Raw genomic sequence first — 1,003,882 nt, 5'->3', positions numbered from 1 at the left:
TATTAGCAGTGTCTGGTGCATGGTTGTCAGCATTCATCTGAAATTCCCAGATAATACTTGTTGCCTATGTGTAAGGTCAATGGAAGGGAAAATATACCCCTCTGCTTGTATCCACATTAATTTCAATTACAAGTGTATCTGCTTCCTGTGGATGATAAATGGGTCAAACCCATTCTTTACTGTTTTGTGGAGAACTGATTCTGTTTCTTTGAACCCTAATCAGACTCCCAACAAAAAGTTAATATATATAAGACTGGCAGTTTGACAATCTGCTCTTTTAATGAAAGACAACCTTGCTCCTCTCCCTTATCCTCTGTTGGCCAACCATATCAAAAAACTTAAGATTGCCTTCATCCTGCTGCATGCATATTTTCCATGGAATGAAAAGAACTTCCCCAAACTTCAAACCTATCAAATGTTTAGCATCTGAAGGATATTCATCTTTAGGAGCCAGGCCAAAAAGTCAATAAAAATTTAATTATTTCTGTAGCATATGGGAGCACTTACAGGACCAAAAATGTGATACTGTGTATTGGTATTGGGAATAAACTCAAAAATGTACTTTCATATTTGCTGGTCAACACAGTGTCCCCACCAAGAGGCAACATAAGCCCCTGACACTGCAACTAATCCTGACAGAGTTTCTAAAACTAGTATATAACAGGTCAGTGATCAAGGAAGTGATTACCTGCACCCCACTTAATGATAGAGTGGTGCTGAACATCTATATACAGGAAAAACATGTGTTTATCATTTCTTGGTATGGTCAACAGGAAAAAGAATATTTGTATTGATAAGATTCTTGCCTGTCTGAAATGACTTATCTTCCTTGTGTATGTGGGTATGGGAAGAGAGCAAAAAAATCCCAAATATTTTCCTGAAGAAACAGAGGGGAAATCCCCAATTCTAAAGTTAAAAATAGCTTCAATATATCAATCATTACCAATGTCAGGCAGAGGAAGGCTCCTTGTAGGGCCTGATCTAACGGGATGAACTCTGTGGGAGACTTTCAATTCAATTCTTGGGGAAATGGAGCAGGCTACTACTGAGTTGTTTTAAGCATATCCCAAACTAGATGTTAGATAAAGGGAAATTCAAACTGACAGAGGTAGGGGACTGACATGGATCAGCCTGAGAAGGCCTTTTTGTTATTGTCACATGTGACTCCTTTAGCAAGACTTGTCGTCAATCCTGATCTAGGCAGTGACAGTTTTAAACATAAGAACCACTATTTCAGATGACGCATACCAGAATCTACTGAAATAAAACCACACATCCATGAGATCACTTTCATTATTTTAATTAAGAAGAATAACTATATAAGGTAGCTAAATCATTATACATTTAAGTTATAGCCTACTTGTCTATCTAACCTGAAAACATTAATATATTCAAGCACTCAGCCTTTGTTCATTTCCTTTGTTGGCCTTGGCAAATCTTTCGTCACCAATCTGTTTCCTCTAGGATGCCTTCATATGTGAAATAAATTTCTTCTCCTGCCTTCCCTTTGTCTTCTATCTCAACACAGAACAGGACATGAAGCAAAGTTCTAAAAAAATAATTCTGCAACAGAGCTAGGTTTAGGTCAGATGAGAGTAAAAAATATAGTTTTCCATTTTTTGTCCAAATGCACCACCTGCTTCTAGTATTCACAGGTCCTGAATAGCAGGTGTTTGAACAGTGATATCTATCTGGAAAGGACATTGGCTACTGTCTGGTTACTAACTGGTCATCAACTTTCCATTCCATGGATACTTGTGTAATTGGAGGTAGGGCAACTAGAACATTCTGGCTTTATACGGGCTTTGTTAGTCTCTTAGGTTTAAAAAATAAATTCAGCCCCCTGCACTGTTAATCCCTTCCTTTCCTCCACCTCAAATTTGGTTGGTGGTAGAATGTAGTTTAAAGGATTTATTGGTATTAATCTATGACCTTTTACCTTATTAATACACAACTTCACCATTGCTGAGTAATGCAGACATCCCAGATGAATGCCAGTACCATCACTATACCATAAGTTTATGTGTGTTTTATGCCCTATAATGGCAGAGAAAACAATTAACATCAGCCGTGAAAATGAGGCAGCCCAACCTCTTTCAAAGTTGTGTCCTATACTTCCTGCAGAATAAAGCAAGTTCTTACACATTAATAATACTTGCCCGCTTTACAGGATTGTAGGAGGCTCACTTCATTAACTTCTAAATATTTTGAGTATATTAAATGGAAGGTGTTACCTACGTACAATGTATTTAATTCTTTATTTCAATGTATAGCATTATATGTACCATATAGTTTAACTGCATGTAATTACATCTCTATAGAATACATGTACAACTACACTATTGGCTATATTCCCACTGGTGTAATATATGAAGATGACTTAAACGAGGCAGTTTTAATAGATGGTCATAGCAGACCATGGACAAGAGTATGACTGCCATTCTGAATATTTGCTTCTAATTCCCCATCGTTATAGAATTTGGGTAAACCAGACACCTCTATATTAATGTTACATTAGCAACAGTAAACATGTTGCCCACTTAAAATCTGTAATATTTAATTCTTTCTTTTCTCTCAAAACAAAATGAAAGCTAGTTCAGTCTGAACCAAGTGGACTCTGTTAAGGTTACCCTTATCTATATTGCTTATAAACTAAATATAACTTAATGCTCCCAAGAACGTATGGACTATTATGACTAGATTTTTATGGGAACAGTCAAGCTGCATGCTACACTTACTGGGTCAAGCACTGACCCTTTTACTCACATCAAGTAGCATTTCACTCTATAAACAGTCCACCAAAGCCAATGGAGCCATTAATGAAGTAAGAAGTGAGCTGGGATCCCAGAACTGCCCATAGTAATTCTTGTTCTAAAAAAAGGTATTAATATTCACAAGTAATGGTAGGCTTCAGACAAGGAAGAATGGAATTCCAATGTCACTGAGGAAAAAGGATTCACAAAGTAGAATGTGGTTTGTTGAATGAATTTTGTACCACATGCTGTCAGTAATAATCTGTCTTCCAGTCATAGCATGAAGTGAATAATTTTTGCAAACCATGATGTAGCAAGGGAGACTGTGACCTTTTTAACTTATTTCCAGCAAAAGAAGAATATGGTCAGTCAGTTAGCAACATTGGAGCTATTTGTCCACGAAATGAATTTTAAATTAACTGTTAATTTTTAATGAATTTAGTAATTTCCCTTGGGAAATCTTCAATAATTCATTGAAGTAACATTTATGTAACTTTCTAGACTGGACATTTTGCAGTCTCATCAAATATAGTGAGTTTGCCTTTTCCAATGCAGATTATAGATCTCATAGCTGTTTAACAGAAGAACATCCCTCTCAAAAGCTGTAGCTGAGAGATATAAGCTGGTGTTTATTTGAGACTCCATTCACATTTTTTCTATTTTAAACCTCTTCTTCCCATCACTACTGTCAGGGCCAAGAATAGTTGTATTTTGAAGAGAAGGATCACAATCTCAAGGCACTGTGCAGTTTTCTTATCTTTTTATACAGAGCACATCTTTATTTTGTTCAGCTCCAGCAGAATGCCTGGGAGAACAGCACAATCTCTTCCTCCATTCTTACCTCTCCTTTAATTTATAGTAACATTTCTAGAATGAGTAGCCTACAGAGTTGCTCCTGAAGATGTCATTGAACTAGTAGCATTCCCTCCTGTACTATCCCAGGAGATACCTTGAAGATGTTATAAGAAAACCAAGCAAATTAATTTTCAGTCCTGCAGTTTAATGCTGGTGCACTTGGTCCCTCTGGGCATCAGACAAGGTAAATCATGCCAACAGAAAGCCTCTCTTTCCCAAGATAGAAGCAAACAATTTCTTCTGGAAATCTGCTCTGTGAGTGATGCAACCAGAGCTTTAAAATGGTGCTGAGAACAAACCTCGTATGAACAAACCTCAATATGTCTGTCGGTACTGTCAAAAGATCTTGCCTTCCAAAAAAAGTCTTGTTTTCTCAACACATACTCTTTTTACCCAAATGTTCACAAGTAAGGAAACAGAGACTTTGCTATTCCCAGCAAAATATGCTCTTCCCTGGCACTGTGATGAACAAATGATAATTTCTTTTCATTGCACAAGCCTAGCTTAGAGACATGGGCAGGAGGTGTGCCAAGGCCACCTGCCCCAAGTCAGCTAGCCAAGCTTTGGGGACCTGCAGAGGAATGACCTGCTGTCTTTGTGTGGGGCACACACTAGGCATCAGTGGGCACACTGCTGCTGTAGGAGGGACTCTACAGGTCCAGTAGTCCTAATGCCCGTGTGGTCATCTGTCCCACAAGGGCTGTAACTGGTGCTTTCAAGCCATGTAGACAAAACAGTTACTTGAGGAGACTGGTCTGGGATAACGAAGCTAGCTATTGTCCATCCACACAGACTGTGACTTCCTAAGCTTTATGGATTTTATCGCCTGACAGTATCAGTCAGCTCTTCACAACCACTCTCCGCTCAACTGTAGTAACAATTCTACTGCAATTTCAGGCATCAGCTCACCTCTCTTTCCACTTCATGGGAAAGACTAAGTAAGAATAATAATTCACTAGTGGAAACAAACCATTCTTTGATGCAACATTTTCTTCATTGCTTGCCAGTTTGGGATCTCTCCTCACAAGTTGGGATACATTTATTAGTCAGCAGCTCATTTTTATGGGATGCATATAAGGGAGCAGGGGCATTGTTTCAAAGTGTTTGCTCATGCAGCAGACAAAAAGCTTTTTGTACTGATACACAGAGATGATGGACACAGGTTGCATTTATTTGCTACTATGCTTTGTAAAGGTATTAATCATCAGTCTTGTACTGAACTTTCTTTTCTGCATGTACATCAAAAGGGAGGTTTAAAGCTCTATAACCTTTTCTCAAGAACCCTACTCTTGAGTATTTCTGTTTCTTGTTTTGCTTTGTGGTCACTAACCACAGGAGAAATTTGTCTTTTTTACATATGCTGGAAATAATTTACTGCCCTTAGAAATATTAAACCACAAGAAACCCCCTACATTAAAGTAACATTAAGGGTCTGCCTAAAACCCACAAAAAGCCAGGAAATTGAGAGTTAAAGCTGAAACTCTGATCTGATACTCCAGCCTTAATTTACCTCATAGGGTATAGGTACAGCTGGTGTCTCCACTAAGGGAGTGAATGTCACTGGGTGGAGTATTAAACATTTTCTGTAGCACCTAGATGCAATAGCCTAAGTGAAATACAAATGTGCTAAGGGTGAATTTGCTATGGGTGACCCCTTTTTATACTCCAGTTAATTTAGTAGGATGAATGTTCACATGGACCCTCTCTACTGATAACTTTGCCTCCATAGTTTGTTGGCTAAATTTGCTCCTTTAGCCTGCCCCAGACAGCTTTTGGTCAGGGCATTCTCCTAACTTTAAACATGTTTTGCTGGGCAAATGACGAGCTACTCCTCAGGTTTGCTTTGTTGCTTGCAAGAAGATCTCAGCAATCACTCAGTTAGGTTTGCTTGTACCCTTCTCTCCTGTATTGGTTCCACTGTACTTTGTGTGTTCCACAAGACTTTACCTGCCTGAAACACTGTTCCATCAACAAATGCAACAGAATCTTCTGGATCAACAACAAAAGATTGAAAGAAAAGAATGCTGAAAACACCTAGAACACCTATCCACACTGGCATATGCAGAATTAATAGCAATAATCAAAGCATAGAGCTGTAAACCATAAGATTAGGGTCTAGGGAACTGTTGGAGTAACACATGGTGAAACCATGGAAGTTAATGCAGGGCAGTGAGAGACAAATCTTGGTTGTCTGGGTGCTCATGGATATTGCCTTTGTCTTTTCTCACCAGCTGAACACTACTATCAGTCAACAGGAGCTACCTGACCAGGTGGTACTTTTAGGCACATCCTTAACTTTCTAACAGGACAGATGATTATTTTTAAAAAGGATGGAAAAAGCTCAAGGTCATTTCTCACTTGAGAAATTTTCAGCCTCATAAAGGGTTTTTTGTCATTACAGCCTAACTTGGCTTCTGGAGTTTCCTGGCAACAGGAGGCTCTGGAAGCAGACAGTATCAGTAAGTTCAAAAGGATTAGACAAATTCATGGACAATATGTCGTTAAACCTCTATGATCTCTAATAACAGCTGTGGATGCCGAAGATGTACAAGGCATATGTGTACCAGATTCATAGTTCTGTTGTCTCTGACATCAAAAGTGGGCTGAATGGACCACTGCTCTGACACAACAGGGCTTAACTCGTGTTCTTATTATTTAACTGTCCAAAATGGTAACAAATGACAGTTTCATCCTTAACTCTCATTTATTCTTCTAATTTCCCTTGTGAAAGACTTTTTCTTTTTGATAGATCAAACCTCAGGCAAAAGTATTGAGTAAGAGCTGTCATAGCATTGCTCTGCCTCAGCAGCTGTGCCACGAGGAAAAGAGAAAATGGTCTGTGCTTCTCTTATTCTGCTGAAGAAACACTACTCTGCTCAATCTACTTTGTATTTAGATCTAGGTATAATACAGTCCTGTCCTGCTACCTACACCAGCTTTTCTTCTCTACCAGAAAGTAGATAAGGAGAGGGGAGAGGCAGAGATAAAGTGGAGCTTTGCTTCTTCTCTTTCTTTGACAGTCAGCCAGAGGAAAACTGAACCAATCTGGGAACCACTGTGGACTACATGAGACAGCTGTTTTAGAAAAACAGCTTGTCTGGACCTGATAATAAGATAATGCTGCTCATATTCCTTTTTTTCAAGATTAAAACCACCAGTTCACTGGATGGTTCAAATGAGTTGAGTAGGTTCATCTAAAGATGATGAGATGGTTAAGGGTGTCTTGAATGGGTACTGAACTGTAGCCACCTTTCCTTTTCCGTGTTGCTGAGAGTAAAGTTTCAACTATATAGAAAGCTTCTTCTAAGAAATATGGATATATGAAAGGAAATGTCACTGTGAAGTCAACTGGGACTCACTGACTACCTTTTTTAGTATCAACAAAAGCTGTTAAATGACATATGTATCTATTTAGGCCTATAATCTATTAAGTCAGGTACAAAAGTTATGCTGTGAACATAGCCTGTACCCATGGAATATTATAACTGTAATATTCTACCCGTGGCCCAATTTGCAGTGAAGGATGATTTTATTAGTGAAGTGAGAAGTGTGGGAGAATTAGTAGAGAGCTGAAAATTACTAACAAAAATTCCAGTATTTTACAGCATTTATCTTCTATAATACATTTGTCATTATGCTTCAGCAGCTTATCTGTGCAAATCGACTTGCATGAAGCTTTTTCACCATAATAGTGTAAATTTGCCAGATGTTTGACAATAATTCCTAGGCTTGTTCTTGAAGACTGCAAATCTTCATGGAAGTCACCAGGGCTGAGAGGATTTAGGTGCTGAGATCATATGAGATTGGTGCATAGTATGTAACCAGGTTGGAAGAATTTGTAATATCTTATGCTATCAATGACATAACCTCTGTGCTCTCTCAGACTAGCAGGCTACTCATTGTTAGGGTAAAGGTATTCACATCATTAATTTGAGGCTTACACATTTTGCCACACACTGATAATGGAGAATATGGTCATACCGGTGCTTTAACTCTTCCTCTTGGCATTATCTTCAGCTGTTTTTTTTTTTTTAAGGCTTTCAAGAGGCAATAATCCTAAATACCATGCATGGAAATGATAAACTGCTTGTTGTGACTTTACTTTGAACAAGTTCTCCTGCAGAGTATCATATTTAAGTAAATTGCCATCAAGTACAACGAGCAACAAAATCATTCACATTCAAACAGAGCCTTTTGATCATATTCTACAATGCAATCAAGAATCACATGAGAATTCAAATACGCACCGACCTCATTCAATGTTAACTAGGTGAGAGAGAAAAGAGGATTAATTGTGGATGTCAACTAATTGGCTGATGCATTAACATATAGAAACTTGCACTAGTTATATGTAATAACTGTATATAATTGTAAAAGGCTCATGTTCACAGTGTTCTGCAAATGTATGGTTGCTCACAGCTGAAAGATTATTAGCATTGTTTCATGTGGATACATGCCCCCCCCCCCCCCCCCCCATTTTTCTTAGATCAGAAAAAGATTTGGAGCTTTTTATCCACAAGGCACATTAGGGTCACCAACTGGGAATTGCTAACTGATGGGTTAGTTGGGGAAACTTATAGACTCTGTTGAACCTCAGCCAATAATTTAGCTGATAGATTTAAGCAGGATAACAGACATGGAGGTGGAACCTCTGAAGGAACGCACGGCACTGGCAGAGCACTATCTCTGCCCCTATTTAAATTACAAGTGGAAGAGCAATATGACAAGGAGGTGAGAACTGACACTGTCTGAAAACATCTCTTGGTTGAAAAAAAGGTGCACATTGGAAAATAAATGTTTCTCAGAGAGAATATTCATCCTGAATTCACACAGACACAGGAACAACCTGCATTGTTAGGGCCACTCATTAGCTAATAGCTTTGTACACTCCTCCACGAAGTCCTTTCCTCAAGTCTTTTCTCTGAACTCTCCTGGAAGGTAATTCTGTCCTTTCTTCCAAACCCAATATCTAGCTTGTCCTTTTCAAGTTTGGTTGCTGGAAATTAGCCACTTAATTCTGATTTGTTAAAGTGCATTTTGAAAAAACAGTTGTGTCTAATGCTTAAAGTAAATTCTTTGTGACTATGTGGTTTTATTTTCCTCACTTTTTACTTGACATCTCAATTTCTACAGACTATGGATAAAATTCTGAACTAATGAGAGTCACTACTAGGACGCCCATCAACTCCCACAGCTGGTAGAGTTTGGACAGAATGAAGCATTAATGAATATTCTAGTGCAAGGAAATATTATTGCTGGGTTCTTTTCTCCCATCTTTTTCTTACTCTTGGATATTGTTTGTGCCAGTTTGGGAACATGTGTTTTGAGCTCCATCCTTCAAGGGAGAGGAAGACAGTTTCTACCATCCTGAATCCTAACTGAAAATGAACAGAAGTGAGGAATATATTACAAAGTACTCTCCTTCTACTGGGAAGTGAAATAAAGTTTGTAAAGGAAACTGTCCATCTAAGAAGCCTGGGCTGAACTGCATCATCCTCTGAAATCTGCTGGAACAGCCAGTTACTATGATTTAGTGAGTTACCTGAAAGAGACACATATCCACCATTGCTCTCCTCACTAGTTCTTTGCTTGTTGGTGTACTAGTTCTGTTTAAAAATCCTTACAGTGGAATATGCCTAGAGGGACAAATAATCATTGCCTGAAAACACCACAAACTTCATTTGCTACTTCCCACTCTTGCTGAGAGAAGGAGAAATTGAGGTGGAGTGAACCTCCCCTGCTAGCCTGGCTCTTGTTTTCCATCCCTAAATGAGATTGGCCACAGTGAGTCTGGGCATAAAGGGGGTGGCTTCTTAAAAGTGATTCCAGGACTCCCTCCCAGCAATGCATAATTAGCTCTAGCTGTGGGGACAGCAATGTCTCCGCTTTTGCAGAACCCGTATATAATAACTTTTTAGGATGAGCATACGTCCCTTTACCATTTAAGGATGAGAAGCATGGTGTGGAAAGATTTTCCAGTTTTCCAGTAGTTTAAATCTCTAGCTCAGCTTGGAGTTCTTCTTGGCTTTACTTTATTATGTTTGATACAGGCATTTTTGGGCAGGCAAGGAATGAAGGGGCCTGTATTCAGGCTGCAGTCAGATAGGCAGTTCTAACTGCAGCTGAGCTCGGTCACAGACTACCTCTTTGTGTTCATCTTTGTCCACTTCCCTCAATCCTTATGCTATTCTCATTTGTTTCTTTACTCTCACTGTGATTGGAGGAGGCAAAAAATGTCTGGGGTTAAAAAAATCAATGGATCAAAAGTGTCTAAGTGACTAAATATTTTTTTATAGCTACATCAGAAAGACTATATACATAGTTGTGCAGGTAGATTTTAGGGATCAGTAACCTCTGGGGAAGGGGAGGAAGAGAAGCTGGGCATAAGGTCAGGAACAGTTGTAGTAGCACACTTGACTACAGCTTCACTTCCAGCCTCTGGTTCCATGGGTCATAGAAGGCACATCACATCTACACACTGGCATTTCATATTAAACCCTGTTCTTGAAAGCTAGGGCAAACCATCTGTTTTCTTGGAAATAAATGCAAATGTGAATTTGTCTGAGATTTCAAGACTGATCAGTGATGAGAACTTGTGAACCAACAAAATGGCATGTTTCACATCAGAACTGAAGTGTATGAGTGTATATAACAGCTTAAGGAAAAGGAGACATAATTGTGTTTCCTATTGAATGTTGCAGAAGGAGAAAAAGATCTTGATTGTTCTGTTATTTTTTGGCAATTTTAAATGTTGACACTCCTGATGTGTCCTTGGCTCCCACTCTTCACACTTACATTTGATTTTGAGATTAGATACATTTGAAATTTTATTCACCTTTCCTTGGTTGTGCTTTAACAATTTTAAAACATTTTGTTCCTTCTTTCCAGGAGGAACACCATTTTCTTTTTAACTGCTACTTAATTTTTAAAATTTGAACTCTATCCTTAACTTTCTGTTCTGATGGAAAAGTTTATTTATTTATTCTGAACTGAATGTCACTTAAAGCAGATCAATTATGAATAGTCTATGTATCCTGCTCCTGTTATTGGTGAGAATCCCAAATCCTTTCTGGTTTTGATGCCTGCTTTTCCTTAGGAGGAAATTGTATCAGAAAAGCTGTTAGGCATCAAAAGAGATACCTAGAAAGATCTGTAAAACACCTGAGCTGAGTACATGTCTAGCACATCCGGAGTTTGTCATCTGCAGGTAAGAGCAGTGACCTGGCTTTAAAGATTTAACCATAAGATACCTGTCTAAAGACAGTAGCAAATCTGTGGCAGAGAAAGAAGTGAAACACAGCTCAATGCAGTGCTTGAGACACTCACTGTCTGGAGGCAAGATGGCGTAACTTTGACTCCACTTTGCAAATAGTGGTTTGGATGCAACCTCTTGTATGCAGATGCTCTTTAGGTACGCAACAGGTATCCTTTGTATTGGTGGCCAATCTGTGGCACCATCATTGGCTTTTCACTGCCTATAGAAGGGGGATAAATTCTGGGTATGCTAGAGCCAGGGTAGAGGACTGGGTATATTTTAAAGTGGTAGAATGAGCTGCTGAAAATACTAGAAATATCTGTTACCTGTCTTTCTCCAGCCTGCCTGGAAAAGGGTTCAACATCCCAGATATCAAGTATTAGACTTCTGTCTTTCTTAGAACTTACTTTTTCAAAAATCCCAGGTTCAGTGGTGTTTCCCCAAAGGGTAGCACTAGCTACGGTAAAGCCTTGGATTCTCTGCAGAGCCAGCATTTAGTTGCCTGGATCTATACAAAAGAAACTTCAAGAAATGAATGAGATTTCTTGACTTCCCTTGGTTTTGATTGGTTTGGTTTCATTTGGTTTTGGGAATGTTTTCCTGAAGAGTTGTATTTGCATTACTGTGGCTTAAATGCTGCCACATTTTGATCATTAACCCTATTCTGAACCCCTGTAAGCATCTTGGATATCAAAGAAACCTGCCCAAAATATACTTAATTTAGAACATATAGAAGAGTCACACTTTCAATAAAAAAGTCAAGTTACACAGACATGAAAGAGACTATTCATTCTAGTGTGTGTTTGAATTCCTTGGTACTAGCACCAGTACTTTAGAGTGTCTACCATGCACTGAGGATGCTTTTCCTCAATTTCTTTCATAGAAGGAATATGTTAAAACCTAGCTCTAGTGAGTGGTTAAAGACTATGAATAGTTTCTCCCTGCAATCGCTTTCTCTGTGTCGCCTCAGTCCTAGCTTCAGAGGCAGATGGAGGCATAGAAAGAATGATTAAACTCCTCTTCAGGTCTAAGAAACTACATGAGATGGCAGAAACAAAGAGTACTTTGCTGAGCAGGGCCCTAGAACTCATATGAGATGCAGTACATAGAGCATCCTAAATAGCCACTGGAACAGGGGCCTTCCCTTCCCTTCCCTTCCCTTCCCTTCCCTTCCCTTCCCTTCCCTTCCCTTCCCTTCCCTTCCCTTCCCTTCCCTTCCCTTCCCTTCCCTTCCCTTCCCTTCCCTTCCCTTCCCTTCCCTTCCCTTCCCTTCCCTTCCCTTCCCTTCCCTTCCCTTCCCTTCCCTTCCCTTCCCTTCCCTTCCCTTCCCTTCCCTTCCCTTCCCTTCCCTTCCCTTCCCTTCCCTTCCCTTCCCTTCCCTTCCCTTCCCTTCCCTTCCCCACATAAAGAGGAGAGGAGCAAGAAGTGGAGCATGGACCTTTCACACTTTCCATAACCAGATGGAGCAGAGCATGAAAGAGATTAAGTGCCCTTAGAAAGGGAAGAATGTAGGGCTGACAGCTATCAGCCCTCATAAATCCCCTCTTCATTGACTGTTGAACCCTGACATCCTCCAAGTTTTCTCTCACATGCCCTTCATCCTTAATCCTCTCTTCCATGCCCTGGGTTGTCACAGGTCCTCTTCATGTCCCATTTATCCTGATCGCTCTGTGTTGCAAGTCCGTCTCCTTTCAACTTTTAACTTGCTGAAGAGCAGTCACGTGCATCATTTATTTTCCTTTCATTCTCTGAGTTTTTGTTGGGTTTAGATTATTTTACTATTGTAACTAACGCCTTCTTTAGTTCAGATTTCTCCCAATACTCAAACAGACCCTGAATAGGTATCAACTGTAAGCACTGTGTATTAGCTACCCCTCTGAGATGCACAGGACCCATGGATGCAAACAGACAACAGCTTGTTGCTTACTCAGTTTATACAGACACAAAGTAAGCCTCCCAACTCACTCCATAGTAAGACCCATTTTTTCTGGAATACCATTTTCTATTTCTTTCCCCAAGTAAGCTGCAAGACCATGGCACTAAATGACATAAGCAGTGGCTGACCCCAGATGTTTTCAGGGTAGTTTGTGTGACTCTTTTCTCTCACTCACCTTAGCCCAAGAAATTGAGAGGTGATTTGGTGTAAGAGTTTCCTGTTACTAATTCTTTTCTTTAAATGTCTGCAGACGCCACCTAAGAACTCTTTGGGTTCACACTGGATGTCACAGTGATCAGAGATGGATGTAAAAACTGTAAGGGAAACAGAAATAATTTCCTAACTCTGGAGCACTTTTGTAATATCCCTAGTCAATGATCTGCATTGTTTTCTTTGTGGTATGGAAAATTTCTTGGAGAGGAAAAAGCCAAGCATGCGCTGAAGAGTTCACTTGAAATATTTATGTTCCAAATCCGGGATATCACTGGTGGTCAGCTGTGATATTATACATAAATCTACTGCAGATGAAACTGAGAAAAGCATTTTCAATATTATTTTCAGCTAAAGCAGTGACAAAAAACATGATGAATGCAATAAACAGAAAGAGAGGAAAATGCAAGCTTATACAGAAAGGCAGATTTACATTTTCCCCAGCTCTTCACCAGCAAACAAAAGTATATCTCTGACTCTGGGGTCCATCTTTATTGGAGGTTGCTGCAGCAACCTCACTCATACATCTGGCTAAATTTGGAGGTTGCAATAATCTTCCTTTCCCCCTTGATATTAGAGATGCTAGAAACATTCTGGAGACTTACTTTAAGCAAAGGAATCCTTCAAATGAAACAGGTGTTGAAGATGAATCATTTTACTTGACAGCTTGTATCCCTGTAGCTCTGACTGGAAAAGCTGTATTTAACTGAAGAATAATAAAATTTTACATTCTTTTTATCATATTATTTTATTGATCACTGTCTTGTAGGATTATTAGTTAGTAAATCTTAGTGTTTCCCTATCAAATGAGGATGCTGTGAGAAAACATTTTCTGTTTATTTTTAGACAGTGGAAATCCTGATTCAAACTCTGTTCCTTTCTTTAAAGTTCTCATCTCTTCACTCCATCTCTGACCTTTCTCAAGTACCCATCTCCTTGGTCTGCTCAGAGCTGCTGCCAATGCTTTAATCTCCTCTCACTACTGCAAATACATACCCAGAGTAGAAGGTTGCAATTTCCTTTGACTTTAAGGTCACATTCTAGCATTTTACCAAAAGCAGCTTAGTGACTTTAAGGCAGACCAGCCAAGGAAAGATCATGGTCTTATCCTGTGAGGGCATCCAGCAATGAAGGACAAGTGTACTTCTGAACAACTGAACAGCTCTCACCACAGCATGTGAGTAGTCCAGGCACTGAGCTGGGAATAAAGGGAAAGCCAAGATGGGTTCTGATGAAGTTAGATAGGAGCATCATTACTACTGCTGATCCCTCTCCATCTCTGCATCATGTAACTGATGTGAGGGAGTATAGACTGAAGCACAAAAATATGATACAGGCAAGCTGTGTTCAGTCATAGGGACCAGCGTGATGAAGCAGACACCAGGATCTAACTCCTAAATGTGAGCTAGGCATATGTGTGTTTAACAGGGATGCAAACTTCTCACAGGATTTCTTTCCAGAGTTCTGCTGAAGACGCCAATGCTTTTCTAACTAGCCAGGGGGTGTGACCTTCTATGAGATCCCGCCCAAAATTGCTTTCATTTGGCCTGTGTCATGAGCCTGATGACTCTGTGTAGTGCGGCAGAGCAGCAAAAGCTTTGATCCACTGCTTGCATGGGAAAGAATTTGAATGCATTGAACTCTTTGTAGAAATGAAGTTTTCTTGGACCAGCCTGAAGGTTTGCTGGGCATAGCTCCTTCCCAGGGGGTTTTCTCTGATGTGAACCAGAACCATCCCAGCTCTAGCGCTAATAACCTAGTATATTTTACTTCCTTCTGCACTTTGACTTTTAACACAATCACCTTTTTAGGTCCCAAAGCTGCAGATGTACCGCTGCTTACTAACCCATGGAGCATCTTCAGTAGATGAGGTACCCTTGAGGAAGAGCAGATCATACTATTGTCCCCTGGGGTATTTCTAATCTGGAAAAACTTTAAATAGCAGTTCTGAAGTTCTTTTGCTGGGTTAGCTTTGTAGGGTGCTGAGACCATCTCACAGATAACCGCTGCTACAAGTATTCATGCTAATTTTGACCTATTGTCATCTACAGTGTCCTAGCAAAAAAAAAGTACTTTTCATACAAGAAAACAAAGAAGAAATATATAAAACAGATTTGTGTAAGTGGGATAGATATAGTATTGAAACTACAGACTTTATCAACTGTTCATTGTGTTTTTAGGTGTCTTATATAACAAATATAACTCATGAAATGGACTCAAGACATTATGGCTGATTTTAAAACTTTAATTTATTTTTTAAATTTAATGTTAATCTTTTTAAAGATTAAAGGCTACTTTCAGTTTGTTCTTTCTTTCTTTTGAAGGGTGTGAGGGGTCTCCAGGGATTCTTCTAAAAGTACAGAGAACATCAGAATGACTAAATTAAGGCTACTTCTGCTACAGTGAAGTATAAGGAGGAAAGATTGTTCCAGCTTCTGCAATAAGTAAGGGTTTTTCTGGTGAGATGTAGGATAGAGTTTCTCTAAAGTTCTTGCATTTGGAACTAAACTTTGACTGGAGAAGAAATCAAAGAATTAATCAACATTTTTTTCCTGTACCAAAGGTAGGCCAAAAATTTGAGATGTCTGTGTCAATGTTTAACCTCACAATAACAATATTTTAGTATTTTCAGAGGGGCCGGGGATGGCTGGAGGCAGATGGGGAAAGAAGTGGTTTTGGCTCTTAGGTTTCCACGTGATTCAGATGAAGAAGAACCTGAACCATTTCTCTGTGTGAAGTAAAATCTATTTCTTCCTTTTACTGTGTTGCGCACATCCCGAGCTGCTTAGAAGGCACATGAAGGAAGGGCAGATAGTGAAGAGAGGTCAGGAGAGGCATCTAAAGGGATGGAAACTGTTGAATGAACAAATGGCATGTATTTTCCTCTATGCAGTATGTGCATAGGGTAGGAAACCAAGAAAAGAAAGAAAATCTTCTAGCATTGCTTTGTTTCTCATATCTGGCTTCAAAGTCAGATTCAAATGTTGGCCAAAGAAAGTACATAAATTCTGGGGCTTGTTCAACGGGAGGTAGTGATCCTTTTCAAATTCATAACTTCATAACAGAAAACCATCACTCATGGAATGCAATCCATTTGGTGAAAAACATTCTTTCCAGCTCTATTGAAAAAAAGAAGACTCGAAGAGAGCGAGCAAAGCCACATTGCACTAACATGCAGATGAAGCCATACCAGAAGTGAAACTAACAGGAGCTTCATAGCTAAGGGGTAACATAGTAACTAAGGTTATCTTGATTTGGGTTATCGCTTGGCTAGTATGCCCTGATGGATTCATGTAAGTAAATTTAAAATATTGTGTTATATTTATTTTGGAAACCAATGTTGAAGAGAATTAATTTCTCTAAAAGGAGTGCATTTTGGGAACTATTGTTTTCATCAGATAAGATTTTTCTTGGCTAAACCAATGTAACACAATAAGTCACAATGGTCACAATGGTCACAATGACTACGATTACCTAACCAGGTTAGCACCACTGTCTCTGTATTTATTTAATTATTATTGCTACATTATGGACTTTTCATTAATGTTAACAGTAAGAAAAATCACCACCCTGTTGCCAGGGTCAACAGTCATTTATGAGAAATTGATCAGCTTCTGTGAGTTAGTGTTTTGCACACATTTAAGAGTGTTTTCCCCCTTTAGTTTTCTCATTTTTTGACAATTCTATTGCGATTTTCTTCTAAAAAAAACCCTGTTCTCACTGGGTATCACTTATATCAGAAAGTAGCCTGAAATTGAAAGTTTTAAAGAGCTGTATGAAATGCAGGTTAGTCGACTGTGCTGTGAAGATGGAGCAAAAGTTAGCTATAGGAAAAGGCATGAAAAATCAACAAGTCTTTCGAGCCAGTTCACACATGTTCAAGAAACATAAATCCCTTTGTAATTTTGGAATGTTTCACTTCATAGAATAAGTGGATTAGAGACTGAATTAAAAAATGAAATGCTGAAGTGTGAAGTCACAGCCTCTGTGCTGATGCCTATTTGCTGAAAAGTCTCTAGGGACCATAAGACTGCCATTCTTCCCACCTGCCTGCCTCTGGATGGCCTCACGTGTACTTGGTGACATACTAAACTGCTGGGAGCACTTGAGCAAAGACATTTCTCCATGGTCTAGACACGTCACGGTCACCCTTCAGCTGAAGCTTGTTGCATCTAGCTGCACACCCAAAGAGGGCAGCTAGACTCTCCTAGGGCTGGTGCATGCAATTACTGAAGTCTAATTTCAGGGAGGCCAGGATTTTCCCTGGAGGAAAATCATCATCAGACTTTACATTCAGTGGGGCTAAAATACTATATACAGCTAAGAATCAACTCCCCTATTGTTTCAATTCCATGATGGTACATATATTCATAGCTGTGGTATGTGCAGAGCTAGAGATAGACATATATGGTGCATTATAGTACTCTACGCTCATATAATTTGGCATTTGGATGGGTAGCTAACCTAAATACAGCCATGGTAGTTTGGCAGATATCCATCTAATCTAATTTATCTTAAAATGCAATTCTGCTTTTTAAAATTACTTCATTAAAGTATCATCCTCTGACTCAACAAGATCATCTTCTGTGGGTATTCTGTTGCTTAGCTGTTTAACAACTGAAGTTCATTTTTGTCAATCAGCTCTTGACAGTCCTGCACCCAGAGGAAGAAATGGCTTTGAAGAAGTAGCATTCTGGGAAGATCTCTGCAGCTCAGTAATTTCCAGGTTAATTCACAAGTGATTGGAAACCCCTCCACCTTATTACCCTTGCAGGTTCAGCTTTTTAATGTGAAAACTAAAGCTGCTGTTTCTTGTGCATGGATCATATGTAGGAGAAAAGTCAATTCAGAACAAAAAATGTTGCAATAAATTACTCACACAAGTAGATTACTCACACTCTTACTCTCTTCAATAACATCTTTCATTTGAGAAACTACTCCCTGGCAGGAATGGTGTGATCACAGTCTAGCCTTTGGCTAAAACACCTATAGGGCTGCATTTTGCTCTGCTCTGAGCACCATGAACAACATTTTAAACAACGCTCAAAGGAGTGGAGAATGCTGCTCTGTAAGTCATAGTTGTGCTTGTCACAAGTGATGGTAAATAACTTATTAAAACTCTGCTTCAAACCCAATTACCAATCACCACATGCCTGCAGAACAGTATAAATTGGTTCAATAATTAGAAAGGACAAAGACAATAATCTGTCTTCTTTTAAAGCACGGGACATTTTCCAGAACATCTCTGTGAGTTACCATTCTATTATACCTGAACTCTCCCCTGACCTGAGAGTATGCTTTTCATTCCTGCCTTTTTTTTACATTTTCAAAACAATTTCAAAGCAATTTCAATTGAAAAATAACATTTTACTAAAATTTAAAGTGGCTGAAGTCTACTCTTCACATTTACTGCAATAAAATGCTGAAGCCATCCTAAATACATTTTGGGGCAAAATGATGTACAGAGGTATAAACAAGCAAAACCACAAATCTAGCTTATATTGGAATATTTTTTTCATGAAGGGCACACTCTAATTAGATCAGATGAAGAAAGCAGACAGAAAAGTGGGCCAATAATGATCCTAATAATGCAACTGAATGTATAGTTCAAGTGATAGCATGACAGAAATGGACTGAGACAGATAACATATATAGAAATACAAGCAGCACTGTTGTTTAGCCAGGTTTGTTACATTCCCATGGAGACTTGTGTTTCACATGCCAAGAGTCACTACTCACTCCTCTCCTACACACATTAAAAACACTTATTGCAGACACACATTCAAACTGCAAAACAAACACCTTTGGAAATAAGTCAAGCATATTAATATGTCAGTGATAGCTGTCTTCAGTAGTGCATTTTTGTTTCAATAATAAATCCCTGTGGGAGAGATAGGCATCCTCAGAGTTTGGACACTCAAAGTCTGAGTCCTCTGGAGGTCTTACAGCTGACTGTAATAACTAGGGTATTATTTCTATTTCAGTAGGTTCTGGTTAGGCTTATGATACATTGCATACATGAACAATAATTCTAACTAAAACTCATGAACATTAATTCTAACTAAAGCTTTGCTCCTTTAAAACCTGTTTTCAGGCAAGCTACACCATGGAATGTAATGGAGCTGTTTGGGTAGGAACCTCCCAAACCTTATACAAGAGCTAAGGGAATTTTGTTGATCATTGTAAAAGCACTCAAGAACTGGATGTATGCAGAGAGGATGGGATGCTGTGCTCTACCAGTACTGCAGAAAGCAGCAGTTTGAATAAGATCCTTTTTCAGATGCTTTCATTCTGCTCTGCTTGATTGACTTATCTTGTCTGTGTGTTGCCACACACCATTTTGAAGATGAGTTTGCATAGCTGCTTTCTTCCTGTTCCCTATTATTGCTCACACTATTTTTCACCAGCTTTGAGGTAACTGTCTTTCCTCCTTGGCATTAATTGATTAAATAGAGTTCTTTAAGGATCTATTTTCCTATCCAAACTTGGAACAAACTGTGAGTTGGGAGATAGAATAAATAGTACCTTCTGCAATTACAGAAACAGTAGCAATGGACAATGGTAGCATGGTATCTGCCCTGATAGAAATAAGAGATTTTGGACTCAGGTTCTTTTAACTGCTATTTCACTGTCTAAGCAAATGTTTGATTCTCTCCTTTTCTGGTGTATATCAAAACAGAATAGAAGTAAGAAAAAATAATTTGTTCCAGGACTGTTTAAGTTGACAGAGGATCTTTCTACAAGCAAGTTGTTTTTGTAGGTAAAATATGCACAGATGAGCTCTTCAACTTATATTCACAAGATCTGCTTATTGCTTTAAGCTTCAATTTGCATTAGCTACCATTGGTGCCAGGTGTCTAGAGAGAAAATGCAACTTTTCCCTCATGATTCTTATAGAGGCAGGATGACAGACTAGGAACTAACCACTCCACCTCTGTTCCCACAGAAATTCTGGGTTTTTTGAGGAATAACTTTGGAGCAGCTAACATAGTCATCTACAGTGGAAAAAGAAACATACTCATAAACCCAAAAAAACAGGGCAGCTCTCCTAGTCTCAACGGGTGGTAGCAAGAGGTGGCTCTAAAAGGAAGTCAAATGCTTTAGTTTATTGCAAGAAGTCTTTTTAACTTCACGCTAAACTGGGATGGAGGCATATACCTAACTGAAGCTGCAGGGCTCTACATTTAGAACAATCTTTGATGAAAGGAAACCAAATCCCAAGCTCATTGAAATCAATGGCAACATTCCCACTGACTTCAATGGGAACAGGACGTAGCTCATGGTCATTACAAAATTGCTAAGAATCTAAGTTTATTTTAATACAGATATGACAAACTTCTGTTTGTGATGGCTTCTCATAGAAGAGATTCTGGTAATAGTAAGAGCTGACTTTGGTATTTCCATTCTAGCAAAAGTATTAGACTAGTCTATTTAGCTTAAAATGTGCTTAAGTCATTAAAAAAACCAGGATACCACACCCAGTTTATGAAGCATAGATTCTTAATGAAGCCACTCTTGAAAGAACTTGAACAGATTTTCGCAGAGAGTACTGGTTGCTAGAAAGCACAGGCGTAAATCTAGAGAGGTTTTTGTTGCAAAATGTATAATATTTAAGAACGTCAACACAGTAGTTTGTTGTTGCTATTTTCACACAACTTTGTGGCTGCTCTGTCGTTGCTGCTGGCTTTGAAAAGGCATGTAAACAATGGGAAAAGATTCACAACTTCTAATTAAGAGACTTGTGTTAAAATTAAAGGCAGCAAAAGTTCAGCACTCAATGTGCCTGAAAGGATGGACACCCTAGTCCCCCTTACTTTGCACAGGCAGTAAAAGGCACAGTATGTGATGTAGCTTGCCTAGAGCGCCCATTTCTAGTTTGACACATAAGCAGCCTAGTGGCAAACTACCCTCAGTGATGATATGATAAAGAGTCCATAAAAAGCTCAAAAGATAAGCTCTTGAAAAATTGTGACTCCTTTCTGAAAAGATGTCATGAGGACTTCTGTGAAACCCATAGAAACAGCTCCTTTCTGGGTTTCCGGGTTTTTTTGTGAGCTTTTAAATTTCTTGTACATTTCCCCAGCCAAAGTATAGATTAAAGTAATTTCAGTACTGCAATTTGAGGGATGCCATAACATTAAATTACACCCACTTAAATAATTACATCTCTTTAGGTACAAATGATAAAATAAACGTATCATGTTTAGTGTGTGTACTTTACATGCAGTCATATAGCAGTTTACATGCAGAGCCTTTCCCAAAGCAACAGAGGGAAAAGGTCCTTCTGGAAATCTTTACCATTACACTAACATATTTGATTGTGGGAAACAACAATTCAAATGAGGCAAAGGTTATGGTAGAAAAATATATGAAATAAATGAAAACAAATGGGAATAAAAGCTATAGCTAGAAGGACAAGTTTCAATCAGTGTACTTTATTCTCATTCTTAACCTCGATTAATTGTTAGAGGAACATGATTGTTAAAATATATCTTCTCTTGGCTTGTTGAACTTCTCTTTGCATGCTTGCCCTCAGAGCATATACAGCTAATGGAGCTTTATTTTTAGTATCTTTATTTGAGTAGGCTATGACATACACAGAAAATGTGTGAGATAAGGGGGAAGAAGATGCTGTAGCAGGGGATAAGGAAGGGAATAATTCTGCAGACACAAACCCCCAATCCTACAACAGGCAGTGAGGACTTTTCCTCACATTTTATTATTTGGCCCAGGGAAAGGAAAGAATGTCTTTAGTCTTTTAAGAGCTAACCAAAACACCATCAGGAACCCCACCTGTTTTAATCCACAGCACAGGATATATTTGTCCCTGGCCTTCCAGGGTGTCCAGTTCATGGGAGATACCAGCTGTAGTTGCCTTTACCTCAGAAGCCAGGGCTCTTCTGTCCAGCTTGCTGTTGCTCATGCTTTGTGAGTTGCAGCCTGCCCAGAAGGTGGTTATGCACATCTTCACAAATAACTCTCCTGTTCCTCTCTGGATGTTCCATGCCTGGTTGTTTTGTAAAATATATTTGAAGATGTATTGAAAAAGAAAAGAAAGAGAACACTGGAATGGTGGTAATTCTTTGGTCCTTGGGGGCAGTTCACTCCCCTTGCATATAACAATGTTAGAGATACATTATAGTCTAAAAGCAGCTCTCAATTTGGATATGAATTCTAATAAGGCCAAAATCTAGTTTACATAAATATTCATGCTTGGCTCATTTCAGAGATAGACCTTGCTGCTGAAACCTAGGAAGAAAATGAGTCTATTTCCTCAAAACTGCCTTTGGCTTTTGCCATTTCAGTCTGGGACAACACCCTGTTTTAGGAACCACAGCCCAGGCAGCTGACCCAAATCTATGTCATCCACAGGGCCCATTCTGTCAGATTTTCTCCAAGCACACCTCCAGGATTAGGCCATGCACAAAACCAGATGGGACGACGTGCTTCTGCCTCTTCTCCCATGTTTAGATCAGCAAGGCTTTGAGAAAGACACAGCTTTGGTCCTTGCCCGGAGGGGGATGACAACTCAAAGCAGCCACAAGGGAACTGAAACTGGGGGCACTGAAGGCAGCTTCAACTTACGTGTTAGTTAAATGCATGCTAGTTAAATATCCATTGGGAGAATGAGAGAGAGAGCAGGCATGACTATGTAGCTCGACGGTTAGAAACTGCCCTGGGAGGTTGGGATGCAGTCCCACAGCAAGAGGGTATGGCTATTAACAGCATCTGTGAAGCTGACAGGACTATCGGACGCAGTCAGCAGCTGACAGGGTACTGGGGAACATATTTCATCCTGGAAATAACCACATGGTCATGTTTCCAAAACTGACTGAAAAATCAATAACAACAAAAAAAGGCTGAATATTTCCCTTTGTTCCCCTTCCCCAAGGTTTTGATCTCATGAGATTGTAAAAGAAAAGATAAAGTGATTTGTTCTGAAGACAAATGAAAACATCATTTGAAAAGCTGGCTTCTCCTGTCTCATGAAGTCTTCCCAGCTCTGCTCAATGTCCCAGACACTAGGTTTCTCTGCAGGAATGGGAGTGACTGGGCAGGAGAAGAATGGACACGTCTACCAAATCAGGCAGACTTGGGATGAACATCTCTAAAATTGCCAGTGGCATGTCTTCCCAGGAAAATGATGGAATGCTTAAACTGTGGGTGCAGAGGGGAGGGAAGGTGCCTCAACCCAAGAGCGTCCCTGCGTGGGGCATGAGCAAGGTGACATCCTCTGATAATACCTATCCTGAGGATCATAACGGAGCTTGGACAGGAAAGGACCCCAGGAGCTGGCAGCCAGCAGGTCTCAGGCAATGCCGGTGCTCACAGCACTGGCAAGCAGTCCAGCAGCAGCTCTGGGAATGCCAGTGGACACTGCCCTCTGGATTGAAGAAGTCAGGCATTTGAAAGCCTAGCACTGATGTTTTGTGACCAATGAAAACATCAACTAAAAGCATGATCTTAAAGAAAATGTTGTAAATATCTATAGTATAGTTAATTTAGGATTTTAAAGAAGGCAGTGTTGTGGATATAAAAACCTATATTTTTTCACAGAATTCAGTGTCTGGTGTCCTCAGTGCACTTCACAGAGTCATCCTCTGCTTCATAGTATATCTACATACAGGGTAATGATTACTATATTTTTTGACTGGTGAACTAAGGAGCAGAGAAATGTTCATCACAAATTTTTTGCAGCTCAGCACCAGCATCAGGACATACTGATCCCTTATTTTAACAATAGTCTGACTTTGTTTCTACAGGTAGCATTCCTCAATAATCATCATTAGTAACATTTTTAGGATTGTGACTTCAGTCAGCTTCATACCATTATATTTACTGTAAAAAAGTATCTTGGATTTGTATGATTATATAGGCACACACCAGACCTCACACTGGTTTGTTCCTGCTATAAGCAGGATATAGATACTAGATGCTGATACTATAGGCATGGACACAAATAAAAGCAGAAGCCTGGGGAAATATATCACAACATCAGAAAACATACTGCATGTGTCTCAAATCTCATCTTTCTTGGGCAGTCAGTTCAGTATCCCTCATGTACACATTAAATTTGGTCTAAAAACCTGCAAAGCAAACAGATGTGCTGTTGCCAGCACTCCTGCCAGGGTCCCAGCCATGTCAGGATTGCCTGACTCCACCACGTAAAATAACTCTCCCAGGTTGCTGCCAGGAAGCTCAGCATTAGCATACCGCTATGGAGAATTTATATGGTTTTTACTCTGTGGAGAAGAAATTGGAGATCCAATGTGATCAATGTGTCTGTTCCCCTCTGACATGTTGTGTGACCTAGCACACTCCCTTTAGCAAAGCTTGTGCTACTTGTGAGTTTAATCATGGAATTACATAACATAGAGTGTAGTCTCTCCCTGGAGTATATTTTCCTTTCAATTTCTAGACATAGTTCACCCTCTCCTTAAAATTTCTTTCATAAAGACACGTAGATAACATGAGGAGGTGATAAACGTTACATAGTTGGGATAATTCCTCCTATATCAGGCCTTGCTTCTTCACTCTTTTTGAACCAAAGATAGGTACATGAGATTGGAACTCAGCAGACACTTTTTGCTGTGATCTCATTGTAACTTCCCTCTGAGCTGCTTAGATACCAGTTGGTGTCCATATCACAGTTAATGATTTGTTTTCAGGTGCAACTGTGGAGGTTTCTCATCCTTTCCCACTCACCTCTGAGATTCACAGTGTGTGAGGCTGGGTTTAGACCTTCTGTGGGCTCTCACTGGGGTCTCTCCAGAAGCTTATTCCAATTCTGCAATGGGATGAAGGATGTCCCAGACCTTTTGAATCATGTTCTAGTGCTCTACACTGTGAAAGTCCCATCACCATTTTGTACATGGTGCACAGTACCCACACAGGTCTCACTCATTATGCTTGAAATATGCACATACTTGTCTCCAGCTTCTTGGTTGCCTATAGTTAAGAGCATGTATTTTGAGTGGAACACCTCAAACTTCCTAGGAGAGTCTTACAAGAAGATGCACTCCAAAGGTACAGATTAACAAGTGTTTTCCCACTACGTGTACCACCTTGCTTCCTTCATTCAAGAAGATGCTTAGACAACTGTATATAGGAGGATCTGAAAAATTGTGTCTTGAAAAGTCATTAACACTGTTTAAAGGAAGTCTAAATAGGCAGAAAATAGAAGCAGATTTAAGAAATCACCTGTTCAGCAAGAAGCAGATTTTTCCAAAATTTCTGACTCAACTTGCAATGTGAGTTAGGGTTTGCTTTACATTCATTTGTGAGGGCTTGGTGCATGCAGCCTATGACTGTTCTGTCCTGTCCATTCATTGAACCCCTAAGGTTAATATGGGGCATAAGGACTGGGCTGATGTTTCTTTGCTTGGTAATAAGAACCACAACCTTATTCTTATAAGCAGTGAGAGTCTTGAGATAACTTCCTTCCAAATCCCCTAAAGCCTCATTTGAAATGGTTCAGTTGTTATCCCTTACACAAGTGCAGAATTTATTGATATTTTTGTGTTCTTTTCAACCTATATTCAAATCACAGCAGCCAACACATCTAGCAGGGTAAAGGAAGGGACTAGTTCCTGTGCATGGATTTTTACACAAGCCAAACAGTTCTTTGTTTTGTGAAGGTCATTGAAAAACAGGGAGCGAGTAAGAAAAAAGAAACACAAGGAAACTACAGGATATGATTCATAAAAATCCCACGTCTCCTCTATATGCTCATACAGTCCTCTTTGAAAAAATAAATAAAAGTTTTTGTTCTTTAGCAATGTTCCAGTAAGTAATACACATGCCAGAGAACAAGCAAGCCCAAAACAATGAGCTAAAATTAGAAGAGGCAGATTCATCATCTAAAGTCACAAACACACATACACTTACTTTATAGTGTGAAGGCATCTGGAAGAAATATAGTCACATGGACTGTCTGGGTGCTGGCATTAGGACTGTAGCTCAGGAGATTCTTCTGTCAGCTACAAGCTCTTTGGATCCTAGAACAACTTTTTAATCCTATCTGTGAAAAGAGGCAACAACTGGCCTGCTTTTGGGGCTGTTGTGAGGTTGAAACCCTGGGTGTTTACAAGGATCTTGGATTTTCATGTTGAGTGCCATTGAAACAAAATTATTTTCTCAATTCATTCAGTTTTTAGAAGTGCTAAAAAAGTAATTCAGTTTGAGCCATTTTGCTATTCAGACTAAATCTACTTCTTACTGAAATAGAAGAGAAGGAAAGACATGGTGTGCACTAGTACTGATCGTTAGTCAGCACTTCAGTATTAATACCAATAAAATTTTTTCTGGCATATTTTTCTCCTAACCTTAAAAAAAAGTTCTGTGCAGCCAGATACTTGTGCCCATGATCAATTCTCAATAGACCTTATCAGCTCAATCAATAAACCACTTACATTCCCATGGGAGACATGTTCAGCAACAGCAAGAAGCAGCAAGATCTACATAAGGGCCTGGGGAATCATGACTTGTGACCAGGACCACTCCTTCCATATTGTGCCATCAACCAGTAATCAAAGAAAAAGTTACTTACACCTACAGAGGAGGAAAGGACAGCAATCATGAGTACACGCCAACTTTGACATTACAAAGAGGATTCAGGAGGACCTATCTGATACCAGTCTAGTTTTACATCCCCAGTGCAGATACAGGCTCTAAAGGAGACAACATGAGCTATTGTAAGTCAGTGAAGATGAAGAGATTTTTCAGCATTCAGTATTCCTAAAAATACCAAAGATTTCATTGCAAGACAACACTACACTGTGATGATGCTTCTCATGAAACAATTTTCTGGACATTTTGAAGGATAACTGGAGTCTACATATTAATTTTTAAAGTTTTTCTGTGCTTTTTGATGTTTACAGATGTTGTTGCAGCTGCTCTTAAACTACATACACAACTTTCAGTATGAGCCCAAACACCCACTGCAGGCAGTAGCTCAGGGGAGGGGATGGGTTCCTTCTGGCTAAGGTGGCAGAGACAGAACAGCTACACATCAGATCTAGTGACAGATAATACACAATTGTATGTTGGCTAACATCATACATATTTATATAAGATGATTTTGAAGGGAGGAGGAGAGGTGGCTGAGAATGAGAGAAATAAATCACAGAATTAATTTTGGTTTTGTTTCCTAAGAATCAGTTGTTATTTTTCCTGCTGCATTTGGTAGCTAGAACAAGGAATCATCTAATTGATCCCTGCTCATAGACAAAATTAAGTATAACAAGACTAGATTAATTATAGAGTCTATACTAGATTAACTATAGATGTTCCAATAAGATTCTCAAGAGTAGATTATCTAAGATACTGAGAAAAATGTCAGACATTTACTGGTTGTGTTTCCTGACATAGCCAAAGTTAAAGAGCAGAACTTAGACAATGAAAGGCAACAAAAGCTAAGAAGAAATTATTAACCCCAGTTCTGTTCATACCCTTTGTTACTGTGTAGAGTCTGGTAGAATTGTATGTAGTTAGGCTGGGCCTCTGTCACAACTAAGATCAGGTACTGTGAATATAGAAAATAAGCCTGTACTGATTTGGGGGAACATAAATAATTGTAATGCATGTTTTTACTTTGATGGATTGATTGATGGATATTTTGCTGTCATAACACAATAACTTTAGTACAGATTAATATTTAATTACATTAGACAGTTAAGGAGCAATGCATTCAAATGCTATAATTATACGAATGCTGTAAAATGATGTTGTTTGTACGTAAAATATACCACAAAAGAGGTAATTTGGGATCTTACCAGCAATGCTCTATTTAGTTATTAATAATCTATGAGGACATTAGTGTGGCAGTCATAACAGGCTGGGTATTTTTCAGTGATATGTGGACAGAGAAGTTCAGCCTAAAGCAGCATACAAGCTAAGAGTAGTAAATAAGCTAAAGTTTGCACAAAATCCTCAGTTTCTAGTAAAGTACAGAACTTCATTTTGGGCTTTCACTGAACCTGCTCCCTTTTACAGGCAAGCCCAGAAAAGGATGTAACAAGAATCCTGAAACTCTATCTTCCAAGTCTCCAGGAGGCCTTTATGAATGAAGTACTGTACCTGGGCCACTGTGATAACAAAGGGAAAAATAAACCCCTTCCCTTAAAAAAAAAAAAAAAAAAAGAAAAAATGTATCTTAATAACATGCTGGAATGGTAGTTTTAACATCATCTTCCTCTCATTTGGCAGGGAAAAGAGGCAGAAATGAGGAAGAAGAGCAATGGTTCAACACATATTTGTTCAGCTTTTATCTTGTTATTTACTCTTTCTGGGGTAAACTTTTGCTACTCCTTCCAAAGCTGTCAGTGGAAAGAAACATTTTTCCTGGAGAGGAGGATCTCCAAGGGAAGCAGTGAAAAAACATGAGAGAAAGAGTCTGGAAGAATTCACTCCCACCCACCTACAGGGAGATTCCTAGAAGCATTGTTAGCCTGAAGGTTTCCAAAACCCCATTCCACTTCTCAAAGGCAGGGTCATTTCTCTGGCAGGTTGATTTTAAAGCAGCAACAGTGTCTAGCTGGAACCTCTCACAAGGTTGGAATGATAGAAGTAGTCCCAGGAGAGAGGGTTTTATGTACAAAATGCAGGTGAGGCAGCCAGAAAGACATGATGAATGCAATTTATCACAAGGCTCTGCAATTTATCACAATGGAATCACAGGAAACAAGCAAAGCAGAGAAGCAGATAGATAGACTGGATAGATTAAGCTCCTCTGGGCATGGAACTTCTTTGAAATATGCCAAGGAAATTGCATGTTACACATCCAAATTTTCAAACAATATTTTATTGATTGGAATGGAGCTCTGTGTTTCTGGGGCTGGGGTCCTTTTCCCCAGAAAGGAAGAAGATGTGTTATTCTGAAGAATGAAATAAAGCTAAAATTATAGGATGCTGTTCTGCTTCATTTTGGTTTTAATCCAGCTCTGGAGACACTCTGGATACATGCCAAGAGGTAAGGATTTGCATGTGCAAATCAAGTGCCTGTACCTCCCAGCTACCCTTTTGCCCCCACAGTTTTCAAGTTTAGGTGCGTGAAGCTCCACACGCAGGAGCAATTTCAATCTGTGAGCTACTTTTGACGATGTGCAAGTGATCAAAGTCTGTTCATAGCAAACACACTCCTTCCTCATACCACTGTTTTTGTGGGGTGCCATTCTCAAGACAGGTCTGTTGTATCAGCGTAACAACTCCCGAGTTTTACAGCAGCAGGGCTGGCGTGATACTGTGGTCCAGAGTATTGCTGCAGCATGCTGGATATTCCCCACCTCCCACCAAGCAGGGGTCTTACAGCTTTCAAAACAGCGCATGCACTATTTAAATTGTTTCACTGGGAGGAGAATTATGTGTTCTGCAATGCCTCAGGACAATGAGCCAAAGGAACTATAGAATATGAGCTTGGTGTTAAAGCCGGAGCTCTGCAATCTCTGCTTTGTGTGCGTTTTAGCCTGCTATGTAACATTACTTTTACAGTAACATTTGTGGTTCCTTTTTTATGCACTCCAGCTTCACCATGCTCCACCCTTTATATTTTAACAGTCAGATTCCTATGATCCAACCAGGGTGGCATGTTCAAAGCTCCACTTCTTTTTAGCACCAATTAAAAAAAAAAAAAAATCAAAAAAAGCTCAGAGTATCGAACCAGCTTACTTCAAATAGCTTTTATTCACACTAGGACAAGACTATAGCCAAAGAATTATACAAAACACAAAACAAAAGGGATTTTAACAACTCGGCTGAAGACTATTTCACGCCAATCCAATGCTTGTATACCTATAATCAATAAAGTTTTGGAGCACAATATTACTTAACATCACTCATTGGATGCTTTCAGATACAAAAATGTATCAGGAATAATAACAATAATCCACAGGTTCCTTTTACTCTTATGGAAATATTACTATCGACCTTTAAAAATGTTGCCCTTTGGGTCGGTCCCACTGATGCTTTATCCCTTAGAATCTGATCTGCCTGGAAAGACAAATTACAGATAAACTTTTAGTGTTCTGAGCAAAAGGACTGTTTTTTATCATAGAAACAGATAGCAACATCAATTTCCCAAGAAAAAAATAGACATTTCAGCTGTGCATCCCTAGACCAAAAAGTCAGTGTTGTAAAAACCCACGGCAATAAGTTTGCTTTGAAAGCTTTAGTTATGACTTCAACAGGTATTGCTTTATGCTTTCCTACTGCATCCTAGCTTGGAATATTAAGCCAATCAAGAAATTTTAAACAGCAGTAAACTAAGCAGCAAGAGACATGAATATGAACCTGTTCCTGTAACACATGACATATACACCCTCCTGAAGCCAATAGGATATATCCACTACTGTCAATGCTCTTTCAGACAGACTTTTCTAGAAGCAGAACTGGCACTTCATATCAGAAACAGGAATGTGTGGCCAAGTTCAGATCTGTATCTGAGCTTTTTTTAGTTGTATGTGGCTGAGTGCAAAGTTAAGGTTTCTTCTCTAGCTGCATCACAGATCTTACCCAAAGCCTGTTGTAGGAGGGATTTCAGTGGTCTTTGAATCAGGGCATCCTACGGCTCCGCTATTGCAAATGTGTCTCTGGCTATGCAGGAGTACCATTGGGAAGGGAATAATGTGTGGAGATCTTAGCACAGAATCACTCTTACTGTACAGTACCAGTGCCACTGCTTTCATGTGTCACTTGCCTTGAGACCATCCACACAGGAGCATGTCTTCCTTATAATTTACAGCCTAACTCATGGTGTGATAATTAACATCCAAGTGGTAGTATCTTTGATGGCAGAGAACAATTTATATTTTGCTATAAACTATTCTAATATGCTGAATCACCAAGCATGGCATTAGAGCAGGATGAAGGACTGTGCAGAAGAGTTATAATTAATAGCTGCTGGAACGTCCTTTTTCGTCTTCACTCTCTGTGGTGTGTTATTTGCTAGAGACTAAAACTGAGTTAGTAACAAGATGTCATGGGACAAAAACCTTTTGGATCAAGTGAAAATATTACATTGTTAAAATCAAAATGGGTCCCTTTTGAGGTTAGAGAGGAATGTGAGTTTCACAATTTCTTTTTTTAACAACCAGCAGACAGCCAGCTAAATCGTACTCATAAAATACCACTCCAGTTTGGATCTGTCACAAAAATGAAGCATTTAATTGGTGCTAGAAGTGGCAAAGATAAGCTATTCTCATTCCCACACCAAGGGCAGAGGCATCTGTCAGAAAAGCAACTTTTTTGATGGTTTTCTATGTGCTACGAGGGTGAATTCAATTATAGGTAAAAAGACAAAGCAAATGACATGACAAAGTAAAAGCTTAAATGATAATTAAGAACCCAAACTCCTCCAAATCCAGCATGAAAAGCAGGTAGCAGAAGCTTGATCTAAGAGAAATTCTTTCCCATCAGGTTTCCCCCCATGTATATATTCTATTTTACTTCCATACGGAGTCTGTAAAAAAAAAATAAAATAGTACAATTCTTCACAAAGCTCTATTGTGACCTTTTAAAATAAACCAACCATGCACTGCTACACTTCTGGAAAGGCAACCATTGGAAAAAAAATATATTAGAAAAATCTCCCCTATCAGTCATGTTATAAAGTGTCTGATGGGGACTGATAGTTTCTTGGGTAAATGCACAGCATACACGTCAGGGTAGCACACCTGGGTGCTGCTGCTTAGGACACAAAATTGTACATCAAGGTTCATGTCTGCATGCTTGTGGGCATGCTTGTGGGACAGAGGGGACATTTCCCAAAGAATAAATGCTCTTTGCCCCTGCAAACTAATAGGAGTTAGCTGCCTCACAGCCATCAGTGCCTTTGGAAAAGTTCCCTCTCATTCTTCGTCCCAGACACATTGCCCTAAAAGTGTCCTGCTGTCTGTCTACACAAATTAGTCAGTCTCTACATTCTTGTTCTCTACAGGACCTCTGGTGTTGGCTGCAGCAAAATCTTTCTAATATTTCATCCCCGGTTATGACTCTCAGCTTTTTAGGGAGGCTGCATTTAGATAAGACACCAACTCAAATACCACATATGCTAGAGAGGGATCCATTTTGCTACTTTCTTTCAGCTGGCAGCATGTTGTTGACTTTTTTGCAAAGTAAAGAAATAGCCATCTTTGTTTGCATAATAGCTGCTTATATTTTCTTTTGCGATGTTTATTTAAGACAGCTTAATGATTTTATTTTCCTCAGATTCACTTGCCTGGAATTAGTTACTTCATTTTTACTGAAAGTAAAATTAGGAAGGTACATAATTAAAAAAGGGACTAATTCTGTCATCTTTACACTGGCAAAATTCCCATGAACTTTGATTACTCGCTAGGAATTTTGCCTGAAAAAACATCATATAATCAATCACTTCATTGCTGCAGATTACATTAAAGCAAAATGAGCACATACAGAATTCCTGCACACAGAGTCCAAAAATGAAGTGTAAGACACTTTTAGGTTTTAGCAGTTCTGAGATTTAATGTTCATAATTTTTCCCACTCCAGCCCAGGTAAAAGCATTAAGCTGGATAAAAATCATTATTTTCTTGATATCCTGAGTCATATCCCTTTTTAGTTTTCATTTTCTACTATGAATTTAAGGACCTAAGAATATGAGAAAAGTATTTAATGACCCAAGAATACAAGAAAAATACAAGAAAAGCCCCACTGAGCTTTTATTTAGTCCCTAAGACTAGGGCAGAGTATGAACTGGAGCAAGCATTTTACTGGCACTTGATACTGAGGCATCTCTCATTCTGGAGGTTGGTGGCTTAGGGACATATGGATCCAGAGGCAGAGTGCAAATTCCTGCACACTTCCCTTGCAAGACAAAGATTTACTGCCAATGGCAATGGCAGCCTGGGGTGGCGGTGCTGTGGGATGCCCTCCCGCCTGCATGCAGAGCCTGTGCCACCAGCACCAGGCAGAGGGTCACCCTGGCTTCAAGGGCTCTCTGCCACATCCTCAGCTTCACCTTCTTCATGGAATCACGCAGAGAAACCACAACTTACTCCATTGCATTTATGCATTTCAGCTCATTTTTAGAAGTAATCTAAGCTCGATGTAGATATTTTGGCAGCCAGCTTGAAATATCTGGGACTTAATTTTCAGAAGTGTCAATCTCCCTAGCCTAAGCTGAGGTCCATGAGAGATATTAGACTGTGACATCTCTTCAAAAACAGCTCCTAAGCCTCTGAATTTGGACATTAGAAATGGAGAAACATAAATTCATGCATCTTTCTGAAATTCTTGGAATTTGTTGTTGAATCCAGCTAAAACCGGGCATTTTTAAGAGCGTCTATGTGAATATTTCCCTGGAAGTATGTCTAAAATTGCTGGGAGATATTTTAACTATAACCCATGGGGAGCTATTGATGGTAATAAAAAATACTGTGAGAAGAAAACAGCAGCAAGTGAAACTGCCCTCTCAGAAAGCCCAGGTCTGCTTTGAAGGAAGTGTTGATATTCACCATAAGCCTCAATCATTTCCCAGAGGGCTGTACGGTGCCTTGTAATGACATAATCAAAAAGTAATGGTGTTTTGGACTTAAAGGGGAAAAAAAAGCAGGGCCCGATCCATCTCTCATTGAAATCAAAGCGGATTTTGCTCTTGACTTCAGTGAGAACAGAGTTCTGGACATAATCTGTGTGCATTTTATTTGCACATTTACTTATCCAGATGATCCTAACTCAACCAATAGAATGTCTAGATGTCTGTCTGGGAGTATGCCTGTAGAAATGCATAAGTGTGAGATTATAATGTGGTTTAATTCAAATTATTCTGGCATTTTAAAAACATTTCCAGCTACAAAGGACAGCTTTAGCTGATTTCCACCCCAGAACATAGACTTAATTGGTAAAGTTTGTAACTCACATTTCAGACTGCAATTCATATTCAATTTCATGCAAGCTAAGGACACAGCAGATTTTGCATTTGTGGGGTTAATTTTAAAATGATCTTACTATGCACTCAATTAAAATTTTGCAGCCTTTATTTCAAAATGTGAGAAGCTCTACAAATTACCCAACTCACCAGCTATGGTCCTTGGTTTCCTTGAAGGGAAATTTCTTTGATGACCACAAGAAAATTGCAGTAAATGGCAGGTAAGATTGCCACCACAAGTCTGCTGAAAATACAGGATGAACTCCTGATTGCTTTCGTCATGTGAACAAGCCCTTCAGAACAGCCCAAAGTCAGGCAAGGTGGCTTACACCAGGAGTTAATTTAGCCTGCTGGGACTCTTTGCATTACTAAAATGAGCATGATTTTGGCTTGTAAATGGGGGGTAGAATTTTATTTCACTTTCTGAGGGGCATACATCCATTTTAGAGTAAGCCTTTCAGAATAAAAGTTTTCTTCACATTATAGGAAATGACATTCCTCTTTTAGATTTCCCTTTTCAAAGCATGCCTCAGATTTCTAACTTGTAGCAGAGAGCTTTTGTATAAGTAATAAAAGTCTTTAAAATTAAAATGCTAATCGTAAACAAACCCAAATGCATGAAAGATATAGTCTGACTGCATAACAAAAGAGAATTATATAATTCTATTTGAGTGAAATCTTTCATCTTTGATTTACAGGTTTGAGTCTGCCTATAACTGAAACCATATTGTTCCATATCTTTCATATCATAGCCTTCCCCAAAATCTTGTTTTAATTAAGGTTCCTTTCAGATTTCAGAATAAAAAGCATGACAGTCTTCACTTATGGCTTTAATATATCTTTTGAGTTTGGAAAATATATAAAAATGAACATCACTCACTTTTAAAAGCTGAGCGAGCTATCAAATACTGTAAGTTGAATACTTCAAGGTATCTCCCAGGGTTCATTAGGTGAGAAAGTTGTAAACAAAATAAAAGTTGCTGTAGCAGAGTTTTGTTCATTTGAAGTAGTCTTACATACATGCCCTATCTCTTTCTCTGATGGTAAGGCAACACGTGTAACAGTTTAAGCGTTCATTATCAGCTAAAGGCACAACTCTATGTTACGTTCTCAAACATGGAATTAAACAGCTAAAGTCACATTGCAGGGAGATCTTGCTGCACTTTGGGGATCTAAAATAAAGCCTAAACCCTTTGAAGCTTCTTAAGCAACATCAGTTCTCTTGGTGCAGGACTACATAAAAGAATCAGTTCATATTCACATGACGACCTGTAAAAAACACCTCCAACACAACCTCCACAGAAACACCTGAGCTTCAAATGAGCTGCACGCAGTTACTGAAGATCGCTGCTCTTAGAGTCAGGACGCAGAAACATTTCAGAACAAACTAAAAACACATTTGAAAAGCCATCCATTTTTCAGAGACTACTTGATCTCTGCTGCACATATGGTGAGAGCTACTGTCAGCTACGGAGGGTACAGCACTTTTTTTTAAAGGCAGAGGATCGCTCGTTTTAGAGAATCGTGAATGTCTTTTTATGATAGAAAAGATTACATGAAATGGGGAGGGATGGCCAGGAAAAGGGAAAAGAAAATAAAGCACCACCAAGCACAGTACTTCAGGGATTTATAGTACAAGAAGAAGTGCTTTCCCTTTAGCTAAAATCCCTCATCATAATTTACACACCTTTCACTTATTCAGCTAAGAACTCATTACAGGGGGTTAAAAAATGGCATGTAAAATAAAGGTGGTGGTTTGGTTTTTTTCATTACACAGAGCAAAGAAAACAAATTCTGTTAACAATTTAACACAGTATGAAAAAAAATTACCCAGTAAAAAGTGTCAGAAAGTGATTCATGGAGTTTACCGAGTATTCTGCTGGCTGTTGCAATTCTCATATCTATAATCTATCATGTAGAATTTTGTAATACTCTACTTCACAATTTATGTTGGTGAGTGGGTCAAACAGCATATAAAAAGCATGCTCTAGGCTCTTTCTCCCAAGCCCGTTTTACTGTAACTCTAGAATTGTAGTGGTTACATTTAAGAAATCTTTAGGGCCCTTTCAAGTCCATCCAAAGAACAAGTGAAGCTGCTATTCAGAGTTTCGTGCCCAGTGTTTATGTTCCATCTGATCTGTGCCACCCAAGCAGCAGACAAGACATGTCTGAGGGTGCTTTGGGGGGATACACAATGATGTCACCCACAGGAAATATCAGGGAGGACTTGGCACTTCACAAGGCTGGCTCTTCTTCCATGGGCTCGCCAGCAGCTCTGTAAAAATAAACAGGCAATCAGAATACAGCACAAGAGTACACAATGACATTGTAGATTTTCATGCATAATCAAAGCTGATTTTTCAGCTCTCTGATGTTTATTTGTGTTATTCAGTTATCCATAAATAGAGTTTCTTTCCTAGGAAGTATAAACAAATGTCAAGTGGAAAAACATTTTAGATCCAAGCAATCACTGAAAATGTTCCTGTTTATATTAAAATATGTCAGAATATTTTATAACTTTTTGTCCAGAAATGTACATGCTTTGTGTCAACAGTCAAATAATTTCATGAAAAAAATAGCTGTGATACTTTTATTTTACAAGCTTTTGCAACAAAAAAATACATGCATTTATTTTTTCAAGTGGGCCCATACCATTAAAACAAAATAGTTCACCAGTAGCCAAGTAGTTAGCAGTGTTTCTTCTGGGGTTCTTCAGTCCTCTGATTTTTGATTCTGTGCTTTCACAAATGCATTGCCTGCCTGGAAATTCTCAGAACAAATTCTGAACTTGATCAGCAGATCACCATCATAGAGAAGGTATCAATAATACAAAAACAGATTATACATATATTTTTTATTTGAAAGCCTCTGGAAAATATGCAGCTTAGGCAGGATGAGCTCTTTAAAACAACCAATAAGAAAATAATCAGGACATACGCTGAGCTGGTGTAAAGTGTCATAATTTCTTGTATCTGACAAGCTACTGCACCTGAGAATTATGCTGGCAATTATAAAATGGGAAGCTTCTGAGATCATGGTGAGACCTCAATATTGAAGGGCATAAAAATTTGGACATAAACCGTTTTTCACCTCAGTCTGTCAGAATACCATATGGCAAATGAGCTTAAGACCTCCTTAAAAATAGTCACTTCAAGCAATTTTGAAATGAGGGGAGAATAAAAAGTAAATGCAAATTAATAAATAAAAGAGACATTTACCAGCTAAATCTTGTAAGCCAGTATAATAACTGGCTTCAGTAAAACATCCCTCAGAAAGTACAAACTCATGAGATCCCATGGAAAAAAAACGTAATTAATGGGGGCTTGCATGGGCTTTAGTAGTTTATTCAGCAAGGAAGCCAGAGAATTTTAAATGAATCTGGAGTTTATTAAAGTCTTTCCCAATGAAAAATTCAGCAGTGTATCTTTAAATGATTTTATACAGGTTATTCCTTTATGATTTGGAATGATCACAGATAGTATGTTGAAAAATATGTCAGATGAATGATATATGAAAAAGAAGATGCTTTTCAGACTAATCACTTCTCAAAGAGTTATCGACCCTAAAAGATTATTAATCTATAAACCTCAAATCTTTTGTTCCTCACCACATGGTGGAGAATGTTTCCCATGTACAGTAACCACTGCAGCTCCCTTGTTCCTGAGAGACGAGGTGAAGCCATTTACACTCCCTCTTTTTCCCCTCTTGCATTGTTCTGGCTTGCAGCAGAGACTGCACAGTGGCAGTCAGGGTGGGATGGAGCCCAGTCTGCTGCTGAGATCCTCAAGTGTGATAAAGGATCATGTACCATGTGAGGAATTCATACTGATGGTGTATGTTGCTGATGAGCCGACCACAAGCTTCAACTTTCTCCAGCCACTTTTGGAAGACCTGCATGTCCTCTGGCATAACACAAAAGTGCAATAAACCATTGTTAAACATCCAGGACCTCATGGGGCTGTCTGAAAAGAGGATAATTTGGAAGCAGATAACAGTTCAGTCTTTAGGTTCTGCTCTGAGTAAGCGAATGAGAAGAGATAGTTGTCAATAGATTTCAAATGGATATTGGCAGAGCAGGAAGGAGTGGAGCCCTGGAAGACCTCTGGAAGTTGGGGTCTGGGTTATTTATAAGAATCTAGGGAAGCAGTAGGCGCAACAGTCTGTTCACATGTATTTGGCTTCTGGCACTGACTTTCTCATGACCATAGCACAACTGAGAGACGATTTTATTCAGGGTTTTAGTACTGGGCAACTTTTCACTGACAAGGATGCTTTTGAGTGCCAGGACTGACCTTGAGTGCTATATTCTAACATATTCCAATATATTGTAACAATACGCCATTACTGTGCATCAGCCAGAGCCTAAGCACCAATAGAATTTTTTGTATGCAAGTGACAAAGGAGAGGAGGTTAGGGTGTCCTGGCGAACCCAGCTGTTGTCTCTCAGTGTGGGTACTCTCACAGCCTTCTCGTCTCCTTTGGAAGACTTATGTGTATGCTTTAACTTCATTTTTTTATTGTCAGAGAAGTCACTGGATCTATCCAATGGCTTATCATTAAAAACATATACTTTTAAGGGATAATGGCTTAGGCCAGAGTTTTGTGTGAGAGCTAGTAAAGTTTTAGGGCCCTCAGTACATAGAGAAAAATGCTATAGTCCCATAACACTGAGAGGTGAATCAATATATACCCATTCTGCTGAAATCAAAAGTTCTCCAACAAAAATCAAGGGGGCAGAGTCTGACAAGCCACATTTATGTTCCTTCAGTTATGTCACTGTTAGTTACATCAGCTCAGTCATTCTTCCTGTAGCTAAAAAGAAGCTGGCATAAAAACATAAAACAGGCAAAAAAACCTTTCCTGCATTGTATGCACTGACTGGTTCCTCAGAGATGCAGCTGTGAGCTTGGGTCTGATCCGGACTGATTCCATGCAGTCAGCAGATTCAGAAAGACACCAGTTGGGACTGTAACGATTGTAGAACTACAACTGTGATTTTTCATTAAGGCTTCAATGTGGCTTATTTAAACTGCAAGTTCCTAGGAGCAGAGCCCTCGTGCCTTCACTCTGTTTTGGTGTGCTGGGAAGAGTGCTCACCTATAGCTCTCTATATGTGGACTTCACACTATGGCAGAATGAAATAGTCTCTCTGCAGTTAATGCTAAACAAAATTATTCCCTTTAAGCCTTAAAACAAAAGAAATAGATGAGGCAAAAATCCTACCATATGGATAAAATCTGGCAAAATGTGTGACATCTTAAGTATTTTTCTGTGTCAGTTGAGAATCAATAGCAACCATATTATTTATGGGAATATTATTTAAAATAGTTCATATCTACAGTTTAAAAAAAGTTAATATTTAAGAATATAGATAAACCCTGTGCATCATTCAAAAAATTAAATGTTTTTCTTACCTTATTTTTTAAATTAGAATTACAGAGATTCTTCATAGCTACATCATCACACACATAAAAATAAAAATTCAAGGTATGTTTCCAAGTCACAGAAACTGCTGAACAAAAGATAGATTTTCTGGCATGGTATGGCTGTTTTATGCCATAATCTGTTCCTAATTTAACTCAGCTGTCTCAGAGAAGATCATTGTAATTGAAAAGTGATCCTCTGGTAGCAGAGAGCTGGGGAAAAAGAGGTACATTTCTATACCATGGAGATGATTCAAAGAGTGTCTAAAGACATTATATAAGAGATCCTGAGTAAGTATATATCCTAGTAAAAATGGACTTTGTATGGATTAAAGAAAAAGGAACTAAAAGTAAGAACCATCATAGTTTAAGAGCGGAATAACTAACTATGTGTATACTTTCAAAAGAGGAAGTAATGTCCAAATAAGGCAAATTAAATAAAGTATTAACTCTGGAAAGTTAAATATAAACCCTCAATGAGACAGGTCAAAGGAAAGTCTAAAGAGCAACAAGTTAAAGGCATGAAAACTAATAATAGAAAGATCTTTCAAAATACATCAGAAGAAATGATCAAAGCATAAAAGGAGCATCAAGGAAGGTAGACCACAAAAGCAAAATTAACTATTTATAACTGTGTTCACTAGAGAAGTGTCAGGGAGATTTTATTATTTGCAGATGAACTATCTTAAACTGAATCAGCCATAGAACAAACTGATATATTAAACACTGTCAAATTGCTAAAAGCAGATGATATTTGTCCACTGAGTTCTAGGGGAATGCAATTATGATGGTGTTAAAGAAGTAATTATTAAGCATATTCTACTGCTTAATTCAGCATCCACGCAAGAGGTAGAGATAATAAGAAATGCAATTACCCTTTTGGAAACTACAGGAGATACAGTAAGCCTGCATGGGGAAATGGAAAGCAGCTATAATTACTGATAGAATTAGTAGGCATTTAGGTAATAGTAATTTGGGTAGGAGTTATGTTTTAACACTTACAGAGAAAGCAAGCCTTACAAATTTATTAGAAGTTTCTGGAGGAAATGAAGGAAGAGGGATCAAGAGAGATCCCTGTGCAAAGAAAGTCTTCCAACAATTTTATCCATCAAAAGTAGGAAACGGATAATAATATTGGTGAATTTTCACCATGGAGGGATTCTCCAGAGCATCTCAAAAAGACTTGACAGGCTACCAGTAGATTTAGGTGATAATATTTGTTGATGATGTCAAATTATCCATGCTAGTCAGTTCTAAAGCCCATACCACCATTTCCGAGTGAAAAAGAAGGTAAACAAACACAAATTAACACACAGTACACAACAGAGGGAGGATGACAGATTTAACTGTTTATACATACTGATGGCTATGACTGAGAACCTGGAGTTAATGGTAGAAGAGCAGAGAGCAACAGAAACAAGAAAAAATCCCCGTCATTAAGCTACTGTGCAAATCCACAGTGTACCCAACACCTGGAGTTCTGCATGCTGTTCTTATTCCATCTTAAAGAAAACTATAAAAGGCACAGAGAGGGGCAAGAATCATCAGAGGCAAGAAATTATTTTCATACCAGAAGGAATACAGAGTCTTGAGACAGCTGAAGCCTTTAAAGCCAGAAACAGGGCAGGGACTATGAGTAAGAAAAGAGCTGCTTTTATTTCTCACAATGCAAGAACTAGGGGTTCCCTGGTGAATTTACCAGTTTATTAACTTATTAGAGCAAAAATAAAGATGTACAATGCCTGATGAGGCTGTGGGATTCACCACCTAAGTGCCAAAGGTGTAAGGTGGTTCAAAAAAAGCTTTGAAAAGTTTATGCCTGGGTTGGTATCCTGGAGGCTTTTACCCAGGATGGGTCAGATACATACATCTGTTGAGATCTACTGACTCACCAGGGCAAGGCTGGCTCTCAAACTCCTCTGCTCCTCATTCTTTTCCTTATGTGGCCCACCACTGGGGGATGAGAGGAAGGTGGGCAAGATAAGGCTGCAGCCTGACCTGGGAAAGCTGTTCTTCAGCTCATGAGCCTGGCTGTGACTGCAGATTCTGTGGAGTATGGCCAGGTAGGTTCAGGTTACTCATCAAAGCTGAGGTGGATACCCAAATAGTGAAGCTTTATGAGTTGATACACAAACACAGCAAGTCACCCTAGATGGTGGCTAGCTGTACTCTATGATCTAACCAGTTGCTCTAGTATATAATATAATGTAAGTAATATAATGCAACATGACTAAAACTGCAACTGGTAGTGCTGTAACGCTAAGAGTAATATCTAAAAATTGCACTTTGTTTTCATTTCCATTTGAGTAAAATCTATGCTCAGCTGAGAGCCATAAAGTCAAATTCTGATAAATGTCATTCTCAAGATTTGCTGTTTATTGTAAAAATAGTAAGTGCAAGAGATCTCCCTCCACACCCTTTTATTTTTCCATTTTAAGAAGAAACATACAGAAGCTCCAATGTATCAGGGACAGCACTGTACTGAATATTTTCATAGCACAATTTCTGAAACAGATGTCTGGCCAAAGCAAAATTCTAATCAGCTAAATGTGTATCTCACATAGGGAATAAGTGGTTATCAACACACAAAGGTTACGGTAGTTAGAACTGTTTTATGGGGCATGCCTGTTCCTTTAATTGCATCTGTATTTAAATCTGTGTTAGAGTCATGCATGTTTTCTTTCCTATCCACAAACTCTTTTTCTATATCTGTTCTCTTCTGAAGTCTATAATCAAGTTTCAATTGGATCTTAAAATGCAGAGTTGTGCTTTGGTAAAATAAAACACCAAAAGCGTAGCAGCTTTTCACGGTTTTTTCATTTAGACTGCCAGAGAAAATCAAATAAAAAAATAATCAGCACTGTCATTTGAAGAAAAGAAAGAAAGAGAGAAGAAAGAAAGAGAAATACTTAAGATGGGCCTTAGCCAGGAGCATTTTATCCTTTATTCATCAGTGGTAAATGAGTCAGATATGAGTTGGCCAGGAAAAGAGCTGCTTTACCCAAAATCTGAGTTTAAAGTGAGTCATCTCGCTCCAAACACCAATATATCCTCCAACATAACTGGCAAGAATTTCCTGCAAAGAGACTCTTGCTGCTGCTCTCTTAATCTGGAGGCCTGACCATCCAAAGCTGAAGTCAACAGGACCTCTACCATCAATTCAGTGAAAGAGGCTGAGACATGCAGGCCAGAATGTGGGAACTAAGAGAAAGTAAATTGGCTCCTGGCATAAATGAAGACACTTTCCAGGCTGCCCTGTCAGCCATGGCACTTTCTGCTCTGATCCCACCCTACCTGTCACAACTAACTTTCCCAAACACTCAATGAAAAGGCTTGCAACAGGTCTTCAGAAGGTGGCTCCTATCTACAATGCAGGGAGGAGGGATACATCTACAGTGGCCTTATCAAGAGAGCTTGAGAGCCCAAATGATTCCTCATGTCCCTGCAGCTCTGTCAAGTGCCATAGAAAGGGTCTGGAGAAGGAGCATTGAATATTTGGTCCTTGATTACAACAAACGTAACAAATGTGAAAAAGCAAAGTTGGACTCCTCACTACATTACTGCAGTTTGTGTTGGCATGTGTCTGTGAAATGAACGGCATGTTTTCATGAAATAAATGAAATGATACTGGCATGAAACCAGAGTGTGCAATGTCTAATCAGTCCCTGGATTTATGATCCTGTGCTGGACTTTCATTCATGCTCAGAATGCAGCCAGCTCCTCTCAGGTCTCCCTTGCAGCTCAGAGGACCCTCAATATCAGACCTTTGGGGTGACCATTTTTGATTCCATATTCCTCCTTATATTCTGCAGGAAGAAAACAAAGCGAATGATGTCCCAAAGCCTCAGAAAACCTAACTATCAATTTTGGCCCGGTGGGACAGCACTTATGTTGTCCTGTCACTCTTTGATGGCAATCTGGTTTCTGATGACTTCTTTGTGGGTTATGAATGTGGAAACAGACTTAGGAGCGCATGCGTGCATATGGGTTTTTTCTGTGCTGCTGAAAAATCTCTGCAGCACCACAGAAGATATTTCAAACGAAGCCATTTTTTCCACAGAACAATTCATCACAATGGATTTGTCCCTATAAGAGTCCAGAACTGATGAAGTGTAATGAATCTGGCAGCCACATGAATTCCACTTGTGTACATTTCAGCACATCCATTTTTTTCCAATTCTCTCAGCTCCGCCCTGAAATTCTGTTTTTAGAATGGGTAGAAACTGTCACAGGTTATCAGTAAGTAGGTAATAAATACAATAATTGAGTGCAGTGTTAGTCAAAGGGTTATTTTGTACAAATCACGTAGGATCAGCAGTTGCTCTCAATGGTTGTAGTTTTAAGTGAGTGGAGGAGCATAGCAAACACAATTCTTGGTTATTCTGAGCAATGTAAAAATACACAAAATTAACCACACCCTTTTTCAGACAATTTAAAGCTTTGCTTTGTTTGACTGCATTAGTTCCAACATTTTAGCTACAATTCTTTATATTTCAGAGCTATGCACACACGAGCAGGCATGTTTCTGTCCCTGGATAGCAGAAGTGTGTCATAACTGTCACAAATTTATATGACAAACCTTACATTATTCCTTAGCTGAGCACTGATTAGCACTCTCACAAATCTCAAATATGTCTCCTGTACATCATGGATTCTTCCCTAAGCTCTTATGGATTTGTTTGCAATAATACTAGCACAAGAATACCCATAGCATATTAAAATATAATTACAATCAGAAAGGTAATTATGTAAATACTGTGAACTTTACTAGCTAGCTCTGCTCCCCGCGTGTCTCTCTGAGCCATGTCTGTTAACTCATTGACAGATGAGCACTCCCACTGTTGTGAGAGACGTTCACTCCCAAATGCATCCACAACTTTTATCACTGTGCTATTCCCCCACACGGCTATCAGTTTAGTTCTGATTAAAAGAGCCAATGCAGGAGGCAAGAACCAAATCAAGCAAGTAGCTGTCATGACATAGGAGCCATGGATCCTTCTGGCTTGACTCCCACCACCGCTCTGCCTACCCACAGCTCCCTCCTTTCTCTCCTGTTGTTACACAGCTCTACTCCACAGCCTGCAGGCAGCTGATGAGTCTCCTTATAAGGCGTTTTTCTCCTTTCCCCCTTCCTCCCCTGTTTTCTCTGTGTGATGGAAACTGAATGGTTCCACTGCATTTTGGGTCTTCCTCTACTGGTGAAGGCCAGGAAAATTTGTCCTTAAAATGAGTAAATAGGAAACTCCAAGAACTTTTGCAGTGGCTTTTCTGATTCCGAACAACTCTTTGAAGAAATACTGTTTTGTAGATGACAGGGTATTCGGTGACTATCAATCGTTTTCATCTCTAATTGGCAAAACACAACAGCAGTTACTGTATCTGTTTCTCAATTTGTGAAATTGAAAGCAATCTTTATTAATGTAAAAAGTAGCTGACAAGCTGGAAAAAACAGTGTTCTCATTCTTTGCTGGTATACCTTCATCCTGGTACACAGAAAATGTTGGCCCTAATCCTGGTCAGGATTTCTTTAAGTTTTGTACTGGCACCGTTCCATTGCTTCCAGGGAAGTAACTTTTAATGCCTGTCTAATATCATTTAATAATGATCTAAGTCCATCCTTATTAAATTTCTCTGACTGTGTGTTAAATGCCTTCTAAACTAAAACTAAAACAGGTTTGAATAGCTTCCAATGAGAAGAATATGGTTGATTACACTCGATCACGTCTATTTTCCTCATATGGATATTGCACTTTTTGTGTAGTAGAGAGAATTAGACATGGAGAAAAAACAAGGTTCTTGTACTAATCGTGAACTTACATACACCAAAAAAATACCTGCTAGCATAGAATACCTCTGCTTCCAGTGGCCAAGTGAGAGAATTCACATCCAGGTATGAAAAATTCCAGGTACCTCAATTAGCAGATAATTTTGAAGCAACCCTCAGTCTAGCTGTCTTCTTCATCTCACTTGACTGGAGCAAAAGCCTTGTTCTCTATAATAATTGAATACACTTACCTGCTGCCTTCCTGAGGGATACACTGCTCAACATCCACTGAAAGAGAGGCCATAGCAGATACTGTTTCTGTCTCCTCCCTCTCTTGTTTCTGAGACTCGGCCAGAGCACAATCCACTGGCACAGAATATGGCTCCACTGACTTCCAGTACTTGCCTAAGGAAAACACACATAATAATTTATGGGAATTTTAGCTAGCATGGTGGTACAAGCATAGTAATCACTTAGTTCAACATTGAGTGATTATAATTTAAAATCACTGTGGTGTAAGCAGTACAGTTGAAATTTCAGACTGCAGTGAAGAGGTATACTTCTGAACCTAAGAATGTCAAGTTGGAAAGTGCTTTCATTCCAAGGGCTGTGACACACCCTTCCCCAGAAGGTAATAAACTGGAGGAGTAACACACAGACTAATGAATGCATACTGTCAGACAGGCTGTTGGTTTTATCTATGCAAGGTGTAGGGAGTTCAGGGCAGAGTTAATACCTAGAAGCTCCGATATGGTGGACTGTTGATGCATATACAGCAAATAAGGACTAGAAAAATGAACATTGTTGTACGAAGTGCTCACACAGCACTGTCTTGAAAAGGAAAAAAGTCAGAAATGCCAGCTCGGACTGAAGTGATGTTGCCAGAACAATCAGGTTTGTTAGTCCTGGATGTTCTTTCCCCTCCAACCTCAGGGCGTATACTAGAACAATAATTTATTTAAAACTTTCATATATGAACTGGCTGTTGCTGGAAAGCTGCCAGATATCATAAGGAATAGAGCTTTCTGGTTTGCTGTATATAAAAAAAGCAGTGGATTAAAAGCATGAGTATTCTCAGCTTTCTGCCTGCAACAGAAGAGACAATAAGAAGCTTCTCAAGCAATGCACGCAATAATGGCAGGTGGCTCATTGTCAACATATAAAATGGTCTGCTACTGCAGTGCTATTGAGAAACAGAGGTTGCTTAGTGGTAACCAGGTGAACAAGTAAGAATTTACATATGTATTTCTTACAGTCCAGTAATCCACTGAGCACTCACTAATTGCCAGGTGGATGACACCTGGAAATTAGGAGCTTTGGGAAGGCTGGGAGTTCTGGACCAGAGCTTATTCAGTGTTTAGCAAGAAGCTTCCAGCAGCTGCTGCAGAGGTTGGATCAGGGTACTTATATGGGAATTAGATGGAGGGTTTCAACAGCTGTGAAAGAGAAGGGATCAAGTAGGGGACTTTTCCAAGGGCTAAAAGGAGGATTTTGGCAGCTGGGCAGTGGGTTGAGCTGAGGTGCTTATCCGGAGGGTAGCTGGAGGCTTTGACAGCTGGGAGGCCAGGCCAGCGGTGGTAATGCCTGTGCTGCACAAAGGCTGCTGAAACCTCCCTCTTTGGTAACACAGCTTTCAACATAGTTTCAGGCTTTTCGAAAGATGAACTTTTTCCTCCAGTGAGAAAGCAGCTGTCAATAAAGCCTGAAAATGTCTTTATTCAAAAACATCATTGCAAGATGAAAGCCCAAGTCAATCTGCAAGAACAACCAGCGAGCATGGCCAGCGTGTTTCTTTGAACTCTAATAGTGTGCACGTTTGAGTAGTTAGCAGAATCTTTAAATAACGGGGACCTTCTGGGGATAAAATGTAAAGTGTATTAAGTATCCTACAAAGTTGAGATTAAGTGTTAGGAGGCTGGCTTTGCTCCAAAAGCATGAAAGACACAGCTAAAAAGTTATGTACATAGCAGTAGGCTCAATGATTGGAGCCTGGCAAATTTTATAAAAACAAGACAAAAATATTCTCTATTATTACTGTGCTCAGAGACCATATTCTCTATTCATTAAAAAATACACTAAAAACAAACAAAAAAGTTATATGAGCATTCCACAATGTTCTCACAGATCATATGTGCAAAAGTCAGTCTTTGCAATATACACCCAATTCAAACCCTATAATTTATGAGCTAAATGTTCACAGAGTGGGTGGGGTTTTTTTTGCAGTAACAGATGTGCAAGAAAATCAAATCTGTTGGCATGGGAATAATACCCCCTCTTGCCTATAAAAGAAATGAACCCATGTTCACTGCTGGAGTTTTCAAGGGCTCTTATTCATAAAATAAAATATTAGTACCCAGCTACCACTGTGTTGCTCTCCTGCAGCAACAATAAAACAGCATCAGTGAGGATTGCTACATCGCATTCGTTCATTCACACACAGGCTCACACACCAGCTGCTCCCTGAATTCTGACTTTCTTGTAACACTAAAACTCAGGGCCAATTCAAGCATATTAGTGGGCTCTCTGTGCCCATTTAACTGCCCTTCACTCCCAAGCGATCCGTGATTTTTCTTGTTTCTCTGCATTGAGAATTGTATTATAAGAGGGGCTTCAGTGATAAGGAGGGAGAGCAGAGTCAGGCCAGGAAGCAGGTGGCAGCACCTATGCTGCAGTGGAGGGTCCTGGAGAAGGGGAGTGCATGGCAGGGTGTTTGTGATTTGTGGGAGGAAATTTTAAGGCAGTTCCAATTAGGAACAGCATCCAGGCAGCAGTGGGTACATCATGCAAAGAGGGCTTTCTGATGCTTGTGAAAAAGCAATGGTAGTTTTTTCTTTCAAATCAGAAAGCTGTACCTTACAAACACCTGTGGTAAGCAGAAAATCTTTGCAAGCTTCTTTTTATAAAGAACAACATTTCTATGTTGTGCAGAAAACATACAGGGCTTGCATATATTCTCAACCAAAAGATTTGTAGGCAAGGTCTTGTGGAATGGAGAGGCAATCACAGCATGCAGCTGCAAAGGAGCTTTGTTAGAAACCCTAGGTATGCTGTGGATTGACAATTAAATGAGCTCAAAAAGCATCTGTCTCAAACTGCTCACATCTCTGAAAATGTCATTTCTCTGTGCTATACTGGAATGCGAAATTCTACCAGTCCTGTTACATTCATTGAGAAGAACTTGGTGAAGCTCAGGGGAAAGAATGAAGCATACTGCTGGTTTCATTCATACAAAACTTGAAGAGCAGTTGCGGCTTGCAAGAACAAACACTGAAACCAAATCAGTCTTCTAGGTATGCTTTGGCTTTCAGCATGAAAATATGCTTAAGTCTCCCTTAAAGATTTGTGGGAGCACTGATTATTACCAGGAAATAATAAAAATAAATGTTTTTGTCACTGTTACAAGCCTTTCACAAAGAGATTTGGACATGCTGTACCATGGCTTGCTTGAAAAAAACATTTTGGGGGTGGTATTCCAGCTAGTGAACAGGATTGTTTAGAAATTGCATATTACATGGGTGTGGGAACTACTACTTCCAAATGTATTACATTTCCAAAGGAGCTTTGGATCACTGTCACAAACAAAACATTTATACAAATTCCATTCTAGTTAGAAAAAAGTTGTTTCCTCTTATTGTCTAACTAATTATTGTATCTTCAATTTTCTGCAGCAAACAGAGAGGAGGGACTTTTTTTGTCTAAAATGTTGCTAATATTCATTATCAAAGCTGGATCGCAGAAACACAGACTCAATATACATGCAAGCAATCATCCAAACTTTCAGCAATCAGGCTTTCTCAGTATCTCTTGAGGTGCTACCCCACAGCCTAATGCTTTTCAGCCTATGTAACTCCCTATAATATTCAACATGTACTTGCTTCTTTTAATGCCATTTAAATATGCATTCTCTGTAAAGCTGCACTAAACTTCCTCAATGCTCCTTTCTGTCATCCAAGCATATTCCTCTCTAATACTTGGTCTCTCTCCAGACAAAATGATGTATGCATAACCTTTCAGGTAATAGCTGCAAGAAAAGACAGAATATTGTGCATAAAAAACTCCACACCCTAAGCAGCCTGACTTAGGTTTCAGAACAGCCCACTGCTGTGACTACCAGCTCAGCTCAAACCTAAGCTTGTTCTGAACAACCAAAGTCAAGTCACACTACAGAGCTCTGAACTATGCTTTTAGACACACACTATATATTTGTTCTAAATCCATTCCTTCTTTCTGAACTGCCATCACTTGTGTTTATTTCTAGTAAGACACTATGCCTTTCTCGAGCCGGTATTATTTTTTTCTAATTCACCCTTTTTTTGTTTCAGATCCATTTTCATTAAATACGTGTCTTATTTCAAATAGAATTGTGTATTCTTTCTTCATGTCTGTGACCTGTGTGCAACTTTCTGTCCTTATTATAATTTACAAATCTGCTCTATCTTGCACAGTACATGAATCTCCTTAATTTGATTCCTTCTAGATTATTAACAAGGAATTTTAAGGAAGATACTAACTCATGAGCTACCCTAGGACATACCACCCAGCAAAAATGACTTGCTGGAATTTATCATATACAGCTGATCTACTTAGAGCATTTGCATATCTGGGTGACTACTGGACATGAAGGATGAATTATATACCTACAATGAATTTTGATTGTCACTTTAAAACTAAAATCAGATTGATAATTACTGGATGATCAATACATAATGCATGGTGTCCCTTTTAAAAACTGCATTTATTTTATGCAGATGGATCCCAATTATTTGTGATTCATCTAACATGAAGCAAACATTTGTTATCCATTTGTTATTGTTAAAGAGCCAGCAAACAGTACAAGTCAGGAAGCTCTCACTGCCTTGGTAAAATGGCAGAGAGCAGAAGATTAAAGAATTTAGGGGTAGTCTGCTCAGTTAGATTAAGGCAACTGATGTCAAAGAGAAAATTTTTCAGTGAGACCAGAGCAAATGCCCTAAAGTGTCTGGGTAATAAAGGATTGGGATCAGGGCACGCAAGTGAAACAATCAAGTACCCTCTACACCAGAAACAGATTAAAATCATGTATTTGTTAGCATTTTTCCATGGACCAATGTCCATTTTGAGCTTTTAAACTTTATCTCAAACTCCTATATATCTCAAAGTGAGTAACTTGTAAAGGGCTGCACAAACAGAATCTGAAGAAACTATTTGTTAGAGCTCTAATTTAGGTGTCTGTTCCTGTCCCTCACTGACAACCATCTATTCCACCCAAACTGCTATGGAATAGAAAGATTTGGGAATATTCAGGAATCAGTAAGCTCTAACTAATTTCAATGGGTTAGTTTTTCAGGGCTAAATACATAGCAGAAACAAAGAAATGTCAAAAAACCAAAAAATAAAAACATATATATATATTAGACACAGCATGTTGGTTTATACATAAAACATTTGTGTGTTCTTTTCTCTGAAACAATATTTTAATGCCTATGACATTAATTAATAATAAAAAAATACCCCAAACCCACGATCCCAAACTGAGAAACATACTTTGAATTTCAGTGGTCTTTTTTAAAGAAGCTATTGCATTCATATTGGGGATTTGGTGCACAATATCTTCTGGGAGAGGCTCCAGCTGCAAGAACAGAATAGAATAATATAAATTTTCAATAAGCCACAGGGAAGTAAAACAAACTGAAACAATCTAATCCTCAGGAAAAGCTCTGCCCAAGAACTGGTTAACATTTTGCTGGTATCAGTTCTAAAAGTATAGCCATGATTTTGTTTTCTGTTTTCCAGCCATGTAATTGAATTCCAAGGGGCTTTTCTATTGGCTGCAAGACTAATCTATGGACTATCTGAAGCAGGTGCATGTCTGTGTATTATTCATTAAAAAAATGCTAGTTATTTGTGTAATTTTTGTAGGTTCCTCACAAACCAAATTCCACTGCGTCTGTATACGCAGCTGGACACTCCAAACAAAACCTTGCTGAAGCCACACTGGAACTGAAGTGTGCACTCTATTATCTTTATTTTTCTGGTGTTATTGAATCTAACCATCTTACACATTTTAAGATTTATGGGGGAAAACCAGAAAACATAGATGTTTTTACTAGCTTTGCATTAATTTCAAATAAAATAGTAGATAAAAAATAGTTATGCAGATCAGCAGTAAGAATTCTCTAAGTAAGTTTTTTATAGTCAGCTGTATTTTAGTTAGCCAGTTTTAACTGTATATTCTTTGAGTAGGGCTGCATCCTAGTAAATTAGCAGACAGAAACATTCAGTTACTGGACAGTTACTTTTGCCCCGATATAGATACATATACCAAGCAAACTGTATTTTGAAATTCATCCACATGTGCTTTTTTGTCCACCTTCCATACATTTTCTCCTATAAAACGGGTAAAAGATTGTTTGGGCTAAATGTGTCTTCTTGTACTGTAATAACTATAGTCTTCTTGAACTATGCTTAGAGTCCAGCCAGTTTTTCCGCTTCCCCACGTAGGCTGCTAAGGCTGGGTGTGGAGGCGTGCTTCCTGCAGAGCCAGGAGCTGCAACCCTGTCAAGGTGGACGAGGAAGAGCGATATCAATACCAGTCTTCCCTCTCTAAAGCTAAAGAAGTTCGACCACCGTTGACAGGAGACATCTGTACTGCAGACAAAACTCTTTCTTAACCATGTCTGGGTCTACTTTAAACTAGGTCAAGTGAAGCCCACCCAAGGAGCTTCCTCTGTGAAGTTAATAGTTCAGTAGCCATCATATATTGTCCTCTGGGTTGCTACTGCTGCATTGCTACCCACGAACTAGATAAAATCAGCTTTGATCCAAGTGCACAAAGTGGGAAGTAACTGCAGTGTAGATACTCCCTTAGCAGTGCTATTTTAAGCAAGCTCAGCTACAAATCCCAGAACTTCTAGGAACCTACCATTACAATCAGCAATGAATGTCTGTCAGTGATAAAGACATTGCAAATATCACCAGTCCTTCGGAGTCTTGGTAACTAAAATGAATAGGGCTGTTCATGTCATTATTTCCTTAGAATCCCATATGGGATCGCATCTGGAATATTTCCTTGTGCCTAGAAACAATAGCACTATGTTTTGTTTTGAAATCGCTCTATTCTGCGGTGAGCAAGTGTGCAAGGAAGTGCTGGCAGGACCTGACTGGGTCCCAACTCTACTTGGTTACTGAGGAAACCAAACTGCAAAAGAAGATTGTAGCTATCTAATACGTATCATGGTTTAGAACAAAGAGAGCAATTACAATAAAAATAATATTTACAGATACATTTGCAATTCTTAAACCACATTTACTTCATGATCTTCACAGGTTATTCTATTTGGTAAGTCTTGCAGGTACCTGGGGGAAAACTGTGTGTTTATGAAAATGCCCACCAATAGATCAAGCTTCACAGATTTTAGAACAATAGTCCACATAATAATCTTAATTATTTGTGTTATGTAGATAAATAGCACTTGCTCTTATCACTTGTTATTTTCCATTTAAAGTAATCTATCATTTGGCTAGGAAGAGGACAAATCCTGAAGTTCTGTTTGGTCATACTGGATGCAGGAACACAGAAGGGGAAGCAAACAGCAGTTTCAGGATTCTGTTTTGACAATTTCCTAATTCCTAAGGTTTGGACCATCAATTCACTCCCTGAAGTAGGACAAAATAGCTCCAGGATATGACAGTAGGAGTAATATTATCAGGTATGGAATTGCCAGACTGTAAGATGTGAGAGCTGTGTCTTGTTTTGTCCTTTGATTACCTTGAGATTCTTTCTGCAGACCTCTTGTACTAATTATTAAGATGGAAACAGCTAATGTAGAGATAGATAGAGGAGATTTCCTATTAAAAGGCGAATATTTTGTTGCCTTCTTCAGAGCTGAATTTTTGCAAGAGCCAAAAAACTGTCTTGATTTTTCCTAATGACACCTCTATATTTATCAGTACAGAAATATTTCTTTTTAAGTAGGCTGCATTTAAATATCTAGACAGATTAATATTTAGAAATGGTAGATGTGTTCTTAGAAATCAGGATAAGCTGAAGAATCATTAAAGAAAAGATGAAAGAGGGTCAAACATCCAACAATTATTCCAATCATTACTCCATCTGTTAGCTCTACTAACAGATCTGTAGGTGATGTGAGTATATGTGATCATTTCCTTAACTCTTTTTTCCACAAAACTTGCATTTCATATCCCAAGCTTAGCTTCTGCTCTGGAGCTATTTTGCCTCCTCACCCTTCAGGATAGCCAGACAGACCTTGGATCCTCTTCCATATCAGGGAAACCTTATCAGGCTCCAGAAGTCATTACATCATATACCCTGCTCAGCTTAAAATGCAGTACCATTACAAAAACACTGTAGAAATAGTCAGAGGGTTACAGCAGCTATTTCTATACACTTTGAAATGAGACTGTCTGCCTTTGAAAGAATGATTTCTATTGGCAGCTATCCACTGGTTGGATACAACTATACAGATGTAGGGGTGTCCCTGGAAAATATCAGCAGTTAGACCCAACAGTGAACAAAAGAAATTACTCTACACCTGGCATATATGGCATCATCACCTTCCCTCCTACATTATTGGCATTCAGATCATGATGTCTATTAAATCTAGAGGCTAACAGAAAGGAAGCTGAAAAGAGCACTGGAAATACACTGTCAGGAAAGAAATCTTGCAGCGAAGAACAGCTCAAGTTTGCAGAAATAACCAAACCACTGGAGAGACAGTTTGGACCAGACACAAAGGGTCACATTTTCAAAGTTTTTACATGGCTGAATTGGACTTTTGTGCCCAGAGTAGAAGATGAAAGTAGAAACTGTGTCCACTAATCATTTTCAAAGTAGGAAAACCAATGTAAATGGGCAAAAATCACTTGGGCTGCCAAAGTCTGCCAAAGGCATATCAACAAATGTTTGAAGAAGGAATTAATGATGGAAATTTCATGTGCCCAGAAAGTGATCTGAATTGATCCTTGAGAATGTGGAGAGAATCTGAAACTACAGGAGTCTTTACTGAGCTGGGAATTCTAGCAATATTTTGCATTGTCCTTAGCAATGTCATGTTTTAAAACACCAAGTTTAGCTTCAGTGAAGATTATTGTGGAGTGCAGCTAGAGATAACTGACAACTGAAACTATTGCTAGCATAAGGTAAGGAGCATGAAGTGTCCTGACAGAAGCAGAGGAAAGGGAGAAGGCAGGCAGGCTCCTCAGGGATGCCTAGGCTGTAGGGGGAAGTATTACAAACTCCCTTTCTTGGATACACAGTGCAAGAAGCGTATTAGCACCAAGACTGGGCTTTGTTGCTCTTAGGGTTGCCTATGGTTACAGAGGACTAAGTTTGAATATCTCACAGGTCATCTGCGTCCGTATATTAACAATCTCAAAGTTTCTGCAGTTTCTGTTTATATATAAGCACTTTAGGCAGGTATTTTTATGATCCACTGTCACAATGACATAAATAAGTCATTTTTCAGTAAGGAATAGGTTCAAAGGCACAAAGGGTCATTAGCACCTACCAGTCCCCGAAAAACAAGGGATGCCTTGGAATTATGTAACAATTATGTAATATTCTCTGTTTCCTTCTTCAAACCACTTCCTGACTAGCATTGCCTACTTTGGGGACTTTGATGTCACCATGCTGACCTCTGGCACATACTTGTTCCAGTTTCCTAGCCTATCTAATTCTCTATTTCTGGGCCAATTTCTGGACTCTGGGTTTATGCAAGGAGCAGTTGACAGGTGGTTTAGACTCAGTGTTAATAATTTTCTAGTATTAGACTCAGTTTAACAAAGAGGATGTGAGATTGTGACCAAGTTTACCATGCAATTTAAAATTGATCTCATGCCATATTCACTTCCATGAGTATTTCCATTTTGGAGAGAGAAATGCTTACCTGTTCTGGTAAATAACCCCTTTTAACGCAGTCCAGGCCTTCTTGGCAGAGCTCATTGCCTAGCTGGCAAGCAGCCCCAGATTCACACTGAATTCCACAAAGGAGAAAATGCCAACTTTTCATCATCAGCAGGAAAGCTGCAGAGTATGAGCTTTCCACTTAAATTACCATCCCCTCCTAAATGCCAGCTCAACAGATTGCAAGAAAGAAGCACATACTTCACACGCTGGAAGAAAATCGACCAGTATAAGTTTTCAAGCATGCTTGGGAGCCAACCAATCACAATGTTTTGTCAAATTCTGCTTCAGACTGAAATTCAAGCCAGAAGAATATTTACTAGAAGATGTTAAATTTAGTCACTTGAAAATGTTTTTGCACTTAGGGCCAAACTCAGCCTTGGCTGCCACAGTCAATGAGAGCAGGCATGCATTCTCTCTGTGCCTTTGTTGCAGGGTCCCGCTGGGCAGAGCACACTGTGGACTGCACTACTCTGTTTCCTCTACGCAAAGAAGAGCATGACCCCGTCTGTGACTAATTATCACTTGTTATAGACCATGGCAAACTGCTGTACCACGTAGAACTAAGAGACATTGCCCTAACCTGTAAACAGATCAAAGGGACCATGATGTTAGACCGATTTCTATGTCCCATGGAAATATCCCACCTGGCTGCTTGAAAAGGGATGGGATGAAGGAAGAACTAAATCCTTAGTTTTTCACTCAAAGAGTTTTGTGCTTGACGGAATCCTTCCTTACTCTCTCTGGCTGCAGAAGAACCCCTAACTGAATGCAGTTATGCTGGAAATAAGCTGCAGGATTTAGGATACTGAAGTCAAGGAAAGCTTATCCCTGAGGGCTTTTTAAATCCAGGTAGTGTTTCTTCAGCATTAATGTGGAGGAAAGAAACCAGAACCTATCCTTGCATGTATAGATCAGCCTTACTCACTACCACCTGGCACCGAAAGGCACAGCATAGGTCTTTATAGCACTGAAGCTAGGACAGACAAAATAGTGTGGAATTTCCATCCTGCATGACAAAGATTCAGTGGAAAAATCTCAATATTCAACCCAGTTTTCACACACTTCTTGAAATAACATAAAAATCTTACCATTTAATGCTTTCTTAATTGACGTATTATGTATATCTAGATATGCTTTAAAAATAAGTATTTGAAACTATACAACCAATCTGTGAAAATCTGTGGAATCATTTAAAGGGTATCACAATAAATGAAAGAATTGAATTTTAAGCAAAAAAGTATATCATTATCTCAGAAATGCTTAGGTTGAAATGCAAAGTCTCTTTTCTAATTATCTGAATCCATCATTTCCTTTGTTTTTACAGATGCTCTTTTAATGGACAAGTTCTCAAATCATGTTGAGAAAATTCAGAGATATTTTAAATCAACTGATGTTCATCCTGCCTTTTTGTCTTCCTGAAGGATTTCCATGTTTTCATTTTGGATTTCAAGGGAATCCAGCTGCTTAATCTCTTCTCACCTCTTAGGAAGATTTCCTTCCAAAGAGATAACCTACAGGGTTCCTAATTAGCTCTGCAAATGGTCAAATGGATTCTTCTCAAAGTGACATGGAAAATTTCTGCTTGTACACAGAAGCATGAACAAGAAAACCTAAGACCCTGAAATATTTTTTTAAAGTATTTTTACACGTAAACTTCCTAATTAATGATTTTATCTTTATAACATTTATCCTTACCTTTATTTCTATAATTTCAGTTTTAGTTTTCTCATCATTTAAGGAGGGATTCACACAACCAAACCAGAATGAGCCATTTCAGATACTATAGGGTGTCTTGCCTGATTTCCAGTTGCCTCTCAGAAAGGATGTGGATCTCCTCTAAGTTCTGTGTTAGGTCTGCCAACCCTGTACTGATGTCCTGGATATCTAAGGTATCTAAAAAGGCACAGGGCACCTCTGTTTAGGGAATTGGGTCTTGGAAAGAAACAATTAATGATATAAGTACCTCCAATCAGAGAAAACCAACAATTATTATGCCCTTTGTGTTTCTGTCAAAATGTGAAATTATTGTTCAAAAGTAATTCTGCCGAGAATTTCAGAAGTATCAACCACATGTAGGTGGGGCTGATAGCTCATTTAAATTCTGAGCTCTTCTAAGAAAAATCCACAACTGTATGCAGGAATTTCCTGTGCCATGCTCAAATTATTTAAAGATTAACTTGATAGTGTATTCTTTTCCTAGTAGCTCCACTTGCATTTATTAAGAGAAGAGTAAAAAGTTATCTTGCTAAACAGATCGCTGTGCTACAAGTCATATATAACTAAGCGCAAAACATATCTATTCTGGATAGCAACTTGTTTTCCTTCTTGGTGTTCAGAGAGAAATTAAGAAAAGCATTTTTCACTTGTAAATTTGATGTTACCTCTACATATCAGACCAGCTCTCCATGAAAGTTGGAAGTTGTGGCTAGTTTTACAATTCCTCTTTTTTTAAAATGTTATTCTGCTGGTAATAGAACATATGAAACAGTGAATTTCTGTCTTGACAAGTCCTGGCCAAAAACAACAAAAGAAAAGAAAAAGTTTTCAAAAAACCCTGCAAAATGTTTATGAATTCTAATCCTCAGCACATGAATAAATACATCTGACAAACTGCAGAGTATCTTACAAAGGCCTTTCCCAACCTTTCTAATTTGAGTTCAATTACATGTGTAGTGTTTAGAAACTGAAGTTCACCTTGCCAATATTTTTAAACTAGGGTTGCACTGCATACGGTTATTTGTAAAAGTGAAGGGCAGATAATAAGTTATAATTATCCTATTAATCACCTGTAAAGAATTGCATTCAAGGAAGAATGCATCCTCAAATTACAATAATTCGTTGTTTGAAGAGAAACATTTTTTTTCTGTGCCTGGCAGGAACACACTTGGAGTTTGCTGTGCAAGTTCATGAATATTATGATGAAATCAAGCGATGTATATGCTATGGGCCATGTGGTGTAGATTGCCATAAATCTATAGATGTCAACAAATGTGATGATTTCTAACTGCTAACTAGGTATCAGACTTCCTCATTAGTGTCTACTCCTCGGCAACACCTTTACTTATTCTTTTAAGGAAACATCAGTTTCTTATGGTAGTGTTGGTAACAACATGCTCTCTGGAGTATTTTTCTCTTCTTAGCAAGCACAGCGTATTTTCTCTTTGAAATTCTGCTGCACCAGACCATTTAATGCACGTCCCTGAAGACAAAGCTGTGAGTAAGAGCATGTGAAAATAATGCTTATTGCATGAGATGTTTCAGGTTATCACTGATCATATTTGTTTACAAGTGAATTAAAAATGGCTGCATGGTTATGTTTTTCTTCATTCTCAGTTACTGAATTTTTGTCTCTCCTGAAATTTGCTTTGCGGTATTTTGCAAACAGATAGACTCACAATTTATCTAATTTCCTGGCTTCTAGTTATGCTAAGATAAAATGGAAGAAAAATCTCTATTCCAGTACACTTATTCAATTCCTTTTTCTCACAATTGGTATTTTTTCTCAGATAATGGCTAGTCAGTGACAGCAGAAATAGTAGTTGGGTGTGATATAGTGTTAAAACAAAACAAGACTGTTTTCATAAATGGGTAGCACCACCAAATGGTCATAACTGGATAGAGGGACCCAGGCGCCTACACAGAGGAAGACACATCATATCACCAGCATTGTACAGTTTGCATTAGTCCCACAAGGGTGCAAATTTCAGAGAATGGGTTTAGAAGGGCAATGAAAAGCCACTGATGCCATAAGACACTGCCACAGGGAAGATGATATCAGAGAATATCAATGAAGTGGCCTGGAACGGCAGTTGATCAGGAAGGCAATGCTGCACTCACTAAGATTGTCAAATGCCTTAAGCTAGGTTTTGTAATCTATATTTCAGCACATAAATAAAAGGACCAACACTGAGCTGAGCATCTTTTTCAATACTGCATGCCACCATGCTGGAAAACTCTCCTTATGGGACTTGTCAAAGGTGATAGTAGATAAAACCCAGTGATAGCTTTTTGTGGACATGTCTACTTCTTTACATTTCTGAGCATATTTTTGAAAGAGCTATCACTTTATTTATTGCATGTATAATGTAAAAAAATAAGCATAAAAATATGTTTCTTGATGGGTCATAAAGATGAAAAACAAAGGTTTAAAAGAACATTTGGAAAATTCTTCTATCCAGTATCCATCAGAAGACACATAGCTTCACATTATTCACATAGGTATGAAGTCTTGAAGTGTAAGGAAACTGGCGGACTACTTTGCAGTTTGGCACTAATACATTTGATTGGAGAGATTATATAGCGGTTGCCACTTTCCCTGGGGAAAAAAAAGTAACACACTGCACTTTATAACAAGATCTTGCAAAATTCACAATTTATGGTAAAGGCTTTTGTGCTTTCATAAATTATTTTGGCTGCACCTTCAGCAAGCTTATTTTCCTTCTCACCATATTTATAGGAGAAAAAGATATTTTCTTGTGGACAAACAGAAAAATTTTCACTAATATGAATGCTTATCTTGTGTTTGTGTACATAAATAGCACATACTCATATTTACTTAGTCTGATAGCCCACTCTCAAAAGTTTTTAAATTATATATACAGCATTTGATAAATCTTGGACAGTCTATTTAAATTACATACAGATCAACCTGAATCTTCATTTATTCATTTAAAAAAAACCATTTTTGAAGTCTTGGACACATTTTTATTAATGTTCAATTTCAAAAGCCTCTGAAATATGTTCTTTCACATGACAGATGAAGTGTCAAAATACTGCAAAAAATGTGTCTTTGCAATACCCACATCCTAAGATTGCTAGATACCTTGTAAAAGCCATTTTTTTTCCATGATAGTTGTCTTGGAAGGTCTGATCCTGATAGATGATATGCACACCAATGACTAACAATGATGTCAAGTCTGGTATTCCACAAAACATCACCAAAAGCAATTTTGAGGTATTAAACCTTACTCAGAACTGGGAAACACTAAAGGATTTATATAGTCATCTAATTTAGATGTATTTATCCAAACCATCTCATCCAAGGTCTGATAATTTCTAAGACATATTCAAATTGCATGGTTTTTATACCAAATGAAAAAAGGACTGATGCCATTGTTACTGAAAGAAAATCAAAGATAGGATTTTCATCAAACTTGGACCATTCTCTCCACCTACTATGATTTATGTTTTACCTCATTTCCTAAAAGGGCGTTTATACAGGCTTCAGATGCATCACAGATGGCAGTAAGGTCATGTCCTCCCTCCAGTGCCAGCACAACACGGCCATCCGCTAGCTTCAGCAATTGCTTGGTTAGGTGACCAAAACCTAGTATTCAAATACAGTAGTGCAAATAATTAAAGCAGAACAGATATTACTAGCATATTTCACATCTGCTGCATGAGAATGTAGAAAGCTCATGGATATTGCACAGGGAGCATGGGATATATTTAGTCCAGTGTCCTGTTTCTGACTATGGCCCACACCAGATGCTTTGGAGTTAGGTCTATGGAATTTTGTATGAGACAGATGTGAGATAATGTCCCTCATGCTGATCCCTAATAGCTGGAGATTAGTTGAAACATGAGGTTGTCTCTCTTCTTACCGCTGTTAACCATTATCACCCTGGATTCTCTTCCTATTTGCACATCAATGTAACATATATCCATGTTATTTAGAGAGATCTTAGATAAACCTGGTCACTTATGGCATTGATACAACAAATAATATTTGTAGTTAAACTATGATACTATAATTAAAAATATTTGTATTTTTCAAATGAGATGATGAAATTTTTATTTACAAATTGCTTCTTCTTTTGTATTTGGTGTTTGAGTATAATATACAACCATGGACTGAAAAATAGTAGAAACATATGTTACCTCTTAGTTACATTTTGAAGTGTTTTTGGAAGCAGCACTAGCAACTAGACCACTTATTTTGATTCAATGTTTTGGTATAAGTTGAAACTGTCCAGAACTTCATAGGGATCTCTACTAGTATTGCTCACTCCTGACCAACAATGTTCTAAGAAATTCTGCACCACAGCCAAAAATGATGGTACTTCATTTTGTGTAGTGATCTATAACTACATAAACACTACAACAAAGATTTCATCTGTGATTCAAGTAAAATTAATTTATTTCTTTTTTAACAACAAGAAAAATTGCATGAAAAAATGTTAATTTGGAGAGAAGATATTGGAGAGAAATTTTGTGGTAGTTTCCTAGGACAGCTATTGTTTTTGATGAATCTCCTTTAAGTGAGTAATGATAAGTAAAGCTTTGAAACTATTGAAGTTAAATACCCATCACATCTTGTTCTTAACTTTTCCAGTTGGTCTGTTCTAGTTGCTCTACTGATGGTCATCACTACTCATTCCAGTGCATTTCATAGCCTTAAATAAAGCATTTAGAAGGTACCTGCTAAAGCCTGGGGCTCTATAAAGACAGGAAAATAGTTTTATTATGTGAAGAAGGTCATCAAAAATTAAAAACTACAAAAATGACAAGCATATTTTCTGGAGAAATTTTCCAACACAGAGACTCAAGGCTTGATCTGGCAAACAAGCAATCTCACAATTAGTTCCATTTACATCTTAGGACTTTTTAAAGCACATGCCCAACTGTTTTTAGAACAGGGACTTTAATGATACCGGATTTGGTTTAGCTGTGCAGACAAAAAAAAAAAAACCCAACAAAAAAAAGACCCTCTACTTCCCACTTAATCTATAGATGATCACAGAACACTTGAAGTGAAATATTGTTTCCTTAAGCCACTCCACAATCTTCTGTACCCTCTGAGAACTGCAGTTTTGATTCTAGCAAATTAACTACATTGTGGTTCAAATTACATAGAGGGTTGAAAAACAAATAAAACCTTAAACTCTCATTTAAGCACAACCTTTCCTCATGAAAAAAAACACCCACCCAATCCTCTCTACAAAAGTTCAAATTTAGACAGGATAATAAAAATGAAGGAAGGAGTGGAATGAGGATAACCTTTGATCTTTAGCCAATTTCTACTTTCTTTTACCTACAGGATTTATTTCTGTCTGCATGTTACACGTGCAATCTTCGGATTCATAAGAGAGTGCCAACAGCGTAAACTGAGTCGTACATATAGCATTTAAAGGAAATGAAGAGGAATGAACAGGCGCAGACTCCCCACATCTACAACTCACCCTTTGGGTCTGCGAGAAATTCAAGAGCACTTTTAAGACAACATTATCCTTCGTGTTATACAGCTTCTGTGAAGAAGGGAAAGCTCTATCATGTTTCCCCTGCACATTTTGAAAATTTTGTATGACCACAAATATTGTTACTGCCACATCATAATTTTCTGAGGTGTGCGTGGCAATAAATGTAAAGACTCTGGCAATGTCTTTCTCTTCTTTTAGGCAACCATACATAATATAACTCGTAGACATTGTTACAATGTTAGTTTGCCTGCTCGGTTTCCTAATGATTTTCCTAGTATCAATGTTATAATAATCATCCCTGTCTGAGTCAGGATGCAATGAGCCATACAGAAAGCATCTTTCCCAACAGAGATCACGGTAACAAGATAAAGTGTTGCCAAACAAAATCAACATGATGGGGACTTTTCTTCAGAGTAATTACCCTGAGAAAGTAAAGGTGACTTGCTAGAAAGGGAGGAAATAACTTTAGCCAACAATACCAACATTGCCAGTGACTGAATGAGTTATGGAAATTCTTAACAAAGAAACTTGGATCCTGTGTCACTGCAGCAACCTAGGAAAGATATTAGCTTCCTCAAGGAAATCCCCTGGAGTGCAGAAGTAACAAAATGGAAAGAAAGGAATCCCAGTCAAGTAATGGTTTTAAGATGGGCTATAGTTCATGCCAAATAATTAAGAAAAACAAGAAGAAAATAGTAACAAGCACAATTAAAAGATTCAGTCATCTCCCCTGATATAAGGAGATCAAGCACATATTTAATGTCCCACTGACCAATTCTAAAGTGAGAAAGGAGTCAGACAAGCATTTTGAATCCTGGATCTTCCAACTCATATGAATTTGTAGAAATCAGCAGCAGTTCTTGGCCCTTCTACTGTGCCTGCTGAATAAGGTGCCAGCTGTCATACAGTGATTCTAAAACTGTGTGCTTTCACAGTGGTATATAACAGTTATAGATTAGTGGCATTTCATAGAAACAGAAAAATTTCAGTTATAAAACAGAAAGTCATGTCAAAACATCAGTGCTGGATTTGCAGTCCAGCCTTAAATGGGCATTGCTTCTTTGAGGGTGCAGGTGTCTTCAGGCCATTTAGAGTTTGAGTACCTGACTCAATGACAGGCACTATTAATCAGGGCTTGAAATAGTCTTGGCAGTATCCACAATTATTTGTGTCCATAAACATAAGCAAAAATGTCACATATTAATAATAATAATAAAGAAATATTATGTCAAAATCCAATCATTTTAGTCAATAAGTGAGAAAAGACTATACATACAGGGGTATTTCTCAGATCTTGTAAATGTGCTCAGTGAATTTGTACTTCAGAGAAGTAGCAGCATTTTTAAAAATTAGGTTCACGCAGTGTGCTAGGAAAATCTGAGTGTGGTTTTGTGCCAACTATTATTTTCATAATTTCTGTAATTTAAATGGTAAAAGTACCTCTTTCCTTCACAGATCCAATATTTAGACATCCAAGGTAGAATTTACAAAAGCACTAAATATTCATTTGCTATGAACCTATTACAGACAATGATAAACCGTTGATTTACACAAGAAACATTAAAACACTGCTAAGTAGTTCTGAAAATCCTGCTCACCAATTGGTTTACATTGTCCTGACAAAAAAACCTGTGGGTGATCAATTGTACATCTAAGCACAAAAGACTAGATTAAAACTGAAACCATAATAAACCATGTTATGTATTGGAGAAATATGTAGTATATGAGTTGTTATTTGCCAACCTTTGAAGTAAAAATAACTTCCAAAATTAAAACATAACACGTACTTTTTAATTATACCCTTTCCCCTCCTACAGTGCTAGTAGTGGAGGAGATACAATATTCAGCCTTATGTAAGAAAATATTCTATTGTGGGAAGGCAGAAAGAGAGAAAGTTAATACTGTATTATACTAATGAGCAAGCTGCCAGGCTGTTATTGAAGGATGTAGTGTGCTGATCACTTGAATTACCATCTAAGCAATTAATTCACCTTTTAGTAGACTGATGTCCCAGTAAGGGCACTGTATTTTTTTTTTTTTTCTTTTGTAACAGACAAGCTCCCCATGCACTTCTCTTAGTTCTGCCAAACATCAAGGAATGACATACGTGAGGCTTCTGCCTCATTTGACCAAAGTTGCTGGAGCAACTATACTCTACCTGGACTTACTGAAAATCAAGAAAAAATGTTAAACCCTATAAAAAAGAGAATCCAGAGTTATTTCAGTTTTCTGTTTTTGTTTTTGAGGTATCCTTACTCTGACAACCTGAAATGGAAAGTGGCAAACAGAGAGCTGGTAAAACACCTCTTAACCAGGCCAGTTCCCCTACCAATGGACTCATCACACAACTGTGTTGTGTATTATGGCTAGACAAAGTAAAAATAACAAGTCAATTTGTGTGTACAGCCTCCCATTTTGAGAAAGAAACATTTGAGAATGAAGACAATTTGTGGATGTTATTCTTTTCACATCCTTTCCTCAGCAGACAGGGAAGGGAACCTCATGGATGGGGTACACTCCCAGTCAGCACCGCAGCACTCCTTATTTGCATAAACAGTCATATATGCAACCCAATTTCCTTGCCAGCAAATGTGCAAAGACCCAGTTAGTGGGGACTAAACCTGCCTCAGAAGAAGACAGACTCCTTCCCTCTCCCCCACTGTGCATAAGGAGAGCAGATGTCTCCTGCACAGTCAATTTTTGGGTTGACAGCTGGCCGAACAGAGCTGTGGCGCTGGCCCTTGCTCAGGGAAGGCAGCTGGTGGAGGAACAAGGACACATGAACAACTGAAAGGTTGGCAAAACTTTGGAGTTATGGAGGAAGCCTCCACTTTCTCAGCTTCAGCAGTGGGGCCCCAACAGCTCTTTCGGCTTCAGCGTCTTAAAAGCTACAATCCTACCCTAAATTAAAGGCAGAGTTCTGGTGAGCTCCTCTGGCTACTCAGAGCAGTCTGGAGAGGAATACACGCAAAACAGAAAATCTCCACAGTCTCTGTCCTGGACCTCCAAGCATGTATTTAACTATTATTTACCATTTAATCATGTCATTACTCTCTAATTTACTTGAGAATGTGTTTTCCTCTCATTAAAACTGTTGCAATGATTGCTGCCAAAAGTCTACCCACCAGTGTTCTGTACTCCTTCCCTGTGGTTCCTTCGTGACTATTTGATTAATTTTCATTGATATTCTTCCAACAATAGCATCTAAAATTAACTGGGTCAGTTTTTACATAACTTCCTGAGTCACCAGGCTATGTGTCCTAAATAAATATGTCCATACAGGAGTCAAATGATAATTTACCCTTCCAGCACTGACAGGAGCTAGAACATTTTGTAAAGCTTGTGCTCTATGATAAGAGAACACATTTTCTTGGGTCTTAATTCAGGACCTTTCATTCAAGCAAAACTTCATTTGGATTAAGTCAGAAGTTTGACTCAGTTGGCAGGATGTGGCCCTGAGTGAGGGGGAGAGGGAGATCTTAATGCCAAATACATTCTTATGAAAAACATTTTCCAAATGGCTGAAATTATGAAAGTTAGTGTTGAGGTACCTGAATTTAAATGGTAGAGAGCTGGCCTCCAGGCATTAGCTGCTGATTTCTTGCTTTTAATACCGGAGAAGGAAGCTCAATAACACTTCAAATTACATGTCTCAAGTAGGCATTTAATTTAGATTAAATTAGACAGTAATTGTATGTTAAATAAATACCAACCGTCTCAGGAACACATTTTTTATGGATTAACAATTTATGTAATAGATGTTTTTATTACATGCCTGTTAGTTCTACAGTAATATGTTTTTCATAATTAGCTGCTCTTTAGCTGCTACACTGAACATAACTTATTAAATCTCTATCAAATACATATTCAACAATACATAGGATACCTCTTCGAAAGCCAAATAATACAAACATATCTCACTACAGGAAAAGGCCACCTTGACAGTGCTCAGTAAGATGGTCTGGGCATCTTCACCTCTCTTGAGATATGTAAGTATGCAAGCGGGCCATACAGTCCATTGCATTTGCTTAGTCATGTGGGAAGGAGGAACTTGTACACCTCCACCACACAACAGCACCATTGACCACCTGATGAAATGTTCCTCAGAGAAAACACGTGGAGGAAGAAGACTCCCCCAAACTCTCTTCCCAACTAATTCATACTAAAAAAAAAGGAAGGGACTTCTTTTGTACCCTGTATTATCAAGCAGTAGAGATTTTGCATCATCCATGAAAGGTCATAGAGATGTACAAAATAACGTTGATGTTTTTAGAGCTCTTATAGTGCTGTCACGTGGATTCAGAGGGAAAATATTCAACCACAGATTTCAGCTGCCAGAGTCAAAGCAGGAACTTTTGGATATTTCCAAAACAGGCTGGATGGTTTTAGCCCTGTTCTTACTAGCTATTTGCTCTGTGCCCTCCTTTCTTCTCGGCTTCCTCACATTCTCTTCATCTCTACCTCATCTCACACCTCGCCCAAATAATAGTTTCTCCACTGTCCTGCCATCCTCCCCCTCTTTTTTATTTTGTTTCCTATTTAGTAAATCTGCTACCAAGTAAAGCTGGCCAGGAAGAAAGATTATCCATCCCACAGAGTTCTTCAATGTTTTTTTCAGAAACGTAGCTGTTCTGCATCAGATAGCAGAAGCTAAGAGAGGAAATGTAGAACTGTAAACAGTAAGGTGGCATTTCAGAATCTCGGATTCAGATCTCTCTGAAAAAGGCTGTTGCTTCATCTGGGTGGTGAGGAGATTCTCCATGGAGTTTGAGGGGCTTTCTTTTTTTTTTATTTTCTTTCTTTCTTTTCCCCCCATCCCCCTGGAGATTAAAAATCCCTCTAAAGGGATTCTTTGGGGATAGTCTAATCAGACTGATAATTATCTACTGAAAATCTGTCCCATGTATTGTGAAATCTGCCAACCTGATAGTGCAAGTGGTAGTACTGTTATGATAACTTCTTCCAAATACGATCAAGTTGCCTGTTTTAAACTGATATGCAATATATGCATCTGATGTTACAAATTACAGATGATTATATCTCCAGATCTGAGTCTAGACTCAGTAAGGGGTTGGCTAGAAAACACGACATCTGATAAAAAAAAATAATTCAAAGTATGAGGAATTTGTTTCTAATCCACGCTGGAATGAAAATCAGATACTACTATTGACTATCCAAATAAATCAGTAAGCTTGATTAAGTTTGGAGAAGTTTATTATAATGCTACTGCCTATAAAATCAACTTGACACATTTTTAAAATATGTGGGGCAAAGTTTCTGCTGTTATAAATGAGTATAGCTGAAATGTGGGCACTGAGTTATGACTGAAAACAATCTGATGGGAAGATCAAGACTTATTTCTTTTTTTAACTGATGAAAAGCCAAGTCAGTTAATTTTGAATTGACCCAAGAGACTAACACAAAGGATCTGATTTAAAGCCCATCACTCAGAAGCTGAGAACTGACTGCCATTTTCTGAAGATGGTCCACAAAATTCTGCCAAGAAAAGCAGCACGGACTAAATGATCTTTCCAACATATACAGTTTCTCAGTCTACAAATTAAGGCTCTCACTTTATTTGCAGTCATTTATTGACCCTGCCACATCAACATATCACATTAAATTAAGGGCTAGTTCCTTAGCCAGTGTTAATCAGCATGTACCATTATCTAAAGACCTGGCCTCCAGATGTGGATCATTCATCATTCCAAGACTAGAGACGTAGATACAATAAGCATATCAGGGATGGGTTCTTGTAGGTGGATAGACTTGAGGTAAATACTCTATTTCCTGACCAATTTGGCATCAAGTCTCCTGGTGAACTCAGTATTAGTATCAGAGGTCTAGTGTCCCTTAGGATTTGGATCACGTTGTTTAATAAACATAATTTTATAATATCAGGAGGGAATAAGGCAGTGCATTTCTAAGGGATTACTGTACATCTCAAGTAGTTACTCACTTTCCCTCTGGCCTTGTGCCCGTTAACCCCACCTGACATATGCTATAATCACCCAGAAATGCACTGGCTGTCACCACTTATTGAAAAGGTAATGTGTAAAACTCACTAAAGGAAATGGTATTGAAACTAGGTTTGGGATCTGACTCCTTACAGTCTTCTGATTAATTGCAATTTCCAAGTAAAATACATTGAGCAACCTTCTATTATGCTGTTCTATTACAAAAATGTGTAAGAATTAAGGATATGATTTCAAGCCATACAACAGCCCCTTTGTCCCTTTTCATACTATTAAAAGGACACACAGATGTCTTGGAATGGCAGGTAAAACCCCACGGAGTAAAAGAAACTGTAGCTACCATTTGAATGACATAGGTGGCTCTGTGCAACCTTCTTCTCAAATAGAGAAGTCATGTCAGAACCTTGTCACTCATGTTATTACACAGCAGAGTTTGCAAGAGCCTTAACCTGCTGGGAGCACAAGAAAAGGTGGCGGGGATTTTCATGGGCCTCAGGTGAAGGCAGGACCGATGCCACTTTGTTCTCATGCACAAGAGGTGGAAATATGTAGAACATTTTTATTTGCCGTTTCCCAGAATGAAATATATGACTCATCCTCATCACAGATATGTAAAATTTTTAAAGAATGAGAATAGAGATGTTCCATCTTTGTTTTCATTTTGTAGACATTAGGGTCAGGTTTGGCTGCTGGGTGATTGTGAGGGCTTCATGTGCAACACAACTTGTGATCTGGAACAAGTTAACTGGAATAGGAGTGACCTCTTTGCTTTCCCAGAAATTCTTTCCCCCGGAAACATGTATGAGAATAAAATGTTTTCTTAGAATATCGAATATCTCATGCTTGTCTTTCCAGTCTTCTGACATACAGTTCTCAGAAAGAGCCCTTCTGTGAGCATCTGCAGTCAACTGGCAACCCACTAACTACCACTTGAGAACTAGTGCTCCAAAAACCCTCATGGAGTCCTTCACCCACTGTTTTTCTACCTTTTCTTAGAGAAACTTAAAACAATTATGATAACAAGGCCTTTGTGAAAAATGCCTTCAGGTGGCTGAGCCGCCATGGAGTACTGCTTTCTGGATTTTCTGAGAGTGAGGAGCAGAGTCACTCAGGAATGACCTGATTCTGCAGGATCCATAAGTAAGCAAATGACTGCTATCTGCTATCTCTACTGTTACCATAGCATGACCGCAGTATTCAGGGAAGCTGGCAGATCTAAAATAATTGGTAATCTTCATTGAATAATAGAAACATCAAGACAAACAATGACATTTCTGTGCTACGTTCAGACCTAAATCCAGCTAACTAGTGTCAAGGTAATTTGAGGACTCCAGATGTTGTTGCAGCTGCATTACCACAGTCATCTTAGTCATTCTCCTTAAAAGTGGAAAGTTCATAACAGGGCAAAAATCATTCATTCATTGTTAAGATACTGTTTCTTGAGCAACATCAGTAATTTCTTCTTCAAGGGAAAACAGTACATTGACTTTTCTAAATGGATACACTGAAAATCTACTACCAGAATAGCTACTGTTTCTCCCTCCAGAGCTTTAACAGCTAAAAGTAAAATAACCTGCTGCCAGAGCTCAAAGGTCCCTAGCCACTCCAGAAACTTAGCAAACAACATATACCAAACTGCAACATCAGGATTGCATTTATTCTTCCTTCTGACAAAGCTAAAGAGCCACAGCAGCTGAAAGCTTGGGCAAAAATTATCCAAACTGCATAGCAAAGCCACTTAGAAACCCTTGAAAACAGAGGTGTTTGACTGTCTCACTACAGATAAGTAGAGAAGATCAACAAGGAAAAACATCAAATTCAGAACAGCTCCACTCATCAGAGCATGCAGCGGTCACTCCAGCCGAGAAGGATGCACTTTTTAGTCATTCTCAGTTTTGGACAAAATGTTGATTTAATTTCATAAAATAAATGGTCATTGACCAAAATTCTAGCATCTTCCCACTGTTTTTGCCTAAATTTTGCAGTTGGACACTATGTTAGAGGGAATTAATTAATGAATTAATATTAATTACACATGAGAGAGAAAGATGAAGGAAAACAAAAATGAGACATGACAGAATGTGGAAAAGGATAAAAGTGTATGTTGGGTTAATAAAAGAGACTGCTATTAATAAGATGACAAATACACTTGTGACTAAAAGACAATAAAGGCATGTAAGTGAAATTACTGGATGACTGAGTGGATGAGCAAGAACAAAAATGAATGTGAATATGAAACAATATTTTCAAGGAATTAAGATTTTCTTATAACCATCAGGAATGGTCAGAAAGTAAAGAGAGCAGTGAAGTCTTATGATCTTATTTCTGCAAAGGGATGCAGAGCATTTCTGAATTCTTCACCAGGGATATACTTTTGTATCCTTTACATACAGAGAAAGGTGAGGCAGTCCCACAGCTATACTGACATGAAAATGATTCAGATTTTGTCTGCAGTGAACTCTGGTTTCCTCAGTGACCAGTTACTAACTCAAACAAGGTCTAAACATAGACAGTTGGCACTGAATTGAAAATACATTGTGTTTCAGGTGACAGGTTTGTATGTGTGGGCAAAAATGTTAGGGATAACACTCACAGCAAATAAGGTATTTAAATAAGTAGGTACTTGACAATAAGCCTATCTCCCTGGGAGCAACCACATCACTTGCCATTTATTCAGAATTACTACCATACTGTCACAGAGACAAAATCTGAAGTAATCCCACAGTTGCAGTGGGTTTATACCTCTGGAACTGTGAGCGAAATTTGGCCAAGTGCAAACATTTCTCTTATTTTAACCATAGTAAAATAACTTCAGAAACTGTGAATGAAATTCACATTAAAGTTCAAATGCATATTTGGAGATCCACATTTTATCAACCAGAACAGAAATTTTACAGTGAATGCACAAGTTTCTTGAACTCATCTGGACCTAGGTTGCCAACAGCAGTTGCTCCTTCTAACCTTTTAGCTACTCATATGTCTTACCAGACCATGCCTTATTCTAATGGGTCATCACAAATAAACTCAAACTACATTTCCATATATACAAATTCTTAGTGGCAGTGGAAAAGGCAGCTTCTGTCTCCCTCCCAGGTGATATGTGACTCTATCTCAAGCTGATGAGCCCTGGCATACACCTAGCCCAACCTGGAACAGCTCAAAGAGTGCCTGGAAGTCTTTTTAACAAAGACCACAAACCAAAAGCTTTCATTTTCTTTTCCTCATACCCATTGTGAACTCAAACAGTAGATCTATGTATTTACTATAACAATTGCAAGGACAGAGTGCTCATATCTGAGCAGAAAACATGTCTGAGGGCAAGGCCTTGCAGGTAGCTAAAGAAAAAAGTAATTTCCAAACTGAAGATTATTTTTGGTGGTGGTGGCTATTAATAAAATGCATTTCTTTAGTGCTAAAATCTATACAAATCAGAGTAAGATGTGGATGTTGTTGCCTATTCAAGAGGTGTGAAATCCAGCATGTGCAGCTGGCAGTGCTGATATAGGTATGAGTGGGTAGGTTACAGGCAGAGGGGGTGGTAAAAAACCAGGTTTTTTTCCTCCTATCCTGTTTCTTTTACTCCTGCCCAAGAAACAGGCAGGAGTAGTCCTTGTGACCCCTTCAGACTATGATATTTTTACTTCTTGTACATGCTGCCCTGGGTCTTCCTGCATCCTCACTGTGTCTGAAAATGCTCAAGAGAAAATTGTTTCAACATGATTACTATCTGTTCTATGGGACTGCCATACAGGGCATGCAATTTAATGTTTGGATCAGAGGTCTGTCTGAATTTCTGGCTGTGGCTTTTCATGGCCAGTTGTAATGCATAAGTGATCTGCTGTTTGATGTTACAAATTGGACAATTAGAAAAATAAAACATTTTTATTTTATCTGAATTTAAGATTAAAGAAACAAGAAATCTAGGGCTCCACGGTGCCATTTTTCTATCACCCACTTTTACCAACAGAGCTTGTGGTGTTTAAGCTTGCTTTTCATTAGGGAAAAGAGGATAACAGAAAAAACTGATATACAGAAGAAAGGTAGAGGATAATTTATTTCCTCTATTTTTTAGATTTAGGCAGAAACTTTGAAGTTAGCATTTACTGATGGTCTGCAGTTGCAGTCTGAACCTGGCACTCTCTATACTGAGAAAAGCAAAGGTCCAGAATAGTAGATGTTCATTTAATTAACAACTCTATCTTAAAGCATATGCAAAAGGGGTTCATTGTGCAAGCAAGCATAAATCTCTCTTGGCCTAACTTCAGAGCAATTGACCTTACAACCCAAGTAATGTTCCTTTGTGCACAGTTTTTATATGCAATTTCTAGATTTACTGTTTCAAAGAAAGAGCATGTAAACAATTTCAGCTGAGCCTCAAGTGATCAACTCATTCATCCTACAGCTGGATGAAAGTTTGTGCCAAACTGGAAAAATTGTTCTGGAAAGAGTCTCTACTGATGCTACTTTCAGTGGATCCAGATTCAAATTTTTCATTGATTTATTTTCACATGCTGCTGATATCTTAATTAGGAATGAAATTAGAAGAAGAGAAATGACAAGTTTTAGCAGTTCGTTGGACATCAGAGAATATAATAGGAAAAGGTAATGACATTTTGCCAGCCCAAGAGTGTTCCCTTGTCAGTCATTAAAGGACAGCTACAAATAAAAAATTATGAGGCCTTCTCCAAGAAAAAGCCAGAAGAGAAAACATAGGTAACATAAATGTAACTTCTACTTGCTCCCAGTCTAACTATCCAGCATCTTAAAGTCTTGATGTTTCTTTCTTCTATAAACAAAATTTCAGGCCACATTTTAAAAGGTTCAATATGCAAAGCACACATATCACTTCCATACGTGTGTTCTAGGTGACAACTATATGGAAACAGTGACAAACCCTTTCCTTGATTAAACACTGAAAAGCCTTTATTAGAAAATCTACCAAAAATGAAAATGTCAGTAGTGCGCATTAAAAATCTCAAAGTAACTGGCTCCAAGATGAATCTTGGCAGACTAAAGTCCATATGTGGGAGAAGCAATTTTAGCACTTAGCAAATATCCAAAAATCTGCAATTAACCCCAAGAGATTCTTCAAATCTCTTGTAGTCTGACAGGCTTTTTTGGTTGGCCACTTCCAGAAAGCTCTGGGTCAGCCTCTGGAGGCTCCACTGGCCATCGAAAGGGTCAGACACCAAGGTTGGGTGGTTAAGCTGGGGCAGACCAGAATATCTCAAGCTCACTAGGAGGTTATCCTTATCCTTATATTATATGTAAGTATGACCAATCTTTTATACATTATTAGAACTGATTGAAATATTAATTACAAATAAATAATTCAGATAGTATAGTCCTTCTTCATGTTCATAATATTTGTAAACATATGTTAGTATTTGCCAAATGTTATGTTCAGCTTAGAGGCTCCCTGCACACTGTTTTCTTTGACTTCCTAACCTTAATTATCCATTTATTATTAGTACTCATAAAATGACATCCGATAGTATCTGCTCTCTTACTGTGTAATTGAAACTTTACATAGAACAGAATAAGGATTAATTAAGATAAAGTGATAACTAGTAAATAACCAGTTCGCTTGATCACACAAATATCCAAGAATATTTGCAAAGAAATACCACTCCTCAGACTTAAATGAGAACATAAATTAGAGCTTGTGACTATTTCATAATAGGAAATGAAAAAGGAACACAAGCAGGGATAGGATGAATGAGTTTTAAAAGTCAAAGAAATGTTTACTAAAAAGAACAGCATGCATATGCATTCCTATTTGAATGGGCCACTTGTCCCTTTTGCAACCTGATAAAACAAATGAGGCAATACAAATCAAGACGAGTTAGCAGAAGAACAGCAAATGGCCATTGTAAAAGTAAAGGCCAGAGGAAAATGGATGCCACAAAGGCCCCAGTACTGCAAGTTTTTTTGCAAGCAGATTTAACTGGTGTCCTGTGGCCAGACACCTTTAGTCAGACATGCCATTTCACTTAAGGAGAGAAAACAGCAAGATCATGTCCAAAGACAGTAAAGTAAAATGGAATAATAACTTGACCCTTACAAAGTTCATATTTTGGAAAGAAAATAGTAGAAATCTTGCACAAACAATTTTTCATAAGAATCTGTCCATTCTTCAACCATTTTTATGTGATCAACCAGGAATGTTATTCTTTCCTTCAAAGACATACTGCCTTGTTTTCACCGATTTACCCTGACTGTCAAGGAGCCTTCCAGAAAACAGTGGATAAGCTGAGAATTTATGCAGTCCATATCCACCATCAGACAAATCACTGCAAAGTTTCATTTTCCCCCTTGCCTGTCTGACAAAACTGCAAGACAGCCAAATACAGGTGTTCAGATATATTCAGACAACACTCTTTTTTCTTTCTCTCTTTTTAATATAATATTTTGTCATTTACTCTGGTGAAAACATTATGGTTGGTAAAGTAAGATCAAGCAATAATTCTAATTTTTTAAAGCCTTTAAAGCAATTTTTTGAGAAATATGGGAGTTTAGACAGCACATTTATTTAGTTTTAATTTTTGTGCTGTCATACATCAGCGCTGAAGTCCTGATTTAGAACACATGCAGCTTGCCTTTGAAGTTTTGGCTGTTTTTTAACAATGGCAAAAAAAGATATAAAGAAATTAAACAGCACTAAAAAATCATAAAAGAGGGCTTTTGTGCTCTTGATTTATATATTGTTTTTATGTTTGTTTAAAAAAAAGCTTTATTCTCAATAATCTTTCATGGGAAGCTTTGCTCTGACATACCTTTATTCATCTAAGCCTTTTCTTCTGCGTTGACCTTTCTTTTCTCCTTCCTATCCACCCAAGTCTCTGAACAGTGCTTTCTAATATCGTTCCCATTCAGTAGCAAGGTGAGTTTATTGGAATTCTTCTGAAAATTGAGAGTGGAAAATGCGCAGTGATATGTTAAACTGAAATTTTTTAGATAAAAGCAATAAATATTCCAAGTAAACAGGACCTCCACATGAAACTGCTTTTTTCTCATAGTGCTTGCCGGAGTCCTGGGTTGCACATGTGCAGTGGCATACGTGGTCCTTTTGGTCAAGTTACACAACACTGGCATTTTCCAAGGAAGTTCGTGATAGTTGCCATTCATTTTTGTCTAATGTGTTGTAATGAATACAAGCCAATGTCATACTTATTTGTTCTGTGGCCAGCTTTTTCCTCTTATTCTCTCCCCCTTTCAGCTCAAGGACTAAACTGTTGAAACAAAAACAAAAACACCACAACTGGCTTTATAGTTTTTCTCCTCCTTAGAGTCTTCCATTCCCCAGAAAATTTTAGTGCATACTAGTGTAATCTAAAGGTACCAACACCATGTGTTGCTAAGACCGGTTTTAATTGCAGTCTACCTTCAAAACATATTGAAAGTAATTTCTAGACAGACCAAGTCCTGAAAGTGTCCAGATGTTTGAAGCGGAACATTAAAAAAACCCATAATTCTTAATTGTCAGCCCAAATATATATGTATACAGTACCACTGTGTATGTGTAGGAGGATATGTGCAGGGCATTTATGATAGCTGAGGGAGCTGGAGAAGCAGGAGCTGACAAGGGAGCTGGACTTTGAGGCATTGCAGGAAGGTTAACAGCTGTGTATCGGGAATTTACTGGGGACCTCCTCCTCACTGTATCTCTTCCCTTGCCTTCATCATCTCATATCCATATGATTCTATGCACCCCTTCTAAAATACTGCTTACTCTTAACAGTGAAATAATGACAGCTGCATCTGAGGAGAAAGTTCTTTTTGTATTCCAGCTCATGCATGGGTTAGTGCAAATTAACAGAACCAATAGAATCTCCTACCACCAACACTGACACCTGGATTTATGTCAAAATAGGCTTTCCCAGTGAAGCATAGTGGTAAGCTTGTTGCAAAGGTACCTCTGAGTTCCACAATATGTCTCTTAAAATCCATATGAAGAACTTGTGTAACATTTTGACTCAACATAGAAGGTTCTGCAGTTTATTTTATTTTTATGGAATTTAACGATCGGTTTTAGCAACTCAGTCTGTGTTAACAGAAAACTTTCTTATGAGTTAATTTAATTTCATGTTTAATCCATGATCTTTCTACATCTTGAAGCAAATACTGCTGGATGGAAAAAAACGCTTTGATTTTAGCATTCATCAGGATTCTTCTCCCCTATCTTTACCCAATGAAAAGTTAGCTGTCTTGCCTCTGCTACTCCAGGAGGAATCTACCCAGGAAGATCTCTTGCACCAATTTTTGGAATTAAACACCTCTTTATATTGACTGACTGTCATGGACAAATCTGAACTGGTTAAGATGTACAATGTTCAGAAAGCCAGACTTAGAGAGGGGAAGCATATCTATGGCTCTGAAGACTATTTACATCAAGGCAGGTAAAATTTGCTTTCATCTACCAAGGTCATGCTTTGGTATTGTAAGCACAGCATGCTCAGTGAGAAGCTTCTCAGGTAAACATGAAATTAGAGATGAATGCATTTAGATTAAGTAGCCTATGTCTCTGATAATACCACAATAAAAATTACTCTTGCTAGAGATTTTGTAGGTTACAGAGCCCTGCTTTCAAATTCCTATTTGAGAATTTTCAAATTTTTATTTAAGCAAGTTATAATACTAATATAATCGTACAATATTAGCATATTAATTATACAGTTACTAGGAAACTATTTATAAAAATAGTTTCTATATAATAATACTATCCAGTGTATTTATAATAATCATTCAAATCTCAAGTTAGCAGGGGTATTTTTGTACAGAAATCACAGAAATGATGTAGAAATTATGGTTCTACTTGTAACACAGAAGAAGTCATATTAGCATGTCATAATAATAATCTTTTTAGCATTAAAGTTTATTCATCTATGAATATCTTGTAGAATATTTCCAGATTCATAAACTTTGAAAATAATTATATGCAGACAGAGGACTTCTATGCCAAATTTGTTCCGTTAGTCCTAGTAATAATTCTTCAGACTGCACTTCTGACTCAAAATATTTTTTATCCTATCAACCCAATTTGCACCTTGCTTTCTTTGGCTAAGACATACATCATCAGCTCTTTTAAGCTCTGCTCAGTACTTAGCTCAATCTCTCTTAACACATTTTTATTCCACTGTTCTTTTCCCTTGAATATACTGGCACTTCTCTGCTAATAACATCATAAAAACTTGGTAAGTGGTATGCATTTACCAGGGGGGATTTTAGATATCCCAGAAAAAAGGGAATTGGCTATTTGTTGTGGTGTTCTGGAAGTTAAGCAACCCAGTCAAAAGAATGCTTCCAGCTTGGATGTCTGATGTCCAGCCTTGCCACCCTCACACCTGGGATTTCCCAGGCTGAAACACAGGAAAATGTCCATCATTAATTAATTTGCTGCTCTCAAGCCCTTTCTTTCAGATTAGCAGTTGATGTATCTCTAAACAGTGCCACCATAAATAGCTATTTCACTTCAAAAAGGAGACATTTGAAAGAGGGGAATGATTGCTTACTTTAGAAAGATAAAGTGAAGGGAATGAAAACTGAATCTCTAGGGACATGCTCCAAGAGTGAAATCTACACAGATCAATCTCCCAAAGGTAGTAAGTAGTACAAGTAATTGATCTGAAACTAACACAGAAGATATAGTTCAGTAACATAGTGATTTAATAATAATAATAAAACAGACTAGGCAATATTCCTGTAGTAGTGAGAGGCCTTTTCTCTGAACTTTTTTGATTGTATGCTTATTTTTGATGCCTTTCTGAAGCAGAGTCTACTAACTGTGCATTAGTTTTCTTAAAAGTTAAGGAAACATTCAGAGCAAACCAATGCATTTCCCAGACGCACCATCTTTCACTAGAGTTTTAATAAAATAAAAATAAAAACCGTGTTATCCAATGGACTCTCTTAGGTAGTTGAGTCACAATGACAAGAAGGATGGGCGGATTTTGAAGAAAAAAGCAGGTTACTCAAGACATAGTGTTTGACATCTGGTTTACGATACTCTAATTGTCAGTAGTCAGCCAAAGCCAAAAGACCGCTATTGTCTTTCAGATGAAATGCATCTAGAACAGTACTATTTACTCAATTAAATATATCCTCTCAGTTTCTGTTTGGAGTATATGTACTACCTTGGAATAGAAGATATTTTCCACTTTCTCTCTTAAAAACACTGGGTTTAGGTGTGACAAGTTCTGATGGTCAGTGTACACTGCGCTAGAGGCGGCTGTGTGAGTAAAGTGGTTATACCATAGGTACCCTTGTTATAAGATGGTCAGTTCCATTAAAATAAATTACAAAATTTTCTTTGAATGTAATGAAACATAATAAAAAATTCAGACCAATCATCTATAAGTCTGTTTGAAAATCTGATGCAAAAAATGAAAATTAGCAGTAGCTTTCTTACTTTACCTTTCTGTTTTAACCATGAAATTCAGATCACAATAAGGAAACTTAGTTGGTCTGAATGGAAAACAGTCGTCTTATATTCTAAATTTTTTCCTTTTCTTTCTCTTTTCCTTTCCTTTCCTTTTCTTTTCTTTCTTTTTCTCTTTTCTTTTCTTTTCTTTTCTTTTCTTTTCTTTTCTTTTCTTTTCTTTTCTTTTCTTTTCTTTTCTTTTCTTTTCTTTTCTTTTCTTTTCTTTTCTTTTCTTTTCTTTTCTTTTCTTTTCTTTTCTTTTCTTTTTTCTCTTTTCTTCTCTTTTCTTCTCTTTTCTTCTCTTTTATCTTTTCTTTCTCTTCTCTTTTTCTTTTCTTCTAATTTTTATTTTTAATTTTCTCTTTTCCTTTTTCATTTTATCTTTTTCCTTTTCTTTTCCTTTTCTCTCCATTTCCCAACTTTATTATGTCTGTGACAAAATGCTAAATTTGGTCAGGCAGGTTCAATTTCCCATTCTTTTTTGAAAGCACTGTGTAAACACTTAGTTTCATTAAGTGCCACTGGGAGTCCAGCACCACATAACTAATCAGAGAATTCAGTAGCTTCATGTCCATGTGATGCCTCAAGTTCAAAGGGGACAAAGACATCCTGTTTGGTGCTTTGTTTCACTCAAGCTATTAAAACTGCACAGACCCCTTTAAGTGTTTTTTAAACTAATCTTCTTTATTCCCTATCAGTAACCTAAAGCTTTATAAAAAACAGTGCCAGTTTAGATATTTTTCAAATTTGTAATGTGGTTTGGAAAAAAAACCCGGTGATTCTCAATGAAGTGGAAGGACTGGAACTCGTGGTGGATGTAAACATTTCAGATCTACTACTTTTTTCCATATCCCTTAAAGATCTTGGCTTAGTAATTCTGTTCAACTTTTGTGACCTTAATGTTTTTCCTCAAAATGCATGCTGGGAAATTCCCAGAGGTGTGCACTGTGTGTGGGAATGTATACACCCAAAACGGGTCAAAAGAAAAAAATTACATGGTTCAGAACATATGCACTGTCTTCATGTATATTCTACAAAGCTACAGTTGATGCAGTTGGCACCACTAGAAAAATAAAGTTTTGTTCACAAGGTCATATAAACATCACAATTTTTTGGATAACTCCTTTGATGTAGCATATTTGTTAATTAAATTACAAGTTTTGAAATAACATCTTATCACTTGATCAGTAGATTTTTCTTACTGTTTTTCCCAGGGCTTGATGAAGGTTTAAGAAGTTTTCTTACTTGAATGTTTGGGTGAATGAAAAATTACTTTTAACCTGTTTAGGCTGGCTTCTTAAGTTTCAACAATCCTAGGTTCCACTTTACCACTTTTACTTGTGTACTGATTCTTGGAAGCATTGGACATAAATAAGCAACTATTTTAAAGCTGATTGCACAAAAATTATTTAAAATCCTGGTAAATTTGTTAGTACACAAAGCAGTCATACTCAAACATGATTTTACTGCAAAGCTGTTCCTCCAATGCAGGAACCATAAAAGATGCTTTCTGTACTTGGAAGCAACTTTCTGCTGAAAATAAAGGATTTATTTGCAATAGTCATATCTGATACTACAGATACTGGCTTTTTTAAGAGAAATAAAATAGATACAAATAATAACAATTGGATTTAATTTGTTACTAGTCAACATCTCTTTTTCTACAAAAAAAATTTTAAAATATTCTTGTTCAGTTTTTTCCATGTTTTTTGTAGAATTGACGCATTTTTAAGAGAAAGAAACAATGATGACTTTTGGTTTTAATTTAAAAAATAAACTAATATGAAAGTTTTCAAAATAAAATATATTTGTGAAAATGTATCAATTTTTAGAGAGAGATATATAAAATATATTATTTTTAGTATATATATAAAATAATATATATATAATTGATATATATCAATTTTAAAATTTTCTTTCAGCAGCATAAAAATGTTATGCAAGAAAATTGTAAGTTATTCTTTGCAAATCTTGAACATTGCTTAATAATAAGAAAAAGATGCAGAAGAACATAAACAATATGCCCAAACTGCAATCATAAATGAAAACATAAATTATGTGGCAAAACATGTGAGTGATCATCTTTCCATACAACACAATCACTGAGGAAAATAATTTTGAGGCTAGCACATTTAAAACCCAGACATTGAAGGATACATTCCACTATTAAATGGAACAGCTTTATTTTGTTTTGCTTTTAGGGATTGCTAACCCATTTTAAGTAAGTAAAAAACAGATTTAGAAATCAGCCCAAAAACCACACTGCACCTAAATGGATGCAATGCCAGACACCAAAAAGGTTTTCGTCACCATATAGCTAGAGAACCAGTCTTTTTTTACAGAGAGGAATCTAAGGAAAAGGGTTAAGACTATGGATCAAAGGAAAAAATTTAATTCATGCTAACATTTACTGTCATAAACAGAAACCAGGCAGTAACTGAATTTTGATTAACTAGCAATGTTTTGTTGTTCTAGATAGATACTTATTTTTAGTTTCTTCTTCCAAAGAAGATCTTCCAAGATCTGTCCCTTAGTCCATTTTAGTGTATATGAATCATAATCAATGATGAGGAGAAAAGGAGGAATCCGAAGTAAATAAATTACTACAAAATGCATTTCGAATGGATTTATTTTACAGCAGAAGTACTCCATTTTCCTTCCAAGTTAATTCTATAAACCTTCAGGAAATATTTAAATAACAGCTTTCTCATGTGAATATGCTTTTGAAGAGTTTTTAGCATGTGTTTTTGTACCATATTAATACTTACAATGCAAGGTCTGTCCCTGAAAACTTTACTTAGTTTAGTAAATCTTAATCAGGTTGGTGGAGTGGTCTCAATCAACAGGACTGCTCAAAGTGAGTAAAAGCTGGTGGGATTAGGTCCTACATTCTTGCATTTCCAGCAATTTTATGGCAATTAGTTGGTGTAAGCAAGAACAATTTCCTTAGAAAAACCCACCACCACCCCGAAAACAACAAACAAAGGTAATTAAAATGCTGAAAAAAAAAAGTAGGATTTTTTTTTTTTAAATGTGTTGGTAACTTGCACCATTTTATTGCAGATTTCATGGTATTCAGTGTTTGCATTAAATCTATTATAGTCAGGAGACTGCAATGAAATCTCACTGTTCAGTTGATAAAGAAATGGCTGCAGGGAAAAGCTTAAAATATGAAGGAGTTGTATCCAAAACCAAATCTGAGTAGTATTTTAATAACTCTTACAATATATTTGAGGTCTGAAGCAGTGGTTTTTAACTTCTAGAATTGGAGGTACTGATATTCTATTTAAGGTGCAAACATCCTGCATGGTGCTGCATATGTGACTTTTTGAAACTACTGCCATGAATTGATGTTTTGAGTTTAATCATATGAGTAAGCACTAATTTGCCTTTACCCACAAATATCTGACATCCCTGTTATAAGTCCTATTTTAGTAATTTATTTTCTTTGAGCCAATAGTACACCTTGAACTTAATTTTTTAAATTTTGTATGTTTGCTTGGGTGAAAAAAACCCCACAACAGTAACTAAGATAATTGCCTGGGATCAAAGCTAAAAATACCAAGAAAATCTCTTCAGATCAGTGAAGAATTGCTGGTGCTGATACCAGTCAGACCTAAAGTGTACTTGATACTGGGATAGTGTGAAAAAGATGAGTTTGCAGACCAAAAAACCAGATGGCCTCTTATCACCCCATGGGGCTAAACACACAAGAACAAACTTCAGAGACGCCTTACCTTTACCTTGTCTGTCCCTATCAGGACAGACTGTTATATTAGGGGTTATTGCCTCTCTAGACCTCCCTGTGATCAGCTTTTGAAGTCCATGGCCAAGAGGCCAGTGTGAGAATATCACCACAGATAAGAGGTGTTTGCTCTGTGAAATATTCAGGACAGGAATCCATGGACCCTGTGATAGTTCAGCAGGGAACCACAAACTCCAGCTAATATCTTCTAATCCCCTGTTGGTTAGAAAACTACCCACCATAAAAAGCATAACTGGCTGTTTATTTGCGCAGGCAAGAGATAACATCTTAAAGTTACAGTCTGCCTTAAGTAGTAGGGATGTGAAGCCCAAAGAAATGAACCATCCAAGCTCATAATCAAAATTGTGTGTGCTCCCTTCTTCTCTGCCTAATGAGATGTAAACATTTTGGCTGGTGTCTCTTTTGAAAGATATTAATCAAATATATTGGTTAGAAATCACAAAGGATAGTCCGGTCTGCAAATTACATGTCTTCTTTTATAGCATTCTAAAGCTGTGAACAATATGTTAAAAATTTTCCCATGGCGCAACCAAGTAAATACTTGTGGCACATTTCTATTTATTACAGAGAATAGTTAAATTCTAAGACATAAATCATGTTCTTCTACTAAAGGCTTTACAAATTCCCAAAGACAAGCCTAATTCCCAATGCAACGATGCTATAAAAGATCAGACACTTTGTTATGGAGAAATCCAGATTTGGAGATGTCTTTCAACAATTTTCTCTCAGGACCCAATCCTGTGAAAGGCACATGCAAGTTACTGAACACTGTGTCAAGCTCCATTAGTTTCAAAATGTCCCTAAAAATTTATATTTAATTTGCTGTATTTAAATTGTAATCTGACAAGTTTAATACTGTCTAAGCAAAAAAAAATCATTTTCTTTTTCTTTCTTCTACTAAATTACAGTCTTTTGGTTTCAGTAAAGAAAAAGATTTCATAAGTTTAAATTTCAAAACTGAGAGAAGTTGTCACCAATTTTACCTTTTTTGCATGCCTTACATCAGTTATTGTCATTAGCCAATGTCACTACTGTAGCATGAAAGAAAAAATAACAAGACATAGGTGAAGAGATAAGGGAAGATGACTGAAAAGGGAAAATCATTCTTAATAGTTCTGTAGACCCTTTTTTTTTCCCAATTGTAATCTATCCTCTGCCCTGTCCCCAGCAACTGCCCTAAATCAAGGAACTGGCACCTGATGCATTCTGCAGATGGATCAGCACTGTGTATCTGGAACATAGTACACAGGTGGTTTTTCACTTGTACGGGTTAGTTAACTAGCCAGCAGACAGATCTTCTGTTTGTGGGGCAGAAGCGGGAGTGGAAAATGAAAATCTCTCCTGGCTGATTTACAGAAAGAAAGGCTAAGTGAAAGAGCAGGTCAAATCTGTGCTTATTTATTAATATTTCTAATTGTTCTTACTTCCTGCTTAAGTAGACCCTTTCTGGAAAGCACACCAGTTAACCAGACAGTCATTGAAAACACTGGGCAATAACAAAATCAGTGCTAAGATTTCTGAATCCTTCAGATGTGTTTTAAATACATATCCAGTTAGACACAAGTGCCCCAAAGTCTGAAGACAAAGATTTCCCTGGCCTCAGTAAATGAGGTGAATTGTTAACCAATCTGTTTCTCTTGGTTCAAAACCATAGTCCAAGACATTGACACATGTTTACTTGACAGCATGTGAAGGCAGATTCCTTGACCCAGCATTAGAATTGTCCATTCATATTTTTTTCTGTATTTCTGCAAACAAGCATTAATCTCTTCTTTAAATGGAAATCTAAAAAAAACCCAAACCAACCATTTATCCTCTTCACCTTTGCCTTTTACTACGCTATGTTCTAGAGAGGACACTGATTTTAGACAGTGAATTCCAATCTTTGTTCAATTTCCACAGCAGCCAACACACTACTCTTCCTCACAGAACAGGATTTCTGGACTTTCATATTCATAAACATAAATGTAGTGTAAATGTCAATAATGTGCCGGATCCTGGAACCACTGGCAAATAATTCACTGATATTTGCAGTGCAAGAGCAAGTTTAAGGAATACCAATGCAGGAGTAAATGCAGCATAATCTGAGTTGGAAGGCTGGGCAATACAGTGGCCATGCCCAAGCCATAGGAAATGCTATGGCAACCATTCCTGTAGCCTAGTAGGAAAAAGGAATCAAAATGCTTTCCTTCTCCCAATAAATCCTACGAAAATACTCATGTCTGAGGTGGGTCACCAACGAACTTGTCATCTATTATGATGCTTTTTGTATTTTACTAAGCAACCATTCAATTAGTACTCAAGAAATCACCCTAGAGAAAACCCAAACTTTGCTTTCCAAAATGGACAACTGGAAGCAAAGTCTTAATGTTATGTTTTCTTGCTGCCAGTCACTGGGTACCCTATAGTTTACAAGAAAGAAAAGGAACAAAAGAAAAATTTCTGATACGAATCAGGAGACTCCCCCATGAAAAACTACATGAATGATCATTGCTCCACCCCACCTTCAGTGCTTTTAGTTCTGAGTCAAAAACTCAAGATCTATCCTGCTTGATAGCCATCTTATCACCTCCAGTACTGCAAAGATAACCAAATTATGTTAACCAAAATCAAATCTCTGAACTCAGAAGAATTCAGACAAGAAGGCAGCTGTGGGACCTGAGTTAATTTTACAGCCTTCTGCTACCAAAAGGTATCCTACTCAATCCCTCTCTTTCTCTACTGCTCCTGCCCCATTTCCACTAGCTGTGGCACACATTGGTTCCTCCATAACCTGATTCATCTTCATAGCCCAACAGAAATTTCTCAATTTTTTTTGGTTGATTAACTTTTCTGATGTGTTGATGAGTTAATGCTGCATGTGTTTACAGAGAGATCTGACAAGAACCAGAGCCAGTAAGTAATGGACAATTCAGAAGGGGAAGGGGCATGCAACAACCCCTTTCTATGGCAATGAACTGTTAGAGCTGCTCTTACTGTCTACTGGAACTGCACTCCGAAGCAGTTAGTGTCAGACTTTCCAAGATCATAGCTTTTTGTGCTGATAGTTGAGTGACAAAGATTTTCTTGCTTGTGAAGAGAATAAATTTGACATGGCATCATAAAAGCTTGCAATGCCATTTTTAGACACTTGAATTGTGTTTAAACAGCTATCAAGTCAAAACTACTATTCTGTTCAGTTAACTGTCAGTTTGCATGGACCCTTTTTGCCTGCCTTCCTTTAACATTTACCTACTATATTAGCCCCAGTAGTCCCAGTCAGAACTCTTTTTCAGAGTCAAGTGTCAGGGAAGTCTTACAGACAATCACAAGAAAGTGTAGTCCCTCCCCAAAGACATTTCAATCACTGTACCCTAAACAACTCACAGTCAGTCCAAGGTACTGTCCAGTCGATAGTTATATTATCTGGGGACTCCTTTAGAAATTAAGTGTTTCCAGGAAAAAAAGCAACAAACATGTATGTAATTTGCAGTACTTGAAATACTCAGACTAGTAACACAGAATAAGAAATAGTGAGGCTGGCACATAGGAAACCTTTCTCTGAAATATACCTGAAGTACCAGGCTTAGACCCAGATCAATTCTACATTCAAATTCAGTCATCTACAGTTCTAGCATTTTCTTTTGGTCTTACATGACATGTAGTGGGAAACTGGAAAGAATTCCAAGATACAGTAGGAGAAGATACAATTGTGAAGACTCAAGAAAACACTGGTCATTGAAGTGAAATTTCATTAAGTGATTTTTGCATGAAGCCTCTAATGTCACACAATGAGTGTGCCATAACCTTTGTAAGGATGCTGTAAGCCATCTATTTATAATTCTCATTTAAAGTCTTCCAGTGATGGCAAATACACCATGCTAGATCATTTGTTTCAGTGATCAGTAATCTCATTATTAAAACCATGCGCATTACTTCTGAATTTGCTTGTCCTCAGATGCTAGGCATTTTATTTTTCTATAGCATAGTATGCTACATTCAGGGACCTTGTTATCAAAAATCATTACTCTCTGTGGAAAGTAGAAACTGAAATGTGAAGAGCAAAGCAGAAACCAACAGGGCAGGCACCCAAGTTCAACCTGGTTGCTCTTACTTGTATTCTGAGAAGAACCAATTTGAGCCATGAGAAGTGATTCCTTGACAGAAGACTTGTAGGCTACATACAAGTCAGCAGCCGTTTTTACATATTAATTTCTACCGCTTAGGCTGACATATCCTTTGGAAATAAACTGTTTAGAGCATTAATTATTTCCTCTGCTGTGATTAATCAGACAAATTGTGCACTGCTACAGTGAAGTCCTCTAAGCCCTACCTGTCGAGGGCTCATGAGGAGGGAAAATGTTCATAGCTTTAACACTTTTTTTCACTGGTCCCACTTGAATGGAATGCATCACAGCATAATGCAGTTTTTGATAAGTTAAGGGAGTTATTGCAATTTTCACTAAAAACTTTAAAAGTTGCAAATCAGCTTAGTTAGAGTCAGTTATATTCTAGACACTTGATCAACCTTACATCACAAATTGGCATAACAGTAGACAGGTATCCAAACTGACAAAATATAATTTACTCTTTAAATCCCTGCAGGGGTATGTTTTCCCACTGTTAATTGCTCATCTTATTTTGCACTCTGGTGGCAAATAGCATTTTTGGAATAAGAGTGTAAAACAACAGGAAAGCTTCAGTAAATCACCATAGCCCTTAACAAATGTAGTGCTTCAGGAAGATAAGTATCCTGAAAAAAATCTTCATTCTTGCTTGACACTTCTCTATTTATTTTATTCTTTTTATGGAATGATCACCACTTAATGAGCAAATATATACAATATTTACTTGAACGGTAAAGTGATCTCAGTGACATTAATGCAAGCATTATTCTAAGGGATGCTCTATAAAACAAAGCACTTCACCTCAGGATAATGTTACTGGGAGAACTTCAGTCAGCAGAGCTAAATTCAAAAATAGTGCTCTTACAAGATTTAACAGCTTGAAAATTTATGATCAGATCTGGCAGCTCTTTTTCAGACCTGTTCACTGTACAGAATTCAAATGGTATGATAACACAATACATTTTAGCAGAGGTTGTAAAAATTAACTATAAAATAAAGTGCAGAATATGTCAGCTCTATCTTCAGTAGTTCCACCTAAGCATCATCAGGATAGGATGGAAGAGTAGATTCATACTCTCTAGGCATTTCCTTACTATTCTAAATAGGAAACTCCTTTATCCCCTTTATTTCTTGCTTTGATCTATCTTCTATTTGATCTATCTTCTATTTGATACAACTATGTCTTTATAATATATAATATATTGTGCTGATATTTTATCTGTTACTTTATTGAAAAAATAATACAGTACTAGTAACAAAAAGGAAATATTAAGCTAGTCAGGAACTGAGGACTGTTTTCCTCTTATCTTATTATAGTTTACAGTAAAATTAAAGCACTTTTATAGCCCCTGATCTAAACAAAGGGATCCCAATGACATCAATAGCTAGTCTGCATAAGAGAGTTGTGCATGAGAGAGCCCTGCTGCTGCATCCACCTTCACCACACAGCTTGGAGAACCAGTTTAACCAAGCAACGTTGACAGAGCTATGCTAATACTAAAGATGGACTTGATAATACAAAAGATACTTCACTATTTCAGCTAATGAAGTTAAGTTTGACTCATAAGAGGGGTCAAGGAAAGTAAAATCTGAGATAAATTGCTTCAATATCCCTGACAATCTGAGCCAGACCCCACCAGAAGTTAGAGAAGCTCTTGAAGAGAAGCTGGCAACTGTAACTGATGGACCTTGGGCTAAGGGGACTACCAGAAAGGTTTAACACGCCATGTTACTCGCTTTCTTTTCTTTGCTTTTTGATGTTAAACTTGCTGCAGTCATCACAGCATAAGGACACAGGCAGGGCAGAGTTTGTGAGTGGAGATAATATCTTTATCAGAAAAAAAAGGTATATTTGGAAAAAGAAACTCCTTTTTTTTGGGGAAGACCTTCAGGACAAAGTGGTTTTGCATTCAAAAGTATACCTACTGTTTCTAATGATGTTAGGTGGTCTTATAAAGGGTGTTGTCGATAAAGCTTGCCTTTTCTTACTAAGATACTATGTTTTTTCTTACCAAGATATTAGGAAAATATCTGGTACCAAACGCCTGAGAACTTCCCGGCAGCAGAAAGTTCTGTCATATGCCACCAGTCATCTCAAGTCTTTGAAGCTCTTTTTTTTTCTTAACAGAATATCAAATCCATCACAAAGTTTATGCACATGGGCTGAATATATGTTTCAAGATGTGTATGTGTACCTAGGTATATACAAGCACCTTTTGAAATGGTAGCACTTCATTGAGAGAGAGGATCAGAACAAAGGATAGAAAGAGCCAACACAAAGAAAAATGTGAAATCCTCAAAGTTGGCTTGAAACATGTTTTAGTTAATGCTCATTCTCAATTCTACATTGCACCAAGCAAAATCTGTTTTGGGGCCAGGTAAAAGTTAGCTAAATATTCATTAGTTTAATGAAAACTTTTCTCCTTAAAAAGTCAGCAGACAAGGACTAATCGCAAAGGCAGTTGGAGAAAAAGATATACTTAAGGAAAGTGATTTGAAAAGTGCAATATGAAAGTAAAGATTCAAATTTCCCTTCCAAAATGTACACTATCTCTTTGTTTCAGTGGAAAAAGACTGTTAATGATTTCATTACTTAACGGGACTGGAGATAAAGTAGGCAAGTGAGATATCTCGTAGCTCTGCTACCATCACTGATCTCAGTTGTCCTTCCTCCATCCTACACCTTTTAGAGGCTTGACACACACACCAGACCCATGCATTTAAAATCATCTGCAGAAATATATATGTCTATTTTGTTGCTGATGTGTTTGTTTACTAGTCAGAAATGGCACCTTCTCAGTAAATCAGGTTGTATGTCGCTATAGCAAAAAAATAAAATACTGGGTTAAAGCAGGTTATAATTTACACCTCTCAAGCTGTGTAGATTTAGTAAATTCTTTCTGTATGTAATTGCCTGCTATATGGTTACTCCAAGGCTGTAATTAGTCCGATCTGTTATCTTCATCCTATGCTTTTTATTTTACGACCTGGGAATGCTGATTGGTTAATATATTTTAATTTTTATTCTTTGACTGTACTCTGAAGGAAAGACATAAGTAATTCCTCATCAAGGATCTAGTGTCTCCCTAACTCTCCTTAACAGCCAAGTCAGTAGCTAAGGACCTATCTTCCCTCCTTTGATGTCAATCTCTTTCTAATTTATATGTGTAAAGTTTGTATTGGGTCATAGTAACCAGAAAATTCAATGTATTAAGTGTACACAAAGTGCTAAAGATTTATAAAGAAAAAATATCTACAGGTTAAACTTTCCATTTACTTGTTTTGGGCATAATTGTTAATTATTACAAATCAATTATATTAAAAATTTGCATGGATATCTATTTTTAGTCTTTAATATGAATGTTTCTCTTTGGACTTTATTTTTTTTTAATAGGCTGTTCATTTTTCTACATACCACATATAGTATGCTATGTTCTAAAATGGTATGGTGGAATGTAGAGAATTTTGTTTTGGGGAAATAATAAATTCCTTTGGCTCTGTACAGAAGGCTTTATTCATCCCTCAGGTGCATGATCATTATCTGGGTCTATCTTGGCCTTTCCCTTAATTTAAACAAGAACCACCTACTGTAAATCACTTTTTTTTTCTTACAGACACATGTGCAACTTGTAGATGTGCAGCCTCTTATATTAAAAAACATACTAAGATTTCAGTTTCTAAAAAAAGTTGTGAAAAAAGTTATGAAGTGTTAAGTAATTAATTCATGAATTAAAATTAACACCCATTCCAATATCAAACAGTTTTTCTTTGCTGCCAGGGTGAAATGCAGTCTAATCTGAGAGAAAAATATGAATCTCATTGCAATTTCTAGTTAAGTTGAAGCTGCTATGCCAGAACATGATGTATGCCAAAGCATCTTACTGAAGCATCATGCATGCTTAAGGGCCATGTAGCATGCATTCTCAGCAGCTAAAGACAGATAATTATACAATGCTTCTAAAAAAAAATATCTATTTTGTGCAGGTTGGAAGCTCATCTCCCTTCCACATAAGCTCATGGAATGGTGCCTCTGACCAGGAACCATACTTATGGAAAAAACCAGTAATTAAACCTCTTACAAAGGGCTTTTTCATGTACAGTGTTTTACTAAAAATCATAATACACAGATAAGTGATACTCAAACATGCATACAGGCTGCTGTGTGTCTTTCCTCTGTAGTTCAATCAGTGCATTAACCTGAAAAGCTGTGCTAAAACTCAATACACCTTACTTGCAGCCACAGGGATGTTCCTTTTCCAATCCACTTGTGCATTAGCACCTGTGAGTGTCTTTGGGTAGGCCCTTGCACTGCTCTCTGCATTTTTGCTTTCCACAGCACACCACTATGGACAGTCACTCTAGCTCTCCATCTATCCTTTTGTTCTTGGTATTCAGGGGAGCCTATGCAGCATGCAGTTAAAGTGAAAATAAAAAATGTGTCTCTTCCCTGTTCCTCCTGAGGTGTAAACACCAACTTTTTTCTACTGACTTGTGACAAAAGGTAGAGGTCAGAAGGACAAAATTCTCTGAGCTGAAGTCCATTTGTGCAGTGTGTTAAATACAATTACGTCTCATTGACTTCTCCACACTTTTCTCAAGGCATTTGTCATTAGCAGCATAGATCCATATTTAATAACTATTTCTTGAGATATACTGAAGAAAAGTAGATGTACTGAAGAAAATTATTCACAGCATTGCATTAGGAAATCATTTTGTGTTGTCTCATGTAAAGCAATTTATATATAGCGATGTTACAGTGCACATTACTGTACAGAGCATTACTACATTATCCAGCCTTGCTTAACATCCCAGGCTCAGAATCAGTTTGGCCACAATATCCTGTAAGAGCTAGTGACTTTGAAATGCTACATATGAGACACATCAGACAGACCTGTCTTTCAGAAAGGTTAAATCTCTGCCATGAGCACACATTTTAGAGGACTGAAATGGACATCCAAACGTTGAGACCCAACAGAGTAGCCTTTTAGAAAACTTTGGCCTTCATGAACACTGATGTAACTCAGGATTAATGCCATCGAATTGAAAAGATTACAATAACAAAAGAGCAATATGAGATTGGATTTAGGTCTCCGTAGTCTAAAATCTTCAATATATATTTAAAGAGAAATAACTTACTCCAGCATTTGGAAAATGGGACCTATTGAAAAGCATGAAACCTCTAAAATGTTATTTGAATGCCAGAAAAGTAATACTTTAAAAAACCAAGACAAAAATGCCAAGAGGAACAGAAAGGAGTGAGCCAGAAACACTAACATGTTCATTTCCACCCTGTCCACAAGCTGGGCAAGACCTGCAGCTCCACAGGCATCTCTGGGTATTAACTGAGGACAGTCCCTGCCCTCAGTGACACAGCTGTCATCTCACAAAATAGAAATATGGATGTAAACTGGACTTAAAATATGGTTCCTAACTAGAAAAAATACCAACTCAGAAACATGTGCCTTATGACAATACCTACATTTAGCTGTGACTTTGTACCCGCCCAGCGGAGGGTCGTGGCCTTCCACAGCATCAAATCCCGCTGACACCAGGACAATCTCTGGATCAAACTCATTGGCAGCTGGCATAATCACAGTCCTGTACAGTGGAAAAAAACAACCTGTTAAAAATTAAAAGATCTATCTTCATGATCTAAATTGCCACAACCTCAAATATCCGCAAGACAAGATACTTTCTTTTAATTAAACCAGTCTTCATGGTACCTGTGCAAAACCAAACAAAGTCCAAGGCTTCAATTCATTTATTTCTATAGTGACTCTTTTTTCTTTTCTATGATTGAAGGAAAAAAAAAAAGCAGGTACATGTGAAAGACTCTAATATTACACACACATCTGTGCCTGTTTTATCCTGCTGCCTATAAAAAGCTGCCTCTTCCAGGGAAGTGACTAATGGTTTACAGAGAGCACTCAAAGCCTGAGTGGAAACCCGGACTGCTCCAGTTAGTGCGAACTTGGTGTAAATTTGAACTATAAATTTCTTTTGGGAAAATGTTTGCTTTCCAAACTTTTTTTTTCTTCTTAACATTTTTAAATGTTTGTCGAGGTGGGGGGTGACTCTAGCAAAGGAAAAACATGAAATTCCCTTAATCAAATCCAGACTATGTTGTCAAGCCTTTCCAAGGTCAAGCATAACAGGAATGTGACAACCACAAACCAGTGACAGCAACCCCTGCTGGTGTCAGGAAGATAATTCAGTCCTTCACATTCACAAAGTTTCCACTTTTTTAACCCCTTCCTTGACAAACTTCCATTGGGATATTTTGTCTCTTTGTTTTTGCTCTTCTCCAAACTCAAAGCATTAAAGATGTGTGGAAGGAGAAGATAAAACCCTGCATTCTGCACTCACAAATTCCTTCCTTCAGGCTGATTTTCCAAAGTGAAGGCATCAGGATGGATTTTACACTAGTGTGACAAACACTGAGCCTGTAATGACTGTGCTAATTCAGGGGGACATCACTAACATTAAAAGACAAATACACAAATGAATGTTCTATTCCAAATATATTGACTCAAGGAAATCCCAATTGGTCTATGCTGGTCAGAATCTGAAGATCAGTTTTGCACATGTGTAATACTATTTGTCTTAGTTCAATATTTATTTATTTATTATTTTATCAACTTAGGCCAAAGAGCTCATGTTTTTGATGAAAGATTTAAGTTTTCTGTAGGGAAAAAAGCATATTAATAATATTTTAAGAGTTTTTTAGGTTTTTCTTTAGTTTTTGATCTGTGTTTTATAAACTTTAGTTTGTTCTGATTTCCTCAAAGGTCATTTTAATATTAGGAAAGCGTTCCTTTTACTTGTTAGTTAGAGAAAAGGAGAATTCAGACTAAGTAAAAAGTTCATGTCATGGCATACAGCATTTCAATGAATATCATTTTACACCAGAAAAAAAGGATAGAGGAAACTTCATATTTCTGATGATTTCACTGAAATTGAACCATGAATGTCTGCAGGTAAGTGATATAATTTGTGAAATACTCCTTTTTTCACATGTCATTAGTAGGCCTCCGCTGAAGTATGGATTTCAGAATTGAACACTGCACTTCAAGAAGGACCAACTTGAGAGAACAAAAGGAAAGAAAAAAATTCTAAAAAGTGTGATCCGAGTGGATAAACTTATAGAAATATAATTATTTGATTCATATAACATGAGAGTAAACATGATAAAAGTCCACAAATATGTAAGTGGTTGTTGCAAGAGGAAATAAATAACCTGTTCTGCATTTTCACTGTGGATAGGACATGAAGTTGTTGGCAGCAGGAAAGCTATAGTTCAGACACTGAAAAAAGCTTTCTAATAGCAAGGATAGAAAATCATTTAAACAAAATATATTAAAAAATTGAAGAGTCTCCATCTCTTTGAGTTTTTTATAATAGGTAAAACAAATATCCATCAAGCTTGCTACAGGTTCAAGAGGACATGACCTTGAGGCAGAAGGTCACATAACGTCTCTTCTAGGTCTTTTTCCTATAGTTCCATGATGTATAACTATGTAACACACAAAGTATACATACGAATAATTATATTAGATACTACAGTGACTGAACATTTTTGCAGGCTAATCTCCACAAAGTTAGGGAACAACATCAGGAATAAAGATCTCCTATGCAACCACATCTTATCTTTCTTATGTACATACCTTCTGATACTCTAATTATATGTTCATTGTCTGAAGCAACACATACTTCCCAAACTTCCCCACGTCTGCAACACATGTGGCACGGATCCTGATTACTGATGAGGACTGTGGCTGATATGCAATCTTGATCTGTCCCCATAGCACCATATATCTTACACTGAAAGAAGGAGGGATCCTATGGAGAACCCTCCCTATCTACAGCCACTTTGAGCTTTTGCCCTCCTCCTCTCCATTCACATTTCCTCAAATTCAAGTCAGGCTCTGTTTTTTATTTCTTCATGTCAAATAAAGTGGCAGCACCATGAAGTACAGCATAGACAATACTCAGGAGTCAGAGGATGGAGTGTGTTCGGTGCAGACAGAAACTCTGGAAACCCAAGTTGCTGAGCACTAATAAACCTAACCAGGCTAACACAGAATGAGATTTTTGAGAGTCTTATAGTTTGGAACATTGGGAAAAACTACCACACTTCTACCACATTTCAAGACCTTGCTCAAAAGCGTAAAGATGTCAGCACATTTTTTTATAACTTGAGCAAAACAATGCATTTGACCCTTAATCTCATTCTTAGAAGCAGCAAAAATTGTTTAGTCACAGTTTATTCAAATTTTTTGTCAGATAAATATGTCTGACATGAAAACTGACAGCCACACTGGGTAACATTAGTAAAATTATTAAATAGTGAAAGTAAGGTCTTTCAACACAAAACACCAGGAATAGCTATTAACACCATCTTTAATAGTACTGAACAGGAAATAGTATCATATTCATAAATCTCTACAGAAATGATATATAGGAATCTCAGCATGTCCATGGTCCTTGTTACAGCAGCCAAGACTATTTGGTCTTTCAAAAACTATTTTGTCTTTCAAAAAGATGACAGCCGTAAGTCTCTCAGTTGCAAAGAGGACCATATAGACATCTAGTTCCTACATCTCTAATCCAGTCTTCCTTTACATTGACCAACAGGCATTTAAGGTTGCTACACTTCTGAATAACTACTATGAGATCTCTGCTGAGAGAAGAGCAGCTTAATGTCTGAAAAACATCATAGCATTTTGTGTAGGTAGAACCTCTTTAACCTTTGTCTTGCCTTGGCAGGAACTCCTTTGTGGCACAAAATGCATGTGTAAATTCCTTCACAAAACTGATAGATACTTTCCTATCTTATAAGTGTTATAAGGAATCATATACATACATTTTTAAATATGGACTAAATTTCACCAGGACATAAATAAAACCCTTTGGCATTTGCCACCTCTCAGGCTTCAGCGCCTTCATTATCCCTGAATAACTGTCTTTGGAAAAATGTTTTGAGGTTGGCAGCTGTAAAGAAAGCCTACACAAAGCACTAGATTTCATCCCTTTTTTTACCCAAAAGCAACAAAAAGCACTTCTCCCTCATAAACAGTCTTCTCCTATCTCAAGAGACTGAGGACGGTTGGACAGGTAGAGACAGCTCCTGACTCTTCACTGTCTCTTGGGAGTAGAGAATCATCAGATCTTCCATCTTGCTCCTTTCCCATCTCAGACATTCTGGAGAGCATAGCAAGGTGTAAGAAAGGGAAATCATCCATTGACTGTCTCTTCAGGAGCTCCATAACCATAGCACTTCCCTTCTCAATTGCCTAAAAACTGAATCTTCTGAATTAGATCATAACAGAAAATATGCTTTTTTTTTTTTTTTTTAAGCGTACAGCTAGCATTGGTCATACACTAATAGATATTCATGTTAACTTTCCCAAATTCCTCAGACCAACCCTATACTCAGAAGTCAGGCTGCAGCTGGCAGAATTTGTTACGCTGCAAAGGGTCAAAACTCTGCTCATCAGAAATCCCTTGCAAGGGTGCATGGGCAGCCTGCACTCAGACCTAGGTAGGAACAGTTATTATCTTACCAAGAGCAGGAGTCAGAAATATGATTTGGCTTCTGGCCACAGGTCACCAGACAGGTAGGGACTGGGGACTGGCAGGCTGACAGCTTCCTGCTTGAAGCCAACTGGGCTGCAGGGTTTATCAGCAATCAGCAGTTACTGCTACGATCCTTCTCCAGCGAAATGAGTAGTGTTTGTCAGAAGAGAAGTGAATTTTATTCTTCCACTATGACTCACACTCTCCTCTACTCCCTTCTCCAAAAAAAATAAAACACATAAAAGAGATATTTATTTTCTGTGATCCTGAATCATATAGAAGCATAAATATTTGGTATACCATATTCACCTAATGATGACAGCAGAGTTACAGGGGCATATTGCCTGTCTGACTGTTTCTTTCTTTTCTCTCCCATTTTCATTAATAAACATGTCAAAGCCTGAAAGCTTGAGCAGCTGGATCACAGGAGTTATTTATCCATGCTAAACCTTGCAGTTACAATGAAACTGTGTCCTCCAGCTCAAGGTAGTGCAGATTCTCCTTTAAGTCTGATGGTACTGGGAACAGAGCATGTGCCTGGGAAGCTGAAAAGATTCGTTTTTGTCCCACTAAGGAGATTTCCCCAAAGTATTAATATGTTCCATTTGGGTATGCTGCTGTTTGCAGAGAAGCCAAGGGATGGCTTCCAGTTGGGTGTAGTCCTAGAGAAAACATCAGGCATGTGATCCTCCCCTCCCCACCAATCTGAACATCAGATGCAAGACATTAAAGAGATTCTACCAAGGGACTCTGTTCCTTTTATTCTCCCATTCTATTTTTGTACATTTAAAGCACATGGTCAGGATGCTCCCAAACATTTGTTCTCCCAGAAGAGATTGCAGAGAAGCACCCAACTCAGAAATGACTCTGCAAGTACCATGACACAGAGCTGGAAATCTCTGAAGGAAGTTAAGCTGATGCAAATAGCTACAATTCTTTTGCTGTGTTGGTAATTTGAAAAGGAAACGAGCAGGAATACCAGCCCAGGACAGTAATTTATGTAACCAAGAAAAGAAATCTACACTGTTCTAAAACTGCAGATTGGAATGGCTTAGAAACATAAATTATTTGCTCTTTCCCTAAAATCCTCCAGTGTTTTCATCCAGTGATCTCAAAGTACTTTCAGAACATCAATAAATGGGAAGGCTCATATCTTCAGCTGTTATAAATCAGTATGGCTGTTTCTGATTGCATAGTCCTCTAAAGCAAGCATTTCTTGTACCCACTTCACCTATGAATCAGCTAAAACTAAAAGCTGGTAAAAGACTTGAATATATTACTTAGTTGTCCTTGGAAAAAACTCAAAACAAAATGCAGAAGTCTCTAAGTCCACTACTTGAACTAGAGAAAACCCTGTAAAAGCACTGTTATTTATTCAGTTATACCAGACCTGTATTTTGCAAGAAATATGCACACAATGCATTAGTGCTATTTGAGTGGGGGTTTTGCCACCAAATGGAGACCCAGTCTGTTGCTTGTAAGAATGTAGGTCTGCCTACAGTTTCTCAGTTTCACATCCTGCAGATAGAACATTGTTCCAAACAATCACTATGCTGTTCTACCTTAAAATTACACAAGTTTAAGTATGTTGTCGAATGCACCCTAATAAGAGTAGATCAAAAAGTATTTAAAAGATTGCCCTGATAGGTATGTGGAACTTATGGTATCTATTATTTTTATGTGTTGTTTGCACATATGTTTTAATGTAACACAATATCAAGTAATGTCTATCCTCACAGAAAGCTACATAACATTTCTGTACAGCTACTGGATAAATTTTTTCTCTCCGAATTAATTGAGTTTATACTAGTGTCTTTCACTACAATTTTGGTTTACCTTCATGGCATTTCTTTATGGCAGTTCTACAGTCAGCCCAAGTTCACTAAGGCCAAACCTGAGTACTTTCCTCCAAAACTCCTTGCTGTCTGTCATCTGATCATCATCTTTGTCCTGGACTTATGCCCCAAGATCTGCCTAAATTCTGCAGATTTTGCCTGTAATAGTTTCTAATTTATATCTTTTATATAAGTTTTATCTTTATAGCCTCTATTTTTGTATCTTTTATTTTATCCTTATAGGTTTTCTTTTTATATCTTTTTAATAATTTTATTTCTTCTCTACTTTTTATAAGCACAGTCAATATTCTTCTCCTTACTTTTATTTTATAGTTACCTTATTTGCTTTCTGGAGATACAAAATATATATTTTTCTTTTATTCTTCAAGGGACAAAAGGTATCACATCAATACAAAATCCTCACTACTGTAAATCATGGTAATTTCACTGGGGTTTACACATAGTATTAAATTTAAGCACATGCCAAAGTGTTTAAGGGGTCACGGTCTTCCATGGATGCACCCAAGTTAGTAATTTCAAATGTTATAATTGTAGGAGTATCTAAGTGCCACTGAATGAAAAGTTTTAGAAGCACTAACAGCTTTGCGTTTTGTTTTGGCTTTTGAAGACATTTTCAGAGCCTAAGGCTATTATTTGTGGGTTCCTTTGTAAATGAATAATTATTTTGGCATTCTGCATTCAAGTTTCCTGAATTCTATTACAGCTGGAATTGCAACATCTTAAGCGCTCAAAAAGCATAAGAAATATTGACTACAATATCTGCTGATCCTTCCATTTTTATTATTATTTAGAAAGGTGGTTTCAATGTAATTATAAGGACTGTTCTACATTTGATCTACAGTATGCCTCAAAGTCTCTGAACTAGTACAAAAAGAACAAAAAATATGAAAAAGTTAACAGACAGGAAAAGTATGAGAAAAATATTACTTTGTGGTTTTCAGAATTCACTTAAAAATTAATAGCATATCAAATAAAATCATCCAACTTCTAGATACATGGGCAAATGCATATACACACATACAATACACATTCACATCCATACTCAGAACTGAGTAAAATTCAAAACTCAGTGGTATTAGGTAAATGTATTGGCTAAAAATTATGGTAAGTAAGCTTGCTCAAAGCCTATGGGTCTAAGTATCTCTCAAATGATTATATGCTGAAAGAAGAGGTTACCTTGGAAGGATCAAAGACTTCCAGCTGTCCATATGCAAATATAAAGCCTTCTATGGAAATATAGGCCGAGATAGGACATGCAATAGCAGGATATCTCCTTACAGAACACTTCTACACTGAAAAGGACTGAGTAAAAAATTCTCCACTTTCTATTAAATGTTCCTCTGTCTTTTTAGTGCTTTGTGGAAGGACTGGCATGATGAAAGAAAAATTTGCTATGTTTTTACCTTTTGTTTATTTCTCAGATCTCAAATAAAGCTGGTTGGTACCATGACATCTTGAGCATCATAAATGAAATGTATTTACTAAGTCCCAGCTGGTAGCTAAAGGACTGATGTGGCTTCCAAGAGCTATACAACTGAAGATGATACATGAAGAGGAAACAGAGGTTTAATTTGCAAAGATGAGGCTTAAAATAAAACACAGCATGCCTTAAAATAGCATCACCCACATTGAGAAAGTAAAATGCAATAAATATGGAATCCCACCATTTTAAGTCAATTATTTGTCAATTATTTTTCTATCAAAGCCATTCTAACATGTATGGGAAATGGTACTGACACATGCATGTACACTGCCAAACTTTATCCTCAAGTATTATTTAGCTTTCATGGTGTAAAATGTTCCTATCAGAAAAATTAATTTGGTACTCATTCCTTGATATTACTTTATTTTATGGAAAAAAAAAAGAGAAAATCTTTAGAAGGTTTTCTGCCATAAATATAATAATCACATTTGGGGGTATTTTAATTTTTCTGTTTTAAAATTTGCATGACGTCTTACAAAACATATTACTATCAAGCCTGAATACACTATAGTATTTTCTCTAACAAAATGACTATCATTTTGCCTTTCTACTAAGTAATTGCTTTCAACAGCATTTTATCATAACTCAGTGGATTTGGCCTAAAATGTTAACATAATAAACTAATACTACTAAAATAGTCCACTGCTCCCAGTAAATCTTATTACATAGTAGTAAGATTGCTCCTAAGAAGACAAAAGTGAGTGTTATAATATCAGAAATAGTTAAATACAGTGGTAAAAACTTTCCACAATGTGTTGTATTTATAGAGTTCAGAAAATGAATGATAGCATGGTATCCTCTCTGAGGACCTTCATATGTCTATGAAAAAGCATATTATTTTGAGAATATTCTACATTTCAGTGTATTTTTAGAGTACTTGACACTTTTAAAATAACATAGCAATCTACAAACGGTATAAGAGAAAGGAGAGCATAGTACCTATTTTACTTACACTCCACAGGAATGGTGGAATTGGGGAAAAGAAGGAAATGGTAGTGTTCTGAATAAATTAAAAAGAGAAGAGTTCTCTGGAGTATGATGTTCATCTCTAGGTCCAAAATCTACCCTCCTCCTTTACAAAAAATCTTTAGAAAAGCTTTCCAGTTTGGGCATATAGCACACAGTTTGACAAAGAGCAGGAATGAGAAAAATATGCTACCTAAAATTTACTGCTATTGATTGTATGACAACTCAGTTTGCAATGTTAACAATCTGATTATGTCACCAAGGAAGTGATTACTAGAGAAGTTTAAAGTAGTTTTCAAGTCTTTCAAAAGTGAGATGTGGGGAAGAATGGAGGGTAAATCTTATTAAGAAATGCCTGGGGAGATGAACTGGAGGGGTTGCATTTTTCATGGGAGCAATAGGTTGAGTGGATAAAAGATACAGAAATCCTTTGGAAAAAATACTTTTACCACAAAATTTGCTAAATTTCTGAAAAGTGCATTTGCCCAGAAGGGTTTTTTTTTCTTTTCTTTTAAATGAAAAGAAAACAAACATTTTCTAGAAATTAAATTATTCATCAAGGTCACGGCCATTTGCAAAAGCATAATTTTTCACATGCTGTATTCATCAACATGGTTGTGAATACAAAGTACATGAAGTTGTCTAATTTTTTTTCTCAGAGGTCTCTACATATTCTCTCTTGCAAATGCTTTCTTGCTTTGTCTTATATTTCCTTTCATATACTCAGAACTAGTTTTAAAGGTATTTTCTGTGTGTGTGGTTTTCTGGCTTATCATTAAACAGAAATTTCACAAGTTTCTGGATAGCCACTATTATTTTCTTATATATTAGGTTGTCACTATTCCTTTGAAGTAATGCTATTCAAAAATTGCTCATATGGCTAATCTTATTTTTCAGCTCTTACAAGGTATTCTTTCAGGGGAAAGATACAGACATATGCCACTTCCTCTTGTTTTATTGCTGAGGAACAACATACACCAGTAGAAAAAGAACATATGGGCATTTTACACCCAAACCAAATTAACCAAGAGGAAGTGTCTCTGATCTCAAGCAGGAAGATATTGATGCTACAGGCAGCAACAGTATCCAACACTTCTGTATTAGTAAATACAGACCTATTTGTTTGATGCTTGGCAGAACTTTGTCATTGGAATTGGGGCCACTTTAGACCACCCCATTACTCTAGCGTGTAGTTCAACAGATCAGCTGTGCTTCATTCTGATAGCCAAAAGTACAGCCTCCTTCATATAACAAGGTTTTATACAGTACAGAAACATCAAGTCTTCTCACTTTACCTAAACTGAATGCCACTTAATGAACCCCATACTGATATCATTTCAGTGGGGGTTTAGAGGAAATTTTTGCAGATAATGTAAGGTAACCCAGAAAAACACTTTTCAATTCCTGCCCTTGCCAACCCCCTGGCAAAATTCTCAGAGAGAAAGAGAGAAGATATCTGTGGGACTAAAGAACACTAAAGCACTAATCCCTAGGTACCACATAGTGCTAGAAACTACAACTTTTTCTGGTGCAGTTTCAGCTACTGTTTGGTTAGAAATGTGATTCAGTGTTGTCTCTGGGTAGTTTGGAGGAATCCTGTCTCTTTTATATTATCCTACCACCTCTCTTCTCTTTGACTCATTTTGCTCAACAAAATAGAGGAAATATGATAGACTCCAAAGACAGAGAAAATTGGATGTCAACGCTTACAAATTAACTGAATTGAATGTGACTAGAAGGACTCAACTCACAAGGAAAAGTACTATACTTGTTCAAGGAGTAACATCAGGTAGGCTAATGTTCTAAAATACGGAACACTCTCCTGCAACAGAGTTACATCTACAACTCAAAGAGTGAAGTCAAGGAAAGGATTGGAGGGAACTAAGGCTTAGGGAAATATGAAGACAAATATGACATGTTGAGGACAATTGGAATTTTGTTTCTGATTTTAGGAGTATGAAAAATATAGGGTTGTATACCTGAAATTCAAAGAGAAGCATTTTCATATAGGAAAGAACTTTAAATATTAAGGAACCAGTGTCACAAATAGGAAGTTTAATAAAATATGGAAGTAGTAAAGGAATCTGCATTAACACAATATCTGAAACAAAACCCAAGGTGGTCAGGAGATACTGTATCAGCTTCAGAGAAACTTAAATAATAGAAAAAAGGATATATATTCCCATTCACAGACACAATGAGGGAAACAAAAGTTTTTTCTTAAACACATCTGGAAGGAGAAGAAAAGGAAAAAAACAAAGAGCTCTGAAAAGTAAGGATTGAAGACAACACTGCAGAATTCAGGAATAACATGACTCCTGCATAAAAAAAACTTTTTTTTTTTTTTTTTACAAGGAAGGGTGAACAGCAAACACTTGAAATCTCAGCCCAAGAAACAAAACATGAAAATGCAGATATACTGCAATGTGATTTAACATTTTACTTAAGCTTCCACTGGCTTCATGGAGCCAACATTTCTCCTAATAGATTTTATGTGACGTCTGCAAAAGAAATGTAGAAAGTCTTGTGGTCCTAGATCAATCATAACTCTTTCAGTGGTGCACATGGAAGAAGCCTTTTATTTGTGCCAGGCATTTTACAGCAGAAAGGCAATTCCAGTCACCCCAAGAGAGTCATACTGATACAATGCTAATCCATTTGCCAATACAATCACTTGCACCAACTCTTCATGTTGCCAGGACCCCTGAAGGAGGTCAGAGGAAAAATGAAGGTGAAGTTTGGGATTTAGCTGAAGAGCATCTAAAAATTACATTTTGATGTTTCTGAATTTGCCTTTCCCCCATGAACTTATGTCTCTGCACTTCTGTTATAAAACTGAACTACTCACACTTCTTTTAATCATTTTTGGATCCTATTTGGAGTGATAAATTGGATAGTCTCTGCAACAGCATGAAACAAAAAAGACTTTTTCTACCATATGTTACAGTAATAAAAGAGAAAGCTGTTTCCCATTATTGGCTGGTCCATCCTCATGTAGTCAGTTGCCTTGGAAACTGAGATTGATTATAATTTCAAGAAAATGTAAGAATGAACTGAATCACACAGTTCCTTTTTCAAAGTCTGTCTCAATTTACAATGTTAAAGCTAGCAACAAAAACATCCCTAAGCATGATTTCCACTTCTAGCTTTATTTTTGTTGCACTTATCTATCAGACTGACAGTCAAAATAATATAATGAATTAGATCGGAAAGATCAGTAAAATAATTGCAAAGTTTCAGAAAACATTGTAATAAATGTAAGTCAAATGTACATTCAAATTGACTTAATTAAAAAAAAAAAATAGTTGTTCTTCCAGATTTGATATCTGGATGATACAATATCTAGGTATCATGTAATTCAAATTCTTCACTCTGTCCAAAAACACGAACTTTTACTGAAGCCAAAATATATTTGATAAAACTTTCATTTTCCAAGTATTTCACAGACCCCTTCAGGAGTTCACAATCATTTCTCTCCTAAGGATTTGACTTTAATCATCTTTAGTAGGCTTACTGAAAATAAGTTACCATTTGTTTATTAAATCCTTTTGTCATTTTAAATTCCTTACTTAAAATTGACAACAGAGCCTGTAAACTGTACAAAGGACTAGTTCAAAAGCAACACTTTTCATGCTGCTATCTTTGGATTACAAACAGTCCCAAAAACTCTGCAAAGATCTTTTTTCTGTGAGTTCTTCAATTCCAGTTGACAACTTACATTTAAAACCAAGGAATTTTACACCAGCTGAGAAATTTGGCACATCTTTCCATCTACTCTTCGTTAAAATTACTCTTCCAACATAAAATTGCCAAACCTGTCATAGGGAGTTGTTCAATTACAGTGAACAGGAGGAAGATTTTATCATTGCTAATACATGGGAGGTGAGCCAATAGATTTTTAAGTTGTGGTCCCTTCAAGAAAGGTTAGAAGACTCTTGGCACCTAAGCAAAAAGAATTTGTCAGCCTTTCAGCATGAACAGCTAAGGAAAAAATTACTTATTAAAATCTGTAATCTTTGTATTGTTTTTCTGTAAAATAGTTCAGTCTGTGGAAGAAAAACCAGAACCCTAAGTTAGTATAATGTTAAGGATAAATATAGAAGGGCTATATACATAATCATCTAAGATGATTTTGATTTTGCAGTCCTAATTTCAACACCTTCTGAATTTTGTGAATTCATAACATTAATCAAATAATATCTAAATTATTTATTTTTTCTTCTCACTTATTGGACAATTCATGTCTTTCTCTTTTTTATCCAGCTCTGCACACTTGACAGACACTGTTAATCCAGTAGTTTGCAATGAATTTTCTTATCTAGTGCCAAATAAATGATTTGTATTTTTTATATTATTTACCCTGTATAGCTTTAAAAAGACATTGCAGTAGCAGGAATATAATTTTAAATTTCATGTCATAACCTTTAAATAGTTAATAGATTCTTTATTTTATTTTATACCTTGAATTCTAGTAAAAATCTAAACTTTTAATCTTGACATTTAATTCCAGTCTCAAATAGCAACTGGTGCCCTGACACTGGGAATCCTGGCAACTCATCAGTCCAAGTGGAAACCCACAGTCAGGAAGGAAATAGTTATCTCTGAATAGACTTGACGGTGGAACGAGAACTGGTAAAGTCTTGCTTGCTATGACACAAAGCAAGCCAGCTTTCCCACTACCTCGTTGCACTGCTTTCTTCACCAAAAAAGCAATGATAGAGATGAGGAGTATCAGAGCAAAGAGTACTTAAAAATAAGCTGATCCTGCCAAGGCTGATATTTTCATCTTCCCTCTGGCTCTGCTCCATTCTTTTTAAATTCCATTGAATCACCAAAGGAGAACACTGGCCTGATCATGGAAAAAAATAATAACAAGAAAAAATAAATCAGTGACTAAACCAACAAATGAGAAGTACTCTAGCTTGTAATCTAGGAAGAACTCCTTTTAACAGGATTGCTAACTATTGGTGAATACTGCTCAAAAATGGCTTAAAGAACCTGCTGCAGTTCTAGAATACTAAGTATTTCTATAATTCATGCCGATACCATACAGATAGAAAACGTTTAAAATTGAAAAAGGCATATGTTGTTTCAACAGCTACAGGGTACATATGCATCTTATAATTTGGCTCTATTTCTAATTGCAAGTGAAGCCAAATCCTGATACACAGTTCCTGCAGACTTGTGCTCTCTTTAACAGTTCTTATATTCTCCTTCCATAAGTTAAAAAATTAAATTAGATTTTTTTTTAAAAAATTCACAATGCCATATAAATGTAAATAATGATTTATTATTAAGGGTATGAAGATTATTATTAGACCAGGCTAATGTGAGGAAAAATGGTGTTCTAGGATATATGTAAAAAAACATGGGTTTTGCTTTATTTTGTTATCCATGCATTCAATTTTAGATTCTGTACAGCTTTAAAAGGAAGTATATATTAGCAAAAAATAGACCTCAAGGGGTTTGAAGTTTGGTTCATATAAACATGTAAATTTTCTGATGTTTATTTCAATCTTATCTATGCAAGGTCACCAATACTATCAGAATATCCTGTTGTAGAATCTCTGTTTCTAATTCCAGGATGAAAAGATTCGCAATGTTTTGCCTTAAACTTTTAAAAATCCTGTTAAAGATTTGTGTTATTCTGAAGTTGGACTGAGGGTATAAGTTCCTTTTTTTATTTTATCCAGACTAGTTCTACCATGTCTTGTGTAAATCATTATAGTCTTGTCTCTCTCACTTCATTGGCTTTTCGTCTTCCATCTGTTTTCTCTCATCTTTTCCTCTACTCTGTCTCATCTACATTTTCCTTATACTCTGTTTTCTCTCATCTGCTTGCTCATTACTATTAGTCCAGACCTCTGTTTTCCCCTTTACTTCCCAATTATCTCACAGAGGTGGGGAATGCATGAGACCTGAGAGCTCCATCCTGAGAGATGCTGACCACTTTGACTTTTTTTTTTTGACCTGTAAACTTTAACTTCTTTTATTTATTTTTTAAGACAGTCCTGGATGTCTTCACTGACCTAAGCATGCTATTTTTATGACTGTTGTCTAAGGCACATTGTGTTCTTATTCCTGTAAGCACTAACTTCTACATGATCCATTTGTACTTTTCATAGAGAAGTGTAACTCCCTAGTGTGCTACCTGCAGACAGGTTAGCACAATATCATGGTATGTACTTTATTAATCTCTGAAGGGAAGTTGTAAATATTTTATTGTTGCAGGTTATTGTACCTGTTGAAGAACATTCAGGAATGTGTTCATTTTATTGTCAATGCAATTAATTTAATGATGATGCTGTGATACAATCAAAAATTTCAGTATCTCAATTTTTTTTTTTTTTTAAAAAAGAAATATATGCATTTAAAGCCTGTTAGGATCAGTTGGAAATTGCCAATGCTAGGTTAAAGGTTGGACTAGATGATCTTCAAGGTCCTTTCCAACCTAGATGATTCTGTGATTCTGTGATCAGGACTCAAACATATACATTATTCTATCACTGAAAATGGCTTAACATGCAGGCTTAGAGCTCTACAGATACCTTCACATGACACCACGCATGTCACAACTCCCTATTCTATAGCCGTAACCCAGCCATTGATGATCGGTGTGATCATTAATCCTTATATTGAATTCAGTCAGAAACTTCCAGCTTGAAACTATTTTTTTTCTTTCTTAATAAAGAAAAACTCTTCACAAATGTCCAAAACTGTACAGTAAAGCACTGACCTTCCAGAATTGTGCATATGGTCTCACTCCCGTGGCCTTCACTCGTTTCTCATGTTTGTGCACTTCACCTTGTGATCTTTCTAGTGCAGTCCCCTGCGACAGAAGTCCGGAGATGCAATGCCAAAGGCACTTAGAAAAGGTCATCACCTCAGCATCAGGTCCATCATTTAAAGGGTGAACTGATGCATAATTCACAGAATTACCCATACATTTCTGTGTCTCAGGCTTGGGAACACTGGCTGGACACTTAACTGAACTATATCAGCTTCAGTGAAGCCCAGCTGTGCTATGTGTCCCTTTTCCTTGGGACAGTTCCCATTTACAGTAAAAGGCACCTCCTCCAAGTAAACACCCCTGAAGTGGGAAAGCCTTATCTATCTTCTGGGACTTATCACCTCTGCCCTTGTGCCAGCAGAGTTCTGGATCAGTCAAAGCTTTCATTCCTCAAACTCCACCCTTCTCCTCATGCTGTTCAAGGGAGTATTTTCAAGCACTCCCTCAAAGAGGGACAAATAGTAAGGGTCTTGCTCTTCCTCGTGTCAGTAGAGGAGGAAAATCACTACAAGTTAGTGCCCTGCTGGAGGAAATGTCTGGAAACTCCAGAGACTTCTACAACTTTCCAGAGGTTACAAATGAGGTTTAGAGAGGCAGATTTGCATGTTGCCTTAATTACAGAGTCCCTATATCTTTTCCATGATTGTGAGAACTGAAAATTTTGAAATAAAGACTGGAGAAAGGATCGTCTCTCTGTTGACAGCACTGTCCTCCACTGAATGGCAAAAGGCAAGTGACAGAATTTGGCCAATTTGAATTTTATCAAATAAAAGTATCAGTGTTACTCCATGTCATTCCACACTCCATGACATATCATACTCTTTTTTAAAGGCTAAGAAAATTTTTAAAGCTGAGGTGCTAACGTGGAGCCTTGTCAGAGTAAGGGTTGCTACTGAAAGAGGTAACCAGTCTTTCACACTTTCAGAGAGGCTCTATTCTGAAAGCTGGCATCTGTGCCAGAAGCAAACAAGTATTTATCTTTCAATGAAATGCTGGAGTCATGAACCTGAGTGATTTGAAGCTGCTCTATTTATAAGCAGATATTTGAGACAGCATTTTTGGAAGGCAGCCACTGGAGTGTACTGTATTACAGAATAAATCACACTGAAAAGATGCTCCCTGTCAAGTTGGAGATACTTTTAGAAAACATCAGTTACAGAAACCATCACATTTATGTGACTATATCTACCTTTGTTAGTGGCACAAGCTTATTTCATACACACTGTAAGATCCCAGATGAGTTCCCCTTAGATTTCACACAGATCGCAATACCACAGGCTCTTAAATCTAGTGGAGAGGTCTTGTTTTTTATAGTACAGTGAAGTACAATTAAGGCATGATCTTCCTCTTGACAGGTCTGAAATGATCTCCACCTCAGCTCCTTAGGGAGTGTGTTGAAATTTAGCCATTTTAAAGATCTCTAACCAATGTTTCAGCTGCTCTGAACTCCTATAAATATTATCAGCTGAAAATTTCTGGAAAGGGTCACTGTTGAGAGGTAGTCCCTTCAGGAGTATACAGTACAACCTGACTAAAATACAACCTCATCCCAGGTTATTGTTCTCATGTATTTTGGTCTAAGTGCAGCCAACAATATTGGCTATGGAAGGTGCAGTACAAGGATATAACAAAAAGTGTACAACCAAAGTGGCAAACCTCCCTCTTTCTTCATCAATAAACTGAAGTGGATAACTTGCCTAGGGATATGACTACAATACTCACCGCAGCAAGACGTAAAGCTTTAAAATGAGTCAGTGGATACTGAAAACCTTTTGCCAGGCGGCCTTGGTTTTGTACAGGCTATTTCATATTGCTAAGAAAAGGTAATATGTCTCAGCACAGTATATTAGCACCTTTAAAGTTTCTTCCAGCCTGAAAGATTAGTTTGGAGACAGACACAAACTACTTACAGAGTGTGTGTTTATGCTTTGACACTGTGCAGTAAAGACAAAATCAATTATCATGGGTGGTTCATAAGAATTCTTCAGACATTTCACAGGTATCTTAAAGCTGGATTGAACATGTCTACACTTTCTTTACAGGTACAGAAGTATAATCATACTCTGAGACACTGGCTTAGAACAATATCCCTAACCATATATGGATGTAATCACAGTTAACTGAATTTTCGCAGAAGTATGTAAATAACCACTTAGAACAGAGATGAATTTAACCAGGAACGGCATCCAAATCCAGATGCAGGCACCCAACTGCATAGTGTATGAGTCTATATGGCAGCTGAGGGTCTAAACTCTCATTATATTTCATGGAGACAGAAGATTCAGCTCAGTTACCTACATGAAGATATCCAGTGGCTTTTGGGATGCAGGGGGACCAGTCCTGGCCATCTGATGACTTTCCAAAAGGGCACAATCTCCCAGAGATCCTGTGTTACAGCTGTCAGCCACAGCACTAAACCTCAGCTCCTCCAGTGAATCTCATGTGGCACTGGACTTTTATGTTTTTGAGAAATGAATCAAGGTCCTAGCAGTGAAATCTAGAAAGTTATTCAAGCAACCAATGTATATCCCTGCTTGAGGGTGAGTCACACAGCTCTCTTGATTCAGCTGACTGTATCACCCAGAGCTCCACAATGGGAAAGTAAACACCTTGCTCAACATGCAGATGCCTGCATTGCAGGGACACGGCTGGATTTCTGAATTTGACCCTGAATTCATCTCTGTTTTTATGCTACTATTAACCATAACCTAGTGTGCAATAGGAAGCCAAAAATCACAACTTCTTCAATATTATTGAATCAATGAAGCTAAAAGTTCTAGCAGAGAAACCATTCTAGGAAGCCTTCCATTAATGCTATTCTCCATCTAGTCTTAAGGTACTGGGGCAAAGAAGGTCTCCTGGGTAGAGAGCAGAGGAACTCAAGCTTCTTTTTCCAAGTATAAAGTCATCTCTCTTCATGTTCAAAGCAGAAAGGACATAAGGAAGTGAATCACATCTGTATAATCACATTTTTCAACTCAGATCTGAAAACATATGGCTGCTTTCCACATTTTCCTTTAGGGTACTAATACAAATTGTTTCTACTCAGCAGGCTGAACCTTCTGCTTCCTCTCAACGACTTGTACATCGCTGCTTTTTCAGGGAAAAAAATCATAGTCTGATCTGGGCAGCTAATACTGTTATATTAACTTCTAACAATAATTACCTAGATTTTACTAAGAATAATAGTATTCATAAGCAGCATGCGCAATACAGGACTTAGCACTTTGTTAATTCCACAATCCTTCCACAATCTAATATGCCACAAATAGTATGGAGCTGCAGCTACACAATAGTTTCCATTAAATAAAAAATTACTTGTTTTTTAACTTAAAATATGTCACAACTTAGTTCATTCTTTGAAGACATCTAGGACAGGATTGACCGCAAATTCAAAGTAATGCTTCGTGTTACTGGTAGAATAGATTTTCACTTCTGCTAAAAACTTTTTAAGCACAATAATAAATAGAATACAATGGGAAGTCTTTTAAATTTTTAAAGAAACATTGAATTTGTATGTATTTTCCTGTGTTTTATTACACTACTATCAATCACTGTAGTTATTTTGGAATACTGTACATATGAATTAAATTAAAGAAACAGAGCTATTAGGAGAAAATATGCAACTAAAAGCACTCCCTGTTTTTTCTTAATCCTAAATTTGACCTTGTTAACAAGCAGGTGCAAGACTTCACACTACAACCAAGAACAATAAAGAAGCATGCTGTCCCCATTTTTCCTCTAATTGTTCTTTTCTCCAAATTGTATTAGCTCCCATTTGTTTTATGCGATATTCATCATTATTCCCTTTTATTCTTTTCAAGTTTATTGTAGTCATGGAAATAAGAGTACAGTCCTTTGATCTCCCACATCACACAAAAGTAATCTATGAGAATATAGCATATACTGTGACATGAGAAATGTATCACAGTTGAATTCCTCAGTCAAAAGAATTACATACCTATGGCATCCTCTGTGAAAGTTCTCTGCAGTGAATTATTCCCACTGTTGTTCCTGAGTACAGCAATGAAAAGTCACAGCCAAAAAGCCACATGTATATACCTTAGGTACGTAATGTCCTTATTAACTCTTTCTCTATTCTTTACCAGGGTAAAGGATGCCTGAAAGCAATCTGTAATTATATAAACAGGTAAAGCATCCAGCATCCAATTAAATGTTCTTTATGGCATTTATCTTCCAGTTACCCTCTTGTTATCAAAGAGTGTAAGAAAACATATAATGAACAACAGAATGCAGTACTGCCAAAACATATGTTGTAGTCGTTGCATCTAAAAGTGACTTACTGAACCCAAGTGGTTCAATTTACCTCTTCTTTACACCTTCTAAAATGATACAAAGCAATAATAATGAAAAGCAGAATCAAAATCTACAGTCAAATTTTAACAGGAAGGCAGATGGATTTTCTACCTGAAAATTTTAACAGGAGAGCAGACAGATACATAGAAAGATGACACCTAATGGTCTTTTTTTTTAGATCTGTCATTTTAAAGATGCAGGAATTTCACAGAATTAGTGAAAGTAATGAAGCCCAACATTTATTCTTGGCTCAGCCAGTGATTTGCTGTGTGGTCTCTACAGTGTTTTGAAAATACACAACACAACACCATTACATCAGATAATGGCTACTTTATGGATATTTTTGTTAGACTTCCTTTTATAAAATTGCAGATTTACAAGCAACTCTAAGTAAGGTGGAAATTATGAAACTGTGTAGCCCTCAGCTTCCCACTTTTTAGTAATAAGCTTTGTTCTATCTTAAAAACATTGTTGGAAACCTTGGAAATAAGCGATTTAAGCATCCAGGGAATTTTTTCCTGCAATAAAATGCTTCTTCAGTCACTATCCCCTGCTTGACTTACACCACCCACCTAAGCTTAACTTTACTCTATAAAGTTTGTAGACAGATATGCAAAGGTCAAATTAAATCACCAGTAGATTTTATAATCCTATTCCTTCTGTTGAAGAGATAATTAGGCATATGTGCAAGGTACGAATTAATCACTAATAGATTATATAATCTCTTTTCTCCTAGTCAATAAATCTTTTCCAATATGCTATAATATTATTATATCATCATATATGCTCCTCTAAATCACATTAGCCTCTACAAAATGTGTATGTAGCTGAAAGTGCAGTCAGACAAGGATTATGATTTACAACATTAATAGCCCAAACTACTTCTTAGGAAACATGGTATCAAAAAGGAAGTTTGTATTGTGTTATTTAGTTATAAAAAAAGGAGAGCAAACAAAATCTTCTGTTTAATAAAGAGCAGAACATCTGTCCATCTGGAAATACTGCTTATAGGAACTCTCACTCTCACGCTATGACACCTACACTGCTATTTTCTCACAAAACAACCTTTTGTATTAGAAGGGAAATTACTGTTTTCTGATAATTATTATGAATTATGATGATTTGAAACGAGATTTCTCGGATCAGGGACAGATTCATTAGTGTTAATAAAATACACGTCAAGATATAGCCAGCTCCCTGTGATGCTGGCTATGAGTTTAACAGGTTAAAATTTCACAAAATGTTGATAATGATATTAAAACCTGCTGCCTCTCTTTCAAGCATATAACCAATTTGCCATTCTACTAACATAAAACATGACAGGCCATATGAAAGGGAAGAAAACCAAGAAGCCTTCAGGTTTCTTAAATAGGAGTCCTGTGTGTTAAAAAATCTTCAGCTATACATACATAAAATTTGCATTATAGCATATATATTATTTATAAAATAACATAAGGTAGAGCTATCTCAAATTACAGAAGCCTTCTTTGTGAAACAGTGTTGCCTTAAGGAAAGGGCTGAATACTCTGCAGAATGTATCTTTGTGACATTTCTAATTTTTATGAAGGAATCCAAGACATTTTCAACCTTTTAAGAAAAACAGAAATATTAGCTCCATGAAAAAAACACACAAAGGAAATAAAAAATAAATTAAAATGCTCACAGAATAGACAGCAACTGAACTGATTTTTCAGTCCTTTCTAATTTGCCTCTCAACTCATGGAAAAAATGTTTGTGTATCTTGATCTAAACTTCACAGTTTCGGTCCCACTAGAAAGTAATATTCATCAATATTTCTTTTATTATGTGCTAGTGTTGGTAATATGGGATCTGGCCCAAACTGGCCAATATTATACGCTTTCATTAGTCTCGGGAGGCCCAATCCTGCGAACTTAAATGCACATGTGTAACTTCACTCAGGCTAGTAGCCTGATTGACTTAATAATGAGTTAACATGTAAATATATTCAGCCACATGTCTAAGCATTTCCAGGATCTGTCCCAGGTTTCCTGACAGCAGTCTTCCCAGGGACCTCGGTGGCCCCAGTCACTGGATCCTGAAGCCTGAGAGACGTCTCTCCTGCTATAGAGTGTCTAGAACTGAAAACCCATTCATGCACACAAGTTCAGCTTCTTTTTTTTCCAGCAGCACCACCAGCTGGAGCAGCTAGAGAGATTAGGACCAAACTCTGAAAGTAATTATCCTGCAGAGAATAACTTACAACTAACATTTCGAAAATACCTCAATTGTTGCTTGCCCTTACAGTATTTCACAGGAGCCTTTCTGTTTTTGGAGAGCACATTACAAGTTACCCTCAAGATATCAGGCTAGCTGTAAGGAGTCAGTTCTGTAGGGTGTCAGGTCTGCAAACACACCATAGGGGTTTCCTCACTTATTCCCACTTCAAAGAGGCATTAAGAACAATTTCTCTTTATTACAGATTTTAACTAGATTTCTTTCCCCTGTGATGATTAATTAGGCGTTTGTTACAATTTGCCTTCTTTCCACCTCTAAGAATAAATGTCCCCTTCTGCTAATCAGACACAAACAAAATGTTTTGAAAAGTAATCACTTGCTAAAAAAAAAAATGGAAATTGGGCTTCTGTGTTGTGAGGAATGTACACACATAGCACAGTGAAATTTAACACGGGTAAATGATCTGACTACCTCAAAGTGAAGTTTTTGCCTTCCTACAGTGGCCTTTCACCCTGCCCTTTCCTCCAATCTGAGGAGAGCTGATGTTGATGGAACATATAATGGCTCCTTTCCTGTGTAGTAAAGTCAGCAATAAAGCTCAGTAATTAAGGTGACCGGGGAGGCCCAGCCCAGCAGGCTAGTGGTGTGGCGAACACTTTCAGAACTTCAAACAATATCAAAGTCACTGAAAAACGGGCCTAGTTCAGGACTGGTTTGAATTAAGCCTCACTTCCACACGCACTTTTCAAATCCAAGCTCAAACAAGAAAGCCAAGGCCTTCTGGATTTCATTAGAGCCAATTATCTTATCTGTTTCATCTCAGGCCTGACCCTAAGGCTGGCAAACAGCTATTCAGTGTGTTTGTGTGGTTGTTTGAGAAAGCCTCCAGCCAGCCAATGGCCTGAGGAACTGCTAATTAAAACACAGTTGCCCCCTGCCTCTAGTGATTAAATATTTTCAAGCTTTTGTAAATAATTTTTCCATTCTTTGCCCCAAGCCTCAGAGGTCCAATACATGCAGTAATTTATTTAGTTTGTCAAAGAATACTGCTGGAAATAAAACTATAATAGAAACTTAGGAAACTCTTATATCTTGCTTAACTTCTGCAAGTGACATTCTACAAGCTTGCAAAACATGTATACTGTTTCTTATGTAATTAAGCCTTAATAACCTTGTGTTTGAAGTGATACAGTGTATAACAGGCCCTACATTTTGTTGATAATCATCACGTTTCCTCAGATGTCAACAAGATAGGTATGCTCATCGGTTTAATGAGATCATAGACACTGTGGAAGTGATGCTGAGCAGTATTCACGCTCCTGAGATGGCTGGACAGAGGGTGGATCACACTTCCAAAGGCTGTTTGGGGAAGGACTGAACCCTACCAGATTCTCCTGAATCTCTGTCACCTACAAGAACTCCATGTCTTTCATCTGGGCAAGAGGACTCAATCCCTTCATCTCCCTCTTTGAAGCCCTGGGAAGACAACCTCTTTTGCATCAGATCAGAGGACCTGATTCTAGCCTGGTTCGAGCCTTGATCCCACTCAGTGCACCAGCTCGTGTGACCCCATGTCTTGCATGCAGCCACTGTCACCAGTGAGTTGGGGGTATGTACCTCTCATGCAACATGATGGGGAGAGGAACAATTGACAGCTTCTCCCAAATTAACCTTTTAACTCCTTACATCTTACTATTATCCTTAATAATAACAAACACATTTATATTAGTACAATGCATTGGAGGTACCGTCATGAACCAAAACCTCATTGCATAAGTTACTGCAAAGAAGGAATAGAAAGATGTCTCCTGTCTATATATTCTATGGGGACTTGGGGAATGACAGTCAGAAGACAAACAAGCTAGAAAATTAGAAGACATCTTAGCAGCATAGGAATTTAACTACAGTCCAGTTTTGTGGGAGGCAATTCTGAGAATGACATTGCAATAATAAACAAAATGGGAGAAGCTTAGAAATCACTTTAGCTGGTTGGAATGGTAGTATATTCTGTATTTCACAGACATGCTACAAAAAAGAATTCAGTTATTGCTGGGTTGTGACTTCCAACAGAGAAGGTCAAAGGTAACACAAGAACTTGTCTGACTGACAGATAGAAAGATGCTTTTACCTATAGAGAGTGGCAGTAGGAATGGCTCGGGGGTAAAAGTTTGGTAAGGTTGAGCTTGAACTAAAGGCAGGTTTCCTCAATTAGTATATCATAGTTACTATAAATTTTCATGATGCACAGAGGAGGCATACTTAGAACAGCGAAGTAATTGGCTGACAAACAATAATTGGATTTGCATCGTGGATGAACTGTCCTCTAGATAGACACAACAAAGTAGGAGAAGGGAACAAGAACAAAAGCAGAATGCCATGGAATCACTGAAGAAAGATCAAGGAGAAAAATATTGATTCTTCCAAAACAGAAGTTAAAGGAGCTATTTGAAATGTTGGGTGGAGACCAGGGACCACCAAGCATGGAAGCCAGGAAAGGATGAATTTTCAAGAAAAGATCATCAGGATCAGTAAAAGTGGATGACACACATGCTAAGGAAAATGTGGCTGAAATATAGACTCTGAACTATGGGCTAGGAGGCATTTGTGCTAAGAATGGTTTCAGAGGAAAGGAAGGCTGAGATGCTAATTTGGAGAAGGTCGAGAACTGAACTGGAGGACAGACATCAATCTGTACACTGAATGGTCTTGAGGATAGAGAGGGAGAAAGAAGAGAGCATAATATATAGAGAGCTTTACAGCACTTTTTCTTTTCAATGAAACATGACTATCACAAGAGCCTCTTGTGAGGGGAATGAGAGGTTAAATAGATGAAGAAGGGAAGAGACCTTATGTCGCAGGTAGATCAGAAGATGAAAAAGTATAAGGCCCTGGTGCCAAGCAAAGAAGTGTGACAAGAAGAACAGATGAAGAGCAACTTTGTGATCAGAGGCATAGGAGATATCTGTGGGAGAAAAAGGGGAGTTAGGGTTGCTGTGAAGAATTTGGTGAGTGTTCAAACTATGACTCTAAGAGAGAAATGTGAAAGGAAAAGAGGGGGGTAGTATTTTCAATATTGGAAAATTATTTCTATTGTTTGGTACTATTGGACAAGTATTTCCCATATTCTGAAGTTCTTAAATTTGTTTTTCAAGGCCACAAAAGACAACATAAAAATTTCTGGGTTTGTTCAGTGATTTTTTACATAGGGGTCAATGATGGAACTTGACACAGAGCGTCAAAATTAACTCAAGAACGCTCATCCACTGCATGTTTTCACTTTCAGGGGCAGCTACTGACTCTTAGCAGTGGCCCATCTGATGACACAGAGTGAGAATGAAATCACTACCTTCTTGATCAGTTGGAAAGCACAGGGTCTTTAAGCTGTTATAAACTCTGCATTTTTTTTGCTGGCTTTGTTTGCAGTTCCTAACAAGAATTATATTGAACATGATGGACAACCTTTTGAAATACTTTTCTCTGTAGAACAACATGAGGTAAATAAGCATATAATAAATGGCCATTTTCAGATCCAAATGGAATCAATTTCAATAGGGAGTTCATCACATAGTCAGCGAAGCAGATGTTAATAAAGCATGAGGAGAAGTCCCTGTGACACAGGAATTGAAGCATTTGCAGAGGTTTAACAACAATACTTTCTTAATCTGTAAACATCTTCATTGGAGAGATAGGAAGGTTGGATTGGATAGGGAGTTAATTATCCCCACTCTCCCATCAGCCTAATAATGTAGGATTAGAACTGTAACTTTTTTGAGAAAAGTACTCTTTTACTAAAACAATCTTTTTGTAGATGTACATCACTGGTATTTTTCAGAGGGAGACAACTTTTAAGAGTGAGGGGGAAAAAAAACCCATTCCAAATAGTCTGACAGTAAAGCCATCAAGTTCAGATGTGATGAGGTCAGGTTCAAGTTCCTGATTTGTCAGAATGGGGGACAAGAAATGGTTTTCAATCATCCAGGGATAAGATTCTTCACTTAAGGTTTTTCTGCTTCCTAGAGTGATGTCCTTGCCATGAGGCTAGAAATTAACATTGTCATGAAAGGGTTTGAAACACACACTTAGTTGTTTTCTTGGAAACTTTCAAATAGTTTTGGGTTTGTTCCAGTGTAGAAGAAAATCACATGTCAAAACCACGGACAGTTGCTACTTACTGGAACTGCTGTCTTTAGTCATCTCTACTTAGTAATGTACACCCTGCACAGGAGGAAGAAAGCAGCAGAGACCAGTCAATTTAGTGACAGGGAGAAAAGAATCAAATAAGATGCATCTTCCCTTCAGCCCTCCACCTTATATCATCTGATATGTATACTCCTATGCATGTCATCGGAGAAATGCCTCCCAGACATAGCTATTCTGAACCTGGTTTATACTGTGCTGTAATTTGTTTGGTTTAATTTTTTATTAATTTTTATAAATTAATAATTTTGGTAACTTTAACACCTGATACAAATATGACTAGAACACTTGTGGTAGTTAAACGTGAATCAACTAATGAAATACTTCAAAAGCTTATTTTGTTTCAAGGCATAACAACTCATGAGAGTGCTTGCATACAATCTTAAAGATTTGCTTACTTAATTAGGTTAAATGTAGTCACAATATCTAAGATAAGATCCTGCCACATTTACTTGGTGAAGAGCCTCTGCTTTCACAAACTCTTTTAACAATGACTTGCAAGAAGCTACTATTTCATGTAAGTAACAACACTGTATCTTAAGACATGAATTATGTTGGTGTGCAGAATTGAGACCTTCATTAGCTAATGATACACATGATCTAAATCCTGACCTGAGTGTATGTGATCACAGGACAAAGACCCCACTTTGCATGAAAAAATATACAAATACGCCAAACATGGTAAGTCACTCTACGACTGAGCATTTTTCTTATACTGCCTGTAAGAAACAATTAATGTCTAGGAGTCTGAAGTCTCATGGATTCCCTCACACTGGGTAACAACTTATTTTTCAAGAAGCTGCACTGATTTAATGGGATTACTGGTGGCCCAAGCAGTACTGCTAATACCACATAATCATGAGTCATAGACCTCCCTGAACTTTTTAATTAGATATCTATTTTTGAGACATTTATGTTTTCATAGTTTCAAACACTTCTCCACAAGACTAAAAGCTGACTTTAAAAAGTAATAAAATACTCAGAGTTGGGGCTCCAACAACATCCAGTAACAAGAAACCTCATAAGATCTTGCAGCATTGAGCACAGTGCTATTCAGCATAATTCAAGATTTCAAAATCTGACTCTTGCCAGATTTTTCTATTTTCCTTCAGAATTACTGGAGCTTTATTTGCTAGAATATATTTTCTATGAAAAATACATATTCCTTTCATCCAATTACTTTATGGACAAGGTGTAGCACAGGTACACAAAATCATTAGGATTAAAAAATATCTCCAAGGAGTTAATGCTGTAAAAGCATGAGAACATCTATAAGCACAGGCATGCCCTGGAGGTACCCACACAAACTTACACTGAGACACAGGTGTGTGAGCACACAGAGAACCTCATAATACTTCTTTGCAATCCTGCTTATGTTTGAAAGGAGCAAAATAAAAACTCCCATTTCTTTCTCTTCTTTAAGTATTAAAAGAAGAATAGTGGAGGTCTCACTAGCTAAGTTGGCTAAAGAAAGCATGAATAAGAACTGTGTGGCTGAAAGGCCTCTGTTTCTGCTGTTCTTGAAACAACACTTCTGTCTGATTCTGGATAATGGGCTTTTAATAAAAATATCCACCAAAGGAAAACAATTAAACAATACATAAAGCACCAGGGTGCAATCTAGTGGTTCTGTTACAGTCTGGAGCTGTTCCAGTAGAGAACATGTGGGTATTTTTTACAGGCTACAGTGTACTTCTCAAAAGTTATTATAAAGCAACAAAATTTAAATTGGGGCTGGACATCTATACAATCACTCAGTGTTGCTGTAGGACTTTTAATTCAGACCTGAAATTTATCTCCATCTAAATGCCGCACATATTTTGACTTTTAGGATAAAAATATCTTCTGTACTCTTGCTGCTGTTTAATTTCTTCCAGGATGTTTCTGGTGATATTTCTCACCTTTCCATCAAAGTATTTGACAATATGGCAATTCTTCATCCATACACCTTTATTCTTTCATCTTTCTGGCTTGACAAAAATTGCAAAACAGTTATATTGGAAAAGAGCTCAGGTACTTTTCAGTACTTTGAAAGTACAGACTATGTATGGCTTGGGGTTTTAATCAAATAGTTTTTAACCTGAACCACATAAACCTGACACATGCCATATTTTATTATCCTTTCTCCTCCACCCCCTACTCTGCCATGTCAATAAAAGAAACTGTGCATCTGTAGAAAAGTAAGCCGACACTAATTAATTTCTTTAATGAAAGGTTTCATTTCTGTAATTCCAGTGAATGAAAGGAGCGTCATATACAGTTTTAGAAATCCTGGTACAGTAAAGGTGAAAATTTAGCACACTTTGGTGAGCAGGAGTTAGATTTTCCAAATAAAAATAAACAAGTAGGAAGAACAAGAGGTCGCGGGTTATAAACAGTGTTGCCAGTTTTAGTTTTATGGTGAACTTTGAAGTATAACAAAATGTTGAAAAGCTGTTTATACCAGTGTTTCAAATGCTTTTAACTCTGCTTCTCCATTTCCTAAGGACTCTGTCCTTATCCCCACGATACTAATCGTCTGAATGCTCAGAACATTTGTCAAGAAATAAGAAAAAAGCATGCAAATTTACCATTACTATAAAACCTCTCCCACCACACTCAAAAAAACCCAATTAAAAAGTCACAAATCCTCAGGACTATTGAATATTTACATATGAAACTCATACTCTAAGCAGATTTAAAGAATATTATTCCAAAAAAACTTCTGCCTTCTTCAAACCTGTTCAAAAGGAACTGCTCAGGCACTATTTAAGTCATTTTTTTATAGCTGTTTGGTGTACCTTTCTTTGAATTCTCCTAAGACTTTTTCTACGCGGAGGAAAAAGAAACATCTCTGGTTGAAATGCTCATGATTTAAAGACACTTGGAAGAAGTGGACAAAATCAGAAATGAAAAACTGATTGAAACTGTAACTTATGACTCTGCAGAATGCTGTGGGTGACTAAAAGCATATATATCAATACAGAAACCGTTGCATAGATTTTCTAGAGTTTCCACAACTGTGATCTGTTCAGTTATATTTTTCTTCATAAAAGCAGTACTATGTCCATGACAATGCAGAAGGATTGCAGATAATAGCACTCTCAATAATGTCCATACACATTTGCGTAACTCATTATCTGCCTGTCATACATACGATCAGAGATTCTGCCTTCCTCTTCCCACGGTGAAATCCTGAACATATTGCTGTCAGCAGATAGACAAGAGAGATAACAATAGCTGGGATAATCTTGACCAGTTATTGTAAAGCAAAATATTGAGAAACAAATAATTTATTTCCATTAGTAAACAGAAACATGGAATTTTGCTGCTCTGAGGCTATTGCCAGTGGAGTTCACCAATAATGCAATAAATTAAAGTTCTGAAGATGTTAGTTCTGTCTACATCTACTTCTTTTATTGACTCATGAGGCTGAGCAGCTAACTTGGCTTTTTTATTTCCTCTCTCACACTTTTGTCTTTTTATCTCTTCACATTTGAATCAGGCACTGAGTCTTATCATATTATTTAGACCCAGTCTAGCATAATATACCCTCAGCAGCAACCTCTGAACATTGCAGCCATAAAAAATAATAGCATTAAGTTATGGGTATTTAGGTTTATTGTTTAAAAGAACTTTTTTCTCAAAAGCTATTCTTGGTGGAATTCCTTAAACATTATCACAGTACACCATTGTTCTATGACTCACTGTAAATAGTTAGGTACAGCTAAGAAAAATGTTGATTTTTGTCTCCTACATTCTTTTGCTATGTTTATCAGAAACCAAGGTTTCTACTCAAGTCAGAGAGTTATACAATATAGCAGAACAATGATGTCAAAGAAAGCCATAATAATATTCAAAATAATATAAATCGATGGTTCGCCCTCATGTGGTGTATTTAGCTCATTTCTAGAAAATAGCAAAGCTTCAGAGATGAGCATGTAAAATGATTTGGCAACTTGATACTAAATGAAGAGAGATTGAGAAGACTAGAAATACTGTATTTTGGGAGAAGAAAAATAAGAAAGGACATGACACAGACAATGCAAATGTATTTAAAATTATGAATAGGCAAGAATGTGCACTTCATCTACACCTGTAGTACATGAATAAATGGACATTTAACAAAAGTGGAAGACTAGTGATTTGAGCTAAAACAAAGAATTTTTGTTTTTCAGACACACATTCTCAAGACCATGAAACTCAATACCAACAGGATACACAAACCTTATTAAAGTTGTTATCTCCAATTTCTTAGTGAACAAAAAGTTATAAAATTAAAATTTACAGGAAAATTAAATTAATATATACGAATCTCTACTATCTACGTGTACTTATATGAGAAAGCATAAGGAAAACACGGCAATATTTTCTCTGAGTGTTCTTTTTAGGGTTTATGTATGAAATTGTAACTTAAAAAGTCAAAAACATTCATAGTCAGTATCTATGCTGAAACAGAGTTAACAAGGAGAATATATCTGAAAAATAACAAAAATACATTTCCAAAGTTTTCCACTTAAAATGTCAAATTTAAATGTCATCAGATCAGGAAATAAAAAAATAAGAAAAAAAAAAGGGTTGGTATACAACAATGCAATCTCTCAAATAACCTTAACTATTCACTGCAACGCCACAAGACTACAAATATTTCTTAATATTTTTCATCAGAGATTAGAATACAGAGAGTTTTAAACATATTTATTTTCTCCCAAAACAAGCACTGAGAACTGTAAGACAGTGAAGATTTTCTGCACACCTTCATTTTCTTTCATTTTACTCTTTAACATATCTGGTTTCAAATATGATTTTAATTTTGAATTATCTTTGTTTAAAATTATTATTTTAGGGCAATTATAAATTTTGTGCTGTATTTTCAATTAAATCCTGAATATAGTTCGTCCTTCACTCTGCCTTAATGTCACCTATGTCTTTTGAATTTGCTCACCTTCTTAAATTAAAATCATACATGTCACTGCTAAAAACTGAACTCAAAGATAATATTATCATGAGCTATTTCTAATCATTCCAAGAAACACATACACGCACGTTTCATTTTATGTAAGCTTTTATGGGCAGGTCCATTGATATGCTGTGGCTGTTTTATGCTGCTCTGGAGTAGAGCAAAGCAGCCAGAGCATACTGGCTGTTTAAGCTAAATTTACAGCTCCTTTGTTGAATAAAAGCAGTGCAAAGCAGTTGGAAGGCACACCCCAGTTTCCTTCTGTCTCTTGCTTCTCCCTCCCTCTTCTGAACACTCATATTTGTTTCCACCGCCTCCTGCATTTTTTATATTCTGCTCTACAGAAACATACCTCTCCTGTCCTTTGTAAACTCCAAGTATATACATATACATGTGTGCATGTACAACACAGATCTGAGCCTCCTTTACTGAGCACATCTAGTATAACGTGGAGCTTATGAAAATAATTATTTGAACATTAGTAGTTGACCATTGTTCTTATTTTTTCTATAACTGTTGGCAGAAGAGAGTGGACTACATCCTCATAAACTCCATTGTAGGATCATCCTCTTAGAAAACAGCCACCATCCACTATTTCTTTCGAAGAGACTAAAGCAAATTTAACCTGAAAAGGTGGAAGTAAATGATGAAACAAAAATCTCTAGATGGAAAGATACATCAGGTCTTGAAAATAATGGAAAAGAACTGTGGTTTTTAATTGTCATAGGGGAAAAGGAAAGGTGCCTGCCCTTTAGAAAAAGGACATTATTTCAAGGATTTTTGTAGCTAGACCAGGTGCTTAGCTATGGTTAACATCAAACAAAACTTTTCTGGCAAAATTAAAAGATACAGTGATTTGATTACTGCACTTCTTTTCCATTCTACAGAAACTTCTCTCTTCCACATTTTCTACTACCTCCTTGTAGTTAATATGAGCAACATATTTTCTTAGTAGAAATGAGAAATAAATGGAAAGGAAAACATATTATTTTATATATGTCTTCATCTTCAAACTGGTTACAGCCATTTAAATTTGATTTTGCGCTAAAAAGAGTGCAAAATGGCAGACACAAAGCAGCACCATAATTTTTCCTGTTTCCCACTACAGTCCCACTGGAGCCACTCACTCAGTATGCCTTTGAAGTGATTGTTCTGTGTTATGCCTCTAACTCATCTTCAAATTTTCTGCATTTTTGCAGATGAAAGTTGCTCTTTCCTGAAGAAACAGAAATATTTTCTCAGACAGTTTGGAGGAAGAATGAGGTGGAATCTCATTCAGTCCCAACAAGATTTACTTAAAATACATTTACCTAGTGATTTATACAGTGGAAAATAACTAATAATCAGCTACCTGCATGTATATATATCTGTGTGTGTAAATCCTTATACTGTTCTACAAATAGATTCTGATATCAAATACACCATCATATATAATACCTGATTATGGGCAAAACTCTAGAGGCAGAAAAAAGCCTTGGTCTCTATTCCAGTGGACATTATCATTCAGAAAGATCTCTGCTGTGAAATTTGACAATCAATCAAGCAGTAATGAGCTTCCTAGTGTCATGGCCACTGACACTTCAAATATGTGCTTGGTGCAATTCTAGGAAGAAACTAGGGTTCTGCTGGTGAGGACGTGAAGCTTATGTTTACCCCCTAGGGAGCTTTAGATGATTTTAATGCAAATTTCTCAGTTCCTAAGAACTCAAAGGATTAGAATCTTGAGGCAGCCAGAAAGCAGGAGGCCTCGGCTTCTCTCCAAACAGGCTCCATCTGTCTGCAAACTTATTCACACCTTGGTTATTTTGGAGAGGGCCTTCACCAACAACCTCTCCTGTCTTTGCTAGGGATTGAATAGTGCATAACCTCTCTGTCTACTGGGGAGCAGGTATGAAGAGAAAATCTCTCAATTGAGGATGTCCAGTGTTTCCCCCCACCCCTTAGTTAGGATCTTCTCTGTAACTCTGTCTCTAAAATCAATTTATTTGAAAAAAGAAATAAAGCCTATTTTCCTATCTATAAATCGTACTGTTTATTTTCTTAAAAACTGGTCTATTGCAGGTCAAAACTCCAGAACAACAGCTGACTTGCTGGGTGTTTTTAGCAAGTCTTCTATTGATTTTTCTCCAAGACTGTACCTTCCTTTCTATCTATGGCTAAAGGACTGAACTCTGGATCTCTCTTTCCTGACTACTGTCTCACAATTCTGTCCTAGCCAAACTGAGAACACATGCTACATCATGTGTGACATTTTGGATAATAGCAGGGATAGATTCTGGTCCACAGATTAAGTGTCTTTTTACTAGGAGTTGTAAATCTACCTACTGTTCAGACCGGATCCATAGAAAATAGTTACCTGGTCTATCCTATGTAATTTACAGATTTTTGTATTTGCCCCTCAAAGTTCCCTGCTGTTTGCTTCATTGATCCCCACTCAAAACTGTCATGCCAGTCATACCAAATCCATATCAATAAGTCCTACAGAGGGCACAAAGACTGTGCCCAGGCAAAAGGGGCTTAGGGTGAAGGGAAACATTTCCTGTCATTCTTACTCTTTTGGAGAAAAACAAAACAGCAATATCTATCATAATCAGTCAACAGCATTATATTTTTTTTTTTAAAAAAAGCAAATATTTAATACAATGCATAACCTTCACATTAATTACAACATTAATTGCAAGGTTAAATGGATGCATTTAAAATAGCATCATTAAATTTTGCACCATCAGCAATTCTTTTAAGGGAAATCCAAAACTTTACTTTGAATTTATCTGCACTTAAAAAAAAAAAAAAATTATATATATTTAAGCATTTATTTTAGTGGTATGTCTGCAAATGATTAGTCAGTGTGTAGCAGCTTACATGAATTGTGCTTTCCTGAATAGCGTTGCTTTGCTGAGGCACAGAGATTGAAATTCCCTCTAACTCTGAAGCAGAGTAATAGGTACAGCAGCAATAGGAGCGGCTCTAAAATATTTACTAGTGTGCCTTAAACTAGAACTGCAAAGTACATGTTTGAAAAGGTATATTAAGCTGAGGTATTTGTTGTCAGGATAACAAGAGTACTGATTATGGCTGCAGTCTCAGTTACATGAGAGTAAACTGTTCAATAAGCTGGGACCACCATTCCCTGTAGTGTTAGATGGCCACATTACCTATATCATTAATGGGACAGGTTGGATCCAAACCAAGAATTTTGGTGTCATCATACCAGATATATTAATATCAGACACAAATACCAGTGATTTAAACCATCCAGTCCCCTAACTTCTGTAAAATCCCATCAAAGAATAAGACAGAACTTGGAAAGAGCTTGAGGCAATACTGAGTTGTAGAAAATTTGGAGCCTGCCACTGACTATTTGTTTAGACCTTTTTAAATACAGGCAAATGTAAATAAAATTAAAGCCTTTTCCATAATAACAGTGTGATATTGTGAATATGTGTCTAGGGCTTAGACTTTGAATTCAGGTGTGTTTATCAGATCCTCTGCATATTATTTCACGGACTGCAGAGGAGTGCTTCAGAGAAAAAAAAAAAAAGTAGATTAGTTTTATAATTTTTGTGATGTATTTTCAATAGAATATAGTAAAAGGCCATATAAGGTAAATGCAGTACTTCAAACTAAAAGGCTTGAAAGCGATTAGAGATACATGTTAGTTGTCTCATTGCCTTTCTTGCATATCAGTTTCCACTAAATGAAACCTCTTTTCAAACATGTAGCGTTTGCCCAATCTTGAGAGGTGAGTGCCCACTAAACCCTTCCACTGGACTTTCCTTACAATGGAAGGAAAAGGTGTATGAAAGACAGGACTACTGTAAGTCTAAAAGAATGTGTTTTAAACTGGTTTATCTCCTTTGGTCCCATGAAAATAAGATTAAAGATTGTGACGCATCACCTATGAAAGAATAAAATTTCATTTAGAATGAGCTGTTGAAAGCAAAGAGAAATACAGTATGCAACATTTCCTATCATTCTTACTGAGACATTTCACAATTATTTGCTTTTAAGTAAATAACACTTTACTAATTCATAGAAAAAGCCAATTGGTCAAATCTGTGAACATGATGATGAGGCTTCTAAGTGAATGAGGAACGCTGGCTTTGGACCATGCTTCATATTGCTTTCTATCTGCTCAACTTGCATGTAATTGCAATCAAAGTGAACGTGAACAGTAATTTTCTTCTGCCTGGTATAAATGCTTACAATTAAATTTTGTAGGTAGAGAAGTGAGCAAGCTCAAAGTCATTTTACTGGCGATATAATGACGATAAAATGAGTGACCTATTAAATCATTAGAATTTTTTTTTTGTAAATTCTGAGTGGATGATCACAACAATTAAATTATTCATTTTTATTATTTACTAAACTTTTGTATACTGGGATACCAGGATTAAGTTATTTTCACCATGGGTCATTCTCCTGTCTTTCAAGATTACATTAGCTCTTATTCATGTGCTTATGTTTACAACCAGTCTTCATAACTTTAAAAGAAAAAGGTACCAACCTGAATGCTGTGAGATACTCAACATCGCCCATAGGAGGATTCAAGCCACCTGTCCAAGCAATATTTATGTTATACCCTTCACCAGGGCCACTTCCAACCTGAAAAATAAGAATAAAATGCCAAAAGGAGTGAAGAGGAGGAAAAAGGAGGAGGAAAAGAAAGAGAGAAAGGGGAAAAAAAATTCTCAAGTGGGCTTTAGAAACAAACATCAAACAACATGTCAGATCAACCCAGCCTTGTTTGACAAGGACCGCTCTGGGTTATGCACTTGTTCTCCACTGGTCCCCTGCTCCCAGTGGACAATTTGGTAATCTGGTGTAATTTAGAGAACCAGAGAAGGACAAGAAAATTAGGGGTAATCATGCAACGCAATTACCTGAAAGATACAAATAAAAATGGGACTCTAAAGAAATAAACCTAACCTCATTTGGGGCTCCACTGCCGGGGAAGAAGTTGCCTTCATCATAGCGATGGAGGGAAACATACAGGATGCTGGGGTCAGCATAAAAAGCTTGCTGTGTACCGTTGCCATGGTGAACATCCTAAAGGAGAAAGAAAACAGATGACAAATGTAATAATGTCCAACTCAGTGTAGAGAGCTCAGTTCTGCTTTCTTTTACCCCCCCCTCACTTTTTCTCTCCCTCTCCCTTGCCCTCCTTTTGTCTTTCCCTTTCCCCCTCCCTTCACCACCCCATACTTCCTGAACTTTCAGGCAAATTACTCTTTAATGCACTCATTTTTTAAACTGGCTTCTAAAAATCAGGAAACCATAGCGAGCGTGCCCTGGAGACTCCAGATGAGCAGTCATTGAGAAATCCCAGTCCTTTTGTACAATTAGATATTTATACACCGGCTCTTTGTACTCCTTGCCTCAGTGATGGAATCTAGCATCCTGTTTTATGGAGGAATTTTATGACTTATTAACTGCCAACAGTTCATAACCCCTCAGGCTTAATTAACTAGCCTCATTGGCCTCTGAAGAAAGACTAATGTTTAAACTACAAACTAGTATTTTGCAGAAGGATCTATGGTTTACAGAGCTTTTTCACAATTCTTGACAGAACACTAAACATAAGTGTATTCATTGATTTGCCAAGTTCCACTATTGAGGTCAAAGGCTCTGCGACCAGCTGAGTAAATTGGCTTTCTTGAAACATTCAGTTCAGTTAGCAGTCCCTCAGCAGTTAGATCCACATCAAAAGAGATGCCAGATGCGGAAAGGACTTCATACTTCATTTTTGCAAAATCATGACGGCAACAGTTGAAGACATAGGAATATGATCTCATTAGCTATTAAATCATCTGGCAGATAGGATGGTGCCTTCCACAATCAAGGAGTGACCTTGGCCAGTCTCCATATTTCAAACATTATATAACGCCAGTGAAAAGAAATTCTGTCATTAAATAAAATACTGAAAAAGAAATGCTGGCAGTATATCTATATAACAAAGGCTGATGATGTGGACTTTTCCTCCTTTTTAGCTTCGTTTTCACAGTTCTACTATTGTAGTGTGTGGTTAGACACACAAATTTTACAAGTGAAAATGGAAAATCCACTTGCCTTTCAGTAAAAGAAAACAGTCTTTTCTGTAAGTGTCTCCACTGGCATTTGTAAGAAGCTGAAAAATTACACACAGTATTGATTCTCCTCCTTTAATCCATCCCTTTGAAATTTCTTATTTAAAGAGAGAATTTAGAAGGAGGACAAAGTACTATGAATGGCAACACTATCACCCAGACTGTATTTATTTTACAAACGCTATGAGGTCTGAACCAAATTTAGTATCAGAGAAGCAATGGTCACATTTGCCTCAGGATGCCTAGACTCCAGGAAGGTTCAAGTTAGGTGTGCATTGCCAACAGCACAGCAAGCACTGCTCATTGCTTGCGCTCTCTGCTAGCTGATGTAGCCCATGACTTTCACCCACATTGTTCAGGACTCTACATTGATTGAGTCTTACTTGTACTGCATTGTGCTTGACTTGGACCTCCTCTGGGACCTCTGTGGGGTAATATTATAATGGTTAATTTTCTTTTCTCAGTTGAAAGTACTTGAAACAACATGAGGATGAAGTTACAGCCCAACTGTGACTTAATGCCAAGGTTAAATGTAACACAAGTTGGAGGTGCAAGGGAGCACACACTGGTGTGAGGGTGTTGGAGATTTGAAGGCAGCCAGCATAGTGTTAGAGGGCTCTGACTGGCAAATGAAGTAAAATCTGGCATGCAGACTAACCCCAGAATCCCAGTCTTCAACTGTGACAGAATTGATTAGTTTACTCCAAAACAGACTCAGATCATGCTAACATACATGCAAGTATGGATGATCTTGAACAACCATTGCAAGAACAACCTGAGAAGCTATGTTGGAGATATAGATAGATCTGAAAAGACTACGACTAAAAGCATAATAAGACTTCATTTTGTGATTTTAATTAGTCTTTCTTTTCCATGCATATTTTGGGCTTTAAATATATTCTTGCTGTAACAGTTTTCAAATAAGAAGAAAAAATATTAAATGGGCAGAGACCTCTTTTTTTTTTTTTTTTAATATTCAAATCTCAAAGCTAGCTTTCTTGTCTAAACTTTAATTCCACCAAGGATTACTCTGTTTTGAAGAGCAGTAATTTATCTGGTTAGACAAAGGAATGTGTTGTTTAAGACTGCGGATGTTACCATGTGGGAAATGTGTTCATATTCTGCCCTTAGTAGATCAAATGTATTCAGGGTATATAAGTCAGTTCAAAAATGGAGATTTATTCAAATGGTGGAATGAGGAAAGAAAAGCTGACAGAGAGGCCTTTTATTTTAGTGTAAAAATAAATGAAGGAAAAGTTAAAAATGAAAAAGTTAAGAAATTGTGTATGAACACATGTAGCAACTATGAAGACTACACATAATTTGTAACTAGAGTACAGTTTAATGTGTGGGATTGAATATTACCTTTTAGTATTTACATTGTAGTAACATGTATAGCTGCCAACCTGCATGGGGTCCTGCTGTGCTAGTAACTATCAAAATATAGTCTTAAAGGGTAATTTCAAATCTAACATCTGTAATTCCATTCTTTCCTTCAGATGCCCAAAACTCTGTTGGTGGGCATAAAGACATCACTATTAACTTGTTCATTCATTCAGTTTGGATTGTGATTTATCCATAGTTCACATACATAAGAAATTTTCCATATGATTTTTTGTATATCATTGCACTGACCATGGAGCAGACTAGGGACTGGACTCCAACTGCTCCGGGAATTAAGTAATCTGTGTCAGCCATGTATTTCTCCCTTTTCACCAGCTGAGTTATTCTGGCCAATGGGATAGAGTTAGAGAGAGGCTGAGCCTTCCCCATCTATTTTCCTAGGTAAGGATAGGCAGCTTCACAGGTAATCATTTGCACAGGTAATGATGTACACATTTAACCTTGCCTCGAAAAACTGAAGCTGAATTCCTAAATGCTTATTGGCTAAGTAGGTCAAATGGAAGTGATTTCTTTTCCCAACAAAGTGAATGTAACACTTACAGTCAAAAAGACTTAAAAACATTCACAAAACTCTGAATAGTCTTTTCTTATTAAAAAACAAGAATAAACTTAAAGTTCACTTTTGGCCAGCACTTACAGCAGTAAAACTCAATGAACTGTAAGATTCAAGTCAGCAAACAGATATAACATATAGTGAAAGTGAATTTTTCAAAAATACTGGTTTCTTGCAGTTTATGTTATGTTTCTAAGTGATAGTAGAACACTCCGAGAAATATTTGAAAAACATTCTAAGAATATTTAACCTACCCATATACTTATTCTACCACTCATTTTTCACTTGCCATTCCTTCTGCCACACTCCCCTTTTCTGCTTCTCTTCAACAGCCAGTAAGCATGTTTAACTGAACAAAAGTGCTAGATGGTAAGGCCATGACTTCACAATAAGATTTAATTATGAGTGCAGATATGAACAAGATTTAGACTATTAAGCCCTGCACTTCAAAAACCCTTTAACATATTTTGTCCTTAAATCTTTTATCACCTGCAAAAATTAATTAAGTGCAGATGTAACAGGTTAGGTTTTGATGCCAGGGTTCATTTCCTGTCTATGCTTTGTCAGACACCCTATTACACCTCCTCATGAACTGTAGGAAAACAAAAATGGTGCTCATAAATCAGCATTCAACTTTCCTTGGGCTGTGCACTGGGCTGATCCTTTAAGTGCAAGGTAGAGCTCCAATTCATTATTCATGAAAATAATATAGACAACATGCCAAATGTCACCTGCATTTAAATAATCCATTTGTTAAACATATTAAGTATTGTGTAAGAATGCCTTCTATTAAAATACAAGACTAATCCAATGAAGTGGATTTTTAATCACGTAGCTTTCCTTCAGGGAACCATCAAAAGCTGGCATACATGACTTGAAAACTTCTTAGAGGGAATGACCTGTTGATTTGTTTAATAATATCGAAGTTACACAACAAGTTGAATCATTGCTAGCTGGGGGAAGTAGCCAATTTGGTTACCAAAGCAAAAACATTCTTTAAAGCACATCTGACTATTTAAAGTTTGTATTCTGTAGGGAAAAGTAAACTTGGGTTCTGTAGGGTTATTTTAACGGTGGAAGTATCAATTCATTTAAGGACCATAAAAGTTGCCCTGATCTGTGCCTTCTTCTCATTAAATTGCAGTTAACACCATTAAAGTGAAACATAGATGTTTATGGCTTCAGTACTGCCATCCTGGCTTTAATGAGTTCCCAAAATCAGAGGAAATGCACACCTTTATTACTTGTAGGTATTAAAAGCAGGAAAGTCTGACATATAAATACAAATTCATTATCTTTTATCTAGATGCACTGAAAGTGTGATGCTTGCCAAGAATACATACCAGATCTACAATCAATATCTTGCCTATATTTAGCTTGTCTCTCAAGTATTTGGCAGTAATTGCAATCGAATTAAAAAAGCAGAACCCCCTGCAGAATAGAGAAGAACAGAAACAAGAAAGCAAATCAGTCAGGAAAACAGCTATAAATAATGTTCAGAGCATTTTAAAAAATGCTATATGATCTCTGAGGCCATAAATCTGCTTCTGGGAGTACCTAGAAAGCCTTTTCAGTCATCTGCTAACAATTACAGTTCTTCAGAGACATGCACAACACAGGTGATTGCCAGTAACCTTAGTGCTCCAAGATGGGCAATATTCCCTGGTACTTACATGGCTGTTGATTCTTCAGCATGATGGCCTGGGGGCCTTACAACAGCAAAGCCATTCTGTAAGAACAAGATAGGTTTTCAATTATCAGCTTAAAAAAATACTTGACTCAGTGCAAAACAGAGCAGCAGGCAGACTGGATTGAAATCTATTAGAGGCTCTTGAGCACTTTTTCTGTCCAATCACCCTTTCATAGTACTGCCAGAAATAATATATTTGAGAACAGTGGCATATAAACTTACATAAATAGACACATGCACATGCATACATACACACACAACGACCTAAAGAGAAGGGAAAAAGCAAGATAAGAAAGCTGTTGTTATCAATTCTGCTGTCTAGAATTCACATTTAAAAGGAAGCAGAGACCACTGATCCATTCTTGATCTAAATTCATGTAATCTTACATTGCTCCAGCTTGAGATGCTTCAAAATAAAAGTAGCTTGAGATATATATTTTATATGATTAATCAGTGTTGACCCTACCTTCTATATGGACTAAATGATAAATTCTCACACACACACACACACACACACACACACACACACACACGTAACTCCTAACAGTAGAAAAAGGACGACAATGAATATCCCATATTTCTGCAAATCATAAATTAAACTTGAGAATCTGCCATGCTCGCAAGTTTAATAGATTCCCTAAAGTCAATTTCTAACACACTTTCTGGAATTGTTTATAAATTTCATAAAGTACAGCACTAGAATCAGTGGCAATCAAGGAATTTCTTGCCTCTAGAGTCACTGAAGATAAAAGAAAAATGAAATTTCCCTACTTCCAGTGTCAGTAAGGTAAAGGGAAAATGTAGTACTGGCAAGGTAGCTCTGTTCAGAAAGTCAGATTACATATTCAAGAAGCAGTGTCTCATAATATCAAATTTCTCTTACAACAGTCAGATTCAGGAGTAACTCCATTACTTCATCAAATTTACTCTTTATTTCAACGGCTCAAGACAGTCTCTTCTATTCAGCTATATATTTGACATCAAGTTAATGACAACATATACATAAAAATAAGAAATTATAATCAGTGCATAAGTATATGAGCCAAACTTGTGTTTTCAAGCAGCCTCACACAAATACTGTGTGTATATGTATGGCTGCAAGACCAATCAAGCATTGTATTTTCAGAGAAGGGGATAGGAAGAAAAAGAATGGGATATTTCTCTATTTTAATAATCAGTATTAAAGTAGTCCAGTTTGGTATACTTAAGCAAATTAAATGTCAATGTTTCAGCCTTTACTCATCTGAAACAAACATGATAGTCACTAGAGTTTCAGTCACACAGGTGTAAACAAGGAGGAACTACATGGCAGTTTAAATAGAGTTACATTGGTGCCTATGAAATCTGATTATTTACAGTCCTATGAATGTGTGTTTGTGTCTACCTATGCAATTGTCTACCTATGTTGTTTCATCGGCATTAATTTATAAACAAATACCACCAGGCTATCTCATATAATTTGCTGCTAAATGTAATCCAAGCAGCCAGCTGCAAAGTTTTGTAGAGCATGGCCAAAGTTCTATCAGAGTACAGCAAACTATAGTGCAAATGGCGTACATCTGTAAGAGTGGTTCCTCTGGCCACCATTTAAAGAATCTGGGGGATTTGACATCATGCCTTATTTTGCATTAAATGTCCACATTGAAAAAAAAAACCACAACAAAACAAACCCAAAAAACCTAAAGACATAACAAATATATGTGTTCGTATTTAGGCAGGCATTCCTGGGGGTGGAATATAAATTGCCTATAGATCAAGCACACCATCAAAAAAAAAAAAAAAAGCCTTCTGGACTGCACTAATCTTCAGAACCAAACCAGCTTCACACTTTTAGCTAAAACCGTATTCCTTATCCTTCTGAGGAATTTTTAAACATTTTGTCTTCACACAAAACATGACTTAGAGAAGAATTCTGTGAAGAATTCTTCTGTAGTATTTATGAAAAAAACAAAGTATGTGTATGCTGAGGAATGTACAGATAATGAAGTGAAAAAAGACTTAGAGAAGAGGGTATTACTAGAGAGAGAGCATCATGCTACCTGCATTTGATTGTCTTGATATTTCTAACAATTTGGAAAAAGTCCATGCAAGGCTTACAGCTGCCCCTGCTCAGCTCACAGCTCATTATCATCTAACTTTATCAGCATTCCCCAAAGATCAATATAATTAAGATGATTATCTCTAGGAGGATTTCATGGGGCAATACAGACAGAAAAAATCAACACTGCTGTTTTTGACAACATGACAGTTACAGTATAGGCTTTTCTTTTCTGTTCCCTTACATTGAGGAGGCAGTTTGGAAGCCCTGTTTTGTTACAGCTAGCTAAGTTAATTCTTACAGGTCCCCATGAGCATGCAAGACATTCACATCAGTGCTGTGACCATTTTTAATGTGTTTTTACATTACAAGGAGTTCAGTATTCACATGGGAATTTTTTTTTAAATAGCATGCATATATTGATGATAAAGCATATAATATAATCAAATTTTACCAAACACTGAAAACTAGTTACCATACAGTATGAACAGCAACTTTTGTGTAATTGATAAAACACTTCATTTCTCCTACTTTCAAACTTTGCATGAACACAGTGTACATTAGCACAATGGAACATGAATTCATTTATTTAGGCAATATTTAAATACCAGACAGTGAGCTCAGAACAGTAGACAGAAAGGCAAAAATCTGCTTTAAAGATAGAAAGACTAACACAGAGCAATATGTTAAAAATGAAGCCAACACACATAAATTCAAAGCATTTTTTTTATAGAGCCTTATTTATACTAGGATACAGGCACCTTTGTATGTAGACAGAACATTAAACTGACTGACAGACACGGACATTAGAAAATGGATTCATGTCTGTGCCATTATATGATCACCTTTAGTTAAATTTGAGGATAAAGAGTAAAGCCTGTATAGAGATATTTTAAAATCTGTGCATATTTGAACAACAAACAAAGAGAAGTCTGACCAAACTCAGTTTATAAAGAAGTTTCATTGTAGACAGACCCATGTAGTTGGATCTTTACTGAAAGCTAGGGAAAAATGTTAGTCTTTAGTAAGCTAAGCATTTTCTTCTTTCATGACTCCAAATAGGTAGTTGGATGCTTGATTTCCAAAGAACAGAGGTGTACATCCTACTGTGACCTTCTTGTCTTATTTTTTTCAGTGTGCTGGGTTAAAGTGTTGGGCTACATCACACTTGGGCATCTACTATACCTCTCCCTGAACCTTTCCAAGACAAGCATGCAAGACAATGCCATAATACAGGTGGTCACTCCAGGGCTTGGGACTGACCATCTATAGCAGAGTTCCACTGGTGTTTCTATTATGCAAGGAGGTAAAAGTAGACAACTAGACATAGACATTTTTTCCCTAGGGCAATACGTGGTGATTGTGGCAAGGCGTGGATCACTCTTCCCTTCTCTTTACAGTGAGGAGCTTACTCTGTCTAGACTACAAGTGGACCAAAAGCGACCCAGCCAATCTGGCTCTCCAGGTACGCCGAGAAGCCTGTCTGAGAAGCAGTGCATACCAACTTCAGCCTGGTACTACTCTAGTAAAATCATCTGGCTTTTTGTTGACTCCAAGAAAAGCCAATGCCATGAAAGAAATAGCAATGAACCCCAGCAGGCACTCCAAGAACACTTACTGAAGCCGTAGAAGACTCAGGTTCAACTCCTTGAACATGGGGATGAATTTGAAAATATTCTTCCCATACCTGTTTGTGTATTTAGATTGTGTGGTCAGTAAAGTAGATATTGAGACACATCTTTTCAGTCTAAGTGAGTTTTCTAACAGTAAGTCTAGAAACATGCTCTTCCTCAGCTCTTAATCGAATTTATGATCTTTAATTATTTCCTGCAGAGTAGCAGTCCTCCTATAGAGGACAAAACACCACCACTGAATCTCAAATTTAAGAGAAGACAGCTTTATATGGAGTTTAAATATTGATTCCTTCCAGCTGAAAAGATAAGAAATTGACATTCTTCTTGTATTTTAAACTGTAAACCCCTTTATGAAAGTGCAATGCCATCTATCCCAACTACTCAAGAGGCAATGGGCACAACTTGAAACAGCAGAGGCTCCATCTGAACATAGGAAGATGCTTTTTTACTGTGAGGGTGACCGAGCAATAGAACAGGTTGCCCAAAGAGGTTGTGGCGTCTCCACCCCTGGAGACATACAAAAACCATCTGGACATAGTCCTGGGCAACAAGCTCTAGGTCGCCCTGCCTGAGCAGGGAGGGTGGACCCCACGACCTCCTGAGGTCACTTTCAACCTCAACTGTTCTGTGATTCTATTCAGAAGTTCATAATCTTTGAAAAAAGGCTTTCAGGAAAATGGGTGTAATCCCTAAGGATCAGCAACTTTCTTGGCAGAACTTGTGCAGTAGCTAATTGCAGCTGCACACATTGTTAAGGACAGCTTTCTCAGGAACCTCTGTGTATTTCATAGGGCAACCAGGTACTAACTCAGGGTCTGGATTCCACACTTGAAGCTCAACATCTTCCTAAAGTTAGGTGTTAAAGTTTCTATTTTCTACATGTCTGAATCCCTTAACCTATCTAGCCCTTAGCTCTTAAAATTAGCAGTGCTTAAACATGACATTCTTGGACATCCACTTGTTTTTAATGGAAAGGTTTTATTTTTGCTTCAATGTGGACAGGCTTCAGAATAAGAAGCAAATCACTGAAGCTAATACTTCAGTTCTTTGTAGAAACTTCTTTAGTTATTATACAGAAATGTATCCATTCCTCCTGTCAGAATTGATATTCCTTATGTTTTATATATATACAACTTTGTATCTTTATAAAGTTATATAAAACCCTATTTCTCTAAATTTAAAAGGTGCTCCATACAGTGTATCTGACAGGGTATAACCCCTCAAGTGGCCTTAGTGCCACCTTTAACCCTGCTATCTCTGGCTTAGTTAACTCCTGCAATAACAAACATCAGGGCTGCTTTAAGTCTTGGCTTCTACAACAATCCCTTTGCAACTGGTACCCTGAGGAAGATAACCATATTCTTACCAGTGTCACTTATGCTGTAACATGATCCCAAGCCATTCCATCCAGCAGGGAGGGTAAGCATGAGGGTGAGTGGTGTAAGGCCAAGGTAATCCTCAGGTACCTGTTTAGGACAATTTTACAAGCTATTCATACTGCCAGAGCAGGAGCCAGTATCTGGCCCTGGGGGTCTACGAATCCAGTGAACAAGAACCCATGATTTAACAGAGCAGTATTAGCAGCATGTAGATTTGCCAAGAAAACAATAATGGACATGAGGGAATACCATTTTGTCTTGCAGAGGAAGCTAGTAGAGGCCAAAAACACAGAAATGGACAATAAACATTTAACTCTGTGATGGAAACAAAGAGTTCCCTGTCTGCTTTCCTGAAGGTTTAAAGAGGATAGCATCAGAAAATACACATGAAAAGTTGGTGCTTGCAGGCTAACTTATATACAACCATGATGGCCTGTTTAGCCACAACTAGTGTTAACTATATTGGGAAAGAAAGCAGACAAAGAGCTTGAAGAACGGAGTGATCATAAAGATAAGCTACGTACCACACATATAATTAAAGCTGTACTACTGTATGAAATAATAACAGTCATCCAGCTGTAAATATAATCATAATTGTTGGGATAAAGTATCTAAGGGATGGTTCCATATGAAATTTTGTAATTTTGTAACTTTGTAACTTTGTAGAAGCAAAGAATACAAACTACTATCTAAAAGAAATCCCTGGTAACTTTGACTGATGGCTTTTATCAGTCCTATCTTTAAGACTAGTAAAATAAGCATTCATTTGTTACTGTTTCTTACACAGTATGCATTGTTAAAAATGCTGTGCCTGGGTGTGGAAAAAATGCCTCTTTTTGTGGCTGCCACACATTGCTCAGAAAGGCAGAGGAAGAGTGTTATAGGGCAGAGGGTGAGACAGGGAGGTAGAAACAAGGGTAGGGCAGAGCCTGCAGGAGCAGTACTGTCCAGGAGGCATCTGAGCACAGAGCACTTCCCAGGAAGGGAGGTTTTTGTACATAACCAGAGTAGCTGTGTGGGGTTTTGTGTTGTTCAGGCAGGCATGAAAATTTGCTGGCCTGAAGCTTTACTGGAGAGAGGACACTGTGGGACTAGGGAAACATTTGGTTTCAGCTTTTTATTTATTATGTCTTTAGAAAGATACTTCATTTTAGTTTTTGTTCTAAGAAAACATAGCAGTAGAGCTGTGAAAGATGGCTGAGTGATTTTTATATTGAATACTTTTAAGACTAAAAAACTAAGAGCTTGGGGAGTGAGGTGGCTGATTAAGCTAATTCTGCTTATTCACTAGATTAGTACAATTTACCGTATGATGATTCCTCCATAGCTGTGTGTGACAAAGGCGTTAAGAACAGTAATAACCAAGCTCAGTTGGAATGAGAGTTTCAAGTTCAATTTAAGTTATCTGCAGATTATACAAAGACACCAGAGTAGCAATGACCAAACGCAGGAGGTTTATTTTGGTATTGATTCAACCTGACATATCAGAAAGAACCATCCCAGGAACGTATCAGATTCTGGTTTGGAGGAAACTAATTTCAATTGCTTTCATTCTGTTAAGTGACCCCTAACTACCAGCAGGACAACTTTACACATGTGTGTGTGTGTGCACACACATACATATGATAAGGCAGAGAAAGGGCTTATGCTTCACTCGATTCAGCTGAAGTGGATGTTCAAGACAGTCTCAGACCACACTTCTAACTGATGTGCCTTTTTTCTTCAGTGTTCTTTTTCAAAATTGCTTCTTAATTCATTTCAACATTTTTAAAAGTAGGGAATAACCACACAAATCCTACTAGCTCTTAATAGTTTACTGTGCAGGTTTCTTCTGTTTCAGATTTGTCAAATTAAAAATATATGGCACATATGTGTTTCTATCACAGAAAAGAGTGCTGTCATTGCCAATGTTGACATATTTAAAGGATATGCAAAGTAAACTAGACAGTAATCCTTATCATGGGTACTGTACTTAATTAATTCCAACTTACAACAGAACTGAGTGGGGTATCTGAGGCTGAAGAAAACCATTTCAGAAATGTCCCTTTGGGTTTTCCATAGTTTCATGGTGTGCTCTATCACTGAGTTGCCCACAACATAAAGTCATCTCCCATTGCAAATAAAGGTTCTTATTAGGTATGCTCTCTTTAAATTATATTTTTCTTTCCTGTCAGTCAATTGTACGATATTAAGGGACAACCAGAGAAATGTACAAATTGTCATCAGCAAATAAGTTAAGACACATTTAATGTTCACAAAGCAGCACACAATAAAACAACCATTACAAGAACAAATAATATTTTGAAGGACATTATTCAACAAAGTATAATTAAAAATTATCATGCTAACATAATCAACTATCTGAATTCCAACTTCTAAAGTAGTATTAATAATTTAATAAACACCTAATATATGGCAGCCAAAGAGGTGGCAGCATCAGCATGAATAATTTGGTTGACAAAATGTAAATATCAGCAACCTAAACTCTTTCAGAAAAAACACTGATTTGGTAAACTGGGTCCTAAAGGTGAAATTCTCTGCAAGCTCTAAGAGTTACAAATGAAATCTGAAACTCAGGAGAGACCACAGATGCAGAAACCCTCCTTATTTTCCTCTGATACTTGACTGATGTGGGGTTTGGACAACCTCTGTACTCGTCCAGTTGAGCAGCAGGAGGGAAGTGCCCGCTGCGCAGGATAGCCGGGTGCAGGCAAGGGGAGAGTGGCTTTGTGCCTAGCTGCCTGGGAGTGAAGTAGCTCACAGCAGGGAGGGGAGGTGAACTGAGCTGAGCATCAGAGTGGATGTAAGGGAAGCAGCCAGGCCGAGCTGGGAAATAAATGGGAAGGCAGGGCAAGACAGCACCTCCCAGTGCCACCAAGCCATTAGAACACACAAGGTGATCCTTAGGAGACACTTCCAGCACAGAAATCTCTCTCTGCAGATGCAGATCTTTTAGGGCCCTCTTTCTGAAGGTGTGGTCATTAAGTAGAGGCTAGTGACAATGATCTCCAAGTTCACGAGATATACTGCATGTAAGAAATCATATGCAAGGCACTACCTGTATTTCTTCCCCAAGCCCCAAGGAATATATCATAAAACTGCTCTTATCTGTTAAAATTATTTATTGGATATAGCTAATGACTGCGGTGGAATGATATTCACCCACTTCCGCATACTCCACTCTTCTAAAGATCTGTGGTCGGCCAGCAGATTATTAAAAACCATCTACATAAATCTGCTGGGGAAATGAGAAAGGAGCAAAGGTAGATACAGAAAAACAGCTAGACAGGAGAGCAGTGGCACCAATTCCATATAACATAAATACCTCATCATTCATCAGCAGGTTTCCTAAATTATAAAAAGCTCAATAAAGTGTGACCTTCATGCAATATTTAGACTCATCTCCTACTGTAATAGTGCCAAGATGACTTTCATCATACATGTAAATAAATTCATGAAAAAAGGAAAAGCATAGCATTCAACTCAGTATAACACCACATTTATCATACTATTTATTTCAGTGGTGCGATTCTTTATTCTCTATTCAATATTATCTCAAAAGTGTATCAAATGGATCTAAATGAGTGCTTATTATATTATTAAACAAACCATAAAAATCCTGAATTCTGATTGTTTAATATGATCACATAATAAACATCCAGATTAAGACTCCCCAGAGAAGGGACAATTTGTCCTGATTTTAAAAAAACCACCACCACAGTAATTTACTATTCTACACAGTAGAATTTCAGTAAACCCTATTGTTTTACATCCTTAGCACTGTCATATTGATGCTTTCCCCATTAGTCAAGGAGATCAAAGAAATCTGATGTCTCACAAGGGGTTTGAACTACAGTGAAGAGAACTCTTAACTCCTGGTCAGTTTTTGAACACTGTCCAAATCAGATGAACAAAATGTTGCTGTTCTCAGACGAGACCTGTGTGGAATGGGACTGAAAGTCTCAGGAAATTCAGAATAAAGTAAAGAACTTTTCTTCTTGCATACAAGTTTGACTCATGCCCAGCTCTGTAGTGAATCTCTCAATTGTTCTGCAGACTTTCATAATTTATTCTGTAATCTCAACCCTTTTTTTAGCAGCATGTACCTATAGTTCCAACCTATAACTATCAGTCTATGCAATAGCAAGAGATAACAGTAGAGACCATGGACTAAGCATAGAAACTGAAGTGTCTTGTCCTTCCTGAAATGGACTTTAAATGTCAGATGCCAGTCAATACAGGGCAGTTTATGTCTGTTAGTTTCTACACTCTAGCTAGGCAGTGAAGACATTTATCTGTAGTACTGTAAATATTTTTTTTTAAATTAATTGAATACATGTCCATAAAATAAACTATTATATTAATTTTGATTTTAGGAAAACCATGTTAGACTTTTTAAAAACATATATTGATTCATCAAGCTGTAAGAAATATTGGGCTGCTCATACCCAACTACACTGACAAATTTGATAATTCTCATGCCAGAAAAGCACTTGTTAAATGAATTACTTCAGTTTCTCATTCCTGAGGCTTCTCATCTCAGACTGTGTCTATGCTAGATAGTTTTACTCTGAGGTTATCCTAATGTTGCCATGGCTGTTTCAGAAAAAGGCATCTGTGATTCTCTAGTGCAGTGGGTAGATAATCCACTGTCTCCTCTGCTGCAACCTGCAACACTGCTCTGTGAGAAGTCCTTGCTGTGTATTGTGAGTCTACCCCTGTGAACTTCAGGACATGCAGCTCTTCTCAGAAAACTATGGGATTTCAGAACAAATCAATATGTCCTGTCTCATAATTTACTTTTTTCTCTTAAAATGACACCAAACTGACAGTGTACCATCTGATAGCAATCCATGGTGGTAAACTTCCAGGGAAAAACTACAGCATGTTTCTCTACTGCTCTCATCTTTCTGTTTACATGTTGCAGAGCTGTTTCAGCTTACACACAATTCTTGGAAGGCACTTTTTTGTTGTCCAAAGATTCTGAAGCTGCAGCAGATCATTCCAGATTCCTATCAGAGTTTAATCCTCCCACTCAGTGCTCACAGAAGAGGCCCCAAATGGTTGCTTCACAGGCATATTTGTTCGGGGAATGTACATGGACACAGTCAGCTTCACTTACTTCCCCTCAGATCTTCACAAGTACACTACAGAATTGGCATTTTTCCTATACTAGAAACAGCTGATCAGCCTAACATGTATGTTTGGAAAAGCAACATGTAAAGTCATAAAGGTTGTAACATACAGATCTGTGGGATTAAACTCTTACAGTTACCTACAATTTCATCCTGAACACCATGTAGAAAACCCCAGAATACACTGCAAAAATCCCCCTAATGTCATTTACCATATGAGGGTATTGGGAGCAATCTGACAGCAGAGCCCAGATTTGTATGGATGCAGTGACAAAGCAAGCACAGGAGGACTCTGCCAAAATAGCTTAATGTCAGGATCAGTGCATTTCCAGAACTTCTGCTAGTATGCTTTTCTTCTGCCAGTCAGGCCTTAATAACCTTTCCATAACCTTAAATTATAAATACAACATGCAGATTGCTAGTTCATACAGTTGGCACAGTGGCAAGTCATTAGGCTCCATGCTGGAAGTATAGGAGCACGTTAGATAAACGCCTATCAGGAATGGCGTGAGTAGTCCCGATCCTCTTTCACAGCAAATCCTTTCCATTCTTATTTTCTTGATGATTTGGTATAAACCAACTACTTTGCATGTCTATTGAACAATTACGTTTCCTATGTCTCAACTGCAGGTTGCATGAGGCTGCTTCAATTCTTTGCACTGTAGACAAAGATTCTATTTAGGATCAACAATAATTTTACAGTAAACTACAAACTAGTACTTAATTTAAAATATTTGTTTACAGACTGTTGCAATGCCAGCAGCAACCAAGGTCTCACAGTGGCTGATGTTTGATTCTTTTCAGCTGTCCATCACACACACATAAACAACCAAGAGCATTCACACTGTGGAATGACACCACAAATGTACAGAGGTAAGCAATAGATTCTGCAGTGGATCCTGCTCATGTCAACTGCACACAGGACATTTGTCATTTTCTTATCAAAACTTGCTTTTAGATTGCCTTAGAGACCAACATATGTCCTATAGTTGCCAATGGTTAAAACCAGATAAAAAATCCTTCTTCACTTTCATTAGTCCTGTTAGGTGGGAGCAATGCAGTGTGAGTTGTGCATTGAATCCTACTGTGCCAAAAAGGCTTAATGGGGATGAAGCACCCATCAGAAAGGATGCACAACAGGATCCCATATGATGTGCTCTGTCCTTGATCTGAGATTTCAAAATACGTACATTTTGCGTAGTACCTGTCTAATGATTTTTTGTCTGAATATGTAAGTTTAGTAACTGCATTTGATTGGGTCAGCGCTCTAGTACTCCGTTTCACCTGAGCGTGCTGTCATTTATGGACGTATGTATTCTATATCTATGTATATATACCCATAAACATGTGTGTCCTTCCCTATATATGTAGCTAATGCATTTTGACTGAAATAAGACAGACATACAGCAATAAAATTCTCAAGGTCAAATACAATTTGGAATTTTAAACATCATTGTACAATGCTAATTCTAAAATATTTATTTCTATCTTGATTTTGGAAACAGGACTGAATCCGTTAGTATTTGGACGGGAAAGTGAATAAACAGTTTCCTTAAGGAGACATGTTAGCTCCAACAGTGTTTATTGGGGCAAGCCTGCACTCTGACTGCATATGGTGTACCTTTAAATAGGGCTGTTAAAATACCAAATAAAATGTCAAAGTCCGTCAGGTCTGGAGCTTTTATAAATTGTTTAGACTGGGGATCATTTGGGTTTTGTACATCATGCCTTGCAGATCGCGCGGCATGGAGATAGGAAAAGAAAAGGGGCCATGGAGCAGAACGCGGGGCAGTCAGCCCGGCGGAAGGCACCTCCTGGGTCATCATCATCGCTCTCCTCACCAGCCGCCTCCCTCCTCCCCCGGCCTGCGTGCCCGCGGTTTGCCTCCCCTCTCTCTGGGTGCTCTCCTGAGGTTACGCACGTGACTAAACAACCTTACCAAGAAAAAAACAATTAAAAAAATTCACTTCGAAAGGCAGTGGCACAGCCGCTTGCCAGAGGTGCGCACGCCACGAGTAAGTGCACCTCGGGCTGGGGCAACCCTGCGCCGTAAGCGCCCACCGCTGCTTCAGCAGATCGACGGCCAGACCGTCCCCGGGCAGGCCTGGAAGAGCCGCCCGCGCCGCCACACCTTCGTGGCCGTCCTCCCGGCCCTCCTCCCACCGCCCTCCCCGGGGCAGCGCGGCCGAACAACGCCTGCCTTCAGCCCCTCCCGCGCCGCCGCCCCGGCTCTCCCACCCACGGCGCGGCCCGGACCTCACCTTCAGCTCCCGGGAGGCCACGCGGGCCGCCAGCTCGATGACACAGCCCACCGCCATGCGTGCCGCCCCGGCCGAGTGCAGCTCGTTCCAAACGGTGTCACTGTCCACCTGAGCAAACAGCCGGCCCCGGGGGGAAGGCAGGGGAGAGGGGAGAGGGAGAGGGAGAGGGAGAGCAGGAGAGAAAACAAACCCGTGAGGGAGGGCTGGCAGCGTGACAGCCCGTGTACAATAACATCAGTCTTCCGCCCTGGCCAGCTGAAAGGCCTTCTGGACATGGCTCTGCTTATGCTTTTTCTCTGCACGGGCTTCTCCAATGGAAACACATTCCTGTCATGCCTCGCTGCCATTCCCTGTTTAGATTTCTCATTACAAACAGTGTTACATGGGCCAGGCCGGGCCTGCTCGCCAGCCGCCAGCTGCCCTGCGCCGGGCCCTCACGCCGACGGGAGCACGGGGACCTGACAGCGCCGGGACGAAGTGTCCGGCGGGGACGGCCACCGCTGGCAACCCGTGCCACTAAAACTCACCAGCGGCTCAGGTCATTACCCCTTTTTTTAAAAAAAAAAGAGCAGTAGGCACACATCCTTCCTACCCGGGCAGGAGTCGTTCTTAAGTGACTGGAATCAGAACGATTAAATGTTTGGATTAATTTCAGTAGTCACTGTTGACATAGACAGAAAATAAATAACATAAAATGCGACCCTTGCTGCATCTTCAGTTTTGACAAACTAATAAGTTTTGGCTGAAAGGCTTTAGGTCCCACTTCATAACAGAAGAATGTGGTTATTTAAAGCAGAGAAAATTATCTTTTGCGCCTTCTAAATGAACAAGTGTGACATGTAAAACATTACATCAATATTATATAATATAGAATGTTAAAATATTATAAAATGTTATAAAGGACATATAAAGATGGCTAAGCAGCACTGCTCTACAGCTTCAATTGGTATGCTTTTACTTTTAAAATCTATTTTTAGTAACTAGTTATTTGCAGAAACATACCAAAAAATGTAGGTGAAACGTTGTATATCCCTTATATGACATTATGCCAAGCAGACATGATGGTGTGAAATAGTCTGAAAAAGTCTTCCAGAGAGACAGCCAGACTTCCTTGATGCTCCATGGGAAGTGCATTTAATTGTATCATACCGTACAAATTTATCATGAAAAGAAAAACGTTTAGGGATAGACAAAATACTGTGGCAGATGCTATTTGGATAACTTCCAAGCACACTGAGACATGTTTTCAGTTTGAACCAGAAGCTTCTGTTCCTAATTTCTTTTTTTAAAAAAAAAATAAGGGAAAGAAAAAAAGAAAGAAATCAAGTAATTGAAAATGGATGCAACTGCTACTCGACTCTGGAGGTTCTGAGGAATTTCTCTGATTAGTCATTTGAAACAGAAAGAAGCTTGATCTTCTCTACACCTGTCAAATGTCTTCACCATTACTGTTACAATAATATTATATTTCAAGCTACTAAAGTGATCTTATTTTTCAGTGTACTGGACCTGAATTTTCTATCATTTTGATTAGTTTTGTGTGCATGCAGCAGAACTAATGAAAATAGTTCATATTCACAGTAGACCTGAATAAGAAAACTGGATTTAGCTTGCAAAGTTTAAAATTACAGTAATAACAGCACACTGCATTTTCATCTGAGAAACTCAAAATGTTGTACAAACACAATTAAGCATCATCAGCTTGATATGGGATGATTTATTACATTTGTTTTGCAGATTGGTAGCTTGAGATTTAAAGAAATTAAGTAGCTTTTCCAAAGATGCACACAAATCAGAAGGTAACTAAGAAAATTACAGCAAGAAATAAAGAAACCAAGTAGTAAAAGAAGTAATGACATATTTAACATTAGGCAGACCTTCGGGTTGTCTCTCTATTGCTTTAAAGCAACTGTGAATCAATTTTCATTTTTAAAACAAATAAGGAGATAAATAAGTAGAGGTCATTGGTTAAATCAATTTAATCAAACCATAATAAAGTTTGAAAAATACTGTGCAGTACTTTAAATAAGTATCAACAAGAGAGCTGGGAGGGAGCACTTTCTTACCATTTTTATGGCTAGCAAATTAAGGTTAACATGAAGGAGTGGCTGATGAAAATGATTCAATGGCAGCTGCTCAGTACACCAGGGCACGAGCAGGAGCCTGCATCCTCAAAGGGACTATGATTCATTTTCAGGAAGGCCGATTAAGTCAAAATTGTAACCACAGCTTGAGAGTACCCACCCTTCAAGACAGTTGTCTGCTCTGACACATGAGACAGCAGTCTCTCCAACCACCAAACGCCGAGTATTGGCCAGGATACGGCATTTATCATTTTATGCTTTCAACTGAGTGTGAGGAGACTAAACTGGAACAACAAGACCAAATATCTTCCACTGAAAAATTTCCCTCAGACCGCTTGAATGACTGCTACTTAATTTTACCTGGACTGGACATAAAAATGCACAATCAGGAAATAAAACAGCTTTCCGTGAGGAATTTTCAAAAATGACCACCTAAATGTACGCAGGAAATTCAGGATATTTTAGCTGATGTCTTGAGCGTGGTACATGTAACAAATGGTAAACTCTCAAAGACAGGGGTAACCAACTGAAGCTGCATACCTTAATGCACAGTTATAATACAAGAAAACTAATATAAATGTATGAATGATTACCCTGAAAAAGCACAGTATTACAAACTTAGATGTCAAATTCTATTTCATATTCATGAAAAATTAAGAGTGAATTTCTGAGGAACATCTCATGAAGAACGACCTAGAAAAACTTTCATCACACAGCCAATGCTTTAGCTGTAGCAACTGGAAAATGCCATCTCACTCTGTGTTATATCTCTATTAATTCTATGTATTGCCTTAAATGTTTCAGGTGTTTAAACAGAGATTTTCTTTTAGTGTTACTCAATGTTTACTTTGTAAATTGCTGTTGAAATACCGTGATATAAATGGCAAGCCCATTAAAATTAGAGCTACTAGCTGGCCCAGTTGTCAAGCTGTATATGAAATGCAGCTATGTAAAATCATACTGGATATGCCTTTCTTTATTCCTGTGAGATGAAATGGTTGGATTTTATACGAGTAGAGGGATTAGGATTAAACACTGTGGTTTCTGGTTCTAGTTCAGGTGTATATCACATATATCTGACAGTCAATCTAGATGCTCAATATGCATGAATTTCTGACAAATGCAATGCTTTCTGAATCACAGACCATGAAAAAGTCAGATGGAATTTTATAAGAGGTTATTTTAGTTCTGCAAGTGCTTTGGAGCAGCCAGAGAATTCAGTACAAACCCTATCTTGGTTAGGAATTGTTTTGGAAAATATTAAACAAAATTTACAGAAAATATGGCATTTGTAGCTTAATTCTATTTTTTTCCTGCTTAATTATGATATTATTATTGTCATTTAAGAGTCCTTTAAGAGAATTGTCAGGGTTGGAAAATGTTCTAAATGTCTAACCAAACGAAAAAGAACATTTTTCTAAAAGTAACAAAATGTCAGTGTTAAACTATGAGCCTACTACACATTTTGTTATCAAAAATTCTATCACTGCTGCAACTCTTCAAAGAAGGATTGTGCATGATAGCGCCAAGAGGCAGAAAACACGAGCCCTATCTGAACACTGACTTTCTAACACACATATGGATTTACTTCACTCCGAGTTTCCTGAATGAGCACTGTAAGTTGTAGGCTTTTTCAAGCATATCTAGTATAGCTCAATCATTGGCATGTGTAGCAAAGCTAATACTCTGTAAAGCTACAGATGATAGAAATTAAGCTACCTGTCCCCGAAGTGGATGTGGAGGCATTAAAGAGGAAGGGAATGACTTAAGTGAAAAGAAATGTAGGTAACTTTTCCTGACTAAATGCAACTAATGTTTCAAGCCCTGTGTGCAGAAATTCCCTGCTTTGCACTACAAAAAGAACTTGATATGAATGCTTCCTGCAAGAAATATCTATGTGATAACTTGACTTCCACAACAAAGACTTTAAGCATACTGAAAACAAGCTAAGAAACAAGAAGCCTTGCAGCAGAGATGTTTCAGCAGATAGAAAGCTTGTACTGTAACCCATCATGGCTGGAATATATTTCGTATATAGGAAGACTGACTGTAAAGTTTGAAAGGTACCAGCTTGTACCATGCTCAGGTTGTGGCACGTGTATGTGAAGGTGGAGAGGAAGGATATGGAAATATGTCTGAGAAGGAGATTGTTTACTTAAAGGCCTTTTTGAAATCACGGCAGTCGCTGAAACTGGAAATGTTACTTATCCTCCTATTTACATTTATCTGGAACCTACCTCAGAGAGGCAAAAACCAGCATAAATAATAATTCTAAAGTATTTTGAAAAGATATTTATAACTGCCTTTTGCTTTACCTGTCCCTTCCCCTACTAGAGAACCTCTTCACTCCTCATCCTCTGTTTCAGTCCTTCTTCTTCTGGAAACCTCCTGGGATCTGCCTAATGGTCACTGGGTCACAGTTCTGCTGACCAGAGATGCTGCTCATGGTCTGATGCACCCTTCCATTTTTTACATCCTGCATGGTGTATTCATCTTTGTAAGTTACTTCTCTTCCTTAAACTCTGAAGTTGCCTTAAATACACATCCACTGATAACTGTATGGCAATATAAAAGAGAGCCCAAGCTACTGCTTTGGGATGGATTCTGACAAATCATCCAAGAGCTTGCCCTCTCTTGCTCTCCCTCTCTTTCGCACACACACACACACACAATTTGTGATTTAACATAAATCCAGCTTCCACAGTGGAATTCTGATTTCACTCCTAAAAAGAATTAAAAATACACTGAATTGCTCATCCTGCTCTGGATTCTCTGCACAACTGTTGCCATCAAAAAAATCAAGACCAGTCCTCTTAGAGTTACCACATGTCCCTAGCAGAGATTCTCTACTTATTCTCTGAGAATAGTTCAAAAATATAGTGTCATCATTCATGGAAATGTTGACATGTGATGATCCTTTGATAGCAGTGATTGTATTCTATGTGTCCAATATCCTGGAGAACAAGCTAAAAAGTTCTTTACACTAATTTAAAAGGATTCTTTGCCCTTTCTTTAAAGAGCAGAGATTGGGCTTAAGTGTTCTTGGATGGAAGTTAATCCAGTATATATTTTAGATGGATACATTTCAACATAAATGTGGAAAAACTACTACATTAAAAAAAAAAAACAAAAACAAGCTGTCCTTTGATATAAGTGGTTATTAAACTGAGAAGTAAATAAAATCTAGTCAGTTAACAACAGTGTAGCTGTATGCAGTAACCAAACTGATTAAGAAATCTGTGAGAAATAATATAGGAGAGTACAAACCTCCTCAGTGATAATAGTTTGCAATTTAATAAAACTTGTGTATTGCAGAGCGAATGCCTCTGCTCTAGCTTTAAAAGTGTTCAGAGTCTCACCCTCTTCCACTTATGCCAGAGCAAACATGTTTCCATCACTGGGTTTTTAGTTCACTGGCATGAAAATAGAAATTATATATTTTCCTGAAGTTTTGCAACCTCTAAAAATTGTGTGTGGCATTTTGATATCACTTCCAGCAAGGAGTCTGTCATTCTTGGATACAGTCGGTGCCAGCAAATGTTAGTGCATAAGTTTGTAATACTTTGCTCCGCACCATGAGCATTGCATCTTCCCAGGTGCCATGCTCATAGCTCTCACCTCCGACTCCTGCAGATGTCCTGGTGATCATTCATCACCTCCGTGATTTCCACTAAGAAGCAAAAAGTCTTCAACGTGCTTCTCAGCTGCTGTTTCATCTCACCATGACTAAAGAAGGGAAGGTGTGCACATCATCTCCAAGGAACAACCTCTAATGAATGACCTGTCAGCCGTGTCTCTCGTTAAGGAACAAAGGTGAAAAAGTTTGCATGGCTGACGTCTCTTCCATAAATCCCACATACAGGAAGTGTGTAAAATTTACACAGGGTTACTTCAGGAAAAATATGTACGGTGAGCTTCCTTTATTTTTACTGCAATTTTACAGCTGTATCAGAGATTTGTTCTGTCAAAGGCATTTCCAGCTGCTTTAATCTAAAATGCCTGCCATAGAGAGTACCCAGAATATCAGCTTTTCATATTTTCTTGCCTGCCAGTGTGGTTTACAAATAAATTGTGAAGGGGATGTGATCTTTAGGCTCCAGTGGGATGAATAGTTCAAAGGATGATCACAAATCATTGCTTAAACAAAAAACGTGGTATTCACTTGGGTTTGCATTGGCGTCTCTGGTGTGTTTGAATAATTCCAGTAGGAGAATTTATCAGCAATAATATTCATGGAAATGGACTTCTAAAAAGAATTTTAGAGTCTATTAATTCTGACCTCAAAAGCCTCTTTGCAGGCAAGAACACAAAATCTGGACAGTATGTATACCCACCATATGTGGAATATTTAATGTCTTTCAAATTTTACCTGCCAATAGTGATCTAACTTGTAAAGCTATTATAAATCAAAGCAAATTTTCAGAAAACACTTAGTAAAAAAATTCCAAGTAAAAATTAATAATTGAATACCTAACAGAGTTATTGATGGTGGTAGTCAGCCACTGATAAAAATGCAGCACCCCTACTTTAGTATAAAGAGAATTCACCTTAAGGTTTGTAAAAAAAAAAGTAAATATGTGAAGGTTTTGTTAAAAAATAAATAGCTTTGCATTCAAAATGGGAGTTAGAAAAGCATCAGGCTAAGTCAAGCTGAAGCATGAATAGAATAATATCTTCAGAAGAAAGAGTTTGATTCGGTTACTCTCTTTAACTTTTATGACAGGCATTCAGAATCTCTGGGTCTTGTAAAGCATACATTAGACACCCTAATGAGTCTCAAAACCTTAGTGAAACAGTGATGTGTGGATCATTGGTAGGGGGAATGGAGGGAGGATAGCATGGATTAGATGTGGATTAGAACTTGTTTTTAGAAAAAACTCATAAATAAAACACTTAGGCCCAGATTCAAGTCTCAGATATGTGGCATGTATCACCAGATGCTTGTAAAAAAATGTTACTGCACTTTCAGTCCTAGCCCTGAGTACTCTATTAATTTAACTTGACATTTGTTTTAGTATTTAATGGATTACTGTGTGAAAATGCTTGTGCAACTGCCTTCTTATGTTTGATCATGCAGTTTCCAGGAGTTCAGGGGCAGATAGAACAATGTGTAGTTGGTTGTAATGCATACACAGTTACAGAAAATACAACTTTTAAGTGCAGAATTCAAGCCTTATTTTTTAAAAGTTTTATCATTTGTTGCTGAACACATTTTAGCAATACATATAAATTCAGCTTTCTCCTTGGATGTAGATGATCTTTATGTTAGAGGCCACCATGAAGCTATGCTAGAACCTGGTGTTTATTCAGACAAGCAACACATGAACAATTCTTCTTCAGAGAGCTTTTCTGTCCATCTTGGGGGCTAAATTCTATCAACAAACACATGACGTGTTTTTAAAGTGCAAACGTGAATTCTGCCCTAGTTACAGAATTACCATCGAATCCATATGTGTGTGTGTGGCTAAGTCTGGGGAGAGTGAATAGTATTAGTAAATTGTATATGATACTATTCCACTATTTACATTTAACATATGTGTGTATATACATATATATGTTTCATATTCTGGCAAATAAGAAGGCTTGCTTGCATAGTGCTGGCCTTTGGCAACACAATAGTTTTTAGGAAGTGCACAGAATGAGGTAAAACCATTAAAGATTTGGCTTTATGGTAGTTGATTAACTTTACAATAATTTTCTATGTTCCATGTGTTGTGTCTTTGTTTACAATTTTAATCTGGTCCAGTACCAAGGAAAAAGGTCGTCTATTAAAAAGGGCAAAAAATATTATCTGAGGGACAAAATTCTGTATTTGGTGACTTGGTGGATTACCACTCCTGAGCTTTCTATCCTTGCCTGCTGCAAGTAAAAGCAGTCTGGGACTATTCTAAAATATTCTGTTGTGCCTGCAGTGATGTCAAGGAACTATGTCTCTCAGTTGAACAGTTTTGCTTCTTACTGGTCTAAACATCAGGCTCTGTGGTGGATGGCACAGGGCCATGTCAGCGCCATGAAAAGGCAAGAATGGGACAAAATATCTGCCCTTTAGTGTGAAGAGATTTTTTTCCTTTATTTTGTGGCCATGTTACTGATATGCTAAATGCAGCGTCCCCTCCCTGCCCAGAGATGAGACACCATTGCACTTTCCAGATCCAGAGATGAAGTCTCTGTACCTCAGTAAAAGGAAGAGTATCTTTTTCCTGGTCTGATCATCCAGATTCATGTTACCACACTTGTTAACTTTTTTCCTAAAATGAATGTACCTAAAATTAGGAACTTTGTTCCTTCAATTCCCTGTCAGTGAAGGGAATCAAGCACCTCCAATCAGTCCTTCTGATCTTAGTCCTGGTCTAGTGATGCACATGACTCTCTAATGGTTATATAGGCAAGCAAGGGTGGTCAGGGTCCTGCTTTGGCTGTTGCAGTAATTTGTCTAAAAGTAGGTACATGAAGCTGAACAAGTGAGTCTTCAGAGAACTGTTGTTGTTCTGAACTGAAAGTAAGTAAACGTGCAGTTTTTATCTTATTTCCCTATTTCTTCTTTAGTTTACCCGCTCAGGGAGGCTGTGAGCTTGTCTGCTAGAAAGCCTACAATTCTCTATGCATAAGAGAGCTCGACTAAAGTGTAATGTCAATTGAAACAGCTGGTTCTCATGAATCGATGGGGTATACCACCTAAAAAAGTATGCTCACCAGTGCAGATGAGAGTACATTACACCCTCATTCCCTCACCCTGTGGATAGCCTAAATAGGTTTATCTGGAACTGCACTAAGTGGCTGAACATGTAGAACTTTGAATGCTCTGGAATGACAAACCCCCAGCCCTCATGCAAGTCCTGTCCCCACTGGCCTTAAATTGACTTGGGGTGGTACCAGGATGGCCTGTTCGATCACATATTTTGATGACCTCTGCAGAAAATATGACACAGTCAATGCCGTGTAACTGTGAGTCCTAAATAGTCATGCAAAATATATCAATTAAAGTATAATGTGCCTATGAGGTTGTTTTGATTAAATCTTGGAATTTCCTTAGGAATGGTGTAGCTGCCAGAGAGGTTTAGGAGGTAAACAAGTCCTTCGTTCCCCAAAGTCCCCCACAATCTGCTTCAAAACGTTATAACCGGCAAATTTCAGTAGGTTAATAAGGTGAGTCAGGTAAGTAGTTTAAATTAATAGGTGAATATATTGGCAGCATGGTATATTAATGATTTCACAAGGTAATACATCATATTGAGTAGGTGAGCTTCTAGGAAGAAGAGATTGCTTTCCCCAAGCAGGAAACAGACATATTTTTGGTTGATATTATGAAAGGACTATACCCATTTTGGTACAGCCTGGGATATAGGGGAAGGACACAAGTTAATCCTAACATCTGTGTGAAGGTGGTGTTTAATTTGAGTGCCCAAACCGAAGGCAGTCTGATTTCTCTACAGCCAGATTTGCATGAAGATATAAGGAGAGACCCCTAAGTAGCCTGGAGCCTAAAATCTGCTACAGGGAGACAATGCTATTGCCAATACTTTAATTTTTGCACCTTTGTACCATGGTAATGGAACCAGGTTGGTACCATTAGTTCTTACACAAATAAGAGGAATGAAGAGTCATAATGTGTAAAAGCAGAAAATTCTTCCTGGGCCCAGATTGAGAAGACCAAGGGAAGAATGAGAAGCAGCAGAAAAAAAATAGTTGCCTGGATAACTTACCAAAGTTGTATACTAGTGAAATCTTGCCTTTCTTACTGCTTTTCTTCCTGTGTGGTCAGGACAAAAAGTAGTACTGTCCAGCTACCACAGCCAGGGATGCCAGGAAAAAATTCAACATTCAGAAACTATGAATATTTTGTAAGTTTTGTAAAAATGTAGATATCTTATAGCTGTACATTTCTTTTTTGATAGTTACAAGCCAAATCCTCTTCTGATATGAAAGATCTAAGTTACACTTCAGTTAATGAAACAAGGCCAGCAGTTAATGAAACAAGATCATCTTATCCCAGCAGAAAATCTTATCTCTGTTTTACAGCAAAACTAGAGGAAATGCAGCAAACTTTCCATAATATGTACAAGCCATTCTTAGCCATTCAGATGGCTCAATATTTACCCTATGAGCCACTCTCTTCAGCTCACTAAACATTTATTCTGCTAAAGTCTGTTTTCTTGCAGTGTGATGTTCTCCCACAGCTCCTCCTCTTGCAATTTAAAGATCTGACTTTACACATTACAGGTTTGGAGCAGTGTCTTTTGAGGGTGGGGGAGAGCAGGGGGGATTGGATAACTGCCCAATTTCATATGATAAAAGTGAAATTCTCTTCTGTCTGCAGAACAATCCCCAGAGAACAACGTATGAAACCCAAACTTAAATAAAATCATATCCTGTTTGCAAACATCATATTCCCTTTGCTTCTCAGTAATCTGGACCCATAAACCCCAGCACAGCTTGAGAGCCCATTCCTCATCTAAACAAATGCCATAAGCCCCTTTATACTTTTACAACCATGTCAGAAAATAATATTGACTGCCAATAGTGATGTGATTGGAGTTGCCTCCTCTGAGCCATAAAAGAAGCAGTCTGTTATCAATTTCTCTAAATGCATCAAGGGAATTATGGGTCGGTTCAGTTCCAAGTTATAAATGACAATTCAAAAGCCGCAGAAGTGTTTGAAGCTGGGAGCCGATGATGACATTATCATAAAAGCCTGCTCTTCTTTGCTTTTGTGGGTTTTTTTGCCTATCAACTAGACAAAAAAATATGGCTGAGAAATGACTTCAAGATTTCTTCACACAGCAGCAGGTCAAACAGGCAGGAAAACAATCACTATTTTTAGTGACAGACTGAAGTAAGGAGATGAAACTTGCTCCCATTAAAAGTAGATTTCTGCTTCTCTTATTGTCATTTTCACAGGACAACAGAAGGGGAGGAATTGAAATAGATGGATGCATTGACCAAATGGTCAGTTATAGCTCTTGTGGCTGTTTACAGATGAAAAATTGTGGAATGGTCTGATAATCTACAGAACCAAAAAGTAATTTGTGATTATTCTCCCCATTTGGCCACTTCACCTGCAATCTACCCACCTCTCCTGGAAAACTTTTCACATTCCAAACCTCTGACCAGCTGCAAGAAACCATCTCTTGTTATTAAAACTGCTGGCCGTAGAGCTGCTAGTCTCTCTCCAACATAAGGAATTTCATCCCCCTGGTATTAGAATTCTTTAACAACAGTTGGTTCTGGAACAATGTTAAGCTTGAAAAAAGAATAAAAAGCATTATTGCAAGATGGAGGTCCCATACTTCAGTGGATGTTACACTGCTGACCCTGGATAAAAAATTAACCATCACTGAAAAAAAAACCTGTTATGGCCAAATTTAGGAGGTTAGATTTAGACAACTTTTTTTTTCTCTCTGTGAGATCTGTTCAGTTTGGCTGTTGATATGAAACAGCTTTATGCTCTTAAATAAGAGCTAATTATTACTTATATAATTTCTGATAAAACTGTAAAGTTTATTGTTTGATTTCTTCTGAAAGCCTAACATACACCAAATGCAATTCACCAGTGACCCTGACATAATCAGTCCCTATCACTACTTGAAATAAAATTTAAATGGATGAAAAATGTTTACAAAATCAGTAAGTGACAGCTTTACATGCATTTTGCACTAGTATTAAAGATTTAGAGCCATGATGGAACAGGATCAGCAAATATTAGTTATGGACACTGTCTCTTGTTTGCTTTTCAAAATTCTTGAAAAAAACTTTATACATTTAAGTAATGTCCAAAGAAGAGAATCCCTGATCTTGACTGCAGTTTATTGGTGCTGTTAGAACAGAGATAACAATAAAATAAATAATATAGTAGAATTCAGGGTTACGGAGGTTAGTTGGACTTTTGTTTGTGAGCAATGTAAGCCCCACCAAACTCGTGCCAATATAGTCTGTATAGCCCATCAACTGATCATGTCTTCAATGTCTGTGAAGTTCTAGGTTCCAGTCCTTGCTCCAAGAGCAGTTTCCATTTTGTCCAGTGATTCTTTCAGGTGAAATACATAAGCTGTTTGTGGAGCAGGGGCTCAGAGCTAGGACTTCACATTATTTATAGACATATGATAGGGAGATAGTAGCCAACATGGGCTTCATCCTACTTATGCTCTTACTAGTCCAGTGCTCTTTCCAGCAGTGGCACAGCTTCAATGTGTGGTGTGAGGGTCCCCAACCAGAAACAATCTATGTTCTTCTCAGTGGTAACAACATCTGCTAAGAGATGGAGGCTCTGGTATTAAATCCAGCCTGGCACTGGAGAGAAACGAGCCTAGGTTTCCCATCCCCTGTGAGTAGTCTAACCACTAATCTATTTAATAATAGAAGAGCTGCATAATAACAGCCAGCAAGGTCCCCATATGGTTAGAAGACAATAGGATCAAAGAGCTCTGAAAACCATCATTCAATAGGCAGCCATAATGTCTCCTGCAAGAAAGGAGTTCTTTTTTTCTTAATACTTTCTCACTGTATTCTTTAGCAAACAAGTAATCAAGCAAGCAAGCAAGAAAATAAATGAAAACAAAAATTTTTAAAAATTAAGTCTTCTATCCCTCCCTAAAACCTTTGTATTAATTACTTGCTACTTTACATTGATTACTGCTTTGTAACCCTCAATTAAGTTGAAAGCTACTAAGTAGCAATGCTTCTTCTTTCTTTCCACCATTGTTTTTGAAAAGTAAACTTAAGAATTGCTTTCCACACAGTTTGAAGCAACTCCATTTCCCAGAGCTCATCTTAACCAACAGACAGCTAAATATCACTGAAAGAGAGCTCCTAATCTGATTATTTACCTTGAAAAAGGTCATAACCCATTCCTTTAAAAGAGCCCCACAGCAAGCCTGACAATAATAATATGTAGAAAGGCAAACCAACTAGAAAAAAAATAAATAAAAGATCCATTTCTACAACATGTTCTTTAATCCAATTTCCATGATTTTAAATAAGAAATAAACAGGCTCAAAAAAAGTGTAGATAAACTTAAATGCTTAAAAAAATGAAGTTATACTGAGCATTTTTGACTTGCATTAACTTTAGAATGGACAATATACTTTCATTAGTAGAAGGATTTCAAAGCACATCTCTATTCACGATTTTTTAATACCACAATAACTTGCTTCATAGAAAAATCTTGTATTTTAATTTTCAAAGCATACCACAGTCCTATTTACTTTCCAAAGCCCTCAAAAAATTTGTTCAAGAAATTTTATATCACCTCCTCTTTACTTAGAAGCCTGAAAAACATCCTTTCTCAACTTTATTCATCTCTTGTTCAACTTTTTCTAAACTTCATAATAACTTCAACAACAGTGTGAAATATTATCTTTTTTTTTATACAGAAATGTGGGCATATACGTGTGTGTGTGCATATGTGCACACAGTAGTGAACAGAGGTGCATGTGGATGTGCATGTCTATGTGTCAATGTGTAATGTTAGTTGATTCACATACAGATATGACCCCCAGGTTTCAAAATTAGCAAGTTGCTAGTCACCAAGTTCCGAATTTTAGGCAGAATCCTCAGCAAGCTAAGTCCACAGTGGAGGAGCTGGAATGATTACCACTTCCTGATTCTTTGTTCCTTAACTCATAGTTCAGGAATCCTCAAAAATTATTAAATACTGAAGGCTAAAATGGATTTTTTCTTTTTCCTGTGTTAAAACCTTACAGAATAAGTATTTCTTGTCAAGTATCTAATAATAAGAAACCCCACTATAAATGAGACTAATATGGTGTGGAACTTATCCTTTGTGAAGGATAAAAGTAAAAACTTCAGAAGGTTGAATTGGAAGTTGACCTCCAGAGATTGTGACTTTATTCCTGCATACTCAGAAACAGTGAAAGGGAACTAAAATATATATGCATCATCCAGCCAGTCCATCAATATCTAGTGATATCATCAATTTACTTTGATATTGCTGACATCAGGAAATAATAGGCCCAGATGGATCAAAATTGTAGAGTACTTTTGTGTGAAAGACCCCTGTATGTGAAAAATTATTTCTCCCTGGTATTATCTTCAGTAGAATTTAATAGGAGCATGATACCAACATCAGTAGAAATTCTCCATTCTACATGTTTTTCAATAATTTAGATTAATTCTTTTATCTAGTATTGCAACTGATTTTTGTCTACTGTGCCTTAATACTTGCAAGCTTGTATTTCAGAATGAATCCATTTCAGAACAGGACATAAAAATGCTCAAAAAATTTGCTAGTTGAACAACACCCAAGTTATTAGCTAGAAGCTAGTGAGCACTTCTCATGCTAAATGTTAGCTTTGGTAGCTTTTTTGTCTTTTCTGAGAAATGTGAAGCTATATTTACTTTTCAACAGTACACAAAACAGCTTCTCCAATGCTCATTCTGCTATAACGATTGCACCTATGTTACTTTCCTCAAAAATAGAGCTCATGTGAAAAACCCAAAGTGGGACAACTAAGAAATGTGCACATTATCACGAAATATGTTCCTATCTAACTGTTCCATATGCTTATTGTAATGTAATGTCTTCTGTGTCTTTGAAACACAGTATGATAATGGCTCAGGTTTCATCTCTACATTTTTTATCAGCTTCTGAGGACTTTGAACTGACAATGCAATAGTGCTAAAGAATTCATGAATGAATATATATGTTGCATATTGTCCCGCTTGTGAAAAAACAAGCATCTACTTACCCCAAGTCCCCCACAAGGCAACAAGGAAAAGAGTTTTTGAGACACGTTTCCTATATATTAAAGAAAAAAAGAAACAATAAGCATCATTTATCAAAAAGACATTTAAATACTGGAACAGTGATCACTCTTTTCTGTAATTCAGATTTTGGTATCACACAATGAAAGTGTCGTGTATTAGAATAAAAAATATTAATAGTACTTAGAAAGGAAATCAGCCATGGGACATCTAAGGTACTCTTTTGCAACAGTGATAAATCTTAAGATTGGTAAGCAGTAGTTTCAAAGGAGTATAATGATCAAATATCCACAGAAATTCTCTCTGAACTAGGGTGACTAATCATCCTGATATCTGTAGCTGATAAGCAGCTTGTCTAAGCTGGTCATCTCAGCTTCTTCTACAGCCAGTGGAGTGAGGTAGGCACCTCTACCCAGCCTAGATGACTGATAGGATGAATTATACTTGAGAAGTGCCTGTTTCTTTTCACTGACAACAGAGGGAACTTCATTAAACTTACATGAAACTGATAACTAATTTTTTAACTTCATCTCTCCAGAAAAGTTTCTCCTTTGAAAATCACAGTCTTAGTCTTCCTATCTATGCAGAAATGCTGTTCTTTTCATTTACATACCACCAATGAATACATTAATATTTTAAAAACATAAAATGAAATACTCCTTGTTTCAGTATTACTCAGTCAATACATTCTACTAAAAGGAACAGAAACTTGATAGGCTTTAGAATCTAATTTCTTACTCTGCTCTATACATTAGATAATGTGATAGGGTTTATCTTAATATTTATACTCACTTTATTCATTCATGTTTTCTTTTTTTGTACCACTAAACTCACTGCTTGTCTTGATAAGGACAATATGAAAACTGTGTAAGGATCTCAGGATTTGATGCAGTTCGTATCCCAGTATGTAATCTGATCCTAAGGCAGCTGTGGAAGAGAACATAAGCTTTTCCCCTGCCGTATCACAGAACTGGCTTTGTAACTTTGCCATCTGGAGGAAATGTTAGATAGTGAATCACTCAAGTTACCTAGAGGAGCCACCCATTGTTATGGAAGGGGCGAATGCTGCAGTTACTCATGTTTAGCAGGTGCCAATGAAATGCATAAAGACAATTATAAGCCATCATCTTTGAAGTACAAGAGACCAGACTGCAAGGTCTGAGATGAAGAAAGTGCTTTACACTTCGAGTAAAATCCAAGATGCATTTTTAACCGACTAGAGGCCTTTGATCAGTTTGCACAGTGTGCGAGAAAAGCCAAACAAAACCTCCTGTGGAGCTACCAGGGGAAATGCAGGTGCAGCAGCTATGCAGAGTATCCTCATACTGTGAGTCCTAACGGCACCAGACGTGCAAGGAAATGTGGGCTGCAGGAGACTGTCAGAGTAGAGACACAGGAGGAGTTTCCAGATCTCTTGCTAAGCAGATCCAGGGACCAATGCGAACAGCAATTTTTCACTTTTCACTATGGGGAAGATCAAAAAGTCCTGAGCAGATAACTAGAAAATTAGTGCTGTTAAAGTACCAGGAGACATTAATGGAAATGTAAGCTGTAATTTGAGATAAACGAAGGCATTTTTAGAATATTGAATGAATAGATCTTTTTTTCTTAAATTCCATTGCAGAGTTGGGACATAAGAGAGAACAGATGAAATCTCATTTATCTCCCTGAAGCTGGGCACATTGTGCATGGTAAACACTATTAAAACCAACAAACACAAAGTAAAAACAGAAAAGCAGATGGTGAGGAAGGACACTAAAATCAATCAACAGCTAATACTAAAATGGGGGGAAACAAGCAATGAAGCCTTTTCAGTGTATCAAGAAACTTGCCAGGTTACTCACTTCTTATTGCATGATAATCAAAAAAAGCAGGTAACAGACTTTGCAGAACAAGAAAAACATTGAGATTTCATTAAAAGAACAGTGGGGAAAATTTCTACTAAGAGAGAGTGAGACCATCACTTAGATGGTCTCACAAAAAGAAAAGAGGTCACAACACTCTTTGCCGTAAATGTAAATCAGTAGCAAAAAGTAAACCCTGAAAATGAATCGAAGTGAGAATTTGCCGTGATGTTTGGCGTTGATTTCACAGCAGGACTTGGTAAATAGCAGTCATTTCCCAGTAACAACCTTCCACACCCCAGGATACCTCCAGAATAATAATAATAAAGATACTGGGATAATTCAAGTAAGATAGAAGACAAATTTTAAATAGTCATACATTTTTTGGCTTTGCATTCATGACAGAGTTTGCAGTCACCAGCAAATCATTTGAGAAAAATCTTTTAGTTAATAGTACAAGTCAGTACAACAATTTACTGGTAGAGCTAGAAAAATTATCCAGATTTCTATTGTGAAATTTCAACTGGTTAGTCAAATCAAGTGCTGAGGCCCCCATCACTGACTAGGTCAGGGCCCCTACAGAAGTCAAGGAAGCTGCTTAGGAGATAGACAGTTGGGGACTGAGAGTCTGATGACCAGGAAAAGTGATGGGCAAAAACTGTCTTTCACAAAATAAACAAACAAAAAAGTGTGTTCACTTGTGAAAAGGCACAGTTTGAGAAACCTGATTGTTTTCAGTATCATCCCTCAAGAATGAAGCCATTTCTGCTAAGCGGTCATTTTTTCACTAACTTGAAATTGCAATTGTGCAGATGCTCTGAGAATGCATCTTTTAGTTGTACTCTGAATACTGCCTCACTGTCAGGGATGTATCAACAGTATATTTCACACTTTTTACAAACTTGTAATCATTGGAAACTTGATTTTTAGAAACACTTTATTATGGTTGGAGGGGGAAAAAGCAAACAAATTTGTAAGATCTGTTTGATAACTGTTCTGCCCTTGACGTTACTCAAAGAGATTTGAAAGGTGGTATTCTGTCACATTCTGTCACACCATAATGTGATATGACACATAGTCTGCATATTAGTTTCCTTCATGTCAAGACAATGTAGTGCAACATAACGCGTTGCTTAACACACCAAACTGAAATAAAATCAGTCAAAAGCTTAACTACACAATAGTGTAGAAGTTGAAGTAATCATTTGCAAGAGCTGCATTTGTAGGCCCTGATGCGGGAAAAATAAAGCCAAGAGTTCAAGCCAGTTTATACTCTGAAACCATTAAGAATATGTGAACGATAACTGTGTGCATAAGTCTCACTGATTTCAGTAGTTTCAGTAGTTTTTACAGCCATTTTGCTTTGCAGTCTTCCAGAACAGAGTTTTTTTCCCCAAACAGGGACACTGAAATAAGCATTTATTCACAAGTAGCACATTTCTAATCCTAGTTGTACTTATATTTAATTCCTTCAAGTGTTTCCTTTCTGTTTGAAAGATACAGAAGCTGCTGCTTGTTAGCAAAAAAAAAAAAAAAAAAAAAAAAAAGAAAAGAAAAAGAGCTTCAGACAAAGCAGATGTACTTTTCTAAACAGGAATAGGGAACAAATGCTTTTCTGGAGCACAAGTGAACAAACAGTGCATCTGTCTTTTTGGGTGGGCAGAGTAGTAAGGAAAGGAATGGTTAGGTCCTCCTTTTCATTAGGATGCAAACCCATAATTTGATGGAACAATTTCTGTAGAAAAAAAATGCACTTTCATTGAAATAGAAATATTTTATGAGACGATGTTGTTACTGATGACATTTTTGATGAGAAACATTTCCTTTAGATATTTTCCTTTGCTACACATCATTTTGAATTTCTATAATATACCAAGATGTTAATTTTAATTTTGGGGTTGGTTAGGTTCAACCTCACTGAACTGGGAATCATGAAAGGTGGAACAGTCACACTGCATTTTGGAAAAGTGTAAGAGACACTTAAGTTCCTTTATACAAGAGTCTGGAAGCCCAAATCATTAGAGCTCTGAGCCAAAAAAAAGGCACATGCTAAAGCATGTGGGAAGAGTGTTTCATTGACTGTTGTCTTGGTAAAAGGCCATGTCAGATGTGGCAAGAAAACATCCTAGAAACAGAGACAGAAAAGGGAATTTAGCCAAGGATAAACTCAGAATATATGCTAGAAGTGTGATCTTGATATAAATTTAGAGAATAAGTATTTTGGACTAAATGTCAAATAAAAAAGCCAAAGAGCATCGAGTAAAGACCTGTGGGCAAAGAAATGGTTTTCTGAGATTGGATAAACAAAGCCTTCTGCATTCTCTACACATAGACAGAAACACAGCGAGGATAGCAGGGTCCATTCCTTTTTTTCACCTCATAGCTGCAACTACACACTGTTGGTCAACCACTGAGATCCAAACTGGGAGCAATATTTTGTATTAATGCATGTTGTACTAAATATTGTGAAAATTAAAATGAAATGAATCAAACCCAACAAAATTTAAATGAAATGCTTGACTTTATCAAAATGGAACATTTTGACAATGTTGAACTCAAATCAAAATGTTTCCAAATTTTCATTTTGCAGGAATTTATTTTTTTTTTTTAAAGGGGGACTTCCTATCTTGGAAATTCAAGCTCCTGAGAATCTATCATACTGTAAGTATTTTTCAGTTTTGATGTTGCCTTAGCCAAGAAGATATATATACTTAGATAATATTGTGATCAAGACTTTTTTTAATCTACTCTTATGACTCACTGAAGCAACAGTCTGCCTTACAGAAGAAACTCTTTGCATTAGTTTCCAAAGAAAAATAATTGTTATGTATTACTAGAACTGTGGCAGCAATTTCTTTTGATGGCAAGTATTGTTTCTGTTTGGGTTGGGTTTCATTACATTTAGGAAAAGCTCCACATGTTAGAATAAGTGTTTTAAAAATAGCTGAGAATTAGAGTGTTGCATCCAATCTGCTGGGACATAAAGGGCAGTATTTCACTCACAGATTATTTCCAAAATGCACTACTTTATTGTGTGTTTCCTTTCACATTTTCTGTATCAGGTCTGACAAGTAGATCTGCTTCATGCTCCCCTCATGGAGAGCTCAATTTAACACTACTTTTCTATTCTAAAAAGCATACACTGATCATTGTCTGTGCATGGATATTTGATGTGAAAATCCTGTCAGTTTTCTGTGATTCTGTACATCTGTGGATCCATTTAATATTTTAATGTGTTGTTTCCCCCTGTTATTCAGAAAGGTATCATATTTTGCATAATGGGAAATCATTAGAATAAAGTTCACTTATTATTAAGACTTAGGCATGGTATCTGCACTCAGCATGGCTGAAATAATTGAAATAAAGCAAATGAGAACAGCAAACAAGCAATTCTGACAAGCAAGTGTATCTTAAACTCTCGTTTTCAAATCAAAGAACACAAGGAGATAGAAGACCAACCATGTTCAAAATTGCCATTGACCTCTGATGGAGAACAAATTACAGTAAAGGGTTAACACTTCAATGATTTTTGAAGCAAATGAGGAGAAACTTCTATTGCTGCTTTCCAGCCTGTGCATTTTGCTAATCTATATTTGGCTTCCATTGTAACATTCTCCTTCCACATAGCAATGCATTTGGAAAAAGTGAATTTTTGTCACACTGCTTGCCAAGTATTTTAAACTGACACCAGCTATGACTAATGACAGTGCTGGAATGTGCTGTTCTCAGTAGAATAGAGGCCTGTACAGACCTAGGAGTTTCCTGGGGTCCAGCTTCTGTCTGTTCAGGGGGCTGGTGCCATACAGCAGTGAATGATGTTCAGAGTGAACCAGCTGTATTTCCTCCAGACTGGCTTTTCGACCTCGAATTCGCTGAAAGAAAACAGCAGAGGCCTACAATATTCCACTGACAATATTTAGGGAGGAAAAAAAAAAAAGTAAAGGTCCGAAATAACATTTAGTATGATTAATAATGGGTTGAAATTGCGTCATGCAGGAATGTGACACTGATTTGTTTATTAAAGTAATGCTATATGAAAAACAAATGTGTGCGTGGTTTATCACAAATGCTTCACTTAAGTCTTAGCAGAGTTAACAATACAAGGTTTCACATACAAGAAAAATAAAAGATTCTGCCTCTTTTCTACATTATATTAAGAGATACAAGCCAAAAGGTGAAATATTTAAGTAAGAAATCTGCCTAGAAAAATTCTAGTTTAAAGACCAAAAAATTACTCACACCTGTAAGCTGCAGATGTGTTCTGAATGAGGATTAATGTTTTTTGCATCACTACTAGTACTTGTGATTTATGCTGCTAGGAAGAACATGATCACAGTGAGGAGAGCCAGGGAGAAGAAGAAAATTAAAGGTTAAATGCTTTAATAAAATATTACTATATATTTTTATTTTTTTAATATATGTTCTGTATCCCAGGATCATTTTTGCTGTTACACATGCCAACTCGCTTGCTTGCTTACATTTCTGTAGGTGGAGTTTGTCTCTTTAACTGTTTCTCCAGCCTGTAGTCTCCCCACTTAAATCAGTGTTAAAAAATCTGGGATGTCTTTCTATAAATCTATTGAAATTTAAACAGTTTAGGAAGGAAGGAAGATAGAAAAGAAGGAAGAAAAGACAAAACTAACATCTCCTTATTCAGCAGATCTGTTCCCTGTAAGTATCTGGAGTTACAGCTTGTCATAAAAAATATTTACTCTCTGCTTGTCCTAGTGCTGCACAGCCTTTGCAGACACAGCAACATGAAGCAGATTTTGTTCAGGTTTGGGCATAATAAACAGCACTGTCAACAAAGTTCTGGTCCCAAGCTCATCTTTCCTGTTGATATTAGATAACATGGAGAGAAAACAGCCTATTTTTAAGGTCTTGGACTCTGTTTGCAGATCTGGTCCTTATGAACACTTGGGAAAAACCTCTCACAACTTAGACTGTATCTGTCCAACTGTCAACATCTACAGATAAAAAAGGTACAGAAGTTATCCAAATAGATCATCCTATTTTTAATAGACTGATTAACCTGTTACAGAAATGCCACTCAGTTCTAGTTTTCTTAGAGGTTGTTGTAGTTTTTACTATATCCATCACCTACTCATGCACATCAGAAAGCACCAACCTCTTCACCAGCAGAAGGAAGCAATATTATAAATATTAAAGAGAATTTGCACTGTGGAAGAAAGGAGCTGCCTAGGGGGCGTCAGAAGAACCATGCACAATTTATATTGAGTTAAGCAGTGGCAATTTTTTCTGACTAATCAGGAAAAATATACTGAGAGTTAGATCTAGATGCCTGTGGAACAAGCTTCCCCTCAGGGATATGGTGGAAGCCCTATTTCTTGCAGTGTTTAAAACTTGACTGGACACAGCAGTGGAAAAATCATTTTAGGGAGTGATCCAAGAACTAAATGACTTAATAAACCCTTTTTCATCTCTAATTTCTTCAAGCCTCTCCCAGTCTCACATGAGAATTTGTAGCAGTGCACTCACATCCTTTTAACACACAGTTGCACAATCAAAATCAGCACATTATGTTACTTCATGGAGTCAGTAAACTCTGTAATGGTTCTTCTGGGTCAGATAAAATGTTTTTCTTCACAAGTGAGGTGACTGGTAACATTTATTCGTTCATCCATTCTCATTAAGGTCTATGTTTCTAATAAGCTGCTTTAAAATCTATATATCAAATTCTCCATAGCAAAACCGAGACTTTTAGGACAGCTAAACCAAATGTATAAGAAAAGTAAAGTGGTATTTTATGAAGGTCACATCAAAGAACCTTGAATAAAATACTCACTTTCTGGTCATATATTTTCTACAAGTTATACAAAAACTCTTTAAGAGATGTTTAAGAGAGTTAATTGTTTAGCTCTTTTTAAAGTGCTGTTAAATGCCATATCCCTTTAACTATAAAAAGACCCACAGCTAGCCATTATTCCTACAATGGGGAGCTCTGTGATATGTGTTCTGGAAGTGGCCTCCCCAAAACATTTTGCCGATGAGCTACCTACTACCCAGTATTGCCGGACAGATTCTCTAGGGCAGAAATGGATTGTGCAGAAACAGGTTTGGTGCAGAAATCAAGTAGCACTGAACAGGATGCCCCACTCCAGGCTGCTCCCAGCAGTGAGGTCCTCAGAGTGCAGCCAACAGCTGAGCTGCCAGGACAGGCACAGCCCAGAGCTGCTTTTTCTCCACAGTTTTTCCAGCTCTAACCTTGAGTATCAGCAAGCACATTTACACAGTAAATGGCAGGAGGAAAGGGAAGGGTAAACAGTGCACATGTCTGTGCTGTTTCTGCATTCCCATCTCCTCATTTACTGTTCCTTTCATCCTACCCTTGCAGTGTCTCTGCCTGTCAAGCCATTTTCTATAACATTAAAATTCCAAATACCTAAGGCTCAACACAGAGGAAAAAATAATTGATATTAAAAATTACCTGTAATAATTGCTAAGAACGGTTCTTCTTACAGAATAATGGCAAGATTTAGCAGTTCTACAAAAGCACACATCATGTGTGTTGCCAGAATCTGGAACCATGTAACTTCAGTTATACAAAGTAATAGTTTCTGGCTGTCATTGGCATGAGTTATCAGACAACATAACATTTGCATTTGTATAACTGTACACATATACTTTTATCTATATCTTCTCTATTTTAAAGTGTCTTTCTTAATTTTCATTGGCCATGGTAGTATTAAAAGCCTAAAACGTAGTAGAAAGCAGAAAATTGGCATAAAGCCAATGAAAAAAGAAATAGCATCAGAGAACTTATGAAAAGTATTTATTTCATTCATGGGTATTTGAATACTATGTCCATTCATCTACTACAACCTTATTAGAAAGCAAGTCATCTCTTTCTAATGTGCATGACAATTTGTGCATTGGCTTTCTCCTCTGACATATTAATTTTCCTCATCAACAGAGACATTTATACATCTCAGGAGAGCAAAACACTGCACGAATGTTTCAAAAAATCAGTCTAGAACTAGAAAGTTATTCTCTCCACAATGGGAAAATGCTTTCACCTTTCACAGAGTTTAAGGTCAAAGAGGACTGTCTAGTCTCGTCTTCTGTTTAAAATAGAGCATTAAAGTTCCACACAGATAACGTCTATTAACCTGAAGATTTTGGTTAGACTTTCAGCAGACTAAACTCTTGCACAGTAAGAGATTCAAAAAGATGAAGGTGACACTGCCTGTTTCTTTCTACTAAACCAACAGGAATTGTTGACATAGCTTAACGAATATTTCTCACTCAGGTGCCTCAGTGTAAGGTATCCATTGCCTTTACTGCAGTTATTTATATGGAGATAGTGTCTCTGAAATTCCCTTAGCCTATCTAGTTTGTAAACAAGGTCTTCAGAGTTTTTCCTGCTTATCTGAGATTTCTCAAAGTTGTTAAATTTGCTCTTGTTTTTAAAAATACACCCAGATAACATTGATCTTTTTCCAGACAGTACACCCACATCGCTTGTTCTCTCTCCATTATGTGGGAATTGCAAGCAAACATACCTCTGACACTCATGCACCCATGTAGAGATGCATTTACTCTCTTCATGTGTTTTGGTGATCCAGTGCCTAACCTGAATATGTTAAACACTACAAAGATTGTTGCTCTTAAAGACTAACTTTTCCTGTATTATTTCTTCTTTAGTGGTAAACTAAGGTTCAGAGGATGGAATTTTTTCATGTATTTCTATCTGTGTGATCTGGCAAAGTTTTTTAAATCTTTAAATTCTTTCCTTCTCTCCCCTTTACTCCATGAGATGCGGACAGCAGGAGGTGTAAGATGTCTCCTTACTCCAGAAAACTACCAAACTTCAGATCAAATTCCAGGCCGAAAAGAAAAATGTTGCTGGACCATAGTCCCTACATGAAGTAGAGGTGGGGGCACAAAGTGGGACTGTGTCTACATCTTCTTTTCTTTTCTAAAACTGTGCTGATCAGTGTAGCCTAATGTCAGTCATTGTGCATAAATTATGTCCTGAAAGGAGTTATGTAAATACTTCCTCTCCCTAGAACAAGTAGAAAGCAGACACCACTACCAAAATATAATTCAGTTCATTTTTTTGTCTCAAAGGTAGGTCAGCTATGCATTGCTTTTTACCAAGAAAAAATTGCAAAAAAAGATAATGGATGACAATCGTGGCATCTTTTAGCTTCTCTCTTCTGGTGCTGCATTTGATAACTCTGTTCTATGTCTGTCAGCCTTTAATGAACACAGAATAGGCATTTCAGTAAACATACACAAAACTTTTAAACTAATGCAAAAATATTGTGTCTGAATTGTATTTTTCCAATACATATATACTAAGACTATCCAAAAATCCCCTATGGGTGGAAATTACTCCACTCTCTTGGCCTGGACTCAGTCAGCGACTGGTCTCTCAAATCTGGCTCTCCAGGGCTGGCCATGGTCTGAATGTGCTTCTCCTTTGTCTTAGGAAAGCTGATGGGGAAGTAATCTATCTATTTGGAAGAGTGATATGATTAAAAAAAATTCTGAAAGCTATCACTAGTTTCTCAATTTAGCAAAAAATCCTCTAAACTGTTGTTTGAATAACTGTAGAACTCAAATATCTATGGCTAAAAAGACAAAATTCAGTCTGGAGAAGAAAGTCCTTTTGGCTGTGTCTGCAGCAGTAAACTAAGCAGTGCCAGGAAACATTCCCAGGCAGAGGAACACAATCATCTATTAAATTGCTAAAGTGGTCCATCACACCGTTTTGGCTGAGCAACAACTAGCACTCTCCCAAACAACTCCCAGACATGGTTTGGTCACTGGCAGGGGCCAGGAAGCATTCCTGGTAGTAAGAACATGGGCTTTTCCATGCCAGTTGGCCGCAGTGATGGAGAACAGTCCCAGGTACATTTTATTTTGTAGTGAAGATACAGCTTTGAGTACCCCAGTCAAACCTTGTTATGATTTTACCAAGTTATATTTTTAAAATGCTCTATATGGGGGCAATATGAGCAATATTTACAGGTAATAGATTAAGTCTAGATTAATCTACTTAGATTAATCTATTAACTGCATTAGCCATGGTGTCAACCCAGTATATATAACTTCCATCATCCCATGCCTAGTTAGAAATGACGGTTCTCTGTGCACTTGGCCAGTCGTCTCTCCAGGGCCATAGACCTGAGCTGCATGATAGGGGTTAATCCACACCACATGATTTAGGAACCACATTTTGGTCACTGCTATAGATAACAAAGATCGTATAGATACAGATTGTCCATTTTCATAAGGGTTTCTTGTTAGATTAAGAAAATAGGGAGGGTTCCCTGGCACAAGCCTGTGACTAAGGATACACGCATTGCAAGGTAACAAGATCTGAGCTACCTCTAACTGAACTAGCTTTGATCCTGATACACTCGTTAGACAAAGAGTGGGACTGCAGCCTTCTTGTGGGACTATTGTTTTAGTAAAAGAGGAAAAAAAGAAGGTTCACAGTTACTGCAGAGGATTTCCTAAGTGGCTGCTGCGGGTTGCTGTTCCTAAGCCGCCCTTCAGACTTGGTACCTAAGGCAGTGCATGCGGCAAAACCTGGCCAAAGATGTCCCCACTCCTTCTGACAGAAACTGTGGGAAATTATATTGAGAAATTACATTAAGAAATACTAATGTCTATGAGGGAGCATTCAGAAGTCAGTAAAAGAGATGGTGCAGTTGCCCGTGATGCTTTGACTCTGCATCTTCAGTGTGGTATATTCCAGAATGCAGCTTAATGGTGGCCTATTATTTCTTGAATAATGCAATAACCACTCCTTTAGTGACACGAGTCATATATTCAGCTGAATAACTTTTCTAAAGAATCAGAGTACCAATTAAGTGGATCACCACAGCCTTTCTTATTTGGAAAAGTGAGCAGATTTAAGGACGTGTTTGATGTCAAGCAAGTGCTAGAGAATTCAGTGAAGCAAAGGACAGATTGCATCATCAAATATAATCCTACATAAGAGGATCAAGATAAACACCAGATCTACACACCAGCTTCACACTGAAGTTTTATCATCAGAGTTTACATTTTGACAGCTTGTTTCACATTCCAGCCTCATTTCAAAGCATGCAATGGGAGCCAAAATTAACTGAATGCCATTCAACATGAAGTGACTTATTTCCTCTGCCCACTCACTGGATTTTTCAAGACCTAATAGGCTATATTTCAGTTTTTGAAATTGCAGAGTTGTAAGAGGAAACTTTAAATCTTCCAGGAAACTATTGGACTGCATGCACCTCAGACTAACCTATACCACTTTTCCTATTTATACCTTTTGCAGATCCACACAATTTACTGTTCAGCAATATCTGTTTATTACTGAAGAAAGCAATACATAGTAGCACACTGCGTTTTACTTATTTTGTTTCTTTTTGTTTTTTCTTTATAATACGGATCCTGAATCAAGAAGGTAACTAGGCCTTATTTTAGTAAAGTACTCAGCTACTTGTTTAACTTATTCCTTAAGTATGTGATTCCACCAGTGAAACCACTCATGTGATATGTGGCCTTAAGGACCTTGCTGAAAGAAAGTCTTCTTGAAAATCAAAAAAATTATCTAAGCTAAAAAAATGAATTAGCCTGTTAGAGGGCTGCCATCTAGTTAGGTGAGTGTATACAACATGCCTATTTATAGTGCTTGCAATGTCTCAATGCGCAGTACACTAGACTACCTGCAAAAATGTTTGTGGACAATCACTAATAGCTAATCAAAGGAACCTATTGTACCAGTTCCTTTGGGTTTGTAAAAGCCTAAGTATATAAAGAAAAGTAATTAAAGAAAACAGAGCATAAGAGCCCTGTCAATTTTGGGATCCTACAAAACATAAGCAAATTTGTGTTGAACTTTGTTAACTTGTGCTGCAATACAGTAAGCCCCCTCAATTGCCACGGCTTTTGTGACAGTGCTGCACAACTCATGGGAAGCAGTGAATGGTAGAAAAAGGCTGTTTTTCAGTAACTCAAGTCATATATGAACCTCGGAACCCATATCTGATTTAAGCATGATGTTTTAATATGCAATTTTGTGAGGGAGATCAAAACAGAAGAAAGTTCCACATTTGCTTTGATATTGTCTAAAAGATTGCACTTGAATGTCTCAGGATTTGACATAGTACCTATTGTACACCACACAAATGAAAATGCTATGAAAACAGACTTTAAAGTCTGAAATAAAACAAGATGCAATGTACTTATGGAGTAATACAAACTACATTTAAAAAAAAAGAAAGTGGTGTTCTGTGCTACTACAGATGTAAAATCCTTAGCTGCTTGAACTGTGCTACTAAAAGGACTGCACTTGCCATTTGACTACTGCTTGTCTATCTTCCTATATCAAGGTGAGGAACACAGTCATGTCTGGATTTTATTTTCTGATGAATGTGGATAAATTACTTTGATTGTGTAGATTCTTTGTCTTCTGATTGGGAAGTTTGCTTTCCTAAAATGCATTATTTTAATATTGTCAGTTAAGTCCAAATAATTCCTAATGCAAATTACTTTCTTATTGCAGAAGTAAGACAGATTTAGGATTTAACAAATTGCCATTTTCTTTAACAAGTCAAGTATCTGGTCTTTATTTTCCATTACCTCGCACTTGTTTAGCAACCCAGTTTCTTGCAGCCTTGACCAGATGCTTTGGATCCTTCCAGCATGTTCAGGGTGATTAGCATAGTTGCCACACATACACTGGTGCTTCAGCATCAGACTGTCATACACAACACCTTCAGCACAAAGACAACACAATAAGAGGCAGTAAGTGAAACAAATGCAAGTTATACACTCCGTGTTGTGCATACTATAGCACAACTGGATTTTATTTGACAGTTAGAGCAAGATGAAAATTCTGGATCTTAATTCTCCTTTCTTCTAGGAGACTCTGAATTTTGACTTACAAGGTACATCTTGCGATAAGGCAAAAATGAAATCTCAAGAAATTATACTAATAAATACAATTAACTGTAAAGAACAAAGGAAATTGGGTGGTGACTTGTTAAAGCTTTTATGGGTAGAAATAATTCAGTCCCATTACTGAGTCCCTTGTTTTCTCTTTCTCTAGTGTGTAAGATCAGTGAAGGCTGTTAACCTGTATATAACAAGAAAAGGTTATATATTTATAGCAGTGTAAGGAAAATAATCCAGAATAACCTTTTAAAATAAAGTTTGAAATGGCAGTGTCACTCTGTATTTGTACTGCTTAACTAATACTATATTAATTCCAGATCTCAAAGCGTATCAGATGAAAGTTTCAGATAGTTGCAGCAGTGGCAGCCAGAGTCCTCTTTCATTAAAAAGAAAAGTTCCACCCACTACTCAATTAGGACCAAATCCTGTTGTTAGACTGCAATGCAAGGTTCCTTTTAAATTTTCTACGCTCATTTATTCAAGGACAGAACAACTTTATATGGAACAGCTATCAATATCACATTGCTCTGTAACTGTGTATTGGGAGAAAAAGAGAAATTTTAGCAAGGAGACTCAAGCTAAACTCAATTTTCAAGGCTTTCAAACCAAGTCTGAAACACTGAAAAATTATTTTATTTATTTACTTGTTGTTTGTATTTCCACAGAAATGTCTGGAACAAAAAATATTTTCCTTACCCCTGTGAACCATGTTCATTTGGGAAACATTTTGATTTTTCTTCCCTTTACAGTTGAAAGGGACTCAAATTAACAGTTTCTTCAAGCTGCAAAACTTGGCATTCAAAATCTCTTTCTTTATGTGCCACCACTACTGGGGATGCCAACACAGTTCTGGGAAAATTGTGCTAGCCTGCTACTGAAAAGACAGCCAGTGAAGAAAATACAAAATTAAAGTCCAGATTCAACAACATGTTCAATACCACCCTTATTTAGTAAGTTCTTGAATGGATATTGAACTTTAAGAAAGTGTTTAAAAACTCTACTGAATAAGAGTCTGTATACATTGTGGGCAATGCAAAGTTAAGGTTGAGATAATTCAGTTAGAAGCCAGCCAGAAATTATGCTGCTCTAGAAATATTTATGCTGCCATATTTCTTAGCTCATGCACTTTAGAACTGATCCTTTGGGATTTTGCTATTTAAGCCAAAATGATAATAGAACAATTATGTTTAGCATAAAGAGAACACAAACATAATACCTATGTGCAGCATGACTAAGTTTATGCTAAATGATTATCTAACAAACAAAATAGTTCATTAGCAATAAATTCTTGTATTTACTTTCTTGGTTTGTTTTCTTTTAAAAGAAGAGGGAAAAAAAAAAGAACCAGTGAAAATCTGGAGCTAATAAACTAATGCAGCTTAAAATCTCTGCTGGCATTGTCAAAGCAGTTAATGATTTCCTTTCTCTGCACTATTTTGTACTGTACTGTCTATAAGCTTTGCTGCTCTATTGTCAGGTTTTATAAGATATTCGAAATAGCAAGTATGCGCACAAATATGTGTGTGCTCACATACCTTCCTTTCTTTTTCTTGGCACCCAAAGTTTTAATTTCTACTCTGTTACATACCCAGATTGTACAGTTAGTTTGCCAGTGGTCATACCGTTAGATAAGAAAACTCTTCCTCTCATCCCCTTGTTTAACAGAGAAGGTGTTTAGATGCTAAATGTATGTACATCAGGACTTTCAGAAGCTCTTAGGTAAGCAGTTATATCCAATGGATTTGAATGGAAACACTTGTTAAATGTTAACAAAATAAGATGAAATTTGGAAGTATCTCCTGCCTGCCACTCTTTCAATGAAGGTTTTATTGCAATTATCAAATCAATGCTACCTAAAGGTTTAGGTTTGCATAGTCCAAACTGCAGTTAATAGAAACAAAATATATATAATGTACTATGTTGCTATTATACAGAATCAAGATGGTATGTAATAATGACACTTTTTGATGACCTATATCAGGGTTGCAACTAAACAGTGATTTTGAAGTGAAATGCTGAAGCTGAGGGTTTAGGATGCCTCCTCTGTTTGACATAGATATAAACATCCTTTTCTTAGTCCATTAGTGTTATTTCTACAATAGAATATAACTAAAAACATAATTTTATTGTATGTGAATTATTTTGTCTGAATCAAAAATCAGTTTAATTGGATCAGGTCAGTATTGCATGGCAGAAGCATCTGCCTCAAAATTTTAAATGCTAAGATATTCACAGCACTGAGTGTAAAAATTATTTCTAAGCAGGATTAATTGACTTAAGAAAAGACTGAAATATATCCTTTCATTTATTCAAGCATCTAAATTGGTTTAGGATGTGCAAGTAATTCAGATGTGTGGCTGCTGGTCATACAGCACATGTGCTTGGTACAATATCACAATGCAGCAGTAGATCTTACTGCTAAAAATAGCCTGTAGGATTTCCCTAACAGGATTCAGCCAATAGTCTCCCCACCCCCACAAAAAAAAAAAAAAAAAAAGAGAGAGAGGGAGACAACTGTTTTCAATTGCAGACTGCTGTGAAATATTAATAAAAGATGGTTATTCTGTCTCTCCAGAACAAATGCCTACAGCCAGATTCTGCTCTCAGATTCCTTGTGTAAATCTGAGCAGCTCCACTGAGACTGGTGGATTTATTCTGGATTTACACCAATATTACTGAGGTCAGAATGTGGCCCTGGTGACAGACTGGAATGGTGACACCACTGAACCATATAATGATAGAGGACACAGGACAAAAAAACCTGAATTTGCATTAAGTCAAAAAAACCAAGGTCTTCCTGGTGGGGACTCCCTAAGACTCATTCTTTTCAAAATAATTTATTTGGGTCAGCTTCTTTTAATATTTTAAACAGAGGGGAGAGCAAGAGACCTAAAAATTATTGGCTAACAGCATGCTTTGAAGAAGGTGAAATGCCCTGGACAACAACAGTACCAATAAGAAAACCCAAGGGAAGAAAATCTAATAAATTATTCAGAAGAAAAATCTGAACAAAATAATGTCAAATGTTCTGTAAATCGTCTAAATGAACATCAAGTAGACTTTATATTTTTTTCCATCTTTAATTCAGATATTGTGCATATACTGTGTCTATATTACATAGCGCTCTCATAACCATCACCATTCTGATTCCCTTCAGATATTTGGCTAAGACCATTTTATCACATGACACACAAAAATATAAGCTCATTTTGATCCCCATCTGCTGCAACAGTTTTCCTTCTACCTTTTTTGTCTTCCAGGAATATATTGTCTTTAAATAGGAGAAAAACCCCACAACAGTAAGAAATAATTTAAGGCAGATAGGTGTTCTTACATTAATTTCTACAGTCTGAATTAGATCTCACTTCATGTTGTACTAGAATTTTCTCCCTTTCCACCCACCCATTCCCTCCTTCCATGCTTTTAAAATGGTAGTGTTGCAACTGCCCGTGAACAATGGCTAGTTGCATCTTGTGCTCTCTTAAGGGAGAAAATCACTGAACCACAGGATATCACAGGTTGGCAGGGGCCTCCAGAGGTCTGTAGCCCAATCCTCTGCTCAGAGCAAGTCAGGACTGTGATAAGACCAAGCTGTTCAGTGCTTCCATCCCAAAGGATTTTAGAAAGGCTGTATAAGAATAGGTAAAAGCTGGGTCCGGGTTTCTTTCCACTGACCAATGAATAGGGCACCATCCAGACCCAGGAAATACTATACGCAAATAAAGCCATTCTGTACTGTACCGTACCATACCATACCATACCATACCATACCATACCATACCATACCATACCATACCATACCATACCATACCATACCATACCATACCATACCATACCATATGTTAATAATACATATATTGATCTAGTTATTCACAGAAACTGTGTTAGAACTGTTGATGTTGCCAAGTCTCTGTTCATTGTCACTCCAAAGGTGTAAATCTCAGAATATAGAAAATAGCTCTATTTTCAATGTACTCACAAAATGCAATGGTAAAGATTATATATGTAAGATTATAAGTCTAGAGGCATGTCAGGGAAAGGGATTTCTTCAAGCAGAAAGGAAAGGCTTCATTGTGAATGCAGAGGTGTGTGCTCTGTTGGACCTGCAAACTGGTCAATTGGCCAGGGGGTACTAGCTGTTAGCATAGATACAGCTTTGAGGCAGCTACAGCACTGCACTACGTCTTCAGCCAGTACCTAGAGGATATGAAAGAGATGTAGGTACACAGCAGAAGTGGAGAGCCAGAAGCATAAAGTTGTAGAGAAAGTGGAAATAGGATTTATTTCTTTAATGAGTAGAGATGCTTATCTTGAGAGCTGTAGAAGGGAAAAAAAATTAAAAAGATTCAACAAAGAAAGAAACAAGGATTCAAGAAAAAGATGGTTTGGGTTTGAAGAAAGGAGTTCAGTAAGGGATTGAGAATCTCAGTTGGAATAAGACTCATATTTTCTCTCTTTCCATTGCTGTTGTTCATGTAGCAGTGCTTTACTAAAGGGGTAAGGTTAAACTGTCTGCCCATCTTAATACACCCTGAATCTGTATATGTACCATATGCATTTCCATTGCAGAACCTATCAGGCTTCCTTGAGTCAGCTCTCAAGCCCTTTATGCCTGGTATGTCCCATTTCCCGGCAGCATCTCTGTTCAGTGTTTGTCCTACATCATTTAATTCCTTCTCTTACTCTTCCATCTCAACTTCATAATTTCTTCTTTCTTGATCAGTTCCACTGATGCCACAAGTCCCCAGATACATGTAACCCCCTTGACCCTAGTCTCCTTTCTGGGGACTTATAAAGGGAGGTGGCAGCAAACCTTAGCAATCAGACTGAAATAACAGTCTTTCTTTACTTTTGTAAATCATTCAGCTTTTCCAGTGGAACTGCAGAATTTTGAACAGGACATGGAGGCCTACACACAGTGATCTCACTTTTGGTGTGCTCTGTGAATCTTTCAGAATGAGTTTACAATGTTTTGGGGACTCTATGAACCACAAGTAGAAAAACAGTGGCCTGGTTTAATAATCCTGTCTATACACAGCTGGTCTTTTTGCAGAAACTTATGGAAAGCAAATTAGTGTGTTTCTTTCTGTACAATCCAAACGTTTCTTACCCAGCAAGTGAAATTCTTAAGTTTAAAGAAGAAGAAATTATGTCTTTCACTTTGAATGTCATCTTGCATCCGTTTACCCACTTACTTGGAGTGTTCTAAAGATATCTCTTTTGCAGTTTTTTTCTTTAAAATAAGAAATTTTTGCTTTCCAAGTTCACATTCTAATTAAAAAGATAGGAGAGCATGTTGTCTCACAAAGTCACATACAGCGCCCATTAAGGACTCCATCCTACATCAATCCATGGTCGCAGCTTGAAAAGCTGTAAACTTTCAGGGGCATAGCAAGTTCTGCCAACTGATGTGAAGGAATTAATACATCTGGCAGAAACTTGAATAAACAGTATCTCCAAGTTCTGGAGGTCCAAGTTTTGGGTGTTCTAGTCATTCTGCTTTGGACAGCCCAGGCCTTACCAATAGGAGATGCTCCCTGAGTGACTGGACTGCCCAGGGCCTGACCGTAAAGCCTCTCTCTGTACACTCCACACAAGAGGAGTGAAAGACACCAAATTTGTAGCCAAAATCATCTTTCAGTCATGGCTACAGTTTTGCTCCTTCTGTAACGAACGTAATCTTGTAGCATAGACTGACTTGTCAAATGAAGATGTTGAGAATTATATTGCAGCTTTCCTACTTACTGGTTGTCTTTCTTCAACTTATTGGTGGTCTCTTCACTAAACAGGCAACAAGAAACAGAGAAAAGAACCAAAGGATACAGAAATGAAAGAAAAAGCTATAAATGACTTAAAGGCACCAAAAATGCACCTGTTGCTATATTGCCAGAGCCAGTGAATGATAATAATTTATGACTGTGTGAATATTAACCCTGTGATTTATCAGCTGCACTGGTTGACTTGATGCCAGTACAGCATCATAAAGCTGAGGAACAGTAAGGCTAAAACTGAATGCATTGCTGCAGGAGGTATTTGAGGCATTTAAATCTGTTGATCCTACATGAACAAACGCATTTGCCCTGCCTATTAAAAGCAGTCTTTAGGGAGTCCTACCAGTTGTGTAGACATGCTGGCTGGGCTGGTCCACGTCTGGGAGAGGTAATGTGGAATCAGCGGGGGAAGACGGGGTCCTGGACACCGACCGATGTTTATCTAATCCCGCCATGCCAACTGTAGCCATCTGAGCCTGGTAGATTTGCAACTGGTGGACACGCCGATGTGCCAGGAACTCCTGTTTCCAAGAAAACAGCACAGTAGAAAGAAATGTGAGACGGGATCAAGTAAGACACTGAGGGAAACATGTCAACAAATTAAGTTCATTAGGTCAGGGCTGTAATAAACAGTGTGGAAAAAAACCCCAACTCGCACCTAAGACCTAGTCAATAAATCCATTCAACAGATGTTTTCACACTGACAGTGTGGGCTGCTGACTTTGCTGGAGAATAGGTGATGGCAGGCAACCTGTCAGTTCTCCCTGACAGAGGAATAGACAGCTACACATGCAGAGGCTTATAAAAGACAAAAGTTTTTCTAATACATACAATACACAATATGATGTTAGAATATGCATTTTATGAATCTACACAAATAAAAATAAAATGTTCCTACAGCACTGAAAGTGAAAAGCAGTGTCCTTAGTACTAAATTTGCTGAGCAACCATGAGTCAAGTTTCTACAGAGGACTGAGTTCCCAGAGTGCCCTGGAAAACAGGAACAATTTGCACATAGGTTTTCACCTATTTTTCATCATTTAGAAATTTAGGAATCGTTACATGAGATCCCACTTAGGGACCATCTTTTTTGTCATAACTGCTGCCAACTGTAGGCAGTGCCAAACACTTCAGGAAAGGTAGACAGGTTTGGAAAGACTGAGACAGAGCAGAAAGGAAGATTTCCTCCTCTGTTTTGTTTGTCAACAGATGGTGACTTTTGCTGACATGACAAAGGCTGAAACCCTGCTGAAGTTGGAAACCCTGATGAAGTCAGTCGAAACCTTGGCATTCACTCACTTCATACAGTAGGATTGCTTCGCAAGCTTTTTTCTTTCTGTTGGTTGCTTTTCTTTTTTGTGTGTGTGCATATAGTCCTAGGACCTCAACAGAAAGTTAATGCAAGAAAGAGATTTCCAAACCACATTGCAATATAAATTCAGTTGAAATTCACACTTCTGTCTTAGAACTGCAGACTCTGTTTATCCTCACCTGGGCTCCATATACATATATGCAGGTATATGTATGGTGTATATATGGCCTTTTTTTATGTTGTTTAAACCCCATAACAATTAACGGTGCTGTATGCTGTTGCCTGGGACAGCAGCAGAGAGGCCTGGCCTGGCCAAGGAGGGATTGCTGGGTGCTCAGAGGTGAAACTGAGTTCAGGCTGTGTGGGAAGGCAGGTGGGAGTAGCCGAGAGTACCCCAGCCCCTCACGTGCTGCAAAATGAATCCACAGCTCATGGGAAGCGAGAATGTCTACCCTGCATGTAAAAAAAGAGGCCTTTACCAGAACAAGTGCTCATCAATAACAACTAAAATGAGAACAAATGCCTTTAAAAGGCAGCCTCAAAACCCACATTAATATCTAGGGTCACCACTTCAGTGAAAAGACATAAGGTCATGGGAAGGGTAAATCACTTGGGACCCTGTCTTAAGTGACTAAATAAAGAAAGAAAATATGAGTAAGCAAAAAAGAGGTTTTACAAGAAGTGTCTTGGTTTGGGGTCATTGAACTATTTCTCTTTCTTTAAATACAATCCCCAACTTTTCCTATTGCTTTTTTAATGTATGATGACAGGATGGGGTTATATATTCCAGGAAATATCTTGAGGCATCTGAAGAAGTCTACGTATTCCATTTCCTTATGAACATAACATAACATTCAGGAATCCTTTCCTGAAATGCTTAAATGCCTTGGTTTTACTTCACTAATTATTTTAATTGTGATAAATTTTCAGAGGAGATATTTTTTGTGCTTCTAGGCATACACATCTTTTGTAACCTTTGCTGGAAGCGTGTGTGATTGGAGAGAAGTGAAGAATGCATGGATGCAATTGTGTTTCCATATTTTTCTTATGGAGGACAGAAGTAGATAAATTACTTTGTGGGGATTTAGCATTCACTTTCCTCAGTGCTGGCTTAGTGCTCAATAAAGAAGGCACAGGAGGTATTTTGCTGTCTGTGGCACAATTACTCCCTGCATGCTAGGGTCAAGTGGTGACAGCAGCACTGTCTGTCTGATGCTAGTGTATTCACCATCTCCTGCCTACTCTTCCAAAGCATGAGAGCTAGCTGAGCAGTTTGGAAGAAGCCAAACTCCTACCTTCAGGAGCCCTTCCTCACACAGAGCTTTACTGCCATACATGAAATCAGCAGAATGGCTGTTATTTCTGCTGCTCTCCTCAACCTTATAGCTTGCATTCATTGTGTTAATTAAATAGCTGGTATCTGTGTAGTTCTTCACTCAAGGGGATTTTTGATACTAACTAATGATAATTCATTAATTGAGATCACTTTTCTGATAATTTGGGTTTGTTCCCTATTGGAATGCTCTTCAACCTAGTAAGGGTACATCAGTGTACTCTGGCAGCCTGCATTAAACAGTATTACTCAAATATACTTCTTAAGGAAATCTTGGAAATTCAGCTATCAGTGAGGGGGAATTCATGCTGTACACAAATGTTTCTGCTTCCTCAGTACCAGCCGACTCCGAGGTCTTATCCTTTACAGCTGCCTTGTCTGCCTTTCTTTTACTTTCAGACCCGAACTTCACTTGTGCAATACCTGCACAACCTTTTTCAGTGAAGCTGTAAGTTTACCATTCAATCAATATCTAAAGTCTAATCTATTCAGGTCTCTGACCTGAAAAAGTCAATTTAAGTGGGTTTGGGGGTTTTTTTAATGGTGTTTTGAAGAAGAAAAAAAGCAAAGTCTGGAATACTACACAACATAGATATCTTGGGAAGATGTTCCTACCTTTGCTTATAAAAAGATTAGGTGTTTGTGTCTATGTAAGCAATAGAAAAAGTACTTTTTTCAGGCATATGAACAAATCAAGGTAAATTTTTTAATGCTAATCAACCTGTGTGAACATCATCTAAGAGCCAGCCAGCCACATATTTCAGCAATTTGTCAAAGACCAAGAAGAGAGCCTGTTCTTGCTCTCCTATATTTTACTGCTAAACTGTGTTTTGCTTATATCATTCTTCCCTCCTCAAATGAAACCAGACACATACTTAGAATTTGACACATGTTTATCAGCATAATCAGTCCAGGGAAGGAGAAGAAATTTGTGGATGGTTAGATGGAAAGCTGCACGACACCTGTTTTAATTTCTGAGGTCACGGAAAAATGTCTGCCTGTGAAAACCTTTTAAAATTTGTTAAAAGTGCAGTAGTTTGTCTCACAAGGATTACACTAAGGTTTGCTTACATGCTCTGGTGACTTCCAGATCCTTTAACTGTAATTTTAAAAACTCTAGGCATCAGCAAAGTTTGGACTTGTTTAGGTTTTAGTCGAAGTCTTAGTCTAACTTCCTGATGAGGTTTCATTTTACAGACAACAGGCACTCATGAAATACATATATTTTTTTCCAGCCACCTACATATTTATGCTGTGAGCATTTGAGATACTCTGTGTCACACAGACAAGTGGATTAATGCAATGAGTAATGTGGATAATCAACACATTTATCTGGCTCCCCAAATGCCCACCTGGCCTCTGGAAGGGATTAAAGAAACACAATGAATTCATCTTCAGGTTTTATGTGCTACAGCACTGCAAACACATGTCCATCTCTCCAGCAATATGACAAAAGCAGTATTTGCACATCTGCAGGGTTAGTGATTTGTGTGAATATATTTGGAGCATTTCTTAGGTAACCCGAGCCCTGCCTGCCCGGCATGGAGCCTGCTAGTTCCAGGTGCCTGAGATTAGTTCATTAGTAGAGGCAAGCAATTAGGGCCTCTGCCAGAAGGAGTGGAGGATCATTCATCGTCTTCTCCAGAAACCGTCTTAGGCCCTCAGTAATTATTTTGAGGATGATTTTTAGAATCAGTATCTAAAGAGAAGATGACCCTTTTAGAGGCACAGGAGGTAAATATTTGTTATTCTCCTAGTATTACTGTAAGGTTTGTTGTTTAGAAGGAGCTGGAATTAATTTGGATTCTGAGGATTTTAGTGAGAACTACTTCCTTATTTCTACTGGCTGTGAGAACTGGTCATCCACAAGTGTATTCAGTTGGATTGTTAGATGGTCTGTATTGGATGACAAAGCATAGGTGAATTGTCTATGAATTAATGCTCCTTCAAGCTGTTAAGTTTTGCACAGAGAAAAAATATGTGGGGTTCACTCATAAAAACTTTTCTTGCCTCTCAGCAGTCTGCTTCTTAATTTTGTTTGATATGTTTACATTTAGTTTAATCACAGCTAAATAAATCCTAAAACTGGTATGTCTGCACCATAATCCTAAGTGTGTATGGGCATATGCGCACCTCTCTTCATGGTTTATGCTTTGGCTTTCTTTTCCTTGTCATAGAAGACTTTTTTTCTCCTAATAAATTCAAAATTTGCTATTCCTAATAGTGAGATTGCTGCTTATAGTCTCTCATACATCTGTGGCCCTCTGTTGTTGTGCCTCTACTGCATTCTGCTAAAGTATGAAATGTGTGCTATGTCTATTAACTGTTAAAAATCATTCATGTATCATCCATTCTCCCCCAAAGACCTTTAGTGCTACTAACCTTCCAAGGTTTTTCCACTCAAAGCATTTTTTTGTGATCTGTTCACTAGTTATTTTTTTCTTATAACGTCCACATTGTTTTCTGAAAACTATCCAAAGAACCAGTTATTACCAAGGAGGAAAAATGCATACATGCTGCACATGTATTTTTCTTCACTTTTGGCCTAAGTGAGGATGAAAACAAGACCTGCCCAGTAGGAAGACCTGATCCTTCCAAGTATTACCTCTGAAGTGCATTGCTGCCTTATCTCACCCCATGGCTGCTGTTGGACGCCCTACTCCTTAGCCTCTTCCAGACCCTCCCCCCCCCCCCCCCCCCCCCCCCATAGCAACATGGGAACAGAGTAACTTCAGGTCCTGCCATTTGCCTTCCCTACCACCCTCCTTGACTTCCTACCTTCCCACTGTAGTTGTAGCTGAATGCATCCAAGGGGTGTCCAGGCCAGCCAGTGGCTGCATCTAGCAAAATGGCCTCTGCTTGCAGCAAACAGAGCTCAGTCCTGCTTTTAAGGTCCCCACAATGGCAGCCTTGGCCCAAACCAAGACAGCATCATCCAAAGTCTCATTCAGAAATCCTAGGCACCCAGAAACTTCTCCTACAGATCAGATGTAGCTAGTTAACAGTGCTTCAGAAATCATGGACCTCATGGAAAATAAGATTGACCGTGGTTATCCCCAGAAGTGACAGGACAAAAAACAGAGAGCAATGAATTTCTAAACAAGGAGTATTGGTACAAAAAGAGCTGTAGGTAAGCAGAAGTTGTAGCACTTTTGACCCAGGAGTTTTGTGAACTACTGTTCTGCCTGCTGTCCTCAAATAAAACCATAACTAGTTGCCCTCAAGAACTGAGCAAAAATTGTCATGAGGTCTTCTCAAAATACTTGTGTGAACAAATGTGAAAGTGTAGGAATGGCTTATCTCTGTCAATCTATACAACCTAAAATAGAAATTAGTCTGAGATATCCCTGAAAATGAATATGTTGAGAGATCTTTTAAACTGCTCTGTCACTTGGAGAAAACACGTGCTCAGGAAACCCTACCAATACTATTTTTGACAAAACCACATGTAAAGCCACAAACTTCCATGGTCATCACTTTCAGAAAAATCACTATCACCATCTGAAATATAGTCAGCCACAAATTCAGAATCAGCATTTTTATGAAAAGTAAATAAATAGCAAGTATGGATACAGACACATAGATTGAATAGGTAGAAATGGGTTTAGAGCAAGCAAAAGCATAGACAGGAAGAAACAGGGCAGCTAGCCTTGAGGTATCTGGGTATATTAGGTCACATATTATCAGGATGTTTATAGAATTTGGTTTTCTCTTGCAGTAATCTGAGGAACACAATGTTGACTAGAAAATGGGTAAACAGAAGTGAAGTCTTATCAACTGAATGTTGGGTGCAGATGCAGAACGGTGGGATGAAAGCCATACCCCCAGAACTGCCTAGAGTCTTGGGCAGAGAAAACTTGCCTTGGGCAGCAACCTGTTGGTCACAGCAAAACAATCCTGTGCCCTCTGCCCTCCCCTTGTCTTCTGGAAGTCTGTGTAGAGGCTTATTTCAGCTACTGCCAAGGTAGATCATAGTACTTGGGGTGGCCCTGCTGCAGTGACTGCCCAGAGCATGGTCACCACCCTCAACGTGCTTTGTTTTTCCCCTCTGCAGAGGTCTCTGCCCCTCTTCTGCCACCCTTCCTAGGGTCATTCTAGGGCAGGAGCACCTTTGGGATGGCAAAACATGTTATTAAAATGACAACATTTTTGTTCAGTGGGCCAAGAAATAGGGGAAGAGCAAAGACTCTTAATGGGGTGACAAGACTGTTCTCTTTTGTCATGTAGGGGAGGATGCATTCTCTGCCTTGGGTTGCATGACCAAATGTGTGGGTCAGGGCTGGGGTCATACCCCTTGCCTCTGGTTGTAGGACATAACAGCAGGGTCAGGACCCTACCTTTTACCCCTACTGTTGCACAGGGAGGTGGGTGGGTTGCTGACCTGCAGTTTCAAAGGGAGAGATGGTAAAAGTTACCTCCCTTGGATGGAGAATTTCCAAAACCCTGAGCATCTAAACATGAGCCATCCTGGTCCAGTGTGGGTGAGAAATCAAGATGGCCACATGGGTCGAGAATTTTTCAACTATCTTTGTGAAGAAATATGAGCCAGGCAGTCATTAAGTTGAAGGCTGGCATGTTTAATAAGAAAGGAGTGATGGGAAATGGTGTCTGGGAGTGACAGCAAGGAGGGCCGTAAATACAGAGCACTTTCTACTGCAGTGAAATTCCAGGAGTTCAGCTGAGCTGCTGGTTTCACTCCCCATTCCTGCTCCTGAGAGGCCTGCCTTCTCTGCTCCTGACATTGGCAGGTAGTCGACTTCTGTCACTTCTGCTAAAGTGCTGACTCCGCAGTGTGTGAAGCACGCATCCAAAGAAAATGCAGCACCTCCTCAAAAGCTTGCACTCCCAGCTGAATCTTTTCCTCACTTTCTGACTCTCTTGGAGATTTAATATAAATATGTAAACAATTGGGAGTACAAGGAAGGGGAGAAGGGACCATCAGAACAACTTGTGCATTGTTTTGTCAGGTTTTTTTTAATAAAAAAACCTCTTTAGATGATTCTTGTTACTTTATGGCTCCTACTAGAAATACCACAAGACTTTCCTGAAGTCATTTGGTGCTTTCCAAAACGAGAATACAGAGAAGTACAGAAATGAATACCAATGGTAAAATACAGTTGTCCGCATGTCTTGCTCTAACTTTCAGTATTAACAAGTGTTTGCTTCTTTTACTTTGATGTGAAGAATAAATAGGCTTTATAATAGCATTTAATGGTTACAACCATCTAATTCTAGCAGCTTTCCAGCAGTCATTCAGCTAAACTGTTAGTCGGACAAAGCTAATTAATGAAAAAAATCACCTGTCCCACCTGTTTCATTGTTCTGGGAAATATCACCCAACTGTCTTCAACAGTATTGGCAAATCGGTTTGGTGTTACTTTATGCAGATCATTTCAACCACTTCCATTTTTCTCCTGTTCATTGGAACTATTTGTCTTAGCAGACTTGTATGGGTTTTTTTTAAGAGAAGAATCATGAGTTTGGCCTTCACACAGAGAAGTAATAGTCTCCAGGCTAAATTCAGCAGCAGCCCGCCTAAGTTCTGTGTTTTCTGCGTACTTCAACAAATTCTGCTTTAGTTTTATAGGCAACTCTGCCAAGTTCAGGATTCATTGTAGAATTAATGGAAATTACTTGTGTCTGACATAAAAAGAGAAAACCTTGGAAAGCCCCGGTCTTCAATATAGAGTCCACACACACTAACGCATCAGTGTCTAAGTATAAAATCATAAGGGTGTATAGAAGCCCTCTGCAGACGCCTTCTCTCTCATATGGAGGTCAGAACGGGGAGCATCAATGGACCATATGGTCAGCAAGTATGAGAGCCATAACCAAGATGTTTCACCAACTCTGTTCTCTATAGATGACCTCCATAGAACACTGTATCTAATGCACAAACTCCAACAGGTGTGAGTACTGCTATTGCCCACACCAGAGCTCTTCTTGCACAAACCATCCATTTCTGTTGATGCCTGTGTGACAGCAGAGTTGTAACCTGATGGATACCAGGTTCCAGTCTTTTGCTGGAGGACTTCTGCCCATCTGAAGGTTTCAGAGAGATATGTTACCAAATCTCACATCTTACATCATTGTGGTTAAAATATCCACACACTTCCTTTCTGTGGATGGAAAAAAGGAGAAAGTATCATGAAATAAATCTTTTCAGATCTGTTCTATGTACCTATAAAGTATTTTGTATATTTGCAGAATGCTGTATATATTTATAAAATAAATATATTTCTGCAACAAACAAGTACAGATTGTTGTACTTATTTTTAATTTTATTTGGAATAAGATCAAATTATTTGTAATTTGAACAAAATTTAGCTGACCACCTGAACATTACTTTTAAATATTTCTTGAAACCAGGAACGCTCCTAGTATATGCTTCTCAGCATAGGGTTTGCTGCTTTTAACAAGTGGGAGAACTGCAAGAATGGGCAAATTGAAAATGGCAGGGAGAACCCTTACGTTTGCTGACTTAAGAATGACTAGAGGGTTAAAAAGAAACATGGAAAATAGTACATGCTATGTTAGCACTAATTATATAATGCAGACTGCAAAATAAATTCTCCAATTTCTCCTTCCTTGAGCAAATCTTGGCCCTCAAAATGCAGACTACAGTTCAGAAGAGACCATAGTACTTGTTATATTTCATGGGAAGGATGAATGAATTTATTTGAACTTATTTCATCGCAATGTACTTCAAATACCCCCTCTAAAAAGTAAAAAAGGGACGAGATGGCTGCCACAAGGAGGGATGTGGATGATTAAATGGGACCAAAATGGAAAAAAGAGAGGGAGCAGTATTACAAAATCCAAACAACTGAATATTGTAAGCTCTAACCTCTTCCCTTCTCACCCTCTCTCTTCTTTATGATAATGCTCTCAATTTTTTTTTCTGTTTTTAAAATTTAAAAGCTATTTTGCTTGTATGTTCAACTATCTTCCAGTTATTTCTTCCCTTTATTCTTTTTCCAACAAAAGCCGAGTCTTCCATGTATTCATATCTCCAGAATCCTCAAATATCATAAGATATTACATCAATTACAACAAACGGAAACAATAAGAAGTAAAAAGAATACTAGCTGGGGACGAGAAGTGGGGGCAATAAGAACACTTGTTCCAGTGTAGCTTCTGGAAGGTGGTTCATTGATTTGATCACGCTACATTAGCCAACATGAAGTTTTTCTCTATCATCTAGAAGACATCTCTAGCTGAAGTATACAGGACTAACTTACAGGAAAAGAAGTCTGGATTACAGGAAAAGAAGTCTGAGACCAAAGGACACAAAATTAGAGACCAAACCCTAGTCTATATTCCTCATCTGGGTTCTGTTACTCCTTAATGTGATCACTGTCCTTCCTGAAACAAAAGGAAACACAATCTTAGGTATATTAATTAAAGTTTTGAAAGCTGCCTAAATATAGGACAAAGATAACTTTCTACTTTAGAAAATGGCTATTTTTTCAGAGGATGGCTGCTTAGTACTCAGTCTCTTTGTTTTAAAGGCCAGCTGAGATAGTGGTGTCTCAATTTGTATATTGGGGAAGGCAGCCCTGAAGATCAGCTCCATTGCTGGTGCAGTCCCTTAAAGCACCTCCCTGAGTGTAGACTGATGGCACCCTGGGAGAGCATCCACATGCTGGAGGTTGTTTCGGAGTCAGTGACTGAGCAGGAAGACCACAAGTGGTTAGGAAGGGGCAGATGAGCCACCTGGGAAGCACAAATCCAGCATCCCAAGAGCTGTGCGGGTGCAGCCAAAGAGCAGAGGACTTCCAGTAATTCTCAGAAGAAAGGACCTGATAGTCAGTGGAGAAGGTAATCTCCTCCAATAATAAGTTATAATTTATAACACATTGTAGCTCTGCTTTGAGGCCAGACTGGATTATTTACACAGATCTAAATCTAGATAGACTAGAGGGGAACAAGAGATTTATTCTGGATTTTCACTGGGATATTTAACGGTTTAACAGTTGGACTAGATGATCTTCAAGGTCCTTTCCAACCTAGATGATTCTGTGATTCTGTGATATCTGAAAGGAGGGTCTGGCACTTCAGTAGCTGTTTTTTAAAGCAATGCCCACAAAGAAGAGAGATGGTCTTCTTGCAGCCACTCAACACTTGGAAAAATATATATACTGGAAAATATTGCACCAAATCAATACCCACAACTTTAACTACATCTAGTGAAGCTAGGGAGGAGGGAGAGAGGGAATCCTGGGAACAGGTCAAAGCAAAATGTTAAATCTAATTGTTGTATTTAGTTGGCCTTGTCTTGTGACAAGTTTGTTATTATGCAGATTTCCTACCTGCCACCTTCCATGGGAGGATTTTACAAAGTGAAGTTATGCAGGCAATTCCCCTTGCTTCTTACCTCTTTATTCCTAATTATGTTGGCCCTGTGTTCACTCAAGATAACATTATAGCTGTCCCCAAATGCTCTAGATTTGGGGCCTGTGACAAATGAAATCTTTTACTACTTGGAATTTTTTTTTTTCCAATGTTTCAGAAGTGTAGCTACTAACATGCTGAAAACAAGGCTGTGCTTGCTTATTGCCTAACAACAGATTATTAGTTTTTAAATCTTTTTATGGGCATAATTTCTTAGATGTCCTTTTTGTCTTCACATAGATATATAAAGTAATGTCACACAGGATGGTTTGGGGTTTGGCCTTTTTTTAAAAATATGTATGTACATTTACATATAGTAATCCACTTATTGCTTTTTTTTTCTTGGAATGTCTTCTTTCTTCCTCTGTAATAACTTTTATGTATATGATGCATATATATACCCCTTGCATATATATATATATTCCTTGCATGATGCCATCCTATTAAAGGTTATCATGAAAATAATCTCTAATTCATCTGCTACATAGAGAGTATTTTTGTGTGGAGAAACTGAGATGTAGAAATTATGAATCCAAAGTGAACAGGGATTAGAAAGCCTGATTTCTAAATCCTTCCTTTAAGCATTGAATCAGTAATATATCTGTTGCATCAATAATATTCTCCACTTCCGGCTTTTTAATTACAAAATAATGCAGCACTGTGACTTTCAGTATTTCTTATTACAACAGATAGTAGTAGAAGTACAGTCTGAAGTTGGTTTGGTTTGGTTGTGTTGGATTTGGAAAAGGGTAGGAGAAAGAAGTTAGAGCAACAGGCACTATAAACTATCACAGCTTTTAGGCATTGCACAGACAAATTAAAGCATCCCCACTCTAGAGCTTTAAGCTGGATGCAAAAGGGCTCTGGACAGACTGGCTGAGTAGAGGAAGGCTGATCATCCCTGTGACCCACACAGAGCCATTGTGGTGAAATGGCCCCAGAAACTTTGCAGCTGTTGTGTCTTTGGGGTCATTGTTGTCCTCAGTCTTGTTGGGTATATCTAGTCTGTTTTCTTTCCAGCCTCTGAAAGGATTAAACCTACTCAGAGAAACCAGGAGGAAAGGTGGTCCCATAACACGGTATGTAGTGTACACATGGTGCCACAGCCGACCCTCAGGGCCACTGTGAGTCCCAAGAGCGTGCCAACAGCTCTCCAAGCCAGACAGTGCCAAAGCACTCCCAATAACTGGCACCCTGCATCCATGCCACCACCATCGGGTGTGGCCTGCAAACCCTGTCAGCCACAAGGGACCCTCTGAAAAAGAATCAATGTTGTTAAACATACCTCAGACCCTTGGCAGAGCTGCAAAGGTGAGCTGAAAGCTTGGGGCTGTGTTCAAAGCATTGGGTCCTGCCAGCCCAGCAAAGTGCATTCCTGTCAGAACTCCATGAGACAGGACAGATTTGAAGGTTTCTTCCTGCGAACCACAGGTGATTAAACCTGATCTGATTGCAATATCAATAGATATGCTAAAACACTGCAGATTTAGCCCTGAGCCCAACCAGAGAGCTAACACTATCAGGAGGCCTAACCTCAGGCAATGGCTCCTTCACTCTCCTTTTCCAAATCCTCCTCTGACTATGTGTATTGGGGTTTCTCTTTGCTACTTTGCTCTTACTTTCAGTAAGCAAACCTAATTAAAGCATTTAAACACTTAATAGTGACATTCCAAAAAGGGAAAAATATGTGAGATTGTGGCTGAGCTTCTGACTTTTACGGACAATTTTAGAAATATCCACGGTTTTCATCATAAAAGTTCAGATTCACACATCCAGGTGCCTCTTTGGACATTGAAATGTGCTATACACATGGATATAATTTATTTCAAAAGAAACTAATTGTTGCTACCTGGCATTTTTTACTTATTTTTTAGTCAGTCTATAGAGAATTTAGAAGCCTTTTACCACACAGTTGGAAGTAAGAGACAGGATTGTTTTTCAGTTTTCTTCATGTGTGTTGTGATGGCATCAATCTAAGCTATGACTAGGCTTTTTTTTTTTCTTTTTTTAAACCTGGATTTAAGCCCTGATCATTGTTGCTGTCATACAGCAATATTCTTCAATGTTGTAATACAGTACATCCTAAAGAATTTCTGGGGTTTTATTCTTTTTTTGCGGGGGGGGGGGGATCATGAAGTTGCAAGACTGCTAGTAAATTTTATATAAACTTGTTAATTAGCTGGAGAATTCACCTGATTTTAGGTATATCCAGGAATTTGTCCTGTTACAAAACCCTAGATAATGCTTTGAAATTGGGGTTCAGTATAGCTTCAGGTGGAAGCAACTGCTACCTCATCTAATCTGTAGTATATTTGTGTGTGTGACAGTAAACAGTTACTGGAGCTCCCTTTTAAAACTGTCTGTATTTCTGGGGCAATATCTGTAATACATGGAGATTCAACATATTATTTCAGTACAAAAAGTATTACATGAAGTTACCCAAGGTGATAAGGCCAACCTCTTTTTAAAACCAAGTTTTGCTAAGAACAAAATTCATCTTGTTATAATGGAAATAACACACTCCAACTTTACATGGCAGGAGGAAAAACACTGTGCTAATTTATAAGTAGGTGCCATCTGAAGGCATTGAAATTTTAGATCTATTGAATCTTAACCAAAAAGACCTGGGGAATATCTGAGACAGAAGCTAGTTGGTAAATTAATCTCTGCTGTTATTAAGCATTCACATCACAGGCATTTATTTGTGCCTATATAACCCCAGCCAAGAGAGGGAATACAGGCTGTGAGTGCTGTTGTAGGCAATGCATTCCCATGGAGGAAGCTTGGGGTGCCCAGTGCACATACTTGCTGCCTAACCAGACGTGTGAGTCTTCTCACCCAATCTTTGTATTTTAATGAGAAAGGAGAGAGCAAGAAGCCCTGAGCAGGGGGCCATGGCTGGCTCCCTCTGGCTGTGAAATGTTTGCATCCCTGGTGTCTGTCTTCTCCTCAGGGGCAGAGTGGGTGTAAGAGCTTCTCCTTTTCATTTAAGAAAGGGTTACAGGGCCATGCTGCCGAAAGAGCTACACTAGAGGCTGAAAGCCCCAAGAGAGTTTTGGGTCAAGTTAGGTTGCTTTGGGAGGATTTGGATCTCTGAAGATGTTTTGTTTTCATTCTGTGAATTAAAATTTAATTTAAGTCATTGAAATACATAATCCGTCTCTGAGGAATGATGTCTTAATCTTGTCTCTTAGAAGAAAAAGCAGGATTTTCAAATTTTATCTGTTACTGATCAGCTATATGAGCTTATACCAGTCTCCTAACCCCTCTGAGCCTTTGTGTCACCTTATCTCATCCTGGCTTTATCTATCCTAACTATGGATATTTCAAGCAGTTTGTCCTTTGCAACGTGACAGTTTAGTGCTCAGCACTAAGGGTGCTTGACTGCGGTTATGGAGCTAAGGCAGTAATACACTTAAAATAATTAAAAACTATCTTGAAAATCCTCTTCCTTACTACCTGCTTTCCCTCCAAAAAAATAAAAAGGAAAAAGCTATGAGTTTCATTTAGTTTGTTTCAGCATAGTAATTATCCAGAGGTCCAATTACATTTCATATTAAAAAAAAAAAAAAAAGGCAAATATAAGGAACTAGAGCAAAAGGTTAAAAAGTGAGAGAAGAGAAATTAGATGGGAGCGGAGTGGAAAGAACAAGGATCCAGTTTTAATAGAGACAAATCATAAATAACTGAGACTCTAGATCCAGGCACAAACTTTCTCATTGCCTGGAAATGGTCAGAGCATCACAACTGTGATTTTTGGACATTCATACAGTATGAGGTTCTGTTGAGTGAACCCTGATCCCCTAAGTCCTCCTGCAATGATTACTTTAAAAGCTTTTAAACTTAGGACTTCACCTTTGATCTAATATGAAGGCTTTTGAAATCTGTGGTTATTTGGAAGGGTTTTCATTTACTTCTCTCTTCTACTATAAAACAGTATATACCCTATTTATTTGATGCCTTCCAAAACCCCACAGTAATTAATTGCTGTCACGTATGGTTGTGGTAGCCTAATGGTCGGACAAAATCAGCTGAGAAAGCAGGGCTGGTTACGCACCAACTGCAGCACCCGCCCACTGCTGACCACAATAACCTTTTTGGGAAAAGTCACTTCCATCAGTCAGGCCACTACAGGGCAGTGGCCGCAAGGCAGCAAAACACTGCTTAGAATAATTCTTTGCAGATGCCAGGAACCGGAAGTTTCAGGGAGAAAAATGAAAGCCATTCACTCTTCCAATGACACAAGCCTTTGATACTGCAAAGTCATTTGGACAGAGAGCTCCAAGGTCAGGAAGGCACGTAAAGATTGGTGATTAGAGAAATACTATATCAGCAAAGTGTGGCAAGCTATTAAAAGAAACTGTAGCTTTTATGATTGTGTTGCTGGAGCTTCCCCAGGGCTATTTGTATTAGATATTGAGTTAAGCATAACTTACTTAGTCCCAGCATTCCAGAAAACATTTTGATGTCAGCTACTGAAGGAAAGTAAACACAAGGAGGAGGAAACAGTACTGATCCCAAACAGATAAAAATATTGTAATTTAATTTTGTGAACGCATGCATGTTAGAAAATTAAGAAAGAGGAATTTTTAAAAGGTTGATTTGACTTAAAAGACTTGGTTGATAGAGGTATTTAGTCACTGTGCAGCTGTGGGAGGGAGGGTGGAGAAACGGAGATGATTTATCACCTTGAATATATGCTACACCCTGACAAAGCATGAATGCAGTTTTCTGTAGACAACATTTTCGTCTAGAGCAGATTTTATGCACATGTGTGATTCTCATCTAATGCTGTCGGCTTGTGTGTATGTTGGGCCAAACTATTTGCTTAGCTGGGCTGTTTGCCCAGTGGATGTTCTGATGGCTGGTGACAGGGATTTTTCTGCCTTGTAGTGAGCAAGAGTCTTTGGGACTATAATTTAGGAATAGCTCCATGGGTCTGGATTTTTGGTCACTAAGTGAAGAGTTCAAAATCTGATCTAGAGGCTGATAGTATCTGCACAGATATCTCACAACTCAGCAGTTCCAGTGCAGGAGTCATGCTTGTTTATTTCTATAAGAAGCAGCCGATAAATCCATTGGGGAATTCTGCTCACAGGTTCTCTATTCTCTCAGAATAACACTGAGGACCTGAGGAAATCACAGGTATAAATGTAAGGTCAGGTGTGCTTTTCTTTGATTTGCCAGAAATTACTGTTTATTTAAGAGTGAGGAAGTAAGAGAGCTGAAACCTCAAAGTCAAGTCAACCCCCTTAACCCAGGGAGGCACCTCAACAACAGCTCCTTGCAGAGAGTTTTTTCATGCCATCTTGACTGTGCTTTGATTCTTAGATTTTTTTTTTTTTTTAAAGGTGTTTTTAGGTGGGAGGTTAGCACTTATAGGTTGGTTGGTTTGTTTTAAGTACTGCAGAAAAAAGGGTCAAGGAATATAGCAGGACTAGCATAACGTTACAGATATCATTCTGGAGACATTATCTGTCTAGAGACACTGTCCAAGAAACAGTTTGTACTTTCTGCTACCTTGCTCTGACCAAGTGTATTAATGTCACTTCGTTTTGAAGCACGGTAAGAGCCAGCCCTTCTGTTTCCTTTTATCTCAATAGAAGACAAGGTATATAAGATTGTGAAGACCGTAATTTGGTGCTTCTCTTGATTAGCATAGTTACAGTTCACTGACCTCATATTGATGATAAAATAAAGTTCTTCACTCAAATTGTGAAATTCTACATTTCTGTGTTCTGAGTAGGAAAGATTTTTAGCATGAGATGAAGAGGAAGAAAACTTTCTCTCCCTTCTCTCCTTGCTGTATATTTTTTAAGTTTTCACTGCAAAGAAATTATTCATTACCACAGGAATATCCCAGCTCTGCAGGTTACATATTAATGACTAGTTCTCCCAGACAGAGGATCATATTCCATTTAGAAGTGCAAATGTTATGTCTGCTAGTTACCAAAAGTGCCATATAGGACTTAGCAACTAAAAATTTATTTGCATGTCCTCTGCCTAAAAACGTACTAGTGAATACAAAGGCTTCCCACAGATGTTTATTTTTTTTACCTTAATTAGTCAGCCTTACATACTTGTCCTAATTATTGATATATTTAATAAGATGATCCTGGACTATAAATTCTCTACCTCGTAATTTGTAAGTTACCACTTTATTTCACTTTTAGGCTGTCTTTAACAATAGTTAGTCTTTTACTCAGAAATACAACTACTGCATTTTGCATGTTGTGAAGACAGATTTGAAGCTTTTTGGGACCCATGGCTAAAAAGGAAAAAGGCTTGTGTTGCTGACTACTTGTCTTGTGGAGAATAATTCGTGCATTAAGAAATGAAAGCAGAAATGTTCTTCACCCTGAAGCTAGACAGAAAAGAATACATAAATTTATTAGAAGAATCTAAGTTTGGCTATGACTGAAGGACTAGATAAAGCCAAATTAGATTTAAGAAGATAAGAACATAAGAAATGCCTTACTGCATCAGGTCAGTCTATTGTGCCCGATACTGTCTCAGACAACAGGAGATGCTATTTAGTGAGAGCGCATGAGCACAGCTACTCTCTGCAATTCATTCTCCTCATACTCTCCCAGCATCCAGAATTTTTGCATTATAGAGATAGCATCCCTGTCTCTTTCCTTTCATATCTGCTTATGATCCTGTTGTCCATGAATTTGTCTAATCCTGTTTTGAACTGCCAGTTCTAAAATCTCCTGTGGCAACAGATTCCAGAATTTCATTACTCGTGGGTGTAAAAAAAAAGTCTTGCCTATTTTAAACTGATATCCTCATAATTTCAGCAAAAGCTTCCAAATCTAATATTGCAGAATTTGGTGAATAACAGTTCTTCATCCACTTTACCTGCTGCCCTCATGATTTGGTAAATGTCTCTCTGAGGGAAAGTATTCTGTAGCAGAATTAGAGATGTTTACCTGGGAGAGTCTATGTACTTTTTCAGCCTTCTATGGGTGATAACGTGGCCCTGCTTTTCAGTTGTACAAATTACCTTTCTGCTCAGCATTGTTGAAAATGCTGCTTTAATTGATGTTTGTGCTGCAGCTGGCCTGGTGGGTCACCCGCTGAGCAGAATGAGGATACTGCCGGCTCCCGCCAGGCTCCCTCCTGGCCCCAGCGTGCCCCGAATCTGCCCCCTGTTCTCCGGGCCAAGGAGAGCCTGGCAGCCAGCCGGGGAAATCTTATTATGTAGGTGATATTCACTAGGGGAGCATTTGAGAGGTGCATTTTAGTTTTATTTAAATGTTCTGGTTTCTACTGCCATGGATTTACATGTGTAAAAGCCCCATGTTTAATACATAGTAATGTATGAGCTTTCCAAATGTTTTCTCTACACTTCTGCTTCTACTCTCTAAATTCTTCGTTTTGTCTTTCTCTCTCTTCTTCCCTCCTCTTCCCACTTCCAGTGGGAAGAATATCTTTGCACAAGATATTAGTGTGTCTGCATTAGTCTTTGTAAGAAGTATGCAGTAAAACTTTTAACTATAATGCAATTTAGCTAAGAAAGAAGAGACAAAACCCAAAGACTGAGACCAGCACCAAAGCTAGAGGTTTGATATTAAATATATTGCAACTTTTTCTTTCTAATATTCTCAAGTAGGAAATAAATCACATTTCTGTTGAAAGATAGTTCTGCCTTTGAAGATAGAATAACGTTTACATAAATGTTAAGGTCTTCTTTAATGTAGCTTTCATTATCTCCTACGTTCCCCCTTTCTCTGAAAGCCCGAGTGACTGATGTCAAGATCAAGGGAGTCAATCAATGTAGATACACTCCAGGACCCAGATAGGATATAAATCACCCTTACTCCTAACCACAGTAGACACCTAACTGAAGGACAGAAGTTTACATATTCGCTGTCCTTGTGGGGGAGGCTAAATTTCCCAGCCACTTACCTCACGAGAACCCCTCATTCATTAACCAATTGGGGTGCTTAGTATCACTTATCAAATAGGCTAATCAAAGTTTGAGAGAAACCAGCTCTTGACCACTTCTTGCCCTTTGAGCACTCCAGGGCCACCTCCCGCCCCTAGACTTTTATCTAATTAAAGTTAAAGAGGGGAAAATTAATCCATGGAAGAAAATGAGATAACAGCCACCATAGCAGACCATCCCAGAGTCTGGTTTGACTTTCATCTATTGCTACCTGACAATTAACTCTTCAGTGACACAGGAACCCCATTTTATGGGAGTAGGATCTGTCCCTTCACACAATGATGGGCGTTGTATTTCCATCTTTCACTGCTCCATGTTGCAGTTCCTCTACTTGTAATGGGTGTGGGTGAATTAAAAAGGTCATCCTTTACTCTCCCTCTCTCAAGCTTGACTTAGTGCTGTTTTCACTTGCAGAATACAAAAGTGAAAACTGTAATTTATTACAGTACTAGCAATTCAAGATGTTTTGCTTGGATCCTGTGCTTGTAATTGGTTACCAACATTCCAGCCTTTCTTGCTTTTGTTGGCTACTAGTTTATAACCCTCAATTTCATTCTCTAAATCTGTGTTTAAAAAGACATTTCACAACACAGGGTTGTAGTTTTTTTACTTTGGAAAAAAAACGTGGAGCGTCCCCTTTGCAGATTCACTACAATTTTTTGTACTACTTGCATTCCTGTTTGGTGTTCTTTTGTTTTAAATTATTTCCTTCTTTTTTAAACCACCTGATTGTAATATTTCTGAAGCCCAAAGGATCCTCCTTTACGATTGCTTGAATTTTTCAACAGCTGAAACTTTGGCACTGTGAATATCAGAAATAAGTTAACTCTGGTAACACAGCAGTTGTTAGCTGCACTACGAATGAAGAAATTTGCATTTTATGGGGTACTTGGGAGTCCTGGGCTGTGGCTGTGCAGCAGCAGCAAGCTCTGTTCCTCCAGCAGCACCTGCCAGCAGCGAGTAGGGGTGCATGGGGCAGCTCCGACACAACACCCTCACTGGCATTTCAGGTTTTAGTGCACTGAGAGAGCAACAGCAACAAAGTTCAGTTTTCTTTCTAAAAATACTCTGATATTTTGAAGGCTGCATTTATACTTCTAGCATTTTTAGCAGGAAGCGTTGGATTATAAAGTCTGTGGGACAGGCACATATGGCCAAAATTAGAAGTGCTGAGGAAATCCCACTTATATTCTACACTGTCCCAGTGTTGTAACTTGCACCTTGAGGCACTCAAAGGTGGGTAAGTTAAAGTAGCCCCACTTGGACTCCTTTGTAGAGAATGAGAACAGTTTTAATTATTACATGTTTATATTACTTTGGAATGGGCCACTGTTACTGGTTTGGTGTTTGGTGGTGTGGGTTTTTTTGTTATATTCTTCTTAAGCCTACAAAGCCCATGTGTATCTATAGCACTATAGCCAGCAGTAGTCATTAAATACCTTACAAAACTAACCTTAATATTGTCAGTATGCAGTTCCTAGCACTTAATAATGGGCATTCTGCAACATAGTTAATTACTTGCAAATGGAAGTTGTAAAAGATAATAGGGTTCAAACCTTTCCATTTAAATCAAAAAGAAGCCCTAAGCAAGCTTCCAAATCTCTTCCAAGCTTTGGGAAAATTTTAGTCCATATCAATGTCTGAACTAATATCTGGCCTTCCCTTTAGCTACCCGAACTAATCCATCAGACCTACAATTTAGAACTATGACCTGCAGCTGTTTGGTTATGGAAGGGACATTGGTAGGACTTTAAAGGGGGATAAGTGAGGCAGTGAAAATAAGATTCACTAATCCCGCTGTATTATAAGGTATTTTGCACAGGGTGGGAAGGAGCCAGGACTTTTGCTTGTTCCCCCATCCCAGGCAGCAGTGGGGGGCTGTGGGCGCTTCCTGGGCTGCTGCCCACTCAGTGCCCGCCTCAGAGGCAAGAAGCAGAGAGGTATCTGCCGAGCCCCCCTACAGCTCCGGTGCCAGCACAGGGAATTCACCAGGACCCAGTTAAACTCAGATATCAATTAATACCAGCTGCTTTGCTCTGCAGGGTGGACAGGACCTGCTAGGAACTGGAAACCTGTAATTGGGAAATACACTAGAGAGAACAATTCTGTACTGGTAGGGGGATAGGCTGCAAGCTGTAACAGGTCTTTTCCATCTCTAATTTCTACATATTTAATTTATATAGGGCACTGCAAACTTAAATTGTAGCAAACTTTGGTCACTATCCACAAGAGACAGATATGATCCAGTGACCCAAAGGCGAAAGGCTCTGTATTCCATTAGCAACCCCCTACAAACGAAGTCCCTCACCGAGGTTTTTATATCAATAACTAAATACCACTAACCTTTACAAGCTACATGGTAACATTTTTCAGTCTCCTAATTCTGACTCATTTCACAAGCAAAGGGAACCTCAAGTTTGTCTTAGAGATAAAAATGGAACTTCTTCAACATTTTGTTGTTAGATATTTAGGAATACAATTATTTTTGAAAGAGGAGGAGAAGAGAAGCAGATTGGATTATGTCTCGGTGTGTTTAGCAGTGTCTAAAAGGCATTGCCCTAGGACAACATACTAGACACCACTCCTACACTGCTTTTCCCACCCTCTCCTGTGACTGCAAGAGAAAATTCTTCTCTCCCCCTTACTGGCAATTTTACATCTTCTACTCTATTACCCACTGGAATGTCCCTTGGAATTCCACCCAGGATCCAGAAGTTAAGAGTCTTGATCTTGATACTGGTGAAACTTGTAAGCGAGATAAAAGTATTTCTGCACATATTTTTTGAGCATTCACAAAAATATATACAGGCTAAGAAGATTTAATGTTATTTAATTTCTATTAAAGGTAAAAATATGGAAATAACCAAAAATAAGTTACATAAAATAGCAGTTGGAGGTCAGTATTTATGTCAGAGGTGGTCTTGTTCTATTTTTTTATTCTTTTTTCCTTTACCTACAAGCCAAACACCACTAAGCCAGAAACCACCAACTAGTACAGTCTCACAGTAACAAGATATTAATAGCCCATGGAAAAATCAACATATAATTTTATATTATGGTACTTACTACAGTCCCTGTATTTTTTTTTAGTTCTGACCTAACTGTAATATGAGAAAAGGCAGTGGAGTGACATGCAAAAATGTGTGCACATTTTAATTCATAATATATTCAAAATATTGTTGGTAATTTTTCATATGATATTTTTAAGGAACCTTCAAACTTTTATTACAGAAAGCTAGGAATTTTGCATACAAATTTTAGTGTTGGTTTGTTGTTTTTTTTTTAAACAAACCTATCATCCTTTAATACACAGAAAAGTATATAATACTCCTGAGAGTCTGTAAAGTGACTTTGAGATTGTGACACATCTCCTACCTCCTGAGGGGCCTGTCTATGGGCCTGCTGTCTCCACCATTAGTTATATAGGCTTCTCTCACACATGAGCTCTTTGTGTTGTTGTTTTTGCATCTATAAGTAAATACACAAATGTTTGCATTAGATAGCAGAGAACACATTTGCATTACTTGCATGGACCTTTGAGGAAGTCATCCACATACTTACAGGCAAGTAGGCATCTTCAAAATAGGTGCCTAAGCACTTTATTGGTTTTACTTAAAATGACTTCACAGAAGTTCCTGTAAGTTGTAGTGGTCAATGACCCAAACTGGGTTGAAGCATGCCTGATACCTAACTTGTCCTTCTTCATTTCTACACGTGCTTTATTGTTCCCTGTCACATCTTTTACCATTGTCCCTTGTGCAGATTCCCTTTGACATCAGTGACTTGGAATCACTTATTGCTACATTTCATGATTCTTTTTATATCTCTTAATCCTCATACATGGGCCACAGATTTTATTTTTTAATTATATTGATCAATCTCTTGATGTCAAAGTGCCAAATCCACTAAAAATAAAGAAATTTTCTGCTTAACAACTTGAAAAGGCCCTTAATCTGTATTTGACTAGCTCAGTCTCCTTGTAGAGGTATGCAAAGAGTTTAGCAAACTTTCAATCGGTGTCTCTCAGCCATTGCCTCTTGGAAGGACTGAAGCTGGTTCAAAAGTGCAAAGCTCTTCCCTGATTTCAGGAGTGTTAAAATAGCAGAAAAAACATCAAGCAAAAGAGAATGAATGCAGACACAGCTCCTCCAAAAACTTCCCTCTAGCAATAAAAAGCTAGCTTGAAAGGAAGAATCCACTCAGCAGGCAGGATTTAGAGGATAAGATGTTATATATATAACACCATTCTCAAAGGCAAGCCAAGAGCTGCACTCAGCGTGCAAAGGTAGAGCTTTAGGTCAGAGCAGAAATGTCAGAACTGTTGAAGAATTCTGGGTGCTCCAAGTGATGCTGTGGAGCCTGAGGTAACATGAATGCTGACTGGACTGAATTGCAGGCTTGCTCCTAGGACTCCTTGGGTCTTAAGGATGCTTTGCTGCTGTTTGCATTCTGATCCTAAAATGAGATTAGACACTTGGGAAAACACTGTGTTAATCTACTCCACAGTGATTCATGCTGGTCACCAGACTGGAGTGAAGTCCTGCTGAAAAGCTTTAAAACTAGGCAACAATATTGGAAGCAGAGCCAAACCAGCAGTGTTATTTCTAAGGCTGAGGGCTCTGTTCCAAAACTACTGTCTCCTCTTCTCAAGCAGCTTAGTCTTCAGAAGAGGTCCATTTAATACTAAAAATTACCATGATTTGGGGGTCAATAAATCTTTTTTTTTTTTTTTTTTTTTTTAAGTGATAAACCACAAAGTGCCCCATGAATTGATCTACTTCATGTTGGCATGGAGTTTGTCATCTTCTTTTTTTCCACATACTCAAGTATTTCATTCTGCTCTCTCCTTGAAACTTGCAGGATTTGGGTTTCTCCATCTCCCAAGGTAGTTATCATTGGCCAGTGCATCAAACAACTTCTTCTAGTGAACTCCAGCCACAGAACAAATACACCACCTACCAAACCAAAGGCGCCCTCTTCAAATCACAGTCCCTTTTGGCAGCCAGTTCCTCTCATACCATTATACCCGGAGCAAACTATAAATCTTTTGCCTTGGACACTACTCACTACCTCAAGTGCGTAAAACTAGCTATTACAATGATTTTAGTAAAATGATCAGCTGCTAGAAAGGGATTGTGCTGTAGGTGTAACACATTTGACAGATACTTTCATATAGCTCCATCTTTTATTTTTCAGAATTCAAGAGCTTCCCTCTAGCAAGCTTGAAGCCATTTCTTTTTTGTATCTGCTGATGCTTTTTTCTGTTTTTTCTGTCTCTTGTGTTTTTTCTTTTTTTGTTTTCTTTGCTTGTTGAGTTGGTTTTGGGTTTATTGGTGTGGGTTTGTGGGTTTTTTTTTTTTTTTTTTTTGCCTGTGAGGTCTCTTGCATTCCTTGTGAGCTAAGAAACATATCTTATCATTACAGGAAGCTTCACCACACATGATTCTATGTAAGGAAGAATCTCACCATTGCTGCCTTAGGTAAAAGGTAGATTTGAAAATGACAGACCAAATTCATATCTATCGAGATCAAAATCTCACTCAATTGTCATAGGACTTGTTTAACCCTGAATGGTTTTGTCTTCAGCTTAGTTTAAAAGGAATTCTTGATGCCATTGAAGGTGTGGGGAAGTAATAACTTCTCATAACAACTCCTCACTATAAACTGCCTGAAGAGCTATGCATGGAAGGGTAATTTTTTTTCTCTTTATTGAAAATAAAATTTTCTTCTATTCTACTGGTATAGGCTCATCTTAAAACATGTTTTGAACTGCATTGCCCCATACTATGTGTTGGAATTGAGAGTTTGATATAGTCTGTAACATGGTAGATTATTCTAATCCAAATCCCAGTTCAGTACAGAAGCAAAACTTTCAGCAAGGCAGTTAAAATGATAATCCAAATGCAGTGACTGGATTATATGGACAGAGCTTTCACAGCAGCTGTCAAAAGGCACTTGTGTGTCCCCAGCAGACATGAGTGCAGCTTCACCCCGAAGGCTGAATTTGGCTGTTTGTTACCTCAGTCACCATTTGCACTGCTCCAAAATGCTTGCTTGCTCCGACTGCTTCAGTAATACATGGAAGTGAGAGAGGAGGGACGACTTTGAAGTATTCACTCATAAATACTTCATTACCAGAGCTGTGCAAAGCTGCATAGGTTACTTTCCACTTTCTGAATTTGGTTCACATCCATTTGATTGCTCACACACTTCTTTGTACTTTGAGGTAGTTTTGCTACCTTTCAAGTTACTTGGGGGAAGATTTTTTTTTCCTGCTGCCATCTCAGATCCAGTTAACAAGAAGTCCTTTGCTACAGGGCAGGAGTGAAACATCATTAAGTCATAATTTCTTTTCCACAAGTGTAGCAGGTATAACCAAGCTGCTTTCTTCCTAAGGCTCCCAGCCCTGAGAAAGGGAAGAGGCTAGCCCCAAAGGACTGAATTTCTTGGGTCACTACTACTTGAAGTCCTTTCATGAGAAGGAGAGATGAGAAGTGACTTAAAACTTTTTTTTTTTTTCTTTCCTGCTTCAAAAGCAATGCAAAAGCTCACACTGTGTGCTTTTACAACCAGACTGAGCAGGGAACTTGTCCCTACACAGGTAGCGTATGCACGTACAGAGTATTTTTACTGCAGAAAGTCCCAGATTCAGGTCTGAAGATAAGATGCTTTCTTGTCTTGCCTGCTTTTGTATACTCTAGCTAACCTTCCTGGAGTTTGTGCTTAGCCACAAATAGAGTGGAGAGCTTTTTCCCTTCCTGAGGAGTCTTTGGAGGGAGGATCAAGCATGTTCACTGACAAATTTAAGAAACTGTAGGAAATCGGTGAAAAAGAAGCAATTCACGTAAATATCATTTTAGCACAAGATTTGCAGAGGAAATCAAAGTCTGAAAAAGTAATTACACTTGTTTAGATTAAATACAAGACAGCATTTCAATAAACAATCAAAATGTCTGGTAAAATGTTACTTCTCAGCCTTTCACTTATTTTATGTTTAAAATTAAATGTATTTTCTCCTCAGATCTATAATCCCCAATAAATTAACCTATCCAAATAATACATGCACAGGATAAAACTATATCTTTGATTTTGATTACATTGCTTATGGTTGCAATATAGGTAGCCTTGATTCCAGCCATTGTTCCTGAGGACTTGGGCACCCTTAAACTGCTGAGAAAATCTCAGTTCTTGCATGGATCTAGTTAAGTTGTTGGTTGCAAAAAGATAAACATATCTCTTTTTGTTGAAAAATGACTTAAAAACATAATTTTGCAAATATGGTGCTGTGTCTATGGTATATCATTGGTCTTTTACAGGGACTATAGACTATAGACACTGTTGTAAGCTGGAAGAATTTAGTTGTGAATAGGATAGGTTTTATCTGTAAATACAATTCATAAACATCCAACAGAACTACAGGAAACATTTTTAACTGAACTTTTGCATAGATACAGCAAACCCGACACTGTTAAGGCAGTGTAATTTCTTGAAGTCCTACAAATCAGCAACTGAGCTTGTATCTCTTATGATAAACTTGATATAACAAAAATAGCTTATTAGCAGAAATATTGTGCTCACTAATATAGTGCTAGATAAACACTCCATGGACTTCATATTACATGGCTGTAAAGTTTTACTACACTTTAGTAGCAGCTCTTTGCATTAAATCAGAAGAAATAATGATAAAATAATGGGTTGCAATAGAATGTGAAATGTAGACAGAGCAGAGTATCCTTTCAAGGCAAGGAGGCTCACCCTCCCTGCTTGCAGGTTCCCTTCAACGGGAGTACAGAAGTACTTGGCTAATGTGATAGGGGATAAGGATGTACCCAACCCATACTGCCACAGTCATGGGGGATCGGGATTAAAATAGGTGCAAAGTGAAGATTTTTAATATTTCAAATTTAGATTACTAAACCAAAAAGTAATTCTTACTTTTGCTTCGACTATGGGTAGTACATTGTCAAACTAGTAGATGACAGGCAGATTTTAAAGACATGTTTTAGTATGGCCATTTAAAATACGCTTTAAATTAAATCTATCTCACAATGTATGTATTACACTTATAGCACATGTAGAGCAAATGTGTTATAAATCATTGCGATGAATCTTAGCAAAGCAAGATGCTTGTTGACATAGGCAAAAATAAAAGTGTATCAGAAGGTGCTGTTACTCCACTTCCATATCCTCATGCCCTTCTGCATGCAATTTAGTAGCATAAATGTAACTTCGGAGGAGCTGTTTTTCAAGTAATCTGGAACTTCTGGATTTCTGAAAATCAGATTTTTAGAAATGTGGGGTTATTTCCACACATCCTTCTGGAAAGGTCATTCTTCCTAATTTAAAAACCACAGCAGCAGCCTCCTTATGGATATGCATGACAGTCCTTCTGTGTCCTTCTCCTTCTCAGTTTGTCATTTTTGGATTTGAACAGTGCAGCCTGCTCTTGCTTGACTCTTCAGCATGATATTTTTTTCCCTATGCCCAGTCTTTCCAGAATCACACTACAGAAGCCAATATAGTATCCCTTTTTAGGCGAGGGGTAGGGGTAGGGGACAAGAGGAATGTTCTCCACAAACTCCAGCCTATTAAGTTTTTCTTGGTTTCTTTAAAGTAGAGCTGTCATTGACACTTGCTAAGTTACAACACCCTAAAGGCTCACATAATGAGTTATAATACATGTTTTCTATAAATCATGCAAAGACACATGCCCACTGCTTGTAATGCTTGTGTACACCTTCATGCACACACCTAAATACCTGTGTGTATATACACAAACTTCATCAAAATGTATAGTGGTGAAGATAATTCCTGTATAATGTTCATTTTGAAGTTCTTTGGTCAAGAGGCATGCAAATATATGAACTGGTATATAGGAAGATGGGAACATATGCCCACACCTGTTAAGTAAGTGGGAAGTAGTGTCATCTAGTGGTTAGCTCAAAGCTAAGTAGGACGGGAGCTGTAACTCAATATACAGTAACACAATTTTTAATTCTATCATTGCTGTACTGTGCAATTTAGAAGAAATAATTTTTATTTATTGGGTCTGTTGATTCAGCTAGAAAACAGGGGGGAAAGAAAAGCCAGTTGGAGAACCATACACTGAAATATCAGAAATATGTAAGGTCTGCTCAGATGGAGACTCCTTTTTGCATCCCAGCCCATCCAATGATTCCCTCTGATGATGCAGACTTCTTGAGAGCATATTCATAGACCTTCTGCCCACCCTCTTTCATACAATATAGTTTGAAAACTAGTCTGGCAGGATACTGGCACACTACTGAATAAAGAGGTAGATTAATTTACTGTTGAAACTTAGAGTAACTGAAGCTCATTAGGTTTCCAAAAACGTAAGAATAGACAAGTCTTTCTATGTGTAGTAATTCCTTATAAGATGGAACTAATTTTATTAAAAGCTGGTTCTTATTCTTTCCTCTTCTGACAACGTGATTGTTAGAAATTATATCCTCATATAGTCTAAAGTACGCTTTAGTATCACTTCTGGATGCAGGAAAACATGGACTTGAGCCCTTGCTTACAAGTGAAGGAAGTGGTGGTGTTAAGCACATACTTAAAGCTAAGTATGTGATTAATTTCTCTGTAGAGTTGGGGTTTGTGATATGAATGGAGTACTGTAATCTGTCTGCTCTTAAATTTTTGTCAAAAGACTTGAAGATGCAATTTGTAGATATTTTTATATAAAAATAGCTGTAGAATGTTAACATAAAACTAACATACCTAGATGCAACATTACTGGTATGATTATTTGCTATGGAATCTTAATTTGTTTCACCCATTACAATTTCATTTATTAAAATGAAAGAAACAAAAATCTACTGAAACTGTTGAACGAAGGGCTAACCATATTAGAACGGAGCAGTTATAAACAGGGCTCTTCCAGCTGCCCTTGCTAACAGGCAACTCTGAAATAACAATGATGCATGTCTTAAGTTTCTGCTAACAAAGCCGATTTCTGACCAGAAGGCTAGAGTATTCTTTTTCATCTATGAAGCCCCAAAAGTGACAGTTCTTCTTCATATCCCTAATATTTCCTTTTCAGCTCACCAAGGCCAAAATGTCATCTTTTCTTGTAAAACAAAAAATCAAAGCCAAATGGTTAAAATGCAAAGTTTTGGTTAAACAAACAGTCAGTATTTCAGTGGTTTTATCTGCAGCCTGCAGAGCAACTAAACAAAGCCAAGATATTGTCCATCTCTTTGACAGACAAAGAGCCTCAGAGGTCCAGAATGACATGCCCGGGGCTGGCACGTGATTAGAGTAATTAAATTAAATAGCAGGAAACATGTTTTCCATATGCCATTGCCTGGCCACACACAAACTGTAACAGTAAATCTTTTATATTACATTGGTTCAGTGAAATGTATAACCATTTTAAAAATGCACGATGCCCACAAAAATAAAGTTAAAGGGAATATAGTTGCATACTCACCAGGCTCCCTGGCTTTGGTCATTGGCCTGAAATGCCAAACAAGTTCATTACTTATTTATTTATTTTTAAAGGTACACTGGAGGGTAGTGCTGATGCTCTGATTCAGAGGTAAAAAATAAAATCCTCCCAGTAACGTTAAGAGAAACATCTTGGGTATCTTACAAACTGAGATCCTAACATATTTCTGTCGGTCTTTTACAATAGCTGGGCCCTACAAACATGTATTAAAAAGGAATTTTTGTTTCAGTTTTGTATTCCTCAGGAATATGAATTCAAATTTCTGTTTTCATGGCCAGTTAGAAAAGACAGCACATTTATCCATGTTGTAATACAGTCAGAAGAATTGCTAGTCAGTGGGATCATCTGTCATCCTTGAATTTACTTGTCACTGCAGTATTAAGATCAACTAGAATGCTTGCTAATCTATTTCTGACTCATCTTTCAGTGGTTGATGATGCCAAATTAAATCACTGGTATTTCTGGTTTGTTCTGTTTTTTGCACAATAGGGAAAAGGCTGCAAATCACTTTAGAGGGAGCTATTAATCAGTGAGGTCACTGATTTATAAATGTCCAGTCCTTGAGGTATATTATGACATGCAGGAACATTTTCTATAAATGATAAATTCTGAAGACTACAAAATGCTCTTAAGGTAAAGAGAATTAAAAATTTTGGGAAAACCATCTCAGCACATGAAAACCTGCCTATGAAAGTAAGTTAAAAATGTATCTCACTGTTTTCTGGTGAAATATATACTGGATAATTTCATAAGCATTTTGGACATTCCATTTTCTCTTTATCTGTCTCCTTGACCCAGAATGCTCAGATAAGAAACAACAGTGCTTCCAATTTCAGGTCCAGCACTGAACTACAATATTAAGTTTAATAACTGATTCAATTCAATAAAATCAAGGTACAGGCTTCCAGCTGGAAAAATAAATGTCAATTTATCTTTAAAAGGTAGTGTAACAAAGATGATAGAACATTGATACTCTTGGCTCAATCTTTAGCAGTTATAGTATTTCTCAGGTTATTGAAGTGAGATTCAAGATGTAGTCAGCATGAGAATTAAGAATTGCCACTTTTTTACTCTACTCTTTTGAATGCTTTCTTTACTAACTAATATCCATTATTTGATCAGGAAAACTTTTGTTTAACAGTGAATCTAAAATAATTAAAGGAGACAACAATGACAGGAAAGTGAAAACCAACGACTCATGTTGGCAGTAGCTGGCAGAGCTTTTTTTTTTTTTTTTTTTTTTTTAACAACATTAACTCTCTGAACTCTTCTATTCCCTGAAAGGATTACAGCATTTCAACTTAAATTATTTAGCCTGAACTTTCTATGAAATGGGTTAAAACGATCAGTTAAAAGGCAAAGCAGTTAATCCCTCATTACCATCTTGTCTTCTGAGAACAAAGACAATAGAGAAAGTTTTTTGCAGCAGAGAAAGTTCTTTGCATCTGGAGACTCTTGCTGAAGTAATGTTGTCATCCTCAGGAGGGGATGGAGCTGCTCTGAAGCTAAGGAGGGCTCTCAAGCCTAGCTACAAGGTGTCCTGTAAGAAGCTTCATGTTATGTTCCACAGCAGTGCTGAAGGGAGGAAGACGCCTCTCCATCCGCTCCTCCTGCTCCCCGGCTGGCCTTGGCCTCCAGTCACTGTCCCTTCCCTGCCAGGAGCCAACCCCACCATGGGGTGGCCAAGTGCATGTGTGAAGCAGTGGTAACTAAAGACTCGTGGCCCTTCCCAAGAGGATCTCTTATGCCTTCTGACCATCAGAAATAAGGCAGATCTGGAGAGCTTGGCTGAGGGGCTGGTACACCAGGGGACACCTGCAGGATGCCCACAGGAGGGAGAAAGGGCTAGGGAAGTTTCTGGTGATGAGTAATAACACTGTGGTAGCTTTCAGCATAATTGTTCTGATTTTGAAAAAAATGTTCCTGGAAAGCAGATCTTTCACCTTTTGGTGCTTCTCCAGCATTACCTATTTTAGGGACACAAGCTATGTGCTGTGAGGAGCCTCCATCCCTGTGAACCACCACAGCTGCTTCAGTGGCACAGAGGAGATTTAGCCTATAGAGAGAACTTGGTAGCATGTCTTTGCTCTTATAATGCTGTCATGTACTTAGACCTATGAAGTCATGTGAAATTCAGTCCAGTGGCTTCTGCCAGTGTTAAAGAAAGTAATTCAGTTTTGCCCTCAGTGATGCTCTTGGTGAATTACTCAGACCAAAGGACTTGGACAGTTTTGTTTTTCCTGTCCTGGTTCCTATTGTTTGTTCCAAAGACCTGCTATAAGCTCTGAGGACCTCCTCCAGCACAGCACTTCTCAGAAGCTATGCAACACAGGGATTGAGTACAGTGGCAGTAGTGACCGGTAGTTGTTCATTGCTGGTGCAACAGCACTGTAAGAGTAATTTGTGGAGAAGGCAATAGCTGAGGAGTGGGTCTGGTTTTTGGTAAGGGTCAAGTTGTGAGACAATATTTTCCAGCTTCTCATTTTGCATAGAATATCTCAGCTGTGTAGTCAGCTGCAGGGCTTGAATCTCCTTGTTTTGTTAGGCCCAAGTTTGTCACAAAATGGATGAACTTTGTAACACAGAAGAGAAAAATATGTATTGGTTCTTCTTGACATAAATTACAGGATTCTGCAGGTTGAATGCAACCAGTGTCAGTGGGATTGTGTCCCTCCTTTCCAACCTCCTCCACTTCTAAACGCCTCACTTGAAAATTACTTTTTTTTCAATACTTAGCATCCATATTAAAGCAGAAGAATGAAAAAATGGGAAATAGCAGCACTACATAAATAATACCTTGCTATGCATCAAGCATTAATTGCCCCGTCTTGTGATTTCCTTAATTACTAGCTGAACTAATCATGCAGAAGAGCACGTAGACACTGTAGAGCTCATCCTGGTAGGAAGATGTAAAGAGCCTTCAAAACTTTTCTTCTCTACTGCACCTAACCCACTTTGAGTTATCTGTCTATAACTTAACATTCATCCTTTTGCAATGACGCTCAATGTGCAGGTGGCCATGGCTAAAGAAAGAGAACCAAACACTGACTTTTTCTATCATTGACCAGCTAAGTTCACAGTATCCTTTCAGGCTTAAATGATCCACTTTGTCATGGCCTCTAGGACTGGGTACTGAAAACCAAATCTGTGAAGGAAACTTATGAAGCTATCTCTCTGTGGTGACCACCTGCAGCTCACCTTTATGACAGCATCTTCCCAAACACTGTGCTCCTGTTGGTCTGGCATCCCACCAGACTGAACCCGCTGCCTTTTCTCTGACTGAATGTGTTTTATGCCGAGAAATTTCACAGCCTGAAAGCATCTTGGTCATCAATGGCTGTGGGAACCACTTGCAAATGAAACAGTGCAAGGCTTGAGAGTGCAGCTACTGGATCGCTCACAGAGCTGGAACCAGGTGGAGCTGGGAATGAGCATCAGCCTCAGTGTGCCAACTGCAAAACTCCCCCTGGTCAGCTCATCCCTGATGTAGCTTCTTAGCAAATTACATTCTTGCATGAAAGCAGAACTTGAAAATGAAACTGAGTTAATGTGCTTTGAGTCTTTTTCTTTCATTAAAAGCTGGAGGGAAAGGGCCAGATAGATGAAAGAAAGGATTACTTCTTTTACAGGAGGGTCCAAGCTACTATAATAGTGACATATAATAGTACCTAACATGAACACAGTCAATTGACTTGGGAAAATGAGCGTCCTACTCAGTTAGTGCATTATCCATCCACACAGATAAGTAACAGCGCCCATGCTCATTCTCAGTCTCTTTCTGCGGGAATGAATCTTGTTCCTGTTCCTTTTTTATTGCTGATCCTGTGCTGCCTGTGTTTCTGTTCTCAGAGCCTGCCTGAGGAGGGATGGAGATTCTTATGAAGAAACTTGCCCACACAGCACAAAGGGTAATGCTGCATGTATTTTAATTGAAACTATTAGCATCCTTAGTGAGACCTAATTACCTGCAGGAATGGCCAAATCAGAGCTATTGAAGTCAGGTGTCCCTGGGCTGAGCCTGTTGTGATGGCACCCGTATTCAGCACTGCCATTTTTATTTTTCTGTCTGAAACACTAACAGAGGAGCTTTGAAGCTCTCTGTATAAAGTTAGTAGCTTCAGAAAACTGAAATCTGTGTAGAAACTAATGGAAAACTATGACAAAAGACCTGTACAAATTTACGTGAATAGTGAGAACAAAAAAGAAAGGAAGATGTCAAGGGATGTGCTGTTGGTCTTGAGAGCCTTTGATGCCCTAAGACAAGTTATCAAAATGGATCAAAATGGGCAAGAAATACAGGAAATCTGATCACCATCTGTCCCTGTGTGCAGCCAGGTAGCCGAGTGATGGAGCCATGCTCTCTGATGTGTAGTACTCTTCAGCTTGTATTTTCAGTGAGGAAGATCTAGGAGAGCAAGCCTTAGAAGCAGATTGTCTCAGTAGCTATCCCTCTGTGCACAGGGGGAGATCATTTCCCGACAACACTTCTGCCCTGTGCTCCTTCTGGGTCTGTTGAATAACAGAGATCTGCTTTAAAAATTTGCAAGCTGCCACCTAGAAACTATCACGGTGCCCTTCTTGATGGGAGCAAAAGGAAAAGCCTAAGGAAAGGGTTGGAGACTGAAGCCTCCATGCTTCACTAGCTGCTTTACAGAGAACCTGAGCAAAGCCTTCTTAAGCCCTTGCCATCGCTGTGTTGCTGCATTCTCATAGCTGTAATTTTCACAAGACCCATTGTTGAGGAAATACAGGCAGTATGAACAGAAAGACCTCCTTGGTCTCCTGGGGATCCAAAGGTCACAGGCCAGAACATGAGAGGAGACAGATTATGCACTGCTTTCTGCATTAGAGCACCTATGTCTCAAGGGCATTCAGGCCAAGCTGCTCTTCCAGGACATTAAACAACAGAGCTTTATGAAGATTTAGCCAGCAGAATACCAAGGCATGCATTTATTCACTCTCATATTTTAAGAGAAGGAAGAAAATTTAAACGTGTGTGTGTGCATACATCTGACAGAGAGAAAGAGAGACATTTAGAGGTCACAACAGAATTCTTCAAAAAATGAAGCGTTTAAAGAAGCAGCTTTCCAAGAACACATAATCCTCTTCAATGACAATAATAATAAAACCCCGTGCTGTCTGATACAGGAAATGATAAATTGCCCAACGGTATGAAAGTATCATCTGACTGTCAAAATGTGAAGTGATAATTACTGGGATCTGGACTTACAGACTTTTGATTCATGCTAGTTATGTACCCCTGATTAAGTAATTTTGCCTAGTGTTGTCCCAGCGGTCTCCTTTACATGCCACTTTCTCTGACAAAAGGGAGCAGTAACAAAAGTATCAAGGTGTTTATTTTAAGTATCTGAAGGAGGAAAAGAATCATAAAAAGTCTTGGATCAAAAAATAAAAGCAGTATCAACATTATTCTGTGCAGGTACCAGTGAAATGAAGTAATTTTTTTTCTGTTGTAGTGACACATGGTCGATCAGTTCTTGATTTAATTATGTGATAAAATGGCTTATTGCCTTCTGTAACTGAAGGTTTACAATAGGAGACACAAACAAAAATAATAAACTACTCAGTGATCATTAAGAAAGTAGATTTGATACTTTCTGAAAAAATGGATCATTTTCAACTGGGAAATAATAATTACTTGCAATTATTCTCATTACTATGCATTATTCACATAGAATTAGCATTAAAAAAAAAAAAAAAGAATTCTTCTTCTTGTAGCATAATTTTTAAAGACCACAGTTAGAAACTTGATAGAGATGGACAGGACCTTAACAGTAAAGATGACAGAAGTCCAGCTAAATATTTAGATGAGGCTTCCCCTCATATAGATGAATGAAAAATTTTCACAAAACAAATCCAACTGCACAGCCCTCTGCCCCCTCACTCCATTCAGACAGTCTATGGCTCAAGTCTGATCCCAGAAATCATAGTGCTATGTAGAGGTTGTACTGGGACTGTGCACTCACAGACTTGAGGAAGGGCAGAAATGTACAAGGTTAGTGCCTCTCTTACTGGTTGCACAGTTAAAGGAGACAACTAAAGTAGCCTACAAAAAAAAAAAACCAAAACCCAAACAGTGAATTGAGCTACTATCTATAAGACTGCAGTTGCAACCTCATCTAGAAGGGAGGCCAGGAGATGGAAGTTCTATTTGAAAGTCTGACATTGTTCAAAACTTACATTTCCATTTATCCTGCCCTTCACAGCACTTCTCAAGGTCAAAAATGTTGTGACATGCTACCACCTTGGAAGGACCAAGTGTGCAGAGGGGTACTTCTAACAGGGTAGCCTCCAGCCAACCTCCCTTATATTTCTGACTGTGTACTGTTGTCAATACAGTTATTTCAAGACAACTATAGAAAGTAAAATAAAACAAATGCAACAAAGGCTCCACAGCCCGATTCAAAACATCTCGCTTAGCTAATTAAAGCCCTGAATCATTTACAAATAAGTATCTGGTCTAAGTGACTAAGGCCCCCATCAGACATTGCTGAATGATTTCGAGTCACTAAGCTAGTACCCTTTTAACTCTCAGCTGCTGATGAAATCACCCTTGGGGAGGCTCCAGTAGCTGTGTGTGTCCACAGGTAGCCAGAGAAGTTATGGGGCCAGAATTCAAAATAAGCAAAGGAGTGTGACACTTGAGCTCAGCAAACGGGGACCAGAAACCAGAACACACCTAAAGGATGCCCCTCCCCAGTCCTGTCTGTGTGTGTGTGAGTGAGCGAGCATGGCCGTGAAACCCAGCTTTTCTGCTGGCTATGCAGTTTGAGCTAATTGTATTTTTTGCCTTTAAATCTAATTCCAAATTTGGCTGAATTAGAAGAGGGAAAAAAAAAAAAAAAAAAGCAAATCACAAAGTCTACCAAATAGAGTGGTAAAATTCCACCAAAATCACTGGGATTATTGCTCTAGCTCAGAGAAGATAATTTTATCCAGGATGCTCTTCTGTTTGCCTGGACAGCAGTTCAACATATGGTGTTCTAAGCTATATTCCTCCGCTGAGAAAGGAGGTACAGAAGGCCCACTACCACCCAGATGATGGGAACCGCGTAAGGAAATCAGAAACTAAACAAATAAATGAAAAGCAAACAAACATTTCTTAAGTGGATAAGTAGGACATGCTGCTAGTGGGACAGAATACAATAAGGAAATTAACTTGGCTTAGCTAATTTTGGCTGCAAATTGTGAAGTGTTCATAAGGGGGAGAAATAAGTAAACATTTTTAGATTGGTGCTTGGGACTAATGTTTATAGATTTTTACCTCAGAATGCCAGTGAAGATAAAAACAGGGTAGAGTTGGCTTAAGTAACATGGAGTGTCTTAGTGATCCTGATGAAAATGAAGATGGAATGAAGATAGTGCATGAATGAATTGCTGAATAGAAAGGATGAGTGGTGGTAGTGTCTGGAGTGCTCCTGCTTTGCTGAAGTGTTCAGCTTTTAATCCTACTTTGTTAATGCCACAAAATGAAAAAAAGGCTAATGTTGCAGTATCTGCATTCCAGTAATGCGTGTCTGTCTTGAGTATTTAAATATTATGAAGAATTTTCCCTCATTTAGTAGTAATTAGTTCTAAACTGGCAGCTATACTGCCTTTATTTTTTGGACAACAGGACAGAATAAACATCTGTTATTAAAAAAAAAATATATGCACATAATTCCTGGAAAAAGATAAGGCTGGTGTATTAAATTATGATTATTTTCTTCATTATGGGTGCTTTGATGCATGGTAAACATAATTTAGAAAAAAAAAATAGGTGTAGACTCCAAAACAGGAATGCTGTAAATTGAATACATTTATGGTTGCTCTTTTAATTCTGTCATGAGTATTTAAACAAAAGGCAACTCAATAAAATCCCCATTGAAAGCATGATTTACATATAGACACGAGAGTCTAAATACATAACAAACAATAGGGCAAGCAGTATAATGCTATACTGTTAATGCTAGTTTTAAGCTTTCCTAAGCTAAAACTTGACTTTTTATCTCATTTTCTGGGTTGTATTACTGATGAAGTATTACTTTGCTGTTACATCAGTGAAAATAATTGAATTTGATTTACGTAAATATTTATTCTTACAAACTTCTGTTGAAAGCATTTTATTTCAGTCAAAACTATACCAGAATCAAAGCTGTTAACAGCCTCTGCAATTTAAATGAACAGTTAGAAGAGCTAGAATGAAACAATTTTATTAACTCTTTTGGTAGTAATAATTCATGTCCTGTATCAACAGGGATCATTATGCAGTACAAACTATTTCTCTCTGTAATCTGAAGCAAAGTTCAGGAAAGGTCACAAAGCATTTAACATCTTCCTGGAAGTGCTTAGGTGTTTCTCTAAAGTCAGACTTCACTGTCTCATACAATTGCTTTAATGTCTGCAAAGTTCGTGGATTCCCTCCTCCCCAACATATTTACAGGTGGACTCTAGTTTTGCAAAGGTCTCGAGGAATATCAAAGAGGTCAGTAAAGCTCAGTTTCAGATCAGCATTTTTGGGGTTCTAGGCAGGTTTTAGAAATGTCATGGAAATCATTTCAGTTCATCTGAATTTTGGATAATTAGGAGCCAAGAAACTGGGATTCACTTTTACTTTTCCTGTATGGTACAATACATGATCACATGTTCAAGACAGATGCCATGATGGGAAAATGAGCATGCATCAATACTACTCCACATTCACTAAAACTTATAATGACTGATGTAGGATAAAACAAGAGACCAAAAAAAGACTTTGTGTAATTATTGTAAGAATAGTGTAATAAAAACCTTGCTCCTGAAAGCTTGAATTGTTTCAACAATGTGTAGCGAACATATTTGATTATACAAAGCAAAAGCACAACTAAGTTATCAAATTTACACAAAGTCAGATATCTGAAAGGGGATCTTTTAAAAAAAAACTTTATTTGAGAAAGGAAGAGACTTATATCAGAAGGCAAAAAAAGGGAACATACAAACAGAATATATTTACAACACAAAACAAGAGATCACCTCTAAGGGTGTAAATTATAATAAATACAGTAGATTTAAAATGTAAGAGACAATAATCAATTAGAAATGTGGTTGTTTAAACCCAGTTTTCCTTTTCACTGGTTCCAGGTAGTTTCTCTATTTTAATTTTATCCAAATTTGGAAGATAGTGAAATTAAAGTCCACTAATGTATTGGGGTTTCTCACCTGAATGACATTATAAAAATATCTTTTGTCTTTTGTGAATACATCATTGAAGTGATATTGTACAAAAGTCTTCTCATTTGCAAGTTTCTCCCCAAATAAAATGTATTTTAAAAGATGCACTATCCCTTTTTGATGAGGCTGAAGTTAGGTTTCAAAGAAAATTAAAATTATACAGAATGGGAAAAACATGTAATTTCATTTTTCTATGCTTCACTTTTTGAATGTGAATGTATTTTTTTCATCCAAGATGGAGCAAGATTTCTGTTCAAATATGAAACACACATAAAAATCACCTGTGTTTTTCTCAATTAATAAATCTTTCCTATCTAAGGAGGCCTTTCGTATTAACAGCAGCTAGTTAGTCATTTGTTTGGAGACCTTCTAGGAAAAAGGATAATGTATCTTTAGAAGTCGCAACATTTTATAAGAGATTTAATAGTATTAGAGCATAATGTAAACAACACATGCTAATAACATTTTAGAACAATTTCTATATTTGGCAAAACAGCTATCTCTTTTGAAACAGGATACTGCCCCTTAAAATACCTCAGCTTTAGAAATATAAATATTTTTAATAGAAAAAAAACCTGACAAGGATTCCAGGTCAGTTTGGGATTATCCATATTAAAGGGGATCTTAATACAATGAATCTTTAACTAGCTTAACAAAAGTAAACCTATAAAACAAGGTAAACATATCAAAAGGGAATATGAAGGAAATGTTTCACTGGAAAGCTTCCTTAACAATTTCCCTACTTGCTTTGTTATTTTCTTTGACAATAAATCAATTCATAGAGTGGCCTTTAAAAACAGAGGGAGCGCTGCCCCGTCCCCCCCCTGCCCTGCATTCCTCAGCACATGAATCACTTGGGCTTCCTGTTTCCATAAGGCATTTCCTGCACCCCCTCCCAAAATCACTTTTCTGCAGGAGAACAGCGGGGACCTGACAAAGTATCGACTTAAATAAACAGGGCCTTCCACTGCATCCAGCCTTGCTCTGCCTGATCTTACAGCAACAGAAAAGGACGCCAGCTCGCTGGCTGCACGCGTGCACTGCACTTTTCAGCTCTGGTGAAACACTCGCCGACAATCTGAAGTTTCCTTTTGCCAAGTTGGCATTTTATGCACAGTCGTTATTTTAGTATTTGTCCATGAGACCTAACAGTAAAAGTTATGCGATATCGTATGATTAGTCTTTATTTTAAAAAAATAAACAGGTGATTGGATATCAGATGGTAACGATAACAGTTCTGTGCTTTTCCTGCAATATCCTAATAACTAATTGGAACCTAATGCTGCATTTTGCTTCTCACCAGTACTTGCATCTGTTACATTTAAAGACGTCTCTGCAGACAGTATCATCAAATAAGACAGAATGAAAAATTAACTAAGCAGTGCAAAAAAGAAAACAATGCAATTTTTAAACAGTGCCTTGCCTCTTTACATCCACCTTGTATTCTTCTCTAAATTATACTTTATACATCAGCCTGGGACCACTGATATAGCAGTCAGTACCTGTCTACTGGGGAAAAAATACCCTAACGTTAACAGTGTTCAAGACTACAGTATGATACAGTATATACAGATAGCTGAAAGCAAAAGTCAGAGGATTCAAAATCAGAGAAGAAGAATGTTTCATCAATCAGGTCTGGAAGCTAATTCCAGCAAGTGCTGATCTCAACAAGCTAGGCGATATGGGTTCTCTTTCACTAGAACTAAGCGGTGTAATGTAATCCTGGGCTAATACAAAGTCTATCAGCTATTACGCAAAGATGTATGTAGAGTAATTGACTGCAACAGGTATTTTCTCAATTAGTGGCCATAAGGATGAGCTTCACTATGTTTTCAAGTGTGCATACAACACTTCTGCCTTTGTTAGATTCTTTGAATGGTAAATCAGGATTTGCTAGATCAGTGAATCAAAACACAATTGCTTATCAAAGCCTAGAAAATGCACGTGATGTTCAGATAATAACCTTAATTACAAATCCTGGAGCTAAATCTTTGCCTATTACCTGTTGCATAAAAGCAGCTTGCTCCCCAGATTCCATTTGCTGGGTTTGAACATCCTCATCACTGTCCGGTGGCTCCTCTTTGACTTTCACAGCCCCCACCTGCTGTCCTATTCTGTCATCCGCACCAGCACTGCTGCTCTCAGCCCTAACGCTGGCACCGCTGGTGGGAGCTCGCTCTTCCGGCATGGAGGGATCTCCGTGAAGCTCTTCTTCAGCCTCCTCTAGGTGACTGCCAGGCTGCTTGAGCTGCTCAATGGACTTAGATAGCATCTGGAAAGAGAAGGGGGGGAACAGTTATTGACTCCTTTCACTGATGCCAAACACCGAGAAGCACTAGATTTGCACTGACAAAATTAAAGCTTCCGCAGCAAAACCGGGTAGCTATTCATTGCTAAAATATTAATATACAGGGAAAAAAGAACCAAAGTTTCTGAGGTGGCTTGTTTTCCTGCAGTAGAAAATACCACGTATGTAGAGAGTGCTACACAGTAACACCAAACTAAAAATAAGGCAGAATGATGAAAACATTACATACACATCTGTTACACTGTTACAGCTGGTGGTCAAGAGAAATTAGTCTCCCTTCATACTCTCCAAACATAAATGAAGAAATTTATTTAATTACATTAGAGTTTGTTTTCCACAACACAAAATAATAAAAGAACTCTAAGAAGTAAGAAAATTATTAATCCAGTTAATATTTTACTACAAGCATATTAGGGAATATTCACACAAGCTTCTCTATTATGTACCTACTACGAAGGCACTAAAAGCTGACAAAGGAGCAGTGACAAAGACCTGCTGTCAGTCACCTCTTCTGTGGCACAAAGAGACTACAAACATGTCTGTCTGTGACTGGAAAGACTATAACTTTTGTCATGCACGTACAGGTATCCCTGTTTCAGAGGTGATGATATAACACAGTTACCCAGACAACACTGGTTTTACACCATTAGCTGCTATTGTAAAGCTCTGCTGAGGTGCCAGATGCCTGTGTGTTGCAATGAAGTACAGTTTATGTTTTACTACTTAAGATGCAGCAAATATATTCCAAAATAGTTCAAATGTGATCCAAAAAGCCAAACCTGAAAAAAATCCCCACTTTGTCGAAAGAGGCACAAATATACATGTAAGTAAGCATCTGCAGGGTCAAATGAGTAATTATCATTTATTCAACTGGCTCACTTGATTTCAAGCAAATACTGATTTGTATCACCAAGGTCAAATACACTGAAAGGGGAAAAAAAACCCCCACCTTTTACTATTACTCTTATATACTTTCCTCTTCCCAGCTGCCTACCCTAACACCTGCCAAGTCTTTCGAACTGAGTTTTAGCTAGTGCTATATGCCTAGTTACTGGATGGCTTCACTATAGCTATTTTTGTCCCAATCCATGGACCATCTAGTTTCACTCTGCTTGCTAATGCATATAGAAAAATGCCACCCTGGTGAAGGGCAGGGTTGTCATGTTAACTATGACCAAGAAGCTACAGCTGGATTCAGGAACTCCCACAAAGTCAACAAGAAGAGTTGAAAGAGCTGTTTGTGCAGTTCCAGTTGATGCTCTGATGCATATGCCTCACATCAGTGGAGAAACAAATTCCACAGTGGAAGTCTACAGGCTTCAGTCACAGCAAAACTTCATTTTTGGAGTGTAATGGGAGTTTAATGGCTTACTAAAAAGAAACAAACAAAAAATCCCTTTTCATTACTGTAGTAACTGGCAAATCACAACACATGTGTCTTGCATGCTGCAGGTGGCATGCTCTAAGCTGGGGAATCCTTACTACTGCAACTAATGCAGTGTCTCCTTTTATTAAGCATCTGGAAAATTTCTCAGATCAAACCCATAAATCTTTTCCAGTTGCTTCTCAGGGGATGACGCTGATCAAGAAGGCACTAAAGCTAACTACGTGTATTCAGCTCGGGTACACTCCTCTTTGCCACTTAGTTAAACCTCTGTGGGTGAGCCCTCTCCACTCCTCAAGCAAGAAAAGAAAGGCAGGGCTGGCTGCTTGGCTGGCTGCTAGCAAGCAAATACAAGCTGAAACATCTGTGTGACAGATAATCATATACAGCTACAAGAGTCACTGATGCTGATCCATCTGTAAACCATTCCATGTGCCAGTTACTTGCCATCAGGTGGGTTATTCTGGAGGGGAAGCCAAGAGAAAATGAGTGCTTGTCCACAGCAAAGTTAAGACGCATATTTAGCTCATTAATGCTCTCCTTTATTTTATACTTTTTCACTTTTATGTCAGGCTCTTTCTTCTTCATGCTGCTGTATGGCACAGATCTGCTGCTGAGCTTTCTGAGGCAATACATGATGGCCTGCAGTATATAACCTATACGTGAAACACCTTCAAATGCTTTTTGCATGCCATCAGTGGAGCGATACAAGCACATGTAAGAAGGCTGTGGAGACTAGAGTGATATTTGTGTGCACTTCAGTTTGCAGTGTTCCTGTTTTGGGGCCTGCTCCCACGCCATGGAAGTCAGAAGGCAATTTGCTCCAGACTTTGGCAACAGGAGGAGCTAAACAAATAAAATATTCTAAAACTCTGAAATGAAAGTCTTTATATAGTTACACAGTAGGTTTTACAAAGTGCATTCATATTATCATCTTTACTGCAAATCTTATTAAAAAACATCCTTTAACTAAGCCTGAGGCACTATAGTCATGTCCTCTCATATGATGGAGCATGATAAAAAGAAGTGGATGGCATTTGTGGGGACAGGGACAGGACACTCAACACCTGAAAACAACTCCTGCTGCTCAGTCTGCTAAGCCACAGCTGACTGCTTTATATCACCACCATGCTTTCGTATTTGTTAAAGTGATTTTTAAAGGCAGTTTGGCCCCATCTTATTCCAGTAATTACATTAGTAGCATTACCAGGAGACTGTTCAGTTCTCCTAAGTCAGAAACATCTTATTTTATATTATATCTCCTGGTATTACCATGGAAAATTAAGTATCTGGAGACATACAAAGATACCAGTTTAGAGTCAATATTTCTATCTTATCTCTCTATCTAAAGCTGGATTATGTAGCAGAAAATGAGTCCTGAATGAAACACTCCTAAAGTCCTTTCACTGTGCCGCTGGATACTTCTGCTTACACTTAATGTTTAAATCTTTCACTTTAAATCCCCACTTACCATTTTTTTCTGAATTTATCTGTGGGTACATGCAGAACTTTTTCCTCATTTTAATGCATATTTTTGATTTTGAAAAAATGATTGCTTCATCTGAGTTTTAATAAGACTACATTCAAAAATAATAATAAAACCATGGTCTATTTCACTAATAAATTAGAGTTGTACGGATTGGTCTTCTTTAACCAGTATACTTTACTGTTATCACTATTCCAACAAAAGGAGTCACTAAAAAAAATGGTTTCATGCTAATGTAACCTATAATTTTTTTCCTTTTATTCTCAGGAAATTAAACTGTAAGGGATATGCATGAGCCGAAGTAAATAGTGGCAGCAGGAGAGGAAGTATTTACAGACGACAACTCCGTTGCAGAACTGCAAGAGTCCAACCCAAAAAGGCATCAAACACAATCTAATCTGCTGGCTTGTACAGAAAAATGGAAGACTAAGTATAAAGAATCTGGACATTGCAACAAACCATTTTATAGGTCCCTCAGCCACAGCCCCTGCCTTTGTTTCTCCTTTGTAATAATAAGGTCTTGTAAAATACCATATTTTAAATAAAATGTCATTACAAACAGACAAAGCACAAAATCCTGCAACAGCCACACCACAGATTTCTTTCCTTAATTAATTGTTCGTTTTAAATACATGGCAGTCATTTCTAAGAACTCATGTATATACTTATGGAACACACCTTTTCTCCTTCTCTCCTATGGATATCAGATTACTTTGACCAGCTATGTTTGTTGCTAGCTGTACTGAAACAACTCGGCACCTGCTTACTGTTGTCTCTGTTACTTACGTAGTACAATGTTTCTAAGGGATGTATTTATCTTTCAAAATCATTCCTCTGCATTATGGCTTAAACATTAGTTATCAATAAAGGAGGAGATGGGCATTTTTCAGTTCCAAACTCAGTCAACTGTTGCTATAGTTTTGTTCAAATAATCCCCTGCTATAAGGAATATTTGAAAGAAGAAATGTGCTACCTCTCACCTTCAGAAGGTGCTAGTCAGATGTAAGCTGGAAAGCAAAACTTCAGTTGTAATATGTTTAATGACACTAGATTCATTTACTCCAGCTGAACCTGATCCATATTTCATTAAATATCATTCAGAGAAATGAATGATTAATCTGGGGTTAATGGTATTTTTTCAATATTCCTATTGACAGCAAATAATATTCCTGCTTTTTCCACCAATAAATCAACAGAAACTTCCATATTACTTTTCATTTTTAATGATATTTTAAAGATATTGGTCAGTTATGATCACCATCCAAAGCACTAACAAATCTTCACTTCCTATATATTTTTTGTCATGAATATTTTTACCTCACAGTCTTGCCCAGTCACTGGTTCCCTATTCAAAGATGCTTTAAACCAATTAACATCCTGGAATGAAAACTGAAATTCAGGTACTCCTTATCTAAGCTTTAACATTATCCATACTGCTCCCATACTTTAGTGCCTACTGCCAACTGCCCCATTATTTTAAGCTTTACTACTCCAATGCAGAGGAGGATTTTACCACTGAAAACAAATTGTTAAATTGCTCTAAATACATTAAGAACACATGTAGGGTTCCCACACTGATCAAATAATATCTTGGTGCCAGTGAAGACAGTGATAGCTTAGCTTCAGCAGAGGCAGGACTTTATTCATCACAAGTGACAAAAAATAACCTTTAAAGACAGAGGGCTTTGTTCACGTACTCTTCACATTATGATTTCTGAGATTTTCTTGAATGAAGACTTCTGTAAGAGCTTTGCACTTACATTAGTTACATCAAAGTCACCCTTTTTTCTGCAAGTGGCAGGGTCAAGGCTTTTTAGATACAGAGATACACAAATAACATCAAGATTTTAAGGTTTTTATTGTAGTAGCGGTCTTTTGGTACCCAATTGCAATAATTTTAACTGGGGGTTTCAGACTCTGGACTCCCTTTATTGAGCAGAATGAAGATCTGCAATGGTGATCAAAGGGCCTTATGAGGAAATAAGCTGTCATTTGGACAGAAGTATATTAAAGCTGACAACGGTAAAGCCGATCTTCCCTAAGACAAGCAGAGTTCAGGTTACTTCACATTCATTATTATTTTTTCCCCAGAAAGCTGGGACGAGAGTTTCTACCTACTTTTGGATGGGATGTCAACATTTGCAGAATGTTTTCACAAGGTCAGCATACTAGATCCCGCAGGTATAAATGTCAGATTTCAGTGGAGACATATACCGTTTCCCACATCAAAAGCCTGGCATCTGACAGCTGACCAGAAATAATCCATAGGGGATCTTCTCTTTGTTATTAAGGACAGAGGCACACCTCTTGGCAATGATTTGTTTCTTTTCAGAATGGAAATGATCCAGGGGAATTCTTTACCTCTGACCTATGTTAGATTTTGCTTGTTATCACCCTCACAGCAGCACTGGCTTGCTGCTGATGTATATTCTTTTCTCAAATAAAAGAAATGGCTGTTAATACAAGATAAATACAAGATCAATGGTGTGGGGATAAACTTGCTCTCTTCCTCTTTGTGTTGTTACAGCAAGATTTGCCTATATGTCCGCCAAAAAGATCTGACCCAAAACAGTTTTCAGGAAGGGCTGACACATGCCATATCATCTTAGTTTAGGGCAAACATTCAAATAATGGGTTCAACTGAAATATATTAATGCCTTAAGTACTTGAAGTCCTAAACATAAGGAAAAAAGGAAAGAGAAATGGAAAACAAAAAGAAATTAACATGTTCTAAGCTCTTGATCAACTGGCATTTCATAGTCTTGTCATCTTAAAATGGTTTTGGTCTTTCTCACCAAAACTTTTAAGAGAATGTTTGAGTATTCCTTATTAAAAAAACCTCTACATTTTTCATGACTGAAGAGGAGGGAATTATACCTCTGTGCAGATTTCATTATACAGCCTATGAACAAAAGAGTAAGGGACAGAACAATGGAAAATAACAAGTGTATGTATTCACTTGCTACATGCCCAAACTTGTCCTAAGAAATGAGAAGATATTGGATATGCTACACGGTCTAGAACAGTGGTTCTCAACCTGTGGTCCGCAGACCCCTGGGGAGCCACAATATGATCACAGGGGGTCTGTGAAAGCTTAAAGCAGGGGTGAGAAATGTCCAGCCCAGAAACATTTGGTCTGGTCCACAGCAAGCACTGCACCTCCTTATCCCAGAGCCCCCTCCCCTCAATGCTCTTCTCCTACTCAACCCCCACCCCCGCCTGCCCTGACGCACTAGTATATTTGGTGCTAGTATGGTTGGTGGGACGCACTTTAACTAGACATGTTTTCTCATAAAGACATTTTCTTAACCCAACAGCTCTCTTTAGGGTCACAACAGGGTTGAAGTCTGTTGTTCCAAGTGGTGGCCCTGGACCCGTAAACAAAAATATATGGTGACTGAACACAGAGAAACAAGGGGGGAAGTGAGAAGAACTGTAAAAACCTTTTCATCAAATTTTAATGTAAAAATTGGCATCAAATTTGGAATTAGCATGTTAAAATACCATAAAATGGGCCATTTGAGCAAGAAGAGTGTTGATGCTATTATTTTAAATTCATATGGAATCATTGCAATAAAGATATTATAATAGGAGCATGTGCATTAACAGATTATTTCCCCTTCTCTCCAAATCTGAAGGCCCTTCATGACAAAATTGAACTAAATATTTGATGCAGTCTAGTGATTTAAATCTTGAATTAAGTCTTCATGGTCTGTGGCCACAAAAGGTATTTAAAGGGAGTCCATGGTGAAGGAAAGGTTGAGAACCCCTGGTCTAGAATATCTACTGTTTCAAGGTTCAAATAACTCTGCTTTGTAGAGTTTAAGTTTATAAAGCCACTCAAATTATATAATGAACAAATAACTAAGTGCAAATAGAGGCAAGTTTTAAGATTGAACAAAGTATATTCCACCATGCTAGCAGAGTTCAAAAACCTTTTGTAGGCACGGTTATTCAATTTGAACCTTTAAGTTAAAGGTTAAAGAATACAGTTTTAAATTCAGTACTTAAAAGCCACTCCATGATTTGATCTTTTCTCACACTCTTGCGTATGGGCTACCTTTAAATTCCAGTTTTTAAAAATCAGCTTTCTTCTTTTAAGAATGGAAGAAAGCCCCCTGGCTTTGTGTATACTTGCAGAGGACAGATACATGATTAGAGCACTGACATTTTTCAATACTATTCATCAGAACGGTTCTTCTGAGAATGGTGCTGTAGAACCTAGATGCTGCAAACTGTAAAGTCTGATAAACCACCTGTATCCTCAGATAACCCACTGCTTTTGTGACTGCAGCATGATCCTATTCCTTAGGTGTTTGGTGCTCTGATGAGTTACTGTGCTTCTGATGAAGGCTAGTTGCTCTGGGAGTGGGGATAAAGGAGACTGAGAAGCTATTGGGGCAAAAGAGGTAGGTTATGGAGGTTCAAGGCAGTGAAAAACCTTAGGTTAAACTTTAATTTCTACTATCTGCATATGTGTATGGCCTATGATGTAGAGAATAAAAGCTAGGTTCACTAGGTTTTAAAAGAAGGAATTGTTTTATCTCTTTATTACAAATATCCATGTGAGAATGACAGCGTATTTCAAGTATGAGAGGGAATTATTCTCCTTAACATATATTTTCATTGCAGTTTAACTCAGAAAAAAATGTTACTGAAACAAACATTATCCAAACCAACAGGAATCTTTTTACTTCCTTATCCACCCTAGCTCTTGTGAGGTGCAATCCATTCCTAGTTCTATGTGACTAGGAATATGTGTGTGCAACTTAAATTTAATTTTCATATTCAGGACAAATGTACCTATATGCCACAGCACATATCCCCAAATGCTATGGTAGAATTTATGTCAATAAGCATATGATCTAACAAAAACATGTCAGTGGCGTTCTTTGCTTTGTGAGGAATGCATGAACTGATTGGTTTGTAGTGAATACTCACAAACAGCACTAAGACTCAGTACTTAACTGGTAAAAATTCTTTTCTCCTCGGACAATTGAGGGCAGGTGAAATATTTTCAAAACCTGAGGCTACGAGATATACATATGCCATCTTGATTAAACATATGGAATGCATACTCAAAGAAAAGCCAACTGGAGTCCTAGTTGAGTAATCAAAACACCCAAGCTGAGAGGGGTTAACATGCAAGGATCAGCTCTGAACTTTGAAGTTTTCTGGTCTTCATTTTTCCTAATTAAGACAAGATTTAATAACCAAACCACTGTACAAACTATGTACTTAAACTCTAGGTTTGTTTCTAATTTTGTTGGGAATTCTTCGTAGATTCCAAAGAATCAGTACCCCCTGGGAAGTCCACCCAGTAAGGTGGATTGATTTTTTTTTCTTTTCTCTTACGTACAAGGGCTGCATGCCCACTTTTAATCTTTTTTTCCTTGCCATTGCCTCTTATATATAGTTATTAAGTAACCCTCAAACAAAGGAAGACAACTAAAGGTGTATGATTAACATCTCTGAATTACTAGAAGAGCTCTGGCAAACAGCTTTTGGAAAGCTATGTAGTAAGTACAGAAAAACATTCTCCAGATAAAAGCATTTAATTACTTGCATATCTTCATTTTAGAGCAGGGAACAGCATCAAATTAATTGTAGAAGCATTAGCTCCTGATAAATCTATTTAGATTCTGCTACTCTTTGTTTATTAATGGATGGGTCCTTTTCTTCTTCTTCCCCTTCAGAATAAGGTGTTACTCTACAGGGAAAGAGGGGCACAATTCAACTCTGTATCTGATGTTATCAATAGCACATTCATCTCTTTCTCCTTATATGGTAATTTTTTATCACCATATAAATAAACTTTCATGTTACTAATTGACTTACAGAGAAAAAGTTGGTTTCATAAACTGATTAAAAATTTCTCCAGATGTTTAATAAGTTCCTTAGACAAAAAAGATAAATTTAATCAGCTGATTGAGTTTAAATGAGTTATATATCTACTCCACATAGTAGTCCACAATAGGAAAGCTTAAAAACAATTCAAGGGCAGCTGAATGCAATGGTTGGTGAAGCTCAGAAGTACACATTAAAAAGCTGGATGGAAATCTAGCAATATTTAAGGCATCATTTACCGTTCAACAGGAAACCACCTGTAATTTAAACCTGTAAGATGCTTTGAACCCTATTTTGTTGAACTGTATTCTTACTGATGTCAAGAAGGACAAATTACCTTTGTAGAGTATTTCAGAAGCTGAAAATGAAGATCTATATAAATGTATACACCAGCTATGCATAAACAAGATGCTCGTGCAAGGACCTGTCTACTGTCCATGACCACATGGCACCAATACCTAAACTTCCTTATTAGTTTTCAACCTTTATGTTTATTGGAAATTCCTTACTTTGGGAACTCACCTTATTCATGTGGATCTGCTGCTGGTACTGTTTCTGCTTCTCCAAAAATTGTTGATGTTGCTGCTGAATGACCAGCTGAGCCAAAGTACTCTGAGGAAGAGGAGCTGACTGGGTTCGATTCAGTGGCCTGTGACGAGGCAGTTTGTGGGCAGCTCTTATGCCAGGTGAGACTCTCTCCTTTGCTGCTAAAGGAGACTGTGGATGAAGAGGAACCGCTCCTGCAAAACAGGGACATTTCACTCCCATGTGAAGAACGGCAAACTAATAGTTCTAATAGGAGAGAAGGCTTTCAGCGAGAAGAGGTGTGTATATTGCAGAACTTTGCATCAGCGCTGATGCAGTGGGACATGTACCACGTGCCTCACCACGCTGGGAAGTTCAGCAGCTGCAAAAGAATGTGATGAAGTAATCATTTTCCCTTTTCTGTAATCACTGAATTCTTTCAGGCTAACAGACTGGAGCAGAATCACTAAAAGGGGAAAACAAAGATGCTGTCCTTTTTTATCCCACCCTTCCACTTTTCCCAACTGTTAGGATGTATAGTTTCTGTATTACCACATTTAATTTATTGTGAATATGAATGTCATTAAAAACATCTTAAATTATTATTGTGTTGAAGCCTTGATCATTACCAGTCACAAGAAGTTTTTGCTGTCTCATTTGTTCTTTCAGTAACAGATGCTGCAAGAGAGCTTGGTGGCTGCTATTTGGCTTTCCCTCCAAAGCAATGTGAGGATGAGTTGAGGACGGAGGAATGTTTCCCCCATACTGTCCAGCCAAGGCCACTCCTTGTCTGAGCGACTGGTTGTCCCCCTTCTGCTTTTCTTTGAATGACGATGAAGCCTGTCAAAGAACAATGGCACTGGTAACTGCTTTTCATAGACCTGTCTGTTTATATCTCCGCTTGATTAGATGGTCTTATGTCATACTTTATGAATATATACAGAAGAAAAGGTTAACATCCCCATCTTACACTTTGACCATGAGATGAAAAGGGAGGAAGAACATGCCAGTTAAATGTAACACTGTGAGAAACTGAGTAATGAAACCGCTTGAAAAAAATCAGTAATAAAAGCCAAAGCATAAGGAACTACTAGTTAGAACATTATTAATGAAAAGACAGGACCTATCCTTAAAATTCCTAAAGACCTTCCCACAGCCTCCTGCACAAGAAAATAGGGGATCAGAGGAAATAGTTTCCATTGAGTTTGGAAGAGGCAAGGCTTGGTTTTTCACATAACTTTCCATCAGACAGCAAGCCAATCAGCAAAACAAAATAATTACCTGTAGTAGTGGGAAGCTATTACTTTTCCTGGAGCACTCCCTTACTCCCTGAAGGACAGTACAAATGTAAGTTTTACCCTTTGCAAAGTAAATTTGTATAGTTAAACTCTCATCTACAGAATCATCAAGAGCTGTTGTATGTATGTGGCATTTTAAAGTGCCCTTATAAATTGCACAGTTACTGATTTAAAGCTTTTGGAAGTTTTGGCCCTTCAGCATTGCAAATGTACTTTATATTTCTTTGTTTTCTGTCTAGTTAGAAAAAAAAAATTCTTAAAAGAGCAGTTAAAGCAGAATAACATTTTCTACAGCAAGAATAATAACCTAACAGAAATAAGCATATTGAGGCTTGCAGATAACCAGTTATGGTATGTCATGGTATAAAAACAGTATCCGTTATAATCTGAATTCCATGAATTCTAATGAGGCAAACCAAGGTTTTCACTAATATTTCTTGAGTGTACACTTACTTCACACCCTGCTATCACCCTTCCCTGAAAAACAAACACCAAAGTAAACTTCACATTGAATTTGCAACTGCTTATTCTGGTAACAGAAATAAACATTACTTGCACAAATCAACCCCTTTGTTTTTTCTAATGCCAAAAGTAATATTTGGTGTTAGCTAGCCACATCAAAAGCTCGTATGATTTGAGTGAGAAAACTAAACATATTTTCATTTCCATTTTAATGTTATAAAATTACTTTGAAGCTAGTTATATTTTTTTGTGAATTAGCTAAGAAATTTTTGATTATATCGTCTGGAAAAGTAAGCACTACTTTTCATGCTCAGTTCAATTTTTCCATCCCTTAAAAACAACAATTTTCTTATAAATATCTCATGAAAGGCTTCTAGAGGACTGATTTAAAGCTTACACAATTTTCTTTGCAAAGTTCCATATCTGATGTTCAAATGTTGGATTGCAGCAATGTATTATTGGTGAGAACAATACATGTACTGAAAAAGCCATAAAATAACATGAAACTTTAACTTGAATCTATGTTTAGCACTGGAATTAAGTAGCACTTCTTACAAACCATAGTGGATTGTATACATTTACTTTTTTTTTTACACCATGGAAAGCTGTATTCCACACCTAGTATTTTTATAGAAGTTACTGATTCACATTCTAAGAAACTTAAATTACTAAAATGTCTTCAGATTTATTCACTGTTGTACAGAACTACCATATAACCTGTATCAGTATTTTTACTTTTTTTTCCCTGGAAATCAGAAAAGGTAAGTTTTGACCAGTAGCAAAATTTTCAGATATTTTACTGAGGCTCAGATTTCACGCCTACATTACTGTAACTTGCTCTGGATCTAAAGATTTTTATCCATCAGCATGGATTTCCATACATACCATGTCTGTGTTTACATACATTTCACATATGAATTTAACATTTAGCTCTAAATAAAGGTGATTGCTGCAGACTGAACAAAGGGCATATAAATATAACTTGTCATTAAAATATTAAGCGTTGATCACATATCACCAATTTTATTTCTCTGACTGATAGCATACCTCTCAAATAACAAACCTCACTCCAGGAATACTAGATTCTTCCCCTACTATGCTCCAGCCCAGCTTAGGTTGCTACTAGAATCTCATAAAAGTTACAGGTGCAGTACTTTACCAGGTAGGGGTGATCCTATAGTTTGAACTTTTGTATTAAATGATCTCCTCATATACTTTTCACCATGTCCAAAATCTGTTATGTGATTTGTAGACATAGATACAATGCATGTGGCCCATACTTAGCTAAGCTCCACACTGGCACTTGTTTATTTGTGATTAAGACTGATTATTGCTTTCAAGTTGTGCCCTTAAATGTTCAGATGTTGCCCACTGCAAAGAAAGGTCTGGTTCCTACTCTGAATTGCTTACGTTCCAAAATGCTATAAAAAGAGAATAGTCAGAAAGTAGGTTTTCTGGAAGCAAAAGTAGACAGGAAGGCTTGAGATTGCTCACTTACACTGATTTGAGGTTGTACTGCTGGAAGTCCCAAGGTAATGTTGGGCAGAGAAGGGGATGTGTACAGACTCAACAAGTTCACTGATTCATCCTGTATCAAAAGGCGTTGCTGTGAAACCAGATGCTGGAATAAAGGGGAAGAACAACATAAGTATAATCTCCAAGCTTTTTATCTTGGTTACTTTATCCTCATTGTCCTGCTACATTAAAAGCCAGTTATGTATCATGTATTGGTTTGTATCCCAGTGGGGTTCCAGATAAGGAAAAGTACTGTCCCTGTGAAAAAGCTGTTGATATTTTCTTAAGAAAACAACTGATATATGTCTGGGACTATTCCTTGGTTAGTAAATCAAATTTCCACGCAAAACCAAAATCTTGAGGATTCCTAGACCATCTCTTCTCATCAGCTCAACATCAGTTCTTCTCATCAGCTGCACCTTCACTACTAGAAACTCAGTGGGAATTAAGGCATATATCTAGCTGAATCAAAGGTGTCATGAATGTGGATGTACTAGACCTTTACCGTGGTTATTATAGTTTTTGTTTTAAGGTATGAAATGTGTTTTCTACATAGTCCATATATTTTCTTACCCAGATTGTGATATGGGGATGTTTTAGGCACATCATTTGCTTCCACTGACATGGAAATTTTGGGTAGAAAGTGAGGCAGATTGCCGCATCTGCCATTTAAAAAAATATACTGTCTCCCTCTAATGCATATATACAAAACCAGCATCCGATCATTCTCTGATGGTGGGATACTCCTCACAGCCTTCCTAATTCCCTTCCAGTTAAAATCTTTAACACTTCTTTTGAAGCCTTGTGATATAATTTTCAAGGACATGAAACTGCTAATATATTTTTAATTACTGTCAAGTAAATCCAGACATTCTACAAAGATCACCCTCTGTCTTTCCATTCTAGATCCATTGGGAAGAAATGTAAAAAGTTACATTACCACAACAGGAATCTTTTTGAAGCCTTTGCCTTTCTGCTTTAACAGTCATGTTTTTCAACATGTGGTCTAGTATAGTTGCTTGAATTACATTTTCTGTTTAACTCTTGCTTCCCTCCCAGAACTTTAACACAATAAGAGCTACAAAGGTCTTATTAGACTTAGGAACTCTGGCATGATATGGTCCCCAAGGGAACAACATCCTTGAAAAAGAATACCCTGTGTAACAGTATGACACAGTGACTGCTTTCTTCCCAAACAAAAAGCATATGGGACTCCAATAATAGACCACCTCCAAGAGGGATACTGCACACTCGGGCTTTGACTAAAGTAAATATAATAACTTGTCAAGCATGTTGTGGGGAGCTGTAGATTTTCCCCTGGACAAACCTGGAATATCAATTAACTCTGTAAAATACTTTGTGCTAATACAATGCAACTTCAGACCATCAATGAAAAGTGGTTAAGCACAAAAACACAGGATGTTATTCCAAAACATAACCTTCCTCATACAGTTTGTTTGGAGATACGACCTATCACTGAGACAATAACAGTAAAGTCTATCTCTGTAATTTTCTTTTGGTACCTAGGGAATGTCAACAGATAGCATACGAAACAAAGAAACTTCACTTGTATATTACATTAATTCTTGGCTAACAGTGTCTTGCCTTGGTAACATCCACCTTTGACCATGAATAAAACCAAGCATGTCAAGACTATGGAGATATTATTGAGGGAGACTACAAAGATTTAACTGAAAAAGGACACTGCAGCAGCTTTAACGTGCCTCGTAGAATACAATCAAATTTGTAGCAACTGCAGCATCTATACAAAGCCACTACAAAAATGCACATTTCCTTTCTGGTTTTCACTATGATACTATTACTTTCTAAAATTTGAATTAACAAATCTAACAGTGACAGGGTGTATAGAAGTAAAACATGTTCCCACATTAAGGTCAGACATGATTGTTTCATGAGGCAGAATCAATCACATTATGTACCATGGGAATTTAATGTTGAAAACAGGAGTTTTTAGTAAGAGCATTTCAACCTGATTTCTAATACTGCTAATAATCAGTCATTTTCATTTTGGTAAGTAACTGATTTTTAAAAATGTTTTCAGGTAGTATTAGCCTAAACATCAGTTAAACCTCATCTCCCAAAATAAGTTTAGTAGCCCACCTGCATAGATTAGGGTCCTGTCCTTGCTGAAGCAGAACTGCCATGACCCCAGCTGCAGCTTCTCTTTTTACACAGTTGACAGTACCTTGAAATGGTGGCACAAGCTGGAGTTGCCAGCAGTGTAATTTGGCAGCACAATGGCTAAGCCATGATCCTCGTCCTACATGCAGGCGTGATGGTTTGGACTGACACCTCCATCACCCTGAAGAGCAACTTGCCCTACTTGCTCCTCTATATACTTACTCACTGGGTCCATGGATCCTGCTTCCTGATGCTTAAAATAGCCTATCAACAGAGCTACCCTCTTTCTTAAAATAGAGTACAATAACTAAATGTAACACTGCACAATGATCAGCAGGTAACCATCATTAGTTATTGTACTTCTGTTGTGCTGCTGGGACCTTTTGAGAAGCAGGAACAACTATTTCATGTGTGCATGTTTATATGCACGCTTATACATTAAGAGGGGAAGAGGAAATGGTTTGGCTTTAAAACTTCTCAATTGTGGAGCTACAGTAAGGTTGTAATAGCTTTGAATATTCACAATTACTTACACCCTTATTTAAGGCTTTTGGGGTGGGTTTTTTTGTAATTAGACTCACTTCACATATACTTGAAGCAAACCTCACCAGCTGGACAGAAACCTGCACATTTTTCCACTAGCCACCTGCAAAGAGCACTTCAAGGAGCTGAGTATTAGAAACACAGTACTGTGGGGTTGCACAAATCAAGTATGTGTTTATCTGCCATGCATGTCATTTATGTCTCCTGTATAATCAGGTGATATTCTAGGAAATGCTGCTCTCCAAAGTGCAAAGGAAAGAAAATGATCTGAAGCCCACTTACACCAACTGGAAACTTTCCATTGCCTTCAATGGCTTTTGACCGTGCCATGAATGCCTAAAAGTAATCATTTCACATGACTAAGGCAGGTTGTCCCTCTGAACCCAAGGGACATGCTGTGCAGGGGCTCAATCCTGCTTGCATTTCTCATGCAGGTAAGATTTAGACCCAGCACAGGATTTGACCTGAAAGTGTATAGCATGCTACAAGAGACAAATAGCTACTGCGGTGAACCTTGATGATACTGGAGACAACTGGGCCTAATAAAAACAGCATTTTATTTATAAGGTGCAATTAAAACCTTGAGTTTAACTTTCAAGTTTCCTATAATGAGAGCAGTGTTTTAACAAATGGTACTGAAAGTACCATTAAGGGAACTGTGATAGTAAAAATTATCTGCAAATATGTAGCATTTGCAGCGCACCTTTGTTCATTCAAAAAAATGTTAATGTCTATCCACCAGACTGTCTGCTCTGGAGGGTAAACCACTTAAGTCTTGTTATTCAAATGGGTATGGCAAAAATACTTTAAAAATCTGTTTCATTACTGATAATGCTCTAATTCTGTCTATGCACTAGAGTGTAATCATTTATGGTCTTGACTCATGTTTTACTGGTAAATGGCTCTCTGTCATAGCAACCTGTTTTCCCTGAGTAAAAAGTGTTTTATTTGCTGCCATGAAAACCGCGGCTATCCACCCACTCAGTTATGAGCACAACACTTACTGCAAATGTCACAACAACGATTATGAAACAACAGCAATGTGAGTCATGCGAGATTACAGCAAAACAAGTGGTATTTTGGGTGATTTTGGAACACTTATCCTATTATTAGGAACTTCTGTACTTTGTGTATCTGATGAAAAATTGATTAGATATATAGCCTTTGAGAGCTGGCAGCTAATGCTAAACTAGAAAAGAGATATGTAGGAGTTTCACTACTGTTAAACTACCAAAGAAAATCCCACTGAAATCAAAATGCACTGAAGCTGAGATTTATGGAAAAATGTTTGAGCCCACAGGACCACAGTATTAAGAGTCAAGTAACCAGAGACGTAAAGAAATCCCCAACTGGATCTAGAAATGGAAGTCTGTAGTTTCAGCTTCTTAGCATGCTTCCAGCGAGCTAAGTGACCGACTTCAGCACGCGGAGCTCAACTTCTAAAGGAACTTTTTAGGCTCATTTGAGCATCTGTCATTGTATGGTGAGGCTCTAACTTCTGATGTCTGGCACAGTAATGGCAAATGATATGCAATGCAGTATTCTGTTAATGAACAGAATATAACTCTGCTGGTTGTTGCTACAACCTTTCCAAATCTCCCCAAACAGAGACTGCCAGCCTGACCAGATGTATTTCTGATGGTGGTTCAACACTGTGGGCAAATGTCCAGAAACTATAACATGCAAAGTAACAAGCACCATGTATCAGTCTGAGACATTATTTCCTTTGCATTTTGTAGTATCCTCAAGTCAACAAAAGATCCAGTTGGACAAGATTTCCCGTTTAATACAGCACTATCACCCACATATTACATACTTCTAAAACATTCATAATATCAAAATATACCATTTAAATCCACTGAACTAGGATCTGATTTAATCTGAATGATGGATCTTACTCTGCATCATTTAAATTTCCTTGCAATCACATACAGGGGGGCTATGAGGCAAGACCACATGTTAGCCATCAATGCAATTTTTTTTTCCTTTTTGGTTACGGGCCAGAGAGAGGCTACTAATCAGTGTGCAGAGGTCACCCACCTGCCCCCTGGATCATAGTTCACACACACAATTAATTCATTATGGGGAAAAGTCACTGCTGGAGGTTGAACTGCCCATTCCAGGTTTTTTTGAGGTGAATGTCCTGCCACTGACCTGGAGAAATAGCTCCATTAGCTAAAACTCTGTTAAATCACATTTTCTTATGTAATTTTTCTAACATAAACAGTATAAACCAACAATTAATAGAAAACTTTGCCACCAAAGCAGGAATTGCTGTAAGTATAGTCACTGGATACAGGATACTGTGGAATTTGATTCTTTCTTAGTTGCATTATTTTATTGTCCCTTTACAATATTGTAAAGGGACATGCATGTCATCTATGCTAAATGAGGTTTATCACAACTGATTTACCATCTGCATTCCTGTTGTTATAGGCACATATGTATGAAGCAGAATAAGGAGTAGTTAAGACTCCTTCTGTGTACAGTCTCGCTTTACAAAACAAGTATCCAAGACTCCTGGCATGTCAGTATGGCCCTGATAAGGAAACTGAGGTACAGTAAAATAAAAGGCAGATGTGAAAAAGGATTTAGTCACCTAAATACTGGAATTAAACAAATCTACTTCATCAGCCATCTGAACCTGGGACTACCTTAATTCAGATGTGTTAGGGTCACCAATGCCTAAATCACTCTTTTGTATGTGAAAACTCTTCATCAGTGGTTCAGCACTGTGCACCTCTTCAGGTTACCCCAGAAGGTAATGGTCTGCAACACAGATGCTTCCAAGTTCCTTCAATAGCTCCCTCCCACTCTTCCAGCAGCATTACCACTGTTTTTGTTTGGCCTTTTGTTACCAAAGAGTCTCCTGAACGTGCGTCTCATATATGCCGGTTTCCTGAACATGCATCTCATATATGAAGATGGATCTCATATATAACATGCTCTGGTGTCAGCCTGCAGTGTCATGGTATCCCTGATAATTGTATCTTCTGCAATTACTCTGCTGGTGAGTATGACCCAATTGAAGTTTCAAATATCTCCAGTCTAGAACTCTGAAAATTATCTACCCAATAAAGACTCTTACCTCAGCTTGAATGTTAGATGGCAAAACTGAGGTTTCATTTTCTGTTATACTGCTGGTTGGACCGTTGCTTGGGGAACTGGGACCTGATCCAGGGGAGCTGCTACTGACTGAGGATTCTGAAAAGCAGATTAAGCACATGAATTTCACACTGGAAAAGCACACATGATCTTGATCAACTGTATACTCTCTATGGCACAGGGTTTTCTTGCTGTTGAAAAGCGTCTATCGGTTATGCTAAGTTTTTTAATTCATCCTCCATTTCTTTTGGTTTTTCTTTTACAGTGCTAATGAGGAAAAATACTCTTGGTCTTTCCCCTTCTGATCTGTCTGCTTCACAAAGGAAGAATTTAATATTTATTTTTCCCACAAAGATGGTATGATACTCAGTATCAGGCAGAGATACAGACTTAGAACTTGTAATGAGTAAAAATAAAAGGAAGTCTTGTCTTTTTAATTGCAAAGAGTCCTGTCTCTGTAAGAGATCAAAATGACAGAGATAGCAGGCTTGCAAAGGTCATGATAACATGTTGTCAATTCATGAGGCTACTGCCATCCCCCTTCTGTTTAGAAAGGGGATGAGCCCATTGTGGACTAATCGTTACATACACAAGTAATAATGGCAGAATATACACCACTTTCACTACATCCTTGGCACAAATATGAAGGAATATGTGCAGCATACAAATCGTTAAATAACATTTGAAAGGTTATATGCTATCTTGATTTAAAATTTTCCGAGTTCTGTCTAAGATAAAGGGGATGATCTTGCTGTGTATATTGAGTTACTCTAATCCTACATTGATATAAATTAAATTTATGTAATGGAAACAGTTAACAAGGTTAAAGATGGAAGAGTGCATCATGAGTAGGGGTAAGCCTATGTCATGGGATAGCTTTCAAATTAAAGTACTCCAGAAGTTAAAATAATTAATATGTGGCAGTAAATATTCTATAGCCACTTTGCTTCTTCACTCTTTCTGTCTCTGTTCATATGCAAAAATATATCCTCACTTTGACTGAAATTACTGGGAGATTTCCTAGCTGTTTCTTGGACCTCTTACTCTTTCCTACTAGAACTGACTTCAATTTACTGGAGTGAATCCACACCCAGTTATACTAACTGGTAGGATAAAGTTCCTGCATCGTAGTCTCCCTAGTTTTCATGGAAGAGCAGAAACACAAACTTATTCTTTTCCTCAGTTTTTAAAAAATTGCAATAGCACTTTTTGTATAAAAAGGCATTTAAATAAAGGGCTATTTTCAGTTAAAAGAATTTAAAAAAAAAAAGGAGAAAAAGGCTTCAGCCAGAAATGTTTGATCAAGGAAGTTTTGATTATGGCATGTAGCTGATATTAATAATTATAATGGCAATCTGTAAGGCTCCGAATTATCGTCAGAGCTAGGAAGAGAACACAATTATTTTCAGGTTTCAGCTCTCTCAATGGCTGCCGAAAAAGCTCTTGGGATAAGTATTTCACTTTATACCTTACTTATGAGTGGACAAAATATAAAGAAATCAGCTAGAACTTCAGGTAGAGATCAAGAATCTCGTAAGAGCTTCAGCAAATAGAAATAATAAATTAGCTGTAAAACATTCTAATCTGGAAAAAATTTATAGGGAAAAGACCTTATTTAGTTACTTTCACAATTAGATTCTCATCCATATGCCAGTTTTACACATGGCATAATGTGAAAAGTTGTCATGAGAATTGCATGTATGGGGCCACTGACGTGAATTTCTTCATGTTGTGTTATATTTCCATCTTAGCGTGATGTAATTCTGATATACCAAGTGAATTCAGATACATGTTTGACAGACTAGTAACAGTTGGTTGCATAAACATATGGCCTGATTGTAACATCATTTGAATAAGCCATGAAGCTACCAAGTATCGATGCAAAGTCAAAGCAAGAAATGTCTGAATCAGGCCAAACGCTGCAAATGCTCTCTTCTTTCAAATCAACAGATAAGGCCTTGGCAGCATACTAATCCTAAGGACTGAAAATGAGAGGACTTTAGGCTGTTTGGGAACTTGGGTGCAATTCTGCAAAATAATATACGTGACAAAATTTACCACTCTGCAATACCAAACACGTGAAAGAAAGTCTCAGCATTCATGGTTCATCTACTCTGTCACTTTTTAAGTTCAGGGTCAGGAAAATTATTTAAAATAAATAGTACTTGATGCCAATTTTTTACTTTGTTTTTTTCCCCTTTTAATCTCCCTCATATGCCTAATTCTGTATTTTTACATGCTAAAAGTTCCCTTTCAATTGCTAAGAATACTTACTATCTACTATGACCAACAATGTGCCACTGAATATTTAAATGTTTAAACTTTTTCTTCTCAAAAAACAGCTTAGTGAGCCCTTACATCAAAAACAACTAGTCAACATTTTCAAACAAGAGAAACCAGAGGGATAGGGCCAAACACAGGATTCCAAAATGTCCTTGATTAACCTAAGTAATACCACATAGGTGTTTTTGCACCTGCTATTAGCATTTGCATTTTTCTGTGGGAGATGCAAGACCCAAAACATTGTTCATGTACAGAAAACACAGATTAAGGGAAGAGACTATTCTTGCTTTCACCTTTGATGTCCCTTGCCACCAGGGGGGCTACCATTTCTTTGTTCTTGTACTTGCTGTTGTAAAGTACTGGTTTCCAAGCTGGTTTGAAAGTATGGCTTTCAAATTCACAATTACTTTTTGGTAAGTGGTAGAAAGCTGTAGATTACAAGCTATTTAAACACAACCATTTATTTAATACAGTTTTCTTTTCAGCAGCAGAAAAAAAAGACACATCCTTTTGTGTAGCAAACAGTTTCAATTGCAAAATATCACCACTATTCTGTGAGCAGGCACAGTGATACAGAATTTCTCCATTCTTAATTACCTGTCACCTCGAAGAGTCTCTTCTTGAATGAACTGACAGTTCCATCCTTCCTCCTGAGTAAAGGACTGCTTCTCCTTTCTGTCACCTTTTGTTTTAACCTTGAACGTACCTTCAAATTGGGCTCTGAAGCTGGAAATGAAGAGAAGAAAATAAATTATTACAAATCAAATTTACTGCTTTGTGTCAGACACCACTGACATTTCCTGTATGACCTCACCTGATCCAAGCAGGGCTTGGAGGCAGAGATTTTACAGCCCATCCTCCCCAGCCATCCTGCTGCTTCTCATACAACTCCATTTTAGGTTGGAGGTTAGGAAAGACAGGAAGAGAGCTGAAAAGCTTCGGATCCCAGTATTTTTCTCATCTCATTTCAACCCTGAAGTTACCCATCAATTATTGTTAATATATAAGTATTAATTAGAGATGAATGAAACTTTTATTCCACATCATTTTTATCTCTCTTGTAGGTGAAAACTTGAATGGAAATACAGCTTAGAAATAGGAACCTTATAATTGGATTATGGTCTGATGACAGAAATAGAGAGAGAACTCCACTGGTGCCTTTTGATTTCTCTTAGAAATATAAATTATGACAAGCCTTGCTGGCAGAACATTTCTTGGTCAGCAATTTTAGGCCCAGAACTTCAGTGTTTTCTGAGTAACACACCAAACAACTAGATTTATGACAGTCTCTTAAGAACATTTACACAGAAAAATATATGCTCTGAAAATGAAGAAGTAGGATTGATTCCCAGAAAACTTAGGATTATATTTAATGCACCTTGGGCAAGTTCCACCTTTCTTTCCTAAATGGACATGGCCTTTTCATATGAAGGCCAGAGATGAAGCTCTGCTGTGTTTTTTATTTTGTGGTATTTTTAGCATGCTAAAATGTTTCATGTACTCATTTATCTGTTCTTCTAAGTAAACCCTCTATCAAACAGACTGCTAAGAGCTAGTGAAAGACAATTGTGGAATAAAATTTGTTTCTATTTCCCTTTCCGGAACTAAGGTTTGGCTAAGCAGTATCTCAAAATAGAGAGAGCTGAAAACTGGGATCAGTTCTCTCTCCTATGCACAAATATAAGCCCAGCCCCAAAGAAGGACTAAGAGTTAGCAGAAAAACAAAATAAATTAAATCTTCATTCAGTTCAGCATTATACCATTTGTCACTTCAGGGCAGGAACTCAGTCCTACACTTGTAATATTGCTCATCTTTTTCCTGCTGTCCCACTTGTTACCTCAGAGATGGGGTTGTTAGAAATGCTCATGTGAGAGCAAAGGGGCTGCACCTCCGCTGGAGTGCTGTTGTAACCCGCAGTACCTGCAGTCGTGCACCAGCCTTTGTCACCTACCACATTGCTCGTGGCAAGCGCTCCCTTCTAAGTGGCCTGTGCCCTGAGTACATTTCAGACCAAGATACATAGGCTAGCACAACACTGGAAATCTTTAATAATAAAAATGTTAACAAGAAATTTATTTTTTATCACCATTGTCAAGACCAATGGTTCTAGAGATGGAATACAGATGACTTATTTGCTGTCTAAGATACCATTTGCTATAAAACTTAAAAGATAAAATATAACAATGGGCTAAGACTACACTATGTGCTTTCACCACAGATCTCACCAGGTATGATGACATTTGGAAGAAAAGGTGCTTACTCCTTCGGCACTTATGGTTATTTCCATTTATACTGTTCTGTACTCTTAAAATTTAGGAGAATATTTCCATACTTGTGACAGACTAATGTGATACAAATCCTCTGCAACACTCACTGGAGAAATGCTCCACTTCTGTATGAATGTTTCATGCTCAGTCACAGCGATTGCCTTTCTATTTTTACCACATTCCCATCATATTCTGCATCTGAATCAATCATATAAGCAGAGAAAGCAGACTTTGATGTCAGTGTTTAAATTTATGAGCTGTCTGAGAAGATAGCCCTTGCATGAAAGACGAAAATCATTTTTAAACAGACATAATCAATTTCAAATGAAAAGGCATGGAGAAGAGTGTTTTTTAAATTATAAAATAAACCTCGCAATAAAAAACAAAGCCAAGGTTTGAAGAGTGTTTGCTTCAGATACTGGCTTTCTTGAATGTCTCCCATGAGACACTGCCAGCTCCTAACACAGTACTAGCTAGGACTCGATGGCTGGCAACAAGAATTCAGGTTTCAGTGCACTAAACATATAAATCTAACCAATTTGCTCCAATGGACAGAATGCAGAAATGGGAAGTGTTTTCTTGATACCTGTCTGTGGCTGAGGAATTGACTTGGTGTGTGACTGTAGAGGTCACTGTACCATCCTGCCCCAACAAAGCTGAAGCAGAATTATTGTTGACTGCAACAGGTACGGATCACAACTGCAATCCTATGTGCTTCAATACACTCCTACATGAAGGCAGTAATAACACATCTATAATTGTCTACTCTCTTCTGATAGTTAAAAAGGCAAAATTAAGTAATTTAAGCTTCAAGGATAGAGCTGTGAATTAGAACTACAAATGTATATACATATATACACACACAGACTGCCCCAATGCGAGATCATTTAGAAATTATTTTAATCCTTTAAACTTTGAAATGCAAACAAGTGAGCAAAAAGAGAACATAAATTTTTCAAACTTTTTTTTTTTTTTTTTAAATTAAATTGTTCCCCTAGTATTTGCAAGGCACTTAGAAAGCCTTAGTGGAAAATGGTGAAGAATTATTATAATAAATCTGCCTTATGTTTCAAATGAGCATTTGGTTCAATACTTTAACTAGTGGTTCTTAGAAGTGGTCTATAGAGGGATAATGCTCAAAAGAATGGTTTTTCATTCGTCACCCCTGTAAGTATTTCTGCTGCACATTATTAACACCTTTGCTGAGCTTAATTAATCCACTGCCAAGGCTGACTATGTTCATCACCCAAAGACATTCTCTATGTGGAAGTGTCACATGAGGAGCCAGTGCCAAATAACGTCTGAGGCTAAAGCTTTACTCACCAACTTGTTGCAGAATAGCTTCCCCATGCAGATACAAGCCCCTAAGAGTGAACCTTTTTTTGCTCCGTTAATGCCAGAAAATCATTGAAAAGACCTTCACAGTCTATTACTTTATGCGGTGATTCAACCATAAACCAAGACACTGACTCAGCAAGATAATTAATGCACATGGCTAACTTTCTGTAGACCAAGCATCCCACTGTGGTCCAGGACTAAAAACTAGATTAATTTTACCGCATATAGGGTACGCCCTGTATCTCACTTTCCTGAGGAAACAGGGCCTCTCTAAAGTGCTACAGGTGCTGAATGAGGTGGGGTTTGTTGGGTTAGATGCCTGCAACTATAGTGGGCTGAATCATCTGACCGAGGAGCCAGAATGCCAGAGACAAGAGAAAAACAAGAGCACATGGCCAGGAGTGTGGCAGATAAAAACAGGACCACATGTTTTCATGGCATCAGGCTGGTACGGTGAGCTATTCATCTAAAATCCTGCTAAGAACCAGTATACAACTGATATTGGTCTAATTGGTCACTATTAGCCTAGCCTCTTTGCTCTGCAAATCTTTGCACTTCTACTACATTAAGCACTTTGGAACAAGTAATAATCAGTTCCTACTTGTAGAAAGGGAAAGTATATTATTTGAGAGTATTTTGTTGCAAAGAAAACAAAAAGACACAGCTATTTTCTCTGAAAGCCATCAAAGCCCATGTCATTGATCTTGATGGGAATCAGCTGATACCCATTTCAGCAATTCACTTGAGTGGATTTCAGGAAAGACTAGCCTGAAAATGACTTTGTTTCTGTAACTGCAGCATAATTTGGAATAATGAGATGTTGCAGTAATATGGCTTGTTTAGTCTTATTGCTATTACCTGTCTTATTCTCTTTTTAGTGCTGGTAATAATGAACTGGTATTACTCTTTAAATGACTGTAAGTGGGAACCAGGTATGAAAGATACAGAAGGTACTAGTTTAAACAACAGAAGATGTCACAGGCAACCCAAGGATTGGTTACCTAACTCCTTGGCATGACTTGTAATTATCTCTACAGAGAACTGAGAACTTTGGCTCTAGGTGAAGAAGAAAGACAGCGTCTCAATTATTTTTCTCATCTTTTACGGTGGCTTCATATAGCAGGAAAGAAATAAGTAACTGTACTGTTAAAAGTGGAAAATATACAGGCTTCTATGTAGGTAGGCATTAATTTCATCACAACAACCATCACTGCTCAGGTGAAAGAAAATCATTTTCTCCTGAGAAACTTGATACTGAAACACAAGCATGAGAGATAGGAAAATGATTTGGTGAAGTCATTATGTCCTATACTCCACTTTGCTTAATATTAGCAATTTGCAGATACTAGCATTAAAGAATATAGCCTGGAGCCAGATTGCTCCCAAATGAGCTGAGGTTTTTTTGACAGGGCTTTGCTTCACTGTTTCTTTTTATTAAACACACAGAGATATTTAAGAAGAAGGGATAAAAATCCTTTCTACACATGGGGAGAGGACATATATATGAAGGGAATGTAAAAGATAATAATGTACTACTTTCTGATGGTTCCTGGAACACAGTACTACTTTTGTATCAGAAGAGCGTGTGCCAACTTCAAATCAGCATTTAATGAACCCAGGCAGGAAATGGGGGATGGGAGAGGGTGCAGAGCGAGCAGGTCCTCATCTCGAGACTAAAGCCATATATAGGAAACCTGAAGAACAGAAAGTGAGCTTTTGTCCAGACTTCGAAAGGCTCTAAAGTGAAAGCATTTCCTTTTCCTCGCTGGCAGGCTGGTTTAGAAAAGCTGTAGGGCAGCTGAGGTAAATGATGCTAAATTTGGCTACAAAGATTCCAACAACAGCACGAGTGATAGCAGCAAAATTCACATCTTACTTGATAAAGATAAAATTGCTCCCTATTGCCCATCCACCAGCTTAGTTATCACTAAGATCATTTTGAAATGATAACTTGGACTTCTCTAATGTAACTAAATCAACAGAAACAATTAAGAAACAAAGACTTCATGATCCTGAAGTAAATGTTCACGGGTATCGTCTATTTTTTTAACTTTAATTTCTTTTCAGCTGTGAAGGGTCATATATTGTACTAATTTGAATATATTATATGCTGTACTCCATGCAGGAGTTATTAATTGTTTTTTCCTGCCTTATGTCTAATAAATATCAATAAAGGAATATATAGTCAAGGAATCTTTCTTTTTTCACACCACATACATAGGTTGTTATTTTTTATACTATTGTACTAGAGACCCATGCACAGATAAGCATTACGTGCTTCACAACACACAACCATGAGAGTCCATGACTGAGACAGCTTAAAGTCTTAAGTTATAGGACAAAAGGATGATGTATGGCTATAGACTGTCAGAGGTACAAGAGAAAATAATGAGATGGTACTGGTTAGCACGATGGTGGTATTGCCAGCATACCAGTGGCTTATCCTTTGTCAAGTTTCTTTCTAGCACTGTGGCAATTGAGAATTTTCAAGAAGATACTGAATGTGGATAATGAAGTAACTTTGAGATCTCTGTCGTGATTTCACTTGAAGGAGGAAGGGCAGAATGGGATAAAACATACTGTGAAGAGATCCTCATTTTGCTGGGTCCATTGCATAGCACAACAGGTTCCTGGTCCATGTTGTGGGCTCCCAGTCACTGTGGTAATATACATAAGTAAGATAAGCCTACTATACGCATAAGTACGTAATACATATATAAAGTAACATAAGTAAGATACATAAGTAATGTAAACCTGCCTGGCTATGCCATGCCAGGACCTGGAGATCAAGGAGGAAGTCAAATCCCCCCTTACTACTACATCAACGAAAATAGCCAAAAGAGGCATATGTAAGGCTCCTAAGAAGCTAGTCTGAGGGTAATGGGCTAGGGAGAAACTTCCCAGTTTCCCCCACAATGATGTAGGGAGAATGAAAGGCACAAGATAACCTTATGTGCTATCAGAAAGGATAAATAAGATAATCTGGGCTTCGTCACCAAAACTGTGAATGCAACCAAAGCTAGGCAGAAAGCTAGAGAGACAGAGAACTCAGGTCAGGGATCAAAACTGTTTCCCGCTTCCTCAGTTGCTTTGTGGAGAGCTGCGAATGAGTTTGTCCCTGAGAGACCTGATGGTCTCACAGCCTTTCCTCTGCCACACATGGTTCTGGCAGACATGTAAATAGTCTCTGCTCTGCATGGAGTTTCTGACTTCTGCTCTGGCTTCCTGTAGGCAGCCACAGACTCTTTCAGCCACCTCCACATAGCTGAATATATTAGGCATAGGAAAGATGAGCAGTGACTTTTTGTTTTCATACATGACTGACTGACATTTGCCATAGAAGGCCACATCCCAAGATGTGGCCACAAGACAATATCAGAAAATGAACATGTGGACATCCTCCCCACTGGCTGACAGACTGGGAGATACCAGCATGTAGTACAAATCTGTGGGTTCAACGATTTCTAAATTTTGGTGATTTAAAGTGCCATTTCTGGAAGGGTTTTAAATTAGATTCATGAGACTGAAAGCTATTTACAGATACCCTCTAAAGCTCTTCCAAGAACTACATAGATCTGACCGCTGGGTGGTCCCAACAAGGCGGGAGCACCACATACAGCAGTACAGGATGGAGAAACTTTGTTTTTCTGGCTTGCATCACCTAATATGTTTTCAGCATATACCAAAATCGTTTCCTGTACAACCATTTGCTTTAAGGGGAGTGCTGGTCATATGTGAAACCCTTTAGTCCTTTGCTTTGTTTTACTTTTGTAAAAGGTAGAATGCTTTATTTATTCAGACTAAGGTAAATATCCATTCCCTAAATAAAAAAACAGGTTTAGTGAAACACATGGTAAAAGAGCTAATTAGATTAGAGGGGATCTTGCAGCCCTTCAGCTCTCTTCAGGCTAAGGAAGCCAATTTAACAAGATTAGCAAATTTTTATTGATTTCCTAAAGAAAGTTCAGAAATGAAATATTCCCTGAAGCTGTTTTAAATATCTAACTTTTCCTTGTTATTCATTTCAGTCTGTATGAAACATAAAATTTCTGGTTTATTATCCATGCAAATAACTGTTATCTTTCTAGGAATGATTTCTTGAGTTAGATGTAGGAATTACTTAGTGTACTGCTTGCAATTAGCCAGAATTAGAGATCTTTATATTTTTCAGGAAAAACTGACGAGTGTGATGTATTTCTTGTTGATATTTGTTCTGCATGTAACCTGTGAGACAAAAGAACAGGTCTCTTGATAGAATTCTTAATAATTTCTATTCCTTAGCACAGAAACACCATCTCCTTGCATTTTCACCACTGGGCTATACAGCAGTTTCAATGAGGCCAGGGTTTCACTGGGCCTCTTGAATTAATTACATGTCAAGTCTGCTGAAACCATGGCATATTATTGCTATGTCAGGTCTATCTTAAATCTTCTTCCATGTAAAATAATGCTATTTTCCAATAATAAACAGGGGATCAAAAACCAAATAATACTATACTGTCTTGAAATACAGAATAAAAGAACAAGGGTATTTTAAAATTAATCCTCATCTTCCCTGCACATCTTCAAATTCTGTAACTTTTTTTTCACTTTTATAGCACTTATGGAAGCCAAACCGCACCTGAGTTCTCAGGAGGTATAGAGGAGGAAGAAGAAGGTGAAACAGGCCATTTAATAGAGGGCATCCCTCATTTGAATTGTAATAACCAAATTTAGATACGCATGGCTGGCAGTCCTTCTGGTTAGGTCTCCACTGGTTATTCTCACCCCCACTTCTGACCATATGCACCCGTTGGTTCTAGCTAGGAAGAAGCAATGGGAATATAATACCATACTTTCTGCAAATATAGCAAATCCCACTCTTCAGCCTAAATCCTCCTCCAACATCCATTGAATCACTAATTTTACACAAGAAAAAATACTTTCTTTGGCAAAGTGCAGGAGATAATCCCCTAGCCCCAAAAGTCAAGTCTTCTGCGTGGTCACAATTTGACCCCTATATACATGATTTATTTTTTATAGAATAATTATGTTCATGATTATGTTGTTCCCCAAGACCCATACAAGAAGTAGGTAGTTAATAGGATGACTAAATCTCAGATTTTAATCTAGCAAAATATCCAGCAGTGATAACTCATCGATGACAGGCAAAAAGTATAATCTAATATTTCATCAGTCTTCAGAAATTCATGATGAAACACCATCACCTTCTCCCCCAGTTTAACGGGGCATCGATGTCATCAGTAGATGAGAGCTGAGCAGGTCTAGATTTCTGAAGCATACTCTTTAGAGCTGTCCAAAGGCAACACGGAGTACAGGATGCCAAGAAAACAAAAGCAACCAAAACACAGTATATCTTGCTTTCCTAGCAGATAAAAACTATAAGCCAAATGCAGCTCAAGAGTAGGAAGGCACTTCAGCTTCACTGAAGATGAATGAAGATAAAATTGTCCCCAGAGTTGTTTGGACTTTCAAAACATGTTTGTCTAATTTCTGCAGGCAAGGTTGACTTTGTGAAAGGATCTCTCCGTGTTAAGCGAAGTAAGGAGAAAAACCCCACCTGTTTAAAATCTTAATTAGACGTTGACACTGCACCTTCCCAACAAAACTGAATTAAAACAAGTTTACTTTTAGATAGGCTCTTTATGCTCTGGGATATAATTCCAGTCCCCTACAACTTAATTAGCTAAATATACAATGTAACCTTCCATCTGGTAGAGTAATTTAACAGGAATAATTGTGCACCACCATAACTCAACGAGACACTGAGGAAAACCATTGAAATGCTATTTCCTTTCCTTTGGAAGAGAATTATGTACAATTTCAGCATGCTTTGCATTTCTAACAGTTAAAGCCAACAGGGAGGTATCACTCTCCATTTATATTACTTTCCCATGAGAAAATCAAAAGCAAAGTACAAAGCTTATGCCGTTGTTCATGAATGGCTTTGTAATGCTTACTTGGCTTTAGCCAGAACATGTTATTTGGCAGCTAAAACCCTTCATTAGAATTGTGGGCTTGAAACAGATTTTTCAGTGAAACTATGTTTTGCAGGAGTTTGGAGAAGTGCAATCTTTACTAACCAATGTGTTCTATTTTGGATGATCTGATACCATGTGATTTCCACTTTTCACTTCTCTGTTTCTCTCTTTTTGCCATCTTTTAGATGTTCTCGTTTACTTTTCTAAAAGTTTTCAACTGTCCCTGCCCTAGGTAGAGTGGAAGAAAAATCCCACTGAAATCAAACAGGACAGTTTCTACTGACTTCAAAGTCTCAGATTTTATATGCAAGGTTTTGTAACTTATTTATCTAGAGGGAATAGACATTGAAATGACCATTAAAACCATTCCACTTCATTTTCAATGGGCATTATGCTCTTAAAATGCTTTAGATTTTAGGACTGTTCCCTGATCCTTATTTAAGCTGTTTCCTTTAGGTTCAAAAGTCAAAAAGTTGTCTAGTATCTGATTACCTACTTATCAGAATGTTACACAAGCTGCTTGTTAATACTAATTTTTAAAACATTTCTGAAAACACACACAGTTTGTATAAGAAAACCTTTATGTAACCACATGAAGCAGAACTTCATAATTCAATTTTGGCTATGCATTGGGCAGTAAAAGGAGAACTAAGTATTTAAACCAAGATTGTATAATTAGTCTAGTCATCAAGAAGGTTCAGTATCTAGTACAACAGAATAATTACCGTCAAGACAGAAAGTAGTGTGATTTTTGCTAAAACAGAAATACAGTGAAAAACCTTTATCCATATCATTTTTAAACTGAGTAAGAATCACTCGTGTAACACCTTCGCTTCCTGCAATAAAAAGTAAGCGTTAAATAAAATATATTAGAAGAACGATCTTGCAGTGATGGGAAGATTATGATGGTCTTTAAGGGACTCATCCTGGTGATGACTCCTGTTGAATCCTGGTGCAGGGCCTGGCAACTTTCATGATACCAAAGCATACCTACACAAGTTCTTTTCCTTCTGGCAGTGTCAATAAGCCTACCCTAAAATTCATTTTTATTTAGTTTTAAGCTATGTCAAAAAATTCCCCTCTAACTTGAGCTAAATTAGAGTGACAGGGCATCCCTGCTCACCCCCAGCTTAGGATGCTGCAGAACCCTGATGGACCTGAGATGACTGCAGCCCAGCACAGTAGTTACAATGGTATTACATTTCCTTAGAGCTGCTGGCTCCTGGGGGCTGAACTCTGTTTTGGCCTGTTCATTACATGAATCTGGAAGAAGCTGTTAACAACAGTTTGCTTTAGATTCACTCTTCAATTGCAAGTGAAAGTTTCTTCTCTTTCTAAAACCTCTTACTACTAATTACGACCTCTTAAGTTATTGATAGTGAATTTAGGAAGGCTAAAAAAGTCTGGTGATTAATGGAAAGACAAATCAAGAAAAAGGGGCTGGGAATCAGAATACTTTTTTTTTTTCCCCCTCTCTCTGTGATAAGCACCAGTGATTTCCTTTGGGCACATCACCTAGTCCAAATTTGTCAAGACTGTTCATTAACCCAGGTAAACAGGGACTCTGAGAGGCAGGAATGCTTAGCACCCCTGAAAAATGGGATAAAATGAGGAGAATTATATTAAGTTTGCCTTGTTTCTCTGCTTCAATAAACAAAGTGCTTCTCCCATTTATTGTGCTCACTCATAAACTCAGAGAAAAATAATGCTTCTCGCTACTGAGCTTGACTTCTTCATTTTGGCAGACATGGTAATTGAGGGTTTGTGATCCTCTAAGCCTTTTTTTTTTTTACCGAAGGCCAAAAGAAATCCAGCTTTTTCATATACTGTTACTTCACAGGAGAGTGTTTTCCTAGAAAATGCAAACAGAAATGGAATTTGGTGGCATGAAAGGGAAAAAAACTTTCACACATGAAATGTTTTTCTTCTTAGTTTCAACTGCTCCAGTAAATTACTGAGTCACTAAGTGCAGAAAGAATAATGTTAAGGAAATATTCTAATTAATTTCTTTTTTAAAAAGATTTACATCTGCTGAGTTCTCATTCAGGAATCTTTCACTCTCATTACACAAGATTCTACTGCCTAATCAGGTTAACTTAATATGGTTTTTACAAAGTGATCTTCATGACTGTGCCGCACAGCCTTCTTCCTCTCTTTCATCACAATATTAAATAATCCTTCATCTCCTCTTTTTTCCTGTATGAAATTACATAACTCCCTGCTCCATGCAAGAACCTTGTATTATTTGCTATTTACAAAAACCCATGCTATATTTCCATTGAGCACGCTTCCAATTTTTGGAAAGCGAGCTACAAACATCTTCTCAAATAGTACAATTGTGAGGGATCTTCAGATCCCTAAGCAAAATGGAAGTTGTAAGCTTACAAATCCATCAGTGAGAAGAGATTCAACTGGTGTAAAACCAAAATAAATAAAAATACTGATCGACATTCCCATTCTGCCATGACTGTGCTAAACTCAGGAAAGAAAAAAGTTTATGCTTGATATAATGATGTCCTCAGGAATTTCTTCCAACAAAAGCCAAAACATGAGGCAAAATGCAGAAATTCCATCTATAGCAATATTTTTAAAAAGCATGAAGCTTTGGTTAGAAAGCTAACCTTTATTGGAATTTACTGGCTTTTGCTGGTTTGCATCAACAGTTGCACATAGAAAATGAAATGTTACAGATTGAAGAAAATGCAAATGTTATGGCCATTTGCCAGAATTTCTGCATTTATTTCAAGAAGGTAAAAAAAAAACAAAACCAAAAAACTTCATTTGAAAAGAACTACCCTATCAAACCCACGTTGTTTGCTACATTTTGTTAGTTTTACAGTAAACTCATCAAGCAGATATTTTCCCAGATAGATAGACATAGACTTATGGAGAACAACAATCAAAAGTTCCCCACATTAGATGATCAGGTCTTCAAAAGTGCACAGCTCCCGTCAGAGCTCTTACAACAGTCAGTACGAATTTCAAAATTGTTCAGTAATAGGGAGGAATTTTCAAACCTCTCTGGGTAATTTAGATGCATTAGTCTCATTGAAAGTTAATGAGCCATGTGCTGCTCAGGCTTTTGGGTGCTTTGCAGAAAACACACATTACAACTGGTATCCATGGTGAAAGTCATGGGCATTTTAAAAATTTGATCTTATACTGTTTAGGCTAAATTCTGCTCTTAGCTACAGATGTGTAGCTTCTCCGTATGGTACATTTATCTGTCCAGTGAAGCACTAGCTCCCCTTGCTCTGCTCTTTTGAAAGTCTGTCAACACAGAGCATCTGAATGCAGCTGTGCAAAGAGCTGCATATCCTGGTCTGTAGCCCCTAGGACAGTCCCAATCCTCCATGCAGCTAAGCTGTGGGAAGCCCACTGCTGACAAGTTCTGCTGCATCTTGTACAGAAAGGAATAATCCATGTGGCTAAGAGAGTTATTGAGTAACCATAGTCACTGCACTAGGATGTTAGCTCTGGTACCTAACTGTGAACATATAAACAGCGAGACTCTTAAGTCTTTCCCTAGTTATCTATGCATCTCATCATTCTAAATGCTAGAGGAGTAAAAGCTGCACAGGATATTTTCCTCTTTACCACAGACTCTCTGAATTAATTTTTAAAAGATTAATAAGGAGATGACACTACAGGACTAATGAAGCAAAGGTTAAATAGATTACTGAACAAGAAAGTGAGCAAGCAAGACTCATAATTTACAATGCCTGTGCGACACTCAGTCTTTCCTTAGCACTGAAAAACACATTAGGATGTCAGGAGAGAATGATTCAGCTTTGCTGCCCATTAAATCTGATCTTCAATCAGCATTATCTTCCAAGAGCATTATATTAAAGTTGGAGAAGAGAAAGATACCTCTGTATTTCATATTATGAATATGGAAAATAAAATTGAGAAGCAAAACAAAGCTGTGATTAAAACCCGCAACAGGTATTCCTTTCTTAAGGCTGAAAGGAATGTGAGGTCTGCTTTCATATGAATTGCTGACTTCATGCAGGTTCAGCACCACAGAGGGTTTACCAGGAGCCAGTGGCAATAAGCGTTCATAGCCTAAAGGAAAGGAAAAGAGGTTCACCCCTCATGGCAAAGGTCAGATTTCTGCAGGCTTATAGCCTGTCCATATACATGAGTGTTCGTGGGACATCTTTGTCTAGTAAGGTCCCATGAGGATGACACAGGCTCCACAATGTCCCCTCTGCCTGGAGGATGGCCCTATAACCACCCAGATCAGTTTAGGGTCATTTGACTTGTGTCGATCTAGTTCCTGTTGCTTTTACTCTCAACCTGATGAACAATCATTACAACCTTTGTGAGGATGTTGCTGAAGGCTGGAATTAAACAACTCTAGTATACAGAGAGATTGGATGTGTAAACAGGATATTTAACAGTTGCTATTTTCATGGATGTGGAAAGCTATCAAATATACTCCCTTGCTAACATACAACATGCTGTACACTTCATTTATATTTGCTTATCGGAATCACTATGTAAATGTCATAGAAACAGTTATGCTAATGATTATATTAGTATTTGTCTATTTATTCTGTGGATATCTTTTCAGAGAGTCATCATGTCCTTTGTTCAATTTTGGAACTGATGCATTGCATGCCCAAATATTTGGAATAACATATAGAAAACATCTGGATTTAATTATATTATAGTCCTCTTATGCAGACAATGGGAATTGAATTAAGGAATATTTTGAAACCCCCACTGAGATATAAAAGTATTAGCAGCTGCACGAGAACTTTACTGTTACAATGTTTGAAAATGTTTTGTTTTACAGATCAACAGTCTGACACATCATAAATATCAATCATAACATTTAAGATATATAAATAAGGAAGAAAAATTAAAACTTGCATTTGAAAAACTTGCATTTCAAAATTCACAGCATTTAGAAGATGTAGAGTGTATCCTTTTGTTTAAAAAATGAAAATGTATATTCTATTGGCACAGAAAATATGTGTTGGTATGAAGCAGAGAACCGCATAAGGGCTTATTGTGACTGAGTAGCCTGAACAAGATTTTATAGGACCTTGTTATATTGCCACCATATTGTACAAAGAGTAATTCAGCTAGAATAAATTAGCATTTTGCTTTTCATGCTTTCATTCCTTTGAAAATATTTGGGGATATAATACGAGCTCAGAGAGTCTGCCCCAAAGTATTAGATACAGACTGGATTTTCTTTCTGAATGTATCCTGGTTCCAAATGCCACTTCTTTTCAAGTCAGTACCAGTTTTGCAGTTAGTTTTCAATCTCTCAGTGGCTAAATCACATTCAAAGGCTGTTAGCACAGTAGGGGGTCAGACTTTCTCTCTGAATGTAACTATATCACTCAACAGCAGACTCATGCAATAAGCAATCTAATGTTTTCTTTTCTTTTTTTTTCCCCCTTCTCTTAGTGTCTCCCTGCATTCCTGGATACCGGTCACTGCACCAAGGACCTGAGGCAACAGTTACATGGACTCCACCACCATCCTTCTACCCTTCTTTATGGTGCAGAAAAAGTCAAGTCTACAGTTCACCTGCTGTCAGGACAAAAGGTTCAGTTGCTAAATCCTCTGAAACATTCTGAAACACTCAAATGAACATTTTCTTGTACAGTATTACACATTCCTATATGTAACAAGCACACACAAATACAAACTTTGACAACCAATGACACAGAATATAATATTAATCCAATTCCTCCTCTTTCCATGAATTTCCCTCATAATGTCCTGAAAAACATTGTCTAAAGGAAGCATACTGTCTGAAGACAGATACTGTATCTACCATGCAAAAGAGAGAGAGCTATTAAACCCAGAAGTAATAGAGACAAAGAAAATAATGCCGTAAAAGATCCGTGAAATGATGCTCTGTTTAGAAACTAGATTTATCAAGACTGAAGCTTGCACTAGCTGTTAGCATTGGGAAACACTGACTCTTGATACCATGTGACCTGGTAAAGATGCAGTCAGGATCTTTGAACTTACCCACAGCATCATCCTGAACAGGCTCTGTGGATTATGATATATGCCTTGCTGATGGACAGCCTGGTTAAAATAAAGGGTGGGAGAATTGCTGGGTAAGGGGCTCGAATAAACTATGCTAACTCACCCGTTTTACGAAGTGGAAAATCATCCTTGGCATCCTGTGCTCCTGGTAAAGTGTACTTGTACGGTGGCGAGGCCCCGCTCAGGGGTGGAGAGCTTTGATCCAGTGAGGTATGGTGGGCAGCCCTGCAGCAGACACAGAGAGGTCACAAATTAGCAGTCACTGAGGTGACCAGCAGTAACTATCTACACATGTTGTACACATGTCTCAGCTGTGTTTATGTTCTTGTTCCTCTAAGTGTGCACAAACCACAGGCTCATGTAACCATTTTCACTTTTACAGTAAGTTATGGAACTCCTCGGGATTCCCAAGAACGCGCTTTTTGCACTCATTATAAAAGTCTCATAGGATAAGAGTCATGTTGACCTACAGACAGGATCTGTCACCAGTTTGGGGAATTGACCATTTTAGATTGTTGCATTTTAATATGAACCAGCTGAGGCACAGCAAAAGCCATTTAAGTCTTGTTTATTATGTACAAATAGATGTACATTGACCCAGACTCTTCTATCAAAATGTGGGGGATTTTAAGGGCAGGGGGGCTTGTATAAAACTAACAAAAAATATTGAGTTATTATTCTCTGTCAAAAAAAAAAAAAAGCAAGCTATTTAGTGGACAAAGTAGATAAAACCTTGCATTTAAGTTCAGTTTGTAAGTTTTGTGAGCGCGCCACTCTGCAGCACATAGCATTCATGTCAGCAGAGAAGCTCTGAGCTGAAGAGTGCTTTCTGACAACTGCTGGATGAAAGAAATAGTGTGGGCAGATCTTTCTGAACACGGAAACTGCAAATTGTAAAGAAATTGCATCATTTGGCCCAGAGACAGGTTTTTTTTTGTTTGGTTGACTTTTCTATTTAGAGTGGGACAGAGGGAAGCTTTCCAACGTTGTGTTTATCTAAACATAATTTTGCTTGGCCTTTTACAGAGTCTCTTGCTATCTTTCCAGTGTAGGGTGGGTAATCAATAATATGTCTCCGTCAAAAGGGGCACTACCATGAGAGGAAGTACTACTTTCCCTAGTGTGGGAGAAGACATCCCTCTGCAGAGCTCCTCATTCCCACTTTTCTGAAGACAGAACTAAGCTTGGATTATTAGTCCAGAAATCTTACATACTCCAGAGAATTTTACACATTATTTGGAAAAAAAAAAAATCTCCACCAGAAACAATGTAACTTTATATTAAATCACGTTACTACAATGCTCTCATTAGCTCAGAATGGAAACTCCAAGGCAGGCCTTCAGTGAGTCTTTTTAAAAAGAACAAGAACTACATGAAAATCTAGTGTACCATATGCATTTCTGTTTGTCCTATTGAAGGTCAATTTGTGGATAACATTGAAATCTTTCAGAAATGCATCCAGTGTTCATTTTGTTGGATTGACTTATGTGTCTGTTTTAATAAGGAAGTGAAAAAGGAATTAATTATAACTGTAAACTCTTAAAATGTTAATATGCTCAGTACAGGACTCAACAAAATCAGTTGCTTCAATGGTCTAAGCAGATTCTCATCAAGGACAGGGAATCATCAGAACATGCAGTTTAGGATACGGAAATCCAGGAGGGTAAGAAAAGTTAAACAACCACTATCCTTCCCCAAATCCTTCAGAGTTACTTATACCATCCAAACTTGCTGAAAAACAGCATCTCTTCAAAAAGAAACAAATTTTGTGATTGATTCAAAAACCAAGTAAATCAAACACAAAGTTGTTCTAAGTGCAAAAATTGGAGACCTGGAAATATGACAGATGAAGGTGAAAAATTTGTGACAGTATCAAGAGATGAAGCAGTTGAAATCAAGGGTTTATGCAAATCGTGACACCATCTTGTTCTGTACAGCTCTCACCTCATCACTGACCACCAAGTACTCTTCAATTCAACCAGAAATACTACACTTCTGGTTTTTGCTAACTTCTTGGTTAAACTTCTATCTTATTCTGGAGGTAGACTCCCAATATCCCTGCTGGGGAAGCATTCTGGCAAATTTTAGCAGATACCTTGATGAGGCAAGGAAACAGCTTATTACTGAACATACGTGTACCAGAGCTTGGGGTGGCGGCTCATGGAATGATTCTTCCCGTTCGCTGGGGAGTCTTTTGTTGCTGATTTACTCAACAGGAACTCTTGAAGTTTCTGCTTCACTTCTGTACTGGCCACTGCCCCTAAAATACACAGAATTAAACATATCTTTACTTTAAAAAATTACATTTTAAAAGAAAATGAAAGCCAAAACACAAAAAAGAGCCCGTGTCCTGCTGCTGGAAGTGTTGCAAACTATAAAAAATATTGGTGGAAATCAGTCAAAATGAGATAACATTCAGATTAAATGTTTGTCTGTAGAAGACTGAAGTTGGCCATAACCCAGAAATCCAGTGAAGTCATAAGGAATATTTCAACAGCAGATGAGGCCATTTATCCACATCCAGATGTATCTAAAGAATTTAAATTATTTCCTAATAATTCCCAAATACAAAACAAAGGATAGAACTAAAAAGATAGTGACAAAAGGTCACTTTGAGTTTGCGGTAAAGAATTTTTTTCCTTCAGTAAAGTAATAGTAATAGCACAGCAAAACTGCCTTCTGAACACTGTCTTGGTTATGAGCAGAATGCAGCAGAAAGAGCCAGCAGTGAGCTTTTTTATTCAAGCCACTTAACAGCCTATACCTGTGATGTCTGGAAGATGGAACACAGCCTGAAATATGAGTCATAGTTGATAACTCTACTCTTATGATACAAAAACGACAGAAAGACCAAAATGCCAGGAAGACACAGTGCGTTTTGACCTCTCTGGGTGGCTAGCTCAATAGAGTACCATAAGTAAGCATGTCAGTGTCAGGTTAAACTGCCAATTCCTACTTCCACCATGGGGCATGATTTTTTACTCACAGCCATAATACTCTTCATAAAAAAAAAAAAAAGAAAAAAAAAAGAAAAAGAAAAAACATCTTCTTTCAGGTTTTGATAAACAGTGATAAAAAAGGGAAGAAAAAACATTTCCTTTAAAGTAGCAGCACTAAGGCATACTAATACTCATAAGTACCCAAGCCTGACATGGCACAGCCAGCTGGTGAGCATGTCCCCCTGTGACCAAGTTCCCACAAAATACCTCTACTACTCCTCAGCTTCAGACCCTAGTTCCCCTCCCCACACCTTCCTTCCTTCCTCTACTCATTAAGTAGATCATCACCAGCAAATGCTGGGGCCGGGCCTGGAGGGGTCACAGGTGCTGCTTGGCTGGCTGCTACATACTGAACAGCCACACAGCAAACCAAACTGAGAAGGGAACCACTGAGTTCACATGGCTGCTCTTCCTTTGGTGGGATTACTAATAGAGCCCAACTGTTTATATGGAAACTGATTTTTCATACCACTTATAGGAACCTTTTGCTCCTGTGGCTTCTGCCACACTCCCTCTGCTGGGTCAGTCGGCTGGTGATGCTTTCATGGATTCATCATTCAAGGTACCAGAAGCACCATGGACACCTTGACTTCTAAAGTCTACAATACGGTACACCTACAACTGTTTAACCGATACACTTTTCCACCAAGAAAAAAGGCAGGAGCGTATGATCCCCATGAGCATAATGTACACGTCTTTTCTGCTTCAGTCTTTGTCAGTTAATTCTTGTGCTCATTCAACAGGGCAACTGCTCATGGCAGCTTCATTTTGAATACCTTTACAATGTACTTCTACAACCTGATTTTTAAACTGACCTCACTAAAGAGAATTATTTGTATCTGTCTCCCTCTAGTGAGCACCAAATTCCAACAAGAACTTTTGTATCTGTCATTTGCCTTAGAGCTATGTATGAGCTAGAAATAACTCTTGGTTGGGTCTCATGAAATGGCATCAAGAACAAACAAAAGACAGTTTGAAAAAGTACTAGCAAAAATATACAGAAGTCTCAGTCAAGATATTCTTAAATATGTTGTTATAATTTCAATCTTGAAACAGTGCTCAAATTAGTTAATCAGCAAGTTGGCTTTTTGCTGTTTTGTAGTGCTTTCTGTATTGGCAAATAAGCTCTTCAGAAAGAAGCTCTCAAGTGAAGGTTTAGACTTTCAAATTCCCTCCCTTTTTATAAAGAGTTAGATTCTTACGAGGCAGGTACACAGGTCTGTCAAAATGTACTTTTCTACAGTCCTCCAAGTCTGCACACAAACCAGCAATGTGTTTCTGTGGGTGCAGCAGGTGGTCCTGCCTTTCTGCAAGCACATCCTCGACTTCTCTAGTTGCATATTTCACACAGTAATAGGCTTGCTTCAGGTTCCTGTTCGTTGTCTATTTCGGCTGGGAGAAGGCAAAAGGGAATAGATTAATTTCTTATTAGGATTCATGGTACATTGGCTCTTACTTTCTCGGCCTCTTTCTTTGCCTCGGAGGGGAGGAAGCTGTTGTTCCCTGCGATGCCTCTCCAGTTCCTGCTCTTGTCTCTGCTGCTCCAGTTTCTGTTCTTTTTCAAGGAGTTCTTGCTGTTGTTTAATGGCTAGGAGTTCCTGTTGTAACTTGCACAGAACAAAAAGACATGAGAAAGTGCAGTTTGCACTGTTTTCTAGGTCAGTCTTGGCTAAAACAACCCCCTTGAATAACTGAGTATCAGTGCTTTCTTTTAACCAACTTTTCCCAGTCTTTTAAGCAGGATAGTGCATTACTGGCTGTCACTAAAATGAACTCTAATGTCAGGTAGCAGCCTGCTGCTCTGGTTTCACTTCTTTCTCTTTTGGAAAAAATGGCTGGAAACTGCACAGGGTTCTTTGCCAGTGCACCACCCAACTCTGGCTGCTGTGGTCCACTTCATTTGTCAGCTCCATCGAGCGGATGCTTAGCACAGAAGCATAATAGCAAGTAGATCAGAAGGAAAAATAAAAAGATCATGAATTCCTGGTCAAAATCCATTATAACAATCCTTCCATAGTGCACGTAATCCCATAAATCATTTTCTTTTTACATTACATGAGGCAGCTCAGAGACGAATGAAAACAACACTTTCAGGGCCTGCCTCCATTTTACAAATGCAAATATTATGCACTTGCCTATCAACTTGGTTTTCGGGCATCAAACAGTAGCCCAGAAAAGCAGTCTTTTAAGATACTCAAAACCGCACATACAGAAAAGACAGCCATATTGAAGTCTAGCTGAAAATCCAGCTTTGTAAAATAGGTAGTTTGATTTTCTGTGGATGTGGTGGCTTCGTGAGCTTGACGATGCTCATAGTACTGGCTTGGTCTGCTGTGAGCAAGTCACTGGCAGGTGCTAGCAGTTTTGCTTGAAAAGGCTTTTATCACGCAAATACAGAGAAATAAGCACTCAAACACCATCTCTCAGTCACAGCAAACCTTTCAGGCATGTCCCCTTTTCATGTCTGCCTAAGCATATTCAGTTTGCAGATAAAGTGAGGGATAAATGAAAAATGTTGCTACCTTTATGTGCTCCTGGAGCTGGGCCTGATGCTGGCGGGTCAGGTTTTCATGCTGCTTCTGAAACTCTGCAATCAGCAGTTGTTTCTGAATTTGCTGCTGCTGCTGGATCAGAAGTAGTTCCTGCTGTAGTTGCTTTTCACGCATAATTGGGTCCACCATGGGAACCATCATCCTGAGATCAGTTCGCAAGTCTAATGGTGAGATAGGCTCTAATCCCACGGGAACCTCTGACTTTACATCCACTGTGGGAAGAAAACAACAAAACGTATATATATATTAAATATAACTGCAGAAGGAGAACAGAGATCATTCCTACTGGGGAAAAGACCAATTTCACTCAAAGACTTCTTCAATGTACAGACCTAACAAAACACTCATGTAATCTATGCTGTGTGCAAACTTCAGACATTCCTAGTAATAACTGGAGATTTCATAAATTATTTTATCACTTACTTTCCATTCTCTGCAGAAATACTCTCAGATTAATATTCTGCTAAATAGACTAACAACCAACCCAGTTGTAAAACCACATCATAGCCTAATGGAGCAATATTTAGGAAGAATCTCTGAGACTCTATTAATGCTTCACGATAAACACTCAGGGCACTTCAGTGTAAAATGAAGGCCTTCCAGTTCTCACTGCATTGCAAGAGATTTTCCAAAGCTAGCATGTAGATTTTCTGAGGATGGTGTTACACATGAACAGCTACCCAATGCTACATAGCTACTGCATGTAAATATACCTGACAAACACTTAGGAATAACACATACAAAATTATAGGAAAATAATTTGACACACAAAACAAGACTTTTTAATACAGTTTTTTGAAAAGTGACCACCATGCCTAGAGTGGATTAGACATAATACACTGTATATGGCATGTAAGAAAATTCAAACATCTTGAATTATTCCATTTTTTTGCAGCAATGATATATATTGTTAATCCAGCATTACAGTACTTAATGAAGAATCCTGTGGTTTTCTATCTCCTTATTTAAATTGAAGGCACCAAAAAGCAGCAGAAGAGAGAGATTTGATGATTTCCACTACAATACTTGTAAAGCTCAGATTTTCAAATTAAGTGAAGTGACAGTGTAACTTCATCTGTTTCAAAAGAACAAAAAACTAGCAAGTAACGTTTCTACAAGAGGAAAATAAATAGCAGCTGAGGGTTTCTGCTAAAGCTCAGCAGTTCTGATTACATCCACGAGAGGACAGTGGAACACAAACACATTCACTCCTGTTCCTAGTGCTCTACTATCTTCATTGGAAAATAAGATTATTAACTGAAAACAAACACGCTGTCGGAAGTGACTAGGGAACAAGATTTTAAGCGTATTTTCTCCTTTTGCTCTGCTACAGCTGTATTTGTTTTCAAGGAGAAAACCAAAATGAAACAGAAATGTTCAAGCAAGCAGGAGCAGTAAAACTGAAGCAGCAAAAGTTGAAACTGCAGCAAATGGAAATAACTGAATTCTAACTGTATGATCAAATCTATTAGTAAAAAGTTTTATAAAAAGAAGAGATGAAGCACCAAATCTCTTCTATTGATCATATTCTTTTCTTCTCAAAATTCTGGAAACATACAATTTTCCAGGCCTTTTTTTTTTCTTTAAATGCTAGTATCTGATTGTAAACCTGAGAGAATAATTTGCCTTCTTAACCCACTATCCCAACAGAATGATTGTGTCTAAGTGCTTACTTTTGTTCTGGGACTAATCACTAAATTATAAAAAATCACCTTTAACTTACAAAAACTACTCTTGATTATAAATAATTGCCACAGACCAAGAGAAACGGACAGGCAAACCTCCAGCCTTTCATCCCATTTATTCAGCAGCAATCCACATTCCATTTGTCTAGACTAAATATAGCCGCGTTTATACAAGAAATCAATAGTGCTTGCAGAGAGCAGAGCAAAAACATGAATATTTCATCAAACTCAGAGAGAAATGGCAATCAGCAAACTGACAGCAAACCGTGTAGGCTGACTGGCCCTCCAGATAAGTCTCCGGTACTTGGACAATGGCTCATTGCCTGCAAGTCACAATCTTATCATCAGCGCTCTTCTATTTTTAACATTAATTGCATTGTAGGTGACAAAGGCTTATCATGTTTAAAGTGGAGAGATGGCTTTTCTTACATCTTCAGTGACAGGATAATAAGCCTTACTAGGAGCAATAATAGTAACCGGAGCTCGGCAAACCCTGCAGGCTCTGGTTCGCAATAGTGTTTGCAAACTGAACCCCGCAGGGTTTGGTTCACAATAGTGTTTGCAAACTGAACCCTGCAGTTTATTTTGCAGATACTGGCTACAAATCAACCCCTACAGGTCTGCATGGTGATTCAGGCTGATTATACTTCCTATCTCTGTTGAGCATCCCACTTCTTCATTTTCAGAGCACTTCTCATGACGGGAGGCCTCCAGATCTTTCTAACAATGGAAATTTCCTTCCAGTATTAGTAAAATGTACAACTGAAATCAGGCTCGGTTTGGTAAAATACACATTTTCAATAATTTTCATGCATTCAAATAATGTCTAGTGCTGGAATATCTACTTCACCACGTACAACTTTAACTCGTTCCTTAACGTAGGGGAAAATAAACATCAAGGTAGTTGTAGAGACTTAAATCCATAGAAATCAATACATAATCTTTCATGTCATTTAAATGTCAGTGTTTACTGACAAATAAAGACAAGTATTTATATCCTGGCATAAATATTGCTAACACTAAGGTTACCTCCAATACTACTAATAACTGCTGACATAGCAAATACTTACTCTTTTAGGGCTAATTACTGTCTTAAAACTAATAGTTACCATATAGTTACTATATAGTTACTAATAGTTATATATAGTTATAATATTTATAATAATAATAATAATAATAGTTATAATAGTTATAGTTACTAATAGTTAGCTGGGTAATAGTCAATCACATCAACAAAATTATTCTAAACAAGTGACTACAAAATCACCAATCAAACTGAAGGATTTGCTACTGTCTATTAGGCGGTCCTAATGCCACAGGCCATTTACATTCTCCTTACTTGTTACCAGCTGACAAGAAAGAGACAAAGCAGCCCTGTGGAGAAACATCAGTGTGAAAAATGTGTAATGGAGCAGAGAATCAGAATCAGTGTCTTTAAAAGCCTTGACTTTTAGCTGAAGCATCTTCCCCTCTGCCACCCCAACACAATTTTAAGTCTCAAAAGAGCAAAGGTGATACAGGATGTTTATTCTCAGTGGGGCTTTTCATGTTTTTTCATCCCCTCTACTCAAGAATATATGTAGAAAAGGAATGTCCCAATCAGTGCCCTCAATTTCCAAACATCACAAGAAGCAGTGGGATGCAGGGCTTTAACAAGAAGATTCATCAAGATATAAGCCAAAGAAGGAAAAGGATGTCTAATGAAAGAAAGTATTAAACAGAGCTTGATAAAGGCCAACTTCACTTTAAGGAGACTTGTTTTGCAGGATTTCCAGTATCATCAATGGAGCAATGTTGTGGCAGGCATGATTCAGAGTGGGACCCTGCCCACACTCTCTCCACTGTGGTCTGGAGCAGATCCTTCCCAACAGCTCTGCTGACTACAGAGCAAGCCTGGGATTCCTCTCTAAGGTTAAATAAAGACAAACTCTCCGAGCTCATGGCAGCTGCGGTGAATACAACAGTAGGCTGCAGAATATTAACTAGAAATGTTACTGAAAGCTCGGTGATTCCAGGAAATATGCCAAAATTTGAGTGGAAAAATATTTAATTTTCAGCTACAACACACTGCAAAAGGCATATGTATTTATTTTTCCTATAAATACATGATTGCCTTTATCTTGAAATATAACAACAAAAATAATTTCGGAAGAGCATCCGTATCAATTATATTGCATACATGGCACTTCCCGCAGTGTTTTTGACATTCTGTGGAAAGAAAATAAGATACTTGCAAAACGGCATGCTTGTTGAGTAGATTCAGATGCTTGAAGCATATGTAAAAAGAGGTAAAAGAGCTTGTTTTAACCCTGAGGCTTTGCTTTTTGAAACCATTCCTTAAAATGGGAATCAATGAAAAACTCTAAGTCTTTCACTAAGACATTTCAAGCTTTGTTTCTTGTGACTAGTTTCAATTTCTGGTGTATTAGAAAACACAAATCTTCCGAATCACAAGTGATAAAGGAAAATATCAGAAAATAAACCATCACACTTTCTTACCATCATCTCCTAAGAGAAGCAATCTTCTTTTTGTGTTGGCAGTTACCTTTCTTGGCATTTAAGGCGGCATTAAAAACAGGAACTTAAACAAGGTATGCTGCCATCAGCTGAACAGTTGCTATTCTTTATTTGAGATGCAATGAAGAACAATTCTAGTAGACTTGATTACCAGAACATCTCATCTAGTACATTTATGATTCTTACATTAGAGAAACCGTGTGAATTTGCTGGGACTGCAGGGATTCAAGCTAACCCTTTCCCAAAGGAATTTCTCAGTTGTGCTGTTGGGCTGGGCCAGGATGGAAGGCTGGAGAGAACAACAGGGCATGAAGCTGATGAGGCTCTTTCTCCTGCCTTGATTATCCAAGGCAGACTTTTACTGGAGGAGCAGTTAAGGTTTATGAAGTGAGCGAGTAGGACTACAAAAGCTGGAATGCTAAATTGAAATTACATGTGACAAGAGACAGATGACAAGCTCCTCCAGCTAGCAATTTCAGTATTAGGCAATAAAAGCGTACTCTTGAAGACACACCAAAACAAGCAAAATCTAGAAGAATCATTCTGCCAATCATTCTGTCACACCTTGCCCCAGACATCAACTCAGTGAAGTATTACAAAGAGAGAATTGGAGAGCCATTTATACTAGTGATACTCTTTTGAACTCTGCCTTACAAAACAGAGCCCACGAAACTTATTATTAATTTCTACAGTACTTTTCACAGTTTCAGTATGCTTTTCATAAAATGAAAACATTTCAGTGTAAAAGAAACTGCCTCCATTTGGCCTCTTCATTCAAAGAAAGTGAAAAACCTTCCTTTTTGCAGGATTAGCCATCAGTCAAACATGACGTAGTCAGAGCACGCAGAATTTACAAAAAAGAGCTCTAAATGGTGGAAAGAGTGGAAGATATCCCCCACCCCAATAAAGATAATACTTTACATTTACTCTCCAGTTTAAACCTAGAATTCTCCAGATTTATGTGCCACCTCATTCAGGACTTGAAAAGCACCAGTACCTGAAAAGCCATGGCAGTGTCTTTGAACATAGACTGAAAAAAGTCTTTGAAAAGACTGAAAAAAAGAAATACCACAGGAAGTTGCAGGAATAAGAAACAGAGGGTAGGAGGGAAACTTTGGCAGGCAGGTGAGACACAAAGTAACTGGCAGGAGATTGGGCAGAAAACGACTGGCCAGACACAAGCAGCTGACCAGAGATGGAGCACAGGAAAAGGAGTTAAAATTCCTGAGTTTTCTGTGCTGAGAAGCAGCATTACAGGAGCATTGCTCACTTTGTAACCCAAGAGCAGCCCTGGCACACTGATAAGGTGGCAGTGAGGCCACAGTGGGAAGAAAGAGCTAACAGGGGAGCAATGTGTTTATTGTGAGGATGCTGGGAAATTAGGCAAGCAATGTGGTTTTGAATAGCCATGACTAAAGAGGGCAGAGTCTGGCATGAAAACTACTACAGCAATTGTTCAGTGTTCAATTTGCAGAAAATTGTCCTAATCTGAAGCCTGTTCCCCAGAAGAGAGGTGGCTCGCAGCTTTCTGGGGGAAGCTGTGACACTCAAGACCTGCGCAGCAGACTGCAGGAGTAAGAAGATGAAATTTTAAGAATAACTGGTGACATCTGAAGTACAAGTCAGATGATCAATGAGCTGTGAAAGGTTAGGTTATCTCCCATGGGATGTTTTTATCATCCCAGCTCTGGTGGCTAAAATCTTGTACCTCAATTCTCAGCTGGCATAATCTGTCATTCCTCCGTTAACTTCAATATAGGCAAAGCTTCTTTATGCCACCTGAGAAGCTTGATGTAGAATCTCTCTCATGAGTATAGGGGTGAAAGAAGACAGCCTTGAGAGCACCTCATTTTAATACGGGGACAAAAGCACACAGATTTACAATGACACTGATAAAACTTTTTTCCAGTATTTAAAATCAGCAGAATTTTTTTCTCCACCCTCACAATTACGCTAAAGGATGCATCCAAGCTGAAGAAAGTGTCACTTAGATTTCACTGAATGTTATTAAATATTTTTGATTAATTATATATCCTCAATCATATTCTGGATTTTTGTTGTCACAAGCAAGGAAAGCAGAAAGAAGACAGCAAAGATTTTTTTCAAAGGCAACATGATGACTTTTTATGGCAGTTAAGTACTTGACTGCAATTTGTACTTCTAAAACTTCCTTGCTTGGAAAGGAAAAGCACAAGAAATCACAACACATTTCAGATCATAAAAAATACTTTCCAGTTACTTTCTGGGATTATCCTTCAAGAGTCAGTAATTATTTTAAACAGTACTATCATCAAATTAGAAATATAAGTGAACTGTCAAACCTGATGAGGCACACAATTGAGTTTATAGTATTAAGGAGAAGTGTAATAAATTAGACCAGAAATATATTCCCCTTTGTTCTATAAAAGGGATCTTATCTTGATTATACCTTTTCCCTATTTCTTTTAAGTGTTTGCATACATGTCATAATGAGAAGTAAAATAAATGCAAACAGCGATCTGGGCTTTGATTTACCATTCTCTTATTTCCCCAGGGCCTGGAAAGGAAGCTCAAACAACCACAAACTTCTAAAATATCAGTGAGAGGCCTTGAAATACCAACACTGAAGTTACAGCTAGCTGGCTTTTGTAAAAAATCAAAGGCTTTATTATATTGATTTACTAAAATCAGATTCCTTCTCTGTAAATAGGCTTTTGAGTCAGTCATAACAAACACAAACATAAATGCCATCTAATTTGTTATAGCCAAGAAGTTCTTAAATGTTACTGTGTTTGCTGTTTCTTCTCTACTGAATACACGAGCAAAAGTCCCACATATGAGCCAGAGTTCATGCAAATATCAGGCCAACCACTTCTGTCACAGGAATAAAGGCAAATGCACCCAGTAAATCACATCAGAATGTGAAAGGCTTCTAAACTCAAACCTGGATGATCTGTTGTCAAGAAATCCAAGCTGAGCTATATTTGGGTTTCTGAGTTTATTTATATTTCAGCTAGAAGAACTCTTACATACATGTTCTCTAGACTCCTCAGCACACAGGCATATTTTCACTTTCTAGAAAATATCCTTTGGATATCAGGAATCTAAATATCCCAAATTCTAGATACTACTGCTGCAGGGAAGGTAAAAACAGGACAAAGGTAAACGCACATATAGTCAAAGATGTAGAATTTCTATGTAACTTTCTTCTCAGTTCCAAAGTCTATGACATACTGATGATAGTATTAAATAATGATAACATATCAGTGTTAATTATGCTGTTGATACATGGTATCAGGTTAGCCTATTTGACCATAATGTGCCCACCCCATGGCATGCACACACAAAAAATGACAGGGAAGAATGTAAAATAGCATCCTTTTGGCTGCGTATCTTCTGTGCACAGATAAGTACCAGCGTCAGCAAGATCGTATTGAAGATGCCAAGTAAGGTTTGATTTGGTGGCAGCACCACTTAGCGGTTGCAGAACTAAGTAGGTACAATGTCTCCGAATCAGTAGGTGCCAGCTCATCACTATGTCAGTCACTTCATTAAAGGCTTAAAATTAATTAATTAAAATGAAAGCACGTGTGATATAAATCTGTGTGCATGCACTTGCATACATACATAATTCTTGCATCATACCCTGAAATGTTATGAAAAAGCAAAGAGCAGACATGATACAACAGATTTCTCTCACCTCCCATTTTAAAACAAGTATAATGATAGATGCTACATACACATAAGAAAGGCGATATGCTTTTAATTGTGTCAGTATTATTATGCATTAAGACAGTGTACAAAGTCCCCTGGATTGCTAAGGAAGACTGAGAGGGCACCATGAGGGGTTCTAGAGATCTGCTACAGTCTTTGCCTCATTCCCCATCCAGAGAAAACATGACACTGCTACAAGTGGTACCAAATACATCCAGAACATACGATTTTCACTTTTCTTTCATCTCTGCTCCACCTGTGAATGCTGCAGGCATGTTGGTGGCAATATCGAGGTTATACCTGCTGAATAATTCCCAACAGTGGGGATACCACTATTCTAATCCCAAATGACAAAGGGGAGAGGGGAAAAACCTCTTCCTTGAAGTGCAGATATCAAAGGTAAACAGCTACCATTTGGGCATGTCAGCAGGTATATCCTCAAGTATCACAGGGCAGCATGCTCCTGGCAAATTAGATAGTGGGTGGAGGTTTGCTGAACACGTATCCCCAAATAGCTTTGCTATTTCAGGGGTGTGACAGCCAGTGCTCCAAATGAAACCCTTGGAAGGCAAGATACAGTGCAGATCTTTCACGGAACTGCTTTGTATTTTAGGGAAAAAGATGACTGACCCCAAAAATGATTTGAATAGAATATTTTCCAGTTCCTAATTTCTTTTATTTTTGTAGCTGTATGTGCTCCCCAAGATGCTACAATATTTAGGGTTTTCTTTTTTCTTCTTTTTTACTGCATAGCAAAAACTCATGTACATGCAACCTACTAAGCTCACAACTTCTCTATTATACCCAAGAAATCAAGAAAGACCTTCTATTATTCCAATGTTTTCAATAAATATTTATGGAAGGTCCTGATCTTTGACAAGCATGGGGCTAAAAATAGTTTTGATCCCAAGCACAGAAAAAGGGAGGATCAAACTGAAATCTCCCATAGAAGAGGGAAAAAATCCAACAGAAGGATAATAATTCCTTTTAAAGAATCTTTCTAATGAGAAAGTAAATGAGATGCCAGTCAGAGACTGGCAACACAATACTACTTACTATGTTAGCTCAGAAATAAAACTCCTACATATCATATGCAAAATTAACAATTGCAGATATTTATTAGAAAATATGTATTTGTTTGTATTAGATAATTTTTTCCTGTTCTGCTCCCCTTTGTACCACATTGTCTTGTACTGCAGCATACTGAGGGGAGTCTGTCTTCCTCTACTCACATAAAACACCTAGTATATTTGCATAGTGACTGAAATAAAGTTAATAAATAATACTAGATCACTGGCTTGCCATTTTTCAGAAGTCCACCTGTTGGATTACTGATATGTAGCAGCAGAAAGATTACAGCATACCTAGAGAAAACACTATGGGTAAAACAGGGAAAATGAAAGGGAAAGATATGGTCCTAATGATGATGCAAAGCAAAGGAAATAAGGTAGAGTTAATTAGAATGCAGAACTGAATTAGGAGTGGCAGAATATGAAAAGGGACAAACAATCGAAATACAGCTGATGGGAATATTATGCAGCAGTCAAGCCTCAAAGTTGGATGGATAACGACCTCAACAGGCAGAGAAGATGGGCTGCTCTAAAGAAACTAAGGAGGAATTTCTGGGGAAGATCCCTCTCAGCTTTGATGAAAGGGTTGTGAAGGTTTTAATGGCCTTGATTTAATCTATTTTCTGCTGCAGACAAAGCATGTCTTTCAGGGAACCACCTTGACTACCATGCAGATGGCCTCATTTCCATTACTAAGACATTACATAAGGCAGGCACTCCAGTAATAGAGATTACATAAAATATACAAAAAGTGATATAAACTCACAAGCCAGTCTTCCAGGATGCTTATATTTTTGTCTCATTAATGTGAAGACAGTTGTGGTTTTATAGTGTATAGATCCAAACCATAAGCATTTGCAGTAAGTGATCACAAAAAGTCCTTCTCTCATATTCTGCCATTTGGGATTTGGGGGAATTACTTGGAAAAAGGAGACAGACATCTCAGGTTCACAGATGTAATCTAAATATAACAGAACTCTTCCATTTTATAACAAAAGGGTGTCTTGGCAAAGGCAAACTTTTAGATGTTTACTTCTAAAATCAAGTAATGTTCTTGATCTGAAAAAAATCCCAAACTAGGTATATAACATCTGGTTCATGTAATTCTGTGACATACTTAGCATCATCACTATTACACTACTTATCTAAATTTCTCCTTTCCCATTTTTTCTCTTCTCGCTACAGTAAATGATTTCAATCCTATTGTGCCCATACCTGTGTTTATTTTGACTATCTACTTTGATTCCTTGAAAACATATACTGTAAAATACCTGCCATAAATTCAAAAGATTTCAGATAGCAAAAGCAACTTACCACTAGGATTGCGCTCTGTATGACAGAAAGAGAAGCTATTGCTATTTTTTTATAATGATGTAACACTAAACTTACTTAGAAAATATTATTAATGATTTGCGCTCTCTAGACTAAAGGGAACTCTGAAAGGCTCCCTCTGGAATGCGGAGACATGATTTCAACCACCAGAGGGAGTCAATCTGGTTTTTCAGGTCAACTAAAAAATTAGGCTGAACAGAAAAAGCACTGAGAAGGGAAGAAATCACTAACAAATAACGTAGTTTATATCCAGATACCAAACAGAATGAAAACAAAGTATAATTTGGATTCTGTTCATTGAGATAAGAAAATCACCTTTTTTGCTCTAAGTGTTCATTAACAAAATTTCTATTATATTCTTTTCCTGTATGATTCAGATTAGTAAGATCTTAAGGAATCAAAAATTAATAATTGACATAATCAGTATGATGTTCATATTTCTGTCGAACTTACTACTCTTTCTTTATTTGAGTTTTAAGTCACTACCATACTCATAAATCTGTTTCAAACATATTCTGGCTTAACTCAGAACTGTAGCAGGTTTTCTTCAGTTTATTTATGATTTAGTCACCTTAATCAGCAAGTAGAGTTATGGACTTATGATGATGAGTGTAGGAAAGAAACTGACATTTCTACTCATTTTGCCAAACTTGTCTTTCGAAAAGCAAACTATAGGAATTATAAAGATGATGGCAACTTTCTCAGTACATTAGCTGAAGATATTTTCCAGGAGTGTTATTCTAAATAAATACAAAAAAATGGTTCTGCATTCTGTAATATTCCAGAAACTAATGAAATGAAACATTTATAAGAAATTAATCTGTTATGTCAAAAGAAACAACAGCCATAGAAAAATTCTACACAATTCTGGTGCCACTTAGCAAGCAGAATTCAGAAAACTGGAAATCCAAAAGTTATTACCCATTTTTGCTTTTCCGCATTTCAGTAGGTCCATTTCTTACTAGATTGTTTCTCTCTTCATCTCATCTGACACGCTGAAAGTCAGTCAAGCCAGTGGGCATTTCTTCAGTCTCAAATGAGAGATTCTTTCTCAAGCAAGCTTTTCCAGAAATTTAATTTCCTATTAAGAGGTCTACAAAAATAAGTTGGAACTCTTCTCAAATTTCAAACTCAAGTTTTAGAAATCTGCAGATCAGGCCTGGAACCTGCAAACTAGACTGATTGCTTGACTGGAGTCAAGCACTCAAAATTACTCTTCAAGAAACTCTTTGGGTCCTTTGAGAATCTCAGCCTAATCATTTAAATAAACCCTAGTCATATTGAAATCCCCACCCCCACTTAACACATTCATCATTCAGAGTAGAAGTTCCCTATCATCAGACCTAAGATGAACAATTCTTAGCACACTGCAATAAGAAGCACATTTAGTCCTGTTGACTGAGCTTTTGAACCTGTCTGGAAATGTCATCACAAACTAAAATTCTGCAATACAAGAGGCAACATGAAAGAAAGTACTCAGTTTCTGCACTTTAAGCACAAATTTTGTGATAATGCTATCAAAGAGATAGCATTAACAATATGTTATGGAATTACTGCATCAGGCATTGCGTATTAAGGACTGGGAGAAGAACGCAGTGCAACTAATTTAAGGTTTACCATGGAAAGGCTGTAATATTGGTTTTAAGGTAACGCACTGAGAGAGCTTGGTACCATACAGAAATCACTGATATGTTTGCTTTAATAAGAGACAAACTAGAATATAGCCTGAAACCCCCTCATCAATGCATTGCAGAAGGCTGGATGCTAAGATTTTCAACAGATCATCTTAGTTGCAGCATCAGCATCCATTAATGGGTTCTTCTGTTCAGTATCATTTGTTTTCTTTCTCAGAAATTTAAACATTCTTCCTGACTGAAGTAATCTGACTAATTTTGAGTTTTCCTCTTTCTTACTCAAAGGATTTCAATAGCTACCAGGAAGTGATTTTCAATAGTTTTAGTTTATTGAAAATATTATAATGAAGCATATTAAAACAATTAACAAAATGCAAATGTGTCCAGAAAGTATAGCTTCCCTTTCTATGGCTTTTTATATTTATGCCATGCACATTTATATTTCTTAGAGTTATGCTGCTAAGAAACAGTAATTTATTTTGGCTAATGAGGTTATTTACACTAATTTTTAGATATGCTTACATTTGGTTTTCTTCCCTTAATTAGGATCTGATAGTGAATACCTGAACTGGAATTTCTACACTGTTATGGATTTCCCTGTAGCCAACCCTGGCCCAGCACCCTCTCAGCTGACTGTAAAGTTTAATTAATGAAATGAATGCTGAGACCATGGTAGTATATCCATAAAGCATGTATCATGGAATGTCTTAGGAACTGAAGGTGATGAATATACCACAAGAAGCTGACCTCCCCCTACTCACCAACGTAAAACACAATTTCCTAGAACTACCACAAAATCTACACAACCACTAGCTACTTATCATTGTGGACAGAAGCACTCTGTAGAAAATACAGGAGTAGTAGGGTCTGGACATAGCATAAATATGGAGAGAATGACCAAGAGTCAGTCTACCCAAACGAAAGGAGGTCTGGAACTACAGACAATAAAGATGTCATTGATTTCCCTCATTCCAAGTATGTGAATACTATTCTGTCAGTTGAGAGCTATGCACCTGATGAAACACCACAAGGAAAGCTGATATCCAATACTATTACCTTTCACTTTCTCCACAACTCAGAGTCCCAAAGTGACAAACTGACTAGCTTTTGGTTCAGAAAGAGTTTGCTTACACAACCATAAAATTCCATTTCATTTCCAATCACACCTACATCTGCCAGAGTCAAAAATAAAAATAAAATTGATAGTCAACACACATGCAAAAGGGCTTCTCAAGGATTTACCTTAAATGACTTTTGAATACCGGTAAAGTGAATGGCTCAACTTATGATCTTTCTTAAAAAATGGGAAATAACCAAATTTCCACTAACTCCTCTTAATTCATCCATTTCCAGAACTTGCACCATCTTTTATGGAGCTTGCTTCACCTCATATTAGAGGACATTCTGACAAAGAGGAGACTAGTTGCAGACTGGGATGAAGTTGCTGAGATCTACCCTCTAATTACAAGGAGGCTGACTTCAGACAGTGTCATGCTATATTTATCACCCACCTCTAAAAATGTATGGAAATCAAATGCCATAAAGCTGCATAACTCAGGGTCACAAGGCTGAACAACTGTAGATCCTGCACTCCTTGGAACAAGGAGACCAAGGATTCTTTTAGTCAACAATGACATCTATATAGCCGTATGCCATATATAATACAATTTTGTGCAAATACGTTTATACTGACAGCATGTTATTGTGGCATATTGTGAATCTTGCCAGTGCTGCTTGGTGGAATCATCCTTTCTGTTGACAAGGGCAAACTATTACAACGAATAGTTAACAGGAAAATCATTAGAAATCATTTGAAATCCCTTTTTTTGAACCATCTGCCACCCACTTGAAATATAGCTTATAGAAAAGTGTAATTTTTGACTGGAAATTATGTCTGGCAACAGGATATTCAGTACACCAGCCAAAGGACACAACATACATATCCAGGTACACAGTTTAATACCACAATAAACTAAATTAAAAAAAGACCAATAAACTTTTTTCCTTCTGCCATTCAAACCCTCAATAAAACCCACTGAAACAGCAGCTTATGACTTTGATCCAATGATGGCCATTCACAACCATCTGAAGACACACAAAAAATCTTGCCAATCACTCAGAAATCTGGCTAAAGGCCCCAAACATCCAGAACTGAGTGAAAATCCTGCAGCTCAATACAGAGTTATCTGTTACAGTCCAAATGTCCTAAGAAAGCACCTGTGTGCAAACTACACAAAAGATCTTCAGAATTCAGTCAGTTCATGAAAAATGGTTGCCCACATGGAACTACTCCAGAGCATGGCAGGTAGAGAAACTAGCGCTCACTTCAATTATTTCTGAGATCTTACAGTGACATTAATCCTCTTCAGAGCTATCTTCGGCCTTTCCAGTGTGGACCTGCTGATCATCTTTCCCTCAAATGAAAGAGGGAGACTAGATGGAAAATTACCCACTAAACTTTCCAAGCATTTAAATAAAGCCCTCTGCTGAGACCTTACAGGGCATGTTTTCCCCATGTGTGTGTTCAGTTCCACGTGTTTCCGAGTTCAAAACACGGCTACAGCAATGAGATTATCCTGATAATGCCAGGCAGGCTCACATGACACAAGCTTCAATGCAGTGCCCACCCAGGCTTAAAACGCTGCTGGCTTTTCCAGTTTTGATATCAAGCTTGTAGATACACTCAAATAGCTACCTTCTGCAACCTCCCATCTGCAGAAACTGCCATCACAAATTTCCCCATTACCATTATTACAAAGAGAGAGAAAAAGTAACTTACTTGTAAAGCAAAAGCCATTCTGACCTGAGAAGTATGTCTTTTTCTCAAATAAACGTTACTCAGTTCTAAGAATTTGCACAATTCACTTCCTTTGCTCTTCCTTGACAATGTCTATTTAGAAGAGATCTATTTATTCCTCAGCACATTTCACAGTTCCTGTTTCTAAATGAGAACCATATTAACAAAGGGTAGAAAGATACAAACATGTCTCAAGAAAGCAAGACTGCTTTCTATAATGTATGTACAGTGTTGTTTCCAGAGGGGGAAAAAAAACCCCAAAACCTTCAAAGACAGGCATCAATGCCATTAGCCTTTCAAGACCTACTGATCCTACCATGAACTTGCTGAAAAGGAGAGAAGAAAGTATAAAGGTGTTTCAGATAAAATGAGTAACTGAACATAACTGTATTACAGTATAAACAGTTTCCAATTTACCGTTCATAAATAAATGTCAAAACTGACCTTCTTCCAAGAAACAGATCTGCAACTATTTCATGATAGATGATTGCCCATTCACCTATTATTGTCACATTGGATTACAAGCACTTCTTCCTTCCTGTAATACAGTGGACTCCATGTTAAAGTAATTTCAAGATGATATATTGTACTTTTCAAAAAAATCCAGCAGAGTAAAGGGAACCCACTTCCCACAAATTCACTCCGTGCATAGTTATTACTCTCATCTCATTACTTTTCTGCTCAAACTAAACCACCTATGTCCTATTTCATACTGCAATACTTTCAGCAAAAAAAAAGTTCAAATACTTATAAACCTTCTGAAAGAATACAAGGGACCACAGCACAGACAGCAAAAAGAGCAAAGGAACTATGGCAAAACCCCTTCCAAACAACCATATTTAAGGAGATTATGTAGTGAAACTCAGCTTTTTGTGTGTGTTTTGTACAGATACTGTGTATTTCAATCCCTTCCCATGCTTTTCATAAGCTCTTTGCCACCATCTCCAGATACTACTCTTGACTATGCAACATTCACTGGTACCTCCTCCCACTGTGAAACTTTACTGGTAAGGTCATCGAACCAGTGGTATATGTTGGCATGGGCACGCAGAGCTGTTTTCATCCCTTCCCTGCGGTTTCCTTTTCCACAGTAGGCTACCCAGTATTCCAAGGCACCGTCTGAATCAGTATAAACTTTCTGCTAAATGACTGCGGTTCCAGTCCTCAGCCCGACCTTGGGCACCAGGGACTGACCACAGTCTCTTGAGTACAGAAGGATCAACATGCTACTGGAATTGCTGAGTAAAATGATTAATGCATTGAAATACCTGTATTTGCTAGCACAGTATGTTCTTAACTGTTTTCTTGGGCTTTTTGGAATGTCAAGCATCACCATAAAAGAATAGAATAAAAACACAAACTCATGAAGGTTTCTTCTCAAAACACTTTTTTAGCTGTAACATAAACTCCACCACATCTCTGTGTGCCATTTAAATTAGTAATCTACTTGAAAGTAATATTATTTGAAAAGTATCCTTAAAAGCAAAATTATTGAAATTTCATTATATTTATATTTTTATAAATCTACATATGTTTATATTCATGTTAATTTTAATATTTTTCATTTTATTTTATTATTAGAACATGCTACAAACAATCCAGTTGAAAGCTGCAGAAGCACTGGGGTCTGCTATCATAAAACAATCAAGCAAAAAAGGAAGAGCAACTAAAAAAAAAGTAACAGCAACTTTATTTGAAGTTTACATTTGAACTTTATATACATATAAAGGGAGCTGGATTAAGAAACGGACACTGTAAGGCTATGAAAAACAGAGAACCATTTGATCATACTAGAATAGAATATTTCTTCTTACATAATGTTCCAGTTAATGGTTAGTATGGAAAGTTAGAGACAAATGGCTCAAGTATAACCATTATTCTTAAATCTGAGAAGAGCTTAAAATTACACCTTGGGGAGCTAAGCTGCTTCATGCTACGCGTAAGCTGCACATCTCTCCCAGCAGTTCTCAACAAGCAGGGTGCAGACCATAACAGATCTGCTGTCATAATCCTCACCCCGGAGAAAAGGAGGAGCTCCCTGGTCTTGTTTTACAAAAGGAGGTGAGACACAGGCTGAAGACACTCTTGAGTATGTGTGTTATAAGTCTTAACGACAGTCACATGAAATACAACCAGTGATAGCCCTGATTGCCTTAAACCAATATGTATTATCAGAGCCCCTAAGAAGTGAGTGTGAGTGCTGTGAAACAAGCAGGAGATGTGTAAGCAGCAAGCGCAAGGAATTATTTCTTCAGGGATGAATATGAATCCTACATCCCACACTTAGCTAGTAGAACATAATCCTGTATTTAATACAATTAAGCCAATTAACACCATATGAACACTATTTTAAAACTCGTCAAGTTGGGTAGCCTAGTGCCTTGGGAACAGCCTTCATTCAGCAATGATAAAACCGCTCTTACATTAAGCAGAACTCTTACAGCACAGGAGCACCACTTGAGATCAAAAAATAGCCCATGATAACTGATATTGACAACTCCCAGTAGCAACCTCCCAGTCATTTCAGTGACTGTTCTTGCAGCCTGTGAAAGACAGAGCCACCAATATGAAGCTAATAGTCTTTAGCTAGTTTCAATCTAAGTAAAGAAAACCATCTGGCAAGAAATCTCAGCCAGCCAGCCACAGGGCTGTGAAACTGCTTTGATGAAGCTGGCTGCCACTGGGGTTGCATACTAGGGGCAATGGGGTGAGGAGGGGGTCTGCACTCCTAGACAAAGCTCTGCTCCCCCACCAACACACTGATTTTTCCTGTTGTACCTTCTCTTCCGCCATTCCCTGCTGGATGAGTCGGCACAGTATGGAGCAGGAACAGTCAGGTAAGGACAGAGCAGTGGAAGTCATGCTGTTGGTCTTTCTAAGACTCTGGTTGGGGTCCTCTCTCAGTACTTTCCTGCTTACAGCTAGCTTCATGGCACCAGCACACATGGTGAAACAGGAATAACAAATAATTTCTTCCTTCGTGATCCATAAGGAGCACATAGTAGAAGTGGTTCCCATAAGTGAGCTGGAGAAGAAGGGATAGAGCATGAGAACTTCCCAGAATTTATTAAGACAGGGTAATGCAAAAGGACTACAAACTGCTCGTGTAAGGCTGATGACTCTAATGAACCACTGTATTATGGTAGACTTTGAAGTCTGGGTAAACTGGACCGAAATAATCCATGTCTGCCAACTGTTTATCTATACTGATGTGCCAGTTGCCACTGTCCTTCTGATGTCATGGTTATACATCTTAACAGTGAGTTTAAAGTCTTCAGCCTAAAAATGTAAATACTGAGCACAAGTTAATACTGATTGCTTTCACTTGAAATTCCTACAGATTTTGCTCACATCTTTTGGCTAACTTCAGCTGGCTGTTAACCCTTACCAGAGTACTCACCAGTACAACACTTCTCTTAGCCCAACAGTCATTTCACACTATTTTGCTGATCTATGATTCTACTGTGAGAAGCATATTTTTATAAAGCAGATCATTTCTTCAGAGAGAAAAGCTTAAATGGGTGAAAACGGACTGAGGGAAGTCATGTGCTTAACCCCATCTCATGTAAAAATGGGGTGAGTCTTCAGTCAAACTGATGTACAAAGATCTGCAAGTTTTTATTGTATTTATGAAGATAAAAGGCGTTTGAAAGAAAATCTGTGCCTTTCATATTAGTTCCTAACCTTTCTCCTGCTCCCTTTGACCCATGCTCTCAGCATAGTCCTGCTTAGAGTCAGTTTACCAATACTTTCCAGGCTATGGCAGTCCCCTAAAAGTAATGTTACTTGGCATGTTCAGAAAAGGGGGACTGGTGCATACCACACTGCCGAGCTGGAGCTTCTTTTCCTCTCTCCTTCTCTCTGCAGGGACAGAGCAGAGCAATGACAGTGACAAATCTACTGGCAGATGCCATATTTATTCACACTGAGAATGCAACTTCCCTCACATGGACATTCTGCAAACTCTCTTATCTGGACATATATTTGTGCACATACATGCTAAAACCTGATTGATAATACTGGACATTTCCCTGCTGCTACATCTTAATATTTGGATTCATAAATAAGAATTTGAAAACAATCTTATGAAATGTCTCTCTGGGTTTCAAACTGTACCTTTCAATTACCAGTTTAACCTATTAATGTGATACCTCAGCAGTTTTTGTGACCACTGCATAACCCTTTAGTCATAAATGCTACAGTGCAAGTGTTATATATATGAAAGTCTTCTCTAATGCCAGTTTCCCTTCTGAAAACCACAGTATGATTTGCTTTTGAGATCATATTAATTAATCCCTCATTGGATTAAACTGCTATGGTTTGTCATTTGTTATGCTGTTAGCAAACAGCTGGGTCTTACTAACTTCAGTGTAGTTTGTGTGCAACTTAATATCATCTCCATTACGAAATCTCCTTTTAAAGCTTAAAAAATGGTCTGTAATCTGAACGTCCTGTTGCATGGCATGTTTAATTTATAAGCACTTTCATCTGTAGACAGAATTTTCCCACCACATTTTTGGTTGCAGTTTTGATGGCAAACTACAGATAACAGAGCAGTCAGCTCTACTGTGAAAGTAAAGATACAGAGCAGATATCATTTGCTCAGACAGGTATGCAAAAGGCTGTAGAAGCTATGTAAAATTCAGAGCACAACAGCTCTTTGTGGATAAATGATGAAAGATAATGATTTCTTCTAGTGAGTAGTAAGTATGCACAACAAATAGCTGTACCACTGTTCATTTTAAGAATATACTACAAAATGGGGTGAGCTACACGGCTGTTATCTGCACTTCTGTTACTGATCATTTCAGTGGTGTTTCTATAAATATTGCACATAAGCAGCTATAAAGACAAAGATTTAAAAACAGGTCATAGGCATTAGGAGTAGATTATACTGTACAGGTGGGAAACAACGATTTCTGGCACAAGTACAGATTATGTCTGTGTTCAACATGTGGGAAGTCTCCATCAGTACAAATCAGCTGCCACCAGCGCTGAATGAGCTCATGTCATTGCAGAGCACAGCATGAATCTTTGACACAGCTCTATTGCCTTCTGTGAGATATTTCTGTATCTCAAGGGAGTAAAAAGTCAGAAAACAGAGACATTTTTAATGTGGGTTGTGTGAATAGTCCTGTGATGTGTGCCTATAATAAAATAAGATTGCATATTCCTGATTGCTACTGGTACTGGGTGAAAGACTACAGAGAATTACACGGAAAAGAGAGACTTGCCATTCCTAGAAAACACGATCACAGCTAGGGCAATTCAGGTATACAATGCCTCTAAGGCTAATTTCCCCAGGGTAACCTTGTTTATGAACAGCAAAGAGCACAGTATGGTTGGGTGCTCTTGAGAACCCTAACTGCACATCTTTTCCTCATCTATCTGGAATCAGATGCATCCAGATAGCTTATGGCCACCTCACTATCCACCAGAGAATCCTAACTGCTTTCCTGAAAGGCACAAAATAACTTAAATAAAATCTTACTGTCTTATAAAGTTCAGTATATTTATTATCATGGAAAATATGACATATATCAAACCCTTGCTTCTCTCAGTCATATAGTTTCGAAAATAGCAGCTTTTCCTTTGCAGCTAGCAACTTACTCCTCATTCCTTCTGCTTTTGCTTTCTGTCCTGCCCATATGGCAGAAAGAAAGAGAGAAGAGTGGAAAACCTGTCCAAACAGCACTTGCCACCATTGTAGTATGTCCAGTATGAGCATCCATAGACAGATTTACAGAGGAGAAACTGAAGCTCAAATTAGGACGCAAAGTATAACATAACTGAATTCCCCTCTGTTTTTTGTCAGGAGGAAAATACAGAGAGAATATGCAGAACATAAATAAATTAGTGTTTTGTGGAAAACTAAATCTTGCACTAACTTCTAATTTACTGCCCAAATTGTTAACAAACAGTTGAAATCAGTTCAAGATTCATTGCTATACCTAAAGATTCATGCGGATTCATAGAAACGTCCCCATCAGACACACCTCTTAAAGGAGTAAAAAGATTCCCCACATGGTTTTCAGTCACTGGCCAGGATGACACAGCCATGTTCTTTGGCAGGAAACCATGCAGTGGAATGCAGAAACCATAAAGATTACCACAAATCAATTGCCAGTTGAAAACTGTTGCAGAGACAATCTATTCCTTCAAAAATGTTTGTTCATTCACACAGAATCCCACTGATGTGCTTTAAAAGCCTCTTCCTCAACAGAATTCTTAGACTTCTATAATAATTCCATTTAATGCAGTATATTGGCTTTTTTGGCTATTGCCACTAAGTACTCAACTCTGCTAATCGTCTTAAAGTTTTATTTCATAAGAAGTGAACCGGTCTACAGAATTTAAGAGAAACTGTTAATCAACTGCATAGATGTATATTTAAATAGAATACATGATCAAATTAGATTTTAAATTGTCATGAACTTCAAGTAGACACTCAAGAATAGGAAAAAGTAGTTTAACAGCTGTTAGTCTACCTCACACATTGAATCAGAAATGCTAGTTTTTTCCAAAGGGCTTTTACCTCCCAGCTCTCCACCACATTCTCTGTGCTCAGCTTTTAATTCTCGGTTCCTAGCTGTCAACACAAGCTCAGCATTCCAGTTTATCCTCTCAGGTTTTTCTCTTTCCTACTCAGGGAAAGCAGGAAGAGTAACTGAGCACAGGAATGACAGATGTCCTTTTGGTACTTGAATCCAGGTTCAGATTCAGCCTATGGCAGCCAAGAACTAAAACAGCTGAGCTTTGAAATGGAGCACATTCACTGCAGATGAAATCTTCAGGTTATTTACACAGTTCTACAACTTTTCTCGCACAGAAACTGTGGTCTTCCCAAAGGCTTTATATTGGCCCGATGTTTACAAAAATAAGTAAATAAAATGCATTTTTCTAGTATGACAGTATTTTCCCCTGCCATGACAAGTTCCAAAACTTTTGCTCCTGAATATGTACACACCACAGACTCTTAAAGATCAGCAGAAAATATAATGTGAGCCACAGCAGCAAAGCAGGTAAGGTGACTTGTGACAGGCACAAGACTTGCTGGGCATGCCTTGTTGCAAGCTTATCGTGCCTGTAGTTGAGTAGCTGTAAAGCAGTCATTCAGGATCAGGAACCCAATGCCCGTGAGACTACATGCAAAACCCCACTGACTGTCAATGACCAAGTAGGCCTGACATTAGAATTTGTGTTGCCTTTTTTTTTTTGTTTTTGTTATGTATGCCTGAAATTTATCAGAAACTCAAATAAAACTCATCATCTTTGAAAAGCTAACTCACCCTCAAAAACTTCAGCTGGAAAGAAAAATATCTGGTAAGATCTACCATTACGTCTTGTGTCTACAGGCAAAGCAGCACAGGTCACACATCTGTGAACACTGAATTTAGAAATTTGTGGGGAAATTCTGACTACACTGAAGTGATTAAATCTTACATGTACTTCAGTAAGGATGAATTTCAGACACACTTTTAAGAACTCAATAATTTTTCAGATTTATCTTGTTATCCATGGCCCCCTCTTCTGATTGAAGTCAATTACCAAACTTTCCTTAACTGCTACTTTAACAGTCAAATGGAGGAATAATTTCAAAGTTCAGGGTGGAAGGTGATTTGCTACTGAGAACTCCATGAGCTATGAGTAATTACTTCATACAATTACAAGTCTTAAAATTTCCAGTGCACTTACATGTATTGAAGCAGAATATAAATAAGACTATCTTTTTTTATCTTCTTATTTTTTTAAATACACAGGACATTTTAAATTTTTTTTTTATTTTTTTGGTTTCCTGAACTAAAAGAAAAAAAGGTAAAATGTTAAAGCCCTGGAAAACCCTTATAGGTTTGTTTATTCTCGCGTGCCAATGTAATATCACCAGCCTCTAGTAGCTGCTTATCATAATTTATTTAGCTCCATGCTCATCTTTGGTTTGTACTATTCCTGAATGGTGGGAGTGAGCTACTCTAAATAAGTCTTTAACTAAGCAGATGATCTGAAACCAAGGAACAGAGTACAAGAACTTGGAAGGCTCAGAATAACTGAGCAGAGAATGTAATTCAGATGCCACAGAGATTTCAGTTTGGCAAGAATGCAGTTTACGAAACTCACACTTCACTGAATTCAGTGAAATCCCTTCACTGGGGGAAATTAATTTCATAGTAGGATTAGATGAGAAAACCCAAGAAGTATATTTGACATTTTTTTCAGAATTTGGTAATTTTTACATGGAGGTAGATGAGCAAATCAGATGAAAATCTGATTTGCATGATTCCTGAAAGTGTCTTGAAATGTACATTAATATATTCCTTTGGGCAAGTGTTTGACATTGGTTAAAAAAAAATAATAATTCCTGTGTGATACAGAGAGACACAATCCAATATGTTTAAAATCTCAATGTATATTCTCCCTTATTATTATAATTTATTTTGGAACTGATTTAGAATGTAATTAAATCCTCCAAAGATCCTCAGCTGAAAAACTAAGATTTTTTTCCTACAGCAAACATTAACACTAAAAAAAATAGAGGAGATGGGTTCTATTATTAACACAATTGAAGCAATGCTGCTCTTAAGAAACATTTATAGGATCTCTGTGGATGTAACAGTGGATACCTGGCATTAAGTTACGAAATCTTCTCACACGCAATCTTGTTTCTAAGAATGAAATGTTTGGCAATGTATGATGCCAAAGTTCTCATTTTTCTAGTGAGAATTTAGCTGGCATGTATCTTTGGCATTAGCTTCTATGAGATGAAACTTGAAAGTTCGCAACATCAGTGCTTTTCATCACAAGATATTGATAGTAAGAGGCTGCATTTTCAGCAGATATGGGTAATCCCTTCCTCTTCCTATTGAAGGAGAAAGTCCTGCACTTTTGAAAACCAGAGATCTAGTGAAAAACAGAATTTTGGGATAAGTCCTTTACTCTTCAATCCAGTAAAATCCACTGAAGATTACTGTTTTATTTGGAATAAGTAAGTATCTTCTACAGGCAAAATTTATATGGGGGAGTTTCCCTACCAAGGAGACACACAATGTTAGTTTCCCTTTGTGATACTATGATTGGAATATACTCTCAAAATTTGTCCTGAGCAAAATTATTTTAAATGTAGTCATATTAAACTGTTTTAACAGAAATTCTAAGTGGTTTACCTTTCCTGATAGAGATTTAATTTGATCTTGGCTCATTCTTACCTGGAGTGAAACCCTACCTTACTCAGTTACTAAACACACGGAAAATTTACTGCATATTTACCATGTGTCTGAACTAATGACATCAGTGAATATCTAGCTGCCTAGAGCCAGATGATGGGGTAGCTCCACAGACTGAAATGGAAACTTGGCCAATCTGTGCCACCTTTAATTTTTTGTTAGATAAAGCAATACAAACTGGACTCCACAATCCCTCTGCTTTCCAGTGCTATTAAAAGGATTGTGAAAACACTAGTGCTGGTGCATGATTTCCTAACAGTATGAAACAAATTCAAAGCTTGAATGCTACAGTCCTCTTTTTCACTTTGACTACCTGCCATCCTTTCCTGTGCTTTCTGAATCAAGAGTTCTTCTTGTTCTTTGGACCTTCTGGGGTATAGTAACCAAGGAAAATAAATCTCTGTCTTTCATATCTACATTTACCACAAGCAAACACCTTTAAATCATGAAAAATTAGTTCTGCTGTGTTCTTAAGAAAGGTATATGAGAGTCCAATACCAATATACTTAGTATACTAAGTATTAATGCCACTTGAAGCCAAGGAATCTTGTTTCAATTTTCATATCCCTGATATGAAAAGGGATGGAGTCCCCCAGAGTCTCAAATTTGTAGATGCTTTCAAGGGGATTTTGAAAAGTCACTTCAAGACAAATCCAGCCACAGTGGGAAAGGTGGTTCCACTGGTTCTCTGTGCATATCATCTATGCTTTCTGAGTAGGATACTTCATTAAGTCTCCTCACAACTACTGCCTATGGGGAATAAATAACTGTGCACGTAGACGGGATTGCTAAAATGGAGGTTGTGTAAATAATGTGGCTGGGATGATGATGACATCCTTTCAATCTCATGGAAGCATATCCCAGCCATTTCATTCTTCAGGAACTTGGCCTTGTAAGGTACCTCATCCTGAGATGATCAAATCCAGTGCATAAAGAAATGTAGTGAAGTTTCACACTCCTGATGATTCTACATGTTCTAATAATGACAAAATATACCAGCTACTCTTTTCATTCATTTTCCTTTTTTTTTAATGGAGAGCTCAACTGTTACTTCACTCCACTGTTGCATTACAGCTTGAAAACTTATGCTAATTGAGAGAGCCAAGGAACATGATATTCCCCGTGCTCTCTGCCAGCATCCCTGTAAAGAAGTCCAGCTGAGTCAGTCTGCAGAAGGTAAGTAGTAAGTTAATCACCATGCCCATTCAATTCTTTTATGTCAATTATTTTTATGCCAAATTCTTTTGTATCAATTTTTTTAATTGCCAACTGCAGGTTCTGGATTTTCTTTCAAGGACTTGAAAAGTAATTTCACAGAGATCAATAATAAGGACAATGTATTTTGATTGGCAACAACAACCAGGTTAAATTCAAACTGGTGCTCTAGAGATAAAGATCTCAAGATTACCTACCAATTCCCTGAGCTAACCATGCATTCCTCTAAAATGAACTTGCTAATTCTGCCTAAAACTCATTTGCATTGCTCACTTTTCCACTGTTTTCAGCAGAGTGCTTTACATTATGAGCAACCTCTTCTACAGAAATCCTTCCTGGATTAAAAAGGATCTATTCTTATTGACTAGACAGCACACCTGTATAAATTCAATCCATGTCTTTACATTAGCTATGATCTTAAACTGCTGACTGGCAGAGATCCCATTGCTTTCCTTTGAAAGTGCTATATGCAGGGTACCTCTTTAAGTTCTATTTAGCCTCCTTTCTTTTAAGCTATGTAGGCTGTTCATATCCTTTGTACTACAAATAGAACAGATATAGTTAATTGAAGGCATCCCTGCTGCTGAATTTAGCCTGCTAGTCTGGTAGTCTGAAACTTCAGAGGAAGTTCCTATAACACAGAATGAAAGACTACTTTAATTTCCTCTGACCCCGTTACAGACCAAAACTTTTTGATAGAAAGGATTTTTTTGATACAATAGGAAGAAGCAGTTTTACCCTTCCAGCAATATGCTTCTAGTGCTCACATAGAGCAGAAGCTTTGTATCTTACTGGTATACAAACACCAGCATACAGGAATCTTATCAGGATACAAAAAACTAGTAGGTAAAGTTTGATTCTCCAAAGTGAGATTTTTAACTCACTCGCAGCATCATAGGGAAAATATATGAGAATTTGGGGAAGGTTTTAAAAACATTTAGTCCCTTAAGAAAGGCCTTAGATGCCCAGTGCAGGTCTCAGCAGCCATTGGCCTTCCAAGTGCTTTTGAGAATCCTAAATTCCTTCTTGCACAAATTCCTTCATGCCTAAATAATTCTGAAATGTGGATCTTAAGTAATGGAGAAACTGCAGAGTTTAAGTGCTATTTTACCTCAATAAGATCAGCTGTCCACTTGCCTATACATCTAGAGGAGGAATTACTATAACCTTCAATTTCCATAGGGACTGTTAAAAGGTGGTATAGGTAGAGTTCTTCTCTGAGTGCTCAGATTACACTGGAAACATGCAAGCACAACCCTAGTTCTGAAACTGGAAAAATGTCAGTGGTTTCTTTGCTACTGCTTCATTTCGCTGTAATCATTGTTTACCAGATTGAACTACACTATCATATACAGTTTACTTTTTCCTGAGGAAACAGGAGTTAGTGAACCTGCTAGCATACATAATGATCAAATCACTTAAACACCTGCAGAAGCAGAAGAAATTTACCTTAACAAGATTGATACTACTTTTCTTGAAAAGTGTACTTTAATACTACTTTTAAGTACTTCAACACATTTTGAAGTAGGAGGGCATTCAGAAGACTGTGATTCTGATAACACTGTTTCCATTTTAAGCTCTACCCTATTTAGAATTTCCATTGCTGTAATGTTTTGCTCTTAAATAAGACTGAGTTTGGAGGTCTTGACCCCATTTTCTCAATTGCTTTTGCTAATTTAACAGAAAAGGTTTTGAGGTTGGGACTGGAAATACCTAGCTGGTTTATGATTCTGGATTATTTTCTTTTGCTCCTATCGTTTAATATGGCTGTGCTTCTGGAAATATTTTTTTTCCAGGTCATTAAACTGTAAATTGTAGTGGTGGCTTTCAGGAATTAGGGGCACGACGGGACAAATTATAATTGATCATGCTTCATTTAGAAATACACTTTCTCTGAATGACTATTAAATACTTACCACATAAATTTCCTAAGAATTATATCTACACAACATCTGTATGGGTGGGTCTGAGCAAAGTTGATGAGTTTGGGGCAATTTATTGAAACAGACCTCAAAAAGGTTTTATGCTAAACACTGCAGGGTCTTTTCCAATGCAAGCTTGTCTCTGCAGTGGCAAGTCGTGGAAATTTTTGAGAAGAGGGGAAAACCAAACACCTGCAGCACATCAGAAGCAAACAAGATCAGAGCAGTTCCCATACACTATACTCTTTTTCTGTTGGTTCCATACAAAGCTGGGTCCCGGTTCAAGGACTTAAAAAAAAAAGTGTCTAGTTAGCTACCTCAGTCCACTCAGCAATGTGCAGAGGAGGGGGCTCTAATTAAGGGCTCTAAAGCAAAGCCCTTAATTTCAGAAGAGATACATATATATTTCTGTGAGTTCTTTCTTTACGGATAACCAGATACATGTAGATGCATAATGCCTTGAATACAAGCTGGGGGCGCATTTGTTCTCTGTTGCCCTCCAGCACTGTGGTGTGAGCCTTGGGTGTCTCAGGCTAAGGGAAGCCAGTCCCAGAAACCCACCAAAGCAAAGCCAACCAAGACACTCCAGAAAATTTCCAACTGTACCGTGACACTGGGATGGGGTGGGGGTGGATATGTTTTCTTTTAATGAGGGCTAAATATTAGTCACATCTTTGCATGTTGTTCAACACTGCAGATAATGTTGATAAAACAGGATGATTGCTGCGCTAAAAGGACATTTATAGAAAAAATAGCACAGATGGGGTGAAATTATAAATATGTTGTCTGGACATCTGTGTCATTTATACAGAAAAACCTAAAATGAGTGATAATTATCCACATTTAGTGGAGCAAATGAGGAAAGCTTATTCACTGTGTAAATAATACTGTATGCTTTTGGCCCCCCTCCAGCAAAACTATATAGGCAACAAACCTTTAGGCTCACACTGGATACACTCTGATTCTTATATAGACACAAAGTAGCACTGGCTACTCGTTCGTAAGTTCAACATGCTAAATGACAAAGCCTTTAAATACCACTAATAATTTATAAAGATTTATCAAAATTATAGCATGCAAAAAGAAACCCCAGAGAAGAGCTGAAGGACCTTTAATAACATTAGCTAACCTAAACTGTCTTAATTCCAAATTATACATTGTTTTTCAGTTCACTAGTTGTGCTCTCAAATCTGCATTTTTTATGAGGATGGCCATGTTTTCTTCTAGTGTTATTTACTTTCCTAAAGTGTTTTCTGCTTCTGTAAAGTTACGTAATACTCAGAAGATGATGGAAAAACTTCCCTAGGACTTTTAAATTACTGTCTGTCATGCATTGGTTATGAATGTACAGTCAGTCACAAGCATTTTATTTATCCTTTAGGGTGATGTGTCCTTTGAGCACAATTGTTTATTTCAGAAATGGCAATAAGAAAAATGAGAGGTGGAGTCCATTTCAAACATAGCTCTCTCCCCCAAGACATCAGCTTTCCTATGGATTCAGTGTGGCATCCATTATATTTAAAATGGCTTGTGCTCCTCTAATGGGATTCCAGATGATTATTTTTGCCAAAAACAAAGGTTTTCTCTGTTCTTAAAATAATTAGGCCTGATTGCAAATCAAATTATCCAATTTCAAAGGCTTGCTTCCCTTTCTGAAATGCCCGTTACAGACAGACTACAGATGACTAAGTCTTGTGTCATCCTGTGGCTTTATTAGGAGAATGTTCTAAGTCCTTCACTTTCCCTGTAATCAGAACTATAATTTCTTCAGGTTATTTTAAGACCAAGCTACAGCTAAAGTAGGAAACTCAATTTTATTCTGAGCTCCAGACATGTCGACACAGCAAAGCAGGGCTCCAGTTTTATAGGCTATCTTCTTACAGAAAGCCTAACACTGGTATTAAATTCAAGTTCTCTACGAGATGCACCATGCTGACTACTATCAGATAGCTCTCTATTCGTGGAATGAAGAGTGGCACAAATGTTTGTTTTGATAATCTGTTTATAAGCTACCCTTGTAGAAACAATATAGGCTCAGTATGGCCACTGCCTTCTCTCTCCTCATTCATTTTTAAATGAGTAAGAAAAACAATCCCTGTACCCAACTAAAAGAAAAGAGATAAAGTAACAGCAGAGATATGCCCTCAAACTACCTAACAGCAAGCTCAGAGCATGTGTTTCCATTTAGCTCTTCAGCTTGTTAGAGGCATTTATTTCAGTAAAATTCCAGTAAGTTATAGAATCAATTCTACAGAGGCAGACTATTTACTCTTAATTCTGCTAAGACACTTAATCATGATGTAAGCTGTTACACTAATAGTATAAAGAAGGTGCAGTCATCCTTCACATCTACCTTTAAAATGTAAAAAAGGTCTAACAAAAGCTTTGAGAAGACATACGATGAACTTTAGAAAACTAACGTGTGATGAAATGTAAAAGCAAATTAGCAGCGACACTGCAGCCATGAGGTTTTCTTGAGGCTGTGGAAAAAATAGAACATGGTTAGTACTCCACTACTTTTCAACAGCCTAAAGTGGGCCTCACAGCTAAAATGTCATCTCACATTTGACTTTCTATTGCCAGGATATAACTTAATTAACTCTTTTTTGCCAGTTTGCTGGTCGTAACTCAATAGAATATCATTCCTGCTTTTCTTTAATGTCTTCTCATCCACCTCAAAAGAGATTGAGGTTGCTCACAGTATTAACTATTTACCTCCACCTACACCACATTATTTTCTGCACTGTTCCTTTCTCTTCACTACCCTTTCCTCATTTTTCCCCACTAATGAAACCTGTCTCCCAACTTTTGTTTTATCTTTTTACCTTTAATATCTTTCAAGCTCCCTTTCCATTCTGCACTGTGTACCAAGAAGTACACAAAAAGGAACTGATGCTAACAAAAGAACTGCTTACTGCTCTGGGAATAGAATACTGCTCTTCCCAGTAAGAATCCACCCATGCTTTTCTCCTGCCTTTCTATCTAGCTTTTACACCTGTGGCTTATTACCACTGGGAGAAGCAACATAGTCCAAATTTATTATTACTTTTACTATTTTGGTTATTAATATTGTTGTTATTACTATTAAAATCAGTTGCATATTGCTAAAGCTTTATAAACTAATAACTATATTATGCCCCTAGTGGGAGTTAGATGAAGGTGAAAGGGAGGGAATGAACAAAACGGAGCTTCCTTCTCTCCCTACCACTTGCCCTTCCTTTGCAGCTCAGAAGCTGTAGGTATTGTAAGCAATCATGACTGTTGTTCACGTCATGAATTCAAATGGGTGGCAACATTTTAAATACTTCCTTTAAAACTACAAAATCAGGGACCTAAAAAATGAAAAATGTTAAATCTAATGAGATGGGGTATAAAGGTATGAATGTATTCCCCAAGTCATGAATGATTCCAACTCCAGCTTACAGAAAGGATCTATAGCAGTACGATTGCTTTACTTGCAGTACAATTGCTTTACTTTAAAAGTGTAGCATGCTCCATAAATGACACTGACCTATGTAAGGCTGCGAGATATCCTGCAAAAGACAGTCCAAGTGTCAGGAAGACACTTTAGTATATGGACTGCAAAATTGCTTATTTGTGCACTTAAGTTAGATGTAGACTTACATATTTTATGGATTCCAGGCTTGTTATCTGGAATAGTCATTCTTATGTCACTCCCATTACAAGAATCCCTGTGTCAGTGCAAACATTTTAAGGACGAGCAAGTGCAAAGAGTGAGCCAAGGCTCTTTCACATACCAGCAAATGATATACTTGGTTAATCAGAGGCGTTATTTTCACTACATTTGGTTGGTGCTTTTAGTAGGTGAGCAGAGAATTTAAGAGGGGTGAATTTACTCTGGTAACTTCACTGCATGGCTCATGTTAATTTAGAAAGCAAAGCAGCTCTGAACAGTGTCCACAACAGAGAAACTGTCGCTATAAAGCAAATGGATTTCTCATCCCTGATCCGAGCATTACCAATAAGAAACACTTCACTGAGTTTCCACTCACTCAAGCCCATTCAAATGGGTATATTCCTGGCTCTAGGTAAGCCATGTATAAGCCCAAAGCTTCAGTGTTCTGCATGAGAAGACAATTGCTGAAGGCAATAAGAAATTGGTCAGTTCTGCTTCCTAGACAGAAACTAAGGAGACAGAGCATAAGTATTTAAAAAGAAACAGCTAAGCAAAATCAGGATGCACCTCTCTTTATCCTTACCCCTCCTTAACATATTAACATTTATACATGCAAGACTAAATGTACCCAGTGTTTGGCTGTGAGAAAGCCTCATCTCGCCACAGCCCTCAGGAAGAGATGCATGGCGAGGTGTCAGCTTGGCACGTTCAGGAGGAGCACTGAAGCACTCCAAGTTCCTCCAATGAAGCACTCCAAGTTCCTCCACTCTGTCTCACTGTAAAATTGACTGCAGAGCATCAGAGGAAGATCTCAAGAGGGTCCAACTTCCATTAATTAGGGATTCTAATTAAGATGTACAAACAGAATCTACATCTTTATAATGCAGGCAACTGACAACTAATTTACTAAAGAAGAAAAAAATCCTCCTACCTGTCAGAACTGCACATATAAGAAGCACTGCTCCTCAGTTTTCTTTACTATGAGCGTTATGAACTGCATATGGTTACAAACACTGAAAACCAAGCTGATTAACTGGAGAGGGGCTGACAGTAAATAATTTCTGCATGACTATTCGGAAGTTTTTGTCAAAGACTCCCAGGAAAAGCATTAGAGCTTCCTCCTCCATCTTTCCTCCTTTCCTCAGCCATCCCACTTCAACATTACACTGTTCAATACAGCTCTGTCCAGGCGGTCATCGGAGTCAGCTGGCAAGATATTACACTTAAACTGCTGCTTTTCCTTGTTGTCCTAGCTGAAGAAGCCACCAAGAAGTGCCACTGAGAGACTGGAGTTCTGTAATTCCCAGGTTCTTGCAGAAAGATTCAGAGATACAGTGTCACCCCAAAAACAAAAGGGACAGCTTTTGTTATCCTGAGGTAGCAGGTTTGGAATAAGCCTGTGGTCATTGTAATCAATGTGCAAAGTGTTCCCCACACTGCATATCATAGTAAATGCTTTCTCTCCGTTATACAAACTCTAGGTGTTCCCTAGAACAAGTGTATGATTTATAACCACCTGCACAAGTAGCTGAATTCTGATATACCCTGAGGTCCCAATTTTGCAGTCTTCATAAGCTTGAAGAACACTTTTTTATTGCTATTGTCACTTAATTATGGATTTAAAGGTAAAACATCTATAGACTTTGATAATATATCCAAAGTTAATCTAAAACAATGGAGAACATTCTAATTAATACAGAGGGATGCTATTTGTTTCCAGTATTTTTCTGAAGTCGTAACAGTGAGTCAGCAAAATAACGGCTTGCATGTTGTAGAAAAGCCACTGGGAACAAAGAAGAACCACTAAATATAGTTCACAAGAACTGACAGCATTTCTTAGAAATATTGTATTATGCACTTATTTTGTATCAGTCACTCACTCTCAGCAATTCTTACCTAAACAGGATTTAGCAAAATCCAAATCAATGATATGTTGGCAGAAAATGTTATGACTCTGAGAAATCATATATAACACTTTCGTGAAGAAGGGCAGAAGGCTCAGTTAATTATTCCTTGCCTGTAGTGAAGCTCACTTCACCCTGGATAAAGATAAATCATCTTTTGCCTCACAAAAATGTTTCGCTTTTTAAAGATGAATAAGATGAATTAAACATTTTTTGTATTAACTATGTTAATAGAACTCTATTCAGACTGCAACATTAAGCCCCCAAACTCTGCCTTAAATAACAGTACTATATAAAGTAAGCATGCTGAAACCTCAAGCCCTTATCTGTTTAATGAGGGCACCATGAAATCATAGATATTTGGTATGTTGGTATTTTAAATGCTCTGTGTTTTAGTTCCCATCCATAACACAGCAACAACAACCTCCTACATTTCATGAAAGGTGTTGTGTGAATATATCAGTATTTAGGAAAGTTGCAAAAGGTGAGCTCATGAGGAAATTAATGAATTTGCATACCAAGCAGAGTACAAACAGGGTGAAGTTAATAATGCCAGCAGTCAAGCATGGAACAATGAAGTTATAAGAGAAACATTTTCATCTTTCATCCACTTGGACACAGATAAGGCTGAAGTCCTATAGGAAGAAAATGGAATGTGATTACATAGTTCCTATTCCTACTGGCTTCTTGCTCTTTTTCCTTCTCAGGTTCTTCATTCATTCTGTGTTGCTTCCATTCAAGCTGCTCCTGGTTCCTACCATTCACCCATTCCCATCCTTCCCACCATGTCCTAGCTTCTCAGTAGTCCTCAATCAGACCCAGTCTCCTTGGTCAACCAGTTGGTTCCCTCCCTATTCAGTTTTCTTTTTTCCCCTTCTCTCCTTTATGCTTCCAGTTTCTAACTGGCCTTTCATCAAAGTCTACTCCATACCACGCTTGGTGATGGAGGTGGACGTGTCTGCAAGACAGCTGAGGATACAACAGGCTCCTCACTTCAATTCAGGCACCTGGAATTGCACCAGGGCTGCTTTCAGCTGCCCTGCCTTGAAAAACAAGACTGCTAAAAAGGACAAGAATACAACACACTAATTGAAGATAGAATACCTTGACATTTTATCAGCCACACAATAGCAAAACTTGATCTGCAATTTAAATTTGGCCAACAAAAATAGATTTGCACAGAGAAAGTGAAAAGTCTTTCAGCCACAAATATCACATGCCAAGTTCCTGATCTAAAGCACAGAAAGCACCAGAGTTTCATGCTCTAGAATAAGGCAGACTGATGGAACTTTTCAAGGACAGAATAACTTATTTGTGTCTAGCTCCTTTCTCAAAAATGGTTGAAATGTTTAGGCCAAAAATAACAGGAAAAAAAAAAAAAAGCAGCCACATTTTAGCAGACAGCTGAATGGCACCTTCACAAGCCTCACAAATATTTAGTGTCATTTCCTTCTAAACCATAAATGTTAGTAGCACATCACACTAGTCTGAAAATCTCAAAGATAAACTTTACAAGTAAGCCTCATAATTTCTGACCACTGCTACAATGATGATTCTGTTCTGATCTGGTACAAAAATGTGGCTTTAATAGTCAAGAAAAAACAATACACTGATAAGCTGAATGAAACAGTTATTGGCAATGAAAGAAAAGACTTACTTGTTCTTTCCTGTTAACAGATGGTTAAAAGTAAAGGGGATTTGATAATCATTCCACCTTGCTATCCTAAAATGCATTTTCCCTTGCCTGTTGAAAAGCTCGAGTGATACAATTCCAGGTAACTGACAATTAGTCTATCCAGTGTAAGGCCTCATATAAACTTCTGAGTCCTGTTGTTTCCTAAACACTCAAATAATTGCACCAAGTTTTTTGTAAGCACGAAACCAGAAATTCATTTCCCCTCTTCCCCTCAAAGCATTTGCCTCTGTTTTAAGGAACAAAATTTTTAAAAAGCATTTTCAAAGGCTCAATCAAGTTTAAAATGGCAATGAACATCCAACCAAGTTAGTAATGCCACTGGAAAAAGTCCTTACTAATTTGAAGTCTTGAATACTTATGACCAGACAAAACTTTTCAATTTGCTGAGTCAAAGATCTGGTGGCATTTATTACAACAGCAGAAAGTGTAAGACTTCATTTTACCATAGCAATTGTAATCATTCTTAGAAAGTAATAATTAAAAAATGATTATACAGTCTTTTAATTTCACCTAACTCTTCAAACATAAGGAACATTTTCTTGACCTGACATTCTCAGAATTTTTCAACAGAAGTTCTTCTGTATAATAGATTTATGGAGTGAGGTCCAGGTATAATACCATTTCAGACTGATGAAAAATTTATCGGATTCTAAACATCAGAGCTTTAAACATAGGGTACTTGTCTTCTTGGATCAGAACCAGAATATTCAACAGCTTGCAGGAGAAAGTCCATACAGTGCTAAATAGGCATAACACATTATTTTATGTGTAACTTCATTTATCGAGAATTCATTTCCAGACTTAGAAAACTGAATAAACTATGGCCCTTTCCCCACAATTACCTCTGTGCATATCCCGGGGATCTTACCAATGGCATGATCACAGTGCAGTAATAAAACCAGGATAACAGCTTTCATTTACTTCTCTGCTTACTTTCAGCAAAGTAGCTTCAGCAGTAGGGAATTCAGCATAGCCTAACCGCCTATATAATTTTCTCACTTCTCAAGCAACAACGGCAGTGTAGGCACAGGTGCCAGAAGAAATGTGTAAGAATATGTAGTTTTGCAGAGGCTTCAGGCTTGGCTGTGCACAGCAGCCCTGAGGCCTCCATTCTAAAGAAAAAATATTTCCTGAAAGACTGAAGAACATCAGCACGTGATTTTGTTCTTTCTATAATAAGTAAGACTAATACTTAATTTCATGCTTCTCTTTTCAAGTTCGTAGAACTATGTAAGCCTTTACACATGCACAACATTTGCTTTTGGCCTAAGTACAAGCAAATGAAATTTCGAATCAGAGGGTAACTTTTTCTGAATATTTTTTCCATATATAAAGACAAGTGATTGAAACAAAATGGCAATTTAATCTCAGACTTTACCAGCTGGCATCAAACATAAATTAAGATCATTAATTTTGGAACAGCAATAAATTTTTAGATATTGGACAAGTTGGATATCTATTCATATCACTGTGAATAACTGATCAACATTTTGGATTATTTAGGAGACAAAGTCACAACATGAAGTGCACAGGAACTGGCACCCACCTACTAGACAGACAGTTTTTATATACGTTTTATCAAGTAAGCAAACATGCCCTAAGGAACACTGCGAGAAAGTGACTGTTACCAGTATAACTGAGAGCTGTTCCTATTTTGTGATAAATTATCCAAGTAATTTGAATGTTAAAATCTGCATAGATTAAATGCAATTTTTTTTTTAAATTATACATTATTTTCTAGTCTTTGGATTTTCTTATTTAATGATTTCTCCCCTCATAAGCACAGGTTTCACCACACCAAGGGAGAGTCCAAGAATTCCAAAGGTGTTACGATTAAATCCATAGCTTTGCATGAATTGAGAAAGAACAAGGGGAAGATGCCAGTAAATAACAAATTAAGAAAAAAATTGACTCGCTCTTCTTTAATTTTGGAAAAGGTCAATATGAAACAAGGATACTGTCAGTCAATAAGGTGAAATAAATAAAGAGATAAGAAATTTTACAGTATAAGACATGCTCTTGACAGAAAAAAGTATTAAAGTATTTATGGACAGCTCATTCAAACTATAACAAACATTAAATACCGAAATGTGGCTCTATGCATGCCAAATAACTAGACTTTTCATATTAGTGCCATTTTCACTCATTGGAAATCTGATGGGCTGTGGATTGTTTTTTTTACTCTTTGATTTAAAAAGTCATAGTACACATGCAAGTGGCATTTTAATAATCCTGAGAAATTAACATGGGTTTTTAAAAATTAAATTTAGTCAATTCTAATTTTCAACACTCCCCAAGGTTCTTTATTCTTTTAATGCATAGGGGCCTTACAACTAACATAAACAAATCTTACACATCTAAGACATCCTTCAGGCCAAAGAATCCCAAGCCAGTCAGATTATAAACACTTTCACCTTATTTTCTTCATGATGGGAGAAGCACATTTGTGTGTACAAGTACCACTGTGTAGCTACTATGATGTCCCAACACCCTTGAGGTTTTTTGCCAGTGTAAAGCAGTGCAATTCAGGGAAGTCCAAGAAGAGTCATCAGCAAACTCTGCTGTATGGGTCATCCCAAAAAGAAACCCACGAGAAACACCTTTTATGGTACATGAGATACAACCTTCCCATCTTAGAGGAAAACAGACTCACAGGTGTCAGAGGAAAAGATCATGGCAAAGATCATGTGAAGAAATAAAAATTAAGAAATACTACACTTTATACAGGCTGCAAACATATAAGCTGTATACTAAAGTTTTCATAAAATAAACCAGATCTCTCATTTCCTAGCAGTCTAATCTCTTAAAGGCTGGAGCTTTCCAAAAGTGCATTTATTTCATGAAAGTAAACTTAGCAGTACCCAGAACAGCAACATTTAAGATCTGAAGACTGTGGAGTGAAATGAAGCAAATTACTCCAGGAGGCAGCCAGTGCCTGCTCTGCAGAGAGAGACAAGAGGCAATTACCACTGATCTCCAAGGCTCCGACCAGCACTCTCTTAAAACCTCTCTTAAAAACTTATCTCAAATCCAGGGAGATATCCAGTCTACCTAACAGCACCGTATCACCAGAGCCACCTTGCATGTGGGGCACTCCCTATTTCGAAGGGTGGCCACTGAGTGAGAAGAAGTTATTCTTCCAGTGTTGCCATTTGGCCAAAGAGGAAACGTGGTTTTAAGTGCAGCCAAGAAGGGATGACAAAAAGAGGTGGTGAATATAATATCAAATTCCTGCCACTGCTGCCCTCTGCTATACAGGACTTTATTTCTTTCTCTATGTCCTGGTTTGAGTGAGTGGTGGTGGGGTTTTGTTAGCAGGGGAGGGGGCTACAGCCATGGCCCCTATGAGAAGCTTCTCGAAGCTTCCCCAGATCCAAGTCATCAAAGCCCACCTTTGCACCAAGGTCAGGCCAATTCACTGTGCCAGTGCGATAATGTATTTAAGAAGGGGAACCTGGGAGGAGGAGTAGGAGTTGTGAGAAGGGGTTGTGAGGAGAACATCTGTGCAAACACCGAGGTCAGTGGAAGAAAGGAGGAGGGAGGGGAGGCGCGCCGGAGCAGATACTCTCCTGTACCCCATGGTGAGATGGCAGGGCCACCCCTCCCTGTCACCCATGGGGGTCTACGGTGGAGCAGATACCGATTTGCAGTCTGTGGGGGGCCCCACAGTGGGACAGGTGACTGCACCTGAAGAAGGCCAGGACCCCATGGGAAGAAGTCCCCACTGTTGTTGTTCGGTACTGGGAGGACTGCAACATGCAGGGGTGACCCACACACCCATGGGAGTGACTCATGTTGGAGCCGGTTTGTGGAGGACTGTCTCCTGTGAGAGGGGGACTGTGCTAGAACAGGCCAGGAATCCAGAAGTTCCCTCTCCCCAAGGGGGAAGAAGTGGCAGGGCTGACCACACCCCCCATTCCCTGCCGTCTGCACCACTGGGGAAGAGGAGGAGGTAGAGATACTGGGAACAAAGCTGAGCCCGGGAAGAAGGGAGGGATGGGGGAAGGTGTTTTCAAGATGTGGTAATGCTTCTCACAGTCCTACTCTGTCTGTTAAGTGTTGCTGTTGTTAGTGTCTGTATTAATTATGTTATTTTTTTCTTCCCCTAATGAGTCTGTCTTTTGCCTGTGCCTTAAAGGATGAGATCATCCCTCTTTGTCCTTACCTTCCTGGGTCTTTTGATTCACTTCTTCCCAGTGCTGGGGGTGAAGGGGGAGTGAGCAGCAGCGTGGTGCTCAGTTGCCCTCTGAGCTCAAACACAACACTCTATTACCCACATAAAATAATATCATTAACTTTCTTATTAAGACAGAGATTTTTGAAAGCTGAGAAAATTAACAGCTAAGAGGTAGAAAGACAGGGCAAAGAGCTAAGTATTAACTAAATGCCTGAGAGATTAAAGGTCCATGTTCTGAGCTATTATACAGCAGATTCAATCCACTACTGGTTTAAAAATCTCAGGTTCAGGTGTGCCCAAAAGCCTCTAATTCAGCCTCTAACTCCCTGACTGATTTAACAGCAGCGGATATGTCTGATGGTGCTAACAGCTCAAGTGTATAAGGCTACTGAGCATGAAATCTTGGGCAGAAATGAGCAGAAATTATATTCTGCTCCTTGTACAAATACGCATACTTCTTGAAGCTACGCAAGACAAACACTTCTACATGATTTGATCAATGTTAACTCAAACAATTTTTACAAAGGATATTTCATGTAACAGCTAAAGCCATAAATCCCTCAAAACTGTTACTGCCTAATGGATTACATGTTAGACAAGCAAAGACAAAACCAGTTATATTAATTTAATAGCACAAGATTTGCACACTGTCATATTGCAATATTTTGTTGTATTGCTTTCATGACATATAAAAAGCCCATGAGTACTGGAGAAGTCATACACCCGCTGAATGATCAAGTAAGCGGTGAGTCATTTGTAGAGGTCCAAATATATCTGTGCAGTTTTTCACCTTTACTCAGTTGATTTCTCCCTCTCTCTCACACACTCACTCTTAAACATATTTGACACCACCTTGATAGAACTATGGTCTTTCAAACCTCCTCTGTTGTTCTTGATGGCCTGGTATGAGGTGACCTCTTGGAGCTGAGTTACAGTGAAAGCATCTTGTCTAAAAATTTTAAACTGCAAAGTAAAATTTCCAGCATTAAGAAGCCCCCCAGACATGCTGAACTAAAGGAGGGACAAAGCAAAACATGTACAAACAATGACCTAGACTAGAACCGTATTGTTTTGAGAGGTCTACAGTTGGAGGCAATGGGATTGTTACAACACTCCAATTCATTCTGGGGGTCATGCCCCTTCTCCCCCCTTTTCCTTCTGTTATGGCTGTATCAGGGTTCACTTTGAACCAGGCCAGCACACCTATGTAAGTTGTTTCATTCTAGTGAAGTCAGCAGTAACCAGCAAACGGCCAGTGTTCTGACATCACCATGCATGATTCACACAAGCTATTTCGCTTGCCAGCAACTTAAAGTTATGGTGTTCAAAAGCCACCATCTCATCTAAGGACTGATGAGAATAGAGGACTTCTTTCTCACCAGAACAAATAACAGGAGACTCCACCACTTTGAGAGACTCCACCACTATAAAATAATACAACTTTATAATCCCAATACTAAATGAGACTGTAATTAACAATTAATGTTATTTTTTTATCCTTAATCTGGTTAAAACAGCACAATAATCTTGGAAGGAATGCTGTATCCACATAGTCTTCATGGGAAACAAATGCATACCATGAAACATGGCCATTATAAAATGTAACAGGTAAGAAAATAAAAAAAATGTTTCATCACTAAGTCTAGCCCTGTGAATTTTGTAACACAACTCCATGCAATTTTAATCTTAGCCAGATAGCTGTAGTTAGTGCTTTAGGTACTGTTTCAGCTTCCTACCTTATTTATGTCTCTGCTCTCTACAGCTCTTATTGCTAGAAAAAAGTTCTAACATCTAACCTAAACTTTTCTTTTCTTTGCTTCAGGCTATTATTCTATGCTTCACCATCTTTTGAGAACAAATAATTCCCTTCCTTCATTTATATTGTTACCTTGAAGTTATTTATAGCCTGTGCCCATGTCCCTCGAGCTCTCTGTTATAGACTATAAATATGGCTCCCTTAATCCCTCTTCATATGTTTTATCCTCTAGTATTTATATCAGATTTGTAATCTTTATATTTTCTTTTCATTTTAAACTCTTTGGACCACAACTACAGACTGTATTGCAAATGAGTGGAGAAGCAAAAATACTTTGTTCATTTTAAATATGATCTGTTTATATCGCTATAATTGCAAACACACTAGTCAAGGTCAAAATGCATAAAGTACTATAATTGCTTTAATCTCCTGATATTTTTAAAACAAGTTGCTTTGAATTTAAAATTTCTAATGTTTTGTCTGAGCTTACAGATTAATCTTACAAAAGGTTTAGCAGAAATTATTTTAGCCAAATGAGAGCCATGTATGTAATTTTAAAAGAAGAAAGGGAAAGAGATATTCTTTCCCCATATGTTCTCTCAGAAACTATATCCTCCGTTAACAGCCACAACTGAGCCAATTTTTGTTTAAACTTGACTTGGTTTAATCTCACAGACAGTTAGGGAACAAATCAAGTTTGATGCAAACTGACTTTGTAGGATGCAGTTATGAGCTTTGAATTGTAATTGCATGCATATTTTGAGACACAAAAGCACAACAAATTCTTTCAATGGGTTAACAAAATGGTAACTAAAAAGGGTCTAGATTTCAGTGGGGCTGTGACGCTTGGTACCAGTTAAGGATCTGGTCCACAGACTTATCGGGACATGCAAAATGTCCTTCAGAAGGTGTCTCACTGGAGTTTGTGTTCTGCTCTGGCCCTTACGTGAAGTTACAAGAACGCTATTGCTGATCAGAAACAGTTTTAAAGATAAAAAGCAGAAGGAAAATAAATATTCTTTTCAAATTTAAGAGAAGGTTGATAGTGCAATGAGGCAACAGTAATTGCTATTTTAACAGAGGTCTGGAAAGAAGAATAATGGAAGAAAGATCGATTGGGTTAAAAACACAGATGAAACAAATCTCTTCAGGATATTTCATGGAAGGCTCTGAGGAATGCCAGAGGTCCTCGTAAAGCTTTGTGATTGGGAAACAAAATAGTTCACTCATTTTTTGTATGTGCACAGTAATTTCTATTGGGAAAAATGAGTGGAATATACCTTGCTGTGCTTCATTAACCTTAATATAACCTTAAAAACAGATGGCTGTCATTGCAGATGGGTTAGTGACAACATGTGGTCAGTGTACAGCAAGATTCAAAAATGAAAACAGGACGTACACAAAGCAGGATAAAAGTAAGTTTTCATATTCATCAATGAGGCTTTGTTATCAGGAATATTCCAGTACAGTTATCCTATCTCAAAGGGAGCCATGTCAGAAACAGGAAAAGGCTAATTGCATTTAAGATGATTAAGAGCTTGGAAAGACTTCCATAAGTAGAAAGAGTCTGATTTTCATTTGCACTACTACACTTTTTTTGCACGGAACACATACTATTTATATCCACTTAAACATCCATCCATCTACACTGGAAGAGGAAAAGCATATTATAAATGAGAATTATTTGCATAACGACAGGCCTTCTGGGGAGTGCAAGTAAGGGTTATATAACAACAAGGTAGATTTAGTGCAGAAATGTAAGATTAATCAATACAGCCTTTCTCTTTTGCAGAAAGCAACTACTGTCTTCGGGTAGGGTTTATAATTGCATTCATAAACTGAGTTTTCTTCTCTCTTCTAAGGGTTTGGACATTTAGTCAAACACCTTACAGCTAGACACAACACACTGTTTCCTACATAAATGTTACTAACTAATGCTTCTGGTTTTCCATTCTGTCTCACTGGGGACATAGTCTGTGGCTGTCCCCAGTTCAGACGTACAGATTTTCACAGCAAAGAAACAGCAATGAAAATCTCTCTTCTTTCAGATCTGGCATCTTCTACTTACTTGGGGTATAACTGTGGAGAGCACAGTCATTTTGAAGGATTCTGACCGAAAAAGCACCTGCACTTTGTGTCACTAGGCTCAGCACAGCCCAGTGCCAGACACGAGAGTCAAACCGTGCCTTCAACTTGAAACTCCTCTCAGCAAGAAATGAACAGCAACAACTGTGACAACTATATGGTCCTTTTGAGCTGTGTTTGCTAGCATGTCAGCATCAGTTAGAGTTATTTTATGGTTTTGGTTTACATAGGGAAGTATTTGATACCAGTACCTAAGTAGCAACCAGGGAACAGCATCACACAAAAGAAAATCTTCCTCGCATAACTTGAATTCCTCTGATTTCCAGGTTGTCTAGGAAGGATGAGGGCATTCCGAAGCACTCTTAGGTTACAAAAATAAAGGAGGATAAGAGGGATTACAGTGGGAGAATGTCTGGCAAAACATGTTCTCCACAAAGAAAGGTTAAAAAAAGAATGAAGCAGAAACTGAACGCAAGAGCCATGAAAGCTTTCCTGGAGCAGACTTCATGTGGCACCGCACCAGGACTGATACGGTTCAGAGCTGCAGATGGCTACTGCTTCTAGTACATTCAGTTTTGGTACAGGTTGCTGAAGCCAACACAGATACAATTTTCTACTTAATAGGAAACAACATACATTTGTAGGGTAGTTCTTTCTGTACTGACAGATGAAATGTGCCCTATGGATTACCAAAGGTAGTATTGACAGCTTCATAGGGATAGTATTAGCATAAATTCTACTTAATGGTGAAGTGCTAAGTAGTTAACTGGAGTTTAACAAGGTGCTAATTGAGTGTGAAATTTTAGGCTCTGTCCTTTAAATGTTAAGAGGAGCAAGGGGTGTATGGTGTATTCTCCTGACATAGAAGATTTCCCAGGCAGCAGTTTGACAAGTATTTGGGGCCACCATATGCCATAGCTGAAGTTGAGATAAATGGTTGTGCTTCCCTTCCCTGCTCGTGGCCCCTCCAACCCCGAGGATAATGTCCTCCTTCCCCACACCACAGCACACACTTACAGTGGCACAGGGAACCAGGGGGACACGTTTTAACTGGGGTCAGGTGTTCAACCCATCAGTCACGATGGGCACATGAATACCTGTGTCAGTACAAGGGATGTGACTGTTCAGTGAACAAATGAGAGCCCAGGACCAGGGAGAGGATGGGACCACTGCTCTTCCTTCCCAGCAACACCAGCTGCCATCTCTACAGATCTTCCTATGTACTGAGGCCTTACATCTATATAAACACATACATAGGATTCATAGATAACAAAAATTTTAAAAATTAAAAAACAAAAAACAAAAAAAAACCCCAAACAAACAAACAAAAAAAAAAACAAACAAGAAAGAGGAAAATGAAGAAAGCAATAGTCCAGATTTCTACACTCACATCTTTCTGAATATGCAGAAGAACAATAAAGCCTATTTGGCTGCTAAATGTTTTATAACCTGCCCCGCACCTGGAGCTCCCCGTCACTACCAGAACAGACTTAACAACAGTATTCCCTAGAGGGAATAACAAAAAGAGGTCTTAAGAATGAGTTCCTGAGGTCTTCAGGAATAAATGTGTGCTGCTGCAGACCTCTGGACATCTGCAGATGAAGAATGGTGGACGGACGGGGAGGTTAGTGGGATGTGCGTCTACCTCCTGTGGGCTGCCAGGCCTGCAGGAGAAAAATCACTTCGCCTTAGGCACTCATTCGAGCTTACCTGAACTAATTTGTGAAACTCAAGTTGCTAAGATTTTTGACAGGTTTTAATATAGCCATACCAAAATGTCCCCAGTGAGGGGGGACAGAGTAAGATTGGTTGTAAGCCCATGTATATACATCTTCTGTAATTGTATATGCATACTAGTGTCAAGTATATATGCATGACCAGTGACCAGAGAGAGGCACTCACTCTTGGACGAGGTTTGAGAATTTTAGCCCAAGGGTAATTTTTTCTAAATATTCCCATTTTTAACCATTTATTTTCTAAAGAAAATATCTGTGTCAGTATTAGTATCCTTAATCATCCATAGCATCACCATTACTTAATTCAGCTGCATTAGCATTCCTTCTTTATTTCTTTGCCTACAGACCTTTGATGTTGTCATTTGTAATTTCCCTCTTTCCCCAGTAAATTCTCCAGCTGCCCCATTATCATCCGGTGTGCATTGGCACAAGAGGAAAAAAAGAACCAGAAAATAAGCACAGAGCTCAGAAAACTGCCTACTAGGCCAAGGAGAAAAGGCAAGATAGGGATGGTGTAGATGACACAGTGATGGGAATTTATGGGAAAGCTCTGGTGAGATTGCTCTGCAGGTTCTCCAGGACAGCTGAGCTACATGGGCGGGGAGGGGGGGGGGGGGGGTGCTGTGTGTGAAGGGAGGAGTTCAGGATGGTGAGATGCAGCAGAATTTGTAGTGTGTGCATGAACAGACTCAGTGTCGTACACCTCTCCCTCTCCCAAACAAATTACACATCCTCAGACAAAAAAAAAAAAACAGGAAAAAAAAAGTCTGTACAATGGCAAGGGAAATCCCTGAATACTGTCTTACTCTATGATTACAAGAGTAACACTGGTGATTCTAAAATATTCCTATTTCCCCATGTATTCCTCATTATGGCTTTGCAGGTTTTTTTGACAGAAACTTCTCTCATCTCAGTTGAAGTTGATTGTTTTCATAACTGTTTTCACCTATATTTTTCCTCTGTTCATGGACAGTTAGAACTGTACTTCAAACTTCCCTGGTTTCCACCTCCCACATAGTTCTCTTGCATATTCAGTGCCTTCCCCACCTTCACTCATAACAGCATTTTAACAAAGGAAGTTCTCGTAGAGCTCATCTCTGCACTACTACTTCATTTATAAAATTCTCTTTCTTCAAACCTCTCTCCCTCCTGCCAGTCCTTCCCTCATATTTCTTGAAGAAACCTAGGCAAGACTTACTATTTCCTATGGAATTCCTTCTATGATAACTATTGCCAATTCTTAAATGAAACAATAGATTAAAACCTTTTTCTTCTTCTGAAACAGATCGTGTAGGAAAAACAGTGATGGCAAATAAAAGGATGCCAACTTTCTGACATATGAGTGGGAATGAGTGGATCTGTCTTTGGAGCCTGGAACAGTTTAGAGCATCTGCATGATACAGGCTGGTGAGCATTTACTGGACTCCCAAGGTAAAGGGCTCTCCTGAATTTAGGTCCCACTAGATTTCAGCAGCTGCTCTGCAAGGATTTTTACGGTGAGCATTTTGAGGCATCTAAGTAATTTCCATATACTCCTTTAACAGTATGTATCTATATGTAAAAGTAGATATGTTAATATAAAGACTCATACTGATCATTTCCCTGTTGCTATTTCTTACATCATTCTGGGCCTCATACTAATTCCGTCACTATTCATGTCAGCATGACATCTTAAAAAATCTAAGTGTTTTCTTTTATGTTTCTTGATGATATTGTATTATGTGTATTCTTTTATGCATTTTAAAACTTCAAGGTCAGACCCAAATTAGAATATCAAAAACTTGAACAGTCCAGGAGTTTTACTTCTTTTGTAGCCACAGGAAAAAGACTTCACAAGGCTTAGGAAAAATACAAAAATACAAGTAGATGAAGAGAACTAAGAACTTACTGCATCTGTGCAAGAAAAGGACTTGTGAACAGGTAAAGAAGAGTCCGTCACTAACATTTTACTAAATGCAAACAGGAGTAGCAAACACCAGAAAGAGCAAGATTAAGCACTAACGGTCTGTTTTCCCTACTCCCTCTCATACTGCTACTGAGCAACTCCAACAAGGTTGTGGCCTTGGGCACCAAGAAAGAAAAAGGAAACTTGGATTAAGAACAGAACAATTGGGCAAAATTATTAAATTAACATTAAGCTTCCTCATTATTCCATTCCAGACTTCACTGAAATTGAATAGCTGTGGTTCCTCCTTGTGGCATGCATACCTTCAACCACAGGGATCATGAAAGAGAACAATAGTCTTTGATTGTAAAAACATGATTTATAGATTTGGCATTTTCGAAGAATTCATTCTGTTCCTTCTCTTGTCTCTCTTTGATGATACTCAGTTTCATTACTAGAAGGAACAAGTTATCATTAGAATAAAGCACCCTGCATCTCAAGCACATTCATCCACAAAGGGCTTGAATTCTTGGAGCTCTTGTTGTGTTTGTATACTCCATAAACTGCAAGGAGTTTACAACTGGGAGACACAAAACAAATAAAACAGATGTGTTGGCTATGCTCAGATTATACTAAATGCCAAAGTACCTTTACAGTCATGCATAGAACTGCCAGCCTGACAAAAAGAAATGAGCTGCTTATAAGGAAGTTAGACCAGCACCATATCATCCAACCATGCAAAGGCTTCCACTGATTTTGCAAGCCTTTTTACATTTGTAACTGTTTAAAGTAGAACAAATCAGGTGCCCTCTGATTACACCCAGAATGTCCACAAAGATAGAAACACGCCATTTATTTAGAGGAGAAAGGTAAAAAAGAAAAGATGGAGCTAATTAGATAACTATAATCCATTAATATTTCACTATTTTGTAAATTGCCAGCCTCCTGAGCAACAACTACAGTCAGAGGCTGCACTGACACCCAGCTGAAGATCTGCCACTTTACTATTTTTGCTGCTCTTTACTAAACTGTCACTAAAAGCTTGCTCCTAGTTAAACACATGCAAGTACAAAGATCCCAGTGAACTTCCTTAGGCGAGAACGTGCCTCACTGTGTTTTTGAATGACAACTCTGCTTTAGGATTCAAGTTCTTCTAGTGAGCAGAACTATGTTTGCGAAGCAGCCATAAAGAATGGTTTGCTAAAAATGTGTCAATTTGCTGAAGCTTCCTGTTATGTCTGTGAAAAGCACCTAGAAGGCTAATTGAACAGCAGACATCACTTTTATGTAACAAAACTAGAGGGGTCCATTTTGGAGGAGCTGTGTGCATATGTGACATGTTAACACTGAACATGGAGCTTGACGGTGCCAGGCCCTAAAAATAGCACCTGGATATCCTCGTTCTCATCAGCAACCACAACCCTGTCTTCTCTGTCATTTGGTGCATCAATCTGGCACCTCTCTCCTTCCTCTAGAAGAGACAGGATCAGTGGTACCCTGAGGTACCTCATTTTAGTAGAACTGGGGGAGATAAAGAGGATATTTGCATCTGGTACAAGCACACATTTTAAACAATATCCCTGCCCCTCAGCAGGCAGTTATCATGTTGTTTTGGCAGCAGGAAGGAATCTGTGGTTTTTCTTGAATGTTGCTCTTCTTTATTTAAACTACCAGAAATAAAGCAAAAATGACAGAATGCTCTGTCTATAAATAATCATTCCGGTGTACAGTTATATTAGGAGGTAACTCAGATGGCATGATAACGCCTAACAGGCTAATCTTAGACCTGTAATGCCATAAGATGAAAATAACTGGGCTAAGAATAACTGACCCAGAGGAGTCAGCCTGTTAAAGAGATCCACAGAACTGGGCATTTTAGATTTTCATGTGTTTAACAATAACATTTGCCCATTAGTTTCTCTACAATATTTTGGATTGTACCCACCATATAAAAACCCCACCTACACCAGTAGTTGGGACATGTTAAAATGCAATGACACCTGAAACCTGCCCTGTCATCTATACCAAAACCTAAATTAATGTGCATATAGACATATGTTTGCAGGCTATCTATCTATTCTGCTTTCTCACAGCTTCTGCTTGCTCTGAAAAGACTGTGCAGAAGAAGGGGGCCAGACAGTTGGTACAGAAACAGAGGCCTGATTAAAGCTCTGCTAGTAGGGTTACAAGTGTTCCTCATATCCAACACAAACTTTAATGAACTAAATGTTTTCTATACATAGTTTCACAGGAGGGAAGACTCTGGCTGAAACTGTGTGTGTTTGAGTGCATTTGAGTGTATTTAACGGTATCAGAAAAGATGATCAAAGAGGTTTTGAAATTATGTTCTGCATTCTTTTCCAGCTTTTGTAGCTTGTTCTTCTTGTCAATCTTGTATTTTGAAATTCTTATTCCAGGCTCTTCCCACAACCTATAAATATATCTTCTAATACAAAGCAAGACTGTCCGGTAATCACATGGCTCAGAAGCTGGGACTTAAAAAAAAAAAAAGAAAGAAAAAGCAATGTTACACCATTAGAGGCCACATGAAGTTGGCAACATCTGTCTGTATTCAATGTCTTCTCAATAACGTGAAACAGAAAAAGCAGCTTCATTCCATTTTACCACATTTTTGTTCAACTGATTTGATAACCAGTGTCTTGTCCCACATACATTACTGGGCAAAGCCTCTACTCAAAATCAGTGAGATTTTAACTACATAAGACCTGCAGGTCTCTGCTGCTTGTCTCTTCTCATTGTATTAATTATTAAGGCTAAGGCTTTACTCTTCCGTGACAATTAGTTCAAATACTTCAACTACTACTATGAAGCACCTAGCCTTTATGACAGGCATTGAAAAAGCTTCTCTGGCTGTTATCCAGAACTTCCCTAAACTGAATTTTCACACTCAGTTTTTTTCTTTACTCTGAGGAGAATCACAAAGTAAAAGCTCAGCACATCTATTCTCACTCTCTGAAGAGTTATTGCCTGAGATACCACATACGCAACATTCTGTATCTGTAAGAAGTTTACATTACCTGATTCAGATATGCAAATATGTCAAGTTTTTATGAATATCAGAGCAAACCTTTAAATGAATTTGCTTTGTGCAGTCTCTCCACAGAAGCAGCTGAGCAGGTGAAAGTTTTGTTTAGCCAGAAAAAAGCAGGAGAGCAAATACCAGAGAATTTTCCCTGAAAGCAATATAAGCGCATGTGTACAAACCTGTATACATGATCATGTGGCCACACAACAGATACAATGTATGAGACAAATTCTGTACATCGGGTTTTACTGAGGGAAGATAGCTCACGAGGACTCGTCAACCCATGTACACCATGAAGCATGCAGCATTGATTCTGTCATTTATATTCAAGTGACCAGCTTGAATTTCCTGACAGATGCAGAGAATAAAATACTGCGACTACATTCACTTACTACATTTGTGAAATTGCAGGTGTTTGGCAAGCCTGTAGGTAGATGTAGTCAATCAAATTAATCATTCCAAATCATTATATTGCCTTTAGAATAGTTTTACTTTATAGATTGCTGAGCCTGACAGGTATCATTTTCCATATTTCACAGAAAGGTTAGCTGACCTTAGCAGGATTGCGTAACTTGCTCAGGTCACCTGTCAACTTGATGATGAGCCAAGGCTTTAAGCTCAAGACCTCCTTGAACTCTTGATTTTTCAACACAACAGCTTTGGGCAGGAAGCAGAGGATGCCTTATCCAATAAAAGCCAAGGTGGAACTTAGGCAGGCCAGTGCAAGGCTGTACAACAAAATACAGCCAGTGAAGCAAACACAGCAACCTTACCCTTTGGAAACACAGCACAGTATATTAAATCACCAGAAGTTAATGAACTTGGCATTATTTCTTAAAGCCCCACATCTATGGATACCACGGCTGGGTAGGTTCTTTCTTCTCCTACACACAGCTGACATCTATTTGAGCAAGGTAGCCCTGCATTAGTTATTTTACTGACTACATTTTAATGAACGCTCTTGCCATGGACTGTGCTGCACCAAATGCTTATTTTCAAGGACTTATAGTTTATTACTTGTATTGTGGTAAGATAAGAGGCCAACTGAATGCTAAGGTCAACTGTGGCATTGTACACACATGGAAGTTGAGAGTTTTTGGGTAAAATAAAAGCAACAGCATAGTTAAATAGTAATTCCTGCTAAATAAGAGGCTTTAGACTCCAGGTCTATTTTTTAAATTGTGAAACTAAAATAATTATGGTATCAAATAAGAATACATCAGCATAATTTTTTAAAATAAAGATGTACAGCACTTACTGCTGCATTTTAGAGCAACAGTACCATATGGGAGAATCTAGTTCAGTCTTCTCAAGATAGCTAAAACTGCTCTCTGCAGTAAGGTGTAGGTGTCTGCAAATTACACAGCTTCTTGAGTCAGTGCCGATCTAGATTGCTCCATTCATAATTAGACTTTTGATTGGTACCTATCCAGATCATCTCATTCATAGTATGATTTACAAGCAGGGATGGAGACAGACAGGCAAAGCAGTAATTGAGGGAACACCAGAAGAACAGAAGAACTGTTTCACATGATTGAAGCATTTCCTACGCCTGCTATTGTCAGAAATTCCTTAGACAGCTTGGTTTGCAAATACATGTCCATTGGCCATTGAGTATGTCCTCTTTGGGGATGGCTCCAGCCCAGTTTAAAATCAATGTTGCATAACACATGCCCATTGCATCTGGAAACTAGCAAACCTAAAAACCCATTGAGTTTTTAAGTTGTGCTTGCTTCAAAGACTTCAAGAATATCAAGGGTGCAGAGTGTAAATGTTCACAGATCTGCTCTTTTCTTAAATATGTGCAACTTTTTAACCTGAGCAAAAGTCACATACAGGTAAGTGAAGATAACTTTAAAGTAAGGACACTGATAAGCAAAATTCAAATGACTTGATTCTAGCTACTCCAAACACTAGATCACATCATCATACCCTGGCTATTTCTTTTTCCCCAATGTGCTGCACTGAGGGAAACAATTCCTTAAAAGTTACCAGGCCTGATCCTGCAAGACCCTGAACTCAAAGGAACTGAAGGTAATCGATAGCAGCACCAGGCTTTGTGGTTTCATGTGACATGAATTAAACTGCAGACTATGTACAATGTCAACTATTTGCAGTCTAGTGTTTTTTAAAAATACAGTGAGGAATATTTTGTGCTCTACAGAATATATACTTAAACATCTTTTACCTGGATAATTTTCTTGACTAAGGTTTGTGCGTTTTTTTTAAAGTCTAAAAACCCCCTCTATTTTACTTGGTACTACAGGGGAAATTGTATATGTTATGTGGACCTAATGTCATCAGATAAAAATCAACTGCTACATGATATTCTTGTCTCCAGTGAAGAAAAGCAGAGCTATAAGCTTACAGAAAATTACCTCAGTTTCTTGTGTTTCAAATGAGAAAAGTGCTGTTACTCAAGCAACATTAGTTGGCAGTTACAAGGTAGCATAGTGAGCTAAAAGAAGATTTTCACTTGTGTACATCTAACTTCAACTTGACATAGTATTAAAAAAAAAACCAGGAGGGAGGGCAAGCAGTCTTATCTCTTTGACCAATACAAAAGCACTGGACACCTGCTGAGCTGTTCAGGAAAACCAAAGAAAAGCAATAATTCTTGAACAAGAGATTGACACTGTAGATGGCTTTGCAGAACTGTAACACTGTCAGAGAAACTTCTGCTTTTACCCACTGTCTTTGCTAGAGCTTTGTTGTTCATATTTGTAAACAAGTCTTTCACCTGACTTCTGTCCTTGACAAAAGAACTGTAATTGGTGACGAACATCTCTTTCTAAGAAGTTAGAGAAACAGTAAATTCTTTGACAGATCCAAAAAAACCCAAACCAGCTCAGGAGCTTTATAAAGGAATAGAAAAATTGCCAGTCTTAAACATTACCAGTTGGAAGTCTCCATTCCCCTTAGGTATTCTCATTATTTTAACTTGCATATAATAGCTTTTCAATCTCTCATTCCCTCCTTCAGTCTGTAATCATTGTGAAGTAGCCTTGACTTTCTGTATTGAAAAACACTAATCATGAGGTTAAGACATATCTAAGTTTTTTCTAACAGGAAAGGTATTACCATTTGACAAGATCTCTCACAATTTATCTTCATATCTGAAACTAGAAGTCTGCTCTAAAATTGTATGTAAGAAAGAAACACAAGTAAAACTTTTAAGTTCTTTTTCTATAAAGCAGGAAAAGAAACAGTGTTGGTTTTTTTTTTTTTTTTAAAAAAAAAAGAAACAAACAATCATGGGCTCCACAGGTGTACCAAAACAGGCAATACATGAAGAGAACTGTGGTCTACACACACAATCTTAAAAACTGAGAAATATTGCCAAGTCTCGTGAAAGGAAAAGGAAAAGGAAAAGAAAAAGAAAAAGAAAAAGAAAAAGAAAAAGAAAAAGAAAAAGAAAAAGAAAAAGAAAAAGAAAAAGAAAAAGAAAAAGAAAAAGAAAAAGAAAAAGAAAAAGAAAAAAGAAAAAGAAAAAGAAAAAGAAAAAGAAAAAGAAAAAGAAAAAGAAAAAGAAAAAGAAAAAGAAAAAGAAAAAGAAAAAGAAGAAAAAGAGGAAAAAGAAAAAGAATCACCCTGCATTCTACATATAGGTCCTCTATAAAGCCAACTTTATGAAAAACAAAGTGAGAAACCTGGGATTTAGAAGATATAGAACAGATAACATTAAGGCTCAAAAGACAAGAGTTTCAGCCCCCAAAAACCAGAACTGGAATTCCCAAAGTTTCAGAGAGAATGGGCAAGAGTAACGTGAAATTTTTACTTTTTTAGCCTGTCTAAACTGATATTTTATTTGAATAGCAACAATTCTTCCAACTTCATTCATTCTCAGTACATCATTTGTAGTTCTCAAACACAGCTAACAAAGAAACTAGAAAATACAAGGATAGCTTCAAATACATGAGGAAATGTCCAGTGTTCTTTCAGAGCAACTTTGAAATACCTTAATTAAAAAACACATCCAATTTACATCTCAGTGAGTCATTACATACGACTACCATTGCCAGGTCCACAAATAGTTTTAAAGTAACAAAATAAGCCATGCATATTAAAGACATTTTAAAGTAACACTGTAATGAAAAGAGAAAGGGATTAGTATTAAGCTCCCTGTGTATGCAAACTGGAGAAAAGGAAACTCACAGAAAGACCAAATCCTGTTTACAATAGACATATGACCAGAATTGCCTATGAGGAGCTTTAACTGCAGCCTCCTGACAAGGTCTGTCTGAGGAAGCCTCTCTGTGAATAACCCTGTACCATGAGCCCCATTTTGCAACCACGCAACAAAACAAACAAGGAATCACAAACTAGATTTCGGTTGTGAGCATTTTGCTCTGGCTGGAAAGCAGCAGACTGAAGGAGACAAACTCCCTGTAAAAGCAGCAGCTGCTATCTAAAATACTACCATAATTATTTAACAACAACTTACATAAAGCCCACAAAAATAAAGTCACTTCTTTAAAGGAAGGGTGTTTCCTTGTTGTGCCAGGCTGTATTTTCCTGGCCAGCCACTGAAGTCTGAGGTACGGAGCTGTCTCTTACCTGAGCTGATCATACTGTGCATTCTTTGCTGAGCCAAGAGCTGTTCACGTCCAGAAACCCCATCTGAGGAAAAACACGATTCACTCTCGTAAATTGTCTGCAGCATATTCCACTGGTCTGCACTTCAGCTACATGAGAGATTCATCACTGCACTTGCACAGGGGCGTCAGGCACGACCCTCTGTGGTCCTACCTCCTCCAGCGAGGGTTGTAAGATAATACGCTTCGGCAATTAGCAATGTTTAAGCGTTTGCACAAGTATCTATCAGGAGAGGGGGAAAAAACCCAAATCCACTCTCGGCAGCCCCCGCCTGCTGGAAGGGAGCCGTGAGCGCGCAGGGGGCTGTGCGCCGCCGACTTTGAGCAGTTGCGTTCGGGCAGCCAACGGCAGGTGGAAGAAGAAATGAAGAAATATCTCTGCGCTTCGGGATTTCTGGTGGGGCGGGGGGGAAACAGAGCCTCTTACAAACCATCAAACCGAATAAGCCACCTTTCCAGGGGCCAGAAGCCCCTGAGGGTTTAGTCTGAATTACCCCAGCCCGGACCAGTGTTGCTGTCCCCGCGCCCCTCTCCTCTCCCTGGCCGGCTCTCCCTTGGCCGGGCGGCTGGGTGAAGTTGGCGGGAGCAGCAGCGATAACTCATTTGCATTTGAATCGACACCCGCATGGCCCAGCAGCGGCAGAAATAGAACAATGGCTGGCCTGAGCCAAAAATAGGTCAAGCATGGCCGGGTGATTGGAGCCTGCATTAATGCGTTTAAAAATACCACAGCAAACACAGCTGTCCAGTCTCTGTCTTTCAAACCGCCGGGCGTCCTCCCTCCACTGCTTGGCCTCGAGCGCGATTAACCCCTTCCCCCTGCCAAGCCCGTTGCGGTGGGGAGAAGCCAGGGAGGGAGGAAGGGAAGGCAGGGAGCGGGACAGAAATGCTCCTGGCCCGGGACTCATGCCCCTCTCCCTCCTTGCCCTCCCCTGGGGAGTATTTTGTGAAAAGTGAGCAAAACGCCACGGCCTCTGTATCGGTCCTAAAATAACGCCGGGAGGTTTTGCTGGCGATGTGGTTTCTGCCTCGCCCACGCGCAGCCATCCTGCTGTTCTATTTTTGCTGCCTGTTTCTCTGGCTACGCTGCAGTTGGCTTTGGCAGGGGAGCCAGGCTGCTGCCTGCTCCCTGCAGGACCTGCAGCCGCCTCGGGAGAGGCGATTTCTGAAGCTAATCGGGTTGGGGGGAAGCAGAAGGTGGGGGCAGTTGTTAATGAGGGACTGGATTTTGTGTGTGCAGTTACAAGCAGCCTTTCCGTATTTAGCATGCTTGATATAATTCTTATAGTAAGTCACCACTTGTGGCACAGCATGTTAGACACACTTACTGACTATGCACTGTTCGGTTGACTTGCTAAAATTTGGAGAGGGGCTGAGCAGCTTACTTATTTTTAGAAGCATTAGGCAATTTGCGCGGCGTCTTTCTCAGTTTTACACGATGATGTGGTTTCAGAAGAACAGCGTTTGACAGCGTATCAGACAAGAGCACCATGCTCCTCTGTGTCTTGGCAGGTTTCACGAATGCTATGTGAAGTTTATTTTTCATAAAGATATTTCAAAAGTTGCGTATCTTGTGTGCTGATTATATACCTACAGGTAGGTAAGTTTAATTTCACTGTTACAGACCGTACTTTACTTCTCTGAGTCCTGCTCTGCCTTATAGCACTGGTTACACAGGTGACCAAAGCCTGTCACTACCTACATATGTGATACAGCAGCCTGACCACTCACATACCAAAATTACAAGTCACCTTCCATGTCCCTGCTCTGGGGGAGCAACAATGGCCAGAGGGACACAATTCCTCACTGTAATCAAGAAGCCAACACAGAGGTTGCCTTGGAGCTTTCTAGAAATCCACTAAATTCTCCACTATCTCCAGCATTTTTTGCTCCTGAAGACACAAGAATCTGTCCAATACTTGAGGCTTGGTTCTGCCTTTCAGCAAAGGATTGTCTGTCTGCTCTTCAACTAACATGATAGACTGTAGCCAAGGGCAATATTATGGTTTTTTTAAGCTTCTCACAATTGTGTTACCGAAGAGATTCACAATAACAAAGTACTGTGACACTTCTGTGACGTTTGGATACTCAGTGGCACCTGGGAGGTCTGTGGCTCCATCATCCCACACCTTTGCTTCCTTCATATATCAAAGGACCTGGTCCTGCTGAGAGTGAGGATCTATCCCTCAGACAGACGGAGACCACAGCAGCTGACAACGGGGTTTTCCCTACAGGATCCTCAAGTTAGCACCTATTGCTGCTGAACACACCCCTCTCCTTGCCTTCTCTCTTCCCTCCCCCTGCAATTTTCCCCAGGAGCACTCCTCCTGGGGAAGTGGTGAAGCTCTGCAGATGGCATACACCCAGCTCTGCAAAGGGGCATGGACACGGGCAGTGGCTGCACAGCGACAGGTTGGGTGTTACAGTGCAAGACAGGGGATGAGCATCACACATGCCATCAAACATCTTCTCTTGAAAATAAAAATACACAAATGTTTTGTGGGAAATATATGGCACTTTCACAGTACAGGGCAGAAGATGCAATGGGAATCACCAGTAGAAACAGAAATCTTTAACACAGAAAAAGCTTTTTATAGACACAAGTAAATAAAAAAGTGGAATTGCTTATGCCCTTGAGCCAACCAGTACATGACCCTGTTTAGTCATTCAGCGCCTCAAAATAATCAAGTGTCATATTACAGGGAAACACTGGAGGAATAAGTTAAAAACAGGTCAAAACATGGGAAATTGTGGAGTGTGGGATCATGGTATTAGGTACCCATATGTGTTTATAACTTCTTATATATGCAGCTGCATTTTTAAAGATAGCATTCACAGCTCTAACTGACTTCAAATACTTCAGTAACTAAATAAAAGCAAACTATATTCAAGAGGAGAAAACGTACATTCAGATATTTAGCTGCAAGCATTCTTAATTTTGGTGTACGTATTTTAAACTGACGGACACATAAACTATCCTATGTTAGCTAATTCACAGATCATAATAACTACGGCATTGTGCTTTATATTTTAGATGACATATAAAAATTATATCAAAATATTTTACTTATGAAGTCAGTCACCCCAAAGGTAGGGACTTTTATAACCTGAATTCTTCTGACATGCTTTGACATATTATGGGCCTACTTTGGTACATGCTTAGCTTTAAAACACATGTGTAAATCCATCCCTTTTCAACATAATATTTAAGCACATGCTCAAATTCTATTGGTCGCAATAGAATTTAAGCACATAGTTAAACACTTTGCTGAGTCAGCCCAGCCTTTAACTACATGATCACATGAGTTTAAATAGTTCCTTTAGAGTCCCAAAGGGGAAGGATAAAGGGCTCATGCCTGAAGAAAATCTGGTTTTTATTTTTAAAGCAATGGATGTTATAAGGTGACATTTTCATACAGGAACATGAGGTTTTTTGTTCTGTTTTTTCAAGTGCATTTCCTAAACTTGGAGAAGTATAATGACACTGGAGGTAAGAGTAAACTGTTGAAATGATTTAGTGCCGCTGAGGTGACTCTAAATGCAATCAGCAACTTTATAGAAAGCGTAAGGCATGTTAGTAGCACTAAGATCTCATTACAGGGGTTTCACAATGTGTTTCCCTTATTTTCCTTCAGAGTTGTTAAAAACAAATAAATATAAGGAAATTAAATCTGGAAACCACATTACTGCAACATTAAGACTGAGAAATTAAGCACTCAAATTAGAAAGAGCTAAGATTTCTACTGCATTATTAACTCTGCAGCATTATAATTAAGTAGAACTTTTCTTACTTTCCTTTTTAAGTACAAATAGTATATTACTGGTTGCTTTTAGCATATCTCATTTCTCACTCACAATATTCTGGAGCATAGCCTTCATTAATATTAATAGCTTAGTTTCAACTTTTGCAGTTTTCTTACTTGTAAATGAATTCTTGCATAGATTTTTCTACCATATTGCTCAGTTGTATTATATAAATATTACATACAAAATTAAACAAAGAGATGTTCTCTAGCTTCTAGTCACATGCTTAAATGAGGATAACGCTATCTTATAAGTGCCCCATTCAATCTTCCTTCAGTCCCTTTTTCATTTGGCAAGTGAAAATGCAGCAAGTACTAACATGCAGCAATATCAAACAATGCATAAACAAGTGGGAGCTAAATTAAGGTTGCATGGATAGTATTAAATCCGGCCTATTTCAGTACTGAAGGTTTAAGTTCTAATCTTTGCATCCTAAAGAGCTCCTAACTATCTGTATATCTAATCACCAGGATTAAAAAAAAAAAAAAAAAAATTAACTATTGTATACAACAGATGTTTCTATAGCCACAGTTCATTAGATACTATTAGTACCACATGAAACCCAAACATCCAGCATAAATTACTACATCTTATACTAGAGGATTAACTAGGTTAACGAACAGAAGAAGAATATTACCACAAAGAAGCAGATGGTTTGAGAGCCGAAAGAAATCAGGGGAGATGCTCAAGTGGTCTGGTTCTGCTTCCTCCTGGAACTAAGGGACAGTATTACAAGCCCCTGGGGGAGTTAAAACAGATCACTTAATCCACATGCTCTGGTTGGGAAGATGTACTGTGGGAATGTCTCTGATCAGTTTTCTGTGTAGCAAGCCTTTGGTGTTGCCTGTGCAGGAATATGTGTTGCTTTTTCTTTGCAGTGCCGTGAAACCACGTGATGGGCATTTTTCAAGTGAGGAGAAAACTGCAATTCTAAACGTGTTTAAGCTCAATTCAAGCTTCAAAGGAATTTTCTGGGACAAAGAAAGGCGTATCTGTAGCTTTAGGGGATTTTCTGACAAACAATGGGAGAATAAAACTTTACAAATTTTTGAGGATAAGGAGTGCTATGCTAGATAAATGTATGGGTCTCTATCATCTCTCATATAACAATACAGAGAGCCTTGCATTTTTCTCATGCAAATTAGCTCAGGGGTTTTGGAACTAGCTGATGACTTATCACTTCTTTCTCCTCTTAAAATATGACTTTCTGTGCACATAAATAAGTCTACTAGAAATCAAGTCCTAGATTCAGGACAACACCTCAACAACACATACTTGATTATAAGCACGAGGCTTAAATTAAGCATATGCTTAAGTGCTTCATAAATTCAAAGGTACCTTCCTGAATCACAAAGTTCAAATAATTTAAAAAATCAGAGAGAGCTAGCAAATAAATAAATAATATTTAGGTTAGGAAATACATACACAATCCAATTATTCTGCTGACACATTTATTTATCAGGTTGGAACTAAAATCTCCATACTTTGCAGCAAGGCTGAAGTAAACTGCATACAAACCATACAAGCCATAGCGAAAAGCAAGGTCACATATTAACAAATAAATGTCTCAGACCTCGCACCTTTTATGCTGTTAATGGGGCAAGTAGAGATATGAGTAATATGAGATTTATCGGGTCTTCCATGGTTACGTCCAGCTTTCTTGGAGAGACGTTAGCGCATACGTGCACTGCGTCTGCCATGTCTAACTCCACCAGACTCACTTGGATGGACATACATAAAGGAACCCTAGAGCACATGACCTATGATAGCTTGCAATACATTATCTGTTGACAGCTTGCAATACATTCAGCGTCCTTCAGGCATTTCAAGCTTGTTGCACACCTACTGAGCAGATAATCTGTACCTCCATACAGGATTTTGCACAGAAATTCCTGATGCCGGATAGTCTGGCAGGTCAGATCAACCAACCTGGACACTGAGAATTCCTGGACAACAGACTACTAAGTGCCTGTGGCTGGAGAACCAAGAGAAACACCATATCTTGCTTGTAATATATGCCTGGGTTTAAGTGCTTTTTGGGATTTAAGTCAAGAAATGTAGGCCACGCTTGCTGTCTGGAGAACTGCACTGTGAAAACCAATGGCTATGCAAAGGATTTAAGATCACAGCAGAAGACGGCCAACTAAATATGAGCTCCTAGGATTACACCAGGACCAAAAAAGCCTAATAAAATCCTTGGATATATAAACAAGGTTATACGAAGTAACAGTAGTGAGGTGATATGCATATACCAAAGAATATTCTTGGGATACTGTACCTTGTTCCAGTACAGATACCTGAAAAAGAATGCTGAAAAACTGAGCATGGATAGACATGCCACAAGCATAAAATAGGTCTGGAAAACCATTGGAAATTAGAAACTCAAAGACCTGAGATACTAAGTAGAGTGAAGAAGTTCAGGGGTGGCTTGCTACTGTCTATATGTATACAGGGAAAGATGACTAGTAGTGTAATAAAATAGTCTTTATTTTAAGAAACAGGCTTTAAGAAAAATCCATGGATTAGAAAAATTCAAGCCAGAACTGGGCACACATTTTAAACACATTTTAACCACTGTAGCAAATGAGCTTTACATCAATAGTGGCTGTGTCTCTGGAAAGAAAGCTCTAACACTTCTATAGGGCAAAATTAAGGCAGGTTTTGTTGTAGGACTCCAAGTTAGCCAGGTCAGACCTGGTGATCATAGGAGTACCTCCAAAGCTACTAAGAGCTATGAATAATTATTGTTTAACTGATGGGAATAATATGAACTAAATATAATAATTATTTCTACATCAGAAATAGTTTTCTTCTTTTAAATCACCCTCTCCTGAAAAGCAGAGGTGTGTTTTTTGTTTGTCTGGGTTTTTTTAAATCCAAAATATGTTTATTTTCCTATGAGATTTGGTAATTTTTACAAGAGTAGCACAATGAGGTGCACTGTAAGCATCTTGGGAAAAGAGTCTTTGTGAAAAAAATAACACCACAAAGTGTTTGCTTTGTTTTGCTATTCAAAGCCGTCCTTTTAAGTCAAATAATTAGATCTCAAAAGTAGGGTCTTTCTAAATCCAGGCTTCAATTCATGGAGGGACAAGGTGGCTTTATATAACATGCTACAACCACACTATAAAGCTATAGTAGATTTATAGTAGATAGATACCCATCTAGATTGGGACAATTGCTCTGTTAAATTTTGAAGCAAGCAAGATGTCTTCTTAAATATCGAACAATATATATAGTTAGAGAACTGCCACTACAAGCCATTGAAAGCTTGGCCAAGAAGAAATATTTTACATAAAGCACTAAAAAGGGCCTTCTTTAATATGTGGGCCAAGGAATGGACCTGAGATGTTCAGGTCACGTGCTGGGCTGTGGGCACACACCAGTCTCTCCCACGGCGCTGCCTGCTGGGATCTCCTTCCCCTCCCAGTTCCTCCACCCCTCACCGCATTCAAGCACATGGAGAAACCATTACACGCACAAACATGCCTCTGAGAGCAGTAACAAATTGACTGCTACTGTGCTACGAAAAGGTCACATCTCATGCCAGTCAATAACATTGTTATGAAACCACACAGAACCCTCCTGGTTAGCTGGACCTGGATGGTAGTGAAGTTCACTTCCAGACCTCTCCTGTTTTTTTCAAAATGTTTCAGTGAACCCAGATCCAGTTTTCATCTAAATTTCTTCCTCATCTTAAACCCTGATAAGGAACAGATCCACAAACCAAAATGTTATCGATACACCAGCTTGGGAGCTGTTTTTACTGGGCTGGTAAATTTGAAGCAATGTTACAAGGATGAAACTGTGACTTCAGTGGGTGAACTGTAATCATTCTGCCTGACTTCAGTAGAAACAGGATTTCTCCTAAGGAAAATTATGATCTTAATTTTCCTTGTGGAAGCAACAAATTTACAGATCACAAAAGAGGAAAAAAATCAAAATACAACTGAAAGCAAGGTTTTGTAATTCTGAAAGGAAAATTACAACACATTACAACTAAATATAACCTCTCCCTTTAGCTAAGTAAACCACCTTGAAAGTCTTAATACAGCTACTTTCTGTAACTGAAAATACCTTTAAAATATACTATGATACTACCAAAATGTGTCATAAACTTGACTTTTGTAAGCACAGGCATCCAACTGGTACTCCTAAGGCCAGGATTAGCCCCAAGAAGGCTTTTATCTATAATTCCAAGCTCATTTAGTGAAATCATGCGACCTTCAGTTTGCTAGGCAGCCTGACCCATAGCAGGGATGAAACAAACGGATAAGGAGGCTACAGCAAGTGCCCAGCAAAGTCACACCTCAGCAAGCAGATGTGGGCAACTGCAGCTGCTGCTTCCACGCGTCCCTCATCTGCTCGGTCTCTGGCTCTCACTAGCAAGAGGCAAGTGCTCAAGCTCTCTAAGACAAAGGGGCAAGGCTGGCCCCAACTGTTCACAAAAAAACCTGTCAAATTGTTCTGAGCCTCAAGCCACTATGAAATGGCTTAAAAAATGCACAGGACAGAATTGATAATTTGTATTGAAAGCATGGGAAATCAGGAAGAACATACATTAAATCCATGTTCAGACAACACTCCCATTCTAATCAACTCTAATCAGATATATTTATACCTTGCAAAGAGTCTGGGAGGGGAAAGCTCTTATATTCACTTCAATCTGAAGAGCTGCTGGGAAAGGGCAGTCCAAAAATGAATTAATAAATGAAAAGTAACTTGCAAATGCTGGAATCGTAATGCCACAAACAGAGATGACAGACTATTTTAGATGAGCTTAAGCTTCTGAACAGTCAAAATGTAGGATCAAACTTGGGGTCAGGGCCTGTTCTAAAAATAGTATAGCTCTATGGCAGTCATCTATGCACTTCATATTCTGTCGATTGGTAGTCGAGACAACAGGAAGGCAGGATAGGTGATAATGGCAGGAAAACAAAACCCTTCAGTCAACAAATCAGAGGTTCTACACCATCACATCAGGTCTCATGTAAGTCATCAGTCATGGATGCACTGGCCTGTGTATGTTATGACTGCACCTCCCCAGTGTTTCCAGCCCCTTCCCCTGCTTGTTAAAGCAGTTGCCAATCAAATAAACAGCTAAGAGACTTTTCTTGAAGTTTGGAATACATTTTTGTCATTTTAAATCTGAAATTAATGCAATTAAAGTGTTATCATTAATCTATGTGAAACTGAGTGCATTTTCAGCAGCCCACAAAATAATGCTGTACATGTTAAGTGACAAAAGCTAGACTGTTCAAGGTAGCTGTATCACCTGTGGACTGTGTCCCCAGGAATGAATAGATAAATCACAACCTAGATTATCTTAAACTTTAATTGTATTCTCCATCTCCTTTTAGCTCTGCCAGTATTGCAGCAAAAAAAGAAAAGCTAAAAGGTGGAGACAGAAAACTTGGGACAACTAAAAAGTGCACATATGGTTTGCAAATGGTTTATCTGGCATGACTAAGGAAGCTTTCTATGTCTCAGAAGACACAGGAAGATAACTAAAGCTAGGAGTCTGGTTTTGTGTTATCTGATAAAGGGGTGGAGCAAAATTGGGCACCACCTTAACTGCAAATAGATGTACTGTAATAATAAGGCTGAAAACCCCCACATAAGTAAATTACAAGTGTGATGAAACAGGTTTAAGTTTGGTCCCTTCTCTTTTTTCTTTTTAATTGCCAGTAAGAATGCGCCAAAAATAGCATCCTCATGCTTTACAGTATTAATTTGCTTACCATTCTAAACAAACACTTGTCTCCATTTTACGATTATACACAAATGTGACAGCCTTGCATTTAAGGAGTAATTTACTTGAAGTAACAGAGCAGAGCTGGTTTTATTTAGACAACTTTGAAGAAAATGCTACTGTGAGATATCTAATCACGGTATTCTCTTTTGATCACTATTTAGAGGCATACAAAGTATATCTCTCTTAGACACCTTACACATATAAGTCTCGTGTGTGTGTGTGTACAGAAATATAAACACAACACAATTTCAGCTACCAGTATCACACACTGCAGCTGAAATACTAAAGTGCCCATACATTGACGTAAACAAAAAAGATAAAGCTGAAAGGTACATAAGCAAGTGTGTATCTTAAACATGTGATGACTGAGTATTTTATTGACTTGGGGCCTAAATCATTACATTCACTTTTGTTCACTTAGTGTCCTCTGAGATGTAGCAGAAAGCCTCCAGCACTTCAGAGAGGCATTATGCTATTCTGGGACCCATCAGAAAATGAATGAGTTGAGAAGTTGAGCAACTAACTATATTTGCAAAGGGAAATCTCCAAGGCATACCTACCAACAAGAATTTCAGGCTAGAAATACACTAGGATGGTTGCCAACAGAAATATTTCATCAGTCAGTCTTTTACAGTACTGTGGCTCCCATCTCGTTTTTTGCCAAGTTATTTAGCACTGCAGACACCAGCAACCAACAAGTTTGGTAACTGCTTTCATTTCTCACACTTTTTCTGGCACTCAGCTGTTTTGTGATACTTCATCTTCTGATCCAAAGACCATAAGGTTGTCACAGGATGCTAAGGGGGTTTATGTGTACTGTTGCAGTGCAAGGAGAGAAAGAAGGTATGGAGATGGTCAGTAGACCCTTAGTGGCTACATATCCCCCTCAGAGTGACTTGCAACTGTGGAGGGCTGGACTGAATGATCATGGTAACTCCTTCAGCCATTTCTTCTCAAGTGGCATTGGGAAATACTGTGTTTCTAGGCAGTGCATGAATCTGAGGACAGCTGTTTCTCCAGCACAAACACTCTTATTTAGGACATGTGTATAAATAAATAAGACCATGTGTACTAAACAACACCTTTATGGAACATCTAAACCAAACCACCTCCTGTAGCAGTCTTGACACTGCTGCACTGCTGATCAGTAGAATGATGCTTGCCTGGATGGGATGCAGGGTCTTCACTGGCAACATCATGTTAACGAGTTCCCTATGTGCTCCTGCTCCTCTCCTGTCCTTGTCCAGCACAGAAAGGTTTTACATCTATTTATTCATTCATTCTAAAGGAAATCAGATTAGTTTTCCAATGCAGCTCAAAAAGCACAAGCAACAAAAGCAAGACCACAAAAGCACAAGCAAGAAAAGCAAGAACTTTTTACCATAACAAGGTCCTCTGCCTCATCAAGCCACAAGCACAGTGACAGGAGTTCAAACTACTTCTGACAGTGCTATACTAACCCAGAACTATATTCACCAGTGGCATGACAGGTATTCAAGAGGACTTGCATCTTCAAGAGACTGATAAATCACAGAAAATCTATAAACCAAGCCAATATATGTAATCAACATAACTGACTACCCAAACTAGACAACATCATTTAAAGATACACACAAAGTCAACAGCAGATGTATTTTGAACACTAAGGGGAAAAAAAGTCTTAGAGCTCCATAAATGAAGTTGTTTTCAAAACTCAAGTTTCTAACAATTTGTAGTCATGATAGTATAGTTAGAAAAACAGTGAAGGTCTTTGAAAAGGAGAACAGTATTCTTCAATTAGATTCTATACAGTACAAATTCTGCATTTTCTGATGATGCAGAAAATGGAATATTGGGTTAAGTAACTTTTACAAGACTTTGGCTGATGCCTTTACTTTTCATAAAATTTCAGACTCAATTTAGGCTACCTTAAGACTTAGCTAACAGACTCTGTTTCCTCCACATCTTTCAATGCTCATATGCAAAACTCCCCCACCAGCGCATAATTTTCCTGTTCTAGAGGAGGCAACAATTGGAGTGTGCTGTTTGTGCACTGAGAGGGCAAAGGGACATTCCCAACTCTGCTGGCGTCACAGGAGAGGCTGATAAACAGTCCATATCATTTGGCCACCCCATTTGATAAGCTTTATGTTTATTTTTATCGTCTGTGCAAGAGAAAAATGATACACAGTAAAGCTATGTTACTCTGCTCAACACACAGACTTGAAGAGAACTAATTCTGCCCATCGTTACAATTAATAATACAGTTTTCAAGTTTTAATTTTGGAAACAGGATATGATAATATCCTATCCAATCTGAAAAAGGATTGAATTCTTGTCCTCTTGGAAAGTACAGCATCATTACATGATTACACACACAACAGAGCAAACCAGTCTGAGCACGTCTCGTGCCATTCACTGTCATGTGGAGCCAATAATCTATTTCTGACTCGCACGGATGGCCTGTTTCCATATTTGACAAGGTAACATTCATCCCTCTACCTGAAGCAATGTAATTCTTCTCTGGCAGAGTGTGAGACCTGCAGCAGTCTTAGTCTGGCAGTACCAAGAAGAAAATTTGCATTTCATTCACATACAGAAAGGAAATGCCCTCTACTTACGTTCAAAACCCTAGTGGACTTTTTCTGTTTGATTTTTTTTTCTTTTTGCTCATAGGTTTCTACTTTTCCTGTGGTAACACTTAAAAAGATCATGTGAAGTTTTTTACATCTACGTATTCATCATATATTTCTTAAAAGCACCTGTGAGGGATGGTTAATGAATGTTCAAAAAAAAATAAATAAAATGCTCTAGTTGGTTGTTAGGTCACTCAGGATTTAGCACTCTTGAGTCGGTCACCAATCACAGATTTCCAGTGATCAGAGACCCCATAACACTCTGTGTTCCAGGTCCCCATTTGTCAAACAGGATTAAACAGCAGTATATTTCACATTACTATTTAGAGGACAAGTGCTTTAAGGGTGCTCAAACATTGTGGAAGTGGAGAACACACACTTTCTTTAGGCCAAAATGCTTTTGCTAAACTACTTCTAGAGTGCAGTCAGTTAGGAACTGGTAATCTGCATCCTTCCACAGGGAATTAGCAATGCTCCGATTACTATCCATAACTGTCAATGCTTTTTGAAGCTTGTATTATTTCAGAAGGCTGGTTATTACCAAAATAAAATTGCTTATGATTTCCCCAAACCACAAGAGTAGCTTGTTTTTTCTCAAAAGTTAGAGACAAGCACAAAAAGCCTGTGCTTTTTTTCATATTTCAAAAGCTTTTTGTTTTTACCTGTGTTCCCTTAACCTGTCCTTCTCTTCAGAACATTTTCTCTAAACAGAACACTGCCACTTGCAAAAAGAAACAGCTAAAAAATGTTTTTTATGTCTCTCTCTAGGTTCCCAGGCTTACAACTTAGAGATATTTCCACTCACGAGGAGAAACAAGACAGCTTAGCAACAGTTGTGGCAAGCAGTGAATCTCACTCACATAGACACTAAATGTTTGATGTTAAAGAAAAAAAACTGTCTACTTTAGCTCAACATAATGTAGTAAAAAAAAACTCTGAAAAACCAAACACATGCCTTTGGGCAAACATTTCTGTCTTTGAATCTGTTGGACATTGATGAAGTAATGAGATCAAATGAAGGAGTTTTTTCCGCATTCAGCTGAAGCTGTGGTCATACACACCTGCTCCCTTTATTTCATCTCCAGCACAGACCTGGCATGATCAGTTAGTTTTCGGTCTATTTTTGGCATAAGGATATTTGAACAATGACTGACTACGATAAACTGCCTCTGCTCTAGTCAACATTAAACTAGCCAGTCCTCTTTATATCCTTTCCATGAGTCTGGAAATTGCAAATAGGGGTAAATATTTCTGTAGGATTTTCCTTTTTAAACTGACTGGAAGAACAGTCTTTGTATTGCTGTGGGGCCTGTGTTTATAAAACTCATCCCTTCCTTCTTTGTTTACTACTCTCACCAAAAAGGATGGTGCTTTGCAAGAGAAAATTAGTAACTGATGACCATTTTTCCTATCTTTCCTTTCTTGCTGTTAATCTCCAGCTATTGCAGACACACGACCGTATGTGCTGCTCTCCTCCTTTAACTCCATCTTTCATTCACTACTGAAACATTGACTCCCTCCATGTTTCACTTACTAAATCTCAGACAAAATACACTTCTGAGGTTTCTCCCATGCTAGCCTCTTGTTTGAGAAGAATTCTCCAAATACCTGGCTGTTCTTCCACCAGTTGACTTAAAACTCTTCTCCTCAGGTCAATACAAGGAATTGAGTTCCTTTGCTCAGAAAACCACTGACATCACCAGGCAATATGGTTCTTTTCTTCCATATCTGAATAGGTATGGAGATTATACATACAGACAAGATATTTCCATCCACGCCGAAAAAATTATTTGGAAGAGGTCTTGTTGTGATGATGAACTTAAAGTGCCCCCCTCCATCAGGCAGAAGAAGAGGTTGTGGCTTTGTTCTGTAATTGTACTACCATTGCCATTGTTACTTTCCTATTCTTCCAGGGGCTTGGAGACCCTCCACAGACTTGCCAACAGCCTGCTTCTGCAAGAAAAGCTCTTCCACTGACCTCTTACCAGTTAAGAAAACACTCTGAAATCATTAGAAGTTTTATTTATTCCAAACCCATTAATTCAGACTTCATTTCACAGGGTTTTAACTGGCATAATCTCTGCTGAATGTTGGATTCAAAAAGCAGATGCAAAGCACTCCTCAAAGAACAGCTCACATCAAACATTTATCAGGTCTCCCATTCTTTTAGTGCATAAATAAATGCCTCTCTCTTTTACTGTTTTTGCTCTTGTATTTGCTTTCTATAGTTTCTACAGAGTGCTCCACAATCTTTCCTCCCAGCAGCTTCTGATCATTAATTCTCTGTTTTAATCTTCTTCTGTCTATATTTATCACTATATTTCACAACTTAGTCTCTTACTCTTTGATCCTTTAATAGACATTGTACACTGCAATTTCTTTATTCTTATTAAAAACCTGAACATTCTTCATCAAATACAACCCAGAATGTGTTCCTTACCGCTTGTTTTCTTATTGTACTTGCAATACAAGCACAGAGCTCACAAAATTCATCACCTGCATCTGCAAGACTGGCACCACTCCTCCTTTATTAGTTGAATATTGATAAATATGATCAAACATTCTACCAAACAGTAGAACACTGACTCAAAAAGAAGATATAACAGCAGCATGCAAATTTTAAAAAAAGCTCATCTGAGTGACTCAGTCTGTTTTCATGATAAAACAAACTTTCTAGAAGTAACAATAACAAAATGGAGTGAGGTCTATCATTCTACCAAGACATTCAACCCTGGTGTTTACAGGTGCTTTATACCAACAAAGCAAAAAATAGCAAAGAAATTACTAGGTTATATTAAAAGAAAAGCTTAAAATAACCACTGTGAGCTAATGTTAGAGGTATGCAATGAACTCGGTTAGGTCACACCTACAACTTATTATTGCCTTCAGCTCTGAGATCTCCTTTATGAGCTCTACAAATACACCAGTAGAGCTGTTGAGAAGAGCATCATCAGTAAACCTTGCATCAAGGTTCCCTTGTTTTCCGTATTTGATAAATATTAATAAATATTGTGTCAACTTTCCTTTCCATCCTTAAGAAAATCCTGACAGTTTAGTTGCAAAACTTCCTGATTCACTTTATATTTTCTTACTTATATGAGTGAGAAGGCAGTAGCCCAGCAAAACTACGTCCTCAAGATTTCCTCATCTTGTTGCTTTTATATTAAATACATGCCTAAAGATATATGACTGTTGCTGTCATAACCCCTTCCTCACAGACATGGTCACATCATGTCACAAAAGATGGTGTCACAACCAAAATTAGAAACAAATCTCAACTGTGATGATTTTAACAATGAGCCTAACCTTGAGAAATGTTAAGTGCCTTCCAAGAGGTACAGGAAAACGGATTAGAGGTTTCTCAGCAATACATAAGATTTTGATTGCAGAATAGCAAATCAAAAGGCAATAGTAAAATGAAAGAAAAAAAAAAACAAAAAAGAAATAGAGATAGATTTGGAATAGGTACTGCAGGAAAACAGAGTAGAAAGTGGCAGGATTATTTCTATCCATTTATATTTAATAGTTGTGGAATGTTTTTATGCTCTTAATTTTTAAAGTTCAATTTAAAATCTAAGCCAGTGGTTGACAGGACTAAACTTGCTTCAAATTATATTAAACCCTGCAGGTTTGTGGGCCATTTGACCCACAGAAAAAATAATGACATTGCATATTAAAGATATGCCTTAAATGACCTTATTTACTTCAGTATACCACCTAACAGGATCAATGAGTTCACTAGCTATTTCTAAATTACTCCAGTGCACAAAAGTGTGTGGGGAAAAAAAAAAAGACATTGGAATATGAAAAAATAACAAAGCCAAGACTATGAAGCTAACAAGACACTTCCTAATTCCTGCTACTCTGCAATTTATTGAATTACACTTCACATTCTTTTCTGTTGTCTTGCCACTTCAAGTACAAACTTTCCGCACAGCTCAGTAACTAACCCCATTTGTAAATTACACAGTATGGTCCATATACCAGATTAAAAATTACTATAACCATTTATAGCAATGACGTCATGAATCAAGGAAGACTGGTATGTCACTCTAATTTAAATCATTAACACTACCCATTTTTATACAAGTTAGCTTGTCTGCAGCTATTTGGAACACAATTTGATTTATTTCCATTTAAGTTGGGAAATGTGGCAAAGATACATGGTTGCATGAAGTATGAAATTTCTTTTGGAAACATATCACATCGATGGAGCAATTATGACAGGCAATATTTCTATCATATAAGATGTGCAACGTATGCTTTACCATCTCTCTTTTATAATAGCTTGCTTTCTTCAGATTACACTGTGTCAAAACCTTTCAAATGTAATTATTATGGACTTTCTGACAAGACGCTGAACATCAGGTGACTAAAGTTCAGAATGTCTGACTTCCAAGAGGGACTGTGAAAGCTACAAATGTATATCATACTTTTCAATAAAGTGCATGGGCTGAGTTGTTTTCCGTGGTGGAGTCAATGGGATTTTCTGCCACTGGCCCAAGCAGCTCTGGAGTCCACCCCTGCATCCCATCCAAAAAAGCATGTAGAAAATACAGCCAAGTGAATTATATATGTCTGTCTCACAGCATAAGGTACAGTGAAAATATCAGTTGACCTTTTCCTTATTTTATTTTACTTTAGTGAGTCATTTAAGATAAAATTTATCATAGTGAATAGAGACAAGTGCCTGAAAGTTGGTGCAATGACCACACTTGAAAATCCACAAACTTACTTATCAGAATACATATTTCATATAGATATGTTATATGAAATATATTCTCCAAAGAATCTGGCTCCCAGCTATGGCAAGATCTGAGCTTTCTTTCAAACTATTAAGCTTCTGGTACCACAGTCAGGAAGTTCACTCCTGGTGTTCATTGCTATGGAAGAAGAACCTACAGTAGAGAAGGTTTGGCAGAGAGGTCTCTGTTCCAGCTTAGAAGCGGCACAGACAAGACTGAGTGACAAACATCAAGTATCAGAGCTCTCCCAAGGTGAAGGTGCAAATTCTTCAGAGTCTCCTCCCCTCATCTGCAATCTGCCTTGAAGGATAAAGACTTTATTTTGCATCTGTCCAATCCATTGGCAATTGCCTGCTGTCACCTACAATTGAAAAGCTCCAAAAACAGAGTAAAATTGATGTCAAAGGGGAAAATGGATTGATTGGGGGTGGGGGGAATTATTAAACAGAAAGGGAAGAAAAGTTATTTACTTCCTTTGAAAGGTTACAAATTAAAATTCCCATATCACTTAGCAATGAAATATGTGTTCAATACAAATGTTCTTTGTTTTCCCACCTGGAGATAAGAGTTGACAGTGCAATTGTTAGCAGAATTACTGCTTCAATAAAAATCTGCCACTATAAACAGTTAAGTTATAAATAAAAAAAGATGCATTGTCTATTACTGTCTCAAAAGCTTATCAAAACCACTAAAAACTAATTTAATCATACTAAATTAAGTGCTGCAGCTTGGCAACTTATTATCACAAATAATTGGGAAGCATATATGAGCCTGGTTTTACCATGCTATGACATGTCAAAATCTCACAAAGGACTCCATGGGGAAAGTATGCATCTGGGTAGAAACAGCTGTTTGTGTCAGATATAATCGCTTTCTTACTATAACACAAACATGAAGCACAATGCTTCTTTGTTATGTGAAACAAATATATTCCCAAATATATATTATTTTCTTAAAACAATATTCATAATTTTCTGCAGTATTGCCTCAAGCCATAGAGAAACATCAACATTTACATCAGTGTCTCAGAAAATAGTTTTTATTATTTGGCAGAGAATTTGTACTGAACTTATGATTTCAATCTTTATATCCCAGCTATAATCAGTTACTTATGCAATCTAAAATTAACCTAACGAGTATGATCTCATCTTCTAACCTAACAGATTTTTATTTCTTTTTCTATTTGGTATAACATGTCTTTACACTGTTTTTGTAATTGAAACTATACTGTTCCACAAGCTGTAAGTTATTTAATTTTGTATTTTTTCTTAGTGCTAATAGCAATGCAATAGCAGTCTGATTTTGCTTTAACAGAGAAAACATATGAAGGTGTCACACCCCTTGAGTGCTCGTAGTCCATCTGTGCAGCAGCGCTACCATGCAGGAGTGCCAGGCTGGCCCATGCAAGGAGCACACAGAGCTCTGTTATCAAGTGGCCAAGTGACCGTGCACCTAGTGTCACACTGCTGGGAGCTGTGATACCCGCTCAGGTAAAAAGCCCTGCAGCCTTGAATTCAAGGCCAGCTACATGGCTGGATAGACATAGGCCCAATGTGTGGTGGAAGCCAAGGGAGTCACCTACAGCCAGTGACCAAACCTTAACACCACAAGTTCAGTACCAGGTGGATCCCTGAAGTTGGGAAAAGGAGATGAAGACATACAGCACCTGCCGAACTGCAGAACTACATCTTCTTCATATTTTTACAATGCAGTCCCTAATTTCACAAAAGACTGTCATTATTTCCCAATCATGTATAAGAAAAGCACCTCTAAAGCCAAGCAGTGGATGCACAGATTGCTCGCCATTTGACCCATCTGTTGAATTTCATGCCTTCTCTTATCCCTAATGATAACAGGAATCAAATATTTATTTCTAGTATTTCTTGTATGCACTGTTTATTTTCTCAGTCCTGCGTAACAAGCAGCATAGCTGCAAATGTCAGGTAGGAGCTGGCGTTGCACCATTTTAACTGGTGTTACAAAAAACCCCCCACCTTTCACTCAAGTAATCTAAGAGGTTACCTCTCATAAAAACGTCCCACTGGAACTTACACATATGAACTGTTTCATTGCAGAGAAATCCCTTATTGAAGAACACCATGTAAGATTATTATGAACTCTTAAATATAAAAAGCTGTGGCTTTTGCAAAAACAGAAACATAAAGTCTGATACACCATAACTTCACAAAAGTGGATGTAACTACAAACAGTAATTGTCTGACCTGAGCAGCCAGGTCCTGGCTGGACCTGATCCAGTGAGACTACTGCCAAAGGCAACAAGGTAGATTTCTTTTTTTCTCACTCTTCCTTTGTTTACTTTCAAACTTGTATTTAAGTTAAAGGATGAGAACAGCTGAAACTGAAACAGGACACTAAAAAGTGCTAAATCCTCAGAGGCTGCAGAGAGATTACATGGAAAAACACCCAACTGAAAACACAGTACTAATGAATCTCACCTAGTAAGGAGAGCTTGAGAATGAGATGGCCTTCAAAAAGCTGAAGTTGTGCCCAAATGAAAATCATAGAGAGGAATAAATTAAATACAGGAACACAATACCCCCCCATCCCACCCTAAAAAGTATAAGGATCAGATAGCAAACTGAGTAATAATTCTTCAAACACATGAGGTGCAAAAAGGCTGTCAGAGAGACTCTGTAGGCCCGGTTAATGTTCAGGATGTGGTAACAGCATCCAGAGAAGACAAGGCCATTGCAGTGAGGCTAAATAAATACTGTGCATACATAGTGAACAGTGGCTCACTCAGAAATGGGTAAACAGTGAAATGGTCAATCTGCCATAGTAAAGGCAAAAGCTGACCATGCTGGACTGCAAAAGAGATTTCTGAAACTGACCGGGCAACAAAATGGCAAATGAATGCAAGGAAGGTAAAGGGAAAGCGATGTGCAGAAGTACAGCAAACATAGCTTCACATATAAAATTACATTTTACAACCACTCAGGAGTGAAATACTAGGTTTGTAAATGGTTCCACAAGAAGACATCTGCTGAGTACTCAGTAGAAGTCAGAAAAAGGATATTAAATAATTGAAAATTATATTAGGAAAGTAATTGGGAATAAAACTGAAAGCATCATCACACCACTGAATAAATCCCCAGTTTACCTTGACACCTTGTATGGTTTGGGTCCCCTCATTTGAGAAAGCATATAGTAGAATTGGGAAAGGTTCAGAAAATGGCAGCAAGGATATAAAATGACTTCTGGATGAGGAACTACTAAATAAGTTAGAATTCTTCAGTCTGGATAAAAAGGATATCATATTCTAGGAAGGATATGATAAAGGTTTGCAAATTCATGAGTAGTATAGAGATGGTGGATAGGGACTAATTGTTCAGTGTTTTTAAGTACAAGAACTGAATGTCATCAAAAAGAAACTCAGAGAAAGTCACTTGAAATGAAGCAAAACAATGCAGTTTTTCACAGGCTGGATAACAGACCTATGGAACTCCTGTAAAAGGATGTTATGGATGCCAAAATGAGTCCCCTGAGATGAAAACAGCTGGAGATTGTGAGATTACTGAAGAGAAATATCATACAAGTTCATTCCAGACATTTGTTTACAGCCAGTGTTGGAGATAGGATACCCAGTTCTTCATGGTGGTGTACCACCACGGCATAGTAAGGAAGCTATGTATGACACTAGCAGGATATTTTCCAACACCGTTCTGGAAAGTATTGTCTCAGTTAGATGGGTGCCATCACTCAGGTATGTATATTAGGCATTAAAGACCTTCAGACAAGGCCACCTTCTATCTGTTAAAAGAATCTTGTTGAAACAGAGGTGGAGTTTACTGGTTTTGTATTTAGCCAAAAATAAACAGAAATCTTACTTTCCTTATGACTCTTATTTTCAGGTGTCTGCTTCAGTGCCTCAGAAAAACCAAAGAAAGCACAGACACAAATACAATGCAGCTCAAGTCAGATGTGCTCAGCCTCCCTCCACCGCAGGGGCTATTTGCAGCATCTCTCAATAGTTAACTTACTCCATAAGAGACTGCCCACTCCCACCTGCTGCATTTTCTTATTCCCAGGTAGGCAGTGGGCTCTGGACAGGTCTAAGTGCAGCAATATCTGGTACAGCCAAGAAAATGAACCTACAGCACATGAGCGTTATAGATGAAATGCCCAATCACCACAAAAAACACTTCATGGAAGTGCCAGCCTAATGCACAGAACAAGACTGTGCAGGCACTCTTCCTCAGGCCATAGGACAGAAAGGAAGACACTGCTGCTGCTGCAAAAAAAAAAAAAAAAAGCATCTGGACTGATGACCTAATATTTACAGTGTGATAAAAAATGCAAACACTTAAATATATTGTATACCAAGAAAAAAAGAAAGGAGTATGCTTTTTTTTCTGAAATTCATCTATGTTCAACTTATTTGTAAATATTTGTAAATCTTCAAGAGATTCAAAAGCTCATGAATAAATCTAATGTAATCTGAATAAAATGCCTGAAATACAATCTTTCAGACAAGCTGTGCCTTAAGACACAGTAAGCTAATAGTTAACAAGTTTTCCTAAGGAAGCCATCTCCATTCATTTAATAGCATCTCCAGCCAGCTAAAGGAAAAATATGTCCCCATAACATTATACTAATAATTAACTGTGATGCCATTAAAGGCCTATGCTTAGGGCTCCACAGGGACAATGAATCATGTATTTACATTTTAGCCAGGAAAGTAGTTGCCTGGTAGCAAGGATGCTCACACCTGCTGCAAAATAATTACAGTGGAAATATTAAAGACTAGAGAAAAATAAAATGAGCCGCCCCCCTTTATAATCCTTTAAATGTAATTTAGGAACTTGTTGGATTTCTACAGGGTGGTAGTAAAGAATTACCTCCTTACACTGCTTTTCTTTGTTGTAAAGTATTAGTGTGCTTTCTAATATTCTGAGGTGAGATAAGGAGATATGAGTGCAGATTATGACAGAGAAACCATTTCTTTTTATTCTGCTCAGAGTTGTACTAGTGAGTTTGGAGGGCTGAATTATGCCTCATAGAAACCTGTAAATAATCAAATATAAGAAACATGGAAGTAAACAAAACTATTCTCAAAGACTGAATTCCACAAAATTGTACTTAGTGCATTACTGAATCCATAGAGGAGACAAAGATAATTTCCACAGAATGTCCCATCACAAATAATCTCCAAGCAAAATAATTACATCTGGCTATTATCTTTTGGCTGATGGAATTGTACCCATCGTGCAGTACTTAATATTTCATACAAGCTTACCACAGATCCCTTGTATACTACCTTTGTTTTTCTCTAAATATCTGAATTCAACAGCTAGGACTTTAATTAAGAATTTACCTTTTCATATGCACATACATATGTACATACAAATATATATATAAAAAAATGAAACTCTTATAAAACTTGTTTTTTATATATATACATATTTTTATCCCACAAGGTTCAAATGAGAGCTTGAGAACGTGACATGAATCTCCAGACTAAAAAAGAACCAAACAGAAGGCAAACATAAGACTCTCCAGTCCTAAAGATACTTATACAATATATAATTATTCAGTAAATAGCTTCTGAGCTTACTGGTTTTTGAAGACTGACTCATGACTTTTATTCTGGGTTGGCAATATAGCCTCACTGTCTCTCATGCATTTCCTTAATTGGACTATGAAGTCATAGTTGAGCAACATAAGATACTCTCATGCTTTTCCAGGAATGAAGGGTGAGAGCTAGCAAAACAGGCACAATTTCCTGCCATGTAGTGCAGATTTCTACCAACAGGTAAAGCTAGATGAAATTATAAATTTTAAAAAATAGAACAAAACCAAACCAAAAAAAACCTTGACAGACATAATAGCACAGAGACTCTGTTTTCTGCTCTTCAAAGAATGTGAATTATTTTGACTAAATTAAATACTTTTAAATAGCAAGTCCTTGTCCTCTAAGCAGAGTTTAGATAAAACCATATTGGCCTGCTTAATTACCTAGTAGCTGATTAAAAGGGACCGCCTGCTATCTGCAAGTAGATTTTGGGTCACATAGTGGAGCATCTGTCACCCAAGGAGAGGCTGAGAGAGCTGGGAATGTTCTGCCTGGAGAAAAAGAAGGCTTAGAGGGATCTTACGAATGTGTATAAATACCTGATAGTAAAGAAGGAGATATGGGTCTTCTCAGTGGTGCACAGTGAAAGGACAAGACGCAATGCACACAAATTGAACGCAATTCTGTCTAGAAATAAGAGAAAAAAAAATCCCTCATTTACGGTGAGGGTTATCAAACACAGGGACAGTTTGGCAAGAGAGCTTGTGGAGTCTCCCCCTGTGGAGATATTTAAAACCTGACTGCTCAGACTCCTGGGAAACCTGCTGTAGCTGACAATTTTTTTTCCAAAAATGGAAAAAACTTCTCTGAAGACGTCAGAGCTTACTGAGACCAAGCCCAGCAATGTGCCGTGCATGAATGAACCTTTGTTCTCGCAGAGAGATCCTCCATTGTTTGTGGTGCCCCACATGAATGAGAAGACCACACCTGACCACCTTTCAGTGCAAGACTTATGCCTTAGATCTACACTTACAGGTTCATGGGTTTTATACTTTATTTATTTTGTAAGCAATTTACAATGGGGAGTTAAGCATAAACAGGTTTACTTAAGCAGCCTATTTTGGTTAATTTAAACAAATAGCTAATAAATTCAAGCCATGAATAGACTATCTGCTCCAGATCTAGCCCTGCTGGTTTAATGTTAGTGTTCCCATTGCAATCCAGCAGCTGGAGTCCACTGCCTGCAAAGCTCTGCTAGCAGAAGATATTTTCACTCGAAAAGACCACTAGTCAGATGACCTATCGGGATGTCTTAGATGCTTTTGCCTTCAATAAAGAAGTTGCACAAGCCCTGTTCTGGCAAAGTTTTGGAAATATTAAGTCCCAGACGGAAAGTAACAAGCCAGTGGCACGAATAATAAGGTGTTCAACCAGCACAGCTACTCATAGAGCAGACACAGCCATCAGCTAAACCAAAACAATTTCAATTCAAACTGAACAATATCTCAGAGGTTTAAATTCAGGCTAAGCTCAGGTTTAAAGACAAGCCTAACTCTACTGATTTAAAAACAGAGCCATAGCACTTCAGTGCAAAAAGTCTCACTTTCCTTGAGTTGGGTGGAAGCATGCTTTTATAAACTACGTGTGGTTATCAGAGCTTGCTATCTTACCCGACCAGCGTACAACTGCATAAAAACTGGAGGAAAAAAGCTTGGTGTTTTTCTGAACTGATGCAGGAAATCTGCTCTCACAACTCACATACAATATTAGCCCTCATTTATAGAAGTACTACCACCAATAGTTTTCAAATGTAAAGTGGAAATTGCGTTTTGGAAAAAAAAAAACAAAACCACGAAACAAAACCCAACAAATTTCAATGAAATACTTGGGAAAATTTTAAAAATTGGTTTGGAACTTCTATACACCATCCCCTTCTGGAGAAAGAAAATTAGCTCTTTAAGAATTTACCTTTCTTGTAAATATTTACTACAGTCATCCTAAGAGCCAGAAAATGGTTTTGATTTATTTGCTTTAGAGCATTGCAACATCTAGGGATAAATTATGCACTTGCTGCCAGGACTACAAATCCATATTGAGTTATTTTAAAGGGACATAGATGAGATGAAAGTTGGGAGAAGACTGAAAACCTCAGTATTGCGGTCATGCCTCTTGGCCCTACCACCACCCCTCAGTGTCAGAATTGGATGCGTTCACTGTGTCCGAATGTGTCAGGAGCAGAGTTATGCAAGGCGCTGGCTCTGCTACACATCAGAGATCTTGACTTTGCTCCAGAGCCACCATGGCTGAAAGGCCCAGAGCTGCTCTCCATCCCCAACTGCTCTCCGTCCCCACCTGGCAGTGGATGCATCTCTTTGGATTCCACTCCCTGGGATTACAGGCTTTGGATGACACTTGGAGTCCAACACACACGCTGCAGCGCCCAAGACAGCAAAGCCGCCTTCATTACTACAGCTGACTGCGAGATACTGGCAGGGCTAGCATAACCCAAGCCCAGGCCCTTTCATGCTGCTTCGCAAACTCCACGCTGCAGCCTCCGTATTGAAGATGTGGTGGCTTCTCCAGGCCAGAGCAAACCACCCATCCTGCAGGCTGTGTGTGTGGCGGAGATCAGCAGCTGCATCAGCAAACCACTTGTTGGGGCCTCAGATGCTCCCACGTAAAAAGTTAAAGGCATCCAGCAATGAGTTCATGTTCACGTGTATGACCTCATCACATGAATGAACTCATAAGACAGCACATATATTTTTAGGACAGAATTTTTGGAAGCCTTCAGCATTGGTCTAATTCTGTTCCCACTGATTTCAGTTCTACTATTCTAAAGACTCTACAGCATACTATTATTTAAGTCAACGGGAACCTGGTAAAAACCAACATGCTCTCTTATGCTGGCCACCTTGATTTTTAAAAATTAACTACATTGTTAAAATTAAATTGGTTTATATTTTAATAAAACTTACTTTGAGAATTTTTTTTTCCTCCCTTTCCTCTTAACCTTCCTTTCCTACAAAAGCAGATATGAGTTTCACTGAATTTGGAAGGTCAGGAAGTCATGCCAGTTTACACAAATTTGAAATCAGCTTCAAAATACATCATATGATTAATCAAGATACCAGACTTTGCTCTAATGAGAGTCATAAACTTTTCAGCAGCAATATCAGTATCTGAATTAGTATCTGATCACTCCACATCAATTGTACAAATAAACTGAAGAAAAAGCACATCATCAACTCAGCTATAAATAGCTTCTGGTTCACCAAAACCTTTGTGGACAACAATAAACTATTAAGTGGAAAGTAAAGTAACTTACAGTAATTAGATCTAGACTGCTACTTAAAGAAAGTTGTGACTCAACACCAATAACTAATTTTACCTTCCGTGATTAGCGAAAGCTGATTAGAATTAAGTATGTTATCTGCTGGCTCTGACTTGATTATTGTCTTACAAAAAATGCCTTATTAGTTTTGCTGCAGCTACAAATTTCTCTTTGACAGGTATGCTCAGCAACACTGTAAGTATTCCACTACTCATATGTTATTAAGCTCTCCTACAATGTGCAAAACTCTTGTACAGAATTCAGGAGCTTTTGTCATTGTTCATTATGGACTGAATTCTGTGAGGGACTGACAAACCACTGGTTTAGGATCTATGTTCTCAGAGATAAGAGAGATGTAACCATAAAGTGAACTCAGGTTTCTCACAGTCCCAGTCACTAGTGTTACACAAAAGCAAAAAAACAAATGGAAGCTAAAACTTTCACAGGCTTCAGCTGATACTGAGACACTGTGAAAGAGGTAGGTAAATATGGTAATGGTGAAATTATCTAGCCACAATTCCCATTTAATTTCCTTTACTCATGACAAATTATTTGATTGCTCAGACTGAAACATGAATAAAGACTAGACGTAGCAGAAAGATACAGAAGAAGGGTATTTACAGCAGTTCAGGTGGTGTTGACAAGACGCCTACTGTCTAATGGATCTTGAGAAACATCTGGCATGCCACAGTAGTCAGATAGCAATTCCCTCTTCAAGAACATGTAATGAAGCGCCTCACAAATGGTCTCACTAACTGGATATGAACTATAAAGTATGCGGTAAAAGAACCACAACATGACCTGAAACATGTATTTGAATATTGTGATGTGTTAAGTAGTGCCATTGATAATGGATAAATGTTAGTGATGGGTACTATTATTTCAAGAGAAGAGGGGCAGATTTCACCCTGCATTCCAGTGCTAAAGAGGATGTTTAACAGTACTTCATTCATTTAATGGAATCAGTGCTTTGCTTGAAACTCAGAATCTAGAACTGAAGACACAAGAAGAGCTTGGGAAATAATTGTGTAGATACGCACCTCCTTCTCCACATCTTTAAACCTTCCCTGTGTCTTTAAATATGAAGGTTCAACCCCTCAGAGAAATAATAAATGAAACCTCATATAAAAATGTGAAAAATCTCTCCATCCTACCATCACAAAGGGTAGATGAAAAAAATATTTTCATATACACTTCATAAATTTAGCAAAAATCTAGTAACAGTATTTGTCCTTGCTTGTTTGACCGAGAAAAAAAGAATTAAAAGAGAAAAGACAAACTTGAAATAAACACTTTAAAACCTAAGGTGTTGTGTTCCTGATGAAGAAAGAGGCTGTAGCTGTTGTTCTTTTGACTAAATTCCTCACTTATGCATATGTTTTTTCACTGTATCGTGACCAGCAGCACATCTATTTCTTCAGATAAAAATTCCCAGTAATTATCATTAAGGTAGGGTTAGTATTAGCAACCTCTGCCTTGTTTGTGCAACATGCACCAGAAAATCATAGTCCCGTTTGTTCATTTAGAGTTAACTTATTTACAGAGGCCCTAGCAGTAACATAAAATCATAAAATTCATTTCAGTTCTTGACATAAGTGTGTGAAATTCCATTCTCTTCAGTGGAGCTTCCTATTTAACCACAATTGTTTGTGGTCTCCAAAAGAATTCAATGGACAGAGTTGCTCTGGTATCTCTTCTGGAGCGTCTGCCAGAGAAATACTGCTGCAGTCTGAGATGTTGCTTTGCAAAATGGGTCACAGGAGATCCAGAACCAGTCAGATTTAGTTTGGAGGAAGTTCAACAAGAAAGGGGAGGTACATCAGGGGATGCACTGAGGTTGTAAATTCCCACATCAGCATGTCCTAATATAGGTCCTCTTACCTCACCAACTCATGTTCATGTCCCTTCCAAAAAAATATGATGAAAGTAATTGTTGCAATATTGTTCCTTTTCCCTCTGTGTGTTCCTCTTTTTCATGTCTCCTCATGTTAAGTTTCAGTGAATTTAGACCACAGTTCACAAACTGTATGTTCACTTACGCCTGTGTTGTTCTTTGTACAGCTGAAAGGTCTGTAGTTCTCATTCAGGTGAGCAGAGAGCATATAGCAAAACCATTTTGGAAGAGGAAGAATACAGCTGTTTCAGCATGCTTTGCTGTGCTTTACCTAGGGCTGTGCATGGCTTATTAGTTTATGTGGCATTTTCTTACTTACCTAGAGATTTCTACAGCTCTTTATTGAGTGTTCTATGGGATCACACAAGTGATCTTGATCCAATCTGAGTCTCTCAGTAATGCATATGGACTATGTCAGTTTTGTTATTTGGGGTTTACTGTGATGTAAATGAGAACAGAGACAGACCTTGCCTCCTACCTACAAACATCAGAGCCCTTTATGTTTGTGCCTCTTTTATGAAATATATTTAAGTTAGAGAGCAGGACTGTCCCCATAGGTTGCTTTCCCCTCAGGCGCTGATTCTAAAATCAATGACTGAATTTACTGGAGAAAAAGACTTTTGTAAATCTTTTCAGATCCCAAATGGGCAACCTCTATTAGAACACGTTTTATTTTCATAAACTAAGGCCCAACAACCATGAAAGGCATGTGAGCCCCCATAAACCCTACACACTGGTTCCACTTCAGTGAAATCGAGTGAAGTGAAACTGGCAGGTTTGCTGAAGCTGAAATAAAACTTATTTTTTTATTAATTTAACGGAGTACCTGAAAGCTTCACCTACTCAAAGCCTGTCTCCTCTGCCATCTGCTGGAGCCCTACAATATCAACCCTGACATACCATACTATAACATTTGAAATCTACCACAAGGAAAACATTATTATTATGTAAAATAAATTAGATATATAATCAGATGATCGTGAAGAATACTGTATACTTATCAGGTTGATCTAGCACAGCAAGCAAGCTTTGATCTTGGACATAGCAGTTAGGTCAGCATCCTATATCAAATAAATAAAATTCTTCCAGACCCTTCAATATATGACCATTAAAGTAAAAGTTATTGGTCCAAACGCTAGCCTGTCTCACAATATATAGCCAGTTACTCCAGTATCATTCATAAAGTTACTCGAGATGTATCCATTTGTAATGGAGTCCAGACTGTTATGTTATTTTCCTCTGTGTTTTTAAAACAAGTGTCAAAAACAAATTTCAGAGTATGAGGGTTGCATACTACCCATATGCCTTGCAGCATCTTATAAAAAGAGTCTGTATGCACTGGCGTCATGTGAAAATGCAATTTGATCCATACATTTCAGGATCATTTTTACAGGCACGATGAAGATTGTGTTAAACCAAAACAGACCTCTCCTTTACCAAACATGCCAAGTGTCACTCCTGGTGCCCAGCCAGGCTCACTGCTGAATTGTCACTGGCAGGACTAGAAAAGGCAAAAACGGACAAAACTTATGCATGGGCAACTTGACTTCCTCAAACTCAGCACATCAGACCCTCCGGAGCAAAGTTATATGGAGGAGGCCAAGATGAGGGGAGGCAATTCTTTGTCCACAGCTGAGACTACTACTTCCACAACAACACAGGAGAAGCTTCCTAACGCTGTTGCTCTTACCTGAGAAATGGGGTGGCAGATTTTACTTTTTCCTGAAACATTTCAGAAATTATTCCATATCAACAAAGAGAGGCTTCAGCCCTTCCAGCTCCCAGTGACTTTACTGGAGACTGACTACATCTCCAATTAAACCATGATTTTCCACATTTCAGAACAGGGACAGAGGAACTAAAGAAGCAATCATTCAGATTGCACATTGGTTTCATTATATTATCCTGTACTTGGCTTCTTATAGTTGCAAAATAACCTCATTGTTTCCTTAGTTGGGCTGTTTGTCTCCCATCATTTTCAAGGTATGGGGGAGCAAAGTTGCAGATAAGACAACTGAGCCAGGTAAGACAGCTCTTTTGGAGAGAAAATCTGGGTGGAGGGAAAAATTGTTTTGCCCACACAAAATTCCTATCACTAATACCTCCCAGTATCTTAGAATCCACACTCCCACAGTCTTAGAAATAGGTTTCAAAATTTACCAGAGAAGATATTACTTGACCAGAGAGGTGCCTCTTACTGTTCCCACCTAATAAATCTTTTGCTGAGTTACAGATCTGACGAGCACCATTTAAATATTGTGCAAGAAAAACTTTTTCTGGGGACTAATACAAAAATTCTTTGTTGATCATATACTAAGGTAGACCTCCTTTAAGCAGGGTATTGGCCCAGAAGAACTCTAGAAGTCCCTTCGAACCTATATTTTTCACTGTTTGTTATCTAAAAAAGGCCACTCCAGCCCACAACTGAGACTCCCCTTCAGCTTACTATTTGGCAATGCCAGAAATTTCTGCCAGAAATGTGAACCAGACCATGAGAATGCCTACTGGTTGTCAACTGGTGGAAGTGAGCATGGGTAATGCAGTTAAGGGAATTGACCATGGCAGGGTCTAGGCAGTCTAAAGCAAGTGCATTGTGCCAGACAGTATTTTTCTTTTCCAAATTCAACATTATGCTTGCTCAGCTCAGAGACTGTCACACACAGGAATACTTCCCTGGGTTTTTACAGGGTTAGGAAGTTTTGTGTGAATGAGGAAAAAAACTAGAAGCAGAGAAAAGTCTTCCTCTTGATTACAGAAGCTGAATGCTCCCCAAGACATGAATTCTCTCCTTGGCCTGGCATATGGTTACTGTCTGTCCATGGGCCAGTCCCATGGGTCAGTTTCTTAGTGTGCTGGCCAGCAAAAAGTGACTACAAACTAAATTTGGACTGGAACTGCAGGACATCAGGATAGCAGAAGCAATAAAACAGCAATACTTAGCTACTGCTTCATTTTTCTGTGCAGCTAAAGTGATTGACCAGTGATTCCTGAAGTCTCCGGGAAGATGAGAGCTATGGGTCGCAGCCTTCACATGAGACATTTTCCCTTTGTGTCAAAGGCTAAAGGTACGTTCATACCGCTCATTTAGCCCAAGTCTACCCCAGGGGTTGGTGAGGCTCTCCTTTGCTGCATATGTGCAGCCTTTCAGCTGATAAGCAGGCTGTGACAATTTCCCTCTCTAGAGGGCAGAGGAAACCAAATTAGCCGTCAGTTCTCTTTATGCTGGCATGACACTGAGCGGAGTGAAAACCTAATGCAACCTACAATAGTCTCTAGCTAAGAGGTGACAACTAACAGCCCAGCTATCGTCCCTGTTGCCAGCTGTCTCTCAGGTGGTGGCACCACCAGCACCTCTTCTCCACCCTAACATGGAGAGGATGTTTACCCTTAGAAGAAATTACAAGTAGTTTAAGCTAGCTGTTTGCACAACCATTAACACACAGCAAGAAGGGTGTACCTAGCAGCACTACCTTTGAGCTGTTAATTGTAGTGGTTTGTGTTTGGTTTATTATCCACATTTCTTGCAGGAACGGAGCTAATGTTTCCCCAGGAAAGCTGTCACTCCATTATGTAAAACATCAGCCTTTTCCTATGGCTGTGCTTTGAAAGAATAACAGTTTCTCCTCAGTTGTGTGAAGGACAGAGTCTGGACATCTACCTCAGCACCACAGATGCCCAGTGGATGGAGGCAGGCTCTTGAAACCTGAGTTAAGGTGCTAATGCAGCAGAGAGGAACAGGATTTTGCACATACTTCTGTCCTCAGTATTTCTTACTGGGTAGCTGGGAGCAGCCCATCACAGAGGTCCCTGCTCCCCAGGAACCCGCGCTGGGACTCCTGCCTCTCCCCAGGACAGCAGAGTCCATGTGCCCAGGACGCTGCTGCAGGAGCCCAAGAGTTAGTGCAGTAATCAGCTTTAGCTTCACGGGACCTTTCCGGGATATGGCGTTTAAGCCAAATTTATCCCTAGTGGCATGTGTGTTTTTGCCGTTTTGTAACTGAATGATCTGGTATGATTGGCCTGGGGTTCAGTGTTGATTTTCTGCTGAAAGAATTATATTTGCAATTGAAGTTGAATGGATCTCACTCGATACACAGTAATACACAAGTAACTAGTTTAAGAAACAGAATTTTTGAAATTGGGTAACTATATTGCTATTTTAGATAACCTCTGAGGATATGTCTAAATAGCAGAATGCTCTGCAAGTCAGAGATATCCTGTCTTAATATAGCACAACCACAGTGCTTCACTCAGGCTAATTTGGGAAGCACAATGCAGAACATCTTATTATGCAGCTTCTGGTAGACTACCTAGCTCAAGCAGAACTAGGTAAAGTAACTCAGCAGTGCTCTGAGTTTGAGTTGTCTACTTATGAAAAAACAATATCACCATCTCATCTTTTAAGGACATTATGAGAAAAAAATAATCTGTGAAACACTTAAATAAATTAGTCAATAACCACTATCAAAAATCCTATGGGGCACAAAAAATTCTGTATCCAGTGCAGGGTTGGAGAGCAGGTGGTAAATAAAGTTAAAGCTTTACTTAAAAGATATCTTTACAGAGCAACCTACACAGCTAAACCATCTATCATTATTACCAAACAAGCCAGATTTTTTAGGTAAAAAAAGCCTGCAATACTGAAAGCGAAATGTGTATGTATAAGAGGAAAGGAGGAAAATTAAGGGTATATGGACAATCTATTTGAAATTTAACTCTTCTGTTTTAGCATTCCACTATTTTACTTCTCTCTCTCCCTTTTTTTCCCATTTCACATGGGTATCTCTCTCACACACACACACACACATACACACTTTAAATACAGAAATATATGTAATATGTTTTCTAATTAAGAATATCCCTTTCCACCTGACCAGAAAATAAAAGGTGGCCGACTTCCCTCAGATTTTACAGTGCACTCTTTTTTTAAATCTATGTTGATACACCAGGTTTCTAAAATCAAGCTAAAAACCCCATAATCCCAAATTCCTTTGTTGGGATATTACAGTCCTATTTACATATAGGAGTAGTGCTTTATTCCTCTACAACATGACATCTGGTTCTGCAATGGTTACACAAAGATGGTTATTTATAGACCAGGGAAGTACAAACGTCCCTCCCACCTCCCCCAATACGAGGGTCATATAGCCCTCACCTGGTACTAGATTTAACATGACAGGTGATAACATAGAAGTAAAAATAACTTGTCAGTATTCCCTTCAAACTCAGACAATTACAAGTTTAAACACAGGGATGATCTGTTCTTAATTACAGAAGATTTAAATACAACAGAATACAAACACACGCACAAGTACACTCCAACAGATACATGTGTGTGTACACACATACGTATGCACATGTGCCTTACTTACAAAAGATTATTTTGGTCAGATACCCACATGAAGTTCAGGCTAACATCAGCTTTAATTAAAATCAGCTCAGTAAACCTGATACTGGATTTCCAGTACTACATGGAGGTTTACAGGGCTTTAATTAGGATATAAAGGCTCTGTTCCCAGTGGAACAGATCCTCAGTAAACCCCTCTGCTAGCCCATTATCCCCAGCCCAGCATGCGTCATTAGGTGCCTCTGTCTATTTTAGCCTTATTAATGTGTTTAGGCACATACATCAGTGAATTAGCACAAACTGGTCTAAGGTTTCAGGATGAGGGAGTCAGTCAATTCCATCACATCAGCTTTACCTCTCAGCTTCCAGAAAAATAAATACTGCAAACCAACCCTGCTAGTTTTCCAAGTAAACTGCTCTACATATATAGCAGGATTCATAATAACATACTGCATTTCAACAAGTTTATACAGCAAACAGGAAGAGTTTTTTAGACATCCATAGACCAAACTCAACCACTTAGGTTTTGAATTACAAGACAGACCTACTCTCAGGACTGGGGATACCTCACCCTTGCAAACATAAAGAAGTTAAAAAAAATATTTACTTTTCACTTTCCTGTACTCTTGCTCCTATAATTTTATAGGCAAATTACAAAGATAAACACAGACAGAGGAATCCTTTAAAGAACTAATGTTTTTTAATAATTTTTCTTCCTCAGTGTCCTTCTAAACAGGCATTATTAAGTTTTATTACTGCTTTAGTTACCTCTACTGCTACCCAGAGAACCTAATTTTGACAATAACCTAAATCAGAAAATGTTTCATCACCAAATGTTGTTATTTCTATGTTTCCATGCCAGATGACTATCAAACTTCACAAAATATTTCAAAACCACTTGGAATTTGTAACAGCTCTACTCATATTAGTAATCAGGACAAAACTGACTTGAGCTGCACTCCAAGTGTTCATTTTTAAATGTGTAAAATACAGGAATGGAATAATTGTAAGGTAGATATCGATCATGTCTGAACACATTAATTTTTATATGGCCTGTCACAGTGCTACTGTCAGGGAGTTTTACACAACTCGGTCATCCCACCCAGTCATACTACATGAAAAAATCTTGACTGAGAAATTGCTTAAATCTGCTTGTAACCATAGAAAATCAAGACCTTAAAATCAAAGCCAACAGGAAGAGGAAACTGTGATAGCTTGAGCCCATTACGTGTGCCCTGCGGTTCTACAGGCGATCAGAGGCTAGGTGCCACCAATTTAGGGCATCCATATCTGGTAGGCTCTGCTGCAACCACTGTACAATACAGCATTAAAGTCACTGATTTAGGTGCTGTCAGAAACTAGCTTTAAAGCTACCTAGGTTTAAATGGTTGATTAGCCACTTAACTAATTAGCCTGAGTCCACATCTTCTTGTGCCTTTTGAGATCTCCATTATATCCAGTAACATGGAGTGATGCTCCTCACTTGCCAAAATGGAGGTCACCAGTATGGCTAGAAGTGCTGATGCATCCCACTGCTCTAAGACGCCTTTTTTTATCTTTTATACTTCCACTGTCATAATCAAGCAACCATTCTCTATATAATCGAAACACAAAGCAACCTGCCAGTATGCAATCTCTTTCTTTAATCTGGGAGAAAGGAATTTGTATTGGTGCTAATATGCCTTCCTTGAATTTGTTATTGTCAACTGATCAAACAAATCTTGACTGAATAGAACATATGGAATATTACTCAGTCTTAGTTTATCTTGGCTTAGCTTTTTAATAGAAAGACTATCTTTTTAATACAGACAGATATATATTACTTTTAATTTTTTCTCCCAAGAGCTATGATAATCATGCTGGGATGATTTGGAAAACACAGAGAAGTGCAGCCTATCAGACTACCAGTTAACCCTGAAAATGAAAACCATCTGCAGAGAAGGTTATTCCAGTGAGGCCTGCTGAACCTGGAAACAAGAAAGGGTTGTGTGTTTAGGATGATATGAAAACCTACTGTGACAAAGGTATTTGTTTGCATTTCTACTTATGGCACAAGTCATAACTTGTGGCATAAATTCTAGCACCTTATTCTGTATGATGTTACATAATGTTGAATTTATTTGGTAGATAGGAACATTTTAGCTCATGCCCATGTTTTTACACTATCCCATTAAGAGCTGGTAATAGAAATGAAAATCATTACAACTTTTTAACACATTCTGGGATGTGAAGCTATATTTTAAAAAAACACCGCATGTTGACTGTGGTCTGACTGCTGTAGCCTGTACTTCTCCTACTCATGATAGGTGATCTACCTTTCACACATAAAAGGTCAGACCCTAAATCTAATAAGAAAATATAGAAGGGTAAAGAGAAAGACTTAAAATTCTTATGGGTAGAGTCACTTTTTCAACGCCACTTAGTAAAAGAGGAGGAAATGCAAATGAAATCAGGTCACTTTTATTTCCAGTTTCCTTTTCTAATCACTAGATAATAGCATCTTCCCCAGATCCCTTTCAGAAAGCTACCCATAGAATATTCCTATGCATAATTAGGTGAAATATCAGGTAGAATCTTGAATGATCATTAAGGAATAAGCAAATAACAAAAAAGAAAATAAGCAATGTTATTTCACGTATGACTATCATATTTGCAACTTTTAAATTGCGTTGGTACTTTATATGAAGTCCATTCTTATGTTAAGAATCCAAAGTGAGTACAAATTTAAGTATTCATCAGGAGGCTGTGGGGCTTTCTGCCAGTCAAGCTTTCCAATTTTATGAATTCAGAGAATAACACTCAACAAAGTATTCAGGCAGGAAAATAGAACAACAACTAAAATGTTGCTCTAGCTACAGCTAATGCTCAGAAGCATTGTTGAAGTGTTTGATAGATCAGATGAATGTATATACTCTTTTTAGTGCTGTGAAGTAGTCAAGAAAAAATGCTGTGAACATTTAATTATTACCAAGAATCCAGAGAATCTAAGACATTAATTTTAAATATTCAATTACCTATTGAACAAAAATCTATTAGGATGCTGTCGTGAGTGTAGCGGCTGCTTGTTAACTCTCTGGCATGGCAATAAAACTTGGGCAATGAATGTAATTGTACTAGGGATCAAAGAGCTGAGCTCCTACTGAGAAGCAAGTGTATACACTGCCAATATTTCATCATTCAGAGTCACTTTCCCTCCTCTGCCTAATATGAAAGCTATAAAAACAAAACAAAAAAAACCCTCAAACTGTTATTGTTAAAGCCAAAAACTAATTAGTCATTGCTTCCCAAAGTGTTATGTGAAAAGTCTCTAGAAATAATGGGCTGCATTCTCAAATTTTATAGGTTTATTGAGTCTAGTGTTCTCTGGTATTTCCTGTTTCCCTTGCTAGGAAAGATGGAGTCGAGTTTACAAGTCATCTTGAATAACACACAAACTTTTCAATAAAGGCAATAATTTGTAGATTCATAAAGTACACGCTTGAAATAAAGACAAGGGTGGTAAACAAAGGGAATAGCAAAATTTTTTTTATTGTTTTTAGAACTAAAATTCCCAGCATCTTAATCCTTCTAGCAGAGTATGATTTGCCATTTTTCCATTTAAAATACCTGAGCTTGAAAGCAGTATCACATGAGATTCCGGGGGGGGGGGGGGGGGGGGGGGAACACCACATCCATTTAAGTCTAAAATACTCTTTCTGTATGTTAATACATACATATCATAGCAGTTATAGGCTGCTAACAATATGGGGAACAATGAACAGCTTTCTGTCTCTTCCCCTGTGAGTCATTTTAGTGGAAGATCTCAAAACATGAGGACACATATAAAGACTTGAATGCAATCCTTGAAACACCTACATATGTTACTTTTCCAAGCTATGAGCATTTGAACAGTGCTCCAAACAATTAATGACAAGGAATCACCTTCTTTCTTGGTAGCTCTACCTACTATGAAAACAGGGCTAAATGTCATGACTCTTGATCAAAGCCCTGAGATGATGATTCAGACCCCTAGCCCCATTACAACTAACAGGAGTTCTGCTATTGCCTTTATTATGTCAGGATTTCAACTCCTGAGATCATTTAATTGTCCCAAACATTTATCACCTCATTTCTGTTTTATAGCACAGCTAAAAGCATGTCCAGAAGAACTGCAGCCATAATGCTATGACCAAACACTGCTTTAGTGAGGTCTCAAAAGAGAAAAATACCATCTTCCAGAAAAACAATTCCTAAATCAGCCCCCGAATTTGTGCACAATCCCAAGCCATATTCACTTACAACATCTAAGAGCATCACAGCCCAAGTATGCACTGCTGCATTTAGTTTACTTATATTTTACACAGTCATTATGAATATACACTGGTCAAGAAAACGCTCTTCCAACATACAAGATATGTTAAAGATCTGTCTATATCCATGTGCAGGTGTATCTGCCACCTTTGCAGTATTGTTCTGTTTTTCATTACGTTAGCAAAAGGACACGGATTCTCCAAGGACTGTGTTCAAGGAGAAAATGCCTTTGAGTTACTTAATAAAGAAAGCAAGTGCACCTATATGCTTAACTACAATCCATATAGTAAAGTTGATAAAAATAATAACAATATGCACAGATTATTCTTTTTTTTTCTTAATCTTGTTGTGTATTCAACTCACATAGGCATAAATCTGAACCCAGCTCCACTGAAGTCTAGGAGACTCCACTGCCTCTTACAGCAATGTGATAGAAGTAGCAGGATTGGTACTGAAGAAAAAAAGTTAGATTAAAGAGGACAGAAAGAAGGGCCAGTTGGGCTGATCCAAAACCCAAAAGCTATTTGTTAGCAAGCCAGAAATTTAGCCTACACATGTTTTGTATCTCTGTGAGATGGTTTTGTATTTGCTGACTATTAAACAGCACAAAAAGTACTTGGAGATGTCGTAAACTTATAATGCTTTGGTTAAAAACAGGTTTTCTACAGTGAACCTCTGCATTGCAAAGATGCCTTTATCCTCAAACTTAAGTTCCCGTGACATTTTTAACAAACTAACCTTGGCCTTAAGACACCATCAGAACATTCTTAGTCTCACCATATTATATATAATGTGTTTTACATACATGACACTCTTCAGTAAGTTCATAAATGCAAGAGCTCTAAATTTGTCTCTGGCTGATGTTCATTTCTTAAGAAATGTACACATCTGCATGCAAATGAGGGACATCAGTTGAGCTCCTCACATCTTGTATGTGGTCCTGCAAAGAACAGTTCCCACAGATGAAGAAGCACTCTGTCTCTCAGCTCCTAATCAGAGCTGCCTCCATTCAGTGATCTAGCACAATACTCACAATCTTCTAATAGGTGACAAAAAGTTAGAAAGCCATAAAATGTCTATGTTTTGGTTTTAGCACACAGAGCCTCTGGGTTTTAAATGTTCATAAAAAATATCAAAATATTTTTAGAAATTAAATCCAAGATACCTGTTTTGAATAAACTGCTGAGTTCTGAGGTGAATGGATTGTAAAAACAAATAGGAGTATTAATAAAAATGTTCCAGCAGCTTAAATCTGTTGTAATTTAGTAAATTACTGTATACCCACCCAGTAGTCCCACACTATAAAGTTACTTTCGACTTTATACCAATGTATTTCTAGCAGCAAATCTCCACTGCAGACCATTTATTTGACCTCCTTCTAGCAGAGATCATGTTATAATACTGAAATTTTTCATGCTCCTAAAAATAGCAATGCAGAGATTCTGAAATGATTAATGACAGTTAGTACTGTTGAGCTTGATGTAGAAAAATAAAATAGGGTATACATCCATCCATCTACTGAAACCTGTGAGATTATTTTTCCTGTTCTGGGGTGAGGATATTAAATTTTATGAGAGCTCTCCTCTTCCAAGATTGTCAGAATGTCAATGGCTTTATCCCACTTGTTCTAACATTTAATATAATACATAACTGCCTAGAGGTACCAAAATACAGGCAGCAATTGAAGGGTGGTTTTCTAAAGATATGAACAGGAATGCTAGACATGAGTTTATTGTGAAAATCTTGAGACTCCTGAAGCTCAGGACTGTGATCTCTGTCACAGCCATGTCCTTGCAACATGTTCTTCTGTTCAAAGTGCTCCCTAACAAATATACGTACGATGCAGAGATCCTTTGCATTTCCTCAGCAGACCACAGTCCAATCTGTCAGAAAAATCTCATTAAGGACCTAGCACTGCTACAGTGAATGTGTGGAATTTATTTTCTTCATAGAAGTGCCAGTGCTTATTAATGAATTGCATAGAATTAAAACACTGATCTCTCAGAGTTGGTATCTGAGTATCTCTTGTGCTGGTGATGAAGAACCAGGTACTGTCAGAAAACTAAGGGGATGAAAACATATCACAGGACATATTACCAGAGAATTACACATACACTTTATATTTTAAAAAGGTCGCCATAAACCTGACTGCACACCTCCACAAATTAGCAGAAAGGCAGCAGAGGTGGGCACCCTCCGAGTGTGATCCAGACCACCAATTTCAACTGAGTAGTGAAGGAAAACATAGTGGACTATCTGGAGCACATGCCTAATTTTTAGATGGATAAAGTAATGTGAGATGTTTTGTGCTCCGTGTATCTTAATACCTCTTTTTTTAACTCATTCTTCTGACTCAAGAGACAAAGTTCTCACTGGCCAGGCATATTCTGCTTTCTAATGACATTAAAGCCAAAACTGACCAGTGTTAAAAACGTTACACATGATGAATGCATGTTCAATTCACTTTGAGCCTACCCCAGTGACATGAGCTGAATGTCAGCTGTGTCTTATGTGTCTGCTTATTCTAGCTTTTCTCAAAGAATAGGAGATTTGCTACCCTCCGTTTTCAACACTTAAGCAGCAGGCACTTAACACTTAAGCAGAGGGTGGTATAGCAGGCAGCATGGAGATAAGGTCTCAGCAAAAATTTTGCATATTCCTTGGATGGATCAGCAGATGTACAAGTGAGACACACACCCTGTTGTACACACAACTCTCACACATTTCAGGACAAAACAGAGGAGATAGAAAACCCTGATGACCGTCATTATCTTTTCCCTAGTCTCCCAGTATTACAGTCCACCACATAGAAATGGCACTGTTTATAATGAACAAGATGGAATAACCTGACTAAGGAGCTAGGAACTTAGTTCACAGCCTGTTTAAATTCACAGTATTGAGATGTGAAACAACAACAGTCATTTCTGTATGGGTATGAGGAAACAAGAGCGTTAAGGACTCAATGCTGAAAATTTAAACAGCAAAACAAAGCAGAGAAACAAGCCAGGATCATTGATGAGTGGTAGCACATGAAGTTCTTCATTACAAATTTACTTGGTGTTCATTGCTGGTAATGTGCAGATGTCACTGCACTTGCCTAAGAGCTTTCTTGTAACGAAGGACTGATTTTACATACTATTAAAATTATAATACTGCTGCTGCAGGGAACCTGAAGAACAACAAGCTGAAAGCTATTATTGAAAGAACAAGATACAAATGCATTCATTCTTCATATTCTATGCAGCCATTCATCATTCAAGAAGCAAATTTTACTGCTCAAATAATAGCATTTATAAGAATCCTAGGTCTTTAACTTCCATTTCAACACCAGTCATATCTGATTTTCTCAGCATTTCTTTTATGGGCCGTATAATTTCAATATATATTAAGGGAAAGTGAGCATACATGGAATACATGTTTCCTTTAGGAGATCTTGGATTTTATAAGAAATAACTAGTTATAAAGGAGAAAAAAAAACGCAAGTCTTTTAAATGAAATCTAGTGAAACTCATGCGAATAACAAAGATAACACATTCTCACTTAATACTTGTTTAATAATTACTTAAATTGTTTAAATAACATATTAATTCAAGCTCATTTAAAAGTTCTTTTATAACAAAATTACATTGATAATTATTTAATTAAGCTAAGCAGGCTTTAGGTGCATTTGCACGGCTTTTATAACAGCAATTTAAAACTGAATAAATTAAACTCTTGTAACTTTTCAAATACAGAGATAGCAAATACAATTCTTCTTGGAAACACTCTCACCCATAAGCACCTTCATGCACATAAGCAGTGCCTTTGAGTTCTATTCATGGAAGTGTTTTCTGGAATGAGGCCCTATGGAATAAATGTAAAAGTTGTACTCTATTTTCTAGTATTAAATATAGCTGAGGAGCATGCAGTTTTTGAATAGCCATTTTATTCCTTCTGTGTCTGAAAGCCAGTGCTTCGTTGGTGGCACACTTTGAAATTCTGGAACCCATTCATGTAATATTGGGAGTTGTTCCTATTTCCATGCCATGAAAAGTATAAAATTTCTTATTGAAGGAAAAACAATATACTCAAATTTCTATTTGCATGAAGAAACACGTACCTTTGGGGGCCATCCTTGCAACTAATCTCTTTGTTTCAAGATGATAATTCTGTATATTTTTATATCTTCACAGTTGTTCAGAAGCATATTATTCTGTACTGAGATGTTGCTTTTCTACCTTAAATCTTTGTATTTTTTTGTGTTCCTTGGACTTGCTTTTCTGAAGTTCTATGAAGATCACAGAGCAAGAAATAACAGGTAGCTAAGTTTTCTAGAAATTCTTTGTGCTAGTGCATGAGAACTCATTTTTTCTTCAAGTACAGTGAGAGCTCACAGATATGTTTCAAGCAATCTTTTGCTTTTTGGCTTGTGGCCATTGAATTTTAAATTAGTAAGCAACATTAAAATGATGAATGCAAAGTACTAATCTTGCATTTTAATCGTATGAGAGATAAAACCATGCTTTATAAATAAAGCTATTTGTTAAATGTAAATGATCAATCTTTTTTGTTTTCAAAGGGTATTTGAAGACATACAGTTTAAGTCCTGTTGTATTTGCAATAATAAAATGTTTGAAAAGGAGAGAAAAATCTGATCTGTCCAATAACAAAAATATCCTGATATTTCTATCAAAATATTTTTATTTCATTCTTGAATTGCTATGCTTCACATTCCAGGTTTCCAATATTCATAATTACAATTTCAGTACAGACAAGAAGGAACAGACTGAATTTCATAGCTGCCCAGTGATGTGAAAAGTCTTCCCAGTAAGAAACTTCCACTGACACCGTCTTCTAGGGTGATCAGAAAAGTGAATTAATTCATAGTAATTATGACAGGCAGAGTGATGTGTACAAAAAACAACCAGGATTTCAAGTTTTCATGTTAGGATTTTGGGTGCTTATTTCAATGTCATTAGGGAGGGAAGAAAGAAATACATGTACAAATCTCACAAATTTTTTTAAAAAAAAGGCTGTCCTGATGAGTATGTATGTATATCTATACACATATGTATGAAACACTCTTCCCGACTTTGAAGACATCTTCTCTATAAAAGGAGACAAAGCCAAACACACTTCTCTGGAATGTTTTTCTTTCAGCCATCTCAGAGAACCTGGGGTACTTCTGCAAAAAGCCCTGAAGAGGTGCCAAGAAGGCCAAAGCATCTCAGTGAAAAAGTTTAGGGAGGTCCTGCCCTGGGTTTGAGAAATTAATATAAAGTTAGATGAGCAGGGCTCAGCATAGCCCTGACCAGGCTAGATTGCTTCGAGTTTCAAAGCTCTGTGTTGTGTTTCACCTCCCGGTGCACCTTCTTCACAAGCAGAAACATCTTGTGTTCTGCAAAAGAGGATGTGTAGCCCCAGGACTAACACAACAGAACAAGAACATGCTAAAAATCCAACAACCATAAATCTCTTCAGCCTTTGCCAGTAACTACCTACATTTACTCTGAAGTCTGACTAATATTAGAAAGACCATTCTGGCCTTTGTGGACCATTCCAAACAAGCTTCCACATGTCATTCTGCTGGTTTTCATAACAGGAACAAAATGATTATTAGAAAATAATAAAAGCAAGTGTCTCAAAAAAATGTGTAGGATATTTCTCGCTGAATATCTGTGATACATAATACACAAAATATTTCTAAGGATATTTACTTAGATGAGAATGAAACCTACCACTCACATACTAGATAAGATGGAATCATCAGTGGAAAAATCCTTACATTTTTTTAAGCACTTGAATGCCTGTCTTTGTTCTATCTTAATTAAAATCAATACACCTGACTGAATGTCATTATTTTGTTACTAATAGAGTACATATTAAATGATTAAACACCATGCAACAGTCACAAAACTATTAATGGGAAACCATCATTACTAAACAGTATTAAGAGACAACATTTTATTTGGAAGAGGGTCCGGTAAGCTCATTCCAAATACTATTCAATATTTTTATTCTTGACTTAACACTGTAAAATCTGAATGACAGATCAAGTTGAATAAAGCATTAAGGCTCTGTCCTTTTCAAGCAGAACAAAATAGGTTTGAAAAGCATTAGTTGAAGAAGTAGATAAGGCCTTCTTTGGACAACTGAAGAAGCCTCAAATTCACATGCTCTGATCCTCAATGGGGAGGACTTCAACCACCTGTTATCTGCTGGAAGAACAACAGAGCAGAGCACAAGCAATCCAGGAAGTTTCTGGAGAGCATCAGTGGTCACTTCCTAACACAGGCAATTGAGGAATGGACAAAGGCAGGTGTTCCGCTGGAGCTCATACTTACAAGCAAGAAGGAACTGGTCAGGAGGGTGAAGGTCATGGGCAACCTTGGTTTCAGTGACCATGACATTGTGGAGTTCAGCATCCTGAGAGGATGGAACAAGGCAAACAAGCAGAATCACAACCTTGGACTTCAGGAGAAGAGACTCTGGTCTGTTCAGGGGGTTGCCTGGAAGAATCCCATGGGACACGGCCTTGAAGAGAAAAGGGGTCCAAAAGAGCTGGTTGATTTTCAACTACCAATGCCTCCACGCTCAGAAACAGTCCAGCTGATGGGCAGGAGGCCAAGCAAAGGCAGGAGGTGGCCTGCATGGATGAACAGGGAGCTCCTGACAAAACTCAAACATAAAAAGGAAGCATAATAGAGGTGGAAGCAGAGACAGGAGACTGTAGGAATACAGAGACAGGGTTAAGAAAGCCAAAGCCCATCTGGAGGTGAATCTGACATGGCACATGAAAGGCACAAGACCACCTACTGAGATATCAGTCACAAAAGGAAGATTTGGGAAGATGTGGGCACACAGTTGAATGGATCAGGGGACTGATATCAAAGGACATGGAAAAAGCCAAGGTACTCAATGCCTTCTTCACCTCTGTCTTCACTGGTGGGATCTGTCTGCAAGAATCCCAGGCCACAGAGACCAGTGGGAAAGTCTGGAGCACTGAAGACTGACCATCCATAGAGGAGGATCAGGTTAGGGAAAGGTTAACGATAACCGTAAGACCTGATGGAATGTACCCAGGAGTGCTGAGGGAGCTGGACAATGTTGGCAGGGGCAATCCTTTCATTCTGCTTCATGCTGGTGAGGCACATCTGGAAGACTGCGTCCAGTTCTGGGGATAAAGATCCTCAGTACAAGAGAGACATGGACATATTGGAGTAAGTCCAGCAGAAGTCTACAGAAGACAGTGAAGGGACTGGAGCCTCTCATATGAGAGGATGAGAGAGCTGGGACTGTTCAACCTGGAGATGAGATGGCTCAGGGTAATCTTATCAACGTGTACAAATGTCTGACTGGGGATGGTGTTGTAAAGAAGATGGAGACAGACTCTTCTTAGTAGTATCTAGTGAAAGGACAAGAGGCAATGGGCACGAATTGGCATACGGGAAGTTCCATTTAAACATAAGAAAATACTTTTATCACTGTTAGAGTGGCCAAACACTGGAACATTGTGCCCACAGAGGTTGTGGAGTCCCCATCTCTGGACATATTCAAAACCTGATTGGACTTGGCGCAGACCAACCTGCAGTAGCTGACCCTGCTTTGAGCAAGGAGGTGAGAGTATGTGATCTCCAGAGGTTCTTTCCAAACTCAACAATTCCATGATTTTGTGACTGTGAAACACATTGTAGTATTTTATTGTAGTTGGAGCACGCAACAATCCTATCCTTTCACTTCCTATGCTCGATCATGCCAGAATTAAGGAAAATGGCCAAATCATTGACAGAATTTTGTGCAAAAGGACAAACAAGCTCAGAACGAGTAAGCACATTTGATATCACACTGCTTTTGTTAAACCAAAGGAGGCACCACAGAGACTAATTATTTTTGTGGTTCTTATCCATAAGCATTACATTTTTCAGTGTTCACAGAGAAAAACTTCAGTTAATGAGATCCATAAAGATTCTTTAATCAGCTTATATTGTGAAAAAGTATTAAAGTCTCCACTTTCACAACAGGCACATGAAATATATAGTTTTATGATATATTACTAGCACAGGAACTCACCTCCCCCTTTCCCCTGAACCACCTGCAATTTTTAATAGTCATGTATCGCCAGGGTACCAGAAACCTATAAAAGTTTAACCTGCCAATTAACAACTAGGTAAAGTTCCAGCCTTGTATAATATTTTGATTGCTTCCAAGAGCTTTTCAGAAAAATATTTCCACAAAATTGCTAGCCAGAATTTTGATCTATCTATTACAAGTTGAGTAGTAGGAGAAAAATATAAATGTATTATGGATGAAAAAAATTAATCAATTTTTATACATGACAGTAGACCTGCCAAAGCCAACTCTGGACAAAAGCACTTATTTGTTAAGGAAAGAGGGAAAAGAAAAAAATAAAAAGGCTTTCATTCTAGTATTTCCTCTCAAAGGGGACATAGAAAGTAAGGGCAGAGTTCAGCTATTCAATATAGGTTAATGTATGAAGTACAGTGTGATAGTTTTCAATTTATTTCATGATAATGCATCAAAGAAATAATTAGGTAAAATAACATTATCTTCCTTTTGAGTAGTTCTTTAAAAACTAGGTAAGAATGTATCAGCTTTCAAATCATTTTCAGGAATACAAAAATTGAAGTGCAGAATAGTTACATTTATGTAGATCTGGACTGGGAGGTACACACCAGTATAAATTAAGTATAAGTATAAATTTTCTTGGCATTACCTTTGATAATCATGAATCCTAAGCACTGACCAATACTCCTATTAAGGCTTGAACAAAAAAAACCCACAATAAAAACATATCCACCTCTGAGACCTAAGATTTAATTATAAAGCAACAAAGTCTAATGTATATTGTCAAGAAAGAAATCATAGACAATATCGGTCACCAACTATAACAGGCACCAACTCATATCCATCAAACTAACCAGTGCTAAGTTTTTGTGGGCACCACACAGTTTTGCAGGTGAATACCAGATCTCCTAAATATGAGAAAGCATAAAGATGTCCATCTGAAAGTGTGACAAGGTGTTAAAGAAAGCTGTTGAGCAAAGTGAGAATAAATTTTCGCTACTGGATAGCAGATGCCATGAAGAAGTGGCAGAAAATAGAAGGAGAAAGTCAAAGTTAATGGGATATGGTTAGAACTGCAAGCCTGGAGCTTCATGGAATTAAAGCAAACAAATTATTTGGAGATATCCAGTCTGAAGAGGATCAGAGCAAATGAGAACAAGGGAGCTAAGAGACAGAAAAGAAGTGATAAATTGCTTAGGGTTTAAGTGGAAGGACTTGAAAAAAAAAAAAAGACAGCCTACAGGCAATGGGATGAAACTAAATGATAGATGGAAAAGAGCTGCGGCTTACATGATGTCTTTCTGCCACAGGGATGCAGGTGCTGCAGAATAACCTAATCCCTGGCACTACAGGGTTACCACTGAGCACACGGCTGCATTCACAGGGGACATTCAAGGCACAGCAGAGTTCGACTACTGCAGTTACACTTTGCCTTTGGGTCAAAAATTATTTGAATCCAGGGTGTCAAAAAATGCTGATATTATGCAAAATGAGTGTACACAATCTACAGGAGCTAATTAATAGCCCTAGACAAGTCCTGGAAACAGCCCGAATGCAGGTTCAGGTAATTTCTAATGCTCCAGTCCACTCAATTACGAGAAGGTGCACTGAATTCAGAGAGAATAGTTTTTATTTTATATAAACATTATTGATCAAAAAATACCACATTTTTAATGACAAAAGAAGAGCAAATTTATGTACCACAAAGTGCAGTATCAGGACAAGGGTAAGCAGTTTTCACAGTCTTAGCTTTGAACTGATTCTACTGTACAGGAGTCTCAACTTGTTTTGTTCTTTCCCTTTCTATCCCTTTTCCCATCTTTCTGCCTTTGAAAACTGTAATGAAAACTAAAACTTGATAAGCATTACGCAATGATGAACTATCAAGCAATTTCAAAGAATCATTATTAGCATTTTTCAAATTGCTGTGATTTTTGTCAGGCCAAGTTACAATTTGGTTTCCAGGTTTACTGTGCACTGTCTTCTAAAAGATCACTTTTCAGGAGACCACCATCCATTACCACTGAAAAGAAATATTAGCTGAAATATTGCCCAGCAACTCATTTGTGCTTCCTTACCTGATCACAAACTGACTGAAGAAACAGCTGTGGGCTTTATGGCCCACTCAAAGCATCTTCCAGCATATCTAGCTTCTGCCTAGACACTCAGTTTTCTTAGTAAATTATTTGTGTCTCTGTTTGTGAGAATTGCAATAAAATCAATATTTGTAGGAATCAAGGGACAAAGGAAGTGATTACCATACTGAAAAAAACCCACAACCCAACAACCAAAACAAACCAAAAACCCACTATGAAAACCCATAGGCCAAATGTTTTCAGACATAGGCTATAAACCCTAATTGGAAACATTCTGACTTCATGTTATTTTTATCTACTATAATGTTCATTTCATTATTATATAGGAAAAGGGATCAAAATAATTTACAAGTGCAGACTAAACAATATTTCACAACAAAAATGTAAAGATGTGACATTCTGATAATATCTAATTTATCATTCACTAGGTTCTAGATCTATACTACAACATCAACCACATACTCCATTACTATTCATCAGTCCAATTCACATTCCAAGAAAAACAATAAAAATCAGTTTGCATTCAGATTTTGTAGGAATGGCATTTTAAGAATCTCTTGGAGAGATTTCTGGCTTCTCAGGAAAGGGCTCTCAGAAGAATGGCTGAAAAGGAACAAGCAACACCATTTATTTCTGGTTCTCTAGAAGTTCAATAGGAGTTTTAATTCAGAACTATTGTGTTTATTCAAGTCATTTTAGATAACTTTTTCCAAGTTTTAAGGGCTTGGCATATAGTATTAAGTTTCATCTACAAGCACCATAACTTTACATACAAAGCATTTATTATTATCAGTATACAGTATCAGTGTACAACATATCCTTGATGCAAAAATCCTCCCAAGTTTAATTGAAACAATCGTAGTGGTTCCCAAACAAAAAATTACTTAAAATAACACTTTTTTTTTCCTCTAAATTATTGTAACTTAGATAAGACCAACATAATTGTGAAACAAAATGATGTACAGTAAAATAAAAACCTAACTTCTACTTCTCAATTTTTAATTTATGAATTACACAGGATGGGAAGATTAACAAAGCTGAAAATTCAATCATCTTTATTTCATTAGGAAGGTATCACAAATGTTAGGTTGGTTACTGGGCAAGGAAACTACCTACATGAATTCTGCTTTAATTTGTGGCAGTTCTTGATGACACTTCAATTAAGGCAGAGTATGGCCAAGAAACAGCTCTTTCCATACCACTGCAAACTAAGAAAATAAGACCGATCTATCCCTGGTCTGCGGCTCTCCTGGTGACCAATCTGCCCAGAAGGTAGCACAGGCGACATTTACCTGTTTCTTCTGTTTTGCAGAAGATGGAAATTTTCCTGGGTTTCTTATACGCATCTTAGATCATTTATTGCATTTCACGTTCATGAAGGAAAATGGATTATTTAGCTTAACCATAATGTGTTACTCACTGCCAGTTGAAGAACTGTAGAAATTAGCTCTGCCACACACCAGTGAGGTGGCTAGTCATTTTTCAGCTTCATAAACAAGTCAAAGGGAAAGGAAATCTATTTTTTATTAACCAGCTTCTAAAACTAAGTCATTTATGCTTCACTCTGACGAGACCTCTAGTCAAAGGAAAATAAAGCCAACTGCAATAAGTTTACCAGTAGGTTGCTTTATTAAAATCTATAAGGTGAAATTTTTCAACACAATCAAATCATCATAAAATATGTTATGTATTTATGATAAATTAAACTGCTATTGCAGTCCTTTTCCCTATAACACCACCCTTGGGGCCAAGGGATTTTGTAGGTTCCAAATATGTGTTATTGTAAGATGCTGTTCTACTTAAGGTTAAGTTGCATATTCCATTATAAAACCCCATTTCCAGGGGTTTATTACTCAGCCATAAAAATCTGCTTGGGGCTGAAATACGGCATGTAAAGACTCAGTTCAGCAGCAATTTTTTCAATGAATATTTAAGAAAAAAAAAGAAACAAGCCCTCAGTTTAGCTATTTTTAAATTAGTAAAGTGCCAAACTTTCAAAGAAATTCCACACCTGCAAAGATTTGAGTCTGGATATGAAGTACTGATGCCAAAAGTCAAAAACAATCTCTTCAGTGACCATCTGCCTGCCTGAGTCCATTATTTCCCCATGGCAAAGCAGAGACAGCAATACCAAAAGGGCAGCCTAAGAATTGCAGCACTTCAAAGACTGCTCTTTCCAGATCCTTTCATGAGTATTTGAATGCTTTCTTAAATCTTCCTCCTTTTAGGTGTATATTTTTCAAAAGTACAATTAAATTAAAACATAATTTTCATATTTGATTCCTGAAAAAGAAATGCAGAATGCTTCACTTAACTTTTACAAGCATAAATAATTATTTTATCGGGGCTTTTTTTTTTTTTTTTTTTTTTTAAGGTATCAGTAGTGCTGGCATTAAAATTTCAAAAATATTTCAGTGAATTTGCTTTTATTTACTTTGGACTATTAAGTTATGGTGACATAGGAATGGATGTTCTGGGTCAGAGTACAGGTTCATTTAGCTCTGTACCTGATCCAGTGATTCATGCGCAGGTACCTAGGAAAGAATAAGAACAGAACAAACATACTGTTTTCCCAGCCTCCACAACATCTTGAGCCACACTCATCTTCTGATATATTTAAACCATAGCAAGAGTAAAACTTTCATGTAAAAAATCTGCAATTTTCTCTGGAGATTTTGAGTCTGTGAATATTCTTTGTTTTTAGCACATAAAATGCTAATGATTTACAGTGATTCAATACAGATATAGTGATAGAACGACACATGCCTGAGCACCAGTATGTGACCACACATACACGGGAATTCAAACTTTAAAAGCTCTGATTAAAAAGGCAGGAAATACCAGATTGATCTCGACAGCGCAACTTTCATTTTAATACCCTCGTGCATGGGTGCTGTAACTGAATCTTTAACCACACCTCTATGTGCTGTTTTTTTTCTACAGAACTTATGATACATTTGCTCACAGCAGTCATTGCTCTATTACATCTTTTACTCTCCCCTCTTTAATCATTATGTAGTCTTCACACACACCTTATTCTTTGCATGGAATAGCAATGCAGATATAAAGACATTTATTTCAAAGCTCCTGACATGTCCTTACAGGTTTTCCTCTGATTCACATGCTCAGTTTTGAGTTTTGCAGTCTGGTAAGATGTGCAGCAGGTTACTGATCCACCAAAGCAGAAGTGCAGCGCTAGAAGACTGAAAGTAAAGAGGAGCCACTTGCAGTTGCTGATCTGGGACATTACCTGTGACGTTACCTTCGTCCTTAAGCAGTGGTTAGCATACCACAGCTCTCTCAGCGATCCAAGCACAGCTCCTCTAAGCTTCACCTGCAGTGAAGTGTTGCAGTGGATTTCTTTCCTGTCCCAGTCTCCGCATCTAGCCAGCCCCAAGCTGCAATCCTACAGCTTCCAGTCACAGTGCCAGTGTCCCTGTCTAGGAGATCACTGTGATACCTCCACCACATAGGTCCCCTCCTTCAAATGTTTTGCTACTTTCGTCTCTGGGTTTCTCCTTGTGCAATGTGAGATCTGTTAACATTCCCTGCTCCGGGCTGTTTTCCTAAGAAGTCCCAGCATGCTCAGAAACCCACCAAGTACAGGTTTCCTACCTGTAAACCTTTATTGTCAGTTTTGATCCAGATGTCCTAGAGTGGCCACAACAGGCAGCAAGAGCACAGTGGCAGGAGAGTCCTGCCCGTCCCTGGGGTTCAGAGAACAGAGCAGTGCAAAGCTGTAAGGCACAGGGGTCATGTACATCTTCTCTACACCAATGTTTGCAATGCCTTTACAAAAGTAAACTTTGTAATACAGGCAAATTGTAAAGGGACAGCTTATTCCACTTCAAACCCATATTTAACTAGTCAGCGCATCTGTTATGAGTTTCATATTAACTAAAGTGTTAGCATAGACAAAACCTTTTCCTCAATATTTTAAAATGTACATATTGCACATACTGCTGGTGGCATACAGTACACGTTGGTGATTTACCTGCAGCTGTATTTCAGTGAGCAAATCCTTTTCACTCTGCAACACCCAAGCATATATCCCCATCATACTGGGCCAAAAGGCGACAGCAATGTAAATCCTTAGAGATTACATGGCCCCTCATGAATGGTTAAGTGGAGATTATTTAAAAGACTTAATTACACAGAAACCTGACACACTCCTTTTTAATGGCCAGGCAGACTGTTGTTTATTTAGTTTTTGAAATCTAGTCTAAATTGGGACTTGAGAAAAAAAAAAGTAGTCTAGGTTTCAATTAACAGATTGTCTTCCACTAGTCAAGGGATAATTTGAGCTGTAGAGAAACACGTGTAAGAAGTAAAAATAAAGTGTAAGTACTTCCTCATTTAATCTGTAGTTCATCACTGGTATTACATATTTACCCGCATAGTCTAGTTTAAGGTATATTAACAAAAAGTAATATTGTATGTTACTATATATTAGTTATTAAATCTTTCATTACTGTCTAGTTTATCAGCAACAGTTTAGAAAAAACATCATAGAATTAGGAACAGGATAGATAGAAGCTTCCACAAGGAAACTGTGCAGCAAAAAGAGTTTGTCAGTTGACAGCAACAAAATATTTTTATAAGAGAAAGTGATACTCCTTAGTAATATCAGTACCAATTTTGGAAATGTTTTGGCTGCAACTATGCAAATCAGTGACTGGGACTGTCTGTTTAGATGTATTTGGATATATTTATGATAAAAATGTTGGATGGAATGTCTACTGTGTAAAAAAAAAATACTTTTTTTTAATAAAAAAAGCAAATTCTTAAAATCTGAGAATAATATTTCAAAACCTTTGTTTCATAGTTTTTATTCATAATGACATTAAAATTAATTTATTAACTCAGACTGAGGTACTGCACTACATCAGAAAAAGCACCTAAGCAATGCTCTTCAAGAAAAAAAGAAGTATTATGCATGAGAATGAGGAACACTTAAAATTTGAGTTATGAACTAGGCATACAATAGTGATTTGCTATTCAAATTGACTAACGCCTAGGTCAGAAGAAATGAAGCATATTATTTTCTTTTTAATGATTAGCCTGAAAGAACATCTGCACACTGCTCTTGGCAGCAGAAAGTAGCAGGAGGGAACTTATATAGGCAAGCAAGATTAATTCAGGTTGTTAACTCGTGTGAATTTCTGAGTTTGCAATGTACTTCAGAGTCAACAGAGGGCAGGATGATTCTCTACCACAGATTCAAGAAAACAAATTGACAGAATTAATACTTTCTTCATACATATGACTCCTCAAGATATTTCTTTAGCTTTTAAAATATACATACTCCAATACTGTGAGCAAACATGAACAGAGGTCCCCAGTCACAAGAAAATACACATATATAATTTTTTTTCTTTTCAAGGTTAGTTTCTATTCTAATTGTACCAAACAGTATTGGCTTGTGTGTACCTATGTACTTTAACAAAGCGCAGGGAAAATTAATTTCTGTTTGAAAAATGAACACAAATTGAAATCATACAGCAAAATTAACACTTAATAGCTTTACAAATGCTAATGCTTTCAGTAAGCAATTAGCAAGCCAAGCTATCACACAGTCACTGCCTGCGCTGCAGACTTTCTGTCATGAATTCCAGACTTGCGCTCTTCTGCTAAATCTGGCTGAAATTTCCCAATGTGTTTTAAAGCTTGAGGGGGAAAGGCAGAGCATGCTATCATTTTAGCCTCGTTGCCTCATGAATGAAGCCCAAAAGTTCAGAATTTAAAACAGTAGTTTGGTTGACCTACAAATCTTGACAATAAAGGATTACAGGTTTTTAAGCATCATGATACATTTTTGCTACCGTTTACGAAAATGGCTGTTTTAAAGAAGTTTTATACAAAATGCATGCTCGACTTACTAGTTTTCTTAATTTTTATATTTAAATTCATTAAATGCCTCACTCCTTCAGTTCTCTAAGCTGTCTTCCATCCATTTGAAATCCCCATTGTTCTTGTGAAATGACAGTATTCTATCTAAGAAGGAAAGCAAATATCTAAGAAGAAAAGCAAATAGCTATGGCTCATACGGTATTTTCACTAAATTAGTATAAGTTTCACTGATGCCAGTGGAAACCAGAATTCATCTACCCTACAGATTGCATCTGCATGTCACTAGGGTTAAACAACAAATGAAAAGGCAGTTAGATTTATCAGTTAATTAAGCCTGGGGAAAAAAAAATCATTATTCATTTAAAAAAAATAATTGTTTTGCTGTTCTTTCATTTATTTAGTGATAATAACAAATAAGCTTTGATGATGTTGTCATACTATTTTTACCACTCACCTTTCAGAAGGCTGCACTAAATATGATTTGCACTGGTAAAAATGCCATTGTCATGGTGCTGTGAAATGAATAAGCACCCAGCAACTAATACCAGAGAAGCAAATTTTTAAAAAATTGGCATGCACAGAATTGCTTCAGTAGAATTGTCCACCCCATCATGCTGCAAGTCCAAGTACCGCTACAGGGAGCAGATATAACACTACTCCCCGGTTCAAGCTCAAGAGGAACCAAACCACCTTTGGTGGCAGGAGGACAGGGAGTCTCTAGGACACCTTCAGATCCTGAAAACATGTATCTTTTGGACCAACAAAGAATCCTGAATCTACACAAGGTACCCAGTTTGATCCAGCAGACTCCTGGAGTTGACCAGGAGCCACATGAATGACAACCAGCTTAGGGAAAGAACATGCCTTCCTTCTCCATGGGAGGGTAAAGCTCATCTATCTGCTATACTTCAGCTCCTGACTTCACTTGTGCAGTTTGCCAGTCTCCTCTGGGGAAAGCCCTACCAGTGGGCAGGATTCTTTACTTGACACATCAGTCCATGCAGAGTTCAACCAAAAACCTAAATATTTTTAACTTGCTGACTTGCCCCACCTATTCAAAACTTGCTGGAAATTCCCCGGCAGGTTCTTCAGCGTGTGAGCTGCCCCAGGCAGCTGCTGTTGTTTGCAACACTGACAGCACATGCCTTCAGTGACCACTGAGGCAGACGTGGTGTCCCGCCCTGCAAGGGGCCAGCAGCAATAAACCTGCCCACCTTGTGTTGCTTCGTTGGACATGCTCAGGCCTCAGTCACCGTACCCAATCAGGTACTGGCCCATTGCTGAAGGCTTTGTCAACAACGTCAAAGTATCCAGCCTCCCAACAACACGTCTGAAGTACTTACACACAGTCACAGAGAAGACTGACATACTGGGAACAGAAACTGCACAGGCAGTAAAAAAATAAAACAAAAAATAAGCTGAATATAATATGTTGAACATATTCTATTTTCATATTGAATTTAAAACCTCCATTTTTAAAGAATATAAAACTTCTGCAACACGTGCATTGAAATACTACTGAACTGAATGAATTCACAGCAGAAAGGTCTCAGACTACATCAGGGTTATGGTTATTGCCATAAATTTTGATTAAATGTTTATGAGTCAGTTGAAATATTGCAGGCAGGATCTTTTTTTCACTATAGGGTGCACAGATACAGTGCAAAATCCTCTAGAAATATAGGGGATTGTGGGTTTAAAATATGATTATTTATTGTCAGATTGATTTATTATGGCAATGGTTAGGGGCCCCACCTGAGATGGGAATACCACCAAGCAAGGCTCTTTTTAAAGCAGAAGGGGGGAAAAAGACCAACTCTGGGCTCTGTTGGGTGGAGATAAAACAGATGTGAAAACTAAAGAAGGGGAGAAGCAGCATGTTAGCTCTGTAATAAAAATAAAGAACTGAAACACTGAGATGAGGCAACTTGTCTAAGGTTTACAGTGGGCAGAGGGGCACTTACACCAAGAGCCAGCCCAAGCTTTCAACTGATGCCAGGCAAAAAAGCTGGAAGCAGAAGTGGACTAGACTGTGCTCCTGTTTTAATTAGAATATCACACTAGACTGTGCTCCTGTTTTAATTAGAATATCACACTCAAAACCTTAAATTTAGAATCCTCTTTAACCAAATGTCGTATCACAGTGTCACAGACAGGAAGATGCTGCTTCAGTAAAAGCACCTTTTACAGCTGTGTAAAAACTTCGCTACGGGTAAAGTTTTCTGATTGTTCTGGGTACATGAAGTCCAAAATCCAGATGCAAGCTACTATGAAAACAAAAACTGCAGTAAATTTAAGGATTTTTTTCCCAGCCTCTGTTGCACACGACTATGTGCTCTTTGAATCAAAACTTCCTACAAGTATGGTTTTGATCTGATGAACTCATGACTGATTCAACTAACTAGTTATCCTTCAAATCCCATCTTGCTGAAACAAACTTTCACAGGGATATTCCTCTTTCCTTTAATTCCCAATTGTTGCACATACCATAGAGTGGTTAAATTAAATGCACATTTAGTAAGTTTGCTCTGCAATCATTTACTTGTGCAGGAACAGCTTGCACACTCTGGAAAGTTTAGCTTGTTAATTATGAGTCCATTGCTCGATATTTATGCAACTGACATTACCAGGACATGCAAAAATGCGTAACAGCTATTTACATTCCTGTGTGCCCTGAAAAGAGCAGAATTCCTTTGGAAATCTTAGTGCATATTTATGCATTTGAAGACCAATCTAATATATAAATATATATCTATAAGGTTCTGCAAGCTCCTGAAAACTTGCATAAGCTGAATTTGCATGCATGAGTTCACAATGCAAACAACACCATTTTAAAGCAGCAAAATGAAGTAATAATGTGTTTAAATAAACAAAAGAATAAATAAATCCTGTTTTATGCAGCCATACTAGCCTCACCCCGTCAAATACCACCACAGCTGAATGAAGAACCATTACTCAGCCCTTCACTGCATTGCCAAGCAGCAGCACTGCTGCTGAACAGAAAACTGGCCTGCAACCGAAAACTGTTCCTTGACAGTGCTGAGAGGATGCACCACATCTGTGACTGACTGAATTTGAAGGGACAATTAGCAGAAAGCCTATTACGGCTTTCTGTTCACATCACAGAATCAGAATTCATGCCCCAAGTGGTCCTCTCTAAGAAGAGGTAGACCTCTGATATACTCAGGTATTGAGGGTAGTCACAGAAGTGGGCTGTCCAGCTGTCCTCCTCTTTCCTCAAGCATTTCTGCTACTCTAAGCTCCCAGATATTTCCAACATTGCCTTCCTATTGCTCTTTCTGCTGCTGCTTGAGCAGTTTGGGCTTCAGCTTCTGGAAGGCTCACATGCAATTATCATTTAATCAATCACCCACAGTTTTCCCCAGCATTACAGCTGGCATAAAGCAAGTGGTAAATTTTAATACTTTATAGTTCCAATGATGCTAAAGAAAAACAAGAATCTTTGTGTCTGGCGCAGCTTAAAGCACGTTACAATCAGAGGAAGTTTATGAGCTTCTCAAAGCAAAATGTAACTGTGGAATTGTATACAACAGGAAGAGTATGGCAACCTAACAACAGAGATTACAACCAGTTCACTCCAGAATTACACATCTAAAACCATGTGTGTTTATTTAGGTATATGCAGAGAAATGTGTTATCATTATTATAATTTTTTTGATATCTACCTGTTGCCAAATTGAAAAGAAACAGTCCCTGGCAAATAAATCACCACTAATTAGCAGAGTCTCACCAGCTGAGTGCCTGTCAAATCCTTTTAAGTGACTGAAATTAATTTCAAATACTTTGTTGGGTTTTTTTAAACAGTGGGGAAAAAGAAATCATTTAGCAAATACCACCTGAATCCCATGAGCTCTTCGATAATACTATGCCTGTATTAAAAATGTTTTTGGAAATCCTTGCATACATTTCCAGTATATTGGAAATAAAGACGACTGTCAGATACTCTTATTAGTCACTTGGAAAAGCCAAAACAGCCCAGTGGGAGGGAGAAATGTTATACTGATACGATGATGAGTCATTGCAGTTTTGATTGAATCAGGGCCATTTATTTGAAAATCTATTGCCCCAAAATGTTCCCTAATTTGCAAAACTCTTCTTTTTTTCGTTTTTCTTTTTCTAACTGGATATCTTATATATAATTTTTTTTCCTTCACTTTATGCTCAGGAATTTTCTGTTGGCCCTTGTGTAGCATGATGCCTATAACATCCAAAACAGAGGGCTCCAGGATGTCTGCCATAAGAAAATATACTGGCTTGCTTTATTTTTAAACATTAATACAGTTGGCAGCCATGAGGACATGAATGACATGATTTACAAGTTTGTGGGCCAGACAAAGAAGGATCAAAAGATTATCTGCAAGCAAAGAGTAAACATTTCAAACTGAGGAAATAGGAACAGAAAAGGCTCATCTGTACGCAGACCAAATTTTTCCAGCAGCCCGAGGTAGTGGGGAAGAGCGCGGGAACTCCTCTGCACCAGCTCCCTCTGCAGGGGTCAAGCTGCAATCCTGGCGAGCAGATTTCACCCTCAGAGTTTATAATTGCATGTAATTTCTGTGTCTGAGTAGGAAACAAATGCACAAGTAGGCAGACCACTTCCAATGGCTGGAAAAGAAGCCTAAGAAAAATGTCATGGGTTTTGGGAGTTTTTTTAAACCTAGGTATAATATCTGAGCTCAGGTGCTTACACTTTTGAGTGTCTAACTGTGGCTGCAGTTTGGATCCTTGCCATAAAGAAGACACAGTATATTAAGAAGTATCTGCACTCTGAAAGAAAGATTGGTGGTTTGATTATGGCACATGGAGTTTGCAAATGAATAAGCTAAACTACCTTCAGCAGCGCCCCTGAAAATCAGTTGTTCCCTCTTCACACTCTGCAGCACAAGCCTGATGAGGTACATCTCACATGTTTAATGCTTTCCTCAGGTATTGCTCTCAGGCTTCTTCCAGACCTGCCTTTAGAGACACCAGAAGCAGCACCAGAACAGGAGCAGAACGAGAGTTTTATATTATGAGTTCAGAATACTGACATTACTTGGCCACTCCTGGTTTCTCCTGGTTTCCAGGTCTTCATAAAAGACATCAGACTCTTCTTGGTGGTGAAGATCATACGAACTCCTAGAAACTGCCAGGAACAAGCAGATGGGGACAAAACCACATAACATGTCTACTGGTAAGCTACAGACCACAGTCTGGAGAATTCAAAAAGCATCAATTACTCCTAACTTTGAAAGACTCTTTGAAAGACATTTCTGACTCCTTCCCACACCAGCCCCCAGGGAAGAAACGACTCTGTCATTCTGCTCTTAGCCCAGCATAGAAAGCAAAGGACTGCTTCAGCTGCACCGTCCAGCACAGAAAAGGAAAAGAGAAGTGCACAATCTGAACCAGGGTGGGGGCCAGGAAGGATACTGCAGCCAAATCAAACACTTTCCAAATGCTGGAACAGAATACAATCCTAAATACAAATGAACCCTGCTGGTTTTATGATCTGCACAATGAAGTGTATCAAGGTATCACTTCAAGGCTACATCCTATTTACAAATACAGCACTCAAGCCTTTCAAGAGCTGTAGCAGTACTAGGTAAATACATGCTACTAATTACTTCTTCCCAAGGATTGAGTTGTTGCAGTTTGGAGCTGAACATCAGAGAGTCTTGTTCATGCTTCTTTTTTCTCCTTTTCTGTACCCAAATGAATATTTTCTGAACACAGTAACTGGAAAAAATGGCCTTCTCGCTCAAGCATTTAAACAGTCAGTCCTCTAGTGAATAATAATAAAAAAGAAAAACAGTGTTAACCGGATGGACTGAACTCCAACCAACAGCTCCCCCTCCCAGCCAATTCAAAGAGGATCAAGAGAAGCAAAAAGTGAAGTTTAGAATTCAAAGGCACTGTGAACCAAAAGGTAAGTTTTCCAGTGATAGCAGGAAAATTTTAACATGCAGAGGCTCATGCTCAGAGTTTTGTGATGACAAGGAACCTTATACCACAATGTCTCAACAGAGTGCATCTTACATGTCACTGAAAAAACACTGTACTTAACTGTAATGCCATGTTTAAACCTAAAAGATAAAGGGTTTCTATTTTGTTTCATAAAATGAGAGGTAAATTTTACTACAGCTGTGTTGGAAGGACAGTCATCAACTTCTACAGTAGGAAACGGCATACATTTCGAGGCAGAATTTGACCAAGTTCACTGCAAGCATTGCAGACTCACAGAAGCACTCGGGTTCAAAGGGACTTTGGAACGCGTCCAGTTCAACCTCCTGCTCTGCCAGATCAACACTGAATTTGGATCACATTGTTTAGGGCTTGATCCCATTGGGCACTGAAAACCTTCAAGGGGGGAGGCTCTACAATCTCCCAGAGTAACCTGTTTGCTTAATTATCCTCTTATAGATTTTTTTTTTTTCCCTTTTATTTCCAATTTATGACAACTGTTTCTTGTTATCTTGCTGGGCATTTCCGCAACAAGTCTAGCTCCACCTTCATGGCAACGTCCTCTTAGATACATCAGAAGGCTGCTATTCCCACTTTTATTCATACCTTTGTGAAAAACATTTAACTAAAAGTAAGTCTCAAGGGCAACTTAGAATGTTTTTTTGGACACACAACACACACATTGTTTGTGTTCAGCTACACAGAGAGAATGAACTCATTCATCATGAGGCTATGTGATTCATCACATAGACATCTCCAGACATCCAAGTTCCTTATGCATGTTACACAGACCATAGATAAATCTACCTGTCTTGTGGACACATATCTAACCAGCATACCAATAGGGCATTTTGTATTTTGAAAGCATTTAAGCTGTGATTTCTGCACTGATTTTCAGTTCTGAAAACAGTTTTCAACATTCTCAGCAGCTTCAAATAGTCATTTGCTTTCCTTCCTTAAAAAAACACTCAACAATAATAAAACACAAAACAACAAAAAAAAATCGAGAAAAAGCCCACAAAACAGTCAAATGTTTAATCAAAAGGTTTTCCTCTGCTTTCCACCTACCATTTCCTGTATCCACCCACATATGTTTATATGCCCTGACTCAGAAGGATACATTAATAGTACAGTGTAACAGCAGCAGGCCTAGAACATGAATTTCACATCTGAAAATGTGAGATTCCCAAAATTCCCGGTGAAACATGTACATACATATTTTGAATACTTAAGAAGATCCACTATGTTGAACCTAAAAGTTGCGATATACTTATGAGTCAGAAATCTATTTTAGTTCATTTAGGATTATGTTTATGACACTCTCTAAGCCCTACCTTTGAACTAAGGTACTTATACCTTATATAAGCACAAAAAATAATACCTCTAATACCATTTAAAGCCCTCTAAAATGTTTATTGGTTTCCCTAATACTTGCCGAGTATATAAAATACTCAATTGTGAAACTGAGTGATTTAAAGCTTTTAATAGGTCTCTAGAAGGAAAAAACTGTATAATTTGTTTGTTGCTTTTCCTCTTGTAAAAAGCACACCTATACCTGAAACCTGTGCTCCAAAACAACTCTTGTATATACCGTGTGTAGATTCCGGATTCAGATTAACTGCCACATGAGATTTATACAACATAGACTGATGCATAGTTATAGTCCCAGTTCAGTTCCCACGTATGCACAAGGCACCACTGCCTTCACAAGCACATCACAGCAAAAGCACAAGCACAGTGTTCAATGTTGCAATCTCAGAGAAAATGGAATAGATCTCATTTTTACTTTTTTTTTTTTTCCTTTTCTCTGAATAGCAACATACTGCGGCATATTCATGGAGCTGCATGTTAGAAACTTCCTGTAAGTGTAACTTACATTTCTCATTCAACTCACATGACATTTTTTGATTGATGCTATGTGGCTAAAACCATATCGTTTGAAAATCTCCAATTTTAAGTGCAGTTAAGAAACAACCTTTTCCTCATTGACATAAGTGAGTCACTGATAAATGTTACAGTTCAGCTTTTCCAGGCACAAAAGACACTTGACAACAACCTACTGCACTTTGACTTGTGCTCCTAAACTGGTCAAACACAGTGCCTCAGAAAAACATTTCTAATTACTGTGAGAACCTTTATCAATGTATTAGTTGTTAACAATACAAGGAAAATATTATCAACAGTTACTTGATCATGTATCTGTAGATAGACGCAATTTACTTTATCTTTTAGCAAACTCCAGTGTGAGGAGAAACCATCAACAAATTTCTCCTATTCTGATTTCTACCTTTTATCTTCTGCTCTTCTTGCTCTTAAAATCTTTCACCAAAAGGCAGTTCTCCACCTGCGTTTGAATTATGTTACATTTGTCTTTCACAAAATCCATGCAGAATTAAACTGAAAAAAATAGTATTCTTATATACACATATATTACTGTATGTGCACTATTATTTATATAAGAGAGTCCACACGCTTATTCAGGCATCTCAGGAATGCTGTACAAAACCCTGTGTGCAGTCTCAAGCACCAAGTCTACAAGAGAGGAAATCTGTGTTTGCTTTCACAATAGTAAATCAACTTAATGTGAGGGACAGAACAAAATTCTTTCTTACTAGTCACCTGCTAGTTACTTTGATATATTAAACATGCAGAAAATAAAATAAAATATGGTCTTTAACCATACAGTTTTATTTGTAATCCCTGACTTCCAAACACTAAACACAGACGCAGCACAAACATTCAAAGTCCTGAGAAGAGCAGCAGCCGTACCGGCCCAGATGCTCAGTGGGTCCAGCAGCTGCGCCTCGGAGCCCGGCTCTGCCATCCCCTGCACCTGGGAGCCCCCAGGTCTGCAGCCTCACGCGCCAGTGGCTGGCACTCAGGCCTGCCAGCCCACCTCCAAGTTTCTTAGGGTTCATACAGGCAGGCTCAGGGCAGAGGGATTACACAGGGGATGGTTGGACTTAGGTTATAAGAATATCGACTGCAGCAATCATGTGTAACACTCATGACTGTAATGACCAGCAACCTGCTGGTAAGTGACAAGTTGCTTCTATACCCTTTTCCCTCCATCTTCCCATGTTTTATCCTCCTCAACCCACCTTCATCAACCTTTGATCCTCCCCCCAAATATCTCATACCAAATCTTCCACATACTTACAATCCCATTAAAATATCCCCTAATAAATTTTATACAATCCCAAAATACTCTGGCTGCAGGAACTCCCATAAAGACCAATGACCCTTCAGTCAATAACCCTGTTAAGATCTCATGGCATCCTAGGGAGAGGTTTCTTTGGTGGCTTTCACACCAGGGACCTTCAGCGCGTTAGGCACAGGCGTTGGCAGCGGTTGGGTTACTGCTGCTACTACCAGACAGTGCAATCGCCGGTCCTCCAACTCTGCTGCACCTTCGTGTTCCCCTTGCTCCGTCCCTGCTCACCACACCCAACAGGTACCTGCGTAACGATCCTTTTCAAAAGTGATTTCATTTCGTTAACAAAATCATTAAAAAACTTGAAATTCATTTCAGATGGTATGATCTGTTGTCCAGTGATAAAACATAAACTAAATTGAATGTTCATGTTTTGATGAAATATAATTATATTTTAGAAAACTTCATGACTAATTACGTGAGCATGATTACTCTAGGTCGACAGTGGGACAGCTTTTAAATTGGCAGGATTATGAATAGTAAAGGTAGGTATCTATTCACTGCAAATGCACTCCCAAACACACAGGAGCTCCCCATCCAAGAGTCAGTGAAGTCACCAGAGCTGGGCAAGGGTGTAGCAAAGCCAGTGCCAGTGACCTGTTAAAAACAGGCTTGATTTTATTAATAATCTAGCTTTCAACAGAACTGTTTCCCTGTACAAGAGCTATTTTAATAAGGAAGCATCATGGACTTAGCACTTCCATCATATGCTACTCATGACAGAGACTTGGCACTTGTCACCACCGTATTTACTATGGTTATATCACAAATAAATGGACTAAAATAGAAATGAAAAAAACTAATAACTCTAAAAATTACTCAAAATACAGGCCTTTATTACGAAGGGAGGATTTCAGCTTAATTGCTTAATTGCCTAGGGGAAAATCTAGCCTAATAAACACTGAATTCAGTGCTATGTTGAGGATCTAATTTGGTATGCTACGGCAGCTGAGAGAAGGATTTCAGTGATAAGAGCTGCAACACGCAGACAGAACAGAGGAGAATTCTGCAGCATGAAGTCTGCCAAACCCTTCCATTTTTTTAATTCTAAGGGTTTGGTTTATACCAGATTCGCAACTATTTAGCATGATTTTCATACTAAGAATAAGAGAGGAGCCGATAAGTGTCAAATTCCAGGAAGTTCTTCATACTTTTTTAAATGAAAAATAAATTCCATTCCAAAATGTAGCCCAGTGGATCTCAGCAGAAAACAGCAACAGTAGCAATAAATCTGTTAATAATTTTAGAAGTTTATTTGCAAGTTCCATGGTCCTAAAATAGAAATAATGTATATTCTCACCCAGAGATAACTGGAATTTCAAGGAACAGCCAAGGAATGTCAATGATCAATAAGAGAGATTTACTTGAACAGTTCAAAGTTTGGGAGCGGTTCCGAATACATCCCTTTCAGATCTAATTTTGTGTAAGTGACCTAGATTATTTAAATGTAATTTATGGCACCCTAGTTCTCTCTTACTTTTCACTTAGGAGATGTCTGGTGCAACACAAAATTGACATTTCAAATACTATAGCAGCAGTTTGTTTCCTAAGCAATTATACGATGCACTGATTTCCTCAAGGAAGTAAGCAAACAAAAATAATTACATAGCACAAGACAAAGATCTACAAACTTTGGTAAGAATTCAATCTTGTTACAAGGTCTCTTGACAAATACTGGCACCTGAGCATCATATAAATCATCCGTTCCTGCCCTTCTATGTTCCTAAAGCAGAAGTCACCTATCAGCATCTGTACACACCCTAAACTCTCAAACTGGTACACCATTATCCTTCTTAAACAGATCTAGATATTGGCAATGCTGCTGTTAGATATTATATTAACTAATCTCTATTACAGACAACCATTCTGGTTCCGTCTTCCTTAATCCTGTTCCTTTGACAAAAAGGAGTGTAATTATTTGTGTCTTCCACTGCTGTTTATGCAGTTTAGTTATATATAAAGAGGAAGTTGTTTTATAACAGTTGGTTCTCCTCCACACTCTGAATAAATATAAACTATAATAAATATAATACATGCGGACATTTCAAAGCCCACAGATCTCTTACTCAATTCTTTTTGCTCATACTTACTTTAAATGAGGATTCATAAGACCTTGACATTACTTTTAGAGTAGGTGCAGTACCCACACACACTCTGCTCAACTCAATATTGGACCCTAAAGAAAACCAATCCTCAGTTCAAATACAAGCTGACAATTTCAGGCTTAACAGGATTGCAAGAATTTATTTGAAAGCAGAAATCAACTAGATTTTAACTGAATTTAAACTGCAAGTACTGTTTCAATTACAGAAATGAATTTCACCATGTCTAGCTGCATTACTGAGTACTACCTGCATTTCCAAATTCACCTTAGTATTGGTATCAGCCATTGAAATCCTTAATCCACAGGTAAAATAACAATGTGCTATAAAAAGAAGTGTGGGGAAAAAAAGTGGAGGATTGCTAACTGGATTACAGAACACATTGTAGTCTCCAGTGAGAATGGTGCATAGACAGTTTCAGTTTTGAGCATGAGTAATCCTATTGATTCATACAGAAGTACTCGTATTCTTAAGGTTTAGTATATACCTCCATAAATTGCTGAAAAGCGAACAGCAAAGATCTTAAGTGGAGAAGCAGCATCCTCCCTTCTAAGAAAGCAGTCAGATGCATTTAAAAAACCTGTTCTCTTTTATTTATTTCTGCATGTGAAATTAGGGAAAACAAAGCTTGAGAACCCCAACAGCCCCCTGAACATTATTGCTTTCTTAAAAATGTACTTAGCTTGTTCATTCCCCCTAACAAATGTTCTAGGCATCTTGATACAAAATGTATACAAAAAGACACAGAACTATAGCTAATACTGATTTTTTTAAAAATATTTTTTAAAAAATCTTAAATTCAGAAAAACAAGCATCACATAAGAATAGGCACAACTGGCTAGAGGAATAGAATTGGAATATTATGTATAACTTGAAGAAATCCATCAGAGACCAGCTTTTACTAAAGGGTAAGGAAAAGATCACAGTTTAAAGATAGCCATTGGAAAAAGAGAAGCAGAGAGGCTGAAGTGAAATCATTTCATTCCACAGCAGTGAGCTGCTTGTGACTCAGAGACTCTCTCCAGTTTCTAGTGTAATGCTTTTTGTGCCTCAAGCTCCGGCGGGTCCCTGAGCCTTCACATTGCACTCTCCACTTCCCCACGTACGTATGTCCCGCAAGTGTTTGTACAGCAACACAATACCAGCATTAGCCCAATACAAAAACATCCAAGTAGAAAAGTGTTTAAAGCTTGTGCTGTATTAAGTTAAAATGTAATACAAGTAAATGTTTCAGTTAATAAAAAGTCTCTGTAATAACTGTTAATCATTGTGCATTAAGATAACATTTATCATAATAATATTCATTACAATGAATAAGCTGATTTGTTAATAATGCGGATTTCACATGCACTTCAACGAGATTCCTTTATTCACCAACACCACAGCCGTTATTTTAAAGTACTTCCAAAAACAGTAATGCACAATGTTAATCTGAAATCCATACCTCAGTTATTTTCACAAAGCAACGGGCAAGGTTTGTTTAGGAAATTTCATGCCAAGCTTCAGAAGTGTGCACTCTAACCTTCTGCAACACATAATTCAAGATAAACACTTTCTTCATGACAGACGTTTCAAGAGATGAAGGAGTGGAACAAAGGCAGAGAGTGACACGAAACACAAGTTCTGCACCATTAAGATGAATGGACAGATTAGCTGGAAAATCCATAATGACACGTCGGGCTGGCTGAAGTGGTTCTGTTTATGTAATTACAGCTTTGTTGCTTAAACGATAGGAAGCTCTGAACAAGACCTTTACCTTAGTACCCCTGCACCAGCACTTCAGCAGTGCTTTGGTTTCCCCGTCCATCAGTGCCAAACACTGCAATTCACCTGACATCTCATTAAAGGCTTTAAAAGAGTCACCTTCTAGAGGACAAGTGGTTCATTAGGCAAACTGTTACGGGCTAAATACAATCGTTATGCAAAACGTGCCAAGCAACATTCAGGTATATTGTCAGCAAGGGCGAAATAAAAGTCAAGTAACACACTCCCATCCAGTGCAGCCACGCTTGACCCATGTCTCTTGCTTACCAACAGACTGCAAGACAATGCCTTCTGCTTGCTTTAAAAAAGAGCTCTATCCAGCCTATCTTAGATGCAAAAACTGAAAGTGCAAGTCTGAGTGTGCTTCACTCTAGAAAGAAAAATCAAAGCAACTTGGCATGCAGGAAAGCCCACTACAGTCAAGCCTGCCTTCTCAATTCATGTCTACAGCAACATTAAAGACCACAATAAGACCACAATGAAGAGGTGTGCCAGGTATTAAAAACTGACCAAGGTTTTTCTTTCAGTGCTGACTTATCATGTCCTAACTGGCATGATGCACACTTACTTACTTAGAGATTACAGCAGGAAAATTATCTATATGACTTTGGCAAAACTGTCTCTCTTGAAATACCAGAATCAAGGAAAAGGAAAAAAGCTTGAATTTGTGCATGAGTGCTCTGCATTGATCACTAGGAAGTCACGTGAAGGCTGCTTAGAAAAACTGAAATATTTTTCTGAAGTTGAGAAAACCCTAGTCCAAGGTTTGCTGAGCACAGATTGCTGCAGGACTGCTGTGTGTAGAATAAGATGGAATTACTCACTGATCTTCCATGTTCTCCTTCTAAAAAGGTGAATATTATATTGACAGAGATCATCCTATGAAACACACCACCTGTCCTCAACCTAACAATTACCTCTGTTTCTATTTCACAGTCACATAATTTCCTTACAGCAAAACCAGCATTAGCTCATGATGAAAGGTAATATGTGTACAATATGTGCCGAAAATGATAGGAATGCTGGAGAAAATGCTTTAGAGAAACATGTATTGACTCTCGTATTCCTGCAGTTGAATGTGATGATCAGTTTGCCCCTTCTAGTCTTAAACTCCATGAATCCATAGAAAATGAGGAATGGAACAAATATACCCCCAATATTAGCATTAATTGAAGTTGCAGTAATCGTATAACATATTCAAGTCTGCTTCAGAAAGCCACTACCATGGCACAGCACAACATCTGAACTCAGTAGTCACAGCTGTGTAGATGATATCGTTGTAAAGGACATTAGGTCATGAAGAGACAGCAATTACAGCCACTCATGCCCAGGTTGATATACCACCTACTTAAGGGTTAAGGGAGTACACAGTGCTTCAGGAAATACTTCCACGAGTAATTCTCCTGCACAACACAGGGAATCCAATACTCAGTCATATCACAGACCAGATCCAAAGCAGAATATAAATAACTACAATTTTCCAAACTCCAAATCTCAAAAAAAGTTTTCCTGACCTCCCATACAGCCTAAGCAGCACCAAAACTCACCAAGCACTTTCCTTTGGGTCTGAAGATGCTGTAGGCAAGTCAGTCCTTGTGTAAACCACAACTGCTTTGGTCCAATCTATGCAGCACTTTGGCTGAGCCTGACCTCTGACTAGCCTAGAAACTAGGCAGAGTGGCACCCTAATAACCCTAGTGGTAGCTGTGCTCTGTATGTAACTAACATGTACCAACGAAATTAGGTTTCTCTCAAAATTGCAGTCATAGCAGCATTCTTTTTAAAGCATAGCTGTCCCAGAAAAGTAGTAGTGCTTCAAGAGCCCAGCCAACTTTCCCCTGAAAGCCTGGTTTAGCAGGAAATGGGAGACCTAGATCCAGTTTGCTTCTCAGCTGGAGGAGGTCCCAAGCATAACTTTTGCTTTCCAAGAAGGTACCTGAATTCAGACAGTTGGACAGTCGGGGTGGCACAAGGTAAAAAGCAAGCAAAAAACGTACCTTGCTCTGGCTGAGTGGTGAGGGAAGTTCTAGGTCCTGATGCCTACCCTCAAGATTATTTTTATTGTTTCCTAGAAAGTTCAAAACCAGAGTCACAGCCCTATTACTGGTTTTTGGGTTTCTTTTTTAAAAAAAAATAATAAATGGCAACACAAATTTAAACTCTTCAGTTGTACCATACATCTTCTGAGCATGTGTTAGGATTCTGGGCAGGGAAACTATGATTGCTATAAAATCTCAACAGTCAAAGAAGCTGATAAATATAGCTTGCAATGTGATTATACTGAAACAGTTTGTTCCAGTCATACGGGACTCTTGACTTGACATTCCAATTAAAAAAAGAAGTGACAGAAAAAACATTTCAGAGCCATACTTTGGTATTAAGTCAAGGATGTGCAGAATTTTCTTCTTCTAAGATTAAGTAATTGGAACAACCACCATTTTAGCTATGGCAGTTCCTTATATTTTCTATAATTTCCTTTCATGTCTAGATTAAATTAGATAAAAACTTCCCAAATTCATAAAAGCAAACTCTTTGTCATCTCGATGACTACATCTCCTTATTTCCAGCATTAAGTTCAAGGTATTTCGTGGTGGTCTTTTAAGAAGGAGAAAAACCCATGAAATCTCAAAATTGTAAAAGATCAGCACCTCTCACCCAAAAAAATAGCAGCTCCTGAAGACAGATTGATAAAGCCCAGGTTTATGCATACCAATTCCAAATTACTTCTCATAGCAAATTTTTCTGTAACTGTCAATTTTTTTCTGACAGGAAAAATCCTTCTATTGGTCCTTTGTTGGTCAGGGTCTTGAGAAACAGGTATTTAGCCTGGAAAACAGTGGGCCATGCAGTCCAGACTACGACCTGATCATCTAGACAGCTTAACAAAGCAGGCTACTTTCTCACCATCAAAGTGCATCCCACTGAAAGAGCTATAGATCCTCTGGGACTTGCCCGGAGCGCCAGTTGCTCTCCCGGTGTCAAATCCTGCAAAGGAAGGAATGCAGTCCTGCTAAGGGGAGGCTGCCAGCGCTGAGTTAGCATTTGCACTCGGACCAAAGCAGCTGGGGAGGGGAATCAGTCTTTCAAGAATAAAGAAAAGTTGGCTAGGAGTTCTCCCAGTAAAGGACTACCACAGATGAAAAAATGCTCTTACTCTGCATAGTAAAGGAAATGGCACATTAAAATGCCCATGTGGATTACAGATAACTAAAAATCCTTAGGGCAGTATTGCTTTTAGTAGCTTGAGTAAATTCTTTTGCTCTATTAACAATCAAAACTCAGCTAAAAAGCAAAAAGTGGGTATCAACTACTTAAAAAACATCTATTATTATAAATGTTGAGTTCTCTGACCTCATTTTGATTACTGCCATGCAGGCCAGGCCAGAAAAAACATGCGATATCCTTTTCCTAGTTCAAAGGAATCTGAGTTAAGAGTCTGCAAAAGGTGCAGCAGGAAGAATCTCATGCTTGAGCATCTTGAACTTAAAGATGCAGTTTAAATTTACTTCTGTTAACAAAAAAAAAAAAAAAAAAAAGAAAAGTAGCTGTAAGGCATAAATTCAAAATCCAGTGAATCTGGCCAAGCATTCAACAGTGCCAGGTTCTGTCGTGACAGTCCGCCAGTTCCCAGGCCGCTTGTGCAGCCGACCGAGGAAGAGGCTAGCTTGTTAAACTTTCCATTAGGTTACGAACAATCTGCTCTCCAAATCACATGGGTACTCTAAATGCTGCCATCAATTCAGTTCTCTGTGTATTTATTTGCTTTTAATTAGGGGAGTCTACTGTATACCACTCCTATAAGAACTTATTGAAAAGAAAGCAATAATAGGGCTAATTCTCCTTAGCCTGTCATTTACACCATTTGAGAGTGAAAGTAAAAGACAGCCATCCACGTTTATATGATTTGGTACTGATGTAAATGAATGAAAATGTTTCAGGTTAAACAGGTTTTTAAAGACACTATAAATATTCTTCTGAAAGCATATGATGCTGAGCACTTACTTCCACACCTCCCCCCCCCCCCCCCCCCCCCCCCCAAATCTATTATACCCATTCAAGGAGATAGGAATTGATACAAAATTTTCAAGAAATGTTTTTATCATCTTTAATCTCAATGAGCAACAGTACCCACAGCAACATCTATATTCAGTTCTGCCCCTGAGAGGCAATGCCCATTACTTGCTGAATTTACTTACAAAGTAACTTTTTATCTCTACCACCTGCCCAATATCGCTGGACTGCATGTGCTTGGGTTTTTTGTCGTATCTTTCACAGTTGCTTCCTTAAAGGACCAAATTGTGAGAATGCTACCAAGGACAAGACATGTGGTTTAACCATCTGCTGCAGCTACTGCTGACCTCTTTACCTTAGCTTTTCTTTATTACCAGAAGCATAGTACCACCAAATGGCTGGAAAAATCAATCAGAAGAATGCCAGCAGGTAGACAGTGCCATCAAACACCTGTTTATACCGTACTATAGTGTAAATGACCCTTCGGACACGTTTAAAATTTACTTTTTTACCGAAACTATTCTCTACATGTCTGGATGAGGCCCTCCAAAATGCCTTAAAAATCTAATAAGGAGCCAGAAATTCTTGTGGTTTCATTCCAGTTCTGCTACCGACTTGTTGTGTGGTCTTGGAAAAGGCACTTATCCTTTCTCTGGGTTTTATTTCTCACATATGGTGATATTAATATGCAGTAGAAACTAAGGCGGTATCATGTGTGAAACTGACGAAAAAAGTTGACATACACAGCAAAAAAACCAACCAAACAAAACCCCTCAACTATATTCATCATCATAAACCTCATTTTAAACACTGAGATTATTGTTCCTTGGCAGATGAAAACATAACTGTGAAAAACACAGGGCATGAGAGCAAAACCCAACAGCTACTATATGTTATTCACCTATTGCACATTCTTACTCAGTGGTGTCTTGACATGAACTTTCTTGCCTTTCCCATCCAGGGAAAGTATACACCACTACAATTTACCTTGGAGTAGATGATGCATTGCAAGATGATGCCTCATTCAGCCTATGGTATCTTTTTCGCATGCCATTCATAATCATAAATCCCACTGCCTAGCACCTTTCTCTAAGAGGCAGCACTCTGAATAAGGAATAGCAGGTTGCATTTCATTATCATTATGCTCAGCAAACTGACAGAGTTACCCCCAGGGCCAGCAAAGGTTTTCTGAACTTGTGAAGACAAGGTTGCAGCATTCTCATCGAAAGTACACATACAACTCCTGATCTCTGCATTTTACTACAGATAGTAATAACTTAAAATATTAGTCCAAGCCATGCGTCAATTTTTCAATATTAATAAAACTCAGTACAACATACTGACATCATGTCTAAGTTTCCCACTCTCGACTTTGAAAAAATGCAACATGTTCTGGAGAGCCAGTACAATAAGTAACCTAAAGATTTAGGGGCAAGAAACATCAAATACATGCAGTGCACTATTAATTTCTGAGACTGCCTTAAAGGGCATGAGTGATGCAATACAGGACCAAGTCTCAGCAAAATGGCTTCTGAACCTTACTGAAGCTTACCAGGTGCTGCTGAGCAAAGGGCTCTGAGGTCCTCTCTGAAAGACAGTTTCTTTCCAAACAAGATGAGCCTTGCAGACCTTCTGCTGGGGAAAAAGATTTTTTTTTGCCATACTGCCAAACAATTAGACTTCAACAAATTTCCCGCTTTGTTCCGGGGATGAAATGGATGCATGGAAAACAAGGAAGAGACTCAGCTTCAGACTGTTGAGTAGCTGCACAGCTGGACACTCGTTTCAGCTCCAGATGTAACCGGGGCCAAAGCTGAGTCAGGGAAAGATGGGCTACTGAGTGCTCCAGGAGGTGTCAGTTCTCCTGTAGGCTACACAAAACTTTCCACTTGAAGTTTTGTTTTGTGTTAGTTAAATTAGGTTTTTTGCAATAAAAAGTTTCTTTATTGGATCCACAGAGAGCACCTTCTGAAGCTCTGGAGGAAAGTTTCCTATCAGATCTCCCAAATGAGAGAGCAGGTAGAAAGTCATGAAGACCATGCAGGAAATCATCACAGCATTTAGATACATATTACATAATGAGGAAATTATTTCCTATGTACCTCACTACAGCAAAATTGACACACAGGGTTTAATTTCAAGCATGCCAGTTGTACTGTGAGGAGTCTCTTTAACCTGCAAAGGTCAGGGATGGTCTCTCAGCTCATTAGAATACACTGCAACGTGAGCCACATGGAAATCTTTTTTCCCCATTAGAAATTCTTTCATGCATAGATAACTAGCTATTTTTATAGAAACTGTGAAAAAGAATCATATCTGAGATGTCATAATTTACCTTAAGGTCCATGAAGCCTAGAACAGCACTGTAACAAATTTTTAAGGTAGCAAGAAGGACAAACTGTATTTCACACTGGCAGTACTGAAGACGTTGATTTTATTTTGCCTGAAAAAACCCATGTAGTTCCCAGGAAAGCCAGATGGACAAAGGGACTCATTCGATTATAATTTCCAAAAGAAGAATAGCATTCACACCTAATTTTGGAGAAATTATAAACTTACAGGGCTTCATTAGAGGATTTTGCAGCCATTAGAAACTTCTCCGTCAAAGCACAAATACGAAAGAAAATGTTTTCTGATGCTTTTAGGGAAGTTTGTCACCAATATGTATTATGTCCAAGAGAGTTCACAGCATCTATAACAATTAGTTCTCAAAGGAAAATATGCCTTGTTTTCACACGATATTCATATTAATTATGTCTATGTTGTGAAAAAGCATTCACAGAACAATTTTATCATTAGCTAACATCTTAATGATGATAACGTTGCAGTTTTAATATAAAGGAAATATGTCCATGTATTTAAACATTTAGATGTAAATGTTTCAAGAGTTGGGGTATCCGCATTTGGTCTGTTTCTTCTGCAGCTAAAGCATCTGTTTGGGAAAGACACAGCAACCTAACACCTGCTGTTCAAGGCAATGCCCTGGCACAACAGAGAGTACATTTGATTTTGCTTGAGAGGAACAGACCTTAAGGTTCCAGCCCTTTTATCTTAAAAATACTCTCCAAATATCAGCATCTTCCCTAAACACATCTGATGCAGACACTGTGTTATTTGTTTCAAGGTCTTAGGAGGATGAAAAACAGTAGGAAAATTGAAACTACACCTTCATCAGTCCTCTCATGAAAAAGCAGGTGGTTGTGGCCAATGCAAAGAGTAAAATAAGATCCAAGGGATGCTCCATTTAATGCCAAAATTAGTGACCTGCATGTATGTCATGAACTGCCTGTGTTGCCTCGAGATTCCATGTTGCTAGAAAGTATGAACAACAAAAAAATAGTCTTCTAAAACTATACATGTATGTCTGGGTGCCTCTACTTTCAAAATGTCATTATGCACTGGAATTTATTGTCTATTGCATCATTCAGTGGAACGCAAGGAAAATGCAACAGATTTTAGGCTTTGTTTGGTTGGTTTTTTCCTTTTTAAGCAGGCAAATCTTTTGTTTACAGAAGGATGAGAAATGGAGATACCAATTTAAATTATAAGGGATACCTGTGATCCCTGTCCAAATTACAGTTTAAAGACATTACTTCTTACATTTTATTTCTGTCTTCAGGAAAAGACCTGTAACATATAGCAAATGCAATACAGTCACCTTATTGCCTCATGAATGCACCACGACTGGAAGGTTAAAGTTTGATGACACCTTGTAGAGAGTGTAACACATGATAAAAATTAATAAAACCAAGACCATGACCAAGCCACTTTATTTGGAGTGAGTGCTTTAGATGCAAAGGTTCATTTCGCCCTCCTTGAAAGTTTATATCGCAACTGAGCTTTCTCAGCATTAAATCTCTGGCTGAAGACTTTCACTGGGCAAACCTGTTTAGTTCAGAAATGGTACAAAGAAAGAGCTGGTAACTTCTACTGTAGAACTGACTTAGCATGATGCATCTGTCACCCTCCTACACTTGCCCCCCACTTCGTTCTGAGATTTCTGCACATTAGCTACCGGCACTCCTTTCTCCCTGCTTCCCAATACGACAAAGTTAAGTTTCATAAACAGTGAAGTGTGTTAATTCAAACAAAACACAGGACAGCAGTTCTTTTTAGGCAGTAAAGTCCTGTCTGCATATTTCAGCTGTTGCATAATTGTTACCTTTAGCTCATAAACTTCAAGGTCAACTCAAGGTCAAGACTAGGTGTTTAGCACATGAAACTCAAGAATGCTGCTATAGGAAGCATATTTTATAAACCACAATATTTTGTTCCCATTTAGTTGTGTGCGTTGGGTTTTTTTTCTTACTATCTGGCAGTTTTTAGTCTGCCTTCATAACATGTACATTTATACAGTACTTTTAACTTAGAAGTATAATTTTTATACTTGGAATGCAGGCTAACGTTTTTCTATACTCCAAATTTGACTATAACATCCACATCAAATGTAATAACTTTGTTTGCTGAAGAGCAGAACTCGGCCACTAAAATAAGCAGTATTTATTCAGAGCTGGTATCAAACATTTGAAGAAATTTATGCAAGAGAGAGAACTTCAGTTTCACAGATTATTACTAATAGTTCTCTCATATTGAAAGCCATGATAAAGTTTACGCTAATATTCAATGAAATACAATACAATTCATATCGCTCTGACTCACTTCTACATGTTAACTGTATCACAGCACTAACAGTAACTGCTAGGATAACTTGTCCTCATCATAGATATTTTATTCTGTGTAGGACAGAAGCACACTGTATAATGTTAAGAAAAACATTAGAAGAAGGCAATTAGAAGAATACTAAAAAAGTGCAAGGGAGTTCACAAACTAAATACTTAAATCTTTGCTGACCTGAGCCTTCACACAATGGTAGTTCAGAGTGGTGACTGGTTCAGCACTCCGTCTTGTTTGCATGCTCTCGATACCCAACATACAGCAAATAATGTCATTGATTTCTTTCAATTACATTACAAATGATTAATTTGCACCCAGGGAATAAAAGGTTGCAACAGTAGCTTTTGCATCACTCAACAACAGAATCTAGCATTTACAACATGACTCAGGAGCACACAGGAGGGGAAAAGTAATTTACTTAGCGTTCTTGAATTCTTTGTGGTACAATGAGAGTATATCATGATTTATGGCTAAATAACACATATATTTTTCTCGGGAGAAAAGCCTTTCATAACCTGCTCATTTCTGTGGCACTCAGGAGTTACAAGATCCAAGTCCACTCATAAGTGTGGTGACCTGCTGAAAGCAGTTTGATAGCCTTTTGATTAAAAATAGTTCTACGTGCTGCTGTGTTTTCAAAACATGGGTTAAAATGCTAAACCACTAGAGTTTAAAAAAAGTAAGCTTTAATGATGGTGCACAAAATTAGTTACTTGTTGTTTTTTAAAATGGGATCATTTATTGTTAATTAAGCATTCTTTTCCTGATTTGATTACATAAAGAGTTGGTTTGCCACACAATAGCTATGAAGGTCAGTACGGCTACAGGAGAAACCCTATATGCTGTGACAAATCCAATAACCACCAGGGTATTTGGTTCATACAAATAAAGCGTTTCTTAAAATATTTTGCTGATTCGCTAAGGTATTGGGAGACATTTTGCTGAGTGAGTAGCATGACATTCCCAGAAGGAGATCTATTTTATAGTGAAGTTGTCAACAAATTTGCTCGTCGGATAAAAGGTTGGCACTTACAAAGCGAAGGGTGTATGAACAGGTTGCAGGGATTGGGGTGCTAAGACTAGAAAAGGAAGGGTGCAGAGGAGTAGAAGGATGAAACTGCTTTCTCAACCTCTGTTTCTACTTAGAGGGGAAAAAGGGTGGAAAGTAGGAGTTTTCTTCATCTGCTGGACTAAACAGAAAATATAAACATTCACAAATTGTAGTATCTTTAGTTTTCAAAAAGAAATAAGGCATCAAGGAAATTGTTAATGCTGTATTTCAAAACTGAAACATATGTGATTTGTGGTAGGAAGGGGAATATCTCCTCATTCCCCCTGAGCACTGCCCAAAGCATGGCACGCACACACACACACCCCAAAGTACTGTGCCAGCATAGCAGGACGCAGCCCCCTCCATCACCCCTGCTGCATGCTCCCCTCCTTGAAACATCATGGGCAATAGCTATGAAGCTCAACATGTTCATTGTGAAAGACATTTTTGAGTAGTACAGATGGCAGTAAGTTTAAACCTCAAACTAAACAAGTAGGAATTAATACCGTGTCAGAAGGAAAAAGAGTAATTTACGCTAGGAAACAGTTTCAACTCCATGTCAAAGTTTGCCATTGCAGTTTTAAGGAAGACTTCTGGCTCCCTCTAGGGGTTTCTATCTGCCCCTTTACAAAATGTAATTTTTTAACATACCCTATAAAACTATTTCTCTCTCTTATATCCTGGTAAGGGAGAAGAACTATATGTTTCTGATATAACTAGACATGTCAATAATACATTTTACAATTTTGGGGAAGAGATGCTTTTTTTTTTTTTGGCCCTGTGTGGAAAAGGTAATAGGTATAACAAGCCCCTCCTTTTCTTTACCGTAAGAGCAAAAATTCCATGTGCATTTGTTCTTAAATAGCCACAATCTAACTGTTTGTGAGAAAATATTTCAAACCAAAGCAATTATGTCCACATCTTTATAGTTAATAATCTCACAGCCAAACTCTGATGTGAACCATTACTAGTTTTTTTTAATTCAAGTACAATCATCTGTCATATTTGTGCACTTCATCACTTCCAGGTTTTGTTCTTACTATTATTCTGAATAGTTTTAAAACACATTATTTATTTTATTTAACATTTCAGCCTATATTTGTATTTGGAACCTACCAAACAAATTCAAGCAAAGGAATGAATGACATTGTTGTAAATCCTATTCTAAAGATCGTTATCTAGTTACATCTCAGCTGGAACTTACACACTGCTAGCACACAAGGAAAAAGCTCAATACTTCAAATTAAGCGAAACAGTAACAAAAGAAAAAAATCACAAGACAGAGAAGCAATGAGATTGCTGTTTGTAATCTGTTACAAAACACTTCTGCTCTCTACACATAACACAAAACAAGGTAACAAGGCCTAAAAATCAGTGTGCCTCTTTCCATTGCCTTTACTGGGCAGGTCATCCATATTTTGCCTTTCACAGAATGCAGGTAAAACAGGGCAACGATGCATCATTAAAAGAAACTAGAAAGATGCATTATTAGGGCGTTTTTAACAAGATCTCAGAAATGTCATCACTGGCTCATTTCCCTGCAGAGTGTGTGTGGATCAAGCCTGGCCCATTTGTATGAATCCCTTGCAGCATCAATCACTTCAGCTCTGGGTGCTCAGCATGCTTTCCATTGGCCGATGGCTGAGAGGCTAGGAAGTACTTCCAGCAAAAGTTTAATAATATAAAACTAAGCAAAACCAGCATCAAAGCCAAGCAAGCTAACACATGCAATAAGAATAAAAGCAACTCCAGGTATCAGTAATTCCATCCAAATGCATTGCCCAAATGTCTGTAACTTGCTTAATTTGAATCTAATCAGAAGTTTGGAAGCCCGTCCAGGAAAATGCAGCCTCACCTCTCAAACCACTGCACAAAGCGAGTCAAGAAGCAGCACGGCAACAACAAAGCTATTGCATGCATGCCCGCTGCACTTAGGGGGATTAGCTGGGGGTCAGGCTCCCATGGCCGCACCTGCAAAGCTCAACGCTATGACATTAGCTAATATCCTGCATAAATCATATTCCTTCTGTTTTAAAGGCAAATAAATAGCTGTGCATGTGTCCTTTGACCTTCATTGCTGGGAAACCTATGCAGTTCATCTTTATGGCAATAGACCACGCTCAGTGAACCACTGCTGGCAGGGCGTCTCTCCAGTGTTTTAAGGAGAAATGAAATTCAAAGCGGCTATACCCATAAAGATTTTGGGGTTTTTAATCCTTAAGAAGTGGAAGGGACTTTAACAAGTGTGAAATAAGGAAATTTTTAAAAATATAGTAGACCGTGTATATGGACTATACAGCAAAAACCACTGTAAGAAACCCCTCATAAGACATGTACGGTATTATATCAAAAAAGAAAACATCCAAATCATGTCTGATTCAGAAAGCATATAAGCTTTTGATCTTATTTCATAATATGAGGACAGAGATGAATGAATTTTTGCCTGCCACAACTTCTATACTCTAATTAACATTTCATTTAAATTCAGGCTCAGATCCCAATTGTAGGTTCAGTCTATATGCAAAACACTGTTATTTATTCTTTACCAGAAACTTGCAAATACCAAATATATAGACATGTTTGCATAATAATCATATTTTTAATATATGGAATAATATTAACCAGATAGAACTGTTACTAGAACTATTATTATTTACCAGACCTTAAAATGGCAATAGTTCCTTAAATAGCTTCTCTCCTTAGAGGGTATTGTTAAGAAGTTAAGAAATACTTAATCTTAATGGGAGGAGTATAGAACAAACACATCATATTGAAATAATCTGTTTTCTTTGAACTCTAATTTTACAGTTGATCATGTAAGTCAGTAACTTGTGAACCATGCATCTAGAAAAATCGCTCGTTAGGTAGGGGGTTGATTTTTTTTTGCTTTTTCAAGAAACCACACAAAAATTGGGTATATGCACACAAAATAACTATTCTGTTATTTTTCTGTTATTTGCACTGTAGTGTACTGTAGGGAAACAGTGTAGTGTCCTAGCTAATCATAGAATCCTTTTATGACATCTAAGAGATTTTAAACAATCTCAGATACTAAGAGATTCTGACAATCTAGCCAGGAAGGAACAGGAAAAAATCCATTAATTGTAATAATAAATTCTATTGATGTGTAATAAGCACATAATATGTTTTAATGAAACTCTGTTTCTCACACACCCAGAATATTTACAGCAATGTAATATAAATAATAGAAAATTATTGAGTAGCAGAATAAAATTATTCAAGAATGAGAAATAAAACTAAAAGACTGCTTTAAAAGTTTAATTCTAGCTTCTTTTCAAACTGGCAAAAATCTCTATTATTTCTACATAATTAAGCTGCAAAAATTAGATATTGAATACACTATGAAATTACATAAATGAAAGTGCATAAACTGCATAAAGTACCACCAAGGTGAGTGTAACATTACTGTAATTTCAAAACCAATGCATTTGAATGCCCGTACTAACCAATGAGAATTCAGCTTTCTTAGAAAAATACAGCTGTGAAACAAGAGTGGAATAAAATATATCCAGGTTTCTTTTGTGCATGGGATTTAATTCCACTTTGAAGTTTAGTTATCCACACTATATTCCAGGACTATCAATGCTCCTTTGCACAATGCCTCGGTTTAGTGTGTGTATAGCTTATAGGAAGGGACCAGACCCTCTCCTCTCTGCAAGCAGAACAAAAAAGAGGAGCACAAACCTGAGTGGGATGCAGAATCCTGAGAGGTTTGGTATGAAGAGGTAAAACGACTTGTCCGAGATCCTACTGGACTGCAGCATTCATGGGAACATAAATCTTTTGTATTTAAACACAAGGCTGCGTTTTTTGCTATTTTATTAGATAAATAAACAGTATATGTAAAATATGACTTTTCATTACACCACTAAACCTACTTTGCTCAGTCAAAATCAACTTAATGTCACAGGCTTTTTTCTATCTACTTTTCTTCTTTCCCTCTACATAATTTTCTCTAAATTAGATTGAAAGCAAAGACTTGATACAAAAATCTGGTTAAGCACAAAGATATCTGATAACCTGAAAATCTCAAGCTAGCTTCAGGCATGAGTGGGTTTTAATCAGAATTTGGCAACTTAAATGTATCTGCAACAGTCTATATGCATCAGCTCAGATGGTGGTTTTACTGATAAAAATGAAAAGAGCAATAGACACTCAAAAGGTTTTCTAAGGCAAAAGTAGTGGGACTGGGTACTGGATTTTTCCCAATACTCTTATTTGAAGATAAATCTAACAGAATTCCCTCACCCCAGTTTTACAGAAGAAAAAAACAAAAAACAAACAAACAAAAAAAACCAAAAAAAACCCCAAAAACCCAAACCAAACCACAAACAAAAAAAAAGCCCAAACACCACCACTACTATTTCTGGCAGGAGTTTCTTGTTTAGAACTTAGTTTGCTAAGTCCATTCTCATATAAGCTAAATATAGGTAATTAACAAAACTAACCTAGAAGATGAGCAGAAAATCTGAGATGACTTCTTGTCCCATAAATATAAATCAATTTTAATTCAGAACTGTTTAGGGATATAGTTTATATGAGCTCACTTGGTTCAAGACTGTATTTTTGATGGATATGGCCTTCTGTTTGTTCAGCTGTAGAAAAGAGGAATGTAATCCAGGTTGATGGTGAAAAAGAGTAAACAAAATGCCATAAACTGAAGATTCTGGAATTTATGACACCAGCTTTAGATATAAACTTGCAAAAAAAAAATAATTAAGAAGCATTACAACTCCTGAACTCCCGAACTGAGATGCAAAGCCAATAAATAATCATCAATATAAAAGGAGAACAGAAGGAAGTAAAACAAAGAAAGAACCGAAAAACCCCACCCAAAACCTACCAGAAACACTACAGATTGTGTACCGCATTTTTAATCTTCAGAATTTAATTAGCCCAAAAAGAGTATTTCCATCACTCTGACACACACATTGTCTGTGCATTCACATAGATATGTATTTGGCAAACATGATAAGCTTAAACTATAATAAACAATAACTCGAATGTATTTCACATTTTTTTCTAAATAGTAGATAAACTCATTTCGACTGCTTTGAGAAAACTGTATCTTCTTCCTGGCCTAACACACAGAAGTACTTAAATAAAGCCTCATGTGTTTTAGTTAGTTACCTCCATCACTTAACCACTCTGACCAGTTTGGACCTGCTCTTTCCTCCCTGGCTCCAAAAGGCTCTGCACCACTACCAGGGACCCCAACCTGGAGAAGAGACTGGAGAGCTGCAAGCTGGGGTTTGTTCACACCACGCCTGCAGCACTAATGATGAAAATACACAGAAGGCCAAACTGGAACTTTATTTGAAAATAATCAAGCAATACGGCCAGCAGAGGGACCCGTAAGGCAGAAACAGCCATGAAGCTATGCAGTCGCAAGAAATTTCTATTCAGAGAGTAGTTTTGGGATGGTTATGGAGAGTTTTGCACTGCGTGTCCCCTTCCCAAGGGCTTTCCCACAGACTGTGTGCAGATCTTCAAGTGCTCTGCCCAGTAAAGAGATCTCCTTGTGCTGTATTTTCTGAAGAGAGTTGGGGTTTTTTTTCATTCTTCTCCCTCACTGCTGCCATTCCCACTTAACCAGCCAGCCTGGGTAGCGGGGTGACTGAGGAGGGCGGGAGGGTGAGCTTGCCAACCCCTGGCAGTTTTGGCAGCAGGATGAAGCGCCTGTCCCCCCACAGACTGGCTTCTAAGAGATGAGCGGTCAGGCAGTCGGTCACCCACTCTGAACTGGCTCCATTCAAACTGCTTTTGAAAGGATGACAAAACTTCACTAGTGTTATTTATCTCTGTTGATCAGTCCCAGTGTTCCTCAACCACAGGTCAATGTGGGAGAGCAGGTGAGTAACATCAGTCCCACAAGGCAGCAGCCTTCTCCTGATGCATTCGCAGTAGCATCACAGGAAATGAGAAGGCAAAAACACAGCAGAAAGATTCAACGAGCCTCTCAAGCCAAAGAAACAACTAATCAGATCAAGCTATTAAGACATCCTGGCAAGCATGAGGAAGACCTACCTCAATACTCCTTACTTTATGACAACAAAGGGCAATAATCTGCTGTTCTAGCTACACTATTAGACCTGTCACCTCACTGTGATAAATTCAGTGCAAGGCATTAGGTAAGATTTGTTGCTTCCATTCTTAGCTTGCACCACTAAATATTATTAACATGACTTAATTTTAAAGTCTGTACCACTACCTTTCTTAAATCAGGATCTATACTTCCTCCTTTATTTAGAAAAAACCTACCCCACCCCCCCAAAAAAACCAAACAACAACAAAAAAAAAAAAACCCAAACAAAACATAAATATGCAGTTCATTATCTAGCAACCATAACCACAATTTCACAGGCCTGAAAAACAGTAAGTTTCCTTAGTATCTGGCAATCCTCTATTCGACAGAATTATCGGGAAAGTATAGAAACCATCTTGCCACCAAAATAAAACACTTGAGTCCTGAGACACTCAATAAATAGGGTGTTTTCTTGATATTTCAATGTTATTCACAAAATCACAGCTAGGGAAAAAAAAAATACAAGCACTTCACATAGAGTACCCATAATTACTGTCCTCCCTCTTTGGCATGATATTCAATTCATAACACTCTTGACTTAGAACACTGTTGAAAACTAATAGAAAAATTGTTTAATAATCACTATCCAAGCCAAATTATGTTTGTAGATATTTATGCCAAATACGAACCAAATATTAGGCTTATAACAAGCTAGCTGATAGAACTATGAAATCACCGCATGAGTTGTTTAAGGAAAGGAGTCTTACAAAGGCAGAATGGACTTTTTAGCTGCTTGCTTGCAAGCACAGCCCAGAACATGGTCCCCCTCTTTTGAAACAATGACATTTTCACAGTATTAAAAAAGCCCCACCTTTTAATCTCAGGAAAACACCGCTTCTTAGAAGCTTTGGTGTAAGTAACCAGTACCAACCGCCAACAACACCCTGCACTGGAATTTACCTGGACACTGGAATTTACCCAAACAGCCACGCACAAAGTGCTTCAAATAGCATCTCCAAATACTAGGGCACCTGACAGTGAGTTCAAAGTAATTTTGCATTTTTGGTGCACTCACTACAGAAAACTCTGCAATTTTGTGCAAAAGAGGGATAAATGACAAAGAGAGGGCAGCAATGATGTACAGGCTACTTTGTGATTTTAACCTGTTGTAGCTGACTTGTAATTTGCTCCTACCATTTTTACTGTCACAAGCATTACTGGAGTTTAATCTTAAACACTCCCTGGTACAACCCTTAGATAATATATATCTTAATTTCTTTTTAAAGCAACACTGACAGTTTGGAAAAGAATTTGTAGTTTTTCTGCAACATCTAGGTGGTTGCCTTAAATCACCATAGTGATCCCGTGACTAACATCCATCAGAAACTTCCCGTAGTAATGCCACAGTGAGTTCTAGCAACTAACCACTTCTGACCAGATCCGTGCTCAATGTAAATTGGATAGAGCAAATTTAGATGAGATATGAGCCATGTGTCTTTGACATAAAACTAAAGAAAGTTCCAGACATCTGCCTCAACAGGATTTTGTTCAAAAAAAAAGACTCCTACATACCAGTTATAAATATACAGAAGGTTATATATATTTATTCTAGAAACATATATTTGATAAAGATGACCTTCTCTGCAGAATGAATTGGAAAAGTTTGTTGGTGAGAACATGAACCATGGAAATTAAAAAGGGTGCAGACAGCATTCTGTTAGATCAGGGCTTGTGTTCAAAGAAAAGACTACAGTAGGGCAAATAAATTGTAAGGATCTGGCTTTTTTTTTATGTGGATATTTAATAAAATACAGAGTTGTACCGTCTGTATGTAAAGCAATGTAATTTAACTATCTGTGGCTGTACTTACACCATGATCATCAACTGCCCACATACATATGGTATGGAAATACTGTACAGCCTTTAGTTCCTCAAACACATGGGTCTGTACTGTCTGAGCTCTCTCTCACTACAGAAGGAAAAGCAACCTGTCCATACGTGGGGTCGGTTCCAGCCAGGAGATGGCAGCAGTAGGCAGAATGACTGCAATGATTCCCTCATTTGTTTTGTGTATATGCTCTTATGGTCCTAAGGTCAACCTTAAAAAAAAAATACGGGGGGGGCGCAGAAAAAAAGAAGCATTTTTCAAGGTCACAATATTTACAGTTACACTAAAGTAATATGTTTGTGGTTTCTGATACTCACTCTTAATTCAACACTATGAATGGCAATTAAAATTAACAGAAGAGATGATACACTTATGGTTCCTATGGCAATCTATGACTACTAGATATGAACTGTGGCTGCCGTTTTACCAGTTGCCTTCATGCTGATTAGTGCACAATAAAGGAATTTTTATATTTTTATTTTAAAGAACAGTACAGTCCCTCCCTTTCATCCCCCCTCCTTTCCTTCTTTATTGATAGGTCCCTCAGAAGTCTATCATGCAACTCTTCAGACTGGCTAAACAGTACTGGGACTCCTCATGGAGCTGTGTTATCTCTTCTCTGGAGTAAGTACTGCAAACTGTTCATCCGGCAGTGCCATCACCACACCGAAGGCTGCTGCCACTTCACTTGCCCCTGTGGTCAGGGTGGCAGAGGGGACTGGTCTGTATTGAAAATGCACTACCTGAAGAGGATTGTCACCAGTAAAACATTTCCATCCAAAGCTACTTACACCATTTTCTCAGACTTGTGGCTGCATCTAACCCATTTTTTTGGGGGGGAAACACAGGTATAATTATTAAATGTAAATAAAATGTAAATATTCAATGACTATTCAATGACATTTTACAAAATGAAAGGAGAAAAAATTAAAAATATTGCATACACACATATTAGAATGAATTCCAAAAGACTAAAGACAACATCAAAAAGCAGGCAGAATAGTGAACAAGTGAAAGACTTCTGGCACTATTAAGAGACCTTCCTTCAAAGAAGCTACAGCATGGATAGAGCCTGTATTAGGAGAGATTTTGAAGATACTAGGGGGAAAAAAGCCCACATTATGGTATTTGCCATAGGTCTACTGAAACAAATTACAAGCAAAGGAAGGTGAAAAACAGGATGGAGCTTGACCATTGCCATAATGGAGAAGTCTTTCAATGGAGACAGTATTTTTTAATATACAGAAATCTTGAGTAATTCTTATATATACAACGAAAAATGCCTAAACATAGGAAAAGAGAGAAATAAAGCTAAGAAGTGGGAGGCATTTTAGGTTGGGCTATAAAGAGGCAGAAGTCAAGAGATGTTTGGACCACAGGGGAGTGGCTGGAAATCAGTTTAGGAACAATGTTCCAAAGCGACTGGAAAGAAGAGATAGGTGGAAAGGAAAACATAGTAGGGATGAAAAGAGAAGACTGGATCCCATCTGTCTTCTAGGATATTAAGATCTTGGCACAGGATGAAAACTTAACAATGGAAATAAAACCAGGGAATAAACAGTCAGCTGCAAGGCCTGGCAAGTTCTTCTCCCACAAATATTTTCCAAAATTAACAGGAAGACATCAAAAACTCTGTGCCCATCATATCTCTGCTTTACTTGAAACAGTGCCTACCCCTGTGGCAGTGCACTGCTACCCCTTGTCTTACCACTGGCCCAAGCAGCCAGAGCCCTGGAAGCAAAAGCTAGCACAGGTTCTTCAGGGCAGAGGGGGTCTTAAACGTGTAATGTAATAACCAGAGAGCATAAGTAACTATCTGTCCTAAAAGTCAAAGAGATGAAACTACTAAATAAACAAACAAACAAATATCTTGGTATTAGCAGCAATAGGTTTCCGTGAGTTGATCTTAAAAAAAAGCTGGGGAAGTAACTTTACTTTCAATGGCATATTAATGCCGCAAACATTTTTCAAATATAAATATGCTGAAACATACAGTCACATAAAGGACAGGCATTTTCTTAATTTATGACTACCATATTATGACTTTATTTTGAAAAGGGATTTAAAACTTATTGAAAAAGTCTTCAGAAATGCTCAGGACTTCTTCCTTCCTTTTCTTTTCCATACATTAAGCTCTTTGAAACAAAGCAAGACGAGATATGCTAAGAATTTATCTCCACGGTAGTCATTTCAGGGGGAATCAGAATTTCAATAGGACATGAAAAGCTGCTTAAAAAGAGAAAAGTGTTTGTGAATTTTCTCAGGAGGGGGAAAAATAAGACAGTTGTTTAGTTTACCATATAAGAAAAAGAAACTGTATCTTTGATTAAGGTGCACTGTGGGCTTAGAGCTAAGCAGGAGAAATCCTAGTTAGTAGACATCATCTCACTCATTCTTAAGAAGCTTAAGAAATGCCATCACCAAAATACTTGGCTTAGTCTATCAGAATAACTGAAGTAACACATACAACTCATGCTGTAAGGAGGACTAATCCAAAACCTGTTTTCAAACATTTAACATCAAAGCATCCTGCTGGGATGGATATTTCATAGAATCATAAAATCATTAGGTTGGAAAAGACCTTTAAGATCACCAAGTCCAACCATTAACCTAGCACTGCCAAGTCCACCACTAAACCATGTCCCTAAGTGCCACATCTATTTTTTAAACACCTCCAGGGATGGTGACTCAACCATTTCCCTGGGCAGCCCATTCCAATGCTTGACAACCCCTTCAGTGAAGATATTTTTCCTAATATCTAGTCTAAACCTCCCCTGGTACAACTTGAGGCCATTTTCTCTCATCCTATCACTTGTTACTTGGGAGAAGAGACCAACACCCACCTCTCTACAACCTCCTTTCAGGTAGTTATAGAGAGTGATAAGGTCTTCCCTCAGCTTCCTTTTCTCCAGGCTAAACAACCCCAGTTCCTTCAGCTGCTCCTTATGAGACTTGTGCTCTAGTCCCTTCACCAGCTTCATTGCTCTTCTTTGGACACGCTCCAGCACCTCCATGTCTTTCTTGTAGTGAGGGGTACAAAACCGAACACAGTAATCAAGGTGTGGCCTTATCAGGGCCAAGTACAGGGGGAGTACACTTCCCTAGTCCTGCTGGCCACACTCTTTCTGATACAAGCCAGGATGCTCCTGGCCTTCGTGCCCAGGTGGGCACTAAGTTGCACCTTTAGATCATCTGTGTAGATGTTGTTATGAAGAGAAAAAAGAAAAGGAAAATATCTTTTTGCAATCTTGCAGATTTTAGGCGATAATGAGGAGCCTCAAAAATAATCTCAGTGCTCCACATTTTTTTTCCCAGTATCATATCAATACTAATTTAAAGCACCATCTGTAGGTTTCTCTCTGTTATTTGGCAATTTTGCTGAAGGCTGAAGAAGCATTCATTCCCAATCAGTCATCTACACGACTATGTCCAACATGATGTAACAGTTCAACACAGTCAATGGTCAGAGATTTGGGATAAAATGCTAATTTCTCAGACTAGATATTTCACTGGCCATTTTGGGTCCATTGCTCTGGCTATGCTCCCTCCAGCTTCTTGCACACCAGCATATTAGTAGGACATGGGAAGTTGGAAAGTCCTTGATTTCTTAGCAACAACTGAAAACATCAGTGTATTATCAACATTCTTCTCATACCAGATCCCCTACTGAATCCAAAACACAGCATTATTCTAGCTACTAAGAAGAAAAATTAGCTCTATCCCAGCTGAAACCAGGACACCAACATACTCTAAAAAAGGAATCAAGAGGCAGAGCTTCTCTGACATCTCAGGTAGTTCAATGAGAGTTTGACATATCACAGGAAACAAAAATCAAAGAAAATAAGGATGGGAAAGAGAAAGGTGGTCAAAAGATGTAGATGACTGTAGAAATGTGAAGAGTTTCCCTTTAAAAGGTATTACACCCAAAAGGATAGTCCACTTGTGTGACCAGAGCACTTAGGCAGAAAGATAAAGTCTAAGCCACTTTTATATAACTAAAGCCCATAGAACACCTTAAATAAGAAACAATATAACAAAGCACAACTTTACTTTCTCTTGGATGATACAGTTACTCAGACTGGCATAGTTTACAGTATACTGAAACACTGAATTAGATAATATCTGTTCTTCTATGTACTTTTTTTTAGAAATAAATATGGTTTTGTAATGCATTCAGCTGAATATAAAAGGAACTGTCAGAGAACAGAAAGACTAGCATGGTTAGAAGCAGCAAAAAATTGTACCAAGTTGGTTTTGGTCATTTTCATTGGCACCCACCAGCAAAGGAACAAGTGAAGAACAATTTTATAAATATATTACAGAAATATGAAAAAGAGGACACTTGAAAGCTGGCTGTGTTAACTGTTCCTCTTCAAAATTTGCACAACATCATCTGGAAAAATATCTGAGGATTTTTCAGGGCCAGTGTAACTCTAGTCTAGACTTAAATGATTTATTCCCCAAGTTCCATTTTTATGTTAATCCTGTGCACCTTGAAATGATGTTAAATTGAAAAGGATGAGGTGAGATTTCTATTTGAAAAACCACTTAATTGCAATGGCTATTCTGATTAACAGCTTGGAAGTATCAAAGGTTCTCAACAGGAGAGCATGCCCAGCTTTGTGTTGCCACACAGAAATGCGACTGGCACCCAGATGCAGCTTGGATAGTTTGCAACCCTGTATCTGTCCTCATTGCTGAGAAGTAATTTCTGAGTGGACTGTGATACAGATAGATCCACTCCTTTAACACACTGTTTAGCACATGTCTTTTCATCTACAGGTCTCTGTATGTGTACGAAATGTAAGCAAGAATTTTTAGACTCATTGTAAGCGAAGCTTGTCTATGACCATACAATCAGCAACCAGCAAAGGTTCAACAGTGCTTTTCTTCATGCCATGCACACATACACACACACGTGCTAATATACCCTGAAAGACTTTTCATTTGTCTATCCTGGCACCTATGTAATCTTTGAAAAAAAAAAAAAAAACAAAAAACAACTAAATATCGTCAGAGGCAAAAGTTTCTGGATGCTTATAGGTCAAGGCATGACAATCAACTATTTTGCATTTCTGAAAGATAGATTGTTTCATTTAAAACAGTTAATTTCTTAAGTGAATCTCTCTGAAGACCTGTTTGGAGCAAGTGAAACACCCTTTTAAACTTGTAGGTGCATTTTTCATGACAAACAATAATTCATCCACAAGTATAAATAGCAGTCTGCGCAAAAGACATGGCTTCAATACACACTGTGCAAATACAGTACATCTTAATGCTAAATGCCAATTTTTCAAAACGTGGCCTGTAACATTTCTCAGAGTATAACCGCATACTTCAGCATCACTTTTATTCTTGATGAACAAAATCTGTTCATCGCCTGTTGTAGTTAGTCTGTACTCAGCAGGTTTCATTGTTAGAAAATAGCTCACCGAAAAGATGGAGCTTCGTTTATTTTGAGCTGTGGAATTTAAGCTATAATTGCCTAATTAGATTTCAAAGCCCACTGACAAGCACGATCAAACTCCATTTCAATATCTTCTGATACAGGAGTGACCCCTACAAGATGTGGGAACCTCATTAGTGATGAACAATTAGAAAATATAAAACTAAAAAAGTTTTAATAAACACAGAGTGAACATTACGGTCAACTACAACAGCTGTTGTGATTTTAGGATTTATAACAGATTGATGACTTGGTGTATGTTACAGTACATTTCCTACATACTCACAAGCAACTCCTACAACATACACCAGATTTTTTAAACCGAAAAAAAAAAAAAAAGGGGGGGGGGGAATATAACCCTTGCATTCCTTTTTGAAATGAAATCTTCAAAATCAAAAGCCTTCAATTTCTCATATATGATGTAGCATCCTCTCTGAGATTTTATTTTACACATGCACTTCAGAAAACACAAGTAAATTCAAGGACTAACTCAATAAAGGAAACTAATGCTGTAACAGCTACATTTTGTGTGGTGAATAGACTCAAATGCAAAATACAATGTTAAGTACCTCTGCTCCCATTATAGGGCATTCCAGGTCATGGAAAAATTAGTCACCTCAGAGGACAAAACACAAAACTGGTGCAGCAAGCAAGAAACAGCCTAAAAGTAGCTAACAACAATCCAAGATAAATAGACACTGCCTGGGCCATTTGGCTCAGTTCTTCACAATTAAAAAGATCGACTTAATGGAAGTTTAATCCCAGGTAGGTGCACATCCAAACCATTACCAGCCCTTCAGAATGTCAAAAGCCAAAAAATTGTAATTTCTTCTAAAGTTTTCCAGATTATTCCTCAAAATATTTAGAACAAGTGTCTGACTTTTCACTTTACAGACCATGAGCCTCAAAAGCAGCAGTACATTAAAAGGAAGAAAGTGGGAGAAAGAGATAAGGTGAGAGCAAGAACAAGAAGAGAGGATGGGAGGGGAAACCAAAGGTGTTGCAGTAGCCTTGAAGAAATTTTATTAGGTGAAACGTGTCCAGTGATCCTTGCAAATGAACAAGGCTCTGTGCTGCAAAGGAAGGAAAAAGAACCGCATTCGTTCCTGCCAATATGACTCAGAGGAAAATTCCTTCCTATACTAAAACTCAAACCATTAGTCTAACCTGAACGTGCATGCACAACGTGCCACTCGGCCAAGTCTCTTCAGATCCCAGCACTTCCTTCGCTCCTCTGCTTTAGCAAAGCACCTCAGAGCATCTGCTTCACTGGGTCTCAAACCACCGCCACGTTTCTGAATCTCACATGATTTATACCATCAGTTCCCATCTAGTGAAACACAGCACAGCACAGCTCCTAGGTATTAAGCTCCCCTAACCAGTTCTGACACCACACAGTGTGCCAGCTAAGCTGGGCTTTCTGACAGGCTACCCAGCAGTGCCAATGGTGGTGCAATGACTAAGGTCAGAGCAAGGAAAGGGATTCAGGGGAAAGGTACGCAAGGAAGCAATAGCCCTTGGAGAAAAAGGTGTGCAAGGAAGAGACATGGGGAGAGGCAATGGCAGGATGGGGAGAGGCATGAAGAAGGAAACATCAGCAGCGAGGCTGCACTTCAAGATGACATCCAGTTTCACCTACAGAACTTTTACATGACAAAGGAGTGGCAGCAGATGGGGAAGTGGCTTTATATCACTCTCTGAACTATGGACACTTACAGTTTACCCTCTTTCTCCCTTCCTCTCCTTTGTTTTTAATTTCAGGGAGGGCAGAAAAGCCAGCCTGCAGCCTAGCAAGAAGGGCAAAAATAAAAAAAATACCTTTCCAATTACCTTGACCTGAAGATACTCATACAATTATATTTTCCTTCCTTACACCTCTTACTTGAACAAAAACTAAGACACAGGGCAACTCACTATATTCATTCTAAAGATGAGATAGAACATTCTTGTCCGCTATTCATCCTTCCCTGCTGCTATGGAAATCAACACAACCGTTTATAACTGGGTGCAACTCCACACATCTCATTCAAAAACCCATACCAACCTTACTGTCCTGCATGAAAGGACACCACTGCTATCCACTCAACAGCATAGCTTCCCACATCTTTCTTTTAGTGAAATATCTTCTGAGAAAGAAAAGAGCAATATTGTGAAAACAACTGTGTGCTGGTTTTGGATGGGGTAGAGTTAATTTTCTCCACAGTCGCTAGTACAGGGCTATGTTTTGGATTTGTGCTGGAAACAATTTTGACGATTCAGGGATGTTTTAGCAATTGCTGAGCAGTGTTTAGACAGAGCCAAGGCCTTTTCTGCTCCTCACACCACCCCACCAGTGAGAAGGCTGGGAGGGCACAAGTTAGGAGGGGACACAGCCAGGACAGCTGCCCCCAACTGACCAAAGGGACATCCCCTACCATATGACGCCGTGCTCAGCACATAAAGCTGGGGGAAGAAGGAGGAAGCAGGGGGAGATGTTTGGAGTGATGGCGTTTGTCTTCCCAAGTCACCGTTACCCGTGATGGAGCCCTGCTCTCCTGGAGGTGGCTGAGCTCCTGCCTGCCCATGAGGAGTGGTGAACGAATTCCTTGGTTTGCTTTGCTTGCATGCATGGCTGTTGCTTTACTTATTAAACTGTCTTTGTCTCAACCCATGAGTTTTCTCACTTTTATTCTTCTGATTCGCTCCCCATCCCACCAGGGGGGAGTGAACGAGTGGCTGTGTGGGGCTTGGTCGCCAGCTGGGGTTAAACCATGACAAACTGTCATTTACTACTTGCATTTACCAGCATTGGTTTACAGAAGCAAACAGGAAAGTCTGTGCTCTACTGAGATTGCGATTTCCAGCAGTACTGCACTATTCTTCAGCAACTTAGAGAAGCTGATGAAACTCAGAAAAGAAAAAGCTCAATATCCTACAAAGTGGCAAACAATGCTGGAGACAAGAGTAAGACAGTTCCAACTACAGAGAGAGAACAGGAAATACAGTATTAGATCATTGTTTTTTCGCTTTTTAATCTCATTCCTACTAAGAACCTTTACAGACTATTTAAAGTTATAATTAAGTGTGTTTGGTGTGTCAGTAATTGTACTAACAATTTAATTACTAAAAACTCTTTTTGCCATTAGGCTGTTAACATCTGAGATTGATAACAAAAGCACAGGATAATTAGATGGGGATATTTAAACCAAATGGAATTCATGCATTTATTACACACTTGGTTGCTCATCTAAAATTAGGTAACTAATCTGAATATGAATGATGAAAAATAACAATGATAAAAAAACAATTAAAAAACAATACAGAGATAAATGCAATGAGTTTCCCTCTTTTTAGCCATAAGTGCCATTTCTATTCCTGATTATAAAAGCAGCTTAATGTGATTTCCTATTTGGTTTATGACTGCAGACTGACAGCAAAGCACATCGTTAATTGATCAGCAGAAAATACTTCATTTCTTTTATAGTTTATGTTTAGGCTTTGATCTTCATTTCTCTTGTGATTTCTGCCAGGATTGTTTGTCATACTTAAAGAAAATCCATGAACCACATAGGAGATGCTAAACTTATATCTAGGCATTTGCTTATGAATAATCTTCCTATAGTCCAATTTACATAATTTTATTGTTTAGTGGATTCTTCTCATGCAGATATATGACTGCCAGTGCAACTGTACTTAAAGTGGTGTCAATGGAGTGTGCTTCTGAGAGTTATAGTTTGCATATAAAACTACTCTGAGCTAAAATATAGCATATATCACAAAACAATGCCTCAGAGGAAATTCAATTCACAGAACATCAGGAGGAAAATCAGTTTGGCTATAGTAACCTATAGGAATGCAAAACACAAATAGAAGATAGAGATTTTTTGAGCATTTCGTAGAGCTTAAGAATCTGTTGGTTTGTTTTGTTTATTTTTAGGGTGATAATGCATGTAGAATTCTGTCTTTGGGTTTAGGATACTTAAGAATCAAAAACTGAAATTGATAATTAATATTGTCTTTAGAAAGGTTAGTTTTCCATGTCAGACCGAACATACTGGGAAAAGACATAATCAGGATTCTTTTAAAATAACTGAGCTATTTCATATGGTTTTGTCCATTCAAAAAACTTGTCAGTTTTCACAGATGCTAGCACAAGAATCACCTGCTAATTAGACTATAAAATCTAAAATGTTATCAGTGTCACAAGAATACTTTCTGACCTCATTGCCCAATGCTATACCTTAGCAAGGACTTATAGATTATTTATCTTTTATTATATGCTACTCCTTTCTGAATTACCATCATGCCCCACAATCTTAAAAGTGTTTCTTCAATAACAGGGAAACTGAGACTCAATACACAGGGCAACTCACTCCTGCTGATGAAAATGTCAAAACTCTTTTGTTGCCCAGGTTTAAGTGATCTGGTCCCCTTAATTCTCAATCAGCCCCCAAAAGGTCTTCTGCACTCTGAGAAACTTGTCCATGCTGATCCCAGCTGTCCCAAGTCCCAGACACTGAAAGGAGTGGGCATTAACAAAGAGGACTGATGCCCAGAAAGACTCCTTGTGAATCAACCAACCAGCCTCACCTCCTCCTGCATCTTAGCGAGGCTTCCAGATTCACTAACACTTCTCAAGACTGGACAACTCCATTATCAAAACTGGCACTGACCCAGGCAGCCAGACCCCAGGAGAGGGCAATGAGCTCTGGGCCCTGACATTTTCTATCACTGAGAAAGACTAAATATAATGCTTACTCTCTGTTAACCTTGAGGGTTCAAAGTTAAATTTTGTTTATGGTTTACACAGACTTTGATCTAGCTCTGTATCTAAGGCAAAGCAGAAAATAAGTGAGTTTTAATTACTAATTTTGTTGCATATAAAGGGAAAAAGTGGGAAAGCTGAAAGAAATGTGGTGTAAATAATTCAGATATGATTGCAATTTGCACATTTAGAATGTGTAATTAAAATATTACAAAGATACAACTGTTTCCATTACAATCTTAGGCTACATTCACATGGTATAACATGGACAAGCCTCCTTCTTGCCCTGCTTCTGAACAGTGTCGATGTGATGTCAAGTCTGTGTTAATAACTCTGACTTTTCAAAGCAAGCCAGTTCGCCAACTCTGAAACTTTCAATATAATTCCCACACCCTTCACTAATAGCCTTCTCACTAGCAACATCTCAGTAAAGATGTTTTAAATGTAACCTAATGTTGAAAGTATGAAAAACACAGCACAAAGTTATGTAACAACAAGAGTTTAGCATACCAAACATAACAAAGGAAGTGCTGTAAAGAATGAGACTCACCACCCCATCGCACTGAGATCAGTCAATGGAATATATCTGATTCTTTGATGTGCAGGTAACTTTGTGTAATTTAGCAGCATAATATACTAAGAAAAAGCTTTCAGTATTTAGATACCTTTTCTGGCTGTTCACGGATGAAACCAAACCTTAAAATGAGTATTGTACAACTCTCTACATGTTTCCTACTGCATGCATAACTTTCTAATGTTTGTTTCCATGCTTTGGTGTATTCCATTTCTGTTGACGAATTTTTCCTCGCAAAGGAGTCGTTCTTCCTTTTCTTTGTACAAGGGAACCTCTTGGTAGGATTTCCACGTTGATGGAGGTTCTCTATTTTGAGAGCAGGGAGACAACAATTCATTTTGTTCAAAGAATTTTGATTCTTCTCAACAAATACAACCTTTGTTGGAAAAACAAAAGAAATGGAACAATATTTTATAACACCTACCTGGGCCTCAAGAGATATCTCTCTGTGTAATGAGAACAAGACTATACAGTAGCTTCATAGAAAACAACCATATGTGTCCTAAATTAATCTAATATTACAACAGATATCCAGACAACTGAAAACTAAATTTTGTGCGACCACTTTCTCACACACACATTATTTAAACTCCCAAATGAAGCCACAGGGGAAAAAGAAAAACCAACCAACCAACCAACCAAAAAAACCCAAAAAACAACCAACCAAGAAGAAGTAAGCATTCATGGATAAACTGTATAATACTGTGATATTAAATCAAAATATTCCTAGCTCACATGGAGTGCAAAACATCCTCAAATTAAATGTTTGCATGCCAACCACCTACTTACCTATTGGTATTTCTGCAGTTGTGCTTAGGCCAAGGAGGCAAGTGAAAAGCTCATACTGATTTCTGTCATGTATTTTCTGGAAAGCTAACAGAACATGGGAAAGCCTCAGGCCAGAAAAATTAAAATCAAATACCCAAGGGAAAATTCTCAAGTATTTAATGGCACAAAGGAACTGCCAGTTTCTAGGCAGTCAGACATACGTGCACACCACGGCAGGGTAAACTAGATTGCAGATTTACAGATATCTGAATATCCACTGGTATTGTAATAATTAGGACAGAAAAGTTCCCCTGAGTCTTTTAAAAAATGCAGGACTGAGGTCTTTGCACAGACACATGAATGCCTTTTTCTACTCATGTAAAAATTGAATGTATAAAACAAATTCCTGATAGCAGACTTAAACTGACAAAGTCTAAAAGGTTGAATATTAAAATAAGTTTCAGGGAGCTGTAATACAGACTACTTTGCAAGAATGAACTCAAGTGAAGTTTTAGCCACTGATCTGAAAACCATTTAAAACTAAAAATTAAAATGCAAGCAAGGCATAACCTTTCTAAGTATGGCAGTACATCTGGGCACAATTTTAATATACAAACAAAGAAATAACCTTGTAAACATCTACTACTGCTCCTACTACCACACTGGTTCATCTCAGCTAGTGAAAAATGTTTTTGCCATTCTCAGCAACCAAGGCTTAATGTAGCTGCACAAAACCCAGCTGTGTTCATTCTGCTTGACAGATCTTCCTCACCAGCCAGATAAAATGACAAAATCAAGCCATTGAGGCTCTCCAGTGTTTGCTTTTATGTAAGGGTTACACTGGTTTTAGAAGCAAGGGTCCAAACAAATGTAAGAAATTAGTTAGATGCTAAGGCTACACTAACATTTAGGCCCAGTTTCCCAGTATGGCCTCAGGAAGAGAGTTTTAGTTCTGGGAGGATTTTTGGAAGCAATCTGGTACACTCTTACTCTCATTTTAAAATGCATCAAGACAGAGCATACAATGTGAGTGTTACTAATACTATATAACATACGTTACAGTTTAATTTTCTCTCTTATTATTGCAAATGCTCAGGCTAAGTTAGGAAATTCACTATTATTTTAATTGATATTCTTATCATTAGAATTATCTTTTTTATCAATGAATTTGCTTGTTGCTGTATTTTAAAGTGTGCCAGAATTATTCTTTTCTTAGTGCTCCAAATGAAACATAGTATTTTATTATTTTTTAAATAATGTTTATTATAGTTTTTTGCCTTGTCCTTAACCCTCATTTCAAAAAGAATTTCAAATGAAAAATTCAAATTAGGTAAAATTATCCTACTATTAACAAATTAGCAAATTACAGAAACTGTCTTTTTGGTTTGGATTTCATGTGAGCGCATAGAATCATTGTCCTACAAGCAATGTGCTTTGATAGAATGATAATGCAAAAATGTTTTATGGGTTTCTAGTCTAAAGCTGTAACAGCCTGAAGATGATTAATTTTGCCAAGTTATTTTAATCTGGATGAAATTTACAGCAGTGAAAGGCCTGGTTTTCAGAAAAAATTAAATAACCTCTTTGAGAAAGCTGAAAGCAAAAGTTGACAGCTGTCAGTGTGTTTTGGTTTTTTTTTTTTTTCCAGTTTTCTGAGGTTAGTGAATGATTAAAAGCTATGGCAAATTATTTCTGCATAATGCAGAAATAAATATAGAAACTTGATGTCGCTGCATCACACATACAGTACAGTACATTTATGTTAAATTGTACCCTTTGATAAAATACTGAAAATACTGCTGAAGGAAACTGAATATAATCCAGTCTAAAACTAAGTACCTTATGAAACTACAGAAACACAGTAGAAAAAAAGCACACCAAGATGATTTCCCAGTCTTTATTTCCTAAACTGAGTTTGATTTTCTATTCTAACGTTCTACTCTCTCAGTTAACAGATCGCACTATCATCTCCTGTCTCCCTCCCAAAACTCATAATCCGCTTTTTTCTCTATTATCATATAGACTCCTATGACTACAACATATTTCTACAGCACCCATTAGAGGCAGAAACACATTCAGTAGTATTCATTCTTCCTAGAACATGCACGTCTTTTGACAGCACTGAATGCTTATGAATTATGACTTCTAAATCCAGAAAATAAATTTAAGAAATTTCTAGTCTGCTTTTTGCTAAAAAAACATTCAAACAGATCTGGAACAAAAATGTGATTTTTTTTTTTTTTTTTTTAAACAACGCTTCTTTAATATAGTACAACACAAATGGAGTCTGTCACATTACAAGTCTCAAGGCACTTCACAATTTTCAGCAAAAGCTGACAAAACTCTGTCTAGTTAGATATGACATAGAAAACAGATTTTTCAACTATTATCTTGTGTCTTAACATAGTAGCTGAATCTCAAAACAAAGAACAGAACAAATTCAAGAACACAGTAGCTATTAGAACTGAGACTCAAAGGACTCTTGAATTCAGGGTTAGAAGTTGGCAAAGTCTCCCTTTAGGGCAACAGGAATTTACTCAGACAATATTCCAATCTGTCTTTTGTTATACGAGCTGACTGCTTAGTGTTAAAATCCACGTGCTACATAAAAAGACAGCTCTAATAATTGAAGCAGTGTACCAAATACATGAAAAAATAATACAATTTCTATAGCGATACCTGTGTGAAGAGCAGCAGAGGCATTTTTTTTCTATCTGGTCTATACACGTGTCCACAACAACTTGCAATATTATCTGTAACATCTACAATCTAAATTTCTTCAGAGAGGGACATCTTTTTGTTTCAACATTCCTTGCAGAATCAGAACACCACCAAAAAAATGCTGAAATTTTTAATAGTCTCTTCATCATTATTATTATTTTGCAAATATTTGGGACATGAATGTTGACAGTAAAACAGCCAACAGATTCAGAGAAATTACAAGGAGAAATAGTCACTAGGCCCAAATATTCTGAGGTCAGTCTGTCTCTCCCTCTGTAATAAAGAGCAAGTCAATATAACGTTAGGACCTGGAGGGGTAAAAATTCATATAATCCTTATAACTCCAAATATTTTACAAGCTGATATGCAAAGGAGTTTCTTCACATAACAACAAAATGGTTCTTCCTCTGAAAAAGTAGTGCTGGACATACCATTATAAAAATGAAAATGTCTGTATGTCTGAAAAGTCATTATTAAGTAGCTGATTGTCTGACACATATATGATACTTCTTGAAAAAAATGTTTAGAGTAACACTGAAGTTAGACATACAGACATGTTTGTGTATTGCACAGTGTATCCACTGCTGACATCCCAAACAATATGCTTTTATTGTCTTTGTTCTGCAAGTTCAAGTGCAAATTGTTTTGTTACATCTGCAAGAAATACATCAAATACTTTTATCGAAGAGCAGTAGTACATTTACACCACTTTCAGATTCCTTATTCTACACTATAGCAAATATTAGTAAATAGAAACATTGACAACATGGCAATTCCAGTCATCCCTTAAAGAACTGTGTAGCCCAGAGGTGCTTATAAAACTCACTGTTTGGAAACCATTCATTTCTAAGTTCACCTAACACCATGTGTAATAACATCCTGGCTTGCAACTGAAACCTTTAGGTGCAACTGAAATACAGCTAACCAGCATCACCTGCATACTTGTTTAATTATACTAAGCTAGAATTAGGGAGAAAAGAGGCTGAAGAATTACTACTATGCCAGATCTTAAGATGCTGAGTCTGTTGGGTTTTATTTTTAATCTTCTTGCTGCCAGGAAAGCATGTCTTTGTTTAATGAAAGTTGATCATTTTGGTAATTAAAACCAAGTAGGTGCCTTACAATTCTTAAAGAAATTGCACAAAGCCAAAAGTTAAATGCTGTTTTCAAACAAAAACTTCAAGAGAAATTGTAGCCTCTGACAAGGTGTAAACACATATACATGCTAATCTTACCAGCTGGAATTAAATTCCTCTTTAGAAACTAGGCTAATGCCCCTTGGAAATGGAAGTGTTTACATATATACCCTACTTTTTTAATGAATCCTACATAAAAGGAGATTCAAACCAGTAAAAATGCATTCAGCATTTTCTCTTTATACTAACAAACTTCAAAAAAAACCTATGTTCTTTTAAAAAAAAAATCTTAGGTCAATGGGGTTTTGCAGGCAGATTCCTTTTCTTGTGTTCATAGTTTTAAAATCATGTAAGTTTAACAAACTTAAATTACTTAATTTCCACAAATGGTCCCTGAAACACTTTCATCTATCATTTAAAACATGTCTTCCCCAGCCACATGTATAATACAGGTCCATTTCCAATCAGGACTTACTCTAGGAGTAACTGAATAGGTTGGTTCTACAAGCACACATCTGCACGCTTCAGATAACAGACTCAGCTGTGCAAATCTAACAGATACAGGGAGAGGATGCTCACACTTCACAACGAGGTTTATACATCTCCAGAGCAGAACAACAACTGCTGTCTGCACCAGCATCTGCAGCATGGCCCCTCTGCTGGGCAGTTACCATATGGCAGTACCTCTCATTGACAGAGAGGCTGAACATTTCACTGCAAGCTTGTACCTTCCCTTGGATCCATGCAACTTAAGTTTCTAAAGTTTCCTATTATGACAAATACTGATGGCTCCACATGGCAGGGGGAGGAAAAAAAAAAAAAAGGAAAAGTGTATCTGGTGAATACAAATCCAATTACTGCACTGGATTATCTAATGCATGCATCAGGAATAAAACAGTTCAAAAATAAGTATTTTGAGCCAGTTTCCTCAGAATTTCTTTCTTATTCAATTACTATTATTGGTATTAGTTCAGCACATTCTCACAACTAAATGACATTTTCGGCGTAAGTTTTCTAGCAAACAGGAAGTAACATTCACAAGTTAGAACACACAGATAGGGGCATTTACTGTGTTGCTACTTCAGCAGCACTGGCCAATTTTTTAATGAAGTAAGCAAAGATCAGCTCAGGTAGGAAGAAAGAAGTCTCAACACTTACAAAGCAATAAACTCCTTCTCCTTTCTCTGCTTCTCCCATGCCAGTCTTTCACCTTAATGATAAAACATGCAAAAAGAGATCTATTTTGGGTTTTTTTCTGCTAGTTCAGCACACTCTGATCCCATGCAGAGCAGCATGCTGGTATGACTCAAGTGCTCTCACCGTACAGCAGCATTAAGTGAACAGAGTTAGACCGGAGCCTCTCCTTCTCCATATCCAAGAAGGGTGTCAGGGTGGCACACTTCAGAGCAGAAAGACAGCCAGCTGAAGAGAATTACTGTCAGATCAAATAAGGGAGACTGGAGAGGACAGAGCAAGGATCCAACACCCTTCGTCAAGTTGAACTGTGTCCTGGTATGTGAGTAACTTAACTTCACTGTGGTCAAAGGACTGCAGACTGCACCAGAGCAAGGCACTACTCAGTCAAAACAAATAAAATCCAAATGAACAGGAAAAAAAGTCTCATTTTCTTACTCTTTAGATTATGCAGGAAAGTAAATTATAGTAGGTCATATCTTCTTGTTGTTCACAGTTAAAAGTACCAGCAGCTAGTCATATAAAAAGTCATTAGGCCTTCTATTCTAGTCAGAAGTGCATGAACGATTTATTTCTCTCCTTAATCTGATTTTGTACATGCTGTCTGAGGTGTCACTGTGCTGAGATGAAATTTAAGTGGCATTAACATTTTAAGTTTGCATATTTATACTTGGGGCTTGGCAACAGGAACATGCTTTACCAGGGTATTCATTCCAATGACAAGTGAAGTATGAATACAATTTGCACACACAAGCCTGAGGTAGATTCAGGCTACTTACTCATTTTGTAGCTTAGGAATAGAAAGCTCAGAAGAATTCGGGTACGCACCTACACTGTGAGGAGCTCTGCTCTGCAGCAGCTGCTGGTCACGACCAGCCTTCCCCCATGGCTGCCCCACAGCCCAGGACCCTGTGTCAGCCCCCCAGGGCTGTCGGTCCCTGCCCCAGCCACGCTGCAGCAGAAATGGCCCCCAGCTCCCCAAAGCCCTGCCCAGCCATGGGCTCCAGGCTGCTGCAGACATAGTATTTACAGAGCATCATGTCTCTGAAGGGACATTCCCATAACTGTGACAGGGACCCATCCCTACAGCCCTGCCTGGCTGTCCTGGGGCTGTGTCTGATGTCTCTGCCCCTCACTGGGCCTGATCCTGACCCTGACACAAATCCCCTCCAGCTGACACTCAGCCAGGCCAAGGCTGTGGCAGGTCTACTCACCCCAACAAAGATGGGGCTTCCTGGCTATTGAGATACAGTGGCTGCAAATTCTTTTTTCGTGCCCTTGTTCTCAGGTCTTCATGATAATTGCGGCCCTCAGCCAGTAAGAGCTGATACTGACCACAGATCAGGTTCAGCTCAGGTATAAATGGCATCCCCTTGAGGAGCCATTTTGAGCTAGTCCCCTCTGGAGCACCATGGCTGTGGTCAAGAACTCTCCCCTTGGGTTAGGATGACACCCAAGGAAACTCCTTCAGGTTTTGAGCCCCCCCTTTTCATGTGAGTGATTGAGCGTTTTGGATTGTAGTTAAATCCTAGGAATTTCTTGAATTGACTGTACAGTAATAGTTTTTCCTCTCACAGACATTTGGATCTGTTGTTTATTAATGATTGCTGGGAGTGCCAATCGCTTGTGCCTAAAATAAACTTTATTTTAAGTATGTCCTGTTTATTTTGAGAGCCTCTACAACAAAGGCCCAGCCCTGTCTTCTACCCCAGCTTTCAAATCTGCCTTTCAAAAATTCTTCTTATTCTGGACTGTCCCAATCAGGCCCCTTTTCCTGGCATTTAGCTAATGCCTCTCTTCACCCAATCCATGGAATTAACACTTGTGAATACTGCATCAGGTATGGGTTGCTGCTACATGGCACGGTCACAGACTGGCAACAGATCGAACAGCGCCCAGAAAGCTACTGGCCACTCTGCTGAAAGCTGTTCAGTACAGGCTGAAATTCAAAAGAAACTGCGTTACAAAGGCACAAACAGTCTTCATTTCCAAAATACCACAGGAACAACACTTTATTTTAAAAGGAACACAGAATGACTAAAAAACATATAAACCAGACCAGCACTGAACGACCTTACTACAGGCACCCACTCACAGCTCCAAATCAAAATGCTGCAAAAAAACTTAAGAACTGTTGCTGGAGAACAGCATTACAGATTAAGGAAGCAGTGGCAGACCTAGTTTAGGTTTGGCTGGTTCCTTATAACTTTTACAGTAGGGCTCAAACATTTGTTAAATTGCAAAAAATACCTAATTCTGTCTAAAGACACAGAATGTGAACAGGGAGGGGGAAAAAAAAAAAAAGTTGTTTAAAGAGGAAAGCAATCTGTTTAAAGTGGATGACTTTTTAATTAATTTTTGGTGTAAGACAGTCTTTTAGTTCAGGAAAGAAGAATACAGTGTACAAACAGATGTTTCAAAAACATCTTCATTGCTGAAGATGACTGAGGAGGTTGATGTCTGAAGTGGTAATGTGAGAACCTAAACATCTCAGAAGACTTCTACAGTAACATCTCACCTAGCTTTGCACTCCTGACCCAGGGAAAGAATGCCCTCTGGAGGGCTGGTTCCACTTCCAGCTGCTACATTGTTTATCAGAGCCACAGAAAAGCCTCCTGGTAATCATAACACATATTATAAATACATGGTTCTGATTCTGAACCAAATTTTAAAATAAATTAAGAAATATTTGCTCTTGAAAAAGGTGAGACTACATTTTATTACCTTCTGTACTGCTTAGGAGAGATTTCTTCTCTTCATCAGCTCCCAGGTGGAACTGGCCATTTTAAAAGACTTTAGTGCCTTGCAAAACAAGCTGTGAAGTGAAAACAAGGCAACGATGTGGCCCTCAGATAAAGAGAGATATTTACTTAGCAGAGTCTTATACCATCTATCTTTCACAAGCAGGAAGCCTGCTCTGTCAGCAATGGCAGTTCCACAAATAGACATAGGCTTCTTGCCTCTTCTGACCTTGTTTTCATTGTGGTTTAATACAGCTACGACCTGAGAAAAGATCTCTAATGCTCACAGCCACTAGCAAAATGTCACAAACACAGTGGGCTTTGCTTCAAGCAATGCTAAAACAAATAAAAGTTTATGTAGCCCACAGCATGTTTTCCCCTAAACTTGTCATAGAGGTTCTATTGTACACATTTCTAAGTATCAGTCACAAAAAAATAAATCAGGAGCTTTGTTCACCTGAGCAGTCTTCAAGATCATCCTTTCAGATTCTTCTATAACAACATAAGATCAGACTCCAGACTCTTCTGACACATCCAACAACAGCACTGACTACCAGTTTTGGACTCAATTCACTGCACCAAGAGCTTCCTTACACATATTAGTTGACTGTCCCTTGAGTCCACTATATCAAGCCATTTCCTCTGGTATTTGCTGAAGACATTTCATTCTTAAAGACCAACTCCAACCTCCTGTCTTAGTTTCTCTAAAAACACCCATGTCAAACACGTTTCAGGCTTTAAAGAGTATCAATATAAACTACAAGTTTTAAGGCAAGTATATCTGGTTTCATTCATAGTTAATGGTGGGAACAGCATTTCCCTTAGGCATAGTATGCACCTGGGGAAAGAACTCTCATAAGGCCAAGACAGAGCTTTTTGTTTGTTCATCTGAGTTGCTCTGTTTTTCCTGTAACCAGGGAAAGGTAACCTGGTTAAAAGGCTGTCACTGAAGTGGCAGTGGTACTCACTGTCCAGAGCTAAGATGCAGCAAGGCCCTACCTTTTTCAAGGACTACTTACATTATACAGTCTTTGTAGATATTAAATTGAACCAGATGATCAGCTGGCACAATTCTGTATCTGTTACCAGCCAACAAAAACCTGGTAAATAAATATCATCATTGTTTACTGTTCAGTAATTTTTTTCTTTTTTACATGTAGATGTAGAGAAGACCGCATGATACATCTCATCTTCCCACACATTCATACTAAAGAATTGTATTCAAATTGGACATGGCTTGTGGCACAAGTTCTGGCACTGACAAGAAAACCTGAAGGAAGGTTATAGGATGGAAAACTTGTATTTACATACACTTAGCATAGACAATTGTTTTCTGCAGGATGAAAACAGACACAGCTACATGAAAGATAAAAGCAGCAATATGTAATTCACATTTCTCTGCTTTTGGATATAAATTCATATTTAAGAAGAATCTGTTTCCATAATTAGTATTTGAGAAGCATAGAAAAAAATATGTACAACACTAGAACCAACACAGTCTTTTGAAGCCATTGCATCTTTTAAAGAAAAGTAGGAATTTCTATTAAAATAGTTTCATTTGATTCAGACAAACTTAAAATTATAGTATTTCACTTCTTTGCAGAAAGCTAATTAACTTAGGCACTGCTTAATGTTTGGAAGAAAAATTGCAGAAAGCACAAGAAAATGTGCTTGCACTAAAGAAATATTGTTGCTATATTATAAATGTGTAGGCACATGTGTCTGCACATACATAAACGCAAAGAGAAATCACTCTTATTTCCATGACTGTCTTCTATCTTCCAGTGATGATATACATCTTATATATGTTATCAGTTGGCTTTGAAATACAACTGTTTAAAAGATCTGTGTTTCTTCATATTCAAAAACCTATCTTGATAAGAAAGGACCAAATGTTAAAAGCTTTTGATTCTACTGCAAGGTCCTTTAGCAAACAACTTTTCCATAGGGTAAATCTATGTCTAGTATAATTCCAATTAAACTAATAGTTTGGACTTAAGACCAATTTTATTCTATTCTTTCTGTAGGTAAACTGGTATATTTTGTATGCAAACTGTATATCTTTTGAAGCATTAAAAACGTTTTCCATCAGTGAAATAACTCAACTGCAGACAACAAAACATGTCATGAACACGACAAATCAGAATACATTGCTTATTTCTGTTTGTGCAGGCTACTCCCTACAGTTCCTCAAATGTCTTTGTAAGTGTCCCAAGAAATGATCAGAATTCAGAAAACCAACCAACCAAAAATACCAGTCTACAGATGGTGTTTCAGACATCTTTACAGAACTTTTAGGCACAAATTCAGTATAGCTTTCAATAGTGGTGTATTCTTTAATAAAAAAATTAAAATTATGTCATCTATAATTAATACATACATGAGAACAGGGATTCTAGGGTAATATTTCACTATCCAGCTCAAGTAACGTAAAACCAAATACAAAGACCTAAACCAACAAGTGTAGTGGATTTTATAAATCCTGAAGTTGTTCACATAGATCTAAGATTTTTTTAAATATTTTTTTCATTCTCTCTTTTTAAATTATCCTGAATAAATGAAATATGCCTACAACACAATGAGCACATTGAGTCCTAGTTCCAGTTCATTCCAGTATTAGAGAAGGCTGAAGGTGGTATTTTCAAAGGTGTTACCTCTAAGTCTTTCTAATTTTTTTATTACCTTAAAATACTTTTCTGAGATTGAAACATTTTCTCCCATCTGTCAAAATATTGCCAGCAGAATAAAGTTGGTAGTAATTTGTCAAAATATTTAATTGCAAAAACTATCTTAAAATCAAGCCCAACTCCTTGGGCTGCTTAGAATAAGCTGTCAGAGAGACAAAATGTTTTCAGAAGAGTTTGAAGGGTTTTGCTATATTCATAAGTGTTTAAGCAAAAAACTAATGCAAGTAGTAAAATACATAGACAGTGAAAACCGAGTTTCCATTTTTTGTCTAAAGCTACAGTTTACTGTATATAACTTAGATAATGAAAATTACAATAGGTGCTCCAGAGAAACTATATATACCACTAGACAGGCTTCCTCTCTTCATTTACATCTCCTTAGAAAAAAAATACAAACAGCAAAAAAAAAGGAAACAACAAAAACCACAACAAAATCACAATCTATCCACAGAAAAATGGAAAAATAAGAAATACGCTCTTTCATAACTCTATTTTCATGTTTTTGATATACATCTTTTACAAACATTAAACTCTTACAAAATATTAAGGCTACAAAGTTAGCGCTCTGAAATAATAAAATTTTGGATTACATTTGGATGACATTTTAATTTGGTTGCTCTTCTTACATGCAGTACAGCAAAAATTTTAAATTAAGTGTTCATATGGTACTTAAGATCCTTGTATCAGGGATGAATAAAAAGCTTAACAAGATAAAAGATTAACAAAAAGCTTTTATGATTTTTTTTTCCCCTATTCAGTGATTAAGGTTCCAAACTCAGTTTATGGAACATTATCTACAGCCTCCTTTGAAAACAAAATTATTCATTTATTCAGTGAGCTCCCTAAAATGTTCAAGAAAATCACTTTGAAACACATTTTACCTTTTCCATATCCCTCCAATACGAGAGAATCCTCTACACTACAGATCTTCAGTGGAGTCACGAGCTTCCTATGCAGACCAGTCTTCTCCCAGTCTGGCCTTTTGCACATAAGCTCCCCTCACCCCTGCCCCAGTTTCACCACACTGCTCTCCTGTGCCACTCTCCTTGCCTAGCACCTCTACCAGCCCAACTCTCAAACCTAACACCCCTAATAATCTCTCTGGTATTGCTTCAGTTCTCTGTGGATGCTCTATTAGCATGTCAAGCTAATATACCATGTCTTTATCTGCCAGTCTTTAACTAAAATTTTACTCAGCCTAGACTCTTGCTTCTCCAAATAGTGAGCAATTTCTGAGCTGGGAAATACCATCCATTACAAAAAAGAAAACCAAAAGCCCTAAAACTAGGACATGTCTTATCACCATGATACTGCCTTATGAACTCTTGGTTGGATCTGGCCCCCACTTCAGACTCCCCAGCTGGCCTAAGGTGGACGCTACGTGGACTCTGGGGTCCCGCAAGAACTTTTCCACTTCTGCGCCACACTGCAGGGTTGGGAGTTATTCCATGCAACTTCAAGGAGTCTCAATAGCCTCTCCAAGCCATAGAAACCTCCCCAGTTTGTTTCATTATCTTAGAATTCTATAAAAGTCCTGTATCAGATCCCTCTTGAAACACTTTTCCATCTGTATGCCTCATCTGAGTTCACCTCAGAACCAAACTGGAGCTTGAAAAAGTCCTTGAAGAACTGCTTTTTTGCTTTGTAAAAGACAAAGAAATCTTCGGCCATTCCTTCAAGTTTGGGCTTTGCAAAAGCTTCTACCGGGTGTCAAGAGGGGCAGTGCAGGGTAGATATAAATGTCATTCCCTGTACCTCCACACAGAGGGCTCACAGCTATTTCATACAATATGAGATTTCCCATATAATCTTTTTCTTCTTTTTAAAAGCATTTTTTTTTTAACTTTCCCTGTATTTTCCTGCTATAGTTACATACTCAGCCTCTCTAACAAGCTCCTGCGCAAGCACCTGAAGAGTAAAGAAATACCTGCCAACAAAAAAGGCTGGACTCTCAGGTTTGGGTTTAAGAAACACTAGTGAGAAATCCTCTCTTTAATTGCACTATCAAAAAAAGCTTCTGGGATGATACAACTTACACACTACCCTTCTTCAGAAATACATCTAATGGTGTGTGACTCCACAGGCACTGTTCCATAAAATCTCTGTGCCAGGGGTGTGAGTTGGTTGGGTTTTTTTTTTGTTTGGGGGGGTGGGAGAGGGATGTTAAGACAGCCAAAACAAGGTTTAGGTTATTCACATGAAATCAGCCTTCTGAGAACCCCACAGTGAAAGCAGTACATGCCCAACAGTGTTTTCATTTTCAGTAACTGTAGAAAGATAGAATCTACTACACACCGTAAGGTCCATGGAAGTAGGATTTGACCTTCGAGCTACGGAAGCTGTATTTTAGATGAGCCTTTTCTCAATATATCACTATAGTAGGACAGTACAAAAAATGACATGGATTTTGCTATTGAACTGTAACTTGTTTAATATAGCAGATTTTGAGAGACATGCTTAATAAAGCTAATCTGTTTTTGCAGCTTCCAACAAATACTGTTTTTCTGTTAAACCTATTCATTCTTACACATTGATTTCTGAGAACCACATTTGAGGGGAGAAAAGAAACGGGAAATATAACTGACTGAATCAAAAAGCTTAATTTCCCTGAAAGCAGTCAGATTTTTAAGCTCTTGGAAAAGCTGCTTATAGCTATGTATTTCATTTAAATAAATAATAATAAAAAAAAAAAAAGGCAGCTAAGGGGACTAAAACAACATACAGACCAGCACATTTGTGTCTCAGCTATATACTCAAAAAAATCTGCTTATGTAGATATTTAAATGTTTTTCAGAATAGCATATATTGAACTATTCTCAAAAGGGAGCCACATATCTGAACACCGAACTGCATAATGCAGATTAAGAGGTTGTTGGTGTTCCTTGCTGCAACGGCACATTGCAGGCTCCTCTTCCAACTTGTCCACCAGGACCCCACATCCTTTTCTGCAAAGCTGCTTTTCAGCCAGTTGGACCCCAGACAGCATTGGTGCGTGTGGTCATTCCTCCCCAGGTTGAAGTTCAACAACGAGAAATGAAAAGTCCTGCATGAGATTCCTGTTCATCCATTTCTCCAACCTGTCAAGGTCCTTAACGAAGGTGTTAACCACTACTGGCACCACTTATCAACCCCTGGGACACTCTACTAGTTACTGGTCTCCAGCTGGACCTTGGACTGCAGATTACAACCCTTTGGGCCTAGCAGCTCAGCCTGTCTTTAGCCCACCTTCCTGTTCACTTATCTATCCATAGTTCATCAGTTCATCCATGGGAATGTTATAGGAGACTGTGCTGAAAGCCTTACTGCAGTATAGATAAACAACATCCACTGCTCTCCCCTCATCCATTTTGCTAGTTATTTCACTGAAGAAGGCTATCAGGTTGGTGAAACATGATGCTCCTTCATAAGTCAATGCTGACTTCTCCCAATCACCTTCTTTTCCTTCATATGCTCAGAAGTGATTTCCATGATTATTTAGTCCATCACCTTCCCAGGGAACGAGTTAAAGATGACCAGCCTGTAGTTCCCTATATTCTCCTCCTTGCCCTTCATGAAGATAGAAATTACATTTGCTTTCTCCCAAATACGACAATCTTTCAAGGATAATCAAGAGCAGTCTTCACAATTACATTGGTCAGCTCCCTTAACACACATGGGTGCATCTCATCAGCTCCCATGGACTTGTATGTGTTGTTTGTGTTCCCCAATCTTCCTCTGACCTGATGGTCAGTCTTCTGTGCTCCAGCCCTTCCTACTGGTCTCACGGGCCTGGGATTCCTGAAGGTCAGTCTTATCAATAAAGACAGAGGTGAAGAAGGTATTGAGTATGTCAGCCTCCTCTATGTTCCCTGTCACCAGATCCCCTGTGTCATTCAGTAGTGATCTCACACTTCCACAGTCTCCCTTCTGTGGCTGACACACATGCAGAAGCCCTTCTCATTGCTCTTGTTCTTAACACCCCTTGCCAGATTCAAATCCAAGTGAGCTTTGGCTTTTTTAACCCAGTAACTGCCTATTCCTCCAGAGTCACCTGTCCCTGCCTCGACTTCCTGTATGCTTCCTTTTTATGTCAGATTTTTGTTAGGAGCTCCTCGTTCATCCATGTAGGCCTCCCAGCGCTTTTGCTTGACTGTCTACACATCAGGATGGACTGTTCTGGGCTTGGATGAGGAGATACTTGAGAAATCAACCAGCTCTTCTTGATCCCTCTTCTTTCCAGGACCATATCTATTTTAATTGTCGTGTAGCTTGGTATCAGGGCTGTGCCTGTGTGCATACCCAGTGCACATAACTCATTAATTTCCTCCGTGGTCTAGGAACTGCCCAGGTAGTTCTATACAGAGATGAGATAAAAGGACTTATTTGCAACTCTTGTTGCAAATACTTAATTGTTACAGGAGCTTTCCATGGTAGGAATTTAATGATTCCGCCAGGCAGGTCCTGCTGTGTCTTGACAAAGTCATCTGCTTCAATGTGCTGATTAACATCTTGAATGAAGTCTCTGGCCATTTCAGAGAGACACTCAGGCATTTTCTGCAGCAGAATTAACTAAACTGTACATACATAATACACTTGAAAACAGTTAGTAAACTGTTCCTCCAGATGCAGAAATGGACACATACAACAGTCTTTGTAGTTAAGATTACTTAGAAGATGATTTGTACACAGTTAAAGATACTCTATAGCAATGGATCACGCATGTGCTAGAGAGGTCACACAAGACCGTGAGTCAGCTGGGTTATAAGAATTCAGTAGAACTGTGGTTTGGGGAGTCTCACACAATCCAGATGAAGACACTGTTGCAAGGACCCACCATTCGGACCAGCAACTGATTGCTTTGTTCATGAGATTTGATTGTTGTAGAATCTGTACAACGTACTTCTACTACAGGACATGACAATAGTGTACTTCTTTCTTCTCACTGTGCGAATCTATGACTTGAAAAGCCATCATCAATCACAGACCCTTCATAATTTATGATTTCTGTTTATTTACCAGTATCAGTACTTTGTAGGCACCTGAAACATCAACAAAGCAAACAGAATACAGCCACTTGATATAGGAACTGCTGCTGTTGGCATACACAACAGGTGCAGTCAGTAAGCCTGTCCAAAAAATTAATGTGATCAAAATTTGCATCTATTATGAATTAATTGCATTCCTGCTTCTAAAGTAACATTTCTTTCTGCATTACACATTTATACTACTACAATTTTATGATGATCTGAAAAATGAATATGACAAGATATGCATACAAAGTAATTTAAGCATACATTTAAAAGGCATACACTTGCAATCAAATACTTCAAATTGCATTTTGCCATGAAGGGACAGAAGCAGATCACTGCCTTTATAAAAAGCCTCACAGATAGCCACCAACTTGGCATCTGTGTTGAGACAGGAATAATAACTTGATAGATATGTGACTACATAAAGAAAATAGCTAACTAGAGGAACACTACAATTATTACACAAATATGTACATAAAATATACATAGTTCTACAAACAATGCCATTTCTTTTATGAACACAACGTTTCAGCCTTTTCTTTTCTCTACTACTGACAATGCTGACATGGAAAAAAAGTTGTGGAACAAATAATTCTGTAAACATTCCACATGTATTTTTAAGAGGTAACAGAGTACATAAACAGATTTCCACATGGGTTGCCATTGGTGGTCTTTCCCAGTTGGTTTATTTCACTTTTAATAAGTTTTAAGTTATTGAAAAGCCCTCCATACAAAGTTCAGGTCTCCATTTCTGACAAATAAATATCCGAGTAGTACATTAGTTTACAAAAGAATTGAGAAGAATGTTGTTGTAGTAATTATTTTTGATGTTAGTATATTAATTGAAATAATTCAGTACCAATTTAACATTTCTTTTACAAACCTGAACTCAAAAGAAATTACAGACAAAGAACTATGTAAAAAAAGTACAACTAGCTGTATTGTGAAATACTGTAGGGAATAAAAATGACTGTTCATACACACTGAACCCAGCGATGCACAAATTTGATACAGTCAATGTAAAGAAAACCTTTATGTGAATTCCAATTCTTTTACCTGCTTCCACCAACCCAAATAAATCAAAAATAAGTGGTTTTGGCAGCATTGAGATGGTTCTTACAATATTTCAACTCTTCTTCAGTTGTGCAAATTGCTTCATGAAATTGAAACTCTGAATGTTGAAATGGCATTATAATAAATAATTATGGAATCTGTGTGCTAATTTTTGGTTGTTTTGGTTTGTTTTTAGTTTTTTAAATCACTGCAATAGCTGCATAGATCTACATTTAGAAAAATCTCTACCTACAGCATGAAAACAAAAATTTTCTGGGAAAAAAAAAAATTCTCTGATAAAGCCTGACACTTAGACATTTATTCTGAAGATGATTTTACAAGAGTCAAGATTTAATTAGCTAGTCCTTCAGATGTACTTCAAGGCCTGGACACCAATTCATGTATTTCACTGCTGTTGGCTTGGACTTAGTTGATCTATTGGGGAGAATGCACAGTTTTACTAATGACAAACTATTTTGCCAAAGTAACCATCTTGGAAAATCCAGGAAATAATTGCATTGTTCAGAATACTTTTGTAATATAAATATGAAGCAAGTAAAATTATTTTATATGCTTTGGCACTGTGCTCATTTACTTCTCCAAATCAGATATGATTTTTTATTGCTCACTGTTAAGTTTATGAACAAATGACAGTCATTTACAATATCAATTCCCATTAAAGGCAATTAAACTAGAGAAGAAAACATAAGTAGTTATGCCCAAAGTGGTATTTTTAAGTATGGTAAATATGATTAAGACAAAGTGAAATGACAGAATGGCCCTATTTAGGGAAAAGCATTCAATTTTTTGTCATTACAAGCAGGGAATGGGTCTATGGTGTGAATGACCGAATTCATAATACCGTTCTGAGATTTCAGAGCAGATAGAACGCAGTGCAGACAAGTATTTGTCAAACACAGATGTCACATATTAAGATGTATGAATAACTGTAATCCAGTATTGCATTCCTTATCTACATTAATACGTGAAGAGGAATGAAGGAGAAAAAGGGCAAACAAAAAAATAAACACCCTTCTCCACAGGCTTCTGGTTATTTGGTGAGATTAAGACAGCTCTCATAAGGACTGATAATACACATTCCAAACATTTACCATCCGTTCACAGTAGTGCAAGATATAACTTTGAGGAAAAAATGCAAACTATATCTATGTATGATTGCTATCAACCATCTTTAAAAAACATGAAAGATGGCGTTCTTAGAAATATCATATAAGGGGAGCATGATCTAGAAAGCTTTAAAAGTATTTCTTCATCACACACAAATATACAGCTATACCAAAAGTACAAATAAATCAACTTTGAATTCTCTGACTCAATAATTAAAAAATCTATTGTATGTAATACTGGAAAATACTCTTCTTTTTTTAACTGTTACAAATCAGAATTAATGTCTCATTAAAAAGGTATTTCTTATCACTAAAATATTTATGGAAAAAGTTTGTAGGCACCACACGGAAGATATAAAAAAATATGTTTAAGCTGATGCTGCAAAGAAAAGAAATAGACTTCAGTCAGCAGGACACAAACCCAAGACCTGTGGGTGCCCCGTGGAAATGGTGAAGTTACACACCAGTTTAACACAGAGAACAAAGCACAGGGCTGCCCACAACGCTTTATTCATTCAGAATTGTTATTCATGATTCGGGGAAAATTGGGAACCATTACTCTATACAGACCAAAGACTGAAGTGATAGTATTGTTCTATAAGGACAGCATTTTATTTTACTTCATTAACTTTGCCTTATTCAATTTTGTCAAGCCTTCAGTCTAGCTTTCGTATTAAACATAATTTACTACACTTACACCACATTGCTACAAGCAAGTCTGGCACCTGAATTCAGAAAGGGGTTGGGCAGAATCCCAAACCATTAAAAATTAGTTTGCACTTTTGTAGCTTCATAAGCCTCTAAAGCCACAAAGCCGTGAAGGTTACTTTTAATTACAAAAGGCACCATCAAGAACTTATTACATAAATCTTCATGACTTTTTACATGATCTATGCACCAACTGAGATTTATCCATCCTCACATCTCAGGCAAGTAATAGACAGGTCTCACCTACCAATGCCAGTCTGATAAGTCTCAGCTGAAGCAGTGCAGAAGATTTTTACTTTTTTTTTACATTTTTAATTCTTTTAAGACATTAGTTATTCCTCGTCAGCCCTGAAATTCAAGGCAAGAAATGGAATAACTGCCGACTTTTGCTGAAGAAATTTATCTTCAGGGAAGCACTGCCTTTCCTGCAGCTATTGACTACTTGGAATGAGAAATATTTAGGAACTCCCTCAAAAATTCCCAGATGAATGCATATTATCTCATTAACAAATGCTCCACTTCATGGGAAGGCAGGTGAAGAAAGAAATGGGAATTGCGGAGTCCTTCTGTACTGGGTCTGGCTGAGCCAGAATTGGTTTTCCCGTATAGCAGCCCTCATGGTGCTGTGTTTTATGTTGGCAGCTGTCAGGGTGTTGATAGCACACCGGTGTTGTGGCTACTGCTGAGTAGTGCTTACACAGCACCAAGGCTCTTTCCGACATTTTCTCCCCCAGTGGGACGGGGTGGGCAAGATCTTGGGAGGGGACACAACCAGGACAGCTGACCCGAACTGACCAAAGGGATATTCCATACCATATGACGTCTGCTCAGTATGAAGCTGGGAGAAAGGAGGAAGGGGGTGGGGTCACCCTTGGTCCTCTGAGGCAACCACCACGCTTATTGGAGCCCTGCTTCCTGAGAAGGCCCGACATCGCCTGTTCATGGGAAGTAGAGAATAAATCTGTTTTCTTTTTTTTGCTTCCGCGCACAGACCTTTGCTTCACTTTGCTTATATTAAAACTGCTTTTGTTTTACCCACAAGGGTTGTTTTTTTTTCCTATCTTATTTTCTTTCCCCTCTTTGCCCTGTTGAGAAAAAAAGGCGATAGAGCGACTTGGTGGGTACCTGGCATTTAGCCAAGGTCAAACCACCACACCTTTCCAAACTATCCTGCTCCCACTGCAGTCAGTATGGAAGGCTACTGCTCATTTGTGTTCTGCTTGCCCATCGGTTTTCCCTAACTAGAACAATAACCCATAGTAATCAGTCGCCTTTGCTTTTGGGGGACACAGCTGTTTAGATCCTGCTAACTACGAAATGATTTACAGAACTCAGAAAATGAGTAGTAACCAAGAGCTTAATTTTGTAACAAACAACTTGTTTGCACCACCTGACTTCAAAGGGAGGGATTCTTATCAGCCAAGGAAGAAAAGAATTTGTATGCAAACAGAATTAAGCTATCAGTAAAGCACGACAGTTGAATGTGGACTCATTAAACAGGGCTGTATCTGAGGACTAAATTAGGCATAGGGAATAGAAGGGGAAAAAAAAATCTATATCTTAAAATGTGATAGGGTCCATTTACGCTCCTAGATGAGATTACTTTTCTCTACAATACGTTACCCAAAGGCACTTCCAAATCTGAGGGAGTATATCACATGGCGCTAATCAGAACTTTTTCCTAAGTAGGTCAAACGTTGAAACAAAATCTTGAAATCTTATGCACTGTTAAAAAAAACAACTCCTGAACACAGTACAGCCAAGGTGCTGATCACTTCCTAAAATATAAAAAACTTCTGCATAAACATTAAATGTAGCACTTTAAAATGCACAGTCATACACCTGAGGCTATTTCACTGTCATTTTAATTTGGTTTTTAATAACCAACTGAATTTTAATTAGATGAATGACTTTATTTGCATATATAGTTGTTTAACTTTACAAAGATTGACTTGTTTAACATTTAATTTTTTCTGAAATCAAAACATCCCCTGTTCCAAATGGTCAGGCTTACTTAGACTTTAAGAATATGTTCTTTGTTTAGAAGAAAATGAGTAGAGCAAGATAGGGTTTTTTCTGGTTTTATTTACAATAGGCATATTATATCTTTGAATAGCTTTGAGAATGAGGCATCATGGGGAAAGACAGTGAGGGTACTAGCAAAACTGAAGGAGAAAAACCTTTACTGCCAAACTGCAGAACAGACAAACTGCCGAACTGCTTTACCGCTGATCTTCAGGTTCCAGGCAAACACCAGTTACACACTGTCCTATATGTACTGTCCTGTACTGCACATAACAGCAAATTCACAAACTAAAAATCTCTTTAGTAGAGTATCTTTTCTACCATTATTTTAAAGCCTAACTAAAGATTATCCATTATTATCTTCATACCTTCTTTCAAAATTCAAAATCAAAGTACATACAAGTTCTTGGATGCATACAGAAGGGAGGAGTTGCCATGGGTTTAAATGGAAATCCCATTAACCTCTCTGAAGGAATATGCAATAAAGCTCTGCCTGCCTCCTGGGCTAACTGAAAGCTGTTTTAATTGCAATTAGGACAGCACAGAACCCTTGCTGTTAGGAAATAGGCTCAATTAGCTTGGGCATAGTACCAACATGGCTTTCTGTAATCTCAGGATGGAGACAGAGCCATCTTCCAGCTGTTTGCAGCATGGAAACAGTAAACTCGCATCTGTCTAAAAAAGACATATTGACTTAACTGATGTTACAGATGTAAGTGCAGAATTAGGATTATAAATTTTGCTAAAGTATAACTGATCCGGGAATGATGACTGGAAGCAGCTTAACCAAATCTGAAAACAGATAAAATATGTGAAATATGACTTCTTTTCCTTAAATTGGGATGGAAAGAAGTGGGTAACTTGCTGGGGAGTACAGTACTGTACTTTAGTCTTGAAAACAGAGCCAAAGAACCTTCCTGAACCAGGTAAGATTTAGAAAGGCCCAAGGGAAAGTTGAAGCTTTACCACCCAAAAAAGCAGCTTAGTAATTCACTGTATCCAAACTGCTGTAAACTGTGCTTCAGTAAGAGCTTCACATAAATGAAAGGTATTTTTTAATTGTTCATGGGTTTGGAGGGTTTTCTTGGTCTATAATTTGGAGGGTTTAGTCTATCATTTTGGAGGGGCTTTTTTGTTTATATGGGAATAAAGAGAAATCCTGCACAAGAAAATAGGTTGTCAAATAAGCTACTGTGTTTTATGGAAAATGTAATAAAAATACTATATTTGCATGCATATAGCCCGCATCCCTGTTAATGTAATTCCTTGCAAATAAAATAGTAGATAACCAAGATCCTCATATAATCACATAAAGCCAAAGACAGAATCTATGACGCTATCGTGCAGAAAGAACAGATTACCACAGTGAAGGGTACTTGAAGGAAAAGGACTCTTTGAAAATGAAAGGATCCTACCTACATACACAGCACAACATTACTGTCCAGGTGAAGGTTTGGTTTGTTTATTTTCTTCACATACATAACCTGTAGGCTATATGTGACTATTGGCTACCTGTCTAAGAGTCACATAGTAATAACATAAAATGTCATTTTTAAGCCTTAGTCAAATCCTGGAATGATTCCATATTTCCCCCCTCAAGTTAACTTACTGTGAGTTTAATTCAAGGCACCAAACATGGTTTTGTAAAATAGTACGTAGGCTTCCACACATTTGTTCTGGTCTACAAGTATGTGTTCAAGCATGAAAAATAAACTAAGTTAATTAGCAAATAACTAACTTAAGGAAGAACAGTCTTCAGCAGACATACTGCCAGTTTTGTCATGCCTTCACGGAAAATAAAGTAGCTCTCCTAATTCAATCTCCACACTAAGTATTCTTAGTAGACATGTATGACATTAGAGAAAGATTGTTTTGGTTATAAACCATATTCATTAAGGAACTATTGCATGGCCTTTTCAGACAAATACATGTCTGAGAAAAGATTATATTCTTTAGAATTTTTGCCAATATATTATTAAACAGCATGTAACTGTATGTAACATTTCTAAATGCAGCAATTCAGAGTAAGTGAGTACATAAAAGGATAGATCTGGTTCACACAGTCTAAAATCTTCTTCACAGTCTGGGAAAACACTACAACAGGGAAAAAATTCACAAGAAAAATCTTCATCTGTCAGTCAAAGATTCTCCTGGCATAACTTCAAAACTTTACTCCCACTTTGCTATACGTTTTGATATAAAAGTTCATCCTTTCAAATCATCATGTTAGACTAAGCTAGCAATCTTGCTAGAATATCTGCAAACAGAAATCTGTAAGAGAGTAAAAAATGGTTGCAATCTCCAAAACATACTTATGACCTCACACCTTAAAATTCAGGGGTTTGTTTATTCTTAAATACTGTGTTCATCTGCCTAAAATAGTTTGCTTATGGACCTTTTCTCTTCACTCCTCTCCCTATGAAGACATATGAAAGGAACTGGAATCATAATACCAAACATGAAATGAATAATGCTGTTCACAATTATTCTACAAAATGTACTATTTACTTCCAAATTATTTATCCAGTGAATATTTTCTGCTGTATGAAAACAATGTACTAAGTCCTGCAATCTTTGTTTCTTATTGGTACAAAATGCATAGAATTTGCAAACAGATCCCAAGTGAAAAAGAAAAAGAAACCTCTCGAGTCATATGACCATTTCATAAACAAACGGCAGCAATAACAATCTTTTGCTCAACAAAGATTTGACAAATAAGTTAATGAAAAGCTACAATTACCAGGATTATAAATTACAGAATCAGCAGCAGCACTCTTTTCATTTACAAAGCCAAAAGTAATTATAAATAATTAAATAAGAGAGCTCTTGTAACAGCCTTGGTTAGGAGTATCAAATTAGTGAGCTGAGCATAATTTGGAAAATGTAACAGCACTAAAGAGCGGTCATAGTGATAATAATTGTCAGCATCTGCTATTTCACTACAATCCATCTGTAAATACAGGGCTTTTTAAGCTTTCTCACCAAGTTGTAGACTCTCCTGCTTCCTCAACTTTATTTTCAAATATAGATGTGCAATGATCATACGAAGAGAGTTGATGAAAAAATTATGATTGAGAATAAAATGATTTATCAATATTTATGACACAAGAGGTGCCATTCTAGACAGAAACTCAAATAGGACAAATGTTTTCCAGCCTCTACTAAAATATTCTCAAGTCATTATTTGACAATTTTAACTCTGTTCCTACAGAATTCCTGTATACTATTAAACTGATTCTGTTCCCTTTCCTCTTCCAACACTGGGTGGACAATTGGATCAACAAAATCAATCACACTACTCAGTGAATTGTATTATTCAAAATTGTCTATTAATTCTTGAAAATTATACTGCCAGAATGATGTGCTGACATTATCTGAGATATAGAGGCAGCAACTTTGAAGGTTCAGAGAAGCTTTAAAATATTACTACTTCCTACAAGCTACAAACCCTCCAAATCTGACTAATCCGGGCTTCATAACCACAATCTTCCTTTTGGATTAAAAGAAGTGCTGGGCAATATCAAACCCCACCTTTATTCTAAACAAGACTGAAGTTACATTTCCTATAAATGCTCAGACACTGAAGGCGGGAGTGCACCATGGAAAATATAAAATTCTAAGCATGGTCCACATGTCATTTGCTCCCCACAGTAACTACAGAAGACGAAAAACACAGACTGGACCTTCCAAATACCTATGATGGGGAGGGGGATTATAGACAGATGAAGCAAAGGAATGTGCAATTGCCACAGAGACATTCCAACAGACCTCCTAAGTATCTTCTCCTATAAACTGTGAAATCCTAGATAGCTTCATTTCTTCCACATGCCTCCAGAAACAACTACATAGATAGAGCAACATTAAAGACCCCCCCTCACCATTCTTCCTTCTGACCTCCTCCCACCTACAGAAGTATTAAGTGATCAGATTTTAGAAATGTTATTTAAAATATCCTACGTACCCTCCCACTCAGAGCCATGGTCATACACAGTATGCTGACTTGCATTACATTTAATGTATAAAATAAACCCCAGTAACTGAAGACTACTTTGAGTGCTACATATTTGTTAGTCAGAAGTTTGATTTTCAGACCTGACCTGCCTTTTTGTAACATTATTTTGCCTACGTTATGGACACAGAAACAGTACTGGTTTAAACTGGAAAAATGTATTTGGTAAGGGGTGGGGGTGTGCAGCAACTTTTTCCGTAACATTAACACCACATAGCATAGAAATGGCACAGAAAAAGTCACCCTGGAATTATTTTACATTTGTTTGCACACCCTTTCACTTACAACTAACTGCAAGAGAGGAAAATGAACTAGAGGACGAAAACTGTCTAGCAGCAAGCTGTACTTGGAGACAGATCTCAAAAATGTAGGTTTCTTGACTTGAAAGAACCCCCTCCCCCCCGCCCCAGTATTCACAATCCAATTAAGTTCATTAATTTCAGTGATAGTCAACTGAACAGTAAGTCTACATTTGTTATGCCTATTAACACCACAAATTTTGGAAGGGATAATATAACAATTGCTTTGAGTTGAAATATTGGATTGGGAACATTGGTCTGAAACACTGGACAGCTTTGGGGTCCCAGAGGTTAGGCTCTGGTAACACAGGTAATTAAATTTTAAGACTTCGAAGCCACGACAGCTATTTCTAAGACCAAAAAAAGATGGCCTCAGGAACAGCACTGAGCATATCTGAGTGCCAGAGAGAAGAGGAAAAAGCCCAACACCTTAAAAATTAAACAACAGGTCCCCCACACTATTTGGGTAAAATGTCATATTTTTAAAATAATCACTTTTGCCTCCCATTTTGCAACAAATTTGGTACTAATATATATAAAATCTTCCTCTGCACAGAGAATAGCTTAAAACTTATTTTTAGCCTGGTTTCCTAAGGAAATGAAACTTATCCGTTAGGCCCTCATCACAACTACTTTTGAATTCATAGAATGATTTCTGCCAGGTCTGACTATAAAACACATCAGGTTCCCAAAAATGGCAGCTGGGAGAGAAAGAAAAAACCTGTGGGGCTGCCTTTGCTAGGCATCAGGGAGAACACCTGGGAGCTTCTCCCTGCCATCCCTGAGACCAGGTTGCTGTAGCTGCATTGTTCAAGGGTCGAGGTGGAGGGGGGAAAGGATAAGGCTGGTTTTGTTTCATTGGCTTATTTGCTTTAATGAAAGCTGGGATGATCAAATATATTTACATAATTCATTTACATAGTTTCAAATAAAAGTAGCATTGACCAAATCCCTCACTTGTCTATCTTGTCACGGGTCCACCAAAACTTTTAAGAACAGTGTAGATTTCCTGAGGAGCCAGCATCAGACACTGCAATGCAGTGAAGACTGAACTGGTGAAGTTTGTTACTGATGTGAATGAGGGAAAAAACTGAAGAATTCCAAGAGGATCTGCTGTAGCTAGAGAACAGGGTAAAAGAAGAATAATAAACAACTCTGGTGTAAAGAAGCAGAGGGTAGTATTAAGGGTTGAGATGTCTGCAATACAAACTTATTTTGTCACTTCTGTAAGAAGAAATTACTTGCTAAATACCTTCAAGTTGCTCAGATGAGGGATATGGATGGCCTCAAAAAGCAACATGTTCTACAGCTATTGCTACTCTGTAACTTATTCACTACTGTTAGATTTTTTTTTTTTTTACAGGACTTACTGGATGTTTTCCTCGCTGGCTCTCCAAAAACACTGGTATTAAAGATAAGTTATGTGAAAGCCTTTTCACTACAGTACACCCAAATTTTAGGGTAAGAGTGGCTGGCAAGCACAAAGTCTCTCCTAGCTGAACCTTCCATGGTCCACCACGTTTTCTTGTGTGAAATTCAACTGGAATTATTTCCACTGTTTTTCAGTACGACAATATAAATAAAACTATAATAATTTTAAAACCTTATTTTTATCAACCTCATGAATCCCCTGGGACATTTGGCTTAATGTTTTTGTCTTTCAAAAGTAAATATCCAAATATGAACAGAAAACATAGAAGTTACTTTGCAAATACATGTTGTAGAAACTATAAAGGATCAATGTGAATAGCCTGCAATAAAATAAAATTAATTAAGGTATTGACAACATGTCTTGAATCAAGAACCTAAAACATACTGTCAACTTTTTAATGATGCCTTCCCTAGGAAAACCTCCCATTACTGGGGTTTTTTGTTTCGTGTTCAGGGTTTTTTTTGCTAGGAAAAGTATCATTAAAAAGCTGCTAGTACATTTCAATAAAGCTATTAAGTAAAGAAATATACTGACAACGAAGTTAGTGCGTCTCACTAAATAAACAATGCTATAAAACAGATTCTGAACTGATGTGCCCTTCCCTAGTTTTTGGGTACATTTAGCCACTTTACAGACACTCTATCGATAAGACAAAAAGAAATAGATGTAACAGCTTAAACCTCCATTACAACTTTTGTCTGCATACTAAGAATCCAATCTAACTCCCATTCAGACCAGTAAAAACAGGCTAGAGCCTTCAACTGTACTGCTGATGACACACCAGGTTTGAACTTCATACAGGCTTTATGGTTAATTGACAGTTTTTTTGAACACAGCAAGCATAAAACCAGCCTTAATTATACGTTTCCACTGCAATACTACTTCACTTCAAGTTATCTAGTGTATTTAGAATTGAAACTACTGAAAAATATTTGCTTGTTTATTTAGCCTATTATTTAGGATCTTTAACTATAATAATTATTACTAACAGCACCTGCAACAGAAACTATGAAACAAGAATTTTCCAACCACCAAGTAGTAATAGCAACCAGCATAGATGGCTTCAGCTTGTGAAGGACAGCACAGCATAAGATATAGTACTTGGGAGAGTTCATTTTTCAACTCATTCAAAAACCATTAATTAAACCACCTTTCAGACCTTACAGGGTTGCATTGGTTTTTCAACTGTTATTATTATTTTGGTAGCTAGCTTGTAATTTGTCAAGGGAATACACCCTTCTGACCCTGCACGAAGTTTGCTGCTAAGGCAGGAATGTGTCTGGATTTGTTTACTATGAACAACACATAGGATCATATTTTTTGATGATTATGAAAAAATAACACAAAGCAATACACCTTATTCAAATTTTAATTTCTGAGGATCACTTCCAACTCAGTTTAGATCTTAAGTGAAAGGAACTTACCAGTTAGAGCGTACATGGTCTCGTTTATGTAACTCATGGTGGTTTAGAAAGCTAGCAAGGCTGTTCTGATATTAAAAGCAACAATGAAGGGAAGTGGTTAGTCAACTAGCTGGTTCTGTTATTCCCTCCCACTTCTTACAGCAATGCCTAACTCTGTGGGCTCCTAATTCAGCTTACCATCCCAGTTCTTCCTTTTGTTTGTTTAAAAAAAAAAAAAATAAAAGAAGCGCCACACCAGTTTTGCAGGATTATTACAGTGTTTCAAACCAGATTTTCAATACTTATAGCCATAATGAGATACTAGATACAACCTCCAAGATACAACCTCCAAGCAGTAATGATCTCTGCTTACTTCGAGAAAAAAATAACAAAACACAAAACCAAAAGGAAGCAAAAACCTACCTAAGAGTAGTTTTTCTCATTGCTGCTTTGAACTGAAGCTAATAAAATGCAAACCATTCTGCATTAGTGGGGATGGAAGATAAATTAGCCATATATATCATTAGTCAAGTTACCTAACAGACTTGATTTAGCTGACTTTGGAGTCAGGACAGGAATTTTTATGCAGGCGTTTATGCATCTGTATATGAATAGGGGATGCTATCTAACAAATATTATTATTTTACAGTCACTTCATACAGGTCAAAGTGATGAAGGGTAATGAGAGAAAGAAAAGGACTAAAATAACATAATTATTTTTTAATTAATGTGTTTCATTTTTGCCTTAAAGCCACATTTGTAAACGTATTTTCATAGACACACTGTATGCTTCTTCATTTCAGGTAACAATTAGATTCTCTGGAATTTATTTCAAATTACAATTTCACTGCTGAGCCATGATTTTTTTCTAATACACAATGTTTAACACCACATGTAAAAGGAACTCTGAAAGAATTAACACAATCTCAGTGTCCTGATTTAGTAAGCTCCTTTAAACACTAAGAGCAACACTTTTACCAACAGTATTTGGAAAAAAACAAGACATGTCCCCTTGTTTTTGTGCATTAAAATAATACAAGACAGATTAAGACAAGTTGGTTAAAGCTAAGCCACAGAAATAGCCCAAGTTATCTTTATATTTGTGGTCTCATGGTTTACTCAATGCTTTCCTTTGGCATTTGTAAAGTACATCAAAGATTTAGTGCCTAAACAATCCAGGGGTTTGGGTGTTTTGAGTACTTGAGATAAATTGTAAACTAGATCAATGTTCAATTTCTCTTCCTACCAAAAAAATCCTCACACCAAAAAAACACTTGACTGAGGTCATAAGAAACTGCACTCTCTGTGTCCCTCCCTCTGCAACACACGACACACACACTGCCCAAGCCAGCAGCCTACAGAAGCTCTCTTGCTTTCTTGAAAGAATGACCTTGCCACCACCCAGCAGAGACACAGTCATGCTTCACTTTCTCTCACATTTGTTTCTTTCTTTCTTCCATCCATAGGGATTGCTCATCTAACACGATGGAGAAGCTACGTTACGTAAGAATTTTCAACGTACCCAACAAAAGTCTCCCACGCATACATCGCCATCCTCTTTCATATCAGGACCATTCTAATAGCATTCTTCCTCCATCTTTCGAGTAACTTAGCATTCATCTGGATATTGCCAAGCCCCATTTGCTGCAGCTTGACAGTGATAAAGACCTTACAATAGTACTATTAATTTCTTAAATATTTACTTACTAAACAGCCTCTGTGGAATCATTTCCCTTCTCCTGGGAGGAAAAGAAGACAAGATCTGGAGAGAAAGAGACCCTCCAGAACCTCGTGAAAACGTAACTTGTGGAGGTTATGAAAAAGGACTTTACTCAGTAGGAGTAGAACTGTGGACTAGGTGGTACTACCTGTTTTTGAAGCAATTTCTTGGTATAGTAAGCAAATATTTCATGTTCATAAACACATCACACTATATCTGCTGTTTCCCCTATCTCCCTACTAAAATACTGTCCCATAGTTTCATCTCCTTGATGGTTAAAACATTTATGGGATTTCCAACAGATCTGTACTCATAGCTGGTCTGTAACCTTTGCTTCTTAACACTAAAACTGTTCTTTAGCTTAAGGAGAAGATTTTCCCTCCCTTGTAATGGCTGCACTGGTACAAAGAAATCTGAGCCTGATAGATCTGGAGAAGTTCTGACTGCTTTCCACTACACATATTCAGGAAAATTGGGGGTAGGCAGGTGGGTGTGTCTTTAGCACTGTTGCATGTACCAAATAAATGTGTTCTTTTAAGGCTTTCTAATTTTTCCTTTTCACTTCTGAAGGAATTACTGCACTGGCTCATCCAAAGTCAAAGTTATGTCCATACTGTTAACATGTACTGCAATATCTGTGTGCCATACACACTCTGTGAGTGAGTGAGTGAGTGAGTGAGTGAGTGAGTGAGAGAGATGATCATTATCCATGCAAACCATTTTCTCCTTTATACCCTAAGGTATTTAAAGTTCTTGCATGTCCACTGAAGAGGAGAATTTTCTTCTTTCTCCACACTTTACAGAATTTCCCCAAACCTAGTTCTTTAAAATATATATATATGTATATTAGAATTAGTAGAGTTACTGAATGCAAGTAATTCCTAGTATAGATTTTCATCATCGTTTAAACATCATCATTTAAAAGTATATACAATTTTTTTTTATTCCTTGCTATGCACAACATCATGTTCTGCTTATTATTTGTGGAATGAATGGCACTTTCTTTATGTTATTCCAATAGAGAATTATAATGTTTCCTTTTTGTATCTCCTCTATCCAGGATGCACTGTCTTGCTATCTTCCAAATGTTTGTCATGCTTACTGAGCAGACACTTGTCTTCAAGTCAAATATTCCAGCAATGGTGCTTCAATGATCACCTCCTCAGGAGGGATGCATCCTGACAAAGAGGAAGTCAGGTAAGGCCTGCGTGGATGAACAAGGAGCTCCTGGACAAACTCAAACACAAAAAGGAAGCCTACATGAGGGTGGAAACAGAGACCATGGGAGGAATACAGAGAAACTGTCTGAGCATCCAGGGATCAGGTTAGGAAAGCCAAAGCCCTGATAGAATTAAATCTGGCCAGAGACATCAAGGACAACAAGAAAAGCTTCTATAGGTATGTCGGTGATAAAAGGAAGACGAGGAAAAATGTGGGCCCTCTCTGGATGGAAATGGGAGACCTGGTTACCCGGGACATGGAGAAGGCTGATGTACTCAACCACTTTTTTGCCTCAGCCTTCACTGCCCAGGGCTCCAGCCACACCACCCAAGACACAGAAGGCAAAGTCAGGGACTGAAGAATGAAGAATCACCCACTGTAGGATAAGATCAGGTTTGAGACTATCTAAGGAACCTGAAGGTGCACAAGTCCACGGGACCTGATGAGATGCATCCACAGGTCCTAAAAGAACTGGCGGATGAGGTGGCTAAGCCACTATCCATCATATTTGAGAAATCGTGGCAGTCCGGTGGAGTTCCCGCTGACTGGAAAAGGGGAAACATAACCCTGATTTTTAAAAGGAAAAAAACCAGAAGATCCAGGGAACTACGGGCCAGTCAGTCTCACCTCTGAGCCTGTCAAGATTATGGAGCAGATCCTCCTGGAAACTGCTAGGGCACATAGAAAATAAGGAGGTGATTGGTGATGGGCAACATGGCTTCACTAAGGGCAAATCGTGCCTGACAAATTTAGTGGCCTTCTACAATGGGGTTACAGCATTCATGGATAAGGGAAGAGCAACTGACATCATCTACCTGGACTTGTGCAAAACAGTTGACACTGTCCTGCACAACATCCTTGTTTCTGAATTGGAGAGACACAGATTTGATGGATGGACTACTCGGTGAATAAGGAATTGGCTGGACGGTCACACTCAAAGAGTTGTGGTCAATGGCTCAATGTCCAGGTGGAGAGCAGTGACGAGTGGCGTTCCTCAGGGGTCAGTACTGGAACCAGCACTGTTTAACATCTTTGCTGGTGACATGGAAAGTGGGATTGAGTGCACCCTCAGCAAGTTTGCTGACAACACCAAGCTGTGTGGTGCAGTCGACACGCTGGAGGGAAGGGATGTTCCATCCAGAGGGACCTGGACAGGCTGAAGAGGTGGACCTGTGTGAACCTCATGAAGTTCAACAAGGCCAAGTGCAAGGTCCTGCACATGGGTTGGGGCAATCCCAAGCACAAATACAGGCTGGGTGATGAGTGGATTGGGAGCAGCCCTGCAGAGAAGGACTTGGTGGTATTAGTGGATGGAAAACTGACTGTGAGCCAGCAATGTGCGCTCACAGCCCAGAAAGCCAACTGTATCCTGGGCTGCATCAAGAGGAGTGTGACCAGCAGGTCGAGGGAGGGGATTCTGCCCCTCTACTCTGCTCTTGTGAGACCCCACCTGGAGTCTTGTGTCCAGCTCTGGGGCCCCCAACATAAGAAAGACACAGGCCTGTTGGAGTGGGTCCAGAGGAGGGCCACAAAGATGATCAAGGGGCTGGAGCACCTCCCTTATGAGGACAGGCTGAGAGAGGTGGGGTTGTTCAGCCTGGAGAAGAGAAGGCTCTGGGGAGACCTTATAGCAGCCTTCCAGTACTTAAAGGGGGCCTACAGGAAAGACGAGAGGGACTCTTTGTCAGGGAGGGTAGTGATAGGATGAGGGGTAACGGTTTTAAACCCAAAGAGGGCAGATTTAGAATAAATAAGGAAGAAATTCTTTCCTGTATGTGTGGTGAGACACTGGAACAGGTTGCCCAGAGACGTTGTGGATGTCCCCTCCCTGGAAGTGTTCAAGGCCAGGTGGGACGGGGCTTTGAGCAACCTGGTCTAGTGGAACGTGTCCCTGCCCATGGCAGGAGGGCTGGAACTAGATGATCTTTAAGGTCCCTTCCAACCCAAACCATTCCATGATTCTATGATTTACCTCAAAGGCTTAAAAAGCAAGAAGATCATTATGCAAGCTGCCAACTGGACAAGCAGGTATGTAGAATATAGTTTAAAAAAAGCTAGGGTAACCGAGTGCTAGATGTGATAACACAGCCCCAAGAATTCTAGAATTCTATGCTTGGACTTTCTACCACTGGCTAAATCATGGTGTAGTGCTATTATGAACATTATATATAAAAAGAGTCAAGCAAATCAAAAGTTTTCTACTTCAGAAGATCATGTAGGCATCTTTACAGTCTTCCCTGGATTTCCAGCTGTGGATGATCCAGAAATTTCATCTGTAATGGATCACAGAAAGTTGTCTATAGTAAAACCTGGAACAGAATTCAATTTAACTAAAAGATAAGAGCCTTAGCTGGAGCAGATGTGTACTCCTCTACTGACTTCAGTAGAACTGTGCTGATTTAGCCTTATCGGTGAAGGATAGGGAAGATGACATCTTATAGTACTTTCACCTACTCACTAGTTAGTATAATATTCTGTAGCTTTTAGAACCAGACATTAACCCACCCAATTTAAGTCAAAATAGGTGTTAAGTGGAGAAAACAAAGGAATCATCACAGATATCCACATAAGTGCTTACCTATATTAACATCACCACCTGCACACTTTCAAGATACGTTTATGCAAATAAACCAGAGTCAACATAAACATTCTCATAAACCCAAAAGGGAAGCAGTACTTTATGCATGCTAACTATATCCCAAAAGAAAAAAAACTACACTAGAACTGCCTCCCAAAAAGTAGCTCTCGGATTATCTCTTGTTGCTATATAACCAAACTATTATTCAAACCTCCCCGAAAAGCTTTCACCATTTTTCCCGATGATCCATGAATCTGGGGTCTCTGGAACTTATCAGAGAAACAAAGATGGAGATCCTATTAGTATGTCCTTCGTGTGACTCTCTTCTGTATCTGCTTGTGCTTTTCTACAGATTATGAGAAAGAATGAGATAGAGCAGTTACTTAAATAACAAGAACAGAGCTAAATTATCAGTGCTAGGGATTGCATCATATAAAGAGGATATTATCTTCTGTTCTAGAAGCAACAATTAAAAAATCCTTTCAATATCTGCTGAAATCTCAGCATTCATTTGTACAGTGGCTTATCAAGAAATAGCAAACTTTAAAAACTGATAGCAGATATAAATTACTGTACTGGAGATAGTCACAATATACTTTAATATGTATGCCACATGGCAAACATGCCAGACATCAGAGCACCCCACACATTTTGGTATAGTTAACTATAATGTCCTCTACTCTACCCATTCGACATCTACATGTGTAAATGCTGCTGTGTTTGCTCAGATGTTTCTAACAGGTTAACACCACGACAGCAGAAAAAAATAGCTATGGCTCATTTTGAAAGACAAAACATGATAAAGTAGGAAAACTTTTGGTTTATATATTAAATATCTGTTTTTCTTCCAGTGTAACTCTTAACTATGCAAGTATCGAGCCAATTTCTAAAAACCGTCCTTGCTCTCTTGAGAAATCATTACGGTTCTCCTTCTTATTTAAAATTAAAAAAAACCCCAAATTTCTAAACTGTTCCAATCCCCATTTAGACCAGTTGTTATGCATTACTGAAATTCCTTGAGGAAGTGCAACTTTTACACATTTGGACAGCTTGTTTCATTTCCTTAAGCTGTTTCTTTATAATATCTTTGCCTAAAGGGTGGAGAAAAAAACCCAGCAGAATCTAAAAAAATGTGTTCATATGGACAAAACAGAAATGGGGTCTTTTTAAAATTGATCTTTTATTACTAGAAGTTTTGGTCTGTTCAATGGACTGAAAAAACTCCTGAATTAATTTTACAATGGCAGGGCTGCACATCCCAGTGTTTGTAGCATACGCTACAGTGTAGCTGTCAGCTAGTCAGAGGACTTTGGTTTTCTGGAAGTTTTTTTGAATAGCAAAACTCTTCCAGTCTTCCTGTTCCCAGAGTCCAGGCAGTGCTGCCTGCAGTAGCTCTTCCTGAGGCCAAGAGCTCTGTCAGAGGAAAGCTTGAGAATTATTCATGTTGCAGCAGAATCAACCCCAGCTGTCTTTTTTCGGACTACCTTGAAGCTTCTCTAACACGCAAACCCTCTGGGACTAAACAAGCACTAAATTAAATGAGAACCCTCTTTAGACTGTTTCAGGTCACACAAGGAACAAATTTACTTTACAAAGATAAGAGCATTTTCAGAGTCTAGAAGACAAATGTAACTTGTGTCTGGATCACTGTTGGTACGGGTCCCTCAAGCTGTTCCTGGATGGAGTCACTCCAGGAAGGTTCAGCACTGCCTCCTCCATGAGCGATAGTCACAAACTAGCGTCTCTCTATGTTCTTATGTTACTCATGTTCCACAGCCAGAAAAGAAACTGTATTTTGTAGATATTTGTTCTTATATCATGGATCCTCGCTCTGTTAAAATACTGAGCATGATGGAACTTCCAAAGCTATTTTAGGTCACTTTCCGAGATAATGTCTTCTCTTACAATTCAATATTCCATTGATTATGTGATTCGGGCCATTGTTTACAGATTGACTTAAAAAAACAGATGACTAAAGCAAGACATGTGAAGCTGTTGCAAAGGATTGCATATCTAAAGTAAAACTGTTAAGTAATTTTTACCATTTGTTTTAAAACATACCTTTTTTGAAAATTTTCTTACATACACCTGTCAAAACCCAGAGAGATCAGCACCTTATGCACAAAACCAAACCACTGATAACAAAAGCATAATGGTTTTCTATCTAACATGCTGTGATATTTCATTTGTAAAATGCTTACACAATGAAAATCATGTTTCACATTTGTCCACAGGCATTTGCTTGTGAAATGATATCACCTTTTGTACACCTTTTGTAACATTTCTTCTAACAGCTCTCTGTTTCCATGCTTACACACACACATTGTACTTCATAATACATGCTAGACGCTTCCTTTACTCTCTGTGAAAGAAGACAAATCAAGCATTAAAGGCTGTTTATGATCCCACTGCTAAAAATGACTGTCACAGGATACTAAGAGTGAAAAAACTTTGAACAAGATTACATCAGACAGGATGAGATCTTTTGCTGTCTCACTCTGCACGTTTCAGAGTATGCAGCAGCTATGGAAATAAGCTGAAATATTAGCATGTACAAGTCAAATGGGGCATAACTTCTTATTGAGGATTACACATTTCAAATGAGTTCAAAAATACAGAAGTTGGTTTCCAAAACCCTTTTAAAATTTTCTTTAACTTCTAGATGACACACTGAAAATATGAAAAATGGCATAAAACATGTTCCAGATTTGGTGCTTACAACAGTACTTCAAGAAACTCAGAGCAATTTTTTTTATTCACCTTTAGTTGCTTTTAAGGTTCCAAATTTTAGCTTATGTATTCCAGATGCACCAGTCCAGTGTTTTGAAGAACCTAAAAATAGACCCTCAAAATGTGAGTCTGAAAAATAAAAAAATAAAAAAAAAAAAATAAAATCCCTGGTCAATTTGAAGAACATTGACCTAGTATAGCTGGAAAATTACATTTGCAGGAGGAAAAAATGGTGCAGAGGATAACAGACTCCAAGTCTGTTATTTCAGTGTGGGTGGGGAGGGAGATAAAGGACAAGTGTTGCTGCATGAATTCTACAACTACTCTTCATCATGTTTTTAACATATGGCATGGATGCACAAAGCTCCAAATGAGGAGCATTTTGGATAGAGCTTTTTTTAAAATCACAAGAATAAACAAGTAAAATAGAGTACTAGGAGCATCTCCACAGAGGGAACACCATAAAAAACACTTTGCTCCCCATTATGAAAGAAAAGTATCTTCTACTTTCTCTCCAAACCCAGTATCAAAATGGTCAGAGAGAATACTCTAATCGTTGATCTTGGCCAGAACAGGTTTACTCCCAAACTGCCCAGATTTCACAGCTGTGGCTAGTGATGTTTTTGTATTCTCCTGCCTTTTTGCCAATAATTTACCTACCATTTAAGTATCCAGGCTGCATCTGAAATACTAGGATGAGATCTGGACATGTATCAGCTATTCCTCTGCATACTTATTTTCACAGAAAATAAAACTGGGTATGTAGCCCATCCAGGAACTGCAACAGGTACCAGTAAGTACCCGTGAAACAGATCCCAGATATACAGAAAGATCATTAAATTCACTAGGACCTTTTTTTTTTTTTACTTTATCTTATTTTACTAGAAGCCAACTCTAAACACCAAATACACACTTGTGCATTAAAGTTTAACAGGAAGACTATCTGACCTCCTATACTTCCCTTTTTTGGCTCTACTTTAAATACAGAGATGACTGCTGGCTCAGAGAAAAGTGACCTCCCTTTTTCAGGGAATCATAAATGCAAGAGCTAAAGTCCTTTGTCTATACTTTCAGCATTACAGCGAAAATACCTCAAAAATCAGAGGAGGAAAACCTGTAAGAATTCTTTTTCTCCTCTTTTCTCTATATTTCTCAATAATTTTCTATCTCAATTTTGGAACCTTCCTTTTCTCCTTGTTTCTTCCCAGCGGTAGCAACACAGGTAGTTTATAATACAGACACTAATGAGATCAGGCTGGTTATTCAATGATTAAGAGAGGGAGAGAGAGAGAGAGAGAAGGAGAATGAGCATAAAAATATCTCTATTAAGTGATTATGTGTCTAATGCCAGCTGAATTCTTCAACCTCTCCCTGCTTTTCCCCTCTAAATTCTGTATGTCTCTCCTTTGCCAATATTTCCTCCTCTTCTGGAAAAGTCCTGCATGATCACATCTTTCTTATAGTCAGAAAATGACAGCAAATGGCATGTAGATTTTTTGAAGTTCGAGTGGTTCATAAAAGAAGAAAAAGATTTACTCACAAATCAAATGAGAACTAATTTTTGTTTTGCCAAGACTGTCTTAAGGTCTAATATTTTCAAACTGGTACCTCCTGAAAAGTAAAATTTTAACAATAGAGATTTTACTTTACATAATTACTCTTGAATCTTTCAAATCTCAGTCAGCTTTACACTGACTACTGAGAGCTTGATGAACAGAGCAGCTCTGTGTGGATTTTATTTGGTAATGCCTTAGGTTCTAGTTATTCCACATCTAACTGCAGCTTAATCTTCTAATCTCTTGTTCTGCTCATCAGTATGACTTTTACATATGCCAATCTCTAATTGTGTAAGGAGAACCTTAAAAAAGAAAAAAAAGCAGAAGGAGAAACATTTAAAGGTAGAGATTTTCAGGGACTTGGTGCCAACTTGCACTCTTCACTTTTTTGTAAAGAAACTAATCTCTTCCATGAAATAGAGCAACTTCTATGGAGGAAAGTTTTAATCCTCAAAGTAGTACTTCATACCTTTTTTTTTTTTTTCAAGCAAAATAAACTTTGCTATTATCTGCTGAAGCATGGCTAATTTTGAACAATGTTGCACAAGTGATTGTACTGGAAATGTTTTCCAATGTCTAAGCACATATATCTAACTGCTTTCTCACATAACCTGAGAATCTGTTCCAATGTTGTCTTCATTCTTAATTCTAAAAGGAGATAGCTGCATTTGGCTGTCAGTGTCTTTAAATGGTAAGTAAGCAAATAGTATGGCTCTGCAATGTACCTTTCTTGTAAGAAAAAAAAAAAAGCCTGCAATTATCACTGTATGGTGCCCTGTATATCAGTGTGCACTCGATAAAAAGTGACTATTATCTGTACTGTTACAGACTACAAAATATGCACCTTTAAGGCAGTACAGCAATATACCAATGATGGTGCTTTAAATAACTATGTTAGAAGAATGAGCTTTAAACAACTTCTAATGGCTACGTCTACAGAAGACTTTGTGGCACTAAGCCACAGATCTTTCTCATCTGAAATTTATATTTAGATCTGTAATTTCTTTTATCTGTATACCAATTTCTCATTGTTACAGAACATATGCTCTTCCTCAAAATAACTAGCTATTTTTGTACTATTACTCAGCCGCATACTTCCACAAAGCTGCAAGTGTTACTTCAGATAAACTTAGCGGCTTTTTGGCTAGTTTCCATGTTTCTTTAATGACAGAGAAAAGACTACCTAATGAAGCATGCTCCTGTACCCCCTCCACCAAACTTGAGTTTGCTTTGAGTGAGGGCAATGAAACCAGTTGTTTTATCAGTCCCCAATCAACTGATGGGGATGGAGGGGAGGAAAAAGGACAAGTTCTTGCACATTTCCCCTCTGGTAGAAGTCATTCAGACAGGAACAGTATCATATCCTATCTCTTAGTAACTCTGAGGACTTCTTCTGCTATTTTAAGTGTTTCTGAATGGAAAATAGTAGTGGTCCAAATTGTAAGATTATCTCATTGAAGGGTGCATGAAAGAGAATGTTAAACATCCACAAGATTTAACAAAACTGTTCACAAATCTGATAAGCATCTTTCTAAATCTTTGATTTGACACATTCAGTTACAGCAACTTAAATTAGATAAATTACCATTGCCTCACTAATTGCTATTCAGATGTTATGCAATCTTTGAATTTAACAGCCACGCTGCATACTACCTCTGGGACATTTTTGCATCAGCTATCTTCATTAGCACACCATCACCATTTTGCCCCCTAATCATAAATATGACTCTGCAAGACATATATTTCAACAACTAAAAATCTTATTTTATTGTTAGAAGTATTTTATTGCAATCACAGAGATATATGGGTTTTGGTATGTATTTTTTAAAATACAGATACCCAACACTTCATATAGAAATAAAGTATTTCAGTATTCTTCAAAAGGAAGTAGCTGCTTGTTTCCTACAGGATTTCAAAAGCAAATTGACAGTCTTCCTCTCCAGTTTGAACCTCATGATAGATTCAAGTTTGTACAGATATGGAAAAAAATAAGAATTTAGCATGACATAATACTACTAGCTAAAACATATGGGTTTTATTCTAAGTATGCATACATTTCTTACCAACTATATGCTTTCTTTTCTGTCTTACGTAACTATTTTAGACCACATTATGTGGATTAAATCATATAATGTAATACATACTCATGCAAAAAATCTCATTTGTTCCATCACATAATTCTTATATATTCTACCCAATACCACTAAAGTCTACAGAACCAGAAATATATTGTACAGCCATCTAAATAGTTTCTAAACTAAAAAAAAAAAAGTTATATTCTATAACTTAAAATAATTTTGACCCAAGTAATTTATTGAATCCTGATTTTAGAATGTTAAGTTTAAAAAGGCTTTGCTGAACTTAGTGACTTTAGGCCACTGACCTCCCCCTGTAGCTCCTCCCTGAGGAAGCTATTAAATCTGTGTCCTGATAGATCTTCACCATGTTTTGAAGAACTAGCATTTAAATAACCAGAAAGTTTCCATTTGTTTGGGGATGTTCTGAGAGGAAACACATTGCTTTCAAGAACTGCTTAAAGCTACAGGAAAAAAAATGTTTTGGACAGAAGAATTCTGGCAACTGAGTGCAAACTAAGTTCCTTCATTTGTGATACAGTGATTGTATCATATGCTGTTTGCACAGTTCCAGTCCAGTAGAGCCCCAGTTCATTGGGTAGTTTCTGGACATCCAACATGAATAAATAATCTACAAAACTTTATAAACTTACTTTCCCTTACATGAATCTTACCACTCTTTAATTTCAGTGGTTTTTAATCTGTTTTCCCCACAGTCCTCAGAACTGACAATTATTTCCCTAAAAAAAATTATCCTAAGCTGTTTGTTACCATAAGTAAAACTGCCAGGACACGAATGAGTTGTGAGGGAAGCAACCTCCAGATGGGGAGCACTGAAAGAACTGAGACGAGGAATACATCATCAACTGCTCCAGGCAGAACCAAAAGAGAGGGTCTGACTAGTTTAGGGTGTTAACCCCACATTTAGCTAACAGAAATGAAACTTTTCTTTTATAAATATATTTCTGCCAGCATTGCCCTATAGACATTAACTATCCCATAAACTACTTCTGTGGTTTTCCATATCTGTTGCATGACTCTTGATAAGGACTACTCCACGTTACCCAACTCAGCAGGATGCAAAAATCTCTTGGAGGAAGTTGAGACTGTTCACTGAGGAGCAGGGAGGGGACATAAGTAAAGTACTGACCTTTTGTTTTCAGTTTTCCATATTCTGCTGCATTCCACATGCTACTGGGAAATAAATTACGCAGTTTATTTAAACTAGCAAAACAAAAGCAAAAAGTGTAATTGCTATGCTGGTTTAGTCATCAGAAATCCATCAGATTACCAAATTATCCCCACAGTTTATCTGCTTGGGAGTCAGATAACTGCCTCACAGCACAGCACAGCAGGACCACTGTCACTTAATCATTATCATTAACCCACCTGCAGCCACATGGGCATGGCTAATATGGAGTATTCTTTGCTTCTCTGTATGACTCTATTTCATGTTGGAAAACTAGCATGTTCTATTTTCACAAAAGCATAATATAATCACAAACTGCAAACTAAAGTCAAGTCTGCAAAAGATGTTTTTGCTGCTAGAGTACTGTTGGCTAGTAGAAGCATTCTTTTCAATATTAGACATTAATGGATAGTTAAGAAAAACATCTTTAGTACTGTAGTGTCTGCTGGGCATATTCTGATGAAGAAATACTTTACCAACCAAAACGGAACTCCACAAAAATACAATTAGCAGCAAGACGAGAGCACAATGTTTGTCTACATATATGTGAAAGATCTTGTAGCTTGAAATGGGTCCAACTGTAAATTAATAAATAACAGAAGAAAAAGTAATAGGGAAAACAATTAAGCAGTCTGACTTCTGTATACATCAGACATGCTTGGTTCAAAGCTCGGTTTGAGTTTAATGCATTTGATTAAAAAAATCAAAACATAATCAACAGAAATTTTGGACTGAAATTTTAGACTGCATGTTGCTTAAAAGTCCACAGTTTGAAAGAGCTAACATTCAGTTATTGAAAGTATTTGTTATTCAAAAGTAATACAGCTGTGCACCTAAGAGAGCCTTCAAATTTCTCAATACTAATTTGTCAGTTTCTTTCCAATAAGTGATGATGAGCTGAGCTCAGACTGTAATTTTTTTTCTTTTTAAACAGGAATGAACTACAAAATCTCTTAATTTAAGAATTAGGAAGTCAACAAAGATGACATGCAACAACTTCAACTGATTGCTAGAGGAAGTATAAGATAAGACCAATACCTTGTCTTCGTCAATATTCACAAGCAGATGTCTAGGAAAAAGTAAGAATAGGACATATATGATACTCCCCTGAATACTATTCCAGACTCCAAACCCTTTCCACTCAGGGAACTTTCTGAGGCAGATATGATCACTACATACTAAGAAACCTTCATGCATTTCTCCACATGTACTTGTCCAGACTCCCCTTAGACCCAGATTAAAAAAAATTAGCACCAGCAATATCCTCAGTGAGGCTTGCCACCACTGTTGCTAGGAAAAGGAAATGTTTCTTTGTTTTGAACCTCCCTCCTACTACTTTCATTTGATACCCTTTAGTTATTCCAAAAGAGACACAGAACAATTAATCCATATCAACCTTCTTCCATGCTATTTATGATTTTGCAGAATTCTACCAAGTCCTACTAAATTCTCTCTTCCCTGACTCAGAAGCTCTTCCACAACACAGATCATGGTCTTGCCCTACTTAAATTCTCTCAATTTTTGCAAAAACATTTCTGAGATTTCAGAACTCTTTCTGAAAGAAACAAAGCCACACACTTTACCAAGGTGTAAAAAAACTTACATTTATATACTGACATAAAAAGGTTTATTTTTTATTTCTTTCCTAATAGTTCCAAACACTTAACTGACTTTAGCGAGTGCTACTCATTCGGTATTTGCATGGGAATATTAAAACCTCAAGATCACCTGAGTGACTGCAGCATTTTGGAGCCTAGTACATCCTATATGAAGTTACAATTGCTATTTCTTCACATCACATCTACCTCTGCTGACTTTTATTTACCACTTTATTGCTCAAAGTCAAAAGGTCTTCGTCCGATTCTTTATAGCTGTCTCTCATCCTTACTAACTTTAACACTTAGTATTACCAGCAAACTTTCCTACCTTACAGTTCATCCCCTTTCAAGGTTAATTATAAAAAGTTGAACAGCACAGGTCTCAGCAGAGCTCCCTGCAGAACTCCCCTTCTAACCTTCAACATCTACTGCAGCTGATCATTTCTTTCTGCCTATTTCCCTACCTTTATCCAGTTTCTTTCCCTACCTATCTTGCTCGCAAAGAATCTTCCCTCCTATATCACTTCAGCCTTAGTTTCCTTAAAAACTTTCACTCTTGTCTTTCAGAAAGGCCTCCTGAAAATACAAACAGACCATGATGCCAAACTAGTTTGCTTCACATGACTGTTGAACCCTTCAAAAGGGCTTAAGCCTTTAATAAAGTCATGCTATCTTTCCCCTGAGAGCACTTTTTTCAGCTAGGTGCTCCAATTCCGTTCTTCATTGTAGGCTCTGCTGACTTGCCCAGGAGACGGAGGATTTTTTCTACTGGTTTCCCTGGGGTCCGTTTCTTCACTGAGCTGAAGCTGCATCATTCTATTGGTGTATTGGGTTTGCATGTCAAGGTTTTGGTAGCGGGGGGGTACAGGTGTGGCATCTGTGAGAAGCTGCTAGAAGCTTCCCCTGTGCCTGACAGAGCCAATGGCAACCACCTCCAAAACAGACCCGTTGATGGCCAAGGCCAAGCCCATCAGTGACAGTGGTAGTGCCTCTGGGGTAACATATTTAAGAAGGGGGAAAAAAACTGTGGGAGAGCAATTGCAGCTGGAGAGACAAGTGAGAATATGTGAGAGCAACAACTCTCAGACACCAAGGTCAGTGAAGAAGGAGGGGGAGGAGGTGCTCCAGGCACCAGAGCAGAGATTCCCCTGCAGCCCATGATGAAGACCCTGGTGAGGCAGGCTGTGCCCTGCACCCATGGAGGGTAACGGTGGAGCAGATCTCCACCTGCAGCCCGGGGAGGACCCCAGGACTCCACGCTGCAGCAGGTGGATGTGCCCAAAGGAGGCTGTGACCCTGTGGGAAGCCCACGCTGGAGCAGGCTCCTGGCAGGACCTGTAGCCCCGTGGAGAGAGTAGCCCACGCTGGGGCAGGTTTGATGGCAGGACTTGTGACCCCGTGGGGGACCCACGCTGGAGCAGCCTGTTCTTGAAGGACTGCACCCCGTGGGAAGGACTCATGTTGGAGAAGTTTGTGGAAGACTGTCTCCCGTGGGAGGGACCTCACGCTGGAGCAGGGGAAGAGTGTGAGCAGTCCTCCCCCTGAGGAGGAAGGAGCAGCAGAGACAATGGGGTGATGAACTGACCACAACCCCCACTGCCCATCCTCCCGTGCTGCTCAGAGGGAGGAGGTAAAGGAATCGGGAGTAAAGTTAAGCCCAGGATGAAGGGAGGGGTGGGGGAAAGGCGTTTGTGGGATTTGGTTTTATTTCTCATTATCCTACTCTGATCTGTTTGATAATAGATTAAATTAATTTTCCCCAAGTAGAGTTTAGTTTGCCTGTTATGGTAATTGGTGAATGGTCTCTCTGGGTCCTTATCTCGACCCACAAGCCTTTCCTTATATTTTTTCTTGCCTGTCTAGGTGTGGAGGGGGAGTGATAGAGTAGCTTTGAGGGGACCTGGCATCCAGCCAGGGTCAACCCACCACAACTGGCAAACCCCGTGGATATGCTTACATGTGCCAGTCAAAAAACTGACATTGTCACCTGAACCATTCATTTGGCCAACACCATACTGCAAAATACCTCTAGATCTAACTAACTCCATGCATTTGAATTACCAAAAAAAAAAACCATACTAGAATATTTGAATCATTATTCAACTTAAATGTCTGGGACTGCACTCTCCTGGTTTCCTGTTGTCCAGCTCTGCTGGACCTTTAAAATTCTGAAAATACAGACAAGCTTCTGGATTCTTATGAAACACCACTTTGGGCTCACTGAGTTCACTTAAATTTTGACCCACTATGAAAAGGAACCATTCTTTGGATAAGAGCTTTATATAGTTACCTGTCTTAAATACATGATCTTCAATTCCTGTGTCACACATTATTGCAAAAAAAACCTACCCCAAAACCCAGCATACTTTACATTGCTTACATATATTTTAACAGAGTATATAATTTAAAAGAAATGCTTCAGGAAATTAATATTGCTTATTAAGGAAAGCATCTTTCTCACAGTCCTACATTCACATTGAAATAACCCAAGAATTTGTCAATCACAAACTATTCAGCAGATACCAGAAAGCTAATTTGACATGAAAAGAAGTATTAAGAGTTTGAATGACACATTTTTTGGTAAAATGTGAATATCTTCAATTTAAGTGCATATTTCTACATCACAAACCAGATTTAACTTTCCAGCTACAAGAAAATTAACTTTTTGTAAATTCATTTTCAGCCTACTGTTATAAAACCCTGATCAATATTGTTAACTCCTGCAAGTCTTGCATTTTTTGGTAAAGAAATCTTCTATCAATAAAAATAAGGTATGGTAATGAACCAAAATCCACAATTTTCAGCTTTGATTAGGAATATTAGTAACTTCTTTGAATTTTTTAAGTACTTTTATCTCTTCAAGCATTCAGGAGACATGTTGAATGCACGTATAAGTATTTGTGTTTCTTTTACCTTTAAATTGTTAGCTTTTCCAGTAGATTAGTATATAAGTATGCAGGAATTGAAATATATGGAAACTCAAGCCCTGTGAAGCCATTTTCAATAAACTTATTTTAATTTATTCAGGATAGAAATGCAAATAAATCTTTTGAACACATACTGAGCACAGAGCATTGCAATGAGACTTCAATATAATTATTATACATTAGTGTGGCAGCTTGGAAAAGAGACTTTCTAAGGATACAGCCATCAGATAAGCACTAACAGGGTTCAGAGTGCCTTTCAATCAGTGAGTAGCAGCAATAATTTTCAAACTAATATTTATCGGGTTTGCATGTCAAGGTTTTGGTAGTGGGGGGGGTACAGGTGTGGCATCTGTGAGAAGCTGCTAGAAGCTTCCCTTGTGTCCGATAGAGCCAATGGCAGCCACCTCCAAGACAGACCCGCTGCTGGCCAAGGCTGAGCCCATCAGCGACAGTGGTAGTGCCTCTGGGGTAACATATTTAAGAAGGGGGAAAAAAACTGCTGCGCAACAGCAGTTGAAGAGAGGAGTGAGAATATGTGAGAGCAGCAGCCCTGCAGACACCAAGGTCAGTGAAGAAGGAGGGGGAGGAGGTGCTCCAGGCACCGGAGCAGAGATTCCCCTGCAGCCCATGATGAAGACCCTGGTGAGGCAGGCTGTGCCCTGCACCCATGGAGGGTAACGGTGGAGCAGATCTCCACCTGCAGCCCGGGGAGGACCCCAGGACTCCACGCTGCAGCAGGTGGATGTGCCCAAAGGAGGCTGTGACCCTGTGGGAAGCCCACGCTGGAGCAGGCTCCTGGCAGGACCTGTAGCCCCGTGGAGAGAGTAGCCCACGCTGGGGCAGGTTTGATGGCAGGACTTGTGACCCCGTGGGGGACCCACGCTGGAGCAGCCTGTTCTTGAAGGACTGCACCCCGTGGGAAGGACTCATGTTGGAGAAGTTTGTGGAAGACTGTCTCCCGTGGGAGGGACCTCACGCTGGAGCAGGGGAAGAGTGTGAGCAGTCCTCCCCCTGAGGAGGAAGGAGCAGCAGAGACAACGGGGTGATGAACTGACCGCAACCCCCACTGCCCATCCTCCTGTGCTGCTCAGAGGGAGGAGGTAGAGAAATCGGGAGTAAAGTTAAGCCCAGGATGAAGGGAGGGGTGGGGGAAAGGTGTTTGTAGGATTTGGTTTTATTTCTCATTATCCTACTCTGATCTGTTTGATAATAGATTAAATTAATTTTCCCCAAATAGAGTTTAGTTTGCCTGTTATGGTAATTGGTGAGTGATCTCCCTGTCCTTATCTCGACCCACGAGCCCTTCATTATATTTTCTCTCCCCATCCACTTGAGGAGTGGGAGTGATAGATCAGCTTTGATGGGCACTTGGCATCCAGCCAGGGTCAACCCACCACATAATATCAGAAAATCCATAAAATAATACAACTCTTACATCGAAAATCCCAATATAAATAACATATGTTAGTAAAAAAAAAAAAAAAGAACATTTTTAATGTAAGAATGAGAGCTGCTAATATGTCTTATCGTTACTTGAGTCTGAGAAGACCTTGTGTGTGGTACAACTGTCTGATCGATCTCTCTCTCTTATGGACCTCCCTTTTGCCTCTTTCTCTTTCCTCCCAAAAATATTTTATGTAAATACAGGAATGAAGTCTATCAGAAGCATCAGGCATTTTACTTCTGTCTGGGAGGAAGTGTGACAACAAATACTTATTTATTCAAACATGTTAAGCTTTATATATGGATGGTGGAAGAGCACACACTTATAATCAGATATAGCACTAATAACTATTGCAGAGTACACACAGAATGAATATGTTCACATAGATCACCACAGTTAATGAGTTAGCTGGATATCCACCAAAATAAAACTACTGAAAATTTAACTACTCAGCATGTATAACAAAAGACTGGAAAAGGGATGACCCTTTGGCTCTTCCATTTCTGTTGTCATCATAATCCCTTGCTTCTCAGAGGTAACAAAGAAAAAATCTGCACTTATTTCTTTTGGCATTTCATTATTTAAATATTTAACACTATTAAAGAAGTATGGAGAAAATTATTTTTTATTGCTTAAAAATGTATATTTGAAGAAAACACAAATTACATTAAAAAATCATTCCAATGTTGAATAGTTTGGATACTAATTAATAGCTATATATCCACCCTAATTAATATTAAAATCGTTTCATTTACTGAGCCTCACGGACCTTTTTCTTCTTTTCCTTAATTTTAAATTCTTGTGTGATATGGAAATCCCTCAGCAAACTCCGCCATAAGATCAACACCCTTTCATGGGTGGGGGGAGGGATACAAGGGACATGTATCACTTTAAAGGTTGTAAGAAAAGCTAGCAAAAAGCAACCAGATAACAGTATGCTTCAAAAGATATACTGCACAGACGGGAATATATTACAAAATAGAATAAAAATCTCAGCTCTTTTCTAAGAACTAGCCTGTGAGTAACTCATTTCATCTGGCTTTTGGTCACTAACCATGAATAGATACAATGGGTCCTCTCCTTTACATATATTGACATACTTTAAATCAGAAAAGCATGCCAAAGAGAACACCATATCTGACTTTTACCATCTTCTAAAGCCAAAACGGCTTTAAGTCGTGTTTACTCTAGAATGCAGTATGATTGCGTGTGACATGACAGTGCTCTTTTGAAAAGCTTCATATGGCAGTTCATCATGAAAGGAATCTAAGGGAACATGTTAAAATTGTGTCACAGTATTCTGTTTGTACAAGAGGCCAGCCCAAATTTGATGAGAGAAAACAGGTCCGTATGGAACATAAATCCTGTCAGTCACATCTGACTAAAACTGTAGGAAAAGATTAAAGTTCAAATTTACTATTCCATCAATGGCAGATCTAATGAGAGATATACTTCCCCCCAGACATTCCCAATGACTTGTCTAATGGTGGTTGGGAGAGCAACACTTCCCCTCCCTCACTTGTTGTGGCTCATCCTGCCTCCTCATGGTCACTGAAATGCTCAGGGTTTTGGAAACTGTTTGCCAGAAGTGTTGCCTTCTGTCAAACAGAAACAAACCCAACATAGCTCACAAATCTAGCTTAAAATACAGCTATCTGAAAAATTAAATGTATCTAAGAAGGGAAAACTTCCAACAGGGGAAGATCCTCTTTTACCACATCCTCTTCTTTTGGACCTTCTTCTACCACTTCTAATACCAAAAGGAATAGTAACATGGGAAGCCTGCAATGCCTACACTTCTCAAGGCATGAGTGGCACAAACCACTCAAGTAACTGTAAAGCGTAGCTGACATTCAGGAAGAGGGTGGTATAAAGGTCTGGAAGTACTTTTCAAATTGAAAAATCAACTTTAGAGAGGTTATGAAAATGCTCTGTGTTCAGCTACAAGGGTAGAGGAAAAACAAGAGGATCCAGCTCTTCAGTTTCACAAATGTCATAGTTGCAGTCTACCTCGCAAAGATACATCTCCAAGGAAAATGCAAATCTCTTTAAAGGAACTCGAAAATCATGTACAATAAAAGCACATAGGGGAAGACTGTGCAATTCAAATTAGGTCCTTTTTAAGAAATTGAAAAGAAGGAGCCAAATCTCACATTGTCCCAATGAAACAAGCACCTCAGGCAGGACCCGATATTCCCAGTGCTCTGACAGGTCCATTAAGACAGTGAAAAACGCTTTTTCTTGGATCACTTCAGCTTGACTTCCTATTGCCAAAAGATAGAAAGACCTGGCAGGTTTTAATTGTACTTACAGACTGTTCTACAATTTATTGAGATTATGAATTACAAATAATCAGTTCAAGTGGTTTAGGATGATTTTGTAGTGGTTACAATGGATTTTTACTGGTTTCAGTCAGTGTGGATTTCCTGAGACATGAGGAAGAGCCAAACTTGGGTAAGCAAATGGTTTTGCTTATGGTAACAGTGAGTTTAAAACAACCAAAAAACCCCAAATAACCCAAACCTAAAAAACCCCACATATAATAGCATTTTTAGAAATTTCATCTTAAATGAAGAAGAAATTCAGAGGAAAAATCAAAATATATGAAAACAATCCAGATTTACTTTTGAAGAAGAGTGGTTAAACTAGTTCAACTCTATTATGGATACTCATTCAGGATTAAATTAGCTCCATGTAGTTTAGTTCACTTCCAAAATAAATTAATACGAACTAAATTAAGGAAACTAATTTTGAAAGCATTCGAACAAGGATTTAATGCAATTTAACTAGTTCACTTCAAGTCCAGTTAGTGCAGGTTAATTTTTTGAGTGTCCTTGTGTAAACAAACCCAAAGATCTTGGAAATACCATCATGCAGAAAGACTTGGATAGTTTTAAAAGCACACACTGTAATGGATGTAAGATCCTGTATAAAAAGTATTAGCCTTTATTATAGCTTTCTTTTCTCTCCTGCTTGCTTTAAAAGGGGACATTTGCATTTAAATTATTAAATTTGGATTATTTTTTTGTCTTTTATAAATCAATTTCTCTTCTGGTGGTGGTGGTAAAATGGGGACAAGGCTGTACTTTTAGACTAATATTAAAAGTAATCACAGAGGGAGATTTCCAGCTAAGTCTAGAAACAGTCATAATAACCAGGCATTTCTGCATATGTGAATAATTATTTATATAGAAAATAAATTCAGCATTTTCCAGAACATCTCACAGGTTTATTCTTAAAATCTAAAAAGTAATGCACTATGTGAAATCTATGGTCATTTTTCTATTTTCAATGTTTAACCTTTATCTATATGTAGGCAGAAACCAATCTTACATATTACAAACATGCACAAACTCAAGCAGGTTGTAAAATACTCTAAACCCAGTTACAGGAAACACCAAGACCACCTTGCTTACAATAATTCTCAGGCTATGCACAGCAAGAAGGAAAGGAGGAACAGAATTCTGATCTAAACATGGAGGTCTACGGACATGACCTGACTGCCGGCCCAGCTCTCTCGGCTTCAGATGCCTTTACTCTGTTGAAGCCATGTCTGAAAAACACTCACTTAAACACACTAAGAAAGGTTGGGCTCTGCTACAACGGAACAAGGAAGAATCCTGAATGGATAACTAAATACTTGGGTATATTGAGTATTTCTCAGTAAGCAAGTCTGTAATTTCTTAAATTCTTAATTTCCTAAACTTGGAATGAGAAATTCCTTCCTGTGATGCCTTTTAAGTGAAACATTCAGATACTTCATGTGGCATTTGAGGAGGAATTTACTTGAATTTTCAAAAGTTCAATCACTAAATTCAGAAATCAATTATCTGCTCTAAATCCGGTCAAAATCATCCCTTCTTACTTTTCCTTCCCTTAAAAGTAACCAGCTCCTGTGGCACAAATAATTTACTGCAGATATCTCTATCGGTACAGCATACTTCTTTGCTTGTAGCCATTCAAATCACTGAACAGCACAATAAATGTAAAGCTAATTCTATGACTAATCTTAATCTCCTCATCAGATAAATGGGAAAGGGAAATAAGTAGTAGATACGCAATCCATTATTTCTCTCCTCTACCAGATTCTTAATAAAGGAAATGCTGAAATCTCAACCAAAGACTTCAAGGGATCTCAGTTCCCCTTCCTTTCTTGCTCTCCTGTTTAGGAGTGGGTCATAATTATCCTACAGTAAATAGACTGGGAACCATTTTTAGGTCACTGACAAAATATTTAAGTGAGAAAGCCTGGAGTAATCAAATCATCACAGAGCTTTTCCTACAGCTGGGATGATCTAAATTCAGACACTGATCAGTTTAAGACTGCAAGTCATGTATACAGCTACTTAAAAATTCATCTGCACAGCTTTATCACTTCTGCTGTCAAAAACTAGTAAATTCTTATAATTTGATTTCAACCTAAAACATCTTAGAACCTGACTACAAGTGTTACTATTTTAAGATCCACTTGTAAATTGAACCTGCAATCATGTTCAGGCAAGGACAGATTTGAAAGTTCTTAAATCACTAGTTGTTTTAGCCAATAATCAAACAGACCAAACAAGTGCAATTCAAAAAAAGTAAATTAACGCATTTTCAAAGCACTTCTGAAAGTTATTTTCATACTGAAATACTTCCAAAAAAAGCTTGCAACCTAAAACTCTGCTTGGCATCAATTAGTATAAAAAACTACAGGCCATAAGAAGACTGATTAATCTACTTCCTGCAGTTCAAAAAAATCTCATGACTCATGAGCATGACAGGTGCAAAAGAATTAAAGTTGAGGAGAGAATGCCACACCACCAATTTCAGACAGCTTTGTAATGTAGATACATTTAAATATAAGCATTTAGGAATAAATAAATAAAATACATATCTTACCCACCCATCACTGAGCTAGTTCAGGTAGCTAGTGCTACCTTCAGAGACAGGCTGGAATTTTTGTGTGATTTCTCATAGGAGGTTTAAATTTATAAGATGATGACAATTTTCATGGTAGACATTGAAGTTGAGGAATTCTGGGAGATTAGATGAAACAGACAAAAATCCTTATTGAATGTAAAGAAAAATTTATGGAGAAAAAGGCATTTCATTTAGAAAATGTAATTATTCATTTAATTAAAGCAAATAGTGCTAAGGCTAAAAAAAAAGATAAAACATCAATAGAACATCAAGATCCTAACTAAATCCAGTCATCATAGAAAACATAAAACACTGATGGGAGAAGGATGCAGAGACATTTAATCACTGAATATGACTGCTTCATGCCAGCTGTATGTAATTTGTATTATCAGCCTATAAAGTAGGCACCTTAAGCAATCCTGATTTTCAAAAGCCTTTGCTTAAACCAAAACTCATTTCTGAATCTTCTACACAACAGTCTTCATCTGACGTCATTGCTTAAAAACACCATCACTGCTTTTCAGGTTTGTACCGCTTGGCTTTTGTTACAATTCCTAAAAGAGGCTACTTCCTCAAATACACTGCACCTCCTCCCCCCAGGTTTTCCTATAATCATAACACAAGTCTAGTTAGGGAAGTACTAGATTGAACAGCAATTTCTATGCACACAGCTGGAATGATCTGGAGTCTGTACAATTTCACACTATGCTCCCCCAGATGCAGAGCAGTAGACCTTGTAAATAGAGTTAGGATGATTCTGCAGGTTGAGATATTCACCTTCAAGCCTCTCAACCAATACAGAACTCCCTGTCCCTGGTGGTTCCAAATCAAATCAAGCAGACTTGAGCATCAGCTTCCCACTTCCTAGACTAGTCACTGAGACTCCTAAATACAGTCTGAACACAGGTCCTCAACAGCAGGCTGGTGAATTGTGGAAACTGCCAAGCCTCAGAAAAGTTTTGGGTTTTAATACCATCAGTTAAGCAGAAGTGCTGCAAGGAACCCTTCCTGAAATCATATGGGCTGCTGTTTTGATATACACTTGCCAGGTATCATTCTGACACACTTCCTATATTTTGTGTAACACTTTACCCCTGCAAATTTACTCCACACAAGCCCCACTGATGATTATGCCATTAATTTCATTTAAATCATTCTTCCCTTGCTTTCAGTGGGATTGTTCCCAGAGTAAGAGTCCTGTGGTACAAAGATGCACAGTCATAATCTAGTTCCTACTGAATACAGCTGTGAGCAGTTATTGTGCGTGCCTTTGACTTTAGTATTATGTAACCTTCCTTTGGCTTACCCACGTGGAGAAATATTAAAATAAATTAACATTTTACTGGTTCTCTAATTGGAAGTGTCTGTTCAAAACAAATATGTTTATCAAACAGTTTGACTGGGAAAATACATTACTGTAGCTGTAGTTACCCAAATTACATGCTGTCTAAAGCAAAAAGGGCAAAAGCCATCTGGCTCCATATAACTTACATTTTCTAGACAGCTTGCAGCTGGTTCTGATTAAGCAGCATCTCAGTACTCCCAGAGATCTATTTTTAACTCTGCAAATTTATTTTTAGGGCTCACACATCCAAGGCACATGGTGTTTACATTAATAAATGAACAACCGCCTACAGTTAAGAAAAGCTTTGTGCAATTCTTGTGGCACAGTCACTGTGCAACATAGATGGATGGTTAAATAAAACATCATGTGTACTAATTAAAGAGACCTTGCCCACCTCCTGGCTCTTTACAAGACTGCAGAAAGCATCTCTGAAGAGCTTGAACAGCAGGAAGAAGGTGCTACACAACAGGATGATTTAACATTGGTTAAAGTAACGTTGTGTGGCATGTCCTAGGAAAATAGTACACATCTTCTGGCCCAACCCCTCCCAAAAAAATCTTTTTTTTTTTCCTAGGGAATCTACAGATTGCTTAGATAGCTTATCCCTGTAAGTTATGCAGCCACATGTATACGGTAGTGGAAATACTGTCCTTGCCATCTAAGAACATTAAAGCTGAACAGAAAAACAATGTACAATTTAGAATGATTGAAATCTGCTACTAAAGCCCTGAAATTGTCAGAACTGTGGATGTTGTAAGTCCGGGAAGCATTAGCAGACCTAATTGCATATTTATTTTTTTATAGACAGACAGACACACACACAGAGTTTACACATGATTTTTGATAGCAAAATACCAGCTCATCCCTGTACCATCAAAACATTCCTTTCACAAGGATATCAAATACATGCACCAGAAATGTTAAAGGTGGAACATGTTTTGAGTTTGGTTTGTTCAGGTTTTTTTGGGCGGGTGGGGGAGTGGTGTTTTGGGTTTTTTAGTGTCTGTATTTTTTCATTCTGTGGTATAACTGAACTGCAACATCATATTTGGGGGGAAAAAAAAATGAGACCAGTTACCAGCTATAATGAAGTTGAACATAGTTAAACTAAACCTGCTACAATCCTATAATATTAATTCCATTTTGCATGGAATCACAACCTATTCTATTGCATAGACTACTGTGCACAGTACATGCACCTCCTCCACCTCTGCTCCCTTACTCTTGCAAACCAAAGCAGGCAGCTGCATCAGCCAGAGAGAGTGAGCTGGCAAAGGGAACTGCTAGCGGTCTTCAAGAGGGTATGCTGCTAGAGTTTGGTTCTGGATAAAGTTATACGGAAAGGACTATTAATCCTGAAAGTAAAAGGCTTTTACTACTTCCAGAAACACTTCCCAGAGGTAAGAAAATATAAAACATAACAAAAGTAATCCAGATACCCGTTTAACAAGCAACTAAAGGAATTTGCTCTTCCAGCCCACATTCACTGAGCTCAGTAATGTAACAGACTTTGAAACTAGTGGCAGCTAAATACCTTAGAATCCCATCAACAGAAATGTTTTAAGCACCATCAAGTACTGACTAGCTGTAAAGTGTTAGTCAACTTTGAAACAAATCTCCATTTCAGCAGCTAGGCATGCACAGCACCAGAGAAGCTGGTCCCAGTTCCCTCGTGACATTGAGGACCAGTGCCAAGCGGAAGGGAGGCTATTTCCCCAGGAAGTTCTTTTAAAAAATTTCTTTTCCTTACTCACACTTTAGACACACTTATTCTCATGCATTCTTATGTTTCTGCATATGCCTTCTCTCCATACCTTTTTTTTTATGTCCTTGTTCCTTAATCTTTTAAGACAAGTCCAGGTTTACCACTCCCTGCCTCCACAGCTTTTAAGGTCTCCACTATCACATTTTCCCTTTTCTATGTTGCTTTCAAGTCACTGTGTCACTGTCATTCTTCCTAAATCTCCTCTACATGCAGATGCTGGTTTTGTTTCTTTACTCAGCTGACTGGCTGGGGAGTTCCTTACTATTACTGAAAGAACCATACTATTCAATTCCCACATATAGACATATCTGCACCCCGAAGACAGCTACTGCAGTCATTTGTTAGTGTCTCCCTGATAGAGAAATGAATGGTGCCTCCGCAAGTCTATAGGTACTTCTAATCAACTAATCAAAATCAAAACATTATTTGTCATCTATCACAGAATCCTTGGATGGTAATGGATTAAAGGAGCACTAACAGGAGTAACTTTCCTGCATGCTTTGTGAGGGAGGACAACTAGACCCCTCAAGTGCGTCCCAGGACACGGTGTGGAAGGCATGTTCTAATATACCAGTTTGGAAAGGTAAAACATTGATGAAGTCACAGAAATAACACAGGGGAAAGGTGATGTAGTATTTCATTTAGCAGCACTATGTTTTGAGTTCCCCTCTCTTCTTCTACACTTTACAAAATAGCTGAACAGAAAAGACAAAACACTCGGTGACTATTTCAGGATTTTCCTGTCTTAGATTACACTTGTGAATTTGTCCACAATAATATTGTCTAGGGCAACTGCTGAACGTTTTGATACAGAAAAAGGATTTTCATCAGGATCTGAGACAGCTTTTGAGTAATATGACTCCTCTCTGCACCCACAGCAACTACCAAAAGCTGAGTTGGGGATATCTAAACGAGCTGTATTCACTTTAGGTCACTAAAGACATACTTCAAGGCTAGAGGAACAGCTGCAAGCACCTCAGGGGAAGCTGTGAAAGACATCTGATGTCTGTGTTCTTCATGCAGTTTAAAGTGTGTGTGTTGGGCACTGGCCTTTATTACAGGGTACTGCCTCAAAATAGTTCTGTCTCAAAATACAGAGTAGCTGTATTTTTTATACTGGTGTATGCTTTTTTTGCTTTTTGCCTTTTTTTTTTCTTTTTTTTTTTAAGCAGGGGTTCTGTTATGCTTCTTCCTATTAATGACCTTCTCTAGAAATACAGTGCTGGCATTACTACTGAGACTCAACTCCCTCTGTCCTTAACAAGGAGATCTGGTTAAATGCAGACAGCATATGGGCTGTTATGTTCTAGCAAGACAAAGGTTTGCTAATGCAATTCCCAAGTCAGAGCTGACTATTTTCTGAACTGGTTAACATATCTTTTTCCCCACTCTGATTAGCAAGTGATGCGAGTCACACAACACAGAGCATACACAGTAACTCACAGGTCTCCATACTTACAGAAAACATCTTGTTCCTCTACCACACCCCCGATTAGTAACCCTCCGTGAATTTCCCACTCATGTCAGATCATTCTCCATTACCCAATGTAGAAACAATCAAGAATGACACCAACGTTCAGTTCTGAAAAACCTGTAATCTCATTTCTGCACAGCATGGGTGCAGTCTTAAACAGCAGTACACAGAGGAAGCCCCATCTGAGCAGCTGTCATCAACATCAGTCATGCCACAGCAATGTCCTACAGTCAAGTATTGAGGGGCACAGAACCTGATTAATCCATAATCCAGACACTTGAGAGTGACTATGTCTGCAAATTGAGGGTTATTAAGCAATGAAGAGAGAAATAAACAATAAGTACTGACATAATTTTACTTTTATACAACAGAAATTTTCCTGTCACTTCCAGGTGGCACCTTAAGAATCTAAGACAAAACCGAAAATATTAAAAGATTTAAAAGTGTGATCTGTGAGAAAAGGTTAAAGAAATGGATTTTTACAATCTAGTAAAGAGAAGACTGGAAAAAAACACTAGCAAACACTATCCTAGGAGAAGAACATTGAACACGGGAGGGAGGAATACAGCATGGCAGTGGTCACTAGTCATCATGTCTTCAGATCAAACAGCCACTAACTACAATTGGTAACAAAGGGCACGTTGGGCAGGAATTCAGAAATACTAAAATAGCTCAGTGTTTTGTTTTGGCAGAAACTGCCTAAGTGTTAAACCAAAAACTTTAAACTCAAAATATCCCATGTTTAATGGCTGGGAATTTTGTCAAACGGTCTGAGGTTGCCTTCCTTTCTGCCAGAATTCCCAACCAGAGGCAGCACCTGTAGAAGACTCAACCCTGGAACAGACATTGAGGTTGACAACAGCGACACCACACATCACAGCCCCAAGAACTACAGTCCTCACCAAAATCAGGCATTACCTCAGGACCCCTGACAGCTGTTCAGCTTTGTTCTAAGAAAAAATTACTTTTCAAAAAAAAGCATTATCTAGGTATTATATGATTTCAAAATCTTCCCCTGCAGTGAGCAACAGTCCAGAATAAGATCTTTTGTGTTAATCTGTTTCAGACCACATTAAACTTTGAAAAAAATTCTCAGAGTTTGTAAGTCTTGCATATCTAAACTGCAATGTTAAACAAATAGATACAACTAGTAGAAATAGAAAGAATAGGAACCTTATGTTTCTAAGTATAGTCACACATGGAAACAGGTCACCAAGGGGGACTATGGAATTCATTGTGCTGTTGGCTTTTAAAACAGGCATTTGTCTAGTCTTTTTAGAGATTATAAATTTTTTCTAAAAGTATGCCCTGAGGCAGGTTCAAACCATGAGTTTCGTTGGTTCAGCAGAACTTAGATCCACCCCACAACATGCACATCATCGCCTGAAATCTGCCCCCCCCCCCCAATTTAAAATCATACCTTGAGGTCCCTTTAGACCTTCATTTGCTAAATGCTATAAAGCAGTACTTAATTTCTAGACAAAGATATTACACAGACTATAACATTTCAGAATTTGTAATGAAGTTTTGAAATTGTCACCAGCTTCAAAATTAAGGTGCTACAAAATAGTCCTGCTTTTTCTGAGTTACCTAATCTGCAAATTCTAAGTGTTACAATTATCACTGCAGAAACACTTCTTCTGCAGAAACACATCTGGGCTGTTAGAGACAAAATTAGGAGGTGGTGTGTGGGTGGGGAAAAAAGTTGGCAAACACACCTCTTTTAGGGTATTCAATATAACCAACATTCATGCATCTGATCTAATGAATGAAGAAACTAAAAGAAAGGTTTTATTCATGGTGTCTTATTTAACTTCCTGTATAACGTAACGTTTCAGAAACAGATCGTTACAAAAAATGTAGATGTTATAAATTCACATAGGAAAATATTAATTGCATGATCTTTCAACAAAGCATATTTCACATCCTTCTAACTGCTTTGTGCTGCACATATCTTAATAAATATACAAGAATGCCCGGCAGACAGATGCTAAAATAACACTTTAAAAATGGTATGCCATATGACAGATGATGTGCCCTCATTGGTGATTTCTTTCAGCTATAATGCTGAAAACCAAAAATGTTTACCGAGCCTTCAAATTCTGCATGGACAGTACTGGGAACTCAACATCTGGAAACCAGAAGTGACCAGTAAAGTGAAGATATGTGAAGAAGTCCTTAGTATTTCTCTCCAGCTTTACCTAGGGCTAGGTAATCCCACAGTTCTGGAGGCTGACCGTGCTTCTCCTGCTCAAGGATCACTTGTGATCGTTTCTTTCAGAGGTAGTACATGAGTTAAACACTCTTTTCTCTTCCCTCTTCCTTCCTCACCTTGCCAATACCATTGATTGTGTGGCTATGTAGCAAACCACAGTGAGGAAACAATCCAGGCTAAAAACACTCCTTTTTTTCTTAGGAACGGAAGAGCCTGGATCAGTTCCCAAATCTGTTTCATCCTGTGGCCACACAAATAAATATACCTGACATGAACGAGCAGTCAATGAGAAGAGTGAGAACAACAGTCAGGCAGTCACTAGAACCGCTTATTCTGGCACTGCCATTGAAAAAAGTAATTTCTCAAAATGTGACTTCCCCTGGGTGGCTTTTCGAATCATGCAGTTCAGTCTCCCACCTGCTCCCCTACCCCAGAGGTGACTGTGTCCTGTCTCCTCCCCCCACTAAGACAGACACACAGCAATGAATCTTGACACCAATTCATTTAGTGAGTGATTAAAGTGAAACAGCTATGTGATGAGTAAAATCATTCAGGAGGTGAAGCGAGTTTGCAACGATTCAGGGAATGACGAGCATCTTCCAAACTATTTGTTTTCAGATGCAAAGAACCCTGCTAATAATGACATCGGAAAAGGATTTTTTGTTGTTTTTTATCTGGATACCATAAAAGCAATCCTCCTAACCAAAATGTGAAGATTGACAGAGACAGAAATTAGATAAGCAACTGACCTGCCAAATAGAATATGGCAATGAAACACCTGGAGAGACTAAACTTTACTTTATAACCTCTGAGAGATATTAATTAGGTCTTTTTGAAAAAGCAACACCCCAAACAACATGCTAGACAGTACACTGAGGCAAACAGTATCTGTAGAAGATCAAACAGATTACTGGGTATGCCAAGACTAAGAATGAAATTCAGATGCTGGGGAAGAGGAGGAGAAGGGAAAAAAAAAGTAACATCAAGAGTAGAGGCACTGATCCAGGATTGGTCTCACCCACCAAGGCATTAGGATTTCTCATACTTGGCACAGTCCAAAGAATACTCTATATATGTGACAGTCCAGCTGCATAGGTAGGAAGTTCAAAGATGGCAGTGAGCCCCATCACCCCCTAATAATATAAAAATCTAGGCCCTGGGACATGTGGAATTGGAGCACAGGATAACACATGGCAACTGCTGAAATTAGATGGGGCAGGGACATTTCTTTGGTTGAGCTGCTTCAGATCCTGACTTGATTTGGAATTACTCAATATTTTTGTTCCCAGAGCAAATTTGTATACTTAGGGAAGGCTTTACAGGTTATGCTAAAGCATTTGCATCAGGTGAAGCCAAGCCTTTCCAAGGCAACACAGGATGCTCCCATTGAGTAAGGTTCCAGCAAACACAATGACTTTAGGATTACAGGCAGTAAAGTAGTACAAGCAGGGTTGGTTAAATATTTCCTGGGAGACTTGAATCCAAACTTCTAAGTCTGGAGGCTTTCCAAACTCAGAGTGATGGCAGACTTCTATTCACTAAAAACACATGAATATTTTGTCATGCGTTTAGTGACAATTGAAGCAACTTCTAGGTGGCTGTTGGGATTTATAGCTTATAAGGATGAGCCACATGAGGAATTAGCCCCTCCATCATTATCCAGCATATTCCAATCATTATTTACCAACACTGTTGAAAAAAGGAGCCCTATTTCTAATCTGAATTTGTCTAGCTTCAGCTTCCAGCCACAAGATATCATTAAATCTTCCTGCTAGGAGTAAGCACCTTATGCACCAGAAATCTTTTGCACGTTGGCACTCATATATATAATAAGAATCATCAATCACATTGTTTCTTAACCTTCAGCAAAGAAAACAGACCAAATAACTGAATTCCTGAAGCTTCTTTCAAATAAGGTATATTTTCCAAACCTTGTATTATTTCTATAAACTCTTCTTCAAAGCTAGTCGCTCTGAAGTGTCACTATCAGAATTGGAACCAGTAGTCCAACAACAGTTTTGTTCACTTAGTCCAAATGAAGACCAAAGGAAAAGTTTTGCTTGACCCTAACTTTTCTGTGTTGAAAAGGAAACTAAGACATATTCATTCCTGACTAATCCAAAGCTTCTCTCTATTCCATCTGGCCACTTGAAGCAGAAGCATTACTTACTCTCAGCATTCAGCTCCCATGTCATAATGAAGCCTGTGAGCTTTATTAGCTACCACAGGGCACTAGCTTCCCTTTTCATCATTCAGGGTATTTATCATGACTTAGAAGTCATAATCAAACATTCCTGTGTACAGAAGGGTAGTGAAATACTGATAGTGGAGAGCTATCAAGAGAGGACTATGATGCCAGGGCCTTTAGAGCACATGGCCTACAAGGAGAAGCTGAGAAAGCAGACCTCATTTAGTTCCGTGAGAAGATGACTAAGGTTGCGGTTTAAGAGCAGCCTGCAACTACTTGGAGGGGAGTTACAACCATCATGCAGGCATGTTTTTCTCAGCAATGTTAGATGACAGTGAAAGGCTCAACGGCTACAAATTCTAACTTGGAGGCTCAGGCTTCTCACCAGGAAGACAGCACGGTACTTGAGTGAGATGCTCAGGGAAGCTCTGCAAATCTCCAGCCCTCAAGGATTTCAAGACTCATCTAGAGAACATCATACCTAACCTGATCTGGTGTTGGCAATAGCCCTACAGGACCTCTAGAGGTCTCTTCTAATCAATATTCTGTGAGTCTCTTCTTAAGTGCTACATTCTTTGTTACTTTTATTTGATTAAAATGCATATTTTTCAAAATAATTTACTTTATCAAGTGGGATTATATAACCTTATATAACCAAATTTATTCTAGTATAACTGATTTTAGCTTTACCAGAATTAATATTTCTTCTCCTCTAGATAACTGATAAAAATACAAAGTAATGTTAAACTAATAATAAATTCCTACTAGGATAACTTTCAGGGGATAACAATTTTTGCTATGTACAATGCTTTCTGAAACGTGTTAAGCCAGTTTTTATTTCATTTAAGGCTGTAATGATTTTGGATAGTGTTATTTTTAACAGATTGTCACATACCACAGAAGTCTAATTATATTCCTCAACAATTATCTTTATCAAGCAAGCCTTCTATCATCAAAATCATTAACCATTTGTCTGAAAACTTTTCTTAGAACCATGTTAGCTGACATAAGTTATAATACCATATTTTCACTCTATAGAGAATGCAGTCTTCTGATTTGACTTTCCTAAGGCCACTCAAAACATATATATTTACCTATTTAAAATATAGGTATAGCTACTTAAAACACAAAATAACTTTATAGCTAAAAGGCATTAGCTTTACTTTATAGCATTCTTAAATCTGGTTTAGAACATTTAAAAATCCATTTAGCCAGTTATATTAATATTCTTGTATGCAAGTTATCCATGTCTATGTTTAGCATTACACCTGATGTTTAATATTTAATAAGGTGTTAATAAACACCTGATGTTTAAAATTTGGGTATCAGTGAAGTAAACCTTGTACCTTGTTGTTGTTGTTGTTGCTCTGAGATGCAAAATGAAAAACCTAAGTTCCCCACCAGCTAATAGAGAAGCATTTATTGCCCCTTCCACACTGTTAACACCTTTATGCACACTAAACACCACCACAAATCTACTGCTCAAAAAACAAGACCTGTGCTTTGGCTACACAGACCAACAAAACAGTTATTTTGAAAAACAAATTCCCAGACAAAAGCTTCTGGTGGACAATATTAACAAGGGATTCCTGAAAGGAAAAAGTAATACACTGTAATCTTCAAGCACGGTATCTGTTTGAAGAGATAGGAATTCTTTATGTATTCATAGGTTAAAGTTTGTATGTATATCTCATGTTAAAGCACTGCAAAGTTTCCTCAAAAAAATACTCTCCAGACTCGTTTTCTTCAGTTAACCTGAATCTGCAGAAAGGAGTAACTAATCCCACAACACACTGGCTGGGTGACTTGTGTTGTCATTATTCAGTTAGTTAAAACTTGAAGAGTTAGCACACAAAATGATAGACCTCCACGAACATGCGCAAGTGTAAATGCACAAATGAGAGCAGGACCATGACACTTTAATGCTTTGATTATCAATTTTAATGGTAAATGGTGTAAATTGCTTCTAAGAAGAAAAAAAATCATAAGTAGCAGTTCAATGTATTTAGAAACTTAATTACTAGCAAGTGAGCAAGATGATGCTTTCTTATCTAATGCATGCACAGAGCATTTTATTCATTATTTGGTTGTCTTGTATATTAAATCCCCAGTGGCAGAACACATTTTGAATCCAAATTTTTCATTCATGCTTGTGAATTACTGTGATTTTACCTAGAAACACTTAAACAAGGATATCAGGCCTCAACTATTATGAGAAAAGTAGAGAAACAAAAAGAGATTCTATAAACAGCAACTCCTTTTACATTTCATAACGGCAAAACTAAGATTTATATCAGACTGAGGCTATTTTGGACTTTTGTAAGGAGATTCAAGAGGTCAAAATCTGAGCTGCACATCTGAGTCATATTTTGCATTGAAAGTTAAAAAAGCAGGGGGTGCAGTGGGGGAAGAATCCTTCTTTTACACATTTCATTAAGGCTGAGCTTACAGATTTTATTTTCTTCTTTTTTGATATCTTAAAAGAGCTGCAGTACTCTGTCACACATAGATAGATATAGATAACATATCTATTAATCCTGAAAGTTACTGGGCCACATTCAGTGAATTCACCAAATATATCTAATCCAGCCTTTCTGTAAGTGATTTTATTTTTTTTAATCAAAGGAAAAGTTATCACAAAGTCATCACAAGGAACAAATGCATATGATTGCTTCAGTCTACAGTCAGAGGTCCAAAAAACATCCATGCACTCAGCTTCAATGGAACTTAAACACCTGCCAAAACATACCTTTTTCTATATGAAGAAGAGATTTTAGCCTTCTGGCATTTCATTTACTATTTTGTTTTGGACTCAAAGTTATCTTACATCTTTTTACAAAAACACTGATAAAATACATTTTAGAGTAACTACATACACAATCATTCATCAAAATATTCATCTCTTCACGGCATGTACTGCTGGTGCAGAGATGGTTACTGGACTGCAACATAACCTTTCACTGCATCTTAGTTTTAAGAGTAGTGGAAATACCATCGTGGAACATTTTCTATACTTAGCCTTTATTAATATAAGGGAAATGATTTATGAAAAAGCAGAGCAAAGCAGAACAAGAAAACAAGGGGAGTCAGTTTTGCAGAGAGGAAGAACAAACTAGGAACTGTCAGAATTCAGCACACTGCTCCTCTCTCTTCCCACTCAGTTTATTAAGAAAAGAAAAATCACCTTCTGATTGATTATAGCAACAGGCAGCTCTTACAAGATACTAAAGACCTGGAAAAATAAGCAATGTTGTTAAAGAGCAGAAAGAAGTTTGAGCAGTGATTTCCAAAATATTATATATCAGACTGGGATTTTAATTCAGTAATTACAGATACATAAAAGAGCTGATTCCACCTAGGTGCAAGTAAACTGTACACATTTTGAACTTGTTCTCTTCAGCAGAAGACACATGTTGGTAAGCTTTTGAAAGCCAGGGACAGTGAAAAGCTCCCTCACCCTAATCGATGACCAGCTTTCCACAGTAGCATTTCCCCTATTTGCAACGTTAAAAGGAAGAAACAGAATAAACTGAATGTGTAGTTTACCACTAGAAGACTGTGATACCAAACACTCCTAATTTAGCAATAATTTGCAGCATCTAGAAACCTGCTGGACAGAGCAGAGTTCCAGGTATCTTCCTTTCTTCATCATCTACTAGTATCATCTATTAATATTACTTGTTCCTCTTCCCTTACAGAAATTAGAATCTACCCCAAGTGATTCCATGAACAACTTTAGGGGTTTTAGTGTTTCATTTTGTTTTTGTAATAGAACTGATTTCATTTAACTATTCCAGTGTTACTTTTAATTTCAAGGTGAAAAGCAAAACACAAAATCTGAAAGATCTGGGTGACAGGAGAGGCAAAGGGGAGAAGATATGAGATCCCTCTGGACTTATTCCCCTTCTCAGGTTACAAAATGAAAACCTAGGGTCTTCACGCCTCTGTGATCTTTATATTTACTGAAATACTTATAGTTCACCCTTCCCCATAGGTGCTGTTTTTCTTTGAAAAAATCTGGTATTAAATCAACACATGCTTTAAAATTAAGCGATCTCCTGTTCAGAAGAGTAACATCCTTTGCAAGGGTTGGAATCCTTGGAAACCAAGCTGGTAGGCACAGAACAGACACAATCACCAACGACACCACCATGTTAACAGAAGATACATTTCAAAGTATTAGACAGAGACAAATAACTCCAAAATACATGTGTATTAATTCACCACTGGGTATTATTTAGTATTAAAAAAGTCAGTCTCTCTCAAAACAGTAAGTTAACTATTCCCTATAAGAACAAATAAATAATTTTTTTTTTCTGTTCAATGCTTTTTATGTACACAGATCTGTTCAGAACATGTAATGGCAAAAGGATGCAAACGTTTCCTTGATGATCTTACAATTTATAACAAGCAAAGCAAACAACCAAACATCAGCACCTTCCCCTGTTGGGATTCAGCATTTACTTTATAGCTCTACAGATTAGCAAGAGCCTGATCCCCTAAGGTTCAAACAGTTGAGATCAATTTAATACGTGTTGTTGCAAGTAGATGTTGCTACACTGGAGACCTTTTCATTGCATCATACACAATGTAAGGAAACACTTATGTGCATAGCTGCTGCAAGCAAACCCTATCCAAAAAGGTTCCTCAGATAATATTTGAATAAAACATGCATAATTTTTGCTTGTTCCACATCAGGTCTTTCAAAGGACTTTCTGACAATTTAGGTATGAAGGGAAAGCAATTCTAAAGTAAGTATTTTCTCCACTTAGCATATCACATTGTAAAAATACAGAGAAATTTAGCATAGCACACAATATTTGATGCTTTTGACAGCATTTCAGAATTTTTTCATTGACAGAACAAGCATCCATGAAGTGGGCTGGCCTATACCATTCACCTACAGAGTCGCACTGCTTTACCAGTTTGTCCCTTGCTGGTTTTTTTCTCTTTTTTTAAAGTATACTTATCTTCTGTGAAAACAGCATGTATGAATGTACATACACAAGCTATATATATATATATATATATATATATATGTGGGCTACATAAATTGTAAAATGAAAAAGTGCATCTACCATTCTGTTGCAACCTACAGCCATGACCTAAAATACTGACATTTACAATATATTACAGAAATTTTCACAGGTCTTATACAAAAGACCCATGGTTTGGTATTCAAATGAGGTAGCATCCCGGTATTACACAATAGAAAAAGTGTTTTTAAATACTGTCTGTATTAAATGGGAATGCTTAAAGTTTCCTGCTTAGAAATTATTTTAAACTGCCCTGACCTCTGGCTGTAACTGAATAGAGCAACCTATTCCTTGAAGAAGCACAAGATTCTCAGGAGTAAAAAAAGCAAGAGAACAAAAGCCCGTACTCTAACACTATTAGACACATCTCCATCAGGCTTTTGCAATTTAAGCTATGTGCCATAAAAGCAAGAACTGCCTTCCACAGGCTCACCATCACAGGAACAAGCTGCTCATGGCAGCGTCAATCCAATTAATTTTTCCTTTGGAGTACTAGGAATACTTTCTCAACTACTGCAGTGTCTCACAAGTGAAACAAGTACACCTTGGTATCTATTTCTAACCTCAAGTTAGAAGTTGAATCATAGAATCATAGAATAGTTTGGGTTGGAAGGGACCTTTAAAGTTGGATGGAACTGCCCTTCCATCTCTTCATCTCGTAAGGTTCTCCTTCATAAAAACAAACTCCAGGAGAAAGAAAAAGATGCAATGAAAATTGCAACGGGACAAAGACATGCTGGCCACATATGAATAAGTATGCACACTTGAAAAGGACTGGAAAGGTGGAACTCAGTTACTATGGATATAATAAGAAAATTCAGCCATTTTTTTTCTTCTAAAAAATTCTAATAACCAAGTGTTAACTGCTCACAGAAGTGGGAAGCCCTTCCTACCACTCTATTCCCTAACAGTTTATTACGGTGACTGCACTGAAAGCAGAAATTTGAGTGACTATCAAAAGGTGACAGAACACTACACAAAACACATCTCAGACTCCTTCAGTCAGGGGACAGAAGAGATGCCACAAGGAGACACTCATCCTCCTTTAGTCCACAGCATTGACTTTAAGCAGGATGTGAGACTGAAGTCCAAATAAATCCTGCCTCATTCCCCTTTCACTGAGGAAAAGAAAAAACGAGGATCCCATGGGTGATGTTGCCCTTGAATACTGCAACTGTGTACATGCCACAGGTGTTTTGACATGGCTGGTGAAGCAACTCTGAGTTTTCACAGGCAAACTCTAATGATGGGGGACACTAAGGACTAAATTTAAAGATATTTAGGCACCTAACTCTTACTGAAAGCAATGTTGCTAAAGTGTCTGAATACCTTTACAGGTAATCTGATTATATTGAACGTTCATCCTTTATTGGATTTGGAAAGACAGCAAACATGAATACATATTTACAATCTGTTTCTTCATAGCAATAAGAGTATTGGAAAGTTTACTTTCTTTTTGTGAGAGCCAATTTCATTTTTAGCTATTTCCACAGACTATAATAATGCAAGACAAGAAACATTAGAAAGATACACAATCAGCTGGAGTATCTTGGAATTTGAACCGCATGCTTAGGAAAGTACAAGATTATTTTGTATTAGTCACCACTGCGATACAAGACATGCCTATCTGCTGAATGCCCCATCATGCTTTCTGTGGATAATTCACTACATGCACCAAATTGCACTGTAAGAAAAAAGCCGAATATGAAACTAAGCTATGCTTGACTCCATTTAATGTAAAAGCAGTTATTGCCAGTTTTCAACACTACAATCAACAATTCTCAAAAAATCCTCACTGGATTACATTTCTATGAGATAAGGCATCTAGCAGATAAGTACAGCTCACTATTAGAGTGTTTTCCCTGATGCTTTTATAGGCTGTTTGCACAAAACCAACGCAGTCATAAAATAAGCCACCTGTAAAGGGTTATTTTATCAACAATACTAGAAATAGATACGTCAAGTGTGGGTGAACAGAGTGCGAACCATATGGGACGTTACACAGATTTGAATTGGGGACTCTCACTCCTCAAAAGAACTGAAGTCAAGGCATGTTCCATATGCAGCATTCTGTCTTCTTGGAAGTTTGAACATTGGGTACAGCTACTAATAGTTCCCCTTCTATCAGGTGAAGCTGCAGGAACTCATTTTGCAGGCACTGGATAAAGCAGGTTCAGAGACCATTGTTAATTACGCATTCTTAAAGAAGGAAGAGAATGCCCAATGTGGGCAAATATGACCTTAGAGCTAAAAAGAAAAACAATACCATTTGCAGTCTTCCTTTAAATGAAGCAATTGTGCAAAGGCAGAAAATACATTAATGACTAAATACAAATATTAAGAATTATAATGCTTTAAGACACCTATTCATGTCCAATCATGATTATTCAGTTTCTTAATAAACTCTACAAAAATGTTTTAAGAGCATTGTAGGATTATACTGGCTTTATAATTCAACTGAGATAAGGTATCCCCAAAATAGCCTTTTCTGCCTATATAGCCATTATCCTGTTTTATACCACAGTCATAACTTATGAAGTGCAGCTGGCATATCGGTCACTTGCAAACTCCATTTCATCAACACACAAAATTACTTACATCCTAATACAGGACAGTGTTCTGCAGGAGTGAGGTATAAACAAACTGACCTGGTGTTGTGGAGCTCATTGTTCTTGATGGAATGGTAACTTGTTGACAGTGTAAAGCTAAATTGTGGCAGAAGTTGTCCAGATTTTGAGGTTCTTTCGGAAGTGGGGTGAATCTGAATAAAATAAAGAAGAATAAACACCTTTGACTATATGTTAACAACATACTGCTTTTTGACGATAATTATGTTAAACACACTTAAAGAGAACATATGAAATCTCTCACACTAAAGGTTCTTTATTTCATGTACATTTTTGCTGTAAATTCAAGAGCTGATGACCACTGAAAACAAGACTAAAATTAAAAAATCCTCACGCTTCAGGGCAGTCCAGATTCAGACACAAATTTGCATTACAGCCCACCTATAATCACATAACAATACCAGAATGTAAAGGATGAACAGGCCCTTTCTCTTTTCACTAAAATCACGGAATTATTATATGAACTAGAGATTGAAAAAACTTGAGGAAGAAATAGGTGGATTATATCCTTATGGCTAAGCAGTGGCCAATTCATAGTTTTACTCTTAATGTAGACATTTGCAGTCAGCATTGAAAGATGAATGTGCAGAAAGAGATCTGCATTCAAAACCCTTTCTGGAATAGCTATATCTTCCTTAATCTCCAATGTTTACACAGTTCATGAACAGAATTTGTTGAAATAATTAGCATAGTTGAATGGCTCTCTCACAACTAGCTAATGACATCTCTGACACCACGGAGATAGCTGCTAATAGCATGGGCTGCTCAGGAGTAGGGCAAGGAAGATTCTACAGTTTGGCTGAATCCTTTCACAGTCCTGTGGCATTCTCAGTTCAATGCAGAAGCAGAGGCAAAAATGTTCCCCTAATACTCCCATCTGCTGAAAGTTTAAAGCTGCAGAGAAGAGGCTTTCAGGGAACTAAAATATATTTTCATTCAAGCATGATATAAACAGCATAATGGGAGAGAGAAGGTTGTAGTGCATTACAACGACTGTGACTATCCTATTCAGCCACTGCTCCTGAAACATCTAAGTAGTCAAAGATATTCTTAGTGCTGAATATTTTAGCAGCTTTTGTCACTTTTTTTAAAACACCAACTGCACATTTAGTTTCAAGCTGAGCTCAGCCAAATTTCAGATAGTAAATTACATTTTAACCAAGTATAATCATTTAAGTTTAGCATCATTATGATTCAAGAAAGGGGAATCACACATTTAGATAAGTAACTTCTGCTTTTATGCCCACTAAATTAGCCTGCTTGAACAGGTATGATATTTGGACACAGCCAGTACTCCAGCAGACAGCATCTGTAAAACCAAAATTCATGATACCTCATGAAAATCCTAATTACTGTCCCTTGCTGACCTCATGCATCAAATTTCATCAAATATCAGATGGAATTGCTATTAAACTGAACAGCCTCTACTGTTAATCTAAAGCAAAACCTCTGTTTGGACACATCTTTACCCTGACTGAGGCAGGCAAGTTACCTCCCTGTATTGCTCCAAGATTCACCAATATAAGTACAACTAATGCACAATTCAGGCTAAATGACTTTTAAGATTTTACTTCATTTCAGAGAGCTCATTATTATCATCTCAGCAGCTACACAGATCATGAAGAACATTTTTCAGTGAATCCAACATCCATTCATTCAGTATCCGGTCTCAGCTGTGACTATGCAATATCGCACAGAAAGTGAAGAAATGGATATTAATGCTTAACTATGGACTTTACTAGAGTGAATTTTCAGTAGAGATTTAAATTAAACGTAACAAAATTCTAGGCATTAGCATGTGACAATATTCTAAGGAAAACACTTATGATCACCATAGCTAAAACTATCATTCTGTCTAATTTCACTTCATGTAGACCCTCCCATCTACGTAGATATCTGAAGCTAGTATGACCAGAGAACATGCAGTCAGTTCAGACTGCATGCTCAAATGGCTAAGCTTCCACCTCACAAACAAATCTTCACTTTTTTCCCCTGATAAAGATGATTGCAAGTAATTGGGATAGTTGTGTGGGAGAGAGAGAGAGTGAGATCAGTGGATATGACTGGCATGCTCCTGTCAGTGCAAATACTGACATTCCACACTCCGTCAAAACAATTGTCCCACCAGTCCTGAACTACTGGGTTACAGATACAGCTTTACTGAAACTCAGCTGCTTCACAGCTCTTCCATGCTTTTCTGGAGCAAGGAACACTTAACCTTGGAGGAGGATCAGGTTAATGAAAACTTAAACAAGCTAGACATATACAAGTCCATGTGACCTGATAGGGGGGATGCTCCTATGAGTGCTGAGGGAGCTGGACAGTATCACTGCAAGGCCACTCTCAGATTACCTTTCAAAGGTCATGACCATCAAGGGAGGTTCACAAAGACTGTAAGAAAGCAAATGTTACTCCTGTCTTCAGGAAGGACAAGAAGGAGAATATGAAGAACTACAGGACAGTCAGTCTCACCTTAATTTCTAGGAAGGCAATTCAGCAAATAATCCTGGAAACAATTTCCAAGCCTGTGAAGTACAGGAAGGTGATAGAAAATAGTCAGCATATATTTATGAGGGAGAATCATGCTTGACCAACCCAACAGCCTTCTACAATGAAATAACTAGCAACACGGATGAGGAGACAGGAGGGAATGTTGTTTATCTTGACTTTATCAAGACTTTCAGCACTGTCTTCCATAACATCCTCACAGACAAATTGTGAAATACAGATAGATAGGTGGACAGTGGGGTGGCTGAAAAATGGCTGAGCTGCCAGGCTCAAAGGGTTGTAAGCTGCAGCTCAAAGTCCAGCTGGGGACCAGTCACTTTAATGGAGCACCCAGGGGTCCATATTGTTGCCAGTACTGCTTTTCATTAAGGACCTGGCTGATGGTACAGAATATATCCTCGGCAATTCTACAGATGATTCAAAATTGGGAAGAGTGTTTGACAGAGCAGAAGGTTGTGCTGTCATTCAGAGAGACTTCAATGGGCTAGAGAAAATGGGGCTACTGAATGTATGTGGCAAGGTTGGGAGGGTGGAGGGGTGGCACTGCAAAGGTAGCCTCTGTGGGAGAAGGTAAAGGTCTGCCATGTGCCAGTCACAGGTGGTCCAGCCGGCCCTGCAACAGTCCCACTGCAGACCAAAGCTTATTAGCCCATCACCAAAGTTTGTGGAGCCTCTGTGAAAACATATTTAAGGGCAGAAAACACTAGACAGGGAGAGGAGAAGGCAAAGGAAAAGTAAGAAACAGAAAGAATATAAAGGTCAGAGGAAAAGGAGGTTCTCCCTCACAGAGCAGCTAGGTAAAGAGTAGTGAAGAAGACAGAGCCAGACTCTTCTCAGTGATGCCTAGTGGCAGAAAAATAGGCAATGTGCACAAACTGAAATATGGCAAATTCCATTTAAACATTAGAAGGCACTTTTTCACTGCTATCGAGGCCAAACATCTCAGGAACAGGTTCCCCAGAAAGTTTGTTGAGTCTCCGTCCTTGGAGACTGTACACCATCTTGGCAACCTGCTGTAGCTGACCCAGTCTTGAAGAGGAGCGTGGACTAGGTTATCTCCAGAGGTGCCTTCCAACCTCAGCTATTCTCTGATTACATGACATGGAAGTTAAGGATTTTTCCCTTTCAAGATCACCATAGACAGCACTGAATATTCATTGTTGTTAAACCTACTGAGAATAACTCCTGTATAAGAAAGCATTCTGCTGGGATCCCCATAAAAAGATTTCTGTTAAGGAATTTTGTAAATTCAACTGCACTAGTAGTCTTATATTTTATGAAGTGGCAGTTGGCATCCTGCCTGATACTCTATTTTCATATATTTCTTGTAAATGCAAAGCTTTCTCTAAGCTGAATGTTGTTGTTCAGGTTCAGTTTTAACAACTCCTTGAAAATATCATACAAGGCTCATATTGTCAAAGCTCACATTTAGAACCATGAAAAATTCCACATCACCATATACAGAATTATATTCACAACAGAGACACTCTCATTCAAATACACTTCCACTGACAAGCTGACATGCTTCATTTCTTTCCTTTTACTGAAGGAATGTCATAGTGTAAATTACAGTGCCACATATTTTTTATTGTTAGCAGTGAACCAAAGGAAAAAAGCATAATGCTGGCCACAGTACATTATAATTTCATGTGGGGTACTACAGTGCTTGGGAGATGCATTTGTACTCTACCTCTACCCACAAAAATCAGCACGCAGTTCCTGATCAGTCAAATCTTGACGATACTAAAGTACAGCAAGTGGCTCCAGGATTTAGTATAGACTACCTGCACTTCCTAAGGCATTCCATTTTAACTGGAAAATTCTACCTTCAGATATATCACTGGAGGTGATGCTACACTGTGGTGACTTGCATTTGCTCACCCAGGAACAACGAACCTTCTCCTTTATTTTCAAAGGGAATTCAATAGTTCATGTGCTCCAAGAATTGATGCATCTTTGAAACTGCTACAGAGCAGTGCAAGATGCAATGTAGGTCTTCATGCCCACTGGCCACCATAAAGCTTACATTTCTCATTACTATAAATAGGTACAACATCTTCAAACACAAGTAAGCATTTCAAGTTAATACCATTCTCTTAAACTGTCATCTCTCACTGTGCTGTCCCAAGACTATATTCACTGACTACCTTTTTTTCTATCCTGTGCCTATACTTCAAAATTCTTTTGGGAACTGAGTTTCTGAACTAGGATGCAATGAGTACAAATTAACAGAATTCAGATAAAACAGATATTTCTACTTCTATTTCCCTCTTTCCTAAGATGAATTTTTCATGAGAACTTCTGAAATTAATCCATAGGCACACGTTTTTCAAAACTACATCCTGGAGGTATCTTCCAGATCTTTCTCTTCCAGGAGGATTTTCTACCCAACTCCAAAATGTGTAAAGGGGGTTATAAAATCATTATGCAAAGATTTTGCAGATAAAAATATAGAATTATACACTTCATTAAATTCTGAACATGACAGATTGGCACCCCTAATAACATATCTAGTCAATTCTCTGCTGCATACATTGTTTTAAAACAGCTTTCAGTTACTTAAACAAAATTGTTGTTTGGAATTGAGATGAAAATGCTGGAGGCCATTCACCTCAAGAAAGGCACAGTAATCACTTTTCCTTAAAATGGCTTGTGTGTTAAAAAACTAAGCATTTAAAACAGCTGTCAGAAGTGGTACAAATTCTGTTGTCCAACAAGCAGTTTAGCAAAAAGCAGAATTAAAAGAAATCTGAAAGGCTAAAAAAATAAAAATAAATAAGACAAAGCAACAACAATTGTTCTCCACAGGACATGAAAAATGTGATGGTTAAAAAGGAGTATGTCTTTCAAATGAAAGATATTTTACCAAAAAAAAAAATCTTGAATAGGTATTCATACTGTATATAATGAAAATCAGATTCAAAAAAAGCTATTGACCTTAAAAACAATAATACAGGACAACATAAAGACTGGAAGACAAATTACAGTGAACTTCTACTAAAGTGAATTTCACCCACGTAAGCCAAATCCAGAGTGTCAAATCCAACTCTTCTAACCTTATATGAACCTTCAAAATCTGATTAGGAAGAGAACTGGCATCTGGAAAAGGAGAAAAATAAGATCACACATGTTAAGAAATGGTAATGTGAATTCTAAACACAAAGGACTTAGACATCAGCTCAAAGAGCAAATGGCTATATGTTCTTTTATTCCACTTCTATTATATTTTGTTTACAAATGTAAAGTAAGAGTAAGCTAGACTACACCCAGAACATTAGGCTGCATAATGCTATTATACAGTGACCTTTATATGCAATTACAGTGCAGGTTTACTAGCAGCATTATCAAAGTCTACTCCAAGTAGATATTGGGGTATGTAACTGCTTTCAGTGAGAATTTAGCAGTTCCACAGCAAAGCCTTCAGTATCCAGAGCTCAGTGCAGAATTAAGTATTTTACAAGAAGGTATTCAGGAATCTTATTTTTAATTAGGTATCTACTTTAAAACTTTTTGAAGTCTAAATAATTTTGCAGTACATATCTTCGAAGGTTTGGTATTAAAGAACTACACTAGCAGCAAATTCTGGACTGTCATACTTATACTTCCCCACCAAAGTAATTTTTGACACAGTGCCTAACAGAAAAGTGTATCTTACAGAGTCTGTAAGGAATCCTCAGCTATACAACTATTTTTTTTTTTAACTTTTCCAATTACTCACATACAATATTAAGCAGTTTTATACCTCACGCACATTGTGAGCATACTGTTGCAAGTGGGAAGGCTCAGACTTCTGTCCAGTAAGACAAATCCACCTTTCTGAAGCTCTCTTAAGCAATCAAAAGAGCCATACAGCACTTTGGTCAATCTCTTTTGCACTCAACATCTACTACAGAGATGAAGCAAACAAGATTTCTAAAACAAAAGATGAGATGATGACTTCCATCAAAAATGAGTCTTAGGCCTCAATCATCAGGATTAAATAATGTGCTGCTAAGCAGCTGGCTGGACTTCTGCTATCCCAATTACAATAAATTGGCCCAAGCTTCTGCTCCGTTTCCCAGTGAAGCCAGTTGGAAATACGATCTAGCTAAAAACAATCTTTTTTTTCAGCCTCATCAGGTTTTTGAACTTGTTCACTACACAGCTGCAGAAATACTTCTGCTGCAGTTTAAGTTGTCCTGTCTCCCTCCTCCACACTAGTCCCTTGGCTGGGCCGAGGAGTGCACATTAAGCTGTGCCCTCACCGAGTACAGCTGAGGTACAAGATTCATCCTGCATCCAGTACTACCAGGCAGAAGCATGGACTTCACCAGGTGAGGGACTGGCCTGTATGATGCTTTCACAGCAGAAATAGAAAATACAAGACAGGCTAGCCTCTTTATGTCCATATTGATTTTTTTTTTTTTTTTTAATTACGTTGGATTTTAATCAGCATTGCTTAAAAACTTTTCAGAAACAAAAAGAACTTCTGCTAGGGAAAAACAAATCATAAATTAGGACATCACTGAAGCACAAATTTGACTTCTATCACTTCTGCTACATGAAGCATTGTAAAACATAACTACTACCTAGACTGATCAACATATGCAGGCACTTCCAGAGAGGAAGAGTTCTCTCCTGCATTCCCAGAGTCCTGCCACTGGACTCTGCAAGAGCCAGGGAAACATAATGGACTTCTTACATTCTTCACAGCCTGATAAAAAGAGGAATGGAAGTATCAGAAATTAACTCTTCTCTATGCCCTAAGGGTAGCTCACAAGGAAAGATGCTACTTCTAAACTGAAGTTTGGTGGCTAGCAACAACAACAACGACAAATACTATCAGACCCCTGAAGAAATCCAGTTAAACATAAGGAGAGAAACAACCAAACAAAAACCTTCCCTGGAACAGGTTGCCCAGCATGGCTGTGTAGTCTCCACCCTTGGAGATATTCAAAACCCAAGTGGACGGGGCCTTGACCGGCCCACTCTAGCTGACTGTGCTTTGTGCATTGGGATTGAATTGGACAATCTCTAGCCTCAGCCATCCTGCTCCAGGACACATGAAGAACAGCCCTTATATGTAGGTCAAAAGTGGATATAGTACTCTCCCCACACAAAAGGGCATGGAGAAACTTCTACCAGATGAATATAAATGAGGGCAGGCATCTGTCTCTTGCAAATTTTTCTTTTTCTCAAAAAGCTGGACAAAGTGAACCACTACAAGAAATTACAGAACCCAGATTATTTTGAAGAAAATCTCAAATTCTAAGTTTCTTTTATTTTGCCTCTCTTTCCCAGCAATTCATGGGAAGCAAGCCTCAAAGAACTCAAGCACCTAATTTAGAAATGCTTGCTAAATTCTTAAATTTGCCTCTGAAAAATTTAAGCAGTCTTCTATGGAGAGCAAAGGCCAGTTTAAATGGCAGCAGGAGTACAAGGAGGGAAGGGAGGGAAGATGATGGACTGTTTACATATGCATACACATAGCATGGAAACCCACCACTCCAACACACATTCTTAATAAATGGTCTTACACATGAAGAAAAAAGTAAACATGTAAACTTTTACTATTCATATCATTAAAACATGACTTTTCCCATGGGTTCAGGTAACCCAACCTAGTTCAGAGCACCAGAACAAGAAACAATCTTTCAAAGAACAAGGAATAGACAGTAAATAGAGCACTTCTGAAACCCTTTGAGCCTATAATATGTAGTCCACAGTATTTCAGCTTTGGTTTATATTTGTCTTTTCACCAGCTGAAAACTAAATTTCTCTCAATCAATCCCCCTCCTTTTTTCTTAAACTGAATCCAATTTCAGCTGCTAATGAACCTTGTTGCACAGTGTGGTAAGTAACATATAGCTATAAATAAAGAACTTTAGACAGTGACACAATTTTCCCCTATTCCTTATTTACTTTTCCTAAAAAGGACAGCATAACAACTAGTTTATTATGTTTTAAATTTAATCGTAGATGCACAGCACCTGAATATTTATGGCAGGGGGACTTTGTAATTAGAATGTATCAGAACATCAAAGCTCCATAGAGAAACGCACTTATGCATTTCTGCAACATCATACTTATTTAGAATAACAGAATGCATCTCATGAAACAACAAGAATTATTGGCCTCCCTATGGGAGTCCATCTGTCTTAGACAGACTCTACAGAAAGACTACTTATCTAGAAGAGAAAGCCTCCAAAGGGAATCTCAGATGGCTGACCTGCGTTCTGAACTGCCCTCTGAAGGAAACCGTCTTGCTCTCCTTCTCAGCTCTTAAAGGAAGCATGAGGGTATGTGCAGGTTAAGTTACAAGGGGAAAAAAAATAAAATAAATTTTTAAAAGAGCAGCTTCATGTATAAATTTTCTCAGATGTTATAAAAATTATATTTGGAACCACCGAAAATTTACTTTCAGTTTGATTGTTTGGATTCATTTCCCTTAGACATATTGCAATAAAATTTTTCTGGTTTTAAGATAAAAGGACATTCTCTCCCTCGCTGAGGCCTTCCTCTGTATGTAACAGTGAAACACTTTGATATGATCATAAACACTTGGGATTATCACCACTGCCTTCACAAAGGCTAGAGTGAAGTTACAACTAAATACCCTTGAAAAATCCAAATTCATTTTAGATATGTTTATATATAGATATTAGCACAGATAATTACATGCAGCAGAACCTGATTTGCAAACAGTTCATATTTTTAGAGTACAATATGTCTCTGTAAGCTTTGCTTTGACACTTGGTTTGGATGAATCCAGACAAACCTCAAGGTGAATCATCATAATATTCTACTGCTTTTCAGCCCTTCCACAGAGGCTACAAAGCCATCCATGGTTTCTCCAGAACCACTGTTGCTACTACCATTAAATCACGACGTAGATGTCCCATCCAGGATTCAAACCACTTAGTAAGACATTCAGTACTCTTATTTAATAGACCTTTAAAAGTTATTAAAACCTTTATGAAATGTCAAGAGATGGAAAAGAGCTCTTCCACCATTCCTTAATGGTCTTGAATTAGTATATTCATGTGAACTGTGGAACACAGGTCTCAAACATAACCTTCTGACATTTCATTGTGTACTGCCTTCCCCCCTAAAAAAACAGTATCCAGTCTCAGATGCATTCCTTTAGTGATACAGGCATATTCAAAAAGCTGTAGCAGTGTTACTTCATTTACAGTTAAATTATTGTCCTCTTCTATACATACATGTATTTCCAGTTTTGAGAAAGTCTAAGCCACTTATGATACAGGATATCATTTTAGAAAAAAAAAAAATTAAATGGTTTCTGAATTTTATCGCTTATTAGCCTCAAAATATTAACTCAAGAAATGAGCATTTGAAAAAAATACATAGCAGAGAACTTCAAATCCACAGGCATATTTAGATCTTTGGTCATTTGGACTGCCACTAGACAGCAAATTTTCCAGAAAAATAAATATGACACAGGAGTAAGGCATGCAAAATACAAACTCATGACAACTTCATTGTAAGTCAAGAGTCCCAAAAATACAAAGAGCAGCATCTACAAATAGGTAAAACACAAGCCAAGAACCATGGTAATCACCTACAGAAAGCAGTCAGCTGTTTCCATTACTTCGCACACAGAGGCCCTGGGTGAGAACAAGACCATCTTGTGTTTATGTAGCACCTAAAGGAGTTCCTCCTGCAAGGAACTTGGAACCTGTGCCAGCGAACCAGGCAGAGGGGGACAACAGGGCTTAATACAGGCACCAAGCACAATGATGAGTGGCGACTGACACCTTTACTCTAAGATCTTTATAAAATGATAAAGTCAGATTAAGGAGAGAAACAACACAGAGAGGGGCTATAGGTACATAAAAGTTGTAAGCAAATTTAGCAGGAAGTAGAGGCAACCTCTACACAGAATTTTTTCATAGTTGTGATGCACTGTATGAGATGTTGCCCAATGTTATTTCATGCATTAAAAGTAGCCAAGATGAGTCAAAATTTTCCATTTAAATCTATGATGGAAAAGTGGGTTTATCTGCTTGGCAGCAAAAGGATTTTTATTGGTTTTACCATAAAAATCTTTCAGCCTTTGTTGCTTAATTAACAGCCAAGTATTTTTCTTTTAATTGAAAACAAGTTTCAGTCAAATTTTCCTCAGGAAAAGCATAGGGATGGACAGAGAACATAAGCTGAGTTTTTGTATATAAACTTACCATGAAAAAACAAAAATTGTATTTGATGACATTACATTTTATCACAGGTTGGACAAATTTTTTTTTTACACTAGCTTCTACATATATTAGGCTTCAATTTTGGCTTTTCAATGTCTAAAGAACTATTACCACAGAGGCTTTAATTGTTTAAGCAGGTTGTTCGATGAGTAAGAAATTTTGTAGAGCTTGTATTACACAAATATATACCTTTAACTAAGGCTGATGCTTTGAACAACATTTACATTGTATGTCCTTTGATGGTGGATTTCTTTACAGTAGATCTTTACCTGTCTTCAGAAGACAAGTTTAGGATTAAAACTGACATTTGTTAAGAGTACGGTTCACCAGGGACTAAATGATACATGGAAGTTTGATTAATACTTTGGCATTTTCAGCAATGGAATATAAACAAAGAAAACACACTTCCTGCATCAGGCAGTTAAACCGGATCGCAGGTAGAAATCTCAAATTTATTTTCATGTGCAATTAGTTTCCTGTGATTTCACCAATGTCACTGGGGAAAAAAAAAATAAATGTTCTCTTTGATAATTTTTAAGTTAGCATTATAACACATCCTTCATACAGGAACTTGCCAGCCACAATACAAGAGACTTACTAATGCACCTGGCTGATGAATTGAACTCAAAGCAGAATTTAGGAGAAAATTCTGACCTCTGCTGCAAGTGCATATTGTCATTTAGCAATAGCACTAAGGCAAAATAATGGGAAAAGCTAACAACATTCATAAAGGTCATGGAAAGCAAGTCTTGTGCAGGAGGAGGTGGAGGTGAAAAAAAAAAAACCCACAACCCACATTCTGACCAAGTTCTTGTCCACTCTCAGCATCTGAGGGTTGAGCAAAAAAAATAAAAAAAGACCCAACCACACATCAAATCAACTGGTTGGTTTTGCCCCCATCAGATACTACGGATATACATACACTTGCAATTATTTTTAATGCAAACATTTTTGTACATCAATTTAATCACAAGGATGCTTACACATTTGTAAATCTTGGATATAAATATCAGCTCAGATATCAGTTCCAAGAAAAAGGTTTAAAAATTTGATCTAGCAACCAGCTACAGGTAAATCTTCTCATTTAATAAAATGAACTCTGTATCCATGTACTTTTGCATCTAGTTACACACATACAAAAAATAACGGGCTTCTTACCAAGTGACTCAGTTTCCCTTCTTAGGATTACGACTGTGGCAAGGACTCTAATTTGAAAGATTTCACATGCACAGTCATTTCAGTTTCAATTGTGTGGGCTTGTTCTTTCAACACTAGAATTCAGCTTTGAATTGCAGATTTAATATACTCAAAACCTCAAGAAAAATCACTGCTAAAACCACCAAGTTTCATGAAGACTTAGAAAAAAAAAAACCCAACACACACACAACAAAAGAAACCCAAAACCATGCCTATGCACATGCAAGAAAAGCTTGATTCAGGTGAAAACAGAAGCACAGCAAGCAAAACCAGGGCTAAAGACAACTCAACACTTGTTGTCACCCAAACAAGCAATCCTGACTGGATGAAAACAGTTTGAATTAAAGCTGGATGGTTTTGGCAAACACTTCAGAAGGAACACTGCAGAACATTGCACCTGCTATTATAAAAAAACATATAAAGATGTCATTTGAATGCATCAAATGCTTGATTTTTTTTCTTCCTATTCTTTCATAATCAACAACCTGAATATCCATGGAAGAGACTGCATCTGTGAACAGAGATGTTACATTCAGTTGGTGCCCCTCAGTTTATTAAGGATATGAACTTAGAGTGCTCAGATGTGAAAGAAGGTTTTGGTTGGGTTTTTTCGTTCTGTAGGAGAGAACAGGTATGCAGATGTCAACCAGTCAAACAGAATTCATTTTATGCTTCACTGAGACTGTATTCCTGTTGCTGTTGCCTCTAAAATAGGTAAAAGAACAGCAAAAGCTATTTTCCTACACCAAAAAAATGAGTATTCATCCCTGTCTTAGCTGGTAGGTAATGTAGCACTTAGTCTGTGATTTATCCAAATCTATCATATGTTAACGACAAACATTAGATAATGCAATGATTTTAATTGCTGCTGCATAAATTTAAGAGGCCAGTAGAATTTGAAACCGAAAGGGAAATATGTCATCGTTAAAAAAAGATTTTCAGGTTGCAGAAGCAATTCTAAATTAAACCATCACCTGTCAGACCAAAGTAAAAAAAACTAATGTCAAACAAATAGGACATTTCTTAAGCCTTTGGCACTCAAAGAAAAGTGCACAGATGGATTAGCAAAGGCAAAGAGGCAGGAAGGGACACAATAAATGGGGGAGGTGAAACAGAACCAGATTTCCAGCATACTTCTGGAGGGAGCAACGTGACAAGCAACTTTTCTATGTAACTTTCAGCAAGATAGATCTTATGGTAGTAAGAAAAAAAAAAAAGAATCCAAAACCAGAGTTCCAACTTGTAATTCCTAACACGTATATTGGTACATTCTGAACAAACTGGGATTAAGATAAAAGCACAGACGCAGGGTTTCTGAGTACACCGGAAAGGAAAACAGGTTTAGAAGTTTATAAGATATTCAATACAGAATTTAACATTCCACTTTTAGGAAACCTTAGGTTTTAAACTGATAGAAATATGTTTCATCTTTTTTTTTTCCTGCATAAAAATTATCTAAGTATCCAAATTAAGTGTCACCTGCCCTTCAAGCACAAGTCACTTCAGTAACTGTATGTCTATAGAAAAAGAGAAGTTAATGAAGGAGTCCTAGATTTTTTTCCCACAACAGACAAGCAGCATAAGAGAAAATAACTCTAGTGTTACATTTGGGTTTACTGCTAAACTCCTGTAGCAAGTAAACCCAGATGCACAAAGAGGAATTTAATGTTATTTCTACTGGTAGAGTCCCAACAACCTGTCTGCAGTCCATGACAGCTCATACAGCTGCAGATTCCTGCTGCAGACTCCTCAACTCCTTTTGTTTCATTACAACACCAACCATATTGCAAATTTGACTAGAAACAAGTTTCAACAGAAGCTGCATCACTATGTTCAAAGATATTATGCATGCCATACCACAAACTGGTAAATAAACATCACACTGAAATATTTTCCAGTATATCCAGGTTTTTTCGACTTAGTATAAAGATGCCACTATATTTTTTATTTTATTTTTAAACTTTAATAGCATGGTAATCAAATTCCTCTTGACTTTAGGACACATGGACAACTTCATGGTTAGATTTGTCTAAACAGAGCTACAGCAAAGGAAAACCTAACATAAAATTTGAAAGCAAGCAGAACAGCAAAAAAATATGCCCTACATAGTGGAAAATGCCTAACAATTAATTACTAAATAATTAAAGTTATTTATTAAAGACACAGACACCTTAAATAGAGGCACAGACATTCACAATGAGAAAGTTCTTTGTCTGACTTCAACTATGCTTTATTGGCAATAGAAAATTCAAACTTAAAACTAGTAATTATAGAACTACATTGTCCCACAGCTGGAAGAAGCTACTTTCCTCATGAACATAAACATCCCTAACCATAAACCTGTGGCTAAAATAGCCTGTGTAAAACCGGATGAGGTCTCCCGAGAAATGAGTGTAGTGACATCATCTCCTTCCAAAACCCACTCAAATTTCATGTGAGCCAAATCTCAGGTCATGTCAGGCTCAAAAAACAGCAACCAGGCAAATGCAGCACAAGCCTTCTTTTCAGGGATCACTAGTCTAGCTAAAGATAGGGTGAAACTAAGAAGCAGTATCCAAGATCTGTGACTAAAGATTTTTCTGATTAATGTCAATTACAAAATTTAAGAAAATAAGTGATGTAGGTAACTGATTGAAAATAAAATAATAAAAGGTAACCTTCTACTTGACCACAGAAAGAGTTATTGAGTATTGAGGTATTTCAGCACTAGTCCACAACCTGACTTCCCAGTAAAATGAAGAATTGGTTTCATGGAATTGAGATCTTCTACGAATAAGTTGAGAGACCTTATCGCTGCCCTCCAATATATATAAGGGATGCTTATAAGAAAGATGAGAGAGACTTTTTACCAAGACCTATAGTGACAGTACAAGGGCCAATGGTTTTAAACTGAAAGAGGGTAGGTTTAGATGGGGAATAAGGAATAAATTTTTTATGATGAGGGTGATGAGACACTGCATGAGAAGCTGCAGATGCCCCATCATTGGAAGGGTTCAAATTCATTTTGGATGGGGCTTTGAGCAATCTGGTCTAGTGAAAGATGTCCCTGCCCATGGCAGGGGGCTTGGACTAGATGAATTTTAAAGGCCCCTTCCGACACAAACAAAAGCCCCGATTCCAAAACAATGATTCTAAATTCACATTTACTTTTTTTTTAAATTTGAGCATGTTAAAAGAAAGATTAGTTAATGCTTCTGCTAAAAATTTGAAGTTGTTATAGATGTTGGGTGTGAGGTTTAATACTGATGAAACAGCTACCAGTATGAACCAAAGAAAAGCCTTATCACTAACTTATAGTATTTCAAACACTACTACAAAAAAATCTTCCATAAATAATACAGTAAGCACACAATTGAACCTGTGCTGATGGAAGTTACAGCACACAGCCTTTTGACTTCTCAGGGATAAGAAACAGCTCTGCAACTACACATGTATTGCATTAGTCCATTAACATTGTTTGGTTAATCACCTTACAAAGCTTTCTTTTTTTTAATGCCTAGAACAATCAAAAAGATGCATCTTTCTCATTGCCACTGACAAAGTCTTATAAAGCTGGCATGTTACATTTTCAACCCCTCTTTTTCTGTTTTAGTACAACCAGGAAGAAACCCAATTTCTTACAGGCAGGTAAAAAGACCCAGTTGCAGCCAGTCTAGAAAAAATAGCCCCAAAGGCTGAGAAACAGAACAGAAGACAGAGAGGACATGGAAAAGGTTAAGAGAATTTGCTAGGCTGCCAGAAGATGATCTAAGAAACTGAGCTTTATCCCAAGATATGCCTTCAGCTAAAATAGTCAATCATTATGATAAAGAGACAAGGAAAAGAAGCAGTAAGTAGAAGTTATAATGGTGTTCAGAAATGCAAAATTTCCATTCAGAAATCAATGGAAGTATGACAGCATCAGCTGGGGCGGGGGACAGGACAGGAAAAAAAACATAAAATAAAAAGAGGTGCAAAGCAACTTATGCAGCAGGCAAATCAAAGAACCCACAGTTTCATGTACCTTTTTTGATGTTTAAATAGAGCAAGACAACAAACATCGCCATTTCAACTGGAGGAAAGCATTTTCAGGGGAACTGGAAAATATATATATTAATGCAATAATAAAAATTCGATCCTGCTGAAATCCACAGCAATGTTCTGACATGCTACTACTTCAGTTTCATAACACTTAAATATTTATTTACATGGTTCAAGTTCTGCACAATAAAGAAAAAGTGGTATCTATTGCCTTTTTCAAAGTTTCATGCTTTTTTATCCTTACCTTAACAAATATAAAAGATCTTCACATGCAGACAAAAAAGTCAATGCGCCAAGATCCAGGAAAAAGTTCTCTCTGTCTTTGCTCTTGTTCTAGTCTTATGACTAACTGTAGTAGGGAAAATTAACAGATACTGATAACTCAGAAACATGGGTTTTTTTCATGATGCACTTCATATAGCAAGAGAATTAGATAAGACGTTCAGAAAAAAAAATGATAGGCTTTTCTCGAATAATACAATACCTTTTTCAAGTCAGGAATATCTGCTAATACTGTCAGTGAGAAAGACACCTTTTCCTCGGGATGGAGAGGCTTTCGTTGTCTATATTTAGGCACAGAAGTCACAATTAAATGCAGGCATCTGCCAAAGAAAATGCATTACAGACTACAGCAGTTGCTTTGATGAAAAATATGTACTATTACTGTTTCCCTGCCACAGCAAAACCTCAGTTAAGAAAGAGAGGCATTTAAAGCTACAGCTCTGCTTTCTCAAAATGACATCAGTCAGTCCCATAATAAATACAGTATAGAATTCCACAGCTTATTTCACTAGTGAAAAGTTATTTTCACCATTAATGTTTAGGATAAAGAAATAACCTATTTCTGATTCTATTACAGTATATACTATTGAAAGGCCTGGATTGTCTTTGTTATCTCTGGATCGCTACCTCACTCTAAAAACCACATTGTTCAGAGAGCATTTGCATCTTACCTTACATCAAACTATAGGTCTTGAATACATGCAGCCACTCTGTGTACTTAGGACAGAAAAGTAAAATTGACACCACAATTTTATTTCAGATAGATCTACAACTTCATAGATTCTCATCAAGTTCTTAGTTCTAAATCATTCTGTATACAATGGAAAATGCTGTGGGTCTATCTCAGCCAGAACTGCATCTCCCACAACATTTGATGCTTAAAATGTACAAAAACACAGAACGTGCACACCGGTATCTCCCAAGGTTACTCTTCCAGTCATTTACAGTTTATGCACTTCCCAATCCAGAAAGAAGTCTCTTGCACTAAGTAGACCTTAAAGATTTTCTTTTGGTTATAACCTTTATTACTGAATGACAACACTAAAAAAAAGTAAAAAAAGACACTTTAAGATGTGTGTAAATCCCTCCTCTTCCTACAACTGAGGTTATTAAACTTCAGAGATGCATGTTCGCTGAAGCAAATACATGCTTCTCAACCTCACCCCAACACTTGTGTTTAATGTGTATTAGTGGATGCACATCTGTCTGCATCCTACTTCAGATTTCCAGAGTCCAAGACTTGACCCTATCAATACACACTGACATAAACTAATCACCACAAAAGACTTGTTACTTTTAATAATTTTGATGGACAAAACTCTGTACTGTCTCTTCACTCAGTAAAAGAAAGATCAGAGAACAAATGCTGTCTTTCTGCTTACCGAGACAAGAGACTCCTTTTGGCGCCTGTACAAATGTAGAAGGGACTATGGCAGCAATTCTGGCAGGCAGCTAAGCTTTGTCCAATGCGTGTTTGCACCGATCTACTTTCACATGCTCGCTTTATTTTTTTACTTCTTTTTCCCCTCACTGTTTTCTCAGGGATAATAGAGTGTGCAGGTATTAGCAGTAAAACCAAAAAGCTGCATCTACACATACTTTTAGGTGCACTCAGCAAAACATCAAAAATAAGGATTAAGGTTGCACACTAAAACCACACAATTCCAAAGGCTATAGTGTTGGAGGTGGAGGTTCCCCCCACATTGGAAATCACTATGTCAGAACTGATCCGCAATCTCTCTTATTGACTGCACAAGGAAAAAAATTGTACAGTAACATGTAAGAGAGAAGGGAATTAAGGATTCCTGCTGATTAAAGATATAAAATACAACCTGCAAACACAGCTTCTGTAAAATTAATCTGTGAAATGCTAAATAAAAAAAAAAAAAAAGGAAACTTTCATTAATTAACAGCATGACTTACTCACATCAAGCCAAGGTTTCACTGACACTACTCAAGACCTTAGGTTCCCACTGTGAAAAAGTTGGGGGTGGGGAGGAAAGAAAGAAATTCTGGTATTTTCTAGAAGTCCTTGTGCCCACAAGCAGAATCCTCTACCTACAGAAGAAAGCAGAACAGGAGTCTGCTGACAGAGAGCTTGCAGTCCAGCTGCACACCCTCTCCAAACCAGACACATCCTATAGTGAAGTGGTAGGTGGGACTCAATAGAACCAGCATTGTCTCCTGCCTGCAAACCACTCCTGGAGTACCTCTGGCCTAGATCACGTGCTTGTTAGACACATTAATATTTTGGTGCACAGCCCATAGCATGAATAAGGTTGGTCACCTAATTTTGGTCAGGTGAAAGAAGCAGGTCTGGATAGTTAAGCTGAGAAGTAGAAGAATGCAAAAGGACACACAAAGGAAATCAACCTTCAGCACATGTCTGAGAGACTTCTATCTTCCATCTAGAAAAACACGTTAAGAGATGCCAAAAAGAAAGATTATTCTCCTTCTGGTTTGCACACCATTCCTGAATAATGTGGTCCAGAAAAAAAAAGCATTTAGATTTTTACTTTCCAGGTTAATCTAGATACTGTGTGGCTCCATTCCTCCACCTGTGCTACAGCCTATCCCTTCCTCCATCCCTTTAAATACACAAGTAGCACTGAGCAAGTAGCATTTACATCAGTAAAGCTATCTTGTTCAGACACTTTTACCACTAAAACTGGTCTTATATACACCAAAAGAGTTAAATTTTACTATCAGTATTTTGGAAAGTGTCTTGTGGTTTGGGTCAACTATCTGAAATCCTAAGTTTCTTCGACTATCATTACATCAAGTCAATACCTAATTAACTTGGGGAGTGGAAGAGGAACTCAAGTCTTCAAGGAAAATGTGTGTTATACACAGGTTTCTCTAAAGAAAAAAAAAGAAAGAGAAAAAGGTTACATTACTTTTGGGTATCCAGTAGCAATCCATTTATTTTGAAACCAAAAATAGTTCTAATGCCATTTCAAGTTTCCTACATGAAAGGTCTCTTGAAATTAAGACACAACAGAAACTGGCCATATTTAGGCCCGCTTTTAGGGAGTTTTTCTTAACTATCTCTTCTTCTATAGCATTGTCTCCTCTTCAGTTCACCTACAGCAAAATCATAGTAGCTTTTTGACCCTCAGTCCTCTTCATTTATCCCCTATCTCCTAGTCTCTTATTTAGATGATAACCTGCTGCACTCACAGACCTCTTCCAACTTAAAATTCTTCTGAAAATACCATTAGGAATATTTAGTGGAGTATCTGCACAAATATGACTAAAGAATAGCTTATACAGATCTCTGAGGTCCTTTCACTGGCCACAAGTACTCCAGAAGTCAGAGCTATGACTAATGCTCTGAGATGTAGCTAGTACTCAGTGACTACTACTAACAGTTCCAAACCCACTCTGCCTGGAATTGCCACATCACTCAACTGAACACTGGGTCAGTCATACAGGTTGCTTTGCTTATGGTAGAACAGGAGATAGTCAGATTAAAATTGTGCCAAAAGCATAAACAGTGCACCAGCTTAGAATCAAAAAATTTACTCTGGTTCCCCTGTTCAAACACACTAAATCCATTTCTCATACATTACTGGTGAATTACATTACTCTTACAAGCGCCAATCATTTGCAGCATGGTAAATTAAACTTAATCTCTTCAATTTTATGTTCCACTGTCCTGTATCTCCCACATCTTCCTCCATACTATACATACTGACTGTTACGTTGACTTACTTTAGCCCTTCAAAGGAGCTGGCCTAGTATTAATTCAAACTTGACTAATTTTTTGAAAGGGTCAGTGTGCTCATTACAGGTTATTCTATTCACAATGCTGTGGTCTTTATCTGCCTCTTGGGACTCATTAGCTACATTTATGCAACTATGAACACATTTACAATGCATGTTCTTTGTAAGATTTATAGACCTGATCTAGCAAGGGCAAACTTTGTTCCAAGTCATCCAGAAAACAATCAATGAAACTAATCATGAACGTGAAGTTAGGCACATACCTTACTCTTCACAAAAATAAGTGCACCATAATCACAGAAAAGAAAAAAAACCAGACTCTTAATTACAGTGCAACATTCGATCCCCATTTTTCCCCTAAGTCCTTCTAAAAAGAAACAGAAAAGTAATTGCTGACACACCTGTATTACATAACAAAAGGAAGGATAAGTTTAATATCTGAAATGCACTGGCTAACAACACCAAAAAAGGAACTGAGTCAGTCTCAAAAAAAACCCCAAAAACAAACCAAGCCAAACCCATGCTTAAACAAAGTTACATCTTGCTGGCACTTAAAAACATAGTTTGTAAACTGTTACAAATAATCTGATTAGGTTAATAATGAATACTTGAAGGATATATCCAAAACATAAAATAAACCTAAACCTGTTACTTATCAAGTTCATTAAAGACCTAATCAGTATATCAGGGTTGTATCAAGCTCAGAAACTTCTATGTTAACACTATGATTAAAAATAAGAGGGAAAAAAAAAAAAACAAAACAACTTGAGCTGTCAACATACTGAAATGCTCAAGATCAGGTCCTGCCTACACTTTAGTATGTATTTCAAACATACACAAGGATAAATGCAGTTTTTTCAGATAAGAGCTAGCTTGAACTGGTAACATCTCCAAGTTCAATAGTTGCTCTGTACACTCCATCTTACACCAAAGTAGGTCTCCAACTAAGGACCTGTACTAAGTCTTGACACTTAAAACAGATTATTCCAGCGTGTCACAGTTTGGCATACCCACAACAATATCTATCAGAGCATACTTCATAATTAAGGAAAACATTAGCCTATCTATTAAAACTTATATTTTCATGCTCATTTTAGACCCATCCTTTCAAGACAGCCCCTAGGCTAGCTACCATTAACTCAGCCCTTCTTCTATACAAGTCATCATCCTCCTACTACTCAGATGATACCTCTCAACACCTTAATTTTCCCATCTACTCATCATGCCTTTCTCCCCAGGTGCCAATATTACAAACAATCTTGTGTGTCAGCTTTCCCTCTAAATTTACAGATTTTCCCATATCTCGACCATTTTCTCTGATCTCATTACAGAGCCTCAGCAAATATCTTGCCAGTGTACATCTTTGTTTACACAAATTTAGTGTTACCCACAATCAATTAAATTTTATATTTTTCTTCCTCAGATCAAGCTTTTAACACTTTCTATAATTCCCTTCTTTACTGGCATGTTCCCACTCCCAGATGATACGCATCAAACTGGTTAAGTGTCCCAGGTGCTCATCCAGCACCTCTTTCAACCTGGGCTTGGATCAAGATAATATTTTGCCTGGTTACATATGTCAACCTATGGCATAAGAATATATCTGTATATTCCTGTAAATTCTTTTCAGATGTCTGTCTATATACTTATTTTTATTTGCTAATAATATAAAAATGATGGTCCTGTTTAGATGTGCTCCCCAACCATCAATCCAATTATTCTGATTTTTAAAAACCCTCTCTTTTCAACACTGCTCACTGATGTCACCAAACTGTGATTTGCCTTCCCGATCTATGGTTTTTTTCTTTGACTACAGCACTTCCACTGTTGCTGAAACACAGGAATGTCAAAGGGTTCCTTCATCTCCTATGAGTCATATTCATCACTAAAACTCAAAGAAAAGGCATAAAAGAAAACTGAAACTCACAAAATAAATCTAAGAGCTTTGCCATCTAGGTAATGTGTCATCATTGTTTTCTTCAAAAGATCTTTGTGGACTGAAAACACAGACAAAATTCTCAATCTGTGCAAACTTTACTTTGAGCTAAAACCCTAGCTTGCTACCAAGATTATTAGAGAAAACGTGTTTAAGCTCTCTACATTAAAAAAATCACTGAGTAAGTGTTCAAAGAATACTACTATAATCAAACTGACAGGAGAAGATCAAAAACAACATGGTAAGCATCTTTAAATTTAGGCAGGTACAGTACTACTTCTATAGAGCACTGAAGTCTAGTATCCATCACAGATACTTTGAAAAGTATTAGTCCTTGATTTCACTTGCAGTATTTCTGCGTATGTTTTGCAGGACCAAGTTCTAAATTATGAAATCAAATTTGAAAGGAAAAAACTTCAAAGTATAAGACTAGATTTAACAGACACATGTATTTCTGATAACATCAACTCACAGTATGGATTTATATATGAAATTTAGTTACTGACTATAACTTGCTTGCTGCATTCCATTTGCTGGTGCTAGGTGTGTGAGACCTTTCCTCTATGTTAGTCAGCATATAAAATAAATGTGAAAATAAATGAAAAATAAATTGTACAGACAATAATTTTTTATACATATTGTATGTATGTACAAATATATTGTATTCAATAATACTGCATGTATGTATTGTAATAATGTATTTCTTTTCACAAAATTGTCACACCACATGCTTTAATAAATAGCAGCTTAAAATTTTTATTTGGCAAAAGTGGCTTTGCTAAACTCTGTTTTAAGTATACTACTGAGTCCATTACTTTCAACTCCATTAATTTGATTTTAAAAGGGTATGACATGTATTTTAGAAAGAAATAAGCTCATTTTAAAGCCCTGTGAAAGAATTCAAGTGAAAAAAGTGCAATATTCAAAATTGAAGGTATTTAAACATTTCTACAGAAAATACTGTGTTTAAGAATTCTAAGTTAAAAAATCTGAATGGCTCATAGAAGCACGTGGAACAAAAAGTGAAAACTCTGTGAGAATTTAAGCCACAAACACTGAAAAAGTAATCCCACTCAGCATGACGAGGAATCATCAGAGGTACAACTGTGATATAAAGGCAAAATGCTGTGAAAACTACTCTAGGGAAGAGTGACCACAACATAAGTGCTTTTAGAATCCATTCAAGAAACTACACAGCAGGAAAGAGAAATGAGTTGGGAGAAAAAGCAGAATTTCTAAAACAGGTAGCTTGAAAGAGGAATTTGGAAGACAAAGTTTTATTTTTGAAAAAGCATTCATCCAGAAAATTAAAAGCTCACTTGGAGGAAAGAGGTAAAGAAACACTTTTTTTATTTCATCTAATTGTATGCATACTGTTAATTTCATAGCAACTATAGGTGAATTTTCCCTCATGAATGTATAAACACAGTTAAGAAGAACCATGACTGACTGTTTATTTTAAGTCTTAAATGATTTACATGCATAAGCCTAACTTAAGCTCAGAAAGCTTTGGGCTGTCACTTATCTATGCCAATTTTAAAAGCTGAACTGAGGTCTTTTTTCACATTATAACCCATCTTCATATCTACATTTGATGGTGTATCTAATCTAAATGAGATCTGACAGAAGGGATCCATAAATGCCACAGAAGGAAGGATGAATTGTTATGATCACTCTAAACAGAGAAAAGAAGTGACCTCTTCAAGCGATAGCAGTGTACTTCCCCTTAGAGCTGCAGAGAAGCAGCAGTGCTATTAACAAGTTCTTCACTAATGTCTTTATGGATGTGAGACTTTCTGTAGCACTTGCTGAAACTCAGTGTTCACGTACTTCCTCAAATGTTCAATTCAGGAAGAAATATGTTGGTACCATTTAAAAGACAACTTTCTAGGAAAAACATTCAAGGAACAAGCTAAAAAAAGTTTGTTGCCACATTGCCAAGCCGCCATATCTCACCCTCCTCCCCTTAGCAAGCCTCTACCAAAGCTTGTGTGTGAAAATGAGGAAACAGCCATTTCATTTCTAAAGGAAATCCCTTGGCACAAGTCAGAGTGGTACAGATTGTATAGCAATGGGGAGATCTGGGAGCCCTATGTGACCACATTTGGAAGGCCACATGTGGATGTATAACTGCACTACCAGTAAAATTTCATGGTCGTATGTCAGGACCATGAATTATGTCATGTACTCCAGGAGAAGGAAACATTCTAAGTTGAAGTTTTAAAAAGTTCAGTATCCAGAAATTGTGAGCACTATCCTGGGCTTCATGCAACATTTGCCCCTTCCATGAAGCTCTATATAAAGCATTCAGAGGCTGCCACCAACCCTGGTACTGTATCCTAGGAGCACCTCCAGTGAAGCACCAGAATAATCTCCAGACAACCTCTCCTGCCTCAGGACCTTCTCCCAGACCCATACCAGAGACACAGCCCAGAAACAAATCCTCAGATGCCTCAGACAAGTTTCCTGGATCTCATTGACTTTCCCTAAGGTACTGAGGAAGAACTAGATTAAGTTTGTGTGTACAGCTACTAATTTTGCCAGTTGGACAGAAAAGAAGTTCAAGGATAAAGATATATAGGTTCTGCCTAGAGGACACATGCTCTTTTAGATACTTGCCAGACAACCTGCCCAAGCAGTAAAAACATGGAAGCTGACACCTGAAGAAGTCAGAACTGTCCCTTCCCACTCATCACCCCAAAACTTGCTCTTCCATGAAAATCACCTCAGAGAAGCTGAAGTTCTAGGCTAGATATATGTACAGGTAACTTAATCTGATTCAGCAGAAGAGAAAGCCAAATGTGATAGGCTATATATCCTACCCATTTGCCAGCCCCAGAATTGGGGGAATTCAGAGCTATCTTACCACCCATATCTGACTGGAGGAGAAGATGTGAGCTTTCACATACAAACATCCCCCAGTTGCAGAACAAGAGGGAAACAAGGACTTGTAACTTCACCATGCAAGGCAGGCAACGAAGCCCTGCACTGAAGCACCACCATGACCTCTTGAGTACAGCTCTTAAAGACTCCAGTTCTCCCAGCATTCTTGTCCTCTACTGGAACTGTCCACCTCCAGCTCAGTAGACACCTAAGTACTTAAGAAATGCAAAACAGGAAAACTTCTCACACAGCAGGACCTCCAGGCTTGATTTCAGACCAAACACAGCTGTCCCACTTCTAGAATTGCTATGTCAGCTCTCTCCTGGATATGACTGAGACAGATCATCAAGTGAAGCAGTGTTGTCATAAATAGAGAAAACACATGACTGCTAGTTTCAAGTGTCCACTCCAGTCTGAAGGAGGGAGACTTGAATCAAAAGTGTCTTGATCCACTTATTCATCTAGAAACACACAAAATAAAAATGGAGCATTACCAAGTTGCTTTAAACCATTTTTTTTCTCTATTTGTCCTATCCAGGATGTATTTCACAGTCTGCAAATCCAAAGACCACAAATACTGTGTCCAGACAGCTCCTCACTCCCCTGTATCAAGCACACCAGACATTGTTTAGACTTATTCTCCTGGTCATGTGCAGGCAAAGGATCAGAATCATGTGGGAAGTTACCAACCTGGAAAACCAGAGACTTGAGGAATAAATATTAAATCTAAGCTGGTTTTGAATGTGTAACATGGGCGGGACCCAGTCAAAACTGCTGATTCTCCATGCTAGGAGCACATGCTTATGCTGCTTAAGTCCGCTGATATCTCTAGTTAGGCTTGGCGCACCAAGTGCTGAAGACATTTGAGAAGGCACTGATGCCTCTCTATTGTCTCCAAGTTTTGTACTCTACTCATCCAGAATTGTGTGCTGTGAGCTAGTAATCACTCGTACACTAAACAATGGTGGGATGCTGCTTGAGCTTCCCTGTTTTCAGTCTGTCAAGCCTGTGTTGCTTTGGTTGTCCTCTCCTTCCTGCCACCAAAGGTTAGCTACATGCAGACATTCTCCTGGCCTACAGCTGGAGTTTCATGAAAGCTGGAGAAGAAGCATTAGAAGTTGTAGGCAGAGCTGAATAGTGGCTGTTGCATGTCTTGTGACTTGGAAGAATCCACTCAGTATCCAGAGGGTTTCTGTGATTTGGATGCTGAGCGTGGCAGGACTCATCTCTGGAAAAGATGAGATCTTTTTCCTTCTCCTCCCACAGTGAGTTGCCCATCTTGATTCTGAGTCACTAGGAGGCCTGTAATCCAAAACTCTGCATTGTTCAGGCCAGAAAGAAGGAAAAAATTAGGATAAGATTTGTCCATGCTGGTTGCCTATAGTTGGTAGAGAGCCTTCTGTTTAGAGCTGTGAGACAGACTAGGACTCAGGCTGCCATGGAGACTGGGAAAAAGCTGTGGGGAAAAATAAAGGAAAAGAAAACATCCTCACTCACAAGAGGAGGCACAATCATGTTTAAGAAGGCCTTGTACCAGCACAGAATGTATCAATATTGGCTCGGTGTGTGTCTTTTAGTGTGTATAGGTAATACCATTGTGATTACCCATGACTACATAGCCACTAGGCCAATATACCAGCCAGCTGTTTTCCCTGGGTAACATGCTTCCTCTCATCATTGTTTTAACCAGCTAGTCTATGATGGGTTTGAGAAGAGACAATGCACACAGGCACCTTGCAATATTCCTGCACTCCAGACTCTTCTCTACGGGACATAGTGTGGTGCAGTAGTCAGAAGATGGAAGAAAAAAAGTAGAAAATTAATTGGATTGCTGGACAATATTGCCAGCACCTTGCATGCTTAAGAATGGTTAGACATCTAGATGAGCCTACAGAGAGATGCGATGGCTTGGGATGTAGGCCTGAGCATCTAGAGGATATAAAGTTGTACACATAGAGAAATTAAATCAAGAGCAATTAATCAAGAGCAATTTCACCACAACTAAACTCAGATTCATAGTTTCAGAGTGGCATCTAACATTTCTCTGTGCAGGAAGATGAAGCCCAGCCTTCATGAGCAATCATGGATAAAACTCTACGTGCTTAGACATAGTCACAAGATTCCACTTTATCTAAATAGTATTTATTCCCACTGGACACAGTAGTTATAGGGTTACTGAAATTTGGATAAGGTTATAAAGAAACAAACACTCCTTCTGCATGAATCAAGAAGAAAATGTCCTCCTTTACTACAGAAACAGCAGATTGAAATTGACTGCATTTAACCTTATTGTAAAGAGGAACGTAGAGTTTAGTTCTTTCTCTTATAGGTGAGGCCACAGTTTCTTCATAGCTCATTATCCTAAAAAAATGAGGTGTTGAAAGTGCCTTCCTTCCTTCAGCTTCTTTATTTCAGTTGTTCGATTTACTACAAATTGTCTCCAGTGCTTATATACAAAGCTGTAATTACCTTCTGTGTGTCAGTAATAAGAAAAAAGGGAAAATACACCCCATTCTATAATAAAATGACAGATTTTACAACCTTATACAGAAGGGAGGGCTCTCCTGTTGATCCTTTTTTGTTCCAGGAATTACGCACTGAATAGTGAATTTATCTATTATATTATTAAATCTATTTTATTTCCATTGGGACATGAAAGATGACTCCTCCTAATCAGGAACTGAGCACCAAAATAGAGTGGGCCTTCAAAAAACTCAAGAAACAATCAGGCTTCGTTATGATTTTATGCTATTGCCTATCCAGGCATAAATTATTCAACTCCAAACATCCTATACATTTCCAGCACAATCGGAATATGAGTATTTGAATAACAAAAATGTGGTGATTTTTTTTTTCACTTTGAGACTGTCTTCATTGGCTCTTTCAATATTTATCTGACTCATGATATATCTTATAGCTATGTGAAAGGGATGTTTTCCTTCCGTAGTATTTAAGGTGTTGGTATGACCCTTCCTATGACTCTTGATCAAATAAGAAAGAGAAAAAATATTAGACTCTCTGGAATAGATCCAAGATAGCATGCCATGGAGAACAGTTTTGTAGTGACCTCTTCTTGCAGCTTCCAGGGTGAGGTTAGAGGCAGGGTGGAGGTGAAGAGTTCTTTGATTACATATTCCCTTCCTATTGCTCCCAAGTGATACTTCTCTGCCAGCAACTTTGGTTGGCTCTGAGTATTTTCTAGTTGTCATCAGCCCATATGATCTTGACTAATCCAGTTGCCTGTGTTAGCCCTTATATTCAAGTCCAAAGCCTCCATTTGCTTCCCAGAAATACTCACTTCCGTTTAAATCATTAAGATTTTACTGGCTTTATTCTCACATGCAATTCTTAGGATGAAAGTTATTTTTTTCTCCTTTGACTACAGAACTGCAATAAAATAGACAAAGCTTCTATTAATTTTCAGATGCATTGCAAGAGAAAAATCAATGTAAAGTGAAACATCTGAATTCCAATTTATTACTACTAGGAAATGGGAACCACAGTAACCTTGCAGTTACTAAACCAAAGAGCTTCCTCATCTATTCCAGATTAAAAAAAAAAAATACTTTTCACTCCCTTAAACTTCCCTTCATTTCTTCTGGCAGCACTGTTCTTAGTGTCTAATCAATACATTTTTTAAAGACAGATGCAGAATGAAACATAACTGGTTTCAAGTATCATTTTCTATGTAGCATCAATGCTTACTGCCCATATGCACAGCATTACTTTGAATTTAAACAATTAACCAGCTGGAAAATGATTAGAACCATATGAATTCCTGATTTAGAGACAATTATTTCTTCAGCTATCTTCTACACAAAAATTATATCTACATTTGTAGCTCTAGTGATGCCACAGCCAACACTGTTCTACACCAGGATAAACCTAGAGAATTCAGATGCAGCAGTCATTTTTCAAAACAGAATTATTAGTACCCTCTTTTCATAACAAAATATGAAACTTCTGTAATTCTGTATTACATAATAAAGTATTGTAATATATAATCAAATAAAACAGGTGAAAAACCTAGTTATACAATGATTATTCACATTAATCCTATGTCGTTATTAGTAGTTTCTGACAAAAGCTTCCTGACCAAAATGGGCAATTTTCTTTAGTGCTTAGTTTTTCCAGAAACTTAAATTTTACAGAAAATGTTCCACAGAATTTATATTATGCTTCTGATTTTTAAAAATCACCCAAAGTATGAGAATCCAATTACTATTAAAATTCTGGGGATTGGATGACAATATGCACTTAGATTTAATTCAGTATAATTAGACTGAATCGCTAGCTAACACATTTTCAACCTGATGCAAGTCAGATTCTCATTTTATTTACCTTGATATGTGTCAGTAATATCAGCTCTGTTAATATCAGCATAGTTAATTATTCCTTCGCCTAACTGAAGCAGCAACATTAGTGGAAAAAGTCTGCAGATAAAATAATAGCCTGCATAAGAAAATCTGACGGACCATTGCACTGATGTTCAGTAACTGCTTAAGGATGAAAAGTCATTGGCTTTTCTTTGATTTGTGTGCTTAGCACATACTCCACATCCCTTTGCAATGTATGACTTTAAAAAAAAAATATATGAACAAAACAAGATAAAAATATTAGACCCCACTTCTGGCATTGGCAATCTATGCAGCTCCCATTCACTTTAGAATATAACTATATAAGAAAAATGACAGATTTTGCTCTTTTCATTACCTTGATTTTAACATATCTGGAGCAGGAAGCTATATAGTGTTCTTTTTCACAAAGAAGAGTAATATAAAATCACTGTATACATACCACAGCAATAGGGACCTGACAAAGAAGCAATCATACGATGCTTTAAGAGAAATACTTTAGCTTACATATCACATAGTTAATCAATTTCATGCAAGAAAATCACCCTCCATCATAGTAAGCAAGCAGAATTTAAAGTATTTTTTTAATCTAGCTTACTTTTCATTTCTTTTGGTTGTATTTCTGTGGCCTTAAAATATGAAAAATATGTCTTTTCAGTCTCTCTCCTGAAGCACTTAGGCTGAAATCACTGCAAAGAATACACATCTTTTTTCTTAACACGATGGATTTATTATGTTGTTTCATTATCTACACGGAAGTGTATTTTGATCTTTCTGACGTTTCTATGAATAAAAGCTAAGTTATGGTCCAAATGTCACCTGAAAAAGACAAACTCTCAGTTGAGTCTCCTGTCCTCTCTCCCTGCCCAGTCTCTTCTTACAAAGACAGTAATACAAGCACTCCACAGCAATGAGTGAGGAGAAATGACGCGCACAAGGGACAAACATCTCAGCAGCTCTCTCCAAAAGTACGGATGACCATTCTGAGGATAAGTAAATGGGAAGCAGGGTCAGAAATTATTCTTGAAATGTCACTGCAAAGTCAATCAGCACTTCCACGTTTCTCACATGCAATGTATACATACTCTCCATAAAAACTGCAGTTAAATTGTTGAAGCAGTTCTGTTGCTACTTTGTGGCCTAGAGAAAAAGGATTTCGTTTGCCAGACACTCAGAAAAATCTCCTACGCATACCAGCACGCTCTGTTTGCATGTAATCGGAATACACTGACGAAGCTACAAACTTATATTTAGGCATCACTAAGGAAAACTAGTGATGGAAGGGACAAAAGCATGTAGATGTTTTGGTGCAGGAAAAATGTACCTATAGTGCATGCCAGAATCTGTTAAAATTAATTAAAGGTAATTGACAAAAGATGGTGTGGTTTAACCCCAGCTGGCAACTATGCCACTCAGCCGCTCGCTCACTCCCCCCCGGTGGGATGGGGGAGAGAATTGAAAGAGTAAAAGTGAGAAAACTCATGGGTTGAGAGAAAGACAGTTTAATAAGTAAAGCAAAAGTTGTGCATGCAAGGAAAGTAAAACAAGGAATTCATTCACGACTCCCCATGGGCAGGCAGGAGCTCAGCCATCTCCAGGAGAGCAGGGCTCCATCACGGGTAATGGTGACTTGGGAAGACAAATGCCATCACTCCAAACGTCCCCCACTTCCTTCTTCTTCCCCCAGTTTTATTGCTGAGCATGACATTATATGGCATGACCCTTTGGTCAGTTGGGGTCAGCTGTCCTGGCTGTGTCCTCCGCCCAATTTCTTCTGGCCCCCCAGCCTCCTCACTGGTGGAATGGTGTGAGAAACAGAAAAGGCCTTGGCTCTGTGTAAGCACTGCTCAGCAATCTCTAAAACATCCCTGAATTAGCAACACTGTTTCCAGCACAAATACAAAACATAGCCCCACAGTAGCTACTACTAAGAAAATTAACTCTACCCCCACCAAAACCAGCACAAATGGCAAAGAAGAATCATCAAGAATTGTATTTAATACATTTTTGTACCTATTCCACTGCTTTCACATCTGTCTAAATTCTATCAGTCTCTCGGCGTTGCCCCAATGACTAATGAGCAGTTAACTGCTGCTAGCTGCAATCCCAACTTCCATGCTCCCTGCCATTTCTGCTCCTGGCTGGGAAAGAGATAACGATACTACAGTCTTCCACAGTGCTTCCCAGATCTCAACTGTGAACGGGGCCTTCACAAACTCTCCTTGTAATCTTATCTGTTTCTTCCAATACAAATAGCTCATCAAGAGGTGAAAATTTCACGTGCAAAGGTGACATCCTGACCTCATTAAAGTCAATGGCAAAACTCCTCATAGGTAAGTAAAACCCTTGACCTTTTCAATGATGTTCCTAACGCTGTTAATATCAGTGTCCTCCTCAGCAAATTGTTTAGAAGATGCCCATTCCTATCACCTTCTTTTGAAATGTGCATTTTCTTCACACTCTGAATCAGTATCAACGACATGCATTAGCACAAGGAAAAATAATGGTTTATCTGCTCTAGGAGTCCTAAAAGACATCTCATCACATTAATAGGCTGTTATTGCTTCAGTCATATGCATCTCACTGAAATGAAGTAAAAACCTGGTTATACACCCATTAATCACATCAATCCTCTATCTTTTTCACTAGTTTCTGATGAAAGCTTCTTGACCAAAAAAAGCACTTACCAACTTCATTATCCAATCAAAGGGAAGCTTTGAACTCTTTTGTTCCAAATGATTAAAATATAACAATATTCAATAACATTTTCACATTTTCATATCAGAACTCTTAACTTCTTGGAGGGGGGGGAGGCACAAAGAGTATAACCAGATGGAGTGGAAGACAAGCTGTATGTGACAGCATAAAATAAATATATATAATTCACATTCTTCCAAGAGACTTTGTGTAAGAAACCTGGATTTATTGAGAACAATTGAGTATTCTCTTTGATGCTTACTTCATTCACAGATCTCCATAAGACTAATATGTTCGAAATAGGAGAACTAGCACCTCTACAAGGTTTTACTTGGCTTTTCTTTGTTATGTTATGTTCAGCAGCACTCTGTGTTCAGTGCAAATCATCCACCTTCAAGCAAGGAATGTATACCTGCAAGAGGAATGGATTGCTAGGCTGCTACTACAGATGGTATCCATAAATTAAAACTAGATTTATAATTTATAAATTAAAATACCTTTCTCTGACTTGTATCTTCATTTGGATTTCCCTCCAAACTATTCACTCTTGTCAGTTCTGTGGCCCTGTTGCCACAGGACCGCATCTTGACCATGTCTTCACTCCGCTGCTGTTGATGAGATTGAACTTCAGTTCCCCACTACTCTCTACTTTGATGTTTATGGAAGGAAAACTGAGTACACAGAGGCCAAAAACGATCCTAGGGCAACCTCCAGCTAGATCCCTGGTGTGAATGATGGAGGTCAGCAGGGCAGACCTAACTCACATCATAAGACTCTCTATGATCCGTTTTAGCTGTTGAATACTATTTTCCATTTCAACTCACTGATCTTTCAATTTATAATATGTTTTCAGAAACTATACAGAGTAACTATTTATATCCCAAATAAAACAGTTTCAGCTCCAATATGAAATATCAAAATTCCACTTGATTAATAGTATGGTTTATTAATCAGTGTTGGTTATATTGTCTACCAAAAGAGGAAACAGGAAAGATTAAAGCAGTAACTGTATCTATTGTATATTGTCAGCATATTCCTCTAATTTTAAGCTACATATGAACAATTGAATAGCTATCTATCTATGAATCAGGCAAAATGCCAATAATTTATACATTTTACACACTAAAGCAGTTACTATGTGCATGCTGCTTATATTCCATTTAGAATTTAGTGTTTCAATTTTTTTTCCTTGGAAATCTTACATTCACACCTGCAGTTCAACCACCTCTTGTAAAGCAATGTTTCAGTTCAATAGTTAGGCATCTTGAAGACTTAATGATAACTGTCAAAAACCTGAATAATTACGAGTTTTGTATAAATAAAAGCCCAGACATACAGAATGTCTGTGACATGTCATTTTCATCATATGCTTCTATAAAGGAGATATTTTAATGCCTGTAAAGTGTTTTAAAATAAAATTTCAATGTCACATTACCTCCCTACTCCAAAATAACATGATTCAAGAACTTTTCTGATAAGATCTATCAAATAAGTTGTGTTTCTGTGTAAGCTGCAATAACAAATTCTTAAAAGCACATAACAGCTTGTATTAATTTTATGGTCTCAAGACAGTACAGTTCTGCTCAATGCCTTATTCATGAATTTTCAGAATCTTGTACTATATACTATTTGGTAGATTCACCAATACGAAGTTTTAGGGTTCTCCGTTACCCAAGCACTCAACCTCATCTGGAATACTGCATCCAGTTTTGGTGGTCCCAATAACTGAAGGATGCCTCCTCCTGAGTCCATCAAGACAGTCAGGGGCTGGATCACTTGCCCTACAAGGAGAAGCTGAGAGAGCTGAGCTTGTTCAGCCTGGAGATGAGATGGCTTTAGCAGGGACCTAACATCAGCCTGCCAGTGCCTTTGAGGAGGTTATTAACAAGATGGAGCCAGGCTCTTCACAGATGTGCATGTCACAAGAACAAGAGACAATAGTCATGAATTGAAACTGCAGGAGATAACGACTCAACATAAAGAAGAAAAAATGCTATGAGGATAATTAAGTATTGGGTCTGATTCTCCAGTGAGGTTGTGGAATCTCTTTGATTGGAGGTTTTCCAGACAGAATTGGACAAATGCCTAAGCAACACAGTCTGAATTCTATGTTGAGTCTGCTTTGATCAAGACATTAGTCTACAGACCTCCTAAGGTCCCTTCCAACTTGAATCCTTCTGTGATTTAGTGTGATCATGAGCATTACAAAAAGTAACAGGAAATTAAACTTCCAGTTTGACCTGAACACATCCTAGGACACATCAGTCAAGCTTTTTAGAAAAGACATAATTACACCATCGGACAAGGTGCTAGTGAGATTTCTGTGGGCACAGACTATCATTCTGGTCACATTTGCTGAAGAAATATAAATTCAGCTTGAAAATGCTACAGAGAAGGGCACAAAGATATCTGGAGGAATAGAGATATTCTTACATGAAAATAAAACAGAAGGGTAAAAGGCTGACTAAATGAAGGCTCCAAGGATGTATGATTTCAGTTTGATCAAAAAGTAAAACCAGGAAAGTTATTAGATATTTTGTATTTAAACAGGTAAAAATTGACCATGCACCAATCTATTAGCACACTTACCTAAGACTTCTCATTACAAGTCTGTAAATTTACATCCCTTCTTGATTTACTTGCACAGTTTATAGCTTATGACATGCATCAACTTCAAAAGTTTCTTTGGGGGGAAAAAAAGGGGGAGGGGGGCATAAAAAGAGAGAAACACAGAAAAAGGGAAAGGGAACTGAAAAAGCAAAAGGAGAAAATGGAAAGGGGAAAGACAAAACTCCCTTCAGTGGCTAGTCAAAAAGAGAACTGACAGGGTCTCCCCAATAAGCATCCTCTCCAGTATATCAGGTGGTCCACCATACTACTTCTCCCATAGAAACTATACAGATTACCTCATGATCTCTTCAAATTCCCTATTGCCTGTCCCCACTTATGATGCTATTAGCAATGATTGGAGCAGTCTCTGATCAGAGGCTGGTGTTGCGAGCTAACTGGCTGTTAAGCTTTGCATATATCATTGGATAATGCTTATCAGATACTTGTCTTTCTCCTAATGCAAACTAAAAGCTGCAAAAAGTGGTGCAAGAAAAGGATGGTGAAAAAGAGTGACTCTTACACCAGTGGCAATCACTTCTCACTGGAAACATGACATAACAGTAGTATGAGGATGTATAGGTGCAAGGCCATGAGAACAACAGTACGAGACCAACAGCACAAGGACAGCAAGGGAAACACTGCCCCAGGAGCTTTGGTGAAAGGTTACAGAGCTGCAAGGGAAAGGCAGAGTGCAGAGCTGCAAATGGAAGACCCTGGCATTGCAAAAGGTTGAAGCACCAAAGACACTGTGCAGCACACCACCTTCTTTATGAACAAGTTCAGGCTCAAGTCTTCTCATATCCTGCATGCACACAAGACTGACTTATTCTTCAGGGCTGCCAATTTCTCTAGTGGACCGGGCACCATCGTTTCAAGACAATCATTAGACAAGGTCTTCTTTTCTCTTCCAGATTAAAACAGCATGGCAACAGAAGCTGGACTCAGTGAACATAATGGTAAAAACTCACACGTGCTCAGCCTGAGCCAGATACAGGACTCAAGTCTGAACAAAGCCCCAAGAGTGACAGTCATCCATTCTAGAGAAAGAGCACTCTGTATCTTAAACAGAAATGAACTTAAAACAAATACTGAGAGTCTCAGAGCAGAAACTGAATGAAGAGAAACAGAATCAAGCATCTTCTACTCCAAGACTCAAGAACTAGGGACAAATAAAAGATGTACTGTAAGTAGTCATCTTCTTACAGGCACGTCTGAGCTACCTTCACTGAAGACCATTTCATTTCCTTAAACAAAAATAGTTTACATTTATGCAATAGCTTTAAAACCAAATTATCCTGATAGTTATTAGACATTATAAGAAACTTTGTGAGTGACATTAACATTTATACTGAAGAACACCATTAACAAGAAATTACTGGAAAATAAGAACAAATCTATGCTTCCTACTACCTTCCCAGCTCATACTCTACATAATACACTGAATTAATTCTAAAGGCAAGTAAACATCTGATCTTGGAGGCTGTGTAACAAAAGTTTTCAATTACTTTTCCCCAAAAAGGAATTTCTGAATTGCATAATTTCACCTTGCTGATCTTGACTGTGTAAGAATGTATGGACAGTAAAACCTGATAATCAAACCAAAGATCTGTTTAGCCCAATATTTTGTCCTCAGATGCCCAACAGCAGATGAGTAAGGAAAAGAGAGGCAGCGCAATGCAACCATGTAATGGTACCTCCTTAGAATACTCTGAAGTCTTCAGAATATTTGCAGGTTGGGACATTCTGATCCAGAACCATTATTTCTCTGCTTTCTAGCCTTTGATATAACTTTTTGCATTGACAAACTTCTTTGGCAAAAAGTTACATAACTGTATATTGTATATATTGTATAAAAATGGAGAAATTTGGGTATGTCCTCACAGGAAAGTTAGATCATACCTTGTAGGTGAAAGGATTTTAAGATGGCCTCAAAGCAGTGAAACATTATTTCTGAAGAGTAGTTAAGCACTGTTTAGCTGTAATTTTTAAGCTGCTTGAAGATGAAGCTATGAATTAGCAAGTACAAATAAACTTCATAAGATTATAAAAGCTGTAATAATAAAGTTAACACTAGTGCAGTCTTATCCAGCATGCACTGGCATTCACAATATAATGCATTTATTCCAAGTAAATTACATCAAATAAGGGATAAATTATGATCATCCTAATCTAAAAACTCAAAACCAAAAAGGGCAAATGAAAGGTGATTTCATCAAGTAATGTTAGCTCTAAAATGCCTTACTCACATATCAGTTTCAGTAAACAATCTAACCTTAAGTGATTCAGCAACACAACTTTCTCTGAAAAAAAATGCTTACTTCTCTGAAAATCACTGCTGAAACCTTGAAGCAGGACAAATATCTTTTAGCATGGAATAGTCCATGAGAGTGAGAGTTACCTTTAATTTAACCCATCAAACGTATTACGTACCTTCCTACTTAAATGCAGCAATAGAAAGAACATTGTCTTATACACTCTTGAAGAGACTGGAAAAGCCTGATAAATATTCATTCTTCTAACCTGAATTTCTATAGAAATTTAATTTCACATAAAGAGTGCGCATATAGGACATATACAATCCTCAGCAAATCTGGCCCAAACCTCTTCCGTAAAAGAGAAAAAACCCTCACTCCTGAGATATACTGAGCTCTCTCAGCTCCACAATTCAGCTGCGACTACGCTGTAAACCAGAAGTACTTTCTATTGCAGTTTGTATACACATACCCTACGTAGCTTTAAATTAGCTAGTCTGAACACTGATGAATATAAAATGACAATACTACATGCAGTCTGGTAAATATGTGCTTAATTTACCATTTTGGAGATGACTAGGCTACATCCCAACTTTTTTGTCATTTTTCATTGGTTATAGTTGTTCATACACAACAGGAATTGATTATTTTCAAAACTACATTTCTCCTACTAAGCACTACCTGAATACTAAGAAACTAACTAGTCCAACTACATTTAGTCACTCTCAGTATTCATGGTAATTCTTACTGGGTTTCATATAACTTTCATAATGGGTAAACATGATTTTGATCAATATTTTCAGTATGCAAACTACATTTTTAACAGCAACTTCTATGGGCCTATCTCAGGTAGTGAGATGAACAACTGAAAATTATTTTCCACTTTAAACGCTTTTTAGAAAGTACATCGTTTTTATAACTTAATCTCCTTTTAATGTTAGCTTCTATTAAGAAATTAGAAAATATATATGCCATTCAATCACAATATTATCTTTTTTTCCCAGAAAAATTCTTGTAGGAACAACTGCGCCAAATGAAACATGCATGTATTGGGACTTTCAGTAGGGAAGACACTATTTACTATTTCACTTTTGTTTTCAAACTTCTCTGGGCACAGAAGGATGATGGTAAACAGAAGATAAACAACAGCTTACAATCTACTATTCCAGTTTCATCCTGCAGACCCATTTGTGGAAAAGCAGGTTAATGGAAAACCAAACACTACTGTTTTCAAAACTGGCATTTTAATGTCAGGTTGAAAATACTGGGGTGTATTACACATTCACACAGACTTTGATACCAAAATACAAAGGAATCTGACACCAAGAACGGTGTTTTGGGTAGGCTTAACTAACTGTGGTGCTGCACCTGCATCAACTTGGTCATCAAAAAGTATAATGGTGGTTTTTTCCGAATTCTGAACTGACAGTGACATTTTCATACAAAAGGGAGCTATTTCAATATTTATAAGAAGAAGCTGGCACCAGCGGTAGGCAAATATGACTGACTGCAGCTTTTCTCTGGGGCCGTGACATGTTTTTTCCCCAATGTTTTGGATCACATCTCTGCCATCATAATGAAAAAGAGGTGTTAAAATAGTCTATTATTTACATCATTGATGGTGGAAACTTGTATATAGTTGAGACCTATACATTTTATACAAATAATGATGAAACTTAAGTGTATGAAGGGATGGAATTGCCTTTCAAGGCTCCTCCGGTATTATGACAGAGAACAAGCCTGCATTTCTCTCTGAAAAAAGTAGGTGTTCTGGGTACAAAACATACGTGGGCTGGGGCCACTGATACAGGAATGCATTGGACATGAGAGAAAATTTATAATCATTCAATAAAACAATAATTTTAAATAGATCTAGGGAAGCTGTTGGAGAGCCAGGGGCGGGGGGGCAGAGAGATGAGAGAGGGGAGATAGGAGAGGGAGAGTGCGTTTGCAAAACCTTAACGTGAAATACCTTCCTTTTTTTGTTCATGAACTCTCAGCAGAGCTTACAGGCCTTTGTGAGCTTGCAAATTAAATCCTGAATAATTGTCACAAACTATTCTTCTGTCACAGAAAACAAAATGTCAAGGAACTAAAGCTGACAACGCTGAAAGACAAATATGTTTAAAATTCCTCGGTTTCTGTGTCGGTGCTTGTTCTGTGCTGTTTGTGACAGAGATTCTCAACAGCTTTTGCATCAGAAAAGAACATTCATGCATTTTTGTATGTCAAAAGGTCTCCACAATTCTTCGCTACTTCTTTCTCAATGTTCAGCTTGTTTTAAACATTTCTCCCCTCTTAAATTCTCACGTAGTTTAACAGCGGTTTTAGACCTCTTCGGAGCACTTAAAAATACAAACTACCGAGGGCTCAGTGCAAATCTTTCGAAGACGAAAACGCATTTTGTGCGTTACAAGTGATACCTGCTTTTTTTTTTTTTTTCTGTTAACGGTGATAAGCGAGAGTGATTACTGATTGTTACTATATTCCATTTCAGATCAAAATCCAGACATTTTAGGCAAGACGGAACAACTGTACCCTTCTTGGAAACTACCCGTCCGACGCCCATTGCCTTCCCGGGACGCATACACCGCTCGGCCACCGAAAAAACCCGATGACACAAACTCTGGCCCCGCACCCGGGTCGGGATGCCCCGGTACCTGCACCCGAGCCCCGCCTGCTCCACTCCGGGCGGCCCCGGCCCGGCGGGGCCTGAGGGGAGCTCCCCGCCGCCCGCCCCCACCTGCTCGGCGCCCAGGGGGGGCAGCTCCCCCCGAGCCCCCCCCCAGCTCCCCGCTACCCAGCCGGCCGGGGGGAGCTCGCATCGTCCCCTCCGCCCGCTGAGGCTCCAACGACCAGCCCCTAAGCTGCCGTAGGTGCCCCCGGCACCCCGCGATACGGCCCCACGGGAGGAGAGGGTGCCAAGGGGACCCCCCGCTCCCGGACCAAGCGCACACACACGGACGCCAGGCAGGGCAGACGCGCCGAAAACTCCTCTTCCACTCACACTCCCGCGAAACAAAACTTGCCGGGGGGCGGTCGCCCCCCACCCACCGCCGCCTCGCCCGCCCCGACACGGCCCAACTTCCCGAAACCTTCCCAAAGGTCCCAAAAAAACCCCACCCCGGCACGTCAAGGACAACGGCCGTGCGGCGGGACCGGCCGGACCCCGCGGCCCCGCGCTGCTCGCCGGCCGCGGCCGGGCGGAGCGGGGCGGAGCGGAGCGGAGAGGCGCGGAGCGGCAGCCGGCCGGTGCCACTCACCTTCCCGCGCCTCCGCCTTATCTCTTCGCTCGCGGGCTGCAACTCCCAGTCCTGCCCCCAACTGCCATCTTCCACCGGGGCGGCGGGGGAAGGAGCGGAGCGGGGAGGAAAAGTTGCGGCGGGGATTAGGTGGCCATAGCGCCGGCGGGCGGCGGAGCCGGCGGCGGGGCGAGCCTGTGCCCGGCGCGGCGGGGCGGGGCGGCGGCAGCTGGCGAGGGGCTGCGCGCTGCGATCGCAGCCCGTGGCGACGCGGGGAGGATTTACTAAAAATAGCCGCTCGGCGCGGCGCGGCGGGGGGGGCGGCGGGGGGAGGCGGCCGGGGGAGGCCGCCGGGCTGCGCCGCGCTCCCCGCCGCGGCCGCTGGGGGCCGAGCGGGCCGGGCCGCGCCGCGCCGCGGCGGGGGAGCGGCGAGAGGGGCGCCTCGCCCGGGCAGAGGGGCAGGGAGGGTCCCCGGGAGAAAGCCGAGGGACCGCGGCGGCCCGGGGCGGGCAGCGCTGCGGCGGCAGCGGCCCCGCTGGCGGGGGGTGTCGGCGCTGCCCGGAGCCCGCCGGAGCGCTGCCTCCCCGCGCCGCCCCGGGGCTCTGCGCGTGCTGGCGGCCGCGGGAGCGCGGCCCGGCGCGGCGGCCACCGGCGGGGCCGGAAGGGCTTCGCCGCGGGCCTGGGAGGGCCGGGCCCGCACGCCGCCTCCCCCGGGCCGCGCCGGGCCGGGCCTAGGCCCCGCGGGGCTTTCACCGCCTCCCCGCGGGCCTGGCTGGCGGCCGGTGGCGGAGGCGCTGCTCGGCCATTTCGCGCCCCTTGCCACTGGTGAGCTCTGTCAGGCCTCGGCGGGGCACGCACCTGCCTGTCACCCCCCTCCCCTGCCAGCGAAGGGGACGGGAGCTGTGCCAGGCCCGGCCGTGCGGCCCCGAGGAGGCCGCCGGGGCCCGGCGGGGCGGAGTGAGGACGCGGGTGCGGGACGGCGCCCGCCGCCGCTGCCCCCCGGCCTCGGGCGGTCGGCACGGGAGAGAGTGTACGGGGTGCTGGTGGGCCTCAGGGGCAGGTGTCGATGTGCCCTGGCGCTGTCACTCCCTGAGATGATTGCCGCATTTCTCTGGCGCTGCTTTCCCCTCCTGGTCTTTTCATCAGCCTTGATATTTCTTAGTATCTTCAACTGGAGATGCCCCTCTTCCTGAACACACGTTAGGCCGCTTTGGTCTCCAGGATTCCCTTTTCCTGATTCTGTTTTATACGGCATATGAACCACTTTAGTCTACGGATCCTGTCTTAACCACATTTATTTCTAATCTAAATTTACGGATAGATTTCATTACTCGGGAGAGAGGGGAGCGCCTCCTTTTATTTCTCCATTTCCAGGTAAAGGTTAGCCCCAAGCAGTTTAGTTCTTGGAAATCTAAACAACCAAAAGATGTCATTAGCTATCTTCCACCTAGAGGCTTTGGAATTTGTATTTATATATATTCCGCTTATTACTGTGGAAGTTTCACACTGTGTTTTATTCTTTTTTAGCTTTTTAAGATTGATTGTACTTATTCTTTTCACTGTATAGTTTTCAGATGTTAGCTTTTCTGAAACAAATGTTTAAAATTGTTGTTTCCAAGGCTGGTGAAGAACTAGTTAAGAGTAAAAGGTAAAGCTGGTGGCTAAAGGAAAAGGTTTGGAATTTGGGCCTGAATGTCACTGATTGCTCAAGGGATACAACAGATGAAAACTCAGCTGTGGTAAGCAGTGTTTTTCGTGACCCTCAAAATAAATGTCACTTCTCAGAAATAAAACTGTGTCTGTGTATGTTTCAACTTGGAGAGGAATCTCATTAGTTTGTTTTGGTTTGTATTTTAGTTTGGCAGTTGGTTTCAGTGGTATTGCTAGATGTTAAGTCATGGGGTGCCATGTCACAGATCTAAGTCCAAATTGGCTAATGAAATTACACAGCGCCGTTTCTCTGTCAGATCGATTTGTTTCATATGTACTCCTGTCCTCTGTCTACTCAAAGGAAGCATTAGCATTACAATTATAATCTAAGACTAGTCACCGTTCTAATGCTGTGTTGAGAACAACTGAATTTATACTGGAAAATAACGGGCATCTCTGAGACACCTCTGTGCTTGCCCGACTCATTTCCACTCAGTGCTAATAAATATACTGAAGTGGTGCATGGTGGTAATGTTCAGGCAGCCTTTATCTTGCTTTTGCTAGATCTACTATTGCTATTCCATTACTAAGATAACTACTCCTAATGCTACTGACCAAAAAATTATTTATAGAGTTGACTGATTTGCTGGAGTGACTATGTGTAGCTCTGCTTTCAAATGTAGCGTTCCCTGTTTTAGCACTGTCTTTCTGAGTTATTACAAACATTTACTGAAAGTCATGCGGGTGAGAAAAGAATGTGGTATGCCTGCATTATAATTTGTAAGTTTAATTTATAAAGCCTGAGATGAGGTGCTGAAATCCTTAAAACATTTTTATCCCTAAAAGGAGACTTGCATCATCCTTGCAGCTTCATCTCTGCCACGTTGTGAATTGGTGTCTGCTGACCATTAGGGCTATGATGCCCTTCACATACATTCTAGAGTAACTGGATTTTTGAATGGAAAAAGCTTGCATATTTATCACACAGAAGATCGGTAAGGTCATTTTGGGGAAGGCCACAAAAGGTTTTGGAAACTACACTGGAACAGAAAAATTGTCTTCCCCATAGTTCCTCACTTAAGGTAATGCCTAGTGAAAGCACTAGGAGAAAAAACATAAACATTTTTTTCTTTTTTTTCCCCCCAGTCAAATAGAAACACTGAAAATATTAAAAACATTGAAAAAAACTTATACAAACCTCTGTAGCATTCAGTAAACCATTTCTCACTTTGACACATATTTTAGTATTAATTCTGTGGAAAAATAGCTTCCAGAAGTTCCATGTCTTCACTGGAAATTTCCTTAGGTATTAAAAAGGCACTGAGGCAGAACAGCTCACTGAGCAGTGAGCAGTTCCCTTACTATGATACCAAAAAGAAACGTGTAGGATGTTCTGTACTGTGTGACCATTAAAATAAAGATGATACTCAGCTATGTCCCTTTCCAATCCAGTTCATAAACCATCATTTCACAAAAAGTGAAATCCACTGAGATGAACAGCAAAACTGTTACATTTAACAAGACCAAACTGTACTTCCATCATACACATGCTTGTTAACTTGTGGATGTGAATAAGATCGAAGTAACGCTTGTCCATGTAAACCGTTGAGGAATGAACAAAAGCTAAGTCTGCCCCATTAGTTGATGTTATATGCCAGCTCTTTGCTGAAACGATCAGTCCTTTTGGATATATTTCTGTTCCTCGACCGCCAGACTGCAGATCCTTTTCATTATCTCTGGCAGTCAAGAGGCTTCAATTATTCTTCTCAGGTGTAATCTTGCCACACACCTATGCTTCTAGTCACATCCAGAGCAGACTGACAAGATGTACTTTACAGAGATGATTCTTAACTTCACCTTGAAGTTCAAGGAGGCAGCCACCTACTTGCCAAGTAAGATGAATAAACACCCCAAAACTTAGCTGGTGTCCGTTCCTTAAATTCCTGTCCAGTTTTCAATGAAACTCATGGCTCTGCTTTTTATCTTCAAAGTTCGGAGAAGTTCAAGTCATGCTGTACTCCTCTGTAGAAATCAATACCAGCTGCCTCTCATCTGTCACCTTCTAGGGCTAGATCCTTCTGATGCTTCAGATCCCTATTTTTTTTTAAAGGAATTAATAGACTGATACCTAGCGTGTTGCATAGATCATCCATGCACCGTGTACCTGAAAAATGTGGCCCTTCTAACCAATGTTGTGCAGTTCTCTATGTATGCTTCACATATGTGTCATGCTTTAAAGAGTATCTGCTGTTGCAATTATTTGTATTTTACTAACAATGTTTGCATTAAGTCCTTCTCTAACATTTCAAGATTTGTCTTCTCTAAGAAAAAAAGAATTGTTGGGGAGAAAGGGTGTGACTTATTTGTGATGTCTGTTAGTCTGAGAATTAGTTAGAAGGTCTTCTGAGTAAGAATGCTAAGCCATTTAGTAAGTATCTTGCTCAGTGGCTTATAAACATTAAAATTTTACATGTTTCAGATTGGGTATAATTGTTGATTTTGTTTACAGAAAGTGTTTGCTTTTTTCCTGAAAAAAGATCAGCAGTTTAGCTGATCAGACAGTTTTACGCAATTTGTAAATAACCACTTAACTGCTGCAGAAGTAGGCAATCTAAATAAATCAACACAGATGCCAACATTTTAAAGATAATAGGGATTTTTCTACTAACATTAAAAAAAAGAATAATTTTCTATATACTTAAATGTCTTAGGAAAATGTATTTCTCGTACACTGGACATAATTTAATGTGTGATTAGCTGTTTCAGTGCCTGGGCTTTCAGGAATCTGTACGCATACCTACATTTGATAGACTATTCAGGTGGTTAAAATTAAACATGTTATTACCCTTTTTTTTTTTTTTTTTTTTTTAGTGCCAGTGGTTAGCCAATATTTGGAAATTTGTGGGCTATTTCTCAGAAACATGAGAGAGTCAAGTGTTTTTTGATCCCAACCTATTTGTATGCAGAGAATATAAACAGATCTTGTTTCCTTGAACACAGTAAGTTGTGAAATGAGTGACCAGACTGGGCTGTTTGCCCATAACACCAAGCCTACACACAACCGTCCTACAGCAGCACTGTGCCCCCAAAGTGGTTCTTTCACACACACAAAGCAAAGGTTTTTAAGTGCCCCCTAATGCTGTGGTGAACTGTGCCAAACTTGCAATCCTTCATATAAAAAGGGGATCTAAGTACAAGGCTTGGATGTCTATTGGAAGGTTTCCCATTAGCTTTGGACTAACTGGAGCTGAAGCTGAGCCCTGTCCTTGCTTTTCCTATACTGCCCTTCACTCTTGATACCTGCATCCTCTTCTGTCCTGATTCTAAACACCTCTGACTGTTGCAGTCTTGCCTGCTTTTTGTCCGGATCCTTTTTTCACATTTTTTGTGCTGCTGAGGTGCCAAATTTTCTAAATATTGTGTTGAAGACATTGGTATGTCCCATTACACTGGTGCAAGTGACCTCTCAGGTGTCCTAACTCTGCTCTCATCTCTGAACCAGCTGTCTTTCCCAAAGTGATCTGATGATAGACGCCAGCAATTGTCTTATCCAGAGTCTTGTCTAGGCCAAGCAGCAAGTTCTGTCACTCTGTGCCCTGTTTACGTATTCTCGGTGTTTCCTTGCTGTCGTCTTGATTTTCTGATGTCCTCGTTTCTTCCTGGCATACAACATAGAGCTCCACCAAAGGAGTGCATTTGTATTCACAGCTCATTGTACAAATCTCGGTTTACAGGACTGAGCACCTTTTTCAGCCTTGTCATGCTGATCCACAGTTTGCGAGGTAGTTTCTATTCTTTGCCATTACTAAGTTAGCAGGCATTAAAGTATTCCTTCACTTACCCTGAATAGAAAATGGATTTTATCCAAACAAGGATAGATCATAACTATATCAAGAACTGCCCACAGATCATAAATATATCTAGCTTACAAAATTTCAGATGCATTAGTCTTTGTAAAAGTGCTTAATAATTACAAAAATAAAATGCCTGGCCTTTGCGCTTGGTGTGTCTTATTTGTTCCTCATAATCATTGTTAGATGGTAAAGAACGTTATGGGTGAATTTCTTTAGTTCCTAACTGAACTACTGTTTTAAAAACAAGCTGTGTTTAAGATGAGAAGAGGAACTCTCCATGGAACACTGTCATTAAACCTGACCGGATCGTGCTTGTTCGGGTGGACGATTGCATCTGGTTTTTGTCATGCTCTTATTACAATTAACTGCATTAGCAGATAGTATGTGATTCTGAATGAAAGAGTGAGTCTGAAATTACACAAATCTTTCTCACTATAATGATTCATCAGGTAGGATTTGTTTCAGCTTTCTGCTTTATCTTTTTTTTTTTATTATCCCACGCTCTGTAGTGATGACAGAGTTGTGATGGAGAACAGGCATAAGTTACTGCTAGGAGCCACTGTCAATAAGCTTCATGCAGGCAGCTCGGGCCTGATGATGATTCACTGATGATCAAGTGCAACGAACAGCCCCACGTGAGTAGATGAGGAAGTAATTTTCTGGGGGACAAAACAATTTGGTGACATTATTCCTTCCTGTAATTTCTTACTTCTTGATCTGAAATGGCAATATCTGGTAGTTTTTCTCACCTGAGATCCCACAGCTTAGTACCAGGGCAGTATGAAGCGTGGTGTCCATGGAAAGAGAGCTTTTCCTGCACAGTTCTCAGCCATGAGGAAAGGTTATCATTGACTTGGTCTAGGCTTTTCCAACTGGGGTAGATGAGCTGTGTTGTAGCTGTTTCTGTTGTCTTGGTTGACTTAAAGATAGATTGCATTGTCGTGGCTGCTCTGCTGTTAAACAGGTAATTACACAGACATAGGATAGTTTTGTGATAACATTTGATATTAACATTAAAATATGTATTTCATATTATTGATTGACTTCTGTGACTATGGAAGGCTGTTGGTGAAATAAAAAATGACATATAACTCCTAGACAGGTGGTGATGGAAGAGAGGGGCTTAGTCTCTCTTGTCTTTTATGAACTTTTGCAGATTCAGGATGCACTCCCCGCTCACAGATATTACTGTCAGGCTGCGTAGCTCCTCTTTCAATTTAAGGTAGGGCTGCAGGCAGCCTGCTATTATCAGTTTCTACTTGGAGATAACCTTGTCAACTCCCGTTTCGTATTCACTTATTATCAATGAAATAACACTAGTTTCTGAAAATGACCAGTTCCATTTACATTTCATAATCTGTTGAAAGGAAAAACGTTTGTGACTGAGTAAGAGAAGGAAGGAGCTGTCAACCCTGTTTTGTGATTACTGCCCACAAATGTTCTCACATTTTGCTTTAAAAAAGTGTTCTGACAAAAATATTAGCACTAATAGTACAGTATGCATATGTTCTCAGAGTATAAATAGTGCAACTTCATCTCATGAGATAGCTCAGGGCTCTATCCAAAGACTTTAATGAGGTTTGAGGTTGCTCAGCACCTCACAGCAGGTGCTCAGCACACAGGAGGAAGGCGACATGCTAAACTTGTAATCACGTGGGGTACAAAGCATCATCACTACTTGTCCAAGCCAACAGGAGTCACAGAGCCTCGGTGCCTACAGCATCAAGCCTTTCTTCTCCAATGAATGTCAAAAACCATTTCTTTATCACACTGTATCAGCATCCTCCAACAGATGCATCCTGCAAACAGCAATATGTATCAGCATCCTGCTTTCACAGAAGCGAAACCCATTTGCCCTAACTTAGGTGACTGCATTACCCTCAGCTCCCTGTTCAGGCAATAGAGAGAAATACCTCCAGAGAACAACTCTTCATTCAAATGTGGGTGCCAAAAATTGGGTGGGATGGATCCCACTCGAGGTGTCCGCTGTCTTTTATTCATTCTTTACAAGGTTTCTTTTTATTACATGAAGTTTTACAAGGGAATTTTTATCAGTCAAGTTGACAGAAAAAAGCCCAACTCATTTACAGACCACTAAGGAGAGACATGTCTACTCTTACATAAATTCTGGATTTGTAAAGTTAATATTCATTTACAAATGCATATGCCACCAAGGCGGTGTATTATGTTCAAAATTATCAAATGGATACTCCTTCTAAAATTGCAGTGTTTTGCAATTTTAACACTACAGGATAAAGTGGATACTGACAATACTAATGCATTTGATTTAGAGACATTGATAGGCTCTTGACAAATCTGAGAGTGGCCAAAATGATTTCAGGGGAAAGTCAGAAATGGGAATTAACAAGGGGTGTCTTTTACATACCAAAAATTCCATTAGTAATTAGCCTATTTAAAATATTCCACTCTAATTTTTTGTGTCCTCTAGTGTGTTTCATTCTTTTATTTTTGATTGTTTGCCACAATTATTATCTCTCAGCTAAAGAAATCCAGGAAATATTGCTGACAAGAGGCCCACATTTCACCTTTATCAGCCAACCATTTATTTTGCACATAACAGAATAACTTTGTAGAGGTCACACATACTCGCTGTACTGCATGAATGCTCTCATGCAGTGTGTTGTACCCCGAAGAGAAAAACGTACTTGCTCACTGAATATCACTTATTCTGTAGGAGTAAAATGTTCTAGGTTTTGGAGGCTTATGTATTTTTTGTGCTAATGAGTATTTAAGAATTATGCAGTACAACATAAAATGTTACATATATAAGATTTATAATATATATATTATATATGCAAGCATATATGATGTATCATATATATTGATCCCTGTCGCATATATATGTATTTATAATATTTAAGCATCCACATACAGACATATTCCAGGTTATAGCTGAGAGCTGGAGAGAAAGCCTCTCTCTCCCCTCCTCCCCCAACACTGCAGTCTTTTTCCTGGAAAAAAAGAATTCAGAAGTATAACAAAACTCGCCTGTACATAACCTTTGAAACTCCTCCTATTCTACCAAGTAGCACCACTAGAATTACATAAGAAAAACAGACAAAGCCTGTTCTTCCTATATTTCTTTGTCTTTGTATGTAAGGCAGAGGAACCATGATCTCTGCCCTAAATCTTTTCTGCATACAATATAGCTACTAAAGAATATTCAGGTCTTTTAAAAATTAAGACTAGTAAAATAGCAGTAGCATTATTTGTTACAGGATTCATTTAACACATGCATTTATTTGTCTAAGCCTGTTCAAATGAAATAAGCATTATGTATTTTTTTCTTGAGGAAAAGAACCATGCAACTTAAGTCATCACTCTAAAGCCCAAAAAAATCTTAAACTCACCTGTAAAGTTTCATATTAAGCAAGGATTTATTGACTGGAAAGTTTCTATTAATTTACTGCTATTTGTAAAATCCCAATACATAATTTTTCTGTGTGAGTGTTCAGCCTATATATCGCATAAACTGTCAAAGCTACAGCTAAATATAACAATTATAATCTTACTTATTTGCCAGTGGCATATATACAAGAGAAAATCAAAGTACTCCAGCCCTCAATTCTTCTCTCCACACCTTCCCAAATAAATCTGAATTTGTACAATTTCTTTACTAGGATATAAGAAAGTACAATTGTCCATTCTCTAGCAAGCCACATTTTGGCCAGTTGCAAAGCCTTACAAAAGTATTTGCACATATGTTTTATAGTTGTTTTATTTTTATGTTCTGATAATATGATACCATTAAAATTTTAGAGAAGAGACAGTTCTTGGCATAATAAAAGAATCTATGAAGAAACTGCTTCATGATGATGTTGATGACTCAAACCCATTTTGTTTTCAAAGGTGGTGTGGATTGCTGTACAAGTCAGTGATGACCAAACATTTGGTAATCTTGAATGAAATTTTTTCAGTATTGTATCATATAAAAATTGTCATGGTCTTACACTTCTGTGCCTGCACCCATGGCTGATGTCTGGTAGGCTCTAGTACAAACCTAAATATTGTCAGCACTGCTGAAACAGAATGATGAAGCGTTGTTCCTTGTTGGATGATAAAAAATAGGAAATCCTTATTATCGGTCCATGGAAAAATAATTTCCTTTAGGCTCCCATCAGAATCACAGTGCAAATAAAATTGTCTGAATGAGGATTATTTTGGTCCATGCACTGGGATTCTGAAAGCAGAAAAGTACTATTTTCTAGCAGAAACTGAGGGCTGGTATAAAGTTTAGCATCTCAGTGTTTCTTCATAATATTGACTGGTAGCTACCTCTGATTATTAATGAAAAAGTGATCAATAATAGTCCCTGTAAAAATATCCAGAGTACGTCAGATCTGCTTATGACTCCCCAATGACTGAACAGAACAGTTCAAACATGGTTATCTGTGGCAGTCATTAGGTCCAATTAATTTGCTTTTTTCCTGTTGTTCTGTCTAAAACCAAACTTCCCAAATATATTTGTCCGGTGTTTTCTCTATTGCTCTTTACCTTCTCATGGAGATCACCTACCATCACATTAAGTTTAAGTTGTCAACCTGTCCCACTACACTGCTCAAATAAGGAATGGCTGTTATATTTTTGCCCAGATCATGAAGAAAACTAACAAGCAACTCATCAGGATTTGATTGCACACCAGGCATGAATATCTTACAACCATCCTGTGGATTTTTTGGCAGGCCAGCCCTTTGGCCAGTGATGCAGAAGCAGATTATCGACAACTGCAGGTAGCTATTAATGGTAGGCTGAGAAGCTGAAATAGGAGGCAACCTCCAAACCCCAGCTGTGAGTAGTTGGAGGCTGAAGAGTTATGCAGTCATTTCTTCAATATGGAGTGCTAGTCTTGTGTTTTACACCAAATCCTTTCAAATACAGGTACATAGAATTAAGCACCAAATCTACAGTTACATGTTTTTCTGACTTCAGTGAAATACAGCAACTTTAGATCAGATCCTTTTTGCTCTAGTTTCACAATGCAATTCATGTAGAGCTTGTCAGAGAGCAGATGTGATTCCTCCATGCTGCTGGTTCTTAACCTTTCAGATTTCTTCACCTAATGGAGGGCACCTTCCAGATATACGGGCCAGGATCTCCCTGGGTATGGGACTACAGGTACTCCCCAGGGGGGTGGCAGGGCTGGGCTGTGGCAGCACTGCATCCTACCTCCTTGCTGGGGCAAGGACTGACAGCCCCAAGGAGGGAGTAAACTGGGGTTCTGGTCAGGCTGCGGTCAGCCCCGGGGTGGGGCAGGCAGGGTCGGTAAAGCTTGGTAGTGCCCCCAGTGCCCTGAAAATATAATAGGGCTTCCAGATATCCCTGTCTTCACTTGCTTTAGCACTAACTTCAAGGAACTTCTACCCACATGGGTTAAATTTCTCCTTCTCATTGAAGAGTACTGTTTTGATCCAGATGGCCTCTCTCACCACTGTGACACTAAGAGCAGAAATAGCGACAGAATGGCATGAGAGCCTTTCGCCTCCCCAGCATCAAAGGCAGTGTCATTATCTAGGACATGTAGGTCTCTAATGTAAGAATTTGAAGGTCAGGATTTTGAACAGCTATAGTGTAGAAATACCTATATCCCTGGGCATTGAAAGATCTATTTGACCTGAAGGAAAGCCATTTATTGAAAGGAGCCTTAAAGTGCTTCCATCTAAATATGGATGTTTTGCTATTGCATTTTAATTTTTCTCAAGTTTGGCCAATGTGTCCCTTAAAAATATTATCTGAGAATATGTTGCTTATTTTATTCTTATGGAGGATATTTTTCCTTTTTTTCCTGTAATTAGAAATATGTGAATACAAATAGGAGAACAAGTCTGACAAAGCCTCAAGCAATTATAATCCTAAAGATTAGTTTTATGACACTAAAAAGGGCTGAAATTGTTGGTGCTTCTAATTTTCTGATAGGCTCCATCACAGAATTATTGCCTAAAGCTGTAAAATTAGATGGCGTACTCCCATAACAAAGTAATAACATGAAGATTACTTCCAAAGTAGCTGATTCTTTTTTTATTCTGAATGCATACATGCAAATATGACATTTCCTTAAAGTTAAAGATACTCAAAAATACTTCCCAAATAGACAAACATTTTGCAATATTTTATTACCAACAAGGTTTCGTTAGTTAAATGATTGAGAAGGAGACACACTGTCAGGTAGAATTTATCCACACATCAACCTCTAAAGTCAAGAAGAGACATACAAACTCAGCTCAGGAAGGAACTAAGCAAATAATAAAAAATTGTCAATATGTTACATTTTAGTAGTTTATGGGCAAATTAATTATGTATACCTGAGACATCCTGTAATCTTTTATCCCTCAAGATTTTTTCATCCAAGTGAATAGAAGGGAAAAGGCCTGGGAATATATAACCCTGTTCATGAAGAGCTCTGAGACGCAAGATGCCAGTCCCTGTTCTCAAAACAGTATTTGAATAGAGTATAAATGAACCAGATAAGTCTGTTGTTTTCCCAAATGAGGCAGTAAATGCTGATGTCTTGGAGCATAGAAACAGTACATTTATTTTCACATTTGTGAAATAGCAAGCATTTATTTGGATGCATGTCATTAGGGCTAAGTGAATGGTCTGTAACCAGACAGAAACAGGAGAGCTACCCATTCAGAATTCAAGGTCTTAAGCTGTATTACTCAAGATAGAATTTCACAAATATTTCTGAGTATTTTATGATTGTTAGGAATGAACACAAGTTCATCTATCTGCTAGTTATGCAACACTGTCACTCTTACAAAAATAGAAAGTACAAAAACTTCAGCTCTGCAAAAGGTATAGCTGCCCACAGTGTTCCAGTTTATGGGTTCAGTCCTCCAACGCAATGAGCACTTTGGTCCGAGTCCAGCAAACTACTCAAATATCTGCTTAACGGTATGCACGTGAATAACTCTGTTATGCTAAACTGCTACTATAGCTAAATAGAAGAGTCACAAGGTCCTGATATCATAGATGACATCTCTTCTTCACTATCTCTATGAAATGTTAGCGTTACACTTACCTAATTCACTGGGGTTTTATACACCACCATTCATAAAAGTTAGACTATAATGTGCCATATTCAAGTGTGAGAGGACTACAAAATGAGTAAACAGGTTTTTTTTTCCTCTTACCAGTTTTTTCCAGGAGGAGATGCTTCCAGGAGCTTGAAGGGATTATTAGAATTTGGAGCAGGGGCTAAAGGAGCTATAGCTCCCCTCTCTCCATTAGCTGTATATAACCTAATGTATGCTGGACATCACGTAACAAGGGAGATGCTGCCTCTCCTTTACCCACCTCCTAATTGACCTTTGCAGAAAGGCTGAATGCAAATCTTATCACTATCTGTTCTGGTTAGCAGATTGAGGCTGTTGCAGTGAAAAAGGCTTATACTGCACTCATCAAATGGGATACTGAGGCAGCTCCAACATGCTCGCCCTTAGAGCTTCCAAAAAAGTTCTGTCTGACCCAGCCAGAACTCTTGCCCATAGTAGGGTGATTCCTCTTCTCTCTCTTCTCTCTGTGCCATTTAACCTCTTAACATCAGAAACAGTTTGAAATCCATGTCAGGTTTGGTGTTTAATGACACCCGAGTAGTTCATTATCACATGAATTGTGTTTGTGATTCACGTTATTATTACTGATACTTCATCAACATTTTGCGTGTCTCACATGATGAATGTGGGCTAGTGCATTATCCCATTTTCTGTGTGCCTCATGAAGCTGCTCCCTTAAATCAGCATTGTTGCAGTCTCTGTTATTTGCTTTCTTGCTGTCTATCCATCCATGTATAATATGACACATTTCCTGCTCTAATCTCAGTACGAAAACACCAAGAGCTTTAAAAATTTCATACATCTCCAGAGCACCGTAGGTTACTTTTTACCTAAAACAATGTTCAGATGGCTGTCACAAAGAAAGTTAAAGTGAAATGTCAAAAGCTGTAAGAATGAAAAGCCGCACATGGTAGATACAAGATTCAGTGCACGGTAACTCCCTCTTAATAAACAAGCAAAGATCTATTGGAAGGAAAATTTCCCTGCATTTGAAATTTAACTGCCAACCATCCACATCCTACACATAACTGTCAGAAAGGATGTCTAAATCTGTCCTCATTTATAACATGTGTTGTGACAAGATTTGACAGTCTCTGAAAGAGCTATAATTGCCACCTAAACATCCAGCATTTTGTCAACTGCGATCATGTTTAGGGAAAGCATTTATTTCACTTAAAAAAACCTAACATTTTTTCTTTCTTCTGAATGAGATGACAGATTTATTTTTTTTCTTTTCTCATTAGGGGTTGCAAGTCAGATTTAAGGATTTTTTTTTTTTGTTCCTTTTTTCTTTTCAGTATTTTTCCAGTGACAGAAGTTGGAACTTTTCAGATTAAAAGAAGAATGATTAGCTTCAGGAAACCAATAGCAAATTAACAGAAATACCACAAGGGCATCTACTGACACCACTGAAAATTTCTGACTGTTGAGCTAGTTTTCATAGATACTCCACTGAATATCACAACAGGAACCAAGGTGAAAAAGGGGGAAGACTATCCCGGTATTTGTCATTTTGTTACCCTGAATAAATGTTATATAGTTTTAGTGTGCTGCATATAGTTATCCTAACACGACCATAAACGTTGCTGCAGGATGGAGATGGGAGCTGTTGATGACATGCTCACATCCCATGATGGGAGCTGTTGGCGTGAGAGCGAAAGCAACGTTTTGGATGAGGAAAATGAGACCTGTCTCTTGAGCATTAACAGTCTGTATAGCTGGGACTGCAACTAATGCATAACTGATTAACTCTTCCGATGTTTCAGAAGTACAGAAACTCTAACCAGGCCACAAAGTTCATGTCTTAATTGTTTTCTTGAAGTACTGAGCACTAAAAGTCACCGCTACCACAGCAAACGTGCCCTAGCAGTATTGCTTTAATTCACTTGCAGTGTTTACGGTTCTTCTGTGTTCATTTACCAAAAAACATCCAGCAATCAAATTTTATTCACAAGAATGTTCAAAAAATTAAACAACAATCTGCACTTTGGAGAGCACTGGTACTAGAACTGGTGCTTTTTCATATGTGATGGGTGCAGCAGGGACATGGAAGCAGGACTGCATGCAAAGAATAGGTGTCCCCAGATCCAGATCTACTCGTGCTTGCCTGGCCTGCCCTTACTCAGTGCACTATTGGCAAGAAGTGTTTGTCACCTGGCATGTCTGTACTGTGGCACCATGGGGCTTTTTAGGAAGAACGTGGCAAATGTTGGCTAGAGGGGTCAGCAAATGTACTAAATATTTCCTCCTGACTGGAGTTTGACTTGGAAATGGACTGGGAAGCCAAAAGAAAAAGACTTGCTGTACAAGTGAGAGCACAAGTTTGCATTCAGTAACATTCTCCACCTGTTCAGTCCTAATTGCAAGACTACTGTACACCATATTCTTTAACTGCCAGTTAAGGCACTCTTACACTCAAATCACAATCATTCTTGATTACTTCTCACACAGACAACTGTCCATAATGGGTGTCCACAGTGATGCCACACTACAAACCTGGATGTCAGATAGGATGGCCACACTGGGTAGTCGGTACAAAGCTCAGTTTCAGTTTAAACAATAAGTCATAAAACAATCTGACAGCCACCAAATAGCCAGTTTAAAAACAGGAAGAGTCTCACAAACTAAAAACTGCTATTAGGCAAATACATTTCCTTAAACATAACTGAAAAGGACAGTCCAACATCCATGAATGTTGCATGGCATTCAATAAGATATCAGAAAGATGCTTAAAGGAATATAACCAATTCATATATCTGTCTGCTTTTACATGTTTACACTGAGATACTGGCAACCAGTACATTTTGTTAGAAGCATCCTTAAACAATGGAAAACTTACTTCAAGAAGCAAGTAAATAAATGGATCATAGACCTGGATTAGTTATCTGGGTGTACAAAATTACTACTACCAGTCCATTTAGATTTGTTGAAAGTTAATATCTGCCCATAAATCAGTTAGTTGGAGCAACTAATGATGAGGGGGTTGGGTGGGGTTTTTTTTCATCTGTCTCAGATTATATAACCTTTACCTGTTAAGAACTTTCCAACATTCTTGTGTTTCAGTGATGTTGCTTCCTTAGCAAAGCTGGTCTCATACCTAGATGATCTTATTCCTCTGTTGTATATAATGCATCAGAACTTTTGAATTCTACCCCTAAGCAGCTACTGGGCTCAATGGAAGCTGGAGGAGAAAATATTATAAATACAGGACACATGTAGATGTCGACATTGTGGTCAGACATCCAGCAGCTTCAAGTGCCTTTGTAACTGAAGACAGATGGATGTCTCAGGTTTTGCCAGCTAGTAACACCTTCCAGAGAAACAACAGTTTCATCATCTCTCTATTGATCTGCAGTTGTTAAACATTAGCATTCTGAATGACCTAAAAAAAAAAAAAAATATGGTAGAGGGAAATTGGAAAAGAGAAATGCTAGCACAAGAGGAGGGAATGGAAGTACTTTCTGTGGGAGTGAGGGTGAGAAAGAACCACCTAGAACATGTGCAGAAATCTTGGCAAGGGAAAAAAAAAGGATACTGGGCTGGTATTCTAGGAAAAAAGGGCAGGGATTGCTTGGCAGGGAAGTGGACAGAAGGAGGCAGGAAATTTCAGGAAATTTTTTAAATGGATGGGAACAGAAAATGGGATGCTGGGACCTCAAGAAGTCTCTGAAAAATGCAACACTCGGCACCTTCAGCAACTGCAAAGTGCATGACAGAACCCAATGTCATGTTTCAAAAACTCAGAATTTATCAGATATCTATAAGGTGAATTGATAGAAAAAAAAGATATTTTACAAATTCTAAGTAGGTTGCCTTTCTTTTGAAGGGAAGGAAAGTTAGCTCTGCTCTTTACTGGTAAACAATGAACAATTTAAAAATTTGACTGAAGTTTACCTTTCTAACCAACTGTAACACCTGTGCAGTGTAGTAATTAAACAAAGCATTGGTTTTTTCCTCTGTCTTTTCATTTTTATGATTCCTTGTATATATCTACTAATTCAGACAGAATCTCACCCTGCAGTGGGAATAAATCCAGGAGATGACAGCAAGCAGAAGGAGTTTTTGCAAGGTTCCTTCTGAGAACATTCCCTCACATGACTCTGTTGAGGTATGCAATTAATATTAAACTGTAGATCATAATTCCAAGCCTTTCCAGATGCCAATTTGCCATTCCCCCTGGAGTACCTGTGTCTGGTTAGCTAAGTAGGAGAAAGATAAATTCTTTGGTGTGTGAACCTATGCAGCCAGGTCAAAGAGCACAATTAGAAGAGATCCTGCCTATCCTAAAATATCATCCTAACTAGAGCTCAGTAAAGGGGTTTGAAATTGAATGGAAGCTTCTGTTAAAATTTTAAATATGTAGATATGAAAAATTTAAAAGAAACCTTAAAAAAATACAGTGAAAATCTGATTCCCTATTCCAGAAGATTTTTAATGGCTACAGCCATTAATGACAGAGGGTAGCTGTGCGAATGTTTATGTGCTTATTACTCCAATGTTCAGAGACTTCAGTAATCAGTATTTCCATTTAGCTTCTGAGATCAGAAATATATTATGCCATTTCTTCTGAGTGCACCTATTTCCTAATACTGAACAGCAAGAATTTGGTTGTAAAAATAAGAGAAAAATAGCTGTTTTGATGCTTAAATGGAGTTGTGCAGCTCTGAATGTTAATCAGCTGCAGGTAAAGAATGTTTCCTCTTGTGGGAGTTTGCTAAATGTGCTAGCTCAAGCTAAAAATAACCAGCTGACCTGCCCTCATCACAATAACATTGTGGAACTTGTTTCTCATTGCATGATTGAAGAGCAGGTGATATAGTCATACATTTTAAGACAGAACAAGGTCGTTTTGCTCAGCCAGAAACTGGCTTAATGCTAGAATACCGTTATTTATGTATCTGATATGGGAAACCTGCTTCATGAATTTGCACATAAAGATCATTCAAACATAAGAGTCAATTCAGGAATTCTCCAATTGTTCTTTGTAACAAAACACCGCTGTATTATCCGTGCTTAGCATTCACTTGTGTTGCTATGATACAAAGATGCTAACTTTAAGTGAAATACTGCCAGCATGCTAATGGCCATCAGAGCAGCGCAGAGGGCCTGGCCTTAGCTATCTGTTAGGAGGTCTATGGGAAGGTCTGTTTTGGTGCTTGTCAGAGGCCTCAGCTAAATGTCCTTGTGAGAGGAAAAAAAAAAACATGTGAGGAAAAAAAAAAAACCTGATCTTATGGAAAGGGTGCAAAAGACTTGCTCACTAAGCCTCACAAACATGCTGCAGAAGAGCAGAAGAACTGGGAAACTGATAAAAAGTACACCAATAAGATTTTCAGATTCAGAATGGGCCAATGACGGATTAACAAGTAAGAAACTGCATATAAACTAGAACAAGTTTATCTGAAATATCTGTTTCTCAAATATGTTTGCCCCACATTAATTCCCTCATTACTGGATGACTTAGTTGCTGTTTGAAAAAAGTTTCACTTTCTGTTTATGCAGCTGTGGTTGTTCACTGTTCTTAAGTATAGTGAAGATGGTATTCTGTGACTATACAAAGATGACTAAACAAATACACTGGCAACATACTCCTTTTGAATTCTGTTCTGCAGTTGTTCTCTCTAAGGTGAAACTAATTGAAAAATAGTTTAATGGATACAAGAGTTCAGTTCATCTTTATCACATGCTCAGGTTTTTATGTGAAATGAGGTAAGCTGGAAATGAGTATTTTGACACCACATGTCAACAATATTAAGTATAATGCAATTCTTTTCTGTAAAATGCTACGGGTGCTGGATTTTAGAAAGTAAAATATATATCACAGAAAAATAGATCAGCTGTGCCTTGTCATACTTGAGAGATGTTTTGCTTTACCATAACCTCTGATGATTACACAACCTCCCATGACATCTATTCTAGTCCTTCGTAATCCTTACCCCAAGAGTGGACTTGTCTAATATAAACTTTCTCTGCTGCTGCTTTGCAGAAGGGCGGAGGCAGTTTGGTGACTCACTGTCACCTACAAGAGGGACACCTCCCTATGCCTAGCAAAAAAACCCTCAAAGCCACTATCTGACAACATAGCCTCCATGGTGAGCTTCTGGGAACTATCAGTGAATGCTCTGCAGATCCTCAGCTTACAAAGCATAACCCCTATGGGTTAGTTACTTCTAGATTGCCTGCACACCATTTATACACTACTTCTGTGTCTGACGAGACAGAACACAATCACTTTAGTGGTGGCAACATAACCCACCCACCATGTTACATGAAAATAGACAAAGCTGTTGGTAAAACAATGTAAAAAATTACATACTTCTTTTTTTAAGAAATTGAGAGACTCAGATTGTTGGTCTGAAGGGCTGGAAATGAAAAATTGCATGTAAAGTAAACAGAATGTCACCTACAATAATTATAGACTGTTCCTCTGGAAAGCTGCATATGGGTTCAGTGTGTTCCTCAACTAACTTCTTCATCTTCTAGATTCTGTCTTTCTCTTTATTGTTGCTCCATATATTCACATATAGAATGGAGGCTCCCAATTCCCACTTTGCCTGAAATTTTGGATTCACTCAGCCTCTACCATCAATGCCCTTATACATTCTCTTTGATGTATTTAATATTCCACATATTAAATATAAAAGAAAATATTAATTATAGATAGATCTAATTAAGCTTGTCCTCTCCAGTGTATTCTTTGCTGGAGAACAAACATGTCTTGTTTGGATCCTCTGTGATGAAGATTATGAAAAAGAGATAGGCTTTGTCTTGTCCAGGAATAATTTGAAGAGAAGCTCCTCTTTCCCCTGTCCTCCAGGTACGTATACATTCATGTGAGCACCCTCTCTCACAGTTTAAGCTCCAGACTTCTTGTACAATCACCAGTGTGCATAGTGAATAATTAATTTCTTTCCTCTTTACAATAGTCTTCTACATATTTGTCCAGTTGATAAGTTTCAGTGTATGAGCTTGTAGAGCACAACGACTTCTGAACTTTTCATACTTCTCTGTGCATTTTAACAACTCTTAGATGTTTTTCCCTATAAGAGACTCTAAGTCATTCAGTTTAATTAAGAATCACACTCCCTAAAATCAATTATTTTGTAGAGTAACTTCTGAGTCTTCAAATACAAATCCCATGTAAATATAAGTCTTTGTTCATCTCTTCTAGAATTTTACTTGCTTTACATAAAACTAACTGCAACTTTTGATTAAATACAGCATATTTTCTTCAGGTTTAAATGTCTGTTTTTCCAAGAACATTCTGCACTCTCCTTTGAAGACTGGGATTGAATAAAATTACTGGCATTTTCATTTCTAAACTTAGAAAGGCAAATGATGATTCTGACCCCTCAGCGGTCATGCCTGGTACTCCTTGATCCATTCAGACTCAATAGCAATTGCTTGTTGCCAAAGTTATTTGAGATTTCTTAGAAGGAATTTAGTATATAGATTTGTTCAAGTGCGAACTCTCTGAGGAAAGAAATAACGTAACTCCCACACTCACTCCCACACTCAAACAGGACCTTCGTGCAAACATGGCAATTATTAAAGGGATTGAATAGAAGAAAATAAAAGCCTGGAGATTTTGCAGTTCAGAGTATAAATTCTTGAAAGTGAAGGACTCACCTTGGAAGTTCTACAGTCAGATATGATAATGTTTCACATACAGCACCGAGTTTAACAGGCTTTGATTTATTTATATGAACAAAAACATTTTTTTAAAGCTGTAAACAAGTAAGCTGATAGAGCAATTAGTCATGAAATACAGCATTGCTCTTCCATAGTTTATTTTCATCAGTCATATTAATCACTGTAGAGCAGATGTATTAAGGGTGACCGAAGGTTAAAGCAAAGGATACAAAATAATGAACTGGTGCAGTAGCTGATAACCTGCAGAACTTCTTGATTTATAATTCTAAGAGAGTCTGTTGTGGGTTTCAGCATGAACTTCGTGCAAGACTACTTCCCTTTTAATCAGTCAGTCTCTGATCATGGTGATGTTTACTTTGCATTAATTTTATCTGCATTTGGAGGTAATGTAACTGTGATAAGAGCCAATTAGTTTTGCACCATCAAGAAGGACAATGAATTGTGACTTGGCAAAACAAAGATAAAATTAACCATTTGCCTAAATGGTGCTGTTCATTGTTGTTTTCTCATAAGGCTGCTCCTGTAATGTTCAGCTCCATGAACAAAATAGCTCAGGATATTCAAGTTTACCTAAAGTAAAACATGTTCTGAAATGAACACTACACTAATGTAGCAACACTGCCCAGTAATTCAATGCTCATTTTCCACAAGCCATTAGATCTGTCTAAAGATTGTATTTCACACACATGAATAAGTGATGCAGTGAGAAATAAGCTTTCACTTGTTGTGGCTAAAGCTTTCTAAATAAAATGTAAATTGAGTTGGGTAGGGAATGCTTTTTTGACACCTATATAACAGAACTATCTTTTTAAAAAATATTCCAAGTCTTTTGCGCAGAAGTAAGTCAAATTGCATGCTGGAGTGAAACAAACTCTAATCACTTGACAGAAAAGTTTACAAACTTTTTATTAAATTATAATAACACTTATCATAAAGGAATCTAACATGCAACTAGCTTCACGGAAATATAACTATTGCTGTGATGCAGGTAACCTGTTATTCACATTCACAAGGAAGAACTAGGCATTTTAGAGGTTATTTTAGAGTAGTGTCATAGACCTAGAGATTTGGTTGATAAAGTCATAATGACCTAAGGAAAACTAAGGAAAAAAAAAATCAATCTTAAAAAAAAAAAAGACTAATCTAAGATCAAAGAGAGAAACCAAAGGTAACAAGAAATAATTTTTTAAACAATATTGTGGTGATGACTGAGCATTGGTCTGCTACTGAAAAAAGGTCAGCAGGCTTCCAGTCTTTTTTAATTAACTGTCTTTACTAAGAAGATTGACTGATAGCAAAGGCCTAGAAAATTAATACCGGTAACTGTTCTGTGTTAGAGTATGGAAAGAACAGGTAAGGAAGTACTTAAAATAAAAATTTTCAAATTAGCTCAGTCTGATGAACTTCTTCACATACATGAAGACCTAATCAACACAACTGCAAGACCGTTAACTCATGAAGGATAGAGTACTTCCTAGAAGACTTGAAAAAAGGCATGCAAAACACCTATGTTTAAAAAATAATTAAATAAGGGCTGATAAACTCTAGAGCTGTTAATTTAACTTCAATATCCAGAATAATTATGAAATAAGCCAAAGATGCACTCTTTAAGACCCAGAATTGTGTATTTAAAAAAAAAATAAATGAAGACTGAAATTTTTTTTACAAATAAATTACTTTTTTTTTCCCCCAACTATTGTTTTCCTTTAAAACAGGCTTTGCTCTTATAGGAAAGGAAACTAGTTTCCTAAATCTTGGTGTAATAAGGTAATCACACTGTCTAGTATACACTTTTATGGAACCAGGGGAAACGTGGTCCAGATGAAACATTCAAAAGCTAGTGCAAACTCTTTGGGTAGCATACCTAAAGCCGTATTTGTCCCTGGCTCACTGGCTAAATGAAGGGACACAGTGGATGAAAATGTGGCCTGTCTCATACTCAGGTCTGTCTTTCCCAGCCTGGATGGTGGAATAGAAAGTACAGCTGTTGTATCTGAGGAAAAGACAGACCTAGAAGGAACCGTAAGTACGCTGGAGGAGATCAGAATTCAAAATTACATTGAGAGATTAGCAGAGGAACATGAAAAAAAAAAAAAAAAGCTTAAATACAATTACAGAAGTGAAAATACTATGCTTGGGCAAGAAGAATGCAGAAATACGCAATATTTAGGTGAAGTTACTTTGAAACAAGAGCTAAGAGGTATATCCTATTAGAAGGTGAGCACGAGTTAGCAGTTCCATGCTGCTATGAAAAAGCCAAACATCACATTGGAATCAATTAACAGCGATAGAGACTGCAGGAAACCTGGCATAATATTCCTGCTCTGCTCATATAGGTTGATTAAATCACCTCCCAAGGTTCCCTCTATTCGTCTTTATAATACTGCCAGGCTCACTGTTACAATATTTGCTTTATTTCAGTAAAATAACATCCCTCTAAATCATTGAGATTTTCAGAAAGGCCTAAGTACCCATCTACTATAGAATTCAAAAAGGTTGGGGTCATGAGCAGTTCCTGGGATGTTTGAGAACCTAGTGGGCACATAATTGCAGGGAAAAAAAAAAAAAAAAAGTCACTTTTTAAAGCAAGTCAAAATATTTTAATAACTAATACTTGAATTAGCTCAGAATTTTTTTTTTTCTTAATCACCTCTATTTGTGATATATTCCTGTAGCCCAATTCACAACCCAGACTTTTCTCTTTTGGGAATCCATTTTGCTTTTCTGTAAGAATAACAACTACTACATTTTATTCAAATTTTTCTTTGCTTGAAGCCCGTGTTTCTCTGATAACTCCCACTGCTTCAGAGAGACATTTCCTTCTCCCTTTATCTTCTGTATCTAAAACAAGAGTTTGGAAATGCACAGGTCCATCTTTATTGAAACAGCTGATGTCTCTCATTTTTAGAATATGTCATTATTTATTGTTCAAAAAGAATATTTTGGAATTAAACCTATTTTTCAAAAGCTCTTTAAAATTTTTATGTATCAGAAACTTATATCTTCAAAATAGCCCTGATACCAGTAAGAGCTTAAACTTGTAAGGAAAATAGTCACATTGCATAGCAATTATTTGTGGGTGCGTATGCTGGGTTGCTGAATTTTCTGCCCACACTGACAAGGGAAAAGTACCTTCAGCACTCGAGTCAAAAGATTAACGAGGTCTAAAAGCAAGAAATAGTTACAAGAAGGCCAGAAGAAAAGAATGTGCTTGTTAAGGAAGAAACTAATAAAGAAGGGACCTTTTGGAATTGCAAAAGCAGGAACCTATCTACTGGTTACGTGCAGCAATGTTTGTGGAAAGTACCGAGGGGAACTATTTTTAGAATGCACAACAATATATAAAGGCTTGCTGCTATTTTTAGAAGGCACAAGTGTATATAAGGGCTTGCTGCTATTTTTAGAATGCACAACAATATATAAGGGCTTGCTGCTATTTTTAGAAGGCACAAGAGTATATAAGGGCTTGCTTGCTAATAAAAGTTTGAGCTTGGCTTCCAATCATATTGATTGTCTGTGGTCTTGTCTCCTGTGACCTGTACGGGAATTCATCCCCACAATTATTAAATACAGGTTATGAATTGATATTAGAAACAGTAACTTAAAAAATGGAGAATCAATCCACAAAACTGTGACAAGCTTTATTTTGACAGAATCTTTTCATCTAATAGGCAGATAAGGTCTATTATAGTTTCTTATTTTCATAATAGAGAACACAGGGTTACGTGCAATGGATAGCCTAATGCTAAGAGCAGTGATCTGGACACAAGATAACATAGCATAGTGTTTCTATACTGACTTTTAAAGAAGAGAAACCCATCTCAGGTTATAAACTTTATTTGTTCTTTTAGAATACAGACTAATTTTTTTCTAAATTTCATTCAGAACCATGGAAAATGAGTCTGCTCGAAGAATGAGGCTTCTTATTAGCACATCTGGAAATCTATCTGAGAATGTGCACCTCTGGAGGAATTCCACAACATGGGAAAAGGTACAATGGTAGCTATAGTAAATGTGTTAAGCACAGGGGGAGAAAGAGAGAAAGAGGGAGACTCGTTCTGTTGATTTGAGCTGAGTTTACCTTTCTGACTATTTATTTCTGGGTATCAATGACAAGTTCCTAACCTGTGTATATAGTAGCATGAAGTCAGGGAGTTCCAGTGTTGACAGAATATGAGATGCAGGGAAAAAGCAGGACAGTTTAAAATGTAGAATAATATAAAAGATTTGTGCTTTTCCTAGCTAGCCTTTAAACAAACAAAAAAAACAAACACCAAAAAAACCCTTTCACTCTGTTCTTCATGTAGTAATGGAAATACTGCAGTTTCAGCAGTTGAATCAGTAGAAATTGACATCATTTTGATGAGTCATAGTAATGATAAAACAATAAAATAACTAATTAATATTAATGTTTAGAATAGTTATTACCTATAAGTAAGTGCTTTAAAATGAGAGTACATTAAATGAAACCAGCTTTGGGCCCCTTAATGAAGATAATTGCAGGGAAATCCAGTCCATGATAAATCATGCTTTACCATCACGCTTTCTGCTACAGTTTCTAGCACATCCGCCTGTAGACACACATCTGCTAAAACTGAAAAAATACCACCTAGAGCTTGCCCTCAACAGCCTAAAATGGCCCATAGACTTTTTTTAAGAACATGTCTTTTTGAGGAAAAGATTAGGTGAGAGTCTGTATACCCATACAAGCAGACATTAATCTAAGGGAGTTAACTGAATTTCTGAAGCTGGAAAAAGAGATGGAAGAAGCCCTAGCAACAAAGTCCTTTTGAGCCTGAAGCCTGAGAATTCAGGATTTTGATATTTTCACAACAAAAATAAGAGAACAAAAAAGGAGCAGTCACTGAACCTCCAGAGAACGCTATGCCATATGGAAAGCTTTTAAAAGCATTGGAACCAAACTGCCAACCTTTTTTAATGACACCATTGCAAGAACCTGTGGTGCTCTCAGTGCTCAGTAGGCATGAGAGCAGGCCTGCACGGCCACACTTACAGTTCCCAACATCTGATATTTCAGTTGATTGTAATGAAAGAGAATGGAAATTTTGAAAAGAGAAAGAATGATTGCACATAAGGAGTTAATGATTAAAGTAGATTGTATATCTTGCCTCGACTGAAATTGTCTTAAGTGGGAAAAAAAGATAGAAAAGCTTGTTATAGTCTTGTTAGAGTTTGGTTCAGGCAGAATTGGTGGAAGACCCTCTCCTCTTTGAGGATGTCTTTACACTTAACTGTCTTGTCTGAGATGAAGTCCAGTTACATGCATTCTTAAGAACTGATATTTGCTTGTAAAGAATATAGGAAGACTTTTAAGATTCAGAGCTATAATTTAAATGGTGACACATTTTTGCTTAGCAAATGGCTGTGAAAATGGAGACATCACTGCTCCCTCAGGTGTTTGCTACAGCCTTGTGTCCTGTCACTCTACCCACACAGTGGAAGCACAGGAGTGCAGCATACACACATGGGTCTCGGCTGCTTCTGGACAAAGCCCATCGATGTAGCTTAAAGCGTCATGGTCAGCAGTGTTACATCAGGTAGCCAAGCATGTATCCCATCTGCTGTGGGGGTGAGATCCTTCAGAGAAAGAAGCTAATTAATGGGAATATTCTGTCAACATCTGAACTGGCTTTCTTAGGCTGTGTTTGGGAGAATAAAGAATGTTTTGTAGATCCATCAGGATTTAGCTATCAAACCTCCACTGTCTGGACTTTGGTGACTTCATGCACCTAACCAAGAGTTACAGAAACACTGGAAATTAAGTTAGATTTTAGGTACCCAACATGTCAGTTTGGTGCCCATGTCTCTCTAGTTCATCTAGATTATGTACAGTCTAATATGCCTTCAAATAGAATAATATTTAAAATGAAAACACATATTACTTTACAAACTTATTTAATAGAAAATTTTCTTACTTTATTTAGAGCACTTAGACTGTGTGCAAGGATTTAAACGGTCATCCACAGAGAGTTTCTGACTTGTAAAATGGAAAACAGATGTAAATTGCTGGGACTACTTCCCATATTCTCTTGCAGCAATCTATTATATTCCTTAATCATCACACTTATCTCAATTAGACAAGGGTTTGGAGTTGGATATCTATGAATACACAACACTGCATTTTGAACTGATAGAGATAGCTTCCCCAAATCTTAAATTATCTTCATAAAGATATTTAAATTAAAAATTAGAAACTGTCAATCTTATCAGCAAAACCCATGTTATGTAACAGGATTGGATCCGCTGCAATGCAGACAGAGACATGGTTCCTTAGACTCTCCGCTAACCCCTAAATGTTTAGTCGCTTTTGAAAGCAATATTTAGCTTTTGAATATTTAGCTAATTTTAGCAATACTGAACACCATCCAAAGTATATTAAGTCTGAATTACTGTCCCACAAGGAGTTTATGACAAGCAAGAAAATAACATTTCAGTCTAAGCTGGAGACTTTTCCCAATCAACTCTAAACCAAACAGCTAGCATATGGTATCCTGCATATGGATTAGGTAAAGTATACACACATTTGTTCCAACCTTAGTAAAAGGTGCTGGAGTTAGTGAGACTAATCTGGCCACAGCTGACATCACTAAATGTTTTGTCACTGGCATCAATTACAACAAGATGGGTTGGTTTGTTATTGAATCAGTTAAAAGCAAAATTTTAACATTTACACTGTTTTCTTCTTGACATTTTTAATTCCTTGTCCAGCTTCTACTTTCAAAGTATACCAAGTTAATAGTCCTTAACTTTGAACATTTTCTTTTAATTCTACTTGCCTTTCTATTCATTCTTCTTTCTAAGCTCCATACTATGCACTTCTTTTTTTTTTCCCCTCAGGTATCATCTATTTAGATTATGTTGTGGTTCACCAAAGGAAATATCAAGTTTTTTATTATTTATGTAGTAATTTCTGTGAAAGCAGTGTTTAATAATCATCTATAGCTTTACACACAAAAAGGAATTGAGCAGGCTGATCTATATCTTTTCCAGCTACCAAATGCTTAGTGCTTGAGAATATATCATACTGTGTATTCACTTCCCTCCCACAATGAGCAGATGAAATCTGAAGCATTCACTGATTTTTTTTTTTTTTCTATACAAAAGGGAACATTAGATCATCTAGTCTGATCTTAGCTGTGGGTCACAAAACACACTTTCTGTGACCAGGTAGTCTCTTGGCCTAAATTTTGGTTTAGTTTGTGTATTAAATATCTAGCTTAGCAGATAGACCAGAGTCTGATCCATCAGCAGTAACTGCTGGAGTTTTGTTTATGACAGCTTACGCCCTTCCTCTGTGCTTGCCTGTCTTTGTATTTTTTTACTGATATTTCCCACTGTAGCTCGTTTTGCAAAGAAGTTTTGTAGTGATGTTCCCAACTCATTTGGGTTTAAGATTTAATTTTCCAACTACAAATTAAAATTCTTTTTCATTGTGACATTGCAAATGTGTATACCTGAAGTATCATGGTACATCATTTGAGACTTATTAAATTCTTTATACAGTTCAGGTGTACATAGGAGGAAAAGGAAAATCTGTTAAGAGAGAAAGTTTTCCTTGTAACACCTAATAATATCCACTGACTCTCAATTACGAGTTACACTGTTGGTCTCAGAAATTACTTCCTGTTAATATGAAGGATGTCAGTTCCTTTCCCTTGGCATGTGTAACCCAACAGAGTCATCAGTCTGCAAAATTACCCTCCTGACAAAGAGCAGAGTAACCTGGTCTGATTCATGTATGACCCTGCTTTGAGCAGAAAGTAGGACTAGAACCCTCCAGGGTTCTTCCCTTACAGCCTGAATTATATCATGGTCCTATGATTTTCTTTCATTTTATCAGGCCCATCTGAAATCACTTTGGTGGCAAACCTCTAAGAGAATGAGCTGAACATAGCAATCATTTGAAGGGTTCTGGAATTCAGTAGAGAATACACTTTGCTTAGGACAAGCCTTAATTAAATTATGTAGCCCAGACAGATTGTCTCCCCAAATATGTAACTAGATTTAGTGGTATCTGCAGTAAAACCAACCTCTAGAAACTGGAGTACAGCTTTCATCTACTATGTCAGCATAGTAGTATTGCTTATCTAATGACATCATCTTTGGGGTGGGTGTATATGGGCTGTGAGAACTCTGCCTGTTACATGAGAAAAAGTTAAAGAGCAAAACTGAAAGAGACAAAATAGTGCTGAAAGCTCATTATCTTTTACAATTCTAGCAATAGAGAAATCTGGCAATAACTTTCCATCATAGTGCCTATATACTGGAACACGCCTAGCTGCTCCAAACTTTTTTTTTTAAATTTTATTTTTGCTTCAAAATGTCAGTGGCCTGATCAGAGTCCCTCCAAAAGTGTACTACTTGGATCTGGGACCAATGCAGTGTTATTACACCATCACTTAGTGATTCTTCATTCCCCTTAAATTAATTTTTTTGTAATTCCTGTGTCTTAAAAAGGAAGCGGTTTTACAAAGAATTCAGCAAGGGTGTATTAGGTTTGCATGGTAAGTTTTTGGTAGCAGGGGGACTACAGGGGTGGCTTCTGTGAGAAGCTGCTAGAAGCTTCCCCTGTGTCCGATAGAGCCAACGGCAGCCGCCTCCAAGACAGACCCGCTGCTGGCCAAGGCCGAGCCCATCGGCGACAGTGGTAGCGCCTCTGGGGTAACATATTTAAGAAGGGGAAAAAAACCTGTGGGAGAGCAATTGCAACTGGAGAGACAAGTGAGAATATGTGAGAGCAGCAGCCCTGCAGACACCAAGGTCAGTGAAGAAGGAGGGGGAGGAGGTGCTCCAGGCACCGGAGCAGAGATTCCCCTGCAGCCCATGATGAAGACCCTGGTGAGGCAGGCTGTGCCCTTCACCCATGGAGGGTAACGGTGGAGCAGATCTCCACCTACAGCCCGGGGAGGAACCCAGGACCCCATGCCAGAGCAGGTGGGTGTGCCTGAAGGAGGCTGTGACCCCGTGGGAAGCCCACACTGGAGCAGGCTCCTGGCAGGACCTGTGGAGAGAAGAGCCCATGATGGAGCAGGTTTGATGGCAGGACCTGTGACCCTGTAGGGGACCCACGCTGGGGCAGTCTGTTCCTGAAGGACTGCACCCTGTGGCAGGGACCCACACTGGAGTGGGGAGAGAGTGTGAGGAGTCTTTCGCCTAAGGAGGAGGGAGCAGTGGAGGCAACATGTGATGAACTGACCATAACCCCCATTCCCTGTCCCCCTGCACTGCTGGGGCAAGGGAGGAGGTAGAGAAAAATCAGGAGTAAAGTTAAGCCCAGAAATAAGGGAGGGGTAGGAGTAAGGTGTTTTAAGATTTAGGTTTTTTTCTCATTACCCTACTCTGATTTGATTGGTAATAAATTGATTTTCCCCAAGTCAAGTCTGAGTCTGATCAATCCCTGTCCTTATCTTGACCCACAAGCCTTTCCTTATATTTCCTCTCCCCTGTCCAGCTGAAGAAGGGGAGTGATAGATCAGCTTTGGTGGGCACCCAGCATCCATCCAGGGTTAACCCACCACAAAATACAACCAGACAAAACAGTTTGCTGTGAACCCAGTGTTGGTGCAAATGGCTTGTAGAAAGCCAGAACAAAAGGTCACATTGCAACAGTAAGCACCCCAGCAAGGGGCTGCAAACACAAGCGCAGACTGCTCAGGAGCAGCAACCAACATCAAGTACTTGAACTAACAACAGCAAGAATAGAGACAATTTATTCAGTAGCTACTGACTGGTTAGACCCTAATTTGGTAAAAGAACTGGCAGAGGGTTTTGGGATTCAGGATCAGGCCCTTCCCAGCTATCTCAGATTTATAAAAAAGACTAGTCTTCAGGAAAGTAAAATTTGAGTCATACCCTTCAAAAACCATTTGCTCCGTGACCCAGCCATAGGAAAAATAGATTTTAAAAAAAATCAGAATAGCTATTATCACAGCTTGATTTGCTGCCTCTTTCAGCATTTATAATGTCACATTTGCAAAGCATGCTGATCAATATGCTGCTGCCAAGCCTGCATTTTTTTAAAAAAAAGATGGAATAAACTGCCACCTAGAGTTAAATCCTTGATGTTAATGCTAGTTATATTTATATTCAAGATAGACAGCTTTAGTATTATAATATTCAGGAGCCAAGTATCACTAGTAGTCTTTGTGAGCACAGATTTGTTATAGGTTACAAATCAAATCTGATGATGTGCTTAATTTCTTGACAGATATCAATCTATTTAAAAATCACTAAGGAACTAGAGATCATTTCTAGCGTATCTTATTTTCACCCTATTAGTGGTAACCAATATACTGAGCAAGTATTATTGAAAACAAGGTGCCATTTTTTTTCCCTGACAGTTAATTTCAGTCCATTGGTATTACATATGTATTAGCAAGTCTCCACAAATTCGTTAGCTGGTTCATTTCATCACAGACACATTTTAAAGTCAATATATATCTACTGTTCTCTATACCTGCTGTAAGAATACTGAATTTTATTTTCACATTTGTATTTAAACTAAAATACTGTAAATCATATTACGTAAGTGTGGTGGCTGCCAGGTGCCCACCAAGCTGTGCTCTCACTTTCCCTTCTCAACAGGACAGGCGGAGAAAAGATGATGAAAAATTCCTGGGTCAAGATAAAGGCATTTTAATGAAAGAAGTAAAGGATGCACATGGAAGCAAAGCAAAAAAAGCAAAAATTTCCCATTAGCAGGCGATGTCCAGCTACCTCCTGGGAAGTAGGACTTCAGTATGTATAGCAGTTGCTTCAGAAGACAAATACCTTAATAACAAGTACCCTATTTCCACCTCCCCCACCCCTTAGCTTTTCTTGCTGAGGATGATGTCATATAGCATGAAATATCCCTTTGGTCATTTTGGGACAGCTGTCCCAGCCTCCCAACCCCTTGCCCACCCCCAGCCTGCTGGCCTTTTGGCAGGGTGGGCTTGAAGAGCCAGCCTTGATTCTGTGTGAGCCCTGCTCAGTGATAGCCAAAACATCACTGTGTTATCACACTTCTAGCTACAAATACAAAGCACAACACTATAGGGGATGATGCAGGGAAGTTAATTCCATCCCAGCTAGAGCCAGTACAACAAGTAACTTTAAAATTCTGAGAAATCCTGTGCTGTCCTGTAGAAAACTTATCTCTGCATTAAGGCATTCATGACAGTTGAGGACAGCGGTTAATCCTGCAGGTGGTAATTGCCCAGAGCCCTCTGAATATGTATCTTCTCCAGACACTGATGGTTTCTGTAATCTGACTTCCTATAGTAGTTTACACAGATTTTATATTAAAAAATTATCTCCTTATTAGAGATACACAAGAAGTACATTACAGATGCATACAAGTCTATGGCAGAAAGGGAAGTGAAACTTCGACCACTTTGATACCTTGCCTTACACTACCACCTGTCTCATGTAGGACAGGCTTATTGCATACCCTTTTTCAGCTAGTTTTCTGATACAATGGGGTTGACCAAATCATGCAGTATGTTCACAAGTCTGAAAGTCTGTCCCCAAGAAGTTTTTAATGCATTGGCCCCTACAAATTAAACTGAAAATAATATTTCAATTCCTACAAGCTTTGAAGAAATCTATGGTTGAGTAGAGGGGATAAGCCTAAATTAACAGCCACCCATAAAGAAGGAGAGGCCAACAAAATTAAGCCATTTTACCTTCCCCTTTCCCTCACTTTTGCAGCCAACCAATCAGCTTATGTATAACTCCACATTAGAAAAAACACATACTAACTTTTGTCTGATTTGCCATACGGAGGGTAAAGTTCAAAGAAATATCAGATTATAATTGGGGCTGTTGCAGTGGAGTGAGGCATTAGAAATAAAAGGCAAATCTATAAGAAAGTAGAGATCATTACTTCTGCCCTCAATAGAAAGTTGTTTGCTAATTATTTCCTAACCCTTGCCTTCTTTTCAATAAAGAGATTGTGACCACTCAAATGACCTATTAAAATGAAATCCAATCAAGAAAATGCTCAGGTGTAATTTTTAGAAAAATATATGCACTTTGAAAAAAATCCAGTGTGCATAAACTTTTTGAAATGAATAAACATCTAATAAAAAATAGTTATCTGTAAGAAATTCACTCCAATAGAGAAGAATCCAGAAACTTTATACCAGGAAGCAGTAAATTTCAACTAACAGAATCTGAAGTGCTCTTGGCAGCAAGCATGTAATCAAAGACTGAAGAGACAGGAGTGTTAACATCCTAGAGATCTCCTCTGAGAGTTCATCCCTGGCAAATAAAGGTGGGTACGCCCACAGGTTTGGCATGCACACTGAATTAGTTACTCATGTATGGGTCAACAACTAGTTGCACAGCTAGGGTTGATGACAGATTCAGCTTTTATGATGGGAGCCTCTCAAGGATTGCTACAAAGAGATTGGATTCACCTGACCAGCTGGGGAAAAAAAAGCATCTTCATTAACAGGCTAGCCAGCCTGGTGCAGAGAGATTTAAACCAGGGAGATGACAACCAACAATTGAGTGAGCAAACAATGGACCAGGTTTGGAAAGCAAAGGTTGCAGGAAGACATGGATAACAGAGACCTTTGAAACAACAAAACAGGACAGAATGGGGAAACAAAGAACTGACAAGGGGGGAAAGCATGACATGGAATGTTCTTCCACCTTTTCTTGGAAATCAGTACAACTGGGCACCTCTCAAGTGCCTGAACACTAACACACACAGCATGGGGAATGAACAGGAGAAAGCAGAAGTCTGGGTACAGCTGCCAGACAAAAGTGTCACCAGGACCATAGAGATATGGTAGGATAGCTCACCTGACTGGAGAGCTGTCATGGATCCATGCAGACTTTTTAGGAAGGACAGGCCCATGAAGGCAAGGAGAGGGAACAGCTGCCCTTCATGTGGGAGAGCAGCAGGGATGCCCAGAGCTCTCCTCTGTGATGGACAGAGAGTCAGCTGAAAGTTTATGGGCCAGGGTGGGAGGGCAAATCAACATGGACAATGTTGTTGTGGGTGTCTGCTACAGACTGCCTGATCAGGAAGAAGTAAATGAGGCCTCTTCAGACAACTGAAGCAGCTTCATGTTAGCAGTCCCTGATGTTCATCAGGAAGGATTTGAACCACCTGTTATCTGCTGAACAGAAAACACAGCAGAGCACAAGCAATCCAGGTTTCTGAGTGGCACTTGTGGTCACTTCCTGACACAGGCAACTTAGGAATGGACAAAGGCAGGTGCTGTGCTGGATAAACAAGGAAGAACTGGTTGGGAATGTGAAGGTTGTGGGTAGCTTTGGCTGCAGTGACCATGATATTGGGGAGTTCAGTATCCTGAGAGAAGGGAACAAGGCAACTAAGCAGAATCACAGTCGTATATTTCAGGAGAAAAGACTTTGGCTTCTTCATGGGGTTGCCTGGAAGAATCCCATGAGATAGTCCCAAAGGAAAGACAGATCCAAAATAGTTGGTTGATTTTCAAGGATCCCTCCATCTGAGAGGCAGGAGATCAAGCAAAGGCCTGCATGGATGAACAGGGAGTTCCTGACAAAACTCAAATATAAAAAGGAAGTAAAACAGACATGGAAGCAGAAACAGGAGACCCTGGAGGAATAGAGAGACATTATCCAAGTATGCACAGATGGGGTTAAAAAACCCCAGAGCCCATCTAGAGGTAAATCTGACATGGCCCATGAAGGGCAACCAGAAGAGCTTCTACTGATATATCAGCCACAAAGGAAGATTTGAAAAAGTGTGGGCCTCTTGCTAAATGGAATGGGGACCTAATAATCGAAGGACATTGAAAAGGTCAAGGTACTGAATGCCTCTTCACTGGTGAGACTTGTTCACAGAGAGGCCAGTGGGAAAGTCTAGAGCAATGAGGACTGACCATCCATAGAGGATCAGGTTAGAGAACATTTAAGCAAAGTGGACATACAGAAGTCCATGGGACCTGATGGGATGCACCCAGGAGTGCTGAGGTAGCTGGACAGTGTTGAGGGAGGTGGTCCTTACCCTCTGCTCTTTACTGGCAAGGCAGACACATCTGATGTCCAGTTCTGAGGATAAAGCTCCCAGTAAAGGAGAGACATGGACACACTGGCACAAGTCCAGTGAAGGGCCACAAAAATGAAGGGACTGGAGATACAGAAAGCTGTGACTGTTCAACCCGGAAAAGAGAAAACTCAGGGGCATCTTATCAGCAGGTACTCCTGTTTAATGGAATAATGGGAAAATTACCATCCTAGTTAAACACATTTAACTCTTGATAAAGGTGGAAGTCTAAGGTGTTAATTGACATCTAAATGATTAGTGATGTGCAGAAGCAGGGCTGTTGGGAAACAGTATAGAAATTTTAGCTTTGAAGACTTGGTCTATCTTACTGGTAAAGACAAGCTACTGCATTAATTTTAATAATAATCCCATTAATAAACTCCATAATAGTCAGATACAGAGGATCCAAAATAATTACGTCATTCTCTCCTAATTAGTAAGTTTTATTTTTTTGCATTTTCTCAGTGTTTGTCTGTGTCTCAGAAAAATGCATTTGAGCAAATTATCTTATGGTAAAATTGCATATCAGCAGGCTTGCACATCAGACTCAAATAGAAGGGTTCAAGGTTTTCTTAGTTTCAGTAAGAATACTTAAGTTCTGGAACTGACCTATCTGGAATCAATTTTATATTCAAACTTACCGTCTTTGAAATTTGGTGTTCTAGTCCACCATCCAAAGTGAAATGCCAGAAACATTCATGTCGATGAAAACACTTTCCTTGTAGAAAAGTATGTCAGTCTCATGTATCACTATAGAAAACTTTTTTCCTTTAAAAAAAAAAAATCTGTAACATATATTCATTTAAAAGCTTTCATGTTTGTATTGCAGAAGCACCTAGCAGCCTCACTCTAAATTGCCCCTAGGTATAGGATACACAGGATATGATCCCTTTCTCAAATACATCAACATCTTTCTCCCAGCTTCTTCTGAAGAATGGTAAATTCTGTTTGGCTCTCCTTAATACCTGCTTATCATCCTGACCAGAATTATATACTCTCCCTCACAACCGTGGGAATTAAATCACAGGGAGTGATTTCTATAGTTGGATAGCAATAAAGTACTTAGTAGCTAAAGTAGGTTCTTTGTGCATATTCACTGTATTGTCACTATTCTGGAAGCACAATCTCTCTCCTCTGTAATAGCCTACAGCAAGCCTCAAATCTACCAGTAAATTCTATTTCAGGCAGTAGCTGACATGTTATAGCCACATTGCTTCCCATTACAGAGCTGCTGGGCAGCATTAAGTCTGTCACTAGCAGTTTAGAAGCATGTGTAGAAGTCATGCTGTTATTGTTGCTATATCATGATCACGGTTTATGAAGACTTGTCACATCACAAATATTGAAGTAATAAAGAAGTTTACATAAAATTTATTACAAGCCATCAGATGTTAAAAAAGTTGCATCTATTCTTGCCGTTGAAATACTGAGTTTTCACAATACAGGGAAACTGTGCAGTTTGGTTTATGTCAAATAACTGTTTATCAACCTATAGTTATAGAGTAATAAATGACTGCTTCCCTACTTTGTTAGTCCACTCTGCTTTTAAGCTTTTCCTGCCTCCTTCACGCACAGCAACTCCTTTCCTTCCCATCCTCTTATTTTTGTGTAAGTCCAGTGACTTTGAAAAGAGGATTCGGACACATAGTAATAGCAGATAATCTGTTTCACATATTTGGAAATGTTTGTTTAGGTTCATTATCACTAGCATTCTTTAAATATAGAAGAGAAAGAGGCAATATTATAAGGGATATTTCTCATCTGCAGTAATTAAAGGATCCTGTTCTTCCTTCTGAGCATACCTGGGATATTCAGAATCATAGCATCATTCAGGATTATTTGAAAGGGACATGGCATGTGATATTTTCCAAAAAGTTACAAATACGTACTTTGTATTAAAAGTACATTTATCTTTGTAGCTGATCAACATCATGAGGTTCAAGGCAATACCTTGCTTGGTAACAAAAGTTATATTTATCATAGCACTCAGTCTTGAAGGCCTCAGATAGCTAGGACAAGCAGTGTGAATACCTGGACTAGCCATAAATGCACGATTCTTCCCTAGAAGCAGGTCATCATAAATTTTTTCAACTGCAGAACTGCTTTTATCTACAGTATTTACAGACAGGTTTCTTAAGTACTTGTGCATTTCTGTACTTATGTTCAATGATAGACAACTATGAAAGTACTGAAAAGCATTATGGAAAAATATAGTTTTTTTCCTTCAGACTACTTAATTCCTTCAAAATCTAAGTTTCTAGCCAATCACTTTTGTTTGTTTTTTTTTTTTTTAACCTATGCAGAGGCTGGTTTATAACTCCATAAGTAGCCCCGGCAGTCTTTGTTCAATAAGCAGCCTGAATACTTGCAAGGTAAGAAATAGGAGGTATGAAATAAACTGTAATGACCCAGTTCTAATGTGAACAAACACAACCTATGACCTCCACAGACTGGAATTTTGAACCCCGGTCCTGTTTTGGAAGACAAGAGAAGGGGTAAAATACCCATGTCTCTACCTGCCAAACACTATCTGCTTTGCTACAGTTGAGTTGATTCACATGTCACATACTTTGCCAACTTCATCTAGGACCACTGAAATCACATGAGTGACACTGGAGATAGTGCTGTGCTGAAGAGAGATGCTGCTTCCCTCTGACTATCCTTTGGCTCCAGAAGCCCTCTGTATTGGAATTTGGAAGTGAAATTGCAGAGCTAAGCTAAAAGCAGTAGTTAATAACCTGATCTTATTTCTGTTGTCACTGGATAGGCTAAGAGATAAAGATAAGTTTACAATGAAGAACACACAGTACCCACATACCAATTATTCCTTACAGTCCTTCTGTAGAGATTCTAATACTTTTAATGCATACACCAAGCACTGGTAGAAATACAGGACTGGTTTGGATAAAGTCCTTGCTTGAGGAAAGAAGTTCTTATGTCTAAATTTTACAAGATAAATCAAGTCCTGTTTCTCCAAGCACTGATCAGTAAAGTGTTATTAGTTAACAGCTGATGTTTTTATTCATTAAAAAATGTATCTTCTGACAAAAAGAAACTAAAACTAATAAATAATCTTGATAAAGTGTGCCTGAGCTAGCACTAAACTGGGGTAAAAGAGGACTGGAAGGAGCAGGCGGAGTCACAGCCTCATTTCCCACTTCTGCAGCCATGTTCCAGTGCTGTCGGCCCTGCCAAGCATCACCACAGGGTGCTAGCAGAGACCACAGCACTGGCGTGTGTGGCAGTAGGGGAAACGACTTTTGTAAGGAGCCCTTAGCAATAATTTCAACTAGATGTCTTAGAAACAGCAACCGTGTTTTCCTGCACTTGTCTGGCATTTCATAGGTTCAGAGTTGCTATGTACAACTGCCACAGCCAATGCACTGATCTGGAGTTACATCTGTCAACGGAGAAGTGATGTATAAAATACATTATACCTCTTGGATATGCAGCTGCAGTTCTCAGCTACTCCCCATGAGAGCCTTCCTTCCTGGTCTTGTAACCTTTAGGTTTCATGCTGAAATGATCCTTCACTGACAGAAATTAATTTTACTAACCCAAAATACCTTTGACACACACAAAGCACTTCTGCCGGAAGTAGAGCCCTAATCTCAGAATAGATAATTAGGTTTGAACATTTGACTTGCTCTGCTGAAGCAGAAATTCTTATTATGTTCTAGCACATTCCAAAACAAAACATTGCACTACATTTTCCAACACTTCTTGCAGAATTATACGTGGTAAACAGATCAGCAGGACAATTCATAGCCCCAGTATAAAACCAACATAATCTGTCATAGGAGTGAAAAAACACCCAAGACCATTTAAAATATAAGGAAACATCCAGTACCTTTGATTCTCCTAGCAAAGAATGGTCTTGATTATTTTATTCATACCGCTTTCCTCACTCCTCCTTCCTCCATTTTCTCACATGCTACTGTGGAAACTTAGATCGAGCAATAAATTAGTTGTAGACTTTTAGACAGGGAACTTGTTTTATTAGCAGTATTCTGAGGTGTCAGGCAAGAGGTCTTCAGAAGAAATAGGTTGGTAGCTTGCAGGGAAACCTGATAGTTTTGGCATAGTTATGCACCCATTACAATCAATGGTAAGGGCTTAAGTTTCAAATAAGAGACAAGACAAGGCTACACCAAGTTTTTCTTCAGAGTTAGAATCTTAATAAATTCAGCAGGCCAAACTGAACATTGGTTGTTTCTGGCACATAGAAATAGTACATTATGCAATCCTCCACTATAAAATATTTTCCAGTTTGTTTAATATATGGTAGTAGGCTTGAAAGCGCAACACTCAGTATATTAAGCTGACACTAAAGTAAATAAACGACTGATAGTTACAGCCAGAAATGAAAAGTAATTGGCTAAGTTTGCTAAGATTTCTGTACATATCAGCAAGTTTTCAGATTAGCAGAGATCTCCCAGTACTCTTCCAAAATTAGGAGCATGTCCCTCTTCCCATTTTTAATTGGTACAATGAAAACTAAAATGAAGATTCACCATGTTCTCCTTTTATAAGTGGACTTTGTACTTGAAGAAACAAAATGAAATCCAAGCCAGGAAGTTAAGGTAGCCAGCAGACTGAGTCAGAACTTGTTAAGGAGCAGCACAAGCAGAGCTGACCCCTGAGGAAAGGGGAACTGAGGATGAGCACAGCACAGGCAGGACCTCACCAACAGTCCCAGCACACCACAACAGGCACAATGATGGCAACAGGCCCCACCAACCATCATCAGGGAAAGGCAAGGTAACAAATCCAAGTTTAACCCAAAAAATTTAAACAAAACAACACCCCAACAAACAGCTGAAAAGAAGTACACTTAGAGCAGAGCACAAACAGATATTAATGGCCTGGGCTGGAGCTTAAATGGATGTCTTGGGCCAGTGGCAGCAGTCGTGTGGGTGAAGGTCCCAGGTGAGGCCTCTCACAGCAATTGCAGCCTCTTTGTGCACCCGGGGCCCTGACATGAACCATCTGTCTTCATTCACCAGGAAAATTTCTCTGGTTACAGAACTACAGTTATCCTTCTGAAAAAAAAAAAACCAACAAACTCAAAAATATTGCCTTGAACAGCTTAACTGATATAATTAAACAACTAGACAGCCTCTGACATCCTCTCAGAAAGAGAATTATCCTAGAAAGATAATTGAACACAGGTATACATTTATAAACATTAGCAACACCAGCTGGGACAAAGACTGCAGAAAAAATAATTTCCAGTTAGTTATGATCTGCACTGCAGCAGAGAATACAATTTTTAGTCTTCAAGAGACTTTGTGCCAAACAATTGTGGTGATGAATAAAAGACAGTAGTTCTTGAAAACATTTTGTCACAAATTTTATAAGTGTGGTTTTTGGCATTGTTGTCTGTTTGACAGATAACAACTGTATTAGATATACTTTCTGACTTTTAAATAATTTTGTGAATTTATATACCTATTAGTAGCTTCCTCATTTGATTACAAATGGTTTTATTTTTACTTTTTAGTCAGTTCTTCAGCTAAGTATAAAGGTAGAGCCATCACTGTGGAAGACACTGTACTAAATTAGGTCTCCTGGGGCTTATATGGGAAAAAGATAGAAGATAATGTGATTAAGAGGAAATTCAGACAGATTGTTATAAAGTTGGCAAAATAAAGAATCTTACGGTATTCCTGCACTAATGTTAGAAGCATGGGAGAGCATCAGAAACTACTACAGATTTTCATGAATAAACATAATTATAATTGGATTGACAGAGACAATGTAGAACGAGCCTCACAACTGAAATGCTCATCAGTAACACCCTGTCCTCAAAATCTAGGAATGGGAAAACTACGGTGGAAATGGCAGGCCTAGTGTATTATATACATGGAGCCATACATTAAAGGGTCATCCCTGAATAGACATCCAGGGAATATGATCTGACTTCACATGAGACATATTGATTCAGAGGCTCATTCTTCTTCAGCATTTGTTGGTCTTCCACTTTTGTAGTAGCTCAGAATCATATAATTAACGCAATATCACTTTAGGAGCCAATGTGTTATGCTGAAATGCATGGGCGTCAAAAAGAACATGCTCAGAATTACTTGCATATAATAATTGTTCATGGGTTTTATATTAAAACCACTATGAAAAAATATGGAAGAGAGTCAGAAGGTAATGTGACTTTTTTAAACTTGAATTTGGCTCTTCAGTCTGTGTTTTCCTGAGAAAATGAGGGTTATGAAATGGTTCTACTTCTGCAAGTTCCCCTTCTGGTAACTTGGAACCTAGTAGCATCAGCAACAACAAAAGCACTGAGGTTTCACAGTTGGTATATGTCCTCAAGTTCAGTGAAAAAAATGACACCTAGGGGGAGAAGAGAGCTGCTAATAATGTTAATTAAAAGAAAGACATGAAGAATGCAGACATTTTACATCCTATTTAACAGAAGTGCCTGGCTGATCTACACACATTGGCCAGCCGGCCAGCACATGTGTAACTGTCATACCATGTGCTTTGTCTTGCACAGCCAGCAGGTAAAATAAAATAGGTTTAGGATATGTTGGGTGCTGGGGTATTTGGGTTATGTTTGCAAATCATGGTAGACATTGGAGATATTGCTAGGAAGGAGGTCAGCAAAGGTCTTGGAGAAGACCAGAGTTCTGCAGTGGGTGTGCTATATGGATCTGGGGTTACATGGGATTATTGCGAGAGTATATGCAGAACTAGGTCATAAATCCACACAAAATCAAACTTTAATATTAATTTCCAGTTTTTAAGGCAGCTTATTTTGCTCCTTATCATTTATAACTAGGGTTTGACAGTGGTTTTTTAACTTAAAATTATCAAGAATGTTAACTTCTGTAATCCTAGCTTTTGTGGAAAGACATTACAGGAGCTTCAACCATTTTATTTTGAAATGTCACACCTTAACTGAAATAGCAAGAAACTGTATCTTTAATAAGATAACTTTTCTCCATTGTGCATTTTAGCCTTTGGATTTTAGTATATATATATTTAGTTGTAAAACAGCTTGGCTATAAATATGTTCTTGTGATTGAACTGTGGAATGAATTCACAGATAATTAAAGTTTTTAATTAGACTCTGTTTTATATATCATCAGTGGTCTTCCATATGAGTTTCTATAGTAAAACATTTTAGAAATACCAACATTCCCAAAAAGCTTCATAAAAGATCATAAACTCCATAAAAGCTTCTAAATTCTTACTATATATGTACACTACTACACGAAAAAGCTACATAATCCACTTGTTTTTGACTCCTGTTTGCTTTTAAAGCAATAGTTTCATGCAGGGATGATGATTATTTCCCAAAATGTCCTCTGTAATTAATTTAAAAGAGGTGAATAGTTGTCCTTACATTTTCTTAGCCTTTTAGAACCTGGAAAATGTATTGCCAAATCAAATGCCCGTCAGTTCAAGTAAGAGTAACAATAAAGCAGTTTCTTCTCCTCCCAGTTTCTATATTAAATTCAGCTTCACAGAGAAGAAAATTTTAGTTCTTCATCAAAAATTTGAATATATTTGCATGTAGAATAACCAGAAAAGACCAAATTACAACACATTTTTATAGTAGAGTTATATCCTATGCCAAATGGAGAGTGCCTTTTCTAGGCTGCAGCAAACAAAAAAATCTAAAAGCAGTATGTAACTGTAGTGCTGCTGTTGCTATGGGTGTTCTGCATGTCCCCTTTGACTTCTTTGTCCAGTTAAGATACACTATTAACATACAAGGACAATACAAGGACATTAAAAATCATGAATCAAAATCATGGGACCGGTCTATAAACAATCTGAGATTATTTCTATAAGTGCAGGGTCGTGGGTTTTTTTAATTTCTTTGATTTGCTTTTTCATCATTACAACCACAAAATTAAGAAACTTATGTTTTGTGTGTGATCTTTTTTTTTAATGAAAATTAAGATCATGGAAGAATAAGTAAGTTTAAGAGCTTTGAGAAAAGTACTCGAGACACATGTGACACTCATGAGAAAGGATAAACTTTCATACTGCCATATAGCTTTTTGCTTGTAAGTATCAGACAAATGAAAAAAAAACCCCAAAGAGTTGTAAAATATCTAGTGAGGCACATCCTGCAAAGTTTCATGCACTTTCACTTCCTTTAGGCTGTGTGATCTAGTGCTCTGGAGACTTTTGAGGGTGGCTGGCAGCACTAAGTCTCTGCTAGTCCATAGAGATTGGCCTATGACTTCACGGGTGAAAACGGCATAAGACGATTTTGCAAATCTATCTTCAGACATTTCGGTTATCTCTCTGATTGCAGAGTATTTCCACAAAGCATAGGGGGATCCCAGAGAGTGGAAGACAGGGTAACAGGTCTGGATGTATGTTCCTGTAGCAGGTTCTGCCTGCTTGGTGCTTCCGTCTGCAGGCAACAAACATCTACACAGGCTGGCTGGAGGCAACAGGTATGCTTTAAAACTCTTCAAGTAGTTTCATGAAGCTGGGTATTCTAGGGACTTACGTCTGTAACATCAAAGGCTACACATAAATGGAGAACTTTGAAACACTCCCAAGGTTGGTAAAGAAAGAAGACATAAAACCAGACAGCTATGCATGTTGAATGTATCATAACATGCACCATCCAGTTTAGGCATAGGCCAAGAAAGTCCCTCTTTTCCATATCTGAGATATTTATACAGGGTGTCCTCAAGGTAGATTCTCTAGTATCTAATGTATGCACTTACATGTTTTTCTTTTAATCAGAACACTGATAAGATTTCCTTATTTTACTTGGCCATTTTCCAAGTCTTGAAGGAACATATTTATTTTTAGAACTCTGGTCCTAAGTTAATTTGGTTGGAATTAGCCAAAGGGCTCAAAGGTATTAATGGAAAACAGAAAGATAAACATTCATGTGTGCATGCGTGCACACTCACACACATACATATGCATCCACACAAGCAACCTTGTTATCTTGTAAAAACCAATCTGAAAATACAATTTAAAAAAAAGCCCTTCAGCAGTAATCTGCATGTTATACAACCATAAATACATGAAGAACAGCAGACTATTTATTTGGTTTGGAAAATTTTCCTATTACTCATGAAAACCAAAATTGAAATATAGCATTAAGTTTATATTGGAAAAAAAGATTATTTTTATAGTCCCAGCAAGATACTTCAACTATGTGCAAGTCCTAGCATAATGAAAGATTCCCTATTTGTCAAGTAACAGCATGGTGGTCTGTAATAAACACTAATATGATATAGCATGTCAGAGATCAAAGCCTCAGTCCCAAAAGACACAGAATAACTCATGAAATCATAATTACTGTTTTGATTTAATCCAGGCAGATTATCTAAAGCATTTTTTAAAGACATGCAAGCATTTTGAAGTAAAGAATTTTCTGAAAGCAAAACAGGAAATAATCTGGTTCCCTGTCCTGCCTCTTTTTCCTTTGTGGTACACCTATTCTTGATATTACATAAAAAGCACATATCCAACCTACTAATTCTCTCATCAGTTTTCCTTCAGTACTGCTGTCAGCTGTATCATACTGAAGTGGAAATAGATTTCTTTTCCATAGATCTCCTGCTTTGTGCTTAATATCATATAAACTATAACATGATTAAAATGTGCAGTCATTTAAGATGCAAAACTTGAACTTACGGTTTTGCAGAATCAGGTCATGATTATACAGTCAGTTTAATGTGATTAAACCCTGCTGATTAAATGCTGCTTCCAAATGGGTGGCATGTGCTCCTTAACTTGTCTGATTGTGACCGCTCAAAAGCCTCAGTGCTTTTACCAGCATAAGGAAGATGATGGGAGTGAGCAACTGGGTGCACAGGGAGACAGAGTCAATTTGTGTCAGGTTAATGTGAGCATGTAGCCATCGCTGCAGGCCTCTTATTTGAAGTTAACGGTAGAAATGTAGGTTTAGTTATTTCTATGAAGCATCTCATACACTTGGGGTACTTTTAAGAGGTGTATTTTCTTTGTAACTGTTACCATTTTTAACAAAACAACTTAAAAATATCCGTTATGAATAAAGTACATTTTATTAGTCTGATCATTGAATTTTAATGCAAAAACTGTCAAATCAATGCTAATGCGTACACCCCTCAAAACTGACCTTAGGGCAATTTATGATCTGTGTAACAAGCTGTGTTTTCCCTTGTTTTTCTTGAAAAGAAAGGCCCACACCAAATACTTGTGAAGTCAGTAAGTATCTAAAACCTACAGCTTCCTTAATAATCTAGAAATACATAAAAACTGGAACCAAAAAGAAATTTGGGGTTGTGTCACTCACAATAGTAAGTATAGTCTTACACATTAAAACTGAGAGTACTGGAAAAAGGGAGCATGTGGCCTACTCTGTGTCTAAAATCCTGAAAATTACAGTCAGTAATTACAGTAGTAGGCATACACACCTGAACCAACAAAACGTTATCTTAAAAACAGCTCAACTCTTAAAATTAAATGTCATTCCTAATTGGAAAACAAATCACAAAGTGCCACTCAAACTATTTCATTCTGTCTGTTCAAAAAGATCTTTTTTCCACATCCCTTTTGCAATCTTTTAATCAGCAGCTGTGTACATTACATACATGGTGAGAATATTAACTATGAAGAAAAAAAAAAGAAAATGTTCTGTGGAAATAGATGTAATTTTGCTTTCTCTAGCTCCAGTGCAGCAATCCCATTCTTTCTAGATCCATTCTGATTCATTGTAATTCATTCCACAATTGAACTTTCTCTAGACATAATCCAGAGATTTAAGAAGAAGTTTACAAAACTATGACTGCTTCTGTGTAACTAGCCCAGACCTAGGTATGTGTTTCCCAATGAATTAATGCAACTAATTCACTTACCTAAGGTAAGAGAAGAAAGGTATTTTTCCTTATTATCCCAGAAATAAATGTCCTTGGGGAACAAAGCTTTATTTCCTTAGAGTTATTTTTGGGTACAGAATGCTAAAGTGATAAAGAGGTCTTCTAAATTCTGGAAATCTCCAGATTTCAGAGAAGAATAGTGATGATGTCCTTTGAAATATTAATCTGCTCATGGAGAACTGTTTAGAATAGTGCTATTCAATCCCAATCAGTAGGCAGATGTCAGATATCTAAATGTGTTTTGGTCACAATCCTACAGATATTTTAATGTGTTTGCTTTAGTTCTGTGCATTGAGTGATTATAAAAGTTATTCCAGTAACAAAGTTAACAGATGCAAAAGTTTTTGAAGGTTCAAAGCATTATGAGTAACAAAGATGGAGGGTTTTGAATCAAGGGGTATCTGTATCACAAAACAGAAATGCATCTTCTGTACTTCCCTGGTTTTCCAAGGCTTTAGGATTCACAAACATAAGCAGTTCTTTGTCAAGAGGAAGGACGAAAACTTGCTTGTCTAGAGTAGAATCTTTCATCATCACGTGGCTCAGACACATGACTCCACAGAGAGCGGCTTTAGGTGAAACAACAAAACCAACCACAGGACCTGCTATAATGATGAACTGTAACTGTATTCAATATGTCTATTTAAAGCTATTTCACATTTATTGGAAAGCTATACTGTTTAAAGTTACAGAGCAGAGATTTCCTTTCCCCATTAGTGAGAATGACTGATATATTAGATGCAGAAGTGCTTTTGGTAGCTACCATCAGCCTTATCCCAGAGGACCTTTCCTCTTGGAGACAGAAGCTCTTTGACTTGAGGGAGAGGCAGAAGATGGATGAAACCTGGCAGCTTGCTCACTCCTTTGGGATGGTGCCATCCCCAGGTGCAAAGCAGACAATATCAGCCCATATTCATGCTCAGCTGTGAGAAAGAGCGGTATTTCTGTAAGGAATATGGAGATGTTGTCACAGTAGGGGCCTAAGAGCAGAAAGGAAGAGGGAAACATATTCGCAGTATGAAAAAGGAGGGATAAAAGTAAAGAAGTACTAAGTCCAGATATTGCAGGCTAAGGAACAAGAAAAAAATAATACTGGGTAAGCAGAGAGAATGTAGATGGATGAAGGTGAATCCTAGGAGACTTTGTAGGGCAGATGTTTATTTTCATCATCTGGATGTAGATGGGACTTGATTTTTCAAAAAATCTTAAAATTGCACAATAAGTATATTATTCTAACTTGGTTTTGTTTCTTTTCCCTGATATATTTTCTAACTGTGTGCTCATTGGACTGCTCCAGAAAGGTGCAAGAAAAAATTTAGTTGATTTATGTTTTGTAACTGGAAAATCTCTGTTCCAGCCTTGTTCTTTGTCACTTTTGTCAGAAATATTTGGAGCTTAAATTGGAGAACTAGCTGCTGTTTGGGTTTTAAATCTGGAAACAATTGAAGATATTGAATAAGTTTTTAACAGCATTGTGTATTAGGGAAGAACTTGATGTAGCTAATATTGTTCTTAACTGGCAAGTTTTTAATTGAATAGATGAATAAAAATTCAAATTAACATTAAAAGCAGTCAGAGTTGGACACAACACATCTTTTCTCCTTTCCTTTTTCTCCTTCAAAGCACTGGTGAGTTTGGAGTAAATCAGGCTTTTTCCAGCAGTTATTTTATATCTCAAAAGTGAAATGATGATCCTTGTGGGAATCTAGTAAGAACAGGTTTATAAAAGGCTGTTAGTAAATCTGTGTAAATCCAAAATCTCTTATCAGTATGATGACTAAGCAGATCTGAATTTCATCTCAAAACTGCATTGCAGACTCTTGTGCATAGCTGTTTAAGACAATTTAGCTTAGTCTGTTACTTTGCAATCTCAACTTTGACTTCAGAGTAGTCTGGGTCAAATGATGTTTATATTCAGTGTTTCCAAATAAAATCTATATGATTGTATTGTTGTTTTAATGTGGGGATATAATTTGACTGCAGCATCTGTACCCCTTGTAATGTGAGGCATAAATAAGCCTGAAGTACTGTACGCTTAGCCTGAAGAAAAAGTGATACCCTTTGTTAAACCCACTGACATCAAGGAGGAAGAGAAAGAAGAAATATTGCATTTTAGACTTACAAATCCTTTTTCAAGTTGACATTTCCAGAGGAACTGTTTCAAGAGAGAGTGGATTTTATCAGAAAGTTATGGGATATAATATGGAGAATTTCACCATCCTACTTTAGGATATGCCTTTGCTGCAAGGATTAATACTCAGGTGTGTGAGTCACTCTGCAAAAATCTCTCTAAGATTATGCCTTCACTGATCCTTCATGACCTTAGATGTATTGCTGATGTCCTCACATCAGCAGCAGTGGCATACGTTGTTCCAATTCTTTCACAATAAACCGTGGAGAAACCTGTCTGTCTTTCTGGGAACTGGATGTAAATTATGAGAACAGGCAAGTGGCAATTAGTCCTCCTGTTAAAGTGGAGGAAGAACCCACACAGGAAAGCTGGGCTTCACCTCACACCTCCCTGTCTAGGTGGCTCAGGTTGATAGATGAGACACTCTTTTGTGTTAAGGGAAAGGGTAGTAATGGCAACATGTGAGTAGGAGTTGAAGTTAAGAGTGTAATGATCCTTAATTTAATCCTAAACGGCTTGCAGTGGTCTTGCAGAAGGTCTCTCACCTTGTAGAGGGAGTGTTACAATCAGAGAGAATAATTTTTTCAAAATAACATTAAAAAAAAAATCTGTGAAAAACTTGAGGAGAAAAACAAAATCCCAAAGATAAACAAATAATAGAAACAGTCAGAGGTATCAAATCTTCAGTAAAGGACACATTTTGTATATAAAATCCACCTGGTTAAAGATTCTTCATAATAGCCTCTCTGACTACGTGTCTAACTATGAGGAAGAGGAGTGCCTGAGGAACAGGTTCTTCTGGTGAAGGAGGGAGCTGGTAGTCTTTGTACTACAAAAAAAACAATTCGGATTTGACATAGGACCAGTTTTTAACCCTCCTTCAAGGGAACAGCAACTGACTTGTGTTGTAAAGTACATAGTGGAGAGTGTTCTGGGTCTGTTTTTAACAAAACCAGGGAAAATGTTGTCATTCCAATAAGCAATGGTTGTTGTACTTGTCTGTATTGTCCTCTTCCTAATGCATTAAAAGCAGCATTTCATTTTGGGAGTTTGGATTTCCTGTGACTCTTTTCAATGATGAAATTAAATCTCTACATTTTGTAGAGGTTTTTTGCATCAGTCTTTGTTATGAATAAACTGCTGTAGGTGGGCAGAATGAAGCCAATTTGCAAAGTGACCTTGAAGGTCTAAGCAGTGAGAGCTTCACCTCTGAGAGCATATACAATACCAACAAACTCCTTCACCCAGTGAGAAGATGCAAACATCAAGTGACGCACAATAGAAGAAAAGTATAATAAGCCCTTCAGTATCCTCACAGTTTTTGCCAAGTCCTACAAAGTTATTATAACTTACAATATTTAGTTTCTTTCTTAAAGTTTGTGGAGCCACGTCATTCAGTGCAAGAAGAAACAAGCTTTTTAAAGAGTCTGTATAGCCTTTATGATTACAAAACCTGAAAATGCGACTTGAGTGCTTCTTAGAAGTTCAGGAAACAGGGAAAATGTAAACAACTTTCATTTTCAATGTCATGATTTTTAGAGCTTGGTTAATGGCTCTGAACACCTGGGGTTGCTGATACTGCAGACAGAATATTTATTTTACTCTTAGCTATTCCATTCTTCTAATTTTCTCCCCCCGCATCTGCCCCCCATAAACAGATTAACTGTTTTAGAAAATTTGTTGATTGTGGATTAGGCATTTAGGACTCAGTGGAAAACATCATTTAATGGGGAAAAAAAAAAGGAAAAATTTTTAGAATCACTTCTAATTCCCATCTGCTCAGCTTTTGGTTTTTAAATACATTTCCTTACTAAAGAACCTCTCATATCATGTGCTAACTGCAGTACAGTTAGTGAGATTTCTCAGACTTCTCAGGATGATATCTTCATCTAGGTTTATGTAAAGAGGACACCATTGATACCAATTTTGCAGAATACAAATACAAATTTTTACAGAATACAAATTTTTAATGCATAGTGAATAGCTTTGCTTCCTGTTTGTCTTTCTTTTGCTAGCTGTCAGTCTTATTAAGTGTGCATTTTCTACCAAAATGTTTTAGATATAACCCGCTTTGTGTTCTCCATGCCATTGAATATCTTCATTTTGGTCTTAAATCAGTGGCAAAGTTCAGTATCACCATAACACTTTATAACAGTATCAGTATCACTGTAATCACTATTAAAGCAGTATGTAATCTGAAAATTCAGGCCCAAACTTCATCTGCTTGTGACATACATCTAGTGCCTGGAAGGATAACCATGATTTGATGACACAAACAAATTCTTCTTACTAGTAAAGTAAAATGATTCCACTGGGTCTCCATCATCAAACAAAACGAAAATCCATGTACACAAATAGTTTGTAATATGTTCTAAATGCGGCCATATGCGTGCTCGAGAAGATACCAAAAGGAGGTACTTCTCAGACCTGTGAGCCCATCAGTTAGGCTGATCTGCCTGTCAGACACATTCAGGAGTTCAAATCACAGAAGAGAAACCATCCAAACACTTTTGCAACAGGTAGTTGATGTCATCAGGTCAAGCATGCGTAACAGCAAATACTCTGAAGAGCAACAGAAATATCTTCAAACTGCAGCTACATTCTCATGATTGCTGACCCACTTGAAAGGAGGGAATGGGATCATTTACCATACTGTAGAATAAAAATTCCATTTACCAGTTTTATCTTCAAATTAGTGTATCATTCAGATAAAGAATTGCATTGGTTGCTTCCAAAGGAATTTTAAGAATTAAGGTGACTTTTCTAAACAGTTTTGTATCCTGTCTTGTTCCCCTCTGTAGCAGCAGTGTGCAAATAGCATAGGAAGCCTTCTGTTTGTGTGCATTATTTTCACGGAAAATAAGCAGCTGATGACTAACATCTATGTTACAATTCTGACATGACTCTAGTCACATCATTATAGACTTCTGAAAGAGGCACCACTATAATTTTGAGAGAGTTTCCTTTGTATTAAGAAATATAGTTTATCTTTATTCTAATATTTGCTTAGACAACTAGGATTAAGCTGCTAAGGCAAACAATATCTGTCCTAGCTGGAGAGAGCTCTTTGAATAGCAGAAAGTTCACAACAGTGAAGACACGTAAGCTGGTAAAAGCTTTAAAAGAAATTTCAGCCTCCAATAAACAATGCTGAGAACATGAACATGGGGCAGATATTGCATCCTTATTGCAAAGGATGAAACAGGAATTACACCTGATGCTTCTTCAGTAATTATTTATCTAGTGCCCAACAATCACATCATATTGTCTTGAGTGGCCCTTTCACGTACACCCTTGAATTTTCTGTCTGTGCTGCATTTCAGGTGAATGCTGAGAAAGCAGAAAGTGAATGAGATCTTTAATTGGAATTTATAGAGTTGTGATCCTGATCAAAAGCAAAACTTCTGAACAGACATCTCAGACCAAAGAGCTTACAATAGGCAACATCCTGAAATAACAGAATATTCAAATTTCACACACAAAAGATGCTCTGAGTTCCCCTTTCAGTCACAGTGCTATGTGGACTTTTGGGGTCATCTGATCTTACTTGAAAAGTAATGGAATGCACAACCGTAAAGATAGACAATTGGTTTCAAACAATAAGACTTAACACTTGAAACATTTAATGACTACACATTCTTCAGACCTCCTCTACCTCACCTTTTCCCTCCCCCCCCAAATGAATCCCAAACTAAACAACCCTAAGCAAACTCCAACCACACTGCCAGCCTGAGCTACGAACAACTTAAGAGAACAGAAGCCAAACCAGTTTACATCGGTTGGTTATGGACAGTCAGAGCTGACTTACAGTATACAGAAATAATTCTGTAAAAGATCTTTTCTAGACTATGGAGAGGGCACAAAAATTCAGGCTTGCTGATGAAGTTAGAAAAAAGTCTCATAGCCATTCTAATGAACCTGCTTAGTAAAGCAAAATTGGTTTGTTGTTCATTCAGTCCATTCCTCCCCCCAATGCTGCCTGTAGTTTTCCCCTTTCCTTAGGCTTCACTTGTCTTCTTGTGTACACCAAGAGAACATATCCTTTTGCTCTCCAAATGCAGGTTACTGCTGTTTCAGAGGTCATCTTAATGGCAATTAGGTCACTGATTTCATTTTTCATCAGCTGGTGAGCTAACAGTTATTTAGGTTGTGGGACTGCCCTCCTTTCAGGGCTGGAAAATAATTTGTGCTCTTTTGTGCTTTGCTACAAGTTGGCACAGTTGCTCTTTTATTGCTAAATCTTGCTTGTGCCCCTTCTTCTGTGTGTGCTGTGCCCGCCCCCTCACAACTATATTTTTGTCTCTGACCCTGCCTCTTAGTGCACTCACTATGCTTCACTTTACAAAAATCTTTATAAACTTCTAGATGGAGAGCCTGCCGGTGCTATCCCTATCTCCTCCTGTTCTATTTCAGATTTTAATGCTGCATTCATCCATAATTTTGGTAGATACTTGCTGCAGCTTCCAGCGTCTGCAGTGAGATTTCAAAATGTGGATCTATCAGGCAACTTTCTTTGCTTATAGTCAGTGAAAACTGTAATAAATGCAAAGAACACCAAGACATTGGGCAACAGGTAGTTGTCTTATAATTATGAAGGTATTTGCAGCCATCAGCGTTAAGGTATTCCTTCTAGTTGAATTAAGCATTTGTCTAGGCCTATGAGAAAGAAAATTCTCTGAGTATTTTAAGGACTGGGTGCAAAACCTTTCTGCCAGGTTTGTATTTGACTACAGATATATATACTTGCCCCACACAGCTCTTCGCAGAGTGCTTGTGGGTTTGTGGAGGTGACAAGAAAATCACAAGCATGCTGCTCTGCCTGGATGAGCACGGTGCTCCTGTGGCTGCACCGCTTCCGTTACATACGCTAGCTCGTTGCACCGCCAGTCCCAAGCTGCGTGTGTAACAACTGCACAAGGATAAAATGTAAGGAATATGACTCTCTGATGGATGACTCACCCAGTCTAATAGCATTATTGTCACTTGAAGATGGGCTCAGGGAAACAAAAAAGTGTTCAGGTGCTTCTGGCCTACCATTGATAACCCTTTATATCACAGCTGAAGCCTTGTTTCCAGACCTGCTCATACTAATTTAGAAACACCCTCCTCCACAGAAAAAAAACGTAATTTGTACCTACAGTTTTTCAGTTTATCCTGAGAACAGGAACAGGCAACATAACTGTTTAATTCCTCAGTGATGGGCAGCTTTCTTTTCTCTTCCTCGTTTGTGCTACTCCCAGCAGACTAGTTTTTCAAGAAGTCCCTCATATCATCCTCTTTTCAAGCTGTTGCCTCTTCTTGCCTCTCCTTTACAATGCTGCCTCCTCTTCCGCCTTGAGCCTGCTTTTGTGTGTTTCAGTCCTTCCTCACAGCCTCATTCCTGCTGTTGCGACAATACTACCTTTCCCTTTTGAAGTTGAGATGGTATTAACCAAAAATTAGAACAATAAATTATAATATTAGTAACTATTTTGCAACAATATTAAGGCTATGCTGACAGGTGTAAAATCAGAGAACAGTTTTCAGTAGAAGTATCGATAGCTTTATTCCAGCAGTACAAGAAATACAGTGCCAAGAGTTTCTTTTGCTAGGCAATTATCTTGCTTCAACTAGAATAATTGATATATAGTTTAAATATCATGAGACTTTTACCTCCTGTTTACCCCTTACATTTTATAAGCTGGGTAATTTATCTTATCAGTGCATGATATTGTGCCTTGCTGAGAGAATGTATTTATGACTAAGTGTCATGGCTAGCAGTATGTGTTTTAAGTATTTTGATTCTATTTCCTACCTAGCTAAGTATGTGTTGATGTTTTTGTGTAATTACACAACGGATAATTTACTGAGCACTCTGCTATGGGTCCCTTCAGGGTTTCTTCTACCACAGACCTGAGCACAATTGAAGTTGGCTGAATTGAAGTTCAGTGAAAGTCACAAATAGAGAACTACAGCTGTGTATACATATAATTGTCTTCCAAATAAGCATCTACAGAATGCTTTAAATAAATGTTAGGGGGCCAAAGCAACACAATGGAGTTGGTATTTCACAACTCCCATTGCTCAATGTTTTTGAACAATTTTTAATTTATCAAGATGGTGAAATCCATGTGCAAGACCACTGCATCGTTCTGTTGTTGTTAAATCCATTGTTTAAAAAGAGAGTTGTGTGTGCTGTGAGATTTGGATTTCCTCTGAGGGCTCAACTTGGAGGAAAGAGTAATGCTAACATGAAACATTAAAAAATACAGACTTTGAAGTACAAAGCTTACCAGATACTCAAAAAAGTTAATATTTTGGATTGTTTAGAAAAGTCAAACAAACGATTATGAATATCAAGGGTCTGCTTTTTTGAAAGGGCAATCAATGTGACTAACAGCTGGGTCTCTGACAGGGGAAAAACAGTTGTATGAGTAAAACTGAAACTCAGTAATACTCTCAAATAAAACTAAGAAGTGGGCAACCTTGAAGTGCTAAGTATTTCACAGTCCCTGGGAAAATTAGAGAACTTCTACAAAACCCACCAGCCTTAAGGGCTGCCTAACGCCCTTTGCACCTCTGTAAGAAAAGGGGCTTTGCTTTTACTTGGGGAGAAAAACCAGTGTCACTGAAGAAGGTTGGTTTTCTTCACATTGTAACAGTAGTGTTGCTTTTCCTCCAACTTCACTGCTAACCATTACTACATCTTTGGCGTTCATTTTCTGTTATTTGCAATGCAGAAAAAATCCTGTCTTGTTTCTCTCTCCTACTGCACCTAAGGTTAACTTTGTAACTTTGAAGCCTAGTTAGAAAGCAAGCAAGTAAATATCACCTCCTCCCAGAACAGTGTGTAAAGGAAAAGCACCAAGTTTCAGAGAGGAGTCTCTCCGTGTATTCAAATACAGAGCTGTGGGGGTACGTTGCACCCTGAGCAGGGCTCGCTGCTCTGGTGCAGACAGGCCTCCGCTTCTGAGGAGATGTGTTTCGGTTCCACCACTTATGCCGCTGCTTAACAACACTGTGGGTAACAGACTTACAGATGTCTCTTTCTTAACACCTAGAGCAGGGAAAAGACATGCAGTGCTGCATACGTTACTGGTAGATGATAAGCATCCTGCCTGGTCAGAAATTTAAAAAAAATATTTCAGTTAGCATCCTCAGAACAGCTGCCTGGCACCGAAGAGCTCGGAGACAAGGCACACCAGCGTCTCAAGGGAGACAGGGCAAAAAGCCCCCACAGCAAAGCAGCTTTGACTACAGCGTTTCAAGTTCTACTACAAGGCTTCAAGTTCTCCCTTCGGGCTGTGCAGCGCTTCAGGGCCGCTGCACCGCGGGGTGGGCTCCGGCAGAGACCCCCCGAGCCATACCCGGCCCCCGGATTGACCGGACCGAGGGGCTCCGGCACAGCCCTGGGGCCGGACCCTGGCAGAGGGCCGCCCGCGTTGGTTATGGTCCCCCCGGCCCTGGCAGGCGGCGGCGCGGTGTGGGGGAGCGGCGGGCCGGGCCGGGCCGGGCCGGGCCGGGCCGCGGCAGGGCGGGGGGTGGGCGGGGCGTCCCCGGCGGGGGCGGCCCCGCGTCCGGCAGCACCAATGGTCGGGCGCGCCGGGCGGGGAGCGGCGGCGGTGCACGTAGCTCTCCCAAGATGGCGGCCGCTCCGGACCGAGCTGCGAGGGCGGCTGCGGAGCTGGGGGTGGCGGGCGGCCGCTGAGGGGGGCGGCAGGGGGCTGGCGGCGCTCGCCTCGCCTCGCCTCCCCTCCGCGCAGGGTGAGGGGGAGCTTTCCGCGCGGCCGCGAGGCTTCACCATGCTGCGGGGCTAGAGCCGCCGAGGCGCCGCAGCGCAGCGGGGTAATAATGTTAGCAGAGGTAAGAGCCCTGCTGCGGCCGGCGGGGTGCGGGAGGGGAGGGAGCGGGCAGCCGCAGCCCGTGGCGGAGGAGGGGCTCTGCCCTCCGCCGGGCCTCCGACCTGCCCAGGTGGCAGGCAGCCTCCCCCTTGGCCGAGAGGGCAGAGGCGCCGGACAGCCCGCCTAGGGCAGCGCCGGGCCCCTCTTATCTCCCTTCCCTCCTCCGCGGCCGGGCGCAGTTCCCCCGGTAGGGCCCGGCAGGGCGGGACGGGAGGGGGACGCTCCGGCGCCGCGGCGGAGCCCGGCCCGCCGTACCTGCTCCGGGCCGGGCGAGCCCGGCCTGCCCCGCCGGCCGTTGGGTTTTCCCGTCCCGCGAGGGGCCGCCGGGCCGCTCCTCCGCGGCGGGCCCCGTTTCTGGAGGAGCGCACCTGGTGAAGAGGGGGCCTGCGGCGGCCCTAGGCCTCGCCGGAGAGGTGTCCCCGCCCGGGCCCCGGACGCTGGCTCCGACTTCAGCCCCTCCGGCCTCCTCCTCCATGTAAAGGCTCCGTGTTTGCTGTCTTCTTGAACGGCTTAAACCGAACAGTTTTGCTGTTGCAGGAGTTTGTGGTTGTAGGTAATTAGTAGAAGTTAGCTGCCTCGGTTCGCCTCTCTCGGGTAGGGGGTTTCTGTCCCAAGGCAGCTGAGCAGCCAAGCTGAGGCAAGCAGGTATTTGAGGATCAGCGTGGGCTAGAAATGGCTTCTGTGTCCATAGGTGCTCTCAAAGGGGGAATCTGACGGTGTTTTCTGGTTGCTGGAAATGAGACTTTCTCCTGTACTCGGTTTCTCCACAAAGACCGATTGATTTTCTATTTTTAATATGTCAGCAAGGTGTCTGGCATACAGATAGTTCTCCAACATGATGATTGTCTTACCTGTGTTTTATAATTTGTCATTTTATCCCACAGTGAAGGTTATTTGTCCAAAACTGAATTGTCTTTAATCTTGAAGGGTGAAGGCTTGCTTTTGGACACCTAAGAAATTTAGCTTTGCTTTCCTGAATAACAGCTAAAAAAGTATCCTGAAGCTTTCAGTCTCCATCAGTTCAAAGTTTCAGGGTATTAGGAAAGTGGTTCTGTAGTGCCACACGCTCTCAGATTTCCTTGGGAGGGTAAAATTTGCTGAGTGAGTGAAACCTGTAAAAATACATGACCTATTTTTTCATGAAGGGTATTTGGTGGGTGGTCAGGGTTAACAGTCTGCATTAAATAGTGTTGGCGAGTGTGATACGTAAGCATTGACCATAGTAATTTAGATTATTTTAAGGGTGGAATAGAACATTCTGGGTCAGTGCCTCATACTGGACTGTTCGTTCTGTTTGATGATGGCTGTGTGTGCCTATCCAAGCCACTTTATTGTCTTGAAATTGAAAATTTTTTTCTAATAGCAGTGGTATAGCAGTGTGGATGACACTTGCTCCGTTGACTTTTTGAGGTAAAACCCAGTGCTTACATGTGTGATGACCAGTTATGATACTTAGCCTTGGTGTCTGGAGAACTGGGTTCTGATGTACTTTACTTCTAGTTCCTATATTTAAAATATTTGTAGACAAGATGGTTCAGGGTGATGTTTTCCAGGCTTGATCTCTGACAAGGAGATGACTTTAAATTTTGGTGGGGAATCTGGCAAAGTTGCAGGCTTTGCTTGCCTGCCTGAAAAGCAGTGGTGGGGAGTTCTTCAAACAGCCAGACAGCTTTTGGCTGTCGGACGACCTGCCTGATGTGAACTGGAGAGAGTCCTTTCCAGCGTGCCTTTTTGGGTGTACCAGTCGTGACTTGGTAGGTAAAACATCTTGTGAAAACTGTGTGAACCCTTTCCACGCTTTGTAGGAAGATGCAGATTGCTTCAGGCCTACTGCTACATGTATATAGTATTCTATAAACACCTAAATATCTCCTTTTTTTTTTTTTTTTTTTGCTATATATGAAAATTGAGGTGAAATGTATGGTGGATTGACATTAGAGAAGGGCAACAGTGAAAACTGCCCATGTCTGTAGGCTGCCTAAATTTATCTTAATAACTTTGAGGAGGGGGAACACTGGATAGCCAGTAAGTCTTTTTTTTCTTCTCGCAAAGTACCTATTTTATTTAAGAACATGTAGTGAAGTGAGATGATAAAATTTGCTGGATATTTGTAGACTTGTATAGTTTGCTACTGTCTAGAATGGCCAAGATTGCTGTCTCTTTTTTTTTTTTTTTTTTCCCCAGCCATTAAAAATTTAGAAACACTTCTCCCACTGTAACTGTTAGTTTTATAATTTAACACTGTAGACTATTGTTCTTAAATACATTTAAGCATGAAAGAAAGGCAGAATCTGTTTCTACATGTGTTGTTATCATGCAGTTAGAACATAACTTACAGTTTCTTGAGATCAGTTTCGTATACGCTTTTACTGTATCCATATATGCAGATCCCAGCAGATTCAGTCCAGTTTTGTGTGGATGCAGTTAGGATTAAGACCTTGTAATCAGTAACTTCAGGGGAAGATCGCACTTCCCGTCAGGAAAAAAATACTGGCTGTGTTTTTTATTTGGCCCTTACTGCAGGTCTTCTTATTTTAGTTGCATCAGAAATCATGTCATTGGATGCCAAGCACATACACTTATTTACCTACTGAGCAAACACTGTTCCCCAATTTTTCATCATCTTGGCCATCGGAACTTATTTCTGCAGTCATGTTGAATACATTCCGTCTGCATGCGTTCAGAGTCCTGCTGCAGTGGTCATTTCCCTGGTCTGTTGGGTTGGCCTTTCTGTGTCCTTTCACTTGTTCCCCTTTTCTTATTCATCAGATGTCTCCTTTGCTTTTTAAGACCCAGTGTGGTCTGTTTCCATGTGACGTACTGTTTCAGCACTTTCTCATCTGATGAAGCCATGATGGACACAAGTTGCAAGTCTGTCTCTTGTGTTTTCAGACAACTGTCTTCACTATTCGTGCCTCTTGTGCAGTAGCAGCTGTACTACCCCGACTACAGCAAGGCAGCAGGTGTTTTACAACTCTGGCTCTTACTGGTCAACGGTGTCTTAAATTCTGATGGGAACAAACGTTAAATAGGATTTTGATGTGACTTAGTTTACAAGAAGTTTTAGAATGTCTTTCAGATTGTTGGCCTGTGCTGTCTGCATTTGCAACCCATGTTGCTCTAAAGGCAGCACTTCAGAAAAAGTGAGTAGATTTCTTTTTCCATTTTTTTCTCTCCAGTTGCTCATAAACTGCTTTGAGATGCTTGGTGAGGACTTCCTTCTGAATTTATGAACAGCTAAATTTTCGACATCTTGATTCTCAGCTTAGCAAGAGTACTTGTTGCAGTATGAGTGACAGTTGAGAAGACTTTTCAAATTTGACAAAGTAGGAAAACTTTTTTTTCTTGTCCACAGCTAAAGGAGCCATACAAAATGAGCTCTGACATGTTGATATTTCTTGTTATTGCAACTGGTCAAGATAATTCACTAACTACATGTAGTATTTCCTTCCTGTTAAACAATCTACTCTTTATTTATAAGAGATGTTTAACAAACTTTTTTTTTTTTTACACTTTGATAGCTAGTAACCATTGAGAACTGTTTTTCAGCGAAACCAAGCAAATTAGCCTGATTTTTAAGAATGAAGGTTGACTCAGCAGCTTGTTTTAACTTACTTTAGAATAATAATGAATTAGCTTTACTGAAACAGTAGCACATTATAATGTATATGTTAGTCCAGCTCTGAAAGATGCAGAACACAGTTAACTGCTTGACATACTATAGCAGTGTTAATTTTTGCCGTTCCTTGATACGGGGCTGTGGAAGGTTGCTCTGATGCTTCATGTGACTGAACTATGTTGGTAGAGACAGCTTTGAATGTGTTGACAATTAGCAGGGTGTGGACAGAAATTAGTTTTCTGCCCTTTTGTGGAATTTGTATTCTGGGGCTTTGGTTTGGTACCAGTGCTTTGCCGGATGAGATCTAGCTGGAGCATCAGTTGCAAGGCCTTGAGAGGTAAAAGCCTCTCTTTCTCCTTTAATATATTCTGTAAACAAAGTCTACCCCATTGCTGGTCTGCTTTGTCCCTAATTGTTGCTATAAAATCTCTTTTAATAACTCCATATTCTGTGGAGTGCCAGTTAAAATTATGTGAGGAATGGTAAAAATAGGAAAATTAACCTTTTACAAAGAATGGATGTCATATCTTCCTTGTATTTGTTTTTAAATATTTTGCTGGCTATTAGTAAAAGGTAGTGTCTAAATGCTCAGGGCTATTCTTAGAGTATACAGTTGAGCCTAAACTGCTGAGACTGAATGCAGAGTTCTGCAACAACTCTAAAATGTCAGTCTGGATCTTTCCCCAAAACAGCGTGGAAGAAGAAAAGTATAAAGTTCCTCAGTTCAGTAAAAATAGCTTGTCTGGTTAGATAGCCGAAGGAGCTCCAAATGATGATTTCCTCTGTCTGGCTGCACTCTAGGGAATTATCTCTGTTTTAAATATGTTTGTCCCTTTCTCTACACCCTCACAAAGATGACAAAGCATGTTTTCCTTTGAACTAGCATTAGGAGCGTTGCTATTATTAGAAATAAGAAACCATTGGTGTTTTATGTAAGTATTGGCAACACTTAAAGAATTAATATTTTGAAGTCCCATTAACACTTTTCAGCATTGCTTGACCGAGAGTACCAAGGTTGGACTAATAGAAAAATCAATTGCAATTGGCACTGGCAGTTGCATGAGAGAGAAACTTCAAGAAGTACAAGGCATTGTGATCTTGGGCTTAATTGCTTGTTCTCTTCTGTGCCCCCCCCCCCCCCGCCCCCAAGTAATGTCTGATTTCTGAAATGAGAAAACGAGGCATTATTTCATGATGTAAACATACTGCTTTTATCAAGAGTAACCTTGTTTACGTAATTTCTATACTATTACACTTTAAAATGATGGCCGCGTAATTATGATTATAGGTATGAGGTGAAATGGGCATTAATTTTTAATGTGAGTAAACATAGATGATAGGTATGTTCAGCTAGGGGATTCCTTTTGTAACTGCGATTTATTTTGGAAAAGAGGTCAATTCCTACCCTGTCAGAGTTTGGGAATACCTATTAAGATTTTATTCTTGCTCTGAAGCAGAAGTAGCTGTAAAATCCTCAGACAGCGGAGGTGGATTTCTGAAGTTACAGTGTCGATTGACTTTCTGTTTTCTATATGGAAGGGGATGTGATCTCAGTGTTATAGTTAAAAAGGTGTGAGTCAAGTTTATTCTTGTATTTTAACATTGGCATTTCACAAACATTTAAAAAGCCCCACAAATTTTTAACTAGTTTTGTTCAAGTGGGATTCTCTGAAAATCCAGGGATTTCCCAGGACAAAATACAGACTTTGACCATAGTGGATAGTTCAGTAGTTTTATTTTGAAGCTATTTCACCAGTGGCCCTTAAACTTCTTCAGTCCTGCTGCTTTGCATATTTTTTTGGACAGTAAGCACAAGACCAATTTGATTTGTACCCCACCAGTCAGTCTACTAGTTGTCAGCGGGAGATAATGGAAAGTAAGCAAGCAGAGACGAGTTTGTCCTTTCCTGTGTCAAATGGCTTGTATGATGTCCTTTCAGTGCCTTGACTGGGTTGGAAGAATTTTTGATAATCAGATATGTTAAATATCCAGAACTGTGTTTTTATTTCACGGGTGGAAATAGTGCTGTGTTTATTCAAGTGAAGGGTAATATGGCCTAATTAAAAGTTCACAGGTACCTGTTGTCTGTAACATTGATGTCTAAAATGCTTGATTCAGTATCCCATTGCAGTTGGAGTTTTGGGTATGAAGACGAGCTTTAGAAGTTTTCTTTCTAAGAATGTTCATGAATTTGGGGGCTTACTTTGAGTATTAGCTGCTTAAATGCAGCTGTGCTTTTGTTACAGTGTGATTTTTATTTTTATTTTTTGTTTGTTCCTCTGCCTTTCTTCCCTTAATCTCATGCTTCTGGGAGGAACGGGGTGATCCCGGTTCTATTTTAGTCTAATCTGCTTGTGTCAGAATGCTATTAGTTAATAAATATCACTATTTTAAGATCATGTATTCCCATTCTTCAGTATATTTTGCAATTCTAAGAAATAACTGTACTCAACACTTCTGCTGATGCCTCTGAGGCAGTATAGGTTAGGCTATCTCTTGTGATGTAAGGGAACAAACTTGCACAGGAAGTTTGAATTGCTACATATCCTGTAGGATGCTCTGCATTTCCACTCTTCCTGTTGGTGCTGTCAGACAAGGCCAAGTAGAAAATACTGTAGAAATTCATCGTGAAATTCTTGCCACAGCTAACCAACTGAATATGAAGCAGGGCCTCAGACTTGAGGTAATTTCTCTCATAGCTCTTAACTGGTCCTCAAAGCAATGGGAAAGAACATGCCTGATGTTCCCAGTCACCCTGTATTCAGGGTTTGACATTCCAGACTGTGCAGATGAGTGAAAAGTCTGATGGTGTATATGCTTTAGGAAATAAGTATCCAACCTGTGTAACTGTAGAAAGAGTGATTGCTTTGAAGTTTTGCTGACGGTCAAAATGATCTTGGAACTGGCTGACTTAGAGATGTGATGAAGCGTTGCTTGTTGCTGTGCTGCTATTCTGAGAGCTGCTGCTGCGGACTGAAGAGAGGTGTCTGAGTCCTGGGTTCATCCTTCTGTGTGAGGCCTGGCACCTCTTCACTTAAACCTTTGAATTCCACGTCCTTTATAAAAACTCAAAACGTTGTTTATTTTCAGTTTTGCCAAATGGTGCAGTATTTGATAACATTGTATCATCTTACTTTTCTGAAGCATATGTAATGATTTTTGTGTTACCTTGAAAGTAACAGTATCAGTAATGATATGTATTCCTTGTTTACTGAAGGAATTATATGTGCTTGAAATTGAACCTGTATTTTGGTGTGGAATTCCACGCCCTCCCCCCACCCCCAAATGCTATGCTGGGTGGGTTGTCCGCCCTCCAGTATATCTTGGCATATTTGTTACTGATAGATATCTTAATTTTTAATGAAATCTGTTTGTTTGAGATAGCTAATCTCTTTTAAAAGTGGAAGAAAAATATTTTTGTAGTTTATATACCCAAGTTAGTATTTCTGGTCACAATGCTAATGCATTGAAATTTCATTAACTTTGCAAAGTAAAATCATATACTATAGAAATCTTGAATCTTGTGATTTAATGTCTCAATTACAGATTTAATCTGATGGTACATACAATAAAATGGGAATTACTTACGGTTCATTTATTGCTTATGTGTAATTTTAAAATTCTTGTGGAAAACAAATTGGTATGAATATAATTTTCATTGTTTTGGTAAGAAGATATTTCTTTACAACACTAAGCTAGGAGAATAAAGTTTTTGTTTAAATTTTCACTCTTACCACAGTTTTCCTTTGTTAAACATAATTTATTCTTGCTTTGTGTGTAGAAGCATTTGGTACTAGCACCTTGCTTTATGGTCTTACAACTATATCCTGTGTTCTCTCTCGTGCTTCATGCCTGCATTAATTTGACTTGCACATGTGACTGAAACTTTGAAATAAGTGTTATTTATTTCTTTTTGTTGTTTTTAAGGTCTGGACTTTAAATAATATTGGTCTTTGTGTCTTTCAGTTGGCAGTTTCCCTACTACTTCTTAAAGATGTCCCTGCCTGTGGTAGAGGGGTTGGAGCAAGGTGATCTTTAAGGTCCCTTCCAACCGAAATCATTCTAAGATTATGAGTTAGAAATAGTGAGACCAAAGGCAAACTTCATGTTTCTATGAGTGTTTCTAAAGTCTTCCATTACTTCTGAATTTTCCTTTACTGAACTCTCCAGTGAATGATGGTCTGCTGTTTTCCACTACTGTTTCTTTTAATTGTGCTTTATTCTACTGATACCCTCTTTTCTTTTGTTTTCTATTTTAAATTATTTTTGTTTTAATAATCTCAATATAACATTATGCTTCCACTCTTAATTTTTCTCTGGATTTCTGGAGATTTGCCCATAACTGTTATTTCTCTTATTATCTATTTTTTGATGCATTCTGCAAAGCATTTTTCTGTTTTCCAATGATCAAAATAACTGCGTTGCTGCTGTGTGGAATGGTATACCTGGGTTAGTCTATGAATGTTTCCACCTTGCTGTCTGTATGGTTCTTTTGTTTATTACTTGGTGCTCTAGTATGTTTCCTTCATCTTTATTTTTCTTCCTTATATATTTATCTTCATTTTCCTGCTGCTGCTGTCACTAGGTTGGCCATATATTTTTCTTTAGATATCTTGCATGCATAAAGGAATTCAGGACAACTAAGTGTGTCGTTTCATGTTCAACTTAACTGGGTCTAGTTTGCACTGCTACTAAAGAGGTTTTCTCCCTCCCACCAGACACAAGCTGGTGTTGCACTGCTTCTTGTATCAGGTCTAGCAGCTAAGCAGCAACTGCATGAGGAATTGTTTCGTTTTGGTGAACCAGCCTTTTGGAGAGGTATGAGGGTGGGAACACAGGGGAAGTTGCCAAAACAACAGCTGCATGGTCTGGTCTGAGGGAAGTGCATAGTGCTTTCCTGCATTTCCTTTTGTTTAGATCTAAAGTGAATCATTATCCAAAATAATTCCTGTCCTTTTGAAAACAGGGGATGTCATTATTCCTTCTGTGACGTCTGAATGCATCTCTACCTCCAGAAAAAGTTACAAGTAAGGTTACCTAGTGACACTTTGGTTAGGTTTCTTCTTTCTTCTTGATGTTCTAGAGCAAGTGGTGATGATTGAGATATTTAGATATCTTCTGTAAACTTACCCTGAGAGCTGGATACTGAAATGACTTAGTTTCATCTATAATTAGTTTCAGTCTACAATCTTGAAGTATTAGTGGCAGGAGTTGATGCACCCTTTCTGTGCTTTCTTTTCCCTTCTCCCCCTCGAAATTCATTGAAATTTGTTGGAAATATTCCATGACCTGATGCTTGAGAATGAAGCGTTACGTTGAATTCATAGAACTGTCCCTCTGTGTGAACTTTATTTGCAGATGTTTACTCTTACTTTCCCTCCTCAGTGTCACAGTGGGCAGGACGTAGTATAGGCCCCTGGAAGATACCTAGGGAGTAGTTGACACAGTAACTCTGTGTCCTGATTTTTTGTGAGGAAAGAGAGGAAGACTACTTGAGACTAAAAAATTTCTCTAGGATCTCTTGGCTTCCACAGAGAGGCCAGATGGACAGACGTTATGGAGCAGAGTTTTGGAAGAAATTGTAGGACGCTCTACTCTACTGAAGCAAATCTGTTTGCTTCTGAGTTATATGCTACAGCGCCTGTCAGCAGCATTACATAGCAAATCACTTGGATAAAACCTGTGAAGTTTCTTAGGCATGGCAGGCAGAACGGTGTTTTCAATAACAGTATTCAGGAAAAGGCAGAAGTGCATAGTGGACTGTGAAAGAGATGCACAGAGTACCTATGCTTTCCCAAAAGGGATGGTGAATCGAACATCTCTTGGAAGTGAGTGGGTAGAGCAGACAAGCAATAAGGACTGAAGGAGGGATTGAGAAAGGGGATATTAAACACATGAAGGGGAATGTTTTGATTGTTTTTATTAATATTCCTATTACATTTATCCCACTGGAAGAAAGACAGTAAGATTTAAACACTTTTTTCCCCTCCCTCTTAAGTAGGGGTGTTTTCTGTCATACCCTTAAAAGTGCTGCTTTTTTTGTTGGCACTGTCCATTCTGCTGAGAGTTAGGCGTCAACTGCTCGTTAAAGAAGTCGCAGTCGTCTTTGAGTGTTGTGGACTACTGAATAATTTGGAGACACTGAACTAGACTTCCTCTTGCTTTATGCAACTGGATAATACTCTGTTCAGAAAAATAGCTGCAAGGAACTGGAAGTTTTGAGGCTTACTCTGGCTTTGTAAAGGTTTTTGTCATTCTGCATAACATCTGTTGCTACAGTTATTTTGTCTTCATTCAGTAAGCATGCTTCATAGGAAATTTGGCCTTGTAGGAGTTCAGATGCACTCTGAGACTGGGAATCTTCAGAGGAAGGTGCTAGTATTCTGTCAGTGAATTTAAGTTTCTTAAAAATGCACTGTATTTGCAACTTGGGATCTATTTGTTATTTGGCTACTGAAAACTGCTTCTTTGTGGTGCATACTCTGATCTTTGAGGTCCCTCTATTTTTACATCCATTTCATTTTGTAGTTTGTTAATTATGATGCTGGTTAAAAAGCACTACATACTTCTAAAAAATGTTGGGGAACGATCAGTAAATTTTTGAGAAGAGAAATTAGATATAGTGAAGGGGTGATCATTGCAAGCAGGAGTCCAAACTGGAACTAGATTCATGGTGCTGGCACTGATTGAGATCTTGGAACTTAAAGAACATAACAACCCCCCAGAGTTTATTAAATCAATGAATATAAGGTTGGTAGCTGTTTCTTCAGATTCCAGTGTTCAGGCAGTAGATGCCCTTTTTTATGTTGGTGGTAGGTGTATAGGAGACTACTGCTCTTGCTTATTTATTTTTGAAGATAAAGGTGAGCGCCAGGGGGTAGAGGAGGGGGGAAAAAACTTTTAAAAGTTATGTTACTTCCTAGTCACATAAAGGGGGGGTCAGAATATTAATTGGGAGCACCAATAAACTTTTTAAAACTACCATTCCCTTGGTGGCCCAGGTAGCCAGTATGTGGTTTCAGTATATGGATGTGCTTTGTTTTGACACAAAATCCCTTGTGGTAGAATTGGATATTGTATATTGGTTTCCAGATGGATTTGTGTTGTAATGGGGAGACCAAAACTGGACACAGGACTTAAGGAGTGGTCTTACATATCCAAATAGAGAAGAAGGATCACTTTGCCGGACCTGCTGGTGGCACTTTTGCTGATACAGGGTAGAATGCTGTTGACTCCCTTTGCTACAAGGGCTCGCTGCTGACTTGTGTTTGCCTTACTGCCTGCCAGAACTGCTGGGTCCCTTTTTGTAGAGCTGCTTCCCAGAGAGTTGGCTCACAGACTGTATTGTGGCCCAGGGTTATTCCACCCCAGATGCATGCTTGTTTTTTGTTGAACTTTGTGAGGTTCCTGTCAGCCCATTTCTCTAGCCTGTCGACATCTCTCTGAACAGTAGCTCTACCCTCCAGCGTATTGAGCACTCGCCCCAGTGTAGTATTCTATGCAGACTTACTGAGAGTGCACTGTGTCCTACCATCCAGGTCATTAATGAAGACATTAAACAGCATTGGTCCCCATATTGATCCTTGAAGGTTCCCACCTAGTTACTGGCTGCATGCTGAACTTTGCACCACTGATCATGTGTCTCTGCATCTAGCAATCCAGTCAGTTTTTCACTTACCTTATCTATTACCTCACCAATTTTGCGATAAGAAGAGGGTGGGATATTGTGTCAATGGCCTTGCTAAAGGCAAGGTGCACAACACTTAAGCCCCCCTCCCTGTCCTCAACATCAGTCACCTCATCATAAAAAGCAATAGGTCAGACATGCTTTGCACTTGGTAAATCCATTTTGGTTGCTCACAACCTTCTTCGAGACTGAGGTGAGGCTGCCTGGCATGTATTTTCCTTGCTTCCTGGCCTGGACCTTCCTTCTTGCAGATCCTCTTCTGCTGCCAGTATAATTTGAGAAATCATTTATGTTGGCTTTCTGTTGAGCTTTGGCTTTCTGGATTCCATAATACCGGTTGCAGTACTGCCTGTAGTCTAGGTGCCATTTGACATTACAGATGAGAAACTCAATGTGGTTTTCCTTTGAGTCCTACCTTATTATTTATAGCTTTTCTCCTCCTTTTTAATAAAGAAAAAATTGTCCTTTTTTTCAGGGGTGGAGAGGGATAGGGGTATCTTAACCACATTATTTAATTTACCAAAATAATTCCACAAAGATATGTGATATGAATGGCTATAGTTAGAGACAACAGCCTTGATCGCTAGGGACAATGTGTAAATTAATTTTTAGTCTTGTTGAGCATGTCTGTTACTGAAGGACTCCTTCTGGCAATTGTGATACATAATGTGAATTAACTTCTTCCACTTGCATTCTTTCACATTTGTAACCTGACCTAATAAGGCAATTAGAGTCTCTCTTTATATTTAGTCTAGGCTCAGATAAAAATATTCTAAAGTTATGTTGCTAACTTAATACTTTTAAAGTAACTTTTTCCCTTAGGTGAGGAGTGTTGCTTATTTGGGAGCTTTCAGATTGTGATATGTATTTTTAAAATAATAAAAACCCACAGTAAAATAAGGTACTGCATCCAAAGCAGTTTCATCTTAAAGTTGGTGGGGTAACGTTGTAGTTCAGAGGACTCTGAAAATTGTGCTGCAAGTAGCAAATAACAGATACAATATTACCAGTAGATTAAAGAATTAAACAAACTCTCAGATGACTAATTTTATAGCCTGCGGAAGCCAGAGTACTAAAAGATTATTCAGAAGTCAATGACTAAACCTTTCTACAGTAAACTTAAGTACTGGATTTTGTGTGTGTATATGTGTAATGTTTATGTATATGTGAAATATATATAAACACATATAACTTTCTCAGTAAAAAAATCACATGTCCTGCAGATACGTCTTTGAAAAATACGGTTTATCAGTCTTTTTAGAAGAAACTAAAGGTTTTAAGGAGTTTGAGAATAATTATTTGCTTATAGATGCTTTTTAAGGAAGTCATCAAGTCATAGGAAAAACATTCTATTCTTTTTCAGTATAAAATTTGAAGCTAGCGTCTGCTGTTTCAATGAGATGAGTTGTTTAGGAAAAAGCAAAAAAAGCCACAATAACTGCTGCTGCAATGTGTGGTTCCAAAATATTCATAATTTTATGGAATTTATGTTATGCTATACCTTCATGTCTTTGACAAATCTGTATTTGCAAAAACTAAGCACTTTCACTTTGTTTTACTTCCTATTTTTGTGGGGCTGTTATTGTTTGAAGTTTCTGAGATTTCTGAAAGTAGATATTATATTGTTGTGTGCCTTTAAGCTAGTTCTATCAGTTTAAGATTGTGTAAACTATTTTGCACATAGCAGCTGCTGTGAAATTGTATGATATCTCCATAGAAGAAATGATGGATTTATTTCAAAAAAAGTAATCATTGTTCATCAGACCTCTTATAACCCATCTTTTTCCACTTTCTCCTCCCACTAAAGATCATGGGCAAGAATGGATTGCCTTTGAACAGAAGGCTGTGTCCCAAACCGTTTACATATAAATAATCTTTATGTATATTTTCTTAGTATGAGCTGATATAGGTAATGGCATAAACTGGGCAGTATGGTGGAGATTTGAGTTCAAGGAATAGGCAGCTACTTATTGCTTGGTGGGAAGGATGCTCAGTTGAAGTTATCACTACATGTAACATGAGCTTAAACCTAAAGAAATTTCTAGCTTCAAAAAGAATAGCTGTTAAGGTATGAAGAAACCTTTTTAAAAATGTGTCTTACACAACTGTTTCTGCAGTAGCCCAGGGCTCAGCCTGCAGGTTTTCAATGAGATAGAACATAAAGAGACAGTCTACTAGATCTGACTGTTATGGAGACAGATGGATTTAATGTACTTCTGCCAAGATAAATATTGAGAATCTTAAGTGGTAGTGATTGTTCTAGAAGCAAAGTTGGTCATTTGTTAAATCTGCTTAGTGGGATCAGTTTGCTTTAGCAGTGAAAGAAGGAAAACATGGGTGAAAGGAACTTTTAAATAACGCCTTGGTGCAGTTTTAGGCAAGAAAGTAAAAAGTTTGAAATGCTGCTTGAGCAGTAATCACAAATGAAATATGCAATAACACTTTCTTGACTAAAGAGCATGTGACTTCATAATTTTTAGCCATTTAGGAGAACAGACTTGGTAAATATTCTGAGGGCTTCCCCCTCTCTCCTTTTTGCCAGTGTTTTGCACTAGCAAAACTTGAAATAGATGTAATCTATTTATCCAGAGGCTGAACATAGAACAATCCAGATTATCTCATTGGCATGAATTCAAACTAGAGTTAGAGGGATTACTTTATTTTCTCACTTTCGATCACCTTAGGTGATCCTGTCAAGCAATAACCCTGGCCCTGTTCTGATCAGCCAAGGTGATCCAAAATGCTTTGATCCTTTTTGTCTGTTTTCTGTCCACATGGCTAAACTTAGACACAAGTCAATATGCATACTTACAAAGGAAAAGGATCACTTCCTTTGAAATTATGTTAAAAATGAGTTTGAATATGTCACTTCTATATTTAAGAAAGTAGCAGAAAGTGGGCTTGCGTTTCCTATTTCCCATCACTATCCAAGATGCTCAAGTGCTTCTTTTAAACTTGACCAAAACTCCGTATCTTTTAAACTAAAACCCACTCTGAATCGTACTCTAATGCAAAGGTTATCAGAGTGTGTGTATCTGAAGGTGGCCTCTTGTTTTTCATAGTAAGATAAATCCACTTTCAAAATAAGGTTACATGAAATGAGGCTTTCTGTCCCTTGGTGATAGTTCTGCTGTATAATAAAATACCTGTTAGTGCTGAAAATAAAGGTTAGTAAAATGAAGGTCGATTTAAAGTTAAAAAAATCTACTTCCTAATTTCATGTTCAGCAGTGACGGCAGAGCAGGTGTGAGAGAGGAAAAAAAAAATCTTGACTCTTTAATCCAGGCTGAATTTTACTCTCTTTTTTTTCTCTTGAAAAGAAAGTTTGATGTTGAAAATATTTACCATTTCTGGTAGAATAATTACCAGTGTTAACCAGGGACTGTTAATTTTTATCACCTTTGTTACACAAACCATGTAACCATTGTATCAAAATATGGAACATAATTTTTCTATTTTAATAGTAATGTTCTGACTATAGCAAACAGGCAGATTTTATTTCAGTAATGGAATTTGTTGATCTCTGGAGAAATACTGAAATTGAAGTAACATGCACAATAGCTTTTAAACTTTCTAGTTACATGCTATACTTCAATGTTATGTACTTTAACAAAATGTTAGCTTAAATTTTCATTGAAAGGTTTGCACTTCTTAAAATTAACTTCTTGAATAGTCAAAACAGAGCAGTAATTGTGGTTTTAGAATATAGATGAAAAATCATTGCTTTTCTAGAAGAACTTTGTTAGACCACCTTCTATAACTGGGGGGGAAGGTAGGGGAAAATGATCCCAAAAGCTGTTCTGTCTCATGAAGTGTGAGGAGCAGCAGGAAAATCCAAACTAAATAGTTAGACATGATTGCACTTGAATTAATCCAACTGTTAACTAGTTAAGCCATTTGACATACAAAGTCTGTGTTGAGAGGAGGAGGTGAGGTAGAGGGGGCAGATGGACTTTTAACAGATGAGAGGAGAATTTCCAGCCTCTGTAACCAGGAGGGATCAGCAGGAATACTGCACTTATCCAGAAGAAACTCCATTGGCCTAATGTCTTAATTCTTAACATTAATTGTGTAACTTTTTTTTTTTATTTAAAAGATGATTAGTGTATATTTATATACTTTAGTATTTTAAGCTTGCTTTGGGAAAAAATAAATCTAAACTTAGAACAACAAAAGCAAAATAGATTTTTTTTTTTAAAAAAAGAAGGAATTTTATATATTAAATCCTGAGTGTTCTTGTGAGTACTGCAGTAAATTGTGTAGATTCACTACAATTATTTTTCCATAGCCTGAAACAGGAATGGAGCATAGGGTTTTGTTTTGCCTTGCTTTTTTGGGCTGAGGAAGGAAAAGGGCAAAAGGATAAGAAGGAAGAGGTTAAAAAGAAACCTTTAGTGATGTTAGGAAACGAGGACACACAAAACTCTTCAAAACCCTGATTGACATGTCTTTTACTTGATTGCTGTAACTTTGACAGGTAGGAGAATGTAACTACAAAGACCTTAATGATTTATTTCACAATTGTTAAATATTTCTCCTAGTAGTGTAACATAACAATTTTACTGCAGATGAAATTGGCACTCCAGTTGATATAGCTTTCCAGTTTTACTTGTCATGCCAGTGAAGCGACAGTAATTTGAATCCTGAAATAATGTTTTTAATCACTTGACAAAAATGACACCTTGATTATGGAAAGGTTTATACGTGAACACGTTCCATTTACACTCAAAATGGAAGTCAAATTAAAAGGCAGATGTGTAGAATTAACAAAATTAAACTTGACATCTACTGTGTATCCAATCCTTGAAAGTTTTTTTTAATGTGAGCCCAGAGGTGGCATTAAATACATTTGACAAAACAGCATATTAAAAACCCAAATGGCAAGGAATAGTTTGCTTATCAATGTCTAGTTAGGGACAGGTCAGCTACTGTCACTTTAAATATTCATGGACAAATGTAATTGAATATACACAGTAAAATAATTGTGAGCAAAGAAGCGTGGTTTTGTTTTTAAATTACACTGTTCTTTCAATGTTCAGATTATTCTGTTGCTACCATTAAATTTGAAAATCACAAATGGCAGTCTTCAGGAGAGGTATGGGCCTGTTAGATGCTACAGCTGTCAGACATGCAGCTTCAGTAGAATACTACTGAACTCTTACAAGCGGCTAATTCCAGAGCCCAGCCTTCCTGTATGGATGTTCTCTGTTTCCCCTCCTGCCCCATCTCCAAACTTGAAACCACAATTACTCCAAGCATGTGGGGGGATCATGAAGAAAGTTGAGTGCCTGGAACAGAAGCTCCCAGCTGGAGTGGGAGGATAGTGGCACCTGGAGCCTCATGAGAGGAAGCACATGTGTCCTCTGTTTGGTGGCAAAGGGGAAGATAAGAAGAAGAGGACTACCTGTTGGCTGGACTTCTGGAGTAGCACTAAACTAGAAACATTTATATATCTTATTGTCAGTTGCAAGATAAAATTGACAGCACCAGTTTAAATGCAAACAGCCTACAGTGACCTTGGTGAATCATTTTAGTGAAAGATGTGTCAAGGCTGAGGATTTTGCGTAAAGATGGGATAGAGACAAAGCTCTGAAAGCTTGTCATCTGGATTAAGCAAACAAGAAACCTATTGAAACTACTTTCAAGTGTGGTAAGACATAGCTGTGTTTGTTACCGGAGTAAATCATTGCTGTTGGGGTTGGTGCATTAAATCCTTGCCATGCTCCCATTTATTTGCGAAATACTCTAGCTAATTCATAACTAGTAAATTATGTTATGCATAACTGCATGCATACTAAATTACAGTAGGATTTTTCTTCTCTTAAACTGTTGATTTAACACTGTCTGTGTGGCCTTAGTACACAGTTTCTAGGCAGTGAATCTTGAGGATTTACACAAGGTCCTGTGTGAATGGTCATGTTAAATTGCATAATCAGTCTCAGCTCAGCACTGCTAGCCATAACAGTATGCGACTGGGACCATCAAAATGATTCATTAATTAGGAAGCAGAAGCCAAAGAAAGGAAGAGCAGATGTATATAAGAAAGCAAGTTCTTTATGTGCTACTTTTAGTATTTGGCTGTATAGTGTGGGAAAAATTGACAAAGCCTAGTCAAAAAAAAAAAGCAGGTGTCATTGAGAGGTGATAGTCTTGTTATCTGTAACAGCTGAATCAAGCTCCTGAATATTCACTGTAGTGTGTCTCCTCTAACCTGATGAGGCTCTTCACTGTGCTGTTTGGAGTCACAGGCAGCCCTTTACTTCAATTGCAGTTTATTTTGCTAAAGCAATTTCATACTGTGGGAAGAAGATTGCTGTGTGTGACTGTGATGCTACATTAGCCCTTTGTGTGTATGACCTTACTAATACACTGTAGAAGTCTTGCTTTGTAAGATCTTAGACATGAAAGATAAGAAGTGGCTTGTATCAGAAATAGTGTGGCCAGCAGGGACAGGGAAGTGATCTTACCCCTGTACTTGGCACTGATAAGGCCGCGCCTCAAATACTGTGTTCAGTTTTGGGCCCCTCACTACAAAAAGGACATTGAATTACTCGAGTGTGTCCAGAGAAGGGCAACGAAGCTGGTGAAGGGTCTGGAGCACATGTCGCACGAGGAGCGGCTGAGGGAACTGGGGGTGTTTAGTCTGGAGAAGAGGAGGCTGAGGGGAGACCTCATCACCCTCTACAACTACCTGAAAGGAGGTTGCAGAGAGCTGGGGATGAGTCTCTTTAACCAAGTAACAAGCAATAGGACAAGAGGTAATGGCCTCAATTTGTGCCAGGGAAGGTTTAGACTGGATATTAGGAAGCATTTCTTTACAGAATGGGTTGTTAGGTGTTGGAATGAGCTGCCCAGGGAGGTGGTGGAGTCCCCATCCCTGGAGGTGTTTAAGAGTAGGGTCGACATAGCGCTGAGGGATATGGTGTATTTGGAATCTGTCAGTGCTAGGTTAACGGTTGGACTAGATGATCTTCAAGGTCCTTTCCAACCTAGATGATTCTGTGATAGTGAGGCTAATACATGGCATCTGTAGTGATGGTAAGCAAAAGTGGCTAAAACTGATGAACTGGAATGGTTGTTGTTCTGAAATAAAGATCTTTTATCCATGTGCGCATGTCTGTATGCATACATATACCCATACATGCCTACCACAGGATTAAGGACTATGTTCTTCTTTAGCATTTAGGTAACCGTCCCTAGTTACTTGAAATTCAGTAAATAGTATTATGACAGTTCAGCTTGGAAGTTTGCACTCTCAGCATAGGGAATGTCAGCTTTTAAAGGGTCTGGATAGCTGTGGGTTAAACACCACCATTATACCATCTCTTCAGAAGAGACTGGCTTGTTCTTTCTGTCAAGAGTGACAAGCATTCACCATTCAGTTAACTTTAGTAAGGCTAGGCAGAGCTTCAGTAAATCTGTCAATCTTCAAAAAAATTGACATTATAAATAAAACTTATTTGGAAATAAGTTGTAAGTAGTGGGGTTTGAATTTAGTAATACCTGAGCTAGTTCCATACTGACCAGCTGTGTGGTCATATTTATGTAATGTTTGGACTGGATTTTCTTTTAATAGTTGATTTTGATGTGTTAAAGGAACTTTGTTTAAAGTTTTCATTTCTGACTGGGAGTCTTAAAGGTGCTGAAGTCCCTTTAAGAAATGTGAAGTTAGGAGAAGTTTTATTTACAGTCAGCCTAGAGGGTTGCTGATGATTAGATTCCTCTGAATGTCTTGAAATCCCTAAGACTATAAACCACTCATCTAAAGTATACGAGAATTGGGCCAGTATCTGTTGTACTTACTGCAGTGTACCAACTTGTACGAGTTTTAAGAAATCCTATTAAAATACCAAATGAGATTTGAATCTCTGTAGCCATATGCTAAACTGCAAAACTAGAGCATAGGACAAAAGGTCACTGTTTTATTTATTATAGAACTTTCTTTGTTAACTACACATTCATTCAACTCTGAATATGCATCCTGCTATCTAGTTTAATTAAGTTTTGTCAAGTCATTTAGAGTGCTTATCCCATATTTAGAACTCAAACTTTTTGAATAATGCTATTAAGCGTACAGATTTTTTGACAAAAAAAAGACCACAATTAAATGTTATCTTCTCTGTGTGTATCATCCTGTTGCTTGTAGTGCTCTACAGAAGTTTTAAAATTTATTTCTGAAGATATGAACATGAAGAATCTTCTTTGTGTCTTGAAATGTAGATGTATAATGAGAGCTCATGTCTTTTTTACTTAATTGTTATATTTGCCACATTTTTTGATTGGTGTCCCTCTCCTTGTCTCTCTCCTCTCCACCCTGCAAGCAGTTTATCTACTCTGTTTACTTATTGTGAGTCAACAAAATCTTCTACTTAGCTGTGGCCAAGATTTTTTTTATTTATTGTAGCACAGATCTTTAACATTTTAGCTGTGTGAATTGTATGGTTAATATAATCTAATAAAGCACTTTTTTAGCTTAAAGAAAACTGAATAACTTGCAGTCCAGTCTCTTAATTGTAGCACGTTTAATTAAACATTTAAGTATGTAGACAAGTGTAGTTTTTTTCCATCCTTAAACACCAAGAAAAAAAGCCAGTATAGCTTCTCCAGGTCTTGTTAAGAAGCTTTAACTAGGAAGAAAATAGAATTTCATCTCAGCATTCCATTAAACTTATAATAAATTAGGAAGAATTAAATTATTCTGATGATTGCAATTTACGTCTATGAAACTGTCTCTCCTTAGAGCTGTGATTTTTGCTTTTGGGCAGCCTCAGGAACTCAAAACTCCTGCTCTCAGGAAAGAACTGAAGCTGCTTTTATGTAGGAACCTTATTTGATATGATTTTTCATTGTTTATAAGATTTTTAAAAATTTTTTGTGAGGAAGTTGATTTTTATAAATCCTATGCCTAAGATGGAAAGATGAAATCTAAATAGTCCCTTTAGAGAAATTGGAGCTTTAGGCAAGCTTCCCCTGTCCTCCATATTAAAAGCTAAAAAAGGGCTCTCTGCAAATACAGTGTTCGATCTCTGCTTGTTTTCTAAATGTCAAACTGCAAGACAAGTTTATTTAAATACTTTCTTAGTGTTACTTGTTGACATAGCAGTTGTCTGAGTTCCCATGAGGGTGTCATTTGATTACTGGAAGAAAAGGCGTAAATTAGACAACAAAAAAAGAGAAGTTGAGAACCTTGGAGCCAGAACCATTTTGGTGGCCTATAAATACTTGTCATCATTGGTTTCACGCTCTTGGGACTTGGCTGAAACATGCTTTCCATATTGAACTAGAGACTAGATTGAATTAAATTTATGTAATCTTTGTGGACTGCATTGCAGCATTGTGAAGGTCCAAAACTATTTTAGCTCAGTTCAGTCAGATTTTCCTTACCTTGCTTTTTAAATTACCCTGCATATATGTATATATAGGTCTAATCTGTCCAGATACACGCACATGTTTGATCTATATATGTGTGTTTATGAATGCACTTTTACTGTAACCTATATTGACAAAATAACTTGCATCTTGCTGCTTTTTTCATACTCCTGGTGAATCCGCCAGCGCAGGTGAAGCTTTGCCTGGTGCGTTATGCAAGACACCAGCCCCAAAATCCCACCAGCCCTGCAGATGCTCTTGTGGCTGACTTTAACTACGCCATGGGCTTTCCAAACAACTCTTGTCTCCCCCCCCCCACTGCCAAAGTATCAGTCCTGCCTGCTAAGCTATATCTCTTCTCACAACATGATAATGCCTGTGGGGAGAAAATGTTAATCTGGGATCTTAATTTTTTTCATAGATTAAATTTCTTGATTCGAAAACAGAATTGTGTTTAGATATTTCAAAGAATTGTTTGAATGCTCTTGATTTCTGTGGTAAAAGTTGTTAGAGGTAATAATCAGTTTCTTAAGTTTCCCTCTTTTATTTAAAGGGAGGAGTAAAAGTAAACTCACACCAAATATTTGGTGCACTTGTTGACCCCTTTGTGACTTGACTGGAGAAAGGGATGGTTTCGGTCTTGAAACTGCTTTGATCCAGGGAAGAAATAGTGTTGCTTGGTTGTGGAAAATGGCATGTTTAATTGTGTAAAACGAGGTTGTATTAATCTCTTCCTGTTAGTTCTGTTACTAAGTCTGCTTTTCTCCTGGAAGTAGTGGAGAATTTCACAGGGGAGAAAAAAGGGATCTCAAGAAATAAAAGTGCTCAAAATGAGAATAGAGAAGAAAAAGAAATGGCACTCAAGGGTGATAGCTGCATCTGAAGTGAGAGATGAGTAACAATATATGAAAGAAAAATACTCTAATGTTGGCTGAACAGGACTACTAGCCCACAATATAATAGCATTATGCTTTTAAAAAATAAAGATAACTTTTATTTCATCAAATAAAACTTATTTAATATTTCATATCTAGTTAAAATGTATCAGCTTTTGTAGAAACTACAAATGCTGCTTTAGAGACTTAAAGTTGTATGAATATCATTAATTATTCCTTTTCCATGTGTTCTTGTTTACAGACCAGTCTTTCCATATGGGGATGGGGAAGTCTTGGCCTTGTGCTTTTTCTAGTAACTTTTGGACCCTTCGCTATATTTTACTTTGCATTTTATATCCTCTGCTTTGTGGGTGGGTAAGTATACTACTTAGTGTTTCATATAATTTACTATGAAAGTAAAGTTTTAATGTGTATGTTAGCAAATAGTTTGCTCTGAAAATCTGAAGCGACTTCTATGAAATTGGTATTTCCACATTTAGCAGCTCTAAGCAAAAATTTTTTTCTTGAGATCTCAATTTTATCAGAAGTCATTTTTTTTCACTGTTGAATAGTTCTTATACTACCTTTGGCTATGCAAAAGAAAGATTTTTGATTTACAAGGGAAAAAAAAGAGCTATTTGTAACAGGTGTTAAAGGACAAATACTCACATGAAACCAATGTTAATTTCAGTTCATACTTTCTATTACTATGTCAGTTCTTTTTCCAGGTACTTACAAAGTGACTATGTCCCCTTTATCACAATCTCATTTTCCTACCAAAGGTACTTCATTCATGAGGAAAGTGTAGATGTTTTCCTGGGTGTGTGGAAGTGATGCTGTGTCTTGAACAAGTAGATCCGTTCAGCAGCTGTAGACATTTTATAGTTTATAGACAAGAAAGAAGCAAATGTGATGTTTTTATAGTCTTTAGCACCTTTATTACATTGTATATTATGAAGTCTGCCTTGTATAACCATGGAAACTTTTTTAATAAGTTTACATGTATTAGTGGGATATTCCTCCTTCCTCACTCATAAGACTAATCTACAGGACAACAACACTTTCAGGTTCTTCAAGACCTTCTTGAGTTCTAATGGTGTGTTTGGGCTATCTTTAATATTTTCTTTCCTTCCTTGGAAATACTCGTTTAACCTTCTTATTGGATACAGTACAGAATGTATGTATATTCCTGTACATCTCATCAAAAAATGTAATAGAAATTAGTGGCTAGAATTAGAGCTGCAACATGTGGATTTCAACTGTATTAAAGTTGGAATTCCATCTCTGAGAAATCAGAACAGTCATACTACTAGAGCGAGGATGTAGCTAAAGTAAAACTAACTTTTAAGTAAATGCTTTTGTCTTGTTAAGTCCTGATACATGTATGATTGGCATATTTTGCTGGCTGTTTGTCTAGCTCAAAAAACAAAGAATTCATCCAGAGAGCGAGAGTTCATCCATTTACTGTTTTGTGTTACCACTTGCTTAATATTTGTAGTATGAGAAATAATGTGGGATATAATAATTTCCTAAAAGCTCATACTTCCTTCTTGCTCAAATTCAGTTGCTTGACTTTTCAAAGCTTAAGAGTCAAAGCAGGCTCTCATGGAGTATGTCTGAAGTCAGTTACAGTTTGCCACTGTGAGACTGCGTCTAGTGCCTGAGCTCACTCATTCTCAAGTCATCTCTGATAACTCTTTGCTGTGATTCTTTTGCTGCTTTGGTTCATTTTTGTAGCTAGTCAGTGGATATTGATTATCTTAAGGATAAATTCATCTCATGGTAGTGTATCTGTTAAAGCAGAATTTGTATCCATCTCCCTATCATGTGTTTACTTATAGATAGAGATGAAGTCTCAGCCCTTCCAGTAAAACATCATTACTTCATTACTTTAATATACACATCTTCTTGGCTAGGCCTGTGATCTGGCCCTTTTTTAGACTTAATCTTTTTCAGAGTGACACACCTACTTTAAGTTTTAACATTCAGCATACAGAACCGTGAGTGCTAACTAGGTCAAATAGGTTTGTCTAAATTACTTTTGCCTACTCTTTCGTTTTGAATTAATTCCTGTGAAGTTACGCAAAATACTTGGTCATATTTCCCTTAAAAACAATCAGAAATTAATGTTATAAAGTAACTTTTTTTCACTTATAATTAACAATTATATATCATAAAATCATTTATAGATTTTTATCTTCTAAATTTATAATTTTGGTTCATGGCTATAGTAATGTCCATAATACTTACCATACCCTTATCTGGAGCAAAACAACAATTTTGGACATGGACTTTTATGGTAGAATTTTACTTTGAAACTTGGAGTTCTTATGCAATTTGTCATGCAGTTTTCTAACTTCTTATACTTGCTCAAAACCAGTGGCCTGTATCAAAGGTTTCTGACTCCCACTAGCTGGGAGTACATTTCTGACCCACTTTGCAGTTCAAACAAAAGAAAATGTTGAATCATAGCTGATTGCATTCTTAGTATTGACCTAAGCATTTAAACTATACGCCAGCAAGTTGTGAAGGAAAACTGTGGTGATGCCATATCTGTATAAACATAATCTGTTTATACTGTTTCACTTGTTACGTGTTATCTAATTATTTAATTTTGATTTACTCTACACAGATAACTTGTAGTATGTGTACTATAGCTGTTTTTGTGCATGGAAGGGTACTTGAAACCATTTGTGTATACGAATAAAAGCTCTAAATCAAAAGTTCTTCTTGTTTCATTTTGTTTTGTTTCAAGACTGATTTATAAAATGTTAGCTTTTTTGGTCTTTGTACATCCCTTTTCAGTTCAGGATCTGGTAACTCATCGCTTAGGGAACTGAGCTCTTTCCACCAAAAACAGGAGGCAAAAGGTAGATAGTTTCTTTAACCTATGTAGCCAAGACTATTATTATACATGAAATATTTTTTGTCTCTACTTCAAGTATTGGTGCAAACACCTTAACCTGAGTGCTGGGCCTGTCTTTTACCATCTGCCTTTTCCTTGTACTGTAAATGTTTCTTAACTTTCTCTCCTTCCCTCTTTCAGTCCTAAGGAAGTAAAATAAAAATTATGTGAATTGCGTCTCTGTCAACAGCCTTAGGCTTCTGATGTTGTGAGAACTGAAAATTCTTGGACTATCAATTGCTTTGCCATTTAAAGGAATTTTCCCTGTTGTCAGAAAACATAATTATTGATACTTAATTGCCTATGTGTGACTGGATGCCTACATTGATGATTCTAATTGATGACCAAATTGGAAATGGTTCTGAAGCTGCTTTTTGACTTTCACAAAGCATTCAGCTGAGGCTGTTACTTTCAGACTTGAGGGGAAAATGATAAATCTGTAGTCTTAATTTTTCTTTCACCTTCGTTCTGTTGTTAATCTGGCCCTGTGAAAAGCTGACCTTCCAATAATGTTTGGAAAAACTTAAAACAAAAATTTAAGTAAAATGCAATCTCTTTCTTTTTCTGCTCTATTCATTTAGAGAAAAGACTAAAATGATTTGTCATTTACTGTATTGAATATCCTCTTGATGAATTAGATAAGCATTTTTACTAGAACTTTCTGGTTAGCTAACAGATACACTTGAATGGTCAGGCTATGTATCCTCTAATGCGCACAAGATTTTAAATTAGAGAATAAAATGTATTAATTTCTGCTGTAGAGGCAGAAGCTTGTAGCATTTCTAGCTTCAAAAGGAAAATACTTTCAGGCATTTAAGAAGATGAGCATGTATTTAAACTATAGTGGTAGCATATTAGTATTTTTGAATGAGTTATTAACTTTAAAAGTGTTATAACATTTGAGAGAAAACAGGTGTATAATCTATAGCTAGTTACTTCTAAGGCTTCAATCCTTTTAAATAAAAGAGGAAAAGCACCTCTCCTCTCCTTGCCTTTACCCCATCAAGTTGCTGATACGTGTTTGAAGTTAAAACTGATCTTAGGCCAAAAAAAAAAAAAAGGCATTTTGGGTATACTGTTTTCATTAAAAGAGGTTTCTAACAGAAAGGTAGTAGATAATAAAAAGAAAACCCAAATTTTTTAATAATTAAAAAAACCAACAACCCCCTCCCAACCCAAAACTAGTTTTAAGCACTGTGAAACTAATATTAAGATTTTTCTAAGCAAGCTGTTGTCCTTGAACTGAATTATGATGCTACTAGGACCATTGGTGTTAAGATTTTAAAACTATCTGGAAGTATCTGGAGCAAAAGAGCAATTAGACCTGCTTTTATTTTTTGTCCTCATATGTAGAAAGTACACGTGACTGACAGATAGTGATGGCTGTAAGGGAATCGGTATCAAGTGAAATTTTCTTGTGCATTATCAAGTTACCAATAATAATTTTGTGCAGCTTTTTTCTTTTTTTGGTCATGGAGCTGTTCAGGTATAAATGACTGCTTCCTTGTTTCTGGATTGCTGAGCCTCTTGAGTACTTAAAAAGAATGGTTCCAAGTTTAGGAACTAAAACCTTAGAATGGCATATTTTGCCTTGGTTAGGAATTTTATTCTAATCATATGAGTATCGTTTATCAACAACAATCTGTATTAAAATAATGTATTAGTTCATCACGCTTCAAGCCTGGCATAATTTTGTGAGTTCCTGTGGTCACAAATATTGGTTAGCTGGCCTTTAAATTGAATGCTTTGAAATTTGTGTTAAAATCTATGCATGTTTAGCCATCCCAAGACTATCTGAGCAGTGGTAACTTCATATTCTCTTTTTTTAATGCTTGACTTTTCAAAGGCTTTGATTATGCTATGGTATGGCTATGGTACAGCCTTTAGGTTTCATGTATTTTTTTAGTAAAACCAGCTTTACGTGTTCCTGTGCCCCAGTGTCATAAGCTGTAAATTACTAGTGTTGTAGTAAGATTGAACTTTTTGTAATGGTTGCTTTTTCCCTTATGCCTTCACTATATCATAAAGAAAACAATAATAAAATTGACTGCTGTCCTGCTTAAGTCATAATTTAAATATCATTGTAGAGTTGTGAGGGAAGAAGATAATGAATTTCTGATCTAACATTGTTTTAAAATAAATGGGCCAGGAGTGCATTTCTTTAGATTTTATATGCTGACTTAATTAAAAACAAAACAACAACAAAATGCAAAAAAAATTCCAACATTCTGAAAAACTCGCAACCTCCAAAAAACACATTACCTTGTGTTTGACTATATCCTCTAGACTTTTTCCTTGACTGTTCATATGCAGCCTGGCAGGACTACTGTTTTGGGGTTTGTTGTTGTTGTTGCTTTTTTTTTTTTTTCTTTGCAGCTTAAAATAAGTTCCCATTTGAAAACTTTTTCTTTTTTGTTTAAACATATGCAATCAGTAGTTTCTTACTATGCTTACTACATAAGTTTCTTCCTGGTCTGTGTTTTTGTGGCTTATGCCACAATGCAGTGGCCTGAATGTATCTTTAAAGAGTTTATTTCTTCATAGTGTTGAAGTAAAAGAATCTTTCTATAAATACAACCAGAGCAGCTTATGTATGTACCCCTCTTTCTGTATTCTAATATTTGTGAGCATAGGTAGCATGCCATCACAGTTTCTTCTCATGCATCAGGCTGTGTAGTATAGATTGTGCCACAGATTGGCTATGTGATAAGAATATATCAAGAATGATAATACAAGACTGGGAAACTTCATTCTTACTATTGTGTCAGTTATTTTGAGCAGCATGCTGCACGTGAAAGAGCACTGTACTAGGAGAGTAAATGGTAAGAATTGTCATACCTTGTTATTTTATAGCTTGCTGTGAAATATTTTCTAGATGGGGAAAAATGACTGTTGTTCTAGCTGGTCTTTTTTTTTCTTTTTCCATTTTAGGGGCTTTGTGGTTACTCTTTTATTTGGAAAAAGCAACTCAGAAAAATACCTTGAGCAGTGTGAACATTCATTTCTTCCTTGTACATCAGTTGGGATCCCTAAGGTAAGGAGAGTTTACTGGTTTTAACTTCTAGATCAGATTTTATAACTTTGAAAATTAGAATGGTGCTAGTAATCAGTTTTAATCTAAGAATTGTACCCATTTCCCCAGGTAAAAGAGCCTTTTTATGTTTTGAGTCAGCTGCAATGTGCAGGTGAAATTTTCCTTCTTGAAATACAAGCATTTTAAGCATTTATGGAAAGTTTTTTTCAAGTACTGTTTCTGGCTTCATTATGAGAAATGAGTAAGGTGTAACTGGCTGATATTATCTGTGAGGAAATTATTAAACCTTTCTAAACTGCTTGTGTGTGTTGGTTGTTTTTTTGGCAGAAGTGGTAGCTCCTTCTTGCAAGATTGTCATGACTCTTTAGGATTCTTCCATCACTGGATCTGTAGTTTCTTCAGTTTTGATTCTTTTGATTATTTGTGGTCAGAAAGTTGCTTGCCTGATGAAGATTAAACTGTAATAAAGTCTAGATTTACAGTACTCAGGGATTTAGCAGTTGTTATCTTTGACTATCTTTAAGGGCAAGCTGAAATTCTGTAAATGAATAGATAAATGTGGAGCAGCAATGGGATCCTCTTTTCCACTGTTTTCTTTTTCACTCAATTCTTAACAAACACATCATTTTGGTTGGTGGACCTAAATTCAGGGTTCCTAATTGGATAAATCTGCATCTGCTTAGTGCAGAATAAATTCTTAAGGGCCAAGAGATAGAATTTCTAGAAATTCCTGGTTTATGAACCAATACATCTTGGCAGCTCAGAAATTTAGATATATTTGGGCCTAATCTATTTGTGCTCATTAGAATAGAGAAAACACTTTAACCCAGAGATTGCTAGTTACGTTATATTTAATCTCACGACTGTTTTGACTGAAACATCCTGCCCTTTCTTAGCTGGCAGGTCCCTACTCTTCATGGTGTCTGTGAAAGGGGGATGTGTTCAATTTTCTTGTCAGTAGCACATAAATTTGTTCTGTGATTCAGCAGTATGTTTTCTAACCACAGAACTTGTTTTGTGACTGGTTCGTAGGTCAGTTGGTAAGTGGCCTTTTCACTTAAGTATTTCTTGGGATAAATCTGGAACTTAAATATATTCTAAATGATAAAGTAACATCACTGGTCCAAATGAAAAATATAAAGTTTAAGGCTGAAAAAGGGCAAGTCAGCAATCAACTAACGATTCTGTTCTATTAATGAAACCTCATTTTAGGGGACTAAGGTTCTTGATGCTATATAGCAACTTCAGTTCATATATTATAATGGTTGTGGAGTGTTGCTTATATCTCATATTGTGAGAGCAGATTTACAAGAAGATTCTGTCTTTTAAATTTCCTCTACGTTGCTGAAGCTTTTCTTTACATTAGTGTTACTTTTTTGAGCTCAGTACGTATGTATGCTCTGGCTGCTTTATAGTGTGGGTTTTTCTGTGTAATCCTTGCAAAGTCAGTAGTTTGGCTTCTGATTTGAGTGTGGATTATTGACACATCACTTTTCTCAACTGACCTGTCGACTAATCTCTGGATTTAAGTTTTGTAGTACGAAGCTATTTATTCTTATCTAGCTTACTAAATGGTGTTTGAAGTTGTTCTCCAACTAAAATCTGTTTGTCTTCTACAAATAGTGTTTTGTATTTTTTTTTCCACTGTATTAAAATAGCATTAGCTAGTTCAGCTGTGCTTTTCAGTAGTATTACAAGAGATGAGTCCTAACCAAAACCAAATGTGTGGTTTACTTGGGATTCCTATTTATCATTTCTGTATTAAATTTCTGCTGACTTTTCTTTATTAGAAAGTCATATTTTTAACTTGACATTGTTTTCATGTTTAAAACTGTTGTGGCCTTAAGTGGTCTTGAACAGTGAATATTCTTTCAAGTGGCTAGTGTATAGGTTATGCTTCTTCCATGAACCAAGTACAAAATAAATTCACCTTGATATGAAATTATTTTGTGATACTCTATTTTGGGAAATAATCTGATGATGTAAGTTCTTTATAAGAAGCTCTTTTCCCAAAGGCAGTCAGTTTTATTGATTGTTTTGAGGGTTTTTTGTTATTTCAGGACTTTTTAGGCTAAGATGAATGTTCCAATGCTAGATTTTAAAGAAATCAGTTAGAATTCAGAGCACCAAAATTGTGGATGGAAATGCTGTGTAGAATGTACCAGACTCTTAAGTTACAACACAGGATTTGGTGCCAATAGGTTTCCTTGGTTGCTGCTTATTATGCTTATTAGTGAATATATAACGATGCCTCACATTAAGGATAAATAGTTATGTAAGTTTGGAAGATTATATATCTTTCTGCTTTTTTTTTTTTGGTTGCTGTTTGCATACATGCAGGGAGGTTTTAGAAATTAGGATTAGACTTGCTTTTCTTTTTGCAAGTCTGTTTTGTATAACTTCTGTGTCAGGAATGTAGTCGATGCTGCCATAATGTACTGGCTCTAAGATACACAGTTGTCTGCAGGTTTATATTAATCTTGAATGAAGTACAAGTTTAGAGCTTTCTGAACTGTTAACTGGAATCCTATTTTCAATAAAAATTATAGATTCAGTCCAACTTTAACAGAAGTGTGGAATGTTCAGTTATTATCATAATTGATGTCTCTTATGCTTCATCCAAAAGACAAGGAGTTTCTGTAGGCTGGGTATAATATTGCCAAATTACTATAACAGTGATAACTTATAAGTGCTAGTTGCATATTTGATCCCTGACTAGTCTCTGAATCTCTTTATTTTGAGTCAGTTGATCATCTGTTATGGGTTTGATGCAGACATGTAAATCCCCTGTGTCTTGTCCACTTGTGAAAACCTGTGACAGTAAGTAAGCAATTTGGGAAATAGTGGCACAATCCAAATGAGGCATTTCTCATATTTAACAGTTACCTAGCATAGTTTCAAAAAAGGATTTTAAAAAATATCTATTAGTTTAGTGAAGCAAAAGTCTGAAGTCTACTCAGTCACTGCAATTACGTGCTTATAGAGCCTGGGTTTCTTCACTCTGTGCTGCATCTCACTTTGTGGAGTGTATGTCCCACATTCCTCCTAAGTGCTTCCTATCTGCTTAAAATGCAGTAGGTAGGTATCAAATTTAGCAATAACAAATGATATTAATTTTTCCTAGCTAATGATTTAATACTGGTAGAGTATGTCAGACAACTATTGTGTATGAAGTGACAGTCAAATAAGATGGTTTGCTTCATGTGAGTTGGGTCCTTCCTTTAAGTATGTTTTCTAAGTCAGAGTCTGGAAGGCCAGGCATAAAACTGACAATGCTTTCCAAGTAAAAATTGTGGTCAGCTGTTGTAGGTGCAATGAAATAAAAGCAGATATTGTAAATTTTAGATGTCTTCAGACATATCAAAAGCAAGTGAAATTATACTGCATGTATGTAAACATTTCAATGAAGAATCACAGAATCATCTAGGTTGGAAAAGACCTTGAAGATCATCCAGTCCAACCATTAACCTAACACTGACAGTTCCCAACTACACTATATCCCTCAGCGCTATGTCGACCCTACTCTTAAACACCTCCAGGGATGGGGACTCCACCACCTCCGGCAGCCCATTCCAATGCCTAACAACCCATTCTGTAAAGAAATGCTTCCTAATTTCCTGTCTAAACCTTCCCTGGCACAACTTGAGGCCATTACCTCTTGTCTTATCGCTCATTACTTGGTTCAAGAGACTCATCCCCAGCTCTCTGCAACCTCCTTTCAGGTAGTTGTAGAGGGTGATGAGGTCTCCCCTCAGCCTCCTCTTCTCCAGACTAAACAACCCCAGTTCCCTCAGCCGCTCCTCGTGCGACATGTGCTCCAGACCCTTCACCAGCTTCGTTGCCCTTCTTTGGACATGCTTGAGTAATTCAATGTCCTTTTTGTAGTGAGGGGCCCAAAACTGAACACAGTCATCGAGGCGCGGCCTCACCAGTGCCGAGTACAGGGGTAAGATCACTTCCCTGTCCCTGCTGGCCACACTATTTCTGATGCAAGCCAGGATACCATTGGCCTTCTTGGCCACCTGGGCGCGCTGCTGGCTCATGTTCAGCCAGCTGTCAATCAACACCCCCAGGTCCCTCTCTGACTGGCAGCTCTCCAGCCACTCCTCCCCAAGCCTGTAGCGCTGCTGGGGGTTGTTGTGGCCCAAGTGCAGCACCCGGCATTTGGCCTTATTGAAACTCCTACAGTTGGCCTTAGCCCATCGCTCCAGCCTGTCCAGATCTCTCTGCAGAGCCTCCCTACCCTCGAGCAGATCAACACTCCCACCCAACTTGGTGGGAAGAAAAAAGAATATGAAAGAATGGTCTAACCTTGTAGTTTACTCTGCTTTGAGCAGGAGGTTAGACAAGATGACTTCCTGAAGTCCAGACTGAAACCTAAATTGTATGAGCCTATGAACATTCAGATTTTTACCAAGTCACCCTGCATAGTCTCTGTGTGTCCCTCTTTCTTCTGGCGGCTGCTTTTTCTTGCTGCTGCTTTTTCTTCTGTGTTTTCCAAATGTGATTTTATGCATGCTGTACTCAAACTTCAAAACTATCGTTTAACAACGTTGTTTGGCAATTTGAACTATGCTGTGCTTAGTAAAAATATTTAATCATTTCATTCTGTATTGTTTTGTCCCTGTCAAGACAAAAATATTTTGCAAATTTATTAGTATAAAGCTGGAGTGTTGGTTTAAATATGAGTCAACTTCATGCATATTAAAGTAGCATTGAACTGTTCCCTTGTCTTGAAAATTAAAAAATATGCAGAATTTTACAACAAAATACTCTTGTGTTGTGATACAGAGTTGGTTAAGTAGGAGGAGAAATATTTTCTGGCCTCAGGTATTTCACTGCCATTCACTGTTAACTTGTATGTATAAGAGATACTTAGAGACATGTATTATAGAAACACTGGACATATGGTTTATAATTTTTTCATTTATGGTTTCTGGCAGTTTTGTGTTTCCAATACAGTAATAACTTTCTCTGTTGATCAAAGAATAAAATAACTGGAATTTTTTGAACAGTAGTGTAGGTTGTTGGGTTATTTCTGTGAAAATAAAGGGGTTTATTACAGATTTCATCTTCAGTTTGGAGGAAGACACTGTATTAGTCCACTCAGAGAAGCACTGATAAAGTATGTACTTTTTCAGTATGTCACTTGCCAAAAGTCAGTTCTGATGAAGTCATTCTTGGAGTTAACTGCTCTGAGTTGCAAGATCTTCTATAAAATAATGTTTTACCCTCTCGTTAATTACTTTTTAATTAGTGATTAGACAAGTAATAGTACAAAAGAGTAATTTCTCTTCTGGCATATAGAATAAACTGAGATGGAAAAAGAAACTGAGAGAAAAAAAACCCAACCACCGAGCAATTAGCTGCCTGAGGTTGCACAGGAAGTTCATAATCAAGTATGGAACTGGGGTCTTACCCACAAACTTGTGCTGCTGTTGTGCGCTGCCCCTGCCCCTCTCACCCCAGTGACTATTTCAGTTTTATTTCCTTCTGATCTAGTATTTTAGCAAACTTGCTCCTTGACAGTAAGCAAGAAGTAGGTTTTCAGGTTAGTTTCTCACCATTATTTACTATATAGTGAAAAATATAGATACTGTTGTTGCCCATAGAGGTTGTAGATGCCCCATCCCTGGAAACATTCAAGGCCAGGTTGAACGGGGCTCTGAGCAACCTGATCTAATTGAAGATGTCCCTGCTCATTGCAGGGGTTTTGGACTAGATGACCTTTAATGGTCCCTTCCAACCCAAACCATTCTATGATGCTATGATTATATCTTATCTACTCGATAAATTATAATAATAGGGAAAATGTTGTATGAAGTCATTACTGGAAGTATGCATATGTCATAAACAGTACAGCTGATTTGTAATTATAGCTAAAACCTGCAAAGTTACATTTCCTAATCTCTCTCAAGTGCATAGAAGAAATGAAACGTGAAGCCAGACCTATTAAGATTGACAGAAGACTGACGGGTGCAAATATAATTGATGAGCCTTTGCAACAGGTAGGTTCTAACCAGGACTATTTAACCTATTTTTAGTTTTGCGAGTATTGACTACATAATATCTAGTAGTTGAGAGACAAATAGGAGTAGAGCAATTTCATCATGTTTGAGAGTGGTGGGTGAAAAAACACTGAGGATGGGCCAGGATATTGGGGAACATTTGAGTCTGTTTTCTGTATATTATAGTTTCTCAATGTAGTATGCATTGATTGCGTGCAAACCGATATGAAAAAGAGGTTTCAGCATGAGTTGTATTGTTTCACTCCCAATTCCATAATGGTAGAGGAGTATGGTTCACTATGTTAACCTTTTAAGACTGCTGTTGCATTATCAGGCACAAAAAGCTCTTTTGTATTTTGTTGTCTTTTGTTCATTAGTTCATCTTTAGTTTTTTCCTTTCTGCTTTCAGGTAATCCAGTTTTCCCTGAGAGACTATGTGCAGTATTGGTATTACACTCTAAGTGATGATGAATCGTTTCTTCTGGAAATCAGGCAGGCTCTTCAGTATGCACTTGTTCAGTTTTCTGCCAGGTAAGATTATTTGTATTTACATCAATACGCTGTCTAAGCAACTGGACAAATACCTCTGTGGTTTGTATGGTAGTAGATAAATGATTAAGCTTATCTGTTAGCATAGTTCAGTGCATTTTACAGAAAGAACATGTAAAATTTTAAGATTATCATCTTAAGAACTACAGCCTTCTGCTGATCCCTTAAGGAATGAATGGAAATGATGTTTGTAGTAATGGTCTTCTGCAAAATGGCCTTTTCAAAATTTAGATTAATGTCTAAAATTACAGAATAGCTTTTTCCTGCAACTTAAGCATTGAGTTGCATGAATCATCACCTTTTTATACGCAGGCCTGTTTCATATAAACAGCAGAGCTATTCCCAAGGTAGGTCAAAATGAAAGCCTTTAATTCAAACATCTGTATCAGCTCAGATAAGTTTTAGAAGTGGTATTACTCTTCAATGTGTAAGAACAATGAGTATTTTTAAAAGAATGGTGATCTGGGGAACAAAATGATATGTCACATATGTAAATCCTTTTTAAAAATAGGGTTGACTCAGAACAAACGAATAGTTTGTTAATTGTCCCATGTGTTGTCGGTTGAATTCAGCCGGCAGCCAAACACCACACAGCCACTCGCTCGCCCTTCCCCCACCTATGGGAGTGAGAGAGAGAATTGGAGGGGAAAAAGGGAGACTCATAGGTTGAGATGAAAAACAGTTTAGTAATTGGAATAAGATAAAACAATAACAGTAATAAAAAGTACAAACAGGTGATGCACAGTGCAACTGCTCACCACCCGCTGACTGATACCCAGCCCATTTCTGGCCAGTGATCCCAAAAGAACCAAGATCCCGGCTGCCACAATCCTGGAAGTGAGAGAGAACCCGTCTCCTTCCCAGCTGCCCCTCCTTTATATACCAAACATGTTGTCATGTGACATGGAATATTCTATTGGCCAATCTGGGTCTGGTGCTCCAGCTGTGCCCCCTCCCAGCTCAAGAAAAATTAATGCTATCCCAGCTGAAACCAGGTCACACATGTTTTTTCTGCTGTTGCTCAGTCAAGTGGCAGGAAATCAGGGAACTTGTCTGGGAAATTATTCTCTTCTTTAATATGGCTGATTTCTCAGCTCAGGTACTGCATGCCTTTACATCCTTCTACTTCTTTGTTAGGTAATGATTTCCGGTATTCATTTCATTGTGCAGATTGGTACATGTTTTCTCTTCAGAAGAGGTTGTGGGTAACCTAAATATAATAAACTACTTAACAATTTTGAGGTGTTGTTATACTCTCCCTCTGACTTGAAGATGTAAGTCAGTGTGCTTTTCTGGCAAGAAAGGTCAAAGATGGAAAGCTAGCTTTAATGATAGGAAAAACCAGTTATAATAAAACCTTACTCATTGAGAAATAATGGAAATCCTAGGAATTCGTGTTGGAAATAGTGAAAACTAGGCTAAATAAACTGTATGTTACAGCAAGCAATCCTGTGCTTATGTGAAATGTACCTGGCTACCCAACTTCAATACTTTTGTCTGTTTGGTGAAGTTATTTATTGAACAGTATCAAGCACTGGGTCTGTATCAAAGCAGGTCAAATAATAAGAAATTTACCTTTTTTTCCTATATTACTATACCTTTTCAAAAATAGCCACCACTCCTGTGCAGTTGTGTTTTTCTGTACAAATCAAATTGGTTTCAAAGGGCTGCAACAGTTGTTATTAAGAGAAAATAATCTAGTGTGTTTAGAATGGCTGTAGCTGACTATAGCTGTAGCACTCGTAGATTAGTACCATCATGTCTAATTTCCTACACCCTGTGAGCTTCTGGAGAGAATGAATACAGTGTTTGGGTTGTTTTTGTTTTTGGTTTTTTTTTTCCCCCTTTAAGAGTTGCATATTTGGGAGAATGATGTAAGGCTGCCACCTAGTGTTTTGTTTGATTTGTTGGTTGTGCGAATGGTGGATCTGGATTATTGATGGTTTTGATTGACTGCCCTTTGAGACAGCTCTGCTTCTTATTTCCACATCTAGATTTTTGCAGTAGGCTTACCTCTCTTCCAGAGTTCTTTATCCCTTCCTCTTTCTTTGAGGGTAGAAAGAGCAAGTGATGGAACAAACGAAAAAAGAAGTAGTGTAGTGTAGAAGGATTCTGCTATAACAAAGTAGGTATCTGAGAGAATTCAGGTAGTAGAATACTTAGTGCAGAGTAAAAGCCATCACTAACATCTAGCTTCATTAAATCCATATGGCACAAGTGCCTTTTCAGTGTGGCTAGTAAGTCATGGACAATGTAAGAATATCTCTGTGTCTTTTTCATACCAATAAGGAAAAGTTTTATGCAGATCTAACAGTGACTATTTTCTGATGCTAACCTATGTGCATTGTTGGAGATGCATGCTAATTACGTTTCATATAAGCTGCGGAATCAATTGTTGATAATACTAGGTCGCTTGTGGTTTCAAGTGAAACGTGTGTTTTCTCACTCATGCATATACTGCAAATTCAGAAGAAAATTACTTTGTTTAGGTGCCTTCCAAAGTGATAGAAAGTTTGACTGAAAAAGGCCTGGGGAGTATTCTAGTTTTAGATTGTAGGCTGTTTATATCAGGATTTTTCACAGATATTTGACAATGTCATGAATCAGAACACTATTCCAGATACTAACGTTGACCTTAAAGTAGTTCAAGCATAAATATTCGTGTGGTGCAAGAGTGGTATTTTACAATATTTGATTTGTTTTCATCGGATAAGCAATTAGGAGACTGATTAATTTCTTCGCTTTTCCATGTTTACTATCAGTGTGGTTCTTGGCAGGGAGGAAGAAGTAGTAGAAATTTATTACCATTCTTTGTGTTAAGGATAACATAATTCATTTTCATGGATGTCCTTTTCTGATAGGTCAAAGGAAACAGACTGGCAGCCTTATTTCACTACACGACTCGTTGATGACTTTGGCACTCATCTTCGAGTTTTCAGAAAAGCTCAGCAAAGAATAGCAGAGAAAGGTGATCAGATGAAAGGTAATGATTTAAATATTTTTTGATTTGAGTCTGAGTAGGCAGGTATCTTATATGTGTGGAATATAGTTAGCTTTATCTTATAATTCAGGTTTACTCTCGGGTTTCTAATCTTTACGAAAAAGTATGATTCTTTTTATTTTCTTCTTGCAGACCAAGCTGAGGAACTTGTAGATACATTCTTTGAGGTTGAAGTTGAAATGGAAAAAGAAGTCTGTCGTGATCTAGTCTGCACTTCTCCCAAAGATGAAGAAGGTTTCTCAATATTATCTTCTGAAGTTATTTTAGTATAGCAAACTAAATTAAAGTACTTACAATTGTGTTCACAGTATGAAATATACTGAAATCTTAGCATGTGACTTTCAAAGCGTTATCTGCTATAGATGTGTATTTCCTCTAATTTGTGCATATTAATGCTAGAATTATAATGAAGTATGTACATATATAGCTATTCCTCTTTTCATTGGAAGAATTTTAAGATATAAATATGTTTTCTGGGAGGCAGGGGACGGCTTTGCAGATTCTTACTGCTTTTTGTTAGATCTGCCTTCCTTATCACTACTCCATAGTCTTCATTAAAGTTTATCTTTTTGGGCAAAGTCCAAAGGAGGGGAGAAAAACCCCTGTATACGTTAAACAAGGAAAATACATTGGAGTTAGTTTTTTGCTTGTTGGAATTTGGCTTTCTCTTGTCTTGGTTTTGAGATGCTACATCTGTCTCAGGTTATCAATCAGTGCTGCTTATATTCAGTCTGAAAGGTGTTACTGTTATGCTTGAACTATAAGAATATATATGACTGTATATTTGAATTTCATTTTAAGGACTTATCTGTTGATTTTTATGATATCAGGTAATGTGAAAGAACATAATATAAAATTGTGCTGAGGGTTTTTTGTTCTCCCTCCCTAGGATTCCTAAGGGATCTTTGTGAGGTTTTACTGTATATATTGCTACCTCCTGGAGACTTCCAGAACAAGATCATGCGATACTTTGTCAGGGTAAGTATGGACTTTAAAAACCATCCCAATTCTTTGGTTTAATGCCATAAAAATTTTTAGATCTGAATTGCTCTTCTTATTTTATTTTGTAAAATTGATCTAGTTTAATATTAGGGTATTTTAAAGGCAGTACAATCTTGATAAGTATTTAATAGCAGAGAACAGTTTGTGTGAAATATTTTTGAAGTTTTTTATCTCTAGCAGTATTAGAAAAGTGATGAAATGAATGTTGTTTTTCTTCAGGTATTAACATCTACTGTTAATTGGAAGGGAATGTGCTACTGCCTATTGAATGCTTTCAGTAATTACACATTTTTTTTATTTAGCTTCCACACAGTGATTTTTAAATTGTTGCAGTTATATTAGCTTTATGAATAAATGTATTAAATGATTTATTATATTTTGTTTTTCAGGAAATCCTCTCCCGAGGAATTCTTCTTCCATTAATAAACCAGCTCAGTGATCCTGATTATATTAATCAGTATGTCATATGGATGGTAAGATTTATAATGTTTAAAATGAATGATACTTCCAGAATATTTTCATGTGAAGCTTTATTTGGGTTCCCTGTAATCATGGCAGATAGCTGGTAGAAAAGTTACCAGTGGGTATATTGGCAGATATGGTGAACTCCTGTCTGCTATATTAAATGTGTTGTGGTTGTTTAGCAAAAGTTGTCTGAGGATAAAAGTATGTTGAAGTGTAAAGTTGAGTCTTCTGACTGTTGTACTCAGCTGTTCAGGAAGTATGGCAGTAACCTTGGAAGATTTTTTTCCTTGACTATTTTAACATAATGTCCTTTAAGGCTTAAGAGGCCTCCAGAACAACAAGTAGTAACACTTTTTTTTTTTCCCTCTTCTGCTAAGGAATCTAATGGTGATTGTTTTAGGGATATTTGTGGTAACCCCTAATAATTTAGCTGAATAGGGAGAAACAAAGTCTTTGATCTCTCTCTAATGCACCTGCAAAGAACCCCAAAAACTTTTAAATTTAGTAATATGGGGGTTCTCAACCTTTCTTTCACCACAGACCCCCTTTAAATACCTTCTGTGGCCGTGGACCACCAAGACTTAATTCAAGCTTTAAAGCACTCGATTGCATCAAATATTTAGTTCAGTTTTCTCCTGAAGGGTCTTCAAATTTGGAGAGAAGGGGAAATAAGTTAATCTGTTAATGCACACGCTCCTACTATAATATCTTTATTGCAATGATTACATATGAATTTAAAATAATAGCATCAACACTCTTCTTGCTCAAATGGCCCATTTTATGATATTTTAACATGCTAATTCCAAATTTGATGCCAATTTTTACATTAAAATTTGATGAAAAGTTTTTACAGTTCTTCACACTTCCCCCCTTGTTTCTCTGTGTTCAGTCACCATATATTTTTGTTTACGGGTCCAGGGCCACCACTTGGAACAACAGACTTCAACCCTGCTGTGACCCTAAAGAGAGCTGTTGGGTTAAGAAAATGTCTTTATGAGAAAACATGTCTAGTTAAAGTGCGTCCCACCAACCATACTAGCACCAAATATACTAGTGCGTCAGGGCAGGCGGGGGTGGGGGTTGAGTAGGAGAGGAGCATTGAGGGGAGGGGGCTGTGGGAAAAGGAGGTGCAGTGCTTGCTGTGGGCCAGACCAAATGTTTCTGGGCTGGACATTTCTCACCCCTGCTTTAAGCTTTCATGGACCCCCTGTGACAACACTGTGGCCCTCCCAAGGGTCCACGGACCACAGGTTGAGAACCACTGTAGTAATATATAGTAAAATTAACATAAATAGAATATTCACACTTTAATGATTTTTTGCAAAGCAAGTTAAAACTTACTTTTTATAGTTTATTATCACTTATACATCATGAATCCAGTTTAATTTTTTTCCTTTCCCCAAGTTCTTCTAATTCTATTCATATATGTTAGTCTTATAGTGTGCATTCAAGTACTACACTGAAAACACCGTTGCATTTTGGAGTAAAAGTTCTTATGTATGGAATGAATTCAAGTGTACATGTACTTTACTTCAGCTACATCCATTTCATGTAAAAGCTTGCATGCTGCTTTTCTACAGGAACCTAACTTTAATAAGAAAAAATACTGCTGCTTATATGGACCAAGCTTTTCAATTTTTGTTTCCTTTTCCTCCTACACATGTTCTTTATTTGTAACTTGGCCTCATTCTTTATTTACTGAGCACTGCCCCTGGCTGCATCCAAAGATAGAATTCTGAGGTTTTTATAAAGCTTTCTGTTATGATGGTGATGTCCCAAATATTAATTTTCATAATTGCTTTTGGAGATGAGGAAGTAAATGTGCTGGGGGAAATATAAGGAAGAATAAATGCTTTCAAAAATTTGATATTTAAGTATGTATTTAATTAAGTCTTATGAAATGAAGATTGTTGCAGAAATTAAGGTCAGAAGTAGAGATGACTGAAGTAAATTCTGGCTCCTTTTGGAACCTTGGACATAAAATTTGAATTAAATCTAATTTCTGAAAATGAGAAGCTTCATTCCATGTTTCTGGGCACACCACAGTTTGATACTAATTCTCTTGCAATAAAATACAAAGTTTCAATATAAAATCAGAAGTTAATCCAAACTTTTCTGTCTTCACTGTGAAATTCACGTTTTTCTAAAATATTTGAAATTCAAGTATTGCTTCTACTACTTCTTTTAAAAGCAGATTTCTAGGAAAATTTTCCATTAACTTTGGTCAGAGGTATTCAGTCATCATTCTCTCTGCTCTGTGCAACTCATGTCAATGCACTTCTGCAGTACAGATGAAATATTACATTTCCAAATCAAAGTGAACGTTTATGAAAGATGTGTGTGAAGTTACTTTTTTTGGCGTCAGATGGTAAAGACAGCATTAGAACTCAACCCTCTGCACCTTCATGCGCACGCTGTAAAGCCGCCAACCTTTCCCTGATCTCCACGCTGCATTCATAACACAGTTTGCAGTGATTTCGGCCGCACAGCAGGCTTCCTTCACTTGCAAAAATTCTTTTAAGTCCCTAGAGCAGGTTCATCCTATGCCAATAGTGGGAAAATAGTATGTATTGAAATAGCTTAATCGTACTTACAAGAGTGTCTGAATTCATGTTTCAGAGAGGATATTAATTCAGTCACTTCCTTCCCCCCCCCCCAGTAGGCTATGATTACATTGTAGAAGGTTTTAATTCTTTTTGTAATTCTGTATCTTAACGAGCCATTGCATTGGGAGCATGTACACTTTCAGGGGACCTTGGCAAAGCTGAAACCTTTTCAGGTTTCTGCCTGCTTAGCTAAGGTAATAGCAGAAGAAGGTTGATTGGGTTTTGGACAAGATCTTCATTAAGTAGGTTGTCAGATTTTTCCATGTGTCTTTGGTGTGAATGTTGAAAACAGAAAATGATGGTGTGAAATAGGTTTTGACTGTGCGTGTGCTTCTTTTTTGGTCCATATAAAACTTCAGTATCAAAAGGAAGGTTTAGAAGTATCAAAGTGTTTTTAAAATGCCACTTTGCAGTGCTGTATCAAAATAATTCACTTAACAAAAAATCATGTCATGTAATTTTAGCTGTTTTGCATTATTCACACTGTAAAACTTTGTTTCAGATTCGTGATTCCAACTGTAACTATGAGGCCTTTATGAATATTATTAAATTAAGTGATAATATAGGAGAGTTGGAAGCAGTGAAAGATAAAGCAAGTGAAGAACTGCAATATCTTCGATCTCTAGATACAGCGGGAGATGGTTAGTGCTGTATTGTTTTACGAAATACGAAATTTCATTTACCAGCGTGTATATTCAAAAAATTTAGAAAATAAAAACTCTGATGCAGCATAGTATAAAACATTTTGTTACTTTAAAAAATAAGGGTTAAATGAAGGGTTAAAACTTGAATTTTCATAAGTGGGGTTTTTTTTTTTAGATATAGACTAATTGGTTACGTATGTATGCTTCCATTGAATTGACACTTCCTTGACTGGTGGTTCTGAATTCAGTAATACTTTAGGTGTTAATGGATAGTCAACTAATAGTTAATCTGAGAAAGGAAAGAGAAAAATATTTCTTCTTGTTGCTTCTATCAGTAAGGTTTTAAATTGAAAAAAACCCTTCTCTTCAAAGCTGATCTGTTTTGTATGTGGTATGTCACTTTTTGTATGATACTGTAGAGCATTTGAGAACAAGAGTTTATTTACTTATTTACTGCATTGCTTAATCCTCTTTGTTTTTGCTTTCAGATATCAACACTATAAAGAATCAAATAAACAGTCTATTATATGTTATTAAAGTATGTGATTCAAGAATTCAGAGGTTGCAGTCAGGAAAAGTAAGTGGTTTAGAATTTCTTTAGTTCTGAAAGAGTGAAGTTGCAAAATGATTTGTTCGGTCTAGGTTTTTAATTCTTGTGTTTTGAAACAGAAGCTTGAAGTATGCAGTTATAGGAATACATTATACAACTGAATTTAGTCTTCTATTTGCAATTTAAGTATGAAAAAGTTTCTAAAGCTTCACATATTTAGAGCTTTTTGGATTCTGGCTTTAGTAGTTTTAGATATGTCAGTATATCTTAGAAAAATTCTTACCTTCTCAGTACAGTGCTGCATAGATGCAAAGCATCTTTGTATTTATAAACCTAGATTGAGTTCTTTTTTGCTGCACCAGTGCATATCTTGTGTGCCTCAAGTTTAGTCTTTGTCAAAGATCTCTCCTTGTTGATAAAGGTACCGCTTGTTGATTATTTTGCAACACCTTGTAGACTCCATGTATTGCCTTTTGATAGACATATTTACATCTTTAGTTCAACGAAAAGCAAATTGGATGTTAAATTTGAGAACCTCATGTTGCTGTGTTTGCTTGTTTTACATTTTGGTTAATATTTTAAGGCTGCCAGAGTCAGTATGTTTGACTTTATCTTGGAACCACATCTAAAAAGAGTCAAGAAATTAAACAATCTTGTGCATATTGACTGTTAAAATGATTCAGTATTCTACAGCTGGACCTGGAAGCATTACTGCAATAACCAAGAAATGTCATATTCACAGAAGACAGTTGGGCAGAGATGAATTTAAGTTGTGGTGACCTGCACCCAATCAAATGCTGAAACTCATTTTAATGCTACTGTCACTGTTGGTGGGGAGTTTGGGGTTAATTTGACCTGTATAGTATTATGTGAATAGCAGTGTTAAAGCCAGCTTTCCATGTAGCAGAAATCATCCATGCTGAAGGCATATAGTTATGAGAACATGACCTCATGATCTAGATCTTCATTTATTAGTGACTGTGAAAATAACCATTGAGAGGTTGCTTTATTATCTATAATGTAAACTATTTTGTATTATGTCTGCTTTGTGGTAAGTAAAAGTTTTAAAAGCTCATTTAAAAAAATATAAAACCTATGAACACACTGAACTATGTCTTACAGGAAATAGATACTGTGAAACTGGCAGCAAACTTTGGAAAACTTTGCACAGTCCCTCTGGACCATATTCTGGTAGACAATGTTGCACTACAATTTTTTATGGGTACGTTAATGGGTATGATCTTCTTTGTTTATAAAGAATATGCTAACTCACAGGACTGTACACTTGAAATTGCTAAATATAGGTGTCTGCTGAGAGCTGAATGTGTATAAGCCCCTTGCCAGAGGGAACCAAAACCTTTTTTTGCAAGTCAGCCTGTCATTAACTGTTCAGAACACCATACTCAGTACTTTCAAAAGCTTGTATCAGGCTTGTTTCAGTACTGATCTCTCTGTAAGACTATTCTTGCAATGTTTCTTGGTCTGTCACTTAACAAGTTTGTTCTGTTTAGAACAGAACTATTGCAAGAATTGCTTAAAGGTTTATAATTGGAATGACTCTGAAACTTATCAGAGTTGTTAGTCTTACTGTTGCTGGTCTCACTGAAGCTAATGGAACTAATAACTATAGATGTTAGACTGAAGTTTAGAGGATTACAAGGCTACTGAAGGTTGTCTATTTGAGAAGCTAAAATACAGCAGTAATTCATGTACTATTTTTGGTTTATCATATAATTAAGAAATTGATAGATGGATTGAAGTTGTATAATTAATTTTTGATACTTTATAATGTTTGATTCTCTTCTGTGAATTAATTGAGCTGCTGATGTCATTGCTAAGAATATCCATCAGTTTTGCTGGTGGTGATAGTCCTTTTAATGATGGAAATACAATACAGCAGAGAGGAAACAGTCCAGGAGGCTCCTGGAGTGTGTGGAAGATAACTTCCTAACACAGTGAGTGAGCCAACTAGGGAGGATGCCCCGCAGGACCTGTTGTTTGTGAACAGAGAAGAACTTGTGGGTGATGTGACTGTTAGAGGCTGTCTTGGGCATAGAGATCATGAAATGATAGAGTTTTTGATTCTTGGAGAAGTAAGGAGTGGAGTCAGAAATACTGCTACCTTGGACTTCTGGAGGGCAGACTTTGGCATGTTTAGGGGCCTGGGTGACACAGTCCCTTGGGAGGCAGTCCTGAAGGGCAAAGATGTCCAGGAAGGCTGGACATTCTTCAAGAAGGAAATCTTAAAGGCGCAGGAGCAGGCTGTCCCTATGTGCTGAAAGACAAGCCAGGGGGAAGAAGACTGGCCTGTCTCAACAGAGAGCTTTGGCTGGAACTCAGGGAAAAAAGAGTTTATGACCTTTGGAAGAAGGGACAGGCCACTCAGAAGGACTACAGGGATATCATGAGCTTATGCAGGGAGAAAATTAGAAGGGCCAAAGCCCAGCTAGAGCTTAATCTGGCTTCTGCCATAAAAGACAATAAAAAAATATTTCTGTAAATACATTAGCAACAAAAGAAGGGCTAAGGAGAATCTCCATCCTTTATTGGATGTGGAGGGATTCATAGTGACAAAGGATGAGGAAAAGGCCAAGGTACTTAATGCCTACTTTGCTTCAGTCCTTAATAGTAAGACCAGTTGTTCTCTGGGTACCCAGCCCCCTGAGCTGGAAGACAGAGGTGGGGAGCAGAATGAAGCCCCCATAATCCAAGGGGAAATGATTAGCAACCTGTTACACCACTTAGACACACACAAGTGTGTCTATGGGGCCAGATGGAATTCACCCAAGAGTAATGAGGGAGCTGTCGGAAGTGCTTACCAAGCCACTTTCCATCATTTATCAGCAGTTCTGGCTAACTGGGGAGGTCCCAGTTGGCTGGAGGTTAGCAAATATGATGCCCATCTACTAGAAGGGCTGGAAGGGAGGATCCGGGAACTTACAGGCCTGTCAGTCTGACCTCGGTGCCAGGGAAGGTTATGGAGCAGATCACCTTGAGTGCCATCACATAGCACATACAGGACAGCCAGGTAGGTGATCAGGCCCAGTCAGCATGGGTTTATGAAAGGCAAGTCCTGCTTGGCTAACCTGATCTCCTTCTATGACAACGTGACCTTATTAGTGGATGAGGGAAAGGCTGTGGGTATAGTTTACTTGGACTTCAGTAACACCTTTGACACCATTTCCCACAGCATTCTCCTGGAGAAACTGACTGCTCATGGCTTCGATGTGTGTACACTTTTCCGGGTAAAAAAACTGTCTGGATGGCTGAGCCCAAAGAGTTTTGGTGAATGGAGTTAAGTCCAGTTGGTGGCCGGTCACAAGCGGTGTTCCCTGGGGCTCAGTATTGGGGCCAGTTCTGTTTAGTATCTTTATCAATGATCTGGATGAGGGGATTGAGTGCACCCTCAGTGAGTTTGCAGTTGACACTAAGTTGGGCAGGAGTGTTGATCTGCTTGAGGGTAGGAAGGCTCTATGGAGGAATCCGGGCAGACTGAATTGATGGGGCAGGGCCAATTGTGTAAGATTTAACAAGGCTGAGTGCTGGGTCTTGCACTTGGGTCACAATAACCCCATGCAGTGCTACAGACTTGGGGAAGAGTGGCTGGAAAGCTGCCCAGTGGAAAAGGACCTGGGGGTGTTGGCTGACAGCTGGTTGAATATGAGCCGACAGTGTGCCCAGGTGGCCAAGAAGGCCAATAGCATCCTGGCTTGTATCAGAAATAGGGGGTGGCCAACAGGGACAGGGAAGTGATCTTACCCCTGTACTCGGCACTGGTGAGGCCACACCTTGAATACTGTGTTCAGTTTTGAGCCCCTCACTACAAGAAAGACATTGAGGTGCTGGAGCATGTCCAAAGAAGAGCAACAAAGCTGGTGAAGGGTCTAGAGCACAAGTCTTATGAGGAGCGGCTGAGGGAACTGGGGTTGTTTAGTCTGGAGAAGAGGAGGCTGAGGGGAGACCTCATCACCCTCTATCACTACCTGAAAGAAGGTTGCAGCGAGGTGGGTGTTGGTCTCTTCTCTCAAGTAGTAAATGATAGGACAAGGGGAAATGGCCTCAAGTGTTTGAGTTGCCATCCCTGGAGGTATTTAAAAGACATGTAGATGTGGCACTTAGGGACATGGTTGAGTGGTGGACTTGTCAGTGTTAACAGTTGGACTTGATTTTAAAGGTCTTTTTCAACCTAAGTGAATCTATGATTCTATGCACGTGATTTAGAATTCCAGTTTGACCTTCCTCTCAACTTGTATCATGCTGTACAAGCCTGTGACATCCACACGGTAATGACGGATTCACTTTTTACATGTGCATTTTAGGATTCAGTGCTTCGTTCCTAGATTTTGCTCACAATTTTGTTTACTGATTATCACCAATATGTATATAGTACATCTTATTTTTTGTCTCTAGATGACAAATATTCCAGATGTATAACCAGATCCTGGAATTCCATATGTAGTTAACATCATAAAGAATTCTTATTCTAAGATGCAGAACAGTAACTATGATTGTGTGGTGGCTTTTTTCTGTAGATTACATGCAGCAGACTGGTGGCCAAGCACATCTGTTTTTCTGGATGACAGTGGAAGGATACCGGGTTACGGCACAGCAACAGCTGGAGGTACTTCAAAGCCGGCAGAAAGATGGAAAACATCAAACTAATCAAACCAAGGGTCTATTAAGAGCAGCTGCATTTGGAGTTTATGAGCAATATTTATCAGAAAAGGTAGGAATAACTTATTCCTGCATTGTTTGGAATTTATTCTTTGTACAGATGCTTCTTTGGTAGTTATGACTACATTAATGTGAAATGGCTGTGATGTGGCACAAGCTGTTTGCAAGTTGACGTTTAAGCTATTACTTGTATATCTTCTCTCTCCTTATGTCAGTAAGGAGAGAGAAGAGGTAAGAAAATGTCTTCCTCTTCCCCCGCCATTTAAAAAGTCTCGTACTGGCACTGACTATCATGCCAGATGCACTGAATGTGTTCCTTAGAAGCTGACTTTCTAGAATCAAGAAAAACTAGAGAAAAATGTGAAGACAGAATAAAAAAATTCTGTCCCTTTGTGTATGCTGTCCTTTTCCTTTTCTCTCCCTTTTACTCTGCCCTACACCCCCACCCCCCTTAAGAAGAAATGTTTTTTAAAAAAAAAGCAACCCAGTATTTGTACAAACTTGGATTAGGATTGGGTTTTCAAATAACATAACTTCCTTTGCCTCTCTACAATTTTCTGTGTAAATGGCTCAAATATAGCCATTGGGTATCTTCCAATAGGCTAAGCTTGGATGCTCCCAGTAGTTTTGTTGTAGCAGAATCTTCTGTGAGAGAAAACACTTGCCAACTTGTGTTAACAAAGCATGTTTGGAATTTGTGTATGCATAAAAATCGCCTCTCAACTCACTCCAAAGCTTCTCTCAACAAATTATCCCTCAAATATCCTTTAACGCTTCTCTTTCCGCATCACTTTTTTCACTTTGGTTTTTCACCTCAATAGTCTATCAGCATGGTGGTCTGTACAGAGCTTGCTCTGATGGGTTTTTGAGCTGACTGAATGCTCACCAGTTTGAAGTCAGAAGCCACCTAACACTAGATCTCTTCCAGAGCTGATAAACTCAGCCTCCCAGCTATGCTGTCAAGTGAGCTATGTTCGGTCTGGTTCCGTGCTGGCTCCCTGTAATAGAAAATGGGGAAAGTGAATTTGGGCCTATCTAAAAGAATGCTTAACGGGCGGTGGTTTGAAATATGTCATACCAAGGAATCACTGGGAATCTGATGGCTGATACAGCTACCAGCATACTAACTATAATAGAGTCTGCATAAAAAGATACCATGATTGCAATTACTGGTAATCTCTCCAGAAATTGGCAGAGCTGACAAACTATTAGCCTTTCCTCAGACGTTTCAGGACTTCATCTGTTTACTTTTAGGGGCTTGTTCTTAATTTCTGAACGTAGATCTTTCTATTCATAAATAAATAAAATCTGTTTTTAAGTCTGAGTAAATCTGGTTTAGAGACTGCTTCAAAATAATGTGCATAAATTGTTTTTGAGATAATTCTTCATATTTAATCCTGAAACGTCTGAGTTTTAATACAGACTCTGAACTTAATTTTGGGGGGAGGAGGGCATCTGACTCCTGCTGCGTGTTCTAGATGGTTCTAGAGGTGGTTATCAAGAAGAAATTTAGTGTACTTGAGAATTGCAGAATTGTATCGGATTTTATTTGTGAGAATAGAAGCTTATTTTTATGCTGCAGAAGTTGATTTAGATCTGTATGACAGGCATCTCCGAGAGTTAATATTGATGACAACTTAGTAGCAAAACTGGCAGAAACACTGAACCATGAGGATCCAACACCTGAAATCTTCGATGACATTCAGAGAAAGGTATACTGTATTTATCCTGTATTTCATAAGAACTGTTAATGCTACAGAGTATTAAAAGTCACTACAGCCATTGAAAAAGGAGGAAAGATCTCAAATATCTGAAACCTAAAACCTATTTTACCATTTTCTTACTCAATAAAAATTATACTCTAAATTGACAACTTCTGATTAGCCATACATAGCCCATGGTTTTCAAAGCAATAGACTGAAAGAGTGGGTGTGCTGTATGAAATTAATTTTGAAGCACAATTTAGAGTTATGGGATTATTAGTTGTGTTTATGCACCAATTTAAAAAAAGTGCCTGCGTAGAATAACTAAGTGGTACAATTTTGGTGCAATTTTAGCCCTTTTTCAAAGGTGGATGTAAACACGTTACCATATTAAATTATATAATCTCTTTCCGGAAGTTAATTTGACTGTTCTGTTTCTGCAAGCCTGCACAGTGTAGCACTCAGAAGTAGCAAGTACTGAAGATAAAACAGTCTGTTTACTACCTGCATATGTAGACTTTATCACTCAAGTCTAATTTATATAATTTTTTCTTTAAAAAAAGGTGAATGATTAATATTCTGGCAGTAAATTATATACGTACTCTGAGAGATTTTTATTTTAGGTCATTAACTTAATGTTCTCATTCATACTAAAAATTAGTGATATGAGCTGTAGAACTTAGAATCACTCTATGGTACTTAAGGCCCACATTTAAAAATAATGAAAACAGCTTGTGAAATCTGTATTGCTGAAAGTAGGTTACAAGGGTCTTGTGATTTCTGCTGAAGAGCATGAATTTGTCATGTGTTAGAAATGAAATTTACTTCCTCAGATATGCATGAAATCTTTTTCCATTATTACCACATGATGGCACTTGTACAAAGTGTTCCATGAAAAAGAAAACCATCATTAAAACGTACTAGAGTTGACATGAATATCCAAACATTATGAATTCATTCCCACTACATATAGATACATGTGTGTATATGTATATATACTGTCACTGTACAGGCTATATAGGTAACCTCTTGATAATATGTGGTTAAAATTTTGTGAGGTAAGGTTGTATTGGCTGAACTGGAAATTTTCAGGAAAGTAGTATACGGTTTCTTCCCTTCCTTCCTTTCCCTTTTCTCACCTCTTTCCCTTAGTGTTTGCAGGTCTATGTTTATAGTTTACCAACAAAGAAGGACTCAGAGATAACCTGTTGTGAAATGGATAAAGACCTAATATGTTTATAGTGCAATTGTAAGGGTTAAGAGGAGAGGAAGGAAATATTTACAGTTAATGTGCTACTTTCCTTCCTACACATGCATGTGTCTCTAACTAGAGAGATATTTTCTGAGACTGTATTATACTTCTAGCACAATTAGTTCTCATAACTTTTCTGTATAGAGTAAGTCTGAATTGAAATCTGCCAAACACTCATTAGGGTTTTAAGGGAAACCCATAGACACATAATAGAATGCAGTGGTACAAGTTGGTTAAGTAGAATTTATGAAAGCTTGTCTGGTTAATTAAAAAATCTAAGAAGTATTTCTAAGGTTGGCATTTTTATTTCAATAAGGTGTATGAATTGATGCTGCGAGATGAAAGATTCTACCCTTCATTCAAACAGAATGTGTTGTATGTGCGTATGTTAGCTGAGCTGGATATGCTGAAGGATCCTAGCTTCAGAGGATCAGATGATGGTGAAGGAGGTGAGCTCTATATCTAAGGGGGACTTCCTGGGACCATCCTTTTTTTGTTTTAAAATAAAAATAAGAAAAGTTTCTGTATTATCTCAGATTTTTAAATTAATGTTTCCTCCTTGTGCTTATTTGTAAATTGTTTCAGGAGTGAAATATTTTTTTTCTGTAGTAATTTTATTAACCTCATGTAAATTTTCTTGGTGAAGTCTTGGTAACGGGTATGTCACTAAAATAAATATGTGACTCTTTCATTCTCTTTTTTATTAAAAAAATATTTGAGGTTTTTCAACATGTTGGGTTGTTTTAATATAACTATATTCTTCATCCAGAAATGGAAATTGAAAATACATAGGAGATGTGGCTTTTTAAAGCAATTAAAATCATTCTTGTCCTTAACTGAAGTACAGATCTAATAGAAATTCTTTACCTATTAAACTGACTCCTTAATGAAGCAATTTCATGTGGTGATATAACCTTAAAATGGAATGCATGTATTTCATATCTATAGCTGTATAAATTTACATACATTTTCCTTCAGGTGTCTTTATTGGAAGCTTGAAGTTGGGTGCAACATTTTGCCCAATGCCACAGTTATCCCTGATTTTTCAAAATGTTTTGTCTTTGCATTTTTATTTCTTGTGTGTGGCCCTACATTGGAGAAAATTTTCTAACCTGTTTTTTACTTTCCCCTTTCTAACTGCTCCCAGAATCTTTTAATGGGTCTCCTACTGGCAGCATAAATCTGGTAAGTGCTTGGATTTTTTTAAAAAATGATTTTTTTTTTTTCTCCCCAACAGTAGGGAAAGTGTTATAAAGCAGTTCAAATGATATACATTAGAGGTTTTGCTTCACTGCAGTTTAATTTCTGAAAAAGTTCTTGAATCAAATTGAGTCAATTGAAATATAAGGTATCAATTAATCTACAAGATTAAACTGTTCCTTTTGTACTTTCCTCTGTATTTAATGAAATTTTGCGTTGTTTCTCACAGAAACACTAATAATCTATATTTAGTTTATGTAAAACATGCTTTCTCTTATCCCTGTTTGTTTTTTTAAGTAGTCATAAATTTGGAGTTAGGTGATAATAGATGAAAACAAATCCTTTGAAACTGAAATCTCTTGAAATTCAAATAGAATTTCATATAAAATGAGGCATTTGATTTTTTTATGGGTGGGTTGTTGTTGATTTTTTTGAGTTAGGTATTGATATGGAAACATAAAAGTATCTGGAGTTTATTCAGAATATGAGTGTTTTCTAATCTGACCAGTTTCAAGTTCAATTTTTGGTATTTTTTAAGAAATTCTTGATTGGGTCAGTTTGTCAGAACCTTTTCTTTGTAACATGAATGTACCTAAATATTTGAAATATGCTTCTGCTTGTACTAGTGGTTGCATAAGTATTAAGAGAACTGTGTATATCTACCAGACTTTTTCCAAATAACCTGTCCCACATAGATCTTACTAGGTTTAAAATGTTTTAAACTGAAAATCAAATCACAGTTATTTAAAAAGAAAAAATCATAAAATTGTTGATGTACTTCCTCCCCTCCCTCTTGCTTGTTTCCTCAGACTATGTGTATCTGAGCTACAAGGTATGCAAGGTTCAGTTGGGCATATGAGAGTATTTTTCCAAATCTTTCAGTTTTAGAAAGGTTTGCAATCTGCATGCAATTTCCTGGCTTATGTGATTCATAGGCCCTTGTAATTCATTCTTGGAAGATGCTGTAGCTCCTTAGAAGTTCCAGTGCATTGGTTAGATCATGCTTGCATGCAGAGGAGTAGAGTTTATTTTATAAAGGAATACATTTAACATAAACGTAAACATGTTTCTCTGGGCATTGTTTGTTTGTATAGTTGGTTTGTTTGGGTTTTTTTGAAGCTAAGATTTATTTTTTTTTCCTATTGTCCTTTTGGTTTACATTTTGAAATATGAAGAAAAGGGGAGGTGGTCAGCTGATACAGTTTACGCAAGCTCTTGTTAGATGCAGAAGGAAAACTTAACGTAGCCATATATTTTATAAATATCCTGGTAACATTTCACAAGAGATTCTTTTAATTGACTGATCTCTTAAAAAGATCTTTCAAATGTCTCAGGTACTTTTCCCAAGAATGTTCTGACCTATCAGAATGGTATTTTATGGATGGGGATTGGTCATTGCAGTGGCTTATCTGCCTAGTGGTTATCTGCTGCTTAGTTTCATGTGGTGCTTCCAAACTAAGCTTAGCAAGTCTTAATGCCTTTATCAAGCACTGTTACAATACAAATAGATATTTGTGTGGGACAATTCAAAGTCTTGATTTTGTTTTTGTTGTGAAAAGGGTATTTGCAGAATACTACATTTCTTATTTCTATAAAAAGTGAAGAACATTCTAGCAGAAATGTGTAATGAAGCTCTATTTATGCAGAAGAACTTTTACTTTCTGTAGTCCATATTGTTTGGGGTTTTCAGTGCTTTTACAGGTGTTTGAATACTGGTAGATTAGTTTTTCCTGGCTGAATTCCATGTCAAGAGTAAATTTCTGTACACATAGTTTAGCTCCCTTGTGTTAGTCAGTTACATGAAGGAAAATAGACCTTGGAAAGGTTACTTCAAAGGTCAGGGAATTTCTCTACTTTAGCTAATGACAATGTATTAAATAAGATTGGGTTGTGGTGTGATATTTTTGCTTTTTAATTATGTTCTTGTGAATATACCTAATGTCAAACATACAAGGTCATAATACAAGCTGTCTCTTCTGTTATCTGTTCAACTCTCAGCCATTTCATTTACTTGTATTAATTGTTGCTGTATAGTGCCTTGACACAGGAGTTGAGTGTATCCTAAGGCTTCTATTACAAAATACATCACCTGCAGTTTATACTTCCGCTGTAAAAATATATTTTAAGACTTGGAAGAGAGGCTCAAAACTGTTTTCAGGAAAAGTTATTTTACAAAAGTATCTTCTTAATTTCTGCCTTTTAATTTGACATGTTAATCTACTATATTAAACCACTAGGGCATATTTTGGGGGTATAAAACTATTGTGAATATTTATAGACTTGCAGATTTCATCTAAATGGATCCATAATGTGAGCTTTATGTATTACTTCTGCATTGAGTAAACAGAAGGAGTTACACAGGTGTTACATATCCAAGACCTTGAGTGGCGGCAGAAATGGCTGAGTTGAACTTCTGGCAGTCATTAGTATATGTCAGCATGAACCCCATTCAGTTATCAAGAAGAAAACTGAACTGTCAAGAGTGGCAATGGAGGGAGGGAGGAAAACAAGAAATAATGATGTCTTTTAAAAAGTCTGACAGCACCTTAATGTCAGTATTTCATAGCAAACAAATTGCTAGAGTAGTTGACTGGTACTTGTCGTCTTTAATAACATCCTTTCCATCTTAATGATAATAAAATCCCAGAGCTCTGAGTATCATGCACTTATCCAAGCTACCACAAATGGCTGCCGTACATCAGTCTCAGGTGATATCCTGCTCCTAAATTTGGACACTGCAGTATAGAGGACACTTTACAGGGTTATTGCTGTCCAGTGGTGACTTGCTTAAGGATGGATTAGGTCATAGAAAGTCTAGCCCTATATCCAACAATGACAAAAGCAAGTGTCTAGTGAAGATTATAGGAACAGTCCACCTATGGTCATACTTTACAGTGATACTGTCCAGCATCTAGTAATTTATAGATTAGGAAACTCTTGAGGTAAAGATGTCGTCTGCTCTCAGAATATTTTTACATGAATTCATCTGTTCTACCATTGAACAGACATGAACTTTTAGCACTGTAGCATGCAGTGGCAAAACAGATTTCCCAGACGGAAAATTCTATTTTTTTTTCAATCTGGGACTTTTGTACTGTAAGTCTGCAAGCTGTATCATAAGATTTTTAGGAGACTTCTTACATGTTAAAGCATAGTTAATGTGTTCAGACCTTTTTAATGATGCCATTTATTCAGTATCTAGACTTTATAACAGAAATACTATTTCCCTTGGCTTCCATAGTGGATATTTAGGCAGAGACTAAGGTGGTTGAGACAGAGAAGAGCCATTCCCTCTAGAGAGCTTGAGAAGGAAGGAGTGGAGTATTATGTTGGGATATCATGGAGACGATAAAGGTTCAGATGAAGGGGCAAGAGCAGAGTCTTTAAATAATTTACGTTTTCAAGTCCAACCTGTATTTTGATGGTAATAACATAAGATTGGTTTATGTTTAAGAAAACGGGAGTTTAGAAACTTGATTGATGTATATTGAGGTTTTAGTTTGACACAGGTATGGCACTGCTACCTAGTAGGTCCTGTTCTAGGTAACTTTTTATGGCAACTCACTATTAAACTGGCTTGGTTAAATTATAAAAGATAGCCTATAGCTGCATATTTATTCTGTATGTTTATCTTTGAAGAATTTTGGAATTTGGGGGTAAAAATATGTAAAGTAGCTGGGATCTCAGTGCCTATGAGTTCTACTTAAGTAGTTCCATCCTTTTTTGTAACCGGGTAATTTAATATTAGGATCACACGTGTAGTGGCCCATCCTCTATTTCTTTCAGTTGTATATCCAAGTTTTTCATCCAACAATCTTACAAAGCTTTATTATGTTACGTCCTAGTAGTCAGACGTATTAATTTTGAATAGTAGCAAAGCTTCTCTAAAAGCTTGTTTTAATCCCGATAATTATTGAACAGGGGGACAGGGCATCAGCCAGCTGAGGATGTATCTGTTCATTTTTTGACAGAAAACATTTCTGAGAAAAGTGCTTGCTGTTTCTTTTATACAGCAGAGAAATTATTCAGGTTTTACTGCCCTGTAACTTTCGTGTAGTGCTTTAAATCAGTTGAAAGGAAACAGGATGGTATAAAGATAAACCCAAAAGATCTGTTACACAACATCTGTATCCACAGTTGTTTGGGGTTTTTTTGTTTATTTAAAATGCACAGTAAAAGACTATTTGTAGCTGTACTTCTATTAGAGTTGAGATATAAAATTAAAGCAGCAAATATGTTAGTGATTACAAAATTATGTGAAACTGGTAGGGGAAATGAAGGGCTCTACACTCTGTAAAAGAAAGGCTTTAGTAATCATTACAAACACTTATTTGCATTGTTACAGTGCATTAAGCTATTGTACTACTGTAGTGAACTGAAAGTTTGAAAGTGAAGTAGATAAATCAAAAAGAATCTCTCAGATGTATCTGTGATCTTAGTCTCTCTTCCCCATTTCTTCCTTCTCCCCTCTCTCCCCCGCCCTGCAGTCCTTAGATGACCTTTCAAATGTCCCTTCTGATGAGACAGTTCAACTCCATGCATACATCTCGGATACTGGTAAGTCAATCTGTTATGATGGCTGCTTACTTGTTTTTCACCATTTATTTTGAATTTTTAATATTACAGGCCATTGAAATCCTAGTACTTTCGTATTTTTTTTGACCTCATAAAACATTTTAATTCATATTTCCCATGAAGTCCTTGTAGTGGAAATCCGTACAGAATTGGTGCTGTAGCTCGTAGACTATATATCTGTACTTAAAATGTGATTTAATTTTTGTTGTTTATGGTATTATTACTTTTTCTCTCTCTGGAAAATCATTCATTAAACTTAAATGTTGAGTAGCATTTATTTTAACAATTATTTAAAGAACAAATTCTGAAAGCCATCTCTTTAGTTACACAATTCTAATTCTTGACTGTTTACTTCTCTTACTACAATATTTTCCCCTATGTTTTGTGCTTCCTTACTAACTTAGCTTAATTAAAGGTAGTGACTTCAGTCTTTACAGTGGTGGCTTTTTTGGGTTATCTTTTAAAAAAAGTTTGCCTGTTGATAAATTTAAAATTTTTATTGTGTGAAAGTAAGTAACAAAACTTCTCAAATATTATTTGCAAATATTCTAGTTAGATGAGATTGCACTGGGTAATTAAATTATGAATTGATCTTCAGATACTCTTTTTGGTAGATTTTACTATGCAATAGACTTCTAAATCTATGCATTTGTATAGCAGACACATGAGCTGTGAGCAAGAATTCAACTACTTGACATTTTAATTAAAAACTCTGTTACTGCAATCCAGTAGGAGAGCATGGTGCAATCCAAGTCTCATATAGTCAGTTCTCAGAGAAGGGGAAAAATTTAAAAGTTAAGAATCACAATTTTGCTTTTTTGTTAAAATGGCATGTGATACTTTTTTCTGAATTGAACTTAGAATTTTCATTGTTTTGATCTAAGATAACATAATTTGTGATTCTTACCTTTTAAGTTTATAATCTTGATATTAGCGTGTATTGATAACTGTCAGCTTGACTCTGTGAATCCATAATACTCCAGTTGAACCAGGGGATATATACACGTTCATATTGTAAGATTAAAATGGACATCATCTTCCTCTTCACCTCATGTTTGAACAAGAAATACAAGTCACTTCTTTCTGGATGTTACAGTCAGTAGGTGCATCTTGTATCTGTGTACAGGCTCCTTTCTTCTGCCGATTACTACCCCTTACTGTGCTTGTGGGGTGTATACAAGATCCCTTCATAATCTTTGAGAATTCACCTTGTCTTGTGTTGAAAAATAATTTGGAAAATAATGACATAACTTAAATATTCAGTGGAGAACAAAAATGGGGGTTTTTCTATTTAAGGTAATTATGTTATCTTCCATATGTGTTCCTTCCATTTATAAATTGACTTCATGAAATGTGTGTGTACACACAGAGAGTATATTATATATATGTACACACACATACAGAATACATACACGTGTGTGTATACATAGTTTCTGTTGACTTAAATAGTGTGGGTGATATTTTTTATCTTATAGTTACTGACAAACTGCAGATGTTAATAACAAAACAATGCTTACAGCTTGCTAGCACTGCCTTTTGTATTTACAGATTTCTAGATGGACAAACTTTTGCAATATGGTTAGAGTACTTTGCAGACTGGAATTTCTTCTGGTTTCACAGTTGTCTTCCACTCATATCTTGAGTTCTTTAGGTTAAATTTTTCTTACGATATTTACTCACTGTTCTTAAGTTGAAGTCTTTTCTTATTCTTTTTTTCTTTTGAATGTCTGTGAAACTTGTCTAACTTTAAGGCTCCTTAGTCGCTATATTTAAGTTTACATAATAAGTTTCTGGAGGGTATCAGCTACACAGTGTTTTGGATAAAGGGATGAGTTACTCTTCTGTTTGCATGTCCATTTTTGTCTCTCAGGTCTGTCATTCCAGACATTTCTTCACTTCACGTTTGTGTCCTTTCGTCTTCCTTCTTTCTGTTTGTTCCTTTTTTTATTTTTGTTTTTAAACTACTAGTCTATGCTGACTATGACCCATATGCTGTGGCAGGAGTGTGTAATGACCATGGCAAGACATACGCCCTGTATGCTATCACAGTCCATCGGCGAAGTCCAAACAGTGAAGAGACATGGAAGACATATCGACGCTACAGTGACTTCCATGACTTCCACATGAGGATCACTGAACAGGTAATTAATCTCACAAAAATATTCTAAGGTTTCTTTGAAAAGTGCTTTTTCTGTGTGATGATATGGCATGAGCATTGGCTTTCTCAAAGTGACTTAAGATACGCAGATACAACACTACATTATTTTCCATTAAAGTGTACTTTTTTAACCATTTATACATTATTTGTACTGAGCAGTTTACAGGTGCACATTTATATAGTTTGGTATCTGATGGCTATATAATTGCTCTAACAAAAGGAAATGGAACTTAGAAAGCTTTTCCCGCCACCCTCCCCTTTGCTTAATTTTACTTTAAAATGTTTGTATGGAAGTGCTATTGGTCTCAAACAGTGGCATATTTCATTTGTTACATTTGTTACAGAGATTAAGAAATAAAAACTGAGCTTGGGAAATGGGTATTTCGGTTTTAAGTGAAATGTTAAGGATCGGTGGGGTCTCAGAAGGGACAGCTGTTGCCAGTTCAGTGTATTGCTAGACAATCTGCCTTTTATTGCTGTTCTTGTGTTCTCAGACTTTTAAACCTCCTAAAATGAAAGAAGAAAAAATAGAGACTTGTAATTCACCAGCTGGTACAAAGTAGAACCTGCTGACGTGAAAAAGTGTCGAAAACGCAGTGCTTTTAAAAGAGGAGGGTGAAACACTTTTAAACCCAAGCCTTTGGAGAAGTCAGATTTGACTGCGTAACCTTTGAACTAGTCAGAAGTGTTGGATTACATCCCTTTACCCTGTTATTAATAGAGGGGCCTAAAGAATAAATTCTGTGCAAGTAGGTTAGCATTGTAAAGTCACAACAGTAATAAAAATGGTAAAGGCTCTATTAGAAAAGCAAACATTGTGTTGAATATTTGGGTTAATTATAAACAAATTTTGACTTTCCTGTGAATTTCTGATTATCTTAGTGAGCTGTCATTAAATTTGAAATACCAATTTTTGAACTCTTCTTCAAATGGATTTTTTTTAAATTAATTCACTGATTTGAAGAATCCCTGACCTGTTGAAACAGGTATAGCTTCCCTGACCTTATGGTGAGTTAATATTCTGCTGATACGGGGCAGTCATTTAAAACTGACCTACCAGTAAATGACTAGAAAAAAATGGCAGAAGCAGAAATTTTCAAAATATGAAAGCTCAGAAATTTCTTATTGCTAAATCTGAGTTCTTGAATTTGCAGAAGATGGAAACATTATCCTCCAACATTAAGACTGCAAAAAGTAAAGCAATTGTTGTGCTTCATTGTAGCATCTCAGAAACTCTCAACAATTTTGCTTTGACAATAAAGTAGACATTCCTACAGAGTTTATGGGCACAGGAATGTCACTGATACACTGAGCATCCTTCATGTGTGCTTGTCTGAGACCTTTTTATTGACATGTTAAGAGTAAAAATTAGAATCTTTTATTTAAAATTAATAGGAAGGGCAGAGATTATTGTTTATCTTTTTCAGAGAAAATAGGTACTTGATCCAAAATGGAATTCAAGTTAGCTGTGCATAGTACCTGTATGCACTTTTTTCCTTAAAGTACGGAATAGATTCACAGCAGTTTCTTTAGTCAGTAATGTAATAGATAACTACTTCAAATAGTATTTATATTTAAAATACTGGTTTTTCATTACGTTGTTTCTGACAAGTATCATTTCCGCAGTAGGTTTGATCAGGAGAGGAAAGGGTAGATGTTTTAGAAAGATTTGCAAGTTCTCTTGCTGTAGTCTTATAACCCTACTAATGTTCACACAAATAATAATCATAGATCTTGAGCCTAAACCTTTTTGAGCTGTGCGATGACAGGAATAATTTGCACACTCTATTAGTCTGTATTCGAAAGTGAGTATCACGTGTGTGTTCAGAAATTAAATTTTGCTCTTGACAGTCTCATGCAAATTTTCGTGCATTTGTTCTTGACAGCCTACCTTTCATTTTGGTTTCTCCAAGGAATCTGAGTTCTGAGCTTGATGCAGAAATTATTTGTCAGGTATTACATGGTAGATGACAATAGTTGAATATAATGAGTATTATTTCTGAGCTTATATGGTGATTTGAAACTCTCTTGAAAACAGAACAAAAAAATATTTTCTTTTTTCTAGTTTGAAAACCTTGCAAATATACTGAAGCTTCCTGGCAAAAAGACATTTAACAATATGGACAGAGAATTTCTGGAAAAGAGGAAAAAAGATTTAAATGCATATTTGCAGGTAAGTTGTTAGGTTTTTCTGATTGTGTTCTAGGTTGCAATTCCTTTTTCTGAGGCAGAAATTTGTGATCATGATAGCAGGAAAAAAAAAGTTGTTCTAGGTGGTATATAGTCCTAAATAGTATACCATAAGAACTTTCTATTATCTAATAAATTTGCCTTTTCTTTGCTGTTTTGGTTTATTCTCAGCTGGTTCTGTCCCAGATCCTCTGGTCTGGTGAGGTTCCTGCTGTGTTGGTTTTGAGCTCTATGCCACTTAATTTTCTTCTGTCACACTCATGTTTGTGGTTACTTTCTCTTGTGCTGTTGCATAAGGATTGGTGTGGCACCTGCTCCAGCGGTGTAGCACAACCACACAGCTGCTCCACTCAGATATGGCCTGTATCAACCCAACTAAAGGAATTCAGTTGTCCTACTTCAAGGGACTTTCGGGTCATTTATCACTAAAATATGTTGAGCAACTCAACAGACACGTTAACAATAAAAAATCAAGATGAATAAAACATGGTGAAATCTGATTATTCTGTTTTAGAGCACTAATACTTTTTCCTTTGTGAGATATATGCCCCGTTTTTAATAGCAGTATTTTTTTCAGTCACAGCTATTTTTTTTTTCTTGGAGTTTTAGAAGCCATTTGAGTGGTCATAAAGTTGCGTATTTTTCTGTGAGATGCTATAATATACTAGTCAAAATTATGGGAATTAACAAGAAGTATGTTGTTTCCATCTTCAGAATAGTGTAATGTTAGAATAAAATTGAGAGAATGAATGAGAAAATACATTGCAAGATGTAGTGTCTTTGTGCATGGTAAACTTCTACTCAGCTGAATGGTACGGCTTTTTCATTATTTATTAAAAAGCATCTTTTAAAAATTATTTTATTCAGCTCTTGTTAAATCCTGAAATGATGAAGGCTTCTCCAGCTTTAGCCCATTATGTGTATGACTTCCTGGAGAATAAAGCATACAGCAAAGGGAAGGGGGATTTTGCACGGAAGGTAAGAATATTTTGCACTGTCGGTGGAACTTTAGAGCGTTCATTAGTGCAATGATTTCCTTAAACAGAGATGTTGAACTGATATTGAGCAGCTATGTAGCACTTTCAAAACAACTTACAAGTGAGTTGCTTTAATACTTTGCGTGGCAAAATATGTGGGGACATATAGAACCAAAATTTACCATTTTTATAACGGGTACATTTATTTGTATGACAAGGAAATCAAATTTTGAAATCAGACAGTGTATTGCACCAAGACTACTTGAAAAGTGTGTTCATTGAAAGTTACTTTCTGTCAGACATCTGTGATTTTTTTTTTTGTAGTCTCATTCCTGCTAATTTCTTTTTTCAGTTCTTTACTCTGTATTTGCTACTGTTACCATGCTCTCCACTCTTCAGCCCAAAAGATGAAATGCATTTTCCTTCAAAAGCAGCTGTTACGTATTTAGCCGTTGTAACCAGTCATTGGTCAAATTGAGCTCTGAGCTGTGCATCCTTTTTAAGCCACCAGAACTCTCTTCAGACAAGTGATTGTTCAGTTGACCAGTTTGTGTGGGCATCTGCTTTGCAAATATAGCTATTTCTAAACTTCTAGTGATTTTGATATAAAAAGCATCTTCAACTGTATTGTTGTTCTGCCTATGTTCCTTAAATATTTAGCAGTGAAACAGTTAAATATTTCTTCAAGGTGTAAGATTTGATTTCCAGCTTATCAGGTGCTTCGTGGGCATCACACTAGTGTTTGTGCCTTTGTTTGGACTGAATTTAGAGTATACACTGAAAGAAAAATTGTTACAATTCCTATGGAACTATTTTATGTTTTTAATTATACTTGCCTTGATATTAAAGCATATTACTCCAGTGCTGTTCAAAAGAGGCATATTTCAAAGATGGAAGAGTTGAAAGCAGAAGTGAAACATCTGGAATTAGGAAGCTTGGAAGGGAGAAATGGCATTGAATGGAGAAGAAAAGGAAAATAAATTCAAGCTAAGCAAATTTGAGAGATGGGAAATGGAAATGACTCAGAAAAAAGATCTGCTGAAAGATGTAAATAGTTACAGTAGGGCTGTAAGGAATGAGAAATATAAATGAAAGCGAAGCTAAAACTTTACTCTGCATTCTGTAATGGAGTTAAGCAATTTGAGTTTTTCTTTATATTATTGTCCTCTGGAACAGTGTGATACCTCTCATAGTGTATTAACATACTGGTGTCCTCATAGATTATACAATTCTGGTTAAACATCTTCCCCTTCAGATGGACACATTTGTAAACCCACTGCGTAACTCTATGAGAAATGTATCAAATGCAGTCAAGTCTCTCCCTGACAGCCTGGCAGAGGGAATGACTAAAATGTCAGACAACATGGGTAAAATGTCAGAGAGATTGGGACAAGACATAAAGCAATCATTTTTCAAGGTAAGAAAATATTTGGCAGTTAATGCATACTACTGAATTAATAGGAGATTAGCTATCAACTCACTTAAATTTATGTTGTATACTATAATGAAGAGTTAAGTCATTAGACAGGAAAGCAATCTGGTTTATAGCTATACCCTTTTAAAACTGTTCAGCGGTCATTATAGCACAAGCATGGAGTTACCTGTGCTATTAAGTAACACATTAAGATGGCATCTACAGTCTGTTACAGCAGTCCTTCTTCACTTAATTCAGTGCAGCCACTTGAAGAATGAGTCACTGATTTTCTTATTTTTTTACCACCCATTCTCATAAAGATAGTTTGCTGCATCTGCTGCTTTCACTAGGGGAAAAAAACCCCCATATATTATGAAACTTAGAATAAGGAGATAGCTTCTCTTCTGCTTATTCCTTGCTGAATTCTGTTTTTAATTACATTTTCTTTCTGTCTTTCCTGCCATCTTTCCTCATCTCTTCTATTCCTAAAATGTAATACCTTGGAGGTGAGGAATGGTAGCAGGGCATGCTATCTAGAAGTCTTATGAAAGTAGTAATCTTCCTGATATGTCCATTTTACCTTCCTTTCCCTTGCCCTCCTCTGTGTGTGTGTAGCTGTAAGGTCTGTGATCAGGGATTGTTCTGTTTTGTGTTACCAAAACAGTTATATGTGGCAGATATAGAGCAGCAACCAAGATGAGTTAACCCTTAAACCATGAAAGGGGCAGAGGGGTTTTGTTTGGTTTTTTTCATTACTTGTGAGATAAAATGATTGGCTCTGAACTTTGTCATTGCTGGTGATTTCCCTGGTGTGTGACTAACAATGTATGTGCAGTTTATATTCTCAGGGAAGTCCGTGACTGGGCAGGACTTAAGACCCAGAGGTGTTTTTAAGATCAAGAGGTGTTTTGCAGTTCAAACATTAGGCACTTGAGCAAATACATGTGGATTACCTTAAAGGTGTTGATAACTTTGATAGCTGTAGGAGAATACCTACAGGCTTGATTTGTTGAAAGGTGAAAGGACTACTGTGTGTTTGTCTGCAGTAGCATGCAACTGACTTGACCAAATATTTGGTTTTCATTTTCATAACCAAATTGATTATGAAAATTGATCTGATCTATTGGTATTCTAAAGTATTTTTTACTTCATAAACATTACCTTTTTTCATTGTAGGTGCCTCCTTTGATCCAGAAGACCTATTCAGATCCTGACCATTGCCGTGTTGCAGCACCAATTGATGACAATGTGAGTCTGACATTTGTCCTTTCAAAGTGGACTCCTCTAAAACCAAATCAATGAGTTGTTACTTTATGCTAAACTACGTATTTATTGGTTTCTGATATTATACCAGACACTTAAAAACCGTTCTTAAGTTTTTAAAAAGAAACATATGCTTCCTTCTAAAATTTAATCTTTATTATTACTAAAATGGTTTGCACAACAATGGAATAACTTGAGTATACATGGTATTGCTTCTGTGTTTTGTGGGTGAGGGTTGGTTTGTTGGGGTTTTTTCCCCTCCTCCCTCCAATTTCTGTCTGTTTGAAGATAGTATGGGAGCAGACCACTAGCTTGGCATTTCATGGATTCTGATTTCTAATGTGACCTTTTAAGGGGCATTTGTTTAATGGATCAGAAGTAGTGTTTGCTATGTTTTTATGGAAGAAAACCTTCAGAATGTTTTCCTAAATAATAAACTTTTAGTATGTGGATACTGAAAATGTATAAAGTAGTAATATTAGAAACTTGAAAGTGAAGTTTAAGCTGTTGATGTTATCATAACCTATGGTATTTTGCTATTGTGTTGATTGAAACATTGATCATATATGTGAAAACAATTGGAAAAAAACTTTTATCTGTAAGTAGGACAGAAAGGCCATAAGATTACCAGTGATTATACGCAATTTGCTATGGCCATAAATCTGCACCTGCTCTGCCCTTCATGTTTCGGGCATTTTGGTCACATCAAAGCAATCCACTTTGTCTTCCTGTGCATAACTGCTGTGATGGCTTGGTGGATGTATTTCTGCTCAAATAACATAGCCTTGAGTTCTTCTGAGTTTTCTTTTTCACGATTATTTTTTGCTATATCAGACTGTATCTGTAAATTTCTAATTTCAAATGTGTATCTGATATTCCTGAGGCTTCTGTTTTGCCCAGGCAAAACAAAATCATATCATTTAAGTATATGAGCAACTTCTCTGCAAATATTGCATTGATCTTCTGTAAAATGAATAGAAGCTACAATTCTTGATAGCTTCTAAGTTAACATACCAGGTGTTTCTGAAAGACAGATTTCAAATGTTTTAAAACCTGTCAACTGCTCTTTTAAGATACATTGTTCACAACTTATAGTCTCCCAATCAGATAAAAAATTTTTGAATAGAATTTTTTGTGGAGAAACAGTACTGTAAAAGTGAGGCATGGATCTATAGAATCTCCAGCTGTATTATGAATCCACTGTCTGTGTTCCAGTTGTCTGTGAAGATGTACTTGTGTAGTCCACCAAAAAAATGTCCACATAGCTGTGAGATCTTGCTACTTCTTCCAGTGTAGGATTAACAATAAAATAAACTACTACTCTTTCAGGTAGAGCTGTATCACATTTCAAATACAAAACAAAATTCTTAACATTGTGCTTAGAATGTAAAAATCCTAATTAAAAAAAAAAAAAGCAGAGAAATTGAATTGAGTCTTTAAATAAATTTTGCTGAGGATATAGTAAGGTTTTAATTCTAGTTTATTAGTCTATAAAGTTTTAATAATATGAAGTTCAAATAATGAATCAGTCAAAATCAATTTGTTGTATTTGAGGTAAATATTTGTGTTCTCTTGTGCAATACAACTGTAACTCTAAATGCTGTCTTTTTGTGCAATAGCTTAACAATATGTAGGCTTGTATTTTCGCATATAAGCAGGCCATGACAAGCTGCTGTTGTTTCTCTAAGGAAAACATTAATAACAACTAACATTAAAATCTAATACTTTCATACTACAGAATTTAGTAAACTGTCCCTCAAATTTTAATATTTGAAAAAATATTGAAGCTACTGCAAGTGTATGCCATCCATCTTTAAAATCTTTACATAGTTATTGAATCCTCTGTTTTAGGATTTCCATAAAAGATGTTTTTTGCAAGCCAATCTGTGTAACATCTTCTATTAAATAATAAAATTATGATGCTTTTCTTAATCTGCAAACATAAAAGCACTTAATAGCCATGTAGGTTAGAACAGTATTTAAATAAAAGGCAGCTCATTGCAGTGAGGTGTCATTGTTCTTAGAAGGTTCTGAATTTGGTGCTATGCATCTATAACAAAAAGATGCCAAAGAAAAGCTCCTTCCAGAGTTTTCATGTTAGGCACTTGGAAGCACAGCTACCAAAGGAAGAGGTCAGGGACAAGCTCTCTCTTTAGGACATACTTGCTTGTATTAGCTTTGTTCAACTTTGAAATAACTGTTTCTTTTTATCTTCTTTTAAAAATTCAATGTATTTAAGCCTAGTTTATCTTTAATTTTCAATCTGTCTTCACTGTTAGTGACATTATAGAAGATTTAGAGAAGATTTTGTATTACAGTAAAGTACAGAGCAACATGTTTCTGTCATTGTTCTGCTTATACTGAAGCATTTAACCTGTGAAGTAGCTACTAAAACTGTAGCTTTCTTGAACTGAAATAAAAATTTACTGATTATACTTCTTATCACTTGATCAGGTGGATGACAATATTCCGCTGAGAGTAATGCTCCTCCTTATGGATGAAGTCTTTGATTTAAAGGAAAGAAATCAGTGGTTAAGAAGAAATATAAAAAATTTGCTTCAACAACTTATTAGAGCAACATATGGTGACACAATTAATAGGTACTGCTTTTCTTATATAGAGCGATCATGTAAGTGAGACTGTGTAGACTGTCTGTAAATCGTTTTTGGTATTACTAAATCATCGTGGTTTAGACCTGCATGCATTCCCCTTTGAAGAGGATCAGTAAACCAAGTACAAATGTGGTGTAAAATGGAGATAAACACAAAACATTGCTGAAAGACAAGTTCCAGTAACTCTTATATGCCAGAGAACTTCCAAAAGAACTTTCAAATATCAACAAGAGTTCTCGTTTCTGTGAATGCAACTTAATACTGATGGTGTCTGTGCTTTTTGCACTGTGTTTAACACTGTATTAACTTTTTGTTAATGGTATTTGTTACTTTCTACACTGTTTCTATCTCTTTGATGCCACAAGTGATACCCTGGCACTATCCAGTTACGTGAACTGTACTGAGTTGCTATGTTAAGTTTTAGCTCTCGCACTTTAAAAGATGGAGGTGGGTGGGAGGAAAAGGACTGTTCTGGGGTTTGTTCTGCCCTCCATGTTCTCTGTAATTCACATATACCCTTTTTCATGCAAATGCAAAGCAAATTAATAGTGATAAGTAAGTAATGTTTCTTGCCCCCAGCTTAGAAATCTACTGTTTCCAGGCTTTCCCGTCTAATAATTTGTTTCTGGAATGTAAATAAAAATACAGAACAAAAAATTTCTAGAAACAGGATTGGCACTAAATTGTCACTTTGGTTTAGTGCTATGAATCAAAAACTTAATTTCTGGCAGATGAGTAGTGGTGTCCTATTACTTTTTCAAGTCATTCCTCACTGTATCATTACTTCTTACCCTTCACAAGTATATTTTTGATGTTTTCATCATCACTGTTAAATGTATAGACAGTTCTTGTGGTACAGTAGTGATGCAGCCATATAATAATAATAGCACTGGGTGTTTTTCAAACAATTCCTTGTGGCCATGTGGCAACTATTTTTGAGACCTGTGCTTCCAAAAACATGCTGCCCTTCTGAATAACTCTGACTACCTTTTGCTGTTTTCAGATTGTAATATAACTGTCTGAGTTTGTGCCCAGGCTGCTGTTTTCTTATTGTAGAGATGTGCACAGAACTACTTTGCTTCTGCATTTGGAACTATTCCAGATACTCACAGCCTCCTCTGGTTCAGCAGTCTCCTAGCAGATTCTTGGGGCTTAATGGCATTCTGCAGCAAAATTGTTTTCCTGTTTCTTAGAAAACTAAATGCAAATTATGTTTAGGGAAGTAATCCTGGGATTATGGTGGTACACAGGTGCATATATCACTTTTGTAAACATATTAAATTTGGATATTGACCTATGTGTATGTGTTGATGAATGAAGGTTAAAGTTTATGATCAGTCTGTATCTCCTGTTAAAGGTTATGAACAACTGCATACTTCAATATGGTAATTTGAGATTTTTAAGTAGATTCTTTGCTTACAGAAGCAGAACTTGAAGAGCGCTTCATGAAGATGAGTGCTCTACTAGTAGAACACTTACCTAATGCTGATGAGAGATGCAACATCAATTTTCCGGCCTGCTTAGTTGTCGTACATTTACTCAAAAAAGCTTCAGCTTTAAGAGTTATCAGTGAGCTTAGATTTTTATCTTGAGAATCAGTGCTTGCCTTTCCAGTAGAAGCTACTGATGCAGTTGGAGAAAGCTGAAGTTATACTTTGTTTGCCCTAGAGTGCTCTTTTAAATGCTATACTTACTTGTTCTCTGTTTTAAAAATTAAATGTTGCTTTGATTTTAGAAAAATAGTTGATCATGTTGATTGGATGACATCTCCTGAGCAAGTAGCGGATGCAGTGAAACGCTTCAGGTATGTCTTTTATCATAGGTGTTAAATATGAAGTGCTTGCCCAATTGATGTCTAATATCTGTGTAGCCTTCCTATTCTTTTTATGTGAGGAAATTATTACTGTACAGAATTCCAGTTGGAGCATACACTGCTTTTTTATGTGTTAAATGAGGGGAAAAGTAATTGTCACATGAAGAAAATTTTTGAGTTTTCTCCTCTTCCTTAAAAAGTTCTTTGTTAACCAGCCTAGAAGAGCTAGGGTATGGGTATACTTATGAATTTCATCATATTACTGGATGAAGTGTCTTCTTTACCTTGATGAAGACATATATATGCCTTGCCTTAAAAGGCAAACAATTATTACTAGAGAAGACCCTAGCTCTAAGCTAATATGTTTTGCATGTGGACAGATACAACAGAACTGAAGTCTGAGTTTGAAAGTATCAAAGGCTCTGTCATTCCATTTCCTAAAAGTCTTAATGGCTTCTGCAATGCTGTTGAGCGAGAGTCACCCCGCTTGCCTTTTTTTTTTTTTTTTTTTTTTGATGGTGTGGAAGAGATACTGTAGAATAACCTATTAGCCAAAGGATCATACTTCACAGATACTCTGTTATTCTTTAATAAATGCAAGTAAGAATGTGTTCTTTTTACTCAGAAAAAGAATATATCATTCACTGAGGCAAAACACCTTTTTAGGTAGAGGCATGCCTCTTGCATTGGGCTTTATACTACACTAACTACTTCATCTCAGCTTTAGTTTGTTGATAGGTTAACTGCTGTCAGAGATCTAATGAAGCAATTAGTAGACCTAAGCCTAGAGTCTGTCAGTGGCAATAGAGCCTGGTAAAAATAAATTTTAGGTATATTTTATGTAACAGCTATGTGGTATTTGAATGTTTTTGGTGTGTAATAGTTTCTTTAATTTGATTCTTCTACTAAAAAAGTATAGGGTAGCTACTAATAGCTTGAGTGTGTTGTACTTATTGCTTCTGATTTGTTTTTTGCCATTTCCCTTTTCTAATACTTGAAGTGTGTGTTACATTGTGTGCAAATTACTTTCTTGTATTTATTTTATGAGAAAGCTTTGAGGGATTAAAAAGAGCCTTTCACTTGATAAAATTTTAATGTATTTTGACAGACTTGCTTTTGTTACAGAGATGCTTTTTGGCCTAACGGCATTTTGGCAGAGACTGTTCCACGGAGGGATAAAGCTATTAGAATGAGAACAAGAGTGGCAGGGAAGACCAAATTACTGGAGGTAATGCCAGGTAAGTGAGTCTGGGATTCAAGCCTAATATTTCTTACTGGAATTAATGTCAGTATTCTTATTGATTGTTGAGGTATTGAAAAGAAATGTTGACATATGAACTGTATTTACATTAAAAAGGTTTTTAATTATTAAAATGCTGAACACTTGTATTGTGACTTTGCAACTATAATTCTCTTAGAATCAACATGATACTTAGTTTCACTAGAGAATTTAAGTTTACCTGCATTTCAGTACAGCATGATTTCATGTAAAATAACATGGATCCACATACATAGTGTAAAAGTGAAGTAATTTTCAGAAATCCTTTGTGCTGTAAGAGAACTTTTAGTTGAATCATGTTATGTGTAATAAAGACACTGTTACTTCAAATTACAAGCTACATAATTTGAAAGACTTAATATTCAGTTTAAGTTTATTGTTAACACACAAGCAGAATTAAACTTCTGTGTAACTTTCATTTTTGTAGATGAACTGAAGCACATCATAGGCGCTGAGACAACACGGAAAGGCATTCTTCGGGTCTTTGAAATGTTCCAGCACACTCAACTGAATAAGAGAATGGTGTATGTGTTTCTGGAGAGATTCCTAGAAACCTTATTTCCACAAAATAAGTTCCATGAGCTCTTCAACAAACTGCATTCACGGTCAAAGCAGATGCAGAGGTATAAGCAGAGACTACATTCTACTCAAGCGCCTTCCTTGCAGAAAAGGTGACACTTCAAACCTACTAAGCTGGTGTATGTTTGTCCAAGACTAATTACTTGGGCAGATTCTCTGGGGCTTCAAACTCACATGCTGTTATTTCTGCACCAGTCTTCTAGTGTCACATATTAGATTATTAATGCATCTGTAAGACCTGTGGATCTTCTCATCTTCACTTGTAATTCAACCACTACCAGAAGGGTTTGTGTGTCTTAAATGATTTGGTGCGTCTTCATGCAACATTGAGAAGAATACTGGCCCAATATATAAGAATGCTGATTCCTTCCATTCCTGAGTTGATGTTTTGCCAGCAATGAAAAGTGCCAGACTGTTCAAGTAAAGCACAACTGTGGTGATACAATGGAAGAAAAGGATGTTTTGGCACTGGGAGATAGTGCAATGTGTGAGAATCAGGTGGAATTGCTCTACGTTATGACTGTCGAGGCTGTAGGGCTCTTATAATGTTCCTGTAAAGGTTGAGATAACAGGAAAAGAAGTCTCTGGAATAGCAGGTTCATAGGAGAGGGGAGAAATGGTTATAGCCCCATCATAAAAGTACATTTATTAAAGAAAAATTGAGGTTATGTGGCTTTTATGCCACATATACTTCAACTTTCATGTCTTGAAAAATAAACTAACGCTAGATCTAATGGGAGTTTTAGTCAAGGCAGAGGTGCAGTAGAAATAAACCCTTTATTCTGATTATTCTGTAGCTTTAAGGGCCATATTCTGCTCTTATAGCACCTGGCATACATTTTTCATGTAACTTCAGTGGCGAAGGGGCATCGCATTTATGTTCAGTTGGCCTGTTTGAACATATGTCAAGTTGATAGTTGTAGAAGGAAGGGGGTACATGTTTCAAAGAGGGTAGACATCATGTAAGAAGATAAGGAAACTGCACTAAGACACAGTTTACACACAGCTCCCCACTAAAATTTGAAACTTTTTTGCGTGTGAAAGACTGTCTTTCTTAATTGAAAGATTCCTGACCTTTTCAGTGTGTAAGCTCCACGGAAAAATACTAGAATTAGTTTGTTCCTCACAGGTAAAGGATTTCATTAGTCATATGCAAACACTTGGAAGTTCCTGAACGCATCTCAGTGTATATATGAAAATAAAAAGGAGATAAAACTACAATATTTTTTTAGATATTTTTTTTATTTTTTGCATAGAGTAAAATTTTAATAAAAATTTGACGTCGAGGCCCCACATTCATCTGTTTAGTTTCCTTTAAGAATTTTTGTCCAATTAAAAATAAAGTTACAACTGAAAAATCCTGTTTGGCCACAGCATATCTCAGTTTGTGTTTTCTTTTTCATATCCCCAAGTGTTCGAGCACCACTATCCAGGTGAATAGAAAGTAATCCTAGAGTCTGTTTTTTTGGGTGTTTTTTTTGAATGCTAAACACAGGGTAAGATACAGCTGTTGATCAAGGATCCTTATAGTAATTTGTGTCATAATGGGAACAAATGATCCTTTTATGTGAGGGAGGAACATAGACCTTTTATGAAAGCATTCTAAGAGAAGATAGAAGGCTCTCAAAGGACCTAGTTAAATTGGCTGAAGCCTCTATATAGATCATTTTTTCTCATGGACTCTATTAATGCAATATAGCATTTTATCATATGACTTAATGATGATCGTATTGTACTGTTAACATTCTCATACAGTATGCATGGGCTCAAGTGCACTTGTTTTTTTTCTTTATTGCAGAACTAAATACTGTAAATTAAGTCCCTTTCTTTTATAATCCCTAAGAAGATAAGTTGGTAAATATGTAAGAAATCTCCCCCCTTCCTCTCTGCAGGTTCTGTAGAAGTGTGATGATTAAGTGCTATTGAATTTAACAAAATTGTTGAGTTCTGTATGAAGTAATCAATAGCCTGCTCCTATTGTTTACATGCCTCTATCTTCCTCTGATGTCAGGGCGCTCCAGCATACCTGACATCTGACTGATGAAAGATCGTTCAGCAATTGTTCTTGGCGATACAGTAAATATATCATTGATCCTACCAAATTCAATTTATGTCTTTTAAATCACTGAATTTGTTATGCAGTATGAAAGTGGGAAGTTGAAATACTGTTTTGTCAAATCTGTGGAACCTTTTATCTATCTGTAGGTACCATGAAAAATTTTAAGAGAATAATGACCATGTGAAAATTTGGGATTTTTTTAATTATCTGGTACATTTCTGTACAAAAATAAAATAATATCTCTAGGAATGTGAACTGAACATAATATGCCATGTTTGTTAAGTCATTTTACTTAATGAATTTATTACATATATATACCTATACACACATTTATATACATGTGTGTGTATATGTTATATATGTATTGAAATTTTGTCTTCTGCATTTAATTACAGAATGTGGCTTCCTAATTAAGTGGTGCCTGTTGGCTGGCAAGAATCATCAGAAACGAATACTTTTTGTTCAAAAGAGTTTGTGTGTATCTTTATTTAAATGGTTTTGCTGTTGACAATTTAAAATATCTGCCCTGTCCACCCATGCAGCCTATCATCCTAGAAAGTCTCCAAAACTGAATGTTAATGTACAGCCCTTAAGTGTTTGGGTATATCTTCTGGCCTTTGGGTGCTGTGACTGGCCGCTGAAAATTGTGCCATTGTCAACAAATGCACTTGTTTTAGCCTTAATTATTTTTAAGAGAAAATGAGCAATTGAATTTTTCATTTGGTTCATCCTCAGGCTTGTGCTGCTGGTGTTTGCTAGAACTAAACGGTAAATTTTAAGTGCTATCAGAATGTGTACCAAAATAAAAATATATGAATTCCACAATCTAAATTTTAATTTTGTGCAATATTTTCATTTAGTGCATGTGTATTTGAATAACTGTAAAATAAATGAATTTTTAATGTTTTGAAGTCTAGGTTAAAAATGTCTTCTCAGCTGAACAATTTTGCATTTTGTTGTTGCATTTATTTAAGGACTTGTTTTAAAAGTCTTATTTGTTACTCCTTTGTTAGTTCCCTTGTTCTCAATGATCCTTGCTCATCTGAGCAAAGCTCATATATTACAAGGGAAAAATCTGAAGAGCACATCTCATGAATATAGCTGTTATAAATTACTTGTGCATATCATTGTACAGTAAGTGTCAGCTGTGTGCCTAACTGTTCTATTGATGCTTTTTCCCTCCCTTCCCTCTCCTCTCGTTTCCATAACAAAGAATGGACATGAAACAGGCTGCCATGGTCACTTCTACTGAATGGCAGAGGACTCTAAAATTTTTTTTTTTTGGAGTTTGCATTTACGTTCTGTCCAATAGAAAGCTAAAAAATTACACTAATAAAGTATTAACAGGATTTTTATGAGTCTCTGTTTATTTTAAAAATTACTTTCTCACTAGCAGGTACGAATGTTACTCACATCTGGAAAAAAATCACTAAAGACAAAAATACTGCTGTTAAAGAAAACCATCATTCCTTGATTTTTTCTTTAAAAAAAATACTTTATAAACTGGTTTTGCTTTTTAACAAATTAGTCTCTACATTCGTTTCAACCAGCATTTGCAGAGTGTCCTGTATTTTAAAATGACTTATGCAGAAACAGTGGGATTGTATGCTGTAGGAGTGGTTTTATATTGTGGGGTTTTTTTGCTCTCTGGCTTTTCCCCCCTGGGTTTATTCCTGCAGCAGCTGGATCTACCATGGGAGTACAATTTTTACCCTTGATATATTTTTTCCAGCTGTTTCACATTCATCAAAAAAATGTCCTGAGCTACAGAGATGTTAGTTCTTTGACCCTAGGGTAAAGCATTTACCACTTTCACTAACTTACACACTTTTGCCACAGGATATAGACAGATCTCAGGAATTTCACTAGCTGATTGCAAGTTCTTATTTGTTGAAGCTGTTTTCCTAGGATAATTTCATGGAAAGAAATTCACTCCATTATATACTTACTTTAAAAGTCCTAAAATTATCTACCATTTGCTAAGTGAAGGTAATATGCATCTGTGGTTATTTAACTCTCCAGTCTATCATTATCTGGTTTATTTTGGTTTTGATGGCTAGTGAATGTGTGAGGATTGCTTAAGTTTTTATAAAGTTGAGTAATCAGCATCATTCTGCATTGATTTATTTAACTGCAAATTTCATGATTCATCTCTTTGGAAGAAAGGAAATTATATAATGAAAACAATGAGTTCACTTCTGTTATATATTTCAAAAGAAATTAAGCTTTATTTTCATGAAACACTTGAAACATCGATGCCATTGCGGTTGCCCCCCCACGCACACAGAAATATGTTTGAATACTTTTGTATTCAAATATCTCAAATAACTACTGTTTCCCATGCCATGTCTCTTTGAATTACTATGGCATGTTGGGGTTGGGATAGTCTGCATGGGTCAGTTAAGTTATCTGATATCTGGTTCAGCAAGGGCTAACTGGAATTCTCATTTGATATTTTACATTGGAATAGTACATAAATTAATTCTGAGGTTGGCCTTAAGTAGAGAACGATTATATTGAATTTGTTGGCAATCAAGAGCTACTTACTGGGAGTAAGGAATGTAGCTTTCAAAACCAGACTTGCTCTTTCTTACCATAACAGCTTTAAAAGCAAGCTGCAAGTAGTCTTTGAGTCTTTATGCTGAATTTTCGCAGCTTGAGGTCTAGAAACATGCTAACTCTGAATTAGGTCGAGAGATACTGATGGAATTTTCTGTTACCGACTTACTAGAATTTTAGGGAAGAGATTCTCATAAAATGGTGAGAATTGGGAATGCTCTTCTTCATTTAGAACATACATAGAAGATGGTTCTGTGAGTTACCTGGTTATTCCGTGCACAGAATAGCCAGAACTGGAAAAAAAACTTTTGCTCTTTTTTAGTTGTTTTTCTTAAAATAGCCAGCCAGTATTAGGGGAAGTACAAAATGTTCTTTGCAGAAGTCACCTCATGTTAGCAAGCTACAGGTTTCTTACTTTTCAATTTGAAGGTGAACTTAAAATTTGTTTATCAAAGACAATGTTTTCCTTTTTGTTTTCAATGACTTCACAGAAAACATTCCTTCCTAGTCTGTTTTAAAAATTGATTTCACATCTTGCCTGCTCAGTTTTACATTATCTATGTTGCTTTAAATCGCTGGCTTCCCAGTAATCCCTAACATCATTGTGGTGACCAAACAAAGTCTGCTTATACCTAACGTAGAAACAGAAGAGGTATTTTGAAGAGCAAAGAATAGCAGCTTCATTCAATATTCTGCTGTCTTGGGTCATCTTACCAGTGCAAAAGTGAAACCGGAATGTTGTGCAATTGGAAAGTCACCCATTTTGTTGACTCTGTGCAGTGCCATATAAAGGAAACATGGGCCCAAGGTATTCTTCTTCTTTGTAGGTTCTAAGTGGTGCTGAGGCTAGTGGTTAACAGTTGTGCTAAATGTCTTTATGTTACAGCCTAACCATTCTGCTAAGAAGATCAATACAGCCTGCAAAAGTGTGTTATTGAGAAGGGTTCTTCAGAACCAAGATATGGGCTGTCACCAGTGAAAGACTCGCTGAAGTACCTGAGCGATTCCAAGCGATTCCACATCTAAACATTTGTGCTATTTCACTTGTTACAGAATCCATCCTATTTTTATTTTGTCAATAGTACTGATATTGCCGAGAATATTGTAGTCTCTAGAGGGTGTGTCTTCTTGAGTCATAAGTGTAGTAGCATTCAGTAGATGGCTGTTTGTGTAGGTGGACTCTTGGCTTGACTGTATTGGGGACAGGAGTAAACTTCATGGGCGATGATCCATTCATATAGGATGATCCCCTATAGAGGATATTAAGTAGTATTCTGTCCAAATAGAGTAATTTATTGAAGTGAGAGTACATAAACAGAATTACTTGGCTGGTAATTTGATTTCTTAACTTAAATTTTTAGTATTATGGTGATTTTTGTGACAAAGGCTATACTATGATTCAAAAACAAATCAATTGCATAGTAATCATAGCAGTTTTTCATAACAGATTATCACTAGGTTGTATGGACTAGAGTACAGGTAGGTACTGGACAGGAAAACATTTGTCAATTTTTTTCTGAGATGGGAGAGAGGAACTTCTGCATTCTCTGTCCATTCTGATGGTGTCTTTTATGCAAAGAGAGAAGACAACAGTTAGACCCTTCACTCTAAATGGCTTATGAAAATGTAATTATGTTCTATATGCAAGATCATCTACTAAATCCATAGTTAACAAAACTGAAGTGCTAATTCATTTCTAAATCAAATGACAGTCACAGCTTCAGATACCCATGTTGAAAACAAACCCTTCACCTCATTTTCTTCAATGCATAAAATAAAATAGTGCACTTTTGTGGCCACTATAACACTTTTAGTATTGTGGACTAGAATTAATCCACAAGAATCTCCCTTTTAATTTTAAAAATTATTTTAACTGAAAACTACTGTACTGATGATTTATTTTATGCTAAGTCCAGTGATGGTTTACTGAACTGAAAGAGATGTGCTCTCATATTGAGTACATTAACCTGTTTCTTCAGAAAACAGTCAAACTTTGTACCTATTTAGTAACAGCATGTGAAGTACAATATCCTCGCTGTTTCCATTAACTTAGAGACTTGAATATACTGAAAAGAAAGCACTGCAGATTAAAAATTGAGATGGGTCAGAAATATCCCTCGACTTCAGAATTATTTTGGAAACTTAAGTAAAAATCCCACCAACCTCCCTTCCCACCCCAACACTGAGCTTTCACACAGTTTATACAAATTAGACTGTAAATAATTGAACTTTGGCAGGTTGTGAAGGGCAGTTTCTTTGCTGGTCAATTAAATTTTTTGTGCGTCTCTAATATTGTGTGCACGTGTGGTTCAGAGACTTAAATATTTTGCATTAAGCATTTCATGTCAGAGAAATACTATTTCACACAATACTTGTTTCCTTTCCCATAAACTGTTTGTAGGCTTTATCACTGATTGAGAGAATTACTCTCCAAATAAACTGCTTAGTCTTTGCAAACTGCTTTTGTGATCACACAAAAATTAGTTAAATCTCTATTGGCCAGTCAGCTCAGCTAGAAAATATTTGTCTTTTTGTTAAAAGACTTAAAGGATGAAGTACCACCACTAGGAATTGCCAGAGGTAATGTATACTTTTTCTTTGATTACTTTTTTTTAATCAACCAGCAAGTCCCATTTTCCTTCTTCCAAGGAAACCTAAACTAAGGAAGTCTAAAATATACACTCATTACTACTTTCAATAACATTAGGTTACATATACATACATAAATGTATGTGTGTGTTCCAAAGCATAGTATTAAGTACAAGCATACTTCTGTCCATCTTTTGAGGAACTTCACAATTTTAAAATTGAATATGGGGAAACAAAGAATTATGAATTTGATTTCTTTAATTTAAAAATAAAAAATATGACATTATTAATGTCTGTTTTGAAGAATTTTTGGTTGATTATTTTCTTGAGTTTTTTTAATCTAACCATAGTACTTTTAGATTTATAATAATTGCCCACATCAGCAGTGGGGGGAACAAAGAAAGACTGACATACATTTTCATGTCTTTTTGAGTGACATGGAGTCTTTTCAGCTGCTTGATATGTTTTTCTTGAAGTTGTTCTTGAAACATGGTGAGTGGTGCAATGGATCCATGCATTCCTCAAACAGCACTGGACTAGCTTAAAGGTAGAGGGTTTGTGTCTGTAAAGAAGGTGCAGGCAAAGAATTGTGTTTTGTGGGATTGGTGGATGTCCAGAGCATGGAAATACCTGAGTTTTTAAAGAATGCTTTTTCAGTGTAAATGCAGGGAGTGACACAGAGTGAAATCTTGGCTAACAGAAGCCAAATACAAAATAGTAATATAAATGCTACATTCATGAGTTACTACTGTCTTTGAGCCTGATTCAACTATGTATGCTTTCACCTTCTACATGGTGGCAGTTCCTTAAGTTAACTGAGAAGGAAATCACTTCTATTTCTGGGCCTGTCTCTCATGGGCCTGGAATAATTTCATTTAAATTAATCTTCTCTTTACTATTAACAATTCCACATGTAAGATAAATTCCACTGCTTAATACTAATAGCTTTTTTTAATACTAATAGCTCTTTTAGGTCATTTCAATTCACAAGACCTAAGAAGAAAATCTTGCAAGGATAACTACCTGAGATTTTCGACATTTGCGTAGTGTAACACATCAGGTTAATAGAAAAAATTCTGCTTTTTTTTTTTTTAAAGTGTTTGAAGTAAAACAGACATTTCTAGTCTTGTTTGTGCTTAGCAGGTTTTGCTGCAGCAGCTATTTTTTGCTCAGCGTAGGAATATGTATGAGACTGGGTTTTGTTAAACTCACTAAACTTATAAAAATTTAAAATAGTTCCAAATACATTCAAACCAGATAAAACACTCTTTAAAACATGCTCTGTTTCAATTATATAGTCAATATTTAACCATTTTTTTTTTATTCATCAGATGATTGGTTTGTTATAAGCACAACCAGGATAGTTTGCTTCTAAAAGTAAATTTATTTTGAAGGAAATTGCATTAGCGCACATGTAGAGGGTTGAATGATGCATGTGTCTAAGGTACTCATGGACAGGCAATGAAGTTACTGAGCGCAATTAGGAAGAAGTGGGATAGAGGAGCTGAAACTCCCAATTTTAACGCCCTTGAATTGTAGAGGTTAAAAAGAAGTCAAGCGGTGAAGTTCTTGGATCTACACCCTTTCCATCCATCCTTCCGTCCATCCTTCCCATTCCCTTCAGAGTCTTTTGTTGTGGTTTATGGCTTCAAAATTCAAGGAGCTTGTCTCTTGGCTGGATTTGCTGCTGACATTTCATAAGAATAGTTGGTCATATGAGATGAAAACAAATACTTTGGAAATATTTATGAATTTTGATCTAAGACTTCTTGACAGCAAGTTCCAGACCTCTGTTCTCATTTAATCTAACCCTGAACCACGTTCCCGGTCTACATTCCTCTCTCTTTACAAAGTGTTTTATGTGCTGTGGTTTTTATCAGTGTGTGATAGGCCAATAGTGCCTAAGATCTGCTCAGTATAAAGAAAGTGATTGTATATGTCAGTATAAGCAGTGTGTGTGGTAATGGAGCTGCAATGGGGGAAAACTGACACACAGCAGGTGTGCAAGGAATAAGCAAAAACACTTTATTATGATAATGATCATGAAACTGAAGGCCAGAGAATGTGAACTATTTCTAAGGCCCCTGATATTTTCATCAAGTGGCCTTATGGTACACGCTTGCCATCATCTGTTCAGCTGTGGAGAGTTTTGAGAGAAAAATATTGAGTCAATGCTGCTACACTTAAGAGAGTCCCAAAACTTCATGTTGTCACATAAAAGTCAGTAAGCTTAAAAATGAGCAGAAGATGTAGCTTGAAGTATTTTCTCTTGAAGCACTTGGGCTCTGTGCATCGTAGCATGTTTGTGATGGTTCAAGTTTTGCAGTTAGGTTTGAGTGGGGAAGGAGTGAATGTATTTGAGCCCCACAGGACAGGGCTGAATATTTGCTGCAGCCAAGCATGATGCAGGATGGGTATGTCTTTATGTAGCTGGTGGTAAGCTCCACAAAAATTGTTTGTTCTGATAATTCTGTTGCTTTTGGAAAAGAGGGAAATGTCTGCTTTGAAAGTTGCTCTGTGGCCACAGACCCTACTTAACAGAGCTGTTGTTCCTTTTGTTTCAAAGGAGACTTTTCTGGAATTAATGAGGCTGGGGTGTATGAGTAGGTTGTCCTAGATTTAGCAGTTAGACCTGGCACGTTTACTTAACGTTATCCTATCAGAAGGGTTTTCTTGAGTCAGGGACCTCCTTGGCATCTGTATCAGATCAAGAGAAATTACTGGTGTGTTTGCAGGTCAATTTACTGAAAATCTGCAGTAGCTTCCCTTCTTGGAGAGAAGCTCAGAGTAGGGCCTGGTTGTGAGGAGCCTGCACTGAGCAGGAGAAGCCTGGGGAAACCTCCTGTGAGGCCTCCAGCCAAGAGTGGCCAGGCTCAGTGCAGAGCCCATGGGAGCCTCCATGCTTGGACAGGAGAGGCTGCCCAGGCAGTGGAAGAAAAGTTTTGTTTCCCACCATGAGGTGTGACCAGCTATAGCACCTGTGGAGGCAAGATGTTCATGCGCAGTGGTATCGGGGTGATCTGCGCCCTCCCAGCTAAACCCTCTCTTTCAGGGAGCCCTGGAGTGGTGCAGGTACAAAATCACAGTCCTGCTTTCAGAGGCACAGAAACAGTATGAGGCTCTGTGCGGAACAACTGGGCCTGTTGTGTTTCATTTCAGTCCTTCCCAGGAACTTCAAGATAGTGTCCATGGGTTTCAGCTTATTCTCTGAACAACAAATATTAAGACAGCCTTGAATGATGCAGATAACTAAATCCATTAGTTTGCCAGCCTGGTGCTAATTTAAAGCCCTGTGTTTAGTACTATTTGTTGGACTAATTAAGAAAAAAATAATTATCTGGTTGCAGTCACCCGACATATACATATATTTTTGCCTTAGTGTATCTGTCTGGCCAACCCAGCTCCACAGTAGTTGGGCACTTTTACCCTCTTGGAAAAAGCTTCTAGCTACAGGAGTTTTTCTTTTTCCGTGGGGGGGTTCTAGAAGGTCACAGAAGCATGAAATCTATCCTAATTCAGCTTAGCTGCTAATCACATAGAGAGAAAGGAAAGTGTGACTGAGTATTGAGTAAATGTCAGTTGGCACCTGTTTTCACAATCTCAATTTGTTTTTCTTCTCACACCATATTACACCTCTTAATTTAATTTGTGACTGGCCTTTTCTCCTCCCAGCTGTCCAGAGCTGCAGTGCACACGTTCCAGCTGGTGTTAGTGGGGGCTTTGCTCGCCCGAGGACTGAACTGAGCAAATTACCCAAGTTCTGCAGCCGTCTGGGGTCTCAGTACTCTCTTGCTGCCTTATCTCACTTACAGGCTGGTAATTTGATTCCCCAGACCTGAAATGGAGTATGCATATTTCAAATACCTTTAAAAAGTCTTTCCCATCCTAACTATGTTGTTTTGGGATTAAAATGGACTTAAGGTAACAGAGTGGCCCATTCAGCAGCTTTGCAATAATTACAGTGCTAATGTTGATTTAAGTTTGTTTTTTTGAACAGAAAAGTTCCTAATGGTATTTGCAGAAAGGTAGGCTTCCTGGCAGTTGTGCTGTGAGTGTGTCACATCTAAGAGCTGCACTCTCTTTCCCTCCCATGTGCAAGCACACAAAAAGCAGCAGGGCTGGAGATATTCAACATCCCACCCCTGTGCCCCAGAAAAGTTTAAGGCAGTCCCAAAGTGACGTTCAGAGAAGCAGCAAATTTAACTTCTTGGACCTCAAGCTATGATAGTTTAATCCTTCCTCTCTAGAACAGCTATCTTCAAAAATAAGATGCATGCTGTCTGGCAAAATTAACAGGCAGACTGAAAGATGAAGAATTTGCAAGATACAGAAGCCAGTTTTATCTCCAGGGCTTCCCTTTGTAGAGGATCTCAGTGTTCCAGGTCAAGAAAGAAGAAAATTGCCCAGCCCTGTTCTCCCTGAGCAAATGTTTCTTGTGTTCTGTCAGCTCTGTGAATTTCTAAAAACTGCAGTGTTTGTATGTGGTGGTGAATATTATTAAATAGGCTGTTAGTTTGCTCTACAGAAACTCATCTAAGTTACTATCTCTGACCACCACTGAACCCTGTTAGCTCAGGATACTTCCCTCCTGATAAGCTCAATGTCTTAGAAAACTAATTGTCACGATTACTAGTTTGCTGCTATTGTTGCAAGAATGAGACTGCTGTTACCAAGTTTTGCCATTTCAATTTGGGAAAAGCCCTGTATAGTAGTACATTCCCTATGTTAAATGATATTGCTCCTTTTCCTCTCTGTAAATTGTTCCAGAGAGTGACTATGTTAACAGTTGTCTTTGAATAATAGGTTAGATTGAAAACATATTTCTGAAAATGGGTCCTAAACTGAGCTGCATGAAGTTGGGGTTTTTTGTGGCTTCATGGGAAAAATTTGAAAAACATTTCATTTAGAAGCAGTTTTGGTTAGTGCAGTCTGTGGTTGCACATGGTGTTGGCAGAGCAGGCATCAGACACATGATATTGTAGGTGGAAAAGGCAAAGACCTGTTGCTGATGTGTCAGCCCTGCCAGCTTGCAGGGACTGCATAAGGAAGCTCTAGAAAATCTTTGTTTTCCCTAACTCCAAAACAATTGTTTGTATTAAGGATGGCCCGATGTCCTACTTAGTTTCATCAGATCACTTTCTGTTGCCCTTCTCTATCAGTCTCTTGCCTCCATGCATCTGTAAAAGCTCCTAGTGGGCAAGAGACTCAAGGTCTGTTAAAACGTTACCCTTGTTCTGCATGTATTTCATGGATGTAGGATGGATATTTGAGAAGAAACAATCTTTTAGTCTTCAGGTTTTGATTTTTAATAAGTCTCTGCTTGCACATGATGACTAAAGAGGAATTTTTAGAAAAGTCACTCTTGTCGCAGCTGGTTACTGCTTGAAGCTTGAAACTTAACGCATGTCAAAGCTATCATCGTACAGGTTATTGTAGCCTGCTTTTTTCCCCTGGCCTTGGCAAATGCAATCTTATCTCTCCAGAGTGCTGTCACAAAACCCATGTTTTCAACTTAGGCTATTAGCATTTTCTGCTTTCCTGCTGTAGCTGTTTTCAGAGTACACGGTCTTTTTAGTTCCCCCAACCCTGCAGAAGCAGTAATTGTAACAGGAAAAATTAAGCTGCAGAGAAATCCCATAACAAAGTCTGAAAAGTCCTCTTTGCCAGTTTTTGGCGTGTGATATTGCTCCCCACCTTTTGATTTGCAGTATTTTTTTTTTTTCCAAGAAACTGTCCCAGCTGTACTACTTTATACTCCTCTTAGACCTACTTTCTGTGTACAGAAAATGTTTCTTCAAGCAAATGAGCAGAGTCTGGTGCCCAAGTGAAGTCTGGCAGTTGCTGCTGCAGCTGGTAGGAGACCTGGGTCTGCTCGTGGCATCATCTTCCTAATCACCATGATGTGATGCATGAGATCCATCTACTGAGTGATAAAGGTTCATTTTGTTGACATTCACTCTCCATGTAGTCGTTGATGTCTGGCAATATTATGCCAGTAAAATCAGAAGCTTCTCTGTTTTGAATTTCTGTATATGCTTCCTCTCTCCTAGTCTTGCAGGTTTACCATAAGAGAATATTATGTTGACCTTTTTGTTTGTTAGCCTGTATTTACTTACATTTCATGCTGATTCCCACTATTTTGAGTCAAAAAAGCGTGGATGGTAGCACCTTATTTTGACAGATTTCCAGCTAAATTCAGAAAGTGAAAGGTTTGTATAAAATGTTGGAAGACACTTCTGACTTGCTAGTAGTCTTCCCTTTCCCTTGCCTCACTTGTACATGTTTATTTTAACCCTTGTATTGAACCCTGCCCTTTCAAAAAGGTATCACAGGGCTGATATGGCAAATTATTTTAGTTGTGTGCCTATTGCTGATGACAGAAATGTCAGATAAAACTCCATCTTGTGCAGGTTAATCTGTGGAGGCTGCTGAATTTCTTTTCCATTCTCTCATGAAGGAAGGACAATGCTGCTTAAGATTGTCACACTGAGATAGAGAAAATAAAAGTGAAAATTGGAAGGGAAGTAAACACTGGGGAAATACATTTGCCTAATTAGCACTGGTGAGAGCAGGCTGGATTGACCTTGTAAGATCCTTCTGCGTCCTGGTGAACTTTTATTTTCCTAAGTGCAGAGAAACTCTGTAATACAAAACAAAGATTAAGGCACTTGGCTCAAAAGTAGGATCACTTAAAAATAAGTCTTCTCCCTTTCGTGCAGTAAAAGTTGCTATCCTGAGTATTACATCCCCAGCACATCTTGAAAAGTCATGAGGAGTAACATCCAAACAAAGTCTGTAAGAAGAAGTGGTGCATCCTTTTCATGCAAGGGATGGCGAGGAAGAGGAATTTGATGGAAAGCTTCTCTTGAGAGGAGCCATATGTTCAGTCAAGAGAAGCAAGAAGGTTTCTCAGTTGAAAGTGCAGCAAGATTCTGTACAGAAGAAAACAGAGATTTACTTTATCAGATCTGAATAATTTACCCACATAAATCAATAAAATAAGCCTTCTGATAGAATTGCCTCTCAGTTCCAGGAGGTCCCTACTGCATAGATACTGAAGTGTCTATATGTTTTTTTCTGTCCAAGATGTTTCTAAAATTGCTCATACACAGCTTCACTGCCCACCCCAGCATGGTGGGGAAAGAATACAGTAGACCTTTTACCATGGAGCAAAATAACAGCAAAGAACCTGATGAAGGGTCCAGTAAACAAGTCCTATGAGGAGTGGCTGAGGGAACTGGGATTGTTCAGCCTGGAGAAAAGGAGGCTGAGGGGAGACCTTATCGCTCTCTACAACTACCTGAAAGGAGGTTGCAGAGAGGTTGATGTTGGTCTTTTTTTTTTCCTCCCCCCCCCCCCCCCCCCCGTAACAAGTGATAGGACAAGAGGAAATGTCCTTGAGTTGCACCAGGGGAGGTTTAGATTGGATATTAGGAAAAATTTGTACACCAAAAGGATTGTCAAGCATTGGAACAGGCTGCCCAGGGAAGTGGCTGAGTCATCATCCCTGGAGGTATTTAAAAGATGTGTAGATGTGGTGCTTAGGGACACGGTTTAGTGATGGACTTGGCAGTGTTAGGTTTACAGTTGGACTTCATGTTCTTAAAGGTCTTTTCTATGATTTTTCTGAAAATTATCTGAAGCCTCTGCTGCTGAAGGAAATGGCCTGGGCAGTCCCTGGTTGTTCTTGCCCTGCTATCTCCCTTAAGGACAATATGGAGGACCCCAGTCATGTAATGCCCACATTATTTCATTGCCTCAATTGTCTATGGCCACTTGGATCTTTCTGCATGGTTAAGCATTAAAATTGGTGTTTAAGGTCTCTTGATGGCTGTACCTGATAACTGATAGCTGCTGTTTGCTCAAGCTATCTTTGTTAAACGTGCCCCCCTGTCTCTTACTGTTCAGGTTTTGTAAAAAATATGTTTATAGATTAGACATGCTTCGCTACCAAATCTACTTGTTAAAGGAAACTTTGCTGCCCCAGGTTTTTATGGCTGACTACCTTAGCTTAAACACAGACACAGGTTTCCCTGAAACAATGTGTTTTCTAGAGCAATTGTGACTCTGTTTTTGGCTGCCAGCTCTTGCAACAGTATCATGGCGTATTACTAAGGTAGGAAATGTGTGATTGTAGTTGTTGCCTATCTTGTACTTGCCCTTGTTACTAGCAAAGCCTCAGGCAAATGAAATGTTCAGATAAGCACATTTCTCCCAATGTTCATTGCCAAATCAGAGATTTCAAGTAACTGATAATATTTGGGTGCCTTAAGACCGAAACCTGTTCTGTCCTTGTTCAGCTACAAGTGCTATTAATAACTGTAAATGCATTTATTAATAAAGTTAAGAGGTTCTTTATGTAAAATATTCATTATCTAGCATTTACTGAAAGATGTTTGAAAGTTTCCAGGTATAACCATACCTAATCTAAGGGCACCTGAAGTACGATATAACAATACTACTTTTTATGTTTGAAATGTGCAGATACAGTATGTATCCCAAACTGCAAGCTAGTAAAATGCCTTAATAATCTTACATACCTCATTCTATAGATGAAATACTTGATTTTGCAAAGATTTGCCTGGCTGCCTAACTTGGTGTGTTGAAACTTTCACAGCATAACATCGCCTTTCTTCTTGTTCATCTCCACACTCCAGAGTTAAAGGAACTGAGAAGAAAGCAATGGTTACACAAAATTTTACAAGAAATACATGCTGTCACCATATATTCTAGATTGTACTTTACTCTTCTTGTTGTTTTTTATAAGGCTCCACTGGGGGTTGGGTGCATTACTGGCAGCGCCCCAGCCTGTGCTGTGCCCCAGCAGGTCTCCGTTTCACACATGTGGCATAATCCTGGGGTGTGATGGAGCTGCTGGGGGTGACCCCGGCTTCAGGGTGTCCCTTTGATCCCCCACACTCGGGCTGATGGACAGCACAACTAGGTGCAGGGAGTGCTTTGAAGCAGGAGTGGGGTGGTGGCTCCCTGAGCAAAAATAAGGGAGGTGGAAACTGTTTTCATGTCTAGAAATATTTTTGTGGTCTGTTTCCAACTCCTCTATAATTTGAGTTGTGCTCAAATGTGAGTGTTCACTTTTGGGGACACATAGAAAACTTGGCATAAATTTTTCTCCATCCCTTCCCTGTAGCCTGTGATGCTCTTCTAACAACGAGGAGAGAGACAACTTCTGTCACGCATTAATGTGCTGCACTGTTAGGGACATTCTCTTCTTGATACCTCATTGGTACTGTGTTAGCTGAATGCTTTTTAAAAGTGCTGTTTTATTTAAGTTTCTATGTGATGTAATCTAAATTCAAGGGGAGAATTTTTATTGCCTTTTTTGGGAAGCTTAGCATGATGGTGGTCCCCCCTAACATTTCCCCTCGCAGAGATATGGTTGCAGGGCTTTCTGGCTGTGCAGAAAGAAGTATGCTGCTACTTTTTTTTCTTTCCTTGTGTTTACCAAGAAGGAGGGGTGCTAGCAGCAATGGTAGCAAACTTCAGCAGAGGGCATTTCCCAGTGAGCTGATGACTGACTGGTTTTAATGACCCTCAACTTTTCTCTGGGTCATTACCTCTCCTAGGTAGTTATGAATCCCCAGGAAACATCCTGGGTCTCAGTGTTTAATGCTTAAAGACAAGACAGTCTGTTGCAGATATTTTTCCTACAAAGCATCCAAAACACACATTCGACTAAATCTTTTTTCTTCTTTCCAGATGTTCCAGTGTTTTTCAGTCTCCTGGAGAAATCTTCTCTTATCTTAGTGATTTATTTTGGCCTTATGTTGAGTTGGGTGGTTACTGCTATGACATGTCTGCAGATTGAAGGTTTCCACACCCTTTGGTCTTGGGGCCTTCACTCTCCCTTCATTAAGCTAACTGCAAATGTCTGTGCACAACATAATGATTGTTGTGCTTTGGAACATATAATTTGTTGGCTTAATTCTTACTTTCTGTCCTTTACAGTTACTGTGTTGTAGTGATGCCCAGAGCAACAGCCGCTTGCAGAGGATGGAGAGATTAATGCTCTTACAGACACTAACACAAATATGTCCTCTGCATGTCAACAATTAATCCAGTATTTTCAGAGCCAAGGGATGAGGACCTCTGCTGTTCAGCAGCCACAGCATGGCTTGAATGGATGATGCCTCAAAGAACCAGAAATACTTTTATTTTACTTCTGTGTGCTCTTATTTCCTTTAAAATATGACAGTTTAAAGTATCAGGGAGGATCTTTGAAAAAATTTACATGATGATGAAAAAGCATCTGCTGCAAGGCGCAGCTGAATCACAGAGAAAACAACCCATTTCAGCTGCTGCATTTGGAGGTGCAGAAGTACATTAATGCACCAAAAGCCTGACTTGGCACGTGTCTGAGATACAGTGGCAGGAAATCCTGACACTGGGCACGTTATGGGAAGCTCCTGGGAAACAGCTTCTGGTGATGGTTTGTGGACAAGCTCTTTCTTTAATGTTAAATGTTTTGAAATCTTTAACATTGAAAACGGTTTATTACTGCCTGATTAGACCTATGCAGAGACTGATCTCTGGGTTTACACACAGCTTATAAGAGGGAGTTTTTTCAAGAGGTCCTTGGTCTGGAGAACTTTTCTGGGTGCAAAATACCAAATTATGAGAAGTATTGCATGTGCTACAGTAATCTCTCCAGAGAGCACACATGCTGACAAAAGTTATAATCAAGCCTACGGCTGCGATGCCTGTGGAAGTTCCCAATAAAACTCTTTTCTGTGACACACTTTTGTGTCTTGGCATATCTCTGTCTGCATCCAGGACTTTAGAAAGGCAGAATAGCCAAACTATCCCAAAATGCCCAGAAAAGATGTGGCATAAGGGTATATCTGAGGAGCAAAATGTCATCCTGGACTCGTGGCTCTTCCAGTTTAAGAGGGACTGCAGACTTTGCTGTGGTAAATCTCCCATTTCCTTCACTGAGGAAGGTGTTTCAGGTGGGATTAGGCACTGTACAAGAAATAGCTCCTTCCCCTTTATTTGTGGGAAATTATTTTCATTTTCTCTGCAAACCAGAAATGAATTACTTTGTAGTGTGTTCATATTTTTCAAATACCTGTCCAAATAACAATTTTTTATGTTGAGACATCTATTATTTTTGTATTACTCCAGGTTCTTCCAGGAAGAAAAATTGATGATGTCCTTCTGGCACAGAATTCTTCTGTGCTCATTTTGTGAGGTAAGAAAATTTTGCCACCAGTAAAGAGCCCAAAGCCTTCCATTGCACGTACTTCCACTTAAAAAGTTCTGCCTATAAAAATAGGCCTATGATCAGTTTCTCAGTCCTAAATGTAATTATAAATAAAAGGACAGTTGCAAAATAGTTCTACCTACCAAGAACAACTTTTTTAAATTACATTGTTTTCAGTCAAAATGCTCTACTTTATTATAGCCTTATCTCTAGAGATGAGGGATTTTTCCCTTTTCTTTTGTTTTTGTACGTGTAATAAGCCTGTAGCTGCCAGTTTAAGATCGAGTTGTTTTTTCTTTACTCTGCAGGCGCAGAGGTCGCAGTCCTGCAGGAGTCTGTCTAAAAAAGGCACAAATATGAAACAAGATTGCCACCTTCTGGAAAGACCTTGGAAACTGAGCTGAATGGGATGCATTGCAATTTGGGATTTTATTTTTTTAAACAGATTTAAGATGACAGTAAGTATTAATGTCTGTTTTTCTGGATATGTGCTAGCTGGCTGTATGGCTGGGCAAAGACTGAACTCCCCCGTCGTGACAAGTCTGTGATACCCTGAGGAGAGGGGTATCGTGGAGAAACCACTGCAGTCACAGCGAGGACATTCACCTTTAGCCAGCTCTTTGGCCCCTTTTAAGCCCTAGAATACAGGGGGGCCATACAAAACAATTTAAAGATATTAAGTAATTATAGGTGTGGGAGCTGTCTTTGCTGCTTTAAAAGTGGAAAAAGAATTATAACACTTCAAATATTCCTGTGGAGATAAGAAAGGGCAAATATTTCATATTTGATCTCTTGAAACTATCTCTTGGAAAAAACAGTGATAAGCTATGTGGATGCTTACCAGTTACCAGTAACGCTTTGTTTTCAGAATTTATTTTTAGTTCTCCAATTTAATGACTGGAAATGAAGCTAGCAAACATTGTTTTAAGCACTGTGATAATATCTCAATATTCAGTGTATGGCTGTATGGGTAAACACTTGTAGTTCTATTCAGCTCCAGACCAAAGGTGACTTCCTTAAAAAAGAGAAACTGGAATATCAGAACCAAATCACTTCACTGATCAGGTAGTCTAGTATTTTTCCAGTGGAGCAAGCAATGCCACATTTACTTTCCTACTGCAGATATTGTTTTTAAAGACATATATTTAACAGTTGGCATAAGTCAGTCTGAAGAAAGTGAAGCTACAGATCTTGTGACACAGTATTTTACAAACAAACTATATCCCTCATAATTTTAAAGGAAGTATTTTTCAAGGCTGCCTGGCTGGGACCACTGTGGGTGCAAATCCCTGCTGCAGGTCCTCTGCCTTGGTGAATGCCTTTGCCTTGGCCATGTGCACCATGGACAGTGGCCAATCCTCTCCCCAGTTGCTGAATTATGTTTATGCTGTTTTTTGTCTGCTGGTTCTCGTTGTGACTGATCTCTCCCCGGAATGGTAATAACAGAGATAATAAACATGTTTGACTCTGTACAATTTGCATAAAAACATAAATCAGTCTTCTTGACCTGTTGTCTTGAAGGGCCACACTTACTGTCAGATGTTTTCTGACATTCAGATGTCACCTGAAAAGGCACTTTTGCTATACCATCATAATGCAAAATTATTTATGAAGACTGAAGTTGCTTCCCTGACCTTTTTTGCAACTGCAAGGGAAGAGCAGACAGACTGTATGGACATACATCTGACTAAGGATAAACCCACTTATCCAAAGTATACGAGAAGTGGCTAAATTCTGTATCATCCAAATAAAACTAGGTAAACTCCATTTACCTTAACTGACCTCTGAATATGTGGTGGTGCAGTTCTCACCCCTCCTTGCCCCTCCTTGTTGGGCTGCTCAGTGCTAGGTGTGATTCCACCCACCTCCCCCAAGCTATACACCAATCTGTGGAGATAAGGATTGCTAACACACTAAGGTGCCCCTTTAACGAGCCTGGCTCCTGCCCTCCCGATTGCTTGGAAACAGTTATAACAGCCCATCATCTCCTAACCTCTTGGCACACCTATGCCTGGGATGTGGTCAAATGGGAACAATAACAGAGTTGCATATTCATCAAGTTCTTGTGCAGCTGCTGGAAGACACCAGAATACTTAGTTGTTTGAGCTGGGCGTGAGCAAAAGGTATCTGACAAAAGTCAATTATCTTGGACCCTATAAATTGCAACCACAAGGGAGACCCTTTGATCTCTCCTGGATCACAGTGGGCCTGTGACCAGCACCTCCCCTGAGCTGGGATGCCTCTCAGGTATCAAAACCTTTAAGATGTCATCTGCTGCCAGAGCTGATGGAAGACCAGGGTGGAGTCAACCCGCTTGAGTCTCAATTATTGCCCATTGAGGAATGCCAAGGCATTATGAGTATTTACTCTAAAATCAAGAGGAGGGATATTTTACTTTGAGCTATCTTCTCTTTCACCTGCTCTTTCTCTGCTTACTGGTGTGTGTGGGTACATACTTCATTCTACTGAAACAAAGAGCTTCACTCAACAGTCAGAACTGCGTATAACTGTTAAGCAAGTATTCTTTTTTCATAGCACTGGACAGCACTAGGGATCGCTTCACCACAAGTGCCACACTTACTAATAAAACACTCTGACTAATATACACAAAAAGCATACATATTCATCAGATTTCTTAGAAGAGGCAGTCTTATGCTAATGGTTCTCAGAATTCATTTACATAGTCTGAGCATGCATAGTAAAAATAGTGAGGGTCTTCTCCTCTCCTTAGTGGTCTACATAGCCTTTCTCACACTGTCTGTTAGTGAACTTTAGGTTTCTCGTGTCCATATATGGTCATAGAGTTACCTCATCTGTCCTTCAGCTCCTGTTTGTTCCAAGGGGGTTAGTTTAGATCAGCTTCCAGTCACTTATCTTGACACTGGCGTCTTCTTAGACACTTGTTTTTAGGTTCCTGCTATTAGGGATGTACTCAGGGAGTTTTTCAGACTGTCCAAGGTCTATCTTATCTTTACTAGGCAAGGAGTTAAAGGTTTCAAAACATCTTACAAGTGGGTAATGACTACAGAGGGTAGTTAGGAAAAAGTATAAATGAAATCACATACATTGCAGTAAAATACGGGAAAAATAAAAGCTAGTAAAACACAAGTGATGGTTAACATTAAAACTAAATGTTCTACTTTACAGGTCTCTGTACATTAGCAATTTCAAGTATACTTGTAGCAACTTCCCTTCACTACTGGATCCAAATACTTTTGTGTCTGTGTGTGTTTGTACGTTTTGTGTTTGTGTATCCGCATGTACATATGTATAGATTTAAGATACCATAAAGTAAGTTAGGGTGAATCTTGTCGTCTTAGAATCTGTAGACAAGTTGCTATTTTTATAACATTTTCTGAATTATTTTGTAATGATCAAGTGCTGTTAGTTATTAATAAATCTAGATTTCCTGTTAAATCATTACCGTGTTAATATTTTCATCCATGACAGAATGTTAGTACATTGTATTTTATTTTAACCTCATGCATTTATTTTGCACCAGTACAAATAATTATATATTACTATATTGTCATATATATTGTAGGTTACAATACGTCATCTCAAGTGAACTGAGCTTGTATCTATTACATTGTGCTGACTGAAGTCCTCTTACAATGTTACCCTGCAGTGAGGAAAAGCTGCAGAAGAAAACCTACTCATGAAAGAAACTTTTTCAGTTTGTACTTTGTTAATGGAGTCCAGAAAATTAGTTAGAAATGACACTGAGGGGGCTAATTACTTATTGCTTATTGATGAAACAGAGAAAAAGAAGTTTCCCAAGCTTTTGGAAACTGGACCTTTCCAGTGCCCAGAGGTAACTCTGGTTTTGTCTAATGTTGTTTCTGAGAACTGAGATAGGCTCCTGCAGTGCACGTAACATGGAAGGTGCTGGGTAATGTGCTGTCTGAAAGTACCCTCACTGCTGAGGAGACCAAGCATGATATTCTAAAGTGTGTTCAAACTAACTTAGTAAATGTACAAAATGAGTACTTCTAAAATCTTGCTTTGAAAAGAACTAGTTGAGCTAACTGTTCATTGCAGATGCTACTTTGAATTTAAAAAAATAAAAAATATTGCCAATTTACAGTTTTGGGTGATCATGCATTTGGCAGAAACACTGCAATGAGCCACTGACCATAGCATGGAACAGAACAAAAAGTTGCCCAGGTTCAATGTTAATGAACTGATGCCATGTCGGAGGCTGTTAATGCTCTCGGATGGTTTGTGTGACAGGGACATCCAGTCACACTGTTGCTACAAGGTCTCAGTTGGGGCGTTAACCTCACGCTTGCTTAGGTACAGCTGGTTGTGTGCAGCTACAGCAGGAGGACGCTCACATATGTTGTTTCCTTCCCAAGGCTGGGTTAAATAGCTGAAGGGTAGATATATCTGCCATTATTTATCTACTGGAAGTTGGACTGAACCGAGTCATTTAGCGGAGGTCATTACTAGTGTTTTGCAGCTGTCTCAGTTACATCACTGAAAGGAAGACTTTAGACTCTCAACCATGAAGTGCTTGTAAAGTAATGAATAAACTCCTATTAAACTCAGCGCTTGTTCTTCCTTTTAAGGGATTTGCTTGGTGAAACAGCAAAATGAAAGTGTGTGCCTGGAGACAAACCTATAGCACTAAGCATTACTGCTGAAAATTTGAGGAGAGCTGCCAACTAATTAACACATGGAAGCAGCTTAGCTTTCCTGCTGAGTTACAGCTGCAGAGGGACTATTCAGGGAGCTGGTTGTGAGCACAGTGGTGCTCTGTGCCTTTTTCTGAACTTCTGATATGTGAGCAAGTGACAAGCTGGAAGAAGAAAAACATTCAAATACATACTTTTAAAGGACCTCAGGAATTACACAGAAGCACCCGTTCCTGTGAATATGAATGATTTTAAAAAATCCTGGAAATATGTTTGATATGAAAGGAATGATTTAACAGGGATTTTCATCACTAATATTTATGATTCTGACACCTTCTAAGAGTCAGATTTATCCCATCTCTTATTTCATCACCTGAGGTCCAGATTTTCAGAAGCAGTCAAACTGGTAAGTGCCTTTGAAAACATAATCCTGAAGGCCTCTTAGTCATTCAGAAACCCATTGCATAATTTATTCTCTGAGCAAGGCTGGAGTTTGTCCTGGGGGAAATCTGGGACACACATGTGAATGGATCTTTCTTTTCTATGACACACCAATTAGACATGAATTGTGGCTTTTATAAGCCCTTGCAAGAGTTTGTGCACCTCCTCCCTAGGTATTGGGTACCTGTCAGACCTGCCTTGGCACTCTGGCCTCTCCTCTTCAGGTCTCACCTACAGCAGTCTCTGGCATTAGCTCTATTACATAGCTAGACCCTGTGGTCTTAAAAGCTGTTCCTCATGCATACAGGCCCTTTCTCCTGTGGAAGTGGAAAGGAGCTTTACAGCAAGCAGACCCTGTCCCTGACCTTTACATCAAGAAGACTCCCACAGGGAGCAGGCTCTGGCCTTTCACGGACAAACATCGGGCCTTCACTTGGACAGAGCAGTGCCACAGCTATTTTTTATTTTGGCTTTCCTTTACCTTTTTCTTCTCCATAGGCTGATGCTGGGAACAGACTGTGGCAGCTCCTGGCTGAATCACAGAATCATTCAGGTTGGGAAAGACCCTTGGGATCATTGAGTCCAACCATCAGCCCTACTCTACAAAGTTCTCCCCTACACCATATCCCCCAACACCACATCCAAACGACCCTTAAACACATCCAGGGATGGTGACTCCACCACCTCCCTGGGCAGCCTATTCCACTGTCTGACCACTCTTTCTGTGAAAAATTCTTTCCTAATGTCCAGTCTAAACCTCCCTGCTGCAGTTTAAAGCCATTCCCTCTTGTTCTATCACTAATCACCTGTGAGAAGAGACCAGAACCAACCTCTCTACAATGTCCTTTCATGTAGTTGTAGAGAGTGATGAGGTCTCCCCTCAGCCTTCTCCTCCTCAAACTAAACAGTCCCAGCTTCTTCAATCACTCCTCATAGGATTTATTCTCCAGGCCCTTCACCAGCTTCGTTGCCCTCCTCTGCACTCACTCCACCACCTCGATATCTCTCTTGTATTGAGGTGCCCAAAACTGGACACAATACTCCAGGTGTGGCCTCCCCAGTGCAGAGTACAGGGGGACTATCACTGCCCTACTTCTGCTCGTCACACTATTTCTAATACAAGCCAGGATGCCGCTGGCATTCTTGGCCACCTGGGCACACTGTTCAGCTGCTTGTCAATTAGAACCCCCAGATCCTTTCTTCTAGACAGCTCTCCAGCCACAGCTCCCCAAGCCTGTAGCGATGCATGGGGTTGTTGTGACTCAGGTACAGGACCTGGCACTTGGCCTTATAGAGTTCATCCCATTAACGTTGGTGTACCAATCCAACCTATCCAAGTCTCTCTGTAGAGTCTCCCTATCTTCATGCAGATCGACACTCCTGCTTAACTTGGTATCATCTGCGAACTTACTGATGATACACTCTATGTCCTTATCAAGATCATCAATAAAGATGTTAAACAGAAATGGTCCCAACACCGAGCCCTGAGGAACACCACTTGTGACCGGCTGCCAGCCAGATTTAACTCCACTGACCACCACTCTCTGGGACCGTCCATCCAGCCAGTGCTTGACCCAGTAGACCGTTCGCTCATCCAGGCCATGAGCAGCCAGTTTTTCTATGAGAATTCTATGGGGAACTGTGTCGAATGCTTTTCAAAAATCCAGGTAGATAATATCGACACCTTTTCCATCATCCAATAGTCGGGTCATCTTGTCATAGAAGGAGATCAGGTTTGTCAGGCAGAACCTGTCTTTCATAAACCCATGCTGACTAGGCCTGATCTCCAGGTTGTCCATTATATGACTTGTAATGGCACTCGAGATGACCTGCTCCATGACCTTCCCTGGCACTGAGGTCAGACTGACAGGTCTGTAGTTTCCTGGATCCTCCTTTATGCTTTTCTTGTAGATGGGTGTCACATTTGCCACCCTCCAGTCCAATGGGACCTCCCCAGTTAGCCATGATTTCAGGTAAATCATGGAAAGCAGCTTGGCGAGCACATCTGCCAACTCTTTCAGCACCCTTGGGTGTAACCCATCCGGTCCCACAGACTTGTGTGCATCCAAGTGGTATAGCAGGTCTCTGACCACCTCCTCTTCAAATGTGCTGACCTCATTCTGCTTCCCCTCCCCATCTCCCAGCTCATGAGGCTGGGTGTCCAGGGAACAGCCAGTTCCACTGCTAAAGACTGAGGAAAAGTAGGCGTTGAGCACCCCAGCCTTTTCCTCATCGTTAGTTACCATGTTTCCCTCTGTATCCGATAAAGGAGGGAGATTTTCCCTAATCCTCCTTTTGTTGTTAATGAATTTATAGAAATATTTTTTATTATCTTTAACAGCTGAGGCCAGGTTGAGCTCTAGCTGCGTTTTGTCTCTCCTAATGTTCTCCCTTTATAGTCTTCATGAGAGACCTGCCCCCTCTTCCAAAGGTCATAGATTCTCCTTTTCTTCTTGAGATCCAGCCAAAGGTCCCTGTTTAGCCAGGCCGGCCTCCTTCCCCGGCTGATTGGTTTTTGGCACATGGGAACAGCCTGCTCCTGTGCCTTTAAGACTTTGCTCTTGAAGTATGTCCAGCCTTCCTGGACTCTCATATCCTTCCAGGAAGTCTCCCAAGGGATTTTGTCAATCAGTCTTTTGAACAGGTCAAAGTTTGCCCTCCGGAAGTCTAAGGTGACAGTTTTACTAACCCCTTTCTTTGTTTCTCCAAGGATCGAAAACTCAATCATCTCATGATCACTGCACCCTAGACGGCCTTCAATCTTTACTTCCCCCACAAGCTCTTCCCTGTTCACAAGAAGCAGGTCCAGAAGGGCACCTTCCCTGGTCAGTTTACTCACCAGCTGTGTGAGGAAGTTATCCTCCACACATTCCAGGAACCTCCTGGATCATTCCCTCTCTGCTGTGTTGTATTCCCACAAGAACAACGGCAAGTGGCGGTGAGATTTCTCCCCGCTGTTTATAGAAAGCTTCATCCACCTCACTGCTTTGGTTGGGGGGTCTATAGCAGACTCCCATGGCAAGATCTGCTTTATTGGCCCTTAATCTAATCCAGACACTCCCAATGTTGTCATCACTATACTTGATTTCTGAGCTGTCATAGCATTCTCTAACATACAGGGCCACTCCACTGCTTCTCCTTCCCTGTCTATCCCTCCTGAAGAGCTTGTAGCCATCGATTGCAGCACTCCAGTCGTGAGGCGTCCCACCACATTTCTGTGATAGCTACTATGTCATAGTTCTCATGTTGCATCATGGCTTCAAGCTCCCCCTGTTTGTTGCTCATACTGCATGCATTGGGATAGATGCACTTGAGATGAACTAATGAATCCACAGCTTGTGGACAAGATGCAGGGTTTTCCAGAAAAAGTAATCCACCAAGAGTTCTGGAGAAACAGCATAGGTGCACATCAGGGGCTGCTGCTTTCCTTTACCATCAAAGCAAAATCAGATTTTTCTTTCCACCCTTCTCTTTCTAATCAACCTTGAGAACTGTTGACTTACTGACCAAACCAATATTAGTGATCAGACCGTGTATCAGAGCATGTTACTGCACCATCAGTCTTGCTGCATGCTTTAGTGAGAAACCCTTGGGCTGGCACATCTGCTCTCCCTGTTAGTGTATGGTCCTTGGTGGGAAGCACTAGGTGTTATGTCCCATGTTATCAGCTCTTCAGGTTAAGAAAAGTCAGGCTCTAACTTCAGTTCCCTCATTCTCCCATTGTTTCCTCAATAAAGATCAGAAAACCTCTACTACATGGGCTATTGCTTTAAGTTTTAGCAATCAATAACCAAATGGCTACAAACAAAATAAGTATCATGTGTTATTATTACAGCTCAGGTTCCATAACTGAACATTTAGAAATGAATAAAATTTTCTGCTGCATCAGAAGGATTTTTTTTTTTCTGATTTTTCAGTAATTTCTTCACACAAGACTTGTGTAAAGCATTGATGCTTTAAGTCAAGCTTCAGACACATGGTAGTTGTTTCTTCTCCCCCCATGCTGGATCTTTCGTTTTATGTGGTTACATCACCATTCAGAGCATTATAAATATAGTGATATATGATGTGCTGCATTTTGTGACTTTAATTTCTACATCTTTTTGAAAAATTGCTCTCCTGCTCAAGATGATAAAACATGACAAGTTAAAACCTAGAAGAGCTCTTAAAAAAGGCTAAAAAATGTAACATTGCTTTTCAGACAGATATCTGCAACAACTACAGGAGAAAATACCGATGAGCTTTACATTCATTAACATAGGACTGATGGACTAATATTGCCACCTAGTGAATAAAGAAGAATTAGCAAATTTATACAACCCTCTACTAAATTAAATGTACATCTTCTACAATTATACCATAAAGTGTGAAAGAGTAGCTTTAAGAAGTAAATGTATTTTCCTTGGATTTCAAGCAGGAAATGCTTGGACTTTAAATAACAGGCTGTATTTATGCTACTGTGTAAAGACTTGTTTGTTTGGCAAAGTATTGCCACAAGGTGATACATATCAATCACATCACAGACATTTTTTTCAGATATGTAATTTCTCATAAAGCCAGTGCAAGTTATTTTTTTGTGACCTCTTTGAAAATTTTCCCATTCTGTGTCTGTATAAACTTGTTTTATGCTCAAGCCTGCACACAGGGGTAGCATGTGCATTTAATGCTGTTCCTGAGTGACATTTTCACTGGCAGGGTTTAAGGATATGACAACAGGAAATCAAGTGCAGCTGGACTTTTTCCTGTTGTGTGGTTTGGGTTTTTTTTTTTTAAGAAAAGGGAACTTTGAAATCTCAGATTTTGATTGAAAATATTAATCCATATGTTGTATCTATCATTTCCATAGTGATCTGGAGGGGACTGCTTTCTGTTCCTCAAGAGACTGTTTTTAACAGGATGAAATCCTGAGTGATTTCAGGCACTCTCTTGACTACTAATGACATTCTCATCTGGTAGGGTAAACAAAACCCGAGTTTTTCCATCGTCGCCCGATAGTAAAACTTTGCACAGAGATGTGCACTGTAAAGTGTTAGGTCTTAAACACATGCAGAAAATATATCCAGGATACTCAGTGTTTTGACTTTCTTGTTTATCACAACTTGAGTGAATGCAAACAGGATTTGAAGGTATTTGCTTTAAAATATACACACAAAAAAGGGAACAATTCAAGTAACAGGAAAGGAAAAGCAAGGAAAAAAAAGATTTTCTCACTGTATTTGGCTGAAGTGTTTTTTGTATTTTTGTTTTTTTCTTCTATTTAAGCCATGTGAAATACACATATGAGATCAAAATAGTTACTGGAAACAAGAACACTTACCATCAATAACCATGATGCGTCACACTGCTTCCTGCTTTAATGTATTTGTCTTTTGCAAGGAGAGAGATTCTTAAAGAAGAAATTTTGGTTTTCAGTTTTAGTCCATTTGTTTCAATTATTTAGGAAAAAAAAAATCTGTATTTCTTTCTTGCAGTTTTTGTTGACTTGGGTAGTAATTTCTGTCATTCCCCCTTCTTACACCATTGTTCATACACTAGGAGCTCCCTGCCTGTAGTTGAGTGCAAATAAAAGCTCCCTTGTGGGATAGTTCTGATTTAGTTGTAATTATTATTGCTCTTTTTTTTCCCCTCCCCTTCTAGGAACGGATCCCTTTGATTAGTTTTACTGGGATGTGAAGGTCTGTGATTGCTCTGCTTGGCAGGTCTTTCTCAGCCAGAAATAACAGAGCAGACTCTGTCCTGAATGCCTCAAAAAATATTTCAAGGCTAGAAGAACCCGTTCTTGAATGGGGCCATGGCAAACTGTTGTAGAAAGGAAATGCAATTAGGGAAACATCAGGCAGACCGCTTAGATGCAAGTCTTCAGGAAAACGAACCAACAACAGATGTACAGTCTATTACTGACCTCCAAGGTCAAAAACTTGCACATTTAAGAGAAAAATGCTTTGGCGACTAATAGATCCCTTTAAGTAACATCCTTTCCCAGTCCATGAGAGTGGCCATTTCACCTTCATCCAAAAACTGAATTGTATTGTAGCCCTGATAACCTGTAGTAGAAACAAATTCTAAAGCCTTCAAAACTGTCTCTGATCTTTTATTTTTATCCATACTGGGTTGTGGGTGAAAGTATGTGTGCACTCTGGGCGTGCTAAGAGTACGGATGCAATAAGCATGCTGGTGGGTATTTTTTTCAAAGAGGCCATTCTGTTTAACGCACTAAATCATACTCCTATGAGATTAAATATCAGATATAAATCCAAAAAAGTGGAAATATAGAGGTCAGGTGGCTTGTTGTTACCTTGATAATACCCCCTTGTGAATAATGTGCATGTGTTTTGATATCAGGATCTTTCACGACATGATCATGTAACACTGACTACTCTAACCTACTAATATATTTTATGGGTGTGCTCATCATACAATATTTCCTCTTCAGTGTGCATGTTTAGGGTGTAATAGGAAGACAGTGGGCTAGAAAGTATTAAGATTTATTCAGTTTCACAATGAATACAGCACTTTAATATTTTAACAATGCTTTACTAAAAGCTGAGGTTCTTGTCCCCAGACAATGCCATAAAAAAGCAAAATAGAAAATGGCGAGGATCCCAGGCTGGGGTAAGGTTTTGGCACTTGCTGTTTACAGGCACAGCACAGAACAAGCATCTCCAAGGGGATGGAGATGGATACCTTTCAAACTTGTTCTTTCTGAGGGCCAGCACAGGCCTTGGCATGGGATCACACAACACAGATGCTCAGAAAGGCCAGGTTTGTTTGGCTGCATGTTCAGAAAAAAGACATTTACTTGCCCATTGGTGAGTCAAACCAATGACTTTCCAGGTGTTGTTGAGTTAATGATGGTTTCCCGGGCCTGGGCAGGCAATCTTTTGTGTCACATCCTTGTCTTAAATGCCCCTCCCATGCTCCCATTCTCATCTTTAAATATTCCCAACCTATGAATAGTCAAGAGAAGTAGTTTGAGCAGCTTCCCATCATGGCTGCATAGAGAAGACCTTGTTTGGCAAGTATGAGCCACTTCTTGATTTCCCCACACAGAGCGGTGGCGCTTCTTTCTTCCCCTGCTTGGTGGTCTGTGTCTGTCCTGAAGGAGTAGGTTCACTCACCGGGACTTGTTGCAGCTTAGCTTTTAACACTGGCTATGCAAAAAACCACTTCACACCAAAACAAACGGTTAATACGGTTGAAATGCTCTAGTGTGTTTTGCCAGTTTTGCTATTTTTGATGCTATTGTTAGCTTCAGAGTCGCTTTTGCTTTCTGTGCACTCTGTCTTTCAATTTCTGTTTCATTAGCTGTGTGCGGGCTGTCTTTTCGGAAGACGGAGGAAAAAGACTTTCAATAAGCTTTAAAGGCCATGTAATTTTTGTCATTTCCAGATAAGATAGCTATCTTTGATCTTAAATGACTCTAGTCAGATGGCAACTAGTGACTGAAGTCATTCTTTGCTATGAAAAATACATTGAAGGTCATGTATGTTCATCACTGGTTTCAGGCTGCTGTAGGCAGCTTACTTCAGTACTGTTCAGAGGGTTAGAATCAAAAGCCTAAACTTTCAAATGCAAGGCAGGTGGATATAGATGTTAACTATGCATAGCCACAAATAATCACTTATGCTGATGCAATTGCAAGGAAAAATCATCTTGCTTCTTTGACTTGTATGCTAGCTACAGCTGAGATTTGTGTGTGCCTTTCTTGTTTATATGCAGTCTGTGTTTCTTTTCTGAGTGATAGAACAGGATTGTTTTTGTAGCATTACATTTACTTGTTTGCTCTGCTGAAGATAGAGTTAGTGGTGGAAGCATGTACAGTTTAGACTAACTTTCCTGAGCTGAACTTATCAAACAGTGCTTATGCTTTGGCATCCAGTAAGTGCTTTCATACATGACATTTATAATAATTCTCAGTGACTCTTGTTAAGAGACTCTCAAGATATTCCCACTGTACCAGGATTTGCAGAGAGATGCCGGGAACATCAGCCACTAGCTGACTGGCTGATGCCATGTCCCTGCTGATGCCATGTCTGTGCATGCCTACACCAGCTGAGAGCTGAAAGATGGCTCCTTTTCCACTGCTAGATGGCATTGTGTTTTAAGGTAGGAAATGCTGCTTGACTCTCTGTACTCAGTTTTATCAGCACATCTTTTCATTATGTTCTAGCAGCTGGGTTTTTTTTCTGACTGGAACCTATTTTATTTTTTTTTTTGTGTTCTGATACAAAATACCTATTCAGTTAGAGGAGGTGTGTTATTACTATGCCTCACAACATGGGGGATACCATATCTCAGACACTTTATTTATAATCACTGTTTTCGAGAGGTAACTTGCAGCCTTAGGCTTGAAGATTGGCTATCTAATGATGTGCTAATGGGTAGAGTTGTATGTTTGGAAAGTTTTCATCCTGTTGCAGAACAATTCAAAAAATGTTTGAGAAGTTTACTGGGTGGAAAAGATGGCTTGGATACTAGAATACGTACCTTCAAAGTGAAGTCACCCATTCACACATCTCATGTGCTTTTGCAGGCTAATATAAAAATGCATCTAGTTCCAATCTAACCTTGCTTCACTGGGGGCTGGGTGTGGGGAGAGAAAGAAAAAGTTACACAAGGAGCAAAGGAGAAAATTTATGCCTTCAACTGACAGAGGTTTGGCACAGTAAGCTAACTTCAAAGTGTACTAATACTCTCCAGAGATCAGTAAACATGATTAATATATAGTCTGTGGGATATTATTTTTTGTGTGTGTGAAGTTACATAGACTTCTAAAAACAAAAACAACTTTTATATTTAATGTCTAATGCATTCCATCTGGTGCAGTGTGTATCAATATGTTCCTATTAAGGGCCGATTTAGGAACATAGTGCACATGCTGAGTAGTAACTTAGTCCGCAAATAGTGCAATAGTGCTGTTATAATGAGGAAATCATCAGCATATGAGTTTAAGTCTCCCATATCAGTACGTTCCGAGAAGTAGCAACATGCTGCTCTGGGTTTTCTCTTCTGTGCCATACCTACTGGCCTCCTTTAGCAGGCAGCATGGGGGAACCATGAGGCTCTGATACTAATTTTTATTCTGTGGTGGGTCTGCTCTGTGTCAGACTACGTGATCTGTGCTACTCATGCCAGTGTGGCTTTACTGGAAATTCTTTCCCAGAAGTTACTCTTCCTTTGTGCATCTTAATTTAGCTTAATGGGTGATACATCTTCTCATCAGCGGATGCTAGGAGCCTAGAGCAGTGTACTGATGGGTGTTGTCTTATTTGGTAATCATGCTCTGATTCAGGTGTCCTGAATAACCTGTTCATATGTGTTTGCTTTCTTTAAATGTCAAAAATTCTGGGTTTTGTGCATTTGTATTTTGTAGACTTTGAAGATTCTCCTTTGGGTATTTGTTACAAGTGGGCAGTTAACCTCCAGTCCTTGTCCCATCTAGCAAATGGTATAATCTGTGCTGTTCTGTTATTGCTGATCTGTCAGCTGGTACAGAAACCTGGTGTTTGTAAATAGCCATGTCGTCTTCCTTTTAAAATAGTGGGGGAGGGCAATATGTTTCATTTATTTCCTGCATTTCTCCCTGAAATTATTCCTACCAAAGCTATATGCTGTTAAATTATAAAGTTACCCTGTTCCTCCTCCTCTTCTCTGCAGCTGTTGAACAGTTGGCAGCCAGCTGTAGCTTAAAAGGAGAACTTTGAGGGTGTTTGGGATTTTCTGCTGGCATTGCTGCCAGCTCTGCCTGCAGCCCCACTCAGTTTGCCAGGTTTTGTGCAGCACGTCTGTGCTCCCTCTGCCCTCTTTACTGCAATTGCTGTGAGCCTGGAGAACACAGCCTTTTTTTGCTGTTGTATAAACTACCTTGGCCAGCCTGTGTCAGCTGTCCTTTTATAAACAGGCATTGCTTGGCATGGTCTGTGAGTGTAAAGGGTACCTTAATTTTCTTCATTCAACTTCCCTCTCCTTTGGAAAGAGCAGCTATCAAATGTATGACATAAACTTGTGAAAACAGTGAAATACTGCATATTTCAACCTGAAGTCCACAAAATACTTGTATGCCATGTACAAAGAATTACCTGGTTATGTAGTATGGATTCTCCTCTCCATCTCAAAATGCAAGGTAAATTTTCATCTTTGATAGGAATGTGGTACAACTAATGTCTATATCAGTGATAAAGACAGGATCGTCTCCCTTCTGGGACTATTATTTAACACAAAGCATTTTGAGGTGTAAACCTACTGCCATGGCTGTGGGTGTCCAAGAGAAGCAGAGCATGTGGTCTTTATGAGGGCCTGAGTCCGTTCTTTACCAGTACACTACTCTGCTGGGCCAGTTGGTCAGGGTGGGAAGATTGAAATGTGGTCATTTGTGGCCACATCCTGCCATTGCAAAAGACACACTGCTCTCTGAACTTCAGTTGTCCACTTAGAAATGGGCCATGGGCATCCTGGAGATAGGAGCTCTCCCATTCCGACTTTTATACCAACATTACCAAGGGAAGACATCCAGGGCTGATCTTCTGGAGGAAGACCCTTCTTCATCAGTATGAAGAGTGGGATTGCTGTGGAGCATGGCTTTCTCACAAGACAGAGAGAAATCACTGTTTCCAATGCTGTGGAGTTACCAGTATTTGTGAGGATTTAACTGATGTTAGTGAGGTATTATGTTGGGATTTTTATTTCTGATTCATTGCATGAAGTTAGAATAACAAAAGCACTAAATACTTGAAAGGATTTGGGTTTCCTACACTTGATTTCATTTTGAGCCAATTGTTGAAATTTGTAACTACATTTTTAAAATGTATTTTTATTATCCTGTAATTTGACCATGGATTAGAATAATAAAACGCTGTTAAACAATGCTCTTGGCAGCACGTGTGTGCTAGAAATCTGTTTAAGATCCATTCAGTATGCTGAAATCTTATGAAAGTTGGGTGCTTTACTCAATAGCAACAGGCAATTAACTCAGAAACTTATATATGCAACCTTTTCAATCCAGTTGCCTTGCTTGGGATTGCAACAACAGCAGAATGCATCAGGCTTTGACTCCATATACTGTGTGACCAACACATGCGGAATGTGAATATATAAGATTTCCTCTGGGGGCATTGAGTTCTATGATGGAAACATTAATCCTTTCTAAAGGCTGATGCAATTCATATTCCATCAAAACCAAAGCGATTAGGCATACAGTATTTGTGTGATCAATAGCTTCTTGTTCGATGGAATTCTTCTCCTGAGGATGAAATTAAAAGCCTCAGGGCTCTATTTGATGGGGATAAAGCAGGCAGTGAAGTTCTCCACAGAAGTCAGGAATCTTTCAGATTGAAATCCATTCCCCTTTGCCATCTGCTATACTAATCTTGATTTGAAATGCGTTAAACTGTCCCAGGTTGCAAAGTGTTAATGAAATATTGAGATGTTTTCATTAAGGGTCTCCCTGCTCTGGATTTCACAGTACTCTGTCAAAGAGAAATACCACAATGAACTAAATATTTTGGAAGATATTTCTCCTCTGGGAGAGAGACATTTACAGAAATTCCGGACATGAAAATGTCAAATGTTACTCACCCTCTCTGTGGCTTTTTTTTCCCTTTTTGAAGTATGTTTGCTTCCACTTGGTAGCTGAGGGTGTCATTGCTTGTTATTTGATATGTGGAACTGGGGCACACAAAAGGATGACTAATCCCATTTACTGGAATTTTACAGTTTTCATCAAGGCCACAGTTTCCATTTCAAGCTTTATAGTAAAAGCAAAACACCAACTGGCAAACTGACTTCTGTTATTGTTGTAGTAAATTAATATGGATTACTATTACAGTTAAAGGGTCCTTTTTGAAGATTGCTTCTTGAATTGAAAAGAAACTTGCATGTAAATATTTTATGAAGGGGAGTTTATCGTAATTATATATACAGTACAGAAGGTTCCCTGTTCTTTGAGCAATACCAGCCAATACTGTGTCCTTTTGCAAATACACACGCACTCTCTCTCTTTCTCTCTGTGTCTGTCTCCTTCTCTTTCTCTCTAATTTTGTGGTTTTAAGACCAGTGGTTTATATCTAGGCTCATATAAACTTCTTGTTATAGCTGTGTGACTCGTGTAGTTATCAGTGAAAAATACGTGCATCCCTTGTATCTTGAATAATTTTTGCTTAACGTTTAGCAGATCTCAAGAAAAAAAGAAAACCTCACAGTCACTGTCTTAAGCTGTCCTTTGTAAAAGTCTTTTCATCTTCCAGTTTCTCTAATGCTTCTACTGCAGTGGTGTTTCTAGATTCTCAGCGAGGGCAGCTATTGCAAGTCTTCAAAAAAGGTCTGAGCTTATTGTGACAAATATGATTACCATTTTTTTAAAAAAATAAAATCAAATTCCAAGATAGCCATCTGCTTGCATACCAGCTCTAAGCCCCTTTCATTTAAATCACTGTGCTGGTCTCTCCTCACTAGTCTCACATCATTCCTGCCCTTTCTTCTTCTTTCCCTTTTTGTTCCCGTGAGTTCCAGTGAGTACATGTTATGTTTCCTTCCATCTTACACTCTCCATAATACACCTATTGTACCCAATCTTTTGTGTAATGGGATGTGACACCTTGCGACCTCCTTTGTAGTGGGTTAGTACAAGAGGGCATGGCCTTTGGAATAATAACATAGATGTAATGAGATCGGATTTATATAGAAATAAAATCAGGGTTTACTATTTACTTTATTGTAATTCCTACAGTACCTGATATTTCTGAAATCCCCAGCTGGTGGGGGTTTGTCACCTGAGGGCCTCATCTTCTAGCTGAGGCTGGAGGACCTAACTAAATCAGTTCTAAGGGATGAAAATCACAAGTCTGGAAATTTCATGGGTTTTAGACTAAATATGTGATCAACCATGATTATATGAGATCTTTTTTTATTGCTTCATGGATTTTTCTCCTCCTTTCTTCTGGAAGCTGTGTCTGTATAACAGCCTCCCCACCTCCTTTTTGTGATGTAAGTAGAATTTATTTTTGGGAATGGTAAAGTCCTCTTTCAGATGGAATCAGAAAAAGGAACTACCAAAACACAAAGGATAATAGAAACCTTTGGAAATAAATGGCAGGTCAGGCCAGGCTTTGCCACACTGTACTGCCAGCCTGCTCTGTGTCTCAGGGGCGAGGGCTTGGCGTTAGCAGGACTAGGTGTTTTGTGCTCTGGGCTGAGTCAGTGCCAGCCAGCCTGGTGGATTTGGGCACAAGGTTCAGTCCTCTACAAGTACAGCCAAGCTCACCTGACTAATGCTTTATTTTGATAGTTGTAATGGTTCTTTCCAATAAAATACAATTTCCTCTCCCGCATGATCCTGTGTCCAAACTAAAGGTCAGCACCTCATCTGGTTTAAATCATCATGGCTATGCTGATTTCATGCTTACGTATACTAACTAATGAGCTGGAAATTTACAGCTGAACTGTTATACAAGTGAAGGAGGACTCATGGCACTGGGGTCATCAGTGACAATGTGAGTAAGGATGTTGAGACATTTTGGAGTTCTTGTGACATCCATAGCTAAGAATTTGGAAAATTACCCTGTCATACTCTTTGTGAGGACCTACGGCTCTGCTTTCAGTTAGATTTCAGCTTTTTATAATAAACTGTCTCTACTCCTACACCATTTCTGCATAAAGTATTCGTCAGCATAGTGCTGCTAACAAACTGAACATGGTCATCCCCAGATCCCAGACCTTACTTGTAAAACTTACTTTACTTAATTGGCAACCAATCTCAAAGCCCTTCTTGTTTGTAAGCCTAGTGAGATATGACAGAGCCACTCTTGTGAGTGGCCTCAAAACCTACTGTTGGTGCCAGCGTAGCTCCCTTCCGAGATAAACACTGAGGGAGCAGCAGATGAAACTGGGAACTGTGCCATGACAGTGGATTGTCAGCAGCTGAAGTACTGTCTAGAAATGGAAAAAGTATTTTCACATCTTCTGCTATTGTCCTCTAATGGCTTTTGAGGTTTTTTTTCCCTGTTTCACCTGCCTAACCAAGTTAGAAGTCTGTGTACTTTGTCTACTATTCTCCCTTAAAGACTTTTAGTATTAACACAAGTGTCCCTCAACATACAGCAATATTTTTAGAGAGGATTTGAAACAGGACAAATTTTTACCCAGTAAAAATAATTTCTTCTGGTTTTATTTGTTTTTACCTCTGTGAGATAAGAAGAATGTGATACTGCTGCCACCCTACACTTGAGTATTCTCTTAGGGAAGAAATAAAATATGGCCAGATTAAAGATTTAGTGATAGACTCATTTTCTTTAAAGAGATCTGAAGCTATAGGATGGCTATAACAACACTGTGCAGGTATTTTAACATCAGACGTGTGCCAGGAATGAGTGCTCCAAAGCTGATCTGTGCTGATTCATGCCCATCCCACACACGTTCTGTTCCTCTGTGAAGCAGTTTTTCCTCTTCTCCTAGATTTTCCAGAAGGTGTCACTGTAAGGCAGTGATGGTCAAAAAGTCTGTAGATTTAAAAATAAACGAGTGAAAAGGGCTTCATAGCTCTTATTTTCTTGCAATGATTATTTAACTCCTAATAAATCAACATCAGTAGTTTAGAACATTAGAATAGGAACAAGAAATGGGAGCATCAAAGTTTCTTCATAATTTGGATTTACAGTTTTTTTGAGAACATGTCATCCCAAAGAAAATTTAGCTGTTCAGGCCATTAGTTTAATAGCTGAGAGTATGAAATTACCAAAATGACTGAGCAGTTTTAAAGCCTAGTCTTTTAATGCTGATATTCTGTGTGTGCACACAGGGGTATATCTGAGAAACATGTGTGCACCAGTGGATGCAACTTCGTAATGAAAAGCTGCAAACAAAAGTATTTATTTTTTCAGGTATCCAGCGAGATGTGGTTTGTTTGCAGTTTTCAGCTTCCACTGGGCTGTGGGTCTCAGCACAATGCACCAGAGGCCCATATGAAATGAGTGGGTGACACAGTTTGGGAAGTGTTGCTGGTGGGGGTAAGGATGGAACCTAGTGCTGCGAGGGTGGATGAGCATCAGGGCTCCAGCCATCCGAAGGGGATGTACATATTAAAATGAAATACAGTGACTCACACCCAGGAACAGTAAGCCAGAAGTGCACTGGTAGGCAACAAATGAAGAAAAGAAAGCTCGAGCTATGGCAGTGACTAATTGGGCTACTGCTATAATCTGTTATTGAAAAATGTAAGTATGGCTTAGAACCAAAGAGAATAGTTGTTTCCAGTGAAGCCAGAAGAGCTTTAGCACCTCTGACCTGAGGCTGGCTGAGCACTCACCTGGAAGGCTGCACCTAGCTCTGGTCCTTTGTCTTGGGAGGTGGTGAGTGCGGGCTGGAATTGGAAAAGCACTAGTGTGCTTGGGGAAGCCAACTGCAGCATGCCAGAAACATGATCTAGGCTGCAGGGAAGTGTCAGCACAGAACTAGTAGCGGGGAAATGGCCATCTGAGCTGGAAAGTAGAGAGATGGGGTTCAGGGACAGAACCCCATCTATTTACTGTAAAACTACCTATAGACTATATGAAGTACTTAATTATAACCCAGGAATGGAGTTAGCAGTTCAGGAGGGCCTGTGTCCTTCCCGTGCCTCCATGAGATAATCATATGCTAATGCTGGATCATTCATTCCTCTCCCATCTGCACTCCGCATGGGGTGGGGGCCGCCCTGGAAGTGATGCTTTGTGACCTATCATCTGCCTCATGGTATCAAGAGTACAAACCACCATGTAGTCTTCTTGGGGAGGAGGGAGAGCAGAGTGGCCTTTCCATTGCATGCCCTGTGTAGACATTGGTGTGGTGCTGGTTTATCAGTGAGGAGATGAGGCCTCCAGGCTTTTGCCAGTTTCCTTCATCTGATGTTTATTTTGAAATTGAATCCATAAGATAGGACACTTACTTTGCTCTGGTCATGGTCGACTTCCTGGAAGAGCTCTGTCTTGTGAAAAGCCACTGTGGCAGGAGCAGTTTTTGGGTAGGGGTGGATGGGCGAGCTCCTGGGGCTCCTTTGAGTCCAGTGGGAAGGATCCCTACAAAAAGTGCAGTGACCACAACAATCCTGGTTTCACTTTGCACAGACTTGGTTTGTGGGCCCTTTGGAGTGAAAAGCTGACCTAAAAGAGGGGCACAAAACTGTAATGGTCGTGTGATTTCTGCTTCCCCAGGACAACCATCAGAGCAGAGAGAGGAAGGGGGAGCTGAGAGAGAGGCAAGGCAAGCATCTGAGTTATGTCCCTGAAGGACCCTACCAGGGCAGACTTTCAAGTACTCATTTTTACAGCACATTCTTTAGCAACAAATTTTCTATTTAACCGATGTGTTGACAAATCAATCCTGATTTGAATTTGTACATTGCTTTGATTCTTCAGGCAAGTCTTGGATATGTAGCCAGATTCTTAATATAGAAGCAACTGGAAGTAGGTCATTTCCGCCCTTCAAATACCATTAAAAAGCTCCACTTTGCTATGGAAGAAAGGGAAAAGTTTTCCCCATCTTTTCATCTTCCTAGGTTTCTGCTGTGCAAAGCGCTCTATGAAAATAAATTGCCATCAAATAAAAATTGTTATTTCCTTTTTCCTTTGATTTTACTCTTCATCAGGACACTTTTAATGAAATCCATCTATTTAGTTTGTGGGATTCTAGTAACGTACCTTCTCATTATACCATAAATAATGGCAAAGTAAGAATCTTATGACTATTACTTTTAAATCAAAGTTATGGGCTTTCTAATGGATTCCATAATACAGATTTCAAAGTTTACAGTAGTTTAACCATAGACAAACATTGTATCCTTCCCTCCTTTGTAATTCAGCTGCTCTTTATTTTCTTCTGCAACTTCATATGGTTTAAACATCTGGGCCTTCGGAGCTGTTCCATGCCTGCTTGCCTTATTAGAGGGTTTGGTGCTGGAGCCTCTGACCGAACGCCAAGAGTCCTTCCCTTTGTGTTCCTCAGTGACGTACACAAGAACTTTGAGGTGGTGTAAGAACACAGGGATTCGTGGCTAATAAATACTTCATCTAAACGGGTGAGTGTTTGAGCTGGGCTGTTAGCTTAACTCTAACCATAAGGAGCAATAACCACAGCATACTTTGGGTGGGAGAAGACATCAATCACTGTCAGTTTTCAGCAGAGGAAAACGAGTGGAGAGGGAAGAAGCTGGGGTAGATTTTAGCTTTTGGAAACTGGGATGTAAGCTTTTCATCCAGGCTGATTCTCTTCTGGTTGTTGGTGTTCCTAACATTTTATTTCAGTGGTAACATTACTCCTGTTACTAGGTAAAATAAGATGATTAATATGTGTATTCTGACCAAGGCTGGCTACAGATATGTTATTCAATTGTGTTAGATCTTAGGAAGACCCTCATCTATATTGGTCCCTGGGTGTGTAGGGAGGTTTTCCACAGTAACTCCCTTGACATACTGGAATTGACATACCTCTGTTGTGCTTTGAAGTTTATTTCAAGTTATTCAGCTTAGGGAGAAGTCTTGTCACTCCTATCATGTTAATACGCTGCCATAGCAATCGCTCCATAATTTCAGAAGCTTCTTTCTCATGGTCATTTTAAGCTTCATTTACATCACCATTAATAGGCAATGAGAAGATTTGCTTTTAAATCATCACAGTAAGTTTATCAGGGGGAGTGATTCTTTGACAGAATTCTTTCTGATGTGGAAATTATTCACTCCCTTTAGTAAGTTTTGCATTCACTGTTTTATACACTGAGGGTGAGCTCCTGGCCCCACAGATGCTGGGAGAAGTTTTGCCCTGGACTCCAGAATTTCAAGACATCACCTTCACTCTTCAATGCAGTCTGTCTTCTCACAACCCTCATTTCCCTGACAATTTCCTCAGCGTTCCTATGATTATTAAAAAACTCATTGACACTGTCCCTTTCTATTTGGCTTTTGGACACTATGTGCACAGAGGGAAATCTCATTTTCATCAGCAGTATCACTGCTGTCACTGGCATGGGGAGAGGGGCAGCTGTGACACTGCATCGCTGTCTGTGCCCATTACCAGCAGAGGGAAGAGATCTCCTATATGTCCTATTCATTTAGAGGGCAGGCTTTTTCAATCGCAAAGCTTCAGTCTCTTAATTATATTCAACCATAGATGGTTTTTCTCAAAGATATATTCTGCCACTTCAAAGCAGCTGAGGTATTGAAAATAAAATACATTTTCCTCTTTATTCTGGAAAACTGCTGCCATTCAGATGGGTTGTTACTTCTCTTAAATCTCTCCCACTGCCCAGTTTGTTTGAGAGCCAGCTGAGTCATACAGAAATACATAAATGAGAATGAAAAGAGAATGGCATTAGTAGTGGAGACACTCAGCGTAAGGTGGAGCTCCAGTAGAGAGCTGGCATGTGGAAATCCAGCAGAAGCCTGGGAGAATATTGAATGGTTTTACGGGGTCTTTCTCAACACATCTGTGCACGCAGAATCGGTAATTTGCTTTGATAACTGCAAAACTTTAGATAAATGTATGGTGGTCAAGATTTGCAATAGTAGCATAGTTGCAATTTTGGTACACATGTAGAGGATGGAGAGCTAGGAATGTGATGCAGCCCCTGGGAGCATACCTGATGCAACAGTTGCCAGTGATGACAGGCAAAAAGGCATTCTCAGTTGCTTGAGATGATGATGGGGTGTGCACCAGAAGCTTGTCTGCTTTGGCTAAACTCATGTCAGTAGCCTGCCTTCTGCTTAATGATGTTTGGGGTCAAGAAATTAGACTTTCCCTTGTCTTAGTTCTGTTTCTAGGTAAAAGTTTTGGTTCTAGGTGTGTGATTTCTAGGGTTCCCACTACATAGTAATCATGTAGGATTCATCTTAACATGCTGGTAGGTCTGTGTTTAGGAGAAGTGGGTTGAGCAGTCTTTGGAATAATAAGCAGAAGTCAGGGGTCTTTTTCAGAATGTAGGAGATTTAGATCCTAAGCAATTTTCAAGTCTAAAGGGTTTTAACAGCACTGTACACATAAAATGAATAATCTGCACTTGGAAGAGTGCTCTAGTGATCTCTAAAGTATCCTGATACAGGCTGCCCTCTTCTATCAGTGGCGTTTTGTTTTATGCAAGTTATCTAAATGTTTTTTGAAGCACAGAAAAAATTACTTTCCCACCTAATAATTAGGTCCATCACCTTGGGAGATGGGAAAGTAGATCTCTGATCTGTGATTACTTCCAATTATAACCTTGTGTTTTAATATGAAGTGAGGAAAAGCAGTGAGCAATTGAGGGTACCTGTACCGGGTCTGGCTGAGCTGGAATTAGTTTTCCCCTGTAGCAGCCCTCATGGTGCTGTGTTTTATGTTGGGAGCTGGCAGGGTGTTGATAGCACACCGGTGTTGTGGCTACTGCTGAGTAGTGCTTACACAGCACCAAGGCTCTTTCTGACATTTCCCCCCCACAGTGGGATGGGGTGGGCAAGATCTTGGGAGGGGACACAACCAGGACAGCTGACCAGAACTGACCAAAGGGATATTCCAGACCATATGACGTCTGCTCAGTATAAAGCTGGGAGAAAGGAGGAAGGGGGTGGGGTCACCCTTGGTCCTCCGAGGCAACCACCACGCGTATTGGAGCCCTGCTTCCTGAGAAGGCCCGACATCGCCTGTTCATGGGAAGTAGAGAATAAATCTGTTTTCTTTTTTTGCTTCCGCGCGTGGACCTTTGCTTCGCTTTGCTTATATTAAAACTGCTGCTGTTTTACCCACAAGGGTTGGGTTTTTTTCCTATCTTATTTTTTTTCTCCTCTTTGCCGTGTTAAGAAAAAAAGGGGAAGGGGGGGGAAGTGATAGAGCGACTTGGTGGGTACCTGGCATTTAGCCAAGGTCAAACCACCACAGTACCCTTTCCAATACCAGTCTACAACTTAGTTGTTCAGACATTTATTAAGGAACTAGGTGATGTAGATTTAAAACTTCTTAGTAAATGGAACCATAGTCCCTATATATGTGGGCATTATTTTACTTGTTGAGCTATTAGGGGTTAGAGTTAATAATTCTCCTTAAATATAGTTTCTGAGGCTCTTACCACAGACACTTTCAAGGAAGTACACTCTCTCTGAATCAAACTTTCCTTTGAGTTTGTGACACCTTCTTTTTAAAATCACTTTTTCTTTTCTTTCAGCCAAAACAGTTTTTTTATTTCTAACAACTCTGTGCTGTTTTGTTTCCTTCAAGTCAGTCATCAAACTGAGAAAAGCAATTATTTGAACTTTTCTGCTTACCTGTTTAAATCATTTAATTTTTGCCATGATAAGTGAAATGAAGACTAACTGCTTTGAAAAATTTTATTCCATTGTTCTGGTACACAAAATAGAAATGTCTGACCACACTAAGTCTGATCTTATTCTTGAGATAGTTCTCAGCTGGGAACATTCAGCACAGTGTTTGATATGTCAATGTATTTGTCACTGAAGAATAAACGTCTCTGCGCCTACACTGTAAACGGCACACTTTCCCTCCCACAACCACCCAGGTCCCCTCATGAGCATTTTTACTGACCAGGCACAGGCAAAACACGTAAGTACTGAGATATGTAGTTGATCATGTCAAAAGAGGAATCCAAACTACATACCTAAAAGTTGTCTGGAAACAGTTTTGATGTGTCACTAAACCTGAAGATACTTGTTTTGTCACATCTCTCATAAGTGACCATCTCTCAGCCCTTCCAACTAATCTATTAAAACTATTTAGCAGTATAATCTTGACATTCTTTCTCATTAGTTGCAGAAGCACCAGCTCCATTACAATAATAAGGAAATTGATCTTGGCATCCAAATTACTTCTACCTATTCCACATTGGATCTCTTCACATTCTCTTGTAATTCATGTGAGTTACATATCTTTTAACCTTGTAAAGAGAATAGTGATAATTTAGTTAAGGAGCTCATTGGAAAAATTATCTAAAGTGTGCCCTGAATCATTAAACAAAGCTCATAATTGAATTATGTAACACTTGGGAGAAATTTTTGTGCTTGTGCAGCGGGTCAGCAGTGGATATCAGTTTCAAATGTATTTACCTTCAACTACAAGCACAAAGAAGGATGTTATTCTTTGACAGTGTTTCTTATTTTTTCCCATGTCACCACTGAATTGATTTGACAATCTGGGATTGGATTACTCAGCTTGATGACACAGTTTTGACTATTGACCTGCTGATCAGATGTAGTCCTGCACTTGGTGTATTTGAAAAATCAAGATTTTTATTGTATTTTTCTTTTGAAATGTTCAAGGCCAGGTTGGACGGGGCTCTAAGTAACCTGATCTAGTGGAATGTGTCTCTGCCCATGGCAGAGGGGTTGGAACTAGATGATCTTTAAGGTCCCTTCCATCCCAAACCATTCTATGATATAAACTTTGTTACTTTTGAATATAAAAACTGATGTACTCTTGCTCTCTCAAACCCCATTACCCCCAGTTCCTTAAAGAGATCGGTTGTTCTACTGAAAAGCCTGCCTACCTTTTCACCAAGCATCCAGCAAAAGTACAGATAATTGATTCACCAAAAGTCACGATATCTGAGGAACATTTCAGAGGAAATCTGGAAGTGGTGGAAATGTGAAGTGCAGTGGTGAATGTGTCTCTTGTAAAGATCTGACCAGTCTTGCAGGAAAAAGATTTATCTACCTATCTGGTAACATATTACAAATGAAACCCTGTTTTTAATTTTGCTGTTCTTGTAAGAATATTGCGGCAGCACCAAGTGACAGGACAGACCATGATGACTGGTGCTTTAAATGCCTATTTCAACATTATAAAAATTGTAGTATTTTCTTTTTACCCATTTCTTAATTCTGAAAATGTTTCTGGAATATAGAGCCCTCTACTGCAGGTAAAAGGGATAATCAAACCCAGTGTTAATACTATAGTTAATGCTTAGCTCTACATCTTCAGCAATATTATATTAGGTATATGAAAGCAAAACAGTGTTCAAACTGGTAAAAAACATTAAAAAAATGTTCACACACCCCCTCTCAGTGCTTTGAAAGAGCAGTTTCATAAAGCTGAAAACAATTAAGAGCTAAATCATTTGGGAGAAAACATTTAAACAGAAAAATGTGAATGATAATTGGGAGCTGCTTAGGAATATTTTACCAAATACTGCAAAAGCCACAATTGAGAGAGAAGGCCATATTTGTTAAAAAAAATATACCACCCAAACAAAACAAAACAAAACAAACCCTGACTCAAAGGAGAAGTGGAAACAGATATGAAACACACAAAAAAAGATCCAGGAAAAATGAAAATTTGTATAAAAATAGAAAAAAGACAAATTTGATAGTGGTGAGTCAGATGGTAGGAATTATTCAACACTTTTTAAGAAAAAAAAAAAAGTACACAGAGAAATCCAGATAACTTCTAGAGTGTAAGAGGGAAGTTTTAAAATATACTAAGAAATTGCACAATTGTATTGGTCCATTGTTGAAAGAAAGTGGTGGAATTGTCTATAATGACACAAAGAAGCAGAACTCCCCCGTGAGTATTCAGATATACTTGCACCAGTCATCCAGTATTTAAGAAAGACATTGAACACATGCCGTTCAAACTGTGTGTTTTAAAATCAGCTAGCTTGATAAACCTCCCTCTAAATCTTTGTTCTTATCTAGATCTGGGAAAAATTAATCCTGTACCAATATTTTGAAAGATCAAGAGAGTGACCCCAATAGATGGAGGAATTGTGGGAAGGTCCTGAAAAATTTTTACATGAAAATTAAAGGAAGGGTCCTAGTGTCAGCGTCAATTGACATAGATTTACCAAACCAGCTTTTGATATCTTATTTTTAAGAAATTGAGATAAGTTTGGTTGATAAAGACAATGGCACCAAAGTGTTTTGGCATTAGGCATTCTGGTCAAGACATGAAAGGGACAATCAGTAAAACAGCATGGATTGAAGCCTCAGCATGAGGTCTCAAATTGTAAGCATCTCAGGGAGCTGTCATTAATAAGAGGACAGGCCTTTATATTGGTAACATTTTCATCCCTGGTACAAAATAAAATATGAAAATTATTTTTGATAGGGTTTTCAGAGGATGCTGAGTTTGGGCATGAAGGAAGCCATAGAAAAATCTCAGAGTACTGATGCAAAGACAGAGAGAGAGAATAATTTATTTTCATACAAAAGGTCATATATCCAAGAATAAAAAGTTACAGCAATGCCACAGAGGAACTAATGACTGTGCAAAAATGCTGACAGTCCTGTGAGAAAACTCAGAGGATGGCTCTTCTGAGGAGCTTGGTTTCGACTTTTGGTCTAGGAACAAAAAATTCATTAGTATGGCTAGCAGGTATAGTCATGGGTTGTCTATTGCTATAGTTCAAGGCAAGCCTGTTTTGGGAATTAACTCTGGGAAGTCCTGCTGTCTGTGAGAGGGTCAGACTAGATGGTCCTTTGCAATCTATGAAACTGTAAAGAAAGAAATGACCTTCCAAACCAGGAAATCCAACAAGGGGAAGGGAAGACATCTACCCAGGTCTGAAAACATTGCTGCAGATTTCACAACTCACATAACATTTGGAGAGTTTTACCCTAATGTAATCCATCTCTGCAAAAATTACACATCTGTTTCCACTTTCTGTTCCTTATATTATCTTTGTAACATCACTGTAGACTCCATCTGGAACTGAAATTCTCTTTAATTTTTTTTAAAGCAGCGTTCCTGATAAAATCTGGCATTGTAATGATTTGAAGGCAAGGATAAGCTTGGAAAATGGAACATTTTCTGTTTCCTGCCCATGTAACTATGGTCCTTTCCTCTCTGCAGGCACACATGGTAAAGATATATACAAATATGAATACATTTATGCTGCATGTATACTGTAAAGAAAAAAAAAAGACTAAGAAAATAGATGCTTGATTTGTATTAATAACATGCATACTAGTCCTAAAAACAAATGAAAATGTGCATTTGGAGAAGTATTTTAAATATTAATAGGCATGATTTCTAACTTCATAGTATTAATAATTGTTTTGTTGTTCCTTATTTTTATTACTTATGTTTTAAAATCTCCCTTGACTTTGTAGTGAATCCAGGCTGCTGGGGCTCGGTCTTGTCTTACTGCAGTTTAAAAGAATTTTGCCATTGACTTCAGTAAGAGCCAGTTCTACTTTTACTTTTGCTTTGCAGCCTCTTTTAATTTCCTTTACTGTATGCGTTAGCCCAGAGGTAATACTCCCAATCCTGTTATGGAAAGATCCTTTTCGAATTTCAGCATTTAACTATTTCAGTGGAAGTGGAAGTGTGAATTAATTTTTTGTGTGTTTCAATGATTAATACTGAGGGGAACTATTAAACTGTATCCTCAAGCTGTTTATGTATGCATTTAACTGGGGAAAAATATATTTGGAAATCTAAAAATGTTCTTAGTTAATAATGAGTGATCTTTCATGTGTCTTATTGCACTAGGAAGAACGAATAAATGTGATTATTGGAAAACCTTAGTCTCATGTTTCCCCTAGAGGTCCCAGTACAAAGCCTACTGGAGTCAGCGGAGACTTGAAGTGCAAGCATTCTTACAGTGCCTTTGGTTTAGCAATAACAGTGACTTATTAATCTTCAATTGCTATACTAGTGTGGATGTCTTTCCAGGAAAAAAATGAACGCTAGTGTTTTGCTCAGGGAAAAGAAGGAAAAGAAAGGCAATTTTTTTTAAAAAAAATACGTTTAATAAATAAATCTGTTAAATCCCCTTTAAAATGAGAGGGAGCTACTCAGGAGGGTTTTCTGGTAATTTACCAATCTCTCTGTGTCTTTCCTGGCTGGCTAGACAGACACTTCAGGCTTTTTGCTGGGCAGGAAAGGGAAGAATAAGTAATACCAATTATATGACAACAGTTTGAACATGGAGTAAAAAAGGGCAACTCCAAGGAGGACTGAAGAGCACTTCTTGAACAGGTTCATACCTTAGTTTAATTTCGATGGTTTTATGGAGGAAGAGAAGGAAAATATTTTGCACTGTCACATGTGGTTATAATGGAATTATCTCTGGACTTCTCCTTCTTCTTTTGTTCCCTTGTGCTCCTGTTTCCTGCCTCAGGTTTGGGAAGGAAATGCACTGCAGCTCCAACACAATGACCTAGTCCTTCACTGTGCGCGGGAAAGCTCTGAGAACTTGTTAATGGCAGTGGCCTGGCAATATCCTTTCTCCTCTTATGAGAGTTGGCAAGACATAACTCATCCTTGTGACTTCACTCCTGTTTTTTCCCAGCAACTTATCTGTGTGATGGCAATATTCAATAGGCATTTTTTCTGGTAAAAAACAACTATCATCTTGAAGTTGCGGTCATTATTCAACTTTTCCATCAAAGACAGAGATGATTTTTAAGTGTTTTTCCTGTGCCCAAACTAAACAAATACTTAGCCAATAATAATGCCACCAATCCATCCTGTCCATCTAGGACTGACATTTTTACTGTCTCCATCACCCCGTCCTAGATATCTACTTGTCTAATCTGGATAGCTATCTATTGGTCTAACCTAGATAACTAAGAAAATGAAATCACAATGGGAGGAGCTATTTTACCAGCTTTTAAAACATCACAGAGAGCAGTCCATGTTCCAGTTCATAGGGTTATTTAACCCTTAAAAAGTCTGTCTTTCAGGGAAAACTAAGCATAGGACATAAAATTCCAAATACTTTACAAAGACTGGAAGAAATCAAGAAGTAATCCTTCAAAGAGTAGGAAGATTTCTATTGACTTTAGAGGATAATGGATCAGCTCTCTGGACACATCATGCAGTCTTGGCCATCAAGTGATACTGATAAATAATTATAATAGTGTGAAGATTGCTCAAGTGAACAAGGAAAAGTGGGTGTGTGTATGCATATATGTAACATCAATCCCGTGTTAATAACTCCTCAGTAGTCAAGAATGTTTTGTGATTCCTTGGTAAGATGATGGGTATACACATTTTTCCTTTTGAGTTTTTTTTTTTATTATTTTTATTACTAAGAGGGCCAGACCATCACAGTGAGCCTTCTGTAAACAAACTGTCAGTGTATGAAAATTATATCTTACCAGAATTGGAGTTTAAGCTAAAGAGGAAAAATTTTAAAGCTAGAATTTAGTAATACTTATAATCTTCTGAAGATTTTACAAAGCTCACTTGGAAAAAACTTGCATACCCAATGGTTTACTTTTTTGTTACCAACTCAAATCAAGCTTAGACTGAAAAGGTCTGAAAGTTGTCAACACGGAGTAAATAAACTGACTTCAGTAGTAAGGTAGTTGCAGAGATGGACCCATCACAAAACCTTCCCTCATAGCTAGCACAGTTTTCCGTAGGGACATCTGCTTCTGTTCTCGAGTAAAGAAAATAAATTGTCATTTCATCTCAAAAGGATTTAGCTCAAGGATTGCTGTTTTAACTCCCTTTTGGCCAGATGTGAAACATTAGGTAGTCTGTCAGAGCTGGAATTGCAGGCCAGTAGGGTCTGGCTGAGTGCACTGAGCTCTATTTGCAACAAAACATTCATTACCATATTATTAAAGGTTTTTGCAAGCATAAATGGCCATATAACTTAGGTTTTGATTCACAGTTTATGTTAAGACCCCTTTGAACCTTCTTAGGAGGGAAAGGGAAAATTAAAGTGAAGATAAATAGGAATGAACTGAGTATACCTTACATTACTACTTTGTGCTGTTCAAGCAGTGAAAAGTGTACTCATTACAAGTTGGAATCTGTTGTTTTTAATCAGGGCTCATGAGTATGAATATTTCTGTAAAGGTCTTTGTCATTTTCTTTAAGGATTTTCTTTAAGGAATTTATCAAAGTTGCCGGAAGTAATTTCTGATCTGTGAAATGAAATAATCTGAAAATATTAATTGATTTTAGGGTTTAAGCAAAATTGACACATGGAAAGAGAGTGCATTATTAATTCTGTGCAGTCAGGATGGTGTTGCACTGACTTGGACACTATATAAAATTATCTGCTTGCCTTTTTTTTTTTTTTCACCACAGAAATGGAGCTGACAACTTGATGCAAGATTTTCCCATTTACAGAAAGGACAAAGAAATGATCCATAAAGCTTGGGTTTACTTTTGATTTATTTAACTTAACTTTTATGTTAACTTAACATAAATTTTTATGTTAAAAAGATTAGTTTCAAAATGAAAATACTTTCTGAGCAAAATGCCAAAATGCTTTCCTGTTTGAAATGTTTTGTCAGGCTAAACACAAATTTTAAAAAGCCTTGGGTTTCCCAGAAACTGTATTCTTTCATACAACTTCTGCAACTTGTCAAAAAAATTAATCCAGTATTAGACTTAATTTGCACTGATATGAGAGGAGAGTTGGGCCACATGTTCCCATTTGGTCATTCTAAGCCGTTTCATGAAGTGTCCAATTTCAGTACAATCATATCAGATTTGAGATATCCATAGATCTTCTCTGAGATCAGCCAGCTAGACACATTTTGAAAGGTGGAGGTCCATATCATAGTGTGTGCATACGTGTGTGCCTTTGGAGGTTTTCTTTGAGGCTATGGATTGCTTTTTCATCCAATTTTATATAAGCCATTCAGTTTTAATGGAAGCTTTGATCATTGATAGAAGAAAACAGCTTTCATTAATCAAATTTAGAATGCAGAGAATGACTTAACAGTGAAGTGTGTTCTTGTGCTTCAGTACCAGTGTGCTAATTTTCCCTTCGTTTTTCCTCCCAACCCAAGAACATGATGTTCTCTTTGAAAGATTGAAGTTGATAAGGCATAAAAACATCTCTTTAAATAGATATTGAACCCACAGGTTCACCATTTTTGTTACTTAATCTTACTTTGGAAATTTTCAGAAGTCATCAGTTATGGAAATGATCAAAAGCAAGAGCTGTAGCAGTACAGAGAAAGTTTTCTTGTTTAAAATGAATGAGAGTGGTCATTCAAGGATTGCCTTAGTAACATTCTGCTCTGGAGGGCCAGGGAACCATGATGCAATTTCATAGACATTGTAAACAGGATTTTTACTAAAATAATAATAACAATAATAATAAATAGCTCCTCTTAAAATAATAATTTTTATGATAATGAAACTCATGCTGGTTGAAACAGACACTAGCAACAGAGTCAAATATCAAGATTGGCACAGCCAGACAGAAAGAAAAGACTAAAAGAAAGACCTTGTCTTATTCCCTGTTCTGCTGTTGGACCCCAGGAAAATCTCAACTCCAATAAAATCAATAGGGTTTTGTACCAAATTTGGTTGATCTTGGTTTGGGGTTTGTTGTTTGTTTGTTTGTTTGTTTACTTGTTTTTTCCCCAATGTATGATGCATGAACAACTTAAATCTGTGACTTTACATGCATTCAGTGAAGAAATAATGACAGTGGCTAACCACTGGATGTTGATTAGTCAGCTGATTACCTGTGTCAAAAATAATTACACAAAAATGAAATTAAAACCACCCAATGACTTTAGGAGCTTGCTAAATCAGGAAATGCAGATTTGGATGGATTTCTTGTAATTCACTAGGCCCACATATTCCTAAATATATAAGCATCCCAAGTCTCTTAAAAGAAGTCTTTGAGTATCACTGTATGTGTTGAAGCTGGAGGTTCAGCCATAATTCTTGATTTCCTCCACTTATGTATATAGAAGCCAGAACAGTAACATTTTTATTTGGAACATTTCTGGGTGTTTGACTATCCTTTGGACAGCATATAGTCAAACAGCCAGGTCAGAGTGGAAGAAGATCAGCTTCTCTTCCTTTTTATTTCTTTTATGGCCTGTGGCAGCAGGATGGGCACAGTATGAGTTTTGCGAGGTTGCTTTTTCTTGTTTCCTCCAAAAACCACTGCTTTTCCTGTAGTCTTCTGAAGTTAACTTGCATTTCCAAAGGTTTGGGTGTATTACTGTTTGACGGTGGGTAGAAGACACTATTGTGTATGATTTTTTTCTTCACAGTAGTCTTTCTGAACTCTTCAACGTGTTTTCTTTGGAGCCTGCTGCTAATTCAGAAAAAGCCAGGCAACTAATCAAGAGCTGATTCAGTATCCTTCAACTTCCTTGTGCAACCAGGTCTCATTGTTTGTGCCTGTACTACTACAACACACCTCAATAAGCTCTGGACAAGAAGAGGAACAGAACGAGATTATTTCTTTACACTGGCTTTGGACATGATATTCTTGTCTGGTGATAGTTTTTTTAGCCTTCATTCTTAAGAAACTTCAAAAAGCTTGTAAAGGTGATGAATAGGAGAGACTTTCATTGGATATATATTGTGTGGTTAAACTATATACCCTCTCACACAGGTGTTTTTGCTTGTAATGGAAAGCCTGTGTCATGCCGTAGTTACTTGGGTATTCTCAGCAGCAGATTTGCTGTGATTTCACAACTCCTGACCAGAAGTCACCCCTCTGGTGTGACCCCAGGAGGAGTGATAGGATCTCTCCCTCCAAGGATCATCACCGGTAATTCCTTTCCAAGGTCAGCATACCTCCTTTCTGCCTGTTGTCAGGATGTTGAACTCACAAGCCGTTCACTAGTGAAGCAGAGGAGAAGCAGCTGCTATAAGACTGTCAGCATTATAATTTTAGTTTATATCAGGAGTTAACTTCTGAAATAAGTCTTCTGTTATGCCTACTTTTTGGAGTTTGTTCGGTCCAAGACCAGACTGCAGTGTGGACCAAACTGGAGAGCTTTCAAATCAGAAGATGAGATCAAGCCAGGCTCCTCATGTGCTCACACCTCTTCTGACCCCTTGGGCCAGACTAGAACTAGTCTGCAGTAAAATGCTCTCTAATGAGCAGAGTGGAGAGGCTGGGTCCTCAGGAACAACTTTTTCTCTCTAAAGATATGCTCCTATTACAATCCATCACTTGCTAATGCAGATACAGACAGTATCTCAATTTCTTTTTGTGAACATAGATATACACTGGTGTTTGCTGGAAACTGGTGACTGAGCAGCTTTGCATGTGCATCTTCTATGCACAACCTTTCTCCAGAGCTTGACCCTACCATGTCCACCATCTAAGCATGGATGTTTCCCTCCTTGACTGTTTCTCATGACTCAAAGCAAAGGCTACAGCTTCCTTCCTGCGTGACAGAAGACTGACCAGCTGCCACACCTCTCTGCTGATGGATTGAAGTGTTTTCAGGCCTGAAGTTGCATTCCCTCAGGCTGCTACTGATGTACACAATTTTTACTAGGCAGGAATAAAGGGATTTAAGGGAAGAAAGAATAAAAGTGAATTGTCAAAGGAAATCCTGCTATTGGTTTCCACTATTTCCTTCTATTGTTGAATGTCACAGATGCTGAAGTATATTTCTACTGAGATGGGAATCCCACATTAACTATTGTCATCCACGTTTGGTCATGGCCAGAAGTTAAATCATTCTTCCTTCTCGTTTGAACAGCTGGAGCATACAGTGGTATTTCAGACGTTTCTCTGAGTAAGCATGCATAATACTTCCCACAGGTCACTGTCCTCTGAAATGGGCCAAAACAATTGAAATAAAAATGTTGAACCTTCCATAAACTCTCTGGCAGCTCCTATGGAATTGCATAGAGCAAGATGTTTGCCAAACCAAACAACTTGTATAAGTGCCATCTTTCTTTTTCTTCCCTATGTTTTTTGATTATTTTTTATGGAACATGGTTGAATTCCTTCATGATACTGTTGATTTTGTCCCTGATGAGTTGTCTAGGGAATTTATGAGAAACCTTTTCAATCCTGAACTACTTCTCAAATCCCTATCCCCTGAAGGCATTAATTCAGTGTATGGGGCAATCCCTGGTTTTAAATATGGTACCTAAAAGCGGGTTTAAAAACCTCATTGTAAATCAGCTCTAACAGTGCTGTGTCTCTAAAGGGAATCCACGGTCCTCCTCTGCTGACCAGACATGACATTATCCTTGCAGGCTTGATTGTATTTTCCCTGCTTGAACATGAATATCCTTTACTGGATGAATGCAGGTCCTGAATGTTCACTCTGATCTGCAGTTCTGCTCACAAAAGGAACAAGAATGATCCCAGTGAGAAATCACCCAAAGAAAGAATGCAAGTAATAACATTAGCCGTTAATAGTTGTCAATGTTCTGTAGATTCAATGAGTGGAAGAATAGAAAGACAAGCAGCAACCTAATTCATAAAGTGATATAACAAGCACTGTTGTTAATGAGTTTTTTACTTAAGAGAGGGAAAGAATCTAAAAACTGTCTGAACACGGCCTGTAGAGTTTTCCCTCAGAGGACAGTCTACTAGCTGTGGCAAATCTGGCAGTCCTCTGCCTCCCACCACTCCCTCCCCTACTGCAGTCGGCAGCATCAGGACATGCAGGGGGCTCAGCTGTAAAGGGATGTACTGTGAACAGCTACAGACTCCACCTATGCCAATCTCAGCCCTGTGGCTGAAATTACTCAACACATTGGCATTGCTAGAAAAGCTGGCTTCAAAAGTTTCCAGACCCGCCTCTGCTCTGGCGCCTTGTATCCCCCATGCTAGTGTTTGCCATTATCCTCAGGTTGCACTTCTGTGACAAATTAAACCAATCTGTGTCAGCACAGCCATGGTCTCATCTTAATACTTTGCTCTGGCTCCTCCACTGCCTCTCTTGTACTACCCCTGGCATGAAGAGTGCCAGAAAACCCTACAGAAAGCCCTAATAGCTTTCTATTAAACCCATTGAACCAGCTCCGAGTCATTGGGAACCATCAGTGCCAGCATAAGAAGGGTGGAGATCGCAAGAGAACAGGAGGGAGAATGGTGGCAAAGCCGGTTTAGATTGGTTTAAGCTGTTGAGAAACCTCATCCTCATTGCACAAGAACAGCAGCATCTGAGGTTACTCAGTGAGCTGAATTACTGAAATGATCTACATTTAAAAAAAAAAAAAAAAGCCAAAGCAAAAAAACCACCCTTCTCATAAAGGGTTGCATGGTGTGGCTGAAGGGGCAGCAAACTACCGCAGTGGGCTCACTATGGCTCTCAGTCCATTCCATAAATTCCATTGCCAAAGCAGTGAATGGAACATGCAAGATCAGAAGAAAAAAAAAAAAAGTTAAAAGGCCTTTTTTTAAACTGAAAGTTGTAGATTCTGACTCGGGTTAGAGGTGCTTAACTAGAATATCAAATTCAAATAGCCTGTTCAAAGTTACTGAACATATATGTAGATACTCTGAACTTCAGTCAACAAAAACCTGTTGTGCCTTTCAGGAAAGAAAATTAACTCTCCTAAATGTGTTTGTTAGAAATATCGGAATATAATTCCCCCTAACAGAGTGGTTTGAACAAATTAAAACCAGTCTGTTAGAGTGACAGCATGCTAACTTAACTTGAGATACAGTAATGGGCTTTTTGATGTCGTTCTATTTGAACCAGCTTCCCCAAACTATTTCCTACATTTCATTTTTATGTCTTCAATTATGTTTTTATGTCTCATTGAAATAAAATATCACCTTTATTTTATATTTTTAGATGAAGCACCACCTGCCTTGAAACATTTTTATATAAAATATTTATAATTTTGATAGAATTTTAGGCACCAGATCATGATGGTTATTTATTTATGTGAAGGATGGCAAAGCTTTCTTCCTTATCAAGCATACAGCTAATCTGAGTGGCTGAACAAATGTTTCCTTTATCTTTCTTTTTGGACATCTCTGTGTGAGGATAATGTCTTGTGTTAAAAAGCTGTGTTTGTAGTTAAATGGATCTCTTAACATCGTACACTTCCCAGGATAGAGAATATAGCAGTCTTGTTCTTAGTAACATGCTGCATCTTGTCCTTTTGCTGTTTATTAAAGACGGATGTTAGGACAGCAACGGGCTTGTTGAGTACTTATTTATGGATTTTACCCCTGGTTGTTCAGGGTCTGTGCATCTCTCCCAGTCTCATTTGTTCTGTTCCATTAGCACCCACATCATGTGATATTTTAGTTTCCACAGCATCCAAGTGAATTTCCAGGAGAGAAAACTACTGCATGGTACGTATCCTATAACTATGTTGTTTCGGTTAGTTTGTATGTCATTATTTCTTTAGTACAGCCATGCCTTTGTGTTTCTGTATATAGACCTTAAAGAAGAGTTGCCTTTCTTTCATAGAACAGTGTGGTTATAACAGCTCTACTCCCATTGGAGCTGACACCGGCACTGTCTAGTAGGTGTAGACATCAAAATTCAGGTAATTTCATGCCTTGCATCTTTTTGTTTAGGAAAAATAATAGATAGTCAAAACATTAGCAGCATCTTTAAAAGAATCACCACCATCTAAAATGAACAGAAGAGTGATGTGACTGATTCACACGCTCTGCAAGAATGCCTTCAGAGCTCTGAAAAAAATGGGTTTCAACACAGGGCACAGCCATGTCCTAAATCGCTTCCCTCATCTGTTCAGATGACTTCAAAGAAACCAATGAAATGCAAAAGTCAGTCTTGTGGCACAGTGAGCTGGAACTGATGCCTTCTACTGAGATTTATGGTTATATCTGGGAAAAAAAGAAGTCTTTCTGTTCTCTGTCCTAAATGAAGCAACAGCTACCCTTAGACAGGCTTATAAAGGGTTGTGGGTGCTGACTCCAGAATTCTACTTTCTTGGGGGGGGGGGTGTGGGGTGGAGAAAGAAGAAACCCTTAGTAGAGGTGAGGGAGAATGTGAGCATTTTGGTGTTTTGTATTACATACTTCTGTTTCTTGTCAAACCCTCCTCATTCTTGTTCTATTCATAGACTACTTTACAGGAAAACAAACTGTAATAGTTAGCATCTGAGGAATCCATAGGCAAAATAGACTTTAAAGGCTCTCTTGAACCAAAACCCAAAATGTACAATTTATTATGATAATTTGAATTAATGTACTTTGACAACAAGATTCAAAGTTGCAACAGTTTAAGTGGCTTGAATAAGAGAGGATTGTATTCAGAGTTTCTGAACTTCTGCTGTTCCCAGTGAATTCAGCAAGAAAACAGAGCTCTAGAGAAGGAAATACTTTCCCCACACCCATCCCCAGTTTACACTTGGGAGCAAAAAATCCCTCATAGATAACTCACAGTCTGTGCTTTAAACTTTTAAAGTATTGGATAGAAATCATGCTGGATAAGTTAAACTACTAGAGCTTCAGGACAAGAGTTTAATAGGCTCTTGGGTAGATCCTAAACCAAGGAATGTGTCTTGCAGGTGTCAGAGATTGGTAGCTGTGCTCTTGCCTATTCCATTGAGACAATTTGTCTGATAAAAAATAAGGGGGTCTTCTGGAGAATCTGTGAAAAGACAGTACCTTCTCAGAAGCAGTGGAGTCATTGTTTTATTTTATCTTCCTTTATTATTGGAATATTAAACAAGATTTTCATTATCTCTTTAATGTGTATTTTCTGTGGCTGAGTATGGCATCTCTAGAGCTGAAGCAGAGGTGCCAGATACTACAGTAGTCCTTAAATGTGTATACTTCCTGGGAATTATCCTTACCCTGTTTGACATAAAATTATCATTCCTAATCTTCATTCCTAATCTTTGTATTATTACAATTATTATAATTATGAATTATTAAAAGTATGAATAATATATTTTTCAAAGTTGCTGCTGCCCTGAAACATAAAGGAGTATTAAAAAATTTACTCTGACAGAAAATTATCTTAAGGCACAATAAAGCATACTTAATTTCCTATTATATTGTTGTATTTTGCTTTTAAATCATACTTGCTGGCAGCCCAGATTTATTCTGGGAATTTTCTGATTAGAAGCAACCAAGACAAGATGGTAGCATTCAGTCTCACAATGCAGAGCTAAAACTGTGCCAGCCACAACTGCATGAGCTTTTTTAAATTTAAAATGCTTGAGAACAGGCAGAAGAGAATGTAATCTCTGAAGTTCAACAAGACAGGCAGTTGCCCAAACCAAAATTCCTTATGCTATTGTGAAATCAAAGGTTAAGATGCTGTTCTCTAATTTGCTAGAAGTGGCAGTAAGGATCTTTGTTTCTTAAGTAAACTATCTTTGACTTGACTGAACTAAAATATGACAAAATAATAATAAAGGTGTTCCCAATTTGCAGCAGGACCCTTTGAGACTATGTTGTGTATCAGTGTATACGGGCATGTAGCTGTGTATGGGTGTATGCCTGCATGCACTATGAAATGGGGATGTGTTTGGAAACAGTTTTCAGGTGTAGCAGTTTTTATGATGCTTAAATATTTATGTAAAGTGAGGCTGACTGTGTTTTCTATCTGCAGTTATAACCCAGCGAGATTGCAAGCATGAAAAAACACACAAACAGTATTTTTTCTGCGGTGCTTTGACTCAGAGGCCTCTGTTGTCTGCTGCAGCTCTCCCTGATAGTTCTGATGGATTAACTTGAATAAAGGGGTCAAAATCTCACCCCTAAAGACTAGCAGACAAAAGTCCTAGACTGAACTGTTCAGTTTTTTATTGAACTTGAGCTGCAGTGATATTTTTCTAAAAAAACGCTTCCCAGAGTATGCATATATCAAAATATATGCATAAATATTTCACATCCTGAATTTTCTCTCTAAATTATGGCATGCAGTTTGCTTCAGAGGAGGAGGAAAGTAGTTGATGATGTTTAGATCATTAGCTGCCAAACTCTGTTTTTAGTTAAACCACTAATAAAGGAATTCTTTCTAGATTTTCCATGCAAGTGTTTTGGAGTGAGTGCCCAGAAGGTACAGTAATGTCTTTTTTTTTTTTTTTTTTTTTCCCAAATATCTTTGAATTGCAAAGCCTGGCAGGTCTTTAAGATATTCAATTCCTGCAACACCACTGTATCCCTAAGTTCTGAAGTTCTGTGTATCCTATGGTTGATATTGGTAGCAGAAATAACATGAACAGTTCTTGAGTGATTTTTGTCAGAAAAGAAAGTAAAGCAGACGTGGTTAGTATGACTAAACAGCTACTACTAAAGTTAATATAAAGCAACACAACATTCAGTGAAATATTCTCAGAACCAAAAAAAGCTCTTGTTAACATTACTACCTGGCTACGTGAAAGGTCCAGGAAGAAGTGATAATCCACCTATTAAAAAAAAAAATCACTGTTACTCAAAAAACAAGTACATGAATTTTATGAATGCCCCTCTCAAATTTAGAGAAAAAAATAATATATTAAGGCATGACGTTGAGAAGTTTTGTTTTTAACTGGAAATTATAATTAGTTTGGTGTCTGATTCCTGAATATAATGTCTACCTTTACAACATAGGATTTTCTGCATTTTATTGGGCAATTTTCTACTTTTTTACACATGGCCTAATACTGTATCCCTTGTTTCAGGGAGTGGTATCTAGCCATATAAATAGCTAGGATTAACTGCATGCCTAAATACTGAAGTGGAACTACTTGCATAAGGAGCTACCACTCAGTGGGAATAAACCAGAATTGGGTGTAGAATTATTTGTTTATTACTCATCAGGCAGAATTACTTGACCACCCAAATGAAGTCCCTGAGGCAGTATCTGAAAGCCAGCAGTAAAAAAAAACAGATTATGCTCTTACAAGTGGTCTTTAGAGTGGATTTTTTTCTTTAGTTTTGTTCTGGACAGCTTTTTTACAGTTTATTAATGACAGGGTTAAGAAGAGAGCATTTGAACTTAATTAGTGATGTAAGATAATACTTGTAATTACAGTATGAAGAGAAGCTAAAATATCTTGATATATACAAGTGACTGTATTTATTACCACAGTAATTAACCCTATAAAAGAACTTTTCAAACCAAATTCTTGAAGCTAGCAACAAATTTAGATAGCTTTCTTAAACTCTAAGAACATCACTGGTGCCATACAACTTTCTCTGAAATCAACGGAAATTTTGCCTACAACTTCAATGGAAGTAAACAGTGAAATAGTTTGGAAAACAGCATGAAAAAGTTGCCATTAGTGAGTCATGAAATCTGGAATCAAACTCCAAGGGAGTGTCCATGTCCTTCAGTCTCCATGTAAGTGTACAAAGCAGATATTTTTTACTTCTTTCTTTTCTAGGAGAATGATGAGATAGAAAGCAGTGTCACAGTATGTCCCCATATGTGAACCTTCAAGTAAATGTCCATGATGTTGGACCCAGAGCTCTGATTCTGCCTTCCAGCCTTTTTGAGCCTGATGTGTCTCATGTATGGCCAGAGATGCGGGTATTCAAAGCCTAGAATTGTTCAGACAAAACTAATTTACGGTCGTCTAAACTGTATCTCTCTCGTATTAAAAGAGCTAGGAACAAATTTGGCAGTTTTTATACTGAAAATGTTTTCCTAGGAAGTTTTTCAACAACTTGAACAAAGAAAAACTGTGGTTCATAAAATTTTGAGAGTCTTTATTGGAATAAGCATACACAGAGAACATGGGATTAGAGCAATTAATGACAACATAATCTTTCAGAGTGAGAGATCCTCTCTTTGCAAGGTATAATGAAAAAACATTTTCCCACACAAGATCCCTTGTTACTTAAAGGGTGAAAAATGCTCACATTGGGATAGAAGACAGGAGAAAACATGACTGGCATGGAGTTAAACCTCCTGTGAAAGTACTATGGGAAAGGCCACTTCAATAAGTGCACAATTGTGCAAATAAGGATTTCATCCACTAGTCTGCTATGGTTTCTCAGAATACAACAGCGGTTCAGTTTGAACGTATTGTGCATATATCTGAGTTCTGCATACTGGCTGTCAAGGCTCCCTCTTCGGACAAAGCCTTATTGTTTATTAAAATGTTTCATAAGTCCTTGTTGTGGGAGCAACAAACCTCTCCTCCCCACCAAAGTCAGATCCCGTTCAGAGCACAATTTGGAATGCATGTCCTTGTTAATTTAAAGTACAGAATAGCCTCTCTGTGGTCTGTGCTAAAAATCCATCTGAATGCAATGTCTTTCCCCTAAGCTTAAATGGGCCATGGTGTTTTGTGTCAAAATAAAAGCATACACTGACCCTGACCCTCTGCTCTGGCCAAGTTGTTTTCTGCCTGCAAGTGAAGGAGAATGTAGAAAGAAAGAATATCTTAGTCTACTTATTAGTGTCCCCTTTTTTTGCCCATAGTATAGGTATGAACAACCTTATTCAGGACTTTGCTAAATTTCGCTTAGCTGTGTCTGCTCCAGAAGACATTGAGACAGAGAAATACCCTTCACACTTTGTATCTACCATAAGCATGATCATTGCATGGCTTCTATACTGGGGTTGCAAAGTGGACAACACAGAGGTATTGTGCTCCTTCTTACTTGTCTGGGATTTTGTTTCTCTGTGGGACCAGAAATGCCAGAGAAACTGTAGTATAACAGATTTAATCCTCACATTTTCTAAGTACAAATTTGAAACATTCAGTTTCAGGTAGGGGTGTTATTTACTCATAAGCTTTCTGTAATTACTTAGCAATGACACTTAAGACTATTTGCATCATTCTGATTGCCTGAAATCCATATTTGTGTTTCTATTTACAGTAGTTAGATATAGTAAGTCATGAATATTAGACTTAAAAGCTTGTATCCATTGGTAAATGAAAGCTATTCGTGCATAAAATTGTTTCACAGGGAATCAGAAGCTGAAGAGTGGCTAAGATGTCTTTTATTTATTATTGCTAAACAAGACCACAAGTCTGTATCAAGTCACAGCCCACTGACTCTGTTACTGCTTACCAAGAGAACTGTAATTACTGTTTCAGCCCATGAATTAAACAGGTAAAGAAGTGGGATGTATTATCTCTTGGGTAAATGGCATTATAATTTTAAATGTTACAAACATTTTCATCATATTTATAATAATTTATTTTTCATAAGAAAACTATTTTGATTCTTGATTTCACTGTTTTATAAAGTCTTCTGATCCAAAACAATTCTGTAGATGGCTGGAGCTATATCATATTGTCTTGTCATTTCCTTGAGATTAGGACCTTTACTCAAGACAATACAAATTCAATCTTTTATTTTGGGGGGGGGGGGGGGGGGGGAGTGAGGTGGGAAAAGGACAAGTAAAATCCCTCAGTGGACCATACCATATATTTTGGATCAAACACTTAAACAAAAAGTTATAGCACTGTAGGGTAAAGAACCAAAAATATAAAAATAAAGTGCATCTTGGATAAATACACAAAACAAATTATTCTGCCCTTTCTTCTAAAAAAGAGTATTTTAAACATAAATATAAACCAGGGGTTTTCTTCTGAAAAACCTCAAACCCCAATGCAAGTACTTTCCAAAATAACCTCTGGAGTGAACAGCCCAACATAAACAACAATGGCCCACAAAAAGCATTTTTGTACCATTGATGAACTTTCCATTTTTCTTCAAACTGACAGCTCAGGAGAGCTTCCAAGTGTGTGGGTACCTGCAACATATCAGTTAAAGCAGGAATGGTGTCATGTATCCCATCAAAATGAGAACATAGTAACCTAAGCTCCCTATAGTCACTGACAGGGCTGTATGGAAAATGTCCATCATGGAAAGCTTGCCACATCTCAGCACAGCTTTCTCACTCTCTGACAGTGCTGTGTGACCTTCCAGTACAGCAAACGTGCAAGGGACTGCTCACTAGTGTGGGAAAGCAGCATGCTGTGCTTGCTGGTGAACTGCCACAAGACAAAAGGAAAGATTTCCTACAGGTTGCTTTTTTTTTTTGATTTCCCATATCTCAAATGTAGCATCACTGCCTGCTGTTTGTTTTTATGCCAAGAATTATATGATTTTTGATTGAAACTAATAGTTTTCACCAAAAATTTTGCCTGTGCCTTGCAGAAAGCTGTCCATCTGGCCCATTTTACTTCGAATGCGTAATCATTTGAGTGCTAAACACTTGCCACTATGTTGAACTGGGATTTGTTTGGCTGTCTGTTTTTTATATCCTTCTTTTAGTAACATTCCAGGACAGAGGTGAGCATACATGTGTATGAGTAAGTACCTGGGCAAACTGGGTGTGGGAAGGACATAGTCTCCAAGTTTCCATGGCAAAATGGTACTTTTGTTTTTAGTAGCTTTCCTACTGGAGGTAAATAAATTTCTTATTCACTGACTGCCTGCCCTTGCTGCCCAGCAAACCATGGCTTCTTACCCCTTTAGCATGGAGTGTGCTGAGGAGGAGTATCTGAGGGGTTTTTGTCTTTGTTTTGGTCTTTTGAGGCAAACCATAGTGTTTCTGCCTTTGTTTGGAGATCCAGCCACTACTGCCCCAGTTCCTTCTTCAACTCCATTCCTGTTTTCTTCCTGACATTTGTGTGGCCAGAGGAAGGAGAGGAAGGGAGGGAAGAGAGACCTGCATACCCAGAAACATTTAATAAATCACCACAGCTTTGTTTTCTGCTTTGTGTCCACACATTCATGAAATAAGAATCCACTCAGCACACAATGTTACAGGAATCTCCTGCTCTTCTACAATGTATACAAATCAACACAGGGGCCTCTTTAGTCTTTTTACTTAAAGGAAAATTAAGTCTCCATAAATGGACTGTTTCACAATTATTTAGCATCTTCCCCTGCAAAAAAAATCTTACACAATATGCTTTTTTCTTTTTTGTTAGGCATATTTGATGAACAAAGGAAGATTTTGTGCAAAAGTGATTTAAAATATTTTGTGAAAATTTCAAGCAAATTCACTGTATTTAGGAAAGCTTGTGAAAATAAAGTGAGAAATTAATTTATTAAATTAAATGAATTCAGTGGAGTTTCAGCCTAAAAGGAATTTGAGGTCATAAAGGTGACATTGCAGTCTGAGCATACATTTAACTGATGTACTGAAAGAGTCATGTACATGTCCAAAACACACAGCATAAAAAGCCTTCATGCTGCCTCTTCTCTCTTCCATTTACTGATTCATTTCTGATGACTGGCAGAGTTACAACATCCCTGCTTTGCCCTGCGAGGTACCAGTTATTCCTCCTCCACACCAGTGACTGTGCCCGTTCAAACAGAGCTCCATGTGCTCCACTGTAATTAATGATGACAGTTTTTCAAAGAGAAGGAGGGCCTGGAGGACGGGCTGCTCTACAGCCTTTGACTGTTAAGCCTTTTGGCTTATTTACTCAGGACATTTTTTTTCCACCTACGTATCTATTAGAGGAATGAGTCATGCTTGCATGCATGTCCATAATATTGTTTAGGTAAGTCATATCATTAAGTTCGGTATGGCAAGCCATATACAGATGTTTTCAGACTGTGGATGCAGGATTGCAAGCCTTGATTATTATATGAATATCCTTTTCAACATCTATCTGTATGTCTTGTACTAGAGTAAGTCTCCTGTGTTATCTGGGGCTTCCAGGTGTTACTACAAATATCACCACAACAACTCACTGCTCTACCAGGTCAGAACCAATTTCATATTTCTGGGAAGTGAAAATGACTAAATATGTACCCATCAAGGATTTATATTTCAAACACATGTGTTGCTTCTCCATCTAGCTGCCAAAAAACATCTCTGTGTTTGACTGTAAGGGATGCTGAGTAGTTTCTTCAAGGTCTGAATCTTCTCTATGAAATGTTGAGGATAATAATGTTGCCAGGTCTCAAGATAATACAGAATGAAGTAAAGAGTAAGCTGCAAGTTTGCCATCTTTCTCTAAAACAGAGAACTTCACCCCAGTGACACTGTGTTAGGTACACATAACATTTAACTTATCTTAGTGACAGTGTTTCTGTATCCTGGTTTGATACTCAAGGTTGCTACAGTTTTGACTGGTGTACAGAACTGTGGGAAGAGAATTGAAGAACATTGCAAATATTTACTATAGGCTTTATTAGCAATTAAACTTTATATTAGGCCCCCTTTTCTGAGTAGCATCAGATTATAAAGGGCCTAAAAGTTCATTCTCCCATTGCAAGAGGAACAGAGCATGGGTATTCCAGCCCCATCTATTTTATTCATATACAGGCTAGGACTTAGATAGAGGTGGTGAAACCAGACAGAGAGAATCCTTTTCTTTGCAAGAATGTCAACCTGCATTGCAATGCCTGCCTTACAGTGAGCCTTTCTGCCTCAAGAGTTAAATTCCTATTACAGACATGAAAGCAGAAAGCAAACTCCCCTGCATACAGTGGCCTTCCTAAAAGTCTGGCATCCCTAACTACAAACAGTTCAACATTTCTTCAAGGACTGGAATAATGCCCATACACCAGAAGAAAATTTTGTGAAATTTTGTATTATGATTAATCATACCATTAGTTTAGATAGATACCATCATATCATTGATACTAGCATTAAGAGAATTGTGTTCAAGACCTTTTAGCTTTATATCTTTCTACCTTAGATTTAATAAATTGAATTATTTTTAATCAAAAGTTATCTAGACTACAGAGGTGTTATGAGGAAAGTGAATGGTTTCTAGTGTGAGATGAAATTTATGTTCATCATCTCTGAGAACACAACAGCAGATCTTCATCATGGTGGCTGTTAGGAAGAGAACAAAACCTGGAAGAAATAAGATTATTTCTAGACTCTCTGTGCAAGAAATGGAAATAGAAAGGTAAAGGCAAAGGAGTTCTTTGTTGGCCCATCACTCCACAAAGCCAGGTCCAGTACAGTCCTAGTTGCCCTCCTCTGAGATCAAAGGCATGGGGATTTGAATAAGCTATGACCACACCAGCCAATAACACAGTGTAGCTGTAGAGAAAAACCTGCTGTCCTTCCCTCCCCGCCACTCTGGCACAACACAATGCCAATGTCTATATGTCTGCACTTTGTAAGCAGAGGTGGGCACCATCTTGCCTATTCACTTGCCACCAAACCCACAAAGTTTTACTCCAGGGAACATTGTTACAGAAGATGCAGTGTCACTATTTGCAATGTTCAGAACCTTTAAACTAAGAATAGGCAGGGTAGCAGAGGTTTTGCCCTAGCCAGGAAGAATCAGTGTATTTTTCATGTCATCTGTCAGCTTAATTCTATCCTGTTTACCACAAATATATTAACTGAAGGACAGCTTGCCCGTTTACTTTCTTTAGAATTATTCTCAGCTATCAGTGACAGCAAACCCAAATTATTTTTTGCCTAATGAAATTACAACTGCTGCCTGGGGCATTAGCATACAGATGGCTTGACTGTTCAGAAGTGATATGTCACATCTGCTGCTGAGAGATCTTATTATATATATTTAGAAAAAAATATATTTAAAAAGAAGCCATAACAGAGGAATTTTATTTGTAATTTCTACTATGGTTTCTTTTCTTGAATCAGACGTGATAGAATCTTGCTTTATGATACATAAATTTCCAGTGATACCTGCAATGGGATGAAAAAAAATCTTCTCTCAGAACTCTCTCAGCACTGGTGCCTTCTGTTCCAGGTCCAAAAAATACCTTTATTTTATTCTACTTTTCATGCTTATGTAGGGACCCCAAAGAAGGAACTTTGTGTTGGGAATTAGGATGTGCTCTGACAAGTAGATGAAGAGAAGAAGATCATACAGTAGTGTCAGCACAACCTGGTCATGGCTGTTGCATACAGTTCTTCCCCCATTACAGCTTCAGGGCTGATGTTTTCCATGCTATGCACTACATAGCTCTTTCTCTTCTTCTGCTTTTCAAACACATATATATGTTTGGACTCATTACTGGCATACAGAAATGTAAAATTTCTCACTGTGGGGCTACATGCTAATAATAGAGGCTAAGACTTCAACACTTCCAGTGACATGTCATATATTTACATTTTGCAATATTTTAAAGTCAATGCCTTTGAAATGTGAATGTTCCCGACAGAACAGTCTGATTACAAAGAGCATTCTTTCTGTAAATTATAATAGAGGTTCTTTCTGTCTAACCGGTCCCATACTCTCCCTATCACTCCAACATCTATTTCTGCTGAGAAAATCTGTCCTCATTTATGCTCTACATTCTCTAATATATCCAGTTATAATAATATAACCACATAATAGAATAATATCCAGATATAATGCTACATTAACTGGAAAGTTTTTTGTGAGAAAATACAAATATTCAGTGCAGCAGAGAAATGAAAAACACAGGCTCACTTCAAAAAAAGTAGTTTTTTTGCTTTGTTAGCTATGCATATCTACTAGTATATTTAATGATTTATTTCTTAATTTTTATAGTCTGGCATTAGAGTGACCTGTTTAATAAACAAGCATATAATTGTTCACAAAGGTACACCAAAGTTAGTTCAATGAACACTGAACACCCTAGTATTCAATAGAAAAGTTGAAAGTACTTAACAGAAGACACATCTTGGCTGAAAAAAAAAAAAATCATTTGTATAAATATCTTTTTGCTTTGGTTCTGGATGAAAAATTTGTGCTATTGTGTTCAAGGATAAAATCATATAGGTTTGGTAAACTCAAAAGGAAAGATTTAAAAATGATTGAGAAAAAAAGAAAAAAGTTTAATTTGAATAGATTTTTTTGGTGAATGAGAAGTTTCAGTCTAAATTTAGCATTTTATTCAGAAGCATCCTGCTTTTCTATAAACGGCTGAGACAGTGTACACACAGGCTTTCCTGAATGTGGTGTTTATTTGCGGATGCCAAGATATCCTTCAGACAAATATCTAACCCAATATTATAGAAAGTGGATGTAAAACTAACTCCTGCTGTCAAGGACAGCCAGCTGGCCCCCATGTGTTCAAGCCAGAGAGAGATTCAGGCTTGAGAGATGCTGATGGGTGGTCCATGCTTCCCAAATTGCAAAGGCTGTGAACATCTTCAAAATTCCTCTGAGAGTGGTTTTGTTTAGCAATTAAAGAGTTTAAGATTTGTGCTTTTGTTTGGGTTTTAATATGTCCATGAGGTAACTGAGCCCAGAGTGTCAGCACAGTCAAGGCACTCTATGAAAACCCAATTAAGTTTAAATGGTTTTAAGCACAAAAGCAAGAAGCCGTTTCTTGAGTGGTGACAACGCAAAGCAGTGAAGGAGATCAGGACACAGAAAGCTGAGATAAGGTTTTGATTTGCAGGACTCTCTATTCAAGGCGTAAAAATAGATCTAGTTTTGGGAGAGGCTGAGCACCCAGAACTCCAGTTACAGGAAACAACCAGCAGCCCTTGAGGATAGCTGGCCCATAAAGTACTGCAAGCTATGCTGCTGTGTTTTGCTCCAATAGTAGCAGAAGCCTAAAAATACCTATGTCTGTATTTTTCTTTTGGTTTTGCCATTGAATCTTTCTGCAAACTCAATTAATTAAATCTCCATGTCTCGCTTTCTAATGTAAAACAGGGTCACCAAATTTTTAAGGCACAGAGATCCTGAGGTTGGCTGGAAGAGCTAAAATATGTGTCAGAGAGCATTTTGTTAAGACTCTGCTGGCACAAGTGTCATCTGAGAAAATATAAGGGTAACAGAGATGATCAGACCTCAGAATTCATTTGCTTCTTCTTTGTGAAAACTTTCTTGCTAGTTTTAGAGCTCTAAATGTGAGGTGACATTTAACAAGACACAAACTGCCTTTTCAAAAATCAGATATCTTTCTGCAATCTCTTCTCAGTATCACAGAATTTTGTAGTGATTTTTATTCCTGTTGTCGAACATGTATGGACTTTCTGTTCAACTCTGCAACAACCATGGTCTAAAACATGGTGACTTAAATGTAGCTCTTATCCTATGTTATTTAATTTATTTTCTTGGCCTGAATTTACTGAACTATTATTTCTCTATAACAGGGTGCTCTGCTTTAAGTGAGAACTCCAAAATCATTTGGAATTGGCAATGGCATTGAATAGAAGTCACTGAAAGAAATGAAAGATTGTGGATTTACTTAGCTAGATGATGTTGCACAGCCTGGCTGTGCACTGGTGGCACTGCAGGAGAATAAGTGTCTGCCATGTTAATAATTTTAATACAGCCACTTTTGAGCTGCAAAGAGAACCTTGGAGAGCTACTCCCCTGTGTCCTGGATTTGGATGCCAGAAAGAAACTGACCAGAAACTCACTCAGTGAATCTAAAAATTTCTTGCTGATGAGCTCCTAAAACAGCTTTTTGCAGTATCTGAACTTGTTGCTATAAACTCCAGAAAAAAATTCAATTTTGTCTACAAATACCTATTAAATCATAAAACTGTAATGTTTTCACCTTCGTACAGTTATTTGATATTTCATAATTGCTCCTTTAAGTCTTCATAGATCACTCCAAAAAAAAAAAAAAAAAGGGCAAAAGCAAGAATGTACCTGTGGAAAAACACATTATTCTCTGTTGAATTAACTATTTAAATTTTTACTGAAAGTATGTTTGCATTTTATGCTCCCAGTGTTTATTTAACATTGCACTTTATATTCTTAATAGTCACTATTATAGTAATAATCTTTAACTTTTTATTTGTGTCTTTCCTTTATGAAGCTTTGTATGTTTTCAAACCTTCTGTGGCTTTAAAAAAAAAAAAAAAGATGGAAAAAACCTTCCTAAATGGGGAGGGAACTATCTTCTATTACATTGGTAATAATAAATTTTAATTTTCCATATACTACAGTGCATTTGGGACCTTGCATACAATAAGCTGAAACAGACTTGTTCCTTTCTGTCACAACTAAACATTTTTAGACTTCAATTTCTCTGTCCTTTATACAAATCTCTCACTACTCCTTCTTTTAAAATTGCACCTTTTACACACCTACTGAGATGATCTAAGAGGTGGTTGGTGTCTGTCTGATCTCCTGCTTACATGTCCTTCAAAGCAAAGGAATCTTGCTTCTCTTGGTTATCCACCATCTTCAGCCAGCTCTGTGACTTCTGGGATCAGTCCCTCTCCTAGCTGATGTTCTGATATTCTCCATACTAACATTTGCCCTACCCCCCCCTTCCTGCTTTATGTAGTTTTCCTTGGGCTGTGTCATGCCATTCTAATTTTCTGCTACATGCCATCCATTTACTTTCCCTCTGGCTGCAAAGCCAGGTTTAGTGAGCTTTGTGAGATCTATTTAATTACTAAAAACCTATGCAGTCCAGTAGTAAATGTAATATGCATTCCAGAAGACCTACAAACAAGTTTTACTTGGCACTTACAGCAATGAGGTAAGAGAATAAAATGAGTCTGTGGTCACATAACCAGACCACCAGCAGAGTTATGAGAAAACTAGACCCATTTTAATTAGGAAAAATGTAAAAAGCTTACATGAGAGCCATCATTCTGATCTTCTGTGAACCACAAACTGTAATTACATCAACTATAACTATGAATTTTCTTAGCTTTATTTCTCAATTTTAATATCATTATGTGAAACAAAAAGTTAAATTTGCTTGAGATTGCTTGAAGTATTTATTAAAAAAAATTCTTCCCAAAAAACCTGCAGGAGATCAGACTTGATAATCAACATGGGCTCCTTTAACTTAAAAATTAGTCCATGCCATTCTATAAATCTGTGCAGTATCTTTATGTTTTTAAGGCTAATTTCTAAGTAATTAGAACAGTGCAGCTTAAAAATTGAACCCTCTGATTTCTGTAAGTGGGGAATTCAGATCTTTAGCATCTCTCTGAACCAGTTATGTCCTGAGGAGTAATTTCAAATTTGATTTTTACGGTGATCTTATGCTAGGATGGACTGTGCTTATGCTGATTGAAGGTGATTTTTTATGATACAGCCAAATGCAATTTTCATCCAGGTAGTGCAATATTACCAGTGATGGAATCAAACCTTTGTTTTGGGGACTTGCTCAAAAGATGATGAATTTGATAGAAAGAATCTCAGATACCACAGTCTCTGGTATTTGATTCCATCAGCAAGATTATGGCTAGATTCAAATAATTCAATGCCATGTTAGAAAGCTGAAACTATCACCAAACAAGTTGGTATGTTTATGTGGCGTTATACCATATCTTGCTTGATCAGCAATAACCAGTTTGGGGTTCAGTAGAAATGTAGCTGGATAAACATGGTGTGATGCCTGAACTAGTTAGCCTCAAGATTGAGTTGTCTGGCAGTGGTGGATCGGTCTTTGCTTTCTTTGAAGGTGTAACGTTTTGGCCACCTGTTGTTTAGTAAAAGCATGGACATAAGTTTTCGAAGAGATGTGTGGTCTTTTCTCCAGGTACATCTACACTATAATCTATATGAAAATATAAAAGAAAATCTGAGAAACCTTTACTGGGGTATATTTAGAACCTGAAGTAGTGGAACTGTGAGACCTGAAGTAAACCTGGAGTGGAAAACTGACTGTTCTAGACAGGAGAAGACTCCCACAAAGATAGATGCTTAATATGGGGTGAGGGAATTTCCTTGCTTTACTGGGGGATCACTATTGGATAGCCTTTTGTGTTTACCTGTTTCCTGTGTAGTAGTCATGGTGGTACTTCACTGCCCATCTTTAATTCAGTAATTCAGTGATTTGGACACTCATGTGAATGTAAGATAATCAAACTAATTTACTTTTACTGCTTGCTGAATTTTGAGTCTTTGCCATCTTCCAAGCAAATGCAATAAGGTTGATGATAATTCTATCAGTGAATATAACTGCAGAGGAAGGGACAGAGAACAACTGGAAGGAATATATCTCTCTCGTTGAGGCTGTTTTATTTTAATTAGACATTTGCTGTCTCATGAAAGTGACTGCTATAATGATGCTCAATGTCACAAAACTCAGAGAAAGTGGAAATCTGGATTTCATTCTATCTGTCAAAAATCATTTAGGTAGGTCTACAAGATGGCACAGTTTCAAGAACAGGGACTGGGAAAACCGTGAAGGAAGACTTCTATTCAGGATGCTACAGTGTTTGCTCAGAAGGTATGCCTTTCTGGCAGAGCAGGGAGAGCAGTGGCATGGGTGAGAGATTTAGCCCTTTGGCTGTTGGATAAAAGACTGTTATTATAAAACCCAGCTTTAGATACATGCTATTTGTGTGTCTGAATGCTGGGCAGCCCAGGACTTCAGAAGCACTGGCAGTGGCAATATAGGTTTCTACCAGAAGTGTAGGGGTGAGTCTTGTGCTTCAGGAACATGCTGGATGCTCTGCACTGGTGTGGTGGATCTGTGGTGGAAATGCCAGCCTTCCTACACATGTGTAGGGTGAATCAGGATTTAAGTTACATATCTAACACTTCCTGGTAGGTGGGGTGGAGTGGTAGGGTGCAAACCTACTATGCAAACACATGCTATCCTGCCACATAGTGAGAGGATTTGCTAAAGCTACCCCACCCTAGCATGGCCTCATTCTCTGTTGAGAGCACGTCTCCAGGATCACACCCAATGCACAGGGCAGGTGTCACACAGACTTGGTCAGGCCCAGAAAAAGCACACATATCTGGGAAGCTGTATGAGCATGAATACTAATATCTGTGGACTCTCGGTGCCTCTCAGGCAAGTCTTTGCTGAGAAGGAGTTTTGAGGTCCTGAGTTTTGGAAAAAGGCATGCCCCAGGCCTAGATACAGGAAATATTGTTAAAATATGGTAGCAACAATTTAACAAAACTCAATACAAGCCCTGATGGGAGGAGAATATGATTTAATTTAAAATTAAAACTGAAGTAAAACCGATTTTACCCACTTACACACATTGTCACTCCCACACCAAGATGTGTGCATACAGGTAGTCTGTTCAACATGCAGGCAACAAGACACTTGTATCCACTTCTTTAGGATTCTTTGTGATGACATGGGATAAAGGATGTCAGCTGCTGAGTCCTCCTAACATCTGTTGGGTTCCCCTTGGGTTGGCAGCCGTCTCTTGTTTTAGGCTATGCTTTTTCTGATCTTCTCCATCCCATCCCATGCTGTCCCATCCCATGTCATCAGGACTTGCTCACTGTACTTGGTCTTATGAACTGGGTGTCCTGAAAAGCTGTGAGTGCAAGGCTCCAGCGACCTGTTTAGCCAGGTGCCATCAGCACATGTTAGTCATATAACATTTCTCCTGTGGCTTTTCCCTCTGGTGCTTTCACACCCTTACATGGGTTAGATTTTTTAGAGTAACTTGGGATGTTCATCAGTGTGACTGGGAATTTAGTGAAGTCCCAGGTTCACAAAAGGAAAAAAGGGAATTTTTCTGAATGACACTTCAAAGTAAGATTTCTTTTGTCTTGCTCATTCATTGCTGTTCACGATCCAGATGAACTGCTAAAAGCTAAGGCACTTGTTTAAACTACTTTTCTTGAAGAAAACAGAAAAATGCATTGACAATCAAAAGTGAAAAAAGTGGAATCCTAAGGCTTTGCTGTTTAAAAATCACATCCTTGTCGTGGCTAATAATTAATTTTGGAAAATGGCAGAAAAGATCAGTAATCCTCAAAATTTGTGCTAATCCAATGGCTGTCTCTTTCTTTAATGTTTTTTTGTGCTTCAGGCCAAGGAACTAACATTTATTTTGAAAATAGACCTTGCTTCCTTGAGTTGTCCTTGGAAGACAGTCCTTGGAAGAATTAGTGTTTTGCATACTTAAAGTGTTTCTTAAATCTTTAATTGTTTCCTTACACTTCTTGTCCCCATATGTGATCTGTGGTTTTACCTCTCTTATTTACATTAGCCAGAGAACAGATTTTATTTTCTGAGTTCATTCATTTATGTAGCTTTTGGCAAATTTAACTGTATGGCTCTGCAGACTGTCCCTAAGAAACATCATGGAAATTATTAATCTAAAACGTACTAGCCCTGATCTGCTCATTTAAAGATTAGTGAGTAATCCTATCAAAGTCCAAAAGCTAAATGTGGATGTAAACATTACTTGTAGGAGTAAAATTTGTTGATTCCTTATCTTAATTTCTGAAGGTGGCATTTCCTCTTCCTCCCCCCTTTTTTTTTTCTTCTTGATATTAGAGCTGTGTCCTCAGTTGCTGTAAACTGAAATCCTTCTATAAAGTCAGAGTTAAGCTGATTTACACCAGCTGAGCCACTCCACCTCCCTTTATGTACAGACTTTATGCTCTCTCTCTGCACGTCCAGCTGTGTTCTCCTTTGCCAGTGACCTCCACAGCTCACAAAAATCTGCTTTCCTCATATAAAAATTTTTGTTGAGGAATGCCATTAACATAATTTAGAAAAATCTGAGACAGCCTGTCTAGAAGAGAAAACCTTTGCATCAAGTTTCAAGCAGAGTACTGTATATCAAACTCTGTTTTCATCATATAGACATGGTGTCTAGCAATGATCTTGGTTTCTACCAGACCGTGGTTCTGTGGTCAATAACACTAACTTGTACTTTTCTGAATTTTCTAGTAGTATATATCTGATAGATACATGTTAGACAAATTCCAGACTCTCTACTTTACCTCCTGGCAAACTGTGGGATGCCCACTGTCGTACCATGGTGGTGTTTTGGGACAGCTAACCTAAGGTTTACCCAAGGCTTACCCTTACAGTTAGAACTTCAGTCACTTCCCTGCATGGAGTCCAAAATAAGTCTGGGACTTTTATCCCATCAATCCCATCATTGGCAGCATAATGTGATATTTACTCATCTAAATAATATCAGTGGGATATTATTTTTAAGGTGCACTGGGGCATGGGAACTAAGAGCATCTCCCATTATGAAACACATATAGATGATGAATTGCGTGCACTGCCAGGTAGTCCTCTGCTGAACATATGAACATTCTGGCTTCCTCTCAGCCTCGCACATAAGCTTCCAAGAAGAGGCTGGTGCAAGGCATGCAAAGAAAGTTTTCAGGACAGGAAAGAAGAATTTTCTGGAAATCTGTCCAAAACTCAGTGAAGTGAGCAACCTACACAATGCCCATTGAGAAAACAGTATCTGATACTGAAAACCCAAACATACTAATCTGCTGATCATCACTTTGGAGTTAGAATGTTATCCAGAAAGGTATTTGAAGAGATGACATCTACTGTTTGGGAAGTGCATTATCCCTTGCTACCTGCAGCTGATGGACATGCAAGAAACCACAACAATCTTTGATTGTGTGACGTTACCACTGATAGGAGAGGCATTTTTTCATCTATCTAGGTCTTTTTTGCATCTAGATCAGGTGAGATTGGCTATTGTTCTTTAGAGTGTAAGTAAATTGTGCTTTGTGAGCTCTGATACGTTAGCTGATGTGGGTACCAAGGAGGTGTTGTTCCAGCCCAGGGCTGGTAATGGACAAGCAGAGCCAGACAGGTCAGTGGCCAGTGGTAGGATGGATGACCACCAGATGCAGTAGCATTTCCAGAGACAAACCTGTCCCCCCACATCTCCTCCCCACACAATAACAGCAACAATGTGGCACAGGCCTGCACATGTAGCTTAGGGCTCCAGTGCTTTGCACTGTGTATTCAAACTAGCAGCCTCTTTTGGCTCCCCTGTGGCATCTTCCACACAATTCCTCAAATCCCTTCTCTTTTGCAGAAGAGGTGAGTCACTCCTGAACAGTTGACTCTTCAGAGACCCCCTGTCGTATTTTGGGATTTCAGCTTTTCCTGACTAGAAGGGGTGATCACGCTCCACCTAGCAGGAAGATTTCTGGGCAGTCTGGGTTCTGTACCCAAAAAAGTTTTTAAGTGACAAGCAACTGCTACTAGAGCGGGTTAAAAACAAACATCCAAATATTTGTGACAAAAGAATCAGTAAACTTTTTCAAATATTATGGACAGGTTTATGTGCAATATATATATTTAGAATATATAAAAATATATCCATATGTATATATCATTGGCATATTATAAAGATGCATATTACTGTCTTTGTAGACCAATTCATTTTGAATTGCACAGCCATACATAGCAGTGGCAGGGAAACCAGTGCTCAAGAACTTTCTGATAGATTTAATTTTGTTGTAATTTAGAGAATGCAGAAAATGCACATAGTTTGGGTGTTTTCTGTGTAATATTTCAGGAAGAGTCAAATTATATATTTATTTCTGTCACCTTGCCAACATTCTTGTTCCTTGTAGTGTGCTGTAGGAAAGAGCTGCTTATGGATTGTTTACCCTCATAACTTCCCAGCCTTACCCAACATAGTTTCCTGTGTTTGTGGGCCAACAAACCCTTGATTGCAGAGACCTACAGACTGGTTTAATGGCCCACAAAGTATGGTTTAGCATAACTCTCAAGGCAAAATGAACACTAATATTTTGACAGCAGCATTCTTCTTGTTCAATCAATTTCATAGATGTTTGAAAAGAGTAGGAATTTTAAAATTAAACTTATTTGCCAAAAATCTCTATAAAAGAAGTTTTGTTGACTGGTTATCTCTTCAAGATATCCTAGATGATTTAGAAATATTTTCATAGATACCAGCAATTACTATATTGGGGTTTTTCTTATTTTATGGTATCTTATAATTGCAGTTTATGACTAAATGGATGGCTGTTAACTTTTCACTAAAAACACCATGAAGACTGACAGTTAGTGAATGTTAATAGCAATTCATTAAGTTTTTATGGTGCACTGATAATTTCCTAGTTCTGTTGCTCTAAGAGTCACTGCTGTTCTTCAGTTCTATTAAGTCTTCCAGCTAGACCTTTTTTCTTCATGACACACACAACACTGGATTTTCAAATGCATGTTTCTTCCCTGCTGAAACCACTTCTGTAGAACAAGCAGAAAAAAAGAGATCACAAATAACTTTGAGGCTAAATTTTGTAATAAGTTATTTTGAAAAGACTTTAAAAAAAAAACCCTACATATGGAGAAATCTAGATTGGTCAGCTAACAATTAATTGTCTGAAGAAATATCAAAGTGTATTGGGTAAATTATTCATGGCTTTGAACAAAATAAAAAATGCTGTCTTGTGGTAATGTAACTATAATCAGCTGCCTTGGCTTGACAAAAATGCCTCTAATCTATCTTCTTAAAGTCAAACTATCTTTTTCCCAAAAAAATGAGGCTTGAGAAATGGATAAAGTTTACAGGAAAAAGCTTCTGATCATTAGCAGAAGTCATACTTAGTTTAAGGAAGGTCAAAGACTCCTAGAATTGAAATATATCTTGTCCTGTTTGGAGAGGAAACACCTTTAGCATTTTGCTATACAACTTTTGCTCTTATCAGTTTTAAAAAGCACAACCATAGGGGAAATGATTGTATGTGTCAGACTGTTTCTAAATTATATGGCTCTTCCTTGTAGGTACACATAGACAAGCTCTGAATCTTTTCACTGAAGGTGATAGTTTCTTCTGTGGGAAACAAGAAACAAGCTTGTTTACTAGAAACTAGAAATCAAATTGCCTTGTTCTGGCCAGAGTTCAGAATCATTTAGCTGCTTTTCAAAATTGTAGCCATAGTCCTTTTCCCAGACTTTATCAAAGTCCTAGCCCTTAAAACTAGTACTCATTGGTTATCTGCTGTAAAGGTGAGTAGCCACAGTGAAGTCACATGCCCTGTTACATCCTTTACCATCTGCTGACATGCGTCCTAATATAAAATAAGACAGAGAGGCATTTCATGCCATTTAACTGAATTTATGTATTGAGATAAGGGGATTTGTTTCACTTGGGTGTCCAGAAGTTAGCTAGGTAGCCTGAGCTACACATCTAGGTGTCCTGCCTTGGTACTCACTGGAAGAAATAGGCAAATGACACTGCTTCTGGAACTAGTGACTTACAGCTCCTAGCCTGAGATGCAATGAAGCCTTCAGGGGTAAGGAGCTCTTCATTAATTAGGATGGTGACTTTAGCTAAAAGCTAATTTTTAAATAGTGAAAGTTACATGAAATAAATCCCATTCTCCATGGCAAGCTCTGAAAGCAGAAGCTGTGCAAGAATTATTTTCTATGGAGTAAATGTTAAGGGAATTGTGATCCCAGAGCACAATAACTTAAATTCTTGCTCTCATGGAGAAGTTGCATCTTTGTCCCTGACCATGGCATTGCCTTTGTAAAATTTGTTTGATTTTAACATCTGCTTTCTGAAATTATAATAATAGCATATGTAAAAATAACTTGTGATCATTTCATTTACTGTACTATTCAAGTAATCCTATGTTGCTAATGTGACCTTCCGTGAGATAGAGTTGTAGAAGTAAAAGTTGCATAACACCCTAGAATTTCAAAATATCAAGGAGAAAAAACAGAGCTATTCTAAACATTTACTTCAAACACTTGAAAGTTTAGTTATAACATTTAGATGGGCTATTTTATAATCATACTCGAGGGCTGGCTGCTTCCTTGCGTTTCTTGCCAGTGATGCACAGTTCCCTGTCTTCTGTGCTGAGGACAAGCTATGCAGACAGGCATGGCGAGTCTACTGCACTTTTGACCTGCTGGTTGCCTTTGTTTCCTGTCTACCTGCATTAATATTGGTTCATTTGCACAAGTCTTCATGTGCAAAAAAATAAATACAGTCTCACAATGTAGCTTCTGCCTGTGATTAAGTGGAATAATTAACAAACATTTCTCCTTCATTCTTGTATTTAGCTTTTACACGCAGGAGATGTTGAATAGATATAAAAAAGAAGAATAACGCCACAGGTCTCTCTGTTCTAGGTCATTTAGCTTTCAGACTCTGAAGCTGGCCTCTCTTGGGAAGGTCTGATGTCTTCCAGTGGAAGGCAGGAGGAAATGAAAACAACCCTGTGGAAAAAGAAAAGAGGAATATTTTTCCTTCCTTGCTGGATTATATTCCTTTAGGGCTCAGCAGAAGTCTGTACTGCATACTGAATATGCAATAGATGGTTCTGCTATTGCTAATTCTGTGGTAATAACCCAGCAAGATAAAAAAGCTAATAGGCTGCCCATGTGTTTAAAATAGTCTTCCAAAAACACATTTTAAAAATAAATGTATTCCAGAGTATGGATTAGAAAGAGACATTTTTTATAACCTAATTGGAAAAAAACTCCCCACATTAAAATTGATGCGAGTTTCTCTACTGAATTCAGTTAGAGTAGACTTTTAAGAAGCGTTCTTGAGAACTGCACAGGGAATGTCTTCTGCCAATGCAGAAGCAGGTCTGCGGCAAAACCATATATCTGTGGAAGTGTGACAGAACCTAATGAATAGCTACTGAATAATGAATGCTTACATCATTCTATTTGTCAACTTAATTACATGCAAATGTACTAAAAGTTTTGCTAGATTTGCTACCTATAACCCTGGTATTGACAGGTCTTTTGCTGCATGTCTATCCCAAGAAATATCAGTGGTACCATCTTCTCTTTCATCAGTTTCTATCTACTTCTGTGCTATCAACTGTTACAGCTTCTTCACCAGTTTTTGCATTCCTTCTGTGTGTTGCCTTCCTGACAAGCCATATGTTTCTTGTAAATGCTTCTGTTAACTTTCTCTTGATGCCTTCTTCCTATGGTTTCCATGTGGCAACACCCAGATTATTCCCTGTTCTTTTTTACCTTTCAGTAGCAACTATCTCTAGCTTTCCTTATTTCTACAGTCCTTCCACTACACCTGCAGTCTCTAAAGGTGTTTTCTGTTCCTTTTTTCTCCGTAGACCTCACTGTCCATGAGGTTTTATTGTGCAAGACATAGCGTACAACAAAAGTGTTAATTATGGTTGGCTAAATATAATCTACTGTGTATGGAATTTCTGTAGAAAAACAGATAGGCTAAGCAATGGCTGATATTAAAGCATAAAAGTGTTTAATCATTATATGAATGACATTAAATCAAATGCTTTGTCTGGATGTCTGTGCAGGCATGGTTTCCTTAGAAGGTATTTTAGATTTACATACATAAACAAAGTAGAAATCCTCTCCTAATTTTTATTCTGTAGTTATAGGTCCAGAGTTCTCCATCACACCACCATAATGAAGCTGCAAAGACTGTGCACACATTTGTCCATCAATTGTAGTCAAAATAATTGAGAACAAAAAAAGTAGACAGGGTCAGAACTGAAGATATTTTTTTTCCACAATTCAGCCCACAGGTTTGTCAGTATGGCATTATGAATACACAAGTGCAAGCTAATGCTTTCTAATATATCAGAGCACATATAGACTCTGTTCTTAAGTGAACAGAGAACTATTGGACCAAAGTAGCAGGTGAGAGGACTGTATAACTTCAACAGCTTGTTAAACAACAGATCATATTTTCAGAAGGCTTCAGCTGCCTTCAATCAAGGCAAACAATCAAAATATCTCAAGAAAAGATCTTAAATTATATAGTTTTTCTAATTTTACTGATTTCATTAATATAATATTTTAATTTTGAACTGAACTACCAAGTACAACAGGAGGCTAGACACACTTTCAAAGACATCTTAATAAGTTACTACATAGAAGGCTAAAAATCAGGTATAATATCAAAAAGGAGAACTTCATTCTTCATGTTCTGCACATGGAAACTTTTCTTGTGCATTCTGAAAGTCAGATGAGGTTTTTCTTTTCACAACGTGATGTGACCATATAAGCAGATGACCCTTTCACATTTAAGCAACAAAACTTGCAGATGATATTTGTCTGTGATCAATTTATCATAATGTTTGAGTGACTTTGGGACATCCTGAAAGCTGGAAGATTAATATTAATGGATATATTTAAAATAAATTTTTATAAATACACCTATATTTCATAAGTTCATTTGCTATGTCACTGGTCTGTGTTATTTACAGTCACACAGCTAGATTGCTCATTGTCTTCCCAGTTAAACAAATGAATATAATTTATTTTTAATTTGAACCATTCTAACATTTTGTTTTAAATAACAGCTTTTTGATCTTTGAATACATTCATAGCATGCTAACAAAAAGAAAACTGTTACTCTACAAAAATGAAATGTGGTTAGGTTTTCTCATACGGATGCAATAAAGAACACTTCTGGTGGCTTGACATTGCACAGCTGAATAGTTTTTGACAGGGAAAATAACCATAGTTTAGTCTGAGTTTTGGCAGTACTACAAGTTATTAAATACTTGAAGTAATCCAGTAAGTGAAACTTTGTTATAAGCAGGTTGCTTCAAAGTATATTATCTCCATAGTTACAGATATTTTCATTATGTTAGCCTTTTTTCTATTTGGATGTACTGATTGCTTCTTAATTTTTGTATTGTTTCTGGGACTGATCAATGGCCTTCTGTAAGTTTTCTGGTTTCCTTATTTCTCCTCTTCTCTTTTCTCTTACAAGTAGGATGAACTTGTTCTGAAACACACCAGAATGTTCTGGTAAAAATAAAATTTAAAAAAAAAGCAGAGCTGCTGTTCAAATAAACTATAATTAAGCTCACTTGTTTATTTGTTTGTTTTTTCCCCCATATTTTTATCTAGCTTTCTCATTTCCTTATTTTGCAAAAATAGTACTTTATCGCTGTGTATATGTTACCTTAGCTATCCTTTGGGCTTCCACTACCACAGCATGAGAGTTCATCAGTCTTAATGTACTTCTGCTGCAGTTGGGAATCGCTGCCTCTAAGTGCAGATGAGGAAATCAGGACACCTGTGTGGGAGCACATGGCGCACAGCGCAGGCACACTGGGATACCCGGGGGAGTTACAGACAGGAGAACTCTGACATGGCTGCAGGAATAGCTCTAACGCTGCATGCCAGCACAGCTGTACCGCTCCCAGCATCCCAGGTGATACCTCTGCTGGGAGTTGTCTCATGTCCTGCAGGTGTATTATGTGCTCCAAGCGACTGGCCCAGACTCAGACAGGGAGTCTGAGTTGGGACAGGAACACCAGCTCCACGTCGGTAAACTCCACGTCCTAGTTGAGGAGCACTGTCTCTGCTGCATTCCTTCTGACCTACAAGCCACCCAAGCTGAAGGGAAAGGAACCCATTGGTTTTGACCAACTTTTGTTCAGGCCTGGTGCAGAGACCTGACTGTAATTTGGCTTATGGGGAGGTCTCAATTGGGTGAGCTCTACTGTTGTTCCAGGGTCACATTCTGAGGATTTGTAACAAATGCCTTCACACTTTGTAGAGGAAAAAGTGAAAACCCATTCTTTGGATTGATTACACAAATAATTTGAAAAAGAAAAGAGGAAAAGATTCACATGATGGGAATATCTAACCAAAGGAGGAGAAATCTGTGAATGAAGGTCAGAGAACTGTAGCTGATGTACCTAGGTGATAAGAATAATGAAGCATATTAAATGTGAAATGTCCAAATCACCATGTCAATATATTTTAACAAGTCCTACCAGATATGGCTGTGCTTCCTTAAATAAAGTTATTATAATTAATGTCTCTTTCTAGTGATGATTAATAGGCTAAATTCATATGTAGAATGAATTTGTTCAACGGACCACATTTTTTTCTCTGGTAATTGCAGTTATTTTATTTCTGTCATGCAGAAATATGATATGAGGTGGCACTGAAGGTAAAACAAGGAAAAAGTGAGGAACGATCACCTTAGAATTCCAGCAGTGTTAGATGAAAAGTGGGAAACAGACTAGAGTGTGATGGAACAATTTTCCAGAGTATGATTTTCTTCAGAAAAAAATTAAGTTCCATCATTAGGCATTTTACTCATATTTCATAGAATATGATTTGTTTTATACTATATACAAATATCATCTGCAAAAACAGTAATGGAATAAATTTTTAGCAAATGTAAACACGTGCAGTGAAATAACCAGTGCTGAAACTCTTATTGAAAGCAACTAAAATATTGTGAGTCATCTTATAAATGACAAGGTTTCTATAAGGTCATTCTATATCATATTACAAAATAATGCACAAGTTAAGTCATTCTGGCAGTCACATATGATAAGAGATTTGTTTCTTGAGCTTTATTACTTTTTAGAATTACCCATATTATTTTTTGTACAGTGGACTGTTTTGTATAAGCCCAACATAAGGACTCATTGTGTAAGAGACCATGCAATTTTATACAAACAGTCTTTTGGGACTTTAAAGTATTTCTTTTATTATTTATTTATTTATTTATTTATTTTGTTATGCTCATAGTGTAAATTTACTGCTTTTTCTTGACATTCAAAAGGGGATAATATTACTTTTCCAGAGCTGAGCCAAAAGAGTCTTTATTAAGTTGTAGCCATTTTGCAAAAATCAAGCAGATATCAAGTATCTTGGTGCAGAAACTTTTGCAAATACATCTATATTTTAAGACAGTTGTTTATGTTTTCTGTTATTTTTAACACATATTAGTTAAGAAAACATTTACTAATTTGTAAATCCTTAATGGATTTAACAAGGGAGCTGAGCATTACAGTACCACAAATGTAAGGTTTGAATATTACAAAAGAAGGCACCACTGCAAGTAGCTCTTCTGTCAGGTACTTGTCAGATGATAAATTGTGGGACTGGTTAGAAGTTGACAGAGCTGAGGTTTATAGCAGTTACGATCAGAGTTGAGGGATGCTGATCTCAGTCGTGCAGAGGAGGGTGCTGGAGAGGAAGGTGAGCCTTTGTACTGAGCTGAGGGACTGGTGCCAGGTTACAAAGGTCAAATATTTAATAGCACTCATTCACTTTACAGCTTTACTCCATATATGAAGGCAGTCTAGGAATCCAGCTTAGATAAGGAAAAGGCAGAAATACATATTTTGCTGTGCTTTGATTTTGGATCTGTTTTATGTTTCTTTACTATAATACTAGAGCCTCGAGGAGTGCTGTGTTTGCAACTCAACAATCTAACATAGAGTTGTGACCTAAACATCCATACTGCAGTGCGCTGTGTTGGGGAAAAAGAAGATAAATCAATTCCAGTTATCACAGTTGCCCTGAACTCCCTGGTGGCAGGCTCAGAGCCATTTCCCTACTCTGATTAAAAAATCTGCTGAAATTTCAGTGTTCTGTAGGAACTCTTCCATGCACACTGTTAATTTCTGGTTATAGAAACACAGCTCTTCATCAAACATTAGTTAACTTATAATTAAGTATCTAAAAATGTGTTTAATGTGTTTAAAAACTCCTACCCATTTTTCCCCAGCTAAGAGAAAACTCACCTAGTAAGAGGTGTACCAGGCCTAGAGAAAGGAATAAATATTTAAATCTTCAACTTACAGGTACTAAAATTAGTACTGTGACTGGCAGCATTTCTCTGAAGACCAGCCCACAGGTTGGAATGTGTGAACACAGGTGGAGCAGAAAAACCTTGCAAAGAAGTCCTGTCCTTCTTGAAATTTGTAACAAAACTCTGTTTTGCTCCAGCAGCACCTAGATTTCTTTTTGAGGCTCCTTGACAGTAGATGTGTGACCACATAGAATATATGTGTGTATCTGGAAATCTGGATTGTCTCGCTAGGAAATCAAGAGAGGATGTGTAGGCTCTTGTTCTTCATCACCCTGTAGGAGACTTTATCTCCACTGACAGCACAGGGACTCCTGTGGGACTAGCAGCTGACTTCAAGACTTCAATTGATTATCTGAGATGGAAGTACCGTGAAAGCCTCATAAGTGCTCCCACTGTATATAGATCACATGTTCATATGGGCCAGGAGCAACAATTCCTTTGTATTCTTTACATTATCTAGCTCAGTGGAGCTCCATGCTAGCTAATTCTTTTCCAGATTACTGAAATATAAATATTTAGTCACAAGAAAAATATCTCTAACATGTTATAATGTTTAATTACATGTGTGTTTGTATCAGTTTTTCAAAAAATGGCAACATATGATCCATAACATGGGTCACATCTATAAGTAGCAGGACACAGCTCTGTGAAAATATTCAGCATTTGTGCAGGTGTAAACAAGCAAAGCTGTGAGTCTTTATGCAATATGGATAAATATCATTAACACATATTTCAAATTAATTTATATTTTTCCCACTAAGTTTATCAACATGTTCTATAACCATAGTTAGTTTTCTACACCGACCTAACCTGTGACAATACATTTACTCAGAGAAATGAATCCTTGCTCAATCTTAGCATAGATTAATCTGTTTGTGGAGAAGGGAGGGAAAAGAGGAGAGAGGAAAGTGCAGCTGTCTGGGTGGCCAGGACTCCATTTGTTGTTATTGGGGTTGATGCCATTTGCTGTTATCTGCTAAAAGCTCTTTGACCTACAGACTAGAACATGATTGTTAATAAAATGCCATGAAACACATCTGAAATAGTAATAAAATAAATGAACAGAAAATGCCCCATTTGGGGGCAAATAAAACATGTTACAAGAGTTCTTTATTTTTTTCTTGATAGAAATGGACTGCTGCAGTATATACTGAGAAGTTCTATCATGTGAAAGAACTGCGTGTTTTAAGGAAAAAGTGCGTTCACTGACTAAATTTCAATGTCTTAAATCTTGTCTAGATTTAAATTTTCTCAGGGGTCTACAGAAACAAGTAGTTTATGTTTATGTAAGGAGGAAGGGATTCTTTGCACAAGTAGAACAGTAATAGCTCTGGTATGTCCTTCGAGGTCTGCAAAATTGCTTTTTCTGGGGAAAGCAGTTCATGAAATTTCCACAGCTAAAGCCAATTTGCACAATCCAAGTAAATGTTCTGGGGTATTCTCTGAGGGCTAAAGGGCTGAATACACCCACCATACCTCCTCCCACCAGCAGCGGTCATGGAGGCCCGGGGTAATAGGCGTCCTCTCTTACATGTTCTCTGAAGTCATCTCACTTCTGAACTCATCTTTATGGCCTATTCTTACAGTATTATAATTAATAACTATTCTTGTTAATAATATTCTGTTGTTCAATAACACAAAGGCAAAATACAGACTTATTTCCAGGGAATCAAAGGAAAATTTGCATTATCTTTAGGGTGACAGCAAGTCTTTGCACAGTGGGTGTGGACATTTTTTGTAGGAATTTGCATTACGTTCCTCACATTCAGTACACATGGGGAAAGGAGGGGGAGTATACAACTTCTCTCCCCATTGTATAGCATTAAAATACAAAGAATATACCTCCTTATTTTTTGGCTTTGCATTAAGGTTTCAGCTTTCGCCCTCCATATTGTCCAACAATCTGCTAAAAATTTCCAGCAGCTACATTTTTTAGTGAAGCCAAGTACAGTATGAGGTTTTCCAAAAGGTGAATGAAACAATCCATTGAAAATGTCAGTCAGAAGCCAGAGTATAATTTTATTTATTTTTTTGATCCTTGTTCAGAATTCATATGATTAGCATGTGGCAAACTGTAAAATGAAGTGGAACAAAAGTGCCTGAAATAAATTTCACCTTGACCTGATTTCCACTTGACTGAATTTGTTGTAGTAAACTGGTGACACATAGTGGATAAACAGTAACACATGTCTGCATTTGAAAAGGGAGAACAGATGGTAAACACACTGATATAAGGGCTGTTACACAAGAGCTTTGTGTATAATTCAGAAAGGTCAAATCCCCTGAAAGCTGAAACAAGTTTGATAAGGGAAAGGGATTCATTGACAAGAAGGAGTCAAGTGGGCACAACTGAAGCAGATAAGGCTGCTTGCTCCTCAGTGGATTTCACTCACAAAAGGCATCTGGCCACATCTGTCTCCTTTTGTAAAACCACTGTCAGAGGTGTTAGTCACAGGGATACTTGTTCTGAGAGACACCTCCTCAGAGGATACCACTGCTGGTCCACTGGTTGAATTTGTGCCACTAGCCTAAAAGACACCTCTTGTGCAATAGTGAAATTCATGCTTTTTATGGTTTTGAAAATATTTTGACCATCCAAAGACATTTATTTACTGGATCTTGGCTTCGCAGTGTGGATTATCTGCTCCCACTGGTGACTACCAGGTGACTATGAGCACCGCGTTGGGTAAAGGAGTCTAAGCTGAGCTTGGGAAGGCAGCTGCCTTTGAACGTCTTTACTTTCTGCATGTCCACTGGTCTGTGGGAAGGGTTACTGTCCTCATTTCACATATTGGGAACAAGTAATTTGTCCAGTGGCCACCTGGGTTAGAGTAATGAGCAGAAGAGAGATGTCAGATCCTAAGTATATTTCCTGCACACTGACTGCTTTCTGTCAGAAGCACACTGGAAGGATTTGGTCAAGATGGACTTGGCAAGGAGCTACTCAGCCTCACAGATGGTTGAAGTATGCATGGTCAGTAAAAGAAATGAGAAAGAGAAAGAAAAGATTAAAAATCCAAAGAAGAGGTCAGTAGCCAATGGTGGTGGTGTTAAGCTCCTAGCCTGCACTCCATCAGTAATTCAAGAAATCTAAATTTAAAGAAGCAATGTACATGAAAACATAATTTTCTTGGCAAGAGCCTATGTTTTATCTTGTAGTATGGTTCTAAAATCTTATTTTTTGCTGCTCAGAAATGCACTAAAATATATCTAATTAGAGAGATAGATAATAAGTAATTTAGCAGAAAAGAATTTCTGCAGATCATGAAGATTTTAGTTTTCAAAACTATTCAAAGGAATTTTATTAAAACGTAACTCATGGTATAATAGTTATTCTACTTTAAAGTTAGTTTCTACTGTTAAAAATATACCTAGAGAGTGTTATTTGTAAACCATATTTTTTCAATCAAATTTTGGCAGGAGACTATAAATTTAAAATTGAAGTTGCTCTGTTTAAGGACTCACAGAAAACAGAGATAGAGTGAAAAATTAGGTGCTGAAGTCAGGCATGTTGAATGTTCAGCTTGTATCTGTTTTCAAGAATTAACAATGCCAAAGCCATTTCACTTGTGACTTATTTAACAGCTGTCTGCAATTGGAGATCCAAATTTAGTCTCTTATCACATCTTTTACTCGAGGGGATACTTATTGCCTTAAAACAAAAGTGATCCAAGCCAAGAACTTTTCCCAGTAATATAAGATTTTATTTTTTAGCTAAAGCAGGGACCTTGCTGGTATGCCTGCCAAACAAAAGACACCTCTCTACACCTCACCAATGTGTCTGAAATTTCTTTAGTGGTTACAGCTCCAAGGCTAAAGGATGCAGAGCCTAAGATGGGTAGAGGTGCTCTTCTGTATTCCTCCCCAGCTCTTCAAACAGTGGAAAAAATCCCTTCAACTACCCTACACCTCCATCCCTGACCTCTATTTGGCATGCCCCCCTGGTGACCTTTACATATGACCTGGGGTAGCCCAGGGAAGCCCAAAGTATCCAGAATATCATACAGCTCTGTACTTCCTGGGGAATTTGCAGAGGGAAATTAAAATGTGCCTCTCTGTGCAGTTCTCGCTCTATAGCCAGCCTGCATCTCCTGTGCACCTGCATCATCTTCTAATTTTACTTCATCAATAAACAGTCCAGCTCATATACCATGAACTCAGTTTGCTCTGTGAACCAAAGTACAAAAAATGGGAAAACTATATGAGGCATTTTAAAAGTGCACTCCTAATCTAAACTGAACTGGACAAGCATTAGTTGTAGCTATAACCACATATCCATCCTGCAAATAATGAATATGAAAGAGATGACTGGCAATTCTTTGGCTGAAATGCATTTGTACAGAGAAAGTGCTAAATGGAAAAACAAATCAGTACATATCTAGGTCTGTTTCTGAAGGATTTAGGGACACAAGGAGTACTGACTTGTTGGGTGTTATGTATGTGAAAAATCTATTCACTGTCATTAGCAAAGCAGTCAGCATATTGTAAAAATCCAAATGTCTCTTTCTCACCCACCTGGGAGATCCAAGTGAATATTTAGACTGTTAATGTATAAATTAGAGAGCTCTGATATTAACTCTAAAACCAGTTGCTAAAAACTGTCCATCTGAGAATCAAATCAACATTTTTATTCAAGGAAGAAATCAAGTAATCTGTAAGCCCTCCAAGACAGAAACATTTGCTCCAAGGTGAGTGTATATAGAAGAGATTGCCTCTAAGTTAGAAAATATAGAAGGTTTCTGGAATCAGATGTACATTTAATAATTGTAATATGGTGTCATATTTCTGTAACAGCATATTAACCTGAACGTATTATTACAGTCATACTTTTATTCTATGAACCTGGAAATGTACTGTGATTTTTTTTTTCATCAAGTGACATTTAAGAAAAAGGATCACTGAGGTTACCTGAGTGCTGCTCTTTCAGAACCACTTATCAGTTCTGTCTTTAAAGGTCACCAATAAAGGGTAAAGTTCCTGGCTCTCTGTTTTTAAGGGTATTTTTTTCCTTATTTTTACTTAATGGAGGATATTTCAAGTTTCTGTATCACACGACAGGGATTTTAAAAGCATGGCAAGATAAACAGCTGTCAAGTCCACCATGTGTTTTGTAGAGGAACCATGTTATCAGTGTATCATGCAGATTGTTATCAGTTGCCCATAAAGGGCATGATATTGAATGGCATATTTTTTTCTATTCAGTACTGGTATGTTCTGTCTGTGCATCATACATCTCTATGGCTAGGTTGAATTAATTATCATTTCAGGCATAAACTTATAGTAGGAAATATTACAGAATTCATATGTGGCCACATAAGGACCATGTTTAACTTTCAAGTAACTACCTCATCTCTAACATTTGTTGATTTGTAATAGGAATACACTCTGGACAGAGAGAGAAGGCAGAGCTCACGAAACATTGTATAGCAGCATGCAGCAGTATCTGGTGTGCAAGAATAACAGCCCATTCAGGGAGTATCTCAGGCAAAAGGCAAAACAATGTAAGATGATTTTGATAAAGATTACAAAAATGTAGGACCGGGCAGTAAGCTGTGGTTTTGAAAGGAACTGGGATAATTCTGGAGCTTGGGCAGGGGTAGAAACTCTCCATATCTCTACACTTCAGGTTCCACTGCATGGAATTGCTCCTTCCTGACCAACTTAGGCAGCTGCTTGTGACTCCAAATTACTTTTTTAGTACCTAGAGACTGTTGAGGTGAGGAAGGACTTTGTTACCTGAGCAGCAATGAGTTGGCTGCTTGGAGAGCTGAGATGGCAAATAGGAGATATCCAAATTTTCCTCTGAAGTCAAGTACAGTTGGGATAAATTTTGTCACTGATACTCTTGTATCACCATCATTATATGTAAATGACATTATCATAATTTTTAAAATAACAAATTATAAATCAAGGAACAAAACAACCATTAAAACCTCTGCCAGTTCCTCATCTGATCTATGGAAAATGCTTTTTTGACCATCAGCTCTCATCAAATAAAGCTGATTGTCCGATAAAAGCAGTTCAGTTCTTTTCTATTTTTGAGATATCTCACACCCCAGTGAGGCCCAGTTCAGCAAATGCCTTCATGCAAATATAACATTTATATCACTTTCCATGAATGAAGCAAGTCATTAGTGAAGCATACAAAAAAGGCTCAACAGCTGGTTACTTGTTGTATTCTTACTACATCCACAAAACAGGACACCAACAGATATATTGTACATCTTATATTTCAGCAGTTTGGACATGGCCAAAAGATTATCACCTCTGCAGTTAGGGGATCAGATCAAGAGGTCATTAAACTCCAAACTCTGAATAGTAACAGTTATACCCATATATCATAGACATATCTTTAAAAGCTCATGGAGTGTATCACTAATGAGTTTCACTAAGCTCAAGCACTGAGAGTCTGTGAGCTGTGAATATGCAACTTGAAGTCAACTTCTGTGACAAATTTCATTTACAGGAGCTTTTAAGGGTCTGCTTCATGCCTACTAGTAAAAAATTTGAAATAAAATCTTAAAAAGTGAATGCATTTGTGGAAAGAAAAATTACATGGTCATGTGGTATCAAAATATTCAATACATTTATAGGACAACCAAAAATGACTTTATTCTGTTACCATAACTGGGATCCTTGGAATGCTTAAGAAAGGCTATTTTATAAGTAAAAATAATTAGATAACTTTTCTGTTTCTAATAAATTGCTTTTTTTTTTTTTTTTTTTTACTATCAAGATATGTAGCCACCTTCTGCTCTTATTTGCATATTGTGGTCCCATTTATTATGAGAGCTGTCACCAACAAAAGAAAAAGAAATGGTCTTCAGCCTACAGAAAGCAATAGAGATTTCCTGAAAACAACAATTTTGCTTAGATGAAAATAAAAATATCCTGTATGCCTTCAAGATCAACTATCATTTTCTAACTCCATTTTATGTGAAGACACACTTTTCTTCCAGATGATGACCTGTGAACTCAGAAATAAATAATATTCATTATATAATATTAATATTAATATATAATGTTGTCATTAGATATTTCTCCATGACAACTCTATTTAAAGAAAGCATGTGTTGCAAGAAATATGATACCATTCCAAATGTTTTCTCTCCTTCCCTTTCTCTTCCTCTCTCTTCCTCTTCTACTGGACCTCTGCTTATATTAGGGATACACTTCTACATGATCCACTAATACTGTGTTAACAGGCCAGGTAAAACTTGTGCCATGATTACTCTCCAAATGTGTTGATAAGTACATGGATAAAGAATAGTCACCAGACATCCAAAACTTGGATATTCAAAGAGCCTTTTATGAGGTTCCACACCAAATATTACTGAAGAAGCTAAGTTGCCATGAGGTTGGAGAAAATGTAACCTTCAGCCCAGTTCAGCTGTCTGTGATACAAGTTTCATGCATTAAAACTCTGTAACCTTAGCTCAGTTTTGCGAAGAAGACTGTTATTGAAAGTGAGAGAAGGCACATGAACTGAAGTAATTCAAGATAAGAAAAATACAAACACAGCAAATGGAGATGATAATTGTTGAGACAGTAATCATTAGGAGTTCAAGGATTCAGGAGAAAAAAATACTGACATGAAAATGTATGTATCTCTTAAACTTAAAAAATAACCCCAAAGATATAGAAAATAAAATAAAATCAGCAGGATAAAGGATTGGTGCATTCCAACGGGCAATGGAGACCTGACTGGTGCCTTCTGGGCCAGGAGAGGCTCACTGAGTGTCTCATTGGTGCAAAGTGTATTACTGTTTAACCTAGTAGTATTTTTTTACTGTGTATGTTAGCTAATAAATAATTGGCATGTACTTTCAAGTTTTGCAGAATTTCCTGGGGCATGGGAAAAGAAGACAAGTTACAGAAAGGTTCTTTTATTGACTGAAAAAGACTTAAGGACAGAAAGCAAAGGGGTTCTTAGTGGTTACTTCTCAGAAGAGTTACTAGTTGTATCTACTTGGGATTACTAGAGGGACAAGATTTATTCAACATTTTATCAATAACCTGGAGGAAATACTAAGTTCTTTTGTGTAGTCAGATGACATACCCATGGTTATGAACTCCAGAATGGCCTTGCAAAATTGAGTGACCATCTGAACAGAGCGTAGATGTAGATAAATGCAAGGTAACATGCTTAAGGATAGATTTACAATACTGAATTTGGAACTGTGGAAAGAGCTTTTTGAGTGACCACTTAAAATCCTCAGCAATCTTTCCTGAATTTACAATGGCAGTCAAAAAAGCCAAGAAAGTAATTGAGTAATGAGATGAAGACTGGAGAAGTAATTTTGCCATTGTACAAAATCATGTACACCTATGTCTTGTTTATTGTGTGCAGCTCTGGTCTTCAGGACAGTGGGACAGTGGAGTCAAAGATGCAGAGTTCAACTAAAACGCTTTAGGGATAAAACAGCTGCTTTTTGAAGAGGGACTAAGCCAGCTGGGATTCCAGCCTGGGGTGGGATATGATCAAAGTTCACACAGTTGTGAAGAGAGTAGATAAACACAATGTGGAACTGTTCTTCACCAAATCTCACAAAAAAAGAACAAGGCAGAGTACAAAATTAGTAAGGGGAAGTGGATAGCAAAAGAAAAATAGGCAGATATTCACTAATTCAAGATTTCTGAATGCTGGGGGGAAATGAAAAGGGTATACCACAGAAAGTGTCCACATTAAGGTGCTTGATTCTCCACTCTACGATTTTTGAGTCCCAGTTGGAGTGGCCATAATGTTTTGCAGGAATCCAGTTTGCAGAATCCCATCATAACACTATCACGGGATTCACACAGTGAAACTGTGTAGATGGCTCATGCAATTTCCATATTGTAGCTCCATTACATTATGGTTTTCCAGGAGAAAATAGAGATATCTAGGACCACTATCATCCCAAACATCTAGTATGTAACCCCTCCTCCCTTTTCTGATAAATTCAGTACTACTGAGTGCTGTTATGGAGATCATCTACATTACTGACTGCACTTTATCTTGTGTAATATTCTTCAGAAAATCTGTATAAATAGTTCTAAGTGATTATCTAGCAGAACTACAATAAGTTCCTCATTGTGACTTTACCTTGATGCTTACATTCAAAAAGAGAACTCAAAAATGAAAAGGAAGGAAAAAATCCTATGCCTGAAAGTTATTTGGACAGATTTTTGAGAGATTTATTGCAACACTACATAAAAGCCTAAGAATCATGTCTGCAGGAAATTAGCTATGCATTCCAAGGGACATTTTAAGTGGAAACTCGGAACTAGCTCTTCTCTAATCTACTCTATGAAAATATAAGACTAGAGAAACTTCCTGTCTTTCATCCAGTCCACTTAAATAGAAAAAAAAAAAAAAGCTTGACAAAGGACATCTTATTTAATCTTCATGTGCCATAAAAGTTCTTTCAGTGTCTGTCAAGGTCTGATTAGCAGTCTGATTGTATCTCTGAGTCTTTAGGGTAGATTTATAAAGGCACTTCTTAAAGAGGAGCTTGATGTGGTCCACCAGAGGTCTTTTGCTGTTTCTGAGGACACTTGAGTGGACTCTAAAGGCTCCTGTAATGCTCAGCTGGTGTTGCAGTCCTTTGCAATAAAATACATAAGCATGTATCTTGTTCCCGTGTCTATAATGAATAGAAGAGGGGGTAAATTAAGTAAAAATAAGTTATGTTTGATGGTATAGCAGTGTTGGGAGTATTGAAAAAAGAAAAATTTAAGGTGGCAGTTCCAACATAATTTTTTCACCTGGGTACTCACTGATACCACCTCTCCATCTTACCCAGGTGATTCAGAAGAGCCCTGACCTAAGCCACAACAACCTGTAACGCCTCAGCCTCCACTGCCCCTGGTCCAGAGCAATGATGGGGCTCTCTACACATCACTCACCACCCCAAGGCAGACCTCACACCCTCATTGCTGCCCCTGATGGAGGGCACTCCTTTCTCTGCCCACCGAATTACTGGAGAGGACTAGCTCTCCTCTAAGGCTGGGATCACTGGTGTCTCTTAGTCAAGGAAGGGAAGTGTGTGAGGGAGGGAATTGTCATAAGCAAGGCAATTTTGCATGCTCTCGTGCAGCTTGCAAAAAAAGTGTGCCAGCAGCGCTGAAAAAATCTACAAATGTGATTAGCAGAAAAGATTGTTGTCTCCTTCTGCAATCTTCTGAAACCTCTTTCCTTCTGCTCCCCAGACTTTTCCACAAGATTTAATATTATTATAACAGATGATAGGAGTGAGATGCTTTTTATAGATCCCAGAATTGGAGAAGTGTCATACGGCACTGCACATTAATTTTGATTACAGACTTAACTTGGCTGACTGACTATAAAATGAAGTGGTATCTCCAAATCATTATTATTGTAAGGATCAGTTGTGGCTCTTACCTTGGGGATACAGAGGCCCATTTCCCACCAGAAATTTATAACTTGGTAAAATCTTTCTGGATCTTATTTCCCTCTTACCCTATGTGCAGATGGTATGTATGCTCACATCAAGCTTGGCACCACAGCCCATGGAATTGGGAAGCATGTTGCACCTGCATGTCAGCCATACATGGGCAGTTTCCTGGCTCACCCTGAAATCACAGACACAGGCATGTGGCAATTTGGGATGAGTACAGAAAGGGGCATGTAGAAGACAGAATGTCTTTTCTTCTGTTTTCATAGAATTGTAGAATGGTTTGGGTTAGAAGGGACCTTAAAGATCATCTAGTTCCAAACCCCCTGCACAGGCAGGGACATCTTCCACTAGATCAGGTTGCTCAAAGTGCCATCCAAAATGGCCTTGAGCACTTCCAGGGATGCGGCATCCACAACTTGTCTGAGCAACCTGTTCTAGTGTCTCACCACCCTCACAGTAAAGAATTTCTTCCTTATATCTAATCTAAATCTTCCCTCTTTCAGTTTAAAACCATTGCCCCTCATCCTATCACTACACTCCATGATAAAGAGTCCCTCCCATCTTTCCTGTAGCCCCCTTGAAGTACTGGAAGGCTGCTATAAGGTCTCCTTGAAGCCTTTTCTTCTCCAGGCTGAACAACCCCAACTGTCTCAGCCTGTCCTCATAAGGGAGGTGCTCCAGCCCCTGGATCATCTTCATGGCCTACTCTGGACCTGCTCCAACAGGCCTGTGTCTTTCTTATGTTGGGGGCCCCAGAGCTGGACACAGCACTCCAGGTGGGGTCTCACAATAGCGGAGTAGAGGGGCAGAATCCCCTCCCTGGATCTGCTGGTCACACTTCTCTTGATGCAGCCCAGCATACAGTTGACTTTCTGAGCTGTGAGCGCACATTGCTGGCTCATAGTCAGTTTTCCATCCGCTAATATCCCAAGTCCTTCTCCACAGAGCTGCTCTCAATGAATTCTCTGCTCTCAATGAATTCTCTGCCCAGCCTGTATTTGTGCTTGGGATTGCCCCAACCCATGTGCAGGACCTTGCACTTGGCCTTGTTGAACTTCATGACGTTCACACGGGCCCACCTCTCCAGCCTGTCCAGGTCCCTCTGGATGGCACATCCCTTCCCTCCAGCGTGTCGACCGCACCACACAGCTTGGTGTCATCATCAAACTTGCTGAGGGTGCACTCAATCTCACTGCCCATGTCTCCAACAAAGATGCTAAACAGCGCTGGTCCCAACACCAACCCCTGAAGAACACCACTCGTCACTGCTCTCCACCTGGACATCGAGCCATTGACCGCAATTCTTTGAGTGTGACCGTCCAGCCAATTTCTTATCCACTGTGTGATCCATCCACCAAATCCATGTTTCTCCAATTTAGAGACAAGGATGTCATCTGTCGCAGTCTGAAATGTTTTGCACAAGTCCAGGTAGATGACATCAGTTCCTCTTCCCTTATTCACCAACACTGTAACCCTGTTGTAGAAGGCCACCAGATTTGTCAGGCATGATTTGCCCTTAGTGAAACCATGCTGCCTGTCACCAACCACATCCTTATTTTCCATGTGCCCTAGAATAGTTTCCAGGAGGGTCCATTCCATGATCTTGCTGGGCACAGAGGTGAGACTGACTTGCCTGTAGTTCCCCTAATCTTCTGGTTTTTTCCTTTTAAAACTGGGGGTTATGCTTCCCCTTTTCCAGTCCTCTGGAACTTCACAGGACTGCCATGACTTCTCAAATATGATGGATAGTGGCTTAACCATTTGACCCACCAGTTCCTTCAGGACCTGAGAATGCATCTCATCACGTCCCATGGACTTGTGTAACTTCAGGTTCCTTAGATGTTCTCAAACCTGATCTTCTCCTACAGTGGGTGGTTATTCATTCTCTCAGTCCCTGCATTTGCCTTCTGTGACTTGGGCAGCGTGGCTGAAGCACTTTACAGTGAAGACTGAGGGAAAAAAGCCCTTGAGTACCTCAGCCTTCTCCATATCCCAGGTAACCAGGTCTCCTGTTGTTTTCTGCAGCCAGCCCACATTTTCCCTAGTCATCTTTTTATCACCAATGTACCTATAGAAGCTTTTCTTGTTGCTCTTGACATCCCTGGCCAGATTTAATTCTATCAGGGCTTTAGCTTTTCTGTCCTGATCCCTGACTGCTCGGACAGTTTCTCTGTATTCCTCCCAGGCTCTCTGTCCTTGCTTCCACCCTCTGTAGGCTTCTTTTTTGTGTTTGAGCTTGTCCAGGAGCTCATTTATCCATGCAGGCCTCCTGGCATTCTTACCTGACTTCCCCTTTGTCAGGATGCATCTCTCCTGAGCTTGGAGGAGGTGATCATTGAATATTAACCAGCTTTCTTGGGCTCCTGTTCCCTCCAGGTCTTTATCCCATGCTACTCTGTCAAGCAGATCCCTGAAGAGGCCAGTGTGCTCTCCTGAAGTCCAGGGTAGTGAGCTTACAGTGTGCCCTCCTTGCTGCCCTAAGGACCTTGAACTCCACCATTTCATGGTCACTGCAGCCAAAGCTGCCCTTGAGTTTCACACCCCACTGGCCCCTCCTTGTTGGTGAGAACAAAGTCCAGCATAGCACCTCTCCTCATTGGCTCCTCTATCACTTGGAGAAGGAAGTTATCATCAGCATCATCCAGGAACATCCTGGATTGCTTATGTCCTGTTGTGTTGTCCCTCCAACAGATATCAGGGTGATTGAAAACCCCCATGAGGACCAGGGCTTGTGAACATGAGGCTGCTCCTATCTGTCTATAGAGGGCCTCGTCCACTCGGACTTCCTGATTGGGTGTCTTGTAGCAGATCCCCACTATAATGTCTCCTGTCCCTGTCTTCCCTTTAATCCTGACCCATAAGCTCTTGGTCAGCAACTCATCCATCCCCAGGCAGAGCTCCATGCACTCCAGCTGGTCACTGACATAGAAGGCTACCTTTCCTCCTCATCTCCCCTGCCTGTCCTTCCCAAAGAGCCTGTGTCCTTCCATTCCAACACTCCAGTCATAGTCCAGCATATCCCACCACATCTCTGTGATGCCAATAAGAATGTAGCCTTTCAGGCGTGGGCATGTGTCTAGTTCCTCTTGTTTATTCCCCATGCTATGTCCATTTGCACAGAGGCATTTAAGTTGGGCCACTGATGAAGCTGACTTACTGACTGGAATTCCTCTGTGCTGCTCTTCAGGTGCTCTCCTGTTGACCTGTGATCCCTCTCCAGGCTCTGGGCATCTATCACTGGCACTGGCATCAAGCTGGTAAGAGTGAGATGGATTGAGGTTCCCCTCCTCCGGCAACTTTAGTTTAAAGCCCTCTTCACCAGCTTGACAAGCCTATGACCAAAGATGCTCTTCCCCTTCTCTGACAGATGGATCCCATCAGCCCCCATTAGATCAGGTTTCTCAAAGCAAGTCCAGTGGTCTAAGCAGCAGAACTTCTGTCTGTGGCACCAGTCCCATAACCAATTGTTGATTTGCCAGATTCAACTGTCCCTTTCAAACCCCTTCCTTTTGACTGGAAGGATTCATGAAAAAACTACTTGCTCTCCACAGTCCCTTACTGACGCTCCCAGGGCTCTGTAATCCTTCTTGATGATCCTCAGACTGCTCCTGGTGTATCATTGGTGCCCACATGAAACAGCAACAGCAGATAATAGTCAGTGGACTGTACAAGGCTCAGCAGTCTCTCAGTGACACCCCTGATACGAGCCCCCAGTAAGCAGCACATGTTTCTAGAGAGCACATGTGAGAGACGACTTGTAAAAACAGGCCTGCGAGAAACATGGACTGAGAAAAACAGCCTGAGAAAGAGATAAAGGTTAGCGGGGGAGTGGAGGCCCTCTGAGCTAAGGAATGTCTCAAACACTCGCAAGTAACGAAACTATAGTCACAGGGTGGATCGTGTGGAGGTCAAAGCTGATAAGGCTGCCCGAATAAGACAAGATGCAGCTGGAGGGGGGAGCCCTGTGAAGACAGGACGGCTCTGGTCTGGTGCACCTGGACAAATTTCAAGGGCCATCTGTCCAGTGAATGACCTTTGCTTCATTATCCATGAAATACATATTAAAGTTAACACCCCGAATATGCTAATGAAGACTAACAAGGTCATGCTAATTACATCATCCCATGAAACATCTTATCCCTCCCCATGCATGGGTTACGTAGGTATGTGGGTTGACCGAGGGGATGCACCCAAGGAAAGTGGGTATAAATCAAGGGGGAGAAAAAAGGGGGGAGGGGGCCCGGAGAGTGAAGTGAAGCAAAGAAGACGGATGCCTCCTTGAACCCTCACTGGCGGGATCGATGCAGGAACCCAGACCGGTGATGTTTATTCCTCTATTCCCTCCATCTCCTTCCTTTCCTTTTTTTCTTTTTCCTTCACTCCCATGAAGAAATGCAAGGCATACTATATTGCTTGCCACAACTCGTTATATACTTAGCCAATTATCATGCATCCAATTAGTACATTGTGGGAAGTTAATAAATGTTTGGACTTTGAGACTTGTCTCACTGTTGTCCACTCCGTTGGGGATTTATGAATCTGAGTCACTTGTCTCTCTCATCTGAGCGGGACGTGACAGTGCATCAGGTCAGTAGATGGGTGACTCCATACTTTTCAGAAGAGAGTCACCTACCATTATCACCCGTCACCTTTTCTTAGTTGTGATAGTTGTTATACAGGGAGCAGGCCTGGCTGATGTGATGGATGATGTGACCAATCCCTGATGTGACAAGTCTTTCCTCTTCAGTTTACAGAGTGGTGAAGTGGTTCTGCAAGGGCACCTGAGGCTTTGGGGAAAGTCTCTTCCTCCTGCAGATCCTTAGCATTGTAAGATTCCATTCTTCTGTATTATATGCCCACCTCCTTCCTGTGTGTGCTGGTGAGGGAGTTTTTGGCTGTTTGACTGTGGGCTGTGGGTCCACTGCAGACTGCACTTGGAACCAGCTATCTAACTCTTCAGCCTCCCTGATGCTACACAGCCTTCTCACCACCTCCTGCAGCTCAGCACCTGCTGCAGGAGCTCCTCCACTTGGGCACACATTTTGCAGGCAGGTCTGCCGCCTGTCCCTTCCCCAGGAGAAAGGTCTGGGCACTTCCTGCAGTCTGAGGTTTGCACTGCAGCCTCTGCCTTCAGCAGTACCATCTGGGTGGAGGCATCAGCCACCATGGGGGTGGATCTTGCAGACCCCCCAGACGGAGCTGCAGCCTTTGCTCTCAGACAAGTGCCTGCTGTTCTGCCTTGAAGGCCAGGTAGGATGAGTGCCCTTGGCCTGTACAGATGGTTACAGAACAGAACTGTGCCCCATTGCTGGGTTATGCAAATTTCAAGCCTCTCCACTCAGCCAGTGGAATGTCCCTTCTTCAAAGAGGCACCCTCCTTGCACACCCTTGTGTGTGAATTGTTGTGCAAACTGCCATGCCGCGCCATGCCCTGGCTGAAGCGCCATGCCTTGTTTGCCCATCATGGTTGTTGGCGTTCCCCGGGGCTGCCTTTTGTGGGAGTCTGGGGTGGCCACCATTACTCCTGGCCCCACCCACGACTCATTAGCCACTCCCTCTCATGAGGGTGTGGGTCTCCGCTCTCCCCTGGGGTTCCCCTGGCTCAGGAAACTTCCCCTTGCACGCCTTGATCCCCACCGCCTCTGCTGCAGAATGTACCTGCACTGGAGCAGTTTGCCTCAGCAAGTGATGGTTGATGGTGGTTATTGACATATAAGAACTAAATATGCTTGCCTTGTACGATCTTGCTAATGCTTTGCTAGTTGCTAAGCTTTGCCTGATAATGTTCTCTTAAATTCTCATTAAATGGTACACATGCACACAAAATTCTATTAAATTTTTTTTGAGATCCCTATCAGATAAAATGTATTTAGAGGTGTCACAAGTAGAGATTGCATCCAGTGCAAGGTAAACAGCCTAACAAATGGGTTACACCTTACATTTACTGCAATTCAGCTTTTCTCCAGTGTATTACCATAGACTATTTTCTCTGCTTTAACACTTCCCTGTTACCAGTCTCGTTAGTGTACATGGCATTGTCATAGCTAAGATCAACATCAGTCACACAGCTTGCAAAAAAAAGTTCAGACCATTCTTTAGAAACTGGACTCCCGTAGCAGTGCATTGGAAGCAAAAGCAATCTCTAACAAAGAAAATGGAAACTAGTCTCAATTGTATAAATGCAATTTAGTATTCTCCGTGAGTTGATGAAGCTGGTTTGGGGTGATTTCAAGCAACCCTTGTCTTCTCTTTTGGGTTAACATATGTCTTGTCAAGAAAGACTGTTAATTTGTAGTCATTGTCACCAGTCTTGAGAGAGGACCACACAGAACCATAGGCTCTAAAGCAACCTTGGCATGACTTATTGGCCAGGGCCCATATGTGGCAGGTTAAAATCAGAAGGTTTATATTTGCTACTGAACAAACTTACAAGTTAGTTACCACTAATGAAGACCATTCCTGTTAACGTTGAGTTTCCACAGATATGTCCTGAGACAGTCTGGATGAGTTGGATGGATCCATATAAAGTGATAGTCCAGGACTTCCTCTGCAGAGCTGTTATATGCTCACACCACACGTGCAGTGGTGGTGTGTTATGTAGCACTAGCAGAGATGAGAAAAGACTGGATCAGAAGGTTTATGATATAATGCACGATTAAATAGAGTTGGCTATCATCCAACTTTGTGTGCGACAATCAGTAACAGGCTAGATTGGCTGAGTAACAGATGGCTGGTAGGGATGTTAGAAAGGTTTGTGTTTAGGCACCCCATGCTAAACCAGCTAATCTACTTCACAGATGTCCTTGCATTTGCAGCTGTTTTCTTTAGATGCCCTTGAAAATTCAAAGTCTGATCCAGGGCTACTCCTAGATATACCTGATACGACTTGTATTTCATGTTGCTTCCACAGATAACTCCAGTGTTCAATATGAGCACTGTGAAGATGTAGTATGATGGTTGTGTTTGGCTAAAACCTATCACTGGTCCTAGCATAAGACCAGATTGTTCATCTCACTAATCAGAGTTATGTCTAAGGTGCTCTGACAGAGCATTTATATAATGAAATATATTTTTTTCTACATAACTTTAAAGAAAGTGATATAATTAATCTGACAGTGTGAGACTAGCAGATTTGCTGGCTAAGGCAACTGCTATCAAATTCAGCATCCTGTCAGGACCTCAGGGTTTCTGGGGGAAACAGGAGTTCAAGTATAAGGCAAAAGTAGCAAGCAGTAAGATAGACTATCAGGTAGCTGTACTTGAGATGTTGAAAAGGGATACTCTTCCTAGGATGGTTCTAAGACATTTGGACATTTCTCTATAGTGTACGAAGCCTTCAGGTTCAGCTAGAGCTATAGGTGCAGGAAGGGCAGTGCTTGCATTGCCAAAGACGGTCTGTCTTAAGGGAAGAGGGCTCCACATGCAGTGGTATTTTAAGAAGTTTTATTGCAACATGTAGCTGTCAAAGTGCTAAGGTATTTTTGAGAAAGGATATGCTGGACTGTAGCTACATGCCAATATTGGCTGCTACTTATACATTCAGATACCAAGAGGCTGTGGAAATGGCATTGGCACTAGTGAATGAAATCTGCAGATTCTCATGTCAGTTAAATTTAAATGCAGATCTGAAAACTGTGAGGTTGTATGGATCGTGGATTTACAAGGCTCTGCTTGGACAGTGGAAACATAACCATAATCATAGAGTTTTAACTGCCTATTAAGAATTGTTCTCCTTTTTTCTAGATAGTTTATAGAAAACAGGCCTGTGATGTATGAAATGTAGTCCAGTATATTTAGGCATATACTAAAAATACCTGTCTTATTTTTCTTCTGGAAAACCTCCAGAGAAGCAAATCCAAAATTTAAGAAGCTTGTAAGATAGGGCTTCTAGGCATCTTTTTTTTTTTTTTAACCTTTTTCTCCACTGAAAATTGGAAGTATTGCTGCAGGATTTTCCAGTAAAGAGAGAAAGTGTCATAAAATAATGAGTAGTAGGGACAGAATAATTCCAGCTAGCAAATTTTACAGAAATCGTAGTTTCTTCACAGGGCTACAATGAGCACTGCTTTTCCTTGGTAATTGAAAGAAAAACTACCATGGGGCTTGGAACACACTCAAAGAAGTGATTTGGACAGGAATTGAATTATAATAAGGTGAAATACTTCCAGAAAAGACTGCATATATATCAGTGCTTTATTTTTCATCACTGATAATCTATTAAGTTATTTCTCTTTGTTTTTGTTTGAATAGATTGTTTAGGTGTGTTCCTTTTAGACCTATTGGAACAAAAAATGAAGCTACACTGGATTTATCTTTCACCAGAGCTAATGAATTCAGCCTGCTTTCTAGGTAGCTGAAAGAGAGGGCTAAGGCTATGCTTCTACAAACAAAACCCAAGTATAATGCCAGTTCAGATGATCTGTGTGGAAAGATGTTGCTTAATACTGTTTTACTCAACTGTATATGCAGAAAAGCTTCTCAGTTGGAGAACAGAGAAGTAGGGAAAGAAGGGAGCTTCAGAAAAGCTTGCAAAAACCTGTCTGCAGTCAGGCAGTGGACTTTGGGGTGGAGGGATTGGTTGAAGGTTAAGAAAGTGTTTCATTGTATGTCCAAGAGAGAAGGATTTTATACATTTTTGCCACATGCCTCAGCCTCAGAACTTGGTAGGAGGCACGGACTTTTTTACTGTTCCAACCACAATAGAGGTGCAGCATTTCTACCGCATTAGTGCTTTCCACTGCTAGAATTTAGCAGTATTGTTTCTATCCTAATTAGAGCTCCTTCAAAGATGCCCGGGTCTAGAACCATTTTTTCTCCTAGTCGAAATATCCCAGCAAAAACAACTATTGGTAGCCACTCTGGCTAGAAGGGCTACTGCTCTTGCTTTATAGTAACATTTTTGCATAACTTCTTTCGCCATGTGCCTAGCAAACTGCACACATCCTTGAAACACTAAGAAAAGTGGCAGTTGCCTAGGTGTCTTTGAATAACCCAGTACAGTTGAAGAAAGTAAGTCACATTTAACTTTTTATTATGAGAATTTTGAATGGACAAATAAATGGAATTCTAGTTTTCTGAGCCAAACCAGAAGTCAGGCTTTGTATAAATTAACTATTTATCTGCTGGTCAAGATGAAATCATCACCCTTAGCTTAGAAAAGGACAGTCCAGATAATGGAGACTTAACAACTGATATGTCCCTTTTTTAAACAGGTTTATATTCTGCATGTCACTAATTTTCTGGACAACTCAGTATACCTTTTCTAGCCTCCCTCCTTGTTGCTATTATGGCTCTGGTGAAGAGAATTCCCTCAAAGGTTTCAAGGAGACATGAGTGTCTTCTGATGATTTACCTGCCAGTAGGTACAGCATTGCAGAGCTGTAAATAAGCTAAATGAATGAATTACATCTCTTGTCCTGTGGAAGAATGGATGAAATTTGTAAAGTCAAGAGTTATTAGAGCGTCAGCTTAAAATCTTCTCTGAAAAAGGACAATATCCCCAAGTCAAGATGAATAGATAGACAGGGACTCCTGTGGAGGGCTGATACTAAATAGTCCTTAACACTGCTTTTTGCAGAGTGGTTTTTATTCTTTAACATTTCTACCAGAGATTGACAACATAGACAAGGTCTAAGTCTGGGAAATTTTTCTTCAAAAAGAGAAGAAAGCTCTAGTGTGAGGATGAAAGAAATCTTAAATCTTTAAGGTTTTGGATCCAGGATCCACAGGAAACCCTGTGGCAGAGCAAGAGGATGAATCCAGATTCCCTGACTCCTGTCTAAGGCCCCCAGCACTAAACCATCCATTCGTTTTCACATTTTTCTTGAAGCTATGGCCCTACCAGATGCTGCTTAATGTATGAGAATCACAGGCAGAGGTGGTATGGCTATTCTCAAGCAGCCTACGTAAGCAGCCTGCAGACCAGGGTGGAGTGGGCTTAGGTTAAAATCTTTGGAATTTTCGGGATAGACCATACAAAGCACAATTAGCGCAGCATTACTGGGACTCACTGATGCGCCACGTTGTTAACCTGCCAGGCAAAAAATCCACTTTATTGTTGGGAGTTTATAATTCCACAGAATCCCCAACATTTTTTTGCTTTAACATCTGAAAGGACCTTGATGTTTACAGCACAGGTTTGTTCATGATCTACTGAGAAATTCGTTATCCGAGATATGTTACTGGCAGGTATGACCTTTTGGTGAATCTGGTAGTCTGGCTTAATGTCTTGTTTATTTCTTTTTCAAAGCTAGAAAGTAAGTAATGCAGAAAGCGGTCTGCCTTCTCTGATACTAGAAAAGGTTATTCTGAATCTTTAGCATGGACAATTGATGTATGGCAACTCTTGCAGCATTTGTCTTACCAGCACATATTTTCGGAAACTAGGGTTTTTTGCAGTACTTGAAATATAATGTGAAAACTATGGCATTTACATAGTAATTTTTGTTCAGATTAGGAGTATATTGAAGTCAGTCTCCTCATTGTCCCCTCTTGCTGTACTTTGGTGAGCAATGTTTCTAGGGTTTCTGAAACTGGATTCCTTTTGGATTAATCTAAACAATGATATGATCCAGGAATGGAGCTTATATGGTTCAGTCATCACTGGGCATTCAGTCCACTAAACCAGGCTAGAGATAGCTTAAAATAAAAAGTCTCAAAACACATAATGTGGACATCATGTCCTTAGCACCAGATGAGGGGACTCAACAGATCCATTCCTATCGACCTGTGCTACTTCCTAATGTTGGCATAGTTAGTATCTCCCTTACAAGACTCTAACGTTACCTGAACTGATATAGAAAAAACATAAGTTCATAACTTTTACAGAAAAAGTGACTATCATTTTAGTTGCCCAGCAGAGTACATTTAGGATGTAGAAGTCTGAGTTTTGCTGAAACATTTCACGTATAAGAAGCACAGATCTGGGTCACAATAAATAATGAGTACCAGTACATGATAAAAACTGTACATTAGACAGCTAGGCTATAGCACTGTGGTTATAGTTAAGAATAAATAGTAGCTCAGATACTTCCATTGTCACTTACGTACCTTAGGAAAGCTGTTGCACCCTCAAGTAGGATTGGAAACACACAGTAGACAAATCTGAATTAAAGTCTCTCCCTTTCCCTGTGATCATCATAACATTTCTGAATTAATTTACCCTGGAATATGATAGAATAGCCACACTTTTCTTTTTTTTTAAGACAAAAGTACATGTCTTTTAAAGGATTTTATATACTTTAAACAATATACTTAATATTTTATTTGATACAATTTGATACAGACAATAGAGATACAGTGATACACTGCTGGGATCAGTTATTGAATACAAGATGAGGACCTGTATTATCAGAGATTTTAGATGATCCAAATGGTTGCTTGGGATCTTAGTACCTATGAAAATGTTTTCTAGTTTTCCACCAAGTGTAGACGGCTCAAAACTTCATGCTATCTCAACACTTGTCTGAAACTGCAAGGTTAAGATCTGTAAAGAGAAACTCGTACTTACAAACAAACCTCCTTATCCTGTCTTTAGAACATGGCAGAGAGATAACTGACATAAACACTACATTGTGGAAAGTTGAATATATTAAAATCTATTTTGCCTTTCTTCCCAGGGGTCCTTTTTATCAGCTAGGTTGTGCTTTGTGCAGAAACTTTTCTATAGGGTGGTAGTAATTCCTGGAGTTCCAATATTAATCAGGACCCCATGATTAAACAATTCCTGTGTCAGTCCCTTCAATCTAAATACATTAGTGAAAAAAAATCATAACAGAAGAAACCAATGGGATGAAGTGATGTGCACAGGATTACCTAGAAGATCTACTGAAGAGCCAGTGAGAATCCTGATAGTAATCTGCTAAATTGCAATCTTTGCTATTCATGAAGTGCCTGTTGGACTATCAGAGACATCTCTTGACTGTAGTATGTTTTAAAGAAAGCAAGATGGTATAAAATAGTACCTCTCTTAATTTCAGCCCAGGGGTAGAGCTTCCACAATGCCCACCCCTGCTTTCTGAAAAAGAAATAAAAATAAAAAATCAATATTGGGTACTACTGCTCATTTAAGATGTCCGTGATAGAAGTTCTGACACTGTCTGAGAATTGTGGCTTTTTCCCAGATCACAAAGTTTTGCTTTGAAGCATATGAAAGCTAGCAGAATGCAAATGAAAGCATTTACACTAATAAATTTGGATTGACTTGGAAAACTGTTTAATAAACTCCATGCAATTATCTGCATAGTAGTAGCTAGAAGGAAAACAGTAATGTCTCTGCAGATGCAATAACAGTAACCAGCTGAATACGGTTTCTGCTCAACACTTGTCTCTCAGACACCTCAATCCTGTCCCCCTCAATATCTGCCTTAGTTTAATGCTCCTTAGATGTAAGAGCTGTATCAAATTTTCTTTAGATCTGCTTATATACAAGATTTTCTTGTAACATGGCAGGATGGCACTATTTGTGTACAAAGGTGGGTATTGTGCTTCTTACAAAGTGAGATTATATTATTTCAGTTGTATCAATTGTGTCTGACATTCTTTGAGGACAATATTAATTTCATCATTACTCTTGTCCTCTCAAACTCCCTTCAACCTGTCATTCCTCCAGGTTATGCATCCTGTTTTGTGCCAGCTAAAATAAGTTTGCTGCCTCAGAGAATTCATGATCAGACTTGTTTGGTATTTGTATACATATACAGTGGGTGTTTGCATGATTTTCTTGTGGGTGCTCTGATGTAGCAGTGACTGATCAGTCAAACCATCAATGATCTACTTATCTACCTAACTAAATTTTTGTCAGTCATTCCTGATTCATATGGACAACTGATCCTTGACTAGAAATTCAGAGCATAAATATATCATCTCCTTTTTCCTGAGAACTGAAAATGTAACCAGATCATGTGGCAACAGGTTACAGTCAGGCACTTCCTTAGAGAAAAATCTCTAGGCAAATGTCCAGGCAGCCACAGGATTTGGGGCCCAGGCAGTAACCAGGCCTTCAAAACACCAAGAGGCAGGGTTTGGCTGATGCTACAGCCTTGGGGCCCCATCGTGCTCAGTAAGGATTTCATACCTCCACATGTTTATCAATGGTGATTCTATTTTACTTCCCTGTATTTATGAAAATAAAGCTTAAAGCTACATTTCCAAGGATAGTATCTTCTAATTTTTTTGATACACATGGGTCATGACATTTGTGTTTATATGTAACCCAAGCCTAACCAGTGATATGTGCAAAGCAAGGGATAAGCCACTAGAGCAGGGAGAAATATTATTAGCAAGTAATTGACTCAGCAAACGTATATCTCTTTTCTCTGTGAGTTACTTATTGGTCCCCACTGGATTGTTCCCAAACCCACAGAAGTGTTTCTAATGACCACTGCATACCTCTGGCATGAGCACGTTTGTAAGCACGTAATTGTGACAGCTTCTCATCTCGTAAATAACTTTGCAGATAAAATTAATGTAAAGTTTCTCAGGAAGTGAATGAAAAGTGACTTTCAGTCCAAGTGACTCAGTTGCAGCCTGTATCCAACCAAATTTCCACAGATATTAATTTATGATGTTTGCTACCTACAGAGTACTGAAATAATTATACAAGGATCATGCAGAACTTATTTACTTCCATAAGAGCTGGAATGTTATGAAGTTGCAAATGTCCACGTCTACACACAGTACTGGAAAGTGCATTGGCTAATGTCCTTTTGTACTGAAATAGTGCGCTTAAATGTTCTTATTGTGGCTAAATTTTATATGGCATATCTTTAAAACACATTTCAGTGGTTCTTTTGAAACACAAGAGCTTGTGTCAATGACACTGCCTTTATCTTATGAAATAACTGGACACAGTGGGCATACTTCAATGAAATATTAATGCTTGTCACAGTGGAAAGTTTTTTATTCCTCAATTGAGCTAAATTCCTTACTCTGCTCAACTCATCGAGTAAAAATTAGTAGGTCTGTTTTAAGGATATGGTACCAGTTTGGAGCTAAAGCTGTGACATTAGGGAGCCAGGATTTCTGCAATATGATATTGTCTATTTTTTGTCTGTCTGTCTCTTCCCCCACCCCCACCCCCCTCCCTCTTCCCACCCTCCCCTGACAGAATATCTCCCTTACATGGGGGAGCGAGAATAATAAAAATAAATGGTAGCAAATGGAAACAGCTCAACTAACCACAAATGTGGCTGATTAGAAAATTAGAGAAAAGTGTCCTACTCTCAGGAGACTTCTGTTCTTGGAAAACAGTGGGGAAGCAGAAGACTGTAGTATGTTTGTTATTCATTGTCTCCATTTATTACATTAAAATAACTATCCCATTTTTATTTGTGCCTCTGGTCCAAATGGATAACAGAGTACAGTGAATGAAACATCCAACATACAATTAAATATACAAGCCAAGTCAGCCATTAATAGTTCACTCTCAAGCATCTGGATCCTGAATATACAGTTATACAAGTTGAATTAATATGGTTGTTTACTCATATTCTTCCGGAGCATTTTCAGCCATCAGCCCTTTGCAATAATATTACACCCAGCCAGGCTGGAGTCTGGTGACTGGTTATTCTTACGCAGATCCCTAAGCAAACTCATGAATAAAAAAAAATAAAATACAGTATCATTCCTCTTTACTTGCATCTGAGATGTAAGTAATATGATTTAAAGCCTATTTAACCTTGAGCTATCTGTGTCCTTGTTAGGTATACTAAATATAGTAGAAGGGTGGCTAGTACAGCAATGGTTTGAAGGTATTTTGATATTCCTTTAATTTTTAACCCCATGGAGTTTTCTAAATACATCCTGTGTTCAAAATATTAATTTTATTTGGAAGCAAAACTGAAGCTTATTCTCCACCTGTAGAACTTAAATTGTTTTTTCCTGGATCTTTCAAAGGTACCACCCTCATGGGGGAAATTCAGTCAAGTCAGCTTTGTCCAGCCTGAGGACTATGGTTGCAAAACCTCTACATGAAAATTCAGGCACTGATCCAGCTTCTTTTTATTGTACTGTCCATTTTTTCTCCACATTTGAGAGCTTTCTGCAAGGTTATGTGGAAGGTATTATGTTGCTGGACTCTCCAAATAACAGTAAAATGTCTGTTCAGGTGTTAGGAAGGCTTTACACTAAAATCCTTCATACTTCTCTGGAAGATCCCATCCTCTGAAAAGATTATTACAATTATTCAAAAACCAGAAAAAGTCAGGATCATGTGATTTATTTCCCAATGGAATTTAAATCTGAGATCCATAGGGATCATCTGAAGACCATCTATTTAGAATATCCAAATGCCACGCTATGTCAGTGTCACAGTATACACTTTGATCTATAAAAGGAGATAAGATGTTTCAATCAGCACTGAATAGCAGCTGTTTTTTAATAGCTTTAAAGATAGAATAGACTATTTCAACTATTATACAGTGTCATATTTTAACATCTCAGTATTAGGAGTGGTAAGCAGTGACTGTAAAATATATAGTATAGTATGGGGTTGAAGTTAAAACACTTCACTCAATACAGAATTCAGAATCTTTATTCTGAAACAACCCTTGTGAAAAATTATTTTTTGTATTCTTGTTTTTCATGAAGCTTCAATTTTTGAACAAAAATTACGGAAACTTTGAAGTTTCCCATGAGATAAAAATTCTAAATTTTGACCAGATGTGCTTAGGAATTATGACAGATAGACAGCTAAATGTCAGGTCCCACTTCCACACTGTAGGTAGGAGAGCAAATATGAGCACACAGGCAAAGGAATGTCAAGTTTCTGTGTTGTTAGGGACATTAGGGCAGCAGTGCTGTAACCTTTGTTTCTATATATCTTATGAGACAGAGTTCAGAAAAGTGATTCTTGTGAGCACCATAATCATAGCATTCTATTGATTTAGTTCAAAGCAAAGGTTAACAGTTCATTTAGTTACACATATCTTTGCAAATCAGGTTTTACAGTATTGGGGATCTGCAATACAGCTGACAAAAGCTTATCAAGGTCACATGGCTGCAAGGGGAAGCTTGAACAATTCAGAGATAAGGTGAAGAATTTTGTAGCTAATTTCGGTTTTGGTGCAGCCCCAGTAATCTTTAAAAAAGATTTGTAAATCTTCTTGAAAGAGATGCTGCACCCTCCGGGTACATTCCAGGCACACTGAGAGAAAGCTGAGAGCCTTTGTTATCCTGCTAATCCCAAAACTGATGAGGGATTTTGGATCACCCAGGGGATACTGGAGTGGTCACAGAAAGAATTTGTTTTCAACGGGGACTGACTTGCACTGTATGTAGTCACAACGGAAATATCATGCTCTTCCCCTGCTTTGCTCTTCAATTTTTGTCCCTAAAGGAGGAAAATATACTTTTTGTTCATCAGACTTGTTCACTGCCTTCCTATGGCATTTATGATGGGATTCAAATTTTAGTTTTTTTCTTGAAAGCTCCCAGTTTCCCCCGTCCTTCCCTCACACTTCACATCTTTTGACAGCCCAAGCACATCCTCCCATCTTCTCTTTCCTTTTCTCCTGTTTCAGCTTTCTCCTTTTCTCCATGTTTTTCTTTGCCCTTGAAGAACCCCCCTCCTCCCAAAACACAAACCTTCTTCCTGTTTGCAGCTACCTTCTTCAAAGTGAAGATTATGGCTATTTCTTTTTTCATGAATTACTGTAACTCTGCACAGTGTAATGCATTTGTTACCTATGCTAATTTCCTGAAGAAAGACACACAGCAAGACTGTTCCTTTATGATACAAAGCATCATCCTAATGACATTTCTTCCTAGAGGGAGAGAGAGACAGGGGGAGAGAGGGAGAATTTTCTGTTTTCCTGCTTCCAGCTTTATCTACTTTAGGATCAACCATTCAATCCAAGCTTAATGAAGTAATTAGGTCAGTGTGAGGCAGTTTCCCAAGGGCAGAGCCTTTTGGAATTTTTTGTTCTTTCTTAAATACAGAGATGTTATCCAATATAGCACAGTTCCTACAAGCAATGTTGTGTAATGCACATTTAATCTGTATATATAACACAGTACCACAGCAAGCCATGATTATTCAAATTAAACCTGGTGACATTTCAGCGTGTCTCCAATCTTCCTTCTTCCTCTTATTTTTCAGGACCCAAAGAGCTTTTCTTCTAAATGTTCTTGTTCTGTATTGCTACCAGCAATCCATGGAATTTTTATCAACCATGGGGATATTGTGTATTGTAGCTCAGTTAAGTACTTTTTCACTGTCTAAATGAGTATATTGTGTCAGCAAGCCACCATACTATCTACACAACAGTGTGCACAAAGTTGTATCTGTACAGTATATGATAAAGTACATATGTACTCACAGTGTCATTAATATATTTTCCTATTAATAAATGATACAAATGTCCTGTGACATTCTATACATTGAATTTCTGATATAACTGTATTATTGTTTTGTTGATATCAGTAAGTCAGCTACGGTTTCTGTGAAAACTAGAAACGCTAGAATGAAAAAGACACTCCGACGTCAGTTTAGCTATAAAGATTAATTGCTGGAAAGCCATAAAATACTTCAGTGCTAATCAGTTTAAGTGGAAATAATCTCTTTCTGGAACTAGAAATTCATTAATTAATCATCCCCACTGTAAATGCAGTCTAGGCAGAAAAATCAATAAAAACCCCAACCATTCTTTTAAGGTCAGATGTTATCAACCAAAAGTCTGCTGTTTTACTCATGCAAGACTGCACGTCTAGTTAGAGATAAGGCAACCACTGCTGAAAACATTTGTATATGTGATGACGAATTTTCATAAAAACCCGAAAAAAAGGCTTTTCAGTTTTACTGAACTTGCTGTTGTCCTCATCCTTCTCACACCATTAATGCCTCATTTTGTACTGCCCACCCATAAGCAGAGAAGTAAATAGAATTTTCATTTAGCATAAGGTAAAAGGACAGTTTTGATCATTATTGAATTCAGAGTCTTAACACTTACTATTCTACATAAGGACCTGGGAGATTTTCCTAAGTATGGATATAACTTCTAGATGGTGAAAAGTTTTACATATGTTCTGAAAATTCATGAATGATTCAGCAATAAATAATTAACAGTTTCTCATAAGAAAGAATGGGGCAGGAGCACTCAAAGAAAAAATAGCAGGTGTAAAGCCAGCTAAAGACATTCTTTTTCACACACATGATTACAATGTGGTACGCAGTAACACACGATGCACTTGGTACTGAATCCTAAAATGCTACTAAATACATCTAAATCAAAAAGATTTCTTCTATTTTGAAAGAAAAATCCATCAAGAACTATCAAGCACTATTAAGTGCCTCAAAGACAGACTGTTGCAGATACATGAGACATAATATTCTTACAGTTTTTATGCATTCTTTCCCTAAATATCAGCTTCAGACCTTTGACAGAGGCAGGATCTTTGGCCTTTAGTCTGTCTTTAACATAAGTATTTATCTTCTGCCCCAGATTTTGCATTGTATGACTCACTCGTCCATATTTCTGTCAGCAGATGGCATTACTCAATATGACCCATGAATGTAAACAGAACAAAAGGGAGTTGATTTTTTCAGAAAAGGAAGTCTTCATCAGAGTATGATAACAAAGTAGTCTGATCTATTTTCATTTTGGAAATTCCACTCTGAAAGTTAGGCAGAGGAGAGTATAATGTTTCTCAAGTATATCCCTTAAAGCATTACATAATGTGAAACAAGAAAATAATTTTCTAGAAAAATATGAATTGTAAGTCCAGTATTTAACTCAGATCTTTCCTTGAAGTGTAAATGTAACAAAACCTTTCCAAATTCCATCTCTCAGAGCTGCAATAAAATATTCTGCTGCTGAAATTAATATGCATTATCAAATAAAAGTCTATTCCATTTAAAGGGTAATATTAAAGAATCCAGCTTACCAGACTAATGACTAGTTTTGCCATCCTCACTCACGTTACAAACATCTTGCTCTATGAATACACCTGATGAAATGTATGCGACTACTTCTGATAATGATGTGGGTAGAATTCATCCTTTCTTCAAAAATTCAAAAATAATTCTTATTATGGGGAATGACCATGTGAGGTGGGAGAGATAATCTTTTGGGGGCTTTTGTGCTTTTCAGCAATACTGATAGAGGTTTTATGAATATGTTAATTCCCAAAAAGCAGACCAAAGCAAAGACCAGAAACAGAATGACATCTGAAATGTGTGAAAGATTGCATTCAAATCAGGATTAAAACAGTGTTTCTCACATCTGCCTACACTGGATAAAACAACTTGTGGACTTTGAAAGAGAGACAAGGAAAATGTTTAACCCAGTTATGTAGGTTGCTCACCAAGCGAAGTCATTACTCTGTCTGTGAATCATACCTTGACATTCTGATCTCTTACAGGTGGTCAGGAACATTCTCAGCAGATGTGCAAGTCACCTGAAAATTTACAGGCTTTCATAAACTGCTTTTTATTTATCACAATATTCTCATAATACACTTAAATCATCTTTTAATCTGTTTCACCTGATTTAATTTGCATATTTGGGAATATTTACAAACACAGGGTATGTGATTGTCATCATGTTGAACACTGACACTGGTTAAACCATTTCAGACATCTAACTTAGGTATCACTTGTCTTCCTCACCCTTTTCCTTTCCCCACCCTCTGAAGGCTTCGACCCTTCTCTCTTTGAGGAAAAGAAAAGCCTCTCAGTTTGTTGAAACACACCTAAAATGAGACAATGTAGATGGTGAAAATACCCATTCATGTGTAATTACACTTAGTGTAGAAGCAATACAGAGCAAACCCTTTGGAAAAATACACTACTAAGAGTTTACACACGTATCTCATGGTCCACTGAAAGAGAAATCTTATACTGAGGGAGTGTTTTCAAGCAGCATTTTTTTCCTTATAAAAAGACCTTGATGAAAATTTAACGGAAAACTTTTTAAAGAATTTACTTCATTTATGCTGTTTATCTTTCCAAATGTTTTCACTGAATGAGGATGTTCAACAGCATAATGCCTACAAGGATAATTTAAAAAAATATGGGAACAACTCTATATGACAAATCATTAATGTACAGTCATGTTTAAAAGCAGAAAAACCTGCTGACAAGTTATCTTTTCTTTAAGCTGGAGTACTGAAACTAAAGATACTGTGCTATTCAGAATGTAATTTACATTGCTGTTAACATTCTGTTTGTAAAACCGAATACATTTAAGAATGCAGCTGGGCAGGATGATTTCAGAGTTAATTTATTCAACTCTAAAAATTTGTAAGTCACATTCTTACTTCAGGAATTTCTTTCTGAAAAGTCTTTTTTCATTGACTTTGTTTCTACCAATGAGATAAAACTTTTCTTAGATTGGTATAATGGAAAGAACTGCTGCTATATTTTTATTTTTGGTTGAAAAAAAAAGGCAGTTTATTTATACAATCATTTTATGTATGTTTTGCTGAAACTGGAAATGTATTGAAAACTTTTGTCGTTCCTATTTCTGTACAGCTTTAGGGAAATAATTTTACAGAAATCTTCCTCATCAAGAAATGCCCAAGAAAATTAATTCCATTCAAACATCTGCAGAATTTCTGTGTGTTCCTAATTTGGCAGATCTTGCAAGGGTGATTTTCATAATGTGCTTAGCACCACCCTCAGGAAATCTTTAAGATGTCTTCCATAAAACTGGAGAAATGTCATATCACTACTTTTAAAAATACTAGCTTATTTCTTTCTACTAGGAAAAGCTAATTATATGCAACACATGAATAAACATGAGAACTCATGCATATTCCAAATTAAAAGAAACCTATAGCCTGAAAAAAAAAATTATTTCCGCAATGGGTAAGATGAGCAGCAGGTGAGAAACTGTTGTATGGACCAGGATCGCAGATTATAGCTACCCATAGCTAATTGCTGTTTAGATGAAACATGTGCATCTGTTTTCAGCAATTAGTGTGGAGATCAATAGAAAACATATATATTTAATTAGACATATGGTTCATTTTACTGTAATTGGAACCCCATGTCACTTCTGGCTCTCCACATGAGTATGCTCTAAATTGTTTTCTGGGGTGTATTTGCATCATATGGAAGGTGAAACGCAGACACCAGCTGATACTCACATCTCATTGTCTCGTGGTGCTGTTAAATGTAGGCATTTACGGTGATTTAACCAGACCAGAAACCAACAAAACTTTGATTTTGAAAGTCATTTAACCCTTTCCCTGATGACTGACCACACTGCATGTCTTGTAACAACCACAACTGTTAATACATCTGCTCACCAGTGTTTGAGCTTACCAGTACTTTGAAGAAAACTGTTTCCCAAATCTCTAAAAATTAAAGAAATTTTCATTTCAGCCTTTCTGAGAAAGAGATACATTCAGAATAAGGAAGAATGGTAGTGAAATTATGCTATTTTACTGACCGAATGCCTCTTAATCAGTGATTTCAGTTAAAAACAACAAAAAGAAAGGAGAATACAAACAGAAAAAGGTCTTCCAGCAAAGTCTGAATAGACAATCTCACCCCAGTTCCCCAATTTTTTTCATTTACACTATCCTTGGTTACTAAAGATCAGTCTCATATATATTAAACTGTAAATGAGGGAAAGCTTCTTCTGCAGTGTCCAAGAGCAGATATTAAAAAAAAAAACAACAAACAAACCCGAAAAAAAACCCCCAGAATTTGGGAGGGAATTAGTGAAGCCTCTTGTTCGCAGTGTCCAAATTGTCGGTTTGGAAACGTGTGATATCATAAAATGTGTTTATAAACATTTTAAGTGTTTAACTCCAGTGTTTTAGACTATTTCATATGCTAATTTAAATAATCCAGTACTGTTTACCAGATTTTTTATTAATTTAGTAGATATAAAATGAATGAAACAGGAACAATTTGATGAAAATCACTGCTTTCACATAGTTTTTGCTCAGAATACCTCACATTGTAAACATCTGTCTGGTTCAGGCTAGTGTATCTATTTTAAGCAGAACTCCTAATTAATAGACAGACCAGGAAAGCTCTGTTAGAGAGGGCAAAGGAAATGGCAGAAAGAAAGTTGCATCAGCAGTAGTTGACAACTGTTCATTAGACTTTCATGCTAAAAATTCTGTGCTCTGTCTAATAAAGGATGCAGACACCAAAAAGTATGGCAGTGAAAGTATTCTTTGAAAGGATGAATGGGTACCTTTGACCTGTTAATTGACCCTTTAGCTAAAGCTTACAAACAGGAACTAAGAGATGAAGTAAATCAGATCTTCCGTCTGGATGAAAGATTTCAAAACCATGTATCAGGAGAGCAACTCTGCAACTAGATATGGGATATTCTGGGTGAGGGAACTTTCCAGTCCTTTTGTTTTATGCTCTGATAATGTCAGGAAAGGGTTGCTGTTTCACGGGAAGAGAAGAACAGCAAAAGCATTAAAATGTTGAATCTTACATTTGGATCCCTTACATATAACTGCATATATATTTTCTAAGGTGAGACATTTGATTTGCATAAGCAGTCTTTGTTTCCAGGATTATGTTTCAGGAATGGGAATCTTTGAACCAAACACTCTAAATACTGGACTCAAAGCTGAGTCACAATGCCCTTCACTAGAATATTTGATCATGTGCAGTAAGAATGTTAATTTTCAATCTAACATGAGTGTAAACTAACTATGGCTTCACTTTACCTTAACGTACTGGCCCAAAAACTTCTGTAGTTCCTGAGCAGCCTTTTTATAAGAAGTAGAAGATGCAGATTTGGCATTCCTCAAGTTGAGGAAAAATTTTAACCTTTCTTCCCACTTCTTAGGGAAACATTCTAAACTAATAGTAAGCATCATCACCACTATTTTTTGTGAAGTCTGGTCCTGCCAGAGAAGGAAATTATTCTTCTCAGGAGTCTTATATGGAAAAATCTCTCTATATAATTAATATGAGGAGAAATTATGCAAAACATTCATGAAAATAGAGCAAGGTTGGATTTTGAGTGCCCGAAAAAAGTTAAAATTAACAAATAAAGGATTTGTGGATTTAGAGGCAAGTTTATCAGGAAGTTTTTAGATTGCCATCTTGGGTATAAGTCCTGAAATTCTATCCATGCCTTCTTTAAAAATTTGCATCCTTTTCTTCTTAGACACATTCCTCTGTAACTGTACAAGCTTCCTAAGATGGTTTTGGGCTCCCTCTTCCCTGCTTTTTTCACTCCATATTGCTAGAGGAGTCCATTGACCCAAGAAACCTTTGGTACTAAGGCAATAGCTGTATAAAGACACACTTCCAGCAGACAAGTCAGCTGTATTAATTTGTTTTGTCAGAAAGTTGTTCTTTGTCTTAATTATATAAATGGGCTCAGAACAGAACAGCCAGGGAGCAAGCGTTAGAAATGCCAGGGAACATCATGTAGTTCCTTTCTCATGCACTGCTTCAAAGATCCACTTTGTCCTGCCTAATATTTTTTTCCTTCCTGGCCCTTTAAAGTGAAACTGTCCAGATCAAAAGTATTATTCTTGGACTGATGCCTGTGAATATTGTCGGTAATTGCCCCAATTAATGGGAACTTTCTAAGTATTATTGCCATTGAATAAATTGCCATCCCTATCTCTGTTTTACAAGGGGAATTTTCTTTCACTGGTATCTGAATACTTGCTTGCCTCATGTTGCAGCCTCGGATATCGTTGCTGGAAAGAGACCTGGGCATGAAGTGCACTGAAGGCCAAAATAAAAAATAAAAAAAAAATCCCTCTAGAAATCTATTGAATGTGAAATTGTGTGTGTGAAGTTTTGTTTTGTCAGAGTTGACAGACGTGCAGCTGGTTCGGCCAGGGGACAGAGAGCTGTGCTGAACTCCTGTGATGCCCTGTCTACAACAGGAGGAAGAGGACAGCTCGCGTGACAGTACCAGTCTGCTTTGCAAGAGATATTAACAGTTGATTTCCTCCCTCCCTACTTCGTTCATATTGGTTGTATAACTCAGGATAGCAACAGCCTTTTTGGCTGACAAGGCCAGGTTTATTGCAAGGGCTACTTGGGCTACCTTTGCACCAAGAGCATGCCCCCACTCAGGATCTGCTGGGCTTCCCGGCCACATCTTGGCTGCACAGCAGGATGCAACCCACAACTGACAGACATAAGAAAAAAGCATATTCAGATCAAGATATATAAGCAAGAGTGTTACTCTTAGTGCTCACTCAGGCGGTGGTTAGCTCATTTGTGTTGATAAAAGCACTGCATAACATTGGATGTTTCAGTAGCAGGCCATGGAGGAAGGCAGCAGAGCAGTGTCTGTGTGAGCAGCACTGCTGGTGTCTATCTTTGTACTCACCAGGAGCCCTCACCCTCTGGCCAGGAGTGAAGCTCTGGACTGATCCAGTATCTTCAGCATGTTAACACTCACACAGAGACTACGCTCCTGTTCAGGCCAAAAGGATTACTGTTTGCCTCAGTCTCTGCCATGGAGTAGATGTTGGCAAATATTGACTTTTTGTGTCTAACACTGCTCTTAAGAATCAAAGAGAAAGTAAGTCCAAATAAAAGTCTTTAGCTCCACCCCTTGGGATTTTTTACATTTTATGTATGATTCTAACATTTTATGAGGTGTGATAAGCCTATCCTCTTCTTCTCTTTAAACTGATTTTAAAGTTCTTTTGGCATCAGGAGGATAGAGGCAGACCAGGTAAATATTTATGGACATAATTGCATTGCCTGGAGATCAGAGATCCATGTTAGCAAAAGCAGAACTACTGCTGCCACCTCAGTGAAAAGCACACTGCTTGTACCCACCTCACTAGCAACTTCTCTAAAGACTTAGCTGCTCTGGGGAAATGGGAAAATGTCATCTCCTGCCAGCCCGCAGTTATTTAAATGCTCCAGTGTCAACCAATATTATTTTGCTTTCATGTTTTTCTCCATTAGACAGCTGCTGGCTCTGCCTTTATGGGAAAACCACCCTTGAAGATACTTGACCTCTTGGTGCCTTAGTCAACACAGATGGAACATTGAATAAAACCAGGATGTTGCTAGAAATCATATGACTCATTTGAACTGGGGACGGAGGGCATTTTGGGGAGCTGTTTTTCTTTCTCCTTGGAAAAATAAGAGTTTGGTTTACCTAATTTTATGCAAAGGTGTACAGAGTCTGTTTTGCAAAAATGTATTTTCACAGTGCAACAGTCATCTTTAAAAGGTCAACAGTTGTATAAGTACCCTGTACTTTGTGTATTCAGATACCAGGATCACTGCATGGGAAGTATTGGCATATATATGATATCTGCTTTATATGTCAAGACTTTAATTTGGTTTATAATTCTATTTAGAAGTGTAACAGAACTCTTGTTACATGTAAGACAATTTAATAAACTGAAAATATAATTTTTTTCTCAGAGACAAAATAACACAATCTATAGTGATGACTTTTTCACTATCATGACCCAGCAGCATCCCCAAAGAGCTGCCAGCAATTGCCTGAAGGTCATGAGCTTGTTTCCTTCCCTTTTTTCTGGCCTTCTGCCAAAGCAGATTTGTTCAGACATTAAAACCAGCTCTACTTGCTGCTTCAATATACCAGCAATACCTAATCATCCTGTTCTGCCAAATCATGGAGTGGATTTACTGAAGTACCATGGGAAATAGGACTAAAGATACCGTGTTGCTTTAGAAGTGGGCTGAATACCAAAAAATACGGAGCCATGAAATCAAGCACCAAGTGGCAACACAGGTGGAAGCAGTGAAGCTTGAAACCTCAAACTGGAAAAATGCACACATTGCCTATTAATCTATCAGAAGGACAGTTTCTAACTATTTTTCTCATGTCTATTTGACTGATGTCAATTAGATCCTCCATCGTAAAGTGTTATACCATACTGAAAAGAAGACACATTTAAATATTGAATTGATGTGAAGCTGTCAAATGGTGAGCAATTCCAGAAGGCTGACCCTTTCATTTAGATGCTTGTAATGCAGAACGAGAAGTTCTGGAGGAGCATGATAGGAATTCTAGTCCAACCTCATTGTTATGTATCTGGACACAGAATATCTCTGCTTGCAAGTAAAGATCAAAGTGGTTTTGACTGGAATGCAACATTCTACCACCATTTGTTATTACAGTGCATGGTCAGAAGTTTTCCTTTCATGATCCCACACAAGTACTTTCTTTAGCTTTGGTGAAGGAAGCCTTCACCTCATCACTCCTGATATTTTCATTTAGGTTTCACATTTGATTTCATAATCAGAAAAGGTTACATTGAAACGATGTAATATTTACAACTTCACATGACTTTTGGGACCACCAATACATTATGAAAACTTTGTGAGTTTTAGTGGGTCAGTTGACAGCCCTGGTGTGCACTTCTGAACAGGAAAAGATTGAATTGGGATGATCTCAGAATCTTAAAATGCCTCTGATATCATTCTGACATCCATTTATTGGGAGAAATAAACTCTGTAATAATGGCAGTAAAATAAATGGCTGCACACACAGTGTGATAAAACTCTATACCATATGACTTGAAAGTCGATAGAAGCAGCACTGAAGAAACACATGCATCAGTGAATCAGAAAACAAAGGGCAACAGTTAATTCCAAAGGAGAGCATACTTAAGCAGTTTAAAGATGTGACTGAAAGCACAAATTTTGTAGAACAGGTGACATTAGTTAGCACATCTATAAAGTAGGGGCTGTGTCCAGTCTTGGGATCTACTGGTTTCTGCTCAGAGAAGGTGTTGATAGTCTCACTGAGAAGGGACCAGCCCACCAAGAGGGACAAAGCACAGGCATGTGGCTGATGCATACATTAAGTTCACACCACAGGCTCAGGAGTCCTGGGAAGCATTTTCATCTCTCCAAACTCCTTCAGGGAAGGTGTGACTCAAGATGGAACTGTGCCTAAACATCACAATTAATCTCCATGTTAACATGACAGATACTCTTCAAGTTAAATGTACTCGCAACACAAATTGTATGGATAAGGCTGCTTGTTATTTACAGGATACTCCACTGAATCCCAGCTTGTCTCAGTTAGTGATGTGTCCTTTTAAGTACCCTATTCATAAAATAAATAAAGTTACATTGACCATGATCACATGTTTATTTTGCAACCCCTTGCCTATTGTGAAGCGCTGGTAGATCTGAGACCTCCCTCTTGACCTACTTCAGTGATAACTGCTTTTTGTTCCATCCTTTGATAAACATTATTTCACATCTGGAACACATATTTGAATATCTGTAACAGATGTTTTGTATATAAATAATATATATAATGTATATATATGTATATAATTTAATATATGTATGTGTATATATACATCCTTGAGAAGAGAAGGCTTAGGGGAGACCTCATCACCATGCTCCAGTATTTAAAGGGTGGCTACAAAGAAGATGGAGACTTCCTTTTTACAAGGAGTCACATGGAAAAGACAAGGAGTAATGGGTACAAGTTACTCCTGAGAAGATTCCAGTTGGACACAGAAGGAAAATTGTTCACAATGAGAACAATCAGCCATTGGAATAATCTTCCTAGGGAAGTGGTGGATTCCCCAACATTGGACACTTCTAAGATTCTGGACAGGGTGCTGGGCCATCTTGTCTAAACTGTGCTTTTGCCAAGAAAGGTTGGACCAGATGATCCTTGAAGTCTCTTCCAACCTGGTATTCTATGATTCGATGATTCTATGATATAATTGATATATATGCATATAACTTATATTTGTATATAATTTTTAAAAAGTTTTTAAAGAATAGTAAGTTTAAAGAGTTGCTACATATTATTTTTACTGCTGTTCTTGTTGAAAACAAATAATTTGTAAGTTTACTTCCCCCACTATTACAGCAGTACAAATGCACAATGAACTCCAGTTAAGTATAACAGAGGTTTCTGCCCAGCAGAAGTCATTTTAATGAAGTTTCATTGAATAGAATTGTTATTAACTATCGATGCAAAATCCTGATGCAGAAATTCCCCCCCAACCTATACTAGAAGCGATTATCTCATACTGAATCTCCTTCTAATTTATAAAAAAGTTATATATTCCTCACAGGCTGTAGGTAGCCAAAAGTTATGGTTTATCAACAAATTTCATAAACGGCTTAAACTCTGATAGTAATGTTACAGCAAGGATTATTTTGTATGCAGACAAAATAAAAAAAGACTGTAGGCATAAAACTTCCAGTAGACTACCTCCATTCTCTTTCATTGATATTGTCTCCCACTAACTTTACAATCTCTGTTTTCATGATTTCTCTTCAATTCCTAGTGAGACATAACAGAAATCAATGCAGGGGCTGATGTCAGTAGGCCTTTATATTTGAAATCTCAAGGATTGGGTAAACATGGGAACAATGGTATTATCACAGACCTATTTGGCTCTCTGCAAACCACAGCTGAATCACACTAGTCAGTGGCACTGTTGCAGCTGTTCTGTGCATTTAGAAAGAGTTTCAATCCTCAGTGTGTTCTAGTACACATTTTAAGCGCATGTGAATTCTTAAGGAAATCCATTCTCACCCAATATTGTAAAAGTAAAGAAAAAAGCCTCACTGCTCAGTAAGTGTCAAAAGTGTCTAAACGCTGTTACCTAAACATAAAATAGGTTTGTTCTCCTTACCTGCATCTCTGTCATCACCCAACAGTATGTCTGCAGAAACTACTGGTTCGTAAAGTTACTGAGCTGTTCATTGAGCTAGCCAAAGGGATTCTGAACTTTATTGCTAATGGGACTGAAATACTTACTCACGATCCAAATATTCACTCCCTCAAAAACAGTAAGACAAAAAAAGATATCTTAAATTTGCAACAATAACAGCACAAATATATACTGGAAAGTTTATTACATTATAAATCACTGTTATAAAAGAGTTTTCTTTGGAAGAGTTATAAAATAAATTGATGAAGGAAGATAAATAGAATGATTCATATGTTCATGTGAACTCTGCTAAACTGCTTATGAAGTGAATGAGAATTAGTGGCTTGTAAGAAGTCTCTGCTTTCTTAGCTATGAAGTTTTGGTGTTTGACGGAAGATCTGATTGAAAATAATGACCTCATCTACTGATTTACAATTGACCATTCTGTTATTAGGGATATAACGAGGCTTTCTGCTAATTAGAGCTTATTGGGGCTCATTATCTAGAGACTGACATTTCCTATAAAATAAGAGGGTATGCTGGAGACGTGTATGTCTCAGCTATAGTCTGGCATTCTGGTATTGTTTGAGGACTGTAATTTTGAAAAATAACTGAAGACCTCCTGGGCTGTGAAGAGGAGGAAGCAGACAGTATAAAGGCTGGGCACTGTGCCACTGTAAATACCGAAGTGTTTGCCATCCATCACATCACTGGTCTGGGCAATACCCAGAGTTATGCCTCCAGGCCAACCTCAAAATCAGGTTTTGTGGCTCTCAAAAACAATTAACTGAATCTGGTATTTGTTTAACCCTTTATTGCTTATGGAACTTACATGAAATGTATCCATAGATCAACCACATATACTGGCTGGCATTCATGTAAACCTAAAGAAAGTAGGGTATAGAAAGTGTTCAGATTAAAGAGCAGTAACGCTGAAAAATATTTCTTCTTAAATGTGGGTTCACAGGCAGTTAAGAAAGCAGTATTTGATCCTCAAACTTTGCAAAGGACCTTCTAAAATATTTATACATTTTTTTTTCCTATTTTCTTCTTTCATAGGCTTTTGACACATTTCCAAATGTTCTGCAAGCCCAGTGAAGTCAGTGAAGTTTCTCAGGTATAGCTGAGACTGAAAATATATCTTTCTGAGCTTTGTCTCACGTCCTCTTTTGAAAGTAAGTGTAGACACCTGTAATTATGAAAAATTCCTGTCAAACCATTTGTATTTTCAAATGTTTTTGTAACATTTGCAAACAACTTTACTTCAGTTTTGGGCCTTACTCTGTTCTGATGCTTGAAGAGTAGTGCATACATAAGGTACAAATGCATCTCTTGTGGCTTTCTTCTGAGCAAAACAGTGATTAACCATACATTCCTTTTCCTAACTGTACAGAATATCTTGGCAGATTTCCCACCTTCAAGTGTTTGTATGTCTCAGTGGAGGCATGCGGTCTGACAATACCTTTTAATATTAATACAAACCTTGCCATAGCAACATGAGTGTTGCCACAAAAAGGTCACTCAAGTGATTTAGAGAAATAATGTGAATTACTATGGGGAAAATTCCAGATTAAGCCCAGCTTCCCAAAATTGTTGTCAGACACACAATTGTTTTAGTCCCAAACTCTGGCTCAGTTTTGCATCCCCCATCCGTTTGCAAGGAAACATGACTTCATTTTTCATTAGATCTTAATAGCAAGAAGTAAGAATACACAGGACTCCAGCTTTAATTGCCAGTAATTTGCAGCACTTATGAGTGATTTATGGTGAACACAGAGAATCACCCCCCTTAACCAATAAGGTCTGCAGGCCCAGACCCTCAGTAGATGTTCTTTCTATTCATGGCAACTTTCAGGAAAGAGTCTCTGTGAGGGTGGTAAACTTCCTCCAAGTGATCAGGGCTTTGTCAAGGGAATGGAGGAAAGGTGTCAGCCCTCAGAGCCACTTCAGTCAGATGCAGGAACCAGCTGGCTGAAATTGTCAGTACTTTAGGCTGATCTGTCTGATACGTTGTAGGACACAGAAAAGGGAATGAATAAAAAATGGAAACCAATGTGCACTAACAAATCTACCAGTGCAGAGCTGAGATCTGGGTCAGGCAACAGGCAGTTTATAAAAACATACCTCTATAGTGGAATATTTTTAGAAACTTTATACCTCTAAGTGTACTTGACTTTCTCCTCACATAAAAGCAGGGGACTGATGTTCTCCTATGTGATTCTGACCGTGGTATTCATTTCAAGAACATTAATTACAGTGGCAGAGAAGAGCACAGGTACATAACAAACATGATATTTCTTTTCATCTGTCCCCTCACTTATTCTCTGTTCTGTGAATCACCGATGAGATTTTCCACAGGAAATGTTGAAGTCAATACGTGAAACCCTTGACCTGAAGAAATTAATGCTGAAACCCTCCAGCCCTATGCTAATAACTCTCATATGACTCTGTGGTTCCTGAGTTCAGGCCAGAAGACAGCCACGAGAAACCGTCTCTGGTTAGGCCACACTGCTGTGCCTTCTTCAGACCACACCGTGACTCCACAGGCTAGGGTAAATTCCAAGGCAATATTCACTTTGCCCTTAAGTTTGCCCATGTATTAAAAACAGGAACAGAGGAGATATCAAAAACCACAGGCAGAAGAGGGAACTCCAGCTGTATTCTGAGCTTAGGTCCACTGAGGAAACAATGCTTTTCATGTTTTTTTGAGAAAACACTAAAGAAAAAGCAAGAGGCTTCTGTTTTTAAATGAGATGCACCATACAGTTTAACTACTCTTTTTTTAAGCTTTGTAAACTCGAATGCCTTCAGAAAGATTTTTCAGAAAGAAACTGGGGGCTCCTCAGAGCATCTCTACTTTGGATTGGTGCTTAAAGATGCAAACTCTCTTTGCCTTTTGAGGTTCACTCATCATTTGTCAAGGAAAATACTGAAGAAAATTTGTAGGATGTATCTGGTACTTTGGGAAAACATGAAAAGACTTATCATAAATAGAAGAAACCATAGACTTTATTTTTATCATATGCTCAAGGATCACAAAAAATATTTCACAAGAATCAAATAGCTGGAGTGGGTGTGGCTGATCTGAAACAGCATGAAAAGACAAGAAAATTCATCTGTGCTGGGATATTAAACTACTGCTTGGTGAGTAATTTATACGGCAATGACAATTTCTTTGTTGAAGCTGAGGTAAGGTGCTATGAGTGGCAACTATGAGATGATCATGTATAGAGAGTCTGTCCCAATTGCTGTTGGCAGCACCACAGAAGAGCCAACTGTGAAAGCATTATTATCCATGTGAAGATGTGGAGACCACTCCCTTTGAGGGACCCTAGAGCTGAAAATTGTCCCACAGGGATCCTCAAATAGCTAAAAGAAGGCGTCATTCTGGACCAGCTATGTCTCAAAGTTTTGTCCTGAAAAACAAGCAAGCTAGAAAATTGTTGAGCTGTGATGAAGTTATTAAGGCTGCCAACTGAAGCATGCAAAAGAGTAATCTTAACAACCACCCCCACCCCCCCAATGTATATATGGCAATAGGGATTTTAACTAATTCATATGATTCTATGAATTTAATTGCTTCCAAGACCTGCCGACTTGTTAAGTGTACAGGATGGTGATGAAACAGCTCTGCTGAAGAAGTCCAGGTCCTCCAATATCCTGTCAGTTGAGACTTGGAGGCACAATGCCAGAGCCTGATGTGTGCTCCCACCTTCCACTCAGCTGGACAATATACAGATGCTATCCCACATAGGCACTGTGGTCCTGAGGATCACAGAAATAAGCAAGGAAAAAAAATCAATTCTGTCTTGATTAGCATTTAAACACTTTGCAGTAAGTACGGCTGGGGACCACACACTAAACCACAGAGAAAACAAATTTTAAAATACCTGCTTTTTAGGAACACCCTATCTATGATGAGTATTGAACAAGACAAGGGTGATCTGGGATCCTACCTTAATGCATATGCACAAAACAGCTGGGTTATTGTCACAAAGACAGCCCTTAAGTCTACCATCCCCTAACTTCTGAATTATGTGGCTTTTAATATTGTGGTTTTTTGAGGTAGGCTGTGTGTGTATAGTTCTAACATATGGCAGCCAAAGAATTCAAATGAGGAGATCCAGCCTTTCTAAAAATCTGCTGAGAATTCTTCTCTTTCTTGAAAACCACAAGAGTTCTTGCCAGAGGTTAAATGGATTTTTGTTTCAGTGTAGATTTCTCACTAGAGCAAGTGACTGCAAATCAAGACATCTTTCTTCTGTTACAAATTCAAGCTAGGTAAGTTTGGAGAGAATGATTAAACTTACTTTTCTGTCCATTCAGCTCATACTCCTTCCTGACTTACCTTTGATGTTTAAAATCTTCAGGGCCTAAATTCTTGCATGTTTTTGTCTAAATCCTGACATCATAAAACATGTAAGTGTGTAACTCATGACTAAGCTCTAGCATGTTGCAGAAATATGTTACAGAATCACAGTACAACCATTAACCTAACACTGACTGTTCTCATGTTAGTACGCCTTCCCTCTCAACTCCTTTTAGGAGCCTGTGTGATGCTTTTCAAGCAAAACACAGTGATTAAAGCCTGTGTCTTCCCCTGTCCTTCATCACTGAGAAGTCAATGTTGAGAGGGCTTAGGCAGGATGGGGATATCCAAATGCAGATCTTTCCTTTGTCTGATCTCTGTGTGGGATTTAAACCTAGATCTTCTAACCACTGCAAAGTTAGAGATGTTCAGTTCTGATATCTTCTCAGTCTCTCTTGTCCTGCTGTGTAAAAAATACTGAAATATTCATTGACCTTGGACAGAGTGTGAAAATGACTATATTTAGATCCCAACCTCTGCTCATACAGCTACTAATGTGTGCAAAGTGGATCACCTTCAACAAAGACTCTGCTCAGTTTATTCTATGGTCTAAGTGTAAGGGAACTCTCTTGAGGGGAAAGCAATTTTATTTCAAAGTCATGCTCTAAATCAGATGTAACGAGGACTTGAATTGAAGTATTCAATGATTTTATTTCAGCTACAATGACAACCATCCTCTCTTGGCTTTTTTTTAACAACTCTTTTGCATCTACCCTACTTCTGAAAATGACTCATGGCTGTGAAGTATATGTTAAATGAATACTCTGTCCCTCTACTTAAAAATTTGTAGATGAACCACCTTTTAGAAAAGAGCTAAATCCTGCTCTTGCCTGGGAATTCCCTGTTGGCCAGCTTAAGTTGCCTCACATGTATCTGACTGTCTTTTCTGAGCCTCCTGGGCTTCAGATATTTAAATGCACTCCATCAGTTGCCTGGCACAGAATCACAGAATCATCTAGGTTGGAAAAGACCTTGAAGATCACCTAGTCCAACCATTAACCTAGCACTGACAGTTCCCAACTACACCAGATCCCTCAGCACTATGTCAACCCTACTCTTAAACACCTCCAGGGATGGGGACTCCACTGCCCTAGGCAGCCCATTCCAACGCCTAACAACCCGTTCTGTAAAGAAATGTTTCCTAGTATCTAGTCTAAACCTTGAGGCCATTTTCTCTTGTCCTATTGCTTGTTACTTGGTTAAAGAGGCTCATCCCCAGCTCTCTGCAACCTCCTTTCAGGTAGTTGTAGAGGGCGATGAGGTCTCTCCTCAGCCTCGTCCAGACTAAACAACCCCAGTTCCCTCAGCCGCTCCTCGTACGACTTGTGCTCCAGACCCTTCACCAGCTTCATTGCCCTTCTTTGGACACGCTCGAGTAATTCAATGTCCTTTTTGTAGTGAGGGGCCCAAAACTGAACACAAGAATTGAGGTGCGGCCTCGCCAGCGCCGAGTACAGGGGTAAGATCACTTCCCTGTCCCTGCTGGTCACGCTATTTCTCATACAAGCCAGGATGCCATTGGCCTTCTTGGCCACCTGGGCACACTGCTGGCTCATGTTCAGCTGGCTGTCAATCAACACCCCCAGGTCCCTCTCTGACTGGCAGCTCTCCAGCCACTCCTCCCCAAGCCTGTAGCGCTGCTGGGGGTTGTTGTGGCCAAAGTGCAGCACCCGGCATTTGGCCTTATTGAAACTCTTACAGTTGGCCTTAGCCCATCGCTCCAGCCTGTCCAGGCACTAATTTGGCTGTTGAGGACTACCCATTTGTGCAACTGGGACTCAATTTCCCCCGTATGTGCTCAGGCCAGACAGGAGGCAGGGTGATGGCTCTAGTGTCTCTTTGGAGGTTGCAGAGACAGCAAGGGTGACACTGTCTCCTCGGCAGGGTAGAGCACCTAGAGAGGGAAAGTGTTGGGAGCCCCAGGGCCAGGGGGTGGCACCAGGTAGTGCCCAGCCCACCCCTCTGTCAGCACCTGAGGCAGAACCCAGCCCTGCAACATCCAGCGGGTGTGCAAAACCAAGAAGAAAACATATGGAAAGAATGAAATCAGGGAACCTTGTAAAAAGATTGCATTTAGAAAGATGAAAAACATGGAGAACAAGCTGAGAGGCTTAGCCTGAAGCAAAAGCTATGGGTACTGCCAACCTTTTCCTGTGCAAATAGAAACCCTTGGCCAAGATTTGTTGTGTGAGGTAATCGCTAGCAATACTATGGTTAACCAATATCAGATTGGTACACTTCCAATATTTTCATTTTAGAAGGCCTGATTTTAAGAAATGGATTGAAGTTAGACTTCCAGAACTTCTTGCACTTGACAAATACTAATGAAAATTGTTTGGGTTCCTCAAAACTATTAATCACATTTTTCTCTCCCATTCCCATCCCTTCACATTCCCATAAGAAAGTGTGGTCTCCTAGGCCATGTACCAAGCAGAAGCTTCAGCTCACCTCGAGTAAACTCTGTCAGGATATTACCTCCCTGATCCATTTACTATTGCTCATTCCCTTAATTTGAAGAGAGAGAGGAATGTGTCTTGCCACAGTGAATCTCCTCACCATAGTATAGCAGAAAGCTAGCAGTACACTTGAACGAGTGCAGCTAAGCTATTCTCAAAATACTTTGCTGACCCATCAGTATGGCAGCGTGCCTTGCATCTTTTATGGTGATCACAAGCAAAATAAGAGCTGGCAAAAGTCGTGTGCTGTTCATGACAGTTGCAAGCACAGCCACAAATGTTCATGAATGTTTTATTTTGCATGTATACCGTAAATATGAGTGAAGAATTTTCTTTCTTTGAATACAATTGTCAGTCATTGTTCAAAGCATAAAAATGTTTTGGGATGGAGCAAATTGTAAGCATGCGATTAATTGAATTATTTTTTGCAGCTGAGCTGCTTGCTGGACTTCATCTGTGCTTATATTGCATAGGGGTTTTTTATTTTCTGTTTTTTATTTCCTGTTTTGGGCTTGTTTTATGATGTGTAAATATATCACAGGAAGGTTAATGTCAAGGGATACATGAAACTAACATTTTCTAATTAAGAAATTAAGAATCAATAGTGTGACACCTATTTTTCTGAGAATTCAACTTGGAACTTTTGAAGTTGATAACTGTACATCATCAGTGAATAAATCTAACAATGATTCATTCTGCTCAAACAAATAATGTTTCTCTTCCATGGACAAATTTAAGATTTTTGCTTATATAACCAGAAAAGCTAAGATGTATTTTTTATGTAAAAAAGATTAGCATTTGATAAAGTACTATACACAAATTAAACAAATGAACTGATAAAAGAACATATGTTTAAAAAACACAGATAAAACCCCAAAAACTATTACAATTGTTCAGGCCAAAATATATTTTGGCCCTATTCTGTATTAGCCTTGAAAAGGACTGGGTAGTGTCAACATTAAGCTTTCAGCTAGTGCACCTGAAATGCAATAAGTATGTTTTGTTATTATCTGTACCTGTCTGAACTTGCTGTACTACTCCAGGGCTGCTCTCCACGCTACTATGTCTGATGTCTATGCTTTGAAACAGCCAGCTAGTATTGTGGGAAATAAACAGGTCTGTGACACACCTACTTAATTTTTCTGTTATGCCTGCATTATCAGAGAAGGAATGTACACATTGCAACGTCTCCTGTTTTCTGTTAATGTAGAGTGACTATAGAATTCTTTCTGGATTACTCTGAAATCTGCAAGAACAAGCAATCACAGTAGGTACAAGGTATTACCTATCAAACCCTGTGTACTTATCGTGTAAGCAGTGAGTGCTTGCATGATATCCATGCTCTGTAACTTAGTTATCTAAAACCCTGCTAAATGTTTTAAAGACCCTTTCACAGGGTTCCCCACCAGTATCAAAAAATAAAAAATAATGTCAGCAGATGATATGTAGCGGCTGTGTTTTTAGCAGGTCTGGACACTGAAAAGCACCAAAGATAATGGTTTATGAGACCCAAACTAATTCTTCACTTAAAAGCACAGTGGGCATTCTATTACTCAACGCAACTAAAATGAAAACTTTTTCTTCAATAACATAATTGAAAACATTAGAAAAAATAAACAAATTAGTCATCTAAAATGAATGCAAGCCATTTTTGACCCTCAGTTTGATGGTTCCAGGAGTCTGTTTCATTCTGATCTAAATTACACTGGGACATCTGATTTTTTATGCTGTAGTGTTTTTTTCAGCTCATTAAAAATAGACACTAATAATAATTTCCCATGTTGAAAGCTATTTCTTCTTGCTTTATAGTAAAATCCTTACCCATGGTAGAACTTTATCATTTATACTGTTGCCCCTTTGTTGAATTAATATTACCTCATTACCTTAATAGTAAGTATGTTTCTCAAAGGGCATTTAATTCTTTATAGGCTATTCCAGGATTTCTATTGGCCACTTATTCAGCAATCATATTTTTGTACCTATGCTGAGAAAATTCTGATAAATTGAGCTTAATTTTCCATGTGTGGAAGACGCAAAAGAGTAGTTTAACCACAGTGAACAGACGGGCTCTTGTAAAATTACTTTTCGGCTTTCCTAGGAGTTGTCAGAGCCTCTTCCACTCACATTGGTAACCTTTAGGGACAGTACTAAATTCCATCAGTAGTACTCAATTTCTGCACATAGATGAGCCGTGATTCCCCTGGCAGTGGTGTGCAACAAGTTCCTTCCAGGTCAGCCTTTGCCTGCAGAGCACCCTGAAAGTGTCTTTCTTTTCCCTGTCAACCAGGCAGGAAGAGTTGCTCTCCCCTCTCCTAACTCCTACAGATGTGCTCTGGGACTGATGGAGGATTGGGTACAGGGAGATGAAAGATGTTCAGACAGAGGAAAAAGAGCAGGGACAGTTTCTCTCATTGTCAGCAGCTGATGGAGAGTTTATTCTTACCAAAGAAGTTCTGTTTTTCCTGTAAAGTACAGGCATATTACTGAATATAATGAAAAAAAAAAAAAAAGAGGTATCTTTGCAATGGTATATGATGCTTAAAACACTTATTTTTGAGCCTCCATCATAAAAATTCTTAAGCTCAGCATCTTCCCTGAGATAACATCTGTCCTTCATTATCTTCAGGTGTAGACTTCTCTCTGCTATGTATGTGAATAACCCTTTTTTTCTGTGATAAGCCTGACATTACACAACTCTCACTTACATTAGAAAACAAGGGTTCTTTTTGTTGAATTACTAGTACTGAGTCTTTCAGAGTTATGTTTTTAATGAAAGTTTCCATAGATGGTGGATTTTATTTGGATGGCATTATACTTCCATAAAAACCCATAGGTCTTTATTGTTTCCATATATACCTCTTACAGTTGTTTTTTGAGTTGGTCACAGGAAAAGCTGATGTCATGTAAAAATTCCATGAAGGGACCTTTCCAAAATTTTTTGGATCATTATCACAGAAATAGAACAGAGGAAGAAAAGTGTCTGAAAGACCAGAGAAATTTTTACTAGCCCACCATTCTCATATTGAGGTACAAGTCTCAGTTTACCTGTTCCTGGGCATGCTTACACTCACATGAGCCACAGAAAAAACAGTGAGGGTGGTGCTCTCTCTGGCCATGGTTAATTTTAGTGCTAGGTTTTAATTTCACCTATAGTCTGCAGATCTCTACACATAAAACTTCCAGACATCTACATACAGCGAGTATTAGCATAACAGATACAAGTCCTATCAACTTTCTATTCCCTTGAATAAACTGAGGATGAATTGTATCCGTAGTTTCAGTTTAACAGTGTCAAGTGCGTAGGATCCCAGACTCCATGTATATGGAGAAGATAAGAAGGTGTTATTGTTTTCCAAACTTCCTGAAGATACTAAAATAACTACATGAAATAATTTTGATGCTATTAGGCAAGGGTAAGAATTTTCCATAGTAACTTAGGGAGAGGGACTGGATTCATCTCATATTACTTTAGGCATGTAAGTAATAGTCGCTATGTATAAGCTGGTTGCCTAGGCTTCTTCTGCAGACACTCGAAAGAGATAAGCACATCTGTGGGGCAATTTATCTCACTTAACAGCCCTCAGCAACCTTTGGATTTACATAGCTGCCACACTTTTGGAAATAAAATTGTGGTAGGCATCCTTAAAAATGTACCCATATCAACTATGTTGCCACAAAGCAAGGTAATCTGTGTTTAGAAATACTTGAAAGTCCATCCTTCTTACTGGCATCAGTGGATGGATAGCATGATTCACAACATGATGGAATAAGTGACATGAATGAGGCAAGAAGTGAAGGAAATGTTAAGCATATCTTCTCTATATCCTTGAGACTATGTTATATATACTTCAGCAGGAGTGTGCATGGTACTTTGCAGGCATAAGAGAGCTCTCAGGGAATTTACCATCTAAGGCTATTTGTCAGTGTTTTACATGAAACTACTAAACTTGGCAGGATCTGTATTCTTTTCTAATATTACGAGGGATAAAATAAGCAGCCAGGGATCCCACAGACTGAGTAATGCTAAAAGAAGGTGTTTTATACTGTAAATCTGGCACCCTCTACTTCTGTATCTTGAAAGTTGAGATGCATCTGGTCTCAAGATGGCCTGGAGTGGAAGTGGACATCATGGTCATGTATAAAATTCCTCTATCTCAGCTTGAGAACTTGGCTGCTCCCGAGCTGCAGGTGGTCCTCTGCTGGGGACACCGCCTCTTGCCAGGAGCTCTTAGCTGAGATGGGAGAAAGGAAAGCTCCAGAGTTTCCTGTTTTTTTGAACTGAAGTGTCAATGACCATTATTTATTAACTGACAAAGGGGCCTTTTTTTCCTCTCTTTTAATTAGAAACTACAACAACTTGCTTTTCAAAGCTGAAAATACTTGAAATGATCCCAAGTAATATTCCAAAACCACTAGCCTAAAGCTGGCAGTTAGAAACCTAATGAAATCTGATCGACTGGCTGAGCCCTCCTTTTCCTACACACATACTCACATGCACACACACGATCCCCTTGCCCCGGCACCACAAAAAAAGACCCCAGACAAGGCGACCACATTCCTTCTGAACAGCCATCTACATTTGTTACACAGCGGACAGCTTGGGATCTATCCATGAGAGATTACATGTACTGCTTTGAGAAACAAAACTTCCTTCGTGAAACCTCCCAAAGCAGACCAAGAAAAGCACATTCATTTCACAGGCTATTTTTAATTTCATTCCAGGCTCATCACAGGGCTTTATAATCCTCTTCTGTGGGGAATATCTTCATGGTTTGAACTCTTTAGCGGGGTAGATTTAGCATTTGCTGTGGGAGGGGGAAAAGCTAAATGAAGCTGTGCTGAGTTGCAGCAGCTGCTCCATAACAGGCTCTCTCCTTCCCCGTTTATCATGATTGCTATTCTAGCACAGGCCTCTGCAGCACACACACACCAGCTCACAAGATGTGACTTTTTTTTTTTTAATGGCAGAGTTTGACAGACAGCTTGCTGCTGAGGTTCAGCCAGATACAGCTGGTTAAAGCAATGCTGCTCATTTACATCTGTCTCCCATGCACTGAATTCTGTCAGGTTTTATTTGTCCTGGATGAAGTTAATTGCAAAATGCTCAATACTGAGAGAATATGGAAGATACAACATAAAACAAGCATCTGTTCTATGAGAAAAATGAAATGCTGACACAAAGCTGGCCTAAAGCTCAAGCAGTTTAAATGGCTTCATAGGCCCCATGTGTTTGAGTGCTCCAGGATTATTTAGTCTGCCTTATCCAGTCCTCCTCCTTGCAAGTTCCTCTGCCATAGCCCACGGAAGCAGATTCTGAGCCTGTTCTTTCACTGTGGCATCACAAGAGATGCTTGAAGATTGTGGTAGAAAATAAGTAAGACTATGACACAGGGTTATAAACAGCGATAAGATTAGAGTTGGTGTATGACTGAAAGTGTTTGACGAAGAGGGACTTGTGGAAATGGGGAGTGGGCAGAATTTGGGGAGGTTGGAGATGCGTCAGTCATGAGATAACATAAAAAAATACTTTCTAAATGTGAAGTAGGTGCCTCTTGAATTTTGCTTAAGGCATGCCCCCATCACCTCAAGCCTGTCTAGTATGGATGGCCTATGCTCTCTTTGCACAGGAATGCCTGTCTGCAACGTGTTTCTTAAACTGGGGTCAGATTGTCCTTGTTTCATACAGTTGTTCCTCTTCAGAAACAACGGGATCATGGTTAGCTGGTCACAAAGCCTTCATGACATATATTTGCCACCAAGTTGAAAATAATTTTAAAGAGACTTTTCTGAAGACTTTATGGTGCCCAGAAGTTTCCACAAAGAAAATATTTCATGTCCCTGAAAGCATGGAAAAAACTCTTCTCTATAGAACTTCAGTCAATGCCTGCCTCTAGGAAATGGTGGTTTGTAGGAATATATAAAACTGGTACATGGTACTTCTCACACAGCATAAAGACCTTTTCCAAAAACACACTATTTATTAGAAATCATGTTTCATTTCCATTTGCACAGAGTTTTATCATGTGTTGCTATATCTGTGCTTAATTATATTATGTTTGATGCCTCTGTCCATGAAATCAAATCTCAAATGAGAAAATTTCAAGGATACCCATACTCTGTATAGTTGGACTACACTTCTTCCCATGCTAACCTTTCTATAGGCATAGAACCATCATTTGCAAAATATTCACAACACACCACACAATGCATATACGAAGACATACACTTAAATCCTATTGATCCAAGTGAGACTTCAGCATTGGAAGTTAAACACACACTTAAAATCTTTGCAAAATGGTGCCTCAAATACTTGTTAAAGCCTACCTCTTTCATGCCAAAGAGTCAAAATAATTTAGTAATGCCACTTCTGAGTACTTTGATCTATGTAGCAAAGTCCTCCTTGTTGTCTGCTGCACATCTGTTTATCTTCTCACCCTAGTTGCACTCCACAAAAGCCTGTGGGCTCTCTGAAGTCATTTAGGTGGGATGCAGCAGAAATGCAGTCCTGACCCATCAGGAAGGCTAAAAACATTGACACTCTTGAGTTGGGAGTTAGAAACTGTACCAGATGTGAAGAGGAACAAATCATAGCTAATTGCGGAAAACTGCCAGCAATCCACGGGGAGGTGTAGAACTCAGTCAGGAAATCACACAAACTTCAGAAACAGAAAAAATTCCTCTAGCCAATGGTGTCTTTACAGCCTTTCTCTAAACCCAACCTCTAGTTCTTTTAATGTCAAGTTAGCTATCTCTTCGTTTCTTTTGTGTGTATCATTTTTTGCTATTTTTTTTTCACAATCCCTTTCCCATCATCCTCCTTACCTCCAAAAATATACAAGTAAATAAATAAGCAGTGACTGTGACCTCTCTCTGACTTTGTTCTGCTTTCAATAGAAACATGGTGCAGGTTGATGCTTCAACAGAATTCACGATAATTTTAATCCTCTTGAAACAAATGTTTCCCTGTTTTTGTCACCTGGAGCCTTAGGATAAACTTAGGAACAAAAAAAATGCTGTCTATAGCTGTTTGCATTGTTTTCAAGATCTTTATGTCTCTTTGGTTTTATTTGTATAGAGTATACTGTCCACTGCCAAAAAGAGAAGGTGGAGTCTCTGTGGAGTCATAGTTATCTGTAGTAAATCATTAATTTGTCTGTGTTTTGAAAATTTGGCATTTTCTTCCGTGTTCAGGGAGTCAAACCCCTTCACAAATCAGCTTCACCGTCTTCCAACAGAAAAGGCAATATTAAACCTGCCCTGATCACTAACTGGTTTTTGCTTTGTCTTTGAAGTGTCATCATACGGAAGCCCATAAAAACAATAAATTTTTTTCTTAATTTCCCCATCTTTTTATATCAGCAATTCTCCATCCCTTCTGTTCATATCACTTTTCTCACATCAGCAGTTCCAAGATTAGGAAACCTGCCTAGACTGACAAAGATATGTGAAACTCTGCCACTTCCATAGAAGGGCAGCTTTTTCACATCGATAAAGCACTTGACACATAGTAGGTAGACCACATGAAAGGTGTCACACACCAAAACTGTGTGACTGAGCACAGGGCTACAAATATTTCTATTCTATAGCATTAAGAACTCCATTCTAAATGCAATAGGTAACTAGTTTTGGACACTTTGCCCAGAGTTTTCCCAAAGAACTTGCAGATTTGCCTGGAAGAAGTAAACTGGATGGCGAGACTATGTCAAGGGACTCTTTATCAGGCAGTGTAGTGATAGGACAAGGGGTAACCATTTTAAACTGAAAAAGGGTAGATTTAGATTAGATATAAGGAAGAAATTCTTTACTGTGAGGGTGATGAGACACTGAAACAGGTTGCCCAGAGAGGTTGTGGATGCCCCATCCCTGGAAGTGTTCAAGGCCAGGTTGGACGGGGCTTTGAGCAACCTGGTCTAGTGGGAGGTGTCCCTGTCCATGGCAGGGGGGTTGAGACTAGGTGATCTTTAAGGTCCCTTCCAACCCAAACCATTCTATGATTCTATGAAGTAGTGCTTTCTGAAAGCCTGCGTTGGGCTCCACATTGTGAACGTGTGCTTGCAGGTTCTGCTGTAAGATAATGGAAGACTAGGTCTCAACTTGTCAAGCTGACAAATGTCAATATTTACACTTTCTTGTCTACATTAGAAATTCATAACACATTAATTTAGAACACAATGTAGGTGCCAAATGTGTACTGATTTCTTTGGATCCATAAATACAATTTCTTCTTCTTAAGAAATCAGAAGTATTAAATAAATAAAAGTGTATAAGTGTACTTTGAATTTTCCCATGCTGTAATAGTTGAAGAAAGATCTTTAAATGTGTAGTTATTTCTAGAACTTTCAATATGAAGCCTGAGATCAAGCAATTTAAAAGAACATAAAATTTATAGGAACCATGTTTATCTTATTATTAAAAACCAACATTTTGATTTATAAGCTCAGATCATTTTCATGGGAAATTAATGCCTACTGTTAATAGCTGGATTCAATTTCTAAGAAATTACTTCAGAAGCAATCTTCTGATAAACAAGTTAAGGATCACTTGTGAATTTATCACATGACCCAGATTTAAATTTGATCAGGTTCCCTAGTGTCTTCATTTGCATTAGTGAGGGCTAATTCCAGAATTAAGAGGCTTAGTTGAAAAGTTTTGAAGGACAGAGATGATGTTGATTATTGCATGAGCAAAGCCTAAGATTTTTGAGGAACTTAGGGGAATTAAAGACCCAGCTTGCGATGGAATGTAGACACCTAAAGCTCCTAAAGCTTATTTATATTATGACTAAAAGATGTTTTGTTACAGAGTTACCCCCTTCCAGAAATGTCTTGCCAACTATTAGTTAAGTTTTGACTGGAGACCTCTATTGTAGGCAGGAACATAAGAAGTGCATGACCTGTAGGTAGCACTGTCTTTCTGGGATCTCCAGCCACTAACAAAAATGCCAAGCATGGCAGTATGAAGCATTAACCTATGCCGGGGAAAAGCTCCTTGTTTCACATCATGCTGTCTTAACAGACCATGGATATGAGCAGAACAGTGACAGCTGAGGAGATGCACTCAAAGTAATGGTCAGTGGGTGCACCTGTCATCTTCTGCCTGCCCTGTAATGGTATAATGGTCTCAGCTATTAGAACAGATTACTGATGCTCTTCCCATCCTCCAAGAACTGCCTCAACAAAAAAACTCAGGAAGAGGTGGGAATAAGAAAAATAGTAGTTTAAACATGAGGGAGAGTGTCACAGAAAGGCCTTCAATTTTCCTTTTTCTTTTGTCATGTCCTGGCTGAATCCTCAAGTTTCTCCTAGAAGTGTTGCTTTCAGTTGAAAATATGGCACTGTGCAATCCTGTATTTTGAGTACAGAAAAAAAAAAAAAAAAAAAAAAAGGTGTTCCTTAATGTTAATTTTAGCCAGTTCTTGAAAATCAAGCTGTGGTGTTTCTACCTTGCATGTTCTTGTCTGCAACACAATTCTGCACACCAGTTTGTGATACCATTCACAGCTCTAAACCACCATTCTCCTCAACTGTGCTGGTCAGGGCTGTGGGAGCTGTAATGTCAATTAGGCATCAGTATTTGCACTTGGTGGTTGCTAGCAGTGCCCATGGATGAACAAGAGTAGAAGTACTAAGTAGCTCTTTCAGTTACTCCCCTGAATCCTGCATAGCCAAGAAGACCAACTGCTTGGTGAAGTTCAAGGTCAGGCAACATTTTAATCAAACATGGTAATCTAAAGTAAATGGGAAAAATGTCTTTGGTGGGAGAATAAGTTTGGTGAAAGGAGACAGGAGTGTGAGATGAATCTTCCCACTACCATATAGTACAATAATTTTTGAGGTGGACAAGCTGTGTAATGCATTGCTTATTACATTAATTTTATCGGTGAGCTTTAATAGGATGTCATATGTAAAGTTATGGGATTATTCAACTCACATTCTCCCATAAAAAGGGAACTTCTTTAGCTGTGACTAATAATTACAGAGCATTAACTTGGAGTTCTGGTCCAGATTACAAAGAAATTATTAATATAACATTCACCAGATGAGGGCAAGCTCAGCACCCATCTCCACTCAGTCACAGGCAATGGTCAGAAATCCTCAGACAGATCAGTGTCATTAAGTCCAAGGTGCAAATGCAGAATGGGAGTAAATCCCACAGTCAAGTTGACTCTGGTTACTTTATATGTGTCAGCTCAGGCCAGGTTGCTGTGCCAACCATCACAGTGTATTTTCCCTCGACTCAGATTGTTAGCAGTAGCATCTTATGAACTGGTCTGGTCTGTGTTACTGATTGAAAGAGTGAATAGGCACCACCAACATTTTAGACACATTTTTAGATCACAGTTGGCAAAACCTGAAATGGTTAACATACACTCTCTCACTTCAGATTATGTTTCAAATTGAATTGACACCTCTCTCTTTCCATTTACTTTAAAAACAAGTAATAAATCATCGACATGCCTCAAATGAGCAGCTGGCTAGCCCTATTATTTTTCTTGAGATGAAAAAAACCCACAAAACAAAACCTAATAACCAAAACAGAACTAGTTTAGTTGCATTACAATAGACTAAGTTTTTGGCTGTAAACCCTACTTGTGGTGTACTACAGTGTTAGCAATTCTTCTACCCTGTGGATAAGACAAAAATGAATATGGTTGTTCTAAAGCATATACACACAAAAAAAGCCCCAAACCTTATTCATTTTGGACGTGTTTGTGCTTATCTAACCATAATGGTTAAAACTATTTTGGCAGTGTAACAGTGCATTATATAGTTTATTGCTTTTTGTTTTGGAAAATGAATGCTGCTAAGATATTGTGGTTTGGAAGCTGTCTGCAGAGTGTGTACAGTGTTTTTCACAGGCATACACTTTCACTGTACTGTTGTTTTGTCAATGGATTACAGACATCTCATACAGTTAGACTTTTATGTACCTTTTTAAAGCCTCTTAAAAAGCGTAGATAGAGTCTCAGCTGGTTTAATTTGAGTCACTCCTATGGTATCAGGAGAGTTATGTATTATACCATAATAAAATGAATAATAATTTACTATACCACCCCAGGAGCTGGTTGTTTTATGCATTATTATTACAGTTTTTGATTCCTTACTTAATAACTAAATTTGCATTCCTCTTACGTTTCCTTAAAGAAGGTTTCCTATCTATAAAAAGATATCCTTTTCTGAGATTTATTGAATAAATAAAACAGAATTAAATTCCACAATCTTTTTTTATTGTGTCTAGTGTCCAATGCCAAAACACATACAAAAGCAGTGAATGGAGAGAGACATGAATAAAGCAAAGGAATTCAAGGGGAAATGACGTGAAGGGTGTGCAGTGGGGGCTGATTCTGATGGGATTGCAACAGCAACAACAAAACCAGGTTTTATATTGAGGAAGGATCACAATGTCTATGGCACATGGTTTAGGTTATTTTTTCAGGATGCTGAATATATAGAGGGATATAGTGAGGGAAAGCGTCAAGATGGAGCTGGAGCTTAGCACTTATTTCGGGTTGGGAAGGCTGTTGAGTAGCTTTCCACATATGGGCATTGGGGCCATCAGAGTTGTACCAGATTCCTGCTTTGCCTGGAGACCTAGAAGGTGGCCTGGGGTTACCATTGGGGTGTTGATGGATCGTATACACTGTTCCCAACAGTACTTTCAGCTCTTACAGTTGTGTTCTAATTACCTCTTGTGTCTTTAAATCAGGATTTATCTTGCACTCAGTGTGCTGGGTGGTGATGGGGACACTCCTTGTCTATTTTGTTCAAAATTAATCCAAGTGTGGTGAGATTGTAAGGATTACTAGGGGAAAAATAAGATGTTTTGGTCCAAAGGTTATAGCAGAGGTGTGAAGTCTGTCAGGTCTCCATGGGCCAGACTTCTTTATTTCCCAGCATGGTCCCAGTGGCAATCCCTAACTTGGGATACATAAATTTAGTTTGAGGAATGTTTCACAGATTTCTGTGTTTCTTCCCCTTTACAAATAAAATGACAAGTTACCATTTAAGCCCATCTCAGTGCCTTTTCCATCCTCTTTTCCTCTCACTTGTTTATCACAATCAGTGGAACAGTAGCTTGAGCAATAAATAACCGACAGCTTTTAAAAGGGATAAAAAAAGTTCTTTGTTTGTTCACTTTTATCTTAGGACAGAAAGACTGGTGAAAGTACAAGGAAACAAATGACTAACTTATTAAAGTACTTGTCAAAGAAAATGGGGCCCCATTCTGCATAGTCCAACATGTGAGTCGAGAGGAAGTGGGAAAATATTTTTCTAGTGCAAAAATACTATCTCCAAGATAGTCATGAGAGTGAGCAGAGTCTGAGTGGTACCCAAGTGCCAGCCTCCTCCTGTCACAGCTGTGTCTTGCAGGCAGCTTGCCTGGTTGTGCCTGGCAGTTTGCTCAGCCCCAAGCATGCTGGGGCAGGCACCCCGGATTATGGGCTCCAGGTATGCCTGGGGTCACATCTGTGGGCACACATTACATGGGGAGGAGTCTGGCCATGAAGAAAGCCTGGTCCAAGTGAGATGGAGACATGGCCAGAAATTCAGAGCTTGAGCTATGACCGTTTCGAGTGAGGATACAGGTTTTAAAGATGACAACACATGGGGAATACAGGCTGTACTTTATATGTGGTTAAGTAAAGCATGTACTTAATAACATAATCAAGTAGCTATCACAGTGACTGTACACACAGTGGTTATTATAACATTTTTCCTTTGTTATTGCCTTCTGTTACTGTAGTCATGCCTTGACGTATGACAAAGATATGCGGGTGTAATAAATATTAGGGTGCTCTCATCTATGGTATGCCACTGAGGGGAGTAAAATCAATAAAAAAGAGATAAAAAAGAAAATTACTCTTAGAGGGTGAAGCTATAAATCAACATCGTGTAAAGTGCCAGTCAGGTTTATTTGGTGCTTTTACTGCAAAAATACATAGCAATAGGAATCAGCTTGCGTGGGGGATAATAGCAGGTAGGGCTTACAACCACACCTTTACCTTTGTTGCCAAGGTCTGTCCCTGCCAACACAACTATGTTCTGACCTACTAAGGGTCTCCTTTTTTATGCTGATCTATCTATCAGCACCCTGGCTTCTGCACTGGGGCTCCCTGGCAGTCCATGGGGGCCAGCAGACACCTGGTGATGGGAGCCAGCATGGCTGGCAGCCAGACATTGACCTCGCAGCAGCCCTTGCAGGCTGTGCTGCTGGGCTGGTTCACCCCCTCTTTCGCAAGAGTGTCCTCCTCCCTGTCTCTGCCACGGTGCAGCCATGCGATTCCCCCAGATCTGTACCAGATACTAGTCCAGGTGGGGCCCACATACTCCTACGAACTGGATGCAAACTTATTTCCAACACCTCTTCCAGGGACCATAGCCTGCCTGCTGGCCTGACTAGGAAAGATAAGTGTAGGTCTAGGCTGGGTTCCCAGATCCTCGAGATAGCTGCTGGGGAAACAAAGGTGCTCCTCTGCAGCCCAGGCAAGAGCTTTAACCCCACGTGTTGCAAAGGGGCCCCTCCACTCGTGGCAGTATTTAAAGGAAAGTGGCAGTCACGAGTACTTTTAACATGCTTTGCAAATGCCTCTCTGATCATGTCCCGTCAGGGATTTAGGCAGAGGAATGCCTGGTTCCCCAGCTCCCAGCTGCTCGGCCCTGTCAGAAATGGGCCCGTTTTGGGAATGTGCTGAGATGTGAAGCCTGGCACCGTGGAACTGCAGCGAAAGAGGAAAGCATTTCTGGTGTTTAGGTGCCTGCAGACTTATGTGGCTGGCGGCTGTGCGGTAGTATTCAGTGCCTTAATTTTGCATTCACCACCCAAATTCTGCTCAAGACCCCTACCTTGAATCCACTTAGAGTGCATTAGCTGGTGCACAGAATCATCCCTTCCCTTTCTAAAATGGGTCTTCGCCTCTCTGTCTGATTATATTCCTTTATTTCACCTCTTGTTACTCTATCCCTTCATCTGGCCCCCTAAACTTAACCTCCTCTTCTGACTCACAGGCCTGATCCCACCCTGGCAGGTCCCAGTTCTCCCTGAGAGGGCCTTGTCCAAACCTGACCTTTCCTCCCAGTCTCCCTCCCCAGGGCCTTTCCCAACGCTGTTCATGCACCACACCTGCAGCTGAACTGCTGCAGATTATTCCCCAAATATCTCCCAGTTTTCTCTAATACTGCAGTCAGGATCCCTCCATGATCTCCCAGTCCCAGCAACAACTGCTGCTTTTCCGCAGAGTTCTGGAGCAAGCACTAGTTTCCAAAAGAAAGGGCTGATTTTATGTGGGAAGTGCAGATTTTTTTTATTTTTTTTTATTAAGTGTTTCCTTCCTGAAAGTCTTCTCTGTGAAGGGACCACAGGTAACAGACAACAGTGTATTGCTTAGCCTGGTGCAACTATGTGTTTGCTCTGGTAAACAAACAAGGCGCAGAAACCAGCCAGTTCCCAGATTTCATACTTTCCCCAAATTTTTTCACAGGAAAGAATTCACATATCACTTCCTCTGTTGTTACAAAGGTTCAAAGCATTCATACTTGGCATATGGTTTTATTTTATTTTGAGTTTTGTTTATCCTTGTTTTCCTTGAATATAGAAGCCACCATAACTAAACTGTACTGTAATTCAAATACGTTTAACTACATAGTAAAACAATGAAAAGCAAATTTAAACAAAAAGTAAATGAACTCGGCACTAAACCACAGCATATTTCCAAATGAAACCATTACTGCTCCGCAGAATCATTACATTGTCTGCATGGTGGGATAAAATGAAAATTACCTCTATGAACATTTTTCAGCAAAATGACAATGGAGACTATATAAATATATTTATATATGTGTGTATATATATGTGTATAACATAACATTGGCTAATATCACTTGAAATTTATTCCTCTCTGTATTATCCTTGATTACACAGCCATTATCTTTGATTTATGTCAATACAAGTGAGAAAAGGACCATGCCCTACCACTTACAGGCAATCATACCATCATGTTCTCAAATGTAACCTCTGTTACAAGCATGTTTTCCATTACTTCTTTTTCTTCTCACATTGAGAGCTGTACTTCGTATTTATCTCTGTTGTCATTTTTTTTTCTTCTTAAAAAATTATTCCTTTGTGAGAAGGAGGATTGAACTGATTTTAAAAACTGTTGAAATTTTCAAAAGTAGAAAAACCATTTATTTTCTATCATTTCTAGTATAGGTTTATACTAAACAGATCTTTTTGTCCAAAAGTCATATTCCTGAATTGTTTGGAAACAAAATGTACCTGTCATAAAAAAACCCAAACAAGATCAGAATACATAATCTTCCATTTTATTTCACCTGAGATTCTAAAAAAAAAAAAAAGAAAGGGCAGTCTTCTTTCTGTGAAGGAGTGAATTCCATACATTAGGACGATAATACTTTTCTAGCTAAAATAGCATTAGACATGGGATTTATTAGTGCAGGCAGATGTCAGTCATTCATCCTATTTGTTATTACTCCTTTGAAGCCAAATGCTCAATGCAGGTTAATAAAATTCCTACCAGTCACAAAAAAACACTGTTGCAATTGGAGAAGAAAATGTTGGCAAAAGTATGGGAGAGTCATAGTTAATCTCATAGAGAACAATGAGTTCTTCAATAAAAAAAACGGGAGTTTCTGCACTGCAGTAATTTTATATCCCCTATTTAAAATGAAATAATGATCAAACAATTTGCTGTGCAGATGCATTAATTGTAGCAGGGTGAACAAGTTCTAACAATATGGTGATTAAAAATGATCATATTTCAATCCAGAGCTAAAAAAGACTGGAAGGTTTCAGTAGATAAGTGCTGTGAGACAGTGTCTTTCATCTTTCTATAGCTGGCTTGAAGCAGCCCAGGTCAGTAGTAACCAAAAGTTTTTTATTGTCCTCGATAAGGATCTTCTGAAGTCTGTTTTCTAAGTGAAATGAAGCAGCAGTTTCAGTTCTGGGGACCAGTAACTCTCTCACTGTTGTCAGGGTCTTTGCAGGCTGTCCCAGTACACTAGCGGGAGTTTAGCATTTGGGACTGTGCACTTACTTCTCACCCCTAGAAATATTCCCCTGGAGGACAGGTTTGGGAAAGCTTGCTGTGGGAACGTCTGAAGGACAGACAGCGTTAAAATCACCCATGCTAAATTAACATGTAAAATATACAGATTGTTTCAAATAATTATTCTTTTTTATTTGACCCGTTGAGACCTGCTACAGACCTGCGGAGCATCCTTAGAGGCTGCAGGAAATATACTGTAAGTCACATGCTGAATGTTCTTAACATGAAACCGGAGACCATAGGAAGACTCTGCTTTGTCTTCACCTTCTATGCTATTTCTGTTGGTTGGTCTTTTACAAGTGAGTTATATTATCACTCAGTAAGAACTTTATACTGCTTGTTTCTGAATTTGAACTAGTCAGGAAACAGTGTGCATTAAATTTAGAGAGAAAGCTTTGCCTTCTTTCTTTATTAGTGTAAATGATTCTGCTCTGAGTCAATACAAACCTCAGAGCTGCAAGACCTATGGGAAATGATAAGTAGGCCCCTGCTTTGCACATAGGAGAAAAAGGCAGGAGAGAAACCCCCTCTGATTTATTTGTATGAATGATAGTATTTCTCTTTTACCATGTTGCACGGTGTTTGAGGTAGTCTTCTTGAGGACCTGATGTTCTAGTTGTGGAAGTGACACCCTGTAGTGAATCTAAGTAGATCTACAAAACTGGTGGCAAAGAGAGGATCAGCTGGTAGGAGGGTGGGAGCAGCGCACATCCCTGTGCAAATAGGCGCAGGGATGTTCCCTGAGTTAAATATAGCCCTCAACATGGTACACTGGCTGAAATAATTTTTCTCCTTGTCTTGACTCACTCAGCCCTATCTAGATGTTATTCCTCCTACTGAGGGAGGAATAAGTAGGACTGCTCAGTCAGTTAATGAGTTAATGAGCTAAATTAGTGAAACTGAAGTATATAGTTAATGCCACAGAGGTATCTCTCAGGTCAGACTTTTCCTGCCTCTTTGAATAGTCTAGATAGATATGTAAAGTCAATTTGGGGTGAGAGGGAATTTTCTAATTCTCCTGTAACTAATCAGTTAATGTTTTTGACAGAAGATTGGACTGCATGCCTGGTACTAATTTATTCTCTTCTAGTTTCAGATTCTGTAAATACCTTCCCAATCAAAACCAGTCTATAATCCTCAAGATTTCAGAATGCTTTCAAAGAATCACTGAAAAAATCACTGGTGGCAAGGATGGCTTATGACCCTCCACACTCCAATTACAGCCTGAATATCACCCTGCAGGAATTTCCCATGTGCTGAGAAAACCAAAATGTTCTAGAGCAGATTGGCAACTTACCCTCTTACTTTTATGTCCCTGTCACATCGTGTGCACTGGGGACCAAAAAAAGGGAAGCATATGAAGTTAAATGTAGCTGATATGTCTCTTGCAAGTATCACAGGCAGGAGTCTTAGAGACAGGTTTTTGCTTTTGCTCTTGAACAGTGGTAAAAGTGTATGTTGGGCAAGAGCATCTGTTTGATATTTTTAAAGTACAAAATGTATTTTTGGACAGTTGGGAAAAAAAAATAATTCCAGAATAAGCAAATTTAATCCTTTAGAGTATGAGCAAAGCCCTGAAAGTCTTGATAAACAGAATTTTAAGAAAATGAGCCAAATAGATACATAAACATTTTTTGAAAGTTGTTGCTTATGATACCAAGGAAGATGAGAAAATCAGAGTCACTTTGCACACATGACAATGTCACTTTCTAGTCAGAAATTGCAATTCTGAAGACTTTTCACTCTGAAGGCAGGAACCTGAAGATGCTTTTCTAAGGTGCTCACAAATGAGTTTAAGTTGGGCAAGAATTAATTTGATTATAAGAAAGCAGACTAGAAGGCAATCAGAAAAATTAAAAAGACCCACATTAGAAGTGTTCATGCTGCAGATGAACCCCATTTTGAACTCTAATGGATTCTGTTTTGGCTATAGTGTTGTGTGCAAGCTTGATTTGTAATGTTTTAAGTACATGTAATGGTAGGTTAAAGTTACATGTTTATTAAAAGAAAAGCTACAGGGCTTAGCCAATATACGATCATCCTAGATAAAAGCTGATTCATTCTGGCCCAAGGGCAGAATCACTGGAATAAATCCTACTAAGCGCTAAAATCAGAGAGAATCAAAGCTACAAATCTGGCATGCAAGAGCTTTAATCTAGAAGCACTATATACATTGTATTATAGTTTGGATTTTAATGTACTCATTGCTTGAGGAAAAACCATCTGCTTTATATTACGCCTGCGGTGCAGAGTACATTGATTTCATCACATTTCTGTACAGAACAACAGTAAATGGACTGTGAACCATTCTTCAAATAACTTCTTTAAGAATATAACAACTGGTTTAATATTTCAAGGTATGAAAACAAAGAGAATGAAATAGAATAACTGTAAAAATCCACTTTGAGAGCATGTTTCAGAACTGTCTTAGTCATCTTCCATTTATTTTATTCTCCATTTTGACAGTTGGCTATCTTCAGCTGTCACTGAAGAAATTGATTCAAAACTTTCACTTCATTCCTATTTTAGAGATACCGTATTATATTGGGAAGAGATATTGATCTCCTGCAACATGAAAGCTGCAGGACATGTCCTGTGCCTTTTTTTTTTTAACAAGAAAGTTATTAATTATAACTTTAAGGAAAAAAATAGCAGAACTTCAGATTTTCAAGAATAGATTAAGGCAGAGAACTTTTGCTAAGCTTTACAAATAGCTGGGTTTAGAAAAAGTGGATGTAAGGCTGCTTTCTGGAACAGGACTTCTAGAGCAAAATAAAAAAACCAAAAGCACAGTGCTTGCAAGTGTTTTGCAAAAGAAGTCAGTAACATGTTTTGACACAGAAGCAAACCTAACTATCTGGAACTTTCAGAAAAGCAGAATAGATGTGATGATGGGCATAATGTTACACAAGCTATATCATTGTGCAAACATTATCTACAGCATAAAGCAACATACATGATTATTATGGTCACTGGCCAACACAAAGAAAGTTCGAAGTGGTGAAGGTAAATACAGTTAACAACACAGTTTTCCACTGCTTTGATGAAGAATGTGGGGGTTGCTCCATGCAGTGCAAGGCAATAATATTACAGCAACAACTCATCCAGAAAAAATTGTCAGATCAGAGCCTGGAACTTCTGTAGTAGTCAAAACAGTACTGAGCTGGACCTAAGTGACTGCATGATGTGAGGGGCAGGCCCTTAACTCATGGTGTTCTATCATTGCATGATCTGGATTCCCCTGCTTTGGGGGATAAATAGTCATTGACCAACCATGATTAGGCCAGTAATTAGAAAATTTGTCCTAGCCATCAGAAAAATTCAGTGGTCTAGTTCCGGTGACCCAGAAGTCCTCCACAACTGGTAATTGAGAGCCATTCTGTTTCCACTAGACCAGACTCCAACATCTGAATCACTCTCCAGACTTCACTGACTGTAGGTCGAGATCTTTGCTGACAAAAATAATTGAAGTATGGACACCAAGGTCACATGTTCTAAAATTAAGCATCTTCACCTGATGCTGACTCTCCACCCTCTCACTCCGCTATTGTTTTTGTTGCTCTTTTTCAGTTGTATGAATCAAGACAGCACTAAGTTATAACCATGCAGACTAGGTGACATGGATTATTCTGATTCATCCATGAATCTGTAAATCAAAAGAAGTTTCAAATGCTCAGTAAAATGGTCTCAGATGCTGAGGTCTGCATACGGGGAATATGAAAACACTTTATTTGACTCAACATTAATTAAAGGGCCACATATTTAAGTGGGGAACTAGAGAGTAGTTATATTTTATCACTGAGGTAATCTCCAGTGCTTTGGGTCAACCCCATTACATGACTCAGTGCTTCATAAGAGAGCAACCAGGGCTGCAGGTTCCTCATTTCCATCAAGATGTAGTCATAATGATGGGCTCACTTCGGAACAAAATCTGCTCCTGCAAAGGCAGTGAAAGAAAAACAAATAACCTTTTCCATGGGAGCCCACTCATTCTCCCTGCTGAGACCAGAAAGGTCCATCTTTAGCAGTTGTGTGGGGCTGCTCAGTGCCTGCACCATGTCAGGTCAGTAATATCTGCCCCTTCTCCTGCCTGAATTCATGAGGTAGCATTGACAATGTCTGCCTATGCAGTCTTGAAAACCAGAAGGTTTAGAAATAAACTTAAGCAGTTCTAACTTCAGTAATGATATGCCAGAGATGGTCTATTCTGACTTCTTTGCAAGAGAAAAAAAGGGGTGGGGATAGGCAGTATTAAGGGGATGACACCAGCACACCTGAACACAGAGATTTTTTTTCCATTTTTCCCAGTCCTCTCTCACCACTCACCTCTACTCAAAATCTCCTCTTGCTCAAGCACCACAGCACCCCTGCCCCTGTCCTGCTGTGTATGCCTTCATAACCACTGTCTCAGGTGCCTGGCAACCCAATTTCTACCTGTTTTTGGAAGTCCCACTGCTGCCCTGTGTGCCCTGACATTACATATGCTGGTCCATGACTGTCTGTTGCTGCCCAGCAGCTTCTCTGGCTGAACCTGACTCTGTGAGGAAAGAAAGGACCAGAGTACTTCTGTGAGTACATCCAACGAGATACATTTATTTGAATCTATTTTGACATATTTGTGAAGACAGAAAAAGCAGGAAATGTCTAATAAACAATGAAATATAGGTAATAGGACTCCAAACTAGTCTACATTTACATTTACTACTTTACATTTTATTTTTAGCCTGGACTGAAAATGAGGTGAATGCAGGAGATCATAGAATCATAGAATATTTCGAGTTGGAAGGGACTCAAGGATCATGTTATACCCTAAACCTTCATTTTTCCATTTTGTGGACAATACACAGTTCTTCCACTGCAGTAGGCAGAGGAAGTGACCATACATTTCTAGTTCCCTTTTTGGTACCTAAAAGAAGATTATGAAACTAAATGAAATTATGCTAGCACTTTGCCTGATCTGATGTAGATACTCTTTTCTTCCTCAATGTAAGTTGGTAGCTCTCAGCAGGTAGCAGAATCCAAATAAATGTAATAAATCATGATAAACATAGATTCAAATAGAAGAGAGGGCTTTCACAAAACTAATTGAAGTGATGGGGAAAGACTACTAAGTGAGTCAAGGAGATGAAAGCAAAATGTTATGCTACCATTACACTAAACACAAAGAAGGATTTTGAAGACCTGACCATACCTAGCACCTGTCGGGACCCCCATGTCAGAACATATGTGTGATGCTGAGAGTCTGGCACATGTGGTCAGTGGCTGCATGACTTCAAAGGACAGTTGTGCTCTGTGTAGGACTCAAAGGAAAACATGTCATACAAAAAAAGCCTAAGTAAATGACCTTTCTGGCGAAGACATTTTGGTATTTCGGGTAAATCAGACTGTGTTTTAAAAAAATGTAGTAAAACCTTAATGAATGCATCTGCATTTGGCATAAAGCCAAAGAAAAATGCTGTACCACTGCTTTTCAGAGAAAGTGAAGTTATTATTCGCTTCATGGGTGTGGGATAATTATTATGCACTTCTTTGAAGCAAAACTTTTTCAAAGGCAATTTAAAGCACCAGGTAAATTGCATGTGTTTTAAAAATAAAATACCTCTTTTATTGACAGTACACATATTTGGCCAGGAGAAAATCTATACAAGGAGCAGGTTTACGGGAAGAAGTGACAGGAAGGTTTTCTAAAGATTAGGACTCTATAAAATACAATACCTTTTTTGTGACTCTTACTGCTGATTTCAGTGGGAATTTGGTGTGTGTGTGTGTGTGTGTGTGTGTGTGTGTGTGTGTGTGAGAGAGAGAGAGAGAGAGAGAGAGAGAGAGAGAGAGAGAGAGAGAGAGAGAGAAAGAAAACTGCTTGATTCCCCTATAAGCCCAGACCTCAGTCAGTGGTAGGAACCTCTCAGTTCATGGAACCTCTCTGTAAAATCTTCTCTTGGATAGGTAGTCTGAATGATTTAATCACTTACAACAGCTTATATGAGGGCTTACATTGTGCATATGTCCCAGGTGAGCCTTTCAAAGCAGTTCTCCAAGTTTGAGTCACAGATCAACCAGTTTGTAAAACTGTGCAGAACTGTGCACAGAATTTTTGGCCTGATCAGCAAGCTTGTCTTTGGCCTATTACCTCATCTGCAAACATAAAGATTCTTCAGAATGAGAAACAGGAGATAAGAGGGGAGCAGTTATGGCAGAGCTTCTATTGGAGAAGTGGATGCATCATCTATGAAAAATATCCAGCACTGTTCCAGCTAGCTGATGCTACCCAGATACATGCAAAGCATATGCTTGAGGGATCACAGTCAGCTTTAAAAGTCTTTTCTTCAAAAACATCTCTTCAGAAATGTTCTTCCTCCCTCACCAGGCCAGAGACATGGAAGAAGAAGAATTAGCATAGAAAAATAAGCTGAGTGCCAGCAGTTCCAGCAGTGCTGTGGTGCTGTGCTCACTGTATCTGGCTTTCATGTCTGCCTAAGGCAGTCTGGACCTATCGCTGCATCACCCTGTGGTACTGGCATACAGCTTGTACAGTGTCACTGTAAAAGCTTTCTGGTTGAGTTTCTTATCCCCTGTCACAGAGAGGGAAACAGGCTAGATGCTACTGGCAGCAGCAAAATGGGTGATTCCCAAGGTCTTTTGCTCACAGGACACTTACAAGCAGGATGCAACCTAGCTCAGTGTGTTGGATAATTGATCAGAATGGTTTTATATTGAAGGCTGAGCACCAGAGGCCAGAACTGATGTGCTATCATGTGGTCACATTTGGACAGAAGCACTGCATTTTCTTTAGTGAGATGAAATTGGCAGGTTTTTGCATACAAAAATGTAAGTTGCTTCTGCATTCTAGATGCTTTGGTAATACAATTAACTTTTTTAAATTTTAAAAAGTTTTATCAGTACAATGTTAACCAGTTAAGAGCACAAAAGGACTATGACCTGGTGATGGATTACAAAGATAGATGTTAGTAAATTCAGTTTTGCCCTCCTAATTTCCAGGTCTGTGAAATGGTAGATAATTCAAACTGTTTGCCTATTAACGTGCTGAACAAATCCACATGTTGATCATGTCAGAACATAAAAGGGTTGTAATTATTTATTAATTTTTTTCCTTCTAAGTGTCCCTCAACAATGTGAGGATGCCCCAATGTGACAGCGATTCATATGCCTGGCATATGCATCAATCTGTTCTGGCCTACCAGCTGAGGCTGTAAAATGTTATGAAATTGCTTATGTAGATGCTTTGCATAGCCTATAGCTAAAATGACACTTGATGCCTGTGTTTAGGTCCCTGAATATCGTCTAGTGTGCTATTCACTGATGTGGGAAGAAGATTGAATTTACAAGTTCAGAATTTCAAGATTTATTTGTGTAACTACTAGCTATGTATACCCTGAGTAATTAAATGGCTGATCTCAATCTTATACCTTAGTCATGCTCTTGATATTCTGTAAAATACAGAAGAAGGTTACATCTAGCATTACATCTGGTAACAGATCCTTTCCCTTTGCAACAGTGAAGAATTTCAAATAGTCACTCTTCATTCCTCAGAGTTAAGAGTAAAATGGATGATGACATTATCACTGAGCGAGAAGGAAAAGATGCATACCAGTAAGACTGTGTCAGTAGACTGCTAATACAGCAAAGGTTTCAATTTCTCAGTGAAGGGCAGGGATTACATTCTTTAAAACTACACAGATGCTGAGGAGAGGCTGAGTGGCTGAGGAAAAATATACAAAGAAGGAAAACCACAAAAGCTGATTTCTCCACCTACAGGAAAGATAATCTTCCAAAGGTGTTTAGAAAATAAAGTACAAAATTCTTTCTATTGCCTCAACCTCTTCAAATAGTATATCATCATTTATGAAAAATATGTCTAACGGGCCAAGTAGTGTCAGGACTGAAATGTGGAAAAAGCTCTGCTTTTGTTCTAATGTCATGTTTTCTACCTTCTCTGCTTTGGTGCCAAAAGAACTGCAGCATAGATTAGAAAACTGAGGTTAAACCCCACACCCCCCCCCCAACAGTCAGTGTTTTCCAAGTTTGATCCATATTCAATTTTAAAATAAGAGCTTTTCTGTGTTTTATATGAATGACAATCACCTCCAGCTTCAGAGGCAGTAACCATTACTTCTAAGATGGGAGCAAAAATAGGAGACCCAGAGGTAAAGTTCAGAACCAGAGACTGCCAGAACTGTTTTAGGTGCATGCAGAGAGTACAGTTATTTTCACAAATATGGTCTGTATTTTTCTACATGGATAGGCAGAAGTGATCTCTTTCCTGAGGTGTACAGTTTCTAAGTAAGGTAGGCCACTTCTAAACTCAACTGTCAGCTTTAAACAAACTAATTTTCTTACTTTGAAGACAAATCCACTGTGCTTGGGCCTCCAGGTGAGGAAGAAAGTCAGAGTACAGACAGGCAGGAATGGAGGGGAAGACATCAACTCAGTGGGTAAATCAATACCTATCTTTTTGTTTGTTTTTTCCCACGGACCAAAAAGATTCCACAAAACATTGCCATAAATATTTAGAAGCAGCAAATATAGGATTTACATGCAATTTTTGTAAAGAATCTCAAATAACATGATGCAGTTTGTCGAGTTCCATGAGATAAAACAATATCATGGGCGAAGGAAGATGTATGTTCAGCTGCTATGAAAGCATCTTGATGATAGCTGAGAACACCTGCTGCAGGCTGATATGACACACAAAGGCTGTCAGTTAGAGGGTAAACACCTTCCCTTTCCAATTTTTCTGGATGGATTTCAAAATGTTTGGGTGAGTCACTTCCAAAGGTTTTGTATGATTTTCAAAACTACATGAAAACAAAAAGAAAAAGCAATTTGGCAGGCAACTATGAGCCCTTTAAAAGCACATAGCAAGCATCCACTCTTGGGCTGAGGACACATGTTTTTCCCATAGAATGAAAGGCCCCAGTCATGGACTAAGCAAAGTCATGAATAAAAGATGGGAGAAATCCATTAAGTCATATAGATTGTTCAGAGAGTACAAGCTAGCTCAGTCTAGGTCTGAGTGCCCTACACAATGGCACCTCTAACTAACACCCAAGGGACCATCACTGGATCTCCTATTACTCCCCCAACCTTCCTTAATATTTTGGTCTGTCTTTCACAATTTTATCTAACATCTCACTGCTGCATCTGCTTCTGTCAGAACAGTTCTCCCTTTCCTTTTTATCCTTTTTTTTTTTTTTTTTAAATGTAGACTGTCACCTCTTTCAAAGTACAAAGAAAACAAAGAAATCTTAGTGATAGAGAACGAGACACTGCACAGGATATTTGACATGAGTTTGCAACATAACGTTCAGCAAAATCAAACCAATACAAATCTGGCATGCATAAGGAATTCCCTCATATAAAGGAGGAGGTAAGAGATTTTCCCATGTATGTATGTCTCTAATACGATGAACAATTGATTCAACTAATGTCTATTTGTTCAGCACTGACATAATGGACTGTATTCAGTTTCAGAAAAAAAACCAAAAAACCCCAGCCCCACCCCCCCCACCCCCCCCCCAAAAAAAAAAACCCAAACCAGCTTACTAGGATTTTGGAAACACAATAATAACAATGGGCTTGTGTTACAAGGGAAATAATTGAGGATTTTTATCGAAGAACTTGCTTTCTTTTCAAGAAAAAATAGTAGCTGGTCAATTGCCACTTCTGATGGATTAGTCTATTTCTTTGAACTTGTCTCTTCATACCAACTATTTTATTGCATGTTGTACGGAAATACCAGTTTCTGAATATATACTGTTCAACTACAAAATGACTAAGAGTAATAGTCAAGAAATATTTTGTTGTCTGGCTATCTGGGAGGCAGTATCTTGAGAAACCTACATAAAGACAGTAGTAGGAAGAAATGAAGAGCCAGAAAAGATAGGACGAATGAAGAGAAATCTTTCTCCCAGGGAGAACTTGTACAGGCTGACTGCAGTCTTGAGTGAACAGAATTTACCACAGTTGCCCCAGTCAGACAGACAAAGCTTTTATGCAACAATGAAGAATCCTGTTCTGTTGGTGAGAGATGATGTAAGCGGCCCTTGCATCATTCTGTGATTCACTAGTAATATTTCTGTTTACTGATTAAAGTTGATTAAAGTTAATCAGGTGATGTACTTCTACTAAAGGCTTTGCTGTGAAATAGCAATTTTGAAGGTTTCTGACTGATAAGAAGAGATTAAACAGTCTGATCACAAACTATAGAAAGCCATAGGTCATAGCTTGTTTATGCAGCTCCCCAGGAAACACTCCAGCAGAACGATGACAAAACTTTACATGAGCAGGGTAGTAAGCACAATATAGCTGCAATTCACAGCGCTTGACTATTTTTAGTTTCAAGTATGCCTAAAAAGCAGGCTTTGAGACATTAAGAATCAGAAAAATCAGAACAGGATGCAATTTATCCTGCAAGGCCAAAAATGTTAGCCTAAAGATCTCTTTAAAGTGATCTTAATGGAACTGTACTGACATTCATCTGATATGAATGATATTATTTAGGCAGACTAACAAAAAAAAAATCTTAAAAGCCACAGAGCCTGCACTGTGGTTACAAATGAGCATGATCCCAGAAGCAGATAAGTAGCTGATTTGCTCCCAAATGTGCAGGATCTCAAAATACATTCATGGTGAGTGAGACTTTTTTAATCTCCAGCCAAGAGTTACTATTTTTCCTCCTTCTGCTACTAGGCAAAATGTGCCTGGACATTTTACAGTGTGTCATAAATTAAAGAACACCAAAGGGACCTTTCCTCTTTATTATAGCAATCTACACCAAAACCACAGTCTGATTTTATATTGTAAATAAAACAACATATCTGGTTTCTAATTCCAGCAAGCTGAGTAGCTAGTTGTTAATGTGGCTCTGAAAAAGCATTTCATGCATGATTTAAGAAGCTGAGTAAAGATAATTGTATCTGAAATTATACTACTAAAAATACAGTATGGTAAATGAAAGGTCAAATACTGACTCTTGAGGGATGGAAGGAGGTCCTTCATCATTTGTTGCATGCTATTTTTAAAGTAGTCTCTCAAATTTTGGGTTACAACTAGGAAGTTATAAAAGGCTTCAAAGAGGGTGGAAGAAGTATGTAGAAGTTCTATTCCTCTAACGTGGGGAGGGAGGAGGGAACATGAGTGGGCTGTAATACCTGGCTGGGTATGTTTATCTTAGCTAGGGAATTGCTACCTACCTCTCACTGCTGGCAGCGGCTTGGTTCCTCCTGGGCAGAAGAATTGACTCAGGGCTGCATGAAGACTGACAGGCCAAAATGTTGAGAAACACTGCTTTGAGGGAAGACATGACTCAGAATCAACTGGCAGTGAGAGCGCTGAACTATCGCCTTGAGTCTTGGCACTGGGGCGAGGTCCCTCTTCCCAGCACACGGGGGGTAGAGGAGGAATAGTGATGACAAGGGACAGACCCAAAAACAGGTATTCTAGTTGCCAACTCTGCTGTAAGAGTGATGGCCAAGGCCTTAAAAAAAATAAATCAATCTCTCCACTAAAGGTGAATTAGGGACTATTATGCAAAAACTCCCCATATGTGCAAAGTAGGAAAAGCTGCTTAAGTTAATGCACATAAACATGTATGTTAGAAGTCTGTGCTATTTACTGTTACCCACTCTGAGTTGCTGTAGCAGGAACCACTCACCAATGTGCCATGGTAAAGAGAGTGGCTGGAAGAGCAAGGGACAGAGAGCAGTGAGAAGTTGCAAAGAAGAGTAGCAAAGTAGTATGGCAAAGCTACAAAAAGCAGATAGCACAAGCAACTTAGCAGCTGTTCAAATTGGGTTGTGTTACCCAACAGGTTTTGTCAACTGAGGGCTGCTACTTAAGTGATATTGCAAAGTGGACAAGAGTTGACCCAACAGTTGCCACATCACATGAAAACAGACTCTAAAATAGTTTGGTATTTGCTTTAGGCATTAGGTGTTATAAATCATCCTGTTTACCCAACTTGTTGGCATTTTCTCCCCCCCCCCCCCCCCCCCCCTTAAATAACAACTGTTAAGTGATCTGTGTTTGCAAGCAGGGAAGTCAGCTCATTTTAAGCATTAAGTAATTTAGATCAGTTATTCCAAGTTCCTGGGTTTGAGCTCTACATTTGAATGCAGTCCTTCCTGCTGCCAGTCAAGCCCTGGCAGAAGGGATGTACTAGAACCACGAGGCTATTGCATAAAAGGGAGTCACCAGTTTCTCCACAATTGTCTCAGACAAGTCTGGTCTAGGAACTTACAGTCAGCTCCGGGCCCTGTGTTGTGAGCAGTACTTAGCAATATGGATCTCCCTGCAGTGTCTATAAAGGAGTTAAGAGCCTTGGCAGCAATTCTGAGCTATATTAGTCCTTTGCATGTCCCGTTAGTGACTTCAGCTACTGCACCCCATTGTGGCAGGAGTCTTGCTACCTTGCTCCTTGAGGAAACAGCCATTCTTGCTACACAGACTCCCATAGGCTGTCTAAGCTCCTTGTCTGCCTTTGCCATCTGGGAGCTACCTGCCCAAGTGATTTGAATGGACTTTCATACTTTACTTTGGTCTTTTCTGCAGAAGCTACACAGGTCTTCATTAGGAAGCAGCAGAGGCTACAAACAGCATTGATAACATCTAAATGATAGGCTTAAATTGGTCTTATTCTGCTAGCATCTATTGAAGCAGGTTCTACACAAGGTTTATGTGACTCCTGAGAGGATGTAGGCAAGCATGTCCATTAATACACAAATATCTTACTTCTAAAAGTAAATAAAAGCAATGAAAAATGTTCCAGTGGTGCATCTATTTGGATCTGGATCTTTTGCCACATGTTTCACTTTTGTCCAAATTTTATCATTAGAAAGCAACTGGCCTGCTGACTTCAAAGCACTTTGAACTTCCACAAGTTTTGAAGTCACAGCTGAATCAGAAAATCTGCCTTTCTCCTTTGTAGCAAGAAACATTTTAAATGCTGGTTTTAGATGCCTGCAAAACAAGGAGGGAATGGAACAAACTTGATGAATGTGACTACATACAGCTATAGTTGAGGAGAAAAGCAAGAGTTTAGAAGCATGTTAATTCCGTATTTCTGCCCCTTAACAATAATATTCTTGGTCTGAAATTCCTGCCATTGTTGTTTTACCTAGCAATATTAAAATTGAAGCATTAAGTTAGGAAAACTTTTCTTTGCCTGAGAATTTGCTTTTATTTATTTTATTAAGAACTATTAAGGGACTGAAAGTAGACTTGAGCCATAAAGCTAAGTACATAAAAGTTTATGTGCTGATTATAAGTCTAGGACTCAAGTTTAATGCAGATCCTTCTTTATATTGAATGAGGTGTCACAGGCTCTTATTAGCTTTTCAAGGTTTGATTAGATGCCAGTGTAATTAGAACATTCTTTGGCACATTATCATGTGCCTTCATAATCACAGGCTGCTCTGTGTGCGTGCATGCGCATGTTACACAGCAACGCTACCACCACCCACCAGGGACTCACAAACGCTGTACCATTTTATCCAGTAATTTTAGGGACTTCTGCAAGCAAAGGACTGTTCTATTTTTCATAATGATTGTCACTACTATGAAGCCCTTGACCAGCTCTTAGCACTGTATTTGAAGCTCTACTGTTAGAAGACAATTTTCCTCTTCTCTATAGTTCCATTTGTAACCTGGAAGAACAATTTGCAGCTTCTGTAGAAACAGAGAAACTGATGATTATAATGTTGATGAGAACTCAGAAAACATGTGCTTTAGAAACCATATACAGCAGCACGGACTTTCTAGCTACTTTCTGCTGGACAAATTTTTCAGAATGTTTGGGCCCCACAGAGATGCAGGAAACACCTGGTATGCAACTCTGAGAACTTAGTAGCCAAGTAGCTCAGGGCTGCCAGGATCTGAATCGTTATGGAAGAATCAAGGTAGTTGGCAGCTGAGTAACAACTCTGAAGATTTAAATTTTACTCTTTAAAAAAGTATGGATGATGTTTCAGAAATTGGAAAAGAATACAGATACCCTCAGGCATCTTTCAAGGCATCTCTCACCTTAAGGGTGAGACCATCCTTTCTCTTCCTGCACTTCCCTCTAAAAACTTCACTGACTAATGTCACAAAGTAAATTCAATAGTTTCTTCTAATTTAGCTCTTACATTAATTAGCAAGGAGCCAAGTTCCTCTGGCTTATATCACCTACCAACAAGACGCCCACTATTCCATGCTGAGGGAAGTCTCCATGTCCATAGTCAGTAAAAAGGGAAAAATTTGATCAAAATTTTTTCTCTTTTCCCTTGTCATTTTGTAAACACAGGAAGAATTGTTCCATTGAATATTATTATGAAGTACGAAGGATTCCAATTAGTCCCAACATCCCTCAGGCTTCCTCTTCTGTTTTCATATTTTTTATAATGAAACTTCTCAAACTTATTTGTACAGATTTTAGACATCCAGACAGTTATTATCACACACAACCTTCAAAACAGTAAAAAAAAAAATCTGCTGAAGTTTTTAATTTCTGAATATTGCTTATACTTTTACTTGCAGGCAGGCTGGATTCAAGAGAAGATCGAGCCTGTTGGCCTTCAGTATAAAGTATAAAAACCACAGTAACTTCAATGTTGAGGAACCTCTCCCTTTCTCAAAGACTGGATACAATGGAAACTAAATTTATCTAGCTTTGTTAAATGCTAATAACATTGCCTGCTGGACCTTGACTGGAAAGGTTAGGTTATAAAGAAGAAACCTCATTATCCCATAGACTGATCACATCTTCGATTTGACATCTTTGGTTGAATTTTTGAACACTTTTGCACTTGGCTGCCGATGCCTTACTATTATGGTCCTTCTTGTCAGGAAGAGCAAGAGATAAGAGTATTTATAAAACATAGGTTCACCACAAAAATCAATGCACTAGAACTTGCTTGAGAGGAAGAATGGATGTTCTGGAGAGCTGGCTCACATTCCCTGGTAAGCAGTCAAAGTGCATATTGCTCACTGGAGGGAACAGAAATGAAAGGGGGAAAAGCGAACAGTGGGCCATGCTGGAAATCATTAAGTGTTCAGATTATGCAGAGTATACGATGAGTGGAATTTCATTAGCTTTAGATGTCAACTTGTATTCTGGATGTCTAAAGCTGTTTTGTTCTAGTATTACTTATTTAGCACTAAAAGTGTCAGCTTGCAGGGAAGGATGCCTAGGCAGAGAGGGAAGAAGGCAGGAAGATAATTTGTCAACTTAATCAATGGACAGAATAAAAATAGTAAGAGTGGAATCACTCTTATTGTAGATAGTTACTTTAACCTAATAAGCCAGTTCTCATATGAACAAAATCACCTGAGAATAAAACAGCTCTCAGTTTAAGTGTGTGAGGGGGAAATGTGGTTCCTCACTATGAAAATGCATCTCCAAAAGAGATATTTGAGAAAGCCGCCCTCTGACAGAGCCCTGAGTAAGATAATGAATTCTACCAACATACTGCCTGAGCTTATGACACAATGGCCTAGTGTAGGTTAGGTACCACCATGGTTGTTAACTTTCATGTTGAATTAGAAGCAGAGTTCCATAAATCAAAGAAAATGTCTTAGCCCAGAAGAAAGTATCTCCCTCCTTCAAATAAAACTGGACAGTGAGGTCTTACACTTCTGGAACAGGTTGATACGTGGCTCAAAGGTATCCTTTTAACAAATGCAACAGACTACAAAAAAGGATGGCCTGTGTTGCTTATATGACTGCCTGATTATTTCCAGCTGTTACTTAACAGACCTGCAGCCTTGTTGAATTACTCTTGTATCTTAGCTTGGTTTTTTGTGCTATGCAAGTACAGTAAACGAGAGGACCTACATACACAGTTCATAGCCCAGTACTGATTCTGGATACGACATGTGTCTTAATACACTACAAGATAGAGTGGTTGAAATCAATTAAATTCTTGTCCATCATGTCACTAAACCAAAGAACTACTGTAAATTTGTTAAACTGCATAGGGGATTACAGTGAAACATTTGATTCAGCATTACAACTGATTATCATGCAAAACCAATACAGCACCCGGGGAACAGTAATATCAGCACTTAGAAATAAACCAAAAGAATTTTCTTAACTTAAAATCACTATTTATGAGATAACAATAAACAGTAAGTAGGTCACCAATGGCCAGCTACAAATCTCAAAGGAGAAAATGCTTCTTATTTTTAGCAGCATCTATGCAGAAATCTGTTCCTGCCTCAGTACTGTTCAACTGTGAATTTACTGTCACTAAGCAATGAATATAGAAGCCTTCCAACTGCTAATTGTGGCTTACTATTTACAAAGTTTATTTATAAACTCATTTTCATGCAAGTATAAAATCCTAATTCCATGGACAAATACACATTTGTTCACCACTAAATTATATACATTGTATTTGCATCTAATATTCAGAGAAGTGCAAAGTCTACAGTGATGTAAATAACAATAGTTTTGTAAACTATTAGATGATGAGCTCTCAAAAGCTATTAGTAACGGTATGATAATGTATTTTTTTGTGTACTGCTGAAATCAAACATTTTTGCAGTAAAACAACATACATTTCAGCTACATTCAAGTGATTATTTTATTACCATATATTATGTCTTACAAACTTTACTGGAGATGAGCAAGAGCGCTACAAAACCATACCTTAACGCAAGAGGTGTATTGCATGGTATGTGCAGGCATAGCAAAGGAGAGGTAAGAACTGGAAAAAAACAAGCTAAGAAAACTTGTACAAAAATGGATAGTAATACTGACTAACACTGGGTTACAAATGTTACTTATAACAGACCTGAAGGGCTAATAGAGATCCAATTCAGAAACATCTGTGCACTGTAGGTACAGTTTGGTGCAGATCAAGAGTGCACTAATACAGTCAATGTTGTACGCATAAGATAACGCACAAAATACGCTGATATGCATATAAACAACTAATTTGTTTACAGTAAGTAGGGCAGCACAGTTGCAGTACTGCATCCTTGGCACTTAGTGATAGGACAACATGTATTTGGTTTAACTAAATTAATAAACAGGATATATACTGGTTTGTAAGATGTAAAACATACATCATCCCTTTGAACCTTCTGGTTTTACAGCATTTTTCTAATTTGCAAGTTCAAATGCAAACATGATAAACTAGCTAGATATGGAAGACGTTTCAGATATTGGCTTAAAACAAGACCTTCAATTAAAAAAATGACAGAATCACAAATTAATTCAAATTATATTAAATCTGTAACTGATGTCTCGTGCTGAAAACAAAATCTGAAACGTTAAAAAAAAAAAGCAACCTTGTAATACAACCCACAATGTCTTTATGGGCTTTTCCTGAACAGTAATTGCTTCCTTAACGTCCCTTTCATATATGGTAATTTTACTTAAAAGAACTGCTGAATTTACTAATCTGAAAAATTGTAACTGAATTAGAAGTTTGGCCTAGCATATCACATCACACAGAATGGAAGAAAATATGCTCTTCTTCAAAGAAAGCATGTTTCAGCTACAAAATGATTACAATTGTAAGTGATTGTCCTTGTATTAAACAATATTAACAACCTTCTGGAGGGAGCCAGTTTACTTTTGCCTGTTTTAAACTGGCTAAATTACCATTTTATATTATATATAACAAATGTAATAAAATTGTTCTTAACATATAATGATGTAACACTTTAAAATTTACTGGTTTAAAATATTTTACAAAGACATTTTATTATATATGAACTATACAACACACAAGAGTATGAAATATTTTGAACATATACACATTTCTGTATTTTTCATGTAGATTATTATTCTGCACCAAACGTTGGTGTCTGCAATTCTAACAATCCTCTCAGATAAAAACAAAGCAAAAACCCAGAATGTTTTTGTGGATGTGGATTTTTTTTCCTGAACATAAAACCTATTTCAAGGAGAATTTCTCTAATGACTTTTTTCTTTTCTGAATTTCACATTTTGCACAAAGCTTTTCAAATGGATCAACATACATAGAGAGAATAACCTCTCTGTACTTTGCAGTGCAATTTGCTAGGGATAAAGTTTAAACCAAAACTGACCCTTTCCCCGCTACGAACATTGAAAACTGCAGTCAAAGTAAACATCAATACCAATCGCTATTGAGACTCCTTTCCCCTGAATTTAAAATGCAATCCTTTTCAATATCAATTTTAATGAAAATATTTGCATAGAGCAGCCTTGTATTATTTCTAAAGAATATTATGAGCATTTTAACACAAGATAAGGCACATGTTTTTCAGCATTAATAATCTAAAACTAAACCTGAGGCTCCTTCCCCTCAGCAAAATCTGCTTTTTTAATATACCCTGTATTACCTGAAGAAAGCAGAAAAGCAGTATAAAATAAACCAAAACTCTTTAGCTGAACTAAATTCAGAACATTAATCACTCCTGATAATAGTGTAACAAATTCACAGATAAAGAATTAAGTCATTCCCTAAACAAATTACTTTTAGGGGAGAAAATAAAAAAATATACAGCCAGTAGCACTGTAGATGTTAGATAAAAGTTCACATAATATGGATGACATTTATAGTGAGTTTTGCTAAAATAAGCTCCCATCAGAAACAAGGTAGCTAAATTGTGAGGCACTTAAGGTTGACAAGAAAAGGAGGAATGCAAGGGGTCTGTTTCATAGAAAATCTGAAGTTGCATATCATATCCTTGTATTAAGCCTTCTATTAAAGTGCTAGAAATGGAGACTTAAAACAAAAGGATTTAAATATAAAATAAGTGATTAAAGAGCTTACTATGCATTAAAATTAAGTGCTTTTGATTCTCATGAATTCAGAGCTTTTATATTTTTTTAAAAATAAAGTCTGGAAATAATCCATGTGTGAAATCATCTTCCTTGTGCCATTGATGCTATTTGTAAAGTGCCCAATTATTTTCTAAACAACAAAACCATTTGCCTTATCTTATGTTGTATAGCATGACATAGTCTATAGTACATATGTAATCCATACTGCAATGACACAGTCAATCTGACGGAAAACAGCACATGCATACTTTTAGTCAGAAGTTTTAATCCCACCCGTCACTATAAAAAGCCAGGTCTTGGATTACATATCCACCAGTATATAGTGCAACCAACCTCATATTCTCAAAATGGAATTTAGCTGTTAAAGTCCGATACTCAAAGATAGACTTATCAAGCTTTTCCTCAGAGCAGCCTGATGCCCAGACAAAAATCACAGATGGAGCTCTAGATCTGAATCACATAAATCCACTAGATGCCAAATCGGAGAAGGATCTGGGTTCTGTCGGATGATGAAGAGGCTGAAGATGTGTGGCAGTCTGTGCGTTACTGATCACATCTAACTGAGAGGGATATGTTTCATTTACATTTCCTCCATTGAAACTGTTTTGGAACTGGCAGGAAAAAAGACAATATAAATGGTTAGTATGGGAAACCAATTTACTGATAAGTTTTTAAAAATCCTCCTAAAGACACTAATGCTGAATGATGAGAAGTTAATTTGCATTAAAGTAGGGTCTGAATCATGAGTGAAACTTACCCACGTTGAAGTCAGTGGGAGTCCTACTTCTGGCTAAGTAAAGAAACATGGCTATTATCTAAAGTGTAATATAGTTTCCATTTGTAGAAAGTACAGTCTGACTAAGCACTCTTAATTTCCACATCCAGCTGTTGCATTTTAAAAGCAACCTATTTACATACTTTCATGTCTGCAGTGGGAACCAGACTTTACAGCTCTTCCAGGAACGCACGTGCAATCCTATTAAGAAGCCGAAGCATACTACATTCAATCCACACAGAGCTGCCATAGGGTGGGCTTTTTTGACAAATGGTTTTCATAGTGACAATGCCAAGTAAGAGCAATGAATGGCTTTCATCAGTCTTGACATAATTGTTCATAGGATTATTTTAATCATCTGATGTAATGCTTCCTGTCATGCTACAGAAAAGTCACTTTATCTATAAAATACTTCACTCAGTCATGCAAAGAAAATACAACAAAGTGTTTTAAACATTTCCATCATCTCTTCAGGAGTAACTTATATCCTAAGTACTCATTCATTCAAGGTTTGTCCTTAAAAACATATATTACACACACATTCATTCATCTGTCAAAACATGCTGGGTTTTGGAAACTTCTTTTTTTTTCCTTGTGCACAAACACTGAAATTTGACTAACTGCACAGTTCTTCTAAATTTTTAACAACAAGACTACAGATAGGTGAATTACGTTTTTTATCAAAGTTGCCATACTTTTAAAGACAGCTACGATAACATAAACTAGGATTACTTCTGACAGAAGATGATTATTTCTATATTCTTCATTAACAAGACAAGCACACTCATTAAAATTTCCAAGAAAGTTCTCAACACAGAATTTAGTACTTAGCAAGGTTTTTCCTGCTTAATAAAAGAATACCGATCTTAAGCTATCAAATTATCAAAGGCCTTTCTGCCCTGTCCATCACTGAAAGTGTTTTTAGACTACATTGGCTATGACCCTACCATAATTACAAGTTAGGCAGAAGGTCAAGGCAGATGACCACAACAGACCCTTCTGGCTTTCTAATCCCCTAGTCTTTTCATGTAGAAATCGATGGGAGTTAGAAGGTTGAGGAAAGTATAGCAATCATGGCTTGGGTAGCAACGTCTGTCCCCTCTCCAGACCCCAGCCGCTGCTAGGGATGTCAGTGTGCTAAATCCAGCCACAAAGACTGCCCTACTTTGGCTGTGTGAACATAAGCTCAGACAGCAGTATCCTATCTGCTTAGTCACATCCTTACTAAAGTTACCAATTAGCAAAAAAATCAAACCTTAAGTTTATTATCATAAGCAGTGATACATTCTCCCCATTTACAATAAAGAAATATGTATTATTTGCCATCATGAGTTTGGCATAGGTGATATTTTACAAGATTCCTCCAGGTGCAGCAGCTATCCTTCTGACTTACTAGTTCCCACAGGTCCTCATACTTTAAAGTTCTTAGTTCCTCTGATACAAGACTAAATACAATCTCTGTAATATAAGCATATATAAATATAGAGTTATCTTTCTCTGGAGCAATGACATTTCTAGGTAAAAAAATGTTTCTACATTAAAACATTTCTCAATGTAACAACTTTGGTTTACATAGAGCCTTACTTTGCCCTCAATCTATAAAAATGTTAATTAGCTGATGTGACTAGAGGTCAAAACTGAGTACAGTCTAACACAAGAGATGTTGGGGTTTTTTTCATGTGAACAGTGTATAGCAGTATGGGCTGCAAAAGTCAATCCTATTTGGTTTAGGAACAAGCAGTCTCTTCCCACCCCCTACTGCACCCAGCTGATATACAGAAGTTTTGGACCCACAAGGACTTGGAGATCAGCTATCTACAATCACTCTTTAACAAAAGGAGTTGGGTGAATAATCCTTCCTTATCTCATCGAGAAGCACGTTCCTCTTTTAAGCTCATTTGGACAAATGTTCAGCAGTTCTCTTCAGAGGTAAACAGGAGTTAACATGCAGAAGGGTAGTATCAGTTCTGCACTAGGTTTCTGCTTATGCAATGCTATCCAGATCCACACAGCACAGGTATACCATAGCAAGAGGGGCTGAATTTGCCTCTGAACAACTTAAGTAAGGATAACTTTTCACAAAGCGGCCTTTGTTCAATTTTTTATGACAAACTAGCTAAATGCGATATTATTACTGCAGCACAGCATTCTAGTAAGTATGAAGTAATAGATGTATTCATTTATTGCATTCAGAGATGTCGTCTTAGTCATTAAACGTTTTACAGATAGATGAGAAGAAAAAATAAGCAAAAAAACAACAAAAAGGGGGCATAACAAAAATTAAGGCAGCATAACAAGAAAATAACCTACAAAAGAAATGCATTTGAAACCAACCATTAAAAAGAAAGAAATGGAATTGCTTCTACACTGGCTGTTCAAAACTAATGCACAAAACCAGTATAGCTTTTGTGAAAATAACAATTCTATATCATTCTATACCAATAACAGACTTGGATGACTCTCAAACTGCTCTGCAACCCTACTATCAAGCACTATGAAGGACTAATAACACTGACTACAGCCAGGGAACATACAGCCAAGCACTGTTCAAGCTTGCGCACTGCAGTTTGCCAAAGTCACTTCATGCTATTTCAGCCCTTGGGCAATCGGGCAGAAGCTATTTGTCTTGCTGAACTGTCCTACATTTTAGCTAAATTTCTGTGATTCAGCAACTATATTTTTTCCACTAGTGAAGCAGTTTTAAAAGGATAGGTATTGCACTTATATTAAACATACCAAAAAACTGGTTATGTTCTACTTGCATTCCTCACCTCTGTCTTGTGTAGGTTAAATGCCAATTAATACTTTAATTCTGTAAATACTTATGCATGTGCATAAGCATTTGTAGGATCAGTACTTTAGAACATTAACTCGCTGAGGTAATAAAAAAGAATTGAGGCTGTACTTGAGCAGCATTATCAGAAATAAAATAGTACAATTTAAAGTACTTCAACAAAGGTTATTCAGCATCAGGAACTGCCTTAGTAATTGAATTTTTTTATTTGTAAGTTAATTTTACCTGTGAAGAACTATGCTTAAAACTGTAGTCTGTGCTATGGTCGGGCTCCTTTCTTCTACGGCTTTTATTGTGCATTCTAATTAGCACAATGTCAAAAAGGTCCAACTTACCTACTGTGGATATAATTTTTTCCTGCTCTTTTGTCTTCAGTAGACAATTTAGACAGCAGCTTGCAGAATGAGATGACTTTCACTTATGACAATATATTAAAATATTTCTGCAGTATCATTGTGTGTAGAAATGCAATAGTTCTTAATATTTCATGCTATTTATGTGATATAATCTGATAATTTAAGAAATTCCAAAATCATCGAAGAATCTGAGTAGCTAGAGAACAGTAACATTTTAAAAACAAGATATTTTTCTGGATCCTTACAACATATTTCATAAAAATGAATGTGTGAGACAATATTACTGACATCATTCCACTCCTCTAAAAAAGGTATAAGCAAATACCAAGCTTTTGACCAATCTGTTTTTCCTTTGCTCCTACTGGGAAAATTACTGGTAGGTACAACAGACTAGTTCACTCACTCTTGCTTTAATACTGCCAGAGAGCAACCAGTCTATAAAAACTTGACCAAACGCAACCCTCTTCAATCTAATGAACAAATAAATCAAGGACATTTACACACTGCTAACCCATCAGTTTCAAACTCAGTGATTCAATTATGACAAACTCTGCATCTCAGTAGCCACCCAAACCAGTAAAAACATGATTCAAAATGCAAGCAATACAGCAATGCTGTTTATCTTACCTTGTTCAACAGAGTTTGTTGACTTGCCATCATAGGATCATACGGCATTTGATCCATGCAGCTGGGCTGTGCTTCTTGTGTGCACTGGTACATAGAAACAGCACCTGCATAGCATGTTTGAGGAGTCAGCATAACCGACTCGGAGTTTATCCCACACTCATGATTTTCAGGGGCTTGCTGCAAACAACTGAGAAAATCCTCCAAGTTGGAAGAATCAGAATAGGTCAATCTGTCAAAATCTGCTACAGGGAAATCCATTTGAGCAAAATTAGAAAGCTGTGGCATCGTTGCTGGGGGTTGCTTGTAAGGTATAAACTCTTGCCTACACGCATAAGGGGAAGTGTTTACTTCTGATTTGTAAGATAACTCGGATGTAGTGGCATGCATGCCAGGGAATACATATTGCTGGGGCTGCTGCTGCGAGCAGCTAAGAGGCATGCTGGTGTCAGAGCTCCAATTTGTGAACATCCCATTGACTTGCATATGTTTCATCTTTTGACAGAGCTGCTGCTGCTGCTGTTGCTGCTGCTGCTCCATGAGCTGTTTCTGGTGCTGATGAAGTTGATGTGGATCTAACTCTTGCTGTACCAAGCAACCTTCATTCTGGACCAGGGGTTGTTGCTGGTTACAGCCTGAATATAAGAAGTCAGACTTATTTAAGGAATCCTGAACATAAGTCAGGATTTCATCAGTTATGTCGATGTCCCCAATATCATCCACGCCAGATAATTCAGTTTTAAAAAACTCCTCATCCTGCTGAATACACTTTAGGTCTTCAAAGTCAATACCCAGATTTTTCATGATGCTGTACAAATCACTGGTTTTGTTATCTTGAAAGAGTGCTGCACTGTCTTCAGGAAGTGGAACAGTACTGTCCTGGGAACACTCCATTAGTTCCCGTTTGAGAATGTTGTCATTTCCAGCAGGTAGGAGATTATCCGTCCAGCCGCTGCTAACAACACCGCCCAGTTCATCCCTGCTGTCTGCAAAGAAGTTCCGCTCAAAGGAAAGTTTATGTGATGCTGGAGGGCAGAGATACACAGACTCATCTTGCCTTAACATGGCACCTAGCAGGGAGTTTGGATCCACAGAATCATTGTGTAGCGTTGCTTTGGCTCCTTTTCCTGTCGTGCTTTTATTCTTCAGCTGAGAGGGATCCATTAGGCCCGACATAGGGAAAGATACCTCATATAACACAGCCTCACCAGTGGCAAACATGAAGGGCAGCTTCATGTTACGCTTCCGTAGATGTTCTGCCCCTTCTTCATCTCTGAAAATAAATCATATATAGCATAATACTGCAGTACTGAACAGTTACTGTAATCTTTTTGTCCCCTGGAATGACTATAAAAAAACCCAAACTGTTCTATTTGTGGTCATGTTTCAAATTCCTAGCTACTCCAGCTCAATTTGGCTGAGTTAAACCAAGAGGCAGATTATGAAATAAGGAGCTTATGACTGTAATACCACCTTTGCATATTACATTTGTAATTAAATCTAAATCGCATACACCATTTTCTATGCATTATGAGTTGAAATAAAAATAAGTGGGCTTTGTTCCATGCATTATATTTTTCTTGGCATAGCAAGCAAATGAATACTTCTATACTGAAGTATCTCTTTTCTCCATTTTACAGACTTCACAGCAAAAATTATTTAACACGCATAATAATGCTGAACTAGGTAAAATTTAGTTCAGCACCATAAAGGACTTTATTTCTTTGTTATCTGTTGTTTCTTCTACAAAACTCCAGTTGGATTTCTTAAGCTTTGCTAATGGGGATACTGAATTAAAAATAGGTTGGAGTAACTTGATGCTTGCACCACTGCTCTTATCCTTTACATGAAATCAAAATGTCTAAAGTTTTACATGTAAAGGACTATGCCACATAAGTACTGAAATACCAGGATTCTTTTCAATGTTTGTTACCAAATTTAAAGAGGTTTTCTTTATGGAGTTCAGGATTTAAAGGGGGTTTATTTAAAAATAAAGAATTCCTTCCTCAATATAAACAAGCTCAAAAGTTTTCAGTTTTTGAAGTACACTGCTTCATGTGATGACTTACGTAAGAGGTCTTTGTGTGGCAATGATGTAATCTGGTCTTCCGTTTTTGTAGACAAGACGTGCATTTGCCTGTACCCAGGCCCATCGATTTTCTTTGGTTAGAAGCCTAAATACAGTCATTCCACTCTCACCCGTCTTCATCACTAGAGTTAAAAAGTAAGCATACTGTTTACTGTCCAGTGAACAAAAATAGGAAAATCTGGCATGTCATGAAAGTAATCCCATTTGCAGAGCAATTTTACAAATCTCATGTCCTTAATCACCCATTTCTGTGTGGTACTAATGTATTCCTGGTGAAACAGGATGATCATTCACTTTAAGATGTCTACTTTAATTTACTGGTAAAATAAAACCCAAAACTGCAAGCAGTTGTAAGATATCCACTACAGATTGGCAACATCCTATATGGAGCTTCATCCATTATTTCTGCAATAACAGAAACTAATAAGTACTAGAACGTATAAATGACAAAAGCCTAAGTTTCATTTACATCCAAAAAGTGACTATGACTTAAGGAATTAGAAAACACAGTAGCTCTGAATCCAATTCTTTCAGATTTTGACTGGTTAATGCAGAGGTACTTCAAAATCCATTATTTTTCACTCCCACTATCACTTCACTAAGCAATGCTTGATAAACACTACATTTTGGTTGTACATTGCTGAAAACACTGCATTGCTAGACAGAAAAATTAAATTTAAAAAATATTAGGAAAGTTTAAGAATCCTAACCAAAAATAATCTTTGCTACAAGACCTCTTTTTTATCTCAGCATCAGAAATGGAGCAAAACCAGTTTTAAGACAAAGTTTCAAACAAAATTTCAAACGTTCTGTTCTGGAAATATTTCTTTTCTTATACCCTACCAAACAAATCAACCCACTGACAGGCAACAGTGACAACTATACCCGAAACAGAAAACCTGCTTAATACAGGTTGAGAACTAACCTACTGAGAGGGATTATTCAATTATATATCAGGGGATAAAGGGAAAAAATTTTTCATGAGAAGTCAGTAGAAAATGAGAAGCACAAAAATATCCTGAAAATGTTTCTGTAACTTCCAAAGACAAACATGTTACAGCTAACAGAGACAGAAGTTGTCCACTAAATAGTTACATATCAGAAAGCTGATGGTTATTTTCTTAGCTTAAAATATACTTCCTTCCTTAAGTTGTTACCTAAACCAAATCAAGCTGCCAAGAATCAAAACTAGAAATCTATAGGACACTAGCATGCTAAATCAGAGATTAATTTCTGTCAAAAATCTTACATTGATATCAAAAGAAAATGCTTTATTTAACTTCTTAACAGGAAAGCTATCTTTGAAATAGTCCCTTCGCCCAAAGGAAGTTGTTGAAATAGCAGAAGTTGGGTTGAGCAGAGAAGGAAGTGAGATGAGCAAGATGTGACAGAAACAGGAATATATAACCTAAAAGGGTCTAGATAGGAATATTAAATATTTCTTCATCCTTCCTAACTTTTTATAGGGAGGAAAAGATCACATTAATAGTGTTCTTTTTTGTTTTTGTTTTGTTTTTTTAAAAAAAAATGGTACTTCATAGTAATTTTTCAGTATGAATGTAATCCATGCTTTGATTTTTCACCCTTTCTCAGGGAATGAAGCTTACTTCGGACATGGTTTTCAGCACAATAAAGCATATCAGCTGCATGAACAAACTGGTATCCTGTTCCTCTCATACACAGTTCTGCTTCAGTGTATCCCAGGACAATCTTTCCTCTGGAAGGTAAAAACAAAAAATTGCAACACTGCTGATGAACCAACTCACAGAATGAATGCCAAGCAAACTAATTACGGCTGGAACATTTCAGACGCAAATGCTAACTCCATTTTGTTGCAACATCAATTGTATGCGGAATCATGACAGTTCTAATAAAAAAAATACAATTAACAAATCATAACATTCTTAGCAAAATTACTAGATCATTAAAAAAATAATGTGTCTACAGTTCAGCTAGACTCTTATTTCCATACTTTTGAATATACTCATATCAGGTAGTTCCAATTTGTTGCAATTAAAGACACTGTTTGCTTAGCCCTGTTTCATAGCATTTACCTATAGGTGCTTGCATGTAGAATTAACTTCAGTTATCTAAAGCTTCTTGCCTAAATTAGTATTTTTAGTAGCTTAAAACTCAAAACAGGACATATCTCAGAACTACATCCCTTTCGCTGTCGACTGGTTTGGGACCCCTGTGTTTGCATTTAAGCTTTCTAAGATACGCCTCAGAAGAGTACTGGCAATAGAGTCATGTTTGACACTGGTAGCTAAAATTAGAGTATTTTACTAGAGGTCAGGGAGATGAAGAACTTAACCGCATTTGTGTGAGCGCTATGAAATGCACGATCGAATGAAATAGTGAAGAAGAGACTGAAACAGGATTTGAAACAAAGAAATGAAGATCCAAAGATAGAAAAACAAAAAAGTAGGGATGGGGAACAATATATGCAAAAGTGTAAAACATGACAAAAATGTAAACACATGACAAAAATTGAAGGTTTCAAGTGAAGTATAATGAAAAAAAAAATCAGACGAAAGAAAAGCCTGTGTTAACATTTTGTTAACTTTTACTAGTATCAGTTTATAAAATCCAAGAAAAACATTTTGGTTTAGCAACAGACAGAATACTAACTTGACTCTACATTATCCTATAAGTAGACATGGAAATCCACATGAGAGATTCCACTGAAAATGAGTCTGAAAGCAGAGAGCATTATCAGTCAAAAATAGGAAGGAAGGGAAAAGGAAGGAAGGAGGCCAGAGGCTTTTGTTTTGATAAAGAAGCATCTTAACAGGCTTCTTGCCATGTTGATGCATAGTTACGTTATGTTGATCTAGTAATGCAATAGTGTTTCCAGTTTTTATATAGAGGAAAGAATGGTTTGGAAATGGTAAAAGGCATAGTATGAAAAAAGGACTTAATTTGCTTATTTTGAAGTAAATAACATTTCCATTGTACTTTACATCTATTTTAACTGAAGGAGAAAACATGCATGTAGAACAAAATGAAACACTTGTTCTATCACTTCTAAAACCAAATTTCAACCAGATTTAAACATCAAGCTTTTGTTCTCCCCTTAGTCATTAGCATTGTGTCTTTCAGGTTGTTTCGGTTTTTGGCGGTTTTGGGCGGGTTCTTCTGGTTTTTTAATGAGTCAGCAAGCAATATGCCCTTTCAAGGAAGTACACTATGACAATTCCATTTCTCTTTACTTACTAGCAGGGCTGAAGAGAAAAATCCTAACAGTTCCTAAACAATCATCAGTGTTGACTGAAACAGTAGCCAGCTTTATATTTGAAATAAATACTTGAAACATATCTCATCAGCAAATTGTTAGAGTATTATGAAGAATAATTTACACCTACTTTGCATCACATCCAGTAGGTGTGAAATCCAGTTTGTGTTTAGTTCTGAAGATGAAGTTTTTGGTTCGGATTTCAAGGATAGATGGTGGTTGCAGGGGAGTAGCTACTGCAAACAAAGCAAGCTGAGGAGACAAAGTAGCACCATCCTTCCCTTTCTTGTTTTGTCCATGGAGAAACTTCAATCGTCCTTGAAAATTCATAGCCTTAGGATGAAGAAAAAAGTAATTGTTATACATTAGAGATATTTAGGGGTAAGATATTTCTTTTATGATGTAAAACATATATTTATTTTTTTAAGATCCATCAGATTCAAGTTTTGTAGCATGGCATACACAGAAGTTAACTAACAAGTACAGAATACTGTTGTTATATTCCTGAGTATATCACTTTGAGATCTACTAATAAACTCACTGGAAGAACAACTAATGGGAAGGTTGTTTTGTAAAAAACACCCCAAATATGTAACAGCAAATTCCAGCTGGATCTTCTAATATTCTAATGAATATGGCATTACACATACATCCAATTAATATTATTTCTCTTGCATTTCTGTCAGTCATTTGTATAAAATATGCAAATGTGTACAATTGCAAAACCCTATATAAACAATTCTACTTGTAAGAGGTCACTTTGAAGGTGATAAACTTCAAATGCAAATTTCTCTTAAAATCTACAGCATTAACAAACAAATGTATTTAAAAAACCAAGGACAGACTTTCCCAAGTAAGGGAAAGCTATGGTTCTGTTAGTTATTAAGACTTATCACAAGATACCCAACAGAAAATAATCTCTGTAATGCTTTTTTATCTGCAAATCACACAGTACTTTACAAAAGCAGATGCTTATTCATATTCCACTGAGGAATCTGAGCCATGAGAAATGAGAGAACTAGCACCTGGCTGTAACAACATGTTGAAGGGGACACACTCAGCGTCACTGTCTGAAACATACCAGTTCATGCAGCTCAGATATCTATGAAGACTTAAATAAAGTAAGTTGCTGTATATTTTGTAAGGACAATGCAGATTTCCAACTTGCAAGCATGTGTGGAAGTTTTTACATAACTCCATACTCACCAGGAACCCAGATGAATTATCCAGGAGGCATCGTAACCTGCAGATGAAATTCCTTTCCATAAAGGAAGAATTCTCTGGAGGAAGTTGGTCTGGGTTATAATAGGTTGCTGGCTGTGAAAAGCCATTATCTCCTACAGGAAAGGATTATTTATAAGGATTATTTTTAGAAGAACACCTAGTGAAGGCTATCTATAACAAATCCTCTTCCGTCTCATAAACAAAGCTTTAGGTCATGACCTGAGCAAGAACAATGTAAACTGGAAACGTCCTCAGAACCTATACTGATTATAACACTAGGTTAAGTATCAGTTCTTCTGATGGGATGGTTTTACAGGTTACGGTATTGCAAAACTGCATGCAATTTTTTTTAAGTGGTGTTTTTTGGTGTTTTGTTTCGGGTTCTTGTTTGTTTAGTTCTTAATTTATTCATTATGTTTGTCAGCAATCTAGATTCTGAATCAGTTGCAGAGAGCAGAGTTCTTAGCAAAGAGCACACCCACATTTCTGCAATGGCAGGATCTGCAAAAGGCATAGTGACTATAGGAACGGAGTATTCAAAAGCTCAGTAGATGGTATCAAACTGTGAAACTGTCACTTTCCAGACAGCCAGGTGAAAGCTGTAGCAATAAATAAAAAGAAGCATCTTTAGGGAACCACCACAATAAATCAATGTGAGTACTTTCTCTAAAGGATGCAAAAAACCCACTACTAAACAGTGAAAATATTTCTGGGCTGTGCTGATCAGGAAAACAGCACAGTTTCATCTCCAGAGGAACCTGGAATATTTGTGTTTTGTGGGTTTTGGTTGGTTGGTTAAAAAAAAAAGACTCAAAACCATGACTGATAACTAGCATAACAACCCGATATTCTTCTGCCACTTCAGGACAAGCATTTGCTGCTAAGTGGCATTTAGAAAACAGACTTAAACATTTGGAATATAAAGTAAAAACAGAAGGTAAATCAATAAACTTCTGATAGAATACATATGTTCTGTGTGAGACTACATACAGAGATACCAGAGCAGGTCTACTCACAGCAAATTTAGTAAAGTGATCTTGTTTGTAATACATCTAAAAAACCACAAACTAGTCATTCCCTAGGAATTCATACATGCAGAAAATTAAGAAAAAAGTGTAAAATGCTATTTTAGAGGCTAAATACTCTGTAATTTAAAAAATAGTCCATATACTCCGAGAGAACTGGTTGCCATATACAAAGGAGAATACAGATTTTAAGAAAGAACCCATACTGATCTTCCGGACCTGGAGATAAAGTCAGGGAGAGCATGTCACTTATTCACACTCCACATTATGTTCTCTGAAACATAATTTTGTCTCTTGGACAGCTGGAGAAACTTACAGATAGTCTAGGTGGTTTGTACAGTGGCAAATCAATCACAAAGGCAAACAAATCATGACCAAAAGCCAGTTCAATTTAATCCCCTATGAATTCAAGGGACTGGAGTCACATGAGATTGCTGATGGCTCACCAAGAGGCCTTGCAACCTAAGGTCATATAAATCCAACAAGAATCCAGAGTTATCCAGTTTTTCAGATAAAATCAGGGGATATCTCTTTTCTTCTTTTTTTTCTTAAAAGAACTGCTATGCAAGATCAATTTTTTCTGAACAAACTTCAAGGTATGGAGAAAAAGAAAGAGGGCTCTAGCTGATAGTGTGTATGAAAAAGGATAATCTGAAATTACAGCCATCTGCAGAACAGTGTATCCGCCAAAGCCACCATTATGAGCTGATCCCACACATACAGGAACTCAGATACTTGTAGTCCAAGATAGTTACCTCCTAACTTTGATATTAGAAAATAACAAATTCCCACACTTGTCATATGGATGGTTCTCAACAGTCAAAAGCAATCTTACTTCCTTACTTCCTACTGCTGCAGATTTTACTTTTTTTAATTGCTGGTGAGAATTTTCAACACTTCCGAGGCAGTGCTTCTCCAAGAGGTGTTGAAACAGGTTAGATGCTCTCTGAAGAAGCAATGATTATGAAGAAAGGGCATCAAAGAAACGGCTTGCAAATCCCAATTCATTTTTCGAAAATCATAATTTTTACATCCTCGAGAATCCCTGCATATACATAATTCAAAATGGTTGATACACTGCATACATCAACATTTGCGTTTCACAAGTATCAGCACCAAGGAAGTCACTAGTACTTCCCCCACCGCTCCCCCCACCATCCCCAAGCAATCCCAATTTTTGTGTTCCTGGTCTATAGCCACAACTTTATTCTTGCAAGACCAGCTACTACTGAGAAAGCTAGTAAGGCTGGAAGAATATTGGTATCAACAGCTGGCTACTGCCAGAAGAGCTGAGTGGAAGAGCTGCTGGCCAGGCAGGAGTATACTGAGAGCACTGAGCAATTTAGGGTGCCATAAAGGCCCTGTGTGTGTTAGTTCAGTCAATTCTTTCATGGAGATTAATGACACTATGGGCAACTTCTCGAAGGGGATGTAGCTTTGCTCCCTGCTATACAAAAAAAGACATGGACAGGCTGGAGAGGGTCCAGAGGACGGCCACGAAGATGATCAAGGGACTGGGAAGCCTGCCATACGAGAAACCACTGAGAACTGGGTTTGTTCACCCTTGAGAAGAGAAGGCTTAGGGAAGACCTTATCACCATGTTCCAGTATTAAAAGGGTGGCTACAAAGAAGACAGAGACTCCCTTTTTACATGGAGTCACATGGAAAAGACGAGGGGTAACAGGTACAAGTTACTCCTGGGAAGATTCCAATTGGACACAGAAGGAAAATTGTTCACAATGAGAACAGCCATTGGAATAATCTCCCCAGGGAACCAGTGGATTCCCCAACATTGGATACACTTAAGATTTGCCTGGACAGGGTGCTGGGCCATCTTGTCTAGCCCATGCTTTTGCCAAGAAAGATTGGACCAGATGATCCTTGAGATCCTTTCCAACCTGGTATTCTCTGATTCTATGACTTAATCATCAGTAGCAGGCTCCTTGAAGAGCTCTGATTAAGTCCTCCAACTCAGATAAATCTGGCTGACGAGTGCCTACCAAGTGTAGCTCTAGCATCTAATAAGCAGTACAAGGCTTTCTGCTGGCATCCTTGGCACTGGTAGGCATGCCCTTCAGCACTTCTGCCACAGGAACAACACAGTGTTATTCTTCTGGTAAATACAGAGCTGGAATTTGAATCTTATCTGGGTTCTCTCAAGTGTCTGTCAACTTCCCTAGTGAAACAGGCAGGTCCCAATAGTGAACAAGGCTTTGGTGGAAGAAGCAACAGTCTGTAGCTCATGAGAGGAGGAACAACAAAACTAAAAACAGGAGAAAATGGGCTTCGAGCCAGAGCCTCCTATGTTTGTGAAAGGAATACTGCTGCACTTTCCCAGGCAGACAGGAGGCAGAGAGGTTTTAGTGCCAGGATCATGGAGAAGTGACTCACTGTAAGAAGGCAAAGAGTCTTACAGAGCGTCTGCAACCCCTGGAACAAAACTACCAGTTAACACTATAGGGATTAGAAGCCGTATCCCTCATGAAGCTCACACTGGATCTCATCAACACCATGAAGCGATGTGCAGAACATGCTGTGCATTAAGTCCTTTTCTTTCTCTTTAAGCTCAAGACCAAGACCATACATGGTTGCATAGCAAGTGAACTTTAAAAGATAATCCAGACTTAAGGCCCCAAAGCAGATATTTGGACTGAAAAATCAGAATTTTGCAAACTTCTCCAGGACTGGGAAGCACAGTAACAGCTGAGGAAACCAGTGGTCTAGGGACATACCATAGTATTGAGTGAGAAATAACCAGCCCAGGCTAACTGAAGCAGAATTAGTTCCCCGACTCGGGCTGGAATCTGTGCTTAAGCCTGAGCACATTTATAATATGTCTATAAATATCTGTATAATGCTAGTTGGATCTATTAAAAAGGAAATTGATTAAATTAGCAAAAATGTAAGGGATTCTTATGATCATAGAATTATCCTTTGTTATAAATCTTAACTCAGTTTAAAAAATCCTCAACATCCAAATATTTTCCGTGAGTTGAGGCCCAAAAAAATAATTAGCAGCTTCTAGTAAGCTAGGAACATAAGGTACAAAACAAACAGTTGTTTGTAATCGTGCTCAGCACTTCCTGTCATTCAGTCACATCCGATGCCAAGTCAACCTGGAATCATACTTTTCAAACACAACCTTTCGTAAATTTGTATGCACTTGCTTAAGCGTTATAGAACACCACTTTACTCTAAAGCCAACAGTAAGCCCTCACATAAAAACCTGGTTACTGAGTGCCAGCAGCTGTTTGCTATACCAAACTGTAATATTAACTAGTTGTGTAGCATGTTTTCAACCAGACTGTGTAGACTGACCCATAGATGATACAACAAAGTTCACCACTAAATGAAAAACTGAAATACACTGAGCCATGAAACAAACAACAACATTTGCTGGTTTTTATTTCTCTATCAAATCATGGCATTTCTGTAGTCTAAAATATTAAATATGAAATTGTTAGAGTTTTAAATCAAGTTTCTTCATGAATGGTAGATTTATTAAAAAATAACATGGACCTTTACTGGATTAAAAAAAAATATATAATCAAGTAATTTATAGTAACAGAGAGCTTTACCTAAGTAATTAAACAACTGTTGTGCAAAATAGAGCATTACAGTTGCCTCAACAGTTTTGTTGTCATTATGAGGCAGGCATATGCCTCCCATATACATGTAACTATCCGCACGGACACATAAGCAATGCATTTCTCCTTAGTTGTTTCTCAATATAGCAGATCACTTAAGCATCACTCAGTAACACGTGACAATCTGATGCTCTAACAAGCATACTATTTGGTCTTAAAGGATCATCTGTTTCATCTTTGTTTCCTCTTCCCCTTTTATTCCCAAGAGAGGTACTGGTCTATGTGGCAGTCTGCATACAACAGTGACAAATGTGGAAGCGTAAAACTCCTCCATGACCAGGAATGCACTATTCCATATATTAACACCATAACTAACACATTCTTAATCATGGAATGGATCTACCATCCTGAAGAGCTTAAGGAATCTGTCATACCCAATTGTCTGCTGGTCTTCCTAAGCTAATAAATTTGGTGTTATGATTTGTAACCAGGAGTAGCAGATGTAAAAGAGGGATCGTTACTTCTGAGAAATCACTTTCTCATTCAAACAGTGATTAAAGGTGAACAGTATAATTGAGGGTGAACGCAGAAAAATAAAACTTCCTTCTTACATCACCAAAAGAAATTGTCCACTTCTGACTGTCCTCTGTGCAACACAAACATGCAGGATTACCTACTTTGCTATTTACCACAGGACTACTGATCAGACATGCAAGACAGTCATTTATGCTCCAAATTGAAGTCTTCCAATTTAAAGCATAATTAGTATTTTAATGGTGATGTGCTATGAATAGCAGTGCTTAAAGTGAAAAAAAATAGTAATTCCCACTGTTGGCTGAACACACTCATAAAATTCAAATAAGTCTAAAAGATGTTATTCCTTTGTTCATATAATAGAATCTAAACTTTTTACATACACAAATTAAAAAAAAAAAAACAAACCCTGATTAGTTATCAGACAGGCAAACATGTAAGTTGGCTGCATTCTCACCTTGTACACTTGGTCCAGAATCTGCAGACTGGGCAGGATTTAATGCCCAATGTAGCTGTCGTTGAAACTCCGGTCTGTCTTCTGTGTGAATCAATTCAAATACACTCTGATGTATAATATCAGACTATGCACAAAAAGGAAAAAGGCGGGAAAGAAAGAGAATAAGAAACTTATATGCTAATATAAGGTGTTTGGTTGACAACACTGATATCGATGCAGCAAAATCCATTTTGCTCAGAGATAAAGACATACATTTGCTTGCACGTGGCAAAGCTTCGCAAAACAGTTTTTAGCAGCACAGAGAAAAATGTGGTCACACTGATGACTGCAAACTTGAGAAATAATAATAAAAAATACTACCTTAGAAAAAAAAATAACATTATGTCAAGTATTTCTTTACCTGCTTTTATCTATGTAAGCCTGGAACTATTATGCTTAGGTTTTGTTTAAATCATTTCATTTTACATACTGGTAAATAAAGTACTTGCTAGATGGTACTTGAACCTGACCCATCCTAGGTGCTACAAGAATACAGAAGAAGCCAGGACCCTGAACCAAACAACTTCCAGAACTAAGCCAAGTAGGTTATGAACAATGAAACTGAACATTGTTTGCCTGAAAGCTTTATCACTCCTTAAGGATGAATTAAAATATGTAATTATTAAGCACTCATATCATCACCAATTGCATGGTTAGGAATGCGATCTAAATGGCAAAGCTACAACAGCCAGGATAAGTGGTTGAAAGAAATTAAGGTGAAGAAAACCACCCAAAATATTAAACAAAAGCCTCAGTCAACTGAGAGGAGTTAAATTGCCTGTTTTCTGCATTGATCAAAAACTCAACCATTACATAAACAGAAAATATTTAAAATAAAACATAGATCTGAAGAAATTAAGATGAGCTGGCAAAAGCAGAAGCCTAGCTTAAATTTTGCTTTGATGAATTTCATAAAAGAATCAGTATTTTCCAGAACAAATTGCCAGAAATGCTAATTTTTGTAACTTTAAGACTTCACTTCTATATCATGCACTTGATTTATTGGCATTACTATACAAATTTTATGCCCAATTTGTTTTCCAAGCTTTTTTCTTCATTCCCCAACAGCAAAAGAATCTGTAATCCCAGGAATAATAATGTTTTGTTTGGAGTATTTTCTTTTACACAAACATTCCCCAATCTCTTATCAGTTAGTTAAAATTGCAGACCAAGCAGAGTTTCTGCCTAGTTTTAGAGAGCAACTGAATCTATCATACAGTACCCAAAGATATAGATTGATAACTATAACTAAGCTTCCCTCATTTTAACATAAACTAATCCCTGGAGTCCTCGAAGGAAGACAACATGTGCCCACTGGGTCTTGGTCTTTACTACTTTGGTAACCGGCTTGCAAGCCAAAGGAAGTTAGCCATACATGATCTGCACCATAAATTGCAAATAACAAATGCATGTTTTGAAATAAATAAGTAAACAAAGTAAATACAAGCGAGAGAACACTAAAATTCTAAAAATACTAAAATCACAAAGTTGATATGTAAAACCTCAAGGCATATGGAGTTAATTTTGTATGAAAGGTTTCCATTAAAATAATTACCTTCCCATTGAATTATGTCTCGCTCAGCATCATAAACTGGGTAACACCACAGTATAAATTTCAAACAGTTGTTCCAGTAAAGACTAATTAAGTGTGAAAATTTCCTATCTTGCCTAACTCTACTTTGGAAATTATATTCCTGTTGTGCTTGGCCTGAGGTCCCATTTCAGCTATGTAACCTGACAGAAAAGTAATATGGTTTCAAAGTAATCCAACTCAAAGTACGTAACTGAGATTTTTATTACATAGACTATCAGACCCTAAATATAAACACTGATGCCCTCTGAAATTAAGCAAAACCTCTGCAAAAAAATAAAGGAAAAAATAAACTTACTTGTTGGAACCCCAGGTAGTCTTGGATAGTAGAAGAGACGTAAAAAACCAGAGCATCAGCCGTAACAACTAATACAAAACCATTTAATGCCTGGGGAGAAAACACACCAATCTGTCAGCTTTAGAGACAAAATTCCAGATAATTATTGTGGCTGTAAGTCTACCTATACCCTAGTCTCACAATAAAATGTGAAACATGCAAAAACATATCATTATCTAAGAGCATAAACAGAAGGATTCTTCACTGCATCTCTCTACAGTATATGTGGCACAATGAAGAAAACTGCATTTAATGAAAAAAAAAGATTTTGGAAAATTCAGCGAAGAAGCCAAACCCTATTGATGACTCTTAATTACTTTTGCTTACAGGAGATGAGGGACAGCAGTATGGACAACTATAAGTTTATCTAATATCAACCATAGTTCACAATGCTTGCGTGGCTCAAGCCTTCGGTGCACCCAGCTGCCCACAGCACGAACGGGAGCCATGTCACAAACCCAGCCCCCAAATCTGTTCTATTCATAGTGCAGACAGGCCTAAGTGGACAGGAAATCAAGCAATCAAGATCCCCTATATAGTCCAAGAAAACATTTTATAGCTTACTTAAAATAGAAAACCCCTGCACAAGCAGACTGTTGCAAGTAAACAATGTTTTTGAAGAGATTTCCCCCTTCATGAAGCAGCAGACTAAGCGGCTCCTTACTCAAAGTCACGCAAAGGGCATTTATCTGGACTCCCAATCAATACAGTTCATGGCAATTGTTGTGATAGCAAACAGTACATTTGTGACTTGGCAGCTCATCTGAAAGGTGCTGATTTACTTCTATGCATTTCAGTCATGATTTAACAAAAGGCTGTCTCAAGGGACTGGATTAAGTATATTGTGCCACTTAATTTCCTCAACTGCATTCAAAGTCAAATTTGGCCATCATACTCAAAACACAGTTTCTAACACTCTTTATTATGCAAAATTATTGTAACATAGAAAATGCATAGTAAGGGAAGGATATCCTATATCTTACTGTAACAACATAATAACATATTTTTATAATAAGCCAGCATCATTCTTCCACAAAGATTAACTCCCATAGCCCCACACTATGGTAACCACCAGTTGCTTTTCCATATTTTGCAGAGATATGGTTTTACTATTTCTTTTTCTTTTCCTAATAGGGTATAATTAAGTCAAGTTAAATATCTAATTAAATGACTGGTCTTTAAGTGCTGCAAAGCACTCCTATTTAATGCGCAGACATTTCTTCATCTATTCTCATAATCATAGAATCATTCAGGTTGGAAAAGACCCTTGGGATCATCGAGTCCAACCATCAGCCCTACTCTACAAAGTTCTCCCCTACACCATATCCCCCAGCATCTCATCTAAATGACCCTTAAACACATCCAGGGATGGTGACTCCACCACCTCCCTGGGCAGCCTATTCCACTGTCTGACCACTCCTTCTGTGAAAAATTTTTTCCTACTGTCCAGTCTAAACCTCCCCTGTTGGAGTTTAAAGCCGTTCCCCCTTGTTCTGTCACTAATCACCTGTGAGAAGAGACCAGCACCAACCTCTCTACAATGTCCTTTCAGGTAGGTGTAGAGAGTGATGAGGTCTCCCCTCAGCCTTCTCCTCCTCAAACTAAACAGTCCCAGCTTCTTCAATCACTCCTCATAGGATTTATTCTCCAGGCCCTTCACCAGCTTCGTTGCCCTCCTCTGCACTCGCTCCAGCACCTCGATATCTCTCTCGTATTGAGGTGCCCAAAACTGGACACAATACTCAAGGTGTGGCCTCCCCAGTGCAGAGTACAGGGGGACTATCACCTCCCTACTTCTGCTGGTCACACTATTTCTAATACAAGCCAGGATGCCGTTGGCTTTCTTGGCCACCTGGGCACACTGCCAGCTCATGTTCAGTTGCTTGTCAGTTAGAACCCCCAGACCCTTCTCTTCCAGACAGCTCTCCAGCCACACCTCCCCAAGCCCATAGCAATGCATGGGGTTGTTGTGGCCCAAGTGCAGGACCTGGCACTTGTCCTTGTTGAAGCTCACCGATCCAACCTATCCAAGTCCCTCTGCAGTGCCTCCCTATCTTCATGCAGATCGACACTCCTGCTTAACTTGGTGTCATCTGCGAATTTACTGATAATGCACTCTATGTCCTTATCAAGATCATCAATAAAGATGTTAAACAGAAATGGTCCCAACACCGAGCCCTGAGGAACACCACTTGTGACCAGCCACCAGCTGGATTTAGCTCCATTGACCACCACTCTCTGGGACCCTCCATCCAGCCAGTGCTTGACCCAGCAGACCGTTCGCTCATCCAGGCCATGAGCAGCCAGTTTTTCTATGAGAATCCTATGGGGACCTGTGTTGAATGCTTTTTGAAAATCCAGGTAGATAATATCGACACCTTTTCCCTCGTCCAATAGTCGGGTCAACTCAAACTCCTTGCACAAGTTTAGTGAACTTTACCTGAACACAGTATGAGCTAAAAAAATAATCTAAAATTAAATAGCATAGCCAGTCCAAGAAATCTTGAGTAGTTATATAGAATCCCTGGTTTTGATGAAGTTCACAGTAAATCCAAGGAAGCAGAATGCTGCAATAGCAGGTGTTTGTGTCCTCTGCTGACCTATTCTGCAAGGCGTTTCATCTCAGATGCTTGATACAAAAAGTCTGCAAGCTGCACAGTATCTAATTCTGGTTCACATATTAAAATTGGTTATTCTGCTTTGTTTCATAGAAAGCTATGTACAGTTTCTGTACCTGGAATTCAATCACATTTTACAGTGGCTCTGGTATGCAGTTCATCTTGAAGCATCATTGTTACTGCAGAACTCAGATGCTTTCTGTAAGCCAAAAATTCTGTAAAATTCAATTTGTTTGCCCAAAAATCTAATCCATCAAATTACTGGAAGTTCCTTAAAACATGCAGGTATCCAGAATATACCAATAAAGGGGAGAATGGTTATGATCGAGGTTTTGGCAAAATGCAATCCTAAAATAATTATTTTTAAAGGCATAATGAAATTTCTCTGTGAGTTTATTATTCTGGAGCACCGGAGACAATATTTGTGCTTCTACAAAAATACTCTCAATATTCCTAATACAAAGGCAATTACAAAGCTGTTCAATTACTGGTGAGAAGTAAGGCTTTTTAAAAAAGTCTTAAAGGTTGTCATTTGGCTTGCACTTCACATCATAAACTTGCTCAGACTATAATAGATTATGTATCTAAAATAAGAATTTGAAATAATTTAAATAATTTTAAAGGAGATACAGCTTAATTTTAAGAAAGATACATCTATGACCTCTACTTCCACAATATATTGATTTGGTAAGACAGTTTCTATGTTGGAAATTAAATACACAATTTTCTGTTTGTTAGGAAATAAGAAAAAACATCTGGTGAACAAATAAAAACAAATATAAAAAAATACGGTATATATCCATACCAACTTTGCAAAAAATAGAGAGACAATAAAAAGGAAATGTTCATCATTAGTTATAATTTATGGAAACCTGTGTGACTTAAAAGACTTCCGAGCTTAAGCAGAAGGGAAGGATTTTACCAACATTTACTGATACTCTGTATCTCCTAGAAAATTCTCACTTTCATCACTCATTTCTTACATTCCCAAAGAAAACTCTATCTGCATATTCATTCTCATAATTTTTTTATATATAAAATATTAAAAAAAAATAATTTAAGAAATTCAGTTAATTTACTTCTCAAAAGGGTCAGAATTTACAGTAACAAGTATATCACCCATTTCATTTTCACACTGGAAAGCAGTTTGCTATAGCAGTTCCCTCATGTAACTTCCATTCAGAAGTCATAAAAAAATAACTAAATTTCACATCAAATAGATGCCTCCAGTATAAATCATATACTGTACCTTTCAAGATAATTTCTATTTAAAAGAAAGCTGTTCACCTGCAGTAACTCCATAACAGTTCTTTGTCATACTTTATTAAGGTTAGAAAATTACATATACGTCCTACTTTTTTAGTCAGTTAGGAAACAATTTTCAACCAGCATTAGTTTATAGTAATTGTTTTGTGAGATTCTTAGCACCTGTTTTCATTTCTACCCTTTGAACAGTTAAATTAATTTTGTTTTAAGCAAACCATTGGCTCTGACTGACCTAATGATTTTCCACTTCTGATAGATAAATCAGTGTAAAACCTGTGTACAAGACAGATTATCAACATATTTCAAATGGAGCTGCAGGTCACAGTAAAATCTGTTTTGCGAAACTAATTAGAACATTGGAATACTTATATTAGTAATTTCTTGAGTTTAATCTGGACCTAGTATTATATTGTTATATTTCATATGCTATGACACTCTAGGTCATTAAAACAGACTATAAATCAGACTAAATAATTTAAAAACCCCCTATTTTTCATTAATACTTCCCATTAGTTCACATTGCTAGAAGTTATTGAAAGTATTTTAAAATCTATCCTGAACATATACTATGAACTGTGAGGTCTTTCAAACAACTGAGAAAGCAAGATATTCCAGCAAGCCCACGGTCTTTGAAGAGAAATTGGTTTTTAGACATTTAGTCATGAAATTTACAGTAGATGACTAACCTATCTGACCTTTATGAAGATTGTTTCTTTATATTAATATCTTTATTAAGAATAGAGGCAAAGACATGTGAAAAAACAACTCTAAGAAATTACTCTGAGTTAAGAGAACCCTGTAGACCAACATTCACTCTTCAAAGTCACTACTACCACCAGAGAAAAGTGCAAGAGCTGTATAGTATTAACTTAAAGAAAATGAGGAAAGAGTTTAACAATAGGAAAACTTCCTTTTTCAATCTCATCTGCAAATAACTGGTATGTTAAATACAATATTTTTTTTAAAAAATGTAAATCTTTGTGTAATACATCCACTGCAAAACACACCTGCAGTAAGAGTTCTCCTTCCAGGATCTGCATCCCTTCTCCACGTTTTGCTGTTCTACAGTTTTCCTGAACGCCATTTCTTTCTGGTCTTGTAGAATTAGAAGATTTTAATGCAACTAGAAAAAGAAAGAAAAAAGGTTGAGTGTTCTTTGAAAGGTTCACTGGAAATTTATGTGATAATGTGCTATTTTGTGTAAAAAAAAATTATATTTTAAAAATGCTTAAAGTCAATCTAATGAAAGATTTCTGTTTCAGTATCAGACTTTTTCCTTATATTTAGAGATAATCCCTAGATTTGTTGTCCACCTCCTTTCTAAACTATAATACCTTCACATAGAATCAGTATTATTCAAATAAATGCAAATGTCATTATTTTATTCCTTTTTTTCTTCTCCTTCTCTGTAAGGCTCACTTTCAGTCTGTCACTCTTATTAATAAAGGACATTTTTGTTTTCATGCAACAACCTCCTATAACCAGATAACAACACTGCTTTAAGGTATGACAACATTTACACTTATTGTATCCCATCTAATTTCAGACATCAAACTATGGTACCTCAGATATAAGTCACCTCTAGACCTAAAGCTCCCTTCAGAGAAAGGAAGGAAAGAAACAGGAACCCTAAATGTATATTACAAATTAAAGGAAATAAAGAAAGCTATTTCAAAAAAAATGGCTTTTTTTTTTCTGCCATAGCTAAATTTTAACCATTTAAACAATTAAGCAAACTTTCCAATTTCAGATAAAATACTATAACCATGAATAATCATTATTCAGGTCACATATATATCCAACTGAAAGGAAAAAAAAATTATTCAATGAATAAGGGATGAAGAATCAGACCGAATCAGACCAAATCATACCAAATTGCTACAAAGTACCCGAAAGACATATTAGCTCCCATCTCTGCACCCTGTATTCTAATTAACAGGATGCTGTCAAGTAAAACTAGATTCTCAAAGATTGCCCATAACTCAGAATGTATTTACCGTCCACATAGTTTTAAAAAGAAAAAAAAGTCTCCAAATCTGAAATTAGTCTGAGTGGGTCTGCAGTGTCTAAACAGTTTAAAATTACTTGAGTAATTGTACTTTAAACCTTTACCATAAACAGCACCACCACAACCCCAAAACTTGTAAGCTGCAAAGCAAGGGAAATTTATAGAAGCAACTGTACTTCTATAAAATGCCAACAGTTTATCTCATAACAATGAGATATTCACCCTAAATTCCAAATGATTTTTCAACCTGCTGAAAAACCTTCATTTTTCAGCTGCTCAGAACTTTAGTCAAGAATCCTGAAGAACTTCTGTTCACTCACTGTTCAACTAGGTTAAATGATACTTTACACTAAGTATATTAACTCAAAGATAATTTATGCCTTTCAGGTTTTTTTAAGATATCACCACAGCTAATAACTTTCAAGCCAGACAGTTTTCATTAAAATATCCCTCAAAGGTACCGCACAGGAAAAACATGATCTAAAAAGACATTAACTGATTAATCAGTCAGGAATTTATCTGAGGGTTTGCATTGAAATTAAAATCTTAATGCTCTTCTTCCTACCAGATAGTCAAAAAGTACTGTAAAAGGCCACACAGTGTTTCAATTGCAAATTCATTTTAAATTCAAATGAGTGGAAGATGCAGCAATATTTTTTTCCTAAGCATTATTTTAAAAGGACATCTAGAACATTCACTAAAAACCCCTGAAATCCACTGGCAGTAGAAGAAAACTCCTTATTCTTTTCATTTACACTGTATGATTATTGAGAAGGCCCACATTCAGCTTTGGAAGTTGCAAGATACCTAATCACTCTTGCCATTCTGAAAAATACCATATACAATTACATACAAGTGTTTTTTTTCTTTTAGAATGTGCAAATAATAAGTGGCAGGGAGGAATTACAGGTGTTTGACTAATGAATGATGTTCTGCTCTACAGCTATCAATTAACAGAGCTCTAGAGCACAAACACAGCCTATGCACTGGTACGGCGATATTCCTCCTAACTTTCAAAGCGTGCAACAGGTACACATGAAGTTCCCTATTTTGCTGAATTAGAACCTACACCTTCTGTAGAAATCAGAACATGGATGAAGTCAAGCTGTTGTAAACTGAGAAAGATGGAAAAATGCTGACAAAAAAATGGAAGATCATGTTTAAAAAATGGAAGATATGGTGGAAATTGCAGCTGTATACATCATTGTGTGGGTACAACTCCTGAAAAAAAAAAAACCAAACCCAAATTTACCTTGTTCTGATTGATAAACCACAGACTTGCTAGTGCCTGCTACAAGCCACCCAAGTCACTGCAGTTTCTCCCTCAACAGCCATAGCTAAGGGTGAAGAGATCACACTACAGGGAACATCACGTTCTGAGACTTTGGAGATGCATCATTAAGTAACAGCTCTAAAAGATCCAGATGCTTTTAAAAACCAAGCTGGAAAACCATTACCTGTTTCATCTGTGCAAAAGAAAATTTTTATCATCCCTCGTCTCGATTAATAAAGGGGCATCAAAACTGAAGTGCAGATGTTGCTTAGGTAGGTGTGGTCTTCCGTTGATTTCATAAAAACTAAAATCCCTTTAATAAAAACTAAATTTTGTTTAGCCAGTACTAGAAAAAGCTAATTTTACAAAAATCAAAAGTCAAATCAGCTAGAAGCACATAATTGCAACAGCAAAACTGATTTCTTGTTAGGTGGAAGTAATATAAATAATAATGTAGAAAACAAACAGGAAAGATGACCAAATATTTCTATTTAATACTTCTGAGAATAACAAGAAAGATATTCACATTTCATGATAAAAGTCCTTTTAGTCCAACAGAACTAACCAAAAGTGACTGAATATGGTTATTTTGGATCAACAAGACTTGAAAAATTTTAGTCAAGATTTTAAAAACAGCTTGTTGAATTTCCTGCTGGGGAGATAAAAAATGGAATGGACGATACAGAACTTTGAATAATAAATATTTAAAAGAAAATAGTATTAAAAAAATAAATCAGTATTCAAACCAAGTATAAACTTTAATAAAATAAATTATAAATGTAACTTGTAAAGTTTACAATGCTAAAATAATTAAGGTATGGTAATTAACAGCCCTCTGTGATTGAACTTCTTTGTTAATAGTCTTCAAAGAAACATTTTAAAAAATTGCTAGTAAGATTTTAGGTTGACACAAATACTATGAGACTAACAGAGACAACACAGGTCCCTGACACTGAGCAATCCCCTCTATGTGGATGCAAACTTACAATGTGTGGTTCAATACAGTCAAATTGAAGGCTACCAGATCCCAACAAGCGGCCTGACAGTATGGGAGGGCCATCTTGCGAAGCAGTAATTCTGAAAAGACTTAGTCACAGCACATAGTGCAGTGGCCTCAGAAATACCAGCTAGAGATATAGTAACAGACGATAAGAACTAAAACTAAAAACTGTTACTCATCCAAAGGTAACATTACAATCAACATTACCTAGTTTAAAATCAGCCATGCACTCTGCTGCTTCCTGTAGTCTATGTTACTCATGTAGTGAGATTAAATAATCCCGATAGTTTGTTGCTTTATAATCTTTGGATCTCTGAATTAAGTACAACACATTTTGGCCTACCCCCCTCTTAATTTTCAGTCACAGGAAATTAAAACATGAATACTCACACAGAGTAAATAGAAAAAAATCTGTATACATACTCTAAAATACATGAAAGACACAATCAAATTACATCTCAGAATTTTCCATTAATAACTTTAAAGCAACAAAAATAAAGCAAAGTTGTTTATACCTGTTAAAAAAACAAACAAAAAATCTGCTACACAATTTTAGCAAGAGAGCTAGATTGTAAGCACTTGCTTTCCAAGTAGGTTAATGACTGTCACTTAATCCTATATCCAGCAACAAGCATCATTTCCACTGCCCAGACTTTCCTGATCTGAAGTAAAAGCTAAATCCCAAAGAGAACAAAACTGGATAGTGACCTTTAATAGGTTTTTCTAGACACAGAACAACATTATAGTTTCTGGTACATTTGTTTTACAGTTGTGAAATGCTTTAGCACCCAAACCAGCAAATGTAAAGGATAGTCAGTTTTACATTATATCTACAAAGACAAATTAAATAACAGTGGTATCATCAGTGTATACCAGCTTATCTCTGCTTCTAGCTGGTACATTCAGGGGAGGAGATTTGTACAGAGATGTAGTGTACTTCAGTAGACTAACAGTATGTCTGGGAAAGAAAAAAACAAGTCTGACATACAACTACTTCTTCAGGTCTGGAACAGAATTCAAGCAATTGAGTTCTAACTACTGCCAAAAGCCATCTTTCATTTTAAGACCATGTTAAGTATTGACTGAAAAATTATTTTCAATACCTAAGGACAACAGGTATTATGCAATCTTGCTTCTTTCCAGGGAATAACATTCAGTATGAAAAACTGCTTTTGGGATATATCCTAAACTGCATTAGTTATAAGCAGCATGCTGAATCAACTGATAATACATGATAGATTAGTTTCATGAACTATCTGTTGAGATTTTCAGAAGTTAATCTAATAATATGAAGTAAATTATTTTTAAAAAAGTCTGTCCACCATCTCCTTTAATCTCTGCTATCCCCCAAGAGAGGCCCTAGACCAGGTCGAAAAAGGTCTTTTTCACCTTCAAACACTTGATCTCTAGGGTTTCTACTTTGCAGATATGCTCCCCCCAGCTGCAACCCACAGCAACTGGTGTCCTCTTCCTCATGGGCTGTCACTCCTATTCTCAGTGAGAACCTTTGCCATCATTTCCTCAATTGACAGCCAGCTGCTTTGAAGTCCCATCTCCACTATTTTTAGCTTGCAAAATCAATGACCATGCAGCCATCTGTAGCTACCAGAGCACCCCCAGCAGAGATCCTGTAAATGGTGATTACTTACTCTGTTTACCAGAAGTTGGAGCAGCAGAGAATTGCAAAATTTTCAGAGCAAGTGCAAATACACACATACTCCAGGGGGCACTACCTGTACCAACTGTTGCAAAGTTAATAAAGTAACTGGAGATGCTGAGAATTCAGCATAAGGTGTATGTCAGCAACTATCCAGCCAACTTTCTGATGGGCATTCATACAGAAGCCTGATTTAATACACAAATACTTGAGCAGTCTACAACTACTTTAAGAAAATAATATTGGCAGTTAAACTTCTTAAAGTAATAGAGAGGCATTCAAAACCCATTCTAGTTCCCCTTCCCATGAAATAAGTAACACACCTACAATACTTGCACAAATATTCAAAAGTAATATCAGTAGAAATAAAATCTAATAAAAATGCCTTTAACCTGCATATGACTACTGTCTTATGGAATATTCTGTTGTCTGGCCATAGAACAAGAGATGAGGGTCCTTAGCAGTGTATATCAGGACACTGTCAATCCCCAACTTGGCCAAACCAAGCTCTATTATACTGTTTTCCTCAAATCTAGAAACTACTTAATTTGAAAAAAAGTTAAATTTTGCAAAGCATCAGAAAGAACAAAATAAACAAGAAAAAAAATGTAATTTTCTGTATTGAATGAATATAGAAGTTTCTCTGACATAAATGAAGAAAATAGACCACATTTGAGGGTGCTCAGCCATAGAGGCTGAAGAAATTATCCAATGAAACCTGAGCATTCCCACACCACATGTCTCATTATTATTAAAGGAGTGAAGAAATGTTTGATTAAACAGACTTTCCATCTCAAAATTTGCCTAAACCAGCCACATGTTATAAGTGTTGAATACAAACCGATTCAGCGACTGCTGACTGAAAAGCTTCATGGAAACCATACTAAGATGTTCTGCATTTAGAACCTTCTCTCTTTCCTACCTTTCCCCCCCCAAAGAAAAAGCACATCAAAAAGATTTGAGGAGCCACGGTAGCTCACTGCAGAGAAGTGTAGAGAAAGGAATATCCAAAGGATGCCAAATTTTAACTGGGCTTTTTAAAATCATATTGAGATGCAACAAATTTATTAAATCAGGCTGAAGATAATTTTTACTTCTAGTTGAATGATTTGTTCAAGCTTAAAACTGTACTGAAGTAACACTTGCCTAATATCACAAGTATATCGTTAGCACATCAGTCATGTAGTCCTGGAATTTAATCTTAAAGAGCTTCCCAGAACTGCTTTATATCAAATTTTGGCACAGTTCCCACAATTCAGCCAAACAGGTCAAAGTTTGCAGTCAGAGCCAATTTAGACTGTTTCATAACCTTTTCAGTAGAATTATAAATTCAACTAGTCTGTTCTAGATTACTTTAAAAAACAACAGTTCTCATGAGGGGGGTGGTCTTACTCGCTTCAGCAACAAATGCTAACCTCCAACACAAAGTTCACCAGCCAAAACAAGACAAGGAGGGCACTACTGAGAAAACAGAGTTTAATATTAAACTCTTGCCTAAATCATTAACATACGCTGAACTGTTTATACTGGCAAAAGATCCATTTTAAGTCAGAAAAGGTATTTTTTATATATATATATATATCCATGTATCTATATGCAACCTTCACTATCTGCATTACTTAAGATTATATGAAACATTTCGCACTTGCTACCTCTGAGACTATAAAGGGAAAAATGTTTACGGAAGTTATTAAGTACCACAAAGAAAAAATGCAATTAATTATTTTTTTAGAAAGATAAAACACACATTGATTGCATATTTTGTAAATAGCTACACTTCTACTAGATAGCATAAACCGCATATTTACTTGCTAAGGATTGCTCTGTACTTAGAGATACAAGAGAAAATAAATACAATTCAGAATGATCATAACTGTATCTCTAAAGTTTTAGTTATGTTACACAAAGACATAAGATAGACTTCTGTGTAGACTGCACGTACAAGTATGTTACATATGGGGAAAAAAAGAGTTTTCACCGTATTTTGCATACTTAACTTTTGCATTTCCTATCCCTTCATTTATGAATTCTGAATACTTTTCAAGATAGTAGGATATAAATGAACAATATAAAGCTAAAAGCTGAACAAGTATTTACACTGAAGTACTAGAAAAAAAGGCAATGTAGACACATCCTTTTTTTAATCTTGACAAGTTTTCGATATTGAAGTTCCATATTTTAATTTTCTAATCCCAATATCTTGACCTCCAATTACTCTGCCATTGATTAACAATTAAATCTGAAAGCTGTGATATGCACCAGACTTTTTATTTCTTACATGTCTGAAGAGGGAAAATTTAAGGGCTCTTTTCCTTGTAAGCTATATTAGAATTTACAATACAGCTTGTAAATTACAGTAAACTGTGGATGGATGGATATATAACATGTATTTTCCATTACTATCAAAACACCAAAACATAAATACATTAATAAAAATGTAAAAAATACATCACTATTCTGACACAGTCTGAAGCAATATATGCAGAAAACAATTTACAAAACTAGTCACGGAAGTTGAATAACAGGATTTTGTAAACATAAGCAAAATGAGGGTGAAATTGTACAGTTGGGAGTGAGTAACAAAGGATACCTTTTTCCTCTTAAGCATGTGAATGACAATGTGCCAAATTATGACAATACTGGACTTGCTTTCAAATAATAGATTTTACTTTTAAAGCAAAAAAAATACCAATAAAACATATGCAGAAGCTGCCTATACTTTGATATTTCCATAAGAAAAGTCAAACAAAGGTTAAAAAATTAGTAACAACCAACCTTCAACTTGAGACGACATGGTTCTCTGATTCATGAGCATATTTTCAGCTAATGTTGAGACATATAAACATGTCTACATATTTAGGAAAAGCCGTTGAAAGAACTTAGGAGCCATGGGAGACAGGTATTTCTTGATTTGGCCTCAAAGAAATTATTCATGGTTCAAGAGAGAAAGAAAACACCATGAAGCAGCTATCATAAGAAGATAAATCATACCACCATGAATACTTTCAAAGAACTATTAGTAGGTTATGGTTGGTGAAGGAAGACAAAAAAGAGACTGAGGAGGAATAGCACTTTTACCAGGTTTTAAAAAAAGAGATGGAAAAAAAGAAAGCCTGAAAAAATTATTTCTACTAATTAAAATAGTAGACGAGAACAAGGGTAAAAAGTAAGTGGTCAGGTTCTGGGAATTTCCTGGGCTTTTGAGAGTCAACTACTTAACTGCTGTACAGATATAGATTGCCTACTGATGTGTACAAATCTCTAGAAATCAAGAATTTCCAGGTGTGTGTCTCATTTGCAATGCAAATTTTGTGCCAGAGACTCAAACCAGAGCCCCTCGGTTCCACAGACCTGCACTGCATGATGCAAATTCTGCACATGTGCACTCTTTAATTTCCAGTCATCCAGTACTTTCCAGTTTAACCCAAATTCAAACCAAGTAAAATGCAAACTCATCAGCTATACAATCAGACATGGCAGAAAAAGCACAAGTCCACCCACCTGCGAGGTTTTTCAAGTATACAAGAAAGTTTCTTTAAGGGAGAAAAAAAATGTAGGATTTGCCTCAAAATGCTTAGGCTAAAGAGAAAACAGAAAAAGGAAATTTTCATCTCTAAAAGTGGATGATTCTGAGGGTTAGAAGTGCCTTAATACAAAAGGTTTCAGTAGAAACAATTAGGAACCTTTAGGGATTGCCACCAAAGCAACTACTACAATAAAGCTGTATTTCTTTGCTAGACTAAAGTGAACTATTTATACTTTTGGTATAATCAAGATAAAGAACTTCCAATATTAAGGTTCTATTAAGAATCATCCTTGAACATTTCACAGACCATGGATGAAAACAGACTTGCAAACCAAAAATAAACCAGTAAATATTTTGTCCGCATTGGACTGAAATTGCTCAAGGTACAGCTCCGGAACTTCCCAAGGGTCCGCTGTACTTACACTTCAGACATGTCTTCATACATATTTTACACTCAACAACAGAAAAGCGCAGAAGTGGTACATATTACTTGAACTGCTGCAGGATTCTAAATATTCTCTTTATTGCAATCAATATACAACAAATATACATGAGGAGTAAAAACAGTACACAGTATTTTTCTCAATGCCAAGTATCATGGTCTTTGAATGTGCAATATTTCAAATACACTCTACAAAACCCATCTAATTTTAAAATGACCTTGGGTTTCCCCACTATACAAAAAAGGTCCAAAGTGCAAAATATTATTTTCCATTTATCTGTGATCAAATACTATGCTTAAATAATTTAGCACAAAAACTATTTTTGGCATAAGGAAGTCTATTGCTTGCCCTTTCAAAATTGACATGTCTGTGAGCTCAGACCAGTTCTACTTGGTTTCCAGGTCTATGGCAAGGATACATTTCCAACGTTCAGAGTTATAAATCATAAGATGGACAAAATCTTGGCAGGAGTATCACCTTTTTTCCTACCTAAACTTCAATCAAATTTCACTGGCCAAGACTCAAAGGGAGCCACGCATTTCCCAGAAATTACACTTCTGGATCACAAGATTATTTATGAGACAGTAAATGAGTTTACTGTTCTACTGGAAAAAAAAACCCTTTATTTTTTTAAAATCTAATTTTGATGCTTGGTAAAATCTACCAACATCAGCAACAAACAGAAGTGAAAAAAAAACCAACTTTCAAAATATTTCAAAACCCTTCTGTACACCTTTTGTTGATAAACCACCTTACCCTGGAATACTGTAACATATTATTTTTATTGCCCTTTCCTTAGTCTGGTTTCAATATGTTATATTTGAACACAGTATGTATTTGAATGTGTCTTTTACAGAAGAAGATCTGAATTTACATTTGTCATTTAAATAATTAAATGGCGTATCTACAGAAAAAATCATACAAATGCATATCAGCAACTTTCTAAAATGTCTTAAAGTTACACAAGGTGAACCAACAAGTCAGTAACTTATTTGCCATTTTACACCATGTAGTTATGTGTTTACTGAACCACAATTTCAATCATAAAACTCATTTATAATAAAACTAGGAGACATATTTTAATAGTTTGCTGTACTGACAAGCCATTGTTCTGCTAAGTGCGTAACTACATGGGTAAATACTGAACAGGAGGAAGAAGAAAACTATAAATCCCTTCTCTTTCTAGCACCTGAAATATGGGAAGGCCTCTATGAAGAAGCTCCAGCTCTCCCTGGTATTATTTTTATATCAATAGAAAGCCTCTTAGAAGAAATAAACCTTAACCTTCCTCTCCTACAGAAAGCTGAATAGGTAATGGCAGGTAACCAGGACAGGAATTAGATCTTACTTAGTGAGTTTGTGGTGGACTAAATGTACAGGAACTTCCTGAGCCAGAATTTGGACAAGACACTGGGTTTCCACTGTTATTTTGGAGAAACATCACAAACTTCATGGTTAAATATCCTAAAAGTATGCTGTTTTAACTGCAAAAGTCTCCAGAAGTGACAGCTGTCTTTCCCCACAGCTTCAGTCATTGCAGTGTTTTAAAACAGCAGAACTATGTATACAGAAATGAGAAAGGCAATAAACAATACAGGGGCTGTGGCTTAGGTGTTTTCACATAGTAACAGACACTGTTACACTTTTCAAGTTAATACAGGGTTATAACTACACTACAGCGTATACATGGGGCAGATTGGTGGGCAGGCAAGAAAGACTGAAGACAAGGAGGAAGTTATCAAATATACCTAAATGTTGAGAGGATGGATGGTTTTGTGGTTCTGACACTGTCTTCCTGTGCGATGTGGTGGAAATCATATAGCACTTCATTTGCTTAACTATGAAACTGGAATAAGAGCACTCCTAACTCCAGCAGCACTGCAAGGATAAATGCAGTAAAGACTTAGAAGTTCAGATTCCCTAACTGGGAGAGATTTTAGTGCCTCATATGAAAATCATATTAGATAATACATAGTGTAAAGCTTGTGATTGCACAGTATTTCAATATCATCTTTCCTGATAACTTTGGTTTGTTATACTGAACTGTAACGTTTAGGAATTAAAGACCTACACGTGGTTATAGACTAAATATCACAAAGTAAAAATTTCAGTGGCTTTCCACATAGAGAGCAGAAAAACAGGAAAAAAAGGTCAGACTGGATTTCATCCCACACACTTTTACTGAAGACTGTGCTTAGGAGGTCACACAGGACAGAGGCCTGTATTTTTGATGAAGCATCAGAAAGAAGAATTAGCAGCAGCAAGCATTATATAGTTTATGTTGTTAAGGGTAAGACTGTTAGACCCTAAGGAGTAGGGACGGAGAAAGGCAAGAAAGGCTGCGAAGAAGGGGAACAGGAGCAAACACGCTAAACTCTGTAAGAGGACTTGAGGGAAACAGGAACCTTTGCTCTCCCCCACAGGGATACATTTCACAGAGGTCCTGTTTTAGTCCATCCACGAATGAACCTGTGAATACCTCCATTTTCAGACAGAAGCGGTCTGATAAAACCAGACAAACCATGGGTGTAAGTTTTGCAAAGCTTATTCCATTAATTCTAACATTAGAAAATTTTATACTAAATATTAAAATATACCTTAGATACACTGAGTATTAACACACACTTGCTACTGGACAACTCATTTACTAGTCTTTCAGAAAAGTAACTGCTCAATTGAGTGGGAAGTGTATGAAGACAGTCACAGTAAAGATAAAGCAAAAGACTAGTTTGATTAATGCATTACCAGACACATCTACCAGTTCTCATAGACAAAACCTTTTTTTCCTTTAAAAATATTTTAACATATTTTATGATTTTAAGATTAAAAATTTAATCTAGAGTTTTACTTATGATTTAAATAATCATTCCAGTTAAAGCTCTATTCCAAATAATTCTAAACACAGAATCCCTCTCATAGCACTAGTTTTTCAGTAAACCAAAAGCTACTTAAAATTGCCTCAATATTTTCAATACTTCCATTCTACTGTTAATAAACTGCCTCAGAAATCAAGATAGATACTCAAACGGTATTCACTAAGCATCATCACTTAATTGACCCACTGCAACACATAAACAAAGCAAGCTCCTGCCTTGAGAAGACTGCCCTGGAGGGCAACTACATGAAAACAAAAGATGAGCAATAGTATCTGACTTCCAATACAATATTTCAGTTTCTTGTTGCAGTCTCACGCTTTAGAAGAACGATGTGACCTGTGTGGACTTGCAGAGGGGGTTTTTTTGTGGGGGAGAGGTTAGGGGGTTTTGACTGTTTGGGGTTTTTTTTGTTTTCTGTTTGTATTGTGGGGTCTTTTGTTTGTTTATTTTCGAACTACTTAGAAATACAACTTATTTTGAGAATCTGACAGCACAAGGGACTCTTCTGGAGTTGTGACACTACCTGGCCATGGATACCTGATAAGTTACCCATGATGTGTTGTTGCAGTATCTTGTATCTTTGGAGTTGACCATTCTACGCCACAATTTAAAAGGGATTTTCACCCATTTCCACATAACTTTGTGGCACAGTTTCACACAAAATAGATGCACAGAAAGAAGAGCCCATTTCACTGACTCTTTGTTTCATACATATTCCTTTCTTGTTTGGGAATTACATATATTCTTATTTCTAAAGAAATTTGACATTTGAAAGGCTGTACGTAAGTAATCACCATTTCCTCTCAAAATGCTTTTTGAAGCATATTCAACCTTCACTGCAGCTGAAATGCCATTAGAAAGGTGAGCTGGAAGGTGCAACGTCTTGAAGGAGAAAAAGCAACATTTTCAGTCAGTAACTGCTGTAAGAATTTAAGACTTGAGAGGGACCACATCACCACAGTAAACATCAAGCTAAATCTTAAGAATACTTAACCCCTCCTCCTTTTTTCTGAAATTCTAGTAAGGTTTATTTTGCTACTGGAAACCTTCAAATCTCCAGGGCACATTTTATCATGTCCAGCTTATTCCTATGTCCTCCTGTGATAACGCTGCCCATTAACTTCAACAGCTCTTCTCACTGAGAAGGGAGTATACCTAGTATATTCACAGGCAGCAATCATAACCCCTACCCTTCATTTTGCCACACCAAACATAAACTCAGTCATCTCCTGTAACACACACTCTAGGCCTTCTCTGCACCTGTTCTAAATATATCCATAAGACCCTAACTTGATTTTACAAACTGAATGACATCTCTCAGATCTTTTAGAAAATTTCAGTTGTTTTAAACTGAAATTGATAAATGGAGTAACCATGTATCATGGGAACGGACCATCTAATACTATCTCCAATACCGCTTCAGAAGACTCCACCAAAATCTTCAGAAGGAAGAAAAAGACAACTAGTCCAACTTAATAAACAGTCCTCCCCATCAACTGCATTTAAGCCCACTAGAAAAGCTGAAACAAGAACAACTACAAGTTTACAAAAATACTTCTCATCGCTATTTAACAACTGTAGCTACTGAAACAAAAAACATTCTTAACATTTTAGTAGGTGAACAGTTTTTGTTTGGCTCCCAGATTTCTGAAAACAGTTACATAATAGGAAATACTGCTTGAACATAGACAATTGTAAGAGAGATTGATATGGCTACAGGCCAGAGTACTGCTCAACTCAACTCCAGAAGGCCAGATCCATAGAAAGGACCTGATATGTGAAATTTAGGGTTCTATACCCAATATACTATTTAGAAATCTCACAATCTACATATGTACTTCATTTTCCTAAGTTTCACCGTAAGCCCCACCATGTATAGCTGTCATACCTCCCTCTGGATGGGAAAAAATGGCTTGGTACCCACTTCACCCTGACACCAAGATCCAGAAAGTAGGTGTTCTCCTGACTCTCCCTCATATGGCATAAATACAGCTTCTTCTGACAACTAGCTGGTAGCAACTGATTCTTTTCTATGTCTGAAGAAAGTTACATGGCCCTTTTTTACAGAATCAAGAGATGCTAAACTCGTGTTTCATTCACCCCTCTGCTACAGGCGGTTCCCACTCTTTTCTTCCATTGTGGCAGAAGTCTTAAAGCTGGGGTACAGGTAATACCTACTTTTCCTGCTGAAATGTTTCTATCATACAGAAAAGAATAAAAAAAGTTTCCCCAAGCCTGAAAGTTAAAATCAGAAAGCAGGTTCCCAGCTGGGGCACTGACTACAAAGGACAAGTTCAGTCCCCACTGAAAGGGCCACTCCGCTCTTTTATGGGATGGATGCTTCATGGGAAATGCATAACCTGGCCCAGAAAACTCAGTTTTGAAAGGACTTTAGATCAAGTAAGTTAATTAACAGAAATCAGAAGTCATTTAACATGGACCGTACTGAATTAATCTTGACAGCACATTTCTTACGATGTAAAAAGTATTTTTACAGGCTACATCGACAAGCATATCTGCCCACAGAGTGACACCGCAGTGGAGAATTAGCATTTACTGATTTTGGCCTCCACATAGAAAAGAAAAACAGAAACAAGCTTAGAGCCAAAATTTGATGGCAGCTTTATTTCTAATGAATGTAATAATGTGCATACATTTGCTTGTGAACACCTGCATGATATTAAACTTGTTTTTACAGTTACATAGATTGTTCAAGTTCCTACCAAGATAAATGTACTTTGGTTTCTTTGCTTCAAATTTTCAGTTAGAAGTTTGTGCCATGCCTTTATCAAGTATATTCAGATTCATATTAGAGTAAGCACAAATCAACTCATATTTTAATGGTGCCATCTGTCTTTTTTTTTTGTAATCTTCTGCCAATACAGCAGAAGATCAAATAAAATAAAATCTAAACATGAGGTTTCACTTACCCTGCCACAAGAAATAGTGTTTAAGGTGGCAAAGACAGATCTGTTTGATAATTATGTATTTTCTGCTAAATTGTTCCATATGCTTCAAACATTTGGGATTTAGCCAGGAAGAAAAGCAAAAGCACTTCTGGTAGTTGAGCAGTTCCTCCCCAAAATGTGTGTCAAGTTATCTTTGCACAACTGAATCTTAGGTAAAAAGATTTATATTAACTATTTCTGTTCACTATGTTGACCAGAAAAAACCCACACAATTCCAGAAATATATGCATTTCGCTTAACAGTTCAAAATATGAGAGAAAATTGTGCAAAATACTTTGAAGTACTCTATTGACAATTTCACTCAACTGACTTCGTCCACTTTACTACGCCTTTTCAATTATTAACAACATTTATAGACAAACTCCTTCAACAACTGTCATTAATGACAAGATATATTTTTATACAAAAATCCAGTGCAGTTGCAACTATTCATCATCTCTAATCTTTTAATAGAAACTAAGCTTTACTCCCATATTTACAATTTAAGACATTTGCTTTAGTTCTAAAATTTATCCATCTAATTAAAGATTAGCTTTGATAAAACAGACTGAGGAACTATTATTAGTTTTAATATGCAGTGAGAGAAAAACATAGAGGACAGATTACAAGATGACACGGAGATCTCCACAGGATTCAGATGATGACTCTTACTGATAGGAACTCCACTTCCTTCCTGCATCCCAGGCCTTTGTGCAGGAGGATTCTGAACTCACCAAGACTGTTTTAATTAGTGGTTGTAAACTACATCATAGTCTGATAATAACTTTTTTCAAATATACTGCTGCTATGAGGTGTTTTGTAGAAATGAGTACCGATTGATTCCAGGTACAGCTTCGTACTATGACCCTGACCTTACAGTACAAAAGAAGTAACAGCAACATGAGAATTTTTGGCAAAAGCTATATGCATCTCCCTTACTGCACTGCATGTCACCATTTCTGTAACAAAACTGACAATCATAATTTAAGGAATTAATTTTACCTTGACATTTAATACATCACATAAATTTATAAAAGGAAATAGAAGAACGTTTCTATTTGTCCAGAGATGAAAACTTTTCTAAGAAGAGTTTGAGAGCACTTACACACAAACAAATTTTGGATGAAGTTTATTAATTCTGCAGTTCAGTTTCAGATATCTGCATTCGAAATGAGTATAAAGTTGAATGATTCTCATTCTTCCAGCAAAACACAAGTAGTATGATGGAAACAAATGCAATGGTTCAAAGAACAGAAAGGTTTGACTTGTGAAGGTAAGACAGCCATCAAACATTACCCTCAGCTTGTTTTCCCACCTGAAAGTAGACATTGTCAGCTCTACAACTTGGGTAGCTTTACCAGGGGATATATTTGCCTTTAAGCTATGACAGTTCACAGCATATGGTGCTCATGTAAAACAAAAACAATAGCTCTTCCTTCACATGGTGAGTAGATGACCACTGCAACTCAACGTTAACAGCCACCCAGCTTCAGCCACTGCTGCAGAGCTCAACTGCTAATGCGAGCCAGAAGCCCAAATAAAGTTTAATAGAACATATTTAGTAACATCAGCTGCATCCTCCCAATTTTGTAAGCCCTCTTTGCATACATTAAATTATATTTGCAAATGTGATGGCCAAATACTAAATGTTACTGAATCCACCATTACATTTAACAAACACAACAGAATACAACCACTACTGTCTTCTCCTTACACATGTTAATATTCCATAAACATCTCTTAACTATCTCTGACCAAAACATATTCCATTAAAACAACTAGGCTGTGCAAGGCTCCTGGAAAAGTTAGTGGTATGTTATTTTACCAATTTAGGAAACTGAAATGAGCCTGTACTGTCTCCAGTTTTGTGATACTTATGTGTATCAACTACTTAGAAAAAAAAAATTCACCCCGCTAAAAGCATAACTTGTGACTGCTCTCAGGTATGTTTAAAAACAAAGTTCAAGTGGAAGAGGGAATTAAAAAGGCATATTACTGGTGATGACTATACTAATGTGCGAGCAGAGGAAGGTACAACGTGTACAAAGCTAAAATAGTAGGTGGGATAGACATTGTCTATTTTGCACAAAGCATATCCAGAACCTCCGAGATGGAACTGATCTTGTTCAGTCCCATAAAAGACAGATACAAAATTTCCAGGCATTCCTTCTTCAGGACAGCCTGGCTTTCTAGGGCAGACAAAGTTATCACATTGCTATGAACTTCCTCCTAGCCTACTTCTAGCTTTAGCAACAAAAGAAGTTATTAAAAAAAGTAATGTCTATAGTATCAGATTTGTTTTCCTGCTCTTCATGCATAGAAGGTTGTGAAAACTACCAAGACTTGCCTGTCGTCTCCTCAAACTTATCTGGCATAATTTAAGGGCGAATTATAAACAAACTAGATTGAGTTCAGTAACGTATTTCTTAAGAAAAAAACTATGGGTGTTTAGTCTAGTTAGTAATGTAGTAATTTACAACTTTCTCCTTTTATGTACCAAATGGCATTTCCATCCTTAGATCCTAGTGCCAAAAAAATCTACTATTTCATTCCAAACATTTAGCAGTACTACACTGCCTATGCATACATAAATATGTATCTGCCAGCTTTGCAGAATAAATTCAAGTGACAAAATACTTGACATCCAAACTGTTCCCTGAAAGTAACTTACTCTGCAAGCAAAACAGGAAAAGCTTCTGCTATAAGCAATTTCCTGCTCTAAAAATCAAATTTGGGTATCATAGCTGATTACAACTTTCATTGTTGCATGAAATAAAAATACAAAAATAATCAACTTCCATATATTTACTATTTCCATCTCTTAGCTCCATTTATCTTATGCATATAACTTCCTTATACAGAGCCTTTAAGTGGGGCGACAAGTCGTATTTAAATTCGAGAAACATGCAGTCATGGTCACATTCAGAAAGGAAACAGCAACATTTATTTCAGAGAAGTACATGGAAAAGGTGACGCTGTAGCAATGTTATATTCAAACTTACTGCAGCAGCTAACAATTTACACGCTGAAATTAATTTTTGAGTTACCAAAAATTACACAAGTATCATTTAAGTGTAAATTGGTTAAGGCTATTATCAATGTCCTGAGAGGAAGAGTTCAGTTTGTGGTCTTAATATGCATCTAAATATAGTAAATAACCCATAATAGGGATTTTTTTATTTCCTAGATTGATTTTTAACAAGTAGCAGCATTTAGTGAAGTGTTTTAGTCCCTTGGTTCCTACTGATTGTAATGATTAAATCACAAACAAAAATATAAAGCTATTAAAATACAGAACTGATTCCCTAGACATCTCACAGATGCTGCCAAATGAGCTACAACCTCTGTTAGGTATTATAATTTGAATTAAGGGAGATTAAATCCTCCTGTGTCATATCATGGTGGTAACACTGAAAACAATCTTGACTGCATACCTTCCCAGAGAACCTTCCACATATCTATTAGGTCTGAAGTATGCCTATGAGTATTTAATGGCATGATTTGCATTTTAAAAGTCCCTTGAACATGGAGTTCAAATTCTTGATGCTAAGAAGGGTCCTAATAGCACCTACTGGGTTCTTCCATCGGAGAAGGCAAACAGAAAGGAGAGAAACTGGTCATGATATATTAAGTCAGTAAACACCTATATAAAGACAGAAATTCTGGCCAGGGAAAGACAATGGAGCCCTAGAAGGATGCCTGTAAGAATCGTGTAGCTGTGCAGACAGTGCCATTGTGAAACCCTGAGATCGAAAATCTGAAAAAGTCTGAAATACAGCTGTGTTCTCACTGCTGTAGCTTGCTAAAGAAAAAAAAAAAAAGAGAGAAATTAAAGCAAGTCCTCCAAAAGTCTCTTGTACCTTCCATTTAATTTAATATGGCCCTAATTTGACATTTACTTTAATATGGCTGTTGGTATGGGGTGGGCTAATGCAGCCAAAGAATCTTCAGAATACTTGAAAGATACCTCAAGTATGAAAATATTTACATACAGTGTAAATTCCCCGTGTTTTATTTTCATCCTGAAAGGAATGTGACCCACTTTACGAGAGAGAGCAACTGTAGGCTTGGGGGCCATTACCAAATTAGAAAAGAGACATCTTTTCCTGTAGGATTTCACACAGATAGAACCTCATGAAGTTTCAAGCTGCACAAGATTTTGAACAGTACTGAAAGATTCTGCAAAGGCCATTTTCTCTAAGACTCTGAACAGTTATAATCATCTAACAGTATATCATTTGAATCTGCCCCCTTCCACGTGATATCACCTTCCCTCCCTGTTCATTCCCATTTATGTTCCTTTCCAAGAGATTATAAAGTAATTTACATATGGGTTTCCTGGGAGAGAAGAGGTAAATATGAACATGGCTATATTCCTTCCCAGGACACTTAGGAGCTTAAACTGGGAAAATAAGGTGAAGGGCTAAAAATGAGAAAGAGTCTTAGCTGCTTATCACCAGGTTAGTCACTAAGAGTCAGGTATAAGACCTCAGTTAGAGGAAGGCACAAAAAGACATCAAACAATCTGTCCCCACACTTGCAGTTCAGATAGCTTTCATTCTATTTTTTAATGGAGACACTATGTATAAAATGTAATAGCCCTCCCCAAAACATGACTTTGTACATAGATGTAGTGGCTCATTTGAGCCATATTGTTCCAGAGATGAGATTCATTTCACAGTGCAAGCTGCTCTTCAGCACTGCTACTTGAACTGATGAATGGAAACGTAACGAAATGGTAGCACCAAAAATACATCTCCTTTGCACTAGCAAACATAGACTGGAATAGATATTGCAGGTAATATATGACAGCAAAGTAATTTGAAGTTGGGAGGTGTGGAATAGAAACACTTGCCAAGGTTCCTCTCAAACACAGCCATGTTTCCCCATTTTGTGCAAGTTTTGTCACGTTCTTCCACTTTGGTCTAATTCAGACAGATTCAAATCCTGCAAGAAAAAAGCTTATAAGATTCCTCCAGTGTTCTTGCACACATAACACGTAGAACCTGATGTCATATTATTTTTTAAAAGTTTGCCTGCTCAGATACTTCCTCTTCTGTCATTAATATCTCATACTTTCATCTCTTAAATTAGAAAAGACAGTGTAAAGCTTATTACAATTTTTACATTATTGGTAATCCAACTCTTTGAATTATTTTTTCCTTTAATAGTTATTATAATATTCCACCATTCCATCTTTTTCCAGGATTCCTTATTGCTTAATGTAAAATGTTTTCATTTTTTAGTCTAACTGTGCTTTTAAACTTCTCATTTATATACAAAGATTTTATAGCTTTGTCCCTCTTTAACCAGGTATGTGTTTTATTTAATTCTCTAACCAAGCATCCTAATGATTTTGTAGAAGTGTCCTCTGCTTTTATCCAGTCTTGGCTCCAACTCTTTTTATTTTTTACATTCTATTTTTACTGGAAAAATATTTACTGAAGAGGTCAAAGATACAACAACTGATCTATTTCATGCATTCATCACTTCTTGAAATTTTGCCCCAACTTTTGATTCTGAACATACACCAAATCATACACTAAATCACATTTTATGAGCAGGCAGCTCAAATCTATTTGGTGAGGGGTGATCTGCTTGCACACACAGGTCCTCTCAAATGTTTTTTTCTTTACAATCAAGGCCTTTTATTGTTTACAAAAGTTAACCTTTTACTTGGCCTGTACAGCAAAACAAGATGGGGTGGGGTTTTTTTAAGCTTGTTCTCACTACCACAAGCACTTTCAATTAAGCAAGCAGAAGTTGTGTCTGAGAAAGAAACCACCTTGCACAACAACACAGTCCAGGCAATTAGCCATTTTTTTAAAAAAAACCCAAACATTTTCTCAGTGGTGTTTTCTGTATCACTAATGCAAAAATGTTAAAAGAGCAACACAAAATCATAACTTATCATGAACAGAAACTGCCTAGTATCCTTTTCTTCTGACATGGTTTGAGAGAAGCAAATGTCTAATTTGTTCTTGAATTCTGAAGTCAGTTAAATATTTAAGTGCTGGTTTTTAAACGTTTTCAAAATATACAAATCAGACTAAATGTAATTGGAATGTCTGCTGACAGTGTTCTGCTAAACTTTTCCTAATTCAGCTCAAATATACAAATCTCATAATATCAGCAGTTTATCCTCAAAAATTTCTTGACAGAGATCTCTTGACTTTTAAAGTACCAGAAATGTCACAAGTCTGGAAAAAAAAACATTCTAGTGCTAGACCCACTAAAATGGAAAACTAGCATGAGCATTAGCAGTTTAATGCCTGAACTCTTACTGTCTGTTTTCTTCCCCCACCCCAAGAAATCTATAAACTGTTGGTTAAATCTCACTCCTGAAGTTACAGCTGCTACCATCTATGAAATTTACTGCTACCAAACAGTAAAGTTGTATTAGCAACTACAGAAAAATGATGACCAAAAGTAATGAATTGGGGTTTTTTCCCCACATCTGTAGAATTAATTCAACTTTCAATACTTTGCATAATATTTTAGTCCTCCATGTGAGACACCAGAAGAGGGATAGTTTATTGAGTTAGTTACATGGCAGATGATGTTAATCAACCCTATTGGCTTACACAAAAATGCCTGCTGCATGCTTAGAGCAGAATGCTTTGCAAAATGTAAGTTGCAGAGTAATCTAATTCTTTTGCCTACAATATCACACCCATATATGGCATTCTTAAACGTGGCTGAAGTTATGACATTGAAGCAGCACACTGGTTTTAATAGCACTTCACAGAACGAAGACATTAGATTTTACTAGATTTGCCTAACATATATACCATAAAGGTACAAAAACCTGTTTTAAAACATCCACGTAACCCAAGAACTTGGAGTTTAACCAGATTGTGTACAAGATTTCCTCAACTTTCATAGGATACTTTCTTTTCACTCATTCCCAAAATGCAGCTCAGCAAGCCCTGAACTGTTTTTGTTGAAGCAGATTGGTGTTTCTTTTAAGACCATTGAAAGATTAAAATAAATTTTAAAAAAATCTTCTGTTAAAGATCTGAAAAACCATTATACACCACTGAATTGCTCACAACATGGATTAAAACCAACTGAACTCTGCTACACAGGACAACTGAACTCAGGTTTTTTGCTTGTTCTTATCCTTTTAAATGTTGCTTTTTAAAGAGAGTAACAGCATTATTAAGCATGGAATGCTAAGTGTTTATACAGTAGTCTCCCTTAAATGGGGGACATATCTTCAGTTGCCACAAAGTGGTACTTAACACACTGCTATGTTTTCTTAAGTAGAAGGAAAAAACCAGCAACCCAGTTGTGTATTTTTTTTTCCCCTTAAGTGACTGAGTGATGCTGAACTTAGTTCACAGCATGCTAATTAATCACTGCAGAAACACCACACTAAGTCAATATGTGCCTACCTCCAACAATAAGAGTTCAGTCATTGCATTTGGAAGATTCAAATCTCTGTTCACACAAACACTTGCACTACCTAAAGATGTTCCCAAACTGTGCTATGCAAGACACTTCAATGTCTTATGTGTGTGGTGGGCATTAGGAGCCACTGCTCCTGAGCTGGGGTGGGGGAAGTTGGGGGGAAGAAAAAGAGAAGAAAAGAAAAAAACAAAGAGTCAGAAGCTGTCACAACCACTATGCAATAGAAGTTCATTCCCTTAAAGTCTACAAGCACGCATGTGCTTCTTGCTCAGAATTACCCCCATCAGTCTCCAGACTGGGAGAATGTAAAAGGGAGGCAGAATGAGACTTATATGGGAGCTGAAAACCAAGCAGCCATTTTTGAGAGCAAGAATTTGGCAGAAGGTTACAGGACCATGAAGTGTAGGATCAGTTATAAACTATTATGTCTTTGAGAGGGTCAATGACCCTATATGCTCTCTTGGAATTTCTGTGCTTCTAATATACCAGTGGTAGTTCTCCTCAACTTAAAGCAGAGCCTGGAGTGGAGAAAAAAACAACCCTGAAGAATGACTGTACATGACATAGCTATAATGCAGCAGAACAGCAATTAGTGTGCAGTGATTTTACAGCTAGCCAGTTTTAACTAGTCACCTGATGCCAGAATTTTAGTTCAGGATTTTTTAATTTTTTTTTTTTTTTTAAACACACATAGGGAATATAACTTTACTTTAAGACAGAAAGTAAATCTCAGGAAACATGCAGTTGTTCAAATTTGTCAACTCTCACTTGGGCTTTGAAGCTTAACCACCACATACCAAACCTTATACTGCTTGTGGTTTCACGACTTGGAGGCAATGAACTCTTGTTCCATAACTATCACAGAGAAAACAGTCACCTGCTGAATCACCAAAACCATATCCTGGCATACCCGCATCTATTCTGAGGCACTTCCCATTCAATTGCTTGTCTGGGTACATCTTCCTTGCTTCTACAGAAAAATGTCAGCGAGAGGTGCATGCTTGTAAGTTGTAACTTACCATCAGACCTATTAATACAATACTGCTTTAGTCACAAAAAGGGGAGAAAAAAAGCTTACTAAATTTTTTGAGGTGAGGGATGAAAAGTCAAGAAAGTGAAGTGATTTACTTTGGAATGAGATCTATGGGAAGTTAAGCCTAGATGCAAGGAAGTACCTACCTACCATATTTTTTGTTTTTTTGAACCTTTTGTTCCTAAACCAGAATTTTCTTTTCCTGTATATTAATTTGTCCATATGTTAGAACAATGCAGAAAGTTTATATGCATAAAGCTAATTAGACATTACATATTGTTTAAAAATCATCATCCATTTGTTATACTTTGATTTGTAAAGAAAAGTTAATAGCAAGTAGAAAGTGACAGTTAATACCACAGATTTTTTTTAATTAAATCACAAATTCTGAAACAAATGGTGGAACTCTGTGCTAAAACAATATCTTACCATAATAAATCTGTGCTCAGTTTTATACATCAATAGTATTTTTTTATTATAAAACCTAGGAATCCAAAGTGATTTTTAGACTCCTTCTACAGTTCACAGTTATTTTCTCACCTATCAGTTTCAGTGAGGAACTCATCTCACTCAAAATTGGACCTGGTACTCAATGATTAACTCAAATCTGTACTTTTTTTTTTTTTCCTACTGAAACAATGCCTTAACTTTGGCTTCACCCAACTGATGGCTCAACAGCAACTTCATAGAATTTTTACCTGGGGAATCTCTCTATGATTTTAACTGAAAAAAAGGAAATAGTCAATTACATTCCATGTATGAAACAGGACAGTTTAATTATTCTACTAGTAAGACGCGATGTTGAGTTTTGCCACTATTACATTAGAAGGGTATGGAGGTGGGTTTGGAAGGTTTCTTTACGAGACCATTCAAGTCCAGCCCTTGCTATATAAGCACTTTCTAACCAAAATATCTCTTCTTTAAATTGAAGAAAAAGAACATACATTCCACCAAAAGATGTGAAGTTGTCTTTTTATGCCAACTCAAAACTTTTCAGCAATTTAACAGAAGACTTTCTGCAATGATTGAAGCGTATCAAGGGAGTCAAGTGGACCTTTGGAGGGTTGCTTCCTTTCCAGCCCAAGACTGTCTTTTCTCTACTCGGGATATGGGACTTACTCCCCGCTTATTTCACTGTCAAGGCCCATGAACATATCCTGTTAAAGCCATATGCATGTTCCGAGTCTGAAAGATGAGTCCTTCCTTGTCCCTTGCAGTCACCCTCTGCACTTCACTGGTTGCTGTTGAGGTCGACACAGTTAGACCTCAATTGTACTACACAGGGGAAGAGGAATGGATCACTTGAGACAGAACTGGAGGGATGCTCTGTAGAGACCCTAACTCACCAGCTTGGTGATACAAAACCAATGAGAGTCAACACTGAAGATCTTGTTAAAGTCAAGAGAAACAAGATCCACTGCTCCCCCATTGTTCACAAAACCAGATATCCTTCATAAAAGGCAGTCAGTTTTGTCAGGCACAATTTGCCCACAGTCTACAGATGAATAAGACTAGTATTCTCACGGGGTAAAAGCTGAGGAAAAACTTCTTCACTTAACTGGGGCAGTAGCCATTTCAGAGTAGTACATCCATGTTACAAGAAACACTGAGGGATTCAGGGTAGCTGACGCCCCTAACACTGAAGATAAGTAACTGCAAGCACTGCAGCAGAGGGCCCGCAGTCAGCTGATACAGCTTGAGACAAGCAGAGGAAAGAGGGACACTGCAGAAATACACAGGCTGATACATCCCTAAAAACTCTTACAGCCACGGGGCTCAAACCCTTTCTGCAGGAGAGCATAAGCCTTGCATTCTACCTTCAAATGCTGATGGGGTGCATGAAGAGAGGCAACTTTTTTTTCCTTCTACATGACTAGGTATAACTCATTAGCATTTATACCACCTGATTAACATACTGACCAGAAATTCATATCTGCATTGCTATCCTTCTGAAGAATCAGCTACAAAACACAAAATTATATATATTAGGCTTCACCTGTCTACAAAGTTTCCCATTAAATAGGTCAAGAAAGCATATTAACAAAAGCCTTCAGTATCAGTGTGCTGTATGACGCCAGGTGCATTTCAACATTCTTTAATGTGATCAAATCAACAGCCTGGTCTCTGGTAAGATACTACATATAGCACCATACAGAGCATGATGGTATCAAAGCGAAATTAAGAGCAGTTATGACGACAAGAAGAAAAGATTGGGATTGTTTGCTCCAGGCACCTTTTGTTCTCTAATAAGAGTACACCAAACAACAAATGATATAAACGAGGAGAAGACTGGAAGCTACTCTTTTCTTTTCCTCCAAACAGGCAAAATATGTGGCACACTGAAGAAAAAAAAAAAAAAAAAATCAATAAAGGAAAGACATCATCCTTCAGTTTGTAACTGATGTAGACACCAAGAGGCAAAAGTGAATTCACTGAAACTGAATACTTCAGTACAAAAAGCTAGTGTCTTGTGCTGGCCCACAGGAATTGTACCACTGAAGACATGACAATGGAGTCTGATGGGGGAGTCAGAATATTTGACCAGCCAGGCCATGGACTTGCTCCAGTAAATTCCTACTTTATGCAATCAGTTAGAATTTGTCTTGAGGGGCCAAGTATGTACGTCTTTCAGCTTATTAGATGTTATATGATGCCATGCATAAAGTGTGCGGTACAGAGCAATTCAAAAGGCATATGGGTTGAATTTCAAGAGGCAATTATTCAGTGGAAAAAAATGAGCATCTCTCTGTTCAATTAGAAACAGAGTTTAGTATGCATCACTGAGGGCGACTAATTCCTATTTGTATGTCCCCTTTAACGTTCACAGCTGGCAAACAACAAACCTACATTTTCTTAAGGCAGTTTCAGATAACTATTCAAGTTCTTACAGTTTACTTCATTTAAGTTTCTAGAATAACTATGGTAAGATTTATCATTAACATAATGCTTGTTAAAACATACAGCTTGGACAGTCCACCACTGCACTAAGGTGCAGGAACTCCCGGAAGGCTTTTCCCAGGAAACATTTATGAATACATCATCTGAAACTCTGAAGAGCACTTTTGAAATTGGTTATTTCTTTTACGTTTTTCATATTCTCTTAAAAAGTAATTAAAATTAATCACTTACAACCACAGAGCTCTGGTAACTAGAATTAGCTTCTAGTTATCTAGCTAGATTTCCAAAACGATTCACAAAGCAATCATTCTTTAACTAGTTAGTGCTCTATCAAAGCATGTATGGAGCAGAAACTGTTTTAACAGACCTAAAGTTTTTGTTTACTCGGGAAAAATAAACAGTGTTATAACTGGCTAGAACTGTAAACATCTACAGAACTCAGTCATACAAGCAAGTCTTATTTCCTTATCAGAACACAGATAACGTCAAACAGGAAAAGCTAGGGCATTTCTCCTATCAACAAGCACACACAGGAGGAAAGCTGCTGAGTCATGAAGGCACGCACAGCATTAAAAGCTATTCCAGTACTAATAGATTATTTGTACACATTTTTAAAGTATATTCATACTGAAGTCTTAAATTACCAGGACATATTTTTAAGGTTGTAGTCAAGCAAACTATACTTGTACAAATTCAAATGGATGAATCACAAAGCCTATGGAAGATGGATGTTCAAAGCCTGGTGCTACCTCTAATTAATACTTCTACAAACTGTCTTTGCAGAAGGGATCAACAGCTACTGTGATTTGTATTACAAAACCAAAAAGCTCCAAATCTCATTATCTTTAGGTGCTACAGTTTATTAATAAAAACGTTAACAAAGATTACAAGATTTGGAACACACAGTGTCAGAGAAGCAGTGGTACTTCCTGAGGCCAGGCTTTTTATCTTTTTACTTGTTCTGGGTTTGAATGTCATACTGTTGTCCGAAAAGCAGATGTGTTGCTCAGTGTGCAACAGGTCAATAATCACACACTCCAGAGAGATGTTGCTCATTTATTTTAGGGTTGCGCAAGCCTAGGTGCTTCGTGTTTTCCCACAAATCAAGCACAACATTTTCACGCTGTATTTACACACGAAACTTTCAGAGTTAGTAATTTATGATTCTGTGATGATTGGTTAGTAATTTACACACAGTTATAATACTGCTGACAATACTTCTACTACTACACATGCTCAGGGGAAGGGTCTTCACCTGGGCAAGGGTCTTCTTGACCTATAGGCATGATTTTAGTATTATAGTGAGGGTAGTTCAGCTAAGGATACATGGACCTTGAGTTTGCTTGCCAAGTTGAGTGTATCCTCTTCAAGGTCTAATTGCTCTGGGATGTCCTTGCTCAAAGAAGGCTATCTATTTGTTCTCCTGATTAGGGATGCCTTTGGCTTTAACATACACAAAGAACATCTTTCTTGACCTAAGCATAATATTGCTACATTGTCCTAAGAGTTTAACCTTCAACAATACCAACCCTGACAATGTCAATCTTCAGAACACCTACGTGGTTAGCATAGGATAAATTATATTTTAGGTTCTAATCTTGCAAACAAGAGAATATTCACTGCAACAGGTACCCAGAGCAAATCCCAAAAGAGTATGCTTAAAACTAATCTCCCTATTAACAATGGCTATAGAGAAAAAGACAAATGCTCTGCATACTGGGACAGGGTTTTCAAGATATTTTACAACAGCTTTGTGGATCGTAAGAGGCTCCTACATTGACTTTCTATATGCCTTTGATTAAATAATACATACAGGGCAGAGAAGAAGAGGTAAACTTATTTCTCTTTCTTGCAAAGGGAGTTCTAAATGATTAACATTAATCACTGAAATACTGCAGTGCAACAGGAAAAGAAAATCTGAAGAATACATTGATTACCAGTATTTTTAACCTGTTTCTCCTCTTTATCCTACAAATATATTGACATATTAAGTTCTTTCTTTGTGATATAAAGAGAATTTTCAAATTTAGATGTTCCGTTTGGAATACATTAAATGTCAATTGTATCAGTCCATAGGGGTACAGGGCTGCCTAGCTGCATGATGAGCCTAGTGACACAGCACTCCTAAAAATAAAACGTTTCTGAGCAAGTTAAGAATGAGGATGTAACAATGAAAACATACATATTTTGAGATTTAAGGTGATGTCACAGCTACGTGGCTTTAATCATCATTTTTAAGGATCAGAATTTAGGACTCCAAAGCCTAAATCCCTACTTATGTTCTGTTATGTAAAATACAGGCTAAAATAGCCTGTAGCAGACAGCCACAAATGCTCAGTATGAATCTCAGGGGATTGGAGGTGGAGGGGAAATGTTTAGGTGCAGGGAGAGGGGGAAGGGAAGAGGTAAGTAGAGCAGTGTGGAAGAACAAGCATGATTAGGAAATAACTTGAATGGTATGACGGTCTGATACCGAAATAACCATATAATTCTAAGGTTCACATTTTGTAATAATTTTGGATTGGGGCCAGGGGGGAAGACAAGTACAAAACGAAAACATAACTCATTTGTTTGTGGGGGGTTTTTTCCAATTATTTTTTTTCCACCAACTCTCAGATAAGATTCAAAGCAGCTCATTCAAAAATGTGAAAATGAATTCATATGCATGGTAGAAATACCAAATACAGAAAAGTTAATCAGACTGAGAATGACATAACTTGCAAGGCTGGAAACCAAGCAAATTTACATCTAAATTACATTTTAACAGGATGATATATCTGCTAGAAGAATCACCAAGAGATGTGATGGAACCTTCATTTAACTTCTTCACACCGAAGTCAGATGTGTTCTAAAAAAAACCACAAACAATCTCTCTCAAACTATGGGGTGCTTTCTACCTTGGGAGTGCAAAAATGGCTCAAGACAGAGTCATGAATCAAATAAGACTAGTCAAACCCACCAGAAGCTGCTGGCAACAGTAAATTCCTATATGGCATCAACATAAACACTTGAAAGCAGTGAGTGCAGCCTGACTCCACTGCCCTGCCCTGGAGGGCTGTAGCTTTTCCTGACTTGGGAGTCAGGAGCATCAGGGGGAGCAAGGAAAGAAGGTAACATGAAAGGGAAGTCACACTTTCAAAAAATACATGAGGAAAGCCGCATTAGACAAGGCAGGTAAATATAGTAACAGTCTGAAATAAAAGCAAGTCAGGCCAGATCCGCTGTATTATCCTGGCCTCAGCGTGTTGAATTTTAACCAGTTTTGTACTTTCAGGTTTCTGTTTCAGACTACCACTTAACACTTCACAGAAAGGCTTTCTATATCCACTAGACTGTAATATGTTGCAGCCCTTCTCAATGTGACAGAATAAATACATTGTCTCCCACTTTACTTGTCTTTCCCATCTGTACATCTTATCTTAAGCTATACTCTCCAGCACAGGAAGCACATGCAGTCTGTTCTCTCCAATACACAGTATGATAGAACAGCAGACATCACATGAAAAATACATTATATCAAAGAATATATTTTATCTGATGACAATGGGTGCATTGCAAATTTAAGCTATGTTATGCCAAGGAATGTGTGTTAATTATATTACAAAGTAAAATTAGGAAATGCAAACTTACTGGAAAAAAATCTTAATTATTTTGTTATTGCTGTGCTTGCCAGAATCACTTGCATACAACATAAGAAACCAATTCTAAACTAATTTTGAGCAGAAACTTTCTTCTGTAATTGCAGAATGCTGTCCAATAAGCAAGAGGGAAAAAAACACATACTTTAAACCACAGGAATTCTTAGTGAAATGGATGAAAGAATAATTAATAAGCAACATGTTAAATTTTGTTTCTAGGGTATTGATACACACACAGCACAGCTACTTCATTTTAGATTCTGCAAGCCTCTCCTTATTTCTCAGTATACCTCTAAAAACAAAAATCATACCCCTAACATTAAAAAAGTGATCATACAAACTCTGCTTTTATCCCTTTAATCTAGCCACTTCACCAAAACCCTGAGAAGACTCATTATAAATGTTCTTCCTTATTGCAGTGAAGTATTTAAGTGATTATCAATTCATCATATAAGGAGCAAAGCTAGAGGCAAAAGGGATTTTTCCTTTAGTGTGCATAGGGAACACAGGCTATGCCTAAATGATCATCCAGTTGTGCTCCAGATGCTGAACTCACACTAACCTGCACCCACACAAAGAGCTGTTGTCCTATATTCCACTTTATATTTTTCACCACTGAATGCACACATGCATGGGCACTTAGCATCAAAACGGAGTGAAATAATACCAGGACAACATACAAAGTCTTTCTTTACTGTCAGCAGACACCTGCCCGATTTATCCTAGTCTCTTAAAAATAAAAAGCTTGCCTTAAGCCACTTTCAGAAAGTATCTTACACACACGAAATAAATACTCCAGCAGTGATTTAAGCTAACCTGCTTGACTTTGAGGACTGCTAATCCACTTCAGTACAGGCAGGTAGCACCACACAGCTGAGAAGCAACACCGCCTTAAATCACTTCTTAGCTTTGACTCACCATGCAAGAACTTTGACTTTATAAAGAAACAGACTTGAGACACATTATTTTAAGCCACTCCTGAAATTTCCTTCTTGACTACAAGGTGAAATTTGTACATATAAGAGCATGCCAGAGTGCTTGACATGGGGATGCAGAAAGCCTTCTGACACCATGTGGACTCGAGACCAACCTGACCACACAGAACTAGTGTATCTAAAGGGCAGTGATACAGAAGGATCACTTAACAGCACAGTAACTTCACTAACAAACTACAGCAATCAAAAGCAACTGTTTAACAGAATACAATCACCAACAGAAGAAAGTAAGATGTTTTGAGGTTGTGGAAGAGGAAAGAAATGTGCACCTACTTCCTACAACCTGAAATATGGTAAACATGCAGAAGTCCACCACATTTTAGTTGTTTCCACCATGGAAAACCTCAGGTGTCCTTAGCTCTGGGGACAATTCTGTACCATCTTAATAACAAGGGGCAAGGGAAGATGCTTTTTTGGATTGTTTGTGGGGTTTTTTGGTTTGGGTTGGGTTTTTCTTTAATAAATACACTTAGCTTTTAAAGTAACAACAAAAAACCCTGTAGATGTCTAAGTGAGGTACATTTATTCAAATTGATGTAACTTCTTGAGATGTCTTTCACAAAACAGTTTTTCGTCCCCCCCAGATTTCCGCCTTCAGAAAACAGACATTCACTCTGGATTATTTAAACTTGGAAAAATGCAAGTGTTTTCTTTGAAAAAATATCTATTGTTACAGCAAAAACTTGGGTTTCCTTTCAAGCAAGATCATATGATTACGCGTTTATATTTTACTTTCCGCAGGAATTTACACACCCCCCATTTGTATCCTGTTATTCATTCAGCGTTTCCCTTTACTTCAGCATGCTGCGTTAATAAAGTGGACCTGTTGGCTCAGTCTAGGCACTCAAGGTGACAATCTAGCGCTCACTCTTGTGAGATTCAAGATTTGTTAAGATTTATTCTATAAGGCTTTCTGCAAATATTTAACTACACAAAACATTCCTTCAAAAAAACAGTTCTGTAAGCAGCACTGCACAGACAGATGGTGAAACTCTAACCTAGGGGTTTTCAGGAAATTTGTTAATTCTGTACTTCAAAGCACTAATTTATCTTTTGGAGGGTAAGTTTCAACTGAAATAGATTCCATGTTATTTAAGTACATTAAAACAGTATAAAAGAACTCATTTTCAATACTGGATCTATCATAGGTTGGTCACTCCTGTTTATCTTCACTTTAGTCATTGATGTTAGCCTTTAAACACCTTCAGATAGATACTGATTACTAACCTGATTTGTAGTCCTACAGTTCAAAGGCCTGAAAAGAAGTAGCAAAAAGCCTTTTTCTGCTGAAATAGGTTAAGACAGCTTCTACTGAAGCTATTCTATCTGAAGGTAGAAATTGAACTTGCTTCATCTCATACTGTTCAAAATGTCTTATACAAGATAAGCAACAACAAATTATTTATCTTTTCCTGTTTACCGGGCTTTTCTATTTTATGGAGACTATATGAAAAATATTCTGCTGTAATGTACTTAGCATATTACTTGTTGCTTGAAAAATCCCTTCCTATGAGGCAAATCAAAATTCTGCTACTACTTAATTCATTATATCACAATTAAATACCCTCTGTTCTACAGCTGTGGTCCAGTATGGTAACATTAGCTGCATGTGTTTGTCTGACAGGGATACCATCCTAATAGTATGCTACCGAGTTGAAAACACAGGTTGACTTCAGTTCTGGATCCTCAAGAGTTAAATTGCACATCTAATTCATCACCACTCTAAAAAACTGAAAGCTACCTTTGTGCTCAAATCAGAAACAAGCAACTGATGTAAATTTTGGTGTGAAGTGATTCTGGCTGTCTCTTTACAGCTTAAAGCCATGAATTTTTTTTCCTATACAGAAATCATAGCCTTAAACCCCTTTAATTCCAGGACCTTCAAGTGCAAATTTTTAACAGGGGGGGAGTATGGGGGTGGGGAAGAAACAAAAAATCAAGCACTTCCAATGCATCAGAAATTGAGATTTGCTATTATCACTCCATCCCAAGTAAGGGAAAAAGCTTGCAATCATGCATTTATTTCAGAATACATAATTTGTTTTTAAAAAAATTTTGAGACTAAAACTTCTCCTTCAACTCACCAAGAGAGCACAGACAAGCCAAATAATTTTTTTTTATGACAGTCAACCTGGCACAATGTCTCAGACAGACTTTGATGAAACTGACGTGCCAAGAGAACTCTTTCATTTAATGGGAGCAAATATTTTCATTTGAAAAAACACTGTTAGAAATATTTGACCAACTCTAGCTTTGAGTAGATTCCATACTAAGAACCGTCCTCAAGCAGAAATCAAGATATTTGCATATATTGTTCAAGCAATAAAACACAGGATATAAATTTATAAGCATTACTAAATTGAAGCCAGTAGACTCAATAAATGAAAATAAATGTTCTGTACTCCTGCAGGAAAAAGTGGAACTATCTTAGGTGGTTAGGCTTCTTCAGTCCTTCCATCCATAGTATGGAGTCACTGTCATGAGGCTGAAACACTAAATCTTAAACTGATGAGGACAGAGGTTATTTTAATGTCCAAAAAAACAGTAAAAAAAAAAAAACCTTGCAATTTAATATCAACTCCATTTCAAGCAAGATTCCTGTGTTACAGCTGATCAATATAATTCCACCTTCAGTATAATAGTGTAAAACTTCATTGACTGATAAAAAAAGGACAGTTATTTAAATACAAGCTCCCTGCTTTATTCCAGCAATGAAAAGGATCAGACTATTTCTGCTTTTGAAGAAACTGGCATGAAGCCAGCCATTGCGTCTCACCCAACAGAACACCTCAGGTAGTGAAGGAACAGGTAGAACTCCTTGGCCAGCTCTTAGATGGTGCAAGAGAATATGTGCTTCTGGCCCGATTACTACTCTGAGCGCTGCTGTACTACCCTTGACAGGGCTGGGGTAAGTGAAAACCTGCTCACACAACTAGAGAACCTTAGCTGTCATCTTAATGCCTCATACCCTGCATTAATCAGGGCTTGAACACAGTAAAGACTTTGCCTCTTCTTTACAAGTCACCTTTGCAATAAACTGTAGGAAGGGGCACTAGCAATTACTTCATATCAAAACAAAGCAATTTTTGATGCATCATTAAGCAAAACATACAGCTAATGGGAACTCATAAGACATGTTTCGAACAGTAATAGTTTTATGAAGGCAATTTTGAGAGGGGAAAACAAATCTCGTAAGTATCTTTGAAAGTCTAAGGAAAAGGACTGAAAGACTCAATAACAGTATTACTTCCAAATGCAAAGCTTTGAAAGACTGGTGATATAAGTGAAATATAAGTAGTTACATTTGGTTTTCAAGAAACTTGAAAGCTTACTTTATACAGTTACATTGTATATAACCACACAACTGGACATTCCATTAAAATACAGATACATTTTACAGTTTTAAGTACTTAAAACAGCTGAAATCACCATACAGTATGAACAGAATTCTACAAGCAGTCCAAAAAACAAATAAATTCCCAACCCTTACCGTCAAAAAAGCTTTTGGCTCTCAGGTAACTGACACTAAGCCTAAGCACAGACAGCTTATCCAATTTGGCGATAACATCTTGAGGGAAAGGCAGAAGGCTAGCCAAGCGGTCCAACTCTGCATTCAAGCGGTCCCTGTGTCTCTTGGATGGATTGGACTTGACTCCTTCAGCTGGGGATGGCTTCACTCTGTGGCAAAAAACCAAACACAATATAAATGTAAGTTCCCTCCCAAAATGAAGGTAAATATTCGCCAAACCTAATGTTACAAATTGTCTTTTAAACTTTAACAAGCAGAATGTTCTTCCCAAGTGACTTCTGTTTCCCACTGGAAAAAAAAAAAAAATTAATCTAAGATGGCTTAACCCCCACCTCCAACACACACACTGTTAAATGGAGCAGAGCTACAATGGCTACTTGAACACATAATGAACATTTGAAACCTCTGAGATTCAGCGTTTCTTATTAAAAGCTTCTTACACTTTCACTCAAATGTCACTAATTCTTCCAAATGGTCATATTACAATAACTTTTGGTAATATTTGTGTACAAATGCATTTGACAGTACACTTTTTCACTTCAAGTACAATTTTTCACAGGTGTCCCTAATTTTTGCCGTTTGGAACAGGCCATTGTCAAATGAATAGAACAAAAGTTTTAGTAACTTGCTAGACAATGAGGCATCCAAAACTGCACAAGAAAACAAGAGATACAGCTCAGTCAGCAGGTAAAATCTGTGTAGCAAACACTATTGAGCTCATCCTTTAAGTCACCTCGCAGCTGAAGGCATTTCATTTGAGTATGGCATGATTGAATGCATGCCTTTGTACCTTACAAAGTACAATTTAAAAAGCTTTCCATGATGAATTACACTATAAAGTTTTTTCCAACTTGCTATTTTCCATTCATATCCATCCTGAGCTCCAATTCCAGATACTTGGATACTCACACCCTCCCATGTACACAGAATTCTAGGAGCGGGTTTAAACCCCTACTCATTTGAATTATAATTAGTCATTACAATCAATACTGAAACCAAATAATTTATCTGCACAAGCCATAGTAGATTTCATGATATTTATTAAACAGTTTTCTAATTAGAAGAGTGATTCATTCTCACTTTTCCAGTATTGCAGTTCTACTTGAGATCTGCAGCAGTTACCAATTTGTACCACTCACAGGCATGTTGGTTCTGCAAAATGTACTACTCACGAAAATACCAAGCATACAGACTTTCAGCAGTTATTTTCTTCAGTATTTCATTTAGTCTGTTTCCAAGCTTCATCCTTATATCAGTTTTACGATGAGAAATTTCAAAAGCTCCACTAGTTATTTTTGTGACTGCTGAAAGTAAACCATATGAAAAATAATTTCATCTTGTATTTCAGTCAAGTAAGTAGTGATAGAGTGGACATTCCTATTTTTAGCTTGGTTTTACTTTATGTTTCAATTACACTTCTTGTTAGTTTAAAATTCAAGCCCTTCTTTATACAGGCATTGTTTATTCAAGCGTCACTTGTCAAAAACTTGCACTTAAGCCTGGCTGCCTGTTCCCTAACACTACGGCTGCCCTTTTGCACATTAAAGGAGGCATGCTCCTTATGTGGGGCCTCAAAACTTGAAGATGCCATAATACAAAATGTTGTTAACACACAGAAATATAATACATCGGCAGCAACTACTTACTCCCCAGATGGATAAAGTTAAGCTTGCTGCAGGCTAAAAATTGTCTAGGACACAGTTCTAGTAGAGCTTTATCCAAAAAACATTGGAAGAGTGGGGAAAACAGATGAATCAAGAAATATGAAAATTCTACCTCTTGAAAAAAACACAGGTTCATCACCAACTGCAATGGATGAGAAACTAAATATTCAGTTAGATGCATGCTTCGGTCACAAGCCCTGACTTTGAGACCTGCAGCTCACAGTATCTCCAAGTGAATATTAAATTTAAAATAATTTAGTAAAGCTTTCTTGACGTTCTCTTATTCTGGCAGGATACCACTTGTACAAGATATATGATCAACACAATTTAAATACAACCACAACAAAATAAAGTTCAAAATCACCAAACATTACCATTATCATTAAAAGTTACTTCATAAATATTTTTAATGTATTAAACTGCCATAAACGTAGAGACAGAATTATAAATTCCAAACTTTAAGCACGTAACAGTTGTATAACAATGAGTGAACAGCTCACTACTATCAAACTGAACAGCTCTGCTTCCAAAAAGTGAAGGTCCCCATGGATATCATTCAAAACATGCAATCTTTTCCAAATAAATTAGCTCTAAATACCAGACTTCTCTATTTTCACAACTGTCCTCTGCTTTGCTTAAAACTTCTATAGGCAACTTGACAAGATAGCTGAAACTATCTTGTCACTGTGCAGTTATCTCATCAAGTTGTTAGTTAGATCTAATTGGGTTTGCTTTACTTTCTAATGATTTCTCTTTCTTACTTCTAACTAGATCAAAGCATATGGATTTTCTATGTGCACTATACAGCATTTCTGAACATTAAGTTACTGGTACTTGCAGCATAAATCTTACCATGTTCTCTCCCTCTAAATTAAACACTGTTTTTCCCTAATTTTCTCCTTTGTCACACAACTAAAATCTATTATATAAAAACGGATCCTTCAGTGATGAAGGAAGTAAGGGTGGAAATGCCAGGGGCATAAGTAGCAAGCTAAACCGTTTTCTATCCACTTATGTAAACCCCTGATGCTAAAGACAGCTCTAGCTGTGTTGCAGAAAATTATCTTCAAGGAAAATTACATGCTACGTCAAGACTAAATCCATGCATGTATTTTATTTAAAAAGAAAAGAAAAAACTAAGGGAGGGAATGGATAAGCTGATTTTTCAGTTCTTGATCTTTTACCTTTCACAGGAAATTTGAATTCCCTAATCAAAGGCCAGAGGTCTCTGTACACTCTGTCTCTCCGAACTGAGCTACAATCCTTATCATCCAACAGCTGCAAGACAAGCAAGCAGTCTTCATTCTTCTTTTAACAACTCTAAAGGATTTGCCTTCATTAGCTGACTACTATTTTCACAGGTTTGTTACAGGCTACTTAATCAGAAGTTTTTATTACACATGCTTACCATGTACGCCTTTACAGATATTAACAACACAAAATTATTAAAAAGAAAGTGCACAAGTACCCAAGTTAATTATTATCAAAAGGCCAAAATAAGTTTCAATATTTACATGCTGATTTGTATTTCTTTAAAAGGAAATTGAAGCAGTTCTTTGAAAAACTGAAAATAAAGCACAAATTTATTTTGTTCATAATATGACAACAAAAACTTTGAAAAGAAAAAAACCACCAACAACCAAGCACTGAAAAGCATGATACCTTATTAACAAGACTAAAGTGCAAAATAAAGTCAGAAAATAAAAGAATGTGCAAGAGCAGCACTAAAGAGAGCATGACATGTTAAAAAAACTAATTCTGTTTAAAAAAACTAATTAGAAGCTCACCAGAACTGTTTTATTGCTTAGGAAAACAGGACATAAGGAAGAACATACATGACACCTAGCTAATGGATTGAATCTTTTCAGCTACATATATTTTTCATCCCATACTTAATAGTACATGCAATAACATGTTATTCTTATGTATATTATTTAATTCAGTGTAGGTCAGGTATATGAAATGCAGCAGTTACCACTAAGCAAGTATTGTAGCAGGTGACATCCTTTAGCAACTGAAAAATAATTCTAAGCTAATATCACTCTTATTTCCCACACCAAAATTACGATTACTGAATATTCAGCTGACGATTCCTTTGGAAGCAACAGATATGACACAGACTATCGACCTCCTCGATCAAAAGTTGCTGTTAACTTATCTTGAAGGGGCAAGAGACCCTTTCCAGTGGTTCCTTTAGAAGGCTGTGAAACCAGCAAAGATTTAAGCCGCTGAAGGGATAAAGTTGTTTTTTCTTTTTACTAAAGAAACCTCACTCAATCAGCAGTGTGCTACTCATCTGATGCTGGGCAATTGTTTGTCCTTCAGGAGTAAACAGAGTTTTAGTTTGCTCAGGTTGTTTTAGTGTATGAAGGACTCCACCAGTGATAGAGACAGCCAGACTTCTAACGAAGAATGCAAGTTTCACACTCAGTTTTAATGTATTTCATTATTAAGATGACAAGCCAAAGCTATTTGGAAATGGGGGGGGGGGGGGAGTATGTTCCTATCTACCAAGCATGTTATCCACATTCGTCTACCACCGTTTACTGCAAATTACCTTTCTGAAAAGTATACTTTTGCAGGAAGCACTGACCAAATACCAACAACCAAAAAAACCCACAAACCTTAAAAATAGTGAATTTTAAGTATCAGTCTACATGTAACATACAGGTACCCCAAGACTGGCAAGGTTATTATTTATATATAATAAGTTTATCCTACATATGAAAACAGCTTTATTGCCTCTGTTTCAAATAAGAGGTGCAAACTGCTGTTTGTAGCAGATATTGCTTTACACAAAGGAATCTTTTAATGATTATTTTTCTTTTCTGATGAACTTCCATTTTGAAAGCTTGTTCTGGCACTTCTTGTTTGTTTGCCTTAAAAGAATAAATAAACAGTTTCCTTTTAAAAATTCAAATCTCTCTGCACTGCTTTCAAAATTATTATGTCTACTCACAATTAAGGATCAACCAGTCAAACATTTTTCTCTGCAGTATTTAATATCATAAACAGATTTAAGCCAACACAGAACAAAATCATATCATTATTTCTTATTTAGTCTGCTAAAGAAACATGCCATTACGCTTTTCACACCTGCATGGTATGAAGCTATTAGACCTCCTTACCCCATTCTTTGTCTATTACATTTATCCAGTTATGCAAAACAATTCTTATCCAAACACTGGGAAAAAAACAAAAAGAAATAAGGCAAATCAGAGCTACTAGGCAGAAAACTATAAAAACTACAAGGTGGAGTTACATTTATATAGCATCCATATAGATCCATCCACATATTAGAAACTATCTACATTAAACCCCACTTCCACAAAATTTCCATTTTATCCTTCCTACTACAATACTAGTATATTAATTCAGCAGTTCAGTTAATCACTAGAGCAAAAGAATTCAGTTCTTTAAAAAAAAAAAAAAAGGCAAGCAGGGGCCACCCATTGCTCTCCAAGCTTCAGTGGGGAGTGAAACACCCCACAGACGCGCTGCCACCAGGGGGACTCGCCTTGTTCAAACATGAAATGGGGAGGAAATTTAAAGACTCCGAGGTTTTAAGAAAGTGATTTCTGTAGCAATTGGAGTGCACATGATTTAGCGGGCCCTTTTTTTTTTTTTCTTTTCAGATGACAAGGTAACAAGATGAACTGCAGGAACAGTTGCCTATTAAGTTCCTCCATGATTGCTTTTCTTTTTCAGCTCTGATACTGTAATTCCCTACGGAATAAATAAAAAAAAAAAGCTCATTTCAACACTCTGCACTGTCAGGCAATAGCCCGAGATTCCCTCTCAAGTTCAGTTCTTTACATTGCACATAAGAAAATGGGCAGTTGCAGGGGAAAAGTTTCTTAAACTGGTTTTGAGTTACCACTGTGGCTTTAATGAGTTATTTGCACCTGAAGCAAGAAGTATTTCTTCTACCTCATTTTGTTCTATGGCAACTATGGCATTATATGAATAGCTTTTTCCATTTCTATAAACTAGCTGCTTATTGCCACAGGTTACCCATTATCATGCTCCATTCAAAGTATGGCAAATAAAACAGTTTCTTCTATAAAAGGTACTAGCCCAAATAATGTATTACTTTTTTTTTTTTTTGAAGAGTGGTGAATTCTATTGGGGGAGGAAATATCAACTTCAAGCAGATTAAAATCACAGTAGTATCAAACCTTTATTAACCAGCAGCAAGTACATCTTCCCTTCCTGCCCTAATCAGTTAGAACAGCTTATTACCTCTCCCATATTTTTGGCCTAAAGGTATGGTCTGTGATTAGTTATGTGAGAAATTGGGGCCCTCTGAACCACTAGCAATGTTCTGCAAGTTTGGTCTAACATAATAAGCACCCAAAGAGCATAGCCATTCTGAGAAGGAAAGAAACATATAAGCATTACATGTGACATCTATCTGTCTTGCATAAAAATAATTTCTAGTAACCCAAGCAAGGTGGGTTAATAACCAGCCTCCACTTCAATTTATTGGTGAGCAAACTATTTTAACATGAATACTTTTATTTTAAGAAGAAACACCTACTATCTCCCTTTGGTCCTAAAGGGCAAAGTCCCTCAGTAGATAAAATGGTCCCATTAGTAATAAAAAAAGGCTTCAAGATCAACTAATCAGAGAAGCTCAGCCAACTTACATAAAGAGGAGATACACAGAAAAGGATTACTTATGTAGATACTACAGTAACCGAAAAGAGAAGGTTTCGCATCCTCTAACCAAGGCTAACCAGAGTTTAATAGTAAGCCAGACATTAAGTGATCTTACCAGCAAGGCAGAACACCTCACTCTTTCACAATCAGAACACGCAAGAATTATTTGCCTTTAGCTACTAGTAGTCTACAAATGTGGCTAATACATTTTTTTATTTCTTCAGGAAAAAACACTCATTTCATTCTTAAAATCCAGCTCTACAGCGTGAATTTAGTTAGGTATCTCTACATTTTTATTTGTAAATGAATGGTCAAAAAAGCACACACTACTATTCTCATAATGAATGTATCTTCTAGCAAGGGAATTTTAAACAAAAAAAAAAAAAAAAGCATTTTTAGACTTTCTGTGTTAATTTGTTGGGTGAAAACCCAGCTATGTAAACGTATTCATTCTAACAACTCCAACCATAAAGAAGCAAGAACTCAAGCTAATTTCCCTCCCCCCAAGACAGTTGTCTGCTATAAGTCTAAAAACATATCCTTCACAACCAAATTTCATTAAATATTAGTCATCCCCTCCTTTAATGCTTTTGTAGTCTTGGCAGTTATTTTACATCTACAGAAATACCCCACAGAAATACACGGGGATTTTCTGAGCTTTGCTTATTTTTCTTGCAACTCAGTAGTTTAGCTTTGCTACTTTTTATGACCTATAGATTCTTGACTTTCAGTTGAAAGTGCAAGTTACGCGTCTCCTCTAGTTTGAAAAATTCGCCCTCGTGAGACCAGACTTTTAGCAGAGCATGCAAAGCCCAGGACTTGAACCTACAGCAGGTGCAGAATAAAAAAATCACTCGGGTACTAAGCTGTTCCCAGAGTCTCAAAAAGATAAATTAATAAGCAAAAAAACACCATACGCCCAGACTTTTTTGGGGGTTTTTGGCCTCTTTCGACCGGTCAGCAGTACTTGGGTTTGTCTGTAGCCGAACAAATGAAACCATTTAATGCAGCACCGGAGGGTTAAAAGTCGGTTCAGCCCTCCAGGATAGGCTAAAACCAGCCCTAAACGGTGGGAATCGGTCGAGCCTCTCCCGGCTCCGACGCCGCGCTCCCCGCAGAGACACCTGAGTGCGCCGGCAGCCGCGGAGCGGCCCGGGCGCGCCGCAGCGTGGGGCGGGGCGGCGGGAGCGCGGCACCCACCCGCGGGACCCGCTCCGGTGGGGCGAGCGCAGCCACCGCTCGGGAGCCGTCACCTCAGATGCCTCCCAATGTAGGTCAGCCGGCTGCGCCGCGCCGCCGGCTCCGAGCGCTCCCTCCTCCCGCCGCCTCGACCCTCCGCGCCCCGACACTCCCTTTTTTTTTTTTTTTCTTTAACAGGGGGAAAGGGGGAAGCTAAAAACAATAAAACCCCTGCCGGCACCCCTAGGCACCACCTTTCCCGGGCGCCCCTGCACCTCACCGCGCCACCGGCCGCCCCCGCCGGGCCTCCACGGCGCGGTGCGCGGCAGGACGGGGAGCCGCCGGGGAGCCGGTCTCTGCCTCCCTCCCTCCCTGCCCGCCTCCCGCCCCGCGGGGCCGCTTACATTTTCTGCACAGGTTTCCGCCGCTTGCGACTGGCGTAGGTGACATTGGGGTTCATCCTGCCGCGGCTCCAGCGCCCCGCGCCGTCGCCGGCTCCGCCGGCCGGGGGCCGCCGCCCTCCTGCCCGCCTCGCCCCGGCTGTCGGGAGGGGGCGAGCCCCACCGGCGCCGCAGCCCTCGCCTCGCCTCGCCCGCGGGCCCCGGCCCTGCTGCCCGCGGCCGCTCGCTCACTCCCAGCGGCGGTGGCGCCTTCCCCGGCCGGGCGAGGACGGGAGGCGGAGGCGCTACGGGGCGGGGATTCCAGGTGATCGGCGGAGGCGGCTACACCCACTCACCGCCCCCCGGAGGGCACAGGTGTGGGGAGGGGGGGGGGGCAGCCGGGGCTTTCCAGCGCCGCTCACGCCGCGTCTCCCCGCCGAAGCGACGCCGTCTCCCGGCCGGTCCCCTCGGTGCGCGGCAGCCGTCTGCCGGCTGAGCGCCTGTCAGGGTGCGCGGCGCCCGGCCGGGCCCTACCGCGCCGCCCCGCCCCGCCCGGCCCAGCCCAGCCCCGCGCCCGCTCCTCCCGCCGCCGCCGCCGCGCTGCCCCGGCCCGCCCCGCCCGGCCCGGCCGGCAGCCGCCGCCCCCTCGCCGAGGAGGCCCCTGGCGGCGGCGGGGCGGGGGGAGGAGGGGGAGGAGGGGGCGGCCGCGCCGCCATGTTGGGAAGGTCACGCGAGGAGAGGGAGGACGGCGCGGTAGCGGGGGGGGTGCGGCCCGGGGCGGGGAGGGGGGGGGGGGGCGAGACGGAAGGGCTCGGGGGGGGTGTCGGAGAGGGAAAACCCCCGAGCCGGGGGTGTGCGGGGGCTCCCGCGGCAAGTGAGAAGGAAGGTCAGGACCCAGCGCCCACGTAGCCCTCATAACAAACATAACCTGGGGGCGCGGGGGTGGAAATAACCACAGCGTTCAGTTTTGTAAGAAAAATGACACTACCCCCGCGGCACGGGGAGGCTTGTGTCTGTCACCCCCCGCCCCCCCCCCAGCCCCAGCCCTGCCGCCTCCTCCGCTTCCCGCCTCCCCCGGGCTGAACGAGTCACGGCCGCGGATCGCCCGGCAGAGAAACCAGAAATAATACGCGAGCGCCAAAAACAGGGGTGGGAGGGAGCCCCGGGTGGGCGCACCCGCGGGGGGAGAGCGGGAGGGCGCCAGGCTGCGCCGGGACAAGGACGGCGGGACACCGGGGGAGGGAAAGGGGGTCGCTGGGGGCAAGGTCGCCACTCGCCAAGCACCGAGAGGACCGGCGGGGCTTACTGGGCGAGGACGTGGCTCGTATCTCATTCGAGGATAAATCCCCGAGTTATTACACTGACATTTTAAGCGAAACATTTATTTTAAAGGAAGGGCTCAGCATCGCAAAAAGTAAGAGGCGCTGCCAAACTGCTGACAAATAAAACCATCCAACAAGAGCCCCGGTGCCTTTCTGACCCGCCGCCGCCCCTCCCGCCCATTTTCTTCCTCTGTTTCCTCTCGCAGCGGCAGCAGCAGAGCTCTTCCCCCGGAATAACCGCAGTAAATCGTGTCCCAACGCCAAGCTCGGGAGCCGGGAGTCGCCGTGTGTGAGCACAAGTTATACGCGGTGGCGGCTGAGACGAGAGCGGGGGAGCGCTCCCCGCTCTCCCCTTCAAACCCACCCGCGTCCCGCGGGGGACGGCCGAGCCCAGCCCAGCCCCCGGAGAGCCACGGCGGCGGCGCGCTCAGCCCCGCTCCCGCCGTTCGGTGCCCCCGCTCCCGCCCGTGCCCGGCTGCCGGGAGGCTGAGGCAGTGTCCGTGGTGCTGGTGTCTGTCTGTCCGTCCGCCGGGGCTGGCCGGGCTGGCGGCGCCGCACCGGCGGCCGGCAGCTCGCACCTTCCCGCGCTGCTTGCCGAAGCCCCGGTTACTCAAGCGGCGCCGCGCCGCTCCGCTCCGCGGGCGGAGGTGATTAGCGGCGGGACAGGTACCACCGGACGGTGAAACCCGGGCACTGTGCAGAGCCCGGCCCCCGGCGGAGCGCGGCGGCTTCCCCCGGGGCCGCGGCCCTCCCGCCGCCGGCCCCCCCCCTCCGCCGGCCGGGCCGTCCCGGGCCTCCTCCGCGGCCGCCCGCGGCTGGTATTAGGCAGCATAACGCGCGCTTGTTTGCCAGCTTAATTGCTCGGGTTTAATTGCCTGGGAAGCTATCCCAGATGCAAAGGACGCTGAAGCCACAATATGCAGATAAAATGAATTTGACTAAACCTTAGCGGTGCTGCTGTGCTGGTTAGTGCCCCGGGAGTTGAACAAATGGTGTTTTGAAAAATACGTCTTCAGCAAACAAAATTTTTGAAAACATCCAGTGGAAAGAACCAACCGTACGCCTGACGCGCAGTGCCTTGCAGTCACATTCCTGCCACATTCCTGGCCAAACACCTTTGCAGAGGACGTCAACTATTCGCTAGCCTCTGTCTCTCCTCGGTCCCTTTCCTCTTCACTCTCTTCTCAGTTCACAAGATCTTACCAGCATCCTGGAAAAAAAAAAAAAAAGGTGGGCAATACTGTACACCACTTCTTACTTTCTTCTCTTCTCCAGTTCGATTTTAGGGCTAAAACTGGAAATGAATGCATTTCTTCACTCCAAACCCATCCATCTGTGCAAGTACTCGGTTTCTTCCAGCCTAAAGCTTCCCAGTCCCTTTCACTACACTTTTCACCCCTAGCCTCTCCCCGCTCACTGGTTTCATCTTCTGTCAACACAAGTGTGCTGTGATCACTCCGTACCCAACAAAAATTGCTGCTCTGCTTTCATTCTTCTCTTCAGCTACATTATCTTTGTGTTGAAAGCTTACAGACATTGAGTCCTCTTCTTCTAATTTTTAATGTAATTGGTTCCAGTCTGTCTTTTACTTCCTCATTGACACTGAACAAAGTCTCTAGCAACTTCTTATTCTTCATTGGACCTCAAGATCTCAACCGTTTCTTGACTTTTTGTGCTACTTAGATACTGTCAGAGACACCCATACTTACGCTGGCTCATCTGCAAGCTCCAAATATACTGGGGGCTGCATGAAGAAGGAAGTAGGCTTTAGCCTCCCATGATGGACTTCATCTCCCAGTTCCCTTCTGGGGCCATAGGAACGTGCATAGCACCAGTGAGGGACTGTCGTTACTGTTCAACTCCCTAACTGGAAAATAGAGGGTAAGGAAGGCTCAGGCTGCTAAACTGAAGCTACATCTTCTGTGCATTTACAATCCACTGTCAGCTATTGGAAATCCACTCCTATGGGTCAGCCACCTATTTAACAACAAATACAAGATTTCAGATGTTCAGCACACAGAATCACAGAATGCATGGAGAACTTCCCTGTGTGTCACTGGGGCCTGTTAGACTCACTTACCTAAAAATTTCTGTATCACATTATCTCCAGCTTTTGCAAATCTGTCCTCTTCTGATGTTCTTACTGTCTCTGCCTAATCCACTGTCTCAGTATTTTCTTTTTTATTTGGTAATTTGGGTACAGTAGAGATCTTGCCTCATATTCAGTGTAAAGCAAGCAAAAACTATACAACCATGATTCAGCAACTTTAGAGCCTTCTTTACAGCATAAGACTTTTGTTGGGCTTTTATTATTATTATTATTATTATTATTATTATTATTAAAGTAATTGTCAGGTTTAACAACATGTTTGGTCTTGCAAAAGATGACTGTGGCTGATGTCATGTGGACAATTAAAAGGATTTAATCCCTATGCAGATCATTTTCATGTGTATTGTACAGCTCTAACTAGTCTCTTCTCATTTTTTCTCTAGACTACTATCCAGATGGCTCACTAGGTCTAAACTAAAGAGCACGTCTTCCCTTAATAAATTCTCTCAAACCATTAGTGATCACTCTTCTCCTCATTGCTCAAATCCAGCATTTTTGCCTTCATAGTCATGAATTGTGATGCCATCCAGTGATGAGATTTTTAAGAAAAATGTGTTTGTGCATCTAGTGAGCTGTGCCTGTGTCTATCCCTGGCATGTGTGAGGTGTCATATTAATGAACACATTCTTCTGTATCCAGTATGCTTTGTGGTTACCATCCTCTGAAGCTTCCAGAGCTCTCAGCTTGTCAGCAGTCACATCTGCTATCCTGATTCCAAAATGAGCGATATTCTTTTGCTCCATGCATCCATTCTGCCCCACTTCTGCTTCTCCTGCCCTACACAGTCCCCTCCTCAGCTCAGTCACCTCACTCATTTCACAAGGTGAGAGCTGTTTGGAAGAGGTGACTTTTACTAAACAGACAGAAATTCCTGAGTGGGCTGGAGTTTCACAGGATCACCACGAGACTGACAAAAATCTTGTCATTTGGGAGGAATTTATAAGAATTATAAACACTGCTTGTTATCTTAGGGTCATCTCTGACTCATTTCTAGCCTTTATCCTACTCTTTCTGTCCATAGCCAAAATTTTACTTCCCTCAGCTTAATTCTGTGTGCTGACATGTTCTAGCTGTTTCCAGTGCAAATAATTTGGTTATCTGTGATTTCTTTTCTGCCTCCTTGGAGATGAGGAAAGAGGATTGTAATTTAAAACTGTGATTTATGCAGCTCAAATTTTGGGGATATACAGAACTACCGCTGATTTAGGCATTATTTTCCATGCACATTTGCTCTGCTAAGAAAAAATACCTGTGGTAACTCAGATGACTCTCTTCACACTCATTTCAGGGAACTAATCATCTACGGAAGTTGAATTAGAGTCAGTAAATAGCCTATATACTGATTCTTTAGTGATTTGGAAGGTCACACTAGCATTTTACTGTGAGGAACCAGGAATATTGGGGGAAATTCTGCCCCACTTTTCAAAACTTAAACAGAAATAATTATCTTTAGAAAAAAGAAACTCAGTAACGGGACTAATAGTAGTCTGCTTTATGTATATGATAATTTTTCCCTCAGAAGCCTCATTTGCAGGTACTAGTTGAACTGTATACAGTTTTAATGAGGATTAGATTGACATGAAACATTTTTTTTCTCTGCTATTTGTATTTTTGTTAATATATGACAGAACCAGCACATTCTTTTTCTCTTCTCCCATCCCCACACCTGGCTCCCCACTCCCACTACCCTTGCAGGTGCTTTTGATATGCCAGTGTTTAAAATTACACCCAGTTTTCTATTGAGTATTTAAGTTGGGAAGCATTTCCATAAGTTGAAGAGCCATATAAAGGATGAAAAATATGAAACATAATTAATATTTGGGCAAGTAGACTATGATTCTCACATAATGTCAGTGCTGAAGGGTCTTTTTTAATAATGGTACTTTAATTATTTTAAATTTGTTGACCTGCACTAATCCAATGAAATTTATGGTCTTAAGTGTTCCAACAGGGGCCAGAAAAAAATCCTGGGTAGATGAAAACCAGAGACAGTGTTCAAGATTTTTTCACTTTGAGAAAATTTGAGAAATTGATATGCATCATCTGCGAGGCAGGATCGTGATTCTGCTCAGATCATATGACATGTAAATGAGAAGTATGTTTCACCTGTAAGCACAGGAATAAAGGAACAATATAGTTACAGAGTAAGTATAAAAATCAGTACATTGCTTACTATTCACAGGTTTTCTCTCGTATACAGAAATGAGCAGAAGAGAACAAGTTTATACAGAAACTGCGTCTCAGTTCAAGAGAACTCTTTTTTTTAATCTAAAACAAAACAGTTCTGAAGAACTATACAGATATAGCAAGCAAATTAAATTAACCTTGCCCGCCTAAAACATTCAGCAACCCTCTTCCCCCACATGCATTAAAAGCAAATTTTATTATATAGCTAAAATAGTCTTGCATTATCATTCCCAATCAGCTTCATGGTTTTGTCCTGAAAAGAGCTACCCATTATTTTAATCCAGCGTAATCCACTCCCAATCAAGTACTGAGAGCCATAAAGTAATCAGTGGTAATAAGTTATCCCTTCCCAAGGGCAAGTCAGGAGGACCTGGCAGAGCCTTGTAACCAAGACACCAGCAGTTAGACATATGTATGACCGACTGCCACTCCTTCCTTCTCCTTTCCTTCCTTATTGAAGGGGTAGGTTTATGTTTGTTCCATGAATATACAAAGACTTATGTCTGCAACTACAAACCCATTTACAGAAAAATACTGTTTCTGCATACATTGTATGAAGTTTCTGCCAGTCAGACTATTGGGATCAGCAAATACCTTCTGTTCTCAGGATCTTTAACTGCCACCAAGGCTCACTGGCACACAACAAATCAAATCCATACTATTATATTTTCTTAGTTTCCAAAGTAAGGTGGCTGCATGCACGCTGCAAATGGCCACTGGCCCTGTGCTAACCCCTGAACTGTCCCTGGGAATGGTGTGGGAACATGCCAAAACTATGGAAAGGACAATTCTAAGCATTTAAAACTACTGATGATTGAGTTTTAATGTCCAGGAAGTTCCATGGCACTTGTTAAATTTACTAGTACAGATATAACCTCAGAGTATATTTCCAATGCTTTTGGCCATAAATGTTACAAATAGCCTACAATTATTAGTATGCAGAAGCAGGAAAGTTTTGGTCACAACAGTAAATCACCGTGACAATGAGCAAATGTGGGCAGCATATGATCCAGCTGCACCAACATATGATCTTGCTGCACCAAGACCTTCTGTGCTGCTATCCGCAGAACAAATACATTAAAAACTGATCATTTTACTTCTACTTTAAAAACACTACTGAACTATATTTATTAACAGGGCTTTGTTGCTAAATTGGCTTATAATATTAACAAAACCTGTGGTTTGAGAGGGCCTGAAACAAGCTTACAATTATGATGGCTAACTCAGTAGGCTTCAAATTCTCTTTCTGCTCTCATTAAGAGGAAAGGGTATACACAAAGTAAAACTAATGAGTAAAAAAAATGATCTAAATTAGAAGTGACGATACAGTTGCCATGCTAGAGTTTAATTTCTGTACCAACAAAACTGAGCTAATTTTAATAAATATAGCTAGTTGTCATGAATTTTTATTTAGCCTTGTAAAACCTTTCTGTGACTAAGACAAGCTACAAGTATTGTATTAATGGCAACCATATTTTCTCTCTTTTTAATGGGACTTCCTATCAAATCTAGCAGGTATACATAGAGAAAAATATGAAAAAATAGCAAATAGATACACAGATGTCTGAATGCCAAAGGCCAAGGTTAAAACCAGTACAAAATTGGTATAATTACACAGAGAAATTTCCATGAACATAATGTATAATTAATAATAAACAAGAACAAACAAACAAACAAGAAAGCCCAAGCACAGTGATTTTAATACCTACTCAGGAAATGGCCTGCCAGAGAACAAAAATGTGCTATGTGTTAGTTCCATTCAAACTATTTTCGTTGACATGATACAAGATGCAGTCATCCATTGAGTTCATAGTTCTTGAAAGCATAGTGAGCTGTACCTGTGTCACACCTGATGGCTAAATGCCCTACCCATTGTTTACAGCCTTCTGTCACAAGGAGACTACAGTCTCCCCCGGTAACCCGTCTAGGACTTACTCCTAGAGACTGTTTCTCAATAAAAAATTGTAATTTTTGTAGTTTTTTTAATTTAGACCTGTAACATCTTTTTCCATCCAGAGTGACTACAACTTTCCATCGCTCCAACAGTAAATTTTCTTGGATTTCAGCTGAGACTAAGACACTTGAGGAAGTGACAAGAGGAGAGAGGACAGTGAGTCTGTTAGGGCAGGAAAGTAGAGAAACAACTGTCTCTGAAGAATTAAAGTCAGCATGAATCCAAAGAGCTACCACATTCCATAGAACAAATAATAATGCTGGAGAAAGGGTAGCAGGAGTCTTTGGTATGGGAAACACTTGAACACTTTTATTCTACAGATAGTAGTCATGGCATGTTATTTCTTCTCAGCATTACTGGAGAACATGCATGTACTGAAAACTGCCCAGAAACCTTTTGGTATATTGTTTTCTTTATCCTTTCTTTTTTTCCACATTTATCCTGTTAAGTGTCCCAACCAGACTGTGTTTACATGTATCCCTAAGCAAGCCAAAACTGTCGCTAGCTACATATCATCTTTATAGTCCCATTATCTCCAGTTCTCTGAATTCAGTCTGGCCCACAGAGTAACTTGTAGTATTTAACACTTGCTGGTAATGAGTCTTCTGAAAACCTTCTAATCAATGTGCCCTGAATGCAAGCTAAATGTTTAGCTCCTCAGTTATAGCAACCTATCTATTAATTTTCACAACTAGCTATGTAGCATGAGCTTCAATGTACAGCCCCAGGTTCTGTCTGAAAAGTAAGGTTTTAACAATGTCAGCTATGCAGAAAGTGTCTCTTAAATGTTTGTATGTTATAGATGTATAAAAAAACAGACCTATGTCTAGAGCATTCTTTTGCTGTTCAGAATGCTCTTTAAATATTTTTCTCTATATCATTGAAGATACTGACTTACAAAACTATCTGTCCAGTGAAAAAAAGAACTGTTCTGTTTGTTCTAAAGAAAGTTACCTTAGTTATAATTTGTATTCTATACTATATATGTAACTTTGTAGTGTCCCTGACAAATGAAATATTGAAGTGGAAAAAAAGCTATCATGGGCATTCTTTGTAATAAAAGAACTTTTAGAAATAAGTGCTTGTTTTTAGTGTATGTCTTTAATTGTCTAGAAAACAGTAGATAAAAACTGCTTCAAAAACTGCAGAGAGCCAGTTTTTATGACCATCAGTGCTCTTAGCAATTTCAGTTATTTCAGCACAATACTGTTCAGAACTGTTTCTTCAGTGTTTCACACAAATATTCTTACTGTGTCCCTATAGCTACAATCGATTGCATCACCAAGATACCACAAAGCTTTAGAAGTTTATCATTTCCCCTAAATTGTCAATGGAGCTGCTATCTAGTCTGTCTGCCAAAGGTTAAAATTCATTCATTTCAGAGGTATAAGAGATTGCTTGTTTATTTCTGAGCGTGTCTATCTGGAGCCAGTTCACAGTTTCTTTTGTAAGGAAGGCTTACTAAAACAACTATCCTAGAAGCAGCAAGACTCCAGCAAGCACGATTTTTTCATCCAGTATTTCTCTTAAGAGAATTCCCTGACTCTACACTTGGCAAGTTTAGATCTGGGCTCTTTAAGGCTCTAAAATTAAGGGTGAGGTTTCTCTAGTAATGAGCAGCATGATAGATGGTCCTTCAAAAGTAGTTGATAATCCTTTCAAGGAACACATGACAATATTTCAAACTAGAGTTGGGTTTGAAAAGAAACCAAATAAGCACAGAAATTGTAACTCTGTTACATTTTCTTTTTTCTGTTTCCTAGTAAACATTTCTACTATCCCTACTAAAAATATAAATAGTTATAATGATATGCAGTGAATTGAGTCTATATTTCATCCAGTTCCCTAATTCCACCAGATCAGAAAATCTGGAAAATGGTTTTGTGCATTTTAAGTAATAAGAGAACACCACGTTGTTCTTGGTGTAATTATGCATTCATTATCTGCTAAAAGTAATTAAGCATTTCTATACAATCTTGAGATGTTTAATAACAAAAAAGTCTCGTGGTGTTTTATCAGAGTCATAGACCTTTTAAAGTCCTACTCTCTAAAAGTGAGATTCATACATTACATCCCTAGAAATGCAACCAGAATTGAACAGAAAGATAAAACTGATGAAATGGAAAGAGAATAAACACAGCAGACAATGAAATCTGGAAATAACAATAAGCCAAGAGTTAAAAGATGTGGTTATTGAAGAGAAAACTGGCAATGGCTAAGGATAAACTTGTGACCAAAAAGAAGACATTTAAAAAAAATGAAAAAATAGACAAAAGAGAAAATCAGAGTTCCACTAGTAGCTCATAGAACCATGGAAGCTATTATCTCCTAATAGTTCATTTAGAAAAGTCACTGTAGGATCTAGTGATCAATATGTTGTTACACTGAAAAGACCTTTCTCAGAGTTTTTCATGGCAGTGGTTACAGTGGCAGAGAGCCATACAAGGAATTCTACAAATTTAATGGTGTATGTCTGAGCTGCAGTGTCTGGGTCACTGCTAACATCTAGGCTCTACTTAGTTTCCTAGGTAGATGTTGCCTTTTACATCTATGTTCTAGAATCAACCAGTCCAAAAAACTGACAAAGACAGTGAAAGATAGGGAAATGATCTTCAGCTTGTTCCCATAGAGTCTTCTGGTGGCCTTTCGGCTCTGCAGAGCATCTTCTGATTTTACAATAATTATTCCTCAGTGAAGCCCTCAGGGAAGGGCATACCCAGGGAAACAACCACCTCCCCCACTACACAGTCCTTCTGCAGTAAACTGAAAAAAGAAAGCCTTTCTGAAAGGAGAACTGAAAAAAAGAAAGCCTTTCTGAAAGGAGACCTGAAAACAAATTTACTTTGGGATATTAGTTTTCCTGTAGGAATCTCTCCCCAGCCACAATTGTTTCAGCACTCCATGTTCCAGAATGTTATGGCTAGATAATGTTTGTTCAAGATGTATTGCTACCCTTGTACAAAATATTTAGGTCATTCCCATAACATTCTCAATATGTAGCAAATATGTATTTCATGGTCTCTATTGTTTAAGGCCAAAGTTTGAACTGAAGTCATGACAACATTTATAATGGACACAATGAGGCCATTATCTTGATCAGGGCAGAACCTGGTAGTTACCTTGTGTGTGTTTTCCCCTTGTTTTCCTTTTCTTTGTAGCTACACAGATGGAAGAAACACAGCTCAGGGGTTTTTTTGTCCTTCATCTCAAATTTTTCTATTGTAGGCAGAGCAGAATAAAGAAAAACTGCCAGTTTAGGGGTTTAGGCCTAAAACATTACAGTTGCTGATGGTTGGAAATATGGTTACTTTAAATCATGGTTGCGGGTCAGTCACCTGAACTGCTTTTATTGGGTGAAAGTTACATTAAGTAGAAGAATTTCAGGTATGTTTGTGCCATTCCATTCCTGCTATCATTATTGATGCTCTGACTTTGCTGAGTTTGTTCCTTTAGCATCTATGTGCAGTCTACCCATAAACAGCCGAATAGTTGCTAGCATAATGTATTTTCACACAGACATGATTAATGACATTAAACTTGGTGATGATGCTGTAGGTAGCTTAGGCTTGTGGTGGCTAGAACAACCTACTGTGGTCCTCTCCAAGTTTATTATGACTACAGTCCATAAGCAGTGCAAGCTGCATGATATATATATATATATCTGCATTAAATTATCCTATGAAGATTTATATATGCCTAACATACAGTCAGAAAAACAGTAATTTCTAACATCAAGCTATATGCAGACTTTAAGCAGAATTTTCTACAAATGAAGAAACAATTCTGGTTTAAGCCACAATGTGTCATGAAAGGAAAGAATATTATATCCTTTTTGCTGTTGAGTTATTAATATTATCACTAGGCATTTCATGCAGTTTCTTGGTATTCACATGGTGTAAGAACAAACAATATTGGTAATATTTGATATATTGTGCTCATTCAATTGAATTTCTTTCACACTGATAATATATTTGTGTGTATCCAAAGAGGAGAGTTACTACATATTTTTACAAACTCTTGATGAGAATGACATAACTTACAGAATAAGCTTTGAACAGTACTCCATGTTCTAACTCACCTGTGTCTTCTTTATGAAATAAAATATTTTTGAATAGCTGGGTCATTTCCATCTATAAAAAAGCAGAGAAATCACAGTGTTTAGTCTGGTAGTAACCCTTCAATCTATTTAGGTTAACAGGTGTACAGAGGCACATGGAAACAAAGCAGTCCTTCCCAAGCCTGTTGTTCAAGAAAACAATCAGGACAGCAAGCCGGTGATACTATTCCTGTCTTCTCTTGTAACTGAAGCTATTGCAATGGTGATATTGGAAGAAAAAGCATATTAATTTCTAGAAAACTATGTCTTCCATGTAAGTTATCTAATATCCAGCCTATCTTACTCTCCAAAATCACTCCAATTTAAAAGTGGCTCTCCTCATCCACTCTGAGCAGCATGCTGCTTTGCAAGGGCTTCTATTGAAATTAATGGTTCATCCAGACTGCAGGTGCTGTTAGACCCTGAGCCTGGGTGCAGGTGCTAGCTGCATCCTATGGCAGGATGAGTGAGCTGCAATTGAATATAATTTTTTCTCTTCCTCTTCCCTTATTTTCTACACTTCAGTTTACACTGGAAGAAGAAACACCAATAAGAAGAAAACGCAGTGTATGCTGTGCATCAGAGTAGCTGAACTGCAGGATCAGTTAGAAACTGCTCCAGCCTGGTAGTCTAAATGAAATCCAGTAAGATATATTACCGAATGTAAAGTTAATAGAAGCTAACCAACAGTGAGTACTTTTGCAATTTTATCATACTTTTCTGAGGAGTGATAGGATTCAGAAAAAAAACCTGGTGCTCTTTGGTTTGATAAGCAGCCACCTGTACTGCCAGATGTACAGATCCTCAGGCTTTTGTACCTTTCAAGTCAATATTCTGCAATCCAGTCACTCCGACCAGCAATCAGGTAACAGTCTCAAACATTCAGCATGGCTCACTCAGGAATTTCAGCTGGGATTTGGACCCTACAGGACTTTCCTTAGGGGAACTTGTCACGGCATGTTTGCGCTGACAGAGGGCTTTAGAAACAGAGTAATTTATATTACTTTTTGCAAGGTAAAAAGCCTTTAGGAAAAGTAACAAATAAATAAATCGTCTTTGTGAGCAAATCCCACCACTGGAAAAAAAACAAACAAAAAATCACATTGTCATTTTGAACAGATATCAATGGCACATTTTTGATAGCTTCTCCTTTCTTTTCAAACTTCCTCCTGTTTGAAGGATTCTTGAGATTTCTGGTTTCCGCTGACCCAAGGATTACTGACTTATATATGTTGTATTCCTTCCAAGCACTCTTATCCCAATATACGCAAAGTGCAAGCACTTTTCTCTATAGCTTTGAAGAGGTATGGGAAGATTGTACCACTATCATTATTTTACCTTTCTTTCTCATTTTTTAACTCTTCCTTTATTGCTTTATCTAACTCTTAGCTCTTGAACAGGCAGACAACAACACAAAGCTAAATACATTAGTCACTGAAAATAACTCCATCACCCTTCATCAGAATGTGTTTTGTTTCTTCTGCAGCTGTACACTGCACAAAGACACATTCATGAAACCACACACAACTTCGGAAATTTTGAAGGCATGGGCAAAACAAGCAACAAGAGCAAACCAAGTGAAAAATCCAGGAGTAGAAATAGCCTCTTTAATTGCTTTCTTACTGAAATGAAACTGTATTCTTCAAGAATTAATGCTAAGGTGTCTGAATTAAATACATGGAAAGTGATATTAGATGTCATTAAAATAAATACGTTTATTTATTACTAGTTCTTATGGCAATGCTTACATACAGTTCTGCCTACTGTGACTTACTGTGTTAGAAAACAAACACAGAAGCTGAAACGAGAAGATATCAATAATATTGACTTGTAAACTCAATGGAAAATTGCAGGTGTAGTGTGTAAATTGAGACCTATTCTTATAATATAGACTTTTTTTTTTCCTAGGGGGAAAAAAAAAAGTGGGAAAGAATCAGAAAAATTATTAATTTGGGTTGAAGTGAAACAACAGTAATTCAGACTCGCTAGAAAAATGAACACTTCCTTATCTCCAAGTTTCTTTTGGAAAAGAAAATTCCTTTGTTTAGGCATGGGTTAAGGTTTCCAACCAGACTTTAAAAATGCTGCAATCTTTTTTATTTTCAATGTCAGTTGAAACAGTCAACATTAGTGCTCAGTGGATTTGCTGAAATAAGTGAATCTCATACACATAATAAATAAACTGCTTGGATCCAGCTCTACTCAAAATGGGCTCAAATTTGCTTTTTGCTCCAAGTTCATACAGTACTATGCACAATGAATCCAATACAATTCAGGCTCAGATTTTGAATAGACTCTCAGGCACACTTTCCATGTGTTACCTATTCCATTTGAAGCTATCAAGCTGAAATAAATAGGCATCAGTTTATATAATTATTATTATATTTATATGCATAATAATAAATAGATTTGAATATTCTGAAGAGTTGAGTCTTGAAAAGTCAGAATTAAACTGAATGCCCTGCCTTAAATCTAACAAATACAGAATACCTTACATTCCGTAACATACTATATTACAAATACAAATAACACAATTAACACACACAGGTAATGAGAACAAAACTCAGTAGCAATATATTGATGCCCAGTTGCCAAATTATTCCTGAAGAGCTATCGTAACTGGGTGGAAAACAATGCAAAGCAGGAGAAGAGTTCCCAGGGAAATGTTGTTCTTAAGGAATCATTGCTTTTAAGTGGTTATGCCTCAAGTAAGCATATGTTTAATAATAATAACAACAACACTCATTTAAATAGCTAATAAATAGTTCCTGAACCATAAACATACTGCACAAACCCTGAGTAGGCAAAACCCTAAATCATGCCTGTTCACTTTCATTCCATATTTTCATCTTGGAGGGAAACAAAGTCAACCTCCTCTGTCAGTTCTCCCCATAGGACCTCCAGGAATCAGGTGTTTCAATCTCGACAGAGGCAGTGAGAAAGTGTGGGATTTTAGGGGTTGTTGTAAGGAACTTCAGAGGGCAACCATGGTATGAAATCCATATCTGTCCTATCGACCACCATAGCAAGCATTAGAAAACCTCTATAGGAGTGAGTTAAGATTCATAAATCCACATAGCCTTAGTCTTAAGGTGAAGTTCTGATGGCTCTGAGATTTCAGAAGAAATACTGCAAACAGCCCTATTATTAATAGGTGCTTGTTCACCTCAGTTTTTGAAGAAAGAAAGAGATTATTATCAATATCAGTGTAAATCCATGTTATAAGTATGGTACAACTAGCTAGTTACAAAAAAAGTTACAAAAATGAAGAGATAGAAAAGTCCTAAAATATAATGCTGATATGTAATCCTCATAGAATCTGACTATATGGTAGGAATGGGCCAATAAATATTAAAATAACTAAATAAAGTAATAGACAGTAAAAAATAAATATAATATCATGACAATAAAAAGGAAAGAGTAGCCTGGAAACAGCACACAAACTGTTTCCAAAATCAAATAGAGCTATCTAAGCCTCAGAGGAAATGAAGTAGGAGAGGCTAATCTGATCATGCAGCAATCCTTATGACCCCTTGTCCTGGTTTAGGTTAGAATAAAGTTAATTTTCTTCCTAGTACCTGGTATAGTGCTGTGTTTTGGATTTAAGATGAGAATAATGTTGATAACACACTGCTGTTTCAGTTGTTGCAGTTGCAAGCAGTGTTTATACTGTCAAGGACTTTTCAGCTTTTCATATTGCCCTGCCAGCAGAGGCTAGGGGTCCACAAAAAGCTGGGAGGCACACAGCCAAGATAGCTGACCCACACGAGCCAAAGAGGTATTCCATACCATATGACATCATGTCCGGTATATAAACAGGGCAGAGTTGGCCAGGGAGCATTGTGGCTTGGGGAGTCGCTGGGCATTGGTCGGTGGGTGGTGAGTAATTGTACTATGCATCACTTGTATATTCTGTTATTATTATTATTTTCCCTTCCTTTTCTGTCCCATTAAACTGTCTTTATCTCAACCCATGAGTTTTACCTTTTTTTTTTCCCCGATTTTCTCCCCATCCTACTGCTGGAGAGAGAGTGAGTGAGTGGCTGTCTGGTGCTTAATTACCAGCTGGGGTTAAACCACGACACCCCATTGTGTTGATAGGATCATTCCTCTTAAGAGGAATTAAAACTTACGAAGGCATATGTATGCTAAACTGTACTGAGATGAAAATGCTTATCAAATTATATTTTGCTGAAAATAGCTGTGCTGTGAGATGATGAGACATCACTTGCCATCACTGCATCACTACCTGCTTCTGAAGGCAAGGTGCTGATTTTGAATACCCTGCTTCTGCAGGAATCTATTCATTTGCCCAGTGTGTTTCCTCACTGCTTCAGTAGTCTTCTTTCTTCTTTGGCATTTAGCAGACCACCATGAGGTACCTAGGTTTTCCATTTGCTTCAACTAAAAATAGTGTTAATCAAATATCAACCAGCTTCCATTCATGACTAGTCTAAGTTTGCCAGACTGAAATGAGTAGGTGCTATTTAATTTTCATACCACAATTCATACACAGACCTGGATGTTTCAAAAAAATTTAAATTAAGGTGTCTGTAATTTAACATTTTGAAAGAAATCCAACAAATCCAGAATTTGTTGGATATATATATGGAATATACAGAAGATTGTGTGTAGCGTGTGTAAACACTAAAATAAGGTTAGAAAGCTCAATCAACTTTCATGCTTTGAATCATCTGGAAGTAAAGTAACATTTTTACAAGAACAACAAATGGACTAAATAAAAGGTAAAATAGATTTAATGAAAATAGTTAAGCAAAATTTTTTCTTAATTACAATGTATTACAATGTTAACAATGTTCCCTTCAAGCTTTTAGCTCATTACAATCGTGTCTTCCTTTGGACACAACTAATCAAATTGCTTCAGCATAATTTAATTCTTTTGGGTGTAATAAGCTTAATGCTTTATATAGCAGTGCTAAACCTAACTGTATGGAGTCCTGTACATGTGAAGAGTAATTTGTCATCGTATAAACCATCATGTGCAAATAACCCAATTTAGACAAAGCAATAAACTACTTCAAGCAAGATTTCAAAGGTGTCAGCACATGACATGACAGAAAACTATTTGTGCAAGAGAGCTTTCCAGGCGCTAAAAATATATTTACAAAGCATGGATGCTTTTTTTTTTTTTTTTTCCTTTTGCAAGACTCCACAGCATAGCACAGAATGTACTGCGCTCTACACAGACTTAATGCTTCGATGCAGTTTTAGAAATATTTTAATTAAAACAAGTTATCAAGGACTTGAAAATAACAACCCTTAAACAGTCCTTACTCTCTTCCCACCTGTGAAAACTCTTCAGTAATAATGCTTTCTGGGAGGGAGATGGGGGAAGGAAGACAGGTCTGACATACTTTTTATCGTAATGCTGAAGGCTATGTCTGTAGCTGGTATGCAGTACATAAAAAGATAAACTATCAGTAGGTCTGTTTATCTTTTTTTTTAAACCCAACATGACTTCTGAGTATATTAACAAATGTCCTATGAAAAAGCAGACAACCTTTTATTTAAAAGATAAAGGATGTTATATGTATAAATATATTTTTAAAACCTTGTTTAACCATGAGGATCAATATTTGCATTGATATCATATGGTTAAATTAGCCATTTATTTTGGAGTATAGCTACTATTATTAAGATACATTCACAATATCTTTTGAATCTGGATTTCTTTTCCTAAAACTTTTTCTTAAATTTCCTTAAATTGAGAGTCCCATTTCCTCTCCTACTATAAAAGATCAGTTCCACTAGGACTATTTCAAATATCCATAACAAAATCAGCTGCCTATGCTAGGTAGCCATAGTACTTTGGATTATTAGAAATGAAGGTATATTTTTTACTCCAGTGCACCTTCTGCAGTATTTGCTTGCCTTTTCTTTTCTTTTTTTTTTTTTAACCTCCTTTCTTTGTCTTACACAACAGAAAATACCAGAGCTGTGAACAGATCTGAACATTTCAGGATTTAATGCCATGATGTAATTGTATGGTTTTGTGTGTGTATGTGTGAATTATTCTGCAGAAAAGTGAAACCCATTTGTATGGCTTTCATGGTTATGCAACTTGCTGAACTGACGTTTGAAAAATATATTTGACTCATACTGTCTCGTACTTTTGGAAAACTTCTGGAGCCTCACAGTTCACAAGAGAAGAAACCTATGCAGACCTTTTGAGTTGACTAGGCTGTGTGACCAAGTTCAACTACTTCCCATCTCCAACCAAGACACCAGTTGTCTCTCCTTTTATTGCCTTTATAGCAACTGGACACTAAATCTAACATACAGGGGAAATATTGAGCTTAAAGGTTGTTCCAGACAGAGCAGCAGAGAGATGGATCCCTCTTTGCATTAGAGACTTGGGAAGATATTGAATGAAGGCATGAACCAGAATATAGTCCTAAGGCCAACGTGAGGGTGGAAGGGTACTATCACGCATAAGACTGTCTTGAGGATTGAAGCAAAAGAAGCAAAGGCTTCCACCATGCTGGGGAATTACTTCTTCTAAGGGAAAATTCTGCCTGTCCCACTTTAGAATCCATCATAATACTTCTGTATTTCATCTAAAGAGACTGTAATGTCAAACAAATGCTGGTAATTGTTGTAAGACTTCAGTTCTCTTAACTGCTTATCAAGGGAGAGTGGAAAAAGAAAAAAGCAAGAGTGTGACTGTAAGTAGTCATTCCTTCATTAAACTTGATAAATTTGCTCATTTTATTATTTTTACCAAAACAAGGGAAACCAAGCAAAGATTTAAAAAAAAAAAAAAAAAAAAGAGGAAGAATAGTGAGGTAAAGTGTTTCCTGGACTTTGTCAGACTTCTTTATTCTCAGAATTTCTTTGTCTTTTTTTTCACACAGAATCCATGCAGAAACACACTGGCAGTGCTGACAAGTCCACTAAGTTTAGGTTTACTTCCCTTTTTCCTTTAACATAATAAAAATCATAACGACAATAACAAAGATGTTCCAGTCCAGAAGAAATTCCAGTTCACAAGAAATTCAACAACTATCTGTAGCTGGTGTGTACAAAATAAAAAGTGATAGTTCTAGTATTTTCCTAACTTTGAAAAGATTTCTACTATAGCTTAGGTGTTTCAAGAAAGACTTGGGGATTTTTTGGTGCAGCAATATGAAACAGCTATTTAGAAAGATGGGAAAAGATGGAAGGCTGACATCCAAACCTGCTATTCAAACACTCAGGATCTACGCACATTCAAATCCAGATTTGAAAATACCTGTATGTCTATTGACTCTAACTTAAACACTCACACCAAAGAAGCTGGTATGCAAAATGAAAACTGATGTCTAAAGTCTATCTGTATTTAATGATCTTTATTATAGTTTTGAGACTGTAAAATGTTAACATTTTTGCTTTGTAGGAGACCCTTCTAAAGCTCTGCATGAGGACAGCACCTCTGCTCAGGAATACTGATCATATGCACATTTAACTTTGGGAAAAAAGAAAAATAAAAAACCCCCAACACCCACATCTGGACCTATACTTTCCTAAATGAGGATGGATTTCAGAAGACTGTCAGGAGTTTCTCCAGCAGATACAATGTCTTAATTAGTGTGTCATCTAACTTGTCTGTCATGCCAGGAAATGTGTAAAATGGACAACATTATTTCTTTAACCACCACCCAAGAGCATTCTCTTTCAATAAGAAACAATACAAAGAGGAAACTGAATTCTCTTTCTCCTCATATGTGTCAAAAACAATTGAATGTAGTTAATCTCGCAGGGCTGGCAGTGAGAAGACTGGGCAGCTGTAACCATCCCATTAGCATTGAGGAAGCTAGGCCCCAAAGCAGAATAGCCAGCATATAAACTAAAGGAACTTTATTTGATTGCAGTAGTTAGAAACAGGAAGGGCTGATTATAGATTAGAGAATCCAGCCCTATGCTAATGTATGGTATAGTCACCAGACAGAGGTTGTAGCAGATAAAAAAATATCTAAGATACTCTAAAATATATTTAATACAGGAAGAGTATCTCCTGTAAAATGAATGGAAATGCAGAAAGGAAAACGAACAATGGTTGTTTTGACAACCTGTACCTTGATCCTTATTTTAGGGATTATTCAATTATTTACCCAACACAGGTGTGTATGTAAATCACCTATGGGGCTTCTGCATGTCTTTTCATATGTAAATATTGTCAAATATGATATTCTGGCCTTTATTTTGTGCTTCTGTGTTGTTCCTGTGGCTCGAACAGTGGAAGGGACAATCGGCTCCCCAGCATCTGGCTGTAATCATCACTTCTCCAGAGAAAGCTACTCCCTGCAAACCACAAGTATTCACTCCACTCAGGTGCTTTCCCACAAAATCCTTCAGATGGGAGGCTTAATGTAAGCCCTTAAAGAGATCAGATAGTGCTCCTGGGGAGTAGTTGCTTTTATGTTCTCTTCTTTCTCTGAGAAAAGGATCAGCAAAATATCTGCTGTAGGGTACAAGGTCGTTAGAAAAAGAAGCTTTAGGCCTAAAGAATAATGAGGGAGAAGACGAATCCTAGAAAATGGATAAGCAGTATTAACATGCTGCTTGAATGTAGTTTTGTAAACTACCAAAGATACTTTTGTCATATATACCATTATTACATACAAAAATATAATAAAATTTAGCTTACTGTAAAGCAAGAAAGTAAAAATTCTAGGATTTACAGTAGTCTGAAAAACTTTAAATCTTCCTTCTTATGTAATTCTTGAGAGGTCAGAATAAACATAGAGTGCTATGGAATAATATAGCACATGATCATGTCATTGAAAGCAGTACTGTAGTAAGTATATACAAATGCGATATAATACTAATGGTATCTTTTCCTGCACTATCAAGCTTGTCTTCTAGACTCAGTAGTGCGTAGCATTTTACACTAAGCAGGCCTACCTTCATACATTTCAGTTCTATAACTCATAAAACTTGGGATAGCCCTCAAACTGTCAGCTGTAAGACACCTCAGCTATGAAGCAACTTTGCAACTGTGATGTAGTTTTATGCATGTTTTCATCTTCTAAGAAAAAACAGGAAGAGGCCTAATAGGCTAGGGAAGCAAAATTAATTTCCATGAAATATACTTACATCATCATATATTTTTAAATAATGTCTGGGAAAAAAATGCTTAAAGAATCTCATTTAGGATGTAAAAGGACCTGTTGAAATGTAGCTCTGGTAGATTATGAAAATGACACTTCGGCTCTGCAGCAAGTTCTGGGTTCCACAATTACCTATTGCTACTGAGGTTTGGTTGCTCACCCTTTGAAGTTCCAGGAAAAATACATGAGAAAGAGAATATATTGAGACTTTTTCAAAAGTTTTGTGACAGCAGTCACTGACATCTGTGACTGTTTCCAATAACAACTGCCCTGAGGAAACAGAACAATCAGCAGCAATGAAGTCCAAAAATTAGAAATTAGTTTGGCATAGACATCAGTAATTTTGAGGAAAGGAGCCAAATGAAGAACACTTTATGCATCTGGCATCTGGTGAATAGATGCTCTGTATGACACAGAATGATATTATGGGCAAAGATTTAAAACAAACTGGAAACAAGTAGCTTAAAACCAAGCCTTCTGGGGACTGAGAAAGATTCTGTGTTGATAACAATATGGAAAAGCTAAAATATGAGTCTCCTGGGAAAAGGGTGTACCACAAAAGAGGCATTGCTAAGAATATCACTGAACAAAACTAAGTATCATTTTCCAAAGCCTTAGTGTGCAGATAAGCTAAAACCACATCTCTCGCAGTAAAAACAACAACTGGGATTATTAATACATTATTAATTACATGACAAGTAGAAAAAAAAGGTTTTTTTAATTTGCTAGAAATATGAATACTAGCCTATCAGTTCTTAAAATGAGCCATTTTCAGGGTGAGTGGGAAACATGGAACTGGGATCTGCAATATTAAAGCATCTCTGAATAATGATTTATTATAGGGCTTTGTCTAGTGTTAGATGAAAGAAGGCTGTGAATAAACTAAAGTTCTTTAAGCCATAATGGGATTAAGACAGCAACATGATGAAATTTGATTAATCTTTCCAATAAGATGTTGAACGCATTTGCTTTTCACTGCCATAAAATAATCACTCTTTTCTAAGTGTTTTTTATTTTGATGGGTTATCCAATATAGCATGATGTGGATCAGCTTAAAGGCAGTTGTGTTTGATTATTTTCCTCTTTGTTTATTATGTTCCTACTGTTATTTTAAATAAAAGGATATCTGCGATGCTGAGGAGAACATATTCAAAAGCTGTAATTAACAAACTGTAGACATGGGTGACTCTAAATGTATACAAACACAAAAGAAGTCTTGAGCCAAATCTGAGCATGATGAGTAAATTATTCTAAGAACCATTACTTAAGTATCATCAGCAATGCCAGACTGCAAGGAACAAATTGTAAATCGAAAACATGACCTTATATTTTCCCTAACTGCAGGCACTAAAAATTTACAGAGCCTGACCTGCTTTTAACTGTGAACTCCTAAATCTCTGTTAGAGAACCTTTGACCTAGGGCACCAGACTAGATCCACAATTCCCTTTTGTAAATCCTGTGGCCACGTTCATCTTGGGTGTCTTACCCTACCATGCTGTACAGAGTGATGCACATGTAACTATGACCTACCAAATGAGTCTGCAAGACTCCTCTGGCCTTTAGCAAAAGCAGGTTCTCTAGCCTTTTGCTTTCCAGTTCTTTCTTCAGCTTAGCCTCTGATTTTAGTGTTAGCCTCTTAACCAAATGATCACTTGTGTTTTCTTTGGCCAGCCTCTCATAGAAAGCCTCATGGAAAGTCTTACTATGTTCATCAGCTACTACTGAACATTAGCACATTAACATTCTCTTGCATGTTTGTACTGAATAGGTATTAATGTTCATCTTAGAAGTCCACCTATCTGACAAAAAAGAGGTGGTGTTTCTGTTTTGTCTGATTACAAGTTGGTGGCTTCACATATACAACAAACATAAAAATCAAAACAAAAGGCAAGTGTGGGAAGACAGTCTTCTTCAGCCATTCTCCAAATCCACAGTCTCTGTACAGGTTGAAGGACCTCCAAGCTGCCTTTGAAATGAAAACATTTACTAGTGGCAAAGAAATAATGAATTTTGCCTTGGGACATTGCTGTGTTAAGAGCCAGGTCAAAGGATACAGAGAGCAGAGCTTTTTGCTACTTTCAAGTTGTCAGATTTAGCTTGTGCCAAAAGCCACTGTGGTCCCCAGTGAAAGCTAAGAGTCTATTTACACCTCACAGAGAGAAGAAACTACCCTTAGCTGGTGTCTGAGAGATGTTTCCTGCAGACAGAATCCTTTATAGTCCAGAAACCTGGTTTATCTCCCTTATCACCCAGGCAAGCTCCCTCTGCTGGGAACTTCATCAGCTTCCTGGGGGAGAAGTTCAGACCTCGCCTCATAAGCTAGAAGCTGACCTTAGTATTGAGGGAATTCTCCCCTCTTTTCTTGACAGAGTCAGGGATCAGCAATAGCTCTCATTAGTCCCAGTTTAGCAAGACTTGGCAAGAAAGAGTAGCATTTGTCTCTAAAATTTCCTTCTTTAAAGCTATGTTTAAAAGAATATGTGTTGCCAGTGCTTGGGATGGGGAGACCAGGGTGTTTATTATTGTTAATTTAAAATTTATACTTGAGTGGATGTAGACTGAACGGAAAACATTTCAAGGCAATTTTGCATTCAGTGCTGCCATGTTGACACTGAGGTCTGCTATACTGCAGCAAAACATCTTTGTTTTGGTGTTGGCATTTCAATTTGGCATTCTTGGCAGACTATAAAACATCTCTAAAAGGGTGGCTGACACCTCCCCTCCATTTCCCTTTTGTACAACCCCTGCTATTGCACAGTGTACATTTGCCTGGATATATTTCAGACTAAAGCAGCCTATTAATGATTTAAGGCTTACTCTCTTGGTCCATTCATACATCTAATTTAGACAGGGGTTGTATCCTTACCATTTTTGGCAGTGTTAAATACTCAGGCATATTGGGTCAGAAGTGAAAATTTCTGCCATTTCTTGACATTTATATCACAGAGATGTTAAACCACTTGATAGACAAAATGTTACTTTTATTTGTTAATCAGATAAAATGACAGAAATCCATCAATGACTGAAAAATCATGTTTTCATTTTAATACCAAGTTCTCACTGATACAGCCAAATAGAGAAATATAGAACTGAAACTGCACCCATCGCTTCTGAAGCTGACAAACTCTTCAGTGCAATTTCTCCTCCCACTATATTTTGCTGTACTCTTGTAGCTTCTTAAATCCATAGGCTCACACACCCACACGGAGCAACTAAATGAATCAGTTTCCTCCATGACTTCCCCCCTGTCTACCAAAAAAAAAAAACTTCTTAAAATTGAATAACCAGACTGTTAGCAGTCACGTGTATAAAAATGAGAGACAATTAAGAAAACATGACTTCTCAAAATGTCACCAGTGCCATAAGTTCCATAAAGGGTTTTGAATGAGGTCACAGTTGCATATAGAGATGGAGTCTGCTGATCAGACTGTCAGTTCCCTATCCAAGGGAGGCTCCCTCTTAAGAGAATCTGATCGCTTCCATGCAAGAGGAATCCTGTTGAGGTAACAGGCATGTATGATTGTAAAGTTTATCTCAGCTTATTAAAATGTCAGAGAACAGGGGAACACCCACTTCACTCCATGACTGCTTTCTTCAAGCATCTCAAACCAAAAGAGTACTTTTAGTGCTGGATAATATCAAGAAAACATATACGATACTCCTACAAACTATGTGAAAGTGAGCTCCATTTCAAACTGTAAAAAAGAAAGAAATCCAAAGAAAAATAGAGAAAATCATGGCACAACAGCACTGGGGAAAGTTGTAACCAATGATGAAATAATCTGTCTTAGGATCATAGCTGAATACCACACTGCTTTGAATACCACACTGCTTACCAAACGTAATACGTATTTCTGCTTTTCAGTAGTAGGAAGCAGCCAAAGCAAAAATCAGTCTAGGAGGAGATAAGACATCTGTTACATTAACTACTTAGCTGTGGGAATACATTTTCACATGTTTTGAAAAACCAGCCAGGGCACATATTTTATTTCCCGCATCCTCTAAAATCTAGAATGCAGTTTGCAGTTTAATTTTAATAATTAAGAAATGAAGTTGAGCTTTCCTATGGACAAGTGAGCATACTATGTGTTACCCCTATGTGTAACTGATTTTAAAAACTTATTTAAGTATGAACAAAGGGCTATTTTCATTCACTCTATTTTTCTCTCTTTTCTCATGAAAGAAGTGTAACTCTTTCCTGTGTTGCAAAACATTAACATGATATTGCAGAAAAAATTATTTTCAGTTGCATTTTATACGGTATATTGAGCAGGGAGAGCATGTGCATCTGAGTTTTTGGTGGGGGATTGTGAAGAGGATCTGTGAAATATCTGTTAAATGTGTGAAACTGAAGAAACAGCAAAAAGAGAAGGCTAAGTGTGAAATTATGTATGTACCTTGACTGGATGAGTACTTAGTTATCTGGAGTGAAGTCTGTTGCAAATAATGAGGCGTTCTCCCTCTGTTCTTGACAATTGCAGTGAAGTTGCTTGGGATACCTAACAAAGCAGATAAATGCTAGTCTCAGTGACTACTGAGGAATACTTATACACAGGGAAATTTGTAACTGTGCTAGGAGCTAGCACACTATTTTCTTCTGAAAATTCACTCAGGCTAGATCACATGAAGAATTTGAAGGAGGTCACTTAAATACAAGGATGGATTTCACAGAATTCTGCCTTTGTATGGTTTAAACTTAGAAAATGCATAGACACAGCAGAAGGGTTGATTTATACAGTACTGTTACTGACTGGGACTACCACCATCTCCTGTAAACAGCTCATCTTGTTAGCGTCTTTGTTAAAGGCTGCAGAGAGATATTTTACTCAGAGATGGTTAGGAAATGGTTAAGCATCTACCAGATGGTTTTCTAATGAAGAATTTGTGTCAGGAAGATAGTGGTCTTTAAATGCATATTTTTACTTTTCCCTTCTCTTTCTTTCACTTTCACTATGCAAGAAGCACATTTTTTCGTTATATGCCTTTTGATTAAATAAGTAAGCTAATTAGCTTAGTAGCTATTTAGCAGCTTAAATAGCTACAACCAATAAAAGATATATAATACCAGAAAACTCTGACAGATTTTTGTAGACTATAACCACTTCAGAGATGCAAACCTCTCCCTCCCCTCATTACCAGTCTGCATACCTTGTGCTTTCCTTAATGCAGTTAAACATATCATCAAAACCACAACAGTCAGGTTTCATTGGAACAAATTATAATCTTAAAGCAATTCATTATGCTTCCTACCCTCCCACGTGATAGCCAGGCAATCCATTTATATCTGTGCAATTAAAATAAAGTATCAAGAGTTTAGAGGAAACAAAAGTACATCCCCAAAGAAGAAATCTATTGGTAAGAAGTATTATAGTCACGCTGACATTCAGTAATGAGTTTCTAGTTTTATTTTTGCCAGAGTAACAAATCTCCTCAGCACCACTGCAATCAGTATTTCTAGCAGGATGAGTGCCCTGCAGCAGTACTGCTTGGTCATGGTGAAAGCTGGAGGTTCATCTCTCTCTGTAAAACAGGTGTTACACAGAAAGCATCGGTACAGGTGCTTGCACTTTTTGTGGGTGAACGGATAGCTCATTCTTCCCTGTTCATCCACATTTGCCTGCTGACATGACAGCTAAAAAAAAACATTGAAGGGGTAGCTTTATCTGTAGGTCTGTCAGTGGTGTACTGCACTGTTTATGCACTGAAAACAGGAATGAAATATAACCTGTTTCTTATGGGATAGCGATTATTAGGCAAACTTTTTCTGGCAACTCAAAATCAGCACTGGAGTAGAGAATAAAAACATTTTGGAGGTATTTCTGATTCATCCAAAAATCTGGCAAAGCCCTTAACTGAGAAAGTAATAGAAACTGTTTGAGGAGCCGATCATATCAAATACTGTGACACACAAAAAAAAGCCACACGTTTTGTCTTTTTAAAATTCTTCTTCACATGATTGCTAAAAATGCTAGACAACAGCATATTAATGATTTCATTATCTATGTTTGCATTAAATACAAACATTTTGAAGTTGCTGAAGATATGCAAATATACAGTGATCTAATTAAGGCAACCTGTATTTCAAAATCCTCAGAAGTGGCCTGTCCATCGCAAAATATTAGGGCTTTTTAAGGACATGGTTTAGTGGTGGACTTGGAAGTGTTAGGTTTGTGGTTGGACTCTATGATCTTATAGGTATTTTCCAACCTAAATGATTCTAGTATTCTACGAAAATTCTCACACCAAAACTTTGTGGAATTCCAGTTCCCTTACATGTTACAGTACACAATGACAGTGTTGTCTTGGCCACAGAGGGATTCCAGGAAGCCCATCTGTATCCACCATTCTGTATCGTGAACGTAATACCATTTCTCCAGAAAGATAGTGTTGAAATGTAGTACTAATTTTACTGGTTGCAAAGGAAACAATTCATTATTATGTATGAACTGAGCAAAGATCTGTTTCTGACTCTCTCCATGTGGCATGGGTGCACTTCTAAGCAATATGCAAGTGGTGCAGGCCTGGGCTGCTTTGAGATTGGAAATAAGAGGTGAGGCTTCAATTTGGTGAGAAAGAGGTTGCATTTCTTATCTAAGAGAATTGCCCAAGCTGTCAAGTATTGATGGTATTGGTAGACATCATGGAGTATGTAAAGGAAAAGTTGGGATCTTCTACTCCTTCTGGGAGTTGTCTTCAGTTGAGAAAGGAGATAGAGAAGCATAGGGATGCAAAAGCATGCATTTCTGGTCTAGACATACGAACTCTATTTGGAAGCTTGGGAGATGCCACCAGCAGTAGGTAGCTCCTGTCAATGAGTACTCATGTTGTAACATCTTAGACAGTTCCTGCTACAGCCCAATAAACTTCAAGTGGATAAAACTCTCTGTTCTTAGGACTTAAAGCTGGATTTCCAGTTGAAAAAGTATTTCTTGGAATTGTAAGGAGTCTTTCCTCTGTGTAATAGAATTGATTATATTTTATGGAATAATAATTTTGACTATATCATTTTAAGTGGTAGAAATAGTCTGTCCTGCAACAAGAGTAGTGTATACATCTACAACTTAGAAATTATGCAAATCTAGATGTACAAATATCACATGAAATCTTTCTTTCTAAATAGAAAAAATGTTTGATCATACAACTAATGGGTGATGTGCCAACTCAAATGCAACTGTGTGCATAGTGTTGTCACATGTCTTCTGATGAGTCTATTCTTACTGGAGGAGGTTACAAAGAATACATATTTCATCCACACACCACAATCTATCTACATTTCAGCAGATGTTTTCTCACAGCAGAAATTTTGGAAACAAAAGCCAGTCTTTTTAACCACAAGATATGAATCACACTGCAGTAGCATGGAAACCAAGGTTTTAATATGATGCACATTCAGAAATAACAAATAAAGAACAAAGATAGCAGTCTATCATGATAACTATAATTCTTAAGAATTTCTACAGGAAATCTTGTTTGCTCTATGAACAAATTAAACTTTACAGTTTACTTATGAATGAGACTGATTAAATTCTGTCTCTAAGTAAAAGGTTTTTGAACCATTAATTATCCTTTTTCACAGATAGTTCTAGGTTTTATTTAGCCTCATATTTTAAATTATGTCTTAGTGAGTTTTATGGAAGTGAGACGCTACTTGCACTTAAATTTTAAAATTGAATACTTTGGAATTTAAAAGATTTAAAAATAAAATTAATTGCCATTTCTTGAATCCTTTCATCACTTTTTTCCATATAATTTTCTAGATTCTTACTCTTTTCTTCTTGTAGCACTATAGTTTCATCATTCCAGGACTGGGGAGTCACAACCAGCATCTATTCTGACCATCTGGTGTCTGTGGATTAAAAACTAATAATTAAAAAATCTGAGTTTCTGGGAATCTTTGCTTTTAAATAAGGTTTGTTACATCCAAGCTGCTAATTCTGCAAATGGATTTAACCTTGCAGGGAGGTGTCTAACCCAGGCAGCTGCATCTGTTCTGCAATATGACACAGATAGCGAAGGCACCACCAGCATCAGCACAGCATGGTGTGCTGGGGAGATGCTGGACCAGCCAGTGCTGTGCAGTGATGTGTTACTTTCCCAGTGTGCCTAGACCTGGCTCCAGTACAGTGCTGTGCTGGGGGTACTGCACCTTGCTCCAATATTTCTCCTCTTCCTTTGTACTTGCATTGTGTTCAACACTTCCCTTTCTTCCCGTTCGCTGGTACACTCATCCTGTTGTCCTTCTCCAACACACAGTACCTTTTCTCAGTACCAGTATCAGTTACTCAATATTAGCATTTTTTATTTTCATCGTACAGCCTGTGTTGTAACTGTGGCATAGAAGGGTGATGAGAGAGTGGAGAGAGATGTAGGTATCTCAAGGGAGAAGGTGCACACTCACTAGCTACACAACTTTGGTGTGCCTTGCCTTCATGAAGGAGTTGTAAACCTGACCCACTTGTGGTTTATCGTTTTACCTCCCGCAGACAGCTGAAGTCTAACACATGGCTGAAAGTCCTACAGATATTGGTTTAAGGTTAAAAAAGACAGATCAGCATGTTTCAGAAATTAAATGTGTAGAAGTAAAAAAATCCAAGTGTTGACAAATATATATTTTTTATTAGCAATCAGCAGAGATGCATGCAAATAAAATTCATCCACCCTATCAGAATTATTAGAAAACGTTCTGTTCTGGATCTACAGTTTGGTCTCATCACAAGTTTTGAGATTTTGGCCTGTGGAATAGAGGGTGGTTTGGCAGAACAAAGAATATGTTTACTCTCCTTTCCCCAGCTTTCATTAAGCAAATCTGAATTATCCTGCATTTAACAACTAAGAATGACATAATAAGCATGTATGTATTTACCAAAATCCTAATTAAAATTAAAAACATGAATTTAATACTTATAGCCTTTATTGTTCTTATATACTGCAGGGCAGAAACCAAGCAAATAAATTAAACTGAATGCAACAGACGTCTGCCTTCAGCTAAAGTTGGGATTATTAATGCATGCAGACAGGTCAAATACTGTTGTGGTTTCACATCAGTTTCTTCTGTTTTACTTCCATATTTGTGAGAGTTTCCCTTAGGTAAGGAACACATCTGTTTATGTCTGAAAACAATAGATATGCTCAAGCTGGAATGTGGAGGTTTCTCTTCACAAGATAAGCACAACACTCTCCTGGCAGGCTTGCCAGAGGGCACAACATAACTAAGAATATGAACTGCTCCACTTACCATCTCTATGCAAACACAAAATTTTGCTACAGACATGCCCTTGATGGTACCAGGAGAATGTATCTGAAGCTAACACTGGAATATTCCCATTTACTTCCTGACACTGAGATAACCTATCCATCAAACTCACAAAAGCAGGTTACTTCCAGTGTAGTATTATTCAGACTATGACAGTGCAAAAACCAATAAAAAGCCCAATGTGCCATATCAGCAACAAATTTATGCATGAACAGATCAAAATGCTGGCCACCCTACAGTCAGAGAGGTTTTGTCCTCATTTTTAATGAAATTAATGTTTAACCTTAAAAGTCTACAATTATTCATGCAATTAAAGATGTAGTCTATTGTAATGAAATCAGGTCTGCATTAACATGTTAAAAAACCCCATTTGGCTAGGCTTTAAAGAATCGATCATGAAAAAGTTACATGTACACTACTAGTACGAGATCAGTGTTAGAGATAGTGCCTTGGCAATGATATTTCCTTCAAGCTATGGTGAGAAGAGAAAAACACATTTTTAGTGCAGTCATTAAGTTAACATCTTTCATAATTAATAAAGAATCATGAGTCACTTTCTGGGAACAGCATTAAAGGAACTTCAGGACATAGTATCTGAAGAAAAAGGATTTGGGAAATCCTGTGATATTGTGGAACCACGTTTCTTAATAATTCAGGCAAGTGATTTTAAGCAACTTTGGAAGGGGGTTGATGATTTCTTTTAGTAAAAATGAGTCACAGAAGTAAGGGATGCTGTAATCTAACAGTCAAAATGAAACATCACCAAATAATATAAGTAACTAGCAATATAGTTCTGAGATACAAGCAAACCACAGGTTTCTGGCAAGTTTTTTATCAAGAAAACTTGGAGTAGTTACAGGAATATATAAAGCACAGAGGGATTAAATTGTCTCCTGTTTTAACTAATGAAGACTTAATGATTTAGCAGATGATACTGATTAGAAAATTACTACTTTTATATTTATGAGTATTTATATGTATATTGACATACGTTTGTAGCATTTCTTTAAAATTTCAAATAGCATATCTGTTAAGAAACCAACAGTGATGGAAATCATTCTATTTCATATGCTTATTTCAGACATAACTTCAGCAAAAGGTTGGGGTTGCAACCCCTACTTCCAGAACTGGTTTTGATTTTATTCAGTGATGATCTAATATGAATGCATACATAATCCTGGCCATGACGTTTTAGTTGTGTCCCTTAGGAGGATAGTCCAACTGCTAGACTAGGGTCTGTTTTACCTGCTTTCCTTTTTACCCCATGACATCTCTGTTGTCGGCAGCACAGATGAATCATCTTCAACCACCAGAGCAGCATCTCACTCAGGCTTTGTGGTTAGTACACAGATACTGGACCTCAGGTTCAATTCTCTCCAGTTTGAAGCATCCAGTACTGCCCACTTCCTATGACAGTATCAACCTCCATCAGACTTAACTGCACACTTGAGCGTAGCAAACTTCTCAGATTTTCCTGCAAGACTGATGAAGCAGCTTTCCACTCACAGGGACACCAAAGAGGAGATTGGTGCCTCTCTTTCTCCAGGACAGCCACTGTGAGCAAATGTTCTGAAATGCTAAAAATGTGGGGGGGGAGGTGGGGGGAACCGGAAAATTCTGAAATGTTCTGAAACTTTTAGTCTAACAACATCATACTCAAGGTCTGGCAGTCCCTGAAATAGATGAAGTGAAATTAAAGTTCCCAGATGTTCTTTTGGGCATTATTCAGGTAGATTCTGCTCTACTTTATCATTAAATTCCTTATATAATCATGTCTGGTAAGAAGGCTAGTCCTGTTTATATCAAGAGGAACTAGATCCTATGCCATTTTTTCATGCTTCTCTAATTTACTTGGGCATTACTTCCTAACATTGCTTCAAAAGAAAGAAAAAACAGATTAATATGTTCCCTTCCTGCTTCTCCAGCCAAATTAAAATTTTACCCTAAGACTTGTTCATCCATCAGAAGGTTAATAGTAAAAATAGTACATTTAATAAATGGTACATTTTATTAAATAAAAACTAAAAAATTTTATAAAGTAGAGGAGAAAATTTAAAGGTATATGTAAAAGAAAGTGTAACTTATCTTCTCATCTTCCTTTTCCATTCCGCTCTTTTAAAAGTCTTTCTTCCTGAAATTGTTATCTTTGTCTCACATTCCAACTCTATTACATAAACACTCTTACTAAGCCTTTTTTTTTCTCTAGCAATCTTTTTCCCCCCCTCTAGCAGAAAGATGAAAGGTAGGTAATTTGTCTGCAGAATTTCCAGAATGATGAGAAGCAGGAGATTCTGTGCACAGAGGAAGTTCTGTGCACACACAACTAAAGAAAACATCACAGAAAAGTGTTTCTCAGTGACACAAATGCTATTTGGAACAAGTCATCGATCATGTCATATATTTAAGGTACTGCAATGAGAAAGTAACAGTCTGTATCTTACATCAAAGGGCAATTTTTCCACTGAAGGTAAAAAAATAGCAAAATGTTTTATTTTGCTGGGAATAAGAACCCCAAAATAATGATCATGTCTTTACAATCTTCCAGAATAGAAGTAATCAGTCCTCATCCTTAAGAGGAAGCTTTATGAGTATATTTTTAGTTATTTTGTAAATATATTCTTCATAATTTAGGAAGAAAATTTGAAACTTTTGTCCTCAAAGAGATGAACATTTAATTTTTGAAAGCTGAACACATCCACACACTGCTTTATTGAGCATGTTACAAAGTTTGAGGTGCAAGTTGTAGTAGACACATCTGTGCTTTTGTCTTTTGATAGAATTTCAGCCCAAAGTGTAGAAATAACTGAAGTCAGATTACTCCTGCAGGTGAAGTAAATAGGTCCTGACATGAGCAACAAAAACAGACAAACCAAATTACTTTCAAGAATATATCCTTTTATCTAAAATAAGTAGTCCACCTGCTTTTTGTTTCTGTTTTTTTAAGACTGACTCTGCAGTTGGAGAGTTTTCTTCCCTGAAGGGGAAATATAAAGAATGGGAACTGATAACAAAAGACAACAAGCTTTACAAATGTATCCAAGGGACACAAGTGCACAGTGCCTCAGGGGAGAAATGAAAAAAAAGAATAAATTATTTCCAGATATTTCTAAATTGTTGTCAATGACCGTCTCTCAGTAAGAGGTGACATTGTTTTAACTTAATCTCCCTCCCAACAAACCCACAAACCCCTCTGACTTAAGAAAAATCTTTCCTGTTCCTCTGGGTTTTTTTGCATCTCAGAAAAGAACCTGAGTTGTACTTCAACAGGTAGGTAAAGTTAAAAATAGCAGAAACTAAAATTTACCATTTCACTATGCAAACCAGTCTGAGACTTTCAGTGCAGCTCCTGGTGAAGCCCAGGATGTTCCCACTGATAGCTCAGTGCAGACACGGGCTGGGCCCAGCTGCTTCCCACCTTTTTTTTGCCTTTGTGCTCTTTCACTCCAGAGACCACCAGTCCATGCAGTTAATTCTGTTCATATTGAAGTAACTCAGATTAAAGCACGACCTAAATAACTGTGCTTATTCTGTTTCACAGGATTGAAGGAAAAATGCCATTCCTCCTCTTTTTTTTTTTTTCTGTATTTTTTTTTAATTTTAGCGTGCCAGGCAACATAACATCAGCACAGTTTAATCAAGAGGTGAGTTCTCAGAGACCACCTCCACTCCTTCCTGCAGCTCTTCTTCCAGCCATGTCTCCTTCCCCAGTCTCTCTTCTTACTTCACACTGCTGCCAGCATGCCTTACAGTTTTTCAAAGGCTCAGTGGAGTATTGCAGTAAGTGTTGTTCAAGGGCTACATTTACTAAACAAAACTAACCCTTATTAGTTATTTCCCTGATACATCCCATGGCAGGTATGTGAAATACAGTTGTCTCAGACATCTGTGTTGATTTATTACATTTACAACTATTCAAAACATAAGCATACTTCAGAAAGTGTTGGCTAAACATATTTGTCTTCTTTCTTCATTGAATATTGTTAAAAAATTAAGATAAAGCAGATGACCCCTGCTTTGGTTTATTACATGAGTGATCTAAAACAGCCTTTGCCCCCTCAAAAATCAGAATCTACTATCATCAAGCATTTAAAATATGAGAATATATACTCACAAGTACAATATAACACTGACAGAATTACACCAGGTTGCTTTCCCTTGTACATGTCACAGGCTAAAGGCTCTCCTACAAAGACCTGCTTTGCCTCTGCTGCTGTGCAGTACTTTGACATGCTGGTGTAAGTATACTGTGTGCCTGCCTCTGGTCATTAATTGGACAAAGTAAAACAGCTTCAAAATGAGGGTTTACGGATCAGACTGTAAAACATGTAACTCCATGGTTTCAGATGAAGAATCTTAGTTTAAAAGTGTGCATGTTGATCTGAGAGGAAAGTAGAAAGCAGAAAGGAGAAAAAAACTCTTCTGCAAGTGAGTTTCTCTGTCATCAAAGTATAGTTCTTAATTTAAGAACATATATTATGATACTATTTGGTAGTGCTTGAAGGCCAATAAAGAACGAAGCCCTGCATCTTTTTGTCTAGCATCTATAAAAATAGAGACATAGGTTTCCTGTAAAGCTTATTGAGCAAATAAAAAGGGAAGACCCAAGGTAGGGGAAGTGGTAAAATAATTATATATTTGAGCTGTGTGAAGGCAGCACTTTCATGTTAGTTTCCTTAGAGACTAGAAAGGACTAAAGTAAATAGAAAAAAAAAAAAAAAAGAGTATGGAAGGATGTTGAAGGAAAGAGGTAAAGAGGTTAAGAATGAAAGTGTAAAATGAAGCTTAGGAAAAAACAGGATGGTAAAAAGTGAGGCATCATAAGACAGAGTAGGTGTAGCCAAATTCAGGAACATTATCTCAATGGCAAACACCCGATTTGGTTTTCATTGATATATCTGAAAGTTGGGCATTCTGCTACACACTCTTCTGTGATTTTCCCTAAAATTTCAAGTACAGAGAGGAAATGCACCTTGTAGATCTCAATGGGTCCAGAGCTAGACCTTCTTCTGCACTGGATTGCTCACTGGTGATGCTGGACATGGGGGCTGTGCTTGCCTCCTTGGGACCGTTCTGCATACAGATGGTTCCAGGTATCAAGAATATAAAAAAAGTGATGGAAGTCAAACACACAGCAGACACGCATCCTATATCTACAAACAAAAAAATTTAGAAGGTAAAGGTATGACAGAGCCTGGGTAAAATGAATTACACAATTTCCTGTTGTGCACAAAAGCAGTTATTTTTGTTTTCTCATACTATTTTATTTATGCTGTTGTTTCAACCCAGAAAGATTCTCTGAATGCAGTACTTCAATAAGATATAGATACTGCACAGCAAACGAGCTAACATCCTGTGTGTACAGTTGTCTGAAAATTCATGCAGTGAGATGATCACATACATCATAACATGTTTCTGATTCATTGTTAGTACAAGAGAAAATAATCTCTCATCTGCAAAGAGAAAGAATAATAACCTTGAAGTCACAGCAAATTATCTCCACCTGTGACACTGATGAAATACTGAGGTGAAGCTGGCCAGGTGAAACTGTAGAGGTTGCAACTGTAAAACAAAAGCATCTGTCTGGAAAAGGCTGTATGTTCAGACATAGGACTTTGAAGAAGATAAGCAAAAGGACAATGTTCAGTTATTGTTTCTGTAGTGGAATATAATGAGTCAAATAACCAGAGTGTATGCTGTAGCTGGAAAAAAAAAAAAAAAAAAAAAAAGAAAGAAAAAAGAAAGAGACAAGTCTTCTGTCTGAGTCTGGCATCTATGAGAAACAAGAAGTTCCTTTTCTGAATAAGTTTCTCTTCTTAATAACTTCCTAAACTCCCAAGGTATACTTTTTATTTTGCTCCTTAACTAAGGAAGTAGAAGCCAAGAAAATGAGAAAAATTATTGCATAATGTCACAAAGGAAAGACTATGTCTGTTTTAGAGATGGATCAGATTAGTCTGTAACAGCAGAAACTTTGTACTTGTGAAATTTAAATGTCAGTATAAGCACTTACTATATTTGAAAACATGTAAATGCTAAATGCATATGTTTGGGTTTGTTCATCAGAACTTACAGAATTTTTCTCACCACTCACCATTGATCCAGAGTCAGTGAAACTTTACTTTGGTACAGACTGGGGCAACCGTGTGCTCCCAGCTTTGTTCAGCTGGCCTACCAGCATGATGAGATAGATGGTGCCAATCACTCCCACTAACAGCTTCAGCAAAAATCTTTACAGTGAATCAGTCTCCTAACTCAGAGTCTCATTTTAGTGCTGCCTTGCCATAGTTTTATTTACCTTTACTCAGGAAAGGGGAGTCCACCAACACAGGCCCTTCATTTCCTGGACAATCAACAGACAGAGGGAGACATCTTTGGAGACCAGAATAAAACTCAGTCCATCTACCATAGATGCTTTACACCTCTTTGGATGCATAGGCACTTTATGAAAACTTCTCCAGTTAATTTTAGATAGATATCTAGCTCTTCTACTGAGGGTATAAGGAATTTAAAAAATGTTAGACAAATCAATCTTCTCACGGGCCAACTGGCCTAATTTTCTTTTGACAAGGCTAAATCTATCTTCTAACATGACCAGTGTGAAACAGCTCTTAGACCTTAAATACTTTGACAAAATTAGCACCTGGGATACTGCTACTGATAGAAATAGAGATGGAGGCTGCAGCATAAACAGGCATTCACATTTTTATCAGGATTTTGCTCTGTGAAGATTTAGTAAGTAACTATAGCACATGGAGGAATTACCTGCATGTGGGAGAACTAAACTCAGCATCCCATGAAAAGCACCTGAGGAAGCTGCAGTGATGTAATCTCCAGGGTGTCTGAAGCCCGTGATATACATAAAGCTATGCTGAGTAGCTGGTGATGTATATTAAGAATCAGCAAAAACATAGTCAGTTGACCATAGTCAGCCTTCCTTGCTCAACCTTTGAATCAACATAACTGCACTTATGTCCAGTAATTTCAAGAACAGAGGTGTCTGGGCCTTCACCAGTAGACAATTACGGGCTTCAGTTTTCCTTCTGGTTATGGAGTCTTTACTCTGAAGTCTGACACTACAAAAATCAGAGTGGACAAGAACCTTGTATCAAGTCAATCTTGGTCTAACTGGGCCACTAGTTTATCGTGTTCTCATGTTAAGATTCACTGATTGCTACAGACAACCGCATGAACTGACATGATGTGGTTTGCATTGTGCTTTTCACTGCACAACCTCAACATTCGAGTACACATTTACAGGTGGGAAAATTTTTTGGAAGCTTTGGCTTCAATTTTCACCTCTGGATCTGCAAAAAGATTTATTCACCACCATTCAATGCAATAGGTATGGGAGAAGCAGCACTTAGCTCCAGTAAAGAGAGCAAAAACCTCTCATTTTCTTAAAAACATTGATTTCCAAGTTGGCAGGATGTATGTACGATTTCATAAGACAGAAAGAGAGTAATAGTTAAGAACATTGCGTCCTTGCTTTGAAAGCTTTTTCTGGAAGCAAACCGTTATGATTGAATTCAACTTAGAAAGAAAGAGTATGGAATGACCCAACAAGATCTCTCACAGTTGAATGTGCTTCTATAATTTAAAACAGCCACCAGAAAAGTCAAAAGTCAAGAAAAGTAGTAGTGGTGTTGTTCCCAAGATAACAGCCTATGCACTAATTTAAACCTACTCTTTATTGTGCCCTGGAATAACAGCAAGAACCAGTTTTGAATTTGTTAGTTTTCTTTTAACCGGAGTTAAACATTTCACAAAGGGGTTATTAGATCTTAGATGATAAAAAAGAAAAATCAGTTCGACATGCAGCATGGTGCTCCTCTTCTGAGAAAATTTCTCTGGGTAGAAATGTGAGCATTAATATAGAGTATATAGTATTGTGAGTCTATAAGGCATACTTCATTTTCATCATAGTCATTACACTGTTACTATGTCATAGCCCTAGATAAAGCTAAAGCATTTTTCTATCAGCACCATTTGCTTATTGTAACTCAACTATTCTATAAGCTCAGGAGTGTTAGAATGTACGTGATAACCATCACAAAGGCCTGGATGGATATTACTAAACTATTGTTAATTCAATGCAATCTCTTAATAACAGAAAACAAAACTACAGCCAATACAGTTGGCAATAAATATCCAATTGCTGTAAATATTCATATCTAGAAATGTTCTGATGGAAAAACTGCAGAATAAAGTTCTTCACTTGCTGTACTAAAATTTTGCCAGGCTCTTTCTGGTCCTGCCTACTCAATGAGCGCAGTTCGTCATACAGTACTGAACAGACAAAACCAGTGGAGACTAACGCTTCTGACAGGGTGGATCCAGTTACTATCTAATTTCAACTGGTGTGTTAAGGCACCAGAGCCTGGACCTTCAGCTGGTTCAGGTCCTATTGAATGAACTCCCATGGGAGTTAAGAATCCATGCAGAATAACCTTTATGTCTATCTTTTAGTAAATATTTTAATGTAATTAAACCCATTGAAAAGTGACAGTCTGAAATTTAGTATTGCTTTTGCAACTTCTATTTAAAAAAATTTCAACACCAATACCGATGATAATGACTATACATGCACATAATGAACCTATGTATGTACATGTATACACACACACACTCTAAATAGATAATCTTGTTCCCTTTAACAGCCTGCTATTTCTTACTTTCACTTGCAGTGTCATGTCAAGTTTGAAGGAGCTCCCAGTTACTCAGATTAGCATATGTTATCACTTTGTTTTGATTGGTTGTCAGAAAGCATATATTTATTCCCAGTAAAAGATACTGCAGTTCATTTTCCAGCACAGTGTGTATGTGCTTACAGGGTGTGAGTTCTTGCAAACTTTGTGAACCAAATCCAGACCTTCCTGAACTGTGCTGATCTTAGTGGTTCTGCTGCTGGTCACTGAAAGTTTGTACTTCTACCTTCATCCTTTCTGTTGTTCTACAAAGAACTTGGACACTAACTCTAAATGACATTAACTGAAAGAAACAGTAAATGCTGCTTGTTAAAGCTTCCTGTTTTCACTGTGTTAGAAGGTCTAACAACAATTTAACCCTTGCCACACACTTGCTAATGCTGTGAAGTGTTCACCTCCATCCATCACCTTAAAACTATTATAATTTTAGAATCTGGAAATAAAAGTCAAATGTCAGAAGCTGAACTCAATGATTCATTGGTGATTCAGAGTGTGTCATTTATCCTCTATTTGTTACCAAGGGAACTTGACACCCACTTCCTGCCACATCATCACTACAACCAAAACAGTGTCAAGCCACAATATTGCTCTGCTGCTGTTTATGACTGCTAAATGCCAACTTCTTGTGAAAAATAACTGTGTAAAATAGGTTTTCTTAATATCATCATTAAGTTCTATGTCTTAGAGCTATCAGTGGTGAGCTAGAAATCATACCAGAAAAGAATGATATGATCTGCAGCTTCCGATCTGTCTTCTTCTGAACTGTTAAATTGGTTCTGCTAAGTGATTTGAACTATAGTACACCCTGAATCTTGAATTGTGTAAGGGGTTGATGGGTTTTTATTGAAATATTTTCTTACCTTCTGAAACCATTTCAACAAGAAATAAGCTAAAATTGGAGGTACTTGAAAGTGGTTTTCTGGTTTGTAAAAAATGTTCTGGGTTTTTTGGTTTTGTATTTTAATGTGATTTACATCCAAAATAGATTAAATCAATCTTTTTCAATATTTTCAATGAACTGCAAACTTCCCTTATCTTATTCTCTGCCAGTGAGATTGACATTCTTGTCACCAGATGTGTCTGCTCTGAGGATAGGGAACAGAAGTGGTGTCCAGTATACTTTAACTGAAATTTTTTAGGCTCAAACAACTGATCTCCAAAGAAAACATCTTGCTGAAGATCTTATGCCTGGTATGATAAAGATATTTCAGACTGGTCCTTTACTTCCTGATTTTAAAATCAGTTTATCTGAAATGATTTCAAAATTCTTTAGAAAGTCCCACATATACTTTAGACTGACCTGTGGAATCACTCACTGATCTCCTTTGCCTTCTTCAGAAAGGTCTCTGTCTATCACTCTAGAAAGAAAAGAAAGATTGAAGAAAAGCAGTTTCTTAATAAGCAATAAAATAAGTTTATTTTACGTACCATAGTATATCGCAAGGTTTCTTGAGTGGTTTACCTGTTAGAGATCCTGTTCTCACTGAGGGCTGGGCTTTGCAAATTGCTGGATAGATCTGCATTGGAAGCATTTCCTTGTCACACACAGAAAGTTGGTCTTGAAATCTCTTTTTGTATCAGCAGAGAATGAATTCAAGAAAAGCATGGGAGGGGGAGAAAGCTCTGCACTCTACTTGGAAGGGCACTTATTCCAAACATGGAGTTTAAAACTTCTACATTGAAAGTCCATACTTTCTTCAATTCAGAGTGACCTGAAACAAAATCTTGGCTTCAAGCCAATCAGAAAAGTAATTTAAACCTGTGTCTTCTACCAACAGAGTAAAACCTACTCCCCAGGCTAGTCTATGCTGTGTGGCATACTTTCACTAGAAATTCTTCTTCTTCTCAAACATTTTTTAATTTCTCTTTGTCAAATCAAAACTTTTTGTTTTTTCCTAAGTTGCATTTTGGCAGAAAGAAGTCTTGGCAAGCCCGATTTAGAGTTAAACATGGTGGCTTTGGTCCAGCAAAGCACTTATGTTCTTAAGTCTACGCAAAGACTTAGCTCTCATTGTTCCAGTTACTTGAAATTATGTAGAGTGCTCCTTTAACATCAGGACTGTAATAAGGTAGGAACTTAATAAGAATATATTCTGAGGCAAACACCCTGCTATGGTTCAAAATAACCATGAGTAACATGTTCTAGGAATTCATTAAGGTTACAGTGTTTTGATTTAGTTTGTCAAAAACAATTAGAAAATAACTGGAAAAGTATTTTTTTGAACTTTCTGTTTATAGTTTGTCTCCTTCCTCAAGAATTAAAAATTAAAAGTTTCCTAACAAAGCCTAGTACCTGTGGGAAGAATAATTCTGTAGTTCAAGAAGTATGGAGATGGAGTATAATCCCATTTTATGTATTTTTTTTAAATACCATATTGTACAATATCTGCTTGTGATATGAAAAGTAAATATACCTAAACATACGGGTATTTAGAAAAGGTAATTACATTTTAATAAGAAGCTGTACATATTTGTAACTTTTAAATATATAAAAATACACATATGAGGATCATGTGATGACCAGAGCTGTTTATTTCTGTCTTCCCAAAAATGTGTGAATAAAATTTCCTTGTAATCATATCTATATTTATACGTATGTATACACATAAATAGCTAAGAAGAGATTTCAACAAAAGGTTTCAATGCCTACTTCTGCATTCAGTGTTTTTCATCTGAGAAGATATGAATCTCCTATCTTTTTCTGAGTTTAAATCCACTTGAGACAAAAAGCATAATAAACAAGAATAATAAATAATGATAGGTATATAGATAATAAGGTAATAAGCAAGAATAGATAGATCATAAACAAGAAAAATGTCTTTTAAGTTTGACATTGTTGTTAGACTCTCCACAGTGTGAGAAAGTTAAAAGAGGATCAGGTTATATTCTTCAGGGCACAGTATAGTCTCTTTCTGGGGCCAGAAAATATTTTTTATTGGCTTTTTCACTGCAATGCATAGTTGGCTAGGTAAGGGCCAATGACTGAAGCTGTAGTCCACTTCCAAGGTGCTGATGCAGAACATCTCACTCCCCACAACTCCTCTTTCCATGGTCTACTGCACACCCTAGTATACTCCTTTAACTTGTCAGGAAATCAAGGCAAAGAGAGCTTATTTGCCCAGCCCCAGGGTAGATTAAAGAACCCATGGGAAGAATGGAGAGCCAGTGGCTCTCAGCCAGCTTTTGTCTGCCATGTACGGGACCCTGGGGCCTCTGCTAGGTGGGTGCTGACAACCAGAAGAAAGTGTGTGCCACACCCACAATGGCCTTATGTGAGAGACCTGGAGGCAAGGTTGGAGCAGAGCCCTCTGTCTTTAGTGACTTAGAGAGAAATGCAGGGAGGAAATATAGACTTCAAAGACCCATTACATTGCCAGACAAGCAAAAAGGAACTTAATTATAACTGTGATTGTGGCCAGCAAGGTCAGTGGTCCAGCTGGAAGTCAAGCTCTGTTTACTTGATATTCAAGTTCCGTTGAAGCTGCCCTGTGTTAAATGTTAAGCATATTTTAGACAATAACTGTTTCTTAACACAGTTTTAACTAGTTCATTTGAAATCAACAATAAAACTTTTATTGACTTCAGTGAGACCAGGACTTGACTGTAATCCAGGACCTGAGAACATTTCTTACATTAGATAAGGACTGCATTTGATCTCAGATTACTTGTAAACTTTTCTTGTTGATTTCTTCTGAAGGAAGGGATTTGCACCCATAGAAAAAAGAATAATACTGGGTCTAGTACTTCTGGGAGAGTAGACCGCACTCTTCTGAGTCTTCTCAATAATATTTTCATGCCCAGAAGGGAGGCTGAATAGCACACCCCTGTTGTGAAACTTTCCTTCAGTTACCGCTAGAAAGAATGCCATGGGTTTTTTTCCACTTTCCAAACATCAAGTATTGTAAGCTTACTTAAAAATACAAAAGAATGTATTTCTTGTAGTCTGAGCTAAGGAAAAATTTCTGAGTTAAGGACAATTTATAGATACAATGGTAATGACGTGACATTTGTCTCAATGCTGTAATCTGGTCATATGTTTAAGAGATTTTAAACATGTGATTGACATTAACGTGCCATCATTATCTTGCAATACCAATCTTTACACCTTTTTTTGGTGGTGTACTGGTTTTGGCTGAGATAGAGTTATTTTTCATCACAGTAGCGAGTATGGGACTATGTTTTGGATTTATGCTGGAAAGTGTTGATAATACAGAGATATTTTCATTACTACTGAGCAGTGCTTACACAGAGCCAAGGCCTTTTCTGCTCCTCACACCACCCCACTAGCAAGTAGGCTGGGGGGACACAAGAAGTTTGGAGGGGACACAGCCGGGACAGCTGACCCCAACTGATCAAAGGGATACCCCAGGCCATATGACATCATGTACAACGTATAAAGCTGGGGGAAGAAGAAGGAAGCAGCGAGGGGATGTTTGGAGTGATGGCATTTGTCTTCCCAAGTCACCGTTACCCATGATGGAGCCCTGCTCTCCTGGAGGTGGCTGAGTTCCTGCCTGCCCATGGGGAGTGGTGAATGAATTCCTTGTTTTGCTTTGCTTGTGCACATGGCTTTTGCTTTACTTATTAAACTGTCTTTATCTCAACCCACAAGCTTTCTCACTTTCATTCTTCTGATTTTGGGAGTGAGAGAGAGGCTGTGTGAGGCCCAGCTGCCAGCTGGGATTAAACCATGACAGGTGGTCAGGCTGGGTAAAGAATATTAAAATTTTGGTACATACTGTTTTCTTTTCTATAGAAATACATGGTGGCTGCAGTTGGATGTAGCAGCCCTTCATCAGACATTTTTTCTTGAAGGAAGGAGTCTAGCCTTGGTCCCTTGGCACCTTCTCAAGATACTTCTAGATTCTACTTATGCAGCCTTGTCAATTCAACAACAATCTGCACCACCATTGAAAAGAGGAGAGCTGATGCCCTTAACCATACCAGCTCTAGTATTCAGGTGGCTGTTCTGGGAACTAGATCAGGGATTCTGTCTGCCTGAAAAGTGATCTGGTGAAATCAAAGACAAAACAAATCCAGCAACCTGCACTGTGGCTGGGTGAAAGTAGCTGTACAGATGCAGTCATAGAGGAGCTGGTGGTGACTGAAGTATAGGGCAGCCTTGAGACTATACTAATATATAAATATATAAAATATTCTGAGTTCAACCTGCCACCAGCCAGAGAACACCTCTGGCTTCAGCCTTGCACAGAGCACCACTACAGGGGTCTAAATGAAATGGATGGCTGTTTGTCTGGATTGCTGAGTGGATAGCCCTATGTCTCAGCATGGAAGCATGTAATATTGTTGTTGAAGGCATTCATGTTGCTACCCGCTCCAGATCTCACCTTTCACACATATCAGAAATGTTTGTTAACTTTCAAATCTTTCAGATGATTGTGAATAACACCCTTTTCTTTCCCTGCTCCACTTTTACCCCAAAAGGAAAAAAAAAACAAACAAAACAACAGCCAGGCATTTTCAAGGTTTCCCAAGTAAAAGTTATGTCGTATTGTGCATTGTTATGTATTCATGGTTGAAATGAATGTTTTTTTTCCTCAGGTCACTAAATCCATGCTTTGAACTCCAAGTGTTGGTATGCATTAAAGTCAGAAAAATATCAAAAGTTCAATGCTCGAAGGCATGTCTCCCTTTTTAGGTAGTGATCAGGTCTTGAACTTTGGAATCAAAAATCTCTATTTTTCTAATACTGCTGTGACTACATCTGCAGCTGTCAGGAGATCTATATCCAGTAGCCCAAAAGGCATTTTGAGATGAGTTAGATTCAATTTTTGATGTGGAAGAAATAGCTTCGTCCATTTTATTAATTCAATTTAACTTCCATATACATTCTCCTTTCCTCTTTTATTACCAAAAAGACTGTCAGCACTATCTCCAGCATAATTTCTGACACAGCATATGGACTCTTGTTATAGAACTGTGCGTGGAATTTATTTTCTTTATACTTCTCTAGCATCTTATGCCAGAGCTCACTAAAATGATTCAAAAACATCCACTCAGGCAACACATACTGGAACAAAGAGATATTTATGGACTGCTTTACTCAATTCTAGATGATAAAAAGAAAATCAATAGCTATAAGCCACTTAACATTTTGATCCAAGCATTATTTATTCCTGGATGTGGCTGAAATCACTGCTTTTGCAAAATATACCATGTGTTGCAAAGATAACAATATATACTTTTTTCTGTATACTACACCTACTCATTCTAGAAGACAGCTGTAGGCAGCCACTGTTTTGTTTTCAAATAATCTTTTCCAAGGAAATGTCCTCTTTTTTTTTTTTTTTTTTTTTAACATGGAAACCTATTTTAAGAAGAAATCTGTTGGGTTTTTCTCTACTTTTCCTGCCTTTTTTATAAAAAGATATGTTATCAGGGAATCTTCAGTTATCACAAGTGATGAGTACCTGAGTTTTGTACTTTATCTGAAAAAGGATTCCTCCAAGAATGTAAAGATTCTCAGCACTATAATACTGAGAGAGGGGCTTAAGTCATTCTTGGAGTAAAATGCTGTTCACAGAGGGTCACTGTCAAACATTTTGCAGTCATTTATTTTTTTCCTGATGTCACCCTTCTTTATATTAAACTAATAAAATGTTTATTTGGTGGTGCTACATGATGTCAGCATAACATAGCTGGACACAGACCAGCTGCTTTGATTGCTAACAGAATTGTCATGTGAATGTGGCTTGGCCATGTGCAGTCACTGATTAATGGTTGGATACTCTGATAGTGTGACCACTAGGTCTGATTGATTCTTTTTGACTGAAACTTTTAGTTGAAAAAATGAGGGCTTGCCAGTAGTGAAATTTTTCACAAGAAAGATTTTTATCTTTCCAGAAATATTTAGATTTTTTTATCTCATATTTTATTTTGATATAATATCTTCAAGCTCAATGAAAACTATGAACTGAGTTGCATTTTACATTTTAATTGTTTTTGCAAAACCCAAACATTCTTCTAAAGCAAATACAATCTAGAAGTGAAATGTACAAATAAACTTTATTTTTTAAAAGTCTCGAAGAAGTATTTTATTTGGGTTATGATAACTAGAAGTAGAGATTTAGTCTACCCAGAGTTGCAATAAAAAATGAAAGGGAATTTTATCACTGGCCAAACCAAGAGTCACATCACTGGTTTACTGAAATTAATGGGGCTGTATCAAATCACAAGGCCAGAAGAATAGGAAAGATTGTTACTGCCTGATGGTGCTGAAGGCCTGCAAGAAAAGGTACTGTCAAATGATAGCTTTAAGTCACTCTTTGTACTTGAAAACTTAGCTAATTAGATATTTCACCTAACTCAGCAGTCAAAATAGATTTTCAAAGTAATAGGTCAGAGCTTTAAAGAAATCTCACTGAAGTGAGCAGGAATTTTCTTTTGACCATTGGTGTTGGTTTTGACCATTGTTTTTAAGAGTTGGCTTGAATAGCACTTTACTCAAAGAATGGCTTTACCCTCTCTGTCATGAAGCTGCACCCACCAGGAGCTCAGCAGCCCCAGAAATCACAGCCTATTGCAGCTTCCTGATACTTTGTGTGATGTTTTCAAGAACAAGTTGAAGTCATGGAACTGCAATTGCAGTGAAATCTTCTTTGATGTACACTGGGATAGTTCCTTCCCGACTGAAAGACTGTTTTCACTTTGCATCCACATTATGAGTGTATGAAATGAAAAACCCTTTTTTATTCTTCTAAAACTGACTTCCCAAAAAAAGGTGACTGAGCAAATTGTGCTGCAATGACTGACCAACATCAGGAAATATAAGATCTTTTCACTTCAAAGACCTAAAGACTTTTTAAATTGTTATGCTGAAGCAATTAGATTTATATGTATCTCATGTTCCTCAGGCTTCTAACTGAATTAGTAAATGAGAACAATCTTCCCATTTCATCCAACTGAAACTATCTTGGGTAACATTGCCCTAGTGTATAGTTGTATTTAGGTTAGGTAGTGGCTGAATATTTTTTCATGGTAACTAAATCCTTTAGCCAGCAGATATTACTGTGGGATTTAAGAAAGATTAAACTTCTAGGATCCTGCCAAAAGCAATAATTAAAGTAACTAGGATCTGCTTATATAAACAACTGTCATTTTATTTTAACTGGGACTTTTGCCTTTTACTAGTGTCAAACAGAATAAGCTTCTAAGAGACTTGACTTTCAAGAGGTTCCCTTTAGTAACTATATCTTTTCTGAAATGTTAGTACAACACATCATTTGCATATTCTGCCCCTGCTAAGACAAAACTCTAAACCCTTGAGAATTAATTACTGTATCATAAACCAAGTTTTGAACAGCAAAAATCCTGAAATTTCCATAGAGTGAAAGATCTTCAGTGTAATACAAAGATCAGAAACATGAGAAGGAAAAGGGATCATTATAATGACAAAGAAAATAGTCAGCTGGGGAAGAGCAAGAAAAAGCAATAAGCATAGCCTGTGCCTCAGCTGCCTGGGTCCTGAGTGCTCAGGACACCCAACCTCTCACGCTGTAAGTAGGTATAAGTCATCTGGTCACAGTTGCTTATGAAGTTCAGTGACCTCAGTGAGGCAAACTCTCGCTTCTCTAGGATGAAGCCCAGGGCATGGGCAGGTTGGGCAGCAGAATGCTTGGTCCACACTTTGAGAGGTGAGGTCTATCTGTGAGTACAGTGGTGGACTCCTGGGAAGTGCATGCTCCTTCCCCTCCTCTCCTCTTGATCTCCCTCACATGCCATACATGCACAAGCATAGCCTGGATCTGCCCCAAGCCAGCTCTGAGAGGCCCTCAGCAGGAAAGCGAGGTGGGCAGCTGGGGGAACGGTCCCTATCCCTCCCTCAGAGTAAAGGCAGGGGAATAAGGCTCCCAAAACTCAGAGTGTGTGTCCAGCCAACAGGGGCTCCTCAACTACTACACAGTGAGGACAGATATGACACAAACCTTTTTCTTTGGCTTCTGTGGAGACCCATATTATGGTTTCATTGATGGTGGGCCCCTCATGCTCATTTTTCCTGAATCTGGAGCCCCAAATCCTGTCTGTGACTTTCTGTAGGTTGCAGTGAGCTCCTACCCAAGCGCTCCATGACCACAGCTCCCAGTTTTATGAAGTTATTGGGTACTAATAGGAATTCTAGGATGTGGCCCATGACCTGTTACTTTTAGCATGTGTTTCATTTATGTTTCTACTTTTCATTGCGTTATTTTGGCAGGAAAAGAAGGAAAATTTTGTGTCAGGCTGCTGAAAATTCTTTCTTAGCCACTGGCAAATCCAGCACTTATTTTTCATTCTCCTTTCAGTCCTGCTTGAAGGACAGTGGTTTTAACTCTATTTTCCTATCCTTTAAGTAAATTAAAAACATTGTATTAAAAACAATGCCAGCAATGTTTTCCCTAATAGACAGATAGACATACAGAGTTTATTGGCATAATTAAAGGCAGACTGGTCTTTAAAAGCTAACAATTTCCACAGAGTCTGAGAGTCTGTCATTGAATTAAGAGGAAGCAGTAGATGTGTTTCATGATTTCTTTGTTGAGGACCTGCCCTCAAAAGTCAGTGCCAAGGTCCTAGGTAAGCCTAAAAAAGTCTTAAACCTCCCTCCAGCTCTCCAACTCTCAGCTTGCACATTATCCCAAGCCACTTTACATCTGAGTTAGTTAAAATTCCGACTGCTGAAAATCACACACTGAGGAACTAGAAGAGAAAGATGTACAGGAAAAACTAGCAGTAAGAGGGTGTAAGAAATTTTAAATTAAAGAAGCAACGAACTACTTTTACACAGATTATGTTCTGGCTTCTTGACAGTTAAATTAGCAACATTTTAGACATCCACATAACACATATTTTACCATCTTAGAGAGATCTACAAATGCAAAACATGCAGCAGAAGGAATTTCAGATACTATTTTGTATGTCTTTTTATACTCTTTCTTTATAATCATTTATGTATAGAATAATTGTTGATTATTGACCCCAGATGCACAAATATCATCTCTCCTCCTTTAACCCGTGTCCAATTTGACAGTAGCATATCCCCCTGTCAGAGATGGAGACGTGAAGATTGGTCTCTCAACAGAGAGGATAAGTGAGAATTGGGCCATACTTAAAATTTTGTTGATTCTGGCATTCAGTGACCACATTTGTCTGTCACCAGTTCTCACAGCCATACAGTTATACAGAAGTGGGTAGAGCAAATAAGTTTATTTGAGAAGCGTAGCCATTTCTGTGGGCTAGGCTGACAGCTCTGCAGTGTTGATGTAGCATAGCATTAACAGGGCTTTCGTCTCTTCCCTCCTTCCAATACTTCTCTGTACCTAAAGCTTCTGACTCTTCTATTTCATCCTCTTTCTCATCTATTCTTCAAAAGCTTTATATCACTAAACCCAATGTTTAATCTTTATTTTCCATGTACACCATCACAAACAACTTGTGCACCATTAACTCCTGCAAGAGAAAAAGAGTGATCAGAACTAGGATGTAGTTGGCCCTTACTAACAGATAACCGGGATCACTACACTGAGTGATACATGACAGTCAGAACCTTGAGTACTTTTCTGAAGAAAAGTCGGGGTAGGGAATACACTCTCAGCTGGTAAATTCTTTCTACCATATTTGTTACTGGTATAGGGGAAAGGAGATTATAAACAGGGATGAATTTGCTGGGTTACAGCCAGAGCTGTTACTGTAACAGAGAATTTTGTTGTTCCCTGGAGCATGTTCAGCTTCTCTTAGAGACAGAGGACAAACGGTGCATTTCCATAGCTTATTGCACCCACCTTCTTTTGAAAATATTGAAAAAAAATAATTTCTAAACATGCAGACACTGGCTGCCTCTTAGGACTGCCTTTGCAGATTTAAAGACAACTGAAGGCCCACAGGCCTTGCAAGCAAAAGCAGATACTTTCAGAAATTTGCTTTTGGTAAAGGGATTACACCACAGAATAGTGTTCACTTAGCCCTCACTAGATAGCAAAGCATGGATAAAGCGTGGGTTACTTCTTCCATGCCCAGATTTATCACAGAATCACAGAATCATCTAGGTTGGAAAAGACCTTGAAGATCATCCAGTCCAACCATTAACCTAGCACTGACAGTTCCCAACTACACCATATCCCTCAGCGCTATGTCGACCCTACTCTTAAACACCTCCAGGGATGGGGACTCCACCACCTCCCTGGGCAGCCCATTCCAACGCCTAACAACCCATTCTGTAAAGAAATGCTTCCTAATATCTAGTCTAAACCTTCCCTGGCGCAACTTGAGGCCATTACCTCTTGTCTTATCGCTCATTACTTGGTTAGAGACTCATCCCCAGCTCTCTGAAACCTCCTTTCAGGTAGCTGTAGAGGGCGATGAGGTCTCCCCTCAGCCTCCTCTTCTCCAAACTAAACAACCCCAGTTCCCTCAGCCGCTCCTCATACAACATGTGCTCCAGACCCTTCACCAGCTTCATTGCCCTTCTCTGGACACGCTTGAGTAATTCAATGTTCTTTTTGTAGTGAAGGGCCCAAAACTGAACACAGGAATCGAGGTGCGGCCTCACCAGTGCCGAGTACAGGGGTAAGATCACTTCCCTGTCCCTGCTGGCCACGCTATTTCTGATACAAGCCAGGATGCCATTGGCCTTCTTGGCCACCTGGGCACACTGCTGGCTCATGTTCAGCTGGCTGTCAATCAACACCCCCAGGTCCCTCTCTGACTGGCAGCTCTCCAGCCACTCCTCCCCAAGCCTGTAGCGCTGCTGGGGGTTGTTGTGGCCCAAGTGCAGCACCCGGCATTTGGCCTTATTGAAACTCCTACAGTTGGCCTTAGCCCATCGCTCCAGCCTGTCCAGATCTCTCTGCAGAGCCTTCCTACCCTCGAGCATATCAACACTCCCACCCAACTTGGTGTCGTCTGCAAACTTACTGAGGGTGCACTCGATCATCTAGATCATCAATAAAGATGTTAAACAGGAGTGGCCCCAAAAACGAGCCCTGGGGGACACCACTTGTGACCGGCCGCCAACTGGATTTAACTCTGTTCACCACAACTCTTTGGGCCCGGCCATCCAGCCAGTTTTTTACCCAGTAAAGCGTGTGCCCATCCAAGCCTCAAGCAGCCAGTTTTGCCAGGAGAATGCTGTGGGAAACGGTGTCAAAGGCCTTACTGAAGTCAAGGTAAACTACATCCACAGCCTTTCCCTCATCCAATAAGCAGGTCACCCTGTCGTAGAAGGCGATCAGGTTTGTCAAGCAGGACCTGCCTTTCATAAACCCATGCTGACTGGGCCTGAACATCTGGTTGTCCCTCATATGTTGCATGATGGTACTCTGGATGAGCTGCTCCATCAGCTTCCTGGGCACCAACGTCAAGCTGTAATTTCCTGGATCATCCCTCCAACCTTTCTTATAGATAGGCGTCACATTGGCCAGTTTCCAATCTGTCGGGACCTCCCCGGTCAGCCAGGACTGCTGGTAAATGATGGAAAGTGGCTTGACAAGCACCCCAGCCAGCTCCTTCAGCACCCTCGGGTGTATCCCATCAGGTCCCATAGACCTGTGTATGTCTATGTGATGCAGTAGGTCACTGACTGTCTCCTGGATTGCAGGGGGATTGTTCTCCCTGTCTCTGTCTTCTGGCTGAGGAGGCTGGATTCCCTCAGTACAACTAGTCTTGTTATTAAAGACTGAGGCAAAGAAGGCATTAAGGACTTCAGCCTTCTCCTCATCGCTTGTTACCATGTTTCCTCCTGCATCTAGCAGGGCATGGAGACTCTCCCTGGTCTTTCTTTTGCTACTGACATACTTATAGAAACATTTCTTTTTATATGCTATATGTGTTGGTGATAGTCATTAACCACTAGCATTTTTCATGTTCAAACTACCTGATGGAGAGCATCCAAGCAGAAGGAAGATGGAACACTGTTTTACAAAAGTGCTGTTAACCTTCTTTACTACATGTCTGTATGACTTCAACTGTATGTTAGTACTGGGACAGTCAACCCAGATGGCCATGGTTATACAGCTTCTATCACACAGTCATACAGCCATACAGCCTCTGTGATCTCTTTAAATAGCTTTATGTGGAGTTGCACTGTGCAATGTAGGCATTCACAGTTTAGCTAATTAGCATAATAGATAATAAGGAACTTTCAGAGTAGGTGGAGTTTCTTGTGATGATAAGATCTCCCAATCTCCTACCTCAGGCCACAGTTAAAAACATCCTACAATACAGGCCTAGAAAGAGTAACAGTATGCACATGTGTTAGCTTGTAGCTTCCTACCTATCAGCACAAAAAGTTGTGAAAACACAGAAAAATATTAAGATGACAGGATGTAGGTTTACCTAGGTCAAGTTTAACAAGCTATTGCTGTAGTCTGTATGTGAAATATGTGCTTACAAAATACCATTTATGGAAAAGAAACTGTCAAACCTCTATCCATTCCCTCATTCAGAAATGTCAGCACAACAAAAGTGGCTAGTCTTTATAGATCAGTGCTCTGCCTCAAAATCTGACTCCATCTAGAAACCAAGTGTGAGGAGCTGTCTTCCTTGCCGACAAGTGGAAATGACCACCGTTCTAGTCAGAATCTTATTCAACAAAACTGAAAACATGATGTGTCATCACAACATGAAGCACTGAGTACTGGCAATCATGCAGCTATAAGCATGTTGAAGGAACTTGTACAAACCAGCAAAATATCACAACTTCAGTATATAACAAATGCTTCTAGGAACAAAAAGAATTGTCCAGCCAGTGGTCCACTGACCTGAGAATTTTGTTGCCAACAGCCCAGCAGCCTAGCTGCAGAAGAAGACCCACAAAATTCTGCTGTGTCAGCCTCAGCAGGTGAACATTTACTTATGTATTCCCCAAAGCTGGAGGAGTTATATCCCCAAAGGTCAATAGTTTGATTTATGAAAATACAGTGTTATCATATAACAATAACAGTGTAGCCGTACAGATAACTGTGCCTTTAGTTAGCATAGTCCTCACCCTCCCTTGCAGAGAGCAAACAGATTGTCAGCTGCAGTCATTTGTCAGAAGATGACCAAGCTGAGCAGGGTTGTGAACTAAAATCATCAGAGGATTCATAACACAGACAAAGCCCAGTCAGTGAGCCAAAGGAGGGGCAGGTTAAAGTTACAGAAAGCACCAAAAGAACATTTTTCCATTCCACGTTGAATAATCTTTATAACAGGAACTCGTGGTATTTCTTCATACAACTGTGGAAACTGTCAGCCTAGCTTAGTGTAGGCGTTTCTTAGTTTGATGTTATTGTTACTAACTTCTTGTAGAACATGCTGGGGGTCTTTTGGCACAGGTGTATGATGGATCTTTCTCTACAGTCTGGTTTGGATGTAGAATTCCTTAAGTGCATATAGAACATTGCCAGTAAAATGTAATGCTGGAAGTCACCTAGCTTGCCTATCTCTAGTTACACTTTAATAAAGCTGGCTGGGAACCAGCTTGCCCATTTCATTAGTAAACTTCTCTTTTGTTGCTTTCTGAAAGAGAACATAAACTGAAAGTGTTGGAATGCCCCATAAAAAAAATAAACACATAACATTAAAGAAATTAATTTTTTAAAAAAATAAAGCACCATGTTTCGGTTTTGAACTTTTTAAATGTTTCCACTTTCAGTATTAAAAAATATTGAGTTTTTTCTTTGTTCAAAAGTCATTTTAATGGAAAATAGAGATCATTCCATTAAGGTGTTAGAGAAACTTTTTTTTACATTACTAAAAAAGACTATTTTGTCACTTTCAGATTACCCAACTTATATTTTTTTAAAGCAAACTGAATTTTCATCCAAATCAGTACACTTTTTCAGTCTTTTGATTTTTCTGTATTTAAGCAGCAGTTCCCCTTAAGCCATGATATACTTGTAGAAGGCAAATGGGAATGTGTACGTACATAAACCCTGTGCAAAGGTAAGAAAGTTTACCTCTAAGCGACCTTCAGCCCTTTCATGTAATCACCACATTCTGGATGGACACACTTATTCTAGAGGAACGGACATCAACTAAACTTGAAATAAAGTTAAAATAATTATAGTACTTTAATTACTTAAAACACGTACCTTATTTATCAGTGCCATTTAGAACCTGATAAGATTACAGAAATTGAATGAATGCTGACCCCACTCACTTTCTTATAATCAATGTAAATAAAAGAAATTCTGGCAAGAGAAAGCACAGAGGACTTCTCGATTAACAGAGAGCCTTTGTTGGTCACTACAGGCTGTATCAGTTGTCTATATGATAGCAACATGGGGGAAAACGAAATCTTTGTAAAGTCAAATTGCCAGTGATTTTACAACCTGGAGCCATTTCGTAGTTGCATTTGATGGAGGATAATCAGTCCTGAGTGCGTAAATGTACCTCAATTTCTTTTAATGTTAAAGGACGTTAATACATATTTATGTTCAATGTAAGAACTGTATTTTAGAATTAGGAACTCTTTGGTTTTGCAGCAGTTTCAGAGCACCTTTTAATAATTTGGAAGAATATTTTTAATGCTAACTATGTCTGGCACCATGACACTGCCAGGTCTCATATTTCAATTATTTCATTGTTGCCAAACACATGTGCAAGCTAAGGATGCCAGCAGGGATTTTAAGGTTAACTTGTTCTTTTTTTTCACATTCACATTGTTTGTTTTTTCCCTCCACCTCACCCCCAAGATCCAAATGTTATCATCTTTAGGTTTTATTTTTTATATGTTTACACTGAGTTAGAATAAGTAAATCTTTTAACTGCCTAACCTATTTTCGCTAATGTAATAAGGTCCATTCTTTGTGCACAGGGAACGTACAATTTACACAAGCTGGACCAAAAGCTTGCATAGATGTAATGGGAATTTATTCTTGTTTTATGAATATGTAATGTAAACACTGTTTATATTGTACTTAAGGTGCTCTGAAAAGTAACGCAGTCATCAGATTTGAACCAATAAGGAGGGAATGGACTGCTAACAGAGCATTTACACAAAGATTTTCATAAGGAGCAATGGGTTTAGCAAAAATAGTAGCAAAATACTCACAGAGGGCCAAGACCAGAGTTCCTTTCCTTGTCTTAATCTGTGGGACTAACAAAGGGGCCAAGGGTGCCTTGAGCTTTCCTAAATGTATGCCAGCTGCCACAAAAAAAAGTTTGTCTGAATGAAAACAGAGCACCAAGTATTGGCTGCACCAGTTTCAGTGGGAGTTTCACCAAGATTTCAGCTTGTAAGAACACTCCAGTTTTGGCTCTGAAGAAAGAGCTGTAGTGGGAAAAAATTTAAGGAAAATTAAATAGCAGTAAACTGAGTATCATGGCCTGGAAGTAATATTTAATGAAGAGGTGCAATATGAAGATTATGAGGCATAGAAGGGAAAATGATGCCATTTAAATACCAAAACCTCAGGGATATACTAGCTATTAAATGAAGATGAACAGCTCTACATCTGTGCTGGACTTGAAACAAACCAGGGTTTATAGGAGTCTGTTTAAAGTCTTATGTTTAACTGCTGATCCACAGCTTATTCCACAACACAGATGCCTAATGAGCAGATATCTATGTTGGACAACAATATAACTGAACATATTTAAATCATTTGCTAAGAAAAATAAAATTTTATGAGAAAGGAGAGGTGCAGAGACAGCTGAAGGGCCAAATTCTGTTCTCAGTTACACATACGTAATTCCACTGATTTCAAATTCATGTACTTGTATGTAAACTGAGAGCAGATGCAAGAAGAAAAACAGATTTGGTCTGAATTTGATCAGTCTGCCTCATCCTGAGAGGAATCTTGACAGTTGGATTTCTAAAATTTGTTTTTGGACTTCTTTCATTAAGTAAGATCTGCCTGCATATTTAAGGTACTATGAATCAAGCAATCACTCATGAATGTTATTAATTAATTTTAGCTGCATTAAATATTACCTTTAATGCTGAGTAATTCTGGATCAAATGGAGAGGGATTAAAGTGTCTCTAAAACACAGTGGGTCAATTTCTGATTTAATCTGTGCTAGCAGAAATCAAATTCTTTCTCCAGATGTGCACAGTGCATAAATATCTTGTTAAAAACTGCAAGTCGAGCAAACAACATCGGCCCCTTATTAGCAGATTCTGAGTGACACTTTCAATCTCAAATGACACCACTAGAATATTTTAATACCTCTTTAGAGAAAACAAAACAAGGATTTACCCTGATATATCTTCACCGAGCTTGGCACTAGCTGTCTAGGGCAAGTGCTTTCCATTATTATTGATAAAGTTTACACTGAAGTAAACAGTATTCTCATCTTTGATAGACTGGGAGCTCAACAATTTTGTAGGTGCTGCATCATGTAGCATGTTATAGCTCAAAAATAGAATAAATTATACTTTCCACATATAAGAAAGGAGATCCTTGTGGGTGATATACTTATCTATATGCATCAGTCCTTAAATGAGAAGCAACCCACTTAGATAAAGAACTTTATGTATTAGAGCAAAAGATCTGATCACTAGAGTAGCAAGCCTGCACTGTTTGCATTTCCCTACAGGATTCTATAGCCATAGTGTTTATGATTGTTCGCATCAAAATTCATTTTGCAAGGAATTATTTTCTTCTTTGTAGGGGAAGTTTAGTTTTTCCTTGGAAGAATCAAGTTTTAAGTTGTTTGCTCAACAATGTTGACATCTTTTACAACTTAGATTATTATTTCTTAATGTAAACCAAGTATAAACTTTATGCACTTTTTGCCTCCAATTCACATTATGGTTTTTTTGTTAACAACAGGGGAATACCTTCAAAGAGCACAAGGTAGTTGTGGAAGGGTGTGCTCTCTGTTCTTAGTTTTAAATTATTTTGGCATGAGCCAGATTTTTTAAAAGATACATATCAAAAATATAAGACACATAAGGATGCACCTTCAATAAATTTACATCAAGCTTGACTGTTCATTTCCTTCTCCTATCTTAATATAATGGCCAGATTAATAACCTTCAGTGAGAAGCAAAATTATCCATGTTAGAAAAGGAGGCTGGAAATTTAAAGCCCTGAGTTTAGCTTTCTGTGGCATTAACATTTCTGTGGCAGGTTCAAAAATAATTAAAGAGGAAAAAACCTCTAAATGTGTACCTAACTTTGCGACCCAAATCCAAGTCAGACATACTTTTTTGGTATGCAGATCTGGGATGCCGTGTTGAGTTTTTTTCCTTTTCAGCCTTCTGAAGATACCACATGCTCCAACACTATCTGGATTAGAGAGCTTTTTATATAGAATATGTCATTCAGTTTTGCCTATTACAATACAGTACAATGCCCACCAGATCTTCAAATCTGATGTTTTTCCCTTTCGTACACTCCTGAGTAATGTCATTTGTTATTGATCAATGGGAAAGACTATGCTGAGCTGCAGAAGACTTGAATCTGACCTACATGGTTGTTCTCATGTTCTTATACAACATTCATCACTACTGCCGTGAACTATTCTTAAAGATAGAATAACAGAACTTAACTGGCTTGTAAGGATACTTCAACTTGTGGATATGAATTAATTTATTTCTCTGTTATCCCCAGACACTACAGATCAGTCCTTTAAAGAGACCATTTTCTCAGACTCTTTGTTCCATGAGAATGCTTACCACAGGGCATAGGAAATACCTCAGTAACAGAGAATAAACACCAAAAAGCATCCTCAGTATTAGTGAGTTGCCAGCAAAAGAGAGAAACAATTATGCAGGGGGTTATGATTCAGAGCCACTGACTCCATTGTAACAATGTCTCCTTTATCATTTCAACATAGATCATAGTCTCATGTCAAGAGAAATTGCCAAAAACAATCAGAAAAATATCCAAGCAGGCATTTGGAGCAACAACATTAAAGCATATTCAGAGAGTGTGTAATGCAGACTCGCACCCATTTTTTGTGTCATCTGGGGCTCAGTGACCTTTTTAAAGTCATTTCAAGTCCTCCTGACTGGGCTGAGCCTATTTGCCATGCTTTAGTAACTTGTAGTTCTGACCAGTTTTATTTGTTTTGGGAGAGAAAAGCATTTACTTCAATAAATGTCTGTGTGATATAAGCAATACTGTTTCTTCCTGTACTTACCAAGATTCTGAGTATAAATTTGAAAATTTTGGCCACTGTAACAACCTCAGAGCAGTGATGGACTCAGAATCCACAGTTTCTCAGCAGTGTAGGACTTTGGAAGTGAATAGCTGCAGACAAAATGCAAGTGCGGCCATGTGAAAAATGAAAAGCTCTTTCAACAAGGTACATGTCTTCAGAAGAAGAAATTACTTATTTCTGCACCCTTTGCAGCTCCTCAGTGGAGTTTCTTGCAGAACTCACTGTTTACCCACCATTAAGAAGACATGCATACTATTTACTGTAATTAGTAAGTCATGAGGTTTCCTCCTTATCTGCCTTCTCTAATTAATGTAATTAGCCAGTAACAATTTCTGAATAATAACTGCTTACTAATATAATAATAAATACCAGGGATGGAATTTTCAAAGGAGAGTAAGGAAGTCAACTCCCATTGAGGGTTGTGTTTTTAAAGAAAGAGTTCACACGCAATTGTTTTTATGGACTATTACTCACTAATTAGTAGCAATCTACATAGCAGATTCCGCAATTTCTGGAACTGACTGGTAGCTGAAGCACGATTTTCAACAGAGTAATAGGTTATTGATTTTAGGGGAGAAAATTACTTCCCTTTTTCTTTTTCATTAACAAAGAGTCAGATGATTGGAGAAAACTGCAATTGTAGTTTGTGTTCTGCTCTAGTCCAAACTTCAGCTGAACAGGACGATTGTTAGGCTCTCTCTGGTGTCCTTAAATTCCTTCCATACGGCTTTAAAAATGGGGTTTCAAATGTTGAACACAGATGCAAAGACTGAGTCGTCAATTTCTACAGACCCGGTAAGATCAGGCATCAAAGCTGATTCACAACCTCCTGTTAGTCCTAGATCACCAAATACATCAAAAAGATTTCAAATGCTTAAATATAGGCATATGGCATAATTTTAGACATCCCTGAGTGTCTGACATATCAACCCAGGGCTTACAATATGACAAAGGACAGCCTGGGACACTTTCAGACTTCAGGAAAAGATGGGATATGCTATATAGTCTAAGATGGCACCAGACACTTATGATTAAGTCCAGTAGTCTCTTCTGAAAAATAACAAGAGAAAACAGCTTCCCATTTTAGTGAAAGTAGGAATGCAGACTTTGCTTAGGAGCAGAAGATGAGACTTCAAGTCAGAAAATAAAAATAGTCTGCTGGACTGTGCTAATTACGGTTTAGTCACTTCTGTATATTTTCTGAAAGTGTCTGAAAATTCTGTCTTCCCAAGAAGTTCAAAATGTCTGTGCAAGTTTCCCGGGAATAATCAAATCATTCAACAACAAATCTCCCAAATTCCTATTATTCTTATGTTTAATCTAAAATGTTCTTACGTTTAATCTAAAAAGGGTTTACAAGGGCTCAGACACCTTCAAGCTAATGGGCTTCTGATTTCAATTAGAGTGAAATCTGTACCACTTCAAATTATATTCTGCTTCTCATGAGCTTCAGATGGCATGTGAGAAATGGAGAATAGTCATACCTCAGCCATGTCACCTCTTTGTCTCAGCCATGCCATTTCTCTTCATGCCTTTTCAATCTTTGGCACTCCCAAAGATGGTCTTTTCCATGTTTCCATAAAGCTACTTATTACACAATTAACTTAATTTATTGGCAAGCTATTTCACTTCCATTTTTAAGACAAAAATAATATGTTTTCAGTAAGCTAGACACCTTAATTACTCTGTATATTTGCTGACTACTGATGCAGGACAGTTCATAAAGCAATAACTGACTTCAATTGTGGTTAAAGAAGTGTGGAAAACATGTGCCTCACTTCTCACTGGTTGACAATTCCCTTTAGAACAACCTCAAGTGTTGGAAGCTAGGTCCTAAAACTAAGATTGTTTTAAAAACACGAGAAGTTACATAAATATATTCTTTTGCAAGGAGTCAATAATTAAATCAAATAACTATCTAATTATATCTCTCTTTCAACTAAAATATCTGATGTAGGAAAAAACATTTCTTTTTTTACTCAAGCATCTGTCCCTGGTTAAACCGTGACAGCAGCAAACAAATGCCTTGAAAAGGTGCTAGTGGGTATTTTGTAGAAATATGTATCCAAAAGTCTTATCTCCCTCCAAAGAGCCAAGCTTTCGCAAGGAACATCTGCTATGAATTTTCTGTGCCTAAATTGTGGACTGCTAACTGAAACTGTTGATTTTTTTCTTCTGCCAACAGCAAAGTCCTTAGACCTAGATAATTACTGTATTGTGTAAGCTACTGTACTGCTTACACACCTGTCCACCTTTGTATGAGCCATGCTTTCAGGTCATGACTTAAGAATGCATCTTTGACAACTGAACTTCTGCCTTTGTTTACTCTCTGGTTGTTCTTTCCTTCATTTGAAGTTTCCCAACAAGCTTGGCCTGAAATGGAGTTTATTCCAGAGGGAAGAGTGGAAAAAAAGTTAATGATGAATAATTACATTGTTTGGAATCCGATGTTCCCAAACTAATAAAGTCTTTAGAACAAGAGGTAGCAAATACTCCAGTTTTCAGTGTCTTTACAACATCATTGAAATGATATGTAATATCCAAAAATTTGCTTTCAGTAAATTGGCAATGGCACCCAGTGAAACTTATATAACTGTCTGGGTTCAGAAGAATACTTGTTTGAATGCCAGTGCTTTCCCAGATTGTCTCAGACACTCCTTTCATGGCTGTAAAAAAAATACCCAGAGCTTTTCCCATCAAATAAAAATAAGCTGATATTCTTAATCTTTTCATTAATATAAGATAACAGGGAGTTACAGAGAAGATTAGCTGAACTTCCTCATGTTATCTGTTGAAAGAGTCTGCTGTTCCAGTCTCAGAGCTTAACAAGATCCATAAACTAGAATCTGAAACAAGGAGGAGCCTGGCATGTCAAGAGTCATCTATCGTACAATTCATTTAATGCAATCCTTTCAACAGCTATGCTGCTAAAGACAGGCCAGCCATGTTGCATTTTAAAAGGGCTATTTTTGTAGAACAATGTTGCCCAAAGCATTTCCTGTTCTTATCGCTCCTACAGCAATATGTCTGGAGCTCATTATCAGTAGCTCCTACTTTCAATAGTCAATCTTTTGCAAAAGATGTTCATTCATGTTTTCTCCACTTCCCCACCAATTTGCCTTGTGAATTATCTGATAATATATCACTGCTGCACTGATTCACTTAGGAAAACACAGACCTATTCATATCTCAAGAAAAATTGTTGAACAAAAGGCAAATTCTTAGACCACCCACTCACTGAAAATCTTCTGTACCTTGCAGCTAAAAGAATTCAAAATCTTGAAGAAATTAATTTACATTTTATTATTCAATGTTTGTCAAGTAAGTAATTAAGTGGCCATGTTGAGAAGTCAGACTATGCATGGTTTTTGTTTCTCTTTTATTGAAAAGTATATACTGAGAACATTTGGTAGCAATTTTGTGTGTATTTGTTCTGTGCTGATGGCCCCTACGTGCTGGTTGCTATGAGCACATGGAATTATCTTACTTAAATATAGTATCAAAAGAATAAAACAATATAAATGTAACACATTTTGGAAGCTTCAAGCATGAAACTAAATTTATGGAAAATGTCTTGGATGTGTGGATGAGGATAAACTAATGAAAGGGACTCTATGATGTGGTGGGAAAAGGGAGTTTATGAACCAAGATGTCTCTTTTAGGACCACATTCTCAGAGTCTTATTGATGGGACAGAATGAACTGAAGCCTTCAAGTGGTTGTGGGAAACCTGAAACAAAACAGAGTGAAGAAAAAATGCTTTTCACTGAAGCTGCAGTTCAGCAAGTGGTACAAGCATGTGCCTATCTTTAAGCACAAAGTTAGTCCTATGGAGAGAAATCCTGCCTTCAGTGGAGCTACATTTCATATTTCTCTGAGATTCCCCAGGGTTCAAATCTCTGCTCATATCCATTAACTTCAGAAACCTTCATAAGCTGCACTCATGTCTAAGCCAGCAGACTTTGCCAGCAAGATTTTTCAAGGACAATTTTCGCAGAGGAGTCTTGCAAGCTGGTGGGAATTGCATGCCTGCCTCCCTGCTTCCTGGGCCAGCTAGATGTTAGACACAAGGAAGTGGTATTCCCACAGATTCTATGAGGCATAGAATTTTCATGCTAAAATCAACAGAGAGGGACAGTTTTCTTAGTTATTTGATCAAAGTTAACATCTATGGGAGAGTCTACATCTCTCCATTGGCTTTACAGGAATCACAGACTTCTAGTGTGTCCAGTGACTTCAATAGCTCCACCATGGCCTGAGATGGCCAGCCTGCTGGCCACTGCACACCAACCCCATGACAGTCCCTGGAGGAGCGCTCACACCAGACCCTGTGACATACCATTTCAGTAAGTTAAAGCAAGAGCAAACAAACAGCTTTTTTTTGGCAGTGGAGACTTCTAATGGTTTAATGAGATGAAACTAACTGTAGTGCAGAGGCTGCTAGGGACGAGTAGAAATGACAGGTAGAAATGATCAAGAATGACAGGTAGGGTGGCATCACAGCAACCATTGTCAGCTTGGTCATGGAATTCAAGCCCTGCATTAATGACTTAGATGCTGAAAAGATGAATGCAGCATTGAATTCAAGTCTGATATGCAGAAATTTGATCTCAGCTTTTATATATACTATTGGGGGAAAAAAATAAATGCAGAAAACACAATACAGTGTGAAAAATATGACTTATAAGACCCCAGTGCTAGAAAGACTTATTCACAGGCTTATGTGTCTCTTTGTAATCTAAGTGACACTCCCAGGAGTGCATTGCCTGGTAAGAGAAATATTGTCATCAAAGCCAGATATACCACATAAGATCATGTGAGTTACCAGGATATATTTCTAGGCGATGATCAAAGAGTGGGTAAAAATAGCACGTTGTCTAATTTTGAGGATTTAAATTTTACAATGAAAGACCTTTTAAGTGTTGCCAATAATTAAAAACAAAAGAAAAGCTCATAAATGAATGGAAGTTGTGTAGGCATGAAGTGTACAGTGTTTAGAAGTGACCGGTCTCCTGTGTACCAGTTACTGCAGAGTTAAGAACACAATAATTACTTCCTAATATAGTTTAACTAAATGCATGTTTTTTTCAGTAATGGGCAGGCTGTTACTGGAAGTAGGCATAAATGTGCCATTATTTGTATGCATTATAAAATCTGGAGAAGTGCTATATTCAGGAATCCCCCTGCAATCTGAACCTCTGAGTCAGATTCTGACTTTTTTTGTACTCATTCAGCACTTGCATAAACCCAGTCAACTTAACTGAAAGACCTGGTTTTCACAGTGTGAGACTGCAATGAGGTTTTATTCTCTCTAGGGTGTTTTCATGGTAGAGAAGTTAGCATACTGTAAACCAGAAGACTGATATACAGCCCAGTAGCTGCTTCTGACCTCATCCTCACCATGACAATCTGAAAGCTCAGTGGTCTGCTGCACCGTCAGTACATGTTGCAGGAGCATGGAGGAAAAGAAAGGAAAGGCAAGAAGCTAAAATGCCCAAGTTAAGAAACAGTTTTTCCAAGACTCTCTATATTATCAAAGGGTAGGGTCTAAGGGCAGAGCCCTCCTTTCCCTCCTCATCCATCATAGCCTAACACCCACTGTACCAGTCAAAAAAAAATGAACCTCCCCCATTCTTGTCAGTTCAGTTTCAACTCTGGTTGGTTCCTGGATCTGCTTTAGCACATGGCCATACACATGTTGATGTTGGCACAAGGCAAGGAGAGGTGGAGAGGAGAAGGAAGGCAGGATTGCCTTTTCCAGGGGCATTGTATTGTATGTCCTAGTTTTATTCTCACTGATTTTCCTGTGTGAACAAGTCTTGGCACCGAATTTCCTTTCCTCCTGGCTATTGTCATTGACCTACCCAGTCACACAAGTGAGAAAAGGATTAGGTGTACCTCATCTGTGTCCAGTCAAAGCAGTGGAAAAATCTAGAATAAGTTTTATTATTAGAGAATTATGAATATTTTATATTGCTATAGATTAATGGAGTTGGACCATGATACAAAAATCACATTTTTCATGCAAACACATCAGCTTATGCCACACTTGATGCACCCAAGTTAGGATATGTCAAAAAATGTGGGGTTTGTGCTATTTCTCCCTCAACCCAGGGGTTGCCAAATATCTTACATGAATATTATTTCTTAGCAAAAGGAGTTTGAAAAGTTTTCGTATCAGCATTACATTTTTTCAGAGCTTATTCCAAAACAAATGCTTAGCACTGAGACCACTGAAAGATTAGAAAAAGAAACACTAAAAACGCTAAAAAACTTTCTTAAACTTACACATTCAAAATAATCTAGATTTAAATTGCTATAGCCTGAAACAACTCTACTGCTCTCAATGTGAGAGGAATTATGTCCTGCGTATTCAGACATGTTACAGGACATATACATTATGAGACAGTTTTCAAACCACTGCTTTCCCTTCTTAAGCATGCATGACCTGAAATTTATGCTTTAACTTTTGCCCAAACCACGGGGTTTTTTATAATATTTGTATCCCATACCACTAATGAACTAAGAATGCATTTAAATCTTCCAGGTTTTACACCTCAACAAACTTTGTCATGAACAAGGCAGAAGTTCTGTACTTGTAACAGAAGCCCAAACAGGGAAAATTTGGGCCTGCTTTCTCTCCACAATTTCTGATGCAGGTTTGTCTGAAAACATCTTCAGTTAAAATCCTGTTTCTGCTTTCTCATTTTCTCTGGATTATTAATACATAGCCACAAGCTCGCATACTGGGCTCATCATATCGATGATTTTTTTAATGCCAGTTTGTTTTGAAAACTTTGAAACAAAACCATTCTGCTATCAAATTTAGGCATGCATTCCTCTTTTGCTGCATTACATCATTTTAATTCACTACAATGTGAGAATCACTGAGAGGATACATTACATAGTATATAGAAATTTCTTCCATTTAGTTAGTTCATACTGAGTACATTTTCCTCCCATGAGCCATTTGATTAGATTATTTAAACCTCAGTCTACAAGACCATGAGAGTTGACTAATACAAAAGGTAAACTTGCATTTAAGAAAAACAACATACTAGGAAAGTGCAGAGGAAATATTCCCACTGGCAGAGGTCTCTTGTATTTGGAAGCTGATTTTCCCATTTCTGTCTGGGAACAGTGTTGGAAATGAGGTTCAAAGTAGCAAGTTGAGTACATAATGTTAAAAAGCATTAGTTTATACAGCAATTCTTACTGGGCTTTGCCCTTCAGTTGTGCCTCTGAGAAAACAAATTGAATTTCCTGATTTCAAATGGCAAACTCTGCTATTACATACTTTGTGATTTCAAAGAGCATCTGTCATCACACAAAGACAAATACATTTCTTGGAGAAACATCTGGTGCTTTTTTAAACAAGCCTCAGGGCAGGTCTGCGCAATGAATGAACTATGTACTATAGATAGAGTGTTATTTAGTGTTGCTTCTCATTTAATCAACTGTGTGTGGAATGTTTGTATTGCGTTAACTATCTCTAAAATATGGGCTCTCCTACCACTCTGGGCAATTGTTGCGTTTTAAAAAAAATTAAAAACTGTGCTTTGAGTATAACAACAAAGAGCAGCAAATTGGCTCTAATTGATTTCCTAGTTCTTTGCAGGATATCTGTGGGAAAGGCATGCACTTCGTTTTTTTTAAGAATGCAAGTGTTTAGTCTTTGTGCTTTGCAAAAAACAGCAATAAGCTCTGTTCATTTGGCTGTCTGAATTTGCAATAGAGAAATGAATATACATCCCACCTCACCCCTCAACTGAGCTAATATCAGAAACTTGTACTGTAGCTCAGCAAAGAATACACAGCAAACTATTCAGCACAGCAGTACCCCTGAAGCCCCATTTCTCAGTTTTTAATAATTTTCTTGGGCACTTCTTGCTCTGATGGCATTAAGCCAGCTAGTTGTAGAGTCTTCACCTTCTGATGAGGTGTCACAAGCTCATTTGTAATGTTGCTCTTATGCTGAAACTCAGAGCAGTGATGGCTATTGAAGAGTTCCTTGATTGCTCTCTGTGGTTAGTCTTTGTCACGTCTCACGTCTGACTGTGTCTTTCACAGTAAATTTATAAATGGTGTGAATGGACGGGAACGGTGTCACATGCATGAGTAAGGAAGCTGCTGGGAAGCTGATCTATGGCATACTGAAAGTTAATGTGAGAGCCAAAAAGAGAGAACGGGAGCACAAGGATGGAAAGGAGGTGAATTATCTCATCTAGATGATGTGGAATGACCATAATGAGAGATTCATACCTGGGACAACACTTTCCACTTTTCTCGAAATGAAGGGGCTGTGCTCTGGTTTTAACTCACTCTATTGCCCCTGTTGGTGTGTTATTCAATATTGGTCCAAACATTTTCAAAGACTAGTTTCTAGATGTAATGCAGGCACATCTCACTGTGTGTCTCCTTGGACATACACTACCCTGGAATGGCACACATTCAATGAGCAGAATTGTTCAATCCATTTACCTTGCCCTTCTTTCACTGCAGGGAAAAGGACAGCATTTCATCCGCATCCTCTACATTCACATCCTGCTTTTAAGTGAATGGTTCAGCAGTCAAAAATGCAACTATCACACTAATGTAAATATACTGTATGCATTTGGAGGACAAGGAACCAAAATAGCAAGTATGCATAAATAGATAAGTCATAAAGCACTAAAAAAAACACTGAATGGCAGAATCAAGCTTAGTGTATGTCTACATTCAAAACAAAACAAAACAAAAAGGACAAACAAGACCTCAGAATGCATAAACAGATAATTGGAACTTGGATACAAAGCTCTATTGCTAGACAATGTAACATCCTTCCCACTGAAGTGTCTTTTGCAATACTGTCTACAAATTAAATCTTCTAAGCAAACCCTCGTCCTCATTAAGGGTGAGTGTCGACTAAAAAAGTAATTTTGGGATGAATGAGGACTAACATGCTTAAAAGCATAAAATAATCTCAGACTAATAGGGGTCAGTAAGAAACTTCCATGAATAAGAAACTATTCCATACAAGCTCCTGTACAGTTTTATCAACATTCTTCTGAAGCAAGTGAAATATGTCACTGTTGGGCTGAAAACTGGATGTAAAGGATAGTGATCTCATTTGGGCAGTTTAAGAACTTTCTTATCCTCTATAAATGGGAAAAGAAGTGCTATAGACATCAAATATTTCTTTTGAGCTAAATTCTTTGTGTGCATGTAGCATTTTAGGAAGAAAAATATTCCTTTAGGAGGACAATGGCAGCCTAGCTAGCAGTATTGTATAGCACACATATTCAACAGGCAGCTCAAATTACAAAGAGCTTTTCCATTGTCTAAGCCAACAATTGCGAAGTGTTTGTACTGATGCCAAGTTTTGCAATGCCAGATTTGGGTGGGCATTAGTGGCAGTGAGCTACAGTGCTGTTTAAAGTAAATTTGGCAGCAAATGCTGAAAAGGTTTACCATCACTGATTCAAGCTACTCCATTTCAAATGTAATGGCCATTAGTCCAGGAATGTGTGATAATGTCTAAGACGAAACAACTATTCTCTGCTCTCAGAAACCATGTGAACATTTAAAGATCACAGAATCATAGAATCATTTAGATTGGAAAGGGTCTTTAAGATCACTTTGTTAACCAAGCACTACCAAGTCCACCACTAAACTATGCCCTTAAGTGCCACATCTACACAACTTTTAAATGCCTTCAGGGATGATGACTCAACCACTTCCCTGGTCAGCCTGTTCCAATGCTTGACAACCCTTTCAGTGAGGAAATTTTCCTAATATCCAATCTAAACCTCCCCTGGCACAACCTGAGGCCATTTCCTCTCATCCTATGACTTGTTACTTGGGAGAAGAGACCAACACCCACCTCACTACAGCCTCCTTTCAGGTAGTTGTGGAGAGCAATAAGGTCTCCCCTCAACTTCCTTTTCTCCAGGCTAAACAACCCCAGTTCCCTCAGCCGCTCCTCATACGACGTGTGCTCTAGACCCTTCACCAGCTTTGTTGCTCTTCTCTGGACATGCTCCAGCACCTCAATGTCTTTCTTGTAGTGAGGGGCCCAAAACTGAACACGGTATTCGAGTTGTGGCCTCACCAGTGCCGAGTACAGGGGGACAACCACTTCCCTAGTCCTGCTGGCCACACTATTTCTGATACAAGCCAGGAACTATTGGCCTTCTTGTCCACCTGGTCACACTGTCGGCTCATATCCATTCAGCCGGCTGTCAACCAACACCCCCAGGTACTTTTCCACTTGGCAGCTTTCCAGCCACTCTTCCCTAAGCGTGTAGCATTGCATGGGGTTATTGTGACACAAGTGCAGAACCTGGCACTTAGCCTTGGTGAATCTCATATAGTTGACCTCAACCCATCGATCCAGCCTGTCCAGATCCTTTGTAGGACCTTCCTGCCCTCAAGCAGATCAACACTCCTGCCCAACTTGGTGTCATTTGCAAACTTACTGAGGGTGCACTCAATCCCCTCCTCCAGATTGTTGATAAAGATACTAAACAGAACTGGCCCCAATACTGAGCCCCGGGGAACACCATTTTGTGACCAGCTGCCAACTGGATTTAACTCCATTCACCAAAACTCTTTGGGCACGGCCATCCAGCCAGTTTTTTACCCAGTGAAGAGTACACTTGTCCAAGCCATGAGCAGCCAGTTTCTCCAGGAGAATGCTGTGGGAAACAGTGTCAAAGGCATCACTAAAGTCCAGGTAAACAACATCCACAGCCTTTTCCTCATCCACTAAGTGGATCATCTTGTCATAGAAGGAGATCAGGTTAGCCAAACAGGACCTACCTTTCATAAACCCATGCTGACTGAATCTGATCACCTGGTTGTCCTGTATGTGCTGTGTGATCACACTCAAGGTGATCTGCTCCATAACCTTCCCTGGCACCAAGGTCAGACTGACAAGCCTATAGTTCCCCAGATCCTTCTTCCAGTCCTTCTTGTAGATGGGCATCACATTTGCTAACCTCTGGCCAACTGGGACCTCCCCAATTAGCCAGGACTGCTGATAAATGATGGAAAATGGCTTGGTGAGAACTTCCGCCAGCTCCCTCAGTGCCCTTGGGTGGATCCTATCTGGCCCCAGAGACTTGTGTATGTCTGAGTGGTGCATCAGGTTGCTAACCTTTTCCCCTTGGATTATGGGGGATTAATTCTGCTCCCCATCCCTGTCTTCCAGCTCAGGGGGCTGGGTACCCAGAGAACAACTGGTCTTACTATTAAGGACTGAAGTAAATTAAGTACCTTGGACTTTTCCTCATCCTTCATCACTATGTTTCTGCCCACATCCAATAAAGGATGGAAATTCTCCTTAGCCCTCTTTTTGTTATTTTTTATTGTCTTTCATGTCAGTAGCCAGATTAAGCTCTGGCTGGCTTTGGCACTTCTAATTTTCTCCCTGCGTAATCTCATGACATCCTCGTAGTCCTCCTGAGTGGCCTGCCCCTTCTTCCAAAGGTCCAAACTCTTTTTTTTCCTGAGTTCCAGCCAAAACTCTCTGTTCAGCCAGGCCAGTCTTCTTCTCCGCTGGGTCATCTTTCAGCACATGTGGATGGCCTCCTCCTGCGCCTTTAAGATTTTCTTCTTGAAGAATGTCCAGCCTTCCTGGAATCCTTTGCCCTTCAGAACTGCCTCCAAAGGGACTCTGTCAACCAGGCCCCTAAACAGGCCAGTCTGCCCTCAAGATAACAAATAGAAGTGGCCACAGCAGACTGCTTGCCCTGAGCACAGAGCTCCAGTTTGTATGGGCATCAAAGCTAATCTGCCAGCCTTCCCCCTGCCTTGAAAACAATCCCCACTTGCATGTCTTGACTCCTTCATAGGGCTATCATTAGAAAAGCTGCAGCCCTGCCTTACGCTTGCTCATTGGATCCTACCTGAGGTAGACACATAGCCTGGGGATGTGCAGAAGGATTTATCTTTTCAGGAAGGTCTGTTCCTTATCTCTCTGAGCAAGCAGTGTTCAGTGCTTCCTCTCAGCACTGACTCGCACCACTGCTCTCCTGTGCTACTTGACCCATCATCCTCTGGGCAGCAACAGCCCCAAGTTTCCATGATCTTTTCTTTTATGTCCATCATCTTTATCCAGTAGTCTTGGTATAAAATCAAGCTATGATCCAAAAAATATTCCTTCTCACGCTAAATCTGCAAGCACAGATTAGTCCTCTGTACTCAAATTTGGATTCCGGTTCAGCTATAGTTCAGACAAATTTAATTATACAAATGAAATAACAAAATTACTTAATTTCCTTGATGTTGTCCCCATAATGTAAAGTTATCAAACTGCAACAAAAGGTTAAATAGGCTGAATTATCATCCAGATATATGGATGTAAACAAAGGTGATGAGGGCATTAAAAATACACGGAACTGCAATTATTTTGCTTTTAACGAGTGTAAAGGTAAAAAATATCAGACAGCAGAGAAAATAACTCCAGTCTGACTGTAAAATAAATGTATGAAATATCCCACAAATGTGTCTAGGCATAAAAAAATCATATATATATTTGTATATATGTACGTATTTCTTTGAACACCGAATATTGTCTGATTTCTCTATTATTTGCACAAATACCAGGTTATGCTGAGGGACAGAGCAGACCAAATACCAACCCAAAATAGGCAGGGCAAACTCTCATCTAACTAGGGAGTTAGATCAGTCTGAATTTGTATTGAATTTACATTGATTCAAAATAGCTTTAAAAACCTTTTTTTTTCAAGCAGTTTCCTCTTATGCGATGTTTCCATCAGTGAAGTATAGCTACTGCACTCCAATGTCCATGAGCCCCCTGATTGTAGAGACCAGCAGCATCTCTTGGATGACCCAGTCTGGGAGGTTTGGTCCAGTGGCACTGAGCCATGTGCCTGTCTGCAACCAGCCTGGGGCAATTAATTAATGCTGACTTGTTAATTAATTTATTTGCTCTGGCTTACCCTTGACAAGTTACAATATTTTGTTTGCTATAGAACATGACCAAAAAAGATGGAAACATATGAAAACTGGGCAATCAGACCCTTCCCAAAGCCAAACAAGTGGGGGAAGGAATTTCATGTGGTAAAATCAGAAAGTCAGTGAGATGGTTCTCAGAGGCAGTGTGATGCAGTGACAGAGCAGTTGGAGGATAAGAAAACTTGCAGTGTGATTTTCAGCAAAGAAGGAAGATGTGGGGAAATTACAGGAATCAAACAAAGACATGGATGTTTTCTTATACTAAGGTTTGGGATTTTTTAAAAAATCCCTTTAATTTCCTCATTCTTTATTACTGGCAGAGTGTGGGTTTACACAAAGTTTTCTACGGTTCAATGACTAATACATGGTAGGTACGTTGAAAGATATTTCTTTTGTCTTTTTAACCAGAAATTGACCTCATGTGAGTATTTCCCATGATGCCTATCAATAAAAATTAGAAGTTATGGACATGTCACAACAAAACATGATTGCCACTGAAAAAAATTACTATGGCAAGAAAATAACAAAATATGCTGATAGTCACTTTATACATACTTATAACTCCAACAACTTAAATAAAATAAAAACTATTTACCATGCATTCCTCCAGGTCCAAATGTCTATTTTGACAAAACTGTTCCATTATTAAAATCGGTCAGGGTACTGCTTTCCCTTGAGAATATTTCCATTAAAACCATTTTATCCCTTAAAATGTATTCCCATCAGGTCTTACTGAAAACATATTTTTGTCAGAAAGTGCTTCTGGGAAAAAAAAAAAAAATCAGTAGCTCTTAGTATTCAGTGAAAAGAAAATCTATTTTTGAAAAAAAATTAACCTCACTCAGTATTTAACTGGATAAATAATCAAACAACGTATCAGTGCTCTTCTGAAGAATTGAGATGTTAAAAAGACACTTGTATAGATGATTTCTAAATTGAAATACAAAAACCCAAGGCTAAACAAGGGTGACAAAACACCAGGATAGTGCAAATCAAACTGAAATTTACGTTAAATTAATCCCACGTTTGAAATATGTTGTTTGAATGTTTATGTTAATTTGGTTTAGCTTGATAACATCAACAGCTTAAAATGGTTTAATTTAATCATGGAAAGAGACATACAACATGCAAAGATGATGTAATAAAGCTAACTCTAAAAAGCAAATTATTTTATTGCTTCTGTCTTGAACATATAGCTACAGATGGAAAAACAAATGTTTTGTAGAAAATTAAAAATTGTCCTAGAAAGACAAAGGAAATTAAGAAACATACCTGACATACATTAATAATTGAAGTATAGATGATTTATAAGTATAACCTTAAGTTCTGTTATTAGTCAAGAATTAGGTAATAAAGCATGTATAACAAAATCCTCAAATGTTCTTGTAAACTGAGACAGAAAACCATATCTACAATACCAAACCAAATGCTAGCTTGTGTGCATTTTGCTATATACTGTAACAATGAAACTCAACAAGGACCATTTCTGTCCTTTTATTTATGCTGTTATGTAAACATCATTACCCTCAGTGTAAACCTGCGGAACTGAAGCACAGCACACTGGGGATGGGGAGACCAGTGAGCCAAATTTTTCTTTCTTCAGATAGCAGCTTTGAAACTCTTTTCCTGCTGGGTTAGGCTGTGACTCCCTGTGAGCCCAGAGGCAGTCCCAGTGCTGATGGAGGGACTGCACAGTAATCTAGGAACATCCTATCCCAAGCTCCATGTTGTTAGTCAGTCCTATGGTTAACCGTACTCCAGAGCATCTGCTGTCCTTCTAGGAGCTCCCTTGCAAATCAGATTGCATAAGTTTGTCTGCTTACTTCCGTCTTTTTTCTCCATTCCACTTAAATTTCCTTTGACCTCAGATGGTCCAGCAGCTAAATATGTCTATTCTGCTATATAAGCACATCCCTCTGATTCTCCTTTTAGTCTATCACTTTTTATTCTTGTGAAAGATTTAAATTCTTTTTGTTCTTTTTGAAAAATGCCTTACTTTGTCAGCTATGAACTTTTGATCTGGTCATAGGTTTTCAACTTTTTTTTTTTTTTGAATATATATAGTTGGAGGAATCATTTTTCTCAACTTCAGCCAATATTACTAACCATTCACATTTTAAGTCCCAACATGACTGGCGCTCTCTCTTGTTTTAGCACATACTTCGTAATGCCCTAATCAACACACAGCTGTTTGTCAGCACATTGAAATAGTTCATAATTTTATCATGTCAGCCAGAACTTACCAGTTAGCAACAGAAATCTTTCACAAAGCAACATCCATGAAATTCCAATGAAGAAAACAGAAATAATTTACAGCATATATACTCTTATTTAATATATGAGACTACTGCTATCAGTTATTACGGAAAATAATTGTTCCCAGTACTTAAGTATTAAGTCATATATAAGAGATCATATTTATAGGTAATCTATATAATGGAACTAAAAAAAAATTAATTTATAGAACTTCAGTTTTAGATGATAGTTTGGAAACTTGTAAATTCTTTTGAAAAAGATTAAAGTCTGCTTTGTTTTGGTTCAGTTAGATCAGGTAGGTGTCATTTTCCATACTTGTTTCTCTTAACACAAACATGTTACAGACATCGAAGCATATAAGAAATCTCAGTTCTTTTCAGTTAAGACCAATTTTAGCACAAAGTTGTGGCTGAGAGACTTTTGGTTTTGTATTATTCAGAAGTTAACTATGTACTTCATTTATGAGCCAAAAAAGTAAATCAAACTTCAGAACACAATCACTTTGGTACTGTAAAATGTACCAGGTACTTTCTGAGCAATAATGTTTATACAGTACTGACCTGATTGTAACATTGAAACATACCACACTTATCTGGTCATCCAGTTCAAGAGTATCAAAGGAAATACAGTTACTTAATGGAATTGTTTTCTCTTTATTCTACCAAAAAAATCTTTTCGCCAGATCAGAATGTACCATCTTGATCAACCAGCCTGACCTCTTCCATATCCCTGTTGCAGCGTTTTAGCTTTGCTCCTTCGAAAAGCCCAGAACTGCTGGTCAGGCTCTAACTTCTGGTTTTTTTAGAAAGATGCAGGTTACAGAGTTTATTCCAAAGATCTACACAAACAAGCTTGAGGAGAAATAAGAATGCAGATATTAGTTTAAAAATGTGAATAAGTAATAGTTATAACTTCTTCTGTCCTCTTTGTGAAGCTGGACTCTGGAGGCACTGCCAATCTGAAGAGAAGGAACACCAAAGAGCAAACTAAAGTCTGTGAACAAAGTGACCATCATCTGGTCACTGATGTTAAATCATCTTAATTTACATGGGGGAAGAAATATTATGAAGCTTCCTGTTTCTAAATGAAAAATAAGTTTCTGTAATAGCAGACAATTTTGGCAGAATATCAGATAAATAATTCTGTATGAAATCATGTGTGTTTAGGTGGATTTATAGCAGAATGAAGAAGCTCCAAGCTACACAAAGTATGACACAGAGACAATCTTGACAATGTGAATATGGTAGCACTTTTATCAACTGCTACTGTTACTGCAATGTGCACTATCCTGCTATTTTATCACACAGGTACAGGCAAGAGTTTTAGTCTTTGTAACAATAAAGACTGTGTAGTAGCACTCCATTTTAAATGCAGAGACAACACCATAGACTTAAGGATAGCAAGAGATATATTTTTCTTGCTATCCATTTGTCTATGGTGTTGTCTGCATTAGAATAAAAGGCTGGTGCCCATTGCAATAACAACTCTGTCAAAGTTGTTCACTAAATTCTTTACAGAACGGGTTGTTAGGTGTTGGAATGGGCTGCCCAGGGAGGTGGTGGAGTCCTCATCCCTGGAGGTGTTTAAGAGTAGGGTCAACTTAGCGCTGAGGGATATGGTGTAGTTGGGAAATGTTAATGTTGGGTTGATGGTTGGACTGGATGATCTTCAAGGTCTTTTCCAACCTAGATGATTCTGTGATTCTGTGATAAATAACTTCTCCATATAGAGGTATACATCTATATTTCCCCCTCATATACCTTCTTAATTTACACCAAGTTCAGCCTATATGACCAAGTATGTTTTTGATTCAGAAGTAGATCCCTGAATCTCTATGACTGCATCCTTTGCTGGTGTAACCACTTGTCATTCCAATAAAGAAATGGCTCTGCTTAGTGAGAAATTGAGGGCATATTCTTCTTCCTTAGCCAGGTCCTGATTTCCAGTACACTCTGTTGAAATATGTATTTGTACTTTCAACCCTCATGACTGTTGTCAAAAAGATAAGTCTTCTTAAAAAGTGTAATTAAGCTATATAATATCAGTCACAGAGCTGACTCATGTCAAGTGGCCCAATCCTAAGATTCTGAGAGCTGCAAATAAGTGCTCAAAATTTCAGTTAGAAGCCAAACCCAGAATGTATCTCCCAACCAATTTAATGATCTTTCTTAATTTTGAATGTTAACATAGTTGAGTTTTGGCTCATACAGTTGGAAAGTATTAACGGTTTCTGCTTTTAGGTATGTGTGCGTGTGTATATATATATATATACACATATATGTGCACAGATGTGTGTGTGCATGTGAACTGGACAATAGTACCTCATTTCTATTGTGTATGACATTACAGATGTAAGGATGGGTAATGTCTTCTTGAGGGCTGTATATACAAAAAGAACTGGCAAAATTAGGTTTTTATAAAATGTCATAGATGTTTTAATCACAGAACTGTGCTAAGGAGAATCACTCATATCCAACGTTTCAAGGCTAAAAATCAGTATAAAAATTTCACCAAGATAAACAAATAAGCTAAAAGTAGGTTTCTTTTAACGTTGATCAGAATCAAGATCTAAATCTTCCCAAGAAATTCCAGAGTCTGGATTTGATGTTCTCATACTATTATTTCGCAAGATAATTGCATTGGAAGTGTGGTTTTCTATGTTGGAGCATATCCTGAACAAACAAAGAAGATTGATAATAAATGAGAATACTGAAATGATAAAACAAAATACATTGTGGTTATGTCTTTGTTCAACACAGTTTGAACCTTGGAAGATTCATGTTTTGCTCTAAATTTAGAACCAATGTCACTAGGAACTAAAAATATCATGTTCTATTCTCTTCAGAGAATCCAGTTGAGTCCCCAAATGTAATGAATTAATCAACTTTAAAGGTGTCTTATGTCAAACTGTTGACTCAAGTGTTAGAGATTTAAGCATCACAACATGTGTCGTCCAGCTACTACTACACACTGCAATGATGTCGTACACAGTTACTGATTCTTTCCAAGTCAAGTCCCCCTACTCTTTGTCATAAAGCACAGCAATTACTTCTAGGGGTTTTACACAATAACTCACTGTTCAAAGAACTTGAAAATATGAAGGAAAAGAAAGGACACATCAATTCCAGGAAAAGTTCACATTCCTTGTTACAATTAGCATTGAATGTTAAAGATAATGTTAATGTGGAAGATTTAAAGAAAAAAAATCCAGGATATGTCTCATGTTCTGTAGCATGTTAGACTAATGCCACAGGACAAAACTGATAAGGTCTTACAAAATGTCACTTCACGCTGAATTCGATTTACTGTTGCTGGCAATTATGCATGAAAAAATAGGCTATTTAGACAATAAGGATTTCTATAGATGTGTCATATGTTCAGAGTTAAATATGCTAAATGTCACATTAAAGCTGACATGGCTATGGCTCAAGGCAAAAACACTGTCAAGCTGCCTATGACCCAGATGTGGTATATGTCATCAAGTTGATTGTTTCTATTTGACTGTAGCTTATAGTGCATAATATTGCATATCAAATGTCCTGCAAAACTGTTGCTTGCCATGAGAGAATTTTTCCTCCTTTTTTGGTATTCAGTTGTAGTCAAGTCTTGTTACAGCTGATGATATTGAGGATATGTTTCAGTTAGTGCTAACTTCCCTTTTATTGGGAAATATGTATATATACATACATGTATTTATATCTAGATATGAGAAAAATAGAAGTAAATAAACTGGAATAAAATTAAATTACTGTCGAGGCAGAGTCCTCAGAGGAAATCAATAACACTACACTGTGTAACCTTACTATGGTAGGCAGACTTTCTGGAGAAATTGTGAATGTGTGGGAAAGTAAGATTTTTCCACTAAAGTCTTGTTAGACTGCTTATGGATCAGCTGAAAGTGGGGTTTTGATGACATTTTCCACCTGCAGGCATTGGCTTTGTCCTTTTATTAGTGGGGACAATCAGTGCTTTTAAGAAATAAGTTTAAAGAAACTTCAGTAGCAGTTGAGTCAGAAGACTACCTCTGGAGCAAACCATTTTGAGTGGAGATTTATAATATTTTAATTATCTTTAATATATTGCTTTTTAACAAGCTGGACCCGCACTGCAGTTGTACTGGGAATTTGTACTTGCTGGCAGATAACATATTATTTTTTGCCAGACAGATTTCTATCACCATTTTTTTTCCATTAAGTGGGATATTTATAAACATTTTTTCAAGCATGCATTTGCAGCATAAGTTATCACAAATTAAATCCTCTAGGAGCCATTCCAGTTCATCCTAGAAAATAAGTATTTTTCATGTTTTTATTGTAGCTCTAGAAATTAATGATAAAAATAGTAAAAAAGCTTAATTTGAACTGGAGAGAACCTTTGAGTAATGGTTGGTGTTACTCCCAGAGAAGACCGAAGAAGGATTTTTAATATTATATCATAAAATGCCTTTCTGGTTTGCACAGAAAGAAGCTAATGTGATTTTTAACTAGACTCAGAACACATATCTTCTTGTAGCAGATCAGCTCTAATTATGGCACTTCAAAGAAAGCAGAACAGAACCAGGTCTCTGTTTCTTTCTTCTCCTAACGGGGAGGCCCTTTCGTTCATTTGGGTGAAGAACAGAGGGTATACTCTCTTTTGTGTTACTGCTGTAACAACTCTGAAGGAGCTTTATGGGGTTTTTGCACCCTTTCATTGTTGTGTTAGGCTGAGCCACAGTCTATTCCCTCCTGCCTAGGGCAAAAACAAGACTACCAAATGATGTAACCAGCACTCGTTGAGAAAGGTTTGATGGAGCCATTTGGCATCAGAAGACAACTGCTTCCTGTAATCATGACCACTCCAACCATAATTTCTTTCACTAAAACAGAAATGGGTGCTGACAAATATCCAAATGAATGCATTATAGTTACAGAATGAAATGTTTGACATTAAACGCCTTTTTGCCTAAGTAGGAGGTAGAGGTAATTACCCATATTGGACATTGTTATGGAAACTATCTTTTATTTGTTTGGCTTCCCCTGTCCCCATCACATGAGGAATTTAAAATTTTGGAGCATCTGTTCCAAACCAGAACCAAAAAGAAATGTTAAAATCCAATGGTCTTTCACAAAGCAGATTTTCCATCCTCAATACATCTTGTGCTCTGCAGAGAACTGGGAATGATAGCTTAGTTCTGGTTTCTCTCTTTGACTGACAAAGCAGAAAGGGAAAGCGAAAGCTCTGTTTAGTCCCCTGGGAAGTGTGTATAGATAGAGCTCAGAGGTTGCCATGATGGCCTGTGAGGAGAGCAGAAGGCTCTCAGTTTGAGGCACGCACAGTGCTGGTGTCACAAGCCTCACAGTTTTCAGTGGTAGGTAAGCATTAAGGCCAGTAGAGTGACTAATCTCTCTATATGGATGTGGGGGAATGGAGATACTACTTGCGTATTTTTGTGCCATTAGGATCAGACATAATTTGACAGCATGTAGGAAAAAAAAAAATTGTTCATGTCTTGAATTCTTCTGACATATATAATTTATTGTCTAAGAATAAATGAAATGCACTGCTCAAGTTAGTATCTGGATGTCCCGTGCAACTCTATGTATTGCCAAAGGCTCCAAATTTCCAACATATTCCCTACCAGATATGTACGAGTAACTCGTTCCATACAGTTTAGGTGCCTCAGCAGCTCCATAACCCTGGAGAACTGTAAAGACAAGTAGGTAGGAGGAAGCTTCTCCACTTCTGATCCCATCCCACCATTAGCACCCCCCAAACATATACAGAGGCTGACAAAAAAGTCACTTTCCCATACATTTTTAGTATATTACCAAGTTTTACAACACAGAGCATGAAAGTCAAAACTTGCTAAACACATGTTTTATAATTGTCTGTGAAGAAGTGTCTTATACTGTCTTCAGGCTCTTTTTACATTTTCAGAGACAGTGGAAGATACATTCTTACATTACTACTCTTCTTTGGAAGTGCAATGCAAGCCACATATTTAATGCCTCCATAAGGAAGGCATTGAAATAAGAAAACGATGTAAATCATAAATCTGAAAACTGCTTTTCTGACAAAATGAGCAGGGCTCTAAAGTTAGACTACTACTAATGACTTCATGTGAATTATATGGTTATAGCTGAGGTTAGGATTTGGCACTTTGAGGCTGAAATGCATGAGCAAAACTAACAGAAAATAAAATAGCTGATTTGACTTCTGTATAGGTTCCCCAATTCTGCAAAAATAGTTCAGCTGACATAATTGTATGATTTTTTTTGCATTGTGTAAAAATCACAGAAGTGGTTAGCTGGTTTTGATAAAACAGAATCTGCCTCCTAGGGGGAAATTAAATTATAGTTGACAGCTGAAAAATATCCATATGACAAAAAAGCAAGAATCAAAGCAAGCTATAGAATTCCAGATCTCTTCCAAAAGAATTTTTGGCTGATTCATACAAAGCAGAGGTTGAAATCTTAGCTTGTTCCTGAACACCTACTATAACCTGTCTCCACATAGACTGCTTCAACCCACTGCTGCCCCTTCTCCCTTGAGTCAAGCATCTGTGCCTGTGCATATGCCAACAGGGAGCTGCTTCATCTCTTTTTGATCTCTGAGCATGATTGAGCTCAGAACCAGCTGTGTGGGTTCAGTCCTTGATGGGTCCTCATTTCTCATTTTGACTTGGTGCTCACTATCACTTTTCCCAACATAGATAAAATCAACATGTCTTTGCATGTCTCTGTCAGATTTTAAGCACAAAGTCAACAGTGTTTAATGTGATGATAGGTAAGAAGACCTAGAAGACAGAGAAGGAAATAAAGGTACAACATTGGCAGAGAATAGAACTAATGGCCAACTACTAATTAGGGTCAAGAAGCAGCCAATATATACATTCAAGTCCCACCCTTACAGTGTCTGCCCAGACAAAGCACTGCCAAGACATACATATACAAATATATTTGTTATATGTTTCTAGTGATGGAATCTGGTTTACTGAATTAAGCAATGCATAAATGGAGTAAGAAAGTTCTCATTAAAAAAAAAAAAAATATTCTGTAGATAGAAACTATAGACAGAAAGTAGAAAGGAAAACAAGAAACAAAGAAAACAAGGCACAAAGTTGAAGTGATATGCTCAAAGGAAAACATCAATATAAGAGCTGAGGGAACCCAAAGGTTTTTCTTCTATTTTTTTACAGGATGTAACTGTTCAGTTCTGTAGATCTAGTATGAAATTTATAGTTATCAGTGGAATTAGACCCACTGAAGTTGGTTTTGGAAAGAGACATTTTGATTTTTGTTCTTCTGTTAGGATCACTGCTTGTTTCATTTTCACAGACTGTATGGTGTTTAAAACAAAGCTGGCTGAGAGATCTTCTATAGTGTGTTCTTGCTGGAAAATGCCATTTCTTCTAAATCAGCTCTTTTTATGAGAATGAACAAGCTTCAACTTGACACTAGGCTCTTGGCTGTACTATTCTTGAAGGCGTTTCATGTTTTATTAATAGTAATTCATACAGACTGGGAGAGAACACTGATTGAAGCAATTGCCTCATGTTCACCTCTCTGATCTGCTGCTGTCAGCACTGAGGTGAATGCTCTAACTAGCCAGCAATACTGGGAAGGGCTCTCTCCATCTCTGTTCCAGAATAAACATCCTCTCACTAATTTTTTCAAAATCTTTGAAAAGTCTTGATGATATCCCAAAGTTTGCATGTCTCCTTCTATTCTACTTACACTCTCTCTCAGAAGAAATGAAAACCAAAGTGGAAAGGTGTTTTCCATGCCACTTGTGCTCTCCCTTGCTGGCAGAGTGCTGTCTACAACACACTCCTCTGAAAGATTTGCTTCTATCCCTCCAAGTTCCCATTGCTTCCAATAGCTAGTTGTGGGACGCAGGCTGACACATTTTTAGGATTTTGAAAATCTCTGAGTGAGGTTTCACCTCCAAGTCCTGCTCCTTACGTACATTTTTATATCGGTTATTTTACATACAAAGCCATAACAGTACATAAAATATCCCTAACAATATGAATAAGTGATTAAATGTGTATTTTCTGTCCTTCAGTCACTACCATGTTAGTGCAATATCCTGCTATTGGGCTGACCAAGCAATTTGACTTTGCAATCATACCCAGCACAATTTAAGCATAAATAAGGATCTGTCTGTGGGATGGAAATTCAAAAGGTTTCTCCTTAAGCCTTATCTATAGTGAAAATAAAAATAAAAATATAAAAATAAAAGTGAACCAACAACACATTAAGGTTACAAAAGTTAACACATTTGAACTGAAATTCTCATAGCACTTTTCTTAAATTTGCCCAAGATTCTGTACTTGTTGAATGGCTTCCAGCATGAAATATAAACTAGGAAAAATAATTATGGGTTTTAACAAGAACTGTTAGACAGTTCTTGCTGAAGAAGAAGGTTCTCAGCTTCCTCCAAATGCAGCTTACATGTATTGTAAAAAAGCTAGCTCATGCCAATTCAATTTCTATTCGGTTTTCAGTCTGTCCCTTCTTTCCATCAAAAAGGGTATTTGAGGAGAACTAGCTTTTCTTGATAGCACCAGATCATCTGTCTGGGTCACAGCAGTGCTTTTAGGAGATTTTATATAGAGGTTTTCACCCATTGATTCTATCTGTAATATTGCAAAGATTAACCAGAGCAGCCCATTTATTTAAATGTATGAACAGACATTTAAACGTACTTTTTGAACTAGGTGTAAAAGTAAGACATGATACGGACCTCAGGAATAATGACTTAAAACACATTGCCCCCAAACAGCTCTTGTTTTATTCTAGTATTTTCTCCTCATCCATGCTTTTATGTCCTCTTAATCTTAGGGATTCTAAAGGAAACAGTTTGTGGGAAAAATTTGTTGTAGCAGTGATGATGGACTACACAACAGAAGCCTTTTTTGAACTGCCTTGAGGGGGGAAAAGTTTAAGGGAAGTATATGCAATTCTGCATAATCTTAATGAAATAAAATCAGGTAATTTGAAGGTAAGCCAATGTGGGTTTTGACTCTTTGATTCTGTTATGTATATGTAAATAGGTCTTTATGTTACTTGTTGGTTGCTAAATGTAATGTCTAAATGCACAGGTGTTTTTCTTTTTCTCTTTTTATTAATTTTTTCCATTCTTAAGAGAAATCATGTGGTACAGACCGCAACAAACTGTACAAAACCCCGGTAGGAAGGCCAGTTCTTCAGAAATGCCGGTAATTGCAGAGCAGATAGCATAACATGCAAATGTTTCTGTGAATTTCAGCCACTTGCCAACTTTGGGGCCTCTCAAAGAGAAGTTAGCATCCCTTCAAACTGTAGACAAGGCTTTGCTCCTCAGATGGTAACTGAGGTTCTTTTCTTCCAATCAATCTTGTCCAGATCTTAGTGGATAATCTCATTGTCACATGTTTCCTTAGACAAGATTTCTTCCTTTTCTAAAAATACACTCTACTTATCAGGTTATACACCATAAAACGCTTCAAGCAAGAGCTGCTTATAAATCAGAAATCCCAGCCTGTAGCAAATACAAGTAAAAAGAAGTGTTGGTTTTCCAGTCAGTTTGTGGTAAACAATTCAGAAGTCTGCTGCACGAAAGAAAACCATGATTTCCTTCTCCTCCTCCCCAACATTTGTTCTAGCTATAGAAGATTTTCAGAGGTAGAGCGGTTAGCTTTCAGAGCAGAGTAAGGCCTCAATTTTTTTGTAATGATCTCTGTGGAGACCAGTCAGGCAGGGATTGGAGGTTGTAAAGCTACCACAAGACTCAGCTGGGATAGAGATCTTCCAGGAAAATTTTGGATTAAATATGAGGAGTGAAATTTCATGTATCAGTTCTGGAAGAAGAAATAAAGCTGAAATTGAAAACCAGAAGAATGGGAGACATCAACGCAATGAAGGGTGATGTCAACATCTTCAGCCTGGAAGAAAAGCCAGCAGAGGGGAAGCAGGCTAACCTACAAATGCTATCGTGTTCTCCATCAGTGGTAGAGCTTTCCTTGAAATGAGAAGGAATTGCCAGGTTTTTGAGCACAGCTACATATATGTCATTTACTGATACAGGGAAAGGCAAGCTGTCTGTGCAACTTCAATTGCAGTCTGACCAACTCTGCTAACATCTTGTCAAGTTGGTGGCTGTTGTGAATAATAACAGGCACAAATGGTGAGTGTGCCTTTGGGAAACCTTGCCACAGATCCTTTGTGTGCAGAACTGAGGAGATTTCAACTCATGGTTTCAGCACATTGTTGTCTGCTGATATACATGAGCAACTGCCACCAGTTTCAATAGCATTTGTATGCATTTAACTGCAGGGGAAAGCCTGTCCCCTCCCTACTGTGCTACAGCCCTGGGCTGTGCAGGAGACAGGGTCATAAGGAAAGGCTGTCTGAAATCTGCTAACTTTAGGATTGGTATCTTTGTTAAGAAATAGCTATCCAGCCATTTTTATTGAAAAATCACCCTGTAAAGCAATCCATCTGATCCTGAAAGATGTGTATTGATCCCACCTCCTTCCTCCCATCTTTATGCTCCTGACAGCCACTGTCATGTTATATTTTCCAGGTACCAGTCCCAGGTTACAGGTACACTTCAGTGACTATGGACTACCCTACAAGAACTGGCAGTACTGAGTATAACCAGCTCTCCCCTGGCTACTAACCAGCTATCCACAGCTGAGCAGCTTCTCTGATCATCAGTCAATGGCCTCATGATGTTTGATCATGTAGCCAGGTTAAGCCAGAAGCATGTTCCATATTACTACCTGCCAAAAACTTAAAGCTTGGCTGTAGGCATCTACACTTGCAGGAAGATTTCTGCTGCTATAATATTTTGAGAACAGTAAAAACAAAACAGGGAGGCATCAGACACCAAGCACAGTGTGCCCGCTCTGCCAACTGCAGGTCAAAGTTGGTGCTTAATGAAGCATGGTCTATGCTTCAAACGTGGTGCAGAGGTAGCCAAGGAAGCAGGAAAGGCATGGAGAGAAAATAAAACCTTGTTGAATAAACTCAAATCAAAACAGAAAGCCAGACTCTGAGTTCTGTCTCTTTCTCATTACGCCCTAATATATAACATGAAATACCAGATTGAATATATTAAGAGAAGGAGCTTAAAGTGTTAAATGGTCATTGCACAGCCTATTTGAAGCAAGGAGGCCATGCTTTTTACGTCCTCTAAAGTATACATAATTCCAGGCAGGTAAATGGAGCTACCCTGACTCAGAGCAGAGTGAAAAACAGAATTAGGTTTAAGTATTTTTTTCCTGATTCTCTGTATTAATTTTCTCTTTTTTTTTTTTTTTTCTTTTTCATGTTTATTGGTTGGGAAGGGAAAATTTACAGATAAGGAAGTTGTGGAGTCTTTTTCTTTTAACTTTACAAAGTTTCCAATACAAACAAATCCCCATTTACGGCAGAAATGTTATTTCAAGAAAGACATTTGCCGTGAATTTCCATAACTTAATTTTATACTGTTGTATACTTTTCTGTCTCTGAGTTCGCTTTAGAAAAAAAATAGTTTCTCTTTTTTTGGGACCCTGAGTGAATTCCAAGAGAAACGGTTTCATTTATCTGCCACATATTATGCTGATGACTGTAGACCTGCCTGGTTTTCAAAAATAACTCTCTCTTCTCAATTCCATTGAAAATTCCAATTTATTACTTTGAAAGAAAAAATCGTAACCTTTGTTACTGCTTATTATTGGGTTTGGATTGTGTTTACCTGGATCTTACAAGCCATGAAAACAGCCACTGAGCAGAGCCAACATTTTTTTCCTCTCCCTTTTCTATAGATATGAGGTTGTCAAGACACCACAATGTTAATGACTTCATTTTCCCAACACTCTATAGGAGTGTAAGTATTTCTTTAAATGCATAATAGAAAATTGAATTTTAAAGACATGACAAGAATTTTGGAGCCAAATTGACAGACAACCTGATTTTCAAAGTTACTAACAAAGGGAGTTTGGGTTACTGAGCACCACTGCTAATATATTCTATGTTATTTCAAGGGAGTACGCAAAATTGATATATATTTTTAAAAGCCTAAACCATTTGGGCTACAATCTGTAAGTACTTTGGCCTGGCTGTCAAACTTGTGCTATGACTGTAGTATCTTCACTGGGTGCTTTTTAACTGCATATTTCTAAGACATTTACCAGACACCTCACTCCAAAACACTGTAGCAAATATTGACCTAATTTCACTTCCAAATGTAATTGTGTTTGATGGCTGCAGAGAGAAGAGACAGTCCTGAAGAAGCTACAGTTGCTTAACTATGGCTGCTTCAGCTTTTTTCCCCCCTAATTCACGCTTCCCTTTTTAAGGTAGGAAACAAGGCTGTATGAACGCTGGAGAAGTACCTGTAAAACCACTCTTAGACAACGAAGGACAGTGGCTATAGTGCTAATAGAAAGACATTTTGAGAGTTTCTAAGCTTTGATTATTTTTACTTTTATGTTTTTATCCAAAGCCTACTGTGCTCAGAGTAGGCCAGCCTGGGCTTTTAGCCCAGGGAAGAACCACAGGGAAGTTTTAGATGCCTCTATAGGATCAGCTCAGTGGTACCCTCTGAAATCTCTCTAACACAGCATACCTTTCCTCATATAGTCACCTGCGGAGAACAGTGGATTGAAATGGTGGCAGGTGAATATCAAAGGCAAAATTCACAATCTGCAGCAGCAGCAGGTTGAGCAGCCCTTGGCCTCATCAGCCTGCTCCTGCATCACTCCTCCTTGCCGGGGACATACAACGTGTGCATAGCTCTTCGATCACCGAACTGAACCTGAGTGAAAAACAACCCTCTCCAGAACCAGTGTTCGCTCTGAGTATGGCTCAGTGTCCAGGTTCGGTGAGAGGTGGGAGCCTGCACTGAAAGCTGCACGCACCTGGGGCTTGCACTAGAAGAAAGGGGTGTGAAAAGAGAGCCTCAGACAGACAAATACCAAACAGGTGCTTGCTCACATCCAGTCAGGATCATCCCAAACCTCTCACACTGCCAATGCAGGCTGCACAGTGCATGGCATCCTCACAAGGTGTCTGGTTAAGTGCTTTGCACTGTGCTCATCACAGTATCACAATGCTCAGTGCTGACAGCACCTCCAGTATTGCAGGCTGCCTTTGCTGCAGGAGCCACTGGAATAAAGGTGAAGAGATAACATGAGGACTGCAGCCAGACACCTGGAGAGCAAGAGAGGATAACAGTTCAGGTCGGTAAAAAGGGTCAATTACGTCTATGAAATGCTACAAGAGTTGAGAGTTAAGATACAGCTCAAATAACATGATTGTGCTTTAGCATTCTTTGATTGACCTATTACACTAGTCATAATGATAATAAAAATTTAATATAATTACTAGAATTTTGCTATTTCTTCATTTTATTAAAGGCTTAAAAACATTCAAATATATTAAATTGCTTGGAAGGAAAAATAATATGTTAAAATTATACTTTTAGTAATCTTCTGTCCTAACTATGAAAAATACCTATAAGGATTTTTTTATCTGCAGTGCAGAATGAATAGATGGATAAAACCAGATGCAAGACAATGCAAACAAAAGTAGGCCAAATGAACGCTTCCAATGAACTTCTTTCCAAGAAACTACACCTGCTAATCTAAATCTGTATTCCTACTCCCCCTCTATATTTTGTCATGTTGCACTCTGAAGCCTTGTGAGACAGCCATGTTCTGAAGACAGATGCCTCGGTGCTCTCATGGATGGTTCAGAATCTCCCAGTCTTTCTCTGTCCTGGATTTTGTGTAAACCCTTCAAACACAGTCTTCAGTTGAGCTGAAAAGTAAGTGGAGTGTGGGCTTTTCTCTTCTGCCTAATGAAAACCTTGAAATGAGGTGTTGAGTACTTTCTCTGCAACTAAGTATTTCTTAGGACCTACCACAACTGGCTTCTCAAAGTGAAAGTTTCCTTAACCACTAAGACCTGGACTGCCAAGCAGCCCAGCATGGACACTTGCTGTGTCTGCTGCAGCAGCATTCAAAGAAATAAAATGTTCAAATACATTCATTCTGGTAAACATCATTATTTATGTCCTCCTCACAATGACAAAAGAGAAGGAATGCAATTTGTCCCAAAGTTTGCTGACAAATATGAGAGGAAATATATTTTAAACTAGTGACAGATATGAAAGGACAGCATATTCCAGGTGAATGAGGAGTAGGCAAAATGTCTACTCCTTTCAGATATGTTTCTACAAGTCCTTTTTTTTTTTTTTTTTAATTCATGCTGACAAGCATACACTGAATTTAGCAGATAAATATTTTACTCAGATTTTATGCTGTCACTGACATGTTTGCACAGCAAGAATCAAGTCTACTCCTCATTTTCAGGGGCATGCCAAAGCAAGTGCCAGCCTACAGAGCTCTGCTCTTCAGAGGGCACACTTTTCTCTGATGGCTGTCCCTAGCAGGTACAGCAGGGCAGTACTATAGCAAATAGCTAATTACTCATCAATTCTGTAGTCTAACAAGTCAAATGCAACCAGTACAAAGGGGCAGCTGCCTATATGATAGTGGCATTTCAGTATTCAACAGCCTGCCAGTGGGAAAATGGCTCCGACTGCAGGAACTGGGTAAGTAGGTTCCTCCTACCCAGAGCCTTCACTGCATTAGCAGGGCTGTGGTCAGTCAGCACTGACTCTGGGCTCACAGGATTTTTACCAATCTTGTTATTAACCATAGCTGCATTTTACCAAGCCAAAAAGAGGATTTGCATGAATTATTATTATTCAATGCTGAATAATTTTCTGAATCGATCATAAGTTTCAGGGCTTGATATAGCAGTTGCTAGTTACTGGGTAACATTTAAAAACATGTGCTAGGCTGCTGTTCAGATGAGATTTTATAGCAATTTGATCTACAAATGTGATACTGCAAGTTTAATACCAAATGTACAAATGGTAAGTTAGATAGAGTACAGGGACTCCTTGGTTATATAAAGTTACTCTTTACCGTGTTACTATTGTAAGATACGAACTGGTAATCTCCAGAGACTTCTGTTCAGGTGACCAGCTGATTCAACAACAGTAAGAAAAGATATTTCGTAAGCACCACTGGGTATTGCGGCCACCAGAACTTTTGTGCTTTTCTGTTTAGAATAGCAGCACTTTAAGCTATTGGTGCCAGGTACTTTTTATCCTTTTATTAGCTGTTCTCTCTTCCCCTCAGCTTCTTTCACACACCCTTGGTAACTGAACACAAGAAGTGCAGTTCCCAAGAGACCAGTGGCATGAAAATAATCAGCTCTTTATTAAGATGAGACAAAGCTAGAAGATGAGAGTCTGTTACTGGCACTGAGCTATTAGTACAAGGCACTGCTAAACCACATCTGCTTAATCCAGAGAGCTTCCAGTCAAACAAAAAGCAGGTTCATGTGCAGAGAGAGATGAATCACAAACTTTGCTGGCAAGCTTTCCTTTACCTTGGCATGGCCCAAGACATGACCAAATTATGAAATAATTGGAAGCTAATTTTCTTTGAAGAAAAGAAAATTGTCAGGGAGGGTGTTGTGTTGGAGGATGGAAGTAACGTGGTGCCTTGCTTCAGGTATTACATGCACAGTCAGAGCTTCATCTGCCTGGGAGTGCTGGAGAATGACAAATTCACAAGGCAATGATCAGCAGAGCAGTAATATCTGGTGTGATGGGAGGATGGGATCAAGGGGAATGCTGATTGCTCCACTGTGGAGGGCAGCGGGGAACACTCTAGTAACAAGAGCAGATTATTGCCCAGTCTATTGACAGTCCAGCAATAGACTATCAGACAATTCACTGAGAGATCAAACCCTACTCAGCATTAGCAGAAACAGCATATGTCTGTATATACAGTATATAGACTCCAGCACTGCAAATGCACAGATAAATATGACTATAGCTAAACTGCCTTGTAATGGTAATGCTTTTTTTTTAATACTATCACTGATTTTCTTCCTCAGATCTGTTTTGGTTCTAGCTTGACATCAGCACCTTTCAAACCGTTCTTTTATGTACTTGGTATTGGAGACTTTTTCAAAGGATTTTGCATTTAAAGCTTGAAATCAATGGGAAACAAATGTTTCTGATAACACCCAGACTCGAATTCAAATATTTTAACATAGTGCTACAAATTCCAAAAAGCAGCACGCTTTCACAGAGTACTTTGTGGTTTTTTTAAAAAATTGATTTTGAAGAATAAAAAACCTCTACCATCTATTTTAAGTGTCACTTTCAAAATCTATACATTTATTGATATTTTCCATGAAGAAAAGTATTTTTTACATTTTTTGAGCGACAAAAACTGCCAGCTAGACATCATACTGTGGTATGTATTTCTAACATTGACATCTAAAACCAATTTATATGCATTTATGTGTAAATATATATACACATGAGCAAGGAGCTACACTAAAATGACAGTCACAGCAGAATGGCAGACACTTTGGCAGTGATTGTGAATCATTCTAGCATATTAAGGAATTTGTTTAAAACAGTGGAAATAGCCTAATAAGTCAAAAGACTCATTCTCTCTCAAACAGTATGTGTACATATATATTTAACAAGGGATTTTTTCCTGTTTGTGTTATCACCACACATATTCCTTCTCCTCTTTGGAACTACCTTTTTTCCATTTAGGGATCCCAAGCAGCTATCCCTGAGCAACAAAAATCACTCCCAAAACATCAGGTCTTGCATCAGTTTACTTACTGTATATAATAGCTTCTGTAAAATTTCAAGGAACACATTTGCCTGTGAATCGCTCAATAAACTGTCCACGCACAAAAATCTTTCTTTTGAGTCCCTATCATTGCGTAACTGTATCAAACACAACAGTGACAGGAGCTCTAGACGATACAGTGAACCACTGTCTCAGGGAGTTCAGGAAGATGTAGTGGTAATAGGTGAATAAACAAATAAAAAAAGCAGTCCTTGGTGAGATTTCCACATGTATTCATTCTGCTTGCTACCAGCACAGCAGGAGCTGTTCTGCTCAAGAATTGTCTCTCCCTTCCTTTGGTCAGGGAGAGACCATCCACAACTCATATCAGAGGCCCCTGAAGCTCCCTCCTTCTTACCTCAGTAGCCCTGGGAGGCTGTCCTGATACAGCTCCAGTAAACTTGGCTCTAGGAGGAGCTCATATGTAAAGACACGATTCTTCATGCACCAATTTTCAGTTTAAATATTTAACAAAGATAACACTTTTTTTAAATTATTCTGCAAAATATTGTGGGCCAAAAAAACCTTTAATAACTCTAAATAAATGTTCTTTCCTTCTGGAGCTGGCTTGACAATATATTATCAGTATGCTTGTATTTTCTCTAGGATAGTTGTTGATTTGAAAGCATGAGGGGAAACATGCTATGCAGAGAAACATCTCAGATTTGTTTTTCCTCCTCCTTTTTTAGACTTAGAACACTCATCTCTTTGCTGAAGAACCTAATTCCTTCACACAACGCAGGGACTTTCAGGAACTCTTTACCAGATTGTGTTGCTGATAAAAGCATGTCAATACCACAGCCCACAGGGCTCTGCATTGGTGCAGTCTACTCTTTCACTGTCATTTTCGCCTACACCTAACACATGATAGGGAGATACGGAGAAAGTGAGTGAATTTTTCAGAGGGACCTAGATTTCTGTTACATCAAAGTCTCAGTAATGCAGGCTGGGATGAAGCTAATAATAATAATAAAAATAATAATAATAAGCTAATTCAAGAGCCTTAATCTCTGAACATGACCTCAATGCAGATCTCAATGCAAATCATTTTTCCTCATTGTTGTATTCCAGCCATTTTGGTTTCTGTTAATTAAATAATAGACCTATTGGTCATACAGCCATACAGCCATCCCTGACCATAACTCTTTCCCTTGACCTCTGAAAAAAATCTTGAAGGTTCAGCCTCTCTGCTCTCAAACTTCATTTTCACCAATGCTGTGTTCATTGGTGAAGTCTCCATACTACAATCTACAGCCAGCCTACAAAGATCACCATCATCACAGTGAATCACTAGACCACACACTACAGAAGAAACTGTGGAGTTAGTTCTGATTTAGTGGTTCCACTCCCTGCACATACCAAGAGAATTAAAAAAAAAAAAAAGATATTGCCATACAGTCCTGTCAACTGACAGGAAGAGATTAAAAGCTAGTCCTTCCTCTCTCACTGAAGACAAAAAGCTTAGAAATTGGAAAAAAATCCCACCAAACAGGCAAAAGGTCAAATACATTAAACAAAATTCTGAATTCTAACCCTCATCTCCTGTGTGATACATCTCAAGAAATTGTTTTAACATGTGTCAGACATTGCTGAGCTTCTGGGGGGTGAACATCATGGTACTGTACTGCACCATACCTCACCAACCCTCAGCTATCTCTGTCTTAACCACGACTGCAAGAAAAGACCACTTTTTATTTATGAGGTTGTTTATGCCAGCTACCAGTGCCAGCTGGAATGTCCTCAGGGCAATTATGATTTCTCCTTTATGTCACCTGTAACCAGTAGGGCATACAGGTGTAATTCAGTAGAGGACTCTCAGACCCCGATCCAGCCAGGCATTCAATATTGAAGTGAACTTTTGACTTTAATCGGGAAAGTTAAGCAAGTATTGGCTTCCAGCTAGTAAAAATTCCTCCTGTAGTTTGTATCGAAACACACTAGCACCAGCACATCAAAAATGGAAACATTTCTGCCAGATCATTTCTGCCAACATATTTCAAACCAGCCTTGCAGAAAACTGCCACAACAACAACAGGAAACGAAAGCCTGCTGTCTACCCTTCACTGGATTTTTAAGACTTTGATATACCTACAGTGAAGCAAACTGGTCGCTCAGTCCCCTTTGCCAAAGGTGCCAAACACAAAGCATTTCCAAATAACACACAGTTTAGTTTATCAAGACATGAACTGTTAAGGTAATCTAATGTGGGACTTCAAACTGCCAGCAAGAAACAAGGGGTAAGAAAGAGTGATTTAAAATACCATGAATCTAGCCCAGATTGTAATTGAAACAGCAGCTGGTATTTTTCAGTAAAGCTACACAGACTGTGTATTCCTCTTTTTGTTATCCTGTAACACGAGCAGCCACAGCATTACACCTTTGCTTTTCCTTCTTCTGTTGTTAGCAGTGCTCTGCACGAAAGATGACCAGGGTGTGATCCATCGGCCTTGCAGGTGAGCAGTAAATCCACTGAATCCAACATCTCTTAAACCAGATCTTTAATGAACAAACGGGGCAGAGAAATGGTTTAGAAACATGATACAATTGTATAAAAGATACCATGACAGCATTTTTTTTTCCTTTCTTTTTTCTTACTTGGAGAGAGGCTGATCTGTGTGCCAAAGGCCCCTTTCTGTGCAGAAGCCTCTAAGATGATCTAGCTGTAAGCTAACAAGCTGTTTGCAAAGGAAAGTTTTAGATTCCCCTTTTGACTAAATTGAAAGACTGCACAAGTTTTCTGCCATGGTTTGTTTATGATATAAATAATGGCTTAAGCATTGTTCTTCATTGAAAATTGTCCAGCTGCCCCTAATCTGGCATTGATTTTCAGTGCATATTTTGCAGCTTTTAAATACATTCTTGGCAAGAAAGTTAGAAATTTTAGCCTATGATATTAAAATCTGTAACTGGACTTGAGTGTGGAAACATTTTTTCAGGTCTTCAGTCTGCTCCATTTTGGTCCTGGATGCATAAGAACATTACATTTGAGCCATCCGCAGATGTAAAGTGCACCATGGCTCCAGCAGCATCTTTTTCTAAGGCCATTTCTGAACAACAGGAGAGCCTGTGTCTTGCTGTGGCAGTGTGCATCTTTGCATTTGCTCTCCCAGTTTGCAACAAATTGTCATGTCATGTAGTTTGGAATTCTGGATGATCCTTGTTAACACACTGTAAAATATTTGTAATTCTTAAAATATTTAATCCTCAGTTTTATCATTGTCAATCATTCAGTGCAATCTCTTCATACTTATGCCTAATAGATAAAATTGAAACACAAAAGCAAAAAGAAAAACACTTCTCTGCTGCTAATGATGACTAAAGTAACTAATACTCTGAATTCAAGTGTACAATTTAGACTATCCTGAATTACTAGCATTAAGGTTTTAAGTGGCAGACTTACGTCTTCACTGATGCTGAAGTTAGCATGGATTTCAGACATTCACTGTAAATTATTTGGGCAGTATCCTTCATTTATAGCTGTGAATAAAAAAGATCCAGACACACACACCCCACTACACCAAATTACACTGCTGTGAGAAAAATAAACTAAAAATATAACTGAAAATACTTGTGCTATGAAACTATCCCATTTCCCTCCCTCAAGACACTTAAAATGCCAGTCTGAATTCTAGCAGAATGAATTTGTTTACACAGAGTTTGAACATAATAAAGTTCAAAGATCCAACAACAGAGTCCTGAAAAATCTCAGAGAAGGTATTGTATTTCTGGTTCAAACACAATGCTGGTATGATGTGTCAGTCTTTTCATAAAAAAAAATCAATTTGTGTATATCTTATTGTAAAGCACTACACTGTAATACCAAAAAGAGAGTAGCTATTAAAACTGGAGCCTTTGCAAGTGTTGTATGGCAGTTAGGATGGAAATAACCATTAAATTCAGGCCCAATAGGTGCAATATTATTACTCTTCTGAAGGAGCAAATCAAGTAGCTACTAAAGGCAACCTGCCCTGACAGCAGTGGAAGGGGAAGAAGCAAGGTTTACCCATCAGCACATCATTAATTTGGATTTTTCTTTAGTCTGTAAATGAATGTTCAGGTGCTTTTCTTATCCAGAGGTGGGTGATATTAACTGAAAGGTTTCTGTTGACTTCATTAAGTTTACATATAGTCCTTAAGAAAGAGTGAGCTTTGCCAGAAGTTGAGAACCTTGGGTTTTTTCCTCTCTCTTGCTCTCTCTCCAAGGTTCAGCTCTGCAGCAGTTGCTGAAATAGACTGAAAGTCTGAGTTCATTTTCTAATTGATGTATTTTTTGGTTTGAGCAGATTTCCACCAGCAGATAACTTTGTCCCACTATCCCTTTCTACAATAGTTTTGACGCAGTATTGCCTCATTTAATCTCACAGTCAAAGTACATATGACTTCATTCAGTAAATGTAAACTGCCAGGGATGGGGGACATCTTCGGATACCTCCTGGTGTCAAAGCAAACCAGGGCTTGGATTCAAGCTCTCTGGTCATAAGCATTACCTGCATGTTGACTCATATACTGGCATGGACCTGGATTGGGGACAGCTGGCTCATGAGGCAAAGATCTCAGACACAAGAAGACTTGGGACCTCTCACTCCACTCCTGTTCTCAGACACTATAAAGGGGCCTGTGCAGCCTGGCCCAGGGGACTTGGACCCATGCTTGGGCACTCTTGCCAAAAGCAGTGTCTACACCATTCAAAGAACTGAAATTTGTGCTGGATGGGTGATACCAACAATGCAGGCTTTTCTCCAGCACAGACTAATGTCAAGAAATACATTACCCTTAATCAGAGATGACCTCAAAAGACTGTAGCTTAATTTTGCTTCCATCATGAGATGGAATGGAAATTTAGGTTATGAAATGTTCAAGGTATTAAATGAAGTTTCAGTTTGGGTTAGCCACATAATGGGAAAACAAGGATAATTTAGAATTTACAAAAAAGCTTGTCAAGTTTTGTTTGCTTCTGCCAGCATTAGCCAGGGAGATTTGGATCTTGCCTGCATGCAGTGTCTGGGAAGAAAGGAGGATGGAAAGGTCCCACTTTTGGCGTCTCTCTCACCATGCTGAAAATCAGTAATGTATCACTCAGATAACTTCCTTCTCTTTGAAACTATTGTGGTCTGCTGAGCAGCTGTACAATACTAGTGCAGGCACCAAGAAATACGATAGTAACCCTATGGGATTCTGTATACTCCATTGAGCTTTATGGATGCTTTCCCATAAATACCAGATAGACAGTTGTATTCTAAAGTGATTGCATGCGTTGGTTTTAACTTACTCCCTCCTACTTCACTCCATTCATCTTGTGCTCCTGTTGCTCTGTAAAGTCTCTTTGACAACTTCTGTTGTATCTCCGTATTTCTCCTCTACACATTTTGTGCATAATTAGATTACTGTTTTTTTCAAGCATTTGAATATTTTTCCTGTTCTGTTTTCTCATCCTGTTATAATTCCCTAGATTTGGTTTTATTCTCATAGTTCATGCCACATTTAATTTGCTTGTTGGTAGTTTTCTTTGCACCTCTCTGTTTCTTCTATTGTCCCTACTCACTGAACACTGCAAGTTCCTCCAAAGGCTGGTTCCTTGTTGTGAGTTTTATTCCAATGTCTTTTCTCCTTTATCACAGTGTGTGCAATAGTTTCCAAGTGACTCTCAGAAGTTGTAAAGAGGTACTTTTCCTTCAAAATTACATCACATCTGTATTTGAACTTCCACAGAGTGCCACCTCTTCTAATAACAGGGAAAAAAAGGATAAAAGTGTACTTTGAATGGAAACTATACTATTTTAACTGCACCAGATTCCTTGGAAAGTATAACCAGCTAATATCTGTGAAATGCTTCCAGCATTAAGAAAGCATGCCAAAACTGAAAAGCGTGAGTTGAACGTGAGCAGATTTGGAGCTGCCCTGCAATAATTACAAATGCTGAATGATGACCTGCTTATTGGAATAGTTACTGGACAGATAGACTGGTTTTGTTTATTAGTGGTTAAAAACAGCTAGGACAGAAAAAAATAGGGACAGGTAAGTCACTTTTCTCTGGACAATGGAAGATTGTTCAGAGACAATAACAGGACAAGAAAAGGCCTGGTTAGCAAGGGGGAGTAGTGGTTTTAAAAGAAGCATGTTCTCAAGTAAGAGAATTATCCTGGGAACCAGACTGAGGTAAAGGCACCCTTCCTTTCATTGTCTGAAGAAGTCAAGCCTGGGCCACCAGCCTGGGTCTGGGAGGGACCCCACTGTGCTTACAAAGAGTTAAAACTTTAATCAAGCCCTTTGAGTTAAAGCTAAGAACATGCGTCTCTGCAGGACCAGAGGGTTATTTTGCAGTGACTTTTGTGACTTTTGTCTGAGCTGATTCAAGAGCAAAATCTCATAGCTTCAGTTGTCTTATTCCTCTGAATGTTTCAAATATTCTAAAGTTCCCTAAAGTAGTTTTAACATTCCTTTTAAGCTTTCTTATTGGTGTAGAGTGGCCAGTGTCTTTCCCACATGAAATTTCCCTTAAACGCTCAAACTCAGGCAAAGAATTTCTTTGTTCATGCCAATAGTCCCTCTCCATGCGCAGAGCCTGAAGTCAAAACCAAAAAGAAATCAGCCCTTAGAAAAAAAAAAAAAAAAACTCTTGCAAAATTATTGTTAAAGAATAGTTAACAGAGCACTGAAAAGCCATGTGAGCATACTCCAGCCAGAGTGTTATGCATATTTTTCAGATTTTTAATGCCTTCTCTGATGAACCTTAAAAATCTCAGTTCTCCATTAGCATCCAGCCTTTGAGTCAGCAATCAAGAGGGAATAATTCAGAACTGACATCACAGGCAAATTCACAGTTTAATGTCAGCAGATGACAGGGAAAGGAGACTTGCATCAGGTTTTCATCAAACTGTGTTTAGAACTTATCATGGGTTTCTAAACATAGGTCTGACCAGTCCCACATTTGGCACCAAGTGCAGCCTTTCACAGCCTGCCCTGGAAGGGATTTTTGTGACTTGATTTCTTCTTTGTCAGATTCCGTAGCCATTTTTGGGTGACTAATGGATATTTTAATATGACTTTCTAATCTCCAAGTATGTTACATGCCAAAGAATAATAAGATAGGGGAGAGTATGCTACAAAGTAGATGATTTCATTGAAAATCAGAATCCCTTGACAAATTTCACTGCAGTTAATGTTCTGCAATATGGCAAAAACATCACACAAACAGCCATCAGTATGATTAATTTCACCGCTATTTCCTTTTCTCTATCAAATAGGCCACTGAGGCCACTAAACTGGCATGCATAAGCATACACTTTGCACATGTTAACTGAAATGTTTGTCAACAAATTACATTCCTTCCTTTCTCCATTAGCTGGTCTTTGGTCAGCCATCTTGAGCTGTTATACAAGAATTAGTATCAGATGAGTGGTTTGCTTTTGCATCTCCATCCATGTCAAACCAAAATATGTAAAGAAGATGCAAATAGAAAAGATTTTTTGTTTTTTAAGATCTGGTGTGCAGATTTTAGTTCATTGTATCAAAACCCTCTTGAGTAACTTGGATCCAGAACCATTTCGAATGCCTCTGTGATTTGGATCTTTTCTCATCTAGGATATTACCTGTAGATTATGACTAATAATTCATAAAATAAGAGGTTTCTATATACATTTCCTGCCCACTGGTATACAGTTGCAAATGTCACTGATGCAGGCTGAAGTTTCATCTGCATTCCAAAGAATGAAATGTAAGCTCTATTCATTGACCTCTCATGGCAGGTTTAAGTAAAAACATTAAGCTAGCAGACAGCTCAGGTCCAGAATAAAGGTTTGAAATGTGCATGGAACTGGTTTTTCTTCCACAGCACAAAACCCATCTTTTTTTTTCCAGAGCAGTAGGTACAATCCTATCTCCTATTTAAAGCATGCAGTTTATTATCCCACTTTTTCACTTACATTTTTCTATAAGGTCTTAATCCATTTCACTGAAAAGGAGATTTAGCAAGTGTAGCACATATCAGATTTCCTGATAGACAGACAGATTTCCTGTTTTTTTTCTTTCGTTAGTGAATACAAAGCTATTTCATAGAATCGTAAATGGTTTGGGTTGGAAGGGACCTTAAAATCATCTAGTTCCAACCCCCCTCCCATGGACAGGGACACCTTCCACTAGACCACATTGCTCAAAGCCCCGTCCAACCTGGCCTTGAACACTGCCAGGGATGGGGCATCCACAACTTCTCTGGGCAACTTGTTCTAGTGTCTCATCACTCTCACAGTGAAGAATTTCTTCCTTTCATCTAATCTAAATCTAATCCTCTTTCAGTTTAAAACCATTAACCTCACCCCATCATGACATGCCCTTGCAAAAAGTCCCTCTACAGCTTTCTTGTAGGTCTCCTTTAAGTACTAGAAGGCTGCTATAAGGTCTCCCCAGAGTTTTATCTTCTCCAGGTTGAACAACCCCAACTCTCTCAGCCTGTCTTCACAGGAGAGGTGCTCCAGCCCTCTGATCATCTTCATGGCCCTCCTCTGGACTCGCTCCAAGGGGTCCATGTCCTTCTTATGTTGGGGCCCCAGAGCCGAACACAGTACTCCAGGTGGGGTCTCACAAGAGTGGAGTAGAAGGGGAGAATCACCTGCCTTCACCTGCTGGTCCCACTTCTTTTGATGCAGTCCAGGACACAGTTAGCTTTCTCAGCTGCAGGCACGTACTGCCAGGTCATGCTTAGCTTCTCATCACCAACACCTCCAGGTCCTTCTCCTCAGGGCTGCTCTCAGTCCATTCTCTGCCAAGCCTGTATTTGTGCATGGAATTGCCTCAACCCATGTGCAGGACCTTGCACTTGGCCTTGTTGAACTTCATGAGGTTCACATGGGCCCACCTCTCCAGCCTGTCCAGGTCCCTCTGGATGGCACATCCCTTCCCTCCAACATATCAACAGCACCACACAGCTTGACGTTGTTGAAAAACTTGCTGAGGGTGAACTCAATCCCACAGTCCATGTCACCAACAAAGATGTAAAACAGCACTGGTCCCAGTACTGACCCCTGAGGAATGCCACTCACTGCTCTCTACCTGGACATCGAGCTGTCGACTGCAACTCTTTCAGTGTGACTGTCCAGCCAATTCCTTATCCACAGAGTGCTCCATCCGTCAAATCCATGTGTCTCCAATTTAGAGATATGTCGTGTGGGACAGTGTCAAATGTTTTGCACAAGTCCATGTAGATGATGACAGTTGTTCTTCCCTTGATCACAAATGTTGTAACCCTGTTGTAGAAGGCCACCAAATTTGTCATGCATGATTTGCCCTTCATGAGGCCATGTCAGCTTTCACCAATCACCTCCTTATTTTCTATGTGCCTTAGCATAGTTTCCAGGAAGATCTGGTCAATGATCTTGCTGGGCACAGAGTGAGACCTATTGGCCTGTAGTTCCCTGGGTATTCCTTTTTTCTCATTTTAAAAATGGGGGTTATGCTTCCCCTTTTCCAGTCAGCAGGAACTTCACCAAACTGCCATGATTTCTCAAATATGATGGGTAGTGGCTTAGCCACCTCATCCGCCAGTTCCCTCAGGACCTGTGGATGTATCTCATCAGGTCCCATGGACTTGCATACCTTCAGGTTCCCTAGATGTTCTCAAACCTGATCTTCTCCTACAGTGGGTGGTTCTTCATTCTCCCAGTCCCTGCCTTTGCCTTCTGTGACTCGGGCAGTGTGGCTGAAGCACTTTACAGTGAAGACTGAGGGAAAAAAGTCATTGAGTACCTCAGCCTTCTCCATATCCCAGGTAACCAGGTCTCCCATTTCCTTCCAGAGAGGGCCCACATTTTCCCTAGTCTTCCTTTTATCACTGACATACCTATAGAAGCTTTTCTTGTTGCTCTTGATGTCTCTGGCCAGATTTAATTCTATCAGGGCTTTGGCTTTCCTAACCTGATCCCTGGGTGCTTGGACAGTTTCTCTGTATTCCTCCCAGGCTCTCTGTCCTTGCTTCCACCCTCCATAGGCTTCCTTTTTGAGTTTGAACTTGTCCAGGAGCAACTTGTTCATCCATGCAGGCCTTCTGGCATTTTTGCCTGACTTCCTCTTTGCCGGGATGCATAGCTCCTGAACTTGGAGGACATCATCCTGGAATATTAACCAGATTTCTTGGGCTTCTCTTCCCTCCAGGGCTACTCTGCCAAGCAGATCCCTGAAGAGGCCAAAGTCTGTTCTCCTGAAGTCCAGGGTAGCAAGTTTGTTGTGCACCCTCCTTGCTGCCCTAAGGATCTTGAACTCCACCATTTCATGGTCACTGCAGCCAAAGCTGCCCTTGAGCTTCACACCCCACTGGCCCCTCTGTGTTGGTGAGAACAAAGTCCAGCATAGCACCTCTCCTCATTGGCTCCTCTATCACTTGGAGAAGGAAGTTATCATCAACATCATCCAGGAACATCCTGGATTGCTTATGCCCTGCTGTGTTGTCCCTCCAACAGATATCAGGGTGACTGAAATCCCCCATGAGGACCAGGCTGCTTCTATCTGTCTATAGAGGGCCTCGTCCACTCGGTCTTCCTGATTGGGTGGCCTGTAGCAGATCCCCACTATAACATCTCCTGTCCCTGCCTTCCCTTTAATCCTGACCCATAAGCTCTCAGTCAGCTCCTTATTCATCCTGATCCATGCACTCCAGCTGGTCACTGACATAGAGGGTGACACCCCCTTCTTGTCACCCCTGCCTGTCCTTTCTAAAGAGCCTGTATCCTTCCATTCCAACAGTCCAGTCATAGTCCAGCACACGTCTCCATGGTGTCAGTAAGATCACAGCCCTGCAGGCATGTACTGAATCCGTCTAGGTCCTCTTGTCTATTCCCCATGCTACACACATTTGCATAGAGGCATTTAAGTTGTGTCCCCGATGAAGCTGACTTACTGGCTGGAATTCCTCTGTGCTGCTCTTCAGGTGCTCTCCTGCTGACCTGTGATCCCTCTCCAGGCTCTGGGCATCTATCACTGGCACTGGCATCAAGCTGGTAAGAGTGAGATGGATTGAGGTTCCCCTCCCCCAGCAACTTTAGTTTAAAGTCCTTTATGAATTTTAAAGTTTGTTTTTGAAACTGTTCATAAGTGGGAGCTGAATGAAAAGCTTTCCTTTTTTTTTCCAACTACTGTACAAGTACCCTGTGTCTACAAGTGTGTTGGAGAAAGATCAGAGGAATATTCATGTAGTGTCATGCATATGTACAAAATTTCTAATTGATTAATCATACATTACACAAACCTGTCAAACATCATGTTAAAATGTATACCAGAGTTTCAAAAATGATGAATTATTATTAATTCTTCTGAGATTCCCAAAGCAGGTAAAAGATGACTGAATTAATCCTCATGATAATTATGTAAGACAGGCAGTATCTCACTTTGAAAGACAAGAATCATTATTTTCTACAAGGACTTCTCAGTTTGAACCATCAGTAATAAGCCTCCTGATATGGACTCTTAAGATGTATCAAGAATCTAGAGATTGCAGTATGTCAGATAGAGCTGTATATGTCGTCCACTTCTGAACAAGCAAGGAAAGAAACAGCTTTTGTGACTACAGGAACAGGCAGCCAAAAAACTGAGAGAATTAAAGTTCTGAAGGAAAATATTGACTAAGTGGGTTTTCCAGCATCAGGAGGGACTCTGACACAGCCCAGCTCAGGCCACAGCCCAGAAGTCAGGCCTCCCAACTCCTCAACTGAACTGTGAAAACATTATTTAGACTATCCTACACTATATTCCAGGGCTCAGAAACTTCCGTATTAGTTACAGCTTCTTTGCAATAGTCCCTCCAAATATTATGTGGTGTTTTATTGAAAAATATTATTGTTTCCCATGTACCTGCATTTTCTTTCCCCTTCTTTCCCCTTCTTGATTCTTAGAATAGCTGTACCGCAACTTCATTACCTGGTGGCTCACATTTTGGATTGCATACCCCCAGAAACATATGAATGAAACCCCCGTATCTTTGGCCTCAGGGTGCTGCCTCTGCATATGTGGAAGTAGGAATGAAAACAGCATTCTCCAGAGAAGTCTTGCCAATCTGATTCTGTCTCCTGCAAAGGACAGCCTTAACAATGTGAAAGTCTCAGCTGTCAGGCTACCAAACTAGAGGGAGGAGGAAGGAATGTGGAAGAACTTATTTCATCTCTCTTTGAAAATTTCCTGTGACTTGGGGAAGCCATCTAAGATACAAATCTAGAGTTCCTAAATCCTCATCCACACTTGCTAGCGACTCCTGTAATTCTGAACACTTCAGAATCATCACCAGAGTGGCACATCTGACAGCTTTGGTAGGAGAAACCAATCCTTCAGTCCTTCTGCAAAATAAGTGAGACTAGAGCTAAATTCTGTACACCACCACAGTAAATCACCCATCTGGCCATGGTTTGGAATGGTATCTGCATTCACAGATCTCTAATGCCAGGATGATCAACTGTCCTAGGGCTGCAACTCATACCAAAATTATCCACAAAGCTGAAAGGCTGAAAGCCCCTGGATGCATACTACATATCTTAAAAAGCTCAAAATGGGGGAACTCTGGGGGAAATCAATTGGCAAGAACTGAAAGTGGTTCTCCAGGTGTCCTCCACAGCTCACTGAGCAAGCATCTGCATCCCAGTGCAGTTTGGGAACTGTGTTTCAGATGCCTTTTAGGCTTGTTTCCTCCCCCAGCCCTGCTTCCAGGAACACGAGTCACCCCCCCATGAGGAACTGCTCAGGAACAGCTCAAGTGCAACGCAAGTTTCAAGAGCCATAATTTAGCTACATCTGCTCTTGTAGGCAGTGCACAAAAAGGGATTTCTGGTGATACAAATGGAGTGGCTGAATGCAAATGATGAAGGCTGTTATTTTCTTCATCACAAGTCTCACATCCAGTCCCCCAGATGACCCAAACAGGGGGCCTCCCCACAGCATCTCAAGCTTTGCAGCATCTTCTAAGAGACGGGCTGCTGCACTGAAGGGTTTGGGCAGCTCCTCTGTGTGGCAGTCCACAGAGAAAGTATTTCCACGTTCAGCTCTAGTCAGCACAGCAGCTGAGCTGGAAGAGAGCCACACTCCTGCAGATGGGCAGAAAAAATCAAAAATCAAAAGAAAGGCCAAAAGCAACTTCTATTTTTTGTTAATATTGTGCTTGTGGAGTATCTGATTAACGACCTTAGAAGTTTCAGAGCAGACAGAGTTCAGGACAAGTTTAATTTAAATGTAGGTCACAGATCAACATTATTAGTAGTAAATAATGAAGAGACTCCTGGCCTGAAATTCAGGGCCTTGGACTTTTTGCATCACATCACTGGATCACCTGTTTGTAATTTGACGTATAACAACCTGATGACATTTTGATGTCTCTGTAGTTATTTGGGGACTTTTTATAGCTCACAGGAATTCTGCCTAATCTTTATCATACAGAAAGATATTCTGCTATGATACATACTTGAGCCTCTGCTTCAACAGAGGCTTTAACGCTTGCTTTGAAATAAGCCAATACTGAAAGGCTTTGCCTTACAAATTGCACATTAGCTCATATGTGAAATCAAAGCTAGTTTTCAGATGACTTTTCAAATTACTTCAGATGATACACACTGCCCAGTGTTAGTTTACACTAAAAATCTCTAAGCATTTTTATCTGGGTGGGATTTTCTACTTGAGAAGAAGAGTTTGGTCTTGTTAAGCCTATTCTTTCTTCATTTGTTTTTATTTTTTAATTTTTACTCTTTGATGACTTGGAAAACTGATACCTGGAAGTTTTTCCATAGCTTTTGGGGAAGGAAATAGGAAGAAGAAACCCACACTGGGTTGGAGCCTATATGACCCAGTTTTAAGTTTTAGCAGGGAGCATATTCATTATCAAATTACAACTCCTATAAAGCATAGTTTGTGAGAGTTATGGCAGACTAGCATTTAACAGGATGGAGACAATGTGTACAGCTATAAAATACCGCTAAACTAAAGCTGTATGACAAACCAGGCTGCACAAAAACTTTCACTGCTTACACAGTTTCTTTGTTTTAACTCTAGAGTTACTAACTTAGTTTTGGCTTCCAAATAATTAAAAACTATTGTAATTATCCTTGTTAACTATACCCTCTAATATAAAAAATGCCTGGCTTCAAAAGATGGTGATATAATGAAGGCAGAGTGTGATGGACATGTACTACTTTACTTCCAGGCACCTTGAAGACATTAATATAAGTTTATATTCATTTTTTGCCTTGTTTGGGTCTTATTCCACTTCCTCTGTGGCTGCCTTGCTCTGGGCCTGTGACGACAATCAATGATAAAGGCAGACTACATGCAATTCAGCTGCAGACATACAGTGTAGAAAATAGACAGAAAGCAGTAACACACACCATAAAAACAGTTTCTGGGGAGTGTGTTCATGTAACCCCATCCCTGTCTTTTTCTCCTCTCTTCATTTCCCCAGGGGACAATTACATTTAAGAATAATGCCATGTCTTAACATACTTGAACAAGGAAAATTAGATTAGCTGTTTCCTTGGCTACAGTTCCTAACATTATTGGGAAATGCTTAACGAAGGCTCCTCAGAACCCCTTCACGCATCTTGTTAACCAAAAGCCCATTGTTTACAGCTCCTAGCCACAATATCCAAGAAATGCCAATTAGCAAAAATGCCTTATTCAGAGAATATACACCACTGAAATATTAGACACAGATAATGACTATAGTGACTCATATTAGGATGGAGGCTTCCCATACTGCAGATGGACAAACTGGGTAATACTTATTGCTCCTCACAGCTTTTTGCCTTGGCAAAACTCTAGGTTATAAGGGGATGGGATGGGTGGATGGAGGAATATGAAAGCCCTCAGCAATTGAGCCAGTGTCCTGGACAAAAGAGTGTATTATCATGAAATAGCCTTTCATGAGTCCTGATCCCCACTATGCAAAAAAGGACCTCAGGCAAGAATTATGTTTTTTCCTTAAGATTTTAAAAAAATGAAGTCTGAGCAAATTTTAACCACCAGAAAGGCAAGAACACTGAAGAACAAATGTAGAAATCCTGGATGCTAGAAAAAAAATTGCAGGGCCCTTGAGAATACTAGGCTGTATGCCAGCATTAAGTCAGCCTGTGTCATAAGTAGAACAAGAAATGGGGACAGACCCAAAACCCACTGGTCACAGGCAAACATTCTGCTGATTTCAAGGTAATACGGCTATTGTAAAAGTTCGCTTCTTTACCAAATTTTAGTTTTGTTAGCACACCAGCCTTTTACCACCAATTTCTCCACCCACATTTATTTTAAATAAAAGATATTGTCCAATATTGCCTAACAAAATCAATAGTTTTCCTGTATCTTGCTCTAACCTTACAATGCAAATAACTGAGAATCCTTTTCAAATCTGCACTTTCCATGCATATGTGCATCCATACCAGTTGTCATATGATTTTATTCATAGACTAAGAAACAGACTCTAGCACTCATTAAAATGCAGTACAGCTAGCACTCTTAGCAGCATGGTATAATCAGTTTGAGATGCTGCTAAGGATTCTGCGCTGCTTAACCTGTTTGGTCTGGAGGTATCAGGATTTCTAAGAAGCATGGTTTGGGGTTTTTTTTCCCTAGATAGTGGCAATATGCTACAGATAGCTGCAATTTTGGTAGCTGTACAGTACTAAAAATCCAGGACCTATAATCTAATATGACCCACTGGAAGGTGAAGCAAAGTAACCTGACTCCTAGGTCTGGGTGACCTAAAGTAGTGCCTGTAATCTGGTGTTGGAATAATTTAGGAGGGCTCAGGGGTTTCTGTATGCCATAGATGCTGGCTGTTATTTAAGGTGCTTAAGCATTATTTTAAAGTGTTTAAACATTCAAAATGAACAGAAAAAAAGCATAGCCAAGGATTTTACTTTGCTTCTAGTTTTTCATGTGTGCTTTAGTCTGATCTCATTTGATTCACCAGTAATTAGATATGAGAAATGTCAAAATATGCTAAACAAAAGTAAAATACTATCTGTACTATTCTTCTTGGACTTGGAATTTATATTCACAGACTAAGTTGAAAATCACCTAAATAAACACATCTGTTAAGCTAACATTTTCCAGTGATAGCAGTTTTAATGTTGTGAAATGTGTTTGATGTGTTCATATTACAAAGACCAGTTTCCAAAATGTTACTTGCCAATTTTTTTTTTTTTAAGTGTAAACTGACCTTTTTCCTGTTGGCTCTGTGTTGGCCAAGACATATTTCATTTAATACTGGCTAAAGCTAGAGGTAAAATGTTAAAATAATCTAGCTGGTTTATATGTAGATTGGAAAGAAAATATTGTGAGGGTTGTATGAAGAGTAGGACCAAAAGGTTTAGCTCTGCTGTCTTCTGTAGCAGTCACACATTGCAATAGAACACTTAGGTCAATAGTTAGGTAGGAAAGACCACACTTTTTAAGACAACCGCAGTTGGCTTTTTTGAGCTCCAGGAGAAGGTTATCAATTATATGAGGTGATAATACAGACGCAGGGGCCAGAGTCAGCACTGGTACATAATGCAAAGATATCTGTAAGCACATCTGTAAGCATTTATGCCTGTGTCTATATAGAGGAATCAAAATGTCTAAACATGCTCCCCTTGAAATCAGTGCAAGAAAATCCTGCTTACCTTTAGGGTGCAATATTGGGTTCCTCATGAGAATAACAGAAGCACAACTGGTAGGATGATAAGTGATGGCTAGCTGGACAAAGGGTGACTAGGGAAGGGAGATTGGAAGCCACCCAGCCATGACCAGCCCATCATCTGCACCATTTTACTCTTCACTCCTAGGTTTGGTCCCCAGTTGCCATGAACAGATCAGAATCAAAACCTCAGAAAAATAGCTGAGGGGCAGACACTGATTTTTTACTTCTTCCAGACATGGAGAGGCTGGCTTGACAAAGGTCAAACACCACTTTGCATGTGGATAAGTGAAGAAAAAGAGTTTTTCATTTCTAGTTTTCTTGAAGATACACCAACTTTGCTTCTTGTGTAAAACAAGAGACTTAAATTATTAGAAATCTTATGTACAAATATCATCCCAGCAATCTTCTTTTAATGAGAAATCAGATCTAACATGCAATTGTCTTCTTTGCTAAAGAATCAGCAATTGTACTTTAAATGTTATTTGTTTACAGTCATAACAGCTTCTTTTTCCCCTTAGACTCCAAAACTTGATGAGGTTGAAAGGTTTATACTTGCCAAGCTGCCATCAGACATTGATATTTATTAAGTCAAAAGGAGGGCATGTGATTAGTGGTGCACTGTCATTAACTACCTAGAATGATCTCATAAACCCACCAGTCCAGCCACATTAAGAGCTGTAATAAAATATACTCATTATAGCACAGAGGATAGACAATAGCCTGACATTAAAGCCCTTTAATCCTCTTGCAGTACAGCAACTGCAGCACTTAAGTTTAAGATCATCTGCTCTTACTAGATTTGATATAATTTGTATGTAAGTAAATCAACCAGAGAACTGTTAATACTGATTATACAAAGCATTCAATGGGATTTTCCATACCAAATGCTGAAATGAATTCATGTATTCATGGAACACATGGGAAACATGGACTTGTTCAAAATTCAGCAGAATTCAGCAAGCAGTCAGAAGAGACTCTGGAGTGATTTGAGACAGTGACATTGAGCATTTGGGAGTTAAACTCTTGCAAGATGAATCAGGATGTCAGATCAGTACAAAATTTAAATTGACAGCTGCTCTTCATCTCTCCCCCGCATCGCCTGCAAATAATGCCCTAACAAATACTGGAGACACACCTCGGTTCTGATATGGGCAGCACTAACGGTGATGTGTAAATTCTCTTAACAAAGCCCAAAAGTCAGAGGCAGGAGAGATCCAAGAGAGACCCAAAAGCCAGAGGCAGAGGAACAAGTGTCACCTTGCTTCAACTGTCTTTCAGGTCTCCCAGATGAAGTGCTGAGGACTGGAGCAACAGAGGCGCTGGGGAGGAAGGGCACAAGAAAAGCAGGAAAACTGAGAGCTGCAAGTCTTCATCAGAGAGCAAGTGAGAACGATGATTATAGGTCAAGAATGGTTAAGATGACAAATGTGCAGGGGCTGAGACCAAAACAACAAGAACACAGGAAATAGTAAAGGCAGAAAATATATCAGATGAGGAGAAAGCTGGCCACAGAAAAGGAACAGAGCGTGAGTCACAAGTGTGTTCTCTGACACAAAAAAGGTAGATAGGAGGAAAAAGATAGACACCCCAATGGTGAGAAAACATTTCCAAAAACAAAGAAGAAAGAAATAAAAGGAGATACATTTTAGATCAGTAATTTGGAGGACATTCATTCTCTTAAGAAAACAGGTAACTGACAGTTACAAGTCAAATTCCTTCATTGTAAACATCAGATGCAGAGATGCTAGAAAGCTTTGTGATTACATCAGTCTGATAAGTTATGTGACTTGCACATAGTGGAGGTGGGGGAAATAGGCCACAAAATTTTCCCCAAAAGTCAAAATATTCCATTTCAACACTTTTATGAGATAAATACTTTCTAAAAATTCAAAATATATTTTAAAAATGTCCCTCAGTTTTGCTTATTTGACCAGGAGATATTTTTGACTCAGTTCCCTTAAGAAAATTGAGAACTTCTATTTTGGATAACATTTGACAGGATGGATTTTTCCAACTGTAAAAATAGTTCACAATTTCTCATGCCCATGCAGCCAGAGAGTAGCAGAAACCTGCACAGAACTATTTTTATTTTTCTTTCTTCTTTTAACTGCCAGTGAACCAAAAGGGAGGGAAAATAAATAATTCATTCAGTTCTAATTCAGAAAATTTGAGACTGACACTTTCTCACCAACCCTTTTGAGCTACTGGTAATGTTCTGATTGCATTTGCTCAGCTCTGGAGAAGGCCCACACATTATAAACTCTTTCTGACAAGGACTCTCATTTATTTACTGCTGCCCGGAGTTGCCTTAGGGCTGTATCACATGGTATGGGAGGCCTGAAAGATTTCTGAAGCTCCCTTTCCCAGCATTGTCCATGTTTTGTTACATAATTTAACATAAGCACAGATTCTATGACTTCTGAATGTTTTGGCGAATATTTCACTCTGTTCAGAGTACTAAAAAGCCCTCTTTAATTGAGTTTTTGAAAACATTTCAGCAACGTAAACCCAGATAGTATGAATGTCCCACGTAAAAATTCATCTTTATGATGCTTTTTACCAATGACTAAAGTAATCAGCAACTTCATACCGTTGCTGACTGCTTCCAGTCTCATGCTGCAGGAATATTACCATGCTCTACTAAACTGGGAGCCTCAGGTTCAAAGCCAGAAGTGAGAACTGCTTTAATAGCTTGACTCATGATACATTAGAGTAGGAGTATTATCAAGACTGGATTTTCAGATTTAGCTTGAATGACTTGACAGACTGCAGTCTTGAAGTATGTTAAGAGACAAACAATAACTCACTAAAAAGAGGATGAAACATTTCCCTATTTATTGGAAGACAGCCTATTTAGATTGGGCCATTTCTCTTAGGGACATATGAACTCTGCTCTAAAGCCTAGTATTGATAAAATCTATAGGACTGCGGTTGGTGGCAAGTAGCAATCACCTATGGAAGAAGAAAAGCATAAAAGAGAGACTATTGCATTATATTTTTATAAATTAAAAGTTGGCCATAACTTTTATAATGTGAGCTGATTCCATTACATTCAATACAGCTGTTTAGTTTACTCCCAGAGAATTGGGCTTTTTTTACAAGAGAAAGGGCTTAATTTTTAGTGACCATGTATCTTCTCAGTGGTCAATTTCTCTTCCAAAAAAAGCTGAAGTTGAAAATGACCTTACTGAGAACCATATGTTGAAAATAGGTGCTTTGTTAGAGGAAAAATGGGAGTGTTCATGCAGATACAATAGGCTATTATTTAGTGTTCATAAATTAGTGAATGCATTTCTTGGAAAGCTGTTATTGCCAAAAGGCATGGTAGCAATGTAGGTGGTCTTCTAAATTTAGTTAGCTGTTATCAACAAATTGTAGTAAAGAAAGTACTGTGAAGCAAAAGATGCTAGAAATTAGACAGAATTGATAACTAAAATTATGTTTTATGGGTAATAGCTTGCAGCTAATGTAATTCATACTGTAGTAAAAAGAGCTGTGTCTCAGGAAAACTCAAAAAGAAAACAGATACTCAAGACCAGATAGTGACATATTCCTTCAGGCTAGTCAAACTTCCAAATACACATATATGCATATATATATACAAAATTTCACAAGAAGGAAGTGCTGCAACATTGTCTATTGAATGATTTTTTGCCATATTTAACAATCTGTATCTGTGATTATACACAGTAATTCTGATCCAGACCTTGGAGCAACAGATATTTGTGCCCACTGATGATATCACTGTCTAATTTTCTACTCCCTATTCTGAACAATGAAATTGTATCTATGGCTCATATTTTTACATTTTCCTAATTTCTGTACCCAGGCTTCTTAAGTGTACTTTTCTCAGTATCTTTCCAAAACTTCCTTTCATTTGCGTCTCTAAGCTTCTCTCATGTTGTGTTTTCTTTTAGGTATTCTGTTGGTCCTTTTCTCCAGAAGACTAACAGCCTTCACTCAATTCCTTCTTAACACATATGTTTCCTGGGAACGTCAATGCTAATCTGTTGGAGACAGAGATCATTTAATATAATAAATCTGCACAACTTCAGAGGATAGACCCCTGTCTGATCATTCTCCACATTTTATTTATGTGTCTGTCTAGTACTGTTTATCTCACTGAAAATGTGTAACATAATGGAGTGGCCCTTAAGGTTTGAAAAGCATCACAGTCAGTATGAATGCTCTATAAAATACAGTTATGGTCTACATTTTAAAATACAGATTGTGATTTTGTGAGTCCAAGTGGACACCCAGTTTTTAGGACAGGTGGTCCAGCCAGCTCCACACCAACGTGGATGCTTAAAATGAGGAAATAAAAATATGTTAGACACTGAAGATTAGGTCAGTATAGTCACAGGAACTGTCTTTCAGCATATTAGAAATAAAAAAGCAAAAATACCTCTCTTGAAGATAAGAATAAATTCTCTGCAGATTACTGGAAAGCATATTTTAGCTGTAATGGCTGAAGAGGAAAACCCCCAAATAAGAAGGAAAATTACTAAAAAGAAAGAATATAAACTCATGGCATGGCTAACTACTGCATTTTATTGTATCTTATACTTGTATTCAAAGACAAAATGGAAACTTTTTTTTTTGCTAACATTTTGAGTCATAGATTTAACCCTGTATTTTATGCTAGGGGATCATTCAGCTACTGCTAATAAAAGAGGAGAAGAAAAAAGCTCACAATTTTATATGGCTGCACATTAGGGATATGCTCACAGGAATCATTTTATTGTTGCCAGAGGCTCATTAGAAACTACTTTTTTGACTCATTATTTTCTAAAAAAGTTATCTCCAGTTTATGGATAACTAAACTTGACCCGCCCCTGTAAGAAGTTTCATTAGATATCCTGAAGTATCCAGTTTCCTCAAATAATTCTTTTTCAGCCATCACAATACTGTTCTTGTTAAAATCATAGTTCAGATATAAGACATTGGGAGGTACTATCAAATGCAGCTACTTATGTAAAAATAAATAAAGACCATTACCCTGTAAGCTAATGTTAATAGAAATCAACCCTGGGGACTTTTTCCCGCAGCCACTGGATCTGATCAAAGATGCAAAGTCAGTGGAAAAATTGTTATTCACCTCAATAAATGCAGGCCAGTCCCATGCTCAAGGGCACTGCCAACTCACTCCCCAGTGTCTTGCTACTGTTAATGCTGCTGTTACTGCTGTGACCCTTACGTTTACTGTCTGTGGAGAAAGCTCATCCAGCAGACTTGGATAATTTACACGCTCAGACATGGGACTGCAAAATAATAGGCTACAAAAGTAATTCATTTAGCAATGTGACAGTCCTGGCTGTGAAATTAAAAAGATATTAATACTAAGGGTGTTTATTTATAGATCACCTCTAATCCACAGAAGATCAAGGCACTCACCACACTTTACAAATTGGTTTATAAACTGCATATCAGAGGGATAATATCACGTAGTAATGGAACCTCTGGAACATCATTTCATAGAAGAGAAGTGCAGAACAAGAGTATGAGGAAGAAATAATATGCCCACTTAACAGTCCTCTGTCGGTATGTGCTGTGCCAACTGGATTTTGTCCAGGACTCCAGAGCTAACTCCTCTAACCTTGTGAAAGTACTAGACCATAATAAAAAATAATACCTGATGTTTCATCCAAAACATAAGAAAAAGACTAAAAGTGCAGATTATTGATCACCATAGATTACATTCTAAATCTCGTTTTCTTTCTTACCCAGGCAAGTGTCTATTAAAAGCTTTTGCAAGAGTTGCTTGCAATAATTGCTTTCTGTTACTACAAAGTACACTGCAGTGACTTAGACAAAGACATGACACTCAGAACATATTCATTCAGAAAACGTTTACACACTCGCACACCTCCACACACAATCTACCTCAAGATGAAAGCAGATTTGTTTATTAAACTGGGAAGGGAACAAGAAAGTGTCCTATAAACTTTCTTGGATAATTAAGCAAGTACTAATACCTCTTGTATAAGATTTTATTATCAGTAAAATGAATACCATCACCCATCTCTTGAATTCTGGATCAATAAAATGATATCAACAAAAATCATATTTTGCACGAGACATGCACAAAAAGCTGAATGACTTAGTGACTTGAAAATACAATATGCAATATCTATTAGTTTAATTCATGAAGCTAAAGAACTGAGAAAAGAAGTTGCTGTCTTTCTTGTTTATAAAAATAATTTCTTATATTCTAATTTTTAAAATCTAGACTACAAAATGCCCTGTATTTCATGGACAGTGACTACACAGATTCTGGCTCTGTGTGTTACATTTTTTATATAAGAAATCTGTAAGGTGCTCAAACCTGAGAATAAACACTTTCTAGCAGTCATATGTTTTATTTCTCCCATATCATTAAGGGAAGTACAGTGACTAAGCTGAAAACATCTGCTTTGCTCCTTGTGTAATGAAAGTACAATGGTCTATGTATAGTGTCAATATCAATATACTGCTTCTTATTTGCCGAGCAGTGCTGGCTATCATCAAAAACACACCTTTAATGGAGCAGCTGAAAGGCACAGATCCACAACTGTACTCAAGTAAGAATGGGATAAGGAGGTGATTGTGTCTAAATCTGTTCCTCATCATTTTACGTCCCAGATGGGGTGAAAGACAGAAACCCTGTACCTCACTCCCAGCTCTCTTTAACTGGTGACATATACCATTTTAGCTCTAGCTCCAGCTCCAAGTCTGTCAAAGCCAGTGCTAATGAAATGTGATCTCTGTCCTTCTTCTTGCCTACACAGCTGTTTGATTAGGAGACTTAGTGAGGAAATAGAAAGAGTTCACAAATACTGAGTATACTCATCTCTCTATGGATGCCTTAACAATATCCTTCAAGTCAGGCTCCAGGAGTTTCTTACTAGTGGCAAAGGAGCCTACATAAAGTAGATAAGCCAACCAAGCTTTTTTTACACCCATTGTCCAGTACAACAATATAAACAAATTTGCATCAGCTCAGATTCTCCACTGGTGCAGCTCTTCTCACAGTGATCACCAAAAGTGTTCATTCATCCAGCATCCAGGTGCTGCAGACAGATAATTTTGCCTTTAAATTCTCTCCAGAAGGAACAAAATACTAGTTAATTACGTGAGCTTCAGAGCTCATCCTCCATTTAACACCAGGAAAGATGTAACACAACAAGGCTCGAACCAGTCTGACTTTTCTCAAAGCTAGATCCCTAGCAGCCCCCAGTACTGAAGGCATGCAGCTGTGGTTTTTCCACCCCACAGGGACACAAAGGGCTAACAGTATCCTGCTGGGGCCTGTACCTACAATACCCACACAACTCATTAAAAAATGGCATGATGTGCAGTGGAAGAAATTAAACTCTCTGGTGAGGATGAAGGCCAGCAAGCAATCTTTTATGCAACTAGACAGTAACGCCACTGACTGCACATGGAGGTCATTTAGCACTCACTATTTATACTAGCTGATCCTGCATATATGCATGAACAATTAACATTTTTTTTCTTTACAGGCTAGATCTTCCCAATCAAAAAGTTCTCAAGATATACTGTAATGCCTCTCTGTCTTTTATTTTATCTTACCCTTAATTATCCTCCTTTTCCTCTTGTAGCTAGGCCAAGATTTCCTTTCCATCTTATTTTCCTCCCCTTTTGCAGCAAGAATGTCTTCTTGCTGCATTACCTCCTTTTTGGAGGAGTCTTTAGTTTGTTCTCTGTTTTGTCTCATACAGTGGGACTTCTTCACAAGCCTCAGTGTTTTTTCTCATGTCAGTGAAGTATTTGGCACACTGTTGCTATGATCAGGAGCTAATAATACACAGTAGTAGTCATGGATTGAAAGGTTACCAATATTTTTGATGTATGAAGACAGAATCTGTCAGGAAATTTGTTACATCGAGCTGTAGGTTGTGTCATTATTCCCTCCTTTCTTAGCTAATGGGGTCTTTGTCATGAAAGACCTAATTCAAGAATAATTTACACCAGAATATATGAAGACTAACCTCTCTAGAGCTGTTGATGCCTAGGAGGAGCTTACTTTCCATCACAGTCCTACCCCAACACTGAATTCACACCAGCATGCCACATTGTGTTCAGGCTGTGGCTCTAGGGCCCTGTGAGGTCTAACGTGGGATTAGCCACTGCTGTTCTAGGGACAGGCTATAAGTTACCCAGCAACTGGCATTTTATTGCTGCTCAGAATTATTAAAAAAAAAAAAAAATATGTGCATTTTGGAATAAAAAATGAGACGTTACTCACTTGAGTTAAGAAACAATGAACAAGATGTAACTGTAAACACTGCAAAAATTGGTTACAACATCTTCACAGTGTTGGGTATCACATTTTACTTTATCTGACATAATTTTCTTATATATTGTAGGCAGTAATATCTGCTATGTGGGCAGTAATATTTTTTGCCAGTTTTGTTACACAGTATTCCAGGGAAATTATGATTTTTCACCCTTGTTAGGATAAAGGCAATTTGTGTTAGCAGCTTTTTTTGCGAAGATCCACAGAGAGAGCATGTATGTCTGTTGCTCATTAGCACTTGAGTATAAATATTTTTTGCATGGTTAACAGAAATGGTAGCAGTAATTTGTTAAAATGATTTAAAATTTCAAACTTGTTTACTACCTTTTCTTCCACAGCTGTCAGCATAGTGATGGAGAGTGCAACATAAAATTCACAGCTTGAATCAGTTTTCACAGTTATCACACTAGCATGACTAGCAATTACTCCACATATTCATATATTATGAAGGTGACAGCCACCCAAAGTTATTTGAGAGAGATACTGTCCTTCAGAAACAAGCAATGATTTGAATTTGCAATTTGGGAAACCTTGGGGGTGTTAAACTGAACTTCCAAAACCTTAAACCTTAAAATACACTGTCTAGGATTGGATGTTTTCAACTATCCTGTGCTGGAATAAGCACCCAAACAATAGCTCTTCATTTGTAACTTCTGTATTTTAATCTCCTTTGTCTGCAAAACTGTGTTAGAAATTTTGCAACAGTTGTCTTTCAAATGAAATTTCTGGTACTTCCTTATTTGTATTAAGATGGGGAAAAAACATTTCAGAGTAACATTTATTTCAGTGCATCAGTATTTTACTTCTGCTTCTGATCAACATCAGAAAATGTAAGGGCAGGCAAGGATATCTAGTGAGTGACAGGATAGGTACAGAAGAGGAAAGTTCAATCAAATTTTCTTGAGCTTCAGAGATCTAGGTCACATTTTAAGCAGCAGTCTTAAAACTTTTGTTAAAATTGATTTCTTCCAAAAACTTCATAATATATTTTTCCAATGTCATTTTTGTGTGTAAGCTGTGTGACTATCTACTAATACCACAGGATGCTTTTTACAAGCAATCAGGACCTTGAAAGCAGCATTCAGAGTTAGAAGCTGGACAGCAAGAATTAGAAGCCAAAAGCAAGAACAAATCTGAGGTGCTTCAGCTTAGCTGTGAGACATAGCCTGTGCCCCTTCAGGCAGCAGCTGGTTGAGCCAGTGTATAAACCTCTGCTACACAGAAACACCTGAATACCTGGGCCCCATTATTTTTGCCTCCATGAATTGTGGGAGATCCTTTTCCTCCTCTCTCCCAAGAGAACAAAATCACAGGCAAGTTTTTATCAGCTGTATCTTTGCTAAACAGTGTAACATGGGCTCTGACCTACGTGGTCTGAAATGAACCAGCATGCCTCAGCTGGAAGCATCACCTAACGAAATATTGATGGGAAGAAGGTAGAGAAAACTCATGCAGTTCCTCAGAGAGTGCTAACTATTTAGCCCACCCATAGTAAATGTTGTTTCCATTACTTTTGGGGTTTCTCTGTAAATCTTACCTCTTCAGTTAATGATTACACTGGAAAACCACAAGCAAACTCAGACCTAAATGACATGTAATAAAGGGTCTTCTGACTTGCTGTTTCAGTAAATGTTCTAGATCAGTAAAGCCAATTAAACCAAACTTTCTGGCACAAATCTGGGAAAAAATCCTTCTTGGAAATGTGGTAATGCCTGTGATAGACAGAGGTATGTTTGGAAAAGGTGGCCCAGGCATTTCTATTGATGTGTAATTGGGGCATTTGTGTCTTAACAAGAAATCACAAAATTTCTGTTTTGTTTATTTAGAGCCGAGTGGAAAGAACACATTAAAATGAAGGTGAGCAGCATCCAGTGGTGACAGGAGCAATTTGCCAAGTGTGATAAATATGCCAATGTTACTAGACATAATGGCAGTGTTCTACAGAGGCTGATGACAAAACAGCTTCTTCTTCAGTGCTGGTGCAACATTTAATGCTCCCAGACTGAGAGGAAAGGGGAGAAAAGGAAATGAAAGGAACTTTCACATTGAGTTTCAGTTAATTAGAAGCAGAAATTTGGGAGAGGGAAAGTCTTACCTTTTGAAATCTTACTTGGCCCTCTTTAGATTATATTATGCACAAAGGCTGAATAAATATTCTTGTGGTGTTTGGAGCCAAATGATGACTCTGCTCCACAAATATTCCCATTGTCGTTGTATGTGCCATAGAAGAAGCTGAATGTATGTGGTTTTTTTCTCCAGCATCAGCAATGAAAGTAAAACAAGAACGTTAAGCATTTGTGGTCAATTCATTCTGGAGAAAAGAAAAAGTAGATCACAGGAAATCAGACTTCTATTCTGCACTTGTAAGATTGCTAGAAGGAGCTCATTGTAAAAAGGAAGCTAAAAATCTGACGATTTACAAGAAGTGACCACTTCCCCCTTAGGGACTGTCATCATATTCTGATTTACTGAGGGTACATTTTCCTGAATCTTAGACCAGAAATAAGATCTCTACAGTAGTTCCTCTATTTGTTAGAATAACCCTAACAAATAGTGATTTACTGTATCCATTCTAGTAGTTACTCATACCTCAGTATTTGAAAATGCTTCATAAGCCAGAAATTTCAGGAATTATCTCAGAATCTATTTGCATTTCCTTTTGTACTATACACCATCATTTCCCCATTTCACCCTCTTAAAATAACACTATTCACAGTCCAACATTTCATTTCTTTCACATAACTTTAATGCAAATAAAGATTTTATTAGAATAATAGATTGTGTATAATGATTGCTGACTACTGACTTTTAGGGGACACTTTGCCTGACATATTGAGATTTTGCCTGTAAAATCTTGGAGGCCCTGATCCAGAAAAACATTCTTGTTGCAATAATTCACATCAATTTGATGTAATTTACTTAAGCATTTGCTGGTATTTTTTTAAACTTTATTTTAAAGTTTCTCATCTGCCTAAAAGGTTTGCTGTTGGTCATGCTCTGAAGCACCTCAGTTTTAAGACAACCAGTCACTTGACTCTGATCTTGCACCCAGCCTTGGGATCCGGATGTTCATCCAAGCAGACAAACAGTTGTGGGATTGAATCACCCTGGATTTAACACATGCACTGCCCATGCAGCTGGTGGAGATCCTCAGAAAATGCCAGAAGAGCTACCACTTCCTTATAAACACCTCCAGCTATAGAAGGACTGCGGTGACTGCTTCTTTTTAGCATAAAGCCCCATTTCAGCAGTGGGGACAGAGAATATCCTTCACCTACAGTAAAGTTTTAGTCCACTTTCTGTGATGTATAGGATGTGCAGGTTAAAACTCCTCAAGATTGTCCTCAAGAGAATCCCAGGATTTCAACATTTCATCAGATACTCTAGCCATTGTTGTACTGCATATGTACTATCACCTATACTCACCCCACCTTCTCAACCACACTGAAAGAAAAAAAACAAGGCCAGCTGATTTCCTCAAAAGCAGCAACATAAGGCCCTTACATTTGAGAGAGAAGCTCAGGCTATGGATCACAACTGGAAAAGTTTTTCTGCCTCCAGTCAGGAGTGAGGGGGAGGCTGGCAAGAAGAAAGGGTTCACAACTCATTCTTGTTCTCATAGTTTCTCATTGACCTCTGCGCAACATGCTCATGGACTCTCCTAGGCACAGCACTGGTTGTGCAGGTTCTGTTAATCACTGTGTTAATGAGGGGAAATCCCTGGTATCTGCCTAGGGAGCAGGGGCACCCACTGCTTCTCATCTTTATGGAGAGATAAGGATGGCTCTTGGTGTTATTTTTTTCTGTGGTAATTTTCTTCAGCCTACAAACTCGGCAGGGTGACTGCCACAGCTTGGCCCTGTTCCTGGTTGTCCTCAATCGCTTCCATAATAAGCATGAATAGTTTTTAAAAAAAATAGTATGAGAGGAACTGTAAAGTCATTAAAAAGTATAGCTTCCTGGCACAAACAATTATCAATTCCATCATTGGAGACCACAGTTCCTGTGACTCCAGTGACATGACAAAAATGCTTCTACTCTAACATCTGAGGTCATGCAGAATTTGAAAGGCCTTGTCTCACTTTATACTTGCTCTAGCCTCTTAAAATTCAGATCATCCATTCACTGCCTCAACTGGTTTGTTCTGATATAACCATTTTCTGTTATAACACCTCAACTGTGCTATCCAGCTTGTTCTTATAGCATGCATCTTCTCTGACATTTCTTTATTTTTTATTCTTTCTGAACTAGTTCCATACAGACTTACTTGATTTTGAAATTAAAGTTGAACTGCCAGCCCTGAAAATGAATAAACTTGAATTTAAAATGTGTATCTTCGGTTACTGTGGTGATTCATATAAAAGGTTTTACATTCGTCTTTTTAAAAAACTTGCAAACAAAAGTATGTTCTTTTAACGGTTGTGTAAGCTCAGTATTTTCAAATTTTGTCCTTGCATTATTTTAGTGACAGAACATATATTAATTCCCAGCCCAGTGCTATGTTGTCTCTGGAGGCCAGCAGAAATAGGAGTGACATTTTACTATTGTTGGATAGATGTAATTCTGTTAACTTATTACTTGAACAGAAATGTTTATCACATGCTTTGTGTTTCCCTGGGAAACTACTCCAATATTTGGGTCTGATGCAGCTCTCACCAGCTATATCTTTATTAGTAAACAAAAAAGTTCCAGAGCACAAAGTCAACATTTGTAGATGCCCCATCCCTGGAAACATTCAAGGTCAGGCTGGACGACGCTCTGAGCAACTTGGTCTACCTGAAGATGTCCCTCCCCTTTGAAGAAGGGTTGGATTAGATGACCTTTAATTGTCCCTTCCAACTCAAACCATTCTATGATTCTAATGTCTAGTCCAGGATCACCCAAACTGCACAACCCTTCACACAGTCCTGGCCATGGCTTCAGGCCATGCTAGCTCTCATTGGCATGGCACGGGCTCAGCTCCCAGTCCAGGGACCCCATGTGCCATGGGACGTTTCCTGCTGGAGGTTTGGATGCGGTTGCCCTGCCTGGTGTATGGGGAAAGCACTGAGACAGGGGCACAAGCTGGGCCATGTTACTCAGCTTCAGAGCTCTTCGTTGATGGTGACACAGCTGCTGGTGGTTTCCTCATTGACTTCAGTGAAGCTGGGAGACGCCCTTTGTCAGTGAGCCTAACGGGTGGCATTGGTCATTGCCCTGCAATGAGCATTAGATGAATTAGAGCTCTGTAAATCATAGCACTCTATTATTTTATCATGAAAGTGCTAAAAAAGCCTATCAGCTGAAAATGTCTTTTGAAATGAGGTAGAAGCACAAACAGGACGAACAAAAGATAACATATTCTGAGAATATCCCTGCAGAGAAGGACTTGGGGGTAGTAGTGGATGGAAAATTGATTACGAGCCAGCAATGTGCACTCGCAGCCCAGAAAACCAGCCGTGTCCTGGGCTGCATCAGGAGAAGTGTGATCAGCAGGTCCAGGGAGGTGATTCTTCCCCTCTACTCTGCTCTTGTGAGACCCCACCTGGAGTACTCCATTCAGCTCTGGGGCCCCCAGTATTAGAAGAACACAGACCTGCTTGAGTGGGTCCAGAGGAGGGCCACTAAGATGATCGTGGAGCTGGAGCACCTCTCTTATGAGGACAGGCGCTGTAGGCCAAATGCCTACCCCCAAAGTTGGATTTTTTTGTCAATAATGTCAAAATTTATGGTTGAATCAAGTCAGGTTGATGAATGCATCAGCTCTGGTGGGGTGGAAGTAGGCTGTTAGATCTCCTTCCAGACTATGTATTATGTTAATAGATAATGTACTGTACTGTTACAAAGCTAATTCTATTTGCCTTGGAGAACAGGGTTAGGAACTGGGAAAATTACTGCTTCAGGGACATCAAATGATCTTATATCTGTAAAAACACCCTTATAAGTATGCAGACTTACATACATACATTTCATATCCCCATTCCACAACATTTCTATATGATTTATAATCAAAATATTTTACAATAGTGAAAAAGTGACAGCAGCACGTTAACACATTATTTAATGAGTAAAACCTGGACACAAGCAACACGGGGTTCTGCCTTAGAACACAGAGAGGGAAGGAGGGTAAAAATTATTATTGCTAAATGGTTCATTGCAGCGAATTCCAGTTTTACAGAATATAAATCTGCTACACATACTCAACCTGAGTAATGCCTGTGGGGTCAGCTCTGCTCTTAGAAAAGTAGAAAGACCCAAGTAATTTCCTTCCTCATGCTGGACTTACATTCACTAAGATCAGGTGTTCTTCCCACAGAGATGAGCATGAAGCCATACAGGTAAGCATAGATGCGATGACATAAACTACCCTAAGAAAGGTCTGCTCCTTCTCCACTGCTGGGATTATGAGTGTGAGCCCCAACAACGGGATGGGGTGTCAGTAATGCTTAGATCTGTCACCCATCCACAAGACAGAGGATGGAGAAAGTGGACCTTGCTCACGTCCTTGGAAGTCAGGTGGGTTGTGTAAGCAGACACCACATCTGTGAGTGCAGCAAATTAGAAAAAAATGGAGAACGAGTGTAGTGCATGTAAACTACATGGAGCAGTAGTTGGAGATAATCAGCTTGACTGCAGGGTCAGAGCTCATTTCACAAGCGGGGACCCACGCCTCAGCACCCTCTGCTCAGCTTCCTACTAAAGACAAGGACACCTGCATCCAACAACTGTTTCTCTCAGTTTGCTTGTTTGTCATTAAAGAGGTCTCATGACACATATGTAGCCCTTTTTTATCTCTTCCTGTGGTCATACTCAGGAAGAGCAGCTTGAAGTCTGACACAACCTGAAGAGAGCTGATCTTTTGTCATCCATGTTTGAAATAAGTACTTGTTACATTGGCAGTATTTCTGCTTTCTCTAGATAGAAATCTGGCCTTGAAAAAGGCTAAAGAGCCTCAGAAATATCTGAGATCTCTGTGGGGACCAAAAAAAATAAAAAGGAGGGGTGATTTAGATCTGGTTAATTTGTAGAGCACCTTTCAGATTGGGCTTGAATTTTCACAACACATGCTTGTCAGTTTTGCTTCAGGAGTCTAGTGAGACTGGTGTTTCTTCTGCTAAAACAACCCAGTAGTGAAGGTACTTGAGATTATAGGGCAGGCTTCATGCTTTTACAGTTTTCAACAATTTTTTCCTGATCTCTGCAACCTGAAGAACCTCACTTAGAGGTGCTGCAGGCTGTAGGGAAGGCCAGAAGGGATGGGGTTCACCTTAACTCGACTTGTCTGTCTGAAGGACAGGCATTGAGTCAACATTCCTCTACAGCCACGGGAGAGAACAAGGCACCTCGTACTGACCCAATCTTTACCATAGACTGCAGTATTTTCCTCTCAAGTGCCTCTCCCTCTCTACTGCTCTCTCCAGCTCTAACAGAGCCCTTCTCTTGGTAACTTTTCATTTGCTCACTTCCCTGTACTCCTCAGTTCCAAGTGAGATTGAAAGAGGAAGTGTTGAAAGAACAGAGAGCTTTTCTCACAGTATTTCTGGATGAAACGGAAGCACCAAGCACTGGAAATCTTCTGTCCAGTTTTGCAAACTCTGAGGACAACTAAACAGCTTCTATAGCAATGTATAACTCTGACTAGACAAGTTATGAATATGAGTGTAAACTTGCAGACATCAAGGACTCCATGATTTATAAACACCGAATTACATTTTACCTCTACCCCACAATTATATAAATCATGTTTGCCTTCTGAATGAGAAATATTAAAAGGGAATCAATCAAAATCTACAATCACTTCTTTTTTTTTTTTTTTAAAGACGGAAGAAAATCTCTCAGTTTTTCCCTCCCAGATCATACTTTGGCATCCCTGAACTCAGACCTAAAAACTGTGCTTTTTCTTTTTTTTTTTTTTAAACTTTTTGGTGCAAATGAGTATAGTTTCTGTCAAGGCTGGCTGCTTAATCTGATGGCTGAAAATTTCAGCACCACAGTTGCATCAGGATTGCATGGAAAAACAAAATACTTGAACTAGTTGAAGACCTAAACATGTATACTAAACAGAGTAAATCAGCATATCATATTAATCATATAAATAATAACAGAAGGGGCAGAGGAGAAGGTGGAGGAAGGATAGAGAACATTATTTGATATTTGTGACCAAACACAGAAGAGTGTGATTCACCAGCTAAAGATTCTTCATGACCTGTGTGGACAGCCTTATGCAAAAGACATTGAAATAATTTAGCTAGCAACTGAAGAATAAGTAATGGCTCTGACATTTTCATGTGTTATAAATATCTATCCAGGTGCTGATGGAAAAAAAAAAACAAAACACTTGTAGTTTTCCATGACACTGAGTTCCTAAAATCAGATCTAGACGTATAGCTGAATTTGTTCCTAAATGGTTTCAAGAATTTTTCTGGTTTGTTCAGATTCTTTATGAGCATTTGTCTTGGGGAATAAATTGCTTGTTACAGAGAGAGTAACTACAAGGGATCACTTCAATAAAAGAATGAAGATTCAGCCTAGGATTTTTTTGTAGCAAACAGAGATAAGAAAAAATAATTTAAGAAATTTGCCCGAGCTATTTGCAAACAGACCTAGAACGTCTTTTAAGTGACCATATTGTTTACTTCTGGACATAGACAAGTAAGAAATACCAAGGTCATCCTTACAAATGTATGTCCAATCAGTTTATAAAAACACCCAATGAAGGAGTTTTCCCAATAACATTTGGTTACTTGTTTCATTCTTCACTACTTTTATAACAAGGAATTTTAAAAAAAAAAATCTATAACAAGTATAACAAGTATCTTTTTAGCTAAAAATTTGATTGTTTTTTCTTGTTCTATCATAGTGGAAAAGAATAATTGATCTTCCTCATGACATCTTTTATGTATCAAACACTATATTCTATGCTATCCCCACTGCATTCTAGTCTTCTCTTTTCTAGACCACTCCTCAAACTTAATGTTTTCTAAACTTATTTGTACTGCACTTCTCTGGGGTACTTCTAAGCTGTCCACCTATTTCAAGAAGCCTGGGAACCAGTAATGAAAAAAGTGTCCTTGCCAAGACACAAACAGCACAATGTGAAGAGCTATATGATCTAATCTTTTATATATATGGTACTCTTATCTCTGAATTACTTATGTTTTTTTCCAGAAGTGACACGTTACTGATGCTTTTTTCATCTGCAGTCTCAGATCTTCAGTAGTCCTTGCCTAATCCCCATTTTTATGAAAAAAAAATTCAGATCACTTTCTTTGGCCCTGTGTTACCTTTACCTTGCATGAAATATATTTTTGTGACCAGTGTTAATATCTATATGTTATTTATTCTGTCAGGAAGATGGTTTCCAGCCTTAGCAGTTCCATAGAGTACTGCCACCCTTTCTTCACAAGCCATGGCAGCTTTAGTCCTGCAGTCCAGTATTTACAATACAAACCTAATTGTCTTTATTAGCCATTATATTTTTCTTAACAAATTAACATTTGAAAGGCTTGGTAATTCTATTTAGAGGGTCTGTTGTGGGAAAAACAACCTCCAACAAATAACTGAATTCCTCAAGCCCAATGCAATCATAATTGCTTGATACAAGGTACAGATTGCCTTTGTGTTTTCCTAATGGGATTAATGCTTGGAGGATTCAGTAACTCCTCATTAACAGGCAAAATGATTGAGTGCAACTGACTTCCAAATAATGGCTTTGGTCAGATTATGAGTGTGCCAGAGAAACATATACCCTAAATGACTGAAATTGTCCTTTCAGCTTTCCCTTCTGTGCAAACCATGGATTTGGGGGGATAATAGACTCTCAGCTAGCATAATTGCAAAATGTTTTCTTATTATCTCTGGCTAAATATCTACGTGGGCTAAGCAGAAAAGCAAAATTTGAATACCATTTCCTGCCACTGCAGAACCAAACTGTAATATTGTGGCAGTTATCACAAAGGAGAGATCCTAGATGCAGAAGTGCTTCTGTGGATGAGCAGACCTGTTCACCATACAACAGCAACAGCCTGTAATGTAATTCAGAATTTCTATGGGAAGGGGGGGGGCGGGGAAAGGCATCATTTGGCACTCCTGCTGTTATTTTTTTCTTAGTGCTAGAAGCATTGTATGTCTATATGTTGAAGGAAAGGTGAGTCCTGTGTTTTGATAAGGCACTATGCACACCCATTACATAAATATCTGATGGAGCCAAACAAGGATCTGGCACTGAGTCCCTGGTCTCTTTTTTTTCTGCACCAGTGATTAATGATGCTTCTAGGTGTATGATGCCAGGAATTTTGTTCAGTTTGAAACATCTGGCAAACTCTTAGTCCCAACAGTTTGAAAGCTTCCAAAAAGGTAATTGAAGAGCTCTTAAGTGAGCCTCTAAGGGCAAATGACCATGGCATTAAGAGTATGATCCAGTTCTCACTGAAGGCAATGAAAATCCTCACACAGACAACAAAGGGAGCCAGATCAGGCTACTGTCACATGGTTACTTCCAGGTAACTTCTTCTTAAGCTGTAACAAGCCTGCAGAGATCTCTAAAACAATGGCCTTATAGCACTGTAAATGCAAGGAAAATTCACCTATTACAACTTACCTCTAGAAAACACATGTAAAATACTTCCAGAATTAATAATGTTGTTATTACTGAGCTAAAGGCTTTTGCTTACCTTAGAAATGTGATTCTAAATTTTGCTTTCTTTGCTCAAGATGCCATCATTCTAAATAATAAAGGAATGGGGGCTGGGAGTGTGGGGGTGCATGTGTTCTCTGCACATCACACTGTGTATCTAACCAGTACATCAATGTTAACACTGTGAAAGAGTCCCATGACCTCAACTGCACCAAGAACACACAGGATAAGTCAGTTCTTGCTCACACAAATTTATATTTTAAATAATGTTACTCTGGAATTGAAGTGCTTGTTTTTTATGCTCTGGTGATTTCCAGCTGCAGAATGGAAATAAGTCGAGCTCTTCAAAGAGCTGAAATTATTTACTCAGCATCTTCTAACTTATTATGCACATCAAAAGACAAGATAACTGAATGATAGTATGCAAGGATGTTGCATAAACAGCTTTATAACATTTCTTATGAAAACCTGTGTGGTTGGACTAGATAGTGTATCTACATGCAGGAAGCAGCGTACTCCAGGAAATTTTAATGGGTCAAAAATTAAAAGGCACAAGTAGAAAGCGATAAAATAAAGCCTATTTTAATAGAAACTTCAACAGAAATCTATAAGACAGATCATCATTCAGATTAGCTGGACAAGTAGAAAAGCAGGGTACTATGTCAGAAGAAAGGAGGAACTCTATTACAAAAATTAGAAAAAAGCAAATTATTCCCTAGCATCACCTCTGAAAAAGATTTCAAGCTGACAATTAGGTTCCCTATGTCTCACATGACTCAAAAATATTATCCTGATGTCATCCACAGATGTGAAAGATAACAGGGTATAAATCTATAGCACACAAACTGGTTTGTCTCTCATAAGAGAGGAAAAGGCCTAAAATCTGCAACTGTTGGGTGTTGAAGTCTTTCTAGACAAATATGACTATCAGTTTTGGCCAGGTTCCCATTTTGTACTCTGTTATAGAATAAAGAGTAAACTGAGGAAGCAAGGAGCACCATTGCAACTGAGCATTGATACTGAGCCGCATTGCTACTGAGCGGAGGAAATTGAAACTCAGCACACAGAATTTCTCTTTAATGAGGGAACTCTCTTAGCTCTAAGCAGTAGGATGTAAGATTTGTAATTACCAGCTCCCCTTTGAAGGGGTAGCTTTTTTTCTCCCCTGATACAGGAAAGGTGCATGTCCCCAGAGGGAGTTACAACAGTGTCCCCAGCATGTTGAACAAGGGTTTCCAGTGGGATTTGTTCCTCAGAAAGGTGCAGCACATACTTCCTTGGGGTTTATCAGGTTAGGCAAATGAATTAAATACTTTGCCTCTGTTCTGTATGGAGAGATACTTTTGTTTAAATGGAAACTTCATATCTGCCAGTGTATTTTCTAATCTGGTTGACATGGTTTCTTAGCACTATTTAGATCTAAGTTTTGGGGTGGTTTTTTCAGATGGCAATTTTCAATTGAACAGTAATTTTTTCTCTCCTTTGTAGATTTTCTCCTGTTCTGGTCTAACTCCAAATGCCAGTTAGACAGGATAATAATCCAAATGAAAAGAAGAAAAAAAAAGAAAAAAGAAAAAAGACAAATAACCATTTCAGTATCACATAACATTTATTGCTAAGTTGGCAACTTGTGAGTCTTTTCATCAAAGTAATCCAGTCTGGTGTTATATTCTGCTCTGCTTTTCACATGTGCAAAAAGTCTCTTTCAAGAGCACTTAATATTATGAAGTTCTCTCTTCTATGCTTAATTATTTTCCAGAATAAGATTGCAGTTAAAGAAAAAAATCTTGGTTTGTTCAATGTCTCACTAATATTTAACAGTGATAAAATAGATTATTAAATCATGACTGGCAGCATAATACTTTTGTACATAAATTGTTCTTTATTTATACTCAAAAGCTAAGGAATATATGTCTTAACCACATATGGTGTTATCTAACACAGAGTTTTCTGGAATATTTTTAATGATGTGGGTGGTAATGATGATTAATGCAAAAGACACAAACAGCCTTCTCAAAGTTTTTCCTCTCACAGATTTAATGCTTTCATGTCCAAACATGTCCATTGATGGGAAAACAGAAATTTATGCTAGGCTACACCAGAACACAGCTACACAAATCCTGCCAACTTGGGCTTGTTCCTCCAAGTCAGCAATCATTGGGGGAATTACTGGACATACCAGATGTGAAGAGTGGATATGATTTCCAATACCTGTTGCAGAAAGCTGCATTAAAGGAGGTTAAATAATGAATTTATCTGTAACTTCAGGACTCGGGAACAGCGTGTTAGTCACAGGTAGGGACAAAGGTGGGGCTGGAAAGTACAGTGAATGTGCCAGTCAGTTGTATCCTCTCAGAATGGTCCTTAGGACTGCAGGACAAGCATGCACTGTCATGCCCTTTGCAATCTTGATCCCCATTGCCTTAGATGTGATGCTTGGGTCTGACTACTGCAACTGGGTTCCTTCCTCAAGGAAAGCAAGGTGCAGAACAGGAAGGCTGGTGCACTCATCCACACCTGCAAGCTGTGGAGCATGCCTAGGTCCCAAACCCTAGACACAGTGTAAGAAACCACCATATTTTTGCAGACTGGAAAAAATTTATTCCGGTATCCTGAGCCTGGGGAAGTGAAAAGTGCACTAAAAATTTACCTCTACCCATGCAAAGCATGAGTTTAATGGGAGATGAAAGCTTTCCACATCTTCCCAGAGGCAAGTATAAAATGCTGGTTTAGAATGCTTGGCAGAATTTGCCCAAATATAAATAAATGTGACAGTGGAGCTAACTCTGTTTGCCAGTTAAGATAGGGTTATGCCTATGCTAGTCAGGCTGAGTCCCGACCCCTGGAGGATTGAGACTGTTCATCTCCTGACTCACACTCTAACAGCTCCTGCTCCATCCTCTCCTGTGCAATGCAGAGGGCTGAGCTTCCTCCTAAGTGCAGACAGGATAGGGGCCCACCCAGCAAGTCCACCTGTTGAAGTTCGAAAAGCACCATGATGGTGAACACCTCTTGCAGAGAGTGGAAGTATACGAGCACCCTAGGTCTGTTCCCACGGTGCAGCATAAACCATGGTTTGGGCCTATAATGCAATAGAGGGAGAGTACTCATATAGTCAGGCTTCAGCTGTAGCAGAAAACCAGCAATGACTAGCACCGGTTCCAGCTAAGCCCACCAGCTCAGATATCTGCCCAGCTACAGTCAAGTGTGAAACATTAGCAATGAGTCCAGAGATTCACAAGGACTAGTATCTGGATTCGGGATGGACTATATATGTATGTGTATATATATTTATGCAACATGAAATGGAACTGGACTTCTTCAAGGATAAATGTCAAGGCTGTGCAGTGGGTATGCAACAGGTTTACATCCTCTGTTGGCTGGGACTGGTAATGTGCACTGAATTATACAGAAACAATTCTATTTCACAGATCCTTTCTCACAGTTTTACCAACAATATTATTCTTTATTATTAAAACAATTCACAGAATTATGGGGTTAATACACTTGCTCATCTAATCTGACATACTGTATAATAAGAAAAGAACCAAATTTTACATGGTCATTAACCTAGGGTCACTGCCCATTCCAGTTTATGTGAGATGGTCCTGATTTTGGTGGGAAATATCTTCAAGGCAGAGACTGAGAGAACAAATATTTAAAAACTGCAAACATGTAAAACACGTGATAGTGGGCACCACATGTACCCTGCCTGGCTACTTAGTGAGACACTACTTCAGAGACAATAGA

The 1,003,882-nt window shown here is 38.1% G+C and overlaps 3 protein-coding genes and 1 long non-coding RNA gene across 23 annotated transcripts; 1 reads left to right on the top strand and 3 right to left on the bottom strand.

Annotated features, from left to right (window-relative positions):
• Positions 1-29,670: 29,670 nt before the first annotated feature.
• HDAC9 (histone deacetylase 9) lies at positions 29,671-519,457 on the bottom strand. 15 transcript variants are annotated; one of them, XM_074836930.1, is made up of 29 exons: positions 519,244-519,457; positions 484,842-484,923; positions 479,338-479,450; positions 315,572-315,634; positions 261,980-262,221; positions 260,914-261,064; positions 258,592-258,718; positions 256,562-256,683; positions 241,451-241,579; positions 238,554-238,669; positions 232,764-232,886; positions 230,787-230,834; positions 230,135-230,345; positions 229,503-229,720; positions 219,958-220,227; positions 179,628-179,805; positions 173,199-173,332; positions 165,349-165,469; positions 159,738-159,787; positions 144,950-145,057; positions 132,486-132,541; positions 132,156-132,243; positions 127,699-127,818; positions 127,277-127,374; positions 91,929-92,047; positions 60,176-60,309; positions 50,603-50,687; positions 45,331-45,484; positions 29,671-36,167 (listed from the first exon to the last, which is right to left on the bottom strand). In XM_074836930.1, the coding sequence occupies exons 3-29, from the start codon at positions 479,354-479,356 to the stop codon at positions 36,128-36,130; spliced, it is 3,324 nt and encodes a 1,107-aa protein (XP_074693031.1). In that variant the 5' UTR covers positions 479,357-479,450; positions 484,842-484,923; positions 519,244-519,457; the 3' UTR covers positions 29,671-36,127. The 15 variants fall into 15 exon arrangements, with proteins under 15 accessions (XP_074693031.1, XP_074693022.1, XP_074693038.1 ...); XM_074836921.1 differs by lacking the exon at positions 484,842-484,923; XM_074836937.1 differs by lacking the exons at positions 315,572-315,634; positions 484,842-484,923.
• On the bottom strand, positions 362,603-451,802 carry LOC141928567 (uncharacterized). The gene is made up of 3 exons (XR_012624796.1): positions 451,757-451,802; positions 447,006-447,077; positions 362,603-363,689 (listed from the first exon to the last, which is right to left on the bottom strand). It is a non-coding gene; the product is annotated as an uncharacterized LOC141928567 (long non-coding RNA).
• Positions 519,458-574,117: 54,660 nt separating the features above from the next.
• SNX13 (sorting nexin 13) lies at positions 574,118-647,783 on the top strand. Of its 6 annotated transcripts, none has more exons than XM_074836837.1 (26): positions 574,118-574,334; positions 596,185-596,297; positions 601,759-601,861; positions 607,780-607,869; positions 608,279-608,400; positions 611,280-611,401; positions 611,552-611,653; positions 612,309-612,397; positions 612,811-612,894; positions 615,995-616,133; positions 616,625-616,713; positions 617,809-617,908; positions 621,219-621,412; positions 622,968-623,072; positions 624,632-624,764; positions 625,463-625,500; positions 630,003-630,072; positions 632,059-632,231; positions 634,314-634,421; positions 635,306-635,416; positions 636,671-636,832; positions 638,006-638,077; positions 640,547-640,692; positions 642,440-642,508; positions 643,643-643,755; positions 644,224-647,783. In XM_074836837.1, exons 1-26 carry the CDS (start codon positions 574,323-574,325, stop codon positions 644,469-644,471), a joined length of 2,907 nt encoding a protein of 968 aa, XP_074692938.1. In that variant the 5' UTR covers positions 574,118-574,322; the 3' UTR covers positions 644,472-647,783. The 6 variants fall into 6 exon arrangements, with proteins under 6 accessions (XP_074692938.1, XP_074692929.1, XP_074692916.1 ...); XM_074836828.1 differs by having other exon boundaries at positions 574,120-574,334; positions 643,626-643,755; positions 644,224-644,443; XM_074836808.1 differs by having other exon boundaries at positions 574,123-574,334; positions 632,092-632,231.
• A 159,182-nt stretch (positions 647,784-806,965) lies between these two features.
• Positions 806,966-875,368, bottom strand: AHR (aryl hydrocarbon receptor). The gene is made up of 11 exons (XM_074836795.1): positions 874,877-875,368; positions 866,929-867,116; positions 832,738-832,853; positions 827,808-827,897; positions 825,880-826,003; positions 820,258-820,388; positions 819,182-819,384; positions 817,424-817,533; positions 815,797-815,938; positions 813,731-815,000; positions 806,966-809,789 (listed from the first exon to the last, which is right to left on the bottom strand). Exons 1-11 carry the CDS (start codon positions 874,930-874,932, stop codon positions 809,634-809,636), a joined length of 2,586 nt encoding a protein of 861 aa, XP_074692896.1. The 5' UTR covers positions 874,933-875,368; the 3' UTR covers positions 806,966-809,633.
• Between the last annotated feature and the right edge of the window lie 128,514 nt (positions 875,369-1,003,882).

This window comes from Strix aluco, chromosome 1 (genome assembly GCF_031877795.1).
Source record: "Strix aluco isolate bStrAlu1 chromosome 1, bStrAlu1.hap1, whole genome shotgun sequence".
NCBI classification, from domain to species: domain Eukaryota; kingdom Metazoa; phylum Chordata; class Aves; order Strigiformes; family Strigidae; genus Strix; species Strix aluco.
The sequence above is the reverse complement of the archived record's forward strand: the minus strand, read 5'-3'. Positions and strand labels throughout refer to the sequence as shown.

Coding starts and splice junctions, on each gene's coding strand:
- HDAC9 (XM_074836860.1), bottom strand. CDS start 316,236: ATGCGGGTGTCGATTCAAATGCAAATGAGTTATCGCTGCTGCTCCCGC. Junction 232,887..238,553: donor CATCTAACATTCAAGCTGAG/GTAAGAGTCTTT, acceptor CCTTTATTCCAG/CATCTGGTTTCACAGCAACG. Junction 220,228..229,502: donor AGCAGATCCACATGAATAAG/GTGAGTTCCCAA, acceptor TTCTCTTTCCAG/ATGCTATCTAAGTCCATTGA.
- SNX13 (XM_074836837.1), top strand. Junction 611,402..611,551: donor GAAAGGTGATCAGATGAAAG/GTAATGATTTAA, acceptor TTCTTCTTGCAG/ACCAAGCTGAGGAACTTGTA. Junction 634,422..635,305: donor ATTTAAATGCATATTTGCAG/GTAAGTTGTTAG, acceptor TATTTTATTCAG/CTCTTGTTAAATCCTGAAAT.
- AHR (XM_074836795.1), bottom strand. CDS start 874,932: ATGAACCCCAATGTCACCTACGCCAGTCGCAAGCGGCGGAAACCTGTG. Junction 826,004..827,807: donor ACTACCTGGGGTTCCAACAA/GTAAGTTTATTT, acceptor TTTTGTGCATAG/TCTGATATTATACATCAGAG. Junction 820,389..825,879: donor TTCTGGACCAAGTGTACAAG/GTGAGAATGCAG, acceptor CCTTTCCTGTAG/GAGATAATGGCTTTTCACAG.